We start from the raw sequence: 1,153,433 nt of genomic DNA, 5'->3' as shown, positions 1-1,153,433 counted from the left end.
GGGGGAACAGAGTTGCTCAGTTGGGAGACAGGAGGCACTTGTGCTTAGTGGTGGGGTGGATAGGGGAGCAGTGGGGGAAAGAGGGGTAGGCAGTGGGACAGAGAGGGGACAGAGTGGTGGACAGGTGGGGGGGATAGTGAGGTGGATGGGGAAGACTCCAATCACATTGTGAGCCAACTTCCTCACAGAGAGCCCCTCCCCCACAGATGCCCAGGGGCCACACTGACTGCAAACACAGTGCGGGGGAAGGGGGTATTCACAAAGAGGACCCCTCCCCCCATTCTCTGGGATCACACCAGTAGAATCTCATTTGAAGAAGGTTTGTTGGATGTTCTTCTGGTTGGTGGAGGGGAAATCAATGTTGATTATTGAGCGCAGTGAGGAGAAGATTGGGAGGAGCAGGATGGGGAAGGAATGAATTTCTAGCAGTGAATGTGGTTTTCATTCAGTAAATTCCATTCATTCCAGAATGAGATGATAAAAGGAAATGAAATGTTGAACTCCTTCTGAGCGCCATTCATCAATCCATGGAATGTAGTGAGAAGATTTCTCCAAATTCTCCTCCAATAATCTCCTAGTGTATGAGCAGCTTTCCCTTTCTTGTGTCCTCTTCCTTCCTCCCCCGATCACACCGGTGTCTTCAGAGAGATCCGGAGCTGAGCTCTCACATCTCTCAGGACTCTCATATTGCACACACCGGGGGATCACCTCATACACTTCATCTTCTACATGTGCTGGACGCCATGACACTCATTTCTTGGGGAAAACTTTCTCCCGGAGATCTTGCAGGAGATGAAAGGAATGTTGTACGACGCATGTGTGAGACGAGGCACATGACATCACACGCTCCATCTTCTGCATGCACGGTATAACATACATTCTCATATTGGTGGTGTGGGGGAGGGGACACAGAAGGGAATATGTGGGGTTACTTTGGGGGAGGGGCAGTACAGGGGACACAGGAAGAGGGTGACATATTGGGGGATTCTGGAATAGAACACACAAGCCTAACGCTGACCACACACTATACAATCTGATTGTACAATCTTCTTTAGATTTTCCAAAACAATGTAATAGGAGGACACCCCCAAACATTCCATTCAGTGTGTATGGGGGTTGGGCAGATCCTTGTACTATGTAGTTGATGGAAGATGGAAAGGAGATTGTACAATCAGATTGTATAGTGTATGGTCACCTTTAGGGCTCATTCACACCAACAGTTACTCTGGTCATACACTAGGAGACTTTGAAATGAACATCCGTACAAACATTGATATGGAAACTTTCCTCAGTACCTCCAATGATGAATGTCCTTCTAATTTACTGGAAGAAACCTTTGTTTGGAATGAATGGACTTTCCTGAATGAAATCACATTCACTGCTAGAAATTTCTTCATTCCAGAAACATTTTCCATCCGGATCCTTCCAATTTCCTCATCACTGCCATCACACACTTCCATTTCACTCCACTAACCATAAGAAAATGGAGGGAAGGATCTTACAATGAAAAGATTGGAAGGAGATTGTACGAGTGTATGGGCAGCTGAACAAGGCGATGTTCCCGATGTTCTATGGCTTCCGTCACCATCAAAGAAAACAATGTGAGGTTGTATTGTTTGTGCCGAGCGTTCCCACGCCTTGTATAATATTACAAAGAGCCTCAGCCCATAGAATTCTATAGAAGAGAGCCTAACACCTCATTACACCGCACAACAGCGCCCCTACACTGCACACCAGAGAACACGCATTATACACACAATAACATGGGCTGTGTGCTGTGACTGAGCCCCAATATTTCCACCCCCTCCCCCCTGTACTGGAATTGTCCAATCCTGTTCTCTAATATTAGAAAGGAGAGAGTGCCTGTACTTCTCATTACATGTGACCTCACCACCCCTCCCCCATACACAGCAATCCCTGACATCTTACCCCTCCCCCATACACAGCACTCCCTGACATCTTACCCCTCCCCCAAACACAGCCCCCCCTAGCTTCTCACCACTACCCCATACACAGCCCCCCATCAGCTTCTCACCCATCCCCCAGCTTCCCACCCCTCCCCCATACACAACCCCACCCAGCTTCCCACCCCTCCCATACACAGCCCTCACTGGCTTTTCACCCCTCCCCCATACACATTCCTTCACGACTTCTCACCACACCCCCATACACAGCACTCCCCAGCTTTTACCCCTCCCCCATACATAGTCCTCCGAGGCTTCTCGCCCTTCCCCCATACATATCAGCATCCTGCAAATACAGATTCCAACAGTTCACCAATCTTTCTTGCACACCCATTTCCCACAACTCATCGACGTCCACCACAAAAAATAACTGTTTATCCAACTGTCCATCCAGAGCCTCTGGTTTATAGACGAGATCCATCCTAAATATAAAACCATTTATCCAACTGTCCATTCAGAGCCTCTGGTTTATAGACCGGATACATCCTAAATATAGAGCCATTTATCCAACTGTCCATCCAGAGTCACTGGTTTATAGACCGGATACATCCTAAATATAGAACCATTTATCCAACTGTCCATCCAGAGCCTCTGGTTTATAGACCGGATACATCCTAAATATAGAACCATTTATCCAACTGTCCATCCAGAGCCTCTGGTTTATAGACCGAACATATTCTAAATATCGAACCATTTATCCAACTGTCCACCCAGAGCCTCTGGTTTATAGACCGGATACATCCTAAATATAGAACCATTTATCCAACTGTCCATCCAGAGCCTCTGGTTTATAGACCGAACATATCCTAAATATAGAACCATTTATCCAACTGTCCATCCAGAGCCTCTGGTTTATAGACCAAACATATCCTAAATATCGAACCATTTATCCAACTGTCCATCCAGTGCCTCTGGTTTATAGACCGGATACATCCTAAATATAGAACCATTTATCCAACTGTCCATCCAGAGCCTCTGGTTTATAGACGAGATCCATCCTAAATATAAAACCATTTATCCAACTGTCCATCCAGTGCCTCTGGTTTATAGACCGGATACATCCTAAATATAGAACCATTTATCCAACTGTCCATCCAGAGCCTCTGGTTTATAGACCGAACATATTCTAAATATCGAACCATTTATCCAACTGTCCACCCAGAGCCTCTGGTTTATAGACCGGATACATCCTAAATATAGAACCATTTATCCAACTGTCCATCCAGAGCCTCTGGTTTATAGACCGAACATATCCTAAATATAGAACCATTTATCCAACTGTCCATCCAGAGCCTCTGGTTTATAGACCAAACATATCCTAAATATCGAACCATTTATCCAACTGTCCATCCAGTGCCTCTGGTTTATAGACCGGATACATCCTAAATATAGAACCATTTATCCAACTGTCCATCCAGAGCCTCTGGTTTATAGACGAGATCCATCCTAAATATAAAACCATTTATCCAACTGTCCATCCAGTGCCTCTGGTTTATAGACCGGATACATCCTAAATATAGAACCATTTATCCAACTGTCCATCCAGAGCCTCTGGTTTATAGACCGGATACATCCTAAATATAGAACCATTTATCCAACTGTCCATCCAGAGCCTCTGGTTTATAGACCGGATACATCCTAAATATAGAACCATTTATCCAACTGTCCATCCAGAGCCTCTGGTTTATAGACCGGATACATCCTAAATATAGAACTATTTATCCAACTGTCCATTCAGAGCCTCTGGTTTATAGACCGGATACATCCTAAATATAGAACCATTTATCCAACTGTCCATCCAGAGCCTCTGGTTTATAGACTGGATACATCCTAAATATAGAACCATTTATCCAACTGTCCATCCAGAGCCTCTGGTTTATAGACCGAACATATTCTAAATATCTAACCATTTATCCAACTGTCCACCCAGAGCCTCTGGTTTATAGACCGGATACATCCTAAATATAGAACCATTTATCCAACTGTCCATCCAGAGCCTCTGGTTTATAGACGAGATCCATCCTAAATATAAAACCATTTATCCAACTGTCCATTCAGAGCCTCTGGTTTATAGACCGGATACATCCTAAATATAGAACCATTTATCCAACTGTCCATCCAGAGCCTCTGGTTTATAGACCGGATACATCCTAAATATAGAACCATTTATCCAACTGTCCATCAAGAGCCTCTGGTTTATAGACCAAACATATCCTAAATATCGAACCATTTATCCAACTGTCCATCCAGTGCCTCTGGTTTATAGACCGGATACATCCTAAATATAGAACCATTTATCCAACTGTCCATCCAGAGCCTCTGGTTTATAGACGAGATCCATCCTAAATATAAAACCATTTATCCAACTGTCCATTCAGAGCCTCTGGTTTATAGACCGGATACATCCTAAATATAGAACCATTTATCCAACTGTCCATCCAGAGCCTCTGGTTTATAGACCGGATACATCCTAAATATAGAACCATTTATCCAACTGTCCATCCAGAGCCTCTGGTTTATAGACCGAACATATTCTAAATATCGAACCATTTATCCAACTGTCCACCCAGAGCCTCTGGTTTATAGACCGGATACATCCTAAATATAGAACCATTTATCCAACTGTCCATCCAGAGCCTCTGGTTTATAGACCAAACATATCCTAAATATCGAACCATTTATCCAACTGTCCATCCAGTGCCTCTGGTTTATAGACCGAACATATTCTAAATATCGAACCATTTATCCAACTGTCCACCCAGAGCCTCTGGTTTATAGACCGGATACATCCTAAATATAGAACCATTTATCCAACTGTCCATCCAGAGCCTCTGGTTTATAGACCGAACATATCCTAAATATAGAACCATTTATCCAACTGTCCATCAAGAGCCTCTGGTTTATAGACCAAACATATCCTAAATATCGAACCATTTATCCAACTGTCCATCCAGTGCCTCTGGTTTATAGACCGAACATATTCTAAATATCGAACCATTTATCCAACTGTCCACCCAGAGCCTCTGGTTTATAGACCGGATACATCCTAAATATAGAACCATTTATCCAACTGTCCATCCAGAGCCTCTGGTTTATAGACCGAACATATCCTAAATATAGAACCATTTATCCAACTGTCCATCCAGAGCCTCTGGTTTATAGACCAAACATATCCTAAATATCGAACCATTTATCCAACTGTCCATCCAGTGCCTCTGGTTTATAGACCGGATACATCCTAAATATAGAACCATTTATCCAACTGTCCATCCAGAGCCTCTGGTTTATAGACGAGATCCATCCTAAATATAAAACCATTTATCCAACTGTCCATCCAGTGCCTCTGGTTTATAGACCGGATACATCCTAAATATAGAACTATTTATCCAACTGTCCATTCAGAGCCTCTGGTTTATAGACCGGATACATCCTAAATATAGAACCATTTATCCAACTGTCCATCCAGAGCCTCTGGTTTATAGACCGGATACATCCTAAATATAGAACCATTTATCCAACTGTCCATCCAGAGTCACTGGTTTATAGACCGGATACATCCTAAATATAGAACCATTTATCCAACTGTCCATCCAGAGCCTCTGGTTTATAGACCGAACATATTCTAAATATCGAACCATTTATCCAACTGTCCACCCAGAGCCTCTGGTTTATAGACCGGATACATCCTAAATATAGAACCATTTATCCAACTGTCCATCCAGAGCCTCTGGTTTATAGACCGAACATCTCGTCTATAAACCACTGTCCATCCAGAGCCTCTGGTTTATAGACGAGATCCATCCTAAATATAAAACCATTTATCCAACTGTCCATTCAGAGCCTCTGGTTTATAGACCGGATACATCCTAAATATAGAACCATTTATCCAACTGTCCATCCAGAGCCTCTGGTTTATAGACCAAACATATCCTAAATATTGAACCATTTATCCAACTGTCCATCCAGTGCCTCTGGTTTATAGACCGAACATATTCTAAATATCGAACCATTTATCCAACTGTCCACCCAGAGCCTCTGGTTTATAGACCGGATACATCCTAAATATAGAACCATTTATCCAACTGTCCATCCAGAGCCTCTGGTTTATAGACCGAACATATCCTAAATATAGAACCATTTATCCAACTGTCCATCAAGAGCCTCTGGTTTATAGACCAAACATATCCTAAATATCGAACCATTTATCCAACTGTCCATCCAGTGCCTCTGGTTTATAGACCGAACATATTCTAAATATCGAACCATTTATCCAACTGTCCACCCAGAGCCTCTGGTTTATAGACCGGATACATCCTAAATATAGAACCATTTATCCAACTGTCCATCCAGAGCCTCTGGTTTATAGACCGAACATATCCTAAATATAGAACCATTTATCCAACTGTCCATCCAGAGCCTCTGGTTTATAGACCTAACATATCCTAAATATCGAACCATTTATCCAACTGTCCATCCAGTGCCTCTGGTTTATAGACCGGATACATCCTAAATATAGAACCATTTATCCAACTGTCCATCCAGAGCCTCTGGTTTATAGACGAGATCCATCCTAAATATAAAACCATTTATGCAACTGTCCATCCAGTGCCTCTGGTTTATAGACCGGATACATCCTAAATATAGAACTATTTATCCAACTGTCCATTCAGAGCCTCTGGTTTATAGACCGGATACATCCTAAATATAGAACCATTTATCCAACTGTCCATCCAGAGCCTCTGGTTTATAGACTGGATAATAGTGATGGACGAACACGCGAACGCCAGCCGCAAATTTTCTCAAAAGTCCGCGAACCGCGAGTTTGCGGCGGGCTCCATTGACTTTAATGCGAGGCAGACTTTCAAAACCTTTAGGTCATATTTTCATCCACAAAAGACGTACTAGCTGTGCACAAATAGTCCCAGCACATGGACAATGTCATAACAGAAGTATTGCAATTGAAAAAGTTGCCCAAAATTTTTTTTTTATTTTTACAGCAAAAAATATATATTTTTTTTCATAAATCAGCCAGAACTGACAGCAGCCGGTAAATACATGTCTGATACATATAGGGTCCATTCACACATCTGTAAAATGGGTCCGCATCCATTCCACAATTTGGTGGAACCTTTATAGACCCATTGATTTTCATTTCCAGTCTGAAAAATTAGGCATTCACAGGATAAAGAAGTAAGTATCGGCCATTCCAGGCCCCAAAAATTAGCCCACATGGGTTTACCTGACAGCTAAGAACTTAGTATTCTGTGGCTGAAGGTACATTAGGCATTCACATGATACAGAAGTAAGTGGAGGCCATGAAATGCTCCAAAAATTAGCCCACGTGGGTTGAACTGACAGCAAAGAACTTTGTTTTTGATGGCTAGAGGTACAGTAGGCGTTCACAGTATACAGAAGTAAGTGTCGGCCTGTATAGGCCCCAAAAATTAGCCATTCAATGGACATGAAATGCCTTTTATGCCGCTGTATTTAACGACGACAAGGACCAGGAATTGTTGTGGGTGGATGGCGGTCTGGCAGATATTTGTGGCCTGTGATGAGGAATTTCAATGAAACATGGTCTACTGGTGGTCGCATGTGTTGAATTCCTCAGAGATCCATGCCTCATTAATTTTTATAAATGTGAGGTAGTCTACACTGTCATGAGCTAGGCGAGTGCGCTTATCGGTCAGGATCCCCCCTGCTGCGCTGAACGTCCTTTCGGACAGGACACTGGACGGGGGGCAAGCCAACAGTTCCATTGAAAATTGTGCAAGCTCTGGCCAGAGGTCAAGCCTGCCCATTCAGTAGTCCAGGGGTTCATCACTGCTCTGAGCGTCCACATCAACCGTTAACCCGATGTAGTCGGACACCTTTTTTTACACTCCAACATTTGAGCCACAGAAGCCTGCCTTTTTCCAGAACAACGTGACGACGGCATCATGGAAGGTGGAGTGTTGGACAACTGTGAGGAGACAGGAGAAGGAGAAGAGGCTGAACGGTGAGAGCCTGGAGTGTGGCTTTGTGGGTTCTGACTCTGTTGCTCCCACTGGGCTTGGTGATGGGATTTCAGGTGCCTTCTTAAGGCGGTTGTCCCTAGGTGAGTGTTGGGCTTACCGCGACTTATGCGTTGACTGCAAAGGCTGCAGATGGCAACACTGTTGTCAGCAACATTAAAAAAAGCCCACACTGTGGAACCATGTGCGCCAGATGTGACTGTACATGGTTGATGGCTCGCTCCTGATACATTTGCAGTCTGCTTTGTACCTCTTGTGCAATGCAAGTTCTGCCTGCCTCTCCTCCCTATCTGCCGGTCCGTCAGTCTGCCAGTTCTACAAATAATTGGCCAGTAATTGTTGTCACTGTGTGTAGCACTGTTTACACAGCAAGAGGCCAAATTTTTGCAGGACTAAAGTCCAATCTTAGAAAAGTATACTGTTAAATAACACCTCACTTCAATCTGTGGTATTGGGGGGCCACAGGTTTATCACACCAGTTCTACAAATAATTGGCCAGTAACTGTTGTCACTGTGTGTAGCACTGTTTACACAGCAGAAGGCCAAATTTTTGCAGGACTAATATACATTCTTAAAAAATTATACTGTTAAATATCACCCACTTCAATATGTGGTATTAGGGGGGCATTGGTGTATCACACCAGTTCAAAAAATTGGCCAGTGAGTTTGGCGCTGTGTGTACCAGACTTCACTCAGCAAACGAGGCAATATTGTTGCATGACACAAATAAACATGTAAAAGTATACTCAGATAACACCCCACTTCAATATGTGGTATTGGGGGGGGGGGGAATTGGTCCATCACACCAGTTATAATACATTATAAGTGCTTTTGTCACTGTGTGTAGTGTTGCTGCAGAAACGCTCAGTCTCACCACCACACCTGTCACAATGCTGCACAGTGCACAATAATAGTACTAATCCACTATAATATGCCTTCTACAAAGTATATTATACCGTGGATTACCCCCCTCCCCCACCCCCCCCCCCTTTTTAGTGCACTGCACAGCAATACCAAAAAAATTGCAGCCCTTTAAATGACTTTTGTGGACATTAACAGAGCGATTTGTGTCACTGCTGACGATCTCTAACTGCCCCTACAGCAACGACTGGATACCTCTCCCTATACTAAAGACACTGTAATAGACCCTATACTGAAGAGACTGTAATAGACCCTATACTGAAGAGACTGTAATAGACCCTATACCGACATTGCAGCACTTTAAATGATTTTTGTGGACATTAACAGAGCAATTTGTTTCACTGCAGATGACGATCTCTAACTTCCCCTACAGCACAGACTGGATAACCTGTCCCTATACTGAAGAGAGACTGGACCTATACCAAAATACCAGCCCTGAAAAGGACTTTTGTAGACATTAACAGAGCGATTTGTGTCACTGCTGCTGATCTCTTACTGCCCCTAAAGCAACGACTGGATACCTCTCCCTAAACTCAAAAGATACTAGTAGACCTATACCGAAATACCAGCCCTCAAAAGGACTTTTGTGGATCTTCACAGCGCTATATGTGTCTAGCAAACTCTCCCTACACTGGCAGAAAGCGGAATGTGAAATGGCCGCCAGATCGGGTCTATTTATAGGGTAGGGGGACTGTCCATGTGCTGGAATGTTTCAATTGGCTGTCCCGTTCCACCTGACGGCTGTGTCATGGGTAAAAGTTCTCCCCAATGTAAACTAATATGGCCGCCGCGAACGACGCCATATTTGGCGGGTAGCGGACAAGCAAAATATGCCGCAAACCGACCGTCGGGCGAACCGCAAGGCCATCTCTAATGAGGAGACGAAATCACCGCTGGGACACAAGGATCCAGCCAGTTTTTGGGGAAATATCTCCAGATATACAGTAAATCCTTCTGAGAAGTTCCTAAAAAGACAACTGTCATTGGATTCCATGGCATGACTTTAGCTGAATATTAGAAATCACAGCGTATTCCAAGGGGGCTCCGAGGTAAACTGATCCCAGCTTTGTTTGAGGACAGGGAGGAGTACAATGGTCTGTTTGCATAAGTTCTAAACAAAAGCTCCATTGTTCTCCGAGTTTCATTCCTCCAGAAGGAAGAAGCTGCTCTGGATGCACAGATCACACCGGTGGAGTCTACACTGCAGTCTGCATTGTCAGAGGGAGTTCAACTTCTAAACATCTACTAATCAGGTGAACTCTTGGAGGGCCACCTACACAACATTCTCACCTCGTCCATCTAGACTGGTCACTAGAGCTTCTTCTACAGACTCTGACCCATCACTTCCCTCCTCTGCCAGTGCCACTGTATTAGGATCTATAGAGGGACAACACTGGCCTGGTTTTCTACAGGAAGGTAGGTAATTTATAGATCTGTGTGTGAGGGGGAGGTAGGTGATCTATTGTGTTTGTTTGTGTGGGGGGGAGGTAAGTGATCTGTGAGTTCTGTGTTGGAAGAGGGGAGAGATAGATGATCTGTGGGTTCTGTTTTGGTGCGGGCATATATGATCTGTGGGTTCTGTGTTGGGGGAGGTAGGTGATCTGTGTGTTCTGTTTTGGGGGAAGTAGGTGATCTATGGGTTCTGTGTTGGTGGGGGGGGTAGGTGATCTGTGGGTTCTGTGTCGGTGGGGGGAGAGGATAGGTGATCTGTGGGTTCTGTGTCGGTGGGGGGAGGGGATAGGTGATCTGTGGGTTCTGTGTTGGGGGAGGTAAATTATCTGTGGGTTCTGTTTTTGGGGGGGGGGGGTGATCTGTGGGTTCTGTTTTGAGGGAGGTAGGTGATCTGTGGGTTCTGTGTTGGCGGGGGGAAAGTTGATCTGTGGGTTCTGTGTTGGTGGGGGTAGGTGATCTGGGGGATCTGTGGGGGGGGTAGGTGATCTGTGGGCTCTGTGTTGGGGGAAGTAGGTGATCTGTGGGTTCTGTGTTGAGTGGAGGTAGGTGATCTGTAGGTTCTGTGTTGGTGGGGGGGGGGGTAGGTGATCTGTGGGTGGGTTCTATGTTTGGGGAGGTAGGTGGATCTATGGGTTCTGTGTTGGGGGGATAGGTGATCTGTGGGTTCTGTGTTGGTGGGGGGGGGGGGAAATAGGTGATCTGTGGGTTCTATGTTCGGGGAGGTAGGTGATCTCTGGGTTCTGTGTTGGGGGATAGATGATCTGTGGGTTCTGTGTTGGGGGAGGTAGGTGATCTGTGGGTTCTGTGTTGGGGGAGGTAGGTGATCTGTGGGTTCTGTGTTGGGGGAGGTAGGTGATCTGTGGGTTCTGTGTTGGGGGAGGTAGGTGATCTGTGGGTTCTGTGTTGGGGAAGGTAGGTGATCTGTGTTTGATAAGGTAGTCATATTGTAAGACCTTTGTGTGTGAGGAGGAATGTGAAAGGGAAGGGGTGTAATATCTGGAGGAATGTGTATGGGGGAGGGATAAGAAGACAGGGAGGGCTGTGTAGGGGGAGGGGGGAGAAGCTGGGGAGGTCTGTGTATGGGGGAGGGGTGAGAAGGGCTGTGTATGGGGGAGGGGGGAGAGGGACTGTGTATGGGGGAGGGAGGAGAAGGGCTGTGTATGGGGGAGGGGTGAGAAGGGCTGTGTATGGGGGAGGGGTGAGAAGCTATAGAACATCGAGAACATCGCCTTGTTCAGCTGCCCATACACTCGTACAATCTCCTTCCAATCTTTTCATTGTAAGATCCTTCCCTCCATTTTCTTATGGTTAGTGGAGTGAAATGGAAGTGTGTGATGGCAGTGATGAGGAAATTGGAAGGATCCGGATGGAAAATGTTTCTGGAATGAAGAAATTTCTAGCAGTGAATGTGATTTCATTCAGGAAAGTCCATTCATTCCAAACAAAGGTTTCTTCCAGTGCATTCGTCATGTCATCAGATCTGCTTTTGTATGAATGTCTGTATAGACGTGCGTTTAAAAATCTCCTGGTGTATGGCCAACATAACTGTTATTGTGACTGAGCCCTGAGAATTGTGGGTTCTGTTCCAGAATCCCCCAGGATGTAGCTTGTCGCTCCCCTTTACAATAGTGTATAATAAGGTGCCGAATAAATTCTTATATGGAAGGAGTGAGTCCCAGTGGTAGATTCAAGATGTGGGTGCCGGGTGAGGAAATTCCGTGCTCCCCTCTCAGTATAGCCCACACTCACCAGAGAGCGGCACCCCTCCAGGGGTAACCAGCGTTGAGTATATGGGGTAGACCCTCAATGGATCTCGATGAGGCTCTCCAATCCTCCTGGGGTTAATCTCACTTCCTCCCTTCTATGGTTTAAGTAAGCAAGCGGTATGCAATATAGGGTATCGTAAAGGCAGCTCTCCAAAATGTTGAAAACGGTATCATTTAAAATCATAACACAGCATCCGTAGGTGAGTAGGGACCGCGAACCCCTCGTGTAGCGGTACTTCCGGGACGCCGTGCGCCTCACCGGCCGGATGTGCGTCTCACAGGGCGGAACTGACGTGCCTACGCTCTACGCGTTTCGTCATCAAACTGACGTCATATTTATTAATTTTTTGTCTAATTTTAAAGTTCAAATTTATTTATTTATTTCACCAATTATTTATACCACCACTTGGAATCCCTATGAGATTTTTATAGAACTATTTGTTTATTTTACTTGGCACAATTCACCACATATATATAATTTTTTAATTATATCTTTTCACCTGGATATCCATACCCACACCATACAGGGCAATTTTTAGAGAATTCATTTTTAGTGAGTGGTATATATATATATATATATATATAGCACATTTATCACCTATATACTTGAATACTAAGAACCTCACTTGGATATCCTTATTCTTTGTTATATAACACTAGCACTGCCACCTAGTGGTTGTATTATTTATTACACGAGTCACTTTAATTTTAATTTTTGTAAGACTCACCTGGTATCATATGAATTGTTTGCACCTATTTATTGATTTAAAGCACTGTTTACAGTTTTCCAATGTTATGCATTTTTAACTTATTTATCTAACATCAATTTTTTACCAGTGTCAAGTGTTTACTAAATATTGTCTGTGGCATATTTGTGGTTTAATATCGAATTTATTTGGTGTTTATAAGGACCATTATTTCTCCCACTTATCTGTACCACTGATAGGGCCAACATACGTTATTACCTTCCACCACTCACATTTGTCCTGTATTATTAGATACACCGTTCTCCCATATATTCAGTATAAGGACTGGCAGCGCCAATATACCCTACCTACTTCTATTATCTAGATATAGTTTACCTATATTTTTGGGATAGGCTGCAGCCAACAACTAACTTATCTACATCCATTTGCGCGGAATTCCCTATACATCACATTGCCCCTTATGGTTCCCATCCCCGCCCCCATTAATGACTCCACATTTCTCCCCACATTGGTTTTCCTCTTCTTCCCCCAATAGTGACCCCACATTGGTTCCCCTCTTCTCCCCCTCTAATGACCCCACATTTATCTCCACATTAGTTCCCCATTTCTTCCCCCATAGTGACCCCGCATTGCCCCCTATGGTTCCCATGTCCTCCTCCAATAGTGACCCCACATTTCTTCCCACATTGGTTCCCCTCGTCTCCCCCTATAGTGACCCCAAATTTGTTCCCCTCTTCTCCCCTATAGTAACCCCACATTGACTCGCCTCTTTTCCCCTATAGTGATCCCACATTTATACACCATGGTTTCCCTCGTCTACCCTCATAGTGACCTCACCTTGCCCCCCATGGTTATATTCTCCTTCTCCCCCCATAGTGACCCAATGTTGACCCTTCATGGATTCTGCTTCTTTCCCTAATGGTGACCCCACATTTTCCCACAATGGTTCCTCTCCTGTGCCCCCACATGGCCCCTCTTTGTCCCTTTTTTCTCCCTCATAGTAACCCCACATTACCCTCATGGTTCCTCCCCCACATTGCCCCCACCCCATTGTTCCTCTATTCTCCTCCTACAGTAACCCCACATTGCCCCCCCCCATGGCTCCTCTCTTCTCCCCCCATAATGACCTCACATTTCCCCCAGTCCTCAGGGATCAATCTTCCTGTAATGACTTCTCATTGTATAAGAAATGTGTCCATTGATGAAGATCTTCCTCCTTTATATACAATGTATCCATGGGGGAGGGGGGAGTCCTGTGTCATCAGCCCCGCCCAATGTATCCGCCCACTTCATCTCCTAACTCAGCTTTACTCTTTGACTGCTGGAACTCTCCTATTCCTGATTTATTTGTTGTTTAGACTCGGTCATGGTGTCATGCGCTTCTTTTCTATTTTACATTTGTGTTGTAATTGAGTAACCAGACATGCTATGTACACCTTACCGGTTCATGTAGGGGGAAGCAGATACCTGTAGGTCCTCACAACCACCAAGCCAGATTTGTATGGAAGAGGCCTTGTCTCCATCAACACGGGGACATGGAGCTTTGCTAGGGGGTCTCTGCCAGAGTGCCCTTCTCATGTTGAGGGTATTTGGCCTGGTATGGTTCAGTCAGAGGGCTACCACTTGCTGACCCCCTTTTCCTGACCTGCCAGGCGTAGATAAGGATTCGTTTTGAGGAATCCCTCTTACATCTCATACCAGATCCTGGTAAAGAATAAGGGTCCTGTATGGATGTTTATAGGAAATCCAGTCTCTTTCTATTTTTTTATTCCAATTTCACTTTTGCTTTTCTACATTCCTCAGGTATGCCATGTGACAGGCAGCTATAAAGCATTACTATTTTATTTTATTTTTTTAAATAAAATAATAAGTAAGTTATACTTACCTGCTCTCTGCAATGCACACAGCGACCCCAAACCTCCTCTTCTGGCATCCCTTACCAGCAATATTAGCTCCTCATCTTCTGTGTCTTCCCTATAGCAAGCCACTTGCTATGGGGGCAGATATGGAAACTCATTCCATAGCCGGGCTGTGTGTGTCTATAGATACACACAGTATGGTTTGGCCCCACCCCCCTTTCTCTCTGCAGGATTTGGCTGGCTGACAGCAGCAGGAGCTAAGGGCTCCACCTGCTACCCAATCCTCCTATGAGAAGAGAAAGACAGGGGAGAAGAAATGCAACTTGGCACAGTGCAGGATTGATTCAGGCCTCAGGTAAGTATTTAGTTGGACCACAGCAAGTGGAACTTTTATTTCACTTTAATAGAAGGAATGCATTAAAAAAAAACATTTTAGCTTTAGAGCCACTTCAAGGCATCACCCAAGCATGTTGTTCAAAGGAATTTTGTATTTTGTTGCATTGGTATGTCCCACCCGGCAGTGCCCTTTCTGGGTCATTTGTCTGACGGCTGTATGGGACTGCTCTTGTTCTGGGAGGACGTCACATGATGCCCCCCATTCTTTCCATACATGTGCACCCCCAGGGGTGTGCAGCACATTGAAGAGAGGTGAGATGTGTCCCTCGGACACAGCACATCACCAATCAGAGTAAAGAGCCAATGATGTTTTGCTCTTTACCATGTGATCAGCTCTGTCCAATCAGGAAACGTAAACAGATGCTGATTATCGGCATTTCCTTTCCTCAGCGCTGTCCCCATCAGTACAGTCTCATCAGTGCCCATCAGTGCAGCCTCATCTATGCACATCAGTGAAGAAGAATTGTGTATTTGCTAATTTTTTTTAAACGAAACAAAGAAAAAATATGTTTTTTTTTTTCAAATTTTTGGTCTTCATTTTTCATTTGGTTAGCAAAAAATAAAAAACCCAGTGGTGATTGGATACCACCAAAAGAAAGCTCTATATGTCTAAATAAATGATAAAAATGTCATCTGAGTACATTGTCCCATGACCGCGCAACTGGTATTCAAAGTGTGACAGCGCTGAAATCTGAAAATTGGCCTGGGCAGGAAGGGGGTAAAAGTGTTTGGTATTGAGGTGGTTAAACATGTGTAATACTGTACATATTCTTTCTATATATTAGATATATTCAGTTTTGGAGAAATAGAAAGTGGGGATCAGATGTGGGTACCATGGTGGAGGACCAGTGGGAAGAGGATTTAGCCTCAGATCTTTGCTACATGTTACGAAGATTTTCCCAGTTGTCCATCCTGCTAAGAACACCTTATACCCCTGATTAGAATGGGATTTCAGCAGGACCCCATATGTAGTAAATGTAGTAGAGATCACAGATCACACATAGATCTCGGGACATGATTGGCGGCACCATTAATCAAACTTTTCCAACTGATGTAAGAAACTGACTGACGTGGACCCTAAGCAATGTGTCCTGAGTATCTCAGACGGTGTGATTACACAGACGCATACCAAGGCCGCAGTGTCTAGGGTCTCTTCAGCCACAGAAATGTATTTTCCTATATTGGAAATCTCCAACTCCTCCCAGTTCCCAGTAATGGCTTACCCATATGGTTAATGACTGTATTTACCAGCATAGGGAATGTCCTAACACTTTTATAAACTGTGGGGTGGATGAGTACTCCGAGTCTACCGCCCATTGACCTAGTATCTGCTTGTTGACCGCCTCATGTAGGAGTTCAGTGGCAGAGCGGCTCTCCTGCACTGAATATCTAATACGTCATCCAGCTCCTCCGGGTAGCGGGGCGCCATTAGTCACAGCACAAGCCGATCAGTGAGACCCAGCCAATGATTGACCGCCAGCACCTGCTGATCGGTGAAGAGGATGATAGGACAGAGCTCTGTGAATGTAAACAACATAGAGCTCCGCCCTGTCAGCAGGGATGTGCTATTTTTTTTGTTTCCCTGCAAAGCAAAAGCACAAAGTGAATGGCAAGCATTGTTAGGCATATATTTTTAACCCCTTGATCGCCCCTAGTTATTAACCCCTTCCGAGCCAGTGTCATTAAATAGTTACATAGTTAGTGAGGTTGAAAAAAGACATCGGTCCATCAATTTCAACCTATGATGTGTGTGTGTGTGTTTGCTGCTAACCGTACATTGTATACCCCCTGTATATTGTACATTGTATACCCCTGTATGTTGTACATTGTATACCCCTGTATATTGTACATTGTATACCCCTGTATGTTGTACATTGTATACCCCTGTATGTGGTACATTGTATACCCCTGTATGTTGTACATTGTATACCCCTGTATGTTGTACATTGTATACCCCCTGTATGTTGTACATTGTATACCCCTGTATGTTGTACATTGTATATAGGGATGATCGAACGGTTTGGGTCGACCATCGGTTTGGCCCGAACATTGGATGTTCGAGGTTCGGCCGAATTTAGAACTTTTTGCCCAAAAAGTTCGGAATTCGGCAACCAGAACCGCCCAAAATGCAATGCTTCAGGAAATGGGCTTTAAAAGCCTGTGATTGGACCAGAGCCATTAGTAAAAGCCAATTGAGGGGGCAGGAGAATGCTAGGAATGTGATTGGAGTGACTAGGGGGTCCCTAGACCAATCATTAGTGAATACACCCCCCAGTATATAAGATCGCCCCGCCATATTCCTAGCATTGTTATACTGGACATAGAAGAGAGTGGAAGCAGTTCTGTTAATTTTACTTTAAAAGTGTCATTTAGCATTTATTAGTGTGAGGAAAGGGATATCTAGTGTAGTTAGAGAGTGCTCCTTTACACTTAAGTTAGCTTCAAAAATTTAGTTTCTGTAGGGAAAGTATGAAGTGTCAGGGGACTGTAATGTAGTGTAGGGTTAACTGACAGTGACTGTTATGGCAGGGTGACCGCTATAGAGAAATGATCATTTCTCTGAATAGCTTCGGCACACCCATATGGCTTCTCACCAGCAAGCATTTTTTATGCTGCAGGGGCTGCCACTGCCAGTGCTTTTTTGAGGACATGTTTGATGTCAGACATGACATCTGAACATGTGTATAGGAGGTATATATAAACATATATGTCTGTATATATACCCCTAGCCATATATAGGTGTGATAGTAGCAGAAATATATGCTTCACATGAACACTTTTTATGAAACTTCACATGTACACTTTTTAGACCCCCCAGATACGAAATCCAAAGAAAAAATCTCTAAAAAATCTCTTTTTTTTTTTTTCAATAATTGGCTTTTTTTTTATCAAAAATGACAATTTTTAAGAACTTTTTTTGTGTGATTTTGTGTCTGGGGGGTCTAAAAAGTGTACCTGTGAAGTTTCAGCTCTGTAGCATGTCCAGAACCAGAAAAAAAGATCATATAGGTGTAAAAGGAGGGTCCCACATCCCTGTTCTACTGAAAAAGTATCTTTTTTTTTTCATGGTTCTGGACATGCTACAGAGCTGAAACTTCACATGCACACCTTTTAGACCTCCCAGATACTAAATCCAAAGTCAAAATAAAAAAAAAAAACTCTCTCTTTTTTTTTTTTCCAATAATTGGCTTTTTTATCAAAAATGACAATTTTTAAGAACTTATTTTTGTGTGATTAATAGTTAATGGGGCATGACCCAGAACCCTAGGCACTTTTTAGGGGCATTTATTGGGTTTTAGGGCTTAAAAATTGTGTTTTTTGATTCCAGAAGTTTGGGTCCCATTGATTTCAATGGGGTTCTGGAATCCAAACCGAACTTTCCTGAAATTCGGGTGTTCTGGTCGAACCAAACTTTTCAAAAGTTCGATCATCCTTAATTGTATACCCCTGTATGTTGTGGTCTTTAATGTGTCCATCTAATAGTTTTTTGAAACTATCAATGCTCCCTGCTGATACGACTGCTTGTGGAAGATAATTCCACATCCTTACCGCTCTGACAGTAAAGAGCCCTTTACACAGTTTAAGGTTAAACCGCTTTTCCTCTAGTTTTAGTGAGTGACCCCCTGTGTCTTATTGAATTCCCTTTCTCTGAAAAGTTTGTTCCCTATGCTAGGGTCACCAGTTCGGTCATTAGTACAATGACAGTGCATATTTTTAGCACTAATCGCTGTATTATTGTCACTGGTCCCCACAAAGTGTCAGTTAGTGTCAGATTGGCCACCGCACTATCACAGTCCCACTATAATTAGTTGATCAACGCCATTACTAGTGTAATGAAAAATAAATACAATTTCCAGTATACAGTATCTCACAAAAGTAAGTACACCCCTCACATTTTTGTAAATATTTTATTCTATCTTTTCATGTGACAACACTGAAGAAATGACACTTTGCTACAATGTAAAGTAGTGAGTGTACAGCTTGTATAACAGTGTAAATTTGCTGTCCCCTCAAAATAACTCAACACACAGCCATTAATGTCTAAACTGCTGGCAACATATGTGAGTACACCCCTTAATGACAATGTCCGAATTGGGCCCAAATTGTGAATATTTTGTGTGGCCACCATTATTTTCCAGCACTGCCTTTACCCTCTTGAGCATGGAGTTCATCAGTGCTTCACAGGTTGCCACTGGAGTCCTCTTCCCCTCCTCCATGATGAAATTATGGAGCTGGTGGATGTTAGAGACCTTGCGCTCCTCCACCTTCCGTTTGAGGGTGTTCCACAGATGCTCAATAGGGTTTAGGTCTGGAGACATGCTTGGCTAGTCCATCACCTTTACTGTCAGCTTCTTTAGCAAGGCAGTGGTCATCTTGGAGGTGTTTGGGGTCGTTATCATGTTGAAATACTGCCCTGCGGCGCAGTCTCCGAAGAGAGGGGATCATGCTCTGCTTCAGTATGTCATGTTGGCATTCATAGTTCCCTCAATGAACTGTAGCTCCCCAGTGCCGGCAGCACTCATGCAGCCCCAGACCATGACACTCCCACCACCATGATTGACTGTAGGAAGACACACTTGTCTTTGTACTCCTCATCTGGTTGCCGCCCCACACGCTTGACACCATCTGAACCAAATAAGTTTATCTTGGTCTCATCAGACCACAGGAGATGGTTCCAGTAATCCATGTCCTTAGTCTGCTTGTCTTCAGCAAACTGTTTGCAGGCTTTCTTGTGCATCATCTTTAGAAGAGGCTTCCTTCTGGGACAACAGCCATGCAGACCAATTTGATGCAGTGTGCGGCGTATGGTCTGAGCACTGACAGGCTGACCCCCCTACCCCTTCAACCTCTGCAGCAATGCTGGCAGCACTCATACGTCTATTTCCCAAAGACAACCTCTGGATATGACGCTGAGCATGGCACTCAACTCCTTTGGTCCACCATGACGAGCCCTGTTCTGAATGGAACCAGTCCTGTTAAACCCATGTATGGTCTTTGCCACCATGCTGCAGCTCAGTTTCAGGGTCTTGCCAATCTTCTTATAGCCTAGGCCATCTTTATGTAGACTAACAGATCTTTTTTTAAGATCCTGAGAGAGTTCTTTGCCATGAGGCGCCATGTTAAACTTCCAGGGACCAGTATGAGAGAGTGAGAGCGATAACACCAAATTTAACACACCTGCTCCCCATTCACACCTGAGACCTTGTAACACTAACGATTCACATGACACCAGGGAAGGAAAATGGCTAATTGGGCCCAATTTGGACATTTTAACTTAGGAGTGTACTCACTTTTCAGGGGACAGTAAATTTACACTGTTATACAAGCTGTAAACTCACTACTTTACATTGGAGCAAAGTGTAATTTCTTCAGTGTTGTCACATGAAAAGATAGAATAAAATATTTACACAAATGTGAGGGGTGTACTCACTTCTGTGAGATACTCTATATATCCCATAGTTTGTAGACGCAAACACACAAAGCAATCAATATACGCCTATTTCAATTTTTTTTTTTACCAAAAATATGTAGCAGAATAGATATTTGCCTGGGTTTATGAAGAAAGTCGATTTTTGTACAATTTTTCCTGAATCTGTTTCATAGCAGAAAGTAAAAAATATTGTTTTTTTTTTTTTTTCAAAATGTTCAGTCCTTTTTTTGTTTATAGCTAAAAAAAAATAAAAAAAAAAATAAAAAAAGTTTTGATCAAATGCCACCAAAAGAAATCTCTATTTGTGTGAAAAATATATACATTTCATTTGGGTATAGTGTCGCATGATCGTGCAATTGTCAGGTAAAGAAACCCAGTGCCAAAAGCAAAAAATGGCCTGGTCATGAAGGGAGTAAACCAATCTTCCGGAAGGCAAGTGGGCACTGTATAAAATGTTGATGTGATGCAGGGTGTACTCTTATACTCTTTGTAAGATCTCTCGGGTACTTTTCTTCCTGGTTGCGTTCCACCTGATTGAGAGGTGGAGCGCATGTGGGCGCGGTGACGCTGACGTACGTGACGTCATTCTCGAGCGCCGCTCATGGCGCCTATTTCAACTAGCGGTCTGCACGGAACAGATTGTTCGTGCAACCGCTCATGACAGCCACCTTACCGGACGCTGCTGTGCTGAACCTGACACCCGACCCGCTGCCTACCTATCCGATCACAGCTTCACTTACCAGCCTGCTGCCAGTCTCCTCTCCTCTCCTGGGACCCTGCTTGCCGCTGCCTCTGCACCATTGCAACCTGTGATAAGTACCCCACAGGGGATCCTCTCCAGATACCATTAATTCTAGCATTGCTACACCTCTACCCTGCTTACATGCATTTTGCACTCAAGAAGGATATCTTCCCCTTGTAAATGTCTGCTTGCTAATTGTGTGCATATCCACCATTACTACCAGTTATTCATACCGCTGTGTATTATCAACTACTGTTATCTGCTAATTACACTGCTGCATATTATCTACCATTGCTACCAGTTACTCATACCTCTGTCTATTAACAAATATTGCTACCTGCTGCTCATACTGCTACATACTTTCACTGTGCTTTGCTTCCGCTAGCATTTGTACTTGTGTGTCCCTAACCTGCTTCCAACCACTATGATGAGTAAAGAGAGTTAAGTCGGGTGATTTAACATAATCTCTGCAATACTACTGAGTGGTTTACTGCAGCTGAAGATCCAATTGTAATTATAAATAACAGAGCGTTACACTCTTGAATGTTGACATATTCATTTTCTATTCCAATTGGACCACAATGGCTGTGAAACCCAATAGGATAAGGCTGTCTTGCGTTATATGCTGTCACATATTCTTGACTTTTGAATGCACAGTATGTTTCATTATCTGACGATGTACCTGATGAGGAAATGTAATGCTAATTGTACTCAATTGTCCACTCTGGAACGTTTTGGATGTTTCAATAAATTTTCTGTTTTATTAAAAATTCTAAAGCAACTTTATTTAGCTCTTTATATAGAATTCTGACATTTTTTTTTTTTTTTCTGTACAGGTGGATTGATGAAGTTTTCAGTCACGTTGGCATTCAAAAGCACAACTAAGTCACATGGGAAAGAAGACATATGAGCGTCTTATGTGACTAAAAGTCTTTTTGCAGGTCACTGGAGGATTCACACAGGACACAAGTCATATCAGTGTTCGAAAACGTTGTAAGTCTATTGGATACTCTTCAACATTGATCAAGCCTCCAAGGACAACAGAAGAGAAGCCATTTCAGTGTTCTGAAAGTGACAATGGCTTTATAGTAAAGTCCAACCCATGTATACATAAGAGAAGTAATTTCAGAAGTTTTTTCTTGTCTGAAGTGTGATAAATATTTTACAATGAAGGCAAAACGTATCACACACCAGAAGGCTCACACTGGAGAGAAACCATATCAATGTTCTGAATGTGAAAAAGCTTTTACAAGGAAGTATAATCTTGTCACACATAAGATGATTCACACTGGAGAGAAGCCATATCAGTGTTCTGAATGTTATAAAACATTTACACAGAAAGGTCATCTTGTCCATCACAAGAGGATTCACACCGGAGAGAAGCCGTACAATTGTCCTGAATGTGACAAAACTTTTACAGCTAAGTCAAGCCTTATCACACACCAGAGAATCCACACTGGAGAGAAGTCATATGAGTGTTCAGAATGTGACAAAGCTTTTACAAGGAAGACAGAATTTTTTGCACATCAAAGGATTCACACTGGAGAGAAGCCATATGAGTGTTCTGAATGTGACAAAACTTTTATAAACCAGAGCAAGCTTAAAAGACACCAAAGGATTCACACTGGAGAGAAGCCATATCAGTGTTCTGAATGTGGGAAAGCTTTTACACGCAAAGAAAGCCTTATCACACACCAGAAGCTTCACATTTGAGAGATGCCATATCAGTGTTCTGAATGTGGCAAAGCTTTTACACAGAAGTCAAACCTTATCAAACACCAGATGGTTCACACTTGAGAGAAGTCATTTTAGTATTCTGAATGAGGCATACACTATATTTATTAAAGTACTGGGACACCTGCCTTTACTCTAACATGAACTTTAATGGCATCCCAGTCTTAGTTCGTAGGGTTCTATATTAAGTTGGCCCACCCTTTGCAGCTATAACAGCTTCAAATCTTTTGGGCAGGCTGCCCACAAGGTTTAGAAGTGTGTCTATGGGAATGTTTGACCATTCTTCCAGAAGCACATTTGTGAGGTCAGGCACTGATGTGAACGAGAAGGCCTAGCTCAGTCTAATGCATCCCAAAAGGTGTTCTATGGGGTTGAGGTCATCACACTTTTCCAGTTTGGAGCATGAAATTGTCCAAAATGCTGACACCCTAAGAGTTACCTTTACTGGACCTAAGGGACCAAGCCCAACCCCTGAAAATCAATCCCAACACCATAATCCCTCCTCCACCAAATTATTTGGACCAGTGCACAAAGCAAGATCCATAAAGACATGAATGAGCGAGTTTGGGGTGGAGGAACTGGACTAGCCTGCACAGAGTGATGACCTCAACCCTTTAGAACCCCTTTGGGATGAATTAGACTTTGAGCCAGGCCTTCTCATCCACATCAGTGTCTGACCTCACAAATGCGCTTCTGGAAGAATGGTCAAACATTCCCATAGACAAACTCCTAAATCTTGTGGACGGCCTTACCAGAAGAGTTGAAGCTGTTCTTGGTGCAAAGGGCAGGCCAACTCAATATTGAACCCGGCAAACTAAGACTGGGGTGCCATTAACATTCATGTGCGTGTAAAGGTAGGCATTCCAATGCATATAACAAAAACTATCAGCGCAAAAAATATATCAATAGTGAATGGTGCAATAAACAAATGATATAAAGACAGGCTGCACACACTAAAAGTGTCTAAACCACACAATGTAAGCTAAATAAACCAAAAAGTAGTGTTGCGCCAGTCGCGTGCACACATAGTGTAATGAAACTCAAAATCAGTGTCCATACATGTTCCAATGTCCATACAATCAATCAAATAAACGGTGAATCCACGTGTCCAAAAGAATCTTGTGCAAAACTTAATTAGTGCTTTCGTGATTAGTGCAATCCCACCACCAGGTGAATTGGTCTCTCACCTCCACTATAGACCCACTGCTGGGTCAATCACAGCGTTGTATATACACAGGGACCTTCAGATAGTAAAGGCTATGAATAGCCAATCACCTCCAGAGGGATTCTCACCGATAGACATAAAAGAGGAACAAAGGAAGAGATCTAGTGCTCTCTGTATGGTTGCAGTAAACCGCTTTATTGAGTAAATTAATAAAGTTATATTTTTTATACATACACAGTGTCTAGCGGCATTTATAGTCCCACTCCATAAGGGGAAGTTTCTTTGTATAAATGTCTATCAGGGATGATGGCCGCTGACATTGGGCACTGATTGCGAAGATACTATTTTTCTTTATTGAGTAAAAGGAATGGTACTCACAAAGGTGGCGCTTCCAAAGCGCATAGCAGTCAGCATAAACGGTATCTAGGAAGAGACAGCTTCCAGCACGCAGGCTCTGTATACGCGTGACGTCGAAGCCCAACCACAGGCGTTGACTTCCTCAGTAGGGGTGGAGACTGCATGGTGTGCTGCGCCTTAAATGGCCGGGCTGGATCCCCTTACATGAAGCTGATTGGATCTATTTAACTATTGCCCTCCCTGTGCCTTTTATGCAGCTCAGGACCCCGGAAATAAGAATATTTACATTCATTCCCTGGTGCCACATAGCTAAACCGGATTAAATAGAGAATAGAGCAAATGCAATGCATCTATTGCTTTACATTTATCAGAGACTGCATGCCGGAGCTCATCTCTTTCTAGTATATACCGATCTATTACCAATAATACACTTTATTAAATGACAATTCATAATAAATATATAAATACATAATAAAACTTCTAATTAATTAAAAACGCATTAAATCTATAAAGGTGCATACATTGGAATCTAAAAACGCATCAACTTTTAAAACGCATAAAAAACCCATAAAAATGCATATATCAGAAAAATCCCCATGATTAAAACAGAAATACATCAAATCTTGCAGAACCAGAAGATCATCATTAAAAATACAGATAAAAAACTATCAATAAAAAATGATGTCTAAAATAATACCAGAATGCATTATCTATCGCTAATAAAGCAGTTGAGGTCGAAGTCGATGTTGAGACCTCTAGGTGACAATACTTTGGTTTCATACACCCAAAAGGATTCTTTTCTACTCAACTGTCTTATATAGTGACCCCCTCTCCAATGTTTGGATACATGCTCGATCCCCCAGAATTGCAAGGTATCAGGTTTTCTGTCATGTACTTCTCGGAAATGTTTAGAGACATTATGTGAGGTTTCACCTTTCTTAATATTCTTAACATGCTCTGCTAGCCTCACATTCAAGGGTCTCGAAGTGCGACCAACATACTGGAGCCCGCAGCCACACTCCAGCTTGTAAACCACTCCTACAGTCGAGCAGGTGATCAGATCTTTAATCTGATATTCTTTGCCTGTACTGTTGGCTGAACATTTTCCTCTTTTTCTGATTTTTGCGAGCATGACGACATACTATGCATTTGCTGCATGCATGAAAACCAAATAGGAACTGGAATACTGTGTTTTTCCTGAATACTGGGGGGTTTATGACTCCTGGTGCCAGTCTATCTTTTAAAGTGGGTGCCCTCCTATAGATGAATCCAGGTCTATCTGGTAGGTGGGGTCCTAGGATTTTATCCTGCTTCAGAATAGCCCAATGTTTTCTGACTATCCGTTCAACCTGTTTGTGTTGAACACTATAGTCAGAAATAAATTTGAAATTACCTGTGTCCGACGCAGGTTTCTTGTTATCATGTAAAAGTCTATTCCTATCTAAAACTGCAACTTGGTTGTAATCTGAGGACATTTTCTCCATATCATACCCTTTTTCAAGAAATCGATCCACCAATATTTTGGACTGAATAGCATAATCATCCTGACTGGAACAGTTTATTTTTAAACAAATCAATTGTCCCTTAGGAATATTAAAGAGCCAATTTCGATGATGGCAACTGTCCATCGGTAAATACAAATTCTGATCGGTCGGTTTGAAAAAATTTTTGTATGAATCCGGCCGTTCTGGACAAAAATCTCCTAATCAAGGAATTGCACCATTTCCTTGCTTTCAGTCCAAGATAATTTGATACCCCTATCATTAAAATTCATTTTATTTTTAAAAGAATAAAAAGATTGAGCATCTCCCTTCCAAATGATTAGTAGGTCATCTATAAACCTTTAATAGCATAATAATTCCTTGGGTCGATTCATTAAAACAACTTCCTCTTCCAACTGGGCCATAAATAGATTTGCTACACTGGGGGAAAATCTTGCCCCCATAGCCACGCCCCTTACTTGAAGATAGAAGTCACCTGAATACCAGAAATAGTTATGCCCTAAACAGAACTTCAGACTTTTTAAAATGAATCTAATATGTTCATATTCAAGAAACAAACAAAGATAAAATTCCCAGTTCAATTTGCCAACCAGTCTGCTTACCAACCAAATTGGCCTGTCTAACAGTTCGCGTCAATACAGGGGTTTAGTTAGCACACATTTGCAAACGCATGTGAAAGCTGCAGGGCCACGTCAAGGCTCCCTGTTACCTGCAGTCCTAACTCTAATGAATTTTAAAGAGTCTCCACAGTGGGAGCACATGCAAGCTAATGGATGTTCATATTCAAGTTCTGATTTATTAAGGGCCCAAGAAGCTGCTGCCATGGCCGCCTCATGTCCTATAATCGTATACAGGGAACCTACATCTGCAGTAGCTAGGATGCAGTCCCCTGTATACGCAACTTTTTGTAAAATTTGAATCACATGCCTGGTATCCTTCGTATATGCCTCTGTATGGGTGACAAGGGGTTGAAGATAAAAGTCTATGTATTGACCCAGCCGTGAACTCAGAGAATCAATCCCATTAACGATTGGCCTACCGGGCGGTTTCTCACTGTCTTTATGTATCTTCGCAAGGAAGTATATGATGGGGGTTCTACATGATACAGGGTTCAGATATAATGTTTCTTTCTTATTTAAAATCTCATTATTGGATCCTTTCTTAATAAGTTTATCTAATTCCTCTTTATACTGGTTAACCGGATTGCAAGTCAATTTAGTATAGGTATTTGTATCTGATAACTGTTTCATCATTTCATTCTTATAGTATTCGGCACTCATCACCACAATCCCTCCACCTTTATCTGCCGGTCGTATCACCAGTTGTTTATTTTTCTCCAGACTGGTTATCCCATTTTTAATCCACTGTGGGTCCTGCACCTTTTTGACCTGCAAATGTTCCAGATCATGTGCAACTAGGTTCCTGAACACGTCCACATATTTATTATCTTTATTGGGTGGATTGAATACCGACTTATTTTTAAGGGAGGAGTGGTGAGATCTATCTGCCACGCTAGGGCGATTATCTGGTTTGGCTAAAAAATATTTCTTCTGATTCAGAGTTCTAATGTACTTCTGCAAGTTCACATAGGTATTGAATTTGTTTAAATTATTAGCGGGAGCAAACTTTAATCCTTTGTCAAGGACTTTGGTTTCTTCCCTGTTAAGGGGTATCCCACTAATATTAAAAACACCAGCACCTATTGGTGCTTGCTTTTTTTGGAGGTGTCGGCCCGCTCTCCTTCCTCTTTGCCTTTTCTTTTTCCCCCAAATGCACTTCCAGGGAATCCCTAAAAAAAACTCTGGGGGGCCGTTAGCCACAGGTTGATCCAACACATTGAATCTATTACCTGTGGGTAAGTTGCATGACGTAGAGGGACCTGGAGACTCATAATATGAGTCATCTATTCTCTCTCTTGTCTGAACCGGGGTCTCATTCCCTTGATGTTGATACCAATTATCTTGTGAGTATTGGTGAGAACCTCTATTATTTTTCTTCTGTCCTCTCCCTCTACCTCTGAAAGGAACCACCTCTACCCCTATCCGGCCGTCCTCCTCTCCAATTTCCTCTCTGAGGGGGATGGTAGGCGGGGGTTGGAGCTGAGAAAACAATGTTGCCCCCTCCTCCCTTATTCGGGGCCGGGGGTGCTCTGCTCCACACGGGAGGGGCACTAACCTCTCTCTCTCAGGGGTGCTATCCCGTGATATCGGTGTGGAGTCCTCTTGTAAAGCCTTTTTCCATTTGAACACCTCATTGTTTTTATAGTCATTCATATCTCTTATGAATTTCTTCCTTTTCTATTCCTGAGTTTCCTTATCAGTTTTTTCTAGTCTGTTTTTAAGGTCATTGGAGAGCTGATTAAATTCAGGTGATTCCTTAAGTGGTTCTAATTTCTTTTTCAAGTCCTCTCCCAGCACTGCAGAAACCGTCATAAAGAATGCCATGCCTCCTTCAGGCTTAAACCTCTCTTCTGCATATTAAGCTGTGGGCACCTCCAGGAGTGGACTGAGCCTCTTTCAGGGCCCCCCTACTGACCACGGCCCTCAGACAGTGCCCGAGTGCCCAAATGGGCAATCTGCCCCTAGACCTAAGAGATACAATCAGCTTGTCACCCATTCCACCAGACTTCTATAACTGGAAGATTACATTTTTGGGTGGATGTGTTGTAGAAGAACCCAGACCACAGAATTGTGCGGTGAAAATAAAATCCAACTTTATTAATCATATATATGTGACACTTTACCAACAGAAGAAAAGAGATAGATTGTTTACATTTCAAGGATATATTTATACCATTTATATCATCTATGCTAAGAAACTGATTATCATATGACACACCCCTCATTATTATCAGCCCCGCCCACTAATGTAACCCTCTAAACATCCAAATCCCTGTAAATTCCCAGAAGACACTTTCATCTTTTATCCATAACAAGCTCATTGGGTACAAGATAACCCCGAGCCCCTCCTGCTCATTCCCACACAACAAGTCCATGTCACCATCTACAAGGTTAGAGGACCTGAAGGAGAACAACTAAACTAAAGTTTAAAATTAAAGTAAAACACTGCAAATAAAAAAACAACAGACCACAAAACAAATTTTATACCCCCAGTTCCCATATACATATGGAAATGTCAGTGTTGGGTGCGGTAATGTAGGAAAACAACAATCACACGACACATCTTACATATCGCTGCACACACCAGAGTGAGAGGAATAACTCTAGGGACATCATTCATGGATAACTTTTTATACTGATGACCTGTAAAGGTTTGTATAGCGTCACCTATGGGCAATTTGTAGGTACTGAAGTTTGTCACCAATAGTGTTGAGCGAACACGGACTGTATTATTCGTGTTCGTACCGAATTATTGGATTTTTGTTACCCGAACACGGACACGGACACTTTACTGTATATTCGGGTAAAAATCCGTGTTCGGTCATTTTATTTCCGGGTTTTGCATGCTTTGGCGCTCTTTTCATGGCGGGCTTTCAACAGCCAATCAACAAGCGTTTAACTGGTGTGCCTTAAGCCATCCCAGCCATGCCTGCAAATGTATCAGTAGCTGTGATTGGCCGTCTGAAGCATGTGACCAAGTCTTTATAAGTTCGAGGCAGCGCCGCAGCGGCGTCATTCTGTTGCTTAGATCAGGGACAGAGCACACATCAACGTGCTGGCTGCTGATTAGGGAAAGACAGGCAGGAAAAAAACATTTGTGTCCGGATAGAATTGAGGGACAGGTCGGAGTGTTTAGGCAGGGCGAGTTGTAGGCATTTTAGGGATAGAGTCTGCTGAATTTTAGGGAAAGGGTGTTCTACAAACTACAATCGATATTGCTGTGTGGGGTGGGGTCTGCACTTAGTCCTGATCTACGATCTCTTCTCAATCCTGTTAGGGATAGAGTCTGCAGAATTTTAGGGAAAGTGTGTTCTACAAACTACAATCGATATTGCTGTGTGGGGTGCAGTCCCGATCTACGATCTTTTATCAATCCTGTTAGGGATAGAGTCTGCAGAATTTTAGGGAAAGTGTGTTCTACAAACTACAATCGATATTGCTGTGTGGTGTGGGATAGGAGATAGGCAGGTGTCAGTGATCCACATCCATTTTTCTGTGTGTGGGCTGCAGTGAACACAATCTTTTTAGGGTGCAGTGAACGAAATCCTTTTGGGGTGCAGTGAACACAATCTTTGTGGGGTGCAGTGAACACAATCTTTTTGGGGTGCAGTGAACAAAATCCTTTTGGGGTGCAGTGAACACAATCTTTTTGGGGTGCAGTGAACACAATCTTTGTGGGGTGCAGTGAACAAAATCCTTTTGGGGTGCAGTGAACACAATCTTTGTGGGGTGCAGTGAACAAAATCATTTTGGGGTGCAGTGAACACAATCTTTTTGGGGTGCAGTGAACAAAATCCTTTTAGGGTGCAGTGAACACAATCTTTGTGGGGTACAGTGAACACAATTTTTTTGGGGTGCAGTGAACAAAATCCTTTTTGGGGTGCAGTGAACACAATCTTTGTGGGGTACAGTGAACACAATCTTATACTTCTGAAGATTTGAGGGTGCTGCCTGTTCCATACTCCTCCTACTCCTCATCCATCCTTTTAGGGGTAGAAACAATAGTAATTGGGGCCTAGTGTGGTGGTGTACGTGTGAGATACATACACTTTTTTTTTATCATATTTTCTATTCCGCTATTTAATTAAAACCTTTGGATATAAACAATTAAATTGCGTGATAGTCTGTGTCGGTACGTGTGAGATCCACCTTTCCAAGTTTTTGGGGTTCATCTCATACTTCTGAAGATTTGAGGGTGCTGCCTGTTCCATACTCCTCCTACTCCTCATCCATCCTTTTAGGGGTACAAACAATAGTAATTGGGGCCTAGTGTGGTGGGGTACGTGTGAGATACATACACTTTTTTTGATCATATTTCCTATTCCGCTATATAATAAAAACCTTTGGGGAACAATTAAATTGCGGGATAGTCTGTGTCGGTACGTGTGAGATCCACCTTTCCAAGTTTTTGGGGTTCATCTCATACTTCTGAAGATTTGAGGGTGCTGCCTGTTCCATACTCCTCCTACTCCTCATCCATCCTTTTAGGGGTACAAACAATAGTAATTGGGGCCTAGTGTGGTGGTGTACGTGTGAGATACATACACTTTTTTTGATCGTATTTCCTATTCCGCTATTCAATAAAAACGTTTGGGGAACAATTAAATTGCGGGATAGTCTGTGTCGGTACGTGTGAGATCCACCTTTCCAAGTTTTTGAGGTTCATCTCATACTTCTGAAGATTTGAGGGTGCTGCCTGTTCCATACTCCTCCTACTCCTCATCCATCCTTTTAGGGGTAGAAACAATAGTAATTGGGGCCTAGTGTGGTGGTGTACGTGTGAGATACATACACTTTTTTTTTGATCATATTTTCTATTCCGCTATTTAATTAAAACCTTTGGGTATAAACAATTAAATTGCGTGATAGTCTGTGTCGGTACGTGTGAGATACACCTTTCCAATTTTTGGGGCGCATCTCATACTGCCGAGGTTTTGAGGGTGCTTCAGTCTGCCTCCTGCCTGCTCCTCCTACTCCTCTTCCTCATCCTGCCTTTAGGGTACAAAAAATTGTAATCGGCGGGGCCTAGTCTGTGTTTGTACGTGTGAGATACACCGTATTATAAAATTTTTCCTATTCCGCTATTCAATATACACCCTTTTGGAGTGTAAAAAATTTAATTACGGCATAGTCTATATCGGTACGTGTGAGATACACCTTTTAAATTAGTTTGGCGCATCTCCTTCCCCCGCCAAGGATTGCAGGGCGCTTGAGTTTGCCTCCTGTTCCCAACTCCTCCTACTCCTCTTCCTCATCCTCCCTTTAGGGTAGAAAAAAATTTAATCGGGCCTAGTCTGTGTTTGTACGTGTGAGATACACAGTTTTTTTATCCTATTCCGCTATTCAATATACACCCTTTTGGTGTAAAAAACATTAAATTGCGGCATAGTTTGCATATTTGACTGTGAGATACACCCGTGCGATACTGTTGTTGTTTTGTTCCGCTATTCAATAAACACCTTTCTAGGGCAAGATCTTAAATTACAGAAATATGAGGAGACCGTCAAATAAGGGCCGTGGCCTGGGTCGTGGTGCTGCTGGTAGAGCTCCTGTTGCAAGGAGAGGATGTGGTCGATCTGTGCCAGCTACACGCACAAGTCAAACACCTTCCTCAAGTGTGAGTAGGCGACAGAACCTGCATCAGTATTTGGTAGGGCATCATGCGCCTCTAGACGTGATGAGGCCTGAAGAAGTACAGGCGATAGTAGATTGGGTTGCTGACAGTGCCTCCGGTTCCTTCACATTGTCTCCCACCCAGACTGCAGAAAGGTCAGAGTTGGCACCTGCAGCCAATGTCCAACCGTCTTTCACCACACCCCCTTGCAAATCAGGCAAGCAGTCTGAGCCCCAATCCATACAGCAGTCTCTTCTTCTTTTTGAGGACTCTGTCAGCAGGGTTTCCCAGGGCCATCCACCTAGCCCTGCCCCAGAAGTTGAAGAGATTGAGTGCAGCGATGCCCAACCACTTATTTCTCAAGATGAGTACATGCAAGGACCATCGCAGCACGTCTCCGATGATGACGAAACGCAGGTGCCAACTGCTGCAGCGTTCAGCATTGTGGAGACCGACAAGGAGGGCAGGGGTGAAGACTGGGTGGAAGATGATGTGGAGGACGATGAGGTCCTCGACCCCACATGGAATGAACGTCATGCAGGTGACCTGAGTAGTTTGGAGGAAGAGGCGGTGGTCGCACAGAGCCACCAGCACAGCAGAAGAGGGAGCAGGGTGCAGAAGCGGAGTGGCCGTGCCCTAGACACTACGCCTGCTACTGCCCAACGCAGCAAGGGAACGAGCGCACCAAAGTCAGCTCAAAGGAGTTCTCTAGCGTGGAAGTTCTTTAGAAAATGTGCTGATGACAGGATACGAGTGGTTTGCACCCTGTGCAATCAGAGACTGAAGCGAGGCATAAACCTTCTCAACCTGAGCACAACCTGCATGATCAGGCATCTAAGTGCAAAGCACGAGCTGCAGTGGAGTACACACCTTCAAAACCAAGAAACGTCTCTGGCTCATCCTGCTTCCTCTTCTGCTGCAGTCTCGGCCTCTCCATCCACACACATCTCCACAATGTCCCGTGGAAGCGTTCAGCTTTCCATCTCCCAAACACTTGAGAGGACGAGGAAGTACCCCCCTACCCACCCGCGATCCCTGGCCCTGAATGCCAGCATTTCACAATTATTGGCCTTTGAAATGCTGTCATTCCGTCTGGTGGAGACGCACAGATTTAAAAAGCTTATGTCGGTGGCTGTCCCACAGTACGTCGTGCCCAGCTGCCACTACTTTTCCAGGCAAGCCATCCCTTCCCTGCACAACCAAGTGGGGGAAAAAATCAGGTGTGCACTGCGCAACGCCATCTGTGCCAAGGTCCACCTAACTACCGATACGTCGACCAGTAAGCACGGTCAGGGGCGTTATATCTCCCTAACGGCACACTGGGTAAATGCAGTGGTGGATGGGCCTGAGGCGGATAGCAATTTGCCGCACGTCCTTCCACCACCGAGGATTGCAGGGCGCTTCAGTTTGCCTCCTGTTCCTAACTCATCCTACTCTGCTACCTCATCCTCTACCGCCTCCTCATCCGGACAGCGTAACACCTTCACCACCAACTTCAGCACGGCCAGGGGTAAACGACAGCAGGCAGTTTTACAACTTGCCTGTTTGGGGGACAAACCACACACCGCGCAGGAGTTGTGGAGGAGCATGGAACAGCAGACAAATGAGTGGTTGCTGCCAGCGAGCCTCAAGCCCGGCCTGGTGGTGTGCGATAACGGGCGAAATCTCATAGCAGCTCTGGGCCTAGCCGGTTTGACGCACATCCCTTGCCTGGCGCATTTTCTGAATTTGGTGGTGCAGAGGTTCCTTAAAAACTACCCCGATATGTCAGAGCTGCTGCAGAAAGTGCAGGCCGTCTGTGCGCACTTTCGGCGTTCTCACCCTGCTGCTGCTCGCCTGGCAGCGCTGCAGCATAACTTCAGCCTTCCCGCTCACCGCCTCATATGTGACGTGCCCACAAGGTGGAACTCCACCTTGCACATGCTGCAAAGACTGTGCGAGCAGCAGCAGCCCATAGTGGAGTTTCAGCTGCAGCACGCACGCTTGAGTCACTCTGCGGAACAGCACCACTTCACCACCAATAACTGGGCCTCCATACTAGACCTGTGTGCCTTATTGCGCTGTTTTGAGTACTCCACCAACATGGCCAGTGGCGATGACGCCGTTCTCAGCCTAACTATCCCACTTCTATGCCTCCTTGAAAAAACAATTCGGGCGATGATGGAAGAGGATGTGGCACAGGATGAGGAGGAGGAGGAGGATGAAGAGGTAACATTTCCAAGGCTTTCAGGGCAGTCATTCGCAAGGGGCTCCGAGGGTGGGTTCCTGCACACACAAACGCCAGGGACACAATTGTCCAGCAGGGGCACAGTTCTGGAGGATGAGGAGGATGAGGAGGAGGAGGAGGAGCTGGAGGAGGAGATGGAACCATGTTCACAGCAGGGTGGCACCCAGGCCAGCTCATGGCCATCACTGGTGCGTGGCTGGGGGGATATAGAGGACACGGACGATACACCTCCCACAGAGGACAGCCTTTTGAGCGATTACATGCTGCAGTGTCTCCACAACGACCGCCGAGTTGCCCACATTCTAACTTGTGCTGATTACTGGGTGGCCACGCTGCTGGATCCCAGTTACAAGGACAACGTACCGTCCTTAATTCACTCACTGGAGCGCGATCGCAAGATGCGCGAGTACAAGCGCACGCTGGTAGACGCGATGCTGCTGGCATTCCCATCTGACAGCGGGGCCACAGTGGAAGCACAAGGCAGAGGAGGAGGAGGAGGTCGCCAACGCAACCCGGTGCACCGCCAGCACCTCAGAAGGCAGGGTTAGCATGGTCGAAATGTGGAAAAGCTTTGTCAGCACGCCACAACAAACAGCAGCACCAGCAGCTCAGATGGAACGTCTTAGCAGGAGGCAGCATTTTACCAACATGGTGGAGCAGTATGTGTGCACACGCCTACATGTAGTGAATGACGGGTCTGCCCCCTTCAACTTCTGGGTCTCCAAATTGGGCACATGGCCTGAGCTTGCCCTTTACGCCTTGGAGGTGCTGGCGTGCCCTGCAGCCAGTGTATTATCTGAACGGGTATTTAGCACGGCTGGGGGTGTTATAACAGACAAGCGCAGCCGCCTGTCCAGAGACAATGTGGACAAGCTCACGTTCATTAAAATGAACCAGGCATGGATCCCACGGGACTTTTCCATACCTTGTGCAGAATAGCAATGGATACTGACCTTACCCACCCATTGTTCCATTTTTGCTCTTTCTCACTCTTTTGGGGTGTACCCTCATTTAAAATTTGTGAAAAGAAGCAGTGTTGGCTACCTCGTCCTCCTCCTCAAGGCCAGATTAACGTAGGGGCTATTGGAGCTGCAGCTCCATGCAGGCCCCTACCTTTTATATAGGCCCCGGGTTGGCCATATTCACTGTTACCGCTCTTCTGTCACTTGTAAACACAGAAGTCTGGCTTCTATGCTCGTTTCCCCAGGCAGCACCCTCAGAACCTCCCCACACAGCGCGAAGGCCGGAAAAGGAGGGACAGTTGCCGATGCATGGATGTGTTTATGGGCTTCAGAGACAGCATCCCATGTTGAATTAGGCATGCATGGCTGCACCCTTCCTCCTCTGGGTGCATGTAAAGGCACGGCCCTTAAGGCCCTTCAAAATCCTCAGCACCAAGCCCATGATGCTCTTAATCCGGCCCTGGTCCTCCTCCACCGCCGCTTCCACCTACACCGCCCATAGGTGTGCGCAGCCTATTGCATTAGGGTGTGCACCCCAAAGTTTAAATACACATGCATGTGTTTGCCTACATGTACATGGCCCCGATACATTACTCTCCCTGCTGGCAAAGAGAAATAGAGCAGAGCAGGTCCGAGGGAGATCTTTCCCATCTACTCACTGGCAAACAGAGTGATAATGCTATTTGCCCTAGGTGATTAGGGTGTGCCCAGGCACACCCGGCACACCCTGTGCGCACGCCTATGACACCGCCACATCCACCACCACCTTAACCTCCCTCCTACTCCATATGGGCCTCGTCCTTCAGAGATGAAGAACATTGTTTTATTTTTCTGTTTTTTTTTTTTGTTGTTTTAAGTTATTTCCCTATCCACATTTGTTTGCAGAGAACTTGCCATGCTCTTAATTATGTTTTGCTGCCATTTGCAGCACTCTAGCCCTTTCCTTTGGTGTTTTACAGCCATTTTAGTGCCTGAAAGTTCTGGTCCCCATTGACTTTAATGGGGTTCGGTGTCCGGGAAAAGTTCGGTAAAAGTCCGGGACACGGACCCGGACTTTTTTTTAAAGTTCGGCCGAACCCGTCGAACACGGACATCTAGGTGTCCGCTCAACCCTAGTCACCAAGTATGCAAAATTTTTAAAGCTAGTCTGATATTTACTTGCTCAACACAACCTCATCTGTTATATTTTCCAAAGAAATGATGTCATAAGTTTATTTGTGTGCCCTAAAATTACCCTTACTGTATTTTTACAGAAAATATGCATTTGATAAACAGCTGTCCTAATATTGTGTGACATAAAAAATTGCAACTACCCCCATTTTATTCTCCAGGGTCTCTGATTTCAGAAAATATATAATGTTTGGGATTTTAACTAATCCTCAGGCATATAATGTGAATTTAACCATGTGCGTAAAAAAGCAAAATCAAGAAACAAAAACAGTAATGTATAAAATTATTATCAAAACTATAATAGTAACTAAAGGCTTAAGAAGCAAACCCCCCATATTACTCAACCAAGTTCCAACTAAACCCATCCAAGAAAATGGATTCCACTTCCTCCCATCCAGGTGACAGTTGGATCTCCTTTACCTTGTGTAGATGTCTCCTTCTGAGATCCTCATGATATAAAATAAATGTATAGTGAGGTACAGATTGCTGTTAGGAGGGGATAGATAGCAATGCCCACATCCCCTGTAACTGAACTGTATAGAAATAACCCTCTAGGGGATTTTTAGATCATTAATTACAACATAATTAAAAATTACCACAAAAGGCTTTATTAGTACAATGCATGTAAAAGAAACATTTGTGCTCAGATAAAATACCAAAGCGGACAGAGAAAGACTCCCACACGAGTCCTTAGGACAGATAAATGTGGTTATTTCTGTACATCCATCCATATTACTACATGGAACCGCTTTGGTATTTTATCTGAGTATGAATGTTTCTTTTACATGCATTGTACTAATAAAGCTTTTTGTAGTAGCTACTAATTATGTTGTAATTAACACCCTAAAAATCCCACTAGAGAGTTGCGTCTATACAGTTATAATAAATGTACAACAATCTCTATGTGACACCAGATTGTAGACTCCACCTTGGGCTTCCCAGAAATAGTCAGCAGCCATGCAGTTCTGTGACACCACCTTAGGTGATGGAGACACTTCTGCTGTCAGCTCTTCTATAACATCAATGGTCTCATTGGTTATCTAATCCATGACTCCAGTACACGGGTTCATCTTACTTATCTTAGATTTCTTAGATTCCCCATCCCGTCTATGAAGGGATCACTGCATAAAACATTTCCACTCCAGAGAAAATGTTTCTTCTTGCTGGAAGGCCAGGGGAGTATTTGGAGAAATTGAGGCTTTCCCTGACAGATATGGGAGGGGCAACATAACCTAAAGTACAGCTATGGGTGGAATTGAAGGGAAGACATTTTAGGGTGCTCCTTCCATGCAAGAAGCAAATGTTATATAACCTATTGAAGGCGCCAACCCAACAAAAATATTCACCAACTGCTTTATGCAAAAATGTATAAAGTAAGGTGCTGTAGGAGTAATAATGATTATGTGATGAAAATATATATGTGTAGAATAAAAATATAATCCAACTCAACGGTTATGTTAAAATCGTGTGACAAAAATCGATTCTAAATAATCAAATCCACATGTAATGGACACAACTACTACAAACATGCAAATAAACTGTGAAATTAAATGTGAAATATTCTACACATATATATTTTCATCACATAATCATTATCACTCCTACAGCGCCTTACTTTACTAATGTTTGTATTATGAAACAAATGTTATCTGGATGGACTAGGAATCTATTGGAGCAATGGGGATTAAACATGGGTACCTACCCACGTGGTTCAACTTTTGGGAGAAACATTTCACATAGTTTTCTAAATTCCATTAATGACACCGATAAGGGAAGTCTCTCTTACTTCACTAACAATAGGAGAGCCAATCACAGACCAGTAACATTTCATGGTTTCTCAATGTAATTGCAAAATGTATCCTAATATGAGATTGTAGTTCCTTCTACTACAGGAAAGATGTGGGCAATCATTTACACCTTTTACAGCAGGACAGTAAATATCAGAACACAATTCATACATAAGACCAACAGCAGGAAGTCTGCTAACTTAATGTGTAATGCAATCTGTCATTATCATTCCCAGAGTTCCCTCTACAACATCGTTTTATCACCTGTTATCCTGTCTGTAGATCTGTTATTTTCCCACCTTCTGTAACAGGGTGACAACCCCCATCATTCTGCAGTAACATTACACAGCAGTGTTGTCACCCTGTACAGGACAGATTATATGTAAGATACACAACAAGTAAAGCCCAACTTCAACTAACGTACCAACTGCAACACCAATGATTTCGGTCTCACCTTTACTTCTGTTTGTGATGCGGTTCATCTAGCCTTCCTGGACCTCGAGCTGGGTAGTGAAGGAACTTCCATCTTTGCCCAGAACTACACCAAGCCCACCACCGGCAACTCGTACCTACACTATAGTAGTTGTCATCATCCCCAGTGGGTAAACAATATACCTAAAGGGCAGTTCTGTCGCCTTAGACAGAACTGTACCAGGGATATAGATTACATCACACAGAGTGATGCTTTGAGAGCCAAGTTTAGGGATAAGGGTTACCCTGACCAATTGGTCAATCAAGCTTACACCACCTTCCTGCCTGGTAAACCCCCAAAAAATACAGCTAAATATGATGAATCCACTCCGAGGTTTATCACCAGATTCCACTGCCGCTACAGGAAAAAGGAATCCATACTATAGAAACACTGGAACATTCTATTACAGGACCCCCATCTTTTACCTAGTTTAGGTCACAAACCTAGAGTTACTTACCGTAGGGCTCCCACCCTAAAAAACAAAATTGCACCCAGCCGTCTCAAAACTAAAAAAGTCCAAAATCCACTATGCCTCATTCCCTTAAAGGGCATGTATCGATGTAACAAGCCTTTATGCAAAACATGTGCCTTTGTGCGACATGGTAAAAAACAGTTCACCCATAAGAATAAGACTTACTGTTTGGAAGAATTCTACAACTGTTCTACTGATTACGTGATCTACTGCCTGACCTGTCCCTGTGGACTACTCTATGTTGGTCGCACCATCCGCCCACTACGGCAAAGATTTGGTCGCCATCGCAGGTTTGTGGAGGAGGGTTGTGACCAACATAGCGTACCACGCCATTTCCTCGAGTTCCACAACAAGTCCACATCAGGATTGGAGATTTGGGTAACAGAGTCTATCCCCAAACTTTCATCTGAGGCCGAACGATTTGCCAAATTATTCCAACGAGAGACATTTTGGATCTATACCCTTGATTCACTTTCACCCAAGGGTTTAAACGAAGAGCTAGATGTTAACACCTTATTATGATTAGAGCCGATGTATGTCTTTTTACCTTGTTAAATAACCATTTTCTATATATATATTTTTTTTAATGCGATTTAATTTGTATGCGATTTTTTTTTCTTGTGTTTATTTTCTTATTGCCGCTTTAAGTATTATGGTCCCACTGTCCAGCCCATTTATAATGGCCACTTTAAGTCCATCTGTATCCAACCAGCTTGAGTGCTGGCTTCCTATAAACTTGTTCAGCTCTTCTGTGTAATGCCACTGCACTTGAGAAAGGAGCGCGCACGCCCTGTGAGCCTACTGCGCACGCTCGGAAACGCGTTGTGCGATTGGCTGCTGGATCTGTCACGCTGGGCTCCCCTATCTGTTGGCGCTGGATGTACTGAGGAGCAGGGCGCCCTTCTGAAGCCAACAGCCATCCTACCTAACGGTCTCTCGGCTCACCAGGTGTCTCCCTGAGGAACAGAACACCTTCCTGAAGCTGCTGGCCATCCTAGTATCTGGTCTCTTGGCTCTCCAGACATCTCCCTCCTTCACCATCCCCTGCACCACCTCTTGGAGCAACAAACATCCAGCCATGTACCCCTGTGTTTCTGCAGACCACCTAACAGATGAGCTATTTTATACTGTTTTAAATGTGAGCAGTTTTCCTGTACCTGCATTACCCTTTTAATTAAACTGATAACACTTAGAGGCGCTCTGCTTTTTGTTTTTATTTTCACTTTCAGAGCTGACTTCTCTCTGTAGCTGAGCTGGCCCTGAGTGTAATCTATTTCAGCCATCAACTACACCAGACTAATGACTATACATGAACTGCATACCCCTTGATGCTATATAGGTATGTGTGATGCGCCAACTCTTATCCTGCTAGCTAACGTAGCAATGGGTTTTTTTTACGGTTCAAACCACCATATGTATGAAGTACGAGGAAGTAGATAAAAACAGATCTATTGGGCTTGTGAACAGGTAATAATTTGTTACAAGGGGAGACTCAGAAAAACAAGCACTGCTGTGCTAATGACAGATTGCACCATTTATGTAATTATTGTTTTTGCCCGTGGTAGTCCCAATGTCCGAATGTTTCCAGAGACTAGAATTGCTCATTGTGAACTTTACCTTAAAAAGAGACCTGTCCTTTCTGAATCATTAAAGTGAACCCCTATTGGATGAATTTAAGTCCCCAGAATTTGTAGAAATGTGACCACACACTTAGCACTTGGTAAGCTCAGATCTCTGGTAGTTGTACTGTGTGAATAGTCTATGGAGATGAGTGATATTTGGAAAGAGGAAGAAGATAACAAGGATATACATTCTTCACCTGATGGAATTCCTGAGACTTTCAGCAGAACCAAATGGAACACAAGTGGCCAGTTGAACTTAAGTGGTATTGTTGAATGCATCTCATAAACAGCAACAACTCAGTGTCAGAAGGCCTATGGCAGCTTAGGAAGTTGCTTTTTCACCAAACATAGACTTCTCCCTGGCTTGTGTCCCGGCCACACACCTGCCTGCAATGCTGCCATTCATGAGAGAAGATGAAATGTGGAAAGGAGGTGTTGATCATGGAAGGAGAGAAGTAATATGAAATGGGAACTTTGGAGAAGGGTTGCTTAGCTGGTGCCCTCAAGCCTGGCTGATGATGTATCAAAAGTCAGAAGAACCTGGAATGGGCTCTTCCAATTATGCTTCAGAGGCTTGGCAAGATGCCATTGGACCCCATCTTGGTCTCTGGTACTGAAGCAGTGTTGGTCATGGATTAGCTCAGATTTTGGTAATGAAGAAAACACTTGAGAACACAGCCCAGTTAGTGAAAATGCATTACATGTTCAGTCAAAGCTCCATAAAAAAGGATAAAGATGAGAATCATGAGGAAATCAGTTCATTTATTGATGCTTATCTAAAAAAATGTCTCTATGTGTGTGTGTGTGATGGACATAAGCACTAAACTCAATGCATCCATTCATTACATTCCAGTTTGCTCACATTTTTTTTTAAGTAGTATTTTATTTTTACTTCTTCCCTAGCTTGTACGATGACATTGGGGCTGTGAAACTAATAGGACATCTGCAGCTCCTTTAATATTTAAGCTTTGTCACATTCAGAGCATTAAATGCCTTCTCTCTAGTATGAACCATCTGGTGTCTGATAAGCTTTGCCTTCTCTGTAAAACCTTTGTCACATTCAGAACATTGATATGGCTTCTCTCCAGTGTGAACCATCTGGTGTCTGATAAGCTTTGCCTTCACTGTAAAAGTTTTGCCACATTCAGAACACTGATATGGCTTCTCTCCAGTGTGAATCCTCTGGTGTCTGATAAAATCTGACTTCTGCCTAAAAGCTTTTACACATTTGGAACATTTATATGGCTTCTCTCCTGTGTGGACACACTGGTGTGCTATAAGATCTGACTTCTGGGTAAAAGCTTTGTCACATTCAGAACACTGATGTGGTTTCTCTCCAGTGTGAACCATCTGGTGTATGATAAGCTTTGCATTCTCTGTAAAACCTTTGCCACATTCAGAAAATTGATATGGCTTCTCTCCAGTGTGAACCATCTGGTGTCTGATGAGCTTTGTCTTCTGTGTAAAAGCTTTGCCACATTCAAAACACTGATGTGGCTTCTCTCCAGTGTGAATCCTCTGGTGTCTGATAAAACCTGACTTCCGCCTAAAAGCATTGTCACATTCAGAACATTTATATGGCTTCTCTCCAGTGTGGACCCTCTGGTGTGCTATAAGATCTGACCTCTGGGTAAAAGCTTTGTCACATTCAGAACACTGATGCGGTTTCTCTTTAGTGTGAACCACATTGTGTATGATAAGCTTTGCCTTCTCTGTAAAACTTTTGTCACATTCAGAACATTGATATGGCTTCTCCCCAGTGTGAACCATCTGATGTTTGGTAAGCTTTGTCTTTTTTATAAAAGCTTTACCACATTCGGAACACTGATTTGCCTTCTCCCCGGTGTGAATCCTCAGGTGTATGATAAAATATGACTTCCGCCTAAAAGCTTTGTTACACTCAGAACACTGATATGGCTCCTCTCCAGTGTGAATCCTGTGGTGTATGATAAGATCTGACTTCTGAGTAAAAGCTTTGCCACATTCTGAACACTCATACAGCTTCTCTCCAGTGTGAATCCTTTCATGTACGATAAGCCGTTGCCTCACTGTAAAAGCTTTATCACATTCATAACATTGAAAACGCTTCTCCCTATTGCAAGCATTCTGTTGTGTGATAATTTTTGTATTCATTGTAAAACCGTTGCCACAATCCAGACAAGAAGTAGCTACTGAAATGACTTCTCTTACGAATACATGAGTTGGACTTTACTGTAAATACATTGTCACTTCCAGAACACTGAAATGACTTCTCTCTTCTTGTCCTCTGAGGCTGGATCAATGTTGAAGAGGATCCAATACATTTACAACATTTAGAACACTGATATGACGTGTGTCCAGTGTGAATCCTCCAATGAACTGCATCAAAAGCTTTCAGTCACTTAAGACACCCATATGCCTCATTTCCGATATGACTTAGTTGTATTGTTGAAGACCAACATGACCAAGAACATGGTTCATAAATCCACCTGTAAAAAAAAAAAGTCAGAATTCAATAAAAAGGGTTAAATGATGTTTCTTTCTTTTTTTAAATTCATGAATAAATGTATCTAATATATAGAAACAATAAGTACAATATTATACATGTTTAAATGTTTGAATTTTTTTTTTTTTTTTTTACTGCGGATACTATATTAATCCCATTGGCTGGTAAAATTGACCGTTTATTACAATTTCCAGCAGGAGAATCTCATTCTTTGTTCTAATTCAAAGAAACGTGCAGAATATTGCCAGGCAAATGTGCTTTGGTTCAATTTGCAGATGCGTTTGGAAAATGCTTCTAAAAATCCAAAAATTGGGGGTGTGGCCAGCACCTGAGGAGTATGGCTGCTTAGCAGCAGAGCTCTGTTCCTCAGCAGTAAACCGGAGCAATTTCTACAGACCCTGGGTCTCGGAACATGGTGGTTTCAATGCCCAGACCGTCAGGCACCTTCAGGCAGCATTTCCAAAAAATGAAAGGACACTGGAAAACTCGGGTGAATGATGGACTTTTCCCAGCAGCCCTGCTGTCAGCACAGCCATTATGGCACTGGTGAGCATGCAGAGGAACCACATGGTAAAGCACAGGGACACAGGGATAGCTCCCAACGCTTTTCAGCCCCGGCCACATACAGAGAACAACTTCCACTCCCAGTCCTCTTCATCCTCCTCCAGCCCAGTAACAGCAAAACAACAAAATTACCAGCACTACACAGATGAAGGAGATATGGGAGGCCTGGAAGCTTCTCTTAATGATACAAGGAAACTCCAGGACTCCATCTTGGAGTTCTCCACCAAAGACAAGACCAGCCAGTTTTAAATACAACCTTAAAGGATGTGCTTGTTTCACTGCGCAGCACAATCCATGCAGATATCCTATCCCTCACAAATCATTTTAAATCTGAAATGGAAGAAGTCAAGGGCAGAGTCACCCATATTGAAAATAAAATGGGGGAATTCGCTGAAACAGTTAACAAAATAATAGATGCCCACAGTGTCAGGGAGGATAAATTCAAATGCATTAAAGGACAAAATGGCAGATTTGGAAGGTCGATCAAGAAGAAACCATATTAAAATCTGTGGACTACCAGTAATGGTCAAAACACCAGGCCTTCATAATCACTTCCAAACCATCCTAAAATAAGCACTCCCTGACATTCCTGTTACAGAATTAGTTTTTGACAGGATCCACAGACTACCCAAGCCAAGACATCTTCCGGACCACTTACCAAGGGTTACAATTGTCCGCATCCACTTCTATCAAACTAGGGAAAAATTCCTTATGCACAAAAGAAACCCAGATAACATACATCCATGCACTCAAGGCCTTTCATTCCTTCCAGATCTATCTGCATACACAATGCAAAGAATAAATATGGCTACCATTACTAAAACTTTAAGGAACCATCAGATTGCGTACCGGTGGGCATATCCAGTCAAACTCCAAATTACCAAAGATGGAAAAATTGTCACCATCGCCTCAGTAGAAGAAGGCATCCACAAAGATTGTAACTCCTGGAATCAGATGAAGGCCCTTTGACAGCAACTTCTTCATCCCAACCACAACCTAATTGGCACAGTGCAGTGGATGGTTGAAGACCCAGGCCACATTATTATCCTATCTCTTAATCACAGCTCTGGTAAGCTCATGGAACTCACCACAGTTTCGTTTTTGCTCCCCTTTCACATTAGTGGGAAAATTCTCCCCTCAGATTCTACTAGAATCATCTCTTTTTACTGTTCTACACCAGGAATTATTTTTGTTCACTTTTGCTGGTGTTTCTCAAACATTTCTTTAAGTCTAAATAAATGTTCTAGCATTCCAGGAAACTATATTTCTGACATCACTATCAATTTAAGACCAGTGTGGTCCTTAGGCCCCTTTCACACTTTTCTCAGCGGGGAATCGATCCGCGGATCCCCCTCTGAGCAGGCAGATGGCAGCTCTGTCTCCGTGCTGTGTGCGGAGATAGAGCTATCAGGTCTCCGCTGTTCTCTATGGGGGAATCGGATGAGATCGAACCATCTGTCCATTCTCATCCAATCTGATCCACTGGATGGATGAAAAATAGGGTTTCCATCCATCCAGATTTGATGGATCGGATTGGATCGGACGTCAGCGGACATGTCTCCGCTGACATCCGATGCCCCATAGAGATGCATGGGGCATCCATTCAGATCTGCCTGAAAAACGGACAGGCGGATCTGAACGGTCTGCCTGTGTGAAAGGGGCCTTAAGGACATCCTCTTTACTAACCATTACAAGCATACTGACTGACCTCCTCAAATCTACAGTCACACAGATTATACCCCAAAACCTTATTCACGACACTAAAACCTGAAGGGTTTCTCTTCATTGACAGTTCTTAGTTCAACACAATATGGGGTTCAGAATTGCCTCCTTCAATGTAAGAGGGTTCAACAGCCCTGCTAAAAGAAGCATGTTATGAAAGGAGACACGCCTTCTGCAGTGCGATCCGCTGTGTCTTCAAGAAACTTATTTCTCCTCTAAAAATCCACCGAAGCTACAACATCCCTGATTCCCCACAATGTACTGCTCCAACACTCACAAAAGAAGAGAGGGGTTTCTATCCTTAACCACTTAAGCCCTGGAAGATTTGGCTGCTCAAAGACCAGGCCCTATTTTGCAATTCAGCACTGCGTGACTTTAACGGACAATTGCGCGGTTGTGCGACGCTGTACCCAAACAAAATTGACGTCCTGTTTTTCTCACAAACAGAGCTTTCTTTTGGTGGTATTTGATCACCTGTGCAGTTTTTATTTTTTGCGCTATAAACAAAAACGTGTGACAATTTCGAAAAAATAACAATATTTTTCACATTTTTTATATGAAATTCTCAAAAAAAATTTAAAAATCTAAATTTTTTAACATTTTAGGCCAATTTGTTTTATGCTACATATGTTTGGTAAAAAAAATCACAATAAGCGTATTTTGATTGGTTTGCGCAAAAGTTATTGTGTTTACTAACTATGGGAAAGATTTATGTATTTTTTATTGTTTTTTTTATTTTACTAGTAATGGCGGCGATCTGCGTTTTTTTTGTGGGACTGCGACATTGTGGCGGACAGATCGGACCCCTGACTGACATTTTTGACACTTTTGGGAATACCAGTGACATTACTACAGTAATCAGTGCTATAAATATGCACTGTTACTGTCAAAATGACACTGGCAGGGAAGGGGTTAACTTTATTGGTGATCAAGGGGTTAAGTGTGTCCCTAGGGGCATGATTCTAACTGTGGGGGGGCGTGGCTATTGATAACCACAGACACATACGATCCTACATAGCAGGATCGCATAGTCTCTGCACTTACATCAGGGAGAATGACAGAAGGTTGTGTTTACATCAGCCGTCTGACTTTCTCCCTCTCCTGCGGGAGATCATCGGAGCCGCCGGTCACTCGCGCAGGGATGCCTGTGAACGAGCAGGGGTGGAAGTGCACCTCCGGCGGTGCGCGCTCGCCCCTACAGGTGGCTGAGCGAGTGACGTACCCCTACGTCACTTTGCCCAGCAGCGGCTGCCTGCCGCAGTATATCTGCGGTGGACGGTCGTTATGTGGTTAATAAAGACAAGGTTTCTTTTAAGCCTGTCCACACAGAAATGAATGCTAACGGTAGATATATCATACTTATCTGTGAAATTATCAATGTTATGTATACTATAATGAATGTATATTTACCAAATGGGAAACAAATAGCTTTCGTAAAGAAAGTATGGAAACTGGCACACGGCTTCAAGCAGGGGTATGTTGTTCTGTGTGGCCATTTCAATGTCATTCCCAAAAATCAGTTGGATGTCTCTGATTCTTCTCATAATCGCCATAACAGAGCAAACCTCTCACATTTTATGTCATCAGTAAACCTTCATTATATGTGGAGATGTCAACAGTCGATGGAAATAGACTACTCCTATTTCTCAGGTGTGCATCAAACATATTCGAGAATTTACCTTTTTTAGTCTACAAATTTCTCTTGCAAAATATTAGTGTGTCATCTATACATACTATTACGTGGTCTGACCACACCCCAATATTAATTAATGTGGAGGGATCCTGCATGGAAACCAGGGCGAACAGGTGGAAAAATGATGTCTTTATTTGAACTCCCAGACCCCAAAACAAAAGTTTCAGAAACATTACAAGAATTATTTCACATTAACGCTCACAAAGCATACATGAGAGGGATACTTATAAAAGTTAGTGGTATAATCAAGAAGCAACAAAGTCAGAAACTCAACCATACAGTTAGCTTGACAGGAACTTTGTCGACTCCTCATATACCAACACAATAACACTATGCGAAGGTGGAAAGCATATTTTTACTGTCTTGGAGATAAAGCAGGCAAGCTAATGGCAAATCAAGTATAAATAAAAGCTATCAATCAAACAATACCTTATTTACATCATCCCACGTCTGGCAGTAAATTGATCAACCCAAAAGAGATTGCCAACGCTTTCCGAGACTACTAAGGTAGCTTATATACCTTAAAAGAGAATATAGATGTACCTCAACCAACGTTTGCCTGAATTCAAAGTTTTTTAGACTCCATCTCTTTACCCACACTTGACAAGGAACAATCATCGAGTCTTAACACACCGATATTTGAAAAAGAAATACAGAACATTATGCTATCACTCCCACACAACAAATCCCTAGGCCCCGATGGGTTCTCCTCTGAATATTATCAAGCTTTCTGAACCCTCATCTATCAAAGGTCTACTAAGCTGCTTTCTCCAAAGCTTCATTTCCCTCAGAAATGTTATCTACTACGTAACGTTACCAATGTTGGAGATACAACAGCTTTTTTCAACTTAGCAGATTAACTGCAGTTCACAAATAGGACACTAGATGTCGCAAATGTTCAGTGATATGCTGTGCATATTTCTATGATGTGTTGTAATATCCTGTACACTGTACTGAACTTGTTGGTTATCTCTTCCTGCCTGTTGTTCTTATTACAATGAGGTGACATCTTTGATTTCTGTGTTATGTTCCAATAAAGAAGCCAGTTCCTGTTTACTCCATAATGTCTGATCTGAATGGACTCCGCTGCACCCAGTGATTGCACTCTGCAACAGGTTATGGGCCCAGAATCCGGATAAAAATCGACATAAGGAAGCTTTCCAGTGACATCTCCTATAGACAAGTAAGACTGTTCATATATAAAGGAGGGGAAAAATGTTTGGAAACTCAGAACTTAAACTCTCAGTGGCCAAGCTGAACAATGACAATTATCAGCTATGGAAGTTTAAAGTGGAAATGCTATTATCTAGAGATGACTTGTGGGAGGTTACCACCACAGAGAGGCCACAGGACAATAATCAGGACTGGGACAAGAAAAACAGACAGGCACGGGCCACCATAAGCTTACTAGTGGAGGATGATCAGCTCATACATATACGCCATGAGGACACAGCAAAAGGCATGTGGGATGTGCTGAAAAGACTGCATGAAAGATCCAGTTTAAACAGCAAGCTGTTTCTACTGCGGAAACTTTACAAAATGAGACTTAGCAAAGAACAGGACATGCAGGAGCACATAAATGCAATGCTGGAAGTGATTGCACAACTCAGATCAATTGGGAAGAATATAACAGACAGCCACGCTGCAGCCATGTTGTTATGCAGTTTGCCCGATACATATACTGCACTGATCAATGCACTAGAGACACGTCCTGAGACAGATCTGACGCTATCATTTGTAAAAACCAGGCTCATAGATGAGTATCAGAGAAGAAAGGAATTAGTGCGTGACTCCACAGAAACCAACACCAGAACCGCTCTTAAAGCTACAGATGCAAGGTTACACAGGAAAGAGACCAGAGTGTGTTTCAGATGCCATAAACAGGGACACATAAAGAAAGACTGTACGATATGGAAAGCAGAGCAAAGAAGACAGTGTCCCTCTTATGCTAAACAAAAGGTAAAAGCCACAATCAATGATTCATGGGAAGGAAACTGGAATGCCACATTTAAAGCGACAGGCAACCATAAATGTCAAGGCTGGTGCATCGATTCGGGGGCAACTAGTCACATGACGAGTGATAGAAGTTTTTTCACAGAACTTGATCTGAACAAGAAAGAAACTATTTATCTTGCAGATGGAAGCAAAATACATGCAGAAGGATATGGGCATGGAACCCTTGTATGCTCTGATGATGCGGGACACAATCTAGCCATACCAGTGAAAGATGTGCTTTATGTTCCTAATCTAGAAGGAGGACTCTTATCTGTGAAGCGTCTAACAGCCAGAGGACTCACTGTAAAATTCCAAGGTGACAAGTGTTCAATCCTAAATGGCAACCAGACAGTAGCAAGTGCCAAGCTGGATGATCATCTATATCACCTCGACACAGTGAAGGAAAAGGTGAGACTATGTACACACAAGCACGATGACTGTATACATATATGGCACAGACGTCTAGGTCACAGACACCCAGAATGCATACAGGAACTACAGAGGAGGATTCTGACAAGGGATCTAACAATATCCCCTTGTCCAGTTACTGTTAAGTGTGAATGTTGCATTAAATCCAAAGCTACAAGAGCCACACTTCCCAAAGTCAGTCAGAAGAGAGCTTCAAGACCACTTGACTTAGTTCACAGTGACGTGTGTGGTTCCCTAAACCCACCTACACCTGGAGGCAAAATGTACATAGTGACTTTCATAGACGACTATTCAAGATACACAGTCACCTACCTAATGCAACACAAAAGTGAAGTTTTTGACAAATTACAAGACTATATAATAAAGACCAGTAACAAGTTTCAGAGGAAGCCTCTCATACTTCGGAGCGACAATGGAGGTGAATTCACAGGATATAAGATACAAGAGTACTTAAAACAGAATGGAATAGAACATCAAAAGACAGTCCCATATACACCAGAACAAAATGGAGTAGCTGAAAGAAAGAACAGAACTTTGACTGAAATGATCAGATGTATGCTGACAGACTCTGGACTACCACAAAAATACTGGGGTGAAGCAGCTATGACAGCTACATATTTGCAGAACAGACTTCTTTCCAGAACAATAGAGAAAACTCCATATGAACTTTGGCACAATGAGAAGCTAAATGTAAAACACCTAAGAGTTTTTGGATGCAAAGCATTCATCTACATACCTGAAGAAAAACGCACCAAACTCCAAAACAGAGCATTTGAAGGTATCTTCGTTGGATACAGTGACAATGTCAGAGGTTACAGAATCCTTGATCCCAAAACAGACAAGGTTACCATTAGCAACAGCATAACTTTTGTTGAAGATTTCAGAGACAATGTAATGACAACAGTAGAAGCAAGAATAGAAGAGAAAACTGACATTGACCAGCCTATCTCTGTAACTTCTGAACAAACAGTTGAAGTGAGTGCAGACTCTAAAAGTACTGAAGAGCAGACACAAGAAGGGTCAGACACAAAACCGAGACGTTCAACAAGAGAAAACAAAGGTAAACCACCTGTACGTCTCTCATACAAAGCAAGTACTGCCAGTATCAACGAACCTGCAACCTGGGAAGAAATATCTCAGCTTTCAGAAAAAGAAGCAAGTAAATGGATAAAGGCTGCTGATGAAGAGATAAAATCCATGCATGACACTAAAACATGGACACTTACAGAACTACCACCCGGAAGGAAAGCCATAGGCTGTAAATGGACTTTTAAAGTGAAATACAATGCAGATGGCACAATTGAGCGATACAAAGCAAGGCTAGTAGCCAAGGGCTATTCTCAAAAATACGGAGAGGACTATGACGAGATATTCGCACCAGTAGTCAAGCACACTACAATAAGGACTTTACTGACAATAGCCGTCACAAGGAAAATGCAAGTGAAACATTTTGATGTGAAAACCGCGTTTCTACATGGCGAGCTAACAGAAGAGATTTACATGGAACAGCAGCCAGGGTTCAAAGATGAACAAAGGCCAGACCTAGTTTGCAAGCTTCGCAGGAGTATATATGGTCTAAAGCAAGCAGCCAGAGTGTGGAATATAAAAATAAATGAAGTGCTTACACATCAAAACTTTCTGAGGAGTAAAGCAGAACCCTGCTTATACACAAAGAAATTGGGAGACAGATGGGTCTATATGCTTATTTATGTGGATGATATCCTGATTTGCTTTGAGCAAGAAGGGGATGAAGCAGAAATCCTAGAAAAACTAAATCAGAACTTCAACACCAAGGATCTTGGCAACATAAAGAATTACCTCGGCATCCAGATTGAGAGAGAGGAAGATGGCAGCTTTCTTCTGAACCAAAGACACAAAATACAAGAAATAATTGAAACATTTGGAATGGAAGACGCCAAACCAGTAAAGTCTCCTATGGAAACCAACTACCTAAAGGAGATGAATTGCCAAGATAACCCATTACCTACTAATACTCAATACAGGAAGGCAATAGGGAAATTGCTGTATCTTACCACTGCTACAAGGCCGGACATTGCAGCAACTGTTGGAATCCTATGCAGAAAGGTTTCAATGCCAATTCAAAAGGACTGGAATGCTGTAATGCGAATCATTCGCTATCTAAAAGGGACTTTGCACTACAAGTTAAAGTTACCAGCAAGCGATGAAAGTACCTTAACAGGATATGTGGATGCTGACTGGGCAGGAGACACCAGCGACAGGAAATCTACCAGTGGATACTTATTTTTTCTGTGAGGAGGTGCCATCAGTTGGACTAGTAAAAAGCAACTCTCTGTTTCACTGTCGTCTACTGAAGCAGAATACGTTGCTGAAGCGCAAGCAAGCCAAGAAGTTATATGGCTGAGACAGCTATTAACAGATCTGGGTCAACCACAGTTGGGACCAACAGAAATCTATGAGGACAATCAAGGATGCCTTGCACTTGCACATATGGAAGGAGTTAATTCAAGAACCAAGCACATTGATGTGAAGTTCCACTTTCTTAGGGATCTTCAAGAGCAAGGTCTTCTTGAGTTACTTTATTGCCCAACCGAGGATATGACAGCAGATATCCTTACAAAGCCTCTGACCACTGAAAGACACTCAAGGCTTACAAAGAAGATGAGTTTAATAGACTAAGCCTTAGCTGTTGAGAAGGGGTGTTGGAGAAACAACAACTTTAAAGCTTAGCCTATTACAGTTTAACTGCAGTTCACAAATAGGACACTAGATGTCGCTAATGCTCAGTGATATGCTATGCATTTCTATGATGTGTTGAAATTTCCTGTACACTGTACTGAACTTGTTGGTTATCTCTTCCTGTCTGTTGTTCTTATTACAATGAGGTGACATCTTTGCTTTCTGTGTTATGTTCCAATAAAGAAGCCAGTTCCGGTTTACTCCACAATGTCTGATCTGAATGGACTCCGCTGCACCCAGTGATCACACTCTGCAACAACTATGAGAGAGAAGAAAAGGACAAAGAGGGGCAATATGGGGTCACTGTGAGGATAGAGGAGAGGAACAATTGTGGGGAAATGTGGGGTCACTATTAGGGAAAGAAGCAGCAACCATGAAGGGGCAATGCTGGGTCACTATGGGGGAGAAGAGGGAAACCAATGTGGGGTCACTATGGGGTAGAAAAGGGGAACCATAAAAAAAGAAAAGGGGAACCATGGGGGGGGGGGCAATGTGAGATCACTATAGAGGAGAAGAGAGGAACCATGAAGGGTCAATATAAGGTCGCTGTGGGGGGAGGGCAGCACAAAAACCCAAGAGGGGGGTGACAAGCTACATCCTGGGGGGATTCTGGAACAGAACACACAATTCTCAGGGCTCAGTCACAATAACAGTTATGTTGGCCATACACCAGGAGATTTTTAAACGCATGTCTATACAGACATTCATATAAAAGCAGATCTGATGACATGACGAATGTACTTGAAGAAACCTTTGTTTGGAATAAATGGACTTTCCTGAATGAAATCACATTCACTGCTAGAAATTTCTTCTTTCCACAAACATTTTCCATCCGGATCCTTCCAATTTCCTCATCACTGCCATCACACACTTCCATTTCACTCCACTAACCATAAGAAAATGGAGGGAAGGATCTTACAATGAAAAGATTGGAAGGAGATTGTACGAGTGTATGGGTAGCTGAACAAGGCCATGTTCCCGATGTTCTATGGCTTCTCACCCATCCCCCATACACAGCCCTTCTCACCCCTCCCCCATACAGAGCACCTCTCACCCCTCCCCCATACGCAGACCTCCCCAGCTTTTCACCCCTCCCCCATAAACATTCCTCCAGATATTACACCCCTTCCCTTTCACATTCCTCCTCACATACAAAGGTCCTACAATATGCCTACCTTATCAAACACAGATCACCTACTTCCCCAACACAGAACCCGCAGATCACCTACCCCCCAACACAGAACAGACAGATCACCTACCTCCCCCCAACAACAGAGAACCCACAGATTACCTACCTCCCCCAACACAGAACCCACAGATCACCTACCTCCCCCAACACAGAACCCACAGATCACCTACATCCCCCAGCAACAGAGAACACACAGATCACCGACCTCCCCCAACAACACAGAACCCACAGATAACCTACCTCCCCCAACAACACAGAACCCACAGATCACCTACCTCCCCCAACAACACAGAACCCACAGATCACCCCCCCCCAACAACAGAGAACCCACAGAACATCTACCTCCCCCAACACAGAACCCACAGATCACCTACCTACCTCAACACAGAACCCACAGATCACCTACCTCCCCCAACACAGAACCCACAGATCACCTACCTCCACCCAAGACAGAACCCATAGATCACCTACCTCCCCCAACACAGGACCCACTGATCACCCCCCCCCCAACAACAGAGAACCCACAGATCACCTACCTCCCCCAACACAGAACCCACAGACCACCTACCTCCCCCAAAACAGAACCCACAGATCACCTACCTCCACCCAACACAGGACCCACAGATCACCCCCCCCCCCCCAACAACAGAGAACCCACAGGACACCTACCTCCCCCAACACAGAACCCACAGATCACCTACCTCCCCCAACACAGAACCCACAGATCACCTACCTCCACCCAAGACAGAACCCACAGATCACCTACCTCCCCAACACAGAACATACAGATCACCCCCCCCCCCCAACACCAGAGAACCCACAGATCACCTACCTCCCCCAACACAGAACTCACAGATCACCTACCTCCCCCAACACAGAACCCACAGATCACCTACCCCCCCCCCCCCACACACACAAATAAACACAATAGATCACCTACCTCCCCCTTACACACAGATCTATAAATCACCTACCTTCCTGTAGAAAACCAGGCCAGTGTTGTCCCTCTATAGATCCTACTGCAGTGTCACTGGCAAAGGAGGGAAGTGATGGGTCAGAGCCTGTAGAAGAATCTCTAGTGACCAGTCTAGATGGACGAGGTGAGAATGTTGTGTAGGTGGCCCTCCAAGAGTTCGCCTGATTAGTAGATCTTTAGACGTTGAACTCCCTCTGACAATGCAGACTGCAGTGTAGACTCCACCGGTGTGATCTGTGCATCCAGAGAAGCTTCTTCCTTCTGGAGAAATGAAACTCAGAGAACAATGGAGCTTTTGTTTAGAACTTATGTAAATAGGCCATTGTACTCCTCCCTGTCCACAAACAAAGCTGGGATCAGTTTACCTCGGAGCCCCCTTGGAATACGCTGTGATTTCCAATATTCAGCTAAAGTCATGCCATGGAATCCCAATGACTGTTGTCTTTTTAGGAACTTCTTAGAAGGATTTATATCTGGAGATATTTCCCCAAAAACTGGCTGGATCCTCGTGTCCCAGCTGTGATTTCATCTCCTCATCTGCAGAGAGGGAGAACCCCCCCACTTGTTGTAGAGCCAACTCCGGTCTCCATAGAGGAGAAAGATAATGCCCAGTAGCAGGTATAATATACAGCAGGGGTATTCGATTAAATTTGCGAAGGTCCAATCAGTAAAATATCCTTCCAGTGGAGGTCTGAATCAGTTTTACGGTGACTCAGGTCCTTCACATCACAGACCCCCCCCCCTCTATTTTTAAGCTAGATTCACATATCTGGGGCTGCGGAATACGCAGGAAATCGCATGAGTTCCCGACCCGCAGAGAAACGCACTGCACTTTAGCAGATACACGGGGGTGCCATAAAAAATGAGTACATTGGCACCTATGGCACATTTTCAAGCTCACCAAATCACATGGAACTGCAGCACTCTGTGGTTTGGTGTGGTACAAAATAAAAAGGGTCAGGACTACTTTCCCTGCAGTTCTCTTGGGTAGGCAGCCAATTATAATGAATGTGGTGCCCTACCCCCAACATGCATGCACAAATGTGAATCCAGCCTCATATCACAATTCCATTCTTACATCAGCATCCTCAGTCCCCCTTCACATCAAAATCCCTCTTTACATGACTGTCCTAAGCTCCCCTTCACATCACAATCCCCCTTCACAAGACTGTCCTCAGCCCTCCATTACTGTCCTCAGCGCCTCTTATTAATGTCCTCAGCCTTCCCATTATTGTCTCCAGGCCCCCCATTGCTGTTCTCAGCTCCAGCAATTACAGTCCTTAGCCTTTCCCCATTACTGTCCTCAACTTCTCCCTAATATTGTTCTCAGCCTCTCATTACTATCCTCATCTCCCCCCAGTACTCTCCTCAGCCCCTCATTACTGTCCTCAGTCTTCCCTTTTACTGTCCTCAGCCCCCCTTCACATTTCTGTCCTCTGCCCCCCTTCTGTCCGCAGCTCTCCTATTTGTCTCTTCAACCCCTCTTTTACTGTCTTCAGACCCACGTCCCATTACTGTTCCCCCTCCCCCTCCAAACCAGCATCTTGTGCCTTACAGCGAGGAGCCTACACACATTGAATGAGAAGTGTCTCTTGTGCTTGTAGCTACTATTTTCATTAAACTATTCATTCCATTGCCCCCCCCCCCCCACAGCTGTGATCTTCTGGTGCTGCGAGGGTCAATACCAGTCACTGGACCTGTCTCAGGCACTCACCAAAAGTGTGTAAGATTCTGGTACCTATGGTACCCTTATTTCCATATTTCTCCTTAATATTGCGTCCCACCTTGCTAACCAGGTGGAACGCATACACCTTTAAGAACGATGACATCATCGCTGAGCGCCGCTATGAGCGGCTATTTCAATCGCCGGCTTTCTCTCACTCATTGCTCGTTCAAACCGCATGCTTGACCAGTCTTTTCCTATGCTGCCGGAGCTTCTAGCTATTCCTTTGCCTGAACAAAACCGGAACCTCGCTACCGATCCCGTATCTCGCTACCGGATCACTCTCTTACTACTGGACCTTGCTACTACTAACCAACTAGTGATAAGTACCCCGCAGGGGATTCCTTCCTAACTAACTTTCACTATCTACTTCTGCATACTAAAGGACTGTTACTATCTAAGCACTATTTCTATCATCTGCATAAACTTCATAGATTGCTAGCTCTTGAGCCTACCATCATCTATATCATTGCACTAGGTTACTCTCTCTTGTATACTTCATCTGCTGTCCCCTACCACCTGTTACTATACATGATTGCTAAACCTATCTGCATACAACCTATCATCACCTACCACTCTCCTGAATATTACACATCAGGCTGTGCACGGTGATGAGTCCTGAGAGTTGGATATGTTTGTTCAACACATCTCTACATGACTACTGAGTGTAATAATTCTGCAGCTGCAAATCCATTCACTAACAAAAAATGCAGGAGCGTTACAAAGTGGCAACTGTCCTCGCCCTTTTCCTGTCCCTGACCTCTCCTGTCCCCGTCCTATCCTGTCCCTGCCCTTTCCTGTCCCCATCCTTTCCTGTCCCTCACCTCTCCTTTCCCCGTCCTTTCCTGTCCCCATCCTTTCCTGTCCCCACCCTTTCCTGTCCCTGACCTCTCTTGTCCCCGTCCTCTCTTGTCCCCATCCTTTCCTGTCCCCACCCTTTCCTGTTCCTGACCTCTACTGTCCCCATCCTTTCTTGTCCATGACCTCTCTTGTCCCCTTTCTTCCCTGTCCCCACCCTTTCTTGTCCATGACCTCTCCTATCCCCTCCCTTTCTTGTCCCTGACCTCTCCTGTCCCTGACCTCTCCTGTCCCTGTCCTCTCCTGTCCCCATCCTTTCCTGTCCCCACCCTTTCTTGTCCATGACCTCTCCTTTCCCTGTCCTCTCCTGTCCCCATCCTTTCCTGTCCCTGCCCTTTTCTTTTCCTGACCTCTCCTGTCCATGCCCTTTCCTGTTTCTAACCTTTCCTGTTCCCGTCCTTTCCTGTCCTTACCCTTTCCACCCCTCCTCCATTTATAGAAGCTGTACTATCACCTCTCACAATGAAAAGTGCCCTATGAATGGAGAAGGTGGACCCTTCATCCATCCGCCTGTCCTCCAATCATAGAGAATGATGTATCATTGTGGGAAGCTTCTATGAGGGCGGAGGAATGAATATTTCCACATAAATATCCGCCAGCACAAGCGACTATTTCACTGAACTTACACTTTAAGAGAAAAATGTCAGAATTAAAAGAAATCTTCACTCCTCTAGAAATTAGGATTTTTCTCCCAGAAGTGAGTCTATTTCTCCTGGCAGAGGGACAGAGGGACATGTGTAATAAAGGAGATCTCACAAAGACTAAGCCCTCTATGTATGGGACAAATCACCGTACAAATGTCTCACATCTGCATTGACACAACCAAACATGTCAGCGCCATCTAATGGCCATAATGCAGTATTTTTCCTAACTCAGGTAATTAAATAAATATACTGCATTGTGGCCATTAGATGGCGCTGATAATATAGGAACGAATCATATTAGAGAGAAATATGGCAATTTTTAAATGTGTCCTTCCTTTGAGGTTGTGTGAATGTTTGTCACATTTCTACAGTCAGTGCCGGTGTTCCGTGAAAATTACCTACCCATGAGAAAAACCTACCCCTCGTCACTTCCGGTTCACGGCACTGTATGTAATGCGGCGGTTACATTAAAATAACTGTGCTGCAATACGAGTCATCTCCGCTCCTGTCCCGGTCACTTCCCTGCTCTCGGCAAGTAAATATAAAAGCGGCGGCGGGTGTATGACAACATAAATCACGGAGCCGCCAGCCGCTTTCATATTTACTTGCCAAGATCAGGTAAGTGCCAGGGACAGAAGCGGAGATTACTCGTATTGCAGCACAGCTGTTTTATTTAACCGCCGCGCGGGTAGGTTTTCTTCACGGTACACCAACATATTTCCATACTAGTGCGCATGCGCACTAGTCAGCTCCTCAGTTCTTCCTTCAGGTATCCAGAGCTCTGAGCATGCGCACTGCTGCGCTGCTCAGCTGTTCCTAGCCGGAAGTCACGAGGGTAGGTTTTTCTCACGGGGTAGGTAATTCTCACGTTACACCGGGAAAAGGCCACCCAGTGCTGGGACAAGGCCATCTAGTGCCAGGACAAGGCCATCTAGTGCCAGGACAAGGCCATCCATTGCCAGGAAAATGCCATTTAGTGCCTGGACAAGGCTATCCAGTGCCAGGACAAGGCCATCCAGTGCTGGGACAATATCATCCAGTGCTGGGAAAAGGCCATCCAGTGCCTTGACAAGGCCATTCAGTGCTGGGACAAGGCCATTCAGTAAGGGACAATATCATCCAGTGCCTGGATAAGGTAATCCAGTGTTGGAACAAGGTAATCCAGTGCTGGGACAAGGCCATTCAGTGCTGGGACAAGGTCATCCAGTGCCGGTACAAGGCCATTCAGTGCTGGGACAAGGCCATTCAGTGCTGGGACAAGGCCATTCAGTGCTGGGACAAGGTCACCCAGTGCAGGTACAAGGCCATTCAGTGCTGGGACAAGGTGATCCAGTGCTGGGACAAGTCCATCCAGTGCTGGGACAATATCATCCAGTGTCGGGAAAAGGCCATCCAGTGCTGGGACAATATCATCCAGTGTCGGGAAAAGGCCATCCAGTGCCTGGACAAGCAAATAAAATAAAGACCTCCACGCAAAAATAAAATGAAATGGGAGAGGCAGCTTGCAATAAGAAAGACACAGTTCCTTCACATGGAAAATAGAAAAGATTGCAGCGCCCCAGGTTGAATAAATAAAATAGTCACTTAGCTTTGAAAACCAAAGAGAACAAGTGTCATTTAGGTCTTCCAAACAGAGTGTTGTGACTGTCCAGTGAACAACGGATAGGTTCATAGATCCTCCATAAGTCACTCAAAGTTGGAACATAAAGAATCCAACATAGCGTGATTCTGTTGGGAATCACAAAAAAACATGCAATAGGGGAGGGTCACACCCGTGATGGAAAAAACACTTTAGTGCTGGCATGGTGACAATTTCTTCCTCCTTCACCCATGCAGTGCACACTCACCAACTGCTGGCGTATAATCAGCATATAGGGAGCGAGAAAACCCCACACTCTGAAAACTTCTTTCTACAGGCACACACGAATGGATGACAGCACTCCCACACGTAATACAAGAAAGAACGAGGATTAGAACCCAATTCTGTTTATTTAGATAAAAGCAAATGGAAAAAGTTTACTTACCTGGACAATGCCATCCAAGGATGGGACAAGGTCATTCAATGCTAGGACAAGGCCATTCATTGCCGGAACAAGGCCATTCAGTGCTGGGACAAGGCCATCCAGTGGCGGGACAAGGTCATTCAATGCTAGGACAAGGCCATTCATTGCCGGAACAAGGCCATTCATTGCTGGGACAAGGCTATTCAGTGCTGGGACAAGGCTATTCAGTGCTGGGACAAGGCTATTCAGTGCTGGGACAAAGTTGGAAAACTTTGCCCTCCCACCCCTACTTCTGATGAAGATGGGGGTGGGGCTGAAAGTGGTGTAAGGTTTGTAATGTGATGTTTGTGACATTTGCTGACATGATACCTATAGTTATGTTACACAGCTTAGGTTACTGGAAGGAAAAAAGTCCCTGTGTTGGTGGTGTCACTGGAAAGAAACTATCTCTGTTGTAACTGGAAGGAAAACATGATGACGTTGACATGATGAGGGTGTCACTGGAGGGAAAAATGCCCCTTTGTCTGAGGTGTTATTAAAAGAAAAAATATTGCTGTGTTGGTGGTGCAACTGGAAGGAAAAAAGGTCCCTGTGTCAGAGGTGCCACTGAAAAGGAAAATGTCCCTGAGTCTGTGGTGTCAGTGAAAGGAACAAATGTCCTTGTGTCAGTAGTGTAACTGAAGGAAGAACAAATGTTGTATGGAGGGTGTCACTGGAGGGACAAAACGTGTCTTTGTGATGGTGGTGTCACTGAAAGGAAAATATGTCCCTGTGTTGGTGGTGTCAATGAAAGGAGAAATATGCTGCTATGTCACTGGTGTTGGTGTAAGGAGGACTGATTGCCACTAAGACAAGGACATTTTTTCCTTTCAGTGACACCACCAACATGGGGACATTTTTCCTTTCAGTGACACCACCAACACAGGGACTGTTTTCTTTCTAGTAATTTGTTGTGTAACACAACTATTGTTCAGCACATGTCACAAATAGGGATTGGTGAACGGTTCAGCCAAGCATGAGTTTGGGTAAAACATTTGCTTGCTTGGCTGTTCACGGAACGCCCTGCAATGCACTGAGCTCTGCACGGTGCATTCTGTGCCCTGATTAGGCAAAGCTTTCCCTAATCAAGGAGCAGTGTATGCTGGTTGTTAAGGAGGGGGGCCGGGAAAAAAAAGGTGTCGGTGACAAAATAAAGAAAAAATGGCGTGGGGTCCCCCCACAGTCCATGCCATGCCCTTATCTGGGCATGCAGCCTGGCAGGACAGGAAAGGGGGGGACAAGTAAGCGCCCCCCCTCCTAAACAATACCAGGCCACATGCCCTCAACATGGAGGGATGGGTGCTGTGGGGCAGGGGGGGCTCTGCCCCCACCCCAAAGCATCTTTTCCCCGTGTTGATGGGGCAAGGGCCTCATCCCCACAACTGTGGCCAGTGGTGGTGGTGGTCTGCGGGTTAAAGGAATCTGGATGCTTTCTTTAACAAGGGGGGCGCCAGATCCTGGTCCCCCCTATGTGAATGAGTATCGGGTACATCGTACCCCTACCCATTCACCAAAATGTGTCCAGAAAAATATAAAAACAGGAGACAAGATTTGTTTTTGACAAATTCTTTAATAAAAAAATAAAAAACAGTGTCCCTCAATGTAAATCTATCGTTAATCACGCCGCCCGGCGACCCAAAAAAGAAAAGAAAACCCTCCCATTTTTTGGGTCGGCCGCTGGCTGAATGCCTGTTCTCCGCTTTGACAGTTATTTTTTAATAAAGGATTTGTCAAAAACTTGTCTCCTGTTTTTGTTACTGTTTGTACACTTTTTGGTGAATAGTTAGGGGGATACTCATTTACATGGGGGGTGGGATATGGGGGCCCCTTGTTAAAGGGGACTTCCAGATTCTGATAAGCCCCCCACAGACCCCCACAACCAACAGCCATGATTGTGGGGATGAGGCCCTAGATCCTATAAACATGGGCACAAGATGCTTTGGGGGGGGGGGGGTCAAACCCCCCACCCCAAAGCACTCACCCCCGCCCCCATGTTGAGGGCATATGGCCTGGTATGGTTCAGGAGGGGGAGGCACTCGCTCGCTTTCCTGACCTTACAGGCTGCATGCCCAAATAAGGGTCAGGTATGGATTTTGGGGGGCTCCCACACCTTTTTAAAACACATTATGGCGTGGGGTTCCTCCTACAATCCATACCAGACCCAAAGGACCTGGTATTGACTGGGGGACCTCTTTATTTTTTTCAATTACCGGGTGACGGCAATTGTAACAGCGAGTCATTTTAAATGTGATTTGACCCTTTTTTTTTTTTCTTTAGAAATTTCATTTTTGCTGCAGCATGTTCTGTACATGCTACAGTTGCTCCTATTTACAGGCAGACTAAGGGAACCCCCCAGGCATTATGTTTAAAGGATTTTTTTGTTTTTATTGTTGCACTTTAAGCATCATTAAAATCACTGCTCCTGAAAAAAAATGATTGTTTTTAAAAACTAAAAATGTATTGATACATGTCCCCCAGGGCAGTACAAAGACCCCCATACCCTTTTTATGGCTAATTACTTGCATATAAGCCCTCAAAATTGGCACTTTTGATTTTTCCTCCTATAGACGTCAAGGGGTTTGATGTTAATTTTAGAACTTTTCCCCTGTTCAGGAGTTCTGCTAAACAGGGGCGTTTTCAGCCAATCTCTAGTCACAAACATTACATATATTATAAACCTTACACCACTATCAGCCCCACCCTCAGCCTCACCCAGGGAGGGGGTGGGTGGACACAGTTTGTCCTGTCACTGGATGACCTTGTCCCAGCAGAAAAATCCCAATTTATAGAGAATTGACAATTTATTTTAGTTCTGACATTTTTCTCTTAAAGTGCAAGTTTAGCTAAATTGTCCCTTGTGATGGCGGATATTTATGTGGAAATCTTCATTCCTCCACCCTTATATTAGCTGTACTATCACTTCCCACAATGACACATTCTCCACGAATGGAGGAGGGGTGGATGGATAGAAGGGTCCCCTCCTCCATTCATAAAGCACTTTTCATTGTGAAAAGGGATAGTACAGCTTCTATGAATGGAGGAGGGGGAGGAAATGGTAGGAATAGGAAAGGGTGGGGACTGGAAAGGACAGGACAGGGAAGGGCAGGGACAGGAAAGGGGACAGGAAAAGGTGGGGACAGGAAAGGGAGGGGACAGAAGAGGGTGAGTACAGAAAAGGGTGGGGATAGGAAAGGGCATGGACAGGATAGGGCAGGGGCAGGAAAGGGGACAGGGGCAGGAAAGGGCGGAGACAGGAAAGGACAGGGACAGTCACAGTGTTGATGAGTGCATGTGACAGGGTAAGTGGCTTGTATTAACCCTTGCAGGACCAATAGATCACAGCTATGGGGGGGAGGAATGAAGATTTCAATGAAAATATCAGCCACAAGCACAAGAGACACGTCCCCTCCTCCATTCATAGGGCACTTTTTATTGTGAAAATGGATAGTACAGCTTCTATGAATGGAGGAGGGGGAGGAGAAGGTAGGAACAGGAAAGGGTGGGGACTGGAAAGGACAGGAAAGTGCAGCGACAGAAAAGGGAGGGGACAGGAAAGGGAGAGGACAGAACAGGGTGGGTGCAGAAATGGCTGGGGACAGGAAAGGTCATTGACATGATAGGGCAGGCACAGGAAAGGGAGGGGACAGGAAGGAGAGGGGACAGAAAGGGGCAGGGCTAGGAAAGGGGACAAGGACAGGAAAGAGAGGGGACATAAGAGGGTTGGTACAGAAAAGGGTGGGGACAGGAAAGGGCATGGATAGGAAAGGGAGGGGCCATGAAAGGGAGGGGGACAGAAAAGGGCAGAGCCAGGAAAGGGGACAGGGACATGAAAGGGAGGGGACAGAAGAGGGTGAGTACAGAAAAGAGTGGGGACAGGATAGGGCAGGGACAGGAAATGGAGGGGATACAAAAGGGCAGGGGCAGGAAAGGGGACAGGGGCAGGAAAGGGCGGAGACAGGAAAGGGCAGGGACAGTCACACTGTTGATGAGTGCATGTGACATGTTAAGTGGCTTGTATTAACCCTTGCAGGACCAAAAGATCACAGCTATGGGGGGAGATGGGGGTGAAGATTTCAATGAAAATATCAGCCACAAACACAAGAGACGCGTCCCATTCAATGTAAATTCCATCCCTTGTGTTGAATAATAAATAAATAAACTTAAAGTAGTGAAAAACCCCAAACCAAAACATTTATTATATTGCAGCTTAGCAGTTCTTACATTTGGTGGCTGCATGAGTTTTCTTTTTTAGACTTTGTTCTTTTTATTTTCATCTGGTGATCCAGCCAGTAAGTCTGAGGTTTTTCAAAAGAAAAAGCTCTCTTCCACAAGTATCACCTCACAGGGATGAGACAAACCATTTACCACTGACAGGGGAGCTTACAATGATCAGCTTTTATTTATTCATGTAAAACCTTTATCCTAAAAGGAGAGAAACTGTTACTGTAACTGACTATAACGTGTAAGTTGGAGTTTGGCTTCAGTTTGTTAGTATATCTTAATCTGCTAGTACATCTAACACTCCCCCCTAGACTGACAATTCTGCTGTCCAATGGTACCTCCAATGCTCCTCCATCCAGAGTGGGAGAGCTTTAATACAGGAGGTGTGTTACTGGACAGATCACCAGGGGAAAACAGAGGGGAAAAGCCTAAAAAAGAAAACAAATGCAGCCGCCACATCTAATACCGCTGTAAAGCTCTATGGTCATTTCTCTAAATGATGTAATCAGCTACAAATACTGTAACTGCTGACTTATAATAAACAGACACTAGAGTTGGGGGAACAGTTCAAGTCCAGCAAAAGTTTGTCTCAGATGTCACCTCTCCGGCTGTATTTGCTGGGCACTCGGCAGGATATTTGCCCGCTGAGCGCCCCATTATGCTGCACAGTGCATTCTAGGGCCCTGATTGGATGAAGCAATGCTCCTGAGCACTAGTCAGATGCAAAGCTTTGCCCAATCAGAGCAGAGAGCACAGTCAGAGCCATGATTGGACGAAGTCATGATGCTCAGCGCTCATAGTCTCCTCCCCCACTATAAAAAGTTCTTTCCCACAGGAAGGTTTTGCAGTGTGTTGTTGGAGTGGAGATAGATAGAGCGAGGCTCAGTTTGCTACTAGTGAGTAATGCCCCGTACACACGTGCAGATTGTCGGCCGAAAAGATTCGGCCGACGACCGATCGGCCAATTGTAGGCTTGTTAGTATGTTGCTTCCGACAACCGACAGCGCACTTTCGGCCGAACAGAATCTGTCGTGCAAGCATTAAAATTTTTGTATGCCGACACCAGAACGGCCGATTGTTCGCCAGTCAGTACAGATTTCGGCCGACAGACAGCAGATGAGCAAGACTGGGCATGCTCAGGAAAGAAAAAACACAGGGAAAGTTAACCATCACATGATATCACTTCTGCAGTCGGCTGTTGTTGGCCGTCAAAATTCGTGTGCAGTCTTTTGCACTTTTCAACAGACACGACAGCACCGGACAAAAGACGGCCGATCGTTCGGTACGTGTGTACGAGGCATTAGTGTGTTCACTTATTGTGTGCTTTATGGCCAGTGTGGAGCGTAGAAGGACGGCCTACTGTGCGCCGGTGGCGTGATGACTTTCGACACCACTCCACCCATATTGGGCAGGCAGGTGCCACGCCCCGCCTCGCCAGGGGTTCCTGTGTGGACGACGCTCATTGCCACAGCGACGGGGGGCGTCCACTACAACACCAGCCAGCTGATTTCAATAATTAATAACATGGACCCGCCCACCTTCACAAGGTATTTCCCCACCACTCCAGTAGGTCAGCTTATGCTGCATGGAGTGGATGGTTGTCAATCCTGCTGAACAAGTGCGGCTTCTATACAAGACGGGTATGTGTTTGGGGTACTGATTGCATTTTTTGCTGCACCCCATTGTACTTACCGACACTACATGGGGATGTCTATCCCCCTAGTTGGGGATTATTTCCCCCTACAGATATTAAAGCTGTCCCTTTTGCAGCAGCTAGATTTCGTTTTTTTGATAACTTTTGTAATATTTTGTCCATTTGCATTTTTTTCTATGCATGAGCCGACCTTCCTTTTTAATTCACTTTTGTCCCTAGACCAGGGGTGTCAAACTCAATTTCATCGCAGGCCACATCAGCATTATGGTTTCAGATGTCCAGAGCACCCCACACCCCCTTACAAGAGATGTCATGAGCCCCCTCACCATCATAAGTCAAGAGTCACCCACCCTTCCTTATATCACAATACACCCCTTTACCTTGTGCTACTGTCAGGAAGAAAATGCGGGTGCATCTGGGAAGAAGAAAGTGCAAGGTCTGGAGGAGGACCAGAGGAGGGCTGGAGTCAGCTTACAGAGTCTGCTGAATGCTGAGACCAGGTGGTGTTGTGGCTGCCCAAGAGGTGCGGGATTTGTAAGAGGAGTTCTGCCCTCCTCTCTGCTGCAGACTGCTGAGAAGGTGGGTGGGCAAAGATGAGCAATTCTGCAGCAGCACAGAGAAGCACAGGATCTGGCAAAGGAGTTCGGACCTCTCTGTTCTCGGCTACTGAGACAAGGTGGGGGCAGAGACAAGGGGGGGGTGGTGCCACAGCTGCAGGAGAGGTGTGAGGGCCATATGAAATGGCCTGGGGGGCCACATTCGGCCTGCGGGCCTTGTGTTTGACACCTGTGCCCTGGACAATCTATCTGGCCGGTGTATACTTTGGCTGTTGCCTGTCTTGGGGTCCTTGTGATTGCCGCTCTGTCTCCACTTGGGAATCAATCATTTCACTATATAGGGGGTCTAGGATTGTGCAGACCCATTCGGCAGGGGTTATTTTCCATCCAGCTATGATGTGCAATATATTTGTTAAATTTTCTAAGTATAATTGTAGCTTATGTAATGTGCTGATTGTGATATTACTGTACCTTTGGATATACTCTTTGTTCTATATAGATTATCTGTGTGTGATTGGCCTGACCATATTACTAATTATAATACATTTACATTTTAGAAAACAATAGTACCCATCGATACACCACTGAAGAAGGACTCCACTATTAGTCCGAAACATGTTAGGTGTCTACACAACAGTTCATGGCAGCTAACCCGATGCTTCTATACGGGTAGCCTTCGGTTTGCCATGTCCTTGTGATGTAACAGGCACTTATTTATGTTATTTGTGTCTATTTTTGAATACTTGTCACTTTAATGAGATATTTCTCACACAAGCCATGGATATATGTGGCATTACACCCCAAAACACATTCTGCTACTTCTCCTGAGTATGGGGGAATCGCACATGTGAGAGACTTTTGGCAGCCTAGCCACCTGCAGGAGCCCAAAATCCAAAAAACACCTTTAGGCTTTTAAAGAGCGTATTTCCTCATTTCACTTCCTGATTACCTATCACAGTTTTGGAGGTCCTGAAATGCCAGGATAGCACAAAACACCCCCCTAATGATTACTTTTTGGAACGTAGATACCCAAATGAATTTGATAAGAGGCATGGTGAGTATTTTGCAGATCTCATCTGTTGCCACAAGTTTTGGATATTGAAGACCGAAAGCGGAAATGTTTTTTTTTTTTTTCATTTTTTAAAACCTTGTGACAAAAAAATGAGATCTGCAAAATACTCACCATGCCTCCTAGCCACTACTTTGGGGTGTCTACTTTCCAAAAGGGATCATTGTGGGGGGGAGGGGGTGTTTGTACTATCCTGACATTGCAGGGCCTCCAAATCTGTGATAGGTAGTGAGGAAGCAATAAGAGGAAATACACCATTTGAAAGCCTGAAGGTAGTCACTGGTTTTCTGTTCCCGTACGCATCAAGGCTCTCAAAAATTCTCACACATGTGGTATCGCAATACTCGGGAGACATAGAAGAATGTGTTTTGGGGTGTAATTCCATATATACCTATGGCATATGTGAGAAATATCTAAAAAAAAAAGTGACAGCTTTGTGTAAAAAAATACATATATTTTTTGTCATTTTCCAAAAACTGTTGGCAAAAAATAAAATCTTCCATGGATTCAACATGCCTTTCCGAAAATAGCTTGGGGGTGTCTACTTTCTGAAAAGGGAAATTAGGAAATTATGCCCTTTGAAAGCCTAAAGGTGGTCTCACACATGTGGTGTCCCCAAACTTGGAAGAAGTAGCAGAATGTGTCTTTGGATATAATTCCACATGTATCCATGGAATGTATGAGAAATATCTTATTACAGTGACAACTTTGTGTAAAAAAAATAAACTTTTTTAGGCATTTTTAAAAATATGTGTGACAAAAAATAAAATCTTCCATGGGCTCATCATGCCTCTCAGAAAATTCCTAGTGGTGTCTACTCTAAAGGGGTAATTTTCATTTTGTTTGTACTAACGTTGCCATTTTAGCACCTCAAGAAATGCGATAGGAGGTCACGAAGTAACAGCTGCGTAAATTTCAGTATAATTTTGCTGTATACCGTACCATACTTTGTAGACGCTATAACTATCACACAAGCCAATCATTATACACTTATTGGGATTCTTTTTTTTTTACCAAAGACATATAGCAGAATATGTTTAGGCCTACATTTTTCACAAAATTAGATTTTATTGGATATTTTTGACAGTAAATGAATGATGAAAATGCCTTACATTTTCAATGAAAGCTCCATAAAAAAAGATACATTTGAAAATCATAAGGAAATACAATTCAGATATTGATGATTGTCTGAAAATTTGTCAAAAGGTTAAATAGTCTAGGGCTGCCACCCCTTTAACATCCCCATCTCTCCATTACCTCCTGCATCTGAACCCTGTGAACCCTCTGGTGTGTGATAAGGTGTATTGGGACGCCTGCCTTTACACACACATTAACTTTAATGGCACCCCGATCTTAGTCCGTAGGGTTCAATATTGAGTTGGCTCACCCTTTGCAGCTATAACAGCTTCAACTCTTCTGGTAAGGCTATCCACAAGGTTTAAGAGAGTGTCTATGGGAATGTTTGACCATTCTTCCAGAAGTGCATTTGTGAGGTCAGGCACTGATGTGGATGAGAAGGCATGTTTCACAATCTAAATCATCCCAAAGGTGTTCTATTAGGTTGAGATCTTCACTCTGTGCAGGCCAGTCAAGTTCATGTACCCCAAACTCGCTCATTCAGGTCTTCAAGGATTTTGCTTTGTGCACTAGTCCAAATCATTTGGTGGAGGAGGGATTATGGTGTGGGGTGGTTTTTCAGGGGTTGGGCTTGGTCTCTTAGTTCCAGTAATGGGAACTCTTAAGTTGTTTGCATTTTGGACAATTTCATGCTTCAATCTAGAAAAGTGTGATGACCTCAACCCCATAGAACACCTTTGGGATGAATTAGACTGAGCCAGGCCTTCTCGTCGACATCAGTGCCTGACCTCACAAATGTGCTTCTTGAAGAATGGTCAAGCCACTCTCCTAAACCTTGTGGATAGCCTTACCAGAAGAGTTGAAGCTGTTATAGCTGCAAAGGGCGGGCCAACTTAATATACAGTAGAACCCTACGGACTAAGACTGGGATGCCATTAAAGATCATGTGAGTGTAAAGGCGTCCCAATACTTTTGAAAATATCATAAACTTGGATTGTGTATTGGTAATTAACCCTCCTCTTATGTTAGGGTCAGAACCGCCCCGTTTTCAGGTTTTGAATGTCTATAAGTATCACATAAATTTGTTTATTGCATCAAGATTTTTTTACTTTGTCAGGAACCTCTATTTAAACAATGTAATAGAAAAAGAATCCTTTTCACTAAATTATAAAATACTGTGGTGAAAATTAAGACGTTCATGGTGTTAGGGTCAATTCTGACCCAGTTATAATATAGGATTATAGGACACTAATAAGTGAAAAAACTGAAATCATAAACACTCTCTCTGCTTAGTAACAGTGACAGTCAATCACCTCTCAACCCTGTGAGCTGTAGTTAGGGAGGGGCCTATCTCTTTGCCTGCTTCTCTAAATAAAGTGAAGAAACATAGGACCAAAACATTTCAGAGTTGCTGACTTTATTTTACCATTTTTTAAATTTGAAAATGAGAGGTATGCTATCAAAAGAAAGGTCTAAGGGTCACACCAAAAATATTAAAACCAATCTTTTCAAGGATAAAGAAGTCTAACAAGGTAACCAAGAGGTAAGAAACAAATTGGATGATAAATAATTGTTCAGAGGGTATTTTATGGCTGATTTAAGACACGGGTCAAAACCGACCCGTTAACATCATGGATAGTAACCGAAATCTAACATAAGAGGAGGGTTAAACATTACTATGGTACCTACATCCCAATAAATGTACAAATAATGTGGAACCTATGGCGTCCGACTAGCCAAAGCAAGACAAAAAAAAAAAAAAGATAAGGACTAAAAGAAAAGGAAGTATAAAGAGAAAAAAGAAGAAAAGAAAAAGGGGGGGGGGACAAGAAAAGGGGAGGGGGCGAAAAAAGGGGAGAAGGAGGAGAGAGAGAAGGGGGAAGAAAAAGAAGAGGAAGAGGAATAGAAAGCAGAAAAAAGGAATGGATGTAAAGAAAGGAAAAAGAGGGCTGAGGGGATTTTAATGGTACCGTACTACAAAAATATAAAAAACGGAAATATAAAAAACTTGGTACAATTTTATTCAATCATTTAGAATATAAAAACAAAAACACACATAATGTGGAGGCATACATCAATTACAAGAATTGATAAATGTATAACTGATCCTGAAAAGCCAAAGGCTAAATCAGGGCTAAGCCCGACATGTTTCACAGTATGGGAAACGGCTTCCTCAGGGGCATGCAATTTTGTAGAGAAGATCTTGGTGTTTCCTAATGAAGATATAAACATACAGTTAATGCACAATCCTCATTTCTCACAATGGGCCACGTGGGTAATCTACCTACTCACCAGGGAGCAAGAGCCAACACCAGTAACCACAGTTGGAAAAAACAGGGGGCGGGACCGTGGAGTGTCTCCCCGGACGAGTGCGGGAGGAGGTGTCATATAGAAAATGTATGGAAGGTACATGTGGTTAATGAGGACATGACTACAGATGTGAGGGCAGAAAAGTAGAAGAGACCCTTCAGCCAATATAAGAAGATAAAAATAGATAGAAAGAAAACAATACATGCACTGAAATATACGAGTGTGGGCAATATGTATCTTCCTTTGCAGGTGACACCTACCGTCCCACTATCTCAGGAGAGGTATATATAGTCGGCCAGGGAGTTTGCTGCTGGAGATGTAAAAAACGGATGTGTAGACTGTTTGCAACAGACCGCAAATTGAATTCTAAAAATATAATAACAGTCAAGGATCTGAAAACAAAATTATATATATATATATATATATATATATATATATATATATATATATATATATATATATATATATATATATATATATATATATATATATATATATATTTTCATGTCAAGATTGACAAAAAATATATCTGATTTCCTCTCATCCCTATCCTTAACCACTTAACCCCCGGAAGATTTTACCCCCTTCCTGACCAGGGGGATTTTTGCGATTTTGTACTGCGTGACTTTAACGGACAATTGCGCGGTCGTGCGACACTGTACCTAAATGAATTTGACGTCCTTTTTTTCCCACAAACAGAGCTTTCTTTTGGTGCTATTTGATCACCTGTGCGATTTTTACTTTTTGACCTATAAACAAAAAAAGAGCGTAAATTTTGCAAAAATAACAATATTTTCACATTTTTTTATATGAAATTACCCCCCCCCCCCAAAAAAAAATGTAAAAATCAAAATTTTTTAACATTTTTGGCCAATTTGTTTTCTGCTACATATGTTTGGTGAAAAAAAAAAAAAAATAATCACAAAAAGCGTATTTTGATTGGTTTGCGCAAAAGTTATTGCGTTTACTAACTAAGGGAAAGATTTGTCATTTTTGGTGTTTTTTTTTTAGCGCGTAATGTCGGTGATCTGTGATTTTTTTTTGCGGTACTGTGACATTGCGGCGGACAGATCGGACCCTTGACTGACATTTTTGACACTTTTGGGGTTACCAGTGACATTTCTACAGTAATCACTGCTATACATATGCACTGTTACTGCAAAATGACACTGGCAGGGAAGGGGTTAACTTTATTGGGGAAGGAGGGGTTAAGTGTGTCCCTAGGGGCGTGCCTTTTACTGTGATTGGCTGTGGCTACTAGTGTAGGAACAGTGATCAACGGTCCTACATAGTAGATCCGTATGATCACCATTCCTACACAGGGGAGGATAGGCGGCTTGTTTACATTAGCCGCCTGCCTTTCTCCCTCTCCACAGACGATCGCTGAGTGACCGGCGGACATCGGGTCCGCCGGTCACACGCACGGACTTCCTAGGGAATGAGCCGTGGCGGGTGCGCGCCCGCCCGCTATTGGCTCACAAGAAAGTGACAGGCTAGTGACGTATATATACACGTCACTTTGCCTGGCCGGGGCTGACCGCCGCCGTATATAGTCGTGCGGCGGTCCGCAACCGGTTAATGGGTGTTCAGGAGATGGGAGGCAATACAGTAATAAAAAATAAAAATTATACTCAAAATAACAGCACTGGCCAATAGGGGTGAGAAGGGGGGGGGGAGTGGGGAACTTACCCCTCACTGGGTGGAAATTCAATTGGGTGGCCTAAATCGAGAGCCCACTATGTAATAGGAAATTGTCCTCATATATATTAATATTGATCCAAGGTAATGGCTGAAGATGAAATGTTGCAAGGATCTTTAAGAAGGGTTGGTAGGTAATCCACCTATTTAAGCATTACTGTCTAAGAAAAAAGAAAGTAATATGATATATTGTCCATACAGATAGTTATGATGGTGGTCTGAAGTAAAGTCTGGTCTAACCTTACCTGGCAGCAAAGCAGCGTCTGCATCTCCCTGGCTCCAAAGCCGCAATGGCGGCCACGTTGTTTAAATACACTCGCCTTCAACCAGACACGTCATATCCTGGATACGGGAGATGACCGCATCTGGTCCGATCACCAACTGTGCATGCGTCAAAAAACAGCGCATGTGCAGTGCCAAAAAAGAAACCGCCACAGTGGGCGGTTCCAGAAAGCCACAGACAGGTGGGCGGCACCCGAATGGCTCTGTCCCCACCCATACTGCCCGGGCATCACGCACCTGTCCAAGGAAGAACCAGAGCCGCCCTCTGGTGGCTAAAATAAGAAAGCTAATGAAAGTGGCCAAAGCCACAGCATAAGACACCCTGATGTGTGGCCCATGTATGAAAGAGGAGTGAATATATCAACCACGATCCTAATATAGAAAAATATATATATATTTTTTAGAATAAGCAGCAATCTGCATATAAGCACACAATGTATGCTATAACATAACATATCAACTACAGAATAAACAGTAAATTGACAGTTTAATAGAAAAAGGTACATATCAAAAGAAATATTGATTACAAACACATTACATATCATTATACAATAAACAAAAAAGCTACTCTTTGTCAGACTGATCACCAATGGACCCACCTAAACCCAAAGCATGGGAAGGAAAGTATTAGGGGACTATTATTTTGGCAGAAACAGATGGAACTGACTCACAGAAGTCAAGCATGACATCCAACTATATTCATCCCAAAAGAAGTCATACCATCACAAGAATACATTTGCGGATGTTATCGCAGGACTCATCAGGCCTCTTCACTGAGGTGATGGTTACATAAAACCCCTGCCAGAGGGTGCAACCACCATATCAAACCCCTGCAGGAGGGTGCAACCACCACATTAAACCCCTGCCGGAGGGTGCAACCGACACATCAGAGAAAAGGTTTATAGGTTAAGACCTCATTTATACCAGGCGGTGTGGTAGCATTTAAACGCTCAATCCAATATGTTTCCCTTTGCAGTATGCGCTCGTCCCAGTTCCCCCCACGGGGGTCTGGGGGGCACAACCTCCAATACAAAAAAAGGATATTACAGAGTTGTCAAATTTATGGTGTAATCCTATGTGCCTAGTTACAGACGTTAGAATTCTTCCCCCTTCTGAGAAATATAAGTGGCCACCTATTCTTTGATTCAGCTGGTGTATAGTTTTGCCTACATAAAACACCCTACATAGGTAGTTAGTGCTTGGATAGGATAATTCTTAATTGTTTTTCATGCATCGAGTATTTGGTAATAAACCTGACTGTTTCCATTTTTTTTTTTCCAAAAAGTTTATTGAAGAAACATGGTATAACAAAAAACAGAACATTACAGTGTGATCATTGTAGTAAATATAGTATACATGAATCATTGAAAGTACAGATAGTAATTTGTCGTGAAAGTTGACAATAACAAGAATGCAAATGATTGAATCCACAAAAAGAAAAAAAAAAAAAGGGAGTAGTATATATCCATGTTGCCAGCACAAGGAGGGGGTGAGGGGGGAGGAGAGTAAGGGGGAAAACAATCCAAAAGCTGTCATTTCTTATATTAAACATATCAGTTTATAAGAAGTGGAAAAAGATATACAGCATATAGAACCTTTGTTAATGAAAAGTTGTTTAGGCGAAAATCCACTCAATGTAGTGGGACATTAATCAGTTTTTGGAAATCAGATGAATCAGATCCATTTCTTTTTTAGTAGTAGTCCTATATAATAATAACTCCGCTCTGGATTGGACCTTGGTTTTGTGAAAGGCTTTTCTCAAGATGGATCGTGAGTAGCCTCTTTCCAAGAGATAGGCCTGCAAAGCATTTGCCTGAATCTGGTATTATGTATCAGAGGAGCAATTCCTCCAAAGCCTAAGACACTGAGCATATGGAATGCTTCTAACCAGGGGGGTAGGATGGGCACTCGCTGCACACAGAATAGTGTTTGCCTTCACTCGGTTTTCTATAGAGATCAGTATTAAGTTCCCCATCAGGGAAAATGTTGATCTGGAGGTCTAGGAAAGACAGGCTCACCCCACTGATGGTGTAGGTAGATCTTAAGTTTAGGTCATTGATGTTCAGGGCCTCAAGAAAGGACGCTAGTTAATTTGAAGTCCGTGTCCATATCACAAATAGGTCATCAATAAAGTGGTGCCGGCACAAAACGTGCGGCAATCACAGCTCCAGTGTTTCACCGGAGAAGACCTGCCTCTCCCATCCTCCCAGATACAAATTAGCATAAGATGGAGCGCAGCAAGTGCACACCACCCCCCCACCCCCCGATCTGCAAAAAGTGTCGGTCCACAAATGTAATATAATTCCTTGTGAGAATAAGGAGTTTTATGACAAAATTCATGAGAGGCCACGTGGTTTGCCTCTGCTCTTTGAGAAAGGATTCTGCCATCTGGATGCCCTGCTCATGGGGGGGGATACTCGAGTACAAAGCCTCGATATCACTAGCCACGAGCAGGGAATCTGAAGGGACCTGAATCCCCTCTACATGTTTCAAAAGGTCAGTGGTGTCGCGTATATAGGATCCCCCCCCCTTTTTTTCTTTTCTTCTTTTTTCTCTTTACACTTCCTTTTCTTTTAGTCCTTATCTTTTTTTTTTGTCTTGCTATGGCTAGTCGGACGCCATAAGTCCCACATTATTTGTACTTTTGGAAATATAATGCATGTCTCATTCAGAATACTAAAATGACTTCTCTCCAGTGTGAACCCTCTGGTGCTTGATAAGGTTTGACTTCTGTGTAAAAGCTTTGCCACATTCAGAACACAGATATGGCTTCTCTCTAGTGTGAAACCTTTGGTGTATATTAAGATTACTCTTTGTTGTGAAAGATTTTGCACATTCCGAACAATGATATGGCTTCTCTCCACTGTGAATCCTCTGGTGTTTGAGAAGGTATGACTTCTGTGTAAAAGCTTTGCCACATTCAGAACACAGATATGGCTTCTCTCCAGTGTGAATCCTCTGGTGTGTGATAAGATCTTTCTTTGATGTGAATGCTTTGCCACATTCAGAACACTGATATGGCTTCTCTCCAGTGTGAAGCATCTGGTGTGTGATAAGGATTTCTTTGTTTGTAAAAGCTTTCCCACATTCAGAACACTGATATGGCCTTTCTCCAGTGTGAATCCTTTGGTGTCTTTTAAGCTGGTTCTGGTTTCTAAAAGCTTTCCCACATTCAGAACACTCATATGGCTTCTCTCCAGTGTGAACCCTTTGGTGAGCAAAAAAATCTCTCTTCCTTGTAAAAGCTTTCTCACATTCAGAACACTCATATGGCTTCTCTTCAGCATGATTCATGTTGTGTGTGATAAGCTCTGACTTAATTATAAAAGCTTTATCACATTCAGAACACTGATATGGCTTCACTCCAGTGTGGACCCCCTCGTGTCTGGTAAGATGTGACTTGCTTATAAAAGCTTTATCACATTCTGAACACTGATATGACTTCTCTCCAGTGTGGATTCTCTGGTGTGTGATAAGGCTTGACTTAGCTGTAAAGGTTTTGTCACATTCAGGACACTTGTACGGCTTCTCTCCGGTGTGAATCCTCTTGTGTTTGACAAGATTACCCTTGTGTGTAAATGTTTTATAACATTCAGAACACTGAAATGGCTTCTCTCCAGTGTGAATCATCTTATGTGTGACAAGATCTTTCTTCCTTGTAAAAGCTTTTTCACATTCAGAACATTGATAAGGTTTCTCTCCAGTGTGAGCCTTCTGGTGTGTGATACGTTTTGCCTTCATTGTAAAATCTTTATCAGATTCCAAATGAGAAAAAAACTTCTATGTTTACATGGGTTAAACTTTACTATAAAGCCATTGTCACTTTTAGAACAATGAAATGGCTTCTCTTCTGTTGTCCTTGGAGGCTGGATCAATGTTGAAGAGTATCCAATACACGTACAACATTTAGAACACTGATATGATTTGTGTCCTGTGTGAATCTTCCAGTGACCTGCAAAAAGACTTTTAGTCACATAAGACGCTCATATGTCTTCTTTCCCATGTGACTTAGTTGTGCTTTTGAATACCAACGTGACTGAAAACTTCATCAATCCACCTGTACAGAAAAAAATAAATAAATAAATGTCAAAATTCTATATAAAGAGCTAAATAAAGTTGCTTTACATTTTTTTAATCAAACAGAAAATTTATTGAAACATCCAAAACGTTGCAGAGTGGACAATGGAGTACAATTAGCATTACATTTCCTCATCAGGTACATCGTCAGATAATGAAACATACTGTGCATCCAAAAGTCAAGAATATGTGACGGCATATAACGCAAGACAGCCTTATCCTATTGGGTTTCACAGCCATCGTGGTCCACTCGGAATAGAAAATGAATATGTCAAAATTCAAAAGTATAAGGAGTACACCCTGCATCACATCAACATTTTATACAGTGCCCACTTGCCTTCTGGAAGATTGATTTACCCCCTTCATGACCAGGCCATCTTTTACTTTTGGCACTGGGCTGCTTTACCTGACAATTGCACGATCATGCAACACTATAATCAAATTAAATGTATATATTTTTCACACAAATTGAGATTTCTTTTGGTGGTGTTTGATCAAAACTGTTTTTTTTTCCCAAAATGTTCAGTCCTTTTTCGTTTATAGCCCAAAAATTCTGTGATACCAATACAGATACAATCTGTTTCTGAACTGAGTGTATATGCAGCTCATAATTTGATTTTAATACTATATATGTGTTATATGTCTGTCTTTCACATTTGTGTTATTTTGAATACAAAAATTAAATTTTGTATATATTTTTTTTCAACCACTTAAGCCCGGAGGATTTGGCTGCTCAAAGACCATGCCCCATTTTGCGATTCGGCACTGCGTGACTTTAGGCTCGGTTTCCACTAGTGCGACTTGCTGTGTGACTTGACACATGTCATGTCGCACAGCAAGTCAAAAGCCATTTGTTTCAATCTGGCCCGTTTTCACTGCCGCGACTTGAGTTGCGGCGACTTCAAAAGTAGTTTGTGCACTACTTTTGAGCCGACTTCAGTGCGACTTCCCTCTATAATGAGGGACAAGTCTCACTGAAAGCCGCAAACAACTTTCACTACGAAGTCGTGCTAGAAGTAGCACGACTTCGTAGCCGCGGTAGTGGAAACTGAGCCTAATGGACAATTGCGTGGTCGTGCGATGCTGTACCCAAATTAAATTCAGGTCCTTTTTTCCCCACAAACAGAGCTTTCTTTTGGTGGTATTTTATCACCTGTGTGATTTTTATTTTTTGCGCTATAAACAAAAAAAGAGCAACAATTTTGAAAAAACAACAATATTTTTCACTTTTTTTTTTATATGAAATTCTCAAAAAAAAAAAAAAATTAAAATCCAAATTTTTTTTAACTTTTTAGGCCAATTTGTTTTCTGCTACATATTTTACGTAAAAAAAAAAAATCACAATAAGCGCATTTTGATTGGTTTGCGCAAAAGTTATTGTGTTTACTAACTATGGGAAAGATTTATGTCATTTTTATTGTTTTTTTTTTAACTAGTAATGGCGGTGATCTGCGATTTTTAGCGGAACTGCGACATTGCGGCGGACAGATCGGACCCCTGACTGACATTTTTGACACTTTTGGGGGTACCAGTGACATTACTACAGTAATCAGTGCTAAAATATGCACTGTTACTGTAAAAATGACACTGGCAGGGAAGGGGTTAACTTTATTGGTGATCAGTGGGTTAAATGTATCCCTAGGGGCGTGATTCTAACTGTGGGGGGGCGTGGCTTGTGATGTAGCCACAGAGACATACGATCCTACATCGCAGGATTGCATATCCTCTGTGATGATCTAAGGGAGAATGACAGACGGCTGTGTTTACATCAGCCGTCCGTCCTTCTCCCTCTCCTGCGGGAGATTGCGAGTGGTCGGCGGCCATCAGAGCCACGGGTCACATGTGCAGAGATCCCTGTAAACAAGCAGGGGTGGGAGCGCGCCTTCGGCCGTGTGCGCTCACCCCCTACAGGCTCCTGGGCGAGCGACGTAGCCCTACGTCGGTTTGCCCAGGAGCGGCTGACTGCCGCAGTAAATAAATAGTCGTGCGGCGGTCGGCAAGTGGTTCAAAATCCCTATTGATTTATTGGCACCTTAAAAGTCCCCAACCCAATTTTCTCTTCCTCCATGATCTATGGGTGGTTGAGGTTTTCTTCCTATTCTGCTACATATTTTTGGTAAAAAAAAAATCCCAATAGGCTTATATTGATTGCTTTGCGTGTATACTGGAAATTGTATTTATTTTTTATTACACTAGTAATGGCGGTGATCAACTAATTATAGCGGGACTGTGATAGTGCAGTGGCCAATCTGACACTTTGTGGGAACCTTCCACTCTCCACCAACAGGTTAATACAACACCACAGTCTCCTCATTCACCTCACAATACACACACAGCCAATTCAGCCCCCATAGGGTCATCATCCACTCTTTCTTCCACAATCGATTTACAAGACCCCACTTTTTTAGTTATTACACCAGAAGGCCCTAAAACTCACCCCAACTTTGTAACATATACTCCCAATTCCACTACCCCCCTTTCTTCAATGGATTTGGACACTTCTTGCACTGATCATTCGATCATTAACTTGTCTACCAACATACTCTCGGAGGAGGAATCTGCTATACTCCAAAAAGGCCTTAGTTTTTGTCCAAGTACTAAACTTGATAGGTTTGAATTCATCAAGGACCTTCATTTATTTGCCTGTAAGCTCAACTTCAAAACTTTTTTTCACAAACAAAATACCATTAGTTCATGGGAGGCCCCCAAAGACACATTGGATACTCTTGGACACATTGATCTCACTTTTGGAGGAGAATGAAGATTTAATTGACCGTGTCGATCTGCCCTTGGGGTCCACACGAATCAACCACCCTCTTCCACTCAACCTTTAAACCTTAGGAAAACGTCAGACAAATACCCTGCAATACAGAACTCGAATATTAACACCTTTTTAAAATTAGTATCCAAAGAACTTGACAAACTCAAAATCCAATCGTCCGATGAACCCAATATTACACTCGAGCAAAGACAAGCAATCAACAATCTGGCCGACAACCATTCAATTGTAATCAAACAGGCAGATAAGGGAGGCAATGTTGTCCTTATGGACAACACCCAGTATGTTGACATGTGTTTAAAAATTCTTAAGAACTACGACTGGTACAGACGAATTACCACAGATATTGTCTTGAAATACCAACAGGAATTTTATGAACTAGTTCATTTGGCATACCTTAATAACACCATACCCAAACACACTTGGGAATGCATCCGCACGGCTTTTCCAATCATGCCGACGTTCAATCCCCCCTCAAAGTTCATAAAGACCCCAAAAATCCACCAGGCAGACCTATCATATCTGGCCGAGGATCAATCTCTGACAACGCCAGCAAATTAATAGATTCCTTTTTGAAACCGTTTGTCACATGTCTACCATCTTACACCCGTGATACCATCCATTTTTTTTTTTAGAGAATTAACAATATAATCATTTCACAGGAATCACTGTTGGTTACCCTCGATGTCGAGGCGTTATACAGCTCGATCCCTCATGACAGGGGGATTGCGGCTGTGCGACACACCATCATTCGCTGGGAGAAACTGGACGCCTATGGCGAGTTTATTCTGTCCCTACTGAATTACATCCTCACTCATAATGTTTTCACATTTCAGGGCTCCCACTACCTCCAGGTACAGGGTGTAGCGATAGGAACATGTTGTGCCCCGTCCTACGGTAACCTGTACCTGGGGGAGTGGGAGGAATTCTTCCTATCAGATGAGTCTTTATCCATGTACACTGACCATATCAAAACATGGGTCTGTTACATTATTTTCCTTATTTGGGATGGCCCCCTTGATCTTTTACATAATTGCCTCAACAGGATGAACAAAAATGAATTTAATCTTACATTCACTATGAATGAAGATTCAACCATGATTACATTCCTGGATGTCGAGATATTCAAGGGGGAGGGTGGTGTTCTCTACCGTAAGCTCACTGCGGGCAACACCATCCTCCATGCTTCCAGTTTCCATCCAGAACCCATAGTGCGTTCAATCCCGTTCGGTCAATATTTACGACTAAGAAGCATTTGCACAGACTTGCAAACCTTCCAAGAGGCAGCAAACAATCTACGTGATAGACTCTTAAGAGGCTACTCCAGGAACATTCTAAAAAGAGCTTATAAGAAGGCCCTTGACAGCAAGAGAGACCAACTCTTACTTCCTAAGACCCGAAAAGAGGACAACACCCTCAGAATCATTACCAAATATTCTGATCAACATTCTAACATGCGCAAGATTGTAACAAAGTATTGGCATCTGTTGGCATTGGATCCTACTTTAGGACCCCATGTACCACAGTTGCCACAATTTACCTTCAGTCGAGCCCCGTCACTTAGAGACAAACTAGTGCAGAGTGAATAAAGGGGTAACACTGAGCATGACCCCTGTAAGTACAAAGGCACATATAGGTGTGGTACTTGCAATTATTGCAGGTACATGTACACACAAAAAAATCTTATTTTACCAAATGGCCAAAAATTTACAGCCAAACACTTCGCCAACTGCTGCACTCACGGAGTGGTTTATCTACTGCTCTGTGAGTGCGACTGCTTCTATGTTGGAAAAACAAAACTCGAGTTTTGGAGGTGTGCCTACCAACATAAAAAGCATGAAGTTCTGTGACCCAGAATTGCCACTAGGCCGTCATGTCAGCATTGTACATGTGGGCATATTCCCTAAACCAAAATTCCTTATATTGGACCGTATCCACCCCAGTTCCAGAGGCAGAGACTGGAATAAACGTCTCCTGCAGATGGAACGGAGGTGGATTTACTCATTGAAAGCTACTGAGCGCCCAGGCCTTAATGAGGCAATTTCCTTTAAATCCTTCCTTGAGGGTTTTAACTTGGGGGGCATGGAGAGATAATCTCCCCCCTATACAACCCATATCCTTGTTGGTTGGACTGTGTTTCTTTTTTCTTTGATATCATATATTGGTTTGATCCCCTTTGATATATATACTGTCTTTTCTATTGCAGGGACTGGAATCATGACTGGTGCCAAGTTCTTCTTTTTATATAGTATATTTTAGGATACTTCTTGTTATTTTCACTTACTTGTAGTGATTGATAATTTAACGATTACATATATATTACAATCTTGCTTTATCTGCCAAATACCGTACTAAGCAAAAATCAATTGCCCCATACAATTTGTAAAGTATTAGACCTTTTCATCGATTTATTTGTGTGGTTTCCCCCTCTTTTTTCGGCCAGCCCGGCACGGTAAGAGGCGCCATCTAATGGGCGCCTACACATCGAGCGCGTGTTCACTTCCATCTGACATCCCTTAGGGGGTGTCCATCACGCGTCCGATGCTAGCTCCACCTGCATTCCATGCAGACGGAGCGTTCTCCACGCCGGTGGAACGCAGGCACCGGCTGCGCCTTCATGACGTCACACGCAATGCGCGTGTACGTCATCAGTGGGGACTCGCCCGGCACCTGTGATCCAGGGAGCCCGCGGCGGGATGCCAGCTGAGCGTCATTCACTCAATCAAGCCCACTAAACAGGTACTATTTAACCAAGCTCCGGTCGGCGCTCATTTGTGCAGTCTGCCGTTCAGGAGCTTGGTGCCCCACATACCTACAATCTCTTTCTTTGCTGTTTTCTTCATCCAGGTAAGCGTGCATCTTACAATCTTTGCTTGACTCTCTTTTGGCATGATTGTACTTCGCTAACTCTACCACTCCACTACTTCTTGGACATTTTTAAATATACCTTTCTATTAGAATATATACAGCCATATCTTTGGCTGACTAACTCCAATCTGGTTTTTAATCAATGTTACCAATGCCCATAATCTTGATATTAATTCAACACCTAATAGCATACCTTTCAGCTTCTTATTTCGTCTTTATATCACTTTCTGTAAATTTCAGCAAGTGAAAAGCATGCTCTCCCCCTTTTTTTTCTTTTTTGAACCTAGTTGTGGATGGCTCTCTCAGTAAACTGTTCAGCCACTTTGGACTCCAGCTGTTCCGAATTCAGGGGACACACAATTAGAGAAGCATCTGGCAAATACATTCTCCTATCTGGTCTCTTTGTTGGCCAATTAGCACCAGTCAGGCTCCAATCAACCCTGTGTTGTTTTTATTCCAGCAAGCATCCAATATTCTTGTGCAGTTAACCATGCGAGTTGAATATCCTTGAATCTATTATACAACATACAAGTAGAATGTATTGTTATTGTACTCTTTTTTGACAATCGTTAAATGTGTGGCTTTATTATTATATTCAATACCAACAGAAAACCACCCAAAGTCACCCCTGATGAAGAAGCAGTGACTTTGAAATGCGTCGGGTATCAACTTTGGACTCAGTGGTTGGTTCTGACACAATGTATTTGTTTTTTGCTTGCTTATGTTTTTAACTTATGTATTCCATGTATAATAAAATTTGTATATTTTTCAATTTTTTGGTATATTATTCTGCTTTGTGCCTTAGAAATCCCACCCCAGGGGAATCCCACATTTTGTCTATTATCCAGGGATGTGGCACACTTTTTTAGAAACCCTACCAAGAGCACCCATTGCTTTGTGGGAACCAGTGACACTAATACAGTGATTAGTGCTAAAAATATGCGCTGTCCGTGTACTAATGACCAAACTGGTGACCCTAGCATAGGGAACAAACTTTTCAGAGACAGTGAATACAATAAGACACGGGGCCACTCACTAAAACTAGAAGAAAAGCGGTTTAATCTTAAACTGCCTTAAGGGTTCTTTACTGTCAGAGCAGTGAGGATGTGGAATTCTCTTCCACAAGCAGTCGTATCAGCAGGGAGCATCAATAGTTTCAAAAAACTATTAGATGGGCAGCTTATAGACATCAACATACAGGGGTATACAATGTACGGTTAGCAACAAACACACACACACACACACACACACATTATAGGTTGAACTGGATGGACTGATGTCTTTTTTCAACCTCACTTACTATGTAATGACACTGGCTGGGAAGGGGTTAACATCTAGGGGCAATCAAGGGGTTAAATATGTGCCTAACAATGCTTGTGTCATAGGTCTGCCACCTAAGGGTTAACTTAGTGCAGACTAATTTCAGTGATTGACAACAGGCTGCCTTATTTAAACACCTCAGCAGCACTGAGTCTTTGCTGTCTGATCTGCAGCTTCACTTTGAGTTCTGTTCCTGTGCTTGTATCGATTCCTGTATTGACCTGGCTTGTCTGACTTTGTTGCTATCTCCAGTCCTGACCCCGGCTTGCCTTGACTCTGCTATACCTGCTTTCTGCCTGATATCCTGCTGCCAACCCCTGCCTGTACACCGACTACTCTCTGCCTGCTGCTTGAACTGTATCTGATTACCTGTGTCTGAAACCAGCTTGTCTGACCCTGCTCCAGTCTTTGCCCATCCAGCTCCTTCCAGTGCCTGAAGACGATGTCCTGCATCCACTGTGCATCCACACCTCTTTACCTGCTTCTTCCTGCAGCTCAGCAATCCAGCCGTGTTCAGTGACTTTATCAGCTACTCTTCTCAACTGCCAACAGAAGACCAGCGCAGGCACTCTTACCTCACTGCGCTCTCGCATCCACTCTTACCTCACTGCGCTCTCGCATCCACTGTTGCAACTCCAGTGGTGCCTGAGCCAGGGCTGTACAAGGTCTCCCTCCCTCTGCACGTCAGGCTCTGCTACAAGGTACGTGACAGTATCAGACAGCCATGTCTGAGCCTGCAAGAGTGACCTCCAATGGATGAATCAACCAAGCCATCAAGTCCCTGCAGGAAGGCTACGTCCAGCTGGAGGAACGTGTGCAGTCTTTAGTCACTTCTGTAGGACCTATCACAGCTCTCTCTCCTGCTGCTGCACCAACGCTGACTACTACTGCACGCACTGTGATGATGCTACCACCTGAACCCAGGGTTCCTACACCTGAAAGGTTCTCAGGGGATCAAAGCAAATTCAGGGCATTTCACAATGCATGCGAGTTATACTTCGCCCTGCAACCCCGGACTTTCTCCCTGGAATCCACTAAAGTAGGATTCATTATTTCCTTACTTCAAGGGGAACCCCAAACCTGGGCCCACCGGCTGCTCGAGGAAAATAGTACTCAGATTCATGCTATGTCATCTTTCTTTGGCGCAATGGCCCAGATGTACGATGACCCCCAACGAACTGTCACAGCGGAGGCTGCTCTCCATGCGCTCCAGCAAGGCCGCAGAGCGGCTGAGGACTATGTCACGGACTTCAGACGCTGGAGCGTCGATACACAATGGAATGATGCAGCTCTGCAACACCAGTTCCGCCTTGGATTGTTGGAAGGTCTTAAAGACGAGTTAGCCCGGGTTGGAGTACCTAATACCTTGGAGGGCCTTATCACCCTGGCTATCCAGATTGACTGTCGGCTCCGCGAGCGTTGGTCAGATTTTCCCCGCAGTTTTGTCCTACATGGATGATGCCTAGAGCTCCAGTTCCTGCTCATCCTAAGTATATCACTTCAGCTCCAGCCAGTTCAAATTCTATTAACCCTGCATCAGATGTCCCTGAACCCATGCAACTCGGGTTAATGCGTCCTGTGCCGTCTCCTGAAGAGCAACAACGCCGCCAACTAGGCAACCTATGTCTTTACTGCGGAGAAGCTGGCCACTATGTGCGGACCTGTCCTATTAAGATGTGCAAGTGTCCACCTGTCTTCCCTGCTAACCTGTCAACTTTATCTGCTAATGCAACTCACCTAGCTCTCCCAATCTCATTCTAGCTTCCGGAAGGAACTATCTCAGTTAACGCCATTATTGACTCTGGAGCATGCAGTTGTTTCATTGACTTAAACTTTGCCACTCAGCAGCAAATTCCTCTGTGACCCAAGACTCAAGGACTTTCTGTTTACCCGACAGATGGTTCATGTATTAGATCAGGATGAGTTACTCAGGAAACACCTCCATTACCCGTGATTACTCCTACTAAACATAAGGAGTCATTGAGCCTGGATGCCATCTCTTCTCCATTATTTCCCATCCTCTTGGGCCTACCTTGGCTTCAAGCCCATAACCCTCAGATTGATTGGGGTCCGGAGAGGGCGGTATGTACAGGAGAGGAGTGTGGTGGGTATGACAGTGGGCGGTAAGTACAGGAGAGGAGTGTGGTGGGTATGACAGTGGGCAGTATGTACAGGAGAGGAGTGTGGAGGGTATGACAGTGGACAGTATGTACAGGAGAGGAGTGTGGAGGGTATGACAGTGAGCAGTATGTACAGGAGAGGAGTGTGGAGGATATGACAGTGAGCGGTATGTACAGGAGAGGAGTGTGGAGGGTATGACAGTGAGCGGTATGTACAGGAGAGGAGTGTGGAGGATATGACAGTGAGCAGTATGTACAGGAGAGGAGTGTAGAGGATATGACAGTGGGCGGTATGTACAGGAGAGGAGTGTGGAGGGTATGACAGTGGGAGGTATGTACAAGAGAGGAGTGTGGAGGATATGACAGTGAGCAGTATGTACAGGAGAGGAGTGTGGAGGATATGACAGTGAGCAGTATGTACAGGAGAGGAGTGTAGAGGATATGACAGTGGGCGGTATGTACAGGAGAGGAGTGTGGAGGATATGACAGTGGGCGGTATGTACAGGAGAGGAGTGTGGAGGATATGACAGTGGGCGGTATGTACAAGAGAGGAGTGTGGAGGATATGACAGTGAGCAGTATGTACAGGAGAGGAGTGTGGAGGATATGACAGTGAGCAGTATGTACAGGAGAGGAGTGTAGAGGATATGACAGTGGGCGGTATGTACAGGAGAGGAGTGTGGAGGATATGACAGTGAGCGGTATGTACAGGAGAGGAGTGTGGAGGATATGACAGTGAGCAGTATGTACAGGAGAGGAGTGTGGAGGGTATGACAGTGGGCGGTATGTACAGGAGAGGAGTGTGGAGGGTATGACAGTGAGCGGTATGTAAAGGAGAGGAGTGTGGTATAGTGTTGGATATTATGTACAGAAGAGCTGCGAATCATCATACCCTCCACTTGTGCTTCTATCTTATCATCCTGGAGGAAATAGAAGCACAGGTGGAGGCAAACAATGGACCCACTGTACACCTAACTTCTTGGAATGCCAGGACCCAGAGGGTTCTCCTGGGGTTTCTCCCCTTATTCTGTCTCAGCCACATTAGTGGGAGATCAGCCTGAATGTTCTTCCTAGGAGGGAATACCGGAGACATTTTCAGGCCCATTGATTGTGCAGCAATGAAGAGGAAACCATCGCAGAGAAGCAGAGTCTGAAGCCGGATTTACTGAAGTCCCAGATAAGCAAATGTGTTCCACCAACATTTAGAGAGTGCAGTGACCCACTTTATTGAGATGATTGGAGACAAAGTGTATGAAGCCACACACACAATTACCAAAAGTATTGGGACGCCTGCCTTTACACGCACACCATTTTTAATGACATCCCAGTCTTGATCTGTAGGGTTTAAAATTGAGTTGGCCCACCCTTTGCAGGTATAACAGCTTCAACTCTTCTGTGAAGGCTGTCCCCAAGGTTTAGGAGCGTCTATGGGAATGTTTCACCATTCTTCCAGAAGTGCATTTGTGATGTCAGGCACTGATGTTGGATATATAATATATAAACATAAGTCGCGCTGAGTGATGTGAACAAATCAATGTCTAAAATAAATCAAGTCCTAGTGTGAAGATAAATCCTAGTGACAATGGATAATCTTCAAATTGATGTGACTACTAAGATCCACACTTTAGGAATCCAGAAACTTATAGGTGATGCGCTTACCGAACAAACAATAAGTGATTGCAGAAATAAATAAATCACAAGAAGTGGACTTGATTGTAGAAACACATGTGATGAACTCCCAAGAAATATAGTCACGGAATCATGGAAAAAAAGAAACCGCCATAGCATAATACCATAACAATATGTATTATTCCTTAAGACACCCTAAAAGTGCACCATGCAGGAGGTGTGTGAATCCGTCACCAGTTGTGGGACTGCTTGCCAGAGAAAAACTTTTATGCAGGCATAAATGACACTTCCTAAATGAGTGAACAACAGAGATGGATACTGGAAAAGTGAAAGAAAACCACCACCGATTTCTAAGCCGCTTACCAGATTGAGGATGGACAAGGCAGATAGAGACAAAATCCCAAATGTACCAGGACCCCCAACACTGACATTAAGGGCCCCTTACCAGACTCAGGTAGCGATTGCTCAATGTATGGTATCAAACAGATCCAGTCCACCGATAGATAAACCTCACACAGCAGGGTCAAGTTGATGATGATCCCAACAGATGAGCCAATATTCCTAGTAGATGGGCAAAAGCCAATCCCAAATACAAAGAAAAAGCGCCAATAGTGTAAAAACGTAAACACTGTTTTATTAACCACTTAAGCCCCGGAAGATTTTACCCCCTTCCTGACCAGGGCCTATTTTGCGATTCGGCACTGCGTGACTTTAACGGACAATTGTGCGGTCGTGCGACACTGTACCCAAATGAAATTGATGTCCTTTTTTTCTCACAAACTGTTTTCTTTTGGTGGTATTTGATCACCTGTGCAATTTTTTGATCATGCGCTATAAACAAAAAAAAGAGCATCAATTTTGCAAAAATAACAATATTTTTCACAATTTTTTATATGAAATTCCCCCCCAAAAAAATGTAAAAAAATCAAAATGTTTTAACATTATTGGCTAATTTGTTTTATGCTACATATGTTTGGTAAAAAAAAAATGCAAAAAGCGTATTTTGATTGGTTTGCGCAAAAGTTATCGCGTTTACTAACAAAGGGAAAGATTTTTGTAATTTTTGTTGTTTTTTTTAACGCATAATGGCGGCGATCTGCAAATTTTTTTGCGGTACTGCGACATTGTGGCGGACAGATCGGACCCTTGACTGACATTTTTGACACTTTTCGGGCTACCAGTGACAGACAGTTCTACAGTAATCAGTGCTATACATATGCACTGTTACTGTAAAATTACACTGGCAATGAAGGGGTTAACTTTTTTTGAGAGGGAGGGGTTATGTGTGTCCCTAGGGGTGTGATTCTAACTGTGATTGGCTGTGGCTTGAGGTGTAGGAACAGTGATCAATGGTCCTACATAGTAGAACCGTATGATCACCATTCCTACACAGGGGAGAATGACAGGCGGCTTGTTTACATCAGTCGCCTGCCTTTCTCCCTCTGCACCAACGATCGCCGGTCACACGCACGCGGGGGGGGGGGGGTCAGTGACCGCGCGGGGGCTCGCGCTCGCTCCCTAGACCCTCACAGGCTAGCGACGTAGTACTATGTTGTTCTGCCTGTGAGGGGCTGACTGCCGACGTAAATAGTCGTGCGGCAGTCGGCAAGTGGTTAAGTAAAGGAAACACACTTACATTCTGTTAAAAACAAAGAGCATGTAAAGCCGCCGGCCGGACGGCAAGGCACATCCGCTCGCTTGGAACGCTTCCACGGATGACGTCAGCACGCCGTGACTGATGTTGGACCCAAAAGTGTTCTGTCAGGTTGAGGTCAGGCCTCAGGCCAGCCAAGTTCCTGCACCTTAAACTCGCTCATCCATGTCTTTATGGACCTTGTTTTGTGCACCGGTCCAAATCATTTGGTGTGGGGGGGGGGGGGATTATGGTGTGGGGTTGTTTTTCAAGGGTTGGGCTCGGCCTCTTAGTTCCAGTGAAGGGCACTCTTAAAGCATCAGCATACCAAGACATTTTGGACAATTTCATGGTCCCAACTTTGTGGGAAGAGTTTGGGGGGTGGCCCCCTTCCTGTTCAAACATGACTGCACACCAGTGCACAAAGCAAGGTCCATAAAGACATGGATGCGTGAGTTTGGGGTGGAGGCACTTGACTGGCATGCACAGAGTCCTGACCTCAACCCGATAGAACACCTTTGGGATGATATAGAGTGGAGACTGCGAGCCAGGCCTTCTTGTCCAATATCAGTGCCTGACCTCACAAATGGAAGAATGGTCAAACATTCCCATAGACACTTTTATAAACCTTGTGGACGGCCTTCCCAGAAGAGTCAAAGCTGTTATAGCTGCAAAGGGTGGGCCAACTTAATATTGAACCCTACGGAATAAGACTGGGATGCCATATAAGTTCATGTGTGTGTAAAGGCAGATGTTCCAAAACTTTTGATAATATAGTGCATGTGTGTGTATATATATGTACACACACATACATACATATACACATACCACCTCTGTACTGATGGCACCCAGATCTATTTTTCGACTCCTCAATCCACCCCCTCAATCCCCTCACGTATCACAGACATACTGAGAGACATATTAGTATGAATGTCACACCATTTCCTCAAACTCAATATTTCTCCTCCGTGACTTTACCATTGAGATCCACAGCACAACCATTGGTCCCTCCACAAACACCAGGGTTCTGGGTGTAATCCCAGACTCTGACCTCTCCTTCAGCCCCCACATCCAATCACTGGCTACATTTTGCTGCCTTAACCTCCTCAACATTTCCAGAATTTGCCCCTTCCTGACTAACGACACAACAACTTAATCACTCCTTGCTTATTTCCCGCCTTGACTACTGGAACTCCCCCCTCAATGGCCGACCTTTACAAAGGGGTATCCCCCCTTCAGTCTAATATGAATGCTGCTGCCAGACTAATACACCTTACTAACCAATCCGTGACTGCTGCTCCTCTCTGCCAATCATTCACTGGCTTCCCCTCCCCCATCGTATAAAATCAGAATACTAACCACACTTTACAAGGCCATCCACAACATAACCCCCACCTACATCACCAAACTTATCTGCAGATGTAATTGTACTGTCCCCCTTTATATTGTAAAGAACTGCATAAACTGTTGGTACTATATACATCATGTATAATAATAACAACATATCCAGACACTATATACATGGTGTATAATAATAATAATAATAATATACCCAGACACTATATACATGGTGTATAATAATAATATACCCAGACACTATATACATGGTGTATAATAATAATATACATAGATCGGTAATCACAAGGAGGATCAGCGGGTCACAGATCAGTGATATGTATATAGCAGGGACGGGAACCCCGTACAATGAATAGTTAGTTGATGTTCGGAATAAACTACCAGCAGAGGTAGTGAGACGGTCAAAAGTAAACGGCTTCAAACATGCTTGGGACAAACATAGATCTGTAGTCTGACAATAAAGGGAACGAAAAAAAAAAATGGGAAGATTCGATGGACAACTCGGTCCTTTTCTGCCATCACATTTCTAATAGGAAATCCGCCTGACTTACCTGTGTGATCTGATATGGAGGAGATCCCATGCTGTCCCTATGGTGGTCGTGTGTTCAGGATGGAGAAGCTGCTCAGCCTGCTGGAACCGGATCTAAAATGGCTGAAAACAGTGTCAAACAATGGGAAAATGTTCCAGGGACAGGAAGTGACATAAGACAGGAAGTGACTCAAACAGGAAGTGACATACGACAGGAAATGACATAGGACAGGAAGTGACATTTGACAGGAAGTGACACTGGACTGATTAATACAGAGGGTGCCATATGGAAAGCAGACACTAGATGGTGCCGGTCTCGATAGATGAAAAGTACGGAGTTTGTGGATTTATGTTTTTTTTTTTTTACTTTTACATTCTAACTTCTTTTAAATTTTTATTGGAATTTTAATTTAACATTCCAATAGCTGCAAGACTTACTATTGCTAGTATGTGGAAATCTACCGAATCTGCCAACCAGTCCAACGCATTTACTTTAAATTTTTTATTGGAATTTTAATTTAACAATTTCAACAATAACATTTACAATTATTTGTTACTTCTGACTCATTGCTTGGTACATGTAACAACAGTTAGGAAAATGAAGACAATTACGAAAATTTCAGGATGTCAGGTTATCTCTATATAAAATTATAAGTGATGAAATATATCTGCGACACATACATTGACCTCAGCCTGACACATCAACCTCTGTGCAGGAAAACTGGGCCACACACATACAATAGTGTTGACCGACCCTTAACAGTGCAAATTAAGACAGGCTTGTGTAACTAGTCAGAGACAATTGACCATGCAAAAACGTCCCCATTTTCAAGGTTTACATACAACGGAGCTCAAAGGATAAAAAGCCATTTTGTTTCCCTGGTCATGAAAAGAGAGAAACCAGAGGAATCATAAAACATTATGTTCTGGCCATGAGACGTTTTGTCACACAATGGTCAAAACTCAAATTCAGGATAACACCTGTGTTCACCCATCCACTAGCAGATAAACTATTGTTTCAACCATGAGAAGACAAACAAACGGAACATTGCCGGAACAAAGACTAGAGTCTGTAATTCATTCACCTACACACACACGGGGGTAAAGATTGTGTCATACAGACAATTGTCCATTGAAAACTAAATGCTATTAAAGAAAAAGACTGATGAGAACTGCATCCTCAAATGAATTTCATATAATCATAAGCTTATACAACATCCTTGTCCCATCATTTACAAAAGGGGGTTGTGGAACTTATGATGTTATGACAATCTTCTATTGAGAAGTACATTATATCTATCATATAGTAGTGTCAATTGGTCAGAAATTCTCCCATATTTTAGGTCCAATCCCAATTCATGAATGTATTGCTGTTAACCTCTTTACCACTAGCCACTGTGCTGCTACTGCGGCACAGTGGCTCGTTATCGTCTAGCGACGTAGACCTACGTCGCTGGACTCCTCCCCCTGTAGGCGGCGCTCGCGCACCGCCGGAGGCGCGCTCCCGCTGTTTTCATTCACAGCGGGAGTCGGGCCAGGGGAGGAGCGGCGGCGATCGCTGCTCTGCCCCCATCGTCGGGGAATCCAGTTTGGAGATCCGCCCGCCTGTGTAAACAGAGTGGGCGGATCTCCTAAGTGACAGGGAGTGACAGATCGGAGTGTTCAGCATATCTATCCCTGGCTCACTCAGTCACCTCCCCCCCCCCACACATTAGTAAGCACCAGGCATACATTAACCCCTCCCTCTCCAATAAAATTAACCCCTTCCCTGCCAGTGTCATTTTTACAGTAACAGTGCATATTTATAGCACTGATTACTGTAGAAATGTCACTGGTACCCCGAAAAGTGTCAAAAATGTCAGTCAAGGGTCCGATCTGTCCGCCGCAATGTCGCAGTCCCGCAAAAAAAATCACAGATCGCCGCCATTACTCGTTAAAAGAAAAAACACCAAAAATGACAAAAATCTTTCCCTTAGTTAGTAAACGCAATAACTTTTGCGCAAACCAATCAAAATACGCTTATTGTGATTTTTTTTACCAAACATAGGTAGCAGAAAACAAATTGGCCAAAAATGTAAAAAAAAATTGTTTTTTACATCTTTTTTGGGGGGAATTTCATATAAAAAAAATGTTAAAAATATTGTTATTTTTTCAAAATAAATGCTCTTTTTTTGTTTATAGCGCAAAAAGTAAAAATCGCACAGGTGATCAAATACCACCAAAAAAAAGCTCTGTTTGTGGGAAAAAAAGGACGTAAATTTCGTTTGGGTACGGCGTCGCATGACCGCGCAATTGTCAGTTAAAGTCGCACAGCGCCGAATCGCAAAAAGTGGCCCAGACGTAAGGCAGCAAAATGCCCTAGTGGTAAAGTGGTTAACATAATAATCCCCTAGTAGATAATATTCTGATTGGAAATAACCCATGTGTAGAAAAGTTTACATATACAAGTTGTTGTGTAGCAATACATATATATATATAACTGTCTATGTATCTATATCATTCTTACTGCTACTAAATGTAAAGTATATGGGTAAATCAGTCATTTCCAATCAATATATATATATTGTATTAGTAATATACTTAATTCAATGGAGTACCAGGTCCAATCTTTGCTTAGATACATGGTGGATATTAGATGGACATGTATAAAGGATAGGAGTATGGATAGATATTATGTTGCTTTATGATAGTCTAAATATAAAGAAATCATAATTTAATTTTAATATACTGGTTAGAGGTGTTGACCTATGACATCACCAGTTAATGAATAAGATAGCCCTACCAATGGGGATGAAGTTACTCCCTCTGGGTTTAACTTATGGTAATTTTAATAGTCCTTTGTTCTATACCATATAAAAAGGAAAACCCAGTTGAGATTGGACTGAAAAAAAAAAAAACACCTAAAGAACAAACCTAAGGAAGGACACAGGAAAAGACTGCTGCCATTGACCACACTGCCCACTTGCTGATTTCTTGCTGTTGAGACAAACCACCATACTTTGAACATTTTTCCTTGGAAGGAGTGTTGAGAGATAGGCTTAATAATTTCTCCTTAACCCATATGTTTCCAAGATAGTAGGAACTGTATGGTACTGTTTGAAGTTTTTATGATAATCTACATTGGGTAGAGCAACTCTATATGTTCATTTTTCTTTTTCCACTGAATCAATTGATTTTATGAATTTAAATTGTTTGTCAAGAGTTAAGACTAATTTAACAGATTATTGAATTTAAGTGTATTGGGTATAATAGGGTGTTGCTCTTTAACCACTTTACCACCGGAGGATTTTCCTGCTAAAAGACCAGGGGGTTTTTTGCGATTTTTTACTGCGTGACTTTAACGGACAATTGCGTGGTCCTGAGACGCTGTACCTAAACGAATTTCACATCCTTTTTTTCCCACAAACAGAGCTTTCTTTTGGTGGTATTTGATCACCTGTGCGATTTTTTGATCACGCGCTATAAACAAAAAAAGAGCGTAATTTATGCAAAAATAACAATATTTTTCACTTTTTTTTATATGAAATTCCCCCCAAAAAAATGTAAAAATCTAAATTTTTTAACATTTTCGGCCAATTTGTTTTACGCTACCTATGTTTGGTAAAAAAAATTGCAAAAAGCGTATTTTGATTGGTTTGCGCAAAAGTTATCGTGTTTACTAACAAAGGGAAAGATTTTTGTCATTTTTGGTGTTTTTTTTTAACGAGTAATGGCGGCGATCTGCGATTTTTTTTGCAGTACTGCGACATTGCGGCGGACAGATCGGACCCTTGACTGACATTTTTGACACTTTTGGGGGTACCAGTGACATTACTGCAGTAATCAGTGCTATATATATGCACTGTTACTGCAAAAATGACACTGGCAGGGAAGGGGGTTAACTGTATTGGACAGGGAGGGGTTAAGTGTGTCCTAGGGGCGTGCTTCTAACTGTAGTGGGACATTCCTATTGGTGTAAAAAAAAAGATCAACGGTTCTACATAGTAGAACCGTTTGATCTTCATTTTTACACAGGGAGAACTGACAGGCGGCTTGTTTACATAAGCCGCTCTGTCTTTCTCCCGCTGTACCGGCGATCGTAGTGTGACCGGCGGACATCGGGTCTGCCAGTCACACTCCCGCACTCCTCTGTGAACGAGCCGAGGCGGGCGCGCGCTCACCCGCTATTGGCTCTAGAAGGAGTGACAGGCGAGCGACGTAGACTTACGTCACTCTGCCTGGCCGGGGCCGACTGCCGCAGTAAATATACTGTGCGCAGTCGGCAAGTGGTTAAGATAAGTTTCTTTCTTTCCTACGTCCGCGGAAAGTGAGAAACTGCCTTAAGAGTGGTCAGGCATTTTGTTTTTAATATTTTAATTCACAGTTAATTTTACTTTCTATCGGGTTATATCTAATTCTGTTTTTGGTTTCAAAAATTGATTTCTAATTACATTGTATCTGTGCAACATATTTTTGATATTGTGTGTGGAATATGAATCACCAGTAAATTTAGTTTTGTATGTAAATATATAATTATACTCGTGTTTTAATAAATTATATTTATTAATTTAATTGGGAGATATTTATATATTGGTAAGAAATCACCATAAGCTCCAAGAACTCAGGAAAATTGCTGTGGAATATTAATGAGGTCTGAACAAAACTGATTGGGTTTTTCTTAGTTATTAAATTATTTGCCGTAATCGGCTGGAGGCACTGCGTCATAATTCTATTGATAATTCAGACATCGCCTTTTAGTAATAAATTAAAAATAGTCAGATTTTATACCACACTGCACAACAAGGAGTACAAGGTAACAGTTAAAGGAGAAAAAATATAAATAAAAAATATATATATATAAAAATAATTAAATAAAACACAGCATGCCCAATCCGCCTCCCCCCAATGGGAAGTATCTGTAAGTGGATTTGGTTACCGTGTACTGAGGTTTATTAGGGATTTTGCCCCCACAAGGTGATCAGTGATCTCTTTGTTGCTATTGCCGAACCCATTGAAAGTCATGTAAACCGAATCTGTCAATTAAAAAAAGAAATTGCATTTTCTCAGCTAATAGGCAAGGGGGGGGGGGGGGTGAAAAAATAGCATGGGGGGGTGGGCACTGCCCTGGGGAACATGTACCAATGCAAAAAAAAAGGTTTAATTCTATTCAGCCAGAAGTGTTTTATTATTTAAATGATTATAGTGTAAGATTGAAAATGCTCAATTTCTATAAATAGCATTTCTGGGGGGGAGGGGGGGTCCTAATCCTGAATGTGAAGGGACATCTCTGTGATGTACAGATAGTGCTGCAGCAGCGTGCCCAATCCACCTCCCCCAATAGGAAGTATCTGTAAGCGGATTGGTTGCCGTGTACTGAGGTTTATTAGGGATGGGACATTGGAACCAATTCATCTTCACTATAATGGAGATTTCTTTAGGTAAGTAGAAGCTCTTGGGGTTGTTTAACCAAATTTGCCATTTCTTTTTACATTTATTAGTAGATGAATTTTTGTATGATAAAAGCATTTGGTGCTGTGCTTTGTATATTCAGTCTGGTGATTACATTGGACTGGTTGGGAGATTCCCCCTTGTGCTCCTGTAATTTTCTTCATTTTCCTAACTGTTGTTCCATGTACCAAGCAATGAGACAGAAGTAACAAACAATTGTAAATTTTATTGTTGAAATTGTTAAATTAAAATTCCAATAAAAATGTAAAAGTAAAAAAAAAAAGAAAGTGCTGCAGCAGCGCTGACATTTACAAGGATAAAATGGATTAAATTGTCAGCAAATTACATTTCACCGCGTCCTTATTTTTTTCCCTTAAGATACAACACACTGCAGGAGTCTGCTATGTACTATGGGGGTCTACTATGTACTATGGGGGGTCTGCTATGTACTATGGGGGGTCTGCTATGTACTATGGGGGTCTGCTATGTACTATGGGGGGTCTGCTATGTACTATGGGGGTCTGCTATGTACTATGGGGGTCTGTTATGTACTATGGGGGGTCTGCTATGTACTATGGGGGTCTGCTATGTACTATGGGGGGTCTGCTATGTACTATGGGGGGTCTGCTATATACTATGGGGGGTCTGCTATGTACTATGGGGGCCTTCTATATACTATGGGGGGTCTTCTATGTACTATGGGGGTCTTCTATATACTATGGGGTCTGCTATGTACTATGGGGGGTCTTCTATATACTATGGGGGTCTGCTATGTACTATGGGAGGGTCTGATATGTACTATGGGAGGGTCTGCTGTGTACTATGGGGGGGTCTGCTATGTACTATGGGGGGGTCTGCTATGTACTATGGGGGTCTTCTATGTACTATGGGGGTCTGTTATGTATTATGGGGGGTCTGCTATATACTATGGGGGTCTGCTATGTATTATGGGGGGTCTGCTATATACTATGGGGGTCTGCTATGTACTACGGGGGTCTGCTATGTACTATGGGGGATCTGCTATATACTATGGGGGGGCTCTGGGGGGTCTTTGGGGAGTCTGCTATGTACTATGGGAGTCTCTGGGGGGGACTTTGGGGGGTCCGGGTGTTTTTGTTTGTGATTTGAGCCGGCAATGAACGGAGATTTCCTGGCAATGTAAACTGAACCATTTTCTTATCTCTATAAATGGCGGTTTTGTTGCGTTCCGTCCTCCAGTAAGAATGGAGAATTCACAGCTCACCCCCAGAGTCTAATATGGAGTTTAGGGGTCCCTCAGGAAATCCATACCGGACACAAAGGAATATAAACTGACCGCCTAAACTTTCACATCTTATAATCACCATTTATATATATATTATATGTTTTCAGAAGAGGAATAAAATTCCTGGGGCAATTTTTGATGTCACGATATTTGCACAAACATTTATCACTTGTAATACAATTTACTGAGGGAGGGGTAATACAATGTACTGGGGGGAGGGGTAATACAATGTACTGGGGGGAGGGGTAATACAATGTACTGGGGGGAGGGGTAATACAATGTACTGGGAGGAGGGGGTAATACAATGTACTGGGGAGAGGGGTAATACAATGTACTGGGGGAGGGGTAATACAATGTACTGGGGGGAGGGGTAATACTATGTACTGAGGGAGGGGTAATACTATGTACTGGGAGGAGGGAAAGTGTAAGCGATGGGGGGAGGGGTATGCTCCGTGGAACCATTTTCTTGTAGCTCAAAAAGAATACAGAAATGTATCTCCTATTATCCGGTCTATAAACCAGAGGCTCTGGATGGACAGTTGGATAAATGGTTCTATATTTAGGATGTATCTGGTCTATAAACCAGAGGCTCTGGATGGACAGTTGGATAAATGGTTCTATATTTAGGATGTATCCGGTCTATAAACCAGAGGCTCTGGATGGACAGTTGGATAAATGGTTCTATATTTAGGATGTATCCGGTCTATAAACCAGAGGCTCTGGATGGACAGTTGGATAAATGGTTCTATATTTAGGATGTATCCGGTCTATAAACCAGAGGCTCTGGATGGACAGTTGGATAAATGGTTCCATATTTAGGATGTATCCGGTCTATAAACCAGAGGCTCTGGGTGGACAGTTGGATAAATGGTTCTATATTTAGGATGTATCCGGTCTATAAACCAGAGGCTCCGGATGGACAGTTGGATAAATGGTTCTATATTTAGGATGTATCCGGTCTATAAACCAGAGGCTCTGGATGGACAGTTGGATAAATGGTTCTATATTTAGGATGTATCCGGTCTATAAACCAGTGGCTCTGGATGGACAGTTGGATAAATGGTTCTATATTTAGGATATATCCGGTCTATAAACCAGAGGCTCTGGATGGACAGTAGGATAAATGGTTCTATATTTAGGATGTATCCAGTCTATAAACCAGAGGCTCTGGATGGATAGTTAGATAAATGGTTCTATATTTAGGATGTATCCGGTCTATAAACCAGAGGCTTTGTATGGACAGTTGGATAAATGGTTCTATATTTAGGATGTATCCGGTCTATAAACCAGAGGCTCTGTATGGACAGTTGGATAAATGGTTCTATATTTAGGATGTATCCGGTGTATAAACCAGAGGCTCTGGAAGGACAGTTGGATAAATGGTTCTATATTTAGGATGTATCCGGTCTATAAACCAGAGGCTCTGGATTGACAGTTGGATAAACAGTTATTTTTTGTGGTGGACGTCGATGAGTTGTGGGAAATGGGTGTGCAAGAAAGATTGGTGAACTGTTGGAATCTGTATTTGCAGGATGCTGATATGTATGGGGGAAGGGCGAGAAGCCTGGAAGGACTATGTATGGGGGAGGGGTAAAAGCTAGGAAGTGCTGTGTATGGGGATGGGATGAGAAGTCAGGGAGTATTGTGTATGGAGTAGGATTAAAAAGAAAGTATGGGGGAGGTGTTAGAAGCTGGGTGGGACTGTGTATGGGGGAGGGGTGAGAAGCTGGACAGGGCTGTATATAGGGGAGGGGTGGGAATCTAGGGGGGGCTGTATATGGTGGGGGGAGTGGGAAGCTAAGGGATGCTGTGTTTGGGGGAGGGGTAAGATGTCAGGGAGTGCTGTGTATGGGGGAGGGGCAGTGAGGTCACATGTAATGAGAAGTACAGACACTCTCTTCTTTCTAATATTAGAGGACAGGATTGGACAATTCCAGTACAGGGGGGAGGGGGTGGAAATATTGGGGCTCAGTCACAGCACACAGCCCATGTTATTGTGTGTATAATGCGTGTTCTCTGGTGTGCAGTGTGGGGGCGCTGTTGTGTGGTGTAATGAGGTGTTAGGCTCTCTTCTATAGAATTCTATGGGCTGAGGCTCTTTGTAATATTATACAAGGTGTGGGAACGCTCGGCACAAACAATACAACCTCACATTGTTTTCTTTGATGGTGACGGAAGCCATAGAACATCGAGAACATCGCCTTGTTCAGCTGCCCATACACTCGTACAATCTCCTTCCAATCTTTTCATTGTAAGATCCTTCCCTCCATTTTCTTATGGTTAGTGGAGTGAAATGGAAGTGTGTGATGGCAGTGATGAGGAAATTGGAAGGATCCGGATGGAAAATGTTTCTGGAATGAAGAAATTTCTAGCAGTGAATGTGATTTCATTCAGGAAAGTCCATTCATTCCAAACAAAGGTTTCTTCCAGTAAATTAGAAGGACATTCATCATTGGAGGTACTGAGGAAAGTTTCCATATCAATGATTGTACGGATGTTCATTTCAAAGTCTACTAGTGTATGACCAGAGTAACTGTTGGTGTGAATGAGCCCTAAAGGTGACCATACACTATACAATCTGATTGTACAATCTCCTTTCCATCTTCCATCAACTACATAGTACAAGGATCTGCCCAACCCCCATACACACTGAATGGAATGTTTGGGTGTGTCCTCCTATTACATTGTTTTGGAAAATCTAAAGAAGATTGTACAATTAGATTGTATAGTGTGTGGCCAGTGTTAGGCTTGTGTGTTCTATTCCAGAATCCCCCAATATGTCACCCTCTTCCTGTGTTCCCTGTACTGCCCCTCCCCCATAGTGACATCACATACTCCCTCCTGTGTCCCCTCCCCCACACCACCAATATGAGAATGTATGTTATACCGCGCATGCAGAAGATGGAGCGTGTGATGTCATGTGCCTCGTCTCACACATGCGTCGTACAACATTCCTTTCATCTCCTGCAAGATCTCCGGGAGAAAGTTTTCCCCAAGAAATGAGTGTCATGGCGTCCAGCACATGTAGAAGATGAAGTGTATGAGGTGATCCCCCGGTGTGTGCAATATGAGAGTCCTGAGAGATGTGAGAGCTCAGCTCCGGATCTCTCTGAAGACACCGGTGTGATCGGGGGAGGAAGGAAGAGGACACAAGAAAGGGAAAGCTGCTCATACACTAGGAGATTATTGGAGGAGAATTTGGAGAAATCTTCTCACTACATTCCATGGATTGATGAATGGCGCTCAGAAGGAGTTCAACATTTCATTTCCTTTTATCATCTCATTCTGGAATGAATGGAATTTACTGAATGAAAACCACATTCACTGCTAGAAATTCATTCCTTCCCCATCCTGCTCCTCCCAATCTTCTCCTCACTGCGCTCAATAATCAACATTGATTTCCCCTCCACCAACCAGAAGAACATCCAACAAACCTTCTTCAAATGAGATTCTACTGGTGTGATCCCAGAGAATGGGGGGAGGGGTCCTCTTTGTGAATACCCCCTTCCCCCGCACTGTGTTTGCAGTCAGTGTGGCCCCTGGGCATCTGTGGGGGAGGGGCTCCCTGTGAGGAAGTTGGCTCACAATGTGATTGGAGTCTTCCCAGATCCATAGTGCAGACACAGAACGGCCCTCACACCTCTCAGCCAGGACAAGAAGCCTCCATCTTCCATCGGGGACACGGAGGAGAGACAGAGAAGATCCTCACACAGGTCAGAGCAGAATCAGCTTCATGTCTACAGTCTGCACATTGCAGGCCTAGGACCCCCCACAAGGTGGAATGACACTTTAAGGGGAACTTTCCCCTGATTGTGGACACTTGTGAGCAGGAGGAAGAGAAGCCGAGAGTTGGGAGAGATTTCCCCCTTCATGTCCGGTCACCGTGCTGGGAAGAGTCAGAAGTCACCCAACCATAGAAGAGTCATCAGAGGAGCTCCACATCAACCTCCAGACCAGGACACCATCAGCCAGGTATTCATCTCCTTATTCACCCCACTTACCCCCTGTCCCCCTACTTCTCCCTATCCACCTCTCTATTCACCCCACTTACCCCCTGTTCACTGACTTCTCCCCATCCACCCAGCTATCCCCCCCCACTGCCCCCCTGTCCACCACTCTGTCCCCTCACTGCCCCACTGCCTACCCTTCTTTTCCCCCCCACTGCTCCTCTATCCACCCCCACCCCACCACTGAGCACAAGTGCCTCCTGTCTCCCAACTGAGCAACTCTGTTCCCCCTTTTTCCTACTAATCACTAATGTCCAACATTTCCCCTCAGTGATCAGCAATTTATTCAATTTATTTTTCATTAATTGATAACAATAGCAGGCTTCCCTCCCCCACACTGAGCACAGATAATGGGCATTTTTTTTCCTCTCACTGCCCCCCCCCCCCCCCCACACACACTTCCCTCCCCCCTCACTGTCCCCCTGTCCTGTGTGTGGTGTGGGGGTGTACATGGATAGTGGGAAGAGGGAGTAACACAAGGGTTCTAGCTTGTAGGGTAGATGGAGGAACCCCAGAAGTGTGTGCTGATTACTAGACTGCTCCCCAACCGTTAAGCTGGTCACACATCATACAATTTTCCTGTTCAATCTCCTGTAGATAACCTTTACCTATGCGGTGTAAGGACCGGCCTGACTGCATACAAACTGAAAGTGTTTGAGTATGGCCTCATATTATATGGTTTTGGTAAATCTGAAGGAAAGTTGTACAAAAAAAATTGTATAATGTATGGTCAGCCTTAGAGTTCACCAGATTGTATGTAAGATCTGTATCTACCTGAGACTGGTAAGCCAGCTAGGTCTGGGTGGAGTCTCCCTCCAGTGATGAGCAGAGGTATTGCAGACTGTGCTAAGTCTATCACAGCTGGTTCTATTGGCTAACAATAATCTCCTCTCCTTCCCCCCCCTATACCAGACAAGGTCCTCTCCTCGTTTTCTACTTCCCGTGGGCTTCCATCCTTGTCATGTGTGTGGCAGTGGTGGGATAATAGAGTGTGTGTGCTGTTATACAGCTCTTACCCCTGTCTGGACTGGGAACTTGGGGTTCTCCCTACAATCTGCCAGCATGCTGGGTGATTTCTGTGGATATGCAACAGAAGGCGATACCCCGTGTGTTGTCTGACCTCCCACATCCCTGTACCCCGATACCATAGTCTGTAACATCAGATAGAGGACATGTTCAACTTTCTTTCCTATGACTGAACATTGTTTTCATCCTGCTGACCACACACCCAAATAATTTCCCCCCCCCCCCCCCCGACCAGCAGTATAAGGGGCACTATGACTATAATATTGTGCTGACCTCTCTACTCTATATATTGTGTTGTACATGACATAGTGCTGACCAGAGTGTTTGTTGCCCCCACAGTGGTGGTAGTTTCTCATTAATGAAGGTCTTCTTTATGGTCGGCTCAGAGAAGGTTTCAGCTCTCTTCCCGTATTCTGTGTTATTTTTTCAGAGTTAGTATTGTTTGTGTTACAAAGACCCGCATTCTGCACCTATTTGGGACATATTCATGACGTTGTCATCCAATAAGGTGATCTTACTTTTGGCCATCACTTTGACTAAAAGGTCACAAGGATGTTTTGAGACCAAGGATCTCCTTTTTACCCAAACTGATCTCTGCTTTTCTCCTTAATGGACAGATTGCATTACCCTCCCTGTGTCTGGCAGTAGTTCCCCCCAAGTAGATCTCTCCCCATTGTCTGGATGTGGTGGGGACGTTCGGGGGTTCGCCTCTCAGCCAATGCTTTTTATGCATATGGATTCCCTGTTTGATATTCCAGAGGCTAAGAAGAAGTTCTCCATATTCCAGATCCGCTATTACTAAGTGGATATGAAAGGTTCTAAGTGAATTCAGTAAATAATTTTGCAGGTTTATGTGTTGTGATACAATGCCTCCTTTTCCCATTATAGCCCACACCACCAGAGTAGTGATCACTTCTTGGACTTTTTATCCTCAGATTTCTGTGTCTCAAATCTGTAAGGCCCGGTCTTCCTTTTACATTCTCTAAGTTTTACAAGGTTGATGCATTGAGCAGTTTGTCCATTCTGGTCACCCACCCATGAAACCTCTGCTGCAGCCAGAACTCAGTAATTTATTGGTGGTATCTCTATTGTGGCTAAATGACAGCTTCCAGTTTGGTGGGTAGGATTCTGGCTTCTATCACCATCCTAGCAACCAATGATGCTGTGTAGACTGGCCACCTGCATTTTAGCAACCAATTATCTCATTGGTTCTGGGATGTAGGTGGCTGCAAAGTAAATGCCCGCATCCAAGCAAACGAAAACACTGCACAGTGTCACTGGGTTCTAGGACACAGGTGGCCAGGAATATGTGATTTAGGGATGAAGTAGTGAAATTTAGTCAATTTAGTGAATAACATCACATGGGAGCCCCTTACTCTACTTTCAGCTTCCAGCTTGGGAAATGTCATTTTCAGTGAGATTCTGTGGGGAGCAGATAGTCTGGTTGGTCTTCATGTTTTTCTTTGGCATGTTGGAGGGATCTTGATGCCATTATTATGAATTCGTTTTTTTTTTATGGGGCGATGGTTTGCTGTTTGGAATTGTGTTGCATTGTGTTTTTGTTGTAAACTAGTAACCAGACATACTATGTACCCCTTTCTCATTCATGTAGGGGAACAAGATATCTGAGGGCACCTTTTTTTATAGGGGGGCTTCCAGATTCTGATTCCCCCCAGCAAACCCTCCCAACCACTGGGACATAGTTGTAGGAGAGATACGTTTTCCTTATTCACATGGGGACATGGTGCCTTGCCAGGGGGCCTCTGTCAGGGTACCCTTCTCATGTGGAGGGCACATGGCCTGGTATGGATGAATGCAGATTCCACATCCAGGTGCCCCCCCCCCCCACCACTTCAGTTGGGCAGCCACTCAACAGCCAATCATTTATTGATGAGACGTTTATTAATGATATCTACAGCCAGGTCAGGTGACAATGTATTCCTGCATGATGCCTGAATAAAGATGAAGTCAGCCAGCATGTCACACCCTTTACATATCCCATCACTTCCTTACCAATCCAAACAAACACACGACACCCCCATTCCTTCTGAAATTCGAAATAGATTTGGGATCACACATTCACCCAGACAGAAAGATCTCATATCCTATTCTTTGTTCAAAAATCCTCCTTTCCCAGCAGTGTCCAGGAGTCCGGATATAACATTCTGACCAGATGGTATACAGTCCCCACTCTTTTACTCAAAGTTTTCCCCACAACCTCTCCTACCTGTTAGAGGTGAAATAATGCCAGGAGAACTCTATTACATATATTCTGGGAATGTCCTCTGATACGCATTTTGGAGAGAAATTCAAAGACTTACCAAACATCTAAACAGAATAGCCCTGGGGGATGACCCTTCAGCTTTTCTTCTACACATGACCCTCCTTTCTAAGACCCAATATAAAAAATGACTGCTCATTCGACTTATAAACGTGGTGAGATCTTCTACCCCACTGAAATGGAGATGCACGGATCCCCTACAACATGTCTGTGGATTTCTAGGGTTAATGAGATCAAAGGAAAAGGAAGATCTCACCACATCTCTGAAGTTCAAGGAAAATAATTTAGAAATAATTAGCTTTGAAAATGGAGAGAATTGATTTTCAAGATTTGCCTCCAATTGATTTCAATGGGGTTTGCATTTATGTCTGCAATTTTTGAAATTTTAGATGCACTTGCTGAATGCACCTGCAAATAAAACCCAAGCACATCCCCCATCACTATGAAGCACATTTCTCTGAATGAGAACAAAGAATGAGATTCTCCTGCAAGAAATTGTAATAAACTGTCAATTTTATCAGCCAATGGGAATAATATAGCGTCCGCAGTAAAATAACATTGTATATATTGTTTCTATGTATTAGATACATTTAATAATGATTTTTTAAAAAGCAAATTTATTCAGCCCTTTTTATAGAACTCTGACTTTTATGTTTTTTTTTTGCACAGGTGGATTTATAAACCAAGTTTTCTGTCATTTTGGACTTTATCAATACAACAAAGTCACATGGGAAATGAGCCATATGGGTGTCTTATGTGACTGAAAGTCTTTATTGCAGTTCCCCGGAGGATTCACACAGGACACAAGACATATCTGTTTTCTAAAGGCATAAATATTTTGGATCCTCTTCAACATTGATCCAGCCTCAGAGGACAACAGGAGAGAAGTCATTTCAGTGTTCTGGAAGTGACAACGGCTTTACAGTAAAGTCCAACCCATGTATACATAAGAGGAGTAATTTCAGAAGATATTTCTTGTTTGGAATGTGATAAAGGTTTTACAATGGAGGCAAAACGTATCACAAACCAGAGGGTTCACACTGGAGAGAAACCTTATCAATGTCTTGAATGTGACAAAGTTTTTACACAGAAGTCACATCTTATCAGACACCAGAGTATTAACACTAGAGAGAAGCCATATCCGTGTTCTGAATGTGACAAAGTTTTTACACGGAAGTCACATCTTATCAGACACCAGAATATTCACACTGGAGAGAAGCCGTATCCGAGTTCTGAATGTGGCAAAGCTTTTAGGCATAAGTCATATCTTATCACACACCAGAGGGTTCACACTGGAGAGAAGTCATATCAATGCCCTGAATGTGATAAAGTTTTTACAACTAAGAAATATCTTATCATACACCAGAGGATTCACACTGGAGAGAAGCCATATCCGTGTTCTGAATGTGACAAAGTTTTTACACAGAAGTCAAATCTTAACACACACCAGAGTATTCACACTGGAGAGAAGCCGTATCAGTGTTCTGAATGTGACCAAGCTTTTAGGCAAAAGTCATATCTTATCACACACCAGAGGGTTCACACTGGGGAGAAGCCATATCAGTGTTCTGAATGTGGAAAAGCTTTTGGGCAGAAGTCAGAGCTTATCACACACCTGAGGATTCACACTGGGGAGAAGGCATATCAGTGTTCAGAATGTGGCAAAGCTTTTCGGCATAAGCCATATCTTATCATACACCAGAGGATTCACAGTGGAGAGAAGCCATATCAGTGTTCAGAATGTGGCAAAGCTTTTCGGCATAAGTCATATCTTATCAGACACCAGAGGATTCACACTGGAGAGAAGCAATATCAGTGTTCTGAATGTGGCAAAGCTTTTACACAGAAGTCAAATCTTATCGGACACCAGAGGGTTCACACTGGAGAGAAGCCAGTTTAATCTGCCCAATGTCATCCCACAAGCTAGGAAAAAAGTGAAAAGATAAAATGCTACTTAACAAAATAAACTCAAATCTGTGAACAAACTGGAATGTAATGATCAGATGCATTACGCTTAGTGCCTATGTCCATAAGAAAAACACCTAGAAGGCCTGTGAATATTTTACCTTTTGACAATTTTTTTAGATGCTCAGCAATGACTGAACTGTTTTCCTCATGATTCTTATCTTTATCTTTTTTATAGAGCTTTAACTGAACATGTATTTTCATCATTCAATAACTGAGCTGTGTTTTCTTCATTGCCAGAGCTAATACAATAATAATAATGCCTCAGTAGCAGAGACTAGTATGGGGTCCAATGGCAGATGGCTACATGTATTCCATTTAGCTCTGCTGAAAATCTTCAGGATCTCATCAGGTGAATAATGGGTGTCCTGGATATCTTCTTCCTCTGTCCAGCTATTACTTATCTCCATAGACTATTGACACAGAACGACTATAACATATCTGAACTTACCAAATGCTAAGTGTGTGGTCATATTCCTATCACTTCTTCTGGGGGACAGAAATTCATCCAATTGGGGTTCACTTTAATGACTCTGAATGGAAAGATGTCTTTTTGGGGTAAAGTTTGTAATGAGCACTTCTTATATCTGGAAATGCACTAAAGTGTATGTATGGCCAAAATCAATAATTATATAAATGGTACAATCTGTCATTAGCATAGAAGTTTTGTTTTTCCGAGTCTTCTTTGTAACATTTTTTTTTTTTTTACCTGTTGATCCTCCCAGCAGATGTGTTTTTTCTACTTCCTGTAGAAGGATATTTTGCAACAATGGCAGTTGAAGGGGTTGGGAAACACAATATAACACTGTTGGTGGTGCTTACAACTGTCAGTTTTCATTCATTTGGTGGTTTAAACTGTTAAAAAATCCTGTTGCTGTAACTGCTTTAGAAGCGTTAGCTGAAGTTGGGCTTTACTTGTTGTGTGTCTTACTTATAATTTATCTAAGACTTCCCTGTACAGGGTGACAACGCTGCTGTTTAATGTTACTGCAGAATGATGGGGGTTGTCACCCTGTTACAGAAGGTGGGAAAATAACAGATCTACAGACAGGATAACAGGTGATAAAACGATGTTGCAGAGGGAACTCTGGGAATGATAATGACAGATTGCATTACACATTAAGTTAGCAGACTTCCTGCTGTTGGTCTTATGTATGAATTGTGTTCTGATATTTACTGTCCTGCTGTAAAAGGTGTAAATGATTGCCCACATCTTTCCTGTAGTAGCCGGGACTACAAACTCTTATTAGGAATATTAGGATGGGTACCATTCCAAGGGGGGTCACTTTTTTGGATCTGGGAGAAACATTTTACGTGGTTTCTTAAATTCCATTATTGAAACCACCAAGGAGAGTCTCACTTCACTAACAATAGGAGAGCCAATCACAAGCCAGTAAAATTTCATGGTTTCTCAATATAAATGAAGAATGTTTAATCCTCATTGGTCCAATGGATTCCTAGTTTTTCCAAATAACATTTGCTTCTTGTGTCGAAGGAGCCCCTAAAATGTCTTCCCTTCAATTCCACCCATAGCTGTACTTTAGGTGATGTTGCCCCCCCCCCCCATATCTGTAAGGGAAAGCCTCAATTTCTCCCAATACTCCCCTGGCCTTTGTCGTGGCATACCTATCTCGCATTTTCTGGATACCTTATTGGCCTTTACAGGATGCCTTGACTGGCATTTAGAATGGTTATCTTAAACAAAATGTCTTTTGAGTTAATCTCATTTTACTTAGATTTCTTTACATGTGTCACTGAGCTTGCAAAAGCTAAGAATATATCAGATGAACGAAACAGTGGAAATTCCCTATCTCTCAGAATATCAACTCTGTCTGGACAGCTGACCACAAAGCCAATAATATCTTCTAAAAGCCCCTTTGGAACTTTTATTGTGTGTCACCAAGAAATTTCCCTTTATGACAGAGAATCACGATCTAGATTGACATAATGCTTACTATAATTAGTTGTTAACTTTGATTGGATAAAAGATGTTAATAACAACCCATTTCTGTACGTCAGATTGTAATGACAAACCCATATTTGAGTATATATAAACTCCAGCAATGTTGTAATAAATCAGGTCACTATGATTCAGCCATCTTGAGTCTTGTCTGATCTCATTATATATATAGCTATATATTGTCTGATTTGGTATCACTGACTAACAGGTAACAGGTATTTTGTACCTGAGGAAAAATTCCACAACAATTTGGCGAGCCAGCCAGGAGAGGTGACGTCATCTGCGGACGGAGTGACACATCTGGACTGCATTGGATACACTGAAAATATCTGGCCAGGTAAGCCCATTGTCTGCTTACAATGTTTTTCAGTCCATCCAATGACGTCCAGGTAACTCTGTTTTATTTTTGATGTAATACCCTCTTAAAGAACCTAAACCCTTAGTCGGTGTATATATTGCTAATAACATTTGTTGTTTGTTGGGAAAGGTGAGGTTGGGTCAACCCTCACCACTGTGGGTGTCTTGGACACGCAGGAACGTGACCCCCAGTTGTGTTCTGGTAAAGCGGTCTCATTTCGGAGTGTCCATTTGAGACGTAGCAAGCATTGAATGTATATGACTGTTTTAGCCTGACATTTCATATACATGTAAAGGTTTCTATCTCTATGTTATAGTATATATGTAAACATATGCATATGGTAATAGGCTGTTTTTAAGTCCAGGTCACAGAGAACTTGGAAGTTAGAGGTAATTCCAAGTCACAGAGAACTCGGAAGTTAGAGGTAATTCCGAGTCACAGAGAACTCGGAAGTTAGAGGTAATTCCAAGTCACAGAGAACTTGGAAGTTAGAGGTAATTCCAAGTCACAGAGAACTCGGAAGTTAGAGGTAATTCCAAGTCACAGAGAACTTGGAAGTTAGAGGTAATTCCGAGTCACAGAGAACTCGGAAGTTAGAGGTAATTCCAAGTCACAGAGAACTCGGAAGTTAGAGGTAATTCCAAGTCACAGAGAACTCGGAAGTTAGAGGTAATTCCAAGTCACAGAGAACTCGGAAGTTAGAGGTAATTCCAAGTCACAGAGAACTCGGAAGTTAGAGGTAATTCCAAGTCACAGAGAACTCGGAAGTTAGAAGTAATTCCAAGTCACAGAGAACTCGGAAGTTAGAGGTAATTCCAAGTCACAGAGAACTCGGAAGTTAGAGGTAATTCCAAGTCACAGAGAACTTGGAAGTTATAGGTAAGTCCAGGTCACAGAGAACTTGGAAGTTAGAAGTAATTCCAAGTCACAGAGAACTCGGAAGTTAGAGGTAATTCCAAGTCACAGAGAACTCGGAAGTTAGAGGTAATTCCAAGTCACAGAGAACTTGGAAGTTATAGGTAAGTCCAGGTCAAAGAGAACTTGGAAGTTAGAAGTAATTCCAAGTCACAGAGAACTCGGAAGTTAGAGGTAATTCCAAGTCACAGAGAACTCGGAAGTTAGAGGTAATTCCAAGTCACAGAGAACTTGGAAGTTATAGGTAAGTCCAGGTCACAGAGAACTTGGAAGTTAGAGGTAGTTATTCTATTTTTTGGATAACAGTGAAATGGGAAACTGGGTTTCCGTAGATACCGACCAGGGGTCGATGGGAAAGGTCATTAGGACCATGGCCTTAGAGTGTATGGGTAACAGGGTTACCAGATAAATGGGGCAAACCAGGGAGTTTGCATTCGAAGATTGAATGCTCTGGGAGCATAGTTTTTGGGCTACACAGCCAATAATGTTCTGTAGTTGGACAGCTAATAATCCTAGTTGTAGGATAAGATAAGATAGGATATGACAGATTTTTGTAAAGTGTATGAAACAGATTTGGCAAGAACAAACTTAAAATCAGTTGCAGAAATATGGAAGCAGGAGAGTATGAAGTTGAATGAGTATTATGATAAATGAGTTGAAACAAGTATAAACAAATAATGTGTTGAATTGTTTCATGAGAAAGCACAGCAATCTTGTATTCAATAGTAGAATGTAAGGATGCTCATTGCCCTTTAATTCTGAAAAAAAAAAAAAAAAAAAAAAACAGGCTCTGTGTCTTTGATATAAAATGAGGAAGTAGTTTATAAGCTGGGAGTTTGTAGCACGGAGGAAAAGATTGTTTCTTTATATGATAAATGAACGGCATATGATATTTTTGGGGTTATTCTGTATTAAATTAAACTAAGATGAAAAATAATAGGTTGCCCTTTAAACCAGGAATCTTTGTTTAGACATTAAGGGTTACCGCAATTAACATGACCATTGAACCCTATTGGCACTGAGCCAAAAGTTTTAAAATAGAATAACTTTTTTATATAATTATGGTTTATTAAGTGGTATTTCAGGGGCACCCTCCGTAACCAAAGGGGAACCTCTGATAAGATTTTTGAAATTCGGGACAAAGTTCTTAGAGGTTTTTTTGTTTGAAAGATAAAAGTACATTACTTCCTGTCATTATGGGTGTATAAAAAGTGACCTACTACAAATAGTGTAAAGACAGGACATTAGAGCAAAGAATTGCAACCAACCCCTCTCCCCCAGAAGATAGACAGGAAATAAGGTATACAGCTAACCTGTGTCCGCATGTCCCATCAGAAGCAGTCCCAAAGGTTTGCTGAATAACAGTAGCAAGGGTGAGAGTGGTTTCCTGCCTGGCTTCAAAGGAAAAGGGGAAGTCATTTAAAAAAAAAAAGTAATGTTTGTGTTGAGTTAAAATTTCAGTGTTCAGTTTCAGATGAAGTGCCCATTAATCCAGTATGTAGCATATGTCTCTCGCCAACTTGACCCAGTGATAAAAGGATCCTCAGCTGTGTGCGGGCCACAGCCTGCAAAAGAGCTTCTGGATAAAACAGGTGCAATGTTTTTAAGCCAGTTTACTTCCAGTACAGGAGCAGGCATTAGAGGGGGAGGGGAAAAAATGTTTGTTAAATATCCCCCATGACTGTTTTTGAGCTGATGATGGCAGAATCTGAATTGTTGAGCCCTGCCAAAAAGGCTCCTCTCTGGAGCCCTGATGAGACCCTTTATGTAGATGGATCATGTTTGTAAACAGAGGAGGGTAAGCCTGTAACTGGGTATGCAGTAGTAACAGCAATAAATAAACAAAAATAATGCAGAGATATTAAATTTAAAGTTCTAAGCACAAGCAGCTGATGGTTTTGGCAAAGGCCTGTGAATTTTAAAGAGTTAACATTCACATTGACATGATTTTGGTCATATTTTTGAAAGCTTGTAACTTTTTGACCTCAGCCCAAGTTCTCTTGGTAAGCCAAGAAAAAGCATGCAGATATAATAGAGACTGTTCTTAGTCTTCCAGTGTTCCACCAAGGTGGCCATTTATTAAAAAAACCAAGGCACATGCAAGAGAGGACACAGAAGAAGCTGCAGGAAACGCAAGGGCCGACAGAGCAGCGAAGAAGGCTGCACTGGAACAGGTCCCCCTATCTGGGTACTGACACTCCTAGGAAAGCAACCAACTCCTGTAAGTATGGCAATCTTGATATCATTGCAGAAAAAGTCCCCTCACAGGAGCGTGAGAAGTGGCGGAAGAACAGTGCAACACAGGATGTAACTGGTTGCTGGAGGATGGAGGAGCATTTCTGTCTGATCTCAGGCCCTATACCCGAGGGTGGCAGCAGCAGCTCACGGATCGTGTCATATCTCAAAGACTCTAATGACCACCTTGGTAATACAACACTGGTTAGCACCAGGTTTTCCTGGAGTAGCTGCAAAATATACTGCTTCTTGTCTTACCTGTGCTAGGTACAATGTTGGTAGAGCTGTAAGCACCCCATAAAAGCACCGCCTAAGTCAGACTGTCCTTTCCAAGGAGGTCAAATAGATTACATTGATTTCCCACAGTCTGGTCCCGATGCACATGTTTTAGTTTGTATAGACATTTTTCAGGATGGCCTAAGGCCTGACCAGTCTCTAGGGGTAAAGTACAAACCACAGGAAAAAGGCCTTTGCCCCAGGTAATGTGCATGTATAGAATCCCAGAAACTATGGAAAGTGACAGGGGTACTCACTTTACAGAAAGGGTTCTACAAGAGATCCTATCCGCACTAAATATTGAGAAAGCCTTTCACACTCCATATCATTCACAGAGTAGCGGAAAGGTACAAAAGGTTGTAGGAAAAAAAAAAAAAAAAAAAACACAAGTTGAGTAAAATAATAGCAGAAACAGGTAGATTGTTTTACGTTTTTTTTCCTTTGTCAGGAACACTCCCAAGAGAGGTGTGGGTACCTGAAGCAGGTCTCTATTTACCACAGAAATTGCAAGCTACACACTCAGATCTCACTAGATGTGTTGCAGCGCTTTAAAAGCAATTGACAAAAATGCATAATAGTGTGTTTTCATCCCTACCAGATCCAAATGAGGATACTAAGTCATAAAGTAAGGGATACATGGATTCATGCCAGTCATTGAAAAAAGGTGGTACAATGATTTTCTTTAAATTTTTGATATGTATGGGAATGTTGGGTATAATGAAGGGGCAGGATAATAAAAGAGACAGACAACCTAAGGCCCAATGTACTGTTAAGTTTAAAAACCAGGTAGCCAGGAAGTCAGGGTACTCAGGGTGCTAGATATGTCCACAATTACACCCAGAGTCCCAGACTATACCTGTGCTAGTAAACCCACTTGCATTAGAGGATCTAAATCAGACAGAGTTTTCAAAATCCTATAGAAACATTACCAGTGCACAAAAGGACATGTTAATTCCCCCAAAAGTCGCAGGTTTCAAGAATCCTACAGTGTGTATAGAGTTCTATGGAAATAAAACTGATGTAGGGAGGGTGGACTGTTCACAAGCACTGATAAACATATCCTGCCTACAGCTGACTGTGAACAGCCCATGAAATGAAACTTGCATGCATTACAGAAATGAAACTGTTAAACATAAAATATGAGCCATATTAAATGACAATATGGACATTTCTCACCTAGGAGAAGCCCTCAGGTTTCTGTTGTTCAGACAGAAACTGGGGTATTATGCAGAAAAGTTATTAATACCCATTTTCACCCCAGGGTGGTCACATTCAGGGTTGGGAATCTATTGTGTCTGTGGCAATCAGTGTGTCACAGTAACAGGTACTACAACCTCTTTATTTCCAATGGTGTCCGCCCATCCAAATGAACACAGTCTTATGGAGGTTTTGCCTTATCTCCTAAAATAATGAAAGTGGTGTATTCATATTGATGTTTATGATAATTATGATCTCTAGTTATCTGTTGAATTAAAATAATTATGTGTTTGGTTGATAAGGTTACCAAGGCCAAGAAGACAACCTATTTCAACTCTATACGGGAATAAGAAGGGATTGATGATGCTGAGTATGCTGTAATGAGAAATCTGTCACCTCAAACCCCCATGTATGAAGTAATCTCCGCCTCAGAACCTTACCAAGACTCGGACACCCCCCACTGAGGTTTGCCCTCTGGGCCAGTGTTCCAAGCGTAAGGGGCTGCTCCCTTGGATGAATCTGATAAGCGGAATAGGTAGTTAGTTAGCCTGATCAATAAATTCTCAAGAGGGGGGAGATGTCGTGGCATACCTATCTCGCATTTTCTGGATACCTTATTGGCCTTTACAGGATGCCTTGACTGGCATTTAGAATGGTTATCTTAAACAAAATGTCTTTCGAGTTAATCTCATTTTACTTTGATTTCTTTACATGTGTCACTGAGCTTGCAAAGGCTAAGAATATATCAGATGAACGAAACAGTGGAAATTCCCTATCTCTCAGAATATCAACTCTGTCTGGACAGCTGACCATAAAGCCAATAATATCTTCTAAAAGCCCCTTTGGAACTTTTATTGTGTGTCACCAAGAAATTTCCCTTTATGACAGAGAATCACGATCTAGATTGACATAATGCTTACTATAATTAGTTGTTAACTTTGATTGGACAAAAGATGTTAATAACAACCCATTTCTGTACGTCAGATTGTAATGACAAACCCATTTCTGAGTATATTTAAACTCCAGCAATATTGTAATAAATCAGGTCACTATGATTCAGCCATCTTGAGTCTTGTCTGATCTCATTATATATATAGCTATATATTGTCTGATTTGGTATCACTGACTAACAGGTAACAGGTATTTTGTACCTGAGGAAAAATTCCACAACACTGTCCTGGAGGATTACTGAGGAAATACGCCCCTTCCTAACCAATGACACCACAAAGCTTCTAATCAACTCCCTGGTAATCTCCCACCTTGACTACTGCAACTCCCTCCTTATTGGTTTACCTTTACATAGGCTATCCCCCCTTCAGTCCATCATGAATGCTGCTGACAGGCTCATCCACCTTACCAACCGCTTTGTGTCTGCCACTCCTCTGCCAATCCCTACATTGGCTGCCACTCATCCAACTAATTAAATTCAAAATACTAACAAAAACTTCAAAGCCATCCACAACTCCGCCCCAAGCCATATCACTAACCTGGTCTCTAAATGCCAACCAAAATCGTTTGTTTCTTTCCTCCTAAGGCCTCCTGCTCTCTAGTGCCCTTGTCACCTCATCCCATGCTCGCCTCCGGGACTTCTCCAGAGCCTCTCTGATCCTCTGGAACTCCCTACCCCAATCTGTCTGGTTATCTCCTTCTCTGTCCACTTTTAGCCCATCCCTGAAAACTCATCTCTTCAGAGAAGCCTATCCGCCCACACCTAACTGTACATTTATTTTCTTCATCCCCCACAGTTATTACCTTTTGTATCACTTGCCCTCCCTCTTAGATTGTAAGCCCTACTGAGCAGGAAGACCCTCCGATTCCTACTGTATTGAATTGTATTGTAACTGTACTGTGTGCATTCACGTTGTAAAGTGCTGCGCAAACTGTTGGTGCCATATAAATCCTGTATAGTAATAATAATATATGACTGCCTAGTCCAGCCTTTCTCAGCCAGGGTTCCTCCAAAGGTTCCTAGGGGCTCCTTGTCATTTCCTTGGATTGTATATGGAAGTGTCACCTACCAGACGTTTCACTGAAGTTTGTCATCATTGCACCGACACACACAATTACATTATTTCATTCAATATATTTTTTATTATAATTTTAATTTAAAACAAGAGTGCAAAAAACAAATGAATAAAATGGTAAAAGAAGAAATCCAATTGGTCAGGAAAATTACTTGTCTGGAATGTGGAGGCGGAGGCGGTAATAATTTGTGTACAATACAATACACAACCTGTTACATTATTATAACAAAGTATTGTAGAAAAGATCACATCATAGAAAATGGGGGAAAGGAGAAAATAAACCCAGATATGAAGGTGACATTTGTGTACGAGGAACACCTTAACAATTACCACCATTTTATTCTCCAGGGCCTCTGCTTTCAGAAAATATATGTTTGGGGGTTTTATCTCATCTTCAGGCCCAAAATCTGCATTTTACCATGTGTGCAAAAATAATGCAAACAGCTCTGGCAGTGAAAGGGTAAATGTGAGCTAGCTGGGATCACATTAGAGCTCCCCCTAGCTGCAGCCTGGTAATAACATTGCTAGGAGGTATATTTATTTATCTGCTACATACTTCCCATCTTTATATAAACATCTCCTGACATTTAGGGGTAAATATTAGAACATTTACAAAGCAATTCTCTCAGTGACAATGCATGTACATTCCTTCTGTGTGATTGGGGAAACAATGAATGTTATTAGGGGATTTGCTGAGCTGGTTGAATATTTTCCATGGATTTAAAATAGAAAATGTTGCATTTGGACACTAGATGGTGCTAATTGCTAAGATACTTAGCGCCATCTAAAGGCCAAATTTGGTACTTTTTGTTTTAAATCAATGGATGGTTTAATTTATGTCCTTCAATGTGTACTGTACCCATAAATACATGAGTATGATCTCAGGGATTTGTATGACCCCCCCCCCCCCCCCGATATTGGAAATGAAGGGGTCTATGCAAAGAATATGTTGGGTGTGTGTGCCAAGCATGTGTCCAGCCATGACAAATTCTGGCTGTATTTGAATAAGCACAGTGATTTCTAATAATCGTCAGCTCCAACTAGTGGACATAATGAGGTATTAGTTCAAAAATACCTCAATCAGGAAAAATAGTTCAATACCGCATTATGGACACTAGATGGACCCAATGATCATAGGAAATCACTGAATGAAATAAAATAACACCAACATTTGTCATGGATGAATGAATGCTTGTCATATTTGTACTTGCATACAGAAAGTTTCTGTGTCTATAATGTTGATTTCCTCTAGATGGCGCATGTGTGCTTACTTCTTCATTTATTTCTCCCATCATGCATTATTACATCTCTCTTTCCTGTTTCCTTTTGTAACTAAAAGAAGATTGCACAGTGCTGTCCTCCCAGGGTTTAACGCGTTTCTTTTTTGTTTTGTGTGTAAAGTAAGCCATCTGACTAAGAATCTTCCAGATACAAAGCCCTCTCTTAGCTCACAAGCAGGGGAAAGTGGCATGGAGATTTTCGGGGTCACCACTGGTAAGTAGAGCCTTGAAATGAAGGACATCAAGTTCAGAATTTCTGTCTTGTCTGTGTAAAGTTTACTGATAAAGATATATGGGATCTCACAGCTTCTAGCTCTGTAACCCGCTATATCATTATCAGTAACCGTCACACAGACACGCAAGATATTCTGAAGGTGATTCCTTCATTTCACGGCTCTACTTACCACTCTACACCCCAACATTTACTCAGCCAATGAAAAGCCAACATGGTACAACACTTCATTCATGTCTTTGGTGATCTCTGACCTCCTTATCAACGGTTTCTTACATGATGAAGATCAGACATGGAGTATATCTGAGGTGTATATCAAGTGTGCTTCTTCCCCACATGTCCAGCAACATTCATATAGAAGACATTTCCCGCACTCTGGGCACTAATACACCTTGAGGGTTGTGTGGGAGATCGGATGTACAGGAAGACAGGACTTCAGTGAGGAACAATTCCCTCACTCAGGACAGGAAAGTGGCTTCTCCCCCGTGTGAGTTCTCTGATGTGTGTAAAGATGGGGCTTCTGTGAAAAACATTTCCCACACTCAGGACAGGAATACGGCTTCTCCCCCGTGTGAGATCTCTGATGTGTGTGAAGATTAGACTTTACTGAAAAGCATTTCCCGCACTTAGGACAAGAATATGGCTTCTCCCCTGTGTGAGATCTCTGATGTGTGTAAAGATTGGACTTCAGTGAAAAACATTTCCCACACTCAGGACAAGAATATGGCTTCTCCCCCGTGTGAGATCTCTGATGTGTGTGAAGACTAGACTTTACTGAAAAACATTTCCCGCACTCAGGACAGGAAAACGGCTTTTCCCCCGTGTGAGATCTCTGATGTGTGTGAAGATGAGACTTCTGTAAAAAACATTTCCCACACTCAGGACAGGAAAGCGGCTTCTCCCCCGTGTGAGTTCTCTGATGTCTGGAAAGAGTGGAATTATCTGAAAAACATTTCCCGCACTCAGGACAGGAATACGGCTTCACCCCCTTGTGAGTTTTCTGATGTGTGTGAAGATGAGACTTCTGTGAAAAACATTTCCCACATTCAGGACAGGAAAGCGGCTTCTCCCCCGTGTGAGTTCTCTGATGTCTGGAAACAGTGGACTTATGTGAAAAACATTTCCCGCACTCAGGACAGGAATACGGCTTCTCCCCCTTGTGAGTTCTCTGATGTGTGTGAAGATGAGATTTCCGTGAAAAACATTTCCCACACTCAGGACAGGAAAACGGCTTTTCCCCTGTGTGAGATCTCTGATGTGTGTAAAGATGAGACTTCCGTGAAAAACATTTCCCACACTCAGGACAGGGAAATGGCTTTTCCCCCGTGTGAGATCTCTGATGTCTGTGAAGATGAGACTTCCGTGAAAAACATTTCCCACACACAGGACAAGAAAGTGGCTTCTCCCCCGTGTGAGTTCTCTGATGTCTGGAAAGAGTGGACTTATCTGAAAAACATTTTCCGCACTCGGGACAGGAATACGGCTTCTCCCCCGTGTGAGATCTCTGATGTATGTAAAGACTGGACTTTTGCGAAAAACATTTCCCGCACTCAGTACAGGAAAACCTCTCATCTGTTAAAAGGACGGCACCATCCCTCACAGTCTGAGGTTCCTCAGGATAAGAGGAATACGATGTTCCGGCACTGTCCCTCACAGTCTGAGGTTCCTCAGGATAAGGGGAATATGATGGTCCGGCACCGTCCCTCACAGTCCAAGGTTCATCAAGATAAGAGGAATACGATGGTCCGGCACTGTCCCTCACAGTCTGAGGTTCCTCAGGATAAGAGGAATACGATGGTCCGGCACTGTCCCTCACAGTCTGAGGTTCCTCAGTATAAGAGGAATACGATGGTTCATCTACACTGTGTGATGCCGGATGGACATTTGAGGTAGCCGGGTTTTCTCCTGGACTATACTGTGTGATGTCCTCATCTTCTACTTTACAGTCTGGAGACAAAGTGAGACAATCCTCTGAGGTTTTCCTCATCTCCCGTCCATCTACTAAAATAGAAATACAAAGATTATTATTACTAGACATCAGCAGATTGGTTCCCCTAAACCAGGACTCCGCCCACATCAGGCAGCATTGTCTCTGAGGATCTTACAATTCCCCCCACAAGGTAATTAGAAAATGGGTCCACTGATCTCCTACCAGTTCATTTCTTTATTCATGGACCTTAGTCAGAGAGTGAGGAAACAACGAGAACTGTCTTTTATAGGAGTGACAGTGATGAGGGGATTATAGGACAAGTGTCCCCTCCCCCTCTATCACTCATTGCCATCTTCCCAACACATGAAGTCCCGTACTTCCTTATTTAGTCCATGATTTAGTCATGAATAACAGCGGGGCTGAGCCCCACCAGAGGTCAGAGAGTGAGGATGGGGGAAGAATAACCAAGATGAAGTCTGGACTGATCCTGAAGACCACCATCATTGGGTTACTGACTCCTCCCTCATTATCACTTTCTGTTTAAGATCCCAAAAGTTTGAGGATGTTATCACATTATTATCAACATGTAAAAGTCTGTCCTCCAATCAAATCATCAGATATAAAATGTGCAGCTGGTAGAGAATGGGTGCAAAAGAAGCAAGCTCTATATAATGTACAACATAGAGTATATAGTGCAGGGGTCGGGAGTATGTAATGTACAACATAGAGTATATAGTGCAGAGGTCAGGAATATGTGATGTACAACATATAGTATATAGTGCAGGGGTCAGGAGTACGTAATGTACAACATAGAGTATATAGTACAGGGGTCAGGAGTATGTAATGTACAACATAGAGTATATAGTACAGGGGTCAGAAGTATGTAATGTACAACATAGAGTATATAGTGCAGGGGTCAGGAGTATGTATTGTACAACATAGAGTATATAGTACAGGGGTCAGAAGTATGTAATGTGTAATATGAATGTCGAATCCCTCTGACATCCAAAAGGCAGGATAACTCGTCCAGAGGCCAGGGACAGCTAGCCTTTCACCCCAGGGCTGAATCCATGGCATAAATACCGGGACCAAGAAAGGTTATTGGGTGCCAGTCACTTTTGTCTTTATAAAGTGTTATTGCAGAATGGTTCAGGAGGTGAGGGGTTGGGGGGATGGGGGTCTCAGATGCCATGGCAGATTACTTACAGACTGTGCAGATCAATGTCTACTCTCACAATGTCAGAACCTATAAACCGACTGAGTAACACTGTAAGCACATTCCCAAATTTCAGTGCATTCTCCAAGTGAGTCCCCAGGCACTCCTTATAGACCGGCCTTCTTCATGGCTCTCTCCAGCAAGGGGCCTCCCCTGGGTCTCGTCCTTGGCACAGCTTCCTCCAGACCAGGCACGACAGCTTCACAACCACTTCAGCACATGTTAGGCCCCAAAACAGGCCAATGGACCAAACAGCAGAGCTCCATCCAGCAGCCCCTTCCTACACCTCATCCCAGGGGAAGAGAGCGAGCACATGGACTGTCCCAAATATTTATTTCCTCCCCCAGCATGCACCAGTGACATAAACCTCCTACTGGATTGGCTGACAGAAATATAAATATTCTTAATGTAAGACATTAAACTCAAAGAAAATATTTATTATATTGCAACTTATCGATTCTTAGATGTGATGTTAGTTTTCCTTTTTAGGATTTCTTATATGTTCATCTGGTGATCTAGCCAGTAAATCTGTTATAGAAAAGCTCCAACTCTAAAGCAGAATGTATTAGTTACTGGGATGGGGCAGACTATTTACCACTGACAGGGGTGCTTACAATGATCAGCTTTTATTTATTCTTGTAAAACCTTTACCTTTATCCCAAAGGAAAAAACGTTTGCTGTAACTTATTGTAAAGTGTGATATGGAGTTTTGACTTCAATTTGTTACTGTTTTTGATCTGATAATACATCTAACACTCCCCTCCCCCTCCCCCCCCCCCGACTGATAATGCTGCTGTCTCCAGAGTGGGGGCGCTCTAATACAGAAGGTGTGACCAGGTGAAAACAGAGGGGAAAAAGCCTTACAAAGAAAAGTAATGCAGCCACCACATCTAATGATTGGTAAGCTGCAATGTGTGACATTTTTGGTTTTGGGTTTATTATCATTTTAGTTTGGTTGGTGAAATGTCATAGTATGTCCAGTGATAGCGGTGACATCTACTGGCCACAGTGAGAAATCACAACTCAGCTTAAGCTTAGGGAAAAAACAGGCGAAAAACTGAACAATCAGTCTGAGCTAAGTACAGCCCAGCCAAAAACTAACCTGACATAGTAGTCCCTATTTTGGACAAGCTGTAACTTCAGATCCCCGTCTCCTTTTTTCTGACTGCTCAGACAAACTGTCTAAATTCTGGACTTTGTAAAGAGAGGAATGCAGATAAAGGGGTACAACTTATGTAGGAGGATTTGTTTCATCTCTGTGTATCCCCTGAGGCCAGTCACTTCACTGGGTATATGGAGGGTTTACACCCACTCTAAATGTTTACATGAGACAAGTTGCAGAGGTCCCACACCGCTGCCTCCCATCTCCTGAGACTTCACTCAGTGAATTGGGTGTGAGACTATACAGACATATCCCTCCACCCGGCACAGCCAGCAAATAACAGAGCAAGTAACCCTGGGAGAATTGTTCTGTCAGAGATCTTACTAGACTCAAGGAAGTGGCAGAAGACCCAAAGCACATACCCCAGGTGTCTTGGTCTAGTAAGGTCTATGGTGAAAATTTTGCTGCCAGTTGAACCCCAGAATCTCCATAAATCCAGTCTAGATACATAAATTGTGTCTGCAGCACAGAGAAGGAAGATTATCCGAGAGAAATACAGGAATACAGGACGGGGAACACAGCTCAGGAAAGTGACCAGGGTATTACAGGCTGATATCACCCAGTCCCCGCCCTACTCTGGACCAATCAGTGAGCAGTATGGGTGGAGGAATGTATTTAGTGTTAATGACCCACCTGTGCTGATCTCTGTAGGAGTGTCCTCCTCTATAAATGTCCCCGTTATTCCATCCTCCTCCATAGACTGCTGATCATCCCTCACATACCTCTCTTCTTCTTCTGCTTTAACTTCAAATTCTATATCGATTGGATCTCCACTCTAAACCAAGAAAATGAAAGAGAATATCATCTGTAAAATATAAGATTTATTATTGTGACATCACATAAAAATCCACACATTGTCTCCATGAGTCTGGGTTTTATAATCTCTGTCTCACCAACCTTGTAACATTGAGGGATGGTGTGATCTTCCTGTGTGGAATCCCGGGAATACAGAGGACGGGGACATCTCTCTGGTGGGTTCCTGGTATTAGGTGGCTCCATCATATCCTTGTGTCCTTCTGAAAATTCCTCCATCGCTCCATACTCCTCATCCTCCACTTTATACTCTTCTTTAACAACAATATTATCATCCCAGAGGATTCCACTCTGAATATATAATAAAACATTCATTGTAACAAATATAACTTATATAAATCAGAACTACCAATCATTGTCACTCATCTACCTGATGATGGTGAGGGATGGTGTGACCTTCCTGTGTGGAATCCCGGGAATACAGAGGACGGGGACATCTCTCTGGGGGGTTTCTGTAGCTGGATGACTCCACCATGGTGTCCTGGTACAGATCTTTGTGTTCTTTTTCAAACTCTGACTCCTCCATCACCCCATCCTCATCATCCTCCTCTTTTATCTCTTCTTTAACCCCAACTTTAGAATCTCTCAGGTTTCCACTCTGAATATATAATAAAAATGACATCAATGTAACAATGCAGATAATGTACAGATCCTAATGATACTATCAGTGATTGTTCCACATCTACCTGATGATGGTGGGGGATGGTGTGATCTTCCTGTGTGGAATCCCGGGAATACAGAGGACGGGGACATCTCTCTGGTGGGTTCCCATTACTGGATCCATCTGTAGGAAACACACACACTGACTGAATACATTGTTTCTATGTGTTTATCAGATGATGGGGGGTCTAGGTGGACCCTCCGTACTGCTCTCTCCTTTACAATAAAGTCTCCTCTTACCCGGTGATGTGAGGGGCGGCTGATTCTCCATCATGACATCCTTGTAGAGATCCTTGTGTCCTTCTAAATACTCCCACTCCTCCATGGAGAAATAGACAGTGACATCCTGACACCTTATAGGAACCTGACACACACAATGATACAGTCACCATCCAGACACATCCCTTGTCTGTTACTGGATAATGTCCCAGAATTCCCAGCACCGCTCACCTCTCCTACATGATCTCTCGGGTGACTTCTAGAATCTTCTTTTTATTTCTCTATTCCTATATTTCTTTATTCTATCAGGGAGGTTGAGGCAATATAATCTTCGGACTTCACAGGGGGAAACTCTAGATTTGAACACAAATAGTAAAATCAAATGATATTCCCAGAATCCCCATCACCCACCCCCCCCCCCCCCAATCAGTTCTCATTTTATTAAAGTCTTACTTCAGACTGAGGTATAATTTACCTACACAGGACCTCCCACTCCATAGGTTAAAAGGTTGTCGTAAGCAATTCTAGTGACATTACATACAACACAGGACAAACAGACCCACTTTGCTAGTGAGGGTGCCAAGGGTCTGCCGACATCCTAAGAGCATCAGAAAAAAATAAAAATAAAAGAGCCAGATGACAGGACAATGGGAGAGGAGCTGTGAGGTCAGTGTGATGTCATAGGACATATAGACTCTGAATGGAGGGACATTTGGATGGGGAGATTTGAGCGGTCCTCTATATGAGGCTCCCGTGCAAACCAAATCATTGTTCCCGGGTGCCTCCCACTTCTCCTAAACTGAAGAGTGAACTTTGACCTTTACCATACAGAAATCTGTCAGGAATGTGTGAAAGTAAGCTGTCATGTGATCAGGTGACGTGCGGAGGAACGGAGTGTAAATAGCAGACAATTTTCTCCAGAGCTTCTAATGGTGGGGATGGATTTTGCTGCATGCTGGTGCCAAGTTTCCACCCCCCCCCCCCCCAAGTCACTGCAGGTGTGGAGAAAATCTGTGTAAGAGGATATGGAGGAGAGATGAGGAGGAGATCCAGGAATCAGGATAAAGGTCAGGACAAGCAACAGACGAGGGCATCCAAGAGATGAAGCCGGGGTCACTACACAGAAAATCAATCCAAGGAAACAACAGGCAGGACAAGGAATAGCAAGAAGGAGCTCAGAGACAAATGAGAATATTGTTTAGCCAATGGGAGATTATCTCAGCATGACTTACATAATGAAGGAGATGAGGGGGAGGGGAGGTGACCATAGATACATGGAAATTCAGCTGGTTCAGCAGGGATCGGTCACATTTCCATCCATGTGTGGTCACTGCCGGATAAAAGTCACTCCATCAGCGGCTGCAGCCAATAGCTTCATCACTGATCTGTGTATTCTGAGAGCGGAGGAGCGCCCCCCATTGTCAGAATACAATAGTGCAGCGGGGAGGATCCCCCTCCAATGTGTGGATGGAGGGAATTGCCTCAGTTTTTTCCACTCATCCCTCTGGCTGAACGATAAAACTGAACCATGTATGGCCAGATTTGGGAGCAAGATATATTATTCATCAACTGATCCCCCTGAAGGGGTTAATCTAGGTTTCCACACTATATATGTGTGTATCATCATCTGCTGGAGATAAAAGACGTCACAGTGACTATGGAGGAAGAGGATGGACATGACGGAGGGGGTTACTGGGTGTAAATTAGGGTGACCACGTGTCCCGGATCACCCGGGACAGTCCCGCATTTGGAGAGTCTGTCCCAGGTCCCGGTCGCCCTCATTCCGGGACAATGCAGTGTCCCGGAATGATCTGAGCCCTTGAGCCGCCGGCTGCCGCTGTGCTGAGCCTGTGACAGATAGTCACTTCCTTATGCGATCGCTCCACCCACCTCCTCCTTCTCCAGGGCCCAGGGCATGCAAAGGGAGTTACTTGCACACAGCAGGGACTCGTGTGATCTTCTTCACTCTCCAGTGTCTCCACCCATCTCCTTCTCTGGCGCCCACGGCTCACCGCCCCGCAGCATGCAGAGGGAGAGACTTGCAGCAGCCGGACCGGATGGAACTGGTGTCTGGGATCGTCTGTTCTGTGTGCTGCTGCTGCACTGCTGGCTCAGATCCATGGTTTCCCCGACTTCTCTTCTTCCAGCTCCAGCCCATGGCCCAGCTGTCCTCATCTTCTAATATCCCCTCAGTGGACCACTCACCAGAGGGGATATTAGAAGATGAGGATTGGAATAGTAATGAAGAAGAAGGTGAGGTGACACAAGTGACGGCACTGGGGGACAGTAATGAAGCTGACAAGTGAGGGGATATGAGGATGGCACAGGGGAACAATAACTGAGGGAATAGTAATGAAGAAGAAGGTGACACAATTGGGGGACAGTAATGAAGGTGACAAGTGAGGGGTTATGAAGGCGACACAGGGAAACAACAACTGAGGGAATAGTAATGAAGAAGAAGGTGACACAAATGGGGGGACAGTAATTAAGGTGACCAGTGAGGGGATATGAAGGTGACACGAGTGGGGGAAAGTAATGAAGGTGACAAGTGAGGGGATATGAGGATGACACAGGGGAACAATGAAGGTGACAAAGGGGAACAACAACTGAGGAAATAGTAATGAAGAAGAAGGTGACACGAGTGGGGGACAGTAATGAAGGTGACCAGTGAGGGGATATGAAGGTGACACAAGTGGGGGGCAGTAATAAAGGTGACAAGTGAGGGGATATGAGGATGACACAGGGGAACAATAACTGAGGGAATAGTAATGAAGAAGAAGGTGACACAAGTGGATGACAGTTAAGAAGGTGACAAGTGAGGGGATATGAAGGTGACACAGGGGACCACTGTTTGCTTTGGGAAAAAAAGTATCAAAAATCATCTTTTTTTGGGTGGGTGGGGGGAGTTGTCGGGGGTGTCCCTGAATGGCAGTTTGGAAATGTGGTCACCCTAGTGTAAATAGAAAATAAGATCTTATTACCTCCTCTGCTGCCACTTCCAGTAATGTCTTCTCTCTACTTCCTATGGAATGTCCTGTGTGTATCTGACATCACTTCCTGTCTGTACCTGACATCACTTCCTGTCTGTATTCCATAGAGACTTCCTGGCTGGGTAGAAGTGAGATCACCACCTTTTGGAGCTCAGAGGAACTGCAGCTCTGAGAACCTTGTGCTGTGTGTGTATGTACTGTATATCCTTCCCCTTTCTCTCCTCCCTGAGTGTGTATGAAGAGGCGGAGCTCCTGCTGGAACAGCGGTCGGAGGAGGAAGCCGAGTCTAGGAGGGAGACTGACAGAAAGCGCAGTAGACTTGCAGGGCTGCAGTTCCTCTGATCTCCACAAGGTGGTGATCTCACTTCTACCCAGACAGGAAGTCTCTATGGAATACAGACAGGAAGTGATGTCAGATACACACAGGAAGATCCATTCGGTAGGACGGAGAGAGAAGGCAATGCAGGAACTGGCGGCAGAGGAGGTAATATGTAGATTAACCCCTTCAGGGGGATCAGTTGATGAATAACATATCTTGCTTTCAAAGCTGGCCATACATGGTTCACTTTTATCATTCAGCCAGCGGGCTGAGTGAAACAAAAAAATTAAGCGATTCCCCCATCCACACATTGGAGGGGGGATGGGGGAAACCTCTCCGCTGCACTATTGTATTCTGACAATTGGGGGCGCTCCTCCGCTCTCAGAATACACAGATCAGCTATTGGCTGCTGCCGCTGATGGAGTGACTTTTATCCGACAGTGACCACACATGGATGGAAATGTGACCGATCCCTGCTGAACCAGCTGAATTTCCATGTCTCTATGGTCACCTTAACCACTTAAGCCCCAGGCCTATTTTTGACACTTTTTGTTTACAAATTAAAATCAGTATTTTTTGCTAGAAAACTACCCAAACATTATATATATATTTTTTTTTTTTAGCAAAGACTCTGGAGAATAAAATGGCGGTCATTGCAATATTTTTTGTCACGCGGTATTTGTGCAGCTGTCTTTCAAACGCCATTTTTTTGGAAAAATTACGTAAAATCACATTTCACTGCATTTAAAAAAAAACTAAACAGTAAAGTTAGCCCATTTTTTTGTATATTGTGAAAGATGATGTCACGCCGAGTAAATAGATACCCAACCTGTTATGGTTTAAAATTGCGCACACCCGTGGAATGGCGACAAAATAAGGTTAATAAAAATCTCCATAGGCGATGCTTTAAAATTTTTTAACAGTTACCAGTTTAGAGTTAGAGTGTAGCTCTCTTTTTTTATTTATTGCTCACGGTCTGGCGATCGCGGCGATACCTCACATGTGTGGTTTGAACAGCGATTTTATTTGCGGCTCGACTTCCGTATACGTTTTCTTTCATCCCTTGTGACAGCAATATGCAGTGACAGGTACTCTTTATGGACCCCTCCACTACACTTCCATGTATTCAAAACGCCGAAAACTGCATTTTTGAATACATTCACTTTTTGAATCTGCCGCCTTTAGCAGCCGAGTAACCCAGATGTGACGTCATGGACGCCGCCTCTGGGCTACGTCATCGGAGACCTGATCGAAGCCACAATCCAGCCGGCGGACGCGAGACCCGGGCAGAGCCGTGGAAGGTGGGGGGCGGGGGCATCCCCTCCCGCTCGCCGGGGTAACGATCGAGCAGCTCTTGGTCATTACCGCCGGAAAGCTGACCGCTGGCTCTAACAAACGGTACCTAGATGAAGCCTCCACCTAGAGGCATCATCTCGGTACAGCTACTTAAATTGATTCGACGTAGATCTACGTCAACTTGCGTTAAGTGGTTAGGTGACTTCCTCCCCTCCCCCTCATCTCCTTCATTATGTAAGTCATGCTGAGATAATCTCCCATTGGCTGAGCAATATTCTCATTTATCTCTGAACTCCTTCTTGCTATTCCTCGTCCTGCCTGTTGTTTCCTTGGATTGATTTTCTGTGTAGTGACCCCGGCCTCATCTCTTGGATGCGCTCGTCTGTTGCTTGTCCTGACCTTTATCCCGATTCCTGGATCTCCTCCTCATCTCTCCTCCATATCCTCTTACACAGCTTTTCTCCCCACCTTCAGTGACCCTGTGGGGTGGATACTTGGCACCAGCATGCAGCAAAATCCATCCCCACCATTAGGAGCTCCAGAGAAAATTGTCTGCAATTTACACTCCGTTCCTCCACACGTCACCTGCTCACATGAGAGCCTCATATAGAGGGCCCCTCAAATCTCCCCATCCAAATGTCCCTGCATTCAGGAGTCTATATTTCCTATGACATAATACTGACGTAACAGCTCCTCCCCCAATGTCCCTTCATCTGGCTTTTTTTTCCTATTCTCTTAGGATGTGGGCGGACCCTTGGCATCCTCACTAGCAAAGTGGGTCTGTTGGTCCTGCGTTGTATGTAATGATGTCAGAATGCCTGCAACAAACTTTTACCCTGCATAGTGTGGGGGTCCTGTGTGGGTAAATTATACCTCAGTCTGAGGTGGGGCTTTAATCAAGTGGAAACCTGAATGGAGGAGTGTGGAGGATTCTGGGAATTTCATTTGATTTTACTATTTGTGTTCAGATCTAGAGTTTTCCACCTGTGAAGTCTGGAGATCATATGACCATCACATTGCCTCCACCTCCCTCCCTGATAGAATAGAGAAATACAAAGAAGATTCTAGAAGTCCCCAGAGAGATCATGGAGGAGAGGTGAGCGGTGCTGGGAATTCTGAATTCTGGGACATTATCCAGTAACAGACAAGGGATGTGTCTGGATGGTGACTGTATCATTGTGTGTGTCAGGTTCCTATAAGGTGTCAGGATGTCACTGTCTATTTCTCCATGGAGGAGTGGGAGTATTTAGAAGGACACAAGGATCTCTACAAGGACGTCATGATGGAGAATCAGCCGCCCCTCACATCACCGGGTAAGAGGAGACTTTATTGTAAAGGAGAGAGCAGTACGGAGGGTCCACCTAGATCCCCCATCATCTGATAAACACATAGAAACAATGTATTCAGTCAGTGTGTGTGTTTCCTACAGATGGATCCAGTAATGGGAACCCACCAGAGAGATGTCCCCGTCCTCTGTATTCCTGGGATTCCACACAGGAAGGTCACACCATCCCTCACCATCATCAGGTAGATGAGTGACAATGATTGGTAGTTCTGATTTATACACAGCATGTTTGTTACAATGAATGTTTTATTATATATACAGAGTGGAATCCTCAGGGATGATAATATTGATGTTAAAGAAGAGTATAAAGAGGAGGATGAGGAGTATGGAGTGATGGAGGAGTTTTCAGAAGGACACAAGGATATGATGGAGCCACCTAATACCAGGAACCCACCAGAGAGATGTCCCCGTCCTCCGTATTCCCGGGATTCCACACAGGAAGGTCACACCATCCCTCACTGTTACAAGGTTGGTGGGACAGAGATTATAAAACACAGACTCATGGAGACAATGTGTGGATTTTTATGTGATGTCACAATAATAAATCTTATATTTTACAGATGATATTCTCTCTCATTTTCTTGGTTTAGAGTGGAGATCCAATCGATATAGAATTTGAGGTTAAAGCAGAAGAAGAAGAGACATATGTGAGGGATGATCAGCAGTCTATGGAGGAGGATGGAATAACGGGGACATTTATAGAGGAGGACACTCCTACAGAGATCAGCACAGGTGGGTCATTAACACTAAATACATTCCTCCACCCATACTGCTCACTGATTGGTCCAGAGTAGGGCGGGGACTGGGTGATATCAGCCTGTAATCCCCTGGTCACTTTCCTGAGCTGTGTTCCCCATCCTGTATTCCTGTATTTCTCTCGGATAATCTTCCTTCTCTGTGCTGCAGACACAATTTATGTCTCTAGACTGGATTTATGGAGATTCTGAGGTTCAACTGGCAGCAAAATGTTCATTTTCACCATAGACGTTACTAGACCAAGACACCTGGGGTATGTGCTTCGGGTCTTCTGCCCCATGCCTGGGTCTAGTAAGATCTCTGACAGAACAATTCTCCCGGGATTACTTGCTCTGTTATTTGCTGGCTGTGCCGGGTGGAGGGATATGTCTGTATAGTCTCACACCCAAGTCACTGAGTGCAGTCTCAGGAGATGGGAGGCAGCGGTTTGGGATCTCTGCAACTTGTCTCATGTAAACATTTAGAGTGGGTGTAAACCCTCCATATACCCAGTGAAGTGACTGGCCTCATGTGATACACAGAGATGAAACAAATCCTCCTACATAAGTTGTACCCCTTTATCTGCATTCCTCTCTTTACAAAGTCCAGAATTTAGACAGTTTGTCTGAGCAGTCAGAAAAAAGGGGACGGGGATCTGAAGTTACAGCTTGTCCTAAATAGGGGCTACTATGTCAGGTTAGTTTTTGGCTGGGCTGTACTTAGCTCAGACCGATTGTTCAGTTTTTCGCCTGGTTTTTCTCTAAGTCTGGAGACCGCAGCATTATCAGTCTGGGGGGAGGGGAGTGTTAGATGTATTATCTGATTTAAAAACTGTAACAAATTAAAGCCTAACTCCATCTCACACTTTATAATCAGTTACAGCAAACGTTTTTTCCTTTGGGATGAAGGTTTTACAAGAATAAATAAAAGCTGATCATTGTAAGCACCCCTGTCAGTGGTAAATGGTCTGCCCCATCCCAGTAACTGATACATTCTGCTTTATAGTTGGAGCTTTTATAGAACAGACTTACTGGCTAGATCACCAGATGAACATATAAGAAATCCTAAAAAGGAAAACTAACATCAAATCTAAGAATCGATAAGCTGCAATATAATAAATATTTTCTTTGGGTTTAATGTCTTACATTAATAATATTTATATTTCTGTCAGCCAATGCAGTAGGAGGTTTATGTTACTGGTGCATGCTGGGGGAGGAAATAAATATTTGGGACAGGCCATGTGCTCGCTCTATTCCCCTGGGATGAGGTGTAGGGAGGGGCTGCTGGATGGAGCTCTGCTGTTAGGTCCATTGGCCTATTTTGGGCCTAACATGTGCTGAAGTGGTTGTGAAGCTGTCCTGCCTGGTCTGGAGGAAGCTGTGCCAAGGAGGAGACCCAGGGAAGGCCCCTTGCTGGAGAGAGCCACAAAGAAGGCCGGTCTATAAGGAGTGCCTGGGGACTCACTTGGAGGACGCACTGAAATTTGGGAATGTGCTTACAGTGTTACTCAGTCGGCTTATAGGTTCTGACACTGTGAGAGTAGATCTTGATCTGCAGAGTCTATAAGTGATCTGCCATGGTATCTGAAACCCCCAACCCTCACCTCCTGAACCACTTTAAAAAGACAAAAGTGACTGGCGCCCAATATCCTTTCTTGGTCCCGGTATTTATGCCATGGATTCAGCCCTGGGTGGAATGCTAGCCCGCCCCTGGCCTCTGGAGGTCCTATCCTGTCTTTTGTATGTCAGAGGGATTCTACATTCATATTACACATTACATACTCCTGACCCTGCACTGTATACTCTATGTTGTACATTACATACTCCTGACCCCTGCACTATATACTCTATGTTGTACATTACATACTCCTGACCCCTGCACTATATACTCTGTTGTACATTGCATACTCCTGACCCCTGCACTATATACTCTATGTTGTACATTACATACTCCTGACCCCTGCACTATATACTCTTATGTTGTACATTACATACTCCTCACCCCTGCACTATATACCATATGCTGTACATTACATTCTCCTGACCCCTGCACTATATACTCTATGTTGTACATTACATACACCTGACCCCTGCACTATATACTCTATGTTGTACATTACATACCCCTGCACTATATACTCTATGTTGTACATTACATACCCCTGAACCCTGCTCTATATACTCTGTTGTACATTACATTCTCCTGACTCCTGCACTATATACTCTATGTTGTACATTACAAACTCCTGACCCCTGCACTATATACTCTATGTTGTACATTACATACTCCTGACCCCTGCACTATATACTCTGTTGTATATGAAATAGGCCTTGCTTCTTTTGCACCCGTTCTCTACCAGCTGGACATTTTATATCTGATGATTTGATTGGAGCACAGACTTTTACATGGTGATAATAATAATGTGATAACATCCTCCAACTTTGGACACTTAAACAGAAAGTGATCAAGAGGGAGGAGTCAGTAACCCAATGATGGTGGTCTTCAAGATCATTCCAGTCTTCATCTTGGTTGTTCTCCCCCATCCTCACTCTCTGACCTCTGGTGGGTCTCAGCCCCCGCTGTTATTCATGACTAAATCATGGACTAAATAAGATAGTGCGTGACTTCTTGTGTTGGGAAGATGGCAATGAGTGATAGAGGGGGAGGGGACACTCGTCCTATAATCCCCTCATCACTGTCACTCCTATAAAAGACAGTTCTCGTTGTTTCCTCACTCTCTGACTAAGGTCCATGAATAAAGAAATGAACTGGTAGGAGATCAGAGGACCCATTTACTAGTCACAGGCAATGGTAGATAGTGAGTAGGTGTCCCACACATCAAGGAGTGACCTGGCGTATGTCTAGACTGAGACTGCCATTTACCATCATACAACAGGTCCTGACTGAATGTGTGGCTCCTGAGTCACCTAGTAACCCTCTACCATTTACTAGTTACCTTGAGGGGGGAATTGTAAGATCCTCAGAGACAAAGCTGCCTGATGTGGGCGGAGTCCTGGTTTAGGGGAACCAATCTGCTGATGTCTAGTAATAATCTTTTTATTTCTATTTTAGTAGATGGACGGGAGATGAGGAAAACCTCAGAGGATTGTCTCACTTTGTCTCCAGACTGTAAAGTAGAAGATGAGGACATCACAAAGTATAGTCCAGGAGAAAACCCCGCTACCTCAAATGTCCATCCGGCACCACACAGTGTAGATGGACCATCGTATTCCTCTTATCCTGAGGAACCTCAGACTGTGAGGGACGGTGCCGTCCTTCCAACAGATAAGAGGTTTTCCTGTCCTGAGTGCGGGAAAGGTTTCCGTTCTAGATATGGTCTTTATGTGCATAAAAGATCTCACATGGGGGAGAAGCCATTTTCCTGTTCTGAGTGCGGGAAATCTTTTTCACGGAAGTATGATCTTTACATACATCAGAGATCTCACACAGGGGAGAAGCCGTATTCCTGTCCTGAGTGCAGAAAATGTTTTTTACTGAAGTCTCATCTTCACATACATCAGAGATCCCACACGGGAGAGAAGCCACATTCCTGTCCTGAGTGTGGGAAATGTTTTTCACGGAAGTCTATGCTTCACACACATCAGAGATCTCACACGGGGGAGAAGCCGTTTTCCTGTCCTGAGTGTGGGAAATGTTTTTCAGATAAGTCCCATCTTTACAGACATCAGAGATCTCACACGGGGGAGAAGCCACTTTCCTGTCCTGAGTGTGGGAAATGTTTTTTAGTGAAGTCCCATCTTTACAGACATCAGAGATCTCACACGGGGGAGAAGCCGTTTTCCTGTTCTGAGTGTGGGAAAAGTTTTTCACATAAGTATCATCTTTACACACATCAGAGATCTCACACGGGGGAGAAGCCGTATTCCTGTCCTGAGTGTGGGAAATGTTTTTCACTGAAGTCCAATCTTCACACACATCAGAGATCTCACACGGGGGAGAAGCCGTATTCCTGTCCTGAGTGTGGTAAATGTTTTTCACAGAAGCCCCATCTTTACACACATCAGAGAACTCACACAGGGGAGAAGCCACTTTCCTGTCCTGAGTGAGGGAATTGTTCCTCACTGAAGTCCTGTCTTCCTGTACATCCGATCTCCCACACAACCCTCAAGGTGTATTAGTGCCCTAAGTGCGGGAAATGTCTTCTATATGAATGTTGCTGGACATGTGGGGAAGAAGCACACCTGATATACACCTCAGATATACTCCATGTCTGATCTTCATGATGTAAGAAACCGTTGATAAGGAGGTCAGAGATCACCAAAGACATGGATGAAGTGTTGTACCGTGTTGGCTTTTCATTGGCTGAGTAAATGTTGGGGTGTAGAGTGGTAAGTAGAGCCGTGAAATGAAGGAATCACCTTCAGAATGTCTTGCGTGTCTGTGTGACGGTTACTGATAATGATATAGCGGGTTAAAGAGTTAAAAGTTGTGAGATCCCATATATCTTTATCAGTAAACTTTACACAGACAAGACAGAAATTCTGAAGTTGATGTCCTTCATTTCAAGGCTCTACTTACCAGTGGTGACCCCGAAGCGTGTCTCTCTGTCTTCAGTCCAACCTCCCATCCCCCAACAGGAGGGAAGGAGAACTCGGAGGTAAACTAGGTGAGAACTTCTTTCCTTTGCTCCTGTGTGGGTTTGGGTGGCTTGGCACAGTGCGGCACGAGAGGTAACACCGCTTGTCTTTATATTTCTACATATCTTGTCTGGGTGGAGGTTATTGGTTGGAAAATTTTTATACTGTTTGATTTTCTGTAAATAATTTCTGTTTTCCCTTTGAAGGGAGATATTATGTGTTATGTTTAGTTTTTATAAAATAGATGAACAAATATGACAAATGTTGGTGTTATTTTATTTCATTCAGTGATTTCCTCTGATCATTGGGTCCATCTAGTGGCCATAATGTGGTATTAAACTATTTTTCCTGATTGAGGTATTTTGGAACTAATACCTCATTATGGCCACTAGTTGGAGCTGACGATTATAGGAAATCACTGTGTTTATTAGAATACGGCCAGAAGTGTGGGTGTGGCCAATTGCTTAGCAGTGGGAGGGGCTTAAGGGATAGGGTAAACAAAACCTAGACTTCCTAGTACTTATAAAATATGCTTTGATTGCTCAGCCTACCTTAAAGAAGAACTTCATTAAAATAGTCAGAGACTGCATAGCAACCAGCAACTGTTGAGACAATGAAGAATTTGGTGAGAAGTATATAATGTACAGTATAGTGTATATAGTGCAGGAGAGTGTAATGTACAAAATGCAGGAGTATGTAATGTACAGAATGCAGGAGACAGGAGTATGTAATGTACAGAATGCAGGAGACAGGAGTATGTAATGTACAGAATGCAGGAGACAGGAGTATGTAACGTACAGAATGCAGGGGTCGGACTCTGCACCATCCACCCCCCCCCCCCCAGCTCTATACACCCCAAATGCCCACTCAGCTCCATACACCCCCCCCCCCCCCCCATACACCCCAAATGCCCCCAGCAGCTCTATCCACCTCAAATGCCCACCCTAGCTCCATCCACCCCAAATGCCCACCCTAGCACTATCTATCCCAAACACCCATCCAACCTCCAAATATTCCAAATGTCCATCCCAGCTCCATCCACCCCCCCATCCAGCTCCATTCACCCCATATGCCCACCCCAGCTCCATCCACCCTAAATGCCCCCAGCTCCATCCAACCCAAATGCCCCCTTTTGGGGGGCGCAAACAGAAAAATGTAATAGGCATTGCTTTGCGGCAAAAAACGCTGTTAAAAATTGCGTGACTTTGAGGTCACAAAAGTGTGAAAGGGGCCTTCAGTAATCAAGGTAGAGTGTGTCCCCTTCAATGCAGAGTGACCAGCATGCCGTGCCCCCCTTTCAATGCAGAGAGACCAGCGTGCCCCCTTTTCAATGCAGAATGACCAGCGTGCCCCCCTTGAATGCAGAAAGATCATCGTGCCCCCTGTCAATGCAGAGAGACCAGCGTGCCCCCTGTCAATGCAGAGAGACCAGCGTGCCTCCTTTCAATGCAGAGAGACCAGCGTGCCCCCTTTCAATGCAGAGAGACCAGCGTGCCCCCTTTCAATGCAGAGAGACCAGCGTACCCCCTTTCAATGCAGAGAGACCAGTGTGCCGCCTTTCAATGCAGAGAGACCAGCATGCCCCCTTTCAATGCAAAATGACCAGCGTGCCCCCTTTCAATGCAAAATGACCAGCGTGACCCCTTAATGCAGAATGACCAGCGTGACCCCTTAATGCAGAATGACCAGCGTGACCCCTTAATGCAGAATGACCAGCGTGACCCCTTTAATGCAGAATGACCTGTGTGACCCCTTAATGCAGAATGACCAGCGTGACCCCTTTAATGCAGAATGACCAGTGTGACCCCTTTAATGCAGAATGACCAGCGTGCAGGGTTCTGGAGTGCCTTATGCGCAGGGTTCAGGAGAGTGCTAGGTACAGAGTGCAGGGTTTAGAAGCGTGTTAGAAACAGAGTGTGAGGTTCTGAAGTGCGTTATGCACAGGGTGTAAGGTTTATGATCGTGTTAGGTACAGAGTGCAGGGTTCTGAAGTGCATTTTGTACAGGAAGGTAGATACTGGAGTGTGCTATGTGCAAAGTGCAGGGCTCTTGAGCATGCTATGCACAGGGTGCAGGGTTTTGTAATGCATTATGTACAGAGTGCAGAATTCTGGAGTGTGTTATGTACAGGAAGGTGGGTTCTAAAGTAAGTAAGGGTCCTTTCACACGGACGGTCCATATGTCCGTTTTTCATCCCATCCGTTTGCGGATGATAAACGGAGATAATGTAAGTCAATGGGATTGCGGATGTCAGCGGATGACCATCCGCTGACATCCGATTTGCGTCCTTTCTGATCAGTTCCGTTTTTTTGAACGGAACAGAATCCTATTTTTCTTCCGTTTAAAAAAACGGAACGGATGCAAAAACGGATGTCAGTGGTGTCATCCGCTGACATCCGCAATCCCATTGACATACATTATTTCTGTTTATCATCCGCAAATGGATGGGATGATAAACGGACATACGGACCGGATGACACAAGTGTCATCCATGTCCGTAAAAAAAAAAAGCCGAAGCGGATCAAAATACGGTCCGCCCCATGTGAAAGGACCCTTATGCACAAGGTGCAGGGTTCAAGAGAGCGGTAGGTACAAAGTCTATTCATCTATTCGTATCTCACTATTGCACCTCTTGTCAGCTATAACCTCTACACACACACACAAACACACACATGTACAAACACACATGCACAAACCACATGTACAACACACACATACAAACACACACACACGCACAAACACACATGTATAAACATACACACACACACACACGTACAAACACACACACCACGTGCACAAACCACATGTACAAAACACACACACATGTACAAACACACACAAACCACATGCACAGACACACACATGTACAAACACACACATGAACAAACACACACAAACCACATGCACAGACACACACACGTACAAACACACACATGCACAACACACACACACATACAAACACACACACAAACCACGTGCACAAACCACACACGTACAAACACACACAAACCACACATGCACAACACACACACATGTACAAACACACTCCTCTAACCCCCCCCCAAAAAAAAAACTCTATCATCTTCCACATTGTTACCTTTGTAAAAGCACATTTCTGTAGCTGGCTGTCACAGCTTTGTTTTCCTTTTCACTGCACTCTCACCTCATTTTCAGCTCCCAAACTCCCGGAGCAGGAAGGAGATAAGGATTGCAGTGCAGCTCACCCCTCTCTTGCTCTTGGACAGGCTTCACTCAGTCAGACCAGCAGCACTTATTCTGCTTCTAAGTGCAGCGCAGAACGTGGGAGAAATCTTAAGCCCCGTACACACGTACCGATGGTCGGCATACAAATGTTCCTCTTTTCTCCCCGGGATGTCGGTGTCTGTTGAAAAGTGCAAAGACAGCACAAGGACAGCACAAGAATTTTGTCTGCAGACTTCAGCTGACTGCAGAAGTGATGTCATGTAATGGTTAACTTTCCCTGTGTTTTTAATTTTCTGAGCATGCCCAGTCTTGCAAATCTGCGGTCTGTCGGCCGAATTCTGTACTGACAGGCGAACAATCGTCCGTTCTGGTGTCCGCAGACAAAAATTTTCATGTTTGCAAGAAAGACTTTTGTCCGCGGATTGTGCGCAGACATCTGTCGGAGGCACCATACTAACACGCGTACAATCGGCAGATCCTTCGTCCACCGACGTTTGTATGCCGACGATCGGTACGTGTGTACGGGCCTTTACTTTCACTTTTAACTGCAGAAGCCGGGCTGTGAGTGCAGGGCTAGTACCACAAGGCTGGGAAACCTCTGGGTACAGTATTTGAGTGAATGGATTCTAAACCTTGGCATCTTTTCCCGCCAGCAATGTTTAATTGCCGGCTGTTTCCCCATACGCTGGTTGCTTGACAAAGGGGCGGGCCTGGGTAGAAGTCCCGCCCATCCCAACATCACAGCTTGAATTTGACAGCTGCACGCTCTGCAGCCTCACAGAGCACATCCAGGGGGTTTATCGGCCAGTCTCTGGTTCTGCTCCATGTTCACACTTGCACTGGAAGTTACTATTTAAATTAACAAATGTAGTGATGCGGGACAATGCCCTTGTACAGCGGGACTGCAGGACAGAAGTATAAATGCGGGACAGTCCCGCCCAATCTGGGACTGTTGGGAGGTATGCATACTTGTTACACTCTCCCAACATATTCTTTGCATAGACCCCTTAGTTTCCTATGTTGGGGAGGGGGGGGTCATACAAATCCCTGAGATCATACCCATGTATTTATGAGTACAGTACACATTGAAGGACATAAATACCAGAGCTGTTTTTTAATTCTTTTTGCACACATGGTAAAATGCAGATTTTGGGCCTGAAGATTAGATAAAACCCCCAAGCATATATTTTCTGAAAGCAGAGGCCCTGGAGAATAAAATGGTGGTAATTGTTAAGGTGTTCCTCGTACACAAATGTCACCTTCATATCCGGGTTTATTTTCTCCTTTCCCCCATTTTCTATGGTGTGATCTTTTCTACAATACTTTGTTATAATAATGTAACACGTTGTGTATTGTATTGTACACAAATTATTACCGACTCCGCCTCCACATTCCAGACAAGTCATTTTCCCGATCAATTGGATTTCTTCCTTTGCCACTTTATTCATTTTTTTTTTTTTGCACTCTTGTTAAAATTAAAATTAGGATAAAAAATATATTGAACGAAAAACATTGTGTGTGTCGTGCAATTATAACAAGCTTCAGTATCCAGAAACGGCTGGTAGGTGACACTTCCATATACAGCCCAAGGAAGTGACAAGAAACCCCTAGGAACCTTTGGAGGAACCCTGGCTGAGAAAGGCTGGACTAGGCAGTCATATATAATTATTATTATACAGGATTTATAAAGCGCAAACAGTTTGCGCAGGCTCTACAATGTTAGGGCAAACAGTACAATTACAATAAAATTCAATACAGGAGGAATCGGAGGGTCCTGCTCTTTAGAGCTTACAATCTAGGAGGGAGGGTCAAGTGATACAAAAGGTAATAACTGTGGGGCATGGGCAGATGGAGAAAATAAAAGTGCATTTGTTAGGTGGGGGCAGAATAGGCTTCTCTGAAGAGATGAGTTTTCAAGCAACACCTAAAGGTGGATAGAGTAGGAGATAGACAGATTGGAGTAGAGAGTTCCACAGGATAGGAGAGACTCGGGAGAAGTCCTGGAGGTGGGAGGAGGTGTCAAAGGAACTAGAAAGCAGAAGATATTGGGAGGATCAAAGAGGATGATTTGGTTGGCATATTGAGACCATTTTAGTGGTATTGCTGGGGGCGAGTTGTGAATGACTTTGTAAGTTACCGTTAGTAATTGTTATTTAAATTTGTTGGGTGAGTGGCAGCCAATGAAGGGATTGGCAGAGAGGGGTAGCAGATACTAAGTGGTTTGTAAGGTGGAGGAGTCTGGCAGCAAAATTCATGAGGGACTGAAGGGGGTATAGCCTATGTAAAGGTAAGACAATGAGGAGGGAGTTGCAGTGGTCGAGGCGAGAGATAACCAGGGAATAGGGATGGGCAAATGGTTTGGGACGGTCATAAGTTTGGCTTGAACATCGTCTGTTTGGGTGTTCGCCCAACACCAGAAATTTCTGTGTGCGTGTTTTTCTTTTTTTTTCATGTTTGATACTATCAATGCAATTATTATTTTTTTAATTATTTATTTATTTATTTTTTTACAAAATATTGTTTTTAAAGGAGCAGTGATTTTAATTAATGCTTACAATGAAAATAAAAATAAAAATTCCTTTAAATATAGTGCCTGGGGAGTCCCCTTAGTCTGCCTGTAAAGTGGAGTATCTGTACTGTGTATAGAACCTGCTGCAGCAAAACTGACATTTATAAAGAAAAAAATTACATTTAAATTGATTTTCCCGGCCATTGCAATAGAAATAATTAAAAAAAAAAAACAATGTGGGGGTCCCCCCTCGGTCCATACCAGGCCCTTTGAAATCCCCACAATCATTCTCGGTAACTTCAACATCCCTGTTACTACAAACACTTCTGTTACTTCTAAATATTTTAGTCCATCCTCCTCATTTGGCCTAAAGCAGTGGATACACAATGGATAGAGGCTTCTACTCACTCTGGTGGCAACACCCTCTGCCTTGTATTCTCCCACCTATGCACTCCATGCAACCTCTCCAACAATCCTCTCCCTCTCTCTAAACACCACTAGGGATGGGCGAGCGGTTTGGACTGAGGATAACTTCAGCCCAAAATGGCCGCTTCAGGTGTTCACCAAACACCCAAATTTTCTGTGTGCTCTGCGTTTCTTCTATTTATTTTACTATTTACATCCGGCCGAGTGCACAGTCAATAGGTTGTTAAGAAGTGAGGCCGGGAAACTGGCCACGGCGTCCTTAACGACAAATGAGTCATCAGCTGTCAGCAGGCTTCCCCGCAGACAGCTGAATGTAAAAAAAATTATTGTTGGCAAAAAAAAAAAAAGGGGAAATAAACAGCGCGGGGTCCCCACCGTCTACACCAGGCCCCATCCATACCAGGCCCAAAAAAGGCTGCATGCTTGGATAAGGGTTTGGTATAGATTTTGAGGGGAAACCCCATGATAATTTTATTTTTTTTTTTAAATGGCGTATCTTCCCCCCAAAAATCCACACCAGACCCTTATCCAAGCACATAGCCTGGCAGGCCAGGACAGGGGTGAGGACAAGCGAGTGCCCCCCAAACCATACCAGGCAACATGCCCTCAACATGGGGGGTGCTTTGGGGCAGGGGGGTCTGCAGGGGGCTTATCGGAATCTGGAAGCCCCCTCGAAAAAGGGGGCCCCCAGATCCTGGCCCTCATTTACCAAAAAAAGTGTCAAAATAAAGACACGAGCCAGATTTGGACAGTTCCTTTATTAAAAAAATAAAATAAAAAAACAATGTCCCTGATGTAGATCCATCATCAATCACAACGACCGCTGCACCGCCGACCCAAAACCAAAAAAGAAAAAAAAAACTCTCCACCCACGAGAAAGGCTGACTGTCGAATGCCTGCTCCGCTGGGTGACAGTTTTTAAATAGGTAATGGGCAGAGCCACCTGGTGGCCCTGCCCCTTATGATGTCACCGATCCAGCATGCAACCAGTCAGTTACATCACAAGGGGGTGGGCTACCAGATGATGTCACCAGGTGGCCCTGCTCCTTACCTTTTTAAGAACTGTCAGACTGTCATCCCTTTGAGGGTGGAGTTTTTTTTTGGGAGGGGTCCAGATGTGCACTGGGCGTTGTGAATGACGATTAATCTACATCGGGGGACATTGTTTTTTATTTTTTATGAAAGGAAATGTGAAAAACATGCTCATAGCCTCATTAATTCTTACAATGTACCCCAAACTCATTCACATAGAGGGGCAGGATCTGGGGGCCCCCTTGTTAAAGGGGGCTTCATGATTCTGATAAGTCCCTTGCCTGCAGACCCCCACAACCACAGGCCAAGGTTGTGGGGAAGAGGCCCTTGTCCCCATCAACATAGGAACAAGGTGCTTTGGGGGGAAGGGGCGAGCCCAACCTGCCCCATATAACCCCCAATGTTGAGGGCATGTGGCCTGGTATGATTTGGGGGGGGGGGGGCGCTCACTCATCCCCCCACCATTCCTGGCCTGCCAGGCTGCATGCTCGGATAAGGGTGAGGTATAGATTTTGGGGGGACCTCATGCCATTTGGTTTTTTACATTTTGGCATGGATTTCCCCTTAAAATTCATGCCAGACCCAAAGGGCCTGGTATGGATTTTGGGGGACCCCATGCCGATTTTTCCCTGATTTTTATCTTGCTGGCAATTTTTTGTTTTTTACATTCTGCTGTAAGCGGGGAAGCCCACTGACAGCTCATAACTCATTCGTTGTTAAGGACGCAGTGGCCGGCTTCCCGGTCTCGCTTCCTAACAACCTATTGACTGTGTGCTCGGCGAGATGTAAATAGTAAAAAAATGAAAACACCGAGCGCACAGAAAATTCAGGTGATCGGTGAAGTTATCCTCAGCCCAAACCGTTCAACCATCCCTAGTGGTGTTTAGAGGGAGGGAGAGGATTGTTGGAGAGGATGCATGGAGTGCATCGTTGGGAGAATACAAGGCTGAGGGTGTTGTCACCAGAGTGAGTAGAAGTCTCTATCCATTGTGTATCCATTTCTTCAGGCCAAATGAGGAGGTTAGACTGAGAAGTTTGGAAGTAGCAGAAGTGTTCGTAGTAACAGGGATGATGAAGTCTCTGAGAATGATTGTGGGGATTTCAGAAGAGAGAAAGTAGGGCAGCCAGGCAGAGAAGTCATCAATGAAAGGTTATAACGGTCCAGCGGGCCGATAGATCACAGCAATTCTAGAGGAGATTGGAGAAAATAGACGTATACAGTGAGCTTCCAATGATGAGAGGGAGGAGAGGAAGAACCTGGAAGGTGCTCTGTGAGGATAGGAGGATTCCCACTCCACCTCCCTTGTGTTCCCTAGGTCTAGATTTACACCTACTTCATTCATCTTATGGGGTTTATCAATAAATAAAGTAAACTGATCCATGTGCAAATTAATATACAACATAAAGTGCTTTGTGCTCAAGATGCTGTTCCCTGCAGATCCACTGCTTCCACTTAGCTCCTACTTCGTTAATCTTATAATATTTTCTTTAAAATAAAAACCTGTGCAAATTCATCTAAATATGCAATATTTTTTGCCTAATATAGTTTTCTCTGCAAGTCCATTGCTTCCACTTTGCATCTACTTCAATGAAGTTCTGTTGTTCCAAAAAAGTTCACAACTTAATAAAAAGTTGATAAGGTGTGAAAGTGCTCCGTGCTCCAAACTGTGCCAGCTGTAGTGTAGCCACACCTTCTTCCACCTCTTACACACGTGATGGTGAGGGCGCCCCCTTAGTAGTGCTTCCCCACTCACCAGAGCAATATGACTCCCAGCTTTTCAGCTACCAGAGTCACAAACATCCTTCACATTCTCCTCACCTCCGATGGCAAAGGAACTGGATCCTCCTCGCTCACTCCTGCAAGTCTGCTGCGCTTTCTGTCAGTCTCCCTCCTAGACTCGGCTTCCTCCTCCGACCGCTGTTCCAGCAGGAGCTCCGCCTCTTCATACACACTCAGGGAGGAGAGAAAGGGGAAGGATATACAGTACATACACACACACAGCACAAGGCCGTGTTCACACTACCAGACGGTTCTCAGGGCTGCAGTTCCTCTGAGCTCCACAAGGTGGTGATCTCACTTCTACCCAGACAGGAAGTCTTTATGGAATACAGACAGGAAGTGATGTCAGATTCAGGAAGGACATTCCATTTGGTAGGACGGAGAGAGAAGACAATGCAGGATCTGGCGGCAGAGGAGGTAATACATAGATTAACCCCAGGGTTAATGATCAGGGGGATCAGTTGATGAATATTATATCTTGCTTTCAAAGCTGGCCATACATGGTTCATTTTTATCGTTCAGCCAGCGGGATAAGTGAAAAAATTGAAGAGATTCCCTCATCCACACATTGGAGGGGGATGGGGGAATCCTCCCTGCTGCACTATTGTATTCTGACAATGGGGGGCGCTTCTCTGCTCTCAGAATACACAGATCAGTGATGAAGCTATTGGCTGCACTATTGTATTCTGACAATGGGGGGCACTCCTCCGCTCTCAGAATACACAAATCAGTGATGAAGCTATTGGCTGCAGCCGCTGATCGAGTGACTTTTATCCGGCAGTGACCACACATGGATAGAAATGTGACCGATCCCTGCTGAACCAGCTGAATTTCCATGTATCTATGGTCACCTCCCCTCCCCCTCATCTCCTTCATTATTTAAGTCATGCTGAGATAATCTCCCATTGGCTGAGCAATATTCTCATTTGTCTCTGAGCTCCTTCTTGCTATTCCTCGTCCTGCCTGTTGTTTCCTTGGATTGATTTTCTGTGTAGTGACCCCGGCTTCATCTCTTGGATGCGCTCGTCTGTTGCTTGTCCTGACCTTTATCCTGATTCCTGGATCTCCTCCTCATCTCTCCTCCATATCCTCTTACACAGCTTTTCTCCACACCTGCAGTGACCCTGGGGGGGTGGAAACTTGGCACCAGCATGCAGCAAAATCCATCCCCACCATTAGGAGCTCTGGAGAAAATTGTCTGCTATTTACACTCCTTTCCTCCGCACGTCACCTGATCACATGAGAGATTACTTTCACACTCCTGACAGATCTCTGTATGGTAAAGTTCACTCTTCATTTTAGGAGAAGTGGGAGGCACCCGTGAAAAATGATTTGGTTAGCACCGGATCCTCATATAGAGGACCCCTCAAATCTTCCCATCTAAATGTCCCTCCATCCAGAGTCTATATGTCCTATGACATCATACTGTCCTCACAGCTCCTCCCCCATGTCCCTTCATCTGTCTTTTTTTTCTCATGCTCTTAGGATGTGGGCGGACCCTTGGCATTCTCATTAGCAAAGTGGGTCTGTTGGTCCTGCATTGTATGTAATGATGTCAGAATGCCTGCAACAAGCTTTTACCCCGCGCAGTGTGGGGGTCCTGTGGGGGTAAATTATACCTCAGTCTGAGGTGGGGCTTTAATCAAGTGGAAACCTGAATGGTGAGGTGAGGAGGATTCTGGGAATTTAATGTGATTTTACTATTTGTGTTCAGATCTAGAGTTTTCCACCTGTGAAGTCTGGAGATCACATGACCATCACATTGCCTCCACCTCCCTCCCTGATAGAATAGAGAAATACAAAGAAGATTCTAGAAGTCACCAGAGAGATCATGGAGGAGAGGTGAGCGGTGCTGGGAATTCTGGGACATTATCCAGTAACAGACAAGGGATGTGTCTGGATGGTGACTGTATCATTGTGTGTGTCAGGTTCCTATAAGGTGTCAGGATGTCACTGTCTATTTCTCCATGGAGGAGTGGGAGTATTTAGAAGGACACAAGGATCTCTACAAGGACGTCATGATGGAAAATCAGCCGCCCCGCACATCACCGGGTAAGAGGAGACTTTATTGTAAAGGAGAGAGCAGTACGGAGGCTCCACCTAGATCCCCCATCATCTGATAAACACATAGAAACAATGTATTCAGTCAGTGTGTGTGTTTCCTACAGATGGATCCAGTAATGGGAACCCACCAGAGAGATGTCCCCGTCCTCTGTATTCCCGGGATTCCACACAGGAAGATCACACCATCCCCCACCATCATCAGGTAGATGAGGAACAATCACTGATAGTATTATTAGGATCTGTACATTATCTGCATTGTTACATTGATGTCATTTTTATTATATATTCAGAGTGGAAATCTGAGAGATTCTAAAGTTGAGGTTAAAGAAAAGATAAAAGAGGAGGATGATGAGGATGGGGTGATGGAGGAGTCAGAGTTTCTAAAAGAACACAAAGATCTGTACCAGGACACCATGGTGGAGTCATCCAGCTACAGAAACCCCCCAGAGAGATGTCCCCGTCCTCTGTATTCCCGGGATTCCACACAGGAAGGTCACACCATCCCTCACCATCATCAGGTAGATGAGTGACAATTATTGGTAGTTCTGATTTATACACAGCATGTTTGTTACAATTAATCTTTGATTACATCTTTCAGAGTGGAATCCTCAGGGATGATAATATTGTTGTTAAAGAAGAGTATAAAGAGGAGGATGAGGAGTATGGAGTGATGGAGGAGTTTTCAGAAGGACACAAGGATATGATGGAGCCACCTAATACCAGGGACCCAACAGAGAGATGTCCCCGTCCTCTGTATTCCCGGGATTCCACACAGGAAGGTCACACCATCCCTCACTGTTACAAGGTTGGTGGATGGAGCATCTAGAATATGGACTTGTGGACACAATGTGTGGATTTTTTATGCTATATTACAATAATAAAGCTTATATTTTACAGATGATATTTTCTCTCATTTTTTGATTTAGAGTGGAGATCCAATCGATATAGAATTTGAGGTTAAAGCAGAAGAAGAAGAGAGGTATGTGAGGAATGATCAGCAGTCTATGGAGGAGGATGGAATAACGGGGACATTTATAGAGGAGGACACTCCTACAGAGATCAGCACAGGTGGGTCATTAACACTAAATACATTCCTCCACCCATACTGCTCACTGATTGGTCCAGAGTAGGGGGGGACTGGGTGATATCAGCCTGTAATACCCTGGTCACTTTTCTGAGCTGTGTTCCCCGTCCTGTATTCCTGTATTTCTCTCGGATAATCTTCCTTCTCTGTGCTGAAGACACAATTCATGTATCTAGACTGGATTTATGGAGAATATTACATCATTCTGATACTATATAGATCCCATATAACAAGTTGCACATTACATAGGCATTGCTTCTTTTGCACCCATTTTCCACCAGCTAGACATTTTTATATCTGATGATCTGATTGGAGGACAGACTTTTACATGTTGATAATAATGTGATAACTTCCTCCAACTTTGGAACCTTAAACAGAAAGTGATAATGAAGGAGGAGTCAGTAACTCAGGACAGGATCAGTCCAGTCTTAATCTTGGTTGTTCTCCCCCATCCTCACTCTCTGACCTCTGGTGGGGCTCAGCCCCGCTGTTATTTATGACTAAATCATGGACTAAATAAGGAAGTGCAGAACTTCTTGTGTTGGGAAGATGGCAATGAGTGATAGAGGGGGTGGGGACACTCGTCCTATAATCCCCTCATCACTGTCACTCCTATAAAAGACAGTTCTCGTTGTTTCCTCACTCTCTGACTAAGGTCCATGAATAAAGAAATTAACTGGTAAGAGAGCAGAGGATCCATTTACTAGTTACCTTAAGGGGGGAATTGTAAGCTCCTCAGAGACGAAGCTGCCAGAGGTGGGCGGATTCCTGGTTTAGGGGAACCAATCTGCTGATGTCTAGTAATAATCTTTGTATTTCTATTTTAGTAGATGGACGGGAGATGAGGAAAACCTCAGAGGATTGTCTCACTTTGTCTCCAGACTGTAAAGTAGAAGATGAGGACATCACACAGTATAGTCCAGGAGAAAACCCGGCTACCTCAAATGTCCATCCGGCACCACACAGTGTAGATGAACCATCGTATTCCTCTTATCCTGAGGAACCTCAGACTGTGAGGGACGGTGTGGGACCATCGTATTCCTCTTATTCGGAGGAACCTCAGATTGTAAGGGACAGTGCTGGACCATCGTATTCCTCTTATCCTGAGGAACCTCAGACTGTGAGGGACGGTGTGGGACCATCGTATTCCTCTTATTCGGAGGAACCTCAGATTGTAAGGGATGGTTCCGCCCTTCCAACAGATAAGAGGTTTTCCTGTACTGAGTGCGGGAAAGGTTTCCATTTTAAATCCCATCTTAATGTACATTTAAGATCTCACACAGGTGAGAAGCCTTATTCCTGTCCTGAGTGTATGAAATGTTTTTCAGACAAGTCACATCTTTCCAGACATCTGCGAATGCATGTGGGTGAGAAGCCGTATTCATGTCCTGAGTGCGAGAAATGTTTTGCACCAAAATCATATCTTGTCAATCATCAAAGATCTCACACGGGAGAAAAACCATATTCCTGTTCTGAGTGCGGAAAATGTTTTTCACAAAAGTTCAGCCTTTACAGCCATCAGAAATCTCACACAGGGGAGAAACCATATTCCTGTCCTGAGTGTATGAAATGTTTTTCAGACAAGTCACATCTTTCCAGACATCTGCGAATGCATGTGGGCGAGAAGCCGCATTCATGTCCTGAGTGCGGGAAATGTTTTGTACAAAAATCAGGACTTGTCGTGCATCAAATGTCTCACACAGGGGAGAAGCTGTATTCCTGTCTTGATTGTGGTAAATGTTATTCAACGCATTCCAGTCTTTACAAACATAAAAGGTCTCACACGGGAGAAAGGCCATATTCCTGTTCTGAGTGTGGGAAATGTTTTTCACAGAAGTTCAATCTGTACCGCCATCAGCGATCTCACACGGGGGAGAAGCCGTATTCCTGTTCTGAGTGTGGGAAATGTTTTTCACAGAAGTCCACTCTTTACAAACATCATCAGAGGTCTCACACAGGGGGGAAAGCCACTTTTGTGTTCTGAGTGTGGGAAATGTTTTGTAGAAAAATCAGAACTTGTTATACTTCAAAGGTCTCGCAAAAGGGGGAGAAGCCATATTTATGTTCTCAGTGCGGGAAATGTTTTTCAAAGAAGTCCTGTCTTAATTGACATCCTGATATACACCTCAAATATACTCCATGGTTGATCTTCATCATGTAAGAAAAACTTCATAAGGAGATCAGAGATCACCAGAGACATGGATGAAGTGTTGTCCTGTGTTGGCCATTGATAGCATGAGAAAAATAAAAATGGAGTCATTACATTTCATTGGCTGAGTACATTTTGTGGTGTAAGCTTTTACAAACACTTAGAGGTCTATTTTCTAAAATATTAGTTAAACAAATTTGACTTACCCAGCTGTGATGAATATGGGTTGTATACAGTGATTTCCTACAGTGATCTTTGGCTCCATTTAGTGGCCATAATGTGATATTGCATTATTTTTCCTGATACAGGTATTTCATTTTCATACTTTTTATGGCCACTAATAGGAGCTGATGATCATAGGAAATCAATGGGTTAATTTATGGCCAAAATTTGTCACAACTGGACGAATGCTTGTCACCTTTGTTCAGCGAATAATTTCAAAATATAAAATATTCCATGAACCCAACATGCCTCGCAGCAAATGGCTTGGAGTGTCTATTTTCCAAAATGGTGTCATTTGGGGGGGGGGGGGGGGGGTTGTGCTATCTTGACATTTCAGGGCCTCTGAAACTGTGATAGGTAATGAGGAAGTAAAATGAGCAATTTACGCCCAGGTTTGTAAAAAAAAAAAAGAAAACCTGAAGGCGGTGATTGGTTTTTGGGGCTCCATACACAGTTAGGCTCCCAAAAAGTCTCACATATGTGGTATCCCTGGACTCAAGAGAAGCAGCAGAATATATTTTGGGGTGTCATTCCACATACACCCATGGCATGTGTGAGCAATTTATAATTTAGTGACAACTTTGGGTTAAAAAAAAAAAAAAATAAATACATTTTCCCAAAACTTGTGGCAAAAAATAAAATATTCCATTGACTTACCATGCTTCTCAGCAAATAGCTTGGGGTGTCTACTTTCCAAAATTGGGTCATTTGGGGGGGTTTGTGCTATTTTGAAATTTCAGAGCCTCCGAAACTGTGACAGGTAGTGAGGAAGTAATATAAGCAATTTATGCCATTAGAAAACCTGAAGGTGGTGATTGGCTTTCGGGGTCCCGTACACAGCTAGGCTTCCAAAAAATCTCACACATGTGGTATCCCTGTACTCAGGAGAAGCAGCAGAATTTATTTTGGGGTATCATTTTACATATACCCATGTCATGTGTGAGCAATATATCATTTAGTGACAACTTTGTGGGAAAAGAAAAAAGGAATTGTAATTTTCACGAAACCTTTGGCAAAATATAAAATATTCCTTGGAATCCCCATGTCTCTCCGCAAATAGCTTGGGGTGTCTACTTTCCAAAATGGGGTCATTTTGGGGGGTATTTGAACTGTCCTGGCATTTTATGCCCAATATTAGAAGCTTATGCCACACATCTCCCATTCTTCTAATCACTTGAAGACCAAGTCTTTTCTGACACTTTTTTTTTTTACATGAAAAAATATTTTTTTATACTAGAAAATTACTTTGAACCCCTAAATATTATGTACACTGTATTTGCGCAGAGATTTTCCAAACACAATTTTTGGGGGGAAAAAAACACATAGTACATATATAGTGTGGAATCCCGGGAATACACTTCTTCAGGAACTCTGTTCCACTTAGGTGTATGTTCCACTTTATACTCTTCTTTAACAACAATATTATAATCCCCGAGGTTTCCACTCTGAATATATAATAAAACATTCATTGTAACAAACATGCTGTGTATGAATCAGAACTACCAATAATTGTCAATCATCTACCTGATGATGGTGAGGGATGGTGTGACCTTCCTGTGTGGAATCCCGCGAATACAGAGGACGGGGACATCTCTCTGGTGGGTTCCCATTTCTGGATCCATCTGTAGGAAACACACACACTGACTGAATACATTGTTTCTATGTGTTTATCAGATGATGGGGGGATCTAGGTGGACCCTCTGTACTGCTCTGTCCTTTACAATAAAGTCTCCTCTTACCCGGTGATGTGAGGGGCGGCTGATTCTCCATCATGACTTCCTTGTAGAGATCCTTGTGTCCTTCTAAATACTCCCACTCCTCCATGGAGAAATAGACAGTGACATCCTGACACCTTATAGGAACCTGACACACACAATGATACAGTCACCATCCAGACACATCCCTTGTCTGTTACTGGATAATGTCCCAGAATTCCCAGCACCGCTCACCTCTCCTCCATGATCTCTCTGGGGACTTCTAGAATCTTCTTTATATTTTTCTATTCTACCAGGTAAATGTGTATATAGACCACTCTGCCAACAATGTGAATCAAGATTATAAAATATAAATAATATTCCATGTATCAAAAAGTCCCATGCAAACAACAGTGGCTTGAAAAACAAGAGGTAGGGGAACAGCTGCTGGTGCCATTAGTAACAGATAATCACGTGACCATTTCCAGGTGACACCACATGAATGTACACTCACCACAATGGATGGACCTTCTATTACTAGATAGGTCTCACTGCGCTTTTTTTGTTGGACCCATTGTGTATCTTGTCACCAACGTGACCATTCACATGTACTTGGATGCATTTTCTTCTAATGCCATACACCGCCACTCCCCCCCCCCCCCCCCCACACTAATAAAAATGTTATAATCGGTAAGACTAATAGGGTGAGAAGGTCATTGGTGGGAAAGGTGACTCATCTCTAAAATGAAGAGAATGTTACGGCCCCATAATTGGGGAAATGTTCTGACCCTGAAGGGGTTAATCTAGGTTTCCACACTATATATGTGTGTATCCTCATCTGCTGGAGATAAAAGACGTCACAGTGACTGGAGGAAGAGGACGGACATGACGGAGGGGGGGGGGTTACTGGGTGTAAATAGATAATAAGATCTTATTACCTCCTCTGCTGCCACTTCCAGCAACGTCTCCTCTCTCTATATCTTCCTGACTCACCTATCACCCGGAACTTCCTGTCTGTACCTGACATCACTTCCTGTCTGTATTCCATAGAGACTTCCTGTCTGGGTAGAGGTGAGGTCACCACCTTGTGGAGCTCAGAGGAACTGCAGCCCTGAGAACCGTCTGGTAGTGTGAACACGGCCTTGTGCTGTGTGTGTATGTACTGTATATCCTTCCCCTTTCTCTCCTCCCTGAGTGTGTATGAAGAGGCGGAGCTCCTGCTGGAACAGCGGTCGGAGGAGGAAGCCGAGTCTAGGAGGGAGACTGACAGAGAGCGCAGCAGACTTGCAGGAGTGAGTGAGGAGGATCCAGTTCCTTTGCCATCGGAGGTGAGGGGAGTGTGAAGGATGTTTGTGACTTTGGTAGCTGAAAAGCTGGGAGTCATATTGCTCTGGTGAGTGGGGAAGCACTACTAAGGGGGCGCCCTCACCATCACGTGTGTAAGAGGTGGAAGAAGGTGTGGCTACACTACAGCTGGCACAGTTTGGAGCACGGAGAACTTTCACACCTTATCAACTTTTCATTCATTTATGGACATTTATTTTAGCAAAATAAAGTAATTGAAGTAGATGCAAAGTGAAAGCAGTGGACTTGCAGACAACACTATATCGAGCACAAAATATTGTATGTTGACATGAATTTGCACAGATTTTTTACTTTATTTAATATAGCAGCAAATATTATGAGAATAATGAAGTAGGTGTAAAGTGGAATCCGTAGATCTGCAGAGAATATTACTTTGAGCCCCTAGCACTTTATATATGAATGTATCCACATATTTTAGTGTATTTGTGATAATTTATGTGCACACATATTAGGACAGCGCTGTGACACATAATGTTCTTCTGGTTGATAAAGGGAATACTTACCTTTGTTACAGCAGCAGTCCGGTATAAGTTATTTTTGTAGGTATTTGAGTTGTTACACATAGCTCGGGTTTTTCCCATTTATATTGGTGACACAATTGCCCAAATCTGGGGATCAGGAGACATTTCCACCCTTTACTCTCGGCTTGGGTTCTTTGTGTCCATATAACAGATGTTCTACATGACTAAATCTGCACTCAATTTTACTGCAAAATCAAAGGTGCCAAAATGTCTCCCCCTGGGCAGTAATATATTTCTATCCCCCTTGGTGGGAGTAGAGATGACCCATCTATAAGGATATACAGTACATACACACACATAGCACAAAGCTGTGTTCACACTACCAGACGTTTCTCAGGGCTGCAGTTCCTCTGAGCTCCACAAGGTGGTGATCTCACTTCTACCCAGACAGGAAGTCTCTATGGAATACAGACAGGAAGTGATGTCAGGTAAAGACAGGAAGTTCCGGGTGAGAGGTGAGTGGGGAGGAAGTAGTGAGGAGACATTGCTGGAAGTGGCAGCAGAGGAGGTAAAAAGATATTATTTTCTATTTCCACCCAGTAACCCCCCCCCCCCCCCCCGTCATTTCCGTCCTCTTCCTCCATAGTCACTGTGACCTCTTTTATCTCCAGCAGATGATGATACACACATATATAGTGTGCAAACCTAGATTAACCCCTTCAGGGGGATCAGATGATGAATAATATATCTTGCTTCCAAATCTGGCCATAAATGGTTCTGTTTTATCGTTCAGCCAGCAGGGTGAGTAAAAAAAGCTACATTTATTTCCCATCCACACATTGGAGGGGGATGAGAGAGTCCTCCCCACTGCACTATTGTATTCTGCCGATGGGGGGCGCTCCTCCGCTCTCAGAATACACAGATCAGTGATGAAGCTATTTGCTGCAGCCGCTGATGGAGTGACTTTTATCCGGCAGTGACCACACATGGATGGAAATGTGACCGATCCCTGCTGAACCAGCTGAATTTCCATGTATCTGTGGTCACCTTAAGTGACTTCCTCCGCTCCCCCTCATCTCCTTCATTATGTAAGTCATGCTGAGATAATCTCCCATTGGCTGAGCAATATTCTCATTTGTCTCTGAGCTCCTTCTTGCTATTCCTCGTCCTGCCTGTTGTTTCCTTGCATTGATTTTCTGTGTAGTGACCCCGGCTTCATCTCTTGGATGCGCTCGTCTGTTGCTTGTCCTGAACTTTATCCTGACTCCTGGATCTCCTCCTCATCTCTCCTCCATATCCTCTTACACAGCTTTTCTCCACACCTGCAGTGACCCTGGGGGGGGGGGGGGGTGGAAACTTGGCACCAGCATGCAGCAAAATCCATCCCCACCATTAGGAGCTATGGAGAAAATTGTCTGCTATTTACACTCCTTTCCTCCGCACGTCACCTGATCACATGACAGCTTACTTTCTCACATTCCTGACAGATTTCTGTATGGTAAAGGTGAAAGTTCACTCTTCAGTTTCGGAGAAGTCTGTTGCTTGCCTTGACCTTTATCCTGATTCCTGGATCTCTTCTTCATCTTACACCCAACATAGAGAATGGAATTTGTGATCCAGGAGGCCAAACTTTTTGGGACCCCAAGGATCATAGCGAACACTAAACTGTCCAGATTAAAAATGTTCCCACTGCGGACCATAGTGCTTAAATACATACTGACCTTCATATTATCTCTCTGTTATCAAAGTTATTTGTCTACAGGCAAACCTTCATAGATGATGGCACCAATGAGGATAGAGGAGGAGGACCAGAACCACATGATTGAGAAGATCCTAAACCTCACCCTGGAGATCATCTACCTGCTGACCGGAGAGGTGAGGAGGATTCCTGGAGGTCACATGACATCACTCTTATCTCTATTAATAAAATACAGACCTGACCGGAGAGGTGAGGAGGATTCTGGGAGGTCACATGACATCACTCTTATCTCTATTAATAAAACACAAACCTGACCGGAGAGGTGAGGAGGATTCCTGGAGGTCACGTGACATCACTCTTATCTCTATTAATAAAACACAGACCTGACTGGAGAGGTGAGGAGGATTCTGGGAGGTCACATGACATCACTCTTATCTCTATTAATAAAACACAAACCTGACCGGAGAGGTGAGGAGGATTCCTGGAGGTCACGTGACATCACTCTTATCTCTATTAATAAAACACAGACCTGACCGGAGAGGTGAGGAGGATTCTGGGAGGTCACATGACATCACTCTTATCTCTATTAATAAAACACAAACCTGACCGGAGAGGTGAGGAGGATTCCTGGAGGTCACGTGACATCACTCTTATCTCTATTAATAAAACACAGACCTGACCGGAGAGGTGAGGAGGATTCCTGGAGGTCACGTGACATCACTCTTATCTCTATTAATAAAACACAAACCTGACCGGAGAGGTGAGGAGGATTCTGGGAGGTCACATGACTTCACTCTTATCTCTATTAATAAAACCCTGACCGGAGAGGTGAGGAGGATTCTGGGAGGTCACATGACTTCACTCTTATCTCTATTAATAAAACACAGACCTGACCGGAGAGGTGAGGAGGATTCTGGGAGGTCGCATGACATCACTCTTATCTCTATTAATAAAACACAAACCTGACCAGAGAGGTGAGGAGGATTCTGGGAGGTCACATGACATCACTCTTATCTCTATTAATAAAACTCAGACCTGACCGGAGAGGTGAGGAGGATTCTGGGATTCAAACATGATATTCCTATTGGTTCCTCAATACAGAGATTTCCTCCTCTGAAGTCAGGTGATCATATGACCATCACAGTGCCTCCATGTGACTCCCTAAAACCTGAGAGACACAACATGCAGAAGATTCTAGAAGTCACCAAGAAGATGATGGAGCTGCTGACAGGAGAGGTGAGCGGTGCTGGGAAGGACGTCATGATGGAGAATCAGCCGCCCCTCACATCACCGGGTAAGAGGAGACTTTATTGTAAAGGAGAGAGCAGTACGGAGGCTCCACCTAGATCCCCCATCATCTGATAAACACATAGAAACAATGTATTCAGTCAGTGTGTGTGTTTCCTACAGATGGATCCAGTAATGGGAACCCACCAGAGAGATGTCCCCGTCCTCTGTATTCCCGGGATTCCACACAGGAAGATCACACCATCCCTCACCATCATCAGGTAGATGATTGACAATTATTGGTAGTTGTGATTTATACACCGAATGTTTGTTACAATGAATGTTTTATTATATATTCAGAGTGGAAACCTCGGGGATGATAATATTAATGTTAAAGAAGAGTATAAAGAGGAGGATGAGGAGTATGGAGTGATGGAGGAGTTTTCAGAAGGACACAAGGATATGATGGAGCCACCTAATACCAGGAACCCACCAGAGAGATGTCCCTGTCCTCCGTATTCCCGGGATTCCACACAGGAAGGTCACACCATCCCTCAATGTTACAAGGTTGGTGTGGCGGAGCTTATACAATACAGACTCATGAAGACAATGAGGTTGATTTACTAAAGCTGGAGAGTGCCGAATCTGGTGCAGTTGTGCATAGAAATCAATCCGCTTCCAGGTTTTTTATTGTCAAAGATTAATTGAACAAACTGAATTTAGAAGCTGATTGGCTACCATGGACGGTTGCAATCTTTTGCACTCTGCAGATTTAGTAAATCAACCCCACTGTGTGGATTTCTTATGTGATGTCACAATAATAAATCTTATATTTTACAGATGATATTCTTTCATTTTCTTGGTTTAGAGTGGAGATCCAATCGATATAGAATTTGAAGTTAAAGCAGAAGAAGAAGAGAGGTATGTGAGGGATGATCAGCAGTCTATGGAGGAGGATGGAATAACGGGGACATTTATAGAGGAGGACACTCCTACAGAGATCAGCACAGGTGGGTCATTAACACTAAATTCATTTAATATAAAATTGTATCAAGAATGGTTTAGGGTTTTTAAGGTGCCAATACATCAAAAACACATGATATTAAAATATCAATTTTTTTAATTATCAAAAAATTATAAAAGCATCAATAAAAACAATTCTCAAGCTTAATGAAATTGTGTACAGACAATTCCTGACAATACCACAAACAATTCCTCAGCATGTTTCTCTGTATAGCTTCTTCAGGAGGAGTTTTTGTTTGGATAGAATTTTCGCATGCTAGTGAGAAGAACATAACATACAAAGGTAATTAAATTACTACATAATATTTGAAAACATACAATTCTTCCACACAAAGAAAACAACATATTACACTGTTATTTCATTTTTTTTGAACAAGAGAATGCATGCTTACGATCGCAGGAGCCATTTTCTAGAAGAACAGCAACTCCAATGGCGGGTGAATTATCTGTAGATTTGATATCAGTGTACCGCAAGAGGCCATCCAGGCCCTAAGTGGTGCACCTATGGAAGGGACAATATACACTGTGTTATATAATCCTTTTGGGGATAATTATGATATAAACTAGTGTGCCTTCATATTTAAAAATATCATATATATCAAAGAAGAAATTGTTCAATAATTACCATATATTAGAGGTTTTAAATCCCAACACACTGGTGGCATAGGTAAACCCAGGCCCTAACCCAGAGTGGAAGGGAATATGTTAAGGAGTTCCAACCCAAATGATAGCAGGACTGCACTAAACTCCTACCTGGTTAAAGGAAGGAAAAAATAGTAATAAATACTCATAAAGTCTATTTAAAATCGAAATCCAATTCCTAGACCAAGATAAGAACCTACCTAAGGTGTCCTGTCAGAAGTGTTGGCGTCTTCCACAAGGTGAGCAGAGCAATGACGATCGGCTCTCAGGGCCCTTATGAGAGCCTCTCACCGCTATCAAGACGCCAATAGCGGTGCGAACAATGTGTTCAAGCCACTGCGCATGCGCAAGGTGGCGTATGACGTCATATGCAAGACGTGAATCACCAGCCGCCATCTTGAGACTTCCCAACCCCCGCAGTGGCAAGGCCCATTAGCAGTATGGTAGGAGGATGGACTAAATACATTCCTCCACCCATATTGCTCACGGATTGGTCCAGAGTAGGGCAAGGACTGGGTGATATCAGCCTGTAATCCCCTGGTCACTTTTCTGAGCTGTGTTCCTGTATTTCTCTCGGATAATCTTCCTTCTCTGTGCTGCACACAATTTATGTCTCTAGACTGGATTTATGGAGATTCTGGGGTTCAGCTGGCAGCAAAATGTTAATTTTTCACAATAGGTGTTAGATAAACTAGTCACCTGGGACATGTGCCTTGGGTCTTCTGTCCCATGCCCGGGTCTAGCAAGATCTCTGACAGGGTAACTTACTCTGCGTGTTTCTATGTGCGTTTACAAATGTAAAAAGACTTATTGTAAATCATGTGCGTTTTATAACGTATGGCCAAAAGAACTTTGTTGAAGGATATGGTAGAGAGTTTCCAATCAAACAGTTTATAAATTGTTCCACATCCTTTGTAGTGAATGGTCTTGCATACCTGTGTGGCTTAATTTATGTTAGCCACACTATCCGCACCATGCGCACAAGATTTGGGGAACATCAGAGGTTTATTGAGAAGAGTGTGAACAAACACAGTGTACCCGATATTTCTCTGTACCCTACAACATAAAGACTGTCAGTTTGTCCCTCCGGCATTGAGGAAATTCCTGCCACTCCTCCTGAGGCAGAGAGATTCTCTAAGCTTTGCCAAAGAGAAACATATTGGATATTCCTGCTAAACAGTATGGAGACTGGTTGCCTTAATGAAGGATTGGAAATAAGCACCATCATTTCATGGGCTCCTAAGACACTTACCTGGCTGTGCTGGATGACATACATGTGTGTTGCATCTTTTCCATGTGAGTGCATTTATTTTACTTGTCCTTCATTTATTAAAAGGTTAATTGCGCTATGGGATTGGGATTTGTGTTTTGTTTATTCTGTTACTTGCTCTGTTGTCTGCTGACTGTGCAGTCTCAGGAGATGGGAGGCGGCGGTGTGGTACCTCTGCAACTTGTCTCATGTAATCATTTAAATTTCCACTGATTACTGAATACCAATATTATGAGTCCTGACTATTACACTGTATAATTTATATTGTACATTACATACTCCTGACCCCTGCACTATATACGCTATATTGTACATTACATACTCCTGACCCCCGCACTATATACTCTATGTTGTACATTACATACTCCTGACCCCTGCATTATATACTCTATGTTGTACATTACATACTCCTGACCCCGGCACTATATACTCTAGGTTGTACATTACATACTCCTGACCCCGCCACTATATACTCTATGTTGTACATTACATACTCCTGACCCCGGCACTATATACTCTATGTTGTACATTACATACTCCTGACCCCGGCACTATATACTCTATGTTGTACATTACATACTCCTAACCCCTGCACTATATACTCTGTGTTTTACATTACATACTCCTGATTCCTGCACTATATACTATATGTTGTACATTACATAATTCTGATACTATATAGTCATATCTGTTGTATGTTATACAATATGTTGTAGATTACATACTCCTGACTTCTGCTCTCTCCCCTCTACCCACAACTATATATACACATAATATGGATTCTCTTTTGTTACACCCATTTTCTACCAGCTGGACATTTTATATCTGATGATTTGATTGGAGGACAGACTTTTACATGGTGATAATAATGTGATAACATCCTCAAACTTTGGAACCTTAAACAGAAAGTGATAATGAGGGAGGAGTCAATAACTCAATGATTGTGGTCTTCAGGATCAGTTCAGTCTTCATCTTAGTTGTTCTCCCCCCATCCTCACTCTCTGACCTCTGGTGGGGCTCAGCCCCGCTGTTATTCATGACTAAATCATGGACTAAATAAGGAAGGGCAGGACTTCTTGTGTTGGGAAGATGGCAATGAGTGATAGAGGGGGAGGGGACACTCATCCTATAATCCCCTCATCACTGTCACTCCTATAAAAGACAGTTCTCGTTGTTTCCTCACTCTCTGACTAAGGTCCATGAATAAAGAAATGAACTGGTAGGAGATCAGAGGACCCATTTACTAGTCACAGGCAATGGTAGATAGTGAGTAGGTGTCCCACACATCAAGGCGTGACCTGGCGTATGTCTAGACTGAGACTGCCATTTACCATCATACAACAGGTCCTGACTGAATGTGTGGCTCCTGAGTCACCTAGTAACCCTCTACCATTTACTAGTTACCTTGAGGGGGGAATTGTAAGATCCTCAGAGACAAAGCTGTCTGATGTGGGCGGAGTCTTGGTTTAGGGGAACCAATCTGCTGATGTCTAGTAATAATCTTTGTATTTCTATTTTAGTAGATGGACGGGAGATGAGGAAAACCTCAGAGGATTGTCTCACTTTGTCTCCAGACTGTAAAGTAGAAGATGAGGACATCACACAGTATAGTCCAGGAGAAAACCCGACTACTGCAAATATCCATCGGGCATCACACAGTGTAGATGGACCATCGTATTCCTCTTATCCTGAGGAACCTCAGACTGTGAGGAACGGTGCCGGACCATCGTATTCCTCTTATCCTGAGGAACCTCAGACTGTGAGGGACGGTGCCGGACCATCGTATTCCTCTTATACTGAGGAACCTGAGACTGTGAGGGACGGTGCCGGACCATCGTATTCCTCTTATCCCGAGGAACCTCAGACTGTGAGGAAAGATGCCGGACCATCGTATTCCTCCTATCCTGAGGAACCTCAGACTGTGAGGGACGGTGCCATCTATCCAACAGATAAGAGGTTTTCCTGTACTGAGTGCGGGAAGTGTTTCCATTTTAAATGCAATCTTGATGTGCATAAAAGGTTTCACACAGGTGAGAAACAGCATTCCTGTCCTGAGTGCAGGAAATGTTTTGTACAAAAAGCAGATCTTGTCACACATCAACGGTCTCACACAGGTGAGAAGCCATATTCCTGTGCTGAGTGTGGGACATGTTTTTCAGACAAGTCCAATCTTTACAAACATCGTAGATCCCACACGGGGGAGAAGCCGTTTTCCTGTGCTGACTGTGGAAATTTTTTTGCACGGAAATCCCATCTTTACACACATCAGAGATCTCACACAGGGGAGAAACCATATACCTGTCCAGAGTGTTTTAAATGTTTTTCAAGGAAATCCAGTCTTTCCATACATCAGAGATCTCACACGGGGGAGAAGCCGCATTCCTGTCCTGAGTGCGGGAAATGTTTTTCACGGACGTCTGTTCTTTACAGACATCAGAGATCTCACACAGGGGAGAAGCCTTATTCATGTCCTGAGTGTCAGAAATGTTTTTCAGTTAAGTCCCATCTTTACAGACATCAGAGATCTCACGTGGGGGAGAAGCTACTTAACTGTGCTGAGTGAGGGAATTATCACTCACTGAAGCCCTGTCTTCCTGTACATCAGGGATCCCACACAAACCTCGAGGTGTAAAAGTGCCTTAAGTGCGGGAAATGTCTTCTATATGAATTTTGCTGGACATCACAGCTCTCATGTGGGAAAGAAGCACACCCTGATATACACCTTAGATATACTCCATGGCTGATCTTCATCATGTAAGAAACACTTCATAATGAGATCAGAGTTCACCTAAAGACATCTATGTATTGTACTTTGTTGGCCATTGATAGCAGTAGAAAATAATAAATGGAACCTTTACCAGGGAATTCCCTAGTCTTTGTAGGGAATGTTGACCATATTTTTTTTTCATATAGTGATTATGGTGAACCACCTTGCACCCAGCCTGGGTGATTCCGCCAAGATACAGCTTCCTCCAATCTGGAACCAGGTATTAACGTTGAGCATTGCACCCAAGAACTAGAGGACAATAGCTTAGCAGCAAACTGGAACTGCATTTATTGTAAATTCACACAGAATACTGTATATACCACACAAAATCAGGTAAAGGTTTGATCATATCACCCTAAACAATGCAACTGTAAACAGTAATATCAGTACTGCTAACATAAACAGTAATCCTAATTAAAGAGTAAGCTAATTAATAACTACTCACTAACAGCTAACTGTGATCTAATCATTATAAACACATAAACATCCCACAATAGTTTGGTAACAAGGTGAAGAGGATACAATACTAGCGGACAGACAGAAACAATAGGTGACTCTATTAAAATTGGGAATTCACACCTAGGAGGCACACAATGGGGAAATTATACCATGAGAGAAAGACAGCTTAGTTAACAGATTAAAGCAGGAGACCCCAGCATTGGGTTGTTTTGAGCTGAATATGTTAACATCTACACTGAGTCTGGGGGGGGGGGCATTGCTGGTTTGGGCATAGAGATCCCAAATCTGTATCTGAGTCCTAGGTTCCCAGAGTCTGTATGTTATGGGGAAACATGGACCCAAATACGATACAAAACCACTCCAAAGGGCCCCCAAGCACACACCTTCCAAAGAATAGAGCCCCTTCAAAAGCCAGGGCCCATAGTCAGTAGGCAAGAGGCTACCTTGCAGTCCCCTCCAAAAGCCCCTGTCCTAGTTACATAGTTACATAGTAGGTGAGGTTGAATAAAGACAATAGTCCATCCAGTTGGGTCTGTCACAATGATTTTGTAAGATCATTAGTCCTATCTAATGTCCATAATGTGGTATTCCACATTTTTTACTGATGGAAGCATTTCTGGAAAAAGTACCTCATTATGGCCAATGTATGGAGCTGACAATCATAGGAAATCACTGTGTTACATAAATGCATGTTGTGATGATTTTGTGAACTGGGCAGCCCAAAAACTCTGTGATAAAAACCAGGGCAGCCGTGTTGTTTAGAATTTGGAGGTGATATGTATAGCCTTTCCATGTGCACCTTACTGCAAAGGCTGGTTGTAGATTGGGGTGGTTGCCACCTATCTGCACAGCTTGTCGGCAGAATTTGGCGCGGGGACATACTGGATGCCTTTAGTTATCATTGTGCTCTAGCTGGGTGTTCATTGTGTCCTTATGCCTCCAAGGAGGAATGGGCTCCCTCCCAGCAAACCTTCCCTTAATCTAGCCACTGCTATATGTGCTCCTACCTGGAGATTCTCAAAACTAGAGAATTAGGAGTGCAGTATACAGAGGAGCTTTGGCATGGGTACTGCTGCTTACACATACAGTATATTTGCAAATGTGTCTCTAGAATCTCTGTTTATAGCGGGAATTGCTAGACGGGCCAATTTGTTGTGGCTACAGTGGCCTACATAAACAAACAAGGGGGGACACAGGCATCTTCCCTCATGTCGGTGGCAGAACAGATCCTTACTTGGGCGGAAGACAACACACTCTCGCTGGCGGCCATTCACCTCAAAGGAGAGCTGAACTATTTGGCAGATATTTTAAGCAGAGAGAAGATTTACCATACGGAATGGAGTCTGAACCAGGAAGTGTTCAGGACAATCACCCAAAGGTGGGGGTTCCCACTAATAGACCTGTTCGCCTCAGCCAAGAATGCGAAAGTTACAGATTTTTACTCAATATACAGGGACTCTCGCAGTTCGGGTCTAGATACATTTGTATTCCCTTGGACAGAGGATCTCTTATATGCCGTCCCTCCGTTCAATCTCATACCCAAAGTGATTCAGAACTCCAAAACAGAATGAGCAAAGTCATCTTGATAGCTCCAGCTTGGCCAAAGAGGTCTTGGTTTGCCGCTCTTCAGAAGCTTTCAATAGCAACACCATGGAGGTTGCCGGAGGGGAGCGACCTATTGGTCTAGGGAGGGCTGTGCCATCCTCAAGTGAGCCGTCTTTCTCTGACGGCTTGGCTCCTGAGCGTTACTTGCTAAAAGTTAAAGGTCTTTCCGTAAAAGTAATTGACACGATCTTAACCACTTAATGCAAACTGACGTAGGTCTACGTCGGCTGCAATTGAGTGGTTGTACCGGGGATGATGCTTCTAGCTGTAGTATCGTTTTTTAGAGCCGGCGGTCGGCTTTCTGGCTGTAAAGACCGATGCAGCTCGGGAGCCGATCGATCGTTACCCCAGCGAGTGGGAGGGGACGCCCCCTCCCACCACCTTCCGTGGCTCTGCCCGGGTCTCCCATCCCACCTGGAGACCCGACCAACCAGCCGGCGTATCCGCCGGCAGGATGGAGTCCTGATCAAAGCCGGATGCGGCTTCAATCGGGTCTCCGATGATGTTCCCCCGGAGGCGGTATCCATAACGTCACGTCCGGGATACTCGACTGCTAAAGGCGCCAAATTTAAACAGTGACAGTATTCAAAATGCAGTTTTCGGCATTTTGAATACATTGAAGTGTAGTGGAGGGGTTTGGGGTCTTTTAGTACCTGTCACTGCCTATTGCTACCACAAGGGATGTTTACATTGCTTATTGCAATAAAAGTGATCAGATTTTTTTTTTTTTTTTTTTTAAAAACCTGTGCTAAAATTAAAAAAATAAATAAAATAACTAGGAAAAAAAAATGTAGCCGCCCCCTTCGCCGTGAGCTCGCGCATGAAAGAAAACGCTTTTCAAACCACACATGTGAGGTATCGCCATGATCGCCAGAGCAAGAGCAATAATTAAAAATAAAAATAGCTACTCTAACTCTAAACTGGTAACTGTTAAAAAATTTTAAAGTGTCACCTATGGAAATTTTTATTGACTGTAGTTTGTTGCGAAACTGCGGGTGTGTGCAATTTTAAACCGTAACATGTTGGGTATCTATTTACTCGACGTGACATCATCTTTCACAATATACAAAAAATGGGCTAACTTTACTGTTTAGTTTTTTTTTTAAATGCAGTGAAATGTAATTTTTCCAAAAAAATGGCGTTTGAAAGACTGCTGCGCAAATAGCGCTTGACAAAAAATATTGCAATGACCGCCATTTTATTCTCCAGAGTCTTTGCTAAAAAAATATATATAAGGTTTGGGGGTTCTAAGTAGTTTTCTTACAAAAAATACTGATTTTAACTTGTGAACAACATTTGTCAAAAATGGGCTTGGTCCTTAAGTGGTTAAACAGTAGAAAAAAGTTGACTAACTTAATCTATAATAAGGTGTGGAAGAAATTCTGCATTTGGTGCAAAAGTAACAACAGGATTTCTGGACCCATCATCCCGGAGGTGCTGGATTTCCTACGGGGGGGCAGACTTGGGTTTAGCCCCCAATACCTTAAAGGTTCAGGTGGCGGCGCTGTCCAGCTTTCTAGACTTCAGATTAGCAGAACACATGCTAATTTAAATATTTATTAAACTCAATAGATTTCCCCCCTGGGATCTGTCCACGGTGCTACAGAGTTTCTCAAAACATCCTTTTGAACCGTTAGAAGAGTGTATGTTAAAATTATTGGCCTACAAAATGGTGCTCTTAGTTGCTCTGGTCACGGCCAGGAGAGTCAGCGAGCTGCAAGCCTTGTCCATAGCAGAACCATACTGTTCCATTCTTCCTGATAGAGTGGTTCTGTCTTTGGATCAGGGTTTCCTCCCCAAAGTATCTACGAACTTTCACCGATCACAAGAGATCGCTATCCCATCTTTCTGCGGTCAAGCCAGCAATCCCAAGGAAAAGGATTTCTAAAAAATTGACTTGAGGCGATGTTTGATACGTTAAATTGAACGCAATTAAGATTGGAGAACACCACTAAGCTGTTCCTGCTATTCTCAGGAAATAAAAAAGGATCAGCTGCCTCTAAGGCCACCATCGCTAGGTGGATAAAAGAGGCCATCATGGAGGCGTATGCATCGGCGGGGCTTCAAGTTCCCCTCAACCTTAAATCCCACTCCACTAGAGCTCTGGCTACATCCTGGGCTGAAAGGGCAGGAGCTACCCCGATCCAAATCTGTAAAGCACCCACAGTGTCGAGCTTCCAGACCTTTGTCAAGCGTAAGGCCCCATGCACACGGGGCGTTTTTGCAGCTGCTGTTAGGAGTGTCAGACGTTTTTTTTTTTGCAGCTTAAAAACACCCATCCATGTTATTCTATGGCCTCATGCACACACAGGGCTTTTAGGAGCTCCAAGTGGCATAGGCGTTTTTAAGCTGCAAAAAAACCCAGGAACTGTGCATTCTGGAGCTGCAGCGTCAATCTGTAAAAACGTCTGACACTGCTAAAGGCTGAATAACTTTGCTTAGCGTTGCTTATACAGTGTTAAGCCATGTTGTACATTTTTTTTTATGTGAAAACCAACGGTTCCCTATTGATTTGAATGGAAGGCGCATCGCAAGTCGGTATGGATTTTGAGGGGAGCCCCACGCCAAAAAAAAAACGGCATGGGGTCCCCCCAAAAATCCTTACCAGACCCTTATCCAAGCATGCAGCCCGGCAGGCCAGGAAAGGGGAGGGGACGAGCGAGTGGACTTTGGGGCAGGGGGGGCTCTGCACATTCACATAGGGAAGGGATCTGGGGGGCCCCTTTGTTAAAGGGGGCTTCCAGATTCTGATAAGCCCCCTGCCCGCAGACCCCCACATTCACCACCCAGGGTTGACGGAAGGAGACCCTTGCCCTCATCAACATGGGGACAAGGTGCTTTGGGGTGGGCGGTGCAGAGCCCCCCTGCCCCAAAGCACCCACACCGCCCCCCCCCCCCATGTTGAGGGCGTGTGGCCTGGTATGGTCCAGGGGGGTGGGGCTTCTCACTCGTCCCCTTTCCTGGCCTGCCGGGCTGCATGCTCGGATAAGGGTCTGGTATGGATTTTTGGGGGGACCCCACACTGTTTTTTTTCCGGCGTGGGGCTCCCCTCAAAATCCATACCAGACCCAAAGGGCCTGGTATGAAACCTGGTGGGGACCCCAACGCCGTTTTGCTCCCATTTTGGCGTGGAGTTCCCCCTCAAGATTCTCAGAGCACAAGTCGCATCGCAAGTCGGATCATCCTGATCCGACTTGCGATGCGCCTTCCATTCAAATCAATAGGCTCCCATAGGAAACCATTGATTTTGAATGGAGGCAGAAAAAACGCTGCTAAAAGCTATGTGGCCAAACGTGCAATAACGCCAATGGAAACAGCTACTAAAAGCACATTTTTTCAGCTGCTTTTTCCTGGTGTTAGAAGTGGCTCTGCAGCTCGTTTTTTCTGACACCCTGTGTGCATGGGGCCTTACCGTCTGGATCTCCTTTTGGCTAGAGACCAGGCTTTTGGGAGAAAAGTGCTGCAGGCTGTAGTCCCTCCCTAAGCAGGTATGGTTTCTATTATGATGTTCTCAATTAAGCCATCCTGGAAGACGACTTGGGAAAAACGAAGTTGTTACCTGTTAACTTGATTTCCAGTCATCTTCCAGGATGGCGCCGCTTCCCGCCCTATCTAGGATGTGTGTATTATGGGTGGTAAGTGTGAGGTTTAATGGCCTTCGGTTATTTATTATTACTGAGGGGGACTGACTGCCTCTCACCTGTAGTTAAACTAATGTAGATTGTGTTTCCTGTGCTAGGTGGGAGGAGCCTATATCTCAATTAAGCCGTCCTGGAAGGTGACTGGAAATCAAGTTATAATAACTTTGTTTTTTATGAACTTGTTATGTGTATTGTAACAGAATAAAAATAGGATTCTTGGAAAAAAATAGGATTCATGATATAACCATTATATAAATGTAACCCACATTATTTACTGTAAAATATGAAAAATATGTATTATATGTAATATGTATCCACCATGAATCTCATTTTTAGCACTTTTATGAATTTTGCTCTTTGTGTTTTTTGTAAAAGAAATACAATTATTCTTCCAGGTTTTCCCTTTTATGAATGGAACCCGCTATGTTCTTTGAAATAGATACAAATGATATATCTCTGTGAGAACAATTTATAAACTTATATTAATGCCATTCACTTTGTTTATTGTAACAGATAAAAATGATACAATCTTCAGGGATTTGTTATATAGTCATTGTGTGAAGGGAACTTGAGTTGTTTTTTGTGACAGATAAAAAATCTGTGTCTTCCAGGGATTCATTTTATATTATAGAATAGAAACAGCTGTGTTCATTGTCACAGGTAAAAAAAAGTATCCTACAGGGATTTATGTTCTTTTTTTTTTTGTATGAAGGAAATTCACAGTACATAATGTAACAGATGAAATAAAGTAATATTGTAACAGAATAAAAATATGCATTATCTGGGATTTATAAAATAACTGTTATATTAATGTAAGCCTCATTATTTATTGGAGAAGATCCAAAAATATTCATCCTTTAAGAATTAGTTTTTAACCTTTTTGTGAATTTTGATATATTGATTTTTAATTTTCTTTTAATGTTAAAAAATGATACAGATAAACATCATATATCTATATCAGTGATTCTTAACCTTGTTGGAGGTACTGAACCCCACCAGTTTCATATACGCATTCACCGAGCCCTTCTTAACCACCTCAATACTGGGCACTTAAACCCCCTTCCTTCCCAGACCAATTTTCATCTTTTAGCGCTGTTGCATTTTGAATGACAATTGCGCGGTCATGCAACATTGTACCTAAACCAAATTTGTGTCATTTTTTCCCCACAAATAGAGCTTTCTTTTGGTGGTATTTGATCACTGTCAGGTTTTTTCTTTTTTGGTGCACAAATAAAAAAAGACAGAAAAGTTTGAAAAAAAAAAAAGTTTTTTTGTTTAGGTTATAAAATTTTGTGAATAGATACGTTTTTTCCTGCACTGATGATGCCGCACTGACAGGCCCTGATGAGGAGACACTGATTGGGTGGCACTGATGGGGTGGCACTGATGGGGTGGCACTGATATGCAGCACTGATGGGCACTGATAGGTAGCAATGATATGCAGCACTGATGGACACTGATATGTGGCACTGATAGATAGCACTGATATGTAGCATTGGTGGGCACTGATAGGCAGCGCTGATGGGCACTGATAGGCAGCACTGATGGGCACTGATCGGCGGCACTGATAGGCACTGGTGGGCACTGATAGGTGGCACTGATGGGCGGCACTGATTGGCACTGATGGGGGGCACTGATGGGCACTGATGGGGGGCACTGATGGGCACTGATAGGCAGCACTGGTGGGCAATAATGGGCACTGGTGGGCAGCACTGGTGGATGGCAATAACGGGCACTGGTGGGCAGCACTGATATATGGCATTGGTGGGCAGCACTAATAGGAGGGCACTACTGGCAGGCTGTTTGCCATCCCTGGTGGCCATGGTGGGCATCCCTGGTGGTCATGGGTGGGCATCCCTGGTGGCTCTAGTGGCATCCCCTCCCCCCAGGGCTGCACTGGTAATCAATCATCTGATTACCAGCACAGACCCCCCCTGTGATCAGTGAGTACTTAGAAATACTCACTGATCACCCCCAGCTCCAGTATCGATCCTTTTCTTCTCCTCCCTGACAGGATCTGTCAGGGAGGAGAAGAGATCGAAGCCGTTACAACGGCTGTATTTACATTGCATGACGGCTGTGATTGGACACAGCCGTCATGTGATCAGGAGGGCCAATCACAGGGCCCTCCTGACGCATCTTGTTGCGCTGTGTCCGAGGGACACAGGCACATCGGGATCGCGCCGCTGCGCGTGCCCGCGGCGGCGCGATCTCGCTCCTTCTGAAGGACGTTCCGGAACGTCCATTCAGAAGGACGAGACTCCCACCCGGCCGTATATGTACAATGGCCCGGGTGGGAGGTGGTTAATTAGAAAAATAAAATATGATTTTTTCAAATCCAAAGCATAGGTATATATTTAGGTATATATTTATACATAGGTGCACAAAATGAACAAAACCATTAAAGAACAAAACCATTAAAACATGATTTTCACACAAAAACAAAAACATAATAATGAATTTGGGATAACTTAACTTCAGCTGCTTTTCCCAGCATGATATTCGCCATCTTCAACACAGCTGGTTTTATGAGTATTTCACAAATGCTGTGTGGTTTGCCCTGCTTTGCGATCAGGTAAGCAACTTCGTACGATGCTATGAGGATCGGTTTGTTGATGGGTACGAAGCCGAGAACAGGCAGACTAGCCTTTTCATCGAATCTGGCTCTCCTCACCTTGAATTCAGCGAGCGTTGTGTTCTTGTATTTTCCATCTCCATGCAGCTTAAGGAAGTGTTCTCTTAGTTTTGCCGGTGCTAGACTAGAATTGCTCAACTTGGCATTGCAAATCATGCAGTTAGGACGCTGACTCCCATCACGTTCCGTTATACATGTGAATCCATATTGTACATATTCGTCCGACCACTTTCTTTTTTTGCTTGACATAGTTAGTATGAAGGGATTAAAATATTAAGAAAGAAATCACACGACGTACCATCACGACAGTTACAATTCGACTACTGGGCGCGCCAAATTCCCTGCAGCACAGATAGGCCAAGCGATGTTGCGTGATCACCTGCAGGCAATGAGCGGGGCGTGTCATCACGAATCATATGAGTCGGGTGTGTGTCGTGACCTCCGCCGAACCCTCGAGACTGACTCCCCGAACCCCTGGGGTTCGATCGAACCCAGGTTAAGAACCACTGATCTATATGGAAGAGTTGTATACACTTACAGTATATTGATGATCCACTTTGTTTATTGTAACAAAAAAAATATTATGTAATATCAAGAATTTTTTATTTTATTTTTTATATAAAACGCTTATTTGAAGGCAGCTCATTTTATAATCCTTATTTAAAATAAATCCTTTATTTGTGGGAAATAAAAAAGATGTATCCTCCTGGGGACCCATTTTTTACCCTTATCTGAATGGAGCCCATTATGTTTATTATAACAGAAAAAAAATGTATCCTTTAGGGCTTCATTTAACTACTTCCCTACTGGGGCAATTCTCATGTTTCTCTCCTACATGGAAAAAATCATCATTTTTTCCTGCTAGAAAATTACTTAGAACCCCCCAACATTTTATATTTATATATATATATATATATATATATATATATATATATATATATATATATATACATATGTATATATATATATTTTTTTTTTTTTTTTTTAAGCAGAGGCCCTACAGAACAAAATGGTGGGTTTCAAAAAATACACTTTAATGAATTTTAGTGTACAAAAAACAAACAAACAATATAATAACCTTTTGACAAAATATAAAAAATGATTTTATCCTAACAATATAAATACCTAACATGTCACATGTAACCATTTGTCGACCGTCTAACGTACTTTTACTGTGGCAAATCAGCTCCCCTGTGTGAAATCACGTACTTGTTCATGCGGGGGCTCCAGGGGGCAGGCACGTGTTGCCAGAGGCGGGATCATGCACTGATTGGCTAAAGGGGGAGCCATTTAGCAGCTACGGCTCCAGCCACCAGTTCCTGAGAGACACAGAACAGCGGTCTGCCGATGTAAACAAGGCAAATCGGCATTCTGACAGGGAGGAAGGCAGAGATCTTGTGCTTCTGCTAAGCAGGAACATGGATCTCTGTCTTCCCCCAGTCATAGCACCTCCCCCACACAGTTAGAAAACACCCTCAAGGGAAACATTTAACCTTTTGATTGCCCCTGATGTTAACCCCTTCACTGCCAGTATCATTAGCACAGTGCATATTTTTAGCTCTGATCACTGTAATAATGTCACTGGTCCCCCCAAAAAGTGTCAAAAGTGTCAGTTCGGTGTCTGATTTGTCCACCGCAATGTTGCAGTCCTGCTAAAAATCGCTGCTCTCTGCCATTACTAGTAAAAAAATGAATTAAAAAATTCCATAAAAATATCCCATCGTTTGTCGACGTGATAACCTTTGCGCAAACCAGTCAATATACACTTATTGGAATTTTTTTTACCAAAAACCTGTAGCAGAATACATATTGGCCTAAACTGTTGAAGAAATTCGATTTTTTTACATTTTTTTTATTAGATGTTTTATAACAGAAAGTAAAAAAAATATATATATTTTTTTTTACAAAATTGTTCAGCGCAAAAAATAAAAAAGGCAGAGGTGATCAAATCATATGATCAGCATATTTTTTAGCACTGATTACTGTAGTAATGTCACTGGTCCCCTCAAAAGTGTCAAAAATGTCAGTTAGGGGTCCGATCTGTCCGCCCCAATGTCGCAGTCCCTCTAAAAATCGCTGATTACCGCCATTACTAGTAAAAAATAAATAAAATAAATAAAAATGACATAAATCTTTCCCCTAGTTTGTAGACACGATAACTTTTGTGAAAACAAATCAATATACTATTATTGGGAATTTTTTTTACCAAAAACATGTAGCAGAATACAAGTTGGCCTAAAATGATGAAACAATTTGATTTTTAGATTTTTTTATTGGGAATGTGTTATAGCAGAGAGTAAAACGTGTTGTTTTTTTTTTCAGAATTTTCATTGTTTTTTGTTTATAGCGCAAAAAATAAAAATTGCAGAGGTGATCAAATACCACCAAAAGAAAGCTTTATTTGTGGGAAAAAGGACATCAATTTTATTTGGCTGCAGTGTTGCATGACCGCACAATTGTCAGTTAAAGTGACGCAGTACTGTATCACAAAAAATGGCCTGGTCAATAAGGGGGTACAACCTTCCGATGCTGAAGTGGTTAAAAATGGGTACAAACAACGTTGCCTTAACTCCAAAGCATAAAAAGTGCAGAAAATAAAAATAATGTCTGTAATAAAGATATCAGAGCCCACAAGTGAAATAAAATTATAATTAAAAAAATAAAAATGTGCAACAGGTGTATGCAGCAGAAACAGTGGTGACCCCACCCACTCTCCAAAGAGAAATCCAAAATATTGTGTAATTTCCTCCACCAGGTAACACCGTATAGGCTCACCAGATGGATAGGACCCTCTCCACCAGGTAACACCATATAGGCTCACCAGATGGATAGGACCCTCTCCACCAGGTAACCACCGTATAGGCTCACCAGATGGACAGGACCCTCTCCACCAGGTAACACCGTATAGGCTCGCCAGATGGATAGGACCCTCTCCACCAGGTAACACCGTATAGGCTCACCAGATGGATAGGACCCTCTCCACCAGGTAACACCGTATAGGCTCGCCAGATGGATAGGACCCTCTCCACCAGGTAACACCGTATAGGCTCACCAGATGGATAGGACCCTCTCCACCAGGTAACACCGTATAGGCTCGCCAGATGGATAGGACCCTCTCCACCAGGTAACACCGTATAGGCTCACCAGATGGATAGGACCCTCTCCACCAGGTAACACCGTATAGGCTCACCAGATGGACAGGACCCTCTCCACCAGGTAACACTGTATAGGCTCACCAGATGGACAGGACCCTCTCCACCAGGTAACACCGTATACACTCACCAGATGGACAGGACCCTCTCCACCAGGTAACACCGTATAGGCTCACCAGATTGATAGGACCCTCTTCACCAGGTAACACCGTATAGGCTCACCAAATTGATAGGACCCTCTCCACCAGGTAACACCGTATAGGCTCACCAGATGGATAGGACCCTCTCCACCACGTAACACCATATAGACTCACCAGATGGATAGGACCCTCTCCACCAGGTAACACCGTATAGGCTCACCAGATGGACAGGACCCTCTCCACCAGGTAACACCGTATAGGCTCACCAGATGGACAGGACCCTCTCCACCAGGTAACACCGTATACACTCACCAGATGGACAGGACCCTCTCCACCAGGTAACACCGTATAGGCTCACCAGATTGATAGGACCCTCTTCACCAGGTAACACCGTATAGGCTCACCAAATTGATAGGACCCTCTCCACCAGGTAACACCGTATAGGCTCACCAGATGGATAGGACCCTCTCCACCAGGTAACACCGTATAGGCTCACCAGATGGATAGGACCCTCTCCACCAGGTAACACCGTATAGGCTCGCCAGATGGATAGGACCCTCTCCACCAGGTAACACCGTATAGGCTCGCCAGATGGATAGGACCCTCTCTACCAGGTAACACCGTATAGGCTCACCAGATGGACAGGACCCTCTCCACCAGGTAACACCGTATACACTCACCAGATGGACAGGACCCTCTCCACCAGGTAAAACCGTATAGGCTCACCAGATTGATAGGACCCTCTTCACCAGGTAACACCGTATAGGCTCACCAAATTGATAGGACCCTCTCCACCAGGTAACACCGTATAGGCTCACCAGATGGATAGGACCCTCTCCACCAGGTAACACCATATAGACTCACCAGATGGATAGGACCCTCTCCACCAGGTAACACCGCACAGGCTCACCAGACGGATAGGACCCTCTCCACCAGGTAACACCATATAGGCTCACGAGATGGATAGTACCTTCTTATTACAGAAAGGTCAAAGTACGATTAAAACATCAGACAGCATGCGGGTCTCCTTTAATGTAGTCATCAACAGGTAATAGGTGCCAAAACCATCTCAGGGGAGAACTCCTCAATCACATATACATCCAGGGATTTCACATATCAAAGACAAAGCAAGAGGCTCCTCACAGTGTAAACTGGTAAAAGTCTTGTTTTATTATAGAGATGAAAAAACACTCACATTTATCAAGATAAAAAGCGCTGCCTCTGAAAGCAATCCAGTGGCAATTTAGTTGCTATGATTTCTTTTTCATCAAAGAGCATTGCTGGTAGAAAAAAAAGATATGGAGATAATTCCTGTAGCTGCAAGCATCATCCTGGTATTACCTGACATCCATTTTATTACACTTACTTAAATGGAACCCACTATGTTTTTTGTAACAGGAAATTACGGTATTTGTATCCTTCAGAGTTCTTATTAATTTAACATTTATATTTACAGCATTCACCTTTTTTTTAGGGTTAGCAGATATGAAATGCATCATGGAAATTTATCCTAAAACCTTTTATAAATTTAATTTTAAAATAAAAATATATATCTTCTGATGTACAGTATAACCCTTGCATGAATGTAATCCATTATTTCTATAAAAATTATATATTATCTACAAATTAATTTTAAAATCTATATATGAATGGATCACTGTGATTATTGTAGCAAATAAAAATGTGGAATGAAAATGAAAATGCATTTTTTTTACACAAAGCTGTCCATTTATGCAATATTTCTTTTTTTTTTTTTCCAAATATAATTTTATTAAATCATTTCTTATTTTATATAACATACAAAGACAAAAAAGTAAAACAAATTCCCAAAACATAGACACGATGGCAACAGTACATCATCATTAATAATTCTCAACTATATCTCAGGATGATATTTCACGCCTTCATATATTAGCCCAACTGACACCTAATCCTGATGCTATTGCCCAGTCCATTGTACCTCCCCCCCCAAAAAAAAAAAAAAAAAAAAAGGAACACAATTACCAGACAAACACTTCCTCCTCCCAATCCCCTCCCCCCAGAGGACGAGCGACGCGATCCCCCCCCCCTCCTCCAGTCCTCTGTCGGCCCGTCTCACCCAGCAAGAAGTTGTTTACCTTCCTCTGACGACATAAACAAGATCCATTTATCCCAGATACTATTATATTTTTCCTGCTTATGTTGTGAGGACCAGATCAAGTCTTCCATTCTACTAATATTTTCTACTTTCCGTACCCAGTCTGAGATTGACGGCGCTCGTATTTTTTTCCACAATGAAGGGATACATGCCTTTGCAGCGTCTAATAGGAAGGGTATTATTGATCTCTCATATTTTCCAATTGGAATTTCCGAGAGATGAAATAAGAAAAAGGCCGGATCCTCCTCAATCTTATAGTCTGTAAAAGTTTGGGTCAAGGCCTTTACTCCTGACCAAAAAGGTCTTATTATTTCACATGACCAGAAGATATGTAAAATTGTGCCCTTCTCCTTCTTACATCTCCAACATTTATCTGTCTCTTGTGGGTACCATTTATGTACTTTATCCGGTGTGTTATACCACCTGGTAAGTATCTTGAAATTTGTTTCTTGAGATTTAACACATCTTGCAGGTTTAAAAGTGAATCTGAAGATCCTTTCTATCTGTTCCTGAGAGAACTCTTGGTTTAGCTCCCTTCTCCATTTCTCTACCCATGGCCAACTCATCCCTTCTTTTGGTATAATTAATAATTTATATGAGGTTGATAAGGTACGTGAAATATTCTCTCGTTTTTCACATAATCTCTCAAACTCCGTCAATGGTCTATCAAATCGATCCGGATTCGGTATTGATAATAGAAAATGGTGTAACTGAATAGCCTGCCAGAAAGGTAGGCCAAATGGTCCCCCCTCCTCTTTTAATTTTGCAATCGAAGGCCACTTTTTCTCCTTTAAAAAAGCCGATGCTTGTTCCTGCCCTTTTTCTTTCAATTTTGTATACTCTTTCCCCTCCAAGCCCGGGATAAATTTGGGATTTCCCATTATTGGAAATAAGGGTGAATCCAAGGTTGTTAGTTTTTGTTGGATACCCTGATAGTGACTTATACGCAACGTATTACCTATTATTGGATGAGATTTCAAATTTCCAGGTAGGTTTGGGTAGCACCAAAGTGCCCTCTTTAGATTCACCGTAGTTTGCGCCTGTTCAATTTGCGTCCAAAGTTTTGTCTTGGATTGGTGCCACCAATCCAATACTCTACTTAAATGTATACCATGATAATACGTACGTACGTCTGGTAATGCTAGGCCCCCGTACTGTTTTGGCATTGTCAAGATACTGCGGGCTAAACGAGGCTTTTTACCTGCCCATATATATTTAATAAATAATGCATGTACACTCTTAAAGAAGTTATTCGGTATTTTTACCGGTAATGCTCGCATAAGGTATAGATATTTAGGAAGGATATTCATTTTTAATAGGTTACATCTCCCAAACCAGGATTGCAGACCTCCTTGCCACTGTCCTAACATCTTCCTCGTCTCTGCTAATAATGGTGGGAAATTCAATTCAAAGACCTTCGATAGATTTGAGGGCACATACGTCCCCAGATATCTCACTGCCGAATCCTTCCATTTAAATTTAAAACTAGCTTTTAATATAGATAGCTTCAACTTTGGAATACCCACCCCCATTGCCTCCGATTTCCCATAGTTTATTTTAAAATTGGAAAATATTCCATACTGCTTAATTTCCTTCAATAAATTCGGCAGCGAGATCTCCGGGTTTGTTATCGTAAACAGTAGGTCATCAGCGTATGCCGCAATTTTATATTGTATTTGTCTCAGCTTTATCCCCCCTATGTCTAGGTAACACCGTATAGGCTCGCCAGATGGATAGGACCCTCTCCACCAGGTAACACCATATAGCATCGCCAGATGGATAGGACCCTCTCCACCAGGTAACACCGTATAGGCTCACCAGATGGATAGGACCCTCTCCACCAGGTAACACCGTATCGGCTCGCCAGATGGATAGGACCCTCTCCACCAGGTAACACCGTATAGGCTCGCCAGATGGATAGGACCCTCTCCACCAGGTAACACCGTATAGGCTCGCCAGATGGATAGGACCCTCTCCACCAGGTAACACCGTATAGGCTCGCCAGATGGATAGGACCCTCTCCACCAGGTAACACCGTATAGGCTCGCCAGATGAATAGGACCCTCTCCACCAGGTAACACCGTATAGGCTCACCAGATGGACAGGACCCTCTCCACCAGGTAACACCGTATAGGCTCACCAGATGGATAGGACCCTCTCCACCAGGTAACACCGTATAGGCTCACCAGATGGACAGGACCCTCTCCACCAGGTAACACCGTATACACTCACCAGATGGACAGGACCCTCTCCACCAGGTAACACCGTATAGGCTCACCAGATGGACAGGACCCTCTCCACCAGGTAACACCGTATAGGCTCACCAGATGGACAGGACCCTCTCCACCAGGTAACACCGTATAGGCTCACCAGATGGACAGGACCCTCTCCACCAGGTAACACCGTATACACTCACCAGATGGACAGGACCCTCTCCACCAGGTAACACCGTATAGGCTCACCAGATTGATAGGACCCTCTTCACCAGGTAACACCGTATAGGCTCACCAAATTGATAGGACCCTCTCCACCAGGTAACACCGTATAGGCTCACCAGATGGATAGGACCCTCTCCACCAGGTAACACCATATAGACTCACCAGATGGATAGGACCCTCTCCACCAGGTAACACCGCACAGGCTCACCAGACGGATAGGACCCTCTCCACCAGGTAACACCATATAGGCTCACGAGATGGATAGTACCTTCTTATTACAGAAAGGTCAAAGTACGATTAAAACATCAGACAGCATGCGGGTCTCCTTTAATGTAGTCATCAACAGGTAATAGTTGCCAAAACCATCTCAGGGGAGAACTCCTCAATCACATATACATCCAGGGATTTCACATATCAAAGACAAAGCAAGAGGCTCCTCACAGTGTAAACCGGTAAAAGTCTTGTTTTATTATAGAGATGAAAAAACACTCACATTTATCAAGATAAAAAGCGCTGCCTCTGAAAGCAATCCAGTGGCAATTTAGTTGCTATGATTTCTTTTTCATCAAAGAGCATTGCTGGTAGAAAAAAAAGATATGGAGATAATTCCTGTAGCTGCAAGCATCATCCTGGTATTACCTGACATCCATTTTATTACACTTACTTAAATGGAACCCACTATGTTTTTTGTAACAGGAAATTACGGTATTTGTATCCTTCAGAGTTCTTATTAATTTAACATTTATATTTACAGCATTCACCTTTTTTTTAGGGTTAGCAGATATGAAATGCATCATGGAAATTTATCCTAAAACCTTTTATAAATTTAATTTTAAAATAAAAATATATATCTTCTGATGTACAGTATAACCCTTGCATGAATGTAATCCATTATTTCTATAAAAATTATATATTATCTACAAATTAATTTTAAAATCTATATATGAATGGATCACTGTGATTATTGTAGCAAATAAAAATGTGGAATGAAAATGAAAATGCATTTTTTTTACACAAAGCTGTCCATTTATGCAATATTTCTAACACATAGCATATACATAGCAAAAATTGCACCCCAAAATACATTCTGCTATTCCTCCTGAGAATGGCGATACCACATGTGTAACACTTTTACACAGCCTGGCCACATACAGAGGCCTAACATCCAAGTAGCTCTTTACACAAAGTTGTCCATTTATCCACTTTAAGACTGGGCCTATTTTTGACACTTGGTGTTTACACGCTAAAATCATTTTTTTGCTAGAAAACTACTTAGAACCCCCAAACATTATATATTTTTTTTTAGCAGAGACCCTAGAGAATAAAATGGAGATCAATGCAATATTTTTTATCACACCATATTTGCGCAGCAGTCTTCCAAATGCAATTTTTTTGAAAAAAATTCACTTTTTTGAATAAAAAAATAAGAAACCAGTAAATTTAGCCCAATTTTTTTCCATAATGTGAAAGATAATGTTACGCCGAGTAATTAGATACCCAATATGTCATGCTTCAAAATTGCACACGCTCGCGGAATGGCGCCAAACATTGGTACTTAAAAATCCCCATAGGCAACATTTTAAAAAATTCTATAGGTTACCAGCTTAGAGTTACAGAGGAGGTCTAGGGCTCAAATTATTGCTCTCGCTCTAACGATCGCGGCGATACCTCACATGTGTGGTTTGAACACCGTTTACATATGTGGGCGGGACTTGCATATGCGTTCGCTTCTGCACGCGAGCTAACGGGGACAGGGCGCTTTAATTTTTTTTTTTTTCCTATTTATTTTATGTAATAATTTTTTATTTTTAAAAAGTTTTTTTTTAAAAAATGTTTTGATCATTTTTATTCCAATTACAAGGAATGTAAACATCCCTTGTAATAGAAATAGGCATGACAGGTCTTCTTTATTGTGAGATCTTGGGTCAAAAAGACCTCACACCTCACAACTACACTAAAAAAGAAAAAAAAAAAATTTTGAAAAAAAAAAAAACAAAAAGGAAAAAAAAAATGGCCCTTTAAACTGGTTGCTAGGCAACGACTTTTGACGTAGCTCCGGTCCTCCAAGACCATAGAGTCGAGTGAGGGGCATCTTGCCCTCACTTGACTTCCTGTCTCTGAGGATCCGGGACCGGATAATTTTCCCCGCTGCCGGCGGGTCCGGTAAGCTAGGAAAACGTCTAGGACGCGGCGGGAGGGGGGGGGCACCTCTTCCCCTGCACCATTGCGGCGGATTCCGCGGTGAATCTGCCACTGAGACCACCCTTATCTTAAAGCCGACCGCCCCCCGTTTAAAAAAATACCAGGGTTATGGCAGTTATCTGCTGCCATAACCCCAGTATTTAGCTTTAATGGCCAATGTATAAATGACAACCTATCATTTTTGAAGGCCCCTCATATTTTTTACACATAGCATGTACATACCAAGAAATACATTACAAAATACATTCTATAAAGGAAAGTGTAAAAAAAATTATTACCTGTGGTTGTAGTAGTGCAGTTGTCCACAGAGGAGAGCATTAGTCCAGGCAGCAGGCAGGGACATGCTTAGCGACGACAATAGCAATTTTCCAGGCAGCAGGCAGGAATATAGTCTATAGTCTGGGATATTGTCAGCACAGCCACAGCGTTTGTCCAAATGAATTTTCCAGGCAGAGACATGGTCAGCACAGCCATAATATTGGTCCCGGTACACTGCAGACAATGATTGTACCACTCTCCAGCTAATATCATGCAGCAGGCAGAGGCATGATGGTAGTAAGCTGAGGGCCTTGGTCAGGTGAGACCTGGGGACAGGGGTAGAGGCTTCTCCCACCCAAATCTCTTTGAAGCCTCCGGACTCCAGACCCTAATCCGGAATTTACGGAACCCAGAGAGAACCAAAAAAATTGGTTTTCTCTATCCGGAAAAACAACTCTGGAGCCCCTCACATATGTGAGACCCCTGTGTACTACAGTAGCAGGGGGGCGACAGATCAGTTCAAGTGGTAGGCAGAAGAATAGTCAGTAAAACAAGCCAGGGTCAGTTCACGTGCAAGCAATCCAATCGGCAGGCAGAAGAGTAGTTGAAAAACAGGCCAGGGTCAGTTCACAGGGAAGCAATCCAAACAGTAAGAAGAAGCGTAATCGGTAAAACAAGCCAGGGTCAGTTCACGTGAAAGCAGTCCAAACAGTAGGCAGAGGCATAGTGGAAAAACAGGCCAGGGTCAGTTTATGTGGAAGGCAGTGGTATGAGAAAAATTGGTCAGCACAGATGAAAACGGGGAAATGGGCTAGAAATTTATGAATGTATGGTACCGTGTGAAGCATTCTCCAATGCACAGGCCAGGTTGGGAGGGACAGTACCGACAATAGAAGCTGGTGTCTTTACGAAACCCCCTTCTGCTGCACACACGGCATCTTTTTTGGCGTCTTCGGCCTCCTTCAGATGGTGGAAGGTAGTCTGGGAAGTGGCGCTCACTAAGTCGGCTAACAGCCTCAGAGCAAAGGTTTTCTTGGGGGAGTCCTTGTGGGTAGACGAGGGTCGTGATAATTTCTTCAATATATTTTAGGAAGGGGATGGGGCTTTCAGTGGATTCGGAGTAGATAACATAAGAGTTATAAAAGGCCAATTGAAATAAATAAATTGCAACCTTCTTATACCAGAATCGGGACTTCCTTGTGGCCAAGTAGGGCTGAATCATCTGGTCGTTAAAATCCACCCCCCCCCGTGTAAAGATTGTAATCCTGCACACATGATGGTTTTTGGATGGGACCTCTTCTTCTCCGAACCTCCACTGTGGTGTCGTCATGAATGGTGGACATCATGTACACATTTCGGCTATCCTTCCATCTCAAGGCCAGCACCTCGTTGTTTCTCAGGGCTGCTATTTCCCCCTTCCTCATTCTTTTATTTACTAAGGACTGTGGGAAGCCCTTCCTGTTCTTCCTGGTGGTTCCGCAGGCCAGGGTTCCTTCAAGGTAGAGATGTCTGAAGAGGGGCAGGCTGGTATAAAAATTATCTAGGTAAAGGTGGTAGCCTTTCCTCAGCAGTGGGTACGCCAGGTCCCATACAACTTTTCCATTTGTGCCCATGTAGGCCGGGCAGTCAGGGGGATTGAGCTGGGAATCTCTTCCTTCGTATATGCGGAACGCATACAGATATCCCGTAGCTCTGTCGCACAATTTGTATAGTTTGACCCCATATTTGGATCTTTTGCTTGGAATATACTGCTTTATTCCAAGCCGGCCTGTGAAGTGTAGCAGGGACTCATCTACACAAATGTTTTGATCTGGGACGTAAAGTTCTGCAAAACTTTGGGAAAGAAAATTTATGAGGGGGCGAATTTTATACAGCTTGTCAAAATTTGGGTGATTTTGGGGGGGGCATTGGCTGTTGTCACTAAAATGAAGGAAGCGCATGATGATTTCATACCTGGACCTGGACATTAGGGCAGAATATATGGGCATAATGTGTATGGGGTGGGTGGACCAATAGGCATGTCCTTCATTTTTTTTTGTAACCCCCATGTTTATGGTGAGGCCCAAAAACATTTTAAATTCCTCCAAGGTTAAATCTCTCCACCCAAATGGACGGGAATAGGAAGATTGGGGGTTGTTAGCAATAAACTGCTGGGCATACAGATTCGTTTGGTCCACGATGTATTGCAGAAAATCATTGGGCAAAAATAAATGGAGAAAATCAATAAAAGAAAAAATTTCTGTATTGGCCTGCACACCTGGCTGTGCGGTAAAAGGGGGAATATTTGCTGATCCCGAGTTGGAGGGCAGCCATCTTGGGTTGGCAAGAGCATCTGGGAGGTGGATAGTGGCCCTGGCTCTTGGGGGATGTGACACTCCAGTGCTGGTAGAAGGGGGATTTGAAATTGGGAGTGATGCCGCAGCGCTGGTGCTGGGCCTGGGCATTCGCTCCTGGGGTGTTTCGCTGGGGGCAGAGCAGGTACTGGGCCTGGGCATAGGATCCTGGGGTGTACTGGTGGTGGCAGTGCTGGTGCTGGGCATAGGATCCTGGGGTGTATCCCATGTGGCTGCCCGGTTTCCAGAGCGCCGTGCCCTTTTGGGAGGGACCCATTCTTCCTCCGAGTCCATCTCCGATCCGCTACTGTTAGCAACTTCAAATTCCGAATCGGATTCAGAATTGGATTCGGATACTGATGAGAGCTCCCCGGTGCCCTCATTATCCATAGAGATGATTTCAAACGCCTCCTCGCTGCTGTACAACCTTTTGGACATTTTGGCTGTGCGACGGGTGACTGCGGATGATCACTGATGAGTGGCAGGTGATGGATAGGTGGCAGGCAGGTGACGGATAGGTGGCAGGCAGGTGACGGATAGGTGGCAGGTGACGGATAGGTGGCAGGTGACAGATGACGATCACTGATGGGGTGACAGGTGACGCTGATTGATGGGGTGACAGATGACGATCACTGATGGGGTGACAAGTGACGATGACTGATGGGGTGACAGATGACGATCACTGATGGGGTGACAAGTGACGGTGATTGATGGGGTGACAGGTGACGGTGATTGATGGGGTGACAGATGAGGATCACTGATGGGGTGACAAGTGACGATGACTGATGGGGTGACAGATGACGATCACTGATGGGGTGACAAGTGACGGTGATTGATGGGGTGACAGGTGACAGTGATTGATGGGGTGACAGGTGACGGGCGCTGGTCACCGATGGGTGACAGGTGCAACGCTGGCGATACTGTTGGCAGTCTCTGGTGACAGGTGCACTTTATAGGTAGTGATTTTATGCACTGATGGTGACAGGTGACTGTTGGGTGACAGGTGAAATTGGGGGGGGGGGCTGGTGACACTTTTTTTTACACTGAAAAACACAGATCAGTAACTCACTGTTTCTGGCTCAGCTCTCCTCACACTGGAAACGGTGTGTGAGGGAAGATGAGCTAGTAACAGTCAGTTACTGCTCTGTGTTTACATTTGTGATGGGCTGTGAATGGCTTCACAGCCCATCACATGGTAATCAGCCACTGTCATTGGCTGTTTTTTACTGTCGGTGACTAGCTGTGTTCCTAGGGAACACATAGCCACCGACATGACCGCGCTGCGCGCTCCCGATCGCGCATGCGCGGTCTTCTGCCGCTGCTACTGTTGTGATCGGCAGTGTCATTGCAACATAGTCGATCACGAGGGAAACAGCCATGCCTATTGGCTGTTTCCCCCCTGCCGGTGACCGGCTTTGTCCCGTGGACACGCCGACACCGGCAGTGCGCGGCGGCGCGCCCGCGATCGCGCGCCTGCCCTGCATTTACTGGGTCACTTCATATGACGTCCGCCCAGGATAATAGCCGCACCGTCCCGCCGTCATATGACGGCGGGCGGGCGGTAAGTGGTTAAATTTTGACTTTTTTTTTTTTTTACAATGTCCCTTTATTTTTTTATCACTTTTATTCCTATTGCAAGAAATGTAAACATCCCTTTTAACAGAAATAAGGGATGACAAGTCTTCTTTATGGAGAGAACCGGGGTCTACCTTTGAAAGCCCAAGATCAAAAAAAAAGTGATCTTTTGCTTTAAAAAAAAAAAAAACAAACCTGGTTACCTCGGCCCTAGACTGGAAGTGATGTCATGATGTCGCTCCGGTCCTCCTAGATTGTAGAGGTGATCAGAGACGATCTGGTTTCTTCTCACCTCTGTGACCAGCTGTGCGAACTGTCGGATCATTTCCCAGGCTCATTGGTAAGAACAGAAGGCCCGAGAAACACTGGTGAGAAGCAGGAGGGGGGGAAGAGGGATACACCCCTCTCACTGCTTCTAAAATGATCCAGCGACTACTGCTCGGATCGCTTTTATGAGAAACAGAATTGCAGTCTTCAGCCATAATCCCGGTAAACCATTTCAAAACTGCAGCGAATATATACGTATTGCGTTTGGCAAAAATGTATGCATTTATTGATGAAACATTTATTAATGAGTGTTACAGACAGGTCAGGTGACAATGCATTCTTCCATGATGCCTGAATAAAGATGAAGTCAGCCAACAGGTCACACAATTTCCATATCCCATCACTTCCTTACCAATCAAAATGGAGATGTCACAACTTTATTCCTTCTGAAATGGGAAGAGATTTGGGTCATACATTCACCCAGACAGAAAGAGATCATATCCTATTCTTTACTCACAAATCCTCCTTTTCCAGCAGTGTCCAGGAGTCCAGATATAACCTTTGACCAGATGGTATACAGTCCCCACTTTTGCACAGCATTTTTCCCACAACATTTCCTACATGTTGGAGGTGCAATAATGCCAGGGCAATTCTTTTGTTTGACAATCTCTTCCTATTTAAAATTTAAAATACTTACAACATACTCTCCTCACCTCCAGGACTTCTCCAGAGCCTCTCCCATCCTCTGGAACTCTCTTTCTGTCTGACTATCTTCTACTCTGTATTTAGGTGATCTCTGAAAACCCTTATCTTTAACACATTCGCCTTCTTCATTTCTGTTATAAAATGTTGCAAATAAATAACCTTTCTTCTTAATTTTAGGCCAAAATGTAATCTGCTACATTTCTTTGGTAAAAAGAACCCAAATCGGTGTATAGTGATGAGCTTCGTGTTTGAGTCAAACCTAAGTTCGACTCGAACACTGCCTGTCAAGAGACGCTTGAGAGGGGATATGATATCAATGTACAAATATCGTACTGGTGACCTGAGCATAGGGAACAAACTTTTCAGAGAAAAGGAATACAATAAGATACGGGGTCACTCACTAAAACTAGAAAAAAAAAAAACGGTGTAACCTTAAACTACATAAGGGAATATTTACTGTCAGAGCGGTAAGGATGTGGAATTCTCTTCCACAAACAGTGGTATCAGCAGGGAGCATCGATAGTTTCAAAAAACTATTAGATGGGCATCTTAAGAACAACAACATACAGGGGTATACAATGTACAACATACATGGGTATACAATGTACAGTTAGCAGCAAACACACACACACAGGTTGAACTGGGTGGACTGATGTATTTTTTTCAACCTCACTAACTATGTAACTATGTTACAATGGGGCTCCTGTTTGGCCATCATATTACAATAGGCCCAGCGGGAAGAAGCTAATAATAAATGTTAAAAAAGGAAGCAACTTTTTTTTAACCCTTTTTATAGAATTATGACTTCTGTTTTTTTTTTCCTGCACAGGTGGATTGATGAACCATTTTTTGGTCATGCTTGTCTTGTTACAACAATACAACAAAGTTACATGAGAAGCAAGCCATATGGATGTTATAAGTGACTGAAAGTCTTTATTGCAGTTCACTGGAAGATTCACACAGGACACAAGACCTATCCGTGTTCTAAATGTCATGCATGTTTTGAATGCTCTTCAACATTGATCCAACCTCAGAGGACAACAAACGAGACGTAATTTTAGTGCTCTGGAAGTGACAATGTCTTTACTGTAAAGTCCAACCCATGTATATATGAGAAGTCATTTCAGAAGATATTTCTTGTTTGGAATGTGATAAAGGTTTTACAATGGAGGCAAAAGGTATAACACACCAGAAGGTTCACACTGGAGAGAAGCCATATCCATGTTCTGAATGTGATAAAACTTTTACATTGAAGTCAGATCTTGTCAGACACAAGAGGATTCATACTGGAGAGAAATCATATCCTTGTTCTGAATGTGGCAAAGCTTTTACACAGAAGTCACATCTTATCACACACCAGATGATTCACACTGGAGAGAAGTCATATCAGTGTTCTGAATGTGGCAAAGCTTTTATAACCAAGAAAGAGCTCATCAGAGACCAGAGGATTCACACTGGAGAGAAACCATATCAGTGTTCTGAATGTGGCAAAGCTTTTATACAGAAGTCAGAGCTTATCAGTCACCAGAGGATTCACACTGGAGAGAAGCCATATCAGTGTTCTGAATGTGGCAAAGCTTATACACAAAAGTCACATCTTATCAGACACCAGAGTATTCACACTGGAGAGAAGTCATATCAGTGTTTTGAATGTGGCAAAGCTTTTATACAGAAGTCAGAGCTTATCGTACACCAGAGGATTCACACTGGAGAGAAGCCATATCAGTGTTCTGAATGTGGCAAAGCGTTTACACAGAAGTCAGATCTTATCGTACACCAGAGGGTTCACACTGGAGAGAAGTCATATCAGTGTTCTGAATGTGGCAAAGCTTTTACAGTGAAGTCACATCTTATCAGACACCAGAGGGTTCACACTGGAGAGAAGCCATATCAGTGTTCTGAATGTGGCAAAGCTTTTACAGTGAATTCAAACCTTATCAGACACCAGAGGGTTCACACTGGAAGGAAACCATTTTAATGCTTTGAGTGTGACAAAGATTATACAGTAAATGCTGTGCTAATGTATCACCAGAGGATTCATAAGCTTCAGCTGCAGAGAGGAAACTCTGGAAGAAGGAGGAATAATAAAGGATTTGTGGGTGTCCCATTAGTTTCACAGCCCCAATGTCATCCCACAAGCTAGGGAAGACGTGAAAAGATAAAATGTGACTTTAGAAAAAAAAGATAAACTAAAATCTGTGAGCAAACTTGAATGTAATGATTGAATGCACTAACTGTCATGCTTATGTCCATCAGACCCACACCTAGAAGGCCTGTAAATATTATAACTTTTTTTATTTTTATTTTTTCAGATAAGTATCAGTGACTGAACTGTTTTCCTCATGATTCTCATCTTTTTATTTTGCTTTTTATGGAGCTTTGACTGAACATGTAATGCATTTTCATCATTCACTAACTGAGCTGTGTTCCCAAGTGTTTTCTTCCTTGCCTGAGCTAATACATGACCAACACTGCCTCAGTATCGGAGACTAGGATGGGATCCAATGGGATCTTGCCAAGCCTCAGTGGGAGAGTCCATTCCAGGTTCTTCTGACTGTTGATACACCATATGCCAGGCTTTGGGGCTCCAGCTACGCTCACCTTATCCAAACTTCCTCTCCCATGATCAATGCCTCCTTTCCATGTTTCATCTCATCTCATGGATGACAGCTTTGCAGGCAGGTCTGTGGTTTGGACACCAGCCATGGAGAAGTCTCTGTTCAGTAAGAAAGTACATTTCTAAGCTGCTGTAGGCCTTCAACACTGACTTTCTGCTGTTTATGGGATGCATTTAACAGTACCATTTAATTTCAGCTGGCTACTTTGTGTTACATTTGGTTCTACTGAAAGTCTCAGGGATTCCATCTGGTGAAGAAAGAATGTCCTTGTTGTTTTCTTCCTCTGTCCGGCTATTATTCATCTCCATAGACTATTCACACAGCACAACTGCAAGAGCTCTGAGCTTATGTAGTGTGAAGTGTGTTTTGAGGACTGACATTCCTCCAGTTGGGGTTCTCTTTAACCTTTTTGCTGCCTGACCCCTTTTTGTAGTTTTTGCACACATTTAAAAATCATTTTAGCCTTGACAGTTATGTAAAACCCCCAAACATGATATATTTTCTGAAAGCAGGCTCCCTAGAGAATAAAATAGTGGTAGTTCAAATTTATGTCACATGATATTACCTTAAAGTTATAGGAAACACAAAATTTAAGTAAAAAAAAAAAAAAACAACCAAACTAAGAGGGGTATATGCTAATGCCAGGAGCCTAGCTAATAAAATGGATGAATTGGAAATGTTAGTACATGAGGATGACATAGACCTTGTGGGAATAACAGAGACTTGGTTCGACCCCTCACATGACTGGTTGGCCAATATCCAGGGGTATTCGGTGTACCGGAAGGACAGGGTAGGAAAAAGAGGGGGAGGGGTATGTCTCTATGTCAAGAACAATGTAAAGGTGATAGAGAGGAGTGACATTACGGATGGGATGAGCATGGATTTAGAATCTGTGTGGGTAGAACTCCATAGGGAAGGAGAAAAGGGAAAATTAATTGTGGGGGTTTGCTATAGGCCACCTAAACAAGAGGAGGAGGTAGAGCTGGAATTTATAGCACTACTGGGTAAAGTGGCAAAACTGGGATCAGTCATTATATTGGGGGACTTCAATTATCCCGACATTGACTGGGAAGAGGGGACTGCACACTCACAGAAGGCCCGTCTATTCACGGAAACCTTACAGGATAATTACATGTCTCAGTTGGTGGATTCTCCGACTAGAGAAAACACAGTCCTGGATCTATTGATCATTAATGACCCAGACCTAATCTCGGAGGTAGTAGTCCAGGACAACCTGCGCTCTAGCGATCACAGGATGATCACATTTAGTATAAATAACAATATAAAAAGGCAAGTGGGGAACATAAGAACCCTATACTTCAGAAAGGCAAACTTTCCAAAATTGTGCTCATTGATGGAAAGGGTAAACTGGGACCAAACCCTGGGATCACTGACCACAGAGGAAAAATGGGAATGCTTTAGGAACATATTAAGCAAATGCATCTTGCAGTGCATTCCTATGGGAAATAAATTTAGAAGAGACAAAGCCAAACCTGGCTGGCTAAACCGTAGCGTTAAAAAACTTATTAGGGGAAAAAAATTGGCCTTCAGGAAATATAAAGCAGAGGGCACAGTATCGGCTTTCGAGCAATACAAGGAGGCAAATAAGAAAAGTAAACACGAAATCAAGATGACTAAAATCAACTTTGAGAGACAAATAGCGGAGTATAGTAAAAAAAAAACAAAGAAATTCTTTAAATATATCAACAGCAAAAAAACTAGGGCAGAGCATATTGCACACATAATTAACAATGATGGGAGGATGGTTACAGGGGACACTGAAAAAGCAACCATGCTGAATGCTTTTTTCTCGTCAGTCTTTACACAGGAAAAGGAGGGGTACACTGACCATGACTGTATGGTTAGTAGTAATACACAGGACTTGCCACTATGGCTAACAGAGGGTGAAATCAGGGAAAGGCTGGATAAACTTAACACAAACAAATCACCAGGCCCGGATGGCGTACATCCGAGAGTACTCAAAGAACTCAGTAAGGTTATATCTAGACCACTGTTCCTGATCTTTGCTGACAGTATTAGGACAGGAGATGTACCAGGGGATTGGAGGAAAGCAAACGTGATTCCGATATTCAAAAAGGGGCAGAGGCATGTCCCGGGAAATTATAGGCCTGTCAGTTTGACATCAATAGTATGTAAACTTCTGGAGGGGATGATAAGGGACTATATCGTAGAGTTTGCTAAAGACAATAACATCATCAGCAGTAATCAGCACGGGTTTACAAATGGGCGTTCTTGTCAAACCAATCTCTTAACATTCTACGAGGAGGTGAGCTGTGAGCTAGATAGGGGCAGACCAGTGGATGTGGTGTACCTGGATTTCGCTAAGGCGTTTGATACAGTTCCCCACAAGCGCTTAATTTATAAAATAAGGTCTGCAGGTATCGACAGCAGTGTTTGCTCTTGGATACGGAACTGGCTAAAAGGGCGTGTCCAAAGGGTGGTAATAAACAGCGCATACTCAGACTGGTCTGAGGTGGTAAGCAGGGTCCCCCAGGGCTCTGTCCTGGAACCAACCTTGTTCAATTTATTCATAAACAGCATTGAGGACGGGATCAGTAGTTCAATATCAGTTTTTGCAGATGACACAAAATTGGCCAGAGCAATAACTGCACAGCATGAAGCAGATATCCTACAGAATGACCTGGACAAAATAATGGAGTGGGCAACGACATGGCAAATGAGGTTTAACGTGGAGAAGTGTAAGGTTTTGCACTTGGGGACTAAAAACATAAAAAGACAATACACGCTAGGAGGGGAACCCTTGGGGGAATCAAAAATGGAGAAAGATCTGGGAGTCTTGGTTGATGATAGATTAGGCAACAGCATGCAATGTCAAGCGACAGCTGCCAAAGCCGGCAGAATATTAGCATGCATTAAGAAAGGGATGTATTCCAGAGATAAGACTATAATCCTTCCACTTTATAAAACTCTGGTCCGACCGCATCTGGAGTATTCTGTCCAGTTCTGGTCGCCAGTCCTCAGGAGGGATGTGTTGGAGCTGGAGAGAGTCCAGAGAAGGGCAACTAAACTGATTAGGGGGTTGGAGGACCTTAACTATGAAGAGCGTCTGCAATCGCTCGATTTATTCTCCCTGGAGAAGAGACGCCTGAGGGGGGACATGATAGCAATTTATAAATATCTCAATGGGGATCTCAGCTTAGAAAAAAAGCTGTTCAGTCGAAGGGATTGTATGAGGACAAGAGGGCATACAATGCAATTAAAGGAGAAGTGTTTTAACCTCAGGCAACGTGGGGGGTTCTTTACGGTTAGGGCTACAAGATTGTGGAATTCTCTACCACAAGAGGTGGTTTCTGCAGGAAGTATGGTGGCTTTCAAAAGACTCTTAGATGTACATCTCAAGGATCAGAACATTAAAGGCTATGTGAGATGATTACAGCCACACACCTACACAAGTTGAACTGGATGGACTATTGTCTTTATTCAACCTCACCTACTATGTAACTATGTAATTAGGGTGAACATATGCAATAAATCCCCCACATTTTGGTAAAATATAAAAGAGGTTGCGCTGAGTAAATGGATACCAAATTTGCCAAACCTTAAATTTGTGTGTGCCTGTGAAATGGCAAACTTCAGTCCCCTATATTTTCTATAGGCAATGCTTACGGTTCCAGCAGGCTGAGCAGCTTCTCCATCCTGAACACACGGCCACCATAGGGACAGCATGGGATCTTCTCCATATCAGATCACACAGAGTGACCGGCAGCTTGGCATATTGGAGACACTCTTTTGAATGTGAAGGAGGAGGAGAAGATAGTGTTCTCTGGGAGCAATTCACAAGTGTTTTTTGATTGCTATCTGGTAAGAGACCAATTCAGGTGTTTTCACAAGGCGATTTGGTGCACTGTGGGATTTCCATTTTGTTTTCAGCACATTTGTTATGTTTTGGCATCTTACTTCTTCCGTCTGGTAAGGAGGAATTTCACTTGGAGGTGGATTTACACTTTGGATTTGGAAGCACGTTGTTTTCAATTTTCAGTTTCATTCATCACTTCATTTATGGACACTTATGAACGTTTCGTTTATGTTGATATACCGCTATGAAGCACACGAGTGTCACTAGTTTATGAAGATTTATTTTCTATTCATGATTTATAATTGATGTTTATTGATTTTGCCATCCCATTGATTTGGGTCTTTATCACTGTTGTTTTAGCGCACCCAATTACCGACCACAATGCTTAAAAAGTCCCCTACATGTATCAGTTCAGTGTTATGGACAGTGGCGGAGCCAGAGGGTTAGCTGGGGTGTCAATTGACACCCCAGAAAAAGTCCCTGCCACCCCTGTTGCCACCCCGATCCAGGCTGACAGCGGAGGAATCACAGGCAGTGGTGGGATGGGATCAGCCGGTTCGCAGAACCGGCTGATCCCTCTAAGCTGGCGGCCAGGGTCAGGGAGCAGCAGAACAGTGCGTCCCGAAGCCGAGCCCGCCCATTCTGTGACAATAGCGAATGAAAATTCGCTATTGTCACATGGATCCTCCTCCGGCCAATCAGGGAGCGGGTCCTCCCGCTTCCTGATTGGCCGAATGGCAAATGCCGTGCCATTGGTCGAGGAGGCGCCGGCGGGAGGACTGAGAAGATGCAGGGAGCCGCGGACCGATGAGAAGCTGCTGTGATGACCGTCCGTCCGTGAGGTAAGTAAGACGACGACGCTGGCACTCTGCAATGATTGCGGGCAAATGCTGTGGCACTCTGCAATAATCATTGGGGGCATTTCTGTGGCACTCTGCAATAATCATTGGGGGCATTGCTGGCACTCTGCAATAATCATTGGGGGCATTGCTGTCTCACTCTGCAATAATCATTGGGGGCATTGCTGGCACTCTGCAATAATCATTGGGGGCATTGCTGTCTCACTCTGCAATAATCATTGGGGGCATTTCTGTGGCACTCTGCAATAATCATTGGGGGCATTGCTGTCTCACTCTGCAATAATCATTAGGGGCATTGCTGTCTCACTCTGCAATAATCATTGGGGGCAAGGCTGTGGCACTCTGCAATAATCATTGGGGGCATTTCTGTGGCACTCTGCAATAATCATTGGGGGCATTGCTGTGGCACTCTGCAATAATCATTGGGGGCATTGCTGTGGCACTCTGCAATAATCATTGGGTGCATTGCTGTGGCACTCTGCAATAATCATTGGGGGCAAGGCTGTGGCACTCTGCAATAATCATTGGGGGCATTTCTGTGGCACTCTGCAATAATCATTGGGGGCATTTCTGTGGCACTCTGCAATAATCATTGGGGGCATTGCTGTCTCACTCTGCAATAATCATTGGGGGCATTGCTGTCTCACTCTGCAATAATCATTGGGGGCATTTCTGTGGCACTCTGCAATAATCAATGGGGGCATTGCTGTGGCACTCTGCAATAATCATTGGGGGCATTGCTGTCTCACTCTGCAATAATCATTGGGGGCATTGCTGGCACTCTGCAATAATCATTGGGGGCATTGCTGTCTCACTCTGCAATAATCATTGGGGGCATTGCTGTCTCACTCTGCAATAATCATTGGGGGCATTGCTGTGGCACTCTGCAATAATCATTGGGGGCATTTCTGTGGCACTCTGCAATAATCATTGGGGGCATTGCTGTGGCACTCTGCAATAATCATTGGGGGCATTGCTGTCTCACTCTGCAATAATCATTGGGGGCATTGCTGGCACTCTGCAATAATCATTGGGGGCATTGCTGGCACTCTGCAATAATCATTGGGGGCATTGCTGGCACTCTGCAATAATCATTGGGGGCATTTCTGTGGCACTCTGCAATAATCATTGGGGGCATTGCTGTCTCACTCTGCAATAATCATTGGGGGCATTGCTGTCTCACTCTGCAATAATCATTGGGGGCATTTCTGTGGCACTCTGCAATAATCATTGGGGGCATTGCTGTCTCACTCTGCAATAATCATTGGGGGCATTGCTGTCTCACTCTGCAATAATCATTGGGGGCATTTCTGTGGCACTCTGCAATAATCATTGGGGGCATTGCTGTGGCACTCTGCAATAATCATTGGGGGCATTGCTGTGGCACTCTGCAATAATCATTGGGTGCATTGCTGTGGCACTCTGCAATAATCATTGGGGGCAAGGCTGTGGCACTCTGCAATAATCATTGGGGGCATTGCTGTCTCACTCTGCAATAATCATTGGGGGCATTTCTGTGGCACTCTGCAATAATCATTGGGGGCATTGCTGTCTCACTCTGCAATAATCATTGGGGGCATTGCTGTCTCACTCTGCAATAATCATTGGGGGCAAGGCTGTGGCACTCTGCAATAATCATTGGGGGCAATTCTGTGGCACTCTGCAATAATCATTGGGGGCATTGCTGTGGCACTCTGCAATAATCATTGGGGGCATTGCTGTGGCACTCTGCAATAATCATTGGGTGCATTGCTGTGGCACTCTGCAATAATCATTGGGGGCAAGGCTGTGGCACTCTGCAATAATCATTGGGGGCATTTCTGTGGCACTCTGCAATAATCATTGGGGGCATTTCTGTGGCACTCTGCAATAATCATTGGGGGCATTGCTGTCTCACTCTGCAATAATCATTGGGGGCATTGCTGTCTCACTCTGCAATAATCATTGGGGGCATTTCTGTGGCACTCTGCAATAATCATTGGGGGCATTGCTGTGGCACTCTGCAATAATCATTGGGGGCATTGCTGTCTCACTCTGCAATAATCATTGGGGGCATTGCTGTCTCACTCTGCAATAATCATTGGGGGCATTGCTGGCACTCTGCAATAATCATTGGGGGCATTGCTGGCACTCTGCAATAATCATTGGGGGCATTGCTGTGGCACTCTGCAATAATCATTGGGGGCATTGCTGTCTCACTCTGCAATAATCATTGGGGGCATTGCTGGCACTCTGCAATAATCATTGGGGGCATTGCTGTCTCACTCTGCAATAATCATTGGGGGCATTGCTGTGGCACTCTGCAATAATCATTGGGGGCAAGGCTGTCTCACTCTGCAATAATCATTGGGGGCATTGCCGTGGCACTCTGCAATAATCATTGGGGGCATTTCTGTGGCACTCTGCAATAATCATTGGGGGCATTTCTGTGGCACTCTGCAATAATCATTGGGGGCATTGCTGTGGCACTCTGCAATAATCATTGGGGGCATTGCTGTCTCACTCTGCAATAATCATTGGGGGCATTGCTGGCACTCTGCAATAATCATTGGGGGCATTGCTGGCACTCTGCAATAATCATTGGGGGCATTTCTGTGGCACTCTGCAATAATCATTGGGGGCATTGCTGTCTCACTCTGCAATAATCATTGGGGGCATTGCTGTCTCACTCTGCAATAATCATTGGGGGCAAGGCTGTGGCACTCTGCAATAATCATTGGGGGCATTGCTGTCTCACTCTGCAATAATCATTGGGGGCATTTCTGTGGCACTCTGCAATAATCATTGGGGGCATTGCTGTCTCACTCTGCAATAATCATTGGGGGCATTGCTGTCTCACTCTGCAATAATCATTGGGGGCATTTCTGTGGCACTCTGCAATAATCATTGGGGGCATTGCTGTCTCACTCTGCAATAATCATTGGGGGCATTGCTGGCACTCTGCAATAATCATTGGGGGCATTGCTGGCACTCTGCAATAATCATTGGGGGCATTTCTGTGGCACTCTGCAATAATCATTGGGGGCATTGCTGTCTCACTCTGCAATAATCATTGGGGGCATTGCTGTCTCACTCTGCAATAATCATTGGGGGCAAGGCTGTGGCACTCTGCAATAATCATTGGGGGCATTGCTGTCTCACTCTGCAATAATCATTGGGGGCATTTCTGTGGCACTCTGCAATAATCATTGGGGGCATTGCTGTCTCACTCTGCAAAAATCATTGGGGGCATTGCTGTCTCACTCTGCAATAATCATTGGGGGCATTTCTGTGGCACTCTGCAATAATCATTGGGGGCATTGCTGTGGCACTCTGCAATAATCATTGGGGGCATTGCTGTGGCACTCTGCAATAATCATTGGGTGCATTGCTGTGGCACTCTGCAATAATCATTGGGGGCAAGGCTGTGGCACTCTGCAATAATCATTGGGGGCATTGCTGTCTCACTCTGCAATAATCATTGGGGGCATTTCTGTGGCACTCTGCAATAATCATTGGGGGCATTGCTGTCTCACTCTGCAATAATCATTGGGGGCATTGCTGTCTCACTCTGCAATAATCATTGGGGGCAAGGCTGTGGCACTCTGCAATAATCATTGGGGGCATTTCTGTGGCACTCTGCAATAATCATTGGGGGCATTGCTGTGGCACTCTGCAATAATCATTGGGGGCATTGCTGTGGCACTCTGCAATAATCATTGGGTGCATTGCTGTCTCACTCTGCAATAATCATTGGGGGCATTGCTGTCTCACTCTGCAATAATCATTGGGGGCATTGCTGTCTCACTCTGCAATAATCATTGGGGGCAAGGCTGTGGCACTCTGCAATAATCATTGGGGGCATTTCTGTGGCACTCTGCAATAATCATTGGGGGCATTGCTGTGGCACTCTGCAATAATCATTGGGTGCATTGCTGTGGCACTCTGCAATAATCATTGGGGGCAAACCTGTATCCTGTCTGTATCCTCTGATCACCACCACCTGTATCCTGTCTTTACTAGTAATGGCAGCGATCATTAGAGGGACTGCGACATTGCGGTGGACGAATCTGACACTAAATTACACTTTGTATATTGACCCCCCAAAATAATACCTAGCCACCCCTTTGCCACCCCTGTTTTAAAAGTCTAGCTCCGCCACTGGTTATGGAGGAGGTCTGGTGCTAGAATTAATGCTTTCACTCCCGTGTGCATGGCAACATGTGTATCGCAATCAACATTTTCACGTGTAGGTGCCCCCGAGGCATGCGCTTACGTTTCTATGAGCATATATATGGAGGTGGAGGGCCTCAAAATTTCTTCGGGGGGGGGGGGGGATTTTATGTGCTTGGGTGTAACCAATTTTTTTGCAAAAAAAAAATATTTGTAATTTTTGTTTTACTTCCCTTTCATCACATAGGGGACAATGTGATGTTTTTTAGGTGGCAGTTTTTTTTTTTAACCACTTCTGGATCCGAAGATTTTCCCCCTTAATGACCAGGCCATATTTTGTGATTCGGCGCAGCGTTACTTTAATGGACAATCGAAATAAAATTGATGTTCTTTTTTTCCCACAAATAGAGCTTTCTTTTGGTGGTATTTGATCACCGGTGTGATTTTTATTTTTTGCGCTATAAACAAAAAAGAGCGACAATTCGGACAAAAAAAAAACAATATTTTTAACTTTCTGCTATATAACATTCTCAAAAAAACATTTTTAGGCCAATTTGTTTTCTGCTACATATTTTTGATAAAAAAAAATCACAATAAGCGTATTTTGATTGGATTGCGCAAAAGTTATTGCGTCTACCAACTACGGGAAAGAATTACATCATTTTTATGTTTTTTTTTTTTTTTACTAGTAATGGCGATGATCTGCGATTTTCAGTGGGACTCCGGCAATGCGGCGGACAGATCGGACCCCTAACTGACATTTTTGACACGTTTGGGGGGGACCAGTGACTTTACTACAGTGATCAGTGCTAAAAATATGTACTGTTACTGTAATAATGACACTGGCAGGGAAGGAGTTAACATTGTGGGTGATCAAGGGGTTAAATGTTAGCCTAGGGGAGTGATTCTAACTGTGGGGGGGGGGCGTGGCTTGTGAAATGATCTTAGAGACCTGTGTTCCTATATAGAAGGATCACAGGCACTCTATGATCATTCCAGAGAGAAGAACGGTCAGCTGTGTTTACAACATCTGACCTTCCTTCTCTCTCAGCGGGGAACTGAGCCGCCTGCCCCGTGCATTGGCTACCCCTCTGCTGAGTGGGGCAGGAATGTGCCGGCGGCAGCATGCACGCTTGCCCCCTAGCTGCAGGTGCGCGACCGACGTTTGTGCAGGAGAGCCACACTGCCGCAGTAAAAAGGTGGCGGGTGGTTGGTAACAGGTTAATGAGACCTGCAGGGTCTAAAAGATCAGTCATTAGCAAACAAGTTTTTGTTTTTCCGAGTCTCCCCTTGTAACATTTGTATTACTTGTTGATCCTCCCAGTTGATCTATTTTATTCTACTTCCTATTGAAGGTTAAGCAATTTGGCAAAAAATGGCAGTTGGAGGGGTTGCTTACTGTCAGTTTTAATTCATATGGAAGTTTAACCCTTAGAAAAACAACCCTGTTGCTGTAACTGCTTTAGAAGCGTTAGCTGAAGTTGGGCTTTATTTGTTGTGTCTTACTTATACATAGTTACATAGTTAGTCAGGTTGAAAAAAGATACAAGTCCATCTGGCTCAACCATTTAAAAAAAAAAACCGTATTGAAAACCCAACCACACAATCCCATATACACAATCCTATACCCACAGATGATCCAGAGGAAGGTGAAAAACCCCAGCAAAGCATGATCCAATTTACTACAGCAGGGGAAACAATTCCTTCCTGATCCACAGAGAGGCAATCGGATATTCCCTGGATTAACTTTACCTATAAATCCTAGTAGCCATTTATATTATGTACACCCAGGAAAGAATCCAGGACTTTAACCACTTAAGCCCCGGAAGATTTTACCCCCTTCCTGACCAGGGCCTATTTTGCGATTCGGCACTGCGTGATTTTAACGGACAATTGCGCGGTCGTGCGACGCTGTACCTAAACTAATTTGACGTCCTTTTTTTCCCACAAACAGAGCTTTCTTTTGGTGGTATTTGATCACCTGTGCGATTTTTTTTTTTTTGATGCGCTATAAAAACAAAAAAAGAGCGTAAATTTTGCAAAAATAACAATATTTTTCAAATTTTTTTATATGAAATTCCCCCAAAAAATTTAAAAATCTAAATTTTTTAACATTTTAGGCCAATTTGTTTTATGCTACATATGTTTGGTAAAAAAAATCACAAAAAGCGTATTTTGATTGGTTTGCGCAAAAGTTATTGCGTTTACTAACTAAGGGAAAGATTTCTGTCATTTTTGTTGTTTTTTTTTTTTTTTAACGAGTAATGGCGGCAATCTGCAATTTTTTTTTTTTTTGCAAGACTGCGACATTGCGGCGGACAGATCAGACCCTTGACTGACATTTTTGACACTTTTGGGATTACCAGTGACATTACTACAGTAATCAGTGCTATACATATGCACTGTTACTGTAAAAATGACACTGGTAGTGAAGGGGTTAACTTTTTTTTGAGAAGGAGGGGTTAAGTGTGTCCCTAGGGGTGTGCTTCTAACTGTGATTGGATGTGGCTTGACGTGTAAGAACAGAGATCAAAGGTCCTACATAGCATAACCGTATGATCTCCATTCTTACACAGGGGAGCATGACAGGCGGCTTTGTTTACATTAGCCGCCTGCCTTTCCCCTGCTGTAACGGACGATCGCGAGTGCCCGGCTGGCGTGAGCTCACTCCCTAGAGCCTCCGAGGGGCTGACCGCCACAGTAAATAGTCGTGCGGTGGTCGGCAAGTGGTTAAACCAATCCAGTGCCTTACGGTGAAGAAACCTTTCCGTATTTGGTGACAAAATCTATTTTCCTCTAGACGTAAAGAGTTCCCCCCTTGTCCTCTGTGTTGACCTTAAAGTCAACAACTCAACGTCAAGTTCCCTTTATGGACCCCTTATGTATTTTTTACATGGAGATCATATCCCCCCTTATGTATTTTTTACATGGAGATCATATCCCCCTTATGTATTTATACATGGAGATCATATCCCCCTTATGTATTTATACATGGAGATCCTATCCCCCCTTATGTATTTATACATGGAGATCATATCCCCCCTTATGTATTATACATGGTGATCATATCCCCCCTTATGTATTTATACATGGAGATCATATCCCCCCTTATGTATTTATACATGGTGATCATATCCCCCCTTATGTATTTATACATGGAGATCATATCCCCCCTTATGTATTATACATGGTGATCATATCCCCCCTTATGTATTATACATGGTGATCATATCCCCCCTTATGTATTTATACATGGAGATCATATCCCCCTTATGTATTTATACATGGAGATCATATCCCCCTTATGTATTTATACATGGATATCATATCCCCTTTATGTATTTATACATGGAGATCATATCCCCCCCTTATGTATTATACATGGTGATCATATCCCCCTTATGTATTATACATGGAAATCATATCCCCCTTTATGTATTTATACATGAAGATCATATCCCCCCCTTAATCTCCTCTTCTCAAGAGAGAATCAATTCAGTTCCTCTAATCTCTCCTCATAGCTGAGCTCCTCCATGCCTCTTATCAGTTTAGTTGCCCTTCTGTCAACTTCTCACGTACCTGACTGATGGGCTCGATAGTGCAGAGGAAGGCCTCCCTTACGTATCTGACTCAAGGCCCCTGGTAGAGCAGACAGGTGGCACGGGAGAGCAGAATGGCATGAGGGCCTGCGGGTCAGCTGTTGGACGGGCAGCTCCAAGGTCCCAGAAGCTTTAAAAGGAGACAACCAGCAGGTAGGAGGATCCCAACACCAGGCAGGCAGAAGGACGGAACACCCAAGTCCACACTCACTCTGGGGGCTCACAGGCAAACGGATCAGTTCACAGGCCAGGTCAACAATAGGCGGGCGGCGTGGAATCCAAAGAAGCATGCAGGTTCAAGGTCAGAGGGGAGCCGAGGTCAGGTGCAGGCAGAAAGCAAGGGAAGTCCAAAGTCAAGCCGGGTCGTACAGGAGATCAATCACAGAAGCAGGTAAATGGGAGCAGGGGTCACAGGAAGCTGCAGATCAGACAGCAAAGACATAATGCTGCTGAGGAGTTTAAATAGAGCAGCCTGTTGCCAATCACTGCAATTAGTCTGCAGACTCTGCACTAAGTTAACCCTTAGGTAGCAGACCCATGACACCTTCTCTGCACTTTCTCCAGTTCCCCTGATATCCTTTTTAAGAACTGGAGCCCAAAACTGAACTGCATATTCCAGATGAGGTCTTACTAATGATTTGTACAGGGGAAAAATTATCTCTCTCTCTGGAGTCCATGCCTCTGTTATACAAGAAAGGACTTTGCTTGCTTTGGAAACTGCAGCTTGGCATTGCATGTTATTATTAAGCTTAGGATCTTTCAGAACACCCAGATCCTTCTCCGCTATGGATTCCCCCAGATCCTTCTCCGCTATGGATTCCCCCAGATCCTTCACCACTATGGATTCCTCCAGATCCTTCACCACTATGGATTCCCCCAGATCCTTCTCCGCTATGGATTCCCCCAGATCCTTCTCTGCTATGGATTCCCCCAGATCCTTCTCCGCTATGGATTTCCCCAGATCCTTCTCCATTATGGATTTCCCCAGATCCTTTTCCGCTATGGATTCCCCCAGATCCTTCCACGCTATGGATTACCCCAGTTCTTCTCCCCCTAGTATGTATGATTCATGCATATTCTTACCCCCAAGTGCTTAACTTTACATTTATCAACATTAAACCTCATTTACCACCTGGTTGACCAATGAAACAGTGCATTGAGGTCAGCTTGTAAGTTGGAGACATCCTGTAGGGAAGTTATTCCACTGCAAAGCTTGGAGTCATCTGCAAAGAATGAAATGCTACTTTTAATCCCAGACCCAATATCATTTATAAAGATATTAAAAAGTAAGGGTCCCAACACTGAACCATGGGGTACACCACTGATAACCTTACACCATTCAGAGTAAGAATCATTGACCACTACTCTTCGAATTCTATCTTTTAGCCAATTTTGTATCTATTTGCAAACCAATTTTTCCAAGCCTGTAGACTTTACCTTACACATTTGCTTATAATCTATCTAAGACTTCCCTGTACAGGGTGACAACACTGCTGTGTAATGTTACTGCAGAATGATGAGGGTTGTCACCCTGTTACAGAAGGTGGGAAAATAACAGATCTACAGACAGGATAACAGGTGATAAAACGATGTTGCAGAGGGAACTCTGGGAATGATAATGACAGATTGCATTACACATTAAGTTAGCAGACTTCCTGCTGTTGGTCTTATGTATGAATTGTGTTCTGATATTTACTGTCCTGCTGTAAAAGGTGTAAATGATTGCCCACATCTTTCCTGTAGTAGCCGGGACTACAAACTCATATTAGGAATATTAGGATGGGTACCTACCCAAGGGGGTCACCTTTTTGGTTTTAGGAGAAACATTTCACATGGATTCTTAAATTCCATTAATAACACCGACAAGGGAAGTCTCACTTACCTCGCTAACAATAGGAGAGCCAATCACAGGCCAGTAACATTTCATGGTTTATCAATATAATTGCAGAATGTTTAATCCCCATTGGTCCAATAGATTCCTAGTCCTTCCAGATAAAATATACTTCTTGTGTGTAAGGAACACCCTAAAATGTCTTCCCTTCAATTCCATCCATAGCTGTACTTTAGGTTATGTTGCCCCCCCAATATCTGTAAGGGAAAGCCTCAATTTCTCCCAATACTCCCCTGGCCTTCCAGTGAGAAGAAACATTTTCTCTGGAGTGGAAATGTTTTATGCAGTGATCCCTTCATAGACGGGATGGGGAATCTAAGTAATCTAAGATAAGTAAGATGAACCCGTGTACTGGAGTCATGGATCAGATCACCAATGAGACCATTGATGTTATAGCAGAGCTGACAGCAGAAGTGTCTCCATCACCTAAGGTGGTGTCACAGAACTGCATGGCTGCTGACTATCTCTGGGAAGCTCAAGGTGGAGTCTACAATCTGATGTCACATAGAGAGTGTTGTACATTTATTTTATATCATGAGGATCTCAGAAGGGGATATCTACACAAGGTAAAGGAGATCCAACAGGCACCTGGGTGGGAGGAAGTGGGATCCATTGTCTTGGATGGGTTTAGTAGGAACTTGGTTGAGTAATATGGTGGGTTTTCTTCCTAAGCCATTAGTTGTTACTATAGTTGTGATAATAATTTTCTACATTGGTGTGGTTCTTTCTTTTACTGCCAGAGTTGATTGTACATTTTTTATGCACATGGTTAAATTCACATTTTTAGGCCAGATGATTATTTAAAACTCACAAACATTTTTTTTTTTTTCTCAAAGCAGAGACTCTGGAGAATAAAATGTTGGTATTTTTAGAGGATATTGGCACAATTTTTTATCAAATGCACATTTTCTGTAAAAAAAAAAGAAGCACTGCAGATAATTTTAGTGCACACAAACACAAATTATTACCCAATTTCTTTGGTGAAATATAAAATATGAGGTTTGTGTCTTGTATATAGATACCAAACATCTCAAGCTCTAAAAATTGGATGGACTTGTGAAATGGTGACAAACTTCAGTACCAAAAATGTCCCATAGGTGACACTCTAAAATCCTTTACAGGTCATCAGTTGAAATAGTTATCCATGAATGATGTCCCTAGAGTTATTCCTCTCACTCTGGTGTGTGCAGCGATATGTAAGATGTGTCGTGTGATTGTTGTTTTCCTACATAACCGTACCCAACACTGACGTTTCGTATATGTACACAGGAACTGGGGGGTTATATTTTTTGTGTGTTTTTTTATTTACAGTGTGATACTTTAAGTTTGTTTTAACTTTTCCCTCAACTTTATTTCTATCACATAGGGGGTTGATAGCCCCTCATGTGATAGCATATTGCTGGTCACAGGTCCTCTTTAAAGAGACGTTAGACCCCTAATGTCACCTCTGTACCCCAAAAAAGATGGTCAAGCACAGATTTGAGTGAAAGGGTTACACTAATGTACATCTGCCAGATCTGTATCTGAGGAGACCATAAAAGCAGCATTAGAAAGAAATGTGAGCATGGCTTCAGTCAGGCGATGGTCTTGGTGGTCATGGTCTTGTTCTCCTTCAGGTCCTCTAACCTTGTAGATGGTGACATGGACTTGTTGTGTGGGAATGAGTAGGAGGGGCTTGGGGTTATCTTCTACCCAATGAGCTTGTTATGGATAAAAGATGAAAGTGTCTTCTGGGAATTTACAGGGATTTGGATGTTTAGAGGGTTACATAAGTGGGCGGGGCTGGCATTAATGAGGGGTGTGTCATATGATCAGTTTCTTAGCATAGATGATATAAATGGTATAAATATATCCTTGAAATGTAAACAATCTATCTCTTTTCGTCTGTTGGTAAAGTGTCACATATATATGATTAATAAAGTTGGATTTTATTTTCACCTCACAATACTGTGGTCTGGGTTCTTCTACAACACATCCACCCAAAAATGTAATCTTCCAGTTATAGGAGTCTGGTGGAATGGGTGACAAGCTGATTGTATCTCTTAGGTCCCTTGTACATGGGGGGTCCAGCCCCTGTGTGTGTAATGCTGGCGGAATAATACACCTGGTAGGCACAGGTACAGCGTCCACCCCCGCTGCCTGCAGCCTGTCAAAGTCTACAGCTGGACTGGGCTAAATGCTGCACCACGTTTACCTCGTGTTTAGGGCACTCTGCGTTCAGGGAGAAATGCCCGTCATCCTGATCAGACAAAGCATAAAGCAGATGTAGGCAGGTGCAGTCTTCTTCCTCCACTGTAGGTGGCGCCCAACCAGAGTGGCATCACAGCCTGGAGAGGAAGTCAGGGGAAACGTGGTCTCTCTGTGGGTTCCTGGACTCAGTGTGTAATAAAGGGTCCACTTGAGTCCTGGAGCCATTTTTTTTATGTTTTTTATTTTTCTTGTTTACATGTTTTAAAAATCATTTTATGGCCTGAAGATTACATAAAACCCCCAATATATTATATATCTATTGACAGCAGACACCCTAGAGAATAAAATGTTGGTAGTTCTAATTTATTTATGTTACATGATATTAGAGCAATGCTTTATAAAAAGCAAAATCTTAGTAAAAAAATACATTAAAGTTATTTCTTGGCACATAAATGCAATTTAACCTCTTTAGCGTCAGAAGGTCTCCCCCCCCCCCGCCCCCTTCATGACCAGGGCATTTTTTACTATTCTGCACTGCGCTACTTTAACTGCCAATTGCACGGTCATGCAGCGCTGTACCCAAATTAGGTTTACATAATTTTTTTCACAAAAACAAAGATTTTATTTGGTGATATTTGCTAACTACTGGGGCTTCTATTTTTTATTATATAAATTATACATTTGGAAAAAAAAAAAAAAACATTTTATACTTTCTATTATAAAAAAAAATATCCAATAAAATCAAATTTTTTCATAAATTTAAGAAATATATATATTTTTACCAAAGACATGTAGCAGAATACAATACAGTCTACAAACTATGGGATATATACTGGAATTTACACAGCTTTTACTTTCTGACTGCCTATCACATTTCTTGAAGTACTAAAATGCCACGGCAGTACATAAACCCCCAAAATGACCCCTTTTTGGAATGTAGACACCCCAGAGATATTTGCTGAGAGGCATGGTGAGTGCATGGAAGATTTTATTTATCGCAAAAAGGTTTTTGAATATGACAAAAAAATAGTTTTTCTTTTTTGTACACAAAGTTGTCACTTTAATGAGATATTTCTCACACAAGCCATGGATATATGTGACATTACACCCCAAAACACATTCTGCTACTTCTCCTGAGTATGGGGATCCCATATGTGAGAGACTTTTTGGCAGTCTAGCCACATACAGGTCCCCAAAATCCAATGACCACCTTCAGGCTTTCAAAGGGCGTATTTCTCTTCCTCACTACCTATCACAGTTTTGGAGGTCCTGAAATGCCAGGATAGAACAAACACCCCCAAAATCACCCCCTTTTTGGAAAGCAGACACCCCAAAGTATTCGATAAGAGGCATGGGGAGTATTTTGAAGATCTAATCTTTGTCACAATGTTTTGAAAAATGAAAATAAAAAATCCATACGGCGGCCTGCCTGTGTGATATAGCGGCAGCAGCTGCTGCTCTCCCTGTCAGGCTTCACCAGTCGAGCACTGTGCAGAGGGATCATCCCATCCAAAGAGGGATCTCCATCCAGGTGGATGATAAACACTGACATGTGGTTTGGATGAGTCTTTAAGTATCTGATTTTGTAAGTACATAAACGCATGTACATGGGAGTAAACACAACACAATGTGACTCTGGGGACAAAACACAAGTTTGTCTCCTTTGATCCCCTGTCCTTCCCAATGCTAAAAAAACGCACTGAGAACGCATGTAAACGCACATGTGGAAATTCATGAGAAACGTGCAGTTCCTGGTGTGACCGGACCCTTACAGGGAAAACTTTTATTTGGGGGTGACGTTTGGTGACAATGTGATCAGTTACACCCACTTATGTTTTATTTCACCATTACTTTTCTTTTATATCAGTGTTTTCACTTCAGTACATGAAATAATCTGATATCTGAGGGAAATCTGAGAGCGATATGAAGACTTTGTGGCGTTATATTGTATGTTCATATGTCTGTGTGTACATCAGACCGAAAAGAGGGACAGAGAAATATGGAGTCCTACAAGGGAGAGTGATGGGAGATATGATAAAATACAATCTCATTACCTCCTCCGCTGATACTTCCAGCAACGTCTTCTCTATAATTCCTTCCACATGGAGCTTCCTGTCTGTACTTCACTTCCTGTCTGTACCTCACTTCACTTCCTGTCTGTACCTCACTTCACTTCCTGTCTGTACCTCACTTCACTTCCTGTCTGTACCTCACTTCCTGTCTGTACCTCACTTCACTTCCTGCCTTCCAGAGAGACTTCCTGTCTCTGTATAAGTGAGATCACCACCTTGTGGAGCTCAGAAGAACTGCAGCTACAGGAAGTATCACAGGAAACTAAAACCAAACTGTGTACAATTAAAGCAAGATTTATTAACCTCTTGACCTCTGGAAGGTTTTACCCCCTTCATGTCCAGGGCTTGTTTTGCAATTCAGTACTGTGCTACTTTAACCAGTTCAGTACCGGAAACTTTTACCTCCTTCCTGCCCAGGCTAGATTTCAGCTTTCAGAGCTGTCACACTTTGAATGACGATTACGTGGTCTAATGGGTCTACTGTACCCATTAGAAATTTTTATAATTTTTCCCACACAAATAGAGCGTTGTTTTGATGATATTTAACCACCACTGGGTCTTTTATTGTTTGCTAAATAAATGAAAAACTGCAGAAAATTTAGAAAAAAAAACAGTTTATCTTTTCTGTTACTGTTATAACATTTTGTAAAATAATAATCTTCCTTCAGAAATTTAGACCAAAATGTATTCTGCTAATTTTTTGATGAAAATGACCCAAATCAGAGTTTATTATTTAGTCTGTAGGAAAGTTATTGATTCTAAAAACTACTGTATGAGTAACTATTGGAAATCAATCAATCCTCATATACTGACGGCCAATCTCATTTCTTCAGGCCCGGAAATGGCAGGACAGTACAAATACCCCCCCTCCCCCCCAAATTATCCCTTTTGGAAAGTAGAAAGTCCAAGGTATTTAGTAAGAGGCGTGGCAAGTTTTTTGAAGTTATAATTTTTTGTCACAATTTTTGGGAAAATTAAAAAAAACATTTATTTTTCACATTTTTTTTAACATATTGTCATCAGTGCTCTACAACATTATCATATAACGGGTGTGATGGTGATCAGGGACACTAACTGGTGACAGTATGTAAAAAATATATATATATTAATAAATAATAATATTTTTTCAGTTGTTAATACTTTTTTTTCACGATTTTTTTTTTTTTTTTTTTTTACAAATTATGATTGTTTATACCAGTAAATTTTATTAACATGATCAACCATTTTTATTGAATGAAACTGATTAATTTTGTCTGTTTTGTTGTGATTAGCTGTAATTGGTCACTTTAATCACATGGTACAAATGGGCTGTGATTGACCCTGTTTGTACCATGTGATCAGTGTGACCAATTACAGCTAGCTACACAATTGTACACAATGGATGGCATCAAAGAAAGACATCCATTGTTTACAAATGTCATGTGATCTGCTGTGATTGGTCACAGTGATCACATGGGACAGGCAATGAGCTGGTGCACTGATCAGTCATCGATGGATGCAGCAGAGAACATGGGCATATGATGAATCGGATCTTTGGACCAATATGACTGGAATTCATTATTTTTTGCAATGCCTATGTTAAGGGTTAGGCCCAAAAAGTTTTACATTCAGATAAAATCACAAATAAATGTATATTAATTGGTTTGTGTGAAATTTATATTGTTTACAAATGATGATGTATATACTGGAATTTACGCAGCTTTACTTTCTGGTGGCCTATCACATTTCTTGAGGCAGTAAAATGTAAAGACAGTACAAACATCCCCCAAAGGACCCCTTTTTGGAAGATATTTGCTGAGAGAAATGTGGAATCCATGGAAGATTTCATTTTTTTGCCAATAAGTTGTTGGTAAAAGAAAAATAAAAATTTATTTATTTTTTTTACACAAAGTTGTCATTTTAATGAGATATTTCTCACACAAGCCATGGGTATATGTGGAATTACACCCCAAAACACATTCTGCTACTTCTCCTGAGTATGAGGATAACACATGAGAGAGACATTTTGGCAGCCTAGTCACATACAGGTCCCCAAAATCCAATGACCACCTTCAGGATTTCAAGGCACATTGGGTTTCCTGACTACCTATCACATTTTCGGAGGCTCCTAAATGCTAGGTCCAGAAAACACCCCCTAAATGACCCCTTTTTGGAAAGTATACACCCTACAGTATTTGCTGAGAGGAATGTTGAGTCCATGGAAGATCTTATTTTTTGCTGCAAGTGTATTGTCATTGAAGTGCATGAAACACATTATTTTCTCCTATCTATGCCTGGCCATTGCAGCAGAGAACACAGGGATATGATGAATCGGGTCTGTGGACCAATATGACTGCAATTCATTCTTTTTTTGTAATGCCCATATTAAGGGTAAGGTCCAAAAGAGTCAGAAATCGGGACAGGTTTCCACTCGATTGGCCTGGCAAGGTATGAGTTTGGGTTGGTGGTGATGTACTGGTCAGCATAAAGATTAGTTTGGTCCACAATCAAATTAAAGAGGTTTTCAGTGAAAAACAGCTAACAAAAAAAAAATCAGGGTGGTTGTTAAATTTGCCGATTCCATTCGAACCCTGAGCTGGGCTTTGAAATGGGGGGAGGGTAATGGGTGCTTCTGAATCTGGGGGCAGCCAATTAGAGTTCACAAGCACCTCTGAATGGGCTCTACAGGCCTGTGCTTGTAATCTTGGTGGCTGAGCTTGCACTCCGCTATTAGTGCCGGCCTCCTCACCAGCTTGTACTGCACTTCTGGGACTCTCCACATCACCATGGGATACTGCAGTGCTGGTGTGTAAAAGGCCAGGATGTACGAGGCCTCTGGAGCAGCGCTAGTACTGGCACTCTGCTGCATATGAGCATAACTCTGCTTTTCTAGCACCTCAGTAACCTGGGGTCGGGTACGTCTGATCTTAGCAGGGACATCTTCTCCATCGTCTGAGCTCCCTGTCAGGGTGCCGCTGCTTTCCACAGGCTCATGTTCTGAGCCGGATTCTGATAGAGAGGATTCCCCTTCACTCTCATCTGTCATACTCAGAATCCTGTAGGCCTCCTCACTAGTGGACCTTTCTTTGGACATTTTGGGCAGTAAATTTACAGGTACCTAGTGCGACTCACGGGAAAAAGAGCTCCTGGCTGTCAGTGATGGTTTGTGTGCTAGAAATAAGATTTCCCTGCTAGTGCTGCAGAGATCAGGCCTGATCTTTCTAACACTGCGGTTTTGTGTACAATGTATCAGAGGTGGCAGTGATCAGAGAACGGGGCTGATCCCACTAACACTGGATTTTTGGGGACACTATACTATTGGGGACACTGGTAAAGTTCTGTTTGTGATCAATATACTGATCCATGTTCAGACTCTATATCAATATTGGCAGTTATAGTGTGAGTTTGATAATGCTTCTGGCAATAAAGGAGTTAAATGTGGATGGCGATAGTGTGGCGGGCAATCTGACACTATCTGGGAGGGACACTGACTGACTCTGACATTATCTGAAGTCACTAGTGACACTAATACAGTGATCAGTGAAAATGCTGTACACTGTACTAATGACACTGTGAGAGGGCAGTGAAAGGGTTACCTGGAGGGAGATCAAGGGGTTAAATGTGCCTCACTAAGTGTGTGGAAGTGTAAATGTGCTGATTGGACTCACACAGGTCTGCTTTCTTCTCTCTCTGAACAGAAAAGGGCTCAGAGAGAGAGAAGAACGGTGCAGTTCCTGTGTCTGTGATTACAAAACATTGACACGGCTGATCTGTGATTCCGTACAGCCAATCAGCAGGTCCAGGCCAAAAATCATTGGCTGGGACCTGCTGACCGACTTGTGCTGCACTGAATGACAGCGCAGATGGGGGGGTGGGAGCGCCCCCTACCTGGAAATGCTGGATGTCATCCATGTACCTCATCCAGCACAGCGGGGCCGCTCGGCCGCAGTAAGAAGGCAGTGGGCGGTCCACAAGCAGTGAAAATGTCACCTATTGATCATTTTGGGCGCTGTAATTCTCCCAGTCTCATGGACACACACAGGATTTGTATCCTTTTACTCCACACAACTTCATCTTTTATTTTCTACAAACAATGTGGTATTATATTGTGCTTTGTCTGCACTAACATTTATTGGAACGAATAGTTTACTGAAAATGTAGAACTGATAAAAAGTTACACAAATATTGTGTGACCGAAAAAAATTGCAACCACCATCTTTTTATTCTACAGGGTCTCTGCTTTCAGAAAATATATCACATTTTGGTAGTTTTTTAACTACCATCTACTCACTGTGCTATAGTCACACTGGAGGGGGAGGGGCAGTAGTGACAGTTTCTTCTTCTTTGTTCAGTCACAGGAGGGGGCAGGGTGGTGACCAATCTGAATTCCTTATACAGTGCAGAGAAAAGTGAGGTCACAACCTGGCTCTGCTGTCTGGCAGGGGGACATAAATAACATAACTGGCTGAACAGAATAACATTCATACAAATAGGTAGAAAAGTTTACACAGATTTATTTATAAGTAAAATGTCTCCATGGAGTCTGTCCGCGTCTGCCTTGAGGTTACAAGGTAGGAGGAAATTCAGAACAGGATTAGAATCGGCAACTAGAGCGAAGAAATACTACCAATGAATTCCTTACAGTGAACTGAAAAGACGGTCCTCTTATTTCACCACTTGCTGACCGTATACTGTATATATATATATGGCGGCAGAGTGGATCTCCCAGGCAAAACCACGTATGGGTACGTCATTTGCCTGGGAGGAGGTAGGGGGCGAGCGCACACCGGTGGCACGCTCCCGATCGTCAGTGGGGAAGCCGGCGCGTGTGTCAGGCGGCTCCGATTGCCCCCTGACACCCGCGATCGCTCTCCGCTGAGAGAGAAGGACGGTCGAATGTTGTAAACACAGCCGCCCGTCCTTCTCCCTGCAATAATCACAGAGCTCCTGTGATCCTTCTATATAGGATTGCATGTCTCTGTGATCATTTCACAAGCCACGCCCCCCACAGTTAGAATCACTCCCCTAGGCTTACATTTAACCCCTTAATCACCAACAGTGTTAACCCCTTCCCTGCCAATGGAATTATTTCTGTCACAATACATATTTTTAGCACTGATTACTGTAGTAATGTCACTGGTCCCCCCAAAAGTGTCAAAAATGTCAGTCAAGGGTCCGATCTGTCTGCCGCAATGTCGCAGTCCCGCAAAAAATCGCAGATCGCCGCCATTACTAGTAAAAAAAAAACAATAAAAATGAAAAATATTTCCCGTAGTTAGTAAACGCAATAACTTTTGCGCAAACCAATCAAAATACGCTTATTGTGATTGTTTTTACAAAAAATATGTAGCAGAAAACAAATTGACCTGAAGTGTTAAAAAAATTTGGATTTTTTGGGGAATGTTATATATCAGAATGTGAACAATATTGTTTTTTTTTTTCCTTTTCACAATTGTCGCTCTTTTTTTGTTTATAGCGCAAAAAATAAAAATCGCAGAGGTGATCAAATACACAAAAAGAAATCTATTTGTGGGAAAAAGGACGTCAATTTTATTTGGGTACAGCATTGCACGACCGTGCAATTGTCTGTTAAAGTAATGCAGTGCCGAATGGCAAAATAGGGCCTGGTCATTAAGGGGTAAAATCCTTCCAGTCCAGAAGTGGTTAAACAAGGCCCATCTCTGTGACAAACAAACTGTAATAAAATGTATAAAAACTATGAAAAAAGTACCATAAATCTACTCATCTTACCCCTAGCGGAACCCTATAGGATCTGTAAGTAGCTGGGATCCCCCACCCTGCACAGCCAGACACCCCGAATCTTCCCTATATATAACACTGATATCTGTACACTGAGTGGCACTCCGTATAAAGATGTCAGTGTTATATATGCAGGTAGGTACCAGCACTCAGTGTACACATATCAGTCTTATACAGTATATAGGGAATAGCACTCACTATGTATATAGAAATCAGGGTTATTATAGATGGGATAGGGAATAGCACCTGGGGGATGGGCAATGGGCAGGAACACTCAGCCTTGCTGGTATAGAATAAAGCAGAGTGACACTAAACTGCTGGGCTGGCGATCACACACTGACCTGCTGCACACAAGGCGGGTTGCTAGCTATGAGATGACTCCGCTCTGCAGTGCCTTCTGCCACCTCCAGCTCTCTAAGTTCAGCACTGGCTGTCCCCCATGGTGGGGATGTGGACGGTAGCCCCACCCCTCTGCTGAATTCCACAGAGGGAGAGGTGGCCGGAGTGGCTGCTGCTGCTACCATCCCCATGGCTCCACCATCGCTCTCTCATCCCGGCCAGCACCCGAGTCCTCTCCCAGCACTGCAGAAACCGTCATAAAGAATGCCATGCCTCCTCCAGGCTTAAACCTCTCTTCTGCATATTAAGCTGTGGGCACCTCCAGGAGTGGACTGAGCCTCTTTCAGGGCCCCCCTACTGACCACGGACCCTCAGACAGTGCCAGAGTGCCCAAATGGGCAATCCGCCCCTAGACCTAAGAGATACAATCAGCTTGTCACCCATTCCACCAGACTTCTATAACTGGAAGATTACATTTTTGGGTGGATGTGTTGTAGAAGAACCCAGACCACAGTATTGTGAGGTGAAAATATCATCCAACTTTATTAATCATATATATGTGACACTTTACCAACAGAAGAAAAGAGATAGATTGTTTACATTTCAAGGATATATTTATAGCATTTATATCATCTATGCTAAGAAACTGATTATCATATGACACACCCCTGATTAATACCAGCCCCGCCCACTTATGTAACCCTCTAAACATCCAAATCCCTGTAAATTCCCAGAAGACACTTTCATCTTTTATCCATAACAAGCTCATTGGGTAGAAGATAACCCCGAGCCCCTCCAACTCATTCCCACACAACAAGTCCATGTCACCATCTACAAGGTTAGAGGACCTGAAGGAGAACCACTAAACTAAAGTTTAAAAACATTAATTAAAACACTGCAAATAAAAACCAACAAACCACAAAACAAATTTTATACCCCCAGTTCCCATATACATATGGAAATGTCAGTGTTGGGTGCGGTTATGTAGGAAAACAACAATCACACGACACATCTTACATATCGCTGCTCACACCAGAGTGAGAGGAATAACTCTAGGGACATCATTCATGGATAACTATTTAAACTGTAAAAGATTTTATAGGGTCACCTATGGGCAATTTGTAGGTACTGAAGTTTGTCACCAAGGATGCACAATTTTTAAAGCTTGACGTGTCTGATATTTACTTACTCAACACAACCTCATCTGTTATATTTTACCAAAGAAAATTACCCTTACTGTATTTTTACAGAAAATATGAATTTGATAAACAGCTGTGCTAATATTGTGTGACATAAAAAATTGCACCTACCCCCATTTTATTCTCCGGGATCTCTGATTTCACAAAATATATAATGTTTGGGGTTTATAACTAATCCTCAGGCCTATAATGTGAATTTAACCATGTGAGTATAAAAGAAAAATCAAGAAACAACAACAGCAATGTATAAAACTATTATCAAAACTATAATAGTAGCTAAAGGCTTAAGAAGCAATCCCCCCATATTACTCAACCAAGTTCCAACTAAACCCATCCAAGAAAATGGCTTCCACTTCCTCCCATCCAGGTGACAGTTGGATCTCCTTTACCATGTGTAGATGTCTCCTTCTGAGATCCTCATGATATAAAATAAATGTATAGTGAGGTACAGATTGCTGTTAGGAGGGGATAGATAGCAATGCCCACATCCCCTGTAACTGAACTGTATAGAAATAACCCTCTAGGGGGATTTTTAGATCAATAATTACAACAAAATGTAAAAGTTACTACAAAAGGCTTTATTAGTACGATGCATGTAAAAGAAACATTCGTGCTCAGATAAAATACCAAAGCGGACAGAGAAACTCCCACACGAGTCCTTAGGACAGATAAATGTGGTTATTTCTGTACATTCATCCATATTACTACTTGCAACCGCTTTGGTATTTTATCTGAGCACAAATGTTTCTTTTACATGCATTGTACTAATAAAGCTTTTTGTAGTAGCTATTAATTATGTTGTAATTAATGATCTAAAAATCCCACTAGAGGGTTGAGGCTATACAGTTATTATAAATGTACAACACTCTCTATGTGACACCAGATTGTAGACTCCACCTTGAGCTTCCCAGAGATAGTCAGCAGCCATGCAGTTCTGTGACACCACCTTAGGTGATGGAGACACTTCTGCTGTCAGCTCTGCTATAACATCAATGGTCTCATTGGTTATCTGATCCATGACTCCAGTACACGGGTTCATCCTAATTATCTTAGATTACTTAGATTCCCCATCCTGTCTATGAAGGGATCACTGCATAAAACATTTCCACTCCAGAGAAAATGTTTCTTCTCACTGGAAGGCCAGGGGAGTATTGGGAGAAATTGAGGCTTTCCCTTACAGATATGGGAGGAGCAACATCACCTAAAGTACAGCTATGGGGGGAATTGATGCAATTACATTGATAAAGCATGAAATGTTACTGGCCTGTGATTGGCTCTCCTATTATTAGTGAAATGAGACTCCCTTTGGCAGTGTTATTAATGACATTTAAGAAACTATGTGAAATGTTTCTCCCAAATCCCAAAAAAATGAACCACTTGGGTAGGTACCCATCCTAACATTCCTAATATGAGTCTGTAGTCCCGGCTACTACAGGAAAGATGTGGGCAATCATTTACACCTTTTACAGCAGGACAGTAAATATCAGAACACAATTCATACAGAAGACCAACAGCAGGAAGTCTGCTAACTTAATGTGTAATGCAATCTGTCATTATCATTCCCAGAGTTCCCTCTGCAACATCGTTTTATCACCTGTTATGTCTATAGATTTGTTATTTTCAGTCAAAAAAAGATGAAGATGAGAATCGTGAGGAAAACAGTTCAATCATTGGTGCTGATCTGAAAAAAATTTCAAACTGTGAAATATTCACAGGCCTTTTAGGTGTGCATCCATTACATTCCTGTTTGCTCACAGATATTAGTTTGCATTTTTGAAAGTACCATATTATCTTTTCAATTCTTCCCTAGATTGTTGGAGGAGATTTGGGTTGTGAAACTAATGGGGCATTTGCAAGTCATTTAATATCCTCATTTTTCCCCAAAGTTTCATCTCTGCAACTAAAGCTTGTGAACCCTCTGGTGATAGATTAGCCCAACATTAGCTTTGCCCCATTCAGAGCACTAATAGGTCTTCTCCCCGGTGTGAATCCTCTGGTGTTTGATAAGGTTTGACTTATGTGCAAAAGCTTTGCCACATTCAGAACACTGATATGGCTTCTCTCCAGTGTGAACCCTCTGGTGTGTGATAAGTTTTTGCTTGGTTGTAAATACTTTGACACATTCAGAACACTGATATGGCTTCTCTCCAGTGTGAATCCTCTGGTGTATGTTAAGATTACTCTTTGTTGTAAAAGATTTGCCACATTCAGAACAATGATATGTCTTCTCTCCACTGTGAACCCTCTGGTGTGTGATAAGTTCATGCTTGGTTGTAAACACTTTGTCACATTCAGAACACTGATATGGCTTCTCTCCAATGTGAACCCTCTGGTGTGCGATAAGATGACCCTTTGCTGTAAAAGCTTTGCCACATTCAGAACAATGATATGGCTTCTCTCCCATGTGAATCCTCTGGTGTTTGATAAGAGAACTCTTTGTTGTAAAAGATTTGCCACATTCAGAACAATAATATGGCTTCTCTCCACTGTGAACCCACTGGTGTGTGATAAGTTCAGGCTTGGTTGTAAACACTTTGCCACATTCAGAACACTGATATGGCTTCTCTCCTATGTGAACCCTCTGGTGTGCGATAAGATTACCCTTTGCTGTAAAAGCTTTGCCACATTCAGAACAATGATATGGCTTCTCTCCCGTGTGAATCCTCTGGTGTTTGATAAGAGAACTCTTTGTTGTTAAAGATTTGCCACATTCAGAACAATAATATGGCTTCTCTCCACTGTGAACCCTCTGGTGTGTGATAAGATTACCCTTTGTTGTAAAAGCTTTGCCACATTCAAAACAAAGATATGGCTTCTCTCCCGTGTGAACCCTCTGGTGTGTGATAAGTTCTTGCTTGATTGTAAACACTTTGCCACATTCAGAACAATGATATGGCTTCTCTCCACTGTGAATCATTTGGTGTGTGATAAGATTACCCTTTGTTGTAAAAGCTTTGCCACATTCAAAACATTGATATGGCTTCTCTCCCGTGTGAACCCTCTGGTGTGTGATAAGTTCTTGCTTGGTTGTAAAAGCTTTGCCACATTCAGAACAATGATATGGCTTATCTCCTCCGTGAATCCTCTGGTGTCTGGTAAGACCTGACTTCTGTTTAAAAGCTTTGTCACATTCAGAACAATGATATGGCTTCTCTCCAGTGTGAACCCTCTGGTGTTTGATAAGTTCTTGCTTGGTTTTAAACACTTTGTTACATTCAGAACATTGATATGGCTTCTCTGCAGTGTGATCCCTCTGCTGTGTGATAAGCTTTAACTCTGATGTAAAAACTTTGTCAAATTCAGAACATTGATATGACTTCTCTCCATTGCAAACCTCCTGGTGTGTGACATGTTTTGCTTCCATTGTAAAACGTTTATCACATTCCAAACAATAAATATCTTCTTAAATGACTTCTCCTGTGTGTACATGGGTTGAACTTTACTGTAAAGCCATTGTCACTTCCAGAATACTAAAATTACTTCGCTCCTGTTGTCCTCTGAGGCTGGAACAATGTTGAAGATCCAAAGCATTTCTTCCTTTAGAACACGGATATGACTTGTGTCCTGTGTAAATCCTCCAGTGAATTGTGATTAAGACTTTCAGTCACATAAGACACCCATGTGGCTCATTTCCCATGTGACTCAGCTGTATTGATGAAGTCTAAAATGATCGAAAACTTGGTTCATAAATCCTCCTGTACAAAAACAAATAAAAGTCAGAATTCTTTAAAAAAACGACTGAATAAAGGTTTCTTTCTTTATGAACATTCATTATTAAATATATCTAATACTGTATATAGAAACAATATGTACAATATTATACAGGTTTAAATATTTGTATTTCATTTTACTGCGGACACTATATTATTCCCATTGGCTGATAAAATAGACAGCTTATTACAATTTCCAGCAGGAGAATCTCATTCTTTGTTCTCATTCACAGAAATGTGCTTCATAGTGATGGGGGAATGTGGTTGGGTTTTATCTTCAGGTGTATTATTATTATACAGGATTTATATAGCACCAACAGTTTATGCAGCGCTTTACAATGAGGGAAGACAATACAGTTACAATACAATTCAATACTGGAGGAATTGGACGACCCTGTTCCTTAGAGCTTACAATCTAGGTGTATGCAGACTTAAATGCAAACCTCTTTGGAATCAACAGGAGGCGAATCTTGACAATCAATTCTCTTCATTTTCAAAGCTAATTATTCCTAATTATCTTCCTTGCACTTCAGGAATGTGGTGAGATCTTACTAACCCTGGAAATCCACAGACACACTGTAGGGGATCCATGCATCTCCATTTCAGTGGGATAGAAGATCTGACCACATCTATAAGGGGAATGAGCAGTCATTCTTTTTTATCGGGTCTTAGAAAGGGGGGTCATATTCTGGTTAGATGTTTGTTATCTTTGAATTTCTCTCCAAAATGCGTATCAGAGGACATTCCCAGAATATATGTAATAGAGTTCTCCTGGCATTATTTCACCTCTAACAGGTAGGAGAGGTTGTGGGGAAATGTTTGAGTAAAAGAGTGGGGACTGTATACCATCTGGTCAGAATGTTATATCCGGACTCCTGGACACTGCTGGGAAAGGAGGATTTGTGAGTAAAGAATAGGATATGATATCTTTCTGTCTGGGTGAATGTATGACCCAAATCTCTTCCCATTTCAGAAGGAATGGGGGTGGGATATCTTTGTATGAATTGGTAAGGAAGTGATGGGATATGTAAAGGGTGTGACATGCTGACCGACTTCATCTTTATTCAGGCATCATGCAGGAACACATTGTCAACTGACCTGGCTGTAGATCTCATTAATAAACGTCTCATCAATAAATGATTGACTGATGGTGGCTGTCCAACTGAAGTGGTGGGGGGGACACCTGGATGTGGAATCTGCACTGGACCATACCAGGCCACATGAGAAGGGTACCCTGACAGAGGCACCCTAACAAAGCACCATGTCCTCATGTTGGTAGGGACAGGGCCTCTCCCCCACAACTCTTGCCAAGTGGTTGTGAGGGTCTGCAGGGGGGAATTATCAGAATCTGGAGGCCGCCTATAAAAAAGGAGGCCCCCAGATATCCTGCTCCCCCTACATGAATGAGTAAGGGGTACATAGTATGTCCAGTTACTCATTTACAATAAAAACAAAACACAGCACAATGACAAAGTCCAAACAGCACCCCCCCCCCCCAAAAAAAAATATGATAACAAAAATTTTACCAAAAATGGCATACTAGCAAAGTAGATCCCTCCAGAAAAACATGAAGACCAACCAGACTATCTGCTCCCCACAGAATCTCACTGCAAATGACATTTCCCAAGCTGTTAGCTAAACGTAGAGTAAGGGGCTCCCATGTGATGTTATTCACTAAATTTACTAAATTTCATTACTTCATCCCTAAATTACATATTCCTGGCCACCTGTGTCCTAGAACCCAGTGACATTGTACGGTGCAGTGTTATAGGTTGCTCGGATGCAGGCATTTACTTTGCGGCCACCTACATCCAAGAACCAATCGCATTATTGGTTGTTATGGTGCAGTTGGCCAGCCTTTATGGCGTTATTTGTTGCTAGGACAGTGGTGGCCGCCAGCATCCCACCCACCAAACTGGAAGCTGTCATTTAGCCGCAGTAGAGATACCACCACTAAATGAATGAGTTCTGGCTGCAGCAGAGGATTCATGGGTGGGTGAACAAAATGGATGAACTGGGGACACAAACCAATGCAAAACATGCAAACATTTTTTTGAAAAACAATAGTTTTTAAAGGAGCCGTGATTTTGGATTTTAATAATGCTTAAAGTGAAACAGTAAAAATGAAAAATTCCTTTAAATATAGTGCCTGGTGGGTCCCCTTAGTCTGCCTGTAAAGTAGCACATCTGTACCATGTATAGAACCTGCTGCAGCAAAACTAACATTTCTAAAAAAAAAAAAAAAAAAAAATGACAATTCAATGTACTTTGTGGATGCCAGCTATTGCCGGTACCTGGTAATAAAAAAAAAATGATGTGGGGCCAATGTAAAAATAAAAAAACACCCTTTTTGGGGGTCTCTACCAAATCCATACCAGATACTTTCCTGAGCATGCTGCCTGGCAGGACCCCCTCCCCTGTACCATACCATGCCACATGCGCTCAACATGGGAAGTGGGTGCTTTGGGGCAGGGGGGCTCTGCCCCAGATCCCAGCCCCCCTATGTGAATAAGTATGGGGTACCCCCTACTCATTCACAAAAATAAATAAAATAAATAAATAAAAACAGTACACAGGTTTTTGACAAGTCCGTTTTTTTTTTTAAATAATTAATTTTAAATTGAATTTAATTACAAAAAAACAATGTCCCCTGATGCAGATTCATCGTCAATCATGACGCCTGCCACACCACCGGACCCGAAAAAAGAAAAAAACACTCCGCCTGCGAGGAAGGATGACCGCCGAATGCCTGCTCCTCCGATTGACAGTTCCTAAATAGGTAAGGAGCGTGTGACGTCACCGACCCAGCATGTCCCAGCAGGCATTCCGCAGGCAGCCGTTAGTGACGAACCAGAAATCTGTGTACTGTTTTTATTTATTTCTGACACTTTTTTGATAAATTAGCCATTCATATGGGGGGGGGGGATCTGTGGGCCCCAGATTCTGATAAGCCCCCTGCCCAGGTTTGTCGGGAAAAGACCCTTGTCCCCATTAAGTAGGGCAGAACCCCCTTCCCCAAACAACCAACCCCCCATTTTCAACCTGCTATGGTTCAGGGAGGGGGGGAGGGGCAGGCAGCTGATGACTCATTCGTTGTTAACCACCTCCTGCCCAAGCCTATTCTGACACTTCTCCTACATGTAAAAATCTACTTTTTTTGCAAGAAAATTACTTAGAGCCCCCAAACATTATATATATATATATATATTTTTTTTTTTTTTATTTAGCAGAGACCCTAGAGAGTAAAGCCCCGTACACACGTATCGATTGTCGGCCGACCGTTCGGCCGTCTTTTGTCCGGTGCTGTTTTGTTGGTTGAAAAGTGCTCTAGACTGCACACGAATTTTGTCGGCCAACAACAACCAACTGCAGAAGTGATGTCATGTTCTGGTCTACTTTTCGTGTGTTTTTTCTGCACTGAGCATGCCCAGTCTTGATCATCACATTTTTGTCGGCCGAAATCTGTACTGACTGACGAACAATCAGCCGTTCTTTGTTGGCCATAAAAATTTTAAAGCCTGCACACCAGATTTTGTTTGGCCGAAAAGTCGCAGTCGGTTGTCGGAAGCATCATACTAACAAGCCGACGATCGGCCAACAATCGGTGCGTGTGTAGGGGCCATAAAATGGTGTGTCTTGGAATTTTTTTTATGTCACACGGTGTTTGCAAAGCAGTTTTTCAACTGCAATTTTTTTGGGAAAAAAAACACATTCATTAATAAAAAAAAAAATAAATAAATCTTAAAAAAAAAAACCTAAAGTTAGCCCAATTTTTTGTATAATGTGAAAGATGATGTTACGTCAAGTAAATAGATACCTAACATGTCACGCTATAAAATTGCGTCTGCCTGCGGAATGGCGGCAAACTACGGTGCTTAAAATTCTCCATAGGCGATGCTATAAGCCCCTTTACAGGTTACCAGTTTAGAGTGGCACAGGAGGTCTGGTGATAGAATTATTGCTCTCGCTCTGACATTCGCGACAATATCTCACATGTGTGGTGAGATCACTGTTTACGTATGCGTGCGGGAGTAAGGCATGCATTCGCATTTGCACGTAAGCACGGTGGGACGGTGGCACTTTGATTTTTTTTGATTTTTTATTTTAAACATTTTTTTGCACAAACTTTATTGCTATCACAAGGGATGAACAACATCCCTTGTGCTAGCATGGGCCATGACAGGTCCTCTTTATGGAGAGATTTGGGGGTTTATTAGACCGCAAATCTTTCATCTAGCCCCCAATGCAGCCAATCGGACTGAGATCGGTTCGATCGGCTGCTGCTCTGGCTGCTGGTGGCCAGGTAAACAAAGGGGGAGAACTGGAAGTGAAGAATACTCGTTGCTCCCAATTTCCAGGATCACAGAAAGAGGGGAACGACGTCAGTTCCTCTCTCTGTCCCAGGCAGCCATCGCTGCTGGCTGCATTGCTCCCGGCCTTCACGATGGGACTGGAGAGCCCTGGAGAGGCACCCGCAGAAGTGATCGAGTGGCTAATTCGTCACTCAGATCACTTCTTCTATGTAGGGAATCACTGGCTGAAAATAATGGTACCGGGATGATGCCTGCAGGTGCCACTGAACCACTGAAACCCGAGGATGTAACGGAACGTCCTTTGGTTGGGAAATGGTTAAGGGCGTGGCGGCCAGCTTCCCAGCCCCCCCTCTTTAACAACAAATTGACTGTGAGCTCGGGGGGGGGGGGGGGGGGGCGAACATCCTGCTGAGCGCACAGAAAATTTGGATGTTCACCGGGTGGACAAACAGGCACTGTTTGGGCTGAACGTTTGCTCGGCCAGAACCAATCGCCCAACACTAGAGCAGAGACACAGAAACCTGATGATGAAAAGTCCAAGAAGTGCTCCCTACTCTAGTAGAGGGGGCTGTAATGGGAAAAGGAGGCACTTTATCACACAACTCATAGACCTGCAAAACAATTCATTGAATTCACTTAGAACCTATAAAATACACTTAGTAATAGTGGATCTGGAATATGGAGAACCTCTTTTAGGACCTTCTGGAATAACAAACAGGGAATCTATCTGCATAAAAAAGCATTTTCCAAGAGGTGAATCCCCAACCGTCCCCCCCACATCCAGACAATGGGGAGAGATCTACTCGGGGTGAACTAGTGCCAGACACAGGGAGGGTAATGCAATCTGTCCATTAAGGAGAAAAGCAGAGAGCAGTTTGGGTAAAAAGGAGATCCTTGGTCTCAAAACATCCTTGTGACCTTTTAGTCAAAGTGATGGCCAAAAGTAAGGTCACCTTATTGGATGACAACGTCATGAATATGTCCCAAATAGGTGCAGAATGCGGGTCTTTGCAACACCAACAATACTAACTCTGAAAAAATAACACAGAATATGGGAATATGTCATATCCTCCACACTCCTCTCCTGTACATACCGCCCACTGTCATATCCTCCACACTCCTCTCCTGTACATACCGCCCACTGTCATATCCTCCACACTCCTCTCCTGTACATACCGCCCACTGTCCTATCCTCCACACTCCTCTCCTGTACATACCGCCCACTGTCATACCCTCCACACTTCTCTCCTGTACATACCGCCCACTGTCATACCCTCCACACTTCTCTCCTGTACATACCGCCCACTGTCATATCCTCCACACTCCTCTCCTGTACATACCGCCCACTGTCATACCCTCCACACTCCTCTCCTGTACATACCGCCCACTGTCATATCCTCCACACTCCTCTCCTGTACATACCGCTCACTGTCATACCCTCCACACTCCTCTCCTGTACATACCGCCCACTGTCATATCCTCCACACTCCTCTCCTGTACATACCACCCACTGTTATACCCTCCACACTCCTCTCCTGTACATACCGCCCACTGTCATACCCTCCACACTCCTCTCCTGTACATACCGCCCACTGTCATACCCTCCACACTCCTCTCCTGTACATACCGCCCACTGTCATATCCTCCACACTCCTCTCCTGTACATACCGCTCACTGTTATACCCTCCACACTCCTCTCCTGTACATACCGCTCACTGTCATACCCTCCACACTCCTCTCCTGTACATACCGCCCACTGTCATATCCTCCACACTCCTCTCTTGTACATACCACCCACTGTTATACCCTCCACACTCCTCTCCTGTACATACCGCCCACTGTCATACCCTCCACACTCCTCTCCTGTACATAACGCCCACTGTCATATCCTCCACACTCCTCTCCTGTACATACTGCCCACTGTCATACCCTCCACACTCCTCTCCTGTACATACCGCCCACTGTCATACCCTCCACACTCCTCTCCTGTACATACCGCCCACTGTCATATCCTCCACACTCCTCTCCTGTACATACCGCTCACTGTTATACCCTCCACACTCCTCTCCTGTACATACCGCTCACTGTCATACCCTCCACACTCCTCTCCTGTACATACCGCCCACTGTCATATCCTCCACACTCCTCTCTTGTACATACCACCCACTGTTATACCCTCCACACTCCTCTCCTGTACATACCGCCCACTGTCATACCCTCCACACTCCTCTCCTGTACATAACGCCCACTGTCATATCCTCCACACTCCTCTCCTGTACATACTGCCCACTGTCATACCCTCCACACTCCTCTCCTCTACATACCGCCCACTGTCATATCCTCCTCACTCCTCTCCTGTACATACCGCTCACTGTCATACCCTCCACACTCCTCTCCTGTACATACCGCCCACTGTCATACCCTCCACACTCCTCTCCTCTACATACCGCCCACTGTCATATCCTCCTCACTCCTCTCCTGTACATACCGCTCACTGTCATACCCTCCACACTCCTCTCCTGTACATACCACCCACTGTTATACCCTCCACACTCCTCTCCTGTACATACCGCTCACTGTTATACCCTCCACACTCCTCTCCTGTACATACCGCTCACTGTCATACCCCCCACACTCCTCTCCTGTACATACCGCTTACTGTCATACCCTCCACACTCCTCTCCTGTACATACCGCCCACTGTCATATCCTCCACACTCCTCTCCTGTACATACCACCCACTGTCATACCCTCCACACTCCTCTCCTGTACATACTGCCCACTGTCATACCCTCCACACTCCTCTCCTGTACATACTTCCCACTATCATACCCTCCACACTCCTCTCCTGTACCCACTGCCCACTGTCATATCCTCCACACTCCTCTCCTGTGCATACCGCCCACTGTTATACCCTCCACACTCCTCTCCTGTACATACCGCTCACTGTCATACCCTCCACACTCCTCTCCTGTACTTACCACCCACTGTCATATCCTCCACACTCCTCTCCTGTACATACCGCCCACTGTCTTACCCTCCACACTCCTCTCCTGTACATACCGCCCACTGTCATACCATCCACACTCCTCTCCTGTACATACTGCTCACTGTCATATCTTCCACACTCCTCTCCTGTACATACCGCCCACTGTCATACCCTCCACACTCCTCTCCTGTACATACCGCCCACTGTCATATCCTCCACACTCCTCTCCTGTACATACCACCCACTGTTATACCCTCCACACTCCTCTCCTGTACATACCGCCCACTGTCATACCCTCCACACTCTTCTCCTGTACATACTGCCCACTGTCATACCCTCCACACTCCTCTCCTGTACATACTTCCCACTATCATACCCTCCTCACTCCTCTCCTGTACCCACTGCCCACTGTCATATCCTCCACACTCCTCTCCTGTGCATACCGCCCACTGTTATACCCTCCACACTCCTCTCCTGTACATACCGCCCACTGTCATACCCTCCACACTCTTCTCCTGTACATACCGCCCACTATCATACCCTCCACACTCTTCTCCTGTGCATACCGCCCACTGTCATACCCTCCACACTCTTCTCCTGTACATACTGTCCACTGTCATACCCTCCACACTCCTCTCCCGTACATACCGCCCACTGTCATACCCTCCACACTCCTCTCCTTTACATACTGCCCACTGTCATACCTTCCACACTCCTCTCCCGTACATACTGCTCACTGTCATACCTTCCACACTCCTCTCCTGTACATACCGCCCACTGTCATACCCTCCACACTCCTCTCCTGTACATACTGCCCACAGTCATACCCTCCACACTCCTCTCCTGTACATACTGCCCACTGTCATATCCTCCATACTCCTCTCCTGTACATACCGCTCACTGTCATACCCTCTACACTCCTCTCCTGTACATACCACCCACTGTCATACCCTCCACACTCCTCTCCTGTACATACCGCCCACTGTCATACCCTCCACACTCCTCGCCTGTACATAACGCTCACTGTCATATCCTCCACACTCCTCTCCTGTACATACCGCTCACTATCATACCCTCCACACTCCTCTCCTGTACTTACCGCCCACTGTCATATCCTCCACACTCCTCTCCTGTACATACTGCCCACTGTCATATCCTCCACACTCCTCTCCTGTACATACCGCCCACTGTCATACCCTCCACACTCTTCTCCTGTACATACCGCCCACTGTCTTACCCTCCACACTCCTCTCCTGTACATACTGCCCACTGTCATACCTTCCACACTCCTCTCCTGTACATACCGCTCACTGTCATACCCTCCACACTCCACTCCTGTACATACCGCCCACTGTCATACCCTCCACACTCCTCTCCTGTACTTACCACCCACTGTCATATCCTCCACACTCCTCTCCTGTACATACTGCCCACTGTCTTACCCTCCACACTCCTCTCCTGTACATACCGCCCACTGTCATACCATCCACACTCCTCTCCTGTACATACTGCTCACTGTCATACCTTCCACACTCCTCTCCTGTACATACCGCCCACTGTCATACTCTCCACACTCCTCTCCTGTACATACTGCCCACTGTCATACCCTCCACACTCCTCTCCTGTACTTACTACCCACCTCCATACACTCCACACTATGCATTCCCTATTTAACATTACCACATTCTGCACTATGTATGTAATCTCAGACTGTATTTATCCACACCCCCTTTACTGACTAACGCACTTCAATATACTGCCATAAAAGTGCACTAATGCAATTCATTATACTGCAGTAAAACTGCACTAACGCACTTCATTATACTGCAGCAAACGTGCACTAACGCATGCCAATATATTGCCGTAAAAGTGCACCAACGCACTTCAATATACTGCAGTAAACGTCATGAACACTAGGCAATATACAGCAGTAAAAGTGCACTAGCGCACCTCAATATTCTGCAGTAAATGTGCACTAAAACAGTTTAATATCCTGCAGTAAACGTGCACCAACGCACATCAATATGTTGCAGTAAACCTTGCTCTGAAACCCTAAACTGATATAAGAACCTGAAATAATAAAGTAAAAATGAAGGGTGGCCCTACACTCACGCTGCACTATCACTACACCTACACTCTACACTGACAAAATAATCAGAATCGCACACTATAGCAAACTCACTCTCTATATCCAAACAACTTAGCACCCAAGCGCTCACTCCAATGGGAATTACAGGCGTGCTGCTCTCCTCCTGTGGTGGACTCATTCCATGCCATATATGTTCTTCTTGTCTGTGAGTATGTTTTTGGCTTTTTAATAAAAGTTTTAAGGTGTTCAAGGGTAATACACTAACTCTCTAGCAGCACTGAACAGAGCCCTGTTCTATCTCTCTCCACTGATATCACACTACAAATGGCTCCTCTGGGAAGGATCCTTTAGTAAGTGTGGGGTGGGTCTATGAGCAATGAGCCATGATTGGGCACAGTCATCATTGCTATCTCAAATCATGGCTCTGACAGTGCTCTGTGCCCTGATTGGGAAAATCCTTCATTGCTTCAGCCAATCAGGGCTTCCAATGCACTGTGTGGCAGCCCAGTGCATTGTGGGGCGCTTGGTTGGCCAAACAAATGGTCGAATTCCCCCGTGGAACACGCGAACAGCCAATGTTCGGCCCAAATTCATGCTAGGGTTGAACCGTTTGCCCAACACTAGTGTACACGTGTTTCACCTACCACAGGAGTTATACGCCCTTTCATGGTTGGTGGGTGTGGCACCTGCCAAGCATGACCCATTCAAGTGAATGAGGCCACTCTGCAAATGTCCTTAGACCTTGTGAGAACAGAAAACAAGGGGTTAAAGCAGGCAGCGTTGTTTTACTTTCTTACCGCAGGCTTTAACCCCTTGGACCCCACAGAAGCATGCAGTTATGGGGCGCTTGCAGAGTGGCCCCATTTACTTAAATGGGTTGCGATTGGCAGTTGGTTGCACCCACCAAAAGCATCAGGAAGAGTCCCCAAGCCTGGGCTGGACTATTTTTTTTAAAGCTGAACTCCAGGTATGATTGAATTGCAGTTATATTTGTCCAGCTTGGCACGATATTGCCATGTATTTCTCATACCTGAGGCCCCGAGGGAGGCTGGAAATCACCGTAGTAGTTGGCGCTGACTACTACAGTGATAGCCATAATGTTCCAGGTCCTGTTTAGATTTTATCCTCTGTGCACACTGACCACAGGGGGTCGCTCTCTCACTTGACCCTGTCACCATTCATAAAACAACTTGATTTTTTTTTTTTTTAAATGAATACAAGGCATTCTCTGATTGGACAAGGTGATGAAGATGGGTGGTGGCTTCACAAACTCCACACAGTCCAATAAGAGAACACCTTGCGTACACTGAAAAAATACAAGGCTCTCTAAGAATGGCGGCAGTGCCAAGCATGCGCCCCCCTGTGGTCAGTGTGCAGAAGGGGGAACACTTGCTTAGAGCCCAGAACAATGTAGCTATCACTGGAGTAGTGCCGACTACTACATGGATTGTCAGCCTTCCCAGCAGTCCCTCAGGTATGAGATATACAGACTTACATTGTGCCAAGCTGGTCCAATGTAACTGTACAAAACAGAGGCGTAACTAGAACCTTCAGGGCCCCAGTGCAAGAAACCATTAAGGGCCACCCGAACCTCTGGCCGGGGCCCTTCCCTTCAAGCCTGGGGCTCTTCCCACCGATCCTAGGGCCCTTTACTCTCATTGCAGGACCCTTTCACAAGTTCTGCAGTGGGCCCCCTTCCTGCCATCTTGGGGCCTCCCCACGGTGGTGGAATACCAGGGCCCGGTTGCAAGTGTGACCTTTGCGATCCTGGAAGTTCACCCACTGCTGTCAGTAGTTTTTATTTTTTGGTATTTTAATTGCAGTATTTTGTATCATTCTATTTTATTTATTTACAACGTGACTGACTATGACTCTGTCCATTCAGAAAAGGAAGGAGCTGGTAAATTACATATTTACTGACCCCTTCCTGGTTCTCTATTGTGACAAATCCCCTGCAGAAGCCGGCAGGAGAGGGGAGGGAGGAAGCTGGAAGCACAGAGGGGGGGAGGGGACCGGGCGAGCCGAGAGGGGCCCAGAGACAGCAGAACACTGTGAACTGGATAGGAGGAGTGGCAGGGGCAGCTACAGGAAGAAAAAGAAGGACAGTGATTTCTCTATATGCTGCCCCCGGAGCATGGGGCCCGGTTGCAATTGCAACCCCTGTAACCCATGTAGTTACACCCCTGACAGGAGCTCTGTGATCATTTCAGAGAGAACAATGGTCAGCTGTGTTTACAACAGCTGCCCGTTTTTCTCTCTCAGCAGTGATCATGGGTGGCCGGCAGCAATTGCAGCCACTGGCCCCATGCATCGGCATCCCCGCTCCCTGGTGGGGGCGGGAGCACCCCGCTGGGGGCATGCGTTTGTCCCCCAGCACCACGTGCACGACTGACGTAGTACTACATCGGTTCGCGCAGCCGAGCCAGCCAGCTGCAGTCAAACTGCGGCATGTGGTCGGCAAGTAGTTCATCTGAGATGCGGCAGTTTGGCACCACCCCTAACGAGGAAGTCAACGCCTGACGCAACGCGTATAGGGGCGGAGCCTGTCTGTCGACATCACATCATAGCCACAAACTTTATGGACTTTTTTGGACACAATTGTTTCACTGTTCATTATCTGGCGCAACACTAATTTGTTGGTTTGATTGATTATATATGTGGAGTGAATAGACATTATCGGTGTTTGCAGCCGGGTATACACAGATATACACTTTAGTTTTGTGTAGATGGTTTTCATTTATGTTTTGTTCTTAGAGCACATTTTATAAGGGATTTGCGCTGATCGTTCATTTGTTATGTATTGTATGTGTTGGCGCTTTAAGAGTGTGACAATGTTACATTGTGGTGCTTGGATATAGTATACAGTTTCCTGCCCTCGTTCACTCCTATGATAAGCTCATTGGGTGAAATGCATCAGGGGGTGGAGTTATGGATGACGGAAAGAGACCGTCTGTCTGACCTAATCTGGTATTAACCTTCCTAGCGGTATTCCCGAGTGTGGCTCGGGGTTAAATTTCAGTGCCAAAAGTGGTAACCCCGAGCCACATTCGGGGTACCGCTAGGAAGATCGCTGGATCCTGAAAGCCGGGTTACTTACCTTGTCATCGGGATCCAGCGATGTATCCTGGCGGTATCTGGCGGGGGATCTTCCTCCCGATCCTCTGTGTGCCCGGCTTCCGTCTCCTGTGACATGACGTTCGCAGGGGAGTGGAACCGGCGGCAAATTAAAATGTAAAACACACCAAACACACTGATACAATGCAAAATAAAAAAAAATCACATTAGTCTGCCCCCCAGTGCCCTTTCCTGAAGTTTTACTGTACTTTTTATGTGTATATATTAGGGCTGCGGAATATAATCGAAAGATCGATGCATCGCGATTCGACCCTTTGCGATTCTGCATCGATGCGGGAACCCTGAATAATCGATTCCTGGCTCCTCCCCCCTCCCTCCCTCCACAGAAGTGTCACTGCTGGATTAATATGCAGCGGTGGCCTGGCTGCATCCGGCGCTGTTGCCCTCTCATTGGATGGTGTGTACACAGTATATATATATATATACGTACATACATGCATACATTAACTTATTTATAGTTTTTTATTATATTATAATTTATGATTTTGTGTTTCAAACTTTATCATACCCGAGATTTTATAAAGAAGAACGCACAGTAAAAAAGAAATCATATGTAAATAGTTGGTTTGGGCTGCTCATTCTTAAGAATTACATGCAAAATAATGGTAGCGCTTTCAGCACCTAAAATCAGAAAGAATCATACCGCCAGGGAGGTTAATAAAGCTTGTTACGGTTTAGTGGAAAGACTGATCCCTGGATGACTGATGCGTTTGTTCCCCGGATGATATTCCCCAAAAATCCCACCTCTGTGACCTCACATTCTCACTCTTCTCTCTCTTTACTGCTCTCCCAAAAATACATGGGTTGACCTTGGGCCAGTGGCGTAGCGTGGGGGGTGCAGGGGGGGCCACTGGCACTGGGCGCAACATTTAGGGGGGCGCATCCCACGCCCGCAATTGGTGGGATCAAAGTGTCCCTTTATTCTGAAGTTGCCCACCCGCCCGCACTTCACCTCTTGGCTCAGTGACCGCTGCTTTGTGCAAGACGAGCGGCGGACCGCTGAAGGTGTCATGCGGCGAGGGGGCGGGGCTGGTCGTGGATGAAGATGCCAGTCTGTGGCTCGGTGCATGTGCACCGCTTCCGGAGTCTCCCCCTGCTGTCTGGGCCGGCCACCGACATGCTGTCTCTCCCCTCCTCAAGTCGCCAGTGTATTGGCACAGAACAAGGTAAGTGATGTCTTGCCTGCCCCCGGGCCCAGGGAAGTGGGGTGGGGGGTGTCAGTGTAGGGGGGTCAGCATAGGTGTCAGTGTAGGGGAAGTGGACATGAGAGGGGGAGGGGGGTCAGTGAAGGGGGTGTCAGTGTAGGTGTCAGTGTATGGGGGGGTCAGTGTAGAGGAGGGTGTGAGTGTAGGGGGGTCAGTGTAGGTGTCAGTGTATGGGGGGGTCAGTGTATGTGGAAATGTAGGGGGGTCAGTATAGGTGTCAGTGTATGTTGGGGTCAGTGTAGGGGGGTCAGTATAGGTGTCAGTCTATGGGGGGGTCAGTATAGCTATTAGTGTAGGGCTCAGTGTAGTGGGGGTCAGTGTATGTGGAAATGTAGGGGGTCAGTATAGGTGTCAGTGTATGTGGGGGTCAGTGTAGGGGGGTCAGTATAGGTGTCAGTCTATGGGGGGGTCAGTATAGCTATTAGTGTAGGGCTCAGTGTAGTGGGGGTCAGTGTATGTGGAAATGTAGGGGGGAGTCAGTGTAGGGGTCAGTGTATGGGGGGGGTCAGTGTAGAGGAGGGTGTGTCAGTGTAGGGGGGTCAGTGTATGTGGGAATTTAAGGGGGTCAGTATAGGTGTCAGTGCAGCTGTCAGTGTACGGGGGGGTCAGTGTAGGTGTCAGTGTATGGGGGGGTCAGTGTAGAGGAGGGTGTGTCAGTGTATCGGGGGTCAGTGTATGTGGGAATGTAAGGGGGTCAGTATAGGTGTCAGTGTACGGGGGGGGGGGCAGTGTAGGTGTCAGTATAGTAATTATACAGTATAGCTCAGTGTAGTGGTCAGGTAGGTCAGTGTAGGTGTCAGTATAGTACTCAGGTAGGTCAGAGTAGGAATAAGGTAGGTTTGTGTAGTGGTCTAGTAGGTTTGTGTAGGGGGCGCAAATTACTTGCCTTGCCCCGGGTGCTGACAACCCACGCTACGCCACTGCCTTGAGCAGACCTTCCCTTCACCCCCCCCCCCCCCCCGTTTTACACTGTGCTTTCCACATCACACTATGGAGGTCATTTAGTAAACTCGGAGATACCTGCTCTCTATTTTGGAGGACCTTTGGAGGGTTCTGTGTGCTTTCTTCTTTGTAAATATCAATTTTTCTGTAGTACAACCTGCAGCAAGAATGTGAAAATTATGAAGGGCCCCCCCCACAAAAAAAAAAGAAAAAAGCATGAAAGACCCTTGGGGGGTTATTTGTTAAAATTGGAGAGTGCAAAATCTGGTGCAGCTCTGCATAGAAACCAATCAGCTTCCAGGTTTTATTGTCAAACCTTAATTGGACAAGCTGAACCTAGAAGCTGATTGGCTGCCATGCAGAGCAGCACCAGATTCTGAGTGCTCCAGTTTTAGTAAATCTCGCCCTTGGAGCCTGGTATTCTTGGTAAGAGGGAACCTCACAAAGCAAAATGTCCCCAGGAAATAAATAATAGACCCTCATAGTCTGCTACAGATTGTAATGGAAACATCATGCAAAGAAAGAGAAAAAAGCATTAGGTCCTCCTAAAATTTCCATCCCAGAACCTTAATCCAATCATACAGCCGGGCTGGCCAGGAAAGGGAGCAATGAAATGCGGCCCCTCCTGCACCATACAGGGGTGCGCTGTATAGATCCTTACCAGTCCTCCTCCTGGATCCCCTCTATTTCTGACGCTCCTGGTCTTCTTTATCTGCGGGGAGGATGGTTGGAGTGGGTGACAAATAATAACCGGGAGGAGAGGTTTGGCTTGGAGGGAAGTGGAGACGTTCTCTTCCTTCCTCTTTCAGAGTGAAAAGTTTCTGGCAATCATGAAGGACGAGTCCTCTTCCCCCTCACTCCCAGAGAAACGTCCTCACCTTCATCATCTTCATCTTCCTCCCAGATCTTTACATCCAACTCCGGAGAACTTCTCCTCCATCTGAGCTGCCCATTCCAATTCCCCAGCAGAAGAAACTCCAACCGAGCTCAGGAGGAACTTTCCCGAATCCAACTCTGACACCAAAGGAGAGAGATGGAGGGGTGTCTGAATGTCCTCTCTGGACTTCCCATTACATTCAACACACATCCAAATTTCTCTACATGGGGGATCATGTGACACCAAGAACATTCCACAGCTGCTTATACGGCAAAGACATTGGACCCCCCCCCCCCCATCAACAGATGTACAGAGACAAGGAATAGATAGGCTCCCTCCCCCCATCAACAGATGTACAGAGACAAGGAATAGACAGCCCCCCCCCATCAACAGAAGTATAGAGACTAGGAATAGACATGCTCCCCCCCCATCAACAGATTTATAGAGACTATGAATAGACAGGACACCCGGCTCTACAGACACTCTGTGTATATACTGTATATAGAAGGGGGGAATTTACCTCACACCTCCCCCCACATTCTCTATATTAGTGATGGGCCGAACACCCCAGAACATCTCGAACAGGGGAAAAGTTCTAGGGAACTTGAAAACTCTATTAAAGTCTATGGAACATGAACATGAAAAATCAAAAGTCCAAATTTAAAGGCTTATATGCAAGTTATTGCCATAAAGTGTATGGGGACCCGGGTACTGCCCTGGGGGACATGTATCAATGCAAAAAAATGTTTTCAAAACAATTGTTTTTACAGGAGCAGTGATTTTAATGAGGCTTCAAGTGAAACAATGAAAGTGAAAAATTTCTTTAAATATCGTGCCGGGGGGGGGGGGGGGGGGCTTAATGTGCCTGTAAAGTGGCACATCTGTACGATGTATGGAGCCTGCTGCAGCAATACTGACATTTCTAAAGGGAAAAATGTCATTTAAACTTGCTCGCGGCTGTAATGTATTGTCGGCTCCCCGCAATACAGATAAAAAAAATGAAAAAAAAAAACTGCGTAGGGACCCCCACAGTCCATACCAGGCCCGAAGGGTCTGGTATGGATTTTAAGGGGAACCCCACACCAAAATTGAAAACAAAAAAAAAAACGGTGTGGGGTCCCCCCCAAGATCCATACCAGTCCCTTATCCAAGCATGCAGCCTGGCAGGCTGGGATAGGGGAGGACGAGCGAGCACCCCCCCCCCCCAGTCCTCCTGAACCATACCAGGCCACTTGCCCTCAACATAGGAATAGTGCTTTGGGGTTCACCAAAGACAAGGGTCTCTTCCTGACAACCCTGGGCTGTGGTTGTGGGGTCTGCGGGTGGGGGATTTATCGGAATCTGGAAGCTTTCTTTAACAAGGGGGCCCCCAATTTCCACCCTCCCCCCTATATGAATGGGTATCAGGTACATCCTTCATCAAAAAGTGTACAAAAAAATAAACAAAAAGACATTTTTTGACAAGTCCTTTATTCAAAAATAAAAAAATTGTGTCCCCAGATATAAATCCATCATCAATCATGATGCTTACCCCATCCGAAAAATAGAAAAAAATGAAAAGACGCTTCTACCTCTTCAGAGGCGTCCTGCCGAGTGACTCTCTTGAGCTTTCACCAGTTCTTTTACAGGCAAGGGCCGGGGCCAACCGGTTACATCACCCGGTGGCACTGCCCTGTCTGACATCACATGATGTCATGTGATGTCAGAAGGGGGCGGTGCCACCAAAGCTCAAGAGCGTAATTAAGCCAGACAACATGGGGACAAGGGGGGTACCTTTTTGATGAATGGGTAGGGGTACAATACCCATTCACAATGGGGGAGGGATCTGGGGCCCCCTTGTTAAAAGGCACTTCCCTTTCTGATTATGCTTAGCCCCCCTGCCCACAGCCAACAACCACAGCCCAGGCTTATTAGGAAGAGGCCCTTGTCCCCTTCAACATGCCCCCCCCCGCCCAAATGCACCCAACCCCCCTCCCCCCCCATGTTGAGGGCATGTGGCCTGGTATGGTTCAGGAGCAGGGGCACTCACTCCCCTTTCCTTACCGGCTAAGCTGCACGCCCAGATAAGGGTCTGGTATGGATTTTGGGGGGGGACCCCTTGACTTTTCTTTTTTAAAATTGTGGCGTGGGGTTCCCTTTCAAATCCATACGATATATTTTTATAGGCACTATTTTGTTATTCAGCTGTCAGCGGGGAAACCCATTGACAGCTGATGACTCATCAGTTGTTAAGAACGCTGCAGCCGGCTTACTAGCCCTGCTCCACAACCAGCTTAAACTGTGCCCTAATTGGACAATGCTTTGAGGAGGCGACAAGGATGGTGAGCCATGAGAATGCATGCATCAGTGACACAATCCCTGTTGTGTTCCTGCTGGAGCAGACTCTGTGTGGCATTATGGACAGGGCACTCAAAGCAGAGCAATGGGAGGAAGAGGAGGACTTTCTTTCCTCTCAAGTCCCGCTTTATGCAGACACCATTCTTGCTACACCACAGGATGCACAAGAGGAGAGGGAGGAGGAGGGGGATGATTCTGGCAGTTTTTGAGGCATTGAAGCAGAGCAAGACATACGTCAAACCTTAACAGATGGTTTTCTATCCCCAGAACCCTTGGGAGGAGTACTTGGCTGGGAGGAGGCAGTTCCAGATACTGTAATCCTCATGGGCTCCCTGTTGCTTCAAAGCATGCAAAAGGATCCAAGAATACGTGGCATCAAGGAGAAGGATCACTATTGGTTGGCAACCTTTCTTGGCCACCGTTACAAGAGGGAAGTCTCAGAACTCATCCCATCCCTACAGAGGGAGCAGAGGAGGAAATCTCTTGAGGACACCTTAAAGAGGAGTTTTTATAATGCCTTTACCGACTCTGGTAGGTTAGAGTCTCGTGGAAAACTTATTTTTGAGGTTTCTGTTGGTCAAGAGAGGAGCAGTGGAGAAGGGGGCCGCCTAAGTGATCCATTTCACAGTTTTTTTTATCCCAGGGCTGTCAGCTTCAACATCCCATCGGCAGCATCTGCATCATATGGTGGAAGATAATCTAGGGGTGAAAGCAGAGATGGAGAGCTTTCCAGATGACGATTCACTGGGTTACTGGATCATAAGAATAGACCACCGGCCAGAACCTTCCCAGTATACAATTGAGCTGCTGGGCTGCCCTGCATCCAGCATGCTTTCTGATTGGGAATTCAGTGCTGCCGGAGGTTTTGTGAGAGCGCGTCTGTCCACAGACTCTGTGACCCGGCTGACATTTATCAAAATTAATCAGTTCTTGATTAGCAGCAGCTATGAAGCCCCTAATGCTGATGTCGCTAATTAAAGCGGAGTTCCGGCCTCAAATACCTTTTTAATTAAAAATACCCCTATAATACTAATCCATCGCCCTTTACAGAACCGCTAGTCTCATACTTACAAGGTGTACAATATTGGATTTTAGTCAAAATCTTACTTTTAAAAACACTGTCTGGGTGCAGCCATCTTGGATGTGGGCATCTGAAGCAGTGTAATGTGCTGTGTCCTTCTTCCTAATTCCAGGGAGTGTTCTGGGAGTTCTTCCTGATTCCAGCCTCCTAGGAGTGATGACAAACAGCTCCCAGGATGCAATGCAAAGGCGGAAGTGACGTCGGTGGCCGCGGCCACAGAGGGGGGAGAAGGAGGAAGTACAATCAAAAATGCCCTGAAAATAAGGTAAGGAACCCCTGAAAACAATTGAAAATGCCCAATTGTTGATCAGCATAGCGAGAACTCCAGGAATCACTAAAGTTGCAAAATAGGCCGGAACTCCACTTTAAGTGTATTTGGGATGTGGAAACTCTGCAAGACTTCTAGACTGCCTAGATTTGTAGGTGTTGATTTAATCTGGAAGAAATTTTTTGGTGTAGGTTTCATGGGCACAATTAACACCCAAATACCAATTTTTCTGCACATGTTTGACGGGTCAATATCATTTCAATTTTTGACAGCAAGGCCAATTCTTGCTTTTATCAAGAGTACCTCTATAGGGTTACGGTGTGAAGGCACCACAGACACCCAAATACCACTTTTTCTGCACCTGTTACTTCTATCCAAAGTCTTCAGAAGAGACACCAGAATTTATCTAAAAAACCTCTAATCTTCCCAGAGCGCTACATGATGTGGACTTATCATACAGACAGATATTGTTTACAAAAGAAAGAAAGCTTGCAGGGAAAATGTGTTTTTCTTTTTGGCTTTACATAGTTACATAGTTACATAGTTAGTGAGGTTGAAAAAGGACATCAGTCCATCCAGTTCAACCTATGATGTGTATGTGTGATTGCTGTTAATCTTACATTGTATACCCCTGTATGTTGTGGTCATTAAGTTGCCCATCTAATAGTTTTTTGAAACTATCGATGCTCCCTGCTGATACCATTGCTTGTGGAGGAGAATTCCACATCCTTACTGCTCTGACAGTAAAGAACCCTTTATGCAGTTTAACGATAAACCGTTTTTCTTCTAGTTTTAGTGAGTGGCCACGTGTCTTATTGAATTCCCTTTCTCTGAAAAGTTTGTTCCCTATGCTATGGTCACCAGTACAGTATTTGTACATTGATATCATATCCCCCCTCAATCGTCTCTTCTCCAGAGAGAATAAGTTCAGTGCTTGTAGTCTTTCCTCATAGCTGATGTCCTCCATTCCCCTAATTATTTTTGTTGCCCTTTTCTGGACTCTCTCCAGTTCCAGCACATCCTTCCTGAGGACCGGTGCCCAGAACTGGACAGCATACTCCAGATGTGGCCGGACCAGAGTCTTGCAGAGTGGGAGAATTATCGTTTTATCTCTGGAGTGAATCCCCATTTTCATACATCCCAATATTTTGTTGGCTTTGCTTGCAGCGGCTTGGCATTGCATGCCACTGCCAAGTCTGTTGTCCACTAGGACCCCCAGGTCATTTTCCATCTTAGATTCCCCCAGAGGTTCTCCTCCTAGTGAGTAAGTTGCATTCGTATTTCTGACACCCAAATGCATTACCTTACATTTTCCAACATTAAACCTCATTTACCATGTAGATGCCCACCCCATTATTTTGTTTAGGTCCGCTTGTAAGGTTACAACGTTATATGACTGTATACGTAAATTCAATTATTGCTGCAGCAGCTTCTATACACAGTGCAGATGCACCACTTTACAGGCAGACTAAGGGGAACTCCTAGGCACTATATTGAAAGGAATTTTTCATTTTTAATGGTATTTTTCATTTTTATGCTTTCACTCTAAGCATCATTGAATTACTGCTCATTTAAAAATGACATTTTTTACAAACTTTTTCCATTGATACATGTCCCCCCAGGACAGTACCCGGACCCCATAACTATTATATGCCCAATTACTTGCATATAAACTTTCAAAATGGGCACTTTTTGGGATTTTCCAGGTCGGGTCCCATAGACTTCAATGGGGTTTGTCTTTTGGTTCCTGAAATTTTGCGACGTTGGAAAGTTCTGTTGCGAACTGCACAGAGGGGTGGTTCAGCCTGTCCCTAGTACTAGGTACATGATGTTGCACAGAGCGGACCCCCAAATACTAGGTACATGGCGTGGCAGAGAACAGCCCCCCCTAGTATTAGGTACATGGCGTGGCACAGAGTGGCCCCCCTAGTACTAGGTGCATGATGTGGCACAGAGCACCCCCCTCAGTACTAGGTACATGATGTTGCACAAAGAGCCCCCCCTAGTACTAGGTACATGACATGGCACAGAGTGGCCCCCCCTAGTACTAGGTACATGACGTGGCACAGAGCGCCCCCCCCCACCCAGTACTAGGTACATGACGTGGCACAGAGTGGCCCCCTCTAGTACTAGGTACATGACGTGGCACCGAGCGGACCCCCTAATACTAGGTACATGGCGTGGCAGAGAGCAGCCCCCCTAGTACTAGGTACATGGCGTGGCACAGAGTGGCCCCCCTAGTACTAGGTGCATGATGTGGCACAGAGCGCCCCCCCTCAGTACTAGGGACATGACATGGCACAGAGCGGCCGTCCCAGTACTAGGTACATGACGTGGCACAGAGCGGCCACCCCTAGTACTAGGTACATGACGTGGCACAGAGTGCCCCCCCCACCCAGTACTAGGTACATGACGTGGCACAGAGAGCCCCCCTAGTACTAGGTACATGACGTGGCACAGAGCAGCCCCCTCTAGTATTAGGTACATGGTGTGGCACAGAGCGCCCCCCCCACCCAGTACTAGGTACATGACGTGGCACAGAGTGCCCCCCCTAGTAATGGTACATGACGTGGCACAAAGCGCCCCCCCTAGTACTAGGTACATGACGTGGCACAGAGCGGCCCCCTCTAGTACTAGGTACATGACATGGCACAGAGTGGCCGCCCCAGTACTAGGTACATGACATGGCACAGAGCGGCCGTCCCAGTACTAGGTACATGACGTGGCACAGAGCGGCCCCCAGTACTAGGTACATGACATGGCACAGAGCGGCCCCCAGTACTAGGTACATGACGTGGCACAGAGCGGCCGCCCCAGTACTAGGTACATGACATGGCACAGAGCGGCCGTCCCAGTACTAGGTACATGACGTGGCACAGAGCGGCCCCCTAGTACTAGGTACATGACGTGGCACAGAGTGGCCCCCCCTAGTACTAGGGACATGACATAGCACAGAGCGGCCCCCTAGTACTAGGTACATGACGTGGCACAGAGTGGCCCCCCCTAGTACTAGGGACATGACATGGCACAGAGCGGCCGTCCCAGTACTAGGTACATGACGTGGCACAGAGCGGACCCCCCTAGTACTAGGTACATGGTGTGGCACAGAGCAGCCCCCCCCAAGTACTATGTACATGATGTGGCACAGAGCGGCCCCCCCTAGTACTATGTACATGACGTGGCACAGAGCAGCCCCCCCTAGTACTAGGAACATGACGTGGCATAGAGCGGCCCCCCTAGTACTAGGTACATGATATGGCACAGAGCGCCCCCCCTAGTACTAGGTACATGACGTGGCACAGAGTGGCCACCCCGCTGCACTATATGTATGGTAGGCGGATCGGATTCTCTCTAGGCTTTGGACATTTTTGTCGTTGTTTCTTATTCTGGACATTATTTTTAGCACATTTCCCGCGCATTATGATAATTGGTGATCGGATCGCACATCCTCACATTATTGGTGGAAATATTTGGTGATCACAGGAAGTTGTGTTGATATTTAACTCTTTACTCACCACACCACTTTGCTTGTGACATTGAAGGTCAGTGTTAGTGCCGGTGTGGGACTTTATAGATCTATGTCAGGAAATGTCCCGCCTCCTGTCAGTGTTTCTATGATATTATTTCCCTCTGCCAGGTGTGGAATCTGATCTCTCTGCCAGTCCCAGCCTGGAGAACGGGGACTTTGTGACTTCTCAGGCTGGGATTAGATGTGGGGACAGGTGTGTGTGTGTGGGGGGGGGGGGGGTGAGAAAATAAGACAGGGGAGGGGGTGTAAATTCAGGTGGTAAAGCAGCAGCTGTCCATGGCAGAGAGAAGAGACAAAGAACAGCTGCACAAAGTTCCCGGCTCCAGAGCTCTGCATGTGCACAACATTTACCAGCTGATAGGAGGAGATTCTTTTTTTTGTTCAATAAGTAAAACCGTGTGTTGTCAAAAGAAAAATAGTCCAAGTCAAGCATCCAAAACACGAAACTTCTGTCATGTACAACATGTTGAACCATATAGGTAATGAAAAACATGTAGAAAATCAGTCAGGATTATTCTGACAAACGTGCAACACACAATTTCAAACCAATCTGTTATTAGGACTACAGAAACAAAAAGAAACAGAGAGTGATAGAAAAATAGAGAGAGGACCGAGAGAGTAGGGGGGAGAATATAGAAGGGGAAAAAGAAAGAAGGGAGAAAGAAAAAAGAGGGGTGGGGGCATAGACGGCTCTCTAATTAGGCAAATTAGGCGGTCGCCTAAGGCCTCGCGCTCACAGGGGCCTCGGGGCCACCTAATTTGCCGAGTTAAAGAGCAGCCTCTGAGGCTGGCAGCAGGGATCTCCCTGCCATCAGCACAGTCCTGGCCGGTCTGTAAGTGGTACAATCCTCTACGATTAGGGGCTGTGATCAGGAGCAGCTCACCAGGGGATGGAGCTCACTGACAGCTCTGGATCACAGCCTGATACTACAGCTGCTGCGCTGATACTTCCCCTCCCCCACAGACATAGTTACATATTTACATAGTTTGTGAGGTTGAAAAAAGATACCGATCCATCCAGTTCAACCTATGATGTGTGTGTGTTTGCTGTTAACTGTACATTGTTTACCCCTGTATGTTGTACATTGTATACCCCTGTATGTTGTACATTGTATACCCCTGTATGTTGTGGTCTTTAAGGTGCCCATCTAATAGTTTTTTAAACTATCGATGCTCCCTGCTGATACCACTGCTTGTGGAAGAGAATTCCACATCCTTACCGCTCTTACAGTGAAGAACCCCTTACGTATTTGAAGGTTAAACCGTTTTTCCTCTAGTTTTAGTGAGTGGCCACGTGTCTTATTGTATTTCCTTTCTCTAAATAGTTTGTTCTTTTATGCTAGGGTCGCCAGTACAGTATTTGTACAATGATATCATATCCCCCCTCAGTCGTCTCTTCTCCAGAGAGAATAGGTTCAGTGCTTGTAGTCTTTCCTCATAGCTGATGTCCTCCATTCCCCTAATTATTTTTGTTGCCCTTCTCTGGACTTTCTCCAGTTCCAGCACATCCTTCCTGAGGACCGGTGCCCAGAATTGGACAGCATACTCCAAATGTGGCCGGACCAGAGTCTTGTAGAGAGGGAGAATAATCTCTTTATTTCTGGAGTGAATCCCCTTTTTTATACATCCCAGTATTCTGTTCGCTTTGCTTGCAGCGGCTTGGCATTGCATGCCACTGCCAAGCCTGTTGTCCCAAGGACTCCCAGGTCCTTTTCCATCCTAAACTCACCCAGAGGTCCCCCCCCCCCCTAGTGAGTAGCTTGCTTTCTGGTTTCTGGCCCCCAAGTGCATTAATTTACATTTTTCAACATTAAACCTCATCTGCCATGTAGTTGCCCACCCCATTATTTTATTCAGGTCCGCTTGTAAGATTTCCACATCCTGCATAGAAGATATTGGCATGCTTAGTTCAGTATCATCTGCAAATACTGAGATTGTACTAGATATCCCCTCCTCTAGATCATTTATGAATAAATTAAACAGGATTGGTCCCAGGACAGAACCCTGGGGGACCCCACTTTCCACACCCGCCCAATCCGAGTACTCCCCATTAATCACCACCCTCTGTACTCTCCCCTGGAGCCAGTTCTCTATCCAGGTACTCGCCTTATGGTCCATACCTACCTTCCTTAGTTTGTACAGTAAGCGTTTGTGGGGAACGGTGACAAAGGCCTTTGCGAAGTCCAGATACACCACATCCACAGGCTTTCCCTTATCCAGATACATCTCATCCACAGGCCTTCCTTTATCCAGATACATCACATCCACAGGCTTACCTTTATCTAGGTGGCAGCTCCCTTCATCGTAGAAGGTTAATAGATTGGTTTGGCAAGAACGATTTTTCATGAATCCATGCTGATTACTACTTATAATACCGTTTTCATTACTAAAGTCTTGTATGTGGTCCCTTAACATCCCCTCCAAAATCTTGCAGACTACTGATGTTAGGCTGACTTTTCTCTCTCCCCTCCTATTTTTCTTTCTCCCCTCTTTCTTTCTCCCTCCCCTCCTTTCTTTCTTTCCTTCTTTATTTCTCTCTCTCTCCCCTCCTTTCTTTCTTTCTTTCTTTCTTTCTTTCTTTCTTTCTTTCTTTCTTTCTTTCTTTCTTTCTTTCTTTCTTTCTCTTTCTTTTTTCTCTCCCCCCTCCTTTCTTTCTTTCTTTCTTTCTTTCTTTCTTTCTTTCTTTCTTTCTTTCTTTCTTTCTTTCTTTCTTTCTTTCTTTCTTTCTTTCTTTCTCCCCTCCTTTCTTCTCCCCTTCTTTCTTTCTTTCTTTCTTTCTTTCTTTCTTTCTTTCTTTCTTTCTTTCTTTCTTTCTTTCTTTCTTTCTTTCTTTCTTTCTTTCTTTCTTTTTTTCTTTCTTTCCTTCTTTCTTTCTTTCTCCCTCCCCTCTTTCTTTCTTCCCCCCTCTTTCTTTCTCTCTCCATTCCTTTCTTTCTCTCTCTTTCCATTCCTTTCTTTCTCTCGCCAATCCTTTTCTTTCTTTCTTCCTGGCTACCCCCACTTCTTTCCCTCAAATCCTTCTTTTTTTATTGCTATACAGACTAGGATCCCCCAGTTTCACTCAAGTTCCCCTCTACCCATCCCTCATCATCTACCCACTCCTCCCTTTTTACCCCTTCTCCCCTATCCCATGGTTCCCAGTCCCACACAAGCAGCACCAGTAATAAGATGCTCGGCCTCTGTGTTCTTCTTTAACCTCTGCAAAGGGGGTGAGTGGTGCCTCCTGTCTAAATTCTGCCTAAGGCCTCACAAAGCCTAGAGCCGCCTCTGGGTGGGGGGCACCCAGCTTCTGTGGCTCATACAAACTATCAAGGAGAAAATGAGGACCAGCTTAAAGCATAGTATGGCATATGATGAAGAATGAGTAAAGGAGATCCAGCAGGCCCATATCTTGTAAGCTTTGTCAGATTGATTCCTGTATTCTAGAGTCATATCTTCCATGTGGTATAAATGGTCAACAGTTTGGAGCCATAGTTGTATCGAGGGGACGACCGGACTTCCAGTATCGGGGGATGAAGGATTTGGCTGCGTTCAATAAATGTGGAGTGATGGATTGGCGATATGGGCCTGTTGGTTTCTGCGTACAGTGAAATAATACTTCCCATGGATCTCTCTTAATTGGATAAGCCTGAATTTCCTCAATCAACTGTAAAACAGCAGACCAGTATGGACTGATAAGTGGGCACGACCACCAGATGTGGGCATGAGTAGCTACACCCCCACAACCTCTCCAGCAGAGAGTGGAGCAGGGGTATGATGCCACCTGGTCAACAGTTTGTAGTTTGTTTCAGCCACTTTGGAGGAGACAGAAGAGGTGTGAGCTAGTTACAGAATTTTAGAGATCTGGGCGTCAGAAAGTTGTTTATGTAAATCCTGTTCCCACTGGCATATAAAAGGAGGGGTAGTAGTTGCGTCCATAGATTGCAGCGCTTTGTAGAACAAAGATATAAGCCTGCTAGGGGGTTGATCCGATTTCAAAGTGTCCTCAATCGGTGTACGTAAAGGGTGGGGTAAAGATATCACAAACTGCTTTATCTGAGCATAGCACTAAAGGTCCATAAAGGTTGGTGGGAGGGTGCCAATGAGTTTGTCCAGTGGTAAAACGCCGTGAGACGAGATGACATGGTGCAGACGAGTAGAAGGAGAGGAGAACCACGTGTGGAAGGAACAGTCTTGTTAGCCAGGCAGAAAATAGGAGTGACCTAGCAGTGGTAGAAGAGGTGAGTTGTATTTCCATCTGTATTTCTTATGCAGGTAGTCTCAGATGTTATGAGTTGATTTGGTCAGAGGGGATGCTGTTTGCGAGAGACGAAGCTTGGGTGGAATCCATATCTGAGTAAAAAGATCCAGCCCACTCAGTGCATACTCTGGCTGAACACAAGGTTTAGAAGAAGAGTGGTATTTCCATGCTGAAATCCTCTCCAGAATAACAGCATGATAGTACTTCTTAAAGTCTGGGAAGGCAAGGCCACCCACCCATTTAGCTCTGGTGAGAGTGGAAAGGGCAATTCTGGGTCGTGAGGGAGACCAAACATATCTGAGAGTTAGGGATCTAAGGGTACTGAAGAAGCCAGGGGGAACATTAAAGGGAACCATTTGGAAAAGGAAGAGCACCCTGGGCAAAATGTTCATCTTAAGAACATTGATCATGTCTAACCATGAGGTAGCAAGGTAGGTCCATTTGTTCAGGTCCTATCTGATGGAGTTAAGTAGCGGAACATAGTTATGCCTAAGGAGTTAAGACGGGTCTGCTGATAACCGTATACCCAAGTACTTCACAGGGTAGTTGGTTGCCAAAAGAATGGGAAGAGGCATCATAGCTTATTAACCACACATTGGGGCACCGAAACGTTTAGAATTTCAGATTTAGAATAATTAATTTTAAAGTTGAAGATTTTGCCATATGCTTCAAAGGCGGATAATAGATTGGGCAGGGTGATTAGGGGCTGTTGAACATAGAAAATAATATCATCCGCGTAGGCGGCATATTTGTGTTCAATGCCACCAAAGCGGACACCATGTATGTTAGGGTTTGAGCGGACGTGTGCTAAAAAGGGTTTGAGGGAGAGGGCGAAGAGTTGAGGGGGAGAGGGGGCACCCTTGTCTGGTGCCATTATGCAAAGTGAAAGGATCACTCAAGGTGCCATTGATGCGTAATTGTGCAGTGGGGGTGTCGTAAAGGGCAGCTATCATGCTCATCATTTTAGGTCCTATACCCAAGTGGGAGAGAGTTGACATTAGGAACTCCCAGTCCACTCTGTCAAAAGCTTTTTCAGCATCAGTAGATAATAAGAGAGTGGACTGGAAGGATTTCCTGGCATGGGAGATAAGTGAGATCATATGACTGGCATTCTCCTTTGCCTCTCTGCCAGGGATAAATCCATTGTGGAAGCAGAGGTAGTAATCTGGTTGCAACACTTTGGCATACAACTTAGCATCGATATTGAGTAGGGAAATTGGCTTGTAACTGCCACATAGGCTGGGATCCTTACCCGGCTTGGGGAGGACCGTAATGTGAGCATGCATGGTTTCTGGTCTAAACTTGCCCCCTGAAGAGAGTGTATTGGTGTAGGTGGCTAAGTGAGGGAGTAGTTTGTCTTAAAAAGCGCGGTAATATGCGACCGTAAGGCCATCTGGACCCGGGGCCTTGCCAGAGGCCATGGAATGCAAAGCTTTCAAACGGGGTAATCTGTTTTTCAAGGGGTTGTAAAAGAGATGGGGAGAGTTTTGGAAGGTCAGCGTTAGCTAGGTAGTCTTGAATCAAAGACTCCATCACTGCCGGGTCGGCCACCGAGTGGTTCACATTGTACAACGTTTAGTAAAACTTTTGAAATGCCGCAGCAATAGCTTTAGTCTCATGCACCAAAGTGTTTTGAGAGCTTTTAATTTTGGGTATGAAGGAGGCCGTCTTCATCTGATGCAGAGATCTAGCGAGGAGTCTGCTAGGCTTGTCACTAGAGATGGCCTTGCGGTTCACCCGGCAGTCGGTTCGCGGCAAACTTTGCTCGTTCGCAGTCCGCCGATATTGCGAACATATGGCGTTGTTCGCGGCGGTCATATTAGTTAACATTGGGGAGAACTTTGACCCATGACACATCCATGAGGTGGAACAGGACAGCCAATTGAGACATTTCAGCACATGGACATACCCCCTACCTTATAAATAGACCTGACCTGGCTGCCATTTTACATTCTGCTTTTTGTCAGTGTAGGGAGAGGTTTGCTGTGTGCAGCAGGGACAGATTGTCAGTGACACAAATCGCTCTGTTATGTCCACAAAAGTCCTTTTAAGGACTGGTATTTGGTATAGGTGTACTAGATCTATATTGTCTCTTTTGTCAGTGTAGGGAGAGGTTTGCTGTGGGGAGCAGGGACACATTGTCAGTGACACAGATCGCTCTGTTATAGGACCACAAAAGTCCTTTCAAGGACTGTTATTTGGTATAGGTGTACTATTCTTTGGTGTGCACTATATAGGGGTGTAATACACATATAATATACAGTAAAACCTTGGATTGCGAGCATAATTCGTTCCGGAAACATGCTTGTAATCCAAAGCACTCTTATATCAAAACAAATTTCCCCATAAGAAATAATGGAAACTCAGATGATTCGTTCCACAACCATTTATTCATAAGTCCTTCAGTTTATAGTCCATATAAAAAGATTATAGCATTGCGATAGGTTATATAACCATAAAATGTCCATCCACAAATAGCCGCTTCCACAAGGGGATTAGAAGCAAAATCCAGCAGGAGCTACAGAGTATCAAAGAGAAGAGAGGTGCCTCTAAGTGTAGCAATATGGTTACATTTAATGAAGGTACAACATTTAGCAACTCACATGGTTGATGAATAAAACAGGCATATCTAAGTATGCAGGCATCTGGGGTAAAGCTGTCCACATAGACTATCTTCTGTACCGTGGGCTGCCAGTCTGTAATCCTGACCGGGAAGACCACCCTGCAGTAAAACGATCTGAAAGCGAGGGGCAGCATGGAAGGGATGACGTAGATGGCAGGGCGGAGGATGGTCTATGTGGACAGCTTTAGCCTGGATGCCTGCATCCTTAGATGTGCCTGTTCCAATTATCAACCATGTGAGTTGCTAAATGTTGTACCTTCATTAAATTTAACCATATTGCTACACTTAGAGGCGCCTCTCTTCTCTTTTACACTCAACTGTGACTTGAGGCTACTTGTATATCAAGACATTGCTTGTATATCAAGTCAAAATTTATTTGAAAATTTTACTTGTCTTGCAAAGCGCTCTTAAACCAAGTTACTCTCAAACCAAGGTTTTATTGTACTTTGTAATATAGAAAGAATATTATAGTGGATTTGTATTGTGCACTGTGCAGCATTGTGACTGGTGTGGTGAGCGTTTCTGCAGCGATACTACAGAGTGACAAAAGCACTTTTAAAAAAGTATTATAACTGGTGTGATAGACCAGAGCCCCCCCCCTAAACAACAGATTGAAGTGGGGTGTTATCTAACAATATACTTTTATAAGAGTGTATTTTTGTCCTGCAAAATGTTTGCCTCTTTTGCTGCGTTAACTGTGCTACACAGTGACAACAGTTACTGGCCAATTATTTGTAGAACTGGTGTGATAGACCAGTGGCCCCCCAATACCACAGATTGAAGCGGGGGTGTTATGTAACTTCTTCCACATATACTGCGCTTCTCTAGAGACTTTTGTCACAGGGTAATTTAAAACATGACAGGCAGAGGAAGAGGCAGGCCCTTACTCGGGGGTGGTAGGGGTAGGGCAGGAGCAGTAGGCCGGAGCCAAAGTGTGAAGTTTCAGAAGGTGCGTTCGATTACATCAAAGGATGCACCAGACTTGGTTGAGTGGCTCACTCAGCCTTCCTCTTCTGCACCCTCCTCATCCTCTCTATCTGCAGCCTCTTCATTCTCTGCTGTGTGCACCCCCAAAGACTACACCGCCAACACCACCACCACCATATACCCTCCGCTTAAGTCACTGGAATTATTTTCCGATCCATCACAAGACATTTGCAATGCACAGCCATTCTTGGCATCGGATCAGGAAGAGAAGGTAGCAACAGCCGCCACCTAGCAGTCTGACGACAGTACCCAGAGCAGCCCAAGGAGGTTGGTCCCCGCTGTTGCTGCCTACTCAGAGATCTCAAATGTTAGTGGTGGGGAAGGTGACATCAATGATGACGTGTCTATGGACGTCACGTGGGTGCCCACAAGAGGAAGAGGAGGGGAGTTCAGCGGGAGAGATGGACCAGCAGATGGGGAGGAGAAGCAGGCGGAACTTACATTGCACAGGAGGGACAAAGCAGACTGCTAATGTATCAGGAGTGAGCTATCAACCATGTACTACATGCCATCTGGCGCTCCCAGGACGCCGGCACATGGCTCCGCAGTGTGGGCTTTTTTTAATGCGTCCTCTGTAGACAATAGTGTTGCCATCTACAGCCTTTGCAGTCAACGTATAAGTAGCAGTAAGCCCAACACTCACCTAGGGACTTAAGAAGGCACCTGGACTGCCATCACCGAGCCCAGTGGGAGCAATGCTGTCAGAACCCACAAAGCCACACTTCAGGCTCTCACCATCCAGCCTCTTCTCCTTCTCTCTCCTCACAATTGTCCTCCACTCCACCTTCCATCATGCCGTTCTCATGCTGTTCTGGAAAAAGGCAGGCTTCCGTGGCCCAAATGTTGGAGCGTAAAAAAAGGATGACGCCGGATAACCCTCTTACCCAATGGTTGGCTGCTGGCTTGTCGGAACTGATAGCCCACCAACTACTGCCATATCAACTGGTGGACTAGGAGGCCTTTTGGAAATTTGTGGCCATTGGAACACCACAATGGAAGGTCCCAGGAAGGAAATATTTCTTGCAGAAGGGCATTCCAGAGCTGTATGGCCATGTTCAGCGGCAAGTGAATGTATATCTGGCACACAGTGTCGGTGCCAAGATATATCTGACCACAGACACATGGTCTAGCAAACACGGGCAGGGAAGGTATATATATTTTACTGCCCACTGGGTGAACCTTCTGACAGCCGTCAAGCATGTAACCCGTGACAGTTGGTAAAGTGGTGTGCGACAACCAGTGGCGGCACCGTGCGCCGCCCCCCCCCCCCTAAAAAAAAGAAAAAAAATTACAAAAAAACAATAAAGTTTTGAAAAAAAAAATCTTGTTCGCCGGCCTATGTGGTGGCTATGCGGGGGTGGGGTTTATGACTCAGAAGAGGCGCCGATTGGCTGCCTTCTGGGGGCGTAACCTGGGCACAGGTCATTGCGCTAGGACACCCCACTTTCGTGATATCCTGGCTGCGATTGGTCCAGTCTCCAGCCTGGACCAATCATCATCAAGGACATCCGATTGTGACCCCGCTGATGTCACCGCCCAGTCAGATTCTTGCCGCCGAAGAGGAGTCCAGTCCGGAGAAGAAGCCGGCGCCGCTCACCTTCCCGCCGCCCGCTGCAGAAGAGGCCGAGAGGGAGAAGCGCCGCTCACCTTCCCGCCGCCGAACGAAGAAGAGGAGAGGGAGAAGCCGCTGTGACTCACAGGTAAGTGCACTGCTCGCAGTCGGGCACGCACGCACGCACACATAGCTCTGCATTGGGGACATGTATACTGGTGGTCACTGGCTGCACTGGAGGCACGCACGCATAGCTCTGCATTGGGGACATGTATACTGGTGGTCACTGGCTGCACTGGAGGCACGCACGCATAGCTCTGCATTGGGGACATGTATACTGGTGGTCACTGGCTGCACTGGAGGCACGCACGTATAACTCTGCATTGGGGACATGTATACTGGTGGTCACTGCACTGGAAGCACGCACGCATAGCTCTGCATTGGGGACATGTATACTGGTGGTCACTAGCTGCACTGGAGGCACGCACGCATAGCTCTGCATTGGGGACATGTATACTGGTGGTCACTGCATTGGAGGCACGCACGCATAGCTCTGCATTGGGGACATGTATACTGGTGGTCACTGGTGGTCACTGGTGGTCACTGGAGGCACGCACGCATAGCTCTGCATTGGGGACATATATACTGGTGGTCACTGAAGGCACGCACGCATAGCTCTGCATTGGGGACATGTATACTGGTGGTCACTGGAGGCACGCACGCATAGCTCTGCATTGGGGACATGTATACTGGTGGTCACTGGAGGCACGCACGCATAGCTCTGCATTGGGGACATGTATACTGGTGGTCACTGGCTGCACTGGAGGCACGCATAGCTCTGCATTGGGGACATGTATACTGGTGGTCACTGGCTGCACTGGAGGCACGCACGCATAGATCTGCATTGGGGACATGTATACTGGTGGTCACTGGCTGCACTGGAGGCACGCACGCATAGCTCTGCATTGGGGGACATGTATACTGGTGGTCACTGGCTGCACTGGAGGCACGCACGTATAGCTCTGCATTGGGGACATGTATACTGGTGGTCACTGCACTGGAAGCACGCATGCATAGCTCTGCATTGGGGACATGTATACTGGTGGTCACTGGCTGCACTGGAGGCACGCACGCATAGCTCTGCATTGGGGACATGTATACTGGTGGTCACTGCATTGGAGGCATGCACGCATAGCTCTGCATTGGGGACATGTATACTGGTGGTCACTGGTGGTCACTGGAGGCATGCACGCATAGCTCTGCATTGGGGGACATGTATACTGGTGGTCACTGGAGGCACGCACGCATAGCTCTGCATTGGGGACATGTATACTGGTGGTCACTGGAGGCACGCACGCATAGCTCTGCATTGGGGACATGTATACTGGTGGTCACTGGCTGCACTGGAGGCACGCACGCATAGCTCTGCATTGGGGACATGTATACTGGTGGTCACTGGCTGCACTGGAGGCACGCACGCATAGCTCTGCATTGGGGACATGTATACTGGTGGTCACTGGCTGCACTGGAGGCACGCACGTATAGCTCTGCATTGGGGACATGTATACTGGTGGTCACTGCACTGGAAGCACGCACGCATAGCTCTGCATTGGGGACATGTATACTGGTGGTCACTGGCTGCACTGGAGGCACGCACGCATAGCTCTGCATTGGGGACATGTATACTGGTGGTCACTGCATTGGAGGCACGCACGCATAGCTCTGCATTGGGGACATGTATACTGGTGGTCACTGGTGGTCACTGGAGGCATGCACGCATAGCTCTGCATTGGGGGACATGTATACTGGTGGTCACTGGAGGCACGCACGCATAGCTCTGCATTGGGAACATGTATACTGGAGGCACGCACGCATTGCTCTGCATTGGGGACATGTATACTGGTGGTCACTGGAGGCACGCATGCATACTGCATTGGGGACATGTATACTGGTGGTCACTGGCTGCACTGGAGGCACGCACACACAGCTCTGCATTGGGGACATGTATACTGGTGGTCACTGACTGCACTGGAGGCACGCACGCATAGCTCTGCTTTGGGGACATGTATACTGGTGGTCACTGGCTGCACTGGAGGCACGCACGCATAGCTCTGCATTGGGGACATGTATACTGGTGGTCACTGGCTGCACTGGAGGGCGGTGTCCTCAAGAGATTTCATCCTCTGCTCCCTCTGTTGGGATGAGATGAGTTCTGAGACTTCCCCCTTGTAACGGTGGCCAAGGAGGGTTGCCAACCAATAGTGATCCTTCTCCTTGATGCCACGTATTCTTGGATCATTTCGCATGCTTTGAAGCATAAGGGAGCCCATGAGGATTACAGTATCTGGAACTGCCTCCTCCCAAGGGTTCTGGGGATGGAAAACCATCTGTTAATGGTTTGATGTATGTCTTGCTCTGCTTCAGTGTCTCAAAAACTGCCAGAATCCCCCCCCCCTCATCCTCCCTCTCCTCTTGTGCATCCTGTGGGGTAGCAAGAAACATGTCGGGATCACCTTATTCCGAATCACTGTCTACTGGCTTACTGTATGCCGATCAGTGGATTTGGTAAATGTGTTACGGTACAGATGACTGAACTCTGTCTGATTTGTATATTTATCTGTATTTTTAAACAGGCCTGGTTCCATACCTAGCCTTGTTTGTGTTTTATTTTTTTTATGTATATACAATAAACTTTTTGACTTTTATATACCTTTCTCTGCATGCATGATGTACTAAACCCCATTCTGGGACCAAGTTTTCCTTGTTGCACAATTTATTAGGGGGACAGCATGACACCTCATGATATATATCATCCTACACACAACTCTTTCCTGTAATCATGTGGTGTAGCAAGAATGGTGTCTGCATAAAGCGGGCCTTGAGAGGAAAGAAAGTCCTCCTCTTCCTCCCATTGCTCTGCTTTGAGTGCCCTGTCCATAATGCCACACAGAGTCTGCTCCAGCAGGAACACAACATGGATTGTGTCACTGATGCATGCATTGTCATGGCTCACCATCCTTGTCGCCTCCTCAAATGGTGACAGTACAGTGCATGCATGCTTTATCAGCAGCCATTGGGGTGGGGAAAAAAAGTAGAGCCGGCCTGAGTTTGTCCATGTCCCATCCTCACACAGGTACTCATTGATGGCCCTCTGGTACATGTGCAGTCGCTGCAGCATTGCCGAAGTCAAGTTGCACCTGATGGGCATGTCACAAATCACGCGGTTTACGAGCAGGTGGAATTCCTGCTGAATTTCAGCCAACCAAGCACTGGCTGTGTATGACCGCCTGAAATGGCTACAGACGTCTGGCCTACTTTAGCAGATTTTCCAACCCTGGGTACCTATTTAGGAAATACTGCACCATCAAATTGGGTACATGTGCCAGGCATGGCACATCATGTCAACTATACCTGTCTAAGGGCGTACAGGAGATGTGTGCCATAATCGCACACCACCTTTCCTGGCTCCAGCTGGTGTGACGTGAACCACCTCTGGGTCTGCCCCTACAGAGCTGCAAGAATCTCTGCTCCGGTCTGGCTCCTGTACCCTAGACACACCATCTGAAGCACTGCATGACATCTTTTAGCCTGACTCATTGAATAATCCCTTGAACGCTTAGGGGGTACATGTGGTTCATAGGACGATTCATCAGAGGAAGGCATGGAGGAGGAAGAGGAGGACGGGGTAGAGCTGACAAATCTTGCAGCATCACCACCAGCTGTATGGAGATGTGGTGGCACAACAAGCTGCCGCACTGTCCGGCATCCTTCTGAGTTGCAAGCAGAGTTACCCAGTGTGCTGTCAACAAAATATATCATCCCTGACCATGCTTGCTGGACCACGTGTCAGCAATACCAGGGATCTTGCAGCTGACTGCCTTGCCCAACGATGACACAACATCGCCTTCCAGACAGAGCTGGAATGGCCTTACATGAAAAGAAATATCGACTGGGAATCTGCCATTGTGGTACAGCACATTCTGCAAATTCACGGAAGGGGGTCAAATCCACCAGACAGAAAGGCAGAAGTTGTTAAGCCAGCAGATTTGACAAGCTTGAATTTAGATGCTGGGCATGTGGGTGGCAATGACTGTATTTTTTATTTTTTTCGCTGCAGCAGATGGGGCAGAGAAATTTGCCTGCTATAGTCTACAGCTGGTGGTGTGCTACTGGCAGATGTGCTGCAAGGACCTGAGAAACCCTGTGCTATACCATCATCCCTAGCAGTGGAGGCTGCTGAGAGGTCATGAGGTATTGCACCCCATTTTTGTGGCTTTCAGGTTAAATGCCTTGTCAAGCATATGGTACCCAAATGGCTGGTGTTTTTGTCACACTTGATGTGCTTGAGGCAAAGTTTGCAAATTGCAACAGTGTGATTGGCTGCACATGTGCTAATAAGGCCCAGACAGCTAAGCTGTGGGAAGGGCGTCGGGAGATAACAGCTCCACAATCTGGTTAATTAGGGTGGCTGCTCTCTACTCTTCCATGATGGCTGCCTCTTTGGGGTTGTGCCTCATCCTTACTTTCCTCTTCTGCTCTATCTGGCACCCAAGTCGCGTCAGTGACCTCACCATCTCCTCCTTCCTCAGTATCACTGGGAATAACTTGGCAATACGCTGTGGCTGGGGGAACATGTCTGCCAATTTGTGTACCAGTGTTCTCACCTCTTTGGAGGCTCATGTTCCTACCTTCCTCAATCTCAGACCCACCATCTGAATCAAGTAATGGCTGTGCATTGTCAAGGAGCAAGTGGCTGACACTGTGTTCAAATAACTCAGCTGACTCCTCCATGCATGATGCTGGGGCTTTGGCAGGAGTAGCTGTGGACATGGAGGCAGAATAAGCCCCTCTGGAAGCTTCATTGGACTGATGTACTAGTCTCTGGTTGGGTGATGGAGGATGAGGATGGTTTAGTAAACCAGTCCACCACCTCCTCTGCATGCTGTGGCTGGATAGCACGGGCAACATCACTAAACAGAGGAAATTATGCCCTGCCTGAGGACGGACCATGTCCACCTTTGCCTGTGGGCACCCACGCTGCTGGCCCCCTCCCAGTGCCATGGGAATGTCTGCCTCTCCTTTATGGCCTCCCAGATGTGATGGGCTGGGTGGCGGTTATTAACACAATGTAATAAAGATGGGAAAATGTGTACGTGGATACACCTTTATCAATGAAAAGTGGTATTTGGTGCACTCTAACCTGAGTACTCACTACAAAGACACACTCCACTGACACACTACAATATACTGCAGTATATTGCAATATAGTGCATTGATTGGGCAAAGCTTTCATTGCTTTAGCCAATCAGGGCTTCCAATGCCCTGTGCGGCAGTGCAGTGCATTGTAGTCATTCAGCGGCCTGAACAAATGATCCGGATGTTCGTTGAATGTGCAAACAACCAATGTTTGGCCCAAACCCATGCTCGGGCCGAACCGCTCACCCAACTCCACCTAGTATGTGATCTGACACTTCCAGGTCTGGGGCACACATGCGTGCCGCCTGTGATCACTGCGGGAGCCCAGCGACAGGTACCCTGTACTCCATGTCCGCCGACACCCGCCGATAACACAGAACACAGGCAGAACAACAATCTATCAGTAGGGAAGGAATTGATGTTTATTAGTTGAACTAGATGGACTTGTATCTTTTTTCAACCAAACAAACTATGTGTTAGCTCAAATCTCGTCAGGAGGCAATCACGATGATATTACAGCCCTTCAGTTGCTAACCCCCCTTTCTAGATAGTGAATTCTCTCCCATCCGGCCAGGAGTTATGACAACACAAAGCACTCAAACTTAGTGCAGTCACAACTAATTTTATTGCAAGTGTAGCTCTTATTTAAAGCACATTTAAGCGGGAAAAAACTGCTTCAACTGGTTTACAATTCATCAGTCAATAGCACATATCAGACAGAATAGTACATAAAAGGTCCTTTGCTTTCGCCATGCATTTGTGTCAATATGAGGTGTTCCCGTATCTGAATTTGTGTCCTGTGAGAGTCGCCCCGTCTGCACTCAGTTGTCATGTGTTAATGTAAGCAATTGTCAATTGTTTATGGGTGGTGTCAGTCTCTATGCAAAATGTCTTGTAATCTAAATGCTAAGCCTTAACTCGTTAAGTGTCTGAATGAATGAATGGAAAAGTGTTGAACATGTCTATGTCTTTTCATCTATATGCAAAATACAGCTGTCTGCTGTCCAAGCTGGATGAATGGTTGTCAGTCTTAGCTCGTTAATATGTAAATGCAAGGGCCCACATTTCATCACAGGATGGGCATAAACTGAAATATATATCTGAAATATCATAAGGCATGTTAATACAATCTTTCACTATGTAACTATGATCCTGTGTTCTTGCAAAGCAGGGACACAGATCTTTGTCTTCCCCTAGTAAAAACACCTCCCACACAGTACACAAGCACTGGCTAGGCACACAGTTAACCCTTTGAATGCCCTTGATGTTAACCCCATCCCAGCCAGTGTCAATTGTACAGTGACAGTGCATATTTTTACCAAAAATATGTAACAGAATACATATTGGCCTAAATTTATAATGAATAGGGATGGGTAAACGGTTAAGCCTGAGCATGAGTTTGGGCCAAACATTTGCCTGTTCTGCCGTTCACTGAACACCTGAATTTGCAGGGTGTTTGCTGGGTGAACATCCTGCAATACACTGAGCACTGCACAGTGCATTATGCGCCCTGATTGGGCAAAGGATTGCCCAATTAGGGCACAGTTTAAGCTGGTTGTGGAGCAGGGCTAGTAAGCCGGCTGCAGCGTTCTTAACAACTGATGAGTCATCAGCTGTCAATGGGTTTCCCCGCTGACAGCTGAATAAAAAAATAGTGCCTATAAAAAAATATAGTATGGATTTGAAAGGGAACCCCACGCCACAATTTAAAAAAAAAAAGGCATGGGGTCCCCCCCAAAATTCATACCAGACCCTTATCTGGGCATGCAGCTTAGCAGGTAAGGAAAGGGGAGGGAGGGATGAGTTAGTGCCCCTGCTCCTGAACCATACCAGGCCACATGCCCTCAACATGGGGAAGGGGACAAGGACCCCCAGATCCCTCCCCCATTGTGAATGGGTAATGGGTATCGTACCCCTTCCCATTCACCAAAAAGGTGCCCCCCTTGTCCCCATGTTGTCCGGCTGAATGACGTTCTTGAGCTTTGTTGGCACCGCCCCTTCTGACATCACATGACATCATGTGATGTCAGACAGGGCAGTGCCACCGGGTGACGTAACCGGTTGGCCCCGGCCCTTGCCTATAAAAGAACTGGTGAAAGCTCAAGAGAGTCACTCGGCGGGACGCCTCTGAAGAGGTGGAAGCATCTTTTGATTTTGTCTATTTTTTGGGTGGGGCAAGCATCATGATTGATGATGGATTTATATCGGGGACACTATTTTTTTATTTTTGAATAAAGGACTTGTCAAAAACTGTCTTTTGTGTTTATTTTTTTGTACACTTTTTGGTGAATGATGTACCCAATACCCATTCATATGGGGGGGGGCAGGATTTGGGGGCCCCCTTGTTAAAGAAAGCTTCCAGATTCCGATAAGTCCCCCACCCGCAGACCCCAAAACCACAGCCCAGGGTTGTCGGGAAGAGACCCTTGTCCCCATCAACATGGGGACAAGGAGCTTTGGGGTGAACCCCAAAGCACCATCCCCATGTTGAGGGCAAGTGGCCTGGCAAGGTTCAGGAGGGCTGGGGGGGTGCTCGCTCGCCCCCCCACCCCCATCCTAGCCTGCCAGGCAGCATGCTTGGATAAGGGACTGGTATGGATCTCACCGTTTTTTTTTTTTTGTTTTCAATTTTGGTGTGGGATTCCCCTTAAAATCCATACCAGACCCTTCGGGCCTGGTATGGACTGTGGGGGTCCCTACGCAGTTTTATTTTTTCATTTTTTTATCTGTATTGCGGGGAGCCGACAATACATTGCAGCCGCGAGCAAGTTTAAATTACATTTTTCCCTTAAAGGCCCGTACACACGTAGCGATTGTCGGACATAAATATTCGGCCGCCGAACGATCGGCCGATTGTCGGCTTGTTAGTATGATGCTTCTAACAACCTACTGCGACTTTTCGGCCGAACAGAATCAGGTGTGCAGGCTATAAAATGTTTGTTGGCCGTCACCAGAACGGCCGATTGTTCCTCAGTCAGTACAGAATTCGGCCAACAAACAGCAGATGAGCAAGACTGGGCATGCTCAGAGAAGAAAAAACACACAGAAAGTTAACCATCACATGGCATCACTTCTGCAGTCGGCTGTTGTTGGCCGACAAAATTCGTGTGCAGTCTTTAGCACTTTTCAACCGACAGGACAGCACCCGACCAAAGACGGCCGATCGTTCGGCCGACATTCGGTACGTGTGTACGGGGCTTTAGAAATGTCAGTATTGCTGCAGCAGGCTCCATACATCGTAGAGATGTGCCACTTTACAGGCACAATAAGCCCCCCCCCCCCCCCGGCACGATATTTAAAGGAATTTTTCATTTTTATTGTTTCACTTTAAGCCTCATTAAAATCACTGCTCCTTTAAAAACAATTGTTTTAAAAACATTTTTGTTGCATTGATACATGTCCCCAGGGCAGTACCCGGGTCCCCATACACTTTATGGCAATAACTTGCATATAAGACTTTAGAAGGAGGACTTTTGATTTTTCATGTTCGTGTTCCATAGTCTTTAATAGAGTTCGCATGTTCTCTAGAACTTTTCCCCTGTTCGAGATGTTCTGGGGGTGTTCAGCCCATCACTAATATAGAGAATGTGGGGGGAGGTGTGAGGTAAATTCCCCCCTTCTATATACAGTATATACACAGAGTGTCTGTAGAGCTGGGTGTCCTATCTATTCATAGGCTCTATAAATCTGTTGATGGGGGAGGGGGCCTGTCTATTCCTAGTCTCTATACATCTGTTGTTGGGGAAGGGAGCCTATCTATTCCTTGACTCTGTACATCTGTTAATGGGGGGGGGGGGGTCCAATGTCTTGGCCATATAGGCAGCTGTGGAATGTTCTTGGTGTCACATGACCCCCCATGTAGAGAAGTCTGAATGTGTGTTGAATGTAATGGGAACTCCAGAGAAGACATTCAGACTCCCCTCCATCTCTCTCCTTTGGTGTCAGAGTTGGATTCGGGAAAGTTCCTCCTGAGCTCGGTTGGAGTTTCTTCTGCTGGGTTATTGGAATGGGCAGCTCAGATGGAGGAGAAGTTCTCCGGAGTTGGATGTAAAGATCTGGGAGGAAGATGAAGATGATGAGGGTGAGGAAGTTTCTCTGGGAGTGAGGGGGAAGAGGACTCGTCCTTCAAGATTGCCAGAAACTTTTCACTCTGAAAGAGGAAGGAAGAGAACGTCTCCACTTCCCTCCAAGCCAAACCTCTCCTCCCGGTTATTATTTGTCACCCATTCCAACCATCCTCCCCGCAGATAAAGAAGACCAGGAGCGTCAGAAATAGAGGGGATCCAGGAGGAGGACTGGTAAGGATCTATACAGCGCACCCCTGTATGGTGCAGGAGGGGCCGCATGCTCATTGCTCCCTTTCCTGGCCAGCCCGGCTGTATGATTGGATTAAGGTTCTGGGATGGAAATTTTAGGAGGACCTAATGCTTTTTTCTCTTTCTTTGCATGATGTTTCCATTACAATCTGTAGCAGACTATGAGGGTCTATTATTTATTTCCTGGGGACATTTTGCTTTGTGTGGTTCCCTCTTACCAAGAATACCAGGCTCCAAGGGGGAGATTTACTAAAACTGGAGCACTCAGAATCTGGTGCTGCTCTGCATGGCAACCAATCAGCCTCTAAGTTCAGCTTGTCCAATTAAGGTTTGGCAATAAAACCTGGAAGCTGATTGTTTTCTATGCACTTCATAATTTTCACATTCTTGCTGCAGGTTGTCCTCCAAAATAAATAGCAGATATCTCAGAGTCTACTTAATGACCTCCATAGTTTGATGTGGAAAGCACAGTGTAAAACAGGGGGGGGGGGGGGGAGAAAGGTCTGCTCAAGGTCAATCCATGTATTTTTGGGAGAGCAGTAAAGAGAGAGAATGTGAGGTCACAGAGTCTGGATTTTTGGGGAATATCATCCGGGGAACAAACGCATCCATCGTTCAGGGATCAGTCTTTCCACTAAACCATAACAAGCTTTATTAATACCAGATTAGGTCAGAAGGACGGTCTCTTCCCGTCATCCATAACTCCACCCCCTGATGCATTTCACCCAATGAAATTATCATAGGAGTGAACGAGGGCAGGAAACTGTATACTATATCCATGCACCACAATGTAACATTGTCACACTCTTAAAGCGCCAACACATAACTAAAGTGTATATCTGTGTATACCCGGCTGCAAACACCGATAATGTCTATTCACTCCACATATATAATCAATCAAACCAACAAATTAGTGTTGCACCAGATAATGAACAGTGGAACAATTGTGTCAAAAAAGTCCATAAAGTTTGAGGCCATGATGTAATGTCGACAGACAGGATCCGCCCCTATACGCATTGCGTCAGGCGGTGACTTCCTCGTTAGAGGTGGAGCCAAACTGCCACATCTCAGATTGACTACTTGCCGACCGCCTGCCGCAGTTTGACTGCAGCAGGCTGGCTCGGCTGCGCGAACCGATGTAGTACTACGTCAGTCGTGCACGTGGTGCTGGGGGGGCAAACGCATGCCCCCAGCGGCGTGTTCCCGCCCCCACCAGGGAGCGGGGATGCTGATGCATGGGGCCAGTGGCTGCATCTGCTGCCAGCCACCCATGATCACTGCTGAGAGAGAAGAACAGGCAGCTGTTGTAAACACAGCTGACCGTTTTTCTCTCTGAAATTATCACAGAGCTCCTGTCAGGGGTGTAACTACAGGGGTTGCAGGGGTTGCAATTGCAACCAGGCCCCATGCTCCAGGGGGCCTGTGCAGCTCCCCTGTACACCTGGATAGAAAGGGTGCCCCCCCCCCAATTCTCCTCTCCAGTTCACAGTGTTCTGCTGTCTCTGGGCCCCTCTCGGCTCGCCTGGTCCTCTCCCCCCCCCCACTGTGCTTCCGGCTTCCTCCCTCCCCTCTCCTGCCAGCTGCTGCAGGGGATGGGTCACAATAGAGAACCAGGAAGGGGTCGGTAAATATGTAATTTACCAGCTCCGTCCTTTTCTGAATGGACAGAGTCATAGTCAGTCACATTGTAAATAAATAAAATAAAATGATATAAAATACTGCAATTAAAATACCAAAAAATAAAAACCACTGACACCAGTGGGTGAACTTCCAGGATCGCAAAGGTCACACTTGCAACCGGGCCCTGGTATTCCACCACCGTGGGGAGGCCCCAAGAAAGGGTCCTGCAATGAGAGTAAAGGGCCCTAGGATCAGTGGGAAGAGCCCCAGGCTTGAAGAGAAGGGCCCCGGCCAGAGGTCCGGGTGGCCCTTAATGGTTTCTTTCACTGGGGTCCTGAAGGTTCTAGTTACGCCTCTGTGTTGTACAGTGACATTGGACCAGCTTGGCACAATGTAAGTCTGTATATCTCATACCTGAGGGACCGCTGGGAAGGCTGACAATCCATGTAGTAGTCGGTACTACTCCAGTGATAGCTACATTGTTCTGGGTTCTAAGCAAGTGTTCCCCCTTCTGCACACTGACCACAGGGGGGCGCATGCTTGGCAATGCCGCCATTCTTAGAGAGCCTTGTATTTTTTCCAGTGTACGCAAGGTGTTCTCTGATTGGACTGTGTGGAGTTTGTGAAGCCACCACCCATCTTCATCACCTTGTCCAATCAGAGAATGCCTTGTATTCATTTAAAAAAAAAATCAAGTTGTTTTATGAATGGTGACAGGGTCAAGTGAGAGAGCGACCCCCTGTGGTCAGTGTGCACAGAGGATAAAATCTAAACAGGACCTGGAACATTATGGCTATCACTGTAGTAGTCAGCGCCAACTACTACAGTGATTTCCAGCCTCCCTCGGGGCCTCAAGTATGAGAAATACATGGCAATATCGTGCCAAGCTGGACAAATGTAACTGCAATTAAATCATACCTGGAGTTCAGCTTTAAAAAAAATAGTCCAGCCCAGGCTTGGGGACTCTTCCTGATGCTTTTGGTGGGTGCTACCAACTGCCAATCGCAACCCATTTAAGTAAATGGGGCCACTCTGCAAGCGCCCCATAACTGCATGCTTCTGTGGGGTCCAAGGGGTTAAAGCCTGCGGTAAGAAAACAAAACAACGCTGTCTGCTTTAACCCCTTGTATTCTGTTCTCACAAGGTCTAAGGACATTTGCAGAGTGGCCTCATTCACTTGAATGGGTCATGCTTGGCAGGTGCCACACCCACCAACCATGAAAGGGCGTATAACTCCTGTGGCAGGTGCAACATGTGTACACTAGTGTTGGGCAAACGGTTCAACCCTAGCATGAATTTGGGCCGAACATTGGCTGTTCGTGTGTTCCACTGGGCATTCAACCATTTGTTTGGCCAACCAAGCGCCCCACAATGCACTGGGCTGCCACACAGTGCATTGGAAGCCCTGATTGGCTGAAGCAATGAAGGATTTGCCCAATCAGGACACAGAGCACTGTCAGAGCCATGATTTGAGATAACAATGATGACTGTGCCCAATCATGGCTCATTGCTCATAGACCCACCCCACACTTACTAAAGGATCCTTCCCAGAGGAGCCATTTGTAGTGTGATATCAGTGGAGAGAGATAGAACAGGGCTCTGTTCAGTGCTGCTAGAGAGTTAGTGTATTACCCTTGAACACCTTAAAACTTTTATTAAAAAGCCAAAAACATACTCACAGACAAGAAGAACATATATCGCATGGAATGAGTCCACCACAGGAGGAGAGCAGCAGGCCTGTAATTCCCATTGGAGTGAGCGCTTGGGTGCTAAGTTGTTTGGATCTAGAGAGTGAGTGTGCTATAGTGTGCGATTCTGATTATTTTGTCAGTGTAGAGTGTAGGTGTAGTGATAGTGCAGCGTGAGTGTAGGGCGACCCTTCATTTTTACTTTATTATTTCAGGTTCTTGTATCAGTTTAGGGTTTCAGAGCAGGTTTACTGCAACATATTGATGTGCGTTGGTGCACGTTTACTGCAGGATATTGAACTGCTTTAGTGCACGTTTACTGAAGAATATTGAGGTGCGCTAGTGCACTTTTACTGCTGTATATTGCCTAGTGTTTGTGACGTTTACTGCAGTATATTGAAGTGCGTTGGTGCACTTTTACGGCAATATATTGGCATGCGTTAGTGCACGTTTGCTGCAGTATAATGAACTGGGTTAGTGCACATTTACTTCAGTATATTGAAGTGCGTTAGTGCAGTTTTACTGCAGTATAATGAATTGCATTAGTGCACTTTTATGGCAGTATATTGAAGTGCGTTAGTCAGTAAAGGGGGTGTGGATAAATACAGTCTGAGATTACATACATAGTGCAGAATGTGGTAATGTTAAATAGGGAATGCATAGTGTGGAGTGTATGGAGGTGGGTAGTAAGTACAGGAGAGGAGTGTGGAGGGTATGACAGTGGGCAGTATGTACAGGAGAGGAGTGTGGAGGATATGACAGTGAGCGGTATGTACAGGAGAGGAGTGTGGAGGGTATGACAGTGGGCAGTATGTACAGGAGAGGAGTGTAGATGATATGACAGTGAGCGGTATGTACAGGAGAGGAGTGTGGAGGATATGACAGTGAGCGGTATGTACAGGAGAGGAGTGTGGAGGATATGAAAGTGAGCGGTATGTACAGGAGAGGAGTGTGGAAGGTATGACAGTGGGCGGTATGTACAGGAGAGGAGTGTGGAGGGTATGACAGTGGGCGGTATGTACAGGAGAGGAGTGTGGATGGTATGACAGTGAGCGGTATGTACAGGAGAGGAGTGTGGAGGGTATGACAGTGGGCGGTATGTACAGGAGAGGAGTGTGGAAGGTATGACAGTGAGCGGTATGTACAGGAGAGGAGTATAGAGGGTATGACAGTGGGCAGTATGTACAGGAGAGGAGTGTGGAGGGTATGACAGTGGGCGGTATGTACAGGAGAGGAGTGTGGATGGTATGACAGTGAGCGGTATGTACAGGAGAGGAGTGTGGAGGGTATGACAGTGGGCGGTATGTACAGGAGAGGAGTGTGGATGGTATGACAGTGAGTGGTATGTACAGGAGAGAAGTGTGGAGGGTATGACAGTGGGCGGTATGTACAGGAGAGGAGTGTGGAGGGTATGACAGTGAGCGGTATGTACAGGAGAGGAGTGTGGAGGGTATGACAGTGGGCAGTATGTACAGGAGAGGAGTGTGGAGGGTATGACAGTGAGCGGTATGTACAGGAGAGGAGTGTGGAGGATATGACAGTGGGCGGTATGTACAGGAGAGGAGTGTGGAGGGTATGACAGTGGGCAGTATGTACAGGAGAGGAGTGTGGAGGGTATGACAGTGGGCAGTATGTACAGGAGAGGAGTGTGGAGGGTATGACAGTGGGCAGTATGTACAGGAGAGGAGTGTGGAGGATATGACATATTCCCATATTCTATGTTATTTTTTCAGAGTTAGTATTGTTGGTGTTACAAAGACCCGCATTCTGCACCTATTTGGGACATATTCATGACGTTGTCATCCAATAAGGTGACCTTACTTTTGGCCATCACTTTGACTAAAAGGTCACAAGGATGTTTTGAGACCAATGATCTCCTTTTCACCCAAACTGATCTCTGCTTTTCTCCTTAATGGACAGATTGCATTACCCTCCCTGTGTCTGGCACTAGTTCCCCCCGAGTAGATCTCTCCCCATTGTCTGGATGTGGGGGGGACGGTTGGGGATTCACCTCTTGGAAAATGCTTTTTTATGCAGATAGATTCCCTGTTTGTTATTCCAGAATGTCCTAAAATAGGTTCTCCATATTCCAGATCCACTATTACTAAGTGTATTTTATAGGTTCTAAGGGAATTCAATGAATTGTTTTGCAGGTCTATGAGTTGTGTGATAAAGTGCCTCCTTTTCCCATTACAGCCCCCTCTACTAGAGTAGGGAGCACTTCTTGGACTTTTCATCATCAGGTTTCTGTGTCTCTGCTCTAGTGTTGGGCGATTGGTTCTGGCCGAGCAAACGTTCAGCCCAAACAGTGCCTGTTTGTCCACCCGGTGAACATCCAAATTTTCTGTGCGCTCAGCAGGATGTTCGCCCCCCCCCCCCCCCCCCCGAGCTCACAGTCAATTTGTTGTTAAAGAGCGGGGCTGGGAAGCTGGCCGCCACGCCTTTAACCATTTCCCAACCAAAGGATGTTCCTGTACTTCCTCGGGTTTCAATGGTTCAGTGGCACCTGCAGGCATCATCCCGGTACCATTATTTTCAGCCAGTGATTCCCTACATAGAAGAAGTGATCTGAGTGACAAATTGGCCACTCGATCACTTCTGCGGTTGCCTCTCCAGGGCTCTCCAGTCCCATCGTGAAGGCCGGGAGCAATGCAGCCAGCAGTGATGGCTGCCTGGGACAGAGAGAGTAAGTGACGTCATTCCCCTCTTTCTGTAATCCTGGAAATCGGGAGCGGCGAGTATTCTTCACTTCCAGTTCTCCCCCTTTGTTTACCTGGCCACCAGCAGCCAGAGCAGCAGCCGATCGAACCGATCTCAGTCCGATTGGCTGCATTTGGGGCTAGATGAAGGATTTGCGGTCTAATAAACCCCCAAATTTCTCCATAAAGAGGACCTGTCATGGCCCATGCTAGCACAAGGGATGTTGTTCATCCCTTGTGATAGCAATAAAGTTTGTGCAAAAAAATGTTTAAAATGAAAAAAAAAATCAAAGTGCCACCGTCCCACCGTGCTTACGTGCAAATGCGAATGCATGCCTTACTCCCGCACGCATATGTAAACAGTGATCTCACCACACATGTGAGATATTTTCGCGAATGTCAGAGCGAGAGCAATAATTCTATCACCAGACCTCCTGTGCCACTCTAAACTGGTAACCTGTAAAGGGGCTTATAGCATCGCCTATGGAGAATTGTAAGCACCTTAGTTTGCCCCGATTCCGCAGGCAGACGCAATTTTAAAGCGTGACATGTTAGGTATCTATTTACTTGACGTAACATCATCTTTTACATTATACAAAAAATTGGGCTAACTTTACGTTTTTTTTTAAGATTTATTTATTTATTTTTTTTATTAATAAATGTGTTTTTTTTCCCAAAAAAATTGCAGTTGAAAAACTGCTTTGCAAACACCGTGTGACATAAAAAAATTCCAAGACACACCATTTTATGGCCCCTACACACGCACCGATTGTTGGCCGTAAATGTTTGGCCAACGTCCGATCGGCCGATTGTCGGCTTGTTAGTATGATGCTTCCGACAACCGACTGTGACTTTTCGGCCGAACAAAATCTGGTGTGCATGCTTTAAAATTTGTGTTGGCCAACAAAGAACGGCCGATTGTTCGTCGGTCAGTACAGATTTCGGCCGACAAAAATGTGATGATCAAGACTGGGCATACTCAGTGAAGAAAAAACACACGAAAAGTAGACCAGAACATGACATCACTTCTGCAGTTGGTTGTTGTTGGCCGACAAAATTCGTGTACAGTCTAGAGCACTTTTCAACCAACAAAACAGCACCGGACAAAAGACGGCCGAACGGTCGGCCGACAATCGGTACGTGTGTACGGGGCTTTACTCTCTAGGGCCTCTTCTAAATAAAAAAAAAAATATATATATTTATATATATATATATATATATATAATGTTTGGGGGCTCTAAGTAATTTTCTTGCAAAAAAAGTAGATTTTTACATGTAGGAGCGAAGTGTCAGAATAGGCTTGGGCAGGAGGTGGTTAATAACGAATGAGTCATCAGCTGCCTGCCCCTCCCCCCCGCCCTGAACCATAGCAGGCCACATACACTGAAAATGGGGGGTGGGTTGTTTGGGGAAGGGGGGGGTTCTGCCCTCCTTAATGGGGACAAGGGTCTTTTCCCGACAAACCTGGGCAGGGGGCTTATCAGAATCTGGGGCCCACAGACAACCCCCCCCCCCCCATATGAATGGCTAATTTATCAAAAAAGTGTCAGAAATAAATTAAAACAGTACACAGATTTCTGGTTCGTCACTAACGGCTGCCCACGGAATGCCTGCTGGGGCATGCTGGGTCGGTGATGTCACCCGCTCCTTACATATTTAGGAACTGTCAATTGGAGGAGCAGGCATTCGGCGGTCATCCTTCCTCGCAGGCGGAGTGTTTTTTTCTTTTTTCGGGTCCGGCGGTGCGGCAGGCGTCATGATTGACAATGAATCTGTATCAGGGGACATTGTTTTTTTGTAATTAAATTCAATTTAAATTAATTATTTAAAAAAAAAACGGACTTGTCAAAAACCTGTGTACTGTTTTTATTTATTTATTTTATTTATTTTTGTGAATGAGTAGGGGGTACCCCATACTTATTCACATAGGGGGGCTGGGATCTGGGGCAGAGCCCCCCTGCCCCAAAGCACCCACCTCCCATGTTGAGCGCATGTGGCATGGTATGGTTCAGAAGAAGGGGGTCCTGCCAGGCAGCATGCTCAGAAAAGGATCCGGTATGGATTTGGGAGAGACCCCAAAAAAGTTTTTTTTTAATTAGTTTGGCCCCAACACCATTTTTTTGTATTACCAGGTGCTGGCAATAGCCTGCAGCCACAAAGTACATTAATTTTTTTTTTTTTTTTTTTTTTTAGAAATAGTTTTGCTGCAGCAGGTTCTATACACGGTACAGATGTGCTACTTTACAGGCAGACTAAGGGGTCCCACCAGGCACTATATTTAGAGGTATTTTCCATTTTTACTGTTTCACTTTAAGCATCAATAAAATCACTTCTCCTTCAAAAAATATTGTTTTTCAAAAAAAATGTTTGCATGTTTTGCATTGGTTTGTGTCCCCAGTTCATCCATTTTGTTCACCCACCCATGAAACCTCTGCTGTAGCCAGAACTCATTCATTTAGTGGCGGTATCTCTACTGCGGCTAAATGACAGCTTCCAGTTTGGTGGGTGGGATGCTGGCAGCCACCACCATCCTAACAACCAATGACGGCATGCAGTCTGACCACCTGCATCTGAGGAACCAATAAAATTTCACTGCACAGTGTCACTGGGTTCTAGGACACAGGTGGCCAGGAATATGTGATTTAGGGATGAAGTAGTGAAATTTGGTCAATTTAGTGAACAACATCACCTGGGAGCCTCTTACTCTACTTTCAGCTGCCAGCTTAGGAAATGTCATTTCCAGTGAGATTCTGTGGGGAGCAGATAGTCCTCATGTTTTTCTGGAGGGATCTACTTTCCTGGATGCCATTATTATAGGCTTATTTTTTATTTATTTATTTTTTTTTTTTTTGGGGGGGGGGGTGCTGTTTGGACTTTGTCATTGTGCTGTGTTGTGTTTTTATTGTAAATGAGTAACTGGACATACTATGTACCCCTTACTCATTCATGTAGGGGGAGCAGGATATCTGGGGGCCTCCTTTTTTATAGGGGGCTTCCAGATTCTGATAATTCCCCCCCTGCAGACCCTCACAACCACTTGGCAGAGTTGTGGGGGAGAGGCCCTGTCCCTACCAACATGAGCACATGGTGCTTAGCTAGGGTGCCTCTGTCAGGGTAAACTTCTCATGTGGAGGGCATGTGGCCTGGTATGGTCCAGTGCAGATTCCACATCCAGGTGTCCCTCCACCACTTCAGTTGGACATCCACTCATCAGCCAATCATTTATTGATGAGACGTTTATTAATGGGATATACAGCCAGGTCAGGTGACAATGTATTCCTGCATGATGCCTGAATAAAGATGAAGTCGGTCAGCATGTCACACCCTTTACATATCCCATCACTTCCTTACCAATTCATACAAATATATCACACCCCCATTCCTTCTGAAATGGGAAGAGATTTGGGTCATACATTCACCCAGACAGAAAGAGATCGTATCCCAGGGGCGTAACTACAGGGGTTGCAGGGGTTGCAATCGCTACCGGGCCTCATGCTCCAGGGGGCCCGGTAGCAAACCAGTGGGTGAACTTCCAGGATCGCAAAGGTCACACTTGCGACCGGACCCTGGCATTGCACCACTGTGGGGAGGCCCCAAGATTGCAGGAAGGGGGCCCACAAGATTGCAGGAAGGGGGCCCACTGCAGAACTTGTGAAAGAATCCTGCTGCGGGATCGTAATAAAAGGCCATGCAACAAGTGTAAAGAGCCCCAGGATTAGTGGGAAGAGCCCTGGGCTTGAAGGTAAGGGCCCCGGCCAGGGGTCTGGGGGGCCCTTCATGGTTTCTTGCATCAGGGCCCTGAAGGTTCTAGTTACGCCTCTGTCGTATCCTATTCTGTGCTCACAAATCCTCCTTTCCCAGCAGTGTCCAGGAGTCCGGATATAACATTCTGACCAGATGGTATACAGTCCCCACTCTTTTACTCAAACATTTCCCCACGACCTCTCCTACCTGTTAGAGGTGAAATAATGCCCGGGGAACTCTATTACATATATTCTGGGAATGTCCTCTGTTACGCATTCTGAGAGAAATTCAGAGATAAAACATCTAACCAGAATATAACCCCCCTTTCTAAGACCCGATATAAAAGAATGACTGCTCATTCCCCTTATAGGTGTGGTCAGATCTTCTATCCCACTGAAATGGAGATGCATGGATCCCCTACAGTGTGTCTGTGGATTTCCAGGGTTAGTAAGATCTCACCACATTCCTGAAGTGCAAGGAAGATAATTAGGAATAATTAGCTTTGAAAATGAAGAGAATTGATTTTCAAGATTCGCCTCCTGTTGATTTCAAAGAGGTTTGCATTTAAGTCTGCAATTTTTGGATTTTTAGACACAGTTGCTGAACACACCTGCAAATAAAAACCCAACCACATTCCCCCATCACTATGAAGCACATTTCTGTGAATGAGAACAAAGAATGAGATTCTCCTGCTGGAAATCGTAAAAAACTGTCTATTTTATCAGCCAATGGGAATAATATAGTGTCCACAGTAGAGTTGAGCGGACACCTGGATGTCCGTGTTTGGCGGGTTCGGCCGAACTTGAAAAAAAAGTCCGGGTCCGCGTCCCGGACTTTTTCCGAACTTTACCTGGACACCGAACCCCTTTGAAGTCAATGGGGACCCGAACTTTCAGGCACTAAAATGGCTCTAAAACACCAATGGAAAGGGCTAGAGTGCTGCAAATGGCAGCAAAACGTAGTTAAGAGCATGGCAAGTGCTCTGCAAACAAATGTGGATAGGGAAATAACTTAAAACAACAAAAAAAAAAAACAGAAAAATAAAACAATTTTCTTCATCTGTGAAGGACGAGGCCCATATGGAGTAGGAGGGAGGTTGAGGTGGCGGTGGATGTGGCGGTGTAGGTGGAAGCGGCGGTGGAGGGGGACATGGTAGCCAACACTGCTTTTTTTCAGTCATTTTAAATTAGGGTACACCCCAAAAGAGTGAGAAAGATCAAAAATATAACAATGGCTGGGTAAGGTCGGTATCCATCTCTATTCTGCACAAGGTACGGAAAAGTCCTGTGGGATCCATGCCTGGTTCATTTCAATGAACGTGAGCTTGTCCGCATTGTCTCTGGACAGGCGGCCGCGCTTGTCTGTGATAACGCCCCCAGCCATGCTAAATACACGTTCATATAATACACTGGCTGCAGGGCAGGCCAGCACCTCCAAGGCATAAAGGGCAAGCTCAGGCCATGTGCCCAATTTGGAGACCTAGAAGTTGAAGGGTTCTTCTGAGGTGCTGGCGGTGCCCTGGCTGCGTTGGTGACCTCTTTCTCCTCCTCCTCCTCCTCTGCCTTGGCCTTGTGCTTCCACTGTGGCCCCGCTGTCAGGTGGGAATGCCAGCAGCATCGCGTCTACCAGCGTGCGCTTGTACTCGCGCATCTTGCGATCACGCTCCAGTGAGTGAATTAAGGACGGTACGTTGTCCTTGTAATGGGGATCCAGCAGCGTGGCCACCCAGTAATCAGCACAAGTTAGAATGTGGGCAACTCGGCGGTCATTGTGGAGACACTGCAGCATGTAATCGCTCATGTGTGCCAGGCTGCCCAGAGGCAACGAAAGGCTGTCCTCTGTGGGAGGTGTATCGTCTGTGTCTTCTGTATCCCCCCCAGCCACGCACCAGTGATGGCCATGGCCAGGCTGCCACACTGCTGTGAACATGGTTCCATCTCCTCCACCTCCTCATCCTCCAGAACTGTGCCCCTGCTGGACAATTGTGTACCTGGCGTTTGTGGGTGCAGGAACCCACCCTCGGAGCCAATTGTGAATGACTGCCCTAAAAGCCATGGAAATGATCCCTCTTACTCCTCTTCCTCCTCCTCCTGTGCCACATCCTCTTCCATCATCGCCCGATGCGTTTTTTCAAGGAGGCATAGAAGTGGGATAGTTAAGCTGACAACGGCCTCATCGGCACTGGCCATGTTGGTGGAGTACTCAAAACAGCGCAACAAAGCACACAGGTCTCGCATGGAGGCCCAGTTATTGGTGGTGAAGTGGTGCTGTTCCGCAGAGCGACTCACGCATGCATGCTGCAGCTGAAACTACACTATGGCCTGCTGCTACTCGCACAGTCTTTCCAGCATGTGCAAGGTGGAGTTCCACCTTGTGGGCACATCACATATGAGGCGGTGAGCGGGAAGGCCGAAGTTACGCTGCAGCACTGACAGGCGAGCAGCAGCAGGGTGAGAACGCCGAAAGTGCACAGACGGCCCGCACTTTCTGCAGCAGCTCTGACATATCGGGGTAATTTTTAAGGAACCTCTGCACCACCAAATTCAGTACATGCGCCAGGCAAGGGATGTGCGTCAAACCGGCTAGGGCCAGAGCTGCTATGAGATTTCGCCCATTATCGCACACCACCAGGCCGGGCTTGAGGCTCGCTGGCACCAACAACTCATCGGTCTGCTGTTCCATGCTCCTCCACAACTCCTGCGCGGTGTGTGGTTTGTCCCCCAAACAGGCAAGTTTTAAAACTGCCTGCTGTCGTTTACCCCTGGCTGTGCTGAAGTTTGTGGTGAAGGTGTTACACTGACCGGATGAGCAGGCGTTAGAGGATGAGGAAGAGGAGTAGGAGGAGTTAGCAACAGGAGGCAAACTGAAGCTCCCTGCAAATTTTCAGCGGTGGAAGATGCACCAAACAAATTTAAAAGGTGTATCTCACACGTACCGATACAGACTGTGCCGCAATTTAATTTTTTTCACCCCAAAAGGGTGTATATTGAATAGCGGAATAGAAAAAAGTATATAAAAAGGTGTATCTTACACGTACAAACACAGACTAGGCCCCGATTACAATTTTTTGTACCCTAAAGGCAGGATGAGGAGTAGGAGGAGTTAGGAACAAGAGGCAAACTGAAGCACCCTGCAATCCTCGGTGGTGGAAGATGCGCCCCAAAAATTTGGAAGGTGTATCTCACACGTACCGATACAGACTGTGCCGCAATTTAATTTTTTTCACCCCAAAAGGGTGTATATTGAATAGCGGAATAGAAAAAAGTATATAAAAAGGTGTATCTTACACGTACAAACACAGACTAGGCCCCGATTACAATTTTATGTACCCTACAGGCAGGATGAGGAGTAGGAGGAGTTCGGAACAGGAGGCAAACTCAAGCACCCTGCAATCCTCGGCGGTGGAAGATGCCTCTCACACGTACCGATACAGACTATGCTGCAATTACATTTTTTTTTTACCCCAAAAGGGTGTAGATTGAATAGCGGAATAGAAAATATGATATAATATTGGTGATTTTTCAATAGCACATGTGAACACAGCAGTGTCTTATGTCACGGTCAGCTCAGCATCAAGCAGGCTATGAAGGGGAAAAAAAAAAATTCCCCTTTGATTTTGTAATTTTTAAATAGCAGATTAGTACAGACTATGCCACAATTTAATTTTGTTAAACCCAAAAGGGTGTATATTGAATAGTGGAATAGAAAAAAGTGTATAAAATTGAAAATCACTCAATAGCACATGTGAACACAGCAGTGTCTTATGTCACGGTCAGCTCAGCTCAGCAGCAAGCAGGCTATGAAGGGTGAAAAAAAAATAAAAAATTCTCCTTAAATTTGATTTTTTTAATAGCAGATTAGAACAGCAATCTGTAGTAAAATATAGCTGAACGCTGCACACAACAGACTGATAAAAATATATTTTTTTTCTCCCTCCTCCTCCTCCTCCTCCTCAGTGGGCTCAAGTGAGGGCAAAAAGATTGTTCACTGCACCACCCCCCACACAGCAAAATCATTGTAGACTGTCCCTGCCTAATCTCTCCAGCCTGTCCCTAAAATGCTCAAAAAGATCGTTCACTGCACCACCCCCCACACAGCAAAATCGATGTAGACTGTCCCTGCCTAATCTCTCCAGCCTGTCCCTAAAATGCTCAAATAACTTTCCCTGCCTACACTCCGACCTGTCCCTGCATTCTTTTTGGACACAATTTTTCACTGTCTGTCCCTAATCAGCAGCCAGCACGTATGATGTGTGCTCTCTCCCTACACTACAGCAGAATGACGCACTGTGTGTATAAGCTTTGTGTCCAGCTTATAAGACCTGGGTCACATGCTTCAGATGGCTTATCACAGCTACTAATACATTAGTAGGCATGGCTGGGATGGCTTAAGGCACACCAGTTAAAAGCTTGTTGATTAGCTGTTGAAAGCCCGCCATTAAAAGCGCGCCATTACATACAAAACAGGAAATAAAATTACCGAACACGGATTTTAAACCCGAACATACAGTAAAGTTTTCGGGTCCGTGCTCAGGTAACAAAAATCTAATTATTCGGTACGAACCCGAATAATACAGTCCGTGTTCGCTCAACACTACTTGCAATCAGCTCTTGATTACCGTATAACAGTGTTTAAGTTTCATAGAGCGGCACACATCATTGAAACGTCGATCACTCTTTATTGGCCCCGATTAAGAGTCACATGTACATCCTAACACTAAGCACTATTCCAGGAGCAATCAGTGGTTAGTCTGGCCTTCCTCCTCATGGGAGTTCAAGGCTCCAGTGAGTTCTTTCTGATAGTTTAGTCCTCTCTACATTCCAGGACTCAAGATACTTTTGCCAGAATAGAAAACTTCAAGAGCAAATGGAAGGGTGTGCAAGGACACCCTTCTAAAAGACGCACAGCCATGGTCCTTTTCAATCCCTTCATCATCCCCTACAGAAGTCTGTTTGATGGGAGACCCCTCCCCCAGGCTAGTGTGGTGGGAACTAGGGTGGCTGAATGTGTGCACAAATGGTAAAGTCCATTTTTTTTTTGGATCCAGGAGTGCCATCTACAGTAAAATGGTTACTTTTGATGCTTTAGACATCTCCCTCCAGAACATTTCTTCATCCTGACCAGAATAGCACATTCCCCTCAGAAGGTGGAAGTCCTCTCTGATTACATCAATATTATACGACTGAAATGGGGAATTATTATAAGTTCTCCCTCAGAGAGATTTACAGACTTTTATTCTCCTCTGTGTCCCGTACAGTGTTGAATTTAACCACTTCAGCCCCAAAGATTTTACCCCCTTCCTGACCAGGCCCTATTTTGCGATTCGGCACTGCGTTACTTCGTGCGATGCTGTACCCAAACAAAATTTACGTCCTTTTTTCCCACAAATAGAACTTTCTTTTGGTGGTATTTAATCACCATTTTTTTTTTTTTTTTTTGCGCTATGAACAAAAAAGAGCGACAATTTTGAAAAAAAAATTTTTTTTCACATTCTGCTATCTAACATTTCCAAAAAAAATTTAAAAATCTAAATTTTTTAACATTTTAGGCCAATTTGTTATCTGCTACATATTTTTGTTAAAAAAATTGCAACAAGCGTATTTTGATTGGTTTGTGCAAAAGTTATCGCGTTTACTAACTACGGGAAAGATTATGTCATTTTTATTGTTTTATTTTTTACTAGTAATTGCGCTGATCTGTGATTTTTTTTTTTATTTATTTGCGGGACTGCGACTATGTGGCGGACAGATTGGACCCATAACTGACATTTTTGACACGTTTAGGGGGACCGGTGACATTACAACAGTAATCAGTGCTAAAAATATGCACTGTTACTGTAATAATGACATTGGTAGGGAAGGGGGTTAACACTATGGGTGATCAATGGGTTAAATGTATGCCTCATCCTTACTGACGTATGTGTGGGGGGAGGGGGTTCTGTGACACACACAGAGATTGCAGGTTTAGCTATGCTGAATCCTGTGATTTCCTCCTGACTGTGTCCTCCTTTGTTTACATAAGCAGGCGGGTCTTCTCACAGTTTCCCCCGACGATTGGGGAAAGGAGGTGACAATCGCCACCTCTCCTCCTCTGGCCTGACTCCCACTGTGTCTAAACACAGTGGGAGCGCGCCTCCCACTAGGAGTCCATCGACGTAGGTCTACGTCGCTGGATCCAGGGGATCCGCACTGCCGCAGTAGGATTACAGTAGGATTAATGTGAGCAGTCAGCAAGTGGTTAAAGAAACCGAGTCTCAGTGTGATGGACATTTCCACTTGTCAGGTCTTCTTTTCAGGGCCATCCGCCTCACTGATGACCTTTTATGGAGGTTCTAATCTCTGTGTAGCCCTTCTGAGGAAACGGGGGTGCTTCAAATACACCATTACTTGGATGGTATTCTACTGTTGGCTCTGAGTCCAGTTGACCTACCAGTTCAAAAGGGGATTCTTCTGGCCAACCTGAGAAGTTTTGGCTGGATAGGAGGTGTCAAGACAGTTGGAGCAGACCTGACTAGTCATCGATACGCAGCCCCAGTTCAATGCTCGCACGAACACTTTTTCTCCTTTTTGAATGGGCCAAGCTGTGGTCAGCTTCCCAATGCAGGGGTCTCTTGGAAACGATGATGTCTTGCATCCCTATGCTATCCGGGGCACACTGGATTCTTTGGATGTCCAATGAAGTTCTTTTAGCAATGCAAAAGGCAGCCGATTCAAAGTGCTTCTTTCCAGATGTGCAGGAGGCGCTGGTGATGGATATGTCAGGGTATGCTCACTTCATCCCTTCCGGTAGGTTCATTATCTGGGACCATTGTCACCACTGATGCCAGTACTTGGTTCACAATGAATGGTTCTTTAATCAGAAGATCTTGTCCATATCACTCAGGTATGGGGCCACTCTTAGCTGAATCCGTTTTAATTACCATTCATTCACACAGTGCCTCTCTTCCTATCCTCACCTGTTGGTGGAGGAAGTGGAGGCCCTCACTCACCCAATAAATAGCCACTTAACAGATGCCTTTCCTCTACTGCCTTTGCTCATAAAGTTCCAGGGGAGACTGTTGTCTGAGGGTTTCACTATCATAGCAAGCGTGTGGATTGGCCCGCAGGCCTTGGATTTACCCTAGCCATTGAATCTAGACAGGACCAGGCACTTCAGCTACCAGTGTTTCCACAACACCTATCCCATGATGGCCTGTAAATGGAGGGGGAAGGATTGGAGGCCTTGTGCCTTCTTCTAGAAGTGGTTAAATCCTGACAAGGTTCCATAAAAGACATTAACAAATCTATTTACTCCAAAGTCTGGAACTGGTTCACAGCCTGAGCAGAATTTTGATCCTTGCAACCCGGAGGTTGCTATCATTTAATCACATGGTTCTGGATTTGTTGCTCAGCCTAGTCCTGTAAGGGCTCACATTTCAGCTTTCACCAGGGAAAATCATCAGGGAAAATGGGCATGTGAGCTGCCAGGGGAATGCTTCATGGGGTCAGTACGGAGAATTTGCCCTAAGGAGGAATAACGTTCACCAGTAGGGTTTTATTAACAATACTATAATATTATATATATATATATATTGTTTATTTATTTAACATACAACATTAGTATTACATGTGATATATTGTCAGATGTTCCAACTGGAGCTTCAAAGAGGATCAACATATAAAATATATAACAGACAAAAAGGAAGGGTTCTAATGGTTTTCAGTGATTGTTGGGATGTGATGTCTAGTAGAGAGCTAATTCCCAAAGTGTGCCAGCATTGGAGTTTGAGGTTAGGGATCAGGTTCTCTAGTGCTCTGAGCAGAATAGGATGATTGTGTAGGGTTGGTTGGGCGGTGTTTTACTCGCATATTGAGCCCAGGCAAATAGTGATGCTCTAACAGCTGGGGGAGAAGGTTTTGTTGGTGTTTGGGAAGTCTGCAGAGATGAGGAAGAGATTATCAAGTGGTTTGCTGGATGCAGGGTATGCGTCTTCCATACTTGACCCTGTTTTGTTGGGGGAGGGGTGCCACCAATAGTAGATTTGGTCTAGGATAGCTGCATAGTAGTAGGCGCGTATATTGGGGAGCCTGACTCCTCTTTGTTTGTGGTGTCTCACTAATATGTGGTGAGCACATCTTGGTGGTTTTCCATCCCAAATGAATTTTGTGATCAGTCTATGGATGGAAGAATGAGCATTTTGAAGGAAGCTATTTTTCCCATTCTAGACAGTCTGGAGGTTCGTAATTGGTTAAGTAAGTGGGGGAGTTTAGATCATAGAGATGCCAAGGAGATTGGGAAGTTAATTCCCTAAATAGAGGATAGATTGGTTAGCCCATGTGAAGGGGAGACCTGCTTTTAGTAGAGCTTCTTGTTTGTCGGGGAGGTTCAGATGGAGAATTACGGATTTATTGGAGTTCAGTTTGTAGAAGGATACTGCGCCAAATTGGTGTAGGATTGCTTGAATTGCCGGTAAGGAGCGGGTTGGGTTGGAAATCAGGAGGATGATTGTAACAGATCCCCAATAATTGGACCAAGTATTTCTGTCTTAGGTCCCCAGAATCTCCAGTGATGAAGTGACCTAGCCCCTTAATTCCCCCCCCAAACATCAGCCTCCAGCTTGATGAAGGTTAAAACAAAATGACACTTTATTCACCAACTCAACTTCCAATATATATCCAGTTTTAGGAGCTTGATTACATCATGCAAATGTATTGGATACAGAACATAATTAACATACCTGGCCATCTGGACAGACACAGGTGAATGAGACTGCAACATTATCATAATTAATTCAACAAACCACAAGCCCAAAACATAGCCGAATACACATTCCTAGAAGTGTGAACACACCTCACCTCACCTCTAACAGATGAAAGCAGGCGACATAGGCTCTCAGACTGCATGTCTCCACTTTCAACACACCTTATTATACTGTCAATAAACATCACCCCCCCAGTATACCAAAACTGAGTCTTATGTCATTAGCATCTGTTTAGTCTCTCATGGTGTGAAGTCCTTTTGCAGCTTAGGCCCAAAGTCTGTGTTGCATGGGGTGATAGGGACTTGAATTCAAAGTAACAGTACTCCAAGGCTTCCCCAGCATACACCCCCAACCAGAGCCGCGCTCCCCTACAAGCCAGGGCCATAGTCCGTGGGCAGGAGGCTGGCCTCCACACTCCTCCAGTAGCCCGTGGCGAACGTTCCAGCAAATGGGCGTTCGTCACAATGATATTGTCTGCAAAGAGACTGATCTTGTGGTCAGTGTCGTTACAAAGAATTCCAGAGATACATTGGTCGTTTCTAATTTTGGATGCTAAGGGTTCCATTAAGAGTGCAAAGATAATGGGGGATAGTGGGCAGCCCTGTCGGGTGCCATTGGAGATCCCAAAGGGTTTAGATGGTAAACCATCTGTCATCACTCTGGCTGAGGGATTGGAGTATAGGGAGAGTATTGCTGATTGAAATTAACCATTAATGCCAAATTTGGAGAGAACTGCCCTCATAAATCCTCAATGTACCCTGTCAAATGCCTTCTCTGGATCTAAGGATAGAAGCAGGGAAGGCATCCGTGGTTGATTGGTTGGGTGAATTAGGTCTAGGACTCTCCTACTTGCATCAGGGGCCTGTCTATTAGGTAGGAATCCAACCTGGTCTGGATGGACTAGGGTCATGAAGAGGGGCATCAGTCTGGTTGCCACAATTTTGGCAAATAGTTTAATGTCGGTATTAAGGAGAGATATAGGTCTATAGTTGATTGCTACGGTAGGGTTCTTGCTTGGTTTAGGGATGGTTGCAACAGTCAAACGTAACATATCTAATGGAAAGGTACCAGAGGAGAAGGCTAAATTGAAGAGACTAGTGAGGTAGGGGGAGAGAACGGTTGCAAACTGTTTGAAGTATTCATTGGCAAAGCCATCTTCACCTGGGGACTTATTACAGGGGAGAGATTTAATCGCCAGGAGAGTTTTTTCAGTTGTGAAAGGCTGAGACAATTGGGGAAGTTGGTCTTGAGTGATGGACGGTAATTTGGCTGATGATAGAAATTGTTGAATGCTATATTCTGTTGTTTGGGGGTAGGCAGAGTCCAATACTAAATTATAGAGGGATGAATAGTAATCACTGAAGGCGTCTGCTATGTCTTTAGGGTTAGTCAGTAACCGGTAAGTAGTAGGGTGATATAGGGATGCAATTTTACTTTTGGTTCTTTGGGCCTTAACTTGACGGGCGAGTAAGGCTGTAGCCTTGTTGCCCAAGGCATAAAAATTGTCTTTACTGATTTTAAGGTTAGTTTGGAATTTGTAGAGCAAAATGGAGTTTTTGTCTCTGGTCAAGAAGTTCCATAGCTTTGTCATGGGAGGGGGATTATTTATTAATCTTTTCTAGGTGGTCAATTTGGGATTGAATCTCTTCAATTTGCCATGTCCTCTGTTTTTTAAGTTTACTGTGCAATTTGAGAAGGACTCCTCGCATATATGCTTTGCAAGTAGACCAAAGAACAAATCTGTCAATGTCTGGGCTATTCATTGAGTTCAAAGAAGGCGTTGGGTTCTGCAGTCATGGTTTGGATGTTACCAGGGTTGGCAAAAAGCAAGGTATTGAGTCTCTAGATGTGTGATGGTCCTGATGTTCATTCTCCCAGAGAGATGGAAACAGGTGTGTGGTAAGATCACGCAATGGTTCTAATCAACAAATCTGTAATATCCTGGAGTGTCTGTCTGTTTGAGTAGGATAGTTGAGAGGAAGAAAAGTATGAAAAGTCTTTTTTTCTGATCCATGATGGCATCTCCAGACGTCGAATAAGCCATTTGCTCAAAGAAAGGGGTTCAAAGCTGGGCGTTGATGGCGCGTCGAAGACTTTGTGTCTATATTGGCTTCTCCTACAATATTGAAATCGCCTCCCATTATAGTTCTGCCATGTTTGACTTGGGATACTTTCTTGTCAATTTAGTTTGTAGAAGCAGAGTTGTTTTTTATTTGATCCATACACATTGACTAAAGTGTACGGGATTTTATTAATGTCACAATTTACAATTAAATAGGGTCCTTGAGGGTCTGCGATGGTTTGGTGTATGACGAATTGTAGTGAATCTCGTAACGCTATTAATACTCCATTTTTCTTTTTTGAGTTTGAAGCTAAGAGGATCTTGTGACAGTTTTTCAGCTTGAACTTGGGGGGTTTTATTCAGAGCAAAATGTGTTTCCTGTACTAGAATTATATCCGCCTTTTGGTTGTTAGCCTCTCTGAGTAGTGCAGATCTCTTCTGAGGGGTATTTAGTCCCCTAAAGAGTTGAGCAGACACCTGGAAGTCCGTGTTCGGCGGGTTTGGCCGAACTTGAAAAAAAAGTTCGGGTCCGTGTCCTGGACTTTTTTTCGAACTTTACCCGGACACCGAGCCCCATTGAAGCCAATGGGGACCTGAACTTTCAGGCACTAAAATGGCTCTAAAAAAACAATGGAAAAGGCTAGAGTGCTGCAAATGGCAGCAAAATGTAGTTAAGAGCATGGCAAGTGCTCTTAAAAAAAATCCCCTTTAAATTTGTATATTTTAAATAGCAGATTAGAACAGCAATATGTAGTAAAATATAGCTGAACGCTGCACACAACAGACTGATAAAAATATATTTTTTTCTCCCTCCTCCTCCTCCTCTTCAGTGGGCTCAAGTGAGGGCAAAAATATTGTTCACTGCACCACCCCCCACACAGCAAAATCGATGTAGATCGCTAACAGACGATTGTTCTGTCCTGTGTCTCCTAATCTCTCCAGCCGGTCCCTAAAATGCTCAAATATCTTTCCCTGCCTACACTCCGACCTGTCCCTGCATTCTTTTCAGCACAATGTTGTTTTACCCTGTCTGTCCCTAATCAGCAGCAGCCAGCACCGTTGTGTGTGCTCTCTCCCTACACTACAGCAGACTGACGCACCGCGCTGTGTCTCTCGAGCTTGGGTCACATGCTTCAGCTGGCCAATCACAGCTACTAATACATTAGTAGGCATGGCTGTGATGGCGCACACCAGTTAAACGCTTGTTGATTGACTGTTGAAAGCCCGCCATTAAAAGCGCGCCATTACATATAAAACAGGAAATAAAATTACCGAACACGGATTTTAAACCCGAACATACAGTAAAGTTTTCGGGTCCGTGTCCGGGTAACAAAAGTCCAATTATCCGGTACGGACCCGAATAATACAGTCCGTGTTCGCTCAACACTAGTCCCCTAACCTTGATGGAAACAAGTTTGAAGGTCATGTCGGGAAAGGTGGTGGTGTTCTAGGGATTTTAGGTGGTGGACTCGGTCAAAATATCCAGAAACAAGGTGCAGCTGGTACAGGGATGGGGTGGGAGGGTAATTAAAAAATAAAAGCCCAAGTGTGGAGTATGCTCTTGAGCTCAATGGGCAGTAACTACTGCACAAAACAACTAATGGGGGGGGTAAACAGACTTGCCGTAACATAGTTAGGTCTGTATCTAATAGTTTGAGCAGGCGGAAGCGATTTAAAAATACTGCATGAATCCAGCGCTTGTTGGATCAGGGACAACTGAGGTTATCAGGTAGCTCACCTGTCCTGGGAGGCTCCTCTGGTTTCCATTTGATGGATTGGTTGTTCTCGTGGGTCCGGGTTATCCTCTGGAATGATGTGCCAGGCTTTTAATAGTTGGAGGCCCATAGCGAGGGTCACACTTCGTGGGTCTTGTTCTGGTCCGTGATAAGTAGTTTGGTATGGAATCCCCATTTGTAGGGTATTTTATGATTTTGGAGAGCCTTTGGTATTGTGGCGAGCTGTCTGCGATTTTCCATTGTCGCTTTGGATAGGTCCGCGTAGAGATTTATGAAGGAGAAGGGATCTGGGAGTCTGGGCGCTCATTTTGCTGGGTGCATGACTTGCTCCTTGACAGTGAAAAAGTGTATGCGAGCCAAGACGTCTCTGGGTGTAGAGGTCGGCAGGTGGGGGGGGGGGGTTTGGGAAGTTTATGTGCTTTATCAATCTCCAGATCATGCTCAGACAGTTCAGGAACCAGAGTGCGCATAAGGGCTGGCAGGAATTTGATGAGGTCCGACTGGGAGACCGATTCTGGTATATTCCAGAATTTGATATTGTTCCTAGGGGAACAGAGACTGAGATGGATGAAACAGCTGCAGACAGATCAGTGCACAAGGTCTGTCTCAGGGAGAGGAGCATATTCTTTGTCTGTTCTGACAGGGGTTGGTCAGAGGCAGGGAATGATTCAAGCATGGTTGTTTGCTTAGTAGGAGGGAGAGAGAACAGGCCTGGAGCTGCAGTGAGCAGTGTGTGCTCAGGCTCCTCCGTCCTGGGCCTCTATTTGGCAGGGCTGGATGTGGAGGGTAAGTTGGGGGGGGGGGGGTGACTCACCATGTTCGCAGGAGCTGGACTAGTTTTCTGTTTGCTGGAGGTATTCTTGTCCAATGGCCATTCACTCGTGCCGTCAAGCCACGCCCCCCTCCTGGGTGGAGTTGTGTTCCTGCATTCTCCATGGTGCACATTCCTGGGCAGAGCTTCATATTCCAGCAATCTCTATTGTGCACATTCCTTGGTGGAGCTTTATGTTCCAGCCATCTCCATGGTGCACATTCCTGGGGTGGAGAATTGTAAATTTTTTCATCTGGATCTGGGGGAATAGTCTCTCCATCAGGAGTTGCTCTGGGTTGTATGTCTATCTTGGGGAAATAATTGTACAGTGGGATCAGTATGCCATAATCTATGATTTTTCTCCACTGAAGTTCTTACCTCCTCTACTTTAAAGCTGAACTCCAGCTTTTGATACACTTTTACATAGTTTGATTGGGCCAGCTTAGGTCATTTGGGCCATGTTCCTCACTAACCTGTGAAGCCACTGGATGTGTGGTGTAAAGTGTATGTAGCTGAGGCTACATACATTAGACAGCACTGTGTTCCGGGTTCGAGCCGAGACTTCCTGTCTCATACCTGGAACACAGTGGTCTATCACAGTGGTGCTCAGCCATTCAGAGAAAGTGATGTATTCTAGCAGTGAATTGGCTGAGTCAGAGAGGCGGGCTGATGATGTCACAACCTCTGACTCCGCCAATCAGAGGAAGCTTTATATTCATTGCTAGAATACATCACTTTCTCTGAATGGCTGAGCACTGATCAGATACTCTACTGTGTTCCAGGTATGAGACGAAGTCTCGGCATAAACCTGGAACAGTGCCATATAACGCATGGAGCCTCAGCCACATACAGTTTATACCAGGGCTTGACAAATTTTCCTGAAATCTAGGAGCCAGCTAAAAGTTAGGAGCCAGTTTTTTTTTTTTTTTTAAACTAACAACCAAGCTTTAGTTAATAAAAACGGATACTAAATTTACACATAAATACGACTAGAACCCCACTCTCCTCTATAGCGCAATTGGATGGAAACAGACTGTCTATCTCTTTCCATCCGCTGCCATCTGATCCGATCCACGGTCGGGATGGATAGAAAATAGAACAACCATCTGTCTGTTTTTGGCGGACTGGATCAGATGGCAGCAGATTACTGCTCCATAGAGGAGACTGAAGGGTCCGATCAGGTCTGCCTGAAAAACTGACAGGCGGACCTGATCAGACAGCCCATGTGAAAGGGGCCTTCGGCTGTGGCATGGCGATGAGGGGGGAAAAAAAAGTGTGTATATATATATATATATAATTTTTTTTTAATAATTGAAAAAAAAAAAAGAAAAATACACTCAGTCACAGTGGGAGTCGGGCCAGGGGAAGAGCGGCGGTGATCACCGCCGCTCTTCCCCGATCGTCGGGGAATCGAGTGTGAAGATCCGCCCGCTTGTGTAAACAAAGCGGGTGGATCTCCTAAGTGACAGACAGTGACAGATTACAGGATTCAGCATAGCTGAACCTGCGATCTGTCCCTGTGTCACTCAGTCACCTCCCCCACACACGTTAGTAAGCATTAGGCATACATTAACCCCTCCCTCTCCAATAAAATTAACCCCTTCCCTGCCAGTGTCATTTTTTACAGTAACAGTGCATATTTATAGCACTGATTACTGTAGTAATGTCACTGGTACCCCCAAAAGTGTCAAAAATGTCAGTCAAGGGTCCGATCTGTCCGCCGCAATGTCGTAGTCTCGCAAAAAAAAATTGCAGATCGCCGCCATTACTTGTTAAAAAAAAAACACCAAAAATTACAGAAATCTTTCCCTTAGTTAGTAAATGCAATAACTTTTGCGCAAACCAATCAAAATACGCTTATTGTGATTTTTTTTTTACCAAACATAGGCAGCAGAAAACAAATTGGCCAAAAATTTAAAAAAAAAATGATTTTTACATTTTTTGGGGGGAATTTCATATAAAAAAATGTGAAAAATATTGTTATTTTTTCAAAATTTAAGCTCTTTTTTTGTTTATAGCGCAAAAAGTAAAAATCGCACAGGTGATCAAATACCACCAAAAGAAAGGTCTGTTTGTGGGAAAAAAAGGACGTAAATTTCATTTGGGTACGGCGTTGCACGACCGCGCAATTGTCAGTTAAAATCGCACAGTGCCGAATCGCAAAAAGTGGCCTGAACGTAAGACAGCAAAATCCTCCGGTGGTAAAGTGGTTAAATAAAAAAAAAAAAAAGAAAAAAATTATTATTATTATTTATTTTTTTTAATTTAAAAAATAAATTAATAATAATAACCACACTCCCTGTCCACTTACCTTTAAGCAAAGGTAACTGGATAGGGAGGTGAAGCCTGCAAAAACTTCCCTCTCATCTCCTCTTGGGAAGGAGATGGAAATGCATTGAGAACAGGCAGTGGAAAGTCATTACTCCCGGCCACCACAAGAGGGCGCCAGTTCCCCATTGGAAGCCTCTCTCACTCACAGAAGAAGGCCGAAAAGCAGGGGCCTCAATTTTTCGGACGGCGAGGAAGTCCGTGCACTCGGGGAGGAGGTGGGGGCGCAAAAGGGACAGGACACCTCCTGCAGGGCACCCCAGGCACCAGGTCGCTAATTCTAGTCGCAAATGCGACCTGGTGCCCGGGGTTTGTCAAGCCCTGGTTTATGCTGAACATCCAGTGGCCTCACATGTTAGTGAGGGACATAGTTGTACAAGCTGGCCCAAAGAAAATAAGTAAATTATATCAAAAGCTGGAGTTCAGCTTTAATGGATAGAAAGCAAGGACAAGCAAGTCATTCTCATAGATTAGGATTGACCCTGCAGAGTGGGGTATGCTGACCTCATTTATCTGTCAGCCGGTGCTCTGTGGCCTCTACCAGATGGACAAGATCTGTTCTCTAAAGATCCGATTTTTCACCCTGCTTCTTGGTCACAAGCTTTGATGGCTTAGCTGCTGCTGAAACCAAATTTCTGTGAGGCAGAGGCATTGAAAATGGGGTTATCACAACTATGCTCCATATTACAGACCCAATATTTCGAAGTGATTTTTAGGCCTCATGCACACTGGACGTTTTTGGAGCTGCTGTTAGCAGCATCAGACGTTTTTTTTTGCAGCTGCAGAACGCCCATCCATGTTATTCTATGGCCTCATGCACACATAGAGCTTTTAGGGGCTCCAAGGGGCATAGGCGTTTTACAGCTCCAAAAAAAACCCAGGAACTGTGCGTTCTGGAGCTGCAGCGTCAAGCTGTAAAAACGTCTGACGCTGCTAAAGTGCGTTAAGCCACGTTATACGTTTTTTTTTCTTCCATTCAAAATCAATGGTTCCCTATGGGAGCCTATTGATTTGAATGGAAGTCGCACCGCAGGTCGCTGTGAGAATCTTGAGGGGGAACTCCACGCCAAAATGGGGAAAAAACGGCGTGGGGTCCCCCCCCCAGGTTCCAAACCAGGTCCTTCGGGTCTGGTATGGAATTTGAGGGTAGCCCCACACCGAAAAAACGGCGTGGGGTCCCCCCCAAAATCCACACCAGACCCTTATCCAAGCATGCAGCCCGGCATACCAGGAAAGGGGAGGGGACGAGCGAGCGGCCCCACCCCCCCTGGATCATACAAGGCCACACGCCCTCAACATGGGGGGGTGTGGGTGCTTTGGGGCAGGGGGGGCTCTGCACCCCCCCACCTCAAAGCACCTTGCCCCCATGTTGATGAGGACAAGGGCCTCATCCCCACAACCCTGGCCGGTGGTTGTGGGGGTCTGCGGGAAGGGGGCTCATCGGAATCTGGAAGCCCCCTTTAACAAGGGGGCCCCCCAGATCCCGGACCCCCTCCCTATGTGAATGGGTATGGGGTACACTGTACCCCTACTCATTCACCACATAAAAGGCAGTGTATGGAAAAAACGACAGGAGACGTTTTGGAAAGTTTATTAAAAATCTTCATCCGGCTCTTCTTGTCTTCTCCTCTCCGGGGGTCTTCTGCTGTCCGCTCCTCTCCGGGGTCTTCTGCTCTTTTGCTGTCCGCCCTTCTGCTGTCCTCTCTTCTTGTCTTCTCCTCTCCGGTCTTCTGCTCTTTTGCTGTCGGCTGTCGGCTCTTCTTCTTCCTCCTCCGGTCCTCCGACGAAGTCTCCAGCGATTATGCTGGTCTCTGCAGCTTATTATATAGCCATTAGGGGCGTGGCCGCCAGATGACGTCATCGAAACAATAATTTTTGGGGAAGAAGTATGCTTTAATGAATTTTAATACAAAATTATACAATATATAACCTATTTTTTTGGAAAATATATAAAAAAGATGACTTTACACCAAGTATATATATTCCTAACATATTACGCTTTACAATGGTGTGTGCTCCAATCTCCGTAGCCTACAATTTAAATTGTTTTACAGGCTACATGTTTAGAGTTATAGAGGAGGTCCAGCGCTAGAATTCTTGCTCTCGCTCTAATGTTCACAATGATACCTCACGTGTGTTGCAAACACCATTTACATACAGTATGTGTGCGTGACTTAAGAATGTGTTCACTTCTGCTCGCCAGACTTTTTTTTTTTTCCTTATTTATTTACATTTTTATTGACTTTTTTTAATCACTTTTATTCCTAATACAAGAAATGTAAACATCCCTTTTAACAGAAATAAGGGATGACAAGTCCTCTTTATGGAGAGAACTGGGGTCTACCTTTGAAAGCCAAAGATCAAAAAAAAATGTGATATTTTGCTTTTAAAAAGAAAACAAACCTGGTTACCTCCACCCAAGACTGGAAGTGATGTCATGATATCGCTCCGGTCCTGCTAGATTGTAGAGGTGATCAGAGACGATCTGGTTTCTTCTCACCTCTGTGACCAGCTGTGCGAACTGTCGGATCATTTCCCAGGCTGACTGGTAAGAACAGAAGGCCCGAGAAACACTGGTGAGAAGCAGGAGGGGGAGAGGACACCCCTCTCACTGCTTCTAAAAGTGATCCAGCGGCTACCGTTCGGATCGCTTTTATGAGAAACAGAATTGCAGGCTTTAGTCATAATCCCGGTAAACCATTTCAAAACTGCAACGGATATATATGTGTTGCGCTTGGCAAAAGATTATGCATTTACTGATGAAACATTTATTAATGAACAGGTCAGGTGACAATGCATTCTTCCATGATGCCGGAATTTCCACTTCCCATCACTTCCTTACCAATCAAAATGGAGATTTCACAACTTTATTCCTTCTGAAATGGGAGGAGATTTGGGTCACACATTCACCCAGACAGAAAGAGATCATATTCTATTCTTTGCTCACAAATCCTCCTTTTCCAGGAGTCCAGATATAATCTTTGACCAGATGGTATACATTCCCCACCTTTGCACAACATTTTTCCCACAACCTTTCCTACCTGTTGGAGGTGCAATAATGCCAGGGCAACTCTTTTGTTTGATCTCTTCCTATTAAAAATTCAAAATACTTACAACATCTTACAAAGCCCTCCACAAATCTTCCCCCAGCTACATTACCAACCTTGTCTCAAAATACCAACCAAACCATTCTCTTCACTCCTCACAATACCTCCTACTCTCCTCACCTCCAGGACTTCTCCAGAGCCTCTCCCATCCTCTGGAACTCTCTACCTCAATCTGTCTGACTATCTTCTACACTGCATTTGTGTGATCTCTGAAAACCCTTAGATGGGCACCCTAAGAAGAACAACATACAGGGGTATACAATGTTCGGTTAGCAGCAAACACACACACACACACGGGTTGAACTGGATGGACTGGTGTCTTTTTTTCTACCTCACTAACTATGTAACAATGGGGCTCCTGTTTGGCTGTCATATTACAATAGGCCCAGCGGGAAGCAGTTAATAATAAATGTTAACAAAGGAAGCAACTTTTTTTTAACCCTTTTTATAGAATTATGACTTCTGTTTTTTTCTGCACAGGTGGATTGATGAACCATTTTTTGGTCATGCTTGTCTTGTTACAACAATACAACAAAGTTACATGAGAAGCAAACCATATGGATGTTATAAGTGACTGACTGAAAGTCCTTATTGCAGTTCACTGGAAGATTCACACAGGACACAAGACTTATCCGTGTTCTAAATGTAATGAATGTTTTGAATGCTCTTCAACATTGATCCAACCTCAGAGGACAACAAACGAGAAGTAATTTTAGTGCTCTGGAAGTGACAATGTCTTTACTGTAAAGTCCAACCCATGTATATATGAGAAGTCATTTCAGAAGATATTTCTTGTTTGGAATGTGATAAAGGTTTTACAATGGAGGCAAAAGGTATAACACACCATAAGGTTCACACTGGAGAGAAGCCATATCCATGTTCTAAATGTGATAAAACTTTTACATTGAAGTCAAATCTTATCACACGCAAGAGGATTCACGCTGGAGAAAAGTCATATCAATGTTCTGAATGTGGCAAAGCTTTTACACAGAAGTCACATCTTATCGCACACCAGAGGGTTCACACTGGAGAGAAGCCATATCAGTGTTCTGAATGTGGCAAAGCTTTTATAACCAAGAAAGGGCTTTTCAGACACCAGAAGATTCACACTGGAGAGAAGCCATATCAGTGTTCTGAATGTGGCAAAGCTTTTACACAGAAGTCATATCTTATCACACACCAGAGGGTTCACACTGGAGAGAAGTCATATCAGTGTTCTGAATGTGGCAAAGCTTTTACACAGAAGTCAAATCTTAACAAACACCAGATGATTCACACTGGAGAGAAGTCATATCAATGTTCTGAATGTGGCAAAGCTTTTATACAGAAGTCAAATCTTATCACACACCAGATGATTCACACTGGAGAGAAGCCATATCAATGTTCTGAATGCAGCAAATCATTTAGACTGAAGTCGTTTTTTATCACACACCAGAGGATTCACACTGGAGAGAAGTCATATCGGTGTTCTGAATGTGGCAAAGCTTTTACACAGAAGTCAGGTATTATCAGACACCAGAGGATTCACACTGGAGAGAAGCCATATCAATGTTCTGAATGTGGCAAAGCTTTTACAGTGAAGTCGAACCTTATCACACACCAGTGGGTTCACACTGGAAGGAAGCCATTTTAATGCTTTTAGTGTGAGAAAGATTATACAGTAAATGCTGTGCTAAGTATCACCAGAGGATTCATAAGCTTCAGCTGCTGAGAGGACACTCTGAAAGAAGGAGGAATAATAAAGGATTTGCGGGTCCCATTCGTTTCACAGCCCCAATTTCATCCTACAAGCTAGGGAAGACGTGAAAAGCTAAAATATGACTTTAGAAAAAAAAAAAAATAAACTAAAATCTGTGAGCAAACTGGAATGTAATGATTGAATGCACTAACTGTAGTGCTTATGTCCATCAGACACACACCTAGAAGGCCTGTAAATATTATAACATTTTTATTTTTTTCAGATAAGTATCAGTGACTGAACTGTTTTCCTCATGATTCTCATCTTTTTTTTTTTTTTATGAAGCTTTGACTGAACATGTAATGCATTTTCATCATTCACTAACTGAGCCGTGTTCCCAAGTGTTTTCTTCCTTGCCTGAGCTAATACATGACCAACACTGCCTCAGTATCAGAGACTAGGATGGGATCCAATGGCATCTTGCCAAGCCTCTTAAGCCTCAGTGGGAGAGTCCATTCCAGGTTCTTCTGATTGTTGATACACCATATGCCAGGCTTTGGGGCTCCAGCTATGCTCACCTTATCCAAACTTCCTCTCCCATGATCAATGTCTCCTCTCATGGATGACAGCTTTGCAGGCAGGTCTGTGGTTGGGACACCAGCCAGGGAGAAGTCTCTGTTCAGTAAGAAAGTAACTTTCTAAGCTGCTGTAGGCCTTCAACACTGACTTGCTGCTGTTTATGGGATGCACTTAACAGTACCATTTAATTTTAGCTGGCTACTTTGTGTTGCATTTGGTTCTACTGAAAGTCTCAGGGATTCTATCTGGTGAAGAAAGAATGTCCTTGTTATCTTCTTCCTCTGTCCAGCTATTATTCATCTCTATAAACTATTCATACAGCACAACGGCAAGAGCTCTGAGCTTAACAAGTGTGAAGTGTGTGGTCCCATTCTTACCACTTTTGAGGACTGACATTTCTCCAGTTGGGGTTCAACTGTGACCTTTTTTGCTGCTATCCCTTTTTGCATTTTTTGCACACGTTTAAAAATCATTTTAGCCTTGACAGTTATGTAAAACCCCCAAACATTATATATTTTCTGAAAGCAGACTCCATAGAGAATAAAATAGTGGTAGTTCAAATTTATGTCACCCGATATTACCTTAAAGGTATAGGAAAAATTTAACCTAACGTGAACATTAGGGTGAACATATGCAATAAATGACCCACATTTTGGTAAAATATAAAAGAGTTTGCGCTGAGTAAATGGATACCAAATTTGCCAAACCTTAAATTTGTGTGTGCCTGTGAAATGGCAACAAACTTCAGTCCCCTATATTTTCTATAGGCAATGCTTAAAAAGCCCCCCTCCCCCTACATGTATCAGTTTAGTGTTATGGAGGAGGTCTGGTGCTAGAATTATTGCTTTCACTCCTGTGTGCGTGGCAACATGTGTATCGCAATCAACATTTTCACTTGTAGGCGCCCCTGAGACATGCGCTTATGTTTCTATGAGCATATATGTGGAGGTGGAGGGCCTCAAAATTTCTTCGGGGGGGGGGGGGAATTGTATGTGCTCGGGTGTAACCAATTTTTTTTGCAAAAAAATAAAAATATTTGTAATTTTTATTTTACTTCCCTTTCATCACATAGGGGACAATGTGATGTTTTTTAGGTGGCAGTTTTTAACCACTTCTGAATCGGAAGATTTTCCCCCCTAATGACCAGGCCATATTTTGTGATTCGGCGCAGCGTTACTTTAATGGACAATTGCACGGTCGTGCGATGCTATACCGAAATAAAATTGATGTCCTTTTTTTCCCACAAATAGAGCTTTCTTTTGGCGGTATTTGATCATAACATTTTTGACACTTTTGGGGGGACCAGTGACATTACTACAGTAATCAGTGCTAAAAATATGCACTGTTACTGTAACAATGACACTGGCAGGGAAGGAGTTAACATTGTGGGTGATCAAGGGGTTAAATGTGAGCCTAGGGGTGTGATTCTAACTGGGTGGGGGGCGTGGCTTGTGAAATGATCATAGAGACCTGTGATCCTATATAGAAGGATCACAGGGGCTCTATGATCATTCCAGGGAGAAGAATGGTCAGCTGTGTTTACAACATCTGACCGTCCTTCTCTCTCAGCGGGGATCTGAGCCGCCTAACCCATGCATTGGCTACCCCGTTGCTGAGTGGGGCAGGAACATGCCGGTGGCAGCGTGCGCGATCGCCCCTTAACTGCAGGCACGCGACTGATGTAGGTCTAAGTCGGTTTGTGCAGGAGAGCCACACTGCCACATTAAAAAGGTGGCGGGTGGTCGGCAACAGGTTAATGAGACCTGCAGGGTCTAAAAGATCTGTCATTAGTAAACAAGTTTTTGTTTTTCCGAGTCTCCCCTTGTAACATTTTTATTACTTGTTGATCCTCCCAGTTTATCTATTTTATTCTACTTCCTATTGAAGGTTAAGCAATTTGGCAAAAAATGTCAGTTAGCTGAAGATGGGCTTTTTTTTGTTGTCTTACTTATACATAGTTACATAGTTAGTCAGGTTGAAAAAAGACACAAGTCCATCTGGCTCGACCATTTAAAAAAAAAAAACAGTAAAGAAAACACAACCATACAATCCCATATACACAATCCTATACACACAGATGATCCAGAGGAAGGCGAAAAACCCCCAGCAAAGCATGATCCAATTTACTACAGCAGGGGAAAAAATTCCTTTCTGATCCCCAGAGAGGCAATCGGATATTCCCTGGATCAACTTTACCTATAAATCCTAGTAGCCATTTATATTATGTACACCCAGGAAAGAATCCAGGACTTTTATAAAGCAATCTAGTGAGCTGGCCAGAACCACCTCTGGAGGAAGTCTATTCCACATTTTCACAACTCTTACTGTGAAGAAACCTTTCCGTATTTGGAGACGACATCTATTTTCCTCTAGTCGTAAAGAGTGCCCCCTTGTCCTCTGTGATGACCTTAAAGTGAACAACTCAACACCAAGTTCACTATATGGACCCCTTATGTATTATACATGGAGATCATATCCCCCCTTATGTATTTATACATGGAGATCGTATCCCCCCCTTATGTATTTACACATGGTGATCATATCCCCCTTATGTATTTATACATGGTGATCATATCCCCCCTTATGTATTTATACCTTGTGATCATATCCCCCCTTATGTATTTATACATGGAGATCATATCCCCCCTTATGTATTTATACATGGAGATCATATCCCCCCTTATGTATTTATACATGGAGATCATATCCCCCCTTATGTATTTATACCTCATGATCATATCCCCCCTTATGTATTTATACATGGAGATCATATCCCCCCCTTATGTATTTATACATGGAGATCATATCCCCCTCATGAATTTATACATGGGGATCATATCCCCCCTTAATCTCCTTTTCTCAAGAGAGAATCAATTCAGTTCCTCTAATCTCTCCTCATAGCTGAGCTCCTCAATGCCTCTTATCAGTTTGGTTGCCCTTCTCTGCACTTTCTCCAGTTCCCTGATATCCTTTTTTAAGAACTGGAGCCCAAAACTGAACTGCATATTCCAGATGAGGTCTTACTAATGATTTGTACAGGGGAAAAATTATATCTCTCTCTGGAGTCCATGCCTCTGTTATACAAGAAAGGACTTTGCTTGCTTTGGAAACTGCAGCTTGGCATTGCATGCTATTATTTAGCTTAGGATCTATTAGAACACCCAAATCCTTCTCCGCTATGGATTCCCCCAGATCCTTCTACACTATAGATTTCCCCAGATCATTCCCCGCTATGGATTCCCCCAGATCCTTCTCCGCTATGGATTCCCCAAGATCCTTCTCCGCTATGGATTCCCCCAGATCCTTCTCCACTATGGATTTCCCCAGATCCTTCTCAGCTATGGATTCCCCCAGATCCTTCTCCACTATGGATTCCCCCAGATCCTTCTCAGCTATGGATTCCCCCAGATCCTTCTCCACTATGGATTTCCCCAGATCCTTCTCAGCTATGGATTCCCCCAGATCCTTCTCCGCTATGGATTCCCCCAGATCCTTCTCAGCTATGGATTCCCCCAGATCCTTCTCCACTATGGATTCCCCCAGATCCTTCTCCGCTATGGATTTCCCCAGATCCTTCTCCACTATGGATTTCCCCAGATCCTTCTCCGCTATGGATTTCCCCAGATTAAGGCTGCAACTAACGATTAATTTGTCTGTCGACTAATCTATCGATTATTTTTATGATTGGTCGACTAATCTAACGATTATTTTTATTTTATTTTTTTTTGCTTAATTGAGTGTTTTTTTGATTAGCTAATTAATCCTGTAATTAATACAGACCCCTCAGTAAGCCCCCTCCCAGTACAGACCCCACATTAAGCCCTCCCACCTAGTACAGACCACTTAGTAAGCCCCCCTCCCAGTACAGACCCCTCAGTAAGCCCTCCCACCTAGTACAGAGCACTTAGTAAGCCCCCCCCCTCCCAGTGCAGACCCCTCAGTAAGCCCTCCCACCTAGTACAGACCACTTAGTAAGCCCCCCTCCCAGTGCAGACCCCTCAGTAAGCCCTCCCACCTAGTACAATCTGTATTAATTACAGGATTAATTAGCTAATCAAAAAAACACTCAATTAAGCAAAAAAAAAAAGTAAGCCCCCTCCCAGTACACTAGTACAGACCCCTCAGTAAGCCCTCCCACCTAGTACAGACCCCTTAGTAAGCCCCCCCTTCCAGTGCAGACCCCTCAGTAAGCCCTCCCACCTAGTACAGACTGTACTAGGTGGGAGGGCTTACTGAGGGGTCTGCACTGGGAGGGGGGCTTACTAAGGGGTCTGTACTAGGTGGGAGGGCTTACTGAGGGGTCTGTACTTGGAGGGGGGCTTACTAAGTGGTCTGTACTGTACCACTTAGTAAGTACTTCCCAGTACAGACCCCTCAGTAAGCCCTCCCACCTAGTACAGACCATTACAAGCCGCCACAGTACAGTACAAGCCGGTGTAGCGCCACATATGTGACATCTCTAAGTACCTGGGTGATCGGGGAGGATGGCGAATGTGTTGCGGCAGAAGCTGTGGTGGAGTACGGGGGTGCTGGAGACGATCAGTGCTCACCTCTTGTCTCCGACATCGGTGTGGACGGAGTCGGGGGGGGGGGGATTTCACCCGGCCGGCAATGCTTCAAGCGGCACTGCGGCCGGCCAGGGGGTGTGTGACGTGACGCATCGACGCCTTTCACGCACGTCGACAATTTTTTGTTTGTTGTCGACGCATCGTGGCAGCCCTACCCCGGATCCTTCTCCGCTATGGATTCCCCCAGTTCTTCTCCCCCTAGTATGTATGATTCATGCATATTCTTATCCCTCAAGTGCATAACTTTACATTTATCAACATTAAACCTCATTTACCCCATAGTTGACCAATGAAACAGTGCATTGAGGTCAGCTTGTAAGTTGGAGACATCCTGTAGGGAAGTTATTCCACTGCAAAGCTTGGTGTCATCTGCAAAGACTGAAATGCTACTTTTAATCCCAGACCCGATATCATTAATAAAGACATCGAAAAGTAAGGGTCCCAACACTGAACCTTGCACCACTGATAACCTTACACCATTCAGAGTAAGAATCATTGACCACTACTCTCCGAATTCTATCTTTTAGCCAATTTTCTATCCATTAGCATACTGATCTTTCCAAGCCTGTAGACACATTAACTTATAATCTATCTGTACAGGGTGACAACGCTGCTGTGTAATGTTACTGCAGAATGATGGGGGTTGTCACCCTGTTACAGAAGGTGGGAAAATAACAGATCTACAGACAGGATAACAGGTGGTAAAACAATGTTGCAGAGGGAACTCTGGGAATGATAATGACAGATTGCATTACACATTAAGTTAGCAGACTTCCTGCTGTTGGTCTTATGTATGAATTGTGTTCTGATATTTACTGTCCTGCTGTAAAAGGTGTAAATGATTGCCCGCATCTTTCCTGTAGTAGTCGGGACTAAAAACTCTTCTTAGGAATATTAGGATGGGTACCTACCCAAGGGGGTCACCTTTTTGGTTTTAGGAGAAACATTTCACATGGATTCTTAAATTCCATTAATGACACCGACAAGGGAAGTCTCACTTACCTCGCTAACAATAGGAGAGCCAATCACAGGCCAGTAACATTTCATGGTTTCTCAATGTAATTGCAGAATGTTTAATCCACATTGGTCCAATGGATTCCTAGTCCTTCCAGATAAAATATACTTCTTGTGTGGAAGGAGCACCCTAAAATGTCCTCCCTTCAATTCCCCCCATAGCTTTACTTTAGGTTATGTTGCCCCTCCCATATCTGTAAGGGAAAGCCTCAATTTCTCCCAATACTCTCCTGGCCTTCCAGTGAGAAGAAACATTTTCTCTGGAGTGGAAATGTTTTATGCAGTGATCCCTTCATAGATGGGATGGGGAACCTAAGTAATCTAAGATAATTAGGATGAACCCGTGTACTGGAGTCATGGATCAGATAACCAATGAGACCATTGATGTTATAGCAGAGCTGACAGCAGAAGTGTCTCCATCACCTAAGGTGGTGTCACAGAACTGCATGGCTGCTGACTATCTCTGGGAAGCTCAAGGTGGAGTCTACAATCTGGTGTCACATAGAGAGTGTTGTACATTTATTTTATATCATGAGGATCTCAGAAGGAGATATCTACACAAGGTAAAGGAGTTCCAACAGACACCTGGGTGGGAGGAAGTGGAATCCATTGTCTTGGATGGGTTTAGTTGGAACTTGGTTGAGTAATATGGTGGGTTTCCTTCCTAAGCCATTAGTTGTTACTATAGTTGTGATAATAATTTTCTACATTGGTGTGGTTCTTTCTTTTACTGCCAGAGTTGATTGTACATTTTTTATGCACATGGTTAAATTCACATTTTTAGGCCAGATGATTATTTAAAACTCACAAACATGTTTTTTTCTCAAAGCAGAGACTCTGGAGAATAAAATGTTGGTAGTTTTATTTTTTTATGTCGGAGGATATTGGCACAATTTTTTATCAAATGCACATTTTTTGTAAAAAAAGAAGCACCGCAGATAATTTTAGTGCACACAAACACAAATTATTACCCAAATTCTTTGATGAAATATAAAATATGAGGTTTGTGTCTTGTATATAGATACCAAACATGTCAAGCTCTAAAAATTGGATGGACTTGTGAAATGGTGACAAACTTCAATACCAAAAATGTCCCATAGGTGACGCTCTAAAATCCTTTACAGGTCATCAGTATAAATAGTTATCCATGAATGATGTCCCTAGAGTTATTCCTCTCACTCTGGTGTGTGCAGCGATATGTAAGATGTGTCGTGTGATTGTTGTTTTCCTACATAACCGCACCCAACACTGGCATTTCGTATCTGTACACAGGAACTGGGGGGTTATATTTATTTTTGTGTGTTTTTTTTACAATGTGATACTTTAAGTTGTTTTAACTTTTCCCTCAACTTTATTTCTATCACATAGGGGGTTGATAGCCCCTCATGTGATAGCATATTGCTGGTCACAGGTCCTCTTTAAAGAGACATTAGACCCCTAACGTCACCTCTGTACCCCAAAAAAGATGGTCAAGCACAGATTTGAGTGAAAGGGTTACACTGATGTACATCTGCCAGATCTGTATCTGAGGAGACCATAAAAGCAGCATTAGAAAGAAATGTGAGCATGGCTTCAGTCAGGCGATGGTCCTGGTGGTCATGGTCTTGTTCTCCTTCAGGTCCTCTAACCTTGTAGATGGTGACATGGACTTGTTGTGTGGGAATGAGCAGGAGGGGCTCGGGGTTATCTTCTACCCAATGAGCTTGTTATGGATAAAAGATGAAAGTGTCTTCTGGGAATTTACAGGGATTTGGATGTTTAGAGGGTTACATAAGTGGGCGGGGCTGGTATTAATGAGGGGTGTGTCATATGTTAATCAGTTTCTTAGCACAGATGATATAAATGGTATAAATATATCCTTGAAATGTAAACAATCTATCTCTTTTCTTCTGTTGGTAAAGTGTCACATATATATGATTAATAAAGTTGGATTTTATATTCACCTCACAATACTGTGGTCTGGGTTCTTCTACAACACATCCACCCAAAAATGTAATCGTCCAGTTATAGGAGTCTGGTGGAATGGGTGACAAGTAGGGCTGCAACTAACGATTAATTTGTCTGTCGACTAATCTATCGATTATTTTTACGATTAGTCGACTAATCTAACGATTATTTTTATTTTATTTTTTTGCTTAATTTAGTGTTTTTGTGATTAGCTAATTAATCCTGTAATTAATACAGACCCCTCCGTAAGCCCCCTCCCAGTACAGACCCCTCAATAAGCCCTCCCACCTAGTACAGACCCCTCAGTAAGCCCTCCCACCTAGTACAGACCACTTAGTAAGCCCCCCTCCCAGTGTAGACCCCTCAGGCTCACCTGCGATCACATGATGCTGCTGGAGTGGGGAGGGATCATCGGCGTTGGCGGCAGTCTGCAGCCACAGAGAATCAGCTCAGTTGATGCGCAGGCGCAGCCGCCCCGGGACGTCATGCCGCTCACAGCGGCTGACGTAGAATAGGGTAGGAATAGGGCCCTATAGGGGTATCCTAAGCCAGGCACTGGGGAGGGATGGGGCCCTATAGGGGTATCCTAGGCCAGGCACTGGGGAGGGATGGGGCCCTATAGGGGTATCCTAAGCCAGGCACTGGGAGGGGGTGGGGCCCTATAGGGGTATCCTAGGCTAGGCACTGGGAGGGATGGGGCCCTATAGGGGTATACTAGGCCAGGCACTGGGGGAGGGATGGGGCCCTATAGGGGTATACTAGGCCAGGCACTGGGGGAGGGATGGGGCCCTTTAGGGGTATACTAGGCCAGGCACTGGGGGAGGGATGGGGCCCTATAGGGGTATACTAGGCCAGGCACTGGGGTAGGGATGGGGCCCTATAGGGGTATACTAGGCCAGGCACTGGGGAGGGATGGGGCCCTATAGGGGTATACTAGGCCAGGCACTGGGGGAGGGATGGGGCCCTTTAGGGGTATACTAGGCCAGGCACTGGGGAGGGATGGGGCAGGGGTATACTAGGCCAGGCATTGGGGACGAATGGGGCCCCTTCACACACAGTGAGTGGGAGGTGATCACAGTGTACTTAGAACCAAAGGAACTGTTTTTAATACATTCATTACACGGCCGCAGGTCTCCTAATCCTCCCAGCCCCGCCCCCTGTAAGAACTCGACATTTGCATCCGTCCAGCCCCCTGTAAGAACTCGATATTTGCATCCGTCCTGCCTGCTCTCAGGTCTCCTAATCCTCCCCGCCCCGTCCCCTGTAAGAACTTGATGACGCCGTCCCACCTCATCCCCGCAGAACTTGATATTTGCACCCGTCCTGCCTGCTCTCAGGTCTTCCAGCGGCCCAATCAATGGAGCGGCCCGGCCGGCAATGCAAGCACGTGGGCGTGTGACGTCACGCGTGACGCGTCGACGCTTCTCACACACGTCGACGAATTTTAGTAGTCGACGAGTCGTGGCAGCCCTAGTGACAAGCTGATTGTATCTCTTAGGTCCCTTGTACATGGGGGGTCCAGCCCCTGTGTGTGCAATGCTGGTGTTATAATACACCTGGTAGGCACAGGTACAGCGTCCACCCCCGCTGCCTGCAGCCTGTCAAAGTCTACACTACAGCTGGATTGGGCTAAATGCTGCACCACGTTTACCTCGTGTTTAGGGCACTCTGCGTTCAGGGAGAAATGCCCGTCATCCTGATCAGACAAAGCATAAAGCAGATGTAGGCAGGTGCAGTCTTCTTCTTCCACTGTAGGTGGCGCCCAACCAGAGTGGGATCACAGCCTGGAGAGGAAGTCAGGGGAAACGTGGTCTCTCTGTGGGTTCCTGGACTCAGTGTGTAATAAAGGGTCCACTTGAATCCTGGAGCCATTTATTAAATGTTTTTTATTTTCTTGTTTTACATGTTTTAAAAATCATTTTATGGCCTGAAGATTATTTAAAATCCCCAATATATTATATATCTATTGACAGCAGACACCCTAGAGAATAAAATGTTGGTAGTTCTAATTTATTTATGTTACATGATATTAGAGCAATGCTTTATAAAAGGCAAAATTTTAGTTAAAAAATACATTAAAGTTATTTCTTGGCACATAAATGCAATTTAACCTCTTAGGCTTCAGAAGGCCCCCCCCCCCTCATGACCAGAGCATTTTTTACTATTCTGCACTGCGCTACTTTAACTGCCAATTGCACGGTCATGCAGCGCTGTACCCAAATTAAGTTTATATAATTTTTTTCCCAAAACAAAGATTTCATTTGGTGATATTTGCTAACTACTGGGGTTTCTATTTTTTTATATATACATGATTGTAAGGGATTAGCTCGGTGGCGGGTGTGGATGACCCCTTGGGGGGTGCGTTTTCCCAGAGAGATAGCCCAAAAGTGCTTGCAAACAACAGGTTTATTCTTCAAACAAGTGCATGCAGCAAAAACATCAAAATAAAATAAAACAAAATAAATCCTTGCCTCTGTGGGCGGCTACCTTCTCACAACTGGAACCTGCCTAAGTGTCTGTCTCCAACCTACCGTCGGGCAGACTTCCTTGTCCTTACAGCGGACACTCAATAGTCCTTTTATAATAGCTTCACAGGGCAACACAGTCCTTTTGTTTCTTTCACATCAACAGTTCGTCTTCTCACCTTTGAGACGTATTCACCCTTGGTTACCGTCCCGGGCACACATCACTCCGGGGGGTCTTCTCCCAGGCCCACACATCCTGTCGGGAGGCACACGCTGACTGTCCTCCTGCTCCCAGCCCACATGGCTTCAGGACACAGCTTCTGGAGGCAGCAAACAATAGGAATTTCTCTGAACAAATTATAGAGCCTTAACTCCCTCATTCTGAACAGGTGAAGGCCCCTCAACTTCCTGCTGGCTAGCTCTGTAGCCAACACCCTAAATTAATTAATGGACTTTCCAAGTCAGGTGGAAATGTATCTCCTTCCTGTGACTACATTCCCAGATTTAGCTGACTTCCTGTTACATACCCCCCCCTCTTGTTTCAACCCTAGGGTTGGGACACAGATTTCCAGGCACGCATGTGTCAAGCACTGCTGACTCACTGATAAGCCTCCTATTATCCTCAAGCTTCCGGATTAAACTGTTTTGTCATCTTCATTGACGGATTTCTCATAAATGCCACACAGTTTGTCTCTCATCTCATATACACATTCTTCAACTGCATTTTTGGCATCATTTCGCTCCTTCTCGTTTCTGTCATCTTCATTGACAGCTTTCTCATAAATGTCAGACAGCTTGTCCCTCATAACCGTCTGTCCAATCCACCATGGAGGACCGTGATCCATAGGCAACTCAATTGGGCTAGTCTTAATGTCTTCAACATTCTTAAGACGCCTCTCTCTGCAATCCATAAATGTTTTCCACAAAACTTTGAAAACCTTTGCTTCACTAAGCTTTGTTCCAAGTAGGGACTCTTGACATCCCTCTGTGACTTGAGTTGCCTCTCCATACAGCTGTACACAATCATTGACTTTTTGTTGTAAAAGGGAATGATCTTCCTTCTTGAGCTTTGCTTGCTCTAAGATGCTGTGCAGAGGATTTTCCAATTGAGACAACAGGCTGTCACACATTTCTTCAAAGTGACCCCTGTTCCTTTTCCCAGAGATATCAATATCATTCAAACATTTCATATTCATAGGCAGATCTGAAGCATTTGCACTCATCAACTTCTTAAACTTTTCGCCCTCCTGAGCGAGTCGCAGTAAAGGCCTACTATTTGATTTGATATTGAGTTTATATTTCTTGCCAAACTCTTCACAGAAGAAGCCAACCAGAACATCATCAACTTTACTTCCACCAACATAGGGGTCAAAGGCAACAACACAGTTGAACCCAGCGATCTGGGTGGTATCCATTATAGACCTCCTCTCTGCATCAGTGAAGAAGCATGGAACTGCAACACATTCTTTTACAGGTTTCTTCAATGCACTTTCTGCTGAACTATTTGACCGCTCAAGGTCACCTAGTTCTTTTTCTCTATCTGAATTCCACATGGAATGCATCTCAAGATCACGATCAAACTTCTGCCACCCGTCTTTCACCAGTTTCATTTTAGAAATATTCTCTGAAAGGCACTTGAAATTCATTTGCTTCACGTTTTCACCAACAGCCTTAGTTTTCTCCACTAGGTGGTGTTTGCTTTTTCCTCCCAGATTTATATCACTTGCTTTAGTTTTCTCTGCTTTAGTTTTCTCCACTAGGTTTTCAGCCTGAACTGAGAAATCATCACATTTCTTACACAACTCCTTTATTTGCTGAAGTTCTAATGATACATTTTCCAATGCTTGAAGTTTTTGAAGGAACGGTTTATTCCAAAGGGGTGATTCAAGCCACGTGTCATCACATTTCTGAGGCTCACTCAGGACAGACCCCAAAACACTGATCCTTTTAAAAACTGCATCAGGCACACTATCCCCTCTTTGGGACAGATCCTCTGTTGCCTGGAATTCCTCTTCCAGTTCCTGCAACGGAATCTTCATCTCTTCTACTTGCTGTTCTAAGGCTCGTTTAGACTTTTCTAGCTCCTGAACGCTTTTCACAACATCATCCTTGGAGCTGACCAATTCTTCCATTTCTGTACGCAGCTGTTTGTTAACACTTTCTAGTTCAGCCTTACACTCTAGAACTTCCTCCAAAGAGCGAGCCAAGAACAGGGCTTTGCTCTCGTTATCACGCGCCTCCGTTTTTGCACGGTCGCGTTCTTCTGCATATTTTGCAGACACAGTCTTCTCTTCACCAAGCATCTGATCAAACTTCTTTTTCACATCTTCAACACACTGTAATGAACCAACGCTTTCTTCCATGCGTTTTTTCATATCCGCTATCTGAGCTTGCAATGTTGCGACTTGCTCTGATAGGTTTTTCTTTGCTTCCGCCTCCTCTTTTAATTGTTCCAGGAAGCCATTTTTCTCATCTTCCATTTGTTTGAGCTTTGTGCTAAAACTCAGCCTTTGACACCTCTCTTCCTGTAAGAGTTCCTGCGTGTCTTGCAGCTGCGATTCCAAGATAGAAAAATCTTCCGCAATTTCTCTAGATTTGCTGTCTGCTTGAGAAAGCTGATTTGTAACATTGTCCAACTCAACCTGCAGTCGGTTTGCCTTCTCTGACAGCTTAGCACACAATCGGTCACCTTCTGACACCTTGACTTGCGATTCCAGAAGCTGTGCCTCTACTTTTTCCCTCTTATGTTCACAATCTCCTTTTCCCTGCATAAGAGCCTTCACCTCATTGGCTAGCATCTGGGAATAAGAATGTAATTCTGCCACACAGGCTTCTTTCTCCTTTAACTGCTGCTGGACACGTTGGGCTTCCCCTTTCCAACTTTCACAGTCCGCACGCCATTCATCTACCACATTGCTCAAAGTAGTGAGCTCATACACAGTACTCAGTAATTTAGCCTCTCTTTCACTTTTCTCTTTGTCGCTGAGAGACAATGTCGCTTTCAGAGCAACATTCTGTTCCTGCGACTCCTGCAGGTCTATTTTTGTAGCTCCCAAAGACTGAAGACTTTTTTCCAGCTGATTACGCAACTCCAACATATCAGCCATACTTTGCTTCTGCAAAGTCTGAATTTCACTTTCCTTTTCCATGAGGATGGTATCTTTCTCCATTATAGTCTCTCTGCGTTTTTGCAACTCGACCAAAAGAAGAGCAGTGGATTCTTCCCACTGTGACACATGAGACTTGAGTAGTTCATTCGTTTCCTGCAAGTTTCTATGCTCCATTTTAAGCAATTCCAAGGCTTGTTCCTTTTCTTCCATTTTCCGTTGCAAGGCATCCAACTCAGCCCTGCACACATACTCGGTTTCCTCCAAACCGATGGCCTCCATTGGCTGCTGGCGTCTCTGTTTCCAGCCTGCCATGCTCTCTTGATGAGCCTTTTGTTGAGCTGCAAAGCTCTGCTGAAAATCCGCATTTGCCTGCTGTTGAGCTGCATTTGCTTGCTGTTGAGCTGCATTTGATATAATCAGATGTTTCAACATCTCCTCCATTTTGAGTTTACTTTTCATCTGAGCACACTGCGTCTCCATAGCGGTTTCATCAGTGTTGCTAGGGACAACAACCTTCCTCTTTAGTAGACTCTCTTTAGGCATGGATGGGGCTGGTTCAGACGGCAACATCCCCTCCATCCATAGAATCCGGTCTCTCATTTCATCTATCTTTGCATTCTTCAGGCGTTTTGAACGCCCCATCTTCAATAACTCCACAAACAAATTTTTCACAGTCCAGCAAAAAATTTTCAGACCACTGTCTCTTCAACACATGTAGTTTTTCTCTCTCTTGCGGGATCTCTTTTCCTGCGCACACAGTTTGTGCAGTCACTTGCACCAGACACAACAAAGTTCATCAAATAATTTTGAGACCGCTGTCTCTTTAAAACACTTTTTTTTTTTCTGTCAGGATCTTCTCTCCTGCACACATAGATTGTGCAATCTCATGCACCAGATAAAGTTCATCAAACATTTGCACTTCCTTGCAGGGATCTCTGCTTATGCCCACTGCATACCTCCACCATATGTAAGGGATTAGCTCGGTGGCGGGTGTGGATGACCCCTTGGGGGGTGCGTTTTCCCAGAGAGATAGCCCAAAAGTGCTTGCAAACAACAGGTTTATTCTTCAAACAAGTGCATGCAGCAAAAACATCAAAATAAAATAAAACAAAATAAATCCTTGCCTCTGTGGGCGGCTACCTTCTCACAACTGGAACCTGCCTAAGTGTCTGTCTCCAACCTACCGTCGGGCAGACTTCCTTGTCCTTACAGCGGACACTCAATAGTCCTTTTATAATAGCTTCACAGGGCAACACAGTCCTTTTGTTTCTTTCACATCAACAGTTCGTCTTCTCACCTTTGAGACGTATTCACCCTTGGTTACCGTCCCGGGCACACATCACTCCGGGGGGTCTTCTCCCAGGCCCACACATCCTGTCGGGAGGCACACGCTGACTGTCCTCCTGCTCCCAGCCCACATGGCTTCAGGACACAGCTTCTGGAGGCAGCAAACAATAGGAATTTCTCTGAACAAATTATAGAGCCTTAACTCCCTCATTCTGAACAGGTGAAGGCCCCTCAACTTCCTGCTGGCTAGCTCTGTAGCCAACACCCTAAATTAATTAATGGACTTTCCAAGTCAGGTGGAAATGTATCTCCTTCCTGTGACTACATTCCCAGATTTAGCTGACTTCCTGTTACATACCCCCCCCTCTTGTTTCAACCCTAGGGTTGGGACACAGATTTCCAGGCACGCATGTGTCAAGCACTGCTGACTCACTGATAAGCCTCCTATTATCCTCAAGCTTCCGGATTAAACTGTTTTGTCATCTTCATTGACGGATTTCTCATAAATGCCACACAGTTTGTCTCTCATCTCATATACACATTCTTCAACTGCATTTTTGGCATCATTTCGCTCCTTCTCGTTTCTGTCATCTTCATTGACAGCTTTCTCATAAATGTCAGACAGCTTGTCCCTCATAACCGTCTGTCCAATCCACCATGGAGGACCGTGATCCATAGGCAACTCAATTGGGCTAGTCTTAATGTCTTCAACATTCTTAAGACGCCTCTCTCTGCAATCCATAAATGTTTTCCACAAAACTTTGAAAACCTTTGCTTCACTAAGCTTTGTTCCAAGTAGGGACTCTTGACATCCCTCTGTGACTTGAGTTGCCTCTCCATACAGCTGTACACAATCATTGACTTTTTGTTGTAAAAGGGAATGATCTTCCTTCTTGAGCTTTGCTTGCTCTAAGATGCTGTGCAGAGGATTTTCCAATTGAGACAACAGGCTGTCACACATTTCTTCAAAGTGACCCCTGTTCCTTTTCCCAGAGATATCAATATCATTCAAACATTTCATATTCATAGGCAGATCTGAAGCATTTGCACTCATCAACTTCTTAAACTTTTCGCCCTCCTGAGCGAGTCGCAGTAAAGGCCTACTATTTGATTTGATATTGAGTTTATATTTCTTGCCAAACTCTTCACAGAAGAAGCCAACCAGAACATCATCAACTTTACTTCCACCAACATAGGGGTCAAAGGCAACAACACAGTTGAACCCAGCGATCTGGGTGGTATCCATTATAGACCTCCTCTCTGCATCAGTGAAGAAGCATGGAACTGCAACACATTCTTTTACAGGTTTCTTCAATGCACTTTCTGCTGAACTATTTGACCGCTCAAGGTCACCTAGTTCTTTTTCTCTATCTGAATTCCACATGGAATGCATCTCAAGATCACGATCAAACTTCTGCCACCCGTCTTTCACCAGTTTCATTTTAGAAATATTCTCTGAAAGGCACTTGAAATTCATTTGCTTCACGTTTTCACCAACAGCCTTAGTTTTCTCCACTAGGTGGTGTTTGCTTTTTCCTCCCAGATTTATATCACTTGCTTTAGTTTTCTCTGCTTTAGTTTTCTCCACTAGGTTTTCAGCCTGAACTGAGAAATCATCACATTTCTTACACAACTCCTTTATTTGCTGAAGTTCTAATGATACATTTTCCAATGCTTGAAGTTTTTGAAGGAACGGTTTATTCCAAAGGGGTGATTCAAGCCACGTGTCATCACATTTCTGAGGCTCACTCAGGACAGACCCCAAAACACTGATCCTTTTAAAAACTGCATCAGGCACACTATCCCCTCTTTGGGACAGATCCTCTGTTGCCTGGAATTCCTCTTCCAGTTCCTGCAACGGAATCTTCATCTCTTCTACTTGCTGTTCTAAGGCTCGTTTAGACTTTTCTAGCTCCTGAACGCTTTTCACAACATCATCCTTGGAGCTGACCAATTCTTCCATTTCTGTACGCAGCTGTTTGTTAACACTTTCTAGTTCAGCCTTACACTCTAGAACTTCCTCCAAAGAGCGAGCCAAGAACAGGGCTTTGCTCTCGTTATCACGCGCCTCCGTTTTTGCACGGTCGCGTTCTTCTGCATATTTTGCAGACACAGTCTTCTCTTCACCAAGCATCTGATCAAACTTCTTTTTCACATCTTCAACACACTGTAATGAACCAACGCTTTCTTCCATGCGTTTTTTCATATCCGCTATCTGAGCTTGCAATGTTGCGACTTGCTCTGATAGGTTTTTCTTTGCTTCCGCCTCCTCTTTTAATTGTTCCAGGAAGCCATTTTTCTCATCTTCCATTTGTTTGAGCTTTGTGCTAAAACTCAGCCTTTGACACCTCTCTTCCTGTAAGAGTTCCTGCGTGTCTTGCAGCTGCGATTCCAAGATAGAAAAATCTTCCGCAATTTCTCTAGATTTGCTGTCTGCTTGAGAAAGCTGATTTGTAACATTGTCCAACTCAACCTGCAGTCGGTTTGCCTTCTCTGACAGCTTAGCACACAATCGGTCACCTTCTGACACCTTGACTTGCGATTCCAGAAGCTGTGCCTCTACTTTTTCCCTCTTATGTTCACAATCTCCTTTTCCCTGCATAAGAGCCTTCACCTCATTGGCTAGCATCTGGGAATAAGAATGTAATTCTGCCACACAGGCTTCTTTCTCCTTTAACTGCTGCTGGACACGTTGGGCTTCCCCTTTCCAACTTTCACAGTCCGCACGCCATTCATCTACCACATTGCTCAAAGTAGTGAGCTCATACACAGTACTCAGTAATTTAGCCTCTCTTTCACTTTTCTCTTTGTCGCTGAGAGACAATGTCGCTTTCAGAGCAACATTCTGTTCCTGCGACTCCTGCAGGTCTATTTTTGTAGCTCCCAAAGACTGAAGACTTTTTTCCAGCTGATTACGCAACTCCAACATATCAGCCATACTTTGCTTCTGCAAAGTCTGAATTTCACTTTCCTTTTCCATGAGGATGGTATCTTTCTCCATTATAGTCTCTCTGCGTTTTTGCAACTCGACCAAAAGAAGAGCAGTGGATTCTTCCCACTGTGACACATGAGACTTGAGTAGTTCATTCGTTTCCTGCAAGTTTCTATGCTCCATTTTAAGCAATTCCAAGGCTTGTTCCTTTTCTTCCATTTTCCGTTGCAAGGCATCCAACTCAGCCCTGCACACATACTCGGTTTCCTCCAAACCGATGGCCTCCATTGGCTGCTGGCGTCTCTGTTTCCAGCCTGCCATGCTCTCTTGATGAGCCTTTTGTTGAGCTGCAAAGCTCTGCTGAAAATCCGCATTTGCCTGCTGTTGAGCTGCATTTGCTTGCTGTTGAGCTGCATTTGATATAATCAGATGTTTCAACATCTCCTCCATTTTGAGTTTACTTTTCATCTGAGCACACTGCGTCTCCATAGCGGTTTCATCAGTGTTGCTAGGGACAACAACCTTCCTCTTTAGTAGACTCTCTTTAGGCATGGATGGGGCTGGTTCAGACGGCAACATCCCCTCCATCCATAGAATCCGGTCTCTCATTTCATCTATCTTTGCATTCTTCAGGCGTTTTGAACGCCCCATCTTCAATAACTCCACAAACAAATTTTTCACAGTCCAGCAAAAAATTTTCAGACCACTGTCTCTTCAACACATGTAGTTTTTCTCTCTCTTGCGGGATCTCTTTTCCTGCGCACACAGTTTGTGCAGTCACTTGCACCAGACACAACAAAGTTCATCAAATAATTTTGAGACCGCTGTCTCTTTAAAACACTTTTTTTTTTTCTGTCAGGATCTTCTCTCCTGCACACATAGATTGTGCAATCTCATGCACCAGATAAAGTTCATCAAACATTTGCACTTCCTTGCAGGGATCTCTGCTTATGCCCACTGCATACCTCCACCATATGTAAGGGATTAGCTCGGTGGCGGGTGTGGATGACCCCTTGGGGGGTGCGTTTTCCCAGAGAGATAGCCCAAAAGTGCTTGCAAACAACAGGTTTATTCTTCAAACAAGTGCATGCAGCAAAAACATCAAAATAAAATAAAACAAAATAAATCCTTGCCTCTGTGGGCGGCTACCTTCTCACAACTGGAACCTGCCTAAGTGTCTGTCTCCAACCTACCGTCGGGCAGACTTCCTTGTCCTTACAGCGGACACTCAATAGTCCTTTTATAATAGCTTCACAGGGCAACACAGTCCTTTTGTTTCTTTCACATCAACAGTTCGTCTTCTCACCTTTGAGACGTATTCACCCTTGGTTACCGTCCCGGGCACACATCACTCCGGGGGGTCTTCTCCCAGGCCCACACATCCTGTCGGGAGGCACACGCTGACTGTCCTCCTGCTCCCAGCCCACATGGCTTCAGGACACAGCTTCTGGAGGCAGCAAACAATAGGAATTTCTCTGAACAAATTATAGAGCCTTAACTCCCTCATTCTGAACAGGTGAAGGCCCCTCAACTTCCTGCTGGCTAGCTCTGTAGCCAACACCCTAAATTAATTAATGGACTTTCCAAGTCAGGTGGAAATGTATCTCCTTCCTGTGACTACATTCCCAGATTTAGCTGACTTCCTGTTACAATGATACATTTGAAAAAAAAAAACATTTTAAAAAATAAAATATCCAATAAAATCAAATTTTTTCATAAATTTAAGACAACATTTTTTTTTTTTTTTTTAACCAAAGACATGTAGCAGAATACAATACAGTCTACAAACTATGGGATATATACTGGAATTTACACAGCTTTTACTTTCTGACAGCCTATCACATTTCTTGAAGTACTAAAATTTCACGGCAGTACATAAACCCCCAAAATGACCCCTTTTTGGAATGTAGACGCCCCAGAGATATTTGCTGAGAGGCATGGTGAGTGCATGGAAGATTTTATTTATCGTAAAAAGGTTTTTGAATATGACAAAAAAATAGTTTTTCTTTTTTGTACACAAAGTTGTCACTTTAATGAGATATTTCTCACACAAGCCATGGATATATGTGGCATTACACCCCAAAACACATTCTGCTACTTCTTTCAAAGGGCGTATTTCTCTTCCTCACTACCTATCACAGTTTCGGAGGTCCTGAAATGCCAGGATAGAACAAACACCGCCCAAATCACCTCCTTTTGGAAAGTAGACACCCCAAAGTATTGGATAAGAGGCATGGGGTGCATTTTGAAGATCTCATTTTTATCACAAGGTTTTGAAAAATGAAAAAATAAAATAAAAAATCCATGCGGCGGCCTGCCTGTGTGATATAGCGGCAGCAGCAGCTGCTCTCCCTGTCAGGCTTCACCAGTCCAGCGCTGTGCAGAGGGATCATCCCATCCAAAGAGGGATCTCCATCCAGGTGGATGATAAACACTGACATGTGATTTGGATGAGTCTTTAAGTATCTGATTTTGTGAGTACATAAACGCATGTACATGGGAGTAAACACAACGCAATGTGACTCTGGGGACAAAACACAAAGTTTGTCTCCTTTCATCCCCTGTCCTTCCCAATGCTAAAAAAAATGCACTGGGAACGCATGTAAACGCACATGTGGAAATTCATGAGAAACGTGCAGTTCCTGGTGTGACCGGACCCTTACAGGGAAAACTTTTATTTGGGAGTGACGTTTGGTGACAATGTGATCAGTTACACCCACTTATGTTTTATTTCACCATTACTTTTCTTTTATATCAGTGTTTTCACTTCAGTACATGAAATAATCTGATATCTGAGGGAAATCTGAGAGCGATATGAAGACTTTGTGGCGTTATATTGTATGTTCATATGTCTGTGTGTACATCAGACCGAAAAGAGGGACAGAGAAATATGGAGTCCTACAAGGGAGAGTGATGGGAGATATGATAAAATACAATCTCGTTACCTCCTCCGCTGATACTTCCAGCAACGTCTTCTCTATAATTCCTCCCACATGGAGCTTCCTGTCTGTACCTCACTTCCTGTCTGTACCTCACCTCACTTCCCTTCTGTACCTCACTTCCTGTCTGTACCTCACTTCACTTCCTGTCTGTACCTCACTTCTTGTCTGTACCTCACTTCACTTCCTGTCTGTACCTCACTTCCTGTCTGTACCTCACTTCACTTCCTGTCTTCCAGAGAGACTTCCTGTCTCTGTATAAGTGAGATTACCACCTTGTGGAGCTCAGAAGAACTGCAGCCACAGGAAGAATCACAGGAAACTAAAACCAAACTGTGTACAATTAAAGCAAGATTTATTAATTTCTTGACCTCTGGAAGGATTTACCTCCTTCATGTCCAGGGCTTGTTTTGAAATTCAGCACTGTGCTACTTTAACCACTTCAGTACCGGGAACTTTTACCTCCTTCCTGCCCAGGCTAGATTTCAGCTTTCAGAGCTGTCACAATTTGAATGACAATTACGCAGTCATGCAACACTGTACACATTAGAAATTTTTATCATTTTTCCCACACAAATAGTGCGTTGTTTTGGTGGTATTTAATCACCACTGGGTCTTTTATTGTTTGCTTAATAAATGAAAAACTACTGAAAATTCTGAAAAAAAAGAACATGTTTTTCTTTTCTGTTACTGCTACAAAATTTTGCAAAATAATAATCTTCCTTCAGAAATTAAGGCCAAAATGTATTCTGCTAATTTTTTGATGAAAATAACCCAAATCAGTGTATATTATTTAGTCTGTAGGAAAGTTATCGAGTCCACAAAATACTGTATGAGTAACTACTGAAAATCAATCAATCCTGATGTACTGACAGCCGATCTCATTTCTTCAGGCCTGAAAATGCCTGGACGGTACAAATACCCCTCCCCCCCAAAAAAAATTATAACTTTTGGAAAGTAGAAAGTCCAAGGTATTTAGTAAAAGGCGTGGCAAGTTTTTTGAAGTTATAATTTTTTGTCACAATTTTTGGGAAAATTAAAAAAACTTTTATTTTTCACATTTTTTTTAACATATTGTCATCAGTGCTCTACAACATTATCATATAATGGGTGTGATGGTGATCAGGGACACTAACTGGTGACAGTATGTAAAAAAAAAAAAAATATATATATATATATATTTATATATATATATATATTAATAAATAATAATATTTTTTCTGTTTTTATTGCTTTTTTTTCACAATTTTTTTTTTTTTTTTTTTTACAAATTATAATTGTTTATACCAGTAAATTTTACTAATATGATTAACCATTTTTACTGAATGAATGATTCATTTGGTCTGTTTTGTTATGATTAACTGTGATTGGTCACTTTAATCACATGGTTCAGATGGGCTGTGATTCGCCCTGTCTGTACCATGTGATCAGTGTGACCAATCACAGCTAGCTGCCCAATTGTACACAATGGATGGCATGAAAGAAAGCCATCCATTGTTGTTTACAAATGTCATGTGATCTGCTGTGATTGGTCACAGTGATCACATGGTACAGGCAGCCGGTACACTGATCAGTCATTGATGGATGCAGCAGAGAACACGGACATATAATGAATCGAGTCTTTGGAACAATATGACCGCAATTCATTATTTTTTGCAATGCCCATGTTAAGGGTTACGCCCAAAAAGTGTTACATTCAGATAAAATCCCAATAAATGTATATTAATTGGTTTGTGTGAAAGTTATATTGTCTACAAATGATGGTGTATATACTGGAATTTACGCAGCATTACTTTCTGGTGGCCTATCACATTTCCTGAGGCAGTAAAATGTAAAGACAGTACAAACATCCCCCAAAGGACCCCTTTTTGGAAGATATTTGCTGAGAGACATGTGGAATCCATGGTAAATTTCATTGTTTGCCAATAAGTGGTTGGAAAAAGAAAAATCTATTTTTTTTTTACACAAAGTTGTCATTTTAATGAGATATTTCTCACACATGCAATGGATATATGTGGAATTACACCCCAAAACACATTCGGCTACTTCTCCTGAATATGGGGATCCCACATGTGAGAGACATTTTGGCAGTCTAGCCACATACAGGTCCCCAAAATCCAATGACCACCTTCAGTCTTTCAAGACACATTGGGTTTCCTGACTACCTATCACATTTTCGGAGGCTCCTAAATGCTAGGTCCAGAAAACATCCCCTAAATGACCCCTTTTTGGAAAGTATACACCCCACAGTATTTGCTGAGAGGCATGTTGAGTCCATGGAAGATCTTATTTTTGCTACAAGTGTATTGTCATTGAAGTGCATGAAACACATTATTTTCTCCTATCTATGCCTGGCCATTGCAGCAGAGAACACGGGATATGATGAATCGGGTCTGTGCAGGGCTGGTGCTACCTATAGGCAAGGTAGGCACCGGCCTAGAGCGCACATCAGTAGGGGATACCACATCGGTGTGCCGCTGCAGTGTTAAGCAAGCGAGCCGCCCTATTGCTGCCAGTGTTTTGCCCTGTCTTCTCGCCCTCAACTACTCCTCTTCCCCTTCCTAAGCCTTTGCAGTGAGGTCCAGGGCTCGGTGCTTTCTGCCTTTGCTGTGGGGGCACTCTGCAGGTGCAGAGCGCCCTCCCGCCGGGACAACACTGTCAACATCCGTCTGCTGGAAAGATACTGCATCCCCAGCCCAGCCTGCCTTTGGTATCTGTGTCTTCAAATAACTGTGGAGCCCCAGCAGAAGTGAGAACAGGAGAGGAAGAGAGCCGGGACAAAACCCCTCCTCCCTTCTCTTTTCCCCGGGCAATCTGAGATGTCTGCTGTTTCTCCTCAGCTCCATTCCCCTCCCCATGAGGCCGCCTGCACCTGTAGTGGAGCCTGTAGAACAGGCAGCATGTCCTGCCTGGTGCTGCAGCCCAGTCAGAGGAAGGTAGCTGACAGACACGTCACCAGAAGTCAAACCATGTGTGCAGGGTCTGAGCCGGGAACCATGACACCAGGGGTGGCCGGAGAGCACAGAAGCATTGGGAGAGTGACTGTTACCTGACCTCCTGGCCAGCGGAGGACACCAAAGAGCAGCTGCATGGCGCTGGCAAGGACTCCGAGTTCTAAACAATACTACCCACAGCCTGCCCACTGCTGAAGAGAGGAGAGCCCAGATGAGATGGACGATGAAGTCAAGAAGAGGTGTGGATCAGGATGCATCTGATCTACATCAAGCTGTCTGTGTGGGGGATGGGAGGAAGGGAGTGTTAGTAGGGAAGGAAGTAGGAATCAGGTAGGTCAGTGTATGTGTCAGGTAAGTCAGTATATGTGTCAGGTAGGTCAGTATATGTGTCAGGTAGGTCAGTGTATGGGTCAGGTAGGTCAGTGTATGGGTCAGGTTGGTCAGTGTATGTGTCAGGTAAGTCAGTGTAGGGGTCAGGTAGGTCAGTGTATGTGTCAGGTAGGTCAGTGTATGTGTCAGTTAGGTCAGTGTATGGGTCAGGTAGGTCAGTATATGTGTCAGGTAAGTCAGTGTATGGGTCAGGTAGGTCAGTGTATGAGTCAGGTAGGTCAGTGTATGTGTCAGGTAGGTCAGTATATGTGTCAGGTAGGTCAGTGTATGTGTCAGGTAGGTCAGTGTATGGGTCAGATAGGTCAGTGTATGTGTCAGGTAGGTCAGTATATGTGTCAGGTAGGTCAGTGTATGTGTCAGATAGGTCAGTGTATGAGTCAGGTAGGTCAGTGTATGGGTCAGGTAGGTCAGTGTATGGGTCAGGTAGGTCAGTGTATGTGTCAGGTAAGTCACTGCATGTGTCAGGTAAGTCAGTGTATGTGTCAGGTAAGTCAGTGTATGTGTCAGGTAGGTCAGTGTATGAGTCAAGTAGGTCAGTGTATGTGTTAGGTAGGTTCGTGTATGTGTCAGGTAGGTCAGTGTAGGGGCCAAGTAGGTCAGTGTATGAGTCAGGTAGGTCAGTGTATGAGTTAGGTAAGTCAGTGTATGGGTCAGGTAAGTCACTGCATGTGTCAGGTAAGTCAGTGTATGTGTCAGATAGGTCAGTGTTTGGGTCAGGTAGGTCAGTGTATGAGTCAGGTAGGTCAGTGTATGTGTCAGGTAGGTCAGTGTAGTGGTCAAGTAGGTCAGTGTATCTGTCAGGTAGGTCAGTGTATGAGTCAGATAGGTCAGTGTATGAGTCAGGTAGGTCAGTGTATGAGTCAGGTAGGTCAGTGTATGAGTCAGGTAATGCCGAATCGCAAAATAGGGCCTGGTCATTAATGGGGAAAATCTTCTGGTCCAGAAGTGGTTAAACAAGGCCCATTACTAGGACAAAAAAACTGCAATAAAATGTATAAAAACTATGGAAAAAAGTACCATAAATCTACTCATCTTATCCCTAGCGGAACCTTATAGGAGCCGCAAGTAGCTGGGATCCCCCACCCTGCACAGCCAGACACCCCCGAATCTTCCCTATATATAACACTGATATCTGTACACTGAGTGGCACTCCGTATAAAGATGTCAGTGTTATATATGCAGGTAGGTACCAGCACTCAGTGTACACATATCAGTCTTATACAGTATATAGGGAATAGCACTCACTATATACAGTGGGGAGAACAAGTATTTGATACACTGCTGATTCTGCAGGTTTTCCTACTTACAAAGCATGTAGAGGTCTGCAATTGTTATCATAGGTAATCTTCAACTGTGAGAGACATATTCTAAAACAAAAATCCAGAAAATCATATATTGTATGATTTTTAAATAATTAATTAGCATTTTATTGCATGACATAAGTATTTGATCCCCTACCAACCAGTAAGAATTCCGGCTCTCACAGACCTGTTATTTTTTCTTTAAGAAGCCCTCCTGTTCTCCACTCATTACCTGTAATAACTGAACCGGTTTGAACTCGTTATCTGTATAAAAGACACCTGTCACACACTCCATCAAACAGACTCCAACCTCTCCACAATGGCCAAGACCAGAGAGCTGTGTAAGGACATCAGGGATAAAATTGTAGACCTGCACAAGGTTAAGGTTGGGATGGGCTACAAAACAATAGGCAAGCAGCTTGGTGAGAAGGCAACAACTGTTGGCGCAATTATTAGAAGATGGAAGAAGTTCAAGATGACGGTCAATCTCCCTCGGTCTGTGGCTCCATGCAAGATCTCACCTCGTGGGGCATCAATGATCATGAGGAAGGTGAGGGATCAGCCCAGAACTACATGGCAGGACCTGGTCAATGACCTGAAGAAAGCTGGGACCACAGTCTCAAAGAAAACCATTAGTAACACACTACGCCGTCATGGATTAAAATCCTGCAGCACACGCAAGGTCCCCCTGCTCAAGCCAGGGCATGTCCAGGCCAGTCTGATGTTTGCCAATGACCATCTGGATGATCCAGAGGAGGAATGGGAGAAGGTCATGTGGTCTGAGGAGACAAAAATAGAGCTTTTTGGTCTAAACTCCACTTGCCGTGTTTGGAGGAAAAAGGATGTGTCAGGTCACCTGTGGCCGGGTGACAACTGCACCCTGTTGGAGGCAGGGGCGCAGTGCAAGGTAGTGAACCCGATAGACTGCTGCGGATGGACCGGAACGTGAGCCCAAGATTCCCCAGGGCGCGGAGTCTAAGACCCAGCAGGTGTTCACCAGAGCTTCTAGTGGTGAGGATGGACTTGGCTGCAGCTGGGCCCAGGTCGCGCCCCCTGGGGTCCCCCAGGTCACGCTCCGTAGGGATAGAAGGGAAGCAGCCACTCAGGACACACGGAATGGTGATGGGTAAGCCGAGGTCGGGGTAACAGGCAGCCAAAGGTAACCAAGGGACAGCCAAAGGTCAGGGTAACAGGCAAACAGGAATAGTCGGAGACAAGCCAAAGTCGGTACACAGAAAAGTAGATCAAGCACACGGGAAACAGGAAACTAACACTGTTGAACAGCAAAGCAGACCTGCAGTGCACTGCTTAATATAGACTTCCTGTGATGACCTGGGTGGGGCAGGAACAGGAAGTAGAAGTGATAAAAAAGGAACCAGAAGTGCAGTCTGACCTCTAATACAGAGATGAAGGGACAGGTAAGCTTGCCAAATTCTATTGCAAGTCCATGACAGGATGACTACAACCCGAAGAACACCATCCCAACTGTGAAGCATAGAGGTGGAAACCTCATTATTTGGGGATGCTTTTCTGCAAAGGGGACAGGACGACTGCACCGTATTGAGAGAAGGATGGATGGGGCCATGTATAGCGAGATCTTGGCTAACAACCTCAATCCCTCAGTAAGAGCATTGAAGATGGGTCGTGGCTGAGTCTTCCAGCATGACAACGATCCGAAACACACAGCCAGGGCAACTAAGGAGTGGCTCCGTAAGAATCATCTCAAGGTCCTGGAGTGGCCTAGCCAGTCTCCAGACCTGAACTCAATAGAAAATCTGTATTGCCCAGCGACAGCCCTGAAACCTCAAGGATCTGGAGAAGCTCTGTATGGAGGAGTGGACCAAAATCCCTGCTGCAGTATCAAGAACTACAGGAAACGTCTGATCTCTGTAATTGCAAACAAAGGTTTCTGTACCAAATATTAAGTTGTGCCTTTCTGACGTATCAAATACTTATGTCATGCAATAAAATGCAAATTACTTTGCATAAGAATCATACAATGTGATTTTCTGGATTTTTGTTTTAGAATATGTCTCTCACTGTTGAAGAGTACCTATGATAAAAATTGCAGACCTCTACATGCTTTGCAAGTAGGAAAACCTGCAGAATCGGCAGTGTATCAAATACTTGTTCTCCCCACTGTATATAGAAATCAGGGTTATTAGATATGGGATAGGGAATAGCACCTGGTGGATGGGCAATGGGCAGGAACACTCAGCGTTGCTGGTATAGAATAAAGCAGAGTGACACTAAACTGCTGGGCTGGCCGATCACACACTGACCTGCTGCACACAAGGCGGGTTGCTAGCTACAAGATGACTCCGCTCTGCAGTGCCTTCTGCCACCTCCAGCTCTCTAAGTTCAGCACTGGCTGTCCCCCATGGTGGGGATGTGGACGGAAGGCCCACCCCTCTGCTGAATTCCACAGAGGGAGAGGTGGCCGGTGTGGCTGCTGCTGCTACCATCCCCATGGCTCCCCCATCGCTCTCTCAGCCCGGCCAGCACCCGAGTCCTCTCCCAGCACTGCAGAAACTGTAATAAAGAATGCCATGCCTCCTTCAGGCTTAAACCTCTCTTCTGAATATTAAGCTGTGGGCACATCCAGGAGTGGACTGAGCCTCTTTCAGGGCCCCCCTACTGACCACGGGCCCTCAGACAGTGCCAGAGTGCCCAAATGGACAATCCGCCCCTAGACCTAAGAGATACAATCAGCTTGTCACCCATTCCACCAGACTTCTATAACTGGAAGATTATATTTTTGGGTGGATGTGTTGTAGAAGAACCCAGACCACAGTATTGTGAGGTGAAAATAAAATCCAACTTTATTAATCATATCTATGTGACACTTTACCAACAGAAGAAAAGAGATAGATTGTTTTACATTTCAAGGATCTATTTATACCATTTTGTTCATTTATGCTAAAAACTGATTACCATATGACACACCCCTCATTATTACCAGCCCCGCCCACTTATGTAACCCTCTAAACATCCAAATCCCTGTAAATTCCCAGAAGACACTTTCATCTTTTATCCATAACAAGCTCATTGGGTAGAAGATAACCCCGAGCCCCTCCTGCTCATTCCCACACAACAAGTCCATGTCACCATCTACAAGGTTGAAGGAGAACAACTAAACTAAAGTTTAAAAAAAATTAAAGTAAAAAACACTGCAAATAAAAGCAAACAAACCACAAAACAAATTTTAACCCCCCCCCCCCCAGTTCCCATATACATATGGAAATGTCAGTGTTGGGTGCGGTTATGTAGGAAAACAACAATCACACGACACATCTTACATATCGCTGCACACACCAGAGTGAGAGGAATAACTCTAGGGACATCATTCATGGATAACTATTTATACTGATGACCTGTAAAGGTTTGTAAAGCGTCACCTATGGAACATTTGTAGGTACTGAAGTATGTCACCAAGTATGCACAATTTTTAAAGCTTGACGTGTCTGATATTTACTTGCTCAACACAACCTCATCTGTTATATTTTACCAAAGAAATTATGTCCTAAGTTTATTTGTGTGCCCTAAAATTACCCTTACTGTATTTTTACAGAAAATATGCATTTGATAAACAGCTGTGCTAATATTGTGTGACATAAAAAACTGCAACTACCCCCATTTTATTCTCCAGGGTCTCTGATTTCAGAAAATATATAATGTTTGGGGTTTTAGCTAATCCTCAGGCCTATAATGTGAATTTAACCATGTGAGTAAAAAAGCAAAATCAAGAAACAACAACAGTAATGTATAAAATTATTATCAAAACTATAATAGTAACTAAAGGCTTCAGAAGCAAACCCCCCATATTACTCAACCAAGTTCCAACTAAACCCATCCAAGAAAATGGATTCCACTTCCTCCCATCCAGGTGACAGTTGGATCTCCTTTACCTTGTGTAGATGTCTCCTTCTGAGATCCTCATGATATAAAATAAATGTATAGTGAGGTACAGATTGCTGTTAGGAGGGGATAGATAGCAATGCCCACATCCCCTATAACTGAAATGTATAGAAATAACCCTCTAGGGGGATTTTTAGATCATTAATTACAACATAATTTAAAAGTTACTACAAAAGGCTTTATTAGTACGATGCATGTAAAAGAAACATTCGTACTCAGATAAAATACCAAAGCGGACAGAGAAACTTCCACACGAGTCCTTAGGACAGATAAATGTGGTTATTTCTGTACATTCATCCATATTACTACTTGCAACCGCTTTGGTATTTTATCTGAGCACAAATGTTTCTTTTACATGCATTGTACTAATAAAGCTTTTTGTAGTAACTTTTAATTATGTTGTAATTAATTATCTAAAAATCCCACTAGAGGGTTGTGTCTATACAGTTAATATAAATGTACAACACTCTCTATGTGACACCAGATTGTAGACTCCACCTTGAGCTTCCGAGAGATAGTCATCAGCCATGCAGTTCTGTGACACCACCTTAGGTGATGGAGACACTTCTGCTGTCAGCTCTGCTATAACATCAATGGTCTCATTGGTTATCTGATCCATGACTCCAGTACACGGGTTCATCCTAATTATCTTAGATTACTTAGATTCCCCAACCCATCTATGAAGGGATCACTGCATAAAACATTTCCACTCCAGAGAAAATGTTTCTTCTCACTGCAAGGCCAGGGGAGTATTGGGAGAAATTGGGGCTTTCCCTTACAGATATGGGAGGGGCAACATAACCTAAAGTACAGCTATGGGTAGAATTGATGAGAAGACATTTTAGGGGGCTCCTTCCATGCAAGAAGCAAATGTTATCTGGAGGGACAAGAAATCAATTGGACAAATTAAACATTCTGCAATTACATTGATAAACCATGAAACGTAACTGGCCTGTGATTGGCTCTCCTATTGTTAGTGAAATGAGAGTTCCCTTGGCAGTGTCATTAATGACATTTAAGAAACCATGTGAAATGTTTCTCCCAAATCCCAAAAAAATGAACCACTTGGGTAGGTACCCATCCTAATATTCCTAATATGAGATTGTAGTCCCGGCTACTACAGGAAACATGCGGGCAATCATTTACACCTTTTACAGCAGGACAGTAAATATCAGAACACAATTCATAAGACCAACAGCAGGAAGTCTGCTAACTTAATGTGTAATGCAATCTGTCATTATCATTCCCAGAGTTCCATCTGCAACATCGTTTTATCACCTGTTATGTCTATGGATTTGTTATTTTCAGTCAAAAAAAAGATGAAGATGAGAATCGTGAGGAAAACAGTTCAATCATTGGTGCTGATCTGAAAAAATGTCAAACTGTGAAATATTCACAGGCCTTTTAGGTGTGCATCCATCCATTACATTCCTGTTTGCTCACAGATGTTAGTTTGCATTTTTTAAAGTAGCATTTTATCTTTTCAATTCTTCCCTAGATTGTTGGAGGAGATTTGGTTTGTGAAACTAATACGGCATTTGCAAGTCATTTAATATCCTCCTTTTTCCCAAAGTTTCATCTCTGCAACTAAAGCTTGTGAACCCTCTGGTGATAGATTAGCCCAACATTAGCTTTGTCACATTTAGAGCACTAATAGGTCTTCTCCCCACTGTGAATCCTCTTGTGTGTGATAAGGTTTGACTTCAGTGTAAAAGCTTTGCCACATTCAGAACACTGATATGGCTTCTCTCCAGTGTGAATCCTCTGGTGTTTAATAAGAGAACTCTTTATTGTAAAAGATTTGCCACATTCAGAACAATAATATGGCTTCTCTCCACTGTGAATCATTTGGTGTGTGATAAGGTTTGACTTCTGTGTAAAAGCTTTGTCACATTCAAAACATTGATATGGCTTCTCTCCAGTGTGAATCCTCTGGTGTGTGATAAGATAACCCTTTGTTGTAAAAGCTTTGCCACATTCAGAACAATGATATGGCTTCTCTCCACTGTGAACCCTCTGGTGTGTGATAAGTTCATACTTGGTTGTAAACGCTTTGCCACATTCAGAACACTGATATGGCTTCTCTTCAGTGTGAATCCTCTGGTGTTTAATAAGAGAACTCTTTGCTGTAAAAGATTTGCCACATTCAGAACAATAATATGGCTTCTCTCCACTGTGAATCATTTGGTGTGTGATAAGGTTTGCCTTCTGTGTAAAAGCTTTGTCACATTCAAAACATTGATATGGCTTCTCTCCAGTGTGAATCCTCTGGTGTTTGATAAGTTCATACTTGGTTGTAAACACTTTGCCACATTCAGAACACTGGTATGGCTTCTCTCCAGTGTGAACCCTCTGGTGTTTGATAAGTTCATACTTGGTTGTAAACGCTTTGCCACATTCAGAACAATGATATGGCTTCTCCCCTCTGTGAACCCTCTGGTGTATGATAAGATGTGACTTCTGTGTAAAAGCTTTGTCACATTCAAAACATTGGTATGGCTTCTCTCCGGTGTGAATCCTCTGGTGTGTGATAAGCTTTAACTTTGATGTAAAAACTTTGTCACATTCAGAACATTGATATGGCTTCTCTCCATTGTAAACCTCCTGGTGTGTGACATGTTTTGCTTCCATTGTAAAATGTTTATCACATTCCAAATAAATAAATATCTTCTGAAATTACTTCTCTTATGTATTTATAGGTTGAACTTTACTGTAAAGCCATTGTCACTTCCAGAACACTGAAATTACTTCTCTCCTGTTGTCCTCTGAGGCTGGATCAATGTTGAAGATTCAAAGCATTTGTTCCTTTAGAACACGGATATGAGTTGTGTCCTGTGTGAATCCTCCAGTGAATTGTGATAAAGACTTTCAGTCACATAAGACACCCATATGGATAATTTCCCATGTGGCTCAGCTGAATTGATGAAGTCCAAAATGATCGAAAACTTGGTTCATGAATCCTCCTGCACAAAAAAATAAAAAGGTCAGAATTCTTTAAGAAAAACGACTGAATAAAGTTTCTTTCTTTATGAACATTCATTATTAAATATATCTAATATATAGAAACAATATGTACAATATTATACAGGTTTACATATTTGTATTTCATTTTACTGTAGACACTATATTATTCCCATTGGCTGATAAAATAGACAGTTTATTACAATTTCCAGCAGGAGAATCTCATTCTTTGTTCTCATTCAGAGAAATTTGCTTCATAGTGATGGGGGAAGGTGGTTGGGTTTTTATTTACAGGTGTATTATTATTATTATACAGGATTTATATAGCGCCAACAGTTTGTGCAGCGCTTTACAATGAGGGAAGACAATACAATTACAATACGATTCAATACTGGAGGAATTGGAGACCCTGTTCCTTAGAGCTTACAATCTAGGTGTATTCAGCAAGTGTGTTTAAAATTCTAAAAATTGCAGACTTAAATGCAAACCTCTTTGGAATCAACAGGAGGCGAATCTTGAAAATCAATTCTCTTCATTTTCAAAGCTAATTATTCCTAATTATCTTCCTTGCACTTCAGGAATGTGGTGAGATCTTACTAACCCTGGAAATCCACAGACACACTGTAGGGGATCCATGCCTCTCCATTTCAGTGGGATAGAAGATCTGACCACACTTATAAGGTGAATGAGCAGTCATTCTTTTTATATCGGGTCTTAGAAAGGGGGGGTCATATTCTGGTTAGATGTTTGTTATCTTTGAATTTCTCTCCAAAGTGCGTATCAGAGGACATTCCCAGAATACATGTAATAAGAGTTCTCCTGGCATTATTTCACCTCTTGTAGGAGAGGTTGTAGGGAAAATTTTGAGTAAAAGAGTGGGGACTGTATACCATCTGGTCAGAACATTATATCCGGTCTCCTGGACACTGCTGGGAAAGGAGGATTTGTGAGCAAAGAATAGGATAGGATATCTTTCTGTCTGGGTGAATGTATGACCCAAATCTCTTCCCATTTCAGAAGGAATGGGGGTGTGATATCTTTGTATGAATTGGTAAGGAAGTGTTGGGATATGTAAAGGGTGTGACATGCTGACCGACTTCATCTTTATTCAGGCATCATGCAGGAATACATTGTCACTTGACCTGGCTGTAAATCTCATTAATAAACGACTCATCAATAAATGATTGGCTGATGAGTGGCTGTCCAACTGAAGTGGTGGAGGGACACCTGGATGTGGAATCTGCACTGGACCATACCAGGCCACGTGCCCTCCACATGAGAAGGGTACCCTGACAGAGGCACCCTAACAAAGCACCATGTCCTCATGTTGGCAGGGACAGGGCCTCTCCCCACAACTCTGGAAAAGTGGTTGTGAGGGTCTGCAGCGGGGAATTATCAGAATCTGGAGGCCTCCTATAAAAAAGGAGGCCCTGAGATATCCTGCTTCCCCTACATGAATGAGTAAGGGGTACATAGTATGTCCAGTTACTCATTTACAATAAAAACAAAACACAGCACAATGACAAAGTCCAAACAGCACCCCCCCCCCCCAAAAAAAAAAAAAAAAAAAAATTGATAACAGAAATTATACCAAAAATGGCATACTAACAAAGTAGATCCCTCTAGAAAAACATGAAGACCAACCAGACTATCTTCCCCCCTCACGGAATCTCACTGCAAATGACATTTCCCAAGCTGGCCACTGAAAGTAGAGTAAGGGGCTCCCATGTGATGTTATTCACTAAATTGACTAAATTTCACTACTTCATCCCTAAATCACATATTCCTGGCCACCTGTGTCCTAGAACCCAGTGACATTGTACGGTGCAGTGTTATAGGTTGCTCAGATGCAGGCATTTACTTTGCGGCCACCTACATCCCAGAACCAATGACATTATTGGTTGTTATGGTGCAGTTGGCCAGCCTTCATGGCATCATTGGTTGCTAGGATGGTGGTGGCTGTCAGCATCCTACCCACCAAACTGGAAGCTGTCATTTAGCCGCAGTAGAGATACCGCCACTAAATGAGTTCTGGCTGCAGCAGAGGTTTCATGGGTGGGTGAACAAAATGGATGAACTGGGGACACGTACCAATGCAAAACATGCAAACATTTTTTTGAAAAACAATAGTTTTTGAAGGAGCCGTGATTTTAATGATGCTTAAAGTGAAACAGTAAAAATGAACCATACCATACAACAGGTGCTCAATATGGGAGGTGGGTGCTTTGGGGCAGGGGGGCTCTGCCTGCCCACCCTAAGGCACCTTTTCCCCATGTTGATGGGGCTAGGGCCTTTTCACCACTATCCTGGGTGGTGGTTGTCTGCAGCTGGTGGCTTATCAGAATCTGGAATGGGGTCTCCCAGATCCCGGCCCCCCTATGTGAATGGGTATGAGGTACATTGTACTCCTACTCATTCACAAAAAAAGTGTAAAAAATAAATAAAAAACAGTAACACAGGTTTTTGTCCTGTTCAAAAAAAAAAAAAATGAAATGTTTAAATTTAATTTAATCACAAAAAACAATGTCCCCTGATGCAGATTCATCGTCAATCATGACGCCTGCCGCACCGCCGGACCCAAAAAAAGAAAACACTCTGCCCACGAGGAAGGCTGACCACCGAATGCCCGCTCCTCCGATTGACAGTTCCTAAATAGGTAAGGAACGTGTGACGACACCGACCCAGCATGCCCCAGCAGGCATTCAGCGGGCAGCCTTTAACGGGTCCGTTATTGATGAACCAAAAATCTGTGTACTGATTTTATTTATTTATGACACTTTTTTCGGAAATAAGTCATTCATATGGAGGGGGGGGGAAATCTGTGGGCCCCAGATTCTAATAAGCCCCCCTGCCGGTATACTTCCACCCAAATGGAAGTAGGGAAAGTTTTAAGTGCCAGGGTGACCGTAGTGTAGGGTGAACTGACTCTGACTGCTATGGCAGGGTGACCAAACCCTTCCATGTCAGGGTGACCGCAATAGAGAAAAGATCGTTTCTCTTAGGTCACTTACAGAACACCGATATGACTTATCGCCTGTCAGCCTGCTTTTTGGCTGCAGGCGTTTATAGGGCTTGTTTGAGGACATGTTTGGAGTCAGGCATGACATCTGAACTTGTGTATAGGGGTATATATACACACATACTTATATGTATATATACACCTAGACATATATAGGTGTGATAGTAGCAGAAATCTATGCTTGCGCTAATTAAATAATTAACACCAATATGGCTCCGCTCCTATCACACCTATATATGTGTAAGTGTAAAAATACATATAAGTATGTGTGTATATATACCCCTATACACAAGTTCAGATGTTTTATCTGCCTCCAAAGACCCCCAAAAAAATGCCCAAAAAAAACGCCTGCTGCAAAAACACACCTGGGCGTTTTTGTAGCTGGCTTTTTTTGTGCATTTTTTGGGGTCTTTGGAGGCAGGTAAAACGTCCTTTTCTGCCATCACGTTTCTAATAGGAATTCCGCCTGACTTACCTGTGCGATCTGATATGGAGAAGATCCCATGCTGTCCTTATGGTGGCCGTGTGTTCAGGATGGAGAAGCTGTTCAGCCTGCTGGAACCGGATCTAAAATGGCTGGAAACAATGGGAAAGTGTTCCAGGGACAGGAAGTGACATAACCTGGAAGTGACTTGGGAAAGGAAGTGATATGTAACAGGAAGTGACATTGCACAGGAAGTGACTCGGGACAGGAAGTGCCATAGGAAAAGGAAGTGACTGGGGACTGAATAATGCAGAGGGTGCAGTATGGAAAGCAGACACTAGATGGTGCCGGTCTAAACAGATGAAAATTATGGAGTTTGTGGATTTATGTTTTTTTTTTTTTACTTTTAAATTTTTAACTTTTTTAAAGTTTTTATTAGAATTTTAATTTAACATTCTAATAGCTGCAAGACTTACTATTGCTAGTATGTGGAAATCTACCGAATCTCCCAACCAGTCCAACGTATTTACTTTTACATTTTTATTGGAATTTTAATTTAACAATTTCAACAATAACATTTACAATTATTTGTTACTTCTGACAACTTGCTTGGTACATGGAACAACATTAGGAAAATGAAGAAAATTACGAAAATTTCAGGAGTACCAGGTAACAGTTAAATGAGAAAAAAATACAAATAAAAAAAAAATATATATATAAAACAAAATTAAATAAAACACATCATGCCCAATCCGCCTCCCCCAATGGGAAGTATATGTAAGTGGATTTGGTTACCGTGTACTGAGGTTTATTAGGGATTTTGCCCCCACAAGGTGATCAGTGATCTCTTTGTTGCTATTGCCGAACCCATTGAAAGTAATGTGAGCCGAATCTGTCAATTAAAAAAAAAGAAATTGCATTTTCTCAGCTAATAGATGGGGGGGGGGGGGTGAAAAAATAGCATGGGGGATGGGCACTGCCCTGGGGAACATGTACCAATACAAAAAAAAGGTTTAATTCTATTCAGCTACAAGTGTTTTATTATTTAAACGATTATAGTGGAAGATTGAAAATGCTCAATTTCTATAAATAGCATTTCTGGGGGGGAGGGGGGGGTCCTAATCCTGCCTGTGAAGGGACATCTCTGTGATGTACAGATAGTGCTGCAGCAGCGCTGACATTTATAAGGATAAAAGGGATTAAATTGTCAGCAAATTACATTTCACCGCGTCCTTATTTTGTTCCTTAAGATACAACACACTGCAGGAGTCTGCTATGTACTATGGGGGTCTGCTATGTACTATGGGGGGTCTGCTATGTACTATGGGGGGTCTGCTATGTACTATGGGGGGATCTGCTATGTACTATGGGGGGATCTGCTATGTACTATGCGGGGTCTCTGGGAGGTCTTTGGGGGGGGGCCGGGTGTTTTTGTTTGTGATTTGAGCCGGCAATGAACGGAGATTTCCTGGCAATGTAAACTGAACCATTTTCTTATCTCTATAAATGGCGGTTTTGTTGCGTTCCATCCTCCAGTAAGAATGGAGAATTCACAGCTCACCCCCAGAGTCTAATATGGAGTTTAGGGGTCCCTCAGGAAATCCATACCGGACACAAAGGAATATAAACTGACCGCCTAAACTTTCACATCTTATTATCACCATTTATAATATATTATATGTTTTCAGAAGAGGAATAAAATGGCGGCTGGGGCAATGTTTGATGTCACGATATTTGCACAAACATTTATCATATACACATTTACAGAGAAGAGTACACTTGTAATACCATGTACTGGGGGGAGGGAGGGGTAATACAATGTGCTGGGGGGAGGGAGGGGTAATACAATGTGCTGGGGGGAGGGGTAATATAATGTACTGGGGGAAGGGGTAATACAATGTACTGGGGGAGGGGTAATACAATGTACTGGGAGGAGGGAAAGTGTAAGCGATGGGGGGAGGGGTATGCTCAGTGGAACCATTTTCTTGTAGCTCAAAAAGGATACAGAAATGTATCTCCTATTATCCGATCTATAAACCAGAGGCTCTGGATGGACAGTTGGATAAATGGTTCTATATTTAGGATGTATCCGGTCTATAAACCAGAGGCTCTGGATGGACAGCTGGATAAATGGTTCTATATTTAGGATGTATCCAGTCTATAAACCAGAGGCTCTGGATGAACAGTTGGATAAATGGTTCTATATTTAGGATGTATCCAGTCTATAAACCAGAGGCTCTGGATGGAAAGTTGGATAAATGGTTCTATATTTAGGATGTATCCGGTCTATAAACCAGAGGCTCTGGATGGACAGCTGGATAAATGGTTCTATATTTAGGATGTATCTGGTCTATAAACCAGAGGCTCTGGGTGGACAGTTGGATAAATGGTTCTATATTTAGGATGTATCCGGTCTATAAACCAGAGGCTCTGGGTGGACAGTTGGATAAATGGTTCTATATTTAGGATGTATCCAGTCTATAAACCAGAGGCTCTGGATGGAAAGTTGGATAAATGGTTCTATATTTAGGATGTATCCGGTCTATAAACCAGAGGCTCTGGGTGGACAGTTGGATAAATGGTTCTATATTTAGGATGTATCCAGTCTATAAACCAGAGGCTCTGGATGGAAAGTTGGATAAATGGTTCTATATTTAGGATGTATCCAGTCTATAAACCAGAGGCTCTGGATGGAAAGTTGGATAAATGGTTCTATATTTAGGATGTATCCGGTCTATAAACCAGAGGCTCTGGATGGACAGTTGGATAAATGGTTCTATATTTAGGATGTATCCGGTCTATAAACCAGAGGCTCTGGATGGACAGCTGGATAAATGGTTCTATATTTAGGATGTATCTGGTCTATAAACCAGAGGCTCTGGGTGGACAGTTGGATAAATGGTTCTATATTTAGGATGTATCCGGTCTATAAACCAGAGGTGCTGAATGGACAGTTGGATAAATGGTTCTATATTTAGGATGTATCCGGTCTATAAACCAGAGGCTCTGGGTGGACAGTTGGAGAAATGGTTCTATATTTAGGATGTATCTTGTCTATAAACCAGAGGCTCTGGATGGACAGTTGGATAAACAGTTATTTTTGTGGTGGACGTCGATGAGTTGTGGAAAATGTGTGTGCAAGAAATATTGGTGAGTTGTTGGAATCTGTATTTGCAGGATGCAGATGTGTATGAGGGAGGGGTAAAAGCTGGGGAATGCTGTGTATGCGAGAGTTGTTTGAAGCTGGGTGGGGCTGTGTATGGGGGAGGGGTGGGAAGTTGGGTGGGGCTTTCTATGGGGAGGGGTGAGAATCCAGTGAGAGCTGTGTATGGGGGAAGGGCGAGAAGCTGGAGAGGTCTGTATATAGGGGAGGGGTGGGAAGCTGGGGGAGGGGTAAGATGTCAGGGAGTGATGTGTATGGGGGAGGGACGGTGAGGTCACATGTAATGAGAAGTACAGACACTCTCTCCTTTCTAATATTAGAGGACAGGATTGGACAATTCCAGTACAGGGGGGATGGGGTGGAAATATTGGGGCTCAGTCACAGCACACAGCCCATGTTATTGTGTGTATAATGCGTGTTCTCTGGTGTGCAGTGTGGGGGCGCTGTTGTGCGGTGTAATGAGGTGTTAGGCTCTCTTCTATAGAATTCTATGGGCTGCGGCTCTTTGTAATATTATACAAGGTGTGGGAACGCTCGGCACAAACAATACAACCTCACATTGTTTTCTTTGATGGTGACGGAAGCCATAGAACATCGGGAACATCCCCTTGTTCAGCTGCCCATACACTCGTACAATCTCCTTCCAATCTTTTCATCGTAAGATCCTTCCCTCCATTTTCCTATGGTTAGTGGAGTGAAATGGAAGTGTGTGATGGCAGTGATGAGGAAATTGGAAGGACCGGATGGAAAATGTTTCTGGAATGAAGAAATTTCTAGCAGTGAATGTGATTTCATTCAGGAAAGTCCATTCATTCCAAACAAAGGTTTCTTCCAGTAAATTAGAAGGACATTCATCATTGGAGGTACTGAGGAAAGTTTCCATATCAATGTTTGTACGGATGTTCATTTCAAAGTCTCCTAGTGTATGACCAGAGTAACTGTTGGTGTGAATGAGCCCTAAAGGTGACCATACACTATACAATCTGATTGTACAATCTCCTTCCATTCTTCCATCAACTACATAGTACAAGGATCTGCCCGACCCCCATACACACTGAATGGAATGTTTGGGTGTCTCCTCCTATTACATTGTTTTCGATAATCTAAAGAAGATTGTACAATCAGATTTTATAGTGTGGCCAGCTTTAGACTTGTGTGTTCTATTCCAGAATCCCCCCAATATGTCACCCACTTCCTGTGTTCCCTGTACTGCCCCTCCCCCATAGTGACTCCACATATTCCCTCCTGTGTCCCCTCCCCCACACCACCAATATGAGAATGTATGTTATACCGCGCATGCAGAAGATGGAGCGTGTGATGTCATGTGCCTCGTCTCACACATGCGTCGTACAACATTCCTTTCATCTCCTGCAAGATCTCCGGGAGAAAGTTTTCCCCAAGAAATGAGTGTCATGGCGTCCAGCACATGTAGAAGATGAAGTGTATGAGGTGATCCCCCGGTGTGTGCAATATGAGAGTCCTGAGAGATGTGAGAGCTCAGCTCCGGATCTCTCTGAAGACACCGGTGTGATCGGGGGAGGAAGGAAGAGGACACAAGAAAGGGAAAGCTGCTCATACACTAGGAGATTATTGGAGGAGAATTTGGAGAAATCTTCTCACTACATTCCATGGATTGATGAATGGCGCTCAGAAGGAGTTCAACATTTCATTTCCTTTTATCATCTCATTCTGGAATGAATGGAATTTACTGAATGAAAACCACATTCACTGCTAGAAATTCATTCCTTCCCCATCCTGCTCCTCCCAATCTTCTCCTCACTGCGCTCAATAATCAACATTGATTTCCCCTCCACCAACCAGAAGAACATCCAACAAACCTTCTTCAAATGAGATTCTACTGGTGTGATCCCAGAGAATGGAAGGAGGGGTCGTCTTTGTGAATCCCCCCTCCCCCACACTGTGTTTGTAGTCAGGATGGCCCCTGGGCATCTGTGGGGGAGGGGTCCCTATGAGGAAGTTGGCTCACAATGTGATTGGAGTCTTCCCAGATCCATAGTGCAGACACAGAACGGCCCTCACACCTCTCAGACAGGACAAGAAGCCTCCATCTTCCATCGGGGACACGGAGGAGAGACAGAGAAGATCCTCACACAGGTCAGAGCAGAATCAGCTTCATGTCTACAGTCTGCACATTGCAGGCCTAGGACCCCCCACAAGGTGGAATGACACTTTAAGGGGAACTTTCCCCTGATTGTGGACACTTGTGAGCAGGAGGAAGAGAAGCTGAGAGTTGGGAGAGATTTCCCCCTTCATGTCCGGTCACCGTGCTGGGAAGAGTCAGAAGTCACCCAACCATAGAAGAGTCATCAGAGGAGCTCCACATCAACCTCCAGAACAGGACACCATCAGCCAGGTATTCATCCCCTTATTCACCCCACATTCCCATGTCTGACTACTTCTCCCCATCCACCTCTCTATTCACCCCAGCGCCCCATCCATTTGTCTCCCCACTGCTCCCCTATCCACCTTTCCACCCTGCCCCCACCAGCAGTATAAGGGGCACTATGACTATAATATTGTGCTGACCGCTCTACTCTATATATTGTGTTGTACATTACATAGTCCTGACCAGAGTGTTTGTTGCCCCCACAGTGGTGGTAGTTTCTCATTAATGAAGGTCTTCTTTATGATCGGCTCAGAGAAGGTTTCAGCTCTCTTCCCGTATTCTGTGTTATTTTCAGAGTTAGTATTGTTGGTGTTACAAAGACCCGCATTCTGCACCTATTTGGGACATATTTATGACATTGTTATCCAATAAGGTGACCTTATTTTTGGCCATCACTTTGACTAAAAGGTCACAAGGATGTTTTGAGACCAAGGATCTCCTTTTTTACCCAAACTGCTCTCTGCTTTTCTCCTTAATGGACGGATTGCATTACCCTCCCTGTGTCTGGCACTAGTTCACCCCGAGTAGATCTCTCCCCATTGTCTGGATGTGGTGGGGACGGTCGGGATTCACCTCTTGGAAAATGCTTTTTTATGCAGATAGATTCCCTGTTTGTTATTCCAGAAGGTCCTAAAAGAGGTTCTCCATATTCCAGATCCACTATTACTAAGTGTATTTTATAGGTTCTAAGTGCATTCAATGAATTGTTTTGCAGGTCTATGAGTTGTGTGATAAAGTGCCTCCTTTTCCCATTACAGCCCCCTCTACTAGAGTAGGGAGCACTTCTTGGACTTTTCATCATCAGGTTTCTGTGTCTCTGATCTAGTGTTGGGCGATTGGTTCAGGCCGAGCAAAAGTTAAGCCTGTTATCCCACTCCGCAAACATTCAAACTTTCTGTGCGCTCGGCAGAATGTTCGCCCCCACCCCAAATGCACAGCGAATATGCTGTTAAAGAGCGGGGCTGGGAAGCTGGCCGCCACGCCCTTAACCACTTCCCACCCAAGGACGTTCCGTTACATCCTCGGGTTTCAGTGGTTATACCGGGGTGGTGGGCGCACCTACAGGCATCATCCCTGTACCATTAATAATTAGCCACTCAATCACTTCTGGGGGTTCCTCTCCAGGGCTCTCCGGTCCCATCACAGAGGCTGGGAGCGGAGCGGCCGGCAGCAATGGCTGCCTGGGACAGAGAGAGGAACTGTTGTTCTCCTTTCTCTGTAACCCTGGAAACCGGGAGTGACGAGTATTCTTCACTTCCGATTCTGCCCCTTTGTTTACCTGGCCACCAGCAGCCAGAGCAGCAGCCAATCAGAATGCTTTCGGTCCGATTGGCTGCATGAGGAGCCACATGGGAGAGCACCTGTCATGGCCCATGCTATCACAAGGGATGCTGTTCATCCCTTGTGATAGCAATAAAGTTGTGCAAAAAAAAAAAAGTATAAAAATTGTTTGTATAAAATAAATACATTACTCCCGCACGCATATGTAAATGGTGATCGCAGCACACATGTGAGGTATTGTAGCGAACGACAGAGCGAAAGCAATAATTCTATCACCAGACCTCCTCTGTAACGCTAAACCGGTAACCTGTAAAGGTGTTTAAAGTGTCGCCTATGGAGAATTTTAAACACCGTAGTTTACCGCCATTCCACAGGCAGGCGGAATTTTAAAGCGTGACATGTTAGGTATCTATTTACTCGATGTAAGATCATCTTTCACAATATACAAAAAATTGGGCTAACTTTACTGTTTTTTTATTTTTTTATTTTTTTATTCATGAATGTGTTTTTCTTTTTACAAAAAATTGTGTTTGAAAAACCACTGCGCAAATACTGTGTGACATTAAAATGCAACACACACCATTTTATTCTCTAGGGTCTCTGCTAAAAATAAAACATATATAATGTTTGGGGGTTCTAAGTAATTTTCTAGTAAAAATAAAGTAGATTTTTACATGTAGAAGGTGGTTATCAATAAATGAGTAATCAGCTATCTGCCCCCCCCCCCCGCCCTGAACCATAGCAGGCCACATACACCCAAAATGGGGGAATGGGTAGTTTGGGGTGGGGGGGCTCTACCCACCTTTATGGGGACAAGGGTCTCTACTAGTGTTGAGAGAACACGGACTGTATTATTCGTGTTCGTACCGAATAATTGGATTTTTTGTACCCGAACACGGACACGGACACTTACATAGTTACATAGTTACATAGTAGGTGAGGTTGAATAAAGACAATAGTCCATCTAGTTCAACCTGTGTAGGTGTGTGTGGCTGTACTCATCTCACATACCCCTGAATGTTCTGATCCTTGAGATGTAAGTCTAAGAGTCTTTTGAAAGCCACCATACTACCCGCAGAAACCACCTCTTGTGGTAGAGAATTCCACAATCTTGTAGCCCTAACAGTAAAGAACCCCCCACGTTGCCTGTGGTTAAAACGCTTCTCCTCTAATCGCATTGTATGCCCTCGAGTCCTCATGCAATCCCTTTGAATGAACAGCTTTTTTTCTAAGCTGGGATCCCCATTAAGATATTTATAAATTGCTATCATGTCCCCCCTCAGACGTCTCTTCTCCAGGGAGAATAAATCGAGTGATTGTAGACGCTCTTCATAGTCAAGGTCCTCCAATCCCCTAATTAGTTTAGTTGCCCTTCTCTGGACTCTCTCCAGCTCCAACACAAATCTCCTGAGGACTGGCGACCAGAACTGGACAGAATACTCCAGATGCGGTCGGACCAGAGTTTTATAAAGTGGAAGGATTATAGTTTTATCTCTGGAATACATCCCTTTCTTTATGCATGCTAATAATCTGCTGGCTTTGGCAGCTGCCGCTTGACATTGCATGCTGTTGCCTAATCTATCATCAACCAAGACTCCCAGATCCTTCTCCATTTTTGATTCCCCCAAGGGTTCCCCTCCTAACGTGTATTGTGTTTTTATGTTTTTAGTCCCCAAGTGCAAAACCTTACACTTCTCCACGTTAAACCTCATTTGCCATGTCGTTGCCCACTCTGTAATTTTGTCCAGGTCATTCTGTAGGATATCTGCTTCATGCTGTGCAGTTATTGCCCTGGCCAATTTTGTGTCATCTGCAAAAACTGATAACGCACTACTGATCCCGTCCTCAATGCTGTTTATGAATAAATTGAACAAGGTTGGTCCCAGGACTGAGCCCTGGGGCACCCCGCTTACAACCTCAGACCAGTCTGAGTATGCGCTGTTTATTACCACCCTTTGGACACGCCCTTTAAGCCAATTCCGTATCCAAGAGCAAACTCTGCTGTCGATACCTGCAGACCTTATTTTATAAATTAAGCGCTTGTGGGGAACTGTATCAAACGCCTTAGCGAAATCCAAGTACACCACATCCACTGGTCTGCCCCTATCTAGCTCACAGCTTACCTCCTCGTAGAATGCTAAGAGATTGGTTTGACAAGAACGCCCATTTGTAAACCCGTGCTGATTACTGCTGATGATGTTGTTGTCTTTAGCAAACTCTACGATATAGTCCCTTATCATCCCCTCCAGAAGTTTACATACTATTGATGTCAAACTGACAGGCCTATAATTTCCCGGGATATGCCTCTGGCCCTTTTTGAATATCGGAATCACGTTAGCTTTCTTCCAATCCCCTGGTACATCTCCTGTCCTAATACTGTCAGCAAACATCAGGAACAGTGGTCTGGATATAACCTTACTGAGTTCCTTGAGTACTCTCGGATGTACGCCATCCGGGCCTGGTGATTTGTTTGTGTTAAGTTTATCCAGCCTTTCCCTGATTTCACCCTCTGTTAGCCATAGTGGAAAATCCTGTGTATTACTACTAACCATACAGTCATGGTCAGTGTACCCCATACAGTCATGGTCAGTGTACCCCTCCGTTTCCTGTGTAAAGACTGACGAGAAAAAAGTATTCAGCACGGTTGCTTTTTCAGTGTCCTCTGTAACCATCCCCCCATCATCGCTAATTATGTGTGCAATATGCTCTGCCCTAGTTTTTTTGCTGTTGATATATTTAAAGAATTTCTTTGGGTTTTTTTTACTATCCTCCGCTATTTGTCTCTCAAAGTTGATTTTAGCCATTTTGATTTCGTGTTTACTTTTCTTATTTGCCTCCTTGTATTGCTCGAAAGCCAATACAGTGCCCTCTGATTTATATTTCTTGAAGGCCAATTTTTTTCCCCTAATAAGTTTTTTAACGCTACGGTTTAGCCAGCCAGGTTTGGCTTTGTCTCTTCTAAATTTATTTCCCATAGGAATGCACTGCAAGATGCCTTTGCCTAATATGTTCCTAAAGCATTCCCATTTTTCCTCTGTGGTCAGGGATCCCAGGGTTTGGTCCCAGTTTACCCTTTCCATCAATGAGTACAATTTTGGAAAGTTTGCCCGTCTGAAGTTTAGGGTTCTTATGTTCCCCACTTGCCTTGTTATATTGTTATTTATACTAAATGTGATCATCCTGTGATCGCTAGAGCCCAGGTTGTCCTGAACTACTACCTCCGAGATTATGTCTGGGTCATTAGTGATCAATAGATCCAGGACTGCATTTTCTCTAGTCGGAGAATCCACCAACTGTGACTTGTAATTATCCAGTAAGGTTTCTGTGAATAGGCGGGCCTTCTGTGAGTGTGCAGTCCCCTCATCCCAGTCAATGTCAGGATAATTGAAGTCCCCCAATATGATGACTGATCCCAATTTTGCCACTTTACTCATTAGTGCTAAGGATTCCAGCTCTACCTTCTCCCCTTGGTTAGGTGGCCTATAGCAAACCCCCACAATTACTTTCCCCTTTTCTCCTTCCCTATGGAGTTCAACCCACACAGATTCTAAATCCATGCTCATCCCATCCATAATGTCACTCCTTTCTATCACCTTTATATTGTTCTTGACATAGAGACATACCCCTCCCCCTCTTTTTCCTACCCTGTCCTTCCGGTACACCGAATACCCTTGGATATTGGCCAGCCAGTCATGTGAGGGGTCGAACCAAGTCTCTGTTATTCCCACAAGGTCTATGTCCTCCTCATGTACTAACATTTCTAACTCATCCATTTTATTAGCTAGGCTCCTGGCATTAGCATATACCGCTCTTAGTTTTACGGAAGTTGAGCGCAATTGGTGGTTATGTTTATTCCTGTTTGGTCTGAGGTTTTCCCGCACAGACCTACCGATTGGCGTTGTGGACCTACTGTCGCTGCTGACCCTACAACTGCCTTCAGTCCTCTGCTCCCTCCTGACTGATTCTACTTCTGAGCCCTCCCTCCCGTCTCCTAGTTTAAAAGCCCCTCCAACTTGGTGGCCATCTTTCTCCCCAAAAGAGCTGTACCGTCCCCATTAAGGTGCAGCCCATCCTTACTAAAGAGCTGGTAGCCGACTGAGAAGTCAGCCCAGTTCTCCAGGAACCCAAACCCCTCCTTCCTACACCAATTCCTCAGCCACTTGTTAACTTCCCTAATCTCCTTCTGCCTCTCCTGTGTGGCTCGAGGTACAGGCAGTATTTCAGAGAAAACCACCTTGGAGGTCCTTTTCCTCAATCTATTACCTAAGTCCCTAAAATCGTTCTTAAGGATCCTCCACCTACCTTTAACTTTGTCATTAGTGCCCACATGCACCATGACCGCTGGGTCATCCCCAGCCCCCCACATCAATCTGTCTGCCAGATCTGCGATATGCCGAACGCGGGCGCCCGGTAAACAACAAACTGTTCGGTTCACGAGATCTTTTTTACAGATTGCCCTCTCTGTCCTCTTGATAATTGAGTCCCCCACTACCACAACCTTTCTAACCTTTCCTGAGTTACCGCCCCCCTTCTTCCTGGAGCCGTCCCACTTTACTGTATGTTCGGGTAAAAATCCGTGTTCGGTCGTTTTATTTCCGGGTTTTGCATGCTTTGGCGCTCTTTTCATGGCGGGCTTTCAACAGCCAATCAACAATCGTTTAACTGGTGTGCCTTAAGCCATGCCTGCAAATGTCTCAGTAGCTGTGATTGGCCGTCTGAAGCATGTGACCAAGTCTTTATAAGTTCGAGGCAGCCGCAGCGGCGTCATTCTGCTGCTTAGATCAGGGACAGAGCACACATCAACGTGCTGGCTGCTGATTAGGGAAAGACAGGCAGGGAAAAACCATTTGTGTCCGGATAGAATTGAGGGACAGGTCGGAGTGTTTAGGCAGGGCGAGTTGTAGGCATTTTAGGGATAGAGTCTGCTGAATTATAGGGTCAGTGTCTTCTACAAAGTACAATCGATATTGCTGTGTGGGGGGTGGGGTGACTCTGCACTTAATCCTGATCTACGATCTCTTCTCAATCCTGTTAGGGAGAGGCTGCTGCTGCTGAATTTTAGGGAAACTGTGTTCTACAAAGTACAATCGATATTGCTGTGTGGTGTGAGATAGGAGATAGGCAGGTGTCAGTGATCCACATCCATTTTTCTGTGTGTGGGCTGCAGTGAACACAATCTTTTTGGGCTGCAGTGAACACAATCTTTTTGGGGTGCAGTGAACAACGTCCTTTTTGGGGTGCAGTAAACAAAATCTTTTTGGGGTGCAGTGAACAAAATCCTTTTTGGGGTGCAGTGAACACAATCTTTTTGGGGTGCAGTGAACAAAATCCTTTGTGGGGTGCAGTGAACACAATCTTTGTGGGGTGCAGTGAACACAATCTTTTTTGGGGTGCAGTGAACAACATCCTTTTTGGGGTGCAGTGAACAACATCCTTTTTGGGGTGCAGTGAACAAAATCCTTTTTGGGGTGCAGTGAACAACATCCTTTTTGGGGTGCAGTGAACAAAATCCTTTTAGGGTGCAGTGAACACAATCTTTGTGGGGTACAGTGAACAGAATCTTTGTGGGGTGCAGTGAACACAATCTTTGTGGAGTGCAGTGAACACAATCTTTTTGGGGTGCAGTGAACAAAATCCTTTTTGGGGTGCAGTGAACAACATCCTTTTTGGGGTGCAGTGAACACAATCTTTTTGGGGTGCAGTGAACAAAATCCTTTGTGGGGTGCAGTGAACACAATCTTTGGGGGGTACAGTGAACACAATCTTTTTGGGGTGCAGTGAACAAAATCCTTTTAGGGTGCAGTGAACACAATCTTTGTGGGGTGCAGTGAACAAAATCCTTTTTGAGGTGCAGTGAACACAATCTTTGTGGGGTGCAGTGAACACAATCTTTGTGGGGTACAGTGAACACAATCTCATACTTCTGAACATTTGAGGGTGCTGCCTGTTCCATACTCCTCCTCCTACTGCTCAACCATCCTTTTAGGGGTACAAACAATAGTAATTGGGGCCTAGTGTGGTGGTGTACGTGTGAGATACATACACTTTCTTTTTGATCATATTTTCTATTCCGCTATTCAATTAAAACCTTTGGGGATCAATTAAATTGCGTGATAGTCTGTGTCGGTACGTGTGAGATCCACCTTTCCAAGTTTTTGGGGTTCATCTCATACTTCTGAAGATTTGAGGGTGCTGCCTGTTCCATACTCCTCCTCCTACTCCTCAACCATCCTTTTAGGGGTACAAACAATAGTAATTGGGGCCTAGTGTGGTGGTGTACGTGTGAGATACATACACTTTCTTTTTGATCATATTTTCTTTTCCGCTATTCAATTAAAACCTTTGGGGATCAATTAAATTGCGTGATAGTCTGTGTCGGTACGTGTGAGATCCACCTTTCCAAGTTTTTGGGGTTCATGTCATACTTCTGAAGATTTGAGGGTGCTGCCTGTTCCATACTCCTGCTCCTACTGCTCAACCATCCTTTTAGGGGTACAAACAATAGTAATTGGGGCCTAGTGTGGTGGTGTACGTGTGAGATACATACACTTTCTTTTTGATCATATTTTCTATTCCGCTATTCAATTAAAACCTTTGGGGATCAATTAAATTGCGTGATAGTCTGTGTCGGTACGTGTGAGATCCACCTTTCCAAGTTTTTGGGGTTCATGTCATACTTCTGAAGATTTGAGGGTGCTGCCTGTTCCATACTCCTCCTCCTACTCCTCAACCATCCTTTTAGGGGTACAAACAATAGTAATTGGGGCCTAGTGTGGTTTTGTACGTGCGAGATACATACACTTTTTTGGATCATATTTTCTATTCCGCTATTCAATAAAAACCTTTCTAGGGCAAGATCTTAAATTACAGAAATATGAGAAGACCGTCAAATAAGGGCCGTGGCTTGGGTCGTGGTGCTGCTGGTAGAGCTCCTGTTGCAAGGAGAGGACGTGGTCGATCTGTGCCAGCTACACGCACAAGTGAAACACCTTCCTCAAGTGTGAGTAGGTGACAGAACCTGCATCAGTATTTGGTAGGGCATCATACGCCCCTAGAAGTGATGAGGCCAGAACAAGTGGAGGCGATAGTAGATTGGTTTGCTGCTGACAGTGCCTCCAGTTCCTTCACATTGTCTCCCACCCAGTCTACTGCAGAAAGGTCACAGTTGGCACCTGCAGCCGATGTCCAACCGTCTTTCACCTCACCCCCTTGCAAATCAGGCAAGCAGTCTGAGCCCCAAGCCATACAGCAGTCTCTTCTTCTTTTTGATGACTCTGTCAGCAGGGTTTCCCAGGGCCATCCACCTAGCCCTGCCCCAGAAGTGGAAGAGATTGAGTGCAGCGATGCCCAACCACTTATTTCTCAAGATGAGTACATGCAAGGATCATCGCAGCACGTCTCCGATGATGACGAAACGCAGGTGCCAACTGCTGCGGCGTTCAGCATTGTGGAGACCGACAAGGAGGGCAGGGGTGAAGACTGGGTGGAAGATGATGTGGAGGACGATGAGGTCCTCGACCCCACATGGAATGAACGTCATGCAGGTGACCTGAGTAGTTTGGAGGAAAAATCCTCAGCACCAAGCCCATGATGCTCTTAATCCGGCCCTGGTCCTCCTCCACCGCCGCTTCCACCTACACCGCCCATAGGTGTGCGCAGCCTATTGCATTAAGGTGTGCACCCCAAAGTTGAAATACACATGCATGTGTTTGCCAGCAGGGAGAGTAATGTATCGGGGCCATGTACCTGTAGGCAAAGAGAAATAGAGCAGAGCAGGTCCGAGGGAGATCTTTCCCATCTCCTCACTGGCAATGCTATGTGCCCTAGGTGATTAGGGTGTGCCCAGGCACACCCGGCACACCCTGTGCGCATGCCTATGTCACCGCCACATCCACCACCACCTCAACCTCCCTCCTACTCCATATGGGCCTCGTCCTTCAGAGATGAAGAAGAACATTGTTTTATTTTTCTGTTTTTTTTTGTTGTTTTAAGTTATTTCCCTATCCACATTTGTTTGCAGAGCACTTGCCATGCTCTTAATTACGTTTTGCTGCCATTTGCAGCACTCTAGCCCTTTCCTTTGGTGTTTTAGAGCCATTTTAGTGCCTTAAAGTTCGGGTCCCCATTGACTTCAATGGGGTTCGGTGTCCGGGAAAAGTTCGGTAAAAGTCCGGGACACGGACCCGGACTTTTTTTTAAAGTTCGGCCGAACCCGTCGAACACGGACATCTAGGTGTCCGCTCAACCCTAGTCTCTACCTGACAAACCTGGGCAGTAGTTGTGGGAGTATGTGGGCAGGGGGCTTATCAGAATATGGGGCCCACAGATTCCCCCCCCCATATGAATGACTAATTTACCAAAAAAGTGTCAGAAATAAATAAAATCAGTACACAGGTTTTTGATTCGTCAATAACGGACCCGTTAAAGGCTGCCAGCGGAATGCCTGCTGGGGCATGCTGAGTCAGTGATGTCACACCCCCCTTACCTATTTAGGAACTGTTAATCGGAGGAGCAGGCATTCGGCGGTCGGCCTTCCTCGTGGGCGGAGTGTTTTTTTTTCTTTTTCCGGGTCCGGCGTTGCTTCAGGCGTCATGATTGACGATGAATCTGCATCAGGGGACATTGTTTTTTGTAATTAACTTAAATTTAAACATTTTATTTATTTATTTATTTATTTTAAAAGGACTTGTCAAAAACCTGTGTACTGTTTTTTTTTTTTATTTATTTTTGACACTTTTTTTGTGAATGAGTAGGAGTACAATGTACCCCATACTCATTCACATAGGGGGGCCGGGATCTGGGAGCCCCCATTCCAGATTCTGATAAACCACCAGCCGAAGACAACCACCACCCAGGATTGTGGTGAAGATGCCCTTGCCCCATCAACATGGGGACAAGGTGCCTTGGGGTGGGGGTTGGGCAGAGCCCCCCTGCCCCATAGCACCCACCTCCCATATTGAGCGCATGTTGCATGGTATGGTTCAGGAGAGGGGGGGGGCCTTCAAGGCAGCATGCTCGGGAAAAGGATAAAGTATGGATTTTGGGGGGATGCCACAACGATTTTTTTTTTTTTTTTTGCCCCACACCATTTTTTTTTTTTTGCCCCAGGTATTACCAGGTGCCGGCAATATCTTGCATCCGGGAAGTAAATATAAATTTTTTTTTTTTTTTATACTCTATCTCTTTATTGATAATTTTTCAAAGTTTACAAAAACAACACAATCAGAAAAACGAACAAAGAAAAAGAAAAAAAGGAGAAAAAAGCATACAACTCAACAGTTAAAACAACAGTCCATCCTCCTTTCACCCCCCTCCTCTCATCCTCCCACCCCCCCTCTATAGTATTTTTGAAATGGAAGTAACCCCCTACCCACACTCTGTGATAACTTTAATGATGGGCTTAAAATCCCAAATTGTCTGGTGAAATAATTATCAAACTACTATAATCTTGCCCACCCATTTTCGCACGCTTCTCTACATACCCAATCAAACCTCAGTCATCCTGCTTGCACTTCCTTAACGAGCATAATTGGTTCAGGAGTCGCTATTAACTTGCTATCTATACAGTATTTCTGTAATAATGATTTTTACATTGTAATCCCTCTATCCTCCCACCAGGGTCTCCAGATCTTATCAAATTTCTTTAGTGCACCTTGTTTTATATAAACCGCTTTCTCTTTTAATATAACCGCGTTCATACTATTTGTCCATTCCTCGCTGGTCGGGGGTGAAGCCATTTGCCAATGCAGGGCAATCAACTTCCTTGCTTGGAACAGGCACCTCCAAACGGGGATCTGAGTGTCATCCGGGATTCCTCTCTCCTCCTCTAATCCCAAAAGACAATACTTTGCCTCTAACAAAATTGAAGTTCCAAACACCCGATCAATAATCCGTTTCACCCCCTTCCAGTATCGGAACAGCTTCGGGCATCTCCAAAACATATGAATTACATCCCCTTCCGGGTGTCCGCATCTGGGGCACTTTGAATCTAATCGACATCAAAACTGGAAAAGTTTATGTGGGGTATAATAAGCTCTATATATTAAAAATAGGTGAGACATTCTCTGAGATGGAGACAGAGAGACCAGGGGGGGCGACTTCCAACACTTTACTCCATTGTGACTCCGAGATTTCACCTAGATCCTTTTCCCATTTTTTCCTACTATTAATCATTTCTATATCTCCCCTATCTTTGTCTATATATTTTTGAAACTAAACATTTCCTTGTTTCTATTTTAAAAATAGTTTTAAGTAGTGGCATTGAGGTCCATTCTGGGGTCTTCCCTCTAAATTGATTCTCTAAAGCATGTCTGATCTGTAAGTATCTGAAAAAAGATGCATTTGGTAAGGCATATTGTTCTTTCAGTTCCTGAAAAGAGAGTAGTATGTCATTTTGATACAGTTGGGTGATAAAGATTATATCGCATTCTTCCCACTCTCTTATTACCCCTATTTTCTGTAGCTCCCCTAATTTGTTATTTTTCTATAAAGGGGAAAACTCTGTGAAACCAGTATAGATAATTTTTTTACTTCACACTATCCCACACTCTCGTCATCAAGTCCAGAGTGGGGAGTTTTAAGAAGGATCCTGCCTCTAGGGCCTCCGGTATAGAGTCATGTGGTGTAGTCTGCAATAAAATGGCTCTCTCTCCCTCTCTCGGTCAATCAAGTCGCATCCCCCTAGGTATTGCATCTGTGATGCCAGAAAGTAATTAAAGGGGTGTGGTAGCGCTACTCCTCCTTCTTGTTTTGATAGCTGTAGGGTCCTCAACCGAATTCTAGCATTACCTCCCTTCCAGATTAATTCTCTAAAGACACTGTCAATTTTCTGGAACCATTTTTTGTATAACCAGATTGGAGAGTTTTGAAGAATATAGAGTAATTGCGACATCCAAATCATTTTAATTAAATTACAACGTCCTGCCGCTGATAACGGGAGAAGTTTCCATGATTTTAATTTTTCTCTAAATTTAGTCAGTAACGGGACTAAATTATCTACTATATAAAGTTGAGGGTTCCTAGATATTTGTATGTCCAGGTATTTAATTTTTTCCATTACTTGAATCTGGGCCACTTCCTTGGGAAGGGGTATTTCCAGGGGAGATAGCGGCAGCAGGCATGATTTCGTCCAGTTTATCTGGAGACCCGAAATCTGCCCAAATTTGTTGATAATGTCCAGAGCATTCTGTAAGGAACCCTGTGTGTCACCCAAAAACAGGAGAAGGTCATCTGCATATAGTGCTACCTTGTCTTCTAGGGCCCCTCTTTTAAACACATTTACCTTATCTGAGGCTCTTAAGGCTATTGCCAATGGTTCTATTGCGATGGCGAAGAGGAGGGGGGACAGGGGGCAACTCTGTCTTGTTCCCCTCTTCAGGCCAAATTTACCGGACATTTTGTTATTTACCCTGACTCTGGCTTCAGGTGTCTTATACAGCATTTTGATCCATTTAATAAAGACTGGACCAAACTGTATCTCTTCCATTATTTTCCATAGATAGTGCCGTTCTAAACTGTCGAAGGCCTTGGCGGCATCCAATGACAGGATCGCCTTCTCACCTCCGTCTTTTGTTGGTATCTGGAGGTTCGAAAATACCCGTCTGATATTTATACTTGTGGTTCTTCCAGGTATAAACCCCGATTGGTCAGAGTGGATAAGCCCCACTATGACTTTATTCAGCCGAGCCGCCAAGACCTTCGACAGTATTTTCATATCAGCGTTTAGCAGTGAAATAGGCCTATATGAAGCTACATCCAACGGGTCTTTACCCTCTTTATATATATTGATTATAATTGAATCTGACATTGATGAGGGAAGTACTCCACTTATCAATGATCCATTCAATACTCTCAAAAGTTCAGGTAACAGAACCTTCCCATAACGTTGATATATCTCCGCTGGAAGCCCGTCTGGGCCTGGGGATTTCAGTTTTGCCATTTCATTCGTAACCTGCTGTATTTCTTCCAATGTTATGGGGGCATTTAGCTCCATTCTATCCTTCTATGTAAGAGAAGGAAGGCACTGATCTTTAAGAAAATTTTCCAAACTGTCTTTTACCTTATCCTGTCGGGAACTATACAATTCTTCGTAGAATTCTTTAAACCGATTCGCTATTTCTGGTGTATGTGAAGAGGTTCTTCCATCGCTCATAGCAATCACGGGCACCGTAGAGCTGGGGGAGTTTGCCTTAGCTAGTTGTGCCAGCATTTGGCCCATGCTCTCTCCTTCTACAAAGCTGGTTTGTCTCTGGAAGAGGGATTTATTCTCCGCCCTCCGGAGAGTCACCAGCTTATAATTCTGCTGTTCTTCCCTCCAAGTCTTAAGTTTATCTGATGTCGGCTCATTTGTGTAATTTTCTTCCACCATTGTAACCCTCTGCCCAATTTGCCTTTCCTGTTCCTTGGACTGCTTTTTAATTTTTGAAATTTGTTGTATCATTAATCCTCTTAAAAATGCTTTTAAAGTATCCCATATTATTCCTTCTGGGGCTGTGCCTCTATTCAGATCTATGAACTCCCACAGGGACCTTAATACCTCACTCGGATCCTCCATCATTTCAATCCAAAAGGGATTTAACCGCCACCATCCAGTGTACCTACGTTCTCCCAATTCCAGTCCCACCAACACCGGAGAGCGGTCCGACAGTCCCCTAGGTCTGTAGCTCACATATGCAATCATAGGCGCCATCTCCTCACTCCCCAGGACCAGATCAATCCTAGAAGGGTGGAGTGCATCCCAGAGAAACATGAGTATTGGCAGGCCCCTGTGTTCCGTATTCTCCAGATATCCTTAAACCCAAGATCCCCTAAGAAGTCTACCAACCGGTTACCTTTTGCGTTGTTTATACTCAGCCTTAAGGGAAATCTGTCCAATTTCTGATCTATTACTATGTTAATATCCCCCAGTACTATCACTGGTATCCCTGGTTTATCCAGCATAAACTCGGCAAGGGCGCACAAAGTTGATACTTCAGCAGGGGGGGCAAATAGACATTGGCCAGTACACACTCTCTGTTCTCAATTTTACAAAACAAAAAGACATTCTGTCCTAGAGTTTCTACCTTAGTCTGAATACAGTCAAAGGCTACCCCTGTTTTAATAAAAATGCTCACCCCCCCCTTGAATAGGAGGTATAAACAGAGTGAAATTGTAGACTGTAATTCCGCCATCTCAATTGAGAGGCTGAAACAGTTGTCAGATGTGTCTCCTGGAGGCAGAGGATATCCACTTGATATGTTTTAGCTATCAAGTGAATAGCTGCCCTTTTCTCGGGGGCTCCCATTCCCCGTACATTCCAAGAGCATAGCGTTGTTTTCCTAGTCTGAGTACTATTAGCCATTAAGTGAAAAATTTACCTTGAAAATGTGACCCATAATTCTTCCCATTAATAAAAAAATTCTGTTTCTGTTTTGTGACCCTAATGTGTTTAATCTCCCTATTGTTTTTAATTTCAATCTCAATCAAACTTGAACTCCGCAAGCACCTGACATCCCATCTCAAACACCCAACAAGCATTCTTCAACACCAAAAACATCCATTAATCCCTTTCGTGAATCCAACCCTCCCTTCCACTGGCCCGCTGGGCCTACTTGGGGGCATACTATAGTGACCGTTACATACTCCAAACTTTTTGTGACTTATAATTTTCTTTAAACTAGTATTTTTGCACTCTTCCCCCCCCCCCCCATTCCCATCCTCTTCTAACCATCCCAAACAAACCAAAAACAAAACCAGACATAAACCAAAAAACCTTATTTGTGGGAGTCCCTCGCCATTCACCCCAATAAGCTGGGGTAAATGGGTAATTATTCCCTCCAACTTACACTCCATCAGCTCCCCCCCCCCCACCCCTCCTTACCGCCACCCATTGTGTACAGAAACATTAAACTGTGTTATATTAAATATGATAATCTCAGATAATAATGACAAACATCTCTGATTTCTTCTTATAGGTAATAATCCAATTTTCTGCTCTCTCTGGGGTCTCAAAATAAATAGTTTCTTCTGAAGTTTTAATACCTAATCTTGCAGGGTACAGTAGGGCGTAGTTCAGTTTTAACTGTTGTAGTTGCCGTTTAATATCCCCATACTGGGCCCTCTTCTTCTGTAGGTCTGGTGAAAAATCTGGGTATAGAGATATCTTTTTACCATTGTAACTGGTACTACCCATTTCTCTGGCTTTATTTAATAACGTCACTTTGTCTCTATAGCTCAAGATTCTTGTCATAAGGACTCTTGGGGGGGCTCCAGGTTGAGGCGGTCTAGCCGGGACCCTATGGGCCTTCTCAAATGAAAAAAATGGCGAGAATGACTGTTCTCCAAGCAAGTCCTTAAACCATTTCTCTAGGAACAGTGTAGGCTCTGTACCCTCAGTGCGTTCTGGGAGTCCCACTATCCTCACATTTTTCCTGCGCAATCTATTCTCCATTTCATCCAATTTAAACTGTGCCTTGATCATCTGCTCCTTTATGATTCGGATTTCCTGTTTAAGAGGGTTAAATTCATCCTCTGTTTGAGAGACTCTTCCTTCAAGGGCTGTAGTCCTTTCCCCCACCTTTTGCATGTCATATCTAAGTGAGGACAGATCTTACCGAGTCAGTTTAAGCTGATCAGACATTTCGTTTATTGAGGTTTTACAGGAATTGATAGCTGATAATACAGCTTTTAGTGTAAGTTCTGGTTCTCCTTGGGTAGATTTATTAAGTGATAGATCTGGTTGGTTTAGGGTGTCCTCCTTCCCCTCCCCCGCTAAATCTGGTGAGCTTATATCCCTAGAAGCATTCGCTATTTTCTCGGGAGTTAATTGACCATGTCCCTGGCTCTTTTTTACAGCCGAAGCCCCTGACTGAGGTTTAGACAGCATGCTATTTCCTTGATTCTTATTTTTTGGAGGGGGAGTCTGGTTAGTTGTCTGCGCCTGCGTGTGTGCAAATTTTCCCAGTTTAGTGGCAGCAGCCTGGCTCACTTTGGAGGTACGATATGATGGCATAGCAAGAAGAGAGAAAAAGCAATGCAAAATTTCAATGATGTAGTGCAAACCTTTAAATGATTAAGCAAAGGCAAAGAGCCATCAGGAAAAGGAAAGACTTCGTCTGCCAGGTTACTTAAAGTAACTTCTGTCCAAAGTCCAGCATTTCTTTTTACATGCCAGGGGAAAACTTGTAAAGAGAGCCCAGAAAATTCACAGCTGTAAGTGGAAACAAAAGAGAAGGCAGGCAAAAAAGAGGGGTAGATCTCACCCATTTAATGTCAGTCTCGGTTGGTCACCAGGGAGAAGGATGGATGGACGGATGGCTGGGAAGAATGTCCGGATTTCTGCCTTCTGGCTTCAATGACTCTGATAGTTCCAGAGCTTTGAGGGCACAGCCAGTCCCCAGCACCACTCGGGGAAGCAGAGGCTCACTCCCTGGCCACAACAGCATCTTTTAGTAGAGCCTCATATCGCCTCTGCCTACCGCAAACACTGTTGCGGAGCCCTCTCTCACCGGACTCCACTAACTCGGATGGCAGGCTCCTCCGACAACAGGCAGGCAAGAAGCGCAGGGAGGGAGTAAGGAGAGGTATGAACCGAGCGACCGGCGCCGATCAGAGTCCTCTCCCTCCAGCCTCCGCAATCTCGGCTGGCAGGCTCCTCCGTCAGACAGTAAGCGTGCGGGGTAAGCGGGGAGGGGATGAGGAAGGGGGTCAGCCGAGCGCTCTCCTCACATACCGCTCTCTCTCCTCACGTTGGCATCCGCTTCCAGTCACGCCCCCTCAATTAAGTGATAACTTAGATTTTCTTTGTTTAGAAATGTTAGTTTTTCTGCAGCAGGTTCTATACACGGTGCAGATGTGCTACTTTAAGGTGTCCCACCAGGCACTATATTTAAAGAAATGTTTCGTTTTTTACTGTTTCACTTTAAGCATCATTAAAATCACTTCTCCTTTTAAAAAACGATTGTTTTTCAAAAAAATGTTTGCATGTTTTGCATTGGTACGTGTCCCCAGTTCATCCATTCTGTTCACCCACCCATGAAACCTCTGCTGCAGCCAGAACTTATTCATTTAGTGGCAGTATCTCTACTGTGGCTAAATGATAGCTTCCAGTTTGGTGGGTGGGATGCTGGCAGCCACCACTATCCTAGCAACCAATAACGCCATGAAGGCTGGCCAACTGCACCATAACAACCAATAATGTCATTGGTTCTGGGATGTAGGTGGCCGCAAAGTAAATGCCTGCATCCGAGCAACCTATAACACTGCACCATACAGAGTCACTGGGTTCTAGGACACAGGTGGCAAGGAATATGTGATTTAGGGATGAAGTAGTGAAATTTAGTCAATTTAGTGAATAACATCACATGGGAGCCCCTTACTCTACTTTCAGCTGCCAGCTTGGGAAATGTAATTTGCAGTGAGATTCTGTCGGGAGAAGATAGTATTGTTGGTCTTCATGTCTTTCTGGAGGGATCTACTTTGCTAGTATGCCATTTTTGGTTTAATTTTTGTTTATTTATTTATTTTTTTTTTTGGGGGGGGGGTTGGACTTTGTCATTGTGCTGTATTGTGTTTTTATTGTAAATGAGTAACTGGACATTCTATGTACCCCTTACTCATTCATGTAGGGGGAGCAGGATATCTCAGGGCCTCCTTTTTTATAGGGGGCTTCCAGATTCTGATAATTCCCCACTATGGACCCTCACAACCATTTGGCCAGAGTTGTGGGGGAGAGGCCCTGTCCCTACCAAAATGAGGACATGGTGCTTTGCTAGGGTGCCTCTGTCAGGGTACTCTTCCAATGTGGAGGGCATGTGGCCTGGTATGGTCCAGTGCAGATTCCACATCCAGGTGTCCCTCCACCACTTCAGTTGGACAGCCACTCATCAGCCAATCATTTATTAATGAGTCGTTTATTAATGAGATCTACAGCCAGGTCAGGTGACAATGTATTCCTGCATGATGCCTGAATAAAGATGAAGTCGGTCAGCATGTCACACCCTTTACATATCCCATCACTTCCTTACCAATTCATACAAAGATATCACACCCCCATTCCTTCTGAAATAGGAACAGAAAGAGCTCATATCCTATTCTGTGCTCACAAATCCTCCTTTCCCAGCAGTGTCCAGGAGTCCGGATATAATATTCTGACCAGATGGTATACAGTCCCCACTAGGGATGATCGAACGGTTCGGGTCGACCATCGGTTCGACCCGAACATTGGCTGTTCGAGGTTCGGCCGAATTTAGAACTTCTTGCTGAAAAAGTTCGGAATTCGGCAACCAGAACCGACCAAAATGCAATGGTACAGGAAATGGGCTTTAAAAGCCCGTGATTGGACCAGAACCATCAGTAAAAGCCAATTGAGGGGTCAGGAGAATGCTAGGAATGTGATTGGAGTGACTAGGGGGTCCATAGGCCAATCATTAGTGAATACACCCCCCAGTATATAAGATAGCCCCCCGCCAAATTCCTAGCATTGTAATACAGGGACGTGGAAGAGAGTGGAAGCAGTTCTGTGACTTCTGTTACAAAGTGTCATTTAGCAATTTTTAGTGTAAGGAAAGGGATATCTAGTGTAGTTAGGGTGCTATTTTCCACTATAGTTATCTTTAATTATTCAGTTTCTGTAGGGAAAGTGTTAAGTGTAAGGGGACCGTAGTGTAGGGTTAACTGACTGTGACTGCTATGGCAAGGTGACCAAACCCTTCCATATTGGGGGGACCGCTATAGAGAAAAGATTGTTTCTCTTGTGTCACATTCAGTGCACTAATATGGCTTCTCACCTGTGAGCATTCTTTTTGCTGCAGGCGTTTATAGGGCTTTTTTGAGGACATGTTTGGAGTCAGACATGACATCTGAACATGTGTATAGGGGTATATATACACACACACATGTCTGTATATATACACCTGCACATATATAGGTGTGAAAGTAGCAGAACACTATACTTGCGCTAATGAAATAATTAGCACTAATATGGCTCCGCTCCTAACACACCTATATATGTGTAAGTGTAAAATACATATAAGTGTGTGTGTATATATACCTCTATACAGAAGTTCAGATGTTTTGCCTGCCTCCAAAGAACCCAAAAAAATGCCCCAAAAAAAAACGCCTGCAAGAACAAACGCTGGCATTTTTTTGGGCATTTTTTGGGGTTCTTTGGAGGCAGTCAAAATATCTGAACTTCTGTATAGGGGTATATATATACACACACACACTGATATGTATTTTACACTTACACATATATAGGTGTGTTAGGAGCGGAGCCATATTAGTGCTAATTATTTCATTAGCGCAAGTATAGTGTTCTGCTACTTTCACACCTATATATGTGTAGGTGTGTATATATACCCCTATACAGAAGTTCAGATGTTTTGCCTGCCTCCAAAGAACCCAAAAAAATGACAAAAAAATGCCCAGGTTTGTTCTTGCAGGCGTTTTTTTGGGCATTTTTTTGGGTTCTTTGGAGGCAGGCAAAAAATCTGAACTTCTGTATAGGGGCATATATATATACACACACACTTACATGTATTTTACACTTATACATATATAGGTGTGTTAGGAGCGCAGCCATATTAGTGCTAATTATTTCATTAGCGCAAGTATAGTGTTCTGCTACTTTCACACCTATATATGTGTATGGGTATATATACATATAAGTGTGTGTGTATATATATCCCTACACAGAAGTTCTGATGTTATGCCTGCCTCCAATAACCCCCAAAAATGCCAAAAAAATGCTTGATACTAAACCGGCAAAGTGTGAAAATAGCGGAGCCATATCACTGTTCTATAAGTGACATAATACAAATGATCTTTTTTTATGGTTCTGGACATGCTACAGAGCTAAAACTTCACAGGTACACCTTTTAGATCCCCCCAGACACTAAATCCAAAGTCAAAATGAAAAAATCTTTTTTTTTTTTTTTTTTTCAATAATTGGCTCTCTATCAAAAATTACAATTTTTAAGAACTTTTTTTGTGTGATTAATAGTCCCTGTGGCATGACCCAGAACCCTAGGCAATTTTTAGGGGCATTTATTGGGTTTTAGGGCTTCAAAATTGTGTTTTTTGATTACCGAAGTTCGGGTCCCATTGATTTCAATGGGGCTCTGAAATCCGGGACGAACTTTCGGGAAGTTGGGATGTTCTGGCCGAACCGAACTTTTGAAAAGTTTGATCATCCCTAGTCCCCACTCTTTTACACAAAATTTTCCCCACAACCTCTCCTACCTGTTAGAGGTGAAATAATGCCAGGAGAACTCTATTACATATATTCTGGGAATGTCCTCTGATACGCACTTTGGAGAGAAATTCTAAGATAAACATCTAACCAGAATATGACCCCCCTTTCTAAGACCCGATATAAAAAAATGACTGCTCATTCACCTTATAGGCGTGGTCAGATCTTCTATCCCACCGAAATGGAGAGCCATGGATTGGATCCCCTACAGTGTGTCTGTGGATTTCCAGGGTTAGTAAGATCTCACCACATCCCTGAAGTGCAAGGAAGATAATTAGGAATAATTAGCTTTGAAAATGAAGAGAATTGATTTTCAAGATTCGCCTCCTCTGGATTCCAAAGAGGTTTGCATTTAAGTCTGCAATTTTTAGAATTTTAAACACACTTGACGAATACACCTAGATTGTAAGCTCTAAGGAACAGGGTCATCCAATTCCTCCAGTATTGAATTGTATTGTTACTATATTGACTTCCCTCATTGTAAAGTGCTGCACAAACTGCTGGCTCTATATAAATCCTGTATAATAATAATAATACACCTGTAAATAAAACCCAAGCACATCCCCCATCACTATGAAGCACATTTCTCTGAATGAGAACAAAGAATGAGATTCTCCTGCTGGAAATTGTAATAAACTGTCTATTTTACCAGCCAATGGGAATAATATAGTGTCCGCAGTAAAATGAAATACAAATATTTAAACCTGTATAATATTGTACATATTGTTTCTATATATTCAATATATTTAATAATGAATGTTCATAAAGAGAGAAACTTTATTTAGTCGTATTTCTTAAAGAATTCTGACTTTATTTTTTTGTACAGGTGGATTTATGAACTAAGTTTTCGATCATTTTGGACTTCATCAATTCAGCTGAGCCACATGGGAAATGAACCATATGGGTGTCTTATGTGACTGAAAGTCTTAATCACAATTCACTGGAGAATTTACACAGGACACAAGAAATATCCGTGTTCTAAAGGAACAAATGCTTTGGATCTTCAACATTTATCCAGCCTCAGAGGACAACAGGAGAGAAGTAATTTCAGTGTTCTGGAAGTGACAATGGCTTTACAGTAAAGTTCAACCTATAAATACATAAGGGAAGTCATTTCAGAAGATATTTATTGTTTGGAATGTGATAAACATTTTACAATGGAAGCAAAAGATGTCACACACCAGGAGGTTTACAATGGAGAGAAGCCATATCAATGTTCTGAATGTGATAAAGCTTTTACAACAAAGCATAATCTTATCAGACACCAGAATATTCACACTGGAGAGAAGCCATATCATTGTTCTGAATGTGGCAAAGCTTTTATAAAGAAGTCACATCTTATCACACACCAAATGATTCACAGTGGAGAGAAGCCATATTATTGTTCTGAATGTGGCAAATCTTTTACAACAAAGGGTAATCTTATCAAACACCAGAAGTTTCACACTGGAGAGAAACCATATCAATGTTCTGAATGTGGTAAAGCATTTACAACCAAGCAAGAACTTATCACACACCAGAGGATTCACACTGGAGAGAAGCCATATCAATGTTTTGAATGTGACAAAACTTTTACACAGAAGTCACCTCTTATCACACACCAAATGATTCACAGTGGAGAGAAGCCATATTATTGTTCTGAATGTGGCAAAGCGTTTACAACCAAGCATGACCTTATCACACACCAGAGGGTTCACAGTGGAGAGAAGCCATATTATTGTTCTGAATGTGGCAAATCTTTTACAACAATTAGCTCTCTTATCAGACACCAGAGGATTCACAGTGGAGAGAAGCCATATCAGTGTTCTGAATGTGTCAAAGTGTTTACAACCAAGGAAAAACTTATCACACACCAGAGGGTTCACACTGGAGAGAAGCCATATTATTGTTCTGAATGTGGCAAAGCTTTTACAGCAAAGGGTAATCTTATCGCACACCAGAGGATTCACACTGGAGAGAAGCCATATCATTGTTCTGAATGTGTCAAAGTGTTTACAACCAAACATGAACTTATCAGACACCAGTGGGTTCACAGTGGAGAGAAGCCATATCATTGTCCTGAATGTGGCAAAGCTTTTACAACAAAGGCTTATCTTATCACACACCAGATGATTCACACTGGAGAGAAGCCATATCAGTGTTCTGAATGTGGCAAAGCTTTTACAGATAAGTCAAACCTTATCAAACACCAGAGGATTCACACCGGGGAGAAGACCTATTAGTGCTCTGAATGGGACAAAGCTAATGTTGGGCTAATCTATCACCAGAGGGTTCACAAGCTTTAGTTGCAGAGATGAAACTTTGGGGAAAAAGGAGGATATTAAATGACTTGCAAATGCCCCATTAATTTCACAACCCAAATCTCCTCCAACAATCTAAGGAAGAATTGAAAAGATAAAATGGTATTTAAAAAAATGCAAACTAACATCTGTGAGCAAACAGGAATGTGATGGATGCACAGCTAAAAGGCCTGTGAATATTTCACAGTTTGACTTTTTTTTTCAGATCAGCACCAATGATTGAACTGTTTTCCTCACTATTCTCATCTTCATCTTTTTTTTTTTTACTGAAAATAACAAATCTATAGACATAACAGGTGATAAAATGATGTTGCAGAGGGAACTCTGGAAATGATAATGACAGATTGCATTACACATTAAGTTAGCAGACTTCCTGCTGTTGGTCTTATGTATGAATTGTGTTCTGATATTTACTGTCCTGCTGTAAAAGGTGTAAATGATTGTCCACATCTTTCCTGTAGTAGCCGGGACTACAAACTCATATTAGGAATGTTAGGATGGGTACCTACCCAAGTGGTTCATTTTTTTTGGATTTGGGAGAAACATTTCACATGGTCTCTTAAATTCCATTAATAACACTGCCAAGGGGAGTCTCACTTACTTTACTATCAATAGGAGAGCCAATCCCGGGCCAGTAACGTTTCATGGTTTATCAATGTAATTGCAGAATGTTTAATCTGTATTGGTCCAATGGATTTCTTGTCCCTCCAGATAACATTTGCTTCTTGCATGGAAGGAGCCCCCTAAAATGTCTTCTCTTCAATTCCACCCATAGCTGTACTTTAGGTTATGTTGCCCCTCCCATATCTGTAAGAGCCTCAATTTCTCCCAATACTCCCCTGGCCTTCCAGTGAGAATAAACATTTTCTCTGGAGTGGAAATATTTTATGCAGTGATCCCTTCATAGACGGGATGGGGAATCTAAGTAATCTAAGATAATTAGGATGAACCGTGTACTGGAGTCATGGATCAGATAACCAATGAGACCATTGATGTTATAGCAGAGCTGACAGCAGAAGTGTCTCCATCACCTAAGGTGGTGTCACAGAACTGCATGGCTGCTGACTATCTCTCGGAAGCCCAAGGTGGAGTCTACAATCTGGTGTCACATAGAGAGTGTTGTACATTTATAATAACTGTATAGCCTCAAACTTCTAGTGGGATTTTTAGATCATTAATTACAACATAATTAAAAGTTACTACAAAAAGCTTTATTAGTACAATGCATGTAAAAGAAACATTCGTGCTCAGATAAAATACCAAAGCTGTTGCAAGTAGTAATATGGATGAATGTAGAGAAATAACCACATTTATCTGTCCTAAGGACTCATGTGGGAGTCTTTCTCTGTCCGCTTTGGTATTTTATCTGAGCACGAATGTTTCTTTTACATGCATCGTACTAATAAAGCCTTTTGTAGTAACTTTTAATTATGTTGTAATTAATGATCTAAAAATCCCCCTAGAGGGTTATTTCTATACAGTTCAGTTACAGGGGATGTGGGCATTGCTATCTATCCCCTCCTAACAGCAATCTGTACCTCACTATACATTTATTTTATATCATGAGGATCTCAGAAGGAGACATCTACACAAGGTAAAGGAGATCCAACTGTCACCTGGATAGGAGGAAGTGGAATCCATTTTCTTGGATGGGTTTAGTTGGAACTTGGTTGAGTAATATGGGGGGTTTGCTTCTTAAGCCTTTAGTTACTATTATAGCTTTGATAATAATTTTATACATTGCTGATGTTGTTTCTTGATTTTACTTTTTTACTCACATGGTTAAATTCACATTTAGCTAAAACCCCAAACATTATATATTTTCTGAAATCAGAGACCCCGGAGAATAATATGGGGGTAGTTGCAATTTTTTATGTCACACAATATTAGCACAGCTGTTTATCAAATGCATATTTTCTGTAAAAATACAGTAAGGGTGATTTTATGGCACACAAATATTATTATTATTGGTCAGGATTTCTATAGCGCCCGCAGTTTACGCAGCGCTTTACAATGTTAGAGGGAGACAATACAGTTACAATACAATAAAATACAAGAGGATTAAGAGGGCCTTGCTCAGAAGAGATTACAATCTAATGGGGTGCGGCAGGTGTTACAAGAGGTTGTAACAGTAGGAAATGAGCTGATGGAAGATTAGTTGGCGGTGTGAGCAGCGATATGTAAGATGTGTCCTGCGATTGTTGTTTTCCTACATAACCGCACCCAACACTGACATTTCCATATATATATGGGAACTGGGGGGATAAAATTTGTTTTGTGGTTTGTTTGTTTTTATTTGCAGTGTTTTACTTTAATTTGTTTAAACTTTAGTTTAGTTGTTCTCCTTCAGGTCCTCTAACCTTGTAGATGGTGACATGGACTTGTTGTGTGGGAATGAGCAGGAGGGGCTCGGGGTTATCTTCTACCCAATGAGCTTGTTATGGATAAAAGATGAAAGTGTCTTCTGGGAATTTACAGGGATTTGGATGTTTAGAGGATTACATAAGTGGGCGGGGCTGGTATTAATGAGGGCGTGTCATATGATAATCAGTTTCTTAGCATAGATGATATAAATGGTATAAATATATCCTTGAAATGTAAACAATCTATCTCTTTTCTTCTGTTGGTAAAGTGTCACATATATATGATTAATAAAGTTGGATTATATTTTCACCTCACAATACTGTGGTCTGGGTTCTTCTACAACACATCCACCCAAAAATGTAATCTTCCAGTTATAGAAGTCTGGTGGAATGGGTGACAAGCTGATTGTATCTCTTAGGTCTAGGGGCGGATTGCCCATTTGGGCACTCTGTCACTGTCTGAGGGTCAGTAGGGGGGCCCTAAAAGAGGCTCAGTCCACTCCTGGAGGTGCCCACAGCTGAATATGCAGAAGAGAGGTTTAAGCCTGAAGGAGGCATGGCATTCTTTATGATGGTTTCTGCAGTGCTGGGAGAGGACTCAGGTGCTGGCCGGGATGAGAGAGCGATGGTGGAGCCATGGGGATGGTAGCAGCGGCAGCCACTCCGGCCACCTCTCCCTCTGTGGAATTCAGCAGAGGGGTGGGGCTACCGTCCACATCCCCACCATGGGGGACAGCCAGTGCTGAACCTAGAGAGCTGGAGGTGGCAGAAGGCACTGCAGAGCGGAGTCATCTCAGAGCTAGCAACCCGCCTTGTGTGCAGCAGGTCAGTGTGTGATCGCCAGCCCAGCAGCTTAGTGTCACTCTGCTTTATTCTATACCAGCAAGGCTGAGTGTTCCTGCCCATTGCCCATCCCCCAGGTGCTATTCCCTATCCCATATCTAATAACCCTGATTTCTATATACATAGTGAGTGCTATTCCCTATATACTGTATAAGACTGATATGTGTACACTGAGTGCTGGTACCTACCTGCATATATAACACTGACATCTTTATACGGAGTGCCACTCAGTGTACAGATATCAGTGTTATATATAGGGAAGATTCGGGGTGTCTGGCTGTGCAGGGTGGGGGATCCCAGCTACTTACAGATCCTATAGGGTTGTGCTACATGGTGATGAATTCAGGACTGCTCAGATCATAAAGAAGCTACTGCCCCTCCCCCTATGTCACCTATCCGGAGCATTCAGCACACTATTCACCTAACGGAGATCACCCTTTCTAGAATGAGATTTCGATGGATTCCTTCCTAAGATTTGGATGATGTGTGAGAGTGTAAAAAATGAAAGATAAAATCATCATTGTTGAGTCTAATAGTGGTGATCAGAAAGAGAAATGGTGGAGTATGAATATGTATTGATTACAGAACTGTGAATCATAGAACTGATCCCGATCAATACACTCCTCCTCACACTGGGGAACCTCTTATCCTGCAAGGCAGTAAATGGTTCACAGTAATGGACTTGAGATCCGGGGACTATCAAGTATCCATGAGTGATGATAATCAATAGAAGACGGCTTTTATGTGCCCCCTGGGGTTTTCCCAGTTTGTTTGCATGTCCCAGGGGATTATTGGTGCACCGGATGCCTTTCATCATGGAATGGAATGTTATTTATGTCCCCCTGCTAGACAGCAGAGCCAGGTTGTGACCTCACTTTTCTCTGCACTGTATAAGGAATTCAGATTGGTCACCACCCTGCCCCCTCCTGTGACTGAACAAAGAAGAAACTCCCCCTCCAGTGTGACTATAGCACAGTGAGTAGATGGTAGTTAAAAAAACTACCAAAATTTGATATATTTTCTGAAAGTGGAGACCCTGTAGAATAAAAAGATGGTGGTTGGAATTTTTTCGGTCACACAATATTTGTGTAACTTTTTATCAGTTCTACATTTTCAGTAAACTATACGTTCCAATAAATGTTAGTGCAGACAAAGCACAATATAATACCACATTGTTTGTAGAAAATAAAAGATGAAGTTGTGTGGAGTAAAAGGATACAAATCCTGTGTGTGTCCATGAGACTGGGAGAATTACAGCGCCCAAAATGATCAATAGGTGACATTTTCACTGCTTGTGGACCGCCCATTGCCTTCTTACTGCGGCCGAGCGGCCCCGCTGTGCTGGATGAGGTACATGGATGTCATCCAGCATTTCCAGGTAGGGGGCGCTCCCACCACCCCATCTGTGCTGTCATTCAGTGCAGCACAAGTCGGTCAGCAGGTCCCAGCCAATGATTTTTGGCCTGGACCTGCTGATTGGCTGTACGGAATCACAGATCAGCGGTGTCAATGTTTTGTAATCACAGACACAGGAACTGCACCGTTCTTCTCTCTCTCTGAGCCCTTTTCTGTTCAGAGAGAGAAGAAAGCAGACCTGTGTGAGTCCAATCAGCACATTTACACTTCCACACACTTAGTGAGGCACATTTAACCCCTTGATCGCCCTCCAGGTAACCCTTTCACTGCCCTCTCACAGTGTCATTAGTACAGTGTACAGCATTTTCACTGATCACTGTATTAGTGTCACTAGTGACTTCAGATAACATCAGAGTCAGTCAGTGTCCCTCCCAGATAGTGTCAGATTGTCCACCACACTATCTCCACCCACATTTAACTCCTTTATTGCCAGAAACATTATCAAAGTCACACTATAACCGCCAATATTGATATAGAGTCTGAACATGGATCGTTATATTGATCACAAACAGAACTTTACCAGTGTCCCCAATAGTATAGTGTCCCCAAAAATGCAGTGTTAGCGGGATCAGCCCCGTTCTCTGATCACTGCCACCTCTGATACATTGTACACAAAACTGCAATGTTAGAAAGATCAGGCCTGATCTCTGCAGCACTAGCAGGGAAATCTTATTTCTAGCACACAAACCATCACTGACAGCCAGGAGCTCTTTTTCCCGTGAGTCGCACTAGGTACCTGTAAATTTACTGCCCAAAATGTCCAAAGAAAGGTCCACTAGTGAGGAGGCCTACAGGATTCTGCACATGACAGATGAGAGTGAAGGGGAATCCTCTCTATCAGAATCCGGCTCAGAACATGAGCCTGTGGAAAGCAGCGGCACCCTGACAGGGAGCTCAGACGATGGAGAAGATGTCCCTGCTAAGATCAGGCGTACCCAACCCCAGGTTACTGAGGTGCTAGAAAAGCAGAGTTATGCTCATATGCAGCAGAGTGCCAGTACTAGCGCTGCTCCAGAGGCCTCGTACATCCTGGCCTTTTACACACCAGCCCTGCAGTATCCCATGGTGATGTGGAGAGTCCCAGAAGTGCAGTACAAGCTGGTGAGGAGGCCGGCACTAATAGCGGAGTGCAAGCGCAGCCACCAAGATTTCAAGCACAGGCCTGTAGAGCCCATTCAGAGGTGCTTGTGAACTCTAATTGGCTGCCCCCAGATTCAGCAGAACCCATTACCCTCCCCCCATTCACAGCCCAGCTCAGGGTTCAGATGGAAACGGCAAACTTAACAACTACCCCTGACTTTTTTTAGCTGTTTTTTCAGCAGAGACCTCTTTAATTTGATTTTGGACCAAACTAATCTTTATGCTGACCAGTACATCACCACCAACCCAAACTCATACCTTGCCAGGCCATTCGAGTGGAAACCTGTCCCGATTTCTGAATTTAAGACTCCTTTGGAACTCACCCTTAATATGGGCATTACAAAAAAAATTATGAATTGCAGTCATATTGGTCCACAGACTCAGGGCCGGTGCAAGGATTTTTGACACCCTAGTTGAAACCTAATTTTGCCCCCCCCCCCCCACCCGGCTATGCTCTTGACTCCACCACCTTTGCCCTGCCCATGTAATGCATATGCCTACCTGCCTCTACACTGACCTACCTAAACTGACCTACCAAACCACTACACTGACCTGCCTGCCCCCTACACTAACCTACCCCACCCTTATACTGACCTACCTGACCACTACACTGACCTACCTCGCCCCCTACACTGATCTGCCTGACAGATACACTGACCTACCTGACTCATACACTGACCTACCTGACCCATACACTGACCTACCTCGCCCCTACACTGACCTACCTGACTCATACACTGACCTACCTGACCCATACACTGACCTACCTCGCCCCTACACTGACCTACCTGACTCATACACTGACCTACCTGACTCATACACTGACCTACCTCGCCCCTACACTGACCTACCTGACTCATACACTGACCTACCTGACTCATACACTGACCTACCTGACTCATACACTGACCTACCTGACACATACACTGACCTACCTGACTCATACACTGACCTACCTGATTCCTACTTCCTTCCCTACTAACACTCCCTTCCTCCCATCCCCCACACAGACAGCTTGATGTAGATCAGATGCATCCTGATCCGTACCTCTTCTTGACTTCATCGTCCATCTCATCTGGGCTCTCCTCTCTTCAGCAGTGGGCAGGCTGTGGGTAGTATTGTTTAGAACTCGGAGTCCTTGCCAGCGCCATGCAGCTGCTCTTTGGTGTCCTCCGCTGGCCAGGAGGTCAGGTAACAGTCACTCTCCCAATGCTTCTGTGATATCCGGCCATCCCTGGTGTCATGGTTCCCGGCTCAGACCCTGCACACATGGTTTGACTTCTGGTGACGTGCCTGTCAGCTACCTTCCTCTGACTGGGCTGCAGCACCACTACATTTTACTGCCTCAAGCAATGTGATAGGCCACCAGAAAGTAAAGCTGCGTAAATTCCAGTATATTCACCATCATTTGTAGACAATATAACTTTCACACAAACCAATTAATATACATTTATTGTGATTTTATCTGAATGTAAGACTTTTTGGGGCTAACCCTTAACATGGGCATTGCAAAAATAATCAATTGCAGTCATATTGGTCCAAAGATCCGATTCATCATATGCCCGTGTTCTCTGCTGCATCCATCGATGACTGATCAATGTATCGGCTCATTACCTGTACCATGTGATCACTGTGACCAATCACAGCAGATCACGTGACATTTGTAAACACTGGATGGCTTTCTTTCATGCCATCCATTGTGTACCTTTGTGTAGCTAGCTGTGATTGGTCACAATGATCACATGGTACAGACAGGGTCAATCACAGCCCATCTGTACCATGTGAATAAAGTGACCAATTACAGCTAATCATAACAAAACAGACACAATTAATCAGTTTCATTCAGTAAAAATGGTTGATCAGATTAGTAAAATGTACTGGTATAAACAATCATAATTTAAAAAAAAAAAAAAAATTATGAAAAAAAGTAATAACTGAAAAAATATTATTTATTAACCACTCTGCAACCGCTCACAGTAATACTACTGCGGCAGAGTGGTTCGTTATCGTCCAGTCACGTAGTATTAACGTGACTGGACACTCCCCCTTCTGGGCGGCGCTTGCGCGCCGCCGGAGGCTCGCTCTCGCTGTTTTCATTCACAGCGGGAGTCGGGCCAGGGGAGGAGCAGCGGCGATCGCCGCTGCTCTTACCCGATCGTCGGGGATCGAGTCTGGAGATCCGCCCGCTGTGTGTAAACACAGCGGGCGGATCTCCATAGTGACAGGGAGTGACAGATCGGACTGTTCAGCATAGCTGGACATCCGATCTGTCCATGAATCACTAAGTCACCTCCCCCCCTACACGTCAGTAAGCACCAGGCATACATTAACCCCTCCCTCTCCAATAAAATTAACCCCTTCCCTGCCAGTGTCATTTTTACAGTAACAGTGCATATATATAGCACTGATTACTGCAGTAATGTCACTGGTACCCCCAAAAGTGTCAAAAATGTCAGTCAGGGGTCCGGTCTGTCCGCCGCAATGTCGCAGTCCCGCAAAAAAAATCGCAGATCGCCGCCATTACGCGTTAAAAAAAAACACCAAAAATGACAGAAATCTTTCCCTTTGTTAGTAAACGCAATAACTTTTGCGCAAACCAATCAAAATACGCTTATTGCGATTTTTTTTACCAAACATAGGTAGCATAAAACAAATTGGCCAAAATTTTTTAAAAAAATTGGTTTTTACATCTTTTTTGGGGGGAATTTCATATAAAAAAATGTTAAATATATTGTTATTTTTTCAAAATAAACGCTCTTTTTTTGTTTATAGCGCAAAAAGTAAAAATCGCACAGGTGATCAAATACCACCAAAAGAAAGCTCTGTTTGTGGGAAAAAAAGGACGTAAATTTCGTTTGGGTACGGCATCGCACGACCGCGCAATTGTCAGTTGAAGTCGCACAGCGCCGAATCGCAAAAAGTGGCCTGGACGGAAGACAGCAAAATCCTCCGGTTGTAAAGTGGTTAATATATATATATATATATATATATATATATATATATATATATATATTTTACATAGTGTCACCAGTTAGTGTCCATGATCACCATCACACCCATTATATGATAATGGGTGTGATGGTGATCATGGACACTATGGTGAGGATGACAAAATGCTAAAAAAAATATGAAAAATAAATGTTTTTTTAATTTTCTCAAAAATTGTGACAAAAAATTATAACTTTAAAAAACTTGCCATGCCTCTTACTAAATACCTTGGACTTTTTACTTTCCAAAAGTTATAATTGGGGGGGGGGGGGGGTATTTGTACTGTCCTGGCATTTTCAGGCCAGAAGAAATAAGATCGGCCGTCAGTATATGAGGATTGATTGATTTTCAGTAGTTACTCATACAGTACTTTGTAGACACGATATCTTTCCTACAGACTAAATAATATACTCTGATTTGGGTCATTTTTATCAAAAATTAGCAGAATACATTTTGGTCTAAATTTCTGAAGGAAGATTATTAATTTTCAAAATGTAATAACAGTAACAGAAAATATTTTTTTTTCAAAATTTTCTGTAGTTTTTCATTTATTTAGCAAACAATAAAAGACCCAGTGGTGATTAAATATCACCAAAATAACACTCTATTTGTGTGGGAAAAATGATACAAATTTCTAATAGGTACAATAGACCCATTAGACCACGTAATTGTCATTCAAAGTGTGACAGCTCTGAAAGCTAAAATCTAGCCTGGGCAGGCAGGAAGGAGGTGAATGTTACATAGTTACATAGTTACATAGTAGGTGAGGTTGAATAAAGACAATAGTCCATCCAGTTCAACCTGTGTAGGCATGTGTGGCTGTAATCATCTCCCATACCCCTGAATGTTCTGATCCTTGAGATGTAAGTCTAAGAGTCTTTTGAAAGCCACCATACTACCCGCAGAAACCACCTCTTGTGGTAGAGAATTCCACAATCTTGTTGCCCTAACAGTAAAGAACCCCCCGCGTTGCCTGAGGTTAAAACGCTTCTCCTCTAATCGCATTGTATGCCCTCGAGTCCTCATGCAATCCCTTCGAATGAACAGCTTTTTTTCTAAGCTGGGATCCCCATTAAGATATTTATAAATTGCTATCATGTCCCCCCTCAGACGTCTCTTCTCCAGGGAGAATAAATCGAGCGATTGTAGACGCTCTTCATAGTCAAGGTCCTCCAATCCCCTAATTAGTTTAGTTGCCCTTCTCTGGACTCTCTCCAGCTCCAACACATCCCTCCTGAGGACTGGCGACCAGAACTGGACGGAATACTCCAGATGCGGTCGGACCAGAGTTTTATAAAGTGGAAGGATTATAGTCTTATCTCTGGAATGCATCCCTTTCTTTATGCATGCTAATATTCTGTTGGCTTTGGAAGCTGCCGCTTGACATTGCATGCTGTTTCCTAATCTATCATCAACCAATACTCCCAGATCCTTCTCCATTTTTGATTCCCCCAAGGGCTCCCCTCCTAACGTGTATTGTGATTTTATGTTTTTAGTCCCCAAGTGCAAAACCTTACACTTCTCCACGTTAAACCTCATTTGCCATGTCGTTGCCCACTCTGTTATTTTGTCCAGGTCATTCTGCAGGATATCTGCTTCATGTTGTGAAGTTATTGCCCTGCCCAATTTTGTGTCATCTGCAAAAACTGATATCGAACTACTGATCCCGACCTCAATGTTGTTTATGAATAAATTGAACAAGGTTGGTCCCAGGACTGAGCCTTGGGGGACCCCGCTTACCACCTCAGACCAGTCTGAGTATGCGCTGTTTATTACTACCCTTTGGACCCGCCTTTTTAGCCAGTTCCGTATCCAAGAGCAAACCCTGCTATCGATACCTGCAGACCTTATTTTATAAATTAAGCGCTTGTGGGGAACTGTATCAAACGCCTTAGCGAAATCCAAGTACACCACATCCACTGGTCTCCCCCTATCTAGCTCACAGCTCACCTCCTCGTAGAATGTAAGGAGATTGGTTTGACAAGAACGCCCATTTGTAAACCCGTGCTGATTACTGCTGATGATGTTGTTGTCCTTAGCAAACTCTACAATATAGTCCCTTATCATCCCCTCCAGAAGTTTACATACTACTGATGTCAAACTGACAGGCCTATAATTTCCCGGGATATGCCTCTGGCCCTTTTTGAATATTGGAATCACGTTAGCTTTCTTCCAATCCCCTGGTACATCTCCTGTCCTAATACTGTCAGCAAAGATCAGGAACAGTGGTCTCGATACAACTTTACTGAGTTCCTTGAGTACTCTCGGATGTATGCCATCCGGTCCTGGTGATTTGTTTGTGTTAAGTTTATCCAGCCTTTCCCTGATTTCCCGCTCTGTTAGCCATGGTGGCAAGTCCTGTTTATTACTACTAACCATACAGTCATGGTCAGTGTACCCCTCCTTTTCCTGTGTAAAGACTGACGAGAAAAAAGCATTTAGCACGGTTGCTTTTTCAGTGTCCTCTGTAACCATCCTCCCATCATTGTTCCCGGTACTGAAGTGGTTAAAGTAGCACAGTACTGAATTGCAAAACAAGCCCTGTACATGAAGGGGGTAAAACCTTCCAGAGGTCAAGAAATTAATAAATCTTGCTTTAATTGTACACAGTTTGGTTTTAGTTTTCTGTGATACTTCTTGTGGCTGCAGTTCTTCTGATCTCCACAAGGTGGTGATCTCACTTATACAGAGACAGGAAGTGAAGTGAGGTACAGACAGGAAGTGAGGTAAGGTACAGCCAGGAAGTGAAGTGAAGTACAGACAGGAAGTGATGTGAGGTACAGACAGGAAGTGATGTCAGGTACAGACAGGAAGTGATGTCAGGTACAGACAGGAAGTGAAGTGAGGTACAGACAGGAAGCTCCATGTGAGAGGAATTATAGAGGAGACGTTGCTGGAAGTATCAGCGGAGGAGGTAATGAGATTGTATTTTATCATATCTCCCATCACTCTCCCTTGTAGGACTCCATATTTCTCTGTCCCTCTTTTCGGTCTGATGTACACACAGACATATGAACATACAATATAACGCCACAAAGTCTTCATATCGCTCTCAGATTTCCCTCAGATATCAGATTATTTCATGTACTGAAGTGAAAACACTGATATAAAAGAAAAGTAATGGTGAAATAAAACATAAGTGGGTGTAACTGATCACATTGTCACCAAACGTCACCCCCAAATAAAAGTTTTCCCTGTAAGGGTCCGGTCACACCAGGAACTGCACATTTCTCATGAATTTCCACATGTGCGTTTACATGCGTTCCCAGTGCATTTTTTAGCATTGGGAAGGACAGGGGATCAAAGGAGACAAACTTGAGTTTTGTCCCCAGAGTCACATTGCGTTGTGTTTACTCCCATGTACATGCGTTTATGTACTCACAAAATCAGATACTTAAAGACTCATCCAAACCACATGTCAGTGTTTATCATCCACCTGGATGGAGATCCCTCTTTGGATGGGATGATCCCTCTGCACAGTGCTGGACTGGTGAAGCCTGACAGGGAGAGCAGCAGCTGCTGCCGCTATATCACACAGGCAGGCCGCCGTATGGACTTTTTATTTTATTTTTTCAATTTGCAAAACCTTGTGACAAAAGTTGAGATCTGCAAAATACTCCCCATGCCTCTTATTGAATACTTTGGGGTGTCTACTTTCCAAAAGGAGGTGATTTGGGGGGTGTTTGTACTATCCTGGCATTTCAAGACCTCCGAAACTGTGATAGGTAGTGAGGAAGTGAAATACACCCTTTGAAAGCCTGAAGGTAGTCATTGGATTTTGGGGACCTGTATGTGGCTAGACTGCCAAAAAGTCTCTGACATGTGGGATCCCCATACTCAGGAGAAGTAGCAGAATGTGTTTTGGGGTGTAATGCCACATATATCCATGGCTTGTGTGAGAAATATATCATTAAAGTGAAAACTTTGTGTCCAAAAAAGAAAAATTATTATTTTTTCATATTCAAAAACCTTTTTGTGATAAATAAAATCTTCCATGCACTCACCATGTCTCTCAGCAAATATCTCTGGGGTGTCTACATTCCAAAAAGGGATCATTTTGGGGGTTTATGTACTGCCGTGGCATTTTAGCACCTCAAGAAATGTGATAGGCAGTCAGAAAGTAAAAGCGGTGTAAATTCCAGTATATATCCCATAGTTTGTAGACTGTATTGTATTCTGCTACATGTCTTTGGTTAAAAAAAAAAAAAAAAACATTTCTTAAATTAATGAAAAAATTTGATTTTATTGGATATTTTTTTATAATAGAAAGTAGAAAATGTTTTTTTTTTTTTTTTCAAATGTATCATTTATATAACAAAAAAAGAAACCCCAGTAGTTAGCAAATACCTCAAAATAAAATCTTGTTTTTTGTGAAAAAATGATGTAAACTTAATTTGGGTACAGCGCTGCATGACCGTGCAATTGGCAGTTAAAGTAGCGCAGTGCAGAAAAAGTAAAAAATGCCCTGGTCATGAAGGGGGGGGGGGGGGGAGACCTGCTGAAGCTAAAGAGGTTGTTAAATTGCATTTATGTGCCAAGAAATAACTTTAATGTATTTTTTTACTTAATGTTTGCCTTTTATAAAGCATTGCTCTAATATCATGTAACATAAATAAATTAGAACTACCAACATTTTATTCTCTAGGGTGTCTGCTGTCAATAGATATATAATATATTGGGGGTTTTAAGTAATCTTCAGGATATAAAATGATTTTTAAAACATGTAAACAAAAAAATTAAAAACATAAAAAAATGGCTCAAGGACTCAAGTGGACCCTTTATTACACACTGAGTCCAGGAACCCACAGAGAGACCACGTTTCCCCTGACTTCCTCTCCAGGCTGTGATCCCACTCTGGTTGGGCGCCACCTACAGTGGAAGAAGAAGACTGCACCTGCCTACATCTGCTTTATGCTTTGTCTGATCAGGATGACGGGCATTTCCCCCTGAACGCAGAGTGCCCTAAACACGAGGTAAACGTGGTGCAGCATTTAGCCCAGTCCAGCTGTAGACTTTGACAGGCTGCAGGCAGCGGGGGTGGGCGCTGTACCTGTGCCTACCAGGTGTATTATAATACCAGCATTGCACACACAGGGGCTGGACCCCCCATGTACAAGGGATGGAAGAGATACAATCAGCTTGTCACCCATTCCACCAGACTCCTATAACTGGAAGATTACATTTTTGGGTGGATGTGTTGTATAAGAACCCAGACCACAGTATTGTGCGGTGAAAATATAATCCAACTTTATTAATCATATATATGTGACACTTTACCAACAGAAGAAAAGAGAGAGATTGTTTACATTTCAAGGATATATTTATACCATTTATATCATCTATGCTAGGAAACTGATTACCATATGACACGCCCCTCATTAATGCCAGCCCCGCCCACTTATGTAACCCTCTAAACATCCAAATCCCTGTAAATTCCCAGAAGACACTTTCATCTTTTATCCATAACAAGCTCATTGGGTAGAAGATAACCCCGAGCCCCTTCTGCTCATTCCCACACAACAAGTCCATGTCACCATCTACAAGGTTAGAGGACCTGAAGGAGAACAAGACCATGACCACCAGGACCATCGCCTGACTGAAGCCATGCTCACATTTCTTTCTAATGCTTCTTTTATGGTCTCCTCAGATACAGATCTGGCAGATGTACATTAGTGTAACCCTTTCACTCAAATCTGTGCTTGACCATCTTTTTTGGGGTACAGAGGTGACATTAGGGGTTTAACGTCTCTTTAAAAAGGACCTGTGGCCAGCAATATGCTATCACATGAGGGGCTATCGACCCCCTATGTGATAGAAATAAAGTTGAGGGAAAAGTTAAAACAAACTTAAAGTATCACATTGTAAAAAAAACACAAAAAATGTACACTCCCAGTTCCTGTGTAGAGATACGAAACGTCAGTGTTGGGTGCGGTTATGTAGGAAAACAACAATCACACGACACATCTTACATATCGCTGCTCACACCAGAGTGAGAGGAATAACTCTAGGGACATCATTCATGGATAACTATTTAAACTGATGACCTGTAAAGGATTTTAGAGCGTCACCTATGGGACATTTTTGGTACTGAAGTTTGTCACCATTTCAAAAGTCCATCCAATTTTTAGAGTTTGACATGTTTGGTATCTATATACAAGACACAAACCTCATATTTTATATTTCACCAAAGAAATTAGGTAATATCTCGTATTTTTGTGCACTAAAATGAACGTTACTGTTTTAGTTTTTTACAGAAAATATGCATTTGATAAACACTTGCGCTAATATCATGTGACAAGGAAAAATGGCAACTACCACCATTTTATTCTCCAGGGTCTCTGCTTTCAGAAGCAAAAAAAAAAAAAAATAATAATGTTTCGGGGTTTTAAACAATCCTTTGGCGTAAAAATGTGAATTTATCCATGTGCATAAAAAAAGCAATTAAGGCAGTGAAAGAAACAAAAACAGCAATGTAGAAAATTATTATCACAACTATAGTAACAACTAATGTCTGAGGAAGGAAACCCACCATATTACTCAACCAAGTTCCAACTAAACCCATCCAAGACAATGGATCCCACTTCCTCCATCCAGGTGACAGTTGGATCTCCTTTACCTTGTGTAGATATCTCCTTCTGAGATCCTCATGATATAAAATAAATGTACAACACTCTCTATGTGACACCAGATTGTAGACTCCACCTTGAGCTTCCCAGAGATAGTCAGCAGCCATGCAGTTCTGTGACACCACCTTAGGTGATGGAGACACTTCTGCTGTCAGCTCTGCTATAACATCAATGGTCTCATTGGTTATCTGATCCATGACTCCAGTACACGGGTTCATCCTAATTATCTTAGATTACTTAGATTCCCCATCCCGTCTATGAAGGGATCACTGCATAAAACATTTCCACTCCAGAGAAAATGTTTCTTCTCACTGGAAGGCCAGGGGAGTATTGGGAGAAATTGAGGCTTTCCCTTACAAATATGGGAGGGGCAACATAACCTAAAGTACAGCTATTGGTGGAATTAAAGGGAAGACATTTTAGGGTGTTCCTTCCACACAAGAAGTATATTTTATCTGGAAGGACTAGGAATCCATTGGACGAATCGGGATTAAACATTCTGCAATTACATTGAGAAACCATGAAATGTTACTGGCCTGTGATTGGCTCTCCTATTGTTAGCGAGGTAAGTGAGGCTTCCCTTGTCGGTGTCATTAATGGAATTTAAGAATCCATGTGAAATGTTTCTCCTTAAACCAAAAAGGTGACCCCCTTGGGTAGGTACCCATCCTGATATTCCTAATATGAGATTGTAGTCCCGGCTACTACAGGAAAGATGTGGGCAATCATTTACACCTTTTACAGCAGGACAGTAAATATCAGAACACAATTCATACATAAGACCAACAGCAGGAAGTCTGCTAACTTAAAGCGGAATTCCGGGCAGAGAAACGATTTTTTGCTGAACATACCCCCGGGACAGTCAGGGCTAGCACATTCCACAATGGCTAGCCTCTGATCTGTCCCGGTTCGCACTTACCTTTTAGAAGAAATACTTACTTAGAAAATTTCTTCCACAGCGTTTCCATCTCTGTTGTGGGCAGCTGAAGCCGGTGCGGTCCTCTTCTCTGTCTTCTTCCGCGTCTTCGTGTCCCAGAATGCACTGCACCGGCCCCTCTCGTCACTTCCGGCGCGGCGCCGCATTTAGCAGGGGAATGCGGCGTCGCCCGGAAATGACGAGCGGGGCCGGTGCCGTCGCATTGATTCCTGGGAGCTATGACGTTTAGCTCCCAGGAATCATCGCGAGGCAGGAAGTGACGGGGTGAGCCGCGGCACCGAGGGAGGAAGCAGTCAGAGGTGAGTATTTACGATCTTCAATAAAAAGGTGAGTAAACAAAAAAAAAAAAAAATAACTATCCAATTCCTTTTCAGGTGAGCTCTACCTAGCGGAGGGGCACAAAAAAAAAAAAATCGTTTTTGTGCCCGGAACTCCGCTTTAACCGGTTGCCGACCGCCGCACGTGCGTCGTGCGGCGGTCAGCCCCGGCCAGGCAGAGTGACGTATCGGTACGTCACTCGCCTGTCACTGACTTGCGAGCCTATCGCGGGCGGGCGCGCGCCCGCCGAGGCGCGCGCCCGCCGTGGCTCGTTCACAGGCAAGTCAGTGCGTGTGACCGGCGGACTCGATGTCCGCCGGCCACACTACGATCGCTCCTGTGAAGGGAGAAAGACAGAGCAGCTTGTGTAAACAAGCTGCCTGTCAGTTCTCCCTGTGTAAAAGTGAAGATCTGACCGTTCTACTATGTAGAACGGTTGATCTTTGCTTTTACACCAATAGCCATGTCCCTACACAGTAGAAAGCACGCCCCTAGGACACACTTAACCCCTCCCTGTCCAATAAAGTTAACCCCTTCCCTGCCAGTGTCATTTTTGCAGTAACAGTGCATATGTATAGCACTGATTACTGCAGTAATGTCACTGGTAACCCCAAAAGTGTCAAAAATGTCAGTCAAGGGTCCGATCTGTCCGCCGCAATGTCGCAGTACCGAAAAAAAAATCGCAGATCGCCGCCATTATGCGTTAAAAAAAAAAACACCAAAAATGACAAAAATCTTTCTCTTTGTTAGTAAACGCGATAACTTTTGCGCAAACCAATCAAAATACGCTTTTTGCGATTTTTTTTACCAAACATAGGTAGCATAAAACAAATTGGCCGAAAAATGTTAAAAAATTTTGATTTTTACTTTTTTTTTGGGGGAATTTCATATAAAAAAATGTGAAAAATATTGTTATTTTTGCAAAATTTACGCTCTTTTTTTGTTTATAGCGCGTGATCAAAAAATCGCACAGGTGATCAAATACCACCAAAAGAAAGCTCTGTTTGTGGGAAAAAAAGGACGTCAAATTCGTTTAGGTACAGCGTCGCACGACCGCGCAATTGTCCATTAAAGTCACGCAGTAAAAAATCGCAAAAAAACCCCTGGTCCTTTAGCAGCCAAATCCTCCGGGGCTTAAGTGGTTAATGTGTAATGCAATCTGTCATTATCATTCCCAGGGCTCCCTCTGCAACATCGTTTTATCACCTGTTATCCTGTCTGTAGATCTGTTATTTTGCCAACTTCTGTAACAGGGTGACAACCCCCATCATTCTGCAGTAACATTACACAGCAGCGTTGTCACCCTGTACAGGGAAGTCTTAGATAGATTATAAGTTAATGTGTAAGGTAAAGTCTACAGGCTTGGAAAGATCAGTTTGTAATTGGATAGAAAATTGGCTAAAAGATAGAATTCGGAGAGTAGTGGTCAATGATTCTCTGAATGGTCTAAGGTTATCAGTGGTGTACCCCAAGGTTCAGTGTTGGGACCCTTACTTTTTAATATCTTTATTAATGATATCGGGTCTGGGATTAAAAGTACCATTTCAGTCTTTGCAGATGACACCAAGCTTTGCAGTGGAATAATTTCCCTACAGGATGTCTCCAACTTACAAGCTGACCTCAATGCACTGTTTCATTGGTCAACTATGTGGTAAATGAGGTTTAATGTTGATAAATGTAAAGTTAAGCACTTGGGGGGGGGGGGTAAGAATATGCATGAATCATACATACTAGGGGGGGGGGAAGAACTGGGGGAATCCATAGTGGAGAAGGATCTGGGGGAATCCATAGCAGAAAAGGATCTGGGGGAATCCATAGCAGAGAAGGATCTGGGGGAATCCATAGCGGGGAAGGATCTTGGGAAATCCATAGCGGGGAAGGATCTGGGGGAATCCATAGCGGAGAAGGATCTGGGGGAATCCATAGCGGAGAAGGACCTGGGGGAATCCATAGCGGGGAAGGATCTGGGGGAATCCATAGCGGGGAAGGATCTGGGGGAATCCATAGCGGAGAAGGATCTGGGGGAATCCATAGCGGAGAAGGATCTGGGGAATTCCATAGCAGAGAAGGATCTGGGGGAATCCATAGCGGAGAAGGATCTGGGTGTTCTGATAGATCCTAACCTAAATAATAACATGCAATGCCAAGCTGCAGTTTCCAAAGCAAGCAAAGTCCTTTCTTGTATTAGCAGAGGCATGGACTCCAGAGAGAGAGATATGATTTTTCCCCTGTACAAATCATTAGTAAGACCTCATCTGGAATATGCAGTTCAGTTTTGGGCCCCAGTTCTTAAAAAGGATATCGGGGAACTGGAGAAAGTGCAGAGAAGGGCAACCAAACTGATAAGAGGCATGGAGGAGCTCAGCTATGAGGAGAGATTAGAGGAACTGAATTTATTCTCTCTTGAGAAGAGGAGATTAAGGGGGGGCATGATCTTCATGTATAAATACATAAGGGGGGGGGGGATATGATCTCCATGTATAAATACATAAGGGGTCCATAAAGTGAACTTGGCATTGAGTTGTTCAATTTAAGGTCAACACAGAGGACAAGGGGGCGCTCTTTATGTCTAGAGGAAAACAGATTTTGTCTCCAAAAAAAGGAAAGGTTTCTTCACCGTAAGAGCTGTGAAAATGTGGAATAGACTCCCTCCAGAGGTGGTTCTGACCACCTCACTAGATTGCTTTATAAAAGTCCTGGATTCTTTCCTGGGTGTACAAAATATAAATGGCTACTAGGATTTATAGGTAAAGTTGATCCAGGGAATATCCGATTGCCTCTCTGGGGATCAGGAAGGAATTTTTTACCCCTGCTGTAGTAAATTGGATCATGCTTTGCTGGGGTTTTTTCACCTACCTCTGGATCAACTGTGGGTATAGGATTGTGTATATGGGATTGTATGGTTGGGTTTTCAATACTGTTTTTTTTTTAATTGGTTGAGCCAGATGGACTTATGTCTTTTTTCAACCTGACTAACTACTGACTAACTATGTAACTATGTATAAGTAAGATACACAACAAATAAAGCCAAACTTCAGCTAACGCTTCTAAAGCAGGTTAAGGATTTTAAGGGTTAAACTTCCATATGAATTAAAACTGACAGTAAGCAACTCCTCCAACTGCCATTTTTTGACAAATTGCTTAACCTTCAATAGGAAGTAGAATAAAATAGATCAACTGGAAGGATCAACAAGTAATGAAAATGTTACAAGGGGAGACTCGGAAAAACAAAAACTTGTTTGCTAATGACCGATCTTTTAGACCCTGCAGGTCTCATTAACCTGTTGCCGACCACCCGCCACCTTTTTACTGCGGCAGTGTGGCTCTCCTTCACAAACTGACGTAGACCTATGTCGGTCATGCGCCTGCAGCTAGGGGGCGAGCGTGCATGCTGCCGCCGGCACGTTCCTGCCCCACTCAGCGGCGGGTAAGCCGATGCATGGGTCAGGCGGCTCCAATCCCCGCTGAGAAACAAGGACGGTCGGATATTGTAAACACAGCTAACCATTCTTCTCCCTGTAATGATCACAGAGCTCCTTCTATATAGAATCACAGGTCTCTATGGTGATTTCACAAGCCACACCCCCCCTAGTTAGAATCACTCCCCTAGGCTCACATTTAACTCCTTGATCACCCACAAGGTTAACCCCTTCCCTGCCAGTGTCAGTACAGTGACAGTGCATATGTATAGCACTGATTACTGTAGTAATGTCACTGGTCCCCCAAAAAGTGTCAAAAATATCAGTAAGGGGTCCGATCTGTCCGCCGCATTGTCGCAGTCCCGCTAAAAATCACAAATCGCCGCCTTTACTAGTAAAAAAAAAAAAAAGAAGAAAAATTACTTAAATCTTTCCCGTAGTTAGTAGACGCGATAACTTTTGCACAAACCAATCAAAATACGCTTATTGTGATTTTTTTTTTTACTAAAAATATGTAGCAGAAAACAAATTGGCCTAAAATATTAAAAAAAATTGATATTTTATTTTTTTTTGAGAATGTTATATAGCAGAAAGTGAAAAATTTGTTTTCTGTTTTTCAGAATTGTCGCTCTTTTTTTGTTTATAGCGCAAAAAATAAAAATCGCACAGGTGATCAAATACCACCAAAAGAAAGCTCTATTTGTGGGGAAAAAAGGACATCAATTTTATTTCAGTACAGCAATGCCTGACTGCGCAATTGTCCGTTAAATGAAACACTGCGCCAAATAGCAAAATATGGCCTGGTCATTAAGGGGGAAAATCTTCCGATCCAGAAGTGGTTAAAAAAAAAACTGCCACCTAAAAAACATCACATTGTCCCCTATGTGATGAAAGGGAAGTAAAACAAAATTTACAAATATTTTTATTTATTTTTTTTGCAAAAAAATTGGTTACACCCAAGCACATAAAATCCTCCCCCCCCCCCTTCCCCGAAGAAATTTTGAGGCCCTCCACCTCCATATATATGCTCATAGAAACGTAAGCGCATGCGTCGGGGGCACCTACGCGTGAAAATGTGGATTGCGATACACATGTTGCCATGCACACGGGAGTGAAAGCATTAATTCTAGCACCAGACCTCCTCCATAACACTAAACTGATAAATGTAGGGGGCTTTTTAAGCATTGTGATCGGTAATTGGGTGCGCTAAAACAACAGTGATAAAGACCCAAATCAATGGGATGACAAAATCAATAAACATCAATTATAAATCATGAATAGAAAATAAATCTTCATAAACTAGTGACACTCGTGTGGTTCATAGTGGTATATCAACATAAACAAAAAGTTCATAAGTGTCCATAAACGAAGTGATGAATGAAACTGAAAATTGAAAACAACGTGCTTCCAAATCCAAAGTGTAAATCCACCTCCAAGTGAAATTCCTCCTTACCAGACGGAAGAAGTAAGATGCCAAAACATAACAAATGTGCTGAAAACAAAATGGAAATCCCACAGTGCTCCAAATCGCCTTGTGAAAACACCTGAATTGGTCTCTTACCAGATAGCAATCAAAAAACGCTTGTAAATTGCTCCCAGAGAACACTATCTTCTCCTCCTCCTTCACATTCAAAAGAGTGTCTCCAATATGCCAAGCTGCCGGTCACTCTGTGTGATCTGATATGGAGAAGATCCCATGCTGTCCCTATGGTGGCCGTGTGTTCAGGATGGAGAAGCTGTTCAGCCTGCTGGAACCGTAAGCATGGCCTATAGAAAATATAGGGGACTGAAGTTTGTTGCCATTTCACAGGCACACACAAATTTAAGGTTTGGCAAATTTGGTATCCATTTACTCAGCGCAACCTCTTTTATATTTTACCAAAATATGGGTAATTTATTGCATATGTTCACCCTAATGTTCACGTTTGTTTTTTTTTTTTTTTACTTAAATTTTGTGTTTCCTATACCTTTAAGGTAATATCGGGTGACATAAATTTGAACTACCACTATTTTATTCTCTAGGGAGTCTGCTTTCAGAAAATATATAATGTTTGGGGTTTTACATAATTTTCAAGGCTAAAATGATTTTTAAACGTGTGCAAAAACTGCAGAAAACGGGTCAGGCAGCAAAAAGGTTAAAGTGAACCCCAACTGGAGGAATGTCAGTCCTCAAAACACACTTCACACTTGGTAAGCTCTGAGCTCTTGCAGTTGTGCTGTGTGAATAGTCTATGGAGATGAATAATAGCTGGACAGAGGAAGAAAACGACAAGGACATTCTTTCTTCACCAGAAGGAATCCCTGAGACTTTCAGTAGAACCAAATGTAACACAAAGTAGCCAGCTGAAATTAAATGGTACTGTTAAATGCATCCCATAAACAGCAGAAAGTCAGTGTTGAAGGCCTACAGCAGCTTATAAAGTTACTTTTTTACTGAACAGAGACTTCTCCCTGGCTGGTGTCCCAACCACAGACCTGCCTGCAAAGCTGTCATCCATGAGAGGAGATGAAACATGGAAAGGAGGCATTGATCATGGGAGAGGAAGTTTGGATAAGGTGAGCATAGCTGGAGCCCCAAAGCCTGGCATATGGTGTATCAACTGTCAGAAGAACCTGGAAGGGACTCTCCCACTGAAGTTTGCCATTGGATCCCATCCTAGTCTCTGGTACTGAGGCAGTGTTGGTCATGTATTCGCTCAGGCAAGGAAGAAAACACTTGGGAACATGGCTCAGTTAGTGAATGATGAAAATGCATTACATGTTCAGTCAAAGCTCCATAAAAAAATAAAAAGATGAGAATCATGAGGAAAACAGTTCAGTCACTGATACTTATCTGAAAAAAAATAAAAATAAAAAAGGTCTAATATTTACAGGCCTTCTAGGTGTGTGTCTGATGGACATAAGCACTACAGTTAGTGTATCCAATCATTACATTCCGGTTTGCTCACAGCTTTTAGTTTATTTTTTTTCTAAAGTCACATTTTATCTTTTCACGTCTTCCCTAGCTTGTGGGATGACATTGGGGCTGTGAAACTAATGGGACCCCCGCAAATCCTTTATTATTCCTCCTTCTTCCAGATTTTCCCCTCTGCAGCTGAAGCTTATGATTCCTCTGGTGATACTTAGCACAGCATTTACTGTATAATCTTTGTCACATTCAAAGCATTAAAATGGCTTCCTTCCAGTGTGAACCCTCTGGTGTCTGATAAGAGCTGACTTCACTGAAAAAGCTTTGCCACATTCAGAACACTGATATGACTTCTCTCCAGTGTGAACCCTCTGGTGTCTGATAAGATATGACTTCTGTATAAAAGCTTTGCCACATTCAGAACATTGATATGACTTCTCTCCAGTGTGAATCATCTGGTGTGTGATAAGATGTGACTTTTGTATAAAAGCTTTGCCACATTCAGGACACTGATATGGCTTCTCTCCAGTGTGAATCCTCTGGTGACTGATAAGCTCTGACTTCTGTATAAAAGCTTTGCCACATTCAGAACACTGGTATGGCTTCTCTCCAGTGTGAATCATCTGGTGTGTGATAAGATTTGACTTAAATGTAAAAGCTTTGCCACATTCAGAACATTGATATGGCTTCTCTCCAGTGTGAATCCTCTGGTGTTCGATAAGCTCTTTCTTAGTTATAAAAGCTTTGCCACATTCAGAACATTGATATGGCTTCTCTCCAGTGTGAATCATCTGGTGTGTGATAAGATGTGACTTCCGTGTAAAAGCTTTATCACATTCAGAACATGGATATGGCTTCTCTCCAGTGTGAATCATCTGGTGTGTGATAAGATGTGACTTCCGTGTAAAAGCTTTAACACATTCAGAACATGGATATGGCTTCTCTCCAGTGTGAACCTTCTGGTGTGTTATACCTTTTGCCTCCATTGTAAAACCTTTATCACATTCCAAACAAGAAATATCTTCTGAAATTACTTCTCATATATACATGGATTGGACTTTACAGTAAAGACATTGTCACTTCCAGAGCACTAAAATTACTTCTCGTTTGTTGTCCTCTGAGGTTGGATCAATGTTGAAGAGAATTCAAAACATTCATGACATTTAGAACACGGATAGGTCTTGTGTCCTGTGTGAATCTTCCAGTGAACTGCAATAAAGACTTTCAGTCCCTTATAACATCCATATGGCTTGCTTCTCATGTAACTTTGTTGTATTGTTGTAACAAGACAAGCATGACCAACAAAATGGTTCATCAATCCACCTGTGCAGAAAAAAACAGAAGTCATAATTCTATAAAAAGGGTTAAAAAAAGTTGCTTCCATTTTTAACATTTATTATGCTTCCCGCTGGGCCTATTGTAATATGACAGCCAAACAGGAGCCCCATTGTTACATAGTTAGTGAGGTAGAAAAAATACATCAGTAAACCCAGTTAAACCTGTGTGTGTGTGTGTGTTTGCTGCTAACCGAACATTGTATACCCCTGTATGTTGTGGTCTGTAAGGTGCCCATCTAATAGCTTTTTGAAACTATCGATGCTCCCTGCTGATACCACTGCTTGTGGAAGAGAATTCCACATCCTTACCGCTCTGACAGTTAACATTCCCTTACGTAGTTTAACCACTTAAGCCCCGGAAGATTTTACCCCCTTCCTGACCAGGGGGTATTTTGCGATTCGGCACTGCATGACTTTAACGGACAACTGCGCGGTCGTGCGACGCTGTATCTAAACAAATTTAGTGTCCTTTTTTTCCCACAAACAGAGCTTTCTTTTGGTGGTATTTGATCACCTGTGCGATTTTTTGATCATGCGCTATAAACAAAAAAAGAGCGTAAATTTTGCAAAAATAGCAATATTTTTCACATTTTTTTATATGAAATTCCCCCCAAAAAAATGTAAAAATCAAAATTTTTTAACATTTTCGGCCAATTTGTTTTATGCTACCTATGTTTGGTAAAAAAAAAAAAATCGCAAAAAGCGTATTTTGATTGGTTTGCACAAAAGTTATCGCGTTTACTAACAAAGGGAAAGATTTTTGTCATTTTTGTTGTTTTTTTTTTTTACGCGTAATGGCGGCGATCTGCGATTTTTTTTTGCGGTACTGCGACATTGCGGCGGACAGATCGGACCCTTGACTGACATTTTTGACACTTTTGGGGTTACCAGTGACATTTCTACAGTAATCAGTGCTATATATATGCACTGTTACTGTAAAAATACACTGGCAGTGAAGGGGTTAACTTTTTTTGAAAGGGAGGGGCTATGTGTGTCCCTAGGGGCATGCTTTCTACTGTGATTGGCTGTGGCTTCAGATGTATGAACAGTGATCAACGGTTCTACATAGTAGAACCGTATGATCATCCTTCATACACAGGGGAGAATGACAGGCAGCTTGTTTACACAAGCCGCCTGACTTTCTCCCTCTCCCCCGACAATCGCAGAGTGATTGCCAACAGGCAGTGTTCGAGTCGAACTTAGGTTCGTCTCGAACACGAAGCTCATCACTATACACCGATTTGGGTTCTTTTTACCAAAGGAATGTAGCAGAATACATTTTGGCCTAAAATTAAGAAGAAATAAAATTTTGCAAATAAATAACCTAACAGAAATGAAGAATGTGAATGTGTTAAAGATAAGGGTTTTCAGAGATCACTTAAATACAGAGTAGAATATAGTCAAACAGATTGAGGTAGAGAGTTCCAGAGGATGGGAAAGGCTCTGGAGAAGTCCTGGAGGTGAGGAGAGTAGGAGGTATTGTGAGGAGTGAAGAGAATGGTTTGGTTGATATTTTGAGACAAGGTTGGTGATGTAGCTGGGGGAAGAGTTGTGGAGGGCTTTGTAAGATGTAAGTATTTTGAATTTTTAATAGGAAGAGATCAAACAAAAGAGTTGCCCTGGCATTATTGCACCTCCAACAGGTAGGAAATGTTGTGGGGAAAAATGTTGTGCAAAGGTGGGGAATGTATACCATCTGGTCAAAGGTTATATCTGGACTCCTGGACACTGCTGGAAAAGGAGGATTCGTTAGTAAAGAATAGGATATGATCTCTTTCTGTCTGGGTGAATGTGTGACCCAAATCTCTTCCCATTTCAGAAGGAATAAAGTTGTGAAATCTCAGTTTTGATTGGTAAGGAAGTGATGGGATATGGAAATTGTGTGACCTGTTGGCTGACTTCATCTTTATTCCGGCATCATGGAAGAATGCATTGTCACCTGACCTGTCTGTAATGCTCATTAATAAATGTTTCATCAATAAATGCATAATATTTTGCCAAACACAATACGTATATATTCATTGCAGTTTAGAAATGGTTTACCGGGATTATGGCTGAAGACTGTAATTCTGTTTCTCATAAAAGTAATCTGAGCAGTAGACGCTGGATCACTATTAGAAGCAGTGAGAGGGGTGTCCCCCCCCCCCTCCTGCTTCTCACCAGTGTTTCTCGTGCCTTCTGTTCTTACCAGTCAGCCTGGGAAATGATCCGACAGTTCGCACAGCTGGTCACAGAGGTGAGAAGAAACCAGATCGTCTCTGATCACCTCTACAATCTAGGAGGACCGGAGCGACATCATGACATCACTTCCAGTCTAGGGCCGAGGTAACCAGGTTTGTTTTTTTACATTTTTTTAAAAGCAAAAGATCACTTTTTTTTTTTTTTGATCTTTTGCTGTCAAAGGTAGACCCCAGTTCTCTCCATAAAGAAGACTTGTCATCCCTTATTTCTGTTAAATGGGATGTTTACATTTCTTGTAATAGGAATAAAAGTGATAAAAAAAATAAAGGGACATTGTAAAAAAAAAAGTCAATAAAAATGTAAATAAATAAGAAAATAAAAAGGCTTGCGAGCAGAAGTGAACACATTCTTAAGTCACGCCCGCATACTGTATGTAAATGGTGTTTGCAACACACGTGAGGTATCATTGTGAACGTTAGAGCGAGAGCAAGAATTCTAGCACTGGACCTCCTCTATAAACTGGCTTCTCACCCCTCCCCCATACACAGACCTCCTCAGCTTCTCACTCCTCCCCTATACACAGCCCTTCTCACCCCTCCCCCATACAAAGACCTCCTCAGCTTCTCACCCCTCCCCCATACACAGCCCTTCTCACCCCTCCCCCATACACAGACCTCCCCAGCTTCTCACCCCTCCCCCTTACAGAGTCCTCCCTGTCTTCTCACCCCTCCCCCATACACAGCCCTTCTCACCCCTCCCCCATACAAAGACCTCCTCAGCTTCTCACCCCTCCCCCATACACAGCCCTTCTCACCCCTCCCCCATACACAGACCTCCCCAGCTTCTCACCCCTCCCCCTTACAGAGTCCTCCCTGTCTTCTCACCCCTCCCCCATACACAGCCCTTCTCACCCCTCCCCCATACAAAAACCTCCCCAGCTTCTCACCCCTCCCCCATACACAGCCCTCCCTGTCTTCTTACCCCTCCCCCATACACAGCCCTCCCTGTCTTCTTACCCCTCCCCCATACAAAGACCTCCCCAGCTTCTCACCCCTCCCCCATACACAGCCCCCCCTGTCTTCTTACCCTTCCCCCATACACATTCCTCCAGATCAAACCAGCGACCCACATTCACCTAGCAGCAAGAGGGTCGCTGGTTCAATTACCAACCACGACACTACCTGCCTGGAGTTTGCATGTTCTCCCTGTGCCTGCATGGGTTTCCTCCGGGTACTCCGGTTTCCTCCCACACTCCAAAGACATGCTGGAAGGTTAATTGGATCCTGTTCAAAAATATTGGCCCTACTGTGTATGTATGTGAGTTAGGGACCTTAGATTGTAAGCTCCCTGAGGGCAGGGACTGATGTGAATGTGCAATGTATATGTAAAGCGCTGCGTAAATTGACAGCGCTATATAAGAACCTGAAATAAATAAATAAATACATATTACACCCTTTCCCTTTCACATTCCTCCTCACACACAAAGGTCTTACAATATGCCTGGATAAAATGGTAAAAAGGCGCTGGTAACCCTGGATGTTATTATTAAATGAAAAATAATAATAGTAAAGTGCTAATTCTGTTGTGCAAATGTAGTGAAAAAATATATATAAAATACAGAGTGCTAGCTCTTGTTTCTATTGTGAAAAATAATGCTTTAAGTATTTGAAATTATTCAAAACAAAATAAAAGTGTTAATTTTCATAAACAAAATCACTGGTCTCTCCTAAACCCGGAAGTTGAGAGTAATAGTAACGTCACCTCCTATCGCATTGGAACGCACGCCGGACCACTGCCACGCTACAAGGGTGAACTAGGAAGGATATCGGAGAGTATCAGGAGACTGCAGATCCTGCACCCCCATCCCACTACTACCCATAGCAACCGATGGGCATTGCCCTGTGCCAGGTGGGCACAACAATAAGTAAGCAGCCATTTTTATGTAATATAAAATAAATACAGTATTACACTATTTTTATCTTCTTATCTGTCTCCCTGCATATGGGCTTAATATACACCCAGGTGAGGTAACTAATGGAGGAGTGAGGAGAAGGAGTGTATTATTATTTTTTCCAAATCATCCTTTTGTTGGAAACCATAAAAATAATCAAGGTGGAGTGAAGGTGAGCCTATGGTGTGATCCACCTAAGGAAATAGGATCACAGGCATTTGAGGTCTGTGTGACCTACCAGGATCTGGTAAGAGGCATCGATTACCACCCTTATTCACCGGAGCCCCTGATCCATAGGAAATCAATTCCTACACTATTTTGCATGAACTGTCTGGATCACAGCCCACTATTCAAGCACTTTTCAAGCACTATATTTATATTTATACAATTGTTTGTCAATTTATTTATTCACAGAGCAATATATTTATATGTTTAATATTGGAATATTTTGAAGATATAATAAGTGTATTTGCTATTAACAAGCACCTTAATGGTAACTTATTGCACTGTCCGGCACTTTATGGATTTTCTTGTATTGCACAGTACACTTTCTTCTCACTAGCGCTTCACTATTTTACATTTATAGTCGTTTTGTTTATGAAAATTAACACTTTTATTTTGTTTTGAATAATTTCAAATACTTAAAGCGTTATTTTTCACAATAGAAACAAGAGCTAGCACTCTGTATTTTATATATATTTTTTCGCTACATTTGCACAACAGAATTAGCACTTTACTATTATTATTTTTCATTTAATAATAACATCCAGGGTTACCAGCGCCTTTTTACCAATTTATCCAGTTTAGTTATTGTAATTTTACAATTAAAGGGGCAGCAGGTTACAGTACTGTTTAACCTCTAAGAACCAGGCGCCTTCACACAAATTTACTTACAATATGCCTACCTTATCAAACACAGATCACCTACCTCCCCCAACACAGAACCCACAGATCACTGCTCCCCCCACACACACCAACACAGAACCCACAGATCACCTACCTCCCCCAACACAGAACCCACAGATCACCTACCTCCCCCAACACAGAACACACAGATCACCTACCTCCCCAACACAGAACCCACAGATCCCCTACCTCCCCCAACACAGAACCCACAGATCACCTACCTCCCCCCAACAGAGAACCCACAGATCACCTACTTCCCCCAACATAGAACCCACAGATCGCCTACCTCCCCCCAACATAGAACCCACAGATCACCTACCTCCCCCAACACAGAACCCACAGATCACCTACCTCCCCCAACATAGAACCCACAGATCACCTACCCCCAACACAGAACCCACAGATCACCTACCCCCCAACACAGAACCCACAGATCACCTACCTTCTCCAACACAGAACCCACAGAGCACCCCTCCCCCCTACGCACCAACACAGAACCCACAGATCACCTACTTCCCCCAACACAGAACCCACAGATCACCTACCTCCCCCAACACAGAACCCACAGATCACTGCTCCCCCCCACACACACCAACACAGAACCCACAGATCACCTACCCCCCAACACAGAACCCACAGATCACCTATCTCCCCCTCCCCCACAAAACCCACAGATCATCTACCTCAACCCAACATAAAACGCACAGATCACTTACCTCCCCCAACATAAAACCCACAGATCACCTACCCCCCCCCAACACATAACCCACAGATCACCTACCTCCCCCCAACACAGAACCCAAAGGTCATCTACCTCCCACAACATAGAACCCACAGAACACCCACCTCCCCCAACACAAAACCCACAGATCAACTACCCCCCAACACAGAACCCACAGATCACCTACCCCCCAACACGGAACCCACAGATCACCTACCTCCCCCAACACAGAACCCACAGATCACTGCTCCCCCCCATACACACCAACACAGAACCCACAGATCACCTACCTCCCCCAACACAGAACCCACAGATCACCTACCTCCCCCAACACAGAACCCACAGATCGCCTACCCCCCCAACACAGAACCCACAGATCACCTACCTCCCCCAACATAGAACCCACAGATCACCTACCCCCCCCCCAACACAGAACCCACAGATCAACTACCTCCCCCAACACAGAACCCACAGATCACCTACCTCCCCCCAACACAGAACCCACAGATCACCTACCTCCCCTCAACACAGAACCCACAGATCACCTAACTCCCCCCAACACAGAACCCACAGACCACCTACCTCCCCCAACATAGAACCCACAGATCGCCTACCTCCCCCAACACAGAACCCACAGATCACCTATCTCCCCAAACACAGAACCCACAGATGACCCCCCGCAAACACAGAACCCACAGATCACCTATCTCCCCCAACACAGAACCAACAGATCGCCTACCTCCCCAACACAGAACCCACAGATCACCTATCTCCCCAAACACAGAACCCACAGATGACCCCCCGCCAACATAGAACCCACAGATCACCTATCTCCCCCAACACAGAACCAACAGATCACCTACCTCCCCCAACACAGAACCCACAGATCACCTATCTCCTCAAAAACAGAACCCACAGATGACCCCCTCCAACACAGAACCCACAGATAACCTACCTCCCTCAAAACAGAACCCACAGATCCCCTATCCCCCCAACACAGGACCCACAGATCACCTACCTCCACCAAAACAGAACCCACAGATCACCTACTTCTCCCCCCCACCAGCACAGAACCCATAGCTCACCTACTTCCCCCAAAACAGAACACACAGATCACTTATCTTCCCCAACACAGAACCCACAGATCATATATCCCACCAAAACAGAACCCACAGATCACCTACCTCCCCAACACAGAACCCACGGATCACCTACCTCCCCAACACAGAAACCATGGATCACCTACCTCCTCAACACAGAACCCACAGATCACCCCCCCATACACACACATAGAACCCACAGATCACCTACTGCCCCCAACACAGCACACACAGATCATCTATCTCTCCCCTCCTCCAACACAGAACTCACAGATCACTTACCTCCCCCCCCCCCCACACAAAGAAACACAATAGATCACCTACCTCCCCTCACACACAGATTTATAAATTACCTACCTTCCTGTAGAAAACCAGGCCAGTGTTGTCCCTCTATAGATCCTAATAAAGTGTCACTGGCAGAGGAGGGAAGTCATGGATCAGAGTCTGTAGAAGAAGCTCTAGTGACCAGTCTAGATGGACGAGGTGAGAATGTTCTGTAGGTGGCCCTCCAAGACTACGCCTGATTAGTAGATCTTTAGACGTTGAACTCCCTCTGACAATGCAGACTGCAGTGTAGACTCCACCGGTGTGATCTGTGCATCCAGAGCAGCTTCTTCCTTCTGGAGAAATGAAACTCTGAGATCAATGGAGCAAACAGACCATTGTACTCCTCCCTGTCCGCAAACAAAGCTGGGATCAGTTTACCTCGGAGCCCCCTTGGAATACGCTGTGATTTCCAATATTCAGCTAATGTCATGCCATGGAATCCCAATGACAGTTGTCTATTTAGGAACTTCTCAGAAGGATTTATATCTGGAGATATTTTCCCAAACATTGTCTGGATCCTCGTGTCCCAGCTGTGATTTCATCTCCTCATCTGCAGAGATGGAGAACCTCCCCCAAAAAAACACACACACACATACACATACACACACATACACACATACACACACACACATACACACACACATACACACACACATACACACACACACATATACACACACACACACATATACACACACACACATATACACACACACACACATATACACACACACACATACACACTTTTGGTGAAGCCAACTCCGGTCTCCATAGAGGAGAAAGGTAATTCCCAGTAGCAGGTATAATATACAGCAGGGGTATTGGATTCAATTTGCGAAGGTCCAATCAGTAAAATATTCTTCCAGCAGAGGTCTAAATCAGTTTTATGATGATTCAGATCCTTCACATCACAACCCCCTCTCTTTTTAAGCTAGATTCACATATCTGTGGCTGCAGAATACGCAGGAAATCGCATGAGTTCCCGACCCGCAGAGAAACGCACTGCACTTTAGCAGATGCACGGGGTTGTCATTAAAAATGAGTACATTGGCACCTATGGCACATTTTTAAGCTCACCAAATCACAAGGAACTGCAGCACTCTGTGAAAGAATAAAGGAGTGCTGGTTCACATTATCCAACAATCATTGCCACATCCCTAAAAACATAATGGGAAAATGTGAACTTGGTTCGGGGCAGGTCAAATATACCATTAAGCCGAAGGGCTGGAGGGATATACGGGCCGTACCCCACCAAAAGCATGGGACTTTATAGGCATTGACTGTCCATGCCCCCAATGGATGGCCTTGTCCCGGCACTGAATGTAGGAATGTGGCATACATTTGCACAACCTCAAAGGAAGGACACATTTAAAAATTGCCATTTTTCTCTCTAATATGATTGGTTCCTATATTGTCAGCGCCATTCAGTGGCCACAATACATTATATTTATTTAATTACCTGAGTTGGGAAAAATCCTGCATTATGGCCATTAGATGGCGCTGACATGTTTGGTTGTGTCTATGCAGATGTGAGACATTTGTACGGTGATTTGTCCCATAAATAGAGAGCTTAGTCTTTGTGAGATCTCCTTTATTACACATGTCCCTCTGTCCCCGGCCAGGAGAAATGGACTCACTTCTGGGAGAAAAAGCAGAAAAATCCCAATTTCTACCGGAGTGAAGATTTTTTTTTTTTTAATTCTGGTATTTTTCTCTTAAAGTGTAAGTTTGGTTAAATTGTCCCTTGTGCTGGCGGATATTTATGTGGAAATCTTCATTCCTCCACCCTCATAATAGCTGTACCATCACTTCCCACAATGACACATTGTCTATGAATGGAGGAGGGGGTCCTAGAGGCGTTATCTAGGGTTCCCTTCGAACCATTGGAAGAGATTTCCCTCAAAATGCTGTCCCTAAAATTGACGTTCTTACTGGCCATCACTACAGCTAGAAGAGTAGGAGACCTCCAAGCTCTCTCTATAAAGAACCATTTATGGTAATATTCCCAGACAGGATAGTCCTAAGACCAGATCCTCTGTATCTACCGAAGGTAGCATCTCCTTTTCACAGAACACAGGAGATAAACCTGCCTTCCTTCTGTGATAACCCAAGGAACAGTAAGGAGAAAAGTTTCCACTACATTGATGTAAGAAGAGCCTTGCTCACCTATTTAGATAGGACAAGACCCTTTAGGAGGTCAAACCATCTTTTAGTTCTTCACACTGGACCTAGGAAAGGGTTGCCGGCCTCTAAGCCTTCAGTATCTAGATGGATCAGGCAGCCAATTACCACCGCTTATGAGGCATCAGGTATCCCAGCTCCTGGTAAAATAAAAGCGCATTCTACAAGAGCCCTAGCAACATCCTGGGCATCTGAACAAGGTAACACTTGTAATACCTTGTACTGGAGGGAGGGGTAATACAATGTACTGGGGGGAGGGGTAATACAATGTACTGAGGGAGGGGTAATACCATGTACTAGGGAGGGGTAATACCATGTGCTAAGGGAGGGGTAATACAATGTACTGGGGGGAGGGGTAATACAATGTACTGGGGGAGGGGTAATACAATGTACTGGGGGAGGGGTAATACAATGTACTGGGGGAGGGGTAATACAATGTACTGGGGGAGAGGGGTAATACAATGTACTGGGGGAGGGGTAATACAATGTGCTGGAGGAGGGGTAATACAATGTACTGGGGGGAGGGGTAATACAATGTACTGGGGGGAGGGGGTAATACAATGTACTGAGGGAGGGGTAATACAATGTACTGGGGGGAGGGGTAATACAATGTACTGGGGGGAGGGGTAATACAATGTACTAGGGGGAGGGGTAATACAATGTACTGAGGGGAGGGGTAATACAATGTACTGGGGGGAGGGGTAATACAATGTACTAGGGGGAGGGGTAATACAATGTACTGTGGAGCAGGGTAATACAATGTACTGAGGGAGGGGTAATACAATGTACCGGGGAGAGGGGTAATACAATGTACTAGGGGGAGGGGTAATACAATGTACTGGGGGGAGGGGTAATACAATGTACTGGGGGGAGGGGTAATACAATGTACTGGGGGGAGGGGTAATACAATGTACTAGGGGGAGGGGTAATACAATGTACTGAGGGAGGGGTAATACAATGTACTGGGGGGAGTGGTAATACAATGTACTGGGGGGAGTGGTAATACAATGTACTGGAGGGAGTGGTAATACAATGTACTGGGGGGAGGGGTAATACAATGTACTGGAGGGAGTGGTAATACAATGTACTGGGGGGAGGGGTAATACAATGTACTAGGGGGAGGGGTAATACAATGTACTAGGGGGAGGGGTAATACAATGTACTGTGGAGCAGGGTAATACAATTTACTGAGGGCGGGGTAATACAATGTACTGGGGGAGGGGTAATACAATGTAATGGGGAGGTGTAATACAATGTACTGGGGGGAGGGGTAATACAATGTACTGAGGGAGGGGTAATACAATGTACTGGGGGGAGGGAAAGTGTAAGTGATGGGGGAGGGGTATGCTCAGTGAAACCATTTTCTTGTAGCTCAAAAAGTTTACAGAAATGTATATCCTATTATCCGATCTATAAACCAGAGGCTCTGGATGGACAGTTGGATAAATGGTTCTATATTTAGGATGTATCCAGTCTATAAACCAGAGGCTCTGGATGGACAGTTGGATAAATGGTTCTATATTTAGGATGTATCCGGTCTATAAACCAGAGGCTCTGGAGGGACAGTTGGATAAATGGTTCTATATTTAGGATGTATCCAGTCTATAAACCAGAGGCTCTGGAGGGACAGTTGGATAAATGGTTCTATATTTAGGATGTATCCGGTCTATAAACCAGAGGCTCTGGATGGACAGTTGGATAAATGGTTCTATATTTAGGATGTATCCAGTCTATAAACCAGAGGCTCTGGATGGACAGTTGGATAAATGGTTCTATATTTAGGATGTATCCGGTCTATAAACCAGAGGCTCTGGATGGACAGTTGGATAAATGGTTCTATATTTAGGATGTATCCGGTCTATAAACCAGAGGCTCTGGAGGGACAGTTGGATAAATGGTTCTATATTTAGGATGTATCCAGTCTATAAACCAGAGGCTCTGGAGGGACAGTTGGATAAATGGTTCTATATTTAGGATGTATCCGGTCTATAAACCAGAGGCTCTGGATGGACAGTTGGATAAATGGTTCTATATTTAGGATGTATCCAGTCTATAAACCAGAGGCTCTGGATGGACAGTTGGATAAATGGTTCTATATTTAGGATGTATCCGGTCTATAAACCAGAGGCTCTGGATGGACAGTTGGATAAATGGTTCTATATTTAGGGTGTATCCGGTCTATAAACCAGAGGCTCTGGATGGACAGTTGGATAAATAGTTATTTTTTGTGGTGGACATCGATTAGTTGTGGGAAATGTGTGTGCAAGAAATATTGGTGTGCTGTGGGAATCTGTATTTTCAGTATGCTGATATGTATGGGGGAAGGGCGAGAAGCCGAGGGAGTATTGTGTATGGGGTAGGATTAAAAAGACAGTATGGGGGAGGTGTTTAAAGCTGGGTGGGACTGTGTATGGGGGGAGGGCTGAGAAGCTGGAGAGGGCTGTATATAGGGAAGGGGTGGGAATCTAGGGGGATCTGTATATGGGGGAGGGGTGGGAAGCTAAGGGATGCTGTGTTTGGGGGAGGGGTAAGATGTCAGGAAGTGCTGTGTATGGGTGAGGGGCGGTGACCTCACATGTAATGAGAAGTACAGACACTCTCTCCTTTCTAATATTAGAGGACAGGATTGGACAATTCCAGTATAGGGGGGAGGGGGTGGAAATATTGGGGCTCAATCACAGCCCATGTTATTGTGTGTATAATGCGTGTTCTCTGGTGTGCAGTGTGAGGGTGCTGTTGTGCGGTGTAATGAGGTGTTAGGCTCTCTTCTATAGAATTCTATGGGCTGCGGCTCTTTGTAATATTATACAAGGTGTGGGAACGCTCGGCACAAACAATACAACCTTTTTCTTTGATGGTGACGGAAGCCATAGAACATCGGGAACATCGCCTTGTTCAGCTGCCCATACACTCGTACAATCTCCTTCCAATCTTTTCATTGTAAGATCCTTCCCTCCATTTTCTTATGGTTAGTGGAGTGAAATGGAAGTGTGTGATGGCAGTGATGAGGAAATTGGAAGGATCCGGATGGAAAATGTTTCTGGAATGAAGAAATTTCTAGCAGTGAATGTGATTTCATTCAGGAAAGTCCATTCATTCCAAACAAAGGTTTCTTCCAGTAAATTAGAAGGACATTCATCATTGGAGGTACTGAGGAAAGTTTCCATATCAATGTTTGTACGGATGTTCATTTCAAAGTCTACTAGTGTATGACCAGAGTAACTGTTGGTGTGAATGAGCCCTAAAGGTGACCATACACTATACAATCTGATTGTACAATCTCCTTTCCATCAACTACATAGTACAAGGATCTGCCCAACCCCCATACACACTGAATGGAATGTTTGGGTGTGTCCTCCTATTACATTGTTTTGGAAAATCTAAAGAAGATTGTACAATCAGATTGTATAGTGTGATCCCAGAGAGGAGGGGTCCTCTTTGTTATTCCCCCCTTCCCTTTGAGCTGTGTTTGTAGTCAATGTGGCCCCGGGCATCTGTGGGGGAGGGGCTCCCTATGAGGAAGTTGGCTCACAATGTGATTGGAGTCTTCCCAGATCCATAGTGCAGACACAGAACGGCCCTCACACCTCTCAGCCAGGACAAGAAGCCTCCATCTTCCATCGGGGACACGGAGGAGAGACAGAGAAGATCCTCACACAGGTCAGAGCAGAATCAGCTTCATGTCTACAGTCTGCACATTGCAGGCCTAGGACCCCCCACAAGGTGGAATGACACTTTAAGGGGAACTTTCCCCTGATTGTGGACACTTGTGAGCAGGAGGAAGAGAAGCCGAGAGTTGGGAGAGATTTCCCCCTTCGTGTCCGGTCACCGTGCTGGGAAGAGTCAGAAGTCACCCAACCATAGAAGAGTCATCAGAGGAGCTCCACATCAACCTCCAGAACAGGACACCATCAGCCAGGTATTCATCTCCCAATTCAACCCAATGACCCCCTACTTCTCCTCATCCACCCTGCTATACCCCCACTGCCCCCCTGTCCACCACTCTGTCCCCTCACTGTCCCACTGCCTACCCCTCTTCCCCCCCCCCCACTGCTCCCCTATCCACCCCCACCCCACCACCGAGCACAACTGCCTTCTGTCTCTCAACTGAGCAACTCTGTTCCCCCTTTTTCCTACTAATCACTGATGCCCAACATTTCCCCTCAGTGATCACCAATTTATTTTTCATTAACTGATAACAATACCAGGCTTCCCTCCCCCACACTGACCACTGATAATGGGCATTTTTCCTCTCACTGCCCCCCCCCCCCACACACACACTTCCCTCCCCCCTCACTGTCCCCCTGTCCTGTGTGTGGTGTGGGGGTGTACATGGATAGTGGGAAGAGGGGTAACGCAAGGATTCTAGCTTGTAGGGTAGATAGAGGAACCCCAGAAGTGTGTGCTGATTACTAGACTGCTCCCCAACCGTTAGACTGGCCACACATTATACAATTTTCCTGTTCAATCTCCTGTAGATAACCTTTACCTATGTGGTGTAAGGGCCGGCCTGACTGAATACAAACTGAAAGTGTTTGAGTATGACCTCATATTATATGATTTTGGTAAATCTGAAGGAAAGTTGTACAAAAAAATTGTATAATGTATGTCCAGCCTTAGAGTGCACCAGATTGTATGTAAGATCTGTATCTACCTGAGACTGGTAAGCCAGCTAGATATGGGTGGAGTCTCCCTCTAGAGATGGCCAGAGGTATTGCAGACTGTGCCAAGTCTAGCACGGCTGGTTTTATTGGCTAACAATAATCTCACTTTCCTTCCCTCCTACACCAAACAAGGTCCTCTCCTCGTTTTCTAGTTCCCGTGGGCTTCCATCCTTGTCATGTGTGTGGCAGTGGTGGGATAATAGAGTGTGTGTGCTGTTATACAGCTCTTACCCCTGTCTGGACTGGGAACTTGGGGTTCTCCCTACAATCTGCCAGCATGCTGGGTGATTTCTGTGGATATGCAACAGAAGGCGATACCCCGTGTGTTGTCTGACCTCCCACATCCCTGTACCCCGATACCATAGTCTGTAACAGATAGTGGGTATTTTTCCCTCCTTTTCCTTTGGCTGAACATTGTTTTAATCCCGCTGACCACACCCCCAAATCATTTGTCCCCCCCGACCAGCAGTATAAGGGGCACTATGACTATAATATTGTACTGACCCCTCTACTCTATATATTGTGTTGTACATTACATAGTCCTGACCAGAGTGTTTGTTGCCCCCACAGTGGTGGTAGTTTCTCAGTAATGAAGGTCTTCTTTATGGTCGGCTCAGAGAAGGTTTCAGCTCTCTTCCCGTATTCTGTTTAATTTTCAGAGTTAGTATTGTTGGTGTTACAAAGACCCGCATTCTGCACCTATTTAGGACATATTCATGACGTTGTTATCCAATAAGGTGACCTTACTTTTGGCCATCACTTTGACTAAAAGCTCACAAGGATGTTTTGAGGCCAAGGATCTCCTTTTTACCCAAACTGCTCTATGCTTTTCTCCTTAATGGACAGATTGCATTACCCTCCCTGTGTCTGGCACTAGTTCCCCCCGAGTAGATCTCTCCCCATTGTCTGGATGTGGTGGGGACAGTCGGGGTTCACCTCATAGGAAAATGCTTTTTTATGCAGATAGATTCCCTGTTTGTTATTCCAGAAGATCCTAAAAGAGGTTCTCCATATTCCAGATCCACTATTACGAAGTGTATTTTATAGGTTCTAAGTGAATTCAATGAATTGTTTTTCAGGTCTATGAGTTGTGTGATAAAGTGCCTCCTTTTCCCATTACAGCCCCCTCTACTAGAGTAGGGAGCACTTCTTGGACTTTTCATCATCAGGTTTCTGTGTCTCTGCTCTAGTGTTGGGCAATTGGTTCAGGCCGAGCAAAAGTTCAGCCCAAACAGCGCCTGTTTGCCCACTCGGCGAACATCCAAATTTTCTGTGCACTCGGCGGGATGCCCCCCCCCCCCCCCGAGCACTCAGTTAATATGTTGTTAAAGAGCGGGGCTGGGAAGCTGGTTATACTGGGATGGTGGGCGCACCTACAAGCATCATCCCGGTACCATTATTATCAGCCAGCGATTCCCTATAAAGAAGAAGTGATCTGAGTGGCTACGTAGCATGAAAAACAACACACGAGGCTATACTCTTACTCGGGTTTGGTGGGATAAAGGCAGAGTAAGTAGCCTATGGAGAATTTTAAGCACCATGGTTTTCCACCATTCCACAGACAGACGCAATTCTAAAGAGTGACATATTGGGTATCTATTTACTCGATGTAACATCATCTTTCACATTATGCAAAAAAATTGGGCTAACTTTACTGTTTTGTTTTTTTGTTTTTATTATTCATGAATGTTTTTTTTTTCCCCAAAAAATTGCGGTTGAAAAACTGCTGCGCAAATACTGTGTGACACAAAAAATTGCAACAAACATCATTTTATTTTCTAGGGTCTTTGTTAAAAAACATATATAATGTTTGGGGGTTTAAAGTAATTTTTTAGAAAACAAAAGTAGACTTTTACATGTAGGAGCAAAGTGTCAGAATAGGTTTGGGCAGGAGGTGGTTAACAATGAACAAGTCATAAGCTGCCTGCCCCCCCCCCTGCCCTAAACCATAGCAGGCCACAGACCCTCAAAATGGGGGGGTGGGTAGTTTGGGGCAGGGGGGGCTCTGCCCACCCTAATAGGGACAAGGGTCTCTTCCTGATAAACCTGGGCAGCGGTTGTGGGAATATGCGGGCAGGGGGCTTATCGGAATATGGGGCCCACAGATTCCCCCCCCCCCCTCCAAATGAATGACTAATTTACCAAAAAAGTGTCAAAAATAAGTAAAATCAGTACACAGGTTTTTGGTTCGTCACTAATGGCTGCCCACGGAATGCCTGCTGGGGCATGCTGGGTCAGTGATGTCACACGCTCCTCACCTATTTAGGAACTGTCAATTGGAGGAGCAGGCATTCGGCTGTCAGCCTTCCTCGTGGGCGGAGTGTTTTTTCCTTTTTTTTTTTTTTTGGTCCGGCGGTGCGGCAGGCGTCATGATTGACAATGAATCTGCATCAGGGGACATTGTTTTTTGTAATTAAATTTTAACATTTTATGACACTTCTTATGAATAAGTATGGGGTACAATGTACCCCATACTCATTCATATAGGGGGTCCGGGATCTGGGGCTTCCAGATTCTGATAAACCACCTGCCCACAGACCCCCACAAGCACCACCCATGGTTGTTTGGAAGAGGTCCTAGCCCCATCAACACAGTAACAAGGTGCCTTGGGGTGGGGGGGGCAATATTCTCCCTGTCCCAAAGCACCCACCTGCCATGTTGAGTGCATGTGGCCTGGTATGGTTCAGGAGAGGGGGGCCTGCCAGGCAGTGTGCTCACAAAATGGATCCGGTATGGATTTTGAAGAGAACCCACAACATTTTTTTTTTTTTTTATTTTGGCCCCACACCATTTTTTTTTTTTTGTATTACCAGGTGCCGGCAATAGCTTGCATCCACGAAGAACATTTAAATGTCATTTTTTTTTTTTTTGTTTAGAAATGTTCGTTTTGCTGCAGCAGGTTCTATACACGGTGCAGATGTGCTACTTTACAGGCAGACTAAGGGCACCCACCAGGCACTATATTTAGAGGAATTTTTCATTTTTACTGTTTCACTTTAAGCATCATTAAAATCACTTCTCTCTGAAAAACTATTGTTTTTCAAAAAAATGTTTGCATGTTTTGCATTGGTACGTGTCCCCGGTTCATCCATTTTGTTCACCCACCCATGAAACCTCTGCTGTAGCCAGAACTCATTCATTTAGTGGTGGTATCTCTACTGCGACTAAATGACAGCTTCCAGTTTGGTGGGTAGGATGCTGGCGGCCACCACCATCCTAGCAACCAATAACGCCATGCAGACTGACCACCTGCATCCGAGCAACCAATAACATTTCACCGTACAATGTCACTGGGTTCTAGGACACAGGTGGCCAGGAATATGTGATTTAGGGATGAAGTAGTGAAATTTAGTCAATTTAGTGAATAACATCACATGGGAGCCCCTTACTCTACTTTCAGCTGCCAGCTTGGGAAATGTCATTTGCAGTGAGATTCTGTGGGGAGCAGATAGTCTGGTTGGTCTTCATGTTTTTCTGGAGGATCTACTTTGCTAGTATGCCATTTTTGGTATAATTTTTTTATTTTTTTTTGGAGGGGGGGGTGCTGTTTGGACTTTGTCATTGTGCTGTGTTTTGTGTTTTTATTGTATATGAGTAACTGGACATACTATGTACCCCTTACTCATTCATGTAGGGGGAGCAGGATATCTCAGGGCCTCCTTTTTTTATAGGGGGCTTCCAGATTCTGATAATTCCCCCCTGCAGACCCTCACAACCATTTGGGCAGAGTTGTGGGGGAGAGGCCCTGTCCCTACCAACATGAGGACATGGTGCTTTGCTAGGGTGCCTCTGTCAGGGTACCCTTCTCATGTGGAGGGCATGTGGCCTGGTATGGTCCAGTGCAGATTCCACATCCAGGTGTCCCTCCACCACTTCAGTTGGACATCCACCCATCAGCCAATCATTTATTGATGAGACGTTTATTAATGAGATCTACAGCCAGGTCAGGTGACAATGTATTCCTGCATGATGCCTGAATAAAGATGAAGTTGGTCAGCATGTCTCACCCTTTACATATCCCATCACTTCCTTACCAATTCATACAAAGATATAACACCCCCATTCCTTCTGAAATGGGAAGAGATTTGGGTCATACATTCACCCAGACAGAAAGATATCATATCCTATTCTGTGCTCACAAATCCTCCTTTTCCAGCAGTGTCCAGGAGTCCGGATATAACATTCTGACCAGATGGTATACAGTCCCCACTCTTTTACTCAAACATTTCCCCACAACCTCTCCTACCTGTTAGAGGTGAAATAATGCCAGGAGAACTCTATTACATATATTCTGGGAATGTCCTCTGATACGCATTTTGGAGAGAAATTCAAAGATAACAAACATCTAACCAGAATATGACCCCCCTTTCTAAGACCCGATATAAAAGAATGACTGCTCATTCACCTTATAGGTGTGGTCAGATCTTCTATCCCATTGAAATGGAGATGCATGGATCCCCTACAGTGTGTCTGTGGATTTCCAGGGTTGGTAAGATCTCACCACATTCCTAAAGTGCAAGGAAGATAATTAGGAATAATTAGCTTTGAAAATGAAGAGAATTGATTTTCAAGATTCGCCTCCTGTTGATTCCAAAGAGGTTTGCATTTTCTGTCTGCAATTTTTAGTATTTTAAACACACTTGCTGAATACACCTAGATTGTAAGCTCTAAGGAACAGGGTCGTCCAATTCCTCCAGTATTGAATTGTATTGTAACTGTATTGTCTTCCCTCATTGTAAAGCGCTGCACAAACTGCTGGCGCTATATAAATTCTGAATAATAATAATAATAATAATAATAATAATAATACACCTGTAAATAAAACCCAAGCACCTTCCCCCATCACTATTAAAGACATTTCTCTGAATGAGAACAAAGAATGAGATTCTCCTGCTGGAAATTGTAATAAACTGTCTGATGTGAAGGGTTTTTTTGGTGCCTCAAACCAACGAGGATGGGACTTTACGGGCAAGTAGATAAAGGTACAGGTATATGAATATACAGTATATACAAAAAATAGTAGTAGAAGGGTAAAAATAAGGCAAAATTTATTTACAAACAAATTAAATACTGTTCCAAGTATTGTTGATAACCTAATGGTGAGCAATGTGCTTGGGGGAGAGCCCAAGTGTGAGGAAGTAAAAAGGGGTTGATTCAAAAAGAATCAGTGACAATAGTGCAATAGTGACATATCATGAGGATTTTTTGGCTGTTTTCCAGTAGATGTTAAAGGGACACTTGTCCCCCAAAAAATCCCAATTTTCTGACGTGTTTCGGCTCTATCATGGGCCTTTTTCAAAGCGTTAGGTCACTCTGTGCTTTGATCTATAAAGAACAATATATAGGCTTGTTTAGGTCCTTATTATTGTCATCAAGTATGATTAGGATTCAAAAGTAGGAAAACAGTTTTGACATACATGAGTGTAGCTAGCAGTTACTGCGCAGGGCTCCCCTGTCCTTGTTGCAGTCACAGCGGGAACGTGTTCTGCATATGGCCTAGGATGGTGGTAGCAAAAAAGAGGTTTATTAAAGAAGTGGGCATTAAGCACAGTGTGTCCGATTCATATAGAGAAATGGTGACCACTTACAGTTTGGTGGGCTGAAGGGGTTAAAACACTTCCTCCACGGGGGGTAGGTTTTTTCTCCCTCTATCTTTGCCAGGTTCTTGGTCTATTATAATGTAGTATAGAGTATCAGGTGGTCTGTGTTTACCAAGGTGACTATATAACTTGTAGTAGCCATGATTCCAGATTAGATGTTGTGATTCATTGTGCTTGTACAGTAAATAGTGTCTTTTGGTGCCCGAATTTTATTGGTGATAATGGACAAGGAGTTCCCTTGGAGCTTACGTTTTGTTGAAGTCTGGAAAAAGGTGATCCGTCCGGCTGGCGCAGATTCCGTCTGTCCCCTTCCCTCTGCTCGAGAGAAGTGAGGACTGACTGTCGATCCCCGGCCTTTTAAAGTCCTCCGCACATGCGCAGTGGCTTCTGCACGTAGGAGGGCTTGCTCAGAGCGTGACGTGGCACCAGTTCGTGCGCCTGCGCTCGGCAGATGCGCATGCAGGTTGCTATGGCTCGTAGTGAGGGACGCTCTCTGGCCGCCAGCACAGAAGGAGGGGCCCTCCTTTCCCCGAAGGTGATTGGTGGGTCCCGAGCAGCCCCTACGTAGATGCGTAGGGGCTACCCGTGCTGGGTGTGATTGCGAGGACCGAGGGGAGCCGATCTGTGAGACTGTCAGCTATAATTCATGCATGTGAAATATCGTAATATCTGATTGAATATTAACACCAAAATTGTGCATATAATCGTTTCAATAGTGTACCAAGACATGATATCAGAACAAAGTCATCATAGAGAGTTGGTAGTAAATAAAATAGCAATACACAGATAAAGGTATTTTTTGCAGCAGTGAATATATTGATCCCACTCCAGAGTATTGGTGGGTTGGGAGGGAAGAGTCCCGATAGCCGGGCAATCCAGGGTTATCATGGGAACATGTTCAACGGGATCGGATATTGGGAATCAGTATGTATGGGATATGGTCATGAGGGGGTTGAAACCTCCTATGTGTGTGGGCAAATATTAGTAGCCCACATAGAGTCTGTTGGTTTGGGACACAGGATGAGGAGGTAAAAATAGGGGATGGATAAATCTTATGGGTTAATTGCCATAGTCCCTACAAAATCTATAGGAGGCATGGGAATGTGAGCTCAGCATATAAGAATGTATCTTAATAAATGCTTGTACAGAAAATTGTCAGCTGTTTTATAGAGTAAGAGGAAGGTTAGCATTGGTTTTTAATCAGTCTTTCCTGATGCAAAACCCTCCAAAAAAGGGTGAAAACTCTCGTTTTCGTTCAGTCCGAGTGGTTTGGTGGCTTGGAGGCGTCTTATCCACCTAATTTCCATTTGTAGCAGCCGTTTGTTCCAATCCCCCCCTCTGCACAGTATATGAATCCTTTCAAGTGCTGTGAATGTCACTTTTGGCATTATATTTCTGTGATGGTGTGCTACGTGTCTGCCAAGGGGTACATAGAAATTACACATCTGCATGCTATTGATGTGCTGATTGACACGTTTGCCAAACTCCTGTTTGGTCTTTCCTACGTAGTAGGATTCACATTGGCACCTCATGAGGTAGACCACCCCTCTTGTCCGACAGTTTACAAAGTGTCGGGGTACAAAAAGATCTCCGTTAGGGAGTGTTGTATTTACACATTTCTTTATGACATTACATTGCCTGCAGTTTCCACAGGGAAATGTACCCTTCTGTTTGCAAGGATCCTTTCTTGTTTCTTTATACTCACTGTGGGTGAGCGATTGTTTCATGGATCCCGCTTTTCTGTATGTAATCTGAGGATTTTCTGGTATAAACGGTTTTATCGTAAGGTCCTCCTTTAAGATCGGCCAGTGTTTGGCTATGATACACCTTATTTTGGGGTGGTCATTCGTGAATCTCATGATGACCCTGGTCTGGTTTTCTAGTTCGTCGGGCGTCTGTCTCTTTTTTTCTTTTCGAATAGGATATCGTGTCTTTCTTGTTTTTTAACCCTATTGAACGCTTTTCGTAGGGTCGTCTTAGTGTAACCCCTCTTCATCAATCTGGCAGTCAGGGAATCAGCTTCCCTCTGAAAATCTTGTTCGGTGGTGCAGGAATTGATTGTATGGAATTGCACTTTTGAGTGGGGAGGGGTGGAAACTGGATGCATGTAATATGGAATTACCTGCCGTTTCTTTCCGAAATAAAGTTGTTTTGAGAAGTTCGTCTTTGTCTTTAATAATCCACATGTCTAGAAAGGGTATTTTTTCTTTATCGTAATTGATGGTAAAGAACATATTGTACGTATTCTTGGCTTGAAGACATTCTTTTATCATACTCTCTGGGCCTGTCCAGATTATGAATATGTCGTCAATAAATCTTTGCCAGACAATGATATTATTTGCGAAGGCGCTGTTTTCCTCTTTGGCTAAAAATTCCTGTTCCCATGCTCCAAGATATGTATTCGCATAGGACGGGGCACAGCTTGTGCCCATTGCGACACCACACGTCTGCAAATAGTATGTGCCGTTGAACACAAAAAAGTTATTATTGAGGATGTAATCCAACATCATGATTATGAAAGCATTAAATTTTGTATCATGTCCACTCTGTTCTTCTAAAGTTCGTCTGATGACTTCCATTCCTTTCTTGTGCAGGATATTGTTATAGAGCGCTTCAACGTCGATAGTGATGAGGAATGCATCGTCTGGTATGGTGATACCATCCAGGATCTGAAGGAGGTGTCCTGTATCTCTGGTGTATGAGGGGAGTTTGGTTACATGGGGTCTTAAGTATGCGTCTATGACTTTGCTGGTATTTTCCGTTAAATTACCATTCCCCGATATGATGGGTCTACCTGGGGGGTTGTTTTTATCCTTATGGATTTTAGGTAAAGCATAGAAGGTCGGGGTTCTAGCGTGTTTTGTCCTCGCATATTGCCAAAGTGTTTCTGAGATCATTCCTTGGTTCCGGGCTCCATCTACTTTTTTTGTAAAAATCCTCTTTATACGTCTCTACCATGATGGGCATAATCTTTTTGTAGCATCGTGCATTATCCAAAATCCTCTGGCACATAGTTTTGTAGTCATCATTATCCATTATCACAATGTTCCCCCCCTTGTCAGAGGGTTTAATTGTGATGGATTCGTTGTTCTTCAATTCTTGTAGAGCAGTTTTTTGTTCTTTTGTGAGGTTTTGTGTTATCTTATTCCCTTTTAGTTTCTCAAGATCTTTTGTGGTTTCCCTGACAAAGAGAGCGATTGAAGGGTTCTCATTCAGTGAAGGAAAGATGTGAGATTTTTTCTTAAACGTGGGGCATTTTGCTCCTTGTGGTTCTTCTACCTCATCGTCTTCGCTTCCGATGTGTATGTCCTCATCTGTCCAATCATCAATTGCTCCTTCTTCAAATAAAAGATTAAGATCTCTAATGGCCCTAAATTCGGCTGCTGTTAGGCTTGTTGGTGGTATTTCAGCAGTTGTTGTTTTTTTATTGTATTTGACTTTTAGGAGTAAGTTTCTCGCGAATAGGTTGACGTCCTTGATTATTTCAAAGGTGTCAGTCCCTCTATTTGGACAAAAGGAGAGTCCTAAGGATAGTACTTCCCTTTCTGCTTTTGTTAAAATACGTGTCGACAAATTGATAATTGTCAGTCCTTCATGGTCCATGGCTTCATCTTGTGTTATTTGTTCAATTGTTTCATTTTCTGTTTCGTTCCTAAAAAAGGCCTCTGTGATTTGGGTTCTCATCTTTAGGCTGTTGGGATCTAGTGAACATTTTTGGATATTTTTTCGGAGCAGTAGCGCCTTCATCCGGAAAAGGGTTGATTTCTGAGGTATTAGGTTCCTCTGCGTCTTGCGAGGATTGATCATCGTTGTCTTCTGTTGGTTGTGGATTCTCAGGGGGCTTGTTCTGACCCCTACGTCGAAAGTGTTGTTGTTCTGGTCCCGACGTGTAGGCAGAGGAATCTGAGGAGTATTGTGGGCCGGTATTCCTGGGTGTTCTGTATGTAGTTCTCCTGGTCTGTCTATTGTTCGTCCATTTGTAGACACGATTTTGTGAGAAGGCCTTCTTGTCTCTCCAATATTTTCGTTCTTTTTTCTTTAACAGTTCCTTGCTGAACTCTTCAATGTGTTCTTTCAGTTTCCTCTCCTGTTCACTATATAGTGATGCATTTCTCAGGGGATTGAGTTTCTCATATATGTTTTATCTCTACATCCAGGTTTTTCATTTGTCTAAGGTATTCTGTTTGAAGGAGAATCATAAGTTTTTTTGAACACTCATTAAGGATCTCTTCCCATTTCTTCTTCATCATTGTGTTGATATTGTCCATTGTCGGAAATATCTGAATTCTGAGACCAAATGGGTTTATGTTCTCCGTCGCGTATCTTTCAAAGCTTTTTATGTGCCAGAATAGGGCTGACTTACGTTCAAGTTGTCTTTTTAATGTACTGAATAATGCTAGACCATCCGATTCCTGCTGCTCATGACCCTGAAAACTCTTCTGGATGTCCAGCATCAGGCTGTTCCATCCGTCTCCAATCAAATTCCCTGTGGGTGGGTCCTCCCTTTCGGGAGCGCTCATTGTATCTCACGTGGGGTGAGAGACTGTGGGTTATCTGGTCGTCTGGGTTACCTTTTTCCCTTGGGACTCCTGGTCACACCAAGCACATTGCTCACCATTACGTTATCAACAATACTTGGAACAGTATTTAATTTGTTTGTAAATAAATTTTGCCTTATTTTTACCCTTCTACTACTATTTTTTGTATATACTGTATATTCATATACCTGTACCTTTATCTACTTGCCCGTAAAGTCCCATCCTCGTTGGTTTGAGGCACCAAAAAACCCCTTCACATTTTACATAGGGACGGTGTGTAATGTTCTGGTACCTCTAGTACCCTTATTTCCACATTTCTCTCTTAATATTGCGTCCCATCTTGCTATCCAAATGGAACGCATACACCTTTAAGGGCAATGACATCATCGCCGGGTGCCGCTATGAGCGGCTATTTCAATCGCCGGCTTTCTCTCACTCATTGCTCGTTCAAACCGCATGTTGCCTTGTCTTGTCCAATGCTGCCGGAGCTTCAAGCTATTCCCCTTGCCTGAACAAGACCGGAACCTCGCTACCGATCCAGTATCTCGCTACCGGATTACTCCATTACTCTTGGACCTTGCTACTACTAACTCATCTAGTGATAAGTACCCCGCAGGGGATTCCTTCCTCAACCTAACTTTCACTATCTACTACTGCATACTAAAGGGACTATTACTATCTAAGCTATTTCTATCATCTGCATAGATTGCTAGCTCTTGGGACTACCATCACCTATCATTGCACTAGGTTACTCTCTCTGCATACTATCATCACCTACCACTCTCCTGAATACTACTACTAAGTGCTCACCATTCTATTGCCTGTCTCTCACCTCTATTCTATCATATACATTCTATCACTCCAGGAACATCATATTGAGTGTATGTATATTTGCATAACAGGCTGTACACAGTGATGAAGTCCTGAGAGTTGGATATGTTGTTCAACACATTCTCTACATGACTACTGAGTGTAATAATTCTGCAGCTGCAAATCCATTCACTAACAAAAAACGCATGAGCGTTACACGGTGGCAACACCTACTTACCTTGTGTGCAAAAGAAAAAACCCCCCTTCGCCTATTTGTAATAAACTGTCTATTTTATAAGACAATGGGAATACTATAGTGTCCACAGTAAAATGAAATACAAATATTTAAACCAGTGTAATATTGTACATATTGTTTCTATATATTAGATATATTTAATAATGAATGTTCATAAAGAGAGAAACTTTATTCAGTCATTTTTCTTAAAGAATTTTCACTTTTTTATTTTTTGTACAGGTGGATTTATGAACCAAGTTTTCGATCATTTTGGACTTCATCAATTCAGCTGAGTCACATGGGAAATTAGTCATATGGATGTCTTATGTGACTGAAAGTCTTAATCACAATTCACTGGAGGATTCACACAGGACACAAGTCACATCCGTGTTCTAAAGGCATAAATGTTTTGGATCTTCAACATTGATCCAGCCTCAGAGGACAACAGGAGTGAAGTAATTTCAGTGTTCTGGAAGTGACAATGGCTTTACAGTAAAGTCCAACCCATATATACATAAGAGAAGTCATTTCAGAAGACATTTCTTGCTTGGAATGTGATACACATTTTACAATGGAAGCAAAACATGTCACACACCAGGAGGTTTACAATGGAGAGAAGCCATATCAATGTTCTGAATGTGGCAAAGTGTTTACAACCAAGCAAAAACTTATCACACACCAGCGGGTTCACACTGGAGAGAAGCCATATCAGTGTTCTGAATGTGGCAAAGCTTTTACACAGAAGTCAGATCTTAAAGCACACCAGAGGATTCACACTGGAGAGAAGCCATATCAGTGTTCTGAATGTGGCAAAGCTTTTACACAGAAGTCAACTCTTATCACACACCAGAGGGTTCACAGTGGAGAGAAGCCATTTTATTGTTCTGAATGTGGCAAAGCTTTTACAAAAAAGGATAATCTTATCACACACCAGAGGGTGCACACTGGAGAGAAGCCATATCAATGTTCTGAATGTGTCAAAGTGTTTACAACCAAGCAAACACTTACCATACACCAGAGGATTCACAGTGGGGAGAAGACCTATTAGTGCTCTGAATGTGACAAAGATAATGTTGGGCTAATATATCACCAGAGGGTTCACAAGCTTTAGTTGCAGAGATGAAACTTTGGGAAAAGGGAAGATATTAAATGACTTACAAATACCCCATTAGTTTCATAACCCCAATCTTCTCCAACAATCTAGGGAAGAAATGAAAAGATAAAATGCTACTTTAAAAAAATACAAACTAACATCTGTGAGCAAACAGGAATGTAATGGATGGATGCATTGAGTTTAGTGCTTATGTCCATCAGAAACACAGCTAAAAGGCCTGTGAATATTATAAAGTTTGACATTTTTTTCAGATAAGCACCAATGATTGAACTGTTTTCCTCACGATTCTCAACTACATCTTTTTTTGACTGAAAATAAAAAATCTATAAAAGTAACTGGTGATAAAACGATGTTGCAGAGGGAACTCTGGGAATGATAATGACAGATTGCATTACACATTAAGTTAGCAGACTTCCTGCTGTTGGTCTTATGTATGAATTGTGTTCTGATATTTACTGTCCTGCTGTAAAAGGTGTAAATGATTGCCCACATCTTTCCTGTAGTAGCCGGGACTACAGACTCATATTAGGAATGTTAGGATGGGTACCTACCCAAGTGATGCATTATTTTTGGATTTGGGAGAAACATTTCACATGGTTTCTTAACCACTTTAAGACCGGAGGATTTTGCTGCTTAACGTCCAGGCCCTATTTTGTGATTTGGCAGTGCATGATTTTAACGGACAATTGCGCAGTCGTTTGACGCTGTACCCAAATGAAATTGATGTCCTTTTTTTCCCCACAAACAGAGCTTTCTTTTGGTGGTATTTGATCACCTGTGCGATTTTTTTTATTTTTTGCGCTATAAACAAAAAAATAGCGACAATTTTGAAAAAATAATATTTTTCACATTCTGCTATATAACATTCTCCCCAAATAAAAATTAAAAATCAAAATTTTTTAACATTTTAGGCCAATTTTGTTTTCTGCTACATATTTTTGGTTAAAAAAAATCACAATAAGCGTATTTTTATTGGTTTGCGCAAATCTATCTCCTCCTAACAGCAATCTGTACCTCACTATACATTTATTTTATATCATGAGGATCTCAGAAGGAGACATCTACACAAGGTAAAGGAGATCCAACTGTCACCTGGATGGGAGGAAGTGGAATCCATTTTCTTGGATGGGTTTAGTTGGAACTTGGTTGAGTAATATGGGAGGTTTGCTTCTTAAGCCTTTAGTTACTATTATAGTTTTGATAATAATTTTATACATTACTGTTGTTGTTTCTTGATTTTTCTTTTTTACTCACATGGTTAAATTCACATTATAGGCCTGAGGATTAGTTAAAACCCCAAACATTATATATTTTCTGAAATCAGAGACCCTGGAGAATAAAATGGGGGTAGTTTTAATTTTTTATGTCACACAATATTAGCACAGCTGTTTATCAAATTCATATTTTCTGTAAAAATACTGTAAGGGTGATTTTAGGGCACACAAATAAACTTATGACATCATTTCTTTGGTAAAATATAACAGATGAGGTTGTGTTGAGAAAGTAAATATCAGACACGTCAAGCTTTAAAAATTGTGCATCCTTGGTGACAAACTTCAGTACCTACAAATGTCCCATAGGTGACGCTATACAAACCTTTACAGGTCATCAGTATAAATAGTTATCCATGAATGATGTCCCTAGAGTTATTCCTCTCACTCTGGTGTGTGCAGCGATATGTAAGATGTGTCGTGTGATTGTTGTTTTCCTACATAACCGCACCCAACACTGACATTTCCATATGTATATGGGAACTGGGGGTATAAAATTTGTTTTGTGGTTTGTTTGTTTTTATTTGCAGTGTTTTACTTTAATTTTTATTAAACTTTAGTTTAGTTGTTCTCCTTCAGGTCCTCTAACCTTGTAGATGGGGACATGGACTTGTTGTGTGGGAATGAGCAGGAGGGGCTCGGGGTTATCTTCTACCCAATGAGCTTTTTATGGATAAAAGATGAAAGTGTCTTCTGGGAATTTACAGGGATTTGGATGTTTAGAGGGTTACATAAGTGGGCGGGGCTGGTATTAATGAGGGGTGTGTCATATGGTAATCAGTTTCTCAGCTTAGATGAACAAAATGGTATAAATATATCCTTGAAATGTAAACAATCTATCTCTTTTCTTCTGTTGGTAAAGTGTCACATATATATGATTAATAAAGTTGGATTATATTTTCACCGCACAATACTGTGGTCTGGGTTCTTCTACAACACATCCACCCAAAAATGTAATCTTCCAGTTATAGAAGTCTGGTGGAATGGGTGACAAGCTGATTGTATCTCTTAGGTCTAGGGGCGGATTGCCCATTTGGGCACTCTGGCACTGTCTGAGGGCCCGTGGTCTGTAGAGGGGCCCTGAAAGAGGCTCAGTCCACTCCTGGAGGTGCCCACAGCTTAATATACAGAAGAGAGGTTTAAGCCTGAAGGAGGCATGGCATTCTTTATGATGGTTTCTGCAGTGCTGGGAGAGGACTCAGGTGCTGGCCGGGATGAGAGAACGATGGTGGAGCCATGGGGATGGTAGCAGCGGCAGCCACTCCGGCCACCTCTCCCCCTGTGGAATTCAGCAGAGGCGTGGGGCTACCGTCCACATCCCCACCATGGGGGACAGCCAGTGCTGAACTTAGAGAGCTGGAGGTGGCAGAAGGCACTGCAGAGCGGAGTCATCTCAGAGCTAGCAACCCGCCTTGTGTGCAGCAGGTCAGTGTGTGATCCCCAGCCCAGCAGTTTAGTGTCACTCTGCTTTATTCTATACCAGCAAGGCTGAGTGTTCCTGCCCATTGCCCAACCCCCAGGTGCTATTCCCTATCCCATATCTAATAACCCTGATTTCTATATACATAGTGAGTGCTATTCCCTATATACTGTATTAGACTGATATGTGTACACTGAGTGCTGGTACCTACCTGCATATATAACACTGACATCTTTATACGGAGTGCCACTCAGTGTACAGATATCAGTGTTATATATAGGGAAGATTCGGGGTGTTTGGCTGTGCAGGGTGGGGGTTCCCAGCTACTTGCAGATCCTATAGGGTTCCACTAGGGGTAAGATGAGTAGATTTATGGTACTTTTTTCCATAGTTTTTATACATTTTATTGCAGTTTTTTTGTCCTAGGATGGGCCTTGTTTAACCACTTCTGGACTGGAAGGATTTTCCCCCTTAATGGCCAGGCCCTATTTTGCCATTCGGCACTGCGTTACTTTAACAGACAATTGCGCGGTCGTGCGATGCTGTAACCAAATAAAATTGACGTCCTTTTTCCCACAAATAGAGATTTTTTTTGGGGTGTAATTGATCACCTCTGCGATTTTTTATTTTTTGCGCTATAAACAAAAAAAGAGCGACAATTTTGAAAAAAAAAAACAATATTTTTCACATTCTGATATATAACATTCCCCAAAAAATTAAAAAATCCAATTTTTTTTTAACATTTTAGGTCAATTGGTTTTCTGCTACATATTTTTGGTAAAAACAATCACAATAAGCGTATTTTGATTGGTTTGTGCAAAAGTTTTTGCGTCTACTAACTACGGAAAAGATTTATGTCATTTTTATTCTTTTTTTCCAACAATGGCGGCAATCTGTGATTTTTTAGCGGGACTGCGACATTGCGGCGGACAGATCGGACCCCTAACTGACATTTTTGACACTTTTGAGGGGACCAGTGACATTACTACAGTAATCAGTGCTAAAAATATGCACTGTCATGTACTAATGACACTGGCAGGGAAGGGGTTAACCCTGTTGGTGATCAAGGGGTTAAATAGTAAGCCTAGGGGAGTGATTCTAACTGTGGGGGGGGCGTGGCTTGTGAAATGATCATAGAGACATGCAATCCTATATAGAAGGATCACATGAGCTCTGTGATCATTGCAGGGAGAAGGACGGGCGGCTGTGTTTACAACATCCGACCGTCCTCCTCTCTCAGCGGGGAGCGATCGCGGGTGTCAGGTGGCAATCGGAGCCGTCTGACATACGCGCCAGCTTCCCCGCTGATGATCGAGGGCGGGAGTACACGCCCCCTAGCTCCTCCCAGGCAAATGACATACCCATACGTAGTTTTGCCTGGGAGAGCCACTCTGCCGCCATATATATACAGTATACGGTCAGCAAGTGGTTAAATAAGAGGCCCCGTCTTTTCAGTTCACTTTAAGGAATTCATTGGTAGTATTTCTTCGCTCTAGTTGCCGATTCTAATCCTGTTCTGAATTTCCTCCTACCTTGTAACCTCAAGGCAGACGCGGACAGACTCCATGGAGACATTTTACTTATAAATAAATCTGTGTAAACTTTTCTACCTATTTGTATGAATGTTATTCTGTTCAGCCAGTTATGTTATTTATCTCCCCCTGCTAGACAGCAGAGCCAGGTTGTGACCTCACTTTTCTCTGCACTGTATAAGGAATTCAGATTGGTCACCACCCTGCCCCCTCCTGTGACTGAACAAAGAAGAAGAAACTGTCACTACTGCCCCTCCCCCTCCAGTGTGACTATAGCACAGTGAGTAGATGGTAGTTAAAAAAAAACTACCAAAATCTGATATATTTTCTGAAAGCGGAGACCCTGTAGAATAAAAGATGGTGGTTGGAATTTTTTCGGTCACACAATATTTGTGTAACTTTTTATCAGTTCTACATTTTCAGTAAACTATACGTTCCAATAAATGTTAGTGCAGACAAAGCACAATATAATACCACATTGTTTGTAGAAAATAAAAGATGAAGTTGTGTGGAGTAAAAGGATACAAATCCTGTGTGTGTCCATGAGACTGGGAGAATTACAGCACCCAAAATGATCAATAGGTGACATTTTCACTGCTTGTGGACCGCCCACTGCCTTCTTACTGCGGCCGAGCAGCCCCGCTGTGCTGGATGAGGTACATGGATGACATCCAGCATTTCCAGGTAGGGGGCGCTCCCACCACCCCATCTGTGCTGTCATTCAGTGCAGCACAAGTCGGTCAGCAGGTCCCAGACAATGATTTTTGGCCTGGACCTGCTGATTGGCTGTACGGAATCACAGATCAGCCGTGTCAATGTTTTGTAATCACAGACACAGGAACTGCACCGTTCTTCTCTCTCTCTGAGCCCTTTTCTGTTCAGAGAGAGAAGAAAGCAGACCTGTGTGAGTCCAATCAGCACATTTACACTTCCACACACTTAGTGAGGCACATTTAACCCCTTGATCGCCCTCCAGGTAACCCTTTCACTGCCCTCTCACAGTGTCATTAGTACAGTGTACAGCATTTTCACTGATCACTGTATTAGTGTTACTAGTGACTTCAGATAACGTCAGAGTCAGTGAGTGTCCCTCCCAGATAGCGTCAGATTGCCCACCACACTATCACCATCCGCATTTAACTCCTTCATTGCCAGAAACATTATCAAACTCACACTATAACCACCAATATTGATATAGAGTCTGAACATGGATCAGTATATTGATCACAAACAGAACAATACCAGTGTCCCCAATAGTATAGTGTCCCCAAAAATGCAGTGTTAGTGGGATAAGCCCCGTTCTCTGATCACTGCCACCTCTGATACATTGTACACAAAACTGCAATGTTAGAAAGATCAGGCCTGATCTCTGCAGCACTAGCAGGGAAATCTTATTTCTAGCACACAAACCATCACTGACAGCCAGGACCTCTTTTTCCCGTGAGTCGCACTAGGTACCTGTAAATTTACTGCCCAAAATGTCCAAAGAAAGGTCCACTAGTGAGGAGACCTACAGGATTCTGAGTATGACAGATGAGAGTGAAGGGGAATCCTCTCTATCAGAATCCGGCTCAGAACATGAGCCTGTGGAAAGCAGCGGCACCCTGACAGGGAGCTCAGACGATGGAGAAGATGTCCCTGCTAAGATCAGACGTACCCGACCCCAGGTTACTGAGGTGCTAGAAAAGCAGAGTTATGCTCATATGCAGCAGAGTGCCAGTACTAGCGCTGCTCCAGAGGGCTCGTACATCCTGGCCTTTTACACCCCAGCACTGCAGTATCCCATGGCGATGTGGAGAGTCCCAGAAGTGCAGTACAAGCTGGTGAGGAGGCCGGCACTAATAGCGGAGTGCAAGCGCAGCCACCAAGACTTCAAGCACAGGCCTGTAGAGCCCATTCAGAGGTGCTTGTGAACTCTAATTGGCTGCCCCCAGATTCAGCAGAACTCATTAACCTCCCCCCATTCACAACACCAGCTCAGGGTTCAGATGGAAACTGCAAACTTAACAACCACCCCTGACTTTTTTTTAGCTGTTTTTCAATGAAGACCTCTTTAATTTGATTGTGGTCCAAACTAATCTTTATGCTGACCAGTATATCGCCGCTAACCCAAACGCATACCTTGCCAGGCCATTCGAGTGGAAACCTGTCATGATTTCTGAATTTAAGACTATTTTGGACCTCACCCTTAATATGGGCATTACAAAAAAAAAAAAGAAAAATATATTGCAGTCATATTGGTCCACAGACCCGATTCATCATATGCCGTGTTCTCTGCTGCAATGGCCAGGCATAGATAGGAGAAAACAATGGGTTTCATGCACTTCAATGACAATACACTTGTAGTAAAAAATAAGATCTTCCATGGACTCAACATGCCTCTCAGCAAATACTGTGGGGTGTATACTTTCCAAAAGGGGGTCATTTAGGGGATGTTTTATGGACCTAGCATTTAGGAGCCTTCAAAAATGTGATATGTAGTCAGGAAACCTTTTCATGTGTCTTGAAAGCCTGAAGGTGGTCATTGGATTTTGGGGACCTCTATGTGGCTAGGCTGCCAAAAAATGAAATCTTCCATGGATTCAACGTCTCTCAGCAAATACCTTCCAAAAAGGGGTCCTTTGGGGAATGTTTGTACTGTCTTTACATTTTACTGCCTCAAGAAATGTGATAGGCCACCAGAAAGTAAAGCTGTGTAAATTCCAGTATATACACCATCATTTGTAGACAATATAACTTTCACACAAACCAATTAATATACATTTATTGGGATTTTATCTGAATTTAAGACTTTTTGGGCCTAACCCTTAACATGGGCATTTCAAAAAATAATGATTTCCAGTCATATTGGTCCAAAAGACCCGATTCATCATATGCCCGTGTTTCTCTGCTGCATCCATCAATGACTGATCAGTGTACCGGCTACCTGTACCATGTGATCACTGTGACCAATCACAGCAGATCACGTGACATTTGTAAACAATGCATGGCTTTCTTTCATGCCATCCATTATGTACAATTGGGCAGCTAGCTGTGATTGGTCACACTGATCACATGGTACAGACAGGGCAATCACAGCCCATCTGTACCATGTGATTAAAGTGACCAATCACGGCTAATCATAACAAAACAGACCAAATTAATCATTCATTCAGTAAAAATGGTTGATCGGATTAGTAAACTTTACTGGTATAAACAATCATAATTTGTAAAAAAAAAAAAAAAAAAAAAATTGTGAAAAAAATTAATAAAAAAACTGAAAAAATACTATTATTTATTAATATAAATATATTTTTTACATACTGTCACCAGTTAGTGTCCCTGATCACCATCACACCTGTTATATGATAATGTTGTACAGTGTTGGAAGTAACTGCGTTTAAGTAAACGGCGTTACTTAACGCAGTTACTTTTCAGGGTAACGAGTAATCTATCAGATTACTCATTGTCTTCCTGTAACTCCGCTGCCGCTACTTCCGGCTGCGTTACCGCAATTACATCTACCGCCACTAGATGGCAGTAGATGTAATTGTATTCCCCCTCTCCGAGTCCTCTATGACCGCTGTCCGCGGTCCTGGAGAGAGATGAGGAGGAGACTCATTGAGTGAGTCATGTGACGTCACGCGGCGCCAGCCCAGGACAGGAGTGGACGCTGTCTCACAGGCACGGCAGCAACAGAACAGCACGCCAGCAGCAAGAGGACAGGGGAGAGCGGGCATAGAGTCCGGCGGCGAGGCGGCAAGGAGCTGGCCACTCACTGTCATTTCTGGGTAAGTGCTGTCTCGGGTGAGTTTTGCTCAGTCATAAAGAGACAGCCGGAATCCTGGTACTGACACAGGGGAACAAGAAATGGGAAATTCTCCACTCTCCACTTGCTTATGCTCAATTGGTCAATTTTGCTGTGCCTAAATGAAAACTGGACAAATTGGTCACCACAGACAGCATTTGAAGGACCAAAGATTTCAGCTTTTTAATCTTGTCCAAAGAAAGCCAAAATTCTCTGTAGACCAAGAATTATTGGAAGCTTCTTTCAACTGCATGCTAACAGCTCCTCTGAACTTCTTTTAACAGGTACCAGGAGCTGTGTGTCAGGACTCTTTAGGGAATGGGGATTAATGGCTGATTCACAAGGAGCACGGTGATGACAACAGGCAAGTGCACTTATGACTCCAGCCCAGGCCAGGAGGAGACTCCACCACCAGTCCACCACCACCACAGGGCAGTAGGGCACTGGTGGGCAGTGGGAAGCAGCCAGCAGGAAGACCACCACCAGTCCACCAATGAGTCCAGTCCAACGCACACAGCCAGCCCAGAAGAGGAGAGAGGCACAGAGACAGGCAGGCCTGAGGCCTGCAGGAGGAAGGAGCCAGAGGGACCCAGACAACAGTGTGCCTGCCAGGCCAGAGGCCACACCACCACCAGCAAGCCCAGCACAGCAGGTAACAAAAAAAAAAAACTCACAGACAGTCAGGACTCAGACCCCCACCAGCCACCACCACACCACCACCAGTGTGCCACGTCACCACCAGTGTGCCAAGCACCCACGCCACCACCAGCCAGGCAGCCGCCCACCACCAGTGTGCTGCCCAAGTCACCACCAGTGTGCCAAGCGCCCACGCCACCACCAGTGTGCCAAGCGCCCACGCCACCACCAGTGTGCCACGCCACCACCAGCCAGGCAGCTGCCCCCCACCAGTGTGCCACACCCACGTCACCACCAGTGTGCCACTCCCACATCACCACCAGTCTGCTACGTCACCACCAGTGTGCCACGCCACCACCAGTGTGCCACGTCACCACCAGTGTGCCAAGCACCCACGCCACCACCAGCCAGGCAGCCACCCACCACCAGTGTGCCGCCCACGTCACCACCAGTGTGCCAAGCGCCCACGCCACCACCAGTGTGCCACGCCACCACCAGCCAGGCAGCCACCCAACACCAGTGTGCCAAACCCATGTCACCACCAGTGTGCCAAGCACCCACGCCACTGCTATTAAAGATGTTATAGAACGTAATTGCATTATAGAATATTAAAAAAAAAGTCAGTTACTTTGCTGAGTAACTAATTACTTTTTCTATGTGGTAACTGAGTCAGTAACTCAATTACTTTTTGGGAGAAGTAATTTGTAACTTTAACTAATTACTTTTTTTAAACTAAGATGAGCAACACTGATGTTGTAGAGCACTGATGACAATATGTTAAAAAAATGTGAAAATAAATGTTTTTTTTAATTTTCCCAAAAATTGTGACAAAAAATTATAACTTCAAAAAACTTGCCACGCCTTTTACTAAATACCTTGGACTTTCTACTTTCCAAAAGGGATAACTTGGGGGGGGGGGGGGGGGAGGGAGGTGTATTTGTACTGTCCTGGCATTTTAAGGCCTGAAGAAATGAGATCGGCCGTCAGTACATCAGGATTGATTGATTTTCAATAGTTACTTATACAGTATTTTATAAACTTGATAACTTTCCTATAGACTAAATAATATACACTGATTTGGGTCATTTTCATCAAGAAATTAGCAGAATACATTTTGGCCTAAATTTCTGAAGGAAGATTATTATTTTTCAAAATGTTATAACAGTAACAGAAAATAAAAACTTCATTTTCTATATTTTCTGTAGTTTTTCATTTATTTAGCAAACAATAAAAAACCCAGTGGTGATTAAATACCACCAAAACAACACTCTGTGTGATAAAAAATGATAATAATTTCTATCGGGTACAGTATTGCGTGACCGCATAATTGTCGTTCAAAATGTGACAGTTCTGAAAGCTAAAATCTAGCCTGGGCAGGAAGGAGGTAAAAGTTCCCGGTACTGAAGTGGTTAAAGTAGCACAATGCTGAATTGCAAAACAAGCCCTGGACATGAAGGGGGTAAAACCTTCCAGAGGTCAAGAGGTTAATAAATCTTGCTTTAATTGTACACAGTTTGGTTTTAGTTTCCTGTGATTCTTCTTGTGGTTGCAGTTCTTCTGAGCTCCACAAGGTGGTGATCTCACTTATACAGAGATAGGGAGTCTCTCTGGAAGACAGGAAGTGAAGTGAGGTACAGACAGGAAGTGAGGTACAGACAGGAAGTGAAGTGAGGTACAGACAGGAAGTGAGGTACAGACAGGAAGTGAAGTGAGGTACAGACAGGAAGCTCCATGTGGGAGGAATTATAGAGAAGACGTTGCTGGAAGTATCAGTGGAGGAGGTAATGAGATTGTATTTTATCATATCTCCCATCACTCTCCCTTGTAGGACTCCATATTTCTCTGTCCCTCTTTTCGGTCTGATGTACACACAGACATATGAACATACAATATAACGGCACAAAGTCTTCATATCGCTCTCAGATTTCCCTCAGATATCAGATTATTTCATAGAAAAAACAGAGTTTCGATCTACCACAGAGTATAGTAAAGTCGCCTCCATCCCTAAATTGTATGCAAAATTGGATAAAACCAGAGTAACGGGACTTTAAATGAGGCATGAAATGTAAAAAAGGGATATTTATTCTAGAAGACATACAGTAATACAGTTCATAATTTCTGGTAGACAATATTAAACAGTATACAATTCATATGGGAGTATAAATATATTAAAATAGGATCACACATACGATCTTTTCCCAATTAATTCCAATATGAAAACAATATGTATATCAATTCATAAACAACTAGAATAGGAAAATCAGAATAAAATATTAGAATAAATTATTGCATCCGAGTTTTTGTGTAATCTCGACGCGTTTCTAGGACCTCCGTCCATTCATTAGGAGTATTGGATGCCAGTAAAGTATCTAAAGAAGAGGAAAGAGATTAAGACAATCCTGCACCAGAACATGTGTAATGAGAATAACATCTTGGGGATCTGTACATAACCTAGTACCTTGATCATCTCAGGGTCAATAGAACACAAGAGGAATGAAACCCAGCCTAGGAGGGGAAGTGACGGCAATAATTTATTCTAATATTTTATTCTGATTTTCCTATTCTAGTTGTTTATGAATTGATATACATATTGTTTTCATATTGGAATTAATTGGGAAAAGACCGTATGTGTGATCCTATTTTAATATATTTATACTCCCATATGAATTGTATACTGTTTAATATTGTCTACCAGAAATTATGAACTGTATTACTGTATGTCTTCTAGAATAAATATCCCTTTTTTACATTTCATGCCTCATTTAAAGTCCCGTTACTCTGGTTTTATCCAATTTTGCATCAGATTATTTCATGTACTGAAGTGAAAACACTGATATAAAAGAAAAGTAATGGTGAAATAAAACATAAGTGTGTGTAACTGATCACATTGTCACCAAACGTCACCCCAAATAAAAGTTTTCCCTGTAAGGGTCCGGTCACACCAGGAACTGCACGTTTCTCATGAATTTCCACATGTGCGTTTACATGCGTTCTCAGTGCATTTTTTAGCATTGGGAAGGACAGGGGATCAAAGGAGACAAACTTGTGTTTTGTCCCCAGAGTCACATTGCGTTGTGTTTACTCCCATGTACATGCGTTTATGTACTCACAAAATCAGATACTTAAAGACTCATCCAAACATGTCAGTGTTTATCATCCACCTGGATGGAGATCCCTCTTTGGATGGGATGATCCCTCTGCACAGTGCTGGACTGGTGAAGCCTGACAGGGAGAGCAGCAGCTGCCGCCGCTATATCACACAGGCAGGCCGCCATATTCAATTTTTGTTTTCTTTTTTCAAAACCTTGTGACATAAATGAGATCTGTAAAATACTCCCCATGTCTCATATCCAATACTTTGGGGTGTCTACTTTCCAAAAATGGGTGATTTGGGGGTGTTTGTTCTATCCTGGAATTTCAGGACCTCCGAAACTGTAATAGGTAGTGAGGAAGAGAAATACGCCCTTTGGAAGCCTGAAGGTGGTCATTGGATTTTGGGGACCTGTATGTGGTTAGGGTGCTGAAAAGTCTCTCACATGTGGGATCCCCATACTCAGGAGAAGTAGCAGAATGTGTTTTGGGGTGTAATGTCACATATATCCATGGCTTGTGTGAGAAATATCTCATTAAAGTGACAACTTTGTGTAAAAAACAAAAGAAACATTTTTGAATTTTCCAAAACCTTTGTCAAAAAATAAAATCTTCCATGTACTCACTGTGCCTCTCAGGACTTACCTCGGGGTGTCTACTTTCCAAAAATGTATCATTTGCTTTTTTTGTACTGCCCTGGCATTTTAGCACCTCAAGAAATCTGATAGAAGGTAAAAGCTGTGTGAATCCCAGTATATATCTCATAGTTTGTAGACGCTATAACTTTCACACAAACCAATCAATATACACTTATTGGGATTTTTTTTTACCAAAGACATGTAGCAGAATTTATTTTGGACTTAAATTTATGATGAAATTTGATTTTATTGGATATGTTTTATAACAGAAGGGTAGAACATATTGTTTTATTTTCATTTATATAATAAAAAAAAATCCAGTGGAGTTTAAATACAACCAAAATAAATCTCTACTTGTGTGAATAAAATGATATAAATGTCATTTGAGTACAGCGTTGAATGACCGAACAATTAACATTTAAAGTAGCGCAGTGCTGAATCAAAAAGGAAATGCCCCGGTCATAAAGGGGGTAAAACATTCCGGAAGTTTAAGTGGATAAATAGTCTCTGATCATGTTCCTCCAGGGCGGAGACAAGAACAATGATGTCATCTAGATAGACAATACATGTAGGCTGCCCATAGATGGATGATAACTTGTCCGGTTCATCTATGGACATTCCTGATTAACAGAAGTCCATCTAATGATGGAAAACCTTTGTCAATCAAGCAGCTGCTGTGAATTGGCTGCAGTCGCTGATCAGTATTATCTGACAGTGGAGAAGTCCCGCTATCATAATACAATGGCACAGCAGGGAGGATTCCTCCAATCACCTTGCTTGTGTGGATGGGGAAATCTGTTTTGTTTCATTTTTTGTTGTTTTTCGATCAGCCCAATGACAAATTGTAGACTATGACAGGCTGCAGGAAGCGGGGGTGGGCGCTGTACCTGTGCCTACCAGGTGTATTATACCACCAGCATTGCACACACAGGGACTGGACCCCCCATGTACAAGGAACCTAAGAGATACAATCAGCTTGTCACCCATTCCACCAGACTCCTATAACTGGAAGATTACATTTTTGGGTGGATGTGTTGTAGAAGAACCCAGACCACAGTATTGTGAGGTGAAAATATCATCCAACTTTATTAATCATATATATGTGACACTTTACCAACTGAAGAAAAGAGATAGATTGTTTACATTTCAAGGATATATTTATACCATTTATATCATCTATGCTAAGAAACTGGTTACCATATGACACGCCCCTCATTAATACCAGCCCCGCCCACTTATGTAACCCTCTAAACATCCAAATCCCTGTAAATTCCCAGAAGACACTTTCATCTTTTATCCATAACAAGCTCATTGGGTAGAAGATAACCCCGAGCCCCTCCTGCTCATTCCCACACAACAAGTCCATGTCACCATCTACAAGGTTAGAGGACCTGAATGAGGACAAGACCATGACCACCAGGACCATCGCCTGACTGAAGCCATGCTCACATTTCTTTCTAATGCTGCTTTTATGGTCTCCTCAGATACAGATTCGGCAGATGTACATTAGTGTAACCCTTTCACTCCGGCCAATGGAAGGTTTACATCAGCAGCAGCATGGCCTTATAGCTATAGCACCAGGGGGTTTGATTACATTTGTTACACCAACTGTCGGCTTCCTGGTGGAAGTGATTCAGCTGCATTGAAGGTACTCCCCTCACCACCCCCCCCCCCCTGTATACCGGAATAAGCTTCCCCCAGAACAGACACAGTTGGTGTTAGCGGTGAAAGGCGAAGATCAGCAAACATCTAATCTCTGATCTCCCCTTCAGTGAATGAACATGGAAGGTGTGAGATTATTTTATTTCTGGGTTCATCACTACACTGTCATTCCCAGAGAAGGAGCTGATCAAGCATGATCTGTGCTTGACCATCTTTTTTTTGGGGGTCCAGAGGTGACATTAAAAGTCTAATAAACCTCTAATATCTCTTTAAAGAGGATCTGTGACCAGCAATATATCAGATGGGGGGCTATCAACCCCCTATGTGATAGAAATAAAGTTAAGTTTAGAAAGGAAAAAAAAAACTTAAAGTAAAGTATCACACTGTAAATTAAAAAACACACAAAAAAATGTACACCCCCCAGTTCCTGTGTACATATACAAATGCCAGTGTTGGGTGTGGTTATATAGGAAAACAACAATCACACGACACATCTTACATATCGCTGCACACACCAGAGTGAGAGGAATAACTCTAGGGACATCATTCATGGATAACTATTTATACTGATGACCTGTAAAGGATTTTAGAGCGTCACCTATGGGACATTTTTGGTATTGAAGTTCGTCACCATTTCACAAGTTCATCCAATTTTTAGAGCTTGACATGTTTGGTATCTATATACAAGACACAAACCTCATATTTTATATTTCATCAAAGGGGAATAAATTGTGTTTGTGTGCACTAAAAATAACTTTAGTGTTTTTTTGAGAGAAAATATGCATTTGATAAACAGCTGTGCTAATATCCTGTGACATAACAAATGGCAACCACCAACATTTTATTATCTGTGGTCTCTGCTTTCAGAAAATAGAAAAGAAGGTTGGGAGTTTTAAATAAGCTTCACGCCTAAAAATGTGAATTTAACCGTATGCATGAAAAAAAAATAACTTTGGCAGTGAAAGAAAAAAACAACAGCAATGTATAAAAATTATTATCAAAACTTTAGTATCAACTAATGGGCTAAGAAGCAAACCCCCCATATTACTCAACCAAGTTCCAACTAAACCCATCCAAGACAATGGATCCCACTTCCTCCCACCCAGGTGCCTGTTGGAACTCCTTTACCTTTTGTAGATATCTCCTTCTGAGATCCTCATGATATAAAATAAATGTACAACACTCTCTATGTGACACCAGATTGTAGACTCCACCTTGGGCTTCCCAGAGATAGTCAGCAGCCATGCAGTTCCGTGACACCACCTTAGGTGATGGAGACACTTCTGCTGTCAGCTCTGCTATAACATCAATGGTCTCATTGGTTATCTGATCCATGACTCCAGTACACGGGTTCATCCTAATTATCTTAGATTACTTAGATTCCCCATCCCGTCTATGAAGGGATCACTGCATAAAACATTTCCACTCCAGAGAAAATGTTTCTTCTCACTGGAAGGCCAGGGGAGTATTGGGAGAAATTGAGGCTTTCCCTTACAAATATGGGAGGGGCAACATAACCTAAAGTACAGCTATGGGTGGAATTGAAGAGAAGACATTTTAGGGTGCTCCTTTCCAACAAGAAGCAAATGTTATATAACCTATTGAAGGCGCCAACCCAACAAAAATAATCACCAACTGCTTTATCCAAAAATGTATAAAGTAAGGTGCTGTAGGAGTAATAATGATTATGTGATGAAAATATATATGTGTAGAATATAATATAATCCAACTCAACGGTTATATCAAAATCGTGTGACAAAGATAGATTCTAAATAATCAAATCCACATGTAATGGACACAACTACTACAAACATGCAAATAAACTGTGAAATTAAATGTGATATATTCTACACATATATATTTTCATCATATAATCATTATCACTCCTACAGCGCCTTACTTTATTAATGTTTGTATTAAGAAACAAATGTTATCTGGATGGACTAGGAATCTATTGGAGCAATGTGGATTAAACATGGGTACCTACCCACGGGGTTCAACTTTTTGTATTTGGGAGAAACATTTCACATAGTTTCCTAAATTCCATTAATGACACCGACAAGGGGGACTTACATTACTAACAATAGGAGAGCCAATCACAGGCCAGTAACATTTAATGGTTTCTCAATGTAATTGCAAAATGTATCCTAATATGAGTTTGTAGTCCCTTCTACTACAGGAAACATGCGGGCAATCATTTACACCTTTTACAGCAGGACAGTAAATATCAGAACACAACTCATACATAAGACCAACAGCAGGAAGTCTGCTAACTTAATGTGTAATGCAATCTGTCATTATCATTCCCAGAGTTCCCTCTGCAACATCGTTTTATCACCTGTTATCCTGTCTGTAGATCTGTTATTTTCCCACCTTCTGTAACAGGGTGACAACCCCCATCATTCTGCAGTAACATTACACAGCAGCGTTGTCACCCTGTACAGGACAAGTAAAGCCCAACTTCAGCTAACGCAGCAACAGGTTTTTTTACGTTTCAAACCACCATATGTATGAAGTACGAGGAAGTAGATAAAAGCAGATCTATTGGGCTTGTGAACAGGTAATAAATTGTTACAAGGGGAGACTCAGAAAAACAAACAGCGCGATGCTAATGACAGATTGCACCATTTATGTAATTATTGTTATTGCCCGTGGTAGTCCCAATGTCCTAATGTTTCCAGAGACTAGAATTGCTCATTGTGAATTTTACCTCAAAAAGAGACCTGTACATTCCGAATCATTAAAGTGAACCCCTATTGGATGAATTTAAGTCCCCAGAATTTGTAGAAATGTGACCACACACTTAGAACTTGGTAAGCTCAGATCTCTTGTAGTTGTACTGTGTGAATAGTCTATGGAGATGAGTGATATTTGGAAAGAGGAAAAAGATAACAATCCACTCTTCACCCGGTGGAATCCCTGAGACTTTCAGCAGAGCCAAATGGAACACAAGTGGCCAATGAACTTAAGTGGTTCTGTGGAATGCATCCCATAAACAGCAGCAACTCAGGGTCAGAAGGCCTATGGCAGCTTAGGAAGTTGCCTTTTCACCAAACAGAGACTTCTCCCTGGCTTGTGTCCTGGCCACAGACCTGCCTGCAATGCTGCCATCCATGAGAGGAGATGAAATGTGGAAAGGAGGTGTTGATCATTGAAGGAGAGGAGTAATATGAAATGGGAACTTTGGAGAAGGTTTGCTTAGCTGGTGCCCTCAAGCCTAGCTGATGATCTATCAAAAGTCAGAAGAACCTGGAATGGGCTCTCCCAAATATGCTTCAGAGGCTTGGCAAGATGCCATTGGGCCCCATCTTGGTCTCTGGTACTGAAGCAGTGTTGGTCATGGATTAGCTCAGATTTTGGCAATGAAGAAAACACTTGAGAACACAGCCCAGTTAGTGAAAATGCATTACATGTTCAGTCAAAGCTGCATAAAAAAGGATAAAGATGAGAATCATGAGGAAATCAGTTCAGTCATTGATGCTTTTCTAAAAAAATGTCTCCATGTGTGTGTGTGATGGACATAAGCACTAAACTCAAAGCATCTATCCATTACATTCCAGTTTGCTCACATTTTTTTAAAGTAGCATTTTATTTTTATTTCTTCCCTAGCTTGTGGGATGACATTGGGGCTGTGAAACTAATAGGACATCTGCAGCTCCTTTAATATTCCCCCTTCTCTGTAGCTGAAACTTGTGAATCCTCTAGTGATAGATTAGCCCGGCATTAACTGTGGAAGCTTTGTCACATTCAGAGCATGAAATGCCTTCTTTCCAGTGTGAACCATCTGGTGTCTGATAAGCTTTGCCTTCTCTGTAAAAGCTTTGTCACATTCAGAACATTGATATGGCTTCTCTCCAGTGTGAACCATCTGGTGTCTGATAAGCTTTGTCTTCTGTGTGAAAGCTTTGCCACATTCAAAACACTGATGTGGCTTCTCTCCAGTGTGAACCATCTGGTGTCTGATGAGATTTGCCCTCACTGTAAAAGTTTTGCCACATTCAGGACACTGATATGGCTTCTCTCCAGTGTGAATCCTCTGGTGCTTGATAAAATCTGACTTCTGCCTAAAGGCTTTTACACATTCGGAACATTTATATGGCTTCTCTCCAGTGTGGACCCACTTGTGTGCTATAATATCTGACTTCAGGGTAAAAGCTTTGTCACATTCAGGACACTGATATGGCTTCTCTCCAGTGTGAACCATCTGGTGTATGATAAGCTTTGCATTCTCTGTAAAACCTTTGTCACACTCAGAACATTGATATGGCTTATCTCCAGTGTGAACCATCTGGTGTCTGATGAGCTTTGTCTTCTGTGTAAAAGCTTTGCCACATTCAAAACACTGATGTGGCTTCTCTCCAGTGTGAATCTTCTGGTGTCTGATAAAACCTGACTTCCGCCTAAAAGCATTGTCACATTCAGAACATTTATATGGCTTCTCACCAGTGTGGACCCTCTGGTGTGCTTTAAGATCTGACCTCTGGGTAAAAGCTTTGTCACATTCAGAACACTGATGCGGTTTCTCTTTAGTGTGAACCACCTTGTGTATGATGAGCTTTGCCTTCTCTGTAAAACTTTTGTTACATTCAGAACATTGATATGGCTTCTCCCCAGTGTGAACCATCTGATGTTTGGTAAGCTTTGTCTTTTTTATAAAAGCTTTACCACATTCAGAACACTGATATGGCATCTCCCCGGTGTGAATCCTCTGGTGTATGATAAAATCTGACTTCCGCCTAAAAGCTTTGTTACACTCAGAACACTGATATGGCTTCTCTCCAGTGTGAATCCTCTGATGCGCTATAAGATCTGACTTCTGAGTAAAAGCTTTGTCACATTCTGAACACTCATACGGCTTCTCTCCAGTGTGAATCCTTTCATGTACGATAAGCCGTTGCCTCACTGTAAAAGCTTTATCACATTCATAACATTGAAATGCTTCTCCCTATTGCAAGCATTCTGGTTTGTGATAATTTTTGTATTCATTGTAAAACCGTTGCCACAATCCAGACAAAAAGTAGCTACTGAAATGACTTCTCTTACGAATACATGAGTTGGACTTTACTGTAAATACATTGTCACTTCCAGAACACTGAAATGACTTCTCTCTTCTTGTCCTCTGAGGCTGGATCAATGTTGAAGAGGAACCAATACATTTACAACATTTAGAACACTGATATGATGTGTGTCCAGTGTGAATCCTCCAATGAACTGCATCAAAAGCTTTCAGTCACTTAAGACACCCATATGCCTCATTTCCGATATGACTTAGTTGTATTGTTGAAGACCAACATGACCAAAAACATGGTTCATAAATCCACCTGTAAAAAAAATAAAAGTCAGAATTCAATAAAAAGGGTTAAATGAAGTTTCTTTCTTTTTTAAATTCATGAATAAATGTATCTAATATATAGAAACAATAAGTACAATATTATACATGTTTAAATGTTTGTTTCTATTGATCATTCAGAAATCGCCTTTTAGTAATAAATTAAAAATAGTCAGATTTTATACCACACTGCACAACAAGGAGTACAAGGTAACAGTTAAAGGAGAAAAAATACAAATAAAATATATATATATAAAAAAAAATAAAAATAAAACACAGCATGCCCAATCCCCCTCCCCCAATGGGAAGTATCTGTAAGTGGATTTGGTTACCGTGTACTGAGGTTTATTAGGGATTTTGCCCCCACAAGGTGATCAGTGATCTCTTTGTTGCTATTGCCGAACCCATTGAAAGTAATGTGAGCCGAATCTGTCAATTAAAAAAATAAATTTAATTTTCTCAGCTAATAGGCAGGAAGGGGTGAAAAAATAGCATGGGGGATGGGCACTGCTTTGGGGAATATGTACCAATGCAAAAAAAAAAAAAAAAAAGTTTAATTCTATTCATCCAGAAGTGTTTTATTATTTAAATGATTATAGTGGAAGATTAAAAATGCTCAATTTCTATAAATAGCATTTCTGGGGGGGAGGGGGGGGGTTCCTAATCCTGCCTGTGAAGGGACATCTCTGTGATGTACAGATAGTGCTGCAGCAGCGTGCCCAATCCACCTCCCCCAATGGGAAGTATCTGTAAGCGGATTGGTTACCGTGTACTGAGGTTTATTAGAGATGGGACATTGGAACCAATTGATCTTCACTATAATGGAGATTTCTTTAGGTAAGTAGAAGCTGTCGGGTTGTTTAACCAAATTTTCCATTTCTTTTTACATTTATTAGTAGATGAATTTTTGTATGATAAAAGCATTTGGTGCTGTGCTTTGTATATTCAGTCTGGTGATTACGTTGGACTGGTTGGGAGATTCCCCTTGTGTTCCTGTAATTTTCTTCATTTTCCTAACTGTTATTCCATGTACCAAGCAATGAGACAGAAGTAACAAATAATTGTACATTTTATTGTTGAAATTGTTAAATTAAAATTCCAATAAAAATGTAAAAGTAAAAAAAAAAGAAAGTGCTGCAGCAGCGCTGACATTTACAAGGATAAAATGGATTCAATTGTCAGCAAATTACATTTCACCGCCACCCTCATTTCTTTCCTTAAGATATAACACACTGCAAGAGTCTGCTATGTACTATGGGGGGTCTGCTATATACTATGGGGGTCTGCTATGTACTATGGGGGTCTCTGGGGGGTCTGCTATGTACTATGGGGGTCTGCTATGTACTATGGGGGGTCTGCTATATACTATGGGGGTCTGCTATGTACTATGGGGGTCTCTGGGGGGTCTGCTATGTACTATGGGGGTCTGCTATGTACTATGGGGGGTCTGCTATGTACTATGGGGGTCTGCTATGTACTATGGGGGTCTCTGGGGGGTCTGCTATGTGCTATGGAGGTCTGCTATGTACTATGGGGGTCTGCTATATACTATGGGGGTCTTCTATATACTATGGGGGTCTTCTATATACTATGGGGGTCTGCTATGTACTATGGGGGTCTGCTATATACTATGGGGGTCTTCTATATACTATGGGGGTCTGCTATGTACTATGGGGGTCTTCTATGTACTATGGGGGTCTTCTATGTACTATGGGGTCTTCTATATACTATGGGGGTCTTCTATGTACTATGGGGGTCTTCTATGTACTATGGGGGGTCTGCTATGTACTATGGGGGTCTGCTATGTACTATGGGGGGTCTGCTATGAACTATGGGGGGTCTGCTATGTACTATGGGGGTCTCTGGGGGGTCTGCTATGTACTATGGGAGTCTGCTATGTACTATGGGGGGTCTGCTATGTACTATGGGGGGTCTGCTATATACTATGGGGGTCTGCTATGTACTATGGGGGTCTCTGGGGGGTCTGCTATGTACTATGGGGGTCTGCTATGTACTATGGGGGGTCTGCTATGTACTATGGGGGTCTGCTATGTACTATGGGGGTCTCTGGGGGGTCTGCTATGTGCTATGGAGGTCTGCTATGTACTATGGGGGTCTGCTATATACTATGGGGGTCTTCTATATACTATGGGGGTCTTCTATATACTATGGGGGTCTGCTATGTACTATGGGGGTCTGCTATATACTATGGGGGTCTTCTATATACTATGGGGGTCTGCTATGTACTATGGGGGTCTACTATGTACTATGGGGGTCTTCTATATACTATGGGGGTCTTCTATGTACTATGGGGGTCTTCTATGTACTATGGGGGGTCTTCTATGTACTATGGGGGTCTGCTATGTACTATGGGGGGTCTGCTATATACTATGGGGGGTCTCTGGGGGGTCTTTGGGGGGTCCGGGTGTTTTTGTTTGTGATTTGAGCTGGCAATGAACGGAGATTTCCTGGCAATGTAAACTGAACCATTTTCTTATCTCTATAAATGGCGGTTTTGTTGCGTTCCATCCTCCAGTAAGAATGGAGAATTCACAGATCACCCCCAGAGTCTAATATGGAGTTTAGGGGTCCCTCAGGAAATCCATACCGGACACAAAGGAATATAAACTGACCGCCTAAACTTTCACATCTTATAATCACCATTTATATATATATTATATGTTTTCAGAAGAGGAATAAAATGGCGGCTGGGGCAATTTTTGATGTCACGATATTTGTACAAACATTTATCATATACACATTTACAGAGAAGAATACACTTGTAATACAATGTACTGAGGGAGGGGTAATACAATGTACTGAGGGAGGGGTAATACAATGTACTGAGGGAGGGGTAATACAATGTACTGGGGGGAGGTGTAATACAATGTACTGGGGGGAGGGGTAATACAATGTACTGGGAGGAGGGAAAGTGTAAGTGATGGGGGGGAGGGGTATGCTCAGTGAAACCATTTTCTTGTGGCTCAAAAAGGATACAGAAATGTATCTCCTATTATCTGATCTATAAACCAGAGGCTCTGGATGGACAGTTGGATAAATGGTTCTATATTTAGGATGTATCCGGTCTATAAACCAGAGGCTCTGGGTGGACAGTTGGATAAATGGTTCTATATTTAGGATGTATCCGGTCTATAAACCAGAGGCTCTGGGTGGACAGTTGGATAAATGGTTCTATATTTAGGATGTATCCGGTCTATAAACCAGAGGCTCTGGATTGACAGTTGGATAAACAGTTATTTTTTGTGGTGGACGTCGATGAGTTGTGGGAAATGGGTGTGCAAGAAAGTTTGGTGAGCTGTTGGAATCTGTATTTTCAGGATGCAGATGTGTATGGGGGATGGGTAAAAGCTGGCGAGTGCTGTGTATGGGGGAGGGGTTTGAAGCTGGGTGGAGCTGTGTATGGGGGAAGGGTGGGAAGCTGGGTGGGGCTGTGTAGGGGGGAGGGGCGGTGAAGTCACATGTAATGAGAAGTACAGACACTCTCTCCTTTCTAATATTAGAGGACAGGATTGGACAATTCCAGTACAGGGGGGAGGGGGTGGAAATATTGGGGCTCAGTCACAGCACACAGCCCATGTTATTGTGTGTATAATGCGTGTTCTCTGGTGTGCAGTGTGGGGGCGCTGTTGTGCGGTGTAATGAGGTGTTAGGCTCTCTTCTATAGAATTCTATGGGCTGCGGCTCTTTGTAATATTATATAAGGTGTGGGAACGCTCGGCACAAACAATACAACCTCACATTGTTTTCTTTGATGGTGACGGAAGCCATAGAACATCGGGAACATCGCCTTGTTCAGCTGCCCATACACTCGTACAATCTCCTTCCAATCTTTTCATTGTAAGATCCTTCCCTCCATTTTCTTATGGTTAGTGGAGTGAAATGGAAGTGTGTGATGGCAGTGATGAGGAAATTGGAAGGATCCGGATGGAAAATGTTTCTGGAATGAAGAAATTTCTAGCAGTGAATGTGATTTCATTCAGGAAAGTCCATTCATTCCAAACAAAGGTTTCTTCCAGTAAATTAGAAGGACATTCATCATTGAAGGTACTGAGGAAAGTTTCCATATCAATGTTTGTACGGATGTTCATTTCAAAGTCTACTAGTGTATGACCAGAGTAACTGTTGGTGTGAATGAGCCCTAAAGGTGACCATACACTATACAATCTGATTGTACAATCTCCTTTCCATCTTCCATCAACTACATAGTACAAGGATCTGCCCAACCCCCATACACACTGAATGGAATGTTTGGGTGTGTCCTCCTATTACATTGTTTTGGGGAATCTAAAGAAGATTGTACAATCAGATTGTATAGTGTGTGGTCAGCGTTAGGCTTGTGTGTTCTATTCCAGAATCCCCCCCAATATGTCACCCACTTCCTGTGTTCCCTGTACTGCCCCTCCCCCATAGTGACATCACATATTCCCTCCTGTGTCCCCTCCCCCACACCACCAATATGAGAATGTATGTTATACCGCGCATGCAGAAGATGGAGCGTGTGATGTCATGTGCCTCGTCTCACACATGCGTCGTACAACATTCCTTTCATCTCCTGCAAGATCTCCGGGAGAATGTTTTCCCCAAGAAATGAGTGTCATGGCGTCCAGCACATGTAGAAGATGAAGTGTATGAGGTGATCCCCCGGTGTGTGCAATATGAGAGTCCTGAGAGATGTGAGAGCTCAGCTCCGGATCTCTCTGAAGACACCGGTGTGATCGGGGGAGGAAGGAAGAGGACACAAGAAAGGGAAAGCTGCTCATACACTAGGAGATTATTGGAGGAGAATTTGGAGAAATCTTCTCACTACATTCCATGGATTGATGAATGGCGCTCAGAAGGAGTTCAACATTTCATTTCCTTTTATCATCTCATTCTGGAATGAATGGAATTTACTGAATGAAAACCACATTCACTGCTAGAAATTCATTCCTTCCCCATCCTGCTCCTCCCAATCTTCTCCTCACTGCGCTCAATAATCAACATTGATTTCCCCTCCACTAACCAGAAGAACATCCAACAAACCTTCTTCAAATGAGATTCTACTGGTGTGATCCCAGAGAATGGGGGGAGGGGTCCTCTTTGTGAATCCCCCTCCCCCGCACTGTGCTTGTAGTCAGTGTGGCCCCAGGACATCTGTAGGGGGAGGGGTTCCCTGTGAGGAAATTGGCTCACAATATGATTGGAATCTTCCCAGATCCATAGTGCAGACACAGAACGGCCCTCACACCTCTCAGCCAGGACAAGAAGCCTCCATCTTCCATCGGGGACACGGAGGAGAGACAGAGAAGATCCTCACACAGGTCAGAGCAGAATCAGCTTCATGTCTACAGTCTGCACATTGCAGGCCTAGGACCCCCCACAAGGTGGAATGACACTTTAAGGGGAACTTTCCCCTGATTGTGGACACTTGTGAGCAGGAGGAAGAGAAGCCGAGAGTTGGGAGAGATTTCCCCCTTCATGTCCGGTCACCGTGCTGGGAAGAGTCAGAAGTCACCCAACCATAGAAGAGTCATCAGAGGAGCTCCACATCAACCTCCAGACCAGGACACCATCAGCCAGGTATTCATCTCCTTATTTACCCCAATGACCCCCTACTTCTCCCCATCCACCCCCTATCCCCCCCCAACCGCCCCCCTGTCCACCACTCTGTCCCCTCACTGTCCCACTGCCTACCCTTCTTTTCCCCCCACTGCTTCCCTATCCACCCCACCACTGAGCACAAGTGCCTCCTGTCTCCCAACTGAGCAACTCTGTTCCCCCTTTTTCCTACTAATCACTAATGCCCAACATTTCCCCTCAGTGATCACCAATTTATTTTTCATTAACTGATAACAATAGCAGGCTTCCCTCCCCCACACTGACCACAGATAATGGGCATTTTCTCCTCTCACTGCCCCCCCCTCCCACACACACACACACACATTTCCCTGTCCCCCCATTGCCCCCCTGTCCTGTGTGTGGTGTGGGGGTGTACATGGATAGTGGGAAGTAACACAAGGATTCTATCTTGTAGGGTAGATGGAGGAACCCCAGAAGTGTGTGCTGATTACTAGACTGCTCACCAACCGCTAAGCTGGCCACACATTATACAATTTTCCTGTTCAATCTCCTGTAGATAACCTTTACCTATGTGGTGTAAGGGCCGGCCTGACTGCATACAAACTGAAAGTTTTCTAGTTCCCGTGGGCTTCCATCCTTGTCATGTGTGTGGCAGTGGTGGGATAATAGAGTGTGTGTGCTGTTATACAGCTCTTACCCCTGTCTGGACTGGGAACTTGGGGTTCTCCCTACAATCTGCCAGCATGCTGGGTGATTTCTGTGGATATGCAACAGAAGGTGATACCCTGTGTGTTGTCTGACCTCCCACATCCCTGTACCCCGATACCATAATCTGTAATAGAGGACATTTTTTCCTTCCTCTGACCAATATGGCTGAACATTGTTTTCATCCTGCTGACCACACCCCCAAATCATTTGTCTCCCCCCCCCCGACCAGCAGTATAAGGGGCACTATAACTATTATATTGTACTGACTGCTCTACATCTATATATTGTGTTGTACATTACAATAGTGCTGACCAGAGTGTTTGTTGCCCCCACAGTGGTGGTAGTTTCTCATTAATGAAGGTCTTCTTTATGGTCGGCTCAGAGAAGGTTTCAGCTCTCTTCCCGTATTCTGTGTTATTTTTTCAGAGTTAGTATTGTCGGTGTTACAAAGACCCGCATTCTGCACCTATTTAGGACATATTCATGACGTTGTTATCCAATAAGGTGACCTTACTTTTGGCCATCACTTTGACTAAAAGATCACAAAGATGTTTTGAGACCAAGGATCTCCTTTTTACCCAAACTGGTCTCTGCTTTTCTCCTTAATGGACAGATTGCATTACCCTCCCTGTGTCTGGCACTAGTTCCCCCCGAGTAGATCTCTCCCCATTGTCTGGATGTGGTGGGGACGGTCGGGATTCACCTCTTGGAAAATGCTTTTTATGCAGATAGATTCCCTGTTTGTTATTCCAGAAGGTCCTAAAATAGGTTCTCCATATTCCAGATCCACTATTACTAAGTGTATTTTATAGGTTCTAAGTGAATTCAATGAATTGTTTTGCAGGTCTATGAGTTGTGTGATAAAGTGCCTCCTTTTCCCATTACAGCCCACTCTACTAGAGTAGGGAGCACTTCTTGCACTTTTTATCATCAGGTTTCTGTGTCTCTGCTCTAGTATTGGGCGATTGGTTCAGACCGAGCAAAAGTTCAGCCCAAACAGCGCCTGTTTGCCCACTCGGCGAACATCCAAATTTTCTGTGCGCTCGGCGAAATGTTCCCTACCCCGAGCACACAGTCAATATGTTGTTAAAGAGCGGGGCTGGGAAGCTGGCCATCACGCCATTAACCACTTCCCACCCAACGATGTTCCATTACATCCTCGGGTTTCAGTGGTTATACCGAGATGTTAGGCGCACCTACAGGCATCATCCCGGTACCATTAATAATTAACCACTCAATCACTTCTGCGGGTGCCTGTCCGGGGCTCTCCGGTCCCATCGCCGAGGCCAAGAGCGAAGTGGCCGGTGCCGATTACTGCCTGGGACAGAGAGAGGAACTGACGTTGTTCCCCTCTCTCTGTAACCATGGAAACAGGGAGCGACGAGTATTCTTCACTTCCGGTTCTGCCCCTTTGTTTACCTGGCCACCAGCAGTCAGAGCAGCAGCCGATTTGACCGCTCTCGGTCCAATTGGCTGCATGAGGAACCAGATGAGAGAGGACCTGTCATGGCCTATGCTGTCAAAAGGGATGTTGTTCATACCTTGTGATAGCAATAAAGTTTGTGCAAAAAAAAAATGTAAAAAAAAAAAAGTACAAAAACTTTTTGTATAAAATAAAAAAATTGAAAGTTCCACCGTGCTTATGCACAAATGAGAATGCATACATTAAACAGTTATCGCACCACACATGTGAGATATTTCAGCTGCCAGCTTGGGAAATGTCATTTGCAGTGATATTCTGTGGGGAGCAGATAGTCATCATGTTTTTCTGGAGGGATCTACTTCCCTGGATGCCATTATTATAAACTTGTTTATTTATTTTTATTTATTTTTTTTTGGGGGGGGGGGTTGCTGTTTGGACTTTGTCATTGTGCTGTGTTGTGTTTTTATTGTAAATGAGTAAAAAAAATCAATGAACTTGGGTCAATAATGGCATCTGAGAATGTAGATTTAGTGGCTGTTAAGGAGACATGGTTTAATGAAAGAAATGACTGGGACATAACCATACCAGGGTACTATTTATACAGAAGAGACAGAGAAGACAAGAAAGGAGGAGGAGTGGCCCTGTATGTGAAAGATAGTATTAAATCGAACCTAATACAAGTTGGTGAGGCCAACATAGAGTCAGTTTGGGTTACGTTGCAGTTTGCTAATCATGCAGTAACTCGTGTAGGTGTGATATATAGACCACCTGGTCAAGTTAAAGAACTAGATGATCTACTAGTTGAAGAAATAGCTAAAATGACAATGAAAGGAGAAGTTATCATTATGGGAGATTTCAATCTTCCAGATATAAACTGGAAAACCAAAAAAGCAAGTTCTACCAGGAGTACAGATATTCTAAATTCCCTACTGGGGTTGTCTCTGCAACAAGTGGTTGAGGAGCCAACCCAGAGGGAGGCCATTTTGGATTTGGTATTCACAAATGGGGATTCGGTATATGATGTCATTGTAGGTGAAACCTTGGGATCTAGTGATCACCAGTCAGTGTGGTTTAATATAAGAACTGTGAAAGAGTCACACCACACAAAAACAAAAGTTTTAGATTTTAGAAAAACAGACTTTTCAAAAATGAAATTAGTCATAAATGAGTCCTTATCAGACTGGAACGGATTACATGGAGTCCAGGAGAATGGGACTACTTAAAAGGTGCATTATTGAAGGCAACAGAAAATTGCATTAGACTTGTCAGTAAAAGCAAAAAAAGGAAGAGACCACTGTGGTACTCAGCAGAAGTGGCCCAAATCATTAAAAATAAAAAGCTAGCATTTTGTAATTATAAAAAAAACCCAGAGCAATGAAGATAAGGAAATCTACAAGATTAGACAGAAAGAGGCCAAGCAAGTTATAAGAACTTCTAAAGCGCAGGCAGAAGAAAAACTAGCTCAGTCTATGAAAAAGGGGGATAAGACATTCTTCAGATATATAAATGAAAAAAGGAAATTAAAACAAGGAATAACTAAATTAAAAACAAAGGATGGAAGGTATGTAGAAGAGAATAAAGGGCTAGCCGACTGCCTTAATGAATACTTCTGTTCAGTTTTTACAGAAGAAAAAGGAGAAGGACCTCCACTTGAAAGGATGACTAATGAATCGTTTGATGCATGTGTCTTTACAGAGGAAGACGTTCTAAGATTGCTGTCTAAAGTGAAGACAAATAAGTCACAGGGTCCTGATGAGATACACCCAAAATTATTAAAAGAGCTTAGTGGTGAGCTGGCAAAACCATTAACAGATTTATTTAACCAATCATTAGTAACAGGAGTCGTCCCGGAAGATTGGAAATTGGCAAATGTCGTGCCCATTCACAAGAAAGGTAGTAGGGAGGAATCGAGCAACTATAGACCAGAGAGTCTTACATCAATAGTAGGCAAATTAATGGAAACCCTATTAAAGGATAGGATTGTGGAACATCTTAAATACCATGGATTGCAAGATGAAAAACAACATGGGTTTACTTCAGGGAGATCATGTCAAACAAATCTTATAGATTTTTTTGACTGGGTGACTAAAATAATAGACGGTGGAGGTGCAGTAGACATTGCATATCTAGATTTTAGTAAGGCTTTTGACACTGTCCCACATAGAAGACTTACCAATAAACTGTAGTCATTGAGCATGGACTCCCATATTGTTGAGTGGATTAGGCAGTGGCTGAGTGACAGACAACAGAGGGTTGTAGTCAATGGAGAACATTCAGAACAAGGTCATGTTAACAGTGGGGTACCTCAGGGATCTGTACTGGGACCAATTTTGTTTAATATCTTCTTAAGTGATATTGCAAAAGGCCTCGATGGTAAGGTTTGTCTTTTTGCTGATGACACAAAGATATGTAACGGGGTTGATGTTCCTGGAGGGAAACGCCAAATGGAAAAGGATTTAGGAAAACTAGAAGAATGGTCAGAACTCTGGCAACTGAAATTTAATGTGGATAAGTGCAAGATAATGCACCTGGGGCGTAAAAACCCAAGGGCAGAATATAGAATATTTGACACAGTCCTGACCTCAGTATCTGAGGAAAGGGATTTAGGAGTAATTATTTCAGAAGACTTAAAGGTGGGAAGACAATGTAATAGAGCAGCACGAAATGCCAGCAGAATGCTTGGATGTATAGGGAGAGGTATAAGCAGTAGAAAGAGAGAAGTGCTTATGCCGCTGTACAGAACACTGGTGAGACCTCACTTGGAGTATTGTGCGCAGTACTGGAGGCCATATCTCCAGAAAGATATAGATACTCTAGAGAGAGTTCAGAGAAGAGCTACTAAACTAGTACATGGATTGCAGGAAAAAACTTACCAGGAAAGGTTAAAGGACCTTAACATGTATAGCTTGGAAGAAAGAAGAGACAGAGGGGATATGATAGAAACTTTTAAATACATAAAGGGAATCAACTTGGTAAAGGAGGAGAGCATATTTAAAAGAAAAAAAACTACCACAAGAGGACACAGTTTTAAATTAGAGGGGCAAAGGTTTAAAAGTAATATGAGGAAGTATTACTTTACTGAGAGAGTAGTGGATGCATGGAATAACCTTCCTGCAGAAGTGGTAGCTGCAAATACAGTGAAGGAGTTTAAGCATGCATGGGATAGGCATAAGGCTATCCTTCATATAAGATAGGGCCAGGGACTATTCATAGGATTCAGATATATTGGGCAGACTAGATGGGTCAAATGGTTCTTATCTGCCGACACATTCTATGTTTCTATGAGTAACTAGACATACTATATACCCCTTACTCATTCATGTAGGAGTAGCAGGATATCTGGGGGCCTCCTTTTTTTATAGGGGGCTTCCAGATTCTTATAATTTCCCACTGTGGACCCTCACAACCACTTGGCCAGAGTTGTCGGGGAGAGGCCCTGTCCATACTAATATGAGGACATGGTGCTTAGCTAGGGTGCCTCTGTCAGGGTACCCTTCTCATGTAGAGGGCATGTGGCCTGGTATGGTCCAGTGCAGATTCCACCTCCAGGTGTCCCTCCACCACTTCAGTTGGACAGCCACTCATCAGCCAATCATTTATTGATGAGATGTTTAAAAATGAGATCTACAGCCAGGTCAGGTGACAATGTATTCCTGCATGATGCCTGAATAAAGATGAAGTCGGTCAGCATGTCACACCCTTTACATATCCCATTACTTCTTTACCAATTCATACAAAGATATCACACCCCCATTCCTTCTGAAATGGGAAGAGATTTGGGATCACACATTCACCCAGACAGAAAGATAGCATATCCTATTCTGTGCCCACAAATCCTCCTTTCCCAGCAGTGTCCAGGAGTCCGGATATAACATTCTGATCAGATGGTATACAGTCCCCACTCTTTTGCTCAAAATTTTCCCTACGACCTCTCCTACCTGTTAGAGGTGAAATAATGCCAAGAGAACTCTATTACATATATTCTGGGAATGTCCTCTGATACGCATTTTGGAGAGAAATTTAAAGATAACAAACATCTAACCAGAATATGACCCCCCTTTCTAAGACCCGATATAAAAAAATGACTGCTCATTCACCTTATAGGTGTGGTCAGATCTTCTATCCCACTGAAATGGAGATGCATGGATCCCCTACAGTGTGTCTGTGGATTTCCAGGGTTAGTAAGATCTCACCACATTCCTGAAGTGCAAGGAAGATAATTAGGAATAATTAGCTTTGAAAATGAAGAGAATTGATTTTCAAGATTCGCCTCCTGTTGATTCCAAAGAGGTTTGCATTTAAGTCTGCAATTTTTTTAAATTTTAAACACACTTGCTGAATACACCTAGATTGTAAGCTCTAAGGAACAGGGTCATCCAATTCCTCCAGTATTGAATTGTATTGTAACTGTATTGTCTTCCCTCATTGTAAAGCGCTGCACAAACTGCTGGCGCTATATAAATCCTGTATAATAATAATAATAATACACCTGCAAATAAAATCCAACCACCTTCCCCCATCACTATGAAGCACATTTCTGTGAATGAGAACAAAGAATGAGATTCTCCTGCTGGAAATTGTAATAAACTGTCTATTTTATCAGCCAATGGGAATAATATAGTGTCCTCAGGAAAATGAAATACAAATATTTAAACCTGTATAATATTGTACATATTGTTTCTATATATTAGATATATTTAATAATGAATGTTCATAAAGAAAGAAACTTTATTCAGACGTTTTTCTTAAAGAATTCTGACTTTTTTTATTTTTTTTGTACAGGTGGATTTAAGAACCAAGTTTTTGTTCATTTTAGACTTCATCAATTCAGCTGAGTCATATGGGAAATTAACCATATGGGTGTCTTATGTGACTGAAAGTCTTAATCACAATTCACTGGAGGATTCACACAGGACACAAGTCATATCCGTGTTCTAAAGGAACAAATGTTTTGGATCTTCAACATTGATCCAGCCTCAGAGGACAACAGGAGAGCAGTAATTTCAGTGTTCTGGAAGTGACAATGGCTTTATAGTAAAGTTCAACCCATATATACATAAGAAGTAATTTCAGAAGATATTTATTGTTTGGGATGTGATAAACATTTTACAATGGAAGCAAAACATGTCACACACCAGGAGGTTTACAATGGAGAGAAGTCATATCATTGTTCTGAATGTGGCAAAGCGTTTACAACCAAGTATGAACTTATCACACACCAGAGGGTTCACACTGGAGAAAAGCCATATCAATGTTTTGAATGTGGCAAAGATTTTACAACAAAGGGTAATCTTATCACACACCAAATGATTCACACTGGAGAGAAGCCATATCAGTGTTCTGAATGTGGCAAAGCGTTTACAACCAAGTATGAACTTATCACACACCAGAGGGTTCACACAGGAGAGAAGCCATATCAATGTTTTGAATGTGGCAAAGCTTTTACAACAAAGGGTAATCTTATCACACACCAAATGATTCACACTGGAGAGAAGCCATATCAGTGTTCTGAATGTGGCAAAGCTTTTACAACCAAGCAAGAACTTATCAAACACCAGAGGGTTCACACTGGAGAAAAGCCATATCAATGTTTTGAATGTGACAAAACTTTTACACAGAAGTCACCTCTTATCACACACCAAATGATTCACAGTGGAGAGAAGCCATATCAGTGTTCTGAATGTGGCAAAGCGTTTACAACCAAGCATGAACTTATCACACACCAGAGGGTTCACAGTGGAGAGAAGCCATATTATTGTTCTGAATGTGGCAAATCTTTTACACAGAAGTCAAATCTTATCACACACCAAATGATTCACAGTGGAGAGAAGCCATATTATTGTTCTGAATGTGGCAAATCTTTTACAACAAAGGGTAATCTTATCAAACACCAGAGGATTCACACTGGAGAGAAGCCATATCAGTGTTCTGAATGTGGCAAAGCGTTTACAACCAAGTATGAACTTATCACACACCAGAGGGTTCACACTGGAGAGAAGCCATAATATTGTTCTGAATATGGCAAATCTTTTACAACAAAGGGCTATCTTATCATACACCAGAGGATTCATACTGGAGAGAAGCCATATCAGTGTTCTGAATGTGGCAAAGCTTTTACACTGAAGTCAAACCTTATCACACACAAGAGGATTCACAGTGGGGAGAAGACCTATTAGTGCTCTGAATGTGACAAAGCTAATGTTGGGCTAATATATCACCAGAGGGTTCACAAGCTTTAGTTGCAGAGATGAAACTTTGGGAAAAAGGAGGATATTAAATGACTTGCAAATGCCCTATTAGTTTCACAACCCAAATCTCCTCCAACAATCTAGGGAGGAATTTAAAAGATAAAATGCTACTTTAAAAAAATGCAAACTAACAATCTGTGAGCAAACAGGAATGTAATGGATGGATGCACACCTAAAAGGCCTGTGAATATTTCACAGTTGGACATTTTTTCAGATAAGCACCAATGATTGAACTGTTTTCCCATACGATTCTTATCTTCATCTTTTTTTTGACTGAAAATAACAAATCTATAGACATAACAGGTGATAAAACGATGTTACAGAGGGAACTCCGGCAAAGCTAATGACCGATTGCATTACACATTAAGTTAGCAGACTTCCTGCTGTTGGTCTTATGTATGAATTGTGTTCTGGTATTTACTGTCCTGCTGTAAAAGGTGTAAATGATTGCCCACATCTTTCCTGTAGTAGCCGGGACTACAGACTCATATTAGGAATGTTAGGATGGGTACCTACCCAAGGGGTTCATTTTTTTGGATTTTGGAGAAACATTTCACATGGTTTCTTAAATTCCATTAATAACACTGCCAAGGGGGAGTCTCACTTACTTTACTATTAATAGGAGAGCCAATCCCAGGCCAGTAACGTTTCATGGTTTATCAATGTAATTGCAGATTGTTTAATCCGTATTGGTCCAATGGATTTCTTGTCCCTCCAGATAACATTTGCTTCTTGCATGGAAGGAGCCCCCTAAAATCTTTTCTCTTCAATTCCACCCATAGCTGTACTTTAGGTTATGTTGCCCCTCCCATATCTGTAAGGGAAAGCCTAAATTTCTCCCAATACTCTTCTGACCTTCCAGTGAGAAGAAACATTTTCTCTGGAGTGGAAATGTTTTATGCAGTGATCCCTTCATAGACGAGTTGGGGAATCTAAAAAAATCTGAGATAATTAGGATGAACCCGTGTACTGGAGTCATGGATCAGATAACCAATGAGACCATTGATGTTATAGCAGAGCTGACAGCAGAAGTGTCTCCATCACCTAAGGTGGTGTCACAGAACTGCATGGCTGCTGACTATCTCTGGGAAGCTCAAGGTGAAGTCTACAATCTGGTGTCACATAGAGAGTGTTGTACATTCATATTAACTGTATAGAAATAACCCTCTAGTGGGATTTTTAGATCATTAATTACAACATAATTAAAAGTTACTACAAAAGGCTTTATTAGTACAATGCATGTAAAATAAACATTCGTGCTCAGATAAAATACCAAAGCGGTTGCAAGTAGTAATATGGATGAATGTACAGAAATAACTACATTTATCTGTCCTAAGGACTCGTGTGGGAGTCTCTCTGTCCGCTTTGGTATTTTATCTGAACACGAATGTTTCTTTTACATGCATCGTACTAATAAAGCCTTTTGTAGTAACTTTTAATTATGTTGTAATTAGAGCCCTAAAAAATCCCCCTAGAGGGTTATTTCTATACAGTTCAGTTACAGGGGATGTGGGCATTGCTATCTATCCCCTCCTAACAGCAATCTGTACCTCACTATACATTTATTTTATATCCTGAGGATCTCAGAAGGAGACATCTACACAAGGTAAAGGAGATCCAACTGTCACCTGGATGGGTGGAAGTGGAATCCATTTTCTTGGATGGGTTTAGTTGGAACTTGGTTGAGTAATATGGGGGGTTTGCTTCTTAAGCCTTTAGTTACTATTATAGTTTTGATAATAATTTTATACATTGCTGTTGTTGTTTCTTTCTTTTGCTTTTATACTCACATGGTTAAATTCACATTATAGACCTGAGGATTAGTTAAAACCCCAAACATTATATATTTTCTGAAATCAGAGACCCCGGAGAACAAAATGGCGGTAGTTGCAATTGTTTATGTCACACAATATTAGTACAGCTGTTTATCAAATGCATATTTTCTGTAAAAATACAGTAAGGGTGATTTTAGGGCACACAAATAAACTTATGACATCATTTCTTTGGTAAAATATAACAGATGAGGTTGTGTTGAGCAAATAAATATCAGACACGTCAAGTTTTAAAAATTGTGTATGCTTGGTGACAAACTTCAGTACCTACAAATGTCCCATAGGTGACGCTATACAAACCTTTACAGGTCATCAGTATAAAAAGTTATCCATGAATGATGTCCCTAGAGTTATTCCTCTCACTCTGGTGTGTGCAGCGATATGTAAGATGTGTCCTGTGATTGTTGTTTTCCTACATAACCGCACCCAACACTGACATTTCCATATGTATATGGGAACTGGGGGTATAAAATTTGTTTTGTGGTTTGTTTGTTTTTATTTGCAGTGTTTTACTTTAATTTGTTAAACTTTAGTTTAGTTGTTCTCCTTCAGGTCCTCTAACCTTGTAGATGGTGACATGGACTTGTTGTGTGGGAATGAGCAGGAGGGGCTCGGGGTTATCTTCTACCCAATGAGCTTGTTATGGATAAAAGATGAAAGTGTCTTCTGGGAATTTACAGGGATTTGGATGTTTAGAGGGTTACATAAGTGGGCGGGGCTGGTATTAATGAGGGGTGTGTCATATGGTAATCAGTTTCTTAGCATAGATGATATAAATGGTATAAATATATCCTTGAAATGTAAACAATCTCTTGTCTTCTGTTGGTAAAGTGTCACATATATATGATTAATAAAGTTGGATTTTATTTTCACCTCACAATACTGTGGTCTGGGTTCTTCTACACCACATCCACCCAAAAATGTAATCTTCCAGTTATAGGAGTCTGGTGGAATGGGTGACAAGCTGATTGTATCTCTTAGGTCTAGGGGCGGATTGCCCATTTGGGCACTTTGGCACTGTCTGAGGGCCCGTGGTCAGTAGGGGGGCCCTAAAAAAGACTCAGTCCACTCCTGGAGGTGCCCACAGCTTAATATGCAGAAGAGAGGTTTAAGCCTGGAGGAGGCATGGCATTCTTTATGATGGTTTCTGCAGTGCTGGGAGAGGACTCCGGTGCTGGCCGGGATGAGAGAGCAATGGTGGAGCCATGGGGATGGTAGCAGCGGCAGCCACTCCGGCCACCTCTCCCCCTGTGGAATTCAGCAGAGGGGTGGGGCTACCGTCCACATCCCCACCATGGGGGACAGCCAGTGCTGAACTTAGAGAGCTGGAGGTGGCAGAAGGCACTGCAGAGCGGAGTCATCTCATAGCTAGCAACCCGCCTTGTGTGCAGCAGGTCAGTGTGTGATCGCCAGCCCAGCAGTTTAGTGTCACTCCGCTTTATTCTATACCAGCAAGGCTGAGTGTTCCTGCCCATTGCCCATCCCCCAGGTGCTATTCCCTATCCCATATCTAATAACCCTGATTTCTATATACATAGTGAGTGCTATTCCCTATATACTGTATAAGACTGATATGTGTACACTGAGTGCTGGTACCTACCTGCATATATAACACTGACATCTTTATACGGAGTGCCACTCAGTGTACAGATATCAGTGTTATATATAGGGAAGATTCGGGGTGTCTGGCTGTGCAGGGTGAGGGATCCCAGCTACTTACAGATCCTATAGGGTTCCGCTAGGGGTAAGATGAGTAGATTTATGGTACTTTTTTCCATCGTTTTTATACATTTTATTGCAGTTTTTTGTCACAGGGTTGGGCCTTGTTTAACCATTTCTGGACTGGAAGGATTTTCCACCTTAACCACTTAAGCCCCAGCCCTATTTCGGACACTTTTTGTTTACAAGTTAAAATCAGTATTTTTTCCTAGAAAACTACTTAGAACCCCCAAACATTATATATATTTTTTTAGCAAAGACTCTGGAGAATAAAATGTCGGTCATTGCAAAACTTTTTGTCAAGCGGTATTTGCGCAGCGGTCTTTAAAACGCAATTTTTTTGGAAAAAAATTGAAAAATCACATTTCACTGCATTTAAAAAATACTAAACAGTAAAGTTAGCCCATTTTTTTTATATATTGTGAAAGATGATGTCACGCCGAGTAAATAGATACCCAACATGTTACGGTTTAAAATTGCGCCCCCCCGTGGGATGGCGACAAACTACGGTCAATAGAGATCTCAATCTGCGATGCTTTAAATTTATTTAACGGTTACCAGTTTAGAGGTAGAGTGTAGCTCTTTTTTTTAAATTTTTGCGCACGCTCTGGCGATCGCGGGGATACCTCACATGTGGGGTTTGAACAGCGATTTCATTCGCGGCTCGACTTGCGTATACGTTTTTTTTTGTGCGCGAGCTAACGGTGACGGGGGCGGCGAAAATTTTTTTTTTTTTTTTTTTCCTATTTATTTTTTATTTTTTTTAAACTTTATTACAGGTTTTTTTTAAAAAAAAAAATCTGATCACTTTTATTGCTGTCACAAGCAATGTAAACATCCCTTGTGACACCAATATGTAGTGACAGGTACACTTTATGGAGGGATCGAGGGTCTAAAAGACCCCAAACCCCTCCTCTACACTTCCCTGTATGCAAAACGCCGAAAACGGCATTTTTGCATACAGCCGTTTTTTAAATTTGCCGCCTTTTGCAGCACAGTAACCCGGAAGTGACGTCATGGACGCCGCCTCCGGGTTACGTCATCAGAGCCCCGATCGATGCCGTTTCCGGCATTCATCGGGACTCCATCCAGCCGGCGGACGTGCCGGCTGGGTGCTCGGGGCTGCCGGTGGGATGGGAGCCCCGGGCAAAGCCACGGAAGGCGGCGGGAGGGGGGGGGGACGTCCCCTCCCGCCCCCCCGGGTAACGATCGAGCAGCTCCCGAGCCGCATCGGTCGTTACCGACGGAAAGCCGACCGTCGGCTTCAAACCACGGTACCAGGATGATGCCTCTAACTAGAGGCATCATCCCGGTATAAACCCGCAAAGTGTACCGACGTATCGGTACGTTGATATGCGGTAAGTGGTTAATGACCAGGCCCTATTTTGCCATTCGGCACTGCGTTACTTTAACAGACAATTGCGCGGTCGTGTGACTCTGTAACCAAATAAAATTGACGTCCTTTTCCCCACAGACAGAGCTTTCTTTTGGTGGTATTTGATCACCTGTGCGATTTTTTTTTTTTTTTTTTTTTTTTGCGCTACAAAAAAAAAGAGCGACCATTTTTTTAAAAAAAAACAATATTTTTTACATTCTGATATATAACATTCCCCAAAAAAAAATTTTAAAGTCCAAATTTTTTTAACATTTTAGGCCAATTTGTTTTCTGCTACATATTTTTTGGTAAAAAAAAAAAAAAAGAAATCGCAATAGGCGTATTTTGATTGGTTTGCGCAAAAGTTATTGCGTCTAATAACTACGGGAAAGATTTATGTCAATTTTTTTTGTTTTTTTTTACTATTAATGGAGATGATCTGCAATTTTTTTTTTTGTGGGACTGCGACATTGCTGTGGACAGATCGGACCCCCTAACTGACACTTTTGGGAGAACCAGTGATGTTACTACAGTAATCCAGTGCTAAAAATATGCACTGTGACAGTAATAATGCCATTGGCAGGGAAGGGGTTAACACTGTTGGTGATCAAGGGGTTAAATGTAAGTCTAGGGGAGTGATTCTAACTGTTGGGGGTTGGGCTTGTGAAATTATCACAGAGACATGCAATCCTATATAGAAGGATCACAGGAGCTCTGTGATCATTGCAGGGAGAAGGACGGGCGGCTGTGTTTACAACATCCGACTGTCTTCTCTCAGCGGGGAGCGATCGGGGGTTTCACGTGGCAATCGGAGCCGTCTGACACATGCGCCAGCTTCCCCGCTGATGATCCGGAGCGCGCCGCCGCCCCCTACCTCCTCCCAGGCAAATGACATACCCATACGTGGTTTTGCCTGGGAGAGTCACTCTGCCGCCATATATATACAGTATACAGTCAGCAAGTGGTTAAATAAGAGGACCCGTCTTTTCAGTTCACTTTAAGGAATTCATTGGTAGTATTTCTTCCCTCTAGTTGCCGATTCTAATCCTGTTCTGAATTTCCTCCTACCTTGTAACCTCAAGGCAGACGCGGACAGACTCCATGGAGACATTTTACTTATAAATAAATCTGTGTAAACTTTTCTACCTATTTGTATGAATGTTATTCTGTTCAGCCAGTTATGTTATTTATGTCCCCCTGCCAGACAGCAGAGCCAGGTTGTGACCTCACTTTTCTCTGCACTGTATAAGGAATTCAGATTGGTCACCACCCTGCCCCCTCCTGTGACTGAACAAAGAAGAAGAAACTGTCACTACTGCCCCTCCCCCTCCAGTGTGACTATAGCACAGTGAGTAGATGATAGTTAAAAAAACTACCAAAATTTGATATATTTTTTTAAAGCGGAGACCCTGTAGAATAAAAAGATGGTGGTTGCAATTTTTTCGGTCACACAATATTTGTGTAACTTTTTATCAGTTCTACATTCTCAGTAAACTATACGTTCCAATAAATGTCAGTGCAGACAAAGCACAATATAATACCACATTGTTTGTAGAAAATAAAAGATGAAGTTGTGTGGAGTAAAAGGATACAAATCCTGTGTGTGTCCATGAGACTGGGAGAATTACAGCGCCCAAAATGATCAATAGGTGACATTTTCACTGCTTGTGGACCGCCCACTGCCTTCTTACTGCGGCCGAGCGGCCCCGCTGTGCTGGATGAGGTACATGGATGACATCCAGCATTTCCAGGTAGGGGGCGCTCCCACCACCCCATCTGTGCTGTCATTCAGTGCAGCACAAGTCGGTCAGCAGGTCCCAGCCAATGATTTTTGGCCTGGACCTGCTGATTGGCTGTACGGAATCACAGATCAGACGTGTCAATGTTTTGTAATCACAGACACAGGAACTGCACCGTTCTTCTCTCTCTCTGAGCCCTTTTCTGTTCAGAGAGAGAAGAAAGCAGACCTGTGTGACTCCAATCAGCACATTTACACTTCCACAGACTTAGTGAGGCACATTTAACCCCTTGATCGCCCTCCAGGTAACCCTTTCACTGCCCTCTCACAGTGTCATTAGTACAGTGTACAGCATTTTCACTGATCACTGTATTAGTGTCACTAGTGACTTCAGATAACGTCAGAGTCAGTCAGTGTCCCTCCCAGATAGTGTCAGATTGCCCGCCACACTATCACCATCCACATTTAACTCATTTATTGCCAGAAATATTATCAAAGTCACACTATAACCGCCAATAATGATATAGAGTCTGAACATGGATCAGTATATTGATCACAAACAAAAAAAAAATATATATATAGTCTAGTGTGACTAATCAATTATAGCTACCCAATTATACACTATGGACAATATGGACAATATACAAAAACTAGACTATATATATTTTTTTACATATTGTCATCAGTTAGTGTCCCTGGTCACCATCACACCCATTATATGATAATGCCATAGAGGACTGATGACAAGAAGTTTAAAAAAAATGTGAAAAATAAATGTTTTTTTAATTTTCCCAAAAATTGTGACCAAAAATTACAACTTCAAAAAATTGCCGTGCCTCTTACTAAATACCTTGGACTTTCTACTTTCCAAAAGGGATAATTTGGGGGGGGGGGAGGGGTATTTGTACTGTCCTGGCATTTTCAGGCCTGAAGAAATGAGATCGTCCGTCAGTACATCAGGATTGATTGATTTTCAATAGTTACTCATACAGTACTTTGTAGATACGATATCTTTCCTACAGACTAAATAATATACACTGATTTGGGTCATTTTCATCAAAAAATTAGCAGAATACATTTTGGCCTAAATTTCTGAAGGAAGATTATTATTTTACAAAATGTTATAACAGTAACAGAAAAGAAAAACTTTTTTTTTTTTTCAAAATTTTCTGTAGTTTTTCATTTATTTAGCAAACAATAAAAAACCCAGTGGTGATTAAATATCATCAAAACAACGCTCTATTTGTGTGAAAAAAATTTTACATTTCTAAAGGGTACAGTAGACCCATTAGACCGCGTAATTGTCATTCAAAGTGTGACAGTTCTGACAGCTGAAATCTAGCATGGGCAGAAAGGAGGTAAAAGTTCCCGGTACTGAACTGGTTAAAGTAGCACAGTACTGAATTGCAAAACAAGCCCTGGACATGAAGGGGGTAAAACATTTCAGAGGTCAAAAAATTTATAAATATTTCTTTAACCACTTTACCACTAGAGCATTTTGCTGTCTTACGTCTGGGCCACTTTTTGCAATTCGGCGCTGTGCGACTTTAACTGACAATTGCGCGGTCGTGCGACGCCATACCCAAACAAAATTCACGTGCTTTTTTCCCACAAACAGTGCTTTCTTTTGGTGGTATTTGATCACCTGTGCAATTTTTATTTTTTGCGCTATAAACAAAAAAAGAGCGTTTATTTTGAAAAAATAACAATATTTTTCACATTTTTTTATATGAAATTCCCCCCAAAAAAGATGTAAAAACCAATTTTTTTAAAAAAATTTTTGGCCAATTTGTTTTCTGCTACCTATGTTTGGTAAAAAAAAATAGCAATAAGCGTATTTTGATTGGTTTGCGCAAAAGCTATTGCGTTTACTAACTAAGGGAAAGATTTCTGTCATTTTTGGTGTTTTTTTTTAACGAGTAATGGCGGCGATCTGCGTTTTTTTTTGCGGGACTGCGACATTGCGGTGGACAGATCGGACCCTTGACTGACATTTTTGACACTTTTGGGGGTACCAGTGACATTACTGCAGTAATCAGTGCTATAAATATGCACTGTTACAGTAAAAATGACACTGGCAGGGAAGGGGTTAATTTTATTGGAGAGGGAGGGGTTATTGTATGCCTGGTGCTTTCTAACGTGTGGGGGGGGAGGTGACTGAGTGAGTCAGGGACAGATCGGTTGTTCAGCTATGCTGAACACTCCGATCTGTCACTCGCTGTCACTTAGGAGATCTGCCCACTCTGTTTACACAAGCGGGCGGATCTCCAAACTTGATTCCCCGATGATCGGGGCAGAGCAGCGGCGATCGCCGCCGCTCCTCCCCTGGCCCGACTCCCGCTGTGAATGAAAACAGTGGGAGCGTGCCTCAGGCGGCGCGCGTGCGCTGCCTACAGGGGGAGGAGTCCAGCGACGTAGGTCTACGTCGCTGGACGATAACGAGCCACTGTGCCGCAGTAGAAGCACAGTGGCTACTGTTAAAGTGGTTAATTGTACACAGTTTGGTTTTAGTTTCCTGTGATACTTCTTGTGGCTGCAGTTCTTCTGAGCTCCACAAGGTGGTGATCTCACTTATACAGAGACAGGAAATCTCTCTGGAAGGCAGGAAGTGAGATGAGGTACAGAAAGGAAGTGAGGTACAGACAGGAAGTGAGGTACAGACAGGAAGTGAAGTGAGGTACAGACAGGATGCTCCATGTGGGAGGAATTATAGAGGAGACATTGCTGGAAGTATCAGCGGAGGAGGTAATGAGATTGTATTTTATCATATCTCCCATCACTCTCCCTTGTAGGACTCCATATTTCTCTGTCCCTCTTTTCGGTCTGATGTACACACAGACATATGAACATACAATATAACGCCACAAAGTCTTCATATCGCTCTCAGATTTCCCTCAGATATCAGATTATTTCATGTACTGAAGTGAAAACACTGATATAAAAGAAAAGTAATGGTGAAATAAAACATAAGTGGGTGTAACTGATCACATTGTCACCAAACGTCACCCCCAAATAAAAGTTTTCCCTGTAAGGGTCCGGTCACACCAGGAACTGCACGTTTCTCATGAATTTCCACATGTGCGTTTACATGCGTTCTCAATGCATTTTTTAGCATTGGGAAGGACAGGGGATCAAAGGAGACAAACTTGTGTTTTGTCCCCAGAGTCACATTGCGTTGTGTTTACTCCCATGTACATGCGTTTATGTACTCACAAAATCAGATACTTAAAGACTCATCCAAACCACATGTCAGTGTTTATCATCCACCTGGATGAGATCCCTCTTTGGATGGGATGATCCCTCTGCACAGTGCTGGACTGGTGAAGCCTGACAGGGAGAGCAGCAGCTGCTGCCGCTATATCACACAGGCAGGCCGCCGCATGGACTTTTTATTTTATTTTTTCATTTTTAAAAACCTTGTTACAAAAATGAGATCTTCAAAATACTCACCATGCCTCTTATCAAATATTTTGGGGTGTCTACTTTCCAAAAAGGTGCGATTGGGGGGGGGGGGGGGGTTGTTTGTTCTATCCTGGCATTTCAGGACCTCCGAAACTGTGATAGGTAGTGAGGAAGAGAAATACGCCCTTTGAAAGCCTGAAGGTGGTCAAACTTAATTTGGGTACAGTGCTGCATGACCGTGCAATTGGCAGTTAAAGTAGCGCAGTGCAGAATAGTAAAAAATGCCCTGGTCATGAAGGGGGGGGGGGGGACCTTCTGAAACTTAAGAGGTTAAATTGCATTTATGTGCCAAGAAGTAACTTTAGTGTATTTTTTTACTAAAATTTTGCCTTTTATAAAGCATTGCTCTAATATCATGTAACATAAATAAATTAGAACTACCAACATTGTATTCTCTAGGGCAGGTATCCTCAAACTACCGCCCTCCAGCTGTTGCGGAACGACACGTCCCATGAGGCATTGTAAAACTCTGACATTCACAGACATGACTAGACATGATGGGAATTGTAGTTCCCGAACAACTGAAGGGCCATAGTTTGAAGACCCCTGCTCTAGGGTGTCTGCTGTCAATAGATATATAATATATTGGGGGTTTTATGTAATCTTCAGACCATAAAATGATTTTTAAAACATGTAAACAAAAAAATAAAATAAAAAACATTTAATAAATGGCTCTAGGGCTCAAGTGGCCCCTTTATTACACACTGAGTCCAGGAACCCACAGAGAGACCACGTTTCTCCTGACTTCCTCTCCAGGCTGTGATGCCACTCTGGTTGGGCGCCACCTACAGTGGAAGAAGAAGACTGCACCTGCCTACATCTGCTTTATGCTTTGTCTGATCAGGATGACGGGCATTTCTCACTGAACGCAGAGTGCCCTAAACACGAGGTAAACGTGGTGCAGCATTTAGCCCAGTCCAGCTGTAGTGTAGACTTTGACAGGCTGCAGGCAGCGGGGTGGACGCTGTACCTGTGCCTACCAGGTGTATTATACCGCCAGCATTGCACACACAGGGGCTGGACCCCCCATGTACAAGGGACCTAAGAGATACAATCAGCTTGTCACCCATTCCACCAGACTTCTATAACTGGAAGATTACATTTTTGGGTGGATGTGTTGTAGAAGAACCCAGACCACAGTATTGTGAGGTGAAAATAAAATCCAACTTTATTAATCATATATATGTGACACTTTACCAACAGAAGAAAAGAGATAGATTGTTTACATTTCAAGGATATATTTATACCATTTATATCATCTATGCTAAGAAATTGATTATCATATGACACACCCCTCATTAATACCAGCCCCACCCACTTATGTAACCCTCTAAACATCCAAATCCCTGTAAATTCCCAGAAGACACTTTCATCTTTTATCCATAACAAGCTCATTGGGTAGAAGATAACCCCGAGCCCCTCCTGCTCATTCCCACACAACAAGTCCATGTCACCATCTACAAGGTTAGAGGACCTGAAGGAGAACAAGACCATGACCACCAGGACCATCGCCTGACTGAAGCCATGCTCACATTTCTTTCTAATGCTGCTTTTATGGTCTCCTCAGATACAGATCTGGCAGATATACATTAGTGTAACCCTTTCACTCAAATCTGTGCTTGACCATCTTTTTTGGGGTACAGAGGTGACATTAGGGGTCTAATGTCTCTTTAAAGAGGACCTGTGACCAGCAATATGCTATCACATGAGGGGCTATCAACCCCCTATGTGATAGAAATAAAGTTGAGGGAAAAGTTAAAACAAACTTAAAGTATCACATTGTAAAAAAAACCACAAAAAAAGTACACCCCCCCAGTTCCTGTGTACATATAGTAAACGCCAGTGTTGGGTGCGGTTATGTAGGAAAACAACAATCACACGACACATCTTACATATCACTGCACACACCAGAGTGAGAGGAATAACTCTAGGGACATCATTCATGGATAACTTTTTATACTGATGACCTGTAAAGGATTTTAGAGCGTCACCTATGGGACATTTTTGGTACTGAAGTTTGTCACCATCCAATTTTTAGAGCTTGACATGTTTGGTATCTATATACAAGACACAAACCTCATATTTTATATTTCACCAAAGAAACTGGGTAATAAATTGTGTTTGTGTGCACTAAAATTATCTGCAGTGCTTCTTTTTTTTTACACAAAATGTGCATTTGATAAAAAATTGTGCCAATATCCTCCGACATAAAAAAATAAAACTACCAACATTTTATTCTCCAGAGTCTCTGCTTTGAGAAATAAAAAACATTTTGTGAGTTTTAAATAATCATCTGGCCTAAAAATGTGAATTTAACCATGTGCATAAAAAATGTACAATCAACTCTGGCAGTAAAAGAAAGAACCACAGCAATGTAGAAAATTATTATCACAACTATAGTAACAACTAATGGCTTAGGAAGGAAACCCCCCATATTACTCAACCAAGTTCCAACTAAACCCATCCAAGACAATGGATTCCACTTCCCCCCACCCAGGTGCCTGTTGGATCTCCTTTACCTTGTGTAGATATCTCCTTCTGAGATCCTCATGATATAAAATAAATGTACAACACTCTCTATGTGACATCAGATTGTAGACTCCACCTTGGGCTTCCGAGAGATAGTCAGCAGCCATGCAGTTCTGTGACACCACCTTAGGTGATGGAGACACTTCTGCTGTCAGCTCTGCTATAACATCAATGGTCTCATTGGTTATCTGATCCATGACTCCAGTACACGGGTTCATCCTAATTATCTTAGATTACTTAGATTCCCCATCCCGTCTATGAAGGGATCACTGCATAAAATATTTCCCCTCCTGAGAAAATGTTTCTTCTCACTGGAAGGCCAGGGGAGTATTGGGAGAAATTGAGGCTTTCCCTTACAGATATGGGAGGGGCAACATAACCTAAAGTACAGCTATGGGTGGAATTGAAGGGAAGACATTTTAGGGGTTCCTTACACACAAGAAGTATATTTTATCTGGAAGGACTAGGAATCCATTGGACCAATTGGGATTAAACATTCTGCAATTTCATTTTGAAACCATGAAATGTTACTGGCCTGTGATTGGCTCTCCTATTGTTAGCAAGGTAAGTGAGACTTCCCTTGTTGGTGTCATTAATGGAATTTAAGAATCCATGTGAAATGTTTCTCCTAAAACCAAAGAGGTGACCCCCTTGGGTAGGTACCCATCCTAATATTCTTAATAGGAGTCTGTAGTCCCGGCTACTACAGGAAAGATGCGGGCAATCATTTACACCTTTTACAGCAGGACAGTAAATATCAGAACACAATTCATACATAAGACCAACAGCAGGAAGTCTGCTAACTTAATGTGGAATGCAAACTGTCATCATCATTCCCAGAGTTCCCTCTGCAACATCGTTTTATCACCGGTTATCCTGTCTGTAGATCTGTTATTTTCCCACCTTCTGTAACAGGGTGACAACCCTCATCATTCTGCAGTAACATTACACAGCAGTGTTGTCACCCTGTACAGGGAAGTCTTAGATAGATTATAAGCTATTGTGTAAGGTAAAGTCTACAGGCTTGGAAAGATCAGTTTGCAAATGGATAGAAAATTGGCTAAAAGATAGAATTCGGAGAGTAGTGGTCAATGATTCTTACTCTGAATGGTGTAAGGTTATCAGTGGTGTACCCCAAGGTTCAGTGTTGGGACCCTTACTTTTTAATATCTTTATAAACGATATCGGGTCTGGGATTAAAAGTACCATTGCAGTCTTTGCAGATGACACCAAGCTTTGCAGTGGAATAACTTCCCTACAGGATGTCTCCAACTTACAAGCTGACCTCAATGCACTGTTTCATTGGTCAACTATGTGGTAAATGAGGTTTAATGTTGATAAATGTAAAGTTAAGCACTTGGGGGTAAGAATATGCATGAATCATACATACTAGGGGGAGAAGAACTGGGGGAATCCATAGCGTGGAAGGATCTGGGGGAATCCATAGCAGAGAAAGATCTGGGGGAATCCATAGAAGAGAAGGATCTGGGGGAATCCATAGAAGAGAAGGATCTGGGGGAATCCATAGAAGAGAAGGATCTGGGGAAATCCATAGAAGAGAAGGATCTGGGGAAATCCATAGAAGAGAAGGATCTGGGGGAATCCATAGAAGAGAAGGATCTGGGGGAATCCATAGCGGAGAAGGATCTGGGGGAATCCATAGCGGAGAAGGATCTGGGGGAATCCATAGCGGAGAAGGATCTGGGGGAATCCATAGCGGAGAAGGATCTGGGGGAATCCATAGCGGAGAAGGATCTGGGGGAATCCATAGCGGAGAAGGATCTGGGGGAATCCATAGCAGAGAAGGATCTGGGTGTTCTGATAGATCCTAAGCTTAATAATAACATGCAATGCCAAGCTGCTGTTTCCAAAGCAAGCAAAGTCCATTCTTGTATTAAAAGAGGCATGGACTCCAGAGAGAGAGATATAATTTTTCCCCTGTACAAATCATTAGTAAGACCTCATCTGGAATATGCAGTTCAGTTTTGGGCTCCAGTTCTTAAAAAGGATATCAGGAGAACTGGAGAGAGTGCAGAGAAGGTGTCATGGGTCTGCTACCTAAGGGTTAACTTAGTGCAGAGTCTGCAGACTAATTGCAGTGATTGGCAACAGGCTGCTCTATTTAAACTCCTCAGCAGCATTATGTCTTTGCTGTCTGATCTGCAGCTTCCTGTGACCCCTGCTCCCGTTTACCTGCTTCTTTGATTGATCTCCTGTACGACCCGGCTTGACTTTGGACTTCCCTTACTTTCTGCCTGCACCTGACCTCGGCTTCCCTCTGACCTTGAACCTGCATGCTCCTTTGGATTCCACGCCGCCCGCCTATTGTTGACCTGGCCTGTGAACTGATCCGTTTGCCTGTCAGCCCCCAGAGTGAGGACTTGGGCGTTCCGTCCTTCTGCCTGCCTGCTGTTGGGATCCTCCTACCTGCTTGTTTTCTCCTTTTAAAGCACCTGGGAATTTTGAGCTGCCTGTCCAACAGCTGACTCGCCAGGCCCTCATACCATTATGCTCTCCCGTGCCACCTGTCTGCTCTACCAGGGGCCGCGAGTCAGATACGTAAGGGAGGCCTTCCTCTGCACTATCGGGCTCATCAGTCAGGTACGTGAGAAGTTGACAGAAGGGCAACCAAACTGATAAGAGGCATGGAGGAGCTCAGCTATGAGGAGAGATTAGAGGAACTGAAGTGATTCTCTCTTGAGAAGAGGAGATTAAGGGGGGATATGATCACCATACTATGTAATCTATGTAACCATGTATAATACATAAGGGGGGGATATTATCTCCCTGTATAAATACATAAGGGGGGATATGATCTCCATGTATAAATACATAAGGGGGGATATGATCACCATGTATAAATACATAAGGGGGGGATATGATCTCCATGTATAAATACATAAGGGGGGATATTATCTCCATGTATAAATACATAAGGGGGGATATGATCACCATGTATAAATACATAAGGGGGGGATATGATCACCATGTATAAATACATAAGGGGGGATATGATCACCATGTATAAATACATAAGGGGGGATATGATCTCCATGTATAATACATAAGGGGGATATGATCTCCGCGTATAAATACATAAGGGGGATATGATCTCCGCGTATAAATACATAAGGGGGATATGATCTCCGCGTATAAATACATAAGGGGGGGATATGATCTCCGCGTATAAATACATAAGGGGGGATATGATCTCCATGGATAAATACATAAGGGGGGATATGATCACCATTTATAAATACATAAGGGGGGGATATGATCTCTGTTTATAAATACATAAGGGGGATATGATCTCCATGTATAATACATAAGGGGGATATGATCTCCGCGTATAAATACATAAGGGTTATATGATCTCCGCGTATAAATACATAAGGGGGGGATATGATCTCCGCGTATAAATACATAAGGGGGGATATGATCTCCATGTATAAATACATAAGGGGGGATATGATATCCATGTATAAATACATAAGGGTGGGATATGATCTCCATGTAAAAAATACATAAGGGGTCCATATAGTGAACTTGACGTTGAGTTGTTGACTTTAAGGTCAACACAGAGGACAGGGGGGGGAACTCTTTACGTCTAGAGGAAAATAGATTTAGTCTCCAAATACGGAAAGGTTTCTTCACCATAAGGCACTGGATTGCTTTAACCACTTGCCGACCGCCGCACTACTATTTACTGCGGCGGTCAGCCCCTCACAGGCAAAGCGACATAGTACTACGTCGCTCGCCTGTGAGGCTCTAGGGAGTGGGCTCGCTCATGGACCCCCGCGCGCATGTGCCCGCCGGGCACTCGCAATTGTCCATTACAGCCGGAGAAAGGCAGGCGGCTGATGTAAACAAAGCCGCCTGTCACTCTCCCCTGTGTAAGAATGGAGATCATACGGTTCTGCTATGTAGGACCGCTGATCTCTGTTCTTACACATCAAGCCACATCCAATCACAGTTAGAAGCACGCCCCTAGGGACACACTTAACTTTTTTTGAGAGGGAGGGGTTAACCCCTTCACTACCAGTGTCATTTTTACAGTAACAGTGCATATGTATAGCACTGATTACAGTAGCAATGTCACTGGTAACCCCATAAGTGTAAAAAATGTCAGTCAAGTGTCCCATCTGTCCGCCGCAATGTCGCCGTCCCGCCAAAAAAAAAAAAACGCAGTTCGCCGCCATTACTTGTTAAAAAAAAAAATGACAAAAATCTTTCCCGTAGTTAGTAAACGCAATAACTTTTGTGCAAACCAATCAGAATACGCTTTTTGCAATTTTTTTTACCAAACATATGTAGCATAAAACAAATTGGCCTAAAATGTTAAAAGATTTTGATTTTTTAATTTTTTTGGGGAATTTCATATAAAAAAAATGTGAAAAATACTGTTATTTTTGCAAAATTGACGCTCTTTTTACAAACATAAAAAGAGCGTCAATTTTGCAAAAATAACAATATTGTGCATGATCAAAAAAATCGCACAGGTGATCAAATGTCACCAAAAGAAAGCTCTGTTTTTGGGAAAAAAAGGACGTCAAATTAGTTTAGGTACAGTGTCGCACGACCGCGCAATTGTCCGTTAATCGCAAAATACCCCCTGGTCAGGAAGGGGGTAAAATCTTCCGGGGCTAAAGTGGTTAAAAAAGTCCTGGATTCTTTCCTGGGTGTACATAATATAAATGGCTACTAATATTTATAGGTAAAGTTAATCCAGGGAATATCCGATTGCCTCTCTGGGGATCAGGAAGGAATTGTTTCCCCTGCTGTAGTAAATTGGATCATGCTTCGCTGGGGTTTTTCGCCTTCCTCTGGATCATCCGTATGTATAGGATTGTGTATATGGGATTGTATGGTTGGGTTTTCAATACTGTTTTTTTTTTTTAAATGGTTGAGCCAGATGGACTTGTATCTTTTTTCAACCTGACTAAGGCTCCATGTACACGGGACGTTGTTAAAAGTCTCTTTGAATGCTGGAATTTTTAGGACGTTTGAAACGTCCGTTCGGTCGCGTTTGTACCCGCGTTTAGCGGGCGTTTAGCGGCGTTTGCGGGCGTTTGCGTTTAGAAGCGTTCCTAGAGGTAAAAAAAATTATTCCCCTTTAAAATGGAAAAACGTGAACGCTAAACGCGGGTCATCGCGTTCGGACGCGTTCGGACGCGTTCAGACGCGTTTGTGCGTTTGAAACGCCGGGAAACACACGTTCGAACGCAAATAATTGCGTTCTAAAAACAGTCCCTGAACGCAACTGCCTGCAAATGACTGTAAACGACCTGGTGTACATGGACAGATAAGATAAAATGTAGATGGGTTCAGGGGCTTCTGAAAAAAACGCCCAACTGCTCCTAAACGGCCATTTCCAGCGTCCCGTGTACATGGAGCCTAACTATGTAACTATGTGTAAGTAAGACACAACAAAAAAAGCCCAACTTCAGCTAACGCTTCTAAAGCAGTTACAGCAACAGGGTTTTTTTCCAAGGGTTAAACCTCCATATGAATTAAAACTGACAGTAAGCAACTCCTCCAACTGCCATTTTTTGCCAAATTGCTTAACCTTCAATAGGAAGTAGAATAAAATAGATCAACTGGGAGGATCAACAAGTAATAAAAATATTACAAGGGGAGACTCGGAAAAACAAAAACTTGTTTGCCAATGACCGATCTTTTAGACCCTGCAGGTCTCATTAACCTGTTGCCGACCACCCACCACCTTTTACTGCGGCAGTGTGGTTCTCCTGCACAAAGGTCAGTCGCGCGCCTGCAGCTAGGAGGCGAGCGCGCATGCTGCCGCCAGCATGTTCCTGCCCCACTCAACAGCGGGGTAGCCAATGCATGGGGCAGGCGGCTCTGATCCCCGCTGAGAGAGAAGAACGGTCGGATGTTGTAAACACAGCTGACCGTTCTTCTCTCTGGAATGATCACAGAGTGCCTGTGATCCTTCTATATAGGAACACAGGTCTCTATGATCATATTACAAGCCACGCACCCCCACAGTTAGAATCACTCCCCTAGGCTCACATTTAACCCCTTGATCACCCACAATGTTAACTCCTTCCCTGCCAGTGTCATTATTACAGTGACAGTGAACATTTTTAGCACTGATTACTGTAGTAATGTCACTGGAACCCCCAAAAGTGTCAAAAATATCAGTTAGGGGTCCGATCTGTCCACCGCATTGTTGTAGTCCCGCTAAAAATCGCAGATCATCACCATTACTAGTAAAAAAATAAATAAAAATGATGTAAATCTTTCCCGTAGTTAGTAGACGCGATAAATTTTGCGCAAACCAATCAAAATACGCTTATTATGATTTTTGTTTTACCAAAAAATATGTAGCAGAAAACAAATTGGCCTAAAAATGTTAAAAAATTTAGATTTTTTTTTTTTTTTGAGAAAGTTATATAGCAGAAAGTTAAAAATATTGTTTTTTGTTTGTCAGAATTGTCGCTCTTTTTTGTTTATAGAGCAAAAAATAAAAATCACACAGGTGATCAAATACCACCAAAAGAAAGCTCTGTTTGTGGGAAAAAAAGGACATCAATTTTATTTCAATTGTCCATTAAAGTAACGCTGCGCTGAATCGCAAAATATGGCCTGGTCATTAAGGAGGAAAATCTTCCGATCCAGAATTGGTTAAAAAAAAAAAACTGCCACCTAAAAAACATCACATTGTCCCCTATGTGATGAAAGGAAAGTAAAACAAAAATTACAAATATTTTTATTTATTTTTTTTTGCAAAAAAATTGGTTAAACCCAAGCACATAAAATCCCCCCCCCCCCCCAAAGAAATTTTGATGCCCTCCACCTCCATATATATGCTCATAGAAACGTAAGCGCATGCGTGAAAATATTGATTGCGATACACATGTTGCCATGCACACGAGAGTGAAAGCATTAATTCTAGCACCAGACCTCCTCCATAACACTAAACTGATACATGTAGGGGGCTTTTTAAGCATTGTGGTCGGTAATTGGGTGCGCTAAAACAACAGTGATAAAGACCCAAATCAATGGGATGACAAAATCAATAAACATCAATTATAAATCATGAATAGAAAATAAATCTTCATAAACTAGTGACACTCGTGTGGTTCATAGTGGTATATCAACATAAACGAAACGTTCATAAGTGTCCATAAATGAAGTGATGAATGAAACTGAAAACTGAAAAAAATGTGCTTCCAAATTCAAAGTGTAAATCCACCCCCAAGTGAAATTCCTCCTTACCAGACGGAAGAAGTAAGATGCCAAAACATAACAAATGTGCTGAAAACAAAATGGAAATCCCACAGTGCTCCAAATCGCCTTGTGAAAACACCTGAATTGGTCTCTTACCAGATAGCAATCAAAAAACGCTTGTGAATTGCTCCCAGAGAACACTATCTTCCCCTCCTCCTTCACATTCAAAAGAGTGTCTCCAATATGCCAAGCTGCCGATCACTCTGTGTGATCGGATATGGAGAAGATCCCATGCTGTCCCTATGGTGGCCGTGTGTTCAGGATGGAGAAGCTGTTCAGCCTGCTGGAACTGTAAGCATTGAAAAAATAGTAATGTATGGAACATTACCAAAGTGCGCTAAACAAGTTAAGAAACAAATGTTCAAAATTCATGGATGGTGTCTGGGTTGACACCAAAAACATATATATTCAAATCCAAACAAGTGCAAAAAACTATAAAAAGTCTTTCTTTTCAAATTGGAGTGAAGGTAGGGGAGTGTTGGGAGGTGGGTGGGGCCTCGTCCCAAAAATAGTGATCCAAAGTGGTTTTCAGTGACTTGGTATACACATGTGAACACCCAGTGTTAGGAGTGGACTCTTACCTCAATGTGGAGAGATGTGAGCATGTACTGTGTTATGTCCAGAAGTCCCAACTGATCAAGCTGACAGGGATGGCTCTCGGAATAAACCGGATCAATCAGCTACTTCCAAAGTAGGGGGGGGGGGATCTGTAGGCTTCCAAACAGGAGAAGATGCCAAGAAAGATCGTACCTAGAGAAGAGAAGAGGACTATAGTGCATTACCTTCAGCTTTATTTATAAATTGAATGAAGAGACACTTACACAATCCAGACGAAAAGACAGCAAATACAGGATGGTCGCGGATGTCTGCAGTACAAACCGGGACCTATGACAGCACGGCTGGCTCCCCCAGACGCGTTTCCACTAACAAGTCGGCTTCTGGGATTATTATAATTTATTGTTTACAGGCCTCAGGCCATTGGGATGTCATTTTGATAATTTTATAACATATTAATTATTTTTTAATATGTAATACATGTATTTTGTGCTTTTAAAGTAGCAATGCAATGGGTTTTTTGGCCACAAGATGGAGCTGCTTCCCAGTTTTGTGCCTTTGTATTATAAAGAAATTATTCCTAATTCAATTTATGATGTTTTGTCTATCTGATAATGTTATAAGAGGACCGATATATGGGAAAATGTTGTCATTATCCTTTTTCACTCGTATTTGTGTGCCTTTCGGGGGTATACATAGGTTGCAGACAGCTGGTAGTGATATCCGGCCTCTATGATGCCTATGAGAGGCAACCACTTCCGGGTTAATTGTCACGTCCGGTTGCCATTAGGTTTCTGTGATGGGCGGACTTCCGGACAATGCCCGATCATCCCGCCTCCCTCTGCTATTTATTGGCGAGCGTCTCGGGCCAAGCCACACCCCTGACGACGTCATCCTATGACAAAACGTGTCGGGATTGGCTGGTGCCGAGACGCATGCGCAGACGAGGGACGCGGCGGCCATCTTGTTGGTTAGAAACCCACGCTACCGATGTACGATGCTATACTTATGGAGAATATAAGCTGCTTTTTTACCATTTGAAATAAATGTTTGTTGAATATACTACACCATGAGGGGATTTGTCTCTTGTATCTTCCGAGTACCTAAAGGAGGAGTCGGGGGAACCCGGGTGTAAGAGTATTGGAAAGAGGCTTTTGGAAGCGGTCTTCCCTGTCAGTGTCAGCATCTCTATTTGGGCTTGGTTTGACCCTCAAGGGTCTATGCAGCTGGTAAGAGTACCCACTCACTCTGCACGGTGGTGGTCTTTCTCTGCTTCACATTTTTCATCAATTTAGTAGATGTGGACTTTGCCAGCACTTTGGGACTTACCTTCTTACATTCATCAGTTTGCTCATTAGCACTGTTGATTATAGACTAGCGCGACACCATTCTATAAAATCATCTTGAAGATATTTGTTTTTCTATCTGTTTGTGTCAGCAGCTTATCTACGATTGAATTTTATACATTGTTTTATTGCATATATTGATTTATTTATTGGTGCATATTTTATATGGTTTTAGCGCAGCAATTTTACTATTAAAACCTCTTTTATATTTTACCAAAATGTGTTTTTATTTATTGCATATGTTCACCCTAATGTTCACGTTAGTTGTTTTTTTCTTTTAACTTAAATTTTGTGTTTCCTATACCTTTAAGGTAATATCGGGTGACATAAATTTGAACTACCACTATTTTATTCTCTAGGGAGTCTGCTTTCAGAAAATATATGTTTGGGGGTTTTACATAATTTTCAAGGCTAAAATGATTTTTAAACGTGTGCAAAAACTGCAAAAAAGGGGTCAAGCAGCAAAAAAGGTTAAAGTGAACCCCAACTGGAGGAATGTCAGTCCTCAAAACACACTTCACACTTGGTAAGCTCAGAGCTCTTGCCGTTGTGCTGTGTGAATAGTCTATGGAGATGAAGAATAGCTGGACAGAGGAAGAAGATATCAAAGACATTCTTTCTTCACCAGATGGAATCCCTGAGACTTTCAGTAGAACCAAATGTAACACAAAATAGCCAGCTGAAATTAAATAGTACTGTTAAATGCATCCCATAAACAGCAGAAAATCAGTGTTGAAGGCCTACAGCAGCTTAGAAAGTTACTTTCTTACTGAAAAGAGACTTCTCCCTGGCTGGTGTCCCAACCACAGACCTGCCTGCAAAGCTGTCATCCATGAGAGGAGATGAAACATGGAAAGGAGGCATTGATCATGGGAGAGGAAGTTTGGATAAGGTGAGCATAGCTGGAGCCCCAAAGCCTGGCATATGGTGTATCAACTGTCAGAAGAACCTGGAATGGACTCTCCCACTGAGGCTTAAGAGGCTTGGCAAGATGCCATTGGATCCCATCCTAGTCTCGGATACTGAGGCAGTGTTGGTCATGTATTAGCTCAGGCAAGGAAGAAAACATTTGGGAACACAGCTCAGTTATGCCTCGTTTCCACTGAGCAGAACGGTTCGGGTCTGTACAGTTTGGAAGGGTTACAATGGTCCGGTCTCTTCAGGTGAGCGTTTCCACTGCAAGTCGGGCAACCAGGGACCATGCGGGGTTTACACCAAATGAGGTGTTTGTTTTGCTCTTTCATTTGATGTGAGCATTGAAGTTTTCCTGTCCGCCAATCAGTGGAATCTATCGTGTGACGCCAGTAGCTCCGCCCTAACCGTACCGTACCATTTCCTATGGCCCTACATCTGAAGCAGGACCAGGAATGGTGCGGTTTGGTTCGGTTGTATGGGCCACTTTCATAATGGAAACACTCAAATTAGCGTACCGTACCGAACTGACCCGAACCAATCCGCTCAGTGGAAACGAGGCATTAGTGAATGATGAAAATGCATTACATGTTCAGTCAAAGCTCCATAAAAAAATAAAAAGATGAGAATCATGAGGAAAACAGTTCAGTCACTGATACTTATCTGAAAAAATAAATAAAAATGTATAATATTTACAGGCCTTCTAGGTGTGTGTCTGATGGACATAAGCACTATAGTTAATGAATCCAATCATTACATTCCAGTTTGCTCACAGATTTTAGTTTATTTTTTTCTAAAGTCACATTTTATCTTTTCACGTCTTCCCTAGCTTGTGGGATGACATTGGGGCTGTGAAATTAATGGGACAACCACGAAAACCTTTATTATTCCTCCTTCTTCCAGAGTTTCCTCTCTGCAGCTGAAGCTTATGAATCCTCTGGTGATACATTAGCACAGAATTTACTGTATAATCTTTGTCACATTTAAAGCATTAAAATGGTTTCCTTCCAGTGTGAATCATCTGGTGTCTGATAAGATGTGACTTCACTGTAAAAGCTTTGCCACATTCAGAACACTGATATGGCTTCTCTCCAGTGTGAACCCTCTGGTGTCTGATGAGCTCTTTCTTGGTTATAAAAGCTTTGCCACATTCAGAACATTGATATGATTTCTCTCCAGTGTGAATCCTCTGGTGTCTGATAAAATCTGACGTCTGTATAAAAGCCTTGCCACATTCAGAACACTGATATGGCTTCACTCCAGTGTGAATCCTCTGGTGCCTGATAAGATCTGACTTCTGTGTAAAAGCTTTGCCACATTCAGAACACTGATATGACTTCTCTCCAGTGTGAATCCTCTGGTGTCTGACAAGATTTGACTTCCATGTAAAAGTTTTATCACATTCAGAACATTGATATGACTTCTCTCCAGTGTGAATCATCTGGTGTGTGATAAGATCTGACTTCTGTATAAAAGCTTTGCCACATTCAGAACACTGATATGACTTCTCTCCAGTGTGAACCCTCTGGTGTGTGATAAGATCTGACTTCTGTATAAAAGCTTTGCCACATTCAGAACACTGATATGGCCTCTCTCCAGTGTGAATCATCTGGTGTCTGATAAGATCTGACTTCTGTGTAAAAGCTTTGCCACATTCAGAACATGGATATGATTTCTCTCCAGTGTGAATCATCTGGTGTCTGATAAGATGTGACTTATGTATAAAAGCTTTGCCACATTCAGAACATTGATATGGCTTCTCTCCAGTGTGAACCTTCTGGTGTGTTATACCTTTTGCCTCCATTGTAAAACCTTTATCACATTCCAAACAAGAAATATCTTCTGAAATGACTTCTCATATATACATGGGTTGGACTTTACAGTAAAGACATTGTCACTTCCAGAGCACTAAAATTACTTCTCGTTTGTTGTCCTCTGAGGTTGGATCAATGTTGAAGAGCATTCAAAACATTCATGACATTTAGAACACGGATAGGTCTTGTGTCCTGTGTGAATCTTCCAGTGAACTGCAATAAAGACTTTCAGTCACTTATAACATCCATATGGCTTGCTTCTCATGTAACTTTGTTGTATTGTTGTAACAAGACAAGCATGACCAAAAAAAATGGTTCATCAATCCATCTGTGCAGAAAAAAAACAGAAGTCATAATTCTATAAAAAGGGTTAAAAAAGTTGCTTCCTTTTTAACATTTATTATTAACTGCTTCCCGCTGGGCCTATTGTAATATGACAGCCAAACAGGAGCCCCATTGTTACATAGTTAGTGAGGTAGAAAAAAAAAAGACACCAGTCCATCCAGTTCAACCCGTGTGTGTGTGTGTGTGCTGCTAACCGAACATTGTATACCCCTGTATGTTGTTCTTCTTAATGTGCCCATCTAATAGTTTTTAAACTATCGATGCTTCCTGCTGATACCACTGCTTGTGGAAGAGAATTCCACATCCTTACTGCTCTGACAGTTAAGATTCCCTTATGTAGTTTAAGGTTAAACCATTTTTTTTGCTAGTTTTAGTGAGTGACCCCGTATCTTATTGTATTCCCTTTCTCTGAAAAGTTTGTTCCCTATGCTCGGGTCACCAGTACGATATTTGTACATTGATATCATATCCCCTCTCAAGCGTCTCTTCTCCAGAGAGAATAAGTTCAATACGTGTAGTCTTTCCTCATAGCTGATGTCCTCCATTCCCCTAATTATCTTTGTTGCCCTTCTCTGGACTCTCTCCAGTTCCAGCACATCCCTTCTGAGGACCGGTGCCCAGAACTGGACGGCACTATCTGATAAACTGTGTAACTCACTACACTCTCCCTGAAGGAATGTGGAATTGTGTGTAGGGCGAGTGTATTGTGTGTTAATCAGCAGGCTTTATGGTGGCGCAGGTGGTAGAATACAGGGCTTGCAAGTGAGAGGCTGTGGGCTCTAATCCCTTGGCCAGTGGGTGATTAATATTAATTATGGATATTAATTAAAACCTTTTAAATTAATTATGGATGTGGGAACTTGAAGTTCCCGCGAAGAAGCCCATTTGTTCGCCATTTGGGGAACGGGCGAGCGGGCAGTGTTCGAGTCGAACTTAGGTTGGACTCGAACACGAAGCTCATCACTATGCACCAATTTGGGTTCTTTTTACCAAAGAAATGTAGCAGAATACATTTTGGCCTAAAATTAGGAAGAAATAAAATTTTGCAAATAAATAACTTAACAGAAATGAAGAAGGTGAATGTGTTAAAGATAAGGGTTTTCAGAGATCACCTAAATACAGAGTAGAAGAGAGTCAGACAGATAGAGAGTTCCAGAGGATGGGAGAGGCTCTGGAGAAGTCCTGGAGGTGAGGAGAGTATGTTGTAAGTATTTTACATTTTAAATTGGAAGAGATTGTCAAACAAAAGAGTTGCCCTGGCATTATTGCACCTCCAAAAAGTAGGAAAGGTTGTGGGAAAAATGTTGTGCAAAAGTGGGGGATGTATACCATCTGGTCAAAGATTATATCTGGACTCCTGGGCACTGCTGGAAAAGGAGGATTTGATCTCTTTCTGTCTGAGTGAATGTGTGACCCAAATCTCTTCCCATTTCAGAAGGAATAAAGTTGTGAAATCTCCATTTTGATTGGTAAGGAAGTGATGGGATATGGAAATTGTGTGACCTGTTGGCTGACTTCATCTTTATTCCGACATCATGGAAGAATGCATTGTCACCTGACCCGTCTGTAACGCTCATTAATAAAGGTTTCATCAATAAATGCATAATATTTTGCCAAACACAATACGTATATATTCGTTGCAGTTTTGAAATGGTTTACCGGGATTATGGCTGAAGCCTGCAATTCTGTTTCTCATAAAAGCGATCCGAGCAGTAGCCGCTGGATCATTTTTAGAAGCAGTGAGAGGGATTTCGTTCCCACCCCCCCCCCCCCCCTGCTTCTCACCAGTGTTTCTCGGGCCTTCTGTTCTTACCAGTGAGCCTGGGAAATGATCCGACAGTTCGCACAGCTGGTCACAGAGGAGAGAAGAAACCAGATCGTCTCTGATCACCTCTACAATCTAGGAGGACCGGAGTGACATCATGACATCACTTCCAGTCTAGGGCCGAGGTAACCAGGGTTTTTTTTTTCTTTTTTTTTTAAAGCAAAAGATCACTTTTTTTTTTTTACCTTTTGCTTTCAAAGGTAGACCCCAGTTCTCTCCATAAAGAAGACTTGTCATCCCTTATTTCTGTTAAAAGGGATGTTTACATTTCTTGTAACAGGAATAAAGGTGATAAAAAAATAAAGGGACATTGTAAAAAAAAAAAAAAAGTCAATAAAAATTTAAATAAATAAGAAAAAAAAAGGCTTGCGAGCAGAAGTGAACACATTCTTAAGTCACGCACACATACTGCATGTAAATGGTGTTTGCAACACACGTGAGGTATCATTGTGAACGTTAGAGCGAGAGCAAGAATTCTAGAGCTGGACCTTCTCTATAACTCTAAACATGTAGCCTGTAAAACAATTTAAATTGTAGGCTACGGAGATTTTTACGTACCTTAGTGTGTCACCATTCCACGAGCATGTACTATTTTAAAGCGTAACATGTTAGGGATCTATTTGTTTTATCATCTTTTTTTTTTATATTTTACAAAACAATAGGTTATATATTGTATCATGTTGTATTAAAATTCATTAAAGCATACTTTTTCCCAAAAAATAACTGTTGAAAATGTGCTTCGCAAATAGAGTATGAAAAAAAAATTGCGACAACCGCCATTTAGGGTCTCTGCTAAAAAAAAATATGTATAATGTGTGGGGGTTCCAAGTAACTTTCCAGCAAAAAAACTTACCGTTAGTTCACCGGTAACGGTGTTTCTATGAACCCTTCCAGGACGGCCTACATATGAGAGATTGTGGCTCCGCCCTACAGGAAACACAACTAATTTGCAGCTGTTAAAAGGTCCCACCCATACCTTGGGCTTCAGTAATACAAAAGTAGTTTCCAACCGAAACCCTAGGGATACAGTTATCATATAACTTATCGTTACTATACGAATAAATATATAACCATATATACCAATTCTTATAACTCACCACCACATCAGGGCGGGAAGTAGGCCGGCCGTCCATGAAAGGTTCATAGAAAGACCGTTATCGGTGAACTAACGGTAAGTTTTCTCATTTCACCCTTCCAGGACGGCCTACATATGAGAGGATAACAAGGAATCCATACCGGCCTACCTTAGGGTGGGACCACTGCCTGTAAAACCTTTCTGCCAAAGGCAAGGTCTTGTGGAGACAGTACTTCCACACGATAGTGCTTTAGGAAGGTATCTTGACTGGACCAGGTGGCTGCATGGCGGATCTGTTCCCAGGAAGCCCCAGCTCTTTCGGCCCAGGATGTTGCCAGGGCCCTTGTAGAATGTGCTTTCAGCTTTGCTGGGGCAGGGATACCTGAGATCTTATAAGACATGTTAATGACTTGCCTGATCCACCTCAAAATTGAAGGCTTTGAGGCCTGTAATCCTTTCCTTGGTCCAGAATGTAGAACCAACAGGTGATTAGATCTCCTAAATCTTTTGGGCCTTTCTAAATAGGTGAGAAGACATCTTCTCACATCTATACAATGGAATTTCTGTTCCTTTGCACACTTAGGTTTCTCACAGAATGAGGGTAACACTATCTCTTGCTTTCTATGAAAGGAAGAAGCTACTTTAGGCAGATACAATGGATCTGGTTTCAGGATCACTCTTTCTGGGAAGATTAACATAAAGGGCTCCTTTATGGACAAATTTTGCAAGTCCCCCACTCTTCTGGCTGTGGTCACTGCCAACAGAAAAGTTAATTTAACAGACAACACATTCAGGGGAACCTTATCTAAAGGTTCAAAGGGTTCACTAGATAACGCCTCTAGTACCCTAGTTAAATCCCATGCTGGGAAACTAATCTTGTTAATCGGGGTAACTCTTTCCCTTGCTAACAGAAATCTTTTAACTAAAGGTTCTTTGGCAAGTCCTTTATCTAGAAAAACAGACAGCGCTGCTATCTGTACCCTAAGGGTGTTAACCGCCACACCCTTATCTACCCCATCCTGTAAAAACTCCAGGATCATAGGGATGGAGGCAGAGGAATCCTCCTTCTGACTCTGCCAGGTACAGAACTTTTTCCAAACTTTGAATAAATTTTTCTTGTGACAGGTTTCCTACTAAGGAGGAGCGTATCAAGACTATCAGAACACCCTTTGTTCTTTAGAATTTAGCGCTCACTAACCAGGCTGTCAATTGAAAAAATTGAGGTCTGGGATGAATAAATGGTCCCTGTAGTAACAGGTCTGGAATAGGGAGTTTCCAAGGAGCTGCTGTTGACATGGCCATCAGTGTTGTGAACCAAGTCCTCTTGGGCCACCAAGGCGCAATCAGAATGAGACTTAGGTCTGGAAAACCTCTGAGTTTCTGTAAAACTCTCGGAATCAGAGTTAGAGGAGGAAAGGCATATGCTAGTTTGAACTGCCAAGGCTGTGCCTGAGCATCCAGGCCCAACATGTCCGTTCTGTTGTGATAGGGAAAAGAACTGGCTTACTTTTCTGTTCTGCTGAGTGGCAAACAGATCTATTTCTGGATAGCCAAATTTTTGAACCAGAAGCTGAAACACTCTGGGATTCAGTTCCCACTCTGTTTGCTTGATGGAATGGCGACTGAGGAAATCCGCTTCGCCATTGTCCTTTCCTCTTATGTGTACTGCTGATAGAGAGGTCACTCTCTGTTTTGCCAATAACAGTATCTCCTGGGTTAACCTTAACAGGGTGTCGGACCTTGGCCCTCCCTGATGGTTCAGGTAGGCTACTGTTGTAGCATTATCTGAGCATATCTGGATCTCTTTCCCCGATATGTCTTTCTCGAATGCTCTCAAGGCTTCTCCTACCACTTTCAGTTCTCTGTAATTGGACGAGGCCTGACTCACCTGGGTCACCCAAGTGCCCTGAGCATGAGCTCCTTCTAGCAGAGCTCCCCACCCGCAGGTGCTTGCGTCTGTGGTGATTTTTAAGGGTCACCATTGCGCCCAGAGTCTGCCTTTCTTCAAATTTTGAGGAATTGTCCACCACTTCAAGGAAGATATTACCTGAGGGGCAAAAATCACTTTCTCGTCTAGTGAATCCTGTCTCTTGTTCCAAGAAGAGAGGTGGAAGAACTGAAGCTGAGCCCACTCTACCGCTGGGATGCATGCCGTCATCAGACCCAGTATTCTCAAGATCTGTCTCCTGGAGCACAGAGGAAGAGAACATGCACTTTTTACTGCAGAGACCACTTTTTCCCCCTTTTCTTCTGGGAGAAAATTTTTTTGAGACTTGGAGTCTATTTGATAGACTAGATAGGTTTGAACCTGTGCTGGCTTCAATGAGGATTTCTCCACATTTATCAGCCACCCTAGTGTCTGTAAAACAGTTAACACTTTCTGGGTGTTTGCACTCACTTGTTCTGTATGAGCAAAGATCAAAATATCGTCCAGATAAGGGACTAGTGTTAGGCCCTGCAAGTGCAGAGAGCCTACTGCCTCCGCTAGGACATCTGTAAAAATCCTCGGACTTGCTGCCAAGCCAAAGGGAAGGGCTCTGAACTGCCAATGGGCAGTGCCTTTCTCTGTGACCACTGCGAATCTCAGGAATGCCTGATGTTCCAGATGAATTGGAATATGGAGGTAGGCATATCTATCGTGGTCAAAAAAATGTCTTTTAGCAGATTTTTTCTGACCGCATAAATATTCTCCAATGAGATTTTTTTTGTATATTAGGTACTTGTTTAACTTCCTGAGGTTTATAACCAATCGGAATTTTCCTGAGGGTTTTGGCACCACAAATATGTGGGAGTAAAAGCCTTGGAAGACCTGACTTAGTGGTACGGGGTAATTACCCTCTGCTCCGCTAGTTCTTGAATCCCCTTTAACAGGGCTTCCCTTTTTTTGTACATCTTTTGATGGATAGGTTAGTGTTATTTCTGCCACTGGCAGAGAGGAAAACTCCTGTCGGTATCCTTCCCAGATAATCTGGAGCACATAGGGGCTGGTTGAGATGTTTTCCCATTGGGGAACAAAATGGGACAACCTGCCCCCCACCCTGACGCTGGCGTCCTTTGGTCTCTTTGGGGTTGGCCACGGGCTTAAGGAAGAGCATGTTAGCCTTTTGCTTGCCTCTTGCCAACCCTGTTCTTTTGGCCTGCCCCCTAAAAGGTCCTAGAGCGTGTTTTCTCCAAGCCCTTATACATCTTATCCTGAAGAGAGGATACTTTAGCAGGGGTAGGAATCCCTTCCGTGGCATATACTCCCTTAACCACTTGCTAACCGCCACAAGTACACATACTGCAGCGGTCAGCCCCGGCCAGGCAAAGTGACGTACCGATACGTCACTAGCCTTCACCGCTCTGGTGCGCGCGCGCTCCCGCCCGTGACTCGATTGGGTTCATAACCGATCAGTCATCAGGTCCAGGCCAATCATTTTTGGCCTGGACCTGTAGATCGGTCCTGCCCAATCAGATCCTGTTCTGAGCCTGTGAAATGTAAACACAGGCTCAGAAAAGATGTGCCCTCCCCTCCCAACGTCCTTTTTGGATCCAGCGTGAGAGGAGAGCACATCTAACTGTAAGTAACTGCACAAGCACACCCACACACAGGTAGATAGGCACATTTAACCCCCGATTGCCCCCCAATTAACCCCTACAGCCCCTGTCACAACACACACTGTATACAGCATATAGCATTTTCCTATATACCTGTATAAGTGTGATTTGTGGTCAGGTGTAATGCTTGCGACCCCCCCTTTTTCACTAAAAATACCCGCCACCCCCCCATAAAGATTTAACCCCCTGATCCCCCCTGATCACCTCCAGTTAACCCCTACCCCCGCTGTCACATTCAGCACTAATACAAACGTAATATACAGTGTTTTTGTATTTTTGTATTAGTGTGATTGTGATCAGAATTAGCGCAGGTGACTAAGTTTCTGTCCCAAGAAGGTTTAGGGTCCCTGCCACCCCCCCAATAAAGATTTAACCCCCTGATTCCCCCCTGATCACCCCTAGACCCCCTGTCACAACACACACTGTATACAGTATATCGCATTTTCCTATATACCCATATAAGTCGTATAAGTGTGATTTGTGAACAGGTGTAGCGCTTGCGGCCCCCCTTTTCCACTTAAATTACCCCCCAATAAAGATTTAACCCCCTGATCACCCCTACATCCCCTGCCACAACACACACTGTATACAGTATATAGCATTTTCCTATATACCCGTATAAGTGTGATTTGTGACCAGGTTTAGTGCTTGCCACCGTTCCTTTTATCCGTAGGATACCCGCCACCCCCTCCCAATAAAGATTTAACCCCCTGATCCCCCCGATCACATCCAGTTAACCCCTTCCCCCCTGTCACATTGCACACTAATACACACATAATATACTGTTTTTACTGTATTTTGTATTAGTGTGCTTGTGACTTGAGTTTGCGCTAGCGAGTTAGTTTCTATCCCAAAGGAGGTTTAGGGTCCCCGCCACCCCCCCCCAATAAAGATTTAACCCCCTGCTCCCCCCCAGTTAACCGCTTCCATGCCCTGTCACAGTGTCACTTTTATAGTGTACAGTTTTTTTTCTGCTCACTATTATTAGTGACACAGGTGACATTATCTAGTGTTAGTGGCAGTCTAAAAAAGTGCAGATCCCCGGCGCATATTAGAAATTACCCCTTGATTACCACACACACACGCACACACATACACTTCCATTACTAGTATAGTGTTTTAACAGATCAATATCTGATCTGATCAGAACTATACTAGCGCCCCCATAGTTTAGGGTTCCCAAAACACGGTGTTTGCACGGTCAGCACTGATTCCGGCCAGCGCCTGCGTTTAACCCTTTCACCCAGGCAAGTGTAGTAATCAATAGATTACTGTCACTTACAAAAAAAAACAACACACAAAACTGCTGTGTTAGCAGAGTCAGGCCTGATCCCTGCTAGCATTAGCAGTTTTTTTGGTAGCGCTTGAAATAGTCCTTGACAACCAGGTGCTTTTATTACCTGTGAGTCGCACCACTGTACAGGTAAATTTAGTTACCAAAATGTCTAAACGTTTGTACAGTGGTGAAGAGGCTTATAGTATACTGGCCGTGTCATCTGATAGCGATGGGGAAGCTACAATGACCGAATTACTGTCAGTATACGAACCAGATGACAGCAGCGGCTCCCTGACAGATAGCTCCGACGACAGATGGGTCCCTGTTAGACCCAGGCGTACCCGACCCCATTCTGGAGTTGTTGAGATGCAGGAATCGCAGGGTGCTCGTATGGAGCAGAGTGTGGGTACTAGTGCCGCTCATCCTTCTGGCAACCTGGCAAGCGCCAGCGGCCTAGTACACCCTGGACCTACTACAACCTGCACTGCAGTATCACCTGGTGACGTGGTGAGTCCCCTAAGTGCAGTTGAAGCTGGTGCAGTGGCTAGCACAAGTAGTGGCCCGCAGCCACCCCGTATTCGTAGACAGGCCCGTAGAGCCCATAGTGCCCTCCCTGATGCGCTGGCATATCCCAATTTGCAACCCAATGATTCTACAGCACCAGTACTTCCCCCATTCACTGCCCAACCTGGAATCCACGTGGAGACAGCTGGTTTTACGCCCCTGAACTTTTAAGAGCTGTTCTTCACGGAAGATCTTTAAAGATCTATTGTGGATCAATCAAATTTATATGCACGACAATTCATCGCCGCCAACCCAAATTCGCCCCTTGCCAGACCATTCGGCTGGAAACCTATAACGGTTACCGATTTTAAAATCTTTCTGGGTCTTTCCCTCCACATAGGCATAACTAAACAGAGTGAATTGCGGCTATATTGGTCCACTAGCCCAGTTCACCATATGCGCATGTACTCTGCCTCCATGTCCAGGGCGAGATATGAGCAAATTCTGCGATTTATGCATTTCAGCGACAATGAAATCTGTCGTCCTCGTGGAGACCCTGAATATGATCGGCTCCACAAAATTCGGCCCCTCATAGACCACTTCAATCAGCGGTTTGCAGCCTTGTTTACTCCCGAACAAGTTGTGTGCTTGACGAGTCCCTGATTAAATTTACTGCCCGCCTTGCTATGAAACAGTACCTTCCCAGCAAGCGTGCCAAGCACGGGGTCAAGCTGTATAAATTGTGTGACAGGGCCACAGGTTATACAGTTAGTTTCCGGGTCAATGAGGGAAAAGATAGCTGTGTGGAGCCCCCAAACTGCCCAGACTACATAGGGAGCAGCGGTAAGATTGTTTGGGACTTGGTGTCACGCAAACACGACGATCCAAATCCCTACGGCAACTGGCGTTATGGAGAAACCCCTCTGTGTCCACGAATATAACCTTAATATGGGAGGGGTGGACCTTAACGACCAGCTTTGGAGCCGTATTTAGTTGCCCGTAAAGCCAGACGCTGGTACAATAAAGTGTCTGTTTACCTTTACCAATTGGCTATGCTGAATGCCTTTGTCCTATACAGGGCGTCAGGACTAACTGGGTCCTTTCGGGAATTCAGGGAAGAGATCATCCTTGCCTACTTGTACCCAGGAGGCATGCCTGCCCAACTTCCCCTTCCAGATGCAGTGAGCCGGCTGCATGAGAGACATTTTCCTTATGTCCTCCCGAGTACCCCTACCCAAAGACGACCCCAAAGATGATGTCGTGTCTGTAGCAGGCGCGGATGTAGGCGTGACACCCGTTATTATTGTCCCAAATGTCCTGACCAACCTGATCTCTGCATCGGGGAATGTTTTGAGCGCTATCATACACTAGTGGAGTTTTAGTGTAGGGTACAGCACGACACAGTGTAGGGCACACAAACACAGGGTCTCGAAAGATGTTGGATGTCCATCGACATTTTGAGAGACCCAAGCTGGAAGATCGCAGTCCCAAATCAAGGAACAACAGTTAGAAAGAAAAATAAAAGGATCCAAAAACTGTTGTTGTGTCAGTCATTTTATATGTTCTTCTACTCTTCCTGCTGTAATGTACTTTGTTTGTTTTTTCATTCTTTTGTGACCTGTTTCTCTTGCAGGTACTCGTCGGCTGCCACGGCATTGATTTTATATATTCTGACACAAACATTGTTTGCGCTCAGCATATATGGATACCTTTGCTGATAGCAGCTAAGGTGATTTTCTGATTTCAGCACTGCAGTTAAAATCCTATTTTGGTATACGTGGATAGTGTCGTGTATACCCATCATTAAATTCAGTGGGTGGTTGTTTGGGCGGTTAATGATGAATAATACTACACATTATTCCTGTGCTGATTTCTGATAGGTTCTCTTTTTTTCCATTCAGCCCACAGGCTGCATGAAAAAAAAAAAACCTACACTATATGCCAAACAAGGACCAGCGATGTACTGGTACGTTGCTGGACTTTGAGTGGTTATACCAGGATGATGCCTGCAGATTTAGGCATCAACTTGGTATCGTTTTTTACAGCCAGCGGTCGGCTTACATGTAAAAGCAATCTTAGCGGATAATTGGCCGCTAGACTGCTTTTACATGCAGTGGGAGGGGACTTCCCCCCCCCCCACCGCCACCTACCGTGGTTTTTCTTGGGCTCTCCTGTCCCACCGGTTAACCCGAGAGTGCAGCCAGAGGTTCAATTATCTAACCATAGAGCTAATTGGAGATGGGAATGGCTCCAATCATCTCTATGGCCTAAGATACCGGAAGCTACGAGCATTTTATGACTTCTGTTTCGCCAGAAATAAACAGGGGCATTGGGAAAGTATTTTATCACACCAATGTTGATGTGGTCAGAGTCTAAAAGACCCCATTTTTTAAAAAAAAAGAGTACCTGTCACTACAGATTGCTATCATAGGGGATATTTAAATTCACTGTGATAACAATAAAAATTATTAAAAAAAATGAAAGGAAAGGTGTCAAAATAACATTAAAAAGCAAAATAAAAAAAAAAAAAAAAAATCAAGCCAAACCCCCGCCCCCCCCCCCCCGTGCTTGCGTGCAATGGCGCACGCAAGCGTTGGTTTAGTGTCATATGTAAACCGCAATTGCAGCATGCATGTGAGGTATCGCCGCGAACGCCAGGTCGAGTGCAGTAATTTTTGCAGTAGACCTCCTCTGTAAGTCTAAAGTAGTAACCTGTAAAGACTTCTAAAGGCTTTTAAAAATGTACGTACTTTGTTGCCGCTGCGCAGGCGTGCGCAATTTTTAAAGCATGTCATGTTTGGCATAAGATCGGAATTATATAGTGTATTTGTGCAATAAATTTTAAAAAAATATATTTTTTTTGCAGAAATTGCGTTTGGAAAATCTGTGCGCAAATACTGTGTGACAAAAAAATGTGCAACATTCACCATTTTATTCTATAGGGCCTCTGCTTTAAAGAAATATATAATGTTTGGGGGTTCAAAGTAATTTTCTAGTACAAAAAAATATTTCTTCATGTAAACAAAAAGTCACAGAAAAGGCTTGGTTTTCAAGTGGTTAGAAGAGTGGGTGATGTGTGGCTAAGATTGAGCATAAAATGCCAGGACAGTTCAAACACCCCCCAAATGACTCCTTTTTGAAAAGTAGACACCCAAAGCTATTTGCTGAGAGGCATGGTGAGTCCATGGAGTATTTTATATTTTGTCCTAAGTTTCGGAAAGATGACAATTTGTTTTTTGTTTTTTTTTACAGAAAGTTGTCACTAAATGATATATCGCTCACGCATGCCATGGGTATATGTGAAATGACACCCCAAAATACATTCTGCTGCTTCTCCTGAGTACAGGGATACCACATGTGTGAGACTTTTTGGGAGCCTAGCTGTGTACGTGACCCCGAAAACCAATCCACATCTTCAGGTTTTCTAATGGCGTAAATTGCTGATTTTACCCCTGACTACCTGTTACAGTTTCAGAGGCCCTGAAATTTCAAGATAGCACAAAAACCCCCCAAATGACCCCATTTTGCAAAGTAGACACTCCAAGCGATTAGCTGAGAGGCATGGTGAGTCCATGGAATAGTTTATATTTTGCCACAAGTTTTGGGAAAATTATTATTTTTTTTTTTGTTTTGTTTTTTTACACAAAGTTGTCAGTAAATGATATAATGCTTACACATGCCATGGGTATATGTGAAATGACACCCCAAAATACATTCTGCTGCTTCTCCTGAGTACAATGATACCCCATGTGTGAGACTTTTTGGCAGTCTAGCCGTGTACAGGACCCGGAAAACCAATCAGCACCTTCTGGCTTTCTAAGGGCGTAAATTGTTGATGTCACTCCTTACTACCTATCACACTTTTGAAGTCCATGAAATGCCAAGATGGCACAAAACCCCCCCCCCAAATGACCCCATTTTGCAAAGTAGACACTCCAATCTATTTGCTGAGAGGCATGGTGAGTATTTTGCAGCTCTCATTTTTTTTGGAAAATGAAGAAAAAACAGGAAAATGCATTTTTTTCCTCTTTTTTTCAATTTCCAAAACTTTGTGACAAAAAGTGAGATCTGAAAAACACTCAACATGCCTCTCTGCAAATAGCTTAGGGTGTCTACTTTCCGAAAAGGGGTCATTTGGGGGGGGGGGGGGTTGTGCTGTCTTGGCATTTCATGGCCTCTGAAACTGTGATAGGTAGTCAGGAGTGAAATCAACAATTTACGCCCTTGGAAAGCCTGAAAGTGGGGATTGGTTTTCGGGGTCCTGTACTCGGCTAGACTGCAAAAAAGTCTCACACATGGGGCATCCCTGTACTCAGGAGAAGCAGCAGAATGTATTTTGGGGTGTCATTTCACATCTACACATGGCATGTGTGAGCAATATATCATTTACTGACAACTTTGTGTAAAATTTCCCGGAACTTGTGGCAAAATATAAAATGTTCCATGGACTCACCATGCCTCTCAGCAAATAGCTTGGGGTGTCTACTTTCCAAAATGGGGTAATTTGGGGGGGGGTTTTGTGCTATCTTGGAATTTTAGAGCCTCCGAAACTGTGATAGGTAGTCAGGAGTGAAATCAACAATTTACGCCCTTGGAAAGCCTGAAAGTGGGGACTGGTTTTTGGGGTCCTGTACTCGGCTAGACTGCAAAAAAGTCTCACACATGGGGCATCCCTGTACTCAGGAGAAGCAGCAGAATGTATTTTGGGGTGTCATTTCACATCTACACATAGCATGTGTGAGCAATATATAATTTACTGACAACTTTGTATAAATATATATATATATATATATATATATATATATATATATATATATATATATATATATATATTTCCCGGAACTTGTGGCAAAATATTCCATGGACTCACCATGCCTCTCAGCAAATAGCTTGGGGTGTCTACTTTCCAAAATGGGGTCATTTGGGGGGGGTTTGTGCTATCTTGGAATTTTAGGGCCTCCAAAAGTGTGACAGGTAGTGCAGAGGTGACATGCACAATTTACGCCATTAGAAAACCTGAGAGTGTTGATTGGTTTTCGCGGTCCTGTACACAGCTAGGCTCCCAAAAAGTCTCACACATGGGGCATCCCCATACTCAGGAGAAGCGGCAGAATGTATTTTGGGGTGCCATTCCACATATACCCACGTCATGTGTGAGAAATGTATCCTTTAAGTGACAACGTTGTGTAAAAAAAAAATGTGTAATTTTCCCAAAACTTGTGGCAAAATATAAAATATTCCATGGACTCACCATGCCTCTCAGTAAACAGCTTGGGTGTCTACTTTATAAAATGGGGTCATTTGGGGGGTTTTTTGGTATCTTCACATTTCAGGGCCCACTAAACCGTTATAGGTAGTGAGAAAATGCAATGAAAAATGTACGCCCTTCGAAATTCTGATGGCGGTGACTGGTTTTCGGGCTCCCGTACACTGCTAGGCTCCCAAAAAGTCTCATATATGTGGTAGAGCTGCACGATTCTGGCCAAAATGAGAATCACGATTTTTTTGCTTGGAATAAAGATCACGATTTTCTCACGATTCTCTGTGTAACATCTTTTACATTATAAAAAAAATTGGGATAACTTAACGGTTTTGTTTTATTTATTTTTTTTCATTAAAGTGTATTAATTGCGTTTGAAAGACTGCTGCGCAAATACAGTGTGACATAAAAATTTAAAACAATCACCATTTTATTCTGCAGGGTCTCTGCTAAAAAAAATATATATATAAATGTTTGGGGGTTCTAACTACTTTTCTAGGAAAAATAAACTGATTTAACTTGCAACCAACAAGTGTAGGAAAAAGGTTTAGTCTTTAAGAGGTTAAACTTCTTTCCTCCGGCAGAGGGAAAGAAAAGATACAATGTAATCATTTGTGTTTACAGTTCAGTGGGAGACTAATGCTGATAGGCTTTTGCGGGAGGCTTTTTTTTTTGACAGCTGCTCTCTCACAGCCATGTAAAGAATCGAGCAAGTGTCATGTTAAGATCGTCAGGGAGGAGTGAATCGCAATCTCGATTCTGTTACGATTAATCGTGCAGCTCTAATATGCGGTATCCCTGTACTCAGGAGAAGCAGCAGAATATATTTTGGGGTGTAATTTCACATATACCCATGGCATGTGTGAGCAATATATCATTTTAATGACCACATAGTGTAAAAAAAAAAAAGAAAAATGAAATATTCAATGAGCTCAACATGCCTCTCAGAACATTTCCAAAAAGTGGTAGTTGGGGGGGGGGGGGGTTGTACTGCCCTGCCATTTTAGCACTTCATGAAATGAGATAGGCTGTCAGAAATTAAAGCTGCATAAATTTCAGTATTTACACCATAGTTTGTAGACGCTATAACTTTTGCGCAAACCAATAAAAATACGCTCATTGAATTTTTTTTTTTGTCAAAGACATGTAGCTAAATATATTTTGGCCAAAAAAAATGACATAAATGTTGTTTGGGTACGGCATTGCATGACCGCGCAATTGTCAGTTAAAGTCACGAAGTGCCAAGTTGAAAAAAGGGGTCTGGTCAGGAAGGGGTAACATCTTCCGGGGCTTAAGTTGTTAACTGGTGAACATGCTGAAATGTTCTGCTTTCTGCACTATAATAGTGTTTTACTTAAAGAGGAAGTAAACCCTCCTCTGACACTTTTACCTATAGGTGATCCTATATTAAGGCTTACCTATAGGTACTGTAAATATCTCCTAAACATGCACCGTTTATAAGATATTTACCTTACATGCAGCCAGTGACGTCACTGGCGCATGCGCTCTGAAGGAACGGCCGCTGGTGCCGTTTCTTCAGAGCCCCGTGCCGTAACCGTCGGCTCCCGCGCGCGTGCACGGGAGTGACGTCACTGCGGCTCCCGCCAATCAGATGGCCGGATGCCGCGATCCCGGAAGACGGGCGACTGGACATGTCGCCCGTCATACAGGTGAGCGGGCGGCACGGCGGGGGCTCGTTCTTAGGCAAGTATTTCATAATGAGTTAGTATGCAATGCATACTAGCTTATTATGTGTTTCTCTTTCAGGTTACAGAAAAAAAAAAAAAAAAAACTTTCATGGGTTCACAACCTCTTTAACTGGGAGTATTGATTTGAAAGTGTAGTAGTAGTGTCTGTCCACCAGTCCACTGAGTCTGTCCAATCCACTGTCTAGCTTGTGTCTATCTATTTTTTCTAGCAGTTTTGCACTGACTGCGCTGCACTTTATATATATATATATATAGTACTTTGTGGTATATACTGCACTGCTGAATACACTTCACTATCTGATCTATTAAATTGTAAAAGGCATAAATCTCTCTCCCTGCCTAACTGACTGCTAGCAATGTCTTACCTAGACTACACTGCTGACTACACTGCACTGTCTGATGAACTGCAAATCACGATCCTCTCCCTGCCTCAACCACTTCCTATCTCTCCCGCACAGTCACACACTACACGCCGCTGAGAAATATGGAGTCCTACAAGGGAGAGTGATGGGAGATATGATAAAATACAATCTCATTACCTCCTCCACTGATACTTCCAGCAATGTCTTCTCTATAATTCCTCACACATGGAGCTTCCTGTCTGCACCTACATCACTTCCTGTCTGACTTACATCACTTCCTGTCTGACTTACATCACTTCCTGTCTGACTTACATCACTTCCTGACTTCCGTAGAGATTTCCTATCTCAGTATAAGAGAGATCGCCACCTTGTGGATCTCAGCAGAACTGCAGCCCTGAGAAACATTTGGCAGTGTGAACCCGTCTGTAAAGGCTCGTACACACTTTACGAAAATCGGACGAAATATCCTTCGATTTTTCTCTCTCATGCTCAGCGGTCATAAACGTTTTTAGTTGACAGTGCAAAATTTTCACAAAATTTTCTTGTGTGGAAATGGATGGACAGTTGGATAAATGGTTCTATATTTAGGATGTATCCGGTCTATAAACCAGAGGCTCTGGATGGACAGTTGGATAAATGGTTCTATATTTAGGATGTATCCGGTCTATAAACCAGAGGCTCTGCATGGACAGTTGGATAAATGGTTCTATATTTAGGATGTATCCGGTCTATAAACCAGAGGCTCTGGATGGACAGTTGGATAAATGGTTCTATATTTAGGATGTATCCGGTCTATAAACCAGAGGCTCTGCATGGACAGTTGGATAAATGGTTCTATATTTAGGATGTATCCGGTCTATAAACCAGAGGCTCTGGATGGACAGTTGGATAAATGGTTCTATATTTAGGATGTGTCCGGTCTATAAACCAGAGGCTCTGGATGGACAGTTGGATAAATGGTTCTATATTTAGGATGTATCCGGTCTATAAACCAGAGGCTCTGGATGGAAAGTTGGATAAATGGTTCTATATTTAGGATGTATCCGGTCTATAAACCAGAGGCTCTGGGTGGACAGTTGGATAAATGGTTCTATATTTAGGATGTATCCGGTCTATAAACCAGAGGCTCTGGATGGAAAGTTGGATAAATGGTTCTATATTTAGGATGTATCCGGTCTATAAACCAGAGGCTCTGGGTGGACAGTTGGATAAATGGTTCTATATTTAGGATGTATCCGGTCTATAAACCAGAGGCTCTGGATGGAAAGTTGGATAAATGGTTCTATATTTAGGATGTATCCGGTCTATAAACCAGAGGCTCTGGATGGACAGTTGGATAAATGGTTCTATATTTAGGATGTATCCGGTCTATAAACCAGAGGCTCTGGATGGACAGTTGGATAAATTGTTCTATATTTAGGATGTATCCGGTCTATAAACCAGAGGCTCTGGATGGACAGTTGGATAAATGGTTCTATATTTAGGATGTATCCGGTCTATAAACCAGAGGCTCTGGGTGGACAGTTGGATATTTGGTATGTAGTTACTGGAGGCAGTGGGGTGGGTTACATTGTGTATGAGGAATGGGAATGGTGTCGGTGTCGGTGTTACTGGAAATATCGGGGTGATAAACGGTTCTACAAATACAGAGAGACATCAGAAATCACACCGCCATCGTTTTATTGTCTCATAGGAATGGACTCGGTGTGTTGGGGATCCTCCAGGAAGCCGACACCGCACTCCGCTAATCACAGACAGTGAGATATTTCCTCATCTGTGCAGCTGCCGGACAGGAAATATCTGACTGTCTGTGATTAGCGGAGTGCGGTGTCGGCTTCCTGGAGGATCCCGAACACACCGAGTCCATTCATATTGTCCCATAATAGATGATGTCTGGGGGGAGCTACATATTCATGGAAAATAAATCAGGAATAGGAGAGTTCCAGCAGTGACAGAGTTAAATCTGAGTTAGGAGATGAAGTGGGCGGATACATTGGGCGGGGCTGATGACACAGAACTCCCCCTCCCCCATGGATACATTGTATATAAAGGAGGAAGATCTTCATCAATGGACACATTTCTTCTAACCAATGAGATGTCATTACAGGAAGATTGAATCCCTGAGCTACAAGAAAATGGAGGACAACCCCTCCCCCTCTCTGAGCTACAAGAAAATGGAGGACACCCCTCCCCCCTCTCTGAGCTACAAGAAAATGGAGGACACCCCTCCTCCTCCTCTCTGAGCTACAAGAAAATGGAGGACACCCCCTCCTCCTCTCTGAGCTACAAGAAAATGGAGGACACCCCTCCCCCCTCTCTGAGCTACAAGAAAATGGAGGACACCCCCCTCCCCCCTCTCTGAGCTACAAGAAAATGGAGGACACCCCTCCCCCCTCTCTGAGCTACAAGAAAATGGAGGACACCCCCTCCTCCTCTCTGAGCTACAAGAAAATGGAGGACACCCCCTCCTCCTCTCTGAGCTACAAGAAAATGGAGGACACCCCTCCCCCCTCTCTGAGCTACAAGAAAATGGAGGACACCCCTCCCCCCTCTCTGAGCTACAAGAAAATGGAGGACACCCCTCCCCCCTCTCTGAGCTACAAGAAAATGGAGGACACCCCCTCCTCCTCTCTGAGCTACAAGAAAATGGAGGACACCCCTCCCCCCTCTCTGAGCTACAAGAAAATGGAGGACACCCCCCTCTCTGAGCTACAAGAAAATGGAGGACACCCCTCCCCCCTCTCTGAGCTACAAGAAAATGGAGGACACCCCCTCCTCCTCTCTGAGCTACAAGAAAATGGAAGACACCCCTCCCCCTCCTCTCACATGGTGCTGCAGTCAGAGACAGATAATAAGTTGAAGGAGAAACTTCCGGAGAGATCGGGTAAGGTGGGGGACCATGGAGGGGAGTACAGGGGGGACACTGGGGTGGGGGAGGGGGGTAATGTGGACAATTCAGGAAATACTGAAAAAAAAACAATCACAGTGCAGGAAATTACTTTTGATACAGAACATTCCAGGAGAGATACATTCCCCTCCCATCCCCCCATACACACACAGGTCACCTACTACCCTGAACACAGATGACCTACCTACCCCTCCCCCCCCACACACACACACACACACATAACCTACCCCCCCACACTTCACATACCTCCCCCACACACAGATCACCTACCCCCCCCCCCACTCACACACAGATCACCTCCCCCACACACAGGTCACCTACCCCCCCACACTTCACATACCTCCCCCACACACAGCTCACATACCCCCCCACACAAATCACCTACCTACCTCACCCCCCCCCACACACACAGATCACCTACCTACCCCCCCCCATACACAGCACACAGGTCACCTACCCCCCTCCTAAACACAGATCACCTACCCCCACACACACACATCACCTACCCCACTGAACACAGATCACCTACCTACCCCCCCACACACTCACACAGATCACATACCCCCCCCCCCCCCACACACACAGGTCACCTACCTACCTACCCCCCCCCCCATACACACACACACACACAGATCACATATCTCACCTACCCCACACACAGGTCACCTACCTATCCCCCCCACACACACACACAGATCAAATACCCCCCCCCCCCCACACACACAGATCACCTACCCACCCCCCATACACACACAGATCACATACCCACACACACAGACAGATCACCTACCCCCCCCATACACACACAGGTCACCTACCCCCCCCCCTCCACACAGATCACCTACCTACCCCCCACACACACACATAACCTACCCACACATCACATACCTCACCTCTCCCACACACAGATCACCTACCCCCCATACACACACAGATCACCTACCTACCCCCCCCCCCCACACACACACACATGCATACACATACCTCACCCCCCACACACAGATCACCTTCCCCCCTGCACACAGATCACCTACCTACCCCCCCATACACACACAGATCACATACCTCACCTACCCCACATACAGGTCACCTACCTACCCCCCCCCACACACAGATCACACACACATCATATGCCTCATCTCCCCGCACACAGATCACCTACCCCTATCCTTCCTTGGCGTCTGAGTACCGTGTGACTTCCTTGCGACTGAAAGTACCATGTGACTGGGAGTAACCGTCTGTCAGGGAGTACCTGGCGACTGGTGTAACTCGTGACTGGGAGTAACCGAGTGACTTGGTGTACCGGCGGCTGGGAGTTACCGGGTGTCTGGAAGTGCCTTGCGGCTGAGTACCTTGCGACTGGGACTGGGTGTAACCTTGTGACTAGGAGTACCTTGCAACTGCGAGTAACCTTAGTGACTGGGTGTAACCTTAGCGACGACTGGGTATAACCTTAGCGACTAAGGAGTAAAGTTGCGTCTGGGAGCAACCTCAGTGCCTGGAGAGCTACTGAAGCGACTGGGAGTACCCTATTGTACCTTAACGACTGGTGGATAACCTAGCCCTAGTAAAAATACCTTAGCAACCGGGAAAAATACCGAAATACCTCAGCGACCGGGAGGAATACCTCAGTGAGTGTCTGTGAGTGTCACGGAGTACCAGAGGGTGAGAAAGTAGAGTTAGGAAGCTAGAAAACAGCCACACAGGACAGACTTAAAATACTGAATCCCCATTAGAGATGTGTGGAGATGCGATTCGGCGTACATCTTGTGATATGTATACGTTCCTCGATCATGCGATCAAGGGTGAATACAGCTGCACAAAATGTAAGCACGTTGCTTCCCTGGAAGCTCATGTCCTGAATCTAGGGAAGTAACTGTCAACACTGAGAAGAATCTCCATACTGAAGGAGAGCTGGGATCGTACCCGTCAGGGGCAAGCAGGGGCCTGCACAGAGGAGGGCGTAGATACAGGGGTGCAGGCATCAGAGCAGAGTAGATGGGTGACAGGAGGGGTAGAAGGGAACAAGGTAAGGAGGCCAGTCCTGGGCTGAAGCACCCCAATATATATGCCCCGTTGTGTGATGTTGGGGAAACCAGTCAGGGACCAGCATTGCTGGAGCAGAGTGACGCCCCTAGCTGCCAGGGGAAGAACTCCTCCAGTGAGGGCGGGAGCAAGGGAAAGGAAAGACAGGTTCTGGTGGTAGGGGACTCAATCATTAGGACAGACAGGGCAATCTGTCACAAAGACTGTAATTCCCGAACAGTCTGTTGTTTGCTGGGCGCTCGGGTTCGGCACATCGTGGATCGGGTGGACAGATTACTGGGTGGATTGATTGAACAATATAATAGCGCACACATACACAGAAAGAAATGGTTTTCAAAGTTTGCAAGGCTATTTAAAAACACCTGCTCTTATATATTAAATATGGGGATTTAGTCACACCATATGGCCATATTGTGCTTAAGCCCACCACTACGTCAAAGTACCCCATTTTCAGTGGGTCCTACACTATACATAGAGAAGATAATCCCACTTCTCAAAACCATAGGGCAATACTCACTCCTGTCATGGGAAAAGATTACTGGGTGGGGCTGGGGAAGACCCAGCTGTCATGGTACACGTGGGTACCAATGAAAATGTCAGAGGGAGATGGAGAGTCCTAAACGATTTCAGGGACTTAGGAGCTAAGTTGAGGAGTAGGACCTCCAAGGTAGTATTTTCAGAAATACTACCTGTACCTCGAGCCACACCAGAGAGGCAGCGGGAGATTAGGGAAGTAAACAAGTGGCTGAGGAGCTGGTGTAGTAAGGAGGGTTTTGGGTTCCTGGAGAACTGGGCCAACTCCTCAGTCGGCTACCGGCTCTTTAGTAGGGACGGATTGCACCTAAATGGGGAGGGTGCAGCCGTACTGGGTGAGAGGATGGCCAACAAGTTAGAGGGGCTTTTAAGCTAGGTGATGGGGGGAGGGTACAGATTGGAATCAGCCAGTGGGGAGCAAGGTTCAGCGGGCACAAATGGGGACATTAGCGGTAGGGTGTTCAGAGCTCCTATACCCAGGGTTGGTATGGGGAAAAATCGCAAGAGCAGCCTAAAAACATCAAACGAGGATATATGTAACCGATCAAAATTACGAGGTTTGTAAACCAATGCTAGAAGCCTGGCCAACAAGATGGGAGAGCTGGAGCTGCTGATGTTTGAGGAGGACTTAGATTTTGTGGGGATCTTAGAAACTTGGTTTGACAGCTCTCATGATTGGATGGCGACCATTCAGGGGTATTCCCTTTATCGCAGAGATAGAGAAGGTAAAAAAGGGGGAGGGGTATGTTTGTATATTAAGAACAGTATACAGGTAAATATGAGGGATGATATTAATAATGGAGCTTTGGACGAGGCAGAATCCCTATGGGTAGAACTTCAAAGGGAAGGCACGGTGGGGGAGGTAATATTGGGCGTATGCTATAGGCCCCCCAACCCGAGGGAGGAGGGGGAGGCGGACCTCATTTTACAGATAGGATTGGCAGCAAGGATGGGAAATGTCATTATAATGGGGGACTTTAATTATCCAGATATAGACGGGGCAGAAGGAACGGCGCATTCAGCCAAGGCTCGGCAGTTCCTAAATGTTTTGCAGGATAATTTTTTATAGGTCAGATGGTGAATGCACCGACAAGAAACAATGCGGTACTTGACCTACTGATTACCAACAATACAGACCTGCTCATGGATATAGAAATACGGGGCAACTTAGGAAACAGTGACCATAGGTCAATAAGTTTCAGTATTAATTACAGTAATAGGAAACACAAGGGCAATATAAGGACACTGAATTTCAAAATTTCCCAAAACTGCGCTCTCTGCTAGAAAATATCAAATGGGATAGAACCCTGGGAACAAAGAACACGGAGGAAAAATGGGAGTGCTTCAAGAGCATACTTAACAAGGGGATTGGCCAGTGCATTCCAAAGGGAAATACATTTAAAAGAGCAAAACTAAACCCTGGGTGGCTAAACTTCAACATAAAAATGCATATTAGTGCTAAAGAAAGGGCCTTCAAAAAATACAAGGCTGAGGGTTCATTGGCAGCATTTAAGCATTACAAAGAGTGCAATAAGAAATGTAAAGGCGAAAACAAGGCGGCTAAAATAGAACACGAGAGACATACAATATAGCGGAAGAGAGTAAAAAAAAAACCCAAGAAATTCTTTAAGTATATAAATAGTAAGAAAGCGAGGCCAGAACACATTGGCCCCATAAGACTATGAAGGAAATCTGGCCACAGAGGACACAGAGAAGGCGAAAGTGTTAAATGATTTCTTCTCTTCAGTCTTCACAAAAGAATTTGGGGGCTACAGTAACCCAGCTTGTAATGCAAAACTAAACAACACACCTCAGGAAGTACCGCCATGGCTAACGGAAGATAGACTTAGAACTAAATTGGAGAAACTTAACATAAATAAATCACAGGGACCGGTTGGCTTGCACCCAAGGGTTCTTAAAGAGCTCAGCCAAGTGATAGCCAGACCTTTATTCTTGATCTATAAGGATAGTCTACAGATGGGTATGGTGCCAGCTGATTGGAAAAAAAGCCAACGTGGTACCAATATTTAAAAAAGGGCCGCGATATATCCCGGGTAACTATCGACCTGTCAGCCTAACATCAGTAGTCTGCAAGATTTTGGAGGGGATGTTAAGGGACTACATACAAGATTTTAGTAATGAAAATGGTATTATTAGTAGTAATCAGCATGGATTCATGAAAAATCGTTCTTCCCAGACCAATCTATTAACCTTCTATGATTAAGTGAGCTGCCACCTAGATAAAGGAAGGCCTGTGGATGTGGTGTATCTGGATAAAGGAAGGCCTGTGGGTGTGGTGTATTTGGATAAAGGAAGGCCTGTGGGTGTGGTGTATTTGGATAAAGGAAGGCCTGTGGATGGGGTGTATCTGGATAAAGGAAGGCCTGTGGATGTGGTGTATCTGGACTTTGCAAAGGCATTTGACACCGTTCCCCACAAACGCTTACTGTACAAACTAAGGAAGGTAGGTATGGACCATAAGGTGAGTACCTGGATAGAGAACTGGCTCCAGGGGAGATTCCAGAGGGTGGTGATTAATGGGGAGTACTCGGATTGGGCGGGTGTGGAGAGTGGGGTCCCCCAGGGTTCTGTCCTGGGACCAATCCTGTTTAATTTATTCATAAATGATCTAGAGGAGGGGATATCTAGCACAATCTCAGTATTTGCGGATTATACTAAAGTAAGCATGCCAATATCTTCTATGCAGGATGTGGAAACCTTACAAGCGGACCTGAACAAAATAATGGGGGAGGGGGGGACAACTACATGGCAGATGAGGTTAAATGTTGAAAAATGTAAAGTAATGCACTTGGGCTTCAAAAACACGAAAGCAAGCTACTCACTGAGGGGGGGGGGGGGACCTCTGGGTGAATCTAAGATGGAAAAGGACCTGGGGGTACTAGTGGACAACAGGCTTGGCAGTGGCATGCAATGCCAAGCCGCTGCAAGCAAAGCCAATGAAATACTGGGTCCTCAGGAAGGATGTGCTGTAACTGGAGAAAATCCAGAGAAGGACAACAAAAATAATTAGGGGAATGGAGGACATCAGCTATGAGGAAAGACTACAAGCACTGAACTTATTCTCTCTGGAGAAGAGACGATAGAGGGGGGATATGATATCAATGTACAAATATTGTACTGGCGACCCTAGCATAAGGAACAAACTATTCAGAGAAAGGGAATACAATAAGACACGTGGCCACTCACTAAAACTAGAGGGAAAAACGGTTTAACCTTAAAATGCATAAAGAGTTCTTTACTGTCAAAGCAGTAAGGATGTGGAATTCTCTTCCATAGAAACATAGAATGTGTCGGCAGATAAGAACCATTTGGCCCATCTAGTCTGCCCAATATATCTGAATCCTATGAATAGTCCCTGGCCCTATCTTATATGAAGGATAGCCTTATGCCTATCCCATGCATGCTTAAACTCCTTCACTGTATTTGCAGCTACCACTTCTGCAGGAAGGTTATTCCATGCATCCACTACTCTCTCAGTAAAGTAATACTTCCTCATATTACTTTTAAACCTTTGCCCCTCTAATTTAAAACTGTGTCCTCGACGATCTACGTCGGCACTCAGCCCCGGCCAGGCAAACTGACGTAGGCCTACGTCAGCACTTTTTGCCGGCCCTGTGCACGCTCCCGCGTGCCCCCGCCGCCACCGATGGCTCGATTGGGTTCAGAACCGATCAGTCATCAGGTCCAGGCCAATCATTTTTGGTCTGGACCTGTTGATCGGTCCTGCCCAATCAGATCATCCTCTAAGCCTGTGAAATGTAAACACAGGCTTAGAGGAGATGTGCCCTCCCCCCACAACGGTCTTTTTGGATCCAGCGTGAGAGGAGAGCACATCTTACTGTGAGTAATTGCACCAAGCACCCACACACAGCTAGATAGGCACATTTCACCCCCGATCGCCCACCCAATTAACCCCTACAGCACCTGACACAACACACACTATATACAGCATATAGCAGTTACCTATATACCTGTATAAGTGTGATTTGTGAACAGGTGTAGCACTTGTGACCCCCCCTTTTCCACTCAAATTACCCCCCACCCCCCCTAATAAAGATTTAACCCACTGATCTCCCCTGACCCCCCCCCTGATCACCGCCGTTAACCCCTACACCCTCTGTCACATCAGCACTAATACAAACGCAATATACGGTGTTATTGTATTTTTGTATTAGTGTCATTGTGATCAGAATTAGCGCAGGCGACTAAGTTTCTGTCCCAAGAAGGTTTAGGGTCCCCGCCACCCGCCCAATAAAGATTTAAGCCCCTGACCTCCCCCTGATCACCCCTACACCCCCTGCCATAACACACACCGTATACAGTATATAGCATTTTGCTATATACCCGTATAAGTGTGATTTGTGGTCAGGTCTAGCGCTTGCGACCCCCCTTTTTCCACTTGAACTACCCGCCACCCCCCCCTAATAAAGATTTAAGCCCCTGATCCCCCCTGATCCCCTCCTGATCACCGCTAGTTAACCCCTACACCCTCTGTCACATCAGCACTAATACAAACGTAATATACTGTGTTTTTGTTTCATTGTGATCAGAATTAGCGCAGGCGACTAAGTTTGTGTCCTAAGGAGGTTTAGGGTCCCCGCCACCCGCCCAATAAAGATTTAATCCCCTGATCCCCTCCTGATCACCCCTACACCCCCTGCCACAACGCACACTGTATACAGTATATAGCATTTTCTATATACCCGTATAAGTGTGACTTGTGACCAGGTTTAGCGCTTGCCACCGTTCCTTTTATCCTTAGGATACCCGCCAGTCCCTTCCAATAAAGATTTAAACCCCTGATCCCCCCCTGATCACATCCCGTTAACCCCTACACCCTCTGTCACATTAGCACTAATACACACATAATATACTGTTTTTACTGTATTTTGTATTGGTGTCATTGTGACTTGAGGTTGCGCTAGCTAGCTAGTTTCTTTCCCAAAGGAGGTTTAGGGTCCCCGCCACCCCCCCCCCCCGATCCCCGGCGCATAGTTTAGAAGTAACCCCTTGATTGCCACGCACGCACGCACGCACGCACATACACTTCCATTTCTAGTATAGTGTTTGAACAGATCAATATCTGATCTGATCAGAGCTATACTAGCGCCCCCATAGTTTAGGGTTCCCAAAACGCGGTGTTTGCACGATCAGTACTGATTCCGGCCAGCACCTGCGTTTAACCCTTTCACCCAGGCAAGTGTAGTAATCAATAGATTACTGTCACTTGCAAAAAAACACAAGACACAAAACCGCTGTGTTAGCAGAGTCAGGCCTGATCCCTGCTAGCATTAGCAGTTTTTTTTGTAGCGCTTGAAATTGTCCTTGACAACCAGGTGCTTTTATTACCTGTGAGTCGCATCGCTGTACGGGTAAATTTAGTTACCAAAATGACCAAACGTTCGTACAGTGATGAAGAGCTTATCAGTTATATGCTGACCGTGTCATCTGATAGCGATGGGGAAGCTACAATGACCGAATTAGCGGCTCCCTGACAGATAGCTCCGACGACAGATGGGTCCCTGTTAGACCCAGGCGTACCCGACCCCATTCTGAAGTTGTTGTGATGCAGGAATCGCAGGGTGCTCGTATGGAGCAGAGTGTGGGTACTAGTGCCGCTCATCCTTCTGGCGACCTGGCAAGCGCCAGCGGCCTAGTACAACCTGGACCTAGTACAACCAGCACTGCAGTAAGACCTGGTGACGTGGCGAGTCCCCTAAGTGCAGTTGAAGCTGGTGCGGTGGCTAGCACAAGTAGTGGCCCGCAGCCACCGCGTATTCGAAGACAGGCCCGTAGAGCCCATAGTGCCCTCCCTGATGCGCTGGCATTTCCTAATTGGCAACCCACTGATACTACAGCGCCAGTACTTCCCCCATTCACCGCCCAACCTGGAATCCACGTGGAGACAGCTGGTTTTACGCCCCTGAACTTTTTTGAGCTGTTCTTCACGGAAGATCTTTACAGATCTATTGTGGATCAATCAAATTTATATGCACAACAATTCATCGCCGCCAACCCAAATTCGCACCTTGCCAGACGATTCGGCTGGAAACCTATAACTGTTTCCGAATTTAAGATCTTTCTGGGCCTTTCCCTCCACATGGGCATAACTAAACAGAGTGAATTGTGGCTATATTGGTCCACTAGCCCAGTTCACCATATGCGCATGTACTCTGCCTCTATGTCCAGGACGAGATACGAGCAAATTCTGCGATTTATGGATTTCAGCGACAATGAAATCTGTCGTCCTCAGGGAGACCCTGCATACGATCGGCTCCACAAAATTCGGCCCCTCATAGACCACTTCAATCAGCGGTTTGCAGCCTTGTTTACCCCCGAACAAGTTGTCTGCGTTAAATTTACTGGCCGCCTTGCTATGAAACAGTACCTCCCCAGCAAGCGTGCCAAGTACGGGGTCAAACTGTATAAATTGTGTGACAGGGCCACAGGCTATACAGTTAGTTTCCGGGTCTATGAGGGAAAAGATAGCTGTGTGGAGCCCCCCAACTGCCCAGACTACATAGGGAGCAGCGGTAAGATCGTTTGGGACTTGGTGTCACCCTTATCCGGAAAGGGGTACCATTTGTACGTGGACAACTTTTACACAAGCGTGCCACTATTTAGTCACCTTCTCGATTTACAAATTGGCGCATGTGGCACCGTGGGACCTAATCGCCGGGGCTTCCCCCAACGGCTTGTAGATTCCCGTCTTAGTTGGGGGGCGAGAGCCTGCTTGAAAACGGACAAATTGCTTGCGGTGAAGTGGAAGGATACACGGGATGTTTATGTTCTGTCCTCCCTTCACCCAGACACGACGATCCAAATTCCTACGGCAACTGGCGTTATGGAGAAACCCCTCTGTGTCCACGAATATAACCTTAATATGGGAGGGGTGGACCTTAACGACCAGCTTTTGGCGCCGTATTTAGTTGCCCGTAAAGCCAGACGCTGGTACAAAAAAGTGTCTGTTTACCTATACCAATTGGCTATGCTGAACGCCTTTGTCCTATACAGGGCGTCAGGACGAACTGGATCTTTCCGGGAATTCCAGGAAGAGATCATCCTTGCCTACCTGTACCCAGGAGGCATGCCTGCCCAACTTCCCCTTCCAGATGCAGTGAGCCGGCTGCATGAGAGGCATTTTTCACATGTCCTCCCGAGTACCCCTACCCAAAGATGGCCCCAAAGAAGATGTCGTGTCTGTAGCAAGCGCGGATTTAGGCGTGACACCCGTTATTATTGTCCCAAATGTCCTGACCAACCTGGTCTCTGCATCGGGGAATGTTTCGAGCTCTACCATACACTAGTGGATTATTAGCGTAGGGTAACAATTTACGCCCTTAGAAAGCCAAAAGGTGCGCATTGGTTTTCCGGGTCCTGTACGCGGCTAGACTGGCAAAAAGTCTCACACATGGGGTATCATTGTACTCAGGAGAAGCAGCAGAATGTATTTTGGGGTGTCAGTTCACATATACCCATGGCATGTGTGAGCAATATATCATTTACTGACAACTTTGTGTAAAAAAAAATATATATATATATATTTCCCGGAACTTGTGGCAAAATATAAAATATTCCATGGACTCACCATGCCTCTCAGCAAATAGCTTGGGGTGTCTACTTTCCAAAATGGGGTCATTTGGGGGGGTTTTGTGCTATCTTGGAATTTTAGGGCCTCCGAAACTGTGACAGGTAGTGCAGAGGTGACATGCACAATTTACACCATTAGAAAACCAGGGAGTGTTGATTGGTTTTCGCGGTCCTGTACACAGCTAGGCTCCCAAAAAGTCTCACACATGGGGCATCCCCATACTCAGGAGAAGTGGCAGAATGTATTTTGGGGTGTCATTCCACATATACCCATGTCATGTGTGAGAATTTTATCTTTTAGTGACAACGTTGTGTAAAAAAAAAAAATAAATAAAAAAAAAAATAGTAATATTCCCAAAACTTGTGGTAAAATATAAAATATTCCATAGACTCACCATGCCTCTCAGCAAACAGCTTGGGGTGTCTACTTTCCAAAATGGGGTCATTTGGGGGGGTTTTGTGGTATCTTGACATTTCAGGGCCTCCTAAACCGTTAGAGGTAGTGAGAAAATGCAATGAAAAATGTACGCCCTTTGAAATTCTGATGGTGGTGATTTGTTTCGGGCTCCCGTACACAGCTAGGCTCCCAAAAAGTCCCACATATGTGGTATCCCTGTACTCAGGAGAAGCCGCAGGATATATTTTGGGGTGTAATTACACATATACCCATGGCATGTGTGAGCAATATATAATTTCAATGACAACTTTGTGAAGAAAAAAAAAAAAAATTTTTAGTCATTTTTCAAACACCTGTGACAAAAAAATGAAATATTCAATGAGCTCAACATGCCTCTCAGAACATTCCTTAGGATGTCTACTTTCCAAAAAGTGGTAGTTTGGGGGGGGTTTTGTACTGCCCTGCCATTTTAGCACTTCATGAAATGAGATAGGCAGTCAAAAATTAAAGCTGCGTAAATTTCAGTATTTACACCATAGTTTGTAGACCCTATAACTTTATAACTTTTGCGCAAACCAATAAAAATACGCTCATTTAATTTTTTTTTTGTCAAAGACATGTAGCTAAATATATTTTGGCCAAAAAAAAAATACATAAATTGAGTATATTGGATATTTTTTAAAAGACAAAGTTGAAAATGTCATTTTTTTGCAAAATTTTCGCTCTTTTTTTATTAATATCGCAAAAAATAAAAAGCGCAGGGGTGATCAAATACCACCAAAAGAAAGCTCTGTTTGTGGGAAAAAAAGGACGTAAATTTCGTTTGGGTACCACATTGCATGACCGCACAATTGTCAGTTAAAGTCACGCAGTGCCGAGTCGTAAAATACCCCCTGGTCCGAATGGGGGTAAAATCTTCCGGGGCTTAAGTGGTTAAATATGCTCTCCTCCTTTACCGAGTTGATTCCCTTTATGTATTTAAAAGTTTCTATCATATCCCCTCTGTCTCTTCTTTCTTCCAAGCTATACATGTTAAGGTCCTTTAACCTTTCCTTCCACAAGCAGTGGTATCAGCAGGGAGCATCGATAGTTTAAAAAAAACTACATGTGAGGTATCACCGCGATCGCCAGAGCGTGAGCAATAATTAAAAAAAAAAAAAAGAGCTACACTCTAACTCTAAACTGGTAACCGTTAAAAAAATTTAAAGTGTCGCCTATTGAGATTTATATTGACCGTAGTTTGTCGCCATTCCACGGGTGTGCGCAATTTTAAACTGTAACATGTTGGGTATCTATTTACTCAGCGTGACAATATCTTTCACAATATACAAAAAAATGGGCTAACTTTACTGTTTAGTATTTTTTAAATGCAATGAAATTAGATTTTTCGTAATTTTTCCCAAAAAATTGCGTTTTAAAGACCGCTGCGCAAATACCGCGTGACAAAAAATATTGCAATGACCGCCATTTGATTCTCCAGAGTCTTTGCTAAAAAAATATATATATATATATAATGTTTGGGGGTTCTAAGTAGTTTTCTAGGAAAAAATACTGATTTTAACTTGTGAACAAAAAGTGTCCGAAATAGGCCTGGGGCTTAAGTGGTTAACAGCAAACACACACACACACACATCGTGGGTTGAACTGGATGGACTGATGTCTTTTTTCAACCTCACAAACTATGTAACTAGTGACCGGGAATACCTTGTGACATTGCGACTGGCGACTTTCCCAAAGTGTGCTCAATGATGGAGAAAATAAACTGGGACCAAACCCTAGGAACACTGACCACGGAGGGAAAATGGGAATGCTTTAGGAACATATTAAACAAATGCATCTCGCAGTGCATTCCTATGGGAAATAAATTTAGAAGAGACAAACCTGGCTGGCTTAACCGTAATGTAAAAAAACGTATTAGTGAAAAAAAAAAAGGCCTTCAAGAAATTTAAATCGGAGGGTACAGTATCGGCTTTCCAGCAATACAAGGAAGCAAATAAGAAATGTAAATACAAAATCAAAATGGCTAAAATCAACTTTGAGAGACAAATAGCGGAGGATAGTAAAAAGAACGCTAAGAAATTCTTTAAATATATCAATAGCAAACAAACTAGAGCAGAGCATGTTGCACACATAATTAACGATGATGGGGGGGATGGTTACAGAGGACACTGAAAAGGCAACCGTGCTGAACGCTTTTTTCTCCTCAGTCTTTATACAGGAAACGGAGGGGTACACTGACCATGACTGTATGGGGTACACTGACCATGACTGTATGGGGTACACTGACCATGACTGCATGGGGTACACTGACCATGACTGTATGGATAGTAGTAATACACAGGACTTGCCGCTATGGCTAACAGAGGGTGAATTCAGGGAAAGGCTGGATAAACTTAACACAAATAAATAATTCACCAGGCCCGGATGGCGTACATCCGAGAATACTCAAAGAACTCAGTAAGGTTTTATCTAGACCACTGTTCCTGATCTTTGCTGACAGTATTAGGACAGGAGATGTACCAGGAGATTGGAGGAAGGCTAATGTGATACCGATATTCAAAAAAGGGCAGAGGCATGTCCCGGGAAATTATAGGCCTGTCAGTCTGACATCGATAGTATGTAAACTTCTGGAGGGGATGATAAGGGACTATATCGTAGAATATGCTAAAGACAACAGCATCATCAGTAATAACTAGCACGGGTTTACAAATGGGCGTTCTTGTCAAACCAATCTCTTAACATTCTACGAGGAGGTGAGCTGTGAGCTAGATAAGGGGAGACCAGTGGATGTGGTGTACTTGGATAGGGGCAGACCAGTGGATGTGGTGTACCTGGATAGGGGCAAACCAGTGGATGTGGTGTACCTGGATAGGGACAGACCAGTGGATGTGGTGTACCTGGATTTCGCTAAGGCGTTTGATACAGTTCCACACAAATGCTTAATTTATAAAAACAGGTCTGCAGGCATCAACCACAAGGTTTGCTCTTGGATACGGAACTGGTTAAAGGGGCGTGTCCAAAGGGTGTTAATAAACAACGCATACTCAGACTGGTCTGGGGTGGTAAGTGGGGTCCCCCAACGATCAGTCCTGGGACCAACCTTGTTCAATTTATTCATAAACAGCATTGAGGTCGGGGTCAGTAGCTCTATATCAGTTTTTGCAGATGACACAAAATTGGGCAGGGCAATAACTGCACAGCATAAAGCAGATATCCTTCAGAATGACCTGAACAAAATAACAGAGTGGGCAACGACATGGCAAATGAGGTTTAACGTGGAGAAGTGTAAGGTTTTGCACTTGGGGACTAAAAACATAAAAGCACAATACACGCTAGGAGGGGAACCCTTGGAGGAATCAAAAATGGAGAAAGATCTGGGAGTCTTAGTAGAAGATAGACTTAGTAATAGCATGGAATGTCAAGCTGCAGCTGCCAAAGCCGGCAGAATATTAGCATGCATAAAGAAAGGGATGTATTCCAGAGATAAAACTATAATCCTTCCACTTTATAAAACTCTGGTCCGACCGCATCTGGAGTATTCTGTCCAGTTCTGGTCGCCAGTCCTCAGAAGGGATGTGTTGGAGCTGGAGAGAGTCCAGAGAAGGGCAACTAAACTGATTAGGGGATTGGAGGACCTTAATTATGAAGAGCGCTTACAAGCCCTGGAGAGGAGATGCCTGAGAGGGGACATGATAGTGATTTACAAATACCTCAATGGTGATCTCGGCATAGAAAAAAAGCGTTTAAGTCGCAAGGATTGCATGAGGACATGAGGCCATACAATGGGATTAGAGGAGAAGAGATTTAACCTCAGGCTATGCAGGGGGTTCTTTACTGTAAGGGCTACAAGACTGGAATTCTCTACCACAAATGCTAATGTCATGTGTTGTATTATTATACTGATTAAATGTAAATCTGTTATTGTACGGGAAGTTTTATGATCGCTGTGATTGGCTCTGGAAATCTTTGTAATAACAATCACTTCATCTTCTGACCGCTTCCAAAGCGGTATTTTTCCTATTAGGGGGGCAGATAATATTGGGGTGGGGTGACGTGGCTGCTGCAGCTTACACATATATTAGTAAATGTGTGCAATGAGTAACCCCTCCCCCCCCCCGCCTTAATGTGATCTGTTAGACAAGGTCAGTTCCATCTTCTGCAGGCTGGATGAATGTTTCACTTTATGTATCTAAGAAAATCCCTGCTCCTGGCTGAATGGAATTTTTTTTCTTGCATTGGTCTATGTTCCCCCGGGCAGTGCCCATCCCCCATGTTATTTTATTAACACCCCCCTTGCCTATTATCCCAGAAAATGGGTATTTTTCATTTGACAGATTTGGCTTCCATTGATTTCATTGGGGTTCAAATTCAACATCCAAACTTCTTTAACCACTTCTGGACCGGAAGGTTTTACCCCCCCCCCCGCCCCCCTTAATGACCAGGCCATTTTTTGCAGCACTACATTACTTTAATGGACAATTGCGCGGTTGTGCGATGATGTATCCAAATGAAATTGATGTCCTTTTTTCCCCCACAAATAGAGCTTTCTTTTGGTGGTATTTGATCACCTGTGCGATTTTTTTTTTTTTTTTTTTTTTTTTTTTTTTTTTTTTTTTTTTTTTGGCTATAAACAAAAAAAGAGCGACAATTCTGGGGGAAAAAAAAATATTTTTCACTTTCTGCTATATAACATTCCCAATAAAAAAAAAAAAATCATTTTTTTTTAATCTTTGTAGGCCAATTTGTATCCCAATACAATAAAAATCCCAATAAATTTATTTTGATTGGTTTGTGCAAATGTTATCACATCTACAAACTAGGGGGAAATATTTTATATAATTTTTATTTAATATCGGACCCCTGACTGACATTCTTGACACTTTTGAGGGGACCAGTGACATTACTAAAGTAATTAGTGCTAAAAATTTGCACTGGCGGGGAAGGGGTTAACACCAAGGAGGGGGGGATCAAATGGTTAAATGTGTCCCTAGGGGGTGCTTTCTAGCTGTATGGGGGTTGTACTCAATAGATGAACACAGAGACCTGTGTTCCTAAATAGGAGGATCCCTGTGTTCATCTGTGACCAGAACCTCAGTCTGCCGTGTTTGTCATTCTGTCTCCATGGGGAGCGATCGTGGGTGCCTGGCGCACATCGCGTCCACCGGACCCACTGATTGGCTCCCCCTCTAGCCAATCAGCGCATGTGCATCTCTGGTGGCATGCGCCCCCACTATCTGCTACATGAAGCGATGTACAGGTATGTCATACCCTCCACACTCCTTTCCTGTACATACCGCCCACTGTCATAGGCATGGAATAGTCAAATGGCGTGGTCAGTTTCCGGCCTGTGTATCCTTACCTCCTGGTTGCAGTGCTTTTTCTACCATGTGTGGCTTGGCTGTGCCAGAGGTGTAACTAGAACCTTCAGAGCCCCGGTGCAAGAAACCATGAAAGACCCCGCCCCAGGGGCAAACCAGCCCCGTGCGTCACCCCTGTACACCTGGATAGAAGGGGCGGCTGGGGTGGCATATAGAGGAACCGATCCCCACTATTTTCTTCCTGCAGCAGCGAGAGGATTAACTCCTCCATATGTCGCCCCTCCTATCCTGTTGTACAGGGGTGAGGCATGGGCCCCCTGGAGCATGGGGTGAGCGTGGTGGTGAGGGATCAGTACCAGCGGTGGTGCCATCTTCCCCCCACTACCACCTCTGCCTCTTAGTGATCCCAATCCCCCACCACCGCAGATCTCATACCTGTGGTGGTGGGATCAGTAAGAGGCAGCGGTGGTGGAGGATGGGATCAGTTGCACTGGCAATTTGTCACTTACTTAGTCGATTCCCCCTCAGTATTCATGTGCCTCCAGGGATGCATCTGTGTCATGGGGTTTCCTCGCAGAGGGGAGAGCTCTTAACTCTATTGGTCGTCGGCTGACTTTCTCTTTTAGTGTCTGCCTCCCCACATGGCTTATCTCTGGAGAGGGTAGGCGGGGCGGACCAGTAAAGTGATAGCGTTCAGCCTCCCCTTAGCACCCCTCCCCCAGCAGCAGAATGAATGAACAGACGGGCGCACGGGCAGGCGAGTGGGCCCCCCCACAGTGGCATAACTCCAGGGCCCACTCACAAATGCGACTGCTCTGACCCTGGTAGTTCCACCACTGAGCTGTGCTCACCCATGGGCATTGCCTGCTATTTTGTGGGCTTTTATTTCCTTCCCTTCCATCAATTCCTGCCCCCCCCCCAAGTTTGCTTGCCAATATAAGACATGCTCAGTGTAGCCCACATTGCCTGGCAACTTCACAGTTCTCAGAGCTCCTGTTTACTTGCTGATTGTGTGTTCTGTGCCTGACTACCCGTGTATCAACACTGGCTTTGTTCACAGTCTGTGCTTGTTTTGCTGCCCATCCTGATCTTGGCCTGTCTCCTGCTGTTTGTCCTCTGCACACGCGAGTGGTCTCTGCATCATCAGCTGGGCATGCCTGGGGACCGTGACCTGGTTCCAGTTTGCTGCAAATTCATTTACTTGACAGTTTTCTCTAGCTATGAGCTCCTCGGAGACACTGCAGCCTCTTCTGGAAGAACTTCAGGGTTTGGCACAAAGAGTTGATGTCCAGCAGCCCTATCAAGAGAGAATTATGCAGTATCTGCAGGAACCTTCCTCACATTTAGATCAGCTGCGGGTCGTGTCCGCTTCCTCACCCTATACTTTGGCTCCCTCTGTCCCTCCAGTGGAGGGTAGTCCTTTGAAACTCCAACTTCCTCCACCGCTGCGCTTTTATGTTGATCTTAAAGCTTGTCAGCGCTTCATCAATCAATGCTCGATTCACTTCAAGTGAGCGGGCCACCATTTCCCTACTAATCAAATATTACTATGGGCCATTGTAATATCACAATATAACATCAGAACCTGTGCCACTATAAAATACTGTCCCAAAAAATGCTCAATAGTTCATAATATGTAATATCCTTCCATAAAAAGGTCCATTGTGTGAATAAAGTGCTCCGTGCCTAAAATAGCTTCTCAGTGTTCCAGAAAAGTGCTCCGTGCCAACCACTGTGCTTCCAAACACTCACCAGATGTAATTGACTTTATGCTTTTCACAAGTGACAGCATGCATATGGAAACCCTCCTGTGCTTTTAAAACCGCAGATTTCAGCCTTTCCACCTCCTTGCTCCTCTCCTCCTTGGTTCTCCTCTCCCAGTATACTTATATTTCTTCTATTTACTTGTGTATCTCCATTAATATGTAAGGGGACAAAGAGGGGCGAACCCACATAGTGCAGTATCATTTATTAAAAATAAATGGCTCAAACACATTACACACACAGTGAATAGATGTCAAAAGTCCCATGTAAGGCCCATGAACAGGCCGGAAATGACGTCACTAGATGTCCCGCTCACTGTACGTTTCACCCAGTCAATCAGTGGTCCTCAGGCAGTCGAGGCTTTCCACACACTCAAAATGACCTTTCTCTGCATTTATTCTCATACGTCCTAACATACTTCAGTCTTTCTTTGTGGAAGTAGATGCTTCATCCTTGGAAAAGGGGGCAATTCTTCTCCAAATGCATGATGGCAAGGTCCATCTTTGTACCTTCTTCTCTAAAAAGTTTGGGAGAGAACCCCTTAGTACTCCAAAATGTCTGTTATCACCCTTTAAAGGGATCACAATCTAGTAACAGGGACACATATGTCCCATCTAGGACCTATCCCTGTCATCCTGTACATATTCCCCTTTGCCTCAATGTGGTGTTGTTAGAAGCTCTGGGGGGAACTCTACAGTGTTCCCTAGTGAGGGCATCTGCATTCTGGTGTTTTCCAGGTCTGTGTTCCTCCAACAAATCTGAAATCTCTGTAAGGCCAAGAACCATCTGGCTACCCTAGCATTGGTTTCTTTGTTGTGTCTCATCCAGGCAAGTGAGACTTGGTCCGAGACCAGACAAAATTTCCTGCCAAAGAGAAAATAGCATGGGGAGTCTAAAGTCCACTTAATAGCCAGGCACTCCTGATCCATTACTGTGTGTCATTTCTCTTGGCAGCTGTCAACTTCTTACTGAGGAAGACTATGGAGTGTCCCTCCCTATTGACCTCTTGGGACAGAACGGCTCCTAAGCCCTTGCTGGTGGCATCCTTTTGGACAATAAATTCTTTAGAGGTGTCAGAAGCAACCAGCACTGTATACTGGCATAAAGCTGTTTTAGGCTCCCAAAAAGTCTCTTTAGAAAAGCCTTTACATTCCACTTGATCATGACTGACTTCTTACTCTGTCAAGTCAGTCAATGGTGCAGCAATAGTGGTGAAGTTGATGCCAAACAGATGGTAGTACCCAACTATACCGAGGAACACTCAGACCTCTCCAAATAACCTCTACCTTGTTTATCTGAGGCTTCACCAAATCCCTACTCACAATGTACCCCATATACTTGGTCTCTTCCATCGTAATGGGCGATTTTTCTGGATTAATGGAGAACCCTTCCTGCTTTTTTTATTTTTCTCTCTCCTAATACATATGCTTTTATTGAGAAGTAAGAAACAATACAGTCCAAAAGAGACCTCATGTAAAAGCTATCAAATACACTGCATGTACATGGCTCAGACTGAGGTACATATGATGAATAAATCAAATTACCCAAACCTAAATGGACTATTCCCTATTAGGACCAGTCTATATCAATAACAGGAGATCCCCTCCTGCTTTTAAAGAGTACAATACAACCTGAATTCGGGGAGGATGGGACTCCCAGTCAGTACTGAAGATAACAATATTCACTAAGGTGTGTTTCCATTGACGGTGTCCTATTTTATCCATCATCCTCAGAAAAGCAGCTTGGACAGAATGCATATTGAAATTCTATTCTTTTATATTGGAAGTGACCCTCTGGAGAATGACATCTTCTCTCGGGCTTCCTTGGTCAAAGGTATCTGCCAGTACCCCTTGCTAAGGTCTAAGGTTGTAAAATGCCCGGCTGGTCTAAATTTCTCTATTGGTTCATGTACTCCGGGCATCAGATATCCATTAAACTTCAATACCTCCAGTGAGCTTTCTAAAATCCACACAATTGGGCTTGGCCCTTTACTCTGCGACTCCTCAATGATGTCAAGTTTAAGCATTTTCCAAACTCCTCCGATACCTCTTTCTTTTGTGCCTTGGGAATGTCATAGGGTTTTACTTGGACCTTCACATTAGGCTCTGTGACAATGCCAAGTTCAATCACCCTGGTAAGACCTGGTAGTCCTGATAAAATGTCCCTATTTCTCTATAAAAACCCTTTTACATTGTCCCTATTTCTCTATAAAAACCCTTTTACATTGTCCCTATTTCTCTATAAAAACCCTTTTACATTGTCCCTATTTCTCTATAAAAACCCTTTTACATGCTGAGTTTGTGGCTTTGACCAGGTGGTGGCAACTGCCTACTCCAAAGTCTTTCCAGGATTTTAATATATTCAAGTGGAAGATGTGCTTAGGCTTTTGCTTCCCAAGTTGGTGTACTTTAGAACTCACCTAAATTTTTTTTTTTTTTTAACCACCTCAAACTGCCCCGGCCACCTTGCTGGGAACTTACTCTTCACTATGGGTATGAGCACAGCTACCTGGTCCCCAGCCTGGAATGATCTAAGTTTGGTGGACCGGTTTATACCATGCTCTGCTTTTTTTTTTTTTGCATTCTGTAACTGTAAATGCTCCTTACCAGAGACATCACTTTAGTAATTCTTACCCTTTGGGTGATATGCTCTACTATGGTCTTATATGAAGAGGGTTTGGTTTCCAAGGTCTATTTAATCTGGTTAGGCAAACCCTTATAGTCTTCGCCTGCACACAAACTGAAATGGAGAAAATCCGGTCAGTGCTTGAGAAGCCTCCCTGATGGCCAATATAAGCACGGGGAGTAAAGCAGCTCCTATCTTTCCTATATTTTTGAAGCACCCACTAAAAGTCGAACTATAGGCAAAACTATTTTTTTTTAATAACATTTGGTTGGAGCAAGGACGCGTTATAACCCCGTCAGACTTTTTTTCCCAAAGCCAAACAGGAAGTGAGAGGAAATTCCTGCAAATTAAGGGAAGTCCTTGGGGACCTTCAGGTCACCAGAACTAGTGTCCCCATTGGAAGAATTCCCCACTTTTCAGTGGACAACCCAAATTTAGGGATTTTCTTTTACTTTCACCTTTCAATGATAATGTTAAATAGGAGAAATAGGGAGAGTCGCCCTCTCTAACGGGGGCACAGATAGCAATAAAAACTGACAAATGTTCTAATCCCTCTGCACACTATTCAAAACTGAAAAGAAATGTTGCCTTTAGTTATACATTAAGCATAGATTTTAGGGTTTTATCAAACCTTTTGACCAGCCCATCCATCTGTGGGTGATAGACAGAAGTATGCAATTGTTTGCACAGATCTGCCATCACTTTTGACATGAGCAGGGTGAGAACGTGTTATATAATTCCCTAGCTAATGTTTTTGAGGAGGTCTTCCTCAGAAGGACTGCCTATGGACATCTTGGTGTGTATTCAAGCAACACAGGATATATTTTTGATCCTGGGCTGATTTCATCAGATCCATCACAATAGGCTAAACCAATACTTCTATTAGACCAAGGTACCAAGGGGTTTCCAAAATGCAATACTGGAGCATTGAGGTGACAAATGGGACATGAACCACACTACCTCTTCACCTCAGCAGTAACTCCGGCCAGTAGAACTTGTCCTGTCTGTTATCTGTGCTTCTCTTTTTTTTTTTTTTTTTTTTGCCCCCAGGTGACCCTCCCATGTGGTCATTGTGAGCCAAGTCAGGTACCATGTGTCTAAAAGGCTGGGAGACCAGTACCTGGTAGACTACTTCCCTGGACTTTGGTGACTCAATATAGCAACTCACTATTGACAACAGACACTTGCAATACCCCATCAATCAGTGACTTGTTCTCTAGCATTTTTTTTTATGTGGGGGTCTGCATTGGGCGGCACCAAATTCTCCCCATGATATTTCCAGGTCAGGATGCACAGAACTAGAGGAACCTTACCTCATTCTCTTTGGATGACCTGTAATGGAAAAGTTTCCTCTACATCCTTCTCAACCAAAGCCTGCGTAGAAAATAAGTGCCCCCCCCCCCCAATGTCCAGCCTTCAAAGGGAACAGAACGATCCCTATCACCATGTTCAGGCATTCCTCTGCTCATAGTCTCACAGTTCCACAAATGGAGGGCAGTACCACTATGCCATGTATCAGACTGGGTACCACTCCAACCTCCAGGATAGCCATGCCACAGGTAATAATGATAGTCACTGGTTTGAGTGGGTATTCATTAGTTTCCCCACATATGCATACTATATACCTAAATGCATAGGGTCTTAATTAGGGGCCCAGTCTCCCAATTGTTTTGGTATGGGCTAGGGTTGCCATACTACCGGAATCCAGTAATGCCTGGGCATGAAACTGATTTGCCCAGATGTCACATTTTAATAGCCCCTCAGTCAAATTCAGGTGAGCAGCACAGACCCTTCGTAATGCTCTGCACTTTATGGGCTCTTCCTACAGGGACAATGAGCCTGGATAGGGCCCTGGTAGTGAAACTTTCAGTACAGCATGTTCTCATTCTTTTGTGCTGGAGCAGAATTCTGAGACACTGAACTGATCACTCCCTGACTCCTGGTTCTCGGATTTGGTGATGGCTTTGTTCTCTGTAGTAGCAGGGATCTTGGGGGACTTGGCAGGTCCAAGTAGTTCCTTCACCATGTTGTGCCATTCCACCGTGTCCACCAGTAGGTCCATTGCCTAGGTTTCCCCATGGCTGTCCCAATTCTGAAGCCCACTAATTAGTACCCTCAAGTAGTGGGGGTCCATGATGATCCTAATTTACAATCTGAGGTTTTGTCAACTTCTCCGGCTGCAATCACTTTGTGGTAAGTTGCAATTGCATTTGGAATGTGGTGACTTCAAGGTGGCCCAAAATCTCCCTGTGTAGCATTGCATAATCCTTGGCGTCAGGTAATAGTAGGCCTTCTGCAGCTCCCCTGAGAGGAATGCGATAATGCGGCTGGCCCACTGGGTCTAAAGGCCAAAGCTCTGTCTTGGCCATGCATTTGAACATTGTCAGGAATGCTTCCACATCATCACAGGGAGTGAGCTTTTGCAGGAAATGTCTTGCCCTCCCAGTCACTGGTTTGCTAGGGCAACAGCCATCTTCAGATGCTTCGCTAGAATGTGCAGACCCAGTTGGCCAGACTCCACTTGCACCTACAGCTTTGCTGTCTGGGTCTACTGAACCTGTATCAGTGCCAAGGTCTGATCTTGGCATGCCTAGGCATCCTCATGGAGATGGTTGGCTTCCACAAAGCCCTGGACCAGGGCTCTCACTACCTCATCCATCCCTCTGTCAGTGTTTTTCAGCACCCGAATCTCTGATCCAGAACATACAAAGCATGCACCTGGGCCTTTAAATGTCAGTCTTTTGCTTTTAAGGGCGAGACCAGGATCACCAGCCAGTCTCATTACTTCAACAACAGGCGCAATAAAGTGGCTCCCTTCAGCATCAACAAATACAGTAGTCCATACACTTGTGGTTCAAAAGCAAAGACATGGCTCACTGCCAGCATAACCTTTGTCCCATACAGGAATTAAAGTCCCTGCACCAGGGGTCTCAAAGCCAAGTTCTCTACAGTTCTAATGTGTTTCAGTTACAGAAAGTACACAGTCCTCACAAAGTTGTCCTGTTCCACTTACCACCCCATAGACACCTGCTTCCTTCTCCTTTTCAGCCCTCTCCTGCAGTTGGGTTACCTCTTTCAGGACCACAGTTCCCCTAGTCAGGGTTGGAGGCTTTCCTACCCAAAATCTCTCTATATCTCTAAACCCTGGGTCCCTTATGTGGACATAATCCTGGGAAAGCTTCAAATCTGTTTTCTTCTTTTGCTTGGTCACTCTGGAACCCTCACCTGAATGAGTGCAAAACCTCTCCCCACTCCCCCAGTGACTGCTGTGCACTCTATTGACTGCTGCACACTTGAGCCTTGCACTTCTGTCTTACCCAGTGGCCTCTGAGATTCCTGTCTCTCTGTGACCCCAAGCATCATCCGTGTATACCAGTAAGCAATAATTATACTGAATGGAGCAGCGACCACCAAACATAAAAGAGGCATCAGTAGAGGGACACAGACAGAAATAAAAACTCTCTTCAGGTCTCTTCATTTCTTTTATGGTGACCCTTTGGATGGGTGCTGCATATGTGTTCTGAGTCTGCCACCCGTGGAGGAGAACATTTGCTGTGCTGTGGTGGAGGACTTCAAATTCCTTTTGCACACTTTTTGTCACATATTTTCTGGGACTTTAATAGTAGTTTCTTGTTTTACCCTGTAATTTTGTGGATATATATTTGTCCATTTATTTACTATTCTTATTCACATCTATTGGTCTCATCACTATTGTGCACATTGTTTATCAGTTTGAATACCTTTTATGTTTTATGCTTTTCCATACATTTATTTGTATTTGGTCACATACAGCGCCGCTTCTTTTTTATTTATTTGGTTTTCGGTGTTATCCCACTACAAGCTGCAGCTTTACTTTGCTAGGTTATCAGCGTGGTTATACTTTGACACATTATACCAGTAAGCTGTACAATAAAGGGTGGGGGATCGTGTCAATCACAATAAATGGCACTATCCCCAATAATGTATATATGAAGCATTTTATGTCCCACGTGTCCCCTCCAGGATCAAGGGACCATGAGAATAGAGATTTTATTGTGACCATATTACAAGGAAAACAAAACATCTTTATTATTCCATTAAAAATGTAACAACGGTCAACTGCTGCACAGATAAATGTACAAATAAATACGCAGAAATGAAGAAACAGATTGACGCGTTTTACCCAGTGAGGGATTCCACAGGACCTACATTGTCTTTAAAATTGTACAACAATGCAACTGACAAATGATGCAGTAAAATCGATTGATACAAAAATTAAATGAAACAAACTTGCCAACAACTCCGTTCACAGATCAAATCATCAAAATACATCAAAGAGCCAAAGGAGAGTGATGACATAAAAGCCTGCCCACGCCTGCTACAACAGCGTAGTCACACAGGCAGAGAGTGGTAAAAGGATCTGTGAAAAGGGCAATACCCGTAACCACCTGTATACAGCATAACCAACATCCTCCAAACTGAAAATGGCAGAAAGAAATCCATATCAGGAGCTCTTACCTCAGCAAACAAGATGAGACTGACCGACTAGGAGTTCCCTTAAGTGACAAGCCATGTGATGGCAGTAGCACGTGTATGGTGTCCTTCAAACCTTCCTATTTTTTTTTTATTTTATTTTTTTTTATTCATTTAATATTCTTTGTGGGATTTTTTTTTCTATGTTGTTGCTGTTGGATTTATGTGTCATAATTGTTTTTATTATATATTTTAGCCAAAGTAGATCCTGGGGAAGCCCTCACCAGAGGAAACGCGCCAATCCATTGTTTCTTCATTTCTACGTAATTTTAATTTGAACATTTATCTGTGTAGCAGTGGACCCATGTGTAGCACTGCCCCCTAGGGAGCTGCTGAGAATTACACTTCTTGGGTTCCCCTGGGTTACCATTAGCAACTCACACTGCATTAAAAGTTCTTGGCTCAGACAATGAACAGTCCAGGGGATTTGTTTTTTGTGTGTTTTTTATTTGGAACTTGGATGGGAGAAGGGATGAGTGGGATACTCCAACTATGAACTATGCACAATTCCTGAGGACAACTGACTGTAGAATGCGGCAAGGCCACTGCTTCACCTTGCCACAGAAGTGAAGATAAAGAATATGTACTCTCACTCGGATTACTCTTCAGGGTCTAACTTGGCACCCCCCTTTCGCACTGACCTTCTGTCCACTGACACTACTGGAGTGGTCCCTGTCCTGGGCAGACCCCTGGCAAGCTTCCCGGTACTCATGGACACTGTTTTTTCCTGGGTCCCTCTGCCTCCAACTCCCTGGTCAGCATCCACTGGACCTCCTGGCTCAGCACCACACTTCTGGTCCACAAGGCCGACCGCTTGTGACCACCTTCCTCAGTAGCAGGAGGAGAGAAAGCCATCACCCTCCTCCTGGGACCTGGCTTCTCACCCAAAGACACCCTGTCACATGTGCCCTTGGCTTTTATAACCTATCCCAGGATGCACCACTGTTGTGCCTACCCACTAGGATAGTCATAAAAGCCGGTGTGTCACTGGCTGGGTTTCCTCCACTGTCCAACAGGCTCTCCCATTGGATACAGTGGGGACACTCCCTCAGACCAAATGAATCACACATGGACACATGCAACAGGCCTAACTACGAATCAGGCTCCCCTGTGAAGCAGGCAGAGAAAACTATTCCTTTTCCTAGCACCTACCTAGGATGGTGTTACACATGTTTTTACAATCACGAGGAAATTACATTTTTAATAAAATAATAAAGATTTTTTTTTTATATGTATTTTTTGTTTTCCTTGTAATTTGGTTACATTAAAATCCCTATTTTTACGACCCCTTGATCCTTGAGAGGACACGTGGGACATAAAATGCTTCATATATACCAGTAAGCATTTTCTGAGGGATGCAACACGGGAACCAATGTGCAGCAAAGCCCATCCCTATTTGCGGGGTGCACCGGTGAATACCACATGGCTTCTTAAACTCTGTACCTCATCCCTACTTAGGGCTTACACCTCCCGCAAACATGCAGACTGCACAGAATGTCCACAATTCCACCACCCCATGACATGCATATTGTTTTACATATCCCATTTATTCAATTTAGGGTGTCCATGCTGGACCATTGGTGGTCTTACATTCCCTTCAGGTATTAGGCTTCACATGTAATGTCTGAGAGGGCTTCCGATGCATTGGGGTGAATTTGTGACTGAGAAGCTGAGATTTAATAACCTGGAGTGAGGGTGCATTTTTTTTTTTTTTTTTTTTGGTGCGGTGTGTTTTTAATAAAAAAAAAAAAATCTATACTGTAGTGTATACCCAAGCAACAAGTCGCCACCTCCGCTGGCAGAAAACCCAAAAAAAGCCAGAATTGCCTTTTTGATTGGGTTTCTGATATGGTGACCTGGAAGCAACGTTATGACATCACTTCCAGATTGCTGGAATCTTAAAGGTGCCATTTTCTGAAAATCAAAAGCACTCAAAAATGCCGATCTTGGCATTTTGAATGGTTTCTAATGCAAAGGGGGGATTTGGGGTCTTATAGAGCCCAGATCCCTCAATAAAGAGTACCTGTTACTATGTTTACATTCCTTGTGACTGCAATAAATGTGCTAAAAAAAAAAAAAAAAAAGTAAAGCAACAGTGGAAAAATAATAATAAAAAAAATAATAAAATGCCCCCCCCCATGCTAGCGTGTAATCGTGAACACATGCGCCATTCCCGCACACGCAAAACACGATTGTCCCACATGTAGGGTATCACCGAGAACGTTAGATCATGGGCAGTAATTCCTCTGTAGATCTAAGGTGGTAACCTGTAAAAACTTTTAAAGCATCCCTATGGATCATAAAATGTACATCATTTGTCGCCGTTGTGCTGGCGTGCGCAATTTTAAAGCCTGACATGTTTGGTATCTATTCTCGGTATTACATCATCTTTTATATTTTGCAAAAAAAATTTGTTACGTATTGTGTTTTTTGGCATTAAAATTTTAAAAAGTGTATTTTTTTCCCTCCCAAAAAGCTGCGAAAAATCACTGCGCAAATAAAGTGTGATGTAAAAAAATTGCAAATCCTGCTTATTCTCTAGGGCAGGGGTCTCCAACTATGGCCCTCCAGTTGTTCCTGGGCTACAATTCCCATCATGCCTAGTGATATCTGTGAATGTCAGAGTTTTGACATCCCTCATGCCTCATGGGGTGTGTAGTTCCGCAACAGCTGGAGGGCCGTAGTTTGGAGATCCCTGATCTAGGACCTCTGCTTTTAATATTATATAATGTTGGGGGGTTCTAATTTTCTAGCAGGAAAAAAAAATGGATTTTCGCATGTCAACAAAAAGTGCCAGAAAATGCCTGGTCTTCAACTGGTTAAAAATAGAAAGCAATTTTATTTAACCCTTTTATATAGAATTCTGACTTTTCTTTTTATTTTATTTTTTTTCTATATAGGTGGTTTGAAGAGCCAAGTTTTGGGTCATGTTGGTCTTCGAAAAAACACATGGGGGAAAAAGGACAAATGGGTGTTATAAGTGACTGACAGTCTTTATTGCAGTTCACTGGAGGATTCACACAGGACACAAGACCTATCCGTGTTCTAACTGTCATAAGTGTTTTGGATCCTCTTCAACAGTGATCCAGCCTCAGAGGAAAACAGGAGAGAAGCCATTTCAGTGTTCTGGAGGTGACAATGGCTTTACAGTAAAGTCCAACCCATGAATACATAGGAGAAGCCATTTCAATCTATTTTCTTGTTTGGAATGTGATAAAGGTTTTACAATGGAGGAAAAACCTATCGCACACCAGAAGGTTCACACTGGAGAGAAGCCTTATCAATGTTCTGAATGTGACAAAGCTTTTAATATGAAGGCAAATCTTATCACACACCAGAGGACTCACACTGGAGAGAAGCCATATCAGTGTTCTGAATGTGACAAATCTTTTACACAGCAGCCAAATCTTATCAGACACCAGAATGTTCACACTGGCCATAATCAGTACCAATGTTTTGAATGTGGCAAAGTTTTTCCAAAGAAGTCAAAGCTTATTAGACACCAGAAGTTTCACACCGGAGATAAGCTATATCAGTGTTCTGAATGTGACAAAGCTTTTACTGTGAAGGCACATCTTATCAGACACCAGAGAGCTCACACTGGAGAGAAGCTGTATCAGTGTTCTGAATGTGGCAAAGTTTTTCCATTAAAGTCAAAGCTTATTAGACACCAGAAGTTTCACACTGGAGAGAGGCTATATCAGTGTTCTGAATGTAACAAAGCTTTTGTAATGAAAGCAAATCTTCTCACACACCAGAGGGTTCACTCTAGAGAAAAGCTATATCAATGTTCTGAATGTGACAAAGCTTTTACATATAAGAAAGATTTTATTATACACCAGAGGGTCCACACTGGGGTGAATCCATATCAGTGTTCTGAATGTGAGAAAAATTTTACAATAAAGTCAAATCTTATCATACACCAGAGGATTCACACTGGAGAGAAGCCGTATCCGTGTTCCGAATGTGAGAAAGTTTTTAGAGTGAAGTCATATCTTACCAGACACCAGAGGATTCACACTGGCGAGAAGCCATATCAGTGTTCTGAATGTGAGAAAGCTTTTAGAGTGAAGTTAGATTTTATCAGACACCAGAGGATTCACAATGGGGAGAAGCCATATCAGTGTTCTAAATGTGAGAAAGCTTTTACAATGAAGTTCGATCTTGTCAGACACCAGAGGGTTCACAATGGAGAGAAGCCTCATCAGTGTTCTGAATGTGACAAAGCTTTTACTACCAAGATAGAGCTGATCACACACCAGAGGGTTCACACTGGAGAGAAGCCATATCAGTGTTCTGAATGTGACAAAGCTTTTACACAGAAGTCAAATCTTATCAGACACCAAGGGATTCACATTTGAGAGAAGCCGATAATGTTCTGAATGTGACAAAACTTTTACAGTCAATTACAGGCTAATCTGTCACCAGAGGATTCACAAGCTTCAGCTGTAGAGAGAAAACTCTGGAAGGGGACGGGGTTAAAGGAGTTTTGGGTGTCCTATTAGTTTCATAGCCCCTAATGTCATCCCACAAGCTAGGGAAGAAGTGAAAAGATAAAATGCTACTTTTATTTAAAAAAAAAAAAAAAACTAAGCAAACTGGAATGTAATGGATGATGGATGGATGCATTGAGTTGTATGTTTGCATGTAATGCATTTTCATCATTCACAAACTGAGCTGTGTTCCCAAGTGTTTTCTTCATTGCCAGATCCTGAGCTAATACATGATGACCACTGCCTCAGTACCAGAAACTAGGATGGGGGTCTGGTGGCAACATTCCAAGCCGCTGAAGCCTTAATGGGAGAGTCTATTCCCGGTTCTGACTGTTGATACATCATCAGCCAGGCTTCCACCCCCCCCTCTTCTCATGATCAATGTGTCATTTCCAAATTTCATCTCTTCTTATGGAGGACAGCTTTGCAGGCAGGTCTGCGGCTGGGACACCAGCAAGGGAGAAGTCTCTATTCAGAGAAAAGGCAACTTCCCAAGCTGGCATAGGGCTTCCAACACCCATTTGCTGCTGTTTATGGGATGCATTCAACAGCACTACTTCATCCCAGCTGGCCATTTACGTTTCATCTGGTTCTGCTAAAAGTCTCAGGGATTTTATCAGGTGAAGAATGATTATCCTTGTTATCTTTTTTTTCCTCTGTCCAGCTATTACTCATCTCCATAGACTATTCACATAGCACAACTGCAAGTGATTGGAACTTACGAAGTGCTAAGTGTGTGGTCATATTCCTACAACTTCTTCTGGGGGGCTAAAATTCCTCCTTTTGGGGTTCACTTTAATGACTTTGAATAGAAAGATCTCTTTTTGGGGTAGTTTGCAAAGAACACTTCTTCTCCCTGGAAATGCTAGGACATTGGCATTAAAGTGTAACTATGGGCAAAATCAATAGATACATTTATAATGTAATCTGCATCGTTTTTTTTTTTTTTTTGAGTCCCCTGTTGTAACATTATTATTGCTTGTTGATCCTCCCAATAAATCTGTTTTCTTGTACTTCCTGTAGAAAGCCAAGCTATTTGGAAAAATGGCAGTTGGAGGGGTTGGGAAAGACCATATAACACTGCAACGGGTGCTTACAACTGTCAGTTTTCATCCATATGAAGTTTTAAACCTTAAAAAACCTGTTGCTGTAACTGCTATAGGAGCGTTAGCTGAAGTTGGACTTTACTTGTTGTGTATCTTACTTATAATTAGGGTTGAGCGAACACCTAGATGTCCGTGTTCGACGGGTTCGGCCGAACTTTAAAAAAAAGTCCGGGTCCGTGTCCCGGACTTTTACCGAACTTTTCCCGGACGCCGAACCCCATTGAAGTCAATGGGGACCCGAACTTTAAGGCACTAAAATGGCTCTAAAACACCAAAGGAAAGGGCTAGAGTGCTGCAAATGGCAGCAAAACGTAATTAAGAGCATGGCAAGTGCTCTGCAAACAAATGTGGATAGGGAAATAACTTAAAACAACAAAAAAAAACAGAAAAATAAAACAATGTTCTTCTTCATCTCTGAAGGACGAGGCCCATATGGAGTAGGAGGGAGGTTAAGGTGGTGGTGGATGTGGCGGTGACATAGGCGTGCGCACAGGGTGTGCTGGGTGTGCCTGGGCACACCCTAATCACCTAGGGCACATAGCATTGCCAGTGAGGAGATGGGAAAGATCTCCCTGGGACCTGCTCTGCTCTATTTCTCCTTGCCTACAGGTACATGGCCCCGATACATTACTCTCCCTGCTGGCAAACACATGCATGTGTATTTCAACTTTGGGGTGCACACCTTAATGCAATAGGCTGCGCACACCTATGGGCGGTGTAGGTGGAAGCGGCGGTGGAGGAGGACCAGGGCCGGATTAACAGCATCATGGGCTTGGTGCTGAGGATTTTGAAGGGCCTTAGGGCCGTGCCTTGCCATGCACCCAGAGGAGGAAGGGTGCAGCCATGCATGCCTAATTCAACATGGGATGCTGTCTCTGAAGCCCATAAACACATCCATGCATCGCCAACTGTCCCTCCTTGTCCGGCCTTCACGCTGTGTGGGGAGGTTCTGAGGGTGCTGCCTGGGGAAGCGAGCATAGAAGCCAGACTTCTGTGTTTACAAGTGACAGAAGAGCGGTAACAGTGAATATGGCCAACCCGGGGCCTATATAAAAGGTAGGGGCCTGGAGCTGCAGCTCCAATAGCCCCTACAGTAATCTGGCCCTGAGGAGGAGGACGAGGTAGCCAACACTGCTTCTTTTCACAAATTTTAAATGAGGGTACACCCCAAAAGAGTGAGAAAGAGCAAAAATGGAACAATGGGTGGGTAAGGTCGGTATCCATTGCTATTCTGCATAAGGTACGGAAAAGTCCCGTGGGATCCATGCCTGGTTCATTTTAATGAACGTGAGCTTGTCCACATTGTCTCTGGACAGGCGGCTGCGCTTGTCTGTTATAACGCCCCCAGCCGTGCTAAATACCCGTTCAGATAATACACTGGCTGCAGGGCACGCCAGCACCTCCAAGGCGTAAAGGGCAAGCTCAGGCCATGTGCCCAATTTGGAGACCCAGAAGTTGAAGGGGGCAGACCCGTCATTCACTACATGTAGGCGTGTGCACACATACTGCTCCACCATGTTGGTAAAATGCTGCCTCCTGCTAAGACGTTCCATCTGAGCTGCTGGTGCTGCTGTTTGTTGTGGCGTGCTGACAAAGCTTTTCCACATTTCGGCCATGCTAACCCTGCCTTCTGAGGTGCTGGCGGTGCCCTGGTTGCGTTGGCGACCTCCTCCTCCTCCTCCTCTGCCTTGTGCTTCCACTGTAGCCCCGCTGTCAGATGGGAATGCCAGCAGCATGGCGTCTACCAGCGTGCGCTTGTACTCGCGCATCTTGCGATCGCGCTCCAGTGAGTGAATTAAGGACGGTACGTTGTCCTTGTAACGGGGATCCAGCAGCGTGGCCACCCAGTAATCAGCACAAGTTAGAATGTGGGCAACTCGGCGGTCGTTGTGGAGACACTGCAGCATGTAATCGCTCATGTGTGCCAGGCTGCCCAGAGGCAACGAAAGGCTGTCCTCTGTGGGAGGTGTATGGTCCGTGTCCTCTGTATCCCCCCAGCCACGCACCAGTGATGGCCATGAGCTGGCCTGGGTGCCACCCTGCTGTGAACATGGTTCCATCTCCTCCTCCAGCTCCTCCTCCTCCTCATCCTCCTCATCCTCCAGAACTGTGCCCCTGCTGGACAATTGCGTCCCTGGCGTTTGCGTGTGCAGGAACCCACCCTCGGAGCCCCTTGCGAATGACTGCCCTGAAAGCCTTGGAAATGTTACCTCTTCATCCTCCTCCTCCTCCTCATCCTGTGCCACATCCTCTTCCATCATCGCCCGAATTGTTTTTTCAAGGAGGCATAGAAGTGGGATAGTTAAGCTGAGAACGGCGTCATTGCCACTGGCCATGTTGGTGGAGTACTCAAAACAGCGCAACAAGGCACACAGGTCTCGCATGGAGGCCCAGTTAAATTAAATAGCGGAATAGAAAATATGATCCAAAAAAAGTGTATGTATATCACACGTACACAACCACACTAGGCCCCAATTACTATTGTTTGTACCCCTAAAAGGCTAGATGAGGAGTAGGGGGAGTATGGAACAGGCAGCACCCTCAAACCTTCAGAAGTATGAGATGAACCCCAACAACTTGGAAAGGTGGATCTCTCTCACACGTACCGACACAGACTATCCCGCAATTCAATTGATCCTCAAAGGTTTTTATTGAATAGCGGAATAGGAAATATGATCAAAAAAAGTGTATGTATCTCGCACGTACACAACCACACTAGGCCCCAATTACTATTGTTTGTACCCCTAAAAGGCTAGATGAGGAGTAGGGGGGGTATGGAACAGGCAGCACCCTCAAACCTTCAGAAGTATGAGATGAACCCCAACAACTTGGAAAGGTGGATCTCTCTCACACGTACCGACACAGACTATCCCGCAATTCAATTGATCCTCAAAGGTTTTTATTGAATAGCGGAATAGGAAATATGATCAAAAAAAGTGTATGTATCTCGCACGTACACAACCACACTAGGCCCCAATTACTATTGTTTGTACCCCTAAAAGGCTAGATGAGGAGTAGGGGGGGTATGGAACAGGCAGCACCCTCAAACCTTCAGAAGTATGAGATGAACCCCAACAACTTGGAAAGGTGGATCTCTCTCACACGTACCGACACAGACTATCCCGCAATTCAATTGATCCTCAAAGGTTTTTATTGAATAGCGGAATAGGAAATATGATCAAAAAAAGTGTATGTATCTCGCACGTACACAACCACACTAGGCCCCAATTACTATTGTTTGTACCCCTAAAAGGCTAGGAGTAGGGGGAGTATGGAACAGGCAGCACCCTCAAACCTTCAGAAGTATGAGATGAACCCCAACAACTTGGAAAGGTGGATCTCTCTCACACGTACCAACACAGACTATCCCCCAATTTAACTGATCCCCAAAGGTTTTTGATTAAATAGCGGAATAGAAAATATGATCCCAAAAAAGTGTATGTATATCACACGTACACAACCACACTAGGCCCCAATTACTATTGTTTGTACCCCTAAAAGGCTAGGAGTAGGGGGAGTATGGAACAGGCAGCACCCTCAAACCTTCAGAAGTATGAGATGAACCCCAACAACTTGGAAAGGTGGATCTCTCTCACACGTACCAACACAGACTATCCCCCAATTTAACTGATCCCCAGAGGTTTTTGATTAAATAGCGGAATAGAAAATATGATCCCAAAAAAGTGTATGTATATCACACGTACACAACCACACTAGGCCCCAATTACTATTGTTTGTACCCCTAAAAGGCTAGGAGTAGGGGGAGTATGGAACAGGCAGCACCCTCAAACCTTCAGAAGTATGAGATGAACCCCAACAACTTGGAAAGGTGGATCTCTCTCACACGTACCAACACAGACTATCCCCCAATTTAACTGATCCCCAAAGGTTTTTGATTAAATAGCGGAATAGAAAATATGATCCCAAAAAAGTGTATGTATATCACACGTACACAACCACACTAGGCCCCAATTACTATTGTTTGTACCCCTAAAAGGCTAGGAGTAGGGGGAGTATGGAACAGGCAGCACCCTCAAACCTTCAGAAGTATGAGATGAACCCCAACAACTTGGAAAGGTGGATCTCTCTCACACGTACCAACACAGACTATCCCCCAATTTAACTGATCCCCAGAGGTTTTTGATTAAATAGCGGAATAGAAAATATGATCCCAAAAAAGTGTATGTATATCACACGTACACAACCACACTAGGCCCCAATTACTATTGTTTGTACCCCTAAAAGGCTAGGAGTAGGGGGAGTATGGAACAGGCAGCACCCTCAAACCTTCAGAAGTATGAGATGAACCCCAACAACTTGGAAAGGTGGATCTCTCTCACACGTACCAACACAGACTATCCCCCAATTTAACTGATCCCCAAAGGTTTTTGATTAAATAGCGGAATAGAAAATATGATCCCAAAAAAGTGTATGTATATCACACGTACACAACCACACTAGGCCCCAATTACTATTGTTTGTACCCCTAAAAGGCTAGGAGTAGGGGGAGTATGGAACAGGCAGCACCCTCAAACCTTCAGAAGTATGAGATGAACCCCAACAACTTGGAAAGGTGGATCTCTCTCACACGTACCAACACAGACTATCCCCCAATTTAACTGATCCCCAAAGGTTTTTGATTAAATAGCGGAATAGAAAATATGATCCCAAAAAAGTGTATGTATATCACACGTACACAACCACACTAGGCCCCAATTACTATTGTTTGTACCCCTAAAAGGCTAGGAGTAGGGGGAGTATGGAACAGGCAGCACCCTCAAACCTTCAGAAGTATGAGATGAACCCCAACAACTTGGAAAGGTGGATCTCTCTCACACGTACCAACACAGACTATCCCCCAATTTAACTGATCCCCAAAGGTTTTTGATTAAATAGCGGAATAGAAAATATGATCCCAAAAAAGTGTATGTATATCACACGTACACAACCACACTAGGCCCCAATTACTATTGTTTGTACCCCTAAAAGGCTAGATGAGGAGTAGGGGGAGTATGGAACAGGCAGCACCCTCAAACCTTCAGTATGAGATTGTGTTCACTGTACCCCACAAAGATTGAGTTCACTGCACCCCACAATGATTGTGTTCACTGCACCTCACAAAGATTGTGTTCACTGTACCCCCCAAAGATTGTGTTCACTGCACCCCACAAAGATTGTGTTCACTGTACCCCACAAAGATTGTGTTCACTGCACCCCAAAAAGATTGTGTTCACTGCACCCCAAAAAGGATGTTGTTCACTGCACCCCAAAAAGGATGTTGTTCACTCCACCCCAAAAAGATTGTGTTCACTGCACCCCACAAAGATTGTGTTCACTGCACCCCAAAAAGATTGTGTTCACTGCACCCCAAAAATGATTTTGTTCACTGCACCCCAAAAAGATTGTGTTCACTGCACCCCACAAAGATTGTGTTCACTGCACCTCACAAAGATTGTGTTCACTGTACCCCCCAAAGATTGTGTTCACTGCACCCCACAAAGATTCTGTTCACTGTACCCCACAAAGATTGTGTTCACTGCACCCCAAAAAGATTGTGTTCACTGCACCCCAAAAAGGATGTTGTTCACTGCACCCCAAAAAGGATGTTGTTCACTCCACCCCAAAAAGATTGTGTTCACTGCACCCCACAAAGATTGTGTTCACTGCACCCCAAAAAGATTGTGTTCACTGCACCCCAAAAATGATTTTGTTCACTGCACCCCAAAAAGGATTTTGTTCACTGCACCCCAAAAAGGATGTTGTTCACTCCACCCCAAAAAGATTGTGTTCACTGCACCCCAAAAAGATTGTGTTCACTGCACCCCACAAAGGATTTTGTTCACTGCACCCCAAAAAGATTGTGTTCACTGCACCCCAAAAAGGATGTTGTTCACTGCACCCCAAAAAGGATTTTGTTCACTGCACCCCAAAAAGATTGTGTTCACTGCACCCCACAAAGGATTTTGTTCACTGCACCCCACAAAGATTGTGTTCACTGCACACCAAAAAGGATTGTGTTCACTGCACCCCAAAAAGATTTTGTTCACTGCACCCCAAAAAGATTGTGTTCACTGCAGCCCAAAAAGATTGTGTTCACTGCAGCCCAAAAAGATTGTGTTCACTGCAGCCCAAAAAGATTGTGTTCACTGCAGCCCAAAAAGATTGTGTTCACTGCAGCTCACACACAGAAAAATGGATGTGGATCACTGACACCTGCCTATCTCCAATCCCACACCACACAGCAATATCGATTGTAGTTTGTAGAACACAGTTTCCCTAAAATTCAGCAGACTCTGTCCCTAACAGGATTGAGAAGAGATCGTAGATCAGGATTGAGTGCAGACCCCACCCCCCACACAGCAATATCGATTGTAGTTTGTAGAAGACACTGACCCTATATAATTCAGCAGACTCTATCCCTAAAATGCCTACAACTCGCCCTGCCTAAACACTCCGACCTGTCCCTCAATTCTATCCGGACACAAATGGTTTTTTCCTGCCTATCTTTCCCTAATCAGCAGCCAGCACGTTGATGTGTGCTCTGTCCCTGAATCTAAGCAGCATAATGACGCCGCTGCGGCTGCCTCGAACTTATAAAGACTTGGTCACATGCTTCAGACGGCCAATCACAGCTACTGAGACATTTGCAGGCATGGCTGGGATGGCTTAAGGCACACCAGTTAAACGATTGTTGATTGGCTGTTGAAAGCCCGCCATGAAAAGAGCGCCAAAGCATGCAAAACCCGGAAATAAAACGACCGAACACGGATTTTTACCCGAACATACAGTAAAGTGTCCGTGTCCGTGTTCGGGTACAAAAAATCCAATTATTCGGTACGAACACGAATAATACAGTCCGTGTTCGCTCAACACTACTTATAATATATAATTATATTTCCATTACACATTAAGTTAGCAGACTTCCTGCTGTTGGTCTTATGTATGAATTGTGTTCTGATATTTACTGTCCTGCTGTAAAAGCTGTAAATGATTGCCCACATCTTTCCTGTAGTAGCCGGGACTACAAACTCATATTAGGATGAGTACCTACCCAATGGGGTTCATCTTTTTGGATTTGGGACAAACAGTTTACATGGTTTCTTAAAGTGGTTGCAAAGGCATTCTATGCATGAAGGTAAAAAAACCTGTGTGCAGGAGCCCCCCAGACCTCTCTATTACTTACCTGAGCCCCCTCTCAATCCAGCGATGTCCACTAGAGCCCCCTCTCAATCCAGCAATGTCCATGAGAGCCCCCTCTCAATCCAGCAATGTCCAAGAGAGCCTTGCTTCTCCAGACGCTCACACTCCTGATCGGCCATTGGCTCTGGCTGCTGTCCATCATAGCCAGGGGGCCAATCAGGAGACAGAGGGGGTGGGGCCGAACCACGGCTCCATGTTTGTATGGACACATAGAGCCGCAAGTCAGGAGTGTGCCTGCTTGGGTGCCCCCACAGCAAGCTGCCTGCTGTGGGGGCACCCAGCAGGAGGATAGAGCCAGGAGCACTGGTGAGGTATTCGAGAAGAGGAGGACTCAGGCTGCTCTGTGCAAAACCACTGCACAGAGCAGGTAAATATAACATGTTTGTTATATAAAAAACAAAAACAAAGCTTTAGTATCACTTTAAATTCCGTCAATGACACTGACAAGTGGAGTCTCACTTCGCTAACAATAGGAGAGCCAATCACAGGCCAGTAACATTTCATGGTTTCTCAATGTAATTGCAGAATGTTTAATGCCCATTGGTCCCAATGGATTCTTAGTCCTTCCAGATAACATTTGTTTCTTGTGTGGAAAGAGCTCCTAAAATGTCTTCTCTTCAATTCCCCCCATAGCTGTACTTTAGGTGATGTTGCCCCTCCCATATCTGTAAGGGAAAGCCTCAATTTCTCCCAATACTCCCCTGGCCTTCCAGTGAGAAAAAACATTTTCTCTGGAGTGGAAATGTTTTATGCAGTGATCCCTTCATAGACGGGATGGGGAATCTAAGTCATCTAAGATAATTAGGATGAACCCGTGTACTGGAGTCATGGATCAGATAACCAATGAGACCATTGATGTTATAGCAGAGCTGACAGCAGAAGTGTCTCCATCACCTAAGGTGGTGTCACAGAACTGCATGGCTGCTGACTATCTCTGGGAAGCCCAAGGTGGAATCTACAATCTGATGTCACATAGAGAGTGTTGTACATTTATTTTATATCATGAGGAGCTCAGAAGGAGATATCTACACAAGGTAAAGGAGTTCCAACAGACACCTGGGTGGGAGGAAGTGGGATCCATTGTCTTGGATGGGTTTAGTTGGAACTTGGTTGAGTATTATGGTGGATTTGCTTCTTAAAGCGGAGTTCCGAGCGCAGAAAACATTTTTCAGTGAACATACCCCCGGGACAGTCAGGGCTAGTATATTCCACAATGGCTAGCCTCTGATCTGTCCCGGTTCGCACTTACCTGCAAGAAGAAATACTCACTTATAAAATTTCTTCCACAGCGTTTCCATCTCTCTTGTGGGCAGCTGAAGCCGGCGCGGTCCTCTTCTGTGTCTTCTTCCGCCTCCTCTTCTCCCAGAATGCGCCTGCACCGGCCCCTCTCGTCACTTCCGGTGCGGCGCCGCATTCCTCCACAGCTTCTGGGCATGTTTAGCAGGGAATGCGGCGTCGCCCCGGAAGTGACGAGCGGGGCCGGTGCCGTCGCATTGATTCCTGGGAGCGATGACGTTCAGCACCCAGGAATCATTGCAAGCCAGGAAGTGACGGCGGAGCCGCGGCTCAGAGGGAGGAAGTGAAGAATAGGTGAGTATATTCGATCTTCAATTACAAGGTTAGTAAAAAAAAAAAAAAACCTAACTATCCAATTCCTTTTCAGGTGAAGGAGAACAAGCGGACGGGCACAAAAAAAAAAAGATTGATTTTGTGCCCGGAACTCCGCTTTAACGCATTAGTTGCTACTATAGTTTTGATAATCATTTTGTAATTTGCTGTTGATTTTGCTTTTTTTTTTTTTTAATGCACATGGTTACATTCACATTTTAGGCCTGGAGATTAGTTAAATCCCCAAAACATTTTTTTTTTCTTACTGAAACAAAGACTGGTGGTAGTTGCCATTTTTTTTATCTAATGCAATATTAGCACAGCTTTTTATTTTAATGCACATTTCTGTGAAAAAAAAAATTATTTTAGTGCACACAGGAACTGGGGGCTTTAAAATGTATTTTATGATTTACGTTTTTTCTTTACAGTTTTGTTACTTTATTGTTTTTAAACATTTGTTAACCTAACTTTATTGGTATCACATAGGGGTGGATAGCCTCCTTGGTGATGGCATAATGCTCATCACAGGTCCTCTTTAACCACTTCAATAAAGAGCACTTTCACCCCCTTCCTGCCCAGGCCAATTTTCAGCGTTCAGCGCTGTCGCATTTTGAATGACAACTGCGCAGTCATGCTACACTGTATCCATATGAAAATGTTATCATTTCTTTCACACAGATAGAGCTTTCTTTTGGTAGTATTTAATCATCGCTGGTTTTTTTATTTCTTACCAAAAAGAAAAAAGACAGAAAATTTAGAAAGAAAAATGTTTTTTTCTTATTTTCTGTCAGTAAATTTTGAAAGTAAAGCCCCGTACACACGATCAGATTATCGAACGATCTGTCATCCGTTTTTTGTGGCATGCTAGTCTGATGTGGAAAGTGAAGAGGTTATTTTCATACAAATTTTCCCATAGGACAGAATTCTACTTCAGAATTGATGTAATTTGTTGGATTGCTTTGTATGTTGTCTTTCTTCTCTGAGCATGCCTAGTCTTGCTCTTAAGATTTTTTTCCATGGAAATCTGTACTAATGAGACGAAAATGGGACGTTGTATTACGGATGACAAAAATTATATAGCCTGCACACCAGGATTTTTTCGGCCGAAAAGTCGGAGTCGGCTGTCGAAAGCACCATACTAACAATCCGAAAATCGGCAGATCGGTCGTCGGATTAATTTTCCCTTCAGAATTTCTTATCGTGTGTACGGGCCTTAAGTAATTTTTCTCCTTCACTGATGGGCACTGATAGGCTGCACTGATGAGGAGGTACTAATATGCCGCACTGATGGGCACTGATAGGCAGCACTGATGAGTACTATTAGGTGGCACTGATAGGCGGCACTGACGAGCAGCACTGATGGGCAGCACAGATGAGCAGGCACTATGGGCACTGATTGTGAGCACTGTTTTTTTTACTTTACTGTAATCAGTGCCCTGATTATCTGTCCTAGACTCCCCTTTGAGGATGAGCCACTGATTGGCTCTCCTCGCCACACACTCTGACAGTGTGAGGTGAGGAGAGCCGAATAACGGCACTTCCTCATTTACATGTGACCAGCTGTGATTAGATGTAGCCGATCACATGGGTAAAGAGCCATGTCATTGGCTCTTTACCAAGATCGGGGTCGCGCTGTGTCCTAGGAACAGGGCGTGACCACGATTGCCGCACTGAGTGTCACATTACGTCGTCCCAGAACAAGAGCCCCACTGCTCTGCCATCATTTGACGATGGGAGGGTGGCAAGTGGATAAAGAGTTGTCTATTTAACCCCTAATGTGACCTTTTTTCCCCCCAAAAAAAGAGTGCTGAACCCAAAAATGACAATCTTGCACTTTCCACGCTTCTGCTGCTATCCACAATGCCTGTCTAGAGCTTACAAGGAGGTGGAGCTGAGCCCAATATACATGGCAAGGGGGGAGGGAGTACCTTCAGTTAAGCGGAATCACTTTGTAATGGAATTGCGACCCCCACAATGTTTTTGTGTGCTACCGTCAGAATACCGCTTCCTCCAGTATTATTATAAATGTCAGATATTACAGCCGCCCTACATATAAAACTAGCCGCAACTTTGTTTGTATAGATCTGGAACCAACAACAACCTGTATTGTACAGACTCCCACACAGGAGGACATCCTCCTGATCAAATTACCCCACCAGGTCAGGTGCCTGATTACATTATGCTATGCAGATAAAATTGTGTACAGAAATATAATTAACCGGAACTAATTAAATAGCCATCTGGACAGAAATAATAGGTGAATGAGAATCCACATCTAGACAATGTTTGAATTAACATGTTAATTAACTCAGTGCTGCAACAAGGCTAAAACTAAATACATTACACATTATCCTAAGTATAAACACAGAACCCACAGTAGATAACAGGTGAGTAAAGCAGCATAATCAACAATGTGTGGAAGACAGGTGGTTGAGCTGATGATATTAGCAGCTGCTAGGAGTCTGACTGTGTAAAGCAGTCTCTTATTGGCATTAGGCAGCTAGGCCTTTAACATGGATCCTAGGCCTAGAGTCCCAGAGTCTTCATATATTCCTTGAGCTATATTGTTGATAAATATTACTGTCCCATTTGAGTAATCCAAACCATATTCTCAGTGTCCATTAAGTAGTTGTCAATCATTTCCTTGGTCAATCTGTGCCCCTAATAGACACAGGGTGGCTTACACATAAGAGGGGCCTAGGGAGCTGAGAGAGGGATTTCCCAACCTCTCCAAGGTAAGCTGAGTTCCATGGGCCCCCCCAACCAAAGTGACTCCCGTCACACTCTTTCACCAGAAAACTGACAGTTGGCCTAACAAATGTAAACAAGCTCCCTGGTGCTATAGCTATAAGCCCGTACTGCTGCTGATGTAAACCTTCCATTGCCCATAGTGGAAGTGTTACACTAATGTACATCTGCCAAATCTGTATCTTAGGGGACCATAAAAGCAGCATTAGAAAGAAATGTGAGCATGGCTTCAGTCAGGCGATGGTCCTGGTGGTCATGGTCTTGTTCTTCTTCAGGTCCTCTAACCTTGTAGATGGTGACATAGACTTGTTGTGTGGGAATGAGCAGGAGGGGCTCGGGGTTATCTTGTACCCAATGAGCTTGTTATGGATAAAAGATGAAAGTGTCTTCTGGGAATTTACAGGGATTTGGATGTTTAGAGGGTTACATAAGTGGGCTGGGCTGATTGAGGGGCGTGTCATATATTAATCCCTTTCTCAGCATTGATGATATAAATGGTATAAATATATTCTTGAAATGTAAACAATCTATCTCTTTTCTTCTTTTAATAATTTGTCACATATACAGTATCTCACAAAAGTAAGTACACCCCTCACATTTCTGTAAATATTTTATTCTTTCTTTTCATGTTACAACACTGAAGAAATTAGACTTTGCTACAATGTAAAGTAGTGAGTGTACAGCTTGTATAACAGTGTAAATTTGCTGTCCCCTCAAAATAACTCCACACACAGCCATTAATGTCTAAACAGCTGGCAACAAAAGTGAGTACCCCCCTAAGTGACAATGTCCAAATTGGGCCCAATTAGCCATTTTCCCTCCCCGGTGTCATGTGACTCGTTAGTGTTAGAAGGTCTCAGGTGTGAATGGGGAACAGGTGTGTTAAATTTGGTGTTATCGCTCTCACTCTCATACTGGTCACTGGAAGTTTAACATGGCACCTCATGGCTAAAAACTCTCTCTGAAGAGCTGAAAAAAATAATTGTTGCTGTACATGAAGATGGCCTAGGCTATAAGAATATTGCCAAGACCCTGAAACTGAGCTGCAGCACGGGGGTCAAGACCATACAGCGGTGTAACAGGAAAGGTTCCACTCAGAACAGGCCTCCCCATGGTTGACCAAAAAAGTGCTCAGCATCGTATCCAGAGGTTGTCTTTGGGAAATAGACGTATGAGTGCTGCCAGCATAGCTGCAGAGGTTGAATGGGTGGGGGGTCAGCCTGTCAATGGTCAGACGATATGCCGCACACTACATCAAACTGGCCTGTATGGCTGTCATCCCAGAAGGAAGCCTCTTCTAAAGATGATGCACAAGAAAGCTCACAAACAGTTTGCTGAAGACAAGCAGACTAAGGACATGGATTACTGGAACCATGTCCTGTGGTCTGATGAGACCAAGATAAACTTATTTGGTTCAGATGGTGTCAAGCGTGTGTGGCGGCAATCGGGTGAGGAGTACACAGACAGGTTTGTCTTGCCTACAGCCAAGCATGGTGGTGGGAGTGTCATGGTCTGGAGCTGCATGACTGCTGCCGGCACTGGGGAGCTAAAGTTCATTGAGGGAACCCTGAATGCCAACATGTACTGTGACATACTGAAGCAGAGCATGATCCCCTCTCTTCGGAGACTGGGCCGCAGGGCAGTATTCCAACATGATAACGACCCCAAACACATCTCCAAGACAACCACTGCCTTGCTAAAGAAGCTGAGGGTAAAGGTGATGGACTGGCCAAGCATGTCTCCAGACCTAAACCCTATTGAGCATCTGTGGGGCATCCTCAAACAGAAGGTGGAGGAGCGCAAGGTCTCTAACATCCACCAGCTCTGTGATGTCATCATGGAGGAGTGGAAGAGGACTCCAGTGGCAACCAGTAAAGCTCTGGTGAGCTCCATGCCCAAGAGGGTTAAGGCAGTGCTGAAAAATAATGGTGGCCACACAAAATATTTACACTTTGGGCCCAATTATTACATTTTCACTTAGGGGTGTACTCACTTTTGTTGCCAGCGGTTTAGACATTAATGGCTGTGTGTTGAGTTATTTTGAGGGGACAGTAAATTTACACTGTTATACAAGCTGTACACTCACTACTTTACATTGTAGCAAAGTGTCATTTCTTCAGTGTTGTCACATAAAAAGATAGAATAAAATATTTACAAAAATGTGAGGGGTGTACTTACTTTTGTGAGATACTGTATATGATTAATAAAGTTGGATTATATTTTTACCGCACAATACCGTGGTCTGGGTTCTTCTACAACACATCCACCCAAAAATGTAATCTTCCAGTTATAGGAGTCTGGGGGAATGGGTGACAAGCTGATTGTATCTCTTCCATCCCTTGTACATGGGGGGTGCAGCCCCTGTGTGTGCAATGCTGGCATTATAATACACCTGGTAGGCATAGGTACAGCGTCCACCCCCGCTGCCTGCAGCCTGTCAAAGTCTACACTACAGCTGGACTGGGCTAAATGCTGCACCACGTTTACCTCGTGTTTAGGGCACTCTGCGTTCAGGGAGAAATGCCGTCATCCTGATCAGACAAAGCATAAAGTGAGAGAGAGGATGTCTTTGTGTTTGGGAGAAGACAACGTTCTTCTAGGAAGATTTCCCACTGAAAAGGTAATCTCTCCTGCATATTTTTTTCTTTTTTTTAAAGCCCGTAGCGTGTGCAACACACTCAAAAGACTCCACCCGGTGCATAAAAAAGTGCACACACACAAGGTGAGAACACAAAAAAGCACAGGGTGTGCGAAATCGTATGGTCTTCCCTCCGAAGAGGTAGGACCCGAAACCTCAATCCCCCGGGGCGCAAGACTCCTGACAGGGACATAAGGTACTCATGGTCTGTCTGGCCGAAACCAGACCGACCCCGTTCTTCAGGGGGACTGCCGAAACAGCCCCCACCGAGTACTAAGTAGGGATCCCCCGAAGGGAGACCCCATGGGAGAGGGCGAACTAAGCCAAAAGGCCATATCCACCCCCTCCCAAGACTTAAGGCTGGGCCCGAGGACCCACACACTCCAGTCTGTGCAAATAAAGAAAAAAGGTGAAAGTGCAGGTGACAAACTCCAAATAAAAAGACGGACAAAACATAAAAGTGGGGAAAGGGTAGTGGGGAAAGTGCTTTGGTGCCATGTGTAGAACCAAGGCAGGCCTTCCAGCCGGAATAAAAAATTCCTCTGGTGCAAGCCAAAAGGCCTGTCCCAAGAGGCAGGTGTGAAAAAGGTGTGCATAGTGCAGTGACCAAGGTGCCAAAAGAACTCACAGCGAGCTGCCCCTCACCAGTGAGAAATTAAGGCACCCCTGGGCTGCCACCCCAGGGGCACTTACACTACGGACTCTTTCAATCTCAGCCCCCGGCCAGACCAAATGTAGCCTATCCCCACCAGCAGACATCAGAACCTGGACAGCTTGGGGAGAGCTTACCTACAACTGGGGACAGGCCCTCTACAAGCCAGATCAACCCAGGAGAGAAAGCCCCCCCCTCGCCATCCTGTTCCTCAGCCCATTACATCCAGGAGCAGTTCCACCGGCCCCCCCGAACCGGCTTTCCGCCCCCTTCAAACTGGTTAGGACAGTTCAACCCATTCGAATCAGAAGGCAGCGGGCCCCACATGCTTTCCCAGATGACCTACTCCCCATACCTCAATGTTTAGAGCGCTCCGGGTTTCGGTCATACTGGTACTAGCTAAGGCCCATACCAACTGATAAGAACAGATACTACACTTGATCTTAGCCAAAAGGCTCCTGCAGATGGTGATGAATTAAGGACTGCTCAGATCATAAAGGGGCTACTGCCCATCCCCCTATGTCACCTATCCAAAGCATTCCGCACACTATTCACCTAACAGAGAGCAACCTTTATAGAAAGATTCTGATGGGCTCCTTCCTTTTTTAATGGGTGGCAGTGTCCTTCACCTGTAGATGGCTATATAACCCATATGTGGTTATGACTCAGTTTCCTGTGATGTACTTCAAGAAATGGATTTTACAGGTAAGTCTGTATTAAAAATCCATTAATTAAAATATTTACAAAAACATGAGGGGTATTGTATATGTATACACACACTATATATATATATATATATATATACACACACATACATACATATACATACACACACACACACACACACACACACACACGTACATATATACATACATACATACAGTGCCTTGCAAAAGTATTCAGCCCCCTTGAACTTTGCGACCTTTTGCCACATTTCAGGCTTCAAACATAAAGATATAAAACTGTAATTTTTTGTAAAGAATCAACAACAAGTGGGACACAATCATGAAGTGGAATGAAATTTATTGGATATTTCAAACTTTAACAAATAAAAAAACTGAAAAATTGGGCGTGCAAAATTATTCAGCCCCTTTACTTTCACTGCAGCAAACTCTCTCCAGAAGTTCAGTGAGGATCTCTGAATGATCCAATGTTGACCTAAATGACTAATGATGATAAATAGAATCCACCTGTGTGTAATCAAGTCTCCGTATAAATGCACCTGCACTGTGATAGTCTCAGAGGTCCATTTTAAAGTGCAGAGAGCATCATGAAAAACAAGGAACACACCAGGCAGGTCCGAGATACTGTTGTGGAGAAGTTTAAATCAGGATTTGGATACAAAAAGATTTCCCAAGCTTTAAACATCCCAAGGAGCACTGTGCAAGCGATAATATTGAAATGGAAGGAGTATCAGACCACTGCAAATCTACGAAGACCTGGCCGTCCCTCTAAACTTTCAGCTCATACAAGGAGAAGACTGATCAGAGATGCAGCCAAGAGGCCCATGATCACTCTGGATGAACTGCAGAGATCTACAGCTGAGGTGGGAGACTCTGTCCATAGGACAACAATCAGTCGTATACTGCACAAATCTGCCCTTTATGGAAGAGTGGCAAGAAGAAAGCCATTTCTTAAAGATATCCATAAAAAGTGTTGTTTAAAGTTTGCCACAAGCCACCTGGGAGACACCAAACATGTGGAAGAAGGTGCTCTGGTGTAATGTTCTGGTACCTTTGGGTACCCTAATTACTCTTTCATAAGTGTATGCGCCCCACCATTCTCTTTTGGTAAGGTGCGCATACACCTTTAAGACCGATGCTGTCATCACTGAGCGCCGGACTGGATGGCTATTTAGATCGCCGGCTCTCACTCACATGTGTTCGTTCAAACTGCTTTGTGCCTTGATGGTAACCTGTCTTGAAGCTCTCATGTTTGCAAGCATACCTCGCTGTCGGAACCACGCTGCGCTGATCCCTGTATCCCACTACCGGATCATCCGCTCTTGCCGAACCTCTCCTCTGCTACATTGCTACTAGTGATAAGTACCCCACAGGGGAAACCTCTATAACCTTTATACTAAAGCTTACACTATCTAGCTCTGCATACTAAGGACTATTACTACATCTGCATTATCTAAGATTGCTAGCTCTTGAACCTACTATCACCTATTCCTGCACTGGGTTGATCTCTCTTGTATGTCCACCTGCTACTCTGTCATCTGCTACCATACATGATTGCTAAACCTATCTGCATCCCATCTGTTACTATCCTACTTTCAAGAACATTTCCTTTCAAGTGTCTGTCATCTACCATCTCTACCCAACCTGTCTCTTCAGCCTATCATCACTGTGATACTATATACATAAGTCACTCTAGGAAACATCTTATTGAGTGTGTGTATTTACTTGCTGAATTGAGATCCTCCACACATGATGAGTCATTGAGAGTTGGGAATGGTGTCTCAGCGTTTCTCTTACATGACTACTGAAGTGGAATATTTCTGCAGCTTAAAATCCACACCATACATAAAACGCAGGAGCGTTACAGATTGAACGAACCCCAAATGGATTCAGCAGAAATAACCACTCAGGTGACACAATTAAAACAGCAAGTAACTGCGTTAATACACGCACTTGCTGAATTAAAAGAAGACAATCAGGCTCTGTCGCAGCAGGTAATTAGACTGACACAACTTACCTCTGCTCAGTCCCCTGAACCCAAAATAAATCCTCCTTTGGTATTTACAGGCGATCGCAAAAAATTTCGCGAATTTAAAAACGCATGTGAGTTACTTTTCTTGCTAAAACCCCGTACCTACCTTACTGATCACATTAAGGTTTGTACTATTATTTCTTACCTAACAGGCGATCCTCGGGCCTGGGCAGACTCTCTTTTTGAGAAAAACGACCAGCTTCTCAACTCCTATGCCTTGTTCCTAGCAGAACTCACTAGCCTATATGATGATCCCAATAGGCAGAGTACTGCCGATCTTCAATTAAGATCTTTGAAACAAGGTAGGAGACCTGTAGAAGACTTTGTCGCAGAATTCAAGAGATGGACCCTTGATTCAGAATGGAATGATGCATCTCTGAAAACCCAATTTAGGCTTGGCCTATCAGAAGCCGTTAAAGACGAGCTCGCCCGAGCGGATCTGCCAAAAACCCTGGATGCATTGATACAACTCAGTATCACCATAGATAGAAGACTACGAGAAAGAAAGGCTGAGAAAATGGGAATGCCATTATCCAGTTCTTCTCGGATTTCGGCCGTTGACCCACGTTCCTATGGAGGTAGGAACCATACGCCCACCTCTATCAACTATGGAAAAAGCCAAAAGACGATCTGGTAATGTCTGCTTGTACTGTGCATCCCCGGATCACAAGATAAACGTCTGTCCCCTAGTCTACAAAAAGAAGGATGAGTGTTCACATGTCCTCCTAGGGGGATTGACAACTTCAATCACTAACCCTTACCTTTCTGTTTGCTTAACATTACAGTGGGACCAGAACAGGATTACTACTAAGGCCATGATTGACACAGGATCTTGTGGAAATTATATTGACATACGTTTTGCTGCTTTAAATAAAGTTCCTATTATTTCTAAACTTAAACCTGTCTCAGTAAGTCTTATTAACGGTGTTCCTTTATCCTCTGGTCCGATCACTGATCAGACACAGGCTCTCCTAGTCACTACTAACGGGTCTCATATGGAGACCACTACCTTCGATCTAATACCTTCACCCCACTTTCCCATTGTGTTGGGACTTCCCTGGTTGCACACACATCAACCAACCATAGATTGGAAGGAACTGACCCTGGCCTTCCTCTCTTGCTATTGCGAGGGTACGTGTAACCTCCCGTCTTTCGGGAAGATCCTGTCTGTGGTGACAGATGAGATTGCACCACTATGTTATCAGGATCTCTCTGAGGTTTTTCTTGAGAAAAATGCTCAACCACTACCTCCCCATCGAGACTATGATTGTAGCATTGATCTACTCCCAAATAGCAAATTGCCGTTCGGTCATGTTTATCCTCTTTCACAGGATGAACTTTCCCATCTCAAAAACTATTTGGATGAGAATTTGGAAAAAGGTTTTATTAGACCTTCCACTTCTTCCACAGCAGCAGGACACTTTTTTGTCCGCAATAAGGACTCAAGTCTCAGGCCTATCATCGACTATAGGAAATTGAATGCTATTACAATAAAAGATCGCCATCCTCTACCGCTTATCCCTGAGCTCATTGAGCAGGTGCGTGGAGCTACCTATTTTTCAAAATTGGACCTGAAAGGAGCATACAATCTCATTCGAATCCGTGATGGACACGAGTGGAAGACTGCATTCAGAACCAGATACGGATTGTTCGAATATCTTGTAATGCCATTCGGGCTATGCAACGCCCCTGCAGTTTTTCAACGATTTATAAACGAAATTTTCAGAGACTTACTAGATGTCTGTGTTGTGGTATATCTGGACGATATACTTATATATTCACGATCCTTGTCTGAACACATAAGGCATGTAAGACTAGTATTATCGAGATTGCTTGCACACAACCTTTATGTGAAACTGAAAAAATGCTTGTTTCATAAAGATGAGGTACTTTTTCTAGGCTACATCATATCCAAAACAGGAATCGAGATGGACATGAGTAAGATATCCTGCATTCAGGATTGGCCTACACCAACCACATGCAAAGCGCTACAGCGATTCCTTGGATTTTCAAATTTCTACAGGAAGTTCATTAGAAACTTCTCTGCCATTGTGAGACCCCTCACACAGCTCACTAGCATTAAAAAAACATTCAAATGGTCAGATGAAGCAAATAAAGCTTTTCACCTGTTAAAGACAAGGTTTACTTCCGCTCCCATATTACGCCATCCAGACCCATCCCTCCAATACATTCTGGAGGTAGATGCGTCAAACATGGCAGTAGGAGCAATACTCTCCCAACGACCAACTCACACTTCACCACTTCATCCAGTCGCCTTTTTTTCTAAATCCCTAAGCAGTCCCGAGATAAATTACCCCGTGGGTGAAAAGGAACTGCTTGCTATAAAATTGGCTCTGGAGAATTGGCGACATCTACTCGAAGGCACCCAATTACCAATACTTATATACACGGACCATAAAAATCTCCAATATCTTCAGACTAACAAAACTCTCTTGCACCGACAGGTACGATGGTCACTATTCTTTTTAAGGTTTAACTTCCTAGTGACCTACACACCTGCAGATAAGAACAAAAAGGCGGATGCACTATCACGACTAACTGAAGAAAACTACTTTGAAATCCCTTCCGTTCCTATAATACCTCACAAACGCATTATTGGAGTTGTCCGTTCCTTGAAGGAAGAGGTTTTGCATGGTATAAGTTTGGATTCACCCCCACCACAACTAAATACTGATGCAGAAGGCTTCCTCTACTACAACGACAAACTTTACATACCACCTACCATACGTACCAAGATCTTGGAATTATCGCATGATGTGCCTATGGCAGGACATATGGGTATGACAAAGACTCTTAATCTAATTACCAGGCAATTCTGGTGGCCTGACATGAAAACATCTATACAAAAATTTGTCTCTTCATGCAATGTTTGTGCCAGGTCCAAAATTGACACTACGAGACCATCCGGCCTACTATGCAGTCTACCGATACCCCAAACTCCATGGGAAGTTGTGTCCTTGGACTTTATAGTGGAATTGCCTCCTTCCAAAGGATTTAATACCATCTTAGTGTCAGTGGACCATCTGACAAAAATGGCACATTTCATTGCTATTCGCAGACTACCTTCGTCCAAACAAACGGCAGAACTCCTGATGAAACATGTCTTTAAGTTACATGGTATCCCAAAAACTCTTCTGTCTGACCGTGGATCACAATTTATTTCCAAGTTCTGGCAAGAACTATGTCACATACTACGGATCGAGCGGAAGCTCACTTCTCCTTACCATCCGCAGACCAACGGACAGACTGAAAGAGTCAACCAATGCATCGAGCAATATTTACGTTGTTACACTTCTTACCAACAGGATGATTGGGTGGATCTTCTCCCTCTGGCAGAGTTTGCCTACAACAACGCAACCCACAGTACGACCAAGCAGAGTCCGTTCTACTTGAACTATGGGTTTCATCCCTCTATTCTTCCACCACGCATCCTTCCTTCAAATAACCCAGTAGCTTCAGACTATCTTACCCAAATAAAGGACTCTCTGGGTTTGCTTAATACTACCATTGCACACGCTCATAGTTAACAAAAGAAGTACTATGATCTTCGCAGAAGACCTTCTCCTCAGTACGCTATCGGGGACCTCGTTTGGCTCTCAACAAAAAATTTAAGACTGAAAATCCCTAGCAAAAAGCTTGGACCTCTGTTCTTGGGACCTTTCCCAATCAAGAAACTTATTGGAAAAGCTGCAGTACAGCTTACATTGCCAATAGACCTCAAAATACATCCCATTTTCCATGTGTCGCTACTGAAGCCCCATGTTCCTGATCAAGGAATAAGGCCTACTATCCCACCTCCTCCTCCTGTACAAGTTGAAGGTGGAGAAGAATACGAGATAAAAGAGATTCTGGATTCTCGTATCCACAGAGGAAGACTTCAGTACTTGGTTTGATGGAAGAACTATGGGCCCCAAGACGACACCTGGCTAAACACCTCTGACATACATGCCTCTAGATTAATTCGCCATTTTCATGCGAAGTACCCAGACAAACCAGCTCCAGAGGCCTTCAGGAGCCAGCCTTAAGGGGGGGGTACTGTAATGTTCTGGTACCTTTGGGTACCCTAATTACTCTTTCATAAGTGTATGCGCCCCACCATTCTCTTTTGGTAAGGTGCGCATACACCTTTAAGACCGATGCTGTCATCACTGAGCGCCGGACTGGATGGCTATTTAGATCGCCGGCTCTCACTCACATGTGTTCGTTCAAACTGCTTTGTGCCTTGATGGTAACCTGTCTTGAAGCTCTCATGCTTGCAAGCATACCTCGCTGTCGGAACCACGCTGCGCTGATCCCTGTATCCCGCTACCGGATCATCCGCTCTTGCTGAACCTCTCCTCTGCTACATTGCTATTAGTGATAAGTACCCCACAGGGGAAACCTCTATAACCTTTATACTAAAGCTTACACTATCTAGCTCTGCATACTAAGGACTATTACTACATCTGCATTATCTAAGATTGCTAGCTCTTGAACCTACTATCACCTATTCCTGCACTGGGTTGATCTCTCTTGTATGTCCACCTGCTACTCTGTCATCTGCTACCATACATGATTGCTAAACCTATCTGCATCCCATCTGTTACTATCTTACTTTCAAGAACATTTCCTTTCAAGTGTCTGTCATCTACCATCTCTACCCAACCTGTCTCTTCAGCCTATCATCACTGTGATACTATATACATAAGTCACTCTAGGAAACATCTTATTGAGTGTGTGTTTACTTGCTGAATTGAGATCCTCCGCACATGATGAGTCATTGAGAGTTGGGAATGGTGTCTCAGCGTTTCTCTTACATGACTACTGAAGTGGAATATTTCTGCAGCTGAAAATCCACACCATACATAAAACGCAGGAGCGTTACATCTGGTCAGATGAAAACCAAAATCAAACTTTTTGGCAACAATGCAAAATGTTATGTTTGGCATAAAAGCAACACAGCTCATCACCCTGAACACACCATCCCCACTGTCAAACATGGTGGTGGCAGCATCATGGTTTGGGCCTGCTTTTCTTCAGCAGGGACAGGGAAGATGGTTAAAATTGATGGGAAGCTGGATGGAGCCAAATACAGGACCATTCTGGAAGAAAACCTGATGGAGTCTGCAAAAGACCTGAGACTGGGATGGAGATTTGTCTTCCAACAAGACAATGATCCAAAACATAAAGCAAAATCTACAATGGAATGGTTCACAAATAAACATATCCAGGTGTTAGAATGGCCAAGTCAAATTCCAGACCTGAATCCAATCGAGAATCTGTGGAAAGAACTGAAAACTGCTGTTCACAAACGCTCTCCATCCAACCTCACTAAGCTCGAGCTGTTTTGCAAGGAGGAATGGGCAAAAATTTTAGTCTCTCGATGTACAAAACTGATAGAGACATACTCTAAGCGACTTACAGCTGTAATCGCAGCAAAAGGTGGCGCTACAAAGTATTAACTTGGGGGGGGGCTGAATAATTTTGCACGCCCAATTTTTCAGTTTTTTATTTTTTAAAAAAGTTTGAAATATCCAATAAATTTTGTTCCACTTCATGATTGTGTCCCACTTGTTGTTGATTCTTCACAAAAATTTACAGTTTTATATCTTTATGTTTGAAGCCTGAAATGTGGCAAAAGGTCGCAAAGTTTAAGGGGGCTGAATACTTTTGCAAGGCACTGTACATACATACATACACACACATATATTTACACACACATATACATACATACACACACACACATACATACATACATACACATACACAATCCAATTTGTGTGTCAACACAACTTATTGTTGCACAGTCTAACAATTTACACGAATGTTGTGTGGAATTGTTAATAAAGCTCTAATGAGCTAATTGAGGTGATATGATTGTAATCTGCAGATGTTTATTATATTTTGAAGGAGAAGTATTGAAGTACACAAACTAAATAACCCCTGAATTTGGGTAAAATTACAAAGAAAACACATACTTTTTTTATGTATTCCGAATAATGGCCAATGAAACAAATATATGTATCCAAATGTCCTACCAAATAAAAGCCTCTCTGTTCCACAAAGCGGATGTACAGTATAATAATTTGGGTAGACTACACAAAACTAAAAAGGTATAATTTGCAATTGAAGCATCGCTAAAAAATAAATAAATAAACAAAGTTTACGCAAAAAAGAGATTTGTCCACTTAAAGTGGAATCCCAATCAAAGGAATTTCAGTCCACAGAAGAATTTGTAGGAATATGACCACACACAGCACTTTGTAAGTTCTGATCTCTTGTATCTATATATTGTGTGATTAGTCGATGGAAATGAGCAATAGCTGGACAAAGAAAGAAGATAAGGACATCCAATCTACATCTGATGGAATTCCTTGAACTTGTGGAAAAACCGGATTAAACTAAAGTGATCAGTTTGTCTTCAGTGATACTTTTAAACACATCCCATAAAAAACAGCAGCAACCTGGTGTTGGAAGTCCTAAATCAGTTTAAGAAGTTGCTTTCTCACGGAGCAGAGACTTCTCCCTACCTGGTGTCCCAGCTGCAGACTTGCCTGCAAAGCGGTCATCCATGAGAGAAGGTGGAACATGGAAGGGAGGTGTGGATCATGGGAGGGCAGGTGGAACATATATAACGGGAGGGGTGGGCTTAGCTGGAGCCCTCAAGGTTAACTGGTATAGCAAGAGCCAGCAGACCCTGAAAAAAGGACTCTCCCATTAATGCTTCAGGAGGTTTTCATGATGCCACTTGACCACTATCCAGTCTCTGGTACAGAGACAGTGTTAAGGTACCAGCTCAGAACCAGCCAATGAAGAAAACACTTGGGATCCCAACCCAGTTAGTGAATGAGAAAATTGCATTACATGTTCAGTCAAAGCTCCATAAAAATGATGAAAATCATAAGGAAACATAAATTCAGTCATTGATGATTCTCCAAAACAGTTATGAAATTGTCTCCAGTGTGGACACTTTGGTCTGTAATGAGCACTTTCTGGGTTGTAAAATCTTTGTCATACTCTGAACACCGATTTGGTCTCTTTCTAATGTGAACCCACTGGTGTGAGCTAAGATCTGACTTCTGTCTAAAAGCTTTATCACATTCAGTACACTGATACGGCCTCTCTCCAGTGTGAATCCTCTGGTGTACAATAAGGTGTTCACTTGCAGTAAAAGCTTTGTCACATTCTGAACACTGATATGGCCTCTCTCCAGTGTGAATCCTCTGGTGTCTATTAAGGTCTTGCTTCGTTGTAAAAGCTTTGTCACATTCTGAACACGGATATGGCCTTTCCCCAGTGTGGAACCTGTGGTGTGTGACAAGGTGCGACTTATCTGAAAAATACTTTTTACACACAAAACATTGAAATGGCCTTTCTTTAGTGTGGACCCTCTCATGTAGGACAAAGTGGTCCTTCCTTGTAAAAGCTTTTTCACATTGAGAACACTGATAGAGCTTCTCTCCAGTGTGAATCCTCTGGTGTGTGGTAAGCTTAGTCTCAGTTGTAAAAGCTTTTTCACATTCAGAACATTGATATGGCTTCTCTCCAGTGTGAATCCACTGGTGTGTGTTAAGCTTTATCTTGGATACAAAAGATTTGTCACATTCAGAACACGGATACGGCTTATCTCCAGTGTGAGTCATCTGGTGAGTACTAAGCTGTGACCTTGATTTGAAAGCTTTGTCACATTCTGAACACTGAAATGGTTTCTCTCCAGTGTGAATCCTCTGGTGTGTGATAAAATTTCCCTTCACTCTAAAATCTTTTCCACAATCTGAACAATGATACCGCTTTGCTCCAGTGTGAACGCTTATGTGTGTGTTAAGACTACTCTTCTGTGAAAAAGCTTTGTTACATTCGGGACACTCATATGGCTTCTCTACTGTGTGAATCCTCAGGTGGTTGGTAAGATTCGACTTAGTTGTAAAAGCTTTGTCACATTCAGAACACGGAAAAAGCTTCTCCTCCATTGCAAACCTGTGTGTGGGTCAGCTTTCCCTTCACTGTAAAACCTTTATCACAATCCAAAAATGAAATATCTTCTGAAATAAACTTCTCTTATGTAGGAATAGGTTGGACTTTACTATAAAGCCATAGTCACTTCAAGAACATTGAAATTACTCCTCTGCTGTAGTCCTCTGAGGCTGGATCAATGTTGAAGAGAATCCAAAACATTTAGAACACTGATATGTCTTGTGTCCTGTGTGAATCCTCAAATGAACTGCAAAAAAGTAATAGTATTTATGAAGACCAATATGGTCAAGAACAATGATTCATTATTCCACCTGTTAAAAAAAAATAGATAAGTCAGAATTCTCGTAATAAAGTTGCTTTGCATTTCTAAATGTTCATTATTAGATATATCTAAAATACATATGGGTAGGTTGTATGAAGCAAAAGTACAAAAAAATAATAATAATAATCAATAATAATTACATGCTGGGATTCCCCTCAACAGCCATACAAGACGAAGCCACTCAAAAGAAGAGGGCCAGAGCAGGTAAAGTATAAAGTTTCTTCATGTCAAAAGAATGATGTCAGATGTGTGCAAGCTGTTCCACATCAAAACAATTGCATACCTCTCTCTATTACCCACAGACAGATGAAGTTATTAAAACCATTAAATCTATGCTTAAGTGGTTGGTACAAAAGCTTAGGAAAGATCGGCGCTGTTTTTCTCCCAGTGCTTATATTTGCCATCAGGGAGGTTCCTCCAACATTCAGTTTCAGGTTGTGTACGGGCAAAGACCACAAGGGCTGTTTAACCAGGTTAATTAGACCTGGGAAGCCAAACCCTCTTCACATAAGACAGTAATAGAGCATATCACCCAAAAAAGGTTAAGAATTGCGAAGGGGATTCCTCTAGTAAGAAGGCACTAGAAGCAGATCAGGGTGCACAACCGTTCCAAACTTAAACCATTCCAGGTTGGGACCAGGTGGCGGTGTTCATACCCAAAGTGGCAAAACATGTTTCGGCCAGGTGGCAGGGGCAGTTGGAAATGGTAAAAAAAAAAAAAAAAAAAAAGGTTGGATAAGTTAATAAAAGTACACCAACCTGGGAAGCAAAGGTCATAGCAAATCTTCCACTTGAATATATTAAAACCCTGGAAAGACCAAGAGCAGGTAGTTGCCTGGCTGAGGTTACATAGTTAGTGAGGTTGAAAAAAAGACATCAGTCCATCCAGTTCAACCTATGATGTGTGTTTGCTGTTAACCGTACATTGTATACCCCTGTATGTTGTGGTCTCTAAGGTGCCCATCTAATATTTTTTTGAAACTATCAATGCTCCCTGCTGATACGACTGCTTGAGGAAGAGAATTCCACATCCTTACTGCTCTTACAGTCAAGAACTCCCTGCGTATTTTAAGGTTAAACTGCCTTTCCTCTAGTTTTAGTGAGTGGCCACGTGTCTTATTGTATTCCCTTACTCTGAATAGGTTTTTCCATATGCTAGGGTTGCCAGTACAGTATTTGTACATATAGGTTAATTAACAGATCCACGTAGGAGTGAACCTAGTCTAAGTTGCCATCACCCTGTCAAAACCACAAACTGAGCAGGTAAGAGAGTTTTTAAAGAGGAATAGGAAAATATTTTCAGGATTACCAGGGTGATTGATCTTGACATAATCACAGAGCCTAATGTGAAGGTCCAATTAAAACCCTATCGCATTCTCAAGGCACAGAAAGCAGTATCGGACTTTGGAAAATGCATAAACTTCAGATCATGGAGGAGTTGCAGAGTGAAGGGTCAAGCCCAATTGTGTTGGTACCAAAACCCTATGGGACTTTGGTTTTGTAATGATCTCAGAAAGCTCACTGAGGTATTGAAGTTGCTTATCTGATGCCCCGAGTAGATTAACTAATAGAGAGGTTGAGACCAGCCTGGGATATTATAACCTTAGACCTGACCAAGGGATACTGGCAGATACCATTGACCAAGGAAGGAAGTCAGAGAAAAGACACCAGTCCAGACCAGAGGGTCTGGACTGGTTTGTGACAGAGCAGAACCAAGTCTAAATAGCCTCTGAGAGGTCTGAGTGCTCCTGGGCATAGTTGGGTACTACCATCTGTGTCACCAACGTCACCACTATTGCATCACCACTGACTGACTTGACAAAGTAAGAAGTCAGTCATGATCAAGTGGAATGAAAAGGCTGAAGAGACTTTTTGGGAGCCTAAAACAGCCTTATGCTAGTATCCAGTGCTGGTTGCTTCTGACTTCTCTAAAGAATTTATTATCCAAAAGGCTGCCCACAGTGAAGGCTTAGGAGCCATTTTGTCCCAAGAGGTCAACAGGGAGGGACACCCCCTATTCTTCCTCAGCAGGAAGTTGGTAGCTGATGAGAGAAATGACACAGGAATGGATCAGGAGTGCTTGGCCATTAAGTGGGCTTTAGACTCCCTATGCGATTTTCTCTTTTGCAGAAAATTGCATCTGGTGTCGGACCCTGCCCCACTTACCTGGATGAGACAGAACAAACACATGAATTCTAGGGTAGCCAGATGGTTCTTGACCTTACAGAGTTTGAAAATTTGTTGGGGAAACACAGACCTTGAAAACACCAGAATGCAGATGCCCTCACTGGGGTGAACTGTAGGGTTTCCCCCAGAGCTTCTGACAACTCCGCATGAGGCAAAGGGGAATATGTACAGTATGCCAGGGATCGATCCTGGATGGGAGATAGGTGTCCCTATTACTTGGATTGTGGTCCCTTTACGGGCGATGATAGCAGACATTTTGGAGTACTCAGGGGTTCTCACCCAAACTTCTTAGAGAAGAAGGCAGAAGGACAGAGCTTACCATCATGAATTTGGAGAAGAATGGCCCCCATTTAGAAGGAAGGATGGAGAATCTACCTTTAAGAAGAAAGACTGTAGAACGTCAGGACGTATGAGAATAGATGCAGAGGGAAGGGCCATTTTGAGATTGTGGAAAGCACCAACTGTCTCAAGGCCAGGTTTAAGCACTAGAACCCTTCCAGGTCAAAGAAGTGATTATTCTTCGGGGGTGGCCCCAATCAGGAATGAACTGGCAATAAAAATTGGTGAACCCCAAGAACTGCTCTGTAGCTTTCACACCAGAGAACTGAGCCAGTTGGAGACGGCCTGAAGTTTGGCTGAATCCATAAGCAGGGGGAAGGTGTATGGCGCTGCCAAAAAATGCTGATGTTTCTATATGTCCAAAAAATAGGTGTTATAGATATATACAATATAAATCACCACTATGAATAAAGTGTCCAGTGCATCCTATGTGTCTTCCTTTTGAATGTGCAATACTAAAGGATAATACAACTATATAAATAATAAATATTTGTGCTGAACTGTGAAAAAAGTGGATACAAAATAAGTGAGAATTGGTATGATGAGAAAATTGGATGAAATGTATGAATTATAAAAACTAGATAGAAGGGGTGAAATATACAAAATATAAAAATAAATATATAAAATGTAAAAAATATAAAAAATATATAAAAAAGTGGATCCACTTAATCTACAGCCGTAAAAACCAAAACATCAAGTATGACTTAAATGAGGTGCACAATAGGTAGATAAATATTATAGCAGCAATAATACAAGAATAAATAAGTCCGTTACACCTAAAAAAGAACAAATAGTCCCACAATGCAAGAAAATTTCCTAAAAAACTTGGCAAAAAAAGGTGACTTGAGTGCAGGTGTTTTGATGAAATATTAAAGGTGCTCAGGTATATGGTGACCGTTCAGTGCTCCCCGCACCCCTTGGACCGCACTCACCAGAACTATGTACCCCTGCAGGGGTATCAGGCCTTGACTATAATCCTGGATCTCCTCCACTGACCATCAAAGTGGTTGGGTGGTCCGGTTATCTACCCGAATCTGGTGAACCTGGTTCCTTGGTGTTAGGGTCCGAAGGTGTACCGATATATGGGGGAAGAAGGCTCACGTAGAGTAGTACTGCTAAGTTTTAAAATACTTTATTGTATATAAAAATTAGGTACTCACAAAGGGAATAGAGGGTAGTGGCATAGAAAGCAATAGTAGCGCACTTCCGGGACGCCGTGCGTTCCACAGGGCGGATGTGCGTTCCACTTAGGCGGATGTGACGCGATGATGCTCTACGTATGTTTCGTCGTGGATGTGACGCGATGACGCTCTACGTACGTTTCGTCGTGATGACGTCTTCCTGAAGACGTCATCACGACGAAACGTACGTAGAGCGTCATCGCGTCACATCCGCCTAAGTGGAACGCACATCCGCCCTGTGGAACGCACGGCGTCCCGGAAGTGCGCTACTATTGCTTTCTATGCCACTACCCTCTATTCCCTTTGTGAGTACCTAATTTTTATATACAATAAAGTATTTTAAAACTTAGCAGTACTACTCTACGTGAGCCTTCTTCCCCCATATATCGGTACACCTTCGGACCCTAACACCAAGGAACCAGGTTCACCAGATTCGGGTAGATAACCGGACCACCCAACCACTTTGATGGTCAGTGGAGGAGATCCAGGATTATAGTCAAGGCCTGATACCCCTGCAGGGGTACATAGTTCTGGTGAGTGCGGTCCAAGGGGTGCGGGGAGCACTGAACGGTCACCATATACCTGAGCACCTTTAATATTTCATCAAAACACCTGCACTCAAGTCACCTTTTTTTGCCAAGTTTTTTAGGAAATTTTCTTGCATTGTGGGACTATTTGTTCTTTTTTAGGTGTAACGGACTTATTTATTCTTGTATTATTGCTGCTATAATATTTATCTACCTATTGTGCACCTCATTTAAGTCATACTTGATGTTTTGGTTTTTACGGCTGTAGATTAAGTGGATCCACTTTTTTATATATTTTTTACATTTTATATATTTATTTTTATATTTTGTATATTTCACCCCTTCTATCTAGTTTTTATAATTCATACATTTCATCCAATTTTCTCATCATACCAATTCTCACTTATTTTGTATCCACTTTTTTCACAGTTCAGCACAAATATTTATTATTTATATAGTTGTATTATCCTTTAGTATTGCACATTCAAAAGGAAGACACATAGGATGCACTGGACACTTTATTCATAGTGGTGATTTATATTGTATATATCTATAACACCTATTTTTTGGACATATAGAAACATCAGCATTTTTTGGCAGCGCCATACACCTTCCCCCTCCTTTCTCTTCATTCTCACTATATTCTTAGTAATATAGTATAAAGGTGGGCTGCAGCCAACATCAAATACTAGGAATCTAGAATTATCCTAAGCGCGGATTTTTTTACATTGAATCCATAAGCAGCCATGACTATGTAACCCAGGAACCTGAGTTCGCTCAAAAAGGCACTTCTCCAAATTTTCATGCAGGTGGTGGTCCCGTAGAAAGAAGAACTGTACATACATGCCGATGATGAGTGTTCAAATCTGGAGAAAAGAAGAGCATGTCTTCCAGATGACACAAACATATAAGAGATTATAAAAAAAAGTAATTAAAGTTCTGGAAGACGGTTGGTGCATTACACAAGCCAAAGAGCATTACAAGATATTCATAATACCCATCTCTGGTGTTGAAAGCCGTTTTCCATTCAACATCTTCCCGAATCTTGATCAGATTCTATGCTCCATGGAGGTCTTACTTAAAGTTCAAGCATCCTGAATCCTGTCAAAAAGTTCAGAAACAAGGGTAGCTGGTACCAATTGTTAATGCTGATGACATTAAGACCTCCATAGTCATGCAAGGCAAGAGTGTACCATCCTTCTCTACAAAGAAGAGTCCTAGAGATGGAGAGAGGGTAGACTCAGCCTCGAGGTGGAGTAGTCCCAGGTTGGAGGTCAATAGGAGCAATCGTAGGGATTAATAGGCAAACTGTCAAAAGCTTTTTTACAAAAGACGCCTTGGAAGGCTTAAAATGCTGAGAGAGAACTGGAGAGGTGGTTACCCCAGCTACAGGTACACAGAGGTGGGTGGACCTCAGGGAGACAAGTCTGATGAGGTTGTGACCCCCTTGATGACACTTGGCCAGAGTTCCAATATAGATAGGGTGAGTGTTTCTACAAGAATGTTTGGACTAGAGGACTTTAGGATGGAGATTCCTCACAATGAAGATCACTGACATGCATAGTTATGGAGGTAGTTCAAAACTGTAGGGGTCCTAAGGCCACGGTACAGCCATCGACTGCAAATACTGATAATGGCATGGTCAAGGGAATGAGAGGAATGTCCAATTCAGTGGTCAAGGACTGCTTAATGAAGTTCCTAGCCGCCCCAGAGTCTATATATGCAGAAACAAACAGGTTCAGGGCCCAATGAATAGAGACAGGTATGATAAATCAAAGGAAAATGGTGGAATTAGGCCCTAATCTAGATCCCCTCCCGCAAACTAGACCAGAGAGTTTCCCAGATGGACATGACAGGACTTTATTTTATGAACCTCAGTCTTGCAGTAAAGGCATAGGCCAAGCCTCAGGCTTGACTGTGTCTGGCCAAAGTGCATAGGTTCTTCAGAAGACGGCATAGTTGCAGAGAGGTTGAGGGCGATCAAGTCATCCAGGGTGGTGTGTATGGATCTGGCAGCTAGTGTTCATCCCTAATATGATCTGCTGGATCCTCCGAAAAGATTACAGTATGGGCTTCATTATTCCATACCAGTGTCAAAGCCAAGGTGTGAAACTGAACTGCATGTTGTCCAACAGTCATGTTCCCATGATGAAGCTGAAGGAAAGCTCCAGCAGTGGATGAAGCCCTGCCTGGGACATTGAAGGTTTTGCAGAAATCTTGCTAGAAGCCAGAGACACTCAAAAGCCTTGTGTCTTGATGCTCCCACAGTGGCCCAAGCCAGAGCATCTCCAGAAAGGAGCGATATCATGTACGCCACCTTGGAACAATCAGTAGGGAAATGGTGGCCAGCTAACCCAAAGTGACTCGAGCACAGATTGATAAAGCGCTGACAAGCTTTAGAATCACCAGAAAAGCGAGGCGGTGGAGGCAGATGAAGTTTCAAAGGGACAGCAGGAGTCGGAGCAGCAGAAACTGGAACATACGGTGAAGTAGTGGATATGACCGGCAGCTGATCCAAATTAATAGGAATGTTCCTGGGGACACTACATAATCCACTCTTAGGCCTGCTGGTCACCAACTCTCTGCACCCTTTTTGTTCCAAAAGAGTCTGCAGTGTCTCTGAAGAGCTCAAGGCCCAAGCAAACTGTCAGCGCATCTGTAGAAGTGAGCCCCTGTATATCGCCAACTCAGGGTTCCCCACGGTGTGGAGTCTAAGCCCCAGCCTGCTTCTGCAGGGGAGGGAGAGAGGAGGAAGGTTTTATCTTAAAACAAAAAGCTAGACTGTATTATCTGAGAGTATGTACAGGAGAGGAGTGTGGAGGGTATGACAGTGGGCGGTATGTACAGGAGAGGAGTGTGGAGGATATGACAGTGAGCGGTATGTACAGGAGAGGAGTGTGGAGGGTATGACAGTGAGCGGTATGTACAGGAGAGGAGTGTGGAGGGTATGACAGTGAGCGGTATGTACAGGAGAGGAGTGTGGAAGGTATGACAGTGAGCGGTATGTACAGGAGAGGAGTGTGGAGGGTATGACAGTGAGCGGTATGTACAGGAGAGGAGTGTGGAGGGTATGACAGTGAGCGGTATGTACAGGAGAGGAGTGTGGAGGGTATGACAGTGAGCGGTATGTACAGGAGAGGAGTGTGGAGGATATGACAGTGAGCGGTATGTACAGTAGAGGAGTGTGGAGGGTATGACAGTGAGCGGTATGTACAGGAGAGGAGTGTGGAGGGTATTACAGTGAGCGGTATGTACAGGAGAGGAGTGTGGAGTATATGACAGCGAGCGGTATGCACAGGAGAGGAGTGTGGAGGATATGACAGTGGGCGGTATGCACAGGAGAGGAGTGTGGAGGATATGACAGTGGGCGGTATGCACAGGAGAGGAGTGTGGAGGGTATGACAGTGGGCGGTATGTACAGGAGAGGAGTGTGGAGGGTATGACAGTGGGTAGTATGTACAGGAGAGGAGTGTGGAGGATATGACAGTGAGCGGTATGTACAGGAGAGGAGTGTGGAGGGTATGACAGTGAGCGGTATGTACAGGAGAGGAGTGTGGAGGGTATGACAGTGGGCGGTATGTACAGGAGAGGAGTGTGGAGGGTATGACAGTAGGCGGTATGTACAGGAGAGGAGTGTGGAGGATATGACAGTGAGCAGTATGTACAGGAGAGGAGTGTGGAGGATATGACAGTGGGCGGTATGTACAGGAGAGGAGTGTGTAGGATATGACAGTGAGCGGTATGTACAGGAGAGGAGTGTGGAGGGTATGACAGTGGGTGGTATGTACAGGAGAGGAGTGTGGAGGGTATGACAGTGGGTGGTATGTACAGGAGAGGAGTGTGGAGGGTATGACAGTGGGCAGTATGTACAGGAGAGGAGTACACATATACATACATTAATAATCACAAGGAGGTACAGAAGGATCAGATGATTGATATGTATATAGCAGGGACAGGAATGTACCATGAATAGGACATCTCTGTGACTTACATGTGTAGTGTGACATGGAGGAGATCCCTATGGTGGCCGTGTGTTCAGGATGGAGACTGAGAAGCTGTTCAGCCTGCTTGAAATCATATATTATATATATATATATATATATATATATATATATATATATATATATATATATATATATATATATATATATATATATCTTAATTGTTTTTCTCATTTAACTGTTACCTGGTACTCCTGTAATGCTCGTAATTTTCTTCATTTTCCAAACTGTTGTTACATGTACCAGGCAATGAGTCAGAAGTAACAATTAATTGTAAATGTTATTGTTAAATTAAAATTCCAATAAAAATTTATAATGAAAAAAAAAAGAAATCTCTATCTAAAATGGCCAAAATCAGGAAAAGATTTTCAGGGACAGGAAGTGACACAAAACAGGAAGTGACACTGAACAGGAAGTGACACTGAACAGGAAGTGACACAAGATGAATAACACAGATGGTGCAGTATGGAGAGCTGGCACTAGATGGTGCTGCTCCACACAGCTGAGAAGCAAAAAATACACAGAAAAAGAAGAAGAAAACAAAAAGCTGAAAAACGGAATAAGGCAAAAAAAGACGATCGGAAAAGTGAAAAGACAAAAGTAAAAAGCTCATTCCCTACTGGGAATCCATGCTGTCCATACTTTCTTGTTGGGGAAAACCGAAACAATAAAATAATAAAATGAAAATAAAGAAAATAAATAAGAGAAGTAATTGGTGTGTGAGGTCGGGTGATTGGAGAGGAACAGACAACATAAAATGTAATTGTGTGAATATCAGTAAGTTGTGTGAATGAGGAAATGAAATGATCCAATGAATGAAGAAGCAGAAATGAAGGAAATGAGGTTCTGGTAAGAAGTACGATAGTGACAGATCGGGATTAAAGCGATAGTAAACCTCAAAAAAAAAAAAAAAATCTCCCTGCAAATGAATGTCATGATGTGTCGGGGTAATCAGATACTAACACATTATGAAAGACTTTCCTGAAAATGAAGCTTTTTATTGGTGCGTTGTCACCACTGTCAGGGCTTTCATCTTCACTCTTTCTTCGTTACCGGTTTATGGGCAGCCACCATTTGATTGGCCGAGCTGCAATGACATCATTCCAGTGCAAGCGTGTGAAAATCACGGCCACAGCACAGCTCTGTCAGTGGATGGCATGCTGTCCATTGGAAGCACATGTGTCTGTGATGTCCCCGGCCACCACACATGGAAATATCTCCTAATGGTGCACATGTAGGAGATATTACTGTCCCTACAGGTGTGTGAAAGATTTAATCTCACTGCTTGAACACTTCGCTCAGACAGGTCAAAAATTGTCTAGAAATACATGACAGTGGTGTCAGAAAACTGTTGAAAACTGTGATCTGTGTATGGGGGTAGGTAGAGATGAACTGTGTGTGTGTGGGGGAGGGGTAGGTAAACTGTGTATAGAGGGGAGGTAGGTGATTTGTGTATAGGGGGGAGGAGTTAGGTGCTCTGTGTGTGTGTGGGGGGGGGGGGGTAGGTAAACTGTGTATAGAGGGGAGGAGTTAGGCGCTCTGTGTGTGTGTGTGTGGGGTAGGTGATCTATGTGCAGGGGGGGTGTTGTGATCTGTGTGTCTGTGTGGGGGGGATGTAGGTGATCTGTGTGTGTAGGGGGGGGGAGGTGGGTGATCTGTGTGTGTGTGGGGGGGGGTGTAGGTGATCTGGGTGTGTAGGGGGGGAGGTGGGTGATCTGTGTGTGTGTGTGGGGGGGGGGTGTAGGTGATCTGTGTGTGGGGGGGGATGTAGGTGATCTGTGTGTGGGGGGGGGGAGGTGAGTGATCTGTGTGTGTGTGGGGGGGGGTGTAGGTGATCTGTGTGTGTAGGGGGGGAGGTGGGTGATCTGTGGTGTTGGTGTTTAGGACCCCTGGTCCCGATGGTAGTCCCGGACTACCTATGGCTCCTTTGCTCGTATTGTGTCTGCAGGCCCGGGAGGCTGGTTTCTGGAAATAACACAGACGGAGACAGATGTATAGTGAAACCAAGCTCTCAGTTTATTATAGGCTCGTTGTCTGTTATATAGTAAAGATAAGGCAGTATGTCATGAATATAGGATACTTGTTACGTTCTTATTGGTTAAACAGTTTAAGGAGACCAAAGGTCACTTCGGGGAATAATACCATATAGGGCATATATCGTGTGACTAGAATCACCTGACATGATTTCATCATAAAGAACAGAAACGTGCTATATCTATAACACGTACACACTTAGACCTTGACCCGTACATACTTAGATAGCTTGTATAACTAAAAAAAATAGAAAATGGAGTAGGAACATAAAGAATGGAGGACACATAGAATTTGATATCTCCCCATCTCCCACAATCCCCTCTTAAAATCATTAACCCTTAATTGATTTTCCCTTGTCACCCTGTATGTCATTGGAATATATAATTCTTAGGGATATTATCAGGGGTCCTAAGCCTCCTAGGAATATAGTACCACGACTGGCAGATTAATTTTCTATATCCCTGCTGCTTGAAAGACCAGATCATATATCATCCTTTAAACAATAAGGTTCTTTTTTTCTTTCTGTTTATACCTCTTAATGTACTCAGTATATTCTTTAGGGTTATTAGTCGAGGGGGTCTGGTAGCCTGGGACTTGGTGGGATAGCATAGAGACATTTTTCACTTTTGGTCGGGAAACTCTAGCAATAATACACATTACGAGTTTGAAGCATGCATATAGGAATAATAAAAAAAGCAAAACCATTACAACAGTCATAGCGATATTTTTCAACCATGAGGATATTCCTCCAAATTCAAAATTCCCACTACTAAAAGGACTCCATGTCTTAGCAATATTCCTAGCTTCCTGTTGCAACTTGTCTACTTCTTTCCGGTGCTGTGCAATAATATCATAATAATCGGGTATCTCAACAGATGTATTGTGTATCCATGTGCAACATTCATAATCCTCCGTAACTTCACATAACCCAGTAAGAGCAGCACTCATGCTTTCTATGGCTAGGTCATGGAGCTCAAGTTGTTTCTTAATTGCCCTCACTTCTATATTTAATTTGGTAATGTCCCCTGAGTTCTTATCTAGGATGTCATCGAGAATTTTAGAGTAATTATTCAACCTTTTCATCATGTCTATTCCCCATCCGGTCCATGAGGGGAACCAGGCCCATACCATATCCTTTTCAAGGAATAATTCCCTTTTATTGCGGTGTTTGAGGGGGTACCTAGGATACATACTAGCTTCTAGGAGATGTCCTCCTTTGTTGTCTCCCACTACACCCATGATGGGAACTAGGGATGCGAGGTAACACCACCCTTGGGGTTCAATGGGGATCCAAGGGTGACAAATCTTTCCACAACAAATATAAGTACTGTTTCCCAAAGCTAGGGGACGTTTGTGAAGTAGTGCCATTAATTGGTCATCATAACTGGACCAAGCTAAATTTGACAACAACTGTCCTATTGGGGAAGAGGAAGTGGAACTGGAGTTAAGAAAGTTCATTAGAGTGGCGTTTAGGGCTGGTTCTGAGGTGTGCCAGAAGGAGCTGTCCATCGAGGTCATTGAGAAATTAATCTTAGTTTGCCGGCACACTTCAGCTCCCTTGGTGGAGTTTCCCAACCTAAAACACCAGTCTGGGGAATGACTCCTACCAATAATTTGGAAAGTGAGGGTATCATTTGAGAGTGTTCTTGTGACATTGGTGAGGACAACAGGAGGTGTACCATTTAGGAAAGGGGTGAAGTTTAAAGGTATCGCTATTAGGGGGATTCTAGCGGTGCTAGGATAGAGTTTACTACATATCCAACATTTTTCATATCCGGATTTCTGGGCATATGCATATTTAAATTGCATGAAATAATGCAGGAACCGGTGTATGCGGACATGGCGGTCCCACGCGGATGTCTGGGATGGTTGGCCTAACCCCTCTGATCAAGCAATATAAATGTAACAGCTCACACTTGGGCTTTATCCATATCCCTAGCTACCTATCTTTACCAAGAGGGACTTTTCCTCCATCGTTGCAGATCATTACCCCGCTGGGTATCCTTCCAACTTGGCCGCCATGCTTGACACCTCCTGCCCTTAACCTTTTTTACTTCTGACTATACAAACGTGTCCATTTTAGACACTGAATGAGGCACTGTACGTTGATATACTCTTATTCCCCTGAAGAAGCGGTGCAGCATTGCCCGCGAAACATGTCGGGATTGGTTTAATGCTCATCATTGGACCTAGTTATTTACACCATCATTACTGCCTTATGTTCAGTACATTTGCTCTTCTTGTATATGTCAAATTATTTGTATTCATGTTGTATTTTTTGTTTTGTATTTTAAAGATGCTATGTTAATAAATATTTCCAGTTTTTAAATCATGTGCTTATCATTCTGAACTACCTGGTACCTTTAAAGTCCCACCAGCCCTCCCCTCCTCTTCGCATCTTTATTTTCTTTTTCTTTTCCCGTTCCTTCTCCATCTTCTTTCTTCATCTCCCCCTTTCCTTCTTCCAACCCCCTCCCAACCCCCCCCCCCCCTCCCCCCCCCCCTTGTCCCTCTCTTGCTTTCTTACCCCAGCACCTACCTGTACACCTCAGGTTCTAGCTGTGGGTTTCCCCTTTTGGGATACCTTTCCCAGTACAGATTCTATATTTAAATTGCAACAATGACATTTTATCTGTAAGGCTTTTTTGAGCTTTCATCTCTCTTTTGTCTGTTATATGCATTACTCTGTATTGGGGTGTTGGAAGCTCCGCAAATGGCCTGTAGCCCTACCAGGTCTTCTGAATGATAAATACAGTTAGTGGTAACCCATACTACAGAGAAGACTGAAAATGATACGAGTCCTATAAGTAGCCAAAGTTTTCCAGAATCTGGTGCTATTAGGAATTTTTCTACAGGGTCAGGGCCGTCTGCCTCTGAAAAACCCCCTTTTTCTTGACTATCCTGTTCGAGGTCAGAGTCGTCCACTCCCGTTAGTACCTCTCTTGCTTCTGGACCTTCCTGTTCAAGGTCAGGGCCGTCCGCCCCCGTTAGTACCTCTCTTGGGTCTGGATCTGGACTTGCTTCTGGGGGTGGAGCCTCCTTTACCAATTTCACTCGAGTAGCATGGATCCAGGCTTGTTGGTTCTCCACAAGGACAGCGATTCTGGTCACTGCGACTACCTTTGTCTTTTGGTCCAAAACGAAATCCAGCCTTGGTCTTGTGATGCTACTTCATCTCCTTCCCTCAAGTGATGGGTTGATACCTGTGAAAAGAAAAGAAAGGTGCGAGCAACTTTTTCGTTCCACTTGATTCAAAATTCCAATTTACTTTTTCTCAACTCGTCTTTGATTGTCCTATTTATCCTTTCCACTGTACCTGAATTCTGGGCAATGCAAATAGGAGCACTATTACGGGGTATACACGGTTTCCCCTCTTTGCAAATCAATCCTGTTTCAGGATTCCTTTGCAAAACAGGATAACACCAGTCCTCCAATTCCTCAGCAGTGGCTGAGGCCTGTAGATCTGTGATCAACTGGGCATCATCGGGAGGATGTGGGTTAGGACAGGCATTTGTTTTAGGGCTCCTAAAGGTAACTGTTGTGCGGCTGCTTTTGCTATTTTGTCTGCTAGTGCGTTGCCCTTGGAGATGTCATCAGTACCTCTGGTATGTGCCCTACAGTGAATGATAGCTAACTCTGAGGGTAACAACATAGCCTGAAGAAGGTTGGTGATGAGCTCTTTCATCATGTCTGCACGGGGTGAAGTGACACTTTCAATAGTTTCTAGGCAGTCATGTGGTTCTTGGCCCATATCATCTGCTGAATCCATCTACTATTGACTAAAAGGAACTCTTATTTCTTCCCTGCTTTGGGCCTATATGTAAAAACCTATTTCTAGATGTTCATGTTTGGCCTTATGTGTTTGTTTGTGTTGTTCCTAATACAGGTGATGCACCTAGCAACATATGCTTTCACTAATTTAGGCCTGTAAATGCAAAAAAAACTTCAGTAATACTTCATATGTTCTTTCCCACCCCCTGTGTCCTATTCCATCATACTAGGCAATAGACAGTGGGGCGCTAGCTGCGGGGATACAAGATCTCCCCTCTTTTAGAAAAAGGCCACTCTCAACTTTTTCTAAACCATCACCTAATTCCTTAAACCTGTTCTGTAGCATGCGTTTGTAGCTCTAATAATGTGTGATCTTTTGGCCTGACTTTCAGCTCTACAACCAGGAACCATCTACAAAAACATCCTCTTCTCCCTCTATGGCTGTCTAGATATATTATGTCTATACAATCATGTTGTTGTGTAACACACCCTTTAATCCCAGTAACCCATTTAAAACTGGGGCCTACCTAGGGCAAAAAATGTGGCCATCCCTATTACCATCTCACAAGATGCTATGTTTGGAGTCACCTCAGGCATGCCTTAGACCTGGACTGCGACCATCTTTGGACAAAAACTATAGGGCAAAGTCCATCACCATACTCCTGGGCAAGTACACCTGTCATGGTCTTACAATTGTCCCTTGCATAAACACAAACATTTTTCCATAATTTGGGAGGCCCAGTGCAGGCGCTACAACCATAGCATTTTTCACATACATAAACGCATTCAACATTACTTGTGACATTTCTGGACCTGTGGCTTGTCTCAAAATGTTGTCATAAAATAGGAGCAGTCGGATCCATTGCAATCAATGATCCTGGTTTTGTGGGCGGGCAAGACCCACTGTGGGCTGGCAAGACCCACGTGACTGACTCTCCTTTTCCCCCTCTGTGAGAACAAAACCAAGGTAAACAACACTTTCCTGACACCATTGTCATTATTCCTGTGACACTTTGTGTCCACATACATGTACATTTCTCAATGAACTCACTCGCTCTGACTGGCCTCCACAGAGTGACTACATATGTTATCCACATATTGTAGCGGGACTGACTTATGAGCAGGTGTCCATCCCCTCTTGCGTGGTCTGGAGAACTATAGAGCAGACAACTAAAACTGTCTATTTAGCCCTGAGGCACTTCTACACCAGGTCAGTTACCTGGACTGATTAACAAAACAAGAAACAAAGATGGCTGTGTCTCCTCGTCCACTAGGACGGTAAAAAAAACGCATTACTTCAACCAATCACTGTAAAGTGGGTAGCATCGGATGGTATGGCTATCAGTAGAGATGGCACATCAGATACCACTTGCATACTACATACTTCAGTCAGATAAAACTAAAACTTTTTGGCTCTGTGCCAATCTTACTAAAAAAACTTTTTTATTTTTTTTTCTTCTGCCAATCTAACAAAAACCTGTCCAGAGGTTCCCCTCCCTCAATAGAGGACTCCCCTAAAATATCACCCAAAAACTGAAATCAGATAAAAAGTTAATCTGATTTGAAACTTTTGGCTCGATGCCAATAGGGTCCAATGGTCACACTAATTGCGGTAACCCTTTCTGTCCCAAAATAAATTTCATAACTTATAACAGGAATGAAAATATTTAAGTTTGAACCCTTTCTTGGCAAGTAGCCAATTTTCAAAATTTTGCACCAGAGCTCCCTTTTACGTTTAGGGACACAAGGGACCCATTTGTAAAATGTAATTTCTCATTATCTATAATTCTATAAAAAATAACCTCAAAATATCTTGCCGACTACGGCGAACTATGTTTTGCCTGATAAAAACTGTATTTGTTCACTATTACTCTTCCCAGAGGTTCCTATGCTTTATGCACAAATGTATAAATGGCAAAACTCCAAAAATTCCATAAAAAGATAATTGCATATGTTTGGCAATGCTGGGACGCATAGTCCCACAAGCTGGGACCCATAGTCCCACGAGCTGGAACACGTAGTCCTATCAGGCTCCGCACAAGAATTGACCCCCTCCCTAGGAATGTGGGAACCGCCTCTCCCTAGAAATGTACCAACGTCAGGGTCAACGTCGCAGCTTCAAACAATTATGTATGTCTAACTTGGAAAATGAATATTCAGAACAACAAAAACAGGGGCGCCATGTTATCTTGTGAGGTAGTACTATTTTAAATGTACCTTCGGCCAAGAGTCTGTCTAATGTATATGAATGAAAAAGTACGCTGATAAATGTGAGTGTGCTGCTACCAAAGGTGTATAAATGAAATCATAATACACTTAAAATCTTCAGTATAACTCACATATACAATATACATTAATTCTTAACACTTTAACTTTAGGTAGACAGTTCTTCTACCTTAATTTACTTCCAGGAATATTACTCACCAAATATTCCCGGCCATTTACATAACAAGACAATAAACAAATACCAATATTCTTTCACTCAATAAGACATGTCTCTATGATTTACACATTCACATAATCACTTGTTACCATGGTAACCCTTTATGGTTTCAAAACCCTCCTTCAAGCCACTGATGTATATAAATTAAACCCATATACTTTTGGACTCGGGTGTCCCTTTTAGGACAAAAGGAAAAAAAAAACCCTTTCCGAGTCTTGACCAATACCTCCCGGGTACAGTGGCTATCAAGAAAGTTTTCCTACCATTATAGACAAACAATACAAATTATCTTATACTTCTATGCGACAGAGAAGGAAAGCTTAAAGATTTTTCAGACACAATACGAGCAAATTTATATCACTTCTTAAGTCTCCCTGAGACTAAAATATTTCCCTGAAATATTTCAATTATAGGTATGTTGCGTGTGTTCCCGGAACACACCAACCCCTGTTCAATTGGATATGAGTCTAATCAGGGTCCCCCGGAACCTCACTACAAACGGTTACATAGAAAAGGATTTTTCTACTTACCGGGCGAGTGGGTGTCCGCGGGGAGTGATTCTCATATCCCAGACGAGCCCCCAAAACTGTTGGTGTTTAGGACCCCTGGTCCCGATGGTAGTCCCGGACTACCTATGGCTCCTTTGCTCGTATTGTGTCTGCAGGCCCGGGAGGCTGGTTTCTGGAAATAACACAGACGGAGACAGATGTATAGTGAAACCAAGCTCTCAGTTTATTATAGGCTCGTTGTCTGTTATATAGTAAAGATAAGGCAGTATGTCATGAATATAGGATACTTGTTACGTTCTTATTGGTTAAACAGTTTAAGGAGACCAAAGGTCACTTCGGGGAATAATACCATATAGGGCATATATCGTGTGACTAGAATCACCTGACATGATTTCATCATAAAGAACAGAAACGTGCTATATCTATAACACGTACACACTTAGACCTTGACCCGTACATACTTAGATAGCTTGTATAACTAAAAAAAATAGAAAATGGAGTAGGAACATAAAGAATGGAGGACACATAGAATTTGATATCTCCCCATCTCCCACATGTGGGTGTGGGGGGGGGGGGGGTGTAGGTGATCTGTGTGTGGGGGGGGATGTAGGTGATCTGTGTGTGTAGGGGGGGAGGTGGGTGATCTGTGTGTGGGGGGGGGGATGTAGGTGATCTATGTGTGTAGGGGGGGAGGTGAGTGATCTGTCTGTGTGTGTGTGGGGGGGGGTGTAGGTGATCTGTGTGATGTGTTTGTGTGCGTGTGTGCGTGTGCGTGTGTGTGTGTGTGGGTGGGGAAGTAGATAATCTGTGTATAGGGGGGAGGGTAGGTGATCTGTGTATTAGGGGGTAGGTGATCTGTGTGTGTGGGGGGGGGGTAGGTGATCTGTGTATTAGGGGGTAGGTGATCTGTGTGTGTAGGGGGTAGGTGATCTGTGTGTGTGTGGGGGGGGGGGGGTAGGTGATCTGTGTGTGTGTGGGGGGGGTAGGTGATCTGTGTATTAGGGGGGGTAGGTGATCTGTGTGTGTGTGGGGGGGGGGTAGGTGATCTGTGTGTGTAGGGGGGGAGGTGGGTATGAAAAGTGCTCCATCACCTGATTGTTTTCTGTCTCTCCTGTACTACCCCTCCCCCATAGTGACCCCACATTACCCTCCCCCCTCAGTACTCCTTCCATGGTCCCCCTTCTTACCCAATCTCTCCAGAAGTTTCTACTTCTTGTTTGTTTCTGACTGCAGCACCATGTGAGAGGAGGGGGAGGGGTGTCCTCCATTGTCTTGTAGCTCAGAAAGGGGGAGGGGTGTCCTCCATTTTCTTGTAGCTCAGAGAGGGGGAGGGGTGTCCTCCATTTTCTTGTAGCTCAGAGAGGGGGAGGGGTGTCCTCCATTCTCTTGTAGCTCAGAGAGGGGGAGGGGGTCCTCCATTTTCTTGTAGCTCAGGGATTCAATCTTCCTGTAATGACTTCTCATTGGTTAGAAGAAATGTGTCCATTGATGAAGATCTTCCTCCTTTATATACAATGTATCCATGGGGGAGGGGAGTCCTGTGTCATCAGCCCCGCCCAATGTATCCGCCCACTTCATCTCCTAACTCAGCTTTAACCCTTTCACTGCTGAAACTCTCCTATTCCTGATTTATTTCCCATGAACATCTCCCTCCCCCCAGACATCATCTATTATGGGACAATAGGAATGGACTCGGTGTGTTGGGGATCCCTCCAGGAAGCCGACACCGCACTCCGCTAATCACAGACAGTCAGATATTTCCCCATCTGTGCAGCTGCCGGCCAGGAAATATCTGACTGTCTGTGATTAGCGGAGTGCGGTGTCGGCTTCCTGCAGGGATCCCCAACACACCGAGCCCATTCCTATGGGACAATAAAACGATGGCGGTGTGATTTCTGATGTCTCTCAGTATTTGTAGAACCGTTTATCACCCCGATATTTCCAGCAACACCGACACCGTACCATTCCCATTCCTCATACACAATGTAACCCACCACCCTGCCTCCAGTAACTACATACCAAATATCCAACTGTCCATCCAGAGCCTCTGGTTTATAGACGGGATACATCCTAAATATAGAACCATTTATCCAACTGTCCATCCAGAGCCTCTGGTTTATAGACCGGATACATCCTAAATATAGAACCATTTATCCAACTGTCCATCCAGAGCCTCTGGTTTATAGACCGGATACATCCTAAATATAGAACCATTTATCCAACTGTCCATCCAGAGCCTCTGGTTTATAGACCTGATACATCCTAAATATAGAACCATTTATCCAACTGTCCACCCAGAGCCTCTGGTTTATAGACCGGATACACCCTAAATATAGAACCATTTATCCAACTGTCCACCCAGAGCCTCTGGTTTATAGACCGGATACACCCTAAATATAGAACCATTTATCCAACTGTCCATCCAGAGCCTCTGGTTTATAGACCAGATACATCCTAAATATAGAACTATTTATCCAACTGTCCATCCAGAACCTCTGGTTTATAGACCGGATACATCCTAAATATAGAACCATTTATCCAACTGTCCATCCAGAGCCTCTGGTTTATAGACCAGATACATCCTAAATATAGAACCATTTATCCAACTGTCCATCCAGAGCCTCTGGTTTATAGACCAGATACATCCTAAATATAGAACCATTTATCCAACTGTCCATCCAGAGCCTCTCTTTTATAGACCGGATACATCCTAAATATAGAACCATTTATCCAACTGTCCATCCAGAGCCTCTGGTTTATAGACTGGATACAGCCTAAATATAGAGCCATTTATCCAACTGTCCATCAGGAGCCTCTGGTTTATAGACCGGATACATCCTAAATATAGAACCATTTATCCAACTGTCCATCCAGAGCCTCTGGTTTATAGACCGGATACATCCTAAATATAGAACCATTTATCCAACTGTCCATCCAGAGCCTCTGGTTTATAGACTGGATACATCCTAAATATAGAACCATTTATCCAACTGTCCATCCAGAGCCTCTGGTTTATAGACCGGATACATCCTAAATATAGAACCATTTATCCAACTGTCCATCCAGAGCCTCTGGTTTATAGACCGGATACATCCTAAATATAGAACCATTTATCCAACTGTCCATCCAGAGCCTCTGGTTTATAGACCGGATACATCCTAAATATAGAACCATTTATCCAACTGTCCATCCAGAGCCTCTGGTTTATAGACCGGATACATCCTAAATATAGAACCATTTATCCAACTGTCCATCCTGAGCCTCTGGTTTATAGACTGGATACAGCCTAAATATAGAACCATTTATCCAACTGTCCATCCAGAGCCTCTCTTTTATAGACCGGATACATCCTAAATATAGAACCATTTATCCAACTGTCCATCCAGAGCCTCTGGTTTATAGACTGGATACAGCCTAAATATAGAGCCATTTATCCAACTGTCCATCAGGAGCCTCTGGTTTATAGACCGGATACATCCTAAATATAGAACCATTTATCCAACTGTCCATCCAGAGCCTCTGGTTTATAGACCGGATACATCCTAAATATAGAACCATTTATCCAACTGTCCATCCAGAGCCTCTGGTTTATAGACTGGATACATCCTAAATATAGAACCATTTATCCAACTGTCCATCCAGAGCCTCTGGTTTATAGACCGGATACATCCTAAATATAGAACCATTTATCCAACTGTCCATCCAGAGCCTCTGGTTTATAGACCGGATACATCCTAAATATAGAACCATTTATCCAACTGTCCATCCAGAGCCTCTGGTTTATAGACCGGATACATCCTAAATATAGAACCATTTATCCAACTGTCCATCCAGAGCCTCTGGTTTATAGACCGGATACATCCTAAATATAGAACCATTTATCCAACTGTCCATCCTGAGCCTCTGGTTTATAGACTGGATACAGCCTAAATATAGAACCATTTATCCAACTGTCCATCCATTTCCACACAAGAAAATTTTGTGAAAATTATGCACTGTCAACTAAAAACGTTTATGACCGCTGAGCATGAGAGAGAAAAATCGAAGGATATTTTGTCCGATTTTCGTAAAGTGTGTACGAGCCTTGAGACCCGGTTCACACTTCTGCGAGTGCCGGGTTCGCATGTAATGTCGGAGCGCACTGCTCCGACATTACATGCGATCAGCTGTGCGGTGCGAGTTTAGCCATACAGTTTGTATGGCTAAATTCGCATCGCACCCGGTGCAAACACGCACAGGAGGCATTTTTGCAGCCGCATCAGGATCGGATCGCACAGCGGTTCACACTTGTGCGATCCCATCCTGTGCGAACTGCACGATCGCACTGCGATATGCGATCAAACTGGGGGTGTCGTTAAGATTACATTGACACCCCCAGCGTATCGCATATGGCAGTGTGAACTGCCGGGGGTGCGTGTGCGATGCGGGAAAAGGCTGCGAATTCGCAGCCTTCCCGCATCGCATATATGTGAACCGAGCCTTACAGACGGGTTCACACTGCCAAATGTTTCTCGGGGCTGCAGTTCTGCTGAGATCCACAAGGTGGCGATCTCTCTTATACCGAGATAGGAAATCTCTACGGAAGTCAGGATGTGATGTAAGTCAGACAGGAAGTGATGTAAGTCAGACAGGAAGTGATGTAAGTCAGACAGGAAGTGATGTAAGTCAGACAGGAAGTGATGTAGGTGCAGACAGGAAGCTCCATGTGTGAGGAATTATAGAGAAGACATTGCTGGAAGTATCAGGCGGAGGAGGTAATGAGATTATATTTTATCATATCTCCCATCACTCTCCCTTGTAGGACTCCATATTTCTCAGCGGCGTGTAGTGTGTGACTGTGCGGGAGAGATAGGAAGTGGTTGAGGCAGGGAGAGGATCGTGATTTGCAGTTCATCAGACAGTGCAGTGTAGTCAGCAGTGTAGTCTAGGTAAGACATTGCTAGCAGTCAGTTAGGCAGGGAGAGAGATTTGTGCTTTTTACAATTTAATAGATCAGATAGTGAAGTGTATTCAGCAGTGCAGTATATACCACAAAGTACTATATATATATATATATAAAGTGCAGCGCAGTCAGTGCAAAACTGCTAGAAAAAATAGATAGACACAAACTAGACAGTGGATTGGACAGACTCAGTGGACTGGTGGCAGGGCCGGCCCTACCATGGGTCCCGGTGGGACCATGGGACCCAGGCGGCACTTAAAGAGGGGCGGCCCCCGGCCGCCTCTTCTCTTCGGCTATTGCTAAAAGAAAAAAAAAAAAAGGTCCGCGGCTGGCCTGACATGCACACTGCGCATGTGCCGCCGGCCGCCGCCGCTCGGAAAAGCCCGTAAACGTTCGGCTATTTCCGGGAATAGCCGAACATGTACGGACTTTACCGAGCGGTGGCGGCGGGTGGCACATGCGCAGTGTGCATGTCAGGCCGGCCGCGGACCTTGTGCCGAGGTTCGTTTCCCCAGGCACTCGGCTCTGATCGGAACTCCGCCCCTCCAGCTTCCTCCAGCCTTCTGCACTACAGCTCCGCCTCCCCAGCCATTTTTAAATCCTAAGGCGCCCTTTAGGAACAGGTAAGTGAGACTGCTCCATACACAGCCACACTACCTGCCATTATGCGGGGCTGCATGCATACTACAGAAGACGCAGTGCTGCGGGCATGGTACATGCCCACAGCACTGCATCTCCTGTAGTATGCCCGCAGACCCGCATTCTCCTGCACCATGCCCGCACCCTGCATTCTCTTGCACCATGCCCGCACCCCGCATTCTCCTGCACCATGCCCGCACCCCGCATTCTCCTGCACCATGCCAGTCACCCTGCATTCTCCTGCACCATGCCTGCAGCCCCGCATTCTCCTGCACCATGCCCGCACCCTGCATTCTCCTGCACCATGCCTGCAGCCCCGCATTCTCCTGCACCATGCCTGCAGCCTGCATTCTCTTGCACAATGCCCGCACCCTGCATTCTCTTGCACAATGCCCGCACCCTGCATTCTCCTGCACCATGCCCGCACCCCGCATTCTCCTGCACCATGCCTGCAGCCCCGCATTCTCCTGCACCATGCCCGCAGCCCCGCATTCTCCTGCACCATGCCCGCAGCCCCGCATTCTCCTGCACCATGCCCGCAGCCCCGCATTCTCCTGTACCATGCCCGCAGCCCTGCATTCTCCTGTACCATGCCCGCAGCCCCAAATTCTCCTGTACCATGCCCACAGCCCCGCATTCTCCTGTACCATGCCCGCAGCCCCGCATTCTCCTGTACCATGCCCGCAGCCCCGCATTCTCCTGTACCATGCCCGCAGCCCCGCATTCTCCTGCACCATGCCCGCAGCCCCGCATTCTCCTGCACCATGCCCGCAGCCCCGCATTCTCCTGCACCATGCCCGCAGCCCCGCATTCTCCTGTACCATGCCCGCAGCCCCAAATTCTCCTGTACCATGCCCGCAGCCCCGCATTCTCCTGTACCATGCCTGCAGCCCCGCATTCTCCTGTACCATGCCCGCAGCCCCGCATTCTCCTGTACCATGCCCGCAGCCCCGCATTCTCCTGTACCATGCCCGCAGCCCTGCATTCTCCTGTACCATGCCCGCAGCCCCAAATTCTCCTGTACCATGCCCACAGCCCCGCATTCTCCTGTACCATGCCCACAGCCCCGCATTCTCCTGTACCATGCCCGCAGCCCCGCATTCTCCTGTACCATGCCCGCAGCCCTGCATTCTCCTGTACCATGTCCGCCACCCTGCGTTCTTCTGTACCATGCCCGCAGCCCTGCATTCTCCTGTACCATGCCCACAGCCCTGTTTTCTCCTGTACCATGCCTACAGCCCTGCATTCTTCTGTATTATGCCCGCAGCACTGCATTCTCCTGTACCATGCCAGCAGCACTGCATTCTCCTGTACCAGGCCCTCAGCCCTGTATTCTCCTGTACCATGCCCGCAGCCCTGCATTCTCCTGTACCATGCCCGCAGCTCCAAATTCTCCTGTACCATGCCCACAGCCCCGCATTCTCCTGTACCATGCCCGCAGCCCTGCATTCTCCTGTACCATGTCCGCCACCCTGCGTTCTTCTGTACCATGCCCGCAGCCCTGCATTCTCCTGTACCATGCCCACAGCCCTGTTTTCTCCTGTACCATGCCTACAGCCCTGCATTCTTCTGTATTATGCCCGCAGCACTGCATTCTCCTGTACCATGCCAGCAGCACTGCATTCTCCTGTACCAGGCCCTCAGCCCTGTATTCTCCTGTACCATGCCCTCAGCCCTGCATTCTCCTGTACCATGCCCGCAGCACTGCATTCTCCTGTACCATGCCCGCAGCACTGCATTCTCCTGTACCATGCCCGCAGCTCTGCATTCTCCTGTACCATGCCCGCAGCACTGCATTCTCCTGTACCATGCCCTCAGCCCTGCATTCTCCTGTACCATGTCCTCAGCCCTGCATTCTCCTGTACCATGTCCTCAGCCCTGCATTCTCCTGTACCATGTCCTCAGCCCTGCATTCTCCTGTACCATGTCCTCAGCCCTGCATTCTCCTGTACCATGTCCTAGGCCCTGCATTCTCCTGTACCATTCCCGCAGCCCCACATTCTCCTGTACCATGCCCTCAGCCCCGCATTCTTCTGTACCATGCCCTCAGCCCTGCATTCTCCTGTACCATGCCCTCAGCCCTGCATTCTCCTGTACCATGCCCTCAGCCCTGCATTCTCCTGTACCATGCCCTCAGCCCTGCATTCTCCTGTACCATGTCCTCAGCCCTGCATTCTCCTGTACCATTGCCGCAGCCCCGCATTCTCCTGTACCATGTCCTCAGCCCTGCATTCTCCTGTACCATGCCCGCAGCCCTGCAGGGCACTGTGGCACTATAGACAGTAGAAAGCCTGGTGCGCTCATCTGCCTAGTGTCAACTGCTCTGTCCTGCTCTTGCTGTCACTCCGTACACACTCACACTCCTCTGACTGCTTTCATAGTCCTATAGAATGTGGGGGGCCTCTTGATTTTTTTTTTTGGGGGGGGGGCAGCATTTCATTCTCGGACCCAGGCAGCACAATGTCTTGGGCCAGCCCTGACTGGTGGACAGACACTACTACTACACTTTCAAATCAATACTCCCAGTTAAAGAGGTTGTAAACCCATGAAAGTTTTTTTTTTTTTTTTTTTTCTGTAACCTGAAAGAGAAACACATAATAAGCTAGTATGCATCACATACTAGCTCATTATGAAATACTTGCCTAACAACGAGCCCCCGCCGTGCTGCCTGCTCACCTGTATGACGGGCGACATGTCCAGTCGCCGTCTTCCGGGATCGCGGCATCCGGCTATCTGATTGGCCGGAGCCGCGGTGAAGTCACTCCCGCGCACGCGCGCGGGAGCCGACTGTCACGGCACGGGGCTCTGAAGAAATGGCACCAGCGGCCGTTCCTTCAGAGCGCATGAGCCAATGACATCACTGGCTGCATGTAAGGTAAATATCTCCTAAACGGTACATGTTTAGGAGATATTTACAGTACCTATAGGTAAGCCTTAATATAGGAACACCTATAGGTAAAAGTGTCAGAGGAGGGTTTACTTCCTCTTTAAGTAAAACACTATTATAGTGCAGAAAGCAGAACATTTCAGCATGTTCACCAGTTAACCACTTAAGCCCCGGAAGATGTTACCCCTTCCTGACCAGACCCCTTTTTTCAACTTGGCACTTCATGACTTTAACTGACAATTGCGCGGTCATGCAATGCCGTACCCAAACGAAATGTACGTCCTTTTTTTCCCCCACAAACAGAGCTTTCTTTTGGTTGTTAGCAACCAGTGACGTCCTAGTTCTGCGCCATCCTAAGTCCTACACTGTGACTGTCTGTCATCCCATGTCTGATCATGACATTGGCTTCCCAGTACTGTGCTGTTGCTGCTGCCATCTCCATTCCCGGGCCAGAGAAACCAGCTACGCTGAGCAGAGAGGGGAGGAGGAGGCGGCACACAGCTCACACCGGACACACTACCAGTCCGATCCTGGTCCGGTCCATGGAGAACAACGGGCGGTATGCGGGGCATGTGATCGAAGCACTGCCACTACCCCGGAGGGATTACTGGGCGATATGCGGCTGCATTGCCATATGGTAGCTGGTGAGTGTAGAGCTGCGAGCACCGGACACCCCCAACACCAAGGTGAGTCTCCATTACTGTTCAGCACTGCTGAAGCGCCCCCCCCCCCCCCCCCCCCGAGTGATGTGTCCGATCTGTGTATAGAGAGGAGGGGAGTCAGGACAGTCAGAGTATCATCTCGCTGCAGCACACATTCTCTCTCTCTCACTCTCAGCAGGTCTAGAGAACATCAAGTGAGCAAGATTTAGGTATTTCATGATTATTCTTCTAATAGCAGAAATACTGCCTTCCCCCAAGGTTCCACTGCACCCTCATTTCAGATAGAGGATTGTAGTGTACTGCCTTTAATCAGAAATTAATATTACTGCACAACAGTATGATGGAAGAGCCTGAGATACGGAATACCTCTATCTAATAAATTACTCTCACTCTTTATCCACATGTCTGCTTATCCAGCTTTCCTAAAGACAGAGTTAATATTATGTGAATTGGCCAATATTCCAGGTTCAATAAAAGTGATTGACCCAGCTAGTCAGAGGAGAGCCCTGTAGGTCACATAGAACAGGGCTGTAATCTACAACAGGAAAGACTTGATATTTAAGTCCGCTATAGCAGCTCAATATTAAGTTACAGGATAATGGATGGTATACTATTTTCCTCTTTTGCTCTGTTTAGATTGAGCAATCAATAGTGAGAAGGATGTCTTCAGGCTGAGATAAACAGACAGAGTGAAAGGGGCAGGTATGAGAGTGTCCAGAGAGTGTATTTATTTTATCGGCTTGTAGTTTTTCATTTCAGATTCAATAAATTCAAGTCTAATATTAATAAAATTATAGAAAAAAATATTTTTAAATCAATTGGGGGGAAAAAGTCATTTTCGGTTTCGTTTTTCGGGCAAGGGCATCCTGAATTTTCGGTTTCGGCCCAGAATTTTCATTTCGGTGCATCCCTAGTTGAGCTCATTGAATATTTCATTTTTTTGTCACAGGTGTTTGAAAAAAAATTGTTTTTTTTTTTTTATTTTTTTTTACACAAAGTGGTCTATGAAATTATATATTTCTCACACATGCCATGGGTATATGAGTAATTACACCCCAAAATATATTCTGCTGCTTCTCCTGAGTACAGGGATACCACAAATATGAGACTTTTTGGGAGCCTAGCAGTGTACGGGAGCCCGAAAACAAGTCACCACCATCAGAATTTCGAAGGGCGTACATTTTTCATTGCATTTTCTCACTACCTATAACGGTTTAGGAGGCCCTGAAATGTCAAGATACCACAAACCCCCCCCCCCCCCCCAAATGACCCCATTTTGGAAAGTAGACACCCCAAGCTGTTTGCTGAGAGGCATGGTGAGTCCATGGAATATTTTATATTTTGCCACAAGTTTGGGGAAAATTAAAATTTTTTGTTTTACACAACGTTGTCACTAAAAGATACATTTTTTCTTACGTCCTCCGACAGTCGCCGCCCCTTCCCAAGTCTTCACCAATGGGCATTGACCTTTACTCCGCAGGAGTAGCTAGGCAACAAGATTTGTTAATACAAAAGCTTTTAGCATAGACACACCCCCAGGGGCTGTCCCCTTAGTCAATACCTACCTGCACCAGCATTCCCAACTCAGTTTGATCTTGCCTAGCTTAGGAGTAGCAGGCTTTCCTATGCTGGGGCTTCAGTCTCAGCCTTCTACCCTTTTTTGATTTTATTTCAAGTATTTTTCTTTTCTTTACTAGCTGTTGTTTTGTCAGCTTTAGTTTAGGGTTCTTCGGATGAAGATGTTCATGCGGAGCTGGGTCTCAGACTGGCCGCCCTGGATCTCAGGGCTGAGTGCCAGATGGATCCCCAGCCTGCCATCGAGCGTTCAGCTTAGGTTCGCCCTGGCACATTGAACGACCCATCCCTGTTCGCTGCAGGGATGCTGCCTGTGAGGTGGCTACCTCACTGGACGCCATGCTGCGGTCTATGGCTGCGATCCACAAGCGTCCTGGCTGCGGCACTCCATGTCTGCCTTGATAGCGGTTTGTCGCTGGAGACGGCTCCCCACGCCATCTGGTACGCCTTCGATTCGCCATTGCGGAGGCACACTACCAATTCGTGGCGTTACCTTTCGGTCTCGCTTCGGCTCCACGGGTTTTTACCAAGGTGCTGGCACCGGTCCTGGCCCTGTTACGGGCACAGGGCATTGCGGTTTTGGGGTATCTGGACGATCTCCTCATACGGTCAACTGCCAGCCAGAGTCTGATGACCGACATGTCCACCACGGTGCAGACGCTGCAAGAGTTCGGTTGGACAATAAACTTTCCGAAATTGACTCTGTGTCCTTCGGTTCGCCTTCCCTATCTGGGGATGGTTCTGGACTCTGTAAAGGCGAAAGTTTTCCTTCCGGAGGACAACTCCGGACGCTTCGGGATGAGGTCGGGGCCCTCAGGGCCAACCAAAGCTCGTCCCTCTGGACATGCATGAGATGTCTGGGGTTGATGGTCTCAGCCTTCGAGGCGATCCCCTTTGCCCAGTTTCACACGCGGGGTCTCCAGGCGGAGATTCTGGCGAAGTGGGATGGGCGCCCGCAGTCCTTGGATCTGTGGATCTCTTTGAGCCAACGCACCAGACAGAGTCTTCTGTGGTGGCTCCAGTCCCCGGCAGTGTCGGGTGGCAAGTCTTTTCGTCCTTTGTTGTGGACGGTGGTCACCACGGATGCCAGCCTGACGGGCTGGGGTGGTGTCCTGGGCAATCTGTCCGCCCAGGGGACTTGGTCGGAGAAGGAGTCCTCCCTTCCGATCAACGTTCTGGAGTTGCGAGCGATAAAGCTTTGCCTTCTGCGATGGTCGGAGCGGCTTCAGGGCCGTCCGGTTCGGGTTCAGATGGACAATGCCACCGCGGTGGCCTACATCAACCACCAAGGGGGCACCAGGAGTGCCCGGGCGGCTCGGGAAGTAGCCGACATTCTGTCTTGGGCCGAGACGCACGTCCCGGCGATAACGGCAGTTCACATTCCGGGGGTGGAGAACTGGCAGCTGGATTATCTGAGCCGCCAGACCCTGGACCAGGGAGAATGGTCCCTTCACCCGGATGTCTTCCAGATGTTGTGCGCGAAGTGGGGGTCCCCGGATGTGGACCTGTTCGCGTCTCGTCTGAACAACGAGGTGGAAAGGTTTGTGGCAAGGACGCACGATCCTCAGGCAGACGCCTCAGACGCGTTAGTGGCGCCCTGGCATCAGTATCGTCTGATGTATGCCTTTCCACCGATTCAGCTGCTGTCCAGGCTCCTTCGCAGGTTAGCCTCGGAACCGCACGCGATGATTCTGGTGGCACCGGCCTGGCCTCGCCGGTCTTGGTACACAGACCTCGTAATTCTGGCAGCCGACGCTCCGTGGCATCTGCCGCTTCGAGAAGACCTTCTGTCTCAAGGACCGATATTCCATCCTGCTTTACAGTCGCTGGCTTTAACGGCCTGGCTGTTGAAAGCCAGGTCCTGAAGGATAGGGGTGTTAGGATTGAGTTCCCCTGCTGGTGACACTGTGTTGCCCTGGACTGAATGCTGCACTTCCATTGTCCACCAGCAGGTGTCTCCCAGAAGCCAGTAGGCTTCTATGATCACCCAAACTGTGTTCAGCTGCCAGGTGGCTATTTAAGGCTGCTCCTCCCTTTCCCAGGCGCGTCACTATTTTGAATGCCTCCTTGCTGCCTGAACCAGTTGTCTGTGATCCTGATCTATCCTGTACCCCCTTGCTCCTGCTCTCTGCCTTGTATCCAGTAATCCAGCCTAGTCTGCCCTCTTCCTTGCTACCCTGCTCCCCTTGTCCTGTATAGTGTATATATTTGTAGATAGTTGGTTCTTTAGTTATTGTGTCTTTGGGGTTGGTTTTTGTTTACTGGCATTTCCTTAGTTCACTGTTGCTGTGTGTGTTTGTTTTGTGGTTCACTATAATAAATTTTACTTTAAGGCTATCTATATTGTTTTGGTTTGTAGCTACATGTGTCTGGTCTCCCTAGCTGCTGCTGAACCCTTACATAATAGTGACGCCCAATACGACCAGATCAGCTACACTTTGGAGCTGGAAGCCAGTTGCTTTTGACTTCATTTTCCTGTTGTCAAGATGCTTAGAGTGCAGGTTATTAGTCGTGTGCATGCAGCAGAAGATAAAGATTTTTGTCGTTCATTGTTGCAGGCGCTGAGTCTCACTGAGGAGGAACTGTTGGAAAACATTCTGACAGCGCATGCCTTAGCTGTTGAGGGCAGATTCTCCCTTAGACAAGTTCAGCCTTTAATTCAGGTCTGTTCTGAACTAGTATTTCAGTCGATCTCTCAGGGCCATGATGTTTTCACTCCTCCATTTACTATGTTCCAGGCTGGATTTTTGAGATGGTTGCTGAAATATTGTGCAGGTTCTTTCTTCCATCAGTATTCAGCCTATTCACAGCAGGTGTTGTTAGATTGCATTGCTGCTGTTCAGTCTTTAATGGAGCAAAGGCAACTAGGGAAAGACAAACTGACTTTAGTTTACCCTCTGCTACAAGCTTGGTCAGAGATCCTATCCCCTGTTCTAGAGGAGCCACATAAAGTTATATCTATTGAAATAAATCAAGAATCTATTCCTCTGTTACCCTTAGCAACCACAGCTGCTACTGAGTGTTCTTTACCACCTGTAGATCAGTACCCTGCCACCAGTAACCAGTCTTCCTCAGTATGTAATCCATTGGAGGCTCCCCCTGCAATACTGTTACCCATAGCAACATCTCAGGCCTCTTCCTGTACTTCTGCTGCTCTTCACTCTATTCTTCCCAGTACTGTTACTACATTTCCATCAGCAGTACACTCTGGTCAGCACAATGCAAATGCTCACAGTACTCCAGTATGTAAGCCTAAAGATGAACAGAACATTTTTCCTGCTCTTACAACTCTGCCACCCTCCATGCTGCTGACTACTGATGAGATCCAGCCATCCTCCATGCTGTTGACTGCTGATGAGATCCAGCCGTCCTCCATGCTGCTGACTGCTGATGAGATCCAGCCGTCCTCCATGCTGCCATCTGCTGATGAGATCCAGTCCTCCTCCATGCTGCCGCCTGCTGATGAGATCCAGTCCTCCTCCATGCTGCCGCCTGCTGATGAGATCCAGTCCTCCTCCATGCTGCCGCCTGCTGATGAGATCCAGTCCTCCTCCATGCTGCCGCCTGCTGATGAGATCCAGTCCTCCTCCATGCTGCCGCCTGCTGATGGGATCCAGACCTCCTCCATGCTGCCGCCTGCTGATGGGATCCAGACCTCCTCCATGCTGCCGCCTGCTGATGGGATCCAGACCTCCTCCATGCTGCCGCCTGCTGATGGGATCCAGTCCTCCTCCATGCTGCCGCCTGCTGATGGGATCCAGTCCTCCTCCATGCTGCTGCCTGCTGATGGGATCCAGTCCTCCTCCATGCTGCCGCCTGCTGGTAGGATCCAGTCCTCCTCCATGCTGCCGCCTGCTGGTGGGATCCAGTCCTCCTCCATGCTGCCGCCTGCTGGTGGGATCCAGTTCTCCTCCATGCTGCCGCCTGCTGGTGGGATCCAGTCCTCATCCATGCTGCCGCCTGCTGGTGGGATCCAGTCCTCCTCCATGCTGCCGCCTGCTGGTGGGATCCAGTCCTCCTCCATGCTGCCGCCTGCTGACGAGATCCAGCCATCCTCCATGCTGCTGACTGCTGATGGTGTCCACACCTCCATGCTGCCACCTGCTGGTGAGATCCAGTGCTCCTCCATGCTGCCGCCTGCTGACGAGATCCAGCCATCCTCCATGCTGCAGCCTGCCGATGGTGTCCAGACCTCCTCCATGCTGCCGCCTGCTGATAGGGACCTGCCGTTTGTTGCCAAACCTGCCACGGGTGACTTGCCGGCCGCTGTCCCGCCGGACTCTGCTGATACCGGGGCCGCTGTCCCGCCGGACTCTGCTGATACCGGGGCCGCTGTCCCGCCGGACTCTGCTGATACCGGGGCCGCTGTCCCGCCGGACTCTGCTGATACCGGGGCCGCTGTCCCGCCGGACTCTGTCAATTCACCCCTTGCTGTTAAACTGGACTCTGTTGACCGGGTTAAGCTCCCACTTGCTAATATGTCTGAGGCTCCTGAACTTCCAGCGTTATGTGGCCCAAATGGGTTTTCTGTGTGGGTTAAGATCCCTACTGTTGCTTGTTCTGTGTTCTTTTCGCAGCCAGCTGATCCTGTTATGCTAAGGCCAGGATGTCCAGATATCCACTCTGAACATGAGAACTGCATCTGCTGTTACGGCCCCAGTAGTAGAGGTCCTATGGGAAAAGGCAGTGTTCCATATGAACTTTGTCCTGACCCAGGGGTCATCTCTGCAATCCCTGGTGCATCTGGGGACCCGAGTGGGGTAACCTATGCCCTGGGTAGACCTGAGTGGCAAGTAAAATACAGAGCAGTCTCTAACAGTGTGAGAAGAGGTCCAGTTGTGATGGGACACCCTTGTGTCAGGGTACCTGCATGGACCAGGGACTTGGGCATTAAGCATTCGGGTAGCTTTCAGTGTCTCAACATTGGGACACAGGCTGCATATAAGAATGGTAAGCCTTCGGTGTTGCGACTTCTTAGGGATCTGACCAGCAGGAAACCCAGCCAGTTTTGGGACCCCGGCGGTGTGGTTCTCAGCCAGCCTTCAGACCTTGGCAGTGGGGTACCCAGTCAGCTTGCAGACCCCAGTGGTGGAGCCTTATGGAGCGTCCGGAGGCCGCTCCTTAAGGGGGGGAATATGTTAGGATTGAGTTCCCCTGCTGGTGACACTGTGTTGCCCTGGACTGAATGCTGCACTTCCATTGTCCACCAGCAGGTGTCTCCCAGAAGCCAGTAGGCTTCTATGATCACCCAAACTGTGTTCAGCTGCCAGGTGGCTATTTAAGGCTGCTCCTCCCTTTCCCAGGCGCGTCACTATTTTGAATGCCTCCTTGCTGCCTGAACCAGTTGTCTGTGATCCTGATCTATCCTGTACCCCCTTGCTCCTGCTCTCTGCCTTGTATCCAGTAATCCAGCCTAGTCTGCCCTCTTCCTTGCTACCCTGCTCCCCTTGTCCTGTATAGTGTATATATTTGTAGATAGTTGGTTCTTTAGTTATTGTGTCTTTGGGGTTGGTTTTTGTTTACTGGCATTTCCTTAGTTCACTGTTGCTGTGTGTGTTTGTTTTGTGGTTCACTATAATAAATTTTACTTTAAGGCTATCTATATTGTTTTGGTTTGTAGCTACATGTGTCTGGTCTCCCTAGCTGCTGCTGAACCCTTACAAGGGGTCTCTCCCCTGAGGTCATTCCCACTTTGATCAAGGCTAGAAAAGCCTCTTCGGGAAAAATTTACTACCGTACTTGGAAAGCGTATTTTGCCTGGTGTGAGTCCAGGGGGCATTCTCCTCGCTCATACTCGGTGTCGAGAGTGTTGGCTTTCCTTCAAACTGGAGTGGACCAGCGTTTGGCGTTGGCCACGATTAAGGGTCAGATTTCTGCACTGGCCGTTCTCTTTCAACACCCTGTGGCGTCTAATTCTTTGGTTAGCACCTTTGTTCAGGGGGTGCGACATTTGGCCCCTCCCAGGAGGGAACCTTTGCCTCCGTGGGACTTGAACTTGGTTCTGTCCGTGTTACAACAGGCTCCTTTTGAAAACATCAGGAAGATATCGTTGCCTCTGCTGTCTAAGAAGGTTGCTTTTTTGGTGGCGATCACTTCGGCTCACAGGGTGTTGGAGCTGGCGGCTTTGTCCTGCAGCTCTCCTTACCTGGTGATTCACAAGGATAAGGTGGTCTTGCGACCTAACCCATCTTTTCTTCCGAAAAGGATCTCAGATTTTCACCTTAATTAAGACATTGTCTTGCCTTCGCTCTGCGCGAAGCCGAAGCATCCTAAGGAGGTTGCCTTACACTCCTTGGATGTTGTCCGGGCGATCAGGGTTTACCTGTCGTCCACTAAATCTCTTCGCAAGTCGGATTCCCTCTTTGTCCTTCCTGAGGGACCTCGGAAGGGCATGGCGGCGTCGGCTGCGACCATCGTCAAATGGATCAGACAGGTTATTGAGCAAGCCTATGCCTTGAGGGGGAAGGTTCCTCCTTTCCATGTGAAGGCGCACTCTACCAGATCTTTGAGTACGTCTTGGGCTTTCCGTCATCAGGCTTCTGTGGCCCAGGTGTGTAAGGCGGCGACTTGGTCGTCCGTTCACACCTTCTCTAAGTTCTATAAGGTGGATGTTCAGGCATCGGCTGATGCCTCCTTTGGCCGTAAAGTTCTCAGTGCGGCAGTTTCCTAGGGACCCTTGTTTTTTTGTGGGCCCTTGGTTATTGGGGTGTTTTACCCCTGGGTTACTTGTTTTTTCCTGGGTTGTTGCTCCTGTTGAGCACGTTTTTCCTGTTGCCCAGTTGGTTCTCTTACTATAGTAAGGTTCCTTTCTCTGATGTGGGTACTGCGTTGCCTTTTCTACGGTTGCGTCTCCCACCCCTCATGTCCACACTGCTTTGGGACGTCCCATTGGTGAGGACTTGGAGGGGGCGGCGACTGTCGGAGGACGTAAGAGAAAACTGAATTTTTGTAAAATCTTATCGTAAAATTCCTTTCTCTGAGTCCTCTGACAGTCGCCGCCCCCCGCCCCTCTTTTGGGGTTTTTGTGTACTCTTACTGCTATGATACCAAACTGAGTTGGGAATGCTGGTGCAGGGAGGTATTGACTGAGGGGACAGCCCCTAGGGGTGTGTCTATGCTAAAAGCTTTTGTATTAACAATTCTTGTTGCCTAGCTACTCCTACGGAGCAAAGGTCAATACCATTGGTGAGGACTTGGAGGGGGCGGCGACTGTCGGAGGACTCAGAGAAAGGAATTTTACGGTAAGATTTTACAAAAATTCCGTTTTTTTTAACCCTTTTTATAGAATTATGACTTCTGTTTTTTTTTCTGCACAGATGGATTGATGAACCATGTTTTTGGTCATGCTTTTCTTGTTACAACAATACAACAAAGTTACATGAGAAGCAAGCCATATGGATGTTATAAGTGACTGAAAGTCTTTATTGCAGTTCACTGGAAGATTCACACAGGACACAAGACCTATCCGTGTTCTAAATGTCATGAATGTTTTGAATGCTTTTCAACATTGATCCAACCTCAGAGGACAACAAACGAGAAGTAATTTTAGTGCTCTGGAAGTGACAATGTCTTTACTGTAAAGTCCAACCCATATATAAATGAGAAGTCCTTTCAAAAGATATTTCTTGTTTGGAATGTGATAAAGGTTTTACAATGGAGGCAAAAGGTATAACACACCAGAAGGTTCACACTGGAAAGAAGCCATATCCATGTTCTGAATGTGATAAAACTTTTACAATGAAGTCAAATCTTGTCAGACACAAGAGGATTCACACTGGAGAGAAATCATATCCATGTTCTGAATGTTACAAAGCTTTTACACAGAAGTCACATCTTATCACACACCAGATGATTCACACTGGAGAGAAGCCATATCAATGTTCTGATTGTGACAAAGCTTTTATGCGGAAGTCACATCTTATCACTCACAAGAGGATTCACACTGGAGAGAAGTCATATCAGTGTTCTGAATGTGGCAAAGCTTTTACACGGAAGTCATATCTTATCAGACACCAGAGGATTCACACTGGAGAGAAGTCATATCAATGTTCTGAATGTGGCAAAGCTTTTACACAGAAGTCAGATCTTATCAGACACCAGATGATTCACACTGGAGAGAAGCCATATCAATGTTTTGAATGTGACAATGCTTTTACACGGAAGTCATATCTTATCAGACACCAGAGGATTCACACTGGAGAGAAGTCATATCAATGTTCTGAATGTGGCAAAGCTTTTACACAGAAGACAAATCTTATCACACACCAGGGGATTCACACTGGAGAGAAGTCATATCAGTGTTCTGAATGTGGCAAAGCTTTTATAACCAAGAAAGATCTTATCAGACACCAGAGGATTCACACTGGAGAGAAGCCATATCAGTGTTCTGAATGTGGCAAAGCTTTTACACAGAAGTCATATCTTATCACACACCAGAGGGTTCACACTGGAAGGAAGCCATTTTAATGCTTTGAATGTGACAAAGATTATACAGTAAATGCTGTGCTAAGTATCACCAGAGGATTCATAAGCTTCAGCTGCAGAGGGGAAAATCTGGAAGAAGGAGGAATAATAAAGGATTTGCGGGTGTCCCGTTTGTTTCACAGCCCCAATGCCATCCCACAAGCTAGGGAAGACATGAAAAGATAAAATGTGACTTTAGAAATAAACTAAAAGCTGTGAGCAAACTGGAATGTAATGATTGGATGCACTAACTGTAGTGCTAATGTCCATCACACACACACCTAGAAGGCCTGTAAATATTATAACTTTATTTAATTTTTTTCAGATAAGTATCAGTGACTGAACTGGTTTTCTCACAATTCTCATCTTTTTATTTGTTTATGGGGCTTTGACTGAACATGTAATGCATTTTCATCATTCACTAACTGAGCCGTGTTCCCAAGTGTTTTCTTCCTTGCCTGAGCGAATACATGACCAACACTGCCTCAGTATCCGAGACTGGGATGGGATCCAATGGCATCTTGCCAACCCTCTTAAGCCTCAGTGGGAGAGTCCCTTCCAGGTTCTTCTGACTGTTGATACACCATATGCCAGGCTTTGGGGCTCCAGCTATGCTCACCTTATCCAAACTTCCTCTCCCATGATCAATGCCTCCTTTCCATGTTTCATCTCCTCTCATGGATGACAGCTTTGCAGGCAGGTCTGTGGTTGGGACACCAGCCAGGGAGAAGTCTCTGTTCAGTGAGAGAGTAACTTTCTAAGCTGCTGTAGGCCTTCAACACTGACTTGCTGCTGTTTATGGGATGCATTTAACAGTACCATTTAATTTCAGCTGGCTACTTTGTGTTACATTTGGCTCTACTGAAAGTCTCAGGGATTCCATCTGGTGAAGAAAGAATGTCCTTGATATCTTCTTCCTCTGTCCAGCTATTATTCATCTCCATAGACTATTCACACAGCATAACTGCAAGAGCTCTGAGCTTACCAAGTGTGAAGTGTGTGGTCACATTCTTACCACTTTTGAGGACTGACATTCCTCCAGTTGGGGTTCTTTTTAACCTTTTTGCTGCCTGACCCCTTTTTGCATTTTTTGCACACGTTTAAAAATCATTTTAGCCTTGAAAATTATGTAAAACCCCCAAACATTATATATTTTCTGAAAGCTCCCTAGAGAATAAAATAGTGGTAGTTCAAATTTATGTCACCCGATATTACCTTAAAGGTATAGGAAACACAAAATTTAAGTTAAAAAAAAAACAACTAAAGTGAACATTAGGGTGAACATATGCAATAAATTACCCACATTTTGGTAAAATATAAAAGAGGTTGCGCTGAGTAATTGGATATCAAATTTGCCAAACCTTAAATTTGTGTGTGCCTGTGAAATGGCAACAAACTTCAGTCCCCTATATTTTCTATAGGCAATGCTTAAAAAGCCCCCTACATGTATCAGTTTAGTGTTATGGAGGAGGTCTGGTGCTAGAATTATTGCTTTCACTCCCGTGTGCATGGCAACATGTGTATCGCAATCAATTTTTTCACGCATAGGCACCGCTGACGCATGCACTTACGTTTCTATGAGCATATATGTGGAGGTGGAGGGCCTCAAAATTTCTTCGGGAGGGGGGGGGAATTTTATGTGCTATTTTTTTTTGCAAATGAATAAAAATATTTTGTAATTTCTGTTTTACTTCCTTTTCATCACATAGGGGACAATGTGATGTTTTTTAGGTGGCAGTTTTTTTTAACCACTTCTGGACCGGAAGATTTTTCCCCTTAATGATCAGGCCATATTTTGCGATTCGGCGCAGCGTTACTTTAATAGACAATTGGTTCAATGGATTCCTAGTCCTTCCAGATAAAATATACTTCTTGTGTGGAAGGAGCCCCTAAAATGTCTTCCCTTCAATTCCACCCATAGCTGTACTTTAGGTTATGTTGCCCCTCCCATATCTGTAAGGGAAAGCCTCAATTTCTCCCAATACTCCCCTGGCCTTCCAGTGAGAAGAAACATTTTCTCTGGAGTGGAAATGTTTTATGCAGTGATCCCTTCATAGACGGGATGGGGAATCTAAGTAATCTAAGATAATTAGGATGAACCCGTGTACTGGAGTCATGGATCAGATAACCAATGAGACCATTGATGTTATAGCAGAGCTGACAGCAGAAGTGTCTCCATCACCTAAGGTGGTGTCACAGAACTGCATGGCTGCTGACTATCTCTCGGAAGCACAAGGTGGAGTCTACAATCTGATGTCACATAGAGAGTGTTGTACATTTATTTTATATCAAGAGGATCTCAGAAGGAGATATCTACACAAGGTAAAGGAGTTCCAACAGGCACCTGGGTGGGAGGAAGTGGAGATCCATTGTCTTGGATGGGTTTAGTTGGAACTTGGTTGAGTAATATGGTGGGTTTCTTTCCTAAGCCATTAGTTGTTACTATAGTTGTGATAATAATTTTCTACATTGGTGTGGTTCTTTCTTTTACTGCCAGAGTTGATTGTACATTTTTTATGCACATGGTTAAATTCACATTTTTAGGCCAGATGATTATGTAAAACTCACAAACATTTTTTTTTTCTAAAAGCAGAGACTCTGGAGAATAAAATGTTGTTAGTTTAAATTTTTTAGGAGGATATTGGCGCAATTTTTTATCAAATGCACATTTTATGTAAAAAAAAAAGAAGCACTGCAGATAATTTTAGTGCACACAAACACAATTTATTACCCAATTTCTTTGGTGAAATATAAAATATGAGGTTTGTGTCTTGTATATAGATACCAAACATGTCAAGCTCTAAAAATTGGATGAACTTGTGAAATGGTGACAAACTTCCAAAAATGTCCCATAGGTGACGCTCTAAAATCCTTTACAGGTCATCAGTTTAAATAGTTATCCATGAATGATGTCCCTAGAGTTATTCCTCTCACTCTGGTGTGAGCAGCGATATGTAAGATGTGTCGTGTGATTGTTGTTTTCCTACATAACCGCACCCAGCACTGACATTTCCATATGTATATGGGAACTGGGGGTATAAAATTTGTTTTGTGGTTTGTTTGTTTTATATTTGCAGTGTTTTTCTTTTATTTTTTTTAAACTTTAGTTTAGTTGTTCTCCTTCAGGTCCTCTAACCTTGTAGATGGTGACATGGACTTGTTGTGTGGGAATGAGCAGGAGGGGCTCGGGGTTATCTTCTACCCAATGAGCTTGTTATGGATAAAAGATGAAAGTGTCTTCTGGGAATTTACAAGGATTTGGATGTTTAGAGGGTTACATAAGTGGGCGGGGCTGGTAATAATGAGGGGCGTGTCATATGGTAATCAGTTTCTTAGCATAGATGATATAAATGGTATAAATATATCCTTGAAATGTAAACAGTCTATCTCTTTTCTTCTGTTGGTAAAGTGTCACATATATATGATTAATAAAGTTGGATTTTATTTTCACCGCACAATACTGTGGTCTGGGTTCTTCTACAACACATCCACCTAAAAATGTAATCTTCCAGTTATAGAAGTCTGGTGGAATGGGTGACAAGCTGATTGTATCTCTTAGGTCTAGGGGCGGATTGCCCATTTGGGCACTCTGGCACTGTCTGAGGGCCCGTGGTCTGTAGAGGGGCCCTGAAAGAGGCTCAGTCCACTCCTGGAGGTGCCCACAGCTTAATATGCAGAAGAGAGGTTTAAGCCTGAAGGAGGCATGGAATTCTTTATGACGGTTTCTGCAGTGCTGGGAGAGGACTCAGGTGCTGGCCGGGCTGAGAGAGCGATGGTGGAGCCATGGGGATGGTAGCAGCAGCAGCCACTCCGGCCACCTCTCCCCCTGTGGAATTCAGCAGAGGGGTGGGGCTACCGTCCACATCCCCACCATGGGGGACAGCCAGTGCTGAACTTAGAGAACTGGAGGTGGCAGAAGGCACTGCAGAGCGGAGTCATCTCAGAGCTAGCAACCCGCCTTGTGTGCAGCAGGTCAGTGTGTGATCGCCAGCCCAGCAGTTTAGTGTCACTCTGCTTTAATCTATACCAGCAAGGCTGAGTGTTCCTGCCCATTGCCCATCCCCCAGGTGCTATTCCCTATCCCATATCTAATAACCCTGATTTCTATATACATAGTGAGTGCTATTCCCTATATACTGTATAAGACTGATATGTGTACACTGAGTGCTGGTACCTACCTGTATATATAACACTGACATCTTTATACGGAGTGCCACTCAGTGTACAGATATCAGTGTTATATATAGGGAAGATTCGGTGTGTCTGGCTGTGCAGGGTGGGGGATCCCAGCTACTTACAGATCCTATAGGGTTCCGCTAGGGGTAAGATGAGTAGATTTATGGTACTTTTTTCCATAGTTTTTATACATTTTATTGCAGTTTTTTTGTCCTAGGGTTGGGCCTTGTTTAACCACTTCTGGACTGGAAGAGTTTTCTCCCTTAATGACCAGGCCCGATTTTGCCATTCGGCACTGCGTGACTTTAACAGACAATTACGCGGTCGTGCAACGCTGTAACCAAATAAAATTGACGTCCTTTTTCCCACAAATAGATTTTTTTTGGTGGTATTTGATCACCTCTGCGATTTTTATTTTTTGCGCTATAAACAAAAAAAGAGCAACAATTTTGAAAAGACAAAAAAAAAAAAAACAATATTTTTCACATTCTGCTATATAACATTCCCCAAAAAAATTTAAAAATCCAAATTTTTTTAACATTTTAGGCCAATTTGTTTTCTGCTACATATTTTTTGTAAAAACAATCGCAATAATCGTATTTTGATTGGTTTGCGCAAACGTTATTGCGTTTACTAACTAAGGAAAAGATTTGTTTTTTTTTTTTTTACTAGTAATGGCGGCGATTTGCGTTTTTTTTTTTTTTTTTGCGGGACTGCGACATTGCGGCGGACAGATCGGACCCCTAACTGACATTTTTGACACTTTTGGGGGGACCAGTGACATTACTACAGTAATCAGTGCTAAAAATATGCACTGTCACTGTAATAATGACACTGACAGGGAAGGGGTTAACCCTGTTGGTGATCAAGGGGTTAAATGTAAGCCTAGGGGAGTGATTCTAACTGTGGGGGGGTTGGGTTTGTGAAATGATCACAGAGACCTGTGATCCTATATAGAAGGATCACATGAGCTTTGTGATCATTGCAGGGAGAAGGACGGGCGGCTGTGTTTACAACATCCGACTGTACTTCTCTCTCAGCGGGGAGAGATCGCGGGTGTCAGGTGACAATCTGAGCCGCCTGACACACGCGCCGGCTTCCCCACTGATGATCGGGGCGGGAGCGTTCCGCTCCAGGCGCACGCTCGCCCCCTACCTCCTCCCAAGCAAATTACATACCCATACGTGGTTTTTCCTGGGAGAGCCACTCTGCCGCCATATATATACAGTATACAGTCAGCAAGTGGTTAAATAAGAGGCCCCGTCTTTTCAGCTCACTTTAAGGAATTCATTGGTAGTATTTCTTCCCTCTAGTTGCCGATTCTAATCCTGTTCTGAATTTCCTCCTACCTTGTAACCTCAAGGCAGACGCGGACAGACTCCATGGAGACATTTTACTTATAAATAAATCTGTGTAAACTTTTCTACCTATTTGTATGAATGTTATTCTGTTCAGCCAGTTATGTTATTTATCTCCCCCTGCTAGACAGCAGAGCCAGGTTGTGACCTCACTTTTCTCTGCACTCTATAAGGAATTCAGATTGGTCACCACCCTGCCCCCTCCTGTGACTGAACAAAGAAGAAGAAACTGTCACTACTGCCCCTCCCCCTCCAGTGTGACTATAGCACAGTGAGTAGATGGTAGTTAAAAAAAATTACCAAAATTTGATATATTTTCTGAAAGCGGAGACCCTGTAGAATAAAAAGATGGTGGTTGGAATTTTTTCGGTCACACAATATTTGTGTAACTTTTTATCAGTTCCACATTTTCAGTAAACTATACGTTCCAATAAATGTTAGTGCAGACAAAGCACAATATAATACCACATTGTTTGTAGAAAATAAAAGATGAAGTTGTGTGGAGTAAAAGGATACAAATCCTGTGTGTGTCCATGAGACTGGGAGAATTACAGCGCCCAAAATGATCAATAGGTGACATTTTCACTGCTTGTGGACCGCCCACTGCCTTCTTACTGCGGCCGAGCGGTCCCGCTGTGCTGGATGAGGTACATGGATGACATCCAGCATTTCCAGGTAGGGGGCGCTCCCACCACCCCATCTGTGCTGTCATTCAGTGCAGCACAAGTCGGTCAGCAGGTCCCAGCCAATGATTTTTGGCCTGGACCTGCTGATTGGCTGTACGGAATCACAGATCAGCCGTGTCAATGTTTTGTAATCACAGACACAGGAACTGCACCGTTCTTCTCTCTCTCTGAGCCCTTTTCTGTTCAGAGAGAGAAGAAAGCAGACCTGTGTGAGTCCAATCAGCACATTTACACTTCCACACACTTAGTGAGGCACATTTAACCCCTTGATCTCCCTCCAGGTAACCCTTTCACTGCCCTCTCACAATGTCATTAGTACAGTGTACAGCATTTTCACTGATCACTGTATTAGTGTCACTAGTGACTTCAGATAACGTCAGAGTCAGTTAGCGTCCCTCCCAGATAGTGTCAGATTGCCCGCCACGCTATCACCATCCACATTTAACTCCTTTATTGCCAGAAACATTATCAAAGTTACACTATAACCGCCAATATTGAAATAGAGTCTGAACATGGATCAGTATATTGATCACAAACAGAACTTTACCAGTGTCCCCAATAGTATAGTGTCCCCAAAAATGCAGTGTTAGTGGGATCAGCCCCGTTCTCTGATCACTGCCACCTCTGATACATTGTGCACAAAACCGCAGTGTTAGAAAGATCAGGCCTGATCTCTGCAGCACTAGCAGGGAAATCTTATTTCTAGCACACAAACCATCACTGACAGCCAGGAGCTCTTTTTCCCATGAGTCGCACTAGGTACCTGTAAATTTACTGCCCAAAATGTCCAAAGAAAGGTCCACTAGTGAGGAGACCTACAGGATTCTGAGTATGACAGATGAGAGTGAAGGGGAATCCTCTCTATCAGAATCCGGCTCAGAACATGAGCCTGTGGAAAGCAGCGGCACCCTGACAGGGAGCTCAGACGATGGAGAAGATGTCTCTGCTAAGATCAGACGTACCCGACCCCAGGTTACTGAGGTGCTAGAAAAGCAGAGTTATGCTCATATGCAGCAGAGTGCCAGTACTAGCGCTGCTCCAGAGGCCTCATACATCCTGGCCTTTTACACACCAGCACTGCAGTATCCCATGGTGATGTGGAGAGTCCCAGAAGTGCAGTACAAGCTGGTGAGGAGGCCGGCACTAATAGCGGAGTGCAAGCTCAGCCACCAAGATTACAAGCACAGGCCTGTAGAGTCCATTCAGAAATGCTTGTGAACTCTAATTGGCTGCCCCCAGATTCAGCAGAACTCATTACCCTCCCCCCATTCACAGCCCAGCTCAGGGTTCAGATGGAATCCGGCCCTGACTTTTTTTTAGCTGTTTTTCACAGAAAACCTCTTTAATTTGATTGTGGACCAAACTAATCTTTATGCTGACCAGTACATCGCCGCCAACCCAAACTCATACCTTGCCAGGCCATTTGAGTGGAAACCTGTCACTATTTCTGAATTTAAGACTCTTTTGGACCTCACCCTTAATATGAGCATTATAAAAAACAAATGAATTGCAGTCATATTGGTCCACAGATTCATCATATCCCCGTGTTCTCTGCTGCAATGGCCAGGCATAGATAGGAGAAAATAATGGGTTTGATGCACTTCAATGACAATACACTTGCAGCAAAAAATAAGATCTTCCATGGACTCAACATTCCTCTCAGCAAATACCATGGGGTGTATACTTTCCAAAAAGGGGTCATTTAGGGGATGTTTTACTGACCTGGCATTTAGGAGCCTCTGAAAATGTGATAGGTAGTCAGGAAACTCAATGTGCCTTGAAATCCTGAAGGTGGTCATTGGATTTTGGGGACCTGTATGTGGCTAGGCTGCCAAAAAGTCTCTCACATGTGGGATCCCCATATTCCAGAGAAGTAGCAGAATGTGTTTTGGGGTGTAATTCCACATATACCCATGGCATGTGTGAGAAATATCTCATTAAAATGACAACTTTGTGTAATATATATATATATATATACACATTTTTTTTCCAACAACTTCCTGGCAAAAAAAAATCTTCTATGGATCCAACATGTCTCTGAGCAAACATCTTCCAAAAAGGGGCCCTTTGTGGGATGTTTGTACTGTCTTGAAATTTTAGTGCCTCAAGAAATATGACCCGAATCATGAGACCTGAATCATCATATGCCTGTGTTCTCTGCTGCATCCATCCATGACTGATCAATGTACCGGCTCATTGCCTGTACCATGTGATCACTGTGACCAATCACAGCAGATCACATGACATTTGTAAACAATGGATGGCTTACTTTCATGCAATCCATTTTGTACAATTGTGGAGCTAGCTGTGATTGATCACACTGATCACATAGTACAGACAGGGCCAATCACAGCCCATCTGTACCACGTGATTAAATGTAATCAATTATGGCTAATCACAACAAAGCAGACCAAATGAATCTGTTTCAGTCAGTAAAAATGGTTGATCGGGTTAGTATAATGTACTGGTATAAACAATCAAAATTTGTAAAACAAAAAAAAGCAAGATCACTTCCCCAGAGTATTACAATGTTACTATGGTAACACTGTATTGCTCTGGTAACAGTGTTTAAAAAAATTGTAAAAAAAAGTAATAAAAAGGAAAAAAATATTATTTTCATATTATTATCTTTTTTTTTTTACATATTGTCACCAGTTAGTGTCCCTGATCACCATCACACCCACTATATGACAATGCTGTATTGCACTGGTGACAGTATTTTAAAAGAAAATGTGACTTTTATTTTTAATTTTCCCAAAAATTGTGACAAAAAATTACAACTTCAAAAAACTTGCCATGCCTCTTACTAAATACCTTGGACTTTCTAAAAGGGATAATTTGGGTGGGGGAGGGGATATTTGTACTGTCCTGGCATTTTCAGCCCTCAAGAAATTTGATTGGCCGTCAGTACATCAGGACTGATCGATTTTCAGTAGTTACTCATACAGTAGTTTGTGGACTCTATAACAATCCTACAGACTAAATAATGTACACTGATTTGGGTTATTTTCATAAAAAATGTAGCAGAATACATTTTGGCCTAAACTTCTGAAGGAAGATTATTCATTTCCAAATTTCTTAACAGTAACAGAAAAAAAAACTTTTTTTTTTCAATATTTTCTGTAGTTTTTCATTTATTTAGCAAACAATAAAAAATCAAGTGGTGATTAAATACTACCAAAACAACATTCTATTTGTGTGGAAAAAAATTATAAAAATTTCTAATGATTACAGTGTTGCATGACTGCGTAATTGTCATTCAAAGTGTGACAGCTCTGAAAGATGAAATCTAGCCTGGGCAGCAGTGTTGCCAACCGTCTGTATATTTAGGGACAGCCCGTAAAATCAGGGCACTTTTCTCCTGCCCGCAAATTCCCGTAGCAGGAAAAAAGTGCCCGTTAAAACGACGGCTGCGGTGAGACAAACTGACTGCGCATGCACGGCTTTCTCCTCTCGGTCACTCACAGTCAGTCAGTCAGTCTCATCATCTCCTCCTCCCCCGCCTGTGCCCTGCCCACATGGCCTGCATAGAATTTTCCCTCCACTGCCGCCGTGGACCGCGCACAAGCAAGCCAGGAGGAAGGAGCCTGCTGCCTGCCGGAGGTGGACCGCGTGTGGAGAGGAGTCAGATGAGACGACGGACACCGACCGACTCGACCAGCCCAGGACTGTCTGCAGCTGCAGCAGCCAGCTGAGCTCCCACCCCGGCGTCCCCCCACGACGAGGATCCATCCATCTCTGGGCTGGCCTGGCACAGACAGACACCACACCATCGGCCATCCACTGTCTCTCGAGTTTCGTGGACTCCATCTGATGATCTTCTTCTCCAGACCGTGAGTACTCCTCCTAGGCTCCTACTAGTTTCCTCTCCTCACTCCCAGTCCCCCCCAGGCCCCACCTGCCACCTCCGACCCCCTCAGCCCTGGCCTGAGCCCAGGGGGCAGGGCTGCTGAAGGATCCATCCATCCAGGATTCCATCCATGGCCTCTCCTCACTCCCAGTCCCCCCCAGGCCCCACCTGCCAGTGCCACCTCTGACCCCCTCAGCCCTGGCCTGAGCCCAGGGCAGGGCTGCTGAAGAATCCATCCATCCAGGATTCCATCCATGGCCTCTCCTCGCTCCCAGTCCCCCCCCCAGGCCCCACCTGCCAGTGCCACCTCTGACCCCCTCAGCCCTGGCCTGAGCCCAGGGCAGGGCTGCTGAAGAATCCATCCATCCAGGATTCCATCCATGGCCTCTCCTCCCTCCCAGTCCCCCCTAGGCCCCACCTGCCAGTGCCACCTCTGACCCCCTCAGCCCTGGCCTGAGCCCAGGGAAGGGCTGCTGAAGAATCCATCCATCCAGGATTCCATCCATGGCCTCTCCTCACTCCCAGTCCCCCCCAGGCCCCACCTGCCACCTCTGACCACCTCCTGTACCATGTCCGCAGTCTCTAACCATCTCGTCTTTTATCATGTCTGCAGGGGAGTCTGGACACTGGAGAGGAGTCAAGAGTGAGAGCGCCGCCGGGGTGGGGGTCACGGGAGAAGTCAGATGTGTGGGGCCTGCAGAGTGGAGACCAGAGCCATCTGAGTGAGCCCTGCAAGGTGCACCTGAGAGGAGGTAAGTGACAGCACCGCCAGACCAGTCTGATGGGGGGTCACTGATATAAAGATCCCTCTATATTAGTAACCCCCCATATCTTAATGTATTCACTCTGTGGAAGGTGGTCTCTGGTCACCAGATTGCCCCCCACATCAGAGTTCCTGGCGTTCCCCTTTACATCAGAGTCTGCAGGATTCTCCCCTTACAGTGCGAAGGGGGAAACTCTGCGGACCCTGATATAAAAGGGAACTCTGATGTAAAGGGGAATGCAGTGGACTCTGATATAAGGCGGTTTCTGGTCACCAGAGCACCCACTTAAATCAGAGTTCCCCCTTAAATCAAGATCTGCAGCATTCCTCTTTATGTCAGAGTTACACTGTAAGGGGGAATGCTGCACACTCTGATATATGGGGGAACACTGTGCTGGCTGGGTTATATTAATCTTATCTTCATGTAAATGGAGAAATATGGTTTTTGACTTTTGTTTAACCTAAACACATTGCTAATAGCACTATCTACATGTTTATAGTTTTAGTATTGATATTTGCACGGTTTAGCACTGAAAACAGCCTGTTTATGTACATTTTTGCAATGCCAGTAAAAAATTGGTGCCGTCCGTAAATTTGGACATTCTGCCAGTAAATTTCCCTCCGGGGGGGTTGGCAACACTGCTGGGCAGGAAGGAGGTAAAAGTTCCCGGAACTGAAGTGGTTAAAGTAGCACAGTGCTGAATTGCAAAACAAGCCCTGGACATGAAGGGGGTAAAACCTTTCAGAGGTCAAGAGGTTAATAAATCTTGCTTTAATTGTACACAGTTTGGTTTTAGCTTCATGTGATATTTCTTGTGGCTGCAGTTCTTCTGAGCTCCACAAGGTGGCGATCTCACTTATACAGAGACAGGAAATCTCTCTGGAAGACAGGAAGTGAGATATGGTACAGACAGGAAGTGATGTAAGGTACAGACAGGAAATGAAGTGAGGTACAGACAGGAAATGAGGTAAGGTACAGACAGGAAGTGAACTGTGGTACAGACAGGAAGTGAGGTACAGACAGGGAGTGAAGTACAGACAGGAAGTGAAGTGAGGTACAGACAGGAAGCTCCATGTGGGAGGAATTATAGAGGAGACGTTGCTGGAAGTATCAGTGGAGGAGGTAATGAGATTGTATTTTATCATATCTCCCATCACTCCATATTTCTCTGTCCCTCTTTTCGGTCTGATGTACACACAGACATATGAACATACAATATAACGCCACAAAGTCTTCATATCGCTCTCAGATTTCCCTCAGATATCAGATTATTTCATGTACTGAAGTGAAAACACTGATATAAAAGAAAAGTAATGGTGAAATAAAACATAAGTGGGTGTAACTGATCACATTGTCACCAAACGTCACCCCCAAATAAAAGTTTTCCCTGTAAGGGTCCGATCACACCAGGAACTGCACGTTTCTCATGAATTTCCACATGTGCGTTTACATGCGTTCTCAGTGCATTTTTTAGCATTGGGAAGGACAGGGGATCAAAGGAGACAAACTTGTGTTTTGTCCCCAGAGTCACATTGTGTTGTGTTTACTCCCATATACATGCGTTTATGTACTCACAAAATCAGATACTTAAAGACTCATCCAAACCACATGTCAGTGTTTATCATCCACCTGGATGGAGATCCCTCTTTGGATGGGATGATCCCTCTGCACAGCGCTGGACTGGTGAAGCCTGACAGGGAGAGCAGCAGCTGCTGCCGCTATATCACACAGGCAGGCCGCCGCATGGACTTTTTATTTTATTTTTTCATTTTTCAAAACCTTGTGACAAAAATGAGATCTGCAAAATACTCACCATGCCTCTTATCAAATACTTTGGGGTGTCTACTTTCCAAAAAGGGGGTGATTTGGAGGCGTTTGTTCTATCCTGGCATTTCAGGACCTCCGAAACTGTGATAGGTAGTGAGGAAGAGAAATACGCCCTTTGGAAGCCTGAAGGTGGTCATTGGATTTTGGGGACCTGTATGTGGCTAGACTGACAAAACCTCTCTCACATGTGGGATACCCATACTCAGGAGAAGTAGCAGAATGTGTTTTGGGGTGTAATGTCACATATATCCATGGATTGTGTGAGAAATATCTCATTAAAGTGACAACTTTGTGTACAAAAAAGAAAAACAATTTTTTGTCATATTCAAAAACCTTTTTGCGATAAATAAAATCTTCCATGCACTCACCATGCCTCTCAGCAAATATCTCTGGGGCGTCTACATTCCAAAAAGGGGTCATTTTGGGGGTTTATGTACTGCCGTGGCATTTTAGTACTTCAAGAAATGTGATAGGCAGTCAGAAAGTAAAAGCTGCGTAAATTCCAGTATATATCCCATAGTTTGTAGACTGTATTGTATTCTGCTACATGTCTTTGATACAAAAAAATACATTTTGTCCTAAATTAATGAAAAAAATAGATTTTATTGGATATTTTATGAAGGGGGGGGGGGGGGGACCTTCTGAAGCTAAAGAGGTTAAATTGCATTTATGTGCCAAGAAATAACTTTAATGTATTTTTTTACTAAAATTTTGCCTTTTATAAAGCATTGCTCTAATATCATGTAACATAAATAAATTAGAACTACCAACATTTTATTCTCTAGGGTGTCTGCTGTAAATAGATATATAATATATTGGGGGTTTTAAGTAATCTTCAGGCCATAAAATGATTTTTAAAACATGTAAACAAAAAAATAAAAAACATTTAATAAATGGCTCCAGGATTCAAGTGGACCCTTTATTACACACTGAGTCCAGGAAGCCACAGAGAGACCACGTTTCCCCTGACTTCCTCTCCAGGCTGTGATCCCACTCTAGTTGGGCGCCACCTACAGTGGAAGAAGAAGACTGCACCTGCCTACATCTGCTTTATGCTTTGTCTGATCAGGATGACGGGCATTTCTCCCTGAACACAGAGTGCCCTAAACACGAGGTAAACGTGGTGCAGCATTTAGCCCAGTCCAGCTGTAGTGTAGACTTTGACAGGCTGCAGGCAGCGGGGGTGGACGCTGTGCCTGTGCCTACCAGGTGTATTATACCGCCAGCATTGCACACACAGGGACTGGATCCCCCATGTACAAGGGACCTAAGAGATACAATCAGCTTGTCACCCATTCCATCAGACTCCTATAACTGGAATATTACATTTTTGGGTGGATGTGTTGTAGAAGAACCCAGACCACAGTATTGTGCGGTGAAAATATCATCCAACTTTATTAATCATATATATGTGACACTTTACCAACAGAAGAACAGAGATAGATTGTTTACATTTAAAGGATCTATTTATACAATTTTTATCATCTATGCTATGAAACTGATTACCATATGACACGCCCCTCATTAATACCAGCCCCGCCCACTTATGTAACTCTCTAAACATCCAAATCCCTGTAAATTCCCAGAAGACACTTTCATCTTTTATCCATAACAAGCTCATTGGGTAGAAGATAACCCCGAGCCCCTCCTGCTCATTCCCACACAACAAGTCCATGTCCCCATCTACAAGGTTAGAGGACCTGAAGGAGAACAAGACCATGACCACCAGGACCATCGCCTGACTGAAGCCAAGCTCACATTTCTTTCTAATGCTGCTTTTATGGTCTCCTCAGATACAGATCTGGCAGATGTACATTAGTGTAACCCTTTCACTCCAATCTGTGCTTGACCATCTTTTTTGGGGTACAGAGGTGACATTAGGGGGTCTAACGTCTCTTTAAAGAGGACCTGTGACCAGCAATATGCTATCACATGAAGGGCTATCAACCCCCTATGTGATAGAAATAAAGTTGAGGGAAAAGTTAAAACAAACTTAAAGTATCACACTGTAAATAATAAAAACACACAAAAAAAATGTACCCCCCCGTGTACATATAGTAAACGCCAGTGTTGGGTGCGGTTATGTAGGAAAACAACAATCACACGACACATCTTACATATCGCTGCTCACACCAGAGTGAGAGGAATAACTCTAGGGACATCATTCATGGATAACTATTTATACTGATGACCTGTAAAGGATTTTAGAGCGTCACCTATGGGACATTTTTGGTATTGAAGTTTGTCACCATTTCACAAGTCCATCCAATTTTTAGAGCTTGACATATTTGGTATCTATATACAAGACACAAACCTCATATTTTATATTTCACCAAATAAATTGGGTAATAAATTGTGTTTGTGTGCCCTAAAATTATCTGCAGTGCTTCTTTTTTTTTTACAGAAAATGTGCATTTGATAAAAAAAATTGTGCTAATATCCTCCGACATAAAAAATTAAAACTACCAACATTTTATTCTCCAGAGTCTCTGCTTTGAGAAAAAAAAATGTTTGTGAGTTTTAAATAATCATCTAGGCTAAAAATGTGAATTTAACCATGTGCATAAAAAATGTACAATCAACTCTGGCAGTAAAAGAAAGAATCCCACCAATGTAGAAAATTATTATCACAACTATAGTAACAACTAATGGCTTAGGAAGCAAACCCACCATATTACTCAACCAAGTTCCAACTAAACCCATCCAAGACAATGGATCCCACTTCCCCCCACCCAGGTACCTGTTGGATCTCCTTTACCTTGTGTAGATATCTCCTTCTGAGATCCTCATGATATAAAATAAATGTACAACACTCTCTATGTGACACCAGATTGTAGACTCCACCTTGGGCTTCCCAGAGATAGTCAGCAGCCATGCAGTTCTGTGACACCACCTTAGGTGATGGAGACACTTCTGCTGTCAGCTCTGCTATAACATCAATGGTCTCATTGGTTATCTGATCCATGACTCCAGTACACGGGTTCATCCTAATTATCTTAGATTACTTAGATTCCCCAACCCGTCTATGAAGGGATCACTGCATAAAACATTTCCACTCCAGAGAAAATGTTTCTTCTCACTGGAAGGCCAGGGGAGTATTGGGAGAAAATACATAGAGAATATACACCTGGCCTAGAGACTATGGTGTCTGTGTATGCTTGACACACTCCGTCTGGAGACTCATCAGTATATCAGACAGCCTCTACTAGGTCATGGGGAGCCACCGCAGCCAAATAGCAGTAACAATGTAAAAGTATTGGGAGAAATTGAGGCTTTCCCTTACAGATATGGGAGGGGCAACATAACCTAAAGTACAGCTATGGTGGAATTGAAGGGAAGACATTTTAGGGTGCTCCTTCCACACAAGAAGTTTATTTTATCTGGAAGGACTAGAAATCCATTGAACCAATGGGGATTAAACATTCTGCAATTACATTGAGAACCATGAAATGTTACTGGCCTGTGATTGGCTCTCCTATTGTTAGCGAGGTAAGTGAGACTTCCCTTGTCGGTGTCATTAATGGAATTTAAGAATCCATGCAAAATGTTTCTCCTAAAACCAAAAAGGTGACCCCCTTGGGTAGGTACCCATCCTGATATTCCTAATATGAGTCTGTAGTCCCGGCTACTACAGGAAAGATGTGGGCAATCATTTACACCTTTTACAGCAGGACAGTAAATATCAGAACACAATTCATACATAAGACCAACAGCAGGAAGTCTGCTAACTTAATGTGTAATGCAATCTGTCATTATCATTCCCAGAGTTCCCTCTGCAACATCGTTTTATCACCTGTTATCCTGTCTGTAGATCTGTTATTTTCCCACCTTCTGTAACAGGGTGACAACCCCCATCATTCTGCAGTAACATTACACAGCAGTGTTGTCACCCTGTACAGGGAAGTCTTAGATAGATTATAAGCAAATGTGTAAGGTAAAGTCTACAGGCTTGGAAAGATCAGTTTGTAATTGGATAAAAAATTGGCTAAAAGATAGAATTTGGAGAGTAGTGGTCAATGATTCTTACTCTGAATGGTGTAAGGTTATCAGTGGTGTACCCCAAGGTTCAGTGTTGGGACCGTTACTTTTTAATATCTTTATAAATGATATTGGGTCTGGGATTAAAAGTAGCATTTCAGTCTTTGCAGATGACTCCAAGCTTTGCAGTGGAATAACTTCCCTATATGATGTCTCCAACTTACAAGCTGACCTCAATGCACTGTTTCATTGGGCAACTATGGGGTAAATGAGGTTTAATGTTGATAAATGTAAAGTTATGCACTTGGGGGTAAGAATATGCATGAATCATACATACTAGGGGGAGAAGGATCTGGGGGAATCCATAGCGGAGAAGGATCTGGGGGAATCCATAGCGGAGAAGGATCTGGGGGAATCCATAGCGGAGAAGGATCTGGGGGAATTCATAGCGGAGAAGGATCTGGGGGAATTCATAGCTGAGAAGGATCTGGGGGAATCCATAGCGGAGAAGGATCTGGGGGAATCCATAGCGGAGAAGGATCTGGGGGATTCATAGTGGAGAAGGATCTGGGGGAATCCATAGCGGAGAAGGATCTGGGGAAATCCATAGCGGAGAAGGATCTAGGAGAATCCATAGCAGAGAAGGATCTGGGAGAATCCATGGCGGAGAAGGATCTGGGTGTTCTGATAGATCCTAAGCTAAATAATAGCATGCAATGCCAAGCTGTTGTTTCCAAAGCAAGCAAAGTCCTTTCTTGTATAACAGAGGCATGGACTCCAGAGAGAGAGAGAGGATTTTTCCCCTCTACAAATCATTAGTAAGACCTCATCTGGAATATGCAGTTCAGTTTTGGGCTCCAGTTCTTAAAAAGGATATCAGGGAACTGGAGAGAGTGCAGAGAAGGGCAACCAAACTGATAAGAGGCATTGAGGAGAGATTAAAGGAACTGAATTGATTCTCTCTTGAGAAGAGGAGATTAAGGGGGGATATGATCACCATGTATAAATTCATAAGGGGGGATATGATCACCATGTATAATACATAAGGGGGGATATGATCTCCTTGTATAAATACATAAGGGGTCCATATAGCGAACTTGGCGTTGAATTGTTCACTTTAAGGTGAACACAGAGGACAAGGGGGCACTCTTTACGTCTAGAGGAAAATAGATTTCATCTCCAAATACAGAACGGTTTCTTCACCGTAAGAGCTGTGAAAATGTGGAATAGACTCCCTCCAGAGGTGGTTCTGGCCAGCTCACTAGATTGCTTTATAAAAGTCCTGGATTCTTTCCTGGATGTTCATAATATAAATGGCTACTAGGATTTATAGGTAAAGTTAATCCAGGGAATATCCGATTGCCTCTCTGGGGATCAGGAAGGAATTGTTTCCCCTGCTGTAGTAAATTGGATCATGCTTTGCTGGGGTTTTTCGCCTTCCTCTGGATCATCTGTGGGTATAGGATTGTGTATATGGGATTGTATGATTGGGTTTTCTTTACTGTTTTTTTTTTTTAAATGGTTGAGCCAGATGGACTTGTGTCTTTTTTCAACCTGACTAACTATGTAACTATGTGTAAGTAAGACACACAACAGAAAAAGCCCAACTTCAGCTAACGCTTCTAAAGCAGTTACAGCAACAGGAGTTTTTTCTAAGGGTTAAACCTCCATATGAATTAAAACTGACAGTAAGCAACCCCTCCAACTGCCATTTTTTGCCAAATTGCTAAACCTTCAATAGGAAGTAGAATAAAATAGATCAACTGGGAGGATCAACAAGTAATAAAAATGTTACAAGGGGAGACTCGGAAAAACAAAAACTTGTTTGCTAATGACAGATCTTTTAGACCCTGCAGGACTCATTAACCTGTTGCCGACCACCCGCCACCTTTTTACTGCGGCAGTGTGGCTCTCCTGCACAAACCAACGTAGACCTACATCGGTTGCGCACCTGCAGTTAGGGGGGCAAACGCACACACTGCCGCCGGCACGTTCCTGCCCCACTCAGCAACGGGGTAGCCAATGCACGGGTCAGGCGGCTCCGATCCCCGCTGAGAGAGGACGGTCAGATGTTGTAAACACAGCTGACCATTCTTCTCCCTGGAATGATCACAGAGCCCCTGTAATCCTTCTATATAGGATCACAGGTCTCTAAGATTATTTCACAAACCACGCCCCCCCCCCCCCCCACAGTTAGAATCACACCCCTAGGCTCACATTTAACCCCTTGATCACCCACAATGTTAACTCCTTCCCTGCCAGTGTCATTATTACAGTGACAGTGCATATTTTTAGCAGTGATTTCTGTAGTAATGTCACTGGTCCCCCCAAAATTGTCAAAAATGGCAGTCCGATCTGTCCACCGCAATGTCGCAGTCCAGCTAAAAATCGCCGCCTTTACTAGTAAAAAAAAAAAAAAACAATAAAAATGGCTTAAATCTTTCCCGCAGTTAGTAAACGCAATGACTTTTGCGCAAACCAATCAAAATCCGCTTATTGTGATTTTTTTTTTTTTTACTAAAATTATGTAGCAGAAAACAAATTGGCCTAAAATGTTAAAAAAATTTGATATTTAATTTTTTTTTGAGAATGTTATATAGCAGGAAGTGAAAAATTTGTTTTCTGTTTTTCAGAATTGTCGCTCTTTTTTTGTTTATAGCGCAAAAAATAAAAATCACACAGGTGATCAAATACCACCAAAAGAAAGCGCTGTTTGTGGGGAAAAAAAGGGACATCAATTTTATTTCGGTACAGCAACGGCTGACTGCGCAATTGTCAGTTAAATTTAACGCTGTGTCGAATTGCAAAATATGGCCTGGTCATTAGGGGAAAAACCTTCCAGTCAAGAAGTGGTTAAAAAAACTGTCACCTAAAATACATCACATTGTCCCCTATGTGATGAAAGGGAAGTAAAACAAAAATTACAAATATTTTTATTTTTTTTGCAAAAAAATTGGTTAAACCCAAGCACATAAAATTTCCCCCCGAAGAAATTTTGAGGCCCTCTTCCTATATGCTCGTAGAAACTTAAGCGCATGCGTCGGGGCACCTACGCATGAAAATGTTGATTGCAATACACAGGTTGCCATGCACACGGGAGTGAAAGCATTAATTCTAGCACCAGACATCCTCCATAACACTAAACTGATACATGTAGGGGGCTTTTTAAGCATTGCCTATAGAAAATATAGGGGACTGAAGTTTGTTGCCATTTCACAGGCACACACAAATTTACGGTTTGGCAAATTTGGTATCCATATACTCAGCGCAACCTCTTTTATATTTTACCAAAATGTGGGTAATTTAAATTTTGTGTTTCCTATACCTTTAAGGTAATATCGGGTGACATAAATTTGAACTACCACTATTTTATTCTCTAGGGAGTCTGCTTTCAGAAAATATATAATGTTTGGGGGTTTTACATAACTGTCAAGGCTAAAATTATTTTTAAACGTGTGCAAAAAATGCAAAAAAGGGGTCAGGCAGCAAAAAGGTTAAAGTGAACCCCAACTGGAGGAATGTCAGTCCTCAAAACACACTTCACACTTGGTAAGCTCAGAGCTCTTGCCGTTGTACTGTGTGAATAGTCTATGGAGATGAATAATAGCTGGACAGAGGAAGAAGATATCAAGCACATTCTTTCTTCACCTGATGGAATCCCTGAGACTTTCAGTAGAACCAAATGTAACACAAAGTAGCCAGCTGAAATTAAATGGTACTGTTAAATGCATCCCATAAACAGCAGAAAGTCAGTGTTGAAGGCCTACAGCAGCTTAGAAAGTTACTTTCTTACTGAACAGAGATTTCTCCCTGGCTGGTGTCCCAACCACAGACCTGCCTGCAAAGCGGTCATCCATGAGAGGAGATGAAACATGGAAAGGAGGCATTGATCATGGGAGAGGAAGTTTGGATAAGGTGAGCATAGCTGGAGCCCCAAAGCCTGGCATATGGTGTATCAACAGTCAGAAGAACCTGGAAGGGACTCTTCCACTGAGGCTTAAGAGGCTTGGCAAGATGCCATTGGATCCCATCCCAGTCTCTGGTACTGAGGCAGTGTTGGTCATGTATTCGCTCAGGCAAGGAAGAAAACACTTGGGAACACCGCTCAGTTAGTGAATGATGAAAATGTATTACATGTTCAGTCAAAGCTCCATAAAAACAAAATAAAAATATGAGACTCATGAGGAAAACAGTTCAGTCACTGATACTTATCTGAAAAAATAAAAATAAAAAAGGTATAATATTTACAGGCCTTCTAGGTGTGTGTCTGATGGACATAAGCACTTCAGTTAGTGTATCCAACCATTACATTCCAGTTTGCTCACAGATTTTCATTTATTTTTTATTTCTAAAGTCACATTTTATCTTTTCACGTCTTTCCTAGCTTGTGGGATGACATTGGGGCTGTGAAACGAATGGGACACCCGCAAATCCTTTATTATTCCTCCTTCTTCCAGAGTTTTCTCTCTGCAGCTGAAGCTTATGAATCCTCTGGTGATACTTAGCACAGCATTTACTGTAAAATCTTTCTCACACTCAAAGCTTTAAAATGGTTTCCTTCCAGTGTGAACCCTCTGGTGTCTGATAAGATGTGACTTCACTCTAAAAGCTTTGCCACATTCAGAACACTGAAATGGCTTCTCTCCAGTGTGAACCCTCTGGTGTGTAATAAGATTTGACTTCACTGTAAAAGCTTTGCCACATTCAGAACACTGATATGACTTCTCTCCAGTGTGAACCCTCTGGTGTCTGATAAGTTGTGACTTCTGTGTAAAAGCTTTGCCACATTCAGAACACTGATATGACTTCTCTCCAGTGTGAACCCTCTGGTGTCTGATAAGATTTGACTTCACTGTAAAAGCTTTGCCACATTCAGAACACTGATATGACTTCTCTCCAGTGTGAACCCTCTGGTGTATGATAAGATATGACTTCTGTGTAAAAGCTTTGCCACATTCAGAACACTGATATGACTTCTCTCCAGTGTGAATCCTCTGGTGTCTGATAAGATCTGACATCTGTGTAAAAGCTTTGCCACATTCAGAACACTGATATGGCTTCTCTCCAGTGTGAACCCTCTGGTGTATGATAAGATATGACTTCTGTGTAAAAGCTTTGCCACATTCAGAACACTGATATGACTTCTGTCCAGTGTGAATCCTCTGGTGTCTGATAAGATCTGACTTCTGTGTAAAAGCATTGCCACATTCAGAACACTGATATGACTTCTCTCCAGTGTGAATCCTCTGGTGTATGATAAGATATGACTTCTGTGTAAAAGCTTTGCCACATTCAGAACACTGATATGGCTTCTCTCCAGTGTGAACCCTCTGGTGTATGATAAGCTCTGACTTCTGTATAAAAGCTTTGCCACATTCAGCACATGGATATGGCTTCTCTCCAGTGTGAACCCTCTGGTGTCTGAAAAGCTTTGACTTCTGTATAAAAGCTTTGCCACATTCAGAACACTGATATGATTTCTCTCCAGTGTGAATCCTCTGGTGTGTTATACCTTTTGCCTCCATTGTAAAACCTTTATCACATTCCAAACAAGAAATATCTTCTGAAATGACTTCTCATATATACATGGGTTGGACTTTACAGTAAAGACATTGTCACTTCCAGAGCACTAAAATTACTTCTCGTTTGTTGTCCTGTGAGGTTGGATCAATGTTGAAGAGCATTCAAAACATTCATGACATTTAGAACACGGATAGGTCTTGAGTCCTGTGTGAATCTTCCAGTGAACTGCAATAAAGACTTTCAGTCACTTATAACATCCATATGGCTTGCTTCTCATGTAACTTTGTTGTATTGTTGTAACAAGACAAGCATGACCAAAAAATGGTTTATCAATCCACCTGTGCAGAAAAAAAACAGAAGTCATAATTCTATAAAAAGGGTTAAAAAAAGTTGCTTTCTTTTTAACATTTATTATTAACTGCTTCCCGCTGGGCCTATTGTAATATGACAGCCAAACAGGAGCCCCATTGTTACATAGTTAGTGAAGTAGGAAAAAAGACACCAGTCCATCCAGTTCAACCCGTGTGTGTGTGTTTGCTGCGAAGCGAACATTGTATACCCCTGTATGTTGTTCTTCTTAAGGTGCCCATCTAATAGTTTTTTTAAACTATCGATGCTCCCTGCTGATACCACTGTTTGTGGAAGAGAATTCGACATCCTTACTGCTCTGACAGTAAAGATTCCCTTATGTAGTTTAAGATTAAACTGTTTTTTTTTTCTAGTTTTAGTGAGTGACCCCGTATCTTATTGTATTCCCTTTCTCTGAAAAGTTTGTTCCCTATGCTCGGGTCACCAGTACAGTAATTGTACATTGTTATCATATCCCCTCTCAATCGTCTCATAGCTGATGTCCTCCATTCCCCTAATTATCTTTGTTGCCCTTCTCTGGACTCTCTCCAGTTCCAGGACATCCTTCCTGAGGACCGGTGCCCAGAACTGGACCGCACTATCTGATAAACTGTGTAACTCACTACACTCTCCCTGAAGGAATGTGGAATTGTGTGTAGGGCGAGTGTATTGTGTGTTAATCAGCAGGCTTTATGGTGGCGTAGGTGGGAGAATACCGGGCTTGCAAATGAGAGACCGTGGGTTCGAATCCCTTGGCAGCAGGTGATTGATTTTAATTATAGATATTAATTAAAACCTATTAAATGAATAATGGATGTGGGAACTCGAAGTCCCCGCGAAGAAGCCCATTTGCTCGCTATTCGGCGAACAGGCAGTGTTCGAGGCGAACTTAGGTTCGTCTCGAACACAAAGCTCATCACTATACACCGATTTGGGTTCTTTTTACCAAAGAAATGTAGCAGAACACATTTTAGCCTAAAATTAAGAAGAAAGGTTATTTATTTGCAAAATTTTATAACAGAAACGAAAAGGTGAATGTGTTAAAGATAAGGGTTTTCAGAGATCACCTAAATACAGAGTAGAAGATAGTCAGACAGATTGAGGTAGAGAGTTGCAGAAGATGTGAAAGGCTCTGGAGAAGTCCTGGAGGTGAGGAGAGTAGGAGGTATTGTGAGGAATGAAGAGAATGGTTTGGTTGATATTTTGAGACAAGGTTGGTGATGTAGTTGGGGGAAAAGAAGAGTTGTGGAGGGCTTTGTAAGATGTTGTAAGTATTTTGGATTTTTAATAGGAAGAGATCAAACAAAAGAGTCGCCCTGGCATTATTGCACCTCCAACAGGTAGGAAAGGTTGTGGGAAAAATGTTGTGTAAAAGTGGGGAATGTATACCATCTGGTCAAAGGTTATATCTGGACTCCTGGACACTGCTGGAAAGGGAGGATTTGTGAGTAAAGAATAGGATATGATCTCTTTCTGTCTGGGTGAATGTGTGACCCAAATCTCTTCCCATTTCAGAAGGAATAAAGTTGTGAAATCTCCATTTTGATTGGTAAGGAAGTGATGGGATATGGAAATTGTGTGACCTGTTGACTGACTTCATCTTTATTCAGGCATCATGGAAGAATGCATTGTCACCTGACCTGTCTGTAACACTCATTAACCACTTGCCGCCCGCCCGCCGTCAATTGACGGCGGGACGGTGCGGCCATTGTTCTGGGAAGACGTCATATGACGTGATCCCAGAAAAGCAGGGCAGGCACGCGATCGTGTGCGCGCCGCCCTGCACTGCCGGTGTCGGCGTGTCCCCGGGACACCCCCCATCACCGGCAGGGGGGAAACAGCCAATGGACATGGCTGTTTCCCACGTGATCGGCTGTGTTCCAATGACACAGCCAATCACAATACAGGAGCCCGGAAGATGACCGCACATGCGCGATCGGGAGCGCGCAGCGCGGTCATGTCGGTGGCTCTGTGATCCCTAGGAACACAGCTAGTCACCGGCAGTAGTAAACAGTCACTGACAGTGACTGTTTACTATGTGATCGGCTGTGAATCCATTCACAGCCGATCACAAAATGTAAACAAAGAGAAGTAACTCACTGTTACTAGCTCTTCTCCCCTCACACAGTTTCCAGTGTGAGGAGAGCAGAGCTAGAAATAGTGAGTTACTGCTCTGTGTACCTGTCACAAAGTAAAATCACACCAATAAAGGTCCCCACACAGTCCTCAGCCCCCCCCCAATTGCACCTGTCACCCAACAGTCACCTCATCAGTGCCCAGAAATTGACACCCATAAGGCTACGTTCACATGTGAGCATGTGAGCGTAGCGATCCGGAAATCATTGCAAATTGCGGGACGCCTGTGCATTGCCCGTGATTTGCAATAGCACCCCAAACGCTGTGCGATGTTGCCGCGATTTCCGCTTGCTGAATCACGGTAACATCGCGCAAACAACGCATGACGCCCAAAAAAGGTACAAGAGCTTCTTTGGGGCATCATGCGTTGTTTGAGCGATGTTACCGCGATTCGGCAGGCGGAAATCGCAGCAACATCGCACAGCGTTTGGGGTGCTATTGCAAATCACGGGCAACGCACAGGCGTCCCGCGATTTGCAATGATTCTGGATCGCGGGCAGAATCGCAGTGATTCTGCCCGCAATCGCTACGCTCACATGTGGACATAGCCTAAAGTTCACCGGTCACCAGAGACTGCCATCAGTACCGCTGTGCACCATCGCCCGTCACCCATCAGTGACCATCGCCCGTCACCTGTCACCCCATCAATCACCGTCATCTGTCACCCCATCAATCATCGTCACTTGTCACCCCATCAGTGATCGTCACTTGTCACCCCATCAATCATCATCACTTGTCACCCCATCAGTGATTGTCATCTGTCACCCCATCAATCTTCGTCACTTGTCACCTCATCAATCATCGTCACCTGTCACCTCATCAATCATCGTCACCTGTCACCCCATCAGTCATCGTCACCTGTCACCCCATCAGTCATCGCCACCTGTCACCCCCATCAGTCATCGTCACCTGTCACCCCATCAGTCAGCATCACCTGTCACCCCATCAGTCATCGTCACCTGTTTGCCATATACATGCAACCGATTGCCGACCGCCTAACGACTATATGCGTCGGCCATTAAAAGCTAAATACTGGGGTTATGGCAGCAGATAGCTGCCATAACCCCGGTATTTTTTGAAATGGCGGGCGGTCGGCTTTCAGATAAGGGTGGTCCCAGTGGCGGATTCGCCGCGGAATTACCCTTACGGTGCAGGGGAAGAGTTGCCCCCCCCCTCCTGCCGCGTCCCAGACGTTTTCCCAGCTTACCGGACCCGCCGGCAGCGGGGAAAACTATCCGGTCCCGGATCCTCAGAGACAGGAAGTCGAGTGAGGGCAAGATGGCCCTCACTCGACTCTATGGTCTTGGAGGACCGGAGCTACATCAAAACACGTTGCCTAGCAACCGGTTTAAAGGGCCGTTTTTTTTTTTTTTCCTTTTTCAACAAATCTATTTTTTTTTTCAGTGTAGTTGTGAGGTCTTTTTGACCCCAGATCTCATAATAAAGAGGACCTGTCATGCCTATGTTTACATTCCTTGTAATAGGAATAAAAATGATCAAAACATTTTTTTTTTAAACTGTGTAAAAATAAAAAAATAATAAATAAAATAAATAGGAAAAAAAATTAAAGCGACCTGTCCCCGTTAGCTTGCGCGCAGAAGCAAACGCATACGCAAGTCCCGCCCACATAAACGGTGTTCAAACCATACATGTGAGGTATCTCCGCGATCGTTAGAGCGAGATCAATAATTTGAGCCCTAGACCTCCTCTGTAACTCTAATCTGGTAACCTGCAGAAATTTTTAAAATGTTGCCTATGGGGATTTTTAAGTACCAATGTTTGGCGCCATTCTGTGAGCATGCACTATTTTGGAGCATGACATGTTGGGTATCTAATTACTCGGCGTAACATTATCTTTCACATTATGGAAAAAAATTGGTCTAAATTTACTGTTTTCTTATTTTTTAGTTCAAAAAAGTGAATTTTTTTCAAAAAAATTGCATTTGGAAGACTGCTGCGCAAATATGGTGTGATAAAAAATATTGCAACGATCTCCATTTTATTCTCTAGGGTCTCTGCTAAAAAAAAAATATATAATGTTTGGGGGTTCTAAGTAGTTTTCTAGCAAAAAAATTATTTTAGCTTGTAAACACCAAGTATCAAAAATAGGCCCAGTCTTAAAGTGGATAAATGGACAACTTTGTGAAAAGGGCTACTTAAATGTTAGGCCTCTGTATGTGGCCAGGCTGTGTAAAAGTGTTACACATGTGGTATCGCCATACTCAGAAGGAATAGCAGAATGTATTTTGGGGTGCAATTTTTGCTATGTACATACTATGTGTTAGAAATATTGCATAAATGGACAGCTTTGTGTAAAAAAAATGCGTTTTCATTTTCTTTCCACATTTTCCAAAAACTTGTGGAAAAAAAATGACATATTCTAAAGACTCATTATGCCTCAAAAATTATACGTTGGGCTGTTTGCTTTCCAAAATGGGGTCATTTTATGGGGGTTTCCATTGTCCTGGTGCTCCAGGGCCTTCAAAAGTGCGATAGGTTGTCAGGAAATTATATGTGTAATTTGTGCTCCTAGAATGCCGGAAGGTGCTACTTGGATGTTAGGCCTCTGTATGTGGCCAGGCTGTAAAAAAGTCTCACACATGTGGTATCGCCATACTCAGGAGGAGTAGTAGAATGTGTTTGGGGTGTAGTTGCAAATGTACATGTGCTGTGTGAGAGAAATAACCTGTTAACATGTCAATTTGTAAAAAAAAAAAAATCTTCATTTTGCAAAGAGTTGTGGGAAAAAATGACAACTTCAAAAAACTCACCATGCCCCTTATTAAATACCTTGGAATGTCTACTTTCCAAAAAGGGGTCATTTGGGGGGTATTTGTACTTTCCTGACTTTTTAGTGTCTCAAGAAATGAGATAGGCCTTCAGTACATCAGGTGTGATCAAGTGTGATCAATTTTCAATGATTCGCACCATAACTTGTGAACTCTATAACTTTCACAAAGACCAAATAATATACACTTACTTGGGTTATTTTTACCAAAGATAAGTAGCAGTATAAATTTTGGCCAAAATTTGTGAAGAAAAATTACTCATTTGCTAAATTTTATGACAGAAACAAAGAAAAATGCGTTTTTTCACAATATTTTCAGTCTTTTTTTATTTATAGCACAAAAAATAAAAAACCCAGTAGTGATTAAATACCATCAAAAGAAAGCTCTATTTGTGTGAAAAAAAAAGGACACAAATTTTTTATGGGTACAGTGTTGCATGACTGAGTAATTGTCATTCAAAGTGTGAGAGCGCTGAAAGCTGAAAATCAGTCTGGGCAGGAAGGGGGTGAAAGTGCACTGTAGGCAAGTGGTTAATAAAGGTTTTATCAATAAATGTATAATCTGTTGCCAAACACAATACGTATATATTCGTTGCAGTTTTGAAATGGTTTACCGGGATTATGACTGAAGCCTGCAATTCTGTTTCTCATAAAAGCGATCTGAGCAGTTGCCGCTGTATCACTATTAGAAGCAGTGAGAGGGTGGGGGGTCCCCTTCCCCCTCCCCCCCTCCTGCTTCTCACCAGTGTTTCTCGGGCCTTCTGTTCTTACCAGTCAGCCTGGGAAATGATCCAACAGTTCGCACAGCTGGTCACAGAGGTGAGAAGAAACCAGATCGTCTCTGATCACCTCTACAATCTAGGAGGAACGGAGTGACATCATGACATCACTTCCAGTCTAGGGCCGAGGTAACCAGGTTTGTTTTTTGTTTTTTAAAGCAAAATATCACATTTTTTTTTTTGATCTTTTGCTTTCAAAGGTAGACCCCAGTTCTCTCCATAAAGAAGACTTGTCATCCCTTATTTCTGTAAAAAGGATGTTTACATTTCTTGTAATAGGAATAAAAGTGATAAAAAAATAAAGGGACATTGTAAAAAAAAAAAAAGGTCAATAAAAATTTAAATAAATATGAAAAAAAATGCTTGCGAGCAGAAGTGAACACAATCTTAAGTCACGCACGCATACTGTATGTAAATGGTGTTTGCAACACACGTGAGGTATCATTGTGAACGTTAGAGCGAGAGCAAGAATTCTAGCACTGGACCTCCTCTGTAAATTGGCTTCTCACCCCTCCCCCATACACAGCCCTTCTCACCCCTCCCCCCTACACAGACCTCCCCAGCTTCTCACCCCTCCCCCATACACAGCCCTCCCTGTCTTCTTACCCCTCCCCCATACACAGCCCTCCCTGTCTTCTTACCCCTCCCCCATACACAGCCCTCCCTGTCTTCTTACCCCTTCCCCATACACAGTCCTCCCTGTCTTCTTATCCCTCCCCATACACATTTCTCCAGATCGAACCAGCGACCCACTTTCACCTAGCAGCAAGAGGGTCGCTGGTTCGATTCCCAACCACGACACTACCTGCCTGGAGTTTGCATGTTCTCCCTGTGCCTGCGTGGGTTTCCTCCGGGTACTCCGGTTTCCTCCCACACTCCAAAGACATGCTGGTAGGTTACTTGGATCCTGTTCAAAAATATTGGCCCTACTGTGTATGTATGTGAGTTAGGGACCTTAGATTGTAAGCTCCTTGAGGGCAGGGACTGATGTGAATGTACAATGTATATGTAAAGTGCTGCGTAAATTGACAGCGCTATATAAGTACCTGAAATAAATAAATAAATAAATATTACACCCTTTCCCTTTCAGATTCCTCCTCACACACAAAGGTCTTACAATATGCCTGGATAAAATGGTAAAAAGGCGCTGGTAACCCTGGATGTTATTATTAAATGAAAATAATAATAGTAAAGTGCTAATTCTGTTGTGCAAATGTAGCGAAAAAATATATATAAAATACAGAGTGCTAGCTCTTGTTTCTATTGTGAAAAATAACGCTTTAAGTATTTGAAATTATTCAAAACAAAATAAAAGTGTTAATTTTCATAAACAAAATCACTGGTCTCTCCTAAACCCGGAAGTTGAGAGTAATAGTAACGTCACCTCCTATCGCATTGGAACGCACGCCGGACCGCTGCCACGCTACGAGGGTGAACTAGGAAGGATATCGGAGAGTATCAGGAGACTGCAGATCCTGCACCCCCATCCCACTACTACCCATAGCAACTGATGGGCATTGCCCTGTGCCAGGTGGGCACAACAATAAGTAAGCAGCCATTTTTATGTTTTGATGTAATATAAAATAAATACAGTATTACACTATTTTTATCTTCTTATCTGTCTCCCTGCATATGGGCTTAATATACACCCAGGTGAGGTAACTAATGGAGGAGTGAGGAGAAGGAGTATATTATTATTTTTTCCAAATCATCCTTTTGTTGGAAACCATAAAAATAATCAAGGTGGAGTGAAGGTGAGCCTATGGTGTGATCCACCTAAGGAAATAGGATCACAGGCATTTGAGGTCTGTGTGACCTACCAGGATCTGGTAAGAGGCATCGATTACCACCCTTATTCACCGGAGCCCCTGATCCATAGGAAATCAATTCCTACACTATTTTACATGAACTGTCTGGATCACAGCCCACTATTCAAGCACTTTTCAAGCACTATATTTATATTTATACAATTGTTTGTCAATTTATTTATTCACAGAGCAATATATTTATATGTTTAATATTGGAACTTTTTGAAGATATAATAAGTGTATTTGCTATTAACAAGCACCTTAATGGTAACTTATTGCACTGTCCGGCACTTTATGGATTTCTTTGTATTGCACAGTACACTTTCTTCTCACTAGCGCTTCACTATTTTACATTTATAGTCATTTTGTTTATGAAAATTAACACTTTTATTTTGTTTTGAATAATTTCAAATACTTAAAGCGTTATTTTTCACAATAGAAACAAGAGCTAGCACTCTGTATTTTATATATATTTTTTCACTACATTTGCACAACAGAATTAGCACTTTACTATTATTATTTTTCATTTAATAATAACATCCAGGGTTACCAGCGCCTTTTTACCATTTATCCAGTTTAGTTATTGTAATTTTACAATTAAAGGGGCAGCAGGTTACAGTACTGTTTAACCTCTGTTACAGTACTGTTTAACTGTTGAACCAGGCGCCTTCACACAAATTTACTTACAATATGCCTACCTTATCAAACATAGATCACCTACTTCCCCCAACACAGAACCCACAGATCACCTACCTCCCCAACATAGAACCCACAGATCACCCCTCCCCCAACACAGATCCCACAGATCACCTACCTCCCCCAACACAGAACCCACAGATCACCTACCTCCCCCCCAACACAGAACCCACCTCCCCCAACACAGAACCCACAGATCACCTACCTCCCCCAACACAGAACCCACAGATCACCTACCTCCCCCAACATAGAACCCACAGATCAACTACCTCCCTCAACACAGAACCCACAGATCACCCATCTCCCCAAACACAGAACCCACAGATCAACCCACCCCCCCCCCATCAACACAGAACCCATAGATCACCTACCTCACCCAACACAGTACCCACAGATCACATATCTCCCCAAACATAGAACCCATAGATCACCTACCTCACCCAACACAGTACCCACAGATCACATATCTCCCCAAACATAGAACCCACAGATCACCTACCTCCCCAAAAACATAACCCACAGATCGCCTACCTCCACTCAACACAGAACCCACAGATCACCTATCTCTCCCCCCCCCCCACTGACACAGAACCCACAGATCACCTATCTCTCCCTCCCCCCCCACCAACACAGAACCCATAGATCACCTATTTCCCCCAAAACAGAACACACAGGTGATTTATCTTCCCCAACACAGAACCCACAGATCACCTACCTCCCCAACACAGAAACCACAGATCAACTACCTCCTCCCAATGCGGAACCCACAGATCGCCTACCTCCACCCAACACAGAACCCACAGATCACCTACCTCCACCCAACACAGAACCCACAGATCACCTACCTCCACCCAACACAGAACCCACAGATCACCTACCTCCACCCAACACAGAACCCACAGATCACCTACCTCCACCCAACACAGAACCCACAGATCACATACCTCCACCCAACACAGAACCCACAGATCACCTACCTCCTCCCAACACAGAACCCACAGATCACCTACCTCCTCCCAACACAGAACCCACAGATCACCTACCTCCTCCCAACACAGAACCCACAGATCACCTACCTCCTCCCAACACAGAACCCACAGATCACCTACCTCCACCCAACACAGAACCTACAGATCACCTACCTCCACCCAACACAGAACCCACAGATCACATACCTCCACCCAACACAGAACCCACAGATCACCTACCTCCTCCCAACACAGAACCCACAGATCACCTACCTTCTCCCAACACAGAACCCACAGATCACCTACCTCCTCCCAACACAGAACCCACAGATCACCTACCTCCTCCCAACACAGAACCCACAGATCACCTACCTCCACCCAACACAGAACCTACAGATCACCTACCTCCACCCAACACAGAACCCACAGATCACCTACCTCCTCCCAACACAGAACCCACAGATCACCTAACTCCACCCAACACAGAACCCACAGATCACCTACCTCCACCCCCCACCAACACAGAACCCATAAATCACCTACTTCCCCCAAAACAAAACACACAGGTGACTTATCTTCCCCAACAAAGAACCCACAGATCACCTACCTCCCCCAACACAGAACCCACAGATCACCTACCTCCCCCAACACAGAACCCACAGATCACCTACCTCCCCCAACACAGAACCCACAGATCACCTACCTCTCCCAACACAGAACCCACAGATCACCTACCTCCCCCAACACAGAACCCACAGATCACCTACCTCCCCCAACACAGAACCCACAGATCACCTACCTCCCCCAACACAGAACCCACAGATCACCTACCTCCTCCCAAAACAGAACCCACAGATCACCTACCTCCACCCAAAACAGAACCCACAGTTCACCTACCTCCACCCAACACAGAACACACAGATCACCTACTTCCACTCAACACAGAACTCACATATCACCTACCCCCCCCCCCCAACACAGAACCCACAGATCATCTATCTCTCCCCTCCTCCAACACAGAACTCACAGACCACTTACCTCCCCCCCCACACAAAGAAAAACAATAGATCACCTACCTCCCCCTCACACACAGATCTATAAATTACCTGCCTTCCTGTAGAAAACCAGGCTAGTGTTGTCCCTCTATAGATCCTAATAAAGTGTCACTGGCAGAGGAGGGAAGTGATGGGTCAGAGTCTGTAGAAGAAGCTCTAGTGACCAGTCTAGATGGACAAGGTGAGAATGTTGTGTAGGTGGCCCTCCAAGAGTTCGCCTGATTAGTAGATCTTTACACATTGAACTCCCTCTGACAATGCAGACTGCAGTGTAAACTTGTCACGGAACCATGAACCAGACGTACAACAACAGATAAGTGAAAATAAGAAAGCTTTATTGAAAAACAAGCTATAAAGCAAAAGTCCAAACGGATGGCGAAACCGATGCAGAGTCTTTGCGAAGCCAGGGGTCAGGAACCAGCAGGGTAGTCAGACGAAGCCAGGATCAGGAACCAGCAGGGTAGTCAGACGAAGCCAGGATCAGGAACCAGCAGGGTAGTCAGACGAAGCCAGGAACAGGAACCAGAAGTAGCTGCAGTCTTAGAAGCATGTGTACACAGGAGGACCAAGCAGGGAACTGAAGCCACAGACCTCCTATATATATGAGCTAGGCATCCAGCTCCTCCCAGTGGGAAGGAGGAGCCGCAGGGTGGGAGGCTACAAGAAACCCAGAAACCAAGATGGCCGCCAGCACATGTCAAACGAAGGAGAACAGCAAGAAGGTAAGACCATGACAAAACTCCACCGGTGTGATCTGTACATCCAGAGCAGCTTCTTCCTTCTGGAGAAATGAAACTCGGAGAACAATGGAGCAAACAGACCATTGTACTCCTCCCTGTCCGCAAACAAAGCTGGGATCAGTTTACCTCGGAGCCCCCTTGGAATACGCTGTGATTTCCAATATTCAGCTAAAGTCATGCCATGGAATCCCAATGACTGTTGTCTTTTTAGGAACTTCTCAGGAGGATTCATATCTAGAGATATTTTCCCCAAAACTGTCTGGATCCTTGTGTCCCAGCTGTGATTTCATCTCCTCATCTGCAGAGATGGAGAACCCCCCCCCCCCCCCAAACACACACACATACACACACACACACATACACACACACACACACACACACTTTTGGTGAAGCCAACTCCGGTCTCCATAGAGGAGAAAGGTAATTCCCAGTAGCAGGTTTAATATACAGCAGGGGCATTGGATTAAATTTGCGAAGGTCCAGTCAGTAAAATATTCTTCCAGCAGAGGTCTAAATCGGTTTTACGATGATTCAGATCCTTCACATCATAACCCCCTCTCTTTTTAAGCTAGATTCACATATCTGTGGCTGCAGAATACGCAGGAAATCACATGAGTTCCCAACCCGCAGAGAAACGCACTGCACTTTAGCAGATGCACGGGGTTGTCATTAAAAATGACTACATTGGCACCTATGGCACATTTTCAAGCTCACCAAATCACAAGGAACTGCAGCACTCTGTGAAAGAACAAAGGAGTGCTGGTTCACATTATCCAACAATCATTGCCACATCCCTAAAAACATAATGGGAAAACGTGAATTTGGTTCCGGGCAGGTCAAATATATGATCAAGCCTAAGGGCTGGAGGGATATCCGGGCCGTACCCCACCAAAAGCATGGGACTTGGGGCATTGACTGTCCATGCCCCCAATGGATGGCCTTGTCCTGGCACTGAATGTAGGAATGTGGCATACATTTGCACAACCTCAAAGGAAGTACACATTTAAAAATTGCCATATTTCTCTCTAATATGATTGGTTCCTATATTGTCAGCGCCATCCAGTGACCACAATTCAGTATATTTATTTAATTAACTGAGGAGTTAGGAAAAATCCTGCATTATGGCCATTAGATGGCGCTGACATGTTTGGTTGTGTCTATGCAGATGTGAGACATTTGTACAGCGATTTGTCCCATAAATAGAGGGCTTAGTCTTTGTGAGATCTCCTTTATTACACATGTCCCTCTGTCCCCGGCAAGGAGAAATGGACTCACTTCTGGGAGGAAAATCCCAATTTCTACAGGAGTGAAATTTCTTTCAATTTGGACATTTTCCTCTTTAGGTGAAATTGTCCTGAGTTTTTTGTGGAAAACTTCATTCCTCCTCCATTCATAGAAGCTGTACTATCACTTCACACAATGATATGTTCTCTATTAATGGAGGAGGAGGGGATGGATGAAGGGTCCGCCTCCTCCATTCATAGAGCACTTTTCATTGTGAGAGGTGATAGTACAGCTTCTATGAAGGGAGGAGAGGTGGAAAGGGTGGGGACAGGAAAGGATGGGGACAGGAGAGGGCAGGGAAAGGAAGGGGTGGGGACAGGAGAGGGCAGGGACAGGAGAGGGGAGGAAAGGAAAGGGTGGGGACAGGAGAGGGTTGAAACAGAAAAGGACAGAGACAGGAGAGGGTGGGGAAAGAAAATGTCAGGGACAGGAGAGATCAGGGACAGGAGAGATCAGGGACAGGAGAGGGTTGGAACAGGAAAATACAGAAACAGGAGAGGGCAGGGACAGGAGAGGGCGGGGAAAGGAAATGGTGAGGACAGGAAATGGTAGGGACAGGAGAGGGCAGGGACTGGAGAGGTCCGGACGAGGAGAGGGTGGGAACAGGAGAGTGCAGGGACAGTAGAGAGGGTGGGGAAATGAAAAGGAAGGGACAGGAAATGACATGGACAGGGACGTTACATTTCCTTCACGGTGCACTGGGTAACTCTGCTGGCAGCTGAGAAGGATGTAGGACAGGGTTCGGTGTTGCAGCTTGTTTTGCCACCACGCCTCCAAAAAGCTGTTGTTGGTTCTGCCACATCTGGCTACTCCACCTCCTCCTGCTCTTCTTCTTCCTCCATGTCCTCTTCTGCTGAATTGTCCTCTGAAGCAGCAGTGCTCCCTAAGCGTTCAAGGGGCTACACAAGCAGTCAGGCTAAAAGATGCCATGCAGTGCTTCAGTTGGTCTGTCTAGGAGATAGGAGTCACACCGGTGCAGAGATTCTGTCAGCTCTGCAGGGGCAGGCTCAGAGATGGTTGAAGCCATGACAGCTTGAGCCAGAAATGGTTGTATGTGACAATGGCACCAACCTTCTCTCCGCCCTCCGACAGGGACACTTGACACATGTTCCATACTTGGAACACGTCCCGAATCTGGTGGTGCAGCATTTCTTGAGCAGATACCCGGGCTTCCAAGATCTCCTGAGGCAGGCCAGAAAAGTCTGTGGCCATTTCCGGCGTTCATACAATGCCAGTGCTCTCTTATCTGACATTCAATGGGAACTCAACCTGCCCGCCAACCGCCTCATTTGTGACATGCCCACCAGGTGGAACTCAACATTTCCAATGCTGCAGCGGCTGCACACACAGCAGAGGGCCATCAATGAGTACCTGTGTGAGTATGGCACAAGGACAGGGTCAGAGGAGCTTGGCTTATTTTCACCAGTGGCTTTTGATAAAGGATGCATGCACCGTCCTGTCACCATTTTAGGAGGCCACAAGGTTGGTGAGCCGGGACGATGCATGCATCACTGACACTATCCCTCTAGTCTATCTGCTGGAGCACACGCTTCATGGAATCATGGACAGGGCACTTGAGGCAGAACAGTGGGAGGAAGAGGAGGACTTCCTTTCCTCACAAGGCCCCCTTTGTGCAGATATGCCTGCAGGGACACAAAACACACAGGAGGAAGAGGAGGATTGTGGCAGCATGGATGTAGAGGAAAGATACAGCAGTCTTCAAGGGATGGTTTTCATTCCCCAAAAACCTCAGCAGTTGTACGTGGTTGGGGAGAGGTTGCTCCTGCTGAAAATGTCATCCTTAGTGACCCAGAGGACTCAGAAGCTCATGCCTCCTCAAACTTACATTGCATTGGCTCCCTAATTCTGCAAAGCCTACGAAAGGACCCGAGGATTCATGCTATCAAGGAGAGGGATAATTACTGGTTGGCAACCCTTCTTGATCCACATTACAACGGTAAAGTTGCAGAGCTCATCCTGCCTTCTGAGAGGGAGCAGCGGATGAAACATCTTAAGGAGGCCTTGAAAACAAATTTGTGTACCACCTTTCCAGACACTGGGAGGTCAACATTCTCTTGACTTTTTCTGAGTCATTGTTCAGCAAAAGGAGAAGCGCTGGAGAAGGCGGCCAGCTGACCAATGCCTTTAAACAGTTCTTTAGTCCTCAGCAGCACCCAGAGCTGTTAGGTTTAAGCAACCATCGGCAGCATCTCCATTATATGGTGTATAATTATCTAGGGGCAAGAGCAGACTTGGAGACCTTTCCAACTGAGCATCCACTGGCTTACTGGGTCTTGAGGATGGACCGCTGGCCAGAACTTGCTCAATATGCAATGGAGCTACTGGCCTGTCCTGCTTCCAGCGTGCTTTCCGAACAGACATTCAGTGCTGCTGGACGTTTTGTGATGGACAAAAGTGTGCATCTATCCACAGACTCTGTTGACCAGCTGACTTATCAAAATGAACCAGTCCTGGGTCAACAAGATCTATCAAGCCCCTGATGCTGATGTAACTGATTGAATTTGCTAGGGGTCTGTCATCCCTTAAAGACTGCCTATGCTGCCTATCCTATTCCTCAACCTTGATTCTGCTAGCTTTCAGCAATGTTTTGGTTTAGGTCACTACCAACCCCCAAGGCCTAATTTTTCTGAACTTGTATGACAGGTGCATACAATTTAAATTTGGTATGTAATTTTTAACTTAAGGCCCTGTCCCAGTGCCCTGCGCCCAGCAAGAGTAATTGTGTGGGGTTATGGTGTTCAGGCACCACCAACACCAAAGGCCCAATTTTTTGCACCTGGATGACATGTACATGTGATTTCAAATTTGTATGGAATTCTTACCAGCAGGTCCCATTCCTGCACCCAGCAATAGTAACTGTGAGGGGTTACGGTGTTCAGGCATCACCAACAACCAAGGCCCAATTTTTCTGCACCCGTATGACAAGTACATGCGATTTGAAACTTGTATGTATATTTGTATATGACATTTTCCTTTAGAAATGTCAGTATTGCTGCAGCAGGCTACATACATCGTAGAGATGCCCCACTTTACAGGCACATTCAGGGGACCCCCCAGGCACGATATTTGAAGGAATTTTTCATTTTTATAGTTTCACTTTAAGCCTCATTAAAATCAGTAACTCACTGCTCCTTTAAAAACTATTGTTTTTAAAAACTTTCTTTTCATTGCTACATGTTCCCCAGGTCATGACCTGGACCCCCATACACTTTTTTGGGGAAATATTTTGCATTTAAGCCTTCAAAATGAGGCCATTTGATTTTTGAGGTTCGAGTCCCATAGACTTCAATGAGGTTCATTTTTTCGAACAAACTTTTCCTCTGTTAACGGTGTTCTGTTGTGAACCGAACCGGGGGGGGGGGGTGTTCAGCTCATCACTAGTTGTGGGGGTGTGCAGCGGGGAATTGTCAGAATCTGGAAGCCCCCTATAAAAAAAAGCAGGCCCTTAGATATCCTGCTCCCCCTACATCAATAAGTAAGGGGTACATAGTATGTCCAGTTACTCATTTACAATAAAAACACAACACAGCACAATGACAAAGTCCAAACAGCACCCCCCCCCCCCCCCCAAAAAAAAATGTATAAAAAAAATGGCATCCAGCAAAGTAGATCCCTCCAGAAAAACATGAAGGCCAACCAGACTATCTGTTCCCCACAGAATCTCACTGCAAATGGCATTTCCCAAGCTGGCAACTGAAAGTAGAGTAAGGGGCTCCCATGTGATGTTATTCACTAAATTGACTAAATGTCACTACTTCATCCCTAAATCACATATTCCTGGCCACCTGTGTCCTAGAACCCAGTGATTCTGTACAGTGCAGCGTTATTGGTTGCTCAGATGCAGGCATTTACTTTGCGGCCACCTACATCCCAGCACCAATGACATTATTGGTTGTTATGGTGCAGTTGGCCAGCCTTCATGGCGTTATTGGTTGTTAGGATGGTGATGGCTGCCAGCATCCTACCCACCAAACTGGAAGCTGTCATTTAGCCGCAGTAGAGATACCGCCACTAAATGACTGAGTTCTGGCTGCAGCAGAGGTTTCATGGGTGGGTGAACAAAATGGATGAACTGGGGACACGTACCAATGCAAAAAACGCAACATTTTTTTGAAAAACAATAGTTTTTGAAGGAGAAGTGATTTTAATTATGCTTAAAGTGAAACAGTAAAAATGAAAAATTCCTCTAAATATAGTGCCTGGTGGGACCCCTTAGTCTGCCCATAAAGTAACACATCTAAAGAGCTAAAGAAAAGGCCTTCAAAAAATACAAGACTGAGGGGTCATTGGCAGCATTTAAGCATTACAAAGAGTGTAATAAGAAATGTAAAGATGAAATCAGGGCGGCTAAAATAGAACACGAGAGACATATAGCGGAGGAGAGTAAAAAGAACCCCAAGAAGTTCTTTAAGTATATAAACAGTAAGAAAGCGAGGCCAGAACACATTGGCCCCATAAAAGATGATAAAGGAAAAATGGCCACTGAGGACAGAGAAAAGGCGGAAGTGTTAAATAATTTCTTTTCTTCAGTCTTCACAAAGGAATCGGGGGGCTACACGAACCTAGCTTGTAAGGCCGAACTAAATAATACACCTCAGGAAGTGCCGCCATGGCTAACAGAGGATAGACTTAGAGCTAAACTAGAGAAACTTAACATAAATAAATCCCCGGGACCGGATGGCTTGCACCCAAGGGTTCTAAATGAGCTCAGTCAGGTGATTGCCAGACCATTATTCTTGATCTTTAAGGATAGTTTACAGACGGGTATGGTGCCAGCTGATTGGAAAAAAGCCAACGTGGTACCAATATTTAAAAAGGGGCCGAGATATATCCCGGGTAACTATAGGCCGGTCAGCCTAACATCTGTAGTCTGCAAAATTTTGGAGGGGATGATAAGGGACCACATACAAGACTTTAGTAATGAAAACGGTATTATAAGTAGTAATCAGCATGGATTCATGAAAAATCGTTCATGCCAAACCAATCTATTAACCTTCTACGATGAAGTGAGCTGCCACTTAGATAAAGGTAAGCCTGTGGATGTGGTGTATCTGGACTTTGCAAAGGCCTTTGACACCGTTCCCCACAAACGCTTACTGTACAAACTAAGGAAGGTAGGTATGGACCATAAGGTGAGTACCTGGATAGAGAACTGGCTCCAGGGGAGAGTACAGAGGGTGGTGATTAATGGGGAGTACTCTGATTGGGCGGGTGTGGAAAGTGGGGTCCCCCAGGGTTCTGTCCTGGGACCAATCCTGTTTAATTTATTCATAAATGATCTAGAGGAGGGGATATCTAGTACAATCTCAGTATTTGCAGATGATACTAAATTAGGCATGCCAATATCTTCTATGCAGGATGTGGAAATCTTGCAAGCAGACCTGAACAAAATAACGGGGTGGGCAACTACATGGCAGATGAGATTTAATGTAGAAAAATGTAAAGTAATGCACTTGGGGGCCAGAAACCAGAAAGCAAGCTACTCACTAGGGGGGGAACCTCTGGGTGAGTCTAGGATGGAAAGGGACCTGGGGGTACTGGTAGACAACAGGCTTGGAAGTGGCATGCAATGCCAAGCCGCTGCAAGCAAAGCCAACAGAATACTGGGTTGTATAAAAAAGGGGATTCACTCCAGAAATAAAGAGATTATTCTTCCACTCTACAAGACTCTGGTCCGGCCACATCTGGAGTATGCTGTCCAGTTCTGGGCACCGGTCCTCAGGAAGGATGTGCTGGAACTGGAGAAAGTCCAGAGAAGGGCAACAAAAATAATTAGGGGAATGGAGGACATCGGCTATGAGGAAAGACTACAAGCACTGAACCTATTCTCTCTGGAGAAGAGACGCTTGAGGGGGGATATGATATCAATGTACAAATACTGTACTGGCGACCCTAGCATAAGGAACAAACTATTTAGAGTAAGGGAATACAATAAGACACGTGGCCACTCACTAAAACTAGAGGAAAGGCGGTTTAACCTTAAAGTGCGTAAGGGGTTCTTCACTGTAAGAGCGGTAAGGATGTGGAATTCTCTTCCGCAAGCAGTCGTATCAGCGGGGAGCATTGATAGTTTCAAAAAACTATTGGATGGACACCTTAAAGACCACAACATACAGGGGTATACAATGTACGGTTAAAAGCAAACACACACACATAGGTTGAACTGGATGGACTTGTGTCTTTTTTCAGCCTCACTAACTATGTAACTATGTAACATCTGCACCATGTATAGAACCTGCTACAGCAAAACGAACATTTCTAAACAAAAAAAGAAAAAAGACATTTAAATGTACTTCGCGGATGCAAGCTATTGCTGGCACCTGGTAATACAAAAAAAATGGTGTGGGGCCAAAATAAAAAAAAAAAAATGTTGTGGGTTCTCTTCAAAATTCATACCGGATCCATTTTTTGAGCACACTGCCTGGCAGGCCCCCCCTCTCCTGAACCATACCAGGCCACATGCACTCAACATGGCAGGTGGGTGCTTTGGGACAGGGAGAATATTGACCCCCCCCCACCCCAAGGCACCTTGTTCCTGTGTTGATGGGGCTAGGGCCTCTTCCCAACAACCATGGGTGGTGCTTGTGGGGGTCTGTGGGCAGGTGGTTTATCAGAATCTGGAAGCCCCAGATCCCGGCCCCCCTATATGGATGAGTATGGGGTACATTGTACCCCATACTTATTCATAAAAAGTGTCATAAAATGTTTAAATTTAATTACAAAAAACAATGTCCCCTGATGCAGATTCATTGTCACTCATGACGCCTGCCGCACCCAAAAAAAAAAGCAAAAAACACTCCGCCCACGAGGAAGGCTGACAGCCGAATGCCTGCTCCTCCAATTGACAGTTCCTAAATAGGTAAGGAACGTGTGATGTCACTGACCCAGCATGCACCAGCAGGCATTCCGTGGGCAGCCGTTAGTGACAAACCAAAAACCTGTGTACTGATTTTACTTATTTCTGACACTTTTTTGGTAAATTAGTCATTCATATGGAGGGGGGGGGGGAATCTGTGGGCCCCATATTCTGATAAGCCCCCTGCCCGCATACTCCCACAACCGCTGCCCAGGTTTATCAGGAAGAGACCCTTGTCCCAATTAAGGTGGGCAGAGCCCCCCTGCCCCAAACTACCCACCCCCCCATTTTGAGGGTCTGTGGCCTGCTATGGTTCAGGGCGGGGGGGGGGGGGGAACAGGCAGCTTATGACTTTTTCATTGTTAACCACCACCTGCCCAAACCTATTCTGACACTTTGCTCCTACATGTAAAAGTCTACATTTTTTTGCTAGAAAATTACTTTGAACCCCCAAACATTATATATGTTTTTTTAACAAAGACCCTAGAAAATAAAATGATGGTTGTTGCAATTTTTCATGTCACATGGTATTTGCGCAGCAGTTTTTCAACCGCAATTTTTTGGGGAAAAAAAACAAACATTCATGAATAAAAAAAAACAAAACAGTAAAGTTAGCCCGATTTTTTTGCATAATGTGAAAGATGATGTTACGTCGGGTAAATAGATACCTAACATGTCACTCTTTAAAATTGCGTCTGTCTGTGGAATGGTGGCAAACCATGGTGCTTAAAATTCTTCATAGGCTACTTACTCTGTCTGGATCCCACCAAACCCGAGTTAGAGTATAGCCTCGTGTGTTGTTTTTAGTGCTACTCTCCTTTATGCATATTGTTCTGATTTCTGTATGGTTAAATGTATACCCTGTATATCCTCTTTGATTCTTTCAATAAATTGTTTATGGAAAAAAAAAATTCTCCATAGGCGAAGCTTTAAACACCTTTAGGCATCTTGCACACAATACTCCTGTTTGAGCATCTACTTTTTCCAGACCTTTTTTTTGTATGTATTTGCGAGTATTCGCGAGTATTTGCGTGCATTGAGGCTTAAATTACTGACCAAAAATTCTGATTTTTCTATTTTGTTCTTACTAAAGAATGCACAGCGCTTGTTTACGCACCTGTGTGCATAGGCACATTACAATTAATGGGCTGTATTTTAGCTCAAAAAGCTGTACTGAGCATTTTCAAGCCGCGAGATGCTCAAACAGGAGTATCGTGTGCAAGAGGCCTTACAGGTTACCATTTTAGAGTGGCACAGGAGGTCGGGTGATAGAATTAATGCTCTCGCTCTGACATTCGCTACAATACCTCACATGTGTGGTGCGATCACCGTTTACATATGCCTGCAGGGGGAACAAATGCGTTCACATTTGCACGTAAGCACAGTGGGACGGTGGCACTTTAGATTTTTTTTTTATTTTGATTACTTTATACAAAAAATTTTTATACTTTTTTTACATTTATTTTTGCACAAACTTTATTGCCCTCACAAGGGATGAAAAACATCCCATGTGATAGCTTAGGTCGTGACAGGTCCTCTTTATGGAGAGATTTGGGGTCTATTAGACCCCAAATCTCTCATCTGGCCCCCCATGCAGCCAATCGGATCGAGATTGGTCCAATCGGCTGCTGCTCTGGCTGCTGGTGGCCAAGTAAACAAAGGGGCGGAACCGGAAGTGAAGAATACTCGTCACTCCCAGTTTCCGGGGTTACAGAGAGAGGGGAACGACGTCAGTTCCTCTCTCTGTCCCAGGCCGCATCAATCCCAGCCTCCACAATGGGACCAAAGAGTCCTGGAGAGGCACCCGCAGAAGTGATTGAGTGGCTAATTAGCCACTCAGATCACTTCTTCTTTGTAGGCAATCGCTGGCTGATAATAATGGTACCGGGATGATGCTTGTAGGTGCGCCCACCATCCCAGTATAACCAGCTTCCCAGCCCCGCTCTTTAACAACATAATAACTGAGTGCTCGGGGGGGGGGGGGGGCATCCCGCCGACTGCACAGAAAATTTGGATGTTCGCCGAGTGGACAAACAGGCGCTGTTTGGGCTGAACTTTTGCTTGGCCAGAAAAAATCACCCAACACTAGAGCAGAGACGCAGAAACCTGATGATGAAAAGTCCAAGAAGTGCTCCCTACTCTAGTAGAGTGGGCTGTAATGGGAAAAGGAGGCACTTTATCACACAACTCATAGACCTGCAAAACAATTCATTGAATTCACTTAGAACCTATAAAATACACTTAGTAATAGTGGATCTGGAATATGGAGAACCTATTTTAGGACATTCTGGAATATCAAACAGGGAATCTATCTGCATAAAAAAGCATTTTCTAAGAGGTGAATCCTGACCGTCCCCCCCACATCCAGACAATGGGGAGAGATCTACTCGGGGTGAACTAGTGCCAGACACAGGGAGGGTAATGCAATCTGTCCATTAAGGAGAAAAGCAGAGATCATTTTGGGTAAAAAGGAGATCCTTGGTCTCAAAACATCCTTGTGACCTTATAGTCAAAGTGATGGCCACAAGTAAGGTCACCTTATTGGATGACAACGTCATGAATATGTCCCAAATAGGTGCAGAATGCAGGTCTTTGTAACACCAACAATACTAACTCTGAAAAAATAACACAGAATACGGGAAGAGAGCTGAAACCTTCTCTGAGCCGACCATAAAGAAGACCTTCATTAATGAGAAACTACCACCACTGTGGGGGCAACAAACACTCTGGTCAGGACTATGTCACGTACAGCACAATATATAGAGTAGAGCGGTCAGCACAATATTATAGTCATAGTGCCCCTTATACTGCTGGTCGGGGGGGGGGACAAATGATTTAGGGGTGTGGTCAGCGGGATTAAAACAATGTTCAGCCAAAGGAAAAGGAGGAAAAAATGTCCTCCATCTGATGTTACAGACTATGGTATCGGGGTACAGGGATGTGGGAGGTCAGACAACACACGGGGTATCGCCTTCTGTTGCATATCCACAGAAATCACCCAGCATGCTGGCAGATTGTAGGCAAAACCCCAAGTTCCCAGTCCAGACAGGGGTAAGAGCTGTATAACAGCACACACACTCTATTATCCCACCACTGCCACACACATGACAAGGATGGAAGCCCACGGGAACTAGAAAACAAGGAGAGGACCTTGTTTGGTGTAGGAGGGAAGGAGAGGAGATTATTTGAAGAGAGAGGTTTGGTGCCTCAAGTCAAGGTTTGTGGGACTTTAAAGGGGCTAATATACACAAAAGTATTCTAAGTATAAATATAATATTTATTTCAAAATAACATAAAAATTATCATACATTTCTGGTTAGCAGAACATATGTTACATGTGATGTATGGGCTAAGAACCCATAGGTGAGAGTGAAGGAGAATAGTATGAAAAAAGTGACATGGTGGAAATGTGACATTAGTCTCTCTCTTGTGGTCCGAACGTCTATGGTTGGCGTTGGATCTTTGTTTGAGAGAGTATTTAGATTCCTACGCGTTTCGGCGGGGGGCCTTTGTCAAGGAAAAATGTCAACCATCTCTGCAAGATATGTGAAATGGTAGTAAGGGTATTTAGTTTTTTGACCATCCTGAGACATTTGTTTCATGGTAGGTCATATGATACATACTTAGATAAAGAAATGCCTGGGCCTGCTTGTGGTCCTCCGGTCCTCATATGAATCAACAGGATATAGCTACTGGGATATATAAGGTGGCGGTATTAGTATACGTTTGTATGTTTATAGTACATGTGCCAGTTGTATTGGTTATGTACTTACTGGTTAAGTATATTCTCTAGACCAGTTGAGGGAAGAAGGTATTGGATCAACCCGTATTAGGTCAGGTCTGTATATGGAAGGGAGTATTTTATTAAATATTTAAGAACAATATTTACTTTTATATGTTCCATATTGTTTTAGTACTTACTTTGCGACATAGAATTATATAAGCAATATTGGTTCCAGCATTTGTCCACTAGGTGGCGTGTTGTCCCAACTGGTCTTGTAATGCTATACAGTTCCAGTGGTCTCCACTGTGGGGTGCTGGTCCAACTGTTCCTGTTCTAAATATAGTGAACAGGAAAAGTCTTGTCAAAAATGTATCCCAATATAAAGATACCATCAGTGCATCTTTTGCACTATGGTATACTTACAGTTTTGTCCTTTGGTTAAGGGGGAAGAAGGGTAGAAGGTCCGAGTAGCGTGGTCCGAGCGTCCTCACCGTCCCTCAGCTCGAGGGAAGTGACGCCCTGTTTGAGATTCCCGGCCTTTTATATCGTTCGCGCATGCGCAGTAGGCGCATGCTTATGTAACAGAAGATCCTTGCCGGATGACGCGTCGCGGGTGCGCGCGCATCCTGTCTTCAATGTGAACGGTACATTCAATGCGGCCGCCGACACAGGAGGCGGAGTTTGGGTCCCAATTCAGGGTCCTATTGGCAGAGGATGATAGAAGGTCTGCTTAACTCCTTGTTCCCCGGTCTTGATCACCGGGGTTACCTGTGCCGGATGAGGTTTATTTGGGGGAAAGAACAAGCAGGCTTTTAAACTTTCAGGCGATATATAACAATTAGTGAATTTATATATATATATATATATATATATATTTATTTTTATTATATTATATATAACCTAAATGGCGTTCCCCCGTTTGGATGTTTTCAAAAAAGCCTAAAACTGGCTTCCAAATGGCACGTTATTTAGAATAAATCAATTCACTAATTGTTATATATCGCCTGAAAGTTTAAAAGCCTGCTTGTTCTTTCCCCCAAATAAACCTCATCCGGCACAGGTAACCCCGGTGATCAAGACCGGGGAACAAGGAGTTAAGCAGACCTTCTATCATCCTCTGCCAATAGGACCCTGAATTGGGACCCAAACTCCGCCTCCTGTGTCGGCGGCCGCATTGAATGTACCGTTCACATTGAAGACAGGATGCGCGCGCACCCGCGACGCGTCATCCGGCAAGGATCTTCTGTTACATAAGCATGCGCCTACTGCGCATGCGCGAACGATATAAAAGGCCGGGAATCTCAAACAGGGCGTCACTTCCCTCGAGCTGAGGGACGGTGAGGACGCTCGGACCACGCTACTCGGACCTTCTACCCTTCTTCCCCCTTAACCAAAGGACAAAACTGTAAGTATACCATAGTGCAAAAGATGCACTGATGGTATCTTTATATTGGGATACATTTTTGACAAGACTTTTCCTGTTCACTATATTTAGAACAGGAACAGTTGGACCAGCACCCCACAGTGGAGACCACTGGAACTGTATAGCATTACAAGACCAGTTGGGACAACACGCCACCTAGTGGACAAATGCTGGAACCAATATTGCTTATATAATTCTATGTCGCAAAGTAAGTACTAAAACAATATGGAACATATAAAAGTAAATATTGTTCTTAAATATTTAATAAAATACTCCCTTCCATATACAGACCTGACCTAATACGGGTTGATCCAATACCTTCTTCCCTCAACTGGTCTAGAGAATATACTTAACCAGTAAGTACATAACCAATACAACTGGCACATGTACTATAAACATACAAACGTATACTAATACCGCCACCTTATATATCCCAGTAGCTATATCCTGTTGATTCATATGAGGACCGGAGGACCACAAGCAGGCCCAGGCATTTCTTTATCTAAGTATGTATCATATGACCTACCATGAAACAAATGTCTCAGGATGGTCAAAAAACTAAATACCCTTACTACCATTTCACATATCTTGCAGAGATGGTTGACATTTTTCCTTGACAAAGGCCCCCCGCCGAAACGAGTAGGAATCTAAATACTCTCTCAAACAAAGATCCAATGCCAACCATAGACGTTCGGACCACAAGAGAGAGACTAATGTCACATTTCCACCATGTCACTTTTTTCATACTATTCTCCTTCACTCTCACCTATGGGTTCTTAGCCCATACATCACATGTAACATATGTTCTGCTAACCAGAAATGTATGATAATTTTTATGTTATTTTGAAATAAATATTATATTTATACTTAGAATACTTTTGTGTATATTAGCCCCTTTAAAGTCCCACAAACCTTGACTTGAGGCACCAAACCTCTCTCTTCAAAGATATTTAGGGATTATGGCTAAAACTGAACTATAAACTCCTTAAGGAATCGCATACCCAAAAAAGGAGAGGAGATTATTTTTAGCCAATAAAACCAGCTGTGATAGACTTACCACAGTCTGCAATACCTCTGACCACCACTAGAGGGAGACTCCACCTATATCTAGCTGGCTTACCAGTCTCAGGCAGATACAGATCTTACATACAATCTGGTGCACTCTAAGGCTGGACATACATTATACAATTTTTTTATGCAACTTTCCTTCAGATTTATCAAAACCATATAATATGAGGTCATACTCAAACACTTTCAGTTTGTATGCAGTCAGGCCGGTCCTTACACCACATAGGTAAAGGTTATCTACAGGAGATTGAACAGGAAAATTGTATAATGTGTGGCCAGTCTAACGGTTGGGGAGCAGTCTAGTAATCAGCACACACTTCTGGGGTTCCTCCATCTACCCTACAAGCTAGAATCCTTGTGTTACTCCCTCTTCCCACTATCCATGTACACCCCCACACCACACACAGGACAGGGGGACAGTGAGGGGACAGGGAAGTGTGTGTGGGGGGGGGGGGGCAGTGAGAGGTAAGTGGGAAGAAATAAATGCCCATTATTTGTGGTCAGTGTGGGGGAGGGAAGCCTGCTATTGTTATCAGTTAATGAAAAATAAATTGGTGATCACTGAGGGGAAATGTTGGGCATTAGTGATTAGTAGGAAAAAGGGGGAACAGAGTTGCTCAGTTGGGAGACAGGAGGCACTTGTGCTCAGTGGTGGGGTTGGATAGGGGAGCAGTGGAGGAAAAGAAGGGTAGGCAGTGGGACAGTGAGGGGACAGAGTTGTGGACAGGGGGGCGGTGGGGGGGGGATAGTGGGGTGGATGGGAAGAAGTGGGTGAACAGGGGACAGTGGGATGAATAAGGAGATGAATACCTGTCTGATGGTGTCCTGTTCTGGAGGTTGATGTGGAGCTCCTCTGATGACTCTTCTATGGTTGGGTGACTTCTGACTCTTCCCAGCACGGTGACCGGACATGAAGGGGGAAATCTCTCCCAACTCTCGGCTTCTCTTCCTCCTGCTCACAAGTGTCCACAATCAGGGGAAAGTTCCCCTTAAAGTGTCATTCCACCTTGTGGGGGGTCCTAGGCCTGCAATGTGCAGACTGTAGACATGAAGCTGATTCTGCTCTGACCTGTGTGAGGATCTTCTCTGTCTCTCCTCCGTGTCCCCGATGGAAGATGGAGGCTTCTTGTCCTGGCTGAGAGGTGTGAGGGCCGTTCTGTGTCTGCACTATGGATCTGGGAAGACTCCAATCACATTGTGAGCCAACTTCCTCACAGGGAGCCCCTCCCCCACAGATGCCCAGGGGCCACAGTGACTACAAACACAGTGCGGGGGAGGGGGGTTTCACAAAGAGGACCCTTCCCCCATTCTCTGGGATCACACCAGTAGAATCTCATTTGAAGAAGGTTTGTTGGATGTTCTTCTGGTTGGTGGAGGGGAAATCAATGTTGATTATTGAGCGCAGTGAGGAGAAGATTGGGAGGAGCAGGATGGGGAAGGAATGAATTTCTAGCAGTGAATGTGGTTTTCATTCAGTAAATTCCATTCATTCCAGAATGAGATGATAAAAGGAAATGAAATGTTGAACTCCTTCTGAGCGCCATTCATCAATCCATGGAATGTAGTGAGAAGATTTCTCCAAATTCTCCTCCAATAATCTCCTAGTGTATGAGCAGCTTTCCCATTCTTGTGTCCTCTTCCTTCCTCCCCCGATCACACCGGTGTCTTCAGAGAGATCCGGAGCTGAGCTCTCACATCTCTCAGGACTCTCATATTGCACACACCGGGGGATCACCTCATACACTTCATCTTCTACATGTGCTGGACGCCATGACACTCATTTCTTGGGGAAAACTTTCTCCCGGAGATCTTGCAGGAGATGAAAGGAATGTTGTACGACGCATGTGTGAGACGAGGCACATGACATCACACGCTCCATCTTCTGCATGCGCGGTATAACATACATTCTCATATTGGTGGTGTGGGGGAGGGGACACAGGAGGGAATATGTGGAGTCACTATGGGGGAGGGGCAGTACAGGGAACACAGGAAGTGGGTGACATATTGGGGGGATTCTGGAATAGAACACACAAGCCTAACACTGGCCACACACTATGCAATCTGATTGTACAATCTTCTATAGATTTTCCAAAACAATGTAATAGGAGGACACACCCAAACATTCCATTCAGTGTGTATGGGGGTCGGGCAGATCCTTGTACTATGTAGATGATGGAAGATGGAAAGGAGATTGTACAATCAGATTGTATAGTGTATGGTCACCTTTAGGGCTCATTCACACCAACAGTTAACCACTTCTGGACGGAAGGATTTGCCCCCTTAGTGACCAGGCCCTTTTTTGTGATTCGGCACTGCGTTAATTTAATGGACAATTGCGCGGTCGTACGACCCTGTACCCAAATAAAATTGACATCCTTTTTTTCACACAAACAGAGCTTTCTATTGGTGGTATTTTATCACCTCTGCACTTTTTATTTTTTGCGCTATAAACAAAAAAAGCGACAATTCTGAAAAAAAAACAATATTTTTCACATTCTGATATAAAACATTCCCAATGAAAACATTTTAATATCAAATTTTTCATCATTTTAGGCCAATTTGTTTTCTGCTCCATAAAAATCCCAATAAGAATATTTTGATTGGTTTGCGCAAAAGTTATTGCATTTACAAAGTACGGGAAAGATTTGTCATTTTTATTGTTTTTTTACTAGTAATGGCGGCGATCTGCGATTTTTAGCGGGACTGCGACATTGCGATGGACAGATCGGACCCCTAACTGACCTTTTTGACACTTTTGGGGGGACCAGTGACATTACTAGAGTAATCATTGCTAAAAATATGCACTGTCACTGTAATAATGACACTGGCAGGGAAGGGGTGGTTATGAGTAAGCGATCTCCAGTATGGTGAAACGCGTCAACCTTTTGCATGTCCCTGCGATGTACTGTCTACATTCTACCTGTGGTGAGGAATAAATACTTCGATGTTTTCATCAAGATCCTGAGTGCGGTCATTTTTCTTTTGACAGGGAAGCGGTTAACCTAGGGGTGATCAAAGGGTTAAGTGTGAGCTTAGATGGTGCTTTCTAACTGTATGGGGGAGGGACTTGTGAAATGACCATAGAAACATGTGATCCTATATAGAAGGCGCTCTGTGATCATTCCAGGGAGAAGAACGGTCAGCTGTGTTTACAACATCCGACCATTCTTCTCCCTCAGCGGAGAGCGATCGCGTACCCATACGTTGGTTCACACAGGAGGGGCTCCCTGCCGCAGTATAATTGGGTCCATAAGTGGTTAATCTATCCGTACACTGGGAGATGAATGAACATCCGTATAAAACTTCCAATCATTACATCTGATGACATCACCAACACTGCACACCAGAGAACACGCATTATACACACAATAACATGGGACTGAGCCCCAATATTTCCACCCCCTCCCCCCTGTACTGCAATTATCCAATCCCATCCTCTAATATTAGAAAGGAGAGAAAATCTGTACATCCCATTACATGTGACCTCACCACCCCTCCCCCATACACATCCCTCTCCGACTTCTCACCCCTCCCCCATACACATCCCTCCGACTTCTCACCCCTCCCCTATACACAGCCCTCCCTGACTCCTCACCCCTCCCCCATACACATCCCTCTCCGACTTCTCACCCCTCCCCCATACACAGCCCTCTCCGACTTCTCACCCCTCCCCTATACACAGCCCTCCCCGACTTCTCACCCCTCCCCCATACACATCCCTCTCCGACTTCTCACCTCTCCCCAATACACATCCCTCCCCGACTTCTCACCCCTCCCCCATACACATCCCTCTCTGACTTCTCACCCCTCCTCCATACACATCCCTCTCCGACTTCTCACCCCTCCCCCATATACATCCCTCTCCGACTTCTCACCCCTCCCCCATACTCATCCCTCTCCGACTTCTCACCCCTCCCCCATACTCATCCCTCTCCAACTTCTCACCCCTCCCCCATACTCATCCCTCTCCGACTTCTCACCCCTCCCCCATACACATCCCTCCCCGACTTCTCACCCCTCCCTCATACACATCCCTCCCAGACTTCTCACCCCTCCCCATACACATCCCTCCCCGACTTCTCACCCCTCCCCCATGCACATCTCTCCCCGACTTCTCACCCCTCCCCCATACACATCCCTCCCCGACTTCTCACCCCTCCCTCATACACATCCCTCCCCGACTTCTCACCCCTCCCCCATGCACATCTCTCCCCGACTTCTCACCCCTCCCCCATACACATCCCTCCCCGACTTCTCAACCTTCCCCCACACACAGATCTCACATGTCACTTCCCTCACTCATACAGTTCCTGCAACTCCCCAACCTCCCATACACAAATTATACTCCCAGAGCCTCTGGTTTATAGACCGGATACATCCTAAATATAGAACCATTTATCCAACTGTCCATCCAGAGCCTCTGGTTTATAGACTGGATACATCCTAAATATAGAACCATTTATCCAACTGTCCATCCAGACTCTCTGGTTTATAGACCGGATACATCCTAAATATAGAACCATTTATCCAACTGTCCATCCAGAGCCTCTGGTTTATAGACCGGATACATCCTAAATATAGAACCATTTATCCAACTGTCCATCCAGAGCCTCTGGTTTATAGACCGGATACATCCTAAATATAGAACCATTTATCCAACTGTCCATCCAGAGCCTCTGGTTTATAGACCGGATACATCCTAAATATAGAACCATTTATCCAACTGTCCATCCAGAACCTCTGGTTTATAGACCGAATACATCCTAAATATAGAACCATTTATCCAACTGTCCATCCAGAGCCTCTGGTTTATAGACTGGATCCATCCTAAATATAGAACCATTTATCCAACTGTCCATCCAGAGCCTCTGGTTTATAAACCGGATACATCCTAAATATAGAACCATTTATCCAACTGTCCATCCAGAGCCTCTGGTTTATAGACCGGATACATCCTAAATATAGAACCATTTATCCAACTGTCCATCCAGAACCTCTGGTTTATAGACCGAATACATCCTAAATATAGAACCATTTATCCAACTGTCCATCCAGAGCCTCTGGTTTATAGACTGGATCCATCCTAAATATAGAACCATTTATCCAACTGTCCATCCAGAGCCTCTGGTTTATAGACTGGATACATCCTAAATATAGAACCATTTATCCAACTGTCCATCCAGAGCCTCTGGTTTATAGACCGGATACATCCTAAATATAGAACCATTTATCCAACTGTCCATCCAGAGCCTCTGGTTTATAGACCGGATACATCCTAAATATAGAACCATTTATCCAACTGTCCATCCAGAGCCTCTGGTTTATAAACCGGATACATCCTAAATATAGAACCATTTATCCAACTCTCCATCCAGACTCTCTGGTTTATAGACCGGATACATCCTAAATATAGAACCATTTATCCATCTGTCCATCCAGAGCCTCTGGTTTAAAGATCGGATACATCCTAAATATAGAACCATTTATCCAACTGTCCACCCAGAGCCTCTGGTTTATAGACCGGATACATCCTAAATATAGAACCATTTATCCAACTGTCCATCCAGAACCTCTGGTTTAAAGATCGGATACATCCTAAATATAGAACCATTTATCCAACTGTCCACCCAGAGCCTCTGGTTTATAGACCGGATACATCCTAAATATAGAACCATTTATCCAACTGTCCACCCAGAGCCTCTGGTTTATAGACCGGATACATCCTAAATATAGAACTATTTATCCAACTGTCCATCCAGAGCCTCTGGTTTATAGACCGGATACATCCTAAATATAGAACCATTTATCCAACTGTCCATCCAGAGCCTCTGGTTTATAGACCGGATACATCCTAAATATAGAACCATTTATCCAACTGTCCACCCAGAGCCTCTGGTTTATAGACTGGATACATCCTAAATATAGAACCATTTATCCAACTGTCCATCCAGAGCCTCTGGTTTATAGATCAGATACATCCTAAATATAGAACCATTTATCCAACTGTCCACCCAGAGCCTCTGGTTTATAGACCGGATACATCCTAAATATAGAACCATTTATCCAACTGTCCATCCAGAACCTCTGGTTTAAAGATCGGATACATCCTAAATATAGAACCATTTATCCAACTGTCCACCCAGAGCCTCTGGTTTATAGACCGGATACATCCTAAATATAGAACCATTTATCCAACTGTCCACCCAGAGCCTCTGGTTTATAGACCGGATACATCCTAAATATAGAACTATTTATCCAACTGTCCATCCAGAGCCTCTGGTTTATAGACCGGATACATCCTAAATATAGAACCATTTATCCAACTGTCCATCCAGAGCCTCTGGTTTATAGACCGGATACATCCTAAATATAGAACCATTTATCCAACTGTCCACCCAGAGCCTCTGGTTTATAGACTGGATACATCCTAAATATAGAACTATTTATCCAACTGTCCATCCAGAGTCTCTGGTTTATAGATCAGATACATCCTAAATATAGAACCATTTATCCAACTGTCCATCCAGAGCCTCTGGTTTATAGACCGGATAATAGGAGATACATTTCTGTATCCTTTTTGAGCTACAAGAAAATGGTTCCACTGAGCATACCCCTCCCCCCATCGCTTACACTTTCCCTCCTTCCAGTACATTGTATTACCCCCTCCCCCCAGTACATTGTATTACCCCTCCCCCCAGTTCATTGTATTACCCCTCCCTCAGTACATTGTATTACCCCTCCCTCCAATACATTGTATTACCCCTCCCCCCAGTACATTGTATTACCCCTCCCCCCAGTTCATTGTATTACCCCTCCCTCAGTACATTGTATTACCCCTCCCCCCAGTACATTGTATTACCTCTCCCCCCAGTACATGGTATTACAAGTGTACTCTTCTCTGAAAATGTGTATATGATAAATGTCTGTACAAATATCGTGACATTAAAAATTGCCCCAGCCGCCATTTTATTCCTCTTCTGAAAACATATAATATATATATAAATGGTGATTATAAGATGTGAAAGTTTAGGCGGTCAGTTTATATTCCTTTGTGTCCAGTATGGATTTCCTGAGGGACCCCTAAACTCCATATTAGACTCTGGGGGTGAGCTGTGAATTCTCCATTCTTACTGGAGGACGGAACGCAACAAAACCGCCATTTATAGAGATAAGAAAATGGTTCAGTTTACATTGCCAGGAAATCTCCCTTCATTGCCGGCTCAAATCACAAACAAAAACACCCGGACCCCCCAAAGTCCCCCCAGAGACCCCCCATAGTACATAGCAGACCCCCATAGTACATAGACCCCCCAAATACCCCCCATAGTACATAGCAGACCCCCCCATAGTACATAGCAGACCCCCCATAGTACATAGCAGACCCCCCATAGTAGATAGCAGACCCCCATAGTACATAGCAGACCCCCATAGTACATAGCAGACCCCCATAGTACATAGACCCCCCAGAAACCCCCCATAGTACATAGCAGACCCCCCCATAGTACATAGCAGACCCCCCATAGTAGATAGCAGACCCCCCATAGTACATAGCAGACCCCCATAGTAGATAGCAGACCCCCCATAGTAGATAGCAGACCCCCCATAGTAGATAGCAGACCCCCCATAGTAGATAGCAGACCCCCCATAGTAGATAGCAGACCCCCCATAGTACATAGCAGACCCCCCATAGTACATTGCAGACTCCCCATAGTACATAGCAGACCCCATAGTACATAGCAGACCCCCCATAGTACATTGCAGACTCCCCATAGTACATAGCAGACCCCATAGTACATAGCAGACCCCATAGTACATTGAAGACCCCCCATAGTACATAGCAGACCCCCATAGTACATAGCAGACCCCCATAGTACATTGAAGACCCCCCATAGTACATAGCAGACTCCTGCAGTGTGTTGTATCTTAAGGATCAAAATAAGGGTGTCGGTGAAATGTCATTTGCTGACAATTTAATCCCTTTTATCCTTGTAAATGTCAGCGCTGCTGCAGCACTTTCTGTACATCACAGAGATGTCCCTTCACAGGCAGGATTAGGACCCCCCCCCCTCCCCCCCAGAAATGCTATTTATAGAAATTGAGCATTTTCAATCTTCCACTATAATCGTTTAAATAATAAAACACTTCTGGCTGAATAGAATTAAACCTTTTTTTTTTGCATTGGTCCATGTTCCCCAGGGCAGTGCCCATCCCCCCATGATATTTTTTTCACCCCCCCCCCCCTTGCCTATTAGCTGAGAAAATGCAATTTCTTTTTTTTTTTTAATTGACAGGTTCGGTTTCCATGACTTTCAATGGGTTCGGCAATAGCAACAAAGAGATCACTGATCACCTTGTGGGGGCAAAATCCCTAATAAACCTCAGAACACGGTAACCAAATCCACTTACAGATACTTCCCATTGGGGGAGGCGGATTGGGCATGCTATGTTTTATTTAATTTTATATATATATATTTTTTTTATTTGTATTTTTTTCTCATTTAACTGTTACCTTGTTCTCCTGAAATTTCCGTAATTTTCTTCATTTTCCTAATGTTGTTAGTGTCTGCTTTCCCATTCAATAAGTTTTTATTGATTTTTACAGAGTTAACAATACTCCAACATGGAGGACAACAGTAGATAAAAATTAGCAATAAGACAGTAGTATAAACAGATTAAACAGTTTAAACAATTTCCAGTCTAGAATATAGAGATTATTGTGCGACATAACATAACGACAGTACATATGGATCCGAAGTCGTGACAGGACTCCTCCGTCCGGAACCTGCAGGGATCTATGTCTCCAGGACAGAGGAGGTCCCGCCCCAACCCTCTGGATCAGAAAGACTCAGGACAGACTATTATCCGAGGTGAGATAAGGCCAAGCGTCCCAAGCTTTTTGGAATTTATTATATGTTAGGTTATTAACAGATAAAGCTTTTTTAAGTAAGTAGTTTTCATTTACTAAGTGAATAACTTCAGATAAATTTGGGACACGCTTTGATTTCCAATTTCTCAGGATCAGATTTCTAGCAGCAAGTAGCACATGGACTATCATCCGCCTGTACATATGGGGGTATGTGTCTAAGTTTAGGTTTAGAACGGCTAGTTCTATTGAAGGTTTCCTCAAAATTCCAGTGCATGAAGCAAGGCACTAGAACACTGAGTTCCAGTAACTTTTAAGGGAGGGGCAGTCCCATAGTATATGAGAAAGGGAACCAACCATGCCGCATTCATGCCAGCAAAGGGAAGAGATGGTTGGTATCATTTTTGCCAATCTATATGGGGTGTAATACCATCTATTGTAAATTGCCATTGTCTAACCGTAAATTGTTGTTTGAGGGATATTTCCCATTTAATCATATGTTGTGTTTTGTGAGTCATGGATTCAGCTGTAAGGGCAGAGTATAGTATAGATATGCCTTTTTTTTCTGGTTTATCCGTAGATAAGAATTCCCATGATTGGGAGTTGGTTTGAATGTTCAGGAACGGATGTTTGGATAATAGAATTAGAATTTTGGATAGCGATGTGGAAGCATTAGCTGGTATGCTAAATTCCTCGATAAGTGTTTCTTTGGATTTGAGGGAGTTGTCGTGATAGAATTGATTTAAATTCTGTAGATTAAGCGATTTAAGTTGGGTGATATCTAATTTGCGGATTTTAGTAAATAATACATCTAAAGGTAGAGGGTGTGTTTGCGCTATGTTTAGAGTAGGTTGTGTATTGGATGCAATTCCTCAGGCTTGAAGGGAGGATTTAATAGTGGGTGGGAGTTTACCCAGATTCCAAGGGATCCATAAGTCACTAGAAACCATTTCAGGTTATTTGTTGGAACCAGGTGTTCTTCAATGGAAGCCCATAGCAGTGATTCAGGATTAACATTCCAGTGTTTCAGCTGATCTAAACGAGTCGCCCAGTAGTAGGCCACTAAATTGGGTAGACCCGCACCTCCCATATATTTGTGTAATGAAAGGGTGTCGTATGCTATTCTAGCTTTTTTCCCAGCCCATATATATATTCTTAAGATACTTGTGATGGCATTAAGTTGTGTTTTGGGGATGGGTATCGGAAGTGTTCTAAACAAATACAATATTTGGGGAAGGATGCACATTTTGATCGTAGCCATTCTAGCTCCCCAGGTTATATCAACTTTTCCAAATTTTATGAGATCATCAGAGATTTTATGTTTAAGTGCTTTTAAGTTGGTCAGGAGTAGGTCCGAAGGGTGGGGGGTAATAAGAACACCTAAGTATGTAATCTTGTCTTTCGACCAGGGATACGGACAATGTGAAGTGAGATATTGCTTGGTGGGTGGAGGTACTTCTAGATCAAGAACGCATGACTTTGAAGGGTTGATTTTATAGTAGGAGATATCTCCGAAGTCATTTAGAATTTTATGGGCAGCTGGTAGGGACTCTTCTGGATTTGTAAGCATGAGGATTATATCGTCTGCAAATAAATTTATTTTGTGCTCTAAATTACCTGTAGGGATTGCTGCGTCCGAACGTATAGCTTCTGCTAAGGGCTCGATGGATAGATTAAATGTTGACGGTGAAAGGGGACAGCCTTACCTTGTTCCATTCGTAATGTTAAATGATTTGGAGAGTGTACCCGACGTAAAGACTCTTGCAGATGGTTGCGAGTATAAGGCTAAAATGGCTGATAAGATATTCCCTGTTAGTCCAAATTTGGTCAGGGTTGAGGACATGTATTCCCAGTTGATTCTATCAAACGCCTTCTCTGCATCCAAGGTTAGGAGCGGAGAAGGCGTTTTTTTGGATTTGGCCATATACGTGATATCTATTATTCGTCTGGTGGCATCTGCTGTTTGCCTACCGGGTATGAAGCCCATCTGATCTTTCTGGATCAGAGTGTGCATCACCCCCTGCATTCTTTTGGCTAAAATTTTGGCGAAGATTTTTATATCCAAATTCAGTAGGGATATAGGACGGTAATTATTGGGTAATGATGTGTCTTTACCAGGCTTGGGGATTGTTACAATATAAGCTTCAAGCATATCTTTGGGGAACGACGTAGTTTCTATCGCCTTATTGAAGACTTTTAATAATTGCGGGGATAGGGTTTGTTGAAAGATTTGGTAATACTCGTTAGGGAACCCGTCAGGGCCAGGTGATTTACCGTGCGGGAGAGATACAATGGTTTTACAAATTTCTTCTTCTGTGATTGGTTCATTAAGTTTGGCTAATTGTGATTCTGAGAGACGAGGGAGATTCAGTCTATTTAGAAATTGGGATATGGAAGCACTGGTTGGGATTTTAGTGTTTGGGTCTGCTTTAAGGTTGTACAAGGAATGGTAATATTCTGCAAATTCATTGGCTATGTCACATGGATGTGTGACTTTATGAGCAGATTGAGTTTTCTGTAGGTATGCTATTCTGGATTTAGTCTGTTTAGATTTTAGGCGGTTGGCTAGAATTTTACCTGACGTATTAGCATGCGCATAGTAGTTCAACTTCAGTTTCCTCAGTTGAATATCATGTTTCTCTAGTAGTAGGGAACGCAGTTGAGTTCTAAGGGAGTTAAGTTCTTTTGTTTTATTGGGGTTAGGGTTACGTTTATTATCTATCTCTAAAGTGTTGATTAGTGTCTGCTTTCCATACTGCACTCTCTGCATTATTCAGTCCCCAGTCACTTCCTTTTCCTATGGCACTTCCTTTCCCGAGTCACTTCCTGTCCCGAATCACTTCCTGTGCTATGTCACTTCCTGTCCCGAGTCACTTCCTGTGCTATGTCACTTCCTGTTACATATCACTTCCTTTCCCAAGTCACTTCCAGTTTATGTCACTTCCTGTCCCTGGAACACTTTCCCATTGTTTCACACTGTTTTCAGCCACTTTAGATCCGGTGTTGTAAAATTTTGTCGGACCCGTGAAAAAATCAGACCTCGTCACTTCCGGTGATAGAGCATCACAAAACAGCGGATGGGAGTTGTCCGTGCGCATGCGCAGAAGACATTTTTCGAGGTTTGGCAAAATTATAACAGAGAGCGGACAGCTGATTGAGAGGAGGCGGGGCTGAGGTGCGACGGAGGACGGAGGACACATATGCAGAGCTGGTGGAGGAGGCGGGACGGAGGTGCGGCCGTGTAATATATGCAGATGACGCGGCGGTGTCTTCCGTCCCACCTCAGCCCCGCCTCCTCTCATTCAACTGCCCGCTATGTGTTATAAGTTTACCAAACCAAGATAATGTCTTATGCGCATGCGCACTTGAGACTCCTATAACCGGAAGTGACGAGGTCCGATTTTTTCACGGGTCCGAGAAAATTTTAGAACACCGGTACATATAAGTATGTGTGTATATATACACCCCTATACACAAGTTCAGATGTCATGCCTGACTCCAAACATGTCCTCAAACAAGCCCTATAAACGCCTGCAGCCAAAAATCAGGCTGACAGGAACTATCTGTAAGCGGATTTGGTTACCGTGTACTATTACAGATAGTTCCTATTAGGGGTAGGCGGTTTGGGTATGCTGTGTTTTATTTAATAATTTTTTTTCTTTTTTATATATATATATATCTTTTAATAGTTTTTTCTCATCTAACTGTTACCTGGTACTCCTGTAATTCTCATAATTTTCTTCATTTTCTTAACTGTTGTCAGAAGTAACAAATAATTGTAAATGTTATTGTTGAAATTGTTAACTTAAAATTCCAATAAAAATTACTTTAAAAAAAAAAAAAGCAGGCTGACAGGCGAGAAGCCATATCAGTGTTCTGTAAGTGACCTAAGAGAAACAGTCTTTTCTCTATAGCGGTCACCCTGACATGGAAGGGTTTGGTCACCCTGCCATAGCAGTCAGAGTCAGTTCACCCTACACTACACTACACTACGGTCACCCTGGCACTTAACACTTTCCCTACAGAAACTAGATTTTTGTATCTAACTAAAGTGGAAAAAAGCACCCTAACTACACTAGATATCCCTTTCCTCACACTAATAATTGCTAAATGACACTTTGAAGCAGAAGTAACAGAACTGCTTCCACTCTCTTCCATGTCCCTGTATTACAATGCTAGGAATTTGGTGGGGCTATCTTATATACTGGGGGGCATATTCACTAATGATTGGCCTCTGGACCCCCTAGTCACTCCAATCACATTCCTAGCATTCTCCTGCCCCCTCAATTGGCTTTTACTAATGGTTCTGGTCCAATCACAGGCTTTTAAAGCCCATTTCCTGTCCCATTGCATTTTGGTCGGTTCTGGTTGCTGAATTCCGAACTTTTTCAGCAAAAAGTTCGGAATTCGGCCGAACTTCGAACAGCCAATGTTCGGGTCGAACCGATGGTTCAACCCGAACCGTTCGATCATCCCTATTTGCCACGTCCTCTGTTTTTTAAGTTTACTTTGCAATTTGAGAAGGACTCCTCGCATATACGCTTTGCAAGTAGACCAAAGAACAATTCTGTCAATGTCTGGGCTATCATTGAGTTCAAAAAGGCGTTGTGTTCTGCAGTCATGGTTTGGATGTTACCAGGGTTGGCAAAAAGCAAGGTATTGAGTCTCCAGATGTGTGATGGTCCTGATGTTCATTCTCCCAGGGAGATGGAAACAGGTGTGTGTGGTAAGACCATGCAATGGTTTTAATCAACAAATCTGTAATATTCTGGAGTGTCTGTTTGTTTGAGTAGGATAGTTGAGAGGAAGAAAAGTATGAGAAGTCTTTTTTTCTGATCCATGATGGCATCTCCAGACGTCGAATTAGCCATTTGCTCAAAGAAAGGGGTTCAGAGCTGGGCGTTGATGGCGGGTGGAAGACTTTGTGTCTATATTGGGTTCTCCTACAATATTGAAATTGCCTCCCATTATAGTTCTGCCATGTTTGACTTGGGATACTTTCTTGTAAATTAGTTTGTAGAAGCAGAGTTGTTGTTTATTTGGGCCATACACATTGACTAAAGTGTACGGGATTTTATTAATGTCACAATTTACAATTAAATAGCGTCCTTGAGGGTCTGCGATGGTTTGGTGTATGACGAATTGTAGTGAATCTCGGAACGCTATTAATACTCCATTTTTCTTTTTTGAGTTCGAAGCTATGAGGATCTTGTGATTTTTTTTTTTTTAGCTTGAACTGGGGGGGGGGGGGGGGTTTATTCAGAGCAAAATGTGTTTCCTGTACTAGAATGATATGCGCCTTTTGGTTGTTAGCCTCTCTGAGTAATGCAGATCTCTTCTGAGGGGTATTTAGTCCCCTAGCCTTGATGGAAACAAGTTTGAAGGTCATGTCGGGAAAGGTGGTGGTGTTCTGGAGATTTTAGGTGGTGGACTCGGTCAAAATATCCAGAAACAAGGTGCAGCTGGTACAGGGATGGGGTGGGAGGGTAATTTAAAAATAAGGGTAGGCTCTTGAACTCAATGGGCAGTAACTACTGCACAAAACCACTAAGGGGGGGGGGGGGGTAAGCAGACTTACCGTAACGTAGGTAGGTCTGTATCTAACAGTTCGAGCAGGCTGAAATGATTGAAAAATACTGCATGAATCCAGCGCTTGTTGGATCAGGGACAACTGAGGTTATCAGGTAGCTCACCTGTCCTGGGAGGCTCCTCTGGTTTCCATTTGATGGATTGGTTGTTCTCGTGGGTCCGGGTTATCCTCTGGAATGACGTGTCAGCCTTTTAATAGCTGGAGGCCCATAGCGAGGGTCCTCACTTTGTGGGTCTTGTTCTGGTCCGTGATAAGTAGTTTGGTATGGAATCCCCATTTGTAGGGTATTTTGTGATTTTGGAGAGCCTTTGGTATTGTGGCGAGCTGTCTGCGATTTTCCATAGTCGCTTTGGATAGGTCCGCATAGAGATTTATGAAGGAGAAGGGATCTGGGAGTCTGGGCGCTCATTTTGCTGCGTGCATGACTTGCTCCTTGACAGTGAAAAAGTGTATACGAGCCAAGACGTCTCTGGGTGTAGAGGTCGGCAGGTGTGTGTGTGTGTGGGGGGGTTGGGAAGTCTATGTACTTTATCAATCTACAGATCATGCTCAGACAGTTGAGGAACCAGAGTGCGCATAAGGGATTGCAGGAATTTGGTGAAGTCCGACTGGGAGACCGATTCTGGTATATTCCAGAATTTGATATTGTTCCTATGGGAACGATCTTCAAGATCTGCTAATTTAGGTTTAATTAGTTGGAGTTCCTCCTCATGATCTGTGACTGCATCCACCATTTTTTATTATGAGCAGTGTAAAGTTCACTAACTCTACTTTCTGTGATGTTAAGACATTGTTCCTGCTGCTGCACAGAGACCGAGGGATGAAACAGCTGCAGACAGATCAGTGCACAAGGTCTGTCTCAGGGAGAGGAGCATATTCTTTGTCTGTTCTGACAGGGGTTGGTCAGAGGCAGGGAATGATTCAAGCATGGTTGCTTGCTGAGTAGGAGGGAGAGAGAACAGGCCTGGAGCTGCAGTGAGCAGTGTGTGCTCAGGCTCCTCCGTCCTGGGCCTCTATTTGGTAGGGCTGGATGTGGAGGGTGAGTTGGTGAGTTGGGGGGGGGGGGGGGTGACTCACCATGTTCGCAGGAGCTGGACTAGTTTTCTGTAGGCTGGAGGTATTCTTGTCCAATGGAGAGTGAGGAAAGTCGCGCCGAGCCGCTGCATGTCATGTCCTGCCGGCGCCATCTTGGCTGTTAGTCCGAGGAAGAGAAGAAGACGGTGAGCTTTTTAGATGTGTATTCCTTCCTCCTTTTTGACATCGCAGTTGGATCGATGTAGGGTCATTGTGGATCAGTTTGGTGCAGTTGATGGGGGTCGCTGTCAGTCGGTTCGGCTGGATGCTTTGCAGAGCTGAGGGATTAGGCAGCCATTCACTCACGCCGTCCGGCCACACTCCCTCCTGGGTGGAGTTTTGTGTTCCTGCAATCTCCATGGTGCACATTCCTGGGCGGAGCTTCATGTTTCAGCAATTTCCATTGTGCATATTCCTTGGTGGAGCTTTATGTTCCAGCCATCTGCATGGTGCACATTCCTGGGGTGGAGAATTGTAAATTTTTTCATCTGGACCTGGGGGAATAGTCTCTCCATCAGGAGTTGTTCTTGGTTGTATGTCTATCTTGGGGTACTAATTGTACAGTGGGATCAGTATGCCATAATCTATGCTTTTTCTCCACTGAAGTTCTTACCTCCTCTACTTTAAAGCTGAACTCCAGCTTTTGATACACTTTTACATTTTTTGGCCTCTCATGTTAGTGAGGGACATAGTTGTACAAGCTGGCCCAAAGAAAATAAGTAAATTATATCAAAAGCTGGAGTTCAGCTTTAATGGATAGAAAGCAAGGACAAGAAAGTCATTCTCATAGATTAGGATTGACCTTGCAGAGTGGGGTATGCTGACCTCATTTATCTGTCAGCCAGTGCTCTGTGGCCTCTACCAGATGGACAAGATCTGTTATCTAAAGATCCGATTTTTCACCCTGCTTCTCGGTCACAAGCTTTGATGGCTTAGCTGCTGAAACCAAATTTCTGAGAGGCAGAGGCATTGAAAATGGGGTTATCACAACTATGCTCCATATTACAGACCCAATATTTCAAAGTGATTTTTATAGGTTCTAAGTCCCGTTAGTCTCCCGATAGTTAGACTCCCGATAGTCCGCTGGTCAGTGTTTTTTTTCTTTGGCTCCATTGGAGGGATCTACATTGCTGGATGCCATGAATAATTATGGATTTGTTAGGTTTTTTACTGATTGGACTTTCTCATTGTGTTGTCCTGTGTTTTTGTTGTAAATGAGTAACCAGGCATACTATGTAATCCTTACTCATTCATGTAGAGGGAAAGCAGGATATCTGGGGGACCCTTTTTAAAGGGGGCTTCCAGATTCTGATAAACCCCCTCCTGCAGACCCCCCACAACCACTGGGCCAGAGTTGTGGGAAAGAGGCCTTGTCCCTATCAACATGAGGACATGGTGCTTTGCTAGGGTGCCTCTGTCATGGTACCCTTCTCATGCTAAGGGCACGTGGCCTGGTATGGTTCAGTGCAGATTCCACATTCAGCTGTCCCTCCAACACTTCAGTTGGACAGAAACTAACCAGCTCAACCACTTAAGGACCAAGCCTTTTCTGGCAAATCAGTAAAAATCTGTATTTTTTGCTGGAAAGTTACTTAGAACCCCCACACATTATACATATTTTTTTTTAGCAGAGACCCTAAATGGCGGTTGTTGCAATTTTTTTTCCATACTGTATTTGCGTAGCAGTTTTTCAACCGTAATTTTTTGGGAAAATTTTTGCTTTAATTAATTTTAATACAAAATTATACAACATATAACCTATTTTTTTGGAAAATATAAAAAAAAGATGACTTTACGCCAAGTAAATAGATCCCTAACATGTTACACTTTAAAATAGTGCGTGCTCGTGGAATGGTGACACACTAAGATACTTAAAAATCTCCGTAGCCTACAATTTAAATTGTTTTACAGGCTACACGTTTAGAGTTATAGAGGAGGTCCAGCGCTAGAATTCTTGCTCTCGCTCTAACGTTCACAATGATACCTCACGTGTGTTGCAAACACCATTTACATACAGTATGCGTGTGTGACTTAAGAATGTGTTCACTTCTGCTCGCAAGCCTTTTTTTTTTCTTATTTATTTACATTTTTATTGACTTTTTATTTATTTAATCACTTTTATTCCTAATACAAGAAATGTAAACATCCCTTTTAACAGAAATAATGGATGACAAGTCTTCTTTATGGAGAGAACTGGGGTCTATCTTTGAAAGCAAAAGATCAAAAAAAATGTGATCTTTTGCTTTAAAAAACAAACAAACCTGGTTACCTCCACCCTAGACTGGAAGTGATGTCATGTTGTCACTCCAGTCCTCCTAGATTGTAGAGGTGATCAGAGACAATCTGGTTTCTTCTCACCTCTGTGACCAGCTGTGCGAACTGTCGGATCATTTCCCAGGCTGACTGGTAGGAACAGAAGGCCAGAGAAACACTGGTGAGAAGCAGGAGGGGGGGGGGGACACCCCTCTCACTGCTTCTAATAGTGATCCAGCGGCTACTGCTCAGATTGCTTTTATGAGAAACAGAATTGCAGGCTTCAATCATAATCCCGGTAAACCATTTCAAAACTGCAACGAATATATATGTGTGGCGCTTGGCAAAAGATTATGCATTTTCTGATGAAACCTTTATTAATGAGCGTTACAGACAGGTCAGGTGACAATGCATTCTTCCATGATGCCGGAATAAAGATGAAGTCAGCCAACAGGTCACACAATTTCCATATCCCATCACTTCCTTACCAATCAAAATGGAGATTTCACAACTTTATTCCTTCTGAAATGGGAGGAGATTTGGGTCACACATTCACCCAGACAGAAAGAGATCATATCCTATTCTTTACTCACAAATCCTCCTTTTCCAGCAGTCTCCAGGAGTCCAGATATAACCTTTGACCAGATGGTATATATTCCACACCTTTGCACAACATTTTTCCCACAACCTTTCCTACCTGTTGGAGGTGCAATAATGCCAGGGCAACTCTTTTGTTTGACAATCTCTTCCAATTTAAAATGTAAAATACTTACAAAATACTCTCCTCGCCTCCAGGACTTCTCCAGAGCCTCTCCCATCCTCTGGAACTCTCTATCTGTCTGACTCTCTTGTACTCTGTATTTAGGTGATCTCTGAAAACCCTTATCTTTAACACATTCACATTCTTCATTTCTGTTAGGTTATTTATTTGCAAAATGTTATTTCTTCCTAATTTTAGGCCAAAATGTATTCTGCTACATTTCTTTGGTAAAAATAACCCAAATTAGTGCATAGTGATGAGCTTCGTGTTCGAGTCTAACCTAAGTTCGACTCGAACACTGCCGGCTCGCCCGTTCCCCGAATGGTGAACAAATGGGCTTCTTCGCTGTAACTTCAAGTTCCCACATCCATAATTAATTTAAAAGGTTTTAATTAATATCCATAATTAATATTAATCACCCACTGGCCAAGGGATTAGAGCCCACAGCCTCTCACTTGCAAGCCCCGTATTCTACCTCCTACGCCACCATAAAGCCTGCTGATTAACACACAATACACTCGTCCTACACACAATTCCACATTCCTTCAGGGATAGTGTAGTGAGTTAAACAGTTTAACAGATAGTGCTGTCCAGTTCTGGGCACCGGTCCTCAGAAGGGATGTGCTGGAACTGGAGAGAGTCCAGAGAAGGGCAACAAAGATAATTAGGGGAATGGAGGCCATCAGCTATGAGGAAAGACTACAAGTATTGAACTTATTTTCTCTGGAGAAGAGACGCTTGAGAGGGGATATGATATCAATGTACAAATATCATACTGGTGACCCGAGCATAAGGAACAAACTTTCCAGAGAAAGGGAATACAATAAGATACGGGGTCACTTACTAAAACTAGAAAAAAAAAACAGTTTAACCTTAAACTACATAAGGGAATCTTTACTGTCAGAGCAGTAAGGATGTGGAATTCTCTTCCACAAGCAGTGGTATCAGCAGGGAGCATCGATAGTTTAAAAAAACGATTAGATGGGCACCTTAAGAAGAACAACATACAGGGGTATACAATGTTCGGTTAGCAGCAAAAACACACACATACAGGTTGAACTAGATGGACTGGTGTCTTTTTTTTCTACCTCACTAACTATGTAACAATGGGGCTTCTGTTTGGCTGTCATATTACAATAGGCCCAGTGGGAAGCAGTTAATAATAAATGTTAAAAAGGAAGCAACTTTTTTTAACCCTTTTTATAGAATTCTGACTTCTGTTTTTTTTCTGCACAGGTGGATTGATGAACCATTTTTTGGTCATGCTTGTCTTGTTACAACAATACAACAAAGTTACATGAGAAGCAAGCCATATGGATGTTATAAGTGACTGAAAGTCTTTATTGCAGTTCACTGGAAGATTCACATAGGACACAAGACCTATCCGTGTTCTAAATGTCATGAATGTTTTGAATGCTCTTCCACATTGATCCAACCACAGAGGACCACAAACAAGAAGTAATTTTAGTGCTCTGGAAGTTACAATGTCTTTACTGTAAAGTCCAACCCATGTATATATGAGAAGTCATTTCAGAAGATATTTCTTGTTTGGAATGTGATAAAGGTTTTACAATGGAGGCAAAAGGTATAACACACCAGAAGGTTCACAATGGAGAGAAGCCATATCAATGTTCTGAATGTGATAAAACTTTTACATTGAAGTCAAATCTTGTCAGACACAAGAGGATTCACACTGGAAAGAAATCATATCAATGTTCTGAATGTGGTAAAGCTTTTACACAGAAGTCACATCTTATCAGACACCAGAGGGTTCACACTGGAGAGAAGCCATATCAGTGTCCTGAATGTGGCAAAGCTTTTACACAGAAGTCAGATCTTATCAGACACCAGAGGATTCACACTGGAGAGAAGTCCTATCAATGTTCTGAATGTGGCAAAGCTTTTATACAGAAGTCAGAGCTTATCATACACCAGAGGGTTCACACTGGAGAGAAGCCATATCAGTGTTCTGAATGTGGCAAAGCTTTTACACAGAAGTCAGATCTTATCAGACACCAGAAGATTCACATTGGAGAGAAGTCATATCAGTGTTCTGAATGTGATAAAACTTTTACATTGAAGTCAAATCTTGTCAGACACAAGAGGATTCACACTGGAGAGAAATCATATCAATATTCTGAATGTGGCAAAGCTTTTACACAGAAGTCAGATCTTATCAGACACCAGGGGATTCACACTGGAGAGAAGTCATATCAGTGTTCTGAATGTGGCAAAGCTTTTACATTGAAGTCACATCTTATCAGACACCAGAGGATTCACACTGGAGAGAAGTCATATCAGTGTTCTGAATGTGGCAAAGCTTTTACACAGAAGTCAGATCTTATCAGACACCAGAGGATTCACACTGGAGAGAAGTCCTACCAATGTTCTGAATGTGGCAAAGCTTTTATACAGAAGTCAGAGCTTATCATACACCAGAGGGTTCACACTGGAGAGAAGCCATATCAGTGTTCTGAATGTGGCAAAGCTTTTACACAGAAGTCAGATCTTATCAGACACCAGAGGATTCACACTGGAGAGAAGCCATATCAGTGTTCTGAATGTGGCAAAGCTTTTACAGTGATGTCAAACCTTATCAAACACCAGAGGGTTCACACGGGAGGGAAGTCATATCAGTGTTCTGAATGTGGCAAAGCTTTTACAGTGAAGTCACATCTTATCAAACACCAGAGGGTTCACACTGGAAGGAAACCATTTTAATGCTTTGAGTGTGACAAAGATTATACAGTGAATGCTGTGCTAAGTATCACCAGAGGATTCATAAGCTTCAGCTGCAGAGAGGAAACTCCGGAAGAAGGAGGAATAATAAAGGATTTGCGGGTGTCCCATTAGTTTCACAGCCCCAATGTCATCCCACAAGCTAGGGAAGACGTGAAAAGATAACATGTGACTTTAGAAAAAAAAATAAACTAAAATCTGTGAGCAAACTGCAATATAATGATTGAATGCACTAACTGTAGTGCTTATGTCCATCAGACACACACCTAGAAGGCCTGTAAATATTAGACCTTTTTATTTTTATTTTTTCACATAAGTATCAGTGACTGAACTGTTTTCCTCATGATTCTCATCTTATTTATTTTTTTTTTTTATGGAGCTTTGACTGAACATGTAATGCATTTTCATCATTCACTAATTGAGCTGTGTTCCCAAGTGTTTTCTTCCTTGCCTGAGCGAATACATGACCAACACTGCCTCAGTACCAGAGACTGGGATGGGATCCAATGGGATCTTGCCAAGCCTCTTAAGCCTCAGTGGGAGAGTCCCTTCCAGGTTCTTCTGACTGTTGATACACCATATACCAGGCTTTGGGTCTCCAGCTTTGCTCACCTTATCCAAACTTCCTCTCCCATGATCAATGCCTCCTTTCCATGTTTCATCTCCTCTCATGGATGACCGCTTTGCAGGCAGGTCTGTGGTTGGGACACCAGCCAGGGAGAAATCTCTGTTCAATAAGAAAGTAACTTTCTAAGCTGCTGTAGGCCTTCAACACTGACTTTCTGCTGTTTATGTGATGCATTTAACAGTACCATTTAATTTCAGCTGGCTACTTTGTGTTACATTTGGTTCCACTGAAAGTCTCAGGGATTCCATCTGGTGAAGAAAGAATGTCCTTGATATCTTCTTCCTCTGTCCGGCTATTATTCATCTCCATAGACTATTCACACAGCACAACTGCAAGAGATCTGAGCTTACCAAGTGTGAAGTGTGTGGTCACATGCTTACCACTTTTGAGGACTGACATTCCTCCAGTTGGGGTTCAACTGTGACCTTTTTGCTGCCTGACCCCTTTTTGCATTTTTTGCACACGTTTAAAAATCATTTTAGCCTTGACAGTTATGTAAAACCCCCAAACATTATATATTTTCTGAAAGCAGACTCCCTAGAGAATAAAATAGTGGTAGTTCAAATTTATGTCACCCGATATTACCTTAAAGGTATAGGAAACACAAAATGTAACCTAACGTGAACATTAGGGTGAACATATGCAATAAATAAAACCACATTTTGGTAAAATATAAAAGAGTTTGCGCTGAGTAAATGGATACCAAATTTGCCAAACCTTAAATTTGTGTGTGCCTGTGAAATGGCAACAAACTTCAGTCCCCTATATTTTCTATAGGCAATGCTTAAACCCCCCCCCCCCTATATGTATCATTTTGGTGTTATGGAGGAGGTCTGGTGCTAGACTTATTGCTTTCACTCTCGTGTGCGTGGCAACATGTGTATCGCAATCAACATTTTCACTCGTAGGTGCCCCCGACGCATGCGCTTACGCTTCTACGAGCATATATGTGGAGGTGGAGGGCCTCAAAATTTCTTCGGGGGAAATTTTATGTGCTTGGGTGTAACCAATTTTTTTTGCAAAAAAAATAAAAATATTTGTAATTTTTGTTTTACTTCCCTTTCATCACATAGGGGACAATGTGATGTATTTTAGGTGACAGTTTTTTTTAACCACTTCTGGACCGGAAGATTTTCCCCCTTAATGACCAGGCCATATTTTGCGATTCGGCGCAGCGTTACTTTAATGGACAATTGCGCGTCGTGCGATGCTGTACCGAAAAAAAATTGATGTCCTTTTTTTTCCCACAAATAGAGCTTTCTTTTGGTGGTATTTCATCACCTGTGCATTTTTTATTTTTTGCACTATAAACAAAGAGAGAAAATCCAGGAAAAAAAATGCTATATAACATTCTCAATAAAAAAAATACAAAAAAAAATAAAAATGTTTTAACATTTTTAAGCCAATTTTTTTTTTCTGCTACATATTTTTGGTAAAAAAAATCACAATAAGCGTATTTTGATTGGTTTGCACATCTACTAACTACGGGAAAGATTTACATCATTTTTATTGTTTTTTTTTTTTTACTAGTAATGGCGATGATCTGCGATTTTTAGCAGGACTGCGGCAATGCGGCGGACAAATCAGACCCCTAACTGACATTTTTGACACGCTAAAAATATGCACTGTTACTGTACCAATTACACTGGCAGGGAAGGAGTTAACATTGTGGGTGATCAAGGGGTTAAATGTGAGCCTAGGGGTGTGATTCTAACTGTGGGGGGCATGGTTTGTGAAATGATCATAGAGACCTGTGATTCTATGAAGGATTACAGGGGCTCTATGATTATTCCAGGGAGAAGAATGGTCAGCTGTGTTTACAACATCCGACCGTCCTCTCTCAGCGGGGATCGGAGACACCTAAACCGTGCATTGGCTACCCCGTTGCTGAGTGGGGCAGGAACGTGCCGGCGGCAGTGTGTGCGCTCGCCCCCTAACTGCAGGTGCGCAACCGATGTAGGTCTACGTCAGTTTGTGCAGGAGAGCCACACTGCCGCAGTAAAAAGGTGGCGGGTGGTCGGCAACAGGTTAATGACACCTGCAGGGTCTAAACGATCGGTCATTAGCAAACAAGTTTTTGTTTTTCCGAGTCTCCCCTTGTAACATTTTTATTACTTGTTGATCCTCCCAGTTGATCTATTTTATTCTACTTCCTATTGAAGGTTAAGCAATTTGGCAAAAAATGGCAGTTGGAGGAGTTGCTTACTGTCAGTTTTAATTCATATGGAGGTTAACCCTTAGAAAAAAAACCTGGTACTGTAACTGCTTTAGAAGCGTTAGCTGAAGTTGGGCTTTTTTTGATGTCTTACTTATACATAGTTACATAGTTAGTCAGGTTGAAAAAAGACACAAGTCCATCTGGCTCAACCATTTAAAAAAAAAAAAAAAAACAGTAAAGAAAACCCAACCATACAATCCCATATACACAATCCCATACCCACAGATGATCCAGAGGAAGGCGAAAAACCCCAGCAAAGCATGATCCAATTTACTACAGCAGGGGAAACAATTCTTTCCTGATCCCCAGAGAGGCAATCGGATATTCCCTGGATTAACTTTACCTATAAATCCTAGTAGCCATTTATATTATGTACACCCAGGAAAGAATCCAGGACTTTTTTAAATCAATCTAGTGAGCTGGCCAGAACCACCTCTGGAGGGAATCTATTCCACATTTTCACAGATCTTACGGTGAAGAAACCTTTCTGTATTTGGAGATGAAATCTGTTTTCCTCTAGACCTAGAGAGCGCCCCTTTGTCCTCTGTGTTCACCTTAAAGTGAACAACTCAATGCCAAGTTCACTATATGGACCCCTTATGTAATTATACATGGTGATCATATCCCCCCTTATGTATTTATATATGGAGATCATATCCACCCTTATGCATTTATACATGGAGATCATATCCCCCTTATGTATTTATATATGGAGATCATATCCCCCTTATGTATTTATACATGGAGATCATATCCCCTCTTATGTATTTATATATGGAGATCATATCCCCCTTATGTATTTATACATGGAGATCATATCCCCCCTTATGTATTTATACATGGAGATCATATCCCCCCTTATGTATTTATAAATCATAATCATATCCCCCCCTTATGTATTTATACATGGAGATCATATCCCCCCTTATGTATTATACATGGAGATCATATCCCCCCTTAATCTCCTCTTCTCAAAAGAGAATCAATTCAGTTCCTCTAATCTCTCCTCATAGCTGAGCTCCTCCATGCCTCTTATCAGTTTGGTTGCCCTTCTCTGCACTTTCTCCAGTTCCCTGATATCCTTTTAAAGAACTGGAGCCCAAAACTGAACTGCATATTCCAGATGAGGTCTTACTAATGATTTGTACAGGGGAAAAATTATCTCTCTCTCTCTCTCTGGAGTCCATGCCTCTTTAGAAACTGCAGCTTGGCATTGCATGCTATTATTAAGCTTCGGATCTATCAGAACACCCAGATCCTTCTCTGCTATGGATTCCCCCAGAACCTTCTCCGAAATGGATTCCCCCAGATCTTTCTCCGCTATGGATTCCCCCAGATCCTTCTCCACTATGGATTCCTCCAGATCCTTCTCCGCTATGGATTCCCCCAGATCCTTCTCCGCTATGGATTCCCCCAGATCCTTCTCCGCTATGGATTCCCCCAGATCCTTCTCTGCTATGGATTCCCCCAGATCCTTCTCCACCGCTGACTCCCCCAGATCCTTCTCCACCGCTGACTCCCCCAGATCCTTCTCCACCGCTGACTCCCCCAGATCCTTCTCCACCGCTGACTCCCCCAGATCCTTCTCCACCGCTGACTCCCCCAGATCCTTCTCCACCGCTGACTCCCCCAGATCCTTCTCTGCTATGGATTTCCTCAGATCCTTCTCCGCTATGGATTCCCCCAGATCCTTCTCCGCTATGGATTTCCCCAGATCCTTCTCCGCTATGAATTTCCCCAGATCCTTCTCCGCTATGGATTTCCCCAGATCCTTCTCCGCTATGGATTTCCCCAGATCCTTCTCCGCTATGGATTTCCCCCAGATCCTTCTCCGCTATGGATTTCCCCAGATCCTTCTCCGCTATGGATTCCCTCAGTTCTACTCCCCCTAGTATGTATGATTCATGCATATTCTTACCCCCAAGTGCATAACTTTACATTTATCCACATTAAACCTAATTTACCACATAGTTGCCCAATGAAACAGTGCATTGAGGTCAGCTTGTAAGTTGGAGACATCCTGTAGGGAAGTTATTCCACTGCAAAGCTTGGTGTCATCTGCAAAGACTGCAATGGTACTTTTAATCCCAGACCCAATATCATTTATAAAGATATTAAAAAGTAAGGGTCCCAACACTGAACCTTGGGGTACACCAGTGATAACCTTAGACCATTCAGAGTAAGAATCATTGGCCACTACTCTCCGAATTCTATCTTTTAGCCAATTTTCTATCCAATTACAAACCGATCTTTCCAAGCCTGTAGACTTTACCTTACACATTAGCTTATAATCTATCTAAGACTTCTCTGTACAGGGTGACAACGCTGCTGTGTAATGTTACTGCAGAATGATGGGGGTTGTCACCCTGTTACAGAAGATGGGAAAATAACAGATCTACAGACAGGATAACAGGTGATAAAACGATGTTGCAGAGGGAACTCTGGGAATGATAATGACAGATTGCATTACACATTAAGTTAGCAGACTTCCTGCTGTTGGTCTTATGTATGAATTGTGTTCTGATATTTACTGTCCTGCTGTAAAAGGTGTAAATGATTGCCCACATCTTTCCTGTAGTAGCCGGGACTACAAACTCATATTAGGAATATTAGGATGGGCACCTACCCAAGGGGGTCACCTTTTTGGTTTTAGGAGAAAAATTTCACATGGATTCTTAAATTCCATTAATGACACCGACAAGGGAAGTCTCACTTACCTCGCTAACAATAGGAGAGCCAATCACAGGCCAGTAACATTTCATGGTTCTCAATGTAATTGCAGAATGTTTAATCCCCATTGGTTCAATGGATTCCTAGTCCTTCCAGATAAAATATACTTCTCATGTGGAAGGAGCCCCTAAAATGTCTTCCCTTCAATTCCCCCCATAGCTGTACTTTAGGTTATGTTGCCCCTCCCATATCTGTAAGGGGAATCCTCAATTTCTCCCAATACTCCCCTGGCCTTCCAGTGAGAAGAAACATTTTCTCAGGAGGGGAAATGTTTTATGCAGTGATCTCTTCATAGACGGGATGGGGAATCTAAGTCATCTAAGATAATTAAAATGAACCCGTGTACTGGAGTCATGGATCTGATAACCAATGAGACCATTGATGTTATAGCAGAGCTGACAGCAGAAGTGTCTCCATCACCTAAGGTGGTGTCACAGAACTGCATGGCTGCTGACTATCTCTAGGAAGCCCAAGGTGGAGTCTACAATCTGGTGTCACATAGAGAGTGTTGTACATTTATTTTATATCATGAGGATTTCAGAAGGAGACATCTACACAAGGTAAAGAAGTTCCAACAGGCACCTGGGTGGGAGGAAGTGGAATCCATTGTCTTGGATGGGTTTAGTTGGAACTTGGTTGAGTAATATGGGGGGTTTCCTTCCTAAGCCATTAGTTGTTACTATAGTTGTGATAATAATTTTGTACATTGGTGCGGTTCTTTCTTTTACTGCCAGAGTTGATTGTACATTTTTTATGCACATGGTTAAATTCACATTTTTAGGCCAGATGATTATTTAAACACAAACATTTTTTTTTCTCAAAGCAGAGACTCTGGAGAATAAAATTTTGGTAGTTTTAATTTTTTCTTTTGGAGGATATTAGCACAATTTTTTTATCAAAAGCACATTTTATGTAAAAAAAAAGAAGCACTGCAGATAATTTTAGTGCACACAAACACAATTTATTACCCAAATTCTTTGATGAAATATAAAATATGAGGTTTGTGTCTTGTATATAGATACCAAACATGTCAAACTCTAAAAATTGGATGGACTTTTGAAATGGTGACAAACTTCAATACCAAAAATGTCCCATAGGTGACGCTTTAAAATCCTTTACAGATCATCAGTTTAAAAAGTTATCCATGAATGATGTCCCTAGAGTTATTCCTCTCACTCACTCATCTCACTGATTGTTGTTTTCCTACATAACCGCACCCAACACTGGCATTTCATATATGTACACAGGAACGGGGGGGGGGGGGGGGTGTACGTTTTTTATGTTTTTTTTACAATGTGATACTTTAAGTTTGTTTTAACTTTTCCCTCAACTTTATTTTTATCACATAGGGGGTTGATAGCCCCTCATGTGATAGCATATTGCTGGTCACAGGTCCTCTCTGAAGAGACATTAGACCCCTAATGTCACCTCTGTACCCCAGAAAATATGGTCAAGCACAGATTTGAGTGAAAGGGTTACACTAATGTACATCTGCCAAATCTGTATCTGAGGAGACCATAAAAGCAGCATTAGAAAGAAATGTGAGCATGGCTTCAGTCAGGCGATGGTCCTGTAGATGGTGACATGGACTTGTTGTGTGGGAATGAGCAGGAGGGGCTCGGGGTTATCTTGTACCCAATGAGCTTGTTATGGATAAAATATGAAAGTGTCTTCTGGGAATTTACAGGGATTTGGATGTTTAGAGGGTTACACAAGTAGGCGGGGCTGGTATTATTGAGGGGTGTGTCATATGAAAATCAGTTCCCTAACATAGATGATATAAATGGTATAAATATATCCTTGAAATGTAAACAATCTATCTCTTTTCTTCTGTTGGTAAAGTGTCACATATATATGATTTAATAAAGTTGGATTATATTTTCACCTCACAATACTGTGGTCTGGGTTCTTCTACAACACATCCACCCAAAAATGTAATCTTCCAGTTATAGAAGTCTGGGGGAATGGGTGACAAGCTGATTGTGTCTCTTAGGTCCCTTGTACATGGGGGGTCCAGCCCCTGTGTGTGCAATGCTGGTGTTATATATAATACACCTGGTAGGCACAGGTACAGCGTCCACCCCGCTGCCTGCAGCCTGTCAAAGTCTACACTACAGCTGGACTGGGCTAAATGCTGCACCACGTTTACCTCGTGTTTAGGGCACTCTGCGTTCAGGGAGAAATGCCCGTCATCCTGATCAGACAAAGCATAAAGCAGATGTAGGCAGGTGCAGTCTTCTTCCTCCACTGTAGGTGGCGCCCAACCAGAGTGGGATCACAGCCTGGAGAGGAAGTCAGGGGAAACGTGGTCTCTCTGTGGGTTCCTGGACTCAGGGTGTAATAAAGGGTCCACTTGAGTCCTGGAGACATTTTTTTATGTTTTTTATTTTTTGTTTACATGTTTTAAAAATCCTTTTATGGCCTGAAGATTACTTAAAACCCCCAATATATTATATATCTATTGACAGCAGACACCCTAGAGAATAAAATGTTGGTAGTTCTAATTTATTTATGTTACATGATATTAGAGCAATGCTTTATAAAAGGCAAAATTTTAGTAAAAAAATACATTAAAGTTATTTCTTGGCACATAAATGCAATTTAACCTCCCTCTTAAGTTTCAGAAGGTCCACCCCCCCCCCCCTCATGAGCAGGGCATTTTTTACTATTCTGCACTGCGCTACTTTAACTGCCAATTGCACGGTCATGCAGCGCTGTACCCAAATTAAGTTTACATAGTTTTTTTCACAAAAAAAAAAAGATTTTATTTGGTGGTATTTGCTAACTACTGGGGCTTTTTATTATTAATTTTTATTATATAAATGATACATTTGGAAAAAAAATAACATTTAATATTTTCTATTATAAAAAAGATTATCCAGTAAAATCAAATTTTTTCACAAATTTAAGAAATATTTTTTATTTTATTTTTTTACCAAAGACATGTAGCAGAATACAATACAGTCTACAAACTATGGGATATATACTGGAATTTACACAGCTTTTACTTTCTGACTGCCTATTACATTTCTTGAAGTACTAAAATGCCACGGCAGTACATAAACCCCCAAAATGACCCCTTTTTGGAATGTAGACACCCCAGAGATATTTGCTGAGAGGCATGGTGAGTGCATGGAAGATTTTATTTATTGCAAAAAGTTTTTTGAATATGACAAAAAAATGTATTTTTCTTTTTTGTACACAAAGTTGTCACTTTAATGAGATATTTCTCACACAAGCCATGGATATATGTGGCATTACACCCCAAAACACATTCTGCTACTTCTCCTGAGTATGGGGATCCCACATGTGAGAGAGGTTTTGGCAGTCTAGCCACATACAGGTCCCCAAAATCCAATGACCACCTTCAGGCTTTCAAAGAGCGTATTTCTCTTCCTCACTACCTATTACAGTTTCGGAGGTCCTGAAATGCCAGGAGAGTACAAACACCCCCCAAATCACACCTTTTTGGAAAGTAGACACCCCAAAGTATTGGATAAGAGGCATGGGGAGTATTTTGAAGATCTCTTTTTTGTCACAAAGTTTTGAAAAATGAAAAAATAAAATAAAAAGTCCATGCGGCGGCCTGCCTGTGTGATATAGCGGCAGCAGCTGCTGCTCTCCCTGTCAGGCTTCACCAGTCCAGCACTGTGCAGAGGGATCATCCCATCCAAAGAGGGATCTCCATCCAGGTGGATGATAAACACTGACATGTGATTTGGATGAGTCTTTAAGCATCTGATTTTGTGAGTACATAAACGCATGTACATGGGAGTAAACACAACGCAATGTGACTCTGGGGACAAAACACAAGTTTGTCTCCTTTGATCCCCTGTCCTTCCCAATGCTAAAAAATGTACTGCAAGAAGCAGTTCATACTGTGCTTGTATATTCAGTCTAGCATACAAAAATTCATCTACTAATAAATTTAAAAAGAAATGGCAAATTTGGTTAAACAACCCAAGAGCTTCTACTGTGATATTTAAATCTCCATTATAGTTCAGATCAGGGCTCGACAAACCCGGGCGCCAGGTCGCATTTGCGACTAGAATTAGCGACCTGGCGCCTGGGGTGCCCTGCATAGGGTGTCCTGTCCCTTTTGAGCCCCCCACCTTCTCCTCGAGTGCACGGACTTCCGCGCTGTCCAAAAATTGAGGCCCCGGCTTTTCGGCCTTCTTCTGTGAGATGAGAAAGGCTAGGGCAACTGGCGCCCTCTTGTGGTGGCCGGGAGTAATGCATGTTCTTAATGCCTTTCCATCTCCTTCCAAAGAGGAAATGAAAGGAAAGTTTTTTTAAGGCTTCATCTCTCTGTCCAGTTACCTTTGCTTAAAGGTAAGTGGACAGGGAGTATGGTTATTATTATTAATTTATTTTTTAAATGTAAAAAATAAATAATTTTTTCTTTTTTTTTTTTAATTATTAAAAAAAAGTTTTTTTTCCAATTCTTATTAAAAAAAAAAAAAAATTGAGATATATATATATATATATATATATAATCTTTTTTTTTTTTTTTTTTTTTTCCTCATCGCCGTGCCACAGCCGAAGGCCCCTTTCACACGGGCTGTCTGATCAAGTCCGCCTGTCAGTTTTTCAGGCAGACCTGATCGGACCCTTCAGTCTCCTCTATGAAGCAGTAATCTGCCGCCATCTGATCCTGTCCGCCAAAAACAGACGGATGGTGGTTCTATTTTCTATCCATCCCGTTGATCGGATCAGATGGCATCGGATGGAAAGAGACAGTCTGTTTCCATCCAATTGCGCTATAGAAGAGAGTGGAGTTCTAGTCGTATTTATTTGTAAATTTAGTATCCGTTTTATTAAATAAAGCTTGGTTGTAAGCCCCGGTTCACACTTATGCGATGCTGGAAGGCTGCGAATTCGCAGCATGTTCCCGCATTGCAAGCGCACCCCTGGCAGTTCACACTGCCATATGCGATACGCTGGGGGTGTCAATGTAATCTTAATGACACCCCCAGTTTGATCGCATATCGCAGTGCGATCTTGCAGTTCGCACAGGATCGGATCGCACAAATGTGAACCGCTGTGCAATCCGATCCTGATGCGGCTGCAAAAAAGGGTCCTGAGCGTCTTTGCTGCGGGTGCGGTGCAAATTTAGCCATACAAAGTGTATGGCTAAACTCGCACCGCACAGCCGATCGCATGTAATGAAGGAGCAGTGCGCTCCAATATTACATGCGATCGCCGCAGCCTCATGAGTGTGAACCGGCACTTAGTTTAAAAAAAAAAAACTGGCTCCTAACTTTTTTAGCTGGCTCCTAGATTTCAGGCAAATTTGTCAAGCCCTGGTTCAGATCAATTGATAATAAAGTCCCATCCCAAATAAACCTTCGTACACGGTAACCAATCCGCTTACAGATACTTCCCATTAGGGGTAGGCGGTTTGGGTATGCTCTGTTTTATTTAATCAATTCCTTTATATATATATATATATATATATATATATATATATCTTTTAATTGTTTTTTTTCTCATTTAACTGTTACCTTGTACTCCTGTAATTCTCATAATTCTCTTCATTCACCTAACTGTTGTTCCATGTACCAAGCAACGAGTCAGAAGTAACAAATAATTGTAAATGTTATTGTTAAAATTGTTAAATTAAAATTCCAATAAAAATAAAAAATAAAAAAAATGCACTGAGAACGCATGTAAACGCACATGTGGAAATTCATGAGAAACGTGCAGTTCCTGGTGTGACCGGACCCTTACAGGGAAAACTTTTATTTGGGGGTGACGTTTGGTGACAATGTGATCAGTTACACCCACTTATGTTTTATTTCACCATTACTTTTCTTTTATATCAGTGTTTTCACTTCAGTACATGAAATAATCTGATATCTGAGGGAAATCTGAGAGCGATATGAAGACTTTGTGGCGTTATATTGTATGTTCATATGTCTGTGTGTACATCAGACCGAAAAGAGGGACAGAGAAATATGGAGTCCTACAAGGGAGAGTGATGGGAGATATGATCAAATACAATCTCATTACCTCCTCCGCTGATACTTCCAGCAACGTCTTCTCTATAATTCCTCCTACATGGAGCTTCCTGTCTGTACCTCACTTCACTTCCTGTCTGTACTTCACTTCCTGTCTGTACCTTTCCTCACTTCCTGTCTGTACCTTACGTGTCTTCCAGAGAGATTTCCTGTCTCTGTATAAGCATGATCGCCACCTTGTGGAACTCAGAAGAACTGCAGCCACAAGAAGTATCACAGGAAACTAAAACCAAACTGTGTACAATTAAAGCAAGATTTATTAACCTCTTGACCTCTGGAAGGTTTTACCCCCTTCATGTCCAGGGCTTGTTTTCCAATTCAGTATTGTGCTACTTTAACCAGTTCAGTACCGGAAACTTTTACCTCCTTCCTGCCCAGGCTAGATTTCAGCTTTCAGAGCTGTCACACTTTGAATGACAATTACGCGGTCTAATGGGTCTACTGTACCCATTAGAAATTTTTATCATTTTTTTCACACAAATAGAATGTTGTTTTGATGGTATTTAATCACCACTGGGTTTTATATTGTTTGCTAAATAAATGGAAAACTACAGAAAATTTTGGAAAAATAAAAAAGTTTTTCTTTTCTGTTACTGTTATAACATTTTGTAAAATAATAATCTTCCTTCAGAAATTTAGGCCAAAATGTATTCTGCTAATGTTTTGATGAAAATAACCCAAATCAGTGTATATTATTTAGTCTGTAGGAAAGTTATCGAGTCCACAAACTACTGTATGAGTAACTACTGAAAATCAATCAATCCTGATGTACTGACGGCCGATCTAATTTCTTCTGGCCTGAAAATGCCAGGACAGTACAAATACCCCTCCCCCCAAATTATCCCTTTTGGAAAGTAGAAAGCCCAAGGTATTTAGTAAGAGGCAGGGCAAGTTTTTTGAAGTTGTTATTTTTTGTCACAATTTTTGGGAAAATTAAAAAAATATTAAATTTTCACATTTTTTTAACATATTGTCATCAGTGCTCTACAACATTATCATATAATGGGTGTGATGGTGATCAGGGACACTAACTGGTGACAGACAGTATGTAAAAAAGAAAAGAAAAAAAAATATATATATATATTTTTATTTTTCCTTTTTTTATTACTTTTTTCACAATTTTTTCTTTTTTAACAAATTATAATTGTTTATACCAGTAAATTTTACTAATATTATCAATCATTTTTACTGAATGAAACTGATTAATTTGGTCTGTTTTGTTGTGATTAGCTGTGATTGATCCTATTTAATCACATGGCACAGATGGGCTGTGATTGGCTCTGTCTGTACCATGTGATCAGTGTGACCAATCACAGCTAGCTACCCAATTGTACACAATGGATGACATGATAGAAAGCCATCCATTGTTTACAAATGTCATGTGATCTGCTGTGATTGGTCACAGTGATCACATGGTACAGGCAATGAGCTGGTGCACTGATCAGTCATCGATGGATGCAGCAGAGAACACGGATATATGATGAATCGGGTCTTTGGACCAATATGACTGCAATTCATTATTTTTTGCAATGCCCATGTTAAGGGTTATGCCTAAAAAGTCTTACATTCAAATAAAATCCCAATAAATGTATATTAATTGGTTTGTGTGAAAGTTATATTGTCTACAAATGATGGTGTATATACTGGAATTTACACAGCTTTACTTTCTGGTGGCCTATCACATTTCTTGAGGCAGTAAAATGTAAAGACAATACAAACATCCCCCAAAGGACCCCTTTTTGGAAGGTATTTGCTGAGAGACATGTGGAATCCATGGTAAATTTCATTTTTTGCCAATAAGTGGTTGGAAAAAAGAAAAAGAAAAATCTCTCTTTTTCTTTTTTTTTTTACACAGAGTTGTTGTTTTAATGAGATATTTTTCACACAAGCAATGGATATATGTGGAATTACACCCCAAAACACATTCTGCTACTTCTCCTGAATATGAGGATAACACATGAGAGAGACTTTTTGGCAGCCTAGCCACATACAGGTCCCCAAAATCCAATGACCACCTTCAGGATTTCAAGACACATTGGGTTTCCTGACTACCTATCACATTTTCGGAGGCTCCTAAAAATGCTAGGTCCAGAAAACACCCCCTAAATGACCCCTTTTTGGAAAGTATACACCCCACAGTATTTGCTGAGAGACATGTTGAGTCCATGGAAGATCTTATTTGTTGCTACAAGTGTATTGTCATTGAAGTGCATGAAACACATTATTTTCTCCTATCTATGCCTGGCCATTGCAGCAGAGAACACGGGGATATGATGAATCGGGTCTGTGGACCAATATGACTGCAATTCATTTTTTTTTTTTGTAATGCTCATATTAAGGGTGAGGTCCAAAAGAGTCTTAAATTCAGAAATCGTGACAGGTTTCCACTCAAGTTTCCTGGCAAGATATGAGTTTGAGTTGGTGGCGATGTACTGGTCAGCATAAAGATTAGTTTGGTCCACAATCAAATTAAAGAGGTTTTCGGTGAAAAACAGCTAAAAAAAAGTCAGGGGGGTTGTTAAATTGGCGGATTACATCTGAACCCTGAGCTGAGCTGTGAATGAGGGGGAGGGTAATTGGTGCTGCTGAATCTGGGGGCAGCCAATTAGAGTTCACAAGCACCTCTGAATGGGCTCTACAGGCCTGTGCTTGAAATCTTGGTGGCTGCGCTTGCACTCCGCTATTAGTGCCGGCCTCCTCACCAGCTTGTACTGCGCTTCTGGGACTCTCCACATCACCATGGGATACTGCAGTGCTGGGGTGTAAAATGCCAGGATGTACGAGGCCTCTGGAGCAGCGCTAGTACTGGCACTCTGCTGCATATGAGCATAACTCTGCTTTTCTAGCACCTCAGTAACCTGGGGTTGGGTACGTCTGATCTTAGCAGGGACATCTTCTCCATCGTCTGAGCTCCTTGTCAGGGTGCCGCTGCTTTCCACAGGCTCATGTTCTGAGCCGGATTCTGGTAGAGAGGATTCCCCTTCACTCTCATCTGTCATACTCAGAATCCTGTAGGTCTCCTCACTAGTGGACCTTTCTTTGGACATTTTGGGCAGTAAATTTACAGGTACCTAGTACGGGAAAAAGAGCTCCTGGCTGTCAGTGATGGTTTGTGTGCTAGAAATAAGATTTCCCTGCTAGTGCTGCAGAGATCAGGCCTGATCTTTCTAACACTGCGGTTTTGTGTACAATGTATCAGAGGTGGCAGTGATCAGAGAACGGGGCTGATCCCACTAACACTGCATTTTTGGGGACACTATACTATTGGGGACACTGGTAAAGTTCTGTTTGTGATCAATATACTGATCCATGTTCAGACTCTATACCAATATTGGCGGTTATAGTGTGACTTTGATAATGTTTCTGGCAATAAAGGAGTTAAATGTGGATGACGATAGTGTGGCGGACAATCTGACGCTATCTGGGAGGGACGCTGACTGACTCTGACATTATCTGAAGTCACTAGTGACACTAATACAGTGATCAGTGAAAATGCTGTACACTGTACTAATGACACTGTGAGAGGGCAGTGAAAGGGTTACCTGGAGGGCGATCAAGGGGTTAAATGTGCCTCACTAAGTGTGTGGAAGTGTAAATGTGCTGATTGGACTCACACAGGTCTGCTTTCTTCTCTCTCTGAACAGAAAAGGGCTCAGAGAGAGAGAAGAACGGTGCAGTTCCTGTGTCTGTGATTACAAAACATTGACACGTCTGATCTGTGATTCCGTACAGCCAATCAGCAGGTCCAGGCTAAAAATCATTGGCTGGGACCTGCTGACCGACTTGTGCTGCACTGAATGACAGCACAGATGGGGTGGTGGGAGCGCCCCCTACCTGGAAATGCTGGATGTCATCTATGTACCTCATCCAGCACAGCGGGGCCGCTCGGCCGCAGTAAGAAGGCAGTGGGCGGTCCACAAGCAGTGAAAATGTCACCTATTGATAATTTTGGGCGCTGTAATTCTCCCAGTCTCATGGACACACACAGGATTTGTATCCTTTTACTCCACACAACTTCATCTTTTATTTTCTACAAACAATGTGGTATTATATTGTGCTTTGTCTGCACTAACATTTATTGGAACGTATAGTTTACTGAAAATGTAGAACTGATAGAAAGTTGCACAGATATTGTGTGACCGAAAAAATTGCAACCACCATCTTTTTATTCTACAGGGCCTCTGCTTAAAAAAAATATATAAAATTTTGGTATTTTTTTTTAACTACCATCTACTCACTGTGCTATAGTCACACTGGAGGGGGAGGGGCAGTAGTGACAGTTTCTTCTTCTTTGTTCAGTCACAGGAGGGGGCAGGGTGGTGACCAATCTGAATTCCTTATACAGTGCAGAGAAAAGTGAGGTCACAACCTGGCTCTGCTGTCTAGCAGGGGGACATAAATAACATTCCGTTCCATTATGAAAGGCATCCGGTGCACCAATAATCACCTGGGACATGCAAACAAACTGGGAAAACCCCAGGGGGCACATAAAAGCCGTCTTCTATTGATTATCATCACTCATGGATACTTGATAGTCCCCGGATCTCAAGTCCATTACTGTGAACCATTTACTGACTTGCAGGATAAGAGGTTCCCCAGTGTGAGGAGGAGTTTATTGATCTGGATCAGCTCTATGATTCACAGTTCTGTAATCAATACATATTCATACTCCACCATTTCTCTTTCTGATCACCACTATTAGACTCAATAATGATGGTTTTATCTTTCACTTTTTACACTCTCACACATCATCCAAATCTTAGGAAGGAGTCCATCGGAATCTCATTCTAGAAAGGGTGATCTCCGTTAGGTGAATAGAGTGCTGAATGCTTCGGATAGGTGACATAGGGGGAGGGGCAGTAGCTTATTTATGATCTGAGCAGTCCTTCATTCATCACCATGTAGCACAACCCTATAGGATCTGTAAGTAGCTGGGATCCCCCACCCTGCACAGCCAGACACCCCGAATCTTCGCTATATATAACACTGATATCTGTACACTAAGTGGCACTCCATATAAAGATGTCAGTGTTATATATGCAGGTAGGTACCAGCACTCAGTGTACACATATCAGTCTTATACAGTATATAGGGAATAGCACTCACTATGTTTATAGATATCAGGGTTATTAGATATGGGATAGGGAATAGCACCTGGTGGATGGGCAATGGGCAGGAACACTCAGCCTTGCTGGTATACAGGTCCTTCTCAAAAAAATTTGCATATTGTGATAAAGTTCATTATTTTCTGTAATGTACTGATAAACATTAGACTTTCATATATTTTAGATTCATTACACACAACTGAAGTAGTGCAAGCCTTTTATTGTTTTAATATTGATGATTTTGGCATACAGCTCATGAAAAACCAAAATTCCTATCTAAAAAAATTAGCATATCATGTAAAGGTTCTCTAAACGAGCTATTAACCTAATCATCTGAATCAACTAATTAACTCTAAACACCTGCAAAAGATTCCTGAGGCTTTTAAAAACTTCCAGCCTGGTTCATTACTCAAAACCGCAATCATGGGTAAGACTGCCGAACTGACTGCTGTCCAGAAGGCCATCATTGACACCCTCAAGCAAGAGGGTAAGACACAGAAAGAAATTTCTGAACGAATAGGCTGTTCCCAGAGTGCTGTATCAAGGCACCTCAGTGGGAAGTCTGTGGGAAGGAAAAAGTGTGGCAGAAAACGCTGCACAACGAGAAGAGGTGACCGGACCCTGAGGAAGATTGTGGAGAAGGACCGATTCCAGACCTTGGGGGACCTGCGGAAGCAGTGGACTGAGTCTGGAGTAGAAACATCTAGAGCCACCGTGTACAGGCGCGTGCAGGAAATGGGCTACAGGTGCCGCATTCCCCAGGTCAAGCCACTTTTGAACCAGAAACAGCGGCAGAAGCGCCTGACCTGGGCTACAGAGAAGCAGCACTGGACTGTTGCTCAGTGGTCCAAAGTACTTTTTTCGGATGAAAGCAAATTTTGCATGTCATTCGGAAATCAAGGTGCCAGAGTCTGGAGGAAGACTGTGGAGAGGGAAATGCCAAAATGCCTGAAGTCCAGTGTCAAGTACCCACAGTCAGTGATGGTCTGGGGTGCCATGTCAGCTGCTGGTGTTGGTCCACTGTGTTTTATCAAGGGCAGGATCAATGCAGCTAGCTATCAGTAGATTTTGGAGCGCTTCATGCTTCCATCTGCTGAAAAGCTTTATGGAGATGAAGATTTCATTTTTCAGCACGACCTGGCACCTGCTCACAGTGCCAAAACCACTGGTAAATGGTTTACTGACCATGGTATTACTGTGCTCAATTGGCCTGCCAACTCTCCTGACCTGAACCCCATAGAGAATCTGTGGGATGTTGTGAAGAGAAAGTTGAGAGACGCAAGACCCAACACTCTGGATGAGCTCAAGGCCGCTATCGAAGCATCCTGGGCCTCCATAACACCTCAGCAGTGCCACAGGCTGATTGCCTCCATGCCACGCCGCATTGAAGCAGTCATTTCTGCAAAAGGATTCCCGACCAAGTATTGAGCGCATAACTGAACAGAATTATTTGAAGGTTGACTTTTTTTGTATTAAAAACACTTTTTTTTGTATTGGTCGGATGAAATATGCTAATTTTTTTAGATAGGAATTTTGGTTTTTCATGAGCTGTATGCCAAAATCATCAATATTAAAACAATAAAAGGCTTGCACTACTTCAGTTGTGTGTAATGAATCTAAAATATATGAAAGTCTAATGTTTATCAGTACATTACAGAAAATAATGAACTTTATCGCAATATGCTCATTTTTTGAGAAGGACCTGTAGATTAAAGCAGAGTGACACTAAACTGCTGGGCTGGCGATCACACACTGACCTGCTGCACACAAGGCGGGTTGCTAGCTATGAGATGACTCCGCTCTGCAGTGCCTTCTGCCACCTCCAGCTCTCTAAGTTCAGCACTGGCTGTCCCCCATGGTGGGGATGTGGACGGTAGCCCCACCCCTCTGCTGAACTCCACGGGGGAGAGGTGGCCGGAGTGGCTGCCGCTGCTACCATCCCCATGACTCCTCCACGCTCTCTCATCCCGGCCAGCACCGCAAAAATTGCCGTCGCCCATTATACCAGACTTCTATAACTGGAAGATTACATTTTTGGGTGGATGTGTTGTAGAAGAACCCAGACCACAGTATTGTGCGGTGAAAATAAAATCCAATTTTATTAATCATATATATGTAACACTTTTACAACAGAAGAAAAGAGATAGATAGCTTACATTTCAAACATACAATATCTCACAAAAGTGAGTACACCCCTCACATTCTATCTTTTCATGTGACAACACTGAAGAAATGACACTTTGCTACAATGTAAAGTAGTGAGTGTACAGCTTGTATAACAGTGTAAATTTGCTGTCCCCTCAAAATAACTCAACACACAGCCATTAATGTCTAAACCGCTGGCAACAAAAGTGACAATGTCCAAATTGGGCCCAATTAGCCATTTTCCCTCCCCGATGTCATGTGACTCGTTATTATTACAAAGTCTCATTTGTGAATTGGGGAGCAGGTGTGTTAAATTTGGTGTTATCACTCTCACTCTCTCATACTGGTCACTGGAAGTTCAACATGGCACCTCCTGGCAAAGAACTCTCTGAGGAGCTGAAAAAAAAAATGTTGCTTTACATAAAGATGGCCTAGGCCTATAAGAAGATTGCCAAGACCCTGAAACTGAGCTGCCGCACAGTGGCTAAGACCATAGAGCGGTTTAACAGGACAGGTTCTACCCAGAACAGGCCTTGCCATGGCCGACAAAAGAAGTTGAGTGCCGTGCTCAGCGCTATATCCAGAGGTTGTCTTTGGGAAATAGACGTAGGAGTGCTGCCAGCATTGCTGTGAAGGTTGAAGGGGTGTGGGGGTCAGCCTGTCAGTGCTCAGACCATACGCGCACACACCATGTCCTGTGGTATGATGAGACTTATGCCGTACACACGTGCAGATTATCTGCAGACTTACCAAAACCATATAATATGAGGTCAAACCTAAACACTTTAAATTTGTATGCAATCCGGCAGGCCCTTGCACTACATAGAAAAGGTAAATCTGAAGACAAAAGTCTTCAGATAATCTGCACGTGTGTACGGGGCATAAGATAAACTTATTTGGTTCAGATGGTGTCAAGTGTGTGTGGCAGCAACCAGGTGAGGAGTAAAAAGACAAGTGTGTCTTGCCTACAGTCAAGCATGGTGATGGGAGTGTCATGGTCTGGGGCTGCATGAGTGCTGCTGGCACTGGGGAGCTACAGTTCATTGAGGGAACCATGAATGCCAACATGTACTGTGACATACTGAAACAAAGCATGATCCCCTCCCTTCAGAGACTGGGCCGCAGGGCAGCATTCCAACTTGATAACAACTCCAAACACACCTCCAAGATGACCATTTATATCATCTATGTTAGGAAACTGATTACCATATGACACACCCCTCATTAATACCAGCCCCGCCCTCTTATGTAGCCCTCTAAACATCCAAATCCCTGTAAATTCCCAGAAGACACTTTCATCTTTTATCCATAACAAGCTCATTGGGTAGAAGATAACCCCGAGCCCCTCCTGCTCATTCCCACACAACAAGTCCATGTCACCATCTACAAGGTTAGAGGACCTGAAGGAGAACAAATAAAATAAAGTTTAACAAATTAAAGTAAAACACTGCAAATAAAAAACAAACAAACCACAAAACAAATTTTATACCCCCAGTTCCCATATACATATGGAAATGTCAGTGTGGGGTGCGGTTATGTAGGAAAACAACAATCACACGACACATCTTACATATCGCTGCACACACCAGAGTGAGAGGAATAACTCTAGGGACATCATTCATGGATAACTTTTTATACTGATGACCTGTAAAGGTTTGTATAGCGTCACCTATGGGACATTTTTAGGTACTGAAGTTTGTCACCAAGTATGCACAATTTTTAAAGCTTGACGTGTCTGATATTTACTTACTCAACACAACCTCATCTGTTATATTTTACCAAAGAAATGATGTCATAAGTTTATTTGTGTGACCTAAAATTTCCCTTACTGTATTTTTACAGAAAATATGCATTTGATAAACAGCTGTGCTAATATTGTGTGACATAAAAAATTGCAACTACCCCCATTTTATTCTCCGGGGTCTCTGATTTCAGAAAATATATAATGTTTGGGGTTTTAGTTAAATGTGAATTTAACCATGTGAGTAAAAAATAAAAATCAAGATACAAAATCAGCAATGTATAAAATTATCAAAACTATAATAGTAACTAAAGGCTAAAGAAGCAAACCCCCCCATATTACTCAACCAAGTTCCAGCTAAACCCATCCAAGAAAATGGATTCCACTTCCTCCCATCCAGGTGACAGTTGGATCTCCTTTACCTTGTGTAGATGTCTCCTTCTGAGATCCTCATGATATAAAATAAATGTATAGTGAGGTACAGATTGATGTTAGGAGGGGATAGATAGCAATGCCCACATCCCCTGTAACTGAACTGTATAGAAATAACCCTCTAGGGGGATTTTTAGATCATTAATTACAACATAAATAAAAGTTACTACAAAAGGATTTATTAGTACGATGCATGTAAAAGAAACATTCGTGCTCAGATAAAATACCAAAGCGGACAGAGAAAGACTCCCACACGAGTCCTTAGGACAGATAAATGTGGTTATTTCTGTACATTAATCCATATTACTACTTGCAACCACTTTGCTATTTTATCCGAGCAGGAATGTTTCTTTTACATGCATTGTACTAATAAAGCTTTTTGTAGTAACTTTTAATTACCGTATGTTGTAATTAATGCCCTAAAAATCCCACTAGAAGTTTGAGGCTATACAGTTTATATAAATGTACAACACTCTCTATGTGACACCAGATTGTAGACTCCACCTTGAGCTTCTGAGAGATAGTCAGCAGCCATGCAGTTCTGTGACACCACCTTAGGTGATGGAGACACTTCTGCTGTCAGCTCTGCTATAACATCAATGGTCTCATTGGTTATCTGATCCATGACTCCAGTACACGGGTTCATCCTAATTATCTTAGATTACTTAGATTCCCCATCCCGTCTATGAAGGGATCACTGCATAAAACATTTCCACTCCAGAGAAAATGTTTCTTCTCACTGGAAGGCCAGGGGAGTATTAGGAGAAATTGAGGCTTTCCCTTACAGATATGGGAGGGGCAACATAACCTAAAGTACAGCTATGGGTGGAATTGATGAGAAGACATTTTTGGGTTCTCCTTCCACACAAGAAGCAAATGTTATCTGGAGGGACAAGAAATCTATTAGACCAATGCGGATTAAACATTCTGCAATTACTGCACATTGATAAACCATGAAATGTTGCTAGCCTGTGATTGGCTATCCTATTGTTGGTGAAGTGAGACTCCACTTGTCGGTGTCATTAATGGAATTTAAGAAACCATGTGAAATGTTTCTCCTAAATGCAAAAAAGTGAACCACTTGGGTAGGTACCCATCCTAATATTCCTAATATGAGTTTGTAGTCCCGGCTACTACAGGAAAGATGTGGGCAATCATTTACACCTTTTACAGCAGGACAGTAAATATCAGAACACAATTCATACATAAGACCAACAGCAGGAAGTCTGATAACTTAATGTGTAATGCAATCTGTCATTATCATTCCCGGAGTTCCCTCTGCAACATCGTTTTATCACCTTTTATGTCTATAGATTTGTAATTTTCAGTCAAAAAAAGATGAAGATGAGAATCGTGAGGAAAAAAGTTCAATCATTGGTGCTTATCTGAAAAAATGTCAAACAGTAAAATATTCACAGGCCTTTTAGGTGTGTTTCTGATGGACATAAGCACTAAACTCAATGCATCCATCCATTACATTCCTGTTTGCTCACAGATGTTAGTTTGTATTTTTTAAAGTGGAATTTTATCTTTTCAATTCTTCCCTAGATTGTGGGAGGAGATTGGGGTTGTGAAACTAATGGGACATATGTAAGTCCTTTTAATATCCCTCCTTTTTCCAGAATTTCCTCTCTACAGCTAAAGCTTGTAAATCCTATGGTGATAGATTATCCCAACATTAGCTTTGTCACATTCAGAGCACTAAAATGTCTTCTCCCCAGTGTGAATCCTCTGGGGTTTGATAAGGTATGACTTCTGTGTAAAAGCTTTTTCACTTTCAGAACATTGATATGGCTTCTCTCCAGCGTGAAACTTTTGGTGACTGTTAAGATTACCCCTTCTTGCAAAAGATTTGCCACATTCAGAACAATAATAAGGCTTCTCTCCAGTGTGAACCCTCTGGTGTATGATAAGGCTTGACTTGGTTGTAAAAGCTTTGCCACATTCAGAACACTGATATGGCTTCTCTCCAGTGTGAATCCTCTGGTGTCTGATAAGCTCTGACTTCTGTATAAAAGCTTTGCCACATTCAGAACACGGATATGACTTCTCTCCAGTGTGAATCATCTGGTGTATGATAAGATTACCCTTTGTTGTAAAAGATTTGCTACATTCAGAACAACGATATGGCTTATCTCCACTGTGAACCCTCAGGTGTTTGATAAGTTCGTCCTTGGTTGTAAACGCTTTGACACATTCAGAACACTGATATGGCTTCTCTCCAGTGTGAATCCTCTGGTGTCTGATAAGCTCTGACTTCTGTATAAAAGCTTTGCCACATTCAGAACACGGATATGACTTCTCTCCAGTGTGAATCATCTGGTGTATGATAAGATTACCCTTTGTTGTAAAAGATTTGCTACATTCAGAACAACGATATGGCTTATCTCCACTGTGAACCCTCAGGTGTTTGATAAGTTCTTCCTTGGTTGTAAACGCTTTGACACATTCAGAACACTGATACGGCTTCTCTCCAGTGTGTATCCTCTGGTGATTGATAAGGATTGACTTGGTTGTAAAAGCTTTACCACATTCAGAACACTGATATGGTTTCTCTCCAGTGTGAATCCTCTGGTGATTGATAAGGATTGACTTGATTGTAAAAGCTTTACCACATTCAGAACATTGATATGGCTTCTCTCCACTGTGAACCCTCTGGTGTGTGATAAGATGTGACTTACGTGTAAAAGCTTTTTCACATTCAGAACATTGATATGGCTTCTCTCCACTGTGAACCCTCTGGTGTGTGATAAGATGTGACTTACGTGTAAAAACTTTGTCACATTCAGGACATTGATATGACTTCTCTCCATTGTAAACCTCCTCATGAGTGACAAGTTTTGCCTCCATTGTAAAATGTTTATCACATTACAAACAAGAAATATCTTCTGAAATGACTTCTCCTATGTATTCATGGGTTGGACTTTATTGTAAAGCCATTGTCACTTCCAGAACACTGAAATTACTTCTCTCCTGTTATCCGCTGAGGCTGGATCAATCTTGAAGAAGATCCAAAACATTTATGCCTTTAGAACATGGATATGATTTGTGTCCTGTGTGAATCCTCCAGCAAATTGTGATTAAGACTCTCAGTCACATAAGACACCCATATGGCTCATTTCCCATGTGACTTAGTTGTATTGATGAAGTCCAAAATGATCGAAATCTTGGTTCATAAATCCACCTGTACAAAAAAATAAAAAAAGTCAGAATTCTTTAAGAAAAACGACTGAATAAAGTTGCTTTCTTTATGAACATTCATTATTAAATATATCTAATATATAGAAACAATATGTACAATATTATACAGGTTTAAATTTTTGTATTTCATTTTACTGTAGACACTATATTATTCCCATTGGCTGAAAAAAAAGACAATTTATTACAATTTCCAGCAGGAGAATCTCATTCTTTGTTCTCATTCAGAGAAATATGCTTCATAGTGATGGGGGAAGGTGGTTGGGTTTTTATTTACAGGTGTATCATTATTATTATTGTTATACAGGATTTATATAGCGCCAGCAGTTTGTGCAGCACTTTACAATGAGGGAAGACAATACAGTTACAATACAATTCAATACTGGAGGAATTGGACGACCCTGTTCCTTAGAGCTTACAATCTAGGTGTATTCAGCAAGTGTGTTTAAAATTCTTAAAATTGCAGACTTAAAGAGGTTGTACACTCGTTCAAAAAAAATTTTTTTTTCTTACAACCTGCAAGAGAAAGACATAATGAGCTAGTATGCATCGCATACTAGCTCATTATGAAATACTTACCTTAGAACGAGCCCCCGCCGTGCCGCTCTCTTACCTGTATGACGAGCGACATGTTCAGTCGCCCGTCTTCCGGGATCGCGGCATCCGGCCATCTGATTGGCCGGAGCCGCGGTGACGTCACTCCCGCGCACGCGCGCGGGAGCTGACGGTCACGGCACGGGGCTCTGAAGGAACGGCACGATCAGCCGTTCCTTCAGAGCGCATGCGCCAGTGACGTCACTGGCTGCATTAAAGGTAAATATCTCCTAAACCGTACATGTTTAGGAGATATTTACAGTACCTATAGGTAAGCCTTATCATAGGCTTACCTATAGGTACAACTTCCTGAGGAGGGTTTACTTCCTCTTTAAATGCAAACCTCTTTGGAATTAACAGGAGGCGAATCTTGAAAATCAATTCTCTTCATTTTCAAAGCTAATTATTCCTAATTATCTTCCTTGCATTTCAGGAATGTGGTGAGATCTTACTAACCCTGGAAATCCACAGACACACTGTAGGGGATCCATGCATCTCCATTTCAGTGGGATAGAAGATCTGACCACACCTATGAGGTGAATGAGCAGTCATTCTTTTATATCGGGTCTTAGAAAGGGGGGTCATATTCTGGTTAGATGTTTGTTATCTTTGAATTTCTCTCCAAAATGCGTAACAGAGGACATTCCCAGAATATATGTAATAGAGTTCTCCTGGCATTATTTCACCTCTAACAGGTAGGAGAGGTTGTGGGGAAAATATTGAGTAAAAGAGTGGGGACTGTATACCATCTGGTTAGAATGTTATATCCGGACTCCTGGACACTGCTGGGAAAGGAGGATTTGTAAGCAAAGAATAGGATATGAGATCTTTCTGTCTGGGTGAATGTATGACCCAAATCTCTTCCCATTTCAGAAGGAATGGGGATGTGATATCTTTGTATGAATTGGTAAGGAAGTGATGGGATATGTAAAGGGTGTGACATGCTAACCAACTTCATCTTTATTCAGGCATCATGCAGGAATACATTGTCACCTGACCTGGCTGTAGATCTCATTAATAAACGTCTCATCAATAAATGATTGGATGTCCAACTGAAGTGGTGGAGGGACACCTGGATGTGGAATCTGCTCTGGACCATACCAGGCCCATGCCCTCCACATGAGAAGGGTACCCTGACAGAGGCACCCTAGCTAAGCACCATGTCCTCATGTTGGTAGGGACAGGGCCTCTATCCCACAACTCTGGAAAAGTGGTTGTGAGGGACTGCAGGGGGGGGGGGGGAATTATCAGAATCTGGAGGCCTCCTATAAAAAAGGAGGCCCTGAGATATCCTGCTCCCCCAACATGAATGAGTAAGGGGTACGTAGTATGTCCAGTTATTCATTTACAATAAAAACACCACACAGCACAATGACAAAGTACAGCACCCCCCCCCCCCCCAAACAAAAAATATGATAACAATTATACCAAAAATGGCATACTAGCAAAGTAGATCCCTCCAGAAAAACATGAAGACCAACCAGACTATCTTTTCCCCACAGAATCTCACTGCAAATGACATTTCCCAAGCTGGCAGCTGAAAGTAGGGTAAGGGGCTCCCATGTGATGTTATTCACTAAATTGACCAAATTTCACTACTTCATCCCTAAATCACATATTCCTGGCCACCTGTGTCCTAGAACCCAGTGACTCTGTGCAGTGCAATTTTATTGGTTTCTCGGATGCAGTTGGTCAGTCTGCATGGTGTCATTGGTTGTTAGGATGGTGGTGGCTGCCAGCATCCCACCCACCAAACTGGAAGCTGTCATTTAGCCGCAGTAGAGATACCACCACTAAATGAATGAGTTCTGGCTGCAGCAGAGGTTTCATGGGTGGGTGAACAAAATGGAGGAACTGGGGACACGTACCAATGCAAAACATGCAAACATTTTTTTGAAAAACAATCGTTTTTGAAGGAGAAGTGATTTTAATGATGCTTAAAGTGAAACAGTAAAAATGAAAAATTCCTCTAAATATAGTGCCTGGTGGGACCCCTTAGTCTGCCTGTAAAGTAGCACATCTGTACCGTGTATAGAACCTACTACAGCAAAACTAACATTTCTAAACAAACAAAAAAAAAAAAAAGACATTTAAATGTACTTCACGGATGCAAGCTATTGCCGGCACCTGGTAATACAAAAAAAATGTGGGGCCAAAATAAAAAAATAACGTTGTGGGTTCTCTTCAAAATCCATACCGGATCCATTTTGTGAGCACACTGCCTGGCAGGCCCCCCTCTCCTGAACCATACCATGCCACATGCACTAAACACGGGAGGTGGGTGCTTTGGGGCAGGAAGAATATTGCCCAAAACCTTGTGTACTGATTTTATTTATTTCTGACACTTTTTTCGTAAATGAGTCATTCATATGGAGGGGGGGGGGGGAAATCTGTGGGCCCCAGATTCTGATAAGCCCCAACAAGCCCCCTGCTGGCATACTCCCACAACCACTGCCCAGGTTTGTTAGAAAGAGACCCTTGTCCCCATTAAGGGGCAGCAAAGCCCCCCGCCCCAAACTACCCACCCCCCATTGTGGCCTGCTATGGTTCAGGGGGAAGGGGGGGCAGGTAGTTGATGACTCATTTAATGTTAACCACCTCCTTCCCAAGCCTATTCTGACACTTCACTCCTACATGTAAAAATCTACTTTTTTTGCTAGAAAATTACTTAGAACCCCCAAACATTATATATGTTTTTTTAGCAGAGACCCTAGAGAATAAAATGATGTGTGTTGCAATTTTTTATGTCACACTGTATTTGCGCAGCAGTTTTTCAAACACAATTTTTTGGGGAAAAAAACACATTCATGAAGTAAAAAATAAAAACAGTTAAGTTAGCCCAATTTTTTGGATAATGTGAGAGATGATGTTACATCAAAAAAATAGATACCTAACATGTCACGCTTTAAAATTGCGTCTGCCCTTAGAATGGCGGTAAACTAGAGTTACAAAGGAGGTCGGGTGGTAGAATTAAAGCTCTCACTCTGATGTTCGTGACAAAACCTCACATGTGTGGTGCGATCACCGTTTACATATGCGTGCGGGAGTAATGTATGCGTTCTCATTTGCGCGTAAGCATGGAGGCACTTCAATTTTTTTTATTTTATACAAAAAAATTGTATATTTTTTTTTTTTTTTTTTTTACACAAACTTTATTGCTATCAAGGAATGAACAACATGCCTTGTGACAGCATAGGCCATGACAGGTCCTCTCTCATCTGGTTCCTCATGCAGCCAATCAGATCGAGATCGGTCTGATCGGCTGCTGCTCTGAATGCTGGTGGCCAGGTAAACAAAGGGGCAGAACTGGAAGTGAAGAATACTCGTCACACCCGGTTTCCAGGGTTAAAGAGAGAGGGGAACAACGTCAGTTCCTCTCTCTGTCCCTGGCAGCGTTCGGCCCTGGCTGCTTCGCTCTTGGCCTCCGCGATGGGACCAGAGAGCCCCGGAAAGGCACCCGCAGAAGTGATTGAGTGGCTTATTATTAATGGTATCGGGATGATGACTGAAGATGCGCCCACCTTCCCGGTATAACCACTGAAACCCGAGGATGTAATGGAACATCCTTGGGTGGGAAGTGGTTAAGGGTGTGATGGCCAGCTTCCCAGCCCCGCTCTTTAACAGCATTTTGACTGTGTGCTCGGGGTAGGGAACATTCTGCCGAGCGCACAGAATATTCGGATGTTCGCTGAGTGGGCAAACAGACTCTGTTTGGGCTGAACTTTTGCTTGGCCTGAACCAATCGCCCAACACTAGAGCAGAGACACAGAAACCTGATGATGGAAAGTCCAAGGAGTGCTCCCTACTCTAGTAGAGTGGGCTGTAATGGGAAAAGGAGGCACTTTATCACACAACTCATAGACCTGCAAAACAATTCATTGAATTCACTTAGAACCTATAAAATACACTTAGTAATAGTGGATCTGGAATATGGAGAACCTCTTTTAGGACCTTCTGGAATAATAAACAGGGAATCTATCTGCATAAGAAAGCATTTTCCAAGAGGTGAATCCCGACCGTCCCCTCCACATCCAGACAATGGGGAGAGATCTACTCGGGGGAACTAGTGCCAGACACAGGGAGGGTAATGCAATCTGTCCATTAAGGAGAAAAGCAGAGATCAGTTTGGGTAAAAAAGGAGATCCTTGGTCTCAAAACATCCTTGTGACCTTTTAGTCAAAGTGATGGCCAAAAGTAAGGTCACCTTATTGGATGACAACGTCATGAATATGTCCCAAATAGGTGCAGAATGCGGGTCTTTGTAACACCAACAATACTAACTCTGAAAAAATAACACAGAATACGGGAAGAGAGCTGAAACCTTCTCTGAGCCGACCATAAAGAAGACCTTCATTAATGAGAAACTACCACCACTGTGGGGGCAACAAACACTCTGGTCAGGACTATGTAATGTACAACACAATATATAGAGTAGAGCGGTCAGCAGTATTGTAATGTACAGCACAATATATAGAGTAGAGGGGTCAGCACAATATTATAGTCATAGTGCCCCTTATACTGCTGGTCGGGGGGACAAATGATTTGGGGGTGTGGTTAGCAGGATGAAAACAATGTTCAGCCAAAGGAAAAGGAGGGAAAAATGCCATCTATATGACGTTACAGACTATGGTATCGGGGTACAGGGATGAGGGAGGTCAGACAACACACGGGGCATCGTCTCCTGTTGTATATCAACAGAAATCACCCAGCATGCTGGCAGATTGTAGGGAGAACCCCAAGTTCCCAGTCCAGACAGGGGTAAGAGCTGTATAACAGCACACACACTCTATTATCCCACCACTGCCACACACATAACAAGGATGGAAGCCCACGGGAAGTGGCAAATGAGGTGAGGACCTTGTCTGGTGTAGGGGGGGAAGGAGGGGAGATTATTGTTAGACAGTAATACCAGCTGTGATAGACTTGGCACAGTCTGAAATACCTCTGGCCACCTCTAGAGGGAGACTCCACCTATATCTAGTTGGCTTACCAGTCTCGGGTAGATACAGATCTTACATACAATCTGGGAAACTCTAAAGCCTCGTACACACGCGTCGAAAATCGGCAGGGAATTTTCGTCCGACGACCGATCTGCCGATTTTCGACTTGTTAGTATGATGCTTCTGACAACCGACTCCGACTTTTTGGCCGAAAAAAATCTGGTGTGAAGACTATAAAATTTTTGTCCACCGTCAAAACACGGCCGATTTTCGTGCAGTCAGTACAGATTTCGACAGGGAAAAATCAAATGAGCAAGTCTAGGCATGCTCAGAGAAGAAAGAACACAAAGAAAGCAAACCAACACGTGACATCACTTCTGAAGTAGAATTTTGTTGGGCGAGAAAAGTCGTGTGCAGTCTAGGCACATTCTAACCAACAAAACACCACTCTGGACAAAAGACGGACGATCGGTCGGCCAATTATCATTGCGTGTATACTAGGCTTAAGGCTGGACATACATTATACAATTGTTTTGTACAACTTTCCTTCAGATTTACCAAAACCATATAATTTGAGGTCATACTCAAACACTTTCAGTTTGTATGCAGTCAGGCCGGCCCTTACACCACATAGGTAAAGGTTATCTACAGGAGATTGAACAGGAAAATTGTATAATGTGTGGCCAGTCTAACCTTTGGGGAGCAGTCTAGTAATCAGCACACACTTCTGGGGTTCCTCCATCTACCCTACAAGCTAGAACCCTTGTGTTACTCCCTCTTCCCACTATCCATTTACACCCCCACACCACACACAGGACAGGGAAGTGTGTGTGTGGGGGGGAGGGGCAGTGAGAGGAAAAAATGCCCATTATCTGTGGTCAGTGTGGGGGAGGGAAGCCTGCTATTGTTATCAGTTAATGAAAAATAAATTGATGATCACTGAGGGGAAATGTTGGACATTAGTGATTAGTAGGAAAAAGGGGGAACAGAGTTGCTCAGTTGGGAGACAGGAGGCACTTGTGCTCAGTGGTGGGGTGGATAGGGGAGCAGTGGGGGAAAAGAAGGGTAGGCAGTGGCACAGTATGGGGGCAGAGTGATGGACAGGGGGGCAGTGGGGGGATAGCGGGGTGGATGGGGAGAAGTGGGTGAACAGGGGGTAAGTAGGATGAATAAGGAGATGAATACCTGGCTGATGGTGTCCTGTTCTGGAGGTTGATGTGGAGCTCCTCTGATGACTCTTCTATGGTTGGGTGACTTCTGACTCTTCCCAGCACGGTGACCGGACATGAAGGGGGAAATCTCTCCCAACTCTCGGCTTCTCTTCCTCCTGCTCACAAGTGTCCACAATCAGGGGAAAGTTCCCCTTAAAGTGTCATTCCACCTTGTGGGGGGTCCTAGGCCTGCAATGTGCAGACTGTAGACATGAAGCTGATTCTGCTCTGACCTGTGTGAGGATCTTCTCTGTCTCTCCTCCGTGTCCCCGATGGAAGATGGAGGCTTCTGGTCCTGGCTGAGAGGTGTGAGGGCCGTTCTGTGTCTGCACTATGGATCTGGGAAGACTCCAATCACATTGTGAGCCAACTTCCTCATAGGGAGCCCCTCCCCCACAGATGCCCTGGGGCCACACTGACTACAAACCGTGCGGGGGAGGGGGGTTTCACAAAGAGGACCCCTCCCCCCATTCTCTGGGATCACACCAGTAGAATCTCATTTGAAGAAGGTTTGTTGGATGTTCTTCTGGTTAGTGGAGGGGAAATCAATGTTGATTATTGAGCGCAGTGAGGAGAAGATTGGGAGGAGCAGGATGGGGAAGGAATGAATTTCTAGCAGTGAATGTGGTTTTCATTCAGTAAATTCCATTCATTCCAGAATGAGATGATAAAAGGAAATGAAATGTTGAACTCCTTCTGAGCGCCATTCATCAATCCATGGAATGTAGTGAGAAGATTTCTCCAAATTCTCCTCCAATAATCTCCTAGTGTATGAGCAGCTTTCCCTTTCTTGTGTCCTCTTCCTTCCTCCCCCGATCACACCGGTGTCTTCAGAGAGATCCGGAGCTGAGCTCTCACATCTCTCAGGACTCTCATATTGCACACACCGGGGGATCACCTCATACACTTCATCTTCTACATGTGCTGGACGCCATGACACTCATTTCTTGGGGAAAACTTTCTCCCGGAGATCTTGCAGGAGATGAAAGGAATGTTGTACGACGCATGTGTGAGACGAGGCACATGACATCACACGCTCCATCTTCTGCATGCGCGGTATAACATACATTCTCATATTGGTGGTGTGGGGGAGGGGACACAGGAGGGAATATGTGATGTCACTATGGGGGAGGGGCAGTACAGGGAACACAGGAAGTGGGTGACATATTGGGGGGATTCTGGAATAGAACACACAAGCCTAACGCTGGCCACACACTATACAATCTGATTGTACAATCTTCTATAGATTTCCCAAAACAATGTAATAGGAGGACACACCCAAACATTCCATTCAGTGTGTATGGGGGTCGGGCAGATCCTTGTACTATGTAGTTGATGGAAGATGGAAAGGAGATTGTACAATCAGATTGTATAGTGTATGGTCACCTTTAGGGCTCATTCACACCAACAGTTACTCTGGTCATACACTAGGAGACTTTGAAATGAACATCCGTACAAACATTGATATGGAAACTTTCCTCAGTACCTCCAATGATGAATGTCCTTCTAATTTACTGGAAGAAACCTTTGTTTGGAATGAATGGACTTTCCTGAATGAAATCACATTCACTGCTAGAAATTTCTTCATTCCAGAAACATTTTCCATCCGGATCCTTCCAATTTCCTCATCACTGCCATCACACACTTCCATTTCACTCCACTAACCATAAGAAAATGGAGGGAAGGATCTTACAATGAAAAGATTGGAAGGAGATTGTACGAGTGTATGGGCAGCTGAACAAGGCGATGTTCCCGATGTTCTATGGCTTCCGTCACCATCAAAGAAAACAATGTGAGGTTGTATTGTTTGTGCCGAGCGTTCCCACACCTTGTATAATATTACATAGAGTCACAGCCCATAGAATTCTATAGAAGAGAGCCTAACACCTCATTACACCGCACAACAGCGCCCCCACACTGCACACCAGAGAACACGCATTATACACACAATAACATGGGCTGTGTGCTGTGACTGAGCCCCAATATTTCCACCCCTCCCCCCTGTACTGGAATTGTCCAATCCTGTCCTCTAATATTAGAAAGAAGAGAGTGTCTGTACTTCTCATTACATGTGACCTCACCACCCCTCCCCCATACACAGCACTTCCTGACATCTTACTCCTCCCCCATACACAGCCCCACCCAGCTTCCCACCCCTCCCCTATACACAGCCCCACCCAGCTTCCCACCCCTCCCCCATACACAGCACTCCCTGACATCTAACTCCTCCTCCATATACAGCCCTCTCCAGCTTCTCGCCCTTCTCCCATACACAGCCCTCACTGGATTCTCACCCCTCCCCATAGAAAGCCCCACCCAGCTTCAAACAACTCTCACATACACAGCATTCCCCAGCTTTTACCCCTCCCCCATACACATCTGCCTCCTGCAAATACAGATTCCAACAGCTCCCCAAACTTTCTTGCACACACATTTCCCACAACTCATCGACGTCCACCAAAAAAAAAACTGTTTATCCAACTGTCCATCCAGAGCCTCTGGTTTATAGACCGGATACATCCTAAATATAGAACCATTTATCCAACTGTCCATCCAGAGCCTCTGGTTTATAGATCAGATAATAGGAGATACATTTCTGTATCCTTTTTGAGCTACAAGAAAATGGTTTCACTGAGCATACCCCTCCCCCCAGTACATTGTATTACCCCTCCCTCAGTACATTGTATTACCCCTCCCTCCAGTACATTGTATTACCCCTCCCCCCAGTACATTGTATTACCCCTCTCCCCAGTACATTGTATTACCCCTCCCTCAGTACATTGTATTACCCCTCCCCCCAGTAAATTGTATTACCCCTCTCCCCATTACATTGTATTACCCCTCCCCCAGTACATTGTATTACCCCTCCCCCAGTACATTGTATTACCCCTCCTTCAGTACATTGTATTACCCCTCCCCCAGTACATTGTATTACCTCTCTCCCCGGTACATTGTATTACCCCTCCCCCCAGTACATTGTATTACCCCTCTCCCCCCAGTACATTGTATTACCCCTCCCCCAGTACATTGTATTACCCCTCCCCCAGCACATTGTATTACCCCTCCCCCCCCAGTACATGGTATTACAAGTGTTACCTTGTTCAGATGCCCAGGATGTTGCTAGGGCTCTTGTAGAATGCGCTTTTATTTTACCAGGAGCTGGGATACCTGATGCCTCATAAGCGGTGGTAATTGCCTGCCTGATCCATCTAGATACTGAAGGCTTAGAGGCCGGCAACCCTTTCCTAGGTCCAGTGTGAAGAACTAAAAGATGGTTTGACTTCCTAAAGGGTCTTGTCCTATCTACATAGGTGAGCAAGGCTCTTCTTTCATCAATGTAGTGGAAACTTTTCTCCTTACTGTTCCTTGGGTTATCACAGAAGGAAGGCAGGTTTATCTCCTGTGTTCTGTGAAAAGGAGATGCTACCTTCGGTAGATACAGAGGATCTGGTCTTAGGACTATCCTGTCTGGGAATATTACCATAAATGGTTCTTTGATAGAGAGAGCTTGGAGGTCTCCTACTCTTCTAGCTGTAGTGATGGCCAGTAAGAACGTCAATTTTAGGGAGAGCATTTTGAGGGAAATCTCTTCCAATGGTTCGAAGGGAACCCTAGATAACGCCTCTAGGACCCCCTCCTCCATTCATAGACAATGTGTCATTGTGGGAAGTAATGGTACAGCTATTATGAGGTCGGAGGAATGAAGATTTCCACATAAATATCCGCCAGCACAAGGGACAATTTAACCAAACTTACACTTTAAGAGAAAAATATCAGAATTAAAAAAAAAAAGTCTTCACTCCGGTAGTAATCGGGATTTTTCTGCTTCTTCTCCCAGAAGTGAGTCCATTTCTCCTGGCCGGGGACAGAGGGACATGTGTAATAAAGGAGATCTCACAAAGACTAAGCCCTCTATTTATGGGACAAATCACCGTACAAATGTCTCACATCTGCATAGACACAACCAGACATGTCACCGCCATCTAATGGCCATAATGCAGGATTTTTCCCAACTCTGGTAATTAAATAAATATAATGTATTGTGGCCACTGGATGGCGCTGACAATATAGGAACCAATCATATTAGAGAGAAATATGGCAATTTTTAAATGTGTCCTTCCTTTGAGGTTGTGCAAACGTATGCCACATTCCTACATTCAGTGCCAGGACAAGGCCATCCATTGGGGGCATGGACAGTCAATGGCTATAAAGTCCCATGCTTTTGGTGGGGTACGGCCGGGATATCCCTCCAGCCCTTCGGCTTGATCGTATATTTGACCTGCCCTGAACCAATTACACGTTTTCCCATTATGTTTTTAGGGATGTGGCAATGATTGTTGGATAATGTGAACCAGCACTCCTTTGTTCTTTCACAGAGTGCTGCAGTTCCATGTGATTTGGTGAGCTTGAAAATGTGCCATAGGTGCCAATGTACTCATTTTTAATGACAACCCCGTGCATCTGCTAAAGTGCAGTGCGTTTCTCTGCGGGTCGGGAACTCATGCGATTTCCTGTGTATTCTGCAGCCACAGATATGTGAATCTAGCTTAAAAAGAGAGGGGGTTGTGATGTGAAGGATCATAAAACTGATTTAGACCTCTGTTGGAAGAATATTTTACTGATTGGACCTTCGTGAATTTAATCCAATACCCCTGCTGTATATTATACCTGCTACTGGGAATTACCTTTCTCCTCTATGGAGACCGGAGTTGGCTTCACCAAAAGTGTGTGTGTGTATGTGTGTGTAAGTGTATGTGTGTGTATGTATGTGTGTGTGTGTGTGTAAGTGTATGTGTGTGTATGTATGTGTGTGTATGTATGTGTGTGTAAGTGTATGTGTGTGTATGTATGTGTGTGTATGTATGTGTGTGTAAGTGTATGTGTGTGTGTTTGTGTGTGTTTGGGGGGGGTTCTCCATCTCTGCAGGTGAGGAGATGAAATCACAGCTGGGACACGAGGATCCAGACAGTTTTTGGGAAAATATCTCCAGATATAAATCCTTCTGAGAAGTTCCTAAATAGACAACAGTCATTGGGATTCTATGGAATGACTTTAGCTGAATATTATAAATCACAGAGTATTCCAAGGGGGCTCCGAGGTAAACTGATCCCAGCTTTGTTTGTGGACAGGGAGGAGTACAATGGTCTGTTTGCATAAGTTCTAAACAAAAGCTCCATTGTTCTCCGAGTTTCATTTCTCCAGAAGGAAGAAGCTGCTCTGGATGCACAGATCACACCGGTGGAGTCTACACTGCAGTCTGCATTGTCAGAGGGAGTTCAACGTCTAAAGATCTACTAATCAGGCGAACTCTTAGAGGGTCACCTACACAGCATTCTTACCTCGTCCATCTAGACTGGTCACTAGAGCTTCTTCTACAGACTCTGATCCATGACTTCCCTCCTCTGATTGTGACACTGTATTAGGATCTATAGAGGGACAACACCGGCCTGGTTTTCTACAGGAAGGCAGGTAATTTACAGATCTGTGTGTGAGGGGGAGGTAGGTGATCTATTGTGTTTCTTTGTGTGGGGGGGGGGGGAGGTAAGTGATCTGTGAGTTCTGTGTTGGAGGAGGGGAGAGATAGATGATCTGTGTGTTCTGTGTTGGGGGCAGTAGGTGATCTGTGGGTTCTATGTGTGGGGAAGTAGGTGATCTGTGGGTTCTATGTGTGGGGAAGTAGGTGATCTGTGGGTTCTATGTGTGGGGAGGTAGGTGATCTGTGGTTTCTGTGTTAGGAAGGTAGGTGATCTGTGGGTTCTGTGTTGGGGAAGATAAATGATCTGTGTGTTCTGTGTTGGGGGCAGTAGGTGATCTGTGGGTTCTGTGTTGGCAGGCGGTAGGTGATCTGTGGGTTCTGTGTTGGGGGAGGTAGGTGATCTGTGGGTTCTGTTTTGGTGGGGGGATATATGATCTGTGGGTTCTGTGTTGGGGAAGATAAGTGATCTGTGTGTTCTGTTTTGGGGGAAGTAGGTGATCTGTGGGTCCTGTGTTGGGGGGATAGGGGATCTGTGGGTTATGTTTTGAGGGAGGCAGGTTATCTGTGGGTTCTGTTTTGGTGGGGGGATATATGATCTGTGGGTTCTGTGTTGGGGAAGATAAGTGATCTGTGTGTTCTGTTTTGGGGGAGGCAAGTTATCTGTGGGTTCTGTGTTGGCGGGGGGAGGGTCATCTGTGGGTTCTGTGTTGGGGGAGGTAGGTGATCTGTTGGTTCTGTGTTGGGGGAGATAGGTGATCTGCGGGTTCTGTTTCGAGGGAGGTAGGTGATCTATGGGTTCTGTGTTGATGGGGGGGGGGGGTGAACTGTGGGTTCTGTGTTGGGGGAGGTAGGTGATATATGGGTTCTGTGTTGGGGGAGATAGGTGATCTGTGGGTTCTGTGTTGGGGGAGGTAGGTGATCTGTGGGTTCTGTGTTGGGGGAGGTAGGTGATCTGTGGGTTCTGTTTTGAGGGAGGTAGGTCATCTGTGGGCTCTGTGTTGGTGGTGGGGGGGGGGGTAGGTGATCTGTGGGTTCTGTTTTGAGGGTGGTAGGTCATCTGTGGGCTCTGTGTTGGTGAGGGGGGGTAGGTGATCTGTGGGTTCTGTCAGTGGGGGGGATAGGTGATCTGTGGGTTCTGTGTTGGAGGAGGTAGGTGATCTGTGGGTTCTGTGTTGGGTGGAGGTAGGTGATCTGTGGGTTCTGTGATGGTGGGGGAGGGGGAGATAGGTTATCTGTGGGTTCTATGTTTGGGGAGATAGGTTATCTGTGGGTTCTATGTTTGGGGAGATAGGTGAACTGTGGGTTCTGTGTTGGGTGGAGGTAGGTGATCTGTGGGTTCTATATTCGGGAAGGTAGGTGAACTGTGGGTTCTGTGTTGGGTGGAGGTAGGTGATCTGTGGGTTCTATATTCGGGAAGGTAGGTGAACTGTGGGTTCTGTGTTGGGTGGAGGTAGGTGATCTGTGGGTTCTGTGTTGTTGGGGGAGATAGGTGATCTGTGGGTTCTATGTTTGGGGAGGTAGGTGATCTGTGGGTTCTGTGTTGGGGAGGGGGGGTAGGCGATCTGTGGGCTCTATGTTGGGGGAGGTAGATGACCTTTGGGTTCTGTGTTGGGGGGGAGGTAGGTGATCTGTGGGTTCTATGTTGGGGGAGGTAGGTGATCTGTGGGTTCTATGTTGGGGGGTAGATGACCTTTGGGTTCTGTGTTGGGGGGAGGTAGGTGATCTGTGGGTTCTGTGTTGGGAGGGTAGGTGATCTGTGGGTTCTATGTTGGGGGAGGTAGATGACCTTTGGGTTCTGTGTTGGGGGAAGTAGGTGATCTGTGGGTTCTGTGTTGGTGGGGGAGGGGGAGGTAGGTGATCTGTGGGTTCTATGTTGGGGGAGGTAGGTGATCTGTGGGTTCTGTGGGGGGGGGTAGGTGATCTGTGGGTTCTGTGTTGGGGGGAGGTAGGTGATCTGTGGGTTCTGTGTTGGGGGAGATAGGTGATCTGTGGGTTCTGTGTTGGGGGGGGGGGGTAGGTGATCTGTGGGTTCTGTTTTGGGGGAGGTAGGTGATCTGTGGGTTCTGTGTTGGGGGAGGTAGGTGATCTGTGGGTTCTGTGTTGGGGGAGGTAGGTGATCTGTGGGTTCTGTGTTGGGGGAGGTAGGTGATCTGTGGGTTCTGTGTTGGGGGAGGTAGGTGATCTGTGGGTTCTGTGTTGGGGGAGGTAGGTGATCTGTGTTTGATAAGGTAGGCATATTGTAAATAAATTTGTGTGAAGGCTCTTGTTTCTTAGAGGTTAAACAGTACTGTAACCTGCTGCCCCTTTAATTGTAAAATTACAATAACTAAACTGGATAAAATGGTAAAAAGGCGCTGGTAACCCTGGATGTTATTATTAAATGAAAAATAATAATAGTAAAGTGCTAATTCTGTTGTGCAAATGTAGCGAAAAAATATATATAAAATACAGAGTGCTAGCTCTTGTTTCTATTGTGAAAAATAACGCTTTAAGTATTTGAAATGATTCAAAACAAAATAAAAGTGTTAATTTTCATAAACAAAATGACTATAAATGTAAAATAGTGAAGTGCTAGTGAGAAGAAAGTGTACTGTGCAATACAAAGAAATCCATAAAGTGCCGGACAGTACAATAAGTTACCATTAAGGTGCTTGTTAATAGCAAATACACTTATTATATCTTCAAAAAGTTCCAATATTAAACATATAAATATATTGCTCTGTGAATAAATAAATTGACAAACAATTGTATAAATATAGTGCTTGAAAAGTGCTTGAATAGTGGGCTGTGATCCAGACAGTTCATGTAAAATAGTGTAGGAATTGATTTCCTATGGATCAGGGGCTCCGGTGAATAAGGGAGGTAATCGATGCCTCTTACCAGATCCTGGTAGGTCACACAGACCTCAAATGCCTGTGATCCTATTTCCTTAGGTGGATCACACCATAGGCTCACCTTCACTCCACCTTGATTATTTTTATGGTTTCCAACGAAAGGATGATTTGGAAGAAATAATAATATACTCCTTCTCCTCACTCCTCCATTAGTTACCTCACCTGGGTGTATATTAAGCCCATATGCAGGGAGACAGATAAGAAGATAACAATAGTGTAATAATGTATTTATTTTATATTACATCAAAACATAAAAATGGCTGCTTACTTATTGTTGTGCCCACCTGGCACAGGGCAATGCTATGGGTAGTAGTGGGATGGGGGTGCAGGATCTGCAGTCTCCTGATACTCTCCGATATCCTTCCTAGTTCACCCTCGTAGCGTGGCAGTGGTCCGGCGTGCGTTCCAATGCGATAGGAGGTGACGTTACTATTACTCTCAACTTCCGGGTTTAGGAGAGACCAGTGATTTTGTTTATGAAAATTAACACTTTTATTTTGTTTTGAATAATTTCAAATACTTAAAGCATTATTTTTCACAATAGAAACAAGAGCTAGCACTCTGTATTTTATATATATTTTTTCGCTACATTTGCACAACAGAATTAGCACTTTACTATTATTATTTTTCATTTAGGCTCCATGCACACAGGGCGTCATAAAAACGTGCTCCAAAGCTGTTTCTTGACGCCGGGAAAAAGCAGCTGTAAAAACGTGCTTTCAGTAGCTTTTTCTATTAGCGTTATTCCACGTTTGGCCACGTAGCTTTTAGCAGCGTTTTTTCTGCCTCCATTCAAAATCAATGGTTCCCCATGTGAGCCTATTGATTTGAATGGAAGTCGCACCGCAAGTCGGATCAGGATGATCCGACTTGCAGCGCGACTTGCACTGTGAGAATCTTGAGGGGGAACTCCATGCCAAAATGGGGAAAAAAACGGCGTGGGGTTACCCCCCCCCCCGGGTTCCAAACCAGGCCCTTCGGGTCTGGTATGGAATTTGAGGGTAGCCCCGCGCTGAAAAAAACGACGTGGGGTCCCCCCCAAAATCCATACCAGACCCTTATCCGAGCATGCAGCCCGGAAGGCCAGGAAAGGGGAGGGGACGAGCGAGCAGCCCCACCCCCCCTGGACCATACCAGGCCACACGCCCTCAACATGGGGGGGTGTGGGTGCTTTGGGGCAGGGGGGGGGGGCTCTGCACCACCCACCTCAAAGCACCTTGTCCCCATGTTGATGAGGACAAGGGCCTCATCCCCACAACCCTGGCCGGTGGATGTGGGGGTCTGCGGGCAGGGGGCTCATCGGAATCTGGAAGCCCCCTTTAACAAGGCCCCCCAGATCCCGGACCCCCTCCCTATGAGAATGAGTATGGGATACACTGTACCCCTACCCATTCACCCCATGAAAGGCAGTGTGTGTAAATAACGACGAGACGTTTTAAAAAGTTTATTAAAAATCTTCATCAGTTCTTCTCCTCTCTTCTGGTCTTCTCCTCTCTTCTGGTCTTCTCCTCTCTTCTGGTCTTCTCCCCTCCGCTCTTCTGCTCTCTGCTCTTCTGCTCTTTTGCTCTTCTGCCTACTCTGGTCTTCTTCTTCCTCCGGTCCTCCTCCGACGCTGTCAACGGTGATTATGCCGGTCTCCGGTCTCTGCAGCTTATTATATAGTCATTAGGGGCGGGGCCTCCCGCCCCTTATGTCACCGACGTCGTCATATAATGGCTATATAACAAGCTGCAGAGACCGGCGACTGGCATAATCACCGGTGACAGCGTCGGAGGAGGACCGGAGGAAGAAGACCAGAGGAGGCAAAAGAGCAGAAGAGCGGAGGGCAGAAGAGCGCAGGGGAGAAGAGTGGAGAGGAGAAGCCCAGAAGAGAGGAGAAGACCGGAGCAGGGAAGAACAGATGAAGATTTTTAATAAACTTTTCAAAACGTCTCTTGTCGTTATTTACACACACTGCCTTTTATGGGGTGAATGGGTATGGGGTACAGTGTACCCCATACCCATAGAGAGGGGGTCTGGGATCTGGGGGGCCCCCTTGTTAAAGGGGGCTTCCAGATTCCAATGAGCCCCCTGGCGCAGACCCCCACAACCACCGGCCAGGGTTGTGGGGATGAGGCCCTTGTCCTCATCAACATGGGGGCAAGGTGCTTTGAGGTGGGGGTGCAGAGTCCCCCTGCCCCAAAGCACCCACACCCCCCCATGTTGAGGGCGTGTGGCCTGGTATGGTCCAGGGGGGGGGGTGGCGCTGCTTGCTCGTCCCCTCCCCTTTCCTGGCCTGCCGGGCTGCATGCTCGGAAAAGGGTCTGGTATGGATTTTGGGGGGGTCCCCGCGCCATTTTTTCGGCATGGGGCTACCCTCAAATTCCATACTAGACCCGAAGGGCCTGGTTTGGAACCTGGGGGGGAACCCCATGCCGTTTTTTTCCCCATTTTGGCGTGGAGTTTCCCCTCAAGATTCTCACAGCGCAAGTCGCACCGCAAGTCGGATCATCCTGATCTGACTTGTGGTGCGACTTCCATTCAAATCAATAATCTCCCATAGGGAACCATTGATTTTGAATGGAAGAAAAAAACGTATAACGTGGCTTAACGCACGTTAAGCCACGTTATTCAGCCTTTAGCAGCGTCAGGCGTTTTTACAGCTTGACGCTGCAGCTCCAGAACGCACAGTTCCTGGGTTTTTTTTGGAGCTGTAAAACGCCTATGCCCCTTGGAGCCCCTAAAAGCTCTATGTGTGCATGAGGCCATAGAATAACATGGATGGGCGTTCTGCAGCTGCAAAAAAAAAACGTCTGACGCTGCTAACAGCAGCTCCAAAAACGTCCAGTGTGCATGAGGCCTTAATAATAACATCCAGGGTTACCAGCGCCTTTTTACCATTTTATCCAGGCATATTGTAAAACCTTTGTGTGTGAGGAGAAATCTGAAAGGGAAAGGGTGTAATATTTATTTATTTATTTATTTCAGGAACTTGTATAGCGCTGTCAATTTACGCAGCGCTTTACATATACATTGCACATTCACATCAGTCCCTGCCCTTAAGGAGCTTACAATCTAAGGTCCCTAACTCAAATACATACACAGTAGGGCCAATATTTTTGAACAGGATCCAATTAACCTACCAGCATGTCTTTGGAGTGTGGGAGGAAACCGGAGAACCCGGAGGAAACCCACACAGGCAAAGGGAGAACATGCAAACTCCAGGCAGGTAGTGTTGTGGTTGGGAATTGAACCAGCGACCCTCTTGCTGCTAGGTGAAAGTGGGTCGCTGGTTAGATCTGGAGGAATGTGTATGGGGGAGGGGTAAGAAGACAGGGAGGGCTGTGTATGGGGGAGTGGTAAGAAGACAGGGAGGGCTGTGTATGGGGGAGGGGTAAGAAGACAGGGAGGGCTGTGTATGGGGGAGGGGTGAGAAGCTGGGGAGGTCTGTGTATGGGGGAGGGGTGAGAAGGGCTGTGTATGGGGGAGGGGTGAGAAGCCAGTTTATAGAGGAAGTCCAGTGCTAGAATTTTTGCTCTCGCTCTAACATTCACAATGATACCTCACGTGTGTTGCAAACACCATTTACATACAGTATGTGTGCGTGACTTAAGAATGTGTTCACTTCTGCTCACAAGCCTTTTTATTTTCATATTTATTTAAATTCTAATTGATTTTTTTTTTTTTACAATGTCCCTTTATTTTTTTATCACTTTTAATCCTATTACAAGAAATGTAAACATCCCTTTTAACAGAAATAAGGGATGACAAGTCTTCTTTATGGAGAGAACTGGGGTCTAACTTTGACAGCAAAAGATCAAAAAAAAAAAAAAGTGATCTTCTGCTTTTAAAAAAAAGAAAAGAAACAAACCTGGTTACCTCCACCCTAGACTGGAAGTGATGTCATGATGTCACTCCGGTCCTCCTAGATTGTAGAGGTGATCAGAGACGATCTGGTTTCTTCTCACCTCTGTGAACAGCTGTGCGAACTGTCGGATCATTTCCCAGGCTGACTGGTAAGAACAGAAGGCCCGAGAAACACTGGTGAGAAGCAGGAGGAGGGGGACACCTCTCTCACTGCTTCTAATAGTGATCCAGCAGCTACTGCTCAGATTTATTTTATGAGAAACAGAATTGCAGTTTTCAGCCATAACCCCGGTAAACCATTTCAAAACTACCACGAATATATACGTATTGCGTTTGGCAAAAATATTATGCATTTATTGATGAAACATTTATTAATGAGCGTTACAGACGGGTCAGGTGACAATGCATTCTTCCATGATGCCGGTGTAACGTTAAAAAACCATACCCCGTGGAGAAACCATACCCTCGTCACTTCCGGGCTGAAACAGCTGAGCAGCGCAGCAGTGCGCATGCTCAGAGCCCCGGATATGTGATTGAACATTAAAGAATTAGACAAGTGCGCATGCTCGGTGGGCATGAAATTCTCACGGCACTGTGTCTAATGTAAAACTTGCGGCGGGTACATTAAAACAGCTAATCTGAAACGTAAATCATCTCCGCTCTTCGCCCTGTCACTGCCCTCATCTCCGGTAATAAATATAAAAGCGGCGGCGGGTGTATGAGATGTAAATGTGACGGCGATCGTGGCTCCGTGATCCGCTTTTATATTTATTACCGGAGATGAGGGCAGTGACAGGGCGAAGAGCGGAGATGATTTACGTTGCAGATAAGCAGTTTTAATGTAAGCGCCGCAAGTTTAACTACCGTGAGAAATCCATACCCTCCGTAGCGGAACCGGAAGTGACGAGGGTATGGTTTTCTCACGGGTATGGATTTTTCACGGAACACCGGAATAAAGATGAAGTCAGCCAACAGGTCACACAATTTCCATATCCCATCACTTTCTTACCAATCAAAGATTTCACAACTTTATTCCTTCTGAAATGGGAGGAGATTTGGGTCACACATTCACCCAGACAGAAAGAGATCATATCCTATTCTTTACTCACAAATCCTCCTTTTCCAGCAGTCTCCAGGAGTCCAGATATAATCTTTGACCAGATGGTATACATTCCCCACTTTTGCACAACATTTTTCCCACAACCTTTCCTACCTGTTGGAGGTGCAATAATGCCAGGGCAACTCTTTTGTTTGATCTCTTCCTATTAAAAATTCAAAATACTTACAACATCTTACAAAGCCCTCCACAACTCTTCCCCCAGCTACATCACCAACCTTGTCTCAAAATATCAACCAAACCATTTCTCTTCACTCCTCACAATACCTCCTACTCTCCTCACCTCCAGGACTTCTCCAGAGCCTTTCCCATCCTCTGGAACTCTCTACCTCAATCTGTCTACCTCAATCTGTCTGACTATCTTCTACTCTGTATTTAGGTGCTCTCTGAAAACCCTTTTCTTTAACACATTCACCTTTTCGTTTCTGTTATAAAATTTTGCAAATAAATAACCTTTCATCTTACTTTTAGGCTAAAATGTGTTCTGCTACATTTCTTTGGTAAAAAGAACCCAAATCGGTGTATAGTGATGAGCTTCGTGTTCGAGACTAACCTAAGTTCGACTCGAACACTGCCTGTTCGCTGAATAGCGAGCAAATGGGCTTCTTCGCGGGAACTTCGAGTTCCCACATCCATTATTAATTTAATAGGTTTTAATTAATATCCATAATTAAAATCAATCACCTGCTGGCCAAGGGATTCAAACCCACAGTCTCTCACTTGCAAGCCCGGTATTCTACCACCTACGTCGCCGTCAAGCCTGCTTATTAATCTAACACTTTCCTACCTAACTATCTTCTATCTCACCGTACACACAATTCCACATTCCTTCAGGGAGAGTGTAGTGAGTTACACAGTTTATCAGATAGTGCCGTCCAGTTCTGGGCACCGGTCCTCAAATAGGATGTGCTGGAACTGGAGAGAGTCCAGAGAAGGACAACAAAGATAATTAGGGGAATGTTGGACATCAGCTATGAGGAAAGACTACAAGCATTGAACTTATTCTCTCTGGAGAAGAGACGCTTGAGAGGGGATATGATATCAATGTACAAATACTGTAATGGTGACCATAGCATAAGGAACATACTATTCAGAGGAAGGGAATACAATAAAACACGGGGCCACTCACTAAAACTAGAAAAAAACGGTTTAACCTTAAACTATGTAAGGGAATGTTAACTGTCAGAGTGGTAAGGATGTGGAATTCTCTTCCACAAGCAGTGGTATCAGCAGGGAGCATCGATAGTTTCAAAAAACGATTAGATGGGCACTAGAGCTGCACGATTAATCGTATGAAAATTGCGATCTCGATTCACCCCCCTGACGATCTAAACCTGACATATACTCGATTCTTTGCATAGCTGCATAGCAGAGAGAACGCTGTGGAAAAAAAAAAAAAAAAAAAAAGCCTCCCGGCAAACGCCTATCAGCATTCTCCCAGTAACTATAAACAAAATGATTACATTGTATCTTTTCCTTCCCTCTGCCAGGGAGAAAGGAAGTTTAACCTCTTAAAGAATAGACCTTTTTCTGACAATTGTTGCTTGCAAGTTAAAATCAGTTTTTTTTGCTAGAAAAGTACTTAGAACCCCCAAACATTTTATATATTTTTTTTAGCAGAGACCCTACAGAATAAAATGGCGATTGTTGTAATATTTTATGTCACACTGTATTTGCGCAGCAGTCTTTCAAACGCAATTAATAGACTTTAATGAATAAAAAAAAAAAAAAACGTAACAGCAAAGTTATCCCATTTTTTTGTTACACAGAGAATCGTGAGAGAATCGTGATCTTTATTCCAAGCTAAAAAATCGTGATTCTCATTTTGGCGAGAATCGTGCAGCTCTATTGGGCACCTTAAGAAGAACATACAGGGGTATACAATGTACGGTTAGCAGCAAACACACACACACACGGGATGAACTGGATGGCCTGGTGTCTTTTTTTCTACCTCACTAACTATGTGACAATGGGGCTCCTGTTTGGCCATCATATTACAATAGGCCCAGCGGGAAGCAGTTAATAAATAATAAATGTTAAAAAGGAAGCAACTTTTTTTAACCCTTTTTGTAGAATTATGACTTCTGTTTTTTTTCTGCACAGATGGATTGATGAACCATTTGTTTGGCCATGCTTGTCTTGTTACAACAATACAACAAAGTTACATGAGAAGCAAGCCATATGGATGTTATAAGTGACTGAAAGTCTTTATTGCAGTTCACTGGAAGATTCACACAGGACACAAGACCTATCCGTGTTCTAAATGTCATGAATGTTTTGAATGCTCTTCAACATTGATCCAACCTCAGAGGACAACAAACGAGAAGTAATTTTAGTGCTCTGGAAGTGACAATGTCTTTACTGTAAAGTCCAACCCATGTATATATGAGAAGTCATTTCAGAAGATATTTCTTGTTTGGAATGTGATAAAGGTTTTACAATGGAGGCAAAAGGTATAACACACCAGAAGGTTCACACTGGAGAGAAGCCATATCCATGTTCTGAATGTGATAAAACTTTTTCACGGAAGTCACATCTTATCACACACCAGATGATTCACACTGGAGAGAAGTCATATAAATGTTCTGAATGTGATAAAGCTTTTACACGGAAGTCACATCTTATCAGACACCACAGGATTCACACTGGAGAGAAGTCATATCAGTGTTCTGAATGTGGCAAAGCTTTTTCACGGAAGTCATATCTTATCAGTCACCACAGGATTCACACTGGAGAGAAGTCATATCAGTGTTCTGAATGTGGCAAAGCTTTTATAACCAAGAAAGAGCTTATCACACACCAGAGGTTTCACATTGGAGAGAAGCCATATCAGTGTTCTGAATGTGGCAAAGCTTTTACACAGAAGTCAGATCTTATCACACACCAGATGATTCACACTGGAGAGAAGTCATATCAGTGTTCTGAATGTGGCAAAGCTTTTATAACCAAGAAAGAGCTCATCATACACCAGAGGATTCACACTGGAGAGAAGCCATACCAGTGTTCTGAATGTGGCAAAGCTTTTACACAGAAGTCAAACCTTATCAGACACCAGATGATTCACACTGGAGAGAAGTCATATCAGTGTTCTGAATGTGGCAAAGATTTTACACAGAAGTCACATCTTATCAGACACCAGAGGATTCACACTGGAGAGAAGTCATATCAGTGTTCTGAATGTGGCAAAGCTTTTACAGTGAAGTCAAACCTTATCAGACACCAGAGGATTCACACTGGAAGGAAGCCATTTTAATGCTTTGAATGTGAGAAATATTATACAGTAAATGCTGTGCTAAGTATCACCAGAGGATTCATAAGCTTCAGCTGCAGAGGGGAAACTCTGGAAGAAGGAGGAATAATAAAGGATTTGCGGGTGTCCCACTCGTTTCACAGCCCCAATGTCATCCCACAAGCTAGAGAAGACGTGAAAAGATAAAATGTGACTTTAGAAAAAAAATAAACTAAAATCTGTGAGCAAACTGGAATGTAATGATTGGAAACACTAACTGTAGTGCTTATGTTCATCAGACACACACCTAAAAGGCCTGTAAATATTATAACTTTATTTTATTTTTTTCAGATAAGTATCAGTGACTGAACTCTTTTCCTCACAATTCTCATCTTTTTATTTTTTTTTTAAGCTTTGACTGAACATGTAATGCATTTTCATCATTCACTAACTGAGCCGTGTTCCCAAGTGTTTTCTTCCTTGCCTGAGCGAATACATGACCAACACTGCCTCAGTATCCGAGACTACGATGGGATCCAATGGGATCTTGCCAAGCCTCTTAAGCCTCAGTGGGAGAGTCCCTTCCAGGTTCTTCTGACTGTCGATACACCATATGCCAGGCTTTGGGGCTCCAGCTATGCTCACCTTATCCAAAACTTCCTCTCCCATGATCAATGCCTCCTTTCCATGTTTCATCTCCTCTCATTGATGACAGCTTTGCAGGCAGGTCTGTGGTTGGGACACCAGCCAGGGAGAAGTCTCTGTTCAGTAAGAAAGTAACTTTCTAAGCTGCTGTAGGCCTTCAACACTGACTTTCTGCTGTTTATGGGATGCATTTAACAGTACCATTTAATTTCAGCTGGCTACTTTGTGTTACATTTGGTTCTACTGAAAGTCTCAGGGATTCCATCTGGTGAAGAAAGAATGTCCTTGATATCTTCTTCCTCTGTCCGGCTATTATTCATCTCCATAGACTATTCACACAGCACAACGGCAAGAGCTCTGAGCTTACCAAGTGTGAAGTGTGTGGTCACATTCTCACCACTTTTGAGGACTAACATTCCTCCAGTTGGGGTTCAACTGTGACCTTTTTTGCTGCCTGACCCCTTTTTGCAGTTTTTGCACACATTTAAAAATCATTTTAGCCTTGACAGTTATGTAAAACCCCCAAACATTATATATTTTCTGAAAGCAGACTCCCTAGAGAATAAAATAGTGGTAGTTCAAATTTATGTCACCCGATATTACCTTAAAGGTATAGGAAACACAAAATTTAACCTAACATGAACATTAGGGTGAACATATGCAATAAATCACCCACATTTTGGTAAAATATAAAAGAGGTTGCGCTGAGTAAATGGATACCAAATTTGCCAAACCTTAAATTTGTGTGTGCCTGTAAAATGGCAACAAACTTCAGTCCCCTATATTTTCTATAGGCAATGCTTAAAAAGCCCCCTACATGTATCAGTTCAGTGTTATGGAGGAGGTCTGGTGCTAGAATTATTGCTTTCACTCCCATGTGTGTGGCAACATGTGTATCGCAATCAACATTTTCACTTGTAGGCGCCCCCGACGCATGTGCTTACGTTTCTACCAGCATGTGGAGGGCCTCAAAATTTCTTTGGGGGGGGGGGATTTTATGTGCTTGGGTGTAACCAATTTTTTTGCAAAAAAATAAAAATATTTGTAATTTTTGTTTTACTTCCCTTTCATCACATAGGGGACAATGTGATGTATTTTAGGTGACAGTTTTTTTAACCACTTCTTGACTGGAACGTTTTCCCCCTAATGACCAGGCCATATTTTGTGATTCGGCGCAGCGTTATTTTAATGGACAATTGCGCGGTCGTGCGATGCTGTACTGAAATAAAATTGATGTCCTTTTTTTCCCCACAAACAGAGCTTTCTTTTGGTGGTATTTGATCACCTGTGTGATTTTTATTTTTTGCGCTATAAACAAAAAAAAAGAGCGACAATTCTGAAAAACAGAAAACAAATTTTTCACTTTCTGCTATATAACATTCTCAAAAAAAATTTAAATATCAAATTTTTTAACATTTTAGGCCAATTTGTTTTCTACTACATATTTTTAGTAAAAAAAAAATCACAATAAGCGGATTTTGATTGGTTTGCGCAAAAGTCATTGCGTTTACTAACTACGGGAAAGATTTAAGCCATTTTTATTGTTTTTTTTTTTTTTTACTAGTAATGGCGGCGATTTTTAGCTGGACTGCGACATTGCGGTGGACAGATCGGACCCCAAACTGACATTTTTGACACGTTTGGGGGGGACCAGTGACATTAATACAGTAATCACTGCTAAAAATATGCACTGTCACTGTAATAATGACACTGGCAGGGAAGTTAACATTGTGGGTGATCAAGGGGTTAAATGTGAGCCTAGGGGTGTGATTCTAACTGTGGGGGGGGGCGTGGTTTGTGAAATAATCTTAGAGACCTGTGATCCTATATAGAAGGATTACAGGGGCTCTGTGATCATTCCAGGGAGAAGAATGGTCAGCTGTGTTTACAACATCCGACCGTTCTTCTCTCTCAGCGGGGATCGGAGCCGCCTGACCCGTGCATTGGCTACCCCGCTGCTGAGTGGGGCAGGAACGTGCCGGCGGCAGTGTGTGCGCTCGCCCCCCTAGCTGCAGGTGCGCAACCGATGTAGGTCTACCTCGGTTTGTGCAGGAAAGCCACACTGCCGCAGTAAAAAGGTGGCGGGTGGTCGGCAACAGGTTAATGAGACCTGCAGGGTCTAAAAGATCAGTCATTAGCAAACACGTTTTTGTTTTTCCGAGTCTCCCCTTGTAACATTTTTATTACTTGTTGATCCTCCCAGTTGATCTATTTTATTCTACTTCCTATTGAAGGTTTAGCAATTTGGCAAAAAATGGCAGTTGGAGGGGTTGCTTACTGTCAGTTTTAATTCATATGGAGGTTTAACCCTTAGAAAAAACCCCTGTTGCTGTAACTGCTTTAGAAGCGTTAGCTGAAGTTGGGCTTTTTCTGTTGTGTGTCTTACTTACACATAGTTACATAGTTAGTCAGGTTGAAAAAAGACACAAGTCCATCTGGCTCAACCATTTAAAAAAAAAACAGCAAAGAAAACCCAATCATACAATCCCATATACACAATCCTATACCCACAGATGATCCAGAGGAAGGCGAAAAACCCCAGCAAAGCATGATCCAATTTACTACAGCAGGGGAAACAATTCCTTCCTGATCCCCAGAGAGGCAATCGGATATTCCCTGGATTAACTTTACCTATAAATCCTAGTATCCATTTATATTATGAACATCCAGGAAAGAATCCAGGACTTTTATAAAGCAATCTAGTGAGCTGGCCAGAACCACCTCTGGAGGGAGTCTATTCCACATTTTCACAGCTCTTACGGTGAAGAAACCTTTCTGTATTTGGACATGAAATCTATTTTCCTCTAAACGTAAAGAGTGCCCCCTTGTCCTCTGTGTTCACCTTAAAGTGAACAATTCAACGCCAAGTTCACTATATGGACCCCTTATGTATTTATACATGGTGATCATATCCCCCCTTATGAATTTATACATGGTGATCATATCCCCCTTAATCAATTCAGTTCCTTTAATCTCTCCTCAATGCCTCTTACCAGTTTGGTTGCCCTTCTCTGCACTCTCTCCAGTTCCCTGATATCCTTTTTAAGAACTGGAGCCCAAAACTGAACTGCATATTCCAGATGAGGTCTTACTAATGATTTGTACAGGGGGAAAACTATATCTCTCTCTCTCTCTCTCTGGAGTCCATGCTTCTTTTAATACAAGAAAGGACTTTGCTTGCTTTGGAAACTGCAGCTTGGCATTGCATGCTATTATTTAGCTTAGGATCTATCAGAACACCCAGATCCTTCTCAGCTATGGATTCTCCTAGATCCTTCTCCGCTATGGATTTCCCCAGATCCTTCTCAGCTATGAATTCCCCCAGATTCTTCTCAGCTATGAATTCCCCCAGATCCTTCTCCGCTATGAATTCCCCCAGATCCTTCTCCGCTATGGATTCCCCCAGATCCTTCTCCACTATGGATTCCCCCAGATCCTTCTCCACTATGGATTCCCCCAGATCCTTCTCCGCTATGGATTCCCCCAGATCCTTCTCCGCTATGGACTCCCCCAGATCCTTCTCCGCTATGGATTCCCCCAGATCCTTCTCAGCTATGAATTCCCCAGATCCTTCTCCGCTATGAATTCCCCCAGATCCTTCTCCGCTATGGATTCCCCCAGATCCTTCTCCGCTATGGATTCCCCCAGATCCTTCTCAGCTATGAATTCCCCCAGATCCTTCTCCGCTATGAATTCCCCCAGATCCTTCTCCGCTATGGATTCCCCCAGATCCTTCTCCGCTATGGATTCCCCCAGATCCTTCTCTGTTATGGATTTCCCCAGATCCTTCTCCCCCTAGTATGTATGATTCATGCATATTCTTACCCCCAAGTGCATAACTTTACATTTATCAACATTAAACCTCATTTACCACATAATTGACCAATGAAACAGTGCATTGAGGTCAGCTTGTAAGTTGGAGACATCCTGTAGGGAAGTTATTCCACTGCAAAGCTTGGTGTCATCTGCAAAGACTGAAATGCTACTTTTAATCCCAGACCCAATATCATTTATAAAGATATTAAAAAGTAAGGGTCCCAACACTGAACCTTGGGGTACACCACTGAGAACCTTACACCATTCAGAGTAAGAATCATTAACCACTACTCTCCGAATTCTATCTTTTAGCCAATTTTTTATCCAATTACAAACCGATCTTTCCAAGCCTGTAGACTTTACCTTACACATTTGCTTATAATCTATCTAAGACTTCCCTGTACAGGGTGACAACGCTGCTGTGTAATGTTACTGCAGAATGATGGGGGTTGTCATCCTGTTACAGAAGGTGGGAAAATAACAGATCTACAGACAGGATAACAGGTGATAAAACGATGTTGCAGAGGGAACTCTGGGAATGATAATGACAGATTGCATTACACATTAAGTTAGCAGACTTCCTGCTGTTGGTCTTATGTATGAATTGTGTTCTGATATTTACTGTCCTGCTGTAAAAGGTGTAAATGAATGCCCACATCTTTCCTGTAGTAGCCGGGACTACAATCTCATATTAGGAATATTGGGATGGGTACCTACCCAAGGGGGTCACCTATTTGGTTTTAGGAGAAACATTTCACATGGATTCTTAATTTCCATTAATGACACCGACAAGGGAAGTCTCACTTACCTTGCTAACAATAGGAGAGCCAATCACAGGCCAGTAACATTTCATGGTTTCTCAATGTAATTGCAGAATGTTTAATCCCCATTGGTCCAATGGATTCCTATTCCTTCCAGATAAAATATACTTCTTGTGTGGAAGGAGCCCCTAAAATGTCTTCCCTTCAATTCCCCCCATAGCTGTACTTTAGGTTATGTTGCCCCTCCCATATCTGTAAGGGAAAGCCTCAATTTCTTCCAATACTCCCCTGGCCTTCCAGTGAGAAGAAACATTTTCTCTGGAGTGGAAATGTTTTATGCAGTGATCCCTTCATAGACAGGATGGGGAATCTAAGTAATCTAAGATCATTAGGATGAACCCGTGTACTGGAGTCATGGATCAGATAACCAATGAGACCATTGATGTTATAGCAGAGCTGACAGCGGCAGTGTCTCCATCACCTAAGGTGGTGTCACAGAACTGCATGGCTGCTGACTATCTCTGGGAAGCTCAAGGTGGAGTCTACAATCTGGTGTCACATAGAGAGTGTTGTACATTTATTTTATATCATGAGGATCTCAGAAGGCGATATCTACACAAGGTAAAGGAGTTCCAACAGGCACCTGGGTGGGAGGAAGTGGGATCCATTGTCTTGGATGGGTTTAGTTGGAACTTGGTTGAGTAATATGGTGGGTTTCCTTCCTAAGCCATTAGTTGTTACTATAGTTGTGATAATAATTTTCTACATTGGTGTGGTTCTTTTTTTTACTGCCAGAGTTGATTGTACATTTTTTATGCACATGGTTAAATTCACATTTTTAGGCCAGATGATTATTTAAAACACAAACATTTTTTTTTTCTCGAAACAGAGACTCTGGAGAATAAAATGTTGGTAGTTTTATTTCTTTTATGTCGAGGATATTGGCACAATTTTTTTATCAAATGCACATTTTCTGTAAAAAAAAGAAGCACATTTCAAATAATTTTAGTGCCCACAAACACAATTTATTACCCAATTTATGTGATGAAATATAAAATATGAGGTTTGTGTCTTGTATATAGATACCAAACATGTCAAGCTCTAAAAATTGGATGAACTTGTGAAATGGTGACAAACATCAATACCAAAAATGTCCCATAGGTGACGCTCTAAAATCCTTTACAGGTCATCAGTTTAAATAATTATCCATGAATGATGTCCCTAGAGTTATTCCTCTCACTCTGGTGTGTGCAGCGATATGTAAGATGTGTCGTGTGATTGTTGTTTTCCTACATAACCGCACCCAACACTGGCATTTCGTATCTCTACACAGGAACTGGGGGGTGTACATTTTTTTTGTGTTTTTTTTTATTTACAGTGTGATACTTTAAGGTTGTTTTAACTTTTCCCTCAACTTCATTTCTATCACATAGGGGGTTGATAGCCCCTCATGTGATAGCATATTGCTGGTCACAGGTCCTCTTTAAGGAGACGTTAGACCCCTAATGTCACCTCTGTACCCCAAAAAAGATGGTCAAGCACAGATTTGAGTGAAAGGGTTACACTAATGTACATCTGCCAGATCTGTATCTGAGGAGACCATAAAAGCAGCATTAGAAAGAAATGTGAGCATGGCTTCAGTCAGGCGATGGTCCTGGTGGTCATGGTCTTGTTCTCCTTCAGGTCCTCTAACCTTGTAGATGGTGACATGGACTTGTTGTGTGGGAATGAGCAGGAGGGGCTCGGGGTTATCTTCTACCCAATGAGCTTGTTATGGATAAAAGATGAAAGTGTCTTCTGGGAATTTACAGGGATTTGGATGTTTAGAGAGTTACGTAAGTGGGCGGGGCTGGTATTAATGAGGGGCGTGTCATATGGTAATCAGTTTCTTAGCATAGATGATATAAATGGTATAAATAGATCCTTGAAATGTAAACAATCTATCTCTTTTCTTCTGTTGGTAAAGTGTCACATATATATGATTAATAAAGTTGGATGATATTTTCACCGCACAATACTGTGGTCTGGATTCTTCTACAACACATCCACCCAAAAATGTAATCTTCCAGTTATAGGAGTCTGGTGGAATGGGTGACAAGCTGATTGTATCTCTTCCGTTCCTTGTACATGGGGGGTCCAGCCCCTGTGTGTGCAATGCTGGCGATATAATACACCTGGTAGGCACAGGTACAGCGCCCACCCCCGCTGCCTGCAGCCTGTCAAAGTCTACACTACAGCTGGACTGGGCTAAATGCTGCACCACGTTTACCTCGTGTTTAGGGCACTCTGCATTCAGGGAGAAATGCCCGTCATCCTGATCAGACAAAGCATAAAGCAGATGTAGACAGGTGCAGTCTTCTTCCTCCACTGTAGGTGGCGCCCAACCAGAGTGGGATCACAGCCTGGAGAGGAAGTCAGGGGAAACGTGGTCTCTCTGTGGGTTCCTGGACTCAGTGTGTAATAAAGGGTCCACTTGAGTCCTTGAGACATTTTTTTAAGTTTTTTATTTTTTTTTGTTTATATGTTTTAAAAATCATTTTATGGTCTGAAGATTACTTAAAACCCCCAATATATTATATATCTATTGACAGCAGACACCCTAGAGAATAAAATGTTGGTAGTTCTAATTTATTTATGTTACATGATATTAGAGCAATGCTTTATAAAAGGCAAAATTTAAGTAAAAAAATACATTAAAGTTATTTCTTGGCACATAAATGCAATTTAACCTCTTAAGCTTCAGAAGGTCCACACCCCCCCCCCCCCATTCATGACCAGGGCATTTTTTACTATTCTGCACTGCGCTACTTTAACTGACAATTGCACGGTCATGCAACGCTGTACCCAAATTAAGTTTACATCATTTTTTTCACAAAAAAAAAGATTTCATTTGGTGATATTTGCTAACTACTGGGGTTTCTATTTTTTATTATATAAATGATACATTTGGAAAAAAAAAAAACATTTTATACTTTCTATTATAAAAAAAATATCCAATAAAATCAAACTTTTTCATAAATTTAAGAAATATATATATATTTTTTTTTACCAAAGACATGTAGCAGAATACAATACAATCTACAAACTATGGGATATATACTGGAATTTACACAGCTTTTACTTTCTGACTGCCTATCACATTTCTTGAAGTACTAAAATGCCACGGCAGTACATAAACCCCCAAAATGACCCCTTTTTGGAATGTAGACGCCCCAGAGATATTTGCTGAGAGGCATGGTGAGTGCATGGAAGAATTTATTTATCACAAAAAGGTTTTTGAATATGAAAAAAAAATAGTTTTTCTTTTTTGTACACAAAGTTGTCACTTTAATGAGATATTTCTCACACAAGCCATGGATATATGTGACATTACACCCCAAAACACATTCTGCTACTTCTCCTGAGTATGGGGATCCCACATGTGAGAGAGGTTTTGGCAGTCTAGCCACATACAGGTCCCCAAAATCCAATGACCACCTTCAGGCTTTCAAAGGGTGTATTTCTCTTCCTCACTACCTATCACAGTTTTGGAGGTCCTGAAATTCCAGGATAATACAAACACCCCACAAATCACCCCTTTTGGAAAGTAGACTCCCCAAAGTATTTGATAAGAGGCATGGTGAGTATTTTGAAGATCTCATTTTTGTCACAAGGTTTTGAAAAAAAAAAAAAATTGAATATGGCGGCCTGCCTGTGTGATATAGCGGCAGCAGCTGCTGCTCTCCCTGTCAGGCTTCACCAGTCCAGCACTGTGCAGAGGGATCATCCCATCCAAAGAGGGATCTCCATCCAGGTGGATGATAAACACTGACATGTGGTTTGGATGAGTCTTCAAACATCTGATTTTGTGAGTACATAAACGCATGTACATGGGAGTAAACACAACGCAATGTGACTCTGGGGACAAAACACAAGTTTGTCTCCTTTGATCCCCTGTCCTTCCCAATGCTAAAAAATGCACTGAGAACGCATGTAAACGCACATGTGGAAATTCATGAGAAACGTGCAGTTCCTGGTGTGACCGGACCCTTACAGGGAAAACTTTTATTTGGGGGTGACGTTTGGTGACAATGTGATCAGTTACACCCACTTATGTTTTATTTCACCATTACTTTTCTTTTATATCAGTGTTTTCACTTCAGTACATGAAATAATCTGATATCTGAGGGAAATCTGAGAGCGATATGAAGACTTTGTGGCGTTATATTGTATGTTCATATGTCTGTGTGTACATCAGACCGAAAAGAGGGACAGAGAAATATGGAGTCCTACAAGGGAGAGTGATGGGAGATATGATAAAATACAATCTCATTACCTCCTCCGCTGATACTTCCAGCAACGTCTCCTCTATAATTCCTCCCACATGGAGCTTCCTGCCTGTACCTCACTTCACTTCCTGTCTGTACCTCACTTCCCTTCCTGTCTGTACCTCACTTCACTTCCTGTCTGTACCTCACTTCCTGTCTGTACCTCACTTCACTTCCTGTCTGTATTTCACTTCCTGTCTGTGCCTTACCTCACTTCCTGTCTGTGCCTTACATCACTTCCTGTCTTTCAGAGAGACTTCTTGTCTCTGTATAAGTGAGATCACCACCTCGTGGAGCTCAGAAGAACTGCAGTAACAAGAAGTATCACATGAAGCTAAAACCAAACTGTGTACAATTAAAGCAAGATTTATTGTCTTTTTTAATGAAACCAATAAAAATATATTGATTGAACAAAAAGCAAGATTTATTAACCTCTGGACCTCTGGAAGGATTTACCCCCTTCATTTCCAGGGTTTGTTTTGCAATTCAGTACTGTGCTACTTTAACCACTTCAGTACCGGGAACTTTTACCTCCTTCCTGCCTAGGCTAGATTTCAGCTTTCAGAGATGTCACACTTTGAATGACAAGTCATTCAGTCATGCAACACTGTACCCATTAGAAATTTTTATCATTTTTCCCACACAAATAGAGCGTTGTTTTGGTGGTATGTCATCACCACTGTGTCTTTTATTGTTTGCTAAATAAATGAGAAACTACAGAAAATATTGAAAAAAAAGTTTTTCTTTTCTGTTACTGTTAAAAAATTTGGAAATTAATAATCTTCCTTCAGAAGTTTAGGCCAAAATGTATTCTGCTACATTTTTGATGAAAATAACCCAAATCAGTGTATATTATTTAGTCTGTAGATTGTTATAGAGTCCACAAACTACTGTATGAGTAACTACTGAAAATCGATTAATTCTGATGTACTGACGGACAGTCTCATTTCTTGAGGGCTGAAAATGCCAGGACAGTACAAATACCCCCTCCCCCCACCCAAATTATCCCTTTTATAAAGTCCAAGGTATTTAGTAAGAGGCATGGCAAGTTTTTTTAAGTTGTAATTTTATGTCACAATTTTTGGGAAAATTAAAAAAAGTCACATTTTCTTTTAACATTCTGTCACCAGTGCAATACAGCATTGTCATATAATGGGTGTGATGGTGATCAGGGACACTAACTGGTGACAGTATGTAAAAAAAGATAATAATATGAAAATAATATTTGTTTTCCTTTTTATTACTTTTTTTTTATACAATTTTTTTAAACACTGTTACCAGAGCAATACAGTGTTACCATAGTAACATTGTACTACTCTGGGGAAGTGATCTTGTTTATTTATTTATTTATTTTTTAGAAATTTTGATTGTTTATACCAGTACATTATACTAACCCAATCAACCATTTTTACTGACTGAAACAGATTAATTTGGTCTGTTTTGTTGTGATTAGCCGTAATTGGTTACATTTAATCATGTGGTACAGATGGGCTGTGATTGGCCCTGTCTGTACCATGTGATCAGTGTGATCAATCACAGCTAGCTACACAATTGTACAAAATGGATGACATGGAAGTAAGCCATCCATTGTTTACAAATGTCATGTGATCTGCTGTGATTGGTCACAGTGATCACATGGTACAAGCAATGAGCTGGTACACTAATCAGTCATCGATGGATGCAGCAGAGAACACGGGCATATGATGATTCGGGTCTCATGATTCGGGTCACATTTCTTGAGGCACTAAAATTTCAAGACAGTACAAACATCCCCCAAAGGACCCCTTTTTGGAAGATGTTTGCTCAGAGACATGTGGAATCCATAGAATATTTATTTTTTTTTTCTTGCCAATAAGTTGTTGGAAAAAGAAAAAAATATATTTTTTGTCACACAAAGTTGTCACTTTAATGAGATATTTCTCACACATGCCATGGATATATGTGGAATTACACCCCAAAACACATTCTGCTACTTCTCCTGAATATGAGGATTCCACATGTGAGAGACTTTTTGGCAGCCTAGCCACATACAGGTCCCCAAAATCCAATGACCACCTTCAGGCTTTCAAGGCACATTGAGTTTCCTGACTACCTATCACATTTTCGGAGGCTCCTAAATGCTAGGTCTGTAAAACATCCCCTAAATGACCCCTTTTTGGAAAGTATACACCCCAAGGTAATTGCTGAGAGGAATGTTGAGTTCATGGAAGATCTTATTTTTTGCTACAAGTGTATTGTCATTGAAGTGCATGAAACACATTATTTTCTCCTATCTTTGCCTGGCCATTGCAGCAGAGAACACGGGGATATGATGAATCTGTGGACCAATATGACTGCAATTCATTTGTTTTTTGTAATGCTCATATTAAGGGTGAGGTCCAAAAGAGTCTTAAATTCAGAAATAGTGACAGGTTTCCACTCAAATGGCCTGGTAAGGTATGAGTTTGGGTTGGCGGCGATGTACTGGTTAGCATAAAGATTAGTTTGGTCCACAATCAAATTAAAGAGGTATTCGGTGAAAAACAGCTAAAAAAAAGTCAGGGGGGTTGTTAAATTGGCAGATTACATCTGAACCCTGAGCTGGGCTGTGAATGGGGGGGAGGGTAATGGGTGCTGCTGAATCTGGAGGCAGCCAATTAGAGTTCACAAGCACCTCTGAATGGGCTCTACAGGCCTGTGCTTGAAATCTTGGTGGCTGCGCTTGCACTCCGCTATTAGTGCCGGCCTCCTCACCAGCTTGTACTGCACTTCTGGGACTCTCCACATCACCATGGGATACTGCAGTGCTGGTGTGTAAAAGGCCAGGATGTACGAGGCCTCTGGAGCAGCGCTAGTACTGGCACTCTGCTGCATATGAGCATAACTCTGCTTTTCTAGCACCTCAGCAACCTGGGGTTGGGTACGTCTGATCTTAGCAGGGACATCTTCTCCATCGTCTGAGCTCCCTGTCAGGTGCCGCTGCTTTCCACAGGCTCATGTTCTGAGCCGGATGCTGATAGAGAGGATTCCCCTTCACTCTCATCTGTCATACACAGAATCCTGTAGGCCTCCTCACTAGTGGACCTTTCTTTGGACATTTTGGGCAGTAAATTTACAGGACCTAGTGCGACTCACGGGAAAAAGAGCTCCTGGCTGTCAGTGATGGTTTGTGTGCTAGAAATACGATTTACCTGCTAGTGTTGCAGAGATCAGGCCTGATCTTTCTAACACTGCGGTTTTGTGTACAATGTATCAGAGGTGGCAGTGATCAGAGAACGGGGCTGATCCCGCTAACACTGCATTTTTGGGGACACTATACTATTGGGGGACACTGGTAAAGTTCTGTTTGTGATCAATATACCGATCCATGTTCAGACTCTATATCAATATTGGCGGTTATAGTGTGAGTTTGATAATGTTTCTGGCAATAAAGGAGTTAAATGTGGATGGCGATAGTGTGGCGGACAATCTGACGCTATCTGGGAGGGACACTGACTGACTCTGACGTTATCTGAAGTCACTAGTGACACTAATACAGTGATCAGTGAAAATGCTGTACACTGTACTAATGACACTGTGAGAGGGCAGTGAAAGGGTTACCTGGAGGGCGATCAAGGGGTTAAATGTGCCTCACTAAGTGTGTGGAAGTGTAAATGTGCTGATTGGACTCACACAGGTCTGCTTTCTTCTCTCTCTGAACAGAAAAGGGCTCAGAGAGAGAGAAGAACGGTGCAGTTCCTGTGTCTGTGATTACAAAACATTGACACGGCTGATCAGTGATTCCGTACAGCCAATCAGCAGGTCCAGGCCAAAAATCATTGGCTGGGACCTGCTGACCGACTTGTGCTGCACTGAATGACAGCACAGATGGGTTGGTGGGAGCGCCCTCTACCTGGAAATGCTGGATGTCATCTATGTACCTCATCCAGCACAGCGGGGCCGCTCGGCCGCAGTAAGAAGGCAGTGGGCGGTCCACAAGCAGTGAAAATGTCACCTATTGATCATTTTGGGCGCTGTAATTCTCCCAGTCTCATGGACACACACAGGATTTGTATCCTTTTACTCCACACAACTTCATCTTTTATTTTCTACAAACAATGTGGTATTATATTGTGCTTTGTCTGCACTAACATTTATTGGAACGTATAGTTTACTGAAAATGTAGAACTAATAAAAAGTTGCACAAATATTGTGTGACCGAAAAAATTCCAACCGCCATCTTTTTATTCTACAGGGTCTCCGCTTTCAGAAAATATATCAGATTTTGGTAGTTTTTTTAACTACCATCTACTCACTGTGCTATAGTCACACTGGAGGGGGAGGGGCAGTAGTGACAGTTTCTTCTTCTTTGTTCAGTCACAGGAGGGGGCAGGGTGGTGACCAATCTGAATTCCTTATACAGTGCAGAGAAAAGTGAGGTCACAACCTGGCTCTGCTGTCTGGCAGGGGGACATAAATAACATAACTGGCTGAACAGAATAACATTCATACAAATAGGTAGAAAAGTTTACACAGATTTATTTATAAGTAAAATGTCTCCATGGAGTCTGTCCGCGTCTGCCTTGAGGTTACAAGGTAGGAGGAAATTCAGAACAGGATTAGAATCGGCAACTAAAGCGAAGAAATACTACCAATGAATTCCTTAAAGTGAACTGAAAAGACGGTCCTCTTATTTAACCACTTGCTGACCGTATACTGTATATATATGGCGGCAGAGTGGCTCTCCCAGGCAAAAGCACGTATTGGTATGTCATTTGCCTGGGAGGAGCCAGGGGACGAGCGTGCGCTGGCAGCAGCGCACTCCCACCCCCGATCGTCAACGAGGAAGCTGGCACGTGTGTCAGGCGGCCCCGATTGCCACCTGACACCCGCGATCTCTCCCCACTGAGAGAGAAGGACGGTCGAATGTTGTAAACACAGCCGCCCGTCCTTCTCCCTGGAATGATCACAGAGCTCATGTGATCCTTCTATATAGGATTGCATGTCTCTCTGATCATTTCACAAGCCCAACCCCCCCACAGTTAGAATCACTACCCTAGGCTTACATTTAACCCCTTGATCACGTACAGTGTTAACCCCTTCCCTGCCAGTGTCATTAGTACAGTGACAGTGCATATTTTTAGCACTGATTACTGTAGTAATGTCACTGTTTCCCCCAAAAGTGTCAGTTAGGGGTCCGATCTGTCCACCGCAATGTTGCAGTCCCAAAAAAAAAAAAAAAATCGCAGATTGCCGCCATTACTAGTAAAAAAAAAAAAAATGACAAAAATCTTTCCCATAGTTAGTAGATGCAATAACTTTTGCACAAACCAATCAAAATACGCTTATGGTATTTTTTTTTTTTTTTTTACCAAAAATATGTAGCAGAATACAAATTGGCCTAAAATGTAAAAAAAATGTATTTATTTATTTTATTTTTTTTTAGAATGTCATATAGCAGAATGTGAAAAATATTGTTTTTTTATTTTTTATTTTTTTTTTTTTTTTTTTTTTTTTTTTTTTTTCTTGTCAAAGATTTTTATTAGATTCAGATAGAAATGAACAGCAAAGCATCAAAATGCACAGCAGGTTGAGAATAACAACAAGGTATAACATTGTATAAACATGGCGTGTACAGCATAACAAAAGGAATTTGGACTGTGAAGTCCCGCAAACCTAAGAGATTGAGGAAGACATACAACGTAAGTAACAAACCGTCTAACAATCCAGGCACCCCTATTGGGGACTAACTGTGCCAGGAGACTAATAAAGTAGTCCTCTCAATGTCCATGAAGGTTGGAATATTCCGTGCCTGGAAGCTGTACGCCATAACAGTAAAGAAAGCAGCCGCGAGAGGCAATTGAAAAAGCCCCCGGCAGCCCCTTAGTGGGGCCAGCGGAGCCGTGTAGATTGCAGTCATCAGCGGCTGAGTGAGTTGAAATATCAAAAATCCAGAAGTGTTATAAAGTCAGAACAGGGGTATTGTAGAGAAAGAGGAGGAAAGAATGTTGAGGAGGGAGGAAATAGGGTGAATAAAGAGAAGGAAATAGAGAGAGGAAAGAGGCGAGCAGGAGAAGAAGGTAGGGCAAATCTCCTCAGGGGTCTCCGCGGGTGGATGTAAATTGTCCTGGGAAGAGTGGGGTCTTAGTGTAGATAGCCCAAGGCTCCCAAACTGCTTCAAATAGGTGTTCCTTGTCGAGAAGGATACTGGCTAGTTTTTCTTGCGTCATAATCCATGAGACTTTACGTTTTACTGCATGAATCGAAATACCCTCCCGCTTCCAAGACTTAGCAAGTGTCATTTTAGCTCCTAACAAAATGAAAAAGAGGAGCCTAGACATATGTTTAGGGGCCTTGTCAATTTTAAAGTTGAGAAGAGCAATCTTGGGGTCCTGGGGTATAGCTAATCCTGAGATTTTCCGCAACAGGTAGAAAATCTTGTTCCAGAAAGATCTAATTCTTGGGCAGGACCACCACGTGTGAAACATGGAGCCCACCAAGCCACAGTTCCGGAAGCATAAGGGGGACGCATCGGGGAACATGGAAGCCAGCCTGGCCGGGACCCTGTACCATCTAAGAAAAACTTTCACATTAGCCTCAATCAGGGAGACATTGATGACACCCGTAAAGGAGCGTCGGAAGTTTAGGGACCATATATCCTGGGTGGCCTCTGATCCTAGATCAGATTCCCACGAGCGGACATAGGAAGGTTTGTCTGTGGCTTCCGCCAAGGAAGCATAAATGATGGAGATCCCACCTCTCTGATCCATTATATTAGAGCACCAATTTTCGTAGGGTGTCAGGGCAGGGGGTTTGTTTTTGTCATGCCACAGGGAGTGTAGGAAATGAGAGATTTGTGAATATCTAAAAATTTCAGAAGGGGGCATTTCAAGCAGTTTAGTGCAATGACCTTGCGTGAGGGGGCCTAGTCTGTTGAAGAAGTGTCCGATTCTAAAGAGGCCCTTATTGAGCCACCACTTGAAGGCTCCAATGTCCATGCCAGGGGGAAAATTTGGATTGTGGAATAAGTGAGTTAAAGGTCTCAGAACTGAGACCAGAGAGGGTTGCTTATATAGTGTATCACAGAGATGAATAGAGTGAGATAGTGTTGGGGCAAGAACGGGAGGTCTGTGTTTAGGAATACAACATAAAAGATAATCAATAGTATTGTGTGGGACCGCTTGGCGTTCCATTTGGACCCAGTCCGGTTTTGGGCCTTTAACGTATACCATAGATATTTGGGAGAGTTGAGCCGCCTGGTAGTACCACCACAAGTTCGGAAGACCAAGTCCTCCATCTTCTTTCCTACGGAATAGGATAGATTTCGCGCAACGATGACCTTTATTCCCCCAGGAATAGCGTACAATTTCGGATTGCAAGTGCGCGAGTTGCGATTTTTTGAGAGGGATAGGTAACGACCTGAAGAGATAGAGGATGCGGGGCAGTAGTGTCATTTTGACAGTGTTGATTCTGCCTATCCAGGAAAGTTCCATTTTAGCCCATGTTCTGAGGTCTGCTTCCAATTTTTTGAACATCCCGGGATAGTTCACTGAATAAAGCCTGTCAATAGTATTAGGGAGATTAACACCCAGGTAAGGAATAGAATGAGTAGTCCAAGTAAATGGGAAATATGAACGAAGGTTATCTACAAGGCTGCTGGGGACGGAGATATTTAGAGCCGTAGATTTGGGCATATTCACCTGAAGTCCTGAGATATGTCCAAAATCCCGTAGAAGTTTGAGTATGTTGGGCGTGGAGGTGAGGGGGGAGGTGATGAACAGTAGGAGATCGTCCGCGAAGAGAGCGCATTTGTGTTCCAAGTGTCCACACATGACCCCTTTAATATCCTGGTGCCTCCGAATCGCGATGGCTAACGTCTCTATCGCAATAGCGAAGATAATCGGAGATAACGGGCAGCCTTGCCGCGTACCCCGCCGGATGGGAAAGGGAGTAGAGTACTGACTAGCTATACGAATCTGGGCCACAGGTGAGGAGTAAAGCGACTGAAGCAAGTTGCTGAAATTTGGACCAAAGCCCCATCTTTTCAATATCTCAAAAAGATACGGCCACCTGACCGAATCGAATGCCTTGTGTAGGTCAATTGAAAGGAGGTAGCCTTCCTGTTTGCTACCCCCATCCCATTGAGATTGGAGTAAAGAAATTATGTCTATGGCCCTCCGGATCTGATCAGTGCCCTGACGGCCCGGGATGAATCCAGCTTGGTCTATGTGGACATAACGAGCAATAAAAGAGGATAGTCGATTGGCCAAAACTTTAGTAAGGATCTTAAGATCGTTGTTAATCAAGGAAATGGGTCGATAATTACCGACTTCGCTCGGGTCCTTGCCCGGTTTAGGGATCAATGAAATGATAGCAGAGTTTAAGTCCTTATCTAGGCTGTGACCATCGCGGAGAGAGTTAAAAAAACGGGCCATATAGGGGGCGAGGACCATGCCAAATTTTTTATAATAAAGGTTAGAGAATCCATCAGGGCCTGGTGCAGATCGGAGTTTCAGGGATTTTATAACCATAAGGATCTCTGATTCCGAGATAGGTTTTTCCAAGGATTTAGAGTGATCAGGGGACAGTGTGGGGAGCGGAATATCATCCAGGAAGGTCTCCAGAAGCCCAGAGGGTGTATCAGAAGCAGAGTAGAGGTCAGAATAGAATTCCTGAAATGCAGTCAGGACCTTATGGGGATGTTGTGTAAGGTCTCCCAGTTTAGTGCGGATTTTGGGAATAGAAGTGGCGTGGTGTTTAGGGGTAATTTTAGCAGCAAGTTTTGAACCTATTTTGTCTCGTTGATGGTAGAGGCGAGCCCCCGACCATCTAATCTGCTTCTCAGCTTCAGTAGTGAGCGCTAGATTCAGCTCTAGGCGGGCAGAATCTAGTTGGGCAAGGGTGGCTGCAGAAGGGTGGGCTTTATGTTGCTTTGACAAGGCCAAAAAGGCAGAGTTTAGAGTAGATACCCGCTGTTTACGCTCCCGTTTGAGTCGTGATGAGAGTTGGATTATGTGACCCCTGATAGAGGGTTTGTGTGCCGCCCATAGGACTGTGGGGGATACGTCCTCAGTATCGTTAGTGAGAAAGTAGTCTCGAAGGGAATTATCAATAAGTGTGCAATGGGACTGATTGCTCAAAATAGATTCATTAAGGCGCCACCGAAAAGTGTTGTCAGAGTACCGTGTCTTGGATATGGTGAGCGTAACTAGTGCATGGTCCGAAAGTGCCGTGTCTCTGATAGTGGAATTCACAGCAAGAGGGATGGTAGAAGTTTTAATGAAGATATGGTCAATACGCGAGTATGTACGATGTGGTGCCGAGTAGTGAGTATAGTCCTTAGTTTTGGGGTTTAACTCTCTCCAAATATCAGTGAGGTTAGAGTCGTAGATAGATTTAGCAAGTTTCGTGCTTTGTCTAGGGAGATGTTTATTTTTAAGGGCCCTGGGTGCCGAGTTATCCACTGTGCGGTCCAATGCTAGGTTCGTGTCACCGCCTAGAACTACAAAGCCCTCAAAGAGGGGTGAGAGTTTAAGTATTAATTCAGAAAAAAACTGTGCTTGGCCCCTATTCGGGGCATAATATGAGATGAAGGTATAGCTAGACCCATCTATAGTGCCCGAGACAAGAATGTAGCGACCATCAGGGTCCGTGACCAGTTTGGAGAGGGAAAAGTGAAGATGTCTAGCAAGGCAGATTGCAACCCCTTTGGTTTTGTTGTCAGAATTGGCAAGGTAGAATTTGTCGTATTTATGATGTAGGAAAGAGGGGCGGTAGCTATCAGGGAAATGTGTCTCCTGCAGAAGGACAACGTCGAGTTTTTGGGAGTGATACATCTGAAAAATTTTCCGTCGCTTGACAGGAGAGTTAAGACCCTGCGTGTTGTGCGAGGCTATTTTAAGGTGTGAGGGTGTGGGTGGTGTCGTCATGATGGATCAGAGAGGTGAGCTATATCCCAAACTAAAGAGTACTTACCCCGCCAGATGAGTAGGAGGCCCCGGCCAGGTCGTCTGGTGTGGAAACGCGTGGGAAGCCAGGAGAGGTAGGATGACTGTGGAATGGGGAAACCCCATCGGAGACATGCAGAGAAATCAGAAGAATAAAGAGGGGAGAAGAGAGGGAAGAAGAAGAAGTGAACAAATATCATGAGTACCATTGGAGTAAATAGAACGCACCAAGAATCTTGGTGGCCCGTAATAGCAAAATATACAAAAACAACATACAAGACAAACAAGGAGACCAAGTTCCCAGGTCCCTGGCGGGATAGGGAAGCCGGTCCAACTATTTTCCTGGAGTCCCAAAAAAGAGGAGAGAGGGGTGTCCTCCAGAAAATAGAGTGACAAGGAGTCTAAGTGCAGATCTAATATTCCGCGCAAAGACCAATTGAGGCGCATGGCAACCGCCTCAGCCGCCCTATGAAAAAGCACCCGAGAGAAAAAAAAAAAAAAAACCTTTCAAACAGATAAGAACAGACTTTGCCTACATTAAATGTAGTGTATGAAACATCGCATTGCAATGAATTAGAAACATAGTACGGTGACCGGTATTGAGTAGGTGATTAGCTGCAATAGTGGGTGCACGGGGGTAACGTTATCCCCCTCCGTGCGTATAGCAGCAGTGAATCGTGATGGGGCAAAAACAGGAAAGACAGGGGGAAAAAAAAAAAAAAAAAAAAATGGGGCGGGGGGGCAGAAAACAATTACGTGTACTAAAGTGTAGGGAGAGTTCTCAAATCTTCCAAGAACGAGGGCTTCATAATTGGAGATTACAAAGCAAAAAAAAGGGGGGGCAGGTCACAAGAATTCCTCCATGAGGGACCAGTCAGGGTGGTCTTGCTTCTCTAGATCTCTTGGATTGTTGCTTAACCCACAGGGGGGTCAAAGGGCTCGGAGGCGAAGGGCGTTTCGACGTAGTCGGGCCCCTCAGTTGAGAAGAAGGCAGATGATCTTGAGAGATGAGACCCAATTGTAGTAGAATTTTTTCACCATCTGGAAACGACGAGAAACCATAGGATTTGTTGTGAAGGGAAAAGTTCAGACGAAACGGAAAGGACCAGCGATAGGATACATTCTTCTGAGTCAGGATTAGGAGAAGCGGTTTCAGAGATCTTCTCCGCTGTATGGTGTAGGGGGAAAGGTCCGCAAAGACTTGAACGGGGGATCCTTGAATAGCAAGCTGATCCGCCGTGCGAGAGAGACGCATTACTTCCTCTTTCACAGCGTAAAAATGGGGTTTGACAATGATGTCTCTAGGAAGACCATCAGCACGTGGCGGTTGGCGGGCTCTATGAGCTCTATCCAGTTCCAGGCGGTTATCAGCGATGTTAGGGATAAGGTCCTTGAGGAATGTGCGGACCGCTGTGTGGACATCCTTAACAGATTCAGGTAGACCCCTAATCCTGAAGTTTTCACGTCGTGATCTATTCTCCAGATCATCCAATTTAGAGGTGGCAAAGTCAAGTTGGTCCTGGAGCTCTTGAATGCGGGTAGAATTTTGATTCATACGAGCTATGGTCTGGTCAGTTTTCTTTTCCATCAACTCAATACGGCTGCCCAGTTGTAGGATATCCTTATGGATTGAGTTAGTGATTTGAGTTGCATTGCTGGCAAGACCCCTCTCCAGCATTTTAGAGAAGGAAGACAGCAGAGAGGTAAAGTCTGCAGGACATGGAGAGAATGCTTGTGCATCTGCAGCAGCCAGAATGGGGCTAGGTGTTAAGTCCTTTAATGGAGTTAGTGCAAAGCCTCCCAGTGATCTCTCTAGCAGGGATTCGGTGGATGCAGGGGATGGGAAGGGCATGGCCCCCTCACTCACTGTGCCTGATAGCAGTGGTTGTGGAGAAAATGCAGCTTGATCCTGATCAGCAATAGAGTCAGGCTCCCCCGCTGTTGTTCCTCCTCGTGGAGCCGGCTCCGCCATCTTGGAGGTCCCAGGCATCCAGAGGCAAGAATCTAATTGCGGCGTGAGGTCCCGTCTGGCGGGGATCCCGGACATCTGGGGAGGTGGAGGAGGCGTTCCGGTACCGTTATTGGCGGTGGGTGAGCCGCTATTGATCTAGAATGCTCACTTGTGCGGGCTTTAGTGGCTGAGGCGGCGCGGAGCTCCGGGGTCAGACGTCCATATCGGAGCTGACGCGCATGCGCACTGCTTTATTTTTTATTTTAATGTTAATGTTAAAAAATTTGGATTTTTTAATTTTTTTTGGGGAATGTTATATATCAGAATGTGTAAATATTGTTTTTTTTTTTTTTCTTGTCGCTCTTTTTTTGTTTATAGCGCAAAAAAATAAAAATTGTAGAGGTGATCAAATACCACCAAAAAATCTCTATTTGTGGGAAAAAGGACGTCAATTTTATTTGGTTACAGCTTCGCACGACCGCGCAATTGTCAGTTAAAGTAACGCAGTGCCGAATGGAAAAATATGGCCTGGTAATTAAAGGGGAAAATCCTTCCAGTCCAGAAGTGGTTAAACAAGGCCCATCCCTAGGACAAACAAACTGCAATAAAATGTATAAAAACTATGGAAAAAAGTACCATAAATCTACTCATCTTACCCCTAGCGGAACCCTCTAGGATCTGTAAGTAGCTGGGATCCCCCACCCTGCACAGCCAGACACACAGAATCTTCCCTATATATAACACTGATATCTGTACACTGAGTGGCACTCCGTATAAAGATGTCAGTGTTATATATGCAGGTAGGTACCAGCACTCAGTGTACACAGATCAGTCTTATACAGTATATAGGGAATAGCACTCACTATGTATATAGAAATCAGGGTTATTATAGATGGGATAGGGAATAGCACCTGGGGGATGGGCAATGGGCAGGAACACTCAGCCTTGCTGGTATAGAATAAAGCAGAGTGACACTAAACTGCTGGGCTGGCGATCACACACTGACCTGCTACACACAAGGCGGGTTGCTAGCTCTGAGATGACTCCGCTCTGCAGTGCCTTCTGCCACCTCCAGCTCTCTAAGTTCAGCACTGGCTGTCCCCCATGGTGGGGATGTGGACGGTAGCCCCACCCCTCTGCTGAATTCCACAGAGGGAGAGGTGGCCGGCGTGGCTGCCGCTGCTACCATCCCCATGGCTCCACCATCGCTCTCTCATCCCGGCCAGCACCGGAGTCCTCTCCCAGCACTGCAGAAACCGTCATAAAGAATGCCATGCCTCCTTCAGTCTTAAACCTCTCTTCTGCATATTAAGCTGTGGGCACCTCCAGGAGTGGACTGAGCCTCTTTCAGGACCCCCCTACTTACCACGGGCCCTCAGACAGTGCCAGAGTGCCCAAATGGGCAATCCGCCCCTAGACCTAAGAGATACAATCAGCTTGTCACCCATTCCACCAGACTCCTATAACTGGAAGATTACATTTTTGGGTGGATGTGTTGTAGAAGAACCCAGACCACAGTATTGTGCGGTGAAAATAAAATCCAACTTTATTAATCATATATATGTGACACTTTACCAACAGAAGAAAAGAGATTGTTTACATTTCAAGGATTTATTTATACCATTTATATCATCTATGCTAAGAAACTGATCATATGACACGCCCCTCATTAATACCAGCCACGCCCACTTATGTAACCCTCTAAACATCCAAATCCCTGTAAATTCCCAGAAGACACTTTCATCTTTTATCCATAACAAGCTCATTGGGTAGAAGATAACCCCGAGCCCCTCCTGCTCATTCCCACAAAACAAGTCCATGTCACCATCTACAAGGTTAGAGGACCTGAAGGAGAACAACTAAACTAAAGTTTAAAAAATTAAAGTAAAACTCTGCAAATAAAAACAAACAAACCACAAAACAAATTTTATACCCCCAGTTCCCATATACATATGGAAATGTCAGTGTTGGGTGCGGTTATGTAGGAAAACAACAATCACACGACACATCTTACATATCGCTGCACACACCAGAGTGAGAGGAATAACTCTAGGGACATCATTCATGGATAACTATTTATACTGATGACCTGTAAAGGTTTGTATAGCGTCACCTATGGGAAATTTTTGGTACTGAAGTTTGTCACCATTTCACAAGTTCATCCAATTTTTAGAGCTTGACATGTTTGGTATCTATATACAAGACACAAACCTCATATTTTATATTTCAGCAAAGAAATTGGGTAATACATTGTGTTTGTGGGCACTAAAATTATCTGCAGTGCTTTTTTTTTTTTTTTACAGAAAATGTGCATTTGATAAAAAATTGTGCCAATATCCTCCAACATAAAAAAATAAATCCTCCGAAATAAAAAAATAAAACTAACAACATTTTATTCTCCAGAGTCTCTGCTTTGAGTAAAAAAAAATGTTTGTGAGTTTTAAATAATCATCTGGCCTAAAAATGTGAATTTAACCATGTGCATAAAAAGTGTACAATCAACTCTGGCAGTAAAAGAAAGAACCACACCAATGTAGAAAATTATTATCACAACTATAGTAACAACTAATGGCATAAGAAGCAAACCCACCATATTACTCAACCAAGTTCCAACTAAACCCATCCAAGACAATGGATCAAACTTCCTCCCACCTAGGTGCCTGTTGGAACTCCTTTACCTTGTGTAGATATCTCCTTCTGAGATCCTCATGATTTAAAATAAATGTACAACACTCTCTATGTGACATCAGATTGTAGACTCCACCTTGAGCATCCAAGAGATAGTCAGCAGCCATGCAGTTCTGTGACACCACCTTAGGTGATGGAGACACTTCTGCTGTCAGCTCATTGGTTATCTGATCCATGACTCCAGTACACGGGTTCATCGTAATTATCTTAGATTACTTAGATTCCCCATCCCGTCTATGAAGGGATCACTGCATAAAACATTTCCACTCCTGAGAAAATGTTTCTTCTCACTGGAAGGCCAGGGGAGCATTGGGAGAAATTGAGGCTTTCCCTTACAGATATGGGAGGAGCAACATAACCTAAAGTACAGCTATGGGGGGAATTGAAGAGAAGACATTTTAGGGGCTCCTTCCACACAAGAAGTATATTTTATCTGGAAGGACTAGGAATCCATTGAACCAATTGTCCGTTAAAATAACGCTGCGCCGAATCACAAAATATGGCCTGGTCATTAAGGGGGAAAATCTTCCGGTCCAGAAGTGGTTAAAAAAAACTGCCACCTAAAAAAACATCACATTGTCCCCTATGTGATGAAAGGGAAGTAAAACAGAAATTACAAAATATTTTTATTCATTTGCAAAAAAAAAATAGCACATAAAATTTCTCCCCCCCTCCCGAAGAAATTTTGAGGCCCTCCACCTCCACATATATGCTGGTAGAAACGTAAGTGCATGCGTAGCGGTGCCTACGCGTGAAAAAGTTGATTGCGATACACATGTTGCCATGGACACGGGAGTGAAAGCAATAAATCTAACACCAGACCTCCTCCATAACACTAAACTGATACATGTAGGGGGCTTTTTAAGCATTGCCTATAGAAAATATAGGGGACTGAAGTTTGTTGCCATTTTACAGGCACACACAAATTTAAGGTTTGGCAAATTTGGTATCCATTTACTCAGCGCAACCTCTTTTATATTTTACCAAAATGTGGGTAATTGATTGCATATGTTCACCCTAATGTTCACGTTAGTTTTTTTTTTTCACTTAAATTTTGTGTTTCCTATACCTTTAAGGTAATATCGGGTGACATAAATTTGAACTACCACTATTTTATTCTCTAGGGAGCTCTCAGAAAATATATAATGTTTGGGGGTTTTACATAATTTTCAAGGCTAAAATGATTTTTAAACGTGTGCAAAAAATGCAAAAAGGGGTCAGGCAGCAAAAAGGTTAAAAGTGAACCCCAACTGGAGGAATGTCAGTCCTCAAAAGTGGTAAGAATGTGACCACACACTTCACACTTGGTAAGCTCAGAGCTCTTGCCGTTGTAAATAGTCTATGGAGATGAATAATAGCTGGACAGAGGAAGAAGATATCAAGGACATTCTTTCTTCACCAGATGGAATCCCGGAGACTTTCAGTAGAACCAAATGTAACACAAAGTAGCCAGCTGAAATTAAATGGTACTGTTAAATGCATCCAATAAACAGCAGCAAGTCAGTGTTGAAGGCCTACAGAAGCTTAGAAAGTTACTTTCTTACTGAACAGAGACTTCTCCCTGGCTGGTGTCCCAACCACAGACCTGCCTGCAAAGCGGTCATTCATGAGAGGAGATGAAACATGGAAAGGAGGCATTGATCATGGGAGAGGAAGTTTGGATAAGGTGAGCATAGCTGGAGCCCCAAAGCCTGGCATATGGTGTATCAACTGTCAGAAGAACCTGGAAGGGACTCTCCCACTGAGGCTTAAGAGGCTTGGCAAGATGCCATTGGATCCCATCCCAGTCTCTGATACTGAGGCAGTGTTGGTCATGTATTCGCTCAGGCAAGGAAGAAAACACTTGGGAACACAGCTCAGTTAGTGAATGATGAAAATGCATTACATGTTCAGTCACTGATACTTATCTGAAAAAAATAAAATAAAGTTATAATATTTACTGCCCTTCTAGGTGTGTGTGTGATGGACATAAGCACTACAGTTAGTGCATCCAATCATTACATTCCAGTTTGCTCACAGATTTTAGTTTATTTTTTTTCTAAAGTCACATTTTATCTTTTCACGACTTCCCTAGCTTGTGGGATGGCATTGGGGCTGTGAAACAAACGGGACACCCGCAAATCCTTTATTATTCCTCCTTCTTCCAGAGTTTCCCCTCTGCAGCTGAAGCTTATGAATCCTCTGGTGATACATTAGCGCAGCATTTACTGTATAATATTTCTCACATTCAAAGCATTAAAATGGTTTCCTTCCAGTGTGAACCCTCTGGTGTCTGATAAGATGTGACTTCATTGTAAAAGCTTTGCCACATTCAGAACACTGATATGGCTTCTCTCCAGTGTGAACCCTCTGGTGTGCGATAAGGTTTGACTTCACTGTAAAAGCTTTGCCACATTCAGAACACTGATATGACTTCTCTCCAGTGTGAATCCTCGGGTGTGTGATAAGATATGACTTCCGTGTAAAAGCTTTACCACATTCAGAACACTGATATGGCTTCTCTCCAGTGTGAATCCTCTGGTGTCTGATAAGATCTTTCTTGGTTATAAAAGCTTTGCCACATTCAGAACATTGATATGGCTTCTCACCAGTGTGAATCATCTGGTGTCTGATAAGATCTGACTTATGTGTAAAAGCTTTGTCACATTCAGAACATTGATATGACTTCTCTCCAGTGTGAATCCTCTTGTGAGTGATAAGATGTGACTTCTGTGTAAAAGCTTTGTCACATTCAGAACATTGATATGGCTTCTCTCCAGTGTGAATCATCTGGTGTGTGGTAAGATGTGACTTCTGTGTAAAAGCTTTGTCACATTCAGAACACTGATAGGACTTCTCTCCAGTGTGAATCCTCTTGTGTTTGACAAGATTTGACTTCATTGTAAAAGTTTTATCACATTCAGAACATGGATATGGCTTCTTTCCAGTGTGAACCTTCTGGTGTGTTATACCTTTTGCCTCCATTGTAAAACCTTTATCACATTCCAAACAAGAAATATCTTCTGAAATGACTTCTCATATATACATGGGTTGGACTTTACAGTAAAGACATTGTCACTTCCAGAGCACTAAAATTACTTCTCGTTTGTTGTCCTCTGAGGTTGGATCAATGTTGAAGAGCATTCAAAACATTCATGACATTTAGAACACGGATAGGTCTTGTGTCCTGTGTGAATCTTCCAGTGAACTGCAATAAAGACTTTCAGTCACTTATAACATCCATATTGCTTGCTTCTCATGTAACTTTGTTGTATTGTTGTAACAAGACAAGCATGACCAAAAAATGGTTCATCAATCCACCTGTGCAGAAAAAAAACAGAAGTCAGAATTCTATAAAAAGGGTTAAAAAAAGTTGCTTCCATTTTTAACATTTATTATTAACTGCTTCCCGCTGGGCCTATTGTAATATGACAGCCAAACAGGAGCCCCATTGTTACATAGTTAGTGAGGTTGAAAAAAATACATCAGTCCATCCAGTTAAATCTGTGTGTGTGTGTTTGTTTGCTGCTAACCGAACATTGTATACCCGTGTATGTTGTTCTTAAGGTGCTCATCTAATCGTTTTTTGGAAACTATCGATGCTCCCTGCTAATGCCACTGCTTGTGGAAGAGAATTCCACATCCTGACCGCTCTGACATTAAAGATTCCCTTACGTAGTTTAAGGTTAAACCATTTTTTTCTAGTTTTAGTGAGTGGCCCCGTGTTTTACTGTATTCCCTTTCTCTGAAAAGTTTGTTCCTTATGCTATGGTCACCAGTACAGTCTTTGTACATTGTTATCATATCCCCTCTCAAGCGTCTCTTCTCCAGAGAGAATAAGTTCAATGCTTGTAGTCTTCCTCATAGCTGATGTCCAACATTCCCCTAATTATTTTTGTTGTCCTTCTCTGGACTCTCTCCAGTTCCAGCACATCCTTCCTGAGGACCGGTGCCCAGAACTGGACGGCACTATCTGATAAACTGTGTAACTCACTACACTCTCCCTGAAGGAATGTGGAATTGTGTGTACGGCGAGATAGAAGTTAGTTAGGTAGGGAGAGTGTTAGATTAATAAGCAGGCTTGACGGTGGCGCAAGTGAGAGACTGTGGCGCAAGTGAGAGACTGTGGGTTGGAATCCCTTGGCCAGCAGGTGATTGATTTTAATTATGGATATTAATTAAAACCTATTAAATTAATAATGGATGTGGGAACTCGAAGTCCCCGCGAAGAAGCCCATTTGCTCGCTATTCTGCGAACAGGCAGTGTTCGAGTCGAAGTTAGGTTCATCTCGAACACGAAGCTCATCACTATACACCGATTTGGGTTCTTTTTACCAAAGAAATGTAGCAGAAAACATTTTAGCCTAAAATTAAGATGAAAGGCTATTTATTTGCAAAATTTTATAACAGAAATGAAAAGGTGAATGTGTTAAAGATAAGGGTTTTCAGAGATCACCTAAATACAGAGTAGAAGATAATCAGACAGATTGAGGTAGAGACTTGCAGAAGATGGGAAAGGCTCTGGAGAAGTCCTGGAGGTGAGGAGAGTAGGAGGTATTGTGAGGAGTGAAGAGAATGGTTTGGTTGATATTTTGAGACAAGGTTGGTGATGTAGCTGGGGGAAAAGAAGAGTTGTGGAGGGCTTTGTAAGATGTTGTAAGTATTTTGGATAATAATAATAGGAAGAGATCAAACAAAAAAGAGTTGAACGGGCATTATTGCACCTCCAACAGGTAGGAAAGGTTGTGGGAAAAATGTTGTGCAAAGGTGGAGAATGTATACCATCTGGTCAAAGGTTATATCTGGACTCCTGGAGACTGCTGGAAAAGGAGGATTTGTGAGTAGGGTTGAGCGGACACCTAGATGTCCGTGTTCGACGGGTTCGGCCGAACTTTAAAAAAAAGTCCGGGTCCGTGTCCCGCACTTTTACCGAACTTTTCCCGGACACCGAACCCAATTGAAGTCTATGGGGACCCGAACTTTAAGGCACTAAAATGGCTCGAAAACACCAATGGAAAGGGCTAGAGTGCTGCAAATGGCAGCAAAACGTAGTTAAGAGCATGCCAAGTGCTCTGCAAACAAATGTGGATAGGGAAATAACTTAAAACAACAAAAAAAAACAGAAAAATAAAACAATGTTCTTCATCTCTGAAGGACGAGGCCCATATGGAGTAGGAGGGAGGTTGAGGTGGTGGTGGATGTGGCGGTGTCATAGGCGTGCGCACAGGGTGTGCCGGGTGTACCTGGGCACACCCTAATCACCTAGGGCACATAGCATTATCGCTCTGTTTGCCAGTGAGGAGATGGGAAAGATCTCCCTCGGACCTGCTCTGCTCTATTTCTCTTTGCCAGCAGGGAGAGTAATGTATCGGGGCCATGTACATGTAGGCAAACACATGCATGTGTATTTCAACTTTGGGGTGCACACCCTAATGCAATAGGCTGCGCACACCTATGGGCGGTGTAGGTGGAAGCGGCGGTGGAGGAGGACCAGGGCCGGATTAAGAGCATCATGGTCTTGGTGCTGAGGATTTTGAAGGGCCTTAAGGGCCGTGCCTTGGCATGCACCCAGAGGAGGAAGGGTGCAGCCATGCATGCCTAATTCAACATGGGATGCTGTCTCTGAAGCCCATAAACACATCCATGCATCGGCAACTGTCCCTCCTTGTCCGGCCTTCGCGCTGTGTGGGGAGGTTCTGAGGGTGCTGCCTGGGGAAGCGAGCATAGAAGCCAGACTTCTGTGTTTACAAGTGACAGAAGAGCGGTAACAGTGAATATGGCCAACCCGGGGCCTATATAAAAGGTAGGGGCCTGGAGCTGCAGCTCCAATAGCCCCTACGTTAATCTGGCCCTGAGGAGGAGGACGAGGTAGCCAACACTGCTTCTTTTCACAAATTTTAAATGAGGGTACACCCCAAAAGAGTGAGAAAGAGCAAAAATGGAACAATGGGTGGGTAAGGTCGGTATCCATTGCTATTCTGCATAAGGTACGGAAAAGTCCCGTGGGATCCATGCCTGGTTCATTTTAATGAACGTGAGCTTGTCCACATTGTCTCTGGACAGGCGGCTGCGCTTGTCTGTTATAACGCCCCCAGCTGTGCTAAATACCCGTTCAGATAATACACTGGCTGCAGGGCACTCCAGCACCTCCAAGGCGTAAAGGGCAAGCTCAGGCCATGTGCCCAATTTGGAGACCCAGAAGTTGAAGGGTGCAGACCCCTCATTCACTACATGTAGGCGTGTGCACACATACTGCTCCACCATGTTGGTAAAATGCTGCCTCCTGCTAAGACGTTCTATCTGAGCTGCTGGTGCTGCTGTTTGTTGTGGCATGCTGACAAAGTTTTTCCACATTTCGGCCATGCTAACCCTGCCTTCTGAGGTGCTGGCGGTGCCCTGGTTGCGTTGGCGACCTCCTCCTCCTCCTCATCCTCCTCTGCCTTGTGCTTCCACTGTGGCCCCGCTATCAGATGCGAATGCCAGCAGCATCGCGTCTACCAGCGTGCGCTTGTACTCGCGCATCTTGCGATCGCGCTCCAGTGAGTGAATTAAGGACGGTACGTTGTCCTTGTAATGGGGATCCAGCAGCGTGGCCACCCAGTAATCAGCACAAGTTAGAATGTGGGCAACTCGGCGGTCGTTGTGGAGACACTGCAGCATGTAATCGCTCATGTGTGCCAGGCTGCCCAGAGGCGACGAAAGGCTGTCCTCTGTGGGAGGTGTATCGTCCGTGTCCTCTGTATCCCCCCAGCCACGCACCAGTGATGGCCATGAGCTGGCCTGGGTGCCACCCTGCTGTGAACATGGTTCCATCTCCTCCTCCAGCTCCTCCTCCTCCTCCTCATCCTCCAGAACTGTGCCCCTGCTGGACAATTGTGTCCCTGGCGTTTGTGTGTGCAGGAACCCACCCTCGGAGCCCCTTGCGAATGACTGCCCTGAAAGCCTTGGAAATGTTACCTCTTCATCCTCCTCCTCCTCCTCCTCATCCTGTGCCACATCCTCTTCCATCATCGCCCGAATTGTTTTTTCAAGGAGGCATAGAAGTGGGATAGTTAAGCTGAGAACGGCGTCATTGCCACTGGCCATGTTGGTGGAGTACTGAAAACAGCGCAACAAGGCACACAGGTCTCGCATGGAGGCCCAGTTATTGGTGGTGAAGTGGTGCTGTTCCGCAGAGCGACTCACGCGTGCGTGCTGCAGCTGAAACTCCACTATGGCCTGCTGCTGCTCGCACAGTCTTTGCAGCATGTGCAAGGTGGAGTTCCACCTTGTGGGCACGTCACATATGAGGCGGTGAGCGGGAAGGCTGAAGTTACGCTGCAGCGCTGCCAGGCGAGCAGCAGCAGGGTGAGAACGCCGAAAGTGCGCACAGACGGCCTGCACTTTCTGCAGCAGCTCTGACATATCGGGGTAGTTTTTAAGAAACCTCTGCACCACCAAATTCAGCACATGCGCCAGGCAAGGGATGTGCGTCAAACCGGCTAGGCCCAGAGCTGCTATGAGATTTCGCCCGTTATCGCACACCACCAGGCCGGGCTTGAGGCTCGCTGGCAGCAACCACTCATTGTCTGCTGTTCCATGCTCCTCCACAACTCCTGCGCGGTGTGTGGTTTGTCCCCCAAACAGGCAAGTTGTAAAACTGCCTGCTGTCGTTTAGCCCTGGCCGTGCTGAAGTTGGTGGTGAAGGTATTACGCTGTCCGGATGAGGAGGCGGTAGAGGATGAGGTAGCGGAGTAGGATGAGTTAGGAACAGGAGGCAAACTGAAGCGCCCTGCAATCCTCGGTGGTGGAAGGACATGCGCCAAATTGCTATCCGCCTCAGGCCCATCCGCCACTGCATTTACCCAGTGTGCCGTTAGGGAGATATAACGCCCCTGACCGTGCTTACTGGTCCACGTATGGGTAGTTAGGTGGACCTTGGCACAGATGGCGTTGCGCAGTGCACACCTGATTTTTTCCCCCACTTGGTTGAGCAGGGAAGGGATGGCTTGCCTGGAAAAGTAGTGGCGGCTGGGCACGACGTACTGTGGGACAGCCACCGACATAAGCTTTTTAAAACTGGGCGTCTCCACCAGACGGAATGACAGCATTTCAAAGGCCAATAATTGTGAAATGCTGGCATTCAGGGCCAGGGTTCGCGGGTGGGAAGGGGGTACTTCCTCTTCCTCTCAAGTGTTTGGGAGATGGAAAGCTGAACACTTCCACGGGACATTGTGGAGATGGTTGTTGGTGACCCAGGTGGTGGTGTTGCTGACAGATCGTCTGTTTGCGGGTTGGCAGGTGCCGGTATGACTACAGATGTGGCTGGAGCGGCCGAGACTGCAGCAGAAGAGGAAGCAGGATGAGCCAGAGACGTTTCTTGGTTTTGAAGGTGTGTACTCCACTGCAGCTTGTGCTTTGCACTTAGATGCCTGATCATGCAGGTTGTGCTCAGGTTGAGAAGGTTTATGCCTCGCTTCAGGCTCTGATTGCACAGGGTGCAAACCACTCGTGTCCTGTCATCAGCACATTTTCTAAAGAACTTCCACGCTAGAGAACTCTTTTGAGCTGACTTTGGTGCGCTCGTTCCCTTGCTGCGTTGGGCAGTAGCAGGCGTAGTGTCTAGGGCACGGCCGCTCCGCTTCTGCACCCTGCTCCCTCTTCTGCTGTGCTGGTGGCTCTGTGCGACCACCGCCTCTTCCTCCAAACTACTCAGGTCACCTGCATGACCTTCATTCCATGTGGGGTCGAGGACCTCATCGTCCTCCACATCATCTTCCACCCAGTCTTCACCCCTGCCCTCCCTGTCGGTCTCCACAATGCTGAACGCCGCAGCAGTTGGCACCTGCGTTTCGTCATCATCGGAGACGTGCTGTGATGGTCCTTCCATGTACTCATCTTGAGAAATAAGTGGTTGGGCATCGCTGCACTCAATCTCTTCCACTTCTGGGGCAGGGCTAGGTGGATGGCCCTGGGAAACCCTGCTGACAGAGTCCTCGAAAAGAATAAGAGACTGCTGTATGGCTTGGGGCTCAGACTGCTTGCCTGATTTGCAAGGGGGTGAGGTGAAAGACGGTTGGACATTGGCTGCAGGTGCCAACTCTGACCTTTCTGCAGTAGACTGGGTGGGAGACAATGTGAAGGAACTGGAGGCACTGTCAGCAGCAAACCAATCTACTATCGCCTCTACGTGTTCTGGCCTCATCACTTCTAGAGGCGTATGATGCCCTACCAAATACTGATGCAGGTTCTGTCGCCTACTAACACTTGAGGAAGGTGTTTCACTTTTGCGTGTAGCTGGCACAGATCGACCACGTCCTCTCCTTGCAACAGGAGTTCTAGCAGCAGCACCACGACCCAGGCTGTGTATCTCACACGTACAAACACAGACTAGGCCCGATTAAATTTTTTCCTACCCTAAAGGGAGGATGAGGAAGAGGAGTATGGAACAGGCAGCACCCTCAAATCTTCAGAAGTATGAGATGAACCTCAAAAACTTGGAAAGGTGGATCTCACACGTACCGACACAGACTATTCCGCAATTTAATTGATCCCCAAAGGTTTTTATTGAATAGCGGAATAGGAAATATGATAAAAAAAAAGTGTATGTATCTCACACGTACAGAAGCACACTAGGCCCCAATTACTATTGTTTGTACCCCTAAAAGGATGGATGAGGAGGAGGAGGAGGAGTATGGAACAGGCAGCACCCTCAAATCTTCAGAAGTATGAGATGAACCCCAAAAACTTGGAAAGGTGGATCTCACACGTACCAACACAGACTATCCCGCAATTTAATTGATCCCCAAAGGTTTTTATTGAATAGCGGAATAGGAAATATGATAAAAAAAAAGTGTATGTATCTCACACGTACACCACCACACTAGGCCCCAATTACTATTGTTTGTACCCCTAAAAGGATGGATGAGGAGGAGGAGGATGAAACAGGCAGCACCCTCAAATCTTCAGAAGTATGAGATTGTGTTCACTGTACCCCACAAAGATTGTGTTCACTGCACCCCACAAAGATTGTGTTCACTGCACCCCAAAAGGATTGTGTTCACTGCACCCCACAAAGATTGTGTTCACTGTACCCCACAAAGATTTTGTTCACTGCACCCCACAAAGATTGTGTTCACTGCACCCCCACAAAGCTTGTGTTCACTGCACCCCAAAAGGATTGTCTTCACTGCACCCCACAAAGATTTTGTTCACTTCACCCCAAAAGGATTTTGTTCACTGCACCCCACAAAGATTGTGTTCACTGCACCCCACAAAGATTGTGTTCACTGCACCCCAAAAGGATTGTCTGCACTGCACCCCACAAAGATTTTGTTCACTGCACCCCAAAAGGATTTTGTTCACTGCACCCCACAAAGATTGTGTTCACTGCACCCCACAAAGATTTTGTTCACTGCACCCCACAAAGATTGTGTTCACTGCACCCCCACAAAGCTTGCGTTCACTGCACCCCAAAAGAATTTTGTTCACTGCACCCCAAAAGGATTGTCTTCACTGAACCCCACAAAGATTGTGTTCACTGCACCCCAAAAGGATTTTGTTCACTGCACCCCAAAAAGATTGTGTTCACTGTACCCCACAAAGATTGTGTTCACTGCACCCTAAAAGGATTTTTTTCACTGCACCCCAAAAGGATTGTCTTCACTGAACCCCACAAAGATTGTGTTCACTGCACCCTAAAAGGATTTTGTTCACTGCACCCCACAAAGATTGTGTTCACTGCACCCCACAAAGATTTTGTTCACTGCACCCCACAAAGATTGTGTTCACTGCACCCCCACAAAGCTTGTGTTCACTGCACCCCCACAAAGCTTGTGTTCACTGCCCCCCAAAAGGATTTTGTTCACTGCACCCCAAAAGGATTGTCTGCACTGCACCCCACAAAGATTTTGTTCACTGCACCCCAAAAGGATTTTGTTCACTGCACCCCACAAAGATTGTGTTCACTGCACCCCACAAAGATTTTGTTCACTGCACCCCACAAAGATTGTGTTCACTGCACCCCCACAAAGCTTGTGTTCACTGCACCCCAAAAGGATTTTGTTCACTGAACCCCACAAAGATTGTGTTCACTGCACCCCAAAAGGATTTTGTTCACTGCACCCCAAAAAGATTGTGTTCACTGTACCCCACAAAGATTGTGTTCACTGCACCCTAAAAGGATGTTGTTCACTGCACCCCAAAAAGGATGTTTTTCACTGCACCCCACAAAGGATTTTGTTCACTGCACCCCAAAAAGATTGTGTTCACTACACCCCAAAAAGGATTTTGTTCACTGCACCCCAAAAAGATTGTGTTCACTGCACCCTAAAAGGATTTTGTTCACTGCACCCCAAAAAGATTGTGTTCACTGCACCCCAAAAAGATTGTGTTCACTGCAGCCCACACACAGAAAAATGGATGTGGATCACTGACACCTGCCTATCTCCTATCCCACACCACACAGCAATATCAATTGTAGTTTGTAGAACACACTTTCCCTAAAATTCAGCAGCAGCCTCTCCCTAACAGAATTGAGAAGAGATCGTAGATCGGGACTAAGTGCAGACCCCACCCCACACAGCAATATCGAATGTAGTTTGTAGAACACTCTGACCCTAAAATTCAGCAGCAGCCTCTCCCTAACAGGATTGAGAAGAGATCGTAGATCAGTATTAAGTGCAGACCCCACCCCACACAGCAATATCGATTGTAGTTTGTAGAACACACTGACCCTATAATTCAGCAGACTCTATCCCTAAAATGCCTACAACTCGCCCTGCCTAAACACTCCGACCTGTCCCTCAATTCTATCCGGACACCAATTCGTTTTCCCTGCCTGTCTTTCCCTAATCAGCAGCCAGCACGTATGTGTGCTCTGTCCCTGATCTAAGCAGCAGAATGACGCCGCTGCGGCTGCCTCGAACTTATAAAGACTTGGTCACATGCTTCAGACGGCCAATCACAGCTACTGATACATTTGCAGGCATGGCTGGGATGGCTTAAGGCACACCAGTTAAACGATTGTTGATTGGCTGTTGAAAGCCCGCCATGAAAAGAGAACCAAAACATGCAAAACCCGGAAATAAAACGACCGAACACGGATTTTTACCCGAACATACAGTAAAGTGTCCGTGTTCGGGTAACAAAAATCCAATTATTCGGTACAAACACGAATAATACAGTCCATGTTCGCTCAACACTATTTGTGAGCAAAGAATAGGATATGATCTCTTTCTGTCTGGGTGAATGTGTGACCCAAATCTCTTCCCATTTCAGAAGGAATAAAGTTGTGAAATCTCCGTTTTGATTTGTAAGGAAGTGATGGGATATGGAAATTGTGTGACCTGTTGGCTGACTTATCTTTATTCCGGTGTAACGTTAAAAAACCATACCCCGTGAAGAAACCATACCCTCGTCACTTCCGGTCTGAAACAGCTGAGCAGCGCAGTAGTGCGCATGCTCAGAGCCCCGGATACGTGATTGAAGAAGAAAGAATTTGAGAAGTGCACATGCTCGGTGGGCATGAAATTATCACGGCACTGTTTCTAATGTTATACTTGCGGCGGGTACATTAAAACACTTCAGGTGCAACATAAATCATGTCCTCTCCTATCGCTGTAACATCCCTCATCTCCGGTAATAAATATAAAAGCGGCGGCGGGTGTATGAGACGGAAATGTGACGGCGATCGCGGCTCCGTGATCCGCTTTTATATTTATTACCGGAGATGAGGGATGTTACAGCGATAGGAGAGGACATGATTTATGTTGCACCCGAAGTGTTTTAATGTACCCGCCACAAGTTTAACTACCGTGAGAAATCCATACCCTCCGTAGCGGAACCGGAAGTGACGAGGGTATGGTTTTCTCACGGGTATGGTTTTTTCACGGAACACCGGCATCATGGAAGAATGCATTGTCATCTGACCTGTCTGTAACGCTCATTAATAAATGTTTCATCAATAAATGCATAATATTTTGCCAAACGCAATACGTATATATTCGTTGCAGTTTTGAAATGGTTTACCGGGATTATGGCTGAAGCCTGCAATTCTGTTTCTCATAAAAGCGATCTGAACAGTAGCCGTTGGATCACTTTTAGAAGCAGTGAGAGGGGGGGCGTCCCCTTCCCCCCCACCCTCCTGCTTCTCACCAGTGTTTCTCAGGCCTTCTGTTCTTACCAGTGAGCCTGGTCACAGAGGTGAGAAGAAACCAGATCGTCTCTGATCACCCCTACAATCTAGGAGGACCAGAGCTACATCATGACATCACTTCCAGTCTAGGGCCGAGGTAACCAGGTTTGTTTTTTTTTTTTTTTTTTTTTAAAGCAAAAGATCACTTTTCTTTTTTGATCTTTTGCTTTCAAAGGTAAACCCCGGTTCTCTCCATAAAGAAGAAGACTTGTCATTCCTTATTTGTGTTAACATTTCTTGTAATAGGAATAAAAGTGATAAAAAAAATAAAGGGACATTGTAAAAAAAAAAAGTCAAAAATGTAAATAAATAAGAAAAAAAAAGGCCTGCGAGCAGAAGTGAACACATTCTTAAGTCACGCACGCATACTGTATGTAAATGGTGTTTGCAACACATGTGAGGTATCATTGTGAACGTTAGAGCGAGAGCAAGAATTCTAGCGCTGGACCTCCTCTATAACTCTAAACATGTAGGCTGTAAAACAATTTAAATTGTAGGCTACGGAGATTTTTAAGTATCTTAGTGTGTCACCATTCCACGAGCACGCACTATTTTAAAGCGTAACATCTTACGATCTTACTTGGCGTAAAGTCATCTTTTTTTTATATTTTCCATAAAAATAGGTTATATATTGTATAATTTTGTACTAAAAAATTCATTAAAGCATACTTTTTCCCAAAAAATTACGATTGAAAAACTGCTACGCAAATACAGTATAAAAAAAAAAAAAATTGCAACAACCGCCATTTAGGGTCTCTGCTAAAAAATATATGTATAATGTGTGGGGGTTCTAAGTAACTTTCCAGCAAAAAATACAGATTTCTACTGATTTGCCAGAAAAGGCTTGGTCCTTAAGTGGTTGAGCTGGTTCGTTTCTGTCCAACTGAAGTGTTGGAGGGACAGCTGGATGTGGAATCTGCACTGAACCATACCAGGCCACGTGCCCTTAACATGGGAAGGGTACCATGACAGAGGCACCCTAGCAAAGCACCATGTCCTCATGTTGATAGGGACAAGGCCTCTTTCCCACAACTCTGGCCCAGTGGTTGTGGGGGTCTGCAGGAGGGGGTTTATCAGAATCTGGAAGCCCACTTAAAAAAGGGTCCCCCAGAAATCCTGCTCCCCCTACATCAATGAGTAAGGATTACATAGTATGCCTGGTTACTCATTTACAACAAAAACACAGGACAGCACAATGAGAAAGTCCAATCAGCAAAAAACCTAACAAATCCCTAATTATTCATGGCATCCAGCAATGTAGCTCCCTCCAATAGAGCCAAAGAAAAACACACTGACCAGCGGGACTATCGGGAGTCTAACTATCGGGAGACTAACGGGACTTAGAACCTATAAAATCACTTTGAAATATTGGGTCTGTAATATGGAGCATAGTTGTGATAACCCCATTTTCAATGCCTCTGCCTCTCAGAAATTTGGTTTCAGCAGCTAAGCCATCAAAGCTTGTGACCGAGAAGCAGGGTGAAAAATCGGATCTTTAGATAACAGATCTTGTCCATCTGGTAGAGGCCACAGAGCACTGGCTGACAGATAAATGAAGCCAGCATACCCCACTCTGCAAGGTCAATCCTAATCTATGAGAAGGACTTGCTTGTCCTTGCTTTCTATCCATTAAAGCTGAACTCCAGCTTTTGATATAATTTACTTATTTTCTTTGGGCCAGCTTGTACAACTATGTCCCTCACTAACATGTGAGGCCACTGGATGTTCAGTATAAACTGTATGTAGCTGAGGCTCAATGCATTATACGGCACTGTTCTGGGTTTATGCCGAGACTTCGTCTCATACCTGGAACACAGTAGAGTATCTGATCAGTGCTCAGCCATTCAGAGAAAGTGATGTATTCTAGCAATGAATATAAAGCTTCCTCTGATTGGCGGAGTCAGAGGTTGTGACATCATCAGCCCGCCTCTCTGACTCAGCCAATTCACTGCTAGAATACATCGCTTTCTCTGAATGGCTGAGCACCTCTGTGATAGACCACTGTGTTCCAGGTATGAGACAGGAAGTCTCGGCTCGAACCCGGAACACAGTGCTGTCTAATGTATGTAGCCTCAGCTACATACACTTTACACCACACATCCAGTGGCTTCACAGGTTAGTGAGGAACATGGCCCAAATGACCTAAGCTGGCCCAATCAAACATGTAAAAGTGTATCAAAAGCTGGAGTTCAGCTTTAAAGTAGAGGAGGTAAGAACTTCAGTGGAGAAAAAGCATAGATTATGGCATACTGATCCCACTGTACAATTATTTCCCCAAGATAGACATACAACCCAGAACAACTCCTGATGGAGAGACTATTCCTCCAGGTCCAGATGAAACAATTTACAATTCTCCACCCCAGGAATGTGCACCATGGAGATGACTGGAACGTGAAGCTCCACCCAGGAATGTGCACCATGGAGACTGACAGAACATGAAGCTCCACCCAGGAATCTACACAATAGAGATTGCTGGAACATGAAGCTCCACGCAGGAATGTGCACCATGGAGATTGCAGGAACACAAAACTCCACCCAGGAGGGGGCGGGTCCTAACGGCGCGAGTGAATGGCTGCCTAATCCCTCAGTTCTGCAACGCATCCAGCCGAACCGACTGACAGCGACCCCCACCAACTGTACCGAACTGAGCCACAACGACCCTACATCGATCCAACTTTGATGTAAAAAAGGCTCACCGTCTTCTTCTCTTCCTCGGGCCTCACTAACAGCAAAGATCAGGGGCGGACTGACCATTAGGGCACTCGGGCACTGCCCGAGGGCCCGGGGCTAGTAGGGGGCCCCATGAAAGGCTCCTGGCACCTACCTTCCAAAGCATCTGTGATGATCCCGGAGCCCAGTGCCAGAACAAGTTCCAGCACTGAGCTCCGGTAACTGGCCTGACAGAGACACACTAGCGTGGGCACTCAGGACACCTTCCCTGCATCTCTTTGAGGGTGCCTGGGCTCCCTCACGCAGCGATCGTCCCTCTGCAGCAGCTGACACTTACATCTGTCCCCCAACTGATGCCTGCACAGTACACAGAGCTCACCAAGGATCCTCCTCCACGGCTCTGAAGTACACAGACAGGAGGAGGAGGAGTAGCCGGGGAGGAGGGACATTAACTTCAAGAGCTGCACTGATTATCTGAGGTATGTACTGTACATAGTTTATGGATACGGAAGGGGGACAGATAACAAGGATGCACATATGGAGAAGTGATGGGGGCGGGGGCATATGCTAGGGGGATGCTTTTGGAGGGGGGATGACTTGTGCTAGAAGGTGAGGAGGTGGTGTGAGGGGATTTCAACTCTGACCTCTCCCCTCCAAATGCACCCCCCAGCACATGTTCTCTTACCGCCCCTTCTCCCCAAATCAAAGAGGTGCAGATTGCCACTCATCCCAGGACCCCCTCTCTCCTCATCCCAGGACCCCTCTCTCCTCATCCCAGGACCCCCTCTCTCCTCATCCCAGGACCCCTCTCTCCTCATCCCAGGACCCCCTATCTCCTCATCCCAGGACCCCCTCTCTCCTCATCCCAGGACCCCTCTCTGCTATCATCCCAGGACCCCCTCTCTCCTCATCCCAGGGCCCCCTCTCTCCTCATCCCAAGACCCCCTCTCTCCTCATCCCAGGACCCCTCTCTGCTATCATCCCAGGACCCCCTCTCTCCTCATCCCAGGACCCCCTATCTCCTCATCCCAGGACCCCCTATCTCCTCATCCCAGGACCCCCTATCTCCTCATCCCAGGACCCCCTCTCTCCTCATCCCAGGACCCCCTATCTCCTCATCCCAGGACCCCTCTCTCCTCATCCCAGGACCCCCTATCTCCTCATCCCAGGACCCCCTCTCTCCTCATCCCAGGACCCCCTATCTCCTCATCCCAGGACCCCCTATCTCCTCATCCCAGGACCCCCTCTCTCCTCATCCCAGGACCCCCTATCTCCTCATCCCAGGACCCCTCTCTCCTCATCCCAGGACCCCCTATCTCCTCATCCCAGGACCCCTCTCTCCTCATCCCAGGACCCCCTATCTCCTCATCCCAGGACCCCCTATCTCCTCATCCCAGGACCCCCTCTCTCCTCATCCCAGGACCCCCTATCTCCTCATCCCAGGACCCCTCTCTCCTCATCCCAGGACCCCCTATCTCCTCATCCCAGGACCCCCTCTCTCCTCATCCCAGGACCCCCTCTCTCCTCATCCCAGGACCCCCCCTCTCCTCATCCCAGGGCCCCCTCTCTCCTCATCCCAGGGCCCCCTCTCTCCTCATCCCAGGACCCCCTCTCTCTTCATCCCAGGACCCGTATCTCCTCATCCCAGGACCCCTATCTCCTCATCCCAGGACCCCTCTCTCCTCATCCCAGGACCCCCTCTCTCCTCATCCCAGGACCCCCTCTATCCTCATCCCAGGACCCCTCTCTCCTCATCCCAGGACCCCCACTCTCCTCATCCCAGGACCCCTCTCTGCTGTCATCCCAGGACCCCCTCTTTCCTCATCCCAGGACCCCCTCACTCCTCATCCCAGGACCCCCTATCTCCTCATCCCAGGACCCCTCTCTGCTCTCATTCCATGGCCCCCTCTCTGCTCTCATCCCATGGCCCCCTCTCTGCTCTCATCCTATGGCCCCCTCTCTGCTCACATCCCAGGACCCCCTCTCTGCTCTCATCCCAGGACCCCCTCTCTGCTCTCATCCCAGGACCCCCTCTCTGCTCTCATCCCATGGCCCCCTCTCTGCTCTCATCCCAGGACCCCCCTCTCTGCTCTCATCCCAGGACCCCCCCTCTCTGCTCTCATCCCAGGACCCCCTCTCTGCTCTCATCCCATGGCCCCCTCTCTGCTCTCATCCCAGGACCCCCTCTCTGCTCTCATCCCATGGCCCCCTCTCTGCTCTCATCCCAGGACCCCCTCTCTGCTCTCATCCCAGGGGTCTCTCTCAGCTCTCATTCCAGTGTCCCCTCTCTGCTCTCATCTCAGGACCCCCTCTCTGTTCTCATCTCAGGACCCCCTCTCTGTTCTCATCTCAGGACCCCCTCTCTGCTCTCATCTCAGGACCCCCTCTCTGCTCTCATCTCAGGACCCCCTCTCTGCTCTCATCCCAGGGGTCTCTCTCTGCTCTCATCCCAGGACCCCCTCTCTGCTCTCATCCCATGGCCCCCTCTCTGCTCTCATCCCAGGACCCCCTCTCTGCTCTCATCCCAGGACCCCCCTCTCTGCTCTCATCCCTGCACCCCCCTCTCTGCTCTCATCCCAGGACCCCCTCTCTGCTCTCATCCCAGGGGTCTCTCTCTGCTCTCATCCCAGGGGGTCTCTCTCTGCTCTCATCCCAGGACCCCCTCTCTGCTCTCATTCCAGGGGTCTCTCTCAGCTCTCATCCCAAGGCCCCTCTCTGCTCTCATCCCAGGGGTCTCTCTCAGCTCTCATTCCAGTGTCCCCTCTCTGCTCTCATCTCAGGACCCCCTCTCTGCTCTCATCTCAGGAACCCCTCTCTGCTCTCATCCCTGGACCCCCTCTCTGCTCTCATCGCAGGGGTCTCTCTCAGCTCTCATTCCAGTGTCCCCTCTCTGCTCTCATCTCAGGACCCCCTCTCTGTTCTCATCTCAGGACCCCCTCTCTGTTCTCATCTCAGGACCCCCTCTCTGCTCTCATCTCAGGACCCCCTCTCTGCTCTCCTCTCAGGACCCCCTCTCTGTTCTCATCTCAGGACCCCCTCTCTGCTCTCATCTCAGGACCCCCTCTCTGCTCTCCTCTCAGGACCCCCTCTCTGCTCTCATCTCAGGACCCCCTCTCTGCTCTCATCCCTGGACCCCCTCTCTGCTCTCATATTAGGACCCTCTCTCTGTTCTCATTCCAGGACCCTCTCTGCTCTCATCCCTGGGGCCCCTCTCTGTCCTTATCCCAGGGGTCCCTCTCTGTTCTTATCCCAGGGGCTACTCTCTGTCATTATTCCAAGGGTCACTCTCTGTCTTTATCTCAGGGGTCCCTCTCTGTCCTCTTTCAAGGGGTCCCCTAAACACCAACTGGGATAGGTTGTTCAGGACAGCAAGGGCCTGTTTAAATTTGCAGTTTGGGGGCAGGAAAACCTCAGAATTGAGCCCTGTATTTACTCACCCCCACCACACCCCCTTTAACTGCAAGGGCCAGGGGTGTACACATGTTGCATCCGCATCAGGAATTATATGTCCTGTCACGCTTGGCAGATGTAGCACCTGCCAAGCATAACTCATTCAAGTGAATGGGGCTGCATTGCAAAGGCTGTGCAACCTTGTGCAGTACAGCAAAAAAAAAAAAAAGGGTTAAAGTAGGCAATGAGAAGGCGTTGTATTGCCTCCTCATCACCTGCTTCAACTCCTTGAATCACACACTAGCATGCTGAAACTATGTGCATTGCACATGGTTGCAGGGTGTTTGCTGAGTGGGCCTCATTCACTTGAATGGGTCACGATAACCCACCAAAAGCAACAGGGGGTTTAACTCCTGCTGCAACATGTGTACTCATGGACATGGACACAGGGGGGCCCCATGATCTCATATTGCCCGGGGGCCCCATAGGTTATCAGTCCGCCCCTGGCAAAGATGGCACCGGCGGTACATGCAGCTGCTCGGCGAGACTTTCCTCACTATCCTCTGGACATGAATACCTCCAGCCTCCAGAAAAAGAGTCCAGCTCCTGCGAACATGGTGAGTCATCTCCCCAAACTCACCCTCCACATCCAGCCCTGCCAAATCGAGGCCCAGGGTGGAGGAGCCTGAGCACACTCTGCTCACTGCAGCTCCAGGCCTGTTCTCTGTCCCTCCTACTCAGCAAACAATCATGCTTGTGTTGGAGATACAACAGCTTTCAGCTTAGCAGATTAACTGCAGTTCACAAATAGGACACTAGATGTTGCTAATGCTCAGTGATATGCTATGCATTTCTATGATGTGTTGTAATTTCCTGTACACTGTACTGAACTTGTTGGTTATCTCTTCCTGTTCTGTTGTTCTTATTACAGTGAGGTGACATCTTTGATTTCTGTGTTATGTTCCAATAAAGAAGCCAGTTCCTGTTTACTCCACAATGTCTGATCTGAATGGACTCCACTGCACCCAGTGATCACACTCTGCAACAACTATGAGGGAGAAGAAAAGGACAAAGCGGGGCAATGTGGGGTCACTGTGAGTATAGAGGAGAGGAACAATTGTGGGGAAATGTGGGGTCACTATTAGGGAAAGAAGCAGAAACCATGAAGGGGCAATGTTGGGTCACTATGGGGGGGAGAAGAGGGGAACCAATGTGGGGTCACTATGGGGTAGAAAAGGGGAACCATGGGGGGGCAATGTGAGATCACTATAGAGGAGAAGAGAGGAACCGTGAAGGGTGAATATAAGGTCACTGTGGGGGGAGGGCAGCACAAAAACCCAAGAGGGGGTGACAAGCTTCATCCTGGGGGGATTCTGGAATAGAACCCACAATTCTCAGGGCTCAGTCACAATAACAGTTATGTTGGCCATACACCAGGAGATTTTTAAACGCACGTCTATACAGACATTCATACAAAAGCAGATCTGATGACATGACGAATGTACTGGAAGAAACCTTTGTTTGGAATGAATGGACTTTCCTGAATGAAATCACATTCACTGCTAGAAATTTCTTCTTTCCACAAACATTTTCCATCCGGATCCTTCCAATTTCCTCATCACTGCCATCACACACTTCCATTTCACTCCACTAACCAGAAGAAAATGGAGGGAAGGATCTTACAATGAAAAGATTGGAAGGAGATTGTACGAGTGTATGGGCAGCTGAACAAGGCGATGTTCCCGATGTTCTATGGCTTCTCACCCCTCCCCCATACACAGCCCTTCTCACCCCTCCCCCATACACAGACCTCCCCAGCTTCTCACCCCTCCCCCATATGCAGACCTCCCCAGCTTTTCACCCCTCCCCAATAAACATTCCTCCAGATATTACACACCTTCCCTTTCACATTACTCCTCACATACAAAGGTCTTACAATATGCCTACCTTATCAAACACAGATCACCTACCTCCCCAACACAGAGCCAACAGATCACCTACCTCCCCCAACACAGAACCCACAGATCACCTACCTCCCCCAACACAGAACCCATAGATCACCTACCCCCCCAACACAGAACCCACAGATCACCTACCTCCCCCAGCAACACAGAACCCACAGATCACCTACCTCCCCCAGCAACACAGAACCCACAGATCACCGACCTCCCCCAACAACACAGAAGCCACAGATCACATACCTCCCCCAACAACACAGAACCCACAGATCACCCCCCCCCCCAACAACAGAGAACCCACAGAACACCCACCTCCTCCAACACCGAACCCACAGAACACCTACCTCCCCCAACACAGAACCCACAGAACACCTACCTCCCCCAACACAGAACCCACAGATCACCCCCCCCAACAACAGAGAACCCACAGATCCCCTACCTCCCCCAACACAGAACCCACAGATCACCTACCTTCACCCAACACAGAACCCACAGATCACCTACCTCCACCCAACACAGAACCCACAGATCACCTACCCCCCCAACACAGAACCCACAGATCACCTACCTCCACCCAACACAGAACCCACAGATCACCTACCTCCACCCAACACAGAACCCACAGTTCACCCCCCCCCTCCAACAACAGAGAACCCACAGAACACCTACCTCCCCCAACACAGAACCCACAGATCACCTACCTCCCCCAACACAGAACCCACGGATCACCTACCTCCACCCAAGACAGAACCCACAGATCACCCCCCCAACAACAGAGAACCCACAGAACACCTACCTCCCCCAACACAGAACCCACAGATCACCTACCTCCCCCAACACAGAACCCACAGATCATCTACCTCCCCCAACACAGAACCCACATATCACCTTCTTCCACCCAAGACAGAACCCACAGATCACCTACCTCCCCCAACACAGAACCCACAGATCACCTACCTCCCCCAAAACAGAACCCACAGATCACCTACCCCCCCCCCCCCCCACACACACACACACAAATAAACACAATAGATCACCTACCTCCCCCTCTCACACAGATCTATAAATTACCTACCTTCCTGTAGAAAACCAGGCCGATGTTGTCCCTCTATAGATCCTAATAAAGTGTCACTGGCAGAGGAGGGAAGTTATGGGTCAGAGTCTGTAGAAGAAGCTCTAGTGACCAGTCTAGATGGACGAGGTGAGAATGTTGTGTAGGTGACCCTCCAAGAGTTCGCCTGATTAGTAGATCTTTAGACGTTGAACTCCCTCTGACAATGCAGACTGCAGTGTAGACTCCACCGGTGTGATCTGTGCATCCAGAGCAGCTTCTTCCTTCTGGAGAAATGAAACTCGGAGAACAATGGAGCTTTTGTTTAGAACTTATGTAAACAGACCATTGTACTCCTCCCTGTCTGCAAACAAAGCTGGGATCAGTTTACCTCGGAGCCCCCTGGGAATATGCTGTGATTTCCAATATTCAGCTAAAGTCATGCCATGGAATCTCAATGACAGTTGTCTGTTTAGGAACTTCTCAGGAGGATTTATATCTGGAGATATTTCCCCAAAAACTGGCTGGATCCTCGTGTCCCAGCTGTGATTTCATCTTCCCATCTGCAGAGAGGGAGAACCCCCCCACTTGTTGTAGAGCCAACTCCGGTCTCCATAGAGGAGAAAGGTAATTCCCAGTAGCAGGTATAATATACAGCAGGGGCATTGGATTAAATTCACGAAGGTCCAATCAGTAAAATATTCTTCCAGCGGAGGTCTGAATCTGTTTTACGGTGACTCAGGTCCTTCACATCACAGTCCCCCTCTATTTTTAAGCTAGATTCACATATCTGTGGCTGCAGAATACGCAGGAAATCGCATGAGTTCCCGACCCGCAGAGAAACGCACTGCACTTTAGCAGATGCACGGGGTTGTTATTAAAAATGAGTACATTGGCACCTATGGCACATTTTCAAGCTCACCAAATCACATGGAACTGCAGCACTCTGTGGTTTGGTGTGGTACAAAATAAAAAGGGTCAGGACTACTTTCCCTACAGTTCTCTTGGGTAGGCAGCCCATTATAATGAATGTGGTGCCCTACCCCCAACATGCATGCACAAATGTGAATCCAGCCTCATATCACAATTCCATTCTTACATCAGCATTCTCAGTCCCCCTTCACATCAAAATCCCTCTTTACATGACTGTCCTCAGCTCCCCTTCACATCACAATCCCCCTTCACAAGACTGTCCTCAGCCCTCCATTACTGTCCTCAGCGCCTCTTATTAATGTCCTCCGCCTTCCCATTATTGTCTCCAGCCCCCCCCCCCCCCCCATTGCTGTTCTCAGCTCCAGCAATTACAGTCCTTAGCCTTTCCCCATTACTGTCCTCAATTTCTCCCTAATATTGTTCTCAGCCTCTCATTACTATCCTCATCTCCCCCCAGTACTCTTCTCAGCCCCTCATTACTGTCCTCAGTCTTCCCTATTACTGTCCTCAGCCCCCCTTCACATTTCTGTCCTCTGCCCCCCTTCTGTCCGCAGCTCTCCTATTTGTGTCTTCAACTCCTCTTTTACTGTCTTCAGACCCACGTCCCATTACTGTTCCCCCTCCCCCTCCAAACCAGCATCTTGTGCCTTACAGCGAGGAGCCTACACACATTGAATGAGAAATGTCTCTTGTGCTTGTAGCTGCTATTTTCATTAAACTCTTCATTCCATTGCCCCCCCCCCCCACAGCTGTGATCTTCTGGTGCTGCGAGGGTCAATACCAGCCACTGGACCTGTCTCAGGTGCTCACCAGAAGTGGCAACTGTCCTCGCCCTTTCCTGTCCCCACCTTTTCCTGTCCCTGACTTCTCCTGTCCGCGTCCTATCCTGTCCCTGCCCTTTCCTGTCCCTCACCTCTCCTTTCCCCGTCCTTTCCTGTCCCCACCCTTTCCTGTCCCTGACCTCTCTTGTCCCCGTCCTCTCTTGTCCCCATCCTTTCCTGTCCCCACCCTTTCCTGTCCCTGACCTCTACTGTCCCCATCCTTTCCTGTCCCCACCCTTTCTTTTCCATGACCTCTCTTGTCCCCATTCTTTCCTGTCCCCACCCTTTCTTGTCCATGACCTCTCCTGTCCCCACCCTTTCTTGTCCCTGTCCTCTCCTGTCCCCATCCTTTCCTGTCCCCACCCTTTCTTGTCCATGACCTCTCCTGTTCCCATCCTCTCCTGTCCCCATCCTTCCTGTCCCCACCCTTTCTTGTCCATGACCTCTCCTGTCCCCATCCTTTCCTGTCCCTGCCCTTTTCTTTTCCTGACCTCTCCTGTCCATGCCCTTTCCTGTTTCTAACCTTTCCTGTTCCTGCCCTTTCCTGTCCTTACCCTTTCCACCCCTCCTCCATTTATAGAAGCTGTACTATCACCTCTCACAATGAAAAGTGCCCTATGAATGGAGAAGGTGGACCCTTCATCCATCTGCCTCTCCTCCAATCATAGAGAATGACGTATCATTGTGGGAAGTGATACTACAGCTTCTATGAGGGCGGAGGAATGAATATTTCCACATAAATATCCGCCAGCACAAGCGACAATTTCACTGAACTTACACTTTAAGAGAAAAATGTCAGAATTAAAAGAAATCTTCACTCCTCTAGAAATTAGGATTTTTCTCCCAGAAGTGAGTCCATTTCTCCTGGCCGGGGACAGAGGGACATGTGTAATAAAGGAGATCTCACAAAGACTAAGCCCTCTTTTTATGGGACAAATGTCTCACATCTGCATAGACACAATCAGACATGTCAACGCCATCTAATGGCCATAATGCAGAATTTTTCCCAACTCAGGTTATTAAATAAATATACTGCATTGTGGCCATTAGATGGCGCTGACAATATAGGAACTAATCATATTAGAGAGAAATATGGCAATTTTTAAATGTGTCCTTCCTTTGAGGTTGTGTGAATGTTTGTCACATTTCTACAGTCAGTGCCGGGAAAAGGCCACCCAGTGCCGGGACAAGGCCATCCAGTGCCAGGACAAGGCCATCCAGTGCCAGGACAAGGCCATCCAGTGCCAGGAAAAGGCCATCCAGTGCTGGGACAAGACCATCCAGTGCCAGGAAAATGCCATTTAGTGCCTGGACAAGGACATCCAGTGCCGGGACAAGGCAGTGCCAGGACAAGGCCATCCAGTGCTGGGACAATATCATCCAGTGCTGGGAAAAGGCCATCCAGTGCCTTGACAAGGCCATCCAGTGCCTTGACAAGGCCATTCAGTGCTGGGACAAGGCCATTCAGTAATGGACAATATTATCCAGTGCCTGGATAAGGTAATCCAGTGTTGGAACAAGGTAATCCAGTGCTGAGACAAGGCCATTCAGTGCTGGGACAAGGTCATCCAGTGCCGGTACAAGGCCATTCAGTGCTGGGACAAGGCCATTCAGTGCTGGGACAAGGTCATCCATTGCCGGGATAAGGCCATTCAGTGCTGGGACAAGGTCATCCAGTGCCGGTACAAGGCCATTCAGTGCTGGGACAAGGTGATCCAGTGCTGGGACAAGTCCATCCAGTGCTGGGACAATATCATCCAGTGTCGGGAAAAGGCCATTCAGTGCTGGGACAAGCAAATAAAATAAAGACCTCCACGCAAAAATAAAATGAAATGGGAGAGGCAGCTTGCAATAAGAAAGACACAGTTCCTTCACATGAAAAATAGAAAAGATTGCAGCGCCCCAGGTTGAATAAATAAAATAGTCACTTAGCTTTGAAAACAAAAGAGAACAAGTGTCATTTAGGTCTTCCAAACAGACTGTTGTGACTGTCCAGTGAACAACGGATAGGTTCATAGATCCTCCATAAGTCACTCAAAGTTGGAACATAAAGAATCCAACATAGCGTGATTCTGTTGGGAATCACAAAAATACATGTAATAGGGGAGGGTCACACCCGTGATGGAAAAAACACTTTAGTGCTGGCATGGTGACAATTTCTTCCTCCTTCACCCATGCAGTGCACACTCGCCAACTGCTGGCTGATTATACGCCAGCATATAGGGAGCGAGAAAACCCCACACTCTGAAAACTTCGTTCTACAGGCACACACCAATGGATGACAGCACCCCCACACGTAATACAAGAAAGACCGAGGATTAGAACCCAATTCCGTTTATTTAGATAAAAGCAAATGAAAAAAGTTTACTTACCTGGACAAGGCCATCCAAGCTGGTACAAGGTCATTCAATGCTAGGACAAGGCCATTCATTGCCGGAACAAGGCCATTAATTGCCGGAACCAGGCCATTCATTGCCGGAACCAGGCCATTCAATGCTGGGAGAAGGCCATTCAGTGCTGGGACAAGGCCATTCATTGCCGGAACCAGGCCATTCAATGCTAGGACAAGGCCATTCAGTGCTGGGACAAGGCCATTCAGTGCTGGGACAAGGCCATTCATTGCCGGAACAAGGCCATTCATTGCCGGAACCAGGCCATTCATTGCCGGAACCAGGCCATTCAGTGCTGGGACAAGGCCATTCATTGCCAGAACAAGGCCATTCATTGCCGGAACCAGGCCATTCAGTGCTGGGACAAGGTCATCCAATGCTGGGACAAAGCCATTCAGTGTTGGGACAAGGTCATCCAGTGCCAGGACAAAGTTGGAAAATTTTCCCTCCCACCCCTCCTTCTGGTGGAGATGGGGGTGGAGCTGAAAGTGGTGTAAGGTAATGTTTGTGACATTTGGTGATATGATACCTATAGTTATGTTACACAGCTTAGGTTCCTGGAAGGAAAAAAAGTCCCTGTGTTGGCGGTGTCAGTGAAAAAAAAATGTTTCTGTGTTGGTGGTGTCACTGGAAAGAAACTATCTCTGTTGTAACTGGAAGGAAAACATGATGACGTTGATGTGATGAGGGTGTCACTGGAAGGAAAAATGCCCCTTTGTCTGAGGTGTTATTAAAAGAAAAAATATTGCTGTGTTGGTGGTGTCACTGAAAGGAAAAAAGGTCCCTGTGTCAGAGGTGCCACTGAAAAGGAAAATGTCCCTGTGTCTGTGGTGTCATTGAAAGGAACAAATGTCCTTGTGTCAGTAGTGTAACTGAAAGAAAAACAAATGTTGTGTGGAGGGTGTCACCGGAGGGACAAAACGTGTCTTTGTGATGGTGGTGTCACTGAAAGGAAAATATGTCCCTGTGTTGGTGGTGTCAATGAAAGGAGAAATATGCTGCTATGTCACTGGTTTTGGTGTAAGGAGGACTGATTGCCACTAAGACAAGGACATTTTTTCTTTCAGTGACACCACCAACACAGGAAAATTTTTACTTTTAGTGACACCACCAACACAGGGACTGTTTTCTTTCTAGTAATTTGTTGTTTAAAAAAAGGTGCCGGTGACAAAATAAAGAAAAAATGGCGCGAGGTCCCCCCACAGTCCATGCCATGCCCTTATCCGGGCATGCAGCCTGGCACGCCAGGAAAGGGGGGGGACAAGTAAGCGCCCCCCCTCCTAAACAATACCAGGCCACATGCCCTCAACATGGAGGGATGGGTGCTGTGGGGCAGGGGGGGCTCTGCCCCCCACCCCAAAGCATCTTTTCCCCGTGTTGATGGGGCAAGGACCTCATCCCCACAACTGTGGCCAGTGGTGGTGGGGGGTCTGTGGGTTAAAAGAATCTAGAAGCTTCCTTTAACAAGGGGGGTGCCAGATCCTGGTCCCCCTATGTGAATGAGTATCGGGTACATCGTACCCCTACCCATTCACCAAAAAAGTGTACAAAAAAATATAAAAACAGGAGACAAGATTTGTTTTTGACAAAGTCTTTAATAAAAAATTCAAAAATAAAAAACGGTGTCCCTCGATGTAAATCCATCGTTAATCATGCCGCCCGGAGACCCAAAAAAGAAAAAAAACCCTCCCATCTTTTTGGCCGGCTGCCTGCTCTCCGCTTTGACAGTTATTTTTTAATAAAGGATTTGTCAAAAACTTGTCTCCTGTTTTTGCTACCTTTTGGTAAATAGGTAGGGGGATACTCATTTATATGGGCAGTGGGATATGGGGGCCCCCTTGTTAAAGGGGACTTCCAGATTCTGATAAGCCCCCCACAGACCCCCACAACCAACAGCCATGATTGTGGGGATGAGGCCCTAGATCCTATAAACATGGGCACAAGATGCTTTGGGGGGGTCAACCCCCCCACCCCAAAGCACCCACCCCCCCATGTTGAGGGCATATGGCCTGGTATGGTTCAGGAGGGGGAGGCACTCGCTCGCTTTCCTGACCTTACAGGCTGGATGCCCAAATAAGGGTCAGGTATGGATTTTGGGGGGCTCCCACACCTTTTTAAAACAAATTATGGTGTGGGGTTCCTCCTAAAATCCATACCTGACCCAAAGGACCTAGCATTGACTGGGGGACCTCATGCCGTTTTTTTTTCTTTATTTTTTTCAATTACCGGGTGCCGGCAAAAGTAACAGCGATTCATTTTAACTGTGATTTGACACTTTTTTTTTTCTTTAGAAATGTAATTTTTGCTGCAGCATGTTCTATACATGCTACAGATGCTCCAATTTACAGGCAGACTAAGGGAACCCCCCAGGCACTATATTTAAAGGATTTTTTTGTTTTTATTGTTGCACTTTAAGCATCATTAAAATCACTGCTCCTGAAAAAAAATGATTGTTTTTAAAAACTAAAAATGTATTGATACATGTCCCCCAGGGCAGTACAAAGACCCCCATACCCTTTTTATGGCCATTATACCCTTCTGTGAGAAAAATCCCAATTTCTAGAGAATTGAAGATTTTAGTTCTGACATTTTTCTCTTAAAGTGTAAGTTTAGCTAAATTGTCCCTTGTGATGGCGGATATTTATGTGGAAATGTTCATTCCTCCACCCTTATATTAGCTGTACTATCACTTCCCACAATGAAACATTCTCTATGAATGGAGGAGGGGTGGATGGATAGAAGGGTCCCCCTCCTCTATTCATAAAGCACTTTTCATTGTGAAAAGGAATAGTACAGCTTCTATGAATGGAGGAAGGGGAGGAAAAGGTAGGAATAGGAAAGGGTGGGGACTGGAAAGGACAGGACAGGAAAGGGCGGGGACAGAAGAGGGTGGGGACAGGAAAGAGTGTAGACAGGAAAGGCTTGGACAGGAAAGTGAGGGGACAGAAGATGTTGGGTACAGAAATGGGTGGGGACAGGAAAGGGCATGGACAGGATAGGGCAGGGACAGGAAAGGGCGGAGACAGTCACACTGTTGATGAGTGCATGTGACAGGTTAAGTGGCTCATATTAACCCTTGCAGGACCAAAAGATCACAGCTATGGGGGGTGGGGAGGAATGAAGATTTCAATGAAAATATCATTCACAAGCACAAGAGACGCGTCCCATTCAATGTAAATTCCATCCCTTGTGTTGAATAATAAATAAATAAACTTAAAGTAGTGAAAAACCCCAAACCAAAACATTTATTATATTGCAGCTTAGCAATTCTTACATTTGGTGGCTGCATGAGTTTTCTTTTTTAAGACTTTGTTCTTTTTTATTTTCATCTGGTGATCCAGCCAGTAAGTCTGAGGTTTTTCAAAAGAAAAAGCTTTCTTCCATAAGTATCACCTCACAGGGATGAGACAAACCCTTTACCACTGACAGGGGAGCTTACAATGATCAGCTTTTATGTATTCATGTAAAACCTTTATCCTAAAAGGAGAGAAACTGTTACTGTAACTGACTATAACGTGTAAGTTGGAGTTTGGCTTCAGTTTGTTAGTGTATCTAAATCTGCTAGTACATCTAACACTCCCCCCCTAGACTGACAATTCTGCTGTCCAATGGTACCTCCAATTCTCCTCCATCCAGAGTGGGAGAGCTTTAATACAGGAGGTGTGTTACTGGCCAGATCACCAGGTGAAAACAGAGGGGAAAAAAAGAAAACAAATGCAGCCGCCACATCTAATACCGCTGTAAAGATCTATGGTCATTTTTATAAATGATAAAATCAGCCACAAATACTGTAACTGCTGACTTATAATAAACAGACACTAGAGTTGGGGGAACGGTTCGAGTCCAGCAAAAGTTTGTCTCAGACGTCACCTCTCCGGCTGTATTTGCTGGGCACTCGGCAGGATATTTGCCCGCAGAGCACCCCCATTATGCTGCACAGTGCATTCTAGGGCCCTGATTATATGAAGCAATGATTCTGACCACTAGTCAGATGCAAAGCTTTGCCCAATCAGAGCAGAGAGCACAGTCAGAGCCATGATTGGACAAAGTCATGATGACTCAGCGCTCATAGCCTCCCCCCCACACTATAAAAAGTTCCTTCCCACAGGAAGGTTTTGCAGAGTGTTGTTGGAGTGGAGATAGATAGAGCGAGGCTCAGTTTGCTATTAGTGAGTTAGTGTGGTCACTTATTGTGTGCTTTATGGCCAGTGTGGAGCGCAGAAGGACGGCCTACTGTGCGTCGGTGGCGTGAGGACGCGTGACGTCACTCTGCCCACATTGGGCGGGCTGGCGCCACGCCCTGCTTCGCCAGGGGATCCTGTGTGGATGACACTCATTGCCACAGCGACGGATGCGTCCACTACAACACCAACCAGCTGATTTCAATAATTAATAACATGGACCTGCCCACCTTCACAAGGTATTTCCCCACCACTCCAGTAGGTCAGCTTATGCTGCATGGAGTGGATGGTTGTCAATCCTGCTGAACAAGTGCGGCTTCTACACAAGACAGGTATGTGTTTGGGGTACTGATTGCATTTTGTGCTGCTGCACCCCATTGTACTTACCGACACTACATGGGGATGTCTATCCCCCTAGTTGGGGATTTCCCCCCTACAGATATTAAAGCTGTCCCTTTTGCAGCAGCTAGATTTAGTAAATATCTTTTAGCATTTTTGATTACTTTTGTAATATTTTGTCCATTTGCATTTTTTTCTATGCATGAGCCTACCTTCCTTTTTAATTCACTTTTGTCCCTAGACCAGGGGTGTCAAACTCAATTTCATCGCGGGCTACATCAGCATTATGGTTTCCCTGTCTAGATGTCCAGAGCATCCCACGCCCCCTTACAAGAGATGTCATGAGCCCCCCCACCATCATAAGTCAAGAGTCACCCACCCTTCCTTATATCACAATACACCCCTTTACCTTGTGCTACTGTCAGGAAGAAAATGGGGTGCATCTGGGAAGAAGAAAGTGCAAGGTCTGGAGGAGGACCAGAGGAGGGCTGGAGTCAGCTTACAGAGTCTGCTGAATGCTGAGACCAGGTGGTGTTGTGGCTGCCCAAGAGGTGCGGGATTTGTAAGAGGAGTTCTGCCCTCCTCTCTGCTGCAGACTGCTGAGAAGGGGGGTGGGCAAAGATGAGCAATTCTGCAGCAGCACAGAGAAGCACAGGATCTGGCAAAGGAGTTCGGACCTCTCTGCTCTCGACTACTAAGACAAGGTGGGGGCAGAGACAGGGGGGGGGGGGGTGCCACAGCTGCAGGAGAGGTGTGAGGGCCATATGAAATGGCCTGGGGGGCCACATTCGGCCTGCGGGCCTTGCGTTTGACACCTGTGCCCTGGACAATCTATCTGGCCAGTGTATACTTTGGCTGTTGCCTGTCTTGGGGTCCTTGTGATTGCAGCTCTGTCTCCAATTGGGAATCAATCATTTCACTATATAGGGGGTCTAGGATTGTGCAGACCCATTCGGCAGGGGTTATTTTCCATCCAGCTATGATGTGCAATATATTTGTTAAATTTTCTAAGTATAATTGTAGCTTATGTAAGGTGCTGATTGTGATATTACTGTACCTTTGGATATAATCTTTGTTCTATATAGATTATCTGTGTGTGATTGGCCTGACCATATTACTAATTATATACATTTACATTTTAGAAAACAATAGTACCCATCGCTACACCACTGAAGAAGGACTCCGCTATTAGTCCGAAACATGTTAGGTGTCTACACAACAGTTCATGGCAACTAACCCGATGCTTCAATACGGGTAGCCTTCTGTTTGCCATGTCCTTGTGATGTAACAGGTACTTATTTATGTTATTTGTGTCTATTTTTGAATACTTGTCACTTTAATGAGATATTTCTCACACAAGCCATGGATATATGTGGCATTACACCCCAAAACACATTCTGCTACTTCTCCTGAGTATGGGGATACCAAATGTGAGAGACTTTTTAGCAGCCTAGCCACCTGCAGGAGCCCAAAATCCAAAAAACACCTTTAGGCTTTTAAAGAGCGTATTTCCTCATTTCACTTCCTGATTACCTATCACAGTTTTGGAGGTCCTGAAATTCCAGGATAGCACAAAACACCCCCCTAATGATCCCTTTTTGGAAAGTAGATACCCAAATGAATTTGATACGAGGCATGGTGAGTATTTTGCAGATCTCATCTGTTGCCACAAGTTTTGGATATTGAAGACCGAAAGCGGAAATGTTTTTTTTTTCATTTTTCAAAACCTTGTGACAAAAAAAAATGAGATCTGCAAAATACTCACCATGCCTCCTAGCCACTACTTTGGGGTGTCTACTTTCCAAAAGGGATCATTGTGGGGGGAGGGGGTGTTTGTACTATCCTGACATTTCAGGGCCTCCAAATCTGTGATAGGTAGTGAGGAAGCAATATGAGAAAATACACCATTTGAAAGCCTGAAGGTAGTCACTGGTTTTCTGTTCCCGTACGCATCAAGGCTCTCAAAAATTCTCACACATGTGGTATCGCAATACTCGGGAGACATAGAAGAATGTGTTTTGGGGTGTAATTCCATATATACCTATGTCATATGTGAGAAATATCTAAAAAAAAAAAGTGACAGCTTTGTGTAAAAAAATATATATATTTGTCATTTTCCAAAAACTGTTGGCAAAAAATAAAATCTTCCATGGATTCAACATGCCTTTCCGAAAATAGCTTGGGGGTGTCTACTTTCTGAAAAGGGAAATTATGCCCTTTGAAAGCCTAAAGGTGGTCTCACACATGTGATGTCCCCAAACTTGGAAGAAGTAGCAGAATGTGTATTTGGGTGTAATTCCACATGTATCCATGGAATGTATGAGAATTATCTTATTACAGTGACAACTTTGTGTAAAAAAAAAATAAACATTTTTAGGCATTTTTAAAAATGTGTGACAAAAAATAAAATCTTCCATGGGCTCATCATGCCTCTCAGAAAATTCCTAGTGGTGTCTACTCTAAAGGGGTAATATTCATTTTGTTTGTACTACCATTGCCATTTTAGCACCTCAAGAAATGCGATAGGAGGTCACGAAGTAACAGCTGCGTAAATTTCAGTATAATTTTGCTGTATACCGTACCATACTTTATAGATGCTATAACTATCACACAAGCCAATCATTATACACTTATTGGGATTCTTTTTTTTTTTACCAAAGACATATAGCAGAATATGTTTAGGCCTACATTTTTCACAAAATTAGATTTTATTGGATATTTTTGACAGTAAATGGATGAAAATGCATTACATTTTCAATGAAAGCTCCATAAAAAAAGATACATTTGAAAATCATAAGGAAATACAATTCAGACATTGATGATTGTCTGAAAATTTGTCAAAAGGTTAAATAGTCTAGGGCTGCCACCCCTTTAACATCCCCATCTCTCCATTACCTCCTGCATCTGAACCCTGTGAACCCTCTGGTGTGTGATAAGGTGTATTGGGACGCCTGCCTTTACACACACATTAACTTTAATGGCACCCCGATCTTAGTCCGTAGGGTTCAATATTGAGTTGGCTCACCCTTTGCAGCTATAACAGCTTCAACTCTTCTGGTAAGGCTATCCACAAGGTTTAAGAGAGTGTCTATGTAAATGTTTGACCATTCTTCCAGAAGTGCATTTGTGAGGTCAGGCACTGATGTGGATGAGAAGGCATGTTTCACAATCTAAATCATCCCAAAGGTGTTCTATTAGGTTGAGATCTTCACTCTGTGCAGGCCAGTCAAGTTCATGTACCCCAAACTCGCTCATTCATGTCTTCAAGGATTTTGCTTTGTGCACTAGTCCAAATCATTGGTGGAGGAGGGATTATGGTGTGGGGTGGTTTTTCAGGGGTTGGGCTTGGTCTCTTAGTTCCAGTAATGGGAACTCTTAAGTTGTTTGCATTTTGGACAATTTCATGCTTCAATCTAGAAAAGTGTGATGACCTCAACCCCATAGAACACCTTTGGGATGAATTAGACTGAGCCAGGCCTTCTCGTCGACATCAGTGTCTGACCTCACAAATGTGCTTCTGGAAGAATGTTGAAACATTCCCATAGACACTCTCCTAAACCTTGTGGATAGCCTTACCAGAAGAGTTGAAGCTGTTATAGCTGCAAAGGGTGGGCCAACTTAATATACAGTAGAACCCTACGGACCAAGACTGGGATGCCATTAAAGATCATGTGAGTGTAAAGGCGTCCCAATACTTTTGAAAATATCATAAACTTGGATTGTGTATTGGTAATTAACCCTCCTCTTATGTTAGGGTCAGAACCGCCCCATTTTCAGGTTTTGAATGTCTATAAGTATCACATAAATTTGTTTATTGCATCAAGATTTTTTTACTTTGTCAGGAACCTCTATTTAAACAATGTAATAGAAAAAGAATCCTTTTCACTAAATTATAAAATACTGTGGTGAAAATTAAGACGTTCATGGTGTTAGGGTCAATTCTGACCCAGTTATAATATAGGATTATAGGACACTAATAAGTGAAAAAACTGAAATCATAAACACTCTCTCTGCTTAGTAACACTGACAGTCAATCACCTCTCAACCCTGTGAGCTGTAGTTAGGGAGGGGCCTATCTCTTTGCCTGCTTCTCTAAATAAAGTGAAGAAACATAGGACCAAAACATTTCAGAGTTGCTGACTTTATTTTACCATTTTTAAATTTGAAAATGAGAGGTATGCTATAAGAAGAAAGGTCTAAGGGTCACACCAAAAATATTAAAACCAATCTTTTCAAGGATAAAGAAGCCTAACAAGGTAACCAAGAGGTAAGAAACAAATTGGATGATAAATAATTATTCAGAGGGTATTTTATGGCTGATTTAAGACACGGGTCAAAACCGACCCGTTAACATCATGGATAGTAACCGAAATCTAACATAAGAGGAGGGTTAAACATTACTATGGTACCTACATCCCAATAAATGTACAAATAATGTGGAACCTATGGCGTCCGACTAGCCAAAGCAAGACAAAAAAAAAAAAAAAGATAAGGACTAAAAGAAAAGGAAGTATAAAGAGAAAAAAGAAGAAAAGAAAAAAAGGGGGGGGACAAGAAAAGGGGAGGGGGCGAAAAAAGGGGAGAAGGAGGAGAGAGAAGGGGAAGAAAAAGAAGAGGAATAGAAAGCAGAAAAAAGGAATGGATGTAAAGAAAGGAAAAAGAGGGCTGAGGGGCTTTTAATGGTACCGTACTACAAAAATATAAAAAACGGAAATATAAAAAACTTGGTACAATTTTATTCAATCATTTAGAATATAAAAACAAAAACACACATAATGTGGAGGCATACATCAATTACACGAATTGATAAATGTATAACTGATCCTGAAAAGGCTAAATCAGGGCTAAGCCCGACATGTTTTGCAGTATGGGAAACTGCTTCCTCAGGGGCATGCAATTTTGTAGAGAAGATCTTGGTGTTTCCTAATGAAGATATAAACATACAGTTAATGCACAATCCTCATTTCTCACAATGGGCCACATGGGTAATCTACCTACTCACCAGGGAGCAAGAGCCAACACCAGTAACCACAGTTTGATAAAACAGGGGGCGGGACCATGGAGTGTCTCCCCGGACGAGTGCGGGAGGAGGTGTCATATAGAAAATGTATAGAAGGTACATGTGGTTAATGAGGACATGACTACAGAAGTGAGGGCAGAAAAGTAGAAGAGACCCTTCAGCCAATATAAGAAGATAAAAATAGATAGAAAGAAAACAATACATGCACTGAAATATACGAGCGTGGGCAATATGTATCTTCCTTTGCAGGTGACACCTACCGTCCCTCTATCTCAGGAGAGGTATATATAGTCGGCCAGGGAGTTTGCTGCTGGAGATGTAAAAAACGGATGTGTAGACTGTTTGCAACAGACCGCAAATTGAATTCTAAAAATATAATAACAGTCAAGGATCTGAAAACAAATAATATATATATATATATATATATATATATATATATATATATATATATATATATATATTCATGTCAAGATTGACAAAAAATATATCTGATTTCCTCTCATCCCTATCCTTAACCACTTAACCCCCGGAAGATTTTACCCCTTTCCTGACCAGGGGGATTTTTGCGATTTTGTACTGCGTGACTTTAACGGACAATTGCGCGGTCGTGCGACACTGTACCTAAATGAATTTGACGTCCTTTTTTTCCCACAAACAGAGCTTTCTTTTGGTGCTATTTGATCACCTGTGCGATTTTTACTTTTTGCGCTATAAACAAAAAAAGAGCGTAAATTTTGCAAAAATAACAATATTTTTCACATTTTTTTTTATATGAAATCCCCCCCCCCCCAAAAAAAAAATGTAAAAATCAAAATTTTTTAACATTTTTGGCCAATTTGTTTTCTGCTACATATGTTTGGTGAAAAAAAAAAAAAAAAAATAATCACAAAAAGCGTATTTTGATTGGTTTGCGCAAAAGTTATTGCGTTTACTAACTAAGGGAAAGATTTGTCATTTTTGGTGTTTTTTTTTTAGCGCGTAATGTCGGTGATCTGTGATTTTTTTTTGCGGTACTGTGACATTGCGGCGGACAGATCGGACCCTTGACTGACATTTTTGACACTTTTGGGGTTACCAGTGACATTTCTACAGTAATCACTGCTATACATATGCACTGTTACTGCAAAATGACACTGGCAGGGAAGGGGTTAACTTTATTGGGGAAGGAGGGGTTAAGTGTGTCCCTAGGGGCGTGCCTTTTACTGTGATTGGCTGTGGCTACTAGTGTAGGAACAGTGATCAACGGTCCTACATAGTAGATCCGTATGATCACCATTCCTACACAGGGGAGGATAGGCGGCTTGTTTACATTAGCCGCCTGCCTTTCTCCCTCTCCACAGACGATCGCTGAGTGACCGGCGGACATCGGGTCCGCCGGTCACACGCACGGACTTCCTAGGGAATGAGCCGTGGCGGGTGCGCGCCTCCGCGGGGGCGCGCCCGCCCGCTATTGGCTCACAAGAAAGTGACAGGCTAGTGACGTATATATACACACGTCACTTTGCCTGGCCGGGGCTGACCGCCGCCGTATATAGTCGTGCGGCGGTCCGCAACCGGTTAATGGGTGTTCAGGAGATGGGAGGCAATACAGTAATAAAAAATAAAAATTATACTCAAAATAACAGCACTGGCCAATAGGGGTGAGAAGGGGGGGGGGGGGGGAGTGGGGAACTTACCCCTCACTGGGTGGAAATTCAATTGGGTGGCCTAAATCGAGAGCCCACTATGTAATAGGAAATTGTCCTCCTGTATATATATATAATATTGATCCAAGGTAATGGCTGAAGATGAAATGTTGCAAGGATCTTTAAGAAGGGTTGGTAGGTAATCCACCTATTTAAGCATTACTGTCTAAGAAAAAAGAAAGTAATATGATATATTGTCCATACAGATAGTTATGATGGTGGTCTGAAGTAAAGTCTGGTCTAACCTTACCTGGCAGCAAAGCAGCGTCTGCATCTCCCTGGCTCCAAAGCCGCAATGGCGGCCACGTTGTTTAAATACACCCGCCTTCAACCAGACACGTCATATCCTGGATACGGGAGATTACCGCATCTGGTCCGATCACCAACTGTGCATGCGTCAAAAAACAGCGCATGTGCAGTGCCAAAAAAGAAACCGCCACAGTGGGCGGTTCCAGAAAGCCACAGACAGGTGGGCGGCACCCGAATGGCTCTGTCCCCACCCATACTGCCCGGGCATCACGCACCTGTCCAAGGAAGAACCAGAGCCGCCCTCTGGTGGCTAAAATAAGAAAGCTAATGAAAGTGGCCAAAGCCACAGCATAAGACACCCTGATGTGTGGCCCATGTATGAAAGAGGAGTGAATATATCAACCACGATCCTAATATAGAAAAATATATATATATTTTTTAGAATAAGCAGCAATCTGCATATAAGCACACAATGTATGCTATAACATAACATATCAACTACAGAATAAACAGTAAATTGACAGTTTAATAGAACAGGTACATATCAAAAGAAATATTGATTACAAACACATTACATATCATTATACAATAAACAAAAAAGCTACTCTTTGTCAGACTGATCACCAATGGACCCACCTAAACCCAAAGCATGGGAAGGAAAGTATTAGGAGACTATTATTTTGGCAGAAACAGATGGAACTGACTCACAGAAGTCAAGCATGACATCAACTATATTCATCCCAAAAGAAGTCATACCATCACAAGAATACATTTGCAGAAGTTATCGCAGGACTCATCAGGCCTCTTCACTGAGGTAATGGTTACATAAAACCCCTGCCAGAGGGTGCAACCACCACATTAAACCCCTGCCGGAGGGTGCAACCACCACATAAAACCCCTGCCGGAGGGTGCAACCGACACATCAGAGAAAAGGTTTATAGGTTAAGACCTCATTTATACCAGGGGGTGTGGTAGCATTTAAACGCTCAATCCAATAGGTTTCCCTTTGCAGTATTCGCTCGTCCCAGTTCCCCCCACAGGGGTCTGGGGGGCACAACCTCCAATACAAAAAAGGATATTACAGAGTTGTCAAATTTATGGTGTAATCCTATGTGCCTAGTTACAGACATTAGAATTCTTCCCCCTTCTGAGAAATATAAGTGGCCACCTATTCTTTGATTCAGCTGGTGTATCGTTTTGCCTACATAAAACGCCCTACATAGGTAGTTAGTGCTTGGATAGGATAATTCTTAATTGTTTTTCATGCATCGAGTATTTGGTAATAAACCTGACTGTTTCCATTTCTTTTTTTTTCCAAAAAGTTTTTTGAAGAAACATGGTATAACAAAAAACAGAACATTACAGTGTGATCATTGTAGTAAATATAGTATACATGAATCATTGAAAGTACAGATAGTAATTTGTCGTGAAAGTTGACAACAACAAGAATGCAAATGATTGAATCCACAAAAAAAAAAAAAAAGGGAGTAGTATATATCCCTGTTACCAGCACAAGGAGGGGGTGAGGGGGGAGGAGAGTAAGGGGGAAAACAATCCAAAAGCTGTCATTTCTTATATTATACATATCAGTTTATAAGAAGTGGAAAAAGATATACAGCATATAGAACCTTTGTTAATGAAAAGTTGTTTAGGCGAAAATCCATTCAATGTAGTGGGACATTGATCAGTTTTTGGAAATCAGATGAATCAGATCCATTTCTTTTTTAGTAGTAGTCCTATATAATAATAACTCCGCTCTGGATTGGACCTTGGTTTTGTGAAAGGCTTTTCTTAAGATGGATCGTGAGTAGCCTCTTTCCAAGAGATAGGCCTGCAAAGCATGTGCCTGAATCTGGTATTATGTATCAGAAGAGCAATTCCTCCAAAGCCTAAGACACTGAGCATATGGAATGCTTCTAACCAGGGTGGTAGGATGGGCACTCGCTGCGCACAGAATAGTGTTTGCCTTCACTCGGTTTTCTATAGAGATCAGTATTAAGTTCACCATTGGGCAAAATGTTGATCTGGAGGTCTAGGAAAGGCAAGCTCACCCCACTGATGGTGTAGGTAGATTTTAAGTTTAGGTCATTGATGTTCAGGGCCTCAAGAAAGGACGCTAGTTCATTTGAAGTCCGTGTCCATATCACAAATAGGTCATCAATAAAGTGGTGCCGGCACAAAACGTGCATCAACCACAGCTCCATTGCAGAATCTGCAAAAAGTGTTGGTCCATAAATGTAAAATAATTCCTTGTGAGACTAAATCTAAGGAGTTTTATGACAAAATTCATGAGAGGCCACGTGGTTTGCCTCTGTTCTTTGAGAAAGGATTCAGCCACCCGGATGCCATGCTCATGGGGGGGGGGGGGATACTCGAGTACAAAGCCTCAATATCGCTAGCCATGAGCAGGGAATCCGGAGGGACCTGAATCCCCTCTACATGTTTCAAAAGGTCAGTGGTGTCGCGTATATAGGATCCCCCCCCTTTTTTTCTTTTCTTCTTTTTTCTCTTTACACTTCCTTTTCTTTTAGTCCTTATCTTTTTTTGTCTTGCTATGGCTAGTCGGACGCCATAAGTCCCACATTATTTGTACTTTTGTAAATATAGTGTATGTCTCATTCAGAATACTAAAATGACTTCTCTCCAGTGTGAATCCTCTGGTGCGTGATAAGGTTTGACTTCTGTGTAAAAGCTTTGCCACATTCAGAACACTGATATGACTTCTCTCTAGTGTGAACCCTTTGGTGTATGTTAAGATTACTCTTTGTTGTGAAAGATTTTGCACATTCCGAACAATGATATGGCTTCTCTCCACTGTGAATCCTCTGGTGTTTGAGAAGGTATGACTTCTGTGTAAAAGCTTTGCCACATTCAGAACACAGATATGGCTTCTCTCCAGTGTGAATCCTCTGGTGTCTGATAAGGATTTCTTTGTTTGTAAAAGCTTTGCCACATTCAGAACACTGATATGACTTCTCTCTAGTGTGAACCCTTTGGTGTATGTTAAGATTACTCTTTGTTGTGAAAGATTTTGCACATTCCAAACAATGATATGGCTTCTCTCCACTGTGAATCCTCTGGTGTTTGAGAAGGTATGACTTCTGTGTAAAAGCTTTGCCACATTCAGAACACAGATATGGCTTCTCTCCAGTGTGAATCCTCTGGTGTCTGATAAGGATTTCTTTGTTTGTAAAAGCTTTCCCACATTCAGAACACTGATATGGCCTTTCTCCAGTGTGAATCCTTTGGTGTCTTTTAAGCTGGTTCTGGTTTCTAAAAGTTTTGTCACATTCAGAACACTCATATGGCTTCTCTCCAGTGTGAACCCTTTGGTGCGCAAAAAAATCTCTCTTCCTTGTAAAAGCTTTCTCACATTCAGAACACTCATATGGCTTCTCTTCAGCGTGATTCATGTTGTGTGTGATAAGCTCTGACTTAATTATAAAAGCTTTATCACATTCAGAACACTGATATGGCTTCACTCCAGTGTGGACCCCCTCGTGCCTGTTAAGATGTGACTTGCTTATAAAAGCTTTATCACATTCTGAACACTGATATGACTTCTCTCCAGTGTGGATTCTCCGGTGTGTGATAAGGCTTGACTTAGCTGTAAAGGTTTTGTCACATTCAGGACACTTGTACGGCTTCTCTCCGGTGTGAATCCTCTTGTGTTTGACAAGATTACCCTTCTGTGTAAATGTTTTATAACATTCAGAACACTGAAATGGCTTCTCTCCAGTGTGAATCATCTTATGTGTGACAAGATCTTTCTTCCTTGTAAAAGCTTTTTCACCTTCAGAACATTGATAAGGTTTCTCTCCAGTGTGAGCCTTCTGGTGTGTGATACGTTTTGCCTTCATTGTAAAATCTTTATCAGATTCCAAATGAGAAGAAACTTCTCCTATGTTTACATGGGTTAAACTTTACTATAAAGCCATTGTCACTTTTAGAACAATGAAATGGCTTCTCTTCTGTTGTCCTTGGAGGCTGGATCAATGTTGAAGAGTATCCAATACACTTACAACATTTAGAACACTGATATGACTTGTGTCCTGTGTGAATCTTTCCCATGTGACTTAGTTGTGCTTTTGAATACCAACGTGACTGAAAACTTCATCAATCCACCTGTACAGAAAAAAAAAAAATAAAATGTCACAATTCTATATAAAGAGCTAAATAAAGTTGCTTTACATTTTTTTTAATCAAACAGAAAATTTATTGAAACATCCAAAACGTTGCAGAGTGGACAATTGAGTACAATTAGCATTACATTTCCTCATCTGGTACATCGTCAGATAATGAAACATACTGTGCATTCAAAAGTCAAGAATATGTGACGGCATATAACACAAGACAGCCTTATCCTATTGGGTTTCACAGCCATCGTGCGTGGTCCACTCGGAATAGAAAATGAATATGTCAAAATTCAAAAGTATAAGAGTACACCCTGCATCACATCAACATTTTATACAGTGCCCGCTTGCCTTCTGGAAGATTGATTTACCCCTTTCATGACCAGGCCATCTTTTGATTTTGGCACTGGGTTGCTTTACCTGACAATTGCACGATCATGCAACACTACCCAAATTAAATGTATATATTTTTCACACAAATTGAGATTTCTTTTGGTGGTGTTTGATCAAAACTTTTTTTTTTCCAAAATGTTCAGTCCTTTTTCGTTTATAGCCCAAAAATTCTGTAATACCAATACAGATACAATCTGTTTCTGAACTGAGTGTATATGCAGCTCATAATTTGATTTTAATACTATATATGTGTTATAGGTCTTTCACATTTGTGTTATTTTGAATATAACAATAAAATTTTGTATATATTTTTTTTTCAACCATTTAAGCCCCGGAGGATTTGGCTGCTCAAAGACCATGCCCCATTTTGCGATTCGGCACTGCGTGACTTTAGGCTCGGTTTCCACTAGTGCGACTTGCTGTGCGACTTGACACATGTCAAGTCGCACAGCGAGTCAAAAGCCATTCGTTTCAATCTGGCCCGTTTTCACTGCCGCAACTTGAGTTGCGGCGACTTCAAAAGTAGTTTGTGCACTACTTTTAGGCCGACTTCAGTGCGACTTCCCTCTATAATGAGGGACAAGTCTCACTGAAAGCCGCAAACAACTTTCACTACGAAGTCGCGCTAGAAATAGCACGACTTCGTAGCCGGGGTAGTGGAAACGGAGCCTAACGGACAATTGCGTGGTCGTGCGATGCTGTACCCAAATTAAATTCAGGTCTTTTTTTCCCCACAAACAGAGCTTTCTTTTGGTGGTATTTTATCACCTGTGTGATTTTTATTTTTTTGCGCTATAAACAAAAAAAAAAAAAAAAAGCGACAATTTTGAAAAAATAACAATATTTTTCACTTTTTTTTTATATGAAGTTCTCCAAAAAAAATTAAAATCCAAATTTTTTTAACTTTTTAGGCCAATTTGTTTTCTGCTACATATTTTTCGTAAAAAAAATCACAATAAGCGTATTTTGATTGGTTTGCGCAAAAGTTATTGTGTTTACTAACTACGGTAAAGATTTATGTCATTTTTATTGTTTTTTTTTTTAACTAGTAATGGCGGTGATCTGCGATTTTTAGCGGAACTGCAACATTGCGGCGGACAGATCGGACCCCTGACTGACATTTTTGACACTTTTGGGGGTACCAGTGACATTACTACAGTAATCAGTGCTAAAATATGCACTGTTACTGTAAAAATGACACTGGCAGGGAAGGGGTTAACTTTATTGGTGATCAGTGGGTTAAATGTATCCCTAGGGGCGTGATTCTAACTGTGGGGGGCGTGGCTTGTGATGTAGCCACAGAGACATACGATCCTACATAGGATTGCATAGCCTCTGTGATGATCTAAGGGAGAATGACAGACAGCTGTGTTTACATCAGCCGTCCGTCCTCCCTCTCCTGAGGGAGTTTGCGAGTGGTCGGCGGCCATCAGAGCCACCGGTCACACGTGCGGAAATCCCTATAAACAAGCAGGGGTGGGAGCGCGCCTTCGGCCGTGTGCGCTCACCCCCTACAGGCTCCTGGGCGAGCGACGTAGCCCTACGTCGGTTTGCCCAGGAGCGGCTGACTGACAGTAAATAAATAGTCGTGCGGCGGTCGGCAAGTGGTTCAAAATCCCTATTGATTTATTGGCACCTTAAAAGTCCCCAACCCAATTTTCTCTTCCTCCATGATCTATGGGTGGTTGAGGTTTTCTTCCTATTCTGCTACATATTTATGGTAAAAAAAAAATCCCAATAGGCTTATATTGATTGCTTTACGTCTATACTGGAAATTGTATTTATTTTTTATTACACTAGTAATGGCGGTGATCAACTAATTATAGCGGGACTGTGATATGCGATAGTGCGGTGGCCAATCTGACACTTTGTGGGAACCTTCCACTCTCCACCAACAGGTTAATACAACACCACAGTCTCCTCATTCACCTCACAATACACACACAGCCAATTCAGCCCCCATAGGGTCATCATCCACTCTTTCTTCCACAATCGATTTACAAGACCCCACTTTTTTAGAGTTATTACACCAGAAGGCCCTAAAACTCACCCCAACTTTGTAACATATACTCCCAATTCCACTACCCCCCTTTCTTCAATGGATTTGGACACTTCTTGCACTGATCATTAACTTGTCTACCAACATACTCTCGAAGGAGGAATCTGCTATACTCCAAAAAGGCCTTAGTTTTTGTCCAAGTACTAAACTTGATAGGTTTGAATTCATCAAGGACCTTCATTTATTTGCCCGTAAGCTCAACTTCAAAACTTTACAAACAAAATACCATTAGTTCATGGGAGACCCCCCAAAGACACATTGGATACTCTTGGACACATTGATCTCACTTTTGGAGGAGAATGAAGATTTAATTGACCGTGTCGATCTGCCCTTGGGGTCCACACGAATCAACCACCCTCTTCCACTCAACCTTTAAACCTTAGGAAAAAGTCAGACAAATACCCTGCAATACAGAACTCAAATATTAACACCTTTTTAAAATTAGTATCAAAAGAACTTGACAAACTCAAAATCCAATCGTCCGATGAACCCAATATTACACTCGAGCAAAGACAAGCAATCAACAATCTGGCCGACAACCATTCAATTGTAATCAAACCAGCAGATAAGGGAGGCAATGTTGTCCTTATGGACAACACCCAGTATGTTGACATGTGTTTAAAAATTCTTAAGAACTACGACTGGTACAGACGAATTACCACAGATATTGTCTTGAAATACCAACAGGAATTTTATGAACTAGTTCATTTGGCATACCTTAATAACACCATACCCAAACACACTTGGGAATGCATCCGCACGGCTTTTCCAATCACGCCGACGTTCAAGCCCCTCCTGAAAGTTCATAAAGACCCCAAAAATCCACCGGGCAGACCTATCATATCTGGCCGGGGATCAATCTCTGACAACGCCAGCAAATTAATAGATTCCTTTTTGAAACCGTTTGTCACATGTCTACCATCTTACACCCGTGATACCATCCATTTTTTTTGGAGAGAATTAACAATATAATAATTTCACAGTAATCACTGTTGGTTACCCTCGATGTCGAGGCGTTATACAGCTCGATCCCTCATGACAGGGGGATTGCGGCTGTGCGACACACCATCATTCGCTGGGAGAAACTGGACGCCTATGGCGAGTTTATTCTGTCCCTACTGAATTACATCCTCACTCATAATGTTTTCACATTTCAGGGCTCCCACTACCTCCAGGTACAGGGTGTAGCGATGGGAACATGTTGTGCCCCGTCCTACGGTAACCTGTACCTGGGGGAGTGGGAGGAATTCTTCCTATCAGATGAGTCTTTATCCATGTACACTGACCATATCAAAACATGGGTCCATTACATAGACAATATTTTCCTTATTTGGGATGGCCCCCTTGATCTTTTACATAATTGCCTCAACAGGATGAACAAAAATGAATTTAATCTTACATTCACTATGAATGAAGATTCAACCATGATTACATTTCTGGATGTCGAGATATTCAAGGGGGAGGGTGGTGTTCTCTACCGTAAGCTCACTGCCAACACCATCCTCCATGCTTCCAGTTTCCATCCAGAACCCATAGTGCGTTCAATCCAGTTCGGTCAATATTTACGACTAAGAAGCAATTGCACAGACTTGCAAACCTTCCAAGAGGCAGCAAACAATCTACGTGATAGACTCTTAAGAGGCTACTCCAGGAACATTCTAAAAAGAGCTTATAAGAAGGCCCTTGACAGCAAGAGAGACCAACTCTTACTTCCTAAGACCCGAAAAGAGGACAACACCCTCAGAATCATTACCAAATATTCTGATCAACATTCTAACATGCGCAAGATTGTAACAAAGTATTGGCATCTGTTGGCATTGGATCCTACTTTAGGACCCCATGTACCATAATTTACCTTCAGACGAGCCCCATCACTTAGAGACAAACTAGTGCAGAGTGAATACAGAGGTAACACTGAGCATGACCCCTGTAAGTACAAAGGCACATATAGGTGCGGTACTTGCAATTATTGCAGGTACATGTACACACAAAAAAAATCATATTTTACCAAATGGCCAAAAATTTACAGCCAAACACTTCGCCAACTGCTGCACTCACGGAGTGGTTTATCTACTGCTCTGTGAGTGCGACTGCTTCTATGTCGGAAAAACAAAACTCGAGTTTTGGAGGTGTGCCTACCGACATATAAAAAGCATGAAGTTCTGTGACCCAGAATAGCCACTAGGCTGTCATGTCAGCATTGTACATGTGGGCATATTCCCTAAACCAAAATTCCTTATATTGGACCGTATCCACCCCAGTTCCAGAGGCGGAGACTGGAATAAACGTCTCCTGCAGATGGAACTGAGGTGGATTTACTCATTAAAAGCTACTGAGCGCCCAGGCCTTAATGAGGCAATTTCCTTTAAATCCTTCCTTGAGGGTTTTAACTTGGGGGGCATGGAGAGAATCTCCCCCCTATACAACCCATATCCTTGTTGGTTAGACTGTGTTTCTTTTTTCTTTGATATCATATATTGGTTTGATCCCCTTTGATATATACTGTCTTTTCTATTGCAGGGACTGGAATCATGACTGGTGCCAAGTTCTTCTTTTTATATAGTATATTTTAGGATACTTCTTGTTATTTTCACTTACTTGTAGTGATTGATAATTTAACGATTACATATATATTACAATCTTGCTTTATCTGCCAAATACCATACTAAGCAAAAATCAATTGCCCCATACAATTTGTAAAGTATTAGACCTTTTCATCGATTTATTTGTGTGGTTTCCCCCCTCTTTTTTCAGCCAGCCCGGCATGGTAAGAGGCGCCATCTACTGGGCGCCTACACGTCGAGCGCGTGTTCACTTCCATCTGACATCCCTTAGGGGGTGTCCATCACGCGTCCGATGCTAGCTCCACCTGCGTTCCATGCAGACGGAGCGTTCTCCACGCCGGTGGAACGCAGGCGCCGGCTGCGCCTTCATGACATCACACGCAATGCGCGTGTACGTCATCAGTGGGGACTCGCCCGGCACCTGTGATCCAGGGAGCCCGCGGCGGGACGCCAACTGAGCGTCATTCACTCAATCAAGCCCACTAAACAGGTACTATTTAACCAAGCTCCGGTCGGCGCTCATTTGTGCAGTCTGCCGTTCAGGAGCTTGGTGCCCCACATACCTACAATCTCTTTCTTTGCTGTTTTCTTCATCCAGGTAAGCGTGCATCTTACAATCTTTGCTTGACTCTTTTGGCATGATTGTACTTCGCTAACTCTACCCCTCTGGACAACCTATCTGATATCCTCAGTTTACCCAATTTGCATATACCTATTGAGAGCTTTTTCTTTCTCCCACAAGGGAGCACTACTTCTTGGACATTTTTAAATATACCTTTCTATTTGAATATATACAGCCATATCTTTGGCTGACTAACTCCAATCTGGTTTTTAATCAATGTTTCCAATGCCCATAATCTTGATATTAATTCAACACCTAATAGCATACCTTTCAGCTTCTTATTTCGTCTTTATATCACTTTCTGTAAATTTCAGCAAGTGAAAAGCATGCTCTCCCCCTTTTTTTTCTTTTTTGACCCTAGTTGTGGATGGCTCTCTCAGTAAACTGTTCAGCCACTTTGGACTCCAGCTGTTCCGAATTCAGGGGACACACAATTAGAGAAGCATCTGGCAAATACATTCTCCTATCTGGTCTCTTTGTTGGCCAATTAGCACCAGTCAGGCTCCAATCAGCCCTGTGTTGTTTTTATTCCAGCAAGCATCCAATATTCTTGTGCAGTTAACCATGTAAGTTGAATATCCTTGAATCCATTATACAACATACAAGTAGAATGTATTGTTATTGTACTCTTTTTTGACAATCGTTAAATGTGTGGCTTTATTATTATATTCAATACCAACAGAAAACCACCCAAAGTCACCCCTGATGAAGAAGCAGTGACTATGAAATGCGTCGGGTATCAACTTTGGACTCAGTGGTTGGTTCTGACACAATGTATTTGTTTTTTGCTTGCTTATGTTTTTAACATATTATGTATTTCATGTATAATAAAATTTGTATATTTTTCAATTTTTTGGTATATTATTCTGCTTTGTGCCTTTAAAATCCCACCCCAGGGAATCCCACATTTTGTCTATTATCCAGGGATGTGGCACACTTTTTTAGAAACCCTACCAAGAGCACCCATTGCTTTGTGGGAACCAGTGACACTAATACAATGATTAGTTCTAAAAATATGCACTGTCCGTGTACTAATGACCAAACTGGTGACCCTAGCATAGGGAACAAACTTTTCAGAGACAGGGAATACAATAAGACACGGGGCCACTCACTAAAACTAGAAGAAAAGCGGTTTAATCTTAAACTGCCTTAAGGGTTCTTTACTGTCAGAGCAGTGAGGATATGGAATTCTCTTCCACAAGCAGTCGTATCAGCAGGGAGCATCAATAGTTTCAAAAAACGATTAGATGGGCACCTTATAGATGTCAACATACAGGGGTATACAGTGTACGGTTCGCAGCAAACACACACACACATTATAGGTTGAACTGGATGGACTGATGTCTTTTTTTAACCTCACTTACTATGTAATGACACTGGCTGGGAAGGTGTTAACATCTAGGGGCAATCAAGGGGTTAAATATGTGCCTAACAATGCTTGTGTCATAGGTCTGCCACCTAAGGGTTAACTTAGTGCAGACTAATTTCAGTGATTGGCAACAGGCTGCCTTATTTAAACACCTCAGCAGCACTGAGTCTTTGCTGTCTGATCTGCAGCTTTACTTTGAGTTCTGTTCCTGTGCTTGTATCAATTCCTGTATTGACCTGGCTTGTCTGACTTTGTTGCTGTCTCCAGTCCTGACCCCGTGTTGCCTTGACTCTGCTATACCTGCTTTCTGCCTGATATCCTGCTGCCAACCCCTGCCCGTACACCGACTACTCTCTGCCTGCTGTTTGAACTGTATCTGATTACCTGTGTCTGAAACCGGCTTTTCTGACCCTGCTCCAGTCTTTGCCCATCCAGCTCCTTCCAGTGCCTGAAGACGCTGTCCTGCATCCACTGTGCATCCACACCTCTTTACCTGCTTCTTCCTGCAGCTCAGCAATCCAGCCGTGTTCAGTAACTTATCAGCTACTCTTCTCAACTGCCAACAGAAGACCAGCGCAGGCACTCTTACCTCACTGTGCTCTCGCATCTACTGTTGCAACTTCAGTGGTGCCTGAGCCAGGGCTGTACAAGGTCTCCCTCCCTCTGTACGTCAGGCTCTGCTACAAGGTACGTGACAGTATCAGACAGCCATGTCTGAGCCTGCAAGAGGGACCTCTCCAATGGATGAGATCTGTCAACATCTTGCAGCCCTCAACCAAGCCATCAAGTCCCTGCAGGAAGGCTACGTTCAGCTGGAGGAACATGTGCAGTCTTTAGTCCCTTCTGTAGGACCTATCACAGCTCTCTCTCCTGCTGCTGCACCAACGCTGACTACTACCGCACGCACTGTGATGATGCTACCACCTGAACCCAGGGTTCCTACACCTGAAAGGTTCTCAGGGGATCAAAGCAAATTCAGGGCATTTCACAATGCATGTCAGGTATACTTCGCCCTGCAACCCCGGACTTTCTCTCTGGAATCCACTAAAGTAGGATTAATTATTTCCTTACTTCAAGGGGAACCCCAAACCTGGGCCCACCGGCTGCTTGAGGAAAATAGTACTCAGATTCATGCTATGTCATCTTTCTTTGGCGCAATGGCCCAGATGTACGATGACCCCCAACGAACTGTCACAGCGGAGGCTGCTCTCCATGCCCTCCAGCAAGGCCGCAGAGCAGCTAAGGACTATGTCACGGACTTCAGACGCTGGAGAGCGTATACACAATGGAATGACGCAGCTCTGCGACACCAGTTCCGCCTTGGATTGTCGGAAGGTCTTAAAAAGACGAGTTAGCTAGGGTTGGAGTACCTAATACCTTGGAGGGCCTTATCACCCTGGCTATCCAGATTGACTGTCGGCTCCGCGAGCGCTGGTCAGAAAGATTTTCCCCGCAGTTTTGTCCTACATGGATGATGCCTAGAGCTCCAGTTCTTGCTCATCCTAGGTTTACCACTTCAGCTCCAGCCAGTTCAAATTCTATTAACCCTGCATCAGATGTCCCTGAACCCATGCAACTCGGGTTAATGCGTCCTGTGCCGTCTCCTGAAGAGCGACAACGCCGCCAACTAGGCAACCTATGTCTTTACAGCGGAGAAGCTGGCCACTATGTGCGGACCTGTCCTATTAAGATGCGCAAGTGTCCACCTGTCTTCCCTGCTAACCTGTCAACTTTATCTGCTAATGCAACTCACCTAGCTCTCCCAATCTCATTCCAGCTTCCGGAAGGAACTATCTCAGTTAACGCCATTATTGACTCTGGAGCATGCAGTTGTTTCATTGACTTAAACTTTACCACTCAGCAGCAAATTCCTCTGTGACCCAAGACTCAAGGACTTTCTGTCTACCTGACAGATGGTTCATGTATTAGATCAGGACGAGTTACTCAGGAAACACCTCCATTACCCGTGATTACTCTTACTAAACATAAGGAGTCATTGAGCCTGGATTCCATCTCTTCTCCATTATTTCCCATCCTCTTGGGCCTACCTTGGCTTCAAGCCCATAACCCTCAGATTGATTGGAGTCCGGAGAGGGCGGTATGTACAGGAGAGAAGTGCGGAGGGTATGACAGTGAGCAGTATGTACAGGAGAGGAGTGTGGAGGCTATGACAGTGAGCGGTATGTACAGGAGAGGAGTGTGGGGGGGTATGACAGTGAGCAGTATGTACAGGAGAGGAGTGTGGAGGATATGACAGTGGGCGGTATGTACAGGAGAGGAGTGTGGAGGATATGACAGTGAGCGGTATGTACAGGAGAGGAGTGTGGAGGGTATGACAGTGGGCGGTATGTACAGGAGAGGAGTTTGGAGGGTATGACAGTGGGCGGTATGTACAGGAGAGGAGTGTGGAGGGTATGACAGTGAGCGGTATGTACAGGAGAGGAGTGTGGAGGATATGACAGTGGGCGGTATGTACAGGAGAGGAGTGTGGAGGATATGACAGTGAGCGGTATGTACAGGAGAGGAGTGTGGAGGGTATGACAGTGGGCGGTATGTACAGGAGAGGAGTGTGGTATAGTGTTGGATCATCATACCCTCCACTTGTGCTTCTATCTTATCATCCTGGAGGAAATAGAAGCACAGGTGGAGGCAAACAATGGACCCACTGTACACCTAACTTCTTGGAATGCCAGGACCCAGCGGGTTCTCCTGGGGTTTCTCCCCTTATTCTGTCTCAGCCACATTAGTGGGAGATCAGCCTGAATGTTCTTCCTAGGAAGGAATACCGGAGACATTTTCAGGCCCATTGATTGTGCAGCAATGAAGAGGAAACCATCGCAGAGAAGCAGAGTCTGAAGCTGGATTTACTGAAGTCCCAGATAAGCAAATGTGTTCCACCAACATTTAGAGAGCGCAGTGACCCACTTTATTGAGGTGATTGGAGACAAAGTGTATGAAGCCACACACACAATTACCAAAAGTATTGGGACGCCTGCCTTTACACGCACACCATTTTTAATGACATCCCAGTCTTGATCTGTAGGGTTTAATATTGAGTTGGCCCACCCTTTGCAACTATAACAGCTTCAACTATTCTGGGAAGGCTGTCCACAAGGTTTAGGAGCGTCTATGGGAATGTTTCACCATTCTTCCAGAAGTGCATTTGTGATGTCAGGCACTGATGTTGGATATATAATATATAAACATAAGTCGCGCTGAGTGATGTGAACAAATCAATGTCCAAAATAAATCAAGTCCTAGTGTGAAGATAAATCCTAGTGACAATGGATAATCTTCAAATTGATGTGACTACCAAGATCCACACTTTAGGAATCCAGAAACTTATAGGTGATGCGCTTACCGAACAAACAATAAGTGATTGCAGAAATAAATAAATCACAAGAAGTGGACTTGATTGTAGAAACACATGTGATGAACTCCCAAGAAATATAGTCACGGAATTATGGAAAAAAAGAAACCGCCATAGCATAATACCATAACAATATGTATTATTCCTTAAGACACCCTAAAAGTGCACCATGCAGGAGGTGTGTGAATCCGTCACCAGTTGTGGGACTGCTTGCCAGAGAAAAACTTGTATGCAGGCATAAATGACACTCCCTAAATGAGTGAACAACAGAGATGGATAATGGAAAAGTGAAAGAAAACCACCACCGATTTCTAAGCCGCTTACCAGATTGAGGATGGACAAGGCAGATAGAGACAAAATCCCAAATCTACCAGGACCCCCAACACTGACATTAAGGGCCCCTTACCAGACTCAGGTAGCGATTGCTCAATGTATGGTATCAAACAGATCCAGTCCATCGATAGATAAACCTCACACAGCAGGGTCAAGTTGATGATGATCCCAACAGATGAGCCAATATTCCTAGTAGATGGGCAAAAGCCAATCCCAAATACAAAGAAAAAGCGCCAATAGTGTAAAAACGTAAACACTGTTTTATTAACCACTTAAGCCCCGGAAGATTTTACCCCCTTCCTGACCAGGGCTTATTTTGCGATTCGGCACTGCGTGACTTTAACGGACAATTGTGCGGTCGTGCGACACTGTACCCAAATGAAATTGATGTCCTTTTTTTCTCACAAACAGAGTTTTCTTTTGGTGGTATTTGATCACCTGTGCAATTTTTTGATCATGCGCTATAAACAAAAAAAAGAGCGTCAATTTTGCAAAAATAACAATATTTTTCACATTTTTTTATATGAAATTCCCCCCCCAAAAAATGTAAAAAAATCAAAAATTTTTAACATTATTGGCTAATTTGTTTTATGCTACATATGTTTGGTAAAAAAAAAAATGCAAAAAGCGTATTTTGATTGGTTTGCGCAAAAGTTATCGCGTTTACTAACAAAGGGAAAGATTTTTGTAATTTTTGTTGTTTTTTTTAACGCATAATGGCGGCGATCTGCAAATTTTTTTGCGGTACTGCGACATTGTGGCGGACAGATCGGACCCTTGACTGACATTTTTGACACTTTTGGGGCTACCAGTGACAGTTCTACAGTAATCAGTGCTATACATATGCACTGTTACTGTAAAATTACACTGGCAGTGAAGGGGTTAACTTTTTTTGAGAGGGAGGGGTTATGTGTGTCCCTAGGGGCGTGATTCTAACTGTGATTGACTGTGGCTTGAGGTGTAGGAACAGTGATCAATGGTCCTACATAGTAGAACCGTATGATCACCATTCCTACACAGGGGAGAATGACAGGCGGCTTGTTTACATCAGTCGCCTGCCTTTCTCCCTCTGCACCAACGATCGCCGAGTGACCGGCGGACATCGGGTCTGCCGGTCACACGCACGCGGGGGGGGGTCAGTGACCGCGCGGGGGCTCGCGCTCGCTCCCTAGACCCTCACAGGCTAGCGACGTAGTACTACGTTGTTCTGCCTGTGAGGGGCTGACTGCCGACGTAAATAGTCGTGCGGCAGTCGGCAAGTGGTTAAGTAAAGGAAACACACTTACATTCTGTTAAAAACAAAGAGCATGTAAAGCCGCCGGCCGGACGGCAAGGCACATCCGCTCGCTTGGAACGCTTCCACGGATGACAGCACGCTGTGACTGATGTTGGACCCAAAAGTGTTCTGTCAGGTTGAGGTCAGGCCTCTGTGCAGGCCAGCCAAGTTCCTCCACCTTAAACTCGCTCATCCATGTCTTTATGGACCTTGTTTTGTGCACTGGTCCAAATCATTTGGTGTGGGGGGGGGGGGGATTATGGTGTGGGGTTGTTTTTCAAGGGTTGGGCTCGGCCTCTTAGTTCCAGTGAAGGGCACTCTTAAAGCATCAGCATACCAAGACATTTTGGACAATTTCATGGTCCCAACTTTGTGGGAAGAGTTTGGGGGGTGGCCCCCTTCCTGTTCAAACATGACTGCACACCAGTGCACAAAGCAAGGTCCATAAAGACATGGATGCGTGAGCTTGGGGTGGAGGCACTTGACTGACATGCACAGAGTCCTGACCTCAACCCGATAGAACACCTTTGGGATGATATAGAGTGGAGACTGTGAGCCAGGCCTTCTTGTCCAATATCAGTGCCTGACCTCACAAATGGAAGAATGGTCAAACATTCCCATAGACACTTTTATAAACCTTGTGGACGGCCTTCCCAGAAGAGTTAAAGCTGTTATAGCTGCAAAGGGTGGGCCAACTTAATATTGAACCCTACGGAATAAGACTGGGATGCCATATAAGTTCATGTGCGTGTAAAGGCAGATGTTCCAAAACTTTTGATAATATAGTGCGTGTGTGTGTGTGTATGTATATATATATATATATATATATATATATATATATATATATATATATATATATATATATATATATATATATATATATATATATGTACACACACATACATACATATACACATACCACCTCTGTACTGATGGCACCCAGATCTATTTTTCGACTCCTCAATCCACCCCCTCAATCCCCTCACGTATCACAGACATACTGAGAGACATATTAGTATGAATGTCACACCATTTCCTCAAACTCAATATTTCTCCTCCGTGACTTTACCATTGAGATCCACAGCACAACTATTGGTCCCTCCACAAACACCAGGGTGCTGGGTGTAATCCCAGACTCTGACCTCTCCTTCAGCCCCCACATCCAATCCCTGGCTACATTTTGCTGCCTTAACCTCCTCAACATTTCCAGAATTTGCCCCTTCCTGACTAACGACACAACAACTTAGTCACTCCTTGCTTATTTCCCGCCTTGACTACTGGAACTCCCCCCTCAATGGCCGACCTTTACAAAGGGGTATCCCCCCTTCAGTCTAATATGAATGCTTCTGCCAGACTAATACACCTTACTAACCAATCCGTGACTGCTGCTCCTCTCTGCCAATCATTCACTGGCTTCCCCTCCCCCATCGTATAAAATCAGAATACTAACCACACTTTACAAGGCCATCCACAACATCACCCCCACCTACATCACCAAACTTATCTGCAGATGTAATTGTACTGTCCCCCTTTATATTGTAAAGAACTGCCTAAACTGTTGGTACTATATACATCATGTATAATAATAATATACCCAGACACTATATACATTGTGTATAATAATAATATACCCAGACACTATATACATGGTGTATAATAATAATAATAATAATAATAATAATAATAATAATAATAATAATAATAATAATATACCCAGACACTATATACATGGTGTATAATAATAATAATAATATACCCAGACACTATATACATGGTGTATAATAATAATATACCCAGACACTATATACATGGTGTATAATAATAATATACCCAGACACTATATACATCGTGTATGATAATAATATACATAGATCGGTAATCACAAGGAGGATCAGCGGGTCACAGATCAGTGATATGTATATAGCAGGGACGGGAACCCCGTACTATGAATAATTAGTTGATGTTCGGAATAAACTACCAGCAGAGGTAGTGAGACGGTCAACAGTAAACGGCTTCAAACATGCTTGGGACAAACATAGATCTGTAGTCTGACAATAAAGGTAACGAAAAAAAAAATGGGAAGATTCGATGGACAACTCGGTCCTTTTCTGCCATCACATTTCTAATAGGAAATCCGCCTGACTTACCTGTGTGATCTGATATGGAGGAGATCCCATGCTGTCCCTATGGTGGTCGTGTGTTCAGGATGGAGAAGCTGCTCAGCCTGCTGGAACCGGATCTAAAATGGCTGAAAACAGTGTCAAACAATGGGAAAATGTTCCAGGGACAGGAAGTGACATAAGACAGGAAGTGACTCAAACAGGAAGTGACATACAACAGGAAATGACATAGGACAGGAAGTGACATTTGACAGGAAGTGACACTGGACTGATTAATACAGAGGGTGCCATATGGAAAGCAGACACTAGATGGTGCCGGTCTCGATAGATGAAAAGTACGGAGTTTGTGGATTTATGTTTTTTTTTCTTACTTTTACATTCTAACTTCTTTTAAATTTTTTTTGGAATTTTAATTTAACATTCCAATAGCTGCAAGACTTACTATTGCTAGTATGTGGAAATCTACCGAATCTCCCAACCAGTCCAACGCATTTACTTTAAATTTTTTATTGGAATTTTAATTTAACAATTTCAACAATAACATTTACAATTATTTGTTACTTCTGACTCATTGCTTGGTACATGGAACAACAGTTAGGAAAATGAAGACAATTACGAAAATTTCAGGATGTCAGGTTATCTCTATATAAAATTATAAGTGATGAAATATATCTGCGACACATACATTGACCTCGGCCTGACACATCAACCTCTGTGCAGGAAAACTGGGCCACACACACACAATAGTGTTGACCGACCCTTAACAGTGCAAATTAAGACAGGCTTGTGTAACTAGTCAGAGACAATTGACCATGCAAAAACGTCCCCATTTTCATGGTTTACATACAACGGAGCTCAAAGGATAAAAAGCCATTTTGTTTCCCTGGTCATGAAAAGAGAGAAACCAGAGGAATCATAAAACATTATGTTCTGGCCATGAGACGTTTTGTCACACAATGGCCAAAACTCAAATTCAGGATAACACCTGTGTTCACCCATCCACTAGCAGATAAACTATTGTTTCAACCATGAGAAGACAAACAAACGGAACATTGCCGGAACAAAGACTAGAGTCTGTAATTCATTCACTTACACACACACGGGGGTAAAGATTGTGTCATACAGACAATTGTCCATTGAAAACTAAATGCTATTAAAGAAACAGACTGATGAGAACTGCATCCTCAAATGAATTTCATATAATCATAAACTTATACAACATCCTTGTCCCATCATTTACAAAAGGGGGTTGTGGAACTTATGATGTTATGACAATCTTCTATTGAGAAGTACATTATATCTATCATATAGTAGTGTCAATTGGTCAGAAATTCTCCCATATTTTATGTCCAATCCCAATTCATGAATGTATTGCTGTTAACCTCTTTACCACTAGCCACTGTGCTGCTACTGCGGCACAGTGGCTCGTTATCGTCTAGCGACGTAGACCTACGTCGCTGGACTCCTCCCCCTGTAGGCGGCGCTCGCGCAACGCCGGAGGCGCGCTCCCGCTGTTTTCATTCACAGCGGGAGTCGGGCCAGGGGAGGAGCGGCGGCGATCGCTGCTCTGCCCCCATCGTCGGGGAATCCAGTTTGGAGATCCGCCCGCCTGTGTAAACAGAGTGGGCGGATCTCCTAAGTGACAGGGAGTGACAGATCGGAGTGTTCAGCATATCTATCCCTGGCTCACTCAGTCACCTCCCCCCCCCCACACATTAGTAAGCACCAGGCATACATTAACCCCTCCCTCTCCAATAAAATTAACCCCTTCCCTGCCAGTGTCATTTTTACAGTAACAGTGCATATTTATAGCACTGATTACTGTAGAAATGTCACTGGTACCCCGAAAAGTGTCAAAAATGTCAGTCAAGGGTCCGATCTGTCTGCCGCAATGTCGCAGTCCCGCAAAAAAAATCACAGATCGCCGCCATTACTCGTTAAAAAAAAAAAAAACACCAAAAATGACAAAAATCTTTCCCTTAGTTAGTAAACGCAATAACTTTTGCGCAAACCAATCAAAATACGCTTATTGTGATTTTTTTTACCAAACATATGTAGCAGAAAACAAATTGGCCAAAAATTTAAAAAAAAAATTGGTTTTTACATCTTTTTTGGGGGGAATTTCATATAAAAAAAATGTTAAAAATATTGTTATTTTTTCAAAATAAATGCTCTTTTTTTGTTTATAGGTCAAAAAGTAAAAATCGCACAGGTGATCAAATACCACCAAAAAAAAAGCTTTGTTTGTGGGAAAAAAGGACGTAAATTTCGTTTGGGTACGGCGTCGCATGACCGCGCAATTGTCAGTTAAAGTCGCACAGCGCCGAATCGCAAAAAGTGGCCCAGACGTAAGGCAGCAAAATGCCCTAGTGGTAAAGTGGTTAACATAATAATCCCCTAGTAGATAATATTCTGATTGGAAACAACCCATGTGTAGAAAAGTTTACATATACAAGTTGTTGTGTAGCAATACATATATATATATAACTGTCTATGTATCTATATCATTCTTACTGCTACTAAATGTAAAGTATATGGGTAAATCAGTCATTTCCAATCAATATATATATATTGTATTAGTAATATTCTTAATTCAATGGAGTACCAGGTCCAATCTTTGCTTAGATACATGGTGGATATTAGATGGACATGTATAAAGGATAGGAGTATGGATAGATATTATGTTGCTTTATGATAGTCTTAATATAAAGAAATCATCATTTACCGTATATACTCGAGTATAAGCCGAGTTTTTCAGCACATTTTTTTGTGCTGAAAACGTCCCCCTCGGCTTATACTCGAGTCAAGGAAAAAAAAAATTTTTCCTGTCCGCTCCGACGGGTTTAAGGTTTAAAAATGGCGCCGCCCGTCGCATACATGTCACCGCGCACGCGCCGCCGCTCGTGTAATTTCGGCTATTCCCTGCGCCGCTCGGGAGAGGCCGGGAATAGCCGAAAGTATACAAGCGGCGGCGGCGCGTGCGCAATGACGTGTCGGCGCCGGGCGGCGCCATTTTTAAAATGAAGGCGTCTCTGGAACAGGTAAGTGAAACAGCAGCCCTACCTGCCATGGGCTGCGGGCACACTACGAGGGATGCAGTGCTGCGGGCATGGTCCACATGTACCATGCCCACAGCACTGCATCTCCTGTAGTATGCCCACAACCCCGGATCCTCTTGTACCATGCCAGTCACCCTGCATTCTCCTGCACCATGCCAGTACCCTGCATTCTCCTGCACCATGCCAGTCACCCTGCATTCCCCTGCACCATGCCAGTACCCTGCATTCTCCTGCACCATGCCAGTCACCCTGCATTCCCCTGCACCATGCCAGTGCCCTGCATTCTCCTGTACCATGCCAGTCACCTTGCATTCCCCTGCACCATGCCAGTGCCCTGCATTCTCCTGTACCATGCCAGTCACCCTGCATTCTCCTGTACCATGCCAGTCACCCTGCATTCTCCTGCACCATGCCAGTCACCCTGCATTCTCCTGCACCATGCCAGTGCCCTGCATTCTCCTGCACCATGCCAGTCACCCTGCATTCTCCTGCACCATGCCAGTACCCTGCATTCTCCTGCACCATGCCAGTCACCCTGCATTCTCCTGCACCATGCCAGTACCCTGCATTCTCCTGCACCATGCCAGTCACCCTGCATTCTCCTGCACCATGCCAGTACCCTGCATTCTCCTGCACCATGCCAGTCACCCTGCATTCTCCTGTACCATGCCAGTCACCCTGCATTCTCCTGCACCATGCCAGTACCCTGCATTCTCCTGCACCATGCCAGTCACCCTGCATTCTCCTGCACCATGCCAGTACCCTGCATTCTCCTGCACCATGCCAGTCACCCTGCATTCTCCTGTACCATGCCAGTACCCTGCATTCTCCTGCACCATGCCAGTACCCTGCATTCTCCTGCACCATGCCAGTCACCCTGCATTCTCCTGCACCATGCCAGTCACCCTGCATTCTCCTGTACCATGCCCGCTGCCCTGCATTCTCACCCTAGGCTTATACTCGAGTCAATGATTTTTCCCATCTTTTTGTGGTAAAAGTAGGGGTCTCGGCTTATACTCGGGTCGGCTTATACTCGAGTATATACGGTAATTTTAATATACTGGTTAGAGGTGTTGACCAATGACATCACCAGTTAATGAATAAGATAGCCCTGCCAATGGGGATGAAGTTACTCCCTCTGGGTTTAACTTATGGTAATTTTAATAGTCCTTTGTTCTATACCATATAAAAAGGAAAACCCAGTTGAGATTGGACTGAAAAAAAAACCCCTAAAGAACAAACCTAAGGAAGGACACAGGAAAAGACTGCTGCCATTGACCACACTGCCCACTTGCTGATTTCTTGCTGTTGAGACGAACCACCATACTTTGAACATTTTTCCTTGGAAGGAGTGGTGAGAGATAGGCTTAATAATTTTTCCTTAACCCATATGTTTCCAAGATAGTAGGAACTGTATGGTACTGTTTGAAGTTTTTATGATAATCTACATTGGGTAGAGCAACTCTATATGTTCATTCTTCTTTTTCCACTGAATCAATTGATTTTATGAATTTAAATTGTTTGTCAAGAGTTAAGACTAATTTAACAGATTATTGAATTTAAGTGTATTGGGTATAATAGGGTGTGGCTCTTTAAGATAAGTTTTTCTTTCTTTCCTACGGCCGCGGAAAGTGAGAAACTGCCTTAAGAGTGGTCAGGCATTTTGTTTTTAATATTTTAATTCACAGTTAATTTTACTTTCTATCGGGTTATATCTAATTCTGTTTTTGGTTTCAAAAATTGATTTCTAATTACATTGTATCTGTGCAACATATTTTTGATATTGTGTGTGGAATATGAATCACCAGTAAATTTAGTTTTGTATGTAAATATATAATTATACTCGTGTTTTAATAAATTATATTTATTCATTTAATTGGGAGATATTTATATATTGGTAAGAAATCACCATAAGCTCCAAGAACTCAGATAAATTGCTGTGGTATATTAATGAGTGTCTGAACAAAATTGATTGGGTTTTTCTTAGTTATTAAATTATTTGCCGTAATCGGCTGGAGGCACTGCGTCATAATTCTATTGATAATTCAGACATCGCCTTTTAGTAATAAATTAAAAATAGTCAGATTTTATACCACACTGCACAACAAGGAGTACAAGGTAACAGTTAAAGGAGAAAAAATACAAATAAAAAATATATATATAAAAGAATAATTAAATAAAACACAGCATGCCCAATCCGCCTCCCCCAATGGGAAGTATCTGTAAGTGGATTTGGTTACCGTGTACTGAGGATTATTAGGGATTTTGCCCCCACAAGGTGATCAGTGATCTCTTTGTTGCTATTGCCGAACCCATTGAAAGTAATGTGAGCCGATCTGTCAATTAAAAAAAGAAATTGCATTTTCTCAGCTAATAGGCAAGGGGGGGTGAAAAAATAGCATGGGGGGATGGGCACTGCCCTGGGGAACATGGACCAATGCAAAAAAAAAGGTTTAATTCTATTCGGCCAGAAGTGTTTTATTATTTAAATGATTATATTGTAAGATTGAAAATGCTCAATTTCTATAAATAGCATTTCTGGGGGGGAGGGGGGGTCCTAATCCTGAATGTGAAGGGACATCTCTGTGATGTACAGAAAGTGCTGCAGCAGCGTGCCCAATCCACCTACCGTGTACTGAGGTTTATTAGGGATGGGACATTATTACCAATTCATCTTCACTATAATGGAGATTTCTTTAGGTAAGTAGAAGCTCTTGGGGTTGTTTAACCAAATTTTCCATTTCTTTTTACATTTATTAGTAGATGAATTTTTGTATGATAAAAGCATTTGGTGCTGTGCTTTGTATATTCAGTCTGGTGATTACATTGGACTGGTTGGGAGATCCCCCTTCTGCTCCTGTAATTTTCTTCAATTTCCTATCTGTTGTTCCATGTACCAAGCAATGAGACAGAAGTAACAAATAATTGTAAATTTTATTGTTGAAATTGTTAAATTAAAATTCCAATAAAAATGTAAAAGAAAAATAAAGAAAGTGCTGCAGCAGCGCTGACATTTACAAGGATAAAATGGATTAAATTGTCAGCAAATTACATTTCACCGCCAACCTCATTTCTTTCCTTAAGATACAACACACTGCAAGAGTCTGCTATGTACTATAGGGGGTCTGCTATGTATTATGGGGGGTCTGCTATGTACTATGGGGGTCTCTGGGGGGTCTTTGGGGAGTCTGCTATGTACTATGGGGGGTCTCTGGGGGGGTCTTTGGGGGGTCTGCTATGCACTATGGGGGGGTCTCTGGGGGGTCTCTGGGGGGTCTGCTATGTACTATGGGGGGTCTCTGGGGGGGTCCGGGTGTTTTTGTTTGTGATTTGAGCCGGCAATGAACGGAGATTTCCTGGCAATGTAAACTGAACCATTTTCTTATCTCTATAAATGGCGGTTTTGTTGCGTTCCATCCTCCAGTAAGAATGGAGAATTCACAGCTCACCCCCAGAGTCTAATATGGAGTTTAGGGGTCCCTCAGGAAATCCATACCGGACACAAAGGAATATAAACTGACCGCCTAAACTTTCACATCTTATAATCACCATTTATATATATATTATATGTTTTCAGAAGAGGAATAAAATTCCTGGGGCAATGTTTGATGTCACAATGTTTGCACAGACATTTATCATATACACATTTTCAGAGAAGAGTACACTTGTAATACCATGTACTGGGGGAGGGGTAATACAATGTACTGGGAGGAGGGAAAGTGTAAGCGATGGGGGGAGGGGTATGCTCAGTGGAACCATTTTCTTGTAGCTCAAAAAGAATACAGAAATGTATCTCCTATTATCCGGTCTATAAACCAGAGGCTCTGGATGGACAGTTGGATAAATGGTTCTATATTTAGGATGTATCCGGTCTATAAACCAGAGGCTCTGGTGGACAGTTGGATAAATGGTTCTATATTTAGGATGTATCCGGTCTATAAACCAGAGGCTCTGGGTGGACAGTTGGATAAACAGTTATTTTTTGTGGTGGACGTCGATGAGTTATGGGAAATGTGTGTGCAAGAAGTATTTGTGTGCTGTGGGAATCTGTATTTGCAGGATGCTGATATGTATGGGGGAGGGGTAAAAGCTAGGAAGTGCTGTCTATGGGGGTGGGATGAGAAGTCAGGGAGTATTGTGTATGGGGTAGGATTAAAAAGACAGTATGGGGGAGGGGTGAGAAGCTGAGGGAGTGCTGTGTGTGGGGGAGGGGCGGTGAAGTCACATGTAATGAGAAGTACAGACACTCTCTCCTTTCTAATATTAGAGGACAGGATTGGACAATTCCAGTACAGGGGGGAGGGGGTGGAAATATTGGGGCTCAGTCACAGCACACAGCCCATGTTATTGTGTGTATAATGCGTGTTCTCTGGTGTGCAGTATGGGGGCGCTGTTGTGTGGTGTAATGAGGTGTTAGGCTCTCTTCTATAGAATTCTATGGGCTGCGGCTCTTTGTAATATTATACAAGGTGTGGGAACGCTCGGCACAAACAATACAACCTCACATTGTTTTCTTTGATGGTGACGGAAGCCATAGAACATCGGGAACATCGCCTTGTTCAGCTGCCCATACACTCGTACAATCTCCTTCCAATCTTTTCATTGTAAGATCCTTCCCTCCATTTTCTTATGGTTAGTGGAGTGAAATGGAAGTGTGTGATGGCAGTGATGAGGAAATTGGAAGGATCCGGATGGAAAATGTTTCTGAAATGAAGAAATTTCTAGCAGTGAATGTGATTTCATTCAGGAAAGTCCATTCATTCCAAACAAAGGTTTCTTCCAGTAAATTAGAAGGACATTCATCATTGGAGGTACTGAGGAAAGTTTCCATATCAATGTTTGTACGGATGTTCATTTCAAAGTCTACTAGTGTATGACCAGAGTAACTGTTGGTGTGAATGAGCCCTAAAGGTGACCATACACTATACAATCTGATTGTACAATCTCCTTTCCATCATCTACATAGTACAAGGATCTGCCCAACCCCCATACACACTGAATGGAATGTTTGGGTGTGTCCTCCTATTACATTGTTTTGGAAAATCTAAAGAAGATTGTACAATCAGATTGTATAATGTGTGGCCAGCGTTAGGCTTGTGTGTTCTATTCCATAATCCCCCCAATATGTCACCCACTTCCTGTGTTCCCTGTACTGCCCCTCCCCCATAGTGACATCACATATTCCCTCCTGTGTCCCCTCCCCCACACCACTAATATGAGAATGTATGTTATACCGCGCATGCAGAAGATGGAGCGTGTGATGTCATGTGCCTCGTCTCACACATGCGTCGTACAACATTCCTTTCATCTCCTGCAAGATCTCCGGGAGAAAGTTTTCCCCAAGAAATGAGTGTCATGGCGTCCAGCACATGTAGAAGATGAAGTGTATGAGGTGATCCCCCGGTGTGTGCAATATGAGAGTCCTGAGAGATGTGAGAGCTCAGCTCCGGATCTCTCTGAAGACACCGGTGTGATCGGGGGAGGAAGGAAGAGGACACAAGAAAGGGAAAGCTGCTCATACACTAGGAGATTATTGGAGGAGAATTTGGAGAAATCTTCTCACTACATTCCATGGATTGATGAATGGCGCTCAGAAGGAGTTCAACATTTCATTTCCTTTTATCATCTCATTCTGGAATGAATGGAATTTACTGAATGAAAACCACATTCACTGCTAGAAATTCATTCCTTCCCCATCCTGCTCCTCCCAATCTTCTCCTCACTGCGCTCAATAATCAACATTGATTTCCCCTCCACCAACCAGAAGAACATCCAACAAACCTTCTTCAAATGAGATTCTACTGGTGTGACCCCAGAGAATGGGGGGAGGGGTCCTCTTTGTGTGAATTCCCCTCCCCCACACTGTGTTTGTAGGCAGTGTGGCCCCAGGGCATCTGTGGGGGAGGGGCTCCCTATGAGGAAGTTGGCTCACAATGTGATTGGAGTCTTCCCAGATCCATAGTGCAGACACAGAACGGCCCTCACACCTCTCAGCCAGGACAAGAAGCCTCCATCTTCCATCGGGGACACGGAGGAGAGACAGAGAAGATCCTCACACAGGTCAGAGCAGAATCAGCTTCATGTCTACAGTCTGCACATTGCAGGCCTAGGACCCCCCACAAGGTGGAATGACACTTTAAGGGGAACTTTCCCCTGATTGTGGACACTTGTGAGCAGGAGGAAGAGAAGCCGAGAGTTGGGAGAGATTTCCCCCTTCATGTCCGGTCACCGTGCTGGGAAGAGTCAGAAGTCACCCAACCATAGAAGAGTCACCAGAGGAGCTCCACATCAACCTCCAGAACAGGACACCATCAGCCAGGTATTCATCTCCTTATTCACTCCACAGTCCCCCTGTTCACCCACTTCTCCCCATCCACCACACCACTATACCCCCACCGCCCCCCTGTCCACCACTCTGTCCCACTGCCTACCCTTATTTCCCCCCCTCTGCTCCCCTATCTATCCCCACCCCACCACTGAGCACAAGTGTCTCCTGTCTCCCAACTGAGCAACTCTGTTCCCCCTTTTTCCTACTAATCACTAATGTCCAACATTTCCCCTCAGTGATCACCAATTTATTTTTCATTAACTGATAACAATAGCAGGCTTCCCTCCCCCACACTGACCACAGATAATGGGCATTCTTTCCTCTCACTGCCCCTTTCCCCCACACACACTTCCCTGTCCTGTGTGTGGTGTGGGGGTGTACATGGATAGTGGGAAGAGGGGGTAACACAAGGATTCTAGCTTGTAGGGTAGATGGAGGAACCCCAGAAGTGTGTGCTGATTACTAGACTGCTCCCCAACTGTTAGACTGGCCACACATTATACAATTTTCCTGTTCAGTCTCCTGTAGATAATCTTTATCTATGTGGTGTAAGGACCGGCCTGACTGCATACAAACTGAAAGTGTTTGAGTATGACCTCATATTATATGGTTTTGGTAAATCCTGAAGGAAAGTTGTACAAAAAAAATTGTATAATGTATGTCTAGGCTTAGAGTTCCCCAGATTGTATGTAAGATCTGTATCTACCTGAGACTGGTAAGCCAGCTAGATATAGGTGAAGTCTCCCTCTAGAGGTGGCCAGAGGTATTGCAGACTGTGCCAAGTCTATCACAGCTGGTTTTATTGGCTAACAATAATCTCCTCTCCTTCCCTCCTACACCAAACAAGGGGTCCTCTCCTCATTTTCTAGTTCCCGTGGGCTTCCATCCTTGTCATGTGTGTGGCAGTGGTGGGATAATAGAGTGTGTGTGCTGTTATACAGCTCTTACCCCTGTCTGGACTGGGAACTTGGGGTTCTCCCTACAATCTGCCAGCATGCAGGGTGATTTCTGTGGATATGCAACAGAAGGCGATACCCCGTGTGTTGTCTGACCTCCCACATCCCTGTACCCCAATATCATAGTCTGTAACATCAGATAGATGGCATTTTTTCCTCATTTTCCTATGGCTGAACATTGTTTTCCTCCTGCTGACCACACCCCCAAATCATTTGTCCCCCCCCCCCGACCAGCAGTATAAGGGGCACTATGACTATAATACTGTGCTGACCGCTCTACTCTATATATTGTGTTGTACATTACATAGTCCTGACCAGAGTGTTTGTTGCCCCCACAGTGGTGGTAGTTTCTCATTAATGAAGGTCTTCTTTATGGTCGGCTCAGAGAAGGTTTCAGCTCTCTTCCCGTATTCTGTGTTATTTTTTCAGAGATAAGCCCCGTACACACATACCGATAGTCGGTGAACGATCGGCCATCTTTTGTCCAGGGTTTTCGGTTGAAAAGTGCAAAAGACTGCACAAGAATTTTGGAATAATTAGATATGTGCGCTCCTAGGTCGCAGGATGTCTAGGCGCACCAAAGAAAAAGTAACTAAAAAGTGCCACATCCTAGTTAACAGAATTGAGAGTGGGGGAAAAAGAGATTGGACTTTATAGGCACCAATATAAAATGGTATGTTCTTTATTAGAAAATTTTTTTACAAAAACACATACATAATAAACCACAAAGAGAGGGGACATATAAAAAGAGCAACATGTCATATACATTAATAATTGCAGTATGGCGGCAGAGCCTACAAAAAGTAGTACAAGTCACATAGCCTTATCAGATATTGATTGTTATACAGTGTTCACAAGTGAACGCTGCAGTGTCAGGGTCCATAGCCTTAACATACCATTGGTAAGACTACATGATTTGTTGAACAACTATTCTCTTACATGGCGCTCTATTGTGCTTATTATTCCTAACCTTTACAGGTCCATTGGCATGTGAGCTTTTTGTCTCACTGGTCCGTGATTTGGGTCTATAGGCTGGGGCTTTTCTCCCCACTTGGTCGCCACACATGATTTCTCTATGGGACCATACCCTCCATAGTAACAAGCCAATATTTTGCTTTATATGTATGTGAGTATTACTCATTAACTCCTTCATTTCTGCTTTATCACAGCTTGGTGTTTATGGCCACCCATTATAGTGGGGATGCCTAATTTTCATCCTAGGCACCTTAACCTCCATCTCTAGCTTACTGATGCATGTTATTATATTCTTTTGGAATTTTTCTCTTTTTACCTACCACCATTACTCTTATTAAGTAATATGTGTAACACTAACTCTGGCATTAACTTGGGGTCTTTCTTAAACTATATTCATCTAGTTGCACGGAGGTGAAGTGCTGGACAACTATCCTCATCCTAATTTTCCCTTCAAATTGACTCATTTTCAATCATTGTATATCATACTTATTACATCATTTATTTTAGGCTACTCCAAGCTCTATATCCTATGATAGTTTGGACGTTTCTACTTGGCTCCTTTTTCTAACTGCAGCGTACCGATCCCCCTCGTTATTACCCTTTCCAGCCTTTATGGCATGATTCATCAGAAAGTTCTTTCACCTACAATATCTTTTTTCAGGTACGTACTTTGTTTAGTATATTGTTGCTGTTTTGCTCATCTTTCCGGTTATACCCCAGTCTACTTTAATACCAAGCCTTGGTCCCTACGTCTGGCTCTATGTCTCTGGGCATGGCTAGCACTCCTAAACGCTCAGGCTCCTTTCTTTTCTTTTCAAACCCTTTTTTCTTTTTTCTCTCTCCTTTATCCTTCTCACCTTTCCTGTTTCTCCCTTTTTCTCCTTTCCCCAGTTCACTTCCTCCTTCCCTTCCTTCCTTCTTTGCCACCCGGCTTTCTTATTCTCATTTTCCTTACTCATTTTCTCTTGGTTCTCTGCTGTGACAAGGGTATGGCATGCAGCCTCAGAATGCAATTATATGCTGACTGACTATTAGATCTACTCAGTCATGACTGTATAACAACTTGTCTTGTTTTGTGTTTGTTTAAAAATGTAAACGTTGTGTCCTTACATAAGAACATTCATTGTTAATGCTTTGTCTTTATGCAGATGTTTGTCGTTACCATATGCTCCAGAAGAAGCTTAATAGGTTAAGCGAAACATGTAGAGCAGCTGGGATTCAACCTAACATCTGTGTCTACTATATACAGACGACCCTTTGGAGACGGTCATCCCTTCTCCAGGGCCGCCTCATGAATACAGGTCTTCTTTGTATCACTTGTGAACACTGTATAATAATCAATATCTGATAAGGCTATGTGACTTGTACTACTTTTTGTAGGCTCTGCCGCCATACTGCAATTATTAATGTATATGACATGTTGCTCTTTTTATATGTCCCCTCTCTTTGTGGTTTATTATGTATGTGTTTTTGTAAAAAATTTTTCTAATAAAGAACATACCATTTTATATTGGTGCCTATAAAGTCCAATCTCTTTTTCCCCCACTCTCAATTCTGCACAAGAATTTTGTCCGCCGACTACAGCCGACTGCAGAAGTGATGTCATGTAATGGTTAACTTTCCCTGTGTTTTTCCTTTTCTGAGCATGCCCAGTCTTGCAAATCTGCGGTCTGTCGGCCGAAATCTGTACTGACTGGCGAACAATTGGCCGCTCTGGTGTCGGCATACAAAAATTTTAATGCTTGCATGACAGATTATTTTCGGCCGAATGTGCGCTGTCGGCTGTCGGAGGCATCATACTAACAAGCCTACAATCGGCAGATCGGTCGTCGGCCGAAGCTTTTCGGCCGACGATCGGTACGTGTGTACGGGGCTTTAGTATTGTTGGTGTTACAAAGACCCGCATTCTGCACCTATTTAGGACATATTCATGACATTGTTATCCAATAAGGTGACCTTACTTTTGGCCATCTCTTTGACTAAAAGGTCACAAGGATGTTTTGAGACCAAGGATCTCCTTTTTACCCAAACTGATCTCTGCTTTTCTCCTTAATGGACAGATTGCATTACCCTCCCTGTGTCTGGCACTAGTTCACCCCGAGTAGATCTCTCCCCATTGTCTGGATGTGGGGGGGACGGTCGGGATTCACTTCTTGGAAAATGCTTTCTTATGCAGATAGATTCCCTGTTTGTTATTTCAGAAGGTCCTAAAAGAGGTTTTCCATATTCCAGATCCATTATTACTAAGTGTACTTTATAGGTTCTAAGTGAATTCAATGAATTGTTTTGCAGGTCTATGAGTTGTGTGATAAAGTGCCTCCTTTTCCCATTACAGCCCACTCTACTAGAGTAGGGAGAACTTCTTGGACTTTTCTTTATCAGGTTTCTGTGTCTCTGATCTAGTGTTGGGCGATTGGTTCTGGCCGAGCAAAGGTTCAGCCCAAACAGCGCCTGTTTGCTTACTTGGCGATCATCCAAATTTTATGTGCGATCGGCGAAATGTTCCCTACCCCAAGCACACAGTCAATATGTTTGTTAAAGAGTGGGGCTGGGAAGCCGGCCACCACGCCCTTAACTACTTCCCACCCAAGGACGTTCCGTTACATCCTCGGGTTTCAGTGGTTATACCGGGATGGTGGACGCACCTACAGGCATCATCCCGGTACCATTAATAATTAGCCACTCAATCACTTCTGCGGGTGCCTCTCCAGGGCTCTCCTGTCCCATCGTGGAGGCCTGGAGCGAAGCAGCTGGCCCTGATTGCTGCCTGGGACAGAGAGAGGAACTGACATTGTTTCCCCTCTCTCTCTGTAACCCTGGAAACCGGGAGCGACGAGTATTCTTCACTTCCGGTTCTGCCCCTTTGTTTACCTGGACAGCAGCAGCCAGATCAGCAGCCGATCAGACCAATCTCGATCCGATTGGCTGCATGAGGAACCAGATGAGAGAGGACCTGTCATGGCCTATGCTGTCACAAGGGATGTTGTTCATCCCTTGTGATAGCAATAAAGTATGTTTAAAAAAAATGTAAAAAAAAAAAGTACAATTTTTTTGTATAAAATAAAAAAATTGAAAGTGCCACCATGTTTACAATCAAATGTGAATGCATACGTTACTCCCGCACACATATGTAAACAGTGATCGCACCACACATGTGAGGTATTGTCACTAACATCAGAGCGAGAGCATTAATTCTATCACCAGACCTCCTCTATATCTCTAGTTTACCGCCAATTTACAGGCAGACGCAATTTTAAAGCGTGACATGTTGGGTATCTATTTACTCGATGTAACATCATCTTTCACATTATACAAAAAATTGGCCTAACTTTACTGTTTTTATTTTTTAATTCATCAATGTGTTTTTTTCCCAAAAAAATTGTGTTTGAAAAACCGCTGCGCAAATACCGTGTGACATAAAAAATTACTACACACACCATTTTATTCTCTAGGGTCTCTGCTAAAAAAAAAAAAAACATAGATATTGTTTGGGGGTTCTAAGTAATTTTCTAGCAAAAAAGTAGATTTTTACATGTAGGAGTGAAGTGTGAGAATAGGCTTGGGAAGGAGGTGGTTAACAATAAATGAGTCATCAGCTACCTGCCCCCCCCCCCCTCCTCACCCTGAACCATAGCAGGCCACATACACCCAAAATGGAGGGTGGGTAGCTTGGGGCGGGGGGGCTCTGCCCCCCTTAATGGGGACAAGGGTCTCTTCCCGACAAACCTGGGCAGTGGTTGTGGGAGTATGCGGGCAGGGGGCTTATCAGAATCTGGGGCCAGCAGATCCCCCCCCCCCCCTCCATATGAATGACTAATTTACGAAAAAAGAGTCCTAAATAAATGAAATCAGTGCACAGGTTTTTGGTTCGTCAATAACGCACCCGTTAAAGGCTGCCTGCGGAATGCCTGCTGGGTCGGTGACGTCACACGCTACACGTTACCTAGTTAGGAACTGTCAATCAGAGGAGCAGGCATTCGGTGGTCATTCTTCCTCGTGGGCGGAGTTTTTTTTTTCTTGTTTGGGTACGGCGGTGCGGCAGGCGTCATGGTTAACAATGAATCTGCATCAGGGGACATTGTTTTTTTTGTAGTTAAATTTAAACATTTTAAATGTGTTTTTTTAGAGGACTTGTCAAAAACCTGTGTACTGTTTTTATTTATTTTTTACTTTTTTTTTGTGAGTGAGTAGGACTACAATGTACCCCATAATCATTTACATAGGGGGGCCGAAATCTGGAAGCCCCCATTCTAGATTCTGATAAGCCACCAGCTGCAGACAACCACCACCCAGGATTGTCGGGAAGAGGCCCTTGTCCCCATTAACAAAGGCAGAGCCCCCTGCCCCATAGCACCCACCTCCCGTGTTGAGCACATGTGGCATGGTATGGTTCAGGAGAGGGGGGGCCTGCCAGGCAGCGTGCTTGGAAAAGGATCCCGTATGGATTTTGGGGGGACCCCACAATTTTTTTTTTTTTTTTTCTTGCTCCACACCATTTTTTGTATTACCAAGTGCCGGCAATAGCTTATATCCACGAAGTACATTTAAATGTAATTTTTTTTTTTTTGTTTAGAAATGTTTGTTTTGCTGCAGCAGGTTCTATACACGGTACAGATGTGCTACTTTACAGGCAGACTAACGGGTCCCACCAGGCACTAAATTTAAAGGAATTTTCCATTTTTACTGTTTCACTTTAAGTATCATTAAAATCACGGCTCCGTTAAAAACTATCGCTTGATTTATTTTCCCTGGAGAAGAGACGCCTGAGGGGGGACATGATAGCAATTTTTAAATATCTCAATGGGGATCTCAGCTTAGAAATAAAGCTGTTTAGTCGAAGGGATTGCATGAGGACCCCGGGGCATACAATGCGATTAGAGGAGAAGCGTTTTAACGTCAGGCAACGTGGGGGTTCTTTACTGTTAGGGCTACAAGATTGTGGAATTCTCTACCACAAGAGGTGGTTTCTGCGGGTAGTATGGTGGCTTTCAAAAGACTATTGGACGTGCATCTCAAGGATCAGAACATTCAGGGGTATGTGAGATGATTACAGCCACACACACCTACACAGGTTGAACTGGATGGACTATTGTCTTTATTCAACCTCACCTACTATGTAACTATGTAAGACCCGATATAAAAAAAATGACTGCTCATTCACCTTATAGGCGTGGTCAGATCTTTTATCCCACTGAAATGGAGATGCATGGATCCCCTACAGTGTGTCTGTGGATTTCTAGGGTTAGTAAGATCTCACCACATTCCTGAAGTGCAAGGAAGATAATTAGGAATTATGAGCTTTGAAAATGAAGAGAATTGATTTTTCAAGATTCGCCTCCTGTTGATTCCAAAGAGGTTTGCATTTAAGTCTGCAATTTTAAACACACTTGCCGAATACACCTAGATTGTAAGCTCTAAGGAACAGGGTCGCCCAATTCCTCCAGTATTGAATTGTATTGTAACTGTATTGTCTTCCCTCATTGTAAAGCGCTGCACAAACTGCTGGCGCTATATAAATCCTGTATAATAATAATAATAATAATAATAATAATAATACACCTGTAAATAAAACACAACCACCTTCCCCCATCACTATGAACCACATTTCTCTGAATGAGAACAAAGAATATGATTCTCCTGCTGGAAATTGTAATAAACTCTCTATTTTACCAGCCAATGGGAATAATATAGTGTCCGCAGTAAAATGAAATACAAATATTTAAACCTGTATAATATTGTACATATTGTTTCTATATATTAGATATATTTAATAATGAATGTTCATAAAGAAAGAAACTTTACTCAGTCGTTGATTCTTAAAGAATTCTGACTTTTTTATTTTTTTTGTACAGGTGGATTTATGATCCAAGTTTTAGATCATTTTGGACTTCATCAATTCAGCTGAGTCACATGGGAAATGAGCCATATGGGTGTCTTATGTGACTGAAAGTCTTAATCACAATTCACTGTAGGATTCACACAGGACACAACTCATATCCGTGTTCTAAAGGAACAAATGCTTTGGATCTTCAACATCGATCCAGCCTCAGAGGACAACAGGACAGAAGTAATTTCAGTGTTATGGAAGTGACAATGGCTTTACAGTAAAGTTCAACCCATATATACATAAGAGAAGTAATTTCAGAAGATATTTATTGTTTGGAATGTGATAAACATTTTACAATGGAAGCAAAACATGTCACACACCAGGAGGTTTACAATGGAGAGAAGTCATATCAATGTTCTGAATGTGACAACGTTTTTACATCAGAGTTAAAGCTTATCACACACCAAAGGATTCACACCGGAGAGAAGCCAAATCATTGTTCTGAATGTGGCAAAGCGTTTACAACCAAGCAAAAACTTATCACACACCAGAGGGTTCACACTGGAGCGAAGCCATATCAATGTTTTGAATGTGACAAAGCTTTTACACAGAAGTCACATCTTATTACATACCAGATGATTCACAGAGGAGAGAAGCCATATTATTGTTCTGAATGTGGCAAAGTGTTTACAACCAAGCAAGAACTTATCACACACCAGAGGGTTCACACTGGAGCAAAGCCATATCAATGTTTTGAATGTGACAAAGCTTTTACACAGAAGTCACATCTTATTACACACCAGATGATTCACAGTGGAGAGAATCCATATTATTGTTCTGAATGTGGCAAATATTTTAGAACAAAGAGTAATCTTATCAGACACCAGAGGATTCACACCGGAGAGAAGCCATATCAATGTTCTGAATGTGGCAAAGCGTTTACAACCAAGCAAAAACTTATCACACACCAGAGGATTCACACTGGAGAGAAGCCATATCAGTGTTCTGAATGTGGCAAAGCTTTTACACAGAAGTCAAACCTTATCAGACACCAGAGGATTCACAGTGAGGAGAAGACCTATTAGTGCTCTGAATGTGACAAAGCTAATGTTGGGCTAATATATCACCAGAGGGTTCACAAGCTTTAGTTGCAGAGATGAAACTTTGGGAAATGGAGGATATTAAATGACTTGCAAATGCCCCATTAGTTTCACAACCCCAATCTCCTCCAACAATCTAGGGAAGAATTGAAAAGATAAAATGCTACTTTAAAAATGCAAACTAACATCTGTGAGCAAACAGGAATGTAATGGATGGATGCACACCTAAAAGGCCTGTGAATATTTCACAGTTTGACATTTTTTCAGATAAGCACCAATGATTGAACTGTTTTCCTCACGATTCTCATCTTCATCTTTTTTTTGACTGAAAATAACAAATCTATAGACATAACAGGTGATAAAACGATGTTGCAGAGGGAACTCTGGGAATGATAATGACAGATTGCATTACACATTAAGTTAGCAGACTTCCTGCTGTTGGTCTTATGTATGAATTGTGTTCTGATATTTACTGTCCTGCTGTAAAAGGTGTAAATGATTGCCCACATCTTTCCTGTAGTAGCCGGGACTACAGACTCATATTAGGAATGTTAGGATGGGTACCTACCCAAGTGGTTCATCTTTTTGGGATTTGGGAGAAACATTTCACGTGGTTTCTTAAATGTCATTAAAAAGCTTTATTAGTACAATGCATGTAAAAGAAACATTTGTGCTCGGATAAAATACCAAAGCGGTTGCAAGTAGTAATATGAATGAATGTACAGAAATAACCACATTTATCTGTCCTAAGGACTCGTGTGGGAGTCTTTCTCTTTCTGCTTTGGTATTTTATCTGAACACGAATGTTTCTTTTACATGCATCGTACTAATAAAGCCTTTTGTAGTAACTTTAATTATGTTGTAATTAATGATCTAAAAATCCCCCTAGAGGGTTATTTCTATACAGTTCAGTTACAGGGGATGTGGGCATTGCTATCTATCCCCTCCTAACAGCAATCTGTACCTCACTATACATTTATTTTATATCATGAGGATCTCAGAAGGAGACATCTACACAAGGTAAAGGAGATCCAACTGTCACCTGGATGGGAGATAGTGGAATCCATTTTCTTGGATGGGTTTAGTTGGAACTTGGTTGAGTAATATGGTGGGTTTACTTCTTAAGCCTTTAGTTACTATTATAGTTTTGATAATAATTTTATACATTGCTGATGTTGTTTCTTGATTTTACTTTTTTACTCACATGGTTAAATTCACATTTAGCTAAAACCCCAAACATTATATATTTTCTGAAATCAGAGACCCTGGAGAATAAAATGGGGGTAGTTGCAATTTTTTATGTCACACAATATTAGCACAGCTGTTTATCAAATGCAGATTTTCTGTAAAAATACAGTAAGGGTAATTTTAGGGCACACAAATAAACTTATGACATCATTTCTTTGGTAAAATATAACAGATGAGGTTGTGTTGAGCAAATAAATATCAGACACGTCAAGCTTCAAAATTTGTGCATACTTGGTGACAAACTTCAGTACCTACAAATTGCCCATAGGTGACGCTATACAAACCTTTACAGGTCATCAGTATAAATAGTTATCCATGAATGATGTCCCTAGAGTTATTCCTCTCACTCTGGTGTGTGCAGCGATATGTAAGATGTGTCGTGTGATTGTTGTTTTCCTACATAACCGCACCCAACACTGACATTTCCATATGTATATGGGAACTGGGGGTATAAAATTTTGTTTTGTGTTTTGTTTTTATTTGCAGTGTTTTACTTTAATTTGTTAAACTTTAGTTTAGTTGTTCTCCTTCAGATCCTCTAACCTTGTAGATGGTGACATGGACTTGTTGTGTGGGAATGAGCAGGAGGGGCTCGGGGTTATCTTCTACCCAATGAGCTTGTTATGGATAAAAGATGAAAGTGTCTTCTGGGAATTTACAGGGATTTGGATGTTTAGAGGGTTACATAAGTGGGTGTGGCTGGTATTAATGAGGGGCGTGTCATATGGTAATCAGTTTCTTAGCATTGATGATATAAATGGTATAAATATATCCTTGAAATGTAAACAATCTATCTCTTTTCTTCTGTTGGTAAAGTGTCACATATATATGATTAATAAAGTTGGATTTTATTTTCACCTCACAATACTGTGGTCTGGGTTCTTCTACAACACATCCACCCAAAAATGTAATCTTCCAGTTATAGAAGTCTGGTGGAATGGGTGACAAGGTGATTGTATCTCTTAGGTCTAGGGGCGGATTGCCCATTTGGGCACTCTGGCACTGTCTGAGGGCCCGTGGTCAGTAGGGGGGGCCTAAAAGTGGCTCAGTCCACTCCTGGAGGAGCCCACAGCTTAATATGCAGAAGAGAGGTTTAAGCCTGGAGGAGGCATGGCATTCTTTATGATGGTTTCTGCAGTGCTGGGAGAGGACTCAGGTGCAGGCCGGGATGAGAGAGCGATGGTGGAGCCATGGGGATGGTAGCAGCGGCAGCCACTCCGGCCACCTCTCCCTCTGTGGAATTCAGCAGAGGGGTGGGGCTACCGTCCACATCCCCACCATGGGGGACAGCCAGTGCTGAACTTAGAGAGCTGGAGGTGGCAGAAGGCACTGCAGAGCGGAGTCATCTCATAGCTAGCAACCCGCCTTGTGTGCAGCAGGTCAGTGTGTGATCGCCAGCCCAGCAGTTTAGTGTCACTCTGCTTTATTCTATACCAGCAAGGCTGAGTGTTCCTGCCCATTGCCCATCCCCCAGGTGCTATTCTCTATCCCATATATAATAACCCTGATATCTATATACATAGTGAGTGCTATTCCCTATATACTGTATAAGACTGATATGTGTACACTGAGTGCTGGTACCTACCTGCATATATAACACTGACATCTTTATACGGAGTGCCACTCAGTGTACAGATATCAGTGTTATATATAGGGAAGATTCGGGGTGTCTGCCTGTGCAGGGTGGGGGATCCCAGCTACTTACAGATCCTATAGGGTTCCGCTAGGGGTAAGATGAGTAGATTTATGGTACTTTTTTCCATCGTTTTTATACATTTTATTGCAGTTTGTTTGTTACAGGGATGGGCCTTGTTTAACCATTTCTGGACTGGAAGATTTTCCCCCTTAATGACCAGGCCCTATTTTGTGATTCGGCACTGCCTTACTTTAACGGACAATTGCGCGGTCGTGCGACGCTGTTACCAAATAAAATTGACGTCCTTTTTCCCAAAAATAGAGATTTTTTTTGGTGGTATTTGATCACCTCTGCAATTTTTTTTATTCTATAAACAAAAAAAGAGCGACAATTTTGAAAAAAAAAAAAAACAATATTTTCACATTCTGCTATAGAACATTCCCCAAAAAAATTTAAAATCCACATTTTTTTAACATTTTAGGCCAATTTATTTTCTGCTACATATTTTTGGTAAAAAAAAAATCACAAGCGTTTTTTGATTGGTTTGCGCGAAAGTTATTGCGTCTACAAACTACGGGAAAAATTTATGTCATTTTTATTATTTTTTTTTTCTAGTAATGGCGGCAATCTGTGATTTTTTTTTTTTGTGGGACTGCGACATTGCGGCCGACAGATCGGACCCCTAACTGACATTTTTGACACTTTTGGGAGGACCATTGACATTACTACAGTAATCAGTGCTAAAAATATGCACTGTTAGTTTAATAATGCCATTGGCAGGGAAGGGGTTAACACTGTTGGTGATCAAAGGGTTAAATGTAAGCCTAGGGGAGTGATTCTAACTGTGGGGGGGGGGGGGTTGCACTTTGGAAATGATCATAGAGACATGCAATCCTATATAGAAGGATGACATGAGCTCTGTGATTATTGCAGGGAGAAGTAGGGGCGGCTGTGTTTACAACATCCGACCGTCCTTCTCTCTCAGCGGGGAGCGATCGCGGGTGTCAGGTGACAATCGGAGCCACCTGACACACACGCCGGCTTACCCGTTGACGATCGGGAGTGCGCCACCGCCGGTGTGCGCTCGCCCCCTACCTCCTCCCAGACAAATGACATACCAATACGTGGTTTTTCCTGGGAGAGCCACTCTGCCGCCATATATATACAGTATACGGTCAGCAAGTGGTTAAATAAGAGGACCCGTCTTTTCAGTTCACTTTAAGGAATTCATTGGTAGTATTTCTTCCCTCTAGTTGCCGATTCTAATCCTGTTCTGAATTTCCTCCTACCTTGTAACCTCCAGGCAGACGCGGACAGACTTCATGGAGACATTTTACTTATAAATAAATCTGTGTAAACTTTTCTACCTATTTGTATGAATGTTATTCTGTTCAGCCAGTTATGTTATTTATCTCCCCCTGCCAGACAGCAGAGCCAGGTTGTGACCTCACTTTTCTCTGCACTGTATAAGGAATTCAGATTGGTCACCACCCTGCCCCCTCCTGTGACTGAACAAAGAAGAAGAAACTGTCACTACTGCCCCTCCCCCTCCAGTGTGACTATAGAACAGTGAGTAGATGGTAGTTAAAAAAAAAACTACCAAAATTAGATATATTTTCTGAAAGCAGAGACCCTGTAGAATAAAAAGATGGCGGTTGCAATTTTTTCGGTCACACAATATTTGTGTAACTTTTTATCAGTTCTACATTCTCAGTAAACTATACGTTCCAATAAATGTTAGTGCAGACAAAGCACAATATAATACCACATTGTTTGTAGAAAATAAAAGATGAAGTTGTGTGGAGTAAAAGGATACAAATCCTGTGTGTGTCCATGAGACTGGGAGAATTACAGCGCCCAAAATGATCAATAGGTGACATTTTCACTGCTTGTGGACTGCCCACTGCCTTCTTACTGCGGCCGAGCGGCCCCGCTGTGCTGGATGAGGTACATAGATGACATCCAGCATTTCCAGGTAGGGGGCGCTCCCACCACCCCATCTGTGCTGTCATTCAGTACAGCACAAGTCGGTCAGCAGGTCCCAGCCAATGATTTTTGGCCTGGAGCTGCTGATTGACTGTACGGAATCACAGATCAGCCGTGTCAATGTTTTGTAATCACAGACACAGGAACTGCACCGTTCTTCTCTCTCTCTGAGCCCTTTTCTGTTCAGAGAGAGAAGAAAGCAGACCTGTGTGAGTCCAATCAGCACATTTACACTTCCACACACTTAGTGAGGCACATTTAACCCCTTGATCTCCCTCCAGGTAACCCTTTCACTGCCCGCTCACAGTGTCATTAGTACAGTGTACAGCATTTTCACTGATCACTGTATTAGTGTCACTAGTGACTTAAGATAACGTCAGAGTCAGTCAGTGTCCCTCCCAGATAGCGTCAGATTGCCCGCCACACTATCGCCATCCACATTTAACTCCTTTATTACCAGAAACATTATCAAAGTCACTCTATAACCGCCAATATCTATATAGAGTCTGAACATGGATCAGTATATTGATCACAAACAGAACTATACCAGTGTCCCCAATAGTATAGTGTCCCCAAAAATGCAGTGTTAGTGGGATCAGCCCCGTTCTCTGATCACTGCCACCTCTGATACATTGTACACAAAACCGCAGTGTTAGAAAGATCAGGCCTGATCTCTGCAGCACTAGCAGGGAAATCTTATTTCTAGCACACAAACCATCACTGACAGCCAGGAGCTCTTTTTCCCGTGAGTCGCACTAGGTACCTGTAAATTTACTGCCCAAAATGTCCAAAGAAAGGTCCACTAGTGAGGAGGCCTACAGGATTCTGAGTATGACAGATGAGAGTGAAGGGGAATCCTCTCTATCAGAATCCGGCTCAGAACATGAGCCTGTGGAAAGCAGCGGCACCCTGACAGGGAGCTCAGACGATGGAGAAGATGTCCCTGCTAAGATCAGACGTACCCGACCCCAGGTTACTGAGGTGCTAGAAAAGCAGAGTTATGCTCATATGCAGCAGAGTGCCAGTACTAGCGCTGCTCCAGAGGCCTCGTACATCCTGGCCTTTTACACACCAGCCCTGCAGTATCCCATGGTGATGTGGAGAGTCCCAGAAGTGCAGTACAAGCTGGTGAGGAGGCCGGCACTAATAGCGGAGTGCAAGCGCAGCCACCAAGACTTCAAGCACAGGCCTGTAGAGCCCATTCATTGGTGCTTGCGAACTCTAATTGGCTGCCCCCAGATTCAGCAGAACTCATTACCCTCCCCCCATTCACAACACCAGCTCAGGGTTCAGATGGAAACTGCAAACTTAACAACCCCCCTGACTTTTTTTTTAGCTGTTTTTCAATGAAAACCTCTTTAATTTGATTGTGGTCCAAACTAATCTTTATGCTGACCAGTATATCGCCGCTAACCCAAACGCATACCTTGCCAGGCCATTTGAGTGGAAACCTGTCATGATTTCTGAATTTAAGACTATTTTGGACCTCACCCTTAATATGGGCATTACAAAAAAAAAAAAAGAAAAATATATTGCAGTCATATTGGTACACAGACCCGATTCATCATATGCCGTGTTCTCTGCTGCAATGGCCAGGCATAGATAGGAGAAAACAATGGGTTTCATGCACTTCAATGACAATACACTTGTAGCAAAAAATAAGATCTTCCATGGACTCAACATGCCTCTCAGCAAATACCATGGGGTGTATACTTTCCAAAAGGGGGTCATTTAGGGGATGTTTTATGGACCTAGCATTTAGGAGCCTTCAAAAATGTGATATGTAGTCAGGAAACCTTTTCATGTGTCTTGAAAGCCTGAAGGTAGTCATTGGATTTTGGGGACCTCTATGTGGCTAGGCTGCCAAAAAATGAAATCTTCCATGGATTCAACGTCTCTCAGCAAATACCTTCCAAAAAGGGGTCCTTTGGGGAATGTTTGTACTGTCTTTACATTTTACTGCCTCAAGAAATGTGATAGGCCACCAGAAAGTAAAGCTGTGTAAATTCCAGTATATACACCATCATTTGTAGACAATATAACTTTCACACAAACCAATTAATATACATTTATTGGGATTTTATCTGAATTTAAGACTTTTTGGGCCTAACCCTTAACATGGGCATTTCAAAAAATAATGATTTCCAGTCATATTGGTCCAAAAGACCCGATTCATCATATGCCCGTGTTTCTCTGCTGCATCCATCAATGACTGATCAGTGTACCGGCTACCTGTACCATGTGATCACTGTGACCAATCACAGCAGATCACGTGACATTTGTAAACAATGCATGGCTTTCTTTCATGCCATCCATTATGTACAATTGGGCAGCTAGCTGTGATTGGTCACACTGATCACATGGTACAGACAGGGCAATCACAGCCCATCTGTACCATGTGATTAAAGTGACCAATCACGGCTAATCATAACAAAACAGACCAAATTAATCATTCATTCAGTAAAAATGGTTGATCGGATTAGTAAACTTTACTGGTATAAACAATCATAATTTGTAAAAAAAAAAAAAAAAAAATTGTGAAAAAAATTAATAAAAAAACTGAAAAAATACTATTATTTATTAATATAAATATATTTTTTACATACTGTCACCAGTTAGTGTCCCTGATCACCATCACACCTGTTATATGATAATGTTGTACAGTGTTGGAAGTAACTGCGTTTAAGTAAACGGCGTTACTTAACGCAGTTACTTTTCAGGGTAACGAGTAATCTATCAGATTACTCATTGTCTTCCTGTAACTCCGCTGCCGCTACTTCCGGCTGCGTTACCGCAATTACATCTACCGCCACTAGATGGCAGTAGATGTAATTGTATTCACCCTCTCCGAGTCCTCTATGACCGCTGTCCGCGGTCCTGGAGAGAGATGAGGAGGAGACTCATTGAGTGAGTCATGTGACGTCACGCGGCGCCAGCCCAGGACAGGAGTGGACGCTGTCTCACAGGCACGGCAGCAACAGAACAGCACGCCAGCAGCAAGAGGACAGGGGAGAGCGGGCATAGAGTCCGGCGGCGAGGCGGCAAGGAGCTGGCCACTCACTGTCATTTCTGGGTAAGGGCTGTCTCAGGTGAGTTTTGCTCAGTCATAAAGAGACAGCCAGAATCCTGGTACTGACACAGGGGAACAAGAAATGGGAAATTCTCCACTCTCCACTTGCTTATGCTCAATTGGTCAATTTTGCTGTGCCTAAATGAAAACTGGACAAATTGGTCACCACAGACAGCATTTGAAGGACCAAAGATTTCAGCTTTTTAATCTTGTCCAAAGAAAGCCAAAATTCTCTGTAGACCAAGAATTATTGGAAGCTTCTTTCAACTGCATGCTAACAGCTCCTCTGAACTTCTTTTAACAGGTACCAGGAGCTGTGTGTCAGGACTCTTGAGGGAATGGGGATTAATGGCTGATTCACAAGGAGCACGGTGATGACAACAGGCAAGTGCACTAATGACTCCAGCCCAGGCCAGGAGGAGACTCCACCACCAGTCCACCACCACCACAGGGCAGTAGGGCACTGGTGGGCAGTGGGCAGCAGCCAGCAGGAAGACCACCACCAGTCCACCAATGAGTCCAGTCCAACGCACACAGCCAGCCCAGAAGAGGAGAGAGGCACAGAGACAGGCAGGCCTGAGGCCTGCAGGAGGAAGGAGCCAGAGGGACCCAGACAACAGTGTGCCTGCCAGGCCAGAGGCCACACCACCACCAGCAAGCCCAGCACAGCAGGTAACAAAAAAAAAAAACTCACAGACAGTCAGGACTCAGACCCCCACCAGCCACCACCACACCACCACCAGTGTGCCACGTCACCACCAGTGTGCCAAGCACCCACGCCACCACCAGCCAGGCAGCCGCCCACCACCAGTGTGCTGCCCAAGTCACCACCAGTGTGCCAAGTGCCCACGCCACCACCAGTGTGCCAAGCGCCCACGCCACCACCAGTGTGCCACGCCACCACCAGCCAGGCAGCTGCCCCCCACCAGTGTGCCACACCCACGTCACCATCAGTGTGCCACTCCCACATCACCACCAGTCTGCTACGTCACCACCAGTGTGCCACGCCACCACCAGTGTGCCACATCACCACCAGTGTGCCAAGCACCCACGCCACCACCAGCCAGGCAGCCACCCACCACCAGTGTGCCGCCCACGTCACCACCAGTGTGCCAAGCGCCCACGCCACCACCAGTGTGCCACGCCACCACCAGCCAGGCAGCCACCCAACACCAGTGTGCCAAACCCACGTCACCACCAGTGTGCCAAGCACCCACGCCACTGCTATTAAAGATGTTATAGAACGTAATTGCATTATAGAATATTAAAAAAAAAGTCAGTTACTTTGCTGAGTAACTAATTACTTTTTCTATGTGGTAACTGAGTCAGTAACTCAATTACTTTTTGGGAGAAGTAATTTGTAACTTTAACTAATTACTTTTTTAAACTAAGATGAGCAACACTGATGTTGTAGAGCACTGATGACAATATGTTAAAAAAATGTGAAAATAAATGTTTTTTTTAATTTTCCCAAAAATTGTGACAAAAAATTATAACTTCAAAAAACTTGCCACGCCTTTTACTAAATACCTTGGACTTTCTACTTTCCAAAAGGGATAATTTGGGGGGGGGGGGGGAGGCAGGTGTATTTGTACTGTCCTGACATTTTAAGGCCTGAAGAAATGAGATCGGCCATCAGTACATCAGGATTGATTGATTTTCAATAGTTACTTATACAGTATTTTATAAACTTGATAACTTTCCTATAGACTAAATAATATACACTGATTTGGGTCATTTTCATCAAGAAATTAGCAGAATACATTTTGGCCTAAATTTCTGAAGGAAGATTATTATTTTTCAAAATGTTATAACAGTAACGGAAAATAAAAACTTGATTTTCTATATTTTCTGTAGTTTTTCATTTATTTAGCAAACAATAAAAAACCCAGTGGTGATTAAATACCACCAAAACAACACTCTGTGTGATAAAAAATGATAATAATTTCTATCGGGTACAGTATTGCGTGACCGCATAATTGTCGTTCAAAATGTGACAGTTCTGAAAGCTAAAATCTAGCCTGGGCAGGAAGGAGGTAAAAGTTCCCGGTACTGAAGTGGTTAAAGTAGCACAATGCTGAATTGCAAAACAAGCCCTGGACATGAAGGGGGTAAAACCTTCCAGAGGTCAAGAGGTTAATAAATCTTGCTTTAATTGTACACAGTTTGGTTTTAGTTTCCTGTGATTCTTCTTGTGGTTGCAGTTCTTCTGAGCTCCACAAGGTGGTGATCTCACTTATACAGAGATAGGGAGTCTCTCTGGAAGACAGGAAGTGAAGTGAGGTACAGACAGGAAGTGAGGTACAGACAGGAAGTGAAGTGAGGTACAGACAGGAAGTGATGTAAGGTACAGACAGGAAGTGAAGTGAGGTACAGACAGGAAGTGAAGTGAGGTACAGACAGGAAGCTCCATGTGGGAGGAATTATAGAGAAGACGTTGCAGGAAGTATCAGCGGAGGAGGTAATGAGATTGTATTTTATCATATCTCCCATCACTCTCCCTTGTAGGACTCCATATTTCTCTGTCCCTCTTTTCGGTCTGATGTACACACAGACATATGAACATACAATATAACGGCACAAAGTCTTCATATCGCTCTCAGATTTCCCTCAGATATCAGATTATTTCATAGAAAAAACAGAGTTTCGATCTACCACAGAGTATAGTAAAGTCGCCTCCATCCCTAAATTGTATGCAAAATTGGATAAAACCAGAGTAACGGGACTTTAAATGAGGCATGAAATGTAAAAAAGGGATATTTATTCTAGTAGACATACAGTAATACAGTTCATAATTTCTGGTAGACAATATTAAACAGTATACAATTCATATGGGAGTATAAATATATTAAAATAGGATCACACATACGATCTTTTCCCAATTAATTCCAATATGAAAACAATATGTATATCAATTCATAAACAACTAGAATAGGAAAATCAGAATAAAATATTACAATAAATTATTGCATCCGAGTTTTTGTGTAATCTCGACGCGTTTCTAGGACCTCCGTCCATTCATTAGGAGTATTGGATGCCAGTAAAGTATCTAAAGAAGAGGAAAGAGATTAAGACAATCCTGCACCAGAACATGTGTAATGAGAATAACATCTTGGGGATCTGTACATAACCTAGTACCTTGATCATCTCAGGGTCAATAGAACACAAGAGGAATGAAACCCAGCCTAGGAGGGGAAGTGACGGCAATAATTTATTCTAATATTTTATTCTGATTTTCCTATTCTAGTTGTTTATGAATTGATATACATATTGTTTTCATATTGGAATTAATTGGGAAAAGATCGTATGTGTGATCCTATTTTAATATATTTATACTCCCATATGAATTGTATACTGTTTAATATTGTCTACCAGAAATTATGAACTGTATTACTGTATGTCTTCTAGAATAAATATCCCTTTTTTACATTTCATGCCTCATTTAAAGTCCCGTTACTCTGGTTTTATCCAATTTTGCATCAGATTATTTCATGTACTGAAGTGAAAACACTGATATAAAAGAAAAGTAATGGTGAAATAAAACATAAGTGGGTGTAACTGATCACATTGTCACCAAACGTCACCCCCAAATAAAAGTTTTCCCTGTAAGGGTCCGGTCACACCAGGAACTGCACGTTTCTCATGAATTTCCACATGTGCGTTTACATGCGTTCTCAGTGCATTTTTTAGCATTGGGAAGGACAGGGGATCAAAGGAGACAAACTTGTGTTTTGTCCCCAGAGTCACATTGCGTTGTGTTTACTCCCATGTACATGCGTTTATGTACTCACAAAATCAGATACTTAAAGACTCATCCAAATCACATGTCAGTGTTTATCATCCACCTGGATGGAGATCCCTCTTTGGATGGGATGATCCCTCTGCACAGTGCTGGACTGGTGAAGCCTGACAGGGAGAGCAGCAGCTGCCGCCGCTATATCACACAGGCAGGCCGCCATATTCAATTTTTGTTTTCTTTTTTCAAAACCTTGTGACATAAATGAGATCTGTAAAATACTCCCCATGTCTCATATCCAATACTTTGGGGTGTCTACTTTCCAAAAAGGGGTGATTTGGGGGTGTTTGTTCTATCCTGGAATTTCAGGACCTCCGAAACTGTGATAGGTAGTGAGGAAGAGAAATACGCCCTTTGAAAGCCTGAAGGTGGTCATTGGATTTTGGGGACCTGTATGTGGTTAGGGTGCTGAAAAGTCTCTCACATGTGGGATCCCCATACTCAGGAGAAGTAGCAGAATGTGTTTTGGGGTGTAATGCCACATATATCCATGGCTTGTGTGAGAAATATCTCATTACAGTGACAACTTTGTGTAAAAAACAAAAGAAACATTTTTGAATTTTCCAAAACCTTTGTCAAAAAATAAAATCTTCCATGTACTCACTGTGCCTCTCAGCACTTACCTCGGGGTGTCTACTTTCCAAAAATGTATCATTTGCTTTTTTTGGACTGCCCTGGCGTTTTAGCACCTCAAGAAATCTGATAGAAGGTAAAAGCTGTGTGAATCCCAGTATATATCTCATAGTTTGTAGACGCTATAACTTTCACACAAACCAATCAATATACACTTATTGGGATTTTTTTTTTACCAAACACATGTAGCAGAATTTATTTTGGACTTAAATTTATGATGAAATTTGATTTTATTGGATATGTTTTATAACAGAAGGGTAGAACATATTGTTTTATTTTCATTTATAGAATAAAAAAAAAAAATCCAGTGGAGTTTAAATACAACCAAAATAAATCTCTACTTGTGTGAATAAAATGATATAAATGTCATTTGGGTACAGCGTTGAATGACGGAACAATTACCATTTAAAGTAGCGCAGTGCTGAATCAAAAAGAAAATGCCCCGGTCATAAAGGGGGTAAAACATTCCGGAAGTTTAAGTGGATAAATAATCTCTGATCATGTTCCTCCAGGGCGGAGACAAGAACAATGATGTCATCTAGATAGACAATACATTTAGGCTGCCCATAGATGGATGATAACTCCTCCGGTTCATCAATGGACATTCCTGATTAACAGAAGTCCATCTAATGATGGAAAACCTTTGTCAATCAAGCAGCTGCTGTGAATTGGCTGCAGTCGCTGATCAGTATTATCTGACAGTGGAGGAGTCCCGCTATCATAATACAATGGCACAGCAGGGAGGATTCCTCCAATCACCTTGCTTGTGTGGATGGGGAAATCTATTTTGCTTTATTTTTTTGTTGTTTTTTGATCAGCCCAATGAGAAATTGTAGACTTTGACAGGCTGCAGGCAGTGGGGGTGGACGCTGTACCTGTGCCTACCAGGTGTATTATACCGCCAGCATTGCACACACAGGGACTGGACCCCCCATGTACAAGGGACCTAAGAGATACAATTAGCTTGTCACCCATTCCACCAGACTCCTATAACTGGAAGATTACATTTTTGGGTGGATGTGTTGTAGAAGAACCCAGACCACAGTATTGTGAGGTGAAAATATCATCCAACTTTATTAATCATATATATGTGACACTTTACCAACAGAAGAAAAGAGATAGATTGTTTACATTTCAAGGATCTATTTATACCATTTATATCATCTATGTTAAGAAACTGATTAACATATGACACGCCCCTCATTAATACCAGCCCCGCCCACTTATGTAACCCTCTAAACATCCAAATCCCTGTAAATTCCCAGAAGACACTTTCATCTTTTATCCATAACAAGCTCATTGGGTAGAAGATAACCCCGAGCCCCTCCTGCTCATTCCCACACAACAAGTCCATGTCACCATCTACAAGGTTAGAGGACCTGAAGGAGAACAAGACCATGACCACCAGGACCATCACCTGACTGAAGCCATGCTCACATTTCTTTCTAATGCTGCTTTTATGGTCTCCTCAGATACAGATTTGGCAGATGTACATTAGTGTAACCCTTTCACTCCGGCAATGGAAGGTTTACATCAGCAGCAGCACGGCCTTATAGCTATAGCACCAGGGGGTTTGTTTACATTTTTTAAGCCAGCTGTGTTTTTTTTTAGGTGGAAGTGATTCATCTGCATTGAAAATACTCCCCCCCCCCCCCCCCGCCATGTATACTGGGCTCAGCGGTCCCTCCTGCAAGCCCAAGACAGGCATTGCGGGTGTCAGCAGTGAGAGCAGAAGGAGATCAGCAAACACCTGATCTCTGATCTCTGACCTCCCCTTCAGTGAATGAATGTGGAAGGGGTAAGATTCTGTCATTTCTGGGTTCAGCGCTGTCAGTGCCCGCTTGCTGTGACCAGGGAAGGAGCTGACCAAGTATGATGTGTGCTTGACTATCTTTTTTGTGGTCCAGATGTGAAGTTATGGGTCTAATATATCTCTTATTTCTCTTTAAAGAGGACCTGTGACCAGCAATATGATATCATATGGGGGCCATCATCCCTCTATGTAATAGAAATAAAGTTGAGTAAAAAAAAAAAAAGTTTAAAATAATTAAAGTAACACACTGTAAATAAAAAAAAACACAAACAAATCTGCAAACCCCCAGTTCCTGCGTACATATGCAATAGCTAAGTGTTGGGTGCGGTTATGTAGGAAAACAACAATCACACGACACACAACAGGTTTTTTATGGTTTACTCCACCATATGAATGAATACTGACAATTTTAAGGACCCCGGCAGTGTTATATGGTGTTTCCCATCCCCTCCAACTGCCATTGTTGCCAAATAGCTTAGCCTTCTACAGGAAGTATAAAAAACAGATCTGCTGGGAGGATCAACAGGTAAAAAAAATAATACAAGGGGAGACTCAGAAAAACAAAAACTTCTATGCTAATGACAGATTGCACCATTTATGTAATTATTGATTTTGGCCATAGATACACTTTAGTGCATTTCCAGAGAAGAGAAGTGCTCATTGCAAACTTTACCCCAAAAAGAGATCTTTATATTCAAAGTCATTAAAGTAAACCTTAATTGGATGAATTTTAGTCCCCCAGAAGAAGTGACGGGAATATGACCACACACACAGCACTTAGTAAGTTTGGATATCTTGCAGTTGTGCTGTGTGAATAGTCTATGGAGATTAGTAATTGCTGGACAGAGGAAGAAGATATCAAGGACACCCATTCTTCACCTGATGAGATCCTGAAGATTTTAAGCAGAGCTAAATGGAATACATGTAGCCATCTGCCACTGGACCCCATACTAGTCTCTGCTACTGAGGCATTATTATTAATGTATTAGCTCTGGCAATGAAGAAAACACAGCTCAGTTATTGAATGATGAAAATACATTGCATGTTCAGTTAAAGCTCCATAAAAAAACCATAAAGATAAAAATTGTGAGGAAACCAGTTTAGTCATTGCTGAGTATCTAAAAAAAATGTCGAAAGGTAAAATATTCACAGGCCTTCTAGGTGTTTTTTCTGATGGACATAGGCACTAAACGTAATGCATCTGATCGTTACATTCCAGTTTGCTCACAGATTTGAGTTTATTTTTGTTAAGTAGCATTTTATCTTTTCACTTTTTCCCTAGCTTGTGGGATGACATTGGGGCTGTGAAACTAATGGGACACCTGCAGCTTCTTTATTATCCCCCTTTTTCTTGAGTTTTCTCTCTGCAGTTGACATTTGTGAATTCTCTGGATTGATTATCCTGGCATTAACTTTAAAAGCCTTGGCACATTCAGAGCATTAAAATAGCTTCTCTCCAGTGTGAACTTTCTGGTGTCCAATAGGATGTGACCGCCATGTAAAAGCTTAGTCACATTCAGAACATTGATATCGCTTCTCTCCAGTGTGAATCCTCTGGTGTCTGATAAGATGTGACTTCTGTGTAAAAGCTTTGTCACATTCAGAACACTGATATGACTTATCTCCAGTGTGAACCCTCTGGTGTATAAGAAGCTCTGATCTCACTATAAAAGCTTTGTCACATTCAGAGCATTTATATGGCTTCTCTCCAGTGTGAACCATCTGGTGTCTGATTAGGTTTATCTTATGTATAAAAGCTTTGCCACATTCAGAACACTGATATGGCTTCTCCCCAGTGTGAATCCTCTGGTGTATGATAAGATATGACTTCTGTGTAAAATCTTTGTCACATTCAGAACACTGATATGACTTCTCTCCAGTGTGAACCCTCTGGTGTATAAGAAGCTCTGATCTCACTATAAAAGCTTTGTCACATTCAGAGCATTTATATGGCTTCTCTCCAGTGTGAACCATCTGGTGTCTGATTAGGTTTATCTTATGTATAAAAGCTTTGCCACATTCAGAACACTGATATGGCTTCTCCCCAGTGTGAATCCTCTGGTGTTTGATAAGGTTTGACTTCTGTGTAAAAACTTTGTCACATTCAGAACAATGATATGGCTTCTCTCCAGTGTGAATCCTCTGGTGTATGATAAGCTCTGACTTCTGCCTAAAAACTTTGTCACATTCAGAACACTTATATGGCTTCTCTCCAGTGTGAATCCTCTTGTGTCTGATAAGATGTGAAATATGTGTGAAAACTTTGTCACATTCAGAACATTGATATGGCTTTTCTGCAGTGTGAATCCTGTAGTGTGTGATAAGATATTTCTTAGTTGTGAAAATGTTATCACATTCAGAACATTGATAGGACTTCTTTCCAGTGTGAACCTTCTGGTGTGTGATACTTTTTGCCTCCATTGTAAAACCTTTATCACATTCCAAACAAGAAATATCTTCTGAAATTACTTTTCCTATATATACATAGGTTGGACTTTACTGTAAAGCCATTGTCACTTCCAGAACACTGAAATGACTTCTCTCCTGTTGACCTCTGAGGCTGGATCAATGTGGAAGAGGATTCAAAATATTTATGACTTTTAGACCACGGATATGTCTTGTGTCCTGTATGAATCCTCCAGTAAATTGTGATAAAGACTTTCAGTCACATAAGACACCCATATGGCTCATTTCCCATGTGACTTTGATGTATTAATGAAGTCCAACATGACAGAAAACTTGGTTTATAAATCCACCTGTGCAAAACAAAAAAAAGTCAGAATTCTATAAAAAAAAGGTTGAATAATGTTGTTTTTTAAAAATCCATTATTAAATGTATCTAATATATAGAAACAATATGTACAAAATGATTTTACTGCAGACACTATATTATTCCCATTGGCTGGTAAAATAGACAGTTTATTACAATTTCCAGCAGGAGAATCTCATTCTTTGTTCTCATTCAGAGAAATGTGCTGCATAGTGATGGGAGAATGTGATTGAATTTGATTTGCAGCTTTGTTCAGCAAGTGCAGACATAAATGCAAACCCCATTGAAGTCAATAGGAGGCAAATCTTGAAAATCAATTCTCTCCATATTCAAAGCTATTTATTTCTAATTATTTTCCTCGCACTTCAGAGATGTGTTGAGATCTTCCTTTCATTTGATCTAATTCACTTTGGAAATCCACATCACCCCAGTAGGGGGATCCCCGCATCTCCATTTCAGTGGGGTAGAAGATCTCACCACATTGATAAGGTGAATGAACAGAGATTTTTTTGTCAGGTCTTAGAAACGAGGAGTGTGTAGAAGAAAAGCTGAAGGGTCATCCGCCAGCGCTATTCTGGTTAGATGTTTGGTAAGTCTTTGAATTTCTCTCCAAAATGCGTAACAGAGGACATTCCCAGAATATATGTAATAGAGTTCTCCTGGCGTTATTTCACCTCTAACAGGTAGGAGAGGTCGTGGAGAAATGTTTGAGTAAAAGAGTGGGGACTGTATACCATCTGGTCAGAATGTTCTATCCGGACTCCTGGACACTGCTGGGAAAGGAGGATTTGTGAGCAAAGAATAGGATATGATATCTTTCTGTCTGGGTGAATGTGTGATCCCAAATCTCTTCCCATTTCAGAAGGAATGGGGGTGTGATATCTTTGTATGAATTGGTAAAGAAGTGATGGGATATGTAAAGGGTGTGACATGCTGACCGACTTCATCTTTATTCAGGCATCATGCAGGAATACATTGCTTTCAAATCTTGCAAGGCTACTTAAAACACCTTATCTTATTAACCACTTCTGGACCAGAAGGATTTGCCCCCCTACTGACCAGGCCATATTTTATGATTCGGTACTGTGTTTCCTTAACGGACAATTGCGCGGTCGTGCGACGCTGTACCTAAATAAAATTGATGTCCTTTTTTTCCCACAAATAGAGCTTTCTTTTGGTGGTATTTGATCACCTGTGTGATTTTTATATTTTACGCTATAAACAAAAAAAAGAGCGACAATTCTGAAAAAAAAACAATATTTTTCACATTCTGCTTTATAACATTCCAAAAAAAAAAAAGTAAAATTTTTATTTTTTTAACATTTTAGGCCAATTTGTTTTCTTCTATATATGTTTGTTAAAAAAAAAAAAAAAAATCGCAATAAGCGTATTTTGATTGGTTTGCTCAAAAGTTATTGCATCTACTAACTACAGGAAAAATTTGTCACTTTTATTGTTTTTTTTTTACTAGTAATGGCGGTGATCTGTGATTTTTCTGGGACTGCGACATTGTGGCAGACAGATCGGACCCCTAACTGATATTTTTGACACTTTTGGGGGGACCAGTGACATTACTACAGTAATCAGTGCTAAAAATATGCACTGTCACTGTACTAATGACATTGGCAGGGAAGGGGTTAACACTGTGGGTGATCAAAGGGTAAGTGTTTACCTAGGGGCTTGTTTCTAACTGTTGGGGGGGTGTGGCTTGTGAAATGATCACAGAGACATGTGATTCCTATATATTAGGATCACAGGTACTCTGTGATCATTCCACAGAGAAGAACAGACAGCTGTGTTTACAACATCTGACTGTTCTTCTCTCTCAGCAGAGAGACGGCAATCAGAGCTGTCTGCCCCATGTATTGGCTTCCCCGCTAACGAGTGGGGATGGGATCGCGGCGGCGCGTGCTCGCCCCCTAGCTTCCTGTGCACGACCGACGTATAGCTATGGCGGTTTGCCTAGGAGCGTGACTTAAAGTGGTTAAGTAAATATGGAGATTTAGTCACACCATATGGCCATACTGTGTTCCCCCCAACCCTTTGTTTGTTTCTTCACATGAGAAGGGTACCCCATGTTGATAAGGACAAGGTCCCTCTCCCACAACTGTGGCCCAGTGGTTGTAGGGGTCTGCAGGGGGGATTATAAGAATCTGGAAGCCCCCCTATAAAAAAGGATGCCTTCAGATATCTTGTTCCCTCTACATGAATGAGTAAGGGGTACATAGTATGTCCAGTTACTCATTTACAATAAAAACACCACACAGCACAATGACAAAGTCCAAACAGCACCCCCCCCCCCCGACAAAAAAAAATATGATAACAAAAATTATACCAAAAATGGCATACTAGCAAAGTAGATCCCTCCAGAAAAACATGAAGACCAACCAGACTATCTTCTCACCACAGAATCTCGCTGCAAATGACATTTCCCAAGCTGGCAGCTGAAAGTAGAGTAAGGGGCTCCCAGGCAGTGGGACAAGGTCCCTTATGGTTAGGGTCAGGGTGCCCCATCCGTGCAATAAACCATTGCGCCCAGAGCAGCTGCCCCTCCTACCCACCCCTTGTTCAGGGTCTTCTCCCAGGTGATATTATTCACTAAATTAACTAGATTTCGATAATTCGTCCCTAAATCACATTTTCCTGGCCACCTGTGTCCTAGAACCCAGTGGCAATGTATGGTGCAGTGTTTTTGTTTGCTCGGATGCAGGCGGCCTACATCCCAGCAACCAATGACATAATTGGTTGCTAAGATGTGGATGGCCAGTCTGCACAGCATCATTGGATGCTAGGATGGTAGTGGTTGCCAGATTCCTAGCACCCAAACTGGAAGCTGCCATTTAGCCGCAGTAGAGATACCGCCACTAAATGAATGAGTTCTGGCTGCAGCAGAGGTTTCATGGGTGGGTGACCAGAATGGACAAACTGGTTGCCGCATCAACCTTTTAAAACTTAGAGAAAGACTGGACCTTATGGATCTGAGACACAGAAACCTGATGATGAAAAGTGATCACTAGTAGAGTGGGCTGTAATGGGAAGAGGAGGCACTTTATCACACAACTCATAGACCTGCAAAACAATTCATTGAATTCACTTAGAACCTATAAAATACACTTAGTAATCGTGGATCTAAAATATGGAGAACCTCTTTTTAGGACCTTCTGGAATAACAAACAGGAAAATCCATCTGCATAAAAAAGCATTGGCTGAGAGGTGAACCCCGACCATCCCCACCACATCCAGATAATGGGGAGAGATCTATTCTGAGTGAACTAGTGCCAGACACAGGGAGTGTAATGCAATCTGTCCATTAAGGTGAAAAGCAGAGATCAGTTTGGGTTAAAAAAGAGATCCTTGGTCTCAAAACAACCTTGTGACCTTTTAGTCAAAGTGATGGCCAAAAGTAAGGTCATCTTATTGGATAACAATGTCATGAATATGTCCCAAATGGGTGCAGAATGCGGGTCTTTGTAACACCAACAATACTAACTCTGAAAAAAATAACACAGAATACGGGAAGAGAGCTGAAACCTTCTCTGAGCCGACCATAAAGAAGACCTTCATTAATGAGAAACTACCACCACTGTGGGGGCAACAAACACTCTGGTCAGGACTATGTAATGTACAACACAATATATAGAGTAGAGCGGTCAGCACAATATTATAGTCATAGTGTCCCTTATACTGCTGGTCGGGGGGGCGAATGATTTTGGGGTGTGGTCAGCAGGATGAAAACAATGTTCAGCCATAGTGGTCACAGGAAGGAAAAAATGTCCTCTATTACAGACTATGGTATCGGGGTACAGGGATGTGGGAGGTCAGACAAAACACGGGGTATCGTCTTCTGTTTGCATATCCACAGAAATCACCCAGCATGCTGGCAGATTGTAGGGAGAACCCCAAGTTCCCAGTCCAGACAGGGGTAAGAGCTGTATAACAGCACACACACTCCATTATCCCACCACTGCCACACACATGACAAGGATGGAAGCCCACGGGAACTAGAAAACTAGGAGAGGACCTTGTAGGGTGTAGGAGGGAAGGAGAGGAGATTATTGTCAGCCAATAAAACCAGCTGTGATAGACTTGGCACAGCCTGTAATACCTCTGACCACCACTAGAGGGAGACTCCACCCATATCTAGCTGGCTTACCATTCTCAGGTAGATACAGATCTTACGTACAATCTGAGAAACTCTAAGGCTGGACATACATTATACAATTTTTTTTATACAACTTTCCTTTAGATTTACCAAAACTATATAATATGAGGTCATACTCAAACACTTTCAGTTTGTATGCAGTCAGGCCGGCCCTTACACCACATAGGTAAAGGTTATCTACAGGAGATTGAACAGGAAAATTGTATAATGTGTGGCCAGTCCAATGGTTGGGAGCAGTCTAGTAATCAGCACACACTTCTGGGGTTCCTCCATCTACCCCACAAGCTAGAATCCTTGTGTTACCCCTCTTCCCACTATCCATGTACACCCCCACACCACACACAGGACAGGGGGACAATGAGGGGACAGGGAAGTGTGTGTGTGGGGGGGGGGGGGCAGCGAGAGGAAAAAAAAATGCCCATTATCTGTGGTCAGGGTGAGGGAGGGAAGCCTGCTATTGTTATCAGTTAATGATAACAATAGCATTAGTAGGAAAAAGGGGGAACAGAGTTGCTCAGTTGGGAGACAGGAGGCACTTGTGGGGGGGGGATAGAAACATAGAAACATAGAATGTGTCGGCAGATAAGAACCATTTGGCCCATCTAGTCTGCCCAATATATCTGAATCCTATGAATAGTCCCTGGCCCTATCTTGTATGAAGGATAGCCTTATGCTTATCCCATGCATGCTTAAACTCCTTCACTGTATTTGCAGCTACCACTTCTGCAGGAAGGTTATTCCATGCATCCACTACTCTCTCAGTAAAGTAATACTTCCTCATATTACTTTTAAACCTTTGCCCCTCTAATTTAAAACTGTGTCCTCTTGTGGTAGTTTTTCTTCTTTTAAATATGCTCTCCTCCATAGGGGAGCAGTGGGGGGAAAAGAAGTGTAGGCAGTGGGACAGAGTGGTGGACAGGGGGGCGGTGGGGGGGATAGCGAGGTGGATGGGGAGAATTGGGGGGACAGAGGGGTGAACAGGGGGTAAGTGGGGGGAATTGGGAGATGAATACCTGTCTGATGGTGTCCTGTTCTGGAGGTTGATGTGGAGCTCCTCTGATGACTCTTCTATGGTTGGGTGACTTCTGACTCTTCCCAGCACGGTGACCGGACATGAAGGGGGAAATCTCTCCCAACTCTCGGCTTCTCTTCCTCCTGCTCACAAGTGTCCACAATCAGGGGAAAGTTCCCCTTAAAGTGTCATTCCACCTTGTGGGGGGTCCTAGGCCTGCAATGTGCAGACTGTAGACATGAAGCTGATTCTGCTCTGACCTGTGTGAGGATCTTCTCTGTCTCTTCTCCGTGTCCCCGATGGAAGATGGAGGCTTCTTGTCCTGGCTGAGAGGTGTGAGGGCCGTTCTGTGTCTGCACTATGGATCTGGGAAGACTCCAATCACATTGTGAGCCAACTTCCTCACAGGGAGCCCCTCCCCCACAGATGCCCAGGGGACACACTGACTACAAACACAGTGTGGGGGAGGGGGGTTTCACAAAGAGGACCCCTCCCCCATTCTCTGGGATCACACCAGTAGAATCTCATTTGAAGAAGGTTTGTTGGATGTTCTTCTGGTTGGTGGAGGGGAAATCAATGTTGATTATTGAGCGCAGTGAGGAGAAGATTGGGAGGAGCAGGATGGGGAAGGAATGAATTTCTAGCAGTGAATGTGGTTTTCATTCAGTAAATTCCATTCATTCCAGAATGAGATGATAAAAGGAAATGAAATGTTGAACTCCTTCTGAGCTCCATTCATCAATCCATGGAATGTAGTGAGAAGATTTCTCCAAATTCTCCTCCAATAATCTCCTAGTGTATGAGCAGCTTTCCCTTTCTTGTGTCCTCTTCCTTCCTCCCCCGATCACACCGGTGTCTTCAGAGAGATCCGGAGCTGAGCTCTCACATCTCTCAGGACTCTCATATTGCACACACCGGGGGATCACCTCATACACTTCATCTTCTACATGTGCTGGACGCCATGACACTCATTTCTTGGGGAAAACTTTCTCCCGGAGATCTTGCAGGAGATGAAAGGAATGTTGTACGACGCATGTGTGAGACGAGGCACATGACATCACACGCTCCATCTTCTGCATGCGCGGTATAACATACATTCTCATATTGGTGGTGTGGGGGAGGGGACACAGGAGGGAATATGTGGAGTCACTATGGGGGAGGGGACAGGCTGCACAGAGGTGCAAAATCAGCTAATTTACATTTGTAATTTAAGAAACGGTAACAACACACGGATGAGCCATATTTTTTATTAACCCGCAAAAGCAGTACCAAGGATGTATATAGGATGTGGCTGAGATAAACCAGAGGCTCTGGATGGACAGTTGGATAAATGGTTCTATATTTAGGATGTATCCGGTCTATAAACCAGAGGCTCTGGATGGACAGTTGGATAAATGGTTCTATATTTAGGATGTATCCGGTCTATAAACCAGAGGCTCTGGATGGACAGTTGGATAATAAATAGTTCTATATTTAGGATGTATCCAGTCTATAAACCAGAGGCTCTGGGTGGACAGTTGGATAAATGGTTCTATATTTAGGATGTATCCGGTCTATAAACCAGAGGCTCTGGATGGACAGTTGGATAAATGGTTCTATATTTAGGATGTATCCGGTCTATAAACCAGAGGCTCTGGGTGGACAGTTGGATAAATGGTTCTATATTTAGGATGTATCCGGTCTATAAACCAGAGGCTCTGGATGGACAGTTGGATAAATGGTTCTATATTTAGGATGTATCCGGTCTATAAACCAGAGGCTCTGGATGGACAGTTGGATAAATGGTTCTATATTTAGGATGTATCCGGTCTATAAACCAGAGGCTCTGGATGGACAGTTGGATAAATGGCTCTATATTTAGGATGTATCCGGTCTATAAACCAGAGGCTCTGGATGGACAGTTGGATAAATGGTTCTATATTTAGGATGTATCCGGTCTATAAACCAGAGGCTCTGGATGGACAGTTGGATAATAAATGGTTCTATATTTAGGATGTATCCGGTCTATAAACCAGAGGCTCTGGATGGACAGTTGGATAAAAAGTTATTTTTTGTGGTGGACGTCGATGAGTTGTGGGAAATGTGTGTGCAAGAAAGATTGGTGAACTGTTGGAATCTGTATTTGCAGGATGCTGATATGTATGGGGGAAGGGCGAGAAGCCTGGGAGGACTATGTATGGGGGAGGGGTAAAAGCTGGGGAGTGCTGTGTATGGGGGTGTGGTGAGAAGTCGTGAAGGAATGTGTATGGGGGAGGGGTGAAAAGCCAGTGAGGGCTGTGTATGGGAGGGGTGGGAAGCTGTGTATGGGAGGGGTGGGAAGCTGGGTGGGGTTGTGTATGGGGGAGGGGTGGGAAGCTGGGGGATGGGTGAGAAGCTGAGGGGGGGCTGTGTATGGGGTAGTGGTGAGAAGCTAGGGGGGGCTGTGTTTGGGGGAGGGGGTAAGATGTCAGGGAGTGCTGTGTATGGGGGAGGGGTAAGATGTCAGGGAGTGCTGTGTATGGGGGAGGGGCGGTGAGGTCACATGTAATGAGAAGTACAGACACTCTCTCCTTTCTAATATTAGAGAACAGGATTGGACAATTCCAGTACAGGGGGGAGGGGGGTGGAAATATTGGGGCTCAGTCACAGCACACAGCCCATGTTATTGTGTGTATAATGTGTGTTCTCTGGTGTGCAGTGTGGGGGGCGCTGTTGTGCGGTGTAATGAGGTGTTAGGCTCTCTTCTATAGAATTCTATGGGTTGCGGCTCTTTGTAATATTATACAAGGTGTGGGAACGCTCGGCACAAACAATACAATCTCACATTGTTTTCTTTGATGGTGACGGAAGCCATAGAACATCGGGAACATCGCCTTGTTCAGCTGCCCATACACTCGTACAATCTCCTTCCAATCTTTTCATTGTAAGATCCTTCCCTCCATTTTCTTATGGTTAGTGGAGTGAAATGGAAGTGTGTGATGGCAGTGATGAGGAAATTGGAAGGATCCGGATGGAAAATGTTTCTGGAATGAAGAAATTTCTAGCAGTGAATGTGATTTCATTCAGGAAAGTCCATTCATTCCAAACAAAGGTTTCTTCCAGTAAATTAGAAGGACATTCATCATTGGAGGTACTGAGGAAAGTTTCCATATCAATGTTTGTACGGATGTTCATTTCAAAGTCTACTAGTGTATGACCAGAGTAACCGTTGGTGTGAATGAGCCCTAAAGGTGACCATACACTATACAATCTGATTGTACAATCTCCTTTCCATCTTCCATCAACTACATAGTACAAGGATCTACCCGACCCCCATACACACTGAATGGAATGTTTGGGTGTGTCCTCCTATTACATTGTTTTGGAAAATCTAAAGATGATTGTACAATCAGATTGTATGGTGTGTGGCCAGTGTTAGGCTTGTGTGTTCTATTCCAGAATCCCCCCAATATGTCACCCACTTCCTGTGTTCCCTGTACTGCCCCTCCCCCATAGTGACTCCACATCTTCCCTCCTGTGTCCCCTCCCCCACACCACCAATATGAGAATGTATGTTATACCGCGCATGCAGAAGATGGAGCGTGTGATGTCATGTGCCTCGTCTCACACATGCGTCGTACAACATTCCTTTCATCTCCTGCAAGATCTCCGGGAGAAAGTTTTCCCCAAGAAATGAGTGTCATGGCGTCCAGCACATGTAGAAGATGAAGTGTATGAGGTGATCCCCCGGTGTGTGCAATATGAGAGTCCTGAGAGATGTGAGAGCTCAGCTCCGGATCTCTCTGAAGACACCGGTGTGATCGGGGGAGGAAGGAAGAGGACACAAGAAAGGGAAAGCTGCTCATACACTAGGAGATTATTGGAGGAGAATTTGGAGAAATCTTCTCACTACATTCCATGGATTGATGAATGGCGCTCAGAAGGAGTTCAACATTTCATTTCCTTTTATCATCTCATTCTGGAATGAATGGAATTTACTGAATGAAAACCACATTCACTGCTAGAAATTTATTCCTTCCCCATCCTGCTCCTCCCAATCTTCTCCTCACTGCGCTCAATAATCAACATTGATTTCCCCTCCACCAACCAGAAGAACATCCAACAAACCTTCTTCAAATTACAAATCTAAACATTTTGTGAATCAGTACTGCTTGGACCTCGATTAAGGAGACGTTCGCCGAAAGCTTGTCCTGAAAATTGTATGTAAGTGCAAATAAAAAAAGTATCACGGACAGAACTCAATTGTCTTTCGCAAGTGCACTCATACGGCTCCAATCACCTCAAGCAAATCTGGAATGAGATTCTACTGGTGTGATCCCAGACAATGAGGGGAGGGGTCCTCTTTGTGACACCCCCTCCCCCGCACTGTTTGTAGTCACCATGGCCCTAGGGTCTGTGCGGGAGGGGCCCCCTGTGAGGAAGTTGTCTCACAATGTGATTGGAGTCTTCCCAGATCCATAGTGCAGACACAGAACGGCCCTCACACCTCTCAGCCAGGACAAGAAGCCTCCATCTTCCATCGGGGACACGGAGAAGAGACAGAGAAGATCCTCACACAGGTCAGAGCAGAATCAGCTTCATGTCTACAGTCTGCACATTGCAGGCCTAGGACCCCCCACAAGGTGGAATGACACTTTAAGGGGAACTTTCCCCTGATTGTGGACACTTGTGAGCAGGAGGAAGAGAAGCCGAGAGTTGGGAGAGATTTCCCCCTTCATGTCCGGTCACCGTGCTGGGAAGAGTCAGAAGTCACCCAACCATAGAAGAGTCATCAGAGGAGCTCCACATCAACCTCCAGAACAGGACACCATCAGCCAGGTATTCATCTCCTTATTCACCCCACTTACCCCCTGTTCACCGACTTCTCCCCATCCACCACACCACTATACCCCCACCGCCCCCCTGTCCACCACTCTGTCCCCTCACTTTACCACTGCCTACCCCTCTTCCCCCCACTGCTCCCCTATCCACCCCCACCCCACCACTGAGCACAAGTGCCTCCTGTCTCCCAACTGAGCAACTCTGTTCCCCCTTTTTCCTACTAATCACTAATGCCCAACATTTCCCCTCAGTCATCACCAATTTATTTTTCATTAACTGATAACAATAGCAGGCTTCCCTCCCCCACCCTGACCACAGATAATGGGCATTTTTTCCTCTCACTGCCCCCCCCCCCCCACACACACACTTCCCTGTCCCCTCACTGTCCCCCTGTCCTGTGTGTGGTGTGGGGGTGTACATGGATAGTGGGAAGAGGGAGTAACACAAGGATTCTAGCTTGTAGGGTAGATGGAGGAACCCCAGAAGTGTGTGCTGATTACTAGACTGCTCCCCAACCATTAAACTGGCCACACATTATACAATTTTCCTGTTCAATCTCCTGTAGATAACCTTTACCTATGTGGTGTAAGGACCGGCCTGACTGCATACAAACTGAAAGTGTTTGAGTATGACCTCATATTATATGGTTTTGGTAAATTTGAAGGGAAGTTGTATAAAAAAATTGTATAATGTATGTCCAGCCTTCGAGTTCCCCAGATTGTATGTAAGATCTGTATCTATCTGAGACTGGTAAGCCAACTAGATATGGGTGGAGTCTCCCTCTAGAGATGGCCAGATGTATTGCAGACTGTGCCAAGTCTATCACAGCTGGTATTACTGGCTAACAATAATCTCCTCTCCTTCCCTCCTACACCAAACAACGTCCTTGTCTCATTTGCTAGTTCCCGTGGGCTTCCATCCTTGTCATGTGTGTGGCAGTGGTGGGATAATAGAGTGTGTGTGCTGTTATACAGCTCTTACCCCTGTCTGGACTGGAAACTTGGGGTTCTCCCTACAATCTGCCAGCATGCAGGGTGATTTCTGTGGATATGCAACAGAAGACGATACCCCGTGTGTTGTCTGACCTCCCACATCCCTGTACTCCGATACCATAGTCTGTAATAACAGATAGCGGGTATTTTTCCCTCCTTTTCCTATGGCTGAACATTGTTTTCATCCTGCTGACCACACCCCCAAATCATTTGTCCCCCGACCAGCAGTATAAGGGGCACTATGACTATAATATTGTGCTGACCCCTCTACTCTATATATTGTGTTGTACATTACATAGTCCTGACCAGAGTGTTTGTTGCCCCCACAGTGGTGGTAGTTTCTCATTAATGAAGGTCTTCTTTATGGTCGGCTCAGAGAAGGTTTCAGCTCTCTTCCCGTATTCTGTTTTATTTTCAGAGTTAGTATTGTTGGTGTTACAAAGACCCGCATTCTGCACCTATTTAGGACATATTCATGACATTGTTATCCAATAAGGTGACCTTACTTTTGGCCATCACTTTGACTAAAAGGTCACAAGGATGTTTTGAGACCAAGGATCTCCTTTTTACCCAAACTGCTCTCTGCTTTTCTCCTTAATGGACAGATTGCATTACCCTCCCTGTGTCTGGCACTAGTTCACCCCGAGTAGATCTCTCCCCATTGTCTGGATGTGGTGGGGACGGTCGGGATTCACCTCTTGGAAAATGCTTTTTTATGCAGATAGATTCCCTGTTTGTTATTCCAGAAGGTCCTAAAAGAGGTTCTCCATATTCCAGATCCGCTATTACTAAGTATATGTTTATAGGTTCTAAGTGAATTCAATGAATTGTTTTGCAGGTCTATGAGTTGTGTGATAAAGTGCCTCCTTTTCCCATTACAGCCCCCTCTACTAGAGTAGGGAGCACTTCTTGGACTTTTCATCATCAGGTTTCTGTGTCTCTGCTCTAGTGTCGGGCGATTGGTTCAGGCCAAACAAAAGTTCAGCCCAAACAGCGCCTGTTTGCCCACTCGGCGAACATCCACATTTTATGTGCGCTCTGTGGAATGTTCCCTACCCCAAAGAGCGGGGCTGGGAAGCTGGCCATCACGCCCTTAACCACTTCCCACCCAAGGACGTTCCGTTACATCCTCGGGTTTCAGTGGGTTTACCGGGGTGGTGGGCGCACCTACAGGCATCATCCCAGTACCAATAATAATTAGCCACTCAATCACTTCTGTGGGTGCCTCTCCGGGGCTCTCTGGTCCCATCGCGGATGCCAGGAGCGAAGCAGCCGGCGCCGATTGCTGCCTGGGACAGAGAGAGGAACTGACGTTGTTCCCCTCTCTCTGTAACCCTGGAAACTGGGAGCAACGAGTATTCTTCACTTCCGGTTCTGCCCTTTGTTTACCTGGCCACCAGCAGTCAGAGCAGCAGCCGATCGGATTTATCTCGATCCAATTGGCTGCATGAGTACCCAGATGAGAGGGGACCTGTCATGACCTATGCTATCACAAGGGATGTTGTTCATCCCTTCTGATAGCAATAAAGTTTGTGCAAAAAAAAAAAAAAGTATAATTTTTTTTGTATAAAATAAAAAAAAAAGAAAGTTCCTCCATGCTTACGCACAAATGTGAACGCATACATTACTCCCGCACACATATGTAAATGGTGATCGCACCACACATGTGAGGTATTGTCACGAACATCAGAGCGAGAGCAATAATTCTATCACCAGACCTCCTCTGTATCTCTAGTTTACCGCCATTCTAAGGGCAGACGCAATTTTAAAGCGTGACATGTTTGGTATCTATTTACTCGATGTAACATCATCTTTCACATTTATATAAAAAAATTGGGCTAACTTTACTGTTTTTTTTTTTTTTTTTTTTAATTCATGAATGTGTTTTTTTCCCAAAAAATTGTGTTTTTATTCTCTAGGGTCTCTGCTAAAAAAAACATGTATAATGTTTGGGGGTCCTAAGTAATTTTCCAACAAAAAAGGTAGATTTTTACATATAGGAGCGAAGTGTCAGAATAGGCTTGGCCAGGAGGTGGTTAACAATAAATGAGTCATCAGCTACCTGCCCCCCCCACCCTAAACCATAGCAGGCCACATACACCCAAAATGAGGGGTGGGTAGTTTGGGGCGGGGGGGGGGCAAGGGTCTTATCGTGGCACACCTGGACAGTGGTTGTGGGAATATGTGGGCAGGGGGCTTATCAGAATCTGGGGCCCGCAGATTTCCGCCCCCCGCCCCATATGAATGACTAATTTAACACAAAAGTATCATGAATAAATAAAATCAGTACACAGGTTTTTGGTTCGTCAATAATGCACTTTAAAGGCTTCCCAAGGAATGCCTGCTGGGGCATGCTGTGTTGGGGACGTCACACGCTCCTTACCTATTTAGGAACTGTCAAACGGAGGAGCAGGCATTCGGTGGTCAGCCTTCCTCGCGGGCGGAGAGTTTTTTTTTTTTTTTTCTTTTTTTTCAGGTGCGGCAGGCATCATGATTGATGATGAATCTACATCAGGGGACATTTTTTTTTTTTTTTGTAATTAAATTACATTTAAACATTTTAAATGTATTTCTTTTTTTTTAAAAAGACTTGTCAAATACCTGTGTACTGTTTTTATTTACCCCATACTCATTCACATAGGGGGGCTGGGATCTGGGGGCCCTCTTGTTAAAAGGGGCTTCCAGATTCTGATAAACCACCTGCCCACAGTCCTCACAAGCACCACCCATGGTTGTTGGGAAGAGGCCCTAGTCCCCATCAACATAGGGGCAAGGTGCCTTGGGGTGGGGGGGGACAGTTCTCCCTGCCCCAAAGCACCCACCTCCTATGTTGAGCACATGTTGCATGGTATGGTTCAGGAGAGGGGGGCCTGCCAGGCAGCGTACTTGCAAAAAGGATCTGGTATGAATTGTGGGGGGACCCCACACCATTTTTGTTGTATTACCAGGTGCCGGCAATAGCTTGCATCCACGAAGTACATTGAAATATCTTTTTTTTTAGAAATGTTAGTTTTTCTGCAGCAGGTTTTATACACGGTGCAGATGTGCTACTTTACAGGGATCCACCAGACACTAAATTTAAAGGATTTTTTACTGTTTCATTGTAAGCATCATTAAAATCACTTCTCCTTCAAAAACTATTGTTTTTCAAAAAATGTTTGCATGTTTTGCATTGGTACGTGTCCCCAGTTCATCCATTTTGTTCACCCACCCATGAAACCTCTGCTGCAGCCAGAACTCATTCATTTAGTGGCGGTATCTCTACTGCGGCTAAATGACAGCTTCCAGTTTGGTGGGTAGGATGCTGGCACCATCCTAGCAACCAATGATGCTTTTTTATAGGGGGCTTCCAGATTCTGATAATTCTCCACTGCAGACCCTCACAACCACTTGGCCAGAGTTGTGGGGGAGAGGCCCTGTCCCTACCAACATGAGGACATGGTGCTTTGCTAGGGTGCCTCTGTCAGGGTACCCTTCTCATGTGGAGGGCATGTGGCCTGGTATGGTCCAGTAGAGATTCCACATCCAGGTGCCCCTCCAACACTTCAGTTGGACATCCACTCATCAGCCAATCATTTATTGATGAGATGTTTAATAATGAGATCTACAGCCAGGTCAGGTGACAATGTATTCCTGCATGATGCCTAAATAAAGATGAAGTCGGTCAGCATGTCACACCCTTTACATATCCCAACACTTCCTTACCAATTCATACAAAGATATCACACCCCCATTCCTTCTGAAATAGGAAGAGATTTGGGTCACACATTCACCCAGACAGAAAGATATCATATCCTATTCTTTACTCACAAATCCTCCTTTCCCAGCAGAGTCCAGGAGTCCGGATATAACATTCTGACCAGATGGTATACAGTCCCCACTCTTTTACTCAAACATTTCCCCACAACCTCTCCTACCTGTTAGAGGTGAAATAATGCCAGGAGAACTCTATTACATATATTCTGGGAATGTCCTCTGATACGCACTTTGGAGAGAAATTCTAAGATAACAAACATCTAACCAGAATATGACCCCCCTTTCTAAGACCCGATATAAAAGAATGACTGCTCATTCACCTTATAGGCGTGGTCAGATCTTCTATCCCACTGAAATGGAGATGCATGGATCCCCTACAGTGTGTCTGTGGATTTCCAGGGTTAGTAAGATCTCACCACATTCCTGAAGTGCAAGGAAGATAATTAGGAATAATTAGAAGATAATTGATTTTCAAGATTCGCCTCCTGTTGATTCCAAAGAGGTTTGCATTTAAGTCTGCAATTTTTAGAATTTTAAACACACTTGCCGAATACACCTAGATTGTAAGCTCTAAGGAACAGGGTCGCCCAATTCCTCCAGTATTGAATTGTATTGTAACTGTATTGTATTCCCTCATTATAAAGCGCTGCACAAACTGCTGGCGCTATATAAATCCTGTATAATAATAATAATAATAATACACCTGTAAATAAAACCCAAGCACATCCCCCCATCACTATGAAGCACATTTCTCTGAATGAGAACAAAGAATGAGATTCTCCTGCTGGAAATTGTAATAAACTGTCTATTTTATCAGCCAATGGGAATAATATAGTGTCCACAGTAAAATGAAATACAAATATTTAAACCTGTATAATATTGTACATAATGTTTCTATATATTAGATATATTTAATAATGAATGTTCAAAAAGAAAGAAACTTTATTCAGTCGTTTTTCTTAAAGAATTCTGACTTTTTTATTTTTTTGTACAGGTGAATTTATGAACCAATTTTTTGATCATTTTGGACTTCATCAATTCAGCTGAGTCACATGGGAAATGAGCCATATGGGTGTCTTATGTGACTGAAAGTCTTAATCACAATTCACTGGAGGATTCACACAGGACACAAGTCATATCCGTGTTCTAAAGGAACAAATGCTTTGGATCTTCAACATTGATCCAGCCTCAGAGGACAACAGGAGAAGTAATTTCAGTATTCTGGAAGTGACAATGGCTTTACAGTAAAGTTCAACCCATGTATACATAAGAGAAGTCATTTCAGAAGATATTTATTGTTTGGAATGTGATAAACATTTTACAATGGAGGCAAAACATGTCACACACCAGGAGTTTTACAATGGAGAGAAGGCATATCAATGTCCTGAATGTGATAACGTTTTTACATCAGAGTTAAAGCTTATCACACACCAGAGAGTTCACACTGGAGAGAAGCCATATTGTTATTCTGAATGTAGCAAATCTTTTACAACAAAGTTTAATCTTATCAAACACCAGAGGATTCACAGTGGAGAGAAGCCATATCAATGTTCTGAATGTGATAAAGCTTTTACAACAAAGCGTAATCTTATCAGACACCAGAATATTCACACTGGAGAGAAGCCATATCAGTGTTCTGAATGTGACAAAGCTTTTACACAGAAGTCACATCATATCACACACCAAATGATTCACAGTGGAGAGAAGCCATATCATTGTTCTGAATGTGGCAAAGCATTTACAACCAAGCAAGAACTTATCAGACATCAGAGGGTTCACAGTGGAAAGAAGCCATATTATTGTTCTGAATGTGGCAAATCTTTTACAACAAAGGGTAGTCTTATCACACACCAGAGGATTCACACCGGAGAGAAGACATATCAATGTTCTGAATGTGTCAAAGTGTTTACAACCAAGCAAGAACTTATCAGACACCAGAGGGTTCACAGTGGAGAGAAGCCATATCACTGTTCTGAATGTGGCAAAGCATTTACAACGAAGCAAGAACTTATCATACACCAGAGGGTTCACAGTGGAGAGAAGCCATATCATTGTTCTGAATGTGGCAAATCTTTTACAACAAAGGGTTATCTTATCATACACCAGAGGATTCACACCGGAGAGAAGCCATATCAGTGTTCTGAATGTGGCAAAGCTTTTACACAGAAGTCAAACCTTATCACACACCAGAGGATTCACACTGGGGAGAAGACCTATTAGTGCTCTGAATGTGACAAAGCTAATGTTGGGCTAATCTATCACCAGAGGGTTCACAAGCTTTAGTTGCAGAGATGAAACTTTGGGAAAAAGGAGGATATTAAATGACTTGCAAATGCCCTATTAGTTTCACAACCCAAATCTCCTCCAACAATCTAGGGAAGAATTGAAAAGATAAAATGCTACTTTAAAAAAATGCAAACTAACATCTGTGAGCAAACAGGAATGTAATGGATGGATGCACACCTAAAAGGCCTGTGAATATTTCACAGTTTGACATTTTTTCAGATCAGCACCAATGATTGAACTGTTTTCCTCACGATTCTCATCTTCATCTTTTTTTTGACTGAAAATAACAAATCTATAGACATAACAGGTGATAAAACGATGTTGCAGAGGGAACTCTGGGAATGATAATGACAGATTGCATTACACATTAAGTTAGCAGACTTCCTGCTGTTGGTCTTATGAATTGTGTTCTGATATTTACTGTCCTGCTGTAAAAGGTGTAAATGATTGCCCACATTATTCCTGTAGTAGCCGGGACTACAAACTCATATTAGGAATGTTAGGTACCTACCCAAGGGGTTCATTTTTTTGGATTTGGGAGAAACATTTCACATGGTTTCTTAAATGTCATTAATGACACTGCCAAGGGGAGTCTCACTTCACTAACAATAGCAGAGCCAATCACAGGCCAGTAACATTTCATGGTTTATCAGTGTAATTACAGAATGTTTAATCCCCATTGGTCCAATAGATTTCTTGTCCCTCCAGATAACATTTGCTTCTTGCATGGAAGGAGCCCCCTAAAATTTCTTCTCTTCAATTCCCCCCATAGCTGTACTTTAGGTTATGTTGCCCCTCCCATATCTGTAAGGGAAAGCCTCAATTTCTCCCAATACTCCCCTGGCCTTCCAGTGAGAAGAAACATTTTCTCTGGAGTGGAAATGTTTTATGCAGTGATCCCTTCATAGACGGGATGGGGAATCTAAGTAATCTAAGATAATTAGGATGAACCCGTGTACTGGAGTCATGGATCAGATAACCAATGAGACCATTGATGTTATAGCAGAGCTGACAGCAGAAGTGTCTCCATCACCTAAGGTGGTGTCACAGAACTGCATGGCTGCTGACTATCTCTCGGGAGCTCAAGGTGGAGTCTACAATCTGGTGTCACATAGAGAGTGTTGTACATTTATATTAACTGTATAGACCCAACCCTCTAGTGGGTTATTTCTATACAGTTCAGTTACAGGGGATGTGGGCATTGCTATCCCCTCCTAACAGCAATCTGTACCTCACTATACATTTATTTTATATCATGAGGATCTCAGAAGGAGACATCTACACAAGGTAAAGGAGATCCAACTGTCACCTGGATGGGTGGAAGTGGAATCCATTTTCTTGGATGGGTTTAGTTGGAACTTGGTTGAGTAATATGGTGGGTTTGCTTCTTAAGCCTTTAGTTACTATTATAGTTTTGATAATAATTTTATACATTACTGTTGTTGTTTCTTGATTTTTCTTTTTTACTCACATGGTTAAATTTACATTTAGCTAAAACCCCAAACATATATATTTTCTGAAATCAGAGACCCCGGAGAATAAAATGGCGTTAGTTTTTTATGTCACACAATATTAGCACAGCTGTTTATCAAATGCATATTTTCTGTAAAAATACAGTAAGGGTGATTTTAGGGCACACAAATAAACTTATGACATCATTTCTTTGGTAAAATATAACAGATGAGGTTGTGTTGAGAAAGTAAATATCAGACACGTCAAGCTTTAAAAATTGTGCATCCTTGGTGACAAACTTCAGTACCTACAAATTTCCCATAGGTGACGCTATACAAACCTTTACAGGTCATCAGTATAAAAAGTTATCCATGAATGATGTCCCTAGAGTTATTCCTCTCACTCTGGTGTGTGCAGCGATATGTAAGATGTGTCGTGTGATTGTTGTTTTCCTACATAACCGCACCCAACACTGACATTTCCATATGTATATGGGAACTGGGGGGATAAAATTTGTTTTGTGGTTTGTTTGTTTTTTATTTGCAGTGTTTTACTTTAATTTTTTTAAACTTTAGTTTAGTTGTTCTCCTTCAGGTCCTCTAACCTTGTAGATGGTGACATGGACTTGTTGTGTGGGAATGAGCAGGAGGGGCTCGGGGTTATCTTCTACCCAATGAGCTTGTTATGGATAAAAGATGAAAGTGTCTTCTGGGAATTTACAGGGATTTGGATGTTTAGAGGGTTACATAAGAAGTGGGCGGGGCTGGTATTAATGAGGGGTGTGTCATATGATAATCAGTTTCTTAGCATAGATGATATAAATGGTATAAATATATCTTTGAAATGTAAACAATCTATCTCTTTTCTTCTGTTGGTAAAGTGTCACATATATATGATTAATAAAGTTGGATTTTATTTTCACCTCACAATACTGTGGTCTGGGTTCTTCTACAACACATCCACCCAAAAATGTAATCTTCCAGTTATAGGAGTCTGGTGGAATGGGGGACAAGCTGATTGTATCTCTTAGGTCTAGGGGCGGATTGCCCATTTGGGCACTCTGGCACTGTCTGAGGGCCCGTGGTCAGTAGGGGGGCCCTAAAAAAGGCTCAGTCCACTCCTGGAGGAGCCCACAGCTTAATATGCAGAAGAGAGGTTTAAGCCTGGAGGAGGCATGGCATTCTTTGACGGTTTCTGCAGTGCTGGGAGAGGACTCAGGTGCTGGCCGGGATGAGAGAGCGATGGTGGAGCCATGGGGATGGTAGCAGCGGCAGCCACTCCGACCACCTCTCCCCCTGTGGAATTCAGTAGAGGGGTGGGGCTACCGTCCACATCCCCACCATGGGGGACAGCCAGTGCTGAACTTAGAGAGCTGGAGGTGGCAGAAGGCACTGCAGAGCGGAGTCATCTCATAGCTAGCAACCCGCCTTGTGTGCAGCAGGTCAGTGTGTGATCGCCAGCCCAGCAGTTTAGTGTCACTCTGCTTTATTCTATACCAGCAAGGCTGAGTGTTCCTGCCCATTGCCCATCCCCCAGGTGCTATTCCCTATCCCATATATAATAACCCTGATTTCTATATACATAGTGAGTGCTATTCCCTATATACTGTATAAGACTGATATGTGTACACTGAGTGCTGGTACCTACCTGCATATATAACACTGACATCTTTATACGGAGTGCCACTCAGTGTACAGATATCAGTGTTATATATAGGGAAGATTCGGGGTGTCTGGCTGTGCAGGGTGGGGGATCCCAGCTACTTACAGATCCTATAGGGTTCCGCTAGGGGTAAGATGAGTAGATTTATGGTACTTTTTTCCATCGTTTTTATACATTTTATTACAGTTTGTTTCTCCTAGGGATGAGCCTTGTTTAACCACTTCTGGACTGGAAGGATTTTCCCCCTTTAATGACCAGGCCCTATTTTTCCATTCGGCACTGCGTTACTTTAACTGACAATTGCGCAGTTGTGCGACGCTGTAACCAAATAAAATTGACGTCCTTTTTCCCACAAATAGAGATTTTTTTTGGTGTATTTGATCACCTCTGCGATTTTTATTTTTTGTGCTATAAACAATATTTTCACATTCTGCTATATAACATTCCCCAAAAAAATCCGAATTTTTAACATTTCAGGTCAGTTTGTTTTCTGCTACATATTTTTTGTCAAAACAATCACAATAAGTGTATTTTGATTGGTTTGCGCAAAAGTTATTGCGTTTACTAACTACGGGAAAGATTTATGTAATTTTTTTTTTTTTTTTTACTAGTAATGGCGGCGATCTGCGATTTTTTTTTTTTTTTTTGTGGGACTGCGACATTGCGGCGGACAGATCGGACCCCTAACTGACATTTTTGATACTTTTGGGGGGGGGACCAGTGACATTACTACAGTAATCAGTGCTATAGGGGATGCACTGTCACTGTACTAATGCCATTGGCAGGGAAGGGGATAACACTGTTGGTGATCAAGGGGTTAAATGTAAGCCTAGGGGAGTGATTCTAACTGTGGGGGGGTTGGGCTTGTGAAATGATCAGAGAGACATGCAATCCTATATAGAAGGATCACAGGAGCTCTGTGATCATTGCAGGGAGAAGGACGGGCGGCTGTGTTTACAACATCCGACCGTACTTCTCTCTCAGCGGGGAGCGATCGAGGGTGTCAGGTGACAGTCGGAGCCGCCTGACACACACGCCGGCTTCCCCGCTGACGATTGGGGATGGGAGCGTGCCGCTGCCGGCACACACTCGCCCCCTACCTCCTCCCAAGCAAATGACATACCAATACGTGGTTTTGCCTGGGAGAGCCACTCTGCCGCCATATATATACAGTATACGGTCAGCAAGTGGTTAAATAAGAGGACCGTCTTTTCAGTTCACTTTAAGGAATTCATTGGTAGTATTTCTTCGCTCTAGTTGCCGATTCTAATCCTGATCTGAATTTCCTCCTACCTTGTAACCTCAAGGCAGACGCGGACCGACTCCATGGAGACATTTTACTTATAAATAAATCTGTGTAAACTTTTCTACCTATTTGTATGAATGTTATTCTGTTCAGCCAGTTATGTTATTTATGTCCCCCTGCCAGACAGCAGAGCCAGGTTGTGACCTCACTTTTCTCTGCACTGTATAAGGAATTCAGATTGGTCACCACCCTGCCCCCTCCTGTGACTGAACAAAGAAGAAGAAACTGTCACTACTGCCCCTCCCCCTCCAGTGTGACTATAGCACAGTGAGTAGATGGTAGTTAAATAAACTACCAAAATTTGATATATTTTCTGAAAGCGGAGACCCTGTAGAATAAAAGATGGTGGTTGGAATTTTTTTCGGTCACACAATATTTGTGTAACTTTTTATCAGTTCTACATTCTCAGTAAACTATACGTTCCAATAAATGTTAGTGCAGACAAAGCACAATATAATACCACATTGTTTGTAGAAAATAAAAGATGAAGTTGTGTGGAGTAAAAGGATACAAATCCTGTGTGTGTCCATGAGACTGGGAGAATTACAGCGCCCAAAATGATCAATAGGTGACATTTTCACTGCTTGTGGACCGCCCACTGCCTTCTTACTGCGGCCGAGCGGCCCCGCTGTGCTGGATGAGGTACATGGATGACATCCAGCATTTCCAGGTAGGGGGCGCTCCCACCACCCCATCTGTGCTGTCATTCAGTGAAGCACAAGTCAGTCAGCAGGTCCCAGCCAATGATTTTTGGCCTGGAGCTGCTGATTGGCTGTACGGAATCACAGATCAGCCGTGTCAATGTTTTGTAATCACAGACACAGGAACTGCACCGTTCTTCTCTCTCTCTGAGCCCTTTTCTGTTCAGAGAGAGAAGAAAGCAGACCTGTGTGACTCCAATCAGCACATTTACACTTCCACACACTTAGTGAGGGACATTTAACCCCTTGATCGCCCTCCAGGTAACCCTTTCACTGCCCTCTCACAGTGTCATTAGTACAGTGTACAGCATTTTCACTGATCACTGTATTAGTGTCACTAGTGACTTCAGATAACGTCAGAGTCAGTCAGTGTCCCTCCCAGATAGTGTCAGATTTCCCGCCACACTATCACCATCCACATTTAACTCCTTTATTACCAGAAACATTATCAAAGTCACACTATAACAGCCAATATTGATATAGAGTCTGAACATGGATCAGTATATTGATCACAAACAGAACAATACCAGTGTCCCCAATAGTATAGTGTCCCCAAAAATGCAGTGTTAGCGGGATCAGCCCCGTTCTCTGATCACTGCCACCTCTGATACATTGTACACAAAACCGCAGTGTTAGAAAGATCAGGCCTGATCTCTGCAGCACTAGCAGGGAAATCTTATTTCTAGCACACAAACCATCACTGACAGCCAGGAGCTCTTTTTCCCGTGAGTCGCACTAGGTACCTGTAAATTTACTGCCCAAAATGTCCAAAGAAAGGACCACTAGTGAGGAGGCCTACAGGATTCTGAGTATGACAGATGAGAGTGAAGGGGAATCCTCTCTATCAGAATCCGGCTCAGAACATGAGCCTGTGGAAAGCAGCGGCACCCTGACAGGGAGCTCAGACGATGGAGAAGATGTCCCTGCTAAGATCAGACGTACCCGACCCCAGGTTACTGAGGTGCTAGAAAAGCAGAGTTATGCTCATATGCAGCAGAGTGCCAGTACTAGCGCTGCTCCAGAGGCCTCGTACATCCTGGCCTTTTACACACCAGCACTGCAGTATCCCATGGTGATGTGGAGAGTCCCAGAAGTGCAGTACAAGCTGGTGAGGAGGCCGGCACTAATAGCGGAGTGCAAGCTCAGCTACCAAGATTACAAGCACAGGCCTGTAAAGCCCATTCAGAGGAGCTTGTGAACTCTAATTGGCTGCCCCCAGATTCAGAAGCACCCATTACCCTCCCCCACATTCACAGCCCAGCTCAGGGTTCAGATGGAAATGGCAAACTTAACAACCACCCCTGACTTTTTTTAGCTGTTTTTCAATGAAGACCTCTTTAACCACTTACCGCCCGCCCGCCGTCATATGACGTGACCCAGGAATTGCAGGGCAGGCGCGCGATCGTGGGCGCGCCGCCGTGCACTGCCGGTGTCGGGGTGTCCCCGGGACACAGCCGGTCACCGGCAGGGGGGAAACAGCCAATAGGCATGGCTGTTTCCCACGTGATCGGCTGTGTTCCAATGACACAGCCGATCACAATGGAGGCGCCCGGGAGATGACCGTGCATGCGCGATCGGGAGCGCGCAGCGCGGTCATGTCGGTGGCACTGCGTTCCGTAGGAACACAGCTGTCACCGGCAGTAGTAAACAGTCACTGACAGTGACTGTTTACTATGTGATCGGCTGTGAATCCATTCACAGCTGCTCACAAAATGTAAACAAAGAGCAGTAACTCACTGTTACTAGCTCTTCTCCCCTCATACAGTTTCCAGTGTGAGGAGAGCAGAGCTAGAAATAGTGAGTTACTGCTCTGTGTACCTGTAAAAGTAAAAATCACAGTAAAATCACAGCAATAAAGGTCCCCCCACACAGTCCTCAGCCCTCCCAATGTCCCCTGTCACCCAACAGTCACCTCATCAGTGCCCAGAAATTGACACCCATAACGTTCACATGTGAGCGCAGCGATCACGGGCAGAATCACCGCGATTCTGCCCGCGATCCGGAAATCATTGCAAATTGCAGGACGCCTGTGCGTTGCCCATTTTTCGCAATAGCACCCCAAACGCTGTGCGATGTTGCCGCCATTTCCACCTGCCGAATCGCGGTAACATCGCGCAAACATCGCAGGACGCCCAAAAAAGGTACAAGAGCTTCTTTGGTGCGTCATGCGTTGTTTGCGCGATGTTACCTCGATTCGGCAGGCGGAAATTGCAGCAACATCGCACAGAGTTTGGGGTGCTATTGCAAAAAACGGGCAACGCACAGGCGTCCCACAATTTGCAATGATTTCTGGATCACGGGCAGAATCGCAGTGATTCTGCCCACGATCGCTACGCTCACATGTGAACGTAGCCTAAAGTTCACCGGTCACCAGAGACTGCCATCAGTACCGCCGTGCACCATCGCCCATCACCTGTCACCCATCAGTGACCATCGCCCGTCACCTGTCACCCATCAGTGACCATCGCCCGTCACCTATCACCCCATCAATCACCGTCACCTGTCACCCCATCAGTCATTGTCATCTGTCACCCCATCAGTCATCGTCATCTGTCACCCTATCAATCACCGTCACCTGTCACCCCATCAGTCATCGTCACCTGTCACCCCATCAGTCATCGTCATCTGTCACCCTATCAATCATCGTCACTTGACACCCCATCAGTGATCGTCACTTGTCACCCCATCAATCATCGTCACATGTCACCCCGTCAGTGATTGTCATCTGTCACCCCATCAATCATCGTCACTTGGCACCTCATCAATCATCGTCACCTGTCACCCCCCTTAGGCATCGTCACCTGTCACCCCATCAGTCATCGTCACCTGTCACCCGATCAGTCATTGTCACCTGTCACCCCATCAGTCATCGTCACCTGTCACCCCATCAGTCATCGTCACCTGTTTGCCATATACATGCAATCACTTACTGACCGCCTAACGACTATATGCGTCGGCCATTAAAAGCTAAATACTGGGGTTATGGCAGCAGATAGCCCCCATAACCCCGGTATTTTTTGAAACGGCGGACGGTCGACTTTCAGATAAGGGTGGTCCCAGTGGCAGATTCGCCGCGGAATTACCCTTACGGTGCAGGGGAAGAGGTGCCCCTCCCCCTCCTGCCGCGTCCCAGACGTTTTCCCAGCTTACCGGACCCGCCGGCAGCGGGGAAAACTATCCGGTCCCGGATCCTCAGAGACAGGAAGTCGAGTGAGGGCAAGATGGCCCTCACTCAACTCTATGGTCTTGGAGGACCGGAGCTATGTCAAAAGACGTTGCCTAGCAACCGGTGTAAAGGGCCGCTTTTTTTTTCTTTTTTTTTTTCCTCTTTCAACAATTTTTTTTAATTTTTCTTTTTTAGTGTAGTTGTGAGGTGTGAAGTCTTTTTGACCCCAGATCTCACAATAAAGAGGACCTGTCATGCCTATTTCTATTACAAGGGATGTTTACATTCCTTGTAATAGGAATAAAAATGATCAAAACATTTTTTTTTTAACTGTGTAAAAATAAAAAAAATAATAAATAAAATAAATAGGAAAAAAAAAAAATTAAAGCGCCCTGTCCCCGTTAGCTCGTGCGCAGAAGCAAACGCATACGCAAGTCGCGCCCACATATGTAAATGTGAGGTATCGCCACGATCGTTAGAGCGAGAGCAATAATTTGAGCCCTAGACCTCCTCTGTAACTCTAAGCTAGTAACATGCAGAAATTTTTAAAATGTTGCCTATGGGGATTTTTAAGTACCAATGTTTTTTTTCAAAAAAATCGCATTTGGAAGACTGCTGCGCAAATATGGTGTGATAAAAAATATTGCAACGATCTCCATTTTATTCTCTAGGGTCTCTGCTAAAAAAAAATATATAATGTTTGGGGGTTCCATGTAGTTTTCTAGCAAAAAAAATGATTTTAGCTTGTAAACACCAAGTGTCAAAAATAGGCCCAGTCTTAAAGTGGATAAATGGACAACTTTGTGTAAAGCGCTACTTGGATGTTAGGCCTCTGTATGTGGCCAGGCTGTGAAAAAGTTTTACACATGTGATATCGCCATACTCAGGAGGAATAGCAGAATGTATTTTGGGGTGCAATTTTTGCTATGTACATGCTATGTGTTAGAAATATTGCATAAATGGACAGCTTTGTGTAAAAAAAAATGTGTTTTCATTTTCTTTCCACATTTTCCAAAAACTTGTGGAAAAAAAATGACATGTTCAAAAGACTCATTATGCCTCAAAAATTATACGTTGGGCTGTTTGCTTTCCAAAATGGGGTCATTTTATGGGGGTTTCCATTGTCCTGGTGCTCCAGGGCCTTCAAAAGTGCGATAGGTTGTCAGGAAATTATATGTGTAATTTATGCTCCTAGAATGCCGGACGCTGCTACATGGATGTTAGGCCTCTGTATGTGGCCAGGCTGTGAAAAAGTCTCACACATGTGGTATCGCCATACTCAGGAGGAGTAGTAGAATGTGTTTTGGGGTGTAGTTGCAAGTATACATGTGCTGTGTGAGAGAAATAACCTGTTAATACGGCAATTTGTAAAAAAAAAAAAAAAAAAAAAAATCTTCATTTTGCAAAGCATTGTGGGAAAAAATTACAACTTCAAAAAACTCACCATGCCCCTTATTAAATACCTTGGAATGTCTACTTTCCAAAAAGGGGTCATTTGGAGGGTATTTGTACTTTCCTGACCTTTGTAGTGTCTCAAGAAATGAGATAGGCCTTCAGTACATCAGGTGTGATCAAGTGTGATCAATTTTCAATGATTAGCACCATAACTTGTGGACTCTATAACTTTCACAAAGACCAAATAATATACACTTACTTGGGTTATTTTTACCAAAGATAAGTAGCAGTATAAATTTTGGCCAAAATTTGTGAAGAAAAATTACTCATTTGCAAAATTTTATGACAGAAACAAAGAAAAATGCGTTTTTTCACGATATTTTCAGTCTTTTTTTATTTATAGCACAAAAAATAAAAAACCCAGTATTGATCAAATACCATCAAAAGAAAGCTCTATTTGTGTGAAAAAAAGGACAAAATTTTTGTATGGGTACAGTGTTGCATGACTGAGTAATTCTCAGTCAAAGTGTGAGAGCGCTGAAAGCTGAAAATCGGTCTGGGCAGGAAGGGGGTGAAAGTGCACTGTAGGCAAGTGGTTAATTTGATTTTGGACCAAACTAATCTTTATGCTGACCAGTACATCGCCGCCAACCCAAACACATATCTTGCCAGGCTATTCAAGTGGAAACCTGTCCCGATTTCTGAATTTAAGACTCCTTTGGAACTCACCCTTTAATATGGGCGTTACAAAAAAATAATGAATTGCAGTCATATTGGTCCACAGACCCAGGGCCGGTGCAAGGATTTTTGACACCCTAGGCGAAACCTAATTTTTCCGCCCCCCCTGGCTATGCCCTTGACTCCACCCCCTTTGCCCTGCCCATGTAATGCATATGACCTACCTGCCTCTACACTGACCTACCTAAACTGACCTACCAAACCACTACACTGACCTGCCTGCCCCCTACACTAACCTACCCCACCCTTATACTGACCTACCTGACCACTACACTGACCTACCTCGCCCCTACACTGACCTACCTCGCCCCTACACTGACCTACCTCGCCCCTACACTGACCTACCTCACCCCTACACGACCTACCTGGCCCCTACACTGACCTACCTTACTCATACACTGACCTACCTCGCCCCTACACTGACCTACCTGACTCATACACTGACCTACCTGACCCATACACTGACCTACCTGACCCATACACTGACCTACCTGACTCATACACTGACCTACCTGACTCATACACTGATCTACCTGACTCATACACTGACTTACCTGACACATACACTGACCTACTTGACACATATACTGACCTACCTGACACATACACTGACTTACCTGACACATACAGGGACTTACCTGGCACATACACTGACTTACCTAACTCATACACTGACCTACCTAACACATATACTGACCTACCTGACACATACACTGACCTACCTGACCCATACACTGACCTACCTGACTCATACACTGACCTACCTGACCCATACACTGACCTACCTGACACATACACTGACCTACCTGACTCATACACTGACCTACCTGACTCATACACTGACCTACCTGACCCATACACTGACCTACCTGACACATACACTGACCTACCTGACTCATACACTGACCTACCTGACTCATACACTGACCTACCTGACTCATACACTGACTTACCTGACACATACACTGACCTACTTGACACATATACTGACCTACCTGACACATACACTGACTTACCTGACACATACAGGGACTTACCTGGCACATACACGGACTTACCTAACTCATACACTGACCTACCTAACACATATACTGACCTACCTGACACATACACTGACCTACCTGACACCTATACTGACCTACCTGAGTCATACACTGACCTACCTGACACATACACTGACCTACCTGACTCATACACTGACCTACCTGACTCATACACTGACCTACCTGACTCATACACTGACCTACCTGACACATACACTGACCTACCTGATTCCTACTTCCTTCCCTACTAACACTCCCTTCCTCCCATCCCCCACACAGACAGCTTGATGTAGATCAGATGCATCCTGATCCGTACCTCTTCTTGACTTCATCGTCCATCTCATCTGGGCTCTCCTCTCTTCAGCAGTGGGCAGGCTGTGGGTAGTATTGTTTAGAACTCGGAGTCCTTGCCAGCGCCATGCAGCTGCTCTTTGGCGTCCTCCGCTGACCAGGAGGTCAGGTAACAGTCACTCTCCCAATGATTCTGTGATCTCCAGCCACCCCTGGTGTCATGGTTCCCGGCTCAGACTCTGCACACATGGTTTGACTTCTGGTGAGGTGTCTGTCAGCTACCTTCCTCTGACTGGGCTGCAGCACCAGGCGGGACATGCTGCCTGTTCTACAGGCTCCACTACAGGTGCAGGTGGCCTCATGGGGAGGGGAATGGAGCTGAGGAGAAACAGCAGACATCTCAGATTGCCCGGGGAAAGGCGAAGGGAGGAGGGGTTTTGTCCCGGCTCTCTTCCTCTCCTGTTCTCACTACTGTTGGGGCTCCACAGTAATTTGAAGACACAGATGCTAAAGGCAGGCTGGGCTGGGGATGCAGTATGTTTCCAGCAGATGGATGTTGACAGTGTTGTCCCGGCGGGAGGGCGCTCTGAACCCGCAGAGTGCCCCCACAGCAGAGGCAGAAAGCACCGAGCCCTGGACATCACTGCAAAGGCTGAGGAAGGGGAAGAGGAGTCGTTGCGGGCAAGAAGACAGGGAAAAACACTGGCAGCAATAGGGGCGGCTCGCTTGCTTAACACTGCAGCGGCACACCGATGTGGCGCCCCTACTGATGTGCGCTCTAGGCCGGTGCCTACCTTGCCTATAGGTAGCGCCGGCCCCGCACAGACCCGATTCATCATATCCCCGTGTTCTCTGCTGCAATGGCCAGGCAAAGATAGGAGAAAATAATGTGTTTCATGCACTTCAATGACAATACACTTGTAGCAAAAATAAGATCTTCCATGGACTCAACATGCCTCTCAGCAAATACTTTGGGGTGTATACATTCCAAAAAGGGGTCATTTAGGGGATGTTTTCTGGACCTAGCATTTAGGAGCCTCCGAAAATGTGATAGGTAGTCAGGAAACCTTGTCATGTGTCTTGAAAGCCTGAAGGTGGTCATTGGATTTTGTGGACCTGTATGTGGCTAGGCTGCCAAAATGTCTCTCACCTGTGGTATCCTCATATTCAGGAGAAGTAGCACAATGTGTTTTGGGGTGTAATTCCACATATACCCATGGCATGTGTGAGAAATATCTCATTAAAATGACAACTCTGTGTAAAAAAAAAAAATAGATTTTTCTTTTTCCAACCACTTGTTGGCAAACAATGAAATTTACCATGGATTCCACATGTCTCTCAGCAAATACCTTCAAAAAAGGGGTCCTTTGGGGGGATGTTTGTACTGTCTTTACATTCTACTGCCTCAAGAAATGTGATAGGGCATCAGAAAGTAAAGCTGCGTAAATTCCAGTATATTCACCATCATTTGTAGAAAATATAACTTTCACACAAACCAATTAATATACATTTATTGGGATTTTATCTGAATTCAAGACTTTTTGGGCCTAACGCTTAACATGGGCATTGCAAAAAATAATAATTGCGGTCATATTGGTCCAAAGACCCGATTGATCATATGCCCGTGTTCTCTGCTGCATCCATCAATGACTGATCAGTGTTTCGGGCTCATTGCCTGTACCATGTGATCAAATGTGACCAATCACAGCAAATCACAACAAAACAGACCAAATTAATCAGTTTCATTCAGTAAAAATGGTTGATCATATTAGTAAAATTTACTGGTATAAACAATCATAATTTTTAAAAAAGAAAAAAAATTGTGAAAAAAAGTAATAAAAAGGGAAAAAAATATATATACACAGTATGTATATGATAATGTTGTAGAGCACTGATGACAATATGTTAAAAAAATTTGAAAAATAAATATTTTTTTAATTTTCCCAAAAATTGTGACAAAAAATAACAACTTCAAAAAATTGCCACTCCTCTTACTAAATACCTTGGGCTTTCTACATTCCAAAAGGGATAATTTGGGGGGGGGGGGTATTTGTACTTTCCTGGCATTTTCAGGCCTGAAGAAATGAGATCGGCCGTCAGTACATCAGGATTGATTGATTTTCAATAGTTACTCATACAGTAGTTTGTGGACTCGATAACTTTCCTACAGACTAAATAATATACACTGATTTGGGTCATTTTCATCAAAAAAGTAGCAGAATACATTTTGGCCTTAATTTCTGAAGGAAGATTATTAATTTGCAAAATGTTATAACAGTAACAGAAAAGAAAAACTTGTTTTTTTTTTTCAAAATTTTCTGTAGTTTTTAATTAATTAGGCAAACAATAAAAAACCCAGTGGCGATTAAATACCATCAAAACAACGCTCTATTTGTGTGAAAAAAATGATAAAAATTTCTAATGGGTACAGTAGACACATTAGACCACGTAATCGTCATTCAAAGTGTGACAGCTCTGAAAGCTGAAATCTAGCCTGGGCAGGAAGGAGGTAAAAGTTCCCGGTACTGAAGTGGTTAAAGTAGCACAGTGCTGAATTGGAAAACAAGCCCTGGACATGAAGGGGGTAAAACCTTCCAGAGGTCAAGAGATTAATAAATCTTGCTTTAATTGTAGACAGTTTGGTTTTAGTTTCCTGTGATACTTCTTGTGGCTGCAGTTCTTCTGAGCTCCACAAGGTGGTGATCTCACTTATACAGAGACAGGAAGTCTCTCTGGAAGACAGGAAGTGAGGTAAGGTACAGACAGGAAGTGAAGTACAGACAGGAAGTGAAGTGAGGTACAGACAGGAAGTGAGGTGAGGTACAGACAGGAAGCTCCATGTGGGAGGAATTATAGAGGAGACATTGCTGGAAGTATCAGCGGAGGAGGTAATGAGATTGTATTTTATCATATCTCCCATCACTCTCCCTTGTAGGACTCCATATTTCTCTGTCCCTCTTTTCGGTCTGATGTACACACAGACATATGAACATACAATATAACGCCACAAAGTCTTCATATCGCTCTCAGATTTCCCTCAGATATCAGATTATTTCATGTACTGAAGTGAAAACACTGATATAAAAGAAAAGTAATGGTGAAATAAAACATAAGTGGGTGTAACTGATCACATTGTCACCAAACGTCACCCCCAAATAAAAGTTTTCCCTGTAAGGGTCCGGTCACACCAGGAACTGCACGTTTCTCATGAATTTCCACATGTGCATTTACATGCGTTCCCAGTGCATTTTTTAGCATTGGGAAGGACAGGGGATCAAAGGAGACAAACTTGTGTTTTGTCCCCAGAGTCACATTGCGTTGTGTTTACTCCATGTACATGCGTTTATGTACTCACAAAATCAGATACTTAAAGATTCATCCAAACCACATGTCAGTGTTTATCATCCACCTGGATGGAGATCCCTCTTTGGATGGGATGATCCCTCTGCACAGCGCTGGACTGGTGAAGCCTGACAGGGAGAGCAGCAGCTGCTGCCGCTATATCACACAGGCAGGCCGCCGCATGGATTTTTTGTTTTTATTTTTTCATTTTTCAAAACCTTGTGACAAAAATGAGATCTTCAAAATACTCACCATGCCTCTTATCTAATACTTTGGGGTGTCTACTTTCCAAAAAGGGGGTGATTTGGAGGTGTTTGTTCTATCCTGGCATTTCAAGACCTCTGATACTGTGATAGGTAGTGAGGAAGAGAAATACGCCCTTTGAAAGCCTGAAGGTGGTCATTGGATTTTGGGGACCTGTATGTGGCTAGAATGCCAAAAAGTCTCTCACATGTGGGATCCCCATACTCAGGAGAAGTAGCAGAATGTGTTTTGGGGTGTAATGTCACATATATCCATGGCTTGTGTGAGAAATATCTCATTAAAGTGACAACTTTGTGTACAAAAAAGAAAAACTATTGTTTTGTCATATTTAAAAACCTTTTTGCGATAAATAAAATCTTCCATGCACTCACCATGTCTCTCAGCAAATATCTCTGGGGTGTCTACATTCCAAAAAGGGGTCATTTTGGGGGTTTATGTACTGCCGTGGCATTTTAGTACTTCAAGAAATGTGATAGGCAGTCAGAAAGTAAAAGCTGTGTAAATTCCAGTATATATCCCATAGTTTGTAGACTGTATTGTATTCTGCTACATGTCTTTGGTAAAAATATATATATTTCTTAAATTTATGAAAAAATTTGATTTTATTGGATATTTTTTTTATAATAGAAAGTATAAAATGTTTTTTTTTTCCAAATGTATCATTTATATAATAAAAAATAGAAACCCCAGTAGTTAGCAAATATCACCAAATAAAATCTTTGTTTTTGTGAAAAAAAATTATGTAAACTTAATTTGGGTACAGCGCTGCATGACCGTGCAATTGGCAGTTAAAATAGCGCAGTGCAGAATAGTAAAAAATGCCCTGGTCATGAGGGGGGGGGGGGGGGGGACCTTCTGAAGCTAAAGAGGTTAAATTGCATTTATGTGCCAAGAAATAACTTTAATGTATTTTTTTACAAAAATTTTGCCTTTTATAAAGCATTGCTCTAATATCATGTAACATAAATAAATTAGAACTACCAACATTTTATTCTCTAGGGTGTCTGCTGTCAATAGATATATAATATATTGGGGGTTTTAAGTAATCTTCAGGCCATAAAATGATTTTTGAAACATGTAAACAAGAAAAATAAAAAACATAAAAAAAATGGCTCCAGGACCCTTTATTACACACTGAGTCCAGGAAGCCACAGAGAGACCACGTTTCCCCTGACTTCCTCTCCAGGCTGTGATCCCACTCTGGTTGGGCGCCACCTACAGTGGAAGAAGAAGACTGCACCTGCCTACATCTGCTTTATGCTTTGTCTGATCAGGATGACGGGCATTTCTCCCCGAGTGCCCTAAACACGAGGTAAACGTGGTGCAGCATTTAGCCCAGTCCAGCTGTAGTGTGACAGGCTGCAGGCAGCGGGGGTGGACGCTGTACCTGTGCCTACCAGGTGTATTATACCGCCAGCATTGCACACACAGGGGCTGGACCCCCCATGTAGAAGGGACCTAAGAGATACAATCAGCTTGTCACCCATTCCACCAGACTCCTATAACTGGAAGATTACATTTTTGGGTGGATGTGTTGTAGAAGAACCCAGACCACAGTATTGTGAGGTGAAAATATCATCCAACTTTATTAATCATATATATGTGACACTTTACCAACAGAAGAAAAGCGATAGATTGTTTACATTTCAAGGATCTATTTATACCATTTATATCATCTATGGTAAGAAACTGATTACCATATGACACACCCCTCATTAATACCAGCCCAGCCCACTTATGTAACCCTCTAAACATCCAAATCCATGTAAATTCCCAGAAGACACTTTCATCTTTTATCCATAACAAGCTCATTGGGTAGAAGATAACCCCGAGCCCCTCCTGCTCATTCCCACACAACAAGTCCATGTCACCATCTACAAGGTTAGAGGACCTGAAGGAGAACAAGACCATGACCACCAGGACCATCGCCTGACTGAAGCCATGCTAACATTTTTTTCTAATGCTGCTTTTATTGTCTCCTCAGATACAGATCTGGCAGATGTACATTAGTGTAACCCTTTCACTCCAATCTGTGCTTGATCATCTTTTTGGGGTACAGAGGTGACATTAGGGGTCTAACGTCTCTTTAAAGAGGACCTGTGACCAGCAATATGCTATCACATGAGGGGCTATCAACCCCCTATGTGATAGAAATAAAGTTGAGGGAAAAGTTAAAACAAACTTAAAGTATCACACTGTAAATAAAAATAAAAAAACACACAAAAAAAATGTACATCCCCCCCCAGTTCCTGTGTACAGATACGAAACGCCAGTGCTGGGTGCGGTTATGTAGGAAAACAACAATCACACGACACATCTTACATATCGCTGCACACACCAGAGTGAGAGGAATAACTCTAGGGACATCATTAATGGATAACTTTTTATACTGATGACCTGTAAAGGATTTTAGAGCGTCACCTATGGGACATTTTTGGTATTGAAGTTTGTCACCATTTCACAAGTTCATCCAATTTTTAGAGCTTGACATGTTTGGTATCTATATACAAGACACAAACCTCATATTTTATATTTCAATGAAATTGGGTAATAAATTGTGTTTGCACTAAAATTATCTGCAGTGCTTCTTTTCTTTACAGAAAATGTGCATTTGATAAAAAATTGTGCTAATATGCTCCGAAATAAAAAAATAAAACTACCAACATTTTATTCTCCAGATTCTCTGCTTTGAGGAAAAAAAAAAATGTTTGTGAGTTTTAAATAATCATCTGGCCTAAAAATGTGAATTTAACCATGTGCATAAAAAATGTACAATCAACTCTGGCAGTAAAAGAAAGAACCACACCAATGTAGAAAATTATTATCACAACTATAGTAACAACTAATGGCTTAGGAAGGAAACCCACCATATTACTCAACCAAGTTCCAATTAAACCCATCCAAGACAATGGATTCCACTTCCTCCCACCCAGGTGCCGGTTGGAACTCCTTTACCTTGTGTAGATATCTCCTTCTGAGATCCTCATGATATAAAATAAATGTACAACACTCTCTATGTGACACCAGATTGTAGACTCCACCTTGAGCTTCCCAGAGATAGTCAGCAGCCATGCAGTTCTGTGACACCACCTTAGGTGATGGAGACACTTCTGCTGTCAGCTCTGCTATAACATCAATGGTCTCATTGATTATCTGATCCATGACTCCAGTACACGGGTTCATCCTAATTATCTTAGATTACTTAGATTCCCCATCCCGTCTATGAAGGGATCACTGCATAAAACATTTCCACTCCAGAGAAAATGTTTCTTCTCACTGGAAGGCCAGGGGAGTATTGGGAGAAATTGAGGCTTTCCCTTACAGATATGGGAGGGGCAACATAACCTAAAGTACAGCTATGGGGGAATTGAAGGGAAGACATTTTAGGGGGCTCCTTCCACACAAGAAGTATATTTTATCTGGAAGGACTAGGAATCCATTGGACCAATGGGAATTAAACATTCTGCAATTACATTGAGAAACCATGAAATTTTACTGGCCTGTGATTGGCTCTCCTATTGTTAGCGAGGTAAGTGAGACTTCCCTTGTCGGTGTCATTAATGGAATTTAAGAATCCATGTGAAATGTTTCTCCTAAAACCAAAAAGGTGACCCCCTTGGGTAGGTACCCATCCTAATATTCCTAAGAAGAGTTTGTAGTCCTGGCTACTACAGGAAAGATGCGGGCAATCATTTACACCTTTTACAGCAGGACAGTAAATATCAGAACACAATTCATACATAAGACCAACAGCAGGAAGTCTGCTAACTTAATGTGTAATACAATCTGTCATCATCATTCCCAGAGTTCCCTCTGCAACATCGTTTTATCACCTGTTATCCTGTCTGTAGATCTGTTATTTTCCCACCTTCTGTAACAGGGTGACAACCCCCATCATTCTGCAGTAACATTACACAGCAGCGTTGTCACCCTGTACAGGGAAGTCTTAGATAGATTATAAGTTAATGTGTAAGGTAAAGTCTACAGGCTTGGAAAGATCGGTTTGCTAATGGATAGAAAATTGGCTAAAAGATAGAATTCAGAGAGTAGTGGTCAATGATTCTTACTCTGAATGGTCTAAGGTTATCAGTGGTGTACCCCAAGGTTCAGTGTTGGGACCCTTACTTTTTAATATCTTTTTTAATGATATCGGGTCTGGGATTAAAAGTACCATTTCAGTCTTTGCAGATGACACCAAGCTTTGCAGTGGAATAACTTCCCTACAGGATGTCTCCAACTTACAAGCTGACCTCAATGCACGGTTTCATTGGTCAATTATGTGGTAAATGAGGTTTAATGTTGATAAATGTAAAGTTATGCACTTGGGGGGTAAGAATATGCATGAATTATACATACTAGGGGGAGTCGAACTGGGGGAATCCATAGCGGAGAAGGATCTGGGGAAATCCATAGCGGAGAAGGATCCGGGGGAATCCATAGTGGAGAAGGATCTGGGGGAATTTATAGCGGAGAATGATCTGGGGAAATCCATAGCGGAGAAGGATCTGGGGGAATCCATAGCAGAGAAGGATCTGGGGGAATCCATAGCGGAGAAGGATCTGGGAGAATTCATAGCGGAGAAGGATCTGGGGGAATCCATAGCGGAGAAGGATCTGGGGGAATCCATAGCGGAGAAGGATCTGGGGGAATCCATAGCGGAGAAGGATCTGGGGGAATCCATAGCAGAGAAGGATCTGGGGAAATCCATAGCGGAGAAGGATCTGGGGGAATCCATAGCGGAGAAGGATCTGGGGGAATCCATAGCGGAGAAGGATCTGGGTGTTCTGATAAATCCTAAGCTTAATAATAACATGCAATGCCAAGCTGCAGTTTCCAAAGCAAGCAAAGCCCTTTCTTGTATTAAAAGAGGCATGGACTCCAAAGAGAGAGAGAGAGAGAGAGATAATTTTCCCCCTGTACAAATCATTAGTAAGACCTCATCTGGAATATGCAGTTCAGTTTTGGGCTAAAGTTCTCAAAAAGGATATCAGGGGAACGGGAGAAAGTGCAGAGAAGGGCAACCAAACTGATAAGAGGCATGGAGGAGCTCAGCTATGAGGAGAGATTAGAGGAACTGAATTTATTCTCTCTTGAGAAGAGGAGATTAAGGGGGGATATGATAACCATGTATAAATTCATAAGTGGGGATATAATCACCATGTATAAATACATAAGGGGGGGATATGATCTCCATGTAAAAATTACATAAGAGGTCCATATAGTGACCTTGACCTTAAATTGTTCACTCAACACAGAGGACAAGGGGGCGTTCTTTACGTCTAGAGGAAAACAGATTTTGTCTCCAAATACGGAAAGGTTTCTTCACCGTAAAAGCTGTGAAAATGTGGAATAGACTCCCTCCAGAGGTGGTTCTGGCCACCTCACTAGATTGCTTTAAAAAAGTCCTGGATTCTTTCCTGGGTGTACATAATATAAATGGCTACTAGGATTTATAGGTAAAGTTAATCCAGGGAATATCTGATTGCCTCTCTGGGGATCAGGAAGGAATTTTTTTCCCCTGCTGGAGAAAATTGGATCATGCTTTTCTGGGGTTTTTCGCCTTCCTCTGGATCAACTGCGGGTATAGGATTGTGTATATGGGATTGTGTTTGGGTTTTCAATACTGTTTTTTTTTTTTTTAAATGGTTGAGCCAGATGGACTTGTGTCTTTTTTCAACCTGACTAACTATGTAACTATGTATAAGTAAGACAACAAAAAAAGCCCAACTTCAGCTAACGCTTTTAAAGTAGTTACAGCAACAGGGGTTTTTTCTAAGGGTTATCCTCCATATGAATTAAAACTGACAGTAAGCAACCCCTCCAACTGCCAAATTGCTTAACCTTCAATAGGAAGTAGAATAAAAAAGATTAACTGGGAGGGTCAACAAGTAATAAAAATGTTACAAGGGGAGACTCGGAAAAACAAAAACTTGTTTGCTAATGACAGATCTTTTAGACCCTGCAGGTCTCATTAACCTGTTACCAACCACCCGCCACCTTTTTACTGCGGCAGTGTGGCTCTCCTACACAAACGTTGGTCGCACGCCTGCAGCTAGGGGGCGAGCGCGCACGCTGCTGCCGTCACGTTCCTGCCCCACTCAGCAGCGGGGAAGCCAATGCACGGGGCAGGCGGCTCCGTTCCCCGCTGAGAGAGAAGGACGGTCGGATGTTGTAAACACAGCTGACCATTCTTCTCCCTGGAATGATCATAGAGCCCCTGTGATCCTTCTATATAGGAATACAGGTCTCTATGATCATTTCACAAGCCACGCCCCCCACAGTTAGAATCACACCCCTAGGCTCACATTTAACCCCTTGATCACCCACAATGTTAACCCCTTCCCTGCCAGTGTCATTATTACAGTGACAGTGCATATTTTTAGCACTGATTACTGTAGTAATGTCACTGGTCCCCCCAAACATGTCAAAAATGTCAGTTAGGGGTACGATCTGTCCGCCGCATTGCTGCAGTCCCACTAAAAATTGCAGATCATCGCCATTACTAGTAAAAAAAAAAAATTAAAAATTATGTAAATCTTTCCCGTAGTTTGTAGACGCGATAACTTTGGCGCAAACCAATCAAAATACGCTTATTATGATTTTTGTTTTACCAAAAATATGTAGCAGAAAACAAATTGGCCTAAAAATGTTAAAAATTTTAGATTTTTTTTTTTGAGAATGTTATATAGCAGAAAGTGAAAAAAATGGATTTTTGTAAAATCTTACCGTAAAATCCTTTTCTCTTAAGCTCATTGACAGGCGCAGTCTTCTTGATTAATATCAAATAGGGTTATACTGCCCTCTACAGGAGTAGGACACTAGGCAGAAGGAAAACGTTCTGGCCACACCTTTAGGGGCAGTCCCAGAGGGTATATCCTCTCTCTCTCTGCTACAGGAAGTCAGTTATGTCACAAAGCAGTGTTAGAGAATTTAACCCAACCCAACTCAAAAACAGAGGGCGGGTACTGCGTCTGTCAATGAGCTTAAGAGAAAAGGATTTTACGGTAAGATTTTACAAAAATCCATTTTTCTCTGTCGCTTATTGACAGACGCAGTCTTCTTGATTAATATCAAATAGGGACGTCCCAAAGCAGTGCCACTAATGAGGGGTGGGATAACAGAAATCAAAATTTAAATCCAGAAGGCCCAACCGGTGCCGACTAGAAGTCTTAAAGGCTCATCAACCAAAGGATGAGACTCAACTGAAAACCCAACAGAAAAAAACCCTTGAGGTAGACCAACGGTCTCCTCAAATTGCTGCCTGCAAAACCTTGCGGCCAAAAGAGGCATCCGCCGATGCCATCACATCAACTTTATAAAATTTTGTAAAGGTATGAACCGACGACCAGGTAGCCGCCTTGCAAACCTGGACCACTGACGCCTGATGGCGGAAGGCCCAGGAAGCACTAAGCGCCCGAGTGGAGTGCGCCTTGACAGGGAACGGAGGATTCCGACCCTTAATAGAATAAGCCTGTACCACCGTCTGTCTGATCCATCTGGAGATAGTCGCGGCAGATGCAGGCAACCCCTTTTTGGGGCCATCTGTGATCACAAAAAGTGAATCCGTTTTTAATGAAACGAGTCCGTAGTTTTCAGGTATACCCTGATTGCCCGAACCACATCCAAGGAGTGTAATGCAAACTCACGATGATGGCTGGGCTTAGGACACAGGGAAGGCAATACAATGTCCTCATTCAGATGAAACTCTGAAACCACTTTAGGAAGGAAGGATGGATTCGGACGAAGAACCACCTTATCCCTATGAACCACCAGATATGGGGAACGACAAGATAATGCGGCCAGTTCTGACACCCTGCGTGCAGAAGTGATAGCCACCAAGAAGGCCACCTTTTGGGATAACGTAAGCAAGGGAATCTCCCTAATATCTTCAAAGGGAGGTTTCTGAATGTAATGTTCTGGTACCTTTGGGTACCTAATTACTCTTTCATAAGTGTATGCGCCCCATCATTCTCTTTTGGTAAGGTGCGCATACACCTTTAAGACTGATGCTGTCATCACTGAGCGCCGGACTGGATGGCTATTTAGATCGCCGGCTCTCACTCACATGTGTTCGTTCAAACTGCTGTGCCTTGATGCTAACCTGTCTTGAAGCTCTCATGCTTGCAAGCATACCTCGCTGTCGGAACCACGCTGCGCTGATCCCTGTATCCCGCTACCGGATCATCCGCTCTTGCCAAACCTCTCCTCTGCTACATTGCTATTAGTGATAAGTACCCCACAGGGGAAACCTCTATAACCTTTATACTAAAGCTTACACTATCTAGCTCTGCATACTAAGGACTATTACTACATCTGCATTATCTAAGATTGCTAGCTCTTGAGCCTACTACCACCTGTTCTTGCACTGGGTTGATCTCTCTTGTATGTCCAGCTGCTACTCTGTCATCTGCTACCATACATGATTGCTAAACCTATCTGCATCCCATCTGCTACTATCTTACTTTCAAGAACATTTCCTTTCAAGTGTCTGTCATCTACCATCTCTACCCAACCTGTCTCTTCAACCTATCATCACTGTGTTACTATATACATAAGTCACTCTAGGAAACATCTTATTGAGTGTGTGTATTTACTTGCTGAATTGAGATCATCCACACATGATGAGTCGTTGAGAGTTGGGATTGGTGTCTCAGCGTTTCTCTACATGACTACTGAAGTGGAATATTTCTGCAGCTGAAAATCCACATCATACGTAAAACGCAGGAGCGTTACAGATTGAACGAACCCCAAATGGATTCAGCAGAAATAACCACTCAGATGACACAATTAAAACAGCAAGTAACTGCGTTAATACACGCACTTGCTGAATTAAAAGAAGACAATCAGGCTCTGTCGCAGCAGGTAATTAGACTGACACAACTTACCACTGCTCAGTCCCCTGAACCCAAAATAAATCCTCCTTTGGTATTTACAGGCGATCGCAAAAAATTTAGCGAATTTAAAAACGCATGTGAGTTACTTTTCTTGCTAAAACCCCGTACCTACCTTACTGATCACATTAAGGTTTGTACTATTATTTCTTACCTAACAGGCGATCCTCGGGCCTGGGCAGACTCTCTTTTTGAGAAAAACGACCAGCTTCTCAACTCCTATGCCTTGTTCCTAGCGGAACTCGCTAGCCTATATGATGATCCCAATAGGCAGAGTACTGCCGATCTTCAATTAAGATCCTTGAAACAAGGTAGGAGACCTGTAGAAGACTTTGTCGCAGAATTCAAGAGATGGACCCTTGATTCAGAATGGAATGATGCATCTCTGAAAACCCAATTTAGGCTTGGCCTATCAGAGGCCGTTAAAGACGAGCTCGCCCGAGCGGATCTGCCAAAAACCCTGGATGCATTAATACAACTCAGTATCACCATAGATAGAAGACTACGAGAAAGAAAGGCTGAGAAAATGGGAATGCCATTATCCAGTCCTTCTCGGATTTCGGCCGTTGACCCCGTTCCTATGGAGGTAGGAACCATACGCCCACCTCTATCAACTATGGAAAGAGCCAAAAGACGATCTGGTAATCTCTGCTTGTACTGTGCATCCCCGGATCACAAGATAAACGTCTGTCCCCTAGTCTACAAAAAGAAGGGTGAGTGTTCACATGTCCTCCTAGGGGGATTGACAACTTCAATCACTAACCCTTACCTTTCTGTTTGCTTAACATTACAGTGGGACCAGAACAGGATTACTACTAAGGCCATGATTGACAAAGGATCTTGTGGAAATTATATTGACATACGTTTTGCTGCTTTAAATAAAGTTCCTATTATTTCTAAACTTAAACCTGTCTCAGTAAGTCTTATTAACGGTGTTCCTTTATCCTCTGGTCCAATCACTGATCAGACACAGGCACTCCTAGTCACTACTAACGGGTCTCATATGGAGACCACTACCTTCGATCTAATACCTTCACCCCACTTTCCCATTGTGCTGGGACTTCCCTGGTTGCACACACATCAACCAACCATAGATTGGAAGGAACGGACCCTGGCCTTCCTCTCTTGCTATTGCGAGGGTACGTGTAACCTCCCGTCTTTCGGGAAGATCCTGTCTGTGGTGACAGATGAGATTGCACCACTATGTTATCAGGATCTCTCTGAGGTTTTTCTTGAAAAAAATGCTCAAGCACTACCTCCCCATCGAGACTATGATTGTAGCATTGATCTACTCCCAAATAGCAAATTGCCGTTCGGTCATGTTTATCCTCTTTCACAGGATGAACTTTCCCATCTCAAAGACTATTTGGATGAGAATTTGGAAAAAGGTTTTATTAGACCTTCCACTTCTTCCGCAGCAGCAGGACTCTTTTTTGTCCGCAATAAGGACTCAAGTCTCAGGCCTATCATCGACTATAGGCAATTGAATGCTATTACAATAAAAGATCGCTATCCTCTACCGCTTATCCCTGAGCTCATTGAGCAGGTGCGTGGAGCTACCTATTTTTCAAAATTGGATCTGAAAGGAGCATACAATCTCATTCGAATCCGTGCTGGACACGAGTGGAAGACTGCATTCAGAACCAGATACGGATTGTTCGAATATCTTGTAATGCCATTCGGGCTATGCAACGCCCCTGCAGTTTTTCAACGATTTATAAACGATATTTTCAGAGACTTACTGGATGTCTGTGTTGTGGTATATCTGGACGATATACTTATATATTCACGATCCCTGTCTGAACACATAAGACATGTAAGACTAGTATTATCGAGATTGCTTGCACATAATCTTTATGTGAAGCTGAAGAAATGCTTGTTCCATAAAGATGAGGTACTGTTTCTAGGCTACATCATATCCAAAACAGGAATCGAGATGGACATGAGTAAGATATCCTACATTCAGGATTGGCCTACACCAACCACACGCAAGGCGCTACAGCGATTCCTTGGATTTTCAAATTTCTACAGGAAGTTCATCAGAAACTTCTCTGCCATTGTGAGACCCCTCACACAGCTCACTAGCATTAAAAAACCATTCAAATGGTCAGATGAAGCAAATAAAGCTTTTCACCTGTTAAAGACAAGGTTTACTTCTGCTCCCATATTACGCCATCCAGACCCATCCCTCCAATACATTCTGGAAGTAGATGCGTCAAACATGGCAGTAGGAGCAATACTCTCCCAACGACCAACTCACACTTCACCACTTCATCCAGTCGCCTTTTTTTCTAAATCCCTAAGCAGTCCAGAGATAAATTACCCCGTGGGTGAAAAGGAACTGCTTGCTATAAAATTGGCTCTGGAGAATTGGCGACATCTACTCGAAGGCACCCAATTACCAATACTTATATACACGGACCATAAAAATCTCCAATATCTTCAGACTAACAAAACTCTCTCTCACCGACAGGTACGATGGTCACTATTCTTTCTAAGGTTTAACTTCCTAGTGACCTACAAACCTGCAGATAGGAACAAATAGGCGGATGCACTATCACGACTAACTGAAGAAAACTACTTCGAAATCTCTTCCGTTCCTATAATACCTCACAAACGCATTATTGGAGTTGTCCGTTCCTTGAAGGAAGAGGTTTTGCATGGTATAAGTTTGGATTCACCCCCACCACAACTAAATACTGATGCAGAAGGCTTCCTCTACTACAACGACAAACTTTACATACCACCTACCATACGCACCAAGATCTTGGAATTATCGCATGATGTGCCTATGGCAGGACATATGGGTATGACAAAGACTCTTAATCTGATTACCAGGCAATTCTGGTGGCCTGACATGAAAACATCTATACAAAAATTCGTCTCCTCATGCAATGTCTGTGCCAGGTCCAAAATTGACACTACGAGACCATCCGGTCTACTATGCAGTCTACCAATACCCCAAACTCCATGGGAAGTTGTGTCCTTGGACTTTATAGTGGAATTGCCTCCTTCCAAAGGATTTAATACCATCTTAGTGTCAGTGGACCATCTGACAAAGATGGCACATTTCATTGCTATTCGCAGACTACCTTCGTCCAAACAAACGGCAGAACTTCTGATGAAACATGTCTTTAAGTTACATGGTATCCCAAAAACTCTTCTGTCTGACCGTGGATCACAATTTATTTCCAAGTTCTGGCAAGAACTATGTCACATACTACGGATCGAGCGGAAGCTCACTTCTCCTTACCATCCGCAGACCAACGGACAGACTGAAAGAGTCAACCAATGCATCGAGCAATATTTACGTTGTTACACTTCTTACCAACAGGATGATTGGGTGGATCTTCTCCCTCTGGCAGAATTTGCCTACAACAACGCAACCCACAGTACGACCAAGCAGAGTCCGTTCTACTTGAACTATGGGTTTCATCCCTCTATTCTTCCACCACGCATCCTTCCTTCAAATAACCCAGTAGCCTCAGACTATCTTACCCAAATAAAGGACTCTCTGGGTTTGCTTAATACTACCATTGCACACGCTCATAGTCAACAAAAGAAGTACTATGATCTTCGCAGAAGACCTTCTCCTCAGTACGCTATCGGGGACCTCGTTTGGCTCTCAACAAAAAATTTAAGACTGAAAATCCCTAGCAAAAAGCTTGGACCTCTGTTCTTGGGACCTTTCCCAATCAAGAAACTTATTGGAAAAGCTGCAGTACAGCTTACATTGCCAATAGACCTCAAAATACATCCCATTTTCCATGTGTCGCTACTGAAGCCCCATGTTCCTGACCAAGGAATAAGGCCTACTATCCCAGCTCCTCCTCCTGTACAAGTTGAAGGTGGAGAAGAATATGAGATAAAAGAGATTCTGGATTCTCGTATCCACAGAGGAAGACTTCAGTACTTGGTTCGATGGAAGAACTATGGGCCCCAAGACGACACCTGGCTAAACACCTCTGACATACATGCCTCTAGATTTATCCGCAATTTTCATGCAAAGTACCCAGACAAACCAGCTCCAGAGGCCTTCAGGAGCTGGCCTTAAGGGGGGGGGTACTGTAATGTTCTGGTACCTTTGGGTACCCTAATTACTCTTTCATAAGTGTATGCGCCCCACCATTCTCTTTTGGTAAGGTGCGCATACACCTTTAAGACTGATGCTGTCATCACTGAGCGCCGGACTGGATGGCTATTTAGATCGCCGGCTCTCACTCACATGTGTTCGTTCAAACTGCTTTGTGCCTTGATGCTAACCTGTCTTGAAGCTCTCATGCTTGCAAGCATACCTCGCTGTCGGAACCACGCTGCGCTGATCCCTGTATCCCGCTACCGGATCATCCGCTCTTGCCGAACCTCTCCTCTGCTACATTGCTATTAGTGATAAGTACCCCACAGGGGAAACCTCTATAACCTTTATACTAAAGCTTACACTATCTAGCTCTGCATACTAAGGACTATTACTACATCTGCATTATCTAAGATTGCTAGCTCTTGAGCCTACTACCACCTGTTCTTGCACTGGGTTGATCTCTCTTGTATGTCCACCTGCTACTCTGTCATCTGCTACCATACATGATTGCTAAACCTATCTGCATCCCATCTGCTACTATCTTACTTTCAAGAACATTTCCTTTCAAGTGTCTGTCATCTACCATCTCTACCCAACCTGTCTCTTCAGCCTATCATCACTGTGTTACTATATACATAAGTCACTCTAGGAAACATCTTATTGAGTGTGTGTATTTACTTGCTGAATTGAGATCATCCACACATGATGAGTCGTTGAGAGTTGGGATTGGTGTCTCAGCGTTTCTCTACATGACTACTGAAGTGGAATATTTCTGCAGCTGAAAATCCACATCATACGTAAAACGCAGGAGCGTTACACTGAAGAACCGACAACACTAAATTAAGATCCCAGGGTGGTAAGGGTGCGCGCACTGGCGGAGCCAGGTGTCGCACCCCCTGGATGAAATTCCTCACCAAGGAATGAGTAGCCAAAGGTTTCTGAAAGAAGATTGCTAATGCTGAAACCTGACCCTTGATAGTGCTCAAGGACAATTTCTGCTCAACTCCCTGTTGCAGAAAGGCCAAGATTCGGGTCACCGAATAGGTACGTGGGGGAAATCCAAGAGATTCACACCACGCAATATAAGACCTCCATGTGCGATAATAGACTTTGCTGGAAGTCGCTTTCCTTGCTTTAATTAAAGTAGGAATAACTGAAGCTGACAAACCCTTGTCCTTCAGTACCTGCGTCTCAATGGCCAGGCCGTTGAAGCCAGCTATTGTAAAGCAAGATGGAAGATCCGTCCGTGAGACAGCAGATCCTCCTTGAGAAGAAGTCTCCAAGGAGCGTCCGTGACTAGCCTCACCAAGTCGACGTCCCAGGCTCGACGAGGTCCGTCCGGAGTTACCAGGATAACTGGAATTCCCTCCACCTCTATTCTGCGAGGAAGTTCCCGCAGAAACTTGAGAGGATGGAAGGCATACCGTAGCTGATACTGCCCCAACAGGGCGATCAACGCGCCTTTTGCGTCCACTAGAGGATCGCGGGCGCGTGCTACAAACCTCCGCACCTTCCTTTTGAGCCGAGATGCCAACAGATCCACATCCAGGGTGCCCCAATGAAGGCACAGCTGGTGAAATACCCCTGGATGAAAGGACTATACCCCTTAATCCAGAGTCTGATGGCTGAGATAATCTGCCTGCCAATTCCCTAGGTGATTGACCTAAGCCACAGCCGTGGCATTGTCCAACTGGATCCGAACCGGGCTGCCCTGGAGCTGCTCGGTCCAGTAAATCAGACACAGTCTGATCATTCTCAGTTCCCACACATTTATCGGAAACCTGGATTCTATCGGAAGGAGTGACTTCCCCTGGGTGAGCATTGGAGACCGAAGCCACCAGACCAGAGACTCCCTGGTCCGCTCGCTCAACCGGATCCGATTGTCCAGGGAATCTGGATCCCGATTCCATTAGAAAAGAATCTCCCTTAGAAGAATTCTCCTGGAGGGAACTGGAAATGATCTTTGACAAAAGTGAAGAAAACGTTCTGCTCAAGGAATGGGAACTACCGCTCCCTGTAGCATACGAATGTTGGAAGGGAAGAATTGCACCGGTAGAAGTGATCGAAACTCGATCTTGTATCCCGACCGTACGACCTCCTGAACCCCTTTGTCCGGGATTCAGGAAAGTCATGGATCTGGAAACCGGTGAAGACGTCCCCCCACCCCAGAGATGGGTGGGGGCGCACCTTCAGGCTGTATTGGTTTTATCTTCAGGTTTGGCTGAGCCGGACTTTTGTTTACCCGACCAGCGTCCTTTAAAACCCCCTGAAGGAGCTTTGCCCTTCTCGCTTGCCCCAACAGAGCGAACAAACCTTTTAGGAGCGGAAAAGGAAGGTCCTCGTCTGTTACGAGGTCCTTTACCCTTAGCAGTCTGTGGCAAAAAAGCGCTTTTACCCCGAGTGAGATCCTTTATAATCTCATGTAAGGTGGCCCCAAACAGGCGATCCCCCTGAAAAGGGAGATTAGCCAAGGCTTTCTTGGAACCTTGATCCGCCGACCAGCACTTTAACCACAACACGCGTCTGAGGACTACTGCTGACATCGACGCATGTCCTAACAAGGGAGTTACGTCCAAAGCGGCGTCACCGATGAACTGTAGTCCCTGTATGATCTGCTCCATCAAATCGGATGCTGCCGGGGGGATACCTCTCCCCTTTAAGTCACGGCGTAACAACTTGGCCCATTCTGTCAATGTTTGTGAAACTAAACCAATGGCCACCACTGGCCTAAAGGCTGACCCTATCAGGGAAAAAACAGAGCGGGATTCGGCTTCCACCTTCCGATCCACCGGATCCTTAAAGGACAGAGCGTCCTCCAACGGGATAACAGTGGCTTTATTTAATCTGGAAATCGGTGGGTCCACCACTGGTGGTACCGTCCATTTTTTAATGAGGGATTCCTCAAACGGATAGCGCCTAGCAATGCGTTTAGAAATAGCAAGAGTTCGTTTGGGATGATCCCATTCCTCTTTAATCTTATTACCAAAGCATTTGGGTAAGGGAAAAACCTTCACCATCTTGGTAGGCTTACTAGTACCAAAGGGAATTTCCGTCTCGGTTACCTCTGCCGGTGTAACCTCCAATCTTAAGGTTTCCCGGACAGCCACAACTAGTGCGTCCACCAACGCTTCTTCTTGTGCTATGGCGGAGGCAGAAACGTCCTCCTCACTGTCTGAGGAGACATTACCTGAGACCACAGTCCCAGAAGAGGGACCTGCAGCTGCAGTGACCAGCTCAGAATCCGAATCTGAAGTATCAGATGAAATAGGGGTAGGCGGGGGTCGCTTTCTTGACCCCCGTCCCTGACAGGCCACCTCCACCCGGGATACCAAAGACTCCAAAACTGTAGATAATGCATCAATTACAAGTGAGGTACTGGAGGGTCCTGCGGCCACCTCGAGGGGATCAGGTGGGGATACATGTGTGGCAGGGTCCATGTTTATACAAGACACTTGCCAGCAAACAAAAAAATAATTGCAAAGAAAAAACTTTTTTTTTTTTTTTGTAATCCCCCAGCGCAACAGCGCCCCTCAGTGTACCTGTTCCGGACCCCACAGAGAGAGAGAGACCCCAAGGCTCACCACCTGATGCACAGAAGTTTTATCCACCTGCTCTCAGCGCTGTCTTGTTACAGACAGGAAGTCTTTTGGCACTTTCCCCGGGTAAAGGAGGCGTCTCCGCCCCTTTACACGCCTTCCGGCGCTGCCCTGCTCCTCCTCGAGGTAGCTGGGCGTTTCCAAAATGGCCGCCCCCATGCAGGAGACACGAGGCTACGCCAAAATGGCGGCCTCGCGCGACCTGCGGGAGATGGCGGCGGCCTGTCACCTATGGGAAGATGGCGGCGGCCTGCTGCGCAGTGTGCGGCCTGCGGAGGATCATATCGGCCTGTGCGGCCTGCGGGAGGTGTGGGAGGATGGCGACCTGCGGACGGATGGCGGCCTGCGGATGGCGGTAATCTAGGCCCAGGCATCGGCCTGTATTGCAGCCTTATGATCAGGTAGGATCTATCCCACATACATGGCCATCATTCACAGTAATGCCAGCCACTGACTTCAGTCATGGTCCTTAAACAGTGCCCCATCATACAGTGACTTTAGATAGTCAGCTCCCAAACCAAGCCTCCTGGTTTCTTATACACAAAATCACACTCAATTGGGGGATTTGTAACACCTGTTATAGGATAGTGGCCATCCCAGGGAGGGGCCCGCGTCCACCAACACACCCGTAGGGGGAAAGGGAGAACATAACTCACCATACCGGAACTAGGCGGGCGCCAACTCCTGACAGAACCCCTTTCCACCGAAGTGGGGGGGCTGTCGACCAATACGGACGCAGTGACTCAGTTTCCAACTGGTCGTTGGCATCCAGGCGAGACATTTAACTCGCAGGGTCAGTCCCTGTCCAGTGGGACTATGTCGCGGCCGACCCAGCGCGGAGCTAGGGCCTGCACGCGCTCGCAGGCTGACTGGGGTGACCACTGGATCTCAGCACCCAGCCGTCGCCCAGTTTCAGCATACTTGCTTGAAGATCTCACAGGAACAACTGGAGAAAAAAGCTGCCTAAAAAAAACTGACTTCCTGTAGCAGAGAGAGAGAGGATATACCCTCTGGGACTGCCCCTAAAGGTGTGGCCAGAACGTTTTCCTTCTGCCTAGTGTCCTACTCCTGTAGAGGGCAGTATAACCCTATTTGATATTAATCAAGAAGACTGCGTCTGTCAATATTGTTTTTTGTTTGCCAGAATTGTCGCTCTTTTTTGTTTATAGCGCAAAAAATTAAAATCACACAGGTGATCAAATACCACCAAAAGAAAGCTCTATTTGTGGGGAAAAAAGGACGTCAATTTTATTTCAATTGTCCATTAAAGTAATGCTGTGCCGAATCGCAAAATATGGCCTGGTCATTAAAGGGGGAAAATCTTCCGATCCAGAAGTGGTTAAAAAAAAAAAAAACTGCCACCTAAAAAACATCACATTGTCCCCTATGTGATGAAAGGAAAGTAAAACAAAAATTACAAATATTTTTATTTTTTTTGCAAAAAAATTGGTTACACCCAAGCACATAAAATTCCCCCCCCCCCCCCCGAAGAAATTTTGAGGCCCTCCACCTCCATATATATGCTCATAGAAACGTAAGCGCATGCGTCAGGGGCGCCTACGCATGAAAATATTGATTGCGATGCACATGTTGCCATGCACACGGGAGTGAAAGCATTAATTCTAACACCAGACATCCTCCATAACACTAAACTGATACATGTAGGGGGCTTTTTAACCACTTTACCGCTGAGTACCGTAGTACTACTGCAGCAAAGTGGCTCTTGTAGGTCTGACGACGTAGACCTACGTCGCCAGACTCCTCCCCCTGTAGGCGGCGCTCGCGCGCCGCCGGAGGCGCGCTCCCGCTGTTTTCATTCACAGCGGGAGTCGGGCCAGGGGAGGAGCAGCGGCGATCGCTGCTGCTCTGCCCCGATCGTCGGGAAATCCAGTTTGGAGATCCGCCCGCCTGTGTAAACAGAGCGGGCGGATCTCCTCAGTGACAGGGAGTGACAGATCGGACTGTTCAGCATAGCTGGACATCCGATCTGTCCCTGTCTCACACAGTCACCTCCCCCCCCCACACGTCAGTAAGCACCAGGCATACATTAACCCCTCCCTCTCCAATAAAATTAACCCCTTCCCTGCCAGTGTCATTTTTACAGTAACAGTGCATATTTATAGCACTGATTACTGCAGTAATGTCACTGGTACCCCCAAAAGTGTCAAAAATGTCAGTCAAGGGTCCAATCTGTCCGCCGCAATGTCGCAGTCCCGCAAAAAAAATCGCAGATCGCCGCCATTACTCGTTAAAAAAAAAAACACCAAAAATGACAGAAATCTTTCCCTTAGTTAGTAAACGCAATAACTTTTGCGCAAATCAATCAAAATACGCTTATTGCGATTTTTTTTACCAAACATAGGTAGCAGAAAACAAATTGGCCAAAAATTTTAAAAAAATTAGATTTTTACATCTTTTTTGGGGGGAATTTCATATAAAAAAATGTTAAAAATATTGTTATTTTTTCAAAACAAATGCTCTTTTTTTGTTTATAGTGCAAAAAGTAAAAATTGCACAGGTGATCAAATACCACCAAAAGAAAGCTCTGTTTGTGGGGAAAAAAGGACGTAAATTTCGTTTGGGTACAGCGTCGCACGACCGCGCAATTGTCAGTTAAAGTCGCACAGTGCCGAATCGCAAAAGGTGGCCCAGACGTAAGACAGCAAAATGCTCTAGTGGTAAAGTGGTTAAGCATTGTGGTCGGTAATTGGGTGCGCTAAAACAACAGTGATAAAGACCCAAATCAATGGGATGACAAAATCAATAAACATCAATTATAAATCATGAATAGAAAATAAATCTTCATAAACTAGTGACACTCGTGTGGATCATAGTGGTATATCAACATAAACGAAAAGTTCATAAGTGTCCATAAATGAAGTGATGAATGAAACTGAAAATTTAAAACAACGTGCTTCCAAATCCAAAGTGTAAATCCCCCACCAAGTGAAATTCCTCCTTACCAGATGGAAGAAGTAAGATGCCAAAACATAACAAATGTGCTGAAAACAAAATGGAAATCCCACAGTGCTCCAAATCGCCTTGTGAAAACACCTGAATTGGTCTCTTACCAGATAGCAATCAAAAAACGATTGTAAATTGTTCCCAGAGAACACTATCTTCTCCTCCTCCTTCACATTCAAAAGAGTGTCTCCAATATGCCAAGCTGCCGGTCACTCTGTGTGATCTGATATGGAGAAGATCCCATGCTGTCCCTATGGTGGCCGTGTGTTCAGGATGAAGAAGCTGTTCAGCCTGCTGGAACCGTAAGCATTGCCTATAGAAAATATAGGGGACTGAAGTTTGTTGCCATTTCACAGGCACACACAAATTTAAGGTTTGGCAAATTTGGTATCCATTTACTCAGCGCAATCTCTTTTATATTTTACCAAAATGTGGTTTTATTTATTGCATATGTTCACCCTAATGTTCACCTTAGTTTTTTTTTTTTGTTTTGTTTTTTTAACTTAAATTTTGTGTTTCCTATACCTTTAAGGTAATATCGGGTGACTTAAATTTGAACTACCACTATTTTATTCTCTAGGGAGTCTGCTTTCAGAAAATATATAATGTTTGGGGGTTTTACATAATTTTCAAGGCTAAAATGATTTTTAAACGTGTGCAAAAAAATGCAAAAAAGGGGTCAGGCAGCAAAAAGGTTAAAGAGAACCCCAACTGGAGGAATGTCAGTCCTCAAAACACACTTCACACTTGGTAAGCTCAGAGCTCTTGCAGTTGTGCTGTGTGAATAGTCTATGGAGATGAATAATAGCTGGACAGAGGAAGAAGATAACAACAAGGACATTCTTTCTTCACCAGATGGAATCCCTGAGACTTTCAGTAGAACCAAATGTAACACAAAGTAGCCAGCTGAAATTAAATGGTACTGTTAAATGCATCCCATAAACAGCAGAAAGTCAGTGTTGAAGGCCTACAGCAGCTTAGAAAGTTACTTTCTTACTGAACAGAGACTTCTCCCTGGCTGGTGTCCCAACCACAGACCTGCCTGCAGAGCTGTCATCCATGAGAGAAGATGAAACATGGAAAGGAGGCATTGATCATGGGAGAGGAAGTTTGGATAAGGTGAGCATAGCTGGAGCCCCAAAGCCTGGCTTATGGTGTATCAACTGTCAGAAGAACCTGGAAGGGACTCTCCCACTGAGTCTTGGCAAGATGCCATTGGATCCCATCCTAGTCTCTGGTACTGAGGCAGTGTTGGTCATGTATTCGCTCAGGTAAGGAAGAAAACACTTGGGAACACGGCTCAGTTAGTGAATGATGAAAATGCATTACATGTTCAGTCAAAGCTCCATAAAAAAAAAATAAAAAGATGAGAATCATGAGGAAAACAGTTCAGTCACTGATACTTATCTGAAAAAATAAATAAAAATGTATAATATTTACAGGCCTTCTAGGTGTGTGTGTGTTATGGACATAGGCACTACAGTTAGTGAATCCAATCATTACATTCCAGTTTGCTCACAACTTTTAGTTTATTTTTTTTCTAAAGTCACATTTTATCTTTTCAAGTCTTCCCTAGCTTGTGGGATGACATTGGGGCTGTGAAACTAATGGGACACCCACAAATCCTTTATTATTCCTCCTTCTTCCAGAGTTTCCTCTCTGCAGCTGAAGCTTATGAATCCTCTGGTGATACATTAGCACAGCATTTACTGCATAATCTTTGTCACATTCAAAGCATTAAAATGGCTTCCTTCCAGTGTGAACCCTCTGGTGTCTGATAAGATGTGACTTCACTGTAAAAGCTTTGCCACATTCAGAACACTGATATGGCTTCTCTCCAGTGTGAATCCTCTGGTGTCTGATAAGATATGACTTCTGTGTAAAAGCTTTGCCACATTCAGAACACGGATATGGCTTCTCTCCAGTGTGAATCCTCTGGTGTCTGAAAAAATCTGACTTCTGTGTAAAAGCTTTGCCACATTCAGAACACTGATATGACTTCTCTCCAGTGTGAATCCTCTGGTGTGTGGTAAGATATGACTTCTGTGTAAAAGCTTTGCCACATTCAGAACACTGATATGGCTTCTCTCCAGTGTGAACCCTCTGGTGTATGATAAGCTCTGACTTCTGTATAAAAGCTTTGCCACATTCAGAACACTGATATGGCTTCTCTCCAGTGTGAACCATCTGGTGTGCGATGAGCTCTTTCTTGGTTATAAAAGCTTTGCCACATTCAGAACACTGATATGGCTTTTCTCCAGTGTGAATCCTCTGGTGACTGATAAGATGTGACTTCTGTATAAAAGCTTTGCCACATTCAGAACACTGATATGGCTTCTCTCCAGTGTGAATCCTCTGGTGTGTGATGAGCTCTTTCTTTGTTATAAAAGCTTTGCCACATTCAGAACACTGATATGACTTCTCTCCAGTGTGAATCATCTGGTGTGCGATGAGCTCTTTCTTGGTTATAAAAGCTTTGCCACATTCAGAACACTGATATGACTTCTCTCCAGTGTGAACCCTCTGGTGTCTGATAAAATTTGACTTCTGTGTAAAAGCTTTGCCACATTCAGAACACTGATACAGCTTTTCTCCAGTGTGAATCATCTGGTGTCTGATAAGATTTGACTTCAATGTAAAAGTTTTATCACATTCAGAACACTGATATGATTTCTCTCCAGTGTGAACCTTCTGGTGTGTGATAAGATGTGACTTCTGTGTAAAAGCTTTGCCACATTCAGAACATTGATATGACTTCTCTCCAGTTTGAATCCTCTTGTGTGTGATAAGATTTGACTTCAATGTAAAAGTTTTATCACATTCAGAACATGGATATGGCTTCTCTCCAGTGTGAATCCTCTGGTGTGTGATGAGCTCTTTCTTGGTTATTAAAGCTTTGCCACATTCAGAACACTGATATGACTTCTCTCCAGTGTGAACTCTCTGGTGTCTGATAAAATTTGACTTCTGTGTAAAAGCTTTGCCACATTCAGAACACTGATACAGCTTTTCTCCAGTGTGAATCATCTTGTGTCTGATAAGATCTGACTTCTGTGTAAAAGCTTTGCCACATTCAGAACACTGATATGGCTTCTCTCCAGTGTGAACCCTCTGGTGTGTGATAAGATGTGACTTCTGTGTAAAAGCTTTGCCACATTCAGAACACTGATATGTCTTCTCGCCTGTGTAAATCCTCTTGTGTGTGATAAGATTTGACTTCAATGTAAAAGTTTTATCACATTCAGAACATGGATATGGCTTCTCTCCAGTGTGAACCTTCTGGTGTTTTATACCTTTTGCCTCCATTGTAAAACCTTTATCACATTCCAAACAAGAAATATCTTCTGAAATGACTTCTCATATATACATGGGTTGGACTTTACAGTAAAGACATTGTCACTTCCAGAGCACTAAAATTACTTCTCGTTTGTTGTCCTCCGAGGTTGGATCAATGTTGAAGAGCATTCAAAACATTCATGACATTTAGAACACGGATAGGTCTTGTGTCCTGTGTGAATCTTCCAGTGAACTGCAATAAAGACTTTCAGTCACTTATAACATCCATATGGCTTTCTTCTCATGTAACTTTGTTGTATTGTTGTAACAAGACAAGCATGACCAAAAAATGGTTCATCAATCCACCTGTGCAAAAAAAAAACAGAAGTCATAATTCTATAATAAGGGTTATAAAAAAAAACTACCGTTAGTTCACCAGTAACGGTCTTTTCTTACGAGCCTTTCCAGGACGGCCCAACAGTGAGAGATGATAGGCTCCTCCCTACAGAAAACACAATCAATTAAGCACATTTAAAAGGCCCCACCTTCCCCTCTAGCCCCAGTTGTAATAGAGTAACTTCCAACAACCTAATTTTTTTGAGGGAAATGTTCAGACAATATTATAGGCATTTATCACCTACACTCATGCATAACATCATGCACCCCTTTAAATAGGGTGGGTAGGCGGGCCGTCCTGGAAAGGCTCGTAAGAAAAGACTGTTACCGGTGAACTAACGGTAGGTTTTCTCTCCTCACCTTTCCAGGACGGCCCAACAGTAAAAGGATAATAGAGACCTGCCTACCTTAGGGTGGAACCACTGCCTGCAAGACTTTTCGGCCAAAGGCTAGGTCTTGTTGAGACAGTACTTCAATGCGGTAATGCTTCAGGAAGGTGTCATGACTAGACCAGGTGGCTGCAGTGTGGATTTTTTCCCATGAGGCTCCTGCCTTCTCAGCCAAGGATGTGGCGTCGGCTCTTGTTGAGTGCGCTTTTATCTTGGTTGGAGCAGGAAGACCTGATAATTCATAAGCAGTGGTAATTGCTTGGCTAATCCACCTTGCTAGTGAAGGTTTTGAAGCCTGCAAACCTTTCCTAGGCCCAGAATGAAGGACCAGTAGATGGTTTGATCTCCTGAAAGCTTTTGTTCTTTCTAGATAGGTGAGAAGAGCTCTTCTCACATCAATACAATGGAATGTTCTTTCCTTGTCATTTTTTGGTTTATCACAGAAGGAAGGTAGATTTATCTCCTGCGTCCTATGAAAAGAGGATGCTACCTTAGGTAAATATAAGGGATATGGTTTTAGGACTATCCTATCTGGGAAGACCAACATAAAAGGCTCTTTAATAGACAGAGCCTGTAAATCACCTATTCTTCTAGCTGTGGTGATAGTTAACAAAAAAGTTATTTTTAAAGGATAGAAACTTTAAAGAAATATATTTTATAGGTTCAAAAGGATCTTTAGATAATGCCTCTAAGACCTTATTTAGGTTCCAGGGAGGGAACCTGTCTTTAGTAATGGGAGTAACCCTACTCCTGGCTAACAAAAATCTCTTAACCAGTGGATCTTTTGCCAAACTGGTGTCTAGAAAAACGGAAAGAGCTGTAATTTGTACCCTGAGGGTGTTAATTGCCACACCCTTGTCTACTCCTCTTGCAAAAATTCCAAAATAATTGGAGTAGAGGTAGAAGCAAAATTCTTTTGTTTCCGCCAGGTACCGAATCTCTTCCATATTTTAGTGTAGATTTTTCTGGTGACTGTTTTTCTACTCAGTAAGAGTGTATCTATCACTCTATCTGAGCATCCCTTTGCTTTAAGCATTTTTCTTTCAGTAACCAGAGAGTCACTGGAAGGAACTCTGGGTACTGATGTTGTATTAATCCCTGGGACATAGGGTCCGAGGGAACTGGTAGATACCACTGGCGAGCCATGGGCATTACTTCTTGGGATAGGGATCCTGCTCTTTGGAAAGGTCTGGGAATGGACCGAATTAAACTCCGTCCATGATACCTGGTCCGTTTGTGGAGTATTTCTGGAATAGGCACCAGAGGAGGGAAGACATTGGCTGGTTTGCGTAGCCACTGTCTGTTTTGAACTCTCAGCCCAACCAGTTTGCTTTGAATGCTGACTTGGTTGGACCCCCACTTCAGAGAGTTCTGGCCTTGTGGAAGGAGGATGGGTCCCTTGCGCAAGGATTTTATTCTTCTTGCCCAAAAGTGTATTTGGAAGGACCTTAGTTCTTTTGCAAGGGTTTGAGTCCCTGAAGTGGCTGGGATGCTTCCTGTATTCTTTTGAATCCTGATCCGGTAATGTTTTTCCGTAGGTCTTGATGCCACTAAGGTGTGGGAACAAGACACTCGGAAATACCGGGTTTTTGGTACTGGAATAGTTACAAGTAACTTCCCTAGTTTTAGAATTCCTGGAAGCATCCTGGGCTTTTCCCTTGCCTTTCTTTTGGGAGTGTGTATAGGGGTTGTTTTTGGAGGGACTAGAAGAGCAGTTTTTGGATTGTAGTCTATTTGCAGGATGCTGAGGGAGAAAGGGGAAGATTGTCACTTTTCTTGTTGGAAAAAAAAGATCCAGTCCAACCCCTATTATGACAGAAAAGTCATTTTTTGTCCCTAGCAGCTGCGGTGGAGGAGGAAGGAAAGTTGTTTCTTGTCTTATCCCTTCGGAAGCTCCAATTTTTTGTAGCTTATCTCCTATTTTGCTGCTTATTATCCCTAGGGGATATTAGTTTGTTTTGTTCTTGTGGGAAACTTAACCCCTTTTTCTGAGGATCTAGAAAGGACTTCATCAAGTCCTGAACCAAACAAGAGAGATCCCTCAAATGGAAGACCACAGAGCTTGGTCTTGGACGTGATGTCTCCTTCCCATTCCTTAAGCCAAATGGCCCTTCTGGCCGAGTTCATGAGTGCCCCTGTTTTGGCAGTGGCTTCCACTGATTCTAGCCCCGCGTCTGCCAGATATGCTACTGCCTTGGCAATTGTTAACAGGGCGTCTTGGATATCCTGGGTTTTTAGTTTAGTGAAACTTTTATTTAATCTCTCGACCCAGGAGAAAGCATTTCTAGTGACACAGGAAGCTGCTAGGGCTGTCCCCATTGCTTTAGCATTGGAATCCCAAGCTTTTCCCAGTAATGTCTCTGCTTTCCGATTCATAGTATCCTTGATACTACCAGCATCTAAAAATGATAGATCTGATTTTCTGGAGACTTGCGCTAGGGGAGCATCTATTTTTGGTCTTTTAAGGAATTTGTTTGCACCCTCATCCTTAAAGGGAAATTTTCTTTTCCAAGAATTCCCTTTGCTTAACCTGTTTTCAGGCGATTGCCATTGTTGAAGGATCAGACTCTTCAAGGAATGGTGAATATGAAAAACTCTAGAAGGGCTTCTTCCTATCCCTTTATAGAGTTTGTCTTGTGCCGTGACTTCTTTAACCACTTAAGCCCCGGAGGATTTGGCTGCTAAAGGACCAGGGGTTTTTTTGCGATTTTTTACTGCGTGACTTTAACGGACAATTGCGCGGTCGTGCGACGCTGTACCTAAACGAATTTGACGTCCTTTTTTTCCCACAAACAGAGCTTTCTTTTGGTGGTATTTGATCACCTGTGCGATTTTTTGATCACGCGCTATAAACAAAAAAAGAGCGTAAATTTTGCAAAAATAACAATATTTTTCACATTTTTTTATATGAAATTCCCCAAAAAAAAAGTAAAAATCAAAATTTTTTAACATTTTTCGGCCAATTTGTTTTATGCTACCTATGTTTGGTAAAAAAAATCGCAAAAAGCGTATTTTGATTGGTTTGCGCAAAAGTTATTGCGTTTACTAACAAAGGGAAAGATTTTTGTCATTTTTGGTGTTTTTTTTTTTAACGCGTAATGGCGGCGATCTGCGATTTTTTTTTCGGTACTGCGACATTGCGGCGGACAGATCGGACCCTTGACTGACATTTTTGACACTATTTGGGTTACCAGTGACATTACTGCAGTAATCAGTGCTATACATATGCACTGTTACTGCAAAAATGACACTGGCAGGGAAGGGGTTAACTTTATTGGACAGGGAGGGGTTAAGTGTGTCCTAGGGGCGTGATTCTAACTGTGTAGGGACATTCCTATTGGTGTAAAAGCAAAGATCAACCGTTCTACATAGTAGAACGGACAGATCTTCACTTTTACACAGGGAGAACTGACAGGCAGCTTGTTTACACAAGCTGCTCTGTCTTTCTCCCTTCACAGGAGCGATCGCAGTGTGACTGGCGGACATCGAGTCCGCCGGTCACACGCACTGACTTGCCTGTGAACGAGCCGCAGCGGGCGCGCGCCTCGGCGGGCGCGCGCCCGCCCGCGATAGGCTCGCAAGTCAGTGACAGGCGAGTGACGTACCGATACGTCACTCTGCCTGGCCGGGGCTGACCGCCGCAGTATATAGTCGTGCGGCGGTCGGCAACCGGTTAAGCAGGTCAGGAATCTCTTCTGAAGCATATATGGCTTGAAGGAGACCCTGCATACCATCCAATCCAAACAGGTTTTTTGCTGACTCTACCTCCTCAGAGGTATCTGAGTCCCTATTTCCCTCATCTTCTGAACAAGATGGGGAAATTGAGCGGTCGTCTTCTGGAAATATTCTATCTTCTTCTGTAACCTGTGCTGATGGAAGACTTTGAGTGGCTGGTGAGGTGGCTGAGGGCCCTGCTATATTTAGAGGGGTTTCTTGACACAAAGTCCCTGCCCTTGTGGGAGGGTCTACCTGTTCCTCTCTATAAGCTACACCTAGATTAGACCGTACTGCCATCATAGTAGAAAGCATTTCATCTTGCATATTTTTTTAAAAAAGTCTTTCATAAAGTCTGAGGTTTCCCTTCCTGACAATTTATGAATACATCTATAGCAAAACGGTCTAGTGTGGGTACTGGGCATCTTTTCTGAACAATAACCACACTTCTTATGGACAGCAGGCCCTTGTAATGCAGATGTAGCTTCTTGTGAACCGCTCTGGGACTCTGGAAGACAGGATACAGAAACAACATAAGTATCGCCCTTCCAGCAAAAAGACATCAAATATAGGGACCATAGAAAGAAGGCAGCGTCATCTACTAGGGTCAGGGAAATGATAAGTTCCAGGCACATGTTATGTTGGTAAGCTAGCAGGCTTCAGCATAGGTCAGCAAGGATACGGATCATCACTTACCCTGTCTGACCTGTTTTTTTGCTGCTGACAGCTGGGACTGTCTCTCCTCCTCCTTCCCCGGAGGATGAGTCGTGGAGGACTTAATTTCCGAAGCAGGAACCAGAGATGTGCTAGCTTTGGACTCTGCTTTGCCGCTACCGAGCGGCTCCGGCGTCTCCTCCATGCTTCTCTTCCTTCCCATGTCGCGTGTGTCTGACGTCTGTGCCGGAAGTTCCGGTTTCAAAGCGAGGTTTGGAACGCCCGTCCTCCTGATTTTTTCGGCGGGAAATTCAAAATCTTCAAGGAGGAGAGCTGCTAGCGCCGGAAAACAAGACCTGGAAACACTAGGAAGTGACCGAGGGCTTGCCAGTGGGCGACCTGTGAGTTCCCTCGGACAGGAGTGCAGGGACTGCTCCACTCGTAAGTTCCACCCCCCCTACTACAGAGAGTTCTGCAAGGGGAACCCGTGGCTTTCTGCCGAACCTGGCTCACAGGGTACCTTTCAACTCTAGGAGTCTGCAGGTGAGATCTTAATCGTCATTTCTTTGTAGAAAGAAACACAATCTAAAACTGGGGCCAGAGGGAAAGGTGGGGCCTTTTAACTATTCTTGATTGATTGTGTTTCCGGTAGGGAGGAGCCTATCATCTTTCATTGTTGGGCCGTCCTGGAAGGGGAGAAGGAGAGAAAACAACATTAATACCCCACCTGATGAATGCAGCAAAAGGATTAATCCCGCTATTTTGGCAAAAGGAAGAGGCCCCTACCACGGGAGACTGGGTACAAAGAGTCGAGAGAATAAGAACATTGGAATATCTGAGAGATTGGGAAGAAGATGATACAGAGGAATGGGGTGATATATGGGAAAACTGGAGAAGGTTTAAGACAACCAGAGAATACATTAAATGGAGTGGAGAAAAAGAGAAAGACAACTAGTATAGATGAGGGGGGGTCAATAGAGGGGAAAATAAGGGAAGTTACATTACTGAAAATTGATGTTTTATTCTGTAAAAATATATTTGGATGCTCTCTCTTTTTTGAAAACAATAAATACATTTATAAAAAAAAAAAAAGATTTCCGTTCACTGGAACTAAGAGGCCAAGTCCAACCCCTGAAAAATAACCCCACACCATAATCCCCCTCCACCAAATGATTTGAATCAGTGCACAAAGCAAGGCCCATAAAAACATGGATGAGCAAGTTTGAGGTGAAGGAACTTGACTGGCCTGCACAATAATAATAATAACCGCAGAGGTGACCAAATACCACCAAAAGAAAGTTCTATTTGTGGGAAAAAGGACATAATCACAGCATCACACGACCACACAATTGGTAAAGTAACGCAGTGAAATATCACAAAAAATTTGGTCATGAAGGGGGGGGGGGGGTGTGATAAACCTTCCGCAGCTGAAGTGGTTAAACCATAGGAGTGAAGACTGTCCGTTGTAAGCACCCCCAGCAGTGTTATTTGGTTTGTGCCTTGCAAATCTTTCATGACAGCATGGGCTGCTACAGAAGTAGAAAAATAAAATGATCTACCGGCAGGTTCAACAGGGTTAAAAAAAAAAAATTGGGAGAGTGCGCACAAACAAGATCCATAAAGACATGGATGAGTGAGTTTGGGGTGGAGGAACTTGGCTGGCCTGCACAGAGTCCTGACCTCAACCTGATAGAACACATTTTGGATGATTTAAAGCGGAGACTGCAAGCCAGGCCTTCTGGTCCAACATCAGTGCCTGACCTCACAAATGCTCTTCTGGAAGAATGGTCAAACATTCCCATAGACACACTCCTAAACTTTGTGGACAGCCTTCCCAGAAGCTGTTATAGCTGCAAAGGGTGGGCCAACTCAATATTGACTCCTACGGACTAAGACTGGGATGCCATTAAAGTTCATTGTGTGCGCAAAGGCAGGCGCCCCAATACTTTCGGTAATATAGTGTATGTTATATATAGAAGGAATATGTACAATATTATACATTTTTAAATATTTGTATTTTATTTTATGGAGGACACTCTATTATTCCCATTGGCTGGTAAAATTGCCAATTTATTACAAATTCCTGCAGGAGAACTTCATTCATTGTTCTAATTTAAAGCACTGGGCTGCATAGTGATGGAGGAATGTGCTTGGGATTGACTTTCCGGCACATTTCGCAAATGCATCTAAAAATCCAAATTCTTAAAGGCAAAATTCTGAAAACCCAAGTTACACTCACCAGTAACGTCTTTTCCTGAAGTCTTTCAAGACAACAGCTTTGAGAGTGGTGTGGAAAGTGGGGGTCCCCCAAGGATCTGTCCTGGGACCCATACTGTTAAATTTATTCAGAACCGATCTAGAGGAGGGGATATCCAGCACAATCTCTGTATTTGCAGACGATACTAAGCTAAGCAGGGCAATATCTTCTACACAGGACGTGGAAACTTTACAAGCAGACCTGAACAAAATAACGGGGTGGACAACTACATGGCAGATGAGGTTTAATGTTGAAAAATGTAAAGTAATGCATTTGGGTGCCAGAAATATAAATGCAAGTTACTCACTAGGGGGAGAACCTCTGGAGACATTGAACATGGGAGGGGAGGAGGAAAATGTACATGGACAAGGTGGACTTAGCTGGAGCCCTCATGATTGACTGATATAGCAAATTTCAGCAGAACCTGGAAAAGACTCCCACTGAGGATTCAGAGGCTTGGCAAGATGCCACTTGACTGCTACCCAGTCTCCCTGCACTGAGGCAGTGTTGGTCGTCGCTCAGGCAATGAAAAAGAAAACCCTTGGGAACACAGCTCAATTAGAGAATTAGGTAAATGCATTACATGCTCAGGTAAAGCTCCATAAAAAGCGTACAGATGAGAATCCTAAGGAAACAAATTTCATTGATGCTTGCCCCCAAAAAATGTCAAAAGTTAGAATAGTCCAGGACTTTCTAGGTTGTGCCTGACGGACATAAATACTAAAGTATCCATCCATTACATTCCTGTTTGCTCGCTTATTTCGTTTGTTTTCTCAAAATAGCGATACAGGCGGTCCCCGGGTTACAAACAAGATAGGGACTGTAAGTTTGTTCTTATGTCAACTTTGTTTGTAAGTCGGAACAGGTACATTTTTTAAGTTTAGCTCCAGCCAATAGAATCATTTTTAAGTTTTTTATATAGCATAGGGAAGGGTTAACACCCCTCTACCATTTGGTTTGCTGTCTGTACCCCTGTTCAGAAGATTTCACCTCACTTTCTGTCCCTATGACAACTGTACTCTGAAAATGTTGGGTTGTTGTGGAAACAAGGATTAGTGATAAAGGATTAGTGATCAGTGGAGACATCTTTTCCCCATGAGAACTCTTCCAGAAGTGAATTTCCCTTCTTAGGGGGAGATTTCTCCTCACTTCCTGTTGTCTCTCTCCATTTGTAAGTAGGAGTTGTTTGTAAGTCGGATGTTCGTAACCCGGGGACCGCCTGTATAACTTTTCACTTTTTTACTAGCTTGCGAGATGACATGAGGTGTGATACTAATGAGATACCTTGAAGTCTTTATTTGCAGCTTAGCTGATACACCTTTAATATCCCCCTTCTTCCAAAGTTTCCTCACTGCAGCTGAAGCTTGTGAATCCTCTGGTGATAGATTAGCCCGGCATTAACTGTAAAAGCGTTGTCACATTCAGATCAATTAAATGGCTTCTCTCCAGTGTGAGCCTTCTGGTGGACAACTACATGGCAAATGAGGTTTAATGTTGAAAAATGTAAAGTAATGCACTTGGATGCCAGAAACATGAATGCAAGTTACTCACTAGGAGAGAGAATTCTGGGGGAATCTAAGATGGGAAAGGACCTGGGGGTACTGGTGGACAACAAGCTCAGCAATGGCATGCAATTCCAAGCCGCTGCAAGCAAAGCCAACAGAATACTGGGATGTATAAAAAAGGGGATTCACTCCAGAAATAAAGAGATTATTCTCCCTCTCTACAAGACTCTGGTCCGGCCGCATCTGGAGTATTCCGTCCAGTTCTGGGCACCGGTCCTCAGGAAGGATGTGCTAGAACTGGAGAGAGTCCAGAGAAGGGCAACAAAAATAATTAGAGGAATGGAGGACATCAGCTACGAGGAAAGACTACAAGCACTGAACCTATTCTCTCTGGAGAAGAGACGATTGAGGGGGGATATGATATCAATGTACAAATACTGTACTGGTGACCCTAGCATAGAGAGGAAACTATTCAGAGAAAGGGAATACAATAAGACACGTGGCCACTCACTAAAACTAGAGGAAAGGCGGTTTAACCTTAAAATACGTAGGGGGTTCTTCACTGTAAGAGCAGTAAGGATGTGGAATTCTCTTACACAAGCAGTCATATCAGCAGGGAGCATTGATAGTTTCAAAAAACTATTAGATGGGCACCTTAGAGACCATAACATACAGGGGGTATACAATGTACAACATACAGGGGTATGCAATGTACAACATACAGGGGTATACAATGTACAACATACAGGGGTATACAATGTACAACATACGGGGGTATACAATGTACAACATACGGGGGTATACAATGTACAACATACAGGGGGTATACAATATACGGTTAACAGCAAACACACATCATAGGTTGAACTGGATGGATTGGTGTCTTTTTTCAACCTCACTATGAGAGAGAAGATTCGTCCTCCCATTCCCAGGAAACACTGCATCTCCCAAAAATGGTAAACTGCACCCCTCCTCGACCTATCACCCCCACCAATCCATGACCCCTGTTGGATAAAGAAGGTGGCCGGCGTGTGCCAAAATGTTTGTAATGTTTGTGGCATTCAATTGCATAGTACCAATATTTTTTTCATCAGCCGACTGCAGACTTTATCCCGCTGTCAGCTGAATACAGGTCACAGGAGTGCAGAAATAAGTGCACTCTGGTGACCTACAGAGGTCCTTTCACATGGCTATTCCATTCAAGTCCTGATCTCAGTTTTTCAGGAGGACCTGATCAGAAAGTCCATGCAGTCCAATAGACAGGCTGATGGAAATGTTTACACCGGCCTAGCTCCAAATCCTTCCAGATCTGGAGAAAAAAACGATCAAAAAAGGACTGTGTCCTCTTCTATTTATCTGGACCTAAATGTGACATATCAGTGAAAGCCGGATAGTAAATAGACACTGGAGTCTGTCACAGGTCCATCAACAGAAACGGGAAGAGATGTAAAAAGAAAAAACGGACATCCGTCCTGTTCAGCTCTGATTCAGCAAGGGATCTGCTCATGGATCCTCTGCTGATTGAAGTGGGCTCCGTTCTGTTTCAGGGGATCCTAACGGCTTGTTCACACACGTGTCTGGGGGCAGTAAAACTGGGTGGTTGAGCCATGGTTTTACTGACCCCCTGTCTGAACACTAAACATACAGCCGCCACGATACTGTGCTTAAAGAGCATGTTGCTGCCACCAAAGGCGGTGATGCAGTTCAATAAAGGCTGCGCTACAACCACCCTGCAGGGTGGAAGTACAGCAATTATCAGGTTAACCACTTAAGGACCAGACCTTTTTCTGACACATGTTGTTTACAAGTTAAAATCAGTATTTTATCCTGGTGAGGCTGCACTGGTGGGGCACTGGTGAGGCTGCACTGATGAGACGATAGAGAGGCTGCACTGATGGGGCACTGGAGAGGCTGCACTGATGAGGCACTGGAGAGGCTGCACTAGCGGGGCACTGGAGAGGCTGCTCTGGCTGGGCACTAGAGAGGCTGTACTGGCACTGGAGAGGCTGCACTAATGGTACACTGGAGTGGCTGTACTGATTAGGTACTGAAGAGGCTGCACTGATAGGGCACTGAAGAGGCTGCACTGATAGGGCACTGAAGAGGCTGCACTGGTAGGGCACTGAAGAGGCTGCACTGGTAGGGCACTGAAGAGGCTGCACTGGTAGAGCACTGAAGAGGCTGCACTGGTGAGGCTGCACTGGTAAGGCAATGATGTGTGACGTGCATTTATACCCAACTCATTTCCAGGGAAAACTGAGCACGCGGCGTATCCCCTGCCAAATGGTAACCAGCTTGGGGCCACTGCTGAGCCTGTTAGACCTGCACCTAGTGGGAGGGAGGAGAGAGCCCCACAGGGGACACATCCTGCCAGCGGCTCTGCTCCACCCCTCAGCTCCACTCCTCCCCTAACCTGCCCCTCCTATTACACAACAGCCCCACATCTGCCCTTACCTGCTGTCCACAGTGCCACTTTTACAGCACTGCCACTCCCCAACCCCCGTATCAAAAAACACTTGCCGGCCGTCCAGCTATGTTGCACCCGGCTGCCCCCCCCCCTGTGCTAGCCACTGGGGCTGACAACAACTAAGTCATCAGGCCGCATTTTTTAGTCACCATTTCAACCTAGTGCCTGAGGTTTGTAGAGCCCTGGGGTAACTGGCAGAGAACCCAGTTAGATGGGGCAGGTGTGGAAGTGGGATACTGGCAATCAGAGACCCGACTGTTTGAAAAGTGGCCAACAACTTCCACTACTCAGATGAAACCAGGTTGTTGTACCAGGCTACAGATTGCTCTCTAACCAGACCAGAGATACATGTCCCTCAGCATCGGTGTGCACACCCTCGGCCTTATGAAGACAATGTTTCTGAAGAGCTATGTGGGGTTTCTTGCCACAGAAAAGCAGTCAGTCAATGTCGTATGTATTTTATGCAGAATGAAGAATGTTTTAGTAAAGGGGTATGGTTTGTATCGGATATACACTTCCTTTTAAGTACTGGAGGAGGAGGAGGTTATCTTTCCCTGAGGCTCTACCCTGCAAAACAAAACCCACAACAGAACTGCCACATTAGTCTCCAAAGAGCGCCCCGTTAGTCCACCAAACAGTGTTCTACCAGCTTCTGATGGTGCGCAGGTGTCAACACCCCATCCTCCTGCACCGGCCTCTGACAACCAGGGAGGAGGAACACCAACATGTGGGAATGCACTCTGGCAATGCAACGGTTAACCTGGTAGAAGTCACCCAGCTGGTCCCCTTATCTTAGAGTGGCTGGTGATAGAAGCATCTGCTGCTGCTGTAACCAGACTATCCAACTATGATGTACAGGCATATGTCAACTAGAGGAGAAACAGTAAAGTGGTTGCCTTAAATTAGATCCAGCTCCTCCATGCTTCTGCATGAGTCAGGAACTAAGGACCAGCCCAGAGCGTGATCTACCCTCAATGCGATACAGCGGCCAAAAACCGGAAGCCGCTACGCTTGGAGGAAGTCCCGCCCCCTACCAGAAGTGATGTCACCCACCCTCCAGGTACAAAAACTGAGGAACTGTCTACACATTGCTGACTTCATGGGGAAAACTGAATCCTCCCCTTAAGGAGTGCGGAGGGTATGACAGTGAGCGGTATGTACAGGAGAGGAGTGTGGAGGGTATGACAGTGAGCGGTATGTACAGGAGAGGAGTGTGGAGGGTATGACAGTGGGCGGTATGTACAGGAGAGGAGTGTGGAGGGTATGACAGTGAGCGGTATGTACAGGAGAGGAGTGTGGAGGGTATGACAGTGAGCGGTATGTACAGGAGAGAAGTGTGGAGGGTATGACAGTGAGCGGTATGTACAGGAGAGGAGTGTAGAGGTTATGACAGTGAGCAGTATGTACAGGAGAGGAGTGTGGAGGGTATGACAGTGAGAGGTATGTACAGGAGAGGAGTGCGGAGGGTATGACAGTGGGCAGTATGTATAGGAGAGGAGTGTGGAGGATATGATAGTGAGCGGTATGTACAGGAGAGGAGTGTGGAGGGTATGACAGTGAGCGGTATGTACAGGAGAGGAGTGTGGAGGGTATGACAGTGAGCGGTATGTACAGGAGAGGAGTGTAGAGGATATGACAGTGGGCGGTCTATACAGGAGAGGAGTGTGGAGGGTATGACAGTGGGCGGTATGTACAGGAGAGGAGTGTGGACGGTATGACAGTGAGCGGTATGTACAGGATAGGAGTGTGGAGGATATGACAGTGAGCGGTATGTACAGGAGAGGAGTGTGGAGGGTATGACAGTGGGCGGTATGTACAGGAGAGGAGTGTGGAGGGTATGACAGTGGGCGGTATGTACAGGAGAGGAGTGTGGAGGGTATGACAGTGAGCTGTATGTACAGGAGAGGAGTGTGGAGGGTATGACAGTGAGCAGTATGTACAGGAGAGGAGTGTGGAGGGTATGACAGTGGGCAGTATGTACAGGAGAGGAGTGTGGAGGGTATGACAGTGGGCGGTATGTACAGGAGAGGAGTGTGGAGGGTATGACAGTGAGCTGTATGTACAGGAGAGGAGTGTGGAGGGTATGACAGTGAGCAGTATGTACAGGAGAGGAGTGTGGAGGGTATGACAGTGAGCAGTATGTACAGGAGAGGAGTGTGGAGGATATGACAGTGAGCGGTATGTACAGGAGAGGAGTGTAGAAGGTATGACAGTGGGCGGTATGTACAGGAGAGGAGTGTGGAGGGTATGACAGTGAGCAGTATGTACAGGAGAGGAGTGTGGAGGGTATGACAGTGAGCGGTATGTACAGGAGAGGAGTGTAGAAGGTATGACAGTGGGCGGTATGTACAGAAGAGGAGTGTGGAGGGTATGACAGTGGGCGGTATGTACAGGAGAGAAGTGTAGAGGATATGACAGTGAGCGGTATGTACAGGAGAGGAGTGTGGAGGATATGACAGTGGGCAGTATGTACAGGAGAGGAGTGTGGAGGATATGACAGTGGGCGGTATGTACAGGAGAGGAGTGTGGAGGGTATGACAGTGAGTGGTATGTACAGGAGAGGAGTGTGGAGGGTATGACAGTGGGCAGTATGTACAGGAGAGGAGTGTGGAGGGTATGACAGTGGGCAGTATGTACAGGAGAGGAGTGTGGAGGATATGAAAGTGGGCGGTATGTACAGGAGAGGAGTGTGGAGGGTATGACAGTGGGCGGTATGTACAGGAGAGGAGTGTGGAGGGTATGACAGTGGGCGGTATGTACAGGAGAGGAGTGTGGAGGGTATGACAGTGGGCGGTATATACAGGAGAGGAGTGTGGAGGATATGACAGTGAGCGGTATATACAGGAGAGGAGTGTGGAGGGTATGACAGTGAGCGGTATGTACAGGAGAGGAGTGTGGAGGGTATGACAGTGAGCGGTATGTACAGGAGAGGAGTGTGGAGGGTATGACAGTGAGCAGTATGTACAGGAGAGGAGTGTGGAGGATATGACAGTGGGCAGTATGTACAGGAGAGGAGTGTGGAGGGTATGACAGTGGGCGGTATGTACAGGAGAGGAGTGTGGGGAGTATGACAGTGAGCGGTATGTACAGGAGAGGTGTGTGGAGGATATGACAGTGGGCGGTATGTACAGGAGAGGAGTGTGGAGGATATGACAGTGAGCGGTATGTACAGGAGAGGAGTGTGGAGGATATGACAGTGGGCGGTATGTACAGGAGAGGAGTGTGGAGGGTATGACAGTGAGCAGTATGTACAGGAGAGGAGTGTGGAGGGTATGACAGTGGGCGGTATGTACAGGAGAGGAGTGTGGGGAGTATGACAGTGAGCGGTATGTACAGGAGAGGTGTGTGGAGGATATGACAGTGGGCGGTATGTACAGGAGAGGAGTGTGGGGGGTATGACAGTGAGCGGTATGTACATGAGAGGAGTGTGGAGGATATGACAGTGAGCAGTATGTACAGGAGAGGAGTGTGGGGGGTATGACAGTGAGCGGTATGTACAGGAGAGGAGTGTGGAGGATATGACAGTGGGCAGTATGTATAGAAGAGGAGTGTGGAGGATATGACAGTGGGCGGTATGTACAGGAGAGGAGTGTGGAGGGTATGACAGTGGGCAGTATGTACAGGAGAGGAGTGTGGAGGGTATGACAGTGGGCAGTATGTACAGGAGGAGGAGAATGTGGTGGATATGACAGTGAGCGGTATGTACAGGAGAGGAGTGTGGAGGGTATGACAGTGGGCGGTATGTACAGGAGAGGAGTGTGGAGGGTATGACAGTGGGCGATATGTACAGGAGAAGAGTGTGGAGGATATGACAGTGAGCAGTATGTACAGGAGAGGAGTGTGGAGGGTATGACAGTGGGCGGTATGTACAGGAGAGGAGTGTGGAGGGTATGACAGTGGGCGGTATGTACAGGAGAGGAGTGTGGAGGGTATGACAGTGGGCGGTATGTACAGGAGAGGAGTGTGGAGGGTATGACAGTGAGCGGTATGTACAGGAGAGGAGTGTGGAGGGTATGACAGTGGGCGGTATGTACAGGAGAGGAGTGTGGAGGGTATGACAGTGAGCGGTATGTACAGGAGAGGAGTGTGGAGGGTATGACAGTGGGCGGTATGTACAGGAGAGGAGTGTGGAGGGTATGACAGTGGGCGGTATGTACAGGAGAGGAGTGTGGAGGATATGACAGTGGGCGGTATGTACAGGAGAGGAGTGTGGAGGGTATGACAGTGAGCGGTATGTACAGGAGAGAAGTATGGAGGGTATGACAGTGAGCGGTATGTACAGGAGAGGAGTGTAGAGGTTATGACAGTGAGCAGTATGTACAGGAGAGGAGTGTGGAGGGTATGACAGTGAGCGGTATGTACAGGAGAGGAGTGTGGAGGGTATGACAGTGAGCGGTATGTACAGGAGAGGAGTGTGGAGGGTATGACAGTGAGCAGTATGTACAGGAGAGGAGTGTGGAGGGTATGACAGTGAGCGGTATGTACAGGAGAGGAGTGTGGAGGATATGACAGTGGGCGGTATGTACAGGAGAGGAGTGTGGAGGGTATGACAGTGGGTGGTATGTACAGGAGAGGAGTAGGGAGGGTATGACAGTGGGCAGTATGTACAGGAGAGGAGTGTGGAGGGTATGACAGTGGGCGGTATGTACAGGAGAGGAGTGTGGAGGATATGACAGTGGGCGGTATGTACAGGAGAGGAGTGTGGAGGGTATGACAGTGGGCGGTATGTACAGGAGAGGAGTGTGGAGGATATGACAGTGGGCAGTATGTACAGGAGAGGAGTGTGGAGGGTATGACAGTGGGCGGTATGTACAGGAGAGGAGTGTGGAGGATATGACAGTGAGCGATATGTACAGGAGAGGAGTGTGGAGGGTATGACAGTGGGCGGTATGTACAGGAGAGGAGTGTGGAGGGTATGACAGTGGGCGGTATGTACAGGAGAGGAGTAGGGAGGGTATGGCAGTGGGCAGTATGTACAGGAGAGGAGTGTGGAGGGTATGACAGTGGGCGGTATGTACAGGAGAGGAGTGTGGAGGGTATGACAGTGGGCGGTATGTACAGGAGAGGAGTGTGGAGGGTATGACAGTGGGCGGTATGTACAGGAGAGGAGTGTGGAGGGGATGACAGTGAGCGGTATGTACAGGAGAGGAGTGTGGAGGGGATGACAGTGAGCGGTATGTACAGGAGAGGAGTGTGGAGGGTATGACAGTGAGCGGTATGTACAGGAGAGGAGTGTGGAGGGTATGACAGTGAGCGGTATGTACAGGAGAGGAGTGTGGAGGGTATGACAGTGAGCGGTATGTACAGGAGAGGAGTGTGGAGGATATGACAGTGGGCGGTATGTACAGGAGAGGAGTGTGGAGGGGATGACAGTGAGCGGTATGTACAGGAGAGGAGTGTGGAGGGGATGACAGTGAGCGGTATGTACAGGAGAGGAGTGTGGAGGGTATGACAGTGGGTGGTATGTACAGGAGAGGAGTGTGGAGGGTATGACAGTGGGCAGTATGTACAGGAGAGGAGTGTGGAGGGTATGACAGTGGGCAGTATGTACAGGAGAGGAGTGTGGAGGGTATGACAGTGGGCAGTATGTACAGGAGAGGAGTGTGGAGGGTATGACAGTGGGCAGTATGTACAGGAGAGGAGTGTGGAGGGTATGACAGTGGGCAGTATGTACAGGAGAGGAGTGTGGAGGATATGACAGTGAGCAGTATGTACAGGAGAGGAGTGTGGAGGATATGACAGTGGGCGGTATGTACAGGAGAGGAGTGTGGAGGATATGACAGTGAGCGGTATGTACAGGAGAGGAGTGTGGAGGGTATGACAGTGAGCGGTATGTACAGGAGAGGAGTGTGGAGGGTATGACAGTGAGCGGTATGTACAGGAGAGGAGTGTGGAGGATATGACAGTGGGCGGTATGTACAGGAGAGGAGTGTGGAGGGTATGACAGTGAGCTGTATGTACAGGAGAGGAGTGTGGAGGGTATGACAGTGAGCAGTATGTACAGGAGAGGAGTGTGGAGGGTATGACAGTGAGCGGTATGTACAGGAGAGGAGTGTGGAGGATATGACAGTGGGCGGTATGTACAGGAGAGGAGTGTGGAGGGTATGACTGTGGGCGGTATGTACAGGAGAGGAGTGTGGAGGGTATGACAGTGGGCGGTATGTACAGGAGAGGAGTGTGGAGGATATGACAGTGAGCGGTGTGTACAGGAGAGGAGTGTGGAGGGTATGACAGTGGGCGGTATGTACAGGAGAGGAGTGTGGAGGGTATGACAGTGGGCGGTATGTACAGGAGAGGAGTGTGGAGGGTATGACAGTGAGCGGTATGTACAGGAGAGGAGTGTGGAGGGTATGACAGTGGGCGGTATGTACAGGAGAGGAGTGTGGAGGGTATGACATTGGGCAGTATGTACAGGAGAGGAGTGTGGAGGATATGACAGTGGGCGGTATGTACAGGAGAGGAGTGTGGAGGGTATGACAGTGAGCGGTATGTACAGGAGAGGAGTGTGGAGGGTATGACAGTGGGCGGTATGTACAGGAGAGGAGTGTGGAGGGTATGACAGTGAGCGGTATGTACAGGAGAGGAGTGTGGAGGGTATGACAGTGGGCGGTATGTACAGGAGAGGAGTGTGGAGGATATGACAGTGGGCGGTATGTACAGGAGAGGAGTGTGGAGGGTATGACATTGGGCAGTATGTACAGGAGAGGAGTGTGGAGGGTATGACATTGGGCAGTATGTACAGGAGAGGAGTGTGGAGGATATGACAGTGGGCGGTATGTACAGGAGAGGAGTGTGGAGGATATTACAGTGAGCGGTATGTACAGGAGAGGAGTGTGGAGGATATGACAGTGAGCGGTATGTACAGGAGAGGAGTGTGGAGGATATGACAGTGGGCAGTATGTACAGGAGAGGAGTGTGGAGGATATTACAGTGAGCGGTATGTACAGGAGAGGAGTGTGGAGGGTATGACAGTGAGCGGTATGTACAGGAGAGGAGTGTGGAGGGTATGACAGTGGGCAGTATGTACAGGAGAGGAGTGTGGAGGGTATGACAGTGGGCAGTATGTACAGGAGAGGAGTGTGGAGGGTATGACAGTGGGCAGTATGTACAGGAGAGGAGTGTGGAGGGTATGACAGTGGGCAGTATGTACAGGAGAGGAGTGTGGAGGGTATGACAGTGGGCAGTATGTACAGGAGAGGAGTGTGGAGGATATGACAGTGAGCGGTATGTACAGGAGAGGAGTGTGGAGGATATGACAGTGGGCGGTATGTACAGGAGAGGAGTGTGGAGGATATGACAGTGAGCGGTATGTACAGGAGAGGAGTGTGGAGGGTATGACAGTGAGCGGTATGTACAGGAGAGGAGTGTGGAGGGTATGACAGTGAGCGGTATGTACAGGAGAGGAGTGTGGAGGATATGACAGTGGGCGGTATGTACAGGAGAGGAGTGTGGAGGGTATGACAGTGAGCTGTATGTACAGGAGAGGAGTGTGGAGGGTATGACAGTGAGCAGTATGTACAGGAGAGGAGTGTGGAGGATATGACAGTGGGCGGTATGTACAGGAGAGGAGTGTGGAGGGTATGACTGTGGGCGGTATGTACAGGAGAGGAGTGTGGAGGGTATGACAGTGGGCGGTATGTACAGGAGAGGAGTGTGGAGGATATGACAGTGAGCGGTGTGTACAGGAGAGGAGTGTGGAGGATATGACAGTGGGCGGTATGTACAGGAGAGGAGTGTGGAGGGTATGACAGTGGGCGGTATGTACAGGAGAGGAGTGTGGAGGGTATGACAGTGAGCGGTATGTACAGGAGAGGAGTGTGGAGGGTATGACAGTGGGCGGTATGTACAGGAGAGGAGTGTGGAGGGTATGACATTGGGCAGTATGTACAGGAGAGGAGTGTGGAGGATATGACAGTGGGCGGTATGTACAGGAGAGGAGTGTGGAGGGTATGACAGTGAGCGGTATGTACAGGAGAGGAGTGTGGAGGGTATGACAGTGGGCGGTATGTACAGGAGAGGAGTGTGGAGGGTATGACAGTGAGCGGTATGTACAGGAGAGGAGTGTGGAGGGTATGACAGTGGGCGGTATGTACAGGAGAGGAGTGTGGAGGATATGACAGTGGGCGGTATGTACAGGAGAGGAGTGTGGAGGGTATGACATTGGGCAGTATGTACAGGAGAGGAGTGTGGAGGGTATGACATTGGGCAGTATGTACAGGAGAGGAGTGTGGAGGATATGACAGTGGGCGGTATGTACAGGAGAGGAGTGTGGAGGATATTACAGTGAGCGGTATGTACAGGAGAGGAGTGTGGAGGGTATGACAGTGAGCAGTATGTACAGGAGAGGAGTGTGGAGGATATGACAGTGAGCGGTATATACAGGAGAGGAGTGTGGAGGATATGACAGTGGGCAGTATGTACAGGAGAGGAGTGTGGAGGATATTACAGTGAGCGGTATGTACAGGAGAGGAGTGTGGAGGGTATGACAGTGAGCGGTATGTATAGGAGAGGAGTGTGGAGGGTATGAGGGTGGATAATGTATGTAGAAGAGGAGTGCGGAGTGTTTTACCCTCCACCCTCAACCCGGATAAAGTTGAAGCAGAAGAAGGGCACCCTTTGTAATGAAGCCAGCAATAAATAAGAGCATTCTGATGAAACTGGTGAAGGTAAAAAAGGTGTGTGAACCAATATAAATGATATAAAAGCTGCACTGTGAAGTCACCTGGGCGATTTTGTTTTGGTTCACCCTATCACCTTCAGATGAAAGAGACTTTTTTCCTCTGTCCAGAATTTCTTTGCCACATTTGGATTATTGTTTCATATATTTGTCAGGATTGATGATTTGTCATTAGTTGTTTATTTTGTATAGAAGCGCACTTTATAACCTATCACATATGTTATCATTTCTTCCAATTCTCATGAAACTGCCAGGTCTGTTTCCCCCAAAAAACCTTAATATTGGGGGGTTCCAAGACTCAGAGGATTCTCCTGGTGTTTCTCCCCTTGTTCTGTCTCAGAAGCATGGTGGGAGATGAGCCAAAATGTCCTTCCTAGGAGCCATTCTGAGGCCCATTTAATGAAGAACCAACCAACACCGAGAAGTGGACTATGAAGCCGGAATTACTGAAGTCCCAGATCAGCAAAAAAGTTCCCCCAACATATAGAGAGCGCGGTGACCCTCTTTATCAAGGTGACAGACAGAGACAAAGTGTGAAAAAACAATCTCTATATATATATACACAGATCATACATCACACGGAGGAAGATCCGGTCACAGATGAATGATATGTATATAGCAGGGACAGGAATGTACCATGAATAGGACATCTACCTGACTTACCTGTGTGGTGTGACATGGAAGAAATCCCATGCTGATGGCCGTGTGTTCAGGACGAAGACTCAAACGCTGTTCAACCTGCTGGAACCGACTCTAAAAACAGGAAAAAAAAGACAGGAAGTAACATGTGGTACACGCTCAGTTCAGTATTTCCTGTATTTGTCTCATACGGAGGGTCACTAACATAACAGAACTGATTAATACTGAGGGTGCAGTATAGAGAGCCGACACTAGATGGTGCTGGTCCACATATCTAAAAAGTATATAAAAACAACACAGAAAAAAAAGCAGAAAAACAAAAAAAGGCAAAAGAAGAAAAAAAAAAAAAGCGTGATAAGACCACAGTAAAAGGGCAAAGCACATTCCCAGTTGGGAATCCATGCTGTCCATGCTAAACCAAAACAGAAATATTATGGTGACAAAACTGTAAAATAAAAACAATTTAATTTCATATACTGTAATTATTTAATAACAAAAATAAAGGAGAAAAAGATTTGGACTGTGAGATCAGGCAGCCGTGGGGAAATGGCAAAAATGGGCATTGACAAGTAGAGATGATCGAACGGTTCGGGTCGACCATCGGTTTGACCCGAACATTGGCTGTTCGAAATTCGGCCGAATTCCAAACTTTTTGCGGTAAAAGTTCGGAATTCGGCAACCAGAACCGCCCAAAATGCAATGGGACAGGAACTGGGCTTTAAAAGCCCGTGATTGGACCAGAAACATCAGTAAAAGTCAATTGAGGGGGCAGGAGTCTGCTAGGAATGTGATTGGAGTGACTAGGGGGTCCAGAGGCCAATCAGTAGTGAATATGCCCCCCAGTATATAACATAACCCCGCCAAATCTCTAGCACTGTAATAGAGAGGCTGTGGAAGAGAGTGGAAGCAGTTCTGTTGCTCCAGTGTCATTTAGCAATTATTAGTGTGAGGAAAGGGATATGCAGTGTAGTTAGGGTACTATATACCACTATAGTTAGATTCAATAATCTAGTTTCTGTAGGGAAAGTGTTAAGTGTCAGGGTGGCCGTAGTGTAGTTTAGGGTGAACTGACTCTGCTATGCCAGGGTAACCAAACTCATCCATGTCAGGGTGACCGCCAGAGAAAAAAGATAATTTGTCTTAGAATTGCAGTAACGCAGGGATGGGGCTCCGCTCCTTTCACACCTATATGTGTGTATGTGTATATATATATATATATATATATATATATATATATATATATATATATATATGTGTGTGTGTGTGTGTATATATACCCCTATACAGAAATTCAGATGTCATGCCTGCCTCCAAAGACGCCCAAAAAATTCCCAATAAATGCCTGTAACAAAAACGCCCAGGTGTGAAAGTAGCGGAACCCCATCCCTGTGCTACTAAAAATTCTAAGAAAAATTATCTGTTTTTTTTCTGGTTCTGGACATGCTACAGCTTCACAGGTACACTTTTTAGCCCCCCCAGACACTAAATCCAAAGAAATCTCTTTTTTTTTTTTTTTTCAATAATTTTTTCAATAATTGGCTCTTTATCAAAAACGACAATTTTTAAGAACTTCTTTTTGTGTGATTAATAGTCCCTGGGGCATGACCCAGAACCCTAGGCACTTTTTAGGGGCATTTATTGGGTTTTAGGGCTTCAGAATTGTGTTTTTTGATTACCGAAGTTCGGGTCCCATTGATTTCAATGGGGTTCTGGAATCCGGACCCGAACTTTCGTGAAGTTCAGGTGTTCTGGCCGAACCGAACTTTTCAAAAGTTCGATCATCCCTACTGACAAGCACTGTATACATTGCCACTAGGGAAGTGAGACTACATAACACATAACTGAGATCACTGGCTGAAACTGGCTCCTTTCGATAGATCTGATGGCTACGTACTTCCACGTACCTATAGCCCAACGCTTGAAAAGTTTTTGAAGGTTGACCTACTTAAACTCCATTATTAGTTCATCTGCTAACAATTTCACCCAGGGTCTTTTCCAAGGTACTGTTGTCACTAATCACCCAGTTGAGGAAACATGGACTTCATATACACAAAGTCTGGACAATATCCTGTTGCTGATCCAGGACAGCAATCGGCTTGTGATTCATCCTGAGTTAGTTGTGGGGACTCCGGCCACTAATCTACCTGGACCCGAAGCTGGATACACGGGAGGACACGGTATCTCTGCCATCAGCAAAAATTCCCTCCATCCTGGTCTATGCAGAGGAAGTAGAATTAACCAATCACATTCCAGCCAGAAGGTGCCTGCAGCTGCTGGGAACCATGACTTTGATAATAAAGATGGTAGAGTTTCTCGACTTTCACTTTTGCTCATTTCAGAACAACTTACTATATCAGCGGGACTCCCAGAGGCTATCTCTAAAGATTCTGACAACCGCAGGGATGAGACAAGGTCTTATGTGGTGGTTAGAGACCAGAAATCTCCTACAATGTAACTTTCTTTTCCAGTAACCTGGTTAGTGGGGACCTTGGACACCAGCAAGACAGGCTAGGGTGCTACCTTCCAAAAAACTGGAGGGTGGGCAGCACATCAGGCCTTGCATTCAGTCCTATAATAAATGAAGGATGAGTGCTCCTAAGGATGGACAATGTCATGGTGGTGGCCTTCAGCAAGAAACAGGGGGACATGCGGAATCTTTATTGAGGGAAGTGGAGCCCATAATGAATTAGGCCTAGGAGAACCTTCTCCTCCTGTCAGTGGTATATGTGCTGGGCCAGGTCAACCTCCAGGTGGACTATCTACAAGGTAATTGATAGACAAAAAAGGTTGATCACTACTCCTGCAGGTGTTTCAACAGTTGGTGGATTGGTCCTTTCGCACAGAGGTGGACCTTTTTGCATCTCCGGACATTGAAAATATTATTTAGAGACAGTATCATCACCAGGCTGCCTTAGTGGACTCTCTTTGCTTCAAGTGGACCTTCCAGACAGCTTACGCTTTCCCCCCAGTATCTCTCATCTTGCCCTTTCTACCAGGGTGATGCGGGAAATTTTAAGATACTAGCAGTTATCCTGGACCAGCTCAAGCTGTTCCTGCTGCGACTGAGCATTCAGCCACCTCTGCCCTTACCCATGAGGCCGGATCTTCTGTCACAGGGTCCAGTTCTCCATCCAGCTCCAGAGAAGCTCTTGTTAGAGGCCTAGATTTTGAGAGGTGGAGGTTCTCAGATTAAGGTTGCTCTTTGACAGTGGTAGATACTCTCATGAAAGCACAGAGTAGTCTAAAAAAGGTCTGGTTAAAAATCCAAGAATATGCTTCTTCAGATACATTTTTCCAGGGAAGAGTTGAGTCTTTCATGTCGACATGGAGACATTTTATTCATCCTCACCTGGTTGTGGACTTTATCTACATGGAAGGTCTTGACATATGCCGGTGCGTAAGGATGATCTAAGGGAATATCTCCAACATCTCAGCTTTTACCGGGACTCTATTGGCCTCTGATAGACTGATTCTTCAATTCTTTAAGTCCGTAGTAAAACGAAGGCCTCCCAGAACCCCACGTTTCCTACATGGGACCCCACAACAGTGATCAACTACATGCCTGTTTCCAACTGCACAAGAGAGGTATCACTATGGGACTTAATATTAAAGGTGGCTTTCCTGGTAGTGTTAGCCTCTGGCTCTAGGGTGTAAAGAACCCTGCACGTCCTATCTGGCGGACAATTGTTCTGCTCCCAATGCTGTATTTTATTCCCAAAGTGGTCTCAAGATTCCATTCCAAGTCAAGAAATCATGTTGCCTACTTTTCTTCTGGAAGATGGATGAAAAGTTAGTCCTTTGGATGTAGGGGGATGCTGAAAACTTAAACTGATGCTACCTCAGACTTAAGGTCATCGGATTGCCTGTTTGTAATTCCCAGAGGTTCATGCAAGGGGCCAGAGCTTTGAGTACAATGATTGCTTCTTACCTTATGAAAGTGATCTCCCTGGTGTATAAGGATAGGGGGTTGGCTCTTCTAGAGGAAATAACAGCACACACCACATGAAGTGTTTCAACCTCCTAGGCAGCTGCCTGTAGAGTCTCGCCAGAGACAATTTGCAAGGTGGCGATGTGGTCACCCATACACACTTTTCTCATCACATAGATCAGTTTGGTAAAATTGTTATCACTTCAACCAGAGGCCACAATTAAACCTATTTTGTTTTCTTAATCATCCCTCCCTGCTTATCTAGCTAATTCCCAGTGGTAGGCTGACATGGAGCCATGGGGAAAACAGAAAATTAAATATTAAATCCTTTCCTAATGAGCTCTGTGTCACCACAAACTATCCAGGTGCAGAAATCTAGCTGCATAACACTAACCTGGGGGAGGGAGTCAAATTTATGAGTTAGGTCCTGACAGGTGGGGGTATGTGCTGGGTATACCCAGCGGTAGGCTGACATGGAGCTTGTCAGGGTGGTGGTATTGTATTAAATTGTGATAAGAATTGGATATTCAATTTTTCGTTTTTCAGCTATTATTAATTCCAAATATTTTTGCACAGGAGAGGCTTGATCCTTGTCAAAAATTGTATATTTTGAACAACTGTCACACATCTGTGGAGAAATTGGACCTTGGGTTTTGGCGATGCCCAAACACTGTAACCCAACACAATTCTTTCTCCAAAGCACAGAATGGACCCTTGTAAGAAAAACAATGACAGCCTTTCCACCAGTTCAACAATTGTGGAACATTTTTCGGTGCCATATTACATTTGCTGTTGCAAATAACAGAATTAATGATCCCTTTTTTAACCACTTGCCGACCGCTCACTGAGCTGCTACTGCGGCAAAGTGGCTCGTTATCGTCCAGCGATGTAGACCTACATTGCTGGACTCCTCCCCTGTGGGCGACGCGCGCGGCTCGCTCCCGCTGTATTCAGACACAGTGGGAGTCGGGCCAGGGGAGGAGATGCGGTGATCACCGCCGGTCTTCCCCGATCGTCAGGGATCGAGTGTGGAGATCCGCCCACTTGTGTAAACAAAGCGGGCGGATCTCCTATGTGACAGGCAGGGACAGATCACAGGATTCAGCATAGCTCAACCTGCGATCTGTGCATGTGTCACACAATCCCCTCCCCCCACACACGTCAGTAAGCATGAGGCATACATTTAACCCCTTGATCACCAATAAAGTTAACCCCTTCCCTGCCAGTGTCATTATTACAGTAACAGTGCATATATATAGCACTGATTACTGTAGTAATGTCACTGGTACCCCCAAAAGTGTCAAAAATGTCAGTCAAGGGTCTGATCTGTCCGCCACAATGTCGCAGTCCCGCAAAAAAAAACGCAGATCGCCGCCATTACTCGTTAAAAAAAAAAAAACAATAAAAATGACTTAAATCTTTCCCGTAGTTAGTAGCTGCGATAACTTTTGCGCAAACCAATCAAAATACGCTTATTGCGATTTTTTTACCAAAAATATGTAGCAGAAAACAAGTTGGCCTAAAATTTTAAAAGATTTCGATTTTTACATTTTTTGGGGGGGAATTTCATATAAAAAAAATGTGAAAAATATTGTTATTTTTTCAAAATTGTTGCTCTTTTTTTGTTTATAGCGCAAAAAGTAAAAATCGCACAGGGGATCAAATACCATCAAAAAAAGCTCTGTTTTTGGAGTAAAAATGACATACATTTAATTTGGGTACAGCGTCGCACAACCGCGCAATTGTCCGTTAAAGTAACGCAGTGCCGAATCGCAAAATATGGCCTGGTCAGGAATGGGGTAAAATCTTCGGTCTTAAAGCGGTTAAAAATGCGCTCATTGAGAATTTTTTTGTCAGACACATGTAGCTAAATACATGCTGGCCTAAATATATGACAGAAATTGAATATATTGGATATTTTTTAACTGTGAAAGTAGAAAATGTCAATTTTTTCGCAAAGTTTTCGCTATTTTTTATTAATATCACAAAAAATGAAAGGCAGTAACATATATACATAAGGTATGCACCATAAAAGAAATAGGCATTTCACTAATATAACCAGTATTACATCCATTACAGTTTCCCCCCTTGAAATGTCTATTTCAATCTGTCCCTATTACTACTAGAGCGCCTATTCACCTGGCCCATATTCCACCGGAACTTTTTTGGAGGCCGTATATAGAGAAGAGCAGTAACTAGCTCACTACCCCCCTCGATACAGCTTGGAGAGGGCAGTCAGGTGCTATCTATCCCTATAACCCTATTGAACTGTGAAATAATGAATAAGGGTGACTATAGAGGGATGAAGGGTTTGTCCTCTTCCATCATAAGGCGGTCTTCTTCTTCTATTAGTACTGTTACACCTACCTGGGCGAGCACCTTCTGCCACCCAATCATCCAGCTAAAATACTGAGATCAAGGGTCTGTAATACCTGAGTTCTTCTTCCACTTAAGAGACTCAAAACCACCTGATCCCTGGCTTCGAATTCATCGGGGACCCCCCTTGGGACCCCTATTCATGTACACATGAGGGTCAAAGCTTCCGGAGGGAGCTGTTTGCTTCCTTCTGTGGTTTGGTGCTATGTCAGTGTATTCATCAGGAGTATTATACTACAAAAATCAAAAAGTAAATGCAACTGCTTATGTGCTGGATGAATTGTACAAAAATGTAATGATACCATTTGTCCTAGTGGTGGCCGCCTGATGTGTACCTGGTTTGGTGATAATCACCTGCTGAGCCTTTTATCAGACTTTTAAAGAAAAGGATATATAGCACAATCATTGTGCTGCCGGCAGAATCTTGTCTTCTGTGGGTTCCCGGATCTGTTTCTGGGTCTGGAATGGAGGAAAATACTCGAACGGATATTAGTTATTGCTTTAGACAAACGTGTACCATAACTAGTTAACACATCAGATTGTAACTGCAACTGCTGTGGGAAGTAACAGCTGAGTCTGTCATAAGGAGACCGGCATGTTTCCCCTGGGGGATGTGTCTGACAGTGAACGGGGCAATGGGCAAACTGTCTGGTCAACTCATCCCTGTTTCCTGGGACATTTTTAACATCCTAGACTTTAGAGTCTCATTCATCCTTTCTACCTTCCCACTACTTCGAGGGTGGTATGGGGTGTGTAGAGCAAACTGAACTCCCAGTGCTGCCCAAATCTCTTTTGTAAGGGTTGCTGTGAAAGCTGGGCCCTGATCGCTCTCTATCACCTCTGGGACCCTAAGTCTACATAATCTCTCACTGAGTAATTTCTTGGCTGTGGCCTTGGCTGTCATGTTTGTAACATTGTAGGCTTTTGGCCAACCGGAGGACATGTCTACCATCACTAGGGTTTTTTGGCATCTGTATATGATCAATTTGTATCCTCCGGAATGGATACAGGGGTTTCGCCAAATGTTTCTGCGGTGTCTCTTCTGTCCTCACCGGATTGCATTTTTCACATACTGCACATGAGGCGCAGTAATTTCTGGTTAAGGTGGTTATTCCTGGTCCTGGGGCTCAGTAATATCTGCTGATCAGTGAATTCATTAAGTTCTTAGAGAGATGTGCAGATCCATGCTCCCATTGGATGACTGCTGAATACATATATTTTGGTAAACGGGTTTTTCCTTTCATCTGTGTGAGCCGCCCCTTGCATAGATGCTAGGTATAGCCTGTCAAATGGCATCTGCACTGCCAAAGGCATCTGCACTGGAAATTCACTCTCCTCTTCGGCCACTTCAGCCATTTTTCGTTGGTTTGTTGCTGCTTGCTTAGCCGCTATATCCACCAAGTGGTTCCCTCTGGCTTCTTGAGAATCCATGATGATGAAGGAGCCATGGGTGATTCAGAGTCAAACGAAGCTCTGACAGCAGATGTCTTGGCACAAAAGCTAGCTGCCGCTGTCAGGAACCCTCTAGCCACCAGTATGGCACTTGCCTTCTTCGTCTGCATATCTGGAGTATTTATAGGGGTCTTCTTCACCTTCTTCTTCTTGTCCTTCTCCTTCTTGTCCTTCTCCTTCTTGTCCTTCTCCTTCTTGTCCTTCTTGTCCCCCCTCGAAAAAACGGCAGAAGTGTGGCCGGGTTGAGAGTGACTCGCTGGAGGGACACATTGTCCGGGATGAATAGAGCACACTTTGGGAAACAGCATTGTCTTGCGAAGCCAGAACAAGCGGGTGTGCTAAAACGAGGTCTGAAGTTTTTGTCCAGCAGAGTATGGACAGCAAAAACTGTTTAACCAGGAAGGGCCACTCCTAGCCACGGGGTCCAAGCGGCAAGAATAGTACTCTTGTGGCATGTTCCTCTCTCTCTCGAGACAAATAGCTTGAAAGGCTTCTCATAGTTCCAAAGGTGGAGGGCGGGGACCACGGACAGAATGTCTTTCAGAAGTTCAAAGTTGGTGAGGGCTTTTGTTGATTGTAGGGATGCATCGGGAATGCAGGAACGGCAGTAGGAGATCAGTCCCAGCAAGGATGGAGGGATGGGATGGAGGGATCTCTGACCCATTGGCACTGGAATGGCCTTGATTGCGGCGACTTGTTCTTGGGTAAGATTTAGTGTGCCTTCTGAGATGCAGTGACCAAGAAAGACCTTTGCACCACTGGTTCTTGTGTTTTGTGGCTTTGCAGTCTTGCTCGGCCAAGTAGCAAAGGGGGCTCTCAGAGCGAGTTGATGATGCCTCTTCTTGGGTGTCCGCACAAAGCAAGAGATCATCCACATACTGAAGGAGCACAACCTCTGGGTGGAGTTTGATCCATGTGTTTCAAATGGATGTCATTGCCTTGGCAAATCGGGATGGGGAATTTTAGGCTCCTTGAGGCATTACATTTAGAAGTACAGGGTATCAGAGCTTCATTAGACAAAGGGTCTCGACCTATGCTGAAATAGCTACGAATTGAGCTGGCTTCAAAGGGTATTGTGGTTTACTGGGTAGGAGTGCCTCAGGTTTCAGTTGCACCTTGACAGGTGGTACTCTTAAATGACTGATGTCTTCGGGTCCTGTGGTATTGAACCTGGAGTTGTCCCTTCATGAAGTGTCATCACGATTGGCAGAGAACACAAAGCAGATGAGTCTTCTAAGGACAGAGGAGTATGTAGCTGCAGTCCTCGTTCAGGCGTGAAAATGATCAAGGCCTGTAGCCTGGACAGCACATCAGCTCCTAGAAGATTCAATGTGCATGTAGAAGACACTACAAATCTGGCAAGCAAGTAAGGGTATGTTCCCAGTTAGAGTGGCTCAGTAACGGGACACAGGAAACATCTACAGTGGAAAGGAAAGTACTAGACCATTTCTCTGGTTTGGGGCTTGACGGGCCGTCTGATCATTGCCCTCTGCTGCGAATTCCTCATGACACAGAAAGAACTTCACCTCTTCTCTGTGTGGGCCCCACTTCTGCAAGTGATCACACATCAGGTGATCAAAGGGCAGGTGTCATTCATTGCCGCTCCAAATTTCTGCCAGATCTCCGCATGTTGTCTCTGGGGTTATTGAGACTTCGGTTAATATTTGTTCATTGTTGCTTAGAAACACTGTTAATATTAGTACCATTTGAGCACACTGTCATAAGGGGTGACACGGATTTGCAAATTTCCAAGAGGGAGTTGGGGCGTGGTGGTTGTTGTTGTTGTCCATCACGGGGATCCTTGTCTTGTCTGGGACGTCTTGGGCCCTGCGTTCTCTTCTCTTCTAAAGTGTCCTTGTTTCCCACAGTTATAGCTGGTGATCCTTTCCTTGGTACTGGGTAGGGGTGGTGGTCGAGTGTAGATCCTGCTTTAGTTTTACATAGGCTGTTCAAGTCTTTCCTGGCAGTTGAATAAGTTTGTTGAATCCGCACTATCCTGTGGTAGAAGGCATTGGCTGTTTTTTTTTTTTTCTGTCAGGCAGACTTGTCATTAAGGTAGCTGCTTGTGACGGGGTAAAAGCGACATACATATATCGCCGGTGCCCCTTCTGGTAACCGGGCTGGTAACCGGGACTGGAGTTGGGGCAAGAGCAAATTAAGTCCTCAGAACTGTGAGTCTCGGATTAGGGGTTAAATCAGTGGGTGCCCTTGTCATCTGCGGTTAGTCGCCACAGTTGGATGCTTCTCCATAACTAATATATTGGACCTGTAATCCGGGGAGGATGGGAGTGTTGTAGGAACCATCCATCCTGGTTTAGAACAAGGAGAACTGAATACAGGCAGAGGAGGGTATAGGCCTTTGTTAGGCCTTCGTGGTGTACCAAGATGGCCATCAACAGGAAGTGTACTAGGTTGGGCTTTGCACATGAGGAAGTCAGATGCTGTCCCTATGAGAAAAACAATGACTTGTAGGGAAGGGCTGTAATGGGGGTATAACTTTTCACTTTTCTTCTCTGACTTGTTCCTCTCCCCCCTCTGGGCTCAAATCCAAGGTCCCTCACTCTTTCCTGTTCTTCTGCCGCTGTCCCGGCTAACGGCCAGAAGGGGTAGTACTGGCAACTAATGGGTTGATAACCCTCTCTTTCTGCTCTCTGCTCAATCTGCTCAAGGGGTAACCCAAACCCTCATTTCACTGGGTAGTGTACATTCAATCTCACAACACGCAGTTCAGGAGTGCTGGGGAGCAGCTGCTTGTGGCCCAACTGAGCCTTCACATAGCCACCTTCCTTGACTTTCACTAATCCCCAACCTCTTTGGTGATAGCAAACAAAAGACCACATACACAATCAGAACAAGATATCACAGCTGAGCTATCCAGGCAATCAATTTGTGAACGATTTTGTAACTCCTCCTGATTGATACTGATTTCCCTCTTTTGGCAAAGTGCCAAATTTTCAAAACTCTGACCAGAGGTTCCTCTTCTTCAATGGAGGGTGCCCTTAAAATATAATTTAAATGCTACAATCAGATGAAAAGTTAATCTACTTTAAAACTTTTGGCTCAGTGCCAATAGGGTTCAATGGTCACATTACTTGCTGTAACCCTTAATGTCCAAAAATTCGTTCTAGAACTGTCATAGGAACAAAGATATTTACACTTGAAAAAGATATTTACACTTGAACCCCCCCCCCCCCCCTTGAAAAGTAGCCAATTCTCAAAACTTTTGCACCGAGTCTCCCTTGCGCATGGGGAACTACGGGCAAATGTTTTTGATGATGAAACAGTGTTCTTATCCACTATTACTACGCTCAATATCAATAAATGGCAAAACAATTGAACTTTACAGAAATAATTGTATATGTGTGTTATTTCCACTACATAGTTACATATATAGTAGGTGAGGTTGAATAAAGACAATAGTCCATCCAGTTCCCCCTGTGTAGGTGTGTGTGGCTGTAATCATCTCTCATACCCCTGAATGTTCTGATCCTTGAGATGTACGTCTAAGAGTCTTTTGAAAGCCACCATACTTCCCGCAGAAACCACCTCTTGTGGTAGAGAATTCCACAATCTTGTAGCCCTAACAGTAAAGAACCCCCCACATTGCCTGAGGTTAAAACGCTTCTCCTCTAATCGCATTGTATGCCCCCGAGTCCTCATGCAATCCCTGCGACTGAACAGCTTTTTTTCTAAGCTGAGATCCCCATTGGGATATTTATAAATTGATATCATGTCCCCTCTCAGGCGTCTTTTCTCCAGGGAGAATAAATCAAGCGATTGCAGACGCTCTTCATAATCAAGGTCCTCCAATCCCCTAATTAGTTTAGTTGCCCTTCTCTGGACTCTCTCCAGCTCCAACACATCTCTTCTGAGGACTGGTGACCAGAACTGCACAGAATACTCCAGATGTGGTCGGACCAGAGTTTTATAAAGTGGAAGGATTATAGTTTTATCTCTGGAATACATCCCTTTCTTTATGCATGCTAATATTCTACTAGCCTTGGCAGCTGCCGCTTGACATTGCATGCTGTTGCCTAGTCTATCATCCACCAAGACGTGTGACCAGGGGCGTTGCTAGGTGGGAAAAAGACCAGGGGCTTCAGCCCGAAGATAAATTTGATAACCCCATTTTAAAGTAAGCCCCGCCCAAGCTCCTCCCAGGGGGTCAGACATGGGGTTCAGTCATGGGGTTGTATGAAGAGGAATACAGGGGGTCAGACATGGGGTGGTATGGAGAGGAGTACAGGGGGTCAGACATGGGGTTGTATGGAGAGGAGTACAGGGGGTCAGACATGGGGTGGTATGGAGAGGAGTACTGCCGGCATCAGATGGAACATAAATTAATGCAGCCTAAACTCAATCCTATTAAACTCCTTTGGCGTAAATGTAAACAGCTAGGTCTTCTTGTCCAACATCAGTACCTGACCTCAAAAATGCACAAGTTCTCACAAGCTCAATACAAAATCTTGTGGAAAGCCTTCCCAGAAAAGTGGAAGCTGTTTACAGATGCAAAGGTGAGACCAACTCAATATACCACCCCATGACTGACCCCCTGTACTCCGCTCCTCTCCATACCACCCTATATCTGCCCCCCTGTACTCCTCTCCATATCACCCCATGTCTGACCCCCTGTACTTCTCTGCTCTCCATACCACCCCATGACTGACCTCCTGTACTCCTCTCCATACCACCCCATGTCTGACCCCCTGTACTCCTCTTCATGCCCCCCCCCTTGTCTGACCCCCTGTACTCCTCTCCTCTCCATACCACCCCATGACTGACCCCCTGTACTCCTCTCCATACCACCCCATGTCTGACCCCCTGTACTCCTCTCCATACCAACCCATGTCTGACCCCCTGTACTCCTCTCCATACCACCCCATGTCTGACCCCCTGTACTTCTCTGCTCTCCATACCACCCCATGACTGACCTCCTGTACTCCTCTCCATACCACCCCATGTCTGACCCCCTGTACTCCTCTTCATGCCCCCCCCCTTGTCTGACCCCCTGTACTCCTCTCCTCTCCATACCACCCCATGACTGACCCCCTGTACTCCTCTCCTCTCCATACCACCCCATGTCTGACCCCCTGTACTCCTCTCCATACCAACCCATGTCTGACCCCCTGTTCTCCTCTCCTCTCCATACCACCCCATGACTGACCCCCTGTACTCCTCTCCATACCACCCCATGTCTGACCCCCTGTACTCCTCTTCATACCACCCCATGTCTGACCCCCTGTACTCCTCTCCATACCACCCCATGACTGACCCCCTGTACTCCTCTCCTCTCCATACCACCCCATGTCTGACCCCCTGTACTCCTCTCCATACCAACTCATGTCTGACCCCCTGTACTCCTCTCCATACCACCCCATGTCTGACCCCCTGTACTCCTCTCCTCTCCATACCACCCCATGACTGACCCCCTGTACTCCTCTCCATACCACCCCATGTCTGACCCCCTGTACTCCTCTCCATACCACCCCATGTCTGACCATTGTCCCATCATTTTTTTTCCCTCCTCTTACATGTTATACGTGGGAACACTCACCTGCCCAACCCAACAGATCCAGCAAGCATTGTCCTGCTGTGATTTGCAGCACCTCTTCCACAGGCCTGTGAATGGAAAGCGAAGCATCCCGGTATATGTGGTGAACACATTTCAAAGTCTTAGAGACGTCATGGTACAGGAGATGGTCAGAGACTGCAGACATGGTACAGGAGATGGTCAGAGACTGCAGACATAGTACAGGAGATGGTCAGAGACTGAGGACATGGTACAGGAGATGGTCAGAGACTGAGGACATGTTACAGGAGATGGTCAGAGACTGAGGACATGTTACAGAAGATGGTCAGAGACTGAGGACATGTTACAGAAGATGGTCAGAGACTGAGGACATGTTACAGAAGATGGTCAGAGACTGCAGACATGGTACAGGAGATGGTCAGAGACTGAGGACATGTTACAGGAGATGGTCAGAGACTGAGGACATGTTACAGAAGATGGTCAGAGACTGAGGACATGGTACAGGAGATGGTCAGAGACTGAGGACATGTTACAGGAGATGGTCAGAGACTGAGGACATGGTACAGGAGATGGTCAGAGACTGAGGACATGTTACAGGAGATGGTCAGAGACTGAGGACATGTTACAGAAGATGGTCAGAGACTGAGGACATGTTACAGAAGATGGTCAGAGACTGAGGACATGTTACAGAAGATGGTCAGAGACTGCAGACATGGTACAGGAGATGGTCAGAGACTGAGGACATGTTACAGGAGATGGTCAGAGACTGAGGACATGTTACAGAAGATGGTCAGAGACTGAGGACATGTTACAGAAGATGGTCAGAGACTGCAGACATGGTACAGGAGATGGTCAGAGACTGCAGACATGGTACAGGAGATGGTCAGAGACTGAGGACATGTTACAGAAGATGGTCAGAGACTGAGGACATGATACAGAAGATGGTCAGAGACTGAGGACATGTTACAGGAGATGGTCAGAGACTGAGGACATGTTACAGGAGATGGTCAGAGACTGAGGACATGTTACAGGAGATGGTCAGAGACTGCAGACATGGTATAGGAGATGGTCAGAGACTGAGGACATGTTACAGGAGATGGTCAGAGACTGAGGACATGTTACAGAAGATGGTCAGAGACTGCAGACATGGTTCAGGAGACGGTCAGAGACTGCAGACATGGTTCAGGAGATGGTCAGAGACTGCAGACATGATACAGGAGATGCTCAGAGACTGAGGACATGATAGAAGATAGAAGAGCACTAGGGGGGCCGGAGAGCACTGGCGAAGCAGAGAGCACTGGAGGAGCTGAAGGGCACGGTGGGGTGGGGGTGGGGGACTGGAGAGTATTAAGAGGGGGTTTGGAAAGCATTGCAGGGGGGTTGTAAGGCGCAGGGGGTGGAGAGCACGGGGGGGACAGGGAGCATAGGGGGGAGGGAGATGAAAAGCACCGGGGGAGGGCTAAAGAACAGGGGGCAGTCCAGTGCACTGGGTGGGGGGGTTAAGAGCACTGAGGCGGGGATAAGAGCACTGAGGCGGGGATAAGAGCACTGAGGCGGGGATAAGAGCACTGAGGGTGGGGGGGGGGAATAAGAGCACCGAGGGGGGGGGGAATAAGAGCACCGAGGGGGGATTAGAACACTGGAGGGGGGGGGAGGGTTAAGAGCACTGGTGAGCCAGCAAAAGAAGTTGTATAGGAGGGGGATGGGGCAGCTGCATATAGAGGAATTGATCTTCCCCTATTCTTCCTGCAGAAGGGAGAGGAGGAGAATCAGTTATTCAGCAGCTGCAGAAAGAATAGGGAAAGATGAATTCCTCTATATGCAGCTTCCCCATCCCCCTCCTATCCAGCACACACACTTGGGCAATGGGCACTCACCTTCTTCCCGCCGAGGCCCCGCCCCCTTCACACCGCGGCTCCGCCCCCGCTAGTCCCCGGACTGAAGGAGCTGCCACTGCCTGCCCTTTACACAGTGCCCTTTACGCCACTGCATCCAGTGATTGGTGGGCGATCTGGGGCAGCCGCAAGGAAGGAGAGTGATTGCCGCTGTCAAGTAGCATTGATTTCGGGTGTGGGCGGGACCGGTATGCGGGGCTCCACCCCATTGTTCCGTGCATAGAGAAACAGAAGCTGTCTGGGGAGGAAGGTGGGCGTGGCATACCGGCCCCGCCCACACCCGACATCAATGCTGAAACTTGACAGCTGCATTCACTCTCCTTGAGGCTGCCCCGGATTGCCCACCAATCATTGGATGTGCTTTATAAATCTTACACTGCTGAGGTATGTAGCCCGAGTTCTCGGCCAAACCCAGGCTTTGGGACTCGGGGCTAATCATTTTAAAAAAGCAACAGGAGACCCGGGGCTTTTGGGGAGCACACTCGGGGCTATAGCCCAGGTCAGCCCCCCCCTGCCGACGCCACTGCGTGTGACACTATGCGTCACACTACACAGGAAAAAGAGGAAGTTAAAAGTACGTAGAGTGGAGGGGTTGATCGCTGCTGCTGGGGGGATTCGAAACTCTTGTATGCAGAAAAGAGGAAGCTACTACTAATCTGTCTAGCTTAAATTCAATATATCATTTGCACGCAGCAAAAATGTTTAACAGAACACATGACATTACTGACTGATTATAGGGGGGGCTCAAACTGTCAGACTAAACTAAACTTCACAGGATACCCACGCTGAGCGTGTTCCTTGGCGTTTCCCCTCTCCTCTTTTCCCCCGTGACGAGCGTGCTTTACCGCACAAATAATCCACTTGAGTGCAAGATAAAGTGCAAGTGCTCGGTGCTGGATCCTCCAATGGTCCAAGAAATCCAATCATAAGAAGTGACTTCAGGAAAGGATAAGGTGTAAACTCACCAGATATGGTGGGTCTCAATTGCCTTACGACAGAGAGACGTCATACGCTCTGACGAAACGCGCGTCAGGTAGAACGCACGCCGTCAGCCCGGAAATCACGTGGAACGCAATCCGGTAGCTACCGCTCTCCACGCTAAAGACATCACAATAGCGGGCACGGAGATAGCGTGTTTTTATCTTTGTTTGATCATTAACTCCAATAAAAACCTTTTAAACGGTACTGCACCATTTGGAGCCTTATGTTTTTTCCCTAATCGGACTTGGAGGACCTTATCTGCTCAGGAAGGGGATTTCGGTCTAAGGGGAACACAGCCCAGCAGTCACCATTCCTTTGACCTGGAGGGTCATAAAGCGCTATTGGTCTCTCTGTCGTAAGGCAATTGAGACCCACCATATCTGGTGAGTTTACACCTTATCCTTTCCTGAAGTCACTTCTTATGATTGGATTTCTTGGACCATTGGAGGATCCAGCACTGAGCACTTGCACTTTATCTTGCACTCAAGTGGATTATTTGTCACTAAGTCACTTATGAACTTTTTTGGACTTCACTTGGCACAATTATACACTTTTATGACACTATTGTTATTTATTTATATATTTCTCACTGCGTGTTTATTTTAGATTTTATGTAATTTATGATATTAGCTCTTTTTAACTGTATTTTATATTCTTATATGATCCTACCAGCAAGCGCTACATAATCCCATTCACTTTGTTTTTTTTTTACTAAATTATATTAGTGCCCAAATTATTATTTTTATAATCACCCCCCTATTTCTTACACCCCCCCCCCCTTGGTATTTTACATTCATGTAGATGTCCACTGTGATGAGCCAATTAGTACTCTACCCATCCACGTCTGAGATTACCGGCAAAACAAGACCTGCCGGTGGGACTTGAGGTCAAGCTTGGGAAAACAATGACAGAATGACTTCATCCATCAGGTCAGAGAAGGTCCAAACCTCAGGAGAGATGTCCAGCCTTGGAGAGAAGATCCCTCATCAGACTCACAGTATAAATATCACTCTACGTCCCCGACATCTATCACTCTACGTCTCCGACATCGGAATAAAGCCTGGAATCAGAAAAGGGGCTGAACCTTCTCTGACTGCACATCACTCTTGGTATTTCTTATTATGATTCCTAAATTATTTTAAATTAGCTCTAACCTATACCACAGAACACTGAGCTAGTCACATCAGTCTCTGTACCAGAGGAGCTCACACTCTAATGTCCCCTCACCCACAGTCACATCAGTCTCTGTACCAGAGGAGCTTACACTCTAATATCCCCTCCTCCACAGTCACATCAGTCTCTGTACCAGAGGAGCTTACACTCTAATGTCCCCTCCCCCACAGTCACATCAGTCTCTGTACCAGAGGAGCTTACACTCTAACGTCCCCTCCCCCACAGTCACATCAGTCTCTGTCCCAGAGGAGCTTACACTCTAATGTCCCCTCCCCCACAGTCACATCAGTCTCTGTACCAGAGAAGCTTACACTCTAATGTCCCCTCACCCACAGTCACATCAATCTCTGTACCATAGGAGCTTACACTCTAATGACCCCTCACCCAGTCACACACTGTTATTATACATTTATATATACAAACCCGATTCCAAAAAAGTTGGGATGCTGTACAAATTGTGAATAAAAACAGAATGCAATGATGTGGAAGTTTCAAATTTCAATATTTTATTCAGAATACAACATAGATGACATATCAAATGTTTAAACTGAGAAAATTTATAATTTTAATGGAAAAATAAGCTGATTTTAAATTTCACAGCATCAACACAACAAAAGTTGGGACAAGGCCATGTTTAGCACTGTGTGGCCTCCCCTCTTCTTTTTATAACAGTCTACAAACGTCTGGGGACTGAGGAGAAGTTCCTGAAGTTTAGGAATAGGAATGTTGTCCCATTCTTGTCTAATACAGGTTTCTAGTTGCTCAGCTGTCTTAGGTCTTCTTTGTCACATCTTCCTCTTTATGATGCGCCAAATGTTTTCTATGGGTGAAAGATCTGGACTGCAGGCTGGCCATTTCAGCACCCGGATCCTTCTTCTACGCAGCCATGATGATGTAATTGATGCAGTATGTGGTCTGGCATTGTCATGTTGGAAAATGCAAGGTCTTCCCTGAAAGAGACGACGTCTGGATGGAAGGATATGTTGTTCTAGAACTTGGATATACTTTTCAGCATTGATGGTGCCTTTCCAGATGTGTAAGCTGCCCATGCCACATGCACTCATGCCACCCCATACCATCAGAGATGCCGGCTTCTGAACTGAGCGCTGAGAACAACTTGGGCTGTCCTTGTCCTCTTTAGTCCGGATGACATGGTGTCCCAGTTTTCCAAAAAGAACTTCAAATTTTGATTGGTCTGACCACAGAACAGTTTTCCACTTTGCCACAGACCATTATAAATGAGCCTTGGCCCAGAGAAAACGCCTGCGCTTCTGGATCATGTTTAGATATGGCTTCTTTTTTTGGCCTATAGAGTTCTAGCCGGCAACGGTGAATGGCACGGTGGATTGTGTTCACCGACAATGTTTTCTGGAAGTATTCCTGAGCTCATGTTGTGATTTCCATTACAGTAGCATTCCCGTATGTGATGCAGTGCCGTCTAAGGGCCCAAAGATCACCGCCATCCAGTATGGTTTCCCGTTTTTGACCCTTACACACAGAGATTGTTCCAGATTCTCTGAATCTTTGGATGATATTATGCACTGTAGATGATGAGAACTTCAAACTCTTTGCAATTTTTCTCTGAGAAACTCCTTTCTGATATTGCTCCACTATTTTTCGCCACTGCATTGGGGGAATTGGTGATCCTCTGACCATCCTGACTTCTGAGAGACACTGCCAGTCTGAGAGGCTCTTTTTATACCCAATCATGTTGCCAATTGACCTAATAAGTTACAAATGGGTCCTCCAGCTGTTCCTTATATGTACATTTAACTTTTCCGGCCTCTTATTGCTACCTGTCTCAACTTTTTTTAAATGTGTAGCTCTCATGAAATCCTGTTGGAACAGGAAGAGGCAAACCCTAAACTGTTCCCGCAAAGTTAGGAGCATGAAATTGTCCAAAATGTCTTGGTATGCTGACACCTTAAGGAGTTCCTATCACTGGAACTAAGGGGCCAAGCCCAACCCCTGAAAGGCAAACCCCAAACCATAATCCCCCCTCCACCAAATGATTTGGACTACAAAGCAAGGTCCATAAAGATATAGATGAGCGAGTTTGGGGTGGTGTAACTCGACTGGACTGCAGGCATCCAAATACTTTTGACAATATAGTGTATATACACAGTACATCAATCACAATCCCATGAAAAAGTCACCATTGTGCCAATTTGTGTCCATGTCATCACAACTTAAATGTTACACTAACACTTTACACAAATGTTGTATGCATTGCATTGTAGCAATGGGGACTAAATCTTTCCTAATGTAATTTTTGCCCATAGTTACACTTTAAGGTCAACATTGTAATGTTTCCAGGGATCATCGTAAACATAGTTTACCCAAAAAAGGATAACAATAAAGAGAACCCCAATCAGAGGAATTCCAGTCCCCCAGCACGGGTAGGAATATGACCACACATCTCAACAGTTTGCAAGTTCAATCTCTTGCAGTTGTGCTGTGTAATTAGTCTATAGATCAGTGATGGCGAACCTTGGTACCCCAGATTTTTTGGAACTACATTTCCCATGACGCTCTTGCACTATGCAGTGTAGTTGAGCATCATGCGAAATGTAGTTCCAAAACATCTGGGGGTTCAAAGGTTCGCATTCACTGGTCTATAGAGATGAGCAATAGCTGGAAATAGGATAATAAGGATATCTAATCTTCACCTGATGGAATCCCTTGGACTTGTGGTAGAATTGAGAATATGAGGGGAATATGGTAATTAAAAAATGATAGAAACGAGTACGTCAGGCAGTGGGCTTGTACAAGGATAATAAAATAGAGACATAATAATATGACAGTAAATATTATACATTGGTAAAATGTAGCCCATTGCCTAAAGGGGGTAATAAACAAGGGGAACAGTAAAAAAGGGGGAACATGGGACTTTAAATGAAGTGTGTGAACAAGCTTGTGGTAGAATTGGATGAAACGCAAGTGGTCAACTTAAGTGGTACGTTCGAACACATGCCACAACTTGGTGTTGGAAGTCCTAATGCAGTTTAAGAAGTTGCTTGCTCACTTAGCAGAGACTTATCCCTACCTGGTGTCCCATCCACAAACCTGTCTGCAAAGCTGTCATCCATGAGACGAGATGGAACATGGAAAGGTGGTGTGGATCATGGGAGGGGAGGTGGAACATATAATGGAAGGGGTGGGCTTAGCTGGACCCCTTAAGATTTACTGATATAGCAATAGTCAGTGAAACCTGGAATGGACTCTTCCACTGAGACTTCAGAAGCTTGTCAAGATCTTGACTGTTATCCAGCCTCTTGAAATGTGGCAGTGTTGTTTAGGTATCCACTCAGGATTGGGAAATTAAGTAACCACTTGGGAACACAGCTCAGTTAGCAAAATAGGCAAATGCATTACATGTTCAATCAAAGCTTCATAAAAAAGGATAAGGATGAAAGTCATAAGAAAACATTGTTCAGTTATTGACGATTCTCCAAAAAATTGTCAGATTGTCTCCAGTGTGGATACTTTGCTTAGTAATGTGCTCTCGTTGGGTGGTAAAGGCTTTGTCTTATTCTGACCACTGATAGGCCTATTTTTAATGTGAACCCACTGGTGTGAGCCAAGATCTGTCTTGTTTTTAAAAGCTTTATCACATTCAGAACACGGATATGGTCTCTCTCCGGTGTGAATCATCTGGTGCCTGATAAGGTGATTACTGTTTGTAAAAGCTTTGTGGCATTCAGGACACGGATATGGCCTTTCTCCGGTGTGAATCATCTGGTGTCTGATAAGGTGTTGCCTCGTTATAAAGGCTTTGTTACATTCAGAACACGGATATGGCTTCTTTCCAGTGTGACTCATCTGGTGTGTGATAAGGTGCGACTTATGTGTAAAGTCTTTATTACACACAAAACACCGAAACAGCTTCTCTCCAGTGTGGACCCTCTCGTGTCTGATAAGGTATTGCCTTCTTGTAAAAGCTTTGTCACATTGAGAACATTGATATAGCTTAATTCCTGTGTGAATGATTATGTGTACATTAAGACTACTCTTCTGTGTAAAAGCTCTATCACATTCCGAACATTGATACGGCTTCTCTCCAGTGTGAACCCTCTGGTGTTTGCTAAGCTCTGACTTTGATGTGAAAGCATTGTCACATTCAGAACACTGATAGGGTTTCTCCCCAGTGTGAATCCTCTGGTGTGTGATAAGATTTGCCTTCACTCTAAAATCTTTGCCACAATCTGTACAACGATACAGCTTCGCTCCAGTGTGAATGCTCAGGTGTAAGTTAAGGTTACTCTTCTGTGTAAAAGTCTTGTCACATTCAGGACACTGATATGGCTTCTCTCCAGTGTGAACCCTCTTGTGTATGAAGAGATTTTCCTTCTTTGTAAAAGATTTGTCACATTCAGGACACTGATATGGCTTCTCTCCAGTGTGAACCCTCTTGTGTAGGAAGAGATTTTGATTCTTTGTAAAAGATTTGTCACATTCAGAACACTGATATGGCTTCTCTCCAGTGTGAACCCTCTGGTGTATGAAGAAATTTTCCTTCTTTGTAAAAGATTTGTCACATTCAGAACACTTAAATGGCTTCTCCTCCATTGTGAACCCGATGTGTCATAAACTTTCCCTTCACAGTAAAACCTTTATCACAATCGCAAAACAAAAGATCTCCTGAAATGACTTCTCTTCAGTAGGAATGGGTTGGCCTTCACTATAAAGTCGTAGTCAACTTCCAGAACTTTGAAATTACTTCTCGGCTGTTGTCCTCGGAGGATGGATCAATGTTAAAGGGCATCCAAAACATTTACAACACCGATGTGACTTGTGTCCTTTGTGAATCCTCCAGTGAACTGCAATAAAGTATTTCAGTCACTTTAGACACCTATGTGGCTGGTTTTCCATGTGACTTCATAGTATTTATGAAGACCAACATGACCGAAAACTTGGTTCATAAATCCACCTGTAACAAAAAAAAAAAAAGAATTGTATGGGGCTGTAAAACATTGATTTCTATTTTTAACATTCATTATTAGATACACAATACTACCAAAAGTATTGGGACATCTGCCTTTACACACACATGAACTTTAATGGCATCCCAGTCTTAGTCTGTAGGGTTATTGAGTTGGCCCTTTGCAGCTATAACAGCTTCAACTCTTCTGGGAAGGCTCTCCACAAGGTTTAGGAGTGTGTCTATGGGAATGTTTCACCATTCTTCCAGAAGCGTATAACCTTTAGAAGCGTAACAATTCCTAACTTCTGCCAACTTACACCCCGAAGATGTCACCTCACCGGCCCGAAAGGCAGCCGTGTCCCGCAAAAAAAAAACTCAGCCCCAGTAAGGGAACCTCGAAGAAAGTCAAGTGTTGCTCTACTCCCAACCTTCAGATGATTACCTGACCAACAACTCAGAGGCATGTTTTGTCTTTGGGTTTCCTACACCCTCTCCACGATTGAACGAGGAGAGACTTCTGTATCTGCCAAATGTGTATGCACACATAAGGTTTGCGTTTACCTGTTTGATGTATATATACGACGATATTTTAATGACATCCCAGTCTTAGTTCGTAGGGTTCAAAATTGAGTTGGCCCACCCTGTGCAGCTATAACAGCTTCAACTCGTCTGGGAAGGCTGTCCACAAGGTTTAGGAGTGTGTCTATGGGAATGTTTGACCGTTCTTCCAGAGAGCAATTGTGGGGTCAGGCACTGCTGTTGGACGAGAAGGCCTGGCTCACAGTCCCTGCTCTAATTCATCCAAAACTACTCACTAGGGCGAGATGCTCTGGGGAATTCCAGGATGGGGGAGGATCTGGGGGTCCTAGTATATGAAAGACACATTAGAAAACTCTGGTTCAGCCACATCTGGGGTATTCCATTCAGTTTTGAAGGAAGGATGTCCTCAGGAAGGATGTGCTGGAAATGGAGAGAGTCCAGAGAAGGGCATCTCAATTAACAGGGGGACTGGAGGACCTCAATTACGAGGAACGACTACAAGCACTAAATCTATTCTCTCTGGAGAAGAGACGCTTTAGAGGAGGATTGATAGAGATGTACAAATACCTCAATGGTGATCCCAGCGTAGGGAGGAAACTATTCAGTCACAGGGAGTGTAAGAGGACACGGGGCCACACAATGAGACTGGAGGAGAAGGGGTTTAACCTTAAGCTGTGTAGGGGGTTTTACACTGTCAGGGCGATAAGGATGTGGAACTCTCTTCCACAATTGGTGGTGTCAGCAGGAAGTATTAATGGTTTTAAAAGACTCTTGGACATGCATCTTAGTGAACACAACATACAGGGATATGGGAAATGATCATCGACATTGACACACACACACCTACACAGGTTGAACTGGATGGACTATTGTCTTTATTCAACCTCAACTACTATGAAACTCACTACAGTATTTTGGGTGCTTCTTTCAACAACATTATTATTTTCCTTTATAGAAAACTGCCTGTTCAAATTTGGGACTAGGCAAAGAAATTGTTTTTAAGGCTGTGTACGTACTTACTATATATACATACTGCTAATAAAAAATTAAAGGGGCACTTTTTACTCAGCGTACAGCATCAAGTCAATTAATCTCCTGGGATATTGATCTGGTCAGTAAGGTAGCAGAGGGGGTTGTTAATCAGTTTCACTTGCTTTGGTGTTGATGAAATTAGCAGGTGCACTAGATGGGCAACAGTAAGACAACCCCCAAAACAAGAATGTTTTTACAGGTGGCCTATTTTTTTCCCCTACTAATTTTTTCTGACTGTTTTGCATTTGGCTAGGGTCAGTGTCACTACTGGTAGCATGAGGCCATACCTGGACCCTATAGAGGGGGTCAGTATCACTAATGGTAGCATGAGGCCATACCTGGACCATATAGAGGGGGTCAGTGTCACTACTGGTAGTATGAGGCCATACCTGGACACTATAGAGGGGATCAGTGTCACTACTGGTAGCATGAGGCCATACCTGGACCCTATAGAGGGGGTCAGTGTCACTACTGGTAGTATGAGGCCATACCTGGACCCTATAGAGGGGGTCAGTGTCACTACTGGTAGTATGAGGAGATACCTGGACCCTATCGAGGGGGTCAGTGTCACTACTGGTAGCATGAGGAGATACCTGGACCCTATAGAGGGGGTCAGTGTCACTACTGGTAGCATGAGGAGATACCTGGACCCTATAGAGGGGGGTCAGTGTCACTACTGGTAGTATGAGGCCATACCTGGACCCTATAGAGGGGGTCAGTGTCACTACTGGTAGTATGAGGAGATACCTGGACCCTATAGAGGGGGTCAGTGTCACTACTGGTAGTATGAGGCCTTACCTGGACCCTATAGAGGGGGTCAGTGTCACTACTGGTAGCATGAGACCATACCTGGACCCTATAGAGGTTGCACTGGCAGTCCAGGATGGCACATCAATACGTGCCATTGCCAGAAGGTTTGCTGTCTCCAGCACAGTCTCAGGAGCATGGAGGAGATTCCAGGAGACAGGCAGTTACTCTAGGAGAGCTGGACAGGGCCATAGAAGGTCCTTAACCCATCAGCAGGACCGGTATCTGCTCCTTTGTGCAAGGAGGAACAGGATGAGCGCTGCCAGAGCCCTACAAAATGACCTCCAGCAGGACACTGGTGTGAATGTCTCTGACCAAACATTTAGAAACAGACTTCATGAGGGAGGCCTGAGGACCCGACGTCCTCTAGTGGGCCCTGTGCTCACTGACCGGCACCGTGGAGCTCAACTGGCATCGGTCATTGAACACCAGAATTGGGAGGTCCGCCACTGGCACCCTGTGCTTTTCACAGATGAGAGCAGCTTCACCCTGAGCACATGTGACAGACGTGAAAGGGTCTGGAGAAGCCATGGAGAACGTTATGCTGCCTGTAACATCGTTCAGCACGATAGTTTGGGTGGTGGGTCATTGGGTCATTGATGGTCTGAGGAGGCATTTCAATAGAGGGACGCACAGACCTCTACAGGCTAGACAATGGCACCCTGACAGGAATAGGGATGACAGATCCTCTTTATGGAGGGGTCCCCTGTAATAGGAATAGGGATGACAGGTCCTCTTTATGGAGGGATCCCCTGTAATAGGAATAGGGATGACAGGTCCTCTTTATGGAGGGATCCCCTGTAATAGGAATAGGGATGACAGGTCCTCTTTATGGAGGGATCCCCTGTAATAGGAATAGGGATGATAATACCTAAAGCACAGGTAGGGCCGCCCCCATTCAATGTCCCAGCATGGACAATCTAAATGTAATGAATATGATAGGTAAAACAATATGCATGTCATGAGTGTAGCACCCTCTAGTGTGCTAGATGTAAATAGGTTTTGAAGTTAGAGTAGGGAATTGCATTTTTAGCTCAGGGCTGAGCCTGTGAACCTGGGTCAGGGCTCAGGGGGCTGGATGACTCATCCTGACAGCTCTTTCGGCACCTCCCCCTGTTTTCTGGAACATTGGAGAATGTGCTAGGATGTAGTGGGTGGAAGCCAGGGCCGGACTGGGAATAAAATTCAGCCCTGGAAAAAATTTCATACCAGCCCCATAGCATTATTATACCGACCCAACACCATAGCGCCATTATTTTCTTGTTCATAAAAGGGAAAATCATGCATTTTAAAGCACATTTGAAGAGTGTATTATATATATAGATAAGAAAGTTATGAAAGCATGTAGTATATATATATATATATGCAAATTCCGGTTAAAAGTTGTAAAAGTGCGGACACAATAAAGGAGGTGCAGGGGCTGCGGGCACGGTACAGGAGATGTCAGACTGTGCTGACATGTTACAGGAGATGTCATAGACTGTGCGGACATGGTACAGGAGATGTTGGGGGCTGCGGGCATGGTACAGGAGATGTCATAGACTGTGCGGACATGGTACAGGAGATGTCAGAGGCTGTGTGGACATGGTACAGGAGATGTCAGAGGCTGTGCGGACATGGTACAGGAGATGTCATAGACTGTGAGGACATGGTACAGGAGATGTCAGAGGCTGTGCGGACATGGTACAGGAGATGTCAGAGGCTGTGCGGACATGGTACAGGAGATGTCAGAGGCTGTGCGGACATGGTACAGGAGATGTCAGGCACTGTGCGGGCATGGTACAGACGTCAGGGGCTGTGCGGGGATGGTACAGACATCAGGCGCTGTGCGGGCATGGTACAGACGTCAGGCGCTGTGCGGGCATGGTACAGACGTCAGGCGCTGTGCGAGTATGGTACAGGAGATGTCTGGCGCTGTGCGAGTATGGTACAGATGTCTGGCGCTGTGCGGGCATGGTACAGATGTCTGCCGCTGTGCGGGCATGGTACAGATGTCTGCTGCTGTGCGGGCATGGTACAGATGTCTGCCGCTGTGCGGGCATGGTACAGATGTCTGGCGCATCACAGTGGATATCCAGAGCAGAGATCACACACACCCACAATGGAGGCAGAGTTCAGGCTCCTTACTGTTACCAAATAAAAAAAAGCCCTAGAAAATGGGACACTCAGCCATAGCATGGATGAAACCGCACTGCTCACTCTCATGACCCTGTGACCTCAGGCTCACCCCTCACCTGCGATCACATGCTGATGGCGTGTGAAGTCTCGTCATCTGTGTGGGAGACTGGGAGGGATCGTCGGCGCTGTGACAGCCAGCCTCAGTAACTTGATGACCCAGCACCGCCGTCCGCCACGCAGGGCACAGGCGCAGCCGCCACGTGACGTCATGCCGCTCACAGCGGCTGACGTAGAAAGAGATGGACGGTCACGGACCGCCATTCTGGAGCACAGCGGGGGTCGGGGGCGGAGCAGTGCAGCCTGCACAGCGGCCGTCATCAGCGGCCCCAATCAATGCAGCGGCCGGTGTACCGGCAATACTTAAAGCGGCGCTGCGGGCGGCCCTATTAAAGCGGCTGGTGGAAGCTAGGAGGGGTTACTTGGAATATTTACGAGGGTCTCATCCAATATCCAGTGACCGGTCAGGCTGCATTGGATGGGCACCGGTCAGGCTGCATTGGATGGGCATCGGTCAGGCTGCATTGCAAGGGCACCGGTCAGGCTGCATTGCAAGGGCACCGGTCAGGCTGCATTGCAAGGGCACCGGTCAGGCTGCATTGCAAGGGCACCGGTCAGGCTGCATTGCAAGGGCACCGGTCAGGCTGCATTGCAAGGGCACCGGTCAGGCTGCATTGGAAGGGCACCGGTCAGGCTGCATTGGAAGGGCTCCGGTCAGGCTGCATTGCAAGGGCACCGGTCAGGCTGCATTGCAAGGGCACCGGTCAGGCTGCATTGCAAGGGCACCGGTCAGGCTGCATTGCAAGGGCACCGGTCAGGCTGCATTGGAAGGGCTCCGGTCAGGCTGCATAGGAAGGGCACTGGTCAGGCTGCATTGGAAGGGCACTGGTCAGGCTGCATTGGAAGGGCACCGGTCAGGCTGCATTGGAAGGGCTCCGGTCAGGCTGCATAGGAAGGGCACCGGTCAGGCTGAATTGGAAGGGCTCCGGTCAGACTGCATAGGAAGGGCACCGGTCAGGCTGCATAGGAAGGGCTCCAGTCAGGCTATATAGGAAGGGCACCGGTCAGGCTGCATTGGAAGGCCACCGGTCAGGCTGCATTGGAAGGCCACCGGTCAGGCTGCATTGGATGGGCACCGGTCAGGCTGCATTGGAAGGCCACTGGTCAGGCTGCATTGGAAGGCCACCGGTCAGGCTGCATTGGAAGGCCACCGGTCAGGCTGCATTGGATGGGCACCGGTCAGGCTGCATTGGAAGGCCACTGGTCAGGCTGCATTGGAAGGCCACCGGTCAGGCTGCATTGGAAGGCCACCGGTCAGGCTGCATTGGATGGGCACCGGTCAGGCTGCATTGGATGGGCACCGGTCAGGCTGCATTGGAAGGCCACCGGTCAGGCTGCATTGGAAGGCCACCGGTCAGGCTGCATTGGAAGGCCACCGGTCAGGCTGCATTGGATGGGCACCGGTCAGGCTGCATTGGAAGGGCACAGCTGAGACTTGAATTCTTTATGTAACGCACTCCTGAACTCTGCACTCTGATTTTTCTCTATCTCATCATCATAACATTTGGTTAGAAAATAAATATCTTTTTTTTCCTCATGGAGGAAATGTGAGAAACACATCCCACATACACTGTATATATATCACTGTATATATATCACTGTATATATTACTATATATATCACTGTATATATATCACTGTATATATCACTGTATATATAATTTGAGGAAAATATGCTTATAAACAGTTTACCATTTGCCAATAAAAATTAAAAAAAAATGTCCCTGGATTTCATTTAAAAAATCTGTTCACCTTACCATAGTGAGCCGACATTACCCCCCACCATAGTTCCTTACTCCCCTCCATGCTCCCCCATCTTACCCGATCTCTCCCGAAGTTTCTCCTTAAACTTTTTGTCTGTCTTTCACTGCAGTGTCATGTGAGAGGAGGGGGAGGGGTGTCCTCCATTTTCTTGTAGCTCAGAGAGGGGAAGGGGGTGTCCTCCATTTTCTTGTAGCTCAGAGAGGGGGAGGGGGTGTCCTCCATTTTCTTGTAGCTCAGAGAGGGGGAGGGTTGCCCTCCATTTTCTTGTAGCTCAGAGGGGGAGGGGTGTCCTCCATTTTCTTGTAGCTCAGAGGGGGAGGGGTGTCCTCCATTTTCTTGTAGCTCAGAGGGGGAGGGGTGTCCTCCATTTTCTTGTAGCTCAGAGGGGGAGGGGGTGTCCTCCATTTTCTTGTAGCTCAGGGATTCAATCTTCCTGTAATGACTTCTCGTTGTTTATTTTACTTTTCAATTTTTATTGGAATTTTAATTTAACAATAACATTTACAATTATTTGTTACTTCTGACTCTTTGCTTGGTACATGGAACAACAGTTAGGCTCCATTCACATGTAAGCGTATGGATCACGGGCAGATTCCGCCCGCGATCTGGAGATTATTGCAAATCGCGGGACGCCTGTGCGTTGCCTGTTGATTTGCAATAGACCCCCAAATGATGAGCAATGTTGCCGCGATTTCCGCCTGCCGAATCGCGGTAACATCGTGCAAAAAAAAATTGCGGGACGCATTACGACCAAAAAAGTACAAGAGCTTCTTTGGGGGTCGCTCAGCGTTTGGGGGTCTATTGCAAATCAACGGGCAACGCACAGGCGTCCCGCGATTTGCAATAATCTCCGGATCGCGGGCAGAACCGCGGCGGTTCTGCCCGCGATCCATACGCTTACATGTGAACGGAGCCTTAGGAGAATGAAGAAAATTACAGGAGTACAAGGTAACAATTAAAGCAGAAAAAAATACAAATAAAAAAAAAATTAACAAAAAACACAGCGTGCCCAATCCGCCCCCCCTAATGGGAACTATCTGTAAGCGGATTTTGGTTTTGGTTTTCAGAATTGTCGCTCTTTTTTTTGTTTATAGCGCAAAAAATAAAAAAATCGCACAGGTGATCAAATACCACCATAAAGAAAGTTCAGTTTATGGGAAAAAAAAGGACATCAATTTAATTTGGGTACAGCGTCGCACGACCGCGCAATTGTCCGTTAAAATAACGCAGTGCCAAATCACAAAATATGGCCTGGTCAGGAATGGGGTAAAATCTTCCGGTCTTAAAGCGGTTAAAAATACGCTAAATACATTTTGGCCTAAATATATGACAAAAATTGAATATATTGGATATTTTTTCAAAATTGTTGCATTTTTTTTTGTTTATAGCGCAAAAAGTAAAAATTGCACAGGTGATCAAATACCACCAAAAGAAAGCTCTGTTTGTGGGAAAAAAAAGGACGTCAATTTCGTTTGGGTACGGCGTGGCATGACCGCGCAATTGTCCGTTAAAGTGACGCAGTGCCGAATCGCCAAAAAGTGGCCTGGACGTAAGACAGCAAAATCCTCCGGCGTATTTTGATTGGTTTGCGCAAAAGTTATTGCGTTTACTAACAAAGGGAAAGATTTCTGTCATTTTTGGTGTTTTTTTTTTTTAATGAGTAATGGCGGCGATCTGCGATTTCTTTTTGCGGGACTGCGACATTGCGGCGGACAGATCGGACCCCTGACTGACATTTTTGACACTTTTGGGGGTACCAGTGACATTACTGCAGTATATATGCACTGTTACTGTAAAAATGACACTGGCAGGGAAGGGGTTAATTTTATTGGAGAGGGAGGGGTTAATGTATGCCTGGTGCTTACTAACGTGTGTGGGGGGGAGGGGACTGAGTGACACAGACACAGATCGCATGTTCAGCTATGCTGAATCCTGTAATCTGACCCTGCCTGTCACTTAGGAGATTTCCAAACTCGATTCCCTGACGATGGGGAAGAGCAGCGGCCGCTCCCCCCCTGGCCCGACTCCCGCTGTGACTGAATACAGCGGGAGGGAGCCTCCGGCGGCGCGCGTGTGCCGCCCACAAGGGGAGGAGTCCAGCGACGTAGGTCTACGTCGCTGGATGGGAACGAGCCACTTTGCCGCAGTACAGTCAACGTGACTGGTCGGCAAGTGGTTAAAAAAAAAGAGAGAGAGAGGGACATTGTAGGAGATTTCAGATCTCCAACGACCACAGAAGACCTCCTCCAATCCCTGGGGTTGTCAGAATCTTCTGACAAAGCTTCCGGGAGTCCCATGGATATAAAATGCTGCTCTGAAATAAGTGAGAGAGCCGCGGGGCTCACTTTACTTTCTTCAGGGCTTTTTTTCAGCAGGAACGCGAGGGATCACAGTTCCGGTACCTCCAGCACTGAATGTATGTAATGGCAAGGGGTGTGTTGAAGGGTCCATGGCTGCTGGGGGATCTATTGTTCCCGAAAAAGATCTAGTTTTGCTGGAGGGTCAATTGTTGCTGGAAGGGATCTACTGTTGAGAGAGGGGTCTATTGTTGATGGCAGCAGGAAAGTCTACTGATGCTGGGCTGCCTGCTGGGAAATCTTTTGTTGCTGCCAGGGACTATTCTTGTTTGGGTCCATTGTTGCTGGGGGAATCTATTGTCACTGAGAAGGGTTTATTGTTGGCGGGGGAATCTGTTGTCATTGAGAAGGGTCTATTGTTGGTGGGGGAATCTATTGTGACTGAGAAGGGTCCATTGTTGGTGGGGGAATCTATTGTCACTGAGAAGGGTCTATTGTTGCTGGGGGAATCTATTGTCACTAAGGCTGGCCATACACTATACAATTTTATTGTTCAACTTTCCTTTAGATTTACCAAAACCATGTAATATAGGGTCAAACCTAAACACTTTCAATTTGTATTCAATCAGGCATGCCCTTGCACTACATAGTTTAAGGTAAATCTAAAGGAAATTGAATAAGAAAATTGTATAGTGTATGGCCAGCCTAAGAAGGGTTTATTGTTGCTGGGGGAATCTATTGTCTCTGATAAGGGTTTATTGTTGCTGGGGGAATCTATTGTCTCTGAGAAGGGTCCATTGTTGCTGGGGGAATCTATTGTCACTGAGAAGGGTTTATTGTTGCTGGGGGAATCTATTGTCACTAAGAAGGGTTTATTGTTGCTGGGGGAATCTATTGTCACTGAGAAGGGTCCATTGTTGGTGGGGGAATCTATTGTCATTGAGAAGGGTCTGTTGTTGCTGGGGGAATCTGTTGTCACTGAGAAGGGTCCATTGTTGCTGGCTGCGGGGGAATCTATGTTACTGCTTTTCTTGTTATTAAGGAATTTCATACAAATTACTTATCACCACAAAATTATACTTGGTTCTGTATTCTCTAAAAGAGGCGCTACTGGGAGGTGGGTAGGGGGTGGAACTAAGGGACGGTGCTCGGAGGTTGGTAGAGGGTGGAACTAAGGGATGGTGCTCGGAGGTCGGTAGAGGGTGGAACTAAGGGACGGTGCTCGGAGGTCGGTAGAGGGTGGAACTAAGGGATGGTGCTCGGAGGTCGGTAGAGGGTGGAACTAAGGGACGGTGCTCGGAGGCGGATAGAGGGTGGAACTAAGGGACGTGCTCGGAGGTGGGTAGGGGGTGGAACTAAGGGACGGGGCTCGGAGGTGGGTAGAGGGTGGAACTAAAGGACGGTGCTCGGAGGTGGGTAGGGGGTGGAACTAAGGGACGGTGCTCGGAGGTCGGTGGAGGGTGGAACTAAGGGACGGTGCTTGGAGGTCGGTAGAGGGTGGAACTAAGGGACGGTGCTCGGAGGTGGATAGAGGGTGGAACTAAGGGACAGGGCTCGGAGGTGGGTAGGGGGTGGAACTAAGGGACGGGGCTCGGAGGTGGGTAGAGGGTGGAACTAAGGGACGGTGCTTGGAGGTGGGTAGGGGGTGGAACTAAGGGACGGTGCTCGGAGGTTGGTAGAGGGTGGAACTAAGGGATGGTGCTCGGAGGTGGGTAGAGGGTGGAACTAAGGGACTTGGAGGTGGGTAGGGGGTGGAACTAAGGGACGGTGCTCGGAGGTGGGTAGAGGGTGGAACTAAGGGACGGTGCTCGGAGGTGGGTAGGGGGTGGAACTAAGGGACGGTGCTCGGAGGTGGGTAGATGGTGGAACTAAGGGACGGTGCTCAGAGGTGGGTAGGTGGTGGAACTAAGGGACGGTGCTCGGAGGTGGGTAGGGGGTGGAATTAAGGGACGGTGCTCGGAGGTGGGTAGGGGGTGGAACTAAAGGACGGTGCACGGAGGTGGATAGAGGGTGGAACTAAGGGACAGGCTCGGAGGTGGGTAGGGGGTGGAACTAAGGGACGTGCTCGGAGGTGGATAGAGGGTGGAACTAAGGGACGGTGCTCGGAGGTGGGTAGATGGTGGAACTAAGGGACGGTGCTCGGAGGTGGGTAGGGAATGGAACTAAGGGACGGTGCTCGGAGGTGGGTAGGGGGTGGAACTAAGGGACGGTGCTCGGAGGTGGGTAGGGGGTGGAACTAAGGGACGGTGCTCGGAGGTGGGTAGAGGGTGGAACTAAAGGACGGTGCTCGGAGGTTGGTAGAGGGTGGAACTAAGGGATGGTGCTCGGAGGTGGGTAGGGGGAGGAACTAAGGGGCGGTGCTCAGAGGTGGGTAGGGAAAGACGGGAAGTGACTTGGAAGAGGTAGTTCCTGCACCTATTCTCTGAGAAAAAAAGCCCTGACTATCTTTATTATCAAAGTCATGGTTCCCAGCAGCTGAAGGCACCTTCTGGCTGGAAGGTGATTGGCTAAACGTACTTCCTCTACATAGGCCAGGATGGAGGAAATTTTTGCTGATGGCAGAGATACCGTGTCCTCCTGTATATCAAGCTTCGTGTCCAAGTAGATTAGTGCCCGGATTGGCTCCAACGGACTCTTCTTCTAGTTTATGAGTCATCCAAACGTTTGCAGAGTCACCACCACTACCGTGTGATGATTCACAAGGCGATATCTGTCCTGGTTCAGTAACAGGATATTGTCCAGGTAATGGTGTATAGGAAATCTGGGTGATTAGTGACAACGGCACCTAGGAAAAGACCCTGGGTGAAATTGTTAGGCTGAACGGCAGGCAGATGGATTAATAATGAACCTCCCGAGAACCTCAAAAGCAATTGAAAGTGTGGGCAGGGCCGATCCCAGGCGGGTGCTTAGGGTGCAGTGCGCCGCCTGGTGGGGGGCGCACTATCCTATCCTGGCCGGCCAGAAGTCTCTCACTGCAGCCTCGGAGCTGACTGCTTTGTAGTTGTGAGCTGAGGCAGGGGCGGACGTACAGGGGTCCTGGGAGTCGCCATGGTGACTGGGCCCCATGCTGCAGGGGGCCTTAGAGGGCCCCCTGTATGACTGGATAGGAGGAGAGGCAAGGGCGGCTGAGACGGATCTCCTCCATCCTCAGCAGAACTGTCACACATAGGAAAGTGAAAGCAGTGTGTGCTCTCTGCCTCCCCCTAGAGTGCAATACCGGACAGGAAGGAAGGAAGAAAAAGGTACAGCACTGACGTTTTTTTTTTTTTTTTAAAGGCTTTCTCTGTGTATTTGCATTTATATATGCATGTGTGTATGTATGTGTGTGTTTATATATGTGTATGTATTATGTGTCTGTGCTTATATATGTGTGTGTATGTGTGAATGTATATGTGCTTATATATGACTATGTATATGTGTGTGTATATGTGCTTATATATGACTATGTATATGTGTGTGTATATGTGCTTATATATGACTATGTATATATGTGTGTATATGTGCTTATATATGACTATGTATATGTGTGTGTATGTGCTTATATATGACTATGTATATGTGTGTGTATATGTGCATACATGTGTGTTTACATGCGTGTATGTATGCACATTCATTTTAATCCTGACCCCCTATATGTGTACAATCCGAAGTGTTTTTTTTCCAGCTTGTTCATAGTACTAGCAAGAAAATGCCATTCCTCTGAAAAGCGATCCATGCTCATATCGCTTTTCAGAGGCATTTGGCAGGCGGTAAAAAGGCATTATGTTGCCTCCTCACTGCCTGTTTTAACCCCCTAAATGCATCATCATTATGTTGCAACTGCGTGCAATGCACACAGTTGCGGGGTGGTTGTAGTGCAGCCCCATTCACCTGGGGGTATACTTCCAGCCACAGAATGTGTCCACCCCCAGCTGCTGCCTCTGCAGCTACAGGGTGAACAGTTAGGGGGTGGTAAAAACACAGTTAAAGTGTGTGCTTTTTACCACCCCTCAACCCCACATGTGAACAAGCCCTTTTTTCATATGCTGCGTGCTGCGTTTAGGCAGCAAAAAATAATTTCAGTGGGCCGCCCCACAGAAACACCGGGAAAAAAATTCTCTGTCTATTTTTTTCTTTCCCAATGGTTGCTGCAGGGGATCTGTCAGGATGAAGCCTTTTCTGAATGGAGAGTCAGTGATCCATACTGATCACCGACTGTCTATTCATAACTGAAACATAGTAAACTGTATTACAATGCTTCAGTATGTGAATGAATGGGAAGCTCTGTACAGAGCTAGTCCTATCTATTTATTCTGTGCAGCTGAGGAGATGAGAAGGAGATGGAAAGCTGTGCCTCAAAGGTGGAACATCAGGGGTCTGTTTAGACTCCCGATATTTCACCAAAGCCCCCCAACGGGGCTCCTAAAAAAAAATGTAAAAAAAAAAAATATTTAAAAAAATATTATATTGTAAAAAAAATGTAATAAAACTACTGACACCAGGGGCAGAACTACCACACAAACATCGCACTTGCGACCGGCCCTGACATTCCGCCACTGGGCTGGGAGGGAAGGGCCCCATCCGGGGGTCAGGGGGGCCCTGAAGGTTCTAGTTATGCCACTGAGCTGAGGGGAGGGGCGACAGTGGGGGAGGAAGACAGGACAGGGGGAGATGCCGGTGTTCTAAAATTTGGTTGGACCTGTGAAAAAAATCGGACCTCGTCACTTCCGGGGGCCCTACGTCATGAATCAGCTGATGGGCGTCCCAAGTGCGCATGCGCAGAAGACATTATCTTGGTTTGGTAAAATTATAACAGAGAGCGGGCAGTTGACTGAGAGGAGGCGGGGCTGAGGTGGGACGGAAGACACCGCCGCGTCATCTGCAGAGCTGAATAGAGGAGGCGGGACGGAGGTGCGGCCGTGTAATAAATGCAGGGCTTAAGCGACTCCTTCTGTTTTATTATCTTTAGTAATTATCGTATTATTTATCCTTAGGATTTCAGTGCAAAATAAGAAATAGTAAATGTAATGAAATCCTAAGGATAAATAATACGATAATTACTAAAGATAATAAAACAGAAGGAGTCGCTTAAGTCCTGCATTTATTACACGGCCGCACCTCCGTCCCGCCTCCTCTATTCAGCTCTGCAGATGACGCAGCGGTGTCTTCCGTCCCACCTCAGCCCCGCCTCCTCTCAGTCAGCGGTCCGCTCTCTGTTATAATTTTGCCAAACCTCAAAAAATGTCTTCTGCGCATGCGCACGGATGACTCCATCAGCTGTTTTGGGATGCTCTGTCCCCGGAAGTGACGAGGTCCGATTTTTTCACAGGTCCGACCAAATTTTACAACACCGGGTTTCCAGTCCCAGCTTTAACCACTTACCGCAAACTGACGTTAATTAACGTCAGCAGACTTTGCGGGGTTATACCGGGATGATGCCTCTAGCTAGAGGCATCATCCCGGTACCGTGGTTTAGAGCCGACGGTCGGCTTTCCGTCGGTAACGACCGATGCGGCTCGGGAGCCGCTCGATCGTTACCTGGGTTAGCGGGAGGGGACACCCCCCCTCCCGCCGCCTTCCGTGGCTTTTACCGGGGCTCCCGTCCCACCGGGAGCCCCGAGCACCCAGCCGGCACGTCCGCCGGCTGGATGGAGTCCCGATGAATGCCAGAAACAGCATCGATCGATCTCCGATGACGTAACCCGGGGGCGGCGTCCATGACGTCACTTCCGGGTTACTGTGCTGCAAAAGGCGGCAGTTTCAAAAAACGGCTGTATGCAAAAATGCAGTTTTCGTTGTTTTGCATACAGGGAAGTGCAGTGGAGGGGTTTGGGGTCTTTTAGACCCTCGATCCCTCCATAAAGAGTACCTGTCACACATATTGGTGTCACAAGGGATGTTTACATTGCTTGTGACAGCAATAAAAGTGATCAAATTTTTTTTTTTTTTTTAAAACTTTAATAAAGTTAAAAAAATAAATAAAATAAATGGGAAAAAAAAATAAAAAATTTAGCCACCCCCGTCACCGTTAGGTCGCGCACGAAAAAAAACGTATGCTCAAGTCGAGCCGCGAATGAAATCGCTGTTCAAACCCCACATGTGAGGTATCCCCGCGATCGCCAGAACGTGGGCAATAATTAAAAAAAAAGAGCTACACTCTAACTCTAAACTGGTAACCGTTAAATAAATGTAAAGTGTCGCAGATTGAGATCTCTATTGACCGTAGTTTGTCGCCATCCCACGGGGGGGCGCGATTTTAAACCGTAACATGTTGGGTATCTATTTACTCGGCCTGACATCATCTTTCACAATATACAAAAAAAATGGGCTTACTTTACTGTTTAGTATTTTTTAAATGCAGTGAAATGTGATTTTTCAAATTTTTTCCAAAAAAATGGCGTTTTAAAGACCGCTGCGCAAATACCGCCGGACAAAAAATTTTGCAATGACCGACATTTTACTCTCCAGAGTCTTTCCTAAAAAAATATATATAATGTTTTGGGGTTCTAAGTAGTTTTCTAGGAAAAAATACTGGTTTTAACGCGTGAACAAAAAGTGTCCGAAATAGGGCTGGGGGTAAAGTGGTTAAAAAGGCAAGCACATGACAATGACAGATGATCAGGTGAGGTGGGAGGTGTAAACATCGATCGGATGGATGGATCGCTGAGTGTAGTGTAGCAGCTTCCTCTCCTTACAATCTTCCTCTCAGTCTGTTACTACAAGCAGGCTGGGGGCTGCTCAGAGACTTCCAGTCCAGCCCCTTTTTCCCATGCGGAGCTGTGGAGGAAGAAGTCTCATGGCATGTGTGTGAGTGTGACCCGGCCATGCGATCCCACTGTCTGCTGAAGTTTTAGTGCATGCTGGCATTGCTGATCTATCAGTGCTGCTGGTGGTTGTGGGGGAGCGATCAGTGACAGGAACTGATGACATCCTCTGAGCTGTGTATCTGTCACTGTGTGATCGCAGAGTTCGGGTGTCCTCTGTGTGTGTGAGTTGTTGCCTGCTGTCAGTGTTTTATCTTCCCCCACTCTCTATAATAAGTCGCGCTAGCTTAAACGATGGAAAGTAAAGTCCATCTGTAACAGGATCACAGTGTTCAAACAGGCTCCCTATGGGTATATTCTTACCAGAAATGGTAAATCAAAAGGCAGGTTCTCTAAGATAAATCTCTTCCCCTTGATAGCAGACTGGAACCGATATTCTCGCGTTGATTCAACGGTAATGATAAAAAATAAAGGCACATAGCGTAAAAACCCAACACAAATGGAAAAAACTTAAAACACCAATGTGAGTGAAAAAAACTGGATAAAAGTGTGTGAAAACTCCACCAGTGTATATCCAAAATATTCAAAAGGAATAAAAATAGCTCTTGAGTGGGACACCTATAGGTACCCCTTACCAAAGGTGACTGAAAATAGGTGCACACATATGCGTGAAGTGCAATCCTAAAACGGCTGGTGTCGCCTCTTACCACAATAAAGGAAAGAAAAACGCCAAAGTGAATGAGAATTCTTAAGTGTCCTCTGTGTAGGTAACCACCACCAATAAAACTCGCCTCTTACCCAGGGCCAGATTAACGTAGGGGCTATTGGAGCTGCAGCTCCAGGCCCCTTCCTTTATATAGGCCCCAGGTTGGCCATATTCACTGTGACCGCTCTTCTGTCACTTGTAAACACAGAAGTCTGGCTTCTATGCTCGCTTCCCCAGGCAGCTCCCTCAGAACCTCCCCACACAGCGCGAAGGCCTGACAAGGAGGGACAGTTGCCGATGCATGGATGTGTTTATGGGCTTCAGAGACAGCATCCCATGTTGAATTAGGCATGCATGGCTGCACCCTTCCTCCTCTGGGTGCATGCCAAGGCACGGCCCTTAAGGCCCTTCAAAATCCTCAGCACCAAGCCCATGATGCTCTTAATCCGGCCCTGCTCTTACCAGAAGATAATCAGATAAAGCCAGATGGTATAGACAAAAATCAAGCAAGAAGAGATGCCAGCCTTCACCGGTGAGATTTGCCTCTTACCCAAAGGGAATGATCAAATCGCCTGTGAAATGATGAACTTCAAGGAACCTGCAGTGGAATCCTGGTCGAGTAACTCCAAAAAGGGCCAAGGAGATCACCACCAAACAAAAAAGAAGGCTGTACACTGGGTGTACCTCATCACCTGGGCTCTACAACACCCTGACAGCAGGCTGGTCACGGCCAGTGATCAGCCTGTCATTGGCCGTGACCAGGGGATGGCTGGGCCAGGGGGCAGGGGGGAAATTGCCCCCTGGGCCACTCTGATGCTCCGTAAAAAGACTGCACCACTTCTGCCACAGACATGCCTAAAGGATTCCTGGTGAAGAGAAGTAAAAAGTCCCCACTGCTGACCTATTGAGTTCAGGATGAAGGCAAGGACAGAGCGCAGGCCTCTCCCCCAGCATGGATGGTGTAAACTGTGTCTGAGCAGAGACCGGTTCCATGCCCCACTGGAGACTCTCCTCCCCCAGGTAGCCCTGACCGAGCTGTCCCAGCTCCCCCCAACTGCCCCATGCTGACCAGGTCAGGAACCCAGGTTCGGCCAGTGAATAGAGAATACCTGGAGCAAAGCTTCAGCCTGGAATGGGGGTCAGGAGGAGGCCGGGGAGAGGGCCGAGTCCCTGCACCATGGGCCTCTGGTTTGTAGTTGCCCCCTGGGCCGAAAGTTGCCAGTCTGCCCCTGGCCGTGACCAGCCTGCTGTCAGGGTGTTGTAGAGCCCAGGTGATGAGGTACACCCAGTGTACAGCCTTCTTTTTTGTTTGGTGGTGATCTCCTTGGCCCTTTTTGGAGTTACTCGACCAGGATTCCACTGCAGGTTCCTTGAAGTTCATCATTTCACAGGCGATTTGATCATTCCCTTTGGGTAAGAGGCAAATCTCACCGGTGAAGGCTGGCATCTCTTCTTGCCTGATTTTTGTCTATACCATCTGGCTTTATCTGATTATCTTCTGGTAAGAGGCGAGTTTTATTGGTGGTGGTTACCTACACAGAGGACACTTAAGAATTCTCATTCACTTTGGCGTTTTTCTTTCTTTCCTTTATTGTGGTAAGAGGCGACACCAGCCGTTTTAGGATTGCACTTCACGCATATGTTTGCACCTATTTTCAGTCACCTTTGGTAAGGGGTACCTATAGGTGTCCCACTCAAGAGCTATTTTTATTCCTTTTGAATATTTTGGATATACACTGGTGGAGTTTTCACACACTTTTATCCAGTTTTTTTCACTCACATTGGTGTTTTAAGTTTTTTCCATTTGTGTTGGGTTTTACGCTATGTGCGTTTATTTTTTATCATTACCGTTGAATCAACGCGAGAATATCGGTTCCAGTCTGCTATCAAGGGGACGAGATTTATCTTAGAGAACCTGCCTTTTGATTTACCATTTCTGGTAAGAATATACCCATAGGGAGCCTGTTTGAACACTGTGATCCTGTTACAGATGGACTTTATGGACTTTACTTTCCATCGTTCAAGCTAGCGCCACTTGTTATAGAGATTCTGTTTAGGGTGTGGTCACACTTGAAGTTGCTGCTGTTTTTTTTTCCATTAGCGCGGTTATTACTATTGTATTTATCTTCCCCCACTGCCTGAGAAATTCAAGCATGGTCAGAGTGTGAATCCTCCCCTCCCCCACTGCAACGGTCACCCTGTCAGCCACAGATAAAGTTTGTGACACTGATTAGCAGAGCCTGGGAGGGAGGCAGACTTTACCAGGGGACATATCTCAGTCCCACACTGACAGAGCCTGTGTATGGGCTGATCACAGTGTGATAAGTTACAGTCAGACCATGTAATGTACACTACACATACACTTCCATAGCATGACGGTGATATCACATGACCATTATGGAAGTGTATGTGTAGTGTACATTGCATGCTCTGACTGTAACTTAGACCGAAGTTTAATGCATAGTAAAAGGTTTTAGGCTTATGGAGGTGTATGTGTACTAATAATGCGCATTGTGCCGCACATTCACGAGCATAAGGGGGGGGGGGGGGGGCAATTTTTATTTTGCCTAGGGGCAAAAATCCTTGCACCAGCCCTGGAGATGAGGAGCCATACAGAGGAAGCAGCGGCTTTGCTCTCTACTGCAGCCGCCTGCTTTCTCTGTACGGCTCCTCCTCTCACAGGCGGAGTGCATTTGATATCACTCCGCCTGTGAGCCAGGACTATGGAGGCGCCGTTCTCACAGTGACAGCCGCAGCCCCGCTGAGATATCACACAAGAGCTTTACACCACAGAGCCTAAAGAGCCCAGCACCACAGAGCCCAGCACCACAGAGCCCAGCACACCACAGAGCCCAGCACACCACAGAGCCCAGCACACCACAGAGCCCAGCATACCACAGAGCCCAGCACACCACAGAGCCAAGCACACCACAGAGCCCAGCATACCACAGAGCCCAGCACACCACAGAGCCCAGCACACCACAGAGCCCAGCCTACCACAGAGCCCAGCACACCACAGAGCCCAGCCCCACAGAGCCCAGCACACCACAGAGCCAAGCACACCACAGAGCCCAGCACACCACAGAGCCAAGCACACCACAGAGCCCAGCACACCACAGAGCCAAGCACACCACAGAGCCCAGCATACCACAGAGCCCAGCACACCACAGAGCCCAGCACACCACAGAGCCCAGCACACCACAGAGCCCAGCATACCACAGAGCCCAGCACACCACAGACCCAGCACACCACAGAGCCCAGCACCACAGAGCCCAGCACACCACAGAGCCCAGCACACCACAGAGCCCAGCACACCACAGAGCCCAGCATACCACAGAGCCCAGCACACCACAGAGCCCAGCACACCACAGAGCCCAGCCCCACAGAGCCCAGCACACCACAGAGCCCAGCACACCACAGAGCCCAGCACACCACAGAGCCCAGCCCCACAGAGCCCAGCACACCACAGAGCCCAGCACACCACAGAGCCCAGCACACCACAGAGCCCAGCATACCACAGAGCCCAGCATACCACAGAGCCTGCCACCACAGCCCAGCATACCACAGAGACCGGCACACCACAGAGGAGCCAGGAATCAAGACAGGCAGCCAAGAATCATGACCAGCAGCCAGACCCCAGGACCAGCAGCCAAGAATCAGGACCAAAAGCCAGCCCCAAGGCCCCAGCAGCCAGACCCCAGGACCAGCAGCCAGACCCCAGGACCAGCAGCCAGACCCCAGGACCAGCAGCCGGAATACAGGACCAGCAGCCTAGCCCCAAAAACCAGGACCAGCAGCCAGGAATCAGGAGGACCAGCAGCCAGACCCCAGGACCAGCAGGCCAGCCCCAGCAGCCAGACCTTAGGACCAGCAGCAAAGCCCCAGAAGCCAGGACCCAGTCCCAGAAGCCAGGCCCCAGGACCAGCAGCCAGCCCCAGTACCCATTATTTAAGGTAAGTGAAGTCTTCTAGTCTTGGGCCTGGGCATCAAAGTGCTATTAATTAATATAATATTGTTTATTTTTCTATTGTTCAGTGACACTCTAATGTAGTCTCTCATCGGGGATGGAGGGGACTCTTTCTATCAGAGACTCTCCAATAGGCACAGAGAGGGCCTCTGTAAGATAAACCCCCCTCCAGGTCCCATTAGACTCCGTTGTAGTCTCTAATGGGGCCTGGTGGGGGGTCTTTCTAACATAGACTTTAAAATGCACACGGAGATGACCTCTGTTCGAGAGACCCCCCTCCAGGTCCCATGATACAACCCCATTGTAGTCTCTAATGGGGCCTGATGGAGGCTCTGTCTAACAGACTCTCTAGCAGAGGCCCTCTCTTTGTTCCTTGGAGAGACCCCCTCCAGGTCCCATTAGGAAAAGGGAGGAGTTAGTAAGATGACCACGCCCACACGGGGGCGCCATAAATATTTCTGCACCCAGGCGTCTGTTACCCCTTGGATCGGCCCTGAGTGTGGGGCTATAGATATGTGGAAGTCCTTCAGATCTATGGAAAGGAGCCAGTCTCATCCAGTGATCTCAGTTATGTATTATGTATGATACAACTGTGTGAGTCTGTCTGTCTCCTACATTGAAGTACATGGAATACACATCTACGTATTGCTTTGATTATTTAGGAGTCAGACTTCATGGCAACAGGCTATAGGTCTCACAGTGTAAAGGGGGATTAAATCTTCATATTTCTTAAGAGATATTGCTGACAGATATTACTGTCACATTTGAAACAATCCAAACCATTAAGTAAATTCACTCCCAGTGCCGGTGAGTACCGTCACAAACTGTACATATATGTGGACTTTATGGTGCACATCATGAGACAGGTGCACAAAAACTATATAAAATAATAATTTATTAATTCAAATTTAAAACCAATAGCACACTAAAATGGTGAAACTGACCAAATAAAAGGTCCGGATCACCAAACATGAATACAGAAGAACATAACTAATGATTGTAAATCATGTACACAGTAGACATACAATATCAAAAGTTGTGTAGATATAAAAGATACGTCTGTTCAAAGGTCAACGTGTTTGTCAGGGACACAGCCGTACTGGCATTTCTGCCAGTACTAGTCATGGACGCTCCTGGCTCAATCGACACAGCCCTCTGCTGGCCCGTCAGGGAAATGGCCGTAGGAGAACTGGCAACATTGCCAGTAATAGCAATGGTCGCCCCTGCCTCAATTGACACTGTCCTCTGCTGGCCTATAAAAGGTGGCCATAGGAGCAGACTCATTGCTGGATTATCTTTTAGCTTCATGTGCTTCCTGTTGTGACCCGGCTTGTTTCTGAACCATCTGATCTCCTCCTGGTGTTTGACCCTCGGCTTGCCTCTCGGACTTTGCTCTTGCCACTACCTGCCTGTTTTCCCAGTGTATGACCCCGGCTTGCCTAAGGACTCTGTTTCTGCCTGCTCACCTGTGTATGACCCCGGCTCGTCCCTGTTCTGCTACTTACCTTGCTCTTGGACTGATCACCGGTGTTTGACCCTCGGCCTGGCTTTTACTACTCCTCTAGTTGCCTGCCTTACCCAGAGTTCCTGAAATCATCTGGTGCTCACCACAGGCGACCTGTGCTACTTGGGACGCTTCACCTCCTGTACCACTTCCAGGGGTGACTCGCACTGAGCTGCAAGGGAAGCCCTCTCTGCACTTCGGCCTCCATCCAGATTGTGACAGTGTTTCGCGGTAAGCTTCATCAGGACCGTAAACAGACAGTTATGTTCTTAGAATAAACAAAAACCTATATTAGTAAATATACATAATGAGTATATATATATATATATATTTATTTATTTATATACTCATTATGTATATTTACTAATACAGGTTTTTGTTTATTCTAAGAACATAACTGTCTGTATACGGTCCTGATGAAGCTTACCGCGAAACGTGTTGACCTTTGAACAGACGCATCTTTCATACCTACGCAACTTTTGATATGTATTGTATTCCTACTGTGTACACGAGTTACAATCATTAGTTGTGTTCTTCTGTATTGATGTTTGGTGATCCGGACCTTTTATTTGGTCAGTTTCACCATTTTAGTGTGCTATTGGTTTTACATTTGAATTAATAAATTATTATTTTATATAGTTTTTTGTGCACCTGTCTCGTGATGTGCACCATAAAATCTACATATATGTACAGTTGTATCATACAAATGTTTTCTATTTTTGAAATTAGGATTATGGAACGCTCTTGATAGCTCTTTTTTCCTTTATGTGTTTATGTAGTCTCACTTCCCTGGTGGTAATGTATTGATCACATACAGTGCTTATCATTGACAATTTTTGCTGTTTTCTCCCGGCTGCCAATTATTTTTTTTCTTATTTATTTTGTTATGAAATAATTATATTAAAGTAAATTGTTTTAATTTACTATTTTGTCACCATAATCTTTCTGTTTTGGTTAAGCATGGACAGCTTGGACTCCCACCCGGAAATGTTCTTTGTCCTTTTACTGGGGTCTTATCACACTTTTTTTTTTTCTTCTTTTGCCTTTTTTGTTTTTCTGCTTTTTTTTTTGTTTTTTTCTGTGTTGTTTTATACTTTTCAGATATGTGGAGCAGCACCATCTAGTGTCTGCTCTCCATACTGCACCCTCTATATTTATCAGTTCCTTTATTGCATGATCATGTGAGCATGTACCAAAGGTTACATCGTGCCTTTTTTCCTGTTTTCGGCCATTTTAGAGTCGGTTCCAGCAGGTTGAACAACGTCTGAGTCTCCGTCCTGAACACACGGCCACCAGCATGGGATTTCCTCCACGTCACACCACACAGGTAAGTCAGGTGGGTGTTCTATTCATTGTACATTCCTTTCCCTGCTATATACATATCAATCATCTGTGACCGGCTGTTTCACCTTGTGATGAATGATCTGGGTATATATACAGTATCTGACAAAAGTAAGTACACCCCTCCCATTTTATTCGATAAAATTCGATAAGGATTCGAGCTCCATAGGGATTTGGAATGGAAAGCTCATGTCCTCTGTAATGACCTGAAAATAAATAACTCTACACCAAGATCACTATATGGACTCCTTATATACAGTATCTGACAAAAGTAAGTACACCCCTCCCATTTTATTCTATCTTTTCATGTGACAACACTGAAGAAATGAGACTTTGCTACAATGTAAAGTAGTGAGTGTACAGCTTGTATAACAGTGTAAATGTGCTGTCCCCTCAAAATAACGCAACACACAGCCATTAATGTCTAAACCGCTGGCAACAAAAGTCAGTACACCCCTAAGTGACAATCTCCAAATTGGGCCCAATTAGCCATTTTCCCTCCCCTGGTGTCATGTGACTCGTTAGTGTTACAAGGTCTCAGTGTCAAGATATGAAAACATATTGAGGACTCTTAAAGTCTTTTATATTACATATTCATATATCCATATTCAGTATAGCAGTCTAGAGTCCCCTCTTAATCCCTGAATGTACTTTCAAATAATAAGTTTAAAATCATAGTTTAAGCCCCCGTTCACACTGGGGCGACGCTACTTCGCACCGCGACCTCCGAGGTTGCGGTGCGAGCAGCGCGCCGCGACCTCGGAGCGGCTGGCACGGACTTCATAACATTGAAGTCTATTGCGGTCGCCTCCTGGTCGCCCCAAAGAAGCTCCGGACCCTTTTTCTGACTCGGAGCGACTTGTGTCGCTCCTATCAGAACGGGTCCGCAGCTTCCCTATGGGAGGCGACCTGCGGCAACCTGTGAGGCGACCAGGTCGCCTCACAGGTCGCCCCAGTGTGAACGGGGGCTTAGAATTCAGTCTTAGTCTATTTTTATTATGTTGTCTTTATTATGAAAATATGTCATGTATAACATGAGATGTTCTGCCAACATAACTTCCCTAACTTCCCGGAATAACAGATAAAAAAATATATTGGCTTAGATAATTATAGTTCCAGTAACCGGCCATCAATTGCATATTATCCATCATTTTTAATTGTCATGTTGATCTATAGTCACTCATCCTGCTTTTCGGTCAAGACGACCAAGAACTTTGCTAAATAATCAACAAAGGATGTATTATGAAATATTGTGTAATCTTGTATGACCATGTTTTTGGACCTATGCCCGCCATAGGCTATAATGTAATAATTGGCTATAAAAGGATGTATCAAAAATGTATAAGGCATCACATGCTCTCTCTCTCTGTATGAGATGTGGTCTTTGCGCAAGTATTCTCAGTAAAGCTTACCTGAACAGATGCAAATTAATTGACGTAAATGTCCTTCATTGAACGACTCCTCAAAACATCAGGTGTGAATGGGGGGCAGGTGTGTTAAATTTGGTGTTATCGCTCTCACTCTCTCACATACCTCCCAACTTTCGATGTTGAGAAGGAGGGACATTTAGGGGGGAGATTGACCTGTGGCAAGCGTAGCGCATCGCGGCGAAAAGGTTAAAAAGTTGGTGTGGTTAAATTATGATGGACGGGAGGGGATAATCTGTCATCCCCTGTGTGCCTCTACCACTACCCCCTTTAGCTGCAGAGGCAGCACCTGGGGGTGTAAACATACTGTACCCACAATGCTTTGCTTCACAGCTGCGGCATGAATTTGTTGAATGTGACCCATTCAAGGGAATGGCACTGCTCTGCAAGGGCCCCACAACTGTGTGAAATACACATGGCTGCAGCATTGCTAATGCAGGGCTGGTATAAAGAAGGTGGTGAAGAGGCAATACAACACCTCTTTATCACTTGTCAAATGCTCTCTGAAAAGCAATCCAAGTGCTGATCACTCTTCAGGGACCAAAGTGTGAACAAACCCCTAATTATCTTTTTTTTTTTCTTTGTTTCACAGTTTAGAATTTAAATACTTTTTATTTTTCATAACAATATTGTTGGACTATGGTGAAATTTTTGGGGTCTAAACAGTCTGAGACAGAGAAAGGGGACTGAGTACAGAGGTTCCTCAGTCTCACTATTGAGACAGAGAAAGGGGACTGAGTACAGAGGTTCCTCAGTCTCACTATTGAGACAGAAAAAGGGACTGAGTACAGAGCTTCCTCAGTCCCTTTCTCTGCAGCCTCAGCTGCACTGGACAGTAAATGAACAGAAAGCTCTGAGAAATTAGGAAAGCGGCTAGGAGAGCGGCTATCAGAAATTAGATTATTTATATTATTACTATTACATAAACGACTGCAATGGAAGGTGAGGATGGAAATGGGGTGCAGGGAGAGAGGAGAGTGGGATGAGAAGAGAGTGTGATGAGAAGAGAGCGTGATGAGAAGAGAGTGGGATGAGAAGAGAGTGGGATGAGAAGAGAGTGGGATGAGAAGAGAGTGGGATGAGAAGAGAGCGGGATGAGAAGAGAGCGGGATGAGAAGAGAGCGGGATGAGAAGAGAGCGGGATGAGAAGAGAGCGGAATGAGAAGAGAGCGGGATGAGAAGAGAGCGGGATGAGAAGAGAGCGGGATGAGAAGAGAGCGGGATGAGAAGAGAGTGGGATGAGAAGAGAGTGGGATGAGAAGTTGAGTGGTAGGGGGAGAACTCCAGCTTGGACACTGGCGGTGGAGCAGAGACATAAGTAGAACCTTCAGAGCCCTGACGGAAGAACCCATGGAGGGCCCCGTGATCCCTAGCTGGGGCCCGTACCTCTGAGCCCAGTAGTGGAATGCCAGTTCCCTGTTCATTCACATACTGAAGCATTCTATGCTACAGTTAGGAATGGACAGAGTTGGGAATGGACAGAGTTGGGAATGGACAGAGTTGGGAATGGACAGAGTTGGGAATGGACAGAGTTGGGAATGGACAGAGTTGGGAATGGACAGAGTTGGGAATGGACAGAGTTGGGAATGGACAGAGTTAGGGATGGACAGAGTTAGGGATGGACAGAGTTAGGGATGGACAGAGTTAGGAATGGACAGAGTAAGGGATCGGTAACAACCAATTGCTCTATCATTTCAGGCAAGGAAGGGGCCAGGGAATAACATTTTTAGCAGCCCCTTCCCTGCTCTCCATCCTGACATATCCCCCGCAGCAGCTGGTGGGAGAGGGGGAGGGGGAACCTGGTAAAACTGGGAGAGGGCCGGAGAGAGTTCAGGGGCCTGGGGGCAGAAGGGGGGGGGTCAGGAGACAGTACAAGGGGACCAGAGAACAGCAGAGGGACTGGAGAAGAGCATGGGAGGGGGGGGGGCAGAGAACAGCATAGGGACCGGGGAAGAGCACAGGGGGGACCAGAGAAGAGCACAGGGGGGGACCAGAGAAGAGCACAGGGGGGGACCAGAGAAGAGCACAGGGGGGGACCAGAGAAGAGCACAGGGGGGGACCAGAGAAGAGCACAGGGGGGGACCAGAGAAGAGCACAGGGGGGACCAGAGAAGAGCACAGGGGGGACCAGAGAACAGAAGAGGACCAGAGAACCACACAGGGACTGGAAAAGAGCACAGGGGGACCAAAGAACAGCATGGGGGGGAGGGGCAAAGAACAGCAGAGGACCAGAGAACAGCAGAGGGACAGGAGAAAAGCAAAGGGGGAACAGAGAACAGCACAGAGACCGGAAGAAGAGCACAGGGGGGACAAAAGAACAGCAGAGGACCAGAGAACAGCACAGGGACCTGAAAAGAGCATGGGGGGGGAGGGCAACCAGAGAACAGAACATAAACTGGAGAAGAACACGGGGGGGGACCAGAGAACAGCACAGGGACTAAAGAGCAAAGGGGACAGGAGAACAGAACAGGGGGAATCAGAGAACAGCAGAGGGACTGGAGAAGAGCACAGGGGGGACCAGAGAACAGAAGAGAACAGCACAGGGACTGAAGAGCAAAGGGGGAAAATAGAACAGAAGAGGACTAGAGAATAGCAGAGGGACTGGAGAAGAGCACAGGGGGGACCAGAGAACAGCAGGGGGACGGGAGAAGAGCACAGGGGGGACCAGAGAACAGCACAGGGACTTGAGAAGAGCACAGGGGGGGGGACCAGAGAACAGCAGGGGGACGGGAGAAGAGCACAGGGGGGACCAGAGAACAGCACAGGGACTGGAGAAGAGCACAGGGGGGGCCAGAGAACAGCAGAGGGACTTGAGAAGAGCACAGGGGGGGGGACCAGAGATGAGCACAGTGACTGGAGAAGAACACGAGGACCTGAGAAGAGCATGGGGGGGGGGGGCAGAGAACAGCAGGGGGTCGGAGAAAGGGGTGGGGTGGGAGAGGTGGTTGAGCAAAAAAGTTGAGGGCACATGCTCAGCATCCTATATATCCTATCCTATATAGAAGCATGGAGGGCCTACCTCCTGTCTGCTGGGGGGGGGGGGACAGAGCATGGGGGGCTACCTCCTGTCTTGGGGGGGCAGAGCATGGGGGGCTACCTTCTGTCTGCTTTGGGGGGACAGAGCATGGGGGCTACCTCCTGTTTGCTGGGGAGGAGGACAGAGCATGGGGGCTACCTCCTGTCTTGGGGGGACAGAGCATCGGGGGCTACCTCCTGTTTGCTGGGGGGGACAGAGCGTGGGGGCTACCTCCTGTCTGCTGTGGGGGGGGGACAGAGCATGGGGGCTACCCCCTGTCTGCGGGGGGGGGGTTAGGACAGAGCATGGGGGGCTACCTCCTGTTTGCTGGGGGGGGCAGAGCATGGGGGCTACCTCCTGTCTGTGGGGGGGAGGACAGAGCATGGGGGGCTACCTCCTGTCTGCTGGGGGGAGGACAGAGCATGGGGGCTACCCCTCCTGTCTGCTGGGGGGGGAAGAAGCTCTGTCCCCCCCAGAAGACAGGAGGTAGCCCCCACGCTCTGTTCCCCCCCCCCCCGCAGAAAGGAGGTAGCCCCCATGCTCTGCCCCCCCAAAGGAAAGGAGGTAGCCCCCATGCTCGGTCCCCCCCTCACAGAAAGGAGGTAGCCCCCATGCTCTGTCCCCCCCCGCAGACAGGAGGTAGCCCCCCATGCTCTTCCCCCCCCACCCCCGCAGACAGGAGGTAGCCCCCATGCTCTGTCCTCCCCATTAGCAGACAGCAGGTGTTCTGATCTCCTCTCCTCTTGAGGCAGCGGAGCGGCATGAAAGTTATTGAAACCCCCAACCCACTGACTTACCTGCTTCTTCAGCACTCTCTCCCTGAGAGCATGCCACTGCACCGGAGAAGAGGAGGAGGTGGGTGGAGCGTGGAGGCGGAGCTAATTACTGGCGCGAGAGGAGCGCGCTGTGAATGCTGGGGCCTCGGTATCAGTCGGCCTCTGTCAGTGACGTCACTGGTTGCTAGATGCCAAGCGGGAGGCGGCTAGCAACAGTAAAGGATTGGGATTAAAAATAAATATAGCTGGCTGGCTGCTGTATTTCTGTTTCATTCTGGGACACTGCTTGGTCCCAGAATGAAGCTGCCTGGGACCTACACATGCCAGTACACGGCGGCAGCACGGCACCCCCTCAATATGTGGCACCCGGGGCGGACCGCCCCCCCCCCCCCCCCCTTGGAACGCCCTGGCCTCTGGTATGTCCTTAACCACTTTAGCCCCGGAGGATTTTCCTGCTTTACGTCCAGGCCACTTTTTTCAACTTGGCAATGCGCGACTTTAACTGACAATTGCGCGGTCGTGCAAAGCCGTACCCAAACTAAATTGACGTCCTTTTTTCCCCCACAGAGCTTTCTTTTGGTGGTATTTGATCACCTCTGCGATTTTCATTATTTGCAATAAAAAAAAAAAAGAGAGAAAAAATTGACATTTTCTACTTTGACAGTTAATAAATATCCAATAAATTCAATTTTTGTCATATATTTAGGCCAAAATGTATTTAGCTCCATGTCTTTGACAAAAAAATTCTCAATGAGCGTATTTTTATACACTTTAACCACTTGCCGACCGCCGCACGACTATCTACGTTGGCGGTCAGCCCCTCACAGGCAAACTGACGTAGGTCTACGTCGCTAGCCTGTGAGGGTCTAGGGAGCGAGCACGCGCCCCCGGAGGCGCGCTCCCGCTCCCGCGTGGTAAACAAGCTGCCTGTCATTCTCCTCGGTGTAAAGACACTGATCACATGGATCTACTATGTAGATCCGTTGATCAGTGTCCTTACAGCTCAAGCCACAGCCAATCACAGTAGAAAGCACGCCCCTAGGGACACACACAGCCCCTCCCTCCCAAATAAAGTTAACCCCTTCACTGCCAGTGTAATTTTACAGTAACAGTGCATATGTATAGCACTGATTACTGTAGAAATGTCACTGGTAACCTCAAAAGTGTCAAAAATGTCAGTCAAGGGTCCGATCTGTCCGCCGCAATGTCGCAGTACTGCAAAAAAAAAAAAAAAAAAAAAAATCGCAGATCGCCGCCATTACGCGTTAAAAAAAAACAACAAAAATGACAAAAATCTTTCCCTTTGTTAGTAAACGCGATAACTTTTGCGCAAACCAATCAAAATACGCTTTTTGTGATTTTTTTTACCAAACATATGTAGCATAAAACAAATTGGCCGAAAATGTTAAAAAATTTAGATTTTTACATTTTTTGGGGGGGAATTTCATATAAAAAAAAAGGGAAAAATATTGCTATTTTTGCAAAAATGACGCTCTTTTTTTGTTTATAGCGCATGATCAAAAAAAATCGCACAGGTGATCAAATACCACCAAAAGAAAGCTCTGTTTGTGGGAAAAAAAGGACGCCAAATTCGTTAGGTACAGTGTCGCACGACCCCGCAATTGTCCGTTAAAATCACGCAGTGCCGAATCGCAAAATACCCCCAGGTCGTTTAGCAACCAAATCCTCCGGGGCTTAAGTGGTTAAGACCGGAAGATTTTACCCCATTCCTGACCAGGCCATATTTTGCGATTCGGCGCTGCGTTACTTTAACGGACAATTGCGCGGTCGTGCAATTAAATTTATGTCCTATTTTTCCCCACAAATAGAGCTTTCTTTTGGTGGTATTTGATCACCTGTGTGATTTTTATTTTTTGAAAAAAAAAACAATATTTTTCACATTCTGATATATAACATTCCCCCCAAAAAATTTATAAATCACATTTTTTAACATTTTAGGCCAATTTGTTTTCTGCTACTTATTTTTGGTTAAAAAAAAAAAAACAAGCGTATTTTGATTGGTTTGCGCAAAAGTTATTGCGTTTAATAAGGGAAAGATTTATGTCATTTTTTTATTGTTTATTTATTTTTTACTAGTAATGGCGGCGATCTGCGATTCTTTTTGCGGGACTGCGACATTGTGGTGGACAGATCGGACCCCTAACTGACATTTTTGACACTTTTGGGGTTACCAGTGACATTACTACAGTAATCAGTGCTAAAAATATGCACTGTTACTGTACTAATGGCACTGGCAGGGAAGGGGTTAACACCGTTGGTGATCAAGGGGTTAAATGTGTGCCTCATGCTTACTGACGTGTGTGTGTGGGGGGGGGGATTGTGTGACACAGACACAGATCGCAGGTTCAGCTATGCTGAATCCTGTGATCTGTCCCTGCCTGTCACAGAGAAGATCCGCCTGCTTTGTTTACACAAGTGGACGGATTTCCTCGGTCTGTCCCCGACAATCGGGGAAGAGCGGCTGCTTTCCTCTCGTGGCCTGACTCCCGCTGTGTCCGTATACAGCAGGAGCAAACCTCCGGCAGCGTGCGCGCCGTCGAGAGGTGGCGGTATCCAATGACGTAGGATCTGGGATGCGGGTGGATCTGGGAAGAAGTGCAGGGTCTAGAGGAGAACCAGAGGAGGGCTGGAGTCATCTTTCAGAGTGTGCTGAATGCTGAGACCAGGGGAGGCAGAGACACGGTGGTGTTGTGGCTTCACAGAGAGGTGCAGGATCTGTAGGAGGAGTTCTCTCTGCTGCGGATTGCTGAGAAGGGGGGGGGGGTGGGCAAAGACGAGCCTTTCTGCAGCTGCACAGAGGACTGCAGGATCTGGCAAAGGAGTTCTGTCCTCTCTGCTGCCGACTACAGAGACAAGGTGGGGGCAGAGACAAGGGGTGTGCCGCAGCTGCAGGAGAGGTGCGAGGGCCACAATGGCCTGGGGGGGCCACATTTGCCCTGTGGGCCTTGTATTTGACACCTGACCGTAGATGTCGCCCTTGAAGACGTCGTAATGATGAAACGCGTATTCAGACACAGCCGGAGTCGGGCCAGGGGAGGAGAGGCGGTGATCACCGCCGCTCTTACCCGATCGTCGGGGGAAAGACCAAGGAAATCCGCCCGCTTGTGTAAACAAAGCAGGCGGATCTTCTCTGTGACAGGCAGGGACAGACCCAGGAGAGCCACTTTGCTGCAGTAGGCTCAATGTGAGCAGTCGGCAAGTGGTTAAAGTTGCTCCTTGATTAGTACCAGTGTGGTTATAACAGAACTGACTCTGGGAACCTTTGTGCAGTTCTGACTTAGCAGTCAGAGCCGGTTCACCCGTGCAGCGCGACTTCATCGTGACCTGCAAACGACCTATCTAATAAAGTCAATGCAATCCGCTTTGAAGTCGTCCCTAAGTAGTGCAGAAACCTTTTTCCAAGTCGGAGTGACTTAAGTCGCTCTGATTAGAACGGTTCCATTGCACTGAATGGACACGACTTGGCAGGTGACTAAGTGTGAACCGGGACCCAGGGTACAGCCAAGTAACCCACAGAAATGTTACTAGCACAATGTAGTACATTGCTAATTTCTACGGAAGAATAGAGTGTAATAGATAAACACCCCCAACTTCCGATGTGGAATATTTTTTAGTAAGAAGAATAACCGTATAGCAAACCTAAACAGAAAAGATGAACACCGGTGTTGTGTATTTCTGATTAGCTATAACACTCACATAGAGTAAATGTTGAAACGGAGTTGCGCTAAAGAAAGTAAATCTTGAAAGTCCACATATCTTCAATCGCTTGAAAATATAGGCTTGCAAAAAATATCAGCATGTAAACATGATAAGAGTCCACATATGGTTAGATGCTTGGAAATGCAGGCATGCACATTCAATAGGTTATCCACCCAGGTGATTCATTAACTTGAACAGGTGTGAGTTCCCAGCCACCACATACTGACTCTTAAGCCCCGTACACACGTACCGAATGTCGGCCGAACGATCGGCCGTCTTTTGTCCGGTGCTGTCCTGTCGGCTGAAAAGTGCTAAAGACTGCACATGAATTTTGTCGGCCAACAACAGCCAACTGCAGAAGTGATGTCATGTGATGTCATGTGATGGTTAACTTTCCGTGTCTTTTTTTTTTTCTCAGAGCATGCCCAGTCTTGCTAATCTGCTGTTTGTCGGCTGAATTCTGTACTGACTTGCGAACAATCGGCCGTTCTGGTGACGGCCAACAAAAATTTTATAGCCTGCACACCCGATTCTGTTCGGCCGAAAAGTCGCTGTCAGTTGTCGGAAGCATCATACTAACAAGCCGTCAATCGGCCGATCGTTCGGCGGCCGAATGTTTACGGCTGACAATCGCTACGTGTGTACGGGCCTTTACCAGATACAGCAATGTGTGGTTAACCACTTAACCCCCGAAAGATTTTACCCCCTTCCTGACCAGGGCCTATTTTGCGATTCGGCTCTGCGTGACTTTAATGGACAATTGCGCGGTTGTGCGGCGCTGTACCTAAACAAATTTGACGTCCTTTTTTTCCCACAAGCAGAGCTTTCTTTTGGTGGTATTTGATCACCTGTGCGATTTTTTGATCATGCGCTATAAACAAAAAAAAGAGCATCAATTTTGAAAAAATAACAATATTTTTCACATTTTTTTATAGGAAATTCCCCCCCCCCCAAAAAAAAAAATGTAAAAATCAATTAACATTTTAGGTGAATTTGTTTTCTGCTACATATGTTTGGTGGAAAAAAAAAAAAAAAAAAAAATCGCAAAAAGCGTATTTTGATTGGTTTGCGCAAAAGTTATTGCGTTTACTAAGGGAAAGATTTTTGTCATTTTTGTTGTTTTTTTTTTAACGAGTAATGGCGGCGATCTGCGATTTTTTTGCGGGACTGTGACATTGCGGCGGACAGATCGAACCCTTGACTGACATTTTTGACACTTTTGGGGTTACCAGTGACATTACTTGAGAGGGAGGGGTTAAGTGTGTCCCTAGGGTCGTGCTTCTAACTGTGATTGGCTGTGGCTTGAGGTGTAAGAACAGAGATCAACGATCCTACATAGCAGAACCGTATGATCTCCATTCTTACACAGGGGAGAATGACAGGCGGCTGTGTTTACATTAGCCGCCTGCCTTTCTCCCGCTGTAACGGACAATCACGAGTGCCCGGCAGACATCGGGTCCGCCAGGCACACGCGCGGGGGGGGGGGGGGGGGTTTCGTGAGGGAGCGGGAGCGCGCCTCCAGCGGCGCGCGCTCGCTTCCTAGAGCCTCACAGGCTAGCGACGTCCTAGACCTACGTCGCTTTGCCTTTGAGGGGCTGACTGCCGGTGTAAATCGTCGTTAGGCAGTCGGCAAGTGGTTAAGGACCACTACAGCCTTTCTCCTGCACAACACAGCTTCAGAGACTTACAAATCCCAGTCAATCAGGAACAATTGTGAGGTAAAGGACACACAATCCCTTCTGAATCCTGATGGCACTGTATCTCAAGAATGGGGAACATCAAACAAAAAAGGGGAGGCCCATAGTGCGTTATCTCCAGATAAAAATATTTATTTGAAACAAACATAGGGTATGCACCCACTACAGGTTAAAACAGGCATATAAAACTCCAATGCGCCGGTAGCTCTCAGCAGTGTTCTTCCATATACCACCGAAAAGATGGCTGGCCTCAGACTTCCGGGTGTGACGTGGTGATGCTTAGCTAGCTCCTCCCGACGCGTTTCGTAATTACGACGTCTTCAAGGGTGACGTCTACGGTCAGGTGTCAAATACAAGGCCCACAGGCCAAATGTGGCCCCCCAGGCCATTTCATGTGGCCCTCGCACCTCTCCTGCAGCTGTGGCACACCCCTTGTCTCTGCCCCCACCTTGTCTCTGTAGTCGGCAGCAGAGAGGACAGACCTCCTTTGCCAGATCCTGCAGTCCTCTGTGCAGCTGCAGAAAGGCTCTTCTTTGCCAACCCCCCCTTCTCAGCAATCCGCAGCAGAGAGAAGGGCAAAACTCCTCCTACAGATCCTGCACCTCTCTGTGAAGCCACAACAACACTGTGCCTCTGCCTCCCCTGGTCTCAGCATTCAGCACACTCTGGAAGATGACTCCAGCCCTCCTCTGGTTCTCCTCTAGACCCTGCACTTCTTCCCAGATCCACCTGCATCTTCTTCCTGGCAGCAAAGGAAGGAAAGGGAGTGCATTGTGATGTAAGGAAGGGTGGGTGAGTCTTGACTTCTGATGGTGGGGGGGCTCTTGACATCTCATGTAAGGGGGTGGGGGGGCTCTGGATATCTAATCACACAGATCTAACCGGCCCTTTGAGGGCAACCGTAATGCTGATGCGGCCCGCAATGAAATTGAGGTTTGACACCTTTGATCTACGGTCTTAATGAGCACAGACCTGCAGATCATTTAAATCAGCCTCAGGGAGGTTTGAAGACAATCTTTGCTTGGAGGCAACCCGACACCTGAAGGATTATCCATGAAAATCCGGTCATATATGTAGCTGTTCTATAGAGGTTTTTTGGCAACCGAAACATCCTAAAACAGAGTTGCAGAAATTAATGCATCTAATCCATCGCGGGGTGGGTAGTAGCCCAAACCACCCGGTGTCCCATTTTGCTCTTAGGTTCTGTTTTTTATGAGTGCGATTTGTCACGCGACCTTCCCTGGTCCTCTGCTACTCAAAGTCACAGTGACTCTGAAGAGGTGCCTGCACCACTTTGATACGACCCTTAGTTATTGGATCAAAATTGCACAGCGAAGTCGCTCAACAATTCACATGACTTTGGCATGGCACTAGAGAAAAGGTAGCCTTACACACCTCCAGCGATCTACCGTAGTGTAAGGATGAAACCAATGGGTTGCAGTTTGCTAAGAATTTACTCATTGTATGTTAGATCTAGCAAATAACCAAAAGGGTACCCGCCTTTTTCTGTGTCTCTTCACCAAAGGCGGAGAGAATTTTTGGATGCATGGTCTTAAGAGCATGAAGACTAAAGCAGGCTATAGACTATTCGAATTTCGTACGAAAATCGTAAATGGCAGTGTTATCGAACGATTTTCGTATCGTTAGTGTGGTATGTAAAACGTTCGATTTTCGTACGACAGCAAAAATTCACATATCCAACATGTTGGGTTTTTTTGCGAAAATCGGCCGAATTTCGTATCATTAGTGGGGGAGTTGTATGATTTCGCCTAACAAAACACAGAACAGTAGGGAGTGTGTCCGGTAGAGATGTGGTTAAAAGGCACAAAAAATAGTGTTTTGTCGTACGATTTTCGGATCACAGTGATGGTACACTCGATGATGTGCACGAGTGCCGCTTTCGTTTATCGAACGATAAATCGTACGTAATTCGAATCGTCTATGGCCTGCTTAATGCTGGCCATACACTAGAAGAAAAATCGGTCGAAAAATCTATAATGGCGATCGTTCGCCCGATATTCTTAGGCTACATGTACACGGGACATTGTAAAAAGTCCTTTGAACGCTGGAATTTAAAGGACCGTCCGTTGTGTCGCGTTTGCAGCCGCGTTTAGCGGGTGTTTGCACTCAGAACCGTTTCTAGAGGTCAAAAAATCATTCCCCTTTAAAATGGAAAAACGCGAGCGCTAAACGCGGGTGATCGCATTCGGTCGCGTTTTGCGTTTGAAATGCCGGTAAACACACCAACTGCCTCTAAATGATTGTAAAGGACCCGATGTACATGGACAGATAAGATAACATAGAGGAGGGTTCAGGGGCTTCTGAAAAAAACGCCCAACTGCTCAAAAACGTCCGTTTACAAGTTGCAGTGTACATGAGGTCTTATAGTCAATAGGTGTCGACCGGTAACGACTTTCGACTTTCCGGCCTTATAAAATCATTTGAGAAATTGGAAATATTTTTGCTGATCTACCGACATTCTTGTGTTTTGTGGCTGCCTCGCCCAAGAACAATCGTTCGACTTTTCTTGCGCATGTGCCAAAACCTTTAACCCGGAAGCTAGACACGATGATCATAATAAAAGAAATGTCTGATCCACAAAAACAAGTTTTATGTAAAGTGCAATTACTCCAAGCATTGCAATGGCAATGGTACTCTCATCCAGTTGATCCGTTGTTAAAGTTTCAAAAAAGAAGGTTCTTCAACAAACACACCGATCGTTCCAGGAATGAGAGTGAGTATAACCCGGAAGTTACATGTAGAGGTCACTTTCATGTCGTCATTTCCCTTCTGGTTTCACGAAAACTAACGATAAAATGGATTATTTATGTTCATGGAACGTTTATCTTTCGAAATTTGATCGTTCCATGGTGGTAGTATCTATTGCCATTCCGATAAATCGTCCGATTTTAGAAAACTCGCATGGCCGATTTTTCTGCTAATGTATGGCCAGCATAAGGAACCCTTTCTTGGAGATATGTGCCAGATCAGTCTATATTGCTCAGTGGCAGAAGTAGCCTATAAGAGACTCTGTCTCTAACAGGTGCCCCCATGCCCCCCCCCCCCCCATTACCCTGCTTAATGCAATGGGGTTTATAGTGGGAGACTGGCAACTATAAAGTTGAAAGAACCACAGTATCTCCTTAAAAAGGAAGCTGTGAACATGTAGATGGCTGGAGATTTTTTTTTTTTTGTAGACCTTGCTCGGGTCCAAAGGGAAAGATAGCAGCAACCTCATTAGGGGAGGGAGTGCTGGAATCAGCCGAAGAACCACCTGGCTGTTATCAGGGATACTGCTGCTCAGCTTCCCAGGTAAGGGGAGGTATACAAGGCTGTTTTTCTCCCTTTTTACCCACCACATGGCTTGTTTGTGCTATCCTTCTGAACACATGGAAGGAGGAATTCTTACATTAACCCTGAGGCCTCGTAACCGGCCAGTTTAATACCCCAGCTGGGGAATCTGCACCAGAAGAGTAAGTCACAACCAAGTCACTCTTCTTACCACATAGTAAGTTGGCTACAGGCCCCGTAGCGTGGATGCATGGGACTACCGAGGATTCACTCTGGTAACCGTCCCCCACAACAGAGAAGAAAACGGCACTTGATTGGTTCCTTCTGGGTTTACCTGTAGCCACCTGAACCGATATTCCCTCCTCCTTCCCGGGAGGTGGGTTACGGCAGGCTTTTGTCTCTTTGGCATTTCTCTGGCAACTAGGGCCAGAGATCATTCAGCGTGCATGTGGAACCGGCGTCTCCTCTGTGGTCGGCTTGCAGTTGCTTCCCTCTTCCGAGAAACGCGGTGCATGCTCCATCCATCCAGCAGAGAAGAAAACCAGAGTTCTGGTTTCAAGGTGGAGCTTGGAGCGCGCTTGCTCGGCGGGCTTTTTGAAATCTTCACCACTCTCTACCCCTTAGCTGATCTTTCAGATGAAAAACAGAGGAGACTCCTGCAGAGACAGCAGGCTTCAGGCATGGAGGGTTCCTTCTGCTTAAGGTACCGACTGCCCGGGCTTTTGGCGACCTGTAAGGACCCTTTGGAGGGTGACAGATAGGGAGGAACCTTCCATCAGGCTGTCCGTACCTGACTTACAGGGGTACCATCCGACTTACACTGCCTTCAGGGGTACCATCCGAAATACACTGCCCACAGGGGTACCATCCGACATACACTGCCCACAGGGGTACCATCCGACATACACTGCCCTCAGGGGTACCATCCGACATACACTGCTTACAGGGGTACCATCCGACATACACTGCCTACAGGGGTACCATCCCACATACACTGCCTTCAGGGGTACCATCCCACATACACTGCCTTCAGGGGTACCATCCCACATACACTGCCTTCAGGGGTACCATCCCACATACACTGCCTTCAGGGGGTACCATCCGACATACACTGCCTACAGGGGTACCATCCGACATACACTGCCTACAGGGGTACCATCCGACATACACTGCCTACAAGGGTACCATCCGACATACACTGCCTACAGGGGTACCATCCGACATACACTGCCTTCAGGGGTACCATTCGACATACACTGCCGACAGGGGTACCATCCAACATACCCTGCCTACAGGGGTACCATTCGACATACACTGCCTACAGGGGTACCATTCGACATACACTGCCTACAGGGGTACCATCCGACATACACTGCCTACAGGGGTACCATTCGACATACACTGCCTACAGGGGTACCATCCGACATACACTGCCTACAGGGGTACCATCCGACATACACTGCCTACAGGGGTACCATCCGACATACACTGCCTACAGGGGTACCATCCGACATACATTGCCTACAGGGGTACCATCCGACATACACTGCCTACAGGGGTACCATCCGACATACACTGCCTACAGGGGTACCATTCGACATACACTGCCTACAGGGGTACCATCCGACATACACTGCCGACAGGGGTACCATCCAACATACCCTGCCTACAGGGGTACCATCCAACATACCCTGCCTACAGGGGTACCATCCAACATACCCTGCCTACAGGGGTACCATCCGACATACACTGCCTACAGGTAAGAAAAAAATAAATAAATGTTCCGCTGTAGGTTGGAAACGCCATCAAAACTGAGGGTCAAGGGGAAGGGTGGGGCCTTTTAACAAGCTGTAATCTGATGGCGTTTCCTGTAGGGTGGAGCCTCCAATCTCTCACATGTTGCCGTCCTGGAAGGGGTAATGAGAATAGCAAAGTTTTGCGTTGAAAAAAGTCCTTAGGAAACCAGGTTAAAGCGGTTGTAAACCCGGAAAAAAAAAAAAAAAACCTGCAAGACAAAGGCATAATGAGCAAGTATGCATCACATACTAGCTCATTATGTATTACTTACCTTAGAACGAAGCTCCGACACAGACCCCCGGACATCGCTGCGGGCGCTGCCATGATCCCTCGGCGTCTCTTCCGGGTTCGGCGGCTCCGGCGCTGTGATTGGCAGGAGCCGAGACGACGTCACTCCCGCTCATGCGTGTGGGAGTGATTTTCCAGCAAGCTCCCAGCAAGGAAAGCTGAAGGTCCGCCAGACATTCAGAGCGCATGCTCCGCTCGCGTGAGCGGCTGCATGCACTGCAAATATCTCCTAAACCGTACCAGTTTAGGAGATATTAATAGCACCTACAGGTAAGCCTTATTATAGGCTTACCTATAGTTAAAAGTGTCCAAAAGCGAGTTTGTCAAATAGTTCAAATTTGGAACCCTCATACGATCCGGCACCTGCTTACAATATTTGATGGGAGCGGAGGGGGGCGGGAGGGGCTGGCCTCCGCCTACTCTCTTTTGCTCTGTTACCGTTTATATCTTATGCTATGTTTTGTAATGGAACTGATCTGACCTGTGTGAGGTTGTTTCACCATTGGCAGTGACCTGCGAGTCACGTTGTTGTTTTTGTTCTTTTTGCACTTCTTCTCTTTTATTCACGAAAACTAATAAAAATCTATTGAAATTTAAAGTGTCAAAAAGCGGGATACTACCGCTTTAAATGAACTGTAGTGCGTGTCTTTGAAAAGCACCAAAAAACACATAGGTGTGAACCAGGCCTAAGACGTTTAGTAGCAGCAGCATGCTTTTTTTTGTATCACCTGTCATAATGGGGTTAAAAGAACTAAAATGAGCCCTTTATAGTACAAAAGAGCAGATAATCGATACTATAAGGGGTTAATTTTTACTGTGAAACAGTGAAAGTAATAATTTATATATTACTTATAGCTTATGCATAATAATAAATACACCCCAGAAGTAGGATATTTGGGCATTTTAACGAAGAATCAGACATGAAGCTACAGTCTTGTTATCCTGGTATCAGGTAGAGGAGCGGATAGGGTTTTGCAGCCGAAATATCGGGACCCAATCGAAAGCGCAACCAGAAAACTTCAGGAACAACTTATAAAAAAAGGACTCACGGTTTGGAGTAGGTTGGGAGCCAGACCAGAAGGCAGCAAAGTCCAGAAGAGTAGTCAAGAGCAAGCCAAGTTCGATAGCCAGAGCCGGTACAGTCCAAAGGGGTGATCCTAAGAGAGGTCAAGGTAAGTCTAGGTCAGCAATGAGAATAGAACCAACACAGCAGACAAACCGGAAGCAAAACCTATACTAAGGCACCAGTAGGAAGTGGAAGAGGGTATTTATGGGTAGTAGGATTGGGTAACTGACAACATCTGGCCACTGGGTGGAGCAAGCATCAAATACCAAAAGGTAGCTGATAAGAGAAGCTTGCTCAGAATAGGAATTATCCGTGGCCCAGGCACCAGGGAGACAACCCAGAACACAACAGGACACCAGATCGAATCCTGGCCAAGGCGTGACACTTCCCTACCTGTGTATAATAAATGGATGCTGGCAGGGACCTTTTATCCCTCCAGGCGGGCATCATATGACGTCCGCTCGTTCTTGCTGCTCCTGCACGCAGAGCACGGCGATAGGGGATGAGGTGTGTCCCTCAGACACAGCCCAATTGGCTCTTTACCAAGTGACCGGCTGTGTGGAATCACAGCCGGTCACAAATGTCAACAAACTGCGCTAACTCGCCATTACCTGGTTCTCTTCTTCACACACCAATCCTGTGTGAGGCGGAGATCTGGTAACAGTGAGTTGCCCATGTACAGTGTAAAGAACAGTGCCCAGATTGCCTCAAAAATAAAGAGAACCTGTCTGTAGGCCATCAGAGTACCCGAATACCTGTAACCAGCCCATAGGAGAACCTCAGTACCTGTTTCCAGTCTATCAGAGTACCCGAGTACCTGTTTCCAGTCCATCAGAGTACCCGAGTACCTGTTTCCAGTCCATCAGAGTACCCGAGTACCTGTCTCCAGCCCATCAGAGTACCCGAGTACCTGTCTCCAGCCCATCAGAGTACCCAAGTACCTGTCTCCAGCCCATCAGAGTACCTGTCTCCAGCCCATCAGAGTACCTGAGTACCTGTTTCCAGCCCATCAGACCACCTGAGTACCTGTTTCCAGCCCATCAGAGCACCTGAGTACCTGTTTCCAGTCCACCAGAGCACCCGAGTACCTGTTTCCAGTCCACCAGAGCACCCGAGTACCTGTCTCTAGTGATGAGCTGAACACCCCCCGGTTCGGTTCGCACCAGAACACCGCGAACAAAGGAAAAATTTGTTCGAACAAACAAACCCCATTGAAGTCTTTGGGACTCGAATCTCAAAAATCAAACGGCCTAACTTTGAAGGCTTAAATGCAAGTTATTGCCCCAAAAAAGTGTATGGGGGTCCAGGTCCTGACCTGGGGACCATGTAGCAATGAAAAAAAGTTTTTAAAAATGATTGTTTTTAAAGGAGCAGTGATTTACTGATTTTAATGAGGCTTAAAGTGAAACTATAAAAATGAAAAATTCCTTCAAATATCGTGCCTGGGGGGTCCCCTGAATGTGCCTGTAAAGTGGGGCATCTGTACGATGTATGTAGCCTGCTGCAGCAATACTGACATTTCTAAAGCAAAAAATGTCATATACAAATATACATACAAATTTCAAATCACACGTACTTGTCATACGGGTGAAGAAAAATTGGGCCTTGGTTGTTGATGGTGCCTGAACACCCCAACCCCTCACAGTTACTCTTGCTGGGTGCAGGAATGGGACCTACTGGTAAGAATTGCAGACAAATTTGAAATCGCATGTACTTGTCATACAGGTGCCAACAATTTGGCCTTTGGTGTTGGTGGTGCCTGAACACCGTAACCCCTCACAGTTAGAAGGGCACAGGGACAGGGCAGCCACAGGACAACCACTTAAGCCCCGGAGGATTTGGCTGCTCAAAGACCAGGGCCTATTTTGCGATTCGGCACTGCATGACTTTAATGGACAATTGCGCGGTCGTGCGGCGCTGTACCCAAATAAAATTGAAGTCCTTTTTTTTCCCACAAACAGAGATTTCTTTTGGTGGTATTTGATCACCTGTGCGATTTTTACTTTTTGCGCTATAAACAAAAAAATTGCGACAATTTTTAAAAAAATAACAATATTTTTCACATTTATTTATATGAAATTCTAAAAAAAATGTAAAAATCAAAATTTTTTAACATTTTAGGCCAATTTGTTTTCTGCTACCTATGTTTGGTAAAAAAAATCACAATAAGCGGATTTTGATTGGTTTGCGCAAAAGTTATTGCGTCTACTAACTACGGGAAAGATTTATGTAATTTTTATTGTTTTTTTTTAACGAGTAATGGCGGCGATCTGCAATTGTTTTTGCGGGACTGCAACATTGCGGCGGACAGATCGGACTCTTGACTGACATTTTTGACACTTTTTGGGGTACCAGTGACATTACTACAGTAATCAGTGCTATAAATATGCACTGTTACTGTAAAAATGACACTGGCAGGGAAGGGGTTAACGTTATTAGTGATCAAGGGGTTAAGTGTGTCCCTAGGGGTGTGATTCTAACTGTCAAGGGGCGTGGCTTGTGATGTAACCACAGAGACATACGATCCTACATAGCAGGATCCTATGATCTCTGCAGTTACACCAGGGAGAATGACAGGCGGCTTTGTTTACATCAGCCGCCTGCCTTTCTCCCTCTCCAGCGGGAGATCGCGAGTCGGAGCCGCTGGTCACTCGCGCGGGGATGTCAGGGAACGAGCAGGGGTGGGAGTGCGCCTTCGGCGGAGTGCGCTCGCCCCCCTAGAGGCTCATGGGAGAGCGACGTACCGATACGTCGCTTTACCCAGGAGGGGCTGACCATCGCAGTATACATACTTGCGGCGGTCGGCAAGTGGTTAAATTGTATAAAATCATAACAATTGCGCTAAGACACAGACATAAAGTAATAATGATAGAAAGTCCAAATAAACGGGCTCTGAGCTGCTGACACAATGTCCTATTGGTAAAGGATGGTCATACACAGTCAAATAAATAGCAGCGCTCAGAAAGTGTAGATTTCAAATAATCCCCCAGTGAGATGAGATAAATGCTGTGAAGGTCAAACACCGGTGTGTCCACCACCAGGAGAACAAAAAACATGCAGCCTCTTACCAGATGGCCAAGGTTAAACAGCAATCAGATAAATCTCATGTCAATCGCTTGGACAATAAGGTTCAGTCAGGCAGAGCATACATCGATTGCTTGGGCGTTAGGATCCGATCATATAATCCAAACAAACGAAATATTCCACGATATGAATGTAAAGGAACAATAAAGCAGTCATTGCGCAGATATCTTTTATGGGTTTTATTAAAACATCAAGAGCCTGCACACAAGGTACTCACATGAATTTCAAAGCCACAAACGTATTGATAAAAAGTGGTGTGAGTTTGTTTCTATCCAAAAACATGGCCGACCTCCAGTAGTATGCCAGTGTCATGTGGTTAAGCTCCTCCCAACATGTTTCGTCATAATTGACATCATCAGGGGCGTGACCACACAGCAACTCTCAAACTGTTAATAGGTGCTGCACCGGAAATGGTCGGAGGTCAGAAACCCACAAGGGCCATTTATATATAATAATGCAATAAATGAATAGGGCCATTAAACCTATCTTATTCATTAAAATAATCCCCACAAATATACAAGAGTAACGAGGTGGGTCTCGGACAGAAGCGGTATGAATAGCAACCGCTCTGTCCGGAGTTCGGGCCGGAAATGATGTTCCTCTGAGCCGGAAGTCGTCATCCTCGGAACCCTACCCCGGGAAGTGACCAAGTAGCCTTACAAGACATGCCGTGGAAGAGCGCAATATGCGTTCCACGTCCTGGAAAGGATACTGGCCTAATACTTCTGTTACTGAGAGAAGAAGATTTTGTCCCTTTTTCCCTTGCTCCATTATAGACTGCAGTGAGGGACTTGACTAATTATATTGCATATATCCAACAGATAGTCTCAGCTGTCAAGAGGGACACAGGCCAGATTCATTCAGCTAGTAATCCTTAGAGGAAAGATCCAGTTCTGGCTCAGAGGTTCTGGCGGTGCAGCTGGTGGGGCTATATTGTGAGGAACTGCAGCCAGCAGTAGAGTTGAAATTCGTCACTTGAGCTGTTAAACTATGAGTGTTGGGGGACAACCTGTGAGAACTACCTCAATAAGTCCAAGGCTTGACTCCAAAATGATATCCTCAAGCCCCATGGTCCCAGCAGTGCTAAATGGGTGTGAGACCATTGGTTCTGAGGCGACTACTATGAATTAGAAACATTTCAGGGTGAGATCAACATTGCACCCCTCCTGACTGACCTCCTGGTGGGGGAAATCAATCACCTAGACATCTATCCATGTGTTGAACAAATGGCAGATCACACTGGGGAAGCTGGGGCCTGTGGGTCCACCCTAACTGATGTTCTGAAAAAATGTATTGAGAGGTCCTGTCCTGGGGTGGAGGCTCTCTGATAGCTGCCACACCCACTTTTGAGGACCCAGTATTAAAAAATGTTAGACCAATTCTCTGCCTGTACACAAATTCTCACTACACCAATGCTTAGAGAAGCATATATATATCTCAATGTATTAAAAAAACATTCAAGTAGTAAAGTGCTGATGATGGTGGTCCCATGTATGGTAATGGAACTATGGGAGAAAGACAGTTCAACATTAATGGAGAGCAAGCCTTAGATCATTCAATGGTGATGTCCTTGTAAAAGGTGATGGAAACCTCATAGATGCTGGTACTTAAAAACATCAAATGGGAAGACAAATGAGGAAAAATGTATTTCTGGTTAGCTCATACTGTTGAATTTTTCACAATAGTTTGGGAAGATGTGAGCTAGTGTGGTCCAGAGGAGAATAAAATGTCCTCCAAATGATCAAAACAGGACCCACAGGTCACAGAGTTAATGGCTATGTTTGTAGAAACAGGCAAGTGGTAGTATACTCATAAAGAAGTGTGTAACGACACCCCGGGTATGAAAGGGGTTACAGTCGTTTAGGACATTTCATTCCTGAACACAAAGGCAGCTACCGGTCACTCCCAACTGTATTGAGGGTCAAGCAGGAATCAGACTCTTTATTGAAAAGGAATACACGCTTTATATACACGTTAGAAGTAATGCAGTCACTACATGAACAATGACCCAAATCCAGCCCCAAACATCACACAATGGTTACATAACGAGCCCCCAATATACATTACTCTGAGTGTCAATACATCCCTTAGCAGACAACAGGTGAGTTCATTAGCACACTTAACAATAGGTGAATGGAAAGCCACCTCAGACAAGAATATCACAATTTACTTATTCAGACAAAAGCAACATCGTTAGACAGTCGGTCTCCACATTGAACTTCCTGGAATGCCCATATTAGGAGTTGTACTTCCTGGTCAGAGACCTCACAATGTACAGGGAATAAAATCTTCATATTTCAAGAGAGACATCATTCCTGAATATCACTGTCCCATTTGGAGCAATCCAAACCATATCCCCAGTGCCCCCCAGTTTCCTGGTCACCCCGCGCCCAAAGTGACTCCCGTCACAAAGTGGAACCATGGTTCTCATACAGATGAGTGCATCTCCCAAAAGTCCATAATCCTATACCAGCGGATCACCAATGGGGCTAGGAGTAGAGGTGGATGAGGAGTGCGCATGACCGGTTTCCCCCAGGCTCAGGCCGGCTGCTTCAGGCAAAGTAGTGTGTGGCTTCATCACCACATATTATATACACTGTATCTATGAATTGTTTGAAAAAGGCCGCCACGCCATGTCACGTCAGCGCATTTAAAAACGCATTCGCGCATAAACAAGTGTGACGGCGCAAACACACGCAAATAATGTATGAAGTCATCCCGCCACATCCTGATGATGTCACCGCGCATAAAGTACTTTTGGTTTTGCATCAATGTATCCATACACATGGCAAACATGCCTACCTAGTAAAGTGTGTCACAACACATTTTGCATCCAACACTCAAACCCAAAATTGTATATCAAATTTCTACATTATTTTTACAATACATGCACCAGGGAGTATTCCATATTCTATTGTATGTTAAATTATTATGTAGACCATTGCAGAATATTACACTTCTTTTCCTTCAAAAGCTCCTGGGTTGCTTTTGCAGTGTGTTTTTTTCATTGTCCATCTGTACCGTGAAGCGCCGTCCAATCAATTTTGCTGCATTTGGTTGAATCTGGGCTGACAGTATATCTTTAAAACACTGCAGAATTCATCCGGCTGCTTCTGTCTTCTGTCAAATCATCAATACACACCAACGACCCAGTGCCACTGGGAGCCATACGTGCCCATGCCATCCCACTGCCTCCACCATGTGTTAAAGATGACGTTGTGTGCTTTGGATCATGAGCTGTTCCAAGCCTTCTCCACACTTATTTCTTCCCGTTATTCTGGTACAGATTCATCTTCGTTTCATCCCTTCACAGAGTGCTTTTCCAGATCTTCTCTGGCTTTTTTAGATGTTTTTCTGGCAAAATCGAATCTGGCTTTTCTATTCTTTAGGCTTATTAACGGTTTGCACCTTTTGGTGAACCCTCTGTATTTTCTCTCGTGAAGTCTTCTTTTGATTGTAGACTTTGACAATGATACGCCCACCTCCTGGAGAGTGTCCTTGACTTCTCTGGATGTTGTGTATATGTTTTTCTTTACCATAGAGAGGATCCTGCGATCATTCACCACTGCTGCCTTCCGTGGACATCTAGTATGTTGCTGAGCTCACCAGTGCGTTCTTCTTTCCTCAGAATGTGCCAAGTTGTTGATTTGGCCACTCCTAATGTTGCTGCGATCTCTCTGATTGATTTGTTTCATTTTTGAAGCCTTACAAGGTCCTGTTTTACTTGCATGGACAGCTCATTTGAATGCATGATGGAGGTTCACAGCAATAGATTCCAAATGTAAATACCACACTTAGAATCTTTTACCTGCTTGATTGATGAAGAAATAATGAAGAAGTAGCCCACATCTGGCCATGAAACAGCTTTTGATTCAATTCTCCAATAAACTTTTGGTCCCTTTAGTCACTTGCCGACCGCCGTAAGTACATTTACTGCAGCGGTCAGCCCCTCCTGGGCAAAGTGAAGTATATATACGCCACTCGCCTGCGAGCCAATAGGGGGCGAGCACGCGTGCCGCCGGAGGTGCGCTCCCACCCCGCTCGTTCACGGACATTCCAGCGCAAGTGACCGATGCCTCGGATGTCCGCCGGCCACCCGCGATCATCCGCTGCAGAGGGAGAAAGGCAGGCGGCTGATGTAAACAAAGTCTTCTGTCATTCTCCCTGGTAAAACTGCAGAGATCATACGATCCTGCTATGTAGGATCGTATGTCTCTGTGGTTACATGAAAATCCACACCCCTTTACAGTTAGAACCACGCCCCTAGGGACACATTTAACCCCTGCATCTCTAATAAAGTTAACCCCTTCCCTGCCAGTGTAATTTTTACAGTAACAGTGCATATTTATAGCACTGATTACTGTAGTAATGTCACTGGTACCCCCAAAAGTGTCAAAAATGTCAGTCAGGGGTCCGATCTGTCCGCCGCAATATCGCAGTCCCGCAAAAAAGAATTTCAGATCGCCGCCATTACTCGTTAAAAAAAAATAAATAAAAATTACAAAAATCTTTCCCTTAGTTAGCAAACGCAATAACTTTTGCACAAACCAATCAAAATACGCTTATTGCGATTTTTTTTTACCAAAAATATGTAGCAGAAAACAAATTGGCCTAAAATGTAAAAAAATTTTGATTTTTATATTTTTTTTGAGAATTTCATATAAAAAAAATGTGAAAAATATTGTTATTTTTTCAAAATTGTCGCTATTTTTTGTTCATTGCGCAAAAAGTTAAAATCGCACAAGTGATCAAATACCACCAAAAGAAAGCTCTGTTTGTGGGAAAAAAAGGACGTCAATCTCATTTGGGTACAGCGTTACACGACCGCGCAATTGTCCGTTAAAGTCACGCAGTGCCGAATCGCAAAATAGCTCCTGGTCTTTGAGCAGCCAAATCCTCCGGGGCTAAAGTGGTTAAAAAGGGAGATGGCTATTCTTAAGAGCTGTAATTCCTAAACCCTTCCTCCAATTTGGATGTACATACCCTCAAAGTGTGCACTTTCAGCCCATATCCATTATATAACTATAGCTTGACTATGTTTTAGTAAATACCTGAAAAAAAGTAATATTGTGCCTGTGTCCAAATAAATATGGACCGAGTCTGTGTACGAAATAGAGATGGGCTGAACACCTTCCTGTTTGGTTCCCACCAGAACTCCCAAACAGAGAAAAAGTTCTGACCTAAACGGTGAACCCTATTAATGTCTACGGGAGCAGAATATGAAAAATAAAAAAGTCCCAATTTTAAAGGCTTATATGCATATAATTTGCCATAAAAAGGGAGGGTATAGGGGTCCAGGTACTGCCTTGGGGGACATGTATCAATTTTTTTTTTTTTTTTTTAAGATTTTTTTACAGGAGCAGTGATTTTAATGATGCTTAAAGTCCAACAATAAAAATGAAAAATTTCTTTAAATATAGTGCTGGAGGGGGGGGGGGGTGTCCCCCTAGTCTGCCTGTAAAGTGGTGCATCTATAATGTGCAAAGAACCTGCCCCCCAGATCCCAGCCCACCCCCATGTGAATGAGTAGGAGGTACACAAAAAGTGTCAAAATAAATTAAAACTGGAGGCAGTTTTTCACAAATCCTTTATTAAAAAAAACAAAAAAACAGTGTCCCCTGATGTAAATTCATTGTCAATCATGGCGCCAGCCGCACTGCCGGACCCAAAAAAAATGATTTGCCGTCAACTAAGGCAAACCCTCGAATGCCTGGCTTGCCATTTGACAGTTCTTATACTGGTGATATAATCTGGTGGCACTGCCCCCTTTGTGATGTCACATGATGTCGCCAGGTGGCTCCACCCCCTTACCTATGTAAGAACTGTCAAACAGCAAGCCAGACATTCAGAAGTTTGCCTTAGTTGACAGCGGAGCAAGTTTTTTTTTTTTTTTTTTGGGGTCAGCAGTGGTGTCAGCATCGTGATTGATGATGGATTTACATCAGGGAACATTGTTTTTTTTTTTTTTTTTTTATTTAACCACTTAAGCCCCGGAAGATTTTACCCCCTTCCTGACCAGGGGTTTTTTTGCGATTTTTTACTGCGTGAATTTAACGGACAATTGCACGGTCGTGCGATGCTGTACCTAAACAAATTTGATGTCCTTTTTTTCCCACAAACAGAGCTTTCTTTTGGTGGTATTTGATCACCTGTGTGATTTTTACTTTTTGCGCTATAAACAAAAAAAGTGCGTAAATTTTGAAAAAAAAATAACAATATTTTTCACATTTTTTTATATGAAATTCCCCCAAAAAAATGTAAAAATCAAAATTTTTTAACATTTTTGGCCAATTTGTTTTCTGCTACATATGTTTGGTAAAAAAAATCGCAAAAAGCGTATTTTGATTGGTTTGCGCAAAAGTTATTGTGTTTACTAACTAAGGGAAAGATTTCTGTCATTTTTGGTGTTTTTTTTTATCGCGTAATGGCGGCGATCTGCGATTTTGACTTTCTCCCTCTGCACCGACGATCGGCGAGTGACCGGCGGACATGGGGTCCGCCGGTCACACGCACGGACTTGCTGGGGAACGAGCTGGGGCGGGAGCGCGCCTCCGCGGGCGCGCGCTCGCCGCTATTGGCTCCCGAGCAAGTGACAGGCTAGTGACATATATATACGTCACTTTGCCTGGCTGGGGCTGACTGCCGACGTATATCGTCATGCGGTGGTCGGCAACCGGTTAAGGAATTGTCAAAAACTGTCTCTGTGTTTTTATTGCTTTTTGACACTATTTGGTGAATGGGAAGGGGTACTATGTACCCTATACCCATTCACATAGGGGGGAAGGGTCTGGTGGCCCCCTTGTTAAAGGGGGGCTTCCAGATTCCAATAAGCCCCCCAGCCGCAGACCCCAAAAACCACTGGCCATGGTTGCCGGGAAGAGGCCCTTGTCCCCATCAACATGGGGACAAGGTGCCCCAGAGCACCCCCCATGTTGAGGGCATGTGGCCTGGTATGGTTCAGGAGGGGGGCGCTTGCTTGCTTGCTCTTTCCTGACCTGCCGGGCTGTGTGCCCAAGTAATTGTTAAGTATGGATTTTAAGGGGAACCCCACACCATTTTTAAAAAAAAGTGTGGTGTGGAGTTCCCCTTAAAATCTATACCTGACCTGGAAGGCCAGGCATGGATTGGGGAGGACCCCCAGACCTTTTTATATTGCCAGGAACGTTTTTTTTTTTTTCATTTAACTGCCAGTGGGGAAGCCTATTGACAGCTCATTAATTCCCTGCCCCATTCCTTAACAACCAGCTATTCACTGAGCCCTTATTGGGCAAAGCTTTGCCCAATCAGGGCTTAGAATGCACTGTGCAGCCGCAGTGCATTGCAAGGCATTCGGCGGGGTCAAAAACCTGCCAAATGCCCTGCAAACTCAGGTGTTTGCTGAATAGGTGAACCAGGGTTATTTGGGCTGAACCTTTCACCCAACTTTAGTATGAAATGAATGTAATAAAGAAAGATAAAACATAAGAATCAACTTTAATGTAGCCATATTTACATAATTCGGGTTTTTCATTTTCTTTATTTTTTACTTATCTCTGTACAGGTGGATTGACAGATGATTGTTGGTCTTCATTAGTACAACTGAGGCACATTGGAGACAAGTAAAATGGGCGTTCTGAGAGACTGAAAGGCTTTACTAAAAAAATCACCGGAGGATCCACACAGGACACAAGTCATATACGTCTTCTAAATGTCATAAAAGTTTTGGTTGCTCTTCAACATTGATCAAGCCTAAAAGAACAACAGGACAAAAATCAATGTTTTTACAGTAAAGTCAAACCCATGTATTGTCACAGAGAAGATATATCTATTTTGTAATGTGACAAGAATTTTACAATGGAAGCAAAGGTTATCAGACACCAGAAGATTCTCAAAGGAGAGAGGCCATATCAGTGCTCTGAATGTGACAAATCTTTTAAAATGAAGTCAGCGCTTGTCAAGCATGAGATGATTCACACTGGAGAGAAGCCATATCAGTGTTCTGAATGTGATAAAGCTTTTGCACGGAAGGAACATCTTATCAGACACCAGGGAATTCACACTGTAAATAAGCCACATCTATGCCCTGAATGTGACAAAGCTTTTGCAAAGAAATCAAGCCTTCTCAGACATCAAAAGTGTCATAATTTAGAGAAGCCATACCAGTGTTCTGAATGTGACAAAGCTTTTACAGAGAAGTCTCATATTATAGCACACCAGAGGATTCACACTGGAGAGAAGCCATATCAGTGTTCTGAATGTGATAAAGCTTATACACAGAAGTATCGTCTTACCAGACACCAGAGGATTCACACTGGGGAGAAGCCATTTCAATGTTTTGAGTGCAGCAAAGTTTTTGCAGTCAGGTCAAGGCTTCTAGAACACCAGAATATTCACACTGGAGAAAAACCAAATCAGTGTTCTGAATGTGACAAAGTTTTTACAACTAAGGCACATCTTATCACACACCAGAGGATCCACACTGGAGAGAAGCCATATCAGTGTTCTGAATGTGGCCAAGCTTTTACACAGAAAATAATCCTTATTAAACACCAGCTCATTCACACTGGAGAGAAGCCATTTCAATGTTTGGAGTGTAGGAAAAGTTTTACAGTCAAGTCAAACCTTTTAATACACCAGAGGTTTCACACTGGAGAGAAGCCACATCAGTGTTTTGAATGTGGCAAAGCTTTTATGGCGAGGGGACGGCTTATCAAACATGAGAGGGTCCACACTGGAGAGAAACCATATCAATGTTCTGAATGTGACAAAGCTTTTATGGTGAGGGGACAGCTTATCGAACATGAGAGGGTCCACACTGGAGAGAAACCATATCAATGTTCTGAATGTGACAAAGCTTTTATGGTGAGGGGACAGCTTATCGAACATGAGAGGGTCCACACTGGAGATAAACCATATCCATGTTCTGAATGTGGCAAAGCTTTTAGTCAGAAGTCATGTCTTATCTTACACCAGAGGATTCACACTGGAGAGAAGCCATATCAGTGTTCTGAATGTGACAACGTTTTTACACAGAAATCACATCTTATCAAACACCAGAGGGTTCACACTGGAGAGAAGCCGTATCAATGTTCTGAATGTGACAAAGCTTTTAGGCTGAAGTCAGAGCTTATCATGCACCAGAGGGTTCACACTGGAGAGAAGCTGTATCAATGTTCTGAATGTGACAAAGCTTTTAGGCGGAAGTCAGAGCTTATCACACACCAGAGTGTTCACACTGGAGAGAAGCTGTATCAATGTTCTGAATGTGACAAAGCCTTTACAGTAAAGTCAAATCTTCTCAGACACCAGAGGATTCACAATATTAATTTTCAGATACAGAAAGGAAACTCTGGAAGAAAGAGAAATGTTAAAGCAGTAGCTGATACGCAACTCTGAAAGGATGTGGGGTGTCTCAGAAGTTTCACCCCCCCAAAACAATATAATGGTACTTTAGGCCGGGTTCACATATGCTGCTGCCGCGGTTCACAGCATGGGGTCTGATGCATTCCTATTTACTGATTCAGGTGTGAACCAGGTCCAAATTTTAGCCTAAGTTGGCTCCTGAATAGGAACCAAAGACACACAGGACCCTTTTTAAATGCACACTGCGGCCGCCCCAGGGCTGTGAAAACTGGCTCTATTGAGAGCCAGTCACACTCTCCTGTCATGCAAATTGGATGCGGGTTTCTCCGCATCCAATTCGCATATGTGTGAACCCAGCCTTAAGAAGTAAACTTACTATACTAGAATATTTAGACAACTGGAACAGACATGATAACTTCAGGATCATGGGTGTCCCTGAATTGACCACTGATTTAACATCAACCAATGCTCAAGCTTTTTAAAAATTTGCTACCAGATTAAGATGTGTAGGGATGGGGTATGCTCTTGGCTTGGGGGAGCGAAGCTGCACTGTGGCTTTGCTCCTGAGCTATCTACCATTTACAACCATACACATATTTACATACACATACATATTCTTTTATATGAAATCCCCCCCCCCCCCCCAAAAATGTAAAAATCTAATTTTTTTTTACATTTTAGGCCAATTTGTTTTCTGCTACATATTTTTGGTAAAAAAATAGCAATAAGCGTATTTTGATTGGTTTGCGCAAAAGTTATCGCAGCTACTAACTACGGGAAATTTATGTCGTATTTATGTTTTTTTTTTAAACTAGTAATGGCGGCGATCTGCGATTTTTTTTTTTTTTGCGGGACTGTGACATTGTGGCAGACAGATCGGACCCTTGACTGACATTTTTGACACTTTTGGGGGTACCAGTGACATTACTACAGTAATCAGTGCTATAAATATGCACTGTTACTGTAAAAATGACACTGGCAGGAAAGGGGTTAACTTTTATTGGTGATCAAGGGGTTAATGTATACCTGGTGCTTACTAACGTGTGTGGGGGGAGGGGACTATGTGACACAGGGACAGATCGCAGGTTCAGCTATGCTGAATTCTGCAATCTGACCCTGCCTGTCACTTAGGAGATCTGCCCGCTTTGTTAACACAAACGGGCGGATCTCCACACTCGATTCCCGACGATCGGGGAAGAGCGGCGGTGATAACCGCCGCTCCTCCCCTGGCCCGACTCCCGCTGTGACTGAATACAGCGGGAGCGAGCCTCCGGCGGCGCGCGGCGCCGAGAGACGGGAATGTCTGGTGATGTAGACCTACGTCGCCAGACAATAACGAGCCACTGTGCCGCAGTAGCAGCACAGTGAGCAGCGTTAAAGTGGTTAATAATGCCATTGGCAGAAAAGGGGTTAACACTGTTGGTGATCAAGGGGTTAAATGTAAGCCTAGGGGAGTGATTCTAACTGTGGGGGGGTTGGGTTTGTGAAATGATCACAGAGACATGCAATCCTATATAGAAGGATCACATGAGCTCTGTGATCATTCCAGGGAGAAGAACAGTCAGCTGTGTTTACAACATCCGACCGTCCTTCTCTCTCAGTGGGGAGAAATCGCGGGTTTCAGGTGGCAATCAATGATTTTTGGCCTGGACCTGCTGATTGGCTGTATGGAATCACAGATCAGCCGTGTCAATGTTTTGTAATCACAGACACAGGAACTGCACCGTTCTTCTCTCTCTCTGAGCCCTTTTCTGTTCAGAGAGAGAAGAAAGCAGACCTGTGTGACTCCAATCAGCACATTTACACTTCCACACACTTAGTGAGGCACATTTAACCCCTTGATCTCCCTCCAGGTAACCCTTTCACTGCCCTCTCACAGTGTCATTAGTACAGTGTACAGCATTTTCACTGATCACTGTATTAGTGTCACTAGTGACTTCAGATAACGTCAGAGTCAGTCAGTGTCCCTCCCAGATAGTGTCAGATTGCCCGCCACACTATCGCCATCCACATTTAACTCCTTTATTGCCAGAAACATTATCAAAGTCAAACTATAACCGCCAATATTGATATAGAGTCTGAACATGGATCAGTATATTGATCACAAACAGAACTATACCAGTGTCCCCAATAGTATAGTGTCCCCAAAAATGCAGTGTTAGTGGGATCAGCCCCGTTCTCTGATCACTGCCACCTCTGATACATTGTACACAAAACCGCAGTGTTAGAAAGATCAGGCCTGATCTCTGCAGCACTAGCAGGTAAATCGTATTTCTAGCACACAAACCACCACTGACAGCCAGAAGCTCTTTTTCCCGTGAGTCGCACTAGGTACCTGTAAATTTACTGCCCAAAATGTCCAAAGAAAGGTCCACTAGTGAGGAGGCCTACAGGATTCTGCACATGACAGATGAGAGTGAAGGGGAATCCTCTCTATCAGAATCCGGCTCAGAACATGAGCCTGTGGAAAGCAGCGGCACCCTGACAGGGAGCTCAGACGATGGAGAAGATGTCCCTGCTAAGATCAGACGTACCCGACCCCAGGTTACTGAGATGCTAGAAAAGCAGAGTTATGCTCATATGCAGCAGAGTGCCAGTACTAGCGCTGCTCCAGAGGCCTCGTACATCCTGGCCTTTTACACACCAGCACTGCAGTATCCCATGGTGATGTGGAGAGTCCCAGAAGTGCAGTACAAGCTGGTGAGGAGGCCGGCACTAATAGCGGAGTGCAAGCACAGCCACCAAGATTTCAAGCACAGGCCTGCAGAGCCCATTCAGAGGTGCTTGTGAACTCTAATTGGCTGCCCCCAGATTTAGAAGCACCCATTACCCTCCCCCTCATTCACAGCTCAGCTCAGGGTTCAGATGCAATCCGCCAATTTATCAACCCTCCTGACTTTTTATTTTGTAGCTGTTTTTCACCGAAAACCTCTTTAATTTGATTGTGGACCAAACAAATCGGTATGCTGACCAGTATATAACCGCCAACCAAAACGCATACCTTGCCAGGCCATTTGAGTGGAAACCTGTCACAATTTCTGAATTTAAGACTCTTTTGGACCTCACCCTTAATATGGGCATTACAAAAAAATAATGAATTGCAGTCATATTGGTCCACAGACCCGATTCATCATATCCCCGTGTTCTCTGCTGCAATGGCCAGGCATAGATAGAAGAAAATAATGTGTTTCATGCACTTCAATGACAATACACTTGTAGCAAACTTGTTTTCTGGACCTAGCATTTAGGAGCCTCCGAAAATATGATATGTAGTCAAGAAACCCAATGTGCCCTGAAAGCCTGAAGGTGGTCATTGGATTTTGGGGACCTGTATGTGGCTAGGCTGCCAAAAAGTCTCTCACATGTGTTATCCTCATATTCAGGAGAAGTAGCAGAATGTGTTTTGGGGTGTAATTCCACATATATCCATGGCATGTATGAGAAATATCTCAGTAAAATGACAACTTTGTGTAAAAAAAAAAAAAAAAAGATTTTTTCTTTTTCTTTTTCCAACAACTTATTGGCAAAAAACAAACAAATCTTCTATGGATTCAGCATGTCTCTGAGCAAACATTTTCCAAAAAGGGGTCCTTTGCGGGATGTTTGTACTGTCTTGAAATTTTAGTGCCTCTAGAAATGTGACCCGAATCATGAGACCCGAATCATTATATGCCGTATTCTCTGCTGCATTCATCCATGACTGATCAGTGTACCGGCTCGTTGCCTGTACCATGTGATCACTGTGACCAATCAAAGCAGATCACATGACATTTGTAAACAATGGATGGTTTACTTTCATGTCATCCATTTTGTACAATTGTGTAGCAAGCTGTGATTGATCACACTGATCACATAGTACAGACTGGGCCAATCAAAGCCCATCTGTACCATGTGATTAAATGTAACCAATCATGGCTAATCACAACAAAACAGACCAAATGAATCTGTTTCAGTCAGTAAAAATGGTTGATCGGGTTAGTATAATGTACTGGTATAAACAATCAAAATTTGTAAAAAAAAAAGCAAGATCCCTTCCCCAAAATAGTACAATGTTACTATGGTAACACTGTATTGCTCTGGTAACAGTGTTTAAAAAAAATTGTAAAAAAAAAAGTAATAAAATTGAAAAAAAATATTATTTTCATATTATTATCTTTTTTTACATACTGTCACCAGTTAGTGTCCCTGATCACCATCACACCCATTAAATGACAATTCTGTATTGCACTGGTGACAGAATGTTAAAAGAAAATGTGACTTTTATTTTTAATTTCCCCAAAAATTGTGACAAAAAATTACAACTTCAAAAAACCTGCCATGCCTCTTACTAAATATCTTGGACTTTCTAAAAGGGATCATTTGGGTGGGGGGAGGGGGGTATTTGTACTGTCCTGGCATTTTCAGCCCTCAAGAAATGAGATCGGCCGTCAGTACATGAGGATTGATCGATTTTCAGTAGTTTGTGGACTCTATAACAATCCTACAGACTAAATAATATACACTGATTTCGGTTATTTTCATCAAAAATGTAGCAGAATACATTTTGGCCTAAACTTCTGAAGGAAGATTATTAATTTCCAAATTTTTTAACAGTAACAGAAAAGAAAAACTTTTTTTTTCAATATTTTCTGTAGTTTTTCATTTATTTAGCAAACAATAAAAGACCCAGTGGTGATTAAAGACCACCAAAACAACGCTCTATTTGTGTGAAAAAAATGATACAAATTTCTAATGGGTACAGTATTGCATGACTGCGTAATTGTCATTCAAATTGTGACAGCACTGAAAGCTGAAATCTAGCCTGGACAGGAAGGAGGTAAAAGTTCCCGGTACTGAAGTGGTTAAAGTAGCACAGTACTGAATTGCAAAACAAGCCCTGGAAATGAAGGGGGTAAAACCTTCCAGAGATCAAGAGGTTAATAAATCTTGCTTTTTTTTCAATCAATACATTTTTATTGGTTTCATAAAAAAGGACAATAAATCTTGCTTTAATTGTACACAGCTTGGTGTTAGCTTCATGTGATTCTTCTTGTGACTGCAGTTTTTCTGAGCTCCACAAGGTGGTGATCTCACTTATACAGAGACAGGAAATCTCTCTGGAAGACAGGAAGTGATGTAAGGTACAGACAGGAAATGAGGTAAGGTACAGACAGGAAGTGAGGTGAGGTACAGACAGGAAGTGAGGTGAGGTACAGACAGGAAGTGATGTACAGACAGGAAGTGAAGTGAGGTACAGACAGGAAGTGAAGTAAGGTACAGACAGGAAGCTCCATGTGGGAGGAATTATAGAGGAGACATTGCTGGAAGAATCAGCGGAGGAGGTAATGAGATTGTATTTTATCATATCTCCCATCACTCTCCCTTGTAGGACTCCATATTTCTCTGTCCCTCTTTTCGGTCTGATGTACACACAGACATATGAACATACAATATAACGGCACAAAGTCTTCATATCGCTCTCAGATTTCCCTCAGATATCAGATTATTTCATGTACTGAAGTGAAAACACTGATATAAAAGAAAAGTAATGGTGAAATAAAACATAAGTGGGTGTAACTGATCACATTGTCACCAAACGTCACCCCCAAATAAAAGTTTTCCCTGTAAAGGGTCCGGTCACACCAGGAACTGCACGTTTCTCATGAATTTCCACATGTGCATTTACATGCGTTCTCAGTGCATTTTTTAGCATTGGGAAGGACAGGGGATGAAAGGAGACAAACTTGTGTTTTGTCCCCAGAGTCACATTGCGTTGTGTTTACTCCCATGTACATGCGTTTATGTACTCACAAAATCAGATACTTAAATACTCATCCAAACCACATGTCAGTGTTTATCATCCACCTGGATGGAGATCCCTCTTTGGATGGGATGATCCCTCTGCACAGTGCTGGACTGGTGAAGCCTGACAGGGAGAGCAGCAGCTGCTGCCGCTATATCACACAGGCAGGCCGCCACATGGATATTTTATTTTATTTTTTCATTTTTCAAAACCTTGTGACAAAAATGAGATCTTCAAAATACTCACCATGCCTCTTATCCAATACTTTGGGGTGTCTACTTTCCAAAAAGGGGTGATTTGGGGGGTGTTTGTTCTATCCTGGCATTTCAAGACCTCTGATACTGTGATAGGTAGTGAGGAAGAGAAATACGCCCTTTGAAAGCCTGAAGGTGGTCATTGGATTTTGGGGACCTGTATGTGGCTAGAATGCCAAAACCTTTCTCACATGTGGGATCCCCATACTCAGGAGAAGTAGCAGAATGTGTTTTGGGGTGTAATGCCACATATATCCATGGCTTGTGTGAGAAATATCTCATTAAAGTGACAACTTTGTGTACAAAAAAGAAAAACTATTTTTTTGTCATATTCAAAAACCTTTTTGCGATAAATAAAATCTTCCATGCACTCACCATGCCTCTCAGCAAATATCTCTGGGGTGTCTACATTCCAAAAAGGGGTCATTTTGGGGGTTTATGTACTGCCGTGGCATTTTAGTACTTCAAGAAATGTAATAGGCAGTCAGAAAGTAAAATCTGTATAAATTCCAGTATATATCCCATAGTTTGTAGACTGTATTGTATTCTGCTACATGTCTGTGGTAAAAAAAAAAATATATATATTTCTTAAATTTATGAAAAAATTTGATTTTATTGGATATTTTTTTATAATAGAAAGTATATTTTTTCTTTTTTTTCCAAATCTATCATTTATATAATAAAAAATAGAAACCCCAGTAGTTAGCAAATATCACCAAATAAAATCTTTGTTTTTGTGAAAAAAATTATGTAAACTTAATTTGGGTACAGCGCTGCATGACCGTGCAATTGGCAGTTAAAGTAGCGCAGTGCAGAATAGTAAATAATGCCCTGGTCATGAAGGGGGGGGGGGGGACCTTCTGAAGCTAAAGAGGTTAAATTGCATTATGTGCCAAAAAACAACTTTAGTGTATTTATTACTGAAATTTTTCCTTTTATAAAGCATTGCTCTAATATCATGTAACATAAATAAATTAGAACTACCAACATTTTATTCTCTAGGGTGTCTGCTGTCAATAGATATATAATATATTGGGGGTTTTAAGTAATCTTCAGCCATTAAATGATTTTTAAAACATGTAAACAAAAAAATAAAAAACATTAAAAAAAATGGCTCCAGGGCTCAAGTGGACCCTTTATTACACACTGAGTCCAGGAACCCACAGAGAGACCACGTTTCCCCTGACTTCCTCTCCAGGCTGTGATCCCACTCTGGTTGGGCGCCACCTACAGTGGAAGAAGAAGACTGCACCTGCCTACATCTGCTTTATGCTTTGTCTGATCAGGATGACGGGCATTTCTCCCTGAACGCAGAGTGCCCTAAACACGAGGTAAACGTGGTGCAGCATTTAGCCCAGTCCAGCTGTAGTGTAGACTTTGACAGGCTGCAGGCAGCGGGGGTGGGCGCTGTACCTGTGCCTACCAGGTGTATTATAATGCCAGCATTGCACACACAGGGACTGGACCCCCCATGTACAAGGGACCTAAGAGATACAATCAGCTTTTCACCCATTCCACCAGACTCCTATAACTGGAAGATTACATTTTTGGGTGGATGTGTTGTAGAAGAACCCAGACCACAGTATTGTGAGGTGAAAATAAAATCCAACTTTATTAATCATATATATGTGACACTTTACCAACAGAAGAAAATAGATATATTGTTTACATTTCAAGGATCTATTTATACCATTTATATCATCTATGCTAAGAAACTGATTACCATATGACACACCCCTCATTAATACCAGCCCCGCCCACTTATGTAACCCTCTAAACATCCAAATCCCTGTAAATTCCCAGAAGACACTTTCATCTTTTATCCATAACAAGCTCATTGGGTACAAGATAACCCCGAGCCCCTCCTGCTCATTCCCACACAACAAGTCCATGTCACCATCTACAAGGTTAGAGGACCTGAAGGAGAACAAGACCATGACCACCAGGACCATCGCCTGACTGAAGCCATGCTCACATTTCTTTCTAATGCTGCTTTTATGGTCTCCTCAGATACAGATCTGGCAGATGTACATTAGTGTAACCCTTTCACTCAAATCTGTGCTTGACCATCTTTTTTGGGGTACAGAGGTGACATTAGGGGTCTAACGTCTCTTTAAAAAGGACCTGTGACCAGCAATATGCCATCACATGAGGGGCTATCAACCCCCCTATGTGATAGAAATAAAGTTGAGGGAAAAGTTAAAACAACCCTAAAGTATCATAGTTACATAGTTACATAGTAGGTGAGGTTGAATAAAGACAATAGTCCATCCAGTTCAACCTGTGTAGTTGTGTGTGACTGTAATCATCTAACATAGCCCTTAATCTCCTGATCCTTGAGATGTAAGTCTAAGAGTCTTTTGAAAGTCACCATACTACCCGCAGAAACCACCTCTTGTGGTAGACAATTCCACAATCTTGTAGCCCTAACAGTAAAGAACCCCCCACGTTGCCTGAGGTTAAAACGCTTCTCCTCTAATCGCATTGTATGTCCTCGAGTCCTCATGCAATTCCTTCGAATGAACAGCTTTTTTTCTAAGCTGAGATCCCCATTAAGATATTTATAAATTGCTATCATGTCCCCTCTCAGACGTCTCTTCTCCAGGGAAAATAAATCGAGCGATTGCAGCCGCTCTTCATAGGTAAGGTCCTCCAACCCCCTAATCAGTTTAGTTGCCCTTCTCTGGACTTTCTCCAGCTCCAACACATCCCTCCTGAGGACTGGTGACCAGAACTGGACAGAATACTCCAGATGCGGTCGGACCAGAGTTTTATAAAGTGGAAGGATTATAGTCTTATCTCTGGAATACATCCCTTTCTTTATGCATGCTAATATTCTGTTGGCTTTGGAAGCTGCCGCTTGACATTGCATGCTGTTGCCTAATCTATCATCAACCAAGACTCCCAGATCTTTCTCCATTTTTGATTCCCCCAAGGGTTCCCCTCCTAACGTGTATTGTGTTTTTATGTTTTTGGTCCCCAAGTGCAAAACCTTACACTTCTCCACGTTAAACCTCATTTGCCATGTCGTTGCCCACTCCGTAATTTTGTCCAGGTCATTCTGTAGGATATCTGCTTCATGCTATGTAGTTATTGCCCTGGCCAATTTTGTGTCATCTGCAAAAACTGATAACGAACTACTGATCCCGTCCTCAATGCTGTTTATGAATAAATTGAACAAGGTTGGTCCCAGGACTGAGCCCTGGGGCACCCCGCTTACTACCTCAGACCAGTCTGAGTATGCGCTGTTTATTACCACCCTTTGGACACGCCCTGTTAGCCAGTTCCGTATCCAAGAGCAAACCCTGCTGTCGATACCTGCAGACCTTATTTTATAAATTAAGGAGTATGTGAGGAACTGTATCAAACGCCTTAGCGAAATCCAAGTACACCACATCCACTGGTCTCCCCCTATCTAGCTCACAGCTCACCTCCTCGTAGAATGCTAAGAGATTGGTTTGACAAGAACGCCCATTTGTAAACCCGTGCTGGTTACTACTGATGATGTTGTTGTCTTTGGCATATTCTACAATATAGTCCCTTATCATCCCCTCCAAAAGTTTACATATTATTGATGTCAGACTGACAGGCCTATAATTTCCCGGGATGTGTCTCTGGCCCTTTTTGAATATCGGAATCACGTTAGCCTTCCTCCAATCCCCTGGTACATCTCCTGTCCTAATACTGTCAGCAAAGATCAGGAACAGTGGTCTAGATATAACCATACTGAGTTCCTTGAGCACTCTCGGATGTACGCCATCCGGGCCTGGTGATTTGTTTGTGTTAAGTTTATCCAGCCTTTCCCTGATTTCAGCCTCTGTTAGCCATAGTGGCAAGTCCTGTGTATTACTACTAACCATACAGTCATGGTCAGTGTACCCCTCCTTTTCCTGCGTAAAGACTGACGAGAAAAAAGCATTCAGCACGGTTGCTTTTTCAGTGTCCTCTGTAACCATCCTCCCATCATTGTTAATTATGTGTGCAATATGCTCTGCCCTAGTTTTTTTGCTGTTGATATATTTAAAGAATTTCTTTGGGTTTTTTTTTACTATCCTCCGCTATTTGTCTCTCAAAGTTGATTTTAGCCATCTTGATTTCGTGTTTACACTTCTTATTTTCCTCCTTGTATTGCTGGAAGGCCGATACTGTGCCCTCTGATTTATATTTCTTGAAGGCCAATTTTTTTCCCCTAATAAGTTTTTTAACGCTACGGTTTAGCCAGCCAGGTTTGGCTTTGTCTCTTCTAAATTTATTCCCCATAGGAATGCACTGCAAGATGCCTTTGCTTAATATTGTTCTAAAGCATTCCCATTTTTCCTCTGTGGTCAGTGATCCCAGGGTTTGGTCCCAGTTTACCCTTTCCATCAATGAGTACAATTTTGGAAAGTCTGCCCTTCTGAAGTTTAGGGTTCTTATGTTCCCCACTTGCCTTTTTATATTGTTATTTATACTAAATGTGATCATCCTGTGATCGCTAGAGCCCAGGTTGTCCTGGACTCCTACCTCCGAGATAATGTCTGGGTCATTAGTGATCAATAGATCCAGGATTGCATTATCTCTAGTAGGGGAATCCACCAACTGTGACATGTAGTTATCCTGTAAGGTTTCCGTGAATAGACGGGCCTTATGCGAGTGTGCAGTCCCCTCTTCCCAGTCAATGTCGGGATAATTGAAGTCCGCCAATATGATGACTGATCCCAGTTTTGCCACTTTACCCATTAGTGCTAAAAATTCCAGCTCTACCTCCTCCCCTTGGTTAGGTGGCCTATAGCAAACCCCCACAACTACTTTTCCCTTATCTTCTTCCCTATCGAGTTCAACCCACACAGATTCTAAATCCATGCTCATCCCATCCGTAATGTCACTCCTTTCTATCACCTTTATATTGTTCTTGACATAGAGACATACCCCTCCCCCTCTTTTTCCTACCCTGTTCTTCCGGTACACCGAATACCCTTGGATATTTGCCAGCCAGTCATGTGAGGGGTCAAACCAAGTTTCTGTTATTCCCACAAGGTCTATGTCCTCCTCATGTACTAACATTTCCAACTCATCCATCTTATTAGCTAGGCTCCTGGCATTAGCATATACCCCTCTTAGTTTTACGGAAGTTAAACGTGATTGGCAGTTATGTTTATTTCTGTTTGGTCTGCAGTTTTCCCGCACAGACCCGCCAATTGATGTTGTCGACCTACTGTCGCTGTTGACCCTACAACTGCCTTCAGTCCTCTGCTCCCGCCTGACTGATTCTACTTCTGAGCCCTCCCCCCCGTCTCCTAGTTTAAAAGCTCCTCCAACTTGGTGGCCATCTTTCTCCCCAAAAGAGCTGTACCGTCCCCATTAAGGTGCAGCCCATCCTTACTAAAGAGCCGGTAGCCGACTGAGAAGTCAGCCCAGTTCTCCAGGAACCCAAACCCCTCCTTCCTACACCAATTCCTCAGCCACTTGTTAAGTTCCCTAATCTCCTTCTGCCTCTCCTGTGTGGCTCGAGGTACAGGCAGTATTTCAGAGAAAACCACCTTGGAGGTCCTTTTCCTCAATCTATTACCTAAGTCCCTGAAATCGTTCTTAAGGATCCTCCACCTACCTTTAACTTTGTCATTAGTGCCCACATGCACCATGACCGCTGGGTCATCCCCAGCCCCCCACATCAATCTGTCTGCCAGATCTGCGATGTGCCGAACTCGGGCGCCCGGTAAACTACAAACTGTTCGGTTCACGAGATCTTTTTTACAGATTGCCCTCTCTGTCCTCTTGATAATTGAGTCCCCAACTACCACAACCTTTCTAACCTTTCCTGAGTCACGGCCCCTCTTCTTCCTGGAGCCGCCCCTCCCCTGGCAGCTGGGGGAGGGCGCCTGCTCCAGCTCTGCCACCCCTGAGCTGATATCCCCCTCAACCTGCAACTCGGCAAATATGTTAGGGTCTATCAACTCAGGACTGGCCTCCCTGACACTCCTCCCCCTAACATTCCTAACAGTCACCCAGCTGCGTGCCTCTGCTGCTTGCGTCTCCTCTATTCCTCCCTCCTCTATGCTGACCCCTGCCAGCGCCTGATGGGTCATGTCCAAGCTCCTTTCCAGGTTGTAGATGCCACGCAGTCTTGTCACTGTGTTCTCTAGATCCACGATGTGGGCTTCCAGAGCAACAAGTCGCTCACATCTTGCACAGCAGTATTTGTCCTCGATTGTTTCATCAAGGAACGCATACATGGTGCAAGAAGTGCACTGAGTGGCATCCGCAATCCTGTCGGACATTATTACCCTCTACTCTATGGGGATAATGTTAACGGCCTGCTCTTCCTTACCTACACTACCTCTAACTTCTCTGGTACTAAACCTGGGGTACCCACCAGTCGCTAATACCCTCACCAGTCACTAGATACTCACCAGTCGCAAGGATACTCACCAGTCACAAGGATACTCACCAGTCGCAAGGATACTCACCAGTCGCAGATACTCACCAGTCGCAGATGGTCACCAGTCGCAGATACTCACCAGTCGCAGATACTCACCAGTCGCAAGATGGTCACCAGTTGCAAGATGGTCACCAGTCGCAAGATGGTCACCAGTTGCAGATACTCACCAGTCGCAGATACTCACCAGTCACAGATACTCACCAGTCGCAAGGATACTCACCAGTCGCAAGACACTCACCAGTCGCAAGATACTCACCAGTCGCAAGGATACGCACCAGTCGCAGATACTCACCAGTCGCAAGGATACTCACCAGTCGCAAGACACTCACCAGTCGCAGATACTCACCAGTCGCAGATACTCACCAGTCGCAAGGATACTCACCAGTCGCAAGACACTCACCAGTCGCAAGATACTCACCAGTCGCAAGGATACGCACCAGTCGCAAAGATACTCACCAGTCGCAAAGATACTCACCAGTCGCAAGGATACTCACCAGTCGCAAGGATACTCACCAGTCGCAGATACTCACCAGTCGCAAGATGCTCACCAGTCGCAGATACTCACCAGTCGCAGATACTCACCAGTCGCAAGATGGTCACCAGTTGCAGATACTCACCAGTCGCAGATACTCACCAGTCGCAAGGATACTCACCAGTCACAAGGATACGCACCAGTCGCAAAGATACTCACCAGTCACAAGGATACTCACCAGTCGCAAGGATACTCACCAGTCGCAAGGATACTTACCAGACTTACCAGGTACTCAGTCGCAGAGATAGTCACACAGCAGTCAGTTGCAGCACAGTCAAACAGCTATTGATTTCTCACAGAGCTCAGTCACACAGCTTTCTCCCTGTCTGCAGCTGCTGCCACACACACACTGGGACGGATGTCTCCTCCTCCTCACTGAGCACGGACGGTCCTCCTCCTCTGCTTCCAGGCACTAAGGAAGGCGGGGTTTCCGACCTCCACCACCGCTCTCTGCCTCGGTCCCTGCACCCGGTTAACTGGTGCGATCGCTCCCTCTGCCCTTCTAGCGGCTCACGTCCTCCACCGCCGTTCAGTTGCTATTTAACGATCCCTGCACGGGCACAGGCCCCTGCACGGTGCACCCGCACCCCTTATGCGGCTTCCCACGCACGTGTCCCCGCAGCTCCTCTTCCTCCTCGCACTCAGCTCCCCTGCCGCACGGACTCACACAGCACACACTTCCGGTTTCTCTCAGCGCCGCCAAGTGAACTGTCACACTGTAAATAAAAAAACACACAAAAAAGTTCCTGTGTACATATACGAAATGCCAGTGTTGGGTGCGGTTATGTAGGACAACAACAATCACACGACACATCTTACATATCACTGCACACACCAGAGTGAGAGGAATAACTCTAGGGACATCATTCATGGATAACTATTTATGCTGATGACCTGTAAAGGATTTTAGAGCGTCACCTATGGGACATTTTTGGTATTGAAGTTTGTCACCACTTCACAAGTTCATCCAATTTTTAGAGTTTGACATGTTTGGTATCTATATACAAGACACAAACCTCATATTTTATATTTCACCAAAGAAATTGGGTAATAAATTGTGTTTGTGTGCACTAAAATTATCTGCAGTGCTTCTTTTTTTTTTTTTTTACAGAAAATGTGCATTTGATAAAAAATTGTGCCAATATCCTCCGACATAAAAAATTAAAACTACCAACATTTTATTCTCCAGAGTCTCTGCTTTGAGAAAAAAAAATGTTTGTGAGTTTTAAATAATCATCTGACCTAAAAATGTGAATTTAACCATGGGCATAAAAAATGTACAATCAACTCTGGCAGTAAAAGAAAGAACCACACCAATGTAGAAAATTATTATCACAACTATAGTAACAACTAATGGCTTAGGAAGGAAACCCCCCATATTACTCAACCAAGTTCCAACTAAACCCATCCAAGACAATGGATCCCACTTCCTCCCACCCAGGTGTCTGTTGGAACTCCTTTACCTTGTGTAGATATCTCCTTCTGAGATCCTCATGATATAAAATAAATGTACAACACTCTCTATGTGACACCAGATTGTAGACTCCACCTTGAGCTTCCCAGAGATAGTCAGCAGCCATGCAGTTCTGTGACACCACCTTAGGTGATGGAGACACTTCTGCTGTCAGCTCTGCTATAACATCAATGGTCTCATTGGTTATCTGATCCATGACTCCAGTACACGGGTTCATCCTAATGATCTTAGATTACTTAGATTCCCCATCCCGTCTATGAAGGGATCACTGCATAAAACATTTCCACTCCAGGGAAAATGTTTCTTCTCAATGGAAGGCCAGGGGAGTATTGGAAGAAATCGAGGCTTTCCCTTACAGATATGGGAGGGGCAACATAACCTAAAGTACAGCTATGTGGGGGAATTGAAGGGAAGACATTTTAGGGGGCTCCTTCCACACAAGAAGTATGTTTTATCTGGAAGGACTAGGAATCCATTGGACCAATGGGGATTAAACATTCTGCAATTACATTGAGAACCATAAAATGTTACTGGCCTTTGATTGGCTCTCCTATTGTTAGCGAGGTAAGTGAGACTTCCCTTGTCGGTGTCATTAATGGAATTTAAGAATCCATGTGAAATGTTTCTCCTAAAACAAAAAAGGTGACCCCCTTGGGTAGGTACCCATCCTAATATTCCTAAGCGCTGTGCAAACTGTTGGTGCTATATAAATCCTGTATAATAATAATATGAGTTTGTAGTCCCGGCTACTACAGGAAAGATGTGGGCAATCATTTACACCTTTTACAGCAGGACAGTAAATATCAGAACACAATTCATACATAAGACCAACAGCAGGAAGTCTGCTAACTTAATGTGTAATGCAATCTGTCATTATCATTCCCAGAGTTCCCTCTGCAACATCGTTTTATCACCTGTTATCCTGTCTGTAGATCTGTTATTTTCCCACCTTCTGTAACAGGGTGACAACCCCCATCATTCTGCAGTAACATTACACAGCAGCGTTGTCTCCCTGTACCGGGAGGTCTTAGATAGATTATAAGTAGTGTTGAGCGAACACGGACTGTATTATTCGTGTTCGTACCGAATAATTGGATTTTTGTTACCCGAACACGAACACGGACACTTTACTGTATATTCGGGTAAAAATCCGTGTTCGGTCGTTTTATTTCCGGGTTTTGCATGCTTTGGCGCTCTTTTCATGGCGGGCTTTCAACAGCCAATCAACAATCGTTTAACTGGTGTGCCTTAAGCCATCCCAGCCATGCCTGCAAATGTCTCAGTAGCTGTGATTGGCCGTCTGAAGCATGTGACCAAGTCTTTATAAGTTCGAGGCAGCCGCAGCGGCGTCATTATGCTGCTTAGATCAGGGACAGAGCACACATCAACGTGCTGGCTGCTGATTAGGGAAAGATAGGCAGGAAAAAACCATTTGTGTCCGGATAGAATTGAGGGACAGGTCGGAGTGTTTAGGCAGGGCGAGTTGTAGGCATTTTAGGGATAGAGTCTGCTGAATTATAGGGTCAGTGTCTTCTGCAAACTACAATCGATATTGCTGTGTGGGGGGTGGGGTCTGCACTCAATCCTGATCTACGATCTCTTCTCAATCCTGTTAGGGAGAGGCTGCTGCTGAATTTTAGGGTCAGAGTGTTCTACAAACTACAATTGATATTGCTGTGTGGGGTGGGGTCTGCACTTAGTTCTCCTGATCTACGATCTCTTCTCAATCCTGTTAGGGACAGAGTCTGCTGAATTTTAGGGAAACTGTGTTCTACAAACTACAATCGATATTGCTGTGTGGTGTGGGATAGGAGATAGGCAGGTGTCAGTGATCCACATCCATTTTTCTGTGTGTGGGCTGCAGTGAACACAATCTTTTTGGGGTGCAGTGAACACAATCCTTTTGGAGTGCAGTGAACAAAATCTTTGTGGGGTGCAGTGAACAAAACCTTTGTGGGGGTACAGTGAACACAATCTTTGTGGGGTGCAGTGAAGACAATCCTTGTGGGGTGCAGTGAAGACAATCCTTGTGGGGTGCAGTGAACAAAATCTTTGGGGGGTACAGTGAACACAATCTTTGTGAGGTGCAGAGAAGACAATCCTTGTGGGGTGCAGTGAACAAAATCTTTGGGGGGGTACAGTGAACACAATCTTTGTGGGGTGCAGTGAACAAAACCTTTGTGGGGTGCAGTGAACACAATCTTTGTGGGGTGCAGTGAAGACAATCCTTGTGGGGTGCAGTGAAGACAATCCTTGTGGGGTGCAGTGAACAAAATCTTTGGGGGGTACAGTGAACACAATCTTTGTGGGGTGCAGTGAACAAAACCTTTGTGGGGTACAGTGAACACAATCTTTGTGGGGTGCAGTGAACAAAACCTTTGTGGGGTACAGTGAACACAATCTTTGTGGGGTGCAGTGAACACAATCTTTGTGGGGTGCAGTGAACAAAACCTTTGTGGGGTGCAGTGAACACAACCTTTGTGGGGTACAGTGAACACAATCTTTGTGGGGTGCAGTGAACAAAACCTTTGTGGGGTACAGTGAACACAATCTTTGTGGGGTACAGTGAACACAATCTTTGTGGGGTGCAGTGAACAAAACCTTTGTGGGGTACAGTGAACACAATCTTTGTGGGGTGCAGTGAACACAATCTTTGTGGGGTGCAGTGAACAAAACCTTTGTGGGGTGCAGTGAACACAACCTTTGTGGGGTACAGTGAACACAATCTTTGTGGGGTGCAGTGAACAAAACCTTTGTGGGGTACAGTGAACACAATCTTTGTGGGTACAGTGAACACAATCTTTGTGGGGTGCAGTGAACAAAACCTTTGTGGGGTACAGTGAACACAATCTTTGTGGGGTGCAGTGAACAAAACCTTTGTGGGGTACAGTGAACACAATCTTTGTGGGGTGCAGTGAACAAAACCTTTGTGGGGTACAGTGAACACAATCTTTGTGGGGTACAGTGAACACAATCTTTGTGGGGTGCAGTGAACAAAACCTTTGTGGGGTACAGTGAACACAATCTTTGTGGGGTGCAGTGAACAAAACCTTTGTGGGGTACAGTGAACACAATCTTTGTGGGGTGCAGTGAAGACAATCCTTTTGGAGTGCAGTGAACAAAATCTTTGTGGGGTACAGTGAACACAATCTTTGTGGGGTGCAGTGAACAAAATCTTTGTGGGGTACAGTGAACACAATCTTTGTGGGGTGCAGTGAAGACAATCCTTGTGGGGTGCAGTGAAGACAATCCTTGTGGGGTGCAGTGAAGACAATCTTTGTGGGGTACAGTGAACACAATCTTTGTGGGGTACAGTGAACACAATCTCATACTTCTGAAGCTTTGAGGGTGCTGCCTGTTCTATACTCCTCCTCCTCCTCCTCATCCATCCTTTTAGGTGTACAAACAATAGTAATTGGGGCCTAGTGTGCTTCTGTACGTGTGAAAAACATACACTTTTTTTGATCATATTTCCTATTCCGCTATTCAATAAAAACCTTTGGGGCTCAATTAAATTGCGGAATAGTCTGTGTCGGTACGTGTGAGATCCACCTTTCCAAGTTTTTGGGGTTCATCTCATACTTCTGAAGCTTTGAGGGTGCTGCCTGTTCTATACTCCTCCTCCTCCTCCTCCTCCTCATCCATCCTTTTAGGTGTACAAACAATAGTAATTGGGGCCTAGTGTGCTTCTGTACGTGTGAAAAACATACACTTTTTTTTGATCATATTTCCTATTCCGCTATTCAATAAAAACCTTTGGGGCTCAATTAAATTGCGGAATAGTCTGTGTCGGTACGTGTGAGATCCACCTTTCCAAGTTTTTGGGGTTCATCTCATACTTCTGAAGATTTGAGGGTGCTGCCTGTTCCATACTCCTCCTCCTCCTCCTCCATCCTTTTAGGTGTACAAACAATAGTAATTGGGGCCTAGTGTGCTTCTGTACGTGTGAAAAACATACACTTTTTTTTATCATATTTCCTATTCCGCTATTCAATAAAAACCTTTGGGGCTCAATTAAATTGCGGAATAGTCTGTGTCGGTACGTGTGAGATCCACCTTTCCAAGTTTTTGGGGTTCATCTCATACTTCTGAAGCTGTGAGGGTGCTGCCTGTTCTATACTCCTCCTCCTCCTCTTCCTCATCCATCCTTTTAGGTGTACAAACAATAGTAATTGGGGCCTAGTGTGCTTCTGTACGTGTGAAAAACATACACTTTTTTTTGATCATATTTCCTATTCCGCTATTCAATAAAAACCTTTGGGGCTCAATTAAATTGCGGAATAGTCTGTGTCGGTACGTGTGAGATCCACCTTTCCAAGTTTTTGGGGTTCATCTCATACTTCTGAAGATTTGAGGGTGCTGCCTGTTCCATACTCCTCTTCCTCATCCTCCCTTTAGGGTAGGAAAAAATTTAATCGGGCCTAGTCTGTGTTTGTACGTGTGAGATACACAGTTTTTTTATCCTATTCCGCTATTCAATACACACCCTTTTGGTGTAAAAAACATTAAATTGCGGCATAGTTTGCATATTTGACTGTGAGATACACCCGTGCGATACTGTTGTTCTTTTGTTCCGCTATTCAATAAAGACCTTTCTAGGGCAAGATCTTAAATTTCAGAAATATGAGGAGAGCGTCAAATAGGGGCCGTGGCCTGGGTCGTGGTGGTGCTGCTGCTAGAGCTCCTGTTGCAAGGAGAGGACGTGGTCGATCTGTGCCAGCTACACGCACAAGTGAAACACCTTCCTCAAGTGTGAGTAGGCGACAGAACCTGCATCAGTATTTGGTAGGGCATCATACGCCCCTAGAAGTGATGAGGCCAGAACAAGTGGAGGCGATAGTAGATTGGTTTGCTGCTGACAGTGCCTCCAGTTCCTTCACATTGTCTCCCACCCAGTCTACTGCAGAAAGGTCACAGTTGGCACCTGCAGCCGATGTCCAACCGTCTTTCACCTCACCCCCTTGCAAATCAGGCAAGCAGTCTGAGCCCCAAGCCATACAGCAGTCTCTTCTTCTTTTTGATGACTCTGTCAGCAGGGTTTCCCAGGGCCATCCACCTAGCCCTGCCCCAGAAGTGGAAGAGATTGAGTGCAGCGATGCCCAACCACTTATTTCTCAAGATGAGTACATGCAAGGATCATCGCAGCACGTCTCCGATGATGACGAAACGCAGGTGCCAACTGCTGCGGCGTTCAGCATTGTGGAGACCGACAAGGAGGGCAGGGGTGAAGACTGGGTGGAAGATGATGTGGAGGACGATGAGGTCCTCGACCCCACATGGAATGAACGTCATGCAGGTGACCTGAGTAGTTTGGAGGAAGAGGCGGTGGTCGCACAGAGCCACCAGCACAGCAGAAGAGGGAGCAGGGTGCAGAAGCGGAGCGGCCGTGCCCTAGACACTACGCCCGCTACTGCCCAACGCAGCAAGGGAACGAGCGCACCAAAGTCAGCTCAAAGGAGTTCTCTAGCGTGGAAGTTCTTTAGAAAATGTGCTGATGACAGGACACGAGTGGTTTGCACCCTGTGCAATCAGAGCTTGAAGCGAGGCATAAACCTTCTCAACCTGAGCACAACCTGCATGATCAGGCATCTAAGTGCAAAGCACGAGCTGCAGTGGAGTACACACCTTCAAAACCAAGAAACGTCTCTGGCTCATCCTGCTTCCTCTTCTGCTGCAGTCTCGGCCGCTCCAGCCACATCTGTAGTGATACCGGCACCTGCCACCCCGCAAACAGACGATCTGTCAGCAACACCACCACCTGGGTCACCAACAACCATCTCCACAATGTCCCATGGGAGCGTTCAGATTTCCATCTCCCAAACACTTGAGAGGAAGAGGAAGTACCCCCCTACCCACCCGCGATCCCTGGCCCTGAATGCCAGCATTTCAAAATGATTGGCCTTTGAAATGCTGTCATTCCGTCTGGTGGAGACGCACAGTTTTAAAAACCTTATGTCGGTGGCTGTCCCACAGTACATCGTGCCCAGCCGCCACTATGTTTCCAGGCAAGCCATCCCTTCCCTACACAACCAAGTGGGGGAAAAAATCAGGTGTGCACTGCGCAACGCCATCTGTGCCAAGGTCCACCTAACTACCGATACGTGGACCAGTAAGCACGGTCAGGGGCGTTATATCTCCCTAACGGCACACTGGGTAAATGCAGTGGCGGATGGGCCTGAGGCGGATAGCAATTTGGCGCATGTCCTTCCACCACCGAGGATTGCAGGGCGCTTCAGTTTGCCTCCTGTTCCTAACTCCTCCTACTCCGCTTCCTCATCCTCTACCGCCTCCTCATCCGGACAGCGTAACACCTTCACCACCAACTTCAGCACGGCCAGGGGTAAATGACAGCAGGCAGTTTTACAACTTGCCTGTTTGGGGGACAAACCACACACCGCGCAGGAGTTGTGGAGGAGCATGGAACAGCAAACAAATGAGTGGTTGCTGCCAGCGAGCCTCAAGCCCGGCCTGGTGGTGTGCGATAACGGGAGAAATCTCATAGCAGCTCTGGGCCTAGCCGGTTTGACGCACATCCCTTGCCTGGCGCATGTGCTGAATTTGGTGGTGCAGAGGTTCCTTAAAAACTACCCCGATATGTCAGAGCTGCTGCAGAAAGTGCGGGCCGTTTGTGCGCACTTTCGGCGTTCTCACCCTGCTGCTGCTCGCCTGGCAGCGCTGCAGCGTAACTTTGGCCTTCCCGCTCACCGCCTCATATGTGACGTGCCCACAAGGTGGAACTCCACCTTGCACATGCTGGAAAGACTGTGCGAGCAGCAGCAGGCCATAGTGGAGTTTCAGCTGCAGCACGCACGCGTGAGTCGCTCTGCGGAACAGCACCACTTCACCACCAATAACTGGGCCTCCATGCGAGACCTGTGTGCCTTGTTGCGCTGTTTTGAGTACTCCACCAACATGGCCAGTGGCAATGACGCCGTTCTCAGCTTAACTATCCCACTTCTATGCCTCCTTGAAAAAACAATTCGGGCAAAGATGGAAGAGGATGTGGCACAGGATGAGGAGGAGGAGGAGGAGGATGAAGAGGTAACATTTCAAAGGCTTTCAGGGCAGTCATTCGCAAGGGGCTCCGAGGGTGGGTTCCTGCACACACAAACGCCAGGGACACAATTGTCCAGCAGGGGCACAGTTCTGGAGGATGAGGAGGAGGAGGAGCTGGAGGAGGAGATGGAACCATGTTCACAGCAGGGTGGCACCCAGGCCAGCTCATGGCCATCACTGGTGCGTGGCTGGGGGGATACAGAGGACACGGACGATACACCTCCCACAGAGGACAGCCTTTCGTTGCCTCTGGGCAGCCTGGCACACATGAGCGATTACATGCTGCAGTGTCTCCACAACGACCGCCGAGTTGCCCACATTCTAACTTGTGCTGATTACTGGGTGGCCACGCTGCTGGATCCCCATTACAAGGACAACGTACCGTCCTTAATTCACTCACTGGAGCGCGATCGCAAGATGCGCGAGTACAAGCGCACGCTGGTAGACGCGATGCTGCTGGCATTCCCATCTGACAGCGGGGCCACAGTGGAAGCACAAGGCAGAGGAGGAGGAGGAGGAGGTCGCCAACTCAACCAGGGCACCGCCAGCACCTCAGAAGGCAGGGTTAGCATGGCCGAAATGTGGAAAAGCTTTGTCAGCACGCCACAACAAACAGCAGCACCAGCAGCTCAGATGGAACGTCTTAGCAGGAGGCAGCATTTTACCAACATGGTGGAGCAGTATGTGTGCACACGCCTACATGTAGTGAATGAGGGGTCTGCCCCCTTCAACTTCTGGGTCTCCAAATTGGGCACATGGCCTGAGCTTGCCCTTTACGCCTTGGAGGTGCTGGCGTGCCCTGCAGCCAGTGTATTATCTGAACGGGTATTTAGCACGGCTGGGGGTGTTATAACAGACAAGCGCAGCCGCCTGTCCAGAGACAATGTGGACAAGCTCACGTTCATTAAAATGAACCAGGCATGGATCCCACGGGACTTTTCCGTACCTTGTGCAGAATAGCAATGGATACCGACCTTACCCAGCCATTGTTCCATTTTTGCTCTTTCTCACTCTTTTGGGGTGTACCCTCATTTAAAATTTGTGAAAAGAAGCAGTGTTGGCTACCTCGTCCTCCTCCTCAGGGCCAGATTAACGTAGGGGCTATTGGAGCTGCAGCTCCAGGCCCCTACCTTTTATATAGGCCCCGGGTTGGCCATATTCACTGTGACCGCTCTTCTGTCACTTGTAAATACAGAAGTCTGGCTTCTATGCTCGCTTCCCCAGGCAGCACCCTCAGAACCTCCCCACACAGCGCGAAGGCCTGACAAGGAGGGACAGTTGCCGATGCATGGATGTGTTTATGGGCTTCAGAGACAGCATCCCATGTTGAATTAGGCATGCATGGCTGCACCCTTCCTCCTCTGGGTGCATGCCAAGGCACGACCCTTAAGGCCCTTCAAAATCCTCAGCACCAAGACCATGATGCTCTTAATCCGGCCCTGGTCCTCCTCCACCGCCGCTTCCACCTACACCGCCCATAGGTGTGCGCAGCCTATTGCATTAGGGTGTGCACCCCAAAGTTGAAATACACATGCATGTGTTTGCCTACATGTACATGGCCCGAATACATTACTCTCCCTGCTGGCAAAGAGAAATAGAGCAGAGCAGGTGCGAGGGAGATCTTTCCCATCTCCTCACTGGCAAACAGAGCGATAATGCTATGTGCCCTAGGTAATTAGGGTGTGCCCAGGTACACCAGGCACACCCTGTGCGCACGCCTATGACACAACGCCACATCCACCACCACCTCAACCTCCCTCCTACTCCTTATGGGCCTCGTCCTTCAGAGATGAAGAACATTGTTTTATTTTTCTGGTTTTTTTTTGTTGTTTTAAGTTATTTCCCTATCCACATTTGTTTGCAGAGCACTTGCCATGCTCTTAACTACGTTTTGCTGCCATTTGCAGCACTCTAGCCCTTTCCATTGGTGTTTTAGAGCCATTTTAGTGCCTTAAAGTTCGGGTCCCCATTGACTTCAATGGGGTTCGGTGTCCGGGAAAAGTTCGGTAAAAGTCCGGGACACGGACCCGGACTTTTTTTTAAAGTTCGGCCGAACCCGTCGAACACGGACATCTAGGTGTCCGCTCAACCCCAATTATAAGCTAATGTGTAAGGTAAAGTCTACAGACTTGGAAAGATCAGTTTGTAATTGGATAGGAAATTGGCTAAAAGATAGAATCCAGAGAGTAGTGGTCAATGATTCTTACTCTGAATGGTCTAAGGTTATCAGTGGTGTACCCCAAGGTTCAGTGTTGGGACCCTTACTTTTTAATATCTTTATTAATGATATCGGGTCTGGAATTAAAAGTAGCATTTCAGTCTTTGCAGAAGACACCAAGCTTTGCAGTGGAATAACTTCCTTACAGGATGTCTCCAACTTACAATCTGACCTCAATGCGCTGTTTCATTGGTCAATTATGTGGTAAATGAGGTTTAATGTTGATAAATGTAAAGTTATGCACTTGGGGGTAAGAATATGCATGAATCATACATACTAGGGGGAGTTTGAATCCATAGCGGAGAAGGATCTGGAGGAATCCATAGCAGAGAAGTATCTGGAGGAATCCATAGCAGAGAAGGATCTGGGGGAAATCCATAGCGGAGAAGGATCTGGGGGAAATCCATAGCGGAGAAGGATCTGGGGGAATCCATAGCGGAGAAGGATCTGGGGGAATCCATAGCGGAGAAGGATCTGGGGGAATCCATAGCGGAGAAGGATCTGGGGGAATCCATAGCGGAGAAGGATCTGGGGGAATCCATAGCGGAGAAGGATCTGGGGGAATCCATAGCGGGGAAGGATCTGGGGGAATCCATAGCGCGGAAGGATCTGGGGAAATCCATAGCGCGGAAGGATCTGGGGGAATCCATAGCGCGGAAGGATCTGGGGGAATCCATAGCGCTGAAGGATCTGGGGAAATCCATAGCGCTGAAGGATCTGGGGGAAATCCATATCGGAGAAGGATCTGGGGGAATCCATAGCAGAGAAGGATCTGGGGGAATCCATAACGGAGAAGTATCTGGGGGAATCCATAGCAGAGAAGGATCTGGGGGAATCCATAGCGGAGAAGGATCTGGGTGTTCTGAAAGATCCTAATCTTAATAATAACATGCAATGCCAAGCTGCAGTTTCCAAAGCAAGCAAAGTCCTTTCTTGTATTAAAAGAGACATGGACTTCAGAGAGAGAGAGAGAGATAATCTTTCCCCTGTACAAATCATTAGTAAGACCTCATCTGGAATATGCAGTTCAGTTTTGGGCTCCAGTTCTTAAAAAGGATATCAGGGGAACTGGAGAAAGTGCAGAGAAGGTGTCATGGGTCTGCTACCTAAGGGTTAACTTAGTGCAGAGTCTGCAGAGTAATTGAAGTGATTGGCAACAGGCTGCTCTATTTAAACTCCTCAGCAGCATTGTCTTTGCTGTCTGATCTGCAGCTTCCTGTGACCCCTCCTCCTGTTTACCTGCTTCTGTAATTGATCTCCTGTAAGACCCGGCTTGATTTTGGACTTCCCTTGCTTTCTGCCTGCACCTGACCTCGGCTCCCCTCTGACCTTGAACCTGCATGCTCCTTTGGATTCCACGCTCCTTTGGATTCCATTGTTGACCTGACCTGTGAACTGATCCGTTTGCCTGTGAGCCCCCAGAGTGAGTGTGGACTTTGGTGTTCTGTCCTTCTGCCTGCCTGCTGTTGGGATCCTCCTACCTGCTGGTTGTCTCCTTTTAAAGCATCTGGGACCTTGGAGCTGCCCGTCCAACAGCTGACCCGCCAGGCCCTCATACCATTCTGCTCTCCCGTGCCACCACTCTGCTCTACCAGGGGCCGCAAGTCAGATACGTAAGGGAGGCCTTCCTCTGCACTATCGAGCCCATCAGTCGGGTACGTGAGATGTTGACAGAAGGGCAACCAAACTGATAAGAGGCATGGAGGAGCTCAGCTATGAGGAGAGATTAGAGGAACTGAATTGATTCTCTCTTGAGAAGAGGAGATTAAGTATAATACATAAGGGGGGATATGATCACCATGTATAATACATAAGGGGGGGATATGGTCACCATGTATAAATACATAAGGGGGGGATATGGTCTCCATGTATAAATGCATAAGGGGCGATATGATCACCATGTATAAATATATAAGGGGGGATATGATCTCCATGTAAAAAATACATAAGGGGTCCATATAGTGAACTTGACGTTGAGTTGTTGACTTTAAGGTCAACACAGAGGACAAGGGGGAACTCTTTACGTCTAGAGGAAAATAGATTTCGTCTACAAATACGGAAAGGTTTCTTCACCGTAAGGCACTGGATTGCTTTAGCCACTTGCCGACCGCCGCACGACTATTTACTGCTGCGGTCAGCCCCTTGGAGGCTCTAGGGAGTGAGCGCACACCGCCGGAGGCACGCTCACGCCCCCCCCCGCGCGCTTGTGCGATCGTCCGTTACAGCAGGAGAAAGGCAAGTGGCTAATGTAAACAAAGCCGGCTGTCATTCTCCCCTGTGTAAGAATGGAGATCATACGGTTCTGCTATGTAGGACCGTTGATCTCTGTTCTTACACGTCAAGCCACATCCAATCACAGTTAGAATCACGCCCCTAGGGACACACTTATCCCCTCCCTCTCAAAAAAAGTTAACCCCTTCACAACCAGTGTCATTTTTACAATAACAGTGCATATTATAGCACTGATTACTGTAGTAATGTCACTGGTAACCCCAAAAATGTCAGTCAAGGGTCCAATCTGTCCGCTGCAATGTCGCAGTCCCGCAAAAAAAAAAAAAAAAAAAAAAAAAAAAAAAAATCGCAGATCGCTGCCATTACTCGTTAAAAAAAAATAAACAACAAAAATGACAGAAATCTTTCCCTTAGTTAGTAAACACAATAACTTTCGCGCAAACCAATCAAAATACGCTTTTTGTGATTTTTTTTTTTACCAAACATATGTAGCATAAAACAAATTGGCCTAAAATGTTAAATTTTTAATTTTTTTTGGGGGGGGGGGGGATTTCATATAAAAAATTGTAAAATATATTGTTATTTTTGCAAAATTGACGCTCTTTTTGTGTTTATAGCGCATGATCAAAAAAAAAAATTGCACAGGTGATCACATACCACCAAAAGAAAGCTCTGTTTGTGGGAAAAAAAGGACGTCAAATTTGTTTAGGTACAGCGTTGCACGACCGCGCAATTGTCTGTTATAGTCACGCAGTGCCGAATCGCAAAATAGGCCCTGGTCAGGAAGGGGGTAAAATCTTCCGGGGCTTAAGTGGTTAAAAAAGTCCTGGATTCTTTCCTGGGTGTACATAATATAAATGGCTACTAGGATTTATATGTAAAGTTGATCCAGGGAATATCCGATTGCCTCTCTGGGGATCAGGAAGGAATTGTTTCCCCTGCTGTAGTAAATTGGATCATGCTTTGCTGGGGTTTTTCGCCTTCCTCTGGATCATCTGTGGGTATAGGATTGTGTATATGGGATTGTATGGTTGGGTTTTCAATACGGTTTTTTTTTTTTTAAATGGTTGAGCCAGATGGACTTGTATCTTTTTTCAACCTGACTAACTATGTAACTATGTATAAGTAAGACACAACAAAAAAAGCCCATCTTCACCTAACGCTTCTAAAGCAGTTACAGCAACAGGGTTTTTTTTCTAAGGGTTAAACTTCCATATGAATTAAAACTGACAGTAAGCAACCCCATCCAACTGCCATTGTTTGCCAAATTTCTTAACCTTCAATAGGAAGTAGAATGAAATAGATCAACTGGGAGGATCAACAAGTAATAAAAATGTTACAAGGGGAGACTCGGAAAAACAAAAACTTGTTTGCTAATGACAGTTCTTTTAGACCCTGCAGGTCTCATTAACCTGTTACCAACCACCCGCCACCTTTTTACTGCGGCAGTGTGGCTCTCCTGCGCAAACGTTGGTCGCGCGCCTGCAGCTAGGGGGCTAGCGCGCACGCTGCTGCCGGCATGTTCCTGCCCCACTCAGCAGCGGGGAAGCCAATGCACGGGGCAGGCGGCTCTGTTCCCCGCTGAGAGAGAAAAACGGTCAGATGTTGTAAACACAGCTGACCATTCTTCTCCCTGGAATGATCACAGAGTGCCTGTGATCCTTCTATATAGGAACACAGGTCTCTATGATCATTTCACAAGCCACACACCCCCACAATTAGAATCACTCCCCTAGGCTCACATTTGACCCCTTGATCACCCACAATGTTAACCCCTTCCCTGCCAGTGTCATTATTACAGTAACAGTACATATTTTTAGCACTAACACTGTAGTAATGTCACTGGTCCCCCCAAACATGTCAAAAATGTCAGTTAGGGGTCCGATCTGTCCGCCGCAATGTCGCAGTCCCACTAAAAATCGCAGATCTTCGCCATTACTAGTAAAAAAACAAACAAAAATGACGTAAATCTTTCCCGTAGTTAGTAGATGCGATAACTTTTACGCAAACCAATCAAAATACGCTTATTGTGATTTTTTTTTTTACCAAAAATATGTAGCAGAAAACAAATTGGCCTAAAAATGTTAAAAAATTTAGATTTTTAAATATTTTTTTTGAGAATGTTATATAGCAGAAAGTGAAAAATATTGTTTTTTGTTTGTCAGAATTGTCGCTCTTTTTTGTTTATAGCGCAAAAAATAAAAATCACACAGGTGATCAAATACCACCAAAAGAAAGCTCTATTTGTGGGAAAAAAAGGACATCAATTTTATTTCAATTGTCCATTAAGGTAGCGCTGCGCCGAATCACAAAATATGGGCTGGTCATTAAGGGGGAAAATCTTCCGATCCAAAAGTGGTTAAAAAAAACTGCCACCTAAAAAAACATCACATTGTCCCCTATGTGATGAAAGGAAAGTAAAACAAAAATTACAAATATTTTTATTTTTTTGCAAAAAAATTGGTTACACCCAAGCACATAAAATCCCCCCCCCAAAAAGAAATTTTGAGGCCCTCCACCTCCATATATATGCTTATAGAAACGTAAGTGCATGCGTCGGGGGCACCTACGCGTGAAAATGTTGATTGCGATACACATGTTGCCATTCACACGGGAGTGAAAGCATTAATTCTAGCACCAGACCTCCTCCATAACACTAAACTGATACATGTAGGGGGCTTTTTAAGCATTGTGGTCGGTAATTGGGTGCGCTAAAACAACAGTGATAAAGACCCAAATCAATGGGATGACAAAATCAATAAACATCAATTATAAATCATGAATAGAAAATAAATCTTCATAAACTAGTGACACTCGTGTGGTTCATAGTGGTATATCAACATAAACGAAAAGTTCATAAGTGTCCATAAACGAAGTGATGAATGAAACTGAAAACTGAAAACAATGTGCTTCCAAATCCAAAGTGTAAATCCACCTCCAAGTGAAATTCCTCCTTACCAGACGGAAGAAGTAAGATGCCAAAACATAACAAATGTGCTGAAAACAAAATGGAAATCCCACAGTGCTCCAAATCGCCTTGTGAAAACACCTGAATTGGTCTCTTACCAGATAGCAATCAAAAAATGCTTGTGAATTGCTCCCAGAGAACTCTATCTTCTCCTCCTCCTTCACTTTCAAAAGAGTGTCTCCAATATGCCAAGCTGCCGGTCACTCTGTGTGATCTGATATGGAGAAGATCCCATGCTGTCCCTATGGTGGCCGTGTGTTCAGGATGGAGAAGCTGTTCAGCCTGCTGGAACCGTAAGAATTGCCTATAGAAAATATAGGGGACTGAAGTTTGTTGCCATTTCACAGGCACACACAAATTTAAGGTTTGGCAAATTTGGTATCCATTTACTCAGCGCAACCCCTTTTATATTTTACCAAAACTTGGTTTTATTTATTGCATATGTTCATCCTAATATTCAAATGTTCACGTTAGTTTTTTTTTTTGTTTTTTTACTTAAATTTTGTGTTTCCTATACCTTTAAGGTAATATCGGGTGACATAAATTTGAACTACCACTATTTTATTCTCTAGAGAGTCTGCTTTCAGAAAATATATAATGTTTGGGGGGTTTTACATAATTTTCAAGCCTAAAATGATTTTTAAACGTGTGCAAAAACTGCAAAAAAGGGGTCAGGCAGCAAAAAGGTTAAAGTGAACCCCAACTGGAGGAATGTCAGTCCTCAAAAGTGGTAAGAATGTGACCACACACTTCACACTTGGTAAGCTCAGAGCTCTTGCAGTTGTGCTGTGTGAATAGTCTATGGAGATGAATAATAGATGGACAGAGGAAGAAAATAACAAGGACATTCTTTCTTCACCAGATGGAATCCCTGAGACTTTCAGTAGAACCAAATGTAACACAAAGTAGCCAGCTGAAATTAAATGGTACTGTTAAATGCATCCCATAAACAGCAGAAAGTCAGTGTTGAAGGCCTACAGCAGCTTAGAAAGTTACTTTCTTACTGAACAGAGACTTCTCCCTGGCTGGTGTCCCAACCACAGACCTGCCTGCAAATCTGTCATCCATGAGAGGAGATGAAACATGGAAAGGAGGCATTGATCATGGGAGAGGAAGTTTGGATAAGGTGAGCATAGCTGGAGCCCGAAAGCCTGGCATATGGTGTATCAACAGTCAGAAGAACCTGGAATGGACTCTCCCACTGAGGTTTAAGAGGCTTGGCAAGATGCCATTGGATCCCATCCTAGTCTCGGATACTGAGGCAGTGTTGGTCATGTATTAGCTCAGGCAAGGAAGAAAACACTTGGGAACACGGCTCAGTTAGTGAATGATGAAAATGCATTACATGTTCAGGTAAAGCTCAATATAAAAAAAAAAAAAAAATATGAGAATCATGAGGAAAACAGTTCAGTCACTGATACTTATCTGAAAAAATAAAAATAAAAAAGGTATAATATTTACAGGCCTGCTAGGTGTGTGTCTGATGGACATAAGCACTACAGTTAGTGTATCCAATCATTACATTCCAGTTTGCTCACAGATTTTAGTTTATTTTTTTTCTAAAGTCACATTTTATCTTTTCACGTCTTCCCTAGCTTGTGGGATGACATTGGGGCTGTGAAACGAATGGGACACCAACAAATCCTTTATTATTCCTCCTTCTTCCAGAGTTTCCTCTCTGCAGCTGAAGCTTATAAATCCTCTGGTGATACATTAGCACAGCATTTACTGTATAATCTTTGTCACACTCAAAGCATTAAAATGGCTTCCTTCCAGTGTGAACCCTCTGGTGTGCGATAAGGATTGACTTCACTGTAAAAGCTTTGCCACATTCAGAACACTGATATGGCTTCTCTCCAGTGTGAACCCTCTGGTGTATGATAAGATGCGACTTCTGTGTAAAAGCTTTGCCACATTCAGAACACTGATATGGCTTCTCTCCAGTGTGAACCCTCTGGTGTCTGATGAGCTCTTTCTTGGTTATAAAAGCTTTGCCACATTCAGAACACTGATATGACTTCTCTCCAGTGTGAATCATCTGGTGTGTGATAAGATGTGGCTTCTGTGTAAAAGCTTTGCCACATTCAGAACACTGATATGGCTTCTCTCCAGTGTGATTCATCTGGTGTCTGATGAGCTCTTTCTTGGTTATAAAAGCTTTGCCACATTCAGAACATTGATATGACTTCTCTCCAGTGTGAATCCTCCGGTGTGTGATAAGATCTGACTTCTGTATAAAAGGTTTGCCACATTCAGAACACTGATATGGCTTCTCTCCAGTGTGAACCTTCTGGTGTGTGATAAGATCATACTTCTGTATAAAAGCTTTGCCACATTCAGAACACTGATATGGCTTCTCTCCAGTGTGAATCATCTGGTGTCTGATAAGATCTGACTTCTGTGTAAAAGCTTTGCCACATTCAGAACATTGATATGATTTCTCTCCAGTGTGAATCCTCTTGTGTCTGACAAGATTTGACTTCAATGTAAAAGTTCTATCACATTCAGAACACTGATATGGCTTCTCTCCAGTGTGAACCTTCTGGTGTGTGATACCTTTTGCCTCCATTGTAAAAGCTCTATCACATTCCAAACAAGAAATAACTTCTGAAATGACTTCTCATATATACATGGGTTGGACTCTACAGTAAAGACATTGTCACTTCCAGAGCACTAAAATTACTTCTCGTTTGTTGTCCTCTGAGGTTGGATCAATGTTGAAGAGCATTCAAAACATTCATGACATTTAGAACACGGATAGGTCTTGTGTCCTGTGTGAATCTTCCAGTGTACTGCAATAAAGACTTTCAGTCACTTATAACATCCATATGGCTTGCTTCTCATGTAACTTCGTTGTATTGTTGTAACAAAACAAGCATGACCAAAAAATGGTTCATCAATCCACCTGTGCAGAAAAAAAACAGAAGTCAGAATTCTATAAAAAGGGTTAAAAATGTTGCTTCCTTTTTAACATTTATTATTAACTGCTTCCCGCTGGGCCTATTGTAATATGATGGCCAAACAGGAGCCCCATTGTTACATAGTTAGTGAGGTAGAAAAAAAGACACCAGTCCATCCAGTTCAACCCATGTGTATGTGTGTTTGCTGATAACCGTACATTGTATACCCCTGTATGTTGTTCTTCTTAAGGTGCCCATCTAATAGTTTTTTAAACTATCAATGCTCCCTGCTGATACCACTGCTTGTGGAAGAGAATTCCAGATCCTTACTGCTCTGACAGTAAAGATTCCCTCATGTAGTTTAAGGTTAAACCGTTTTTTTTTCTAGTTTTAGTGAGTGACCCCGTTTCTTATTGTATTCCCTTTCTCTGAAAAGTTTGTTCCCTATGCTCGGGTCACCAGTACAGTATTTGTACATTGATATCATATCCCCTCTCAAGCGTCTCTTCTCCAGAGAGAATAAGTTCAATGCTTGTAGTCTTTACTCATAGCTGATGTCCTCGATTCCCCTAATTATCTTTGTTGCCCTTCTCTGGACTCTCTCCAGTTCCAGCACAACCCTTCTGAGGACCGGTGCCCAGAACTGGAGGGCACTATCTGATAAACTGTGTAACTCACTACACTCTCCCTGAAGGAATGTGGAATTGTGTGTAGGGCGAGTGTATTGTGTGTTAATCAGCAGGCTTTATGGTAGCGTAGGTGGTAGAATGCGGGGCTTGCAAGTGAGAGGCTGTGGGCTCTAATCCCTTGGCCAATGGGTGATTAATATTAATTATGGATATTAATTAAAACCTTTTAAATTAATTATGGATGCGGGAACTAGAAGAAGCCCATTTGTCGCCATTCGGGGAACGGGCGAGCGGACAGTGTTCGAGTCGAACACGAAGCTCATTACTATGCACCCATTTGGGTTCTTTTTACCAAAGAAATGTAGCAGAATACATTTTGGCCTAAAATTAGGAAGAAATACAATTTTGCAAATAAATAACCTAACAGAAATGAAGAATGTGAATGTGTTAAAGATGAGGGTTTTCAGAGATCACCTAAATACAGAGTAGAAGAGAGTCAGACAGATAGAGTTGCAGAGGATGGGAGAGGCTCTGGAGAAGTCCCGGAGGTGAGGAGAGTATGTTGTAAGTATTTTACATTTTAAACTGGAAGAGATTGTCAAACAAAAGAGTTGCCCTGGCATTATTGCACCTCCAACAGGTAGGAAAGGTTGTGGGAAAAATGTTGTGCAAAGTTGGGGAATGTATTCCATCTGGTCAAAGGTTATATCTGGACTCCTGGAGACTGCTGGAAAAGGAGGATTTGTGAGCAAAGAATAGGATATGATTAGGGTTGAGCGGACACCTAGATGTCCGTGTTCGACGGGTTCGGCCGAACTTTAAAAAAAAGTCCGGGTCCGTGTCCCGGACTTTTACCGAACTTTTCCCGGACACCGAACCCCATTGAAGTCAATGGGGACCCGAACTTTAAGGCACTAAAATGGCTCTAAAACACCAAAGGAAAGGGCTAGAGTGCTGCAAATGGCAGCAAAACGTAATTAAGAGCATGGCAAGTGCTCTGCAAACAAATGTGGATAGGGAAATAACTTAAAACAACAAAAAAAAACAGAAAAATAAAACAATGTTCTTCTTCATCTCTGAAGGACGAGGCCCATATGGAGTAGGAGGGAGGTTGAGGTGGTGGTGGATGTGGCGGTGACATAGGCGTGCGCACAGGGTGTGCTGGGTGTGCCTGGGCACACCCTAATCACCTAGGGCACATAGCATTGCCAGTGAGGAGATGGGAAAGATCTCCCTGGGACCTGCTCTGCTCTATTTCTCCTTGCCTACAGGTACATGGCCCCGATACATTACTCTCCCTGCTGGCAAACACATGCATGTGTATTTCAACTTTGGGGTGCACACCTTAATGCAATAGGCTGCGCACACCTATGGGCGGTGTAGGTGGAAGCGGCGGTGGAGGAGGACCAGGGCCGGATTAACAGCATCATGGGCTTGGTGCTGAGGATTTTGAAGGGCCTTAGGGCCGTGCCTTGCCATGCACCCAGAGGAGGAAGGGTGCAGCCATGCATGCCTAATTCAACATGGGATGCTGTCTCTGAAGCCCATAAACACATCCATGCATCGCCAACTGTCCCTCCTTGTCCGGCCTTCACGCTGTGTGGGGAGGTTCTGAGGGTGCTGCCTGGGGAAGCGAGCATAGAAGCCAGACTTCTGTGTTTACAAGTGACAGAAGAGCGGTAACAGTGAATATGGCCAACCCGGGGCCTATATAAAAGGTAGGGGCCTGGAGCTGCAGCTCCAATAGCCCCTACATTAATCTGGCCCTGAGGAGGAGGACGAGGTAGCCAACACTGCTTCTTTTCACAAATTTTAAATGAGGGTACACCCCAAAAGAGTGAGAAAGAGCAAAAATGGAACAATGGGTGGGTAAGGTCGGTATCCATTGCTATTCTGCACAAGGTACGGAAAAGTCCCGTGGGATCCATGCCTGGTTCATTTTAATGAACGTGAGCTTGTCCACATTGTCTCTGGACAGGCGGCTGCGCTTGTCTGTTATAACGCCCCCAGCCGTGCTAAATACCCGTTCAGATAATACACTGGCTGCAGGGCACGCCAGCACCTCCAAGGCGTAAAGGGCAAGCTCAGGCCATGTGCCCAATTTGGAGACCCAGAAGTTGAAGGGGGCAGACCCGTCATTCACTACATGTAGGCGTGTGCACACATACTGCTCCACCATGTTGGTAAAATGCTGCCTCCTGCTAAGACGTTCCATCTGAGCTGCTGGTGCTGCTGTTTGTTGTGGCGTGCTGACAAAGCTTTTCCACATTTCGGCCATGCTAACCCTGCCTTCTGAGGTGCTGGCGGTGCCCTGGTTGCGTTGGCGACCTCCTCCTCCTCCTCCTCTGCCTTGTGCTTCCACTGTGGCCCCGCTGTCAGATGGGAATGCCAGCAGCATGGCGTCTACCAGCGTGCGCTTGTACTCGCGCATCTTGCGATCGCGCTCCAGTGAGTGAATTAAGGACGGTACGTTGTCCTTGTAACGGGGATCCAGCAGCGTGGCCACCCAGTAATCAGCACAAGTTAGAATGTGGGCAACTCGGCGGTCGTTGTGGAGACACTGCAGCATGTAATCGCTCATGTGTGCCAGGCTGCCCAGAGGCAACGAAAGGCTGTCCTCTGTGGGAGGTGTATGGTCCGTGTCCTCTGTATCCCCCCAGCCACGCACCAGTGATGGCCATGAGCTGGCCTGGGTGCCACCCTGCTGTGAACATGGTTCCATCTCCTCCTCCAGCTCCTCCTCCTCCTCCTCATCCTCCTCATCCTCCAGAACTGTGCCCCTGCTGGACAATTGCGTCCCTGGCGTTTGCGTGTGCAGGAACCCACCCTCGGAGCCCCTTGCGAATGACTGCCCTGAAAGCCTTGGAAATGTTACCTCTTCATCCTCCTCCTCCTCCTCATCCTGTGCCACATCCTCTTCCATCATCGCCCGAATTGTTTTTTCAAGGAGGCATAGAAGTGGGATAGTTAAGCTGAGAACGGCGTCATTGCCACTGGCCATGTTGGTGGAGTACTCAAAACAGCGCAACAAGGCACACAGGTCTCGCATGGAGGCCCAGTTATTGGTGGTGAAGTGGTGCTGTTCCGCAGAGCGACTCACGCGTGCGTGCTGCAGCTGAAACTCCACTATGGCCTGCTGCTGCTCGCACAGTCTTTCCAGCATGTGCAAGGTGGAGTTCCACCTTGTGGGCACGTCACATATGAGGCGGTGAGCGGGAAGGCCGAAGTTACGCTGCAGCGCTGCCAGGCGAGCAGCAGCAGGGTGAGAACGCCGAAAGTGCGCACAAACGGCCCGCACTTTCTGCAGCAGCTCTGACATATCGGGGTAGTTTTTAAGGAACCTCTGCACCACCAAATTCAGCACATGCGCCAGGCAAGGGATGTGCGTCAAACCGGCTAGGCCCAGAGCTGCTATGAGATTTCGCCCGTTATCACACACCACCAGGCCGGGCTTGAGGCTCGCTGGCAGCAACCACTCATTTGTCTGCTGTTCCATGCTCCTCCACAACTCCTGCGCGGTGTGTGGTTTGTCCCCCAAACAGGCAAGTTGTAAAACTGCCTGCTGTCGTTTACCCCTGGCCGTGCTGAAGTTGGTGGTGAAGGTGTTATGCTGTCCGGATGAGGAGGCGGTAGAGGATGAGGAAGCGGAGTAGGAGGAGTTAGGAACAGGAGGCAAACTGAAGCGCCCTGCAATCCTCGGTGGTGGAAGGACATGCGCCAAATTGCTATCCGCCTCAGGCCCATCCGCCACTGCATTTACCCAGTGTGCCGTTAGGGAGATATAACGCCCCTGACCGTGCTTACTGGTCCACGTATCCGTAGTTAGGTGGACCTTGGCACAGATGGCGTTGCGCAGTGCACACCTGATTTTTTCCCCCACTTGGTTGTGCAGGGAAGGGATGGCTTGCCTGGAAAAGTAGTGGCGGCTGGGCACGACGTACTGTGGGACAGCCACCGACATAAGGTTTTTAAAACTGTGCGTCTCCACCAGACGGAATGACAGCATTTCAAAGGCCAATAATTTTGAAATGCTGGCATTCAGGGCCAGGGATCGCGGGTGGGTAGGGGGGTACTTCCTCTTCCTCTCAAGTGTTTGGGAGATGGAAAGCTGAACGCTTCCACGGGACATTGTGGAGATGGTTGTTGGTGACCCAGGTGGTGGTGTTGCTGACAGATCGTCTGTTTGCGGGGTGGCAGGTGCCGGTATCACTACAGATGTGGCTGGAGCGGCCGAGACTGCAGCAGAAGAGGAAGCAGGATGAGCCAGAGACGTTTCTTGGTTTTGAAGGTGTGTACTCCACTGCAGCTCGTGCTTTGCACTTAGATGCCTGATCATGCAGGTTGTGCTCAGGTTGAGAAGGTTCATGCCTCGCTTCAAGCTCTGATTGCACAGGGTGCAAACCACTCGTGTCCTGTCATCAGCACATTTTCTAAAGAACTTCCACGCTAGAGAACTCCTTTGAGCTGACTTTGGTGCGCTCGTTCCCTTGCTGCGTTGGGCAGTAGCGGGCGTAGTGTCTAGGGCACGGCCGCTCCGCTTCTGCACCCTGCTCCCTCTTCTGCTGTGCTGGTGGCTCTGTGCGACCACCGCCTCTTCCTCCAAACTACTCAGTTCACCTGCATGACGTTCATTCCATGTGGGGTCGAGGACCTCATCGTCCTCCACATCATCTTCCACCCAGTCTTCACCCCTGCCCTCCTTGTCGGTCTCCACAATGCTGAACGCCGCAGCAGTTGGCACCTGCGTTTCGTCATCATCGGAGACGTGCTGCGATGATCCTTGCATGTACTCATCTTGAGAAATAAGTGGTTGGGCATCGCTGCACTCAATCTCTTCCACTTCTGGGGCAGGGCTAGGTGGATGGCCCTGGGAAACCCTGCTGACAGAGTCCTCAAAAAGAATAAGAGACTGCTGTATGGCTTGGGGCTCAGACTGCTGGCCTGATTTGCAAGGGGGTGAGGTGAAAGACGGTTGGACATTGGCTGCAGGTGCCAACTCTGACCTTTCTGCAGTAGACTGGGTGGGAGACAATGTGAAGGAACTGGAGGCACTGTCAGCAGCAAACCAATCTACTATCGCCTCAACTTGTTCTGGCCTCATCACTTCTAGGGGCGTTTGATGCCCTACCAAATACTGATGCAGGTTCTGTCGCCTACTCACACTTGAGGAAGGTGTTTCACTTGTGCGTGTAGCTGGCACAGATCGACCATGTCCTCTCCTTGCAACAGGAGCTCTACCAGCAGCACCACGACCCAGGCCACGGCCCTTATTTGACGGTCTCCTCATATTTCTGTAATTTAAGATCTTGCCCTAGAAAGGTTTTTATTGAATAGCGGAATAGAAAATATGATCCAAAAAAAGTGTATGTATATCACACGTACACAACCACACTAGGCCCCAATTACTATTGTTTGTACCCCTAAAAGGCTAGATGAGGAGTAGGGGGAGTATGGAACAGGCAGCACCCTCAAACCTTCAGAAGTATGAGATGAACCCCAACAACTTGGAAAGGTGGATCTCTCTCACACGTACCGACACAGACTATCCCGCAATTCAATTGATCCTCAAAGGTTTTTATTGAATAGCGGAATAGGAAATATGATCAAAAAAAGTGTATGTATCTCGCACGTACACAACCACACTAGGCCCCAATTACTATTGTTTGTACCCCTAAAAGGCTAGATGAGGAGTAGGGGGGGTATGGAACAGGCAGCACCCTCAAACCTTCAGAAGTATGAGATGAACCCCAACAACTTGGAAAGGTGGATCTCTCTCACACGTACCGACACAGACTATCCCGCAATTCAATTGATCCTCAAAGGTTTTTATTGAATAGCGGAATAGGAAATATGATCAAAAAAAGTGTATGTATCTCGCACGTACACAACCACACTAGGCCCCAATTACTATTGTTTGTACCCCTAAAAGGCTAGATGAGGAGTAGGGGGGGTATGGAACAGGCAGCACCCTCAAACCTTCAGAAGTATGAGATGAACCCCAACAACTTGGAAAGGTGGATCTCTCTCACACGTACCGACACAGACTATCCCGCAATTCAATTGATCCTCAAAGGTTTTTATTGAATAGCGGAATAGGAAATATGATCAAAAAAAGTGTATGTATCTCGCACGTACACAACCACACTAGGCCCCAATTACTATTGTTTGTACCCCTAAAAGGCTAGATGAGGAGTAGGGGGGGTATGGAACAGGCAGCACCCTCAAACCTTCAGAAGTATGAGATGAACCCCAACAACTTGGAAAGGTGGATCTCTCTCACACGTACCAACACAGACTATCCCGCAATTCAATTGATCCTCAAAGGTTTTTATTGAATAGCGGAATAGGAAATATGATCAAAAAAAGTGTATGTATCTCGCACGTACACAACCACACTAGGCCCCAATTACTATTGTTTGTACCCCTAAAAGGCTAGATGAGGAGTAGGGGGGGTATGGAACAGGCAGCACCCTCAAACCTTCAGAAGTATGAGATGAACCCCAACAACTTGGAAAGGTGGATCTCTCTCACACGTACCAACACAGACTATCCCCCAATTTAACTGATCCCCAAAGGTTTTTGATTAAATAGCGGAATAGAAAATATGATCCCAAAAAAGTGTATGTATATCACACGTACACAACCACACTAGGCCCCAATTACTATTGTTTGTACCCCTAAAAGGCTAGGAGTAGGGGGAGTATGGAACAGGCAGCACCCTCAAACCTTCAGAAGTATGAGATGAACCCCAACAACTTGGAAAGGTGGATCTCTCTCACACGTACCAACACAGACTATCCCCCAATTTAACTGATCCCCAAAGGTTTTTGATTAAATAGCGGAATAGAAAATATGATCCCAAAAAAGTGTATGTATATCACACGTACACAACCACACTAGGCCCCAATTACTATTGTTTGTACCCCTAAAAGGCTAGGAGTAGGGGGAGTATGGAACAGGCAGCACCCTCAAACCTTCAGAAGTATGAGATGAACCCCAACAACTTGGAAAGGTGGATCTCTCTCACACGTACCGACACAGACTATCCCGCAATTCAATTGATCCTCAAAGGTTTTTATTGAATAGCGGAATAGGAAATATGATCAAAAAAAGTGTATGTATCTCGCACGTACACAACCACACTAGGCCCCAATTACTATTGTTTGTACCCCTAAAAGGCTAGATGAGGAGTAGGGGGGGTATGGAACAGGCAGCACCCTCAAACCTTCAGAAGTATGAGATGAACCCCAACAACTTGGAAAGGTGGATCTCTCTCACACGTACCGACACAGACTATCCCGCAATTCAATTGATCCTCAAAGGTTTTTATTGAATAGCGGAATAGGAAATATGATCAAAAAAAGTGTATGTATCTCGCACGTACACAACCACACTAGGCCCCAATTACTATTGTTTGTACCCCTAAAAGGCTAGATGAGGAGTAGGGGGGGTATGGAACAGGCAGCACCCTCAAACCTTCAGAAGTATGAGATGAACCCCAACAACTTGGAAAGGTGGATCTCTCTCACACGTACCGACACAGACTATCCCGCAATTCAATTGATCCTCAAAGGTTTTTATTGAATAGCGGAATAGGAAATATGATCAAAAAAAGTGTATGTATCTCGCACGTACACAACCACACTAGGCCCCAATTACTATTGTTTGTACCCCTAAAAGGCTAGATGAGGAGTAGGGGGGGTATGGAACAGGCAGCACCCTCAAACCTTCAGAAGTATGAGATGAACCCCAACAACTTGGAAAGGTGGATCTCTCTCACACGTACCGACACAGACTATCCCGCAATTCAATTGATCCTCAAAGGTTTTTATTGAATAGCGGAATAGGAAATATGATCAAAAAAAGTGTATGTATCTCGCACGTACACAACCACACTAGGCCCCAATTACTATTGTTTGTACCCCTAAAAGGCTAGATGAGGAGTAGGGGGGGTATGGAACAGGCAGCACCCTCAAACCTTCAGAAGTATGAGATGAACCCCAACAACTTGGAAAGGTGGATCTCTCTCACACGTACCGACACAGACTATCCCGCAATTCAATTGATCCTCAAAGGTTTTTATTGAATAGCGGAATAGGAAATATGATCAAAAAAAGTGTATGTATCTCGCACGTACACAACCACACTAGGCCCCAATTACTATTGTTTGTACCCCTAAAAGGCTAGATGAGGAGTAGGGGGGGTATGGAACAGGCAGCACCCTCAAACCTTCAGAAGTATGAGATGAACCCCAACAACTTGGAAAGGTGGATCTCTCTCACACGTACCAACACAGACTATCCCCCAATTTAACTGATCCCCAAAGGTTTTTGATTAAATAGCGGAATAGAAAATATGATCCCAAAAAAGTGTATGTATATCACACGTACACAACCACACTAGGCCCCAATTACTATTGTTTGTACCCCTAAAAGGCTAGGAGTAGGGGGAGTATGGAACAGGCAGCACCCTCAAACCTTCAGAAGTATGAGATGAACCCCAACAACTTGGAAAGGTGGATCTCTCTCACACGTACCAACACAGACTATCCCCCAATTTAACTGATCCCCAAAGGTTTTTGATTAAATAGCGGAATAGAAAATATGATCCCAAAAAAGTGTATGTATATCACACGTACACAACCACACTAGGCCCCAATTACTATTGTTTGTACCCCTAAAAGGCTAGGAGTAGGGGGAGTATGGAACAGGCAGCACCCTCAAACCTTCAGAAGTATGAGATGAACCCCAACAACTTGGAAAGGTGGATCTCTCTCACACGTACCAACACAGACTATCCCCCAATTTAACTGATCCCCAAAGGTTTTTGATTAAATAGCGGAATAGAAAATATGATCCCAAAAAAGTGTATGTATATCACACGTACACAACCACACTAGGCCCCAATTACTATTGTTTGTACCCCTAAAAGGCTAGGAGTAGGGGGAGTATGGAACAGGCAGCACCCTCAAACCTTCAGAAGTATGAGATGAACCCCAACAACTTGGAAAGGTGGATCTCTCTCACACGTACCAACACAGACTATCCCCCAATTTAACTGATCCCCAAAGGTTTTTGATTAAATAGCGGAATAGAAAATATGATCCCAAAAAAGTGTATGTATATCACACGTACACAACCACACTAGGCCCCAATTACTATTGTTTGTACCCCTAAAAGGCTAGGAGTAGGGGGAGTATGGAACAGGCAGCACCCTCAAACCTTCAGAAGTATGAGATGAACCTCAACAACTTGGAAAGGTGGATCTCTCTCACACGTACCAACACAGACTATCCCCCAATTTAACTGATCCCCAAAGGTTTTTGATTAAATAGCGGAATAGAAAATATGATCCCAAAAAAGTGTATGTATATCACACGTACACAACCACACTAGGCCCCAATTACTATTGTTTGTACCCCTAAAAGGCTAGGAGTAGGGGGAGTATGGAACAGGCAGCACCCTCAAACCTTCAGAAGTATGAGATGAACCCCAACAACTTGGAAAGGTGGATCTCTCTCACACGTACCAACACAGACTATCCCCCAATTTAACTGATCCCCAAAGGTTTTTAATTAAATAAGGGAATAGAAAATATGATCCCAAAAAAGTGTATGTATATCACACGTACACAACCACACTAGGCCCCAATTACTATTGTTTGTACCCCTAAAAGGCTAGGAGTAGGGGGAGTATGGAACAGGCAGCACCCTCAAACCTTCAGAAGTATGAGATGAACCCCAACAACTTGGAAAGGTGGATCTCTCTCACACGTACCAACACAGACTATCCCCCAATTTAACTGATCCCCAAAGGTTTTTGATTAAATAGCGGAATAGAAAATATGATCCCAAAAAAGTGTATGTATATCACACGTACACAACCACACTAGGCCCCAATTACTATTGTTTGTACCCCTAAAAGGCTAGGAGTAGGGGGAGTATGGAACAGGCAGCACCCTCAAACCTTCAGAAGTATGAGATGAACCCCAACAACTTGGAAAGGTGGATCTCTCTCACACGTACCAACACAGACTATCCCCCAATTTAACTGATCCCCAAAGGTTTTTGATTAAATAGCGGAATAGAAAATATGATCCCAAAAAAGTGTATGTATATCACACGTACACAACCACACTAGGCCCCAATTACTATTGTTTGTACCCCTAAAAGGCTAGGAGTAGGGGGAGTATGGAACAGGCAGCACCCTCAAACCTTCAGAAGTATGAGATGAACCCCAACAACTTGGAAAGGTGGATCTCTCTCACACGTACCAACACAGACTATCCCCCAATTTAACTGATCCCCAAAGGTTTTTGATTAAATAGCGGAATAGAAAATATGATCCCAAAAAAGTGTATGTATATCACACGTACACAACCACACTAGGCCCCAATTACTATTGTTTGTACCCCTAAAAGGCTAGGAGTAGGGGGAGTATGGAACAGGCAGCACCCTCAAACCTTCAGAAGTATGAGATGAACCCCAACAACTTGGAAAGGTGGATCTCTCTCACACGTACCAACACAGACTATCCCCCAATTTAACTGATCCCCAAAGGTTTTTGATTAAATAGCGGAATAGAAAATATGATCCCAAAAAAGTGTATGTATATCACACGTACACAACCACACTAGGCCCCAATTACTATTGTTTGTACCCCTAAAAGGCTAGATGAGGAGTAGGGGGAGTATGGAACAGGCAGCACCCTCAAACCTTCAGTATGAGATTGTGTTCACTGTACCCCACAAAGATTGAGTTCACTGCACCCCACAATGATTGTGTTCACTGCACCCCACAAAGATTGTGTTCACTGCACCTCACAAAGATTGTGTTCACTGTACCCCCCAAAGATTGTGTTCACTGCACCCCACAAAGATTCTGTTCACTGTACCCCACAAAGATTGTGTTCACTGCACCCCAAAAAGATTGTGTTCACTGCACCCCAAAAAGGATGTTGTTCACTGCACCCCAAAAAGGATGTTGTTCACTCCACCCCAAAAAGATTGTGTTCACTGCACCCCACAAAGATTGTGTTCACTGCACCCCAAAAAGATTGTGTTCACTGCACCCCAAAAATGATTTTGTTCACTGCACCCCAAAAAGGATTTTGTTCACTGCACCCCAAAAAGGATGTTGTTCACTCCACCCCAAAAAGATTGTGTTCACTGCACCCCAAAAAGATTGTGTTCACTGCACCCCACAAAGGATTTTGTTCACTGCACCCCAAAAAGATTGTGTTCACTGCACCCCAAAAAGGATGTTGTTCACTGCACCCCAAAAAGGATTTTGTTCACTGCACCCCAAAAAGATTGTGTTCACTGCACCCCACAAAGGATTTTGTTCACTGCACCCCACAAAGATTGTGTTCACTGCACACCAAAAAGGATTGTGTTCACTGCACCCCAAAAAGATTTTGTTCACTGCACCCCAAAAAGATTGTGTTCACTGCAGCCCAAAAAGATTGTGTTCACTGCAGCCCAAAAAGATTGTGTTCACTGCAGCCCAAAAAGATTGTGTTCACTGCAGCTCACACACAGAAAAATGGATGTGGATCACTGACACCTGCCTATCTCCAATCCCACACCACACAGCAATATCGATTGTAGTTTGTAGAACACAGTTTCCCTAAAATTCAGCAGACTCTGTCCCTAACAGGATTGAGAAGAGATCGTAGATCAGGATTGAGTGCAGACCCCACCCCCCACACAGCAATATCGATTGTAGTTTGTAGAAGACACTGACCCTATATAATTCAGCAGACTCTATCCCTAAAATGCCTACAACTCGCCCTGCCTAAACACTCCGACCTGTCCCTCAATTCTATCCGGACACAAATGGTTTTTTCCTGCCTATCTTTCCCTAATCAGCAGCCAGCACGTTGATGTGTGCTCTGTCCCTGAATCTAAGCAGCATAATGACGCCGCTGCGGCTGCCTCGAACTTATAAAGACTTGGTCACATGCTTCAGACGGCCAATCACAGCTACTGAGACATTTGCAGGCATGGCTGGGATGGCTTAAGGCACACCAGTTAAACGATTGTTGATTGGCTGTTGAAAGCCCGCCATGAAAAGAGCGCCAAAGCATGCAAAACCCGGAAATAAAACGACCAAACACGGATTTTTACCCGAACATACAGTAAAGTGTCCGTGTCCGTGTTCGGGTACAAAAAATCCAATTATTCGGTACGAACACGAATAATACAGTCCGTGTTCGCTCAACACTAGATATGATCTCTTTCTGTCTGGGTGAATGTGTGACCCAAATCTCCTCCCATTTCAGAAGAAATAAAGTTGTGAAATCTCCATTTTGATTGGTAAGCAAGTGATGGGATATGGAAATTGTGTGACCTGTTGGCTGACTTCATCTTTATTCCGGCATCATGGAAGAATGCATTGTCACCTGACCTGTCTGTAACGCTCATTAATAAATGTTTCATCAGTAAATGCATAATCTTTTGCCAAACACAATACGTATATATTCGTTGCAGTTTTGAAATGGTTTACCGGGATTATGATTGAAGCCTGCAATTCTGTTTCTCATAAAAGCGATCCGAATAGTAGCCGCTGGATCACTTGGATCACTTTTAAAAGCAGTGAGAGGGGTGTCCCCTCCCCCCCCTCCTGCTTCTCACCAGTGTTTCTCGGGCCTTCTGTTCTTACAAGTCAGCCTGGGAAATGATCCGACAGTTCTCTGATCACCTCTACAATCTAGGAGGACCGGAGTGACATCATGACATCACTTCCAGTCTAGGGTGGAGGTAACCAGGTTTGTTTGTTTTTTAAAGCAAAATATCAAATTTTTTTTGATTTTTTGCTTTCAAAGGTAGACCACCGTTCTCTCCATAAAGAAGACTTGTCATCCATTAGTTCTGTTAAAAAGGATGTTTACATTTCTTGTATTAGGAATAAAAGTGATTAAAAAAATAGAGCGGAACGTGGCGGACGGGAGAGAGAAGAGCTCCGCCGATCGATAACTAAATCCCCTGTAATCCTCCTCCATCCTCCGAGTTGGACGACCATCCTTATCAGGATCGGCTTCCCGCAGCTGTGGGGGACCTTTCCCACCAACTATTTTGACTTTTTAAGCGCTGGGAGCGCATTCCAAATCGAGGCCTAGATAGGCCCAAAAGCCGCGGTCTCGCCTGAAAAGCGGCACTCGACCGCGATCCGCAACCCGGACGCCGCAATTCTCCTCCTCCCGGCTTGACACCAAATCATCCACACCAGGCTCGGCTCCCAGCAGCTGTGGGGGACCCTCTCTACAATTTTTTGGCTGTTTTAAAGCGCCGGGAGAACGATCCAGATCGAGGCCGGGGAAGGCCTAAGCCACGGTCTCGCCAGAAAAGCGGCACCCGGACATTGGTAAGACTACAACTACAGTTGCTTCTCCCATGCTACCCTACCCTGCTGCACACATGAGGATGTAACACCCCTTCAAAGCCATCCGACCCCCTTCTTATGTGAACAATCTGTGCCAAGTATTGCCTCTATAACAGATACACATCGGCACTACACCCAGCAAAAAATATGAGCAAATCTGACCGGACCACCTCCTCATCCCGCTCACGATCCCCAAGGGACCCGGGATCTCATACTTCACCCCATATACCTGAGATGTTCAAGATGGGGTTAAATGACACAATCTCACAGGCTCCAGTGTTACCACAGGCTGCGTCATCTATAAAAGAAACCAGTGATCAGGCAATTCTAGCAGCACCCAGCCTATTAAATTCTAACACCCCTCTCCAGCTTCCTTCTGCTCCTTCAGTGTCTTTGAAGGAATTAAAAGAAGTAGCGGATGACATAAAAAAAACCCTGTCAGCGGCAATAGAGGATCTTAAAAAAGAAATGCACAGCGTGTCATCCAGGTTGGAGGAGGTTGAAGAGCTAACTGATAGGCATGACACTGAAATATTGGATGCTCAGAGAGAACTATCGTCTCACAATACTCAATTGAGAGACTTACAGAGACACGTAGAGGATCTTGAGAACAGAGGCCGCAGGCATAATATACACATAAGAGGCCTGCCAGAATCTATTGAGCCGCCACAACTTACTCGATCCGCCCTAGCAATTTTTAATGATCTTTTGGGGCGACCCCTGGATACCCCAATTGAAATAGAGAGACTACACAGAGCATTACGGCCGAAAGGCAGAGAGAATGATCCCCCCAGAGATATAATTGGATGCCTTGTAAACTTTAAACTGAAAGAAGAAATTTTACACAATGCAAGGATCAGGGGAAGAATCTTGTTTCAAGGTGTTGAGGTAAAGCTCTTCCAAGATCTCTCTCAAATAACATTGCAGAAACGGAAAGAACTTCGCCCATTACTATCAGTATTAAGGGAGAGAGAGATCCCGTATAAATGGAAGTTCCCATTCCGTCTCTTTGCCGGCTCCAGGGGCCGTTTTGCTTCGCTTAGATACCCGGAAGACACAGCAGCGTTTTGTGATACCCTGGGCTTGCCACCAATGGAGATCCCAGGCTGGTCTCACATTGATAGATCATCTCGTCCGCATCAAGTTGAAGATATGGATGTACACCAATCAAGCAACCTTACGAGTCCGAAACGACGTAACTTATCTCCTTATCACCCCTCTACCTCACGTGAGGGATTTCCACCGAGACAAGGTAGTGCACCTACCTCCCCCGCTCACAGGAAACCCTGCATAGTTTGAGATGTAACGTCTAACATCTCCTAAGACTGTGCTTTTCTATTGTTGTACCCTCCAAATGACGTTGACCTATCATAAGATCCACACGATACTTCTTACCACTATTCTTCTCCAGAAAAGACAATTTACAGTACTCAATACATTGCATCCTATTACTCTGTATTTTTGCCCATATTCTCCACAATTCCCATCTCAGACGGGCGAGGAGTGATAGCATTCTAAGAGACATCTAGATGATTCATCAAGACATGATACATATATCAATGCTCTCTTGAATAGTGGTAAACTTAAGACAGAAGCCTTTCCACCACATCAAAATGAGGAAGACAACTGCCTGCGTTGAGCCACTCTTGCTTTGAAACTTTGATTAGATTAATTCTTATGGAAATAGGTTAGCTTTCCTATGTTTAACCACTAGATGGTGCTATATTCCTGCAAGGAAAGGTGATGGAGAAAGGTAACAATTGAGAGAGTAATGTGTGATATAAGGTTTTGTTACAGATTTTCTTGTTATATAACAATTCCACATAAGTTTTTGAGTGTTTTTTTTTTTTTTTTTTTTTTTATATGTGGTTCCTCTGGTTCTTCGGCTTAGAGAAAAGTTGATATTTTTCTTAAATGGTTTCTCTCTCATAAAGTTAGATATAAGACAGGCCTTATTTTTAATATACACTGACCTGGCTGTTCTGATTTAATATAAATTACAACTTGCACTTCATCTGAATATTCCCGCACAGAGTTATTGCATGAGGTTTCTAATTAACTTTAGCGCATAGTAAGGGAGTGTCGGTTGGCATTTTTCAATGACTATAGTCATACCTTACTGTTTTTGTTCTACTATTCAGAACTAGTTTTTTTTTCTTTTACATTTTTGTCCGCAGATACTTGCCACGAACCCACACAGTACAATTCTTGTACTGACACTCACCAACGACTCCCCCCTAGAACAGTGGCGGCAGGTCCTTCACTGTAGTTGGTTACGCCTAGCCTACCTATCCTCCCCCTCTTTTTCTCCCCCTCCCTCCTCCTCTGCTTATTACCCTAATCGGAAAATAGATACATCTAAGAAAACACATACGGTTTTTTTTTTCTTTAGTATCCCCAAAAAAATAAAATTGATCTCCTCAATATCACTACTGAGGGACGTTCTCTCACCATGCTACAAAACGCACAAACTTATGATTCCAAAAGGTTAAAGATTGTCTCATTGAATGCCAAAGGTTTGAACCTACCCGAAAAGAGATCCAAACTAATATTGTATTTACATTCTCTCAAAGCAGATATTGCCTTTATACAGGAAACTCACTTCAAGACGGACCACGTTCCAACATGGAAAACCAAAGAATATCCAGTGATGTTCCACTCTTCCAACAGTCTAGCAAAAACAAAAGGTACCTCAATCCTTATCTCAAAACGCATTTCCCTTGACATATCAGATTCTCTAACTGATGAAGATGGAAGGTTTGTGGCCCTCAAAGGGAAACTATGGAGCACACCTTTCACATTCATTAACATTTATAGTCCAAACTCAGCCCAAGTCACTTTTTTCAGACACATTGCCTCAACACTAGCACCATTTCAAGAAGGTTGTACCATTTGTGGTGGAGACTTCAATGTCGCACTTAATCCCTTGGAGGACACCTCAACTGGTCATTCTTCTATGCCCTTTAAGGCATTAAAACAAATAAAAATCCAGCTACAAGACCTATCATTACATGACACTTGGCGCCTCCTGCATCCAGACACGAGAGATTACACCTTTTTCTCAACGCCACACAACCGCTACTCCAGAATAGATTATCTATTCATATCACAAAAAGATATCCCACTTCTGGAATCTGCCACGATTGAGCCAATGTGCCTATCTGATCACAATGCAATCTCTTTATCTTTAAATATCCCTCACGAGGGTACACGTGAAAAAATCTGGCGGTTAGATTCGTCATTGATTATGAACACCCAGAACGCGAAACAACTAGACCAAGAACTTAAAGATTATTTTTTACTAAATAATACCCCAGAGATAGGACCTACCTCTACATGGGAAGCGCATAAATGCGTGATCAGGGGTTCATTGCTCAGGATGGCTGCTACCAGAAAACGACTAACCCAAAAAACCATCGCCGACCTCTACTCACGAGCCAAAAAATTGGAACTCACCCACAAATCATCCCTTGCCCAAACACATTTAGCAGAGTTAGAGGAAATAAGAAGTGAAATTCGGGACATAATTGGTAAAAAAATTAAGAAACGATATGTACTTTCCAAAAAACTATTTTATGAGTTCAGTAATAAGAGCGGGAAGTTTCTGGCCAGAGCCCTTGCTACTCAAAAAAGTCAAAATACTATCCATAACATTACTGACCCAACTGGGAAAAAAAAAACAATCATATTCGGACATTGCTCATGAATTCACTACATATTATGAAAAATTATACAATCTCCCCCCTGAACAGAACCCGTTCCCCAAATCCAGCTCTAGATCCAAAATTGTTGAAGATTATATCAGAGATAATGGATTCAAACCCTTATCAAAACAACAATCAGACAAAATAGATGGCTCGCTTACAAAAGAAGAATTCCTAACTGCATTACAACAAATGAAACCTGGGAAAAGTCCAGGACCTGATGGTTTCTCACTAGCATACTACAGATTGTTCTCTACCATTCTGGCGGAACCATTCTTACGAACATTTAACAATTTAAATAATAGCAATTCGTATCATGCTAGTCTATTGGAGGCTCACATTTCGGTGATACCGAAACCAGGGAAAGACCCCTCACTAGTACAAAACTATCGCCCAATATCCTTACTTAATGTCGACCTGAAGATTTTTGCTAAAATGTTGGCCAATAGAATAATTGACTTTATACCTTCCTTAATCAACAAGGACCAAGTGGGCTTTGTTCCGGGGCGGGAGGCCAGGGACAACACAATCAAAGCCTTGAACATACACCACCTTATCACATCGACAAAACAGAAAGGCTTCATGCTCTCTCTCGATGCTGAAAAAGCCTTTGACAGGCTAGCCTGGGATTATTTAAGAGCAATCCTCGAGTCCATAGGCTTGGGACCCAGGCTGGTTGGTCTTGTGTTGTCCCTGTACTCTCGCCCTTCTGCTAGGGTCCGGATTAATGGTTCACTCTCTAAACCTTTCACAATTGGCAATGGGACTCGCCAGGGTTGCCCCCTCTCTCCCCTATTATTCATCCTCACACTAGAGCCACTTCTAAATTCAATAAGGAAAAACCCTGACATATCGGGCATCAAAACCCCCTCTCAGCACTACAAATTAGCGGCATACGCCGATGATATTCTGGTATTTCTCTCCAATCCGGCTATCTCCCTCCCAAATTTACAAAAAGAACTTCAAATCTTCCAATATATTGCTAACTTCAAGATTAATAAATCGAAATGTGAAGCTTTGAATATTTCTCTTACTGACTCACAAGTTACCCAGTGCAAAGAATAATTTCCCTTCACATGGAAACCAAACTCCATCACCTATTTAGGGATAGAAATCCCACACAAACTACAAGATCTATATAAACTGAATCACTTAACCAAATCACAATTAATTCTTCAAGATCTCAAAAAGTGGCATCAAGCACATTTTTCTTGGTTTGGCAGAGCTGCCATAGTTAAAATGAATATTCTACCTTGCATACTTTACCTGTTTCAAACCATTCCCATCCAACTCCCCGCTAGTTTCTTCTTGTCCATCAAAAAAGCAACTAGAGCATTCATTTGGCAACATAAATCCCCACGCATAAAATATACCACCCTAACGAGACCCAAATCAAAAGGAGGTATGGGAATCCCTGACTTCCTTCTTTACTACAGAGCATCGCACCTCCTTCGTGTGGTTGACTGGCACACACAAATACAAAACAAAGACTGGGTAGCATTAGAGAACTCCTTTTCTGACCTTCCGATACAGTGTCTACCTTGGATCTCATACCCCGATTTGACAGACTCATTAAAACGACACCCTCTCATTGGCCCTACCCTACGCTGCTTCCATTCCTCCAACTCTGACCAATCTCTAACTAGACAACTTGGTCCCTTGACCCCGATTTTACATAACCCTCTATTTCCCCCAGGCCAGACACGTCATTCTCTTTGCAAGACTCCTTGTGCAATGGGTTTAAGGATATTTCACCTGTTACAAAATGGGAAATTGTTATCACACCCCGAGCTAAAAGAATATCTCCACAATAACTCCTTATCATTCTGGGAATACACACAACTACATCACTTCATCACCCCCCTTATCAACAAATCAAAATCCCTCCCATCAGTCTTCACGAAGTTTGAAAAGTTGTGCATTGCAGCCTCTCCACAACAGCACCTACTTTCCAAAATTCACGCCCTTTTGTGGGACTCGTGTCCTGCACACCTTGACAAGCTGAGTGATGATTGGAATGAAACATTAAACATAGAAATCCAAGATCACCATTGGGAAAAAATATACAGAAACGTCCTCAGAGGCTCAATTAATGTGTCCATTCAGGAAAATAACTACAAAATTCTCACAAAGTGGTACCGCACCCCCCATCTATTGAATAAGTTTGATAGCAAGGTGCCTGATTCTTGTTGGCGCTGTAAAGCACATTTTGCAGATATGATCCACATTTGGTGGGAATGTCCGTCCATCAAACCATTCTGGAACGTGGTCCGTCAACACATTGAAAAAATTACGAAGCAAACAATAGATCTGCTACCAGCTCATTTCCTCCTGCATCATTTTGCTACTCCGCCACCTAAATACTTTAGATCATTACCCATGATAATGATTAATGCAGCAAAGATGTGTATCCCAAGACTTTGGGGTACCTCTAAAATCCCCTCTTTGCAAAATTGGTTGCTCCAAATCGAGCGAATTTCCGAAATGGAGGAATTGATTGCCACCGCCCAGGATAATCCTACCCGCTATTCGAATATCTGGAAAGATTGGATCTCTTTTCGTAATTCTCCTGATTTTCAAAAATTGATTGAGGTATCTCTGCATTGATTATTCTTCTATTAATTGGATACTGTAATAACATAAACTGACTGCTTACCCTTATCAGTGTCTCATCATTTGAAATATCCAGCTTTAGGAATGTCAGATTTTGATCCTCTCCTTCCCCCCCCCCCCCCCCCTTGTGCTGGTCACAAGGGAGTAACGCTATTCCCCTCTACCCCCCCATCTTTACTCTATCTTAGTTTGGAAGCTGTAATCTGCAATTTTATTACTACCTTTTGATATGTTTCAAGTGTTACTACATGTACTTACATGAACAATACCTACTGTACTTATTACAATGTTCACACTGTAATGTTTTGCTATTGTTGTACCATGTTTCTTCAATAAACTTTTTGGAGAAAAAAAAAATAAAAAGTCAATAAAAATGTAAATTAAAAAAAAAAGGCTTGCGAGCAGAAGTGAACACATTCTTAACCACTTAAGCCCCGGAAGATTTTACCCCCTTCCTGACCAGTGGGTATTTTGCGATTCGGCACTGCGTGACTTTAACGGACAATTGCGCGGTCGTGCGACGCTGTACCTAAACAAATTTGACGTCCTTTTTTTCCCACAAACAGAGCTTTCTTTTGGCGGTATTTGATCACCTGTGCGATTTTTTGATCACGCGCTATAAACAAAAAAAGAGCGTAAATTTTGCAAAAATAACAATATTTTTCACATTTTTTTATATGAAATTCCCCCAAAAAAAAGTAAAAATCAAAATTTTTTAAAGTTTTCGGCCAATTTGTTTTATGCTACATATGTTTGGTAAAAAAAATCACAAAAAGCGTATTTTGATTGGTTTGCGCAAAAGTTATCGCGTTTACTAACAAAGGGAAAGATTTTTGTCATTTTTGTTGTTTTTTTTTTTAACGCGTAATGGCGGCGATCTGCGATTTTTTTGCGGTACTGCGACATTGCGGCGGACAGATCGGACCCTTGACTGACATTTTTGACACTTTTGGGGTTACCAGTGACATTTCTACAGTAATCAGTGCTATATATATGCACTGTTACTGTAAAAATACACTGGCAGTGAAGGGGTTAACTTTATTTGAGAGGGAGGGGCTGTGTGTGTCCCTAGGGGCGTGATTCTAACTGTGATTGGCTGTGGCTTGAGGTGTAGTTACACTGATCAACGGTTCTACATAGTAGAACCGTATGATAAGTGTTTCTACACAGGGAGAACTGACATGCAGCTTGTTTACACAAGCTGCCTGCCTTTCTCCCTCTCCCCCGCCGATCGCCGAGTGACCAGCGGACATCGGGTCCGCCGGTCACACGCGCGGGGGGGTCCGTGACCGCGTGGGAGCGGGAGCGCGCCGCCGGCGGCGCGCGCTCGCTCCCCAGAAACTCCCAGGCTAGTGACATACTGATACGTCACTCTGCCTGTGAGGGGCTGACCGCCGCAGTATATAGTCGTGCGGCGGTCGGCAAGCGGTTAAGTCACGCATACTGAATGTAAATGGTGTTTGCAACACACGTGAGGTATCATTGTGAACGTTAGAGCGAGAGCAAGAATTCTAGCGCTGGACCTGCTCTATAACTCTAAACATGTAGCCTGTAAAACAATTTAAATTGTAGGCTACAGAGATTTTTAAGTATCTTAGTGTGTCACCATTCCACGAGCACGCACTATTGTAAAGTGTAACATGTTAGGGATATATTTACTTGGCGTAAAGTCATCTTTTTTATATATTTTCCAAAAAAATAGGTTATATATTGTATAATTTTGTATTAAAATTCATTAAAGCATACTTTTTCCCAAAAAATTACGGTTGAAAAACTGCTACGCAAATACAGTATGAAAAAAAAAATTGCAGCAACCGCCATTTAGGGTCTCTGCTAAAAACAATATGTATAATGTGTGGGGGTTCTAAGTAACTTTCCAGCAAAAAATACAGATTTTTACTGATTTGCCAGAAAAGGCTTGGTCCTTAAGTGGTTGAGCTGGTTAGTTTCTGTCCAACTGAAGTGTTGGAGGGACAGCAGAATGTGGAATCTGCACTGAACCATACCAGGCCACGTGCCCTTAACATGAGAAGGGTACCATGACAGAGGCACCCTAGCAAAGCACCATGTCCCCATGTTGATAGGGACAAGGCCTCTTTCCCAGAACTCTGGCCCAGTGGTTGTGGGGGTCTGCAGGAGGGGGTTTATCAGAATCTGGAAGCCCCCTTAAAAAGGGTCCCCCAGAAATCCTGCTCCCCTACATGAAGGAGTAAGGATTACATAGTATGCCTGGTTACTCATTTACAACAAAAACACAGGACAACACAATGAGAAAGTCCAATCAGCAAAAAACCTAACAAATCCATAATTATTAATGGCATCCAGCAATGTAGCTCCATCCAACGGAGCCAAAGAAAAACACACTGACCAGCGGGACTATCGGGAGTCTAACTATCGGGAGTCTAACTGGACTTAGAACCTATAAAATCACTTTGAAATATTGGGTCTGTAATATGGAGCATAGTTGTGATAACCCCATTTTCAATGCCTCTGCCTCTCAGAAATTTGGTTTCAGCAGCTAAGCCATCAAAGCTTGTGACCGAGAAGCAGGGTGAGAAAAATCGGATCTTTAGATAACAGATCTTGTCCATCTGGTAGAGGCCACAGAGCACCGGCTGACAGATAAACGAGGTCAGCATACCCCACTCTGCAAGCTCAATCCTAATCTATGAGAAGGACTTGCTTGTCCTTGCTTTCTATCCATTAAAGCTGAACTCCAGCTTTTGATATAATTTACTTATTTTCTTTGGGCCAGCTTGTACAACTATGTCCCTCACTAACATGTGAGGCCACTGGATGTTCAGTATAAACTGTATGTAGCTGAGGCTCAATGCATTATACGGCACTGTTCCGGGTTTATGCCGAGACTTCGTCTCATACCTGGAACACAGTACATTATCTGATCAGTGCTCAGCCATTCAGAGAAAGTGATGTATTCTAGCAATGAATATAAAGCTTCCTCTGATTGGCGGAGTCAGAGGTTGTGACATCATCAGCCCGCCTCTCTGACTCAGCCAATTCACTGCTAGAATACATCACTTTCTCTGAATGGCTGAGCACCACTGTGATAGACCACTGTGTTCCAGGTATGAGACAGGAAGTCTCGGCTCGAACCCGGAACACAGTGCTGTCTAATGTATGTATCCTCAGCTACATACACTTTACACCACACATCCAGTGGCTTCACAGGTTAGTGAGGAACATGGCCCAAATGACCTAAGCTGGCCCAATCAAACTATGTAAAAGTGTATCAAAAGCTGGAGTTCAGCTTTAAGTAGAGGAGGTAAGATCTTCAGAGGAGAAAAAGCATAGATTATGGCATACTGATCCCACTGTATTATTATTACCCCAAGATAGACATACAACCCAGAACAACTCCTGATGGAGAGACTATTCCCCCAGGTCCAGATGAAAAAATTTACAATTCTCCACCCCAGGAATGTGCACCATGGAGATTGCAGGCACATCATTCCAGAGGATAACCCGGACCCACGAAAACAACCAATCCATCAAATGGAAACCAGAGGAGCCTCCCAGGACAGGGGAGCTACCTGATAACCTCAGTTGTCCCTGATCCAACAAGCGCTGGATTCATGCAGTATTTTTCAATCGTTTCAGCCAGCTCTAACTGCTAGATACAGACCTACCTACGTTATGGTAAGTCTGCTTACCCCCCCCCCCCCTTAGTGGTTTTGTGCAGTAGTTACTGCCCATTGAGCTCAAGAGCATGCCCTCATTTTTTAATTACCCTCCCACCCCATCCCTGTACCAGCTGCACCTCTTTTCTGGATATTTTGACCGAGTCCACCACCTAAAATCTCCAGAACACCTCCACCTTTCCCGACATGACCTTCAAACTTGTTTCCATCAGGGCTAGGGGACTAAATACCCCTCAGAAGAGATCTGCACTATTCAGAGAGGCTAACAACCAAAAGGCGGATATAATTCTAGTACAGGAAACACATTTTGCTCTGAATAAACCCCCCAAGTTCAAGCTGAAAAAAATCACAAGATCCTCTTAGCTTCGAACTCAAAAAAGAAAAATGGAGTATTAATAGTGTTCCGAGATTCACTACAATTCGTCATACACCAAACCATCGCAGACCCTCAAGGACGCTATTTAATTGTAAATTGTGACATTAATAAAATCCTGTACACTTTAGTCAATGTGTATGGCCCAAACAACAACTCTGCTTCTACAAACTAATTTACAAGAAAGTATCCCAAGTCAAACATGGCAGAACTATAATGGGAGGCAATTTCAATATTGTAGGAGAACCCAATATAGACACAAAGTCTTCGACCCGCCATCAACGCCCAGCTCTGAACCCCTTTCTTTGAGCAAATGGCTTATTGGATGGCTGGAGATGCCATCATGGATCAGAAAAAAAGACTTCTCATACTTTTCTTCCTCTCAACTATCCTACTCAAACAAACAGACACTCCAGGATATTACAGATTTGTTGATTAACCACTTGCCGACTGCCTAACGCCGATCTACGTCGGCAGTCAGCCCCTCACAGGCAAAGTGACGTAGGGCTACGTCACTAGCTTGTGAGGGTCTAGGGAGCGAGCGCGTGCCCCCGGAGGCGCGCTCCCGCGTGGTCACGGACCCCCCCGCGCGTGTGACCGGCGGACCCGATGTCCGCCGGTCACTCTGCGATCGGCGGGGGAGAGGGAGAAAGTCAGGCAGCTTGTGTAAACAAGCTGCCTGTCATTCTCCCCTGTGTATGAAGGATGATCATACGGTTCCACTATGTAGAACCGTTGATCACTCTTCATACATCTGAAGCCACAGCCAATCACAGTAGAAAGCACGCCCCTAGGGACACACATAGCCCTTCCCTTTCAAAAAAGTTAACCCCTTCAGTGCCAGTGTATTTTTACAGTAACAGTGCATATATATAGCACTGATTACTGTAGAAATGTCACTGGTAACCCCAAAAGTGTCAAAAATGTCAGTCAAGGGTCCGATCTGTCCGCCGCAATGTCGCAGTACCGCAAAAAAAATCGCAGATCGCCGCCATTACGCGTTAAAAAAAAAAAACAACAAAAATGACAAAAATCTTTAAACGCGATAACTTTTGCACAAACCAATCAAAATACGCTTTTTGCGTTTTTTTTTTACCAAACATAGGTAGCATAAAACAAATTGGCTGAAAATGTTAAAAAATTTGATTTTTACATTTTTTTGGGGGGGGGGGGAATTTCATATAAAAAAATGTGAAAAATATTGCTATTTTTGCAAAATTTACGCTCTTTATTTGTTTATAGCGCGTGATCAAAAAATTGCACAGGTGATCAAATACCACCAAAAGAAAGCTCTGTTTGTGGGAAAAAAAGGAGGCCAAATTTGTTTAGAAACAGCGTCGCACGACCACTCAATTGTCCGTTAAAGTCACGCAGTGCCGAATCGCAAAATACCCCCTGGTCAGAAAGGGGGTAAAATCTTCCGGGGCTTAAGTGGTTAAAACCATTGCATGGTCTTACCACACACCTGTTTCCATCTCCCTGGGAGAATGAACATCAGGACCATCACACATCTGTAAACTCAATACCTTGCTTTTTGCCAACCCTGGTAACATCCAAACCATGACTGCAGAACACAACGCCTTTTTGAACTCAATGATAGCCCAGACATTGACAGAATTGTTCTTTGGTCTACTTGCAAAGTGTATATGCGAGGAGTCCTTCTCAAATTGCACAGTAAACTTAAAAAACAGAGGATGTGGCAAATAGGGATGATCGAACCCGAACATTGGCTGTTTGAGGTTCGGCCGAATTCCGAACTTTTTGCTGAAAAAGTTCGGAATTCGGCAACCAGAACCGACCAAAATGCAATGGGACAGGAAATGGGCTTTAAAAGCCCGTGATTGGACCAGAACCATTTGTAAAAGCCAATTGAGGGGACAGGAGAATGTTAGGAATGTGATTGGAGTGACTAGGGGGTCCAGAGGCAAATCATTAGTGAATACACCCCCCAGTATATAAGATCGCCCCGCTAAATTCTTAGCATTGTAATACAGGGACATGGAAGAGAGTGGAAGCAGTTCTGTTACTTCTGCTTCAAAGTGTCATTTAGCAATTATTAGTGTCAGGAAAGGGATATCTAGTGTAGTTAGGATGCTTTTTTCCACTTTAGTTAGATGCAAAAATCTAGTTTCTGTAGGGAAAGTGTTAAGTGCCAGGGTGACCGTAGTGTAGTGTAGGGTGAACTGACTCTGACTGCTATGGCAGGGTGACCAAACCCTTCCATGTCAGAGTGACCGCTATAGAGAAAAGATTGTTTCTCTTAGGTCACTTACAGAACACCGATATGGCTTCTCGCCTGTCAGCCTGCTTTTTGGCTGCAGGCGTTTATATGGCTTTTTTGAGGACATGTTTGGAGTCAGGCATGACATCTGAACTTGTGTATAGGGGTATATATACACACATACTTATATGTATATATACACCTATAAGTATATAGACATATATAGGTGTGATAGTAGCAGAAATCTATGCTTGCGCTAATTAAATAATTAACACCAATATGGCTCCGCTCCTATCACACCTATATATGTGTAAGTGTAAAAATACATATAAGTATGTGTGTATATATACCCCTATACAGAAGTTCAGATGTTTTGCCTGCCTCCAAAGACCCCAAAAAAATGCCCAAAAAAAAAACGCCTGCTGCAAAAACACACCTGGGCGTTTTTGTAGCTGGCTTTTTTGTGCATTTTTTGGGGTCTGTGGAGGCAGGCAAAACGTCCTTTTCTGCCATTGCGTTTCTAATAGGAAATCCGCCTGACTTACCTGTGTGATCTGATATGGAGGAGATCCCATGCTGTCCTTATGGTGGCAGTGTGTTCAGGATGGAGAAGCTGTTCAGCCTGCTGGAACCGGATCTAAAATGGCTGAAAACAGTGTGAAACAATGGGAAAGTGTTCCAGGGACAGGAAGTGACATAAACTGGAAGTGACTTGGGACAGGAAGTGATATGTAACAGGAAGTGACATAGCACAGGAAGTGACATAGAACAGGAAGTGACTCGGGACAGGAAGTGCCATAGGAAAAGGAAGTGACTGGGGACTGAATAATGCAGAAGTTGCAGTATAGAAAGCAGACACTAGAGAGGGGGGCGTGGCCGGCTGTGAAGGCAGATGGAAGCTGCTGCATAGAGCTCTCTGATAACGGGCTCCCTGCAGTAAAGGAAAGCGACTTTCAGCACTCCTGAGGGATTGAAAAAACACCCAAAAGATGCAGCAATCTAGCGGGAGGATGGGGAAGAGGAAAGAAAGAGGAATTCCCCGCAAATTAGGGGACTTTAGGAGCCCGGCCGGGACTCCAGGAAAATACCAAAATGGCGCTGACTCCTCCCCCTCTCATGGCAATGCTAGAGAGCAAGAAATGAATGCTGAAGAAGGAGAAGGATCACAGAATGCCCCAAATGAATTCAGTCTGCAGATGCAAGATGACACCAGCAGCCCTCTAAAGCAGAAGAGGAAAATCACTCCCTCCAAAGGAAATGTAAGTGATATTGATCATGATCATGACTATGATTTCACACGTGCTAACAATCCATATGATGCAAAATTAAATGCAATACCCACCACAGGCCAACCTATATCAGATTCCACAATTAAAGACATAATAATGTCATTAAGAGGAGCCCTACAATATGATGTGATGAACTTTATGCACCAATCTAAAAAAGAAATAGACAACCTTGGAGAGAGAGTGGACTATGTAGAAAATAAAATGTGCGATTTCACCAATGCACATAACGATCTAGTTGATGCACATTTCGAGCTGGAGGATGAGATTAAAAATCTTAAACTGAAAGTAGCAGATTTGGAAGACAGATCAAGAAGGAATAATGTAAAATTCCGAGGCATTCCTGAGAACATAAAGCCTGCTGATCTGAAAAGCTTCCTAAAAGAAATGATTTCCACACTGCTACCTACAATTCCCCATCAGGAACTGATGATAGACCGTGCACACCGGTTACCTAAACCCGCACATATACCGCAAAGGCTGCCTAGGGATGTTATTGCCAAAATCCACTTTTTTCAAGTAAAAGATCAGTTGATGCAATTTGCACGGCATAACTCACCTCTACCAGATCCCTATGCAGGAATAATATTATACTCAGATCTTTCACAAGCAACTATACAAGCACGCAAGAATTTAAACACGATTACTAAAATTCTAAGGAATCATAAAATAATTTACAAGTGGGGATTTCCTACGAAAATTATGATAGACCGAGATGGAATGACGAATAATATTACCAACATGGAAGAAGGCCTGAAAATTCTAAAATCGTGGGGCTTATTACCAAAAGATGACGAGAATGCGCTTGGCAAAGGTCCACCTGAGAAAATCCCACAGCAATGGCAAACAAGTAACAAATAAAATATTTCACCTATAAAAGGAGAATCTTTCCCATTCACCATATATTTTTATGGTCACACGCAGGAAAAATAGGATATTAACCGCCCTCAGGTATTGAATCACTCAGGGAACCCCATGGCGGGGAGTTTTCTTTTTCCTTGTTCTCAGTTTGTTTCTAACTTTTCATTAACCCCAATAACCAGTACAGTCCTAATGTACACAGGAGTTAAATTACATCTCCCTTTTTACCTTTCTACACCTATGGTTTATGGTTTTAGTTCTACACTACTTTCAGAAAATTACAGGGTACAACACTGCCACCTACTGGATGGAACAGGATCCAACAATGAAGATCTCAATATATCACTTTTCTCTTCGAAACATCTACTAATGCTAGTCTCCATCAAAAAACCTTACCAATCTAATGGGTCTTAAATTCTTGTCAATTTATGCAAGAGGTCTCAACAGCCCGTATAAGCGTAAAGCTCTATGGAATGACATTTTAAAACATGACAGTGACATTGTCTGCATACAAGAATCTCACTTTGCAGTAAACAAAGCACCAAAATTCTCTCATCACAAGTTTCCGCATATCTTTGTCTCCAACAACACCAAGAAAAAAAAAGGAGTTATCTTAGCAATAAAAGACTCTGTGTCCTTTCAACCTCTGGAAATTAAAACTGACTCTCAAGGAAGATTCATCATACTAGTAGGAACTATTGAAAACACAGAATATACCATAGTTAATATCTATGCCCCCAACAAAAACCCTCATCAGTTCATACAGAAAGTAATATCGAAGGCACGGAAAATACAAAAGGGACACCTTATTAAATGTGGAGATCTTAATGCACCATTGGACCCCCTTACACACCCTCAAGCAAGGACACACTAAAAGAATTGGCCTAAACAGTATTTTTCTAATGAGGATATGTATGATCCCTGGAGGTGCCTTCATTCCACCGAAAGGGATTACACATATTACTCCCATGTTCACAAATCTTATTCCAGAATAGACTATTTTATTACAGACAAATTATTATTGCAGAATATAATCAATGCTCAGATACACAATATCTCTTGGTCTGATCATGCCCCTATAACAATGGAAATCAAAATAGGACAACCCTGTACCAATAACAGAGTATGGAGAAACAACACTTATATCCTTTCCCAAGAAAAACATTTGTCCATGCTAAAAGAAAAACTTAAAGAATTCTTTGTAATTAACGATAATGACTCGGTGGAAAACACCACATTATGGTGTTCTCATAAAGCCTATGTTAGAGGTCTACTAATCCAAGTAGCCGCTAGGGAAAAAAAAAAAGAAAAACGACACAATAAATAAAATATTAAAGGATATCTCGGTACTAGAAGAAAAACACAAAAATACCCCTAATGATATAAAACTAGAACAACAACTCAATAACCTCAAAACAGATTTAAGAATAATTTTGATAGAAGATCATGATAAATACTTAAAAAGACTGAAATTAAACTACTACTCCCAAGGTAACAAAGCTAGCAAACTATTGGCTAACCAACTACGCCAACGACAAATTAAAAATAAAATTAGCAAAATAGTTCATCCCAAATCAGGTAAAGTAAGTTATAACCCCCAGGAAATAGCTGATACCTTCTCAGAGTATTATTAATCCCTGTATAATCTTAAAGAGGACCTACACACCCATCAACCCACATGTGAAATTATATCTGACTTCCTAAAAACAATAAACCTACCTGAAATATACACCAAGGATCTGGAATCACTCAATGCCCCAATATCAGAGTCAGAAACCCTCACAGTTATTAAATCATTACCCAAACATAAAACCCCCGGGATTGATGGATTGTCTGGAGAATATTATCAAGCCTTCAGCAACATCTTATCTCCATATCTGACCAAATTATTTAACCAAGTAGCCAAATCTGGAAAATACCCCAAAGAGATGTTAGAAGCACTAATAATTACCCTTCCCAAACCAGGAAAAGACCCAACCTCACCCATAAATTATAGACCTATATCATTACTCAACGCGGATATAAAAATCTATGCAAAAATATTAGCGAACCGACTAAATAATATAACATCATATCTTATTAGTCCAGACCAAGTAGGTTTCGTTAAAGGAAGACAAGCCCCTGATGGTACTAGACGAATGATAAATCTAATTAATCATATAGAAAATAGCCAAACTCCCGCGATTCTCTTAGCATTAGATGCAGAGAAAGCTTTTGATAGAATGCATTGGAAGTTTATTTCTAAAACTCTAGAAAAATTTGGAATCAAGGGATTTATACACTCGGCCATTATGACTTTATACTCACAACCCTCAGCTAAAGTGTTCTCCTCAGGTTTAATATCCAAAAGCTTTAATTTGACCAATGGAACCAGACAAGGTTGTCCACTATCCCCAATAATATTCTCATTAGCAATAGAGCCTTTAGCGGACTATATACGCAATAACCCCGATATTAATGGCATTAAAATAGGGCAATATGAACATAAACTGGGGCTATTCGCAGACAATATTATTCTAACAATGACAAACCCTGACACATCTTTACCCACGGTTCAAAAAATACTAGATCAATATAGTAAAGTCTCCTACTACAAAGTCAATCAAAACAAATGCTATGTCCTACCTATGAATATTGAGAAAGATCACATTAAAAACCTGCGTGAGAAATATGGCTACAATTGGGATGATGTATCTATATCATATCTAGGTATACAATTGACGTACCCAACCTCCAAATTATACGAAGTTAATTTTCCCAAACTCCTAGAACAAACTAACAAAGACCTACAACATATCCAAAACGTTCAATTATCATGGGTTGGTAAAATAGCAGCCTTTAAAATGCAAATACTACCTAAAATCTTATACTATTTCCGGTCCCTCCCCATCCTGATACCCCCCAAATTTTTCACGCAGATGAATATTAAATTAAAATATTTTATATGGAATAACAAATTGAAAGCGTGTTTGTAGCAAAAATTGTAAACAAAGAGTACCACATCCCTAATTCATATGTAAAACACTGGGAAAAATATCCCAGTAAAGAAATCCACAGCCGAAACCTGAGGTGTACAGGTAAGTGCTGGGGTTGAAAAAAAGGAAAAAAGAAGCAGAGGAAGAAGAAAGGGAAAGCAGGGATAAGCAGAATGGAAGGGGAGGACCAGGAGGGACAGGGGAGAGTGGGAAAAAAGAGAAGGAAGACAAGGAAGGGGGGAAAAAAAAGGGGAAAAATGGAGGGAGAAAGGAGAAAACACAGAGCAAGAAAAAGAAAGGCAAATAAAAAAGGAAGGAAGAAGCAAAAGCAAAGTGACCCTGGGGTCAAGAAGTAGATATGAGGGCTAGTGGGACTTTAAAGGTACCAGGTATTCAAATTGATAAAGACATGGTTAAAAACATCAAATATTTATTGACATAGCATGTTTAAAAAAAAAAAAACCGACAATACAACATTGATACATATAATTCTGACATATACAGAAATGGATATGTAAGACACAAGGCAAGAAATGAATGATGGTAGTCAAAGGGTCCAATGCTGAACATCAAACCATTCCCGACATGTTTCGCGGGCAACAGTGCACCGCTTCTTCAGGGGAATAAAAATACATAACTGTGCAATGCCTTTTAGTATCCTGTATAATACAGCAACAGCAAAAGAAATTTGTTATTGGTACAAATACATATATAAGTATATATAACATCAAATATAAGATGCGTGCAAATGTGAGGTATCGAGGTACATCCGAGACCACCACCACATAGGAACCCACCACCAAACCAACCTTATTTATATGGAATAAGAAAAAACCCAAAGTAGCATTCTCAATATTAACTACTCCCAAAGCCTTAGGAGGAATGGGATTGCCAGATATAAAAAATTACTACTATGCATCACTATTAGACCAAATGAAATTCTGGTTCTCCTATCATGAGGACAAACTATGGACAAACATTGAAAAAGAGATCTCTAAAGGACACGATCTATTTGCCCTTTTTATGGCCAAAATTATAATACCCAAAAAAATAGTGATACCCAACTTTCTTTCTATCAAATCAACACTATTAGCATGGAAACATATCCTATCCAAAACTAAAACTGGAAACATATACTCGAAAGTAGCATTACCTACAAGACTAATAGACTACTATAAAATAAGATTATCGGCCGAAGAGTGGATAAATCAAGGTTACCATTATTATAATAACCTTCCGTTGCATCTCAGGAGTGTTGTGGAGCAAATGCGCCCGACTAAAAGATCTGAAACTTGATGATAATATTGATATTCCCACGGAAATATGGCAATTTTTTATAGGCCAAAACTCACCAAAAAAGAAAGGGATAAAACTATTCTTTAATCTACTTTCCTTTTCCAGTAATAAAAATCCTAATATGACTAAATGGGAAAAGGATCTCTCACAAAATTTTACGTGGGGACAATGGCAAAAAGCATTATTGATTAATAATAAAGCATCCTCATGCATTGAGCATTGGGATAATTCACAAAAAATTCTAAACAGATGGTACCTGACACCATATAGATTATCGAAAATATTTCCTTCTGCCTCCCCGATATGCTGGAGATGTAATGAAGTAACAGGAAATCTCCACCACACTCTCTGGGCCTGCAAGAATTTAATACGTTTCTGGAAATCTATTTCTTCACTTATAGCCGAAATAACCGGTAACCTGACAGAACTGACACCTGCGATGGCACTATTGGGAATAGACCTAGATTTATACCCAATATGTTATAGAACTATAGTAGCACACATTCTGATAGCTGCAAGACTTACTATTGCTAGTATGTGGAAATCTACCGAATCTCCCAACCAGTCCAACGTAATCACCAGACTGAATATACAAGCACAGTACCAACTGCTTTTATCATACAAAAATTCATCTACTAATAAATTTAAAAAGAAATGGCAAATTTGGTTAAACAACCCAAGAGCTTCTGATTACCTAAAGAAATGTGATATCTAAATCTCCATTATAGTTCAGATCAATTGGTTCCAATGTCCCATCCCTAATAAACCTTAGTACACGGCAACCAATCCGCTTACAGATAGTTCCCATTAGGGGTAGGCGGTTTGGGTGTGCTGTGTTTTATTTAATCATTTTTTTCTTTTTTATATATATATCCTTTAATAGTTTTTTCTCATCTAACTGTTACCTTGTACTCCTGTAATTCTCATAATTTTCTTCATTTTCTTAACTGTTGTTACATGTACCAAGCAATGAGTCAGAAGTAACAAATAATTGTAAATGTTATTGTTGAAATTGTTAACTTAAAATTCCAATAAAAATTATTTAAAAAAAAAAAATACACCAATGGAATATTTGTATTTAGGACAACTCCTGGTGAATGTTGTTGCATGCTAAATTGTTGCAACAGACAAGAGTCCATCTTTTTGATATTGTATTTTGTCATTAAACATTTTTCTTTTTTTTTTTTTTATAAATTTTTATTGGAATTTTAATTTAACAATTTCAACAATAACATTTACAATTATTTGTTACTTCTGACTCATTGCTTGGTACATGGAACAACAGTTAAGAAAATGAAGAAAATTACGAGAATTACAGGAGTACCAGGTAACAGTTAGATGAGATAAACAATTAAAATATATATATATAAAAAACTGATTAAATAAATTTCCCTTTTTCTGATGTCGATATGGGATTCCATTACTGGCAGAAGGAAATAGGAAGTCATGTGGTGTTCCACTTCCGGGTCCCGCATGAGTATGGACCGGAAGTACTTCATAGTAAAGTTTTTTTTTTTTTATTAAAGCTTTTCAAATACATCAATAGAACATTTATAATAAAACAACTCCTAGTAAATATTACTACATGCCATATTGTTGCAACAGACAGTGTCCTTCCTTTGCATAGTTGCCAACATTTGAAAAAAAATCCAGGGACACTTTGCAGCACAGCTATCAATTGCTTACCACACCCACTTCCCTGAAGCTCTGCCCACTCCGCATAATTAATCTCCGCCTACTTATCATCAGATTATAGGGTCTACTCAATAAAGAGAGGATTACAGGAAATTGAAAAGGGAATTTCAAACTTAAGGCCAAAGTAGCAGAGTTGGAATAATTCTCCCATTCAGCTGCACTACTTCTGCCTAAAGTTTAAAATTCTCCTCACAATTCCCTGCAGTTCTAAAATGTGAAATGTGCTCAGGTCAGGTGTGACCATAGAAAAAATGTAATATGTAAATATAAAGTGCAAGGTGTAAATAAGTATGATTATACTATCTGGTATAATTAGGTTTTATCGTACTTATTTACACCTTGCACTTTATATTTACATATTACATTTTTTCTATGGTCACACCCAGGGCTGATGTTAGAAATCATGGGGCCCCCAACCCCCTGATCCTGCTCATTGACTACCTCCAATGCGATTCGCAAAAAAAAAAAACACAGAAAAAGATCGGAGGGTAGTTGGGTGTAAACAGACAGCTGAGTCCATTTACTCCCGACTGCCCATAGAGCAGAGTTGGCTCGATCCGTGGCCGCTCTGCATAAACTGAGTGGATACGGACCTGTCATCCATCCAATCTGATCAGTGGGAACCAATGGACAGATCTCCACTGAGCTAAGTGGAGTCCCCCTTGTGTGATTGGGGCTAAGGACGCATTTCACTGTCCTTCAATGATCATCATGATCGTCACTTGTGTCAATCTGAGGAGGACTCATTTGGCATCTCCTGTATGTCAGTGGGATGAAGGAGGGGAACTTGGCTCTGTTGGAATGCATGAAACTAAGGGGCTCTAGGGGAACTCGAAGAGAGAAAGGGGGGCTAAAAAGAATTTAAGGGCTAATTTGGATGGGAGGCCATCTATCGTGGTGTTTGACAAGCAGTAAGGGGGCAATAAGTAATTTACTCACCGCCTGTTTTAACTCTGAAAATGCAGATCCACAATGCCCCAGCCATGTTCATTGCACACACTTGCAGGGGAGTTGTGGTGTACCCCATTCATGGTGACATGTCATTTAATTTTTGCCATCGAAGTGCACTAGTGCTACATCTCCTTTTTCAGGTGGGGTGGTCGGGGGTGGAAACATTTCAGCTCATCTGCCTGCTTGTACTGCCCCACATACCTGTGTTAATGAGCCCCTAAGGTCTTCTTTACAGGTATGGTCTCAGATCTGGACATTCCTCTCTAGGGGTCCACACACTGATTGTCTGCCTGATACCCTTTCCATCCCAGATGACTTTTTATCTCTTCCAACTGTTCAGCAGTTTTACTGAGCTGCTGAACAGTTGGAAGAGATAAAGTCATCTGGGATGGAAAGGGTGTCAGTGATGGGAATGGTCAGATCTGAGTCAGGAGGCTGCAGGATGTGAGGGGAGAGCAAACAAACAGGAGAAAGTGAAGGGGGGAGAATCAGTGATTGTCTAATTTTACCGGGAAGATGTAGAGACTTGCAGTACACGGAGAGAGGGGGAGTAAAACTGGATGGGAAAGGTGCTGCTGTAGCAAGAGTCAGGAAACAGTGACAATACCATAGCAGATGTCCCTTCTGCCCCCAGTCTGGCCCTGCAGCCATGCACTATACCTGACATTTCTGTGTGCACTGCTGGCTGCTGAGTCTGTGTCAGATGGAGATGGATGGACATGGACTGCTGGCTGCTGAGTCTGCGTCAGAGGGAGATGGATGGACAGGGACTGCTGGCTGCTGAGTCTGTGTCAGAGGGAGATGGATGGACATGGACTGCTTGCTGCTGAGTCTGTGTCAGAGGGAGATGGATGGACATGGACTGCTGGCTGCTGAGTCTGCGTCAGAGGGAGATGGATGGACATGGACTGCTGGCTGCTGAGTCTGTGTCAGAGGGAGATGGATGGACATGGACTGCTGGCTGCTGAGTCTGTGTCAGAGGGAGATGGATGGACATGGACTGCTGGCTGCTGAGTCTGCGTCAGAGGGAGATGGATGGACATGGACTGCTGGCTGCTGAGTCTGCGTCAGAGGGAGATGGATGGACATGGACTGCTGGCTGCTGAGTCTGTGTCAGAGGGAGATGGATGGACATGGACTGCTGGCTGCTGAGTCTGCGTCAGAGGGAGATGGATGGACATGGACTGCTGGCTGCTGAGTCTGTGTCAGAGGGAGATGGATGGACATGGACTGCTGGCTGCTGAGTCTGCGTCAGAGGGAGATGGATGGACATGGACTGCTGGCTGCTGAGTCTGTGTCAGAGGGAGATGGATGGACATGGACTGCTGGCTGCTGAGTCTGCGTCAGAGGGAGATGGATGGACATGGACTGCTGGCTGCTGAGTCTGTGTCAGAGGGAGATGGATGGACATGGACTGCTGGCTGCTGAGTCTGTGTCAGAGGAAGATGGATGGACATGGACTGCTGGCTGCTGAGTCTGTGTCAGAGGGAGATGGATGGACATGGACTGCTGGCTGCTGAGTCTGTGTCAGAGGGAGATGGATGGACATGGACTGCTGGCGGCTGAGTCTGTGTCAGAGGGAGATGGATGGACATGGACTGCTGGCTGCTGAGTCTGTGTCAGAGGGAGATGGATGGACATGGACTGCTGGCTTTGCCTCTGCCTGCTGCACGGACCTCTCGCTCCCAATCTGCCCTGAGCCGGCTGCCACCGTTCTTCTGTGGATTCCCTCAGCACTTGCTAAGCCGAGTCACTCCTCCACCAGCAGCACAGGGACTGAGAGATCCGGGACTTTAATCTTACTTCATTGCCTACAATTGTGAAACATACTGAATGGGGATTTATCAAGAAAAACACATTTCCCATGCCAATGTCTGTCACTGCATTGATCTTAGTACATTCATCAGTAAACTGTAAAATGAATATTAATGGATCTCCTTGTCCCCCCTTTGGCACACTGTATGATCGGTGACATCTGTAAATTCAATGTATCTGCTGGCACTGCACATTGTCACTCACTGTTGAGGAGGAAGAAGAACGTTGTTCAGCTGACATCCGTAGGCTAGCTGAAGGCTGTGTGCTGAGCCTGAGCCCGCGCTGGTGACGATCACTGTGAGGGCGGGGCATAACCGAAGTTACGCTATTGGACAGGCACAGAGGCCAGCCCCCCTGCCACAGTTCGCCCAATCACAGGGTGCCCGCCGGCCATCCTGAGCATGAAGATGATCATGACGGCTGGTCTCAGCGCAGGGAGACGAGATATTAGGGAATAAAGGTCAGATGGCCCCTCCTGCCTCCCCCACTGGCTGGGACAAGTCCCAGCAGTGTAAATTAGCCGGGACAAGGTCCTATTTGGCGGGACTGTCCTGTCAAAAACGGGACAGTTGGCAGCTATGTCATGAGGCTCTGTTAGCTCTCTCACAATGTTTTGTGAAATTTCACATATTAAAGTGATGAAGGAAAATGCATTTTATAGCTGGTCAATCATCCAGACATATCTCATTCTCAGATGTATGAAAAATGGGAGTTATTCACTGCATGGTCAGAGTGGAATAAGCTGGTGGGCGGTGTAGAAGCCATCATGGAGCCACCATAGTCTTTCTGCCAAGGGGTATCTGGAACGGCTGCTATGTTCCCAAGAAGGGCATATGAACACAATAGTAGAGAAATTTATGGTTTGACCATGCCTACGAATATCCACCCTAAATGTGGAAATGGTGGATATAACTGCCTTTAAAATAGGATATCCCCTGTATGTCCTGAAGAAACAATCAAAACCCATAAACTGTGTAGACATCTGTGATTGCCAATGAAACTGATTAAGCCTTTAGACTAGGGGTGTCCAATTTTCATTGCAGGCTGCATAAGCATTATGGCCGCCCTCAAAGGGCCTGTTGTATCTGTAAGATCAGATGTCCAGAGCATCCCCCCTCACATCAGAAGTCAAGAGTCCCCTATCCTCTCTTACATCAGAGTGCACCCAACCTTAGCATGTGCTGCTGGCAGGAAGAAACTGGGGGTGGAGCTGGGAGGCAGAAAGAACATAGTCTGGAGGAGGACAAGAGGAGGGCTGGAGTCAGCTGCTGAATGGTGAGACCCGGGGAGGTGGAGACAAGGGAAGGCAGCAGCTGCACAGAGAGGTGCAGAATCTGGAGGGGGAGTTCTGACCTCCTCTCTGCTGCTGAGAAGAGTAGGGTGGGGGGGGGGAGGGTTGGCAAAGACAAACCACTCTGCAGCTTTAGTGAGAAGCACAGGATCTAGCAGAGGAGTTTTGTTCTCCACTCTGTTGCTGACTGCTGAGGCAAGGTGCGGGTGGAGACGAGAGGGACGATCTCCAGCTGCAGGAGAGGTGTGAGGGCCACATGAAATGGCCCGGAGGGCCGGATTCAGCCTGCAGACCTTGTGTTCGACACATGTGCTTTAGCCTATTGAGGATCGGTGTGGGGTAAGAATTACATTTTTTATTTAAGGGTGCATTGTGGGTCCCTATATCTTTTATTGTATTGGAATGGATTTTGTAAAATAAATGATCATTCTGTTTTTGTAATCGATGAGTGTTCTGATATCTGCATGTGCGGATCTTTGGAAATCCCCCAAGATTTTTGGTAAATCATATATATATTGATTGCTTGGGGTAATCAATGCTTCAAAGTTGATTTACTATAGAGGACCTCCACATTTTAAATATTGATTGGTAACATTAATTCTCAGTGTTTGTATTGTCTATTTTATTGTGAAGCTTTGTTTTTTATGTCCAGTTGGAGGTTTTTCATCACTTTCTGACAGTACAAGTACAAGATTTCTTTTCCCAAACATTGGCTTTAATTTTCATTTTTTTTCCCCTTGTGGAACAATTTCCAGGCTCGGTCACGGATCTGGCTGGTCCTCACCCCGTACACCAGTGGGTTCATCATTGGAGGTGTTAGGAGGTAAATGAGTGAAAGGATGGAATGGATGGAGGGTGGGATGTTTTTCCCAAACCTGTATGCCATAAGAGTGAAGCCTCCTGTGACATAGAAGAATGACATGACACACACATGGGAGGAACATGTACCAAATGCCTTAGACCGGGCCTCCTTGGAGGACAGTTTTAGCACAGCTTTAACTATAAAGATATAAGATAACGTAATAACAACAATATCGAATGCAATCACCAACATCACTTGAATGAGGCCATAAATCCCATTGATGGTGGTGTTGCCACATGAGGCCTTCGCTATGGACATGTGATCGCAGTAAGATTTGCTAATCACTTCATGTCCACAGTAGGGTAACCGGATCACTAAGTAGATACAAGGGCTGATCAAGAGCACCCCTCGCAAAGCCACAGCTAAGCCAATCTGGGTGATTACTGGTCCAGTAAGAATGGCAGTGTATCTTAATGGTTGACATATTGCTACATAGCGATCAAACGCCATCGCCACCAGGACTCCACATTCCATATAGGTAAATAAATGGACAAAATACATCTGGATGACACATCTACTAAAATATAAAATACGAGAGTCCAGCCAAAGGACGGCCAACACCTGCGGTGCTATCGAAAGTGAGAGCATGAAGTCTGTGATGGCCAACAATGACAGGAACATGTACATGGGAGCGTGGAGACCACGATCAGATAGAATGATGAAAACAATGAGAGGGTTTCCTATCGCCGAACACATGAACATGATGAAGAACGGAGCCGCAATGACAGAATGGAACCTCTCCAGTCCAGGAACTCCGAGGAGGGTGAATCTCACCAATCTCAATTCTGTGATGTTTACAGACATTTTAGTTGTTTAGAAATTATAGTTCCCCGACTTTACAAATGTTATAGTCTGTAAAGTAAAATCGTTATTATTAATAATAGTATTTTTTAAAAGTTTTCTGGAATCTCTCAGTGCTATTGGCAAAAGGCCAAAGGTGTTGGAGAATTTTCTCTGTACTTGGGCAACAGTGAAATCCACAATACCTTGGAGGGAAATATAAACACAATTCAAAGATGTATTTCCAACATTTTTACCTTTTATTGTAAGTTGGATATTGTCGTAGGGTCGTAAGTCGTAGGGAGAACACAGGCGCCACTCTAAGTGCAGTATAAAGGATTTATTTGCATAAAATCACATACATGGGTACTCACAAGGGAGCATGTAAATAGGCATGGGGGTATCCGTTGGTATAAGGGTCTGTCATTCCGGTGCGGTGATCAGGATGGCTCAAGCTGTCACGATTCCCAGAGTGATTGCCGGTGACTACCAGCACTTCCTGGTGTCTGGAATGCACAGGGGCTCTCCCACGTCACTCCAGGATGTGACGTAATGGCGTGTTTCTAACTGTGATTGGCTATGGCTACTAGTGTAAGAACAGAGATCAACGGTCCTAAATAGCAGGACCGTATGATCTCCATTCTTACACAGGGGAGAATGACAGGCGGCTGTGTTCACATTAGCCGCCTGCCTTTCTCCCGCTCTAACGGACGATCGTGAGTGCCCGGCGGACATCGGGTCCGCCGGGCACACGCGCGGGGGGTCCGTGACCGCGAGGGAGCGCGCCTCCGGCGGCGTGCGCTTGCTCCCTAGAGCCTCACAGGCTAGCGATGTAGCCCTATGTCGCTTTGCCTGTGAGGGGCTGACTGCCGACGTAAATAGTCATGCGGCAGTCGGCAAGCGGTTAGGGTTAGAGTTAGAGTTAGGGTTAGAGCTAGGATTAGAGATAGGGTTAGAGTTAGGGTTAAGGTTAGGGTTCTGGTTAGGGTAACTCTAAGGGTTAGAGTTAGGGTTAGAGATAGGGTTAAGGTTCGGGTTAGGGTAACTCTAAGGGTTAGAGTTAGGGTTAAGGTTAGGGTTAGAGTTAGGGTTTGAGTTAGGTTTGGGGTTAGGGTTAGAGTTAGGGTTAGGGTTAGAGTTAGGGTTAGAGTTAGGGTTAGGGTTAGGGTTCGGGTTCAGGTTAGGGTTAGGGTTAGAGTTAGGGTTAGAGTAGGGTAACGCTAAGGGTTAGGGTTAGAGTTAGGGTTAGAGTCAGGGTTAGGATTCGGGTTAGGGTAACTCTAAGGGTTAGAATTAGAGTTAGGGTTAAGGTTCAGGTTAGAGTTAGGGTTTGAGTAAGAGTTAGGGTTAGAGTTAGGGTTAAGGTTCAGGTTAGAGTTAGCCTTAACCCTAAACATAATCAAACTGATGTTCTACATGTTCTACATCAGGGTTAGGGTTAGGGTTCAGGTTAGGGTTAGGATTAGAGTTAGAGTTATGGTTAGAGTTAGGGTTACTGTTAGAGTTAGGGTTAAAATTAGGGTTAGAGTTAGGGTTAGAGTTAGGGTTAGGGTTAGAGTTAGGGCTAGAGTTAGGGTTAGGGTTAGAGTTAGGGTTAGAGTTATGATTAGAGTTAGGGTTAGAGTTAGGGTTAGAGTTAGGGTTAGGATTAGGGTTAGAGTTTATTTAGGGCTAGAGTTAGGGTTAGAGTTAGGGTTAGGATTAGAGTTAGGGTTAGAGTTAGGGTTAGGATTAGGGTTAGAGTTAGAGTTAGGGTTAGAGTTAGAGTTAGGGTTAGAGTTAGGGTTAGGGTTAGGGTTAGAGTTAGGGCTAGAGTTAGGGTTAGGGTTAGAGATAGAGTTAGGGTTAGAGTTAGGGTTAGGATTAGGGTTAGAGTTAGGGCTAGAGTTAGGGTTAGAGTTAGGGTTAGCGTTAGGGTTAGAGTTAGGGTTAGGATTAGGGTTAGAGTTAGGGTTAGAGTTAGGGTTAGAGTTAGGGTTAGGGTTAGGGTTAGAGTTAGGGTTAGGGTTAGAGTTAGGGTTAGAGTTAGGGTTAGGATTAGGATTAGAGTTAGGGTTAGAGTTAGGGTTAGAGTTAGGGTTAGGATTAGGGTTAGAGTTAGAGTTAGGTTAGAGTTAGGGTTAGAGTTATGGTTAGGGTTAGGGTTAGGTTTAGGATTAGGGTTAGAGTTAGGGTTAGAGTTGGGGTTAGAGTTAGCCTTAACCCTAACCATAATCAAACTGATGTTCTACATCAGGGGTACTGATTTAACCACTTTACCACCGGAGGATTTTGCTGTCTTCCGTCCAGGCCACTTTTTGCGATTCGGCGCTGTGCGACTTCAACTAACAATTGCGCGGTCGCGCGACGCCGTACCAAAACGAAATTTACGTCCTTTTTTTCCCACAAACAGAGCTTTCTTTTGGTGGTATTTGATCACCTGTGCGATTTTTACTTTTTGTGCTATAAACAAAAAAAGAGCGTTTATTTTGAAAAAATAACAATATTTTTAACTTTTTTTATATGAAATTCCCCCCAAAAAAGATGTAAAAACCAATTTTTTAAAAAATTTTTGGCCAATTTGTTTTCTGCTACCTATGTTTGGTAAAAAAAATCGCAATAAGCGTATTTTGATTGGTTTGCGCAAAAGTTATTGCGTTTACTAACAAAGGGAAAGATTTCTGTCATTTTTGGTGTTTTTTTTTTAACGCGTAATGGCGGCGATCTGCGATTTTTTTTGCGGGACTGCGACATTGCGGCGGACAGATCGGACCCTTGACTGACATTTTTGACACTTTTGGGGGTACCAGTGACATTACTGCAGTAATCAGTGCTATATATATGCACTGTTACTGTAAAAATGACACTGGTAGGGAAGGGGTTAATTTTATTGGAGAGGGAGGGGTTAATGTATGCCTGGTGCTTACTGACGTGTAGGGGGGGAGGTGACTGAGTGAGTCATGGACAGATCGGATGTCCAGCTATGCTGAACAGTCCGATCTGTCACTCCCTGTCACTATGGAGATCCGCCCGCTGTGTTTACACACAGCGGGCGGATCTCCAGACTCGATCCCCGACGATCGGGTAAGAGCAGCGGCGATCGCCGCTGCTCCTCCCCTGGCCCGACTCCCGCTGTGAATGAAAACAGCGGGAGCGAGCCTCCGGCGGCGCGCAAGCGCCGCCCAGAAGGGGGAGTGTCTGACGACGTTAATACTACGTCGTCAGACGATAACGAGCCACTCTGCCGCAGTAGTATTACTGTGAGCAGACGTAAAGTGGTAAAAATTCACGGAGGTCCACTTAGTAAAATCTTCATTCAGCGGAGGTCCGAATCATGTTTGTGATTTGATTGTAGGCTTAGAGTTAGGGTTAGGGTTAGAGTTAGGGTTAGGGTTAGAGTTAGGGTTAGGGTTCGGGTTAGAGTAGGGTAACTCTAAGGGTTAGGGTTAGAGTCAGGGTTAGGATTCGGGTTAGGGTAACTCTAAGGGTTAGAATTAGGGTTAGAGTTAGGGTTAAGGTTCAGGTTAGAGTTAGCCTTAACCCTAACCATAATCAAACTGATGTTCTACATGTTCTACATCAGGGTTAAGGTTAGGGTTAGGATTAGAGTTAGGGTTATGGTTAGAGTTAGGGTTACTGTTAGAGTTAGGGTTAAAATTAGGGTTAGAGTTAGGGTTAGAGTTAGGGTTAGGGTTAGAGTTAGGGTTAGGGTTAGAGTTAGGGCTAGAGTTAGGGTTAGGGTTAGAGTTAGGGTTAGAGTTAGGGTTAGAGTTAGGGTTAGGGTTAGAGTTAGGGTTAGAGTTAGGGTTAGGATTAGAGTTAGGGTTAGAGTTAGGGTTAGGATTAGGGTTAGAGTTAGTTAGGGCTAGGGTTAGGGTTAGAGTTAGGGTTAGAGCTAGGGTTAGGATTAGAGTTAGGGTTAGAGTTAGAGTTAGGGTTAGAGTTAGGGTTAGAGTTAGAGTTAGGGTTAGAGTTAGAGTTAGGGCTAGAGTTAGGGTTAGGGTTAGGGTTAGAGTTAGGGTTAGGATAAGAGTTAGGATTAGGGTTAGAGTTAGGGTTAGAGTTAGGGTTAGAGTTAGGGTTAGAGTTAGGGTTAGGATTAGGGTTAGAGTTAGGGTTAGGATTAGGGTTAGGGTTAGAGTTAGAGTTAGGGTTAGGGTTAGAGTTAGGGTTAGGGTTAGGGTTAGAGTTAGGGTTAGAGTTAGGGTTAGGATTAGGGTTAGAGTTAGGGTTAGAATTAGAGTTAGGGTTAGAGTTAGGGTTAGAGTTAGAGTTAGGGTTAGGATTAGGGTTAGAGTTAGAGTTAGAGTTAGGGTTAGAGTTAGGGTTAGGGTTAGGGTTAGAGTTAGGGTTAGAGTTAGGGTTAGAGTTAGGGTTAGAGTTAGGGTTAGGGTTAGGGTTAGGGTTAGAGTTAGGGTTAGAGTTAGGGTTAGGATTAGAGTTAGGGTTAGAGTTAGGGTTAGAGTTAGGGTTAGGATTAGGGTTAGAGTTAGTTAGGGCTAGGGTTAGGGTTAGAGTTAGGGTTAGAGTTAGGGTTAGGATTAGAGTTAGGGTTAGAGTTAGAGTTAGGGTTAGAGTTAGGGTTAGGGTTAGAGTTAGAGTTAGGGCTAGAGTTAGGGTTAGGGTTAGGGTTAGAGTTAGGGTTAGGATAAGAGTTAGGATTAGGGTTAGAGTTAGGGTTAGAGTTAGGGTTAGAGTTAGGGTTAGAGTTAGGGTTAGGATTAGGGTTAGGATTAGGGTTAGGATTAGGGTTAGGGTTAGAGTTAGGGTTAGGGTTAGAGTTAGGGTTAGGGTTAGGGTTAGAGTTAGGGTTAGAGTTAGGGTTAGGGTTAGGATTAGGGTTAGAGTTAGGGTTAGAATTAGAGTTAGGGTTAGAGTTAGGGTTAGAGTTAGGGTTAGAGTTAGAGTTAGGGTTAGGATTAGGGTTAGAGTTAGAGTTAGGGTTAGAGTTAGGGTTAGGGTTAGGGTTAGAGTTAGAGTTAGGGCTAGAGTTAGGGTTAGGGTTAGGGTTAGAGTTAGAGTTAGTGTTAGGGTTAGGATTAGGGTTAGAGTTAGGGTTAGAGTTAGGGTTAGAGTTAGGGTTAGGGTTAGGGTTAGGATTAGGGTTAGAGTTAGAGTTAGGGTTAGAGTTAGGGTTAGAGTTAGAGTTAGGGTTAGGGTTAGAGTTAGAGTTAGGGTTAGAGTTAGAGTTAGGGTTAGAGTTAGGGCTAGGGTTAGGGTTAGGGTTAGGATTAGGGTTAGGGTTAGAGTTAGGGTTAGAATTAGAGTTAGGGTTAGAGTTAGGGTTAGAGTTAGGGTTAGAGTTAGGGTTAGAGTTGGGGTTAGAGTTAGCCTTAACCCTAACCATAATCAAACTGATGTTCTACATCAGGGGTACTGATTTAAAATTCACGGAGGTCCGCTTAGTAAAATCTTCATTCAGCGGAGGTCCGAATCATGTTTGTGATTTGATTCAGATCCTTTACATTACAGCACCCTCTCCTAGGCATTCCCATCTCTGCAGCTGGGGAACGCAGGTGAAATTGCCCATGTTCCCGGCCCGCAGAGGAACACGCCACACTTCAGCACAGCTTGGTGCTGCGCAATCTAAAAAAAGGGCCAGGGACTTGTTTTCCTCCTCAGCCCCCACTTACATCAGAGTCCTCACCCTCCATACACATCAGAGTCCTCAGCCCCCACATACATCAGAGTCCTCAGCCCCCACTTACATCAGAGTCCTCACCCTCCATACACATCAGAGTCCTCAGCCCCCACACACATCAGAGTCCTCAGCCCCCATACACATCAGAGTCCTCAGCCCTCACACACATCAGAGTCCTCAGCCCCCACACACATCAGAGTCCTCACGCTCCACACACATCAGAGTCCTCAGCCCCCCCATACATCAGAGTCCTCACCCTCCACACACATCAGAGTCCTCACCCTCCCCACACATCAGAGTCCCCAGCGCCCACATACACCATAGTCCTCACCCTCCACACACATTAGAGTCCTCATGTATGGGGGCCACATACATCAGAGTCCTGAAAAGAGATCTACACACACAAGTGCATCATCATATGTGCCTACCCTGGGCATCTATATGTAATCTATTTGAATCCTTTGGAACGGGTATTCAGCAAGAGGGGTGTGCCGTTGTGGTACTTCCACTGACTTTCCTGGATTGTACAGGGCACATGTTAGACAGGCAGCAAAAAAATTGGCAACAAAATTGCTAAAGCCTGGAGATGTCCTGTCATCCAAAGCTGTTATACACATTTTAGACTGATGAAAGGGACCATGACTTACCTGGGCTTCCATAGAAAAGAGGGTGTTCAGTAAACGCCCTCTGGTTCCAGCTTTCCACAGGCCCTGGTTGTCAGGGCTGGCCCCCAGTTTGGGTCACGCCACCCTTTCCCCTGATGGGGCCTGCTGTTGTAGTTGAACCAGGGTATCTACAGTGCATTACTCTTTCCAGTCACTGACCTGGGCCACATTGACCAAGGTGGCTTCCAGCAGAGCCGTTTCTTTGGCTGCTTGGTCTGCCAGAGCAATTACAGTAGCTTCTGGAGTTTTGACTCTTGACCTGACCTTCAGAATGGCAACCTTGGTTGGAACCTGAAAAGCTATAAACAATCTGGGTATTGCCTGTGTGTGTTTTACAGGTTTCCCTGCACTAGTCAGGAAATTTCTGGCCTTTCCGAATTGGGCAAAAGTCAAAAGCCACCCAAATGCATACTTACTGTCCATGTAGATATTTATAACCTTGTCTTCCATGATTTCACAGGCTGTAGTGAGAGTGTGTGGTTCTGCTTCTCGGGCCGATACCATTGGGCTTGCTGTACTAAGATTTCATGCTCAGTTGTTACTGTGAAACCTGTATGTGGCTTTCTATCCTCAGTAAAAAAAAACAAGAACCATCAACAGAAAGGTTAAATCAGCATTTGATCTCATCTCAGCGTCTCATTAACAGGGCTTAATGCTTCCGTTTCTTGTTCCATTAACTGTAAACAATCATGTTCCTCAACCAAATGTTCAGTACTCTCTGATCCTTGACCATAATCTTCAATCCCATCATCCTCTGGCACTGGCAATGGCAATATGGTGGCTGCATTGAGAACAGGGCACCTTTTGATAGTAAGTTGTGGAGGGGTTATTAGGGCAACTTCATATTTAGTCATACTTGTGGCAGATAGGTGGTTTATCTGGGCTCTGTTCAATACTTCTTGAACAGCATGTGGCACATAAAGTGTCAAAGGTGAGTCCAGTACAATTTCTGCTACCTTGGCTAAGAGTACTACACAAGCAGCAACTGCTCTGATGGGTGGGTAAACCTTTATTGACATTATCAAGTTGAGTAGAGATGTACATTATAGGTCTGTAATGTTTCATTGTCAAAAAACATCATGTAGATTTCAGCAGCGGCAACATTTAGGATCTCCTCAGAAAGTTTACTACTAGCTACCTTTACTCCAGCAGGAGTATACTCTATATATACCCTATACTTCCTAGAATGGCCTGTGCTATGTCTGAACCTAAAAGATTGATTGGGGTGTTGTATGAAACTAGGATCTATATCACCACCTCTGTGTCCTGTCCCAGATGTAGTTTGATTGGCTTAGTTTCTTCACGAATCTGAGGAGCTCCAGATAATCCTACTGCAGGAATTTTGGCTCTTGATAACAAATCTCAGGGCAAATGTTTAGCTTTAATGACTGTCCGCGCAGCTCCAGTATCTTAAGAAGCATGGAATTGGTGTTTCTTTGCCCTCAGGGAAGGGTAATTCCTCTAAAAAGAGGTTAACATGTGTTTCAGGACCATTACCCTTCAATGCCATCAGAGATACCGGATTGCGGAGTTCCTAGGCCTTAGCTGGGTCAAAGTCTGTTAGGAGGGGTACAACCACCAATGCTTCCTTCCTAGCAGGAGGTGGAGGGAACCTAAAATTTCCTCACTGCCTCCTGTCAGGGCAATTTCTGGCAAAATGTACTACTTGGCCTGTGTTCCTCATCCGTCCTCGACTGAATTTGTTCCTGCCTATTCCTCTAGTCCTATAATATTCCTGCCTCTGTCTGCTCCCTATAGGATTTACAGGATTTACTATCCTATTGGTAGTAAATCCCTAACTTTTATGGTGCTTGCCTCTGGCCTACTTGCATACAATCTTTCTTTTACTGGTGGGTCTAGCCCTCTATACATTCTTGACTAGTGCTGTGGCGGGACTCTCTCTATCAACCTCGTCATCAATTTCTATTAACCCTTCATCCTTAACTCTTCTCTGCATATCTGCTAGACCCATACATGGAGGGTAGCTTTCCCCTTACAAAAATCCTTCCCACTTACTTATTCCTGGCCTTCTTCTTCTTTAACTTCACACTGATTCAAAACAGTAATAGCCACATTCTCTCCTACCGCTAATTTTACTATGTTTATACAGTCTTTTATGATTTTATGATCTGCCATTTGCTCCCTGCATAATACTTAGCTTTTTTTTTTGCAATTCTCTTGAGGCCTTCCTTAGACCTGGTAGTCCTTCCAGCAGTGGCAGCCCATCCATTAGGGGCACAGGGGCTCTGCCCCCCCTATCCATGCATCCGGCCCCCTAATCTACTTACATGAATTCCAATGGGGGATTTTTTTTTTTGAAGCACGTGATTAGAGTCAGAGGCTCTAATAGGCTTCAAAAAAGGGTGAACTTGGGGTGCAGAGAACTGCACCCTGAGCCCACCCAGTTGTGTGACAATAGCGAATGAACATTCGCTATTGTCACACGGATTCTCCTCCTAACCAATCAAGAAGCGGGTCCTGAGACCCATTTCCTGATTGGCCGAAAGGAGAAGCCACCGTATTGTTGGAGGAGGAGGAGGGAGGAGACACAGGGGAAGTCCGGCCAACGAAGGGGGACACGGAAGAGACTGAGGGGGAAGCTGCTGCCACCTCCACATATCAGTATAAGGGTAGCACAGGGTGAGTGAGCCAGTGACTGGGAGGGGGGGAGCTGGTGTGGTCTGTGGTCAGGTCTGTCTGCTGCCCACCCCCCGACCCATGGAGCACCAGCCACCACTGCCTTCCAGTATGGACCTAATCTCAGCTAGAGAGAAAGGAACATGCCACCTGATACTTTCTCCTGTTTCCTTTTCTTCACCCTCCTCTTTCATATATATATATATATATATATATATATATATATATATATATATATATAGTATCCTAACTGGATTCAATTTACTTGGGCCCTCTACTATCTCTTCTCCCTTGATTTTCCTTAACAAGTACTTGACCCCTCATAAAGATGAGAGGTCATTGTCATTGGGAACATCTATTATGCTTTCATCAGGCCAAGTATAGAAAATTGTTTCTCTTTTAGGGTTTATCATCTCTGATAACATTTTACTCGCCATACACTTGCTCTCTCACATCTATGTCTGTGTTTCCCATAACTGTACATCAACAGACCCTTCAGGTATAATTGGTTTAATTGCCTTTTTAGTCCATTTTACCCATTTGGAAAAGGGGCTTACTATAGACTTTGCAGCAGTCATCTGTCTAGAAGGGGAGCTTTCTCTTTAACAGGATCCTGAAGTATCTGCTCGTTTCTTACCCCTGGTAAGCCAGCTCCCCATCCTAATGGCCGGCCAAGCACTCAAATTCTTGGCTGCTGCTTTTGAACTCTTTACTGTATTCTCCCACTATAGAGATCTTCCTTTTCTTTTCAAATAAGATTATTTTAATTTAACTTTTATCTATCATATGGCAGTTAGAAGTTGGATACTATATAGCACTTCTTATGCTATTTTCTGAACATTATTCACAGTTATCGGCACAGTATTCATAGGGAATGACATCAATCTCACTCTTACACAGTACCGTATCTTCCACTTATTTATTCAATGTTTCCAAATTCTCGCAGACGTCATTCACAACATATATCTGAGCAGCACTTGCAATAGAAGCTTCCTTCTCACAACAACTCATACATACACTTCCCCATATACTTTCATTCATCTATAATAATCAATGCAACTTACCACCAACAGTCAATAATTTAGGTTGTAGGCCGCTACTGCAGAACCATCTAACAGGGACAGGTGAAAAACAGATATAGTAAGCTTAAATGTTAGCTCACCTGCCGGCTGTGTCTGAGGTTACACGGCATCAAAAGGAGAGTGCAGATGGGTTGGACACCTCCATGCCTGAGCACAGAGTGCAGTTTGAAGGAGAGCGCAGGCGGGATGAAGAAGGTTTGATGTCTATGAGGAACTGTATGCAGGACGTGACAGGATCGGCTTGATGGTGAGTGGTGAGGAACTTAACAGCTGAATGCTAAACAATACACACATCCCTCTACCCAATCCCTGCTCAGCATCTCCTCAGTATCTCCTCAGTGTTTGAACTTTATGCTATTCACCCTCTATTACTTACAGTCACCTGCTATGGACTAGCCTGTGGAGTGCTCCAGTACTCGGTGGTGCGTAGTTTGAAGCCTCCTTGCCATCAGTTCTTATTGAGGAATTATTTCTTGTTATTTATACATGTTTTCATGAACCTCCTTTCTCCCGTATTTTTTACTGACTGCCCTTACCCCCCAATATTTCAATCTTAACCAGGAGTATGATAACAATAGATCTAATCTTAGTTTTGCATTGATACATTATCCCCTGGTTGAAGACGATTGTTTTCATTGTTACTATTGATATGGGTGTTTGCTTGGGAGGTTGACTGATGCAGCTGCCTGTCTAGATTGACAACATTGTCAGTTTTTAATTTGATTGGTGGAGGTGTTTTGTAGACTATTTTTCGAATTGGCATGTTTTGTTTGCAAATTCAATAAAGCATTTATAAATTATTGTTACATCGGTATTCCCTCTGTGATGCAACTTTTGAGGTTATCCTTGTTTATGTGAGATGGTCATATAAGCTAGAGGTGAACACTCTTATTTTTCAATTGAGAGTGATGGTTTAGGCTAAGGCTAAATGGGAATATTTTCTCTCCCGGCCTTTATTAATGTGAGGTTGAGCTGAACCCCCTTTCATGCTTAATAATATAATCACCTGCCGGCTTTTGGAGGCCTGTTTTTTTCCCCATCGAACCCGTCCTTGCTTGTGGTTCTGCAATGCAGCCGTTGATCAACTCCTGGCTGGCTCGCCAAAGTTATGTTAGGGAAATTAGCATCTAGGTTCGATCTTTGACTGAAAGTGAAATAATACATCAAGACAGAAACCAGTGTATCAGCTTGAAACTGGTCTGTTTATTGGTACAATTTCCCATTCTTTTATACAGTTACAAATAGGCGTATACATTCATTAATAATTACATATTGATAACATATGTCACATTCACAGCAACGTTTTCCATGATGATTCATCGTTATTCCTTTATGTAATACCTCAGGTCAAAGTACAATCCAGAGGAGGTTTTCCTTCAAATAACCTTAAACTATTCTCTACACACTTTATTTAGTGAAATCAAACAAGCAGAATAAACTAGGTTGTTGATTTAAGAATATATGAAGTATATACTGGAGATCAAACTAACATGTAATGTGTTTTTGACTATATACAAACTTACAGATGTAATTTCCTAGATAATTCTAGGTTAAAAGGTTTTAGTAATTGACCATATAATTATAAATTATTTATATATTATTGTTTTCTTTATCAGGCACTGCTTACTCCCACTGATAGCAGCGAAAATGTCTATTTCTGCTGGCCACAGTGCGGCCCCCAAAGTCTGCAGAACAGAAAACCGGCCCTTGGATCAGAAAGTTTGGAGACCCCTGCCTTATAGGATAAGGGTACATTGTACTCTCTATTACTCATTCACAAAACAAATTTTACTTGGTTCACTCATTCTTTTAGGTAAATGGGTCCTTACAGGATTTTTTTTTTCAACTGAATGATCTTTTTGGTACAAGATCAGGTCCAGGATAGACCAAAGGATGAACAAAGCTTTTGTAACTCTTAGATGATATTTAAAATCCACCAAACCATTAAAAAACATTAAAAACAACTTAATTTCCAACCTCTTATTAAATTCAATATACTGTAATTTGTCAAAATGCAAAATTTGCCAAAATTTCCAGATTTTCACTGAGATTTCAGAGGAAATAAAAACTCTGAGTTTGGCTCCTCCTACTTCTATAAGACCTGCACACCTCTGGATGAATATCCCTGGTACAGTATAGACAATGATGGGATGGTTGGTGCACAGAGAAGGAAGCAGAGGTCACCAAACCCACTCACAAAGGAGAAGATTTGGATAATAAATTATGATTTGTCCGACTATCCCAAATTCCTCCCAATATTCCGTATGACCAGAATATGTCACATGGAATGATCCCGGCAATGCATTTGGGGGAAAATGTGGTCGGGGCACGCTCGTGTGTTTAGGGTGATATTTGGAGGTACAGAAGAATAAAAAAGCGGCGCTGTGAATATGACAAAATCAATTGACACAATAATATAAAATGAACGCCATATGTGAACTATGAATAAAATATGCAATCTCAAATTATAAGTAAATGATAAATAAGTCCAAAGCCGGTGAAGGGTTAAATAAATCCAGGTGAATACTAAGCAAAAATTATTGGTGACTTGAGGGTCATCCACCACCAATCGAGTGTATCCATCACCACACAAAATATCTGATTATCAGAAGGCAGCCAATGATCCCCATAACTTTGTGGAACCACAGGTGCCAGCAGTACTACAGCAGCAAAAGTTATGGGGATCATTGGCTGCTAAGCGGAGTATCCTATGAGGAGTACAGCGGAGATCACTACTGGTTACACATCCCATTTACTCGTCGCGTGTTTGATCCACCTTGACTATCTCCTTTGGCCATCTGACACTACGCTGAATCTACCGCTAAGGGGTACAATGGCGAGGTCCATTGGTCAGGTATCCATCTGCTTGCTTTTGGTGTGTTTGATCAGATATTTTGTGTGGTGATGGATACACTGGATTGGTGGTGGATGACCCTCAAGTCACCAATAATTTTTGCTTAGTATTCACCTGGATTTATTTAACCCTTCACCGGTTTTGGACTTATTTATCATTTACTTATAATTTGAGATTGCATATTTTGTTCATAGTTCACATATGGCGTTCATTTTATATTATTGTGTCAATTGATTTTGTCGTATTCACAGTGCAGCTTTTTTATTCTTCTGTATTGATTTTGGTAATATCTCACTGTAAGTTGCAGATAATTGTGATTGTTTAGCGCGGTTAGGGGTGTTACACTACTATTTTATATTTGGAGGTATTTATTTTCCTGCACTGATCGATGTGATGGCGTGCAGCAGCTGCACAGGAATAGATGGATCTGAACAATGCAGCGTGCCGAGAGAGACTGAAGTCAGATCAGATTTCCTGTCTGTATTCAGTCATTGGAAGAGAGGTAGAAGGGGCACAAGAAAAGAATAAATGTGTACCTATCCCAAGCAGTGAACCTACCCTGATCATTAGGTACCTACTCCTCAGTAATGTAGAGTATACAGTATCTACCCCATACAATGTGTAACCACCCCCATTAATGTGTACTTACCCCTTGCAATGTTTATTTACCTCCCTTGAGAGGGGATATGATATCAATGTACAAATACCGTACTGGTGACCCTAGCATAGGGAACAAACTTTTCAGAGAAAGGGAATTCAATAAGACACGTGGCCACTCACTAAAACTAGAAGAGAAGCACTTTAACCTGAAACTGTGTAAAGGGCTCTTTACTGTCAGAGCGGTAATGATGTGCAATTCTCTTCCACAAGCAGTGGTATCAGCAGGGAGCATCGATAGTTTAAAAAAACTATTAGATGGGCACCTTAGAGACCACAACATACAGGGGTATACAATGTACAACATACAGGGGTATACAATGTACAACATACAGGGGTATACAATGTACAATATGCAGGGGTATACAATGTACAATATACAGGGGGTATACAATGTACAACATACAGGGGTATACAATGTACAACATACAGGGGGTATATAATGTACAACATACAGGGGTATACAATGTACAACATACAGGGGTATACAATGTACAACATACAGGGGTATACAATGTACAACATACAGGGGGTATACAATGTACAACATACAGGGGTATACAATGTACAACATACAGGGGGTATACAATGTACAACATACAGGGGTATACAATGTACAACATACAGACAGGGGTATACAATGTACAACATACAGACAGGGGTATACAATGTACAACATACAGGGGGTATATAATGTACAACATACAGACAAGGGTATACAATGTACAACATAAAGGGGTATACAATGTACAACATACAGGGGTATACAATGTACAACATACAGGGGGTATACAATGTACAACATACAGGGGTATACAATGTACAACATACAGGGGGTATACAATGTACAACATACAGGGGTATACAATGTACAACATACAGGGGTATACAATGTACAACATACAGGGGGTATACAATGTACAACATACAGGGGTATACAATGTACAACATACAGGGGGTATACAATGTACAACATACAGGGGTATACAATGTACAACATACAGGGGTATACAATGTACAACATACAGACAGGGGTATACAATGTACAACATACAGACAGGGGTATACAATGTACAACATACAGGGGTATACAATGTACAACATACAGGGGTATACAATGTACAACATACAGGGGTATACAATGTACAACATACAAGGGTATACAATGTACGGTTAACAGCAAACACACTCACACACATCATAGGTTGAACTGGATGGACTGGTGTCTATATTTCAACCTCACTAACTATGTAACTATGTATCTATGTAGCAATGTGTTTTACACCCCCCAGAAATGTTTACCTACCTTGAAGCTATCATAAAATGCAGCTTGTGTTATTGGGACGAGGACCGGCTGAGGTTGGATTATTATCACTATACAGCAATAATGGAAAGTGCAGATCACAGTCACCTCACCTGTGTACGGCTCACACAGCCCTCAGTGTTGTCCTACCGGCTTTTATTAATACAGATCAATGTGAATTGTCTCCCTGCAGGTTTGTGTATAGAAAACCCAACAGAGCCAGCGCTGAGACTAAGAGAGGACACCCCTCCACCTGGAATCCTCCCTAGATGGAGCAATGCACAGAAAACCCCACAGAGCCAACACTGAGACTAAGAGAGGACACCCCACCTGGAATCCTCCCTAGATAGAGCCATGTACAGAAAACCCCATAGAGCCAGCACTGAGACTAAGAGAGGACACCCCTCCACCTGGAATCCTCCCTAGATGAAGCCATGTACAGTGTAAAATAATGAAGATATCTAATAATAACTGTTGTGTCTTTTAGGCATTTCATTCAACAGTCCAATAGCCAGGCTGACTTAAAACAAAGTGTGAGTTTATTCAATCACGCTTGGCATCAACATAAAAATAAATACAAAGATAAAACAAAGTACAGTTTGGTGTAGTCAAATAAAAAGGGATAAAAGCTGTACTGTAGTTAGATATTACAGAAAAATAATTAGCTTCTTGTTAGCTCTGTTGCCATAAGGTGTCTAATAGGTTTTTAGAAAGAGAGAAAGAGAAGAGCTGTTGAAGTGAGGCAATGTGTTGGCCTAGAGCAGCCTTTCTCAACCTTTTCAGCACAGAGGAACCCTTGAAATAAATTTCTGGTCTCGGGGAACCCCTGCTAAAAATTAAAAATCTACAACTCATGACTAGAGTTGAGCGGACACCTGGATGTCCGTGTTCGGCGGGTGCGACCGAACTTGAAAAAAAAGTCTGGGTCTGTGTCCCAGGCTTTTTCCGAACTTTACCCGGACACCGAACCCCATTGAAGTCAATGGGGACCCGAACTTTCAGGCACTAAAATGGCTCTAAAAAACCAATGGAAAGCGCTAGAGTGCTGCAAATGGCAGCAAAATGTAGTTAAGAGCATGGCAAGTGCTCTGCAAACAAATGTGGATAGGGAAATAACTTAAAACAACAAAAAAAAACAGAAAAATAAAACAATTTTCTTCATTTGTGAAGGACGAGGCCCATATGGAGTAGGAGGGAGGTTGAGGTGGAGGTGGATGTGGCGGTGTAGGTGGAAGCGGCGGTGGAGGGGGACGAGGTAGCCAACACTGCTTTTTTTTTGTCATTTTAAATGAGGGTACACCCCAAAAGAGTGAGAAAGAGCAAAAATAGAACAATGGGTGGGTAAGGTCGGTATCCATCTCTATTCTGCACAAGGTACAGAAAAGTCCTGTGGGATCCATGCCTGGTTCATTTTAATGAATGTGAGCTTGTCCACGTTGTCTCTGGACAGGCGGCTGCGCTTGTCTGTAATAACGCCCCCAGCCGTGCTAAATACACGTTCAGATAATACACTGGCTGCAGGGCACGCCAGCACCTCCAAGGCGTAAAGGGCAAGCTCAGGCCATGTGCCCAATTTGGAGACCCAGAAGTTGAAGGGGGCAGACCCATCATTCACTACATGTAGGCGTGTGCACACATACTGCTCCACCATGTTGGTGAAATGCTGCCTCCTGCTAAGACGTTCCATATGAGCTGCTGGTGCTGCTGTTTGTTGTAGCGTGCTGACAAAGCTTTTCCACATTTCAGCCATGCTAACCCTGCCTTCTGAGGTGCTGGCAGTGCCCTGGTTGCGTTGGCGACCTCTTCCTCCTCCTCCTCTGCCTTGGCGTTGTGCTTCCACTGTGGCCCCGCTGTCAGGTGGGAATGCCAGCAGCATCGCGTCTACCAGCGTGCGCTTGTACTCGCGCATCTTGCGATCACGCTCCAGTGAGTGAATTAAGGACGGTAAGTTGTCCTTGTAATGGGGATCCAGCAGCGTGGCCACCCAGTAATCAGCACAAGTTAGAATGTGGGCAACTCGGCGGTCGTTGTGGAGACACTGCAGCATGTAATCGCTCATGTGTGCCAGGCTGCCCAGAGGCAACGAAAGGCTGTCCTCTGTGGGAGGTGTATCGTCCGTGTCCTCTGTATCCCCCCAGCCACGCACGAGTGATGGCCATGAGCTGGCCTGGGTGCCACCCTGCTGTGAACATGGTTCCATCTCCTCCTCCATCTCCTCCTCCTCATCCTCCTCATCCTCCAGAACTGTGCCCCTGCTGGACAATTGTGTACCTGGCGTTTGTGGGTGCAGGAACCCACCCTCGGAGCCACTTGTGAATGACTGCCCTGAAAGCCTTGGAAATTATCCCTCTTCCTCCTGTGCCACATGCTCTTCCATCATTGCCCGAATCCTTTTTTGAAGGAGGCATAGAAGTGGGATAGTTAAGCTGACAACGGCGTCATCGGCACTGGCCATGTTGGTGGAGTACTCAAAACAGCGCAACAAGGCACACAGGTCTCGCATGGAGGCCCAGTTATTGGTGGTGAAGTAGTGCTGTTCCGCAGAGTGACTCACGCGTGCGTGCTGCAGCTGAAACTCCACTATGGCCTGCTGCTGCTCGCACAGTCTTTCCAGCATGTGCAAGGTCAGTCTTCACAAAATAATCAGGGGGCTACACTAACCCAGCTTGTAAGGCCGAACTAAACAACACACCTCAGGAAGTGCCGCCATGGCTAACCGAAGATAGACTTAAAACTAAACTAGAGAAACTTAACATAAATAAATCACCGGGACCGGATGGCTTGCACCCAAGGGTTCTTAAAGAGCTCAGCCAGGTGGTAGCCAGACCATTGTTTTTGATCTTTAAGGATAGTTTACAGACGGGTATGGTGCCAGCTGATTGGAAAAAAGCCAACGTGGTACCAATATTTAAAAAAGGCCGAGATATATCCCGGGTAACTATAGGCCGGTCAGCCTAACATCTGTAGTCTGCAAGATTTTGGAGGGGATGTTAAGGGACCACATACAAGACTTTAGTAATGAAAATGGTATTATTAGTAGTAATCAGCATGGATTCATGAAAAATTGTTCTTGCCAAACCAATCTATTAACCTTCTATGATGAAGTGAGCTGCCACCTAGATAAAGGTAGGCCTGTGGATGTGGTGTATCTGGACTTTGCAAAGGCCTTTGACACCGTTCCCCACAAACGCTTACTGTTACAAACTAAGGAAGGTAGGTATGGACCATAAGGTGAGTACCTGGATAGAGAACTGGCTCCAGGGGAGAGTCCAGAGCGTGATGATTAATGGGGAGTACTCGGATTGGGCGGGTGTGGAAAGTGGGGTCCCCCAGGGTTCGGTCCTGGGACCAATCCTGTTAAACTTATTCATAAATGATCTAGAGGAGGGGATATCTAGTACAATCTCAGTATTTGCGGATGATACTAAACTAAGCTTGCCAATATCTTCTATGCGGGATGTGGAAACCTTACAAGCGGACCTGAACAAAATAACGGGGTGGGCAACTACATGGCAGATGAGGTTTAATGTTGAAAAATGTAAAGTAATGCACTTGGGGGCCAGAAACCAGAAAGAAAGCTACTCACTAGGGGGGGGGGGAACCTCTGGGTGAGTCTAGGATGGAAAAAGACTTGGGGGTACTGGTAGACAACAAGCCGCTGCAAGCAAAACCAACAGAATACTGGGATGTATAAAAAAGGGGATTCACTCCAGAAATAAAGAGATTATTCTCCCACTCTACAAGACTCTGGTCCGGCCACATCTGGAGTATGCTGTCCAGTTCTGGGCACCGGTCCTCAGGAAGGATGTGCTGGAATTGGAAAGAGTCCAGAGAAGGGCAACAAAAATAATTAGGGGAATGGAGGACATCAGCTATGAGGAAAGACTACAAGCACTGAACCTATTCTCGGAGAAGAGACGATTGAGGGGGGATATGATATCAATGTACAAATACTGTACTGGCAACCCTAGCATAAGGAACAAACTATTCAGAGTAAGGGAATACAATAAGACACGTGGCCACTCACTAAAACTAGAGGAAAGGCGGTTTAACCTTAAAATGCGTAAGGGGTTCTTCACTGTAAGAGCGGTAAGGATGTGGAATTCTCTTCCACAAGCAGTCGTATCAGCAGGAAGCATTGATAGTTTCAAAAAACTATTAGATGGGCACCTTAGAGACCACAACATACAGGGGTATACAATGTACAACATACGGGGTATACAATGTACGGTTAACAGCAAACACACACACACATCATAGGTTGAACTGGATGGACTGATGTCTTCTTTCAACCTCAGTAACTATGTAACTATGTAACTAAGGTGGAGATCCACCTTGTGGGCACGTCACATATGAGGCGGTGAGCGGGAAGGCCGAAGTTACGCTGCAGCGCTGACAGGCGAGCAGCAGCAGGGTGAGAACGACGAAAGTGCGCACAGACGGCCCGCACTTTCTGCAGCAGCTCTGACATATCAGGGTAATTTTTTTTTTTTTAGTTTTTCATTGAACTTCTTTTAATTTTACATCTTCTCAAGATTCAAATTCAAAGTCAAAATAATTTTGATCAAAGTAATGTATTCTGACATATCCATCCTCTCCACCGCTGCTGTAAATTTTTGCCATCTGGGTGGAAAGCTAAACTGTTGATGGGCCCAAAATGGCCCTTCACTCTTCCAAATTCTTCTTCAACACCAACATGGAAAAACCTCGCTTCAAATTTACCAATCCTGGTTGAGGTTGTGGTCACATCCATGGCTTCCTGTCCTCCTCCAAGAACAACATGGTCATATATTGGAGACACTGCTGCAGAGTTCACTGGTCTCTCAGTGCGAAAGCTCTTTTGGTGCTCCAATGTTGTGCTGTCAAACAGCTTTGCACTGCAATCCTTGGATGCTGTGACAAACATGGTCATATTCCTGGAAACTTGAATATCATTGATCTGCTTTGAGTGCTCTTTGACATTGGTGACTATCTCACCAGACTTTGCACTGTACAGATTTAATTCCCCATTTTCATGGCCAGCGATGATGTTCTCGCCCAACGGCCCCCAGACAGCACTAGTAATCTTGGACTCACTGCAGCTGATCTTCATGTATGGTTCATTATCATCAATTTGGGATGGATCTCTTAGGTCAAAGAAGCATTGATAACCCATTTGCTTGTATGTGGAAAACATGATGATGTTGCCTCCAAAGTCAAATTCACAGGTCCTGACAGCTGAATTAGTCTCTAGGAGGGCTAGCTGCTTCCCTGTTTGACAGTCCCATAATCTGCAAGAGTTATCTGCTGATCCAGAGAGTACATGACGTGTATCCCAGTCAACATCAACACACCACACTGCTCCAGTGTGGCCATTGTAGGTACCAAGCCGCTCTCCATTCACAGAATACCAAGCATTTACAACTGGGTCCTTAGCAACTGTAAACAGCAAGTCACCATCACAGTTGTACTTTATCTGAGTAATAGACCTCTCATGGCCCTGAAGCAGGATTGGTCTCATGTTGAGATCAGCTGCAGCGCATGTAAAAGCCGGGGTAATTTTTAAGGAACCTCTGCACCTGCAAATTCAGCACATGCGCCAGGCAAGGGATGTGCGTCAAACCGGCTAGGCCCAGAGCTGCTATGAGATTTCGCCCGTTATCGCACACCAGCAGGCCGGGCTTGAGGCTCGCTGGCAGCAACCACTCATTTGTCTGCTGTTTCATGCTCCTCCACAACTCCTGTGCGGTGTGTGGTTTTTCCCCCAAACAGGCAAGTTTTAAAACTGCCTGCTGTCATTTACCCCTGGCTGTGCTGAAGTTGGTGGTGAAGGTGTTACGCTGACCGGATGAGGAGGCGGTAGAGGATGAAGAAGCGGAGTAGGAGGAGTTAGGAACAGGAGGCAAACTGAAGCGCCCTGCAATCCTCGGTGGTGGAAGGACATGCGCCAAATTGCTATCCGCCTCAGGCCCAGCCGCCACTGCATTTACCCAGTGTGCCGTTAGGGAGATATAACACCCATGACCATGCTTACTGGTCCACGTATCGGTAGTTAGGTGGACCTTGCCACAGATGGCATTGCGCAGTGCACACCTGATTTTTTCCCCCACTTGGTTGTGCAGGGAAGGGATGGCTTGCCTGGAAAAGTAGTGGTGGCTGGGCACGATGTACTGTGGGACAGCCACCGACATAAGGCTTTTAAAACTGTGCATCTCCACCAGACGGAATGACAGCATTTCAAAGGCCAAGAATTTTGAAATGCTGGCATTCAGGGCCAGGGACCGCGGGTGGGTAGGGGGGTACTTCCTCTTCCTCTCAAGTGTTTGGGAGATGGAAAGCTGAACGCTTCCACGGGACATTGTGGAGATGGTTGGTGACCCAGGTGGTGGTGTTGCTGACAGATCATCTGTTTGCGGGGTGGCAGGTGCCACTGTCACTACAGAGGTGGATGAAGAGGCCGAGACTGCAGCAGAAGAGGAAGCAGGAGGAGCCAGAGACCTTTCTTGGTTTTGAAGGTGTCTACTCCACTGCAGCTCGTGCTTTGCACTTAGATGCCTGATCATGCAGGTTGTTCTCAGGTTGAGAAGGTTTATGCCTCGCTTCAGGCTCTGATTGCACAGAGTGCAAACCACTCGTGTCCTGTCATCAGCACATTGTCTGAAGAACTTCCACGCTAGAGAACTCCTTTGAGCTCGCTTTGGTGTGCTCGTTCCCTTGCTGCGTTGGGCAGTAGCAGGCGTAGTGTCTAGGGCACGGCCACTCCGCTTCTGCACCCTGCTCCCTCTTCTGCTGTGCTGGTGGCTCTGTGCGACCACCGCCTCTTCCTCCAAACTACTCAGGTCACCTGCATGACGTTGATTCCATGTGGGGTCGAGGACCTCATCGTCCTCCACATCATCTTCCACCCAGTCTTCACCCCTGCCCTCCTTGTCGGTCTCCACAATTCTGAGTGCCGCAGCAGTTGGCACCTGCGTTTCGTCATCATCGGAGACGTGCTGCGATGGTTCTTCCATGTACTCATCTTGAGAAATATGTGGTTGGGCATCGCTGCACTCAATCTCTTCCACTTCTGGGGCAGTGCTAGGTGGATGGCCCTGGGAAACCCTGCTGACAGAGTCATCAAAAAGAAGAAGAGACTGCTGCATGACTTGGGGCTCAGACTGCTTGCCTGATTTGCAAGGGGGTGAGGTGAAAGACTGTTGGACATCGGCTGCAGGTGCCAACTCTGACCTTTCTGCAATAGACTGGGTGGGAGACAATGTGAAGGAACTGGAAGAACTGTCAGCAACCCAATCTACTATCGCCTGTGCCTGTACTTGTTCTTGCCTCAACACTTGTAGAGGCGCATGATGCCCTACCAAATACTGCTGCAGGTTCTGTCACCTACTCACACTTGAGGAAAGTGTTTCACTTGTGCGTGTAGCTGGCACAGATCGACCACGTCCTCTCCTTGCAACAGGAGCTCTACCAGCAGCACCACGACCCAGGCCACAATGCCGCAATTTATTTATTTTTTTCCCCAAAAGGGTGTTTATTAAATAGCGGAATAGAAAAACAGTATACAAATACAACGGGTGTATCTCACAGTCAAATATGCAAAGTATGCCGCAATTTAATTTTTTTCACCCCAAAAGGGTGTATATTGAATAGCGGAATAGAAAAAATTTTATAAAACGGTGTATCTCACACGTACAAACACAGACTAGGCCCCCGATTACAATTTTTTGTACCCTAAAGGCAGGATGAGGATGAGGATGAGGAAGAGGAGTAGAAGGAGTTCGGAACAGGAGGCAAGCTGAAGCGCCCTGCAATCCTCGGCGGTGAAAGATGTGCCAAATAAATTTAAAAGGTGTATCTCACACGTACCGATACAGACTATACCGCAATTTAATTTTTTTCACCCCAAAAGGGTGTATATTGAATAGCGGAATAGAAAAAAGTATATAAAAAGGTGTATCTCACACGTACCGATACAGACTATGCCGCAGTTTAATTTTTTTCACCCCAAAAGGGTGTATATTGAATAGCGGAATAGAAAAAAATGTATAAAACGGTGTATCTCACACGTACAAACACAGACTAGGCCCCGATTACAATTTTTTGTACCCTAAAGGCAGGATGAGGATGAGGAAGAGGAGTAGGAGGAGTTCGGAACAAGAGGCAAACTGAAGTGCCCTGCAATCCTCGGTGGTGGAAGATGCGCCCCAAAAATTTGAAAGGTGTATCTCACACGTACCGATACAGACTATGCCGCAATTTATTTTTTTTTACTTTTTTTACCCCAAAAGGGTGTATATTGAATAGCGGAATAGAAAAAAATGTATAAAATGGTGTATCTCAAACATACAAACACAGACTAGGCCCTGATTACAATTTTTTGTACCCTAAAGGCAGAATGAGGATGAGGAGTAGGAGGAGTTGGGAACAGGAGGCAAACTGAAGCGCCCTGCAATCCTCGGCGGTGGAAGATGCGCCAAACAAATTTAAAAGGTGTATCTCACACGTACCGATACAGACTATGCCGCAATCTAATTATTTTTACCCCAAAAGGGTGAATACTGAATAGCGGAAAAAGAAAAAAGTATATAAAAAGGTGTATCTCACACGTACCGATACAGACTATGCCGCAATTTAATTTTTTTTACCCCAAAAGGGTGTATATTGAATAGCGGAAAAAGAAAAAAGTATATAAAAAGGTGTATCTCACACGTACCAATACAGACTATGCCGCAATTTAATTTTTTTTACCCCCAAAAGGGTGTATATTGAATAGTGGAATAGAAAAAAGTATATAAAATTGGTGATTTTTCAATAGCACATGTGTAACGCTCCTGCGTTTTCTGAAACAAGATGGATTTGCAGCTGCAGAAAAACTCCACTCAGCAGTCATGTAGAGATACGTTGAAATACCAATTCCAACTCCCAAGACTCATCACTGTGGTCTGTCTGATTCAGCATACAAATATACACACTCAATAAGATGTTCCTGGAGTGATAGATGTATATAGCAGTATAGTGGTGATGAGCTGAAGAGACAGGTATGAACAGTGACAATAGGTGAACAGCACTTGAGAGAAATGTTCATGAGAGTATAGATGGTAACAGGTAGGATGCAGATAGGTTAGCAATCATGTATGGTAGTAGGTGGTAGGATAGCAGATGAAATACAGGAGAGACTAACCCAGTACAAGGATAGATGTTAGTAGGCTCAAGAGCTAGCAATCTAAATAATAGTGCAGATGATAGTAACAGTCCTTAATATGCAGAGCTAGATAGTGTAAGCTTAGTAGGAAGGTTATGGAGGATTCCCCTGCGGGGTACTTATCACTAATAGCAAGCAGTAGTAGAGAGGTTCGGTATGAGCGAGTGATCCGGTAGCAGGATACAGAGATCAGTAGCGAGGTTCCGACAGCGAGGTACGCTTGTAAGCATATGAGCTTCAAGGCAGGTTGAACGAACATGTGAGTGAGAATGCCGGCGGTTGAAATAGCCGCTCTGCGGCGCTCAGTGATGACAGCATCGGTCTTAAAGGTGTATGCGCACCTACCAGAAGAGAATGGTGGGACGCATACACTGAATTGGAAAGTGGAATAAGGGTACCAGAGGTACCAGAACATTACAGTACCCCCCCTTAAGGCCGGCTCCGGAAGGCCTCTAGAACTGGTTTTTCCGGGTATTTCGCGTGAAAATTGCGAATCAGCCTAGGGGCATGTATATCAGAGGTATCCAGCCAGGTGTCGTCTTTGGGCCCATAGTTCTTCCATCGTACTAGATATTGGAGTCTTCTTCTGTGGATACGAGAATCCAGAATCTCCTTTATCTCATATTCTTCTCCGCCTTCAACTTGTACAGGAGGTGGAGGTGGGATGGTAGGCCTTATTCCTTGGTCAGGAACATGGGGCTTCAGTAGCGACACATGGAAGATGGGATGTATCTTGAGGTCTGTTGGTAATGTGAGCTGTACTGCAGCTTTTCCAATAAGTTTCCTGATTGGGAAGGGTCCCAAGAATAGAGGCCCAAGCTTTTTGCTAGGGATCTTTAATCTTAAGTTTTTTGTTGATAGCCAAACGAGGTCCCCAATAGCATACTGAGGAGAAGGTCTTCTACGAAGGTCATAGTACTTTTTTTGTTGACTATGAGCGTTTGAGATGGTAGTATTAAGTAAACCCAGAGAGTCTTTTATTTGGGTAAGATAGTCTGAGGCTACTGGGTTACTTGATGGAAGGATGCGTGGTGGAAGAATAGTGGGATGAAACCCATAGTTCAAGTAGAACGGACTCTGTTTGGTCGTACTGTGGGTTGCGTTGTTGTAGGCAAATTCTGCCAGAGGGAGGAGATCCACCCAATCATCCTGTAGGTATGATGTGTAGCAACGTAAATATTGTTCGATGCACTGGTTGACTCTTTCAGTCTGTCCGTTGGTCTGAGGATGGTAGGGAGAAGTGAGCTTTCGCTCAATTCGTAGTATGTGACATAGTTCTTGCCAAAACTTGGAGATGAATTGTGATCCACAGTCAGACAAAAGAGTTTTTGGAATTCCATGTAACTTAAAGACATGTTTCATCAGTAGTTCCGCTGTTTGTTTGGACGAAGGTAGTCTGCGAATAGCAACGAAATGTGCCATCTTTGTCAGATGGTCCACTGACACTAAAATGGTATTAAATCCTTTGGAAGGTGGTAGTTCTACTATAAAGTCCAAGGACACAACTTCCCATGGAGTCTGGGGTATTGGTAGACTGCATAGTAGACCGGATGGTTTTGTAGTGTCAATTTTGGACCTGGCACAGACGTTGCATGAAGAGACAAATTTTTGTATAGATGTCTTCATATCAGGCCACCAAAACTGCCTGGTAAGCAAATTAAGGGTCTTTGTCATACCCATATGTCCTGCCATAGGCACATCATGTGACAATTCCAAGATCTTGGTGCGCATAGTAGGGGGTATGTAGAGTTTGTCGTTGTAGTAGAGGAAGCCTTCTGCATCAGCACTTAGTTGTGGTGGAGGTGAATCCACACCTATACTGTGCAGAATCTCTTCCTTCAAGGAACGGACAACCCCAATAATACGCTTGTAGGGTATTATAGGAACGGAAGGGATTTCGGAGCAATTATCTTCAGTTAATCGTGATAGCGCATCCGCTTTTTTATTCTTGTCTGCAGGTGTGTAGGTCACTAGGAAGTTAAACCTTAGGAAGAATAGTGACCATCGTACCTGCCGGTGGGAGAGGGTTTTGTTAGTCTGAAGATATTGAAGATTTTTATGATCTGTATATATGAGTATTGGTAATCGGGTGCCTTCAAGTAGATGTCGCCAATTCTCCAGAGCCAGTTTTATAGCAAGCAGTTCCTTTTCACCCACTGGGTAATTCACCTCTGGGCTGCTTAGAGATTTAGAGAAGAAGGCGACTGGATGGAGTGGTGAAGTATTCGTTGGTCGTTGGGAGAGTACTGCTCCTACTGCCATATTTGACGCATCTACTTCCAGAATGTATTGGAGGGATGGGTCTGGATGGCGTAGTATGGGAGCAGAGGTAAAGCTTGTTTTTAACAAGTGAAAAGCTTCATTTGCTTCATCTGACCATTTAAATGGTTTCTTAATACTTGTGAGTTGTGTGAGAGGTCTCACAATGGCAGAGAAATTCTTGATGAACTTCCTATAGAAGTTTGAAAATCCAAGGAATCGCTGTAGTGCTTTGCGGGTAGTTGGTATAGGCCAATCCTGAATACAGGATATCTTACTCATATCCATCTTAATTCCTGTTTTGGATATGATGTAGCCTAGGAATAATACTTCTTCTTTATGAAATAAGCATTTTTTTAGTTTCACGTATAGATTGTGTGTGAGTAATCTGGATAACACAAGTCTTACATGTTTTATATGTTCAGACAAGGATCGTGAATAAATAAGTATATCGTCCAGATATACCACAACACAGACATCAAGTAAGCCTCTAAAGATATCGTTTATGAATCGTTGGAAGGCTGCGGGAGCGTTACATAGCCCGAATGGCATTACAAGATATTCGAACAATCCGTATCTGGTTCTGAATGCCGTCTTCCACTCATCTCCATCACGGATTCGGATTAGATTGTATGCCCCTTTCAGGTCCAATTTTGAAAAGTAGGTAGCTCCACACACTTGTTCAATGAGTTCAGGGATAAGCGGCAAAGGATAGCGATCTTTTACTGTAATGGCGTTCAATTGCCTATAGTCGATAATAGGCCTGAGACTTGAGTCTTTATTGCGGACAAAAAAAAGTCCTTCAGCTGTGGAAGAAGTGGAAGGTCTAATAAAACCTTTTGTCAAATTCTCATCCAAGTATTCCTTGAGATGGGAAAGTTCATCCTGCGAAAGAGGATAAACATGACCAAAAGGCAATTTACTATTTGGGAGTAGATCAATAGTGCAATCATAATCCCTATGGGGAGGCAGTACTTGAGCATTTTTCTCAAGAAAAACTTCGGACAGATCCTGATAGCATAGTGGTGCAATCTCATCTGACACCACAGACAGGATCTTTCCATAAGACGGGAGGTTACACGTACTCTCGCAATAGTAAGAGAGGAAGGTTAGAGTCCGTTTCTTCCAATCTATGGTTGGTTGATGTGTGTGTAACCAGGGAAGTCCCAAAACAATGGGAAAGTGGGGCGAAGATAATAGGTCGAAGGTAGTGGTCTCCATATGAGACTCGTTAGTGGTGACTAGGAGTGCTTGTGTGTGATTAGTGATTGGGCCAGAAGATAACGGAATACCGTTAATAAGACTCACAGAGACAGGCTTAGGTTTTGAAATAATAGGTACTTTATTTAAAGTAGCAAAACGTATATCGATATAATTTCCGCAAGATCCTGTGTCGATCATGGCCTTAGTGGTAATTCTAGTCTGGTCCCACTGCAATGTCAAACGAACAAAAAGATAAGGGTTAGTAAATGAAGTTGTCAATCCCCCTAGGAGGACATGTGAACACTCACCCTCTTTTTTGCGGACAAGGGGACATATGCTTATCATGTGATCCGGGGATGCGCAGTACATGCAGAGGTTTCTGGATCGTCTCCTGGCTCTTTCGGTAGTTGATAAAGGTGGGCGTATGGTTCCTACCTCCATAGGAGTAGGGTCAACGGCCGAAATCCGAGAAGGACTGGACAATGGCATTCCCATTTTTTCAGCCTTTCTTTCTCGCAGCCTCCTGTCTATGTTGATACTGAGTTGTATCAAAGCATCCAGGGTGTCCGGTAAATCCGCTCGGGCGAGCTCGTATTTAACGGCTTCTGATAGGCCGAGTCTAAATTGAGTTCTCAGAGATGTATCATTCCACCCTGAATCAAGGGTCCATCTTTTGAACTCTGCTACAAAGTCTTCTACAGGTCTCCTACCCTGTTTCAAGGACCTCAATTGAATATCGGCAGTACTCTGCCTATTGGGGTCATCATATAGACTAGCGAGTTCCGCTAGGAATAAAGCATAGGAGTTGAGAAGCTGATCATTTTTCTCAAAGAGAGAGTCTGCCCAGGCCCGTGGATCACCCGTTAGGTATGAAATAATAGTACAGACTTTGATACGATCAGTAAGGTAGGTACGAGGTTTTAGCAAGAAAAGTAACTGACAGGCGTTTTTGAATTCACTAAATTTTTTGCGATCACGTGTAAACACTAGAGGAGGATTTATTTTGGGTTCAGGGGGCTGAGCAGCAGCAAGTTGTGATAGACGGGTTACCTGCTGCTTCAGAGCTTGATTGTCTTCTTTTAATTCAGTAAGAGCGTGTATTAACGCAGTCACTTGTTGTTTTAATTGTGTCACTTGAGTGGGTAAATCTGCTGAATCCATTTTTGGTTCGTTCAATCTGTAACGCTCCTGCGTTTTCTGAAACAAGATGGATTTGCAGCTGCAGAAAAACTCCACTCAGTAGTCATGTAGAGATAGGTTGAAATACCAATTCCAACTCCCAAGACTCATCACTGTGGTCTGTCTGATTCAGCATACAAATATACACACTCAATAAGATGTTCCTGGAGTGATAGATGTATATAGCAGTATAATGGTGATGAGCTGAGGAGACAGGTATGAACAGTGACGATAGGTGAACAGCACTTGAGAGAAATGTTCATGAGAGTATAGATGGTAACAGGTAGGATGCAGATAGGTTAGCAATCATGTATGGTAGTAGGTGGTAGGATAGCAGATGACATACAGGAGAGACTAACCCAGTGCAAGGATAGATGTTAGTAGGCTCAAGAGCTAGCAATCTAAATAATAGTGCAGATGATAGTAACAGTCCTTAATATGCAGAGCTAGATAGTGTAAGCTTAGTATGAAGGTTATGGAGGATTTCCCTGCGGGGTACTTATCACTAATAGCAAGCAGTAGTAGAGAGGTTCGGTATGAGCGAGTGATCCGGTAGCGGGATACAGAGATCAGTAGCGAGGTTCCGACAGCGAGGTACGCTTGTAAGCATATGAGCTTCAAGGCAGGTTGAACGAACATGTGAGTGAGAACGCCGGCGGTTGAAATAGCCGCTCTGCGGCGCTCAGTGATGACAGCATTGGTCTTAAAGGTGTATGCGCACCTACCAGAAGAGAATGGTGGGACGCATACACTGAATTGGAAAGTGGAATAAGGGTACCAGAGGTACCAGAACATTACAACATGTGAACACAGCAGTGTCTTATGTTTTATGTCACGGTCAGCAGCAGGCTATGAAGGGAAAAAAAAATCCCCTTTAACTTTAAATTGCAGATTAGAAAAGCAATCTGTAGTAAAATATAGCTGAACGCTGCACACAATAGACTGATAAAAATATATATTTTTCTCCCTCCTCCTCCTCCTCCTCCTCAGTGGGCTCAAGTGAGGGCAAAAAGATTGTTCACTGCACCACCCCCCCACACAGCAAAATCGATGTAGATCGCTAACGGATGATTGTTCTGTCCTGTGTCTCCTAATCTCTCCCTGCCTAATCTCTCCAGCCTGTCCCTAAAATGATTTTCTATCTTTCCCTGCCTACACTCCGACCTGTCCCTACATTCTTTTCAGCCACAATGTTTTTTTTTCCTGTCTCTGTCCCTAATCAGCAGCAGCCAGCACCGTTGTGTGTGCTCTCTCCCTACACTAGAACAGACTGACGCGCATCGTGCTGTGTCTCTAGCTTATAAAGACCTGGGTCACATGCTTCAGCTGGCCAATCACAGCCATGCCATTAGTAGGCATGGCTGTGATGGCTTCTATGGCACACCAGTTAAACGCTTGTTGATTGGCTGTTGAAACCGCGCCATTACATACAAAACAGGAAATAAAATTACCGAACACAGATTTTAAACCCGAATATACAGTAAAGTTTTCGGGTCCGTGTCCGGGTAGCAAAAATCCAATTATCTGGTACGGACCCGAATAATACAGTCCGTGTTCGCTGAACCCTACCTCCTCCTCCATGACCATTTCCGCCGTTCGTTCAATGCCAGTACTCGCTTATCTGACATTCAACTGGAATTCAACCTGCCCACCAACTGTCTCATTTGTGACTTGCCCACCAGGTGGAGCTCAACGTTGGCAATGCTGCAGCGGCTGCACATGCAGCAGAGGGCCATCAATGAGTACTTGTGTGAGTATGGCACAAGGACAGGGTCAGGGGAGCTTGGCTTTTTTTTTCGCCACTCCAGTGGCTTTGATTAAGGATACATGCATCATCCTGTCACCATTTGAGGAGGCCACAAGGATGGTGAGCCGGGATGATGCATGTATCAGTGACACTATCCCACTAGTCTACCTGCTGGAGCACACGCTGCATGGAATCATGGACAGGGCACTTGAGGCAGAACAGCGGGAGAAAGAGGAGGACTTCCTTTCCTCCCAAAGCCCCCTTTATGCAGAAATCATTCCTGCAGGGCCACAAAACACACAGGAGGAAGAGGAGGATAAGGATGAGGATTTCAGCAGCATGGATGTTTAGGAAGAGGATAGCATACAGCAGTCTTCAAGGGATGGTTTTGATTCCCCAGAAACCACAGGAGTTGTACGTGGTTGGGGAGTGGTTGCTCCTGCTGACAATGTCATCCTTAGTGACCCAGAGGACTCAGAAGCTCATGCCTCCTCCAACTTATGTTACATGGTCTCCCTGATTCTGCAAAGTCTGCAAAAGGACCCAAGGATTTGTGCTATCAAGGAGAGGGATAATTACTGGTTGGCAACCCTTCTTGATTCACGTTGCAAGGGTAAAATTGCAGAGCTCATCCTGCCTTTGCAGAGGAAGCAGAGGAGGAAACATCTTGAGGAGGCCTTGAAAAAAAAATTGTGTACCACCTTTCCAGACCCTGGGAGGTCAACATTCTCCGGACGTTTCTGAGGCATCGTTCAGCCAAAGGAGAAGGGGTGGAGAAGGCGGTCGGCTGACTGATGCCTTTAAACAGATCTTTTGTCCTCAGCAGCACCCAGGGTTGTTAGGTTTAAGCAACCATCGGCAGCGTCTCCATCATATGGTACATGATTATCTAGGCGCAAGAGCAGACTTGGAGACCTTTTTCAGCTGAGCATCCACTGGATTACTTGAGGATGGACCACTGGCCAGAACTTGCTCAATATGCATGAATCTACTGGCCTGTCCTGCTTCCAGTGTGCTTTCCGAACAGACGTTGGGTGCTGGTGGAGGGTTTGTGATGGACAAAAGAGTGCGTCTGTCCACAGACTCTGTTGACCAGCTGACTTTTATCAAAATGAACCAGTCCTGGATCAACAAGAGCTATCAGGCCCCTGATGCTGATGTAAAAGCTTGAATTTGCTAGGGGTCTGCCATCCCTTGAAGACTGCATATGCTGCCTATACTATTTCTCTACCTTGATTCTGCTAGCTTCCAACAATGTTTTTGGTTTAGGTCACTACCAACTCCTAAGGCCTAATTTTTCTGCACTTGTATGACAGGTGCATACAATTTAAATGTCGTATGCCATTTTTAACAGCAGGCCCTATCCTTATGCCCTGCTAACTGTGAGGGGTTACGGTGTTCAGGCACCACCAACAGCAAAGGCCCAATTTTTGGCACCTGTATAGTACATGCAATTTCAAATTTGTATGGAATTCTGACCAGCGGGTCCCATTCCTGCACCCAGCAAGAGTAACTGCAAGGCCTTGGTTATGGTGTTCAGGCACCACCAACAGCAAAGGCCCAATTTTTAGGCACCTGTATGACAAGTACATGTGATTTCAAATTTGTTTTTTTTTTGTTTTTGTTTTTTTCAAATTTGTATGGAATTCTTACCAGCAGGTCCCGTTCCTGCACCCAGCAAGAGTTACTGTGAGGGGTTACGGTGTTCAGGCACCATCAACAACCAACGCCCAATTTCTCTGCTCCCGTATGACAAGTACATGTGATTTAAAATTTGTATGTATATTTGTATATGACATTTTTTGCTTTAGAAATGTCAGTATTGCTGCAGCAGGCAACATACATTGTAGAGATGCACTACTTTACAGGCACATTCAGGGGATCCCCCAGGCACGATATTTGAAGGAATTTTTCATTTTTATAGTTTCACTTTAAGCCTCATTAAAATCAGTAAATCAGTGCTCCTTTAAAAACGATTGTTTTAAAAACTTGTTTTTCATTGCTACATGTTAAGTAAATAAGACATACTCTGAGACCCACTATTGCCACATCCTTAGGTAATGGCAGTAAAAAGAAGAGAGGAGGGGAATGAGCGAATCCCACAAATGGGATTTCTGAACCTCTCGAGTAAGTTGGGACTTTATAGGCTATAGGTAGGTGCTGATCTCGATGGGAACAAAATGCAACAGTCGTTTTTGTTAAAAAAAAAAAAAAAAAAAAATTATATCATTTATTACATATATAAGTACAAAAGTGTTCAATAAAACATGATAAGCTCATGCATATAAGTCATAAGACAAAATTGGTTAACCACTGGATCCCCAAATGCTTCTACTGACTAGGGCAACTAATATGAGGTATATATATTAAAAAAGAATAGCGCGCAAATGCCTGTTTAATATGAGGTATATACCAGATCATGATAAATCATGATATAAGATCATACACATATGGGGTTCTCTTGTGGTAAACGTGGAATCGTGACGTGTTTCACTCGGTCGCTTCCTCAGGCGATCAGGGGGATCCGGTCCCATACGATACACCAGTCGCCTCTCCTCACGGAGCTCATGCTGTCTAGACTGCGGCTGGTGTATTGTATGGCCGGGTCCCCCTTTTTTGGCAACGAAATTTCTTTCTTGTTCTTTCTTTCAAAGGGTTAAGTATGATAACAGTGCCTGTTCTGTAGACAATTTTTCAGGAATCGCCTGAGGAATCGACTGAGCGAAACACGTCACGATTCCACGTTTACCACAAGAGAACCCCATATGTGTATGATCTTATATCATGATTTATCATGATCTGGTATATACCTCATATTAGTTGCCCTAGTCAGTAGAGGCATTTGGGGATCCAGTGGTTAACCAATTTTGTCTTATGACTTATATGCATGTACTTATCATGTTTTATTGAACACTTTTGTACGTATATATGTAATAAATGATATAATTTTTTTGTTTTTTAACAAAAACGACTGTTGCATTTTGTTCCCATCGAGATCAGCACCTACCTATAGCCTATAAAGTCCCAACTTACAAATCCCATTTGTGGGATTCTCTCATTCCCCTCCTTTCATTGCTACATGTTCCCTAGGTCAGGACCCGGACCCCCATGCACTTTTTTTGGGGCAATAACTTGCATTTAAGCCTTCAAAATGAGGCCGTTTGATTTTCGAGGTTTGAGTCCCATAGACTTCAATGGGGTTTGTTTATTCTAACAAACTTTTCCTCTGTTCACGGTGTTCGGCTCATCACTATACATGATAATTATATTTCTGTATTCAGTGATGTAGATAGTTGAGACTCAGTGGAGATCTGCCGGGGTCAGTGATAATCAGCTAAAAGTTTAATTATGAGACCTAAATATGTCTGAGGTCTAAGTGGCCTCCTGAGCTTTAACTGTTTACTAAGCACAGGATCCTTAGGGACCGCCTCCGAGGATTCTCTAAGCATTACAGAGCCGCTGATCAGACAATTAAAGATGGCTCAATAGAGCGGTAATCGGGGACAGAGCACTGTCCAGAGGAAACAGCGGCCTCCCCGCAGCCTTCATTACACTGACTGAGGTTGGAAAGGGAGGTCCAGCTTGTTAGGATAATTGTGAGAGTCACAGAGGACGATCCTCGGGGGAGGGAGGCAGAGCAATGATGACAGTTTGTAATGATAATTAGACCATTATGTCCTGCAAGAGACGATCAATTCATTTAGAGCCAGATAAATTATAAAAAGATTAAAAAAAAGAAAAACACACATTTACAACTAACCAAACATGGATCCAGCCCTCCAAAAAAAAAAAAAAAAAAATGTTAAACATTCCCGCACATGTACACCCCTTATGTACCAGAATAATTTCCCTAATCTAGTTGTGGGCCTTCCATTGTATTCCCAAATGAAGAGAAACATAGAAGAGTGATGGCAGACCAAGTCACCCATCAAGTCATCTGCCCATTTTATTTATTTATTCTTTGGTTTTTCATTTCTATTTATTCTTAGTGTCTGATTGGATGTATACTTCTATATGTAAAAGGTAAAGAAAAAAAAATCAGATTTTTTTCTAACCTTTATACATCTACACAGGCAAGGAGAATAAAAGACAACAAAATATTTACAGCTTATTAATACTAATATATATATATATATATATATATATATATATATATAAAAATATAGCATATTGTCAAAAGTATTGGGACGCCTGCCTTTACACACACATGATCTTTAATGGCATCCCAGTCTTAGTCCGTAGGGTTCAACATTGAGTTGGCTCCGCCCTTTGCAGCTATAACAGCTTCAACTCTTCAGGGAAGGCCGTCCACAAGGTTTAGGAGTGTCTATGGGAATGTTTCACCATTCCTCCAGAAGCCCATTTGTGAGGTCAGGAGCTGATGTTGGACGAGAAGACCCAGCTCGCAGTCTCCGGTCTAATTCACCCCAAAGGTGTTCTATTGGGTTGAGTTTAGGACTCTGTGCAGGCCAGTCAAGTTCCTTCACCCAAAACTTGCTCATCCATGTCTTTATGGACCTTGCTTTGTGCACTGGTCCAAATCATTTGGTGGAGGGGGGGATTATGGTGTGGTGGAGGGGGGATTATGGTGTGGGGGTGTTTTTCAGGGGTTGGGCTTGGCCCCTTAGTTCCAGTGAAAGGAACTCTTAAGGCATCAGCATACCAAGACATTTTGGACAATTTCATGCTCCCAACTTTGTGGGAAGAGTTTGGGGATGGCCCCTTCCTGTTCCAACATGACTGCACACCAGTGCACAAAGCAAGGTCCATAAAGACATGGATGAGTGAGTTTGGGGTGGAGGAACTTGACTGGCCTGACCTCAACCCGATAGAACACCTTTGGGATGAATTAGGGTGGAGAATTTGAGCCAGGCCTTCTCATCCAACATCAGTGCATGACCTCACATGCGCTTCTGGAAGAATGGTGAAACATTCCCATAGACACTCCTAAACCTTGTGGACGGCCTTCTCAGAAGAGTTGAAGCTGTTATAGCTGCAAAGGGTGGGCCAACCCAATATTGACCCCTACGGACTAAGACTGGGATGCCATTAAAGGTCATGTGAGTGTAAAGGCAGGCGTCCCAATACTTTTGACAATATAGTGTATGTGTGTATATATATATATATATATATATATATATATATATATATATATATATATATATATATATATATATATATATTATATAAACTAAGCAAAAAAAAATATATATAAATGCATTGTATGTATGTGGGGCATCAAACGTGACAGAAAGTATCATTTTTGCCACACGCTAATTTGCTTAAAATATGTGTGTGGGGGGGGGGATGGGGGGGGAGTAAAAACGTGGCTCAACCCAGTTCAAACAAGGCCTAACTGAATAAGCTGACGATAGAAGATGATTGGTTGTTCCAGGTTCTCTCTGCTCCAGGTTTGATACGCCCCCCTCCCTCATCATTAGAATAAAAGGAACCTTTGCACATTAAGGAACTGATCTCATCCAATCATATGATGGCATTGTATTTATAAACAGATCCTGCAGTCAGTGTTCACAGGGTTGGTGTATACAGGAGGCACAGACAATCACAATGTCAGACATCTCCATGGCGGGGGAGGGAAGTAGTCGGACATTCCAGGTATGCCCAGGGTTCTTTGGATGTACTTGGTACGCCCGAGGCTCAGAACTATCTAATGAAAAATGAGGCTCCAAAAAGCGTCCAGCCTTGTATCCGATACAATCCGTCACTCCGACACCAAAAAGCGTCCAGCCTTGTATCCGATACAATCCGTCACTCCGACACCAAAAAGCGTCCAGCCTTGTATCCGATACAATCCATCACTCCGACACCAAAAAGCGTCCAGCCTTGTATCCGATACAATCCGTCACTCCGACACCAAAAAGCGTCCAGCCTTGTATCCGATACAATCCGTCACTCCGACACCAAAAAGCGTCCAGCCTTGTATCCGATACAATCCGTCACTCCGACACCAAAAAGCGTCCAGCCTTGTATCCGATACAATCCGTCACTCCGACACCAAAAAGCGTCCAGCCTTGTATCCGATACAATCCGTCACTCCGACACCAAAAAGCGTCCAGCCTTGTATCCGATACAATCCATCACTCCGACACCAAAAAGCGTCCAGCCTTGTATCCGATACAATCCATCACTCCGACACCAGAAAGCGTCCAGCCTTGTATCCGATACAATCCATCACTCCGACACCAAAAAGCGTCCAGCCTTGTATCCGATACAATCCATCACTCCGACACCAAAAAGCGTCCAGCCTTGTATCCGATACAATCCATCACTCCGACACCAAAAAGCGTCCAGCCTTGTATCCGATACAATCCGTCACTCCGACACCAAAAAGCGTCCAGCCTTGTATGCGATACAATCCATCACTCCGACACCAAAAAGCGTCCAGCCTTGTATGCGATACAATCCATCACTCCGACACCAAAAAGCGTCCAGCCTTGTATCCGATACAATCCGTCACTCCGACACCAAAAAGCGTCCAGCCTTGTATCCGATACAATCCGTCACTCCGACTTCATTCACGCCGGTCCTGGTGGAGAACACTTCCTATAATATAAATCTGGAGAGGAGACCTTGTAGACCCGAACCCTGGAGAAGATCTCCTAATCTGCTGCTGTGGATTGGATGAGGCATGAACAGATCTATGGTGGGCAGGACCTGCAGAGCACCCTCAGCTATGAGCGGGCCTAACAGAAGAGATAACAATGTAACCTCGCTATGAAGAGAAGAGATAACAATGTAACCTCGCTATGAAGAGAAGAGATAACAATGTAACCTCGCTATGAAGAGAAGAAATAACAATGTAACCTCGCTATGAAGAGAAGAGATAACAATGTAACCTCGCTATGAACAGAAGAAATAACAATGTAACCTCGCTATGAAGAGAAGAGATAACAATGTAACCTCGCTATGAAGAGAAGAGATAACAATGTAACCTCGCTATGAAGAGAAGAGATAACAATGTAACCTCGCTATGAAGAGAAGAAATAACAATGTAACCTCGCTATGAAGAGAAGAGATAACAATGTAACCTCGCTATGAACAGAAGAGATAACAATGTAACCTCGCTATGAACAGAAGAAATAACAATGTAACCTCGCTATGAACAGAAGAGATAACAATGTAACCTCGCTATGAACAGAAGAAATAACAATGTAACCTCGCTATGAACAGAAGAGATAACAATGTAACCTCGCTATGAAGAGAAGAGATAACAATGTAACCTCGCTATGAAGAGAAGAGATAACAATGTAACCTCGCTATGAACAGAAGAAATAACAATGTAACCTCGCTATGAAGAGAAGAGACTCTACAAGACCTAAATGACAAAAAACAAAAAGAGGGAAAGGTAACCAAAAATTAGATAAATTTGAAGAAGTTTACCCACTCGCTCATAAGTGAACGGTACTCAAATGGCAAAACAGCATAGTCAAAAAAGGAATGGGACAACTAGAAAAAGAGGTGTCACCCCAAAAAAAGCGCCATACAATAGAGTAACAGGGGTATAACTACACAAAATAGAGTCTCAAAGGAAAACACAACAACGGAACCACTGCTAATGAAAAATAGAAAATTTATTGAATACAAAAAGCAGAACACACGGTAAAGTTGTAAAATACGATACAACACCTCCCACCTCACCACTAAAAATATACCACGTGGTGGTTAAAAACAAAGGACAAACACAGATAAAGTAGGTGGACTGCTGACACCTAAAGAGCAATCTGCATGCACATATGAGTAGCCGAATCACAAAGCACTAAAGGATAGAGCACAAATCAATAGTGACCCCACAGAAGCTAGGATTTGGACGAAGGAACGTCACCTAGTGATAATCCAAAAAAGGAAAATCAACACTCAGGTGGTACACAATCGTCCGAAGCAGCGGAATCAAAAATTCAATCGCATGAAGTGATCGACCACTCAATGTGTCATATAGGGGGTGCCAAACTGAATGAACACAAATTAGAGAGAGACTCAACAGAGGGCAGACACCCCGCTCCCACCAAGTGGATGCAGGGATGGCTGCGGACTGTTAGGGTCAGGAGCTAAATCAAATAAATAAAGGTAGACGGTGTGACCAGAATCATGGAGGCAATATAACGAAAATAACCAAATTCAAAAATGGAAATGAAAATAGATAAATAACAAACCTGGGCACGATAAATAAAACCAGATGTGCCTCAGGTTGAAAAAGCCACAGAGACTGGGCACACCGTCAGACCTGCATGAGGGGAATCAAGACCAGCCTGGAGTGATTGGACACTGAATAAATAAATAACTAGAAATGCTGGAAGTCACACTGGGACTGTCATCTCAGAAAGACTGCACTCCATGAATAGGGATCAAAAATACTGAGCTGATGACACTGTTGGAATGACCAACAAAGTAGCAAAACAGTACATTCCTAAATAATAATACCCAAATAGAGGAGAGCAGGAATCAGCTACAGTTCAAATCAATTGTAGCAAATGTGGATGGAAAGAAGGAACAGTCTGTCTGAACATCGGAGCTAAACCACCCCGTGAGCCATGCGAAGATGAATGCACCTGGATGGAACAGACAGAGCGGCTGAACCCAATCACCAGACACATTAATGCTGCTACCACAGACCCTGTCAATACCAATGAAGGGAAAGAGGTGCAACAGGCATATAAATCACCTATATAAATAAAATAGTATGGTATGCACACATGGTAGCAAGGTCATGGAGGTAGGCAATATATCATCATATCTCAATGTAACAGCTCACAGCCAGGATAAATAAAAATAATAAACAAAATAAAATAAATGAGTCTCTACACCGAACAGGATCTGCAAATGTATGCAAAAATTGCACAGCAATCGGGGACAGGGGCTGGAGCTAATGGAGACTGATGAGAAGTTACTGAGGCAAAAGGAGGGGACTATGAGAGGCCACTGTCAATCTTATGCTGCTGGCGTGAAAAATAAGAATCCCAGAATTAAAGGTAATGGGGATAGTACATCAAGCAAGTGAGCCCCTGTAGCAGTGGAAATAAATAGGATGGGACAATGTAGCAGTAGGCAGTGAAATCATCGATCATCAAATGAAAAAATCAAAATGGGGACCCCCTACACGGGTGGCATGGGGTAACAGCAGGGCAACAAACAGTACCATATACGGAGGGATCTTCTCACAGGTAATACTGGAAGTATCTGTTCAATATGCAGGAAAGGGAATAGCCTCGTGGTATGATTAACATCACATCCTATAGATTCAAAAGGGACTGAAGGAAAGCCAGTCTCCCATACAGAGATGACAGCAGTAAAGGGCTGAGAGCTACAGCTGGAAGTGGCTAACGCATACGGACATACAGTCTCGTTGTGTGTCCACACAGATAGTGTTCAGCTAGCCCAGCCTCATGTGTACACTTAGCACATACACTGCTCGCAGTAGCCCGCTGTGGCCGCATCCAGGAACCGACCTAGTCACGGTGGAGGGATCAGGCAGCATTCATCTCGCATTCATCTAACTGGAGTGGTAACATCACAGATGACAGTGACCCTCAAAGGCATTGGATGAGATGACTCAGCTCCATAAGGCAGAGCCCCAGCTCATGTGGAAAGCAGCAGTCCACCTACACACCGTCTACATGTTTCGCTGGAAACCCCAGCTTCATCAGGACATCTACAAGACCTAAACCCACTTCTAGTATTTTTATTTTTTTTTATAATTTGGTGGTTGTGGGGAATTCTGTTTATTAACACATTTTATTCTATGCTAACAACATATCAGCTGTCATTGTCAGACCTACAGCAACAAGTGTTCTGATTGGTGGGCCTGACTTTATTTCCTGTGTAATGGTCACTGAATCAGACACTATGGAAGCCAGAGAGTTTACATGACGGCCAGGCAAGTCACAAGCCACCAGGCAACCAGAATTGAGAGTTCTTTATCTTCTCTAAAGATCTTCTCTAACCTTTCAGGACCTGCTCACATTTCTGTATTGCATAAATGCACAAGTGTTAGGGTTCATGTGCATTGACCCAGCGCTGTGTCTTGGCCTAGGCTGACAAGGCCCAGGCCTAGGGCAGCACTTTGCAGCAGGCAGCAAAAAGCTGCTCCCTCCCATGAAAAAAAGCCCCCTCTTCTCGAGTCCCTGCTCCCGCCTCCCACACACAGGGCCGCACCAATTATTAGGGCCCTGAACCCAGTGCCACAACAAGTTCTGGCACTGAGCTCCGGTAACTGGCCTAACAGGGAGGAGCTACATCTGCCACCCTGGGTCCCACACACGACGATCGCCTTTCTGTGGCAGCCGACACCTCTCTCCCCACTGATAGTCACACACAGCTCACTTAAGGCCCGTACACACGTACTGATCGTCGGCCGAAAAGCTTCGGCCGACGACCGATCGGCCGATTTTCGGCTTGTTAGTATGATGCTTCCGACAGCCGACAGCGCACTTTCGGCCGAAAAGAATCTGTCTTGCAAGCATGAAAATATTTGTATGCCGACACCAGAGCGGCCGATTGTTCGCCAGTCAGTACAGAATTCGGCCGACAGACAGCAGATTTGCAAGACTGGGCATGCTCAGAAAAGAAAAAACACAGGGAAAGTTAACCATCACATGACATCACTTCTGCAGTCGGCTGTAGTCGGCGGACAAAATTCTTGTGCAGTCTTTTGCACTTTTCAACAGACACCGCCAGCCCTGGACAAAAGACGGCCGATCATTCGGCCGACGATCGGTATGTGTGTACGGGGCTTAAGGATCCCCCTCTCCCTCCTCGGCTACAATGTTCTCCTGTACACAGCCAGGAGGAGGAGGAGCCATGCAGGAGGACATGAGTGCACTGCAAGAGCTGCGCTGCTGTCCTGAGGTCTGTGCATTATTTACAGTGGAGGGGGACACAGTAACTGGGAAGGAAGGGGGGGGTGCAGGTAACACAGTTGCACACATGGTGGAGTGATGGGAGGGGCTTGTGTAGTGATAGGGCAGCCCATTGAAAAAAACAGGCTGCCAACGCACATGCCAAAAATCAGACGTGACACTTTTTTGCAACACAAAGATGGTGCGTTGCCATAGTGCGTTGGGGTGCCATTCAAAATGAATGAATGGCATCACATCTCAAGAAAACATGTAACGTGTCCTACACAGTGATGAGCTGAACTGCCTTGAACCATACCAGGCCACATGCCCAAAACATGATGGGGGAAAGGGGGAAGCTTTGCCAGGGGTGACCTGGCCCAGTGTTTGACCGAGTCTGTGAGCTGGGGGGTTTGTAATCAGAAAAACACCCTTTAAAATAGGGGGCCCCAAGATACCCCCATGAATGAATATGGGGTACATATTAACCTTCTTATACAAAAAAAGAGTAGCAGCTTAATAATAATGACACCCAAACTTTTGAAGAGTCCTTTATTAAAAAAAATCCATTATCAATCATGATTGCTGCTGCTGTTTGTGGGCACTTAGATAGAAAGAGTGACTGTTGTCATGTGACTTCATAGTGACATAACGCATAGGCAGGAAGAGCCGGTGACATCACACCACAGTCAGAGAGAGGGCGTGGTGCCATTTTGTTGGAGGTACACAGAGGCTGCATCTATAGGAGTATACACAGGATGTTTTTATCAGTGATTTTCTACAAGTTTATTATAAATAAAGTTAGAAAAGCAGTGAGCACTATGGATATAATTTTTTCTGGGTCCTCTATAGTTGCTTAGTCAATTGGATTTTGTCGAAGTAGCTGGGCCAGAAGTTGTCAATCGAACAGTGCCTGTAGCCAATAAGCCGAAGCTGAAGGCACTCTTTGGGTTTTCTAAAAGCTGGCGCTCACCGCTGAAAGAAAAAAAAATTGTCGAGGGGAATTTGCCTATCTGGACCATTCGTGTCAAAAGAAGAGTCTATTACTGCTCTGTGGGGTTTTCTGTACATGGCTTCATCCAGGGAGGATTCCAGGTGGAGTGTGCTATCTTGGTCTCAGTGTTGGCTCTGTGGGATTTTCTGTACATGGCTCTATCAATGGAGGATTCCAGGTGGGGTGTCCTCTCTTAGTCTCAGTGCTGGCTCTGTGGGTTTTTCTGTACATTGCTTCATCTATGGAAGATTCCAGGTGGAGTGTTGTCCTCTCTTAGTCTCAGCACTGGCTCTGTGGGGCTTTCTGTACATTGCTTCATCTATGGAAGATTCCAGGTGGAGTGTTGTCCTCTCTTAGTCTCAGCACTGGCTCTGTGGGGTTTTCTGTACATTGCTCTATCTAGGGAGGATTCCATGTATAAAGGGGAGACTATCTCTATAAAATTATTGAAATAAAAGCACCACGTCCCAAATGGATATTGCTATAAAAGAGAGAAGTTGGGCGCCAAGAACAGGGGACTTTTCAATTGGGGTGCTAGGTAACTCTTGTATAGAAGTCAGAAAAAAGATATACACTATATATTTGTAATGAAAGCACTAAGATAGAGGAGATAAAGAAAAACATAAGTACAACAATCATATGAATATATCCACAATATATAGAATCTTCAATATCAGAGAAGTATCCAAACATATAGAGGAATACGATATTAATGCTGTGTCCATGGATAGAGACATCAAAATACACACATAATCATACCTGTCTGGCGTAAAACAAAGCCCGGCAATGGGAATGAGACCGCAAGGCAAGGGGAGACCCCCCCGGGGCGGACACGGGAGACCGACCACAAGTTAGGGCAAAGTTGCGGCTAGTAGATATTAGGGTCTAGAAATTCAAAGCAGACAGAAATATACAATATATTAAATCACAAATGTTACCATCCGGTGTCCCAACTCAAAAGGGAGACACCTGTATGAAGCTATATTGAGTGATAGACTATGATAACTCCACAAAAAGTAAGTCCCAGTGATATATTTCCAGGGCAATCATTCATGTGGAACGATAATCTAGTCTGAAACATATTGACCATATAGGTTCTTACCTCAACAACTCCCACAGGTAAGTATGGGTGGGGACTGGGAAGAGTATCGGTAGTGTTAATAATTGGTCAGAGCAGGTCCACAACGGTACTGCCTGAAAGAAGCAAATGCATAGTGTATATATGTGTCTATAAGAAAGATTTGTTGTGAACAGCAAAACAAAGGGTATTGCTCAAACAGGTTTATGTAGGCAAGTGTCCAAATTATGCCAGTAGGGGAACAATGCTTATAGGTATGGCCAATAGCGAGGAAGGAAGGGCCTTATAGATACATATGTATATAAAGGTAGCTTAATGAAAACATGCATGTAACTGCATATAAACATGGTGATTGAATAAGGTATATAGGCCTAAGAGATGGTAGGGTATATCTTATAGTAACAGATGTACATTGAATGGAAATTAGGGCCATCCATGGATTGCTCCGCCATTTAAGTATAGGATACATGCCAGTAACAGTGTTGAATGATGAAACAAGGGGAAGAGAGATTACCTGTGAGAAAGCCGAAAGTCGCGTCCAATCCCCGCAAATGCAAGGAAGGACGCCGAGTTGCCGCTATTATATGGTCAGGTGACTCCACCCGGATGACGTACAAGACGGACGTCCCGACGAACATCCGGGCTGGCGTCAGGAGTGCGCGCGCAACCTGCGCATGCGCACCAGCCGGATGCTGGCCGGAACCAAACAACCACCCGTCGGAGCTAAAGGAAAGCTCCGCAAGCGGAAGGAGGAGGGGTGAGACAATCCAGCATATCGACCCCATCCACCCGAAGGGGGAGGGGCGATACCCAGCGTCACGTGCCCGCCATTGGGGGAGAGACCCAAAGCAGTCATACCCCATTGACGGTAGATCAAAAAACCGATAGATGTCCGGGCCCACGCCAGAAGTCAGGGAAAAGAATGCATGATAATAGATGCTATAGATGCATATGTATATGTTGCCCAGGAAAGAGTCAGAAATGTTAGGCTCAGACAGCCTCCTGTCTTCAGGAGACGTACAGTCTTGGATGAGCTATCTGAAAATGACGTAGAGGAAATGTTTAGGCTGAACCGCCAGGGGGTCATGGAGGTGTACCACCTAATAGCCGATGACATCGAACCACTGTCCAGGAGAAATAATGCCATTCCAGCCATGGTCAGGCTATTGGCCGTTTTAAATTATTTAGCAACAGGAAATTTCCCACCATCATGTGCTCGGATAATCGGAATAAGTCGTCCCAGTCTCTCTAGGTTCCTGAAACCAGTTCTGAAAGCTATAAAGAAGCATATGGCGAAGTACATCAATTTCCCTACAACCATGGAAGAGTGGCAAGAGGTGAAGGTTGGATTTTTACGCCAAGGAGGGATGCCGAATTGCCTGGGAGCCATAGACTGTACCCATATTGCGCTGATCCCACCACACAATAAGGAGGAGCAGTTTCGTAATAGAAAATGCTTTCATTACTTAAATGTACAAGTTGTGGTAGACTCCCACCAGCGCATTATGAGTATAAGATCTGGGTTTCCCGGAAGTTGCCACGACAGCCATATCCTGCGGCAGTCAGCTCTCTATGATCGTTTTGAACAAGGAAACATGCCCAAGGGCTGGCTGGTGGGTAAGTAAATGTAAATTTTATATAGAAATAAATGAAATATACATGTCTATCAGTTAGAATATTCATTAAAGAGACTGCAAAAGTAATTATCTTTGCTTATCTTTACTGTGCATTGGAGAAGGTATGACGGGGCAGCCCCGATTCTCCTCTTCTCAGGTCCCTTGCTGGCGCTCTTGGCCCCTCCCTCCTGCCAAGTGCCACCACAGCAAGAAAATTCATAGGAGAGTACACAATTAGGCTCACTCTTGAGCTGCTGCTCTGTCTGTCCATGCACACGCAGAGCTGTGGGTCAATCCCACCCCCTCTCTACACATTGGTTCATTGGCTGTGATTGACCAATAGCTCCTGCCTGAGGCAATGAGGAGGGAGAGTCACCAGATAGGCGAGGCTCTCATACACATCGCTGGAACGCATGGGTATCAGGTAAGTATTGGTGGGGGCTGTTACACAGAGAATGTTTTTTACCTTGATGCATAGAAAATATATCCCACAATTAGTCCTAAAATTAATGTTAAAAAAGTATTAGCAATAAATGTATTTTATTGATAAAGCATTTGTGAATAAATATAAACTATTAATACAATTTATGCTTATTTTATAGGAGACGCAGGATATGGATGTAGGCCATGGTTGCTGACACCTCTGTTGAATCCTCAGACTGCGGCCGAGGTTAGATATAATAGTGCACATATCCGCACCCGTTCAGTGATTGAGAGGACTTTCGGAATGTGGAAATCCACATTTCGATGCCTATCAAAAACTGGCGGGTTTTTGCAGCACTCTCCGGAACTGGTGTCAGACATCATTATTGTATGTGCAATTCTACACAATATTGCTCTTGCAAACAATGTAGACTTGCACATCAATAATGATCTGCCACCAGAAGTACCGGCACTCCCAGCTGCCTCTGAGGATTCTTCAGACCAAGGAAATAGGATTCGTCAGAGTCTTATTCATAACTATTTCAGGGTAATTTTATATACTGTTTTTTGACATTTTACTATTGTTGTGTTGCACAATATGTTTTAATCTTTGTTTAATTCTTTACAGACTATACAAAACTGGGACGACTGATTAGCCTAACGTTTCTGATTCTATCCTTTTCAAGTTGCATCATTGTATATGTAAGTCAAAATTTCAATTTTTTTTTCTTCAACGGAAAAGGTTAATACACGTAAAAGAGAGATAGCACCAATTTTTTTTGGCACTACTGCATTGGTGGGTCATAGAAGTGCACTTCTTTCTGCAGTCCTGTGACCTGTTTGTAGACTAAAATATCACCAAGCGGGTCCATAATCTTGACAGATATCAATGTTAGGATCCACTGAGATGCTTTCACTGGCAGCTGGCACAGCCTCTTAGGAAGCTGGTGAAAAAATAATCCCAGTGATCCCTCCTATTGCACAGCACAGTGCTTCATGAGTGATGGAGAGGCAGAGCAGAGAGTCGGTGGCTGCCAATCACCAGCTCTCTACTCACTGTTGAACTACGAACGCTGTGAAAAGCAGTCACTTATTGCTCTTTTCTTGTACTAGAAAAGGTGGGGGAAACAAGTAGTATAGGTACAGCTGCTGCATTCACCTAGATAAGTATAAACCAATTTTTTTTTTAGTTTTTTTAAATGGTAGTATTTTAAATCGTATGTATTACTTTTACCTATAGGTAAGCCTACAATAAGGGTTACTTATAGGTGCAATAAATATCTCCTAAACATGCGCCGTTTAGGAGATATTTACTATGGATGCAGCCGGTGACGTCAACGGCTCACGCACTGTCAAGGAAGGGCATACCTGTGCCATTCCTCCAGAGTTTTGCAACAAACAGCAACTTACGCATACATGCGTGGGAGTGACGTCATCGCCCGACTGGGTCAATCAGATGCCCAGAGTCACTGAACCTGAAAGAAAGACTGGGTAAAGATGGAAGCGCCTGCAGTGGTGACAGTGCACCGCTGGAGGTTTTTGTTTTCAGGTAAGTCACCAAAAGAGAAACGTGGCTACATATTACTTATTGGCCATACTTCTTTTCGTTTACAGAATTGCACTACTTGTGCTCTTGGGAGAAATTCAATCCTACTGATTTCTATCAAAGAGCATCTCCTGACTATATATTTTCAATATTGCCAGAATCCACCCAGAGGCCTGATTAGCTGCTGTCTCTGCCCCTCTACAGGTGAATGTGAGCTTGATCTAGGGTCTCTCGCCTGTATTGCGCATGGCCTTAAATAAAAAGGTGGTGAGAAAGGGCAGAGAGCATGGGCTTACAGTTGACAATGTTCAAAGCTGATTGAGAAATGAGTGATCACCATGTATGTTATTGGTCAATTCTATGGGGACAGTTGAAGCATCTGATCAATTTTTAATATTTTTTAATATTAATATTTTTTGTTCAAATTTTTTGTTTTAATTTAACCAACTAAAAATTATCATTCATGCTAACATGTAATCAATTTTTCGTTATTTTTACAGAGTTACCACAACACTCTCGTGTTATTTGTGAAGCCTGAAGCAGGCCAGAGATGGTTGTCCCATAGTCCTCGTGTACACCTGTGACCAGTGACATCCGACAGTTTTCAAAAAAGTTACTCTAATAGCATACTAACATTACCCAGTTTTCAACCTCCTACACAACTATTTCTGTTTCACTCATTAAAGATGATGTTTATAACTACTTAATTGTTGTCCATTGGCACTTGTTTTTTAGAATTGGTTAATCATACACCTGCCCCTATGTGCAAGTGTCAAAAAAATGCAGGTGTAAAAGGTAATGCTGTTATGATGGCTAATGCTATTGAAACCACATGAAGCTTTCTATGTTAGATTGTTCTACTGTTCCCATTACTAAATGCAGGGCCGTCTTTAACAGGGCAAAAGAGGCAGCTGCCCTGGGCCCAGTCATTGATGTGGGTCCCAAAGCAGCTGCCCCTTAAGCCCGCACTGCCTGCAAATAGTTGATAAGTGGATTTGGGAGGGCCCAAGAAAATATTTGCCCAGAGTCCATTCAATTTCAAAGACGGCCCAGACTAATAAATGTAAATTATAAATAATCAAAAATTACACACACACACACACATTGGATTTCTGATCATTTATTCTGCAGAAAAAAAATATAATAATTATATATTATTATTAGAACCATAACAACTTTGATTTTGAAAATATATTAACAGTACATTTTTTTTTTTTTTTTAATTAATAAATAACGGTGCAAACAGAAACAAAAAATAACAATTAACAAAATTTAGATGTTATTCTTACAGGTTTGTGGGAGCCATCCCATAGTTGATATCATCCGTGGGGGCCATTTGTTGGCTAGGAATCGTAATATGGCCAACAAGATGAAGCAGAGCAAGGGAAACCTTTTTATGCTCTTCTAATAGGTTATTAAGCGTATTTTGCTGCTGGGAAAGGGTGGATCCAATATTACAAATAGCTGTGGTGAGACGTTCTAAGTTATCATTGGATCGTCTCATTTCGGAAACCATGGAGGTCAGAAGAGAATCTTGCAGCGTTTGGCGATCCTTAAGGCTTTCGGTTAACACATTTAAAGTCTGCCCTAGTTGAACAGAGGCACTACCAGCTGCCTCAACTCTCTCAGCCAATAATTCCCTTCTTCTCCTTCCTCTGGGAACCCGTATAGGGCCAGAAGAAGAAGGATTATTAGCTGGTACATGTGGAATTGGTGGTGCCACTCTTCTTTCTTCTTGATCTATAAAACAATAAATAAAAATAAAGAAAACAATATTCTTATAATCAAATATATATTTACAAAATCTCTAAAGAAAAGTTTTGGTGGTTTGTAGGTTTACTTGTTTGTGGTAGAGCATCCGTTCCTCCATCCTCATTTGCGCTACCATTTTCGTGCCCAACTGCTTGAAAAATGACACTGTTAGTTTTTTTATCACAATAAGGGGGCAACTGATGAACACATCTTTACATTTACCAGTATGTGACGGTCCTGGTTGTGGGTCTTCATCATGTTGAAGTTCCCCAGGAGCTAATTAAGAAAAAACAACATTATTAGTAAACTTTGGTTTGAAGAAACTGTTTTTAAGAAACTGCTGACAGACAGGTTATTTATGAAAAAAGAGACCCTAGCGGTCTCTTCTTTAAAAAAAATCTATCCTCCTGCTGGTCATCTGTCATGTAAATATATCTGTGCATGCACAGCTCAAAGCCCATTTACAGCCCCAATCTATGTCGCTGTCATGGGACTACCAACCTCATACTCAGGAGTGACATCACTGCGGCCCGTCCATGAAATCGTCCGTAGGGACAGAATATGGAAGTAAGACTGGGCGAAGATGGAAGCCTCTGGGAACTGCTGGATTAATTTCAATGCAGCTCTGTAGGGTTCTGTTTGACAGGAAAGCATGCTATAACATGCTAATATCCCGTGCATACTAACCCATTAGACCATAACCACCCGAGGGGACCCCAAAAAGAACATCGCCTACTAGATCTTCATATTATAACACATCAAAGGTTAACTAATAAATTAAAATTACAGCCATCTACATAAGGGTATTTTCCACTTACCATGCACACTCTCAATATTTGCATCCTCCAAAATTTCATACTGCACGTAAATTTGAGTGTTATCTGTAAAAAATAAAAAATATTAAATACAGTTTTTTTGGGTTACATATTATGCAGAATATCTACAGATGTGCTCTAATAATTATTTTCTCATTTATACAATTTTTATTTATTGGTACTGTAAATTGTAGGAGAAATATATACTTCCAATTTGATCAATAAATACCTCCAAGTATCTTAAAGTGACATTAATGAATGAATTCATAAACATGTTCTACTTACCTGCTCTGTTCAATTGTATTGCACAGAGCCGCCCGGATACTCCTTCTCTGGGGTCCTCCACTGGTGCTCCTGGCTCCTACTCTTCTTTGAGTGCTCCATGACGGCACCCGTGCGGGTTCACTACCAAGCAGTCCTGTCTGCTTTTTTTAACACAGAGCTCAATTAGGAGCCACTGATGAGGAGGCACTGTTTGGTAGCACTGATGGACACTATTGGGGCCTGTACGGATTATAATGGACACTGATGACCAGTGCCTTGATTATCAGTTCCCTTTCACACTTGCCGGTTAAGTGCTCTCCCCTCCGCACGCTGTGACAGCATGAGGAAAGGTACTGGCGATAACCAGCAAGTATGTTTACATCCTGATAAGCTGTGATTCGACACAGGGGATCATGATCAAGTGTTAAAGGGGGGCTGTGATCGGGTCTTTACCCCAATCTGTGATCAGCTGTGTCCAAAAGACACAGCGATCACAGAGTGTACCAGGTAAGCGCTGCATTGGGTGCGTGGTTGTGGGGAGGACGTCAATAGATGCCCTCACATAGACCTCACATGTGTAGTGTGATCGCCATTTATATATGTTTGCCGAACCATTTGCATTTCACCATTCCACATGAGACGTGGGGGGGGGGGGGTTGTGGGCACTTTATTTTTCAAATATTGCTATTTTTAAAAAGTATATATTTTTAGGCACTGTCCCATTTGTTTTTTTAATATTTAAAAGCTATCAAAAGGGATAAGAACAATCCCATTTGAGATAACATGGCCATTGACAGGTACTCTTTATGTACTGATCTTTCCTCTGGCCTCCAAATCACCTAATGAAAGTGTGGGCTTCTTCCACCCATATTAGGGCCCCTTTCAAATGGGCGCCTCCACCTGCCGGACTCCGCTCGTTCCGCTGATCCACGCTGAGCACAGGTTCATCTCCGCTTATACTGAGCAGAGTGGAGACGCACCCAGTCCTGCTCTCCTCTATGGGAAAATCGGGGAAAAACCCACCACCTGTATGTTTTCATCTCCGATCCAATCCTCCACACGGATTGAAAATAAGATCACCATCCATCTGGATTTTGCGGACAGGATCGGATCACAGTGGATGTCAGCCAACATTTCACAGCTGACATTAGCCCCTCTACAGGGATAAATAGAGGGGGTTCGATCAGGTCAGCCTGAAAAACTTCAGGCAGACCTGATTCAACAGCCCATGTGAAGGGCCCCTAACAATAATCCAGCAGCTGAATAGCTTGTCAGATTACTTTTACATAAATAATAATCCCCTTTTGAAAATATTGATACAAGAATTATGGTTATAGCCACAACCATGATCCTAGTGTACTCACCTTAAGTGCTGGTTCACACTATTGGGATGTGGGAACATTGCGAATCTACTGCGTGTTCCAGCATCGCATTCGCAGCACAGGCAGAACACTGTGCCATATGCGATACGCTGGGGGTGTCAATTCAAAGTTAACGACACCCCCAGTTCAGCTCGCATATCGCAGTACGAACTGACAGTTTGCACATGAATCGGATCGCACTGGTGTGAACCACCATGCAATCTGATTCTGCTGCGGACCCAAAAAAGGGTCCTGTGCGAGTTCACTGCCATGGCAGTGCGAACTCAACCACACAATCTGTATGGCTGAATTCGCACGGCACAGACATCGCATGTGGTTTTAGGAGCAGCGAGCTCTGAATCACATGCGATGTCTGTGAACGCAATAGTGTGAACCGGCACTAAAAATATTCCATTTATATACGTATGGTGGTATTTTAAAATGGTTGTAAACCTGCTAAAAAAAAATGCAAGATAAAGGCATATGTGATAGTATGCATCACATACTAGCACATTATAAAATACTCACCTTAGAACAAAGCCCTCTCAGCAGCGACCGGCCACCATTGAGAGGGTTGACATCTTTTCCCATCCTTTCTTCAGGAATCATGGTCTCCGGCGCTGTAAGTGGCCAGAGCCATGATGACTTCACTCCTGTGCGCGTGACCCCTCGGTTCAGGCACAGTTCACTTCAGAGTTGCATGTGCTGCTGACATCAGTGGCTGTATGCAGGTTGAGTATCTCCCAAATTGTGCACGTTTAGGAGACATTCATTTTACCTACAGGTAAGCTTTACTATAGGCTTACCTGTAGGAAAACATATTAAAACAGGGTCTACAACCGCTTTAAACAATTTAAATTAAGGCATTAATAATTACCGTCATCGCTGTAAAGCATCAACGTTTCCTCTTGTGCTGGTTGCGCCTCGTGGTTGCTCGCAGGGTCCTGCTCATCAGTCGGTTGTTGCAGCACTGCACAGAATAATATATATATTTTTTATAAACTTCATAAATAACGAAAAAACAAAAATGTATATTTAAAAAAGATTACTTACTATGGCTATCAGAGTCATGCTGTCCGGGTACTCCGAGGATGGTATCTGGTCCAAGGCACCCCTTTAGCTCCTCCTCATAACTATTGAACGTTACATCCGCAGGTGGGCCTCCTCCTGTACCTCTTTGATATTTGGCAATTATGGACATTTTTTTTTTAATTTGCCCTTTTATGCCGACTATCCGACGTTTGCAAGTTTCCACATTTCGAACAGTATCCCCTGAGGCATTTACTGCCTCCACTATGTTGCTCCATATTAAATCTTTTTTGGACTGGGCCAAAATTCGTGACCTGGGACCAAAGAAGCGATCCCAATTGCTTACTACCCCTGAAACGAGCACGCAATTTTGTGCGTAACTAAATTTCGCTCCCCTCTTTTTTTTAAGGCCCTCCATCCTGCTTCCAATCCTATACCCTCAAATGCTTTATATTTTAACACTAACTTCTTTTACAGGAGTGCACCATTTTTGCAATATTATGGGGGTTTGATTTACACAAAATACATATTTGTAAAATCCATTTTTTTTATAAATGAATTTCAATGTTTTTTTTTTTTTTTAATGAAACCATTTCCTTTAAACTGGTATTATTTAATTTAATTTTTCTATTTTTTTTAAGTTTTTAATTTTATTTTTTATTTATTTTCAACCTAAAATGTGGTTCAGCTCATGGACTGTTCTATTTCTGGTATACAGGGTTTCTAATTAATTATACAATTTTCTTTAATTATTAATTCAATATTTTATTTATTATACAAAAATGATTTTCAATTATTTAATGTTTTTTTTTTAATTGGTTTTATGAATCGTGCATACCTGCATGATAAATGCAGTCACAACCATTTCAGGATATACCATTCACATAACATGCACATGTGTGATGATTATATAATAATCATAATAATGTTTTACAGTTAGGGGGTGTCTGTTTATTGGCTATAGAGATTTTTAACTTTATTATTTTGTTAATATGTGTAGTGCTTCGTGTTTCACTTTCTGGTTCTGATACTGAAATCTCCCGAGGTATCGCGAGATTACAGCAACAGAAGCCGTTCTGCAGTTCTCAAAGCGTTTGGAGATCACTTCAATTCAAAGTGAGAGAAGCGATCTACAATGCTTTCTAAGCTGCCACTAGGAGGAGAACAGATTCCTCCGAGAAGACATGTGAATGCAGCAGCAGTGAAATATCACTGCTTACTAAACGGACACCTTATACAGAAACAGGAAGTCTCTAAGGAAGACAGGAAGTTATGTAAGTTACAGACAGGAAGTCTAAGGAAGACAGGAAATGATGTAAAGTACAGACAGGAAGTGAAGTGGGGTACAGACAGGAAGAGAGGTAAGGTACAGACAGGAAGTGAGATATGATACAGGCAGGAAGTGAGGTACAGACAGGAAAAGAGGTACAGACAGGAAGTGAAGTGAGGTACAGACAGGAAGTGAGGTACAGACAGGAAAAGAGGTACAGACAGGAAGTGAAGTGAGGTACAGACAGGAAGTGAGGTGAGGTACAGACAGGAATCTCCATGTGGGAGGAATTATAGAGAAGACGTTGCTGGAAGTATCAGCGGAGGAGGTAATGAGATTGTATTTTATCATATCTCCCATCACTCTCCCTTGTAGGACTCCATATTTCTATGTCCCTCTTTTCGGTCTGATGTACACACAGACATATGAACATACAATATAACGCCACAAAGTCTTCATATCGCTCTCAGATTTCCCTCAGATATCAGATTATTTCATGTACTGAAGTGAAAACACTGATATAAAAGAAAAGTAATGGTGAAATAAAACATAAGTGGGTGTAACTGATCACATTGTCACCAAACGTCACCCCCAAATAAAAGTTTTCCCTGTAAGGGTCCGGTCACACCAGGAACTGCACGTTTCTCATGAATTTCCACATGTGCGTTTACATGCATTCTCAGTGCATTTTTTAGCATTGGGAAGGACAGGGGATCAAAGGAGACAAACTTGTGTTTTGTCCCCAGAGTCACATTGCGTTGTGTTTACTCCCATGTACATGCGTTTATGTACTCACAAAATCAGATACTTAAAGACTCATCCAAACCACATGTCAGTGTTTATCATCCACCTGGATGGAGATCCCTCTTTGGATGGGATGATCCCTCTGCACAGTGCTGGACTGGTGAAGCCTGACAGGGAGAGCAGCAGCTGCCGCTATATCACACAGGCAGGCCGCCGTATGGAATTTTTTTATTTTCTTTCTTCAAAACCTTGTGAAAAAGTGAGATCTGCAAAAATAATCACCATGCCTCTTATCCAATACTTTGGGGTGTCTACTTTCCAAAAAGGGGGTGATTTGGAGGGGGTTAGTACTATCCTGGCATTCCAGGACCTCCAAAACTATGATAGGTAGTGAGTAAGTGATATACTGTATGCACCTTGAAAGCCTGAAGGTGGTCATTGGATTTTGGGGACCTGTATGTGGCCAGGCTGCCAAAAAGTCTCTCACATGTGGGATCCCCATACTCAGGAGAATGTGTTTTGGGGTGTAATGCCACATATATCCATGGCTTGTGTGAGAAATATCTCATTAACCACTTTAAGACTGGAGGATTTTCCTGCTTAATGACCAGGCCACTTTTTTCAACTTGGCACTGTGCGACTTTAACTGACAATTGCGCGGTCATGCAATGCTGTACCCAAACTAAATGTACGTCCTTTTTTTCCCACAAACAGAGCTTTCTTTTGGCGGTACCTCTGCGCTTTTCAATTTTTGTGATATTAATAAAAAAAAAGTGCGAAAATTTTTCGAAAAATCTACATTTTCTACTTTGACAGTTAAAAAATATCCAATATATTCAATTTTTGTCATATATTTTGGCCAGAATGTATTTAGCTACATGTCGTTGACAAAAAAATTCTCAATGAGCGTATTTTTAACCACTTTAAGACCGGAAGATTTTACCCCATTCCTGACCAGGCCATATTTTGCGATTCAGCACTAACAGAATTGCGCAGTCGTGCGACGATGTACCCAAATTCATTTTATTTAATTTTTGAAAGAAAGAGTGACAATTTTGAAAAAAAAAACAATATTTTTCACATTCTGATATATAACATTCCCCCCCAAAAAATTACAAATCAACATTTTTTAGGAATTAGGCCAATTTGTTTTCTGCTACATATTTTTGGTAAAAGAAAATCACAATAAGCGTATTTTGATTGGTTTGCGCAAAAGTTATCGCGTTTACTAACTACGGGAAAGATTTATGTCATTTTTATTGTTTATTTTTTTTTTTTACTAGTAATGGCGGCGATCTGCGATTTTTTTCAGGACTGCGACATTGCGGCGGACAGATCGGACCCCTGACTGACATTTTTGACACTTTTGGGGGACCAGTGTCATTACTACAGTAATCAGTGCTATACATATGCACTGTCACTGTACTAATGACACTGGCAGGGAAGGGGTTAACACTGTTGGTGATCAAGAGGTTAAATGTGTGCCTCATGCTTACTGATGTGTATGGGGGGAGGGTGTTGTGTGACACAGACACAGATCGCAGGTTCAGCTATGCTGAATCCTGTGATCTGTCCCTGCCTGTCACAGAGAAGATCCGCCTGCTGTGTTTACTCAAGCGGGCGGATTTCCTCAGTCTTTCCCCGATGATCGGGGAAGAGTGGCGGTGATCACCGCCTCTCCTTCCCTGGCCCGACTCCTGCTGTGTCTAAACACACTGCCGAGAGAGGGAGGTATATGGCGATGTAGGTCTACGTCGCCAGACCCAGGGTGGCCACGTTGCTGCAGTAGCAGCAATGTGAGCAGTGTTAAAGTGGTTAAAGTGACAACTTTGTGGGGAAAAAACTTCCAAAACTTTTGGCAAAAAAATAAAATCTCCCATGCACTCAACATGCCTCTCAGCAAATACCCCATAGTTTCTACATTCCATACCTTTCACACAAACTAATTATTATACACTTATTGGGATTTTTTTGCCAAAGACATGTAGCAGAATATATTTTGGCCTACAATTATGAAGAAATTAGATTTTATTCGATATGTTTTATAATAGAAGGTAGAACATATTGTTTTATTTTCATTTATATAATAAAAAATAAAAAAACCCATTGGAGATCAAATACCACAAAAAAAAAAGTTCTACTTGTGTGGATAAGATGATATAAATGTCATTTGGGTACAGCGTTGAATGACCGAACAATTACCATTTAAAGTAGCGCAGTGCTGAATCAAAAAGGAAATGCCCCGGTCATAAAGGGGGTAAAACATTCCGGAAGTTTAAGTGTATAAATAGTCTCTGATCATGTTCCTCCAGGGCGGAGACAAGAACAATGATGTCATCTAGATAGACAATACATTTAGGCTGCCCATAGATGGATGATAACTCCTCCGGTTCATCTATGGACATTCCTGATTAACAGAAGTCCATCTAATGATGGAAAACCTTTGTCAATCAAGCAGCTGCTGTGAATTGGCTGCAGTCGCTGATCAGTATTATCTGATAGTGGAGGAGTCCCGCTATCATAATACAATGGCACAGCAGGGAGGATTCCTCCAATCACCTTACTTGTGTGGATGGGGAAATCTATTTTGTTTTATTTTTTGTTATTTATTGATCAGCCCAATGACAAATTGTAGACTTTGACAGGCTGCAGGCAGCGGGGGTGGACGCTGTACCTGTGCCTACCAGGTGTATTATACCGCCAGCATTGCACACATAGGGGCTGGACCCCCCATGTACAAGGGACCTAAGAGATACAATCAGCTTGTCACCCATTCCACCAGACTCCTATAACTGGAAGATTACATTTTTGGGTGGATGTGTTGTAGAAGAACCCAGACCACAGTATTGTGCGGTGAAAATATCATCCAACTTTATTAATCATATATATGTGACACTTTACCAACAGAAGAAAAGAGATAGATTGTTTACATTTCAAGGATATATTTATACCATTTATATCATCTATGCTAGGAAACTGATTAACATATGACACACCCCTCAATAATACCAGCCCCGCCCACTTATGTAACCCTCTAAACATCCAAATCCCTGTAAATTCCCAGAAGACACTTTCATCTTTTATCCATAACAAGCTCATTGGGTAGAAGATAACCCCGAGCCCCTCCTGATCATTCCCACACAACAAGTCCATGTCACCATCTACAAGGTTAGAGGACCTGAAGGAGAACAACTAAACTAAAGTTTAAAAAATTAAAGTAAAACACTGCAAATAAAAAACCAACAAACCACAAAACAAATTTTATACCCCCAGTTCCCATATACATATGGAAATGTCAGTGTTGGGTGCGGTTATGTAGGAAAACAACAATCACAGGACACATCTTACATATCGCTGCTCACACCAGAGTGAGAGGAATAACTCTAGGGACATCATTCATGGATAACTATTTATACTGATGACCTGTAAAGGTTATGAAAAAGTGTCACCTATGGGAAGTTTGTAGGTACTGAAGTTTGTTACGATTTCACAAGTCCATGCAAATTTTTCAGGTTGACATGTTTGGTATCTATATACAAGACACAAACCTCATTTTATATTTTACCAAAGAAATTAGGTAATATATTGTGTTTGTGTCCACTGAAATTATCTTTAGTGTTTTTTTACAGAAAATATGCATTTGATAAACAGCTGTGCTAATATCCTGTAACATAAAAAATAGCAACTACCCACATTTTATTCTCAGGGGTCTCTGCTTTCGGAAAATAAAAAAGAAGTTTGGGGTTTTAAAATATTTTTCTTCAAGCCTAAAAATGTGATTTTAACCATGTGCATAAAAAAGCAAAATCAACTCTAGCAGCAAAAGAAACAACAACAGCAATGTATAAAATTATTATCAAAACTATAGTGGCAACTAATGGCTTAGGAAGGAAACCCACCAAATTACTCAACCAAGTTCCAACTAAACCCATCCAAGACAATGGATCCCACTTCCTCCCACCCAGGTGCCTGTTGGAACTCCTTTACCTTGTGTAGATGTCTCCTTCTGAGATCCTCATGATATAAAATAAATGTACAACACTCTCTATATGACACCAGATTGTAGACTCCACCTTCAGCTTCCGAGAGATAGTCAGCAGCCATGCAGTTCTGTGACACCACCTTAGGTGATGGAGTCACTTCTGGTTATTAATGGAATTTATGAACCCATGTGACATTTTTCTCCCAAATCCAAAAAGATGAACCCCTTGGGTAGGTATCCACCCTAATATAAGTTTGTAGTCCCGGCTACTACAGGAAACATGTGGCCAATCATATACACCTTTTACAGCAGGACGGTAAATATCAAATATCAGAACCAGTGGCGGGTGGTGCTCCATGGGCTGGGGGGGGGACGGCAGATGGACCAGACCGGACCACACCATAGCCCCCCCAGACCACACCAGCCCACACACCCTAGCATTGCCACCTGCAAGAGACCATACACAGAGCCCTTCATAAGATCAGAGTCATGCAGTTCGTAAGATCAGAGTCATGCAGCGGCGCCTTCTCCTCAGTCCCCCAGGTCTGCCCGTGTCTCCTCAAGTCCTCATTCCTCCTCCTCCTACATGGCCAATGGCAGGGGTTCGCCTTTCAGCCAATCGGGAAATGGGTTTCGGACCCGCTTCCTTATTGGCCAGGAGGAGGATCCGTGTGACAATAGTGAATATATTAATTCGCTATTGTCACGCAAATGGGTGGGCTCGGGGCGCAGTGCTCTGCGCCCCAAGCCCACCCTTTTCTGAAGCCTATTAGAGCCTCTGGCTCTAATAACGTGCTTCAGAAAAAAAAAACATTGAACTCCATGCGTTCGGTGCTCTGCATGTAGATTAGGGGGCCGGACACATGGATAGGGGGGGTGGCGCCCCTGCACCACCAATGCACCAGCCGCCACTGATCAGAACACAATTCAAACATAAGACCAACAGCATGAAGTCTTCTAACTGAATGTGTAATACAATCTGTCATTATCATTCCCAGAGTTCCCTCTGCAACATTGTTTTATCACCTGTTATCCTGTCTGTAGATCTGTTATTTTCCCACCTTCTGTAACAGGGTGACAACCCCCATCATTCTGCAGTAACATTACACAGCAGCGTTGTCACCCTGTACAGGGAAGTCTTAGATAGATTATAAAAATCTAAATGTGGCGCTAATCTAAAAAAACTGTTTGCACAGAATGTTCATATAAATCCAGGAGAGAGACAACAGTTCCCAGGTGATCTGTATGCATATGTGTGAAGATCTTTAGACGAATAGCAGTGAAGATCCTCAGTGGGAGAAAGCCACCACCAAACACCCGTACACGCTGATTCTTACCAGATGTATATGACCCTCATCACAATGGTCATATAGCGTATGTATCACAGGCAAATAGGATCCTCCACTCCTTAGTCTCAGCACATAGCAACCGATCTTCACCTCATCGTCATACGGCCAAGATCACCGCAGATAGTAGGCGTTGTGTGTCACTCATCTCCGATGGTTCGATGCTGCTGCATCCCACCAACAAGATGGCCGCCGTGTCTCTTCCGCGTGGGGCGTGCGTCGCCGTAGGCTCCACCCGACGTCGACCCCTTTGTCGGTGGGATGCAGCAGCATCGAACCATCAGAGGAGAGTGACACACAACGCCTACTATCTACGGTGATCTTGGCCCTATGATGATGAGGTGACGATCGTTTGCTATGTGCTGAGACTAGGGAGTGGAGGATCCTATTTGCCTGTGATACATACGCTATATGACCATTGTGATGAGGGTCATATACATCTGGTAAGAATCAGTGTGTACGGGTTTTTGGTGGTGGCTTTCTCTCACTGAGGATCTTCACTGCTATTTGTCTAAAGATCTTCACACATATGCATACGGATCACCTGGGAACTGTTGTCTCTCTCCTGGATTTATATGAACATTCTGTGCAAACAGTTTTTTTTAGATTAGCGCCACATTTAGATTTTTATTGCCTTGGATCTGTTATTCCAGGATTTGTGTTGGCTGCTTTTCGCCCTTTTGATGATATAGCAATATTATTTGTTTTTAGCGCAGCAATATTGTGTCATATTAGATAGATTATAAGTAAGACACAAAACAAGTAAAGTCCAACTTCAGCTAACGCTTCTAAAGCAGTTACAGCAACAGGTATTTTTAAAGTTTTAAACCACCATATGAATGAAAACTGATGGTTGTAAGCACTCCCGGAAGTGTTATATGGTGTTTCCCAACCCCTCCAACTACCATTTTTGCCAAATAGATTGGCCTTCTAAAGGAAGTTGGTTAAAAACAGATCTACTGGGAGGATCAATAGATAATACAATTGTTACAAGGGACGATGCAGAAAAACAAAAACTTCTATGCTAAGGACAGATTACACCATTTATATAATTATTGATTTTTCCCATAGTAGTGCCAATGTCCTAATGTTTCCAGAGATGAGAAGTGTTCTTTGCAAATTTTACCCCAAAAAGAAACTCGTCCATTCAGAATCATTAAAGTGAGCCCCAATAGGTGGAATTTATGTGACTCGGGAAGCATTTGTCGGAATATGACCACATACTTAGGACTTGCTAAGCTCAGGTCTATGGAGATGAGTAATAGTTGGACAGAGAAAAAAAGATAACAAGGACATCCAATCTTCTCCTGATGGAATCCCTGAGACTTTCAGCAGAACTAAATGCAACACAAGTAGCCAGCTGAACTTGAGTGAAACTGTTGAATGCATACCATAAAACAGCAGCAACTCAGTGTTGGAATGCCTACACAAGCGTAGGAATTTGCTTTTTCACTGAACAGAGACTTCACCTTGGCTGGTGTCCCAGCTACATTCTGTCCTGCAAAGCTGTCATCTATGAGAGGAGATGGGAAATGTAAAGAAGGCATTGATCATGGGAGAGGAGGTAGAACTTGTAATGGGAGGTGTGGAAAAGTTGGTCTTATCTGGAGCCCTCAAGCCTGGCTGATGATGTATCAACAGTCAGAAGAGTCTGGAATGGACTCTCCCAATGTGGCCTCAGAGACTGGGCAAGATGTCACTTGACCACTAGTCTCTGGTACTGAGGCAGTGTTGGTCATGTATTAGCTCAGGATCTGGCAATGACAAAAACACTTGGGAACACATCTCAGTTAGTGAATGATAAAAAATACATTACTTGTTCAGTCAAAGCTCCATTAAAAAAAGATAAAGATGAAAATCATGAGGAAAACATTCAGTCATTGGTGCCTATCAAAAAATAGTCAAAAGGTAAAATATTCACAAGCCGCCTAGGTATGTATCTGATGGAGATAAGAAATAAACTCAAAGCACCCAATCATCACATTCCAGTCTGCTCACAGATTTTAGTTCGTTTTTTTTTTTTTTTTTTTAAGTAGCATTTTATCTTTTCACTTCTTCCCTAGCTTGTGGGATGACATTGGCGAATGTGAAACTAATGGGACACCCACAAATTCTTTAAAATCCCTCCTTCTTCCAGAGCTACTTCTCTGCAGCTGAAACTTGTGAATCCTCTGGTGATAGATTAGCCCAACATTAACTGTAAAAGCATTTTCACATTCAGACCATTAAAACGACTTCTCTCCAGTGTGAACCCTCTGGTGACTGGTAAGATTTGACTTCTGTGTAAAAGTTTTGCCACATTCAGAACACTGATATGGCTTCTCTCCAGTGTGAACCCTCTGGTGTATGATAAGCTCTTGCTTTGTTTTAAAAGATTTTCCACATTCAGAACACTGATAAGGTTTTTCTCCAGTGTGAACCATCTGGTGTATGATAAGGTCTTGCTTTGTTGTAAAAGATTTTCCACATTCAGAACACTGATAAGGTTTTTCTCCAGTGTGAACCCTCTGGTGTATGAAAAGGTCTTGCTTTGTTTTAAAATATTTTCCACATTCAGAACACTGATAAGGTTTTTCTCCAGTGTGAACCATCTGGTGTATGATAAGCTCTTGCTTTGTTTTAAAAGATTTTCCACATTCAGAACACTGATAAGGTTTTTTTCCAGTGTGAACCATCTGGTGTTTGATAAGCTCTTGCTTTGTTGTAAAAGATTTCCCACATTCAGAACACTGATAAGGTTTTTCTCCAGTGTGAACCATCTGGTGTATGATAAGGTCTTGCTTTGTTGTAAAAGATTTTCCACATTCAGAACACGGATATGGCTTTTCTCCAGTGTGAACCTTCTGGTGCATGATAAGGTTATCCCTCCTTGTAAAAGCATTGTCACATTCAGAACAATTATATGGCTTCTCTCCAGTGTGAATCCCCTGGTGTCTGATAAGATGATACTTCTCTCTAAAAGTTTTGTCACATTCAGAACACTGATATGACTTCTCTCCAGAGTGAATTCTCTGGTGTCTGATAAGTTTACCTTTTGTTGTAAAAGCTTTGCAACATTCAGAACACTGATATGGCTTCTCTCCAGTATGAAAACGCTGGTGTAAGTTAAGACTACCTTTTGTTGTAAAAGCTTTGCCACATTCAGAACACTGATATGGCTTCTCTCCAGTATGAACCCTTTGGTGTATTATAAGCTCTTTCTTAGTTAAAAAAGCTTTGTCACATTCAGAACACTGATATGGCTTCTCTCCAGTGTGAACCATTTGGTGTGTAATAAGCTTTCCCTTCTTTGTAAAAGATTTATCACATTCAGCACACTGATATGGCTTCTTTTCAGTATGCATCATTTGGTGATATATAAGGTTACTTGCTTCACTAAAAGCTTTGTCACATTCAGAACATTGATACGGCTTCTGTCCAGTGTGAACCCTCTGGTGTTTGACAAGATGTCCCTTGCTTGTAAATGCTTTGACACATTCAGAACATTGATATGGCTTCTCTCCAGTGTGACTCCTCTGGTGTATGATAAGATTTGACTTCCTTGCAAAAGCTTTGCCACATTCAGAGCATTGATATGACTTCTTTCCAGTGTGAACCTTCCGGTGTGTGATATATTTTGCCTCCATTGTTAAACCTTTATCACATTCCAAACAAGAAATAGCTTAATATGACTCCTCTTTTGCATACATGGGTTGGACTTTACTATAAAGCTATTGTTACTTCCAGTCCTGAAATGACTTCTCTCCTTTTGTCCTCAGAGGTTGGATCAATGTTGAAGAGAATCCAAAACATTTATGACTTTTAGAACATGGATTTGTCTTGTGTCCTTTGTGAATCTTCCAGTGAACTGCATTAAAGACTTTCAGTCAATTAGGACCCATTTGGCTCATTTCCAATGAGTTGTATTGATGAAGACCAACATGACCGAAAACTTGGTTCCTCAGTCCACCTGTACAGAAAAAAAAAAAAAAATCGGAATTCTTTATAAAGGGCTGAACAAAGTTGCTTTCTATTTTTAATGTCTATTATTAAATATTTTGTATATATAGAAAGAATATGTACAGCATTATATATGGATTTTTATTATAGCTTACCTGTAAAATCCATTTCTTGGAGTACATCATGGGACACAAAACCATATTCATTGCCATATGGGTTATACACCACCTTCAGGTGAATGGACACTGGCAACCAATAAGACAGGAAGTCCCCTATATAACCCCTCCTACACAGGAAGTACCTCAGTTTTGTAGCAAAAGGCCCCATACAAGAGGGGAGGGACCTCTGTGCCCCCTGATGTACTCCAAGAAATTGATTTTACAGGTAAGCTGTAGCAAAAATCCTTATTTCTTTTTCATACAACATGAGACACAGAGGCATATTCATTACCATATAGGAAGTCCCATAGCAATGCATCTGAGGGGAGGGGGGACACGATAAATACCGCCATCAGACCACAAAATATCTACAGAGCTGCCTGCAAAACACTGCAGCCAAATGCAGACTCCTCCTGAGTCCTAACATCCACTCGATAGAAGTGAGTGAACGTATGCACTGACAACCAAGTCGTGGCTTTGCAAATCTTAACCATAGAAGCTTGATGGTGAACTGCCCAAGAGGCATCTACTCTTCTGGTAGAGTGTGCCTTCACAGCAAAAAGGTGGAGCCTTCCCTTTCAAACCATATGCCTGGATAATAACCTGGTGAATCCAATGAGAAATTGTAGACTTAGATGCTGCCTGCCCTTTCCTGGGCCCTTCTGGTAGCACAAACAAAAGATCGGTCTTACGAATTTGAGCTGGCCTTTCCAAATAAATCTTAAGTGCCTGTACTACATCAAGAGAATGAAATAACTTTTCCCCCTCTGTTTGAGGATCTAAAAAAAAGGAAAGCAGTACAATGTCCTGATTCAAATAAAAAGCGGACACCACCTTGGGCAAAAAAACCTGGGTGTGGAAGTAACATCACCCTATCGTGATGTAAAATAAAGAATGGCTCTTTACAAGAAAGAGCTGCTAGTTCCAACACCCTTCTGGCTGAAGTTATTGCAATCAAAAAGACCAGTTTTCTGGTCAGAAAAACCAGGGGACCATGCCCGATGGGCTCAAAAGGCTCTTTCTGTTAAATTTCCAGCACCAAATTTAGATCCCATGGACACATTGGTGGCTTCACTGGTGGAAGCATACGCAACATCCCTTGGATGAAGGTTTGAACCAAGGAATGCAAAGCGATCGGTAAGGCTAATTTCATATCTACCCCTACTTGCAAGAAGGCAAGAATTGTCCTGATAATATACAGTACTTGCGGGGATGCCATTTCCTGGCTTCACACTAGGTAATGTAAGATTTCCAGACTCTGTAATAAATGCTTCCAGAGACTGGTTTTCTAGCATTTATCAGGGTTGAAAATGCAGGGCCATATATACCCTGCTTCTTCAAAATTAATGCTTCAATAGCTAAGCCGTCAAATTTAGAGACTGCAAAGCAGGTTGGAATATCGGACATTGAGAGAGTAGGTGCGGACGCAGTGGGTCCGGATGCAGTGGAAGAACCTAAGGCCTTGCCACTGCCAATTTTTGAATTTGTGCATACCAAACCCTCCTCGGCCATGCAGGAGCTACCAGGATTACTGGTTTCCCCTCTATCTGGATTCTGTGTAACAGATTTAACAGGCACGGTAGCAGCTGAACCAGAGGAAAGGCATAGATCAGGGAAAACTCCTCCCAAAGAGTCACCAAAGCATTCACTCCGACTGTGAGTGGATCCCTGGTCCTGGACACAAATCTCTTCAACTTGCTGTTGAACCTGGATGTGAACATCTACATCTGGGACCCCCCAGCATTGGCAGATTGATGTAAAGATCTCGTGGTGTAAGGACCATTCCCTCGGAAACATCTGTTGACAACTCTGAATGTCTGCCTGCCAGTTTTCTATTCCTGGAATGAAAACCACTGACAGGCATAGAGGAAACTTCTCTGCCCAGGATAGGATGATATCCACCTCTTTCTGGGCTGTCTGACTTTTGGTGCCTCCCTGATGGTTGACATAAGCCACAGCTGTGGCATTGTCGGATTGTACCCTGACAGGGTGACCCCAAAGTCTGGGTGTTCAGTACTTTAAAGCCCGACAGACTGTTTGGATTTCCATGATATTGATGGGGAGACTTTTCTCTACCCAAAACCACTTTTCTTGGACAGTGGCTTCCTCCAGAACTGCTCTCCAACCGGGTAGACTGGCATCTGTAGTCACTACTTTCCAGACTACTGGAACAAAGGATTTCCCTTTTTCCAAATTTCTGGTTAACAACCACCAACTTAGACTCTGACGTGCTCTTGGAACCAGAGACATGCACCAGTCTAGGAACTGGTCCATGCTGGCAGAATGTTGTTCTGTAAGGGTCTGGCTGTATGGAACTGAGCATAGGGAATTGTTCAGAATATTGACACCATCTTCCCTAATAACTTCATGTATGAAGTTTGCTTTCTTACAGATCGAAAACAGATCCTTCAGCTCTGTGACCTTTCTTGATGGCAAGAAAATCTTTGCCTGTATTGTGTCCACAAGGAAACCCAGATATTCCAGACGCTGGACTAGCTGTAATGCTGACTTTACCAAGTTCAAGATCCAACCCAGATGTTCTAAGAACTGTACTGTTTGGAAAACATTTCGGCTTAGAGCCGATGCCGATTGATCTATTAGTAATAGATCATCTAGATATCCTATCACCGATATCCCTTAAGACCTTAGAGTGGCCAATACTGGAGCTAGGATCTTTGTAAACACTCTTGGAGCCATGGCCAACCTGAATGGCAGATCCACAAACTGAAAATAACGGTTTTCTACTGCAAATCGTAAAAACCTTTGATGGGCCTGAAAAATAGACACGTGAAGATATGCATCCTTGAAGTCTATAGATGCTATAAATTCTTCTCCCTGTAGGGAGGCATGGCTGAATGAATTGACTCCATACAGAAAGTATGAATGTTCAGAAACTGGTTCAGAGCTTTCAGATCCAGAATGGGTCTCACATCTCCGTTCGGCTTGGGGATTAGGAAAAGGTTTAAGTAAAAAACCCTGAATCTTTTGTCCTCCGGAACCTCTGTAATCACTCTTAGGGACCTTAACTTGTCCAGAGGCAGAAAGAGAGATCTTCTTTTTAGAGTATCTGCAGGTATGTTTTACTTTACAAACCGAGGATGCGGGAACACCCAAAATTACAGTTTGTATCCCTGGTGGAAATAACCCGGTTGTCCTGAATTATTTCTACCTAGACCTTTGAGAACTGTAGCAGCCTCCCCCCTCCTCACCTGGCTGAGTGGGGGCACCTCTTCACAAGGTAGGCTTGGAGGTAGACTTGGTAGATCTCTGGGCCCAGGATTTCTTTTGCCCTTGCCCTGAAGGATTGGTTCTACCAGACAGCTGGGGCCGTCGCAACTGCCTGGGATTAGAAGTACTAGGAATGTGAGTGCTGGGAACCTTAAAAGAAGGATGTTTGCTTTTCCTCTTAACTGGTAGCAACACACTCTTCCAACTCAAAATCTTTTTGGATATATTGTCAAGATCATCACCAAATAGGCGTTCTCTATGAAAGGGAAAGCCAGTCAGCAACTTTTTACACAGCAATTCCACAGACCAGCTTTTTAGCAAAAGGATTCTGCGCATATGCACTCTCTGAAGAGCAAACCATGACATTTGTTGTATGGAGTCTTTAAGAGCATCCATTGCAAAACATAAAGTGCGAGGTAGATCTGTCAAATCTTCCACAGACTCTCCTTGAGAAGGAACCATCCTGGACACTCGCTTAATACGGTCTTTTAAAGACTGACAAACTCTTACAGCTGCCACTGCTGGTTGTATCGCAGACTCTGCAACAGCAAAGGAGGCTTTTAGTAAAGATTCCAACTTCTTATTAGGTGGATCTTTAAAAACCTGGGCATTATCCACAGGACAAGTTAAACTTTTGTTAACAGAAGGAATGGCAGCATCCACAGTAGGTATACTCCAATTTTTTAGTGAATTTTTCCACCATAGGATACAATAGTGAAAACCTTTTAGGAGGAACAAAAATCCTATCAGAATGATCCCAATCAGCATACATTACCTGCTCCAAGAATGGATGTAAGGGAAAAGCCTGAGGACTATGAGGAGGGCGCAATGAGCCTAGAGAGGAGAAAGAGACTTCAGACATCTCTAAGGGAGATAATTTTTACCGGACCATTTCAGTGAGAGACTGAATTAAAAATCTCTGGGATTGAGAGGTTGAGTATGACTCCTCAGATCTTGACTCCCCATAAGTGGATTCAGCTTGACCGTCTATAGGGTCCTCCACAGCAGCTTCTTCAACATCCTCTGCCCAATCCTGAACTGATTCACGTGGGGTCTCAGGTGAGGGGGATCTACCACTTTTCCTCCCTCCTGACGATGCTGCAATCATGGCAGCAATCTTACCCTCAAGACTAGCTAAAGCCGATGCCAAATCGTCCTTAGTGATGTAGGTTGTGACAGAAACACTAGGAGTAGCTACTATGCCTGACAACCGTAATGGCTCAGATTGGCTAATCACCTCTGGCTCTTCAGGGGGAGTAGACACAGAGGCTAGGACCTTCAAGGCCTGACAGTGGGATCACAGTGCCCCTTCCAGCTGTGCCCCCAGCCCTTTTTCAGGCAGACATTGCTCTTAGGCAAGACAAACTTGAGGTACTAACTTCAGTGTACTCAAGGCTTGTGAAAAGCTATACAGCTTATCACACACAGCACTGATTATCCCAAAGATACAGAACCGGTCTTGTGCCAATAAACATACACCACAGTGACTCACGCAACCCAGCTGCTGCTGCTCTGCGATCCCTCAAGCCTCTGACAGAGGCTTGCGTGCTGAAACTCCTGTTTAAGAATCGCGCTGCTTGTAGTTGTACTGCGCATGTGCGCTGTGCTACATGGCATCCACGTGCATGCCAATCGCGTCCAGACACGCCCCTCTTGCTCCAAGTGTACGCTTGTGTATCAATGGCGAAGATTTGCACGCACACACGAACAATCTCTCACAACAAACACGCTACTGAAGGCATTGCTTGACCAGAGCTTTCCGAGGAGACGATTGCGCAGGCACTTTCGTGCCAAGGCGAAACAACATGCCAACGACAAGGGATGAGAGCAGCTTAGGCAGACAGGTGCTTTGTCACAGCTGATACCTTTCAGGTGATCAGCACAGGGTGAAAACAGAGTGTTTAAACAAACAAGGTATGCTTTAACATAGCTGATGCACCTACTGTTTTGCACATGGAGAGCAAACATATGTTTAAACAAACAAGGTGTAGTAAGACACTGCTGATACACCCTCTGCTTTGCACATAAAAAGCAAAATACTGTATGTTTAACCACTTAAGCCCCGGAGGATTTGGCTGCTCAAAGACCAGGGCCTATTTTGTGATTCGGCACTGCGTGATTTTAACAGACAATTGCGCGGTTGTGCGACACTGTACCCAAATGAAATTGACGTCCTTTTTTTCCCACAAACAGAGCTTTCTTTTGGTGGTATTTGATCACCTGTGCAATTTTTACTTTTTGCGCTGTAAACAAAAATAGAGCTTCAATTTTGAAAAAATAACAATACTGTATTTTTCAAATTTTTTTATATGAAATTCCCCCCCCAAAAAAAAGTAAAAATCTAAATTTTTAACATTTTAGGCCAATTTGTTTTCTGCTACATATTTTTGGTGAAAAAAATCACAATAAGCGTATTTTGATTGGTTTGCGCAAAAGTTATTGCGTTTCCTACTACGGGAAAGATTTTTGTCATTTTTATTGTTTTTTTTTTTTTAACTATTAATGGCGGCGATTTTTTTTGCGGGACTGCGACTTTGCGGCGGACAGATCAGACCCTTGCCTGACATTTTTGACACTTTTGGGGGTACCAGTGACATTAGTACAGTAATCAGTGCTATAAATATGCACTGTTACTGTAAAAATTACACTGGCAGGGAAGGGGTTAACTTTTATTGGTGATCAAGGGGTTAAGTGTGTCCCTAGGGGCGTGCTTCTAACTGTAAAGGGGCGTGGCTTGTCATGTTACCACAGAGACATACGATCCTACATAGCATGATCGTATAGTCTCTGCAGTTACACCAGGGAGAATGACAGGCGGCTTTGTTTACATCAGCTGCCTGCCTTTCTCCCTTTCCAGCGGGAGATCGCGAGTGACCAGCGAACATCGGAGCCACCGGTCACTCACGTGGGGATGTTAATGACCGGGCGGGAGCGCGCCTCCGGCGACGCCCGCTCGCCCCCTATTGGCTCGCGGGCGAGTGACGTACCGGTACGTCACTTTGCCCAGGAGGGGCTGACCGCCGCAGTATATGTACTTGCGGCGGTCGGCAAGTGGTTAAACAAACAAGGTGTGCTTTAACATTAGCTGATACACCCATTGTCTCTTGCAGAGACCACATGGCACCCGGTATACATGGCACCCGATATACATGGCACCCGGTATACATGGCACCCGGTATCAGTTATCTTTTAAGGGTACAGTGCATAAAAATATTTTTACAAATATTTTTTAAAGTGGACTTATCAGTCTTGCCCCAGGATTCTATCTTGTAACAAGAATCCAATCTTCACCCATCACGGTGAGCTTTATAACTTGCCAATCTTTAAGTACTGGGTCCCCTTGTTTTTGAGAGGCCACTCCCTTGGACCTTTAGAGCACTCTGCCGGAGCGCCTTTGGGATTGATTTTATCAAGGGTCCGGATCCCAGGGTCCAGTGCCTAAGAAGGACAACGTTACAGGCAAAACCTAGTATCTGCTTTCCCGAGGCTAGGGTACCATCCTTTTTGTCTTTGACTTTTTTGGATGGATCTGATTGCTAACCCCTTAGATTCAGAGATCTTTGATCGGGGTATGTAGCATAATCTTCTTTCTTCTTCTTTGAGAAAACATAAAAAAGTGTGGAGAGTCTCCCCACCATGACCATCACCTTTTAGACATTGGCGAAAAAATGGAGGTACTTCCTGTGTAGGAGGGGTTATATAGGGGGACTTCCTGTCTGATTGGTTGCCAGTGTCCATTCACCTGAAGGTGGCGTATAACCCATATGGTAATGAATATGGCTCTGTGTCCCGTGATGTACAAAACAGAAAAATATATTTTTTTAAAGTTTCATCCCCTTCATGACCAAGCCATTTTGGCTATGTGGCACTGCGCTACTTTAACCACTTAAGCCCCAGAAGATTTTACCCCCTTCCTGACCAGGGGGTATTTTGCGATTCGGCACTGCATGACTTTAACGGACAATTGCGCGGTCATGTGACGCTGTACCTAAACTAATTTGACGTCCTTTTTTTCCCACAAACAGAGCTTTCTTTTGGTGGTATTTGATCACCTGTGCGATTTTTTGTTATAAATAGTGTTGAGCGAACACGGACTGTATTATTCGTGTTCGTACCGAATAATTGGATTTTTTGTACCCGAACACGGACACGGACACTTTACTGTATGTTCGGGTAAAAATCCGTGTTCGGTCGTTTTATTTCCGGGTTTTGCATGCTTTGGCGCTCTTTTCATGGCGGGCTTTCAACAGCCAATCAACAATCGTTTAACTGGTGTGCCTTAAGCCATCCCAGCCATGCCTGCAAATGTCTTAGTAGCTGTGATTGGCCGTCTGAAGCATGTGACCAAGTCTTTATAAGTTCGAGGCAGCCGCCGCAGCAGCGTCATTCTGCTGCTTAGCTAAGGGACAGAGCACACATCAATGTGCTGGCTGCTGATTAGGGAAAGATAGGCAGGAAAAAACCATTTGTGTCCGGATAGAATTGAGGGACAGGTCGGAGTGTTTAGGCAGGGCGAGTTGTAGGCATTTTAGGGATAGAGTCTGCTGAATTATAGGGTCAGTGTCTTCTACAAACTACAATCGATATTGCTGTGTGGGGGGTGGGGTCTGCACTCAATCCTGATCTACGATCTCTTCTCAATCCTGTTAGGGACAGAGTCTGCTGAATTTTAGGGAAACTGTGTTCTACAAACTACAATCGATATTGCTGTGTGGTGTGGGATTGGAGATAGGCAGGTGTCAGTGATCCACATCCATTTTTCTGTGTGTGAGCTGCAGTGAACACAATCTTTTTGGGCTGCAGTGAACACAATCTTTTTGGGCTGCAGTGAACACAATCTTTTTGGGCTGCAGTGAACACAATCTTTTTGGGGTGCAGTGAACAAAATCTTTTTGGGGTGCAGTGAACACAATCCTTTTTGGTGTGCAGTGAACACAATCTTTGTGGGGTGCAGTGAACAAAATCCTTTGTGGGGTGCAGTGAACACAATCTTTTTGGGGTGCAGTGAACAAAATCCTTTTTGGGGTGCAGTGAACAACATCCTTTTTGGGGTGCAGTGAACACAATCTTTTTGGGGTGCAGTGAACAAAATCCTTTGTGGGGTGCAGTGAACACAATCTTTTTGGGGTGCAGTGAACACAATCTTTTTGGGGTGGAGTGAACAACATCCTTTTTGGGGTGCAGTGAACAAAATCCTTTTTGGGGTGCAGTGAACAAAATCATTTTTGGGGTGCAGTGAACACAATCTTTTTGGGGTGCAGTGAACACAATCTTTGTGGGGTGCAGTGAACACAATCTTTTTGGGGTGGAGTGAACAACATCCTTTTTGGGGTGCAGTGAACAACATCCTTTTTGGGGTGCAGTGAACACAATCTTTTTGGGGTGCAGTGAACACAATCTTTGTGGGGTACAGTGAACAGAATCTTTGTGGGGTGCAGTGAACACAATCTTTGGGGGGTACAGTGAACACAATCTTTGTGAGGTGCAGTGAACACAATCTTTGTGGGGTGCAGTGAACACAATCATTGTGGGGTGCAGTGAACTCAATCTTTGTGGGGTACAGTGAACACAATCTCATACTTCTGAAGGTTTGAGGGTGCTGCCTGTTCCATACTCCCCCTACTCCTCATCTAGCCTTTTAGGGGTACAAACAATAGTAATTGGGGCCTAGTGTGGTTGTGTACGTGTGATATACATACACTTTTTTGGGATCATATTTTCTATTCCGCTATTTAATCAAAAACCTTTGGGGATCAGTTAAATTGGGGGATAGTCTGTGTTGGTACGTGTGAGAGAGATCCACCTTTCCAAGTTGTTGGGGTTCATCTCATACTTCTGAAGGTTTGAGGGTGCTGCCTGTTCCATACTCCCCCTACTCCTAGCCTTTTAGGGGTACAAACAATAGTAATTGGGGCCTAGTGTGGTTGTGTACGTGTGATATACATACACTTTTTTGGGATCATATTTTCTATTCCGCTATTTAATCAAAAACCTTTGGGGATCAGTTAAATTGGGGGATAGTCTGTGTTGGTACGTGTGAGAGAGATCCACCTTTCCAAGTTGTTGGGGTTCATCTCATACTTCTGAAGGTTTGAGGGTGCTGCCTGTTCCATACTCCCCCTACTCCTAGCCTTTTAGGGGTACAAACAATAGTAATTGGGGCCTAGTGTGGTTGTGTACGTGTGATATACATACACTTTTTTGGGATCATATTTTCTATTCCGCTATTTAATCAAAAACCTTTGGGGATCAGTTAAATTGGGGGATAGTCTGTGTTGGTACGTGTGAGAGAGATCCACCTTTCCAAGTTGTTGGGGTTCATCTCATACTTCTGAAGGTTTGAGGGTGCTGCCTGTTCCATACTCCCCCTACTCCTAGCCTTTTAGGGGTACAAACAATAGTAATTGGGGCCTAGTGTGGTTGTGTACGTGTGATATACATACACTTTTTTGGGATCATATTTTCTATTCCGCTATTTAATCAAAAACCTTTGGGGATCAGTTAAATTGGGGGATAGTCTGTGTTGGTACGTGTGAGAGAGATCCACCTTTCCAAGTTGTTGGGGTTCATCTCATACTTCTGAAGGTTTGAGGGTGCTGCCTGTTCCATACTCCCCCTACTCCTCATCTAGCCTTTTAGGGGTACAAACAATAGTAATTGGGGCCCAGTGTGGTTGTGTACGTGTGATATACATACACTTTTTTTGGATCATATTTTCTATTCCGCTATTTAATTTAACTGGGCCTCCATGCGAGACCTGTGTGCCTTGTTGCGCTGTTTTGAGTACTCCACCAACATGGCCAGTGGCAATGACGCCGTTCTCAGCTTAACTATCCCACTTCTATGCCTCCTTGAAAAAACAATTCGGGCGATGATGGAAGAGGATGTGGCACAGGATGAGGAGGAGGAGGAGGATGAAGAGGTAACATTTCCAAGGCTTTCAGGGCAGTCATTCGCAAGGGGCTCCGAGGGTGGGTTCCTGCACACGCAAACGCCAGGGACGCAATTGTCCAGCAGGGGCACAGTTCTGGAGGATGAGGAGGATGAGGAGGAGGAGGAGCTGGAGGAGGAGATGGAACCATGTTCACAGCAGGGTGGCACCCAGGCCAGCTCATGGCCATCACTGGTGCGTGGCTGGGGGGATACAGAGGACACGGACGATACACCTCCCACAGAGGACAGCCTTTCGTTGCCTCTGGGCAGCCTGGCACACATGAGCGATTACATGCTGCAGTGTCTCCACAACGACCGCCGAGTTGCCCACATTCTAACTTGTGCTGATTACTGGGTGGCCACGCTGCTGGATCCCCGTTACAAGGACAACGTACCGTCCTTAATTCACTCACTGGAGCGCGATCGCAAGATGCGCGAGTACAAGCGCACGCTGGTAGACGCCATGCTGCTGGCATTCCCATCTGACAGCGGGGCCACAGTGGAAGCACAAGGCAGAGGAGGAGGAGGAGGAGGTCGCCAACGCAACCAGGGCACCGCCAGCACCTCAGAAGGCAGGGTTAGCATGGCCGAAATGTGGAAAAGCTTTGTCAGCACGCCACAACAAACAGCAGCACCAGCAGCTCAGATGGAACGTCTTAGCAGGAGGCAGCATTTTACCAACATGGTGGAGCAGTATGTGTGCACACGCCTACATGTAGTGAATGACGGGTCTGCCCCCTTCAACTTCTGGGTCTCCAAATTGGGCACATGGCTTGAGCTTGCCCTTTACGCCTTGGAGGTGCTGGCGTGCCCTGCAGCCAGTGTATTATCTGAACGGGTATTTAGCACGGCTGGGGGCGTTATAACAGACAAGCGCAGCCGCCTGTCCAGAGACAATGTGGACAAGCTCACGTTCATTAAAATGAACCAGGCATGGATCCCACGGGACTTTTCCGTACCTTATGCAGAATAGCAATGGATACCGACCTTACCCACCCATTGTTCCATTTTTGCTCTTTCTCACTCTTTTGGGGTGTACCCTCATTTAAAATTTTTGAAAAGAAGCAGTGTTGGCTACCTCGTCCTCCTCCTCAGGGCCAGATTAATGTAGGGGCTATTGGAGCTGCAGCTCCAGGCCCCTACCTTTTATATAGGCCCCGGGTTGGCCATATTCACTGTTACCGCTCTTCTGTCACTTGTAAACACAGAAGTCTGGCTTCTATGCTCGCTTCCCCAGGCAGCACCCTCAGAACCTCCCCACACAGCGTGAAGGCCGGACAAGGAGGGACAGTTGGCGATGCATGGATGTGTTTATGGGCTTCAGAGACAGCATCCCATGTTGAATTAGGCATGCATGGCTGCACCCTTCCTCCTCTGGGTGCATGGCAAGGCACGGCCCTTAAGGCCCTTCAAAATCCTCAGCACCAAGCCCATGATGCTGTTAATCCGGCCCTGGTCCTCCTCCACCGCCGCTTCCACCTACACCGCCCATAGGTGTGCGCAGCCTATTGCATTAAGGTGTGCACCCCAAAGTTGAAATACACATGCATGTGTTTGCCAGCAGGGAGAGTAATGTATCGGGGCCATGTACCTGTAGGCAAGGAGAAATAGAGCAGAGCAGGTCCCAGGGAGATCTTTCCCATCTCCTCACTGGCAATGCTATGTGCCCTAGGTGATTAGGGTGTGCCCAGGCACACCCAGCACACCCTGTGCGCACGCCTATGTCACCGCCACATCCACCACCACCTCAACCTCCCTCCTACTCCATATGGGCCTCGTCCTTCAGAGATGAAGAAGAACATTGTTTTATTTTTCTGTTTTTTTTTTGTTGTTTTAAGTTATTTCCCTATCCACATTTGTTTGCAGAGCACTTGCCATGCTCTTAATTACGTTTTGCTGCCATTTGCAGCACTCTAGCCCTTTCCTTTGGTGTTTTAGAGCCATTTTAGTGCCTTAAAGTTCGGGTCCCCATTGACTTCAATGGGGTTCGGTGTCCGGGAAAAGTTCGGTAAAAGTCCGGGACACGGACCCGGACTTTTTTTTAAAGTTCGGCCGAACCCGTCAAACACGGACATCTAGGTGTTCGCTCAACCCTAGTTATAAACAAAAAAAGAGCGTAAATTTTGCAAAAATAACAATATTTTTCACATTTTTTTATATGAAATTCCCCCCTAAAAAAATGTAAAAATCAAAATGTTTTAACATTTTCGGCCAATTTGTTTTATGCTACATATGTTTGGTAAAAAAAATCACAAAAAGCGTATTTTGATTGGTTTGCGCAAAAGTTATCGCGTTTACTAACAAAGGGAAAGATTTTTGTCATTTTTGTTGTTTTTTTTTTTAACGCGTAATGGCGGCGATCTGCAATTTTTTTTGCGGGACTGCGACATTGTGGCGGACAGATCGGACCCCTAACTGACATTTTTGACACTTTTGGGGTTACCAGTGACATTACTGCAGTAATCAGTGCTATATACATATGCACTGTTACTGCAAAATGACACTGGTAGTGAAGGGGTTAACTTTATTTGAGAGGGAGGAGCTGTGTGTGTCCCTAGGGGCGTGATTTTAACTGTGATTGGCTGTGGCTTGAGCTGTAGAAACAGTGATCAACGGTCCTACATAGTAGAACCGTGTGATCACAGTTTCTACACAGGGGAGAATGACAGGCGGCTTGTTTACATCAGCCGCCTGACTTTCTCCCTATGCACCAACGATCGCAGAGTGACCGATCACACGTGCGGGGGGGTCCGTGACCACGCGAGAGCGCGCCTCAGGCAGCGCGCGCTCGCTCCCTAGACCCTCACAGGCTAGCGACGTAGATCTACGTCACTTTGCCTGTGAGGGGCTGACTGCCGACGTAAATCGTCGTTAGGCAGTCGGCAAGTGGTTAACTGACAATTGCGTGGTCATGCAACGCTGTGACTAAACAAAGCTTATATCATTTTTTCTACACAAATAGAGCTTTCTTTTGGGGGTATTTGTTCACATCTGAGTTTTTTTATTTTTTATTATATAAAACGAAAAAAGACCTACAATTTAAAAAAATAAAACAATATTTTTTACTGCTATAAAACATATCATATAAAATAAAAATAAATTCTCTGAATAAATTTTGGACAAAAATGTATTCTGCTACATGTCTTTGTTAAAAAAAAAAATCCCAATAAGTATATATTGATTGGTCTGTGTACAAGTTATAGTGTCTATTAAACTATAGGATATATATTGGAAATGTTATTAGTATTATTTTTTTATATACTAGTAATGGTGATGATCACTGACTTATAGAGGGGTGGCAGGCAATCTGGCACTAACTGACACTGGGGGGGAACTAACTGCCACTGACATCACCAGTGATGCTAATACAGTGATTGGTGCTAATATTATGCACTGTCACTGTACTAATGACACTGGGCAGAAAGGGATTAACATCTAGGGTGATCAAGGGGTGATATGTGCCTAACAAGTGTTTATGTGTCCTGTGAGCTGCTTTTACTGGGGATCTAGTTGTTTTCATTCCTTACCTAGCATAGATCCCCTCTGTCACTGAACACAGCTCTGTGTTGTTTACATTCACAGAGCTGTGTTCGGGGAAGATCAGAGCCGATTGCTGGCAGGTAATCATTGGCCAGGACCCAGTGATCAGCATGTGCGTTGACAAACCACAGCACAGCCGGGCGTGCAGGCGCACGCGCCCCCTGCCTGGCAATGCGATATCTGTGATTCTGGGCACACACGGTCACAGTAAATGTACAGTGCACGAGTTAACTCATTTTTATTAACCACTTCAGCCCCCCGCAAGGTTTTGCCCCCTTAATGACCAGGCCATTTTTTGCGATTAGGCACTGCGTTATTTTAACGGACAATTGCGCGGTCGTGTGACACTTTACCAAAAAAAAAAAAAAATTATGTCCTTTTTTTCCCCCCAGAAATAGAGCTTTCTTTTGGTGGTATTTGATCACCTGTGCGATTCTTATTTTTTGCGCAATAAACAAAAAAAGAGCTACAATTCTGAAAAAAAAAAACTGAATTTTTGTAAAATCTTACCTGTAAAATTCCTTTCTCTGAGTCCTCCGACAGTCGCCGCCTCTTCATATTCGTCACATTGGGGTATTAGACTTTGCTCCGAAGGAGTAGCTAGGCAACATAATATGTTAACATTAAAGCTTTTAACATATCCCACCCTAAAGGGGTGGTCCCCTCAGTCAATACCCTCCTACTTCCTGCAACCATACCTCAGTTTCAGTGGAATAGCAGTAGAGTATATAACCAAACCCCAAAAGAGGGGCAGGGGCGGCGACTGTCGGAGGACTCAGAGAAAGGAATTTTACAGATAAGATTTTACAAAAATTCAGTTTTCTCTTACGTCCTCCGACAGTCGCCGCCTCTTCATATTTGTCACATATGGGGACGTCCCAAAGCAGTGCAAACATGAGGGGTGGGAAACGCATCCGCGCCGTAAGGCAACGCAGTCTCCGCATCAAAGAAAGGAACCTTACCAAAGGAAGGAAACCAGCTGGGCAATAGGAAAAAAACTTGCTCAACAGGAGCAACAACCCAGGAAAAACAAATAACCAGGGGATAAAAGAAAAACTTATCCCAACAGCCAGGGATCCCAACAGGTGACCCTAGGGAACAGCCGCACTAAGAACCTTGCGGCCAAAGGAAGCATCCGCCGATGCCTGAACATCCACCTTGTAGAATTTTGTGAAAGTGTGTGCGGTCGACCAGGTCGCCGCCTTACACACCTGGGCTACAGAAGCCCCATGACGTACTCAGAGATCTAGTAGAGTGCGCCTTCACAGGCATAGGGGGAACTTTCCCCTGCAAGACATATGCCTGTTCAACGGTCTGCCTGATCCATTTGGTGATGGTAGAAGCCGACGCCGCCAAGCCCTTCCGAGGACCCTCTGGAAGAACAAACAAAGAATCCGTCTTTCGAAAAGACTCAGCCGATTTAAGGTAAACCTTAATCGCCCGAACAACATCCAAAGAATGTAGTCTCACCTCTTTCGGATGTTTAGGCTTCGCGCACAGCGAAGGCAAGACAATATCCTCATTGAGATGGAATTCCGAAACTCGCTTCGGAAGAAAGGAAGGATTAGGTCGCAAGACCACCTTATCCAAGTGAATAACCAGATACGGAGACTTGCAGGACAAACCCGCCAGCTCCGACACTCTGCGAGCCGAAGTGATCGCAACCAAAAAGGCGACCTTTTTGGACAACATAGACAACGAGATCTCCCTGATCTGTTCAAAAGGAGCACGTTGTAACACAGATAGAACGAGATTCAAGTCCAAAGGAGGCAGAGGTTCCCTCCTAGGAGGAACCAGATGCCGCACACCCTGAACAAAAGTGCCAACCAAGGAGTTGGAAGCCATGGGACGTTGAAAAAGAAGGGCCAGCGCAGACACCTGACCCTTTATCGTAGCCAGCGCCAAACGCTGATCGACACCTGTTTGAAGGAAGGACAATACTCGAGAAACCGAGTACGTGCGGGGTGAAAACCCCCTGGACTCACACCAGGCAAAATAGGCCTTCCAAGTACGGTAGTAAACCTTCCCCGAGGAAGACTTCCTCGCGTTGATCAAGGTATGAACGACCTCAGGGGAGAGACCCCTCTCCTTCAGGACCTCGGTCTCAACAGCCAGGCCGTCAAAGCCAGCGACTGTAAAGCAGAATGGTATATCGGCCCTTGAGACAGGAGATCGTCTCGAAGAGGCAGACGCCACGTCGACCACCAGATTCACGAGGTCTGCGTACCAGGACCGGCGAGACCAATCCGGCGCCACAAGAATCACCGTGCTGCGTTCCGAGTGTAACCTGTGAAGGAACCTGGACAGCAACTGAATCGGTGGAAACGCATACACCAGCTTGTACTGATGCCACGGGGCCACTAACGCGTCCGACGCGTCTGCCCGAGGGTCGCGCGTCCTTGCCACGAACCTTCTCACCTTGTTGTTGAGACGAGATGCGAACAGGTCCACATCTGGAAGACCCCACTTCGCGCACAACATCTGGAAGACAGCCGGGCGGAGAGACCATTCCCCCTGATCCAGGGTCTGGCGACTCAGATAGTCCGCCTGCCAGTTCTCCACCCCTGGAATGTGAACCGCCGTTATCGCTGGGACATGAGTCTCGGCCCAAGACAGAATGTCGGCCACTTCTCGAGCCGCTCAGGCACTCCTGGTGCCCCCTTGGTGGTTGATGTAGGCCACCGCCGTGGCATTGTCCGTCTGCACCCGAACCGGACAGCCCCGCAGCCGGTCCGTCCAATGATGAAGGCAGAGATTTATCGCACGCAATTCCAGAATGTTGATCGGAAGGGAGGACTCCCCCTCCGACCAAGTTCCCTGGGTGGACAGAACGCCCAGAACACCACCCCAGCCCGACAGGCTGGCATCCGTGGTGATCACCGTCCACGAGATAGGACGAAAAGACTTGCCCCCCGACACCATCGGGGACTGGAGCCACCACAGAAAGTCCCTTCTGGTGCGATGGCCCAACGAGATTTGAAGATCCAGAGATTGAGGTCGCCCGTCCCACCTGGACAGGATCTCCGATTGGAGACCCCGCGTGTGAAACTGGGCGAAGGGAATCGCCTCGAAGGCCGAGACCATCAATCCCAGACATCTCATGCACGTCCGCAGAGAAGAGTGCGGAATGTCCCTGAGGGACCTGACTTCCTCCTGAAGAGTCCTGAGTTTGTCTTCCGGCAGGAAGACCTTTGCCTGAACCGAGTCCAGGATCATTCCCAGGTAGGGAAGACGAACCGACGGACTCAGCGTCGACTTTGGAAAATTTATCATCCAACCAAACTCCTGCAGAGTTTGCATCGTGAAAGACAGGTCCTTTTCCAGACCCTGGCTGGTCGCAGACCAAACCAGGATGTCGTCCAGATGCCCCAGGACAGAGATGCCCTGGGCCCTCAGCAATGCCAGAACCGGTGCAAGCACCTTGGTAAAAACCCGTGGAGCCGAGGCGAGACCAAAAGGTAACGCCACGAACTGGTAATGATCCTCCGCAATGGCGAATCGAAGGTACTTCTGGTGACCCTCGAAAATCGGGATGTGAAGATACGCATCCTTCAAATCGATGGAGGCCATGAATTCCCCCGGAACCAGGGCAGCCACCACCGACCGCAGGGATTCCATGCGGAACTTGCGAACCCGCACAGAGCGGTTTAGAGCCTTCAAGTCCAGAATTGGACGAACCTTGCCCTCCTTCCTGGGCACAGTGAACAGATTGGAATAAAACCCCCAAAATCTGTCCCGATGAGGCACCGGAACCACCACTCCCTGAGCCCTCAGGTCTCGCACCGCCAGGTGCAGGTCCCGTAAACGCTCTGGAGACAGTTGAAGATTTGAGGGAAAAAATCTGCTCTCCGGCCGAGAGAGAAACTCGATCTTGTAACCAGATCGAACGATCTCCTGAACCCACCGGTCCCGCACGCGGGCCAACCAGGGTTGAAGAAAACCGAGCAAGCGTCCCCCCACCCCAAAACTGGGTGAGGGCGCCCCTTCAGGCCGCACTGTTATGGGCAGCGGGTCGGGACTGACCGGACTTCTGTTTACCAGACCAGGTCTTCTTTTGAGAGCCCTGTCCCTTGAACGGTTTGCCCTTGTAGTGCGAACGAAAGGCACGAAAGGACCCCTGAGGAGGCCGAAAATTAGCATGTTTCTTCCCAGAAGCCCCCTTAGCCTTGGGGAAATGGGGCAAGAGAGTGCTCTTACCTCCGGTGATCCCCTTAATCAACGCATCCAAGGACTCCCCAAAAAGGCGAGACCCATCATAAGGCAGATTGGCTAAGGTCTTACGCGAAGATTGGTCCACCGACCAACACTTCAACCAAACCAGGCGGCGAGACAAAACCGCCACGCTGTGTACACGTGCAGCCAACGGGACTAAGTCCAAGTCCGCATCACACAGATACATGACACCCTGGTGGATTTGATCTACCATATCCAGGGTCGCCGGCGAGGCCGAATCGCCCACTAGGACGCGCCTAAGCATCTGCGTCCAACTTGCGACAGCCTGGGCCGCCATAAGAGAGGCAAACAGAGCTTTAAGCATCGAACCCGTAACAGAATAAGTATGACGGGCAAGAGACTCCAGTCTCCTATCCGTGGCATCACGGAACACCAGGGAATCCTCTGCAGGAATCGCAGTGGATTTGTTCAAAACCGCAATTGCGTGATCCACCGGGGGTGGCACACACCACCGTTCATCAGTGGAAGGCGAAAAAAGGATAACGCAGCTTGAACCTACTTGGCACAGCAAAAGGTTTGCGTAAATTGCGCCATTGTTCCTTAACAGCGCGCTGAAAATCATCATTGCAGGGAAAAACCTGCGGCGTCCTGCGTTTTCTCTGCGTCCCATAAGCCGCCAAGGCAGCGGGGGACACACTTCATCCTGCAAACGCAGCGTTTGTTTTATGGAAGCAATCAATTCATCCATGATTGCAAGCTCTTCAGGGCGGGGGTCTCTAAGGAGACCCCCGCCCTAACAGCCCCATCACCTTCACCCTCAGAATCAGAGGAAATAGAAACTCTGGGTCTTTTAGTAGATTGAGCAGCCACCAGCATCTGCACCTGAGCAGCAAGGCCAGCCACAATAGTGGCCAAATCCCCCCCTGGGGGGGGAAACAGCGGTCCCCTGGCTTTCCACCAAAGTGGCAGGAAATTTGCCCTCCTGAGAATCCATTGCCCCAATATGATATGCCGGAGAATAAAGGGTTAACTGCCCCTTTAACAAGCGCGGCGAGCGCAGCCCACCGCACCACACACAAGCACAATGAGACCCCCACAGGGAACAATAAACTGAACACAGGCAATGGATATAGCAAGAACAGAAGGATAAAACCTGAGGAGACCCTTGCCACCGCTGCTGCTGCCTCGATCGGTGTACCCAGGAGAAGAGGAAGTGATGAAACCAGGGCGCTCTATTAAAGCCTATGGGAGGCTACAAGAAAATGGCCGCCTGCATGGAGAACATGCGGCCGGAGCGAGTGCAGGCAAAATGGCGCCGTTTGGCGCCGAAACCGCCGCTCCTTCAGTACAGTTATGCATATAACACCATCCATATATAAAAAAAAAAACATGGCAGATCGCCGCAGCGATCGCTGTATCGTGCCCCAACATGCCACAAAACATGCCCCACAGCACACAGCTTCTCACACTGAACAAGGCTGACACAGACAGTGTCACACAGCTCCCCCCCCCCCTTGCAGCCCGCAGCATGCAGCAGAGTGATAGGGAGACAAACAGTAAGATCAGAGGCAGGTTACACAGTCCCAGACTGACACCCCCCCCCGACAGACAGGTCCCCACATAGATACACTTACCTCTCAATGGTGTGGGGGACCCGCACACGCGAACAAGCCGCTGCACATGAGGCAGGGAGAGTCGCATACAAGACGCACAAAATTGGGGTTAAGAAACCACACAGCGTCCAGTGAGGTAGCCACCTCACCAATCATCCCTGCACCGAACAGGGATGGGTCGTTCACTGTGCCAGGAGCATTACCTGGCTGAACGCTCGATGGCAGGCTGGGAAGCCACCGATCCACGACCTGCGACCAGGGGGATCAGCCCAAGACCCAGCCCGCATGATCCTCTTCGTCAGAAGAACTAACTAATGCTGACAAAAAGAACAGCTAAGTAAAGAGAGAGAAAAAACTCAAACAAAAAATCAAAAAAGAAGAAAGAGTCTGGGGCACAAAGCCCCAGCACAGAGAGAGCCAGCCACTCCTGACAAGCTAGACATTGAAACTGAGATATGGTTGCAGGAAGTAGGAGGGTATTGACTGAGGGGACCACCCCTTTAGGGTGGGATATGTTAAAAGCTTTAATGTTAACATATTCTGTTGCCTAGCTACTCCTTCGGAGCAAAGTCTAATACCCCATTGTGACGAATATGAAGAGGCGGCGACTGTCGGAGGACGTAAGAGAAACAATATTTTTAGTTTTCTGCTATATAACATTCACAATAAATAAAAATTTAAAAATCAAAAATTTTTCATCATTTTAGGCCAATTTGTATTTTGCTACATATTTTTGCTAAAAAAAATGCAAATAAGCGTATTTTGATTGGTTTGTACAAAAGTTATCCTGTCTACATTCTAGGGGAAAGATTTAATGTATTTATTTATTTATTTTTTTCTACTAGTTATGGTAGTGATCTGTGATTTTTAGCGGGACTGCGACATTGCGGCGGACAGATCGGACCCCTAACTGACGTTTTTGACACTTTTGGGGGGGGTACCAGTGACATTTCTACAGTAATAAGTGCAAATAATATGCACTGTTACTGTAATAATGACACTGGCAGGGAAGAGGTTAACTCAGGGGCGATTGAAGGGTTAAGTATGAGCCTAGGGGAGTGTTTACTAACTGTGAGGGGGGTGGGCTTGTGGAATCAATACAGAGACCTGTGTTCATTACAGAGAGAACAAACAGCAGACCGTCGTTCTCTCTCCACGACAGAGCGATTGCTGGCCCCATGAATCGGCTTAGGCAGTGCGCGCCCCCAGAAGCGCTCCTGCCAGCCGCTGTACAGGTACGGCAGTTGGCACAGCAGAGCCAGCCTGCCGCAGTATATCTGCGGTGGATGGTCAGCAAGTAGTTAAGAAATGTTTTCCGACATTCAGCACAAATAATGGAGTTATAACAAGCCAAAGTCAGCAGGGGTCTGATGTTTTAGAGGAAGAAAAGAGCAAACAAAACAAAGAAAGCCATAAAAAGGTACAACTTAAACAAAATTCAGACTCTGTTTGCTGACTTTTCCAGTAGTGAACACGGCAGAAAGATAACTCATTTGATATTCCATACTGAGTATACTGAAGACTGGCATACAGCTTTATGTATATTTTACAATCATTTTGCAAAAGGAGGTGTCTGCAACGGCTGGTAGATGAAGGTCAGGGATGAGGAGGATAATTGTGCGGTACTCACCCTGAACATATATCACAATGGCACCATCATGGCACAAGGAAAGATGAATAAGAATAAGCAGCTCCATCCTTGCCTCTCAGTCTAATATCTACCTGTGTGCAGCATTCTGTAAATTGCCCCACCAGAGTCCCCATATTTCAGACCAGATATCTATGAGGTCCTACAAAGTGAGGTAATCCACTTCCAATCCCTTGGACAAGTGCTCATCTTTGGAGACCTCAATACTAGAACAGGAAGGGAAAAGGACTATACAAGTTCTGATGGCAACACGTACATACTGGGCCCTGCAAATTACGGTTGTGAGTTGATACAGATGCAAAGAAACAGTTATGACAGTACAATCAACAAAAGTGGAAGTATCTGTGCCGTAGTCTGGGGCTCTACTTCCTCAAGGGCCGTACCAAGGGAGACTTTCTGGGAAAGATACATGTTAAACTCCCACATAGGCAGCAGTGTGGTAGACTATGCCATGACAGATGTGAACCCTGCTCTCATCAATGCATTTATAGTCACCCCACAACCAACTAACTCTATATATTAAATTGTCAAATAGACCATCTCCACAATTCCACCAGGCTTCTCTCTGCAACCTGCCACCATCATTTAAGTGGTCCAAACAGTCCGCCACAAAATACAGAGAGGTAGCTGACAGACCTAATATCAAAAAACATCTCAAAAACTTTCAAAACAACACCTACTGTTGTGGAAATTTTATTAATATTTGTGTGGACATTTTTTTAGGATGCATTTTTAGGTAAATTGCCATTATGTCTCCCAGTGTCAGTTTACCGGTAATCGCTATGCACAGCGAATATTGCTTTAACTGGCATTGAGGAAAGACTTGTAATTGTGGAAACCTTCCATTAAACGGAGACTGCACACTACTTGTAGCCTGATCATCCCTATCTGCGGTGCCATTCCAGATCTATGGCGGTGCAAGGAGAACTCCACCTCACAAATGTATATCAGCCAGCCGGGGCCCCGGTATTCACTGACGGAGATATCTTTGTGATGTGGAATTCTTATCGTTTTGATAATATCTGCCCTTTTGCCAGGATTAATGGCTGGTAGCTTTCTGTTATGCTCACGCATGGTTGAAATTCTGCTGCTATTGTCTTTTGCAGATAAAGTGGTTCACTGGCACAATAGCATTATCACTATCAAATATGGTTTTTATGAACTATATTATATAGGTTTCACTCTAACAGGTTATATTAGCGGGGCAACGTTCATGACATACACGCCAGTTCCATTGCATAGTGTTTGGCGGGCATTTTTCCGACACGTGGGTTTCATTGTAGTAATAGTGCATGGTCACTCGTGCACCCAACGGCGGGAAACTCAGGCACGCGGCTCTGCTCGTGCATGAACATACACTCTCCTTTCTATTGATACTTTGAATGTATACATGTCTGTGATTGGTTGTGGTGACGCCACCACTCCTGTAAACTCCTTTTGTTCTCTGACTATAAAATAAACCAGGGCTCTGCTCTAAAGGCAGAGAATCTTCAGTTGGCATCTTTGTCACAGAGCGCGCTAGGATTTCTTTATACAAAAGAGCTGTACTTTTCAGTACAAGGGATTAATGGCACTTGGCGCATATTAATATCCACAAGTGTAAAATAAAACAAAATAGTGCCGCACAAAACAAAACAGGGCAAGAAAAGAATATATATGATATATATAAATCCAAGGACGTGTGCAAAAAATATAAAGTGCAATAGTGTCAAATACTATAAATATGAACAAATAGGATATAAAAAAAATATATTCGCAGTGATAAGGTGTAAATCCTGCACATATAATATTAATAAATCGTGCACACCAAAAACTAAGTGAAATAATTTTTAACTAAAGATAAGCATACAGTAGTCACCCTGTATATACTGGTATAAAGTGATGAGTGTGCAAATGTAAACTTAATAAAGTATAACTGTATAAAACCAAGTGGAACAATATAATATAATGGCTGTGACTTGAGCAAAAATAAACAATTGCTGGTAAATGGAGTGCTGATGGCGATTTCCAGTCATAATAGAAATATTGCACTCCCCAGAAGTGTGCACTATCCAGTCCACTATGAGTGATCCAGTGGTATCCTTTATGGCGACAGGTGCCTTCATCTTTCCACCCTGTGTGATTGGGTCCTCACCTCCGCTCCTGCAACCTAGCTGTCTAAAGCGCAATGTTGCCCCTCAAGGTCCACCTTTCCTGGAGCCAGGGAGTAAGCGCCAGCCCCTCAGTAAAAGGTCCCTCTCCGGACATCGCCCCTCATGGAGATCGGTGGTAATAACATGAAAAGAAGGGGGACTCAAATAGTGCTTATACCTCTTTAAATGTATTCAATATTAAAAAACATATAGACAGGTGCTCACACTTAACCACTTAAGCCCCGGAAGATTTTACCCCCATTCCGACCAGGGGGTATTTTGCGATTCGGCACTGCGTGACTTTAACGGACAATTGCACGGTCGTGCGATGCTGTACCTAAACGAATTTGGCGTCCTTTTTTTCCCACAAACAGAGCTTTCTTTTGGTGGTATTTGATCACCTGTGCAATTTTTTGATCACGCGCTATAAACAAAAAAAGAGCGTCAATTTTGCAAAAATAGCAATATTTTTCACATTTTTTTATATGAAATTCCCCCCAAAAAAAATGTAAAAATCAAAATTTTTTAACATTTTCGGCCAATTTGTTTTATGCTACCTATGTTTGGTAAAAAAAAAATCGCAAAAAGCGTATTTTGATTGGTTTGCGCAAAAGTTATCGCGTTTACTAACAAAGGGAAAGATTTTTGTCATTTTTGTTGTTTTTTTTTAACGCGTAATGGCGGCGATCTGCGATTTTTTTTGCGGTACTGCGACATTGCGGCGGACAGATCGGACCCTTGACTGACATTTTTGACACTTTTGGGGTTACCAGTGACATTTCTACAGTAATCAGTGCTATACATATGCACTGTTACTGTAAAAATACACTGGTAGTGAAGGGGTTAACTTTATTTGGGAGGGAGGGGCTGTGTGTGTCCCTAGGGGCGTGCTTTCTACTGTGATTGGCTGTGGCTTGAGCTGTAAGGACACTGATCAACGGATCTACATAGTAGATCCATGTGATCAGTGTCTTTACAGCGAGGAGAATGACAGGTGGCTTGTTTACACAAGCTGCCTGACATTCTCCCTCTCCCCCGCCGATTGCCGAGTGGCCGGCGGACATCGGGTCCGCTGGTCACACGCGCGGGGGGGTCCGTGACCACGCGGGAGCTGGAGCGCGCCTCCGGGGGCGCGCGCTCGCTCCCTAGACCCTCACAAGCAAGCGACGTAGCCCTACGTTAGTTTGCCTGTGAGGGGCTGACCGCCGACGTAGATAGTCGTGCGGCGGTCGGCAAGTGGTTAAAAGGTGCTTGCAGGGCACCAAACTACAAACAGCCTTTCTTATTAAGTGTGTGTGGTGGTAACCAGGCAGAAGTGGAAGATCTGTAAAAGCTGCTCCTGTATTCCTTGGATACAGCAGATATCCGGCTGGGCCCCTCCCCTACGTGTGGTGACACAGGGTCACGTGTCTTCCTCAGGAGAGTGACGTTTTACTGAGGGGGCTGACTCTTACTCCCTGGCTCCAGGAAAGGTGGCCCTTGAGGGGTAAAATTGCGCTTTTAGACCTATGCTTAGCCGCTAGGTCACAGGAGCGGAGGTGAGGACCCAATCACACAGGGTGGAAAGATGAAGGCACCTGTCGCCATAAAGGATACCACTGGATCACTCATAGTGGACTGGATAGTGCACACTTCTGGGGAGTACAATATTTCTATTATGACTGGAAATCGCCATCAGCACTCCATTTACCAGCAATTGTTTATTTTTGCTCAAGTCACAGCCATTATATTATATTGTTCCACTTGATTTTATACAGTTATACTTTATTAAGTTTACATTTGCACACTCATCACTTTATACCAGTATATACAGGGTGACTACTGTATGCTTATCTTTAGTTATAAATTCTTTCACTTAGTTTTGGTGTGCACGATTTATTAATATTATATGTGCAGGATTTATACCTTATCACTGTGAATATATTTTTATTTATATCCTATTTGTTCATATTTATAGTATTTGGCACTATTGCACTTTATATTTTTTGCACACGTCCTTGGATTTATATATATCATATATATTCTTTTCTTGCCCTGTTTTGTTTTGCGCGGCACTATTTTGTTTTATTCTGCTTCACACTTATGAGAAAGTGCTGCGCCCGCTGCATTGCATAATATTTTACTACCCATTTTTGCTCATAGGATTAACACATTAATATCCACAAGTGTGCTTTTCAGCGCAGCAAAGTTTTCAGAGCACCTAGAGAATTTCTATGGTCCAAACCCCATTTGTTTCCATCACACTACGAGATACGCCCACAAGGTGTGAACTAGGCAGCTAAAGACTTCCATAAAATACTGTACACCATAGCAGAAACAGCCCAGCTAAAAAAAAAGTCAACTGCAAGTAAACATTCAATGAACAATCCAAAAAATTGTTCAACAAAGAATGCAAAGCATTAACCACTTTACCACCGGAGGATTTTGCTGTCTTACGTCTGGGCCACTTTTTACGATTCGGCGCTGTGCAAATTTAACTGACATTTGCGCGGTCATGCAACGCCGTACCCAAACGAAATTAACGTCCTTTTTTTCCCACAAACAGGGCTTTCTTTTGGTGGTATTTGATCACCTGTGCAATTTTTACTTTTTGTGCTATAAACAAAAAAAGAGCGACAATTTTGAAAAAATAACAATATTTTTCACATTTTTTATATGAAATTCCCCCCCAAAAAATGTAAAAATCAAAATTTTTTAGCATTTTAGGCCAATTTGTTTTCTGCTACATATTTTTGGTAAAAAAAAAAAAAAACGCAATAAGTGTATTTTGATTGGTTTGCGCAAAAGTTATTGCGTTTACTAACTAAGGGAAAGATTTCTGTCATTTTTGGTGTTTTTTTTTAACGAGTAATGGCGGCGATCTGCGATTTTTTTTGCAGGACTGCGACATTGTGGCGGACAGATCGGACCCTTGACTGACATTTTTGACACTTTTGGGGGGACCAGTGACATTACTACAATAATCAGTGCTATATATATGCACTGTTACTGTAAAAATGACACTGGCAGGGAAGGGGTTAATTTTTATTGGTGATCAAGGGGTTAATGTATGCCTGGTGCTTACTGACGTGTGTGGGGGGAGGTGACTGAGTGACACAGGGACAGATCGCAGGTTCAGCTATGCTGAATCCTGTAATCTATCCCTGCCTGTCACTTGGAGATCCGCCCGCTTTGTTTACACAAGCGGGCGGATCTCCACACTAGATTCCCCGACGATCGGGGAAGAGCGGCGGTGATCACCGCCTCTCCTCCCCTGGCCCGACTCCCGATGTGACTGAATACAGCGGGAGCGAGCCTTTGGCGGGAATGTCTGGCGACGTAGGTCTACGTCATCAGGCGTTATCAAGCCACTTTGCCGCAGTAGCAGCTCAGTGAGCAGCGGTAAAGTGGTTAAAGAACACCTTACGAACAGCCTCCAAAAACAAACACAGAGACCCAGGGGGATATGATATCAATGTACAAATACTGTACTGGTGACCCTAGAACAAGGAACAAACTATTCAGAGAAAGGGAATACAATAAGACACATGGCCACTCACTAAAACTAGAGGAAAGGCGGTTTAACCTTAAAGTACGTAGCGGGTTCTTCACTGTAAGAGCAGTAAGGATGTGGAATTCTCTTCCACAAGCAGTGGTATCAGCAGGGAGCATCGATAGTTTCAAAAAACTATTAGATGGGCACCTTAAAGACCACAACATTGAGGGGTATACAATGTACAAAATACAGGGGTATACAATGTACGGTTAACAGCAAAAACACATCATAGGTTGAACTGGATGGACTGATGTCCTTTTTCAACCTCACTAACTATGTAACTATGTAACCCCCGACAACGCCGACCCAAGGATAGCAAATAGCATCCTTTAAAAAAAATACAAACAAATCCCTAAAGAGAAAAAGCAAAACTTAATCGCCAACAACCTGCAACAGTTAGAAAAGGCACTTCAGGAAAATTCTGGTAAATATGGAAGAATATTGGCTCAGCAACCAGGAAAAACATCCAAAATGGTGACATTTGGCTCGTTTACTTTAAGAACCTCTACAAAGATATTATAGAAGAGAAGTTAACCGTAGAACAAAAACACATCATCAAAAGACTAAATGATATGGAGGGAAAAATTTACCAATTACACTACAAGAAATAATGGAGAAAATCCAACATCTCCAACATCTGCAAACTAAAAAATCCAGTGGGATGGATTGAATCCTGCCTGAAATGAATTAACATGGCTCCCCAGATGTACATGCTGCAATATGTAAAGTGTTCAACCTGGTCCTGAGTGCTGATCATGGTCACTACCCTAAAATATGGAACCAATGTCTCATAACACCCATCCATAAGAGTGGAGACCAGTATGATCCAGCCAACTACAGAGGGATCTGTGTCAGCAGCACATTAGGGAAACTATTCAACAGTATCCTCAACAAACAGATCCTCACCTTCCTGACACAACACAACGTCCTCAGCAGAAGTCAGCCGGGGTTCATGCCAAACCATCGCACTACAGACCACATCTACACCCTGCACATTAGGGACATATCCACAGTACAAAACATGGAAAGATATTCGCCTGTTTTGTGGACTTTAAGAAGGCATTTGATTTCGTGTGGCACCCAGGCGTATTCCTCAAACTATTGGAGAGTGGAATAGGAGGGAAATCATATGATGTCATCAAGTGTTCATATACTGAGAACAGCTGCAGCGTAAAGGTGAATGGGAAAAGAACCCAACACTTCTGGAAGGCCGGGGGAGTCAGACAGGGCTGCAGCCTAAGTCCAACCCTTTTCAAAATCTACATCAATGAACTGGCTGCAGCTCTAGAATCCTCCTGCTGTATGCGGATGACCTCTTACTTCTGTCACCAACAGAAAGAGGCCTACAAGACAGCCTGGAAGTGCTGGAGAAATACAATGCCACATGGGCACTACCTGTGAAATCAAGCAAAACAAAAATCATGGTCTTCCAAAGGAAAAACACAAAACAAACAAAGAGCCATTCCTTTACATTAAACAGCCGCACCCTTGATGAATCCAACAACTACACTTACCTTGGCCTAGAAATTAACCAATCAGGAAGTTTCAGGCCAGCCATAGAGGGCCTAAAAGACAAGACACGCAGAGCCTTCTATGCCATCAGGAGACGGCTGTATCATCTAAAACAACCGGTGAGAGTCTGGCTCAGAGCATTTGATAGCATCATCACCCCAATCCTTCTATATAGCAGTGAGATTTGGGGTCCTGTCACCTGCCCAGACCAATCCAAATGGGACTCCAGCCCGACAGAAATATTCCATCTGGAATTCCACTGGAGCCCCTCCAACACTGCCTGCTGGTCCGAGCCAGGCAGATTTCCCTTACTTCTCGCAGTACAAATGAGGGCGCTATCATACTGGGACCACCTACAAAATAGCAGTCCCATCTCATACTGCCATAAAGCAGTACAGACCTATAAGGACAAGTCCAAACCGTGCGGCCTGCAACAACTCATCAGCGCCTTGTCTATCCCAAACTATCCAACATCCCGGCCTGACAAGATCTCAAATAATAAATCTAATGAATGATTCCAAAGAAAAATATGTTGGAGAAGGGAGAAAAGAAATAACAAACTCAAAAAAACGAACTGTATACCAGTCACTGCAGAGAGACTACAAACTGGCCCCATACCTGGAGGTGCTACAAGGGCCCAGAGACAGGCAAACCCTGAGCCTGTACAGACTGAGCGTCCACAGCCTGGAAATGGAATTAGGATGGCACAGACAGACCTACAAGTCCAGGGAGAGAATGTTTTGCCAGCAATGGGACCAGGGGGTCCTGGAGGATGAGGACCACTTCCTGCTACAGTGCCCTAAGTACTCATCAGCGAGGGACACTCCCTTCCAGAGACTCTCCGCTCTCATCCCGGACTTCAATTCTATAGAAGAGAAGAGGAAACTCCAAATCCTACTGGGAGAAGAGGAGCCGATGGTGAGAGTGAGAATTGAAAATCCTTTGCATGGACTCACCCCCCATTCCTCTTTATATTATTATCCATTACCCGACTCCCCTCCACCATTCCTATAAAAACTCAACTGCTTTGGCAATAATTAAATGTATTTGTTCCTGCCAATAAAGCTTATTTGAATTTGAGCCAGAGAAAGAGAGATAGAGAAATAGAAAAAGAGAGAGGGGAGGGGAGAGAGAGAGAGAAAGAGAGAAAGAGAGAGGGAGAGAGAAAGAGAGGGAGAGAGAAAGAGAGGGAGGGAGAGAGACGGGGGAGAGAGAGGAAGAGAGGGAGGGAGAGAGAGAGAGAGACTGAGGGAGAGAAAGAGAGAGAGAGGGGAGAAAGAGAGAGGGGGAGAAAGAGAGGGGGGAGAAAGAGAGAGAGAGAGAGAGAGGGAGAACAAGAGAGAGAGAGAGAAAGAGAGAGAGGGGGGGAGCACTAGAGAAAGAGAGAGAGAGGGGGAAGAGAGAGGGGGGGGAGAAAGAGATAGAGAGAGAGGGGGGAGAAAGAGAGGGAGAGAGAGAGAGTGGGGGAGAGAGAGAGGGGGGGAGAAAGAGAGAGAGAAAGTGAGAGAAAGAAAGGGAGAGGGAGAGAAAGAGAGAGAAAGAACGAGAGAGGGAGGGAGGGAGGAAGGGAAGGAGAGAGAGAGAGGGGGGGTGGAGAGAGAGAAAGAGAGAGAGGGGGAGAGAAAGAAAGAGAGAGGGGGGAGAGAGAGAGAAAGAGAGGGAGGGGGAGAGAGAGGGAGGGGGAGAGAGAGGGAGGGGGAGAGAGAGGGAGGGGGAAGAGAGAGAAAGAGAGGGGGAGAGAGAGAGGGAGAGAAAGAGAGAGAAAGATAGAGGGAGGGAGGGAGGGAGGAGAGAAAGAGAGAGGGAGGGGGAGAAAGAGAGATAGAGAGGGAGGGGGAGAGAGAGAAAGAGAGAGAGAAAGAGAGAGAGGGAGAGAAAGAGAGAGAAAGAAAGAGGGAGGGAGGGGGAGAGAGAGAGGGAGGGAGGGGGAAAGAGAGAAAGAGAGGGAGGGAGAGGGAAATAGGGGGGGGGGGAGAGAGAGAGAGAGGGGAGAGAGAGAAAGTGAGAGAAAGAGAGAGAGAAAGAGAGGGAGGGGGAGAGAGAGAGAGAGAGAGAAACAAAGGGAGGGGGGAGAGAGAGGAGAGAGAGAAAATAAATAAATAAATAAATATAAACTCGGCTGGTTTGATTGATTTCCTGAGTTCCCGGTTTTGTCTTATAAAATAGTGAAATAAGTTGGGCGGAGTCTGCCAGGCGACCTCTCTCTGTATTTGTTCCTCCCATAGAGAAAACCCAGAGAGTCCTGTATGGTAATGATTAGTTGTGTAGGAAGTTTCAGCAGAGAGACAATGAGCAGAGCTGTGCATACAAAGAGTGCCGTTCTCTCACTGCTAGATAAATAGATTTCCTCTTTCCCGGCTATAAAACTGGTCGCTTTGCTAATCTCCTGCAAACAGAGAAAGATTTGGGAATTTTTTTCCCCTTAACAAAATATCTGAATTAGTTCCAATGATCAATAATGCCGAGAAAACAGGAAAACTAGAAGAAAGAGCAGAGACTCTGTGTGGTGATTTTTCCGGTAATGATTGTGAGAGAAGAAAAGAGATTTCCTATTCCATACTGAGAACACTGAGGCCGGACATACAGCTTTCTACAAATACTACAGGAATATTACAAAGGGTGGGATCAGCAAGGGCCGGCAGATGAAGGTCAGGGATGAGGAAGATGAATGTACGATACTCACCCTCACCATACACCACAATGGCACCATCATGGCACAAGGCATGGAGGAAAATTAGAGGAGATAAAGCAGGTCTAACCACACATTATAGATCAGACCAATGTCTAGAACAGCCTTTCTCAACCTTTCCAACACAGAGGAACCCTTGAAATAATTTTCAGGTCTCAGGGAACCCCTGATAAAAATAACTATATTTTACAACTCCTGTGATGGTCAGTGGGATGAATGTGCCTTACACTGGTGGACACTGGGAAGAATTACCTTCTTCCAGATAGATAAAAAGATCAATGGTGTCAGTGGGAACTTATCTGAGAGGCAGAAATTGCCCATTGCTCAATAAACTCCTAGCAACCTCTGGAGGAACCCTATGGTTCTATGGAACCCTGGTTGAGAAACACTGGTTTAGAAGGATCTACAAACTCAATAAATTGTGAGGAAAAATGTCACAAAACTTGTGAGGAGCAGATACCAACAGAGACATTGTCTAGAGATATGCCTTCCTCATGTCCCAAACAGCAACTCCCCTGACCCAGACTCCTTACAGATTACTTATCTCGACTGGAGAGAGACTTTGTATAATTCATGGAACGACTTTAACCACTTGACAGACCAGACCGGCCACAGTAAATTTACTGCAGGCAGGCGGCATGTACATGCAAGGCAATGTACCCGTATGTTATTTCACCTGTACAGACACAAGGTGGTGCAGCACCCGCTCAGGCTTTCAGTGTGTCCCAATACTCTGGGCCCGGTGTAACGTTAAAAAACCATACCTCGTTAGAATTCCATACCCTCGTCACTTCCGGTCTGAAACAGCTGAGCGGCGCAGCAGTGCGCATGCTCAGAGCCCCGGATACGTCATTGCACAGCAGAGAAGTTCACAAGTGCGCATGCTTGGAGGGAATGTAATTATTACGGAGTGTGTGTAATGTTATACTTGCGGCGCTTACATTAAAACAGTTCGGCGGCAATATGGGGCATCTCCTCTCATATCCCTGACACTTCCCTGATCTCGGATAATAAATATAAAAGCGGCAGCGGGTGTATGAAATGTAAGTGACGGCGATCTCGGCTCCGTGATCCGCTTTTATATTTATTAGCCGAGATGAGGGAAGTGACAGGGGAAGGAGCGGAGATGACTGATGTTGCAGAGGAGCTGTTTTAATGTAATCGCGGCAAGTATAACATTACATACACTACTGTGAGAAATCCATACCCTTCGTAGGTGCACCGGAAGTGACGAGGGTATGGTTTTCTCACGGGTATGGTTTTTTCACGGAACACCGGTGATCATTTGATCACATGATCACAATTTTACCAAAGCTGTTATGATTTGTTATTGGCCCACAGCTATCACATGGTACCTGGGCCAATCACGGCACCCTGTACCATGTGATAGCTGTAACCAATCATATATTACTAGTATTCACAGCTGTCATGAGCTTAACCCATTCATGACAGTTGAAAGCATTGCTGGTACAAAAATCTTCATTGTACCAGCAATCAAAGTTAAAAAAAAAAGAAAAAATCAGAGCAGTACAATGTTATTACGGTAATTATAAAAGTATTTTAAAAAATAATAAAAAAAATAAAAATAATGTGAAAAAATATTTATAATATTGAATTAAAAATGTTTTTTTTAACATGCTGTCATCAGTCAGTGTCCCTGATTACCACCGCAAAAGTCATATCATGATGCTGTACTGCGGAGGTTACGGTATGTAAAAAAAAAAGAATTGTGAAAAAAAAAGTTATTTAATTTCCTAATTTTCCATAAAACCGTGACCAAAAAAGTTACAATTTTAAAAAACCCGCCATGCCCCTAAAACCCGCCATGCCCCTAAAACCCACCATGCCCCTAAAACCCGCCATGCCCCTAAAACCCGCCATGCCCCTAAAACCCACCATGCGCCACACTTAATGCCTCAGACTGCTTACTTTCCAAAAAGGGGTACTTTGTGAAGTATTTGTACCATCCTGACATTTTAAGGGTCTCAAGGAATGATTGATGAATATACTAGATATATAATAGATAATAATAGATATTCTGTATATCCCATAGTTTGTGAACTCTTTAACTTTCCTTCAGAATAAATATTATACACTGATTTGGATTCTTTCTTACCAAAGACATGTAGCAGAATACATTTTGGCCTAAATGTATGACAAAATGTGATTTTATTAGATATGTTTGATGAAAGAAAGTAGAAAATGTTTTTTTTCAAGATTTTTTGTATTTTTTTTTCATTTACTATATAGCAAAAAATAAAAACTAATTGGTGATCAAATACTCCAAAAGAAAGCTCTATTAATGTAAAAATATGATTAAAAATGTTATTTACGAACAGTGTTGCATTACCGTGCAATTGCTAATTAAAGTAGCGCAGTGCTGAACGAAAATAAAATACCTTGGTCATGAAGGGGGTAAAACCTTCTGGGGTTACCCCCATTATAAAGTAATTCTGTTCCCACAATTTCCAAGGAAGGACAAATCAAACAACACAATCCAACGTACCAACACAGACCTGGCAGACAAAAGCAGGGCAAAGTCTGCCATTCACCTGGCACACCATCCCTCCATAATACCCCAACACCTTCTACACACCAGTCTCTTGTTTCATCACATCTGCAGTGGTGCACCACAAGTACCAGTCAGCCTGCTCTGTCTGTAGTCCTGCTCATGGGATGTGCTCCATACTGAACTTTCTACACAATCAGCACGTCTGAACTGTTTTACCTGCTATCTGCTCCATGCCTAACATTATCACCAGCCTTATCAATAGCATTTCCAGCAGCTCTGGAATCAAAGCCCATGAGAGCCGCTCCCAGAGTGAAGAACGGTGGGGATCAGTAAACTATTGTTCTCTTGGGGAGCTGAAAGCAGACCTAAGGTGACCTCCCCACCACCACCCAGGTACTGGAGGTTCCCGGAGGTGTGAGACAAGAGTGAAGTATATGACTCTGGAGGACACCATATACACAGAGTCCTATGTTGTGTCCACCATCACAGATATAAACCCTTCATTCATCAATGTTTTACAGTCACTCCACAATCACACCTATCAGACCGCAGCCAACTACTGCTATATATTACATCTCCAAACCTCCATCAGACTTCTCTCTGCAATCGGCCACCATCACTTAAATGGTCCAAACATCTACTGTAAAATACAGAGAGGTAACTGACAGACCCAACACCAAAAAACTACCCAAAATCTTCCAAACCACCTATGAGGTAAGTCTAGGAGGTGTGACCCTGGCAGCAAAGAACCTCCACAAAATATGACACACCATTGTAGAAACATCCCAGCTGAGAAAAGTCATCCACAAGAAACCATCCAACAAACAATCCAATAAATGGTTCAACAGAGAATGCAAAGCATTAAGGAGCCCCTTACAGACCGACTCCAATACCAAACATAGAGACCCCGACACCACCGACCTAAGGAGAGCCCATGGCATCCTACAGACAAATACAAACCAATCCTTACCTGATCCTTCCATGAATGTCCAAATCTCCCAGGAATAGAGATCTAATCTTACTAAACAAATTTTCTGTACCCTGAGATGGGCTTTACTTTTCTGTACCAGAGGTGACAGTATCTTATCAGGTAAAGTAGCTGCTGGAAAATATAAAGAAACCCCCCCCCCTCCCCCACCACAGACCTACCTGGCGGGCAGGTTGGAGGTTTCTGTATCTTAGGCAGTGTATATAATAGCAGAGTAATGGGATGTTGTGTCTATAAATACTCTGAAATATCCTCTGAAATGACCCCCTTCTTCATTAGGGATGATCGAACGGTTCGGGTCGACCATCGGTTCGACCCGAACATTGACTGTTCGAAATTCGGCCGAATTCCGAACTTTTTGCAGTAAAAGTTCGGAATTCGGTAACCAGAACCGCCCAAAATGCAATGGGACAGGAACTGGGCTTTAAAAGCCCATGAATGGACCAGAAACGTGAGTAAAAGCCAATTGAGAGGGCAGGAGGATGCTAGGAATGTGATTGGAGTGAATAGGGGGTTTAGAGGCCGTGAATACGCCCCCCAGTATATAACATAGCCACGCCAAATCTCTAGCACTGTAATAGAGAGGCTGTGGAAGAGAGTGGAAGCAGTTCTGTTACTCCAGTGTCATTTAGCAATTATTAGTGTGAGGAAAGTGATATCTAGTGTAGTTAGGGTACTATTTTCCACTATAGTTAGATTTAATAATCTAGTTTCTGTAGGGAAAGTGTTAAGTGTCAGGGTGACCGTAGTGTAGTGTACGGTGAACTGACTCTGACTGCTATGGCAGGGTGACTGAACTCATCCATGTCAGGGTGACCGCAAGAAGAAAAAGATCATTTTTCTTATAATTTTTAGTAGAGCAGGGATGTGGCTCCGCTCCTTTCACACCTGGGCGTTTTTGTTGCAGGCGTTTATTGGGCATTTTTTGGGCGTCTTTGGAGGCAGGCATGACATCTGAACTTCTGTGTAGGAGTATATACAGTATACACACACACTTATATGTATATATACACACATACACACATATAGGTGTGAAAGGAGCGGAACGCCATCCCTGCAAATAATTTCATTCCTGCTCTACTAAAAATTCTAAGAAAATTTATCTTTTTTTTCTGGTTCTGGACATGCTACAGAGCTGAAACTTCACAGGTACACTTTTTAGACCCCCCAGACACTAAATCCAAAGAAATCTCTTTTTTCTTTTTTCAATAATTTTTTCAATAATTGTCTCTCTATCAAAAATGACAATTTTTAGGAACTTTTTTTTTGTGTGATTAATAGTGCCTGGGGCATGACCCAGAACCCTAGGCACTTTTTAGGGACATTTATTGGGTTTTAGGGCTTCAAAATTGTGTTTTTTGATTACCGAAGTTCGGGTCCCATTGATTTCAATGGGGTTCTGGAATCCGGACCCGAACTTTAGGGAAGTTCGGGTGTTCTGGCCGAACTGAACTTTTCAAAATTTCGATTATCCCTATTCTTCATCTCTCCACCAAAATAGATCCCAATGTTCTCTGTAGACCTCATACAGGGTCACCCGGCAATTTCTCATATACATCTAAATCAGATCATTGTCACATGACCTCATTATCATCATATGCCGTGTCCAAAATGACAACCCATCCCCCTTATCGGCTGGCTTCAATGTTATATCTCACCTTGCTACGATTGATGGCCATGCACCTTTCTCTTCAATGGTTACATTATTAGGAGATGACCCCATAGTCTCTGATTATATACTGTAATACTTTCACATCTTTATCATCCAAATGAAGAAACATTTCTGCTGCTGCACATGTAGTGGGTGGTGGAAACTTCCAATTTGTCTATAAACCTAAGGCAGACCTACTCAGTGCTGTTACTACAAAAGATCCCTCAATAATCTACCTTCAATCTAATATTCCTAAAAAATCTATACAAGTCCTGTGCCAACAAAAACTTCTTCAATATAACTTTAGGGCCTAAAGGCCAAACCTTTCCCCAGAAGGTCCATCTTACCCGATGTCAGTTCAGCGGAGGAGAAGGTGAGAATTGCGTCTATTTCTGTTGATGATGAATCATCTGTTGGGATGGTTGGCTGAGTGGCAGATAACTTGTTGCAGAGTTGATGTTTCCTATCTCCCCTGTGACCGGATCTCTGCTGTTTCCTTCATTCCGATGTACAAAACCAGGCCGGTGTTGTCCCTCTATAGATCCTAATACAGTGGCACTGACAGAGGAGGGAAGTGATGGGTCAGAGTCTGTAGAAGAATCTCTAGTGACCAGTCTAGATGGACGAGGTGAGAATGTTGTGTAGGTGGCCCTCCAAGAGTTCGCCTGATTAGTAGATCTTTAGACATTGAACTCCCTCTGACAATGCAGACTGCAGTGTAGACTCCACCGGTGTGATCTGTGCATCCAGAGCAGCTTCTTCCTCCTGGAGAAATGAAACTCGGAGAACAATGGAGCAAACAGACCATTGTACTCCTCCCTGTCTGCAAACAAAGCTGGGATCAGTTTACCTCGGAGCCCCCTTGGAATACGCTGTGATTTCTAATATTCAGCTAAAGTCATGCCATGGAATCTCAATGACAGTTGTCTATTTGGGAGCTTCTCAGAAGGATTTATATCTGGAGATATTTTCCCAAAAACTGGCTGGATCCTTGTGTCCCAGCTGCGATTTCATCTCCTCATCTGCAGAGAGGGAGAACCCCCCCCCCCACCTGTTGTAAAGCCAACTCCAGTCTCCATAGAGGAGAAAGATAATGCCCGTTCACAGCGGGTATAATATACAGCAGGGATATTGAATTAAAATTCATGGAGGTCCAGTCAGAAAAATATTCTTCCAGTGGAGGTCTGAATCAGTTTTACGATGACTCAGATCCTTCACATCACAACCCCCCCTTTCTTCTTAAGCTAGATTCTCATATCTGTGGCTGCGGAATATGGAGGAAATTGCATGAGTTCCCGACCCGCAGAGAAATGCACTGCACTGTAGCAGATGCACGGGGGTGTCATTAAAAATGAGTACATTGGCACCTATGGCACATTTTCAAGCTCACCAAATCACATGGAGCTGCAGCACTCTGTGGTTTGGTGTGGCGCGAAAACAAAAAAGGGTCAGGACTTCTCTCCCTGCAGTTTCCTTGGGTAGGCACCCCATTATAATAAATGTGGTGTCCTACCCCCAACATGCATGCACAGATCTGAATCCAGCCTCATATCACAATTCCATTCTTACATCAGCATCCTTAGTCCCCCCTTCACATCAAAATTCCCCCTCACATGACTGTCTTCAACCCCCCATTAATATCCTCAGCCTACCCATTATTGTCTCCAGCCCCTCCATTGCTGTTTTCAGCTCCCCCATTACTTTCTTCAGCCCCCCATTATGGTCCTATCCCTTGTCCATTACTGTCCCCTGCCTCTCATTACCATCCCCGGCTCCGCCCATTACTGTCTTCAGCCACCCGCCAATTTTGCGAACACATGGCGTTGTTCACGGCGGCCATATTAGTTTACATTGGGGAGAACTTTGACCCATGACTCAGCCGTCAGGTGGAACGGGACAGCCAATTGAAACATTTCAGCACATGGACATGCCCCCTACCCTATAAATAGACCAGAGCAGGCGGACATTTCACATTCTGCTTTTTGTCAGCATAAGGAGAGGTCTGCTGTGTTCATGAGGGAGAGATTGCCAGACACAAATCGCTCTGTTGAGAGCCACAAAAGTCCTTTTCAGGGCTGGTATTTCGGTATAGGTCCAGTCTCTTTTCAGGTTAGGGACCGGTTATCCAGTCTGTGCTTTAGGGGCAGTTAGAGATCGGCAGCAGTCACACAAATCGCTCTGTTAATGTCCACAAAAGTCATTTAAAGGGCTGCAATTTTTTTGGTATTGCTGTGCAGTGCACTATATGGGGGGGGGGGGGTAATCCACGGTATAATATACTTTGTAGAAAGCATATTATAATGGATTAGTAGTATTATTGTGCACTGTGCAGCATTGTGACAGGTGTGGTGGATGAGCGTTGCTGCAGCAATACTACAAACAGTGACAAAAGCACTTATAATGTATTATAACTAGTGTGATAGACCAGTGTCCCCCCCCCCCCCCAATACCACATATTGATGTGGGGTGCTAGCTTAGTATACTTTTACAAGTGTATTTGTGTCCTTCAACAATATTGCCTCTTTTGCTGTGTTCAGTCTGATACACACAGTGCCAAACTCCCTGGCCAATTTTTTGAACAACTGGTGTGATAGACCAGTGGTCCCCCAATACCACATATTGAAGTGGGGTGTTATTTAACAGTATACTTTTCTAAGAGTGTATTTTAGTCCTTCAAAAACTTGGCCTCTGTTGCTGTGTTAACTCTGCTACACACAGTGACAACAGTTACTGGCCAATTATTTGTAGAACTGGTGTAATAAACCTGTGGCCCTCCAATACCACAGATCGAAGTGGGGTGTTATCTGAGTATACTTTCCTAAGTGTATTTGTGTCCTGCAACAATATTGCCTCCTTTGCTGTGTTAATTCTGATACACACAGTGCCAAACTCCCTGGCCAATTTTTTGAACAACTGGTGTGATAGACCAGTGGCCCCCCAATACCACATATTGAAGTGGGGTGTTATTTAACATTATACTTTTCTATGAGTGTATTTTAGTCCTGCAAAAATGTGGCCTCTCTTGCTGTGTTAACTGTGCTACACACAGTGACAACAGTTACTGGCCAATTATTTGTAGAACTGGTGTGATAAAGCTGTGGCCCCCCAATACCACAGATTGAAGTGGGGTGTTATATACCTTTTTCCAGATATACTGCGATTCTCTTGAGACTTTTGTCACAGGGTAATTTAAAAACATAGAAAACATAAATATGTAGCGCTAAAACATAATATTAAAAAGTCCAAAAATAGTCCATATAAAAGAATTTCCAGAGATCCCAGTGAGAAAATGCACAGCAACCAGCACTGAATAACAAGTGAAGGAGATCCACCACCAAGTAAAGTGCCAAAACACGCTTACCAGATGGAAATAATAAACAGGCATTCAAGTTATATCATGGCAAACTGCATATCACTGTCAGTTTTTTTCACCTCGCCAGTGGCTGCTCATGCGGGACGCATTCAGACTTCTGCGGCCATTCCATGAGATCACCAAACTGGTCAGTCACGGCCAGGGCGCTATCAGTGACATCATACCTTACGCCTTCTTTCTGGAGCGTGCATTGCGTCGTGTCATTGATCTAGCCATCAAGGAGCAGGAGCAGGAAGATGAGGAAGTCGCAATGCTGGATGAATTCCCAGTGGGTGCTACTCCATTTGAGACAAGTCAACAACAGGAGTCTGAAGAGGAGTCAGAGGAGGATGGTGACGGGGCGGATGAGAAGAAGCAAGAAGAGCATGCTTTAAACCTTTCTGGGATCCCTGGTGTTATCCGTGGATGGGGGGAGAAGAACGAGGACGACATTATCCTGGATGATGAGCTGGAAGAAGCCACTACACTACTTCCAGTTTAGTGCGAATGGGGGCCTTCATGCTCCAGTGTTTTAAGGGGGACCCCCGTATTAAAAGCATAAAGGCCAAGGACCAGTACTGGGTGGCAACGTACTTAGACCCCCAGTACAAACACAAAATGGTGGAAATGTTACCACAATCACAGAGTTTGGTCAGTATGCAGCACTTCCAGGCCTTGCTGCGGGAAATGCTGCATTCTGCTTTTGCGTGCGCTGGCAGAGGAATTTCCACTCACAGAGAGACAGTTGTGGGTAGCAATCCAATAGCGCCTGCAAAAAGAGGGCGGTTTGAAGATGTCTTGGTGACTTCAGATATGAGATCCTTCTTTCAGCCGACCCATCGACAGCTGTACTCCGGATCCAGCATCAGGGAACGCCTAGACCGACAGGTGTCCGACTACATCGGGTTAACGGCTGATGTGGATGCTCTGAGGAGTGATGAACCCCTGGACTACTGGTGGGCAGGCTTGACCTTTGGCCAGAGCTTGCACAATTTGCAATGGAAATGTTGGCTTGCTCCTGTCCAGTGTCCTGTCCGAAAGGACTTTCAGCGCAGCAGGGGGGATCGTGACCGATAAGCGCACTTGCCTAGCTCATAACAGTGTAGACTACCTCACATTTATAAAAATGAATGAGGCATGGATCTCTGAGGAATTCAACACATGTGACCAGTAGACCAGTTTTCATTGAAATTCCTCATGCCAGGCCACAAATATCCGCCAGACCGCCATCCACCCACATCAATTCCTGGTCCTTGGCTTCGCTACATACAGCGGCATAAAAGGCATTTCATGTCCATTGAATGGCAATTTTTTGGGGCCTTTCAGGGCCGACAATTATTTTTTCTGTGAATGCCTAATGTACCTTCAGCCACAGAATACAACGTTCTTAGCTGTCAGGTAAAACCATGTGGGCTAATTTTTGGGGCCTATACAGGCCGACACTTACTTCTGTATCCTATGAATGCCTAATGCACCTTCAACCACAGAATACAACATTCTTAGCTGTCAGGTAAACCCATGTAGGATAATTTTTGGGGCCAATACTGGCCGACACTTACTTCTGTATCCTGTGAATGTCTAATGTACCTTCAGCCACAGAATACTAAGTTCTTAGCTGTCAGGTAAACACATGTGGGCTAATTTTTGGGGCCTGGAATGGCCGACACTTCTTTATCCTGTGAATGCCTTATTTTTCAGACTGGAAATTAAAATCAATGGGTCTGTAAAGGTTCCGCCGAATTGTGGAATGGATGCGGACCCATTTTACAAATGTGTGAATGGACCCTATATGTATTAGACATGTATTTACCTGTCAGTTCTGGCTGATTTATGAAAAAATAAAATAAATAATTTTTTGCTGTTAAAAAAAAAAAAAATTAGGGCAACTTTTCCAATTGCAATACTTCTGTTATGACATTGTCCATGTGCTGGGACTATTTGTGCACAGCTAGTACGTCTTTTGTGGCTGCAAATATGACCTAAAGGTTTTTAAAGTTCGCCTCCCATTAAAGTCAATGGGGCCCACCGCGAACTTGTGGTTTGCGGACTTTTGAGAAAATTTGCGGCTGACGTTCGCGAACCGCCCCCGCCTATGTTCGTCCATCTCTACTTACCTGCCCCGGGATCCAGCACTGTACTCACCCGGGCCGGTATTTTGCCAGTCTTTGGGTCCCTAGAGTTGCCATCTTGACTGCTGGAGGCCGGCTGTGACTTACTGATGTTTTTCAGCCGGCTCTCCGCTGAGCATGCACAAGATACAGGCTGGGAGGGGGAAGGGGAGGAGCTTCTGATCTCCTTGCTTAGGTGAGAGATGCAGAGGTGGGAGGCGGCTTCTGACAGAAATAATTTGGCGTAGTGGTAGAGGAGGATAAGCTGTCACCCTCTCTCTACATTTCTATCTGTGTTGGTCAGTGGCATCTTAAGATTATTAAAGGGCCTGGCGGCTGGTGCTCCATTGGCCAGGGGGGGTGGCAGATGGACTGCACCACACCCCCCCCCCCGACCACACCAGGTCTTTCACCATACCCCCCCCCCCCCACCCAGGACCACAGCAGGACAGGGGACAGGACACAGGGGGCTGGACAAAGGGGACAGGACCAGAGGACAGGACAGAGGACAGGACCCCCCCCCCCCCCGCTCACTCACCCTGCCTGGATATTTGCAGCATCAGTCGGCAGCGGCAGCAGCTTCGGCTTCTTCTTCCTGTCTTTTGCGTCTCTTCCTACCTCCTTCATGCCCAATGACATGGCTTCTCCTTTTGGCCAATCGGGAAACGGGTTTCAAGACCCTGGTTTTAATTTTCTATTGTCACACAACTGTGCTCTGTGCCCCAAGCCCACCCTTTTTTTAGCCTATTAGAGCCTCTGGCTCTAATCACATGGCTAAAAAAATAAAATAATGCCCCACTGAAGTCCATGCGTCCGGCACCCCGCATGTAGATTAGGAGGCCGGACGCATGGATGGGGGGGGCCCTACGCCCCCTATGCACCAGCCGCCACTGGTCCCGGGCAATGCAGTTCACTGGGGCCTCGCCTACACAATCCCCAAGAGAATAAAAATTCTAATTATTGATAAGGCAATATTTATTGTTACAGCAGTGTCAGGCTAATGACAGCTTCCAAGTTGGGCGGTTGGGTTCGGTGAACACATACATGGACGGGAGTCAGACTCGACTGTCCTATATGTGCCTGTTCCTGTGGGGGCAGACAGGCATTCCTGCAGTTGTGGGCTCCCCCTCTACTGGTCAAGATGCCTGACAGCAGTGCAGGGCCAACAGGCGCTTGCCACTTGCTAAGTTTGGCAGTGGGATGCACAAGGGAATTGGGACTAATGCTTGACTGGGGCTGGGTTGCTGGGCAGGTGGGGGCCCCGAGCAACTTCCCATCGTGCCCATTCGGTAAGATGGCCCTGGTGTTGGTGCAAATTCCCTGGGTGGCATGCATGGACATGTAAGCCATGTGTTAGCGATGTCTGCCCACTTTCTGATGAGGTACATTTTTATTATTATACATGTTGTGGATGGGCATTTTCTTTCTCCTCTATGGAGACCAGAGTTGGATTTACAACAGGTGGGGGGGATGGGGTTTCCTCTCTGCAGAGGAGGAGATGAAATCACAGCTGGGACACGTGCATCCGGCCAGTTTTTGGGGAAATAACATCAGACATAAATCCTCCTGAGAAGTTCCTAAATAGACAACAGTCATTGAGATTCCATAGCATGACTTTAGCTGAATATTAGAAATCACAGCGTATTCCAAGGGGGCTCCGAGGTAAACTGATCCCAGCTTTGTTTGCAGACAGGGAGGAGTACAATGGTCTGTTTGCTCCATTGTTCTCCGAGTTTCATTTCTCCAGAAGGAAGAAGCTGCTCAGGGTGCACAGATCACACCGGTGGAGTCTACACTGCAGTCTGCATTTTCAGAGGGAGTTCAACGTCTAAAGATCTACTAATCAGGCGAACTCTTGGAGGGCCACCTACACAACATTCTCACCTCGTCCATCTAGACTGGACACTAGAGCTTCTTCTACAGGCTCTGACCCATCACTTCACTCCTCTGATAGTGACACTTTATTAGGATCTATAGAGGGACAACACTGGCCAGGTTTTCTACAGGAAGGTAGGTAATTTATAGATCTGTGTGTGAGGGGGAGGTAGGTGATCTATTGTGTTTCTTTGTGTGGGGGCGAGATAGGTGATCTGTGGGTTCTGTGTTGGAGGAGGGGAGTAATCTGTGTGTTCTGTGTTGGGGAGGTAGGTGATCTGTGGGTTCTGTTTTGGGGGAGGTAGGTGATCTGTGGGTTTTGAGTTGGGGGGATAGGTGATCTGTGGGTTCTGTGTTGGGGGAGGTAGGTGATTCGTGGTTTCTGTGTTGGGGGAGGTAGGTGATCTGTGAGTTCTGTGTTGGGGGAGGTAGGTGATCTGTGGGTTCTATGTTTGGGGAGATAGGTGATCTGTGGGTTCTGTGTTGGGGGGGTAGGTGATCTGTGGGTTCTGTGTTGGGGAGGTAGGTGATCTGTGGGTTCTGTTTTGGGGGAGGTAGGTGATCTGTGGGTTTTGTGTTGGGTGGGGGTAGGTAATCTGCGTGTTCTGTGTTGGGGGAGGTAGGTGATCTTTGGATTGTGTGTTGGGGGAGGTAGGTGATCTGTGGGCTCTGTGTTAGGTGGAGGTAGGTGATCTGTGGGTTCTGTGTTGGGTGAAGGTAGGTGATCTGTGGGTTTAGTGTTGGGGGAGGTAGGTGATCTGTGGGTTCTGTGTTGGTGGGGGGGGGGGGAGATAGGTGTTCTGTGGGTTCTATGTTGGGGGGGGGGGGGGTAGGTGATCTGTGGGTTCTGTGTTGGGGAAGATAGGTGATCTGTGAGCTCTGTGTTGAGTGGAGGTAGGTGATCTGTGGGTTCTGTGTGTGTGGGGGGTGATCTCTGGGTTCTCTTTTGGGAGAGGTAGGTGATCTGTGGATTCTGTGTTGGTAGGGGGGGGTAGGTGATCTGTGGGTTCTGTGTTGGTAGGGGGGTAGGTGATCTGTGGGTTCTGTGTTCGGGGAGGTAGGTGATTTGTGTTTGGCATGTTGTAAGACCTTTGCGTGTGAGGAGGAATGTAAAAGGGAAGGGGTGTAATATCTGGAGGAATGTGTATGGGGGGAGCGGTGAGAAGCTAGGGGGGTCTGTGGATGGGGGAGGGGTGAGAAGCCTGGGAGGTCTGTGTATGGGGGAGGGGGGAGAAGGGCTGTGTATGGGGGAGGGGTGAGAAGCCATAGAACATCGCCTTGTTCAGCTGCCCATACACTCGTACAATCTCCTTCCAATCTTTTCATTGTAAGATCCTTCCCTCCATTTTCTTATGGTTAGTGGAGTGAAATGGAAGTGTGTGATGGCAGTGATGAGGAAATTGGAAGGATCCGGATGAAAAATGTTTCTGGAATGAAGAAATTTCTAGCAGTGAATGTGACCCCACATTAATACACCATGGTTTCCCTCTTCTACCCTCATAATGACCTCACCTTGTCCTCCCTTGTTTATATCCCCCCCCCATAGTAACCCCACATTGCTTCCCATAGTTCCCCTCTTCTCTCCTGATAGTGACCCCACATTGCCTCTTATGGTTCCCATCCCCTCCCCTTTTAATGACTCCATATTTTTCCCCACATTGGTTATCCCCCTTTTTCCCCCATAGTGACCCCACATTGGCCCTTATTGTTCCCATGTCCTCCCCCAATAGTGACCCCAAGTTTTTTCCCACATTGGCTCCCCTCTTATCCCCCTATAGTGACCCCACATTTCTTCCAAGATTGGTTCCCCTCTTCTCCCCCTATAGTGTCCCCAAATTTGTTCCCCTCTTCTCCCCCTATAGTAATCCCACATTTATCCCCACATTGGCTCGCCTCTTTTCCCCTATAGTGATCCCACATTGATACACCATGGTTTCCCTCGTATACCTTCATAGTGACCTCACCTTGCCCCCCCCCCCCCCATGGTTATATTCTCCTTCTCCCCATAATACCCAACATTGCCCCTTCATGGTTTCTGCTTCTTTCCCTAATGGTGACCCCACATTTTCTCTCTCCTCTACCCCTACAGTGACCCCACATTGCCCCTCTTTGTCCCTTTCTTCTCCCTCATAGTGACCCCTCAGTGGCTCCACATTTCCCCCTCCCCATTGTTCCTCTGTTCTCCTCTTACAGTAACCCCACATTGCCCCCCTATTGTTCCTCTCTTCTCCCCCCATAGTGACCTCACATTTCCCCCAGTCCTCAGGGATTCACTCTTCCTGTAATGACACGGTGACTTCTCATTGGTTAGAAGAAATGTGTCCATTGATGAAGATCTTCCTCCTTTATATACAATGTATCCATGGGGGAGGGGGAGTCATGTGTCTTTAGCCCCACCCAATGTATCCGCCCACTTCCTCTTCTAACTCAGCTTTACCCTTTGACTGCTGGAACTCTCCTATTCCTGATTTATTTCCCATGAACATCTCCCTCCCCCCAGACATCATCTATTATGGGACAATAAAACGATGGCGGTGTGATTTCTGATGTCTCTCGGTATTTGTAGAACCGTTTATCACCCCGATATTTCCAGTAACACATGAAATGACACCGACACCGACACCATACCATTCCTCGTACACAACTGATGATGTCATTGGTTGCTGGAATATTGGTGGACTTAAAGCGTCATTGGTTGTTATTGTGCTCTATAACATCCAATCATGCTGTGTAAATGCCTGCATCCTAGCAACCAATAATATTGTACATCACATTGTGACTGGTTGCTAGGACACAGGTGGCCAGGAATATGTGACTTAGGGATGAAGTAGTGACATTTAGTGAATAACATCACCTGGGAGCCCCTTACTCTACTTTCAGCTGCCAGCTTGGGAATGTAATTTGTGGGCAGAATCTGTCGGGAGTGGATAGTCTCGGTGGTCATGAAGTGTTCTCTATGGTGTGTTGGAGGAATATAAAACACTGGATGCCGTGATTATGATCTGTTTTGGGGTTTCTTTGTTGTTGTTTAGACTCAGTCATGGTGTCATGCGCTTCTTTTCTATTTTACATTTGTGTTGTAATTGAGTAACCAGACATGCTATGTACACCTTACCGGTTCATGTAGGGGGAACCAGATACCTGTAGGACCTCACAACCACCAAGCCAGATTTGTGGGGAAGAGGCCTTGTCTCCATCAACACGGGGACATGGAGCTTTGCTAGGGGGTCTCTGCCAGAGTGCCCTTCTCATGTTGAGGGTATTTGGCCTGGTATGGTTCAGTCAGAGGGCTACCACTTGCTGACCCCCTTTTCCTGACCCGCCAGGCGTAGATAAGGATTAGTTTTGTGGAATCCCTCTTACATCTCATACCAGATCCTGGTAAAGAATAAGGGTCCTGTATGGATGTTTATAGGAAATCCAGTCTCTTTCTATTTTTTTATTCCAATTTCACTTTTGCTTTTCTACATTCTTCAGGTATGCCATGTGACAGGCAGCTTTAAAGCATTACTCATTTTATTTTATTTTTTTCTTTTTTTAAATAAAATAATAAGTAAGTTATACTTACCTGCTCTCTGCAATGCACACAGCGACCCCAAACCTCCTCTTCTGGTGTCCCTTACCAGCAATATTAGCTCCTCATCTTCTGTGTCTTCCCTATAACAAGCCACTTGCTATGGGGGAAGATATGGAAACTCATTCCATAGCTGGGCTGTGTGTGTCTATAGATACACACAGTATGGTTTGGCCCCACCCCCTTCTCTCTGCAGGATTTGGCTGGCTGACAGCAGCAGGAGCCATGGGCTCCACCTGCTACCCAATCCTCCTATGAGAAGAGAAAGACAGGGGAGAAGAGCTGCATCTGGGCTCAGTGCAGGATTGATTCAGGCCTCAGGTAAGTAGTTAGTTGGGCCACAGCAAGTGGAACTTTATTTTTTTTTTTTTATATTTCTTTATTAAATTTTCCAGGTAAAAAATTATTTACAACACTCCAATCGCTGGAGAATTTTTTCATATACATTTTACACATATTACCTTTTATCCCTTTTTTTCCCCCCCTCCCTTCCTTACCCCTCCCCCCCCCCCCCGTCTCTTCTTATCATTCGACTCCTATTATTTCTCTGTATTCCCTTGTGTCCTTAAACTCTTGCCACTCATCCCAAATCTCCTCTTCATTCCCCTGTTCCTCCTCCTCCCAGGTCCTCAGCTGCTCCAACTTTCTTATTTTCTCTACTTTTAACAGCCAATCTTTCCTGGAGGGGGCCTCTTCTTTTTGCCAATTAAAGGGAATCAAGCTCTTAGCTGAGTTTAATAAGTGAGGGAGTAATGCTTTTTTATATTGCTTCACTGACATATGGGTTCCATGAAACATGCATTTCCAAGGATCCAAGGGAATATCTATTTTAGTAATTTTACTTATTAATTCTATAACTTCATTCCAGAATACTTTAATTTTTGGGCACTCCCACCATATATGGGCTATAGTCCCTACCATCTGACATCCCCTCCAGCAAAGTCTTGAACTCTCCACCTGAATTCTTCCCATCTTATCAGGAGTGTTGTACCACCTTGTGATCAGTTTATAGTTCATCTCCTCCGTGTTGGTGTCTATCGCGGATTTATGTACTAATTGAAGGCTCTTATCCCACTGTTTGTTGTTACTACACGGGCCGAGGTCTCTTTCCCATTTTTCTTTTAATGATATTCCTCTCTCTTTTGTTATTGTTAACAGTATTTTATAATATTATTTATTATCTTATCCTTAAGACATAATTGCTCAAAAGGGCGGAGGTCGTTTATATCTCTCAATGGCTGCGGTAGTGACAATGTGAAGTGCTTTAGTTGGATATACCTCCACTCATTTATCTTCCAGTTTTCTTTCCTTTGTTTCAGCTCCGCCAAGGTTATAATTTTCCCCTTCTCTATTATATCCCCTTTTTGTGCTTCTCCTTCTTCTATCCATTTACCTAATTCCTTCTCTTCCCCTGGTGCAAAAAATTTTGTGCCCTGTAACGGGATCAGTGGTGAATTGTGTTTCCAATTTTCTTTTTTATGTATATTATCCCAAACCTTAATAGCATGTCTTGTGATTATATGCGTGTTAGTGTCCAGATTTCTAAACCTCTCAGGTATCCATATAACTTTTGCTAGGTGTGTACCACTCATCGTGCTTTCTATTACCACCCAATTTCTATCATTATTTTTTTTTGTCCATTCTATCACCCTTGTGAGTATTGCTGCAAAATAATAATTTTTAAAGTCGGGTAGGGCTAATCCCCCTTGTCCCTTACCTTTACATAGTGTAGTGTACTTTACCCTTGGCTTTTTGTATTTCCAAATAAAGCGGGATATTAATCTTTTAAGTGTTTTAAAAAATACTTGAGGTAATGAAATCGGAATCATCTGGAATTTATATATAATTTTGGGCAGGATTATCATTTTTATCGTATTTATTCTCCCTATCCAGGAAAAGATTCTCGGGGATAATCTATTTAACCACTTAAGCCCCGGAGGATTTGGCTGCTAAAGGACCAGGGGTTTTTTTGCGATTTTTTACCTAAACGAATTTGACGTCCTTTTTTTCCCACAAACAGAGCTTTCTTTTGGTGGTATTTGATCACCTGTGCGATTTTTTGATCACGCGCTATAAACAAAAAAAGAGCGTAAATTTTGCTAAAATAACAATATTTTTCACATTTTTTTATATGAAATTCCCCAAAAAAAAAAGTAAAAATCAAAATTTTTTAACATTTTTCGGCCAATTTGTTTTATGCTACCTATGTTTGGTAAAAAAAAATCGCAAAAAGCGTATTTTGATTGGTTTGCGCAAAAGTTATCGCGTTTACTAACAAAGGGAAAGATTTTTGTCATTTTTGGTGTTTTTTTTTTAACACGTAATGGCGGCGATCTGCGATTTTTTTTCGGTACTGCGACATTGCGGCGGACAGATCGGACCCTTGACTGACATTTTTGACACTTTTGGGGGTACCAGTGACATTTCTACAGTAATCAGTGCTATACATATGCACTGTTACTGCAAAAATGACACTGGCAGGGAAGGGGTTAACTTTATTGGACAGGGAGGGGTTAAGTGTGTCCTAGGGGCGTGATTCTAACTGTGCAGGGACATTCCTATTGGTGTAAAAGCAAAGATCAACCGTTCTACATAGTAGAACGGACATATCTTCACTTTTACACAGGGAGAACTGACAGGCAGCTTGTTTACACAAGCCGCTCTGTCTTTCTCCCTTCACAGGAGCGATCGCAGTGTAACTGGCGGACATCGAGTCCGCCGGTCACACGCACTGACTTGTCTGTGAACGAGCCGCGGCGGGCGCGCGCCTCGGCGGGCGCACGCCCGACCGCGATAGGCTCGCAAGTCAGTGACAGGCGAGTGACGTACCGATACGTCACTCTGCCTGTCCGGGGCTGAACGCCGCAGTATATAGTCGTGCGGCGGTCGGCAACCGGTTAATTCTGATCTTACTTCATTCAGAAGTTCTAGAAAATTTGTTTTGTAGAGTTTTTCTGGAGTTGGGGTTAATTTTATCCCTAAATATTTAATCTCATCTTTTCTCCAGTTGAACTGAAATTCTTTTTTTAACATCTCCTCTTCTTGTTTAGGGATATTAATATTTAATATTTCAGATTTTTTTTGATTAATTTTTAAATTGGATAGTTCTCCATATTGTTTCATTATTTTAATTATGTTGGGCAAAGTGATCCTCGGATTACTTATGTAAAGCAGGATATCATCTGCAAAGGCAGATACCTTATGCTCCACTTGTCCCACCTTTATGCCCCCGATGTCCACACTATTTCTAATAGTTGCCAGTAGTGATTCCAAAGATAGGACAAATAACATTGGAGACAAGGGACATCCTTGTCTTGTTCCATTGAGCATTTTAAACGAGTCTGACAAAGTTCCATTGACCTTTACCTTTGCAGTTGGTTGATTATACAAAGTTTTGATCCAGGCCAACATTCTAGGTTTTATTCCCAACTCCACTATGGTGTTTATCATGAACTCCCAGTCTACCCTGTCAAATGCTTTTTCCGCATCTATTGACAGGAGTAGACTGGGAGCTCTGCTTTTTACCATATGGTCTATCAACAGTATAGTTTTTATCCCATTGTCCCGTCCCTGTCTCCCCGGGATGAATCCTACTTGATCATTGTGTATCCACTCCCCCATTAGGTTCTTCATTCTAGTGGCCAAAATTTTTGTGAATAATTTAGTATCGACATTAAGTAGGGAGATGGGTCTAAAACTAGAACATAGTAACGGGTCTTTTCCCTCTTTCCGTATAACTGTGATTGATGCTGACAGGGCCTCTCTACTCATCTCGTCCCTATTCCGTTTATATATTCTTTAAATCTTGGGATTAAAATGTCCTTAAATTTTTTATAATAACCTATGGTAAACCCATCCGGTCCTGGGCTTTTACCTAGGCTCGTTTCTTTAATGGCTCTCTCTATTTCTTGTTCTGAAATTGGTCTTTCTAAGAATGTTAACTTTTCCTCATCTATCTTTGTCAGTCCTGTGTCTACAAGGTATTTTTTGATTTTCTCCCATCCTTTCTGTTTCATTCCCCTGTATCTCACCTTTCTTTACTGCATAAAGATTAGCATAGTAGTTTTGAAATTCTTTGGCTATTCCTGTCGTTGTTTGAATTATTTCCCCATTTTTATTTTTAATTTTATCTACAAAATTTTTTCCTTTCTTCTTTTTCAGGATTTTTGCTAGGTTTTTCCCAACCTTATTACTTTCAATGTATTTTTCTTTTATGCATCTTTTCATTTCCTGCTTTATTTCCTGTTCTAGCAGATCTTTCAATTCTTCTCTCTTCACCTCAAGTAAATTATTTATTAATATATCTTGTGTATTTTTATGTTTTTGCTCTAATTGATGTACTTCTGTCATTAGCCTAATCTTATCTTTTATTCTTTCTTTTTTCCTTTGGGTCCCCTTTGAGATAAATATGCCCCTCATATAAGCCTTATGAGCTTCCCATACTATGTCTTTTGGTGCATCTTTTGTATCGTTTATTTGAAAATAGAATTCCAACTTTTTCACTATTCCCTCTTTTTTTGCCACTTTTCATCTCCAAAAATCTCCTCATTTATTTTCCAAGCATCCATCCTAGGTCGCTCTTTCGCCATTTTTATTTTTACCATAATGGGGGTATGGTCCGACCAAGTCTTGACCCCAATCTCTGCCTCGCTTACCCTTTCGATCCACCTATGTTCGATTAGTATATAATCCAATCTTGAGTATGTTCCATGTACACTTGAGTAACATGTATAATCTCTATCTTTCGGATGGAGAATTCTCCAGATATCTGCCAGTTGATTTGTAAATATTTTTTCCTTTATTTTCTTTGCCTGTATTTTATTTATCCGTAGGGTTTTTGATGTGGTATCTACTTTAGGGTCAAGGCAGAGATTGAGGTCCCCTGCCAGTATGACTCCTCCTTTTTTAAACTCCATTAATTTCCCCAGTACTTTACCTAGGAAGTCTACTTGTCTCTCATTAGGGCTATATATATTTACTAGGGTCAAATCTTCATCTCCTATTTTTCCTCTTAAAAAGAGGTATCTTCCCTCTGGGTCTACCTTTCTCGACTCTAGAACAAATCCAAGGCCCCTAGAAATGCCAATGGCTACTCCCTTGGACTTCCTCCCGGGTGAGTCCGCGTAATACCAGGTAGGATGGCTCTTAGAATATAATCTGATATTAGATGCATGAGATAAATGAGTCTCCTGTAAGAATGTCAAATCTGCTTTCAAATAACTAATTTCTTTTAAAATTTTTTTCCTTTTTTCTGGAGAGTTTAAACCTCGGACATTGTAAGATAATATGTTAACTATAACCATTGTTTCTTAATCTTCATTACTGTCTTTCTCTATCATCTCTTCAACTCTAAAGTGGCCATAAAAACTGTTCAACCAACACCAGGGATCCCTAAGAGATGGCATTAATCCCTCTGATTTTTCTTGTCTTGTGAGTTCTCTTAATTCTTGTATTTTCTTATAGGAGACGTTTTGATCTATTGACTTCTTTTTCCCTCTTTCTTCCCCTTTCCTCTTCCCACCCCTACCCTCCCCTCCCCCAACTATTCCCGGTCCCTCCATCAGGGTTGTCGATTCTCCTTCCTCCCTTTCCAATCGACTTGTGGCCGAGGTCGAGCTCTGCTAGTGGTCACCGTTCCCTCCCATCTTCCCTACCGTAGGGTCTAATGGTGACGGCCCGCTGATCTCCATAGGGCCACCCGTTTTTTATTCTTACTTGCTCCTCCTCCCCTCCTCCCCTTCTCCCGCCAGCCCTCCCCCCCTCCCCCAATCCCCCCGGTCCCCCCCAGTCCTTTTTCATCCTTTTGTTTTCATCTTTTTCTTCTGTTTCCACTGATTCAATTCTCCTTCATCAACTTCTTCCTCTGGGCACTCCTGGTCTGTCCAGCCTGGAATATCCATAAGTGGGATTTTTACTGCTTCACAAAAGTCTTTGGTTTCCTCTGGGTATCTAAGGAGTACTGTCCTCCCATCTCTTCTCACTCCTAGGCCTGCTGGGAAGTTCCAAAAGTATTGTATATCTTTTTTCTTTAATATTTCTACCATTGGTCTAAGAATGCGTTTTCTGTTAATTGTCTCTTTTGCCAGGTCTGGGAAAATCTGAATGTCCTCCCCGTCATATTTTAATTCCGGTCTACTTCTCATTTTCCCCCAGATCTGGGCCCTTGTCTCGTATTTATGGAATCTTGCAATCACATCTCTTGTTTTCTCTTTTGGTAGATTGGTTGGTTTACGCAACCTATGAATTCTCTCAAACTCAATTTTATCTGTGGTCCCTTTCCCAGCAGAGGGTTAAATAACTTCTCCAGGGTTTCTTCTAAATTTTCTGTTGGCCCTTTCTCTGGTAATCCTCTTATTCTCAGATTTTTTCTTCGATTTCTATTCTCTTGGTCTTCGATTTTGTATAACATATTTCTCTGCTCCATTTTCATTTTTCTCATTTGTTCTTTTAGATTTTTTAGTTCTTTTCCTTGGGACTTCACCTTTTCTTCTGTTTCTTCTACTCTGCCCAGAATATGCCCAAAGTCGACGTGTAATGTAGCCATCTCGGCTTTGATGGATCTTTCAAGGCTGGCAAACATTTCCCGCATTTCTGATTTTGATGGTGGATAATCTTTTTCATTGAATTCATCTTCCCTATTCATGTCTCCATCCTCTATCTTCTCCACTTACTCCTATATGCTTTTGATTCTTAGTTTTCATGGTTCCCTCTGTATTTTGTTTGGGTCTAACAACCGGTTGATCCTCTGGCTGTGTGTTTTGACCTTTTCCCTCAGGTGTCATGTATTTTTTAATTGTTCCTGGGCTTGCTGTAGTTTTTGGAGGCTTCCCTGCCACTTCCTTTGCCGGTTTACCTCTCATTGTGGATTCGGCTCTGGGGAATAAGCCCTCAGTATAGCTTCCTCTTATGACTCTATTTTCAGTATGAACTAAATATCATATACATTTATTCAGTGATTCAAGTAAGAGAGGTCCCACACTTTTTGCACGACAGTCTCACTAGTTCTTAAGCTATACACTCACGCATGATAATATAGCTGTGCTACCAGGGGAAGCTGTTGTTGAAGTCAAACGTATGAAAATTTTGGTGGTTTCCCCTCTCACTTAAGTACTCAGATTCCCGCACATTTCTCAATGCGCGTAAGTAAGATCTAGGGGGTTTCCGCCCTCACCCAAGTGAGTAGAGTCCCGCACTTTTTCCAGAACCGTTCAACTAGCTCTTAAGCATACACTTGTAAATAAATACTGTAGCAGTGCTTTCTAAGAAAGCTGGTATTTGAAATTGGTCATATAAGGATTCTGGGGGGTTTCCCCTCTCATTCAAACAGGCAGAGTCCCGAACCTTTTCAACACAAACCCACCTTCTCTTAGACCTTATACTCATAGATGACAATATGTCTTTGCTTTCAGAGAGGGCCGGTATATTATATTCAATAAAGGAGGATTCTGGGAGGTTTCCCCCCTCCCTAAGTAAGCAGAGTCCCACACATTTTTTCCAAACCGTCCCGACAATTCTTAAGCTATACACTCATGAAAGATAATCTAGCAGTACTTCCAAGGAGGGCTGATATTGAAATCCTGTGCAATAAAGTCCTGGGGGGTTTCCCCTCTACCATAAGTAAGCAGTGTCCCGCACAATTTTCAGAACCATCCCTCTGACTCATTAAACTGTAAACTCATAAATGAAAATATACTGATGCTTTCACGAAGGGCTGGGAATGAGATCAAGTGTAGTGCGATTCTATAGGGGTTTCCCCTCATACTTTGGTAAACAGATTCCCGCACATTTTTTCTCAACAGTCTCGTTAACTCTTAAGCTATATACTCCTGGGTGATAATTTAGCAGTGCTTCAAGAAAGGCTGATTTTAGGATCCAACGCAAGAGGGTTCTAGGGGATTTCCCCTCTCGCTTAAGTAAGCATAGTCCCGCACTTTCTTCAGATTAGTCCCTCTGTTCTATTAAGCTGCATACTCATAGATGATAATAAGACAGTGCTTTTTAAGAAGAGCTGATGTTGAGAAATAAACGTACAACCTCTCTGGGGGGTTTCCCTCGCACTCAAGCAAGCAGGGTCCCACACCACTTTTCCATCACAGTCACATTAGCTCTTAAGTTATATAAGTAAGCAGAGTCCCACACATTTTTTCCAAACAGTCCCGACAATTCTTAAGCTATACACTCATGAAAGATAATTCAGCAGTACTTTCAAGGAGGGCTGATATTGAGACCATGTGAAATAAAATCCTGGGGGGTTTCCCCTCTACCATAAGTAAGCAGTGTCCCGCACAATTTTCAGAACCATCCCTCTGACTCATCAAACTATAAACTCATAGATGAAAATATGCTGATACTCTCACGAAGGGCTAGGAATGAGATCAAATGTAGTGCAATTCTATAGGGGTTTCCCCTCATACTTTGGTAAACAGAGTCCCGCACATTTTTTCTCAACTCTTACTTATAGATGATAATAAGACAGTGCTTTTCAAGAAGATCTGATGTTGAGAAATAAACGTACAACCTCTCTGGGGGTTTCCCTCGCACTCAAGCAAGCAAGGTCCCACACCACTTTTCCATCACAGTCACATTAGCTCTTAAGTTATACACTCCAAAATGATGATAGTATTTTTAAGAAAGACTGTTTTGATATCGTTCATATGAAAATTCTGGGGAGTTTCCCCTCTCACCAGTCCCCTTCGGCTAATCTGTGGCGTTCCTTGTAGAGTGGTATGGTGGGGATGATTACGATGTCCAATGTTGCTGGGTCTCTCCAAGCTGGATCCCTCGGCGGTGTTCACTCCAATCAGACCTTCTCTCCTGATCCTGGACGCCGGCGGCCACCTCTCCAATACACAGCCGATTCCAGTCTCCAGGAGGGACCCAGGGTGCTCGTCCTCCCTCCTCCAAGTCTCAGGGAGGGTCGGCAACCAGGACTGGGTCGTGGCCTCCGGGTAGTGGGGAGGGGGGGTAGCGGGATCCAGCTAGGCAGGCATCGAGGCTAGGTGAGAGAGCATTCCCTCACATCTCTCTGGGCGGTGGCTAAGAGACTCAGCAGGCCGTCGGGATCAGCTCCATTAGCAGGCTCCTCCCTCCATAGTGGATGGTCTCGTGGTCATGAAGTGTTCTCTATGGTGTGTTGGAGGAATATAAAACACTGGATGCCGTGATTATGATCTGTTTTGCGGTATCTTTGTTGCTGTTTAGACTCAGTCATGGTGTCATGCGCTTCTTTTCTATTTTACATTTGTGTTGTAATTGAGTAACCAGACATGCTATGTACACCTTACCGGTTCATGTAGGGGGAACCAGATACCTGTAGGACCTCACAACCACCAAGCCAGATTTGTGGGGAAGAGGCCTTGTCTCCATCAACATGGGGACATGGAGCTATGCTAGGGGGTCTCTGCCAGAGTGTCCTTCTCATGTTGAGGGTATTTGGCCTGGTATGGTTCAGTCAGAGGGCTACCACTTGCTGACCCCCTTTTCCTGACCCGCCAGGCGTAGATAAGGATTAGTTTTGTGGAATCCCTCTTACATCTCATACCAGATCCTGGTAAAGAATAAGGGTCCTGTATGGATGTTTATAGGAAATCCAGTCTCTTTCTATTTTTTTATTCCAATTTCACTTTTGCTTTTCTACATTCTTCAGGTATGCCATGTGACAGGCAGCTTTAAAGCATTAATCATTTTATTTTATTTTTTTATTTTTTTAAATAAAATAATAAGTAAGTTATACTTACCTGCTCTCTGCAATGCACACAGCGACCCCAAACCTCCTCTTCTGGTGTCCCTTACCAGCAATATTAGCTCCTCATCTTCTGTGTCTTCCCTATAACAAGCCACTTGCTATGGGGGCAGATATGGAAACTCATTCCATAGCTGGGCTGTGTGTGTCTATAGATACACACAGTATGGTTTGGCCCCACCCCCTTCTCTCTGCAGGATTTGGCTGTCTGACAGCAGCAGGAGCCATGGGCTCCACCTGCTACCCAATCCTCCTATGAGAAGAGAAAGACAGGAGAGAAGAGCTGCATCTGGGCTCAGTGCAGGATTGATTCAGGCCTCAGGTAAGTAGTTAGTTGGGCCACAGCAAGTGGAACTTTATTTTTAATTTAATAGAAGGAATGCATTAAAAATAAAAAAAATTAGTTTTAGAACCACTTCAAGGCATCACCCAAGCATGTTGTTCAAAGGAATTTTGTATTTTGTTGCATTGGTATGTCCCACCTGGCAGTGCCCTCTCTGGGTCCCTTGCCTATTAGCCTTGAAGATGGGGAGAGTTGATTTTCAAGATTTGCTTCCTTTTACCTTCAAAGGGGTTTGCATTTATGTCTGCAATTTTGGATCTTTAGATGCATTTGCCAAATGTTCATGCCAGTGGTGGAACTTCCAGGATCTCAAAGATTGCACTTGTGACTGGACCCTGGAGTTCTGCCACTGCCGGGGGCCCCAGCGGGGTTGCTTGCTGCAGGACTCTGAGCTGAGAGTGTCTCTCTCATACAGCCCAGAGCCTGCACTGACAGTTCCCCCTCCCCCCTCCCTCACATAGATGGGAGAGGAGAGAGCCAATCTGCTCCTTCTCCTCCTGCCCCTCTCCTCCTGTGTGAACCATGAGAAGTGTGAAGCTAAGCAGATGGATTTGATCATTCAGCTGCTGGGTTTCACACTTCCTGCAGTGCACACAGGAGGAGAGGGGCAGGAGGAGAAGGAGCTGATTGGCTCTCTCCTCTCCCATCTGTGTGAGGGAGGAGGGAGGGGGAAATGTCAGTGCAGGCTCTGGGCTGTATGAGAGAGACACTCTCAGCTCAGAGTCCTGCTGAGGAGGCACTGATAGGTGGCCCTGATGGGAACTGATAGACAGAATTGATGGGTACTGACAGGCAGCACTGATAGGTGGCAATGATGGGCACTGATAGGCAGCACTGATTAGCACTAATAGGTTGCACTGATGGGCACTAATAGGTAGCATTAATGAGCACTGATCGACAGCACTGATAGGCGGCACTGTGATGGGCACTGATAGGTGGCATTGATGAGCACTGACAGGCAGCATTGATTAGCACTGATGGGTGGCACTGATGGGCACTGATAGGCAGCATTGATTACTACTGATAGATGGCACTGATAGGCAGCATGGATGAGCATTAATAGGTGGCACTGATTGGCAGCATTGATGGTCCCTGATAGGTGGCATCATAGGCGTGCGCACAGGGTGTGCCGGGTGTGCCTGGGCACACCCTAATCACCTGGGGCACATTAGCATTATCGCTCTGTTTGCCAGTGAGGAGATGGGAAAGATCTCCCTTGGACCTGCTCTGCCATAAGAGAAGTGCCACACACTTCTATTTCACTTTGCCAGCAGGGAGAGTAATGTACCGGAGCCATATACATGTAGGCAAACACATGCATGTGTATTTAAACCTTGGGGTGCACACCCTAATGCAATAGGCTGCGCACACCTATGGGTGGCATTGATGTAAACTAATACAGTAGGTGGCACTGATATGCAGCATTAATGTGCACTGATAGGTGGTACTGATGGGCTGCACCGATAATTAGGGCACTGATCATCAGAGCCCTGATAATCAGTGTTAACAATGTACTGACAGCCTTGCTGGTTAACAGCTCTCCTTTTCTCACACAGACAGAGCGTGGGAGGAAAGGACTGCTGATAACCATCAAGTCTGTTTACATGTGATCGGCTGATCGCATGGTAAAGGGCCACTGTGATTGTCTCCCTTACCATGATCTGTGATCAGCTGTGTCTGCAGGACAGAGAAGTCACAGAGCGCGCTAGATGCGCACCCCAGAAGGCATGTGGGAGGCAGGGTGACATGTGGGACAGGGGCATGTGGGAGGCAGAGTTCTAGGAGGGTGCCTTAGGCTTGAATGGAAGCGGGAGGGGGGGGCAGGGGGGCCCTTCATGGTTTCTTGCACCATGGCCCTGAAGTTTCTACCTAAATCTCTGGTTCAGTAAAATCGAACCCAAGCACATTCCACCATCACTATGCATCACAATGCTCCTAATATGAACAAAGAATGAGATTCTCCTGCAGGGAATTGTAATAAACTGACAATTTTACCAGTCAATGGAAATAATATAGTGTCCGCAATTAAATAAAATACAAACATTTATCTGGTTCCCGCCCGGCCTATTGTACAATGACGTCACATGATGCCCCCCATTCTTTCCATACATGTGCACCCCCAGGGGTGTGCAGCACATCGAATGATTATCAGCACTGTCACTGTGTAAGGAAAACACCCTGATTTTTTTTTTTTTTAAACAATTGTTTTTTATTGAGATAATAGCAAAGATTATAACAAAAGCATTGTGGTCTTTCTAGGAGAGAAAGACAAAATATGAGGTACAAGCGAATCACAAAGTAATACAATGGAGTACAGTTTTGTGAATATAACATAGTGAACATTATAAGAAAAGTAAACTCAACACTTATTAGCGGTCGACCCCGTAGGAACTTCGCTTAATGAAAAAAATCAAGAGAAGCTGTAAGAATCATTAAGCCTAAATGAAATTAACAGAGACCTCGAACGGTACTGCAATGACCAACAAAGTCTTATTGCCAAACTTCTTCCAACAATCATATTGACTAAAGGTAACATTCATAAGAACAATAATCACATTTAGGAGGGGGGATTTTGTAGAAGAGGCTACATATCCCATAGAAGGAATGAGTATTTGGGATGGGGGTGAGGGGGATGAGAAGAGGGGGAGGTGAGAGATGAGAGAATTGATAATCTACGGGTCAGAGAATCATATAACTCTGGTATTGCAGCAATCTCTAGACTCAAGACTCAAGCAGGCATCAACTTCCTGTAATGGTTAGACAAGGTAAAAAGTTGCCAATTGGCCCAGATATTCTGGAATTTAGAAAGTCTTTCATCAGACATGGTGAGGGTTTTTTCCATTTCATAGACTTTCCCTATTTCCACTAGCCAATCCTTTATTGTAGGGACTTCCTGAGACTACCATTTCCTCGGTATTAGGATTTTTGCCACATTGAGAAGGTGTCTTGTCAGAGTGTGCCTATATTGTGAAATGGTGTGAGAGTAGATGTTGAGGAGGCAACGAGCTGGGTCATCGTGAGTCAGAGAGCCCGATATTTCCTGGATTAGGTCGCATACCTGCGACCAATACTCAACCAGCAGTGGGCAGGACCACCAGATGTGCAGCATTGTTCCCTTCTCTTGACCACATCTCCAGCAGCTATCACTTGTCTGCGGGAACCATTTCTGAAGCTTATTTGGTGTAGCATACCAGTGGGTGAGCAATTTATAAGAAGACTCTTGCATTTTTGTGCTAATAGAACATTTGTGGGCCAAAACACAAGCTGTGCTCCATTGGCTATCAGTAATTGGTGAATTTAGCTCAGTTTCCCAGCGCTTCTTAAAATTGTCCGGAGTATCGTCATGTTTAGCTTGCAGTCAAGAGTAGGCCAGAGATGTGGTCTTTCCTATAGATTTGCCTGACAGACAGATCTTTTCCAGATCCGTAAGTTCTTGTGAGAATTGGGATTTGTTCTTATGTGTGGTAAGGAAATCATGTATCTGCAGGTACTGTATGTCCAGAATGGAATGTTAGCGTTGTTACATACAGATTGGAGATCGGATTTAGTGATAATCTTAGAGTTTTTCAAACAATGTTTGATCAACAGGGGTTTATTGTTTTTAGTTCTTAGTGGGTAGGGAGAGAATAGTCCCGGAGGGAATTCGGGGTTGTTGAATATAGGTGACATGGGTCTAGGGATATTGGATAAATTAAATTGTTTTGCCAATTTTTGAAAGATTTCTAGAGTGTTGGAGATAAGCGGGTGCTCTAGCAGTACATCTGGGTAATAGGATTTGGTGATCCATGGGGTAAGGCTGAGTGGTAGGTTCGTGTGTGAGTGTTCCAGGTTTACCCAGTCCTTGTGTTTAGCTTGACAATTCCAGTCATTAACCCTGGTGAGTAAAATTGCGTAGTAGTATAGTTTGAAATCCGAAATCCGGAAGACCCATGCCACCTGAATTTTTTGAGCGAGTGATAAGTTGAAACCTAATCCTAGGTTTTTTATGTGACCAGACAAAAGACCTTTGAAGTTGTTGAAGTTTCTTGAAGAAAATGAGAGGTAGTCTGATTGGATGGGCGCTCATACAATACAAAAGTCTGGGGAGAATTACCATTTTTATGATAGCTGCCCTTCCAAACCAGGAAAAAGTTCTTACGTTCCATCGCTTAAGGTCTGAGTCGATTTTGTTTAGTAGTGGAATGTAATTTTGTTTATATAAGTCTTTCCATTGTGGGGTCAGCCAAATGCCTAAGTATTTAAGAGCATCGTGGACCCAACGGAACGAGCAGTTTCGTTGCGCTCTGTACTTGTCTTTTGTTTTCAGGGAGATATTCATAGCTTCAGATTTAGTATAGTTTATCTTGAAATATGAGATGTACACGAACGTCTTGAAATCTAATAACAAATTTGGATATGTGAGGATTGGATAGAAAAAAAGGAGATCGTCGGCATATGTGGTGATTTTGTATTCTTTGCCATTTACCGAGAAACCATGTATGGAGCTATTGTAGTTGACTGTTCTAATTAAGGGTTCTAGGGAAAGTATAAAGAGCAGTGGGTAAAGGGGACAGCCCTGGCGTGTACCATTGTTTATATGGATATCTTCTGATAAAGCAAAAATGGAAATTCCCCTTGGGGTGGGCCTTTAAGGCACGAAAATGGATACAAAAAATATAATAATGATAGATTTTATTGAAAAATAATGATAACATATACAAATACAAATATAAATGGTTAAAAACAGTTGGCAAGCTTGGTATAATTCATACAGTCAAATGGACAGAAGGGTACCGCTCTATTGAGGTATGTGCCCAACGCGTTTCAAAGATAT

At 44.1% G+C, this 1,153,433-nt stretch overlaps 16 protein-coding genes and 1 pseudogene across 17 annotated transcripts in view; 6 read left to right on the top strand and 11 right to left on the bottom strand.

Moving 5' to 3' along the window:
• LOC309548377 (uncharacterized protein) overlaps positions 1–126,619 on the bottom strand; it is a gene marked incomplete at its 3' end in the record, with an annotated part of 387,813 nt that extends 261,194 nt beyond the window's left edge. The window contains exons 1-9 of the mRNA XM_082248318.1: positions 126,601–126,619; positions 123,641–123,764; positions 123,427–123,524; positions 123,111–123,338; positions 122,825–123,031; positions 122,561–122,702; positions 119,436–119,620; positions 118,605–119,276; positions 118,227–118,541 (exon numbers count right to left, since the gene is read on the bottom strand). Of these exons, the coding sequence (XP_082104444.1) occupies positions 118,227–118,541; positions 118,605–119,276; positions 119,436–119,620; positions 122,561–122,702; positions 122,825–123,031; positions 123,111–123,338; positions 123,427–123,524; positions 123,641–123,725 (1,932 nt within the window). The 5' untranslated portion in view covers positions 123,726–123,764; positions 126,601–126,619. The remainder of the gene's footprint in view (positions 1–118,226; positions 118,542–118,604; positions 119,277–119,435; positions 119,621–122,560; positions 122,703–122,824; positions 123,032–123,110; positions 123,339–123,426; positions 123,525–123,640; positions 123,765–126,600) is intronic.
• On the bottom strand, positions 25,853–43,089 carry LOC309547881 (uncharacterized protein; the record flags this gene model as incomplete). Its single annotated transcript, XM_082247883.1, has 3 exons — positions 25,853–25,857; positions 27,050–27,584; positions 42,082–43,089. The coding sequence occupies 3 exons, from the start codon at positions 43,087–43,089 to the stop codon at positions 25,853–25,855; spliced, it is 1,548 nt and encodes a 515-aa protein (XP_082104009.1).
• On the bottom strand, positions 75,539–76,603 carry LOC309547880 (uncharacterized protein; the record flags this gene model as incomplete). Its single annotated transcript, XM_082247882.1, has 2 exons — positions 75,539–76,097; positions 76,263–76,603. 2 exons carry the CDS (start codon positions 76,601–76,603, stop codon positions 75,539–75,541), a joined length of 900 nt encoding a protein of 299 aa, XP_082104008.1.
• Positions 126,620–126,648: 29 nt separating the features above from the next.
• Positions 126,649–161,316, top strand: LOC309548375 (uncharacterized protein; the record flags this gene model as incomplete). Its single annotated transcript, XM_082248313.1, has 12 exons — positions 126,649–126,655; positions 126,962–127,093; positions 129,193–129,320; positions 129,414–129,537; positions 129,654–129,751; positions 129,831–130,037; positions 146,208–146,435; positions 146,516–146,722; positions 156,179–156,385; positions 156,687–156,828; positions 160,274–160,427; positions 161,193–161,316. The coding sequence occupies 12 exons, from the start codon at positions 126,649–126,651 to the stop codon at positions 161,314–161,316; spliced, it is 1,758 nt and encodes a 585-aa protein (XP_082104439.1).
• Positions 130,994–134,501, top strand: LOC309547878 (uncharacterized protein; the record flags this gene model as incomplete). The annotated part of the gene is made up of 2 exons (XM_082247879.1): positions 130,994–131,000; positions 133,590–134,501. The coding sequence occupies 2 exons, from the start codon at positions 130,994–130,996 to the stop codon at positions 134,369–134,371; spliced, it is 789 nt and encodes a 262-aa protein (XP_082104005.1). The 3' UTR covers positions 134,372–134,501.
• LOC309547877 lies at positions 147,388–149,148 on the top strand (annotated as a pseudogene). The gene is made up of 2 exons: positions 147,388–147,402; positions 148,056–149,148. The product of its transcript is annotated as an uncharacterized misc_RNA (transcript).
• LOC309547876 (uncharacterized protein) lies at positions 149,488–151,714 on the bottom strand (the record flags this gene model as incomplete). Its single annotated transcript, XM_082247878.1, has 5 exons — positions 151,581–151,714; positions 151,112–151,235; positions 150,897–150,994; positions 150,702–150,817; positions 149,488–149,497 (listed from the first exon to the last, which is right to left on the bottom strand). Exons 2-5 carry the CDS (start codon positions 151,194–151,196, stop codon positions 149,488–149,490), a joined length of 309 nt encoding a protein of 102 aa, XP_082104004.1. The 5' UTR covers positions 151,197–151,235; positions 151,581–151,714.
• Positions 161,317–281,678: 120,362 nt separating the features above from the next.
• Positions 281,679–289,120, top strand: LOC309548374 (uncharacterized protein; the record flags this gene model as incomplete). Its single annotated transcript, XM_082248312.1, has 2 exons — positions 281,679–281,840; positions 288,398–289,120. The coding sequence occupies 2 exons, from the start codon at positions 281,679–281,681 to the stop codon at positions 289,118–289,120; spliced, it is 885 nt and encodes a 294-aa protein (XP_082104438.1).
• Positions 289,121–320,676: 31,556 nt separating this feature from the next.
• On the bottom strand, positions 320,677–860,327 carry LOC309548373 (uncharacterized protein; the record flags this gene model as incomplete). The annotated part of the gene is made up of 8 exons (XM_082248311.1): positions 320,677–320,695; positions 320,860–321,029; positions 594,357–595,157; positions 716,111–716,782; positions 754,343–755,481; positions 803,869–804,783; positions 820,263–820,269; positions 858,786–860,327. 8 exons carry the CDS (start codon positions 860,325–860,327, stop codon positions 320,677–320,679), a joined length of 5,265 nt encoding a protein of 1,754 aa, XP_082104437.1.
• Positions 376,568–377,296, bottom strand: LOC309545786 (uncharacterized protein; the record flags this gene model as incomplete). The annotated part of the gene is made up of 1 exon (XM_082245137.1): positions 376,568–377,296. One exon carries the CDS (start codon positions 377,294–377,296, stop codon positions 376,568–376,570), a length of 729 nt encoding a protein of 242 aa, XP_082101263.1.
• On the bottom strand, positions 461,010–536,912 carry LOC309547875 (uncharacterized protein; the record flags this gene model as incomplete). Its single annotated transcript, XM_082247877.1, has 3 exons — positions 535,716–536,912; positions 461,475–461,795; positions 461,010–461,396 (listed from the first exon to the last, which is right to left on the bottom strand). The coding sequence occupies exons 1-3, from the start codon at positions 536,628–536,630 to the stop codon at positions 461,010–461,012; spliced, it is 1,623 nt and encodes a 540-aa protein (XP_082104003.1). The 5' UTR covers positions 536,631–536,912.
• LOC309547874 (uncharacterized protein) lies at positions 572,307–573,119 on the top strand (the record flags this gene model as incomplete). The annotated part of the gene is made up of 1 exon (XM_082247876.1): positions 572,307–573,119. One exon carries the CDS (start codon positions 572,307–572,309, stop codon positions 573,117–573,119), a length of 813 nt encoding a protein of 270 aa, XP_082104002.1.
• On the top strand, positions 641,039–642,233 carry LOC309545774 (uncharacterized protein; the record flags this gene model as incomplete). The annotated part of the gene is made up of 1 exon (XM_082245126.1): positions 641,039–642,233. The coding sequence occupies exon 1, from the start codon at positions 641,085–641,087 to the stop codon at positions 642,231–642,233; it is 1,149 nt and encodes a 382-aa protein (XP_082101252.1). The 5' UTR covers positions 641,039–641,084.
• Positions 656,460–666,120, bottom strand: LOC309547873 (uncharacterized protein; the record flags this gene model as incomplete). Its single annotated transcript, XM_082247875.1, has 2 exons — positions 656,460–656,884; positions 665,046–666,120. 2 exons carry the CDS (start codon positions 666,118–666,120, stop codon positions 656,460–656,462), a joined length of 1,500 nt encoding a protein of 499 aa, XP_082104001.1.
• Positions 860,328–901,792: 41,465 nt separating the features above from the next.
• Positions 901,793–1,153,433, bottom strand: part of LOC309548372 (uncharacterized protein) — a gene marked incomplete at both ends in the record, with an annotated part of 1,605,927 nt that continues 1,354,286 nt past the window's right edge. The window contains 1 exon segment of the mRNA XM_082248310.1: positions 901,793–902,824. Within this exon segment, the coding sequence (XP_082104436.1) occupies positions 901,793–902,824 (1,032 nt within the window).
• Positions 1,047,234–1,048,247, bottom strand: LOC309545784 (eukaryotic translation initiation factor 3 subunit I-like). Its single transcript, XM_082245135.1, has one exon. The coding sequence runs from the start codon at positions 1,048,234–1,048,236 to the stop codon at positions 1,047,301–1,047,303; it is 936 nt and encodes a 311-aa protein (XP_082101261.1). The 5' UTR covers positions 1,048,237–1,048,247; the 3' UTR covers positions 1,047,234–1,047,300.
• LOC309545771 (uncharacterized protein) lies at positions 1,089,394–1,091,001 on the bottom strand (the record flags this gene model as incomplete). Its single annotated transcript, XM_082245124.1, has 1 exon — positions 1,089,394–1,091,001. One exon carries the CDS (start codon positions 1,090,999–1,091,001, stop codon positions 1,089,601–1,089,603), a length of 1,401 nt encoding a protein of 466 aa, XP_082101250.1. The 3' UTR covers positions 1,089,394–1,089,600.

Source organism: Pelophylax lessonae (assembly GCF_965119305.1).
Source record: "Pelophylax lessonae genome assembly, chromosome: 2".
Lineage (NCBI taxonomy): Eukaryota > Metazoa > Chordata > Amphibia > Anura > Ranidae > Pelophylax > Pelophylax lessonae.
Note: the sequence above shows the minus strand (reverse complement) of the source record. Positions and strands in the feature narration are given on the sequence as shown.

Bases quoted from the DNA above. Each gene is read 5' to 3' on its own strand.
- LOC309545784 (XM_082245135.1), bottom strand. From the start codon at position 1,048,236: ATGAGACCAATCCTGCTTCAGGGCCATGAGAGGTCTATTACTCAGATA.